Genomic DNA, 995,497 nt, shown 5'->3' with positions numbered 1-995,497 from the left:
CTGGTTTCCCATGTCACAGTGTCAGTTCAAGTCTCAAATGCTCTGCTTTTGATCTAGCCCCCTGCTACTGTGACTAGAAAAGGAGCAGAAAATGGCCCAAGTACCTGGACCCCTCCTACTCATATAGGAAACCCAGATGGGATTCCAGGCTCCCAGCTTTAGCCTGGACCAGGCCTGGCTCTTGGGACCATCTAGGAAGTGAACCTGCAGATTGGAAGATCTCTTTCTCTCTCTCTCTCTCCCTCTCTCTTTCTCTCTCTCTTTCCTTTTTTTCTTTCTCTCTGTCTGTGCGTATGTATGTGTGTGTAACTCTGCTTTTCAAATAAATAAATGTTTTTAAATGTTTTAAAAATTCATAAATTTAGACTACTAGACTACTAGACTATTGTATATTATATAGTAATTACTACTTGTACACTTTATATTTCAGAAATATTTATTCTTATTAACCACTGTTTTGCAAATGAATATTAACACTTTGTCTAATTTCTAAATTTTCTTTCTGGCTTATTTCACTTAGCCTAATGTCCTACAGAGTTATCCATGTGGTGGTAAATGGCAAGATTTTATCCTTTTTTAGGTCTGAATAATACTCCATTGCATATATGCACCACAGATGCCTTATTTATTTATCCATCAAAGCATACTTCAGTGTTTCCATATCTTGGCTATTTTGAACAAGTCTAACTTTCTAATGTACAACAATATTAACATACTTGAAATTTTTAAAATTTATCTATAATAAGCTTTTCTTTATTTATTGACTTAAATAGACACCATGACAGGATTAGTCTTTTTTTTAAGTTTTGTTTATTTGAGAGGTAGAGTTACAGACAGAGAGAGGAAGAGACAGAGAAAAAGTTCTTCTATCTGCTAGTTCATTCCATAAATGGCCACAATGGCCAGAGCTGGGTAGATCTGAAGCCAGGAGTCAGGATCTTCTTCTGGGTCTCCCACGTGGGTGCAGGGGGCCAAGCACTTGGGCCATCTTCTGCTGCTTTCCCAGACCATTAACAGAGAACTGGATCAGGAGAGTAGCAGCCAGGACAGGAACCAGCACCCATAGGCGAAGCACCCATAGTGCTAAGCACTACAAGCAGAGGCTTAGCCTACTACATCACAGTGTGGGCCCCAAGAGTGGCATCTTGATAGTGTAAGATAGTAGAGAATGTAAGAAAAATAGAAAATGCAAGGTGGAGTAAATAGGAGCCCCTTCATTAGGGATACGCTCCCTGCAGTAACTGCTTCCATTGTGAACGAGGAGGGTACACAGTGTAGGCTGGAAAATCAATTGTGCTCATTGACCATAAATCCCAGAGGAGGAGAAACTGGAGGACATGAAGTCCAAGAGGAAACATAAGGATCACATGTGAACACAGAAAGGCAGCTTACATGGAAAACACTCTCCCATTTCTCATAATCATAAGTGGGACACAACATGTCCATAAGAGCTAAGACTTGGCTGGGTAAGGAAATGAGGGTAGGGAGCCACACATTAAACAGCTCTGAGTTTAGCTTATTCATTTAATTCTTTTTCAAATAACAAATGAGACATAGACAAAAAAAAACTCTCAGATTTAGCACGATAGCTACTTCTAGGGAGGAAATGTATACAATAGAAAACTGGAAATTTTGGAAATCTTTAAGTTGGCAATGTCTGAAGTCTTGTTTTGAAAAAGAATCTCACCAAGAATTTCATGTAAGTTTACAAACTCATCACAAAGGCACTTGTTCTAAATAACTCAGAAAAATCTCACTTGAGTCTTTGGGAAATAATTTCACTTTTGTATTTAGATTACATTTGCATGCAGACCTCTAATACAGCTGCACTCTTCCCTGCAACAATTCTGTTTACTATTTGCCAACTGCCTATCTGGGCACTGGGCACACAAAGCTAATTACAGCATTGTCTCTACTTCCTGGAAGTAATATCAGACTCTCAAGTGCCACACACCAACTGATCCCACAAAAATATGTACTTTAAAGGATTAATTCCACATTCAAAATTTATATGAAACTATTGAAGATACCAGGATACTTCATGTAGAAAAATATCCCAACATTAGACACCGCAGTCACCTATGCAGGTGCAACTGCAGAGACAAAAGACAAGCTCCACATTTCTGTCTTTGAAAACTTTCCCAAGTTGTGAATTTAGAGATAATTTTCATCTTATGGGATTTTTTCTTTTTAGGGTGGATTTTTAATATATCAAATATTAATAAATGTATTTTAAAATAAAATTTTATATTGCATGATGTAGTTTAAAGCACAATATAAAGTCTAATAAAAAGAAATGACAAACAGGGCAAGAAGGAAAGTCAGAGTTAGTAGTGGGAAGCTGAGTTCTGGCTTCAGAGAGACATTTATATGACATCAGACTTATCTTCAAGTGATATAATATAGTTGTAAAGGCTGATCAATCACAGGAAGGAAGTCTCATTTCCTTCCCTTCAGGCTCCTACATAACCCATCTGTGAAGTCCAGAACTTACTTTGTCTCCTTGATACAGAAACTGACATATTTGATTATCACAATATTCCCAGAACAGTATTTTCAGTAAGTTCTGAAAGATTTAACTCCACTGAGTGACATAAATGGTGCTCTGTCCACAAAATAAAGCAACTATTGAAACCAATAATTCAGTACCTCTAAATGAGAAGAATCAGTTTCCTATGATAATAAGGCTTTCAAAATTATCTTTAAATATTACTTTGAACATTTAGTATCAAAATGTTTGAATCTGCTTTAACCTTCCCATTTGTTTAACTCATTTTTCTTTTTTCTTTTTAATTATTTTTTAATTTGATTTAAGGAATACAAACTTCATGCATTTCATATACACAAATTTAAGAAACAGTGGTTCTTTATACCCTTACTCACTCCCACCCATACTCCCAACACTTCTTCCTCCTCCTTCTCCCATTCTTATTGTTTGTTTCACAAAAATCTATTTTCAGTTAACTTTATACTCATTAGATTAACCCGACACTTTGTAGAGGGATCAACAAACAGTATGAAGAAAAATGTAAAAAGAAAACAAAAGACAAAGAAAAAGCATTGCTCCTCACCAGTCAAGACAAGGGTGTTCAAAATCATTGCATCATAAAGTGTCAATTTCATTCCTATAGATTGTCTTTCAGGTATTCTATTAGTTACCACAGATCAGAGAGGACATATGGTATTTGTCTTTTGTGGACTGGCTTATTTCACTAAGTATAATGATTTCCAGTTGCATGCATTTTGTTGCATATGACAGGATTTCTTTTTTTTATTGCTCTATAGTATTCCATAGTGTATATATACCATAATTTCTTTATCCAATCTTTAATTGATGGATATCTGTTGATTCCATATCTTAGCTATTGTAAATTCAGCTTCAGTGAACACAGGGGCACAAATAACTCTTTCAGATGCTGATTTCTTTTGGTTTGAGTAAATTCCCAGGAGTGGGATAGCTGGATCATATGGTAAATCTATAATTCAGATTTCTGAGATAACTCCAGACAGACTTCCACAGTGGCTGCACCAGTTTATATTCCCGCCAAAAGTGGATTAGGGTACCCTTTTCCCCACATCCTTGCCAGCAATTGTTGTTTGTTTTCTGTATGAGAACCACTCTAACCAGGGTGAGGAGAAACCTCATTTTGATCTTGATTTGTATTTCCCTGAAGGCTAGGGATCCAGCATATTTTTTCATATGTCTGTTGGCCCTTTGAATTTCCTCTCTTGATAAATGTCTCTTCAGGTCTTTCACCCATTTCTTAACTGGATTGTTTGTTATAGATTTAGGTCTGTGTGTTTGAGTGGATTTTTGTGGAAGTGTAATGTAGAGGTCTTGTTTCATACTTCTGAACACGGAGATCCAGTTTTCCCAGCACCATTTGTTGAAGAGACTATCTTTGCCCCAGGGATTGATTTTTGCTCCTTTGTAAAAGATAAGATGGTTGTAGATGAGTGGAATGATTTCCAGAGTTTCTATTTTGTTTCATTGTTCTACGTGTCTGTTTTTGTGCCAGAACCAGGCTGTTTTGATTATAACTGCCCTGTAGTATGTCTTGAGATCTGGTATTGTGATGCTTCCAGCTTTGTTGTTGTTGTCCAAGATTATTTTAGCTATTCAGGGTCTCTTATTTTTCTATATGAATTTTAGCATCATTTTTCTAGATCTGAGAAGAATGTTGTTGATATTTTGATTGCTTTTAGTAGTATGGACATTTTGATGATATTGATTCTTCAAATCCATGAGCATGAAAAGTTTTTCCACTGTTTTATGTCTTCTTCTATTTCTTTCTTTAATGTTTTATTATTTTCATATAGAGTTCTTTGACTTGCTTGGTTCAATTTTATCCCAGGGTATTTAATTTTTTTTGTAGCTTTTGTGAATGGGATTGATTGTAGAAGTTCCTTCTCAGCTATGGTATTAACTGTATATACCAAGGCTATTGATATTTGTGTGTTGATTTTATAGCTTGCTACTTTATCAAAATCTTTTATGAGTTCCAACCAGTTAACTCTTAAATAGAAAAACCACACTCTGGTCTTAGAATCCAGAACTTACTCTAGCTGTAAACTTATTTAACTAAAATGGATCAGTTGTATTTTCAGATTTCTGTTCAAGGCATAAAAGTTCTAAAATATCCATTCTTCCATATGCTTAGCTCTGCTCCTGCCTCCTGGTAAATGGCACTATCACAATTAATGCCTCTAAACCAATTCTGATCTCCCAGGATATGGAGAAAACCCAAGTATAATACTATAGCCAAAATTCTTGGCAGAGTTTTGGAGCTGAAAAATACGTAAGGACGGTTGTCACAAAATAAAGCCTGTCTTGTATGAATTTCACACTAATCAACAAGCTTCCATTGAAATGGGCTGCTGGTCTGCTCCATACTAGAATTGAAGACAAGGCTGAAATATGCTTCATCAATTGATCCCCAGTGTGTGACAAAGTAACTCCACAGAAAAAGTACGTCCAACAATAAATGATAGGGACTCCACAAGCTGCAACAAGTGTTTTATATCAGTCCAGGAAAATATTTTGACTCATTTGAAGTATGTAAGTCACTGAGAAAGAAAACAGTCCTGATTTCAGCTAGTCTTTTTTTTTTTTTTTTTGACAGGCAGAAATAAACACACAGAGAGAGAGAGAGAGAGAGAGAGAGAGAGAAAGGTCTCCCTTTCCATTGGTTCACCCCCCAAATGGCCACTACAGCCAGTGCACTGCGCCCTTCCGAAGCCAGGAGCCAGGTGATTCCTCCTGGTCTCCCATGAGGGTGCAGGGCCCAAGCACTTGGGCCATCCTCCACTGCCTTCCCGGGCCACAACAGAGACCTGGACTGTAAGAGGAGCAACCAGGACATAATCCAGCGCCCCAGCTGGGACTAGAACCTGGGGTGCCAGCACCGTAGGTGGAGGATTAGCCAAGTAAGCTGTGGCGCCGGCCTCAGCTAGTCTTTTGATGATCTCTGATGTTGTTGAAATTTAAATGGAAAAATGTGTGTTTGATATAACTACAGTTATTTGAAATTGAGTGCATGCTTTTAAAACTGCAAAAAAAAAAATCAAAGATGAATGATGTCAAGGAAACAGGAGAAAGGCAACTGCTACTCCGACATACTGACCTGCCCTCACCAAAAGACCAAATGAGAGGCCGGCGCCATGGCTCACTAGGCTAATCCTCCACCTTGCGGCGCCGGCACATCAGGTTCTAGTCCCGGTCGGGGCGCCAGATTCTGTCCCAGTTGCCCCTCTTGCAGGCCAGTTCTCTGCTGTGGCCAGGGAGTGCAGTGGAGGATGGCCCAAGTACTTGGGCCCTGCACCCTATGGGAGACCAGGATAAGTACCTGGCTCCTGCCATCAATCAGCGTGGTGCGCTGGCCGCAGCGCGCCGGCCCTGGCGGCCATTGGAGGGTGAACCAATGGCAAAAAGAAGACCTTTCTCTCTGTCTCTCTCTCTCACTGTCCACTCTGCCTGTCAAAAATTAAAAATAAAATAAAATTAAAAAAAGAAGACCAGATGAGAGACTTCTGAAGACCTTCTCCAATGACTAGGCCCCGTGGAAAAGAGCTAATAATTTAGGCAACAGAATTGTTGTGCTCCTTTAATGTATTACATTTAGCTTACAAGATATTTTCCATTGAAAAAAATAACCTGGAAATTCCACTCAAATCTTTTTCCAAGAAGAGAGCTAATTTTTTCAAAAATTTTATCTAAAAATTTTATTACAAGATTCTTCAAATAGGGAAAAGTGTAGATCACTGAAAATCTTAATAAATAATATATGATATGCATCAGGGATGACAAACTATGGGCTACATAAATATTGTACAGCATATAAACTGAGAAACTTTTTTGACATGTTTAAAGTACTGTAAAATAAACAACAATGAAAACAAAACAAAAAAACTACTGAATAGAGACAACACATGGCTCATTACTAAATATAGCTAAATAACCTACTTAATGACTACTATAGGAAAACTCTTCTGACTTCCATTATGACCACTATAGGAAAACTCTGCTGACTCCCAAAATAAATATAAAAATGTCAAATAGAAAGTCATCCACAAAACAAAAAGCATACAAAAAAGCACAAGTATTTAATTTCATAAAATTCTACAAATGTATTTATATATACATAGAAATGTCCAGAAGACTATGGCTATAATTCTTTTTTTTTTTTTTTGACAGGCAGAGTAAATGAGAGAGAGAGAGACAGAGAGAAAGGTCTTCCTTTTTCCATTGGTTCACCCCCCAAGTGGCTGCTACGGCCAGTGCATTGTGGCCAGCGCATTGCGCCGAAGCCAAGAGCAAGGTGCTTCCTCCTGGTCTCCCATGTGGTTGCAGAGCCCAAGGACCTGGGCCATCCTCCACTGCCTTCCCGGCCACAGCAGAGAGCTGGCCTGGAAGAGGGGCAACCGGGACTAGAACCCGGTGTGCCGGTGCCACAAGGTGGAGGATTAGCCTAGTGAGCCGGGGCGCCAGCTATGGGTGTAATTCTGATTGTGGCAATCTCTGGATGGTAAAATTGCACTTTTTATTTATTCTTTTCTTTATAGATTGATATTTACAGAATTACACATATATTTTTACAATAAAAGGCTATTTCATTATGAAAAATAAAAATTACTTAAAATATAACAACTGCTAATATTTTTATTATGTTCCTATTGTATGCTAGGCACCAATCTTAGGGCCTGACATGCATTTACTTGAATGATTCCTCACAATATTCAATGAATAGGTAATTTTTATGCTATTTTTAAATTTGAAAACTAAAGACAGAGTTAAATGTCCAGGTTCACATGACTATCAAGGAATGGACTTGAGGTTCAAATCTCAACAGTCCCTTAGAGTCTAGGTTTAAGTATTAAGTCTGTATGCAAGTATTGTCTCACAGCAACATGGGCAAGCATTTTAAAAATAAACTTATCTTTATTTATTTATTTTTATTTATTTATTTATATTAGAGATACAGAAAAAGCTTCTGTCTGCTGGTTAATATCCAAACAAATATCCGCAACAGTAGGGCTGGACCAGACCAAAGCTGGGAGCCAGGAATTCAATCCAATTCTCCAAGTAGTGGCAGAGGTGCAAATACTTTAGTCATCACCTGCTGCCTCAGAGGGTGTACATTAGCAAGAAGATAGAATCCAGAGCACAGCCAGTACTCAAAGCCATGCACCCTGATATGGGATGCAGGTGGCCCAAGCAGCTTTCTAGCTGCTATGACCAATGATTGCCTCTAAGACTTTTTTATATTAACATTTATACAATTTGATTTGTGATATGGCATCTGAGAAAAGATAATTTTTATCACAAGCAGTATCCCAGACCACAGAAGCAATACTTCTTCCAAACTTCCAAGCCAGCTCACTGCTAATGGCCTGAGGAAAGCAGCAGAAGATGGTCCATGTGCTTGGGCTCCTGCAACTCTCATGGGAGACCCACATGAAGGTTCTGATTCCTAGCTTCTGCCTGGCCCAATCCCAGCCATTGTGGTCATTTGGGGAGTGAATCAGCAGAGTATCTGTGTGTGTGCATGTGTTTCTCTCTCACTCTCCATAACTCTGATTTTCAAATAAATCTTTTATTGAAAAATGGGAATGGGCTAAAGAACAAAACTGTTCCATACACCAGATCTGTCTATGTAGTAAAAAAATGTCATCCAGAAACCAGTGTTTTTGAAACATCATACTAAGAAATATCCATCACTGGATAGAAAAGTATCTCTCTGTTCATGAGCATATAAAAAAAATTGTTAGACAGTTTAGTTCTTCAAGGATGTAGATAAGAGAATACAAATAAAAACTGTCAATCATTCACTCAGCCTAGATATTGAAACCAAAACCATTCTTTACTGTCTCTACTAACATATCTTTACTCTTTCATTTGGATTTCTAACCTAAAATACTTAATCTCTGCCTCAAAATCCTAACCTTGTTGTTTCTATCAATCTTGAATTGTTACATCATGAGTCTTATCGAATGCTATTCAACTCCATGCACTGAAAGACCTGCCTTAAATCAAAGTTCCAACTTGCGATATAGCTGACCTTGTCTTCCTGCCTACTGATATACCACCAAAGCTTTGTCAATTGATGTTCTCTCCCTCCATGAACAGCAATAAATTCAGCTTTGTTCATAATATTTGGGGAATCAGTTTTTGACAAAGGTTTCTAGAGAATAGCCACACATACTAATAATTACTACAGTGAGAATAAGAAATTAAAAATAAGAAACAGGAATGGACAACTTGGCAAAATCATAAGAAAGATGGGCCCTGTAACATTAAAATGACCAGTTCAGGAAATGTATGATTATAAATGAAGGAATCAAGTTGAGTGTCCATGTATGTATATGTTTAGAAAAATGTAGAACTAGGATTATGCTACTTTTACTAACAAATGATTACACAGGGCAAACTCCTGGTTATTATTATAAAACTCCATGGAATTAAGCTCCAAAACCTTGAGAGAGAGCGGTTAACGTAACTCAAACAGGAGACAGACATAGAACTTCCAACCAGAAGTAAGTTTGTGGAATGTGATTGTGGAAAATTCTGGAATGTAATATTTCTGTCAAGGCTATATTTGGAGCATTTTATAAGAAAACATGAATGATATTCTTTGCTCACTCTAATTGTGAGAAGAATTATGAAGGATTAAAGAAAATGAAAGCATCATGGAATGGAATAGTAAAATCATTTGTGATTGAAGAAGTCAAAAATAAGAAAGAGGAAGAAATTCATCCAGTGGACCTCACCTCCAGTTAGTGTTGACTTCCCTGCTGGGATACACAAGCCAATAAGTAGCACAAACAAAAAGCCCCCCAAGTGGCACAAATATAGACAAGAGGCAAAATATATATATATATATATATATATATATATATGCAGAGCTAGAACAAAAGACAGTAAGGATCTGAAATGGTGAAAAAGCAAAGAGGATACATGAGAAGCATACAACAAAAGCTGATATAAAATCAAGAGCACAAAGATAGTGAAAGGAGATGGAAACAGAATCCTGAGTCACCCCCGCATTCACAGGCCAGAAAGACAAGAAAAGTGGAGGAAAAGCAAAAGAGTAGATAAGAAAAAAAGCCATGTGCATGTGGAGTTCTAGACACTAAATTCAGATGGGAATTCAAGAGGATATCATGATCAGCTGAGTCAAATACAGCCAAGAGATCGAATAAGACAAGAACCAGCCACTGGGTAGAGCAATGTGAACGCAATTGGTGATTTTTGTCATGAGCAGCAGGAAGAACCTACAGGAAGTCTAAGACTGAATGCAAAGAGAGGAACTGGGGGCAATGATTACAGGTAACACTAAGAGATTTATCATAGCGGGAGAAAAAAGGGAGAGTAGCTGAGAAAAAAAAAAAAAAGATGTCAGTCCAAGGAGCTGCTTCTTTTCAAAAGTGAAATGACAGCATGTTTGTATTCTTATGAGAACCTAGAAAAATGGGAATAATTTGAGAATACAAAGGGAGAAAAAACTGCTGAAGTATTATTCTTTAGTCCAGGAAAGGGGGTATACTCCACTGCCCAAGAGGAGTAGCAGTTGCAGGAGCAGTTTACCCTTGTTCCCAGAGATGAAGCAGAGTGTAGGGACACAGGTTGGCGGGGTTGGTAGCAGTGGCATGTGTGGGTAATAGTGGTAAAGCTTAAGGAAATTCCCTCTGGTTGCCTGAATTTTCTTAGAGACATAGACAACAAAGTGGTAAGCTGAGAATGAGTATTGGAAAAAAGTTTGAGGAAAAAGGGGAAGTAGAACACAGCACCACAGCAGAGGAAGTGGGAGTAAGTATACTAATCAAATCCATCAAAGAGGGGGCAGGCTTAGGTCATGGAGATCAGAGCCTTAGGTCTCTAAATAAAGCTAAAGTAGACTTTTAGGGGATGCTGCTAAGGCCAAAGTTCCTGCACTTGTGAGTGACCAATCACACCCACAGAAGCAGGGACAGGCTTAGTAGGATATGTTGGGGCTGGAGTCCAGGGTGTCAACCAAAGTCAAGGCAGTTTTTTTTGTTTGTATGCTATAAAATAAAGTACCTGCATATTAGATAATAGCATATTATATTTGGTATAACAGTATATTATATTTAATATATTATATTTAATATAAGAGTATTATATCAAAATTAATTTTCATCTGGAAATTCTTCTGTGGTAAAAGAATGTTTTCATTTTTAGAAAGTGCAAACTAAGGGGCCAACATTAGTGGGCCAGCATTCCATATGGGAGCCGGTGTGAGTCCCAGCTGCTCCACTTCTGGTCCAACTCCCTGCTAATGTGCCTAGGAAAGCAGTAGAAGATAGTCCAAGTGCTTGGACCCCTGCCCTATATGGGAAATCCAGAAGAAGTTTCTGTCTCCTGGCATCAGTCCAGCCCAGCCCTGAATGTTGCAGCCATTTAGGGAGTGAACCAGAAGATAGAAGACCTCTCTCTCTCTCTCTCTCTCTCTCTCTCCCTGTGTGTGTGTGTGTGTGTGTGTGTGTATAACAGCATCATATATGGTCACTGGTTTGAGTCCCAGCTGCTCCTCTGCCAGTCGAGCTTAGCGTACATAGGAAAGCAGCAGAAGATAACCCAAGTCCTTGGGCCCATGTACCCACATGGGAGATCTGGTAGAAGCTCCTGTTTCCTGGCTTTCGCTTTGCCCAGCTCCAGCCATTGCGACCATTTAGGGAATAAACAGGTGGGTAAAAGGTCTCTCTCTCTCCAACTCCCACCCTGTAACTCTGCCTTTCAAATAAATATTTTTAAATAAACTCTTTCAAATAAAAAAGTCTCTTAAAAAAGGAAAAAGCAACCTGAAGTTTTTAAAGGAAAATGGGCAACATATCTGCAACTTATTCTCAAATGGTTCAAAATAAATAATAATATTTACATTGATATGAGAGAGATAGATAGGATAAAAAGCAAATGAGTAAAAATTGGTAACATTCCAGGAATCCTGGTTAAGGATACAAATTATTTTACTTTTGCAACTTTTTTGTAACTTTAAAATTATTTCAAAATACAAATTTATATATATATATATGTTATATTATCACACATAAAAATTCATGTGGATACATACATTCAAGTTAGAAAAACCATGTTACATACAGAGATTATTATAGCACTGGATTAAAAAATAAGATGACAGAATAGAGAAAGGAGCTATTGCTTTAGGCTAGGGGGAAACTGTCACAAAATTGTGGAGGAAGTGCATTCCAAGAGGAGAGCTGGAGAGAAATCTACAATAGAAATTCTACAGAAGAAAGAGGGACGTCATGGATCAGCGTGGAAGGTGCAGACAAACAAGTGCAGACACAGCACACGACCCCCACAGCCAAGAGGAAGTACCAGATTTGGAGAGCAAGTGAGAGCAGACTGCAGCAGCCCATGATACTGGTGATACACCCAGAGGGAAAGCTTGGAGAAGTACACTGTCTTTGAGTACAGCCTGGAGCCCTATAGGATATGGTGCCCACCTCATCAAATTGAAATATTAGAAATAAAGAATACAATATGTCAATAAAAATACAGTAGAAAGTTTTAACAACAGACTTGATGAGGCAGAAAAAAGAATACCTGGGCTAGAAGACGAATATTCATAAATTTCTCAATTTCTCAGTCAGAACAACAAAAAAAAGTTAGAAACATTAAAAACTGTGGTGCATGCCGGCGCTGCGGCTCACTAGGCTAATCCTCTGCCTTGTGGCGCCGGCACACCGGGTTCTAGTCCTGGTTGGGGCGCCAGATTCTGTCCCGGTTGCCCCTCTTCCAGGCCAGCTCTCTGCTGTGGCCAGGGAGTGCAGTGGAGGATGGCCCAAGTACTTGGGTCCTGCACCCTATGGGAGACCAGGATAAGTACCTGGCTCCTCCCATCGCATCAGCATGGTGCGCTGGCCGCAGCATGCCAGCCGCGGCGGCCATTGGAGGGTGAACCAATGGCAAAAGGAAGACCTTTCTCTCTGTCTCTCTCTCTCACTGTCCATACTCCCTGTCAAAAAAATAAAAAAATAAAAAATAAAAACAGTGGTGCAGATTTATGGGATACTATCAAATGACCCAGAATATGGGTCTTACGAGTTCCTAATGGTGTGGAAAGAGAAAATGGATACAAGGCCTATACAGTGAAATACTTATAGAAAACTTCCCTAATTTGGAGAAAGAGATGTCCAAGTACATGATGCATATAGAACTCCTTATAGAAATGACCAGTGAATATCTTTGCCATGACACATTGTAATCAAATTTTCAACAGTAAAACATAAAGAAGAGATTCTAAATTGTGCACTAGAGAAATGCCAGATTAATTTCAGAGAATAATCAATTGGATTCACAGCTGGCTTCTCATAAGAAACCCTAAGAGAAAATGGAGAGACACAGTCCAAGTCTTAAAAGAAAAAACTGTCAACCCAGAGTACAATACCTTGGAAAGCTCTCATTTATCTTTTTTTCTTTTATTTTTTTCTTTTTTTTAACTTTTATTTAATGAATATAAATTTCCAAAGTACAGCTTATGGATTACAATGGCTTTCCCCCCATAACGTCCCTCCCACCCGCAACCCCCCCTTTTCCACTCCCTCTCCCCTTCCATTCACATCAAGATTCATTTTTGATACTCTTTATATACAGAAGATCAGTTTAGCATACATTTAGTAAAGATTTCAACAGTTTGCTCCCACACAGAAACATAAAGTGAAAAATACTGTTTGAGTACTAGTTATAGCATTAAATCTCAATGTACAGCACACTAAGGACAGAGATCCTAAATGAGAAATAAGTGCACAGTGACTCCTGTTGTTGACTTAACAAATTGACACTCTTGTTTATGGCCTCAGTAATCACCCTAGGCTCTTGTCATGAGCTGCCAAGGCTATGGAAGCCCCCTGAGTTCACCGACTCTGATCATATTTAGACAAGGCCAGGGTCAAAGTGGAAGTTCTCTCCTCCATTCAGAGAAAGGTACCTCCTTCTTTGATGACCTATTCTTTCCACTGGGATCTCACTCGCGGAGATCTTTCATTTAGGTTTGTTTTTTTTTTTCCCCCAGAGTGTCTTGGCTTTCCATGCCTGAAATACTCTCATGGGCTTTTCAACCGGATCTACATGCCTTAAGGGCTGATTCTGAGGCTAGAGTGCTCTTTAGGACATCTGCCATTCTATGGGTCTGCTGTGTATCTCACTTCCCATGTTGGATCGTTCTCTCCCTTTTTTATTCTATCAGCTAGTATTTGCAGACACTAGTCTTGTTTATGTGATCCCTTTGGTTCTTATTCCTATCATTATGATCAATTGTGAATAGAAATTGATCACTGGGACTAGTGAGATGGCATTGGTACATGCCACCTTGATGGGATTGAATTCGAATCCCCTGGTATGTTTCTAACTCTACCGTTTGAGGTAAGTCAGCTTGAGCATGTCCCGAATTGCACATCTCTTCCCTCTCTTATTCCCACTCTTATATTTAACAGCAATCACTTTTCAGTTAAGTTTCAGCACTTAAAAAGAATTGTGTATTGATTACAGTATTCAACCAAAAGTATTAAGTAGAACAAACAAAAAAAATACTAAGAGGGATAACATATTAAGTTGCTCATCAACAGTCAGGGTGAGGGCTGATCAAGTCACCATTTCTCATAGTGTTCATTTCACTTTAACAGGTTTCCTTTTTGGTGCTCAGTTTGTTCACACCTATCAGGGAGAACAAGTTGTATTTGTCCCTTTGGGACTGGCTTATTTCACTCAGCATAATGTTTTCCAAATTCCTAACAGGATCACCTTTCAGTTAAAATTTAAACACCTAAGAATAATTGTGTGTTAATTACAGAGTTCACCCAATGGTACTAGAACAAAAAAAATACTAAAATGGATAAAGTATTACACTGTACATCACCCGTCAGGACAAGAGCTGATCAAGTCACTGTTTCTCATAGTGTCCATTTAACTTCAACAAGTTTCCCCTTTGGTGCTCAGTTAGTTGTTGCCGATCAGGGATAACATATGATATTTGTCCCTTTGGGACTGGCTTAATTCACTCAGCATGATGTTTTCCAAATTACTCCATCTTGTTGCAAATGACCAGGTTTCGTTGTTTTTGACTGCTGTATAGTATTCTATAGAGTACATGTCCCATAATTTCTTTATCCAGTCTACTGTTGATGGGCATTTGGGTTGGTTCCAGGTCTTAGCTATTGTGAATTGAGCTGCAATAAACATTAATGTGTGGACAGTTTGTTTCTTTGACAATTTCATTTCCTTTGGGTAAATTCCAAGGAGTGGGATGGATGGGTTGTATGGTAGGGTTATATTCAGGTTTCTGAGGAATCTCCAGACTGACTTCCATAGTGGCTTAACCAGTTTGCATTCCAACCAACAGGGGCTTAGTGTCCCTTTTTCCCCACATACTCTCCAGCATCTATTGTTGGTAGATTTCTGAATGTGAGCCATTCTCACTGGGGTGAGGTGAAACCTCATTGTGGTTTTGATTTGCATTTCCCTGATTGCTAGTGATCCTGAACATTTTTTCATGTGCCTGTTGTCCATTTGGATTTCCTCTTTTGAAAAATGTCTATTGAGGTCCTTGGCCCATCTCATGAGTGGGTTGTTTGTTTTGATGTTGTGGAGTTTCTTGATTTCTTTGTAGATTCTGGTTATCAACCCTTTATCTGTTGCGTAGTTTGCAAATATATTTTCCCATTCTGTTGGTTGCCTCTTCACTCTCCTGACTGTTTCTTTTGTAGTACAGAAACTTCTCAATTTGATGCAATCCCAATAGTTGATTTTGGCTTTGACTACCTGTGCTTCTGGGATGTTTTCCAAGAAGTCATTGCCGGTACCTATATCTTGCAGGGTTTTTCCAATGCTCTCAAATAATTTGATGGTGTCTGGTCGTAGATTTAAGTCTTTAATCCATGTTGAGTGAATTTTTGTGTAAGGTGAAAGGTAGGGGTCTTGCTTCATGATTCTGCACATGGAAATCCAATTTTCCCAGCACATTTTTTGAATAGACTGTCCTTACTCCAGGGATTGGTTTTGGATCCTTGATCAAATATGAGTTGGCTGTAGATGTTTGGAATGATTTCTGGTGTTTCAATTCTGTTCCATTGGTGTATCCATCTGTTTCTGTACCAGTACCATGCTGTTTTGATTACAACTGCTCTGTAGTATGTCCTGAAATCTGGTATTGTGATGCCTCCGGCTTTGTTTTTGTTGTACAAGATTGCTTTAGCTATTCAAGGTCTCCTGTGTCTCCATATGAATTTCAGCATCGTTTTTTCCAGATCTGAGTAGAAGGTCTTTGGTATCTTGATTGGTATTGCATTGAATCTATAAATTGCTTTTGGGAGAATGGACATTTTGATGATGTTGATTCTTCCAATCCATGAGCATGGAAGATTTTTCCATTTCTTGGTATCCTCTTCTATTTCTTTCTTTAAAGTTTTGTAATTTTCATCGTAGAGATCTTTGACATTCTTGGTTAAGTTTATTCCAAGGTATTTGATTGTTTTTGTAGCTATTGTGAATGGGATTGATCTTAGAAGTTCTTCCTCAGCCATGGCATTGTCTGTGTATACAAAGGCTGTTGATTTTTGTGCATTGATTTTATATCCTGCTACTATGCCAAAATCTTCTATGAGTTCCAATAATCTCTTAGTAGAGTTCTTTGGGTCCCCTAAATAATCATATCATCTGCAAAGAGGGATAGTTTGAGTTCTTCCTTCCAATTTGTATCCCTTTAATTTCTTTTTCTTCCCTAATAGCTCTGGCTAAAACTTCCAGAACTATATTGAATAGCAGTGGTGAGAGTGGGCATCCCTGTCTGGTACCAGATCTCAGTGGAAATGCTTCCAACTTTTCCCCATTCAATAGGATATTGGCCGTGGGTTTTTGATAGATTGCTTTGATTGTATTGAGGAATGTTCCTTACAAACCCAGTTTGCTTAGAGTTTTCATCATGAAAGGGTGTTGTATTTTATCAAATGCTTTCTTGGCATCTATTGAGATAATCATATGGTTTTTCTTCTGCAGTCTGTTAATGTGGTGTATCACATTGATTGTTTTGCACACATTAAACCATCCCTGCGTACCAGGGATAAATCCCACTTGGCCTGGGTGGAATATCTTTCTGATGTGTTGTTGCATTCTATTGGCGAGAATTTAATAGAGCATTTTTGCATCTATGTTCATCAGGGATATTGGTCTGTAATTCTCTTTCAATGCTGCATCTTTTTCCGGCTTAGGAATTAAGGTGATGCTGGCTTCATTGAAAGAATTTGGGAGGACTCCCTCTTTTTCGATTGTTCTGAATAGGTTGAGAAGAATTGGAGTCAGTTCTTCTTTAAATGTCTGGTAGAATTCAGCAGTGAATCCATCTGGTCCTGGGCTTTTCTTTGTTGGGAGGGCCTTTATTACTGTTTCAATTTCTGTCTCAGTTATGGGTCTGTTTAGGTTTTCGTTGTCTTCATGGTTCAATTTAGGTAGGTTGCATGTGTCCAGGAATCTATCCATTTCTAATCGGTTTCCCTGTTTGCTGGCACACAAGTCCTTGTATTAATTTCTGATGATTCCTTTTATTTCTGTGGTGTCTGTTGTTACGTTTCCTTTTTCATCTCTGATTTTATTGATTTGGGTCTTTTCTTTTTTTAGTTAGTTGGGCCAATGGGGTGTCAATTTTGTTTATTTTTTCAAAAAACCAGCTCTTCGCTTGGCTGATATTTTGTAATTTTTTTTTTGATTCAATCCTGTTGATTTCTTCTCTGATTTTGATTATTTGTCTTCTCCTACTAGATTTGGGAATGGTTTGCTGTAGGTTTTCTAGATCCTTGAGGTGAATTGAAAGCTCATCTATTTGGTGCCTTTCCAATTTCTTGATGTAGGCACCTATTGATATAAACTTTCCACTTAACACTGCTTTTGCTGCGTCCCATAAGTTTTGGTATGTTGTGCTGTTATCCTCATTTACTTCCAGAAAATTTTTGATTTCTCTTTTGATTTCTTCTATGACCCATTGTTCATTCAGGAGCATGTTGTTCAATCTCCATGTGTCTGTGTATGCTCTAGGGATTCCTGAGTTGCTATTTCCAACTTCATTCCTTTATGGTCTGAGAAGCTGCATGCTATGGTTCTAATTCTTTTGAATTTGCTGAGACTTGCTTTATGGCCTAGTATGTGGTCAATCCTAGAGAAGGTTCCATGTACTGCTGAGAAGAATGTAAAATCTTTAGCTGCAGGATTGAAAGTTCTGTAGATATCTGTTAGATCCATTTGGGCTATAGTGTCGTTTAAATCTACTGTATCCTTGTTGATCTTCTGTCCTATTGATCTGTCTATTTCTGAGAGTGGAGTATTGAAGTCCCCCAGTACTATTGTATTGGGGTCTAAGTCTCCCTTTAAGTCCCTTAACAAATCTTTTAAATAAACCGGTGCCCTGTAGTTAGGTGCATATACATTGATAATTGTTATATCTTCCTGTTGAATTGATCCCTTAATCATTATGTAGTGTCCCTCTTTGTCTCTCTTAACAGTTTTTGAGGTAAAGTTTATGTTGTCTGATATTACGATGGCTACGTCCGCTCTTTTTTCATTTCTGTTGGCATGGTATATCTTTTTCCAGCCTTTCACTTTCAGTCTGTATGGATCTTTGTTGGAAAGATGTGTTTCTTGTAAGCAGCAAATAGATGGGTTTTGTTCCTTAAGCCAATCAGCCAATCGGTGTCTTTTAACTGGACAGTTCAGGCCATTAATGTTCAATGTGACTAATGATAAGTGGTAACTTTGCCCTGCCATTTGCCAAAGATAAGTTCTAATATATGCTTTGAATTCCCCGTGATCTTTTGCTGTGAGGCTTCCTTCCTTTACCTTCTTTCATATTGATGACCGTGTTTCTGTGTTTCTGTGTGCAACACATCTTTAAGCATCTTTTGCAGGGCTGGACGAGTGGCAACAAATTCTTTCAATTTCTGTTTGCTATGAAAAGTCTTTATTTCACCTTCATTCACAAATGATAGCTTTGCAGGATATAATATTCTGGGCTGGCAGTTTTTCTCTCTTAGTACCTGGGCTATATCTTGCCATTCCCTCCTAGCTTGTAGGGTTTCTGATGAAAAGTCAGCTGTGAGTCTGATTGGAGATCCTCTGAGAGTAATCTGACGTTTCTCTCTTGCACATTTTAGGATCTTTTCTTTATGTTTCACTGTGGAGAGTTTAATTACAACGTGTCGTGGTGAGGATCTCTTTTGGTCGTGTTTATTAGGGGTTCTATGAGCTTCCTGTACTAGGATGTCTCTGTCCTTCTCCAAACCTGGGAAATTTTCTGCTAATATCTCACTAAAAAGGCCTTCTAATCCTTTCTCCCTCTCCATGCCTTCAGGAACTCCTAGAACCCGAATGTTGGGTTTTTTAATAGTATCCTGAAGATTCCCGACAATATGTTTTAGATTTCTAATTTCCTCTTCTTTTCTTTGGTCTGACTGTATCCTTTCCTGTTCCCTGTCTTCTAAGTCCGATATTCTCTCTTCTGCTTCACCCATTCTGTTTGTAAGGCTCTCTAATGTGTTTTTCATTTGATCTATTGAATTCTTCACTTCATTATGATTTCTCGTTACTATCACTGTTTCCTGTTCTACTAGTTGTTTCATTTCATTTTGATTCCTCCTTAATATTTCATTTTCATGAGAGAGATTTTCTATCTTGTCCATTAAGGATTTCTGTAGTTCAAGAATTTGTTTTTGAGAACTTCTTAATGTTCTTATCAATTTTTTGAGATCTGCTTCTTGCATTTCTTCTATCTCATCATCTTCATAATCTTGAATTGGGGTGTCTTTTTCATTTGGGGGCATCATAGTGACTTCCTTATTTTTATTACCTCGGTTTTTGCGTTTGTTATGTGGCATATTGGAGATATTTGGTTTCTTCACTGTGGTGCTTTTTCTTGTTATAGTATGACTCTAGATTAAGTGGACTGTCTGTTTTTGATAGAGCCTTAGAGGCTTGGGATGGATGTGGCCAGAGAGCTCTGTTTGGTGTGCCAAAGGTGACACTCCCAGGTTAGGCCTGGTTGATCTCTCTCTCTCTCTCTTTCTTTTTTTGATTCAAAAGGGAAGTAATTCCGCACAGGTGAATGAAGTTGGAGGCAGTTAGCAGGCAAATAATATACCCACAGGAGCCAGAGATCCGAAGCTCTTTCCCAAGGACCCCACAGGGAATCTGTTTGGCCCTCAGAGTGGGCTCAAATTCTCCTTCAGTCTCCCACTGGGTTGCCAAAGTTATGGAATTGTAGCGTCTCTGGAGAGTACTCACGTGAATTCCATGAATTCTCCCCCCCACCATCTCTTTTTTCAGTCTCAGTTCAGTAGCACCACAAATTCACTAGGTCCTAATCTCCTGTTAATTCACCCCGCCCAGAGTCAGGTTTTTCTGCTAGGCTCAGGGCCAGTGCAGACCTGAGGTCGCTCTGCTTATGACATATGTCCAAGATGGCGCCTACTCTTTGTCTTGCTTGCCTTTGAGAGGTGAGCGGAGACAGAAAAACCCATGTCTGTATCGGTCACTTTCTCTCTCTCTCTCTCTCTCTCTCTCTCTCTCTTCCAGTTAGCCTAGTGAACTTCCCCCCCCCCCGGGGGTCGTTCCCTCTAGTCTCCTCTCTCCGCTTGCCTGCCGTTGTCTCGGCTATTGAGGTTCGGCCCACCTCGCGTTCCAGCGCTGGTGTGTTGAGTCTGCTGCTGGTGTCCCGAACTGTGGGCTCTCACGCTCTCCATGCAGGTCCACTGTGAATCACTAGTTCCGGAAGAGTTTCTTCTGCTGTTTCTTCCCCTACTCTTCCTTGAACCTGCAGTATCTCCACTTTTATTAAACTGTCTCTCCCCGGACTATCAGTGTGCTCCCTTCCTATTCCGCCATTTTGGCCCAAGTCAAAGCTCTCATTTATCAATGGAAGTAAAATAAATACCTTCCATAGGAAACAGAAACAGAAAGAATTTTCCACAACTCATCCAGCCTTAAGGATGTGCTACACACAGAAACATAGAAAGATAGCCATCATTATGAAAGAATACGGAGGCTGAAAATCTCCCACTAAAAGTATAAGGAAACCCAAAGCAAAAAATAGGAATATTTAAGGGAAAATAGCATAGTCAACTCATTTCTTAACAACAGTAACTTTGAGAGGCCGACATTGTAGCATAGTGGGTAAGGCTGTTAACTGCAGTGCCAGCATGCCATATAGGCACTGGTTCTCCTAGCTGTTCTACTTCTGATCCAGATCCTTGATAATGTACCTGGGAAAGCAACAGAAGATGGTCCAAGTCCTTGGACCCTTGCAACCATGTGGGAAACCCAGAAGAGGCTCCTGGCTCCTGGCCTCAGATTGGCCCAGCTCCAGATGTTGTAGCTATTTGGGGAGTGAACCAGTGAATGGAAGGTCTCTCTCTCCCTCTCTCCCTCTCTCCCTCTCTCCCTCTCTCCCTCTCTCCTTCTCTCCCTCTCTCCCTCTCTCTCTCCCTGCCTCTCTGCAACTCTGCCTTTCAAATAAATATTTTATATATATATATATATATAAAAAAAACCTTGAGTGTAAATGGCCTAAATTCTCCAATTGAAAGATACAGACTGGCTGAATGGATTTTTAAAAAGACCCATCTATTTTCTGCTTATAAGAAACACACATAACTAAAAATGATACTCACATATTGAAAGAGAAAAGGATGGAAAAAGATATCCATGCTAATGGAAAGCAAAAAATGAGCAGGTATAGCCATTCTAATATCAGATGAAATAGACTTCAACACAAAACATTTTAAAAGAGACAAAGAAGGGCATAAATTAATGATTAAGACATCAATTCAACAGAAATATTTGACTATAATAAATGCATATGCACCCAATACCAAGGCACCTGGCTATTTAAAAAAATGTTAATGGATCTAAAGAAAGACATAGACTCCAATACAGTAGTAATGAGAGATTTCAACATCACACTTTCATCAATGAACAGATCAACTAGACAGAACATCAACAAAGAAACAACAGAGCTAATCTACATAGAGCTGGATTGGAAGTAGAGCAGCCAGGACACGAACTGACATGCATATGGATGCCAGAGTTACAGGCAACCACTTTACCCACTAAGCCATAATGTTGGCCCCATCTTCCAGGTGTTAATATTGGAATACTGCTAGGCAAATCAAGTTTCTATTATGTCTTGTCCAAAATCTATTGGTTCATGCTCACTTTGGCAAAACATATACAAAAGCTATTGGTTCTATTACTGACCCACCAGCAACACTGCCTTCTCTACCAGTGGTCATCAGAGTGAATGCCTATACTAGCAACATTAGACTTACATGGAAACTTCACAGTACTATAAATTCCCTGGCCCCACCCCAGTCTCTGAGTGATGCTGATACATCTACAGTTTGAGAATAACTATTCTGCATTTTAAGGATCAGGAACAGATGGATGTTTTATTCCCCCTAAATTCTGACTCCAAAAAGCAGGTTCAGTTAGGGCGGCACTGACTTCAGTTTAAAAGATCTATGAGTGTGCCTCAGAAACTCTGAACAGTAAATCTTTAGGCACAATCATGAAATGTTTGGGGTATCTGTGTGGTCTTTGCCACCAGTTTATCCTCCAAAGAATAACTATTCATGAGAAATATTGAAAACTGAGCTACTTAGGAGAGAGGAGCATATTAAGTCCTCCTACAGTCTCAAGAACAGGCCTGTCCCTCAAGTGTAAAACACTGTTTGAGTACTAGTTATAGCATAAATTCACATTGAACAACACATTAAGGACAGAGATCCTACATGAGGAGTAAGTGCACAGTGACTCCTGTTGTTGACTTAATAAATTGGCATTCTTGTTATGGCCTTTTGAGTTCAGTGACTTCGATCTTATTTAGAAAAGGTCATAGTCAAAGTGGAGGTTCACTCCTACCTTCAGAGAAAGGTACCCCCCTCTTTGATGGGCCATTCTTTCTACTGGGATCTCACTCGAAGAGAAACTTCATTTAGGTTTTTGGTTTTTGTTTTTTGTTTTTTTTTGTTTTTTGGTTTTTTTTTTTGCCACAGTGTCTTGCCTTTCCATGCTTAAAACACTCTCATGGGCTCTTCAGCCAGAACCAAATGTCTAAAGGGCTGATTCTGAGGCCAGAATGTAGTTTAGGACTTCTGCCATTCTATGGGTCTGCTGTGTATCCCACTTTCCATGTTGGATCATTCTCTCCCTTTTTAATTCTATGAGTTAGTATTTGCAGACACTGGTATTGTTTATCTGATCCCTTTGACTCTTAGACCTATCAGTGTGATCAATTGTGAACTGAAATTGATCACTTGGACTAGTGAGATGGCATTAGTACATGCCACCTTGATGGGATTGAATTGGAATCCCCTGGCACGTTTCTAACTCCACCATTTGCGGCAAGTCAGCTTGAGCATGTCCCAAATTGTACATCTCCTCCCTCTCTTATTCCCACTCTTATATTTAACAGAGATCACTTTTCAGATAAATTTAAACACCTAAGAATAATTGTGTGTTAATTACAGGGTTCAACCAATAGTATTAAGTAGAACAAAAAAAATACTAAAAGGGATAAAGTATTAAGCTGTTCATCAACAGTCGGGGCAAGGGCTGATCAAGTCACTGTTTCTCATGGTGTCCATTTCATTTCAACAGGTTTCCTTTTTGGTGCTCGGTTCATTGTCACTGATCAGGGAGAACATATGATATTTGTCCCTTTGGAACTGGCTTATTTTACTCAGCATGATATCTTCCAGATTCCTCTATTTTGTTGCAAATGACCAGATTTCATTGGTTTTTTTTACTGCTGTGTAGTATTCTATAGAGTACATGTCCCATAACTGCTTTATCCAGTCTACTGCTGATGGGCATTTAGGTTGATTCCAGGTCTTAGCCATTGTGCATTAAGCTGCAATAAACATTAAGGTGCAGACCGCTTTTGCGTTTGCCAATTTAATTTCCTTTGGGTAAATTCCAAGGAGCGGGATGGCTGGGTTGTATGGTAGGGTTATATTCAGGTTTCTGAGGAATCTCCAGACTGACTTCCACAGTGGCTTTACCAGTTTGCATTCCCACCAACAGTGGGTTAGTGTCCCCTTTTCCCCACACCCTCTCCAGCATCTGTTGTTGGTAGATTTCTGAATGTGAGCCATTCTAACTGGGGTGAGGTGAAACCTCATTGTGCTTTTGATTTGCATTTCCCTGATTGCTAGTGATCCTGAACATTTTTTCATGTGCCTGTTGTCCATTTGGATTTCCTCTTTTGAAAAATGTCTATTGAGGTCCTTGGCCCATCTCTTGAGTGGGTTGTTTGTTTTGTTGTTTTGGAGTTTCTACATCTCTTTGTAGATTCTGGTTATTAACCCTTTATCTGTTGCATATTTTGCAAATATTTTTTCCCATTCTGTCGATTGCCTCTTCACTTTCCTGACTGTTTCTTTTGTAGTACAGAAACTTCTCAATCTGATGCAATCCCAATAGTTATATTGGCTTTGACTGCCTGTGCTTCCAGGGTCTTTTCCAAGAAGTCATTTCCTTTGCCTATAGCTTGCAGGATTTCTCCAATGTTCTCTAATACTTTGATGGTGTCAGGTCGTAGATTTAGGTCTTTTGTTTGTTTGTTTGTTTGTTTAGCAGGCAGATTGGACAGTGAGAGAGAGAGACAGAGAGAAAGGTCTTCCTTTGCAATTGGTTCACTCTCCAATGGCCACCGCGGCCGGCCTGCTGCGGCCGGCGCACCGCACTGATCCGAAGGCAGGAACCAAGTGCTTCTCCTGGTCTCCCATGGGGTTCAGGGCCCAAGGACTTGGGCCATCCTCCACTGCACTCCTGGGTCATAGCAGAGAGCTGGCCTGGAAGAGGGGCAACTGGGACAGAATCCAGTGCCCCAACCGGGACTAGAACCCAGTATGCCAGCGCTGCTAGGCAGAGGGTTAGCCTGTTGAGCCACAGCGCCAGCAGATTTAGGTCTTTAACCGATGTTAAGTGGATTTTTGTGTAAAGTGAAAGCTAGGGGTCTTGCTTCATGATTCTGCACATGGAAATCCAGTTTTCCCAGCACCATTTATTGAATAGACTGTCCTTGCTCCAGGGATTGGTTTTGCATTCTTGATCAAATATAAGTTGGCTGTAGATGTTTGGATTGATTTCTGGTGTTTCTATTCTGTTCCATTGGTCTATCCATCTGTTTCTGTACCAGTACCATGCTGTTTTGATTACAACTGCCCTGTAGTATGTCCTGAAATCTGGTATAGTGATGCCTCCGGCTTTGTTTTTGTTGTACAAGATTGCTTTAGCTTTTCAAGGTCTCCTGTGTTTCCATAAGAATTTCAGCATCATTTTTTCCAGATCTGAGAATGTCTTTGGTATTTTGATTGTTATCTTAACACTGTTTTTGCTGTATCCCATAAGTTTTGATATGTTGTGCTGTTATCCTCATTTACTCCAGAAATTTTTGATTTCTCTTTTGATTTCTTCTATGACCCAGTGTTCATTCAGGAGCATGTTGTTCAATCTCTTGCATATGCTCTAGGAATTCCTGAGTTGCTAATTTCCAACATCATTCCACTGTGGTCTGAGAAGTTGCATTGTATGATTCTAATTCTTTTGAATTTGCTGAGACTTGCTTTATGGCCTAGTATGTGGTCAGTCCTAGAGTAGGTTCCATGTACTTCTGAGAAGAATATAAATTCTTTATGTGTAGGATGAAAAGTTCTGTAGATATCTGTTAGATCCATTTGGGCTATAGTATCATTTAAATCTACTGTATCCTTGTTGATCTTCTGTCCGTTTGATCTGTCTATTTCTGAGAGTGGAGTATTGAAGTTCCCCAGTACTATTGTATTGGAGTCTAAGTCTCCCTTAAAAAGTCACTTTTATAAAAAAAAAAAAAGTACACCAAAAATAAAGGTGAAGGAATTCCATTTCCAGAATGGTAACCTAGATCTATATTGATCAATACTCACACAGCAAACAGCTATAAACTCTAAACAAAATGTAAAAAACAACTACCTGAAGTCAAGCAAAGAATTCAAGTCTCAAATCAATAAAAACAGCCAGCCTCTTAGCTCTTAACTTCAGAGTAGTACTCTCATAATTTATGTGAGCCATGACAAGTTTCCCACTTAAAAACATCTTCAAGTAAATCTGGAAAATACCAACACAAGCAAAGTTCACCAGAGCCCTGTCACTCTTATCATGCTTCATTTCCTTTAAAAAAATAAGAATTTATTTATGTATTTATTTATTTGAAATTCAGAGCTACAGAGAGGGAGAGGGAGAGGGAAGGGGAGAAAGAGAAAGAGATCCCACCAGCTGGTTCATTCCCTGGCATGGACGCAACATCAGAGGCTGGGCCAGGCCAAAGCCAGGAGACAGAAACCTCATCCAGGCCTACCATGAGTAGCAGGGGCCAAAATACCTGGGCCATACACTGCTGCCCTTTCCAGGCCACCAGCAGGGAGCTGGATTGGAAGCAGAGCAGCCAGAACTAGAACTGGCATCCACATGGGTTGCTGGCATCACAGACAGCAGCCCTACCCACTGTGTCACAGTGTTAGCTCCCTTAATTTCCTTAGAGCATTTGTAAAAAGACAGACACACACGTATCTTTCTTAACACCCCGAAAACAAATTAATGTTTCAAAATAAAGGTTGAGAATATTTAGTACAAATTTTGCAATTTCTAAACATATTTGAAAAGATAAATATATTAAAACATTACTAAAAATAACTCACAATGCCACACTGATTGTTTTATTCAAACTATACATACATACCTTTCTCCCTCCCTAGGAAACTCTACACTCCCAGCTGATTAAACAGACAAAACTCTAAATACTCCACACAAATTTGGGAAACAATATTTTAAGAAAACTTATATAGAATCTATAATAATACGTCAAGTAAATATATTTAGAACACAGAAAGCTCATAAAATCTCTTTTTTGTTCATTAATGTTTCAGTCTGTGCTAATTATAGATTAAGTCATGAATTAGGGAAAGCAAGTTCTTGACTAACCATTTTTTGTACACAACTCAAACATTTTAACTTATTATTTTTAAGATGTATTTATTTATTTAGAAGGCAGATTCACAGAGAAAGAGACAGAGACAGAGAGAGATAGAGATCTTCCATCTGCTGGTTCACTCCCCAAATGGCTGCAAGGGCCGGAGCTGAGCTAATTAAAAGCCAGGGGCCAGGAGTTTCTTCCAGTTCTCCCACATGGGTACAGGGGTCCAAGGACTAGGGCCGTCTTATACTGCTTTCCCAGGAGCATTAGCAGAAAGCTGGATCAGAAGTGGAGCAGCCAGACGAGTCCGGCGCTCTGGTGTAGTGGGTAAAGTCCCTGCCTGTAGTGCCGGTATCACAAATGGGCACCGGTTCATGTCCCAGCTGCTCCACTTCTGACCCAGCTCTCTGCTAGGGCCTTGGAAAGCAATGAAAGGCAGCTCCAATTCCTTGGGCTCCTATACCCACGTGGGAGACCCAGAACAAGTTCTTGGTTCCTGGCTTCAGATCAGCACAGCTCCAGCCGTTGCGGCCATCTGGGGAGTGAACCTTCAGATGGAAGACCTCTGTCATCTCTCTCTCTCTCCCTCTCTCTCTCTCTCTCTCTCTCTCCTTCTCTCTGTGTGTAACTCTTTTAAGTAAAATAAATAAATCTGTAAAAAAAATCGGAGCAGCCAGAACTCAAATGAGTGCCCATATAGGATGCTGGTACTGCAGACAGCAGCTTTACTTGCTAAGCCACAGCATGGGCCCCAAATATTTTGACTTATATTTCTATATTAATATTTTTACCAATACCTAATACATTATAATATTATCACATACTTACAATAATTAACTTTTTTTTTACAAGAGAAGGGCACAAAATCAGTGGTTAAGAATTTGTATTCTGGGAGCTGGAGCTGTGGCGCAGCAGGTTAACGCCCTGGCTTGAAGCGCCAGTATCCCATATGGGTGCTGGTTCAAGACCCAGCTGCTCCACTTCCAATCCAGCTCTCTGCTGTGGCCTGGGAAAGCAGTGGAAGATAACCCAAGTCCTTGGGTCCCTGCACCCACATGGGAGACCTGGAAGAAGCTCCTGGCTCCTGGCTTTGGATCAGCGCAGCACTGGCCATTGCAGCCAATTGGGGAGTGAACCATTAGATGGAAGACCTCTCTCTCTCTCTGTCTCTCCTCTCTCTGTGTAACTCTGACTTTCAAATAAATAAATAAATCTTGAAGAAGAAGAAAAGAAGAAGGAGAAGGAGGAGGAGGAGGAGGAGAAGGAGAAGGAGGAGAAGGAGAAGAAGAAGAAGAATTTGGATTCTGGAACCTTGGTTCAAATCACTGCCCTTCCATTAGGTTTGGAGACTGTCTCAAGAAAGTTACTCCATTTCCTTTGCCTCTGTTTCCTCAATTGTGAAATAAGAATAATAGTAGAATTTCCATCATAGGGATATAATGGGAATTAATTCAATACATTTGTAACATTTAGTCTAGAACAGTACCTTGAAATGCACACTAACAAAGGTTAACATTTCTGATATGACAGTATTGAATAAGGATGTTTCTGAAGAGTCAATATCTCCTAACTTTCACACTTAAAAGAATTAGATTATTTAATGCAGTGTTCTCCCTCTCTTCAAGGAAAGTTCCTGGGCTCTCTTCTTCTTTATTTCCACTAATAATTAATCCTAGCTATCATTTTTGAGCACTTATTTTATACTAGCTCTCACTAGCCTCCTCCTGATTATTCCCCATTCAACTCTGAAATATTCTTGATATTATATCCATTTTTCAGACAATAAAAGATACAAAGAGATTAGTTTAAAATCCAACAGCCTCAAAGCTAGTAAGCTAAGTAAAGCCAGGAATTTCTTAGAACATTGTGACAGAATGTAGTTTCCAAAATGACCACAAGGATATCTGGCATCCCACGTTTCCTTTACCAATGTGCTTCAATAGCCTTCCCGTTTATACATGAATATGAACTTTTCATGTGACTCCATTGTAACTAACATAGCACGAAAAATGTAATACCATGTGACTTCTGAAGCTAAGTTAGAGAAAGCCATGCAGCTGCTGAAGGGTTCTCTTAAAATACTGGAGAAAGCCAACTACATTGCAACAATTTTGGAATATACTAAAACCTGCCTACTATAGAAGTCACACGCATTTGTGGATTTTTCGTTGACCCCAAACTTCAACCATCCCTGCCAAGATCCCGGGCATGTTAATATTAAGTAAACCAAATTGGGTCTTCTAGACCCGCCCATTTACCACCTGAATGCCAATTAGAGACTTTGTTGACTGCATAAATTACAGAAGAATTACCTAGCTCTATCCTATACAAATTTCTGACCTACAGGAAGCATGAAATATAATGAGCAGTTGGTCTGTTGAGGAAGTAAGTTTTGAGATGGCTTGTTATGCGGCAATAGTAGCTGGAACATGCATAGGTTGATTTCAGTGCAAATTGGTTTTACTTCGCTGTCAATCAATGCATAAGTTTGCTTTTGTGTCAGCACTCAAGCTATTGTTCACAGTGAATTCAAGTATCTTCTAAATAAGATCAAATGTGAATCCTTTATTTAAAGCTTAACTCTGGCTGGATAACATTCATTTCAAATCTTCTACACTTTTGAATAATTCCACCAAAATATAAAACATTCAGCTCTGAAGTATTCAAAAGTTAACTAAAGACAGCTATCAAGTTTTAAATGCAAATACAAATACTGTGTTTGCTCTAACAATTAACTGTCATCTGAGTTGACAGTTATTCTGCTTTCTGGAGTAAGTTCACTACACTGAAGCTGGTACAACATTAATAATAGAAATAGATATCAACAATAGATACAATGAATGACTGACTTTTGCTGGTAACTTTCATCAGAAACATTATGAGTTGTACAGAAGAGAATGAGAAATGTGGAGGCTGATTCAAATAATTCATTCTGTACTGTAAATATAATAATTATAAGTTCAGGGCCGGCGCCATGGCTCACTTGGTTAATCCTCCACTTGCGGCGCCAGCATCCCATATAGGTGCCGGGTTCTAGTCCCGGTTGTTCCTCTTCCAGTTCAGCTCTCTGCTGTGGCCCAGGAGGGCAGTGGAGGATGGCCCAAGTGGTTGGGGCACCTGCACCCCCATGGGAGACCAGGAAGAAACACCTGGCTCCTGGCTTTGGATCGGCGCAGCGCCAGCCATAGTAGCTATTAGGGGAGTGAACCAATGGAAGGAAGACCTTTCTCTCTGTCTGTCTCTCTCACTGTCTGTAACTCTGTCAAAAAAATTTTAAAAATTATAAGTTCATTCCTTTATCTGAGTCTTAATTTTTTACTGTAAGGAGAAATGAAGAGAGTATAATTGAAATATCCTTTAATTCTCATTGAAACTGAGAAAATGAATTGTTCATCATAAGGCTGAAAATGAAATGCAAAAAATATAGTTAAGATCAAAGCATTTTTAAATCAATATTCTTGCCAGTTCACCTAAAAAACATTAATTTGCCAATAGAGAAACATGAATAGAACAGAAATCATTTTGCCACAATCATTTTTTAATCTTCTTTCAATGTAAGGACACACATTTTAAAATTTTGATTAGAACCGCTGTGTATTTTAAAACTATAGCAGTACAAAGAATATGTTATATTCTTTCTTGGGACATATGTGCTTAAATCTCTTCATTTTGAGGCTTTTGTTTAGAGATGGAAGAATCAAAAGTTAATTGTTACTACTTAGGTTCCTCCCTAGGTTTGAACTAAGATCCCTAGAGCTGACACATTCATTTTCAATATCATGATGAATAATGGGATGTGCAGCACTGTGGACAAGCTTGAAGAAAATGTCCTATGACCCACTGCTGGGCTATTACTCCCACATCAGTTATAAACTCAGTCTGGAACCACTTGGTGAAGGATTTGTGAAAAAGAAATTGCTTCCTAAGGACATGGTGTGAGAGTCGACCGCCCGAAAAACGTCACCAAGAGACACGTCTCTTATGCAAACAGCACGGGGAAGTTTTATTGATTATCCAGCATGCTGGGGCTGTCTGATCATCATGAGCAGAGCAGCCCCGAATAACCAAAGGTTAGGGTTTATAAAGGCAAAAACCGCAAAACCGGGAAGGGGAAGAGAATACACGGTTGTTAAGCGGTTGCTAAAGTCTTACAATCAGCAATTATGATCTTAAGACATAGACAAATCACATCTTTATTATTAGCCCAGGTAACCCAGGTGTAACCTTTTTACTTTTAAGCTTGAGCAATCATGCTAGGGGGTTTTTGTGTGTTGCCAAGGGTGATGTAGTGCACTGCTATTGTCCGACTATTTGAGATCATAGTTTCGGACCAGAGTATCACGGTAGGGGGGTTGCTTTCCCAGAATGCAGTCTCAAGTGCTCCAAAATGGAGTCCCTACTGTCAAGGTGCTACTTCACTGTTTTATTTTTACAGCTGCACCAGGAAGGTTAACTTTTTACACCCGCACATATACAATTTTAACTCTTCAATGGTGGATTTAATTTTTGGAGAGCTGTATGCAAAGAACTCAAAATTATCTTTCTTAAGCTTTAAAATAACATCTTTTTAAAAATAAAGAGGAGTAAATTAAACTATCAGTTCCACAGAGAGAGAAATTGTTAATTTTTGCTCTATACCAAAAATCACATTATCATGAAACTACAAGATTTTTTAAAAAGGAGACTGACAAATAGGAAAAGAACAGATAAGGGACTTTAAACAGGTGAGCCATTTTAACAGAATGTAGGAGGAGGAAAGCTGATTGACAAGCACTAGCTAACTCAGCAGGCAGTAGGATGCTGAAACATAACAGCTAACAGAAGCATCTGATAGGAAGAAAATCTATCACAGCATTGAAGAGATCAAATAACAAGCAACTGAAAGCTGAAATTTGGGTGTGGTTTAAATCAGGAAACACCTTGAAAGAACAATCCAGACTTCTAGTCAATGAATATGGCTGCCACAACCCCCTTAAAGACTCCAATGAATCAGAAAATCAGGAATTCTTCTCTTGAAAGCAAGAGGGGCCGGAGCTATGATGCAGTGAGTTAAGCCTCTGCCGCTGCAGGAATCCCATATGGGTGCCAGCTTGAGTCCCAGCTACTTCCTATCCAGCTTCCTGATAGTGTGCCTGAGAGAGCAGTGGAGGATGGCGCAAGTGCTTGGGCCTCTGCACCCACATAGGAGACCCGAATGAAGCTACTGGCTCCTGGCTTTGGTCTAGACCAGGTTGGCCATTGTAGCCATTTGGGGAATGAATCAACAGAAGGAAGATCTCTTTCTTTGTATCTCTCTCTCTCTCTCTCTCTCTCTGTAACTCTACCTTTCAAATAAATAAAATAAAATAAAAAAACCTTTAAAAAAAAGAGAAGGCACAGGTACAGAGTATTTGCATTTTAAAGTACAATCTTTTTAACAATAACAATGCTTATAACATTAAACATAATAAAAATAAAGTACAGTATTTTAAACAATGGCATATTGGACTATGGGGCCTGGCTAGGCAAATCTGAAGTCTGTAAGGCAGGCCATTAGAGAGGGCTGGCTGAAGTTCCCGAGCATGAAATGAAACTATTATATGACAGAGTTTCTTCTGTAAGGAAGGAAGTCTTACTTTCACTTTTAAATCTTTTCAGCTAATTTAATCACACCCACCCAGAGTCTTTTAAGACATTCTCACTTTTTCAAAGTCAACTGATTGTGGGCTTTAATCACAGCTATAAAATACCTCTACAGCAATACCTCAATCACTGCTTACTGAATAATACGAGACTATAACCCAGCCCAGGTGACACATAAAACTGACTATCACTCTAGTAACAGGAGGACACCCCTGTGAAGTTGTTACTGGACAAATAATCAGGCCCTTACTGCTCACGGCTTGGACAACCAGTTCACCAAAGACGAGTGTTTTTAAGAGAAAAGAATTTATTTCAAGAAGCTGGCATCTGGAGGAAAGAGAGATCTCTTGATCCAAAATGTGTTCTTTCCACCCAAGGAGCCAGCAAGAGAAATTTTTAAAAGACAAAGATAGCTTCATGGGGAGGTTAGAAACAAAACAATGCATTTATTTAATTGCTAATTATGTTATAAAAAATATGAAAAGAAGAGAAAGGAAGATGCCTTTATTATGATTACAAAATGACTAGAACACCATCATAAAACCTCTGTTTGACAAGCAACAACCATGCACACAGAACATCCAATGGCTTAAAAATGAAAAAAGTTAAGAAATAAATATTTAAAGAAAACACAAAACAGAAAAGAAAGAGAAAAATCTAGTCAAGAGAAACAGAGAGCAATTTAAAAACTATAATGTACACTTTTATACAGAGAGGAAAATAAACTGTGGGTGATCCCGTGAGACTGCCTGCCCTGCCCATGCAGGATGCTGAGAGGGCATGGTGCACCAGGCCTCCTTGGAGGGACCCCGCAGCCTGGCTGCTGGGAGGCAGCAGGAGCCCCAGGCACATTTCCCCCCACCCCTGCCAATCATGTAAACTGGTCCCAGGTGTGGCCCAAGCCCACCTGGAAAGCTACCCTAGCTACATGACTTTCAAGCTGATTGGAGAGGCATATTGGTGCCAGTGTCAGTTCTGTCCTATAGAGTTAGTGTAGCCCTGAATTAGTTATGCCCTTCTGCGTGCATTTTTAAAGTGTATGTGATTGTTAATAAAGCAGACATGTTCACTAAAGCCTGTCCCCGGTGCTCCCTGTGGAAGAAGATCATCGTCCCACTCTTCCCAATGGTGCGGGCCTCCCAAAGACGAGTCCACAAATGTCATTATGAAATAAATACAGAGGGGCCAGAGTTGTGGTGTAGGAGACAAAGCCACCACTAGTGAGGTTGGCATCCCACATAAGTGCTGGTTTGAGTACCAGCTCCTCCATTTCCAATCCAGCTCCCTGCTAATGTACCTGGGAAAGCGCTGGAAAATAGCCCAAGTGCTTGGGCCCCTGCACCCATGTGGGAGACCTGGATGAATCTCTCGACTCCTGGCTTCAGTATGGCCCAGCCCTGGCCATTGCAGCCATTTGGGAAGTGAACCAACAGATGGAAGACCTCTTTTTCTGTCTCTCCCTCACTCTAACTCCTTCTTTCAACTAAATAAAATAAATATTTCTTAAAAAAGAAAGAATATTTTAAGGAATCTCAGAGAATTAAAGAGGGTATAAGCTATTTTTTAAATTTAACAGCATAAATTAAGCATTCAATAGAAGATATGGAATTAAAACCTGACTTTCCCAGAGATTAAACAAATGATAAATAAACAGAAAAAAAAATAGAAAAGGACCAGCATTTAGGCACAGCTGGTTAAGCCACAACAAGCCAACACTGCCTTCTATCTTAGACTCTGCTTCTAGCACTGACTGCCAGGTTTCCCATCTCATTCCCCATTGAAGTGCCTGGGAAAGCAAGAGATGATGATTTTGTGACTCCTGGCTTCAGCCTGGCCCAGACCCAACTGTTGTGGCTATTTGTAAAATGAAATAGCTAATGGAAGCATTTCTCTCTCTCTCTCTCTCTCTCTCTCTCTCTCTGTTTATACCTCTGTCTCTCTCTCTCTCTGTTGTTCTGCCTTTTGAATAAATAAATCTTTTTAAAAAGAACAAATTAAAAGACCCCAGAGAAGAAAACGTCCCATTTTTGAAGAGCATGAGTTTTCAGAATAAAACAATGAACTAAATGCCAATGAAAACAAGTGAAAAAACATCCCACGGATATGTCACCATAAATTTTCAGAATACCAGAAAGGTCTTAAAAGTTTTCAGTGGAAAACAACCTAGATAACACAGAACTGGGAGACAGAAACAGTGCTGCAAGTAACTATATCAGGACTTTGGAATTACAAACTGAGAACAATTTCTAACCTGAAATTCTATGTGATGCTAAACACTCACAGTTCAACAAAGAGTATTTTCCAACATATAAAGTTGTAAAAGCTTTATTTTCAGGCCGGCCGCGGCTCAATAAGCTAATCCTCCACCTAGCGGCGCCGGCACACCGGGTTCTTGTCCCGGTCGGGGTGCCAGATTCTTTCCCGGTTGCCCCTCTCCCAGGCCAGCTCTCTGCTGTGGCCCAGGAAGGCAGTGGAGGATGGCCCAAGTGCTTGGGCCCTGCATCCCATGGGAGACCAGGAGAAACACCTGGCTCCTGCCTTCGGATCAGCGCTGTGCGCTGTGGCAGCCATTGGAGGGTGAACCAACAGCAAAGGAAGACCTTTCTCTCTCTCTCTCACTATCCACTCTGCCTGTCAAAAAAAAAAAAAAAAAAAAAAAAAAAAAAAAAAAAAAAGAAAGGACAAAAAGCTTTATTTTCAAAGCAACCCTTCCCAAGAACCAAACAGGCAATATGCTTTAGGAAACTAGAAAAGCCAGAAGATTTGGGATCCAAGAAGTGGGACTCTTTAAGGAACAAAGCAAAATTTCCAGCTCATAAGTGACAACTGAGAACAGCCCTAGAGTACAGCAATGTGTAGCAGAGGAGGGAGGGAGAGGTCCCTCATCTAATTAGATGAGAGTTCTCATCTAATCTGTAGGAGTGATGGCCCAAGGGTAAATTGGTGGTGGGTGGAATCTGATGTGTTCCATTATGTTGAGAGAAGTTTTATAGTTCTTTCAGGGAAAAGTAATCCAAAAGGGAATGGAAGAAATGCAAGTGTCTCCCAAGAAAAGCAAAATCGTACATCAAAGCAAATATTAGCACAGGAAACAATGTAGTTCACTGGCCAAAATATTTACCTATGGTCACTATTATATTAACAATATTACCATGGCTTGAGATAGCAATTTCCTGTTTGAAAGTCAGAGTTAGAGAGAGAGAGAGAGAGAGAGATCTTCCATCCACAGGTTCACTCCCCCAGATGGCTACAACAGCCAGTACTGGGCCAGGCAGAAACCTGGAGCTTCAACTGAGTCTCCTATGTGGGTGGCAGGGCCCCAAACACTTGAGCTATCTTCAGTTGCATTTTCCAGGCCATTAGCAGGGAGTTGGATTGGAAGTGGAGCAGCCAGGACACAAATGGAAGCCTACTGGTATGCTGGTGTCATAGGCATCAATTTTACTTGTTATGCCACAGAGAGAAGATACCAGAGACTGGTTGGGAGAATGTACAGGGGTCTGGGTGCTCCGGACCATGGAACCCTTATGTGCTTGTACTGTGAAAGCATGTCACTGTGTGAGAGGGTGCAGGGTGTGGTTGAGTCTTGGGGCAGTCACTGTGGATGGCTCCACATGCTCAGAGCTCCTTGATCACCTGGTGAGAATCATTGCTGCAGGATCCGTGCTTACACTGAAGACTGCACAGATCCTTTGTGTGGCTCTTGTGGCAGCACAGACAAATATTGCACCCACTGGGGCTAGTGCCTAGGCATTGGTCTCCTTGGAAGAGAGGAGGGAAGCCTGAGAATACACCAACAGAGCTGATCGAATCCTACCCTCTGATAAAAAAAAGAGAGAGAGATTTACCACATGCAATTTGGGTATCATCTTGGACACTCCCCTTACCATGGAGCACTGAAGAGCTCTCTGGCCACACCCAGCATATACCTAAGGGTATTCACTGAAAAAGCAGACACTCCACTAAGCCACAAAGGCATAGTTCAAAGATAAAAGCCATCATAGGGAAAACAAAAACAAAAACCAAGTATCTCCACAAATGTCTAAAATGCAAAAATTTAAGAAACAAGAATAAGGAAGACAACATGAAGTGCCCAGAGGAAAACAACAACACTTCAATACTAGAAGATGAAGATGAAGATGAAGAGACTGAAATACCAGAAATGGAATTCAAAAAATTGATTGTAGGGTTACATAGAAGTAATCAGAAGTGGGGGCCAGCACTGTGGCATAGCGGGTAAAACCGCTGCCTACAGTGCTGGCATCCCACATGGGCACCAGTTCAAGTCCCAGCTGCTCCTCTTCCTATCCAGCTCTCTGCTACTGCCTGGGAAAGTTGTAGAAGATGGCCCAAGTCTTTGGACCCCCTGCACCCGTGTGGGAGACCAGGAAGCCATTGCAGCCAATTGGGGAATGAACCAGCAGATGGAAAACATCTCTCTCTCTCTCGCTCTGTCTCTGTTTCTTTCTCTCTCTGTGTAACTCTGACTTTCAAGTAAAATAAATAACTCTTTAAAAAAGAAAAAGTAATCAGAAGCAAATTCACGAATTAACAAAATCCATATATGACGTGAATGAAAATTTTTCCCATGAAATTGAGATTTTTTTAAAGAGAAATCAAAATGAAATAATAGAAATGAAAAAATCAGTAGACAAAAAAATGCAGTGGAAATCTATAACAGCAGATTTGGTGAGGCAGAGGAATGAATATCTGAGTTAAAAGACAAATCTCTGGAAATTTTACAGTCAGATCGAAAAGAAGAAATTAGAAAACTTAAAAACTGTGTTGGAGATTTATGAGATACTATCAAACAACCCAACACACAGGTCTTAGGAGTTCCTGAAAGTGTGGAAAGAGAATACATTAGAAGGTCTTTTTAGTGAAATAATTACAGAAAACTTCTCCAATTTGGAGAAAAGAAGAGACATCCAACTAGGAAGTACACAGGACTCCTAATAGACATGAGCAGAAAAGATCTTCTCCACAACACATTGTAGTCAAGCTTCCACAGCAAAACAAGGAAAGATTCTAAAATGTACATGAGAGAAATGCCAGAGTACTTTCAGAGGATCTCCAATTAGACTCACAGCTGACTTCTCATCAAAAGCCCTAAGGCTAGAAGAGACTGGTGATATATATTCCAGATATTAAGAGAAAAAGATATCAATCCAGAATACTACACCCTGCAATGCTCTCATTTATGAATGAAGGTGAAATAAAGATCTTCCATAGCCAGCAGAAATTGAAATAATTTGCCACCACTCATCCAGCCTTACAAAAGATCTTTAAGGATGTGTTACACACAAAGAAACATGGTCATCACTATGAAAGAAAGTGAAGGAAGATAATATCCCAGTAAAAGTACAAAGGAATTCCAAAGCAAACAATAGGAATATTTATGGGAAAATGGCAGGACAAAGTTGTTACTTATCAATAGTCACCTTGAATGTAAATGTCCTCAACTCTCCAGTTAGAAGATACAGACTGGCTGAGTGGATTAAAAACAAAATCCATCTATTTTCTCCTTACAAGAAACATATCCCATCAACAAAGATGCATGCAGACTGAAAGCAAAAGGATAGAAAAAGATAATCCATGCTAACAGGAATCAAAAAAGATCTGGTGTAACCACCCTAATATCAGACAAAAGAGACTTTAGCACAAAAACGATTAAAAAGAGACAAAGAAGGGCACTAGGTAATGATTAAGGGGTGAATTCAACAGGAATATATGACTATGATAAATGAATATGCACCCAATTACAAGACACCTGGCTATTTAAAGGAAATTTTAATGGATCTAGAGGGAGAGATAGACTCAAATATAATAGTAATAAGGGACTTCAAAATCCTACTTTCAGCAATAGACAGATCAACCAGACAGAAAACCAGCAAGGAAACAACAGAGTTAATCGACAGTATAGAAAAAATGGACCTAACAGATATCTACAGAATTTTTCATCCTACAGTTGCAGAATACACATTCTTCTCACCAGTGCATGGAACTTTCTCTAAGATAGACCACAGGCCAGGCCATAAAGCAAGTCTCAGCAAATTAAAAAAAAAAAATCAAAATCACACTATGCATCCTCTCTGACCACAATGGAATGAAGCTGGAAATCAACAACTCAAGAATCTCTAGATCATAAGCAGATACATAGAGACTGAACAACATGCTCTTGAACAAACAATGGGTCACAGAAGAAATTAAGAGAGAAGTCAAAAAATGTCTGAATATGATTGAAGATGGCAATATAACATATTAAAACTTATAGGATACACCAAAAGCAAGTTAAGAGGAAAATTTATAGCGATTGGTGCCTGCATCAAGAAATTGGAAAGGGATCTAATAAATGAGCTAACAATGCATCTGGTGTAGCACTTTGTAATTCAATATGATGATACCTCAGAAATCTGAATATAGATTTACCATATGACTCAGCCATCTCACTCCTGGGAATTTACCCAAAGGTAAATGAAATCAGTATAGGACAGAGTTATCTGTACCCCCATGGTTATTGAAGTTCAATTCACAACAGCTAAGATATGAAATCAACCCAAATTTCTGTCAACTGAAGAATGGATAAAGAAATTATGGGCTATGTATATCATGGAATACTACACAGTGGTTAAAAAAAAAGAAAAGAAAAGAAAAGAAATCCTGTTGTTTGCAACCAAATGGATCCAACTGGAAAACATTATACTTAGTGAAATAAGCCAGTCCCAAAAGGACGAACACCATATTTTCTCCCTGATCTGTGATAACTAATAGAGCACCTAAAAGTTAATATATAGTAGTGAAATTGACACTTTGAGATGTGATGACTTTGAACAGCCCTTGTCTTGACTGTAGGGGAACAGGGTTTTTTGTTTTGTTTTGTTTTGTTTGTTTTGTTTTGACAGGCAGAGTGGACAGTGAGAGAGAGAGACAGAGAGAAAGGTCTTCCTTTGCCGTTGGTTCATCCTCCAATGGCTGCTGCGGCCAGTGCACCACGCTGATCCGAAGCCAGGAGCCAGGTGCTTCCTCCTGGTCTCCCATGCGGGTGTAGGGCCCAAGCACTTGGGCCATCCTCCACTGCACTCCCGGGCCACAGCAGAGAGCTGGACTGGAAGAGGGACAACCGAGACAGAATCCAACGCCCCAACCGGGACTAGAACCCTGTGTGCCAGCACCGCAGGTGGAGGATTAGCCTATTGAGCTGCAGCACCGGCTGGAACAGTTCTTTTTTATACTATTTGCTGAACTCTTTACTTAATATAGAGTTAATATAATGTGTATAAATTAATTGAAAATAGATCTTAGTAAAAACAAAATGGGAATAGGAGAGTGAGGAGGAGGAAGGGTGGGAAGTTGAGTAGTGTGGGAAGAATCATCACGTTCCTAAATTTGTATTTATGAAATGTCTGAAGTGTGTATACCTTAAATAAAAAGTTTCTGGGGGAAAAAAAAGAGGTAATAGCAACAGAGAAACTCCAAAACTCAAAGAGATTATAAAAATAACATTTGTGGCCAGTGTCACAGTTCATTAGGCTAATCCTCCACCTGCGGCGCTGGCACCCCGGGTTCTAGTCCCACTTGGGGCGACAGGTTCTGTCCCGGTTGCTCCTCTTCCAGTCCAGCTCTCTGCTGTGGCCCAGGAAGGCAATGGAGGATGGCCCAGGTTAATGGGCCCTGCACTCCCATGGGATACCAGGAGCAAGCACCTGGCTCCTGGCTTCGAATTGGTGCAGCGTGCTGGCAGTAGCGGGCATTTAGGGGGTGAACCAATGGAAGGAAGACCTTTCTTTCTGTCTGTCTCTCTCTCTAACTCTGCCTGTCAAAAAAAAGAAAACATTTATAAGACTCTGACCAACTCTTGCCCTCTTCTTAAGACCACAAAGAATAACTCCTTATTTATTAATTTCATAAAACACTGATTGTGCAACTGACTTCTGCTAGTGATAATCTGGTCATAAACAATTTGTATAGTAGCCACACTGTTTTCATTATGTTTTCTAACTGTAAGAGGTCATTGGCCGGCGCCACAGCTCACTAGGCTAATCCTCCGCCTAGCGGCGCCGGCACACCGGGTTCTAGTCCCGGTTGGGGCGCCGGATTCTGTCCCAGTTGCCCCTCTTCCAGGCCAGCTCTCTGCTGTGGCCAGGGAGTGCAGTGGAGGATGGCCCAGGTGCTTGGGCCCTGCACCCGCATGGGAGACCAGGAGAAGCTGGTCTCCTGGCTCCTGGCTTTGGATTAGCGCAGTGCGCCGGCCGCAGCGCAGCTATTGGAGGGTGAACCAAGGGCAAAGGAAGACCTTTCTCTCTGTCTCTCTCTCTCACTGTCCACTCTGCCTGTCAAAAAAAAAAGAAAAAAAAAAGAGGTCATTAATGGTGAAGCCTATATTATACAGAACATACAAAAAATGGTCAAAGCAGGACATACTAAAGTGAAATAGTAGTAGAAAAAAATTTTCTGGTCAAGAGGAAAAAAAAAAAGAAATAGCAGTGTGACTGCTTTACTCTATAAGATGAATTTCCGGGAGGAGGCAAGATGGCGGAATAGGAAGGGAGCACACTGATAGTCCGGGGAGAGATAGTTTAATAAAAGTGGAGATACTGCAGGTTCAAGGAAGAGTAGGGGAGGAAACAGCAGAAGAAACTCTTCCGGAATGCGTGATTCACAGTGGACCTGCGTGGAGAGCGTGGGAGCCCACAGTTCGGGACACCAGCGGCAGACTCAACACACCAGCACTGGAACGCGAGGTGGGCCGAACCTCAATAGCCCGAGACACCGGCAGGCAAGCGGAGAGAGGAGACTAGAGGGAACGACCCCCGGGGGGGGGGGAAGTTCACCAGGCTAACTGGAAGAGAGAGAGAGGAAAAAAAAAAGGTGACTGGTACGGACACGGGTTTCTCTCTCTCCGCTCACCTCTCAAAGGCAAGCAAGACAAAGAGCAGGCGCCATCTTGGACATATGTCATAAGCAGAGCGACCTCAGGTCTGCACCGGCCCTGAGCCTAGCAGAAAAACCTGACTCTGGGCGGGGCGAATTAACAGGAGATTAGGACCTAGTAAATTTGTGGTGCTACTGAACTGAGACTGTGAAAAAAGAGACGGTGGGGGAGAGAACTCACGGAATTCACGTGAACACTCCAGAGACGCTACAATTCCGTAACTTTGGCAACCCAGTGGGAGACTGAAGGAGAATTTGAGCCCACTCTGAGGGCCAAACAGATTCCCTGTGTGGTCCTTGAAAAAGAGCTTCCGACCTCTGGCTCCTGTGGGTATATCATTTGCCTGCTAACTACCTCCAACTTCGTCCAGCTGTGCAGAATTACTTCCCTTTTGAATCAAAAAAAGAAAGAGAGAGAGAGATCAACCAGGCCTAACCTGGGAGTGTCACCTTTGGCACACCAAACAGAGCTCTCAGGCCACACCCATCTCAAGCCCTAAGACTCCATCAAAAACAGGTAGTCCACTTAATCTAGAGTCATAGTATAACAAGAAAAAGCACCACAGTGAAGAAACCAAATATCTCCAATATGCCACATAACAAACGCAAAACAGAGATAATAGAAACAAGGAAGTCACCATGACGCCCTCAAATGAAAAAGACACCCCAATTCAGGATTATGAAGATGATGACATAGAAGAAATGCAAGAAGCAGATCTCAAAAAATTGATAACAACATTAAGAAGTTCTCAAAAACAAATTCTTGAACTACAGAAATCCTTAATGGACAAGATAGAAAATCTCTCTCGTGAAAATGAAATATTAAGGAGGAATCAAAATGAAATGAAACAACTAGTACAACAGGAAACTGGGATAGTGACTGAAGTGAAGAATTCAATAGATCAAATGAAAAACACAATAGAGAGCCTTACAAACAGAATGGGTGAAGAAGAAGAGAGAATATCGGACTTAGAAGACAGAGAACAGGAAAGGATACAGTCAGACCAAAGAAAAGAAGAGGAAATTAGAAATCTAAAACATATTGTCAGGAATCTTCAGGATACTATTAAAAAACCCAACATACGGGTTCTAGGAGTTCCTGAAGGCATGGAGAGGGAGAAAGGATTAGAAGGCCTTTTTAGTGAGATATTAGCAGAAAATTTCCCAGGTTTGGAGAAGGACAGAGACATCCTAGTACAGGAAGCTCATAGAAACCCTAATAAACACGACCAAAAGAGATCCTCACCATGACACGTTGTAATTAAACTCTCCACAGTGAAACATAAAGAAAAGATCCTAAAATGTGCAAGAGAGAAACGTCAGATTACTCTCAGAGGATCTCCAATCAGACTCACAGCTTCTCATCAGAAACTCTACAAGCTAGGAGTGAATGGCGAGATATAGCCCAGGTACTAAGAGAGAACAACTGCCAGCCCAGAATATTATATCCTGCTAAGCTATCATTTGTGAATGAAGGTGAAATAAAGACTTTTCATAGCAAACAGAAATTGAAAGAATTTGTTGCCACTCGTCCAGCCCTGCAAAAGATGCTTAAAGATGTGTTACACACAGAAACACAGAAACACGGTCATCAATATAAAAGAAGGTAAAGGAAGGAAACCTCACAGCAAAAGATCACAGGGAATTCAAAGAATATATTAGAACTTATCTTTGGCAAATGGCAGGGCAAAGTTACCACTTATCATTAGTCACATTGAACGTGAATGGCCTGAACTGTCCAGTTAAAAGACACCGATTGGCTGATTGGGTTAAGGAACAAAACCCATCTATTTGCTGCTTACAAGAAACACATCTTTCCAACATAGATCCATACAGACTGAAAGTGAAAGGCTGGAAAAAGATATACCATGCCAACAGAAATGAAAAAAGAGCGGACGTAGCCATCGTAATATCAGACAACATAAACTTTACCACAAAAACCGTTAAGAGAGACAAAGAGGGACACTACATAATGATTAAGGGATCAATTCAACAGGAAGATATAACAATTATCAATGTATATGCACCTAACTAGAGGGCACCGGTTTATTTAAAAGATTTGTTAAGGGACTTAAAGGGAGACTTAGACCCCAATACAATAGTACTGGGGGACTTCAATACTCCACTCTCAGAAATAGACAGATCAATAGGACAGAAGATCAACAAGGATACAGTAGATTTAAACGACACTATAGCCCAAATGGATCTAACAGATATCTACAGAACTTTCAATCCTACAGCTAAAGATTTTACATTCTTCTCAGCAGTACATGGAACCTTCTCTAGGATTGACCACATACTAGGCCATAAAGCAAGTCTCAGCAAATTCAAAAGAATTAGAACCATAGCATGCAGCTTCTCAGACCATAAAGGAATGAAGTTGGAAATTAGCAACTCAGGAATCCCTAGAGCATACGCAAACACATGGAGATTGAACAACATGCTCCTGAATGAACAATGGGTCATAGAAGAAATTAAAAGAGAAATCAAAAATTTTCTGGAAGTAAATGAGGATAACAGCACAACATACCAAAACTTATGGGACACAGCAAAAGCAGTGTTAAGTGGAAAGTTTATATCAATAGGTGCCTACATCAAGAAATTGGAAAGGCACCAAATAGATGAGCTTTCAATTCACCTCAAGGATCTAGAAAACCTACAGCAAACCAGACCCAAATCTAGTAGGAGAAGAGAAATAATTAAAATCAGAGAAAAAATCAACAGGATTGAATCAAGAAAAACATTACAAAAAATCAGCCAAACGAGGAGCTGCTTTTTGAAAAAATAAACAAAATTGACACCGCATTGGCCCAACTAACTAAAAAAAGAAGAGAAAAGACCCAAATCAATAAAATCAGAGATGAAAAAGGAAATGTAACAACAGACACCACAGAAATAAAAAGAATCATCAGAAATTACTACAAGGACTTGTATGCCAGCAAACAGGGAAACCTATCAGAAATGGATAGATTCCTGGACACATGCAACCTACCTAAATTGAACCAGGAAGACATCGAAAACCTAAACAGACCCATAACTGAGACAGAAATTGAAACAGTAATAAAGGCCCTCCCAACAAAGAAAAGCCCAGGACCAGATGGATTCACTGCTGAATTCTACCAGACATTTAAAGAAGAACTAACTCCAATTCTTCTCAAACTATTCAGAACAATCGAAGAAGAGGGAATCCTCCCAAATTCTTTCAATGAAGCCAGCATCACCTTAATTCCTAAGCCGGAAAAAGATGCAGCACTGAAAGAGAATTACAGACCAATATCCCTGATGAACATAGATGCAAAAATCCTCAATAAAATTCTCGCCAATAGAATGCAACAACACATCAGAAAGATCATCCACCCAGACCAAGTGGGATTTATCCCTGGTATGCAGGGATGGTTTATTGTGCGCAAGACAATCAATGTGATACACCACATTAACAGACTGCAGAAGAAAAACCATATGATTATCTCAATAGATACCAAGAAAGCATTTGATAAAATACAACACCCATTCATGATGAAAACTCTAAGCAAACTGGGTTTGGAAGGAACATTCCTCAATACAATCAAAGCAATCTATGAAAAACCCACAGCCAACATCCTATTGAATGGGGAAAAGTTGGAAGCATTTCCACTGAGATCTGGTACCAGACAGGGATGCCCACTCTCACCACTGCTATTCAATATAGTTCTGGAGGTTCTAGCCAGAGCTATTAGGCAAGAAAAAGAAATTAAAGGGATACAAATTGGGAAGGAAGAACTCAAACTATCCCTCTTTGCAGATGACATGATTCTTTATTTAGGGGACCCAAAGAACTCTACTAAGAGACTATTGGAACTCATAGAAGATTTTGGCAAAGTAGCAGGGTATAAAATCAATGCACAAAAATCAACAGCCTTTGTATACACAGACAATGCCATGGCTGAGGAAGAACTTCTAAGATCAATCCCATTCACAATAGCTACAAAAACAATCAAAAACCTTGGAATAAACTTAACCAAGGACGTTCAAGATCTCTACGATGAAAATTACAAAACCTTAAAGCACGAAATACAAGAGGATACCAAGAAATGGAAAAATCTTCCATGCTCATGGATTGGAAGAATCAATATCATCAAAATGTCCATTCTCCCAAAAGCAATTTATAAATTCAATGCAATACCAATAAAGATACCGAAGACCTTCTTCTCAGATCTGGAAAAATTGGTGCTGAAATTTATATGGAGGCACAAGAGACCTCGAATAGCTAAAGCAATCTTGTACAACAAAAACAAAGCCGGAGGCATCACAATACCAGACTTCAGGACATACTACAGGACAGTTGTAATCAAAACAGCATGGTACTGGTACAGAAACAGATGGGTAGACCAATGGAACAGAATTGAAACACCAGAAATCAACCCAAACATCTACAGCCAACTTATATTTGACCAAGGATCTAAAACCAATTCCTGGAGCAAGGACAGTCTATTCAATAAATGGTGCTGGGAAAATTGGATTTCCACGTGCAGAATCATGAAGCAAGACCCCTACCTTACACCTTACACAAAAATCCACTCAACATGGATTAAAGACCTAAATCTACGACCTGACACCATCAAGTTACTAGAGAACATTGGAGAAACCCTTCAAGATATTGGCACAGGCAAAGAGTTTCTGGAAAAGGCCCAGGAGGCACAGGCAGTCAAAGCCAAAATCAACTATTGGGATTGCATCAAATTGAGAAGTTTCTGTACTGCAAAAGAAACAGTCAGGAGAGTGAAGAGACAACCGACAGAATGGGAAAAAATATTTGCAAACTATGCAACAGATAAAGGGTTAATAACCAGAATCTACAAAGAGATAAGAAACTCCACAAAAACAAAACCAACAACCCACTCAAGAGATGGGCCAAGGACCTCAATAGACATTTTTCAAAAGAGGAAATCCAAATGGCCAACAGGCACATGAAAAAATGTTCAAGGTCATTAGCAATCAGGGAAATGCAAATCAAAACCACAATGAGGTTTCACCTCACCCCGGTTAGAATGGCTCACATGCAGAAATCTACCAACAACAGATGCTGGCGAGGATGTGGGGAAAAAGCGACACTAACCCACTGTTGGTGGGAATGCAAACTGGTCAAGCCACTATGGAAGTCAGTCTGGAGATTCCTCAGAAACCTGAAGATAACCCTACCGTTCGACCCAGCCATCCCACTCCTTGGAATTTACCCAAAGGAATTTAAATTGGCAAACAAAAAAGCGGTCTGCACCCTAATGTTTATTGCAGCTCAATTCACAATAGCTAAGACCTGGAACCAACCTAAATGCCCATCAACGGTAGACTGGATAAAGAAATTATGGGATATGTACTCTTTAGAATACTATACCACAGTAAGAAACAATGAAATCCAGTCATTTGCAACAAAATGGAGGAATCTGGAACACATCATGCTGAGTGAAATAAGCCAGTCCCAAAGGGACAAATACCATATGTTCTCCCTGATCGGTGACAACTGACTGAACACCAAAAAGGAAACCTGTTGAAGTGAAATGGACACTATGGGAAACGGTGACTTGATCAGCATAGCCCTGACTGTTAATGAACAACTTAATACATTATCCCTCTTAGTAGTTTTTTTGTCTGTTCTACTTAATATGACTGGTTTAATTCTGTAATTAATACACAGTTATTCTTAAGTGTTGAAAATTAAATGAAATGTGATCCCTGTTAAACATAAGAGTGGGAATAAGAGAGGGAAGAGATGTATAATTTGGGACATGCTCAAGCTGACTTGCCACAAATGGTAGAGTTAGAAACATACCAGGAGATTCCAATTCAATCCCATCAAGGTGGCATGTACCAATGCCATCTCACTATTCCAAGTGATCAATTTCAGTTCACAATTGATCATAATGAAAGGACTAAGAGTCAAAGGGAGCACATAAACAAGTCTAGTACCTGCTAACACTAACCGATAGAATAAATAAAGGGGAGAGTGATCCAACATGGGAAGCGAGATACTCAGCAGACTCATAGAATGGCAGATGTCCTAAATAGCACTCTGGCCTCAGAATCAGCCCTAAAGGCTTTCGGATCTGGCTGAAAAGCCCATGAGAGTATTTCAGGCATGGAAAGCCAAGACACTCTGGCAAAAGATCTCTGTGAGTGAGATCCCAGTGGAAAGAACAGGTCTTCAAAGAAGGAGGTACCTTTCTCTGAAGGGAGGCGAGAACCTCCACTTTGACTATGACCTTGTCTAAACAAGATAAGAGTCGGAGAACTCAGAGGGCTTCCATAGCCTTGGAAACTCATGACTGGAGCATAGGGAGATTACTGATGCCATAGACAGGAGTGTCAATTGGTAAAGTCAACAACAGGAGTCACTGTGCACTTACTCCTCATGTAGGATCACTCTCCTTAATGTGCTGTGCATGGAGATTTAATGCTATAATGAGTACTCAAACAATATATTTCACTTTGTGTTTCTATGGGGGTGCAAACTGTTGAAATCTTTACTTAATGCATACTAAACTGATCCTCTGTAAAAAAAAAAAAAATTATCAACTCCCAACTTGACTCTCACTGGGATTAAACATGGCAATAGGTCTGATCTGATTTCATCATCATTTAAAAAAATCATCTATTATTTTTCACTTTATGTTTCTGTGTGGGAGCAAACTGTTGAAATCCTTACTTAATGTATACTAAGCTGATCTTCTGTATATTCAGAGAATCGAAAATGAATCTTGATGTGAATGGAAGGGGAGAGGGAGTGGGAAAGGGGAGGGTTGCGGGTGGGAGGGACGGTATGGGGGGGAAGCCATTGTAATCTATAAATCGTACTTTGGAAATGTATATTCATTAAATAAAAGTTAAAAAAAAAGATGAATTTCCCTAGAAAGAATCCAATTGAAATGATCGCATAGGAAGTTAAGTGAGAGGAATGGCAACATTATCTCTGAAGAATACAGTTGAGGTGGAGCCAGGTTTACTCAAATGTGCAACTTTTCTGAGCCATAAGCCTTCGTCTCCCAGGTGTCCGTTTCCTTCTAGTAATTTCATCTTTTCTCCCTGAAGTCTTTTACATTCTTCCATTAGTTTCCTTGTTTTCATATCATGAAACACTATGGTTTGGGCATGAGTGCATCTTGTTTCCATGAATTCAGTGCAGTAGCTTTGCTAGGTTCCAAGTCACTCAATTTATCATTTCACTGGACATTTCAAATACATATCTCAATTTAGAATCTGTTAATTCATCAGGTTTTGTCTCTTTCTACACAGCTTCCTCATCTGAAGGGTTAGGTGGAGTAACCAATGTGCCATAAGCTTGTGTTTACTCTTTTCATGTGACTCATTGTCAAAGGGCTATCGCGTTACTGAATCTCAGTAACCCTGGTTCAGTAATTCCACTGTTGAAGCCCACGGTATTGGTGAGGAACTATAGATTTCACTTTGAAACATATTTTTCTATCCCATGGCTTTCATGATTTCAGATTTGTGAAGGGGCCTTTGAATTTAAGGTCTGTGGGCTGGTTGAGGACCGGGATCTCCTGTTGCTTCTCTGTGGCCGCAGGGCAGACACCAAGGGAAGAGAGCCGGGAGAGAAAGGGCAGCCATTGGCTGGCAGGTTACAGGGTGCCACAGCAATGACTCTGCCAGTCTCTAGGACAAGACCAGACTCGTGGCTCCCAGACCCCAACACCTACCACTCTGTGGCAGATCTCATGGGTTACCCCCTGGGTAAGCAGCACCAAGTCTTACAAACTGATTCAACTCCACATCTGTCACCGGGCCCACCACCCACATTCTTTTAAATGGCTTCTTAGATACATTTTTTTATCTGAATTTATTTAATACTTAGTTTTATTTTTCAAAATTGATTTTCTGCTAAAAGTAATAATATAGCACAAGAAGCCCTGACTAGGACAAAGTGAATCCCAAAATCAAAGAAACACAACTTTTGTTTACAGTAAAGGCGGAATGTCTTTCAAAGGCACACGTCTGCTGTGGACTATATCAAATAGATGTACTGATTCAATCATGTTCAATGACAACTATACACAACATGCTCTACCAGGAAGATTACCAGTGCTACAATACATTCACTTTGCAGATAATAAAATAAAATAGGCAGAACCAATTTGGATTTTGTTATTCATAAAATATTTTATGACACAAAAGCTTCAATTTTACATACAAAGCAGCTTTTTTTTTTTTTTTTTTTTGACAGGCAGAGTGGACAGTGAGAGAGAGACAGAGAGAAAGGTCTTTCTTTTTGCCGTTGGTTCACCCTCCAACAGCCGCCGCGGCCTATGCACTGCGGCCAGCGCACTGCGCTGATCCGATGGCAGGAGCCAGGTGCTTCTCCTGGTCTCCCATGGGGTGTAGGGCCCAAGGACTTGGGCCATCCTCCACTGCACTCCCTGGCCACAGCAGAGAGCTGGCCTGGAAGAGGGGCAACCAGGACAGAATCCGGTGCCCTGACCAGGACTAGAACCCAGTGTGCCGGTGCTACAAGGTGGAGGATTAGCCTAGTGAGCCGCGGCGCCGGCCCATACAAAGCATCTTAAAAACAAAAGCAATTATATCTGAACTTTCCCATTGAGGCAACTAAAACAATATTATAGAGATGATCATTTGGATTGTGCCCTTATATTTTACTACCCAGTTGATCAACATATTTTAACTTAATGGAGATACCACTACTTTTTTCCTCAAAAAACAAAAGAATTTTTAAAATATAATGTAAATGCAGCTGATGTATATTTGTAACCAAATATTCTAAGACAGGATGAGAAGAACTATATTTTATTTAAAATACTTTTACCCTTAAACAATAATTTTAACCAGCAAAAAAAGTGTTAAAGCTAATATTGAAGTGGTATTTGAGCACCTCATTGTTGTATTCTGTTTAGAAAGCCTCTAAAGAGCCAAGATTAAACTCTCTAACATCAGGAGTAATCCCTAGCATATTCTTTCTTCAAAAATAAGTTATTATTCACTTGCTTCTTATTCTGCTCAGCAAGGTAACATGTAAGATTTGGTGGTAAAGCATTCATCAAAATTCAAGACTTGTGAAAATTGAGTATCTGTATCTTAGGATACCTTGGGTTGTAAGAATAAAATACCTGAATTAAATGAGAATAGAATAAACAAAATAAAAAGTAAGGCATTTATTGCCTGTGCAGTTGAAAAGGCCCATCCTTTTGTTATGTGTGAAATAGTCAAAAGATTCAATTTCCCTCTCAACTCTGGGTACCGCTGGGTTGGCTTCATTCTCAGATTTTATTAATGACTTTTAACAGAGCTTGTGACTCATGCTTCCTGGTTGAAATGGGACCTGATAGGCAATAAAAACACATACCTCACTCTCCCAACAGTACCAGTGGAGACATCCTTGGCTCAGAGTGGTTTCAAGTCCATCATTAAGCCAATCCTTGTGAACAATAAAATGCAGTGCCTAAAGGGGCCAAGAATGAGTTCAAAGTTGACCACTTCAGTCCACAGATTTAAAATGTGACGATGATGTTGTTCTAAAGAAGGAACGTGTAGTACTGTTTTAGAGAAAAATAAATGAGTACTGGATAGCAAAACCAAGTCATTGATTACAGGGGCCATCTGCTCTTTTGTCTCCTTAAAATGTAACTTCCAATGTACTCTCTAAGTCAAAGAAAGACTGTGTTCACTGTTGGATTTTTGGCAATTCTATGCTACAAATGTTACTCAGCTTCTTGACTGAGTTTCATAATGGAATGGTGAACATAACCTCTGTCCACCATTCCACTCCATGCTACAAATCTTAAAAAGCCTAGGTGAAGTTCTTCAATATGATAATAATGTAGCAGTAATATCATATTATCTAGTGTGTTAGAAATCCTGGAACAGATGGAAGTGTTTTGAAGCTCTGATTCTTAAAATTAAGAACTCAGAGCTATAGTATCTCAGCTGTACAGGATAGGAAGTTCACTTTTCCAATGAAATATTAATGATAAACCAATTTAAGAGTGCATTTCTACTTTTAAAAAATCAATCAGTAATCTTCTGTTCCCAAGTTTCAAAGTACTTTGTATTATATCAAATGTTCTTCTATTGTATTTGAAAAAGTAATTGAAAATATTAACTTGATTTTTTAAAAGCTTTATTCGTTTATTTGAAACTCAGAGTTATAGAGAGAGAGGGAAGAAGAGAGACAGACAGTGGTCCTTCATCTGTAGGTCCACTTCCCAGTCACAACAGGCAAGGCTGGGCCAGATGTAAGTCAGGAACCAGGAGTCTCCTCTTCCCATGTGGATGCAGGGACCTAAATACCTAAGCTATCTTCCACTGCTCTCCCAGGTACACCAGCATGGAGCTGGATGCGAAGCAGAGCAGCCAGGATCTGAATGGGCGCCCACATGGGATGCAGGCACCGCAGATGGTGGCTCAACCCACCATGCCACAGCACCACCCCAATTAACTTGATTTTTACAATGATACAGGATCAAATTTCTTATAAGATCATGTGGTGATTAAAACAGAGGACACAGTTCCAAGAAAAAAATAAACCCCAATATCTCCACCTAATCAATGATAATTCACGAGTCCAAATGTCACCCATATGTTGTTGTCAGGTCCCTAGATAAAGAAGTGGCTTCCAAGGTCCTCACAAATTTCACGACCCACACATTCTCCCTTACACATGACTTCTATGCATTATTATCAGTGAAATAATACTTCAGGATTTTTGGCCACTTCTTTTAAAAACCATCATTTGAAAGCAAACATCTTTATCCATTTCATCCGTCTATTGAGACTGAGTCTAGTTCCTGTTTCCAACTTATTCCAAGTGATTTTCATGGGTTGTGGCATTCTGAAACAACCTTAACATTTGTGAAGGCATCTCTCAAATATCCACTTTCTCTTTGAAACATATTTTATAGGATTAATGCTCATTATTCCAAACATTTAGGTTCCATAAAGTTGCTCCAAACACTGACCTTATAAAACTAAAACATTGCTCCTAGGGATATACATGTAAGATTCCTAGGAGTCTCTGGTCACAATATTTTCCTCAACCAGTCAAAATATAACCTTGTTTTATGTGTGTTTTATTTAAAGTTCTCCCTAGCTTTTCTTGATTTGTTACAGATAATGAATAGATAAATGTATATGAAACTTTTTATGCATATATATGCATAATATATAGATTCTTTATATATGTGTATATATAGATTCTTTGTGTGTATTTAGATACTTTATATGTATATAGATACATAGTTTCTATGAGTATAATTCATATATTGTGGGCACTTAAGCATTGAACTTACAGCAAGCAGCACTATAACTCATGCCTGGGGGTAGCTTTTGTAACACCTGTACATTTCTCTGCAAGGCACCTTGTAGCCTTCCTGTACTTATATATATTATATAGAACACCAACAGTACAATTAGGAACCACTCTAAATAGTGAAATGGCCAATAGGATGAGATATTTACAGCATGATGGGCCAAAAGAAGATAGAGCACTGCCTTGTTCTACCTTAGCTGGGAACATGCACATTAGGCGACCCAATTTGCTGTATATCCAGCAAATGGCTGCAAAAGTGCCATGAGTATTAATATTAGAGTTACACATAAATTTTACCAAATGGGCAAATTTGCAAATATAGTATCCATGAATAATGAGAATGGACGTTTTCTCTTATCCATGATATTTCTGAATTATTCTATAATATTTTATATTGTCCTTTATTTTGCTATCTACTGATTACACCAATATTTTATTGTTCTAAATTTATTTTTCTCAAAACTTTCACAGTCACCTTCCATTATTCCTTTCTGCTGTTTTTTATGGTATGTATAAATGTGCCTTCTGTTCCTACTCCACTTTGTAGAAACCAGAAAAACTTACATAATCATATTTGTTAGTTGCAAATTGCTCTAGTTTTATAAAAATAGCTGCAAAATGTACATTGAAATTTTTAGGTCTCTCTAAGCAAGCAGATTCCTTGTGTCTGAAGGCAAAATGATATTTGCACAGTCTTGCACATCGGGGTCAGAAGCTGAGCTGGAACCAAAGTTTACTTATGAGCAGCTTTGCGTAGCTGCCTTTTTCTTCTCTATCCAGAGTGAAGGGAGAATCAACAGCTGCATTAAGTTAGAAATAGGAGCCCAAGTACCAACTCTGAAGTGTTTCAATCCTCTCCATAATGAAGAGAATATTGTTTTTAACTTTATTTTAGGACAAGCAAGAAGACTAAACTATTAAATCTTTCTACTAGATCTCAAAAGCTATTTTTAAGATATGCTATATATACTTTTCCAGTTCTCTCAGCTAAGTAAGTATATATAAAAATATGTGACAAAATATATACTATCTTTTCAGGAAAAGACAACCTAGAATTTCAGCGTAATTTTCTTATTTAACAAACTTTATTTTATTTTTAAAGGATTAAAACACTGATTTTGTGTACAGTCTAGATCATATCCTGAACTATTAGCACTAAGAGTTGTGAAGAAAAAATCTGTTGACTAAAATGGCGTCAACTGACTTTTTAAATTTTCTTCATAGCCCCTGACTATTTTGTAGCTTTTTTCAATTCTTTCTCGCTTCTCTTGACACATGATTTTTCTTCATGTAGTCATTTCATTTGCCACTTAGTGAAACTAAATCTCTGTCTCAGAGAATCAGCAGCATATCAAAGTTCAAATTCATGTGGCCTTATCTGTCTTGTATCCAACCTTTGACCTAGTAACTCACAGCATTATCACCATAGGGAAGACCAATATGGAGATAAGGGAGGTTAGAGCTATAAAAGATAAAAGAATCAAAAACAACATTGATCATGACTTTCATTTTAAAATCATCCATCTGTAGGTGATTCTTATCTAAGTTGAAATTGAGGGCTCACTAAACTAGAATTTTCTGTTTTTATATGATTTGCTTTTGAGGGAAACCAACTGCCCTCTTTGCTGTTCAAAATTCATTCTGGTGAATTACTATATAATTATTTAGATTTCAACAGTATAGGGAAGAAAGTCAAACAAATTCTAAGTAAAAATCTATACTGAATAGTTATTCCATGATAGACCTCAATGTATTATAAGGACAGAAAACTAAAGAAGTCATCATTCACATATGAAGCCTCCTATTTGTCTTCCTACCATCACAGAGAGACACTAACATAGGCACTCACCTACCAGAGCTGGCTCCCCACACTGGTTCACAAGAATTCACAAGTATACATTTGTTCACAAATCTACCTTCAGTGAGTTCATGATGGGAGCCTGCAGTTGGTCATGATGGAGAATTTACAACTTTGGGAATCAGCAAATGCTACAAATAAGGGCTTTTTATTTTCCCTTGGAAATTCAGTTGTTAAACCTCTATCAGCTCACAAATGAAGTAATTCATTCTAGGACTTACAAAGGGAGGAAATATCCATTTATCAGAGCATTGGGTTTCAGAGAGGAGTAAGAGCAAGGTTTAGTAGACACATTCCTTGGGTGTTAATATATCTGATTTTGTTCTTCTGGCTACACAATGTAAAAAATCACGTTTTTCCACATGCTATTTTTTGTCATACAGGATGAAAAATTATTAAAGAGTTACATTTCTAGAATATCTGAACCAGAGACCCAGCCTCTGTTTTATCCTGTTGAACATCATAGGTTGCCTCAGTGTCATAGTCCAAGATAGTGACATCCACAGTCTAAGTGGGAAAGTAGACAAGTGAACAAAAAAGAGAGAAAGTGTGAACCTGCTGTCTCCTGAAAAGGTCTGAGAAAATCATAACCTACTTTCTTCAACTTGGCCAAACTAAATGGCAGAGGGAGTTAAAAAATAATTTCTATGGGCTGGCGCCATGGCTCACTTGGTTAATCCTCCGCCTGTGGTGCCGGCATCCTGGGTTCTAGTCCCAGATGGAGCGCCAGGTACTAGTCCCAGTTGCTCCTCTTCCAGTCCAGCTCTCTGCTGTGGCCCGGGAGGGCAGTGGAGGATGGCCCAAGTGGTTGGGTTCCTGCAACCACATGGGAGACTGGGAGGAAGCACCTGGCTCCTGGCTTCAGACAGGCACAGCGCCGGCTGTGGCAGCCATTAGGGGAGTGAACCAACAGAAGGAAGACCTTTCTCTCTGTCTCTCTCTCACTGTCTATAACTCTCTCTGTGTGTGTCTCTCTCTCACTGTCTAACTCTACCTGTCAAAAATAAATAAATAAATAAATAAAATAATTTCTATGAACTATAATTTGTATTTATTTGTATTTTCATGATTTTTCTCCTTTCATATACTAATATAGAAAAATATAGTTAAGCTGTTCTTGATCACTGTGTATTCTCACAAAATACTGTTTAATTATATTCGATAATATTTATTGATTATTTTGAGCAAATATACAAAAAGCACTTTAGGATAGTGTCTAACCCAAAAATATTTTGTAACGGATGAACTGTTATTAAGTTCATGAGTCAATTTGTCATATAAGTTTTTCAAGATAATAAGTGTTTTAAATATGTTGTTTTAAACTTTGGGTAGTTTGAATATATTTATATAGTACTTATGAGCAGATTTAAAGTAGCAACTTAAATTTTACCAAAAAAAATGTTAGCTTATTCATGGTTTCCTGTTTTTTTTTTCTTAAAAGATTTATTTATTTATTTGAGAGGTAGAGTTACAGATAGAGAAAGAGACAGACAGAGAGAAAGGTCTTCTATCTGCTTGTTCACTCCCCAAATGAACACAATGGCCAGAACTGGGCCAATCCAAAGCAAGGAACCAGAAACTTCTTCTGGACTGCCCACCTGGGTGCAGGAGCCCAAGGACTTGGGCCATATTCTACTGCTTTCCCAGGCCACAGCAGAGAGCTGGATCAGAAAAGGAGCAGCTGGGATGTGAACCAACACCCATAGGGGATGCTGGCGATGCAGGCGGAGGCTTAGCCCACCATACCACATAGCCAAACCCCTCTCTTTCTTCTTGGCAACTTTTTATCTTTCTCTGGATAGTTGTATATCTCTTGTTTCCAAATTTGTGAGATTGGTGTGGATGATAGTGGAATAGGGAGGGAGCTGGCTGCTCTAGCCTAGGAGAAGATAGTTTAAAAAAAGTAGAAAGAGTGCAGTCTCAGGGAAGAGTCAGGAGAAAAATGGCAGAGGAAATTCTACACAAATTGGAGGGATACAGTGGGCCTAAGTGGAGGGCAAAGATATGCACAACTCAGGACCCCAGCAGCCTAGAGCCTCCACAACAGTGTTGGAGAGTGGGGTATGACCAGATGCAGCAGCCCAAGCCACTGGTGGAAAAGCTGCTGGAAGAGCCTAGAGGGAATCCAGCTTGGAGCCCTGTGGGGGATAGTGTATCTTCCAAAATAGAGGAGAAAAGACAAAGGTAGGGGACGTGCTTTCTCTCTCCCAAATCATCCTTGAATGGCATAGGGGTAGCGAAAAGTTTTACCTTGCTACCACCACAGATCTGAATAATCATCTTAGTTTTTAGAACCCACAGTGATTGCTAGCCTGAAAAGAAGTTGTCATAGCTGTAAAAAGAGAGAAAGGAGAATCAATTTCCTTCTAAGAACACGCACACGAAGGCCCATGTAAAGCTGGAGCCACAGGGAGCCATCCTAGTAAGGATGTAGAGACACCTGCCTGAGCATGAGTTAAACAAGAGGAAAGCCAAGCTGAAAAATGCCTAAGAAATAACTTAGACTCTTTAGTTAAATGTGCCCAAAATTCTTACCCACACTTACCATTGTGCCCACCTTGTTAATTTTCTTTCCTTTTGCTTATAATCCAAAGAATCCTAAATATTACACATTATTCAGTCTGATTCATTTATTATTCAGTCTCTTTACATTTTAATAGAGCATACATCACGAAAATAAAAGCCTATTTGTCATTATCCACCATTCCTAATCAAAATAGCTTTCACATTTTTTAATGAATTAGGGAAAAGACTATGTAAGGATATAAAAATTCCATTTATTTTTTATATACAGTATAAACTGATATATAACAACAGCAACAGCAGGAGTCTACATTTATGACACAAATTTCAAGAAAGCAGTGTTCTCACTGCACATTTGACTGCTGTTGCTGTTATTAATTCAGTCATTCATACTGTTGAGGTTTAATGTAGCCTGCACCTCAATTTCCTCGTCTGCAAATGTCACTGTAGAATTTCCAACATTCCAATGTACTCTGATGCTACGGTTTGAATGTTGTTTGTTTCCAAAAGTTTCATGTACTGGACACTGGGTCCCCATGTGGTGATGTGAGACATAGTGGGGCCTATTGGAGGATCCTTAGATCACACAGGATGCTGTCCTTGGAAAAAATTATGGGACTCAGGTATGACTCTTTGGCTTCCCGTCTGGCTTTGTGATCTCCTACTCTTGCACATACTCCTACCATTGTGATGCCATCTACCATAAGGTCCTCACCACAGTCAATTTGATGCCCTTGAACCTCCAAGAACCATGAGTAAATTATATTTTCTTTATATAAAGCTTTTGAGAGTAATACAATTAATCGTGGAAAAATTAAATTAAGTACCACATTTGAAAGTATAACACACATATCAAGGCTTGATGTATTTACAGAAAACTGAGAGGTCACCATATTAAGAAAAATATTTTGTTTTAAAACAAAAACAATTCTTTCTTTTTTAAGAAAACTTTTTTTAATAAATATAAATTTCAAAAGTGCAACTTTTGGATTATAGCGGTCCCCCCCACCCCAGTAACCACCCTCAAACCCGCAAACTATCCCATCTCCTACTCCCTCTCCCTTCCCATTCTTCATTAAGATTCATTTTTAAACATCTTTATATACAGAAGATCAACTTAGTATATACTAAGTAAAGATTTCAACAGATTGCACTCAGACAGACACACAAAGTATAAAATACTGTTTGAGAACTAGTTTTACCATTAATTCACATAGTACAACATATTAAGGACAACGATCCTACATGGAGAGTAAGTGCACAGAGGCTCTTGTTGTTGATTTAACAATTGACACTCTTATTTATGACGTCGGTAATCACCTGAGGCTCTTGTCATGAGCTGCCAAGTCTATGGAAGCCTCTTGAGTTTGCCAACTCCAATCTTATTTAGACAAGGCCATAGTCAAAGTGGAAGTTCTCTTCTCCCTTTAGAGAAAAGTACTTCCTTCTTTGATGGCCCATTCTGTGCTTGCTTAGGCAGCACATATACTAAAATTGATGGCCCATTCTTTCTGCTGGGATCTCACTCACAGAGATCTTTCATTTAGATCATTTTTTGCCACATTGTCTTGGCTTTCCATGTCCTAGTAACTCTCATGGGTTTTTTAGCTGGATCCGAATGCCTTAAGGGTTGATTCTGAGGCCAGAGTGCTGTTCAGGGCATTTGCCATTCTATTAGTCTGTCATGTATCCCTCTTCCCATGTTGGGTTGTTCTCTCCTTTTTAATTTTATCAATTATTATTAGCAGACACTGGTTTTATTTATGTGACCCCTTTGACACTTAATCCTATCTTTATGATCAATTATGAACTTAAACTGATCACTTTATCTAGTAAGATGGCATTGGTACCTGCCAACTTAACGGGATTTGGAGTCCTGTGGCACGTTTCCAGCTTTAGCCTTAGGGGAAAGTCCAAGTGAGCATGTGCCGAACTGTACATCTCCTCCCTCTCTTATTCCCACTCTTATTTTTAATAGGGATCAGTTTTCAGTTGGGTTTCTATTCTTATTCCTAAGAATAATTGTGTGTTAATTAAAGAGTTCAACCAATGGTATTAAGTAGAAAAAGAAAATACTGAAAAGAAAAAGTAGTAAGCTGTTCCTCGACAGTCAGAACAAGGGCTGATCAAGTCATTGTTTCTCATAGTGTAAGTTTCACTTCTACAGGTTTCCTTTTATGTGCTCAGTTAGTTGTCACCAACCAGGGAGAACATATGGTATTTGTCCCAACAAAAACAATTCTTTCAGGTTATCAACCGTATAAGTTGTTCTTTTGTCCCTCAAATCCTATAAACTCTTCCCACTGGCAGCATGGTTCAGAGAGTTCACAGAGCAGAGGTTCAGACAGAAATCTACAATGGAAGCAAACCCATCCCTAGGATACAAGCCTGCAGGTACATGTCAGGAATTTTAACAAAAAAGAACAGCTCTTTTTAGGTACCATCTTTACTCAGATATTCACAGAGTCACAGGAACAACGAAGATGTGACTAGCTAACTCAACAACCTACAGAGTCCTCTTGCTTAGATCAGGACTCTGTTACCCAGTGGAACCACTCCACTGTGCTGCTATAAGTACACTGGCATGTTGAATCTCAGAAGCTGAAGAGATTAAGGAAAAGCTGAGTTTCCATATGCATTCATTAAGAGTCGACAAAAATAGAATATGTAGCAGAGGATCAGAAGATGGCACAAAATCAGAACTGCAAAAGCAAAATCAGAGCACAGAGAATATTAATTCACTCACTGGTTGTAAATGCATTAGATAGTTGTTATATAGTTGATTCTAATTATATGTGTGTGTATATATATATATATATATAAGTGAGTGTGACTATATATACACACATATATATTTGTGTTTTAGATAATTTATAAATAGATTCACAATTAAAAATAAATAGCACTTATTTCTTTAGGTGGGCTCAGTCATTAAAACTAATTATAAGGTTGTCCTTATAATCCCTAGGTTAAAAAGTTCCTATTTTCCTATTTTCTTTCTTGCCCTATAGGCAGTGCCAAAATTAAGTGTGTGTAGAAGCCAGCACTATAGTGTGGTCAGTAAAGCCACCATCTGCGGTGCCCACATCCCATATAGGCACAGGTTCAAGTTCCAGTGGCTCCACTTCTATTCCAGCTCCCTGCTAATGTACCTAGGAAAGCAGCAGAGGATGGTCCAAGTCCATGGGCCCCTGTACCCACTTGGAGACCCAGAAGAAGCTCCTGGCTTCAGATCAGTCCAGCTCAGCCATTTCAACCATGTGGGGAGTGAACCAGCAGGTGGGAGATTTTATCTCTCCCTCTCTTTCTGTGACTCTGTCTTTAAAATAAACAAATAAATCTTTGTTTTTAAAAAAAAAGTAGTGTGTAGGCTTACCCCTCAGTTGTCATATCTGAATGGTGAGAATATTTAGACAACTGAGGAAGGGTGGCATGGAAGGGGACAAAGAGATCCTTAGGAGTATCAGTAAAACAACCTTATTTAGCAAGCAGTCCAGAAAATGGTCATATGCACCATAATACCATTTTGGTCAACAGTGGAAAACATGCACGTGTAGATTTCAAAAGAGTTTTAGAACCAAACATATAATTTAATTCCGTTTCCACAAACTTTTTGAAGTTCTTTCATCAGGTGGTGATTGCATTAGATTATAATGGAATCGAAAATCCCTACCACCTAATGACACTGTAGCCATCACAACACAGCACAACACATTCATCATGTGTCTGTGTTGATGCTATGTAAGCAAATCTATTATGCTGCTGGTCATATAAAAGTAAAGCATACCCAATTAATATGTACAGTATACAATATTTGATAATGATAACAAATAACTATGCTATTGGTTTGTGTATCTAATATACTTTTTATTGTTATTTTAGATTGTATTCCCACTTTTTAAAAAAAGTTTACCATAAAACAGGATGACATGTTCCACCTGCTGCAGCCTCAAACATTTCATGTTTACTGTATCTCTTGACTGTATCAAGAGTGATACTGCATGATTAACCAGACCACCTAGATTTGTGTAAACACACTCTGATATTCATATAATGACAAAATTTCCAGTGCCACATTTCTCAGAACATATCTCCATTGTTAAGTGATGCATAACTGTATTTCAGTATTTTAGCAACTGGTATGACTAGGTCAGTATGTACCCTATAGGCGTCCCCAGTGAACAACTGAAAATAAGATCTTGGAGCCCAGAAAAGATAATTCAAATAAACAGCACTCCCTGCACCATGGTGAGATCTATTAAATGAATATAAGAACCTGCTTATTATATGGGCCAGCAGGAAAACAGATAAGTATACAGTACAAGTAAACATACACTTGATACAAATATGCATACATTCCCTGAGCATCTGGGGGTAGGTGAAAAAAATTATTATCTACCAGGAATACAGCTTGCATATATCTTTTCCAACATTGCTGATGCCCCAGTGGCATTTCAAGACTTCTGCAATTTCCCCACTTCAATCAGCTGCATCCCTTCACAAAGCTGCCAGAACAACTGCTCAGCTTTGTTTTACATTATAACAGAGGTAGCTGCTCAGCAACAAATCAAATCCCAATAGTTTGAGAGTTACAGAAGACACCTGTCAGTGTGAAGACATGACAGCCAAAGGAAGGCAGCAGAAAAAGACTGTCTCTGAGCTGGCTACCAGTATGGGTGCTAAGTGATTTGTAGCAGCCTCGGATATGTCTTCCGGAGTCCAGGAGTCAGATGTTGACAGACCAGACAGTAGTGGAGAGCTGTTCATAGTGGGATAGGCACTGAAAAATTCTTGGTACTTTCCAGATCTTTAGAAACTTGGGAGAAAGCCCTCAAACACTGAGTTACAGATACTGGTGACTGGAACATGATCTTAGGCACTGAAGTGTTCATAGCAATACGCTCATCATAAGATATCATGGCCTGAGTGGCTTAAATAACAGATTTCTTTTCTCACATGTTTACAGGTTAAAAGTCAGAGATCAAGGTGCCAACATGGTCATCAGCCCCTGGAAGGGTTCTCTTCCTGGCTTATACATGACTGTGTTCTTACTGTTGTCCTCACATAACTGAGAAAGATACCAAGCAAGCTCTCTGGTGTCTCTTTTTTTTTTTAACTTTTATTTAATGAATATAAATTTCCAAAGTACAGCTTATGGATTACAATGGCTTCCCCCCCATAACGTCCCTCCCACCCGCAACCCTCCCCTTTCCCACTCCCTCTCCCCTTCCATTCACATCATGATTCATTTTCGATTCTCTTTATATACAGAAGATCAGTTTAGCATACATTAAGTAAAGATTTCAACAGTTCGCTCCCACACAGAAATATAAAGTGAAAAATACTGTTTGAGTACTAGTTATAGCATTAAATCTCAATGTACAAATGGCCGGCCCCGCGACTCACTAGGCTAATCCTCCGCCTTGCGGTGCTAGCACACCGGGTTCTAGTCCCGGTCAGGGTGCCGGATTCTGTCCCGGTTGCCCCTCTTCCAGGCCAGCTCTCTGCTGTGACCAGGGAGTACAGTGGAGGATGGCCCAAGTGCTTGGGCCCTACACCCCATGGGAGACCAGGATAAGTACCTGGCTCCTGCCATAGGATCAGCGTGGTGCACCGGCCCCAGTGCACCAGCCGCGGGGGCCATTGGAGGGTGAACCAATGGCAAAAGGAAGACCTTTCTCTCTCTCTCTCTCTCTCACTGTCCACTCTGCCTGTCAAAAAATAAATAAATAAATAAATAAAAATCTCAATGTACAGCACACTAAGGACAAAGATCCTACATGAGGAGTAAGTGCACAGTGACTCCTGTTGTTGACTTAACAAATTGACATTCTTGTTTATGGCCTCAGTAATCACCCTAGGCTCTTGTCATGAGCTGCCAAGTCTATGGAAGCCCCCTGAGTTCACCGACTCTGATCATATTTAGACAAGGCCATGGTCAAAGTGGAAGTTCTCTCCTCCCTTCAGAGAAAGGTACCTCCTTCTTTGATGACCTGTTCTTTCCACTGGGATCTCACTCAAAGAGATCTTTCATTTAGGTTTTTTTCCCCAGAGTGTCTTGGCTTTCCATGCCTGAAATACTCTCATGGGCTTTTCAACCAGATCCACATGCCTTAAGGGCTGATTCTGAGGCCAGAGTGCTCTTTAGGACATCTGCCATTCTATGGGTCTGCTGTGTATCTCACTTCCCATGTTGGATCAGAAGTTCTCTCCCTTTTTTATTCTATCAGCTAGTATTTGCAGACACTATTCTTGTTTATGTGATCCCTTTGGTTCTTAGTCCGATCATTATGATCAATTGTGAACAGAAATTGATCACTGGGACTAGTGAGATGGCATTGGTACATGCCACCTTGATGGGATTGAATTGGAATCCCCTGGTATGTTTCTAACTCCACCGTTTGAGGCAAGTCAGCTTGAGCATGTCCCGAATTGCACATCTCTTCCCTCTCTTGTTCCCACTCTTATATTTAACAGTAATCACTTTTCAGTTAAGTTTCAGCACTTAAGAAGAATTGTGTATTGATTACAGTATTCAACCAAAAGTATTAAGTAGAACAAACAAAAAAAATACTAAGAGGGATAACATATTAAGTTGTTCATCAACAGTCAGGTCTCTAAACCATCATAAAGTCCCCACTGTCATGACTCATCTATGCATAATTATCTTCCAAAAAAATTCATCTCCAAATGCCACCACACTATGGGGTTACAGCTTAGCCGTATGTAGTTTAGGGGCACACAATTCAGTCCATTAAATTAGTCAGGCCCCTAAATCTTGGGCAGGGCACAGGCTACAAGCATATTTCTAAACCTAGCTTGGCCACAGAAATAGCTATAATCTTAATCCATTAGCCTTCTGATCTAACCATTCAGAGTCAACATTTACATCAAGAATAAACTTGAAAATGGCCCTCTCTAAACTGACTAAAATCATATTCCTCAAGAATTTTTCATTATTTAAACTTTTTTGTTTATATAAAAGGAATAAATTTCATGTATTTCATATATACAGCTTTAAGAGCTTAATGATATTTCCCACCCTATCCTTTTTCCCTCACTGTTTCCTGTTTCACTGTTTCACCCTCCCTGTTCCTTCTTTTCTTATTTTTCTTTTAATTTTTACAATGGCATACTTTCAATTTACTTTATAATCACAAGCTTAACACCCCCCCCCCACTAAATAAAGAAAGTAAAAAAAAACCACTGTTCCTCAAGAGTATAGACAAGGGCTATAAATAGCAATCAAATCTCAAAATGTCAATTTCACTCATATATGTTACAGTTTTTATTCTCTGTATATTAGTTATCACAAATCAGGGAAGACATATGATATTGCCTCAGAATATTTTACATATTACTATTTAGAAGTAGTATAAATTAGACAGCAATGTCTCCAATTTCCTATGCAAATGTAAATTTCATAAATTTTATGTGAATTTTTTATAAAAACTTAATTAGCGCTACACTAATAAAATATTAAAGAGGATTCTTTTTTAGCAAAACAAAACTAAGTAAAAATATGAGTAAATATGGATTAAATTGGAAATATCATTTCCTGTGTAATACAAGCACCAAAAGGATTTGCAGATGGAAATTAATGAGCTAGAAATGAAGGACTAAGGGTGGTTATTCTTCTAATAAACATCATGTCTGAGGAGACTTAATTGACCACCTCATCAATATCTTGTGAGATGGAAATATAAGCATGGAGGAAAATTGTTAAAATTGAAATTATTATTCTCCATTGTATTCACTGAACTCATTATATGAAGCCTAGTGCTTGAGTTACCATTTTATGCATATGTGCATTATTTCCCTGCAATTAAGTGTAAGCCAAACTCCTTGAGAATGAAGGCCAACTTTCAACAGGTCATACTTTTCTTTTTCTAAAATACATAAAAATTTCAATTTTGGGACTAGTGCTCTGATGTAGTAGGTAAAGCCACTGCCTGCAGTGCCAACATTCTTTATGGGTGCCAGTTCGAGTCCACAATGCTCCACTTCTGATCCAGCTCCCTGGAAACACACCTGGCAAAGAAGCAGAAGATAACTTAAGCCCTTGGGCCCTTGAGCCCACATAAAAGACCTGGAAGAAGCTCCTGGCTCCCAGCTTTGGACCAGTCCAGCTCTGGCCTTTGCAACCATTTGGGGAATGAACCGGCAGATGGAAAATCTACCTCTCTTTCTCTCTCTCTCTCCCCCTCTCTTTCTGTCCCTCCTTCTCTCTAACCCTTTCAAATAAATAAATGAATCTTTAAAAAAAAATCAGCATTACAGCAATTAAGACTAGGGGCTGGCACTGTGGCGTAGGGGGTAAAGCCACCACCGGCAGTGCCAGCACCCCATATGGGCACCAGTTCAAGTCTTGGCTGCTCCACTTCCGATCCAGCTCTCTGCAATGGCCTGGGAAAGCACTAGAAGATGGCCCAAGTCCCAGGGCCTCTATACCCACATGAGAGACCTGGAAGAAGCTCCTGGCTCCTGGCTTCAGATCGGCACAGCTCTGGCCATTACGGCCAACTGGGGGGTGAACCAGTGGAAGGAAAACCTCTCTCTGCCTCTCCTTTTCTCTGTGTGTAACTCTGACTTTCAAATAAATAAATAAATCTTTAAAAAATAAAATTATTAAGCAATTAAGACTAAACAATGATTACCATTAATTAGATCAAGGTAACACTATGAATGTTTTTTCTATCTCCACATGAATATTATCCTCTGTATTCACAGTTTTAAGGTGTAACAGTAGCTTAAGTATAATTTTAGGGCATCTTCAAATATCTCATTCAAGGTGGCTTAACAATTTATATAGCTATTTCTCTTAGTCTTTAATTTAGTCTATAAAATTTTTATTTAACAGATAATTCTGTAAAAAGCTACTCCATGACAATGGCTTTCATTTTATTTCAAATTATGTCCACAGACGCTGGTTCGAGACCCGGCTGCATCACTTCCGATCCAGCTCTCTGCTATGGCCTGGGAAAGCTGTAGAAGATGGCCTAAGTCCTTGGGTCCCTGTACCCACATGGGAGACCCAGAAGAAGCTCCTGGCTCCTGGCTTCGGATCGGCGCAGTACTGGCCGTTGTGGCCAATTGGGGAGTGAACCATCGGATGGAAGACCTCTTTCTCTTTCTCTGCCTATCCTCTCTCTGTGTGTAACTCTGACTTTCAAATAAATAAATAAATCTTTAAAAAAAATTATGTCCACAGAGTGGAAGATATTTTCTATACCAGTAGCAGAGTATGGAACTGTTTTGAATACAGTAAGTACACTAAACATTTGCTGATAGTGATGGGAAAATTGTTACAAACATCAAAATAGATCAAACAAAAGGAACTGAACAGGAAAATTATTTAAAATTATGGCAATTATGCAGTTAACTTGATTAGATCAATGCTAGAAATGAGCAAATTGTAGCATCAAGGGTCTACATTATTTAGCTGCATATGGAAAAGACTGTATGACCATTGTCAAAGCTTCAATTTCAAATTGTGAGAAAAAAATAAGTAGTTGCAAAATAAGACCCATTAGATCAATTTTTTTCTCAAAGTAAAATACCATTTCAACATTTTAGAAGCTAACATTATTTAGTTATACAATTCTGACCCCAAACCCAATAGGCTTTATTTGAATTTATTTAACGTTTAATTGCCTTCCTTAATTTATGTACTTAAGCACATATTCAAGCCTACCATGTAAATGCCTTTTTATAAGGCAAGAGAGATTCAAAGATGAATCTAACATGATCCTTGTCACAAAACTTCTTTGGACATCAAAGAAGTGTAGAGGCAAATGCAATCCTATTTGTTAACTGGTGTCCTTGAAAACGGTGTTTCTAGTTAGGATATTATTTTATCCTCAAGGATAAGGCAGCTCATGGACATTCATGCTTAGATTGATTCCTTAGAAGTATTTAGTTTAAATAGATCTGTTTTTACTGGTTTTAACTATCTTACTTATTCACAAAAGTATCCATATCTCCTCCCATACCTTGTTCACCCAAAAGCTTTTCCACAGGCCTACTGCTATCCATAATATACATGTTCTTAGTAGTATCCAATAAACAAGTCCTGAAAGAAGTTAGAGGGGAAAAAATCTGTACATAAACAAGAATATTACACCTGACTCTCCCTAAGAAAGCAAAAATAGAACAAAGAAAAGTATTTAAAGCATGGAGAGAAAAAAAACCTGCCAAACTAAAATTTTGTAGCATGAGATATTTTCTTTCAAAAGTGAAGAAGAAATAAAAAGTTTGTCAAACAAAAATTGAAGGAATTTGTTGCCAGTAGACCTATTTTGCAAGAAATGCTAAAAGAAATTCTTTAGAGCGAAAGAAAATTATATAGGTTAGAAATTTAAGTCTACATAAAAAAGAACAACATGATAGAAGAAATAAATAAAGTAAAACATATATTTTTGGCCAGCGCCACGGCTCACTTGGCTAATACTCTGCCTGCGGTGCCAGTACCCCAGGTTCTAGTCCCAGTTGGGGCGCCGGATTCTGCCCCAGTTGCTCCTCTTCCAGTCCATCTCTCCGCTGTGGCCCGGGAAGGCGGTGGAGGATGGCCCAAATGCTTGGGCCCTGCACCTGCATGGGAGACCAAGAGGAAGCACCTGGTTCCTGGCTTCAGATCGGCACAGCGCTACAGCCCTAGCGGCCATTTTGGGGGTGAACCAATGGAAGGAAGACCTTTCTCTCTGTTTCTCTCTCTCACTGTCTAACTGTGCCTGTCAAAAAAAAAAAAAAAAAAAAAAAAAAAAAAAAAAAAAAAAACATAAATTTTTATTTTACATATTTTTAGTGGAGCCAGCACTGTAGCATAGTGGGTAAAGCCACCACCTGTGGCACCAGCATCCCATATGGGTGCCAGTTCAAGTCCCGAATATTCTACTTCCAATCCAGTTCCCTGCTGATGTGCCTGGGAAGCAGCAGAAGAGGGTCCAAGTCCTTGGGCCCCTGCAACCACGTGGGAGATCCAGAAAAAGCTCCAGGCTCCTGGCTTTGGATTGGTCCATCATTGATATTTTCATTTCAGTGATACATAAAAATATATGCATATGTAATATGTAAATATGAATATATTTTATTATTAAAAATTATTTGTGTATATATTAAATATGTATTTGTATAGCTTATGAAACATATAAAAGCTTATATAATAGAATGCATTGCTGCTATCATTATTTTGAAAAATCTTATTAGCTCTAGAGGAAGAGAGTGAAATCTAACATCTACTGGTTCACTCCCTAAATGGCCACAATGACTGGGGTTGGGCCATACTAAAGCCAGAAACCAGGAGCTTCATCTGGATGTCTTGCTAATATTAATATGAAGAAAGTGAAAGTTGATATATTAAGTTCAAACAGTGCAGACCACAGAGCAAGGAAAGTTCTCAGTGATAAAGAAAAAGCGGTAACAGGGAGAAGACCTGGAAGAAGCTACTTGCTCCTGACTTCAGCCTGCCCTAGCTCCAGTCATTGTGCCCATCTGGGAAGTAAACTAGTAGATAGAAGGTCTCTCTCTCTCCCTCTCTCTCTCACTCTCTCTCTCTCTCTCTCTCTCCTTCACTCTCTGTAACTGTCTTTCAAATAAATAACTAAATGCTTTTTAAAAAAGCAATAACAGGATCAATTCTCCAAGAATACTTAGTAGTCCTTAAAGAAAGCATCAAAACATATGTGGCAAAATACAGAACTGTAAGGAGAAATACATGAAAAAAAATCCTTATAGTTGTTGACTTCAAGTCCCTACATCAGAAATAAAAAGCACCAAACAGTAAAGACATAGTTGAACTTAACAACACCATCAACTGGATATAATAAACATCTATGGATTACTTTATACAACAACAGAAGAATACATATTTTTCTCATGCAATGATGAACAAGCTCAGATGGATTGTCCACCAAAATACATCACATTCTCAGGCATAAAACACTAATTTAAATTTAAAACAAATTTAAAAATAAATTATACAATGTATGCTCTCAAACCGCAATGGAATTAAACTAGGAATGAAAAACAAAAGGTATCTGGAAAATACCAGAATAACTGGAAATGAAAGAACCCAGTTCTGCATAAACAAGAATCAAAGAATCAATCAAGAGAAATTTTAAAATGTTTTAAAGATTATATCAATAATAAAGAGCATTTGACAAAATCCAACACTCTTTTGTGATTAAAAAAAAAACACTCTCAGTAAATGAGCAACACAAGAGAACTTCCTTAACTTGATAAAGACCATCTTAAAAAAAAAAAAAGCTAAAATCCTACTGAATGATAACAAACTAAGCTTTCCCACTAAAATTAGGAACAAGGCATTGATGACTCATTTGGCCACTACTTTTCAACATGGTACTGGTAGTCCTATGCAATGCAATAAACAAGAGAACGGAATAAAAAAAATATAGATTGGGAAGAAAGAAATAAAAGCATTCATGCATTTTTAAAAAGACTAAAATATTCCTGCAACTAGTAAGCAATTACAGCCAGTTTACAGGATACAAGGTTAATACACAAGAGTCGATTGTTTTCCTAAATACTAACACCAAACAATGAGAATTTCATAAGAAAAATGCAAATATCATGTTATCATCCAAAAGGTTAAACTTAGGTAAAAATGGAATCAAATATGTACAAGACCAGGGGAGGAAAACTACAAAACCTGAAAGAAACAAATCAAAGAACTAAATAAATGAATATAAACACACTATTTTCAAGATATTAATTCTTTACAATTTTATCTCTCAACTCAATATAGTACCAATCAAAATGCCAGCAAGTTATTTTGTGGATATCAACATACTAATTCTAAAGTTTATGTGGGGGTGGGGGGGCAAAAGAACCAAAATAGCTAGCACAATATTGAAAGAGACAAATAAAATCATAGGCTGACACTACCAGGCTTGAAGACTTATTGTAAAGCTATATTAAGCAAGACAATGTGATACTGGTGAAAGAATAGATGATGGAACAGAATAGACAGGCAAGAAATAGAGCCGCTGGGGCTGGCGTTGGGTGTGTGGGCTAAGTCTCCGCCTTCATCAACAGCATCACACATTGAGATCGGAATGACCCAGCTCCAGCCATTGTAACCATCTGGGGAGTAAACCAGCAGATGGAAGACCGTTCTCTGTCTCTCCCACTCTTTCTGTAACTCTACCTCTTAAATAAATAAATAAAATCATAAAAAAAGAAATAGACCCACAGTGACATAATCAATATTCTTGGAAAAGGAGCAAAGGTAACACAATGGCAAAAAGGTAATCTTTTCAACAACTGGTGCTGGATCATGAGATCATGCAAAAAAAATATAGGCACAGATCCTATACATTTCACAAAAATTAACTCAAAAGAGAGCATAACCTTCATGTAAAAAAGTAAAACTATTAAACACATAAAATATAAAATAGGAGAAAATATAGGTAACCTTGGATTTGGTAATGACTAAAAGCATGAAAAGAAGAATTGCTAAGCTAGACATTACTAGGTTAAAAACCTCAGCCACGTGACTGTCAAGAAAGTGAAAAGACAAATCACATATTGAGGGGGAAAAAATATTTGCAGAGGCTGACATTATGGTGCAGCAGGTTAAGCTGCAATACTTGCATCCCATATGAGTGCTGGTTTGAGTCCCAGCTGCTTCACTTCTGATCCAATTCCCCGCTAATGTGCGTGGGAAAGTAGCAGAAGATGTCCCAAGTACTTGGGCCCCTGCCTCCACATAGGATGCAATGATGGAGTTACAGGCTCCTGTGTTTGTTCTGGTCCACCCAACCCCAGCCACTGAGGTCATTTGGGGAGTAAATGACCAGATAGAAGATTGATTCTCTCTATATATATATTCCTCTCCTCATAACTCTACCTTTCAATTAAATAAATCTTTTCAAAAATCTGCAAAACACATATCCATTAAAGAATTGTTATTAACATAAATACTAAAATTCATCAATAAAAAAATCAACCACCCAATTTAAAAATGGGTCAAAGACCTAACAGAGCCCTCACCAAAGAAGACATATTCACATCATATGTCATCCAGGAAATTAAAACAACGAGATATCACTACACATCTAATAAAATGACACAAATTCAAACCACTGACAACACCAATGTTGGCATAAATGTGGAGCAACAGGATCTCAATTCCATTGCTGGTTGTAATACAAAATGTTACAGTGACTTTGAAAGACATTTTGGCAGTTTATTATAAAATAAAATATGCTCTTGCCTGCAATCATGCTCCTCATGTTTATCCAAAGTAGTTGAAAATTTATGTCCACACAAAAACCTGTGCATGGTTATTTATAGCAGTTTGATTTCAATTGTGTGGATTGGAAACAACTGATGTCCTACAGAAGGCACAATGGATAAATAAACTTTAGTACATCCAGATGATAGAATGTTATTCAGCACTAAAAATGAACAAGTTATCATATCATGAAAACCCACAAACAAAAAATCCATATTACTAGGTGAAAGAAACCAATCTGAAAAGCCTAGATCCTGTATGATTCTAACTATATGAAATTCTGGAGAAAGAAAAACTATGTGTTATGTGGAAGGGAGTGATGAGTGGACAGACCACAGAGGATTGTTAGGGCAATGTAACTATTATGTCCAACACTATCATACTAGTTGAATACAATGATAGATTTGTCTAGACCCATAGAACATCCAACATCAGGAGGGAAGCTAGTGTAAGTTATGAACTTTGGGTGATAATGACATGTCCATGTAGGTTTATTACTTATAACAAATGTACTACCCTAACAGGAGATGTTGATAGTGAAGGAGGCTGTATTTGTGTGTGGTTTCAGGAATGTGGAAACTACATCTCCTGCTATTTTTCTGTAGCCCCAAATCTTCTCTAAAGAACAGGTTCATTTAAAAAAAAAAAAAAAAACTTACCGGGAATGATACAAAATGTTAATAGCACACAGAGTTAGTGCTTAAATAATGGCTGATAGCATCATGGGGAAAGAACTATCTTCAATGGAATAATATCAGTGGGAATCAATAACAATGCAGACTGGGATAAGCCTAAAACCTTAGCTAGATGGGGTAGGGGAGGAGTACACAACTCAATTTGACATAAGCAGTTACAGCCATTTCTTTTCCCAGGAAACCAGAAAGATAGAAGTCGGCAAAAGTCAGAGGTAGAACCAGCAGGGTCAGTCCAAGCTAGTTCTGCTTCTAGAATTCCCCTTTGTGTCTGCTTCAAAGGCATGTTGAGAATGAGAGAGCAGCCTGAGCTTCAAATCTATATCCCAATAGAAATAAAGAGGAAAACTAACCAACAAAACTCCAGCAAATCTATCTTTGAAACTTACTGGTTTAGATTATATTGTAAACTCTCTTCAATCCCTGGATCAAGAGTATCAAGAAGTAACCAGCTGAAGCGCCTCAATCCTGAACCTATCACTGTGGCAAAAGTGCCCAAACTGTCCATTGGTATCGAATAAAAAGTATCTCCTCCTTGAAAGAGAATTACTCCCACATTACCAGACTATGATATAAAAGGAGAAGGATAGAAAGGATGTTTAGGAGCTGGCGCTGTGGCACAGCACACTAAAGCCACAGCCTGCAGCAAGAACATCCCATCTGGGTGCTGGTTCAAGTCCCAGCTGCTCCACTCTGACAGCTCCCTGCTAATGCACCTGGGAAAGCAGTGAAAGATGACCCAAGTCCTTGGGCACCTGCACTCACATGGGAGACCTGGAAGAAGCTCCTGGCTTTGGTCTGGCCCAGTCATTGTAGCCATTTTGGGAGTGAACAAGCAGATGAAAGATCTTTCTCTGTAATTCTGTCTTTCAAATAAATAAATTTGAAGAAGGAGAAGAAAAATGGATGTTGAGAAACAACCACAATGATACAGGAAATTCTTCATTTCATATCTTAGAGAAAGATCACAGTCACCATAGTCCATTGTCTCTATTTTAACAAAAACATTTACCAAGTGACTACAATTTTCAAATCATTTGGGCATATGCATGAACAAGATAAACACAGTGCATTACAATGGGAAAATAAGACATTAAACAAAATTATACCAGTGAATGATTAATTCCATTTAGATAAATGCTATAGAGAACAATCAGGAGTGTGAAGTTTTATAAATGGGAGAACTTACCTGGTCTGGACATCTTTCCTAAGGCAATGATTTTAAGATGAATCTCACAAAATAAACCAAATGTCATGTGTGAATATGAACTGGAGGTCCATGGCTCATTCCTGCACCAGCAGATGACCACAGTGGAGACTGTGAGGGCAGAGCCTAGCTATAAATTGCCTTGTTAACCCTCAACCATTTTTCTGCAACAGTTAGAGTCTGTTACTACTTACTGATTTATGTGATTTTGCTCAATGTCTTTTTCATAATAAGTTATGAAAAAGATATATTCCTTGAAAGTAGGAACTCTTCCTGTGTTTCTTCCCACCATTTATTATCAGGTAGCCAGACACTTATGAGGTGTTTTACAAATCTCTGTGGAAGAAAGGAGGGGAAGGAGGGAAGAATGAAGTAAAATAGGGAAGTGACCTGAAAGCTCTGAGATTTGGGATTTGGGCATTTGGCATATAGACTTTAATACAAAAATCACTGGACACAATGACAAAGAGAGAAAGGGAATCAGATAAAATCACAAACTGGGTTTGGGTTCTCATATAACTCTCATAACTTTGTTTCCTTCTGTAGAATTATTTCTTCCCTGTTTTGATATGGTCAAGAAGGAATTTTAATCAATATAACCTGTTCTTTAGCCAAAAGGAAGGAACGTGAATTCAGAAGGAACAATATGACACCTATCTCTGGGTTTCAATCTTGAGCAATACGAAAACGAAAACACTGTAATTGGTTAAAGCATATTCATTCCAGCTATGGTGACCAGAGCAGAATGTTCCTACCTTGTGTAAAGTATACTTCTTTTTAGTTATCTAGAGGTTGCTACTAGCTATTCTTGTCTCCATCTATTACCAATCACAGTTCTTCAAACTTTCCATCAATCTATGAGCTCCTTGATAGATTTCATCCCTTTACAAAATTCCATTTTTTAGATTTGCTAAATTCTTTCTATTGATTTCAGTTGAAACAGGTCTGTCGGAACCAACACTTAAATAGATATTTCTATGAATTCTAATAATGGTGATCATGAAATCATCATTTGCCAAGAGAAAATAGAAATTAATCAGAAAAGCATTATATCCTCACCATAAACAGAGCACGATAACCTACTGTGACTACAGAAGTTGGACACAGCTTACAAAGAAAGAACAACCTCTAGATAACTAAAAAGAAGTATTTCAAGTCACAGACTACAGACTGCAGACCAGGCAGTCACAGGAAATCAACTGTAACCCAGGAAAATGGAAATTGTTTGTGAGAGAAAGATGTCAGAAATACACTGAGGATCAATCATTTCTAAACTCATACACACCCAAATTCTCTGTATAAGGATGTATTGTTACTTCAGATGAGCTGAGGAGATAGTTCTGCCATTAAAATTACATATAATGAATTAACACATTGTGATATATTTTCAGCCACAAAAAGGAATGGAGTACTGAAATATGCTAAAACAAAAAATGAGGGGGCGGTGCTGTGGCTCACTTGGTTAATCCTCCGCCTGCAGGGCCGGCATCCCATATGGGCACCAGGTTCTAGTCCCGTTGCTCCTCTTCCAGTCCAGCTCTGTGCTGTGGCCTGGGAGGGCAGTGGAGGATGGCCCAAGTGCTTGGGCCTCTGCACCACATGGGAGACCAGGAGGAAGCACCCGGCTCCTGGCTTCGGATCCGCATAGTTCCGGCCGTAGCGGCCATTTGGGGGGTGAACCAACGGAAGGAAGACCTTTCTCTCTGTCTCTCTCTCTCACTGTCAAATCTGTCAAAAAAAAAAAAAAAAAAAAACAACAAACAAACAAACAAAAATGAACCTTGAAAATACTATACTAAGGAAGAGAATACAGATGAGGACACATATTACGTGATTTCTACTATATGAAATACCCAGGACAGAGAAATCGATAGACACAGAAAACAAATTGGTGTTCGCCAGAGGATGAAAGGAGAGTACAATGGGCCATAAATACAGTGAGCTTGGGGTGTTCTTCCAGGGTGATGGAAAAATTTTGAATGTGGTCAGAGGTGTTTGTTGTACAATATTATAGATACATTAAATGACATTGAGTTGCACTTTTTAAGAATGGTTAATTATGTGTTATGTGAATTGTTGGCCATACAGTCTCTTTCATAGCTACTCAATTCTAGTGTTATACTATAAAAGTAGCCATACACAGTATGGAATTAATGGGTATAGCTGTGGGTATAAATGGATGTAGCTGTGCTCCAATAAAACTTTATTTACAAAAACAGATGGTGAGCTGTCGCTCCCCCTCTTCGTGGAGGAACGACACAGGACCCTGCGCTGTTCTTTCGTCTGCTCGGCCCTCCCCGGGTTTGCTGCTGGTTCTTCCCAGGTTGGCTACCGTCCCTTCCACCTCCATGGAAGGGCGGTTCCCCCTGGCCACTTTCCCCACTTCCGCAGGGGAGCGGCACACCGCCGGCCGGCTCTCTCGGGGGCTGCACAGGTGTTCCCCTTAGATGTTCCCCTTAGATGTTCCCCTTAGATGTTCCTTGGTGCATGCCGTCTCTCTCCTCCTTTATAGTCCTCCTCCGCCAATCCTAACTCGGCTGCCCACACGCCGAGTACGCTGCTCTCCTCCAATCAGGAGTAGGTCCTACAGTTTATTGGTTGAACTGGAGGCAGCTGCGTAGAAGCTGTTTTCTTCTCTCCCAGCGCCATATTGTGGGAGAGCAGGTGCATAGAATAAGTCTTAATTCCAGTAACTTAGTCTAGTCCGAATTGCTCCCCACAGTGAGCCCTATTTAGTTTGTTAGCCATATGTACATATACACACAAATAAATATATATGCATATACATGATATACATATACAGTAACTATATATTACAACATTATAATACTGGATGTTACAAATACAATGTCTATGCTAAATCTTGCAGCTTATAAATTTGAGCCTATAAAATTCAAACATCACAGGGCTGGCATTGTGTGGCACAGTGGATTAAGCCATACCTAGGATGTTGGCATCCCATGTGAGTACCAGTTCAAGTCTCAGCTGCCTTACTTCTGTTACATCTCCCTGCAAATATGTCTAGAAAAGTGGCAAAAGATGGTCTGAGTGCTTGGACCATACCACCCACATAGGAGACCTGGAGTTCCTGGTTCCAGGCTTCAGCCTGGAACAGCCTCAGCCACTGAGACCTTTAGCGAGTGAACCAGTGGATGAAAGATATATATATATATATATATATATATATATATATCTGTATCTCTATCTCTCTGTCTTTTCCTCTCTAATTCTGCCTTTCAAACAAATAAATAAATATTTAAAAAGAAATTCAAATTTCCCTGCAGCAGTGCTCTTCTAATTCATTTAGAGCATCCTTCCCTTAAGTAATATACACTGTGCTCTCATTGACTGGGCACTGAAAACACAATTGTGGCCAACACTGCCTCTGTCATTGTGTGGATTTACAAGACAGAGAAAATAGATGCCACATTAGTAGGTCTCTAAAATATATGTTCAGGGCCTGGCATTGTGGCATAACTGGTAAAGCTGCCTCCAACTATACTGACATCCCATATGGATGCCAGTTCACATCCCAACAGTCCACTTCCAATTCAGCTCCCTGCTAATGGCCTGGGAAAGGTAATTGAAGGTGACCCAAGTACTTGTGCCCCTCCCACCTATGTAGGAGACATGGATGAAGCCCTTGGCTCCTGGTTCAGCTGGCCCAGCCATGGCCATTGCAGCCATCTGATAATGAACCAGCAGGTGAAAGATCTTTGTGTCTCTCTGTGTCTCTCCCCCTCTCTCTCTGTAACTCTTTCAAATAAATAAATCTTTTAAAATAAGTTAATTTTTAAAATATGTGTTCAGAGGATAAGGGTACACAAAGGAAATGGAAAAATTCAGAATTATGCTAACGTGGAGGGTTAATGGAAGAATTGAGTTTAGGTGTAGGGAAAATAAGGATCAAACATACTGAGGAATTTGAGAGTACACAGAATAAATGGCCAAGGAGCAGCCTATGTGAGGCTTGCCAAGTAGAAGTGCCAGTAGCTTGAAACTTGCCAAGGAAGATGAGCTGCTCAACAAGAAGCAGAAGCAGCCAGTTCACGCAGCACTAATATGACATAGGATTTTTGCCTATATCCTAAAATCAATGGGAAAACACTATGGCTTTTCAGAATAGTCATAGAATCCAGACTGCTCTTCAAATAATCACTGAGGCTGTGTCAAGACCAAGATGATACAGGAACAAGAACTGAAGTGAGAAAGCATACATCAAGAGATTATCACAAAAAAGCCAAAGAGGGGTAAGCATTTGGTGCAGTGGTTAAGACATCACTTAGGAGGGCCAGTGTTGTGGCACAGCAGGTTAAGCCACCACCTGAGATACTGGCACCCCACATGGGTGCTGACTCAAGTCCTGGATGCCCCAGTTCTGATCCAACTCTCTGCTAATGCACATGGGAAAGCATAGGAAGATGGCCCACGCGCTTAGGCCCACATGGAAGATGGACTTCCAGGCTCTTGGCTTTAGCAAGAACCAGACCTGACCATTACAGCCATTTGAGGAGTGAACCAGCAGATGGAAGATCCTGCTATTTCTGTCTTTCAGTCTCTCAGTCTCTCTCTGTAACTCTGCCTTTCAAAAAAATAAATAAGTCCTAAAAAAAAAAAAAAAAAGACAGCACTTGGGACACCTGTACTCCATCCCATAATGGATGGAATGCCTGTGCTCAAGTCCGAGCTCCATTTCCAAGCCACCTTCCTATTAATGAACATTGTAGGAGGCAGCTTAAATACTTGGGTTGCTCTCACCCACCCGGGAGACCTGGATTGAGTTCCTGGATGCTGGCTTCTGCCTGACCCAGACTCAGCTGTTGCAGGCATTTGGAAAGTGAACCAAAGGATGGAAGATCTGTTTGTGTGTGCATGTGTGTGGCCATGTTGATCTGTTTGTCTCTATTCCTTTCAGGTAAAATGAAAGTAAATTATTTCTTAAAGTAAAGAGAAAATTTTTGTAGCCAAAGAAATAACATTTGCTGGGGTCAGCATTGTGGGGTAGCGAGTAAAGCCACCACCTGCCACGCCAGCATCCCATCTGGATGCCAGTCCATGTCCCAGCTGTTCCACTTCTGATCCAGCTCTCTCCTTGTGGCCTGGGAGAAGCAGCTGAAGATAACCCAAATGTTTGAGCCCTTGCTACCCACATGGGAGACCTGGAATAAGTTCCTGGCTTTGGCTTGTCCCAGCCTTTGCTATTGTGGCCAAGGGAGTATACCAGCGAATGGAAGATCTTGCTCTCTCAGTGTTTCTCCCTTCCTCACTGTGAACACAGACTTTCAAATAAATAAATAAATACATCTTTTTAAAAAAGAAATAACATTCCCTCCTGTCACCAACAAATAGCAAAAAATATTCTTTCACTTGCCCAAAACACACTTGTGTGGTCAAAAATGTTACATTATATTACCAGCAAATTTTAGCCTCAACTAAGTCTGGGTTTTGTATACAGTGGATTCAAATGTGATGCTTTCAGAAAGTCCTCCTGTGTTTGCATGGTGACTATATTATGCGTAAGAATTTCTGTATGGAATGTGACAATCTAATAACAAAATGAATTGATCTTAAGAATTTATGTAAAGAAATATCAGCTTCCTCAAACTTTTCAATTATGAAAATATTCATTTAAAAAACAGATTGCTGGGGCTGGTGTTGTGGCACAGTGAGTTAAGCTGCTGCCTGCGATGCCAGCATCTCATACTGGAATGACAGTTTAAGTCTAGGCTGCTCTACTTCCAAACCACCTTCCTACTAATGTGCCTGGGAAGGTGGAGGAGAATGGCTGAAGTACTTGGGCCCCTGACACCCATGAGGGAGACCATGATGGAGTTCCTGGCTCCTAGTTTTGGCTTGGCCCAGACCTGACTGCTGCAACCATTTGAAGAGTAGACCATTGGATAGAAGTGCTCTGGGTGTGTGTGCACATGTGTGTATGTCACTCTGCCTTTGAAACAAATAAACGTTCAAAAATTTTAAATAGATTCTTGAATGAGACAGGCAGAGATCTTGCAAGTTTAAACTACAGTAGAACCAATTGAATGAACACATGTAAAAATCTTAAAATATTTAGCAGGTGAAATCACCAGGTTTTAGAGAATGTTGGTGTGTGATTATATAACTGGATACTAGATGGGCCTTTCTCTGTTTTTCTCTCAGTTTCCATGTAGGTCCAATTGTTCATCAAACTGTTTTCCAATTTGTGAATGGATAAATAAGCTGTGACACTCACACCAGGGAGTATCATTTGCAGCAGTAAAATTAAGGGAGCTACCAAACCATGGAAAGACCTAGAGAAACATTAAAATTGAATTATTCTGAAAAAAAAAAAAGCCAATTTGAATTGTATGATAGTATGTGATTCCAAACACATGATAATCTGGTAAAGACAGACTGTGAAGATGAAAAAACACCAGTGGCTTCCAAGAGTTCAGGAATTTTTAGAGATTTAAAACTACTCTATATGGTAACTATAATGACATGTTCATAACAAGCATTTATCAGAAGTCACAGAATTCGACAACATGAAGAGTAAATCCTGATGTGAATTACAGACTTTAGTTAGTTATAATTCTCAGAGTTAGTTCATTAACTGAAACATGAATGAACACTAACGCGAAATGTTAACAGAACTTGCACAGAGGACAGAAAGGGCATATGAGAACTCTGTACTTTCTGCACTATTCTCCTGTAAGCCTAGAAATGCTATATAAAATTAAGGCATGAGAATGTCTGCGGCATATGCTGCTTTGGAGGTCTAGTGAATGTGTATACAGAAGCTTTCAGTCTTAACTATATAGTGTTAGTGTAATGCTATACTATTGGAAAAATAGCAACATTTTTCTATTTTATAAGTTGTATGCATAAACATAATCTTTGTAAAGTTTGATTTATAAACTGCCTCCTTCAATACATGCTTACCTATTAATAGTGTTTTCTCCAAGTTTGATAGTACGTTTTCCAGGAGTTCATATATGCCTATAGTAAATAGCTTGTTGAAATGTTAAATTTCTTGTTGGTTTCTTTTTTATTTTACAGGCAATTAGCAAGCTTGAAGGACATTGTAATCATTTTGTACAGGGTGAAAATTTAGAAAGATTGTGTATGAGAGCCTATATATTATTTTATTTATTACCATCTTTGATTAAGACTTCTTTCATGTTTTGTTTTTAATAAAACAAATGCTATTTCCAGTTAATGCATTTGGCCCTACTGAAATTTCTGGGACCAGAAAACTGTAAAGAAAAAGTTCTACATATTACAATTGTAACTAATTACATATCAGTTTGGGATTACTGTGAAGTATTAATTGCTTAAAAACTATTGTATGTACAGTTGGCAAGATCTCCAAGCTGAAAAGTTTATTTTTCCTGAAAGAATCTGTATGTGAATGTTAATGGAAAACAATAAGCAAAATAAAATTTAAGGTGGTCCAAAACAAAAGCCACAACAATTCCTCATTTGGTGCTTATTCTTTGTAAGGGTTCTCCATGGATTGACTTGCCTCAACTGCCTTTAAATGAGAACAGAAGCACCTTAAAACATGTTAATTTGATTCATTTACAAGAGAGATTAGTTTCATAGCAAGTCTTAATCTAAAGGAAATTCTTCAGCTTCTGATCAGCACTGAATAAATGTGAATAGTGAAATGACTATTCTAAACCTTGGTTTATCTCAACCCATATCACCATAGATTTCATAAGTAAATACAGTTCTTACCTAGTGGTATTCTACTTGTATCCAGAATACTGTATTACTTAAAAGTTTACCAGGTTCACTTTTGTATTCCTGTGCTTATTTTTTTTTTTTTTTTTTTGCTCATGCATGTATCCTTAGTATAAATGTGATGCTTTAAAATTAACTGTGACTTTTAGAAATCAATTTCAAAAAAAAGTTTAAAAAAAAAACTAAATGAGGGGACAGCATTGTGTTACAGTGGGTTAAGCCACTACTTCTATCCTGGCATCCCATATGAGTGGTGATTCAAGACCAGGCTGCTCCACTCCTGATGTAGTTCCCTGTTAATGTGCCTGGTAATGCAGCACAAGTGCTAGGGCCCCACATGGGAGACCCAGATGGAGTTCTAGACTCCTGTCTTCAGCCTGGACCAATGGATGTAAGATTCATTCTCATTCTCTCTCTCTCTCTCTCTCTCTCTCTCTCCCTCTCCCTCTCCCTCCCTCCCTCCCCCCCTCTCTCCCTTCCTCTCTCCCTCTCTCTCCCTCCCTCCCTTTCTCTCTCCCTCCCTTTTCCTCTCCCTCTCCTACTTTTTCTGTGTGTGTGCAACTCTGTCTTCAAATAAATAAATACATAAATATTTTAAAATAATAAAATAAAAACTAAAACTAAAGTAATACTATCATTATGGAAAATATGTAAGCTAAAAGGAATAACATGAAAATCAATTTTAATAGTATCCCCAGAAGGGCTGGCACTGTGGCACAGCTGGTTAAAGCCCTGGCCTGCAGTGCTGGCATCCTATATGGGTACTGTTTCAATTCCCTGCTGCTCCACTTTCTAAGCAGCTCCCTGCTAATGTGCCTGGGAAAGCAGCATAGAATGACCCAAGTCCTTGAGCCCCTGTACCCATGTGGGAGACCTGGAAGAAGCTCCTGGCTCCTTGCTTCAGATCAGCTCAGCTGCAGCCACTGCAACCATTTGGGGAGTAAACCAATAGATGGAAGACCTCTCTCTCACTCTTTCTCTCTACCTTTCTCTCTCTAACTCTCTCAAATAAATAAAATAAATATTTTTTAAAAATAGTATCTCCAGAGCCAAGTACTCTAAGGTTTTTCTACCTCCAATCTTACACCCTAGCTGTATAGATATGCTTCTAGTCTGTTTTCTCTTTTCTGTGTTAAAATTTTTATTGATATAAGGTTAACAAATTTCATGTATTTCATATATACAGATACCCAATGTGTCTCACCAGATAAGTAAAAACTGTGTAAAAACACATTTTCATAGGACTTACTTTTTAATACAATTGGTTATTCTCTTTCCTATTATTCAATATTTGTTTCTCTATGTATATATGGGTGTTTATTTTTCTGTATATTAAAGCTATGACCTGGTTAAAAAATCTTTATCCAAAACTTTGCCTGATTTTTAAAAATATTTTTAAAAAAAGAAATTCCTACAAAAAATTTACAGGATCAACAACTAAGGAATTACTTAAGAGGGGATGCTTTGCCCTTGGAAAAAACACTTCTGAATATTTTAACTAAGTATTTATAGCCTTTTCCACATAAGATGCTGCTGATTTTGGCAAAAGAGTGCCATGTTGTTGCCATACTCTTATCCTCGCCATTCATTCTCAATTACTGAAAATGTAAAACTATGAGATTACTCCAAATATAACTGCAGTGACACACTGGTGAATATTAAAGTAAGTGAATATAATTATATTTTTAAGTAAACTTAAAGTTTTTCACATCAGATTTTTGTCATCAACTGTTTGTAAAGAAATAAATGAATTCAGGAGCAAATCACAAAATTAAACTCAAGGAACTAGATACTTTCACCCCAAAGCTGTCCAAATGACATCACTGAGTGTTTCAACTCAGTATTTCTAATTGTAATAATCACCAGGGCACAGTTTGCATAATGATTTCTGTTAAAATTTCCTATTTGTTCCCCTTGAACAATCTCTGTTTAATTTTTACACTTAATCTTTCCTGGTTACACCAGAGCAAAAAGCTCTCTGCTGTGGCCCAGGAGTGCAGTGGAGGATGGCCCAGGTCCTTGGGCCCTGCACTCACATGGGAGACGAAGAGGAAGCACCTGGCTCCTGGCTTCGGATCCGTACAGCGGGCCAGCCCTAGTGGCCATCTCGGGGGGTGAACCAACGGAAGGAAGACCTTTCTCTCTGCCTCTCTCACTGTCTAACTGTGCCTGTCAAAAAAAAATTTTTTGAAAGTTGAGATGAAAGCCTTTTTAGCTATAATTTTACTTGTTAGATAGACTAACAAATTAACAGATTCACATGAGATTTTACTCTTCTTTTCCCACTTTTTCATTTCAAATTTCTTGGTGTTAGTTATACAAATAAACACTAATAGCTTGAAGAATCAAATAAGTTAAATAGACTAGATTGTGAAAAGATACCAAGATAAAATGGGTATTAATAGTTTTAAGATGACGACATGCAGCCTATGACTTTCCAATGAGAGCCAATAACACCAGAAAAATCCATCCTATCCTTCATTACACAATGAGTACTTGCTACTCTCAGAGCCCTATAACAAACATCAGTCATTTATATACAAGGACTGATAAAAATCTAGCATGGCCTTTAAACAAGACAGGCTGTATCCTGAAGCAGTGATTGAAATGTAAGGTAAGGTTATTGTCCTCTCATGTTCTCAGATAAAGACTTAACCAATGCCCACAGAGTTCAAGTGACTTACGCAAAACAAATTCAGCTATTTAACACATGTAAGCATTAATCTGGACACATCAGGAATGGAGTCTCCTGTTGATTTCAAATAATGTACCTTCTTACATTTAACACACATATTGGGATTTTTATTGCACCAGATAACAAAAATGGAGAATGTAAAAGTACTAATTATGCTTTCAAAATAAAAGAGCCAGGATCCAGTATCCACAAAAAAATGGAAAGAACAAAGTATAGTACGTTACACTCTGTAAAATAAAGATATCATAAAGAAAACCAAGAACTTGGTTGCTTATATAGCACAACTATTTCTGTCGTTACATTTAAAGAAGGCTGGGCTCAAGGCAGAAGACTGGCAAGGAGAAAATAATGGGGAATAGGCAGCACTGCAAGTAAGGAACAAGTCTCATGTTCACCACCCTCTAGAAGGGGACAGACAAAAATCTAGATTTTCCTCATTTCTTGTCAAAGAACAACAACAACAAAAAAATAGGAAATCTCTATCTTTGCAAATTTTAATCTATCATTTTATGTTTCCCGTCAGGGAATGAAAGTGATTTCTTGTGAAATAAATGTGTTTTTATGAATGTCACTAATCTGGTTGATGTTTCAGCATGTTCCACTTGCCTTATCACTACCACAGTTCTGATAATTTTGTGCAATCAGATTCCCAGTGGACAGCCTGTTGCCATTATCAGTAGGTAAATCAAACCCTGGCTCATTACTCAGCATTTATCTTTAGGGATGAACTTGCCAGATAAATCAGGTCAAAAATAAAGCTGCTTTTTAATAGATAGAATTTAAAAAGGAATGAATGCTCCAACATGGGAAGCAATCCACATAGCAGACTCATAGAATGACAATTATTTTAAGTATATTCTGACCTCAGAAACAACCCTTAAGGTATTCTGGTTGAAAAGTCCATGAGAGCATTTCAGGCTGGAAAGCCAAGACATTATGGCAAAAAGTGTCCTACATGAAGGACCTCTGTAGGTGAGAACCCAGTGGAAAGAAGTGGTTATCAAAGAAGGATGTACTTTTCTCTGAAGGGAGGAGAAAACTTCAAATGTGCTTATGGCCTTATCTAAATACTGAAGGAGTTTGTGGATTCAAAAGGATTCTATAGCCTAGGCAGCTCATGTTAAGAGCCTTGGGTGGTCAATGACGTGATACATAAGAATGTTAGTTGTTAATTTAACAATAAGAGTCACTGTGCAGTAACTTCCCATGCAGGACCTCTGTCTTCAAAAAGTTGTATTATGATAATTAATAGTAAAAATTGTTCTCAAAGATTTACTTTGTTTTAGTGTATTAAGTGGAGGATATTCTTATGTCTCATAAGTTACAGCTATGTCTAAATGCTCACAAAAGATATATCATTCTTGGGTTCTTCTTTAAAGTTAACTAGGGGCCAGTGCTGTGGCACAGCAGGTAAAGCTGCAGCCTGCAGCGCCGGCATCCCATATGGGCACTGGTTCAAGTCCTGGCTACTCCACTTTTGATCCAGCTCTCTGCTATGGCCTGGGAAAGCAGTAGAAAATGGCCCAAGTCCTTGCGCCCCTGCATCATTACAGAAGATCTGGAAGAAGCTCCTGGCTCCTGGCTTCTGATTGGCACAGCTCTGGCCCTCGTGGCCAATTGGGGAGTTAACTAGGGACAGGGATAGAAAACCTCTCTCTCTCTCTCTCTCTCTCTCTCTCTCTCTCTGCCTCTCCTTCTCTATCTGTATAACTCTGACTTTTAAATAAATAAATAAATAAATCTTTTAAAAGATAAGTTAATATAAGTTTCTAAAGAAAAAGAATGATCAAAAAATAGTGAAATTGACTTCAAGATGCAATGACTTTGAACAGCCCTTGTCTCAACTGATGAGGAACAGTTTTTTTTTCCATACAATTTGTTGAACTCTTTACTTATTATAGAGTTAATCTTCTGTGTATAAAGTTAACTCAAAATAATCTTAGTTAAAAATAAGATGAGAATAGGAGATGGAGGAGGAAGAGGGATGGAAGTGGGGGTGGGAGGGCAGGTACAGTGGGAAGAAGTTTGTATTCCTTGTATTCCTTAAATAAAATGTTTCTTTGGAAAAAAAATAAAACATTAAACCAAGAGTAGACTTTTGATTTAAAAAGCTTTAAACACACACACATACACACACACACAAAGCTGCAGGCTTGGATATCATCAGACCCCATTCCTTGAGTCTTACCTTTTTACCCATAAGTCATTTTGTCCCTTCAGGAACTCCCTACCTCCTTCCTAGTCTAACAGGCTTATCCTTCAAGAAAATGCCATGCTCCCTAATTATATCTGCCCCATGCTCCCTAGGTACATATTATTTTGTAATTTAATATAACTTCTTACCCTCACAATTAAAACATTCATCTTATTTTGTATTCTGAGTGCCTAGTATGGTAGGGAGACAAGAAATTCTACCAGCCTGACTAGATCTCAAGGTAATTCTTAGTGGCAGTCATTTTCTTTCCTGTATGCATTTCTAGGTACATGGTGGCTGTATTAAACAGACAGAATCAAATCATCCTTTTTAATAAATAAAAACTTTAAATCTTTAATATGGCACTATTGCTGTCCTATTTCTCTTCACAATAATTTTGAAACCCTCCTGCTAGTTTTACTCCCACAAAGGGAAAACTGCATGCAATCAACACTTTATTTTTCCTCATTTCTACATCACACAGTAACTTTATTTCTTCTTCAGATATAAATGTGGCTTAGCTGGCAAGACAGCTCAAGTGATCTGTGTGTGTGCATTATGTGTGTGAGTGTATGCTATTTGCAAAGCATATAAAGTAAAATATAGCTGGCGCCGCAGCTCAATAGGCTAATCCTCTGCCTTGCGGCACCGGCACACCAGGTTCTAGTCCCAGTCAGGGCGCCAGATTCTGTCCCGGTTGACCCTCTTCCAGGCCAGCTCTCTGCTATGGCCCGGGAGTGCAGTGGAGGATGGCCCAAGTCCTTGGGCCCTGCACCCCATGGGAGACCAGGAGAAGTACCTGCTTCCTGCCATTGGATCAGCGCGGTGCGTTGGCCGCAGCACGCCGGCCGCGGTGGCCATTGGAGGGTGAACCAATGGCAAAGGAAGACCTTTCTCTCTGTCTCTCTCTCTCTCACTGTCCACTCTGCCTGTAAAAAATAAATAAATAAAGTAAAATATAATTCTACCTGAGCCTTAAATAATCCTTTTTGCTTGAAGAAATTTCATTTACATGGAGAGTAACCCACAAAGACAATTTAGAATATAGTTATTTAATGACTTACTTGGTATTTATTTTATTGGGCAAAACCCTTTGTAGACCTAACCTAGGTATAAATTTCATTATGCTATTATTTCTTAATTACAAATAAATAAAGAGTTTACAAATTTATGAGAAATATTTTATGGGAGTATCTGAGTGCTACCTTCAATAGTTCTAATAACTGAAAATGCTTTAAGGAGCATGTTAAAAGTAGTAGATAATCACAACTTTTAACAATCATGATAAACTGTAGTTATTTCAATTAATATTGTTATAGGTAGATAAGCAGAGAAAAATTATAAGTTTCACAATGTCCTTGCTCAAAAATGTAAGACACATAGCAGTTTATTACTTAGAAAGATACTGAATCTTCAAGCACATGTGTCAAATTTGGGCTGTCTTGATAAAAATGAGGATTGGTTTCCTCATTATACAATCTGACATCCTTCATGTAAAACTAAATGAGATGAAAGAGTAAGAGAAATGAGTATATATTTTCTGCATAAAAACCATATAATCCTTTACCTCATCTAAATAATACATTCATAATTTTATTCCAACTCTTCTGGTGAAACATAAATAGACCTAATAGTGCCACATGCTCAGAAACATGCTTGACATTTTCATATAAATATTATGAATACGAGTACTCACTTTTTGCCTAGTCATTTTGTGGTTTTCATGTTGCATTTACTATATATGAATATAGAAAGACAATTTTCAAAAAATAGGATGATAAGCTATGTTTCACATAAAAACTGAGAGCAAATGAGACTGAACTGACAATATTTGATGCACCTGTAAACATTTAAAATTAACCAATGTACACCATTCCTCAACTATCCCATTTAGGAATAGGATCTTTTGCAATTTTTTATTTATTGGAGAGACAGAGAGAGAGAAACCAAGACAAACACAGAAAGTTTACATCTCTTGAGAAATGTCCACAACAGCTGGGGCTGGACCAGTTCAAAGCCAGGAGTGGGGCTGGTGCTGTGGCGCAGTGTTTTAACGCCCTGGCCTAAAGCGCCGGCATCCCATATGTGCACCAGTTTGAGACCCGGCTGCTCCACTTCCAATCCAGCTCTATGCTATGGCCTGGGAAAGCAGTAGGTGATGGCCCAAGTCCTTGGGCCCCTGCACCCATGTGGGAGACCCGGAAGAAGCTCCTGGCTCCTGGCTTCAGATCTGCACAGTCCCGGCCGTTGCAGCCAATTGGGGAGTGAACCATCCAATGGAAGACTTCTCTCTCTGCCTCTCCATCTCTCTCTGTGTAACTCTGACTTTCAAATAAATAAATCTTAAAAAGAAAAAAATCCAGGAGCTTAAAACTCAATCCAGGTTTTAATGGTGGGGGACAGGGAACCCACCACTTGCTCCATCACCTGCTGCCTCCCAGGGACCACATCAGCAGGAAAATTGAATCAAGAGCTGAGCCAGGACTTGAACCTCAGTGTTCCAATATGTGATGCTGGCATCCCATTGATGCCCAAAGCCCTTGGCCAAATGATCACTCAGAAATAGCATTTTTAATTTCTACAGATAGGGTTAACTTTAAAGAATCAGTTTGGGGGCCTGCATTTTGGCTTAGCAGTTTAAGCTACTTTGTTGTTGTTGTTAAAGATTTATTTATTTTATTTGAAAGGCAGAGTTATAGAGAGAGAGAGGGAGAGACAGAAAGAGAGATCTTCCATCCATTTGTTCACTCCCCAAAAGGCTGCAATAGCTGGGGCTGGGCCAGACTGAAGCCAGGAGCCAGGAGCTTCCTTTGGTTTCCCATGTAGGTACAGGGACCCAAATACTTAGGTCATCCTCTGCTGACTTCCCAGGTACATCAGCATGGAGCTGAATCAGAAGTAGAAAAGCCAGGAATCGAACCAGCACTCACATGGTGTTGCTGCAGGAGGCAGCTAAATCCACTATGCCATAATGCCAGCCCAAAATAGATCTTTCAAAAGCATCAACTCAAATTTTTGAAGAATTCATAAAGATATGGAGCATAATTGTACACTAAAATCAGTTACTTTCTTTATTCTTGTTTAAACTCTTTTCAAAATTATTTTTGTATGTGAGCCTTCATTTTAACAAATTGTGTAGTGCCCCTCTGTAGCCACAAACTGTTCTTTACCACTTCTATGTATTTTACAAAGATCAACCCATTCAGTCACCACAACTATCCTGATGCTGTAACTTATTCCCAATTGAAAATAGAGGCAGCTGAAACACAGAGAGGCTAAGCAAATTGCCCTTCTGATGCCCTCTTGATGATTTTAAGTATCACTTTTCTCCTACACTAGACAAGACTTATGGAATTATGGCTGCCTGGTTCACTGCTGGCACCACTGCACCCAGATCAGCATGTCACAAATGTAGGACAATGACAGAAGTGGGTGGGAGATGAGATCAGCCCTTACAGTGGGAAGAGCAGTTAACAACATGTAGAAGAGCTGTAGGGAAGGCCGGTGTTGTGGCATAGCAGGTAAAGCCAGCACCTGGTGTGCCAGTTCAAGTCCCAGCTGTTCCATTTCTGATCCAGCTCTCTGACAATGGCCTGGAAAAAGCAGTGGAAGATGACCCAAGCACCTGGGACCCTGCCACCCATGTGGGAGACCCAGAAAAAGCTCCTGGCTCCCAGTTTTGGCCTGGCCCAGCCATGTTGCCTGTTGCAGCCATGTGGGGAGTGAACCAATAGATGAAAGATCTCCCTCTCCCTTTCTCCCTCCCTCTCTGTAACTCTTTAAAATAAATAAATAATTTTTTAAAAAAATGTAAAAGCTGTGGAGAAACAACAGAAGGCCTGGAAAGGCCTCTACAGATGGAGGAGCTGGTCTGTGAGCAGCAATGGCACAGGCAGAAGTGTGGTGGCCTGCAACAGTGCCAACAAGAAACAAAAGGTCTTACTGAGCTAAGGAATGAGAAGTTGCTAAAAACCTCAGATTTGTCACCCTTGACTCCTTCTTCCTCCTTGCTCTGCATTCACCAAGAGACTCTTGATTTCTCCAAAAAATGTCCACAACTACACTCTCATCAGCCCTCCTTTGCTCTCACCCAGCCCACCCCACCATCCTGGCTCCCCTGGATTACTGCAACAGCTGCCTCCTCGGAGATCTGTCTGCATATACCCTGCCCTATCTGCTCACATGACAGCCACAGGAATCCTGCTAAAACAAAGTCAGATCATGTCACTCTTTGAGATAAAACCTGCCACCGTGTTCTGGAGTGACAATGACCTCTGCTCCTTTTGGCCCTATTCCTCACTCAGCTCCTGTCATTCTGGTCACCCCAGGGCCTTTGCATTTGCTATTCTCTCTGCCTGCAGGGTTCTTCCAGTATTTCCAGGAATATCACTGCTTACTTTCTTCATCTTTTCTCAGATTTTAACTTCTCACTGGAGTTTGTCCTGGACCTCCCTACTGAAAATGCAACATCACCCCCTGCCCCAACACTCCTTTCATCCCTTACCTGGTTCATTTTTCTCCGTATCACTTGAGAAGACACACTGGACACTTGAAACTTTTTGACTTTATCTCCCCTACTTGGATGAACAGCAGCAATTTTGCTTGTTTGGAGTTTTGTTCATTGCATTTTCCCCACAGGAGCCCACATGGTAGGATGTTTAATCATATTTGACCAATTAAAGAGTGTCTACTATGGGCTACAGTGTGTGCAAATGCACCAGGAACTTGAAGATAAAAGAGAACAGATAAAAGACACTCCTGGACCTCACTGGTTGACACAAATGCCAGTCATTCATTTGACTGTACATGTGCACAGCCTGGTTCTATAAAGGATTTTAAGCGATGGACAGAAATTAGTGTGTCTTGAACCTTGTCAGGCATTGCAGCCTGAAAGATGGCAAGTTAACCGGCAGAGCTGGGAGGAAGAGGTAACCACAAGAGGAACAGAATGAAGGAGCTGCATACTTCAAGTGCAGTTGGTGTGCTGCAGCTTGGGACTGAAGATAATGGAAAGAAGTGGGAAGCAGGCCTCCCAGGTGAAAAAGGCACTGAACTCCATCCAAAATCTGCAAGAATTTTAATATAAGAAGGGACTCCCAACTGTATGGATGGATCTGTTGTCAGTTTGGTTGTAGCAGCTGCAGTATCAGAATGGGATGAAAGACAGCTGGCTTAAACTGTACTCTGGCCTCAGAATCAGCCCTTAAGGCATTGGGGTCTGGCTAAAAAGCCCATGAGATTTACTTGGGCATGAAAAGCCGACACTGTAGCAAAAAAAGAATGACCTAAATGAAAGATCTCTGTGAGTGAGATCCCAGTGGAAAGAATGGGCCATCAAAGAAGGAGGTACCTTTCTCTGAAGGGAAGAGAGAATGTCCACTTTGATTATGGCCTTGTCTAAAGAAGGTCAGAGTTTGAACTCAAGAGGTTTCCATAGCCTTGGCAGCTCATGACAAGAGCCTCAGGTGACTACTGACATCATGAATGAGAGTGTCAATTGTTAAATCAACAACAAGAGCCTCTGTGCATTTATTCCCCATGTAGGATCTCTGTCCTTAATGTGTTGTGCTATGAGAATTAATAGTAAAACTAGTCTTCAAACAGTACTTTATACTTTGTGTGTCTGTGTGGGTGCAAAATGTTGAAATCTTTACTTAGTATATACTAAGTAAAGTAAAGTATATACTAAGTTGATCTTCTGTATGTAAAGATAATTAAAAATGAATCTTAATGAAGAATGGGAAGGGAGAGGGAGTAGGAGATGGGATGGTTTGCAGGTGGGAGGGTGGTTATGGGGGAAAACCTCTACAATACAAAAGTTGTACTTTTGAAATTTATATTTATTAATAAAAGTTTTCTAAAAAAATAAAAAATAAAAAAAATTTAAATAAAAAATGAAATTAAAAAATACAATCAGCTGGGAGGAAAGAGGCTGTAGAAATGAGATAAAGGCAGAGGGCATTTTAACACTTATTTTTCTTTTCTGAGAGGGAGAGAGAGTCCATGTGCTGGTTAATTCCCCAAATGCCACCTATAGCCAGGCAGAATTTAGGATCCTGGAACTCAATCCAGTCTCCCATATAAATAGCAGAGTCAAGTACTTGAGCCATCATCTGCTGCCACCCAGTGAGCACATTAGGAAGACGGCGTTATTAGCAATGTAGCTAGGACTCAAACCTAAGTATTCCAGTATGGAATACAGCCATCCTAATCCTATCAACCTTACCAACTTCTATCTAAGATTTTTAAAGCAGATAAGAATAAATATCAGTCATCTAAGATCGAATAACAAAGCTCTTAGAATTTTGTCTACTTTTTCCCTCCCTCACAAATCATTTTGAAGTTACAAAATATGAACTCCATAATTAGTTCAACAAATAGCCAACAAAGATAAGAAACTTTCTCTAGGAATTCAAATTCTAGGGGGTTCAGCATAATATTATATCAGTTGATGCTTACAGAAGTATTTTTATTAAATAAAATTTATGTGTACTAATTCACATAAAATATAATTCATTTGTTGTGGTCTATAAAAATATCTATCTCCAAATCTAAACTGAAGAGGAAAGTAAAACTTTGGAGTTACCAGTAGCTTAGTTGGGAGAGGGTGGATCTTGGGCCCCAGGGGAGAACAGTAATGCTTACTATCCCTTTTTCTTCTTTTAGCCCAACTGGGACCATTGTAACAATATGTGCAATGAATCCCTTTCTACTCAAAACATCCAGTGCAGTTTCTTTTCTCTGGCTGGACATTACCCGACTGATACCAACACTAGCATGAAAAACATGTGCCTATTTTGTTTTCAGTCTAGCTGCGTAATGGGTATCTGTGTAATGGGTATCTGAAAGACTGTAGAAAAATACCAAATGCATAAAAATTGCAGGTTATTCTTGCTACCATTATTTTATGGAAGTTTCATGAACATACATAGGAGAATAAGAGATCAAAATGTAAAGTCTGGAATAAAAGGTGACTGCACAGTATGCTATATTCCAAACAATTTATAATCTCAGCATCTGATATGTGAAGGGAAAGCAATGAGTAGAAGGAGTAGGAGACTACTTTTTTTTTTTTTTTTTTTTGAAAGGCAGAGTGGATAGTGAGAGAGAGAGACAGAGAGAAAGGTCTTCCTTTTTGCCATTGGTTCACCCTCCAATGGCCACGGTGGCCAGCGCGCTGCGGTCGGTGCACCACGCTGATCCAAAGGCAGGAGCCAGGTGCTTCTCCTGGTCTCCCATAGGGTGCAGGGCCCAAGCACTTGGGCCATCCTCCACTGCACTCCCGGGCCACAGCAGAGAGCTGGCCTGGAAGAGGGGCAACCGGGACAGAATCCGGCGCCCCGACCTGGACTAGAACCTGGTGTGCTGGCGCCGCAAGGCAGAGGATTAGCCTAGTGAGCCACGGCGCCAGCCGGAGACTACTTTTCTAAAATGAGTCTTGAGCGGTGGCTGTTTAGCTCTGATGAGCAGCCCTTCGCATAAATTCCCTGTGTATCAGAATAACTGCAGAATGCTCAGTTCCTCAACAAGCTGCTTAACAGCTGCCAAGAGTGAACAAAATAAAAAATCCAAACATGCTAACATAAGTATAGTAAAATTCCATGATACAAGTAGGGAAAAAATAAGTCAGTACATTTAGTTAGGTCATTAAAGGTTAATAATAAGTTTTAACGTAACATATGAAAACAATGAATAAATTGCAATTACAAGGGGGTCTTCAGAAAGTACATGAAAAATACATATTCTTCAAATACATAAACTTCAAAATTTTCTGCACCAAAAATAAATTCACACTAATCTGTCATAATGTGTTTAGACACTAAGTAAAAATTGAAATGTCTAAAATTTAAAAATTACTGGATAAGTTTAACAGTATATTTGTATCAAAACAGATGATCTTTGGCCGGCACCGCAGCTCACTAGGCTAATCCTCCGCCTAGCGGCGCCGGCACACCGGGTTCTAGTCCCAGTCGGGGCGCCGCATTCTGTCCCGGTTGCCCCTCTACCAGGCCAGCTCTCTGCTGTGGCCAGGGAGTGCAGTGCAGGATGGCCCAAGTACTTGGGCCCTGCACCCCATGGGAGACCAGGATAAGTACCTGGCTCCTGCCATCGGATCAGTGCGGTGCGCTGGCCGCAGTGCACCGGCCGCGGCGGCCATTGGAGGGTGAACCAGCGGCAAAAGGAAGACCTTTCTCCCTGTCTCTCTCACGGTCCACTCTGCCTGTCAAAAAAAAACAGTTGATCTTTGTTTTTCTCACATAGGAAAAACAAATTTACACTGGTGAGTTGGTTTTAGTAATTAAAATTGTTTTGCTATCAGGTGATTTCTTTAACAATGTTACTTATATTTCTAAATTATATCATATTTAGTTAATTCTGAAATCATTGATTTGCTTTTAATTTCTCACATCATGAATATTTTTAAAATGTTCCTCATAAATTTGCATTTCTTTTTCTTACAGCTTTTTCAGTTTATATATTCTAAACTTGAAAAGGTAGAATCAGTCAATGTTAGAAGTGTCACTGGAAGATTTATTTAATTTTTCATTTCTTATGTTTAATCCTAGCTACTAAAGTGTGTGGGCCTTAAAAATTTTTATCCCTTAAATTAACTTTATACACAAAAGTTACAATTTTCATAAAGTGGGAGGAAATAGGTTATTGTGCTTGCTTTTTTAAAACATTTTCTTTATTCTTAAATGATGCACATTTAGACATGCTAATCAAGTGAACAATATGGTTCATATATATAACATAAAGAGAAGCTCCACAAATCACAATATAAAAGTTATGAAATTTGGGAACTGTAAAGTCTACTGTATTTATATGTTACTCTAATTCAAAAAAGTTGCCACAAAGGCTGAATTAGAAGCTCATTTCTGGATGAAATTTCCTGTATTTTTTAATGTGTATGATGGACTTAATTCTTCTTGAATATTTAAGTCTACCAATTGTTATAAAACTTAAAAAAAAAGAAAAAAAAAACAGCATACTTGAGATTCCAAAAGAAAGGCACAATAAACCTAAATACAGACCAATAGAAACATTCCTGTTTAGGAACACAGAGAAAAAAAAAATTGGAACAAAGCTCTAATGACAAATATGTCAATACTAAGTTAGCTAACATAGATGAGCATTTAGAAAAGAGTAAGAAAGATGAAGAAAGTATTTTTGAAACAATAGTTGAAAGTTTAGCAAATTTGGTGAAAATTACAAAAACCTAGAGGCAGAAAAAAAAAAAACTCAGTAAATGCCAAATGTGATCCTGCAAAACACAAACATCTATAGCTAAAAATCAGAAGTAAAGAGAAAAATTTTAAAATCAGACAAAGGCAGCATATGCAAATAAATCAATGTGAGACATCACATTAACAAATTGAAGAATGAAAACTATATGATTATCTCAATAGACTCAAAGAAAGCATTTGATAAACTACAATGTCTTTTCATGATAAAAATCTCAAGCAAATTGGGTATAGAAGGAATATATCTCAACACAAGCAAGACAATATATAACAAACCCACAGCCATCATAATATTGAATGGGGAAAAGCTGGAAGCATTTCCACTAAGATCTGGAACCAGACAAGGATGCCCACTTTCATCACTGTTACTTAATATAGTCCTGGAAGTTTCAGCAAGAGCCATTAGGCAAGAAAAAGAAATTAAAGGGGTCCAAATGGGAAAGGATGAAGTTAAGTTGTCCCTGTTTGCAGATGACATGATCCTATAGATAGGGAACCTAAAGATTCCACTAAGAAATTGTTGCAACTCATAAGAGAGTTTGACAAAGTTGCAGGATATGAACTCAGCACACAAAAATTAATTGCTTTTGTATACACAAACAATGCCATAATTGAGAAAGAATTTGTAAGGCAGTCCTATTCACAATAGCTACCAAAAATTTAATACCTTGGGATAGGGGCTGGCACTGAGGTGCAGCAAGTAAAGCCACCACCTTCAGTTCCAGCATCCCTATTGGCTATTGCAGCAATCTGGGGAGTCAACCAGTGCATGGAAGAGTTCTCTCTCTCTCTTTCTCTCTCTCTCTCTCTCTGCCTATGCCTCTCCATAACTCTGACTTTCAAGTAAAAAAATCTTTTTAAAAAATAAGAAGAAGAGGAGGAGGAGGCAAGATGGCAGAATAGGAAGGGAGCACACTGATAGTCTGGGGAGACAGTTTAATAAAAGTGGAGATACTGCAGGTTCAAGGAAGAGTAGGGGAGGAAACAGCAGAAGAAACTCTTCCGGAACGCGTGATTCACAGCGGACCTGCGTGGAGAGCGTGGGAGCCCACAGTTCGGGACACCAGCGGCAGACTCAACACACCAGCGCTGGAACGCGAGGTGAGCCGAACCTCAATAGCCCGAGACACCGGCAGGCAAGCGGAGAGAGGAGACTAGAGGGAACGACCCCCGGGGGCGGGGGGGAAGTTCACTAGGCTAACTGGAAGAGAGAGAGAGAGAGAAAAAAAAGGTGACTGGTACGGACACGGGTTTCTCTCTCTCCGCTCACCTCTCAAGGGCGAGCAAGACAAAGAGCAGGCACCATCTTGGACATACGTCATAAGCAGAGCGACCTCAGGTCTGCACCGGCCCTGAGCCTAGCAGAAAAACCTGACTCTGGGCGGGGTGAATTAACAGGAGATTAGGACCTAGTAAATTTCTGGCGCTACTGAACTGAGACTGTGAAAACAGAGATGGTGGGGGAGAGAACTCACGGAATTCACGTGAGTACTCTCCAGAGACGCTACAATTCCGTAACTTTGGCAACCCAGTGGGAGTCTGAAGGAGAATTTGAGGCCACTCTGAGGGCAGAACAGATTCCCTGTGTGGTCCTTGGGAAAGAGCTTCCGATCTCTGGCTCCTGTGGGTATATCATTTGCCTGCTAACTACCTCCAACTTTATCCAGCTGTGCAGAATTACTTCCCTTTTGAATCAAAAAAAGAAAGAAAGAGAGAGAGAGCGATCTATCACGCCTAACCTGGGAGTCTCACCTTTGGCACACCAAACAGAGCTCTCAGGCCACACCCATCTCAAGCCTCTAAGGCTCCATCAAAAACAGACAGTCCACTTAATCTAGAGTCATAGTATAACGAGAGAAAGCACCACACTGAAGAAAGCAAATATCTCCAATATGCCAAATAACAAATGCAAAAACTGAGATAATAGAAATAAGGAAGTCAGCATGACGCCCCCAAATGAAAAAGACACCCCAATTCAACATTATGAAGATGATGAGATAGAAGAAATGCAAGAAGCAGATCTCAAAAAATTGATAAGAACATTAAGAAGTTCTCAAAAACAAATTCTTGAACTACAGAAATCCTTAATGGACAAGATAGAAAATCTCTCTAGTGAAAATGAAATATTAAGGAGGAATCAAAATGAAACAAAACAACTAGTACAACAGGAAACTGTGATAGTGACGAGAAATCATAATGAAGTGAAGAATTCAATAGATCAAATGAAAAACACAATAGAGAGCCTTACAAACAGAATGGGTGAAGCAGAAGAGAGAATATCGGACTTAGAAGACAGAGAACAGGAAAGGATACAGTCAGACCAAAGAAAAGAAGAGGAAATTAGAAATCTAAAACATATTGTCAGGAATCTTCAGGATACTATTAAAACACCCAACATTCGGGTTCTAGGAGTTCCTGAAGGCATGGAGAGGGAGAAAGGATTAGAAGGCCTTTTTAGTGAGATATTAGCAGAAAATTTCCCAGGTTTGGAGAAGGACAGAGACATCCTAGTACAGGAAGCTCACAGAACCCCTAATAAACACGACCAAAAGAGATCCTCACCACGACACGTTGTAATTAAACTCTCCACAGTGAAACATAAAAAAAAGATCCTAAAATGTGCAAGAGAGAAACGTCAAATTACTCTCAGAGGATCTCCAATCAGACTCACAGCAGACTTCTCATCAGAAACCCTACAAGCTAGGAGGGAATGGCGAGATATAGCCCAGGTACTAAGAGAGAACAACTGCCAGCCCAGAATATTATATCCTGCAAAGCTATCATTTGTGAATGAAGGTGAAATAAAGACTTTTCATAGCAAACAGAAATTGAAAGAATTTGTTGCCACTCGTCCAGCCCTGCAAAAGATGCTTAAAGATGTGTTACACACAGAAACACAGAAACACGGTCATCAATATGAAAGAAGGTAAAGGAAGGAAACCTCACAGCAAAAGATCACAGGGAATTCAAAGCATATATTAGAACTTATCTTTGGCAAATGGCAGGGCAAAGTTACCACTTATCATTAGTCACATTGAACGTTAATGGCCAGAACTGTCCAGTTAAAAGACACCGATTGGCTGATTGGGTTAAGGAACAAAACCCATCTATTTGCTGCTTACAAGAAACGCATCTTTCCAACAAAGATCCATACAGACTGAAAGTGAAAGGCTGGAAAAAGATATACCATGCCAACAGAAATGAAAAAAGAGCAGGCGTAGCCATCTTAATATCGGACAACATAAACTTTACCACAAAAACTGTTAAGAGTGACAAAGAGGTACACTATATCATGATTAAGGGATCAATACAACAAGAAGATATAACAATTATCAATGTATATGCACCTAACTACAGGACACCGATTTATCTAAAAGATTTGTTAACAGACTTAAAGGGAGACTTAGACCCCAATACAATAGTACTGGGGGACTTCAATACTCCACTCTCAGAAATAGACAGATCAATAGGACAGAAGATCAACAAGGATACAGTAGATTTAAACGACACCATAGCCCAAATGGATCTAACAGATATATACAGAACTTTCAATCCTACAGCTAAAGATTTTACATTCTTCTCAGCAGTACATGAAACCTTCTCTGGGATTGACCACATACTAGGCCATAAAGCAAGTCTCAGCAAATTCAAAAGAATTAGAATCATACCATGCAGCTTCTCAGACCATAAAGGAATGAAGTTGGAAATTAGCAACTCAGGAATCCCTAGAGCATACAGAAAAACATGGAGATTGAACAACATGCTCCTGAATGAACAATGGGTCATAGAAGAAATTAAAAGAGAAATCAAATAGAATGGCGGATGTCCTAAACAGCACTCTGGCCTCAGAATCAGCCCTAAAGGCATTCCAATCTGGCTGAAAAGCCCATGAGAGTATTTAGGCATGGAAAGCCAAGACACTCTGGCAAAAAAAAAAAAAAAAAAAAAAAAAAAAACTAAATGAAAGATCTCTGTGAGTGAGATCCCAGTGGAAAGAACAGGTCTTCAAAGAAGGAGGTACCTTTCTCTGAAGGGAGGAGAGAGCTTCCACTTTGACTATGACCTTGTCTAAACAAGATAAGAGTCGAAGAACTCAAAGGGCTTCCATAACCTTGGAAACTCATGACTGGTGCATAGGGAGATTACTGATGCCATAAACAGGAGTGTCAATTGGTAAAGTCAACAACAGGAGTCACTGTGCACTTATTCCTCATGTAGGATCTCTGTCCTTAATGTGCTGTACATTGAGGCTTAATGCTATAACGAGTACTCAAACAGTATATTTCACTTTGTGTTTCTATGGGGGTGCAAACTGTTGAAATCTTTACTTAATGTATACTAAACTGATCTTCTGTTAAAAAAAAAAAAAGAAGAAATTAGCAATTCCCAACTTGACTCTCACTGGGATTAAACATGACAATAGGTCTGATCTGATTTCATCATCATTTAAAAAAAATCATCTATTATTTTTCACTTTATGTTTCTGTGTGGGAGCAAACTGTTGAAATCTTTACTTAATGTATGCTAAACTGATCTTCTGTATATTAAGAGAATTGAAAATGAATCTTGATGTGAATGGAAGGGGAAAGGGAATGGGAAAGGGGAGGGTTGCGGGTGCAAGGGACGTTATGGGGGGAAGCCATTGTAATCCATAAGCTGTATTTTGGAAATTTATATTCATTAAATAAAAGTTAAAAAAAATAAATAAGAAGAAGAAGAATATCTAAGGAATCTTGTACAACAAAAACAAAGCCAGAGGCATCACAATACCAGATTTCAGGACATACTACAGGGCAGTTGTTATCAAAACAGCATGGTACTGGTACAGAAACAGATGGATACACCAATGGAACAGAATAGAAACACCAGAAATCAATCCAAACATCTACAGCCAACTCATATTTGATCACGTATCTAAAACCATTCCCTGGAGTAAGGACAGTCTATTCAATAAGTGGTGCTGGGAAAATTGGATTTCCACGTGCAGAATCATGAAGCAAGACCCCTACCTTTCACCTTACACAAAAATCCACTCAACATGGATTAAAGACTTAAATCTATGACCTGACACCATCAAATTATTAGAGAGCATTGGAGAAACCCTGCAAGATATAGGTACCAGCAAAGACTTCTTGGAAAATACCCCAGAAGCACAGGCAGTCAAAACCAAAATTAACATTTGGGATTGCATCAAATTGAGAAGTTTCTGTACTGCAAAAGAAACAGTCAGGAAAGTGAAGATGCAACCAACAGAATGGGAAAAAATATTTGCAAACTACACAACAGATAAAGGGTTGATAACCAGAATCTACAAAGAAATCAAGAAATTCCACAACATCAAAACAAACAACCCACTTAAGAGATGGGCCAAGGACCTCAATAGACATTTTTCAAAAGAGGAAATCCAAATGGCCAACAGACACATGAAAAAATGTTCAAGATCACTAGCAATCAGGGAAATGCAAATCAAAACCACAATGAGGTTTCACCTCACCCTAGTTAGAATGGCTCACATGCAGAAATCTACCAACAACAGATACTGGCGAGTATGTGGGGAAAAAGGGACACTAACCCACTGTTGGTGGGAATGCAAACTGGTCAAGCCACTATGGAAGTCAGTCTGGAGATTCCTCAGAAACCTGAAGATAACCCTACCGTTCGACCCAGCCATCCCACTCCTTGGAATTTACCCAAAGGAAATTAAATGGGCATACAAAAAAGCGGTCTGAACCTTAATGTTTATTGCAGCTCAATTCACAATAGCTAAGACCTGGAACCAACTCCAATGTCCATCAACAGTAGACTGGATAAAGAAATTATGGGACATGTACTCAATAGAATACTATACAGCAGTCAAAAACAACGAAATCCGGTCATTTGCAACAAGATGGAGGAATTTGGAAAACATCATGCTGAGTGAATTAAGCCAGTCCCAAAGGGACAAATATCATATGTTCTCCCTGATCGGCGACAACTAACTGAGCACCAAAAGGGAAGCTTGTTGAAGTGAAATTGACACTATGAAAAACAGTGACCTGACCAGCTCTTGTCCTGACTGATGATGTACAATGTAATACTTTATCCATTTTAGTATTTTTTTTGTTCTAGTACTATTGGTTGAACTCTGTAATTAACACACAATTATTCTTAGGTGTTTAAATTTTAACTGAAAAGTGATCCCTGTTAGGAATCTGGAAAGCATTATGCTGAGTGAAATAAGCCAGTCCCAAAGGGACAAATACCATATGTTCTCCCTGATCGGTGACAACTAACTGAGCACCAAAAAGGAAACCTGTTAAAGTGAAATGAACACTATGAGAAACGGTGACTTGATCAGCCCTCACCCTGACTGTTGATGAACAACTTAATACGTTATCCCTCTTAGTATTTATTTGTTTATTTGTTCTACTTAATACTTTTGGTTGAATACTGTAATCAATACACAGTTATTCTCAAGTGTTGAAACTTAACTGAAAAGTGATCGCTGTTAAATATAAGAGTGGGAGTAAGAGAGGGAAGAGATGTGCAATTCGGGACATGCTCAAGCTGACTTACCTCAAACGGTAGAGTTAGAAACATACCAGGGGATTCCAATTCAATCCCATCAAGGTGGCATGTACCAATGCCATCTCACTAGTCCCGGTGATTAATTTCTGTTCACAATTGATCATAATGATAGGACTAAGAGCCAAAGGGAGCACATAAACAAGACTAGTGTCTGCAAATACTAGCTGATAGAATAAAAAAGGGAGAGAACAATCCAACATGGGAAGTGAGATACACAGCAGACCCATAGGATGGCAGATGTCCTGAACGGCACTCTGACTCAGAATCAGCCCTAAAGGCATTCCGATCTGGCTGAAAAGCCCATGAGAGTATTACAGGCATGGAAAGCCAAAACACTCTGGCAAAAAAAAACAAAAAACAAAAAACACCTACATAAAAGATCTCCGCAAGTGAGATCCCAGTGGAAAGAACAGGTCATCAAAGAAGGAGGTACCTTTCTCTGAAGGGAGGTGAGAACTTCCACTTTGACTATGACCTTGTCTAAATATGATCAGAGTTGGTGAACTCAAAAGACTTCCATAGCCTTGGCAGCTCATGACAAGAGCCTAGGGTGATTACTGATGCCATAAAAAGAGTGTCAATTTGTTAAGTCAACAACAGGAGTCACTGTGCACTTACTCCTCCTGTAGGATCTCTGTCGTTAATGTGCTGTACATTGTGATTTAATGCTATAACTAGTACTCAGTATTTTTCACTTTGTGTTTCTATGTGGGTGCAAACTGTTGAAATCTTTACTTAATATATGCTAAACTGATCTTCTGTATATAACGATAATTGAAAATGAATCTTGATGTGAATGGAAGGAGGGAAGGAGAGGGAAAGGGAAGGGTTGCGGATGGGAGGGAAGTTATGGGGGTGGGGGAAGCCATTGTAATCCATAAGTTGTACTTTGGAAATTTATATTCATTAAATAAAAGTTAAATAATAATAATAATAAAGTATATAAATAACACAAAATGCATTTCCTGACCACAATGGAATTAAATTAGCAAGCAACAGAAAGAAATACTAGGAACCTTCAAATATTAGGCAATGAAAAACACATCTTTAAATAATACATGAATCAAATCACAATGGAAATTAGAAAAGTTCTTGAACTGAGAAAAAACCCACAACACATCAACATTTATTGACACAGCTAAAGTGTTGTCATATGGTCCTTGTCACAACCTCCCGGAGGAACTGGACCTTGGGGAATCTGGGTTGGAAAATTTTGAAATTATGCCTGCAATTATTGTTGTGAGTAATCAATTGTCTTTTGTCCTATACTATCTTCTAATATGTGTAAAACTGGGGCAGGCAAACTTGTTGGATGCAGAGTAAAATCTTAAGCTCTTCATAGTTCCTGGTGAAGAGCTATAAAACAAAATCTCAAATTAGATCAGGTATTTTCTTGGCAAAAAAATGTTTGACAAAAGAGAAATTCTAATTCAGTGGGAAATTGTGAATAACTTAACAAATGGTGTTGGAACAAGTGATTTTTTCATCTGGAAGAAACTTAAAGCCAACTCATTCTTCCACCATATTCATATGTAAACTTCAGAGGAAGAAAATACTTCAGTGTAAAATATAAAACAATAAAATTTCTGCACAATGAACAGAAAGCTTTTTTACCACAGATAGAAACCTAGTCATTATAAAAGAACTTCGTTGTGCTATAATTTTTAATTGAAAAAAGAAGATACTATAATCTAACAGACGAATAAGAGTGAAAACACCACAACGCAAACCAAAGAGATCAACATCTATGATATAGTATACTGCAATGGAATATGCCATGAGTTCATACAAATACCGAATGTGAGAAATGACCCTGTGCTGTATTTTCATGAAAAACTTAGCTTGGCCTTAGTGGGGCCATGATACCGGGCCTCAGTAGCAGGTAGGATAGAGAGAGAGTTACAAAAAAAAAAACCAAAATAGGTTAACAGCTATAGGCTACTTCACAAATTTCACCACTCCCTTCAATAATTCTGCAATCTGTAACCACTGGATGCTCGTTACAAAGGGTTCTCCTGTCTCAGTTCCAGAAATCATGCAAGCCTCGCTGTTACCACAATGTAACTCCTGTCTGCCCAGCAACTAATCTGGAGACCCATTCCTCCCTTATCCTCCCCCCTTTAGGTGTGTGGGGTCTAGATTGTACCTCCCATGTTGCTCAAGGAAGGAGGAAAGGGGTGAGGGACCTCTGTGTAGCAAGGTAAGACAGAGCTGAATTTCTGCGGGTAGTGCCTGCTTCCACCCCCTGATCACCACTCCTGAGGCGGGGAATCGATAAACGCCTCTTTCTGCTCCCTTCATTTTTCTGGGCCCACCCTTTGGTGGGCAAATGGTCTCAGCTGGGCTTACTTCCCACACGGAGGAAGAGACGAACTACCCTGTAGAAAATTACATTAAGGATATGGCCAACCAACAACTCAGAGCTCTCACCCAAAAGGCAAAAACTACATTAGAAACTGGTGCCCAACTATGGTAGTCATCAAGAGATGTGGAACTTGTTTCCTGTGAGATGCCATCTTATTCTGGACAAGACAAAAAAAAAAAAAAAAGTAAATAAAGGAAGAAGTAAACATAAATTAAACATAAAGGAAGAAGACCCTCAGCGGCGGGGGTCGAGCCCCTCATGTGTCGGCGCTGGCGGCTTTGATGGCCTGTCAGTGAGGAGTGTGGAAAGACGGCGAACCCCTCAGTAGACAACCCGCGAGCTGAGACCTCGACGCGCTCTGGCCCCGGGGAGCCTCGTGGTGTGGAAGAGGTGTTCGTGCGCGCCCCCAAATCGGGGCCCTCACCACGGTCGTGAGAAACCGAGGCCCTGCTCGCCCCACTGAGGGAGTCACGCATGCGCCGTCAGAGGCGCGAGGCCCCTGTGGCCTCCGAAGAGCAGCTGCGACTGCGGCGGCCGCGGATCCGCGCGTGGGCTGCTCCTGCTTCCTCAGAAACCGCAGAATCCCAAAGGTGGAGGAGAAGCACGCCAAGTCCGCAGCGCAAAAACTGGCCGAGACTGAATATGGAGGTGCAGATCCCACTCCCGAGGGGGCGTCGTCGGAATTGCGGAGAAGCAAGGGGGGAAATGACGACCCGCCTCGGACGGTGAGTTCTGAACACGGCCTTGGGACCACCGCCCGACTCCCTGAGTGAACTAGGTAGGCATGGTCCCTGCCCTTTGGGAGTAAAGAAGGGACAGTTCTAGGGAACCGCATGCGGGTTTGAATGGAGTTACTGAGCTAGTGGGTGTGAAATCTTTGGGAAGACGCTCAGAGCATGCTTCACAAGTGCGTGGCTCCGTCCATCCGCCCGAAGGAACAATGTTCTCTCTCTTCTAAGCAGGATGAAGGAGTGCTTAGAATAGATGCTTGGGGGGTTGGGGGCGGTTCTTACGGGGTGGCCAGGTTTGCCTGTGCTACCATGAGGTATGGGAAAGCCCAAGCGCACTCAGCCAGGTGGAAGGAGTGGCTCTTCTGTGCTTCTCCTGTTCTCACACATGACGAGTTCCTGTATAGGATGTTAATGATTGTAAGGAAACCAAATTGTTTTAAAGCTTACAACTGAAGTGTTGTGGTTCCCCACCACCACCAAGAGTCGTGTGTGTGTGTGCGCAGGCACACACTGTTATCTGCATATCCTTTTATTTTTATTTTTTATTTATGTATTTTTTGACAGGCAGAGTGGACAGTGAGAGAGAGAGAGACAGAGAGAAAGGTCTTCCTTTTGCCGTTGGTTCACCCTCCAATGGCCGCTGAGGCCGGCGCACCGCACTGATCCAAAGGCAGGAGCCAGGTGCTTCTCCTGGTCTCCCATGGGGTGCAGGGCCAGAGTACTTGGGCCATTCTCCACTGCACTCCCTGGCCAGAGCAGAGAGCTGGCCTGGAAGAGGGGTAACCGGGACAGAATCCGGCACCCCGACCGGGACTAGAACTTGGTGTGCCGGCGCCGCAAGGTGGAGGATTAGCCTGTTGAGCTGCGGCGCCGGCTTACATATCCTTTTAAATGATGAGATGGGTGTCTCCAGAGATTAATACCTGTGTAATTAAATTCTTTGTTGGGACCAGCATTACACAGCATGTTACGCTGCCAGTTTTGATGCCAGCATCCCATAGCGGAAGACCAGGTGGAGTCCTGGCTGCCCAGTTTCTGATCCAGTTCCATGTTAATGCACCTGGGAAGGCAGCAAAAGATGGCCCATATCCCACATGGGAGGCCAGGAAGGGGGTCTCTGGCTCCTGGCTTTGGCCTATCCGAGACCCAGCCACTGTGGTAATTTGAGAAGTGAACCAGCAAGTGGAAGATCCTTCTATCTCTGTATCTCTCTGCCATTTTGACTTTCAAATAAATACATTTTTCAAAAAAATTCTTTGATAGGTTGGGGCTTTTAAAAATATTGAAAGGAAAAATAAAATGTTAGAGCAACTTCAAATGCAAATGTTGATATTTTACTGATTCTTAGGTGAACCTCTTATTTTTAGGACTGCTCATTTATTTATGAAATTTCACTGAAAATATGCTTAGGTTAGCTGTTCTTGTGATAAAAAAAAGAACTCAGTTCTCTATCATGTGCTTCCAAGAGTGGTTACTGCTTTCCATCTCCCATCTCCCTCTAAAAATGGCAAATAAAAAATATATTACCATCTTACTATTTTTAGTTTGTAAACCTGATAAATTATTTCATAACATAAAAGTATTTGATATTCTTGTCACTCTGGCATGATGTTGTTTCTGGAAAGCTAGATGATATGTAAGGCTCATGTGCATGCATGTACACACAGTCCCTATAATCCTACCACCCAAAAATAATCTGTTAACACTCGACTGTGTATTCTATCACTTATTTTCTTATGTATAGTCATACATTTTTATTTTTTAAAATGTGATCATACTACACATTATTTCATAGTTTATGTATGGTGTTTATTTTCCATGTTAAACATTTTGCATTTTAGATACAGAATGTACTACTTCACACACGGTATACAATAACTTTTAAAATTGTTTTCCTCTTGGTTAGCAATTTTATTGTTTATTAAAATCTGTAAATAGTGATATGATCAACACATTAAACTATAGTCACATCTATACAAAATGATTTTTTCCAGAAGATATTTTATAGAGGCAAATTGACTAGGTGAAAGGGTATGTAATGTAAGTTTTTAAGAATCATATTATACAGGGGCCAGTGCTGTGGCACAGTAGGTTAATCCTCTGCCTGAGGCGCCAGCATTCCATATGGGCACTGGTTCTAGTCCTGGCTGCTCCTCTTCCAATCCAGCTCTCTGCTGTGGCCTGGAAAAGCAGTAGAAAATGGCCCAAGACCTTGGGTTCCTGCACCTACATGGGAGACCGGGGAGAAGCACCTGGCTCCTGGCTTCGGACTGGTGCAGCTCCGACCATTTCGGCCACTGGGGAGTGAACCAACAGACGGAAGACCTTTCTCTCTGTCTCTCCCCCTCATTGTCTGTAACTCTACCTCTCAAATAAATAAAATCTTTAAAAAAAAAAAAAAGAATCATATTATACAATGGTACTTCACTTGGAAAGTGTACATTATGTAAAAACTATGCATGGATTTGAAGCTTTTAACAACAAAATACGCTTTTAATTCCATTTTTCTTCAAATTTTAAGTAGCGCTACAGATCACTCCAGAGAATGTGTCCATTTACGTTTCCTACTAGCAATATTTTAAACTCCCATAACATAAAATTACACTCAAATATTGACAAATCAGAGCCACCATTGTGGCACAGTGGGTTAAGCTACCTCCTGTGATGCTGGCATCCCATATGAATGCCAGTTCGAGTCCCAGCTGCTCCACTTCTGATCCAGCTCCTTGCTAATGTCCCTGAAAAAGCAGTGGAAGATGGTCAAAGTTCTTGGGTTCCTACCACCCAGATGAGAAAACTGGATGGGGTTCCAGGCTTCTGGCTTCAGCCTGGCCCAACCTCAGCCATTGGAACTGAGTCACTGATGTACTCACAAGCCAGTTTCTGCAAAGGAATATGAAGGCGCTGGTCAAATTCTTCTGAAATTCTCCCAGTTTCTTAATGCCTAAGAAAAATCTCTGAAATACACTGTCAAAAGTGTCTTTAAAATATTCACTTTTTGAAGATACTCACTTTAAGTATACATGGATCCTTACATGAGTCTCTCATAATTACCACAAAACTGAATCTTGTTTATCTTGATTTTAATTGAAGAATTAATCTATTTATTCTATTTATTGTTCATAGGTAAAGACTTGATAATGTCCTTTTGTTAAGTAGTTGTATTATAGATCACTTCTTACTTTCTTACTCTGTTGCAGTCTTCCTTTGTGGTTACGTGATTTTCCCTAGTAGTATGTTTTGATTGCTTATTTTTTATTTTTTCTATATCTACTAAAAGATTTGTTTATGATTGCCATGAGACTTGTAAAAAATCTTCTATAAAGTTATTTTAAGCTGATAACAACTTAGCTTTGACTGTGAAAAAAAAACCCATAAGGAAAACTTTACACTTCACTCCAACACATTTTTAATTTTTGAGGTCACACTTTACATATTTTATATTATATATTCCTTGTTAAATAATTGTGCCTATTACTTAAATAGCTTTGTCTTTACACCTTCATACAAAGATATAAGTGACTTACATACCACTATTACTGTATTATTCTGAATTTGTCTGTATGCTTACTTTTACCAATGAGTTTTATACTTTCAGATGTTTTTGTGTTACTCATTAGCATTTTTTCCATCTTTCAACATTTATTGTAAGATGGATGTGGTGACAAAATCTCTCAAAAATTTCACAATAGTTTTTTGGCTTATTTTGCTTTATAGCCTGCAGACAGATGCCATATACAATTTGTATGTATCATAACTTTTTTTCAACAGTGTTCTTATACAAATACATTTTGGGGATACAGTACTTGGATTGCATGTTTTTAGCATTGCTAATGGAAACATCATCATGCAAGCACTCCATTATAAGTAAATTATTTACTCTTCATTTGAACAGTCATTCAATCATGAGAAAAGTCATGTCATCATGAGAAAGATCAGCAGAATGGATGTAAAATAAATTAGGAAGAAAGTAAGAATTAGATTAACACTAATGCTAAAGACAGTCCGTATATTAGCTTCCTGGAGCTGCCGTAATGATACAGCACAAACTGGGTGACTTTAAATGGCAGAAATGTATTTTCTCACACTTCTAGAAAACAGAAGTCTAAAATTAAGGTTTTAGTGAGATTGACTCAGTTTTCTGTTTCATTAAAGAACCCTAATACACTGTAATATAACATTTTTCTCCCTTAACGACCAGTATATATAATAATTCACTCATAATCCCATTCAGTGTCCAATATGAAAAAATCCTTTTGCGAAACTGATTCTATAGAATATCACAAAAATAATTTCAATATCAGAAATAAATCCAAATTCAGCAAATTTGATATTTAACTCAACAATATTTGATGTCATTTATTTATGAAAATACCTATTTTGTTCATTAAATTTCAAAATAATATACTTGATTTTTTTCTCAAAATCAAATTTACTTTTGTTAACTCTCATGTTTCCTAATAACTATGCTCAGCACTAATTATTAATAAGATTTTTAAGTGACATGCAAAATAGGGAGTAAAATTTTTAATTATGCTCTTCAGATTAAATTCTGAAAACTTTCAAAAAGAGGAGAGCATTTTTCATAGCAGTAATTTCAAATATTTGGAAAGTCAATATATGATGACGAATAGGTAGTATGTAAAATTCCTGTTGCCCAAAGTTAATGCATAAACTTACCAAATACAGTAATGAGCCCAACACATCCCTATATATCACAAGCTTTTTACAAGTATGTTACAAGGCATTTACAGGTGTGTAAACTGTGGGGATAAATGGTTTCCTTGCCTTCTTAGATTACAATGTTACTGGAACTTGCCGTTTGGGGGAATTGGAACTTAATGAGCCCTAGATGAACTAGGACATGGGCGGTCACTGCTAATGAGTCATTGTGACAGAGACTGCTTTCTTCCCTTCTCTTATTTAACAAGAAAGTGACTAGTGAGAAGTGCAACCTCATTCCATCAAAACCTCAATGAGAATTTGAAGATGAGTGGAAGTTGGGAGACTTTGCTGTGATGAATCACTAAAGGGGTTCACTTGCTGAGCTCTAGCTATCCATCAGTTTGCCAGGCATCTATAGAAGCTTCCATAGCAGTTTTAAAAAGTTAAATTAATAGCAATTTAGAGCACAACATTTCTGCAAAACACTTCAGCAGCCAAAAGCAACCTAACTTCTCAGTGGCACACTCTGAACATCAATCAAAGGAGCTGCTTCTCATTCCTGGATATAAATAGGTCTTGCTTTAAATCCTAAAAAGAAATGCCAAGACAAAATAAAAAATGTAGTGGTTGCACAGTCCTAGTGGTTACATAAACCTGGGGATTCAAATTCTAACATTAACTGACTCCTCTAAGAAGAATTTCACATATAAATGATAATTTCCATACATTCAATGTCTTATTCATAGTATTGTGATTCATCACAAAGGAGAAAATCTTTCTTTTATGACTTATTTTGTTTCCTCCCCTTCCTTTTCTCCTTTCCCTGGCCATACCAACACTGCAGCTAGAAGCATGCATGCCTAGCCATTTGATTTTGAACTGTAGGGTAACAAAACTGCCATTTTTGACCCTAGAGCAGGAGCAAAAATCACTGCTAGTCACATAAGCAGTTAATGTTAGTGTATGTCACAATAACTGGATGTTTATAAGGAACTGAGAAAATAAATCAACAGGAACATCTTCCTAATGCAATTTTCCCCTTTTCACAGCTGCAGATAAGAAAACAATGCTTAATAATGACTGGGATATTTAATTGAAAGTAACATGACAAAAAAGCTAAGATGCTCCAGCTAAAGCTGTGCTTCTTGGAATTCAGTGAGGCTGAACCAGTGTTTGGGAGGCAGTTACAAAGCCTCCAGGTTTATCCCCCTGAAGGCTTTCAGAGGCTGCCCCACCACCCTATACTGAACATGTTCATTCACATACTTCATTCACTTAGCAGCTCCTTAAAAACAATCAGGCTAAAAGTCTGTCATCAATGTCCAAATGTTCTCTGCTTTCTTTCAGTTGGCTACACAGACCACCAGAAAGTTAGCTCCAGGTAGGCCTCAGTTCTGATGATGCTGTGGGTGCTGCCATACAAGTCTGCTCTCCACAAAGGATATTTTATCTGGAGGAGAGTAAAGAGAGCACAGAGAAGGTGCTGGCTGGCTGCTGAGAACATTGTAACTTTCAGATCCTTTGATGACATCACTTATCCTGCCAAATTATTTGTAAGTTGCTTTCCCTACCTGACAAGACTGGTTCTGGAACCAGAACACCTAGGTCAGAATTACAGCTTCACCATGCTTGAGAAAGTTGCTTATCTTCTCTGTGACTCAGTTTCCTTATCTGTGAAATGAGAGTAACACTTACCAATCTCATGAGAGTGTTGTAATGATTGATTCTTGTAGCAAAATGGCTGGCAAATGCATTGCATTTGTCATGGTGTTGAAAGGGACTCAATGTTGTGTCTGTATCCCCAGCAACTCAGTGTTTAACCCAAAAGGGATATTTTGAAAGGCCCTGAACTCATTTAAATTCTCTGAGCTGGGAAGACAGGTACGCATTGGTTGGTGGCAGGGGGCCAGGGAGTATAAATGAAAGGAGATCGGCAAATATCAGTAGTTTTTGAATCTGGATCCCATTGGATTTCTTAATGTTAGAGGGCTTTAAAAAATTCATGAAAAATGAAATTAAAGGATAATGTGAATTTTCCATAAACTTTTTGAAGTCCCCTCACATGGTTACCAATATCTATAGTAAAATTTCAACCAAAAGAATTATCTTGGGGCAGGCACTTGGCCTGGTGGTTAACATGCCATTGAAGATACCCACATTCCTTATCAGAGTGCATGGGTTTGGAACCTGGCTCTGACTCCTGACTCCCCCTTCTTATTAATACAGATCCTGAAACAGCAGTGATGACTCAAGTGATTGAATTTCTGCCATCCATGTGGATGACATAGATTGATCCACACTTCTGGCTGTGGCCCAGTTGGCTCTTGGGGGCATTTAAGGAATGAACCAGCAGATGGGAGCTCTCTGTCTAATAAATTAAAAATTTAAAAGCAGCTGCCTGAACCTCAGTTCTTTCACCTGTAAAATAGTAAAACTTTCTTGCAAACAAAGAATTTTAGATATGTGTAATACAAGATATACCTTGTGGTTAAGATAGACTACATTAAATTTAAGAAGTTCTGTTCATCAAAAGACACTACAAAGAGTAAAATGGCAAGGAATATAATTAGAGAAAATATTTTCAAAACACACATGACAAAAGGTTCATATGCAGAATACTAAAAAGACCTAGAATTTATCAGGAAGTGAGAATCTTAGAAATAAGTTTACCAACTGGATAGGTGAGAAATTATATTTACATGAAGTAATAATGCACATTCCTTTTATTAATAAACTTGAATGTCTTTTCGTATATTCAAGGGAGATTTGAAATTTGTTTTCCATTCTTTCTTGTCTTTTGCTGGTTTTTCTATTTGGTAGTGCTTTCACATAAAAATCTATACATTAGGGAATTTCATTCTTTGTAAAACTAAATATTTTTCCCAGAATTATTTGCCTATTACCTTTGCATATTATATATTTCTAATTTACAGCATATTGAAATTTTTTAAAGTAGCCAATTTATGTTTTATGATTTCTGAGTCATAATTTAAGACTTATCAGTCTAATATTACAATAAAATCCATTCTTTTTTTTCCAAAGTACTTCAGTGTTTTTATTTTTTATATTTGGTTTTTGACTCATTTAAAGTTTATTCTGATATATTTTGTATCATATAGATGCAACCTTATCTTTTTCCATAGGCCATCAATTTGTTTCAATGCTTATTTAAAATTTCTACCCATTCATTGAATATACTGTTGTGTCCTTTAGTCATATTTTATCACTAACTCTATAGCTACACACACACCTTTGCCAAAACTTTTCCAATCACCTCTTGGAAATTACACAGTTAAGGGGCTGTGTTAGTCCATTTTGTGCTGCCGTAACAAGATCCCTGAGACTGAGTAAGCTGTAACAAACAAATACATTGGCTCTGGAGGCTGGGAAGTTAGAGGTCAACATGCTGACATCTGGCAATATCATGCTTGCTGCATCTTCACATGGGGGAAGGTAGACGGGCCAGAGTGCAAGACAGCAAAACTGCCCATGTGAGCTCTTTTACAAAGGCATTGATCTGCTCACGACTGGAGCCCTGATGACCTGAGCAGTGCCCATCAAGCCCAACCTCCCAACGTTGTCACTTTGGGAATTAAATTTCCAAAACCTCAAGTCTGGGGGACACAGTGACACCACGGGAGGGCGCGTAGGTAAACACTACCTAGTTTCTGTATGTTCAAAACTGTTTTGTTTTGTTATTGTAGCCTTTATGCTGTGAAGTACAGGTTAGCTGGATGCTGTGTCAGGCATGGCAATGTGTCAGGTTAACCCGAAAGAGGAATGGCCTCACACAGATTAAGGAAGCAGACTCAGATTAAAGATGTAGGGAAACCAGGGGCATTCTGTCCACTGCCAAAAAGGCAGAAACAGAGACCCAGATGTCTGGTTACTCCAAGTATTTATTATCAATGGTGATGTGATTGATTAATCCAAAAAAAAATATATACAGTTTCATGGAAACAGTATTTCATGATGAAGGAGTTTATTTTACTTGACAGGCAGAGTGGACAGCGAGAGAGAGAGACAGAGAGGTCTTCCTTTGCCATTGGTTCACCCTCCAATGGCCGCCACAGCCGGTGCACCACGCTGATCCGACCGGGACTAGAACCCGGTGTGCTGGCGCCACAAGGTGGAGGATTAGCCTACTGAGCCGCGGCGCCGGCCGATGAAGGAGTTTAAACAGTGAAAGAGGGAACAATGGGGAGTTTCAGTGTTTACCGGAAGGACTGGGATTTGGTGCGGAGGGGTCTCTGCTTGGAAGCTGGGATCACAACGTGGAGGAGTCTTGATGGGGACTAATATTAACAGGGGTGATTCCCTCTTGCTGTCTACCGGAGCCCACAGCGTTTCCTTAGCTGCCTTAGCATCATGTCAAGTGACCTTTGCCATTGACTTAACTCAGCCGATCACCTTGGCAGATCACCTTGGCAATCTGGCCAAGCTTGCCTTCAACAGAATTCAGGCCACGCTGTAGTCTCCGAAATCTAGGCCTATAACAGAATTCAGACCGTGTGGTGATTCCTGATAGCTGGACATAAAACCCTAGGCTCACACTCTGTTCCTCAATGGCTGTCTTGTAGCTGCTATTTTACTGATTTGATTGTGAAGGTTGCTTTTGAGAAGTCTGATTCCTGAGTGTTTTCTTTCACATAATGTGGCCTCTGCGTGACTGACTGAAAAATATTTTCTCTTCAAATGTTAAGTAATTTATTATTTCTAAGTGTTTACTATTCCAGACAGACCAATTTTAACAAGTAAAAAGTGTGATCTTTCAATATAAGAGTCACAACTTTTTTATTTCAAAATATTTATTTCTGGAATTGTTTAACAAATACACTCTTTTACACTGTTAGGGTTTCCCTCTTGCTGTGTGAATTAAGTGTGCCTGTCTTCTACATCTAGTACCTTTGATCCAGTACTCTTTCCTCACATCTTTTGTAACAAAGCACATCTAAGATTTGCAAACTTAACCAGGTTTTTGTGTATAGGTATAAGACCTTAAGTATATTCATATTGTGTGCAACCTCTCTCCAATCCTTTGGAATCCCTTTTTTTCCAATTCAATTTCCTTGGATTTTTTTCATTTCTTTCTCCAGACTCCTGACCGTGCATATTTTTGTATTGCATCTGCTACCCCTATACTCCTTATAGTATAATCTTTATTACAGAAATGATTACCTCGTTTTATCAAATCTTCCCTTTGGCTAGTTTAATTCACCTGTGAGGTGTTATTTTTATCACTAGATGACTAAGAAAATGATGTTATAATGATTTTTGCAGTCTTCCTCTCTGTGTGATAACCTTTCTTTTTCTCACTTTTTGTGTTTGTATGTGGTTACTAAAATGTGATTTTATGTTTTATTTTAAGATGGAGGCCTTGTTTGGATGTGGCAGTTGGTCCTTTTTTACTGCTCTTGTTTGACTGAGTTGGGTTCTTCTGTGTTCCTGTGGTCATCAGGGTTGGAGGTGGAAGAGGCCAGTTAACTTCTTCGTGTCTCAGCTCATGTCCTCTTCTAACTGAACATGCTGAGGACACCTCCTGCGTTCCTCTTACACTCTCCAGTCCTCTCCTGTTCGCCTCCACCAGCTCTCAGAGCCTGACATGCACATTCTCAGACCTGTATGTAGCAGCTCCTGTGTGGGTGCCCCTCAAGGGCAGGTGGTGAACATCTGCTGCTCTTTCCCAAGTCCCACTATTAATGGCCTCTTTTCCCACCCCAAGATGTTCCCACAGCACCAGCCCCTCCACCACCTCACTGTGGATGGTTACTGCTTTCATTATTCAGTTTGCTTGTTTGCTGTCCCCTTCCCCTTACTTTCTATCATGCAATTAGAAATCAACAGATTTGGGGGTTTTTTATTGAAATAAAATGTTTAGGTTTTAAATGTACAACGTGAGATTTTGATATATGTATAGTGGAATGGTTCAATTGAGACTATTTAACAAAGCTATCACCTCACATACAATTATTTTTGTGTGTATGGTAAAAACCTCAGCAGTTTTCAAGCACACATACATAATTATTAACTATAGTAGCTATGCTTACAATAAATGTCACAAATGTACTCATCATTTCTAACTGAAACTGGATGTTTGCCTTTAATTTTGCTGGACATGTAGGTTTCTAAAAAATTAGTTCTCCTTGTACCTTAGTACAGTTATGAGGGAGACACATGGGAAGGTCCCATATGGTGCTGACCAGCTCCCCGCTGGCCAGCAAATGACAGACAGACAGGCTAAGAGGTAGTTAGGTCAGTTGGAAGACATTTAGGTTAGCTAACTGCACTTAGTTTTACCAAAGCTATACAGAATTGTGATCCCTGCCTTCTGATCAGCTGTTATTCTGCTCCTCCTCTGATTGGTTAAATCTAGGTTTGATTTTCTAAAAGGGGCCAATCAGAGACAGCCACTTCATATATAAAAAGGGCAGACACTGGCAAGTTTCTTTGGCTCCTCCCTTGGAGCCCTCCAACCCCACCCCTGCCCCAGTTGCTGAGGCAGGAGGTTTCTCACTGTCAGTAACGCAGGCTTTGCTCAGTGTTGCTGTCTATGTGGAAACATGAGACAAGAAACAAGAGCCCCTGTTCTCATCCTCCCACAACAGATTAGTGCTGTGACTCACATCTAACCCAAATCTGACTCAGATCAGCCTCCGATTGCCTCGAGGCATGGGTGAGCAAGCTGACTGCTTCTGCCTCTGCTTTTCAGAGAACCTCACTCCCCCATAGCATCTCTCTCTCTCTCTCTCTCTCTCTCTCTCTCTCTCTCTCAATAGGTCACTGTCAGCCAGTTAAAAATGCTTAGTGCAGCTCTGGTCCTAAGACTCAGCAGTCAGGCTTGCTGACTAGGGCTGGGTCAATACCCTGGAGCTGAGACTCTGTTTTTTTTGTTTTTTTTTGTTTTTTTTTTTTTTTTTTTTTTTTTTGACAGGCAGAGTGGACAGTGAGAGAGAGAGAGACAGAGAGAAAGGTCTTCCTTTGCCGTTGGTTCACCCTCCAATGGCTGCCGCAGCCGGCGCACCACACTGATCCGAAGGCAGGAGCCAGGTGCTTCTCCTGGTCTCCCATGGGGTGCAGGGCCCAAGCACTTGGGCCATCCTCCACTGCACTCCCTGGCCACAGCAGAGAGCTGGCCTGGAAGAGGGCAACCGGGACAGAATCTGGTGCCCCAACCGGGACTAGAACCCGGTGTGCCGGCGCCGCAAAGCAGAGGATTAGCCTGTTGAGCCATGGCACTGGCCAAGACTCTGTTCTTATCCCTCTCTCACTCTTGCATGGATTGGCACTTTGTGAGCAACTGGAAGACCTGGAGACAACAGATGGATCCTGGCCAGGAATACACCCCAGTGTTTCCTGAAAGTCTCTTGACTAGAAGCCGGATCCTGACAGCGCAGAAAGGTGTTGGGCTAGGAAGCACACTTCCTGCAGGGAGTGGCACTACTGAGACTGGGTATGGTCTGGAGCAAGGCCATGGGATCCATACCCCAATGCCCCAGTGATTCCTTACTTTACCCCAGACTTGAGGGCCCATGATCCACATATTTGGAGTCCCCAGGAGCTGTACCATTAGAGGCTCCACCCTCTCTACTTATCTCATCTGGGAATGATGGTGCTGCCCAACTCAGTTTCCATGGGGACTGGCTCATCATGTGAGACTAGAAGAAGGTTTTGAAGTAATTGCAAAATTCAGGCCAGGGCAACACTCTGATGTTTTTCAAAGGCTCCTTGACTGGATACCAGACTCAATAGCCTGATAGGATGTTGGCCTGAGAACTGTACTCTGTCTTTCTTTCCATGGAGATCAGTCTGTCAGTGAGATGGCATGGTCTGGAGCAAGGCCATGGGCTCCGTGCCCCAGTGCCCCAAGGACTCCTTACTTTACCCCAGACATCTGATATCTGATGACATCTCCCTCTCTTGTTCTGCTTGCCTCACTACACTGTGGCCTGCAGACACTCTTGTCCTGCCGGCTCTCCTCATTTCTTACAAATTACAATTCCTGGTCCCATTAGTTGATATTTCCCTAAACATCTGATTGGTTTGAGGTCAGAATTTAGGTATCCTTTCTACAGACACAGCCTTTTCCATCGAGGCACCAGTTTAGGCATTGAACCCCTTGTGACCTGGACTTGTGGAGACCACTGGTCCTCCAGCATGTTCTCTGGTGTCCCTTCCTCCTTCTCAGGTTCCTCCCTCTTTTGAGTCCACCTCAATCAGGTCCTCTCTAGATAGTTCATCCCTCAGAAGTTGCTCACTGGGGAGATTTTTTATTCCCCCACAGTGCTCCTTTATTTCATCACCTGTTCAGTCATACTGACAGCCCAAGTGGTGGCTAGGACTGGTGCCCTCCCTCCAAACTCTAACTTGAAACACCAGTTTTAAGGTTCTTGTGTTGAAGGCACATTTTCAAATTCAGGCCTGTAAGATAGGGCTCAAGGTTAGGAGGTGCTCAAGGTTAGGAGGGGGTGAAACAGCAACAATATATATTGGCACAAGTCAGGAGTCCCAGTTCTGGCTTGTTCTCAGTACATGCTGTTCTGGCAAATATATATCCCAGGTTACAGACAAGGAAGGCTTAGAGAGCATAAGTAATACATGCTATTCCCACTGGAACCTTCCTCCCTTCCCTGTGGGCTTCAGTGCATCCTGGATGCCACAGGCAGCAAGAGAGTTTAAGAGATGCCTCAAACTTAGGAGAGATAAACGCTGAGGGATGCTTCTATTTTTATCCTCTCATTCCAGATAGGAAGCAAACCGTCTACAGCAGGTATATGGTATATACCTCTCTTGAGGTATATCCTCAGATATTGGGACTTCTTTTACTCTCAGAGCTAAAAAATAAAAATAACAAAATACAAAACAAAACAAAAAACACATGATCTTTTTCTACCCCACTGCCTAGAATGGTTACAAGCTGGAGGATGGAGAAAGTCGGCCTCCTGAGGGAAATATTAACTACAATACCAATCTTCAGCTAGACCTGTTCTTCCATAATGCAGGGAAGTGGATTGAGGTCCCTTAGGCACAGGCTTTTTTTTGCCCCCAAAACAATCCAGAATTCTATAAAACTTGTTAGATTGACTCAAATGTTGTGGCAGCTCTGTCTCCTCCAGGACCACAGTGACCTCTCTATAATCCACCCACTTCCACTATTTGTCCTCCATACCCCAAATCTTAGCTCCCCCAGAGCCTCATGCCAATTTACTACCTCTTTGGCAAATGCCTGGAGGATGGGGACCTGTTCATGCCCAGGTCCCTTTTTTTTTTTCAAGATCTCAGATTATTGAGGGAGATCTGGGTAGCTTCATAGATGACACAGATGATTCCACAGAGGTTATTCAGAACTTAATACAAGTCTATGAGTTAACCTGGAAGGATATAATACTGCTCCTCAACCAAACTCTAGTAAAGATCACAAAATATTGCAGCCATACAGGTGGCAGAGGAATTTGGGGATGCGTTGTATGTGTCCCAAGGCCATGACCCTAAAATTGCAATCTATGAACAAGATCCTACATGAGAAGTAAGTGCACAGTGACTCCTGTTGTTGACTTAACAAATTGACACTCTTGTTTATGGCATCAGTAATCACCCTAGGCTCTTGTCATGAGTTGCCAAGTGCGCATGTCTTTTGTAAGCTTTATAAGCCTGTACACTTCCTCAATAAGGTAGTTCCGGCTTCGACAGAACTCACAGGTGCTTGCTATGTTCTTGACCTGTCGACCTTACCTATCCCAACCACCTTGTCGGGGAGTGCTTGTACTGTTCACTGCTGGTCATAGTCCAGCCTCAGGCTTAAGACCCCAACACCACACAATTATGAACACACGAAACAAAATCAAATACACATGGCGCAAAGGATGTATAGGGTCAGGGTTATAGGTCTGATGTCCTTTCATTCTAATCACCTCAGGTTATATCTCCAGAAGTTCTTGGTACCTGAGAGGGGGAGAGAGAAAAGAAATCAAATGAGAGTCTTTGTTAGGTCCTACTGACAGCAGAGTCTAGAGAGACTGCTCAGCAGTGACAGAGGCTAAGACCAAACTGAGCTCCTCTGGAGTGCAGGAGTTAAGAAACAATAGATGCTACTGAACAATTCTAAGTCAGGCATTCTGGAAACAATCTTACTTAGTAGTTTCTCTATGTATATATAGGTGTATATATAGGTGTTTATTTTTCTGTATATTAAAGCTACAACCTGGTTAAAAAATCTTTATCCAAAACTTTGCCTGATTTTTTTTATTTAGTAAATATAAATTTCGAAAGTACAGTTTATGAATTACAATGGCTTCCCCCTCCCGATAATTTCCCTCCCACTGCATCCCTCCCATCTCCCACTCCCTCTCCCATTCAATTCACATCAAGATTCATTTTCAATTATCTTTATATACAGAAGATTGATTTAGTATATATTAAGTAAAGATTTCATCAGTTTGCACCCACACAGAAACACAAAGTGAAAAATACTGTTTGAGCACTAGTTACAGCATTACTTCACATTGGACAACACATTAAGGGCAGATACCACATGCGAAGTAAATACACAATGACTCCTGTTGTTGACTTAACAATTTGACACTCTCGTTTATGGCGTCAGTAATCTCCCTAGGCTCTAGTCATGAGTTGCCAAAGCTATGGAAGCCTTTTGAGTTTGCCGACTTTGATCTTATTCCAACAGGGTCATAGTCAAGTGGAAGTTCTCTCCTCCCTTCAGAGAAAGGTACCTCCTTCTTTGATGGCCCCGTTCTTTCCACTGGGATCTCACTCGCAGAGATCTTTCATTTAGGTCTTCTTTTTTTTTTTTTTTTCCAGAGTGTCTTGGCTTTCCATGCCTAAAATACTCTCATGGGCTCTTCAGCCAGATCCAAATGCCTTAAGGGCTGATTCTGAGGCCAGAGTGCTGTTTAGGACATCTGCCATTCTATGAGTCTGCTGTGTATCCCACTTCCCATGTTGGATCGTTCTCTCCCTTTTTGATTCTATCAGTTAGTATTAGCAGACACTAGTCTTGTTTGTGTGATCCCTTTGACTCTTAGACCTATCAGTGTGATCAATTGTGAACTGAAATTGATCACTTGGACTAGTGAGATGGCATTAGTACACGCCACCTTGATGGGATTGTATTGGAATCCCCTGGCACAATTCTAACTCCACCATTTGGGGCAAGTCTGATTGAGCACGTCCCAAATTGTACATCTCCTCCCTCTCTTATTCCCACTCTTATTTTTAACAGGGATCACTTTTCAGTTAAAATTTAAACACCTAAGAATAATTGTGTGTTAATTACAGAGTTCAACCAACAGTACTAGAACAAAACAAAGAAAAAAATACTAAAATGGATAAAGTATTACATTGTACATCAACAGTCAGCACAAGAGCTGATCAAGTCACTGTTTCTCATAGTGTCCATTTCATTTCAACAAGTTTCCCCTTTGGTGCTCAGTTAGTTGTCGCCGATCAGGGAGAACATATGATATTTGTCCTTTTGGGACTGGCTTACTTCACTCAGCATAATGTTTTCCAGATTCCTCCATCTTGTTGCAAATAACCAGGTTTCGTTGTTTTTGACTGCTGTATAGTATTCTATAGAGTACATGTCCCATAATTTCTTTATCCAGTCTACTGTTGATGGGCATTGGAGTTGGTTCTGGTCTCAGCTATTGTGAATTGAGCTGCAATAAACATTAAGGTTCAGACCGCTTTTTTGTTTGCCAGTTTAATTTCCTTTGGGTAAATTCCAAGGAGTGGGATGGATGGATTGTATGGCAGGGTTATATTCAGGTTTCTGAGAAATCTCCAGACTGACGTCCATAGTGGCTTAACCAGTTTGCATTCCCACCAACAGTGGGTTAGTGTCCCTTTTCCCCCACATCCTCTCCAGCATCTATTGTTGGTAGATTTCTGAATGTGAGTCATTCTAACTGGGGTGAGGTGAAACCTCATTGTGGTTTTGATTTGCATTTCCCTGATTGCTAGTGATCTTGAACATTTTTTCATGTGCCTGTTGGCCATTTGGATTTCCTCTTTTGAAAAATGTCTATTGAGGTCCTTGGCCCATCTCTTAAATGGGTTGTTTGTTTTGATGTTGTGGAATTTCTTGATTTCTTTGTAGATTCTGGTTATCAACCCTTTATCTGTTGCATAGTTTGTGAATATTTTTTCCCATTCTGTTGGTTGCCTCTTCACTCTCCTGACTGTTTCTTTTGCAGTACAGAAACTTCTCAATTTGATGCAATCCCAATAGTTAATTTTGGCTTTGACTGCCTGTGCCTCCAGGGTCTTTTCTAGGAAGTCTTTGCTGGTACCTATATCTTGCAGGGTTTCTCCAATGCTCTCTAATAATTTGGTGGTGTCAGGTAATAGATTTAAGTCTTTAATCCATGTTGAGTGAATTTTTGTGTAAGGTGAAAGGTAGGGGTCTTGCTTCATGATTCTGCACGTAGAAATCCAATTTTCCCAGCACCATTTATTGAATAGACTGTCCTTACTCCAGGGATTGGTTTTAGATACTTGATCAAATATAAGTTGGCTGTAGATGTTTGGATTGATTTCTGGTGTTTCTATTCTGTTCCATTGGTGTATCCATCTGTTTCTGTACCAGTACCATGCTGTTTTGATTACAACTGCCCTGTAGCATGTCCTGAAATCTGGTATTGTGATGCCTCTGGCTTTGTTTTTGTTGTACAAGATTGCTTTAGCTATTCGAGGTCTCCTTTGTCTCCATATGAATTTCAGCATCACTGCCAAGACAAACAGTAGAAGAGCTGACAGGGGTCACCGACACAGCTGCATATGCGATGGCAGCACATATCTTCATGGTGGGGTGCCATGGATGAACACCAGTAAGGTCCTCTCACAAAGCAATCTGGGAAGTTTCAGAAGGTTCTAAGAAGGGAAGCTCCTGGGGTGACCTACAGAAATACAAAGGGAAGAAAGGTTACGACAGGGGGATGCCAGACGCAGTAAGCACCCTATGATCTTCCTAGCACTAAAAGAGAATGGGAGAACTCAAGAAATGGGCACACCCACTAAAATCAATCAACCACAACTCTCCCTTTGCTGAGTCAGAGAGGTTTCACAGGGATCAGGCACAGGTCAAGGCCTGTCCCCCAATGAAAACTGGCCCACCTACTAAAACCCATCCAACCGCCACCTTTGTGAGTGGAATGGCCAAAAAGCAGGCTCAGCAGTAGAGGGCTGGCTCTGATTCCTCTCTCCCAGCCCCTGGGCACAGACAAGAACAAGCCTGACCCAGCCACATTGACCTTTGTCAAAGGAAAGGGTCCTCCAGGTACAGGCCGCGGTCATACTCGTGCTCCCCACTGAGGTGCTATTTAGCACCAGGCAGACTTCAGGCCTCCCAGATCCCCTTTCTCTCTACACTGTTGTGTGCCCCCAGATGCTAGCCAGACTCTCTCTGGGTGTATCGGTTTAGCTGTTTATCAGCATCCACAATGATGGTGGACGAGCACGAGGGCCACAACAGGGGTTATCCTCTTTTTATGGAGGCCACAAGGACGCCATGAGGGCAAGAATGCCCTGAGAAGGGAACTGGATCTGAGGCCAAGTTGGGCAGGGGACCAATGAGGAAAGAGGAGAAGACACGGAAGGCTCTAGGGGCCCACCACAGTGTTGGCCAACAGAGAAAGGGGTTTGTGGAGACATGGCGGGAAGTAAAGCAGGATAAGCTTGAGTAGGGTAAATGGGCCCTCTAGGCACATAGCCTTCGACTGTCCACAACCCGTAACCTCCACACACACACCCCACCCCACCTCCACTGTGTCCCTTATCACTCCCAGGTGTCCATGGCCAGATCATGGCCGACTTGAGCACAGACTTACCCAGGGTTGCCTCAACTCAGTCTCTGGATACTGCCACCTGCTCATCCTCCTCCACTTCTTTGCCAGAGGGATTGTCCACTGCAAGTGACAACATATGGGGCAAGATCATGCCAAGACGACAAAGGAAAGCACAGGTCCGACCCGCTGACCCAGAATGTCTACAGCCTCTGGTTGTGGCACTGCCTCAGTGTGCAGGAGCTCCACATGCAGAAAGGTGTGCCTGTAGTGGCCGCCTGGTGGCCTCTGCAAACCCTTGGAGCCCACTTTGCCTGCCAGGAGAGTGTGACACCCCATAAATTAGGTGTCACAAGTCCCCCAAGTAGGCAGCCAGTTGCAGCCCTGTGGGCCCACTGCCTACAGCCAAGCTGGGTTCTAGGAGGCCAACACATTGCAGGGGCCTCCTCCTGTCCAGCATCCAATGAGGGTTGGGGGTTCCCAGGGCTGGATACCCGCAGCAGGATGGACAAGTGAAACCCTCAGAGGCTCTCACCCACAGAAATCTTTGGAGCCTGGCAGGCATCCTAGACATCGTGGGATCCTGAGATGCATGAGGCCAGCACTGTTTGCCTTGGGATGGATCCCTCAGGAGATGGATCTAGATGAGCGAGGGTTCTAGATGAGCGAGTGACGTCAACTCAACAGGGAAGACAGACAACGTTTGGCCCATTTCAGGAGGACCTGAGTAAGTTCGAAAGCCAAGAAAGTGATCAGGCCGCCAACTGCCCCTGCAGGTACATAGTGTCATGGCACCTGTCTGTGGCAAAGCTCTCACAAGGACGACTGCCACTGGCCACAGGCATTCTGCTTTTCCAAGCATAAGCCTGGCAGCAACTGTCATGTGCATGAGCATAGGCTCCACCACCGTCACACTTGCCGTGGTCACAGATACCCTACAGACTTTGAGGCCACAAAGGTGAGTAGTGACCCCGGGCTACTAATGTTAAGATATAGCTATAGAACCATGCTCCATCTGTGCTTGGCTCGGACCTGGAATTCATCTCAGACAATCCACAAACATCCCATGGGATAACCTACGATACTGCCACCTTCTACCAGCGAGCTAGATCAAGCAGGCCAGGAACATTGGGGTGGATTCAGGATGCCTAGCAGGGCTCAAGTAAGGTTTGCACAAAGGACTCTCCCTTCACGGCCTCAGTCCAGTAATGGGCTGCTGGGTTCAGGCCTGGACCAGTACTTCCAACTCAGCCCCTGAGGCACATAGCGTGTATAATCCATGCTATGTGTACAGGCTTGTACAGGCATGATTACCTATGGTTCTTCAAGCAGAGGTGACTCTTCACGTGCCCTGATGGGCAGATGTGGAGGGGCATGGTGGGGCAGGTGCCGGAGGCATGGAGGGAAAGTAAAAGGACAAGGGCTTAACGCAGAGGCCTTCAGGTCCAACCCACTCCCACCTGGCCTTCCCAACAGGCAGAAAGGGTCTGTTGCTCAATCCAAATGGGCCCATCTCCTCTGACCGTGATCCTCCCCTGGCCGACACAAAATGAGGCTTCACAGGGATAAGGCAGACCCAACCAGAGGGATAGATGGCGGGAGAGGAAGTGGGAGGGAGGGAGGAAGAGGTGGTCAGGGGGAATGCCAGAAGACGGTCTGAGGAGCAGAGAGCTCTGATGCTCACTCTTTCAGCCCCTGGGCACAGACAAGGACAAGGAGCAGAAAGCTGACCATCCGGTTTCAGGGGAGAGAGTTCCTTTGTGCGGGTTGGTTCTGCCCACGAACCCCAGGCCCACCACGAGACTTCAGGCCCCGTTTGCCTCAGCACCAAAGCATGCTAGGGGACGTTGGCCAGTCCCTGTGCAGTCTTTACTAACCTGATGCTGATGAGGGAAGAGCAGAGGGGCCAAGAGAGCCCCTCCCCACTTTTTTATAGCAGCCACATAGAAGCCATGACAGCAGGAATGACCTGGATAGGTGACTGGATCCCAGGTCACCTCTTGTAGGTATCCAGTGTTAGGGAAGGACCCGGAAAGCTCTAGAAGCTCATCTCAGCACCCCAGAGCCTTCGTGGGACAAGTTTTGAGCAGTAAAAATGGCCCATAGGGCACATTCTCTCCTCCCCACATCTGCCATCTTGAAGATGTTGATACTATAGCACCCTCCACCCACCTGCAAACTTACCCAGGGTGTGCCTCAGTCCAGTCTGCTGATGCCGTCTCTTCTTCCACCTCCCCTTCCTGCTTTTTGGCAGGAGGCATCTTTCACAGAAAATGAGTGCAAACAGGGCAATATAAGAAAGCACAGGTCCCACCCATGGTTTGATGGGCAGCCAGGCATTTCTACGCCCTCTGGGTTGGCAACAGCCCCACATCTGTGAGTACAGACCTGTGACAGCCAGACTGGTAGCCTCTGCCAACCAAGAGAGCCCACCCTCCATGTCCAGAGAGCACAGTGGCACCCCACGATAGGGTATACAGAGTCTCTGCAAGCAGTCAAGTCTTTGGCTACACAGGCTCACCACCTATGTTCCCAGCTGGGATCTAGGAGGCCAACAGCACTACAGGGCCTCACATTCAACAGCCAATGGGGCTGGCCAACTCCCAGGGTCAGACAGTCCACCACAGGATGGACAAGTGAAACTCTCAAAGCCTCCCACCTATGAGAGTCTTTGGAGGTAAGCAGGCAACGCAGACCCTGGGGAATCCTGAGAGACATGAGGTGAGACATGGCCCCCTCAGAATGGAATTCTCAGGACATGGCCCAGGGTTCTAGCTGAGTGATGTGTGGCCGCACTTCAACTTGGTAGAGTCAGCCTTGCCCAATTCACAGGGTAAGACTGTTGGCCAAGAAAAGTGACTACCACCCAACCCATATCGGCGCCTGTTTGTGTCCAGGCTACTCCACTTCCAGTTCACCTCCCTGCAAATGCCTTTGGGAAAAGCAGTAAAAGATGGTCCAAGTGTTTTGGCCACTGCCACTCACATGGGAGACCAGATGATGCCAGCCTGACCCAGCCCTAGCCACTGCTGCTACCTGGGGAGTGAACCAGCAGATGGAAGATATCGCTGGATCTCCCTGTTTCTTTATAACTCTGACTTTCAGAAAAATCTTCTACAAAATAAATAACAAAAAATGTTAACACCAAAATAAATTTCTTTTTTTTAAACTCTATTTTTCATGAACTTTGTGAAGTACCATCATATAAGCCCTTGAATTCTAGTACTACTAACTTATGAAACTCTGGAATCATAGCTTACTTTTCATAGCAAGTTGTTTATAATTGGTATTATGATTATTATGTGGTGTCAGCTCCACTAACATAAAATAGATACATTGTTTTAGGGCATAGGAGTATTTTGATGACACCTTAAGTGATAAATGACTAGAATCTGAATGTGGAATACATTTTCTAGAGTACTGCATCTCTGCTTCCAGGAAATATCTTACTCTGCTAACTATGATTGAAAACAAAAAGATTCACACATGTCAGTCTCAGCAAAATTAAGATTACTAGCAGGCTCATATTCTTTATTTGGTATTCCTTAATTTCTATTTTTGCTTTCGGTAAGTTTAGAGGTTCCTCTTCCTTTAGTTAAGTTTAAATAAAATTTAGGCACTGCCTCATTTTTTTACAGAAGGTCAAAAATATTTGAATTGTTCAGAAATGCATTTGGCAGCAAGTAATATAATGTCCCATTATGGCATTTTGAATAGAGAGAAATTTTTCTTTCTGACTTCACAAGGAGTCCAAAGGTGGGTGGTTACTGGCTTTGGTTCAGTCTCAGCAACATTAGAAACAATTTACAACACAATTCTCATGTTAATGTGATGTTAATACAAAGAGAACAGATTCCATGTAGTTCATAGACACAATTATAGGAATACAATGATGCTTCCCTTTCTCCTTTTTCTATTTTTTTTATTAAAATTATTGTTGCATCTAGAAAGGATGGAATTTAATAATATCAAGGACAGCTACCATTTTATAAACATGAAAATGTACCAACTTGAAATACGTACATGAAATATAATCTATTTAATCCCCCCAAAGCCCTATTATATAGTTCCTTCTACAAATTAAGAAAGTGAGGATCACAAAGATTAAATAAAATAATGAAAAATGTGTAGCTAATAAGCCTCTAAGCTGGAATATCTGTGTCTGCCTCACAAATACTATTTTTAAAAAAGAATCTGTCAGGGCCGACACTGTGGCATAGTGGGTAAAGCTGCCACCTGGCATCCCATATGGGCACCAGTTTGAGTCCCGGCTGCTCCAATTCCAATCCAGCTCTCTGCCATGGCCTGAGAAAGCAGTAGAATTTGGCCCAAGTTCCTGAACCCCTGCACCTGTGTGCAATACCTGGAAGAAGCTCCTGGCTCCTGGCTTCAAATTGATGCAGCTTGGGCCATTGCAGCCATCTGGAGAGTGAACCAGCAGACGAAAGGCCTCTCTCTCTCTCTGCCTCTGCTTCTCTGTAACTCTGCCTTTCAAACAAATAAATCTTTAAAAACAATTATCATCATTGAAAAAATTAGAAGCCAGTATACTAATCCTTGAACAATTGCCATTGTATCTATCATGATTTGCCCAATAAAAGTGGTGTAATAGCTTCATAATTACTCAAGACTGCAGCATTAAAAAGAAAATCACAAACAAAACCCAAAAAGTCTTCAAAAAATAGGACTTCATCACCTGTATCTAAGATTTTACTGCAAATACATAAAACAAAAATCATAAAGCAAAAAATTTATGTACTGATATTTAGGGGACTTCTCCTGATGTAGGAAGGCAAATAGGATAAAATTGATTAGATTTGTGAGCTGGAAGACCATGCCTCACCACGTCACTCTGTGATTTCATTCCCCTACCTGACCCTACCTGTATGCTTACCTACCAATCAGGCTATGTGACCACTCCCCTTTAGAAGTGGATAAAAGGCCTGAAATATCATTGGCCCAGCACTTCTTTAGCCATTATTGCCTTGTTGCCCCTGCCTTCGCTTCCCTGCCTGAGATAAGCTGCTACTAGTTGCTCATAACCAAACACTTGCTGCACATGGCTCTTGGCCTGCTTTCTGCTTGGTATGGACTCCAACTTAATTTCCAGACTTCCCTTCTCCTTTAGATAGAGCCCTCACTCTCCTTTGCATTTCTCTCATTGAATAAAAACATAAAAAACTTACTCTGTCAACTGGTCTATTTGAGCCAGTATTCAAAATTCTTCTCTGAATTCATGGCAAGATCCCACACAGCTTATTAATTTCAGAAATATTAATAAGTAAATCAGTTTCACTCCCACAAAATAAGTAATATACACTGTTGCAGTCTCTTACTACAAAGAACTATGAAGGGCCTGAAAAAAATGTACTCCAAAATGTGTTCCTGCCCAGCTATTAGCATATGTTTTCTACAGAATTTAGGCACACGCAAATGAGGTACAGATATTTTAATGAAAATATGCAAGTCACCCCTTAATTAGCATCACCAAGATAATCAAACATCACACCACAGTAATAAATATGGAGTTCTTTGTTGGGTAGTACTAAAGAACATCAAGAATTCTGACATTCAGAAATAAGTACTTTTTTCCTTCTACTTGCTCAACTTTTTCTGACAAGTATAAAATAAAATAAAACCATGTCAAAACCCAGTATGTTTTCATGGATAGATTTTACCTACATATACTTTCTTCTTTGTAATCAAGTTCTTTGCCCCAGCTCCCAACCTCAGCCTCTGGACTATAGATCTATTTTCTGTCTTCTTACTTTTGTCATTTTCAAAAGAGCTAGCAATATGGTACAGTGGCTTAAGCCACTGCTTGCAACACTGGCATCCCATATCAGAGCATCAGTTCCAGTCTTGGCTGCTCCACTTCCCATTCAGCTCCCTGCTAATGTGTCTGAGAAAGCAGTGGATAATGGCCCAAGTCCTTGGGAGATCTGAATAGAGCTCTGGGATCCTGACTTCAGCCTGGCCCAGCCCAGTCATTGCTACCAATTGAGAACTGAACCAGTGGATGGAAGATTCTCTCTCTCTCTCTGAGAGTGTGTGTGTGTGTGTGTGTGTGTACCTCTCCCCTTTCTGTCACTCTGCCTTTTAAATAAATATAATCTTTTTAAAAACATAGCAAGTAAATGGAATAATGCAAAAGACAGTGTCTTTTGAGTCTGACTTCCTTCATTTTTAGTGTATTTGAGATCAATGATGTTTTTCTATGAATTTGTAGTTTTATTTTCCTATTGCTGTTGACATATACTTCATTATATGTCATACTGAAAGTCTAATTCATAAAGGAAAAATTTTGATGACTTTAACTTAAAAGTTAAAAAACTTTTTGAAAGACATTGTTAAGATATTAAAAAAGACAAACCAGGCCGGTGCCGCGGCTCACTAGGCTAATCCTCCGCCTTGTGGCACCAGCACACTGGGTTCTAGTCCCGGTCGGGGTGCCGCATTCTGTCCCGGTTGCCCCTCTTCCAGGCCAGCTCTCTGCTGTGGCCAAGGAGTGCAGTGGAGGATGGCCCTAGTGCTTGGGCCCTGAACCCCATGGGAGACCAGGATAAGTACCTGGCTCCTGCCATCGGATCAGCGTGGTGCGCTGGCTGCAGCGCGCCGGCCGCAGCGGCCATTGGAGGGTGAACGAACGGCATAGGAAGACCTTTCTCTCTGTCTCTCTCTCTCACTGTCCACTCTGCCTGTCAAAAAAAAAAAAAAAAAGACAAACCATACAGTAGGAAAAATATTTGCAAATTACATACCTGACAAAGGACATATCCAAGATACATGAAGAGTTGTTTTTTTAAAGATGTAATTATTTATTTGAAATACACAGTTACAGTGAGAGACAGAAAGAGAAAGACAGAGGCCTTCCATTTGTTGGTTTACTTCCAATATGGCCACAGCAGCTGATGCTGGGCTAGGCAAAAGCCAGGAACCTGGAACTCCATCCAGATCTCCCATGTGAATGGCAAGGTTCCAAGTCCTTGGCCGCCACTTTCCCAGACTTACTATCAGGGAGCTGGATTGGAAGTGGAACAGCCAGGACTCAACCAGCACTCATGTAGAATGCTGGCCTGAAGGCAGCAGCTTAACCCACTGTGCCATAACAATGACCCCTATAAAGAGTTCTTAAAGCAAAAATTTTTTAATTAATTTATTTTTTTAATTTATTTAATAAGCAAAATGCATCAAAGAAGATAAATGGATGGGGAAAAGCACATGAAAAGAGGCTGTATGTCATTCATCATCAGGAAAATGAAAATGAAAACCATAATGAGATAGCACTACTCATTTCTCATAATGGCCATGATGTTCCCAATGGACAAGAAGTTTCAAATCAACCAGTGTTCAACAATATATACAAAGCTACTGTAATTCTTCTCAATTCTTAGTGAGAATACAAAATGTATGCTTACCCATTGTGGAAAATAAATTGTCAGGTTTTTTTGTTTGGTTGGTTGGTTAGTTGGTTGGTTTGGTTTTTTTAATTTTTTTATTGAAAGTTAGAGAAACAGAGAAAGAAATCCCCATCTGCTGATTCCAAATACCTACAATATCTGGGGCTGGGACAGGCCAAAGCCAGGAGCCTAGAATTCCATTCAGGTCTCCCCTGTGGGACAGGGACTCAAGTAGCTGAACCACATCACCTGCAGCCTCCCAAGGTGCACATGAGCAGGAAGTAGGGGTTGGAAGAGGAGCCAGGACTTGAGCCCAGGCACTCTGATGTGGAAGTCAGGCATCCCAAGCAACATCTTAACTCCTGCAGCTGGGCTGGAACTCTTAGTATAGTGAGTTAAAGGCCCAGACTGCAGCACCAGCATCCCATTTGGGCACCAGCTTGAGTCCCAGATACTCCACTTCCAATTCAGCTCCCTGCTAATGCACCTGAGAGAGCAGTAGATGGCCTAAGTACTTGGGCCCCTGCACCCATGTGGGAGACCCAGAAGAAGCTCCTGGCTCCTGGTTCCTGGCTCCTGCAGCTCCGGACATTGCAGCCATTTGGGGAGTGAACCAGCAGATGCAAGATCTCTCTGTGTCTCTACCTCTCTGTTACTCTGTCTTTCAAGTAAATAAAATAAATCATAAAAAAAAAACCTACCCTCTGCGCCAAATGCCTACCTCTTGGTAGTTCATTTAAAGTTAAACACAGTTTTTCCACACAAACCAGCAATTCTTCTCCTATATACACAAGTGAAAAGAAAAGTTAAAATCATATAAAACTAGTATGAGGTTTATAGGGGCTGGCACTGCAGCGTACAAGGTTAAGCCTCCGCCTTCACTGCTGGCATCCCATATGGGCAATGGTTTGAGTCCCAGCTGCCCCACTTCTGATCCAGCTCCCTGCTAATGCACCTGGGAAAGCAGTGGTTGATGGCCCAAGTGCTTAGGCCCGTGCATCCATGTAGAAAACCTGGAAGAAGCTCCTGGCTCCTGGCTCTTGGCTCCTGGCTTTGGCCTGGGCCAGCCCTCAGGGCTGTTGTGGCCATTTGGGGAGTGAACCAGTAGGTGTAAAATCTCTCTCTCTCTTTCTCTCTCTTTCTTTCTACTTCTTTATCTGTATTTATGTCTTTCAAATAAATAAATAAAATCCTTTTTAAAAGTGATGTTTATAGCATCTTTATTCATAATCACCAAAAACTGGAAACAGCCTAAATGTCCCTCTGGTTGAGTAAAGATACCGAAAAATGTGACTTTCAATGCTAAATGAGGCAACATATGCTCATACACCATATGTGCCAAAGTCTGGTATATGGACCAGTCTATTTTTTTATTTTTTTTAATTTAATGAATGCATTTTTACATAGATAGAACTTTAGGAATACAGTGGTTCTTTCCCCCATGCCCCCCACCCCACTCCCTTCCCGCCTCCCATTCTGTCTCCCATTTCCTTCTTCATTACGGATCATTTTTAGTATGACTTTATATATAGAGGACCATCTCTATGCTAATCATAGAGTTCAACAATTTGCCCCCACGCCCACACACAACATATAGAGTACAGTTTGGGGAGAGAATTTGCAGTTGATTCTCATATTGCAATTCAATAGGGACAGAGGTCCTACCTGGGGAGCAAGTGCACAGTGACTACTGTTGTTCCTTTAACAATTAACACTCTTTTTTATGACATCAGTGATCATCCACTGCCAGGGCTATGGAGGCCTTTTGTGGCCATAAACTCCATTGGTATTTGGACACGGCCATAAGCAAAGAGGATGTTCTCCTCTCCCTTCAGAGAAGAGTGTCTCCTTCTTTGATGACCCTTCCTTTCCTCTGAGGTCTCGTAGAGATCCTCCATGTAGGGTTTTTTTTTCCCCACAGAATCTTGTCTTTCCATTCCTGCAATGCTCTTGCAGGCCTTTCAGCACAACCAGGAAGTCTTATGGGTTGATTCTCAGGTCAGAGTGTTATTTACTATGAAAGTCATTCTAGGAGTCTGCTGTGCAACTGCTTCCCATGTTTGGACCAGTCTATTTTATCTCATGTTAAACTGCAATCTTAGTTTACTCTATAGTTTTAGAAGTAGAATTTGCTACCTTGCTTCATTTTCTCATTTCAATGAACTATCGATTCTCTTCAAGGAAACTGGAAAGAGAACAGAGCTGATGTCTGGTGAGCACGTGAGATTGAAATATCTGTTAGGCTAAAAAAGAGTGTTAGAACTATTATTCAAATGAGACCCTCAGTCATTGGCACTAAGTAATTTCAGCTGTGCCCTAGATTCCAAAAGCAAAGTCAAAGTCAAAACTAAACACAGAGCTTCTTGAAATGCTCGTGGAAGGTCTTATTGAACTTCTTACAATGCGTACCCACCATTTCCCAGCATTAAGCAAAACTTCATCCAATATATAGTCAAATAGACCAGGGACTATTTTAAAGACAATATTGTGGGGGCCGGCACTGTGGCATAGCTGGTAAAGCCGCCGCCTGTAGTGCCAGCATCCCATGTGGCTGCTGGTTTGAGACTCAGCTGCTCTACTTCCAATCCAGCTCTCTGCTGTGGCCTGAGAAAGCAGTAGAAGATGGCCCAAGTCCTTGGGCCCCTGCACCCACGTGGGAGACCCAGAAGAAGCTCCTGCCTCCTGGCTTCAGATCGGTGCAGCTCCAGCCATTGCGGCCATTTGGGGAGTGAACCAGAGGATGGAAGACCCCTCTCTTTCTCTCTCTGTCTCTCTCTCTCTGCCTCTCCTTCTCTCTCTGTGTAACTTGACTTTCAAATAAATAAATAAATCTTTAAAAAAAAAAAAGACAATATCGTATATGAGCCACTCAGACCTTCAACATGCTCGAGCATAAACCTAAAACTACTCGATTTTAAAGAAATGCTTGTTAAATGTTATCTTTAATATCTGTATGCTTTTTATGTTGTTGCTTAATCTCTTAATTTGTCATTTTTAATATTGATTTTTATATTTAGTATTAAATTTATCTTTAATTATTAAGGAATACCATCAATGTAAGTCTACATTTTGTATTGGGACATGAAAAAGCTAGTCACTGACATGTTATAAAAACCCTGGGAGCCAGCATTGTGGCACAGCAGATTAAGCTGCTTGCCTATGATGCCAGCAACCCACGTGAACCCTGTTTTTAGTTACAGCTGCTCCGCTTCTGTTCTAGCTCCCTGCTAATGCACCTGGGAAAGCATCACAAGATGGCCCAAGTGCTTGGGCCCCTGCCACCCCAGTGGGAGACCAGAATGGAGTTTCACACTCCTGGCTTTTGCCTAGCCCAGCACCAGCTGCTACAGCCATATGGGGAGTAAACCAAGAAATGGAAGATCTCTCTTTCTCTCTCTCTCTCTCCCTACCTCCCTCCCTCTCTCTCCCCTCTCTCTCTCTGCCTTTCAAATCAGTAAGTCTTAAAAATCTTTTTTTTTTTTACAAACCTCCATATAATGTGTTGACAGAATCTGAAGGAGGTAGTTGGCCAAAACATAAAGGGAGGGAAAAGGTGGACCGAGTCTCAGAGGAGAAACGAGGCTGATGCATGATTGTAGGGTCTCAATCATCAAAATGATTCAAGGACACACACTACAACTGAGGGATCCATTTCACATCCTAAAAGTTTTCCCATCAGAATGAAAGGAAAGCAGGAAAGCATGAAGGCTATTGTTTACTGTGGGAGACTGAAACACAGCCATCTCAGTAGCTGGTCTCAGACAACTTCACATACTTACTTGACATAAGTAACATCGTGACCAGACTGCAGAGAAAAGCTATATGTGCCCTAAGGCCCTGACATCAAATAGAACAAAGATAAATAAATAGCAAAATGTGTAGAATCATAAGAACTACCAATCTCACCCCAGACTGAGCAAGAACTTGACATGGAGACTGGGTTCCAGCAAGCCCCAGAGGAGGGGAACTGAGCTGCAAGAATGCAGGGGTTCATCTTCATCTGCTTCTCATCTCTTGCAGGAGCAACAGCTGTTACAGAAACACAACTGATTGTTTCTTAGTATTCAATCAAAGGCAGAGACTTCATTCAAGTATTTTCTTTGTATATGTGGCCAATAGCACTCAGCAAATGTCTCCCATAGCAACCACCCTTGGGCTTTACTAATACCAAGAGGTCAGATATAAAAAAGGGACAGCATCCAAGATTAATTTTCCCCTGTCACTTCTTATAATATCTTATTTTTACTTCTATAATGTAACTTGGAATCAAGAGTATTCTAGCAAGAAATTGTGCCCTGGGTGATTGATGATAGTTCATTAGTTCTAAAACATTTTTATTGAGGGACTATGATGAGCAGTACAGGTTAACACAGTATTTTGATCCTGTTATGATCCGAATCAGATTTGGCTCCCCAAAATCATGAAGACATTTAAACTTCAAAAGACTTATCTATTTGTTTGTTTGTTTGTTGAAAGGCATATTGACAGAGAGAGAGAGACACACACAGAGATCTTGCATCTACTGGTTCACTCTCCAAATGGCTACAATGACAAGAGCTGGGCCAAGCTGAAGTCAAGAGCATGGAACTCCATCTGGGTCTCCCATGGTGGTGTCAGGGGCCCAAACACTTGGGCCATCTTCTGCTGCTCTCCCAGGAGTATTAGCAAGGAGCTTGATGTGAAGTGGAGCAACTGGGACTCAAACCAGCATGCTGATATGGGAAGCCATAATTGCAGGTGGCCGCTTAACCCACTGCACTACAACACCAGCCCCAGTGATCCTCAAAGTCCTAGTTAATGGTTAATCGATTAATGTTAATGGTTGATAGATGAAGGTGGAGATAATCTAATTATGGTGTTTGGGAGGTAGGGCTGGTAGGAGATCTTCAGGATAGAGGAGTTTGCCCTAAGAAGTTAGCTCTCACAAGATATCCAGCTGTACAAGCCAAGTATGCTTCCTATCTCTCACTACTTCTGGCTCTGCTTCCAAACCCAGTTTCCTGCTAATGCACACCCTGAGAGGCAGCAGGTAGTGGCTCAAGTACCTGGACCCCTGCCACCCACATGGGAGACCCAGATGGAGTTCTTCACTCTTGGCCTTGGGTTGGTTCAACCCCAGTCATGTGGTCATTTGAGGAGTGAATCAGCAGATGGAAGATCTCTTTCTCTTTCTCTGCGTCAGTCTGCCTTTCAAATAGATAAATCTTAAAAAAAAAAAAAAATAGTGGACTCTGGGAGATTATCCTGCCTTCAGCCATGCTGGTCTTGTTACAATTCTCCCAACTCATTCAGTTGTTCCTCAACTAGAGCCCTCACATTTGCTGTTCTCCATGCCCTCCCCCACAAAGCTAATTCCCTCCCATCTCTACCCCCAATCAAGTTGAACGTTATTCCCCCACATGAACATCTCTCATACAAAGTCCCCTGCTCAGGTTTCTTTCTGTAACACCCTTCAGCTTTCACTGTTGTCCCACATGCCCTTTGTAATGCTTTCCATATGTATAGTGGTTTTTTAAATTTTAAAAAGTGTACTTAACTATTTATTTTCATCTACTTGAAAGGCGGAGTAACAGAGAGACAGGGAGAGATGGACAGAAATCTTCCATCTGCTGGTTTACTCTCCAAATGGCCACAATAGCCAAGTCTGGGCCAGGCCAAAGTCAGGGCCATGAACTCCATCCAGGTCTCCCATGTGGGTAGTTGGTGCCCAAGTACTTGGGCTATCATCTTCTGCCTTTCTAGGAGCATTTGTAGGGAGCTGGATTAGAAGGGATATTAGTGCCACAAAGGTGGCTTAACCTACTGCACTATAACTCCAGCCCCTATATGTGCAGTGTTTTTTGTTTGCTTGTTTTGTTTTTGGCATTGGTCATACCTATGGACTATGTAGTTGGCCCATGATGCTTGAGACCAGATCTTATCTTTGTGTCAGTAACACCTAGCATGGGGTCTAACACATGTTGAGCACTCAATAAATGTTCAATCAGTTAATGCATGAATGAATGAATCCAAGCATTTTGATGTACCTTTTAAAATATTTATTTTTAGCTCTCTGCTGTGGCCCAGGAGTGCAGTGGAGGATGGCCCAGGTGCTTGGGCCCTGCACCCCATGGGAGACCAGGAAAAGCACCTGGCTCCTGGCTCCTGCCATCGGATCAGCGCGGTGCGCCAGCCACGGCGGCCATTGGAGGGTGAACCAACGGCAAAAGGAAGACCTTTCTCTCTGTCTCTCTCTCTTACTGTCCACTCTGCCTGTCAAAAAATAATTTAAAAAAATTATTTTTATTTATTTGAAAGGCATAGTTACAGAGAGAGAGAGAGAAATCTTCCATCCACTGGTTCACTCCCCAAATGGCTGCAATTGCTGGGGTTGTGCCAGGCAGAAACCAGGAGCCCAGAACTTCTTCTGGGACTCCCACATAGGTGCAATGACCCAAGCACTGCCTATGTAAGATAGCACTTGGGCTGTCTTCTGCTGCTTTCCCAGGAGTGTTATCAGGGAGCTGGGTTAGAAGTAGAGCAGCCACGTCTCAAACCAGCTCCCATATGAGATGCCAGTGTCACCAAAGGTGGTTTAATCTGCTACACCAAAGCACCTACCCCCAATTTTGATGTATTTTTGCAGACAGGTCTTGAATTGGAACCAGGAGACTGTTGCTTTTCAATCCTGACATCCTGTGGACTTCCCAGCCTGCTCCATAGAGAATTGCATGTCTAGACACACAACTGTAGTGCAGCTCAAGCAATAAAACTGAAACCAAAGGCACATCTTACATCCTGGGCTGTTTCTACACCAATCATCGAGACTCAGCAGTCACCTGTTTTTTACTAATTGTTTAAGTTAAAGCACATACTCTTGTTATTTGTCACTTCTACAGAGCAGAAAGAATCTAAAAACTTATTTACACACTAAAAGAAAAATAAACAAGCATGCAAAAACCACTTAAAACACAGATGAGCCAATATAAGTAAACAGGTTGTGAAGATTGGATGGAAGATGAGGGGACTATGTAAGTGGCACTGCCTCCCGTGGGCTCAGACTTCATTCAGACCCCCTCTAGACCATGTTGTCAGAACACTGTGGAAGAGGAACAAGAGGAACAAGTCCTCTCCTCAGTAAAAGGGAAAAGCCTACAAAGAACTGATCCTAGTAATTGGGCAAGTGATCTGGGTTCATACAGAGAACAGTCAGAATACTTCTAAAAATGTTATGTGAATGCCATTTACATTATGACTCACACTGGGTATAATAGCCAGGGTATATGATTGGCTACTACAAATGAAACTTGAAGCCTTAGTGCTTAATAGAATACAAGTTTATTTCTGCCTCTTGTCATATGCTTCTTTTACTGGGGGCAGGGGATGTCCCATCATCTTCTGGCTTAAAATTTAGCCAGAATATAGGAGGAAGAAGTCAATCCAGAAGTAAAATAGTTTGCTCCCCATTATGCTACACAGACAGAACTAGCCACAGTGCATGCAATTAGGAAGAGCATGAGAAATGTCGAGGTGTGCTTGAATGTGGGTGAGTGTTAACCAGCTCTGCCACAGTGCTTTTGTATAACATTGAACAATTCTGCTTTTTGACATATGATCTTGATGCTTAGCTAAAAACATCTGTTTCTTTTAAGGTAAGTGGATTATCCCAAACACTTTTTAAATATACGCACAGAAACCCACAGTTTTTCACTTATATACTTTGGTAATGTGTTCCAGGACATACTTAAGATTTTGTATTATTTATTTCTACCTAAATTACCAAATAACTTGGAGGCTTGAGATAGAAGACATCAACCATCTCACAGTTTTACTGTATATCACTTCGAACATGGCTGAGCTGTGTACCTCTGGCTCAAGATATTTCATGAGATTGCAATCACAATATTGTCTAGAATGAAGACTTATTGGAAGCCTCAAGTGGGAGAGAACTTACTTCCAGGTACACTCCCATGGTTATTGGCTGAATTCAGGTCCTGACAGGTTGTTAGACCAAAAGCTAAGTCCTAGGCAGATTTGTTTTTGTCACCAGTAACCTCAAAAGAAGCATCCTCATAGTATTCGTGCATAGTATTCCAAATGGGACTGGGTGTTTGTGCCTCTTAATATCTAAATTAAGAGTCACTGGTGTTCATATAGTCTCTACTCTAACATGTCCTATGAAATATAGAGTTATGTGAAACAACATACAATGCAGGGTAACTGGCCTGCAAGGGATCTTCCAAAAGATCATGGCAATGTGTTTTATGAAAAAATGCACATTTTGCATCAAAACAAATCTTTTTTTTTAACTTTTATTTAGTAAATATAAATTTCCAAAGTACAGCTTATGGATTACAATGGCTTCCCCCCCCCCATAATTTCCCTCCCACCCGCAACCCTCCCAACTCCTGCTCCCTCTCCCCTTCCATTCACATCAAGATTCATTTTCAATTCTCTTTATATACAGAAGATCAGTTTAGCATATATTAAGTAAAGATTTCAACAGTTTGCACCCACATAGAAACACAAAGTGAAAAATACTGTTTGAGTACTACTTATAGTATTAAATCACAATGTACAGCACATTAAGGACAGAGATCCTACATGAGGAGTAAGTGCACAGTGACTCCTGTTGTTGACTTAACAAATTGACACTCTTGTTTATGGCACCAGTAATCACCCTAGGCTCTTGTCATGAGTTGCCAAGGCTATGGAAGCCTTCTGAGTTCACTGACTCTGATCATATTTAGACAAGGCCATGGTCAAAGTGGAAGTTCTCTCCTCCCTTCAGAGAAAGGTACCTCCTTCTTTGATGACCCATTCTTTCCACTGGGATCTCACTTGCGGAGATCTTTCATTTAGGGTTTGTTGTTGTTGTTGTTGTTGTTGTTTTGCCAGAGTGTTTTGGCTTTCCATGCCTGAAATACTCTCATGGGCTTTTCAGCCAGATCCGCGTGCCTTAAGGGCTTTTAATTGCATTTTTCACAAACTTTTTGAAGTACCTTCATAACATGAAGTTCTTTTTAAAAAGCAAAAATGACAGATGAACACAGAGAGACAAGCAAGACACAAAGAGTTCCTATCCATTGGTTTATTCCTCAAATGTCTGCAGTGACTAAGGCTGGGCCAGACTGAAGGAGGGAGCAAGAAAATTAATCCAGTTCTCCATGTGCATAGCAGGGAGCCAGCTACCCGAGCTGTCACCTGCTTCCTCTCAGGGTGGCAGATCAGCTGAAAACTGGAGTCAGGACCAGTTTTGATTTGAGGATTTGAACCCAGGTATTCCAATATGGAATGCAGGCATGTTAGCTGGCATCTTAATCCAAACATCCCCCCAACGGAATTTTAATCTCTGAGAATTTTGAAAATAATATGCAATGAAAGACCCTCAATAAGTTCACAGAAAATGCACATTATCTTTCAGTTCCATTCTCCATGCTCTCATGTAATTTTAGGTAAAGTATAAAGATGTAGAAAATATATTTTTATAATAATTTTATTACTCTTTATAATAGAGTTTTATTTTCTTGTCTTTATGCTTACTCATTTTCTCCCTAATCTACATTCTCTAAGAATGAGTATTTTGTTTTCTTAAAAAATATATTTATTTTACTTATTGTTACTGGTTGCTGGAGTGTGGCCAGCGCTGCGGCTCACTAGGCTAATCCTCCACCTTGCAGTGCCGGCACTCCGGGTTCTAGTCCCGGTCAGGGTGCCGGATTCTGTCCCGGTTGCCCCTCTTCCAGGCCAGCTCTCTGCTGTGGCCAGGGAGTACAGTGGAGGATGGCCCGAGTGCTTGGGCCCTGCACCCCATGGGAGACCAGGAGAAGCACCTGGCTCCTGCCATCGGATCAGCGTGGTACGCCAGCCGTGGCGGCCATTGGAGGGTGAGCCAATGGCAAAGGAAGACCTTTCTCTCTGTCTCTCTCTCACTGTCCACTCTGCCTGTCAAAAAAAAAAAAAAAAAAAAAAAAAAAAGAGAGTCAAAGGAACTGATTGCTGGAGTGAGTTTCCTGTTTTTTTTTTTTTTCTTTTTCTCAACTCAGTATAGGAATAAAAAACTGGGAAACAATTTGCAAAGATGTGACAATTTTTATAGGATTGAAAAGCAACAAAAATGCATCTGGTCTGAGAGGAGAGCAGGTGGAGGGCCCCAACGGGACACAGGCTTTCAGGAAGTGTCCCGGGTTTTTAAGGCATTACTCTCTGTTCAATGGGCCATTCCATGGGAGAGCCCATTGGAAGGGGGTTTCACATACTGTATGTTGATTGGCTTGGGGCTCCTGGAGATAGCGGGGGTCTCTTGGAAACAGCCTGATTCTGCTTGGGGGTTCAACTCCCTCCTCTGTCAGTTCTGGGTGGAAGATTGAAACTAGCTTGAGGACGTGATTTAAAACCACAAGGTCAGACATGCAGCACAAGAAGCTATAGTGGAGGAGATGCGGCCCATCTGGAAACAAGCTTTCCAGCCACAGCTGGCAGCCTGCGTGTACAGGACATTCTGCCTATGTCTGGGGGGTCCTCAGACCCGCAGGCCCACTAGATGGCCTCATTTGTTTGAAAGTCAGAGTGGCAAAGAGAGAGGGAGACAGGGAAAGAAAAAGATCTTGCATCTACTGGTTCACTCCCCTAAATGGCCCTAACAGATGGGCCTGGGCCACGTTGAAGCTAGGAGCCAGAAATTCCATCTGGGTCTTCCACGTGGAGGCAGGGACCCAAGTACTTGGGCCATCTTCTGCTCCTTTCCCAGGTACACTAGCAGAGAGCTGTCTCAGAAGCAGAGCAGCTGGAACTTGAACAAGCATTCCGATATAGGAAGCTGACAACACAGTGGTGGCTTAACCCACTGCACAACACCAGTTTCAGAGTGAATATTTTAAAACCAAATCAGATTGTGTCATTCCATGGTTTACCAACCTTCCTCTCTTCCAATATCTCCTGAAACACTTTGAATAAAACCGACAGTCCTTCCTTTCAAAGCCTGCTGTCTGGCTCCCTCTCCAGCTTTTTGCCTTACCACCTCCAATGGCCTCCTTGGTGGTCACTGCATTCACACAGCACAGGCCTCATGACCTTTGCCCTTGCTGCCCTCTGCACTCTTCCCACGGGTCTTGTCTCTACTTAAAAGTTAAGCACACATGGAGCTGACACTGTAGCATAGCGGGTAAAGCTGCCACCTGCAGTGCCAGTATCCCATATGGGCACCAGTTCAAGTCCCGGCTGCTCCACTTCCCATCTAGATCTCTGCTATGGCCTGGAAAAGCAGTAGAAGATGGCCCAAGTCCTTGGGCCCCTGCACCCACAGGGGAAACCCAGAAGAAGCTCCTGCCTCCTGGCTTTGGATCGTCACAGCTCTGGCCATTGCAGCCAATTGTGGAGTGATCCAGCAGATAGAAGAACTCTCTCTCTCCCTCTCCCTCTCCCTCTCCCTCTCCCTCTCCCTCTCCCTCTCCCTCTCCCTCTCCCTCTCCCTCTCCCTCTCCCTCTCCCTCTCCTTCTCTCTGTGTGTAACTCTGACTTTCATGTAAATAATAAAATAAATTAAAAAAAAAAAGTTAAGCAGACAGAGACATCTTCCCTGAGCAGCCTTTCCCCACCACCTGCTTGTCCTGCTTTCTCTATCATAGTGCACTGACATCACATTCTGTCTTTCCGTATTCTTCCGGCTAACATGAAAGTGGATCGAAAGCAGTCACTTTGCTTTAGTTGCTGCCACTTCGTACGTAGCACCTGGATTGACATCATAAGGGATGGGACAACGGTACTAAATGAGATCCATTCAAGAAAGACGTTTCAGAGGAACACAAGTCCAATGGAAGCTCCACAGCTCTCCCCAGCACTGTCAACTCCCATTCTTTTTTTCTAAATGATTTATTTATTTGAAAGCAGAGCAATGGCAGTGGTGAAGGATGAAAGGGGGAAATCTTCCATCTGCTGTTTCTCTCTGAGAAGGCAAATACCTGGTACACCTCTTTTACATCCTCCTCTTCCACCATGACAGAAAATGTTCATCAGTCACAGGGTCCTTTCCTCCTGTACACAGCTCTGGTCCCAGAACCCTCAAAAAGGCTCACACCCTTGACGTCTGTCCTCTCAACACATGTATTTATCATTATTGCTTATTTTACCCAGCTCTAAGCAAATTTATAAGAAGCATAAACCATTACTTTTCTCTGTTGCCTATAAGTACAGACCTCAGACATCAAAATGGGTTGATCTAGAGTCTAGAAATTAGTTTTTGTCTACTAATACGGTGGTATTAGTAGATTTTTTTTTTTGTTTCATTTTGGGAAATGTCTGATCCAACATTTTCGTAGGGGAAAAGATGGTGCTCTTTAAAAAGGAAGAGTGGAGCTGGCACTGTGGCATTGAGGGTGAAGCTGCTGCCTGCAACACCGGCATCCCAGATGGGAACCGGTACAAGTCACAACTGCTTCACTTCTGATTCATCTCCCTGCTGATGCACTTGGCAGGGCTGCGGAGGATGTCCCAGGTGCTTGGGCCCCTGAACCCACATGGGAGACCCAGAAGAAGCTCTTGGTTCCTGGCTTCTGCCTGGCCCAGCCCTGATCATTATGGCCATTTGGGGAGTGAACCAGTGGAAGGAAGATCCCTCTTTCTCTGTCTCTCCCTCTCTCTCTCTGTAACCTGCCTTTCAAATAAATAAAATAAATCTTTAAAAAAAGAAAAAGAAATAGTAAACTTCAGCTCTTTTGAGTATATCTCCTAGGATGTTTAAGACCAAAGCTGAGAATGTATTACAAATCAATTCAAACTCCCAAGTATTTACTGAGTGTCTATGACATTTGACATTTACTCCCTGGTAGAAAGAGGTAATTGAGAGATGGAAGGAAGGTAATAGATCACCAATAGCTACTATATACAGAGATGACCTCATAATCAGACCCATCTTTCAGATGTGGCTATTTTACAATTTCTAATTACTAAGCCAAGTTTATTCTAAAGTTTACTTTTGAAATTTCTTTTGGAAAAATATACTGACAAGCAAATTTGCAACACTGAGGCAAATGTAACAGCATTTTTCAGCTACATAGGAAGATAATTTTCAGGGCTGCTGCTGTGGCATAGTAGGTTAAGCCTCTGCCTGCAGTGCCAGCATTGCACACAGGCTCTGGTTCAAGTTCTAACTGCTCCACTTCTGATCCAGCTCCCTGCTAATGTGCATGGGAAAGTGGCAGAGGATGGCCCAAGTTCTTGGACCCCTGCACCCACATGGGAGACCCAGAAGAAGCTCCTGGCTCCTACTTCCAACCATCCCAGCTCCAACCGCTGTGTTCATTTAGGAAGTGAACCAGTAGATGGAAGACCTCTCTCTCTGACTCTCCCTTTCTGTCTGCAACTATGCCTTTCAAATAAACAAATCATTTTTTTAAAAAAAGCACATAATTTTCAAGTACTACAGAAAAATTCACTGAGTAGTGATAATAAATGTAATTAAAAACAAGTTTTATCTATCCGTTAAAGTCAGTCTAGTGGGTTCTACATTTGGGCAAAATAATGAGCAATTTATTCAAGATGGTATAGCAACTTCAGGCTATCAAACATTTTGGATTTTTTTTAATTCATTATTCAGATTTATCACTAATGTACCATGAACTCTCATTCCTGTGACTTAGGACTGATGAGGTGTCATCTATGCAAAAGGAATTTTTAAACATGTTAGTTATGAAACAACTACAAATTTTCTGTGAAAAAAAGCCTTCGATTCAATGGCCAAGAGGAAGCAGCCATGCAAAATGAAATCCTCTTCTGCCACCTAGAGGGCGCACACTGCCTGCCTAGAAAACAATTTCTACCTTCATGGCTCCTGAAGCTCAAAAGCAAGAGTGTTTTGTTCTTAAAAAGAGCAGGAGAAAAGAAGCTGTGAGCAGTTGTATTTTTCTCTGTGCCATATACAAGATTCCACCACAGAGAAGAATAACTTATTTCAAAAACACTTTTTAAGAATTTGTAGACATACACCAAGTTGAGTTTTTACATCTCGCTCATTTTGTTGGCACCACCTGCCCTTCAAAATCTTGACCACTTGCAAATTCAGTGCCCCAGCCCCAGTTCCAACTCCTGTCATTCTTCCACCCGTCACAGTACATTGACCTGTGGTCACTGGTCCTGCCATGGGTTACTCATAGTTATTCTGGACACTCAAGTTTGACCTCACAAGACCCAACTAGATAGATCATAGCTCCTTGAGGAAGGTCCATGATGACTTTTTTTATAATTACATCCCCTGGGCCTGAAGAAAAATGAGGCCCACTCAATATTAGTGAATGAATTTTTTTAATTTTACTCTCAATTATAAATTAGATACAATTTTACAGATAAAAAAACTTGAGGTGTGGAGAGTTTACACACTAAGTCTACTGTTATATGCACAGCACACAACAGACTTTAAAAAGGAAAGGGGGCTGGTCATTAACTTAGCAGTTAAAACACTGTGCCCCATATAGGAGTGCCTGGGTACAATACCTGGCTCTAGTTCCTGGCTTTAGCTTCCTGCTGATGCAAACCCTGGGAAGCAGTAGTGATGATTCAAGTAGTTGGGTTCCTGCCACCCACATGGGAGATATGAACTCATTTGCTGGCTCTTGGTTTTAGCTTGGCTCAGCCTTGGCCATCACAGGTATGCAGGGAGTAAACCAGTACATAAAAGCTTTTCTATCCCTCTTAGTATTTTTTTGTCCATTCTACTTAATACTATTGGTTTAATTCTGTAATTAATACACAGTTATTCTTAAGTGTTGAAACTTAACTGAAAAGTGATCCCTGTTAAATATAAGAGTGGGAATAAGAGAGGGAAGGGATGTACAATTTGGGACATGCTCAAGCTGACTTGCCCCAGATGGTAGAGTTAGAAACATACCAGGGGATTCCAATTCAATCCCATCAAGGTGGCATGTACCAATGCCATCTCACTAGTCCCAGTGATCAATTTCAGTTCACAATTGATCATAATGATAGGACTAAGAATAAAAGAGATCACATAATCAAGACTGGTGTCTGAGAATACTAACCGATAGAACAAAAAAGGGAGAGAATGATCCAACATGGGAAGTGGGATACACAGCAGACTCATAGAATGGCAGATGTCCTAAACAGCACTCTGGCCTCAGAATCAGCCCTAAAGGCATTCAGATCCGGCTGAAATGCCCATGAGAGTATTTCAGGCATGGAAAGCCAAGACACTCTGGCAAAAAAAAAAAAAAAAAAAAAAAAAAAAAAAAAAAAAAAAAAAAAAACTAAATGAAAGATCTCTGTGAGTGAGATCTCAGTGGAAAGAACAGGTCATCAAAGAAGGAGGTACCTTTCTCTGAAGGGAGGAGAGAACTTCCACTTTGACTATGACCTTGTCTAAATAAGATCGAAGTCAGCGAACTCAAGAGGTTCCATAGCCTTGGCAACTCATGACTAGAGCCTAGGGAGATTACTGACGCCATAAACAAGAGTGTCAAATTGTTAAGTCAACAACAGGAGTCATTGTGTACTTACTCCTCATGTAGGATCTCTGTCCTTAATGTGTTGTCCAATGTGAATTAATGCTATAACTAGTATTCAAATAGTATTTTACACTTTATGTTCTGTGTGGGTGCAAACTGTTGAAATCTTTACTTAATATATACTAAATCGATCTTCTGTATATAAAGATAATTGAAAATGAATCTTGATGTGAATGGAATGGGAGAGGGAGCAGGAGATGGGAGGGGTGCAGGTGGGAGGGAAGTTATGGCAAGGAAAAAGCCATTGTAATCCATAAACTGTACTTTAGAAAATTATATTTACTAAATAAAAGTGTTTTTAATAAAAAAAGACAAAAAAATTTCAAACACAGTAAATAAAAATAAAACATCCTAAAATCGAAAAAAAAAAAGAAATTCTGGAGCTGAAAGATGTAATGATTTAAATGAAAGATTAACCAGAAGGTTTCAAAGGCAGGCCTGAAGGACCTGCACTGTAGCATGGTAGGTTAAGCTGCTCCTCTTCCAATCCAGCGCTCTGCTGTGGCCTGGGAGAGCAGTGGAGATGGCCCAAGTGCTTGGACCCCTGCACCCTCGTGGGAGACCAGGAAGAAGCTCTTGGCTCCTGGCTTTGTATCGGCACAGCTCTGACCGTTGCAGCCATTTGGGGAGTGAACTAGCAGACGGAAGACCTTTCTCTCTGTCTCTCTCTCTCGCTGTCTGTAACTCTACCTCTCAAATAAATAAATATCTTTTAAAAATAAAAATAAAAAAGGCTAATTCATTAAAATATTAGTTTATCTTTTTGGATACAAAATGTAAACAGGAAAGGATTGAGACAGAAGTGTTATGGGAGTAGAGTTTTGTGTGCTATTAAATTATTTTGGCTCAATAGGCTAATCCTCCGCCTGCGGCACCGGCACCCCAGGTTCTAGTCCCGGTAAGGGTGCCGGATTCTGTCCCAGTTGCTCCTCTTCCAGTCCAGCTCTCTGCTGTGGCCCAGGAGTGCAGTGGAGGAAGGCCCAAGTCCTTGGGCCCTGTACCCGCAAGGGAGACCAGGAGAAACACCTGGCTCCTGGCTACGGATCAGCACGGTGAGCCGGCCACAGTGCACCAGCCACAGTGCGCCGGCCACAATGCGCCAGCCGCAGCAGCCACTGGGGGGTGAACCAGCGGAAAAAGGAAGACCTGTCTTCTGCCTCTCTCTCTCACTGTCTACTCTGCCTGTCAAAAAAAAAAAAAAAAAGTATATGAAAAGATTATTTTGGCATAAATTCAAATTAGAGTGCTATAACTGAGCTGTTAAATGAATCTCCATGGTAGTCACAGGTGATATGGGTAAAGAATATTCATAAAAGGAAATTAGAAAGGAATACAAATGTTTCACTAAAAAATATCAACTAACTCAAAAGAAGTCAGTAATGCAGGAAATGAGGGCTAGAAAAAATAAAGGCATCTGTAATCACTTTATGTGTAAATGGTTTAAACTCTCAAATTAGAAGATAAGAGATTGGGACTTGCATTGTGGTGTATTGGGTTAAGTCATTGCCTGCAAAGCTGGCATCCCATATGGTGCTGGTTCAAATCCTGCTGTTCCTGCTCTTCTTCCAATTCAGCTCTCTGCTAATGCACCTGAGAAAACAACAGAAGATGGCCCAAGTACTTGGGTCCCTACACCCATATGGGACACGCAGAAGCTGCTCCTGTTTCCCATCTTTCTCCTGGCCCAACCCTGGCCATTGTGGCCATTTGGGGAGTGAACCGGAGTGTTAGGAAAAGAGTTGCAGATTGGTGCCTCCTCACACAGGGCATCAAAATGTTAGGAAAAGAGATGCAGAATAGAGAGGAGGCAGTGCACAAATTTACAGACAGACCAAATTTATTCAGAGAAAATAAATCCACAGAAGTGGGTGACCAACTGCCTGAGTGTACAGGATGGAGCATGAAGGCCCCGACCCCCAGGGCCAGACCTTTTTAAGGAGGGCTAGGGCTGTGGGTGGGGTAGGGAGGGGTAGCAGGCAGAGGGGATTTCCAGGAACTGGGCGAGGCCTTGGGAACCTGGAAAATAATGCAGGGTGGGGTATGAAGGCAATAGGGTGTGAGACCCAATTGAGTTTCAAGGGCAAGGAATATATTCTGAAGTTTATCTTTTTTGGGCAATGAGGGAGAATGGCTGAGCCTTATGTCCTTATTCCATCAATCCTGACTCTGAGTAGTTCCATCATAATGGATAGATCTCTCTATCCCTATCTCTCTCTCTCTCTCTCTAACTCTGCCATTCAAATAAATAAAATAAATCCGTTTATAAAAAAGACTGAGATTAGCAGACTATATTTATAAAAAAATACCAATATGTTGTCTATAGGACTTACTTTACCAGTAGGTTGAAAGCAAAAGGATGGGAAGATATTCCCTACAAATAGTAATCAAAAAAGAAGATAGATAAAACAGACAAAATAGACTTTAAATCAAATAAATTTAAGACAGCAAAAAACATTAGAAATTAATAAAAATTCAATACAGCAAGAAAATCTAACAAACACATACATAATGACAGACTATTCAAAATATGTGAAACAAAATGGACAGAATTAAAGGTGAGGATAGTTCTTCAAAGACAAAGATATGTATGAAAATGTTTTCAGCTTTCCTTAACCAACAATAACAGAAGCAGACAGAAAAACCTTGAAAGTCACCAAAGTCACAGCAATAAGAATAAATGACGCCACGACTGCATAAGATACTGCAACCTGTTAACCTTTCTGCTACGTTGTAAAAGTGGACCAAACACTACAGGCCTGAACTACCTACTGCCCTCTCAGGAATTTTGGTCATCAGAACTCAGAAAATGTTTTCTTTGACAAGAAGACGGTCAATCAGATTTTGACAGTAAAAGCTATGAATTTTAAAAGTCTGTTAAGTATATTTTATATATTAATAGATCATATTTATAATATATTACTATAGTTATTATAATTATTGTTACTAATTATTACTAACATATTATCTATTGCTAATATAGTAATATATTGAAATATATTTAAAATGAAGTAAGATACTTTGTTAAGGTTAGTGCATGTGTTCAGGGGTGCTGGTAGTTGTTCTCTTTTCTGATTAACTGCTGGGGACATAAATATTGTCAATTTGTGAAAATTTCTGAATTGTCCATCTTTATGAATGTGTACTTTTCTGTGCATATATTACTCTTCAAATTAAAAAAAACTACAAAGTAAAAGGGAAAATTGTTTAGGGAAGGGCAGAAAAAAAAAAGAAGTGAGGCATCAACCCCTGGTGAGACACTGAGGAACCTGAAATGTATATTACTAAGTGAAAGAAGCCAATCTGAAAAGGCGACAATTATATACATATAATTTCCAATTATATGACATTCTCAAATACATAACCATAGAGACAAACAATCAATGGTTTCCAGGAGTTAGTTGAGAAGGAGGGATGAAGAGTCAGAGCACAAGATAATTTTTTAAAGGTTTATTTATTTGAAAGAGTTACAGAGAGGGAGTGAGAACTTCCGTCACCTGGTTCATTCCCCAAGTGGCAGCAATGGAGAGAGGGTTGAGCCAAGCCAAAGGCAGGAGCCAAGAGCATCAACCTGGTCTTCCACATGGGTGCAGGAGCCCAAGTACTTGAGCCATCTTCCAGTTTTTCCAAGACCATTAACGGGGAGCTGGATTGGAAGTGGATGGAGCAGCCAGGGCAAGAACATATGCCCATATAGGAAGGTGACATCGCAGGTGGGGTGTTACCCACTATGCCATGATACTGGACCCACACAAGTGGATTTTTAGGGCAGTGAAACTATTCTGAATGATACTTTAATGGTGAGTACATTCATTACTGACTGAATCCTATACACTTAGGGTGATATTAATGTACCCACATAGTCCAATCACTATAGCAAATGTATCACAGTGGTATAAGATGTGAAGGTTTTGGGAAGCACCTGGTGGGGGGACTTTAAGTACTTTCTACTCTTGCTGTGACTCTAAAATAGCCTAAAAATGAAAGTCTTTAAAAACAGTAACAAAAAAGAAGGGGTGTTATATCTTAATGTTAGCTGTCGCAAAGCACACCGGAAAAGGGAAAGGTTTCATTGGGGAACACCCTACAGACCGGAGTGAAGGGGCGGTGAAGGAAAAAGAGAGAAAGAGTATATAAGAGAGAAACAGAGAGGAGAGGAGCTAGCAAGGAGAGAAGAGAGAGCAAAGAGGAGAGAGGAGAGCAGAGCCAAGAGACCAGAGGAGGAGGCTAGAGAGAGGAACCGAGAGAGAGCAGGAGAGGACCAAGAGAGCACGTGTGCAGGAACAGGCCCTTTTAAAACTTTGCCTGAGGGCGGGCAGGGAAGCAGGAGCAGCGAATCCCATTAGGATGGGGGTGGAGCCTGGCTCAGGTAGCTGGGCCATGCGGCCACCTGGCCACAACTGCGCCAGTTTCCTAACAAGGGGTATCCCTAATAATTCATAAATCCTGCATTCTATCACAGCTGCTGGCTAAGAACATAAAAGGCTTTTTACCTACTCCCGAGGGTATTCGCAGTCCCTCCACTTGTTGGCTGGAGTTGCTGTCTCACTCACCACTAGCCTAGAGAGAGAGCTGCCTTCAAGATTAGATACTCTTCATTTTTCAGGCTCGCAGGCTGGAGTTTGCCAGTCCCAGCTCTCTTTCCTACTAGGACTCCAGCAAGCTTGGATTGCAGTGATAAATGATCATGTTTGAATTTCCAATTAATGTTAAGCAGGCTGAGGAACCCTTCTTTTCCTTGTCCAGAGTTCTCCACTGTCCCTGTTCATGGTGGACTCCACTGCCCTTCTCCCCTCCACCAGCTCTCTCCTCACTCTATACTAGGTCCTTTCCTTGACTTTCCCTGAAGATAGAATGGTCTCACTTTGTTGAAAGAAGTCGTTGTCAATATCTGAAACAGGTGTTTCCTGCAAAGTGAGGAAGAGTTGGATCTGTGTTGAAACAAAAATTTAGATTTCAAAAGATTTCTGAAATTCAAAGGTCTCATTGAGTGTTACAGACACTCGCTGGTCTTGGGCCACATTCCCTAGGCCACCAGCAGCAGAGCAGGTAGCATTTAGAAAAATATCTGCTGATTCTAAAAAGCCATGGATTTTACAATGGAAATCTGGAGAGAAGAAATTATAAATCATTTGCACTGAACGTGCATTGACTCTAGATAAGACAACAGGAAATGTCCTGGGACAGGAGGAGGCACAGAAAGAAAAGAGCTCCATGTTTCCTCCTGGGCTGGTTCTGGGGGCAGGTGGAGATGTTGCCTTGATGGCAGATTCTTTTTCTTTTCTTTGTTGGTTTAGTCAAAAGCTGCCAGTTTGACATAAACTCTTCTTATCTCTTCCTTCAGAATTCTTTTCTTATCCTAAGGCAGTGATCCTCAGATTTCAACTTGCATCAGAATCTCCTGAAGGTCTATTGGAACAGATTACTAGGTTCTTAGCTCCAGAGTTTGTAACACAATAGGTGTAGGGTGGGGCCTGAGAATTTGGCATTTCCAACAAGTTCCTAGTTGAGGCAGATGCCACTGTTAACGTTAGTTATGGGCAAAGCAAGAGGTGATTTTAAAATTCAACTTTTGGTTGAATTCAGGTATTGGGAAAGTTTCCTCCTTACCCAGATTCACCCAGTCTTTCAAGTTCACACATTATTATTGATTAATTTGTTGACTTTCTAAAGCTTAAACTATCACTGGTTGTTGGGGCAAAGATACAGCATTCTTGTGAGGCTGTCACTGAGTAAATGAAATGGGTGTAAAACCAGTTTTGTGCTTCCTGTGGAGATTTAGCAAAGAGTAGCATTTTCCTTTCTTGTATCTGGGGCATAATAGCTTTATTCTCCCCTTGTGTGCACACACCCAGATTGCTCTTCTATCCTCCAAAGCAGAAATGTCAAATCTCCCTTAAGTGCACCGGCATATGTCCCTGCAGATGACATCACCAAAGGGTTTTCATCTAGAATGTGGAGGCATCTGGGCAAAGCCTATGCAGAGGGAATTTCTTTGCTTCCCGTTCCTTCTGTTAATAGGAGAAAATTAAGCTGATAGGAATAGGTAGAGTGCTGGGAGTAGCAAGAAGCTGACTTGGGAGCTGCTCCTTCGAAATCCCATCACCTTCAGGGCCCATTCATCATGGCTGATAGGCTTGGCACACTCACTCATCATTCAGCTAAGCATCACCTTCTGTCATGCACCCGATGCCATGACACTTTCCTGGAGATCAGCACATGTGCTGCAGCCACACCCAAACCCTGCCTCTTTTGGACATTCCAACAGGTCCTGCCCTGAGCACCACACCTTATCCCATAAAAAGGATGACTCCAGCCTGGGAGAGGACAATTGCTCCTCTTGTCTGGGAGTGTATTTCCTTTTGCCTTTCACCTCTCTTTGCCTCTCCTGATTGTATTCTCACACAGGAGAACACAAAAACCTAGATAAAGTACTACTGCACCTGATTGTTTTCTTACAAGGGGGAACACTAAAACCTAGATGAAGTCCTGCAAGGTGCCTTTCAAAGACCAGCAGGGCCTTTGATCCCCACAACAAAGCTGGAGCTAAAGTTCCTGGAACCTATTTCACTGTAGTACATAAATGGCTCTAGACTCACTTACACCTGCTTCAAATCCTGGCTCTGCCACTTACTCACCTTGTAACTTTGAGCAGGTTCTTTACCAGTTTCTTCACTACAAGATAGGCATAAGTGCATTTACCTTCATTAAGTCATTGTAGAAAACAAGAGTTTATCTAATACCTAGCTGAGGCCCTGGCATGGAGAACATCCAACATGGTAGATGTAGTACTAACTTCTGACAACTGGTTATCTCATCCTGTCAAACAGTCATAAAATACTGTGGCTTGCATCTCATCCATTTATCAACTCCAACTGTACTTAGCTTCCCACCTGTTGGCACAACAACTGTGGGAGACCAGGAGGAAGATCCTGGCCCCTGGCTTTGGATCTGCACAACTACGGCCTTGGAGCCATCTGGGGACTGAACCAGCGGCTAGAAGACCTTTCTCTCTCTCTGCCTCTCTCTAACTATGCCTTTCAAAAAAATAAATACATCTTTAAAAAAGAAAGCATAGTTATCATTTTGCCATATTTCCAAGTTTTGGGTAAATTGTCAGAAAGAATCCCATCTTATATGTGGGCAAAATTTGACCAGCTGTGATTTATATAGAGTTAGACAACAGATGATTCCTGTCAAGTCTGCAGTATCCAGATTTTGAGTTATACAATGTCATCTGTGAAAGTAAGGTGACTAAATTGAAAGAAAAGATAAAATCCAGTTTCAGGTTAATTCTTTATTATAAAATTTACACTGTATTGGTTTCTTTTTTTAAAGATTTATTTATTTATTTGAAAGTCAAGTTACACAGAGAGGAGAGGTAGAGAGAAAGAGAGAGAGAGAGAGAGAGATCTTCCATTTGATGGTTGACTCCCCAATTGGCTGCAATGGCCGGAGCTGTGCTGATCCAAAGCCAGGAGCTTCTTCCAGGTCTCCCACGCAGGTGCAGGGGCCCAAGGACTTGGGCCATCTTCTACTGCTTTTCCAGGCCATAGCAGAGAGCTGGATCAGAAGTGGAGCAGCCGGGTCTTGAACCAGCACCCATATGGGATGCCGGCACTTCAGGCCAGGGCATTAACCCGTTACGTCACAGCACCTGCCCCTTTATTGGTTTCTATTACAGAAGACTCTTTAGGATAACTACAGCACATCTCCAAATCCCTGCAAAAATCAGAGACCACTGTGGCAGGAACTCAACTTTGTTTAGGATTATACAATTTTTTTCTTTTTCTTTTTATTGATTTATTTATTTGAAAGGCAGAGTTACAGAGAGAGAAAGAGAGAAATAGCTTCCATTAGCTGGTTACTCCCCAAATGGCTGCAATGGCCAGAGCTAGAACAGGTCAAAGCCAGAAACCCAGAACTCCACTGGGACAGCTTCCACCACTTTCTCAGGTTCATTAGCAGGGAGGTGGAATGAAAGTGGAGCAGCTAGGACTCAAACCAGCACTTACATGGGATGTCAGCATAGTATGCAGCAGTTTAACATGCTTTGCCACAATGCTGGCCCTCACAATTATTCAATGGGAAGAGTGTTTTACACAAAGAAGGGTCTTTTAAATCAAGAATCGATATATGGAGGATGAAATAAATGAAACCGATGGTATAATGGTTTCGTATTAGGTTTAAGAAGGATTATGCCTATTTATGACTATTTGTCACGTTAAAAAACTTAACATATTAGTTTGTAATTTCAATTTAAGATGCATAAATGGGTAATTGATTTTAGATTTGTTGACTTTACTATAAAGTTTTATAATTCAAGATTCAAGAAAATGAGGCTCTTTTTAGTAATTTAATAAAATTATCTACTATGTGGGAAGGCTTAGATAGATGTGAAATGTTTAAAATGTTCAAATATCCTTTAAAATCCTCTTTCAAACTGTTTAAGACAGCATAATTAACTGTTTAATAAATCTTGAGGAAATAACTTAAAATGCACTAGAAAAATGTATTCCAGAATTGTAGCTTAGAATTACAGTGCCAGGCCAGTGCCGTGTTCACTTGCCTAATCCTCTGCCTGCAGTGCCAGCATCCCATATGGGTGTGGGGTTCTAGTCCCAGTTGCTCCTCTTCCAGCCCAGCTTTCTGTTGTGGCCAGGGAGGGCAGTGGAGGATGGGCTCCTGTACCCGCATGGGAGACCAGGAGAAAGCACCTGGCTCCTGGCTGCGGATCGGCACAGCGCCAGCCGTGGCGGCCATTTGAGGAGTGATCCTGTTAGGTAGGAAGTCAGATATGAGCTTATTGTGTGTGACAAAGGCTTAAAGAGAAGACATCTATGTCCAGCATATGCATCTGCATCTCAAAGTCATCCGGATAATGTTTTAGGGGCAGCCCAGTATCTGCATCCTGCCCTGCCCCCTCCTACCCGATAATCTGCCAGGTGGGGGTCCCCGCCCCTTATGCCAACCTTCTAGATGCAGCCCAGTATCTGCATTTCAAATACCCTTCCCCAGATCCTAATTCTCCAGGGGGTCTTGCTCACCCTTCCTCTAAACTCAGGAGGGCACCAGCTAGGCTTCCTCCTGATACCTTCAGGGGAAAGCTCAGATAGGAGCTTCTTAATATTTACATCCATAAAATCCTTTGTTTCGGGAGATGTGTGAAGACAAAGACCCATCTCCTTAAACCCTGGCCTCAACCAGACTGCACACTCAGCCTTCTGCTCTCTGCTGAGTCACCCGCCTGCCTACCCAGGTGTAATCTCTCAACCATGTAACCTCGCTCCTCCCCCAAGTCTGAGCGACTGAGCACTCTCTCTCAGGTCCTGTCTGGAAAGGTGTCCATCTGTTCTTACGGATGCCCCTTCCCTAATAAACTTTGCTATTTTACTTTTCCACTACTCTCTGTCTCACGCCTGAATTCTTTCTTGCGCAAAGACAAGAACCCTACCATTCTCCAGTAACAATCCAGTGTCATTTATGGATTTCATTAGTTCATGCATTTGCTTCTGATTACTTTTGTGCAATTTTATGATCAATTTTTTGAATTCCATTTGAGCATTTCCTCAGTCTCATCATCTTCACAATCTAATATTGTAGTTTTATATTCTTTTGGGGGCGTCATGTTGTCTCTTTTGTGAAGATACTCGTTGGTTTCTTGATTTTTTTCACTGTGGTGACTTTTATCTTTGTACTATTCCTCTATAGATTAGTGGAGCGTCTGCTTTAGGTGAATACCTACAGGTGTGTGGTGGGTGTGGCCAGGCTCTGTTCAGTTCTGCAGGGTGAAGGGTATGTCTAAAGTGACATACCCAGATTTGGCATGGTAAATCTTTTTTTAAAATCAGAGTTGAGGGTGAGCCCCTCTCCTCAAAGGAGACCAGTGCCTAAGCACTATCTCCAGTGGGTATAATATTCATCTGCTTTGTCCCAAGGACCACACAAAGGATCTGTGCAGTCTTCAGTGTGAGCTGATTCCCCAGTAATGTCCCTCAGTAGGTAACCAGGGATCCTTGATCATGTGGAGTGTTCCACAATGACTGCCCCAAGTCCCAGCCACTACGTGAGCTCTCCCACACAGCCTGTTTTTTCACAGTCCCAGCACACAAAACTCCCACAGTCATGAGCACCCTGTCAGTTCTCCCCACCAGACTCAAGAATCTGTGGTGGTTGCTGGGTGTGGACACGAGTTGGCACAGATGTTCTGTATGTCCAAAGTGGTGCCCACTTCTATTGGCTTGTTACAGGATGCCATTGCAGGGTGATCGGGGAGACAGAAATGTGCCCTTCCTTTTTTTTTCTCCTTTAGTTTGGCAGGTACATTATCCCCTACGAGGCTCCAATCTGGATTCCTTCTATGTTTTTCCTGCAGCTTTATCACCAGTGGCTTGGGCTGCTGCAGTCTGGTCTAACCTCACTCTCCAACGCTGGTGTGGGGGTTCTGGGCTGCTAGGGTCCTGAGTTGTGGGCATCCATGCCTTCTATGTAGGTCCATTGTGTCCCTCTGGTTTATAGAGTTTCCTCTGCCATTTTCTCCCTAACTCTTCCCTGAGACTGCACACTCTGCTTTTTTTTTTTACACTATCTCTCCTAGACTAGAGCAGTAAGCTCCCTCCATACTCCACCATCCAGTTTGCTTTAAAAAATTTACCCAAAACTTGGAAATATGGCAAAATGATAACTATGCTTTCTTTTTTAAAGATGTATTTATTTTTTTGAAAGGCATAGTTACAGAGAGGCAGAGAGAGAGAAAGGTCTTCTAGCTGCTGGTTCAGTCCCCAGATGGCTCCAAGGCTGTAGTTGTGCAGATCCAAAGCCAGGGGCCAGGATCTTCCTCCTGGTCTCCCACATGGTTGCAGGGGCTCAAGGACTTGGGCCATCTTCCACTGCTTTCTCAGGTGCATTAGCAGGGAGCTGGATCCAAAGTGGAGCAGCTGGGACTTGAACCAGAGTCCATATGGGATGCTGAAGCTACAGGCTGGAGCTTTAACCTGCTGTGCCACAGTGCTGGCCCCCAAGTTTCTTGTCCAAGAAGTTCAATATACATTTACCATATGATCCAGCCACTTCATTCCAAGGGTTTCTTATTTTTAAATTGCACCTCGACATTTTAGGAAAACACGATATAGTAGACATAATGTGTAGATGATTCCAGTTATATCCCCCAACAGAGTACTTATCCTTTTGGATTGCATTTCTATTCTTCAGGGATTCCCATTTGATAAATGCATCTTCCACACGGCCAGCTCTTTGGATCATGAGGAGGAGCTCACTCAATGCAGACTAATGAATAATTGCTCTGGGGAATGTGAAACTGTAACCAAGACTGTACCAATAATCTGACATCTTCCTTGTACAGTTTAGGAGCTATTCAATGTGAGAATTATCTGCCATGTGGGAACAGAACAACTCAGTCTGGTTAGGAGAAAAGTAACTTTTGTTACTCCTCAGCATTAGTCTCTGCTCCACCTGTTCTAGGATCAGCTGTATTACTGACCTTGGGTGCAAGGAGCCCCCACCACCTCATCCTTGCAATAAAATTTCCTGTTCTTTGTTACCTTAGGTGAGTTTCCATCTCTTTGAACCAAAAGACTGTCAAAGATATTTTACCTTTAAAAGAAAACACTTGGTTCACTTCATACTGGAAAAGTAATTTATTATGACAAAAATAAAACTGTTGACTGACAACAAATGAATGTTACTATATTGCACCATGATTGCAAATAAGCCAAAACCTGTCTAAAAAATAAACATTCCAGAGCAAAGAGCATCCTTTTTACTTGGGTAAGTAGTCATGCAAGCAACTCATTATAACATAAGAAATAAAAAACCTCAGTACCAGCAACCTAAATTTAACATATAAAATAATCATTTCCTGACAGTACTGAAATCTTATAAGATGTTAAGATATGTCTTTAAACAGACCTACTATTAGAAGAACATGCTTTAAATAAATTTCAAGAAGTGATGAAGTGAAAGAATTAATTTGCTTGCTTTTAAATTCTCTGTTATATCAAACCAACAGTACATATGTCGGTTGCTTGATTGGGGTTCAGAAGCAGTTTCTGGTGACATTTTTCTTTCCTCTTCAATACTAGAAGGTCATAGAAATCCAATTCATAATTGTGATCTAATTCTGTCTTCTATTTGGCCAAGCTCATTAGCTCAGATAGTTTCAGAGTGCTTTGCAGGCAGAAAGCCTGAAGGTAGACAGATAGATAACCCAACCATTTATATTAAAGTCTTAAGAAATGAACATGAATAAGAATATAAACATTTTAAAGTAGGTTTACAGTCTGAGACTGGAACTTTACTGAATACAGGGCCTGCTGCTGCCACTGTATTGCTGTAAAGCACCAATTTGTACTAAGAAGCCAATGTATGATTACAGTCATTATTCTCTGATGAGAATAAATCCAAGAGCAAGGGCGTAACTGCTTTCAGTGTTTACTGTTTCTATTTTTTAAACCAAGCTCTATGGAATAGACAGAGTAAAATTTATAATCAGTCTTTAATAGGAAAAAATCATAACCATCATTTTATTAATTTTCACTGAAATAGAAATTTTTTTAAAATCACGTTGAAAGTTTCCATAATCACACTGAACAGTTTACTCCAAGAGAACAACACAAGGGCTTCAAAGCCTCTACATCTCCTGAGGGAAATATGATTACAATGATTATTAGTCTTCTATGAATAAGGCTAAAACAAGGAAATAAATCCTACACTGAAAGTCTTTTGATAGATTACCAATACCGAAGGCAATATATTCACAGTATAATATAATCAAACAAATTGAAGGGTTTCCCATTTTAATTTACTAATTAAATATTGACTCAACATTTGCCCATGTGCTTTACCGACAACTATATGTGAATCAGATAAAGCATGTTAGCCTTGCTGGTGGTAAACAAGAATGAAACAAAACCTAACAAATTTTCTAATGAATGTTATCCCTTAGTTATGGTTTTGCATATTTCAAAATACAGGCTGGGTCAGGGGAGCATTTATGGCATTGTACAACATTCCACAAATTTTAGCAAAGCACCTTATGAACTGAAAAATGAGGTAACTTTTTAATTGAAAATTTCAAAGTTTGTGCAAAAAGAATATGTCCTTTTAGACCTTTTTTTTTTTAATTCCAAAAGCTATGCACAGCCCATTTTGTTATTTCTCCATCTCCAAGAGAAAATATAGATTACTGGTTTTTAAAAAATGCCAAAGATGCTTCTACATGATCATGGTCCTGAATACTAAAATTCTAAACAGTTTTCAATTTTTTTGCCACATCATATAAGCCATCTAATACTAGCACTTTCTATTAACTTTAACTGCCTTAAATGTTTTTTTGGTGGTGTTGTTGCCTTGTTTATATTTATTCGAGAGGCAGAAAGACAGCACGTAAGCTCTCAATGGCAAATTCACTCCCCAAACACTCTCAATGGCCCCTCACTGGGGCCAAACCTGAGAGCTGAGAGCTGAGAACTCACTCCATGTATTCCACCTGGGTGGCTGGGTCCCAATTACCTGAGGTATCACAGCTGCCTCCCAGGGTTTGCATTAGCAGGAAGCTGCAATCAGACAGGTATCAAACCCAGGCACCCTAATGTGGGAGGTCAGTCTCTTAACTGCCAGGCCAAACAACTGCCCCTTAATCTCCTTTTGAAGAATTTCTACTCCATCTTTGCCTTTACTTTCAAATGCTTTTGTTTTTAAGGTTTGATGCTAAACCTCCAAAGTAACATTTTTCAAACATTTCACCAAACCACAGACTTTAAAGCTGATTTTAGGCCAGCTGAACCCTACCATATTCCTACTTTAAAAATGTAGCTGAACACATTTTTATATTGACTTTTTCTGCTAACATTAGTTACTAAGAATAAAATATATTTTTTGGGGAACCTGGCTTTTTGATAATAGTCCTCACAATTAAATATGCATGAGACATGACTGGAAAACTAACTTTGAATATAAACCACTTTCAGATTTATGCAGACATTTGTACAATATTGACATTCTGGCAACATGGTCTTTTCAATATTGGTAAGTCAAACCCAACTCTAGCTTGGGGCTGCATCTTAAGGGAACAGCCTCTGAACAAACTATTTCCATCCACTTATTAAAGCCAGAAAAATAAACAAGATAAATTCTCTACAATAGAGTATTCTCAGTATACACTGAAGTCTTACAGGCAGTTTACTTGCAGTTTCTTAGCAATATGGCTTATCTTTGCTTTGGCATTGTCTTTAGCTATTAGTTCACCTTAAGTTGTGCAGCAGTTAATAATTGAAACCATTTTTGCTTTTTGATTATATATATATAGAAAATAAAATGATAATGGTAGTGGGTATCAAATAGAAGATAAAAATGAGTTTCATTTCATATTATGTACATTTCCCTACTATTCCAGGGTTTTAAAATTTTGATAGTCACATCTAAGGATTTAGAATTTTAAAACCAAAAGACTTGTTAGATCTCTAGTTTGTTTAACTTCCTGAGTTTGGAAAAAAAAAATAAAATAAAAGAAAGGCCATGTAGAATTGTATTAGGTCAGCTAGACAGATGATAAATGGCCAAATTAAGATTCAAGCACAATATCCAACCAAATAAGAAGCAACAATGCTGACTCTTGAAGTGTCTTTACCCTGACAAAAAGTAAAAGTTCTTTTGGGATTGAATTAGATGTGGAAGTTTTTTGATCCAAATCCATAGATGAAGCTAAGACTCATAAAGTCAGTCCTAGATAAATACCCGTGAAATTTATGCACCTACCGGCATAATAGCAGGTTTTTCCAATAATATTGTTTTACACAATTAAGTATTAATGACTGCTCTTCACAAGCAATTCTGTGTATAATTTATCTTAACATACTACACCAAAAAGACCTTATAAAAAGCTTTTATTGTTTTCTTCAAATTTTTTTTTTGTTTTTGACTCTCACAACTCTTCAGAGAATACTGCTTGTAGTACTGCCAGTATCACCCACCGTTTCCATGAGGAAACAATTATTTTCTTTTTATGCTATAGAAAATGAAAGTTAAATTATGCTGAATCAAAAATGACTACAGCCAGAGGGGTGGTGCCCATTTAAAAGTTATTTCAAACAATGATATAAATTTAGTATTTTTTCTCTAATGAATATAGAATAAAAATAATTATACCTTTAATCATACTAACACAAGAGCCTAAAAGCAAAAATTACATATAATCTTTAGTTTTCAATATATATATATATTAATGTTTCAGGTTTTCAGGAATTAAATTACATTAATAATAAAAATAGTCATTATATTCATTGATAAAAGGGCCTGTTAATTCTGAGAGTTCTCAAATGGGCTCCAATAAGAACAAAGGAGTTAGAGCTGCTGATGAGCACACTAAGTTCAAAGTCAAGAAAATGCCATATATGAACTTGCAAAGGAAATTTTACATTTCAGTTATATTGATAAGATTTCAATTAACATTTAATTTCTTTATCCTCAAATTGAAACTAAAATGTAGAATAATCGGCAAATCATGTGTCTGGTTCCCTTGCTTTCCAACTTACCAGAAGCTGTGCTAGGCAGTATGAGGAGCTAAAAGCAGCAGCTGAAACTCAAATTATCCCATTGTTGACCTAGTTAATATGACTTCTGAATAACAGATACAGAATTTAGAACTTCTCTCAAAATATGAATAAAGGCACTAATCATAAATTTCTCTTTTTCACCAGATGATATCTTATAATTGGTTGATTTACAATGAATGTCAGAATCAGTGTTTTAGTATTAGATACTTGCTTAGGTTAAAACATTCTCTTGGAGTAAAGAATTGAGTCAGTTTTCTTATTACTGTAACAGGAAATCGGTAATGAAAACCTATAAAATACTTTTTAAATGTTTTACATTAATTTCCTAATCAAATGTTTCCCAACCATTGGTACAAAATTGACCTGGATGCCAATTTTACTTTCAACAAATGGCTGACACAAAGCACTCAAATCCAAAACTAACAGCATGTTCAAAAAAACTTTCAAAATAAACTGTATTGTAAAAATTAAATAGCAAATTTGAGTGTTACTAGCTGTTTGACAAAATACAATCAACTATTAAAAAACATTTTCAATATAATGCTGATGTGGTAATACAAAAAATAACCATATAATTTGATAGAAGAAAACTGAGCCAGCCAATCTTATTAGCTAGAAGAAGGCAGATAATTATCTCACAATAACAAACACTGTTATACTAAATATGCTTTTTTCAGGACAGCTTATGAGAATTCTCTTCAGTTCTCACAGTAAACAATATAACCAAACAGAAATTCAGGCAAAGTGTGCTTTAGGTAAATGTATTTTCTTAATTCCTACCTCACTTCCCATCACACATATATATCCATATATCGATTTATATCTGCTTTTCTCTTACATTCTTGATTATGGGTTACATTAAAAACTAAACTAAATTAAACTTACAATCTACTTGGTACAGAATAACTAAGAAAAACATTCAAAACAAAATGGTATCTCCCAAAGTCCAAAAAGCTTTCCTCTGGTAATTTTTCATGTGCTATCACTAAATAGAAACCAGAAAAATGTTATCACATTCAACTAAACAAATTCAACTAAATATGATAATAAGTAACCTGAAAAAAGCAAAATTGAAATCAACTTACACATAAAAATTGAAAAAATACCACATTTGAACAGGTATTTTGATATTATGAACACTGAATCTCCATTTTTGATTCTAAGGAATACTGCAAGATGAAGTATTTTCTTAAAGTGTGCATTTTACCCCTTTCATTACAGCAAAATCACACAATTTAAATAAACAGAATTGAAATTGCAATAGTTATCTTCCCTCTTATGAAGGTATACACCATTTAGATTATTTTTCATATCAGTCAACTGCCTTGAAAACTTATTGCTATCCAATAAATAAACTTTTGAAGATTAGGACTTTAATTTTAATTGTTTCTTAATTTGTAAGTTTTTGAGAATATTAGCTGTCTCATATTTTAAAAGCTAAGATGAAACTCAGCAATTTTCTATAAAATTTTGAGCACTCAGGCCTAACTACGAAGATGGCAACTGTTTCAAGTCTATGGCAAGGACAATACCCTCAAGTAGGTATCAGAAAATTGCATGGTTTAAGTAATATACTGCTGGTGGCAGAAATGCTATGACAGATACTTCTTTCATTTTTAATAAAATGGACTGTTCATGCTTCTACTTTAGTTATGGCCCAAATCAGATGCGATGTCTTGTGCAAATAAAAGGACTGAAATATTTGCTGATAATAAAGTTATTTGTAAATTGATAGTAAAATATACTCTAATATTTTCATTTTACTGCTGGTATTCTTTAATAACTTCTGGTAATTATATATGCATTGAATAATGTGACCTGAAAATATCAGATTTATCCAATATTTACCATCAAAGGTGGGCTTTCAAATAAATGTTACTTTGATTTGTTTTTGACCAAATGTTGTAAGCAAAAAAGTGAACCTCATTCCTTTAGATCTAAAAACAGCCTACTTAATTTGCAGGCTAATAGCAACTTAAAATTATTTCATGACTTTCAATAATGGGGAAATTTGAAGGCAAGAACTCATAATGTTTAATCTTCCTTACATATAGCTTCTAGGCAGATTTCTTATAATAAATTCTATCCAAAAGATGAATGGTTTATAGAGTGAGCAAATAATTAGTGCTGGAGCAATTTGCAAGTGGTACCTGATGATTCCTACTACTACTCTGTGAAACCAGTAATTATCTGGTTAGGAGGGAATGGTGGTCAATAATTTAAATAAATTGCTAATTAAAGTTATAACAATACTTAAGAAAACGTTAAACATATGACAAATATTTCTTACAAGGCAGTCATTGAGTAATTAGAATAAGCAGTCAGAAGAATTCTGTCGCAGAAAACAGAGTAATACATTATGTTCATCAAACTGAATATTAGTGCATTTAAAAAAAAGTTAAGAAAAAAATCTTTTATGTTCCAGTTCAGCTGCACTTGATTCAAGTGTTGCTCATAGAGGTTTGTGTTGTTATAAATTAAACATGCTGCTGCCTTAGCAGCCAAAGGTACTAGGAAAAAATGTTCATGTCACAGAATAAATAGAGGAGTCTCTTTGAAGCAGAAAAGTTATCTCACACCAATCCGGGAAGTCATCCACTCCAGACCTTGGCATAATCTTAAACAAAAGCAGAAAAATGTTCAAAATTAAAAACTTAATGCTTAAAAACTGAAAGTACACTTACTATCAACCAAAGGTTGACACTATAATCACTATTTATATACTTCAGTGACAACATTAAATTAAAACTATAATATGTAAAATGGAAGGTTCACTTAAACAAAATGATCTTAATCAGCCAAGCAATACAAATTTTTTCAGTGTTATTTTGAAGACTGTAAATACTAAGCCCTGCCAGTCCCAAACCTTCAAAATGAACCAAAATTGAAGCCAACAGAGAAAAGACGGTAGAAATTTCACCTTACCCTCTACATTCTAAAGAATGCAATGCTTACAGCCCAGTCTTTATTTATTTTTTTTAATTGATTTATTTATTTGAAAGGTAGAGCTATAGAGAGGCATAGGCATAGGCAGAGAGAGATAAGTCTTCCATCCCCTAGTTCACTCCCCAAAAAGTCACAACAGCACAGTCCTAAAAACTGGGCAAGGGGCCAGCGCCGTGGCTCACTTGGTTAATCCTCCGCCTGCGGTGCTGGCATCCCATATGGGTGTCAGGTTCTAGTCCCAGTTGCTCCTCTTCCACTCCAGCTCTCTACTTGGCCATGGAGGGCAGTGGAGGATGGCCCAAGTGCTTGGGCCCTGGCACCCACATGGGAGATCAGAAGGAAGCACCTGGCTCCTGGCTTCGGATCGGCGCAGCGCCAGCCATAGCAGCCATTTGGGGAGTGAACCAATGGAAGGAAGACCTTTCTCTCTGTCTCTCTCTCTTTCACTGTCTATAATTCTACCTGTCAAATTGAAAAAAAAAAAAAAAAAAAGGGCAAAGATCTACACATAGCTATTATGTTGCAAACTTTTTTTTTAAGATTGATTGATTTATTTATAAGTCAGGGAGAGCGAGAGACTGAGATCTTTCATCTACTGGCTCACTCTCCAAATGCCTGCAACAGCTAGGGCTGGCCTAGATTGAAGCCAAGAACCAGGAACTTAATTTGGGTCCTTCACATGGAGCTACCATCCAAGGAATATTGGCAGGAAGCTGGATCAGAAGAGGGGCACTCTGGACTTGAACTGGATACTGGCATCTCAAGTAGTGGCTTAATCAGTAGTGTCAGAACACCAGACCCCAACAAGCTATTTTTAATATGACAAAAACTAACAATGCTGATTTGAGTATAAGTAAGTTCTTGGCTATAGACCAGGTAATATAAGGTAAACAACACTTGGGTTCTCCTTGTCCTCGTATGTACACTGAAATTCTTAGGAAAGGAAGAGTATGTTATAATGTTATAATGAGAATTGTCTCAAATATTTATTATATAGGAGTATGCATCTCAAAAGGACTCCTAAATGAAGGAGATCTACTCTTGTGGAAAGCTGGGAGTTTAAGGTCTAAGTTTTTTTTTGTTGAAAATATGAGATTTCTTTAAAGCTTCTTTGTTAATTCAGTTGACATTAGTTATCTTTCAGTTAGTAAACGATAAAAGTAACAACAAACACAAGATTGTGAAAACTGAATTCAAAAGTTTATTATGGTATTCTGCTTTTTAAAGACTGATTGATTTATTTGAAAGGCAGAATCACAGAGACAGAGAGAGAGATCTTCCATCTGCATCCCTGGTTTATTCCCCAAATGAACACAAAGGCTGGAGCTGGGCTGATCAGAAGCCGAGAGCCAGGAACTTCATTTGAGTCTCCCACAAGGGTGCAGGCACCCATGTACTTAGGCCATCTTCTGCTTCTCTCTCAGGCACATCAGCAGGGTGCTGATTTGGAAGTGGAGCCCCCAAGAATCAAACCACTGCACATATGGGATGCCAACACTGCAGGCAGCAGTTTTACACACATACTGCGCCATAGCACCAGCCCCTTATTGTGATATTTTTAAAGCAAAGCGTTACACTTACATTAAATTATTTCAGAAAGGGCGGGGGTGTCGGGGGCGGGGGTGTTTGGCACACTGGTTAATATGCCACCAGGGATACCTACATCCCATATTGGAATGCCTTGGCTCAAGTTCTGGCTCCACCCTCCAGTCTAGCTTGCTGTTAATGTGCACCTGAGAGGCAGCAGGAGATGGCTTACATAGCTGGGTTCCTGCCACCTACAAGCAAAACCCAGATTGTGTTTCTGGATCCTAGCTTTGTCCTGGACCAGCCCTGGCCAAACAATGAATCAGCAGATGGGAGATCTCTCTCTGTCTCTCTCTCTCTCTCTCTCTCTTTCTCTCTGCCTTTCAAATAAATGCTTCAGATTGGCGCAGCTCCGGCTCTTGCGGCCAATTGGGGAGTGAACCATCAGATAGAAGACTACTCTCGCTCGCTCACTCTCTGCCTCTCCTCTCTCTGTGTAACTCTTTCAAATAAATAAATAAATCTTTGGGAAAAAAAAAAGTAATTTCCACCTTGTAATCCTAAAACACAACATACAACATATCTTTAAGAATAGCAACAACAAAACAGATAGGAGCCAAGAAGAAAACAACACATTAGCATAAAAAAACTAGAAGAAATCTGAAAGAAGCCGCAATTCCCCTCAGACTGATCAACACTTACCCTTCTCCCGTTAAAGCACAGCAGGACTGAATGTGCCATGGATGATCCTTAATTGAACTAAGGGTGAGGTATTTAGAGATTTCAGCTGCTGTCATACACCCTTTCATATCCTGTTTATTTGCAAAGATAAGAACTGCAGCCTTCCTTAAATCCTGCAATTAACAAAATATTCCTAGTAAATAAAATATCACAAGTCAAAATAAACTGATGAAACAGAAGGACAAAATCTATTCAGTTGGACAGTTAGAAAATAATCTCACATAACCTTGATTTAACGATTCATTCCAACAAGGATTTAATTTAAACTAGATAATTATATTACTAATTCTTGGCCAAAAGGGTCATACTAAAAAGAAAATAAACCTGAAACCTAAATATTAACTGCAAACTATACAAGCAATATTCTAATGGGAACATATGATAGTATGTTATCAAATACTATAGTTTCTCCAAAATGTAAACTATTATAGTAGATGTGAGAGCTGGGAAATATTTACTATTTACTAGTATTTATATAAACTTAGGCTCCTGGATTAATGTTTGCTGTTGCATTTTTAATATTATCCAAATGTTAGAAATAAACTTTGTGGTCATTAATAGAAAAGACCAAATGTGGTATATTCATACAGAATATTACAGTTAAAAGGAATGAACTAAAGCTGTATTAACATATATAAATCATAACGTTGTATGAACAAAAGGAAGTTATGGAAAAAATGCACATTATGATACCATTATATAGTAGTTCAAGAACATGGAATACAGTATGTACAACTTAGATACACAAAAATGTAGTAAAATTATAATAAGATTAGCAACAATAATAACCACTTTAAGGATACTAGCTACTTCTGAGAAAAAAAGGAGAAAAAATCAGATTGGAGAGGTCTTGTATCTGGTGTCTTATGTTAAATGATGAGTGCATGAACGTGTTTTTATTGGGTTAGATTTTCCATATACTCAAATTATTCATTAAAAGACTTTTAATCATAAACTCTGGGGGGAAGACAGAATTTTCCTTTTTCTTACTCCATTTATAGAAATTAAGGCATGCATAAATGGTTTTAACTTTGAAAAATCTTTGCAGTAACAGTAGTGGTTTACATATTAATGTTTTAAGTTTGACAAAGTAATGAAAAATTCTGTCTGTGAGACTTCCAATTTAATACTCACACATTAAGTTTTGCTAATGATGAAAAAGCCAACATCACATCAATCTTTGTAAAAAAGGAAAACCACTGCACAGATACTTTACTAAGATTTGCTTTCAAAATTTACCTCATGAGCCAACATTCTGTATAATTCTTCTTTTGTAATAGCTAGTCGTTCCCTGTCAATGCTATCAACTACAAGAATGATGAACTAGAAGACAAAAACAAAAAAAAAAAAAAGAGAACAAGATGTTGGAAAGTCTTTTGCAGTTCTACCCAAGTGACATACATACTTTCTTTATATTATCATTACTATAAAACATGAACTGCTATTTTATCATAAAGATTGTACTATTACTGACTCACATCAAGCAGTAAAACCCAAATATTTATAGTAAGAAAACAGTAATTCATAACTTTAATAAACAAATACCATGTCCAAGACAGTTTCACTGTCTTTAAAGTACTCTACTTAATCTTTCATTTAAGCAATCAATAATTGTTTAGTTATTTATGTTTAAGACAGTCTTTGACCTATTAGAAAGTTAGTCTGAAAGATAGACACATTTTTAAAAGCTAATGAATAACACATCTTAAAAATAAAAGATTTATTTATTTGAAAGTCAGAGTTAGAGAGAGAGAGGGAGAGAAACCGAGAGAGATCTTCCATCTGCTGTTTCACTCCCCAGATGGTTACAATGGCCAACCCAGGACCAGGCCAAAGCCAGGAGCCAGGAGCTTCATCTAGGACTCCTACATGGATGGCAGGGGCCCAAGTACTTGAACCATTCTCTGTTGCTTTTCCCAGGCCATTAGGGAGCTGGACTGGAAATGGAGCAGCCAGGACATGACCAGCATCCAAGTGAGATGCTGGTGCTAAAGGCAGGGGTTTTACCTACTATACCAGAATGCCCTAAATAAGGTACTTAAAAAAAAAATCAACAGCAAAAGCTCTAGAAAAAAATGTGTTAAAATTATATAGTTGGGCATTAATATGCTAAAGGAACATACAGGTAAAATGAAAGACGAGAGCTAGGAGTAGTGGAGAAATCTGTTGGTTAAGGTGTACATGGAAGAAAAGAAGGTAGAAAAAGGACACTAAAAATTCAAGCAACTTCAAGTGACTAAATAAAGGCAATTTTGATAAGCAAAACTAAAAAAAAAAAAAAGCATAGTGAGAAAAGTCCCCTAAATTGAGCATATTTTGCAGAAGAATAAGAAATTAGATTAAGTGGTGCTAAAGATTATATGCCGTAGGGGAATGATGCAAAATAAATTGAGACAGAGTAGAATCAGGCTATAGAGATGACTTTAAAATTAGGGAGGGACAACAAGAGTAATTTGAATGTAAACAGAGACAGGCATAGAAAGGGATAAAAAGAAAAAGAGAAAGAAATACAGCAAAGTCAGAACAAAGTATGGAATAGTATTTGACGGACAAGGAAAAGAAGGAGTCAGGAAATGGTCAGCACCTGTAATTCTGTGCATTATAATGCAGAATTGTAGCTTTTCAGGATGACTGACTCCCGAATGTAAAAAATTCTCAAAAAGCAAGATGACAACGAAGAACAAAGTGATTACCGAAACACAGAGAAAAGATCTCTACTTGGGACCTGCAATTGCAAATGCTATGTGCTATGCTGACGTGCTTCAGTAAAGGTCTTTGTATCTGTAGTAAGTTTGATATTCTTGTAGAAATAGTTTATTGAAAGAACATTTCATACAAAAAGGAATCAGCAATAACGCATCTCTTTCTGAACCCATGTGAAGTCATCTAAGCTTTTCACCAGTTTCTTTTCTGTTTTTTTTTTTTTGTTTGTTTGTTTGTTTTCCCAAGACTTATTTATTTATTTGAAAGGTAGAGTTACAGAGAGAGAGAGGCAGAGGCAGAGAGAAATCTTCCATTCGTTGTTTCATTCTCCAAATGGCCATAATGGCTGGAGTTGGGCTGATCCAAAGTCAGGAGCCAGGAGCTTCTTCTGGGTCTCCCACATAGGTACAGGAGCAGAAGCACCTGGGCCATCTTCCACTGCTTTCCCAGGCCGTAAGCAGAGAGCTGATCAGAAGAGGAGCAGCCAGACTTCAAGCTGGTGCCAATATGGGATGCTGGAGGAGGCCTAGCCTACTACGCCACAACACTGGCTCCTTGAACACTATACTTTTTAAATGCCTTAAGTACACATGGACCATCTATAATGAACTTGAACCTATTTACCACAGATAATTGCTATTTTCACATCTGGAGTCACATGGTGAAATGCTGTTCTTCCCTTATTTTCTAACATATTCTTGATTCAGAATATTAGTTTATTGTATAAATGTATATTAAGCTATGCTAAAACCAATTTTCTGCCTGCCTTCTTAAATAAAATAACCACAAGTGCTAAATATCTATGCTGTACCATCCTGTTTACTATTTACACATTACACAAAGGGCCTGGCATTGCAGTACAGCAGGTTAAGGCACAGAGTTAACTCCTGTGCAAAGCTGGCATCCCATATAGGAGCACTGGTTTGAGTGCTGGCTGCTCCGTATCCAATTCAGCTCCCTATTAATAATGTACCTGGGAAAGCAACAGAAGATAACCCAAGAACCTGGGCCCTGACAACCATGTGGGAGACATGGATGGAGTTTCAGGCTCCTAGATTTGCTTGGCCAGGCTCAGCTCCAACCATTTTGGTCAAATAGGGAGTGAACTATGGATGGAAGACCCACCCCCCACCTTCTTCTGTGCCACTCTGCCTTTCAAATAATTAAAATAAATCTTAAAACTTATTCATACGCTATTAGTCTAAATCTAGAAGAATACATGGTTTTTATAATTAAATAGGAAACTGTGTTTAGCAAAAATTCCTTTTGTTATATTCCTCCTCCCTTGCTTTCCCCAACTCAAATTTTTAAAAGGTTTCATTTTAGAGAAAGTAACTGGTGAAGTGCACCTCTTTGTAAAGAAAAATTACATGGATGCCAACAGTACTCTAATATTCTCAAAGATAAACCTCTCTCAACAGCATTGCATGGTCTTGGAAGAGAAATAAAAGCAGAAATAGAAGATATTCCAGATTTGTTTGTTCAGGCTGGCTCTGAACTAACAAAATAATAAATAACAATGCCTTCTAGGAGATGGTCTGCAAATCAATTTTTTAAAAAATAAAATAAAATCTCATCACAATTTTGAATGTTGAACTCACGTTATTCGAAAAGCTTTTATTAAATTATTCTTAAAGTATGTTATTTCCCTCTAATCAGAGCTTTAGCAAGTTGTGAGCTCTAAGAAAACATAATATAATTTCTCCTGTGTCAAGTTTCTCTATGCTTGGAGATAGTATAGTGAGGATAAACTGTGAGCTTGGCCAACAGTAAACACTGCAGTAATAATTGATCCTAATACTTTTTTTATTTGCCTTTTTTCTTTTATTTGACTTCCTTACAAAAAAGGATCTTACTGAAAAGCAACTGTTAATATGTCTTTTGTATAGCATACCTATTTCTGCATTTGCTCTTTGGTTCTTTTTATTAAAATTCAAAAGTTTTCTTAGCATACCTCTGTGTTTGAGTAATATGTGTTCCAGGATGACCGCAGTGACTCCTGACCACCAATATCCCACATAAGAAAATGAGTATTTTTCACAACTATTTCTTCAACATTGCTTCCTATGGTTGGAGAAGTATGAACCACTTCATTCATTAAGCTGTTGAAAGACAGATATCATAAAAACTCCTTTGTAAATCTAAACATGAAGCAAGTTTTAACTCTACAATTTTTAAGATAGATTAACCTTTATTTATGAGCACCAATGACAGTAATCATTTGCATGAAAATAGAAACTTGGAGAACTTTTGTGCAAATAAACATTTAGATAAATTATAACTCTTGAAGGAAAAATAATTTTTGTTTTTTACTGATAGAAAGAACTGAAGGCTTGATTCAGAACACAGTTGTTTGAGTCTGCATTTCTGTGGCTCCCAATCCTAACATCATGCATTGTTATCAGATGAGAACCAATGCTTCATCCTGAAAAAATAAGTTTGTGGGTGACCGTGACACTAATACTTGCAAAGTGGTAAACACTGGATGGTAGGCTATCCATGATTTTGAAGACCGTCTATCTATGAAAACTGAGACTTGGCTCAGCTATAAAAATTAGTTCAGCCTTAGTAACCTAAGCTACAGTCTTAAAAAGATGAGGCCATGGACAAATGAAAATGTTACTTAAAATGAACTATATTTAGACTACTGATGCTTATACCAGTTGTACAACCATAATCATTAAGTTACATTAATTAATATACAAAATCAATATTTAGTTATGATAATAGGCTAGTACTACACTGGATGAGGCTTGCAATTCTCTCTTTTGGGTTTTACACACACTTTTGAAGTTATGTGCAAAATTTTTCAATGAAGACGATCAGTTTCTGAAATGTCTGTATTCTGACTGAAGACTAACTCACATAAAAATACTTAGCAACCAATAAATGAAAATGTTTTAAAGAAAACAAGCAGATCTTCTACTTTGAAAGAACATGTCATAAATTTAGCAAAAGTAGCAGAAGAAAATGTTAAACATTGGTTAAGTATTTTTTGGTGGGCTGCATGTACTTCTAAGGCAAGGTGAGGTGGGAAGAGGTTACAGGTACACAGTGGTGAGACTTATAACTGTTAAAAAAGATCATTTCATTGGCAATGAAAGATAATGGGAGATATTTTGACAAGTGGATTTGACAGCTGGCTGTTAAAATTTCCTTAAAGATAAGTATTGCACTTCTCTGAAAGTTTCAAGTCTTTCTTTTTTTCTTGTTTATAGCAGTGTTTTCAAGGTGACTGTCATTTCTTTTGATGCAATGCCTCTGGCTTTGTTAAATTCCAAAGCTATCAGAAGAATAGCAGTAGATTCCTAGAGATATCAATCTATTCACAGGAAACCTAGTGTGACAGGATCTAAGTGGAATCCACTTGACTGCTTCTCAGCACTATAACATGTGCTTTATTTATTCTGCTTTACTATGAATTCTTTCAAGGCCAGAGAAAGTGTGATGAGTGTTTGTTGAGACTTTAGCATACAGTAGTTTATTTCCCTTGCTGTTTTGAAATTTTGTGTTTAGAAATGTAAAACAGTGAATGCTTAAATTTTCCTATCATATTATAAAACTGAATAAGAATGTTATTATTAATTATAAAAAGTTTCAATAAGTGAAATAATAAAAACTGTTAAATAAACACCCATACTTACAATTGATAAAGAATGGTGGTTTTCCCTGCATTATCCAGTCCCACTATAATTACTTTGTGTTCTACAAAAAGAAAGCAAACCATAAACATTTAACAATGCTTCAAACTACAATTATATGTTTTCAACAATAATATTAATTGGCTTGTTAATTCAAATCATTTCCTGTATATCTGCTATTAGACTGCTAAAATACTGAAACTTTATGATGCCAAGGCTGCTTGTCTTTGGTGAGGTAATCTATGAGTATTTGTGATGATCTCTAGTTTTCGTAATGTAAGACAGTATGAGAGACTGGTAAGAAGAAAACACAGGAAAACTTGGTCATTTATATTAGATTTTGTGGAGGTGGGTCTCAAATATTCACCGAAATGACATTAAGACTCGTAAGTCAAAATTTTTTTTTTCAGTTAAAAGTTTCCCCTGATCAAATTAATTAGGCTGTTTTTACACCTAAAAGCTTTGTCAGTTCCATATACCAGGATTTTATTATTTCCTCTATTTAAAAATCCCATTTTAAAGCTTAAAGCTAAAATGTTTCCCCATCACTAAGACACACATATGATCAAGCAGTTTTTCATTCCTCCCGCTAATTTAAAGATGTAAGCATTTACTTAGTCTCTAATATTTTTCAGTCTGGGTTCTGTAAGTCTTCTGAGCTGATACTGTTTCTGCTCTTTGTTCAATGAAAAATCTCTTCCAGTCCTTTCCTCCTTCTGGTGCCACTTTCATAAAGTTATTTTGTTTGATGGTTTTTGGCCTGAAGTCTGTTTTGAATAGAGAGAATGTGGCCGGCGCTGTGGCGCAGCAGGTTAACGCCCTGGCTTGAAACACCAGCATCCCATATGGGCACTGGTTCTAGTACCGGCTGCTCCATTTCTAATCCAACTCTCTGTGGCCTGGGAAAGCAGTAGAAGCCCTTGGGCCCCTGCACTCTCCTGGGAGACCTGGAAGAAGCTCCTGGCTCCTGGCTTTGGATCGGCACAGTTCCGGCTGTTGCAGCCACCTGGGGAATGAACCATCGGATGGAAGACCTTTCTCTGCCTCTCCTCTCTCTGTGTAACTCTTTCGAATAAATAAATAAATCTAAAAAAAAAAAAAAAAAAATAGAGAACAACTCAATATCATCTTCCCTGCGTTGTAACACATATGGATATATTAAAGATTTCCATTCTCCATAGAACACCTAGAAAGTTACTTGAGAACCTGGACAGGGTATGGAAGAAAAAAACAAAAGAACCACATCACAGTCAGTTTGAGGCCAATGGTGGCACATCTCATATCAAAACTCTGCTCTTCTGGATACCCTCTAATGAATGTCAAAATTCTGATGATACATTTACTCAAGTATCAGTTTATATCCTAAGTCTTCATACTGCAACAGCCAATTGAAGAGGAGCCATAATTTACACAAATGTTCTCGAGTCAACAAATCATCTTTGTATCTTCCTATACCTGTACACTGCAGGTACTGCCCAGATAGTACTGCAGAATAAACAGACACGGTCCTGTGGAAGGGTTATTTTCATTATGGCAAAAGCTGCTTTGTAAAATAAAACAAACAACGAAGTTTGCTTATTGTTAACTCACTGTAATTCTCCTTCTTTTACTCTTTTGATTCATATCCCTTAATTTTTAATGGAGCCAGTCCTGAAGTGTTGACATTTGTCCTTTGTAGTGCAATGACAAGACTCTGACAATAACTGTGACATCTGTAATTAAGATAGGGCTGGCACTGTGGCACAATGAGCTAGGCTGCTGCTTGCAATGCGGCATCCTATATCAGAGACCAGAATTGAGTCCCAGATGCTCTGCTTCCTGCTAATGTACCTGGGAAGGCAGAACAGGACAGCCTATGTACTTGCGTCCCTATCATCCGTACGGGAGACCTGAATGGAGTTCTAGACTCCTGGCTTCTGCCTGTATCAGCCAGCCTAGCCACTGTGGCATTTGGGGAGAGAACCAGTGGATGGAAGATCTTTTTCTTTCTCCCTCTATCACTCTGCCTTTCAATTAAATCTTTTTTTTTTTAAAGTACATAAATAAAGCAAGGACTTTACTCTCAAGACCGTTAAAGCTGAATATGTAAACAAGCACTTACAAAATAGCATCATGAGTACAGAATAATAGATAGAGGTATTGCTCCAACTTTAGTATATGTGTTGCTGAAACAAGCACTATACAGAAGTATAATATGGTAATATTCTTAAGGATAAGAGAGATCTAGAATCCGACTGTCAGCAAAGGAAGGTCAATAACAAAAAGGAATATTCAGTGTCATTCTAAGTGTTTTGCATGCATTATACAATTTAATCCTCATAATCATTCCATGAGAAAGTGATACCACTCCTTATTTTACTGATGAGGAAACTGAGTCTCAGGTCGAATAACTTGCCCAAGGTCACACTGAGAAGAACACAAGAATCTTGGCCAGGTACTTGATTCCCAAGGTAGTACTCTAAAATATTAAACTACTAAACAATGTTTTACCTCCCTGGTCATCTTTTAACATTATTTATGTATTAGTGGCAGACAACACATAAATACAATGTTTGAAGAGATATTAAATTTTAGCTCTTCATTAACATTCTTTTCAATTTTAAAGAAATGCTTTAAAGGTAAATCTTTAGAGTATTTAAAATATAGTTTATCTTCTAGAAGCTTAGTGCTTAAGGGAAAGATGACCATGTTCTATGTGCTAGCTTGTCCTCAATTTAGTAGTAAATATAGGAAAATATACTTTATTACTTTTTTTGTTTGTTTGGCTAATGGTCTCCCAATGAGAGGCATCGATACCATTGTGACAAAACTGAGTGTTAACAGTCAAAGGAATAGTTTCTCGGCTAGAAGAACAACAACCTTTTGGTAAACCAGGGAATTAAAACAAGAAGAGCAAAGGGACTAAGTAGGTAGAACACTATACAGTCACAGGTGGAGCTGAAGGTAAGTGTGTAAGCAGATACTGAAGATCTATTTCCCAGCTCACTGAACAAAAGTGATGATAAAAAGGCTGATTCAGGAAGAATATACTGAAACCGATGTAACGTTTTTTAGTTATCTAGAACACTCCAATGCTGCCCTAGGGAAGGCTATGATCATGGACAATCTATTCCATGGTTTTCAAATTTGAACACGACCACAGTTAAGAAATATATTTTACAGGGACAGGTGTTTTGGTGTGGATAAATACAGGGCACAGGGGCCAGTGCCGTGGCTCACTAGGTTAATCCTCCACCTGCAGCATTGGCATCCCATATGGGCACCGGTTTCTATTCTCGGTTGCTCCTCTTCCAGTCCAGCTGTCTGCTGTGGCCTGGGAAGGCAGTGGAGGATGGCCCAAGTGCTGGTGCCCCGGCACCCGCATGGGAAACCAGGAAGAAACTTCTAGCTCCTGGCTTCAGATTGGCACAGCAGTTCCAGCTGTTGCGACCATTTGGAGAGTGAACCAACGGAAGGAAGATCTTTCTCTCTGTCTCTCTCTCTCTTCTCTCTCTCTCTCACTGTCTGTAAACTCTACCTGTCAAATAGATAAATAAAAAAAATCTAAAAAAAAAAAAAAAAAAATGGGGCGCAGCAGGTTAAAGCACCACTTGGATGTTGTATACCACAGTGCCAGTGTGAGTGCTGGTACCTCTGTTTCCAATTCAGCTTCCTGCTAATGCATCCAGGGAAGCACCAGGTGACAGCTCAAGTGCTTGGGCCCTGCCACCCCTGTGGGAGACCCAGATGGAGTTCTGGTTCACATATGTGGCTTGGCCAAGCATTGGCTGTTGTGGAAGTGAACCAGCAGATATCTCTCTTGCTTGCTCTCTCTGCCTTTTAAGTAGATGAAAAGAAATATTCAAAAAAATTTTTTTGAGTGTTCCAATGTAACAGGCACTGTACGTGGATCCTAAAGAAAAAGAAATATATTTTATGACTCAGGACACATATAACCTTAAAAATCTCATGAAACAGTATTTTTATTGAGATACATTGTAGTATTTTCTCTTATACTTGATATTCATTAGTTAACTGCTGATTCTCACTAATGATTTATGCTAGACAGTTTAGGGGGAATAGCTGGTCTGAGAAATCCAACTTAAAAACAGGGTGAATTCAAAAATTAAAAAGCACATCTGGCCGGCGCCGTGGCTCACTAGGCTAATCCTCCGCCTTGCGGTGCCGGCACACCGGGTTCTAGTCCCAGTTGGGGCACCGGAGTCTGTCCCGGTTGCCCCTCTTCCAGGCCAGCTCTCTGCTGTGGCCCGGGAGTGCAGTGGAGGATGGCCCAAGTGCTTGGGCCCTGCACCCCATGGGAGACCAGGATAAGTACCTGGCTCCTGCCATTGGATCAGCGCAGCACGCCGGCCGGGGCGGCCATTGGAGGGTGAACCAACGGCAAAGGAAGACCTTTCTCTCTGTCTCTCTCTCTCACTGTCCACTCTGCCTGTCAAAAAAAAAAAAAAAAAAAAAACACACATCTGAATTCAAGAGTTCAGCAAATTCCAAATATGATAAGATCAAAGAAAGGCAAAGCCAGGTACAATAAGGCTAACCTGTTAAAAACCAAAGAAAAAGGGAAAAATCTTCTAGACAGCAAGAGAAAAAACCAGGCTGCATAAAAGGAAGTAAGGATACAAATATTAGCTGACTTTTTGTCAGAAAAAGAACAGAGGCCAGTGAAATGAAAATTTTAAAGCAGTAAAGGAACAGAGAAAAATCAACAGAGGACGCTATATTTATGAAAAACATACTTTTAAAAATGAAGGCAAAATAAAGACATTTTTGAATAAAAGAAAATCAAGACAACTGGACTAAAGATTCCAATTCAAAGTGAACTTCACAATATATTTTTAAAAAAGCAAGAGCCAACTATATGCGTTCTAGAAGAGCTATACATTAAAATACAGAAAATGTGAACAAGACTAACAACCATCTTAACCTCATAAAAAAATTTCTAAAACATTACACGTTGCCATGGATTTGTTCTGAGAGGAAGAGCGCGGTGGGGGCAAGAGGCGCGGAGTCACCACACAGACCCCTGGACTTGCGTGAATGCAGGCCAGAGGTGAGCAGCCCGCAGACTCGTTTATTTCAGTTGGTACAGCAGCAGCTTAAATAGCCGAGGCAGCCAATCCGGTCAAGGGGCGGTTTATGCCCTAACCAATCACAGCCTGATGCCAGGCAGTATCTGAAGCCATCCAATCATAGCCTGTTGTCAGGCAGGCTCTGTTGCCAGGTGGGTTTCAAAGCCATTCCTGAGTAACTGATGCTCACTTGCCAGCGGCCATCTTGGCATGGCATTCTCATTCCACCATATTTCCCCCTTTTCGTTTATTTTTGAGCAATGGGAGGCATGATTCTTGGCCATACCATTGTTGATCCCATTTCCATGTGGAAATGGAATGGCGTGACCACACATAGGCTGTGGGCTGTTTGAGTGGCTGACCAGAGCTAGTGGGGTATAAAACAGTAATGGATGTGGCTATGGGCAGTTTCTCAGGATAGGATGATAGGGCAGGTGCATCTGCTAACAAGGCAGACTCTCAAGTCTTGTTCAGCTGGTTCTGATTGACTGTCAGTTGCAGGCTTGATGTTTCTGGCTGGTACCCAAAAGGGCTGTCCTGCATTCTCTGGAAAGACACAAGCATATCCTCAGCCCTTGGTTAGCAGAAGCTTTTCTACGGGTGTTGGAATCCAGGGCCTGAATTCTGCGTCTGCTCCTACATTAATGGCAAACATGCAGGTGGGATGGGGTCTAGTGGCTGCCCTGAGAGCCTGGGATGCCCGAGGACTGCCACAAATGTGGGGATCCTCAGTGGGTGCGCATGGGATGACCTCGCATGGGTTATTGCCTCAAGGTCATCTAAGTTCATCCCACGGGTATGTGGGGGGTGGCTGACTAGGCATTACTGCGCTGTCTGCTGTCATGTCATTTTCACTGTCAGAGCTCTCTCTTCCTAAGTAATCAACTGTTGCCTGTGGGGCAGTGGCCTGGATGACAGGCTCTTATCACTCACAGATTCATTATGTTTGGTAACCTGTGTGTGCTTCTGAGAGGAGGGTATCTTTCTCATGTTTGAGTGCTTAAAAGCAGCATGCCATGCCAACTCTAGCCAAAGGAAAGACACACACAGCACTGCTGCCATAACAAAACAAATTCCTAGCACCTCAGCAGCTGATGGCATTCTGCAGGGGGTTCCCTATGTTAAACGAACAGTGGTGTTTCAGATCATACATATGTCCTTGTGTCCCAATAAATTTAGGGGGGGGAAAGAGAAATCTTACAGAATATGTTGATTACTGGAAGTTACCTTAAGAACTGAGCTATCTAAAAAAAGACTAAGCTATCCAGAAAATCAACAAATACTTGTAAACTAAGTAATAGACATAAATAATTCATGGGCTAAAGAAAAAAATTGCACACATACACATTACTTATGATTTCACTCCCCAAACTCATATGCTTAAGTGCCAGTCTTATGTTAATAGTTAATGGATTAATGCTAATAACTGATGAATTAAGAGTGGAGACTTGATATAATTATAACACCTGGGAGGTGGGCCTCCTGGGAGGTCATTAGGTCACTGGGCCATGCTCAGGGAAGGCAGTTCTCCAGATAAGGTTGGTTCTATAAATAGAGAATGCCTGGTTCCTTTGCTACTAGCAGTCTTCATCAGACACCAGACTAACGGGGCCACTTGATTGTGGATTGTGATCTTTCAGACCAGGAGCCAAAATAAACCTGCTTTCTTCTTAGAAGTAACTTCTCTCATAATTAACGGAAATCCGACTAGCACAATATTTCAAATTGAATATTGAAATATATTAAAGTTTGTGGGACTTGCTAACACAGTATGCAAGAAAGATATGTATAGCCTTAAAATATTTCTATGTAAAAAGAAGAAAAACAATAACTGTCCACCCTTAATAAGCTACGTGGTTTAAAAAAAAAAAAGGGTAAACACAAAGTAAAAGTAAGCAAATAGCACTAAATCAGAAAATGGAAAAACATAGAAAATTTAAGTTTTTTAAAAGATTAAGAGAAGAAAGCTGGAACACTCTAATGACCAGACTTCAAAATATAACATCTAAAATACTATGTATTTTATACATAGTACATGTGTTATTATATACAGTGATCAAAGTGGTATAGTATGGTCTAGGGACAGATGTATAGATTAATATAAAAAGAAAAAAAACATACCCCAAGACCCACATTTACATGACCATTTGTGTTTTGAGTTTCAACAAAAGCTCCAAAGCTATCCATTTGTGGAAGAAAAAAACCAGTACTCATAAATTATGATGGAATAAGCAGATGTCTATGTAAAAACATAACGAAACCCAATCCCTAGTGACATCACTATCTCAAAATAATCTGAGATGAAACATAGACTGAAGAATGACAGTTAAAGCTTCCAGATGAAAGCAGCGGGTTCCTTAAACAAGACACAAGCAACAGCTATTAAATTTATTTTTGAGAAATTAGACTTCACCCAAATTTAAAGCTGCTGCACAGCAAAACCTCCATTAAGAAATGAACAGGGCAAGTGGCATTTTGACATATACCATATGGGTTCTGGTTTCAGTTCCTACTATTTCACTTCAAATCCAACACTTTACCATTGTGCCTGGGAAAGCACCAGAAGATGATGTTAGGTTTGGCATAGCTTGGGATTCTGGCCTTTCATACCCCCAGAAAGAACCTAACAGATGGCTCATGTAATTGGGCCCCTGCCACCCTTATGGGAGACCCAGATGGGGTCCCAGGCTCCTGGATTCAGCCTGCCTCAACTCTGGCTGTTGCAGCCATTTGTGGAGTGAACCAGCAGATGGAAGATCTCGATCTCTCTCGCTCGCTCTTTCAAAAAAATAAATAAATCTTAATAAAAAAAAATAATATAAGGGGCTAGAGTTATGGCACAGAAAGAAAAACTGCATTCTATGAGGCTGGCATCCCTTGTGACCTTCAAATTTGGGCCTTAGTTTGTGTCTTAGCTGCACCACTTCCGATCCAGTTCCCTGCTAATGGCCTGGGAAGGCAGTGGAAGCTGGCCTAAGAGCTTGGGCCCCTGCCACCCACATGGGAGTCCTAGATGAAACTCCTGCCTCCTGCCTTATGCCTGGCACAGCCCTGGTAGCCATTTGGGGAGTGAACCAGCAGATGTAAGATCTCTCTTTCTGTAACTCTTTCAAATAAATAAATCTTTTAAAAAGAGGCAAAGTAATCACTAATGCAAACTTTGAATCATGAATTTCTCACTCCAAATCCTTTAAAAAAAAAAAGTACATTTAGCAAATAACAAAAAGCTTTTGTAAGTGAAAAATGTGAAAGCTGAACCACAATATTCAATAGGATTAAAAGACAAAGTAAATAACCTATAGAATGTAGAACTCAAACAAAAGAGAAACAACAAAATAGAAAAGAATATTTGATGACCAATTAAGCATAATATAATCAATATGATTTCCAAGAGTAGAAGGGCTCCAAACCCAAACTAAAAAAAAAAAAAAAAAAAAAAAAAAAAAAAAAATCTAGGATAAAAAGGGATATAACTTTACACTGAAAAGGTCTAGAGATGGGCCAACACCATGGCTCACTAGGCTAATCCTCCACGTGCGGAGCCGGCACACGGGGGTCTAGTCCCGACTGGGGTGCTGGATTCTGTCCCGCTGCTCCTCTTCCAGTCCAGCTCTCTGCTGTGGCCCGGGAAGGCAATGGAGGATGGCCCAAGTCCTTGTGCCCTGCACCCGCATGGGAGACCAGGAGGAAGCACCTGGCTCCTGGCTTCGGATTGGCACAGCACGCCGGCCATAGCGGCCCTTTGGGAGGTGAACCAGTGGAAAAAGGAAGACCTTTCTCTCTGTCTCTCTCTCTCACTGTCCAACTCTTATCTGTCAAAAAAAAAAAAAAAAAAAAAAAAAAAAAGGTCTAGAGAGTCTACAGATAAGAACAAGATAAGAACAACAAAAATAAAAGTACACCCACCCCCTTTGAAATTTATAAGTACTAGGGATAAATCAAAAATTCTAAAATCTACTGGGAAAGGCAAAAAAACAAGAACAATTCAGGTCTTTTCAATGTCTTCAAAAATCAGAATTATATAGCAAGTCCAATTATAAATAAAAAATGAGGGCAGGCCAATACAGTTTCAGGTATTTAGAAATGCAAAAAAATTGTCATTTTATAGGGAATTTCTAAAGGATGTGCTTCATCAAAGTGAGAATAAGCAAGAAGACACAGGTTTAATTAAAAAGTAGATTCAGTTCCTAGAATGGTAGCAAAGGCAAGTCCAGAACAGTTGTTTAGCAAGCACAGGAGGAAGTAAGGGCAGTTTTGTGAAGGACAGGGGACTGAAAGCACAGAGGAATGAAAAATCATCTGATACATGTAAGGTGGGAAAATTTGTTACACAGAGGCCTTTAGATAGCTTGAAACAGTTTAACCAAATGTGCAAAGAAAATTAAGGCAATTAGATTATAAGCACACTATGGCTCAGCAATAATAAAACTTTCAGCCACATTAATGAAAATGCAGAATGAATTAAAGCAGAAAACTATATTGGGATGATGAGGGAAAAGGAAGGTCATAAACAGAGATTTCTCTTTTACCATAATGAGACAAACTGTAATGTTTAAAATTTCCATGTAGGCATATTATTCGGAAACATATAAGTATGTAACACTAGAAAAAAAAGAGCTTAAATAGAGGATGACACACATTTTAAGATTTAATGGTATTTAATTTCTTGAAATAAAAATGTACATGTGTTACTTTGGTTCAGCATCTACCAAGTGCCAGGCATTGGGAATATAAGAGGGAATAAGACAAAATGCATACCTTAGGGAGTTTATTTCCATTGAAATAAACAGACATCAAAAGTAAACAGATTTCTAATACCATTAATAGGTAGTACATAAAAACATTACTCAGAAAAACAGTACAGTAAAGATGTGGAGAAGCATAGCTGGGGCTGGAAGTGCGCTATTTTTGATAAAGTGGTTAGGGAAGTCCTCTCTGAGGAATAACATTTAATCAGAAACCTGAATAAATTCATGATTTGAACCTTTCAAACCACTGGGAGCAGAGAGATGATACATTTAATTTTGGTACACTTGAAATCAAGAAAAAGCCCAGAATTAAATAAGCTAAAAATTCTAAGACATAAGATCTGAGCAGTCAGAAGTCTAGTACAGTAACAATTCCATAAAAAGTTGGAGCACTGATAAGTACTCAAAATTATAACATGAGATTCACCAATGAAAAGGAAATTAGATAATTAAGATGTGCTAGTTGGTTCTGAAAATGAACTATAATTAAAACCTTACTTCATTTGTCCTTAATTCTGGGTAACATAAAAAATAACTGAAGGTGAGGGTTTACAGTCATAACGTAGAGAGAGAGGCTGGCACTGTGGCATAGCAGGTAAGGCCACCACCTACAGTGCCGGTATCCCATATGGGTGCCAATTCAAGTCCCAGCAGCTCCACTTCTGATCCAGCTTTCTGCTATGGCCTGGGAAAGCAGTAGAGGATGGCCCAAATCCTTGGGCCCCTGCACATGTGTGGGAGACCTGGAAGAAGCTCCTGGCTCCTGGTTTCAGATCAACACAGCTCCAACCGTTGTAGCCAATTGGGGAGTGAACCAGTGCATGGAAGACCTCGCTCTCTCTCTCTACCTCTCCATCCTCTGGGGCTGGCGCTGTGGCACTGGCATCCCATCTGGGCACAAGTTCAAGTCCTGGCTACTCCACTTCAGATCCAGCTTCCTGTTAATGTGCTTGGGAAAGCAGTGACAGATGGCCCAAGTCCTTGGCCCCTGCACCAACATGGGGGACCCAGAACAAGCTCATGGCTCTTGGTTTTTGGACTGACCAAGCTCCAGCCATCACAGCCATATGGGGAATGAACCAGCAGATGGAAGATCTCTCTCTGCCTCTCCCTCTCTTTAACTCCACCTTTAGGTAAAATAAATAAACCTTTAAAAAAAAAAAAGAAGACCATGGCTATGAGAGCTAAACAATAAATAATTTTAAAAAAAAGGAATATACAACTTTATTTGTGAACTTAAAGATTCCTGTGCATATTTATAGAAACTCATGTATACAACCACACAGCTATATAAAATAATATTTGCAAAGGCAATCAGATTTTTTTTTTTGGGGGGGACAGGCAGAGTGGACAGTGAGAGAGAGAGACAGAGAAAGGTCTTCCTTTGCCATTGGTTCACCTTCCAATGGCCGCCGCGGCCAGCGCACTGCGCTGATCGGATGGCAGGAGCCAGGTACTTATCCTGGTCTCCCATGGGGTGCAGGGCCCAAGCACTTGGGCCATCCTCCACTGCACTCCCGGGGCCACAGCAGAGAACTGGCCTGGAAGAGGGGCAACCGGGACAGAATCCGGCGCCCCGACCGCGACTAGAACCCGGTGTGCCAGCACCGCAAGGCGGAGGATTAGCCTAGTGAGCCGCGGCGCTGGCCGGCAATCAGATTTTAAAATTGTTTCCTTCAATGATAATTATATAGAAGTAATCAGTCTTCTGGCTTAACATTAAACAATACAAAATTGCAGGCTTAATAATATATTTTCAAATTGTTGTACCTAGACAATACATGCCTTAGTATGCTTATTCCCAGAAAGATCTCCAATTTCTGAGAAAATGCCTGGGTTCTAAAATGTTACACAACGAAACAAAACAAGTGGTAAGAGTAAGATAAAATTGAAAGAAAGTTAAGACAAAGAAGTACGTAAAGAAATTAATAGTTCTTCTTTTTAAAGATTTTTTATTTATTTATTTGAGAGGTACAGTTACAGACAGTGAGAGGGAGAGCAGGGAGAAAGGTCTTCCATCGGCTGGTTCACTCCCCAAATGGCCGAAACGGCCGGAGCTGTGCCTATCCAAAACCAGGAGCCAGGAGCCTCTTCCAGGTCGCCCACATGGGTGCAGGGGCCCAAGCACTTGGGCCATCCTCCACTGCCCTCCCAGGCCACAACAGAGAGCTGGACTGGAAGAGGAGCAACTGGGACTAGAACCTGGCACCCACATGGGATGCCGGCGCCACAGGCGGAGGATTAACCTACTGCGCCACAGCGCCGGCCCTGAGATTAATAGTTCTTAATACTAGTTGCCCATTTTAATCATCTTGGCACTGATGCACAGGCCACCTTACCTCATTCTGATTTAACTGGTGTCAGGTGGGGCAATGGACATATTATTCTAAATGGTAACCAGAATTGGGTACTTCTCAATTAGAAGTGTATAGCTGTGGAAATGGAAAAATACTGAGACTGGCAGTTAATTCTGTTCATATAGAAAACAAAAATACACTCTAAGATATGAATCTGATCATATTATTCCTTCCATTAAAAAAAAATGCCACTGACTGCTCTTCAAAGGTTCTAACTGCTTGCTCTGCAGTCTAATGTCCCAGCAGATACCACAAACCCTCTGTGATCTGGTTCTGCTGGCTACCTCTCCAACCTCTTCTCTAACTTGGCAACAAGCAAACTAAGATACTGCACAAAGTAACTAGTTTCTGCTACCTCAAATTCATCAACCAAATTAATCCCTCTGCATGTTAGTCCTTCTGTCTAGAGAGCATGACTCTTGTACTCAATCTCCTGCTATGCCTGGATGAACTCCAACTCATCTTTCAGGTCCAAGTCTACCCCAAACTGCAGTCCTCCAGTAAGCACCTACAAAAAATTAGTCACTTGTGATTTTGTGTGTGTGTGATCACTGTATTTTCACATATATCTGATCAATAATTTACCTCACTGCATTTTTTAACGTTTATCTCATTTAGTAATCTTTTAATACTTCCAGAGCAAGGAAACTATGTATCTTTTTTGTTTATTTTTAGTTTTTTGTATCTCCCATGAGTACATGTTGCAGGAATCAATGAGACTAACAGAACATATTAATCATCAAACACTTGCAACATGAAAGGGAAAGGGAAAGAAAATTCTAAGTAGAAACGGGGATTTAGGAGATCTGAATAATTAAGCAGCTATAAAAGTAGCTCATGAATTTGTCACAATCTGACAAATTTTCCCTTAGCATCTGTTATTTCCTTTAGTTTTAATTAAGGAAACTTCAAACGACAGAAGATAGAGTAGTAATAAAACAGAAAAGGGAAAAGAGGAATGACATGGGGTACATAGGGAGAACCAGCTACTTCGGTTATGTTTTATTTCTTAAGTTCCAGGGAACAATAAACAGGTGATTACTGGATTAATCTTCATGTTTCAAAATGCTGCTTTACATTATGAACTTATGTAACAAGACCAGAAAACATAAACTGATAAAAATGACAACGATGTAGTAAATTTAAACTTACAGAAAATCTCCACAAGGAGTTAAATAAACTGGCTACACTGAAACCTCCTGAAAAGTGCTATTTATTTGTGGTAACTGCATAGGAGCATATGCATATACATTTGCCAAGTGTATGCATGTGTCTTTTTTATAACCTCAAAAGATACTATTTTATAGTGTTATCAATCTGCAGAACAAATGAATTACAGCCATCCATTTTCTTCACCACTTCTTAAATCCAGAAAAAATGATAAGCACACTAGCAGTAACAAATTGGTGTCACTCTAAAAATATACCAGGTTTACAAATCACGTAAGGGTATAAAAGGGAAAATGAAACCAACTGAATTTCAAAACTAGTTTCAATTACTAGGAGATCATTCCATTAAAAAAAAATGCTTAAAACCTTATTGCCCGCCCCTTTTGTGTGTGAGTATTTTCTCTCTCCAGATCACATCTGCTGCTGACTCAGAACAGGTTTTACAACTTCTTGGCTCTTTGGACCTGCAAGTTTAGTGCCTCACAACCTGTTCAACACCAACGGCGGACACGTAACATCTTCCACACAACCGAAAGCATTTTTTTTTTACGCCTACGAAAAGAAAGGGTGTAGGATGAAATTGTCCGGAAACCCTGTTTCTGAATAGAACTCATTCTCGAGTCCTAGAAAGCCAGAGAAATAAGAGAGAGGAGGAAGGTGCACTGGCTTTGAAGGGCAGGGCGGAAAACAAAGCAACACCAGTATAAAAAGAAAAGTTTTCGGTTCCTGAGCGGACACTCACCCTGACAGACCCAAGGATGCTTAATTAAGGACGGAGAGGGCCCTGGAAATGCCTGCAGGCAACTTCAGGGGTTTTCCGCTCCGCTTGGCTAATATTCCAAATTCCCAGTTTGGATTCTGGGTCACCAAAAGCCTCTCTTCGGACTTCCCCTTTGACCGCGCAGAGCACGTCTCTTCTGCACATTCTCACGGTCTGAAACACCGAGTTTCTCCCCGCCCCCTCGACTACGTCCGTTCTCGGGGTCTCAGAACGCCCCGAGCTGCCCAGAGCCCTGCCTCCGCTGTCCCCTAGGGCAGTCGCATCGCTGCCTCGGTTTCGAACCGCGGCGCAGCTCCATCCTCTCACCTTGGTTACAGAAGAGGCTCCACAGCTTAGCGAAGATCAGCCCCATCATGAGCACCTGGGCGGGCCGTGGGGGTTCCCTCAGCAGCAGGTGCCGCTGCGCCGGGCCCCCCAACGCGACGCTGCCTGTCCGGAACCAAGGAGAAGCCGACCGAGACCGCGCGGTGACAGCACTGGTCGGTCGACAGTCCCCGACCCGCAGCTCAGTTACCGGTCCGAAGGTGCTGCGCCGAGTCTCCACCAGCTAGTCCTTTGTTCCGAGCCCAATGAGCCCAACGCCGACCCGTAGTCCCCTTGGTCTGAACCCACCTACCCACCAAAATCTCTTCCAGTCCCAAGCCCCGCCTCCGCTCCGCCTCCCCTCCTGGTTCCGGACCACCCATCGCCGGAAGGACGGCGCGTGACGTTGCACGCTTACGTAAACCCGCGCCTTCGACGTGGCGTTTCCTCCGGCTTCACTTCCGGTGGGTGGTGTGTTTTTGGAAATTTCCTTTGGTGCGGGTTCCCATTCATCGCTCTTCTGAAATGTTTCCTGGTCCTGCTATTGCGTGTCTCTGCTCTCTGGCAGCTGCGTGCCGAGACTCTTAAAAGGAGGGAGAAACGACAGCTTCCCAGCCTGACCAACCACCGTTGTCCTGTTGCTGCACCGAAGTGGGATTTCTTTCATAAATGCTTTCTGGTCTCACAGGGTGGAGTCATAGCTTGGGGTCTTGCTATGACTCATAATTCTGTAAAGAATTTATTGGGAGGCGACCCATAAAATAACCTGTAACTACAGAGTTCAGTTATGTGATTTATTAAGGCTCCCTTCCCCTAGCTTTGCTAAGCACCAAGTATGTTATCAGAGTGTGTGGTTTCGAATCCAGGTTGTTAGGAAACTGGTGCAGTTTTAGCCAGGTGGCCACGAGGTCCAATCTCTGTGGTCAAGCTCCACCCCCATCCTAATAGGATTCGCTGCTCCTGCTTCCTTGCCCGCCCTCCGGCGAAGTTTGTGCCGGCTAACACAAGTCCTGATACCAGTTTGTGACGGCTAACACAGGTCCTGATACCGATGTCAGTTTTTCCCAATTTCAGCTTCCTGCTCATCATGCACACCCTGGGATGCAGTAGGTGATGGCTCAAATAGTTGAGTACCAGACACCCACGTGGGAGACCTAAATGGAGTTCCTGGCTCCTGGCGCAAGTTTGACCCAGGCAGAGCTGTTAGGAGCAACTGGGGAGCAAACCAGCACAAGGAAGATCTGCTTGTCTCTACCTTTCGAATATATAAAGTAAATCGGTACAAAGCCAATTTGCTGCACAGTCATTTCAACTCCATTTTGTATGATTAGGTTCTAAAAAATTGAAAAGCTTCAAAGGCTGAATGAGAGGAAGCATTGTACTTGAAATAAGTTGATGGAGCCAGTGTAATTGAAAAGGTCGGCAGTGGCACAGCAGGTTAAAGCCCCAGCCTGCAGCAAGGGCATCCCATAAGGGCACCGGTCCCGGCTGTTCCTCTTCTGATCCATCTCTCTGCTATGGCCTGGGAAAGCAGTAGAAGCTGACCCAAGTCCCTGGGCCCCTGCACTCTCGTGGGAGACCCGGAAGAAGATCCTGGCTCCTGGCTTCGGATCAGCTCAGTTCTGGCCGTTTCGGTCATCTGGGGAGTGAACCATCAGAATGGAAGACCTCTCTCTCTGGCTCTACCTCTCCCTGTAACTCTGTTTTTCAAATAAATAATAATAAAAATAAAATAAGATAAGGTCTGCAGTTAGGTCAGGAGGTAGGTAGGATTTTTAACTCTGTTAGCGTGGTCTTTTTACATGCCAAGCTACCTGTACAAATAAAAGTGTATGACTTACCATGCCATCCTAGTGCAATGGTTCAACGACCATTTAAGATTTAAATGCAGAATAATATGCTTTAGCTTTATGATAATAAAGGCAAGTTTCAACCTCCCATATGGAAAAAAAAGGATGCACTGAGACTATGCAAACTAAACTTACTTGACCTCAGTTGGACTATAAATATGATTTTCTGTCCATATATTTAGAGGCTTAATGGGATATTTCTAGTCCTAGATTTATTATTAAAAATGAACAAGATTCTATAATACATTTTTTAAAAAAGTATTTATTTGAAAGGCAAAGTTAGGAGAGACAGAAGGAGAGATCTTCCATCCACTGGTTCATTCCCCAAATGGCCACTAAAGCCAGGGACTTCTTCCAGGTGTCCCACATGGGTGGCAGGGGCCCAAAGCACTTCCCTTGCTTTCCCAGGTCATCAGCAGGGAGCTTGATTGGAAGTGGAACAACCAGAAATTGAGCCAGTACCCATATGGGATGCTGGCTTTCCAAGCCACAACTTAACCCACTATACCATGATGCCAGCCTTGAGGTTCTTTCTTAAAACACCACTTTTAGTTTAGTTTTTTTTTTCAGTTAATTTTAGTGTAGCCCTTGATCCAAAAGAGGCAATGGCATAGTGCTATTTGAAAATAGATATATTTTGAAATCATGAAAAAGACAAAATTCATAAAAAGGAACAGGATACTGTCATTAAGACTATAACATTTTCTTAAGTTGTAATTGGAAATAACTTGTTTTAATTAAAATGGAATCCCAGAAATATCTGTCCAGTTCAGCGAAATACAAGTGCTATGCTCATTACAAAACAAAGTACCTGAGATTTTTTTAAAAAATATTGAGTTATTTATTTGAGAAGCAGAGTTACAGACAGAGGAGAGAAAGAGAGAAAGAGTGAGAGGTAGGTCTTCCATCCACTGGCTCACTCCCTAAATGGCGGTAACAGCTGGAGCTAGGCTCATCCAAAGCCAGGAGCCAGGAGCTTCTTCCAAGTCTCCCACGTGAGTGCAGGGGCCCAAGCTCTTGGGCCATTTTCCACTGCCTTCCCAGGCCATTAGCAGAGAGCTGGATCAGAAGAGGAGCAGCCAGGACAAGAACCAATCCCATATGTGATGCTGATGCCGCAGGTAGTGGCTTAGCCTACTGCACCACAGCGCCAGCCCCAAACCTGAGATTTATAGAAAGAGAAATGCCAACAACTTAGGGAATTTTAAGAACAGAGCCACATCTACTGTTTCTTCAAAGGCACTATTATATACTAACTTCATAGACTACTTGAAAAAATTGGATACAGCTGTAATTGAATTCAATTTATTACTCAATTAGCTGAGATCAATTTCTGCCTGGCTTGGACCAAGAGTCCAAGGGACAGTGTGTTCTGCCAGCTAGGAATGAAGGTTACTCTATGCTAAAAAAAAAAAAAAAATACCTCTCCTCAACCTTTAAAATAATGTCCAGTGTGATTTTTATCTCAGTCAGTTTAAAGAGGGAATTAATAGATTTAATAGGAAATTCTCTTCTCCCATATGTTCTAAGAACATTCCGTTAAGTGTAGCACAGAAAATGGAAAGTTCTAGGTGAGGTATATATATTACATAAACACACACATTATTATTTCTAAATAAAGATGAATCCATTCAAAATGTTTTAATTGTTTGATGTTCATTGATAGCTTTACATTCTAGAAACTTATGTCATAACCTACAGCACCTCAAATAAAGCCAAAGAAATCCAAGAATCTTAGACCGGAAATATCCTGACATCAGATTAAATTCATGGGTTAATGGGCTATGTTATCATTATGGAACCTAATTGGATTGAAATCAGGAGGAAACTAATTCCTTGAGATAGCCAGAGCCAGTATTAAGACTGTTGTCCTAGGATCAATCTGAAGTAACATTTTTGAGATATAAAAAGAAGCATGGTTGTAATAGAAGAACTAAAAAGTTCATCTGAAAGAATACAAAAAGTGAATATTAGATATAAATTTCTTTTGTATTGGTAGAAAGTGACTACCTAAGTAAATGTCTTACAACCTGTTAAAATTATCATCCCCTGAAGGAGTCTACTTTTTCCCTAATCCTTCCATACCCCCACCATGAAATTTAAAGCTAAGGAATAATATTTTTTAGGTATAGTTAGTTTTTCTTTTTCTTTTTTTAAAGATTTATTTATTTATTTGAGAGATAGAGGCACTGGTTAACTCCTCCAAATGGCTGCAACATCCAGGGCTGGGCCAGGAGGAGGCCAGGAGCCAAGGTTTTCATCCGGCTCTCCCTTGTTGGTACTGGGGCCCAACTACTTGAGCCATCTTTCAATGCTTTCCCAGGCGCATTAACAGGAAGCTGGGTTGGAAGTGGAGCAGCTGGGCCCTGAATAGGTGCCAATATAGGATGCTGGAGATGCTGGCGCTGCAGGCAGAGGCTTCACCTACTTTGTCACTGTGCCACAGCGAAATCGTGACCCCCCCCCATCCATACAGTTAGTTTCTCAGTGCCACAAGATTTTATTTATTTATTTGAGAAGTAGAGTTACAGACAGTGGGAAAGACACAAAGGTCTTTGATCCACTGGTTCACTCCCCAAATGGCCACAACAACCGGAGCTGGGCCAATGGAAAGCTAGGAACCTGGAGTTTCTCCGGGTCTCTCATGTGGGTGCAGGGGCCCAAGCACTTGGGCCATCCTCCACTGCCTTCCCAAGCTGTAGCAGAGAGTTGGATCAGAAGATGAGCAGCTGTGACATGAACTGAGGCTTAGCTTACTATGCCACAGCAGTGGCTCCTAAGATTATATCTAAGATTTTATCATACCCTCTCAATTTCCTCCACCCCTATTAAGAATGCATAGATTTATTCTTTTTTTTTTTTTTTTTGACAGGCAGAGTAAGACAGTGAGAGAGAGAGAGACAGAGAGAAAGGTCTTCCTTTTTCCATTGGTTCACCCCCCAAATGGCTGCTACAGGGCGCGCTGTGCTGATCTGAAGCCAGGAGCCAGGTGCTTCCTCCTGATCTCCCATGTGGGTGCAGGGCCCAAGCACTTGGGCCATCCTCCACTGCCTTCTCGGGCCACAGCAGAGAGTGGACTGGAAAAGGAGCAACCGGGACAGAATCCGGTGCCCTGACCAGGTCTAGAACCCGGTGTGCCGGCGCCGCAGGCGGAGGATTGGCCTAGTGAGCCATGGCGCCGGCCAAGAATGCATAGATTTAAAAACTCACATTAATGTGTTCCTATTGGGGCCTTCTTTTGCTTAGAAAATGAATATCTGGTATGCCAAATTCAGATTTATATTTTTCTTGGACCAAACTTCAGAACATCAAGAGACCTTTTCAACATAACTGTCATTACAATAATGTCTAGTGAAGGGTTAGCATTGGCTATGGTGGTTAAAGCTGCTGCTTGTGCAGTTGGCATCCCATATGGATGACAGTTTGTATCCCAGCTGCTTCACATCTGATCCAGCTCCCTGCCAATGGCCTGGGAAAAGCAGTTGAAGATGGTGCAAGTACTTAGGCCCCTGCTGCCCACAAAGGAGACTCAGATGATCTTCCTGGCTCCTGTCTTTGGTCTGGCTCAGCCTTGGCTGTTAAGGCCACTTGGGGAGTAAACTAGAGGGTGGAAGATCACTCGGTCCCCCTCTCTGTAACTCTTTCAAATAAATAAATAACTTCTATAAAAAAAAAAAAACTTCAAGTTTAGAGTTATCTACGGGTCAGTGTTGTGGTTTAGTAGATTAAGCCACTGCATTGCTGGTATCCCATAGGAACACAGGTTCGAGTCCTGGCTGCTCTGCTTTCAATCCAGCTCCCTGCTACAGTGCCTGGGAAAGCAGACCCAGACGTAGTTGATGCTCTCGGATTTGGCCTGGCCCTGCCTAAGCTATGGGGAGTGAACCAGTAGATCAAAGGATCTGTCTGTTTCTGCCTCTCCCTCTCTGTCACTCTGCATTTCAAATAAATAAATAAATCTTTTTTAAAAAAAGAGTGGTCTAAACATACTGTCCACATGTGCTGAACAATGAAAAATTTCTGGCAAATATTGGCTTCATCAACATTTTCTCTATTATATAAAGATGTTCATTTATCTTTTCATTTACTCAGTCAATACATATTTGTATTATGTGTTATGCAGTGATATCCAGTGGTGAGATAGTCTTTACCTTCATGGGGTTTACAATATAGTTCAACTTGTTCCTTTCTCTCTTTATCTCTTACATATAGATTCCAACCATTATTGGTGCTATGGGTCACAGCAAAGTCAAGGTGACAATTTGCTTTGGTAATTCCTACACTACTTCAGATAGTTTAGCCATAGAAGAATCCCATGAATTATTTGAAGAAATATGCTGGGCCGGTGCTGTAAAGGTAAAGGTAAAGATGCTGCCTGCAGTGCCAGCATCCCATATGGGCGCCGGTTCGAGACCTGGCTGCTCCACTTCTGATCCAGCATTCTGCTATGGCATGGGAAAGCAGTGAAAGATGGCCCAAGTCATTGATACCCTGCACCCATGTGGGAGACCTGGTAGAAACTTCTGGCTCTGGATAGGCCCAGCGGATGAAAGACCTCTCTCGCTGTCTCTCTTTCTCTGTGTAACTCTTTCAAATAAATAAATAAATAAATAAATCTTTAAAAAATATATGCTATGGTGGGACCACAGGTATTGGATTTAGAATACAAATTACTATGTCCTTTATCTTCAGTATCGTTTTTGTGAAAGCTTGGAAGTAATTTAAATTCTGGAAGCCTTGCTTTACTTATCTTTAAAACAGAGTGAGAAACACTTTGCAGGGTGGTTGTGCATCATAATGGCCATATGTTACAATATATTCCTCAGAACCTGGTGGAGTTGGTGTATTAGAGAAAATGTACTTTAAGAAACCCTTGTGAAAATTGACTTAAGAAAAAATATTCTTCCAGACATTGATGTGTAAGTGACCATGGTGTACTGTGCAAAAACCACTCATTCAAGGAGACAGAACTATTTTTTACTCTCCTGTTCAATCAAGAGGGCATAGTGACTTTGGTTAGGTACCTTCTTTCATTGAATATTTTCCATTTGATTATGAGATGTCATTTGTGACCAAAAAAGATTATGCCAAGGGGTCTCCCGAGCTCTAAAGCACGTCAACTGTGATACAAGAATCACAGTTGGACCAAACTTCAGAACATCAAGAGACCTTTTCAACATAATTGTCATTACAATAATGTTTAGTGAAGGGTTAGCATTGGCTATGGTGGTTAAAGCTGCTGCTTGTGCTTACCTTCTAAAGTCATCGTGACATTCCCCATGGATTTTAAGTTTTTACCCGAGTATTTATGGATATTAACACAGCAGTAAAGCTTTCAAAAACATGAATTGATTTGTTTATTCATAATTGAAGTCAGATCTCTATGACTTAAAGGAGCAATTTCATGAAATCAAACGTCACTGATGCCTCCAAATAAACTCTGGTTATCCAGGGAGCGGCTAATTGGGGCCCTCTCCTCACTCAAGCCAGCAACGTCTTCCATTCAACCCACGCAAATCATTTCTCCAGGATTCCACCGGCCTGCGGGACCTGGATTTGTTAGCGCAGCAGGCCGGAAGTCCCTCCCTACCAAAGGACCCCTGACCCGGCTCGGGGGAGGGCGCAGCCGGCCGAGCTGGGGTCCTTCGGCGGAGCGACCGAGCCGCTCTTTGTGGCTGCGGATTGGAGGAGTGGGAGGTGAGGGGGTGGGCCGAATGCCGGAAGTGACGCAAGGCGGAAGCGGCTCTCCGCACAGAAATCGTGGGCGCGGGTTTGTAAGTTAGGATGTAAGGCTGAAACAATCAGGCGAGGTTCTCTCTGGTTTGGGGAAATTGTCCGGTTCGTTAGGGATTCTGTCTCTAGGCCTGTGTGGTTTTTGTTGTTGTTGCTGTTGTTCTTGGTGGGGCAGCGCCTTCCAGTGATTTCAGTGAGAATTTCCAGCGGACCAGACGGGTGGAGTGGAGGCGAGGAAGCCGCTTCGAATCCCACGTTCCCCCGCCTCACCGAATGTAACTTGGAGGGAGCGGAGCGATTTCCTGGCGTGCTGGTGGGCTTGGCGTTTTGGCTGCTCACTGTCAAGACTCTGTAGTTTGGAAAGAACGAGCGTTTTTTTCTTGCAGGAAGACTAACAAGAGGAAAATGTCTGTTTTCCCTAAAATATCTTTGAGACCTGAGGTTGAACATTATCTTAAAGAGGGCTTTTTGAATAAGGAGGTAGGTCAGATAAAACTATTTGCAAAAACTCAACTTTACGCATTCTAGAGAAATATGAAAGTGACTTGCAGGCCTTTTCGTATTCTTCAGAATCTTTTTTTTTTTTTTTTTTTTTTTTTTTTTTTTTTTTCCAGTTTTTGTTCAAATCGAGACCGCTGTTATCGAAGTCTGTAGCACATAGCTCAGGAGCAGTTTAAACAAAGCACACAGGTTTAGAACCTCAGACTCAGTTCCAGTGCTTGGAGTGAATTGATAATGGTTTCGGATACAAGGTGGTTTTGGGGTGTTAAAGTGAGGGAAAGCAACCGGCGTCACTAAAGTGTAAATCCTCAAAAATAGTTGTCTGCTGCAGGCCGTGCCTAGTGTCAAAGTCCTCAGTGCACACTGATTGTCTTGCATTGCAAGACTTGTGCTCTAGTCCATTTACCAGGTTGCCTCCACGCAACTTCCCCGCCCCCCCCGCAACCGCTTTTTATTCAGAGCTACTTAAATTTTTAATATTGAAGCCATGGCATTTAGATTTGGCTTCTACATTTATTTACAAATACTATATTAAGGGACTAAACTGTATAGAAAGAGAAAACCTCTTCTCTATTTTAAGGCATAAAGTAAGAGAAGTATGGTATTGACAGTTTTTTTTTCCTCCACCAATTTTAAAAATGAACATTGTTTTACTAAAATAAGTTCCAAATACCTTTTGACACCACCTGTCTCCAACCAACCAACAGTATGATTTTAAGGAAAGAAAAACCATGTTTTGTAAAAAGTGTTGAAGGGAACTACTTTTTGATAAAATGAAACCTTGAGAAAGAAAATATGACCGCTGTAAGACTAGTGGCTTGGTAGGCTGGTCAGTAGTTTATGAACTCTGTGAGGAGGGGTATAGTAAAAAATGCCAAAATGAGGAGGAGGGGAATGCGTGCCATGAAAAGCTTTGGTTAATTAGGAGGGAACCTGGTTGTTTTGAGTCTATACGTTCATTTGTGACATACCTACTCTTTTTTGGACTGTTAACTATTTGTTACATTTAATAATACCATGTTAAGCTAATGTTCTGGAGGATGTTTGGATAATAGAATATCAGTGTTAATTATTCTACTAATACTGGTATTTTAAAAGGCTACCAGCCAGTTTGGCTGGGGATATAATTTTAGCAAGTAAGTGGTGCAACAGAAGTGCTGTAACAGTTTATGCTTTGTATGTGAGTAAAGTGAAATCCTCCATGGATGTGAATAAATGTTGCCGATACCAACAGTTTAGGTTGAGGCAGTGTTTTTCTAAGCCCTTTATGTTAAGCTTTGTTAGGTATTTATTACCACAATTAAACCCAACAACCCTGTGAAGTATTACCATTCTCTTAGTGGTGTGAACACATAAACAATATAGCAAAATGAAAGAGAAGGAGCAAATTGCTTAAAGACACTGTATGACGTAGAAGAAACACGTAAGTGTATTCTGAATATTCTTAGTTTTAGAAATGAAAACATTAACTTGTTTTTTTCAGGTTGTATCTACTTCAGGTAAACAAGAAGCAGAAAGGAAGTTTGAAACCCTTTTAAATCGCCTGTCGCACCCTCCATCATTCACAACAGTTAGAGTGAATACACATCTAGCCTCCATACAGTGTGTGAAAAATCTGTTACATGATGAACTTCAGAAGGTTTGTGCAAGTTTTTTGTTTCACTTTATAGAAAACTACATCTCTACAATCTCATATCACTCCTATTGAAATCCTGTGAATGATAGAATATTCCAGTGTTACAAATGAGGAATTTTGAGAATCATGAATCTTAGGTATCTTGAGGTTACATAGTAAGTGTTAATGCTGGAACTTAAACCTCCCACTTCTGATTCTGAATTTATTGTTTGTTTATTTTTAAGATAGGTTGCTAATTCCCTGAGGTGTTAGTTGTTTCATTAAAATACAGTTGATGGGGAGGACATTTGGTGCAGCTGCTAAAATTGCCACATGGGATGCCTGCATCCCATATCAGAGTCCCTGGTTCAGGTCCTGGGGCCTCTGCTCTCAATCTGGTTTCCTGCTAGTGTACACTCTGGTAAGCGTTGGTGATGGCTTCCAGGAATCGAGTTCTTGGGAGGCTCAGATTCCAGATTCCTGGCTTTGGCCTGGCCCAGCCCTGATTGTTGAGCCAGCAAAAGGATCGTTTCTCTTTCTTGCTCTCCCTTTCAAGTAAAAATGAAAATAAAATTAGAAATATACAATACATGTAAAGAGATTAATTCTAACCCTAAAAGTCTGTTACTTTGTAATAAGCAGCATACAATAAATAGAGAATACTGTATATCTGAGATAGGCCCAGAGGTAGGGAGGTATCTGCTGAGGACATATAGGATTTTATATACATATATATGTATAATTTTAAAAAATATTTATTTATTTGAAAGACAGAGTTAGAGGTGGAAAGAGAGAGCTGTCTTCGATCCACTGCTTCACTCCACAAATGGTTGAAACTGCTGGGGCTGGGCCTAACGGAAGCCAGAAGCCTAGGGGCTTCTTCTGGGTCTCCCACCTGGGTGCAGGGGCCCAATCACTTGAGCCATTTCCATTGCTTTCCCAGGCACATTAGCAGAGAGCTGGATTGGAATGGAGCAACTGGGACATGAACTGGCACCCGTGTGGGATGCTGACATTGCAGGTAGCAGGTTAATCCATGAATGCCATGATGCTTACCCTAGGATTATATTTTTAATTAAGCTTGAGTTAAGAAATAGATGTGAAAGCACCTTGCTTTTAATAAAACCAGGAAATTAGAACAAGATAAATATAACATTTTTAAAACAAAGCATTTGTTTTCAAACAGTGACATGGTTCTGGGATAGTATGTTTCTTTTGTAAGTGAAAACAGTATTATAAAATAATATTTTATAAGTTGCAAGTAGAAAAATAATATTTGAGTTATCATGCTTATATTATCTTCTTGGTTTTAAAAACCTGTGCATTTTGTGTTTTAGACACTCAATGAAATTTTCTTCTACAGTACTCAAGATGGAGGAAAATTGATGCCTGAGGGAGAACCTCATAAATTGTGTATTATAGTTATTAAATCTCTTAAGATAAGTAACTCGTGCATGTCAGCAGACCTATTTTTATCTGATTTGTACATAAATTAAAAACAAGAGGCAAGCCTGATTAAGGGGGTTTCTATTTGTTTGCCAGAGGCTGTTACCAGTTTACTATAGATAGAACATTTAGCAGTTTCTGGAAGTTATCACTGGTATGGATTTACTTACCCCTTTTTCTTTACTCTCATTTTTTTTTTTAAGATTCATTTATTTATTTTAAAGAATTACACAGAGAGAAAGAGAGAGAAATCTTCCATCTGCTGGTTCACTCCCCAGTTGGCTGCAACTGTGCTGCGCTGCAGCTGCGCTGATCCAAAGCCAGGAGCTGGGAGCTTCTTCCGGGTCTCCCACACCTGTGCAGGGGCCCAAGGACTTGAGCCATCCTCCGCTGCTTTCCCAGTCCACAGCAGAGTTGGGTTGGAAGTGGAGCAACCAGGTCTCAAACCAGCCTCCATATGGGATGTTGGCACTGCAGCCCAGGGCGTTAACCCGCTGCACCATAGCACTGGCCCCAACTCTTATTTTGTTTCTGGAGCATTTGTCATATGATCCTTAAGAAAAGTGCTTAACAAATTTCAGGTTGTGAGTAGATGACCATGCAATAAGAAGAACAAGCTATGATACCTGAGTGCATAAGGCCAAAATTTAGTATAATAAATAAGATGTGGAGAAAAATTAATCTGATTTTACTTTTTGATAGTAGTAATCTTAGAGTTATGACATTAGGCCTAAAGATGAGCTGTTCCTCAAAGCAAGAACAACGATGACTTTAGTACAGCCGTGTAAAGGTCATGGAAAGGAAATGTCAGAGACTATCACAAGATCAGTAATAAAGGCAGAAGCAGATTTTTTGCATTTCTACAAGCTATTCCTTGAACCTGGGTATTCCAGTATCCCAGTAGGGTAATGAGTTTAGAAAATCTCATGAAGTAGGTTGGGCAGGCAGAATCAGTCTAGGTATTGGTCCCTTTCCTTAAAGTTTAAGATTTGACAAGGGAGTTTGGTTTATAGGCATCAGATGGGAAATTAAAGGGACTTGGAGGCTTTAGATTATAGAATTTTTTTTAAAAGATTTATTTTATTTATTTGGAAGAGCTAGAGAGAGAGAAAGAGATTGAGATTGAGATTGATCTTACATTTGCTGGTTTACTCCCCAAAGTCAGGACTGGGCTAGGCCAAAGCCTGGAGCCAGGAACTTCTTCTGGGTCTCTAAGGTAAGTGCAGGGACCAAAGCACTTGGGCCATCCTCAGCTGCTTTCCCAGGTGTATTAGCAGGGAGCTGTACTGGAATTGGAGCAGCTGGGAATTGAACTGGCACCCATTTGGGATGCTGGCATCGCAGCTTAGTGGCTTTACCCTCTATGCCATAGTGCCGGCCCCCACACTGTACATTTTCTTCGATTTTGCACATTCCAGACTTCATGTGTGTCCTAAAAAGATGTCCCTAGTGATATAAGACTAAGTGCTTTGTTCTCAAATATTTGTGCACCACGTATTGGAATTTAACAATTGAAAATTTCATTTGATTGGCAAGAATGTTGACAGACTAGAACTTGCATACATTATGATTGAGAATGTAAATAACAATCTCTTTGGAAAAGTTTGTTAATCTTGAAAAAATTTAAACAAAAAAATTTAATGTATCTACTTGAAAAAAATGAAACCATATGTGCATACAAATTCTTGACGAAGAATGTTTATAGCAGCATTATTCATAATAGCCAAAATGGAATAGTCTTCAAATGTTGATAAATTCATGCTAGATATGTGGTATATTCATGCAGTAGAGTATTATTCAGCAGTGAAAGTAATGAACTACTGATTCATGCCTCAACAGAAATTAACCTCAAAAACAAATTAAGTCAATTTTGTGGTACAGTGGGTAAAGGCATTGCCTAGGATATTGGCAGTCCATTTCTGAAAGCAGGTTTGAACCCCAGCTGGTCTGCTTCTGGTCCAGATTCCTGGCAGTGCTGTTGGGAAAGTGGTGAAAGATGGTCCATGTGCTTCGGCCCTGCCACCCATGGGGCAGATCTGGATGGAGTTCGTGGCTGTTGTGGCCTTTCTGGGGAGTGAAGCAGTGGATGGAAGGAAGATCTCTTGTCCTTCCTCTTCCTTCTCCAATAAATACCTCTGATTTTTTTTTTCTTTTAAAAGATTTTGTTTTATTGGAAAGGCAGTGTTACAGAGAGAGGGAGAGACAGAACTTTCATCTGCTGCTTTACTCCCTAAATGGCCACAGCGGCTGGAGCTGGTCCAGATGGAAGCCAGGAGCTTCCTATGGGTCTCCCACATGGATTCAGGGGTCCAGGGACTTTAATGGAAATGATCTAAAACTGGACAGTTTCTTTATTAAAAATAATTGAATTGAATGTTGAAATATGGGTGAATTTTAGATTGTGTTCCAGTAGGCTGTTTTTAAAAGGGCTTGGGCAGAAATGAAGCAGATGATATGCTTAGCTTAAAATAAGTTATGGGGGCCAGTGCTGTGGTGTAGTGAGTAAAGTTGCCGCCTGCAGTGCTAGCATCCCATATGGGTGCTGGTTCAAGTTCTGGCTGCTCCACTTCTGATCCAGTTCTCTGCTATGGCCTGGGGAAGCAGTAGAAGATGGCCCAAGTCCTTGGGCCCCTGCACCCTACCTGGGAGACCCAGAAGAGGCTCCTGATTTCAGAATGGCCTAGTTCTGGCCCTTGAGACCATTTAGGGGTGTGAACCAGTGGAAGGAAGACTTTTTTCTCTGTCACTCCCTCTCTGTAACTCTACCTCTCAAACAAACAAAATCTTAAAAAAAAAAAAAAATAGTAAGAAAGTTTGTGTGTGTGTGTGTGGGTGGTTTTATCAAGTTTTATTTCTGTATCACCTTAACATACTCAAATTAGAAAAGTAAAGAAGAAAACCTTGAACTGAGAAGGATTAATTTCTGTGTACAGTATTTCTATAGCGTAAAGCAAGTAGAACTTATAAACAGAAATGACAAAATTCATTATTGTTGTTCTTTTTGGAGAACTCTAGTGTCCTTGATATTTAAGGCAGTCACATCAAGGGAGGGAGGAAGAGGAAGTGAAGGCAGGAGGGTTTTCACTGAATGAGGAATTAATATTTCAGTTTGCTTATTAGCTACCTGTTGGATGTGGTTGTAGTCTGAATATCCTTGGAAAGAAATCCAGAGAGCTGTTCAGTTGGTAGAAATCTGCTGTTCTAAAACATGAAGTTTTTTATACACTGAGAAATGAAGCAGTTGATTTTGGAAGTTTTTTCTAGATTGATGTATGGACACTACAGGACAAATGAAATGTGTATTATTGTTCTTTCATGTAGTTTCTGAAACTTGAGTTGATAAACCCTAACCTACACGGCACAGACTTACTCATGTCCAGTTCTTAGTCTTGACTTCTGATATACAGCCCCTGTTACCTAGTCCACTGTGCAGCTTTATGATTTCTGTGTATAAACCACTTTGCAGAAAAAGTAACCCAGCCATGTTTGCTGATTTCCACCTTGCACATACTCCCACTCACCTGTCAGTTTCACATCCCCAGCATGGCAGTGGAATTAGGAAGAGGTGCACACAGTGGCTCTCCTGATCCTTTGTGAGCTGGCGCCAGCAGCTATGGCACTGGTGCTGCACCGTATCTAACCTGACTAGCCAGTTGTGATTGAAGATACTGAAAGTCCTGTACCTCTGCCAAAAAGCATTTATTTCCCTCACCAAAACTGACATGGTTTCCAGTGTTGATAGTGTGTATTAAGTAATATTGAATAATCTCAATCTTTAATGTTCTGTTCAGAAGCTTTTCTTGAATGACTACTACATGTAACTCTGTATAGGATATATGTTTGCAAAGTCACTTAAGGTAAACATGATTTGTGTTTATAAAGCCAACAGTAAGCAAAATTGAGTCTCGCAAGGGAGTCTGTATGCATCAAATTACAATTAAATTATAGAGAAAACACTGTTTTAGGGTCTTTATGATTTTTTTATACTATTCCATGAAATAAAGTGAAAGTGCCCCAAAGTAAGCCTCATGCTCTGGTAGATAATGATACTGAAAAGCTCCACAAATGGAAATTTATGAAATATATTGATTGCTGTCTAATTATGTTTTTAAACCATCTAATACTGTGTTCCCATTAATGTGATATTAATGCAAAGAGAATAGATTCAGTATAGTTCATAGGTACGGTTCTCAGATTATAATGATATTCTCTTTCTCCTTCCTTCCCTCCTCTGTCTTCTCCCACCCTCTCTATTTATGTTTATTTCTAACAGCAGTTTAATGGATTAAGTGTCCCTGTCTTTCAACACCCAGACCTCCAGGATGTCTTACTTATTCCAGTTGTTGGACCTAGGTTTGTAATTATTTCATTTTCAAAGTTCTAAATATGTTTTTTTTTAACTGTTTGGTGATCAGACTAAGTCCTTGATAGCAATTTTATATAGATAAATAGGAATTCATAAATGCTGTCTTCATACTCGGTTATAGAAAATATTACGAAAGAAGACTATGAATGGGCCTAAGGACCTCAAGAGTAATGCATCTTAGGTCCATTTATTTCAGTGACTATTGTTTCTTTTTCAGTTTCTGAGAAGCTTCATTTCATTTCTAAGCTCTGGAATCTCATAAGAAATCCCAAATTATTTTGAGCTGAAAGAAACAAAATTTATTTTTATAAGCAGTTTATTTCCTATTTTTGTAGCTGCTGTTTGAAAATTTTGTTTGTAGTTCAAGAATTATGTTAAATTACTGTGGGCCAGGCATTATTCTACTCAGTTATGCATTTTGAAGGCATATGTTTGAAAATTGAAAAGTAGGCCTTTATTTTTATAATGTGAGTTTATTCCCAAGGAACATTTTTAAAATCCTTAAGTACGGTATAGTTTTTTAAATGAAGAGTTGCAATAAAAATGACACTTTGCTAAAGTTTTTTTTTTTTTTTTTTTTTTGACAGGCAGAGTGGACAGTGAGAGAGACAGAGAGAAAGGTCTTCCTTTGCCGTTGGTTCACCCTCCAATGGCCGCTGCGGCCGGCACGCTGTGGCCAGCGCACCGCGCTGATCCGATGGCAGGAGCCAGGAGCCAGGTGCTTTTCCTGGTCTCCCATGGGGTGCAGGGCCCAAGCACCTGGGCCATCCTCCACTGCACTCCCTGGCCACAGCAGAGGGCTGGCCTGGAAGAGGGGCAACCGGGACTAGAACCTGGTGTGCCGGCGCCGCTAGGCGGAGGATTAGCCTAGTGAGCCGTGGCGCTGGCCACTTTGCTAAAGTCTTAACCTGGTAGTCAACAGTAGAGCAATGGTTTCATGAATTATGATTTACTGCACAATAAAATACTTTCTGACCTTTAAGGTGGAAGAATTATGTGTACCAATAAGATAAGATATTCATGATCTGTTGTTAAATACCAAAAACAATTGGTTATACTGAGTGATTACATTTCTTTTGCAATCAAGAAATACAACTGCACATTCATGTATTTTGCATTTATAAAAAAGTCTGAGAGCTAAATATAATCCAACTCTTAACAGTGGTTAACATTGAGGAGGTTGGGGGAAAATAGGTAAGTCAAAGGAGATTTTCACTTGTAATATTTGTTTTATTTGTTACTATTAGCATGTATAATTTTGTATTTTAAAAATTTATGTTGTAGGTCTCGGTCTATTTTTTTAAGATTTATTTTATTATTTGAAAGGCAGAGTTAGAGATCTGTCTTCCATTGGCTCACTCCCTAAATTGCCACAAGATCTGGGCAGAAACCAGGAGCCAGAAGCTGCTTCTGGGTCTCCCATGTGGGTACAGGGACTTGACTGCTTGGGCCATCTTCCACTGCTTTCCCAGGTATACTAGAAGGGAGCTGGGAAGTGGAGCAGCCAGGACTCAAGCCGGTGCCCATATGGGATGCTGGCACTGTAGGCGGCTTTACCTGCTATGCCACAGTGCTGGCCCCTGTTCTTTTTTTTTTTTTTTTTTTTCGTTGAAAGCAACATTTACATAGTGAAATGAGGAGATACTAAGTTTGCTGAGTTTTTGCCAGATAGATACAACTGTGAAGCCAAGACCTACCCATCCAAGGTATGGAGTGTTTTCATCACCCCAGAAAATTCTTTCGTACTGTGCCATACTACAAGGCAGTCACTGATCTGATTTCTGTTTTCTGTTAGTTTTGAACCAGTCAGCTACTATAGTAGATCATAGTCCCAGGTCTTTTGAGGCAATACTCCTCACATGGATGCACATGCATTGCTGTTCAGAATTTGACCAACTGTTACTCTGTTAAATTCCTTATTTATAATTTTAATAGATAGTTTAATTAAGTTTTTCTTTATAAAAGTAAGGCAAACTTGTAAAATTGTACATAAATGTAAAAGTAATTTTTCATGACATCTTCCATATAACCTCACAATTCTGTTTCTCTGACCATTGATTGTGAATTCTTACGTGCAGTCTCTGTGCTTACACCCGCACACTTGAATGCTTGTGTACATTGATTTGTACACATTTGTAAAAAATAGAAAGGTTGATATATAGCGTACAATTACTTTTCATTTTAGAATATACGTGTTATAGCCATCTTTCCATTTTTTTGATTTTTTTCAATTGCTATGTAAGTAGAATGCTTTACCTTTGAGCTCAGTTTTAATTTTTCAACCCACTATTGAAAGGTATTTAGTTTTTCTCTGCTTTTCATTATTACAAAAAATGTCGCAGTGGATATTTGTGGACTTGGGTAAACATGTCTATAGTGTAAATTGGTATGACATGGAATTATTTGTTCGGAGGTCTTATGTTTGTTTTAGTCATGCATATTTCCAAAGTGACTTTTTTTTTCATTACTTTAGTACATACTTGGTCTTCTCTGTGCTTTGCTTTCCACATTTCTAAAATGGGGATTAAAAATACTAATTATTCATTAGGATTTTGTGAGGCTTAAGTCAGTGCTTAGAATAGTGCGTGGTGATTGTGGATAGTTACTAATTGTTAGCAATTCCCTTTACTTCTAATTTCAGTTTTTGCTTTCCTGTGTTTTTTTGAGTTCTGTTAGCTACTTTTTTTTTTTTAGAAAAATATCTATAAAATATTTATTTGAAAGGCAGAAAAACAGATATCTTCCATTTATTTGTTTACTCCCCAAATGGCTGAAATAGTTTGGGACCAGGCCAAAGTGTAGATCCAGGAATTCCATGCAGGATGACTGCCAGTGGCTCAAGCACTTGGGCCATCCTCTGCTCTCTTCCTAGGTACATTAGCAGGGATCTAGATCAGAAACAGAGTGGTTAAGACTCATACTGGTACTCTAGTGTGTGATGCTGGCACCACAAAGCTGGTCCTTCATTGTGTTTTATGTTTTTGTTAATTTTTTTATCTCCTTTTAAAGATTTATCCTTTTAGTTTCTTTAGAAATGCTGAGATGTATTTGAATTTTTCTCCTTTTTATGGCTATGCATTTTATAATCTTTTTAAAAAATTTTTAAAGGATTTTATTTATTTGAGTGGTAGAGTTACAGAGAGTGAGAGCAAGAGACAGAAAGGCCTTCCATCCACTGGTTCACTTCCCAAATGGCCACAATGGCCAGAGCTATGCCACTCCAAAGCCAGGAGCCAGGAACTTTTTCTGGGTCTCCCACGTAGGTGCAGGGGCCCAAGGACTTGAGCCATCTTCTGCTTTCCCAGGCCATAACAGAGAGCTGAATTTGAAGAGGAGCAGCTGGGACTAGAACCAGTGCCTGTATGGGATGCCGGTGCTGCAGGCAGAGGATTAACCTACTGTGCCACAGTGCGGGCCCTTGTAATCTGCCTTTTGCTTGCTCATCTCTTCCTTGGTATTACTGATACATGAGTTCCATGTTGATGTTGAGGGAATCCTCACTTTTCATTCATAAGATGGAAACAGTTACACTGTACTTCACAGTTAGATTAAGAGTGGACCAGGGTATAGTAAATAAACATCCTTGGAGACCAGTCACAGGCATTTCTTCAGGAATTATTTGATTGGGTCTTTTCTGGTGGTACCGCACCAGTCCCAGTGGGCAGAGCTGCTAGACTGGGCCTTTCTGTGAAATCTTCAAGCACCTGCCTTTACTGATGGGAGCTTTAACCCTGCTTAGTTAACTCAGAGCAGAACCTGCAGTTAGTTACTACTTGCCTTCTTCTGCCTGAGCTGCTTCTAGGCAGTTGATTCAGTTTTGTTAGAGAAAAGATACTGTGATGTTTCTGACAGTCCAGTTCCTCTCTCAGACTTACTGCTGTGAGCAGGACACTGATAAGACTTCTTTGATTTTTTTTCTGTTAAACCTCTAGTCTTGGTTCTAATTAATGAATGTCTGATTAGCCTCCTAGGAGTTCTTCTTGTCAGAGACATCCAAACCCTGCTGAGCTAGATTTGGTCTAAATTTCACTGTGCCAAGCAGCTTTTCTTCATTATTGGGATTGTAATTGTAGTTGTGTCTTAGTTTTATTGGAAATAGAGTTTCCCTCTTATACTTTGTTCTTTTTTTCTCCTTAGATTTAAATAAGCTTTAGAGAAAGGAGTACATTTTCTTACTCTGTGTGCTTTAGTAGCTCAGTATCACACAATGTTTAAAGATTTTTTTTTTTTATTTATTTGAAAGACAGTGACGGAGAAGAGAGAAGGGATGAGGGGTGGGGAAGGGATCCATTTTCCTTCCTACATGCCACAATGGCCAGGGCCAGGCCAGATGGAAGCTAGGAGCCAGGAACTCCATCTGGGTTTCCTGTGTGGGTGGTAGGAACCCAAGTACTTGAGCCTTCATTTGCTGTCTCCCAAGCGTATTTAACAGGAAGCTGGTCACAAGTGAAGGAACTGGGATTCAAGCCTGCATGCTGATATTTGATATGAGTACCCCATGTGGCAGCTTAATGTGCTGCGCCGCAATGCCTGCCCCATACATAATTTTTAAAATACATAAAACATGGGGTAAGCTTTATTTATGGATCAGAAGTAGAACAGTCAGGACATGAACCGGTGTTCTGCAGGTGTAGATTAACCTGTTGCACCACATGTCTGGCCTTTTGTTCTCCCTCCTGATTTGTATCTTTCACAGTTGCCTTGTCACTGTTTTCAGTTCTGTCTTAGTCACTTTGTTCTCATGATTCTGGAGACTGAAAGTCCCACATGGTGCCAGCACTGTTGTGTTCCGGTAAGGTCTACATCCAGAGTCTAGATGACTGAGCTCTTACTGTATTCTCACACTGCAGAAAGTGAACAAGCTCTCTGTCCTCCTTTAATAAGACACTAAACTAATTCTGGAGGCTCCACTCTGCTACCTAATCACCTTCCAAAGGCACATTGGGTTTAGGGCTTCAATGTAAGAATTTTAGGGGGATATAAATATTTAGTCTTCAACAGTCACTTCAAGGTTGCAATCTGTTTATGTATATGAGGTAATAGGGGACTTGAAATAGAATATTGAATTATTTGGAGAGCACTGACTAAATAAACATGACAATCCTGAAAGAGAAATATTTGGTTGGCATGTAATAATATTACATGTCAGTATTTTATTTATTCTCTTCCTTTGTTGGAGAGCTGTTAGTATGTACAGTTTAAGAAATTTCAAGTTAGGGTTAGGCATTGCAGTATAGCCTGTTAAGCCACTGCCTGCAACTCTGGCATCCCATATGGGCACTGGCTCGCATGCCTGCTCTTCCACTTCCAATCCAGCTTCCTGCTAACGCACCTGGTAAAGCAGCAAAACAGCAGAAGATGGCCCAAGTGATTGGGCCCCTGCACCCACATGGGAGACCCGGAAGAGGCTCCTGGCTTCAGTCTAGCCCAGCCCTTTTGGGGAAGTGAAACAGTGGATGGAAGGCCTCTCTCTTTTCCCTCTGTATGTAACTCTGCCTTTCAAATAAATAAATCTTGAGGAAAAAAAAATACCAGGTCAGAGTCTGTATTTTTTATATTTTTTAAAAGAAAACTTGCTGATCTTGGTTTTTAATTCTAATCTTTCTTCATCCATTGGTTTATTTCCCAAAATGGCTAGAATAGCCACGGCTGGCCCGGCTGAAGCCAGAAATGGCTATGAGGTATAATCAGCAAAGGAAAAAGGCTTATATGGCAAAGTCCAGGGTAAACCAGATACAGACTCCCAGAGTTCTCTTCCACTGGAGTCACATGGGACACTTTGATTTCCCCATTGTCAAGTTGTGACACAGTTGTGAAACGGTGTAACCTCTAAGCGCGTAAAGACTCCACTGAGGATTCTTTCATTGGGTTCATCCTGTAGCCGCCCCCTGCCTGGTATCTATCCAAATACCAGATTCCTGGAAGGAAAACTGTGTATTATAAGCCATGTTGTTTGTAAATAATAATTTAGATACAGTGAATTACTATTACCAGTTCATAGTGGGAACCCTCCTGAAATCTAAGTTTCCCTATGCCAGTCAAGAGCCAGTCTTTAAGTGGGCCTTTCAGAGGGTAAAAGTTGAGGCCTGCTAATTCTTTTCTATCCAGTCCTCCATTCTAGAATTCACCTTTTTCTCTCATGAATTATTTTCATGAGCACTTTCTGATTAACACCACAGGATTCTATTTCACAAAATGTACTTTGTGAATTTGTTCTTTGCGAGATCTAAGGGTGTTTATAAAGACGAATGAGGCATAATTGTTCAATCTACAGGCAGGGAACTTTGGTACAAGTCAGGCTGTTATGATTGCTACACAGAGGGATAAATTAAATGCCATTGAAGCATAGAATAGGAAGGACTGAATAAGTGGAAATTGATAAAAATTTTTCTTCAAGCAGCTGCTATTTCATTTGAGCTTGAAAGTGAGTAGGAATTTGGTTTGTGGGAAGACAGGGATGGCAAGGATATGCTAGATAGAGGAAGGGCAAAAGTAGAGATATGAAGGTATGACAATGCATGGGACAGAAGTGATCAGATTTGGCTACTGAATTGATTTTCCAAGGAGTGGAGTAAGATTAGACTGAAGAAGCTAGGAGAGGCAGGCTGTGAAGTCAAAGGATTGTTTTTTTTTTTTTTAACTAGGGAATTTTTTCTTCAGTAGACAAATAAGAGCCAAGGAATTTTATTGGAGTCGTGATTAGATCTGTGTTTTAGAAATAATGCTAGCAGTAGTTTTATAAAACTTGCAGACCATGACCCATTAGTAGTTTGTAAAATCATTGTAATGGGATTTTTTTTATGACCATTTGTGAAAAATGTAAAGCTTCTAATATGTGACATTACACACAGAAAAATCAAGTTCCATAAAATGTTTGCTATAAATAAATATGTGTGTATCCTAGTGGCTTATGATTTTTAGCATAGCTCTTAGGTTATAGTCAAAATTTCAAAAAACTTTTTTTTTTTAAAGATTTATTTGTTTTTACTTGAGAGTCAGAGTTACACAGAGAGAGGAGAGGCAGAGAGAGAGAGAGAAAGAGGTCTTCCATCTGTTGGTTCACTCCCCAATTGGCTGCAATGGCTGGAACTGCGCCGCTCCAAAACTAGGAGTTCCTTCTGAGTCTACTGCGTGGGTGCAGAGGCCCAAGGACTTGGCCGTCTTCTACTGCTATCCCAGGCCATAGCAGGGAGCTGGATCGGAAGTGGAGCAGCCGGGACTAGAACTGGTACCCATATGGGATGCTGGCGCTTCGGGCCTGGGCGTTAACCCACTGCACCACAGCACAGGCCCCCAAAAAACTTTTTCAAAAGGTGAATTGCCAAAGTGGAGACAAGTTAGGAAGTGCTTCTACAGTCTTTTAGTTCCAGCAATATGGTAAACTAGATAACTTGAAGACGTTTCTGCTACATATATTTAAGAATTCTAAATACTTGAAAAACACCAAATAGGCCATGGAATATATAACTGAGTGATTAAGAATCTAAGTAAAGTAGGGGTCAGGAATGAAGAATAATTGAAGACAGAATAGTAAGCAAGTGAGCTAATGTTGCAGAATTGGTGATACAGAAAAGGAGGTGGTTGATCTTCTAAATTTAAAGCTTTTTTTTTTTTTACTTTTTTTTAAAAGATTTTATTTGAAATCAGAGTTACACAGAGAGAAGAGAGGCAGAGAGAGAGGGAGTTCTTCCCTCCGTTGGTTCACTCCCCAGATGGCCTCATCGGCCAGAGCTGCGCCGATCCAAGGCCAGGAGCCAGGAGCCCGGAGCCTCCTCCGGGTCTCCCATGCGGGTGCAGGGTCCCAAGGACTTGGGCCATCCTCCACTGCTATCCCAGGCCATAGCAGAGAGTTGTATCAGAAGAGGAGCAGCCCAGACTAGAACCAGCGCCCATATGGGATGCCAGCACTGCAGGTAGAGGATTAACCTGCACCATGGCACCGGCCCCTGAAGTTTTTTTTAAGCTTTATTTATTTGAAAGGCAGAGAGACAGGTCTTCCATCTGCTGGTTCACTTCCCAGATGACTGCATTGGTCGTTGCTGGGCTGATCCGAAGCCAGGAGCTTCCTTCTCTGTCTCCCATGTGAGTGCAGGGCCCCAAGCACTTGGACCATCTTCCACTGCTTTCTCAGGCCATGAGCAGAGAGTCGGATTGGAAAAGGAGTAGCTGGGACACGAACCAGCACCCATATGGGATGCTGGTGCCTCAAGTGAAGGCTTAGCTTACCAAGCCACAGCGTCATCCCCAAGGTATTCCGTTTTAACAAATAATGTTAACACTAGAGAGTGAGAAATATCCAGCATCAGTACAAGGTAGTAATTAGGAAGTGGCTCTTACCTTGGGGTGTAGATCAGTCAGAAAAAAAAAAAAAAGGTATATCTGAATTGAGAACTTATGTTTCCATACTTCACAAATGTTTGGAATTCAAATTTATCCTGCCCAAATGGTCTTCAAACCTGTAATCTGGGACATTAACATAAAAAGTTGGTTCTAAGCCAATTTCTGAAGTGTTAGGCAAAAATCAAGCAAAACTGCTTAGGAGTGGCACACATTCCATCGCAGCCACACCTCTTGTTAAAAACTATGTTAGGAATTAAAACTTCATGACTGAGAGTTGACATACAATAAAGTGCAAGGTTAGATTTCCCCGAAACATGAGCAAGTAGAGCTCTGTGATAGAGTATAAAATCAGGCTCTTTTTTCTTCTCCAAAAGTTTATTTTTACTTATTTGGAAGACAGAGCAACAGAGTGTTAGAGCTTTTCTTTCCACTGGTTCATTCCCTAAATGCCTACAACAGCTAAGGCTGTGCCCTGCTGAAGCTGGGAACCCAGAACTCCATCAGTGATTCAGTTAGTTGAACCATCACTTTCCTCCCATGGTCACATTAGGAAGAAGCTGGATCTGAAGCAGAGTGGCTGGGACTTGAACCATGTACTCTGATATGGCCGTCCCAATTGGTGGCTTAATCTGCTGTGACACAGTGCCTGGTCTTATTTGTTTTTATTTCATTTGCAAAAATTTTTTTAAAAGGATTTATTTATTTGAAAGGCAGAGTTATAGAGAGAAGGGGAGAGAGAGAGAGAGAGTGAGCGAGCGCGTGAGCAAGAGAGTGAGCGAACTGGAACTGGAGCTGGGCCGATTTGAAGCTAGGAGCCAGGAGATTCCTCTGGGTCTCCCACGTGGGTGCAGGGCCCAAGTTTTTGGGCCGTATTCTATCTTCCCAGGCATATCAGCAGGGAGCTGGATTGGAAGTGGAGCAGCCAGGACAAAAACTGGCACTTCAAATGGTGGCTTTATCCACTAAGCCAGAGTGCTGGCCCCTGTTTATAAAATTGTTTTTTATTTATGTGAAAGAGACAAGAGACGGAGGTCTTTAATCTGTTACTGCATTCCACAAATGTCCATAGCAGCCAGGGTTGGGCCAGGCTGAAACCAGGAACCTGGGACTTCATCTAGGTCTGCCATGTGGGTGGCATGGAGCTATGTAATTGAGCCATTATCTGCTGCCTCCCAGGGCATGCTGAAGTAGGAATTGGAAGTGGAGTTGGGACTGGAACCTAGGCACTCTGATATGGTATACTGGAGTCCAAATGGCATCTTAACTACTGCATACCACATGCCTGCTCCTGTATTTTTTTTTTTTTTTTTGAGACTAAAATCAGAAGACTAAAATATAAACCATGAAAGACCCCAAAAGAAATAACAGGTAACACTGAAAAATAATTTCTAGAAATAAAAATAAAGTATTGAAAGTTCATTCACAAAATTAAATGGTAGATTAGACCCAAATAATAAGAATTATTGAATTGGGTGATGACTCTTAGGAAATTATCTAGAATGCCCACAATATAAAGGAGTTAGACATATGAAAGTGAAATTGAATCATGGAAACTAGAATGCAAAGGCACTTCATATTTCTGTTGAGTCCCGGATGTAGAGGAAATAAATAATGAGGGAAAGACAATAATTAAAGATGACTGAGAACTTTTCAGATTTGATGAATAACAGATTTAGGAAATGAAAAGTAAAACTAGGTTCATGCCTAGATACTTGAAAGTGAAACTGAAGAATACCAAATAAGTAAAGAAGATCCGAAAGGTAAAAGACAGGAAGCTTTTTGAATAATCGGGTCAACAGATGATGTATGTTGTCAGGGCATGAGTGCAGAAGACCTGTCAGAACTACAGACAGGTGGTAACTCAGTGAATGTCAGGGCTTAGGAAGAAAGGATTTAAGATGATGCTGAGTATCTTTTGCTGCTGTAACAGAGTAACTGAGACAGAGTAGTTTGTAAAGAACACATTTATTTCTCACATTTCTGGGAAGTTCACAGTCAAGGTGCTGGCACCTGATGAGGGCTTCCCTGTTGCATTCTCAAATGACAGAGTGGAAGGTCAAGAGTGCAAACTTGCAAGCCCTTTTTACAATGGTATTAATGTATTATTGAGGGCTCTGAAATGACCCCAAAGACACTATGCATTCCTTTGGGGGTTAAGTTTCTTTCTTTCTTTTTTTTTTTTTTAAAGATTTATTTATTTATTTGAAAGAGTTCTACAAAGAGAGGAGAAACACAGAGAGAGGAGAGAGGAGAGAGAGAGAGAGAGAGAGAGATCTTCTGTCCGATGGTTCACTCCCCAGATGACTGCAACGGTCGGAGCTATGCCGATCCGAAGCCAGGAGCCAGGAGCTTCTTCCGGGTCTCCCACACGGGTGCAGGGGCCCAAGGACTTGGGCCATCTTCTACTGCATTCCAGAGAGCAGAGAGCGGGATTGCTACAGAGCAGCCGGGACTAGAACTGGCACCCATATGGGATGCTGGCGCTTCAGGCCAGGGCATTAACCCGCTGTGCCATAGTGCCAGCCCCGGGGATTAAGTTTCTAACACAAGTTTTGGGAAACACTTTATATATATGTGTGTGTGTGTGTGTGTATATATATATATATATATATTTTTTTTTTTTTGACAGGCAGAATTAGACAAAGAGAGATAGGTCTTCCTTCCGTTGGTTCACCCCCCAAATGGTTGCTACGGCGGGCACACTGAGCCGATCCAAAGCCAGGAGCCAGGTGCTTCCTCCTGGTCTCCCATGCAGGTGCAGGGCCCAAGGACCTGGGCCATCCTCCACTGCACTCCCAGGCCACAGCAGAGAGCTGGACTGGAAGAGGAGCAACTGGGACAGAATCTAGCGCCCCAACCGGGACTAGAACCCTGGGGTGCTGGTGCCACAGGTGGAGGATTAGCCAAGTGAGCCACGGTGCCAGCTGACACATTTTATATTTTTCATTTATTTGAAAGAGAGATACATAGAGAAGTGTTTATCCATCTGTCTGTTACTCACTGATTTGCTCTCTAAATGCTGGGTCAGGCAGAAGCTAAGTGCCTGGAATTCCATTCAGGTCTCCCAGGTAGGCAGCATGGACTTAACACCTCTGCTGCCTAAGAGTGCACATTAGCAGGGTCCTGGGTTGCAAGAATGGCATCTAGAACCCCAGCACTCCAAGGTGTCTGAAGCAACTGTTTAACTGCTGTGCCACAACACATGCCCCCAAATGATACATTAGACCACAGCACTGAGGCTTCTAGTTCGATTATGTAGGAAGATAATGGGGATACCTCATTCAGGATTGGAAATACATCATGAAAGGATTTGGGGTCCTGCCACGGCTTTGAGAGTAATGACTGATGTTGTTTAGGACTTGTTGAGTTTGAGGTAGTTGTGAGATAACTATGGTTGCTTGCAGGGTATTAGAAATACCACTTTAGAGTCTACAAATACTAAGTGCTGGAATTTGTGGGTTACTTTTTGGGTGATTGTTGAAATCATTAGATGGTCAAGAAATAACATACAAAATGAGTAGAGTGTGTGGCATGTATTGGAAATTGGGGGAATGAGCTCCTGTGAGGAGTAGAGAGAAAATGAGCAGTGACAGTGTGTGGGACCAGGATGGGGAGTGTAAAAGGGAGTTCAGTGAGATTTGATTATTTGGAATTCATGGGAAGAAGATGGGGTACATTCACTTCCCTCATAAATACGTGGCAGGAACACATGTGAAATTTGGCAACCAGGGAAGGAGCTCAGTAGAGACTCTGCTTAGGATTTTCCTCAGGGCCGAGCATATTGCTACTTCCTCATCTTTGAAAAGTCTTCCCAGGGCACAGGTGCTGTGTTTCTCCAGTAAAGCTGCCTCCTGCAATGCCAGGATCCTATATGGGTGCTGGTTCATGTCCCTACTCTTCCACTTCCTATACAGCTCCCTGCTAATGTGCTTGGGAAAGACAGAGGAAGATGTCCCAAGTTCCTGGGCCCCCGCACCCACATGGGAGACCTGGAAGAAGCCTCTGTCTCCTGATCCAGCACCAATCGTTGTGGCCATTTGTGGACAGTGGATGGAAGATTTCTCTGTAACGCTTTCAAAATCAATAAGGAGGTCTTTTTAAAATGATAAATAAAAATCTTTCCTCAGTGATAGAAGTGATACCCAGATTTTAATGGTCTGGGTAGTGAATAGGATGTGAGAAATTGAAAAGAATTTGAAAAGATTTGTCAGCAAAAGAAGGCAGAAAGACTTGTCTTGTTTTTAATCCCTTGTGTATTTTTTAGTATTTGAAGACATAGAATGCCTGTTTTTCACCTAATGCTATTATCAAAACAGTGATTCTATGGCCGGCGCCGCGGCTCACTAGGCTAATCCTCCACCTAGTGGCGCCGGCACACCAGGTTCTAGTCCCGGTCGGGGCGCCGGATTCTGTCCCGGTTGCCCCTCTTCCAGGCCAGCCCTCTGCTGTGGCCAGGGAGTGCAGTGGAGGATGGCCCAGGTGCTTGGGCCCTGCACCCCATGGGAGACCAGGAAAAGCACCTGGCTCCTGGCTCCTGCCATCGGATCAGCGCAGTGCGCGGGCCGCAGCGCGCCGGCCGCGGCGGCCATTGGAGGGTGAACCAACGGCAAAGGAAGACCTTTCTCTCTGTCTCTCTCACTGTCCACTCTGCCTGTCAAAAAAAAAAAAAAAAAAAAAAACAAAACAAACAAACAAACAAACAAAAAAAAACCAGTGATTCTTATTAAATGTTTTGGCAATTTCTGATACCCTTTTGTCTTGCCTTCTGCCAGATGTACTTTTTTTTTCTTTAAGTTTTATTTATTTATTTTGAAAGTCAGTTACAGAGAGTGGGAGGAACAGAAAGTGAGAGATCTTCTACCTGCTGGTTCATTGCTCAGATGGCTGTAATGGCCAGGGCTGGGCTGGGCTGAAGTCAGAGCTTCATCCAGGTCTTCCATGTGAGTGGCAGGGGCCCAAGCACTCAGGCCATTAAAAAGGAACTGAATGGGAAGTGGAACAGCAGGACACCAGCTGGCACCCACGTGGGATGCCAGCGTCATGGGTGGTGGTTTTACCTGCTATGCCACAATGCCAGCACCAGGATAGACTTCTTTTGATACTTTTCTTCAAGTGCCCTTCTTTTTAGCTACTTCCCCTCTCTTTATGCCTCTCTTTTACAGGTTCTTATGTATTTGGGAGAATGTAGACTAAAGAGGTTATTTTGGGGCCAGTGCTATGGCATGATGGGTTAAGCTGCTGTCTGCAATGCTGGCATCCCACATGGGCACCAGCATCTGCTGTTGGGACTGTTTAGGGAGTGAACCAGTGCATGGTTCCCTCCCTTTCTCTGTAACTCTACCTTTCAAATAAATAAAATCTTTAAAAAAAACAACCAAAGTGGAGGAAACTAGAGTTAGCCTGGAAATTTTCTTTCAAAAAAAATTTTTTTAGAGTTTAAATTGAAACACTGAAAAAGTTGATAGGCTTTGGAGGTATTTTTTTCTGTTAAATTTCTCTTGTCCTGAATTGGATGTTTGGCATAGTTTTTAACTCATTTGTGTCACATTTTGGAGTGCCTAAGTTTGAGACCCAGCCTGGCTCCTGACTGGCATTTGAAAATGTGTACCTTGGAAGGCAGCAGGTAATAGCCCATGTCATTGCATACCTGTCACCCACGTGGGACACCTGGATTGAGTTTCTAGCTCCTAGCCTTTGCCTGACCATTGTGGATATTTGTGAAGTGAATCAGTGGATGGGAGCTCTTTGTATCTGTCTCTCTCTCCCCTCTCCCTCTTTCTATCCTCCTTGTTTCCTGCCTCTCTGTCTCATAGATAAATAAGTTTGTGTTAACATCCCTAGAAAGAATATAAAAAAACAACAGTGTGAAGTTGTTGTTGGAGCACAGTGTGGCAATGCAGTGTTAAGAGGAGCCCACATCTATGTTCCAGGAATTGTGGCAGCTTCAAAATGTAAGTATGTTTTCTTTAAAAATTCTCCAAAATTTATGTGTATTATCAAGTAGAAACATGTATTAAATTATCTCTCAGAAATACTTCAAATTTACCTTTGTCAGATTTTTTCTAGATTTTCCATTCCTGTAGCCAGCAAGGATTTTTATCTGATAAGGTCTATGTCAGTTTTTTTCTTTGCATATATTGATGTATGTGACATTTGCTTAGGTGCTGATCACTGATGAACAGAGAGAATTTAAGATGTTGAAACAATTTTATTTTGTATTCTTCACTTCATTGATGTGAAACCTCAGGCTGCTCTCATGTCATTTGTTAGAGTATTATCTAGAACCTGGTATGAAATTCCGTATTTTACTTTTTTTTCTTTTCTTGAGAGAGACAGTATAGTTTGAAGGTGTTCTAACCATATGCATACATAATATATGCATATACATGAATGTGTATGCTTATTAAAATCTCTGCCTTAATTTTGCTATAATAAGAAAACAAATACCAAGAGAGTTACAGGATTTAGAAAGATTTCCTTGAGGGATTTTAGTGTACATCTTTGAGGAATCCTTGTGAAGGAAACCTGGAGCTGGGAATATTGAGCCAAGTTCAAAATTTCTATGAAATCCTTTAGGAGTTATTAAGTTTGGAGGAAATAATTTGTGTGGAAGAGATCTTTCTGTGATCAGCTAAAGATTTCCAAGTGAGATAGGATATTTTGAAGACTATTTTATTTTTCAATAAAAATTTTCAGTCAAATTTTTGTTCAAGAGTATTTAAAAGTCAAAAGTTGAATTTTCTGTTAGTGATTATATTGAGATAATGTGCCACTTTGAAGTGCTTCATACCCACTCATGATGTCCGTAAGATCCCCAGTATAGCTTAAAGAATTTTTACTGTTTTTCTGCAAAAGTATAGATTGATATAACCTGTTTTTCTTCTTTGTCTAGTTATGAAAGCTGGAGATGTTGTTTCCGTATACTCTGATATTAAAGGAAAATGTAAGAAAGGGGCCAAAGAATTTGATGGAACAAAAATATTTATTGGAAATGGGATTTCTGAACTAAGCCGTAAAGAAATCTTCAATGGGCTGCCTGAACTAAAGTATGTCACCATGTGCTGTGGAGAAATAAACTTCCTTTTTTGTGTTTATAGAAAATTGAAAGCAATATAAAAATGTATCTAGTTGTGTTATATGAATTTTTTGGTATAAATTCAACTGGAAAAAAATTGTTCAATCCATATTTCCATGATTTTTTGAAAAAGTGCTTTTAGGTCAAAAACAGTAAGTGGGCAGATTAAAGAGGTTAGGTAAGTAACCTGCCATTCTTTAATTGTCAGATATTTTACTCTCCTTTGAATTTTATTGATTTGAAAATTTTTGCGTAAAGAACAGTGCTTATCTTGATAGGGAATAAATTAAGTGACCTCTCCAGATCTTTAATATTTTGATTTGGCAAAAGGGAACTTTATGGCTTTATTATAAATTTAAAACATTTTCTGGGGTGTGTGTTTTGGTGCAGTGGACTCAGCTACCATTTGAGACACTTGAATTCCATATCAAAGTTCCAGTTCCAGTCCTGGCTCCTCTGCTTCCAATCCAGTGTACCTGGGAAGCTGGTTGATGATGATTCTAGTACATGGGTCACTACCACCCCCTTTTGCGGCCATTTAGGAAGTGAACCAGTGAATGGAAGGTCTTTTTCTCTCTGTCTCTTCTCCCTCACCCCTTTACTCTGGCTTTCAAATAAATCATTAAAAGTTAAAACATTTTTAATTCATAAATTTTATCAGAAAGTTAATACTCACATGAATATTTATGATAAAAATGTCTGGATTTATTCAAACCAAATTACAGTTTTAAAATCATCTCTAGTTGCCAGTAGTTCTAAATAAATTCAGTCTATGGACAATCTGGTACTTATTTTACTTAGCTTTTCTTTTTTTTTCCCCCAAGACTGTTTTAAGAGTTCTGTGGACAGCTCTGTTTATTCAAAGTTGACAGCTGACATAGACATGGTAAAAGCTGTAAATTTATCTTCTAGAAGTAGACCATATCCCTGATTGTTGGAATTGTTTTTCATGTTACAGCAATTTTGGTTTATAGTTTGAAATTAATTCTTCTGAAGAAAAAACACTATTGAATTAATTCCCTAAATCTAGATAGCCACTTTTTTTTTTTTTTTTTTTTTTGGACAGGCAGAGTTAGACAGTGAGAGAGAGAGAGAGACAGAGAGAAAGGTCTTCCTTCCATTGGTTCACTCCCCCAGAGGTCCACTACGGCTGGTGCGCTGTGCTGATCCAAAGCCAGGAGCCAGGTGCTTCCTCCTGGTCTCCCATGCGGGTGCAGGGCCCAAGGACCTGGGCCATCCTCCATTGCACTCCTGGGCCACAGCAAAGAGCTGGACTGGAAGAGGAGCAACAGGAACAGAATCTGGCGCCCCAACCAGGACTAGAACCCAGGGTGCCGACACTGCAAGCAGAGGATTAGCCAAGTGAGCTGCGGCACTGGCTGTTAGCCACATTTTCTAAATGGCCAAGAATAAAGATTTTAGTTCTTCTAGAAGGTTTTAAGAAAAAGGAGATTGTGCATATTTTGCTGTATTCATCTTTGGGTTTCAGTTAGGGAGTTTTTTTTTTTTTTTTTAAGATTTCATTTATTTGAAAGGCCCTACCCACTACACCACAGCGCTGACCCCAAGATAGGGAATTGATATTTTCATTGCATTCTTTAATTTGTTGTTAGTGTTCATTCTTCATTCTCCTACATTAGTTGATGTGGTTATTGAGCTAAATAATGTTTGTTGAACAATGTTCTGAAAATGATTGGGTGATGGTGATAGTAGGCAGCCATCTTTCAAAAAAAAAAAACTATTGGTTTTTAAATTCAGCTTTTTCAGTTACCATGTGATGTGTTTCTTTTTGAGAAGAATAATATTGTGTAACATAGAAATACTACATGTATGCCCAATTTGTTATACTTATTCTCTAAAAATCCTTAGAGCCAACTCTACTAGTGGTACACTTGTCATTTAATTAGTGAGGTTGGACCTATTGGTTTCTTGAATTATGAGAGGGGTGAATCCTTCATAGACCATGGAAGTAGATTAATTTAATAACAGACTTGTATCACATGTGATTTTATACTTTGAATTAATAGATGAAGATACATGGCTACAAAAATAGTTTTAAAAGAAACATGTAATATAGCATACCTGAATAGTAATTTGTTTACGTTATTCTTTGTCATGCTATTTTAAATTAAATACTGTAGATGTATTCACTTGTGCTGGAGGTAAGCATAGTTAGGAGGAGTTAGTCGAGCACACCAGGAATTAAAATACCAGGTAGTAACTGGGTTAGGAAAGGAGGCATGTAGATTTTAAAGTTTAAGTGTTTTTCAGAGTTCAGCAAATCAGAAAAATGATTAAGTTAAAAGGGAGTAAACAGGTTGTGAAATTCAAAATGTTCAATAATGGGTCTGGACTCCAGGTGGGAGCTGACATTGATCAAGTTAAGAATACAACCCTTTTCAACAAACTACTGATTTGAATGTGAGGCCTTGATACTTCAGAAAATTCCTTTGTGTATTTTTTTTTTTTTTTTTGACAGGTAGAGTGGACAGTGAGAGAGAGAGACAGAGAGAAAGGTCTTCCTTTGCCATTGGTTCACCCTCCAATGGCTGCCACAGCCAGCGCGCTGCGGCCCGCGCACCGCGCTGATCCGAAGGCAGGAGCCAGGTGCTTCTCCTAGTCTCCCATGAGGTGCAGGGCCCAACCACTTGGGCCATCCTCCACTGCACTCCCTGGCCACAGCAGAGAGCTGGCCTGGAAGAGGGGCAACTGGGACAGAATCCGGCGCCCCGACCGGGACTAGAACCCGGTGTGCCGGCGCCGCAAGGCGGAGGGTTAGCCTAGTGAGCCACGGTGCTGGCCCCTTTGTGTATTCTTTTAAAAAATATTTAGTTTGTTTATTTGAAAGAGAGGGAGAAATAAATTTTCTATCCACTGGTTCATTCTCTTAAATGACCACAACAGCCAAGGCTGAGTCAGGATGAAGCCAAGTACCTGGAACTCTATCAGGGACTCCCATGTAGGTGGCAAGGACTCAAGCACGTAAACTATATCTACTGCGTTCCCAGGCACATTAGCAGAGAGCTGGATTGGAAGTGGAACAGCTGGGGCATGAACTGGTGCCTATATAGGATGCCAGCAGCATAGGCAGCTGCTCGGCAGCTTATGCCACAGTGCCGTGACACTGGCCCCCTTTGTGCGTTTTCTGCTCTGGGGCAGGAACTCCATGAGTGGGAAGTGAATATAGTTGTTTTTGGTTTGATCCTGACTGGAGTAGGACTGAGACTTCACTTTGATGTAAACTGTTCAAGTGGCAAACAAATGATTTAGGCAATATAGGGGATGGGGAAAGGCATACAAGTAGTCAGTGTTAGTCTAACATTAGAACACTGAACTAAGGGAAGTTCATAGTCATACCCTCTGCAGTTCACATGAGGGGACTTCATGGAACAATGGAATTAAAAGGTAAGTTTATTTTGGTATACAATTTTTTGAAATCCATTTGTAGCTTTTTCATAATATACATTTTTCTGTGAACTTGTTGAAGGATGCTCCTATCTACAGAAGTTATTTCACTTCAAAGGCCAGCATATGTTTACCCTGCCAACATTAAGTGGGGTACAAACTATGTGTGCGATGCTTTCTCTATCAGGACTAACTCATAAGTCTATAAGCTATCAAGTTGTCCTCCATTTAGTTTGAGGACTCTATCATTGCTCTTGCCTGCTCGCTCTCTTTTTGCTTCTTCTGGTTGTTATGGCGGCATTTCAGTAAGTTTGCAGAAAATGAAATTAAAAGATAATATTATCTTGGTGCAAATAAATCCATGCATAATTTTTTTTCATAAAATACATCTTCCACGAACAGTTTGAAGATCATCCTTATGCATCATGCTTGTCTTATCTAGTAGTGTTAGTAAGTTCTTTATTAACTCTGATAGTCTCTGACCACCTCTCAGTTTGTGACGTTTGTCTTTATGAGTCATAACGCAGGCCAGTCTGAGTGTTAGCTTTTCCTGCTCTGACCAGCTCCACTGCCACGCATAAAATGTGACAAAGATAGAAAAAGTCATAGAATTATGTCAGTATACAGGCAGTTAGTCTGTAAAAAGATGAGAGGAAGGACAGGTGTTTGGTACAGTGGTTAAGATGCTGCTTGGGATATCAGCATCCCATATTGGAGTGCCTCATTCATGTTCCGGTTCCTCTGCTTCCAGTCCATTTTCTTGTTAATGCACATCCTGTGAGGCAGCAAATGATGACTTAAGTGCTTAGGTCCTGCCTCTGATGTGGCAGATCTGTATTGAAATCTAGGTTCCTGGCTTCTGCCTGGCCTGGCCCCAGCTGTTGCAGCTGTGTAGGGAGTGAACCAGTGGATGGAAAATCTCTGTGTCTCCACTTCCCTTTCAAATAAAATAAAAAAATAGGGGGCCAGTGCCATGGTATGGTAGGTTGATTCTCTGCCTGTGGTGCTGGCATCCCAAATAGGCGCCGGTTCTAGTCCTAGCTGTTCCACTTCCAGTCCTGCTCTCTGCTATGGCCTGGGAAAGCAGTGGAAGATGGCCTAAGTCCTTGGGCCCCTGCACCCACGTGGGAGACCAGGAAGAAGTGCCTGGCTCCTGGCTTTGGATTGGTGCAGCTCTGGCTGTTGCAGCCATTTGGGGAGTGAACCAACAGAAGGAAGACCTTTCTCTCTGTCTCTCCCTCTCATTGTAACTCTAACTCTCAAATACAATAAATAAAATCTTTAAAAATAAAATAAAAAATAAAAAATTTTAAAAAGGTAAGAACATTTTTCATACAGGAATCTAATAAAATTCATTGCAAACTGCTTCATTCACAAAATGTTTTTTAAATGGAAAGGCCAATAACTGCTCATCAGTGTACTACCAGGAAGATTAGAATGATCAATAAATAAAATCAGGTCTTTTTTGCCGTTTAGTCTGTTCAAATTGCTGAAGAAACTCTGTGCCTAAATAAAAAGCTTATATAACCTTATCCCATTTAGTTCCGTTGGCCTCCTACTTTCCTGCACATAAAAATTCAAAAATAATTTACAGGACTATTCTAAGTGTTTTGGTGTTGAATAAATGAGGTTTTAAAAAAGCAGAGCATTTCATATTTGACTTTGTACTTGGGTGCGTTCCTAGAAATGTAGTTTGTAGACTATGTAATTTATACTGACTAATGTTAGATTTCCTATTTTTCAGAGGAATAGGAATAAGAATGACAGAACCAGTATATCTCAGCCCTTCATTTGACAACGTACTATCCAGTTACTTATATTTACAGGTAAGTATTTCTAGAAGTAAAATATTCAGAGATACTGGAATATCATTGAAATTATGAAATCTAAGAGGTTTTTTCTTTCATCAACTTTTTTGTATTTACATATATATTCTGATCTACTTTTGGTTAAGCAGTTAGGAAAAACTATAAATATCCTTTCATTTTTTAATTGATTTGAATTTTTTTTTTTTTTTTTGGACAGGCAGAGTGGACAGTGAGAGAGACAGAGAGAAAGGTCTTCCTTTGCCGTTGGTTCACCCTCCAATGGCCGCCGCGGCCAGCGCACCACGCTGATCCGCTGGCAGGAGCCAGGTACTTATCCTGGTCTCCCATGGGGTGCAGGGCCCAAGCACTTGGGCCATCCTCCACTGCACTCCCGGGCAACAGCAGAGAGCTGGCCTGGAAGAGGGGCAACTGGGACACAATCCAGCGCCCCGACCGGGACTAGAACCCGGTGTGCCGGCGCCGCAAGGCGGAGGATTAGCCTAGTGAGCCGCGGTGCCGACTACTTTTTTTCTTAATATCTGATGAACATATGGATGACCAGGTCTGTTAGGGTTTTGGTAATTGGTAGTGTTTGAATGCAAGCCTAAGTTCAGGTGCCACTGCTTTCTTCTCAGTATTAAACCAAGAGACATTTTATAAATCCAGATGTTATTTCTGTTGTGAGTAAACAAAAAAACAGATTTATGTTTATTATCTAATTTCACATGACTGATAATGTAATTCATTGGGTTATATAACCTAGTATGTAATTGCTCATGAATCCTGGGGTGTTCTTGATTGGTTGGTAGGTTTTTGTTTTTTAAGATTTATTTATGTTACTTGAAAGGTGGAGTAAGAGAGAGGCAGAGGCAGAAAGAGAGAGATCTTCCACCCGCTGACTCACCCCCCAAATGGATGCAGTAGCGGGAGCTGGGCCAGTCCGAATTCAAGAGCTTCTATTGGGTCTCCCACATGGGTGCAGGGGCCCAAGGACTTAGGCCGCTTTCTACTGCTTTCTCAGCCACATTAGCAGGGGGCTGGATCAGAAGTGGAGCAGATGGGACAGCTTAACCCGCTACACCACAGTGCTGGGCCCTGTTTTAGTTTTAGTTCTTTATATTTCTTTGTTGTATAAGAGAACTTCAAAGTTATAACAGATCAAATTAAAAATTGATTTTGGTGCAAAAAACTTTGAAACACGTATACAAAGGGTCTTCAAAAATTAGTGAAAAATGTGTATTGTGAAAAACCTGTGGGTAGATTTTAAATATTTTTGCCTAGAAATAAACATTCTTAATTCTACTTTTCCATGAACTTTTTCAGATACTCTTAATAATCCATTTTCAAGCACTGTGGTCATTTTGAAATCATATCCCTGAATCATTACTAGTGATATCTGTACTTCCTTGTAAGTAGCAACTAGTCATGCAATATTTTTCCCTTTGATTTGCTAATAAGGGATCAGGTACCTGTTTATCCCATAATGAATACTGACTTAAGAGGAAAAAGTATAAACTGTACTTCAGCATAAAATTTTCTTTTTGCTTTTTTTTTTTTTTTGCTACCGGTAGCTACATCCTCACCCCATTCTCAAACTGCCTCAAACTTTAACATCAGCTTGGTGATGACTTAATGAACTATAAATTGGGGATCATTTTGTGATTAATAATACTTAAGCTGCACCATGGAACTATGTTCTTTGTGAACCAATAGTGAGGGACATGAAACCTAACTGCTGGGGTAAAGTTTTGTTATCTGAGAGTAGAATATAACCTTTCATCATTTCCCTAGTGAAAACTGTTTTTATTTTATGTAATTTATCTTGGTGACCACCAGTCAGGCAATGAAGCTTATTAAAAATAATGATAATGGTAATAAGTAATATTGAGTGTTTACTGTATTCTGTGTACTGTTCTGAGTATTTTATGTACATTATTTCATTTGCTTCTTAAAAACCCTCAATTGCATAGATAAAGAAATGGAGACTTAGGAAACTGAAGTGCATAGCACTTAACAGATACTGGATAATTTTTCAGTGACTTAAATGAGTGGTTCGCTGTGTGCTATGTAGATGGAAATCAGCAAAGCTAAAATATTAACATAGGATTTTCTGACTTGAAGCCTGTGTTCTTGACCCTATGCCAGTGCTCCCAACGAGACCCTTGGCAGACCTGCGTCTCTATCACCTGCAGGGCCCCAGTTTGGATCTGCTGAGTCCCAAGCCGGGGGAGCTGGGAGCTCCAAGAAACTCGAGTTGCATTTTGCTTTGCAAGTGCTTTTTTCGCAGTTTCCCATGACTTTGTGGTCACTATTGAGTTGCTGTCAGAAATTGGTTGATCTTTTTGTATTGAATCTCCCTTTTCAAACTAATTCAGAACCACCAGTTTCTGTACTGGGCCAAGTCTTACTCAGTAAAATCTAAATAGCTTAATTTAATGCAGATCAGGATGGGATGATACTGATTTCCCTTAAGAAAGTTGCAAGGGAACACAGGAAGAGTAAATTTTCTTTCAGAATGTGGATTTATTTTTCCATTTGTTATTGTCCTTGAAGTCTTATATAGTAATTTTTTGGTAAATAGAAAAGTTTGACATTTAACTTTGTTGACAGTAAGATACATTTAGAATGTGTGGATTAAACAATTATCACCCTTCTTTGCAGGCGTACTTGAGCACCTGAGGATTACTTTTTTTTTTTTTTTTTAAGATTTTTACTGTTTTATTCTGAATGTCAGTTCTATAGAGGGAGAAACAGAGAGAGAGCAATCTTCTATCCATTGGGTTGCTCACCAGATGGCTGCGAGGCCGGGGCTGAGCTAGCCAAAGCTAGAAGAAAGGAGCTTGATCTAGGTCTCCTTTGTGGGTGTAGTAGGGTCCCAAACACATCTCACCATCTTCTGCTGCTTTCTCAGGCGCATTAACAGGGAGCTGGATCAGAAATGTAGAGCCAGGACTTGAACTGGTGCCCCTATGAAATACTGGTGCTGCAGGCAGTAGCTTAACCTCCTGTGCCACAGCGTTGGCCCCCATGTTTTGAACTTTTAAAAAGTACAGACTTCTAGGGCTTCTTCCTGGTGATGTTTTTTAAATAAAAAAATTTTTGGAATAATTTTAGAATTACAGAATATAATTTGAAAATTATAGAATCGCCAATATTTCCTGTATATGAGTTCCTCTATAGCCTTTACCCAGTTTCTCCTAATTATAGTATCTTAAATTTCCATGGTACATTTGTGGAAACAGATATCAACCCTGCTGCATTCTTATTAACATTACCATATTAAATATATTACACACAAAAGTCTGAATGTTGTGATTGTCGCATTACTATAAATACCAAGTGTTACTCAGATTTCACCAATTTTTCCTCTAATGTCCTTTTTTATGATTTATTTATTTATTTGAAAGAGTTACACAAAAAGAGGGGAGAGAGAGAGAGAGAAAGTGAGAGAGAGAGGTCTTCCACCTGATGGTTCACTCCCTAATTGGCTGCAATGGCCAGAGCTGTGCCGATCCGGAGCCAGGAGCCAGGAGCTTCCTCCGCGTCTCCCACCGGGGTGCAGGGGCCCAAGGACTTGGGCCATCCTCCACTGCTTTCCCAGGCCATAGCAAAGAGCTGGATAGGGAGTGGAGCAGCCGGCTCTCCAACCACTGCCCATAAGGAATGCCGGTGCTTCAGGCCAGGGCGTTAACCCATTATGCCACAGTGCAGGTCCCTGATGTCCTTTTTCTTATCCAGGATCCAATCTAGCATTCCACACTGCATTTAATTATCATGTCTCCTAGTCTCTTCTGGCTTCATTTTTATCTTATTTAAAGAGTTATTTGAAAAGCAGAGAGACAAGGGGGGAGGGTGAGCAACACCCTCTCCTCTGGGGAGAGAGATCTTTGATTTGGTGGTTCATTCCCCAAATGCTCCAAATTCCCCAATTTGCAGGGCTGGCCCAGGTCAAAGTCAGGAGTTACAAACTTCATCTGGGTCTCCCACAGGGGTGGCAGGGCCCCAAATATTTGGACCGTTATTCTGCTGCCTTACTAGGTACACTCATAGGAAATTGACACTGACAATCTGATGAGGGTTGATGGTGTCATAAGTGGTGGTTTAATGTGCTACCCCATGCCGGCCCCCTACGCCTGGCTTCTGATAGTGATTCAGTTTTTTCTTTTTTCTTTCTTTTTTAAAAAAATTTATTTGGAAGGCAGAGTTACAGAGGGAGACACAGAGAGAAAGGTCTTCCATCCGCTGGTTCACTGCGGATTGGGATGCCAGTGCCGCAGGCAGCGGCTTAGCCCACTGCGCCATAGTACCGGCCCTCACTGTTTCACTTTAAATCCAAAATTCTGTCTTCCTTGGCATTTTTCAAAGTCATGTAAAAAAATCTCAGCTGATCTTCCTGCAAGTTAACATTTTAAAAAAATGTATTTATTTGAAAGGCAGAGTTACAGAGAGAGGAAGAGACATAAAGAGAGAGAAAGAGAGAGAGAGATACCTTCATCCACTGTTTCACTCCCCAAATGGCTGCAACAGCTGAGCCAGGAGCTGCTTCTGGGTCTCTCATGTGGGTATGGTTGCAGACCCAAGCACTTAGGCCAGCCTTTACTGGTTTCCCAGGTACATTAGCAGGTAGCTGGATCAGAAGTAGAGCAGCTGGGACCTGAACCGCTGCCCATATGGGATGCTAGTGTTGCAGGTGGTAGCTTTGCCCACTATGCCACAGCACTGGCCTCCAGATAATACTCATTAACTTGTGTTCAGTACTCTGTTTCATTTTTAAAATTTTTATAGGCTTATTTTATTTATTTGAAAGACAGTTACAGTACAGAGAGAGAGAGGTAGAGACAGAAAGGTCTTCCACTCCCCAAATAACTGCAACAGCTAGAGCTGAGCCAATCTGGAGCCAGGAGCTTCTTCTGTATCTCCCATGTGGGTTGAGGGTTCCAAGGACTTGGGCCAGCCTCTGCTGCTTTCCCAGGCGTTTTAGCAGGGGGCTGGATTGGAGCAGCCTGGACTCAAATTGGTGCCCATACGGGATGCCATTGCTCTAGGCCACGGCTTTAACCCACTGTGGCGTTGTAGGCTAAGCCTCTGCCTGAGGTGCCAGCATACCATGTGGGTGCTGGTTTGTGTCTAGGCTGTTTCTCTTCTTATCTGGCTCTCTGCTGAAGGTCTGGGAAAGCAGTAGAAGATGAACCAAGTGCTTGGGACCCTGCATCAACGTGGGAGACCTGAAGGAAGCTCCTGGCTTCAGGTCAGCTCAGCTCTGTCCATTGCGGCCATTTGGGGGATGAACCAGCAGATGGAAGACCTTTCTCTCTCTCTCCCTCTCTCTCTAACTCTACCTCGCCAATAAATAAATATTAAAAAATTTGATATATGGTATTTTATACTGTCAAGCCCATATTAGCTGGTAATTTCAGAAAACTGATACAGGTGTCTTTGTATGTTTTAGAGCTAACAATTTTTAAGGTATGTCATTCACATCACTTGTAAATATTACATCCATACACATACACACTATTTTTCTTGAAAGTGTAGGTACTAACATTAATCACATAATGTGGGTTCATGATAGGAATCATATAGTGAGGAAAGAGGAGTGTATTATGTAGAAGGTATAATTCAGTGAAGACAGTGTTTATAATTGCATACCAAGCAATACGGCATTCACACACTTTTTATACTCTGTATATTTCTGTGTATTTCCCCATATGAGAGAAAACATTGAATTTGTCTTCCTATATCTAGCTTGTTTTACTTAGCATGATGAAATCTGCTTCCTTTTCTTTCATTGCAAATGTCAGGATTTCATTCTTTTTTATGGCTATGTAATATTCCATTTTGTCTTTCCAGATTTTCTTTAGCCAGTCATCAATTGTTGGACATCAGGTTGAGTCTGTATCTTTGCTATTGTGAATTGGGCTGCAGTAAATGTGGGAATGCAACTAACTATTTCAGTTGCTGACTTCATTTCCTTTTGATATATTCCCAGAAATGAGATAGTTGAATCACATGATAGATCCACTTTCAGTTTTTTAGAAATGCCCCTACTGTTTTCCAGAATGGTTTACGTATTTGTGTTCCTGCCAGTGGTATATTAGGGTTCCCTTTTTCCCATCTCGTTACCATACTTGTTACTCTTTGACTTTCAGATAACAACCATTCTAACTAGGATGAGATGAGACTTCACTGTGGTTTTTATTTGCATTTACTTGTTGGCTAGCAGTACTGAGCATTCTTTCATGTGTTTGTTGGTACTTCAACAATATGATTTCTTTCCCTTTTTTAAAATATTTATTTCTTTGTTTGGAAGTCAGAGTTCCAAAGAAAGAGAGAGGAAGAGACAGAGGTCTTGCATCTCCTGGTTTGCTCCTCAGATGACCTCAGTGGCGGAGCTGGGCCAGGCTGAAGGTCTGCCACATTGGTGGTAGGGGCCCAAGTACTTGGCCCATCTTCTCTTGCTTTTCCCAGGCCACTATTAGGGAGATAGATCAGAAGTAGAGCAGCCAGGACACAAACCAGAGCCCATACAGGATGCTGTATGGGAGCTGCCGGCAGTGACTTTACCTGGTATGCCACAACACCAGCTCTGTGATACTGTTTCTTGAATCATGTTCAGTAACCAGATAACATGCAAAGATGAAGTGATTCACGGGTGACTGGTAAAGAAGTTACAACTTGAAGAAATCATACCTAGTAGGCACAAGATTTTGGCAGTTAGTAGCCTTTTTTCTTTCTTTGTGATTCCTGGAGGCAGTATGTAGAACATGTGTAATTATGTAATTCTATTGGAAAATGTGTGTTTTTAAAATTTTCCTTTCTTGTTTGAAGCCTCTTGCCTTGCCTTTCCCTGGAAAACTATTATCTCCCTTTGCTGCTTCCAAAATCTTCACATTGAGGTGTTTTCTGGGATGACATGGTGAGGGTCCATTGATAACATTTTTTTATTTTTATTTTTATATTTTTTTTGGACAGGCAGAGTGGACAGTGAGAGAGACAGAGAGAAAGGTCCTCCCTCCAATGGCCGCCACGGCCGGTGTGCTGCGGCCGGTGCACCACGCTGATCTGAAGGCAGGAGCCAGGTACTTCTCCTGGTCTCCCATGGGGTGCAGGGCCCAAGCACCTGGGCCATCCTCCACTGCCTTCCCGGGCCACAGCAGAGAGCTGGCCTGGAAGAGGGGCAACCGGGAAAGAATCCGGCGCCCCGACCGGGACTAGAACCCGGTGTGCTAGTGCCGCTAGGTGGAGGATTAGCCTATTGAGCCGCGGCGCCAGCCCCATTGATAACATTTTTAATTTTAGCACATGACTCTATAAAGTTAATGGGATTCTTGCCCATAATCATTAAGGCTCATTAAAATTATAGCTTTACAATGTCACTTGGTTTTTCAGAATCAAAAGGGAAACTTTTAAGTTGCTTAAACACAATCCACAGAATTAAAATTATGAAACTGCCCTTCACAATTGAGATAAAATTGTCAGATAAAGGATTAACAGTGTAATACTTACAACTACTTTAAAAGTTATTTTCTAAGAGAACTGGGAGAAAAAATGCTACCAAAAACTGAATTCTTGAATTGCCTGGTTTCTTGTGAACAATTGATTTTTTTTTCTTAAAGATTTATATATGTATTTTGAAAGAGTTACAGAGAGGGAGAAACAAAGAGGTCTTCCATCCTCTGGTTTGCTCCCCAGATGACCACAACGGCCAGTGATGGTTTAGGTCAAAGTAAGGAGCTTCATCCACATCTCCCACATAGGTGGCAGAGGTCCAAACACTTGGGCTATCTTTTGATTTTTCCAGGGCATTAGCTAGCAGGGTGCTGGATCAGAAGTGGAGCTGCTGGGACATGAACCAGTGCCCATTTGGGATACTGGCATTGGAGGAAGCAGTACCTGCCATGCTACAGTGTTGACCCCAAACAGTTGATTTTAAGAGCCAGCTATGGATAGAGAATCTGGAGAGCTTCAAATAAATACTGCACCCTGGACCCTACATCTGAAATGATTAGTCTGGGATGGGGCTGGGTGAGGATGTTTGAAAGCTTCCCCTGGGGCTGGTGTTGTAGCTCAGTGGGTAAAGCCACTGCCTGTGAGACCAGCATCCCATATGCGTACCAGTTCCTATCCCAGCTGCTCCACTCCCTGCTAGTGTGCCTGGGAAAGCAGCAGAAGATGGCCCAAGTGCTTGGGTCCCTGCACCCATGTGGGACCTTGATGAAGCTCCTGGTTTTGCCCTGGACCAGCCCTGGCATTGAGGCTATTTAGGGGAGTAAACCAGGGGATGAGAAATCTCTGTCTCTGTGTGTGTGTGTGTCTCTCACTGTCTCTCTGTAACTGCCTTTCAAATAAATATGTAAATCTTGGAAAAAAAAAAGATTCCCAGATGATTCTAATATGCAGCTAAGGTTGAGAAACACTGTATTCTGGCAACAGTGCACAGCTGAATACACTTTAGAATCACTTGTGGGAATTTTTTAGAATTTATTTGAAAGGCAGAGACAGAGATCTTAAATCTGCTAGTTTGCTTCCCAAATGCCCACAACATCTGGGACTGGGCTGGTTGAGTCTGAAGCCAGGAACTGGAAATTCAGTCTGGTCTCCCTCATGAGTGGCAGGGCCTGAATCTTGAACTGTGCTACCTCCCAAGATGCACTTCAGCAGGAAATGAATCTGAAGTGGAGCTGGGACTTGAAGCAGGCATTTAATTAAAGGATGTGAACATCTCAAGCTGCATCTTAACCACTGCACCAACCACCCACCACACCTGGGAAGATTTTAAAAGACTGATGCTCTATTGCTGAAAATGGTGATTTACCTATTTTAGATGAGAATCAGACCTTTTATCCTAAGCTCTCAAGTGATTGAGTTGTGTAGCCAGGATTGAGAAATAACTGTAGAAAGAGTAGATTGTTTTTAGAAAACACTATCATTTGATTATTTAATGAAGATTCTTAACATGTAATTTCATATTTCAACTTATTTTATGACCTGAAAGTTTTTTTTTTAATGTATTGTGTATGTTTGGAAATTTCTGCGATGTTTGGCCAGATCATTAATGTTACTGTTAGGAATGATACATAACCAGATGTCTGGAGATGAAGAACCACTAAGTCTTTAGCAACCACATACCTGTTTGTGTTTTTATATGGAAGTGAAATTTTTAAGAATTTTTGGAATAAATTAGATCTTGTTGAGGTAAACTATCTGTAATAGGTTAGTTTTTAGTGTTTACTGTTGATGGATTGCTCTTCAAGTTTCTAAATTATTTGCATGTATTTTAATTCTTTATTCACAGAGAGAGGGAAACTTTGGTTGTGTGTAACTCCTTTCTTACTATTTTGCTTTTTCTGAAGTGGTGATTTTGCATTTATTTGAGGATGTTGCATCTTCTTAAATATGTATTAGTGTAATGTATATTGATTTTGATGAGAATGAACTGAAACCTTAAAACTTTAAAAATTAGTAACTCGGCCGGCGCCGCGGCTCACTAGGCTAATCCTCCACCTTGCGGCGCCGGCACACCGGGTTCTAGTCCCGGTCGGGGTGCCGGATTCTGTCCCGGTTGCCCCTCTTCCAGGCCAGCTCTCTGCTGTGGCCAGGGAGTGCAGTGGAGGATGGCCCAAGTGCTTGTGCCCTGCACCCCATGGGAGACCAGGATAAGTACCTGGCTCCTGCCATCAGATCAGCGTCGTGCGCTGGCCACGGCCGCCATTGAAGGGTGAACCAACGGCAAAGGAAGACCCTTCTCTCTGTCTCTCTCTCTCACTGTCCAATCTGCCTGTCAAAAAAAAAAAAAAAAAAAAAAAAAAAAAAAAAAGTAACTCCATGCTTATTAGCATCTACTTTTGTCTTATCAAATAATTATAGAAATGGGGGCCGGCACTGTGGCATAGTTGGCTAAGCTTACTAAAAATGAATTATTTGTGATACTATTCTATTCAAGGCTGTGTAATCTTGTCCAAATTAATGATTTAATATCTTACTGCTATAGATGAGGTATTTTTGGTTTTATAATTTCTAATATATTTTCAGATGTCACCAGAAATAGCCAGTATTTTTTCCTAGGGAAATTGTGTAGATTGTTTTGGGAAAGAAATATGGATCATTCTTGTTTCTAGCTTCCAAAATATTGAGAACCATTGGAATTAAGAAAAGGCAATAAGATTTTTTTTTTTACATACTCAGAAAACATTTTGTCAGGGAAGAAATATGGAACTAACTAGGAAATAAGTCCTGAATGTTCACGTACAGGTGTGTTGTGTGTGTTAGTGTATGTGTGTTGTGTATGGAATCAGTGGATATTGTTGGAAATTGTGAATTGCCTAACATGCAAAAACTGCACTTTTGGCATACTTGAAGACACTGTATGTATTGTGTCTGAAGATTTCTTTATGTTTGATTGAGAGGGATGGGCATTTGACTTACCAGTTAAATATACCATTGAGATGCCCATATCCTATATTAGAGTATTTATATGTAAGTCCTGACTCTGTCCCCGATTCTAGCTTACTGTTAATGTACACTCTGGGAGAGAGATCCTAGTACTTGGATCCCTGCCACCCATATGGAAGTCATGGATTAAATTTATGGCTCCTAGCTTCAGTCTGTCTCATTTCCAGCTATTGCAGACATTTGGGTAGTGAACTGGCAGATTGGGTCTCTATCTCTCTCTAAAAATACTAAAATATTTATGATCAATCATTGATAATTGATTGTATTTTTTCCTTATAGAATTTGCCATCTGCTGTAGTAACTCATGTGCTAAATCCTCAACCTGGAGAGAAAATTCTAGACTTGTGTGCAGCACCTGGAGGCAAAACAACACACATTGCAGCACTTATGCATGATCAGGTGAGACTGCCTTCACAACAAAAGTGCTCTCAACACAAAACCTTGGCAGCATACAACTAACATTTTTTTCTTCAATTTTTTAAAGTTGTGGTAAATAATATGTAACAAGTTACTCTCGTAACTATTTCAAGTGTATAGTTGAGTGATACTAAGTATATGCATACTGTTTTGAACCACTATCACCATCCATCTCCAAATGGTTTGTATCTCCCAAAGTGGAATCTCTGTATCTGTTAAATAACAACTTCCATCTTCCAGCCCCTGACAACCACCATTCTGTTTTCTCTCTTGTTTTTTGTTTGGGGTTGTTTTGTTTTTAAAACATTTTCTTATTTTTATTGAGTCATAAAAATTTTACGTATTTATCTAGTACCATCTGATACTGTAGTACTCTTTTTTTTTTTTAAAGTTTTATTTATTTTCCTTGAAAGTCAGAGTTACACAGAGAGAGAAGGAGAGGCAGAGAGAGAGAGAGAGAGAGAGAGAGGTCTTCCATCCGATGGTTCACTCCCCAGATGGCTGCAATGGCCGGAGCTGAGCCGATCCAAAGCCAGGAGCCAGGAGCTTCTTCTGGGTCTCCCAAGTGGGTGCAGGGGCCCAAGGACTTGGGCCATCTTCTACTGCTATCCCAGGCCAAAGCAGAGAGCTGGATCAGAAGAAGAGCAACCAGGACTCGAACCGGTGCCCATATGGGATGCCGGCGCTTCAGGCCAGGGCTTTAACCCACTGTGCCACAGCGTCGGCCCCCTGTAGTACTCTTAATAATTTCTACTTTCATCAGTCTTTGGTAACCACTGTTCTACTCTCAACTTCTGCAAGATCAACTTTTTTGATTCCGCATGAACAGTCTTCACAGTCTTAATCTACCTGACTTCATTTAACATAATATCTTCTAGGTGTATACATGTTGCAAATGCTGGATTTCATCCTGTTTCATCACAATTTTAATCTAATCACCAGTTGACAGATTTTATTTCCTGGCTGTTGTGAATAGTGGTGAGGTAAAAGTGGGTGTGCAGATGTCTCCTCAACATCCTGATGTCCCATGGATATACCCAATAGTGGGATCATATGGTAGTTCTAGTTTCAGTTTTTTGAGGAGACTCCGTACTAGTTTCCAGAATGGTTATGCTGAATTACATTACCACCATCAGTTGTGTAAGATTGCTTTTTGTCTACATCCTCCCCAGAACTTATTATCTCTGTCTTTTTAGTAACAGCCTTTGTTGCTGGAGGAAGATAATGTCTCACTGTGGTTTTGATTTGCATTTTCCTGGTAATTAGTAAGGTTGAGGTTTTTTGTTTTTTGTTTTTTGTATACCTATTAATCATTTACAGTTAGCATTTATTCAGCTCAGGAATTCATGGCGTTCAGGTGATCCTTGCTGGGCTTGGTCAGGTATAGTCAGATGCAGGTTAGGCAGGTGGTTATGGGGTTCTTAGGTGGGCTCACTCATTTTGGTTTGTGTGGTTTTGGCTTATGTAGAGTGGCCTCACCTGAGACCACTAGGATGCCTTGGGTCTGTGTGTCTCTTCCTGCAAGGCCCAGCAGGCTAGCCTGGCCAGTGAAATTTCTTCACTGTAATACATTTGAACCTTATTCTGGCTAGTTTTACTACTTTTCCTGTTCAGCACACTTTTAAGTAATTTTCCTACTTGTAAAGGTATTAGTGGAAACAATGTTTATCATTAAACCTGGTCGCTTTTAGGAGCATTATCAACAAATTTTCTATGTCGTGGTCTCTGTATAGTTCATGCAATGTCATACAAGGGCAGGGTATATAAAAGGAATGAAAACAAGAAAATGTATAGAAGAGGCCGGCGCCGCGGCTCACTAGGCTAATCCTCCACCTAGCGGCGCCGGCACACTGGGTTCTAGTCCCGGTTGGGGCGCCGGATTCTGTCCCGGTTGCCCCTCTTCCATGCCAGCTCTCTGCTGTGGCCAGGGAGTGCAGTGGAGGATGGCCCAGGTGCTTGGGCCCTGCACCCGATGGGAGACCAGGAAAAGCACCTGGCTCCTGGCTCCTGCCATTGGATCAGCGCGGTGCGCCGGCCGCAGCGCGCCGGCTGCGGCGGCCATTGGAGGGTGAACCAACGGCATAGGAAGACCTTTCTCTCTGTCTCTCTCTCTCACTGTCCACTCTGCCTGTCAAAAAAAAAAAAAAAATTAAAAAAAAGAAAATGTATAGAAGAGGCAGTTCTACCATCTCTGCAATATCATTTCATAGTATGTTTCAAAATGTCATATGGGGGGACCAGTGCTGTGGCATAGTGTGTAAGACCACCACCTGCAGTGCTGACATCCCATGTGGACACCAGTTTGAGTCCTGGCTACTCCACTTGCAATCCAACTCTCTGCTGTGGCCTGGAAAGATGGCCCAAGTCTTTGGGCCCCTGCACTCGCGTGGGAGACCTGGAGGAAGCTCCTGGCTCCTAGCTTTAGATTGGCACAGCTTTGGATGTTTTGGCCATCTGGGGAGTGAACCAGCGGATAGAAGACTTTCTCTCTCTCTCTCTCTCTCTCTCTCTGCCTTTCAAATAAATAAATGTTTAAAAAAATATAATATGGGTATCAAAATGCATTCTTAAAATGTGGCTTCTATGGTTATTGATTTTAGCTTAACCCAAATGTTACTGTATAAAGTTATTTTTGCACTATTTTTATACCAATCCAGAACATCTTACTATGACATAGACATTTTAGTTCATATTTTTCTGCCTTTAGTTGACAGAGTTCATTTTAATTCTATGTGTATAGCCCCAGAATATTATAAGGAGAATCAGTTTTACAAGTAACATTCACCTCAAAGACAGTTGTCTTATGGCATCAGTTCATGCTCTTCCAGATGTGAACAAGGCACATTGAATTAGTGATTGCATTTCCTGGAAGATTACAAATACTACTCTTGGTTTTGGGTTTTGTTGTTTAAAATAGTCATTAAAAGAAGATTAGTTTTCTGCCAGGAATGTTTTTCTTAAAAGGAAAGACTGAAGTATTTGATGTAAATTTGATATACATCTGGTTAATGAATTCAGCTTTAAAAGTAGGGGTTGGGGCAAAGTAAAGGCCATAATTTTTCATCAGTTTTTTTCACATTATTAATTTTTGTGACTATTTTGAATTTATGATGTCTCTCTCTACCCCTTCTTCTCTCCCTCCCTTTTTTAGGGAGAAGTAATAGCACTGGATAAAATATCCAATAAAGTAGAAAAAATAAAGCAGAATGCTTTATTGTTGGGACTGAATTCCATCAGGGCATTTTGCTTTGATGGAACAAAGGCACTTAAACTTGATATGAGCCAGGATACAGAAGGTGAGTTAACATTTGTTTGAACTGATAAATCATCATTATATTGATCTGATACAGTGTAATGTTTGACATGTGTATGCAATGTGGAATATCAAACTAATCAATATATCAATTTATTTTTTGTAGTAAAACATTTGAAATTGACATTATTCACTATTTTGAAATATAAAATACATTATTATTTACTGTACAATGGATTAAAAAACTTAAACTGCTAGCTCAAGCTTTGTACCCTTTGAATGTATCTCCTCATTATCTTCCCCATCTGCAACTTCTGGTAACCACTATTGTACTCTGTTTTTATGAGTACAGCTTTTTAAGATTCCACATTTGACTAAGATCACACGGTATTTTTCTTTTGGTGTATGACTTGTTTCAGTTTGTTGCAAAGACAGAACTTCCTTCTTTTAATATTGAATAGTATTCCATTCTGTAAATATTTTCTTGTTCATCCATTGGTAGATGAGTTGATTGCTTATATTGGGTACTGTGAATAACATTTTAATGAACATGAGAATGTAGATATATCTTTAACAAATTGGCTTCAATTCCTTTGCAACATTCCCAGTAGTGGGATTGCTAGAATAAATGATTATTCTGTTGTTAGTGTTTTAAGAAGCCTCCTTACCTTTTTTCCATGACTGTAGTATACAAGGAATCTCTTCTCTCCTTGTCCTCACCAACATTTATCTTTTACTTTGTTAATAGCCACTCTGATAGGTGTGAGGTGATATTTCATTATAGTTTTTAATTTCATTTCTCTGATAATTGTAATATTGAGCATTTTTTTTCATGTACCTGTTGGCCCTGTTTTCTCTTGAGAAATGTCTATTGAAGTCCTAACCGATTTTTAAATTTGGATTGTTTTCTTGCTGTTAAGTTCTTTTTTTTTTTTTTTTAAGAGTTTGTGCATGTAGTTTTTTTTTTTTTTTTAACTTTTATTTAATGAATATAAATTTCCAAAGTACAGCTTATGGGTTACAATGGCTTCCCCCCCATAACGTCCCTCCCACCTGCAACCCTCCCCTTTCCTACTCCCTCTCCCCTTCCATTCATATCAAGATTCATTTTCAATTCTCTTTATATACAGAAGATCAGTTTAGCATACATTAAGTAAAGATTTCAACAGTTTGCTGCCACACAGAAACATAAAGTGAAAAATACTGTTTGAGTACTAGTTATAGCATTAGATCTCAATGTACAGTACACTAAGGACAAAGATCCTACATGAGGAGTAAGTGCACAGTGACTCCTGTTGTTGACTTAACAAATTGACACTCTTGTTTATGGCCTCAGTAATCACCCTAGGCTCTTGTCATGAGCTGCCAAGGCTATGGAAGCCCCCTGAGTTCACCGACTCTGATCATATTTAGACAAGGCCATGGTCAAAGTGGAAGTTCTCTCCTCCCTTCAGAGAAAGGTACCTCCTTCTTTGATGACCCGTTCTTTCCACTGGGATCTCACTCGCAGAGATCTTTCATTTAGGTTTTTTTTTTTTTTTTTCCCCCAGAGTGTCTTGGCTTTCCATGCCTGAAATAGTCTCATGGGCATTTCAGCCGGATCCGCATGCCTTAAGGGCTGATTCTGAGGCCAGAGTGCTGTTTAGGACATCTGCCATTCTATGGGTCGGCTGTGTATCTCACTTCCCATGTTGGATCGTTCTCTCCCTTTTTTATTCTCTCAGCTAGTATTTGCAGACACTATTCTTGTTTATGTGATCCCTTTGGCTCTTAGTCCTATCATTATGATCAATTGTGAACAGAAATTGATCACTGGGACTACTAGTGAGATGGCATTGGTACATGCCACCTTGATGGGATTGAATTGGAATCCCCTGGTATGTTTCTAACTCTACTGTTTGAGGTAAGTCAGCTTGAGCATGTCCCAAATTGCACATCTCTTCCCTCTCTATTCCCACTCTTACATTTAACAGTGATCACTTTTCAGTTAAGTTTCAGCACTTAAGAAGCATTGTGTATTGATTACAGTATTCAACCAAAAGTATTAAGTAGAACAAACAAAAAAAATACTAAGAGGGATAACATATTAAGTTGCTCATCAACAGTCAGGGTGAGGGCTGATCAAATCACCATTTCTCCTAGTGTTCATTTCACTTTAACAGGTTTCCTTTTTGGTGCTCAGTTAATTGTCACCTATCAGGGAGAACAAGTGGTATTTGTCCCTTTGGGATTGGCTTATTTCACTCAGCGTAATGTTTTCCAAATTCCTAACAGGGGTCACTTTTCAGTTAAAATTTACACACCTAAGAATAATTGTGTGTTAATTACCGAGTTCAACCAATAGAACTAGAACAAAAAAAATACTACAATGGATAAAGTATTACATCGTATATCAACCATCAGGACAAGAGCTGATCAAGTCACTATTTCTCATAGTGTCCATTTCACTTCAACAAGTTTCCCCTTTGGTGCTCAGTTAGTTGTCGCCGATCAGGGAGAACATGATATTTGTCCCTTTGGGACTGGCTTAATTCACTCTTGCTGTTAAGTTCTTTTAGTTCCTTAGGTATTTTGAGTATTACCACCTTACCAGATGTATAGTTTGCATATGTCTTCTACCATTCTATAGGTTCTTAAAGCTTAGTTTGATGCAGTCAAGTTTGTGTTTTTTTTTTTTTTTTTTTTTTTTTTTTTGACAGGCAGAGTGGACAGTGAGAGAGAGAGACAGAGACAAAGGTCTTCCTTTGCCGTTGGTTCACACTCCAATGGCCGCCATGGCTGGCGCGCTGCAGCCAGCGCACCTCACTGATCCAAAAGCAGGAGCCAGGTGCTTCTCCTGGTCTCCCATGGGGTGCAGGGCCCAAGCACTTGAGCCATCCTACACTGCACTCCCTGGCCACAGCAGAGAGCTGGCATGAAAGAGGGGCAACCGGGACAGAATCTGGCGCCCCGACCGGGACTAGAACCTGGTGTGCCGGCGCTGCAAGGCGGAGGTTTAGCCTAGTGAGCCGCGGTACCGGCCTAGTTTGTGTGTTTGTACTTTTGCTGACTGTGCTTTTGGGATCATACCTCAACAATAATTGCCCAGAAGAATGTCATGGAGCTTCTCCTCCATGTTTTTTTCTAGCAAGTTTTATATTTTCTGATCTTTAATTTAACTCTTCATTCCATTTTGAGTTTATTTTTCTATGGAGGCACTTCAAAAAGTTCATGAAAATGCATGTTATGAAAAAACTATGCATGAATTCCTAATTCCATTTTGTGAACTTCCTTGTGAATGATGTGAGACAAGGATCCAGTTTCATTTTCTGTAGGTGGTTATACAGTGTGCCCCACACTATTTATTTAAAATAATGTCCTTTCTCTTTTTTTTTTTTTAAGATTTTATTTATTTGAAAGTCAGAGTTACAGACAGTGAGAGGTCTTTCTTCCGTTGGTTCACTCCCCAAATGGCCGCAACAGCTGGAGCTGTGCCGATCCAAAGCCAGGAGCCAAGTGTTTCTTCCTGGTCTCCCATGCGGGTGTAGGGGCCCAAGCACTTGGGCCATCTTCTGCTGCTTTCCCAGGCCACAGCAGAGAGCTGGATGGGAAGAGGAGCAGCTGGGACTAGGACTGGTGCCCATATAGGATACTGGTACCACAGGTGGAGGATTAACCTACTGCGCCACGACACTGGCCCCATGTCCTTTCTCTATTATATGTTGTTGGTACTTTAATTGACAACCAGTTGTCCATAAATGAATGTACTTATATTCAGACTCACTATCCTGTTCCATTGGTTGATGTATGTTTTTATGCTGGTGCCATGATGTTTTGATTATATTAGCTTTATAGTTTATTTTGAAGTCAGGTAGTGACATCAGCTGGTGATACCTCCAGCTTTGTTCTTTTTGCTCAAGATTGTGTTGGCTGTTCATATTGTTTTGTAGTCCATGCCAATTGTGGGATTGTTTTTTCTTATTTTTGTGAAAAATGACATTGGAATTTGATAAGTACTGCATTTAATCTGTAGATTGCTTTGAGTGATATGGACATTTTGACAATATTAATTCTTCCAACCTGTGACTATGGATGTCTTACCATTTGTGTTTTCTTTCTTTTATCAGTGTTTTCTAGTTTTTAGTTTACAGATATTTCATCTTCTTGGTTAAATTTACCCAGGTTTTTATTTTTGCTCTTGTAAGTTGGAATTCTTTCTTGAATTTCTTTTTTTTTTTTTAAAGATTTTATTTATTTATTTGAAAGGTAGTTAACAGACAGTAAGAGGGAGAGATAGAAAGAGAGGGCTTCCATCCGCTGGTTCACTCCCCAAATGACTGCAATGGCTGGAGCTGAGCCGATCCGAAGCTAGGAGCCTCCTCCAGGCTTCCCACACAGTTGCAGGGGCCTGAACACTTGGGCCATCTTCCACTGCTGTCCCTGGCTATTAGCAGAGAGATGGATCAGAAGAGGAGCAGCTGGGACTTGAACCTTTAGTTAGGGTTTTCTCTATATAAGATTGTGTTATTAACAAATGGATAATTTTACTTTATTTCCTAATATGGTACCTTTATTTCCTTCTGTTGCCTAATTACTCTGGCTAGGACTTCCAGTACTGTGTTGACAAGAATTGGTTGAGAATGAACATGCTTGTCTTATCCTTGATCTCAGAGGGAAATCTTGAAGCTTTTTTTTTTAACCATTGATTATGCTGGCTGTAAATTTGTCATAAATGGTTTTCATTGTGTTGCGGTACATTCCTTTGTACCTAGTTTGTTGAGAGTTTTTATCGTGAAAGGAGATTAAAGTTTGTCCAAATGTTTTTTTCTGGATCTACTCAGATACTGATATGGTTTTTGTCCTTTATTATGTTAAGGTGATGTATCACATTGATTTATGTGTACGAATCCTCCTTTATCCCTGGAGTATATTTCACTTGATCATAGTAAATGATTATTTTAATGTGTTATTAGGTTTAGACTGCTGGTATTTTGTTGAGGTTTTTTGATCTGTATTCATCAGGGATATTGACCTGTAATATTTTTCTTGTGATGACCTTGTCTGGTTTTGTTATCAGAGTAATATTGACCTTGGAAAATGAGCATGGAATGATTTTTTAGTTTTTGGGAAGGATTATTATAGTTTTCCTTTAAATGTTTGGTAGAATACATTAGTGAAGCCATCAGGTCATGGATTTTCTTTGATAGACTTTTTATTGCTGATTCCATCTTTTTTTTTTTAAAAAAGATTTTATTTATTTATTTGAGAGGTAGAGTTACAGAGTTAGAGGGAGAGACAGAGAGAAAGGTCTTTTTCTGTTGGTTCAGTCCCCAGATAACCACAATAGCCAGAGCTGCACTGAACCGAAGCCAGGAGCCAGGTAACTCTTCCTAGTCTCCCACACGGGTGCAGGGGCCCAAGGACTTGGGCCATCTTCTACTGCTTTCCCAGGCCATAGCAGAGAGCTGGATTGGAAGAGGGGCAGCTGGGACTAGAACCGGTGCCCATATGGGATGCTGGCTCCACAGGTAGAGGATTAACCTACTGCACCACGGAGCCGACCCTGCTGATTCCATCTTTCTTGATTCTCTGTTCCTTCATGATTCAGTCTCTTTGAATTTTTTGTGTTTAGGATATGTTTAAAACTTTTTTTCAAAAAGGTGTATTTATTTACTTGAAGGCAGAGAGAGAGCGAAAGAGAGGTACAGACAGACAGGTCTTCCATTCACTGTTTGATTCCCCAAATGGTCTCAATGTCTAGAGCTGGCCAATTTGAAGCCAGAAGCCAGGAGGTTCTCCTAGGTCTCCCATGAGGGTACAGTGGCGCAAACACTTGGGCCACCTTCTGCTTTCCCAGGTGCATCAACAAGGAGCTGGATCAGAAGTGAAGCAGCCAGAACTCGAACCAGTGCCCATAGGGGATGCTTACACTACAGGAAGAGGCTTAACTTATGCCACAGTACCAGCCCCTTGTGTTTAGGATTTTACTCATTTCTTGGTCATCCAGTTTGTTGGCATAAAATTGTTCTGAATAGTTTCTTTGAGCCTTTGTATTTCTGTGGCATCAGTTGCAATGTTCTCTCTTTCATTTCTGATTTTATTTGAGTTCTTTTTTTTTTCTTGGTTAGTCTAGCCAAGGGTTTGCCAATATTTTTTTTTCAAAAACTGACCTTTAGTTCTGTTGACCATTTGTATTGTTTTTTTTTTTTTGCTTGTTAGTATTTTTTTTATTTAGTAAATATACATTTCCAAAGTACAGTTTATGGATTACAATGCCCCCCCCATAATCCCCATAATTTCCCTCCCATCTCCCGCTCCCTCTCCCTGATCATTTGTATTGTTTTTCTAGTCTCTTTAATTTATTTCCATTCTCCATAACTTTAGGTCCATTTCTTTTTCTTTTCTTTTCTTTCCTTTTTTTTTTTTTTTTTTGAGAAAGATTTATTTCTTTGAAAGACAGAGTTATAGAGGGAGAGGGGAGGAAAGATAAATCTATTCAGGCCAGCGCCATGGCTCAATAGGCTAATCTTCCGCCTGCGGCGCTGGCACACTGGGTTCTAGCCCCAGTTGGGGCACCAGATTCTGTCCTGGTTGCTCCTCTTCCAGTCCAGCTCTCTGCTGTGGCCTGGGAGTGCAGTGGAGGATGGCCCAAGTCCTTGGGCCCTGTACCCACATGGGAGACCAGGGGATGCACCTGGCTCCTGCCTTCGGATCAGCGCGGTGTGCTGGCCGCAGTGTGCCGTCCACAGCGGCCAGTGGGGGGTGAACCAATGGGAAAAAGGAAGACCTTTCTCTGTCTCTCTCTCACTGTCGACTCTGCCTGTCAAAAAAAAAAAAAAAAAAAGTTAAAAAAAAAATCTTCTATCCACTGGTTGATTCCCCAAATGGCCGCAAAGGCTGGGGTTGGTCCATGCCAAAGGCAGGAGGCTTTAATTTTTTTTTAAAGCTTCTATTTAATAAATGCATTTTTCATAGGTACAACTTTAGGAATGTAGTGATTTTTTTTCCCCCACATCCACCCTCCCACCCCAACTCCTGTCCCACCTCCTGCTCCCTCTCCCATCTCCTTCTTCATTATGGTTCATTTTTAGTTTAATTTTATACACAGGGAACTAGCTCTGTGTTAAGTACAGATTTCAACAGTTTGCACCCACACCCACACCCACCCACACACCCACACCCCCCCCCCCGCCCCACACACAACATATAGAGTACAATTTGAGACAAGTTTAGCAGTTAATTCTCATAGTATAGGTCCTACATGGGTGGAGTAAATGCACAATGACTTTTGTTGTGCCTTTAACAATTAACACTCTTATTTATGATGTCAGTGATCACCTGAGGCTCTTGCCATGGGCTGCCAAAGCTCTGGAAGCCTTTTGTGACCACAGACTCCAAAGTGGAAGTTCTCCCTTCAGAGAAAAGTACATCCTTCTTTGATGGCCCCTTCTTTCCACTGAGGTCTCAGAGATCCCTTGTGTAGAATAATTTTTGCCACAGAATCTTGGCTTTCCATGTGTGAAATGAGGAGCCTTTAACTTCACTGGAGTTTCCCACATGGGTGGCGGGGGACTGAGTACTTCAGCCATCTTTGGCTGCTTTCCCAGGCTCATTAGCGGGGAACTGGGTCAGAAGTGGATCAGCCAGGACTCCAATCAGTGTTTCTATGGGATGTCAGCATCTCAGGTGACAGCTTTACCCATTGCACTACAATACTGGCCCAGAGGTCCATTTTGGGGACTTTATTAATTTCTTTTGGTGTTGTCCTATTCTCTTGATTCTTCCTAATCTAATGTCCATGCATTGGTGTATGCACATTTAAAGGAGTGGCAAACTTTTACAGATGCTCTTTGGTGAGGATAGATTTTCACTATTTCGTCTAGCCTGTGATTTTGGATATGGTGGTTGGTAGTGACATGAGTAGGCAGAGGTTACTGTTTGGTTTTCTAGTTTGCCTGGTCTGCTACTTGTACTGTGAGGTCAGAAGTCACGACTTACGTGCTCTGAGATTTAGTGAGGTTACTGCCTGGGCTCTGGAATTGCATCTGATTAGACAGGATTATAGGTTGCCTAGGCAATACTACTATTTGGAATTTTTGGTTGGTTAGGGCCACAGGCTAGACTCTGAGGCTGGGCAAAGTCTCTAGTATCACTACCTGACCTCTTGGGATGGGCAAGGCTAGGGGCTGTGCTCTGTAGATATGCACAGTCATGGACCTGCCTCCCTACTTGGCCAGTGCAGAATTTGGATGGATAAGGCCAGCTTTGTGGTGTAGTGGGTTAAGGTACTATCTGTGACTCCAGAATCCCATATGGGCACTGGTTCAAGACCTGGTTGCTCCACTTCCCATTCAGCTCCCTGCTAATGTGCCTGGAAAAGCAGCAGAAGATAGTCCAAGCACTTAGGCCCCTGCACCTGTGTGAGAAACCCCGAAGGGGCTTTGGGCTCCTGGCCATAATCTGGCCCATCCCTGGTAACTGTGGCTATTTGAGGAGTTAACCAGCAGATGGAAGATGTCTCTCTCTCCCTGCCTCCACCCCCCAACTCTGCCTTTCAAAAAAAAAAAAAAAAAAAAAAAAAAGAATTTCAGACTGGACTCTTAAACTGTACATTGATTGCCCAACCACTAGTGTTAGTTGATGTCAGATGCTTTGCAGATAGGCAAGCACTCAGGGTTGCCTCCTGGTTAGATGAACCCTTATGTAGAGCTCTGAGGCTGGCTGTGAAGCTGGGGAAGGACTCCATCCTCACAGACTTCTTGCAGAGCAATACTGTTAACTGATCTTTCTGGTCAGGTGCCTGTGTTGGTTGGAGTGTAGCATCAGTCCCAAGATCTGCAAGCTAGCTGCTGTGAGCCTCACCCTCTTTTTGCTTCACTGACACCTGGTACTCTAATCCTCCTATGAAGAATATCAGAATGCTACAGAAGCTGAATGTCCATGTATAGCTCTTTTTCCCACTGTACAAACCATGGACCCCAGGGGAATTCTGTGTCCCGGTGTTCTGGCTTGTGGTTGAAGTACAGTCAAAGAGGGTTTGGCAACAAGGGTCAGAGTTCTACAAATGAGTTTGGCGTTTGAGTGTTAGCAACAAGGTCAAAGTGAAATTATTTCTGTTACCTTTCTAATGTAGTTTTGTTTTGGTCTGTGGTCAAGAATATGTCTCAGTTTCCCTCAGAATTGGAGCAATCATGACTCGAACCAGTGCCCACATGGGATGTCGGCTCTGCAGGCAGTGGCTTTACTGCTGTGCCACAGCACTGGCCCTAATGATTCTTTTTTAAAATATTTTTTTCTAAAATTTAGTTTCACTTATATTTTACTTGAAACACAAGGGCAGATGGAAAGGGCTGTTTGATCTGCTAATTCACTCTACAAATGCCCCCAACGTCCAGGGCTGAGCAAAGCCAAAGCCAGGAGCTCAGAACTTAATCTGGGCCTCCCACATGAATGGGAAGGATGCAAGTAGTTGAGTCATCATCTGCTGCCTCCCAGGCTATGTATCAATAGGAAGCACAAGTGGAAGCAAAGGAGCCAGGATATGAACCCAGCCACTCTGATATGTGACGCAGGTGTCCTTAACTGCTATCTCACATGCCCATTGTGAACTTTTCAGTTTTATTATTTCTGAGCTATTTTGGTTTTGTTCATTTTTCTTAAGGAGTAGGGATATGGAGCTGGGAAAGGAGGAAAAACTATCATGTATCTTGTTTCGTAACTATGCTACCACTGTCGCACTTATTATGTAACTGTTTTTCTATGTGTTTAGATTTGAGTTCATAAAATGCTCAGGAAACTTACATATTCTGATGAACTACCTGACAGTAGTTTTCCCAAATGTTAATTGCTTAGTGATACGATTTGATTAAAGATAAATTTTAAAAATCTGAGAATATAGATTTTTATACCTTACAGATCATCTAGATTTTGAATGAGAAAAAAATATTGTTTCTAACCATATAGTTTCCCTATGTCCCATGGTTTGTATCAGTGACTAGTGGGCACTAGATAGCTCAGTATAACTTACTGTTATTGTTTACTAAACTTACTGATTAAGTTTTCAAACTCTCTTTGATTTAAAGTAATCATATTTATAAACATAATATGTTGAAGTTAGGGTTAAAATAATGAAGATACTAGTGTAGCCATCTTAGAGGTCAGTGTTCAATACTATAATGAGACAATCTATGAACTAACCGAGAATATTATTTATTGTTTTACTTACTATTTTATTAACAAATGGTCATACTAGGCACCTTTGATACCCTCCCCCACCTTTATTTTTGTCAAGGCTTATTTCATCACAGGTGTTCTCTGGTAGTTTGATTTGGGTTGTTAAACTTAGATTGACAAGCTGAAGACTCACTGATGGAAGATACAAAAGTAGTGTGAAAATCAGCATATGCTTGAGAATCATAGAAAATGAGAAATTATTTTGTAATAACTATCTAATATGTAGTAAACCACATGGGATTGAAACACATAAATAAACTACAGGTAATCCTTCCTAGAAAAACAGGGACTATTCTGAGGAACAGTGTGTCTGGACTCTATTTGCATGTCTTTTTACAGAGGTGAGGATAGGTCAGATTGAATTGCCTCATTACAGCAGAACAGCTTTTCATGACCAGTTGGCTGTCAACCCTAAAGAGACCAAGAGGAGTTTACAGGAGATTTGTGTACAAGCATTTGTGTGTATCAGAGAGACCCAAAATACAGTGGTTTAGAAAAGATAGAAGTGTTTTTTTTTTCCTTTGTTTTTGTTGTTTGTTTTGATCTCACCTAACAGAAGTGAGCTTCCAGTGCTGTTAGCTTCATCTGTGGGTCCAAGTCAGCTCTTCCAGTTCTTTCCAGAGGAAGGGAACAAAAGTTAGGAGCCTGCACTGCCAGTGCTTTTTAACGGCAAGACCTGGAAGTGGATGTGTGTACTAATGGCCACAGTATAATTGTTTGATTAATTTAACTGTGAGGAGGGCTGAAAAAATTTAGTTTTAAACTGAGCATGTGCCTGGTTTAAAAACTTGAGAAAAAAGGATAGTTGATATTGAAGAACTACTAGTGGCAAGACAAAGGCTTTGTCTTATTAAAAGTAGTGATGGTGATCATTTACATGTAGTAAATAAAATTTTTATTTTCCATAAACATAGTTTGAAGGCCTCTGAGTGGGTGCTGTGTGAAGTATGTAGTATATAGTGGTAAGAAGAATTTACTCTTCTATATCTGAGAAAAATGGCCTTGGTATTTTGATTGGTATAACATTGAATCTGTAAATTGCTTTTGGAAGTATGGACATTTTGATGATACTGACTCTTCAAATTCATGAAAATGGAAGACTTTTCCATTTTTCTTGGTATAGTCTTTCTATTTCTTTAATTTGTAATTCTCATTGTACAGCTCTTTGACATCCTTGATTAAATTTACTCCAAGGTATTTGATTTTTTTTGTAGTTATTGTGAATGACAGTTGACCTTAGAAGTTCTTTCTCAACCATGGCATTGTCAGTGTATACAAAGGCTGTTGACTTTTGTGTATTGATTTTATATCCTATTACTTTACCAAACTCTTCTATGAGTTCCAGTAGTGGAGTCTTTTGGATCCCATATATATAGTATCATGTCATCTTCAAATAGGGCTAGTTTGACTTCTTCCTTCCCAGTTTGTATGCCCTTTGCTTTCTTTTTCTTTTCTAAAGGCTCTAAAACTTTCACCACTGCTATTCAATGTAGTTCTGAGAGTGGACATCCTTGTGTGGTTCTGGATCTCAGTGGGTATGCTTCCCACTTTTCCCCAATCCATGCGTTTGTCATAACTTTCCTTGATTGTATTGAGTAATGTTCCTTCATATCCAGTTTGCTCAGGGTTTTCATCGTGAAAGGGTGTTGCTTAATCAAATGTTTTCTTGGCATCTATTGAGATAATCAAATGTTTTTTTTTCCTCAGTGTGTTAATGTGATATCTCACATTGATTGATTGCAAATGTTGAACCATCCCTGTATACCAAGGATAAATCCCACTTGGTCCGGGTGAATGATCTTTCTGGTGTGGTGTTTAATTCGATTGGCTAGAATTTTTTTTGAGGATTTTTGCATCTGTGTTCATCAGGGAAATTGGTTTGTAGTTCTCTTTCTCTCTTGTATCTTTTTCAGGCTTAGGAATTAAGGTGATGGCAGCTTCATAGTAAGAATTGGGAGGATTGCCTCCTTTTCAATTGTTTTGAATAGCTTGAAGAGAATTTGGGTTAGTTCTTCTTTAAATGTCTGATAGAATTCAGCATTGAAGCCATCTGGTCCTGGGCTTTTCTTTGTTGGGAGGGTCTTTATTACTGATTCAATTTCCATCTTGGTTTATGGGTCTGTTTAGGTTTTCTGTGTCTTCATGACTCAATTTAGATGTCCAGGAATCTATCCATTTCTTCTAGGTTTCCTAGTTTGTTAGCGTACAGCTCTTTGTAGTAATTTCTGATGATCTTTTTTATTTCTGTGGTGCCTGTCATTACATTCCTTTTTCATCTCTAATTTTATTGATTTGGGTCTCCTCTCTCCTTTTTTTGGTTAGTTGGGCAAATAGTGTGTCAGTTTTGTTTAGTTTTTCAAAAAACCAGCTCTTTGTTTTGCTGATCTTTTGGCTTTTTTTGTTTCAATTTTGTTGATTTCTTCTTTAATTTTAATTATTTCTTTTCTCTTACTAGTTTTTTTTTTTTTTTCTAGATTCTTGAGATGCATTGATAGCTCATTTATTTGGTACCTTTCCAATTTCTTGATGTAGGCACCAGTTGCTGTAAACTTGCCTCTTAACACTGCTTTTGCTGTATCCCATAAGTTTTGATATATTGAAATATATTTTTTTAAAAAATAAAATGACGAGTGTGATAGTCCTTTTGCTTCTCTGTCTCTTACCTTCTCTTTGCTCATCTGCCATGGGATGACATATCAAGAAGGCTCTTACCGGATTTTGGCCTGTGAGCTTGAACTTTCCAGCCTCCAGAATCATGAGCCAATAAATTTCTGTTCATTATAAATTACCCAGATTGTGGTATTCTGTTACAGTAGCACAAAATGGACTAGGACATGTGATCAGTATATATTTAACCTTCTGCAGAACTATGAAACAGTTTCAAAAAGTAGATGAACCATTTTGACATTCCTACTCACAATGTATGAGAGTTCTTTTGTACATCTTCACCAGTGCTTCTTAGCATATTGTCTTTTTTATTACAGTCATCTTGCTGGGTGTGGAGTGGTATCTCATTGTACTTTAATTTGTATTTCCCTGATGCAGATTTCCAGTAATGCACATATCTGCTCATGTACTTATTGACCATTTTATGTCTCCTTGTCTATTCAGATCCTCAGCCCTTTTAAAATTGGATAAGTTATCTTTTTATTATCAACCTGTAATCATTTTTATTTTTTAAAAAATATTTATTTATTTGAAAGGGAGAATTACAGACAGGCAAAAGCAGAGAGAGAGAGAGAGAGAGAAAATGAATGAGAATAAGAATGAGAATGAGAATTTCCATCTGCTGGTTCACTCCCGCAATGGCCAGAGCTGCATTGATCTGAAGCTAGGATCCAGGAGCTTCCTCCAGGTCTTCCACGCAGGTGCAGGGGCCCGAGAACTTGGGCTATCTTCTGCTGCTTTCCCATGCCATAGCAGAGTGCTAGATCAGAAGTGGGGCAGCCAAGACTTGAACCAGTGCCCATATGGGATGCCGACACAGCAAGCAGTGCCATACCACAGTGCCAGCCCCAAGCGTTTTTCATGTATAGGTTTTCTTCAGCTTACAGTGGTGTGTTATGTCCTGATAACCTATAATTTGATTGAATATATTATATGTTGAGAATGCATTTAATGTACTTAATCAGCCCAGCATCATAGTTGAGTAGTACATCACACTGTAGAGTATTGGTTGTTTACCTTGTGATCCCATGGCTGACTAGAAGCTTTGACCTACTGCTACTAACCACTATCAAAAGAGAATATTGCCCTGGTCTGGTGTTGTGGCATAGTGGGTTAAGCTGCCACCTGTGGCACAAACATCCCATAGGAGTACCAGTTGTTGTCCAGGCTGCTCCATTCTATCCGGTTCCCTGCTAATGCTTCTCAGAAGGCAGTGGAGGATGGCCTAGGTGCTTTGGCTCCTGCCATATACATGGGAGACTCAGAAGAACCTCTTGGCTTCAGTTTGGCCCAGATCTGGCCATGGCAGCCATTTGGGTAGTGAACCAACAGATAGAGGATCGATCTCTCTCTCTCCCTCTGTAACTGCCTTTCAAATAAATAAATCTTAAAAGCAAACAAACACAAAGAAATGAAGATGTTGCCCTATATATCACTAGCTGAAGAAAAGATCCAAAATCAAAATTCCATACAGTTTCTCCAAATATATATTGTTTCCATACCAAGGCAAAGTCAAAAATTTTGAGTCAGATATACATCCCTGATATGATTTGCGATTATTTTCTTCCATTCTGTCAGTTGTCTAATCAATTTTCTGATAAGATCCTTTGAAGCACAAAGCCATGAACTTTGATAAAGTCCAATTGAACTACTTTTTTGCTATTTGTGCTTTTGGTGTTATCTAAAAGTTTTATAGTTGTATCTCTTAAAACTAAGGGTAGAGGGGCTGGTGCTGTGGTGTAGCAAGTTAGGCCGCCGTGTGCAGTGCTGGCATCCCATGTGGACACCAGTTTGAGACCCAACTGCTCCACTTTATTTTTTTTTTTTTTAAGAAAATTTTTTTAAGATTTATTTATTTACTTGAAAGTCAGAGTCACGGGGCCAGCGCAGTGGTGCACTGGGTTAATCCTCTGCCTGCAGTACCAGCATCCCATGTGGGTGCCAGGTTCTAGTCCTGGTTGCTCCTCTTCCAGTCCAGCTCTCTGCTTGGGCCTGGGAATGCAGTGGAGGATGGCCCGGGTGCCAGAAAAATAAGAAAAAACAATCCCACAATTGGCGCTCATATGGGATGCCTGTGCTTCAGGCCAGGGTGTTAACCCACCGTGCCACTTCAATAAATCACTTTAATACCTTTTTCTCATGGGATGACAGCAGTATTATTACTCATTTTTATTAAAATTAGCTCTTTTTTGATTATTACTAAGAAGTTCTGATTTTTAGTATCCCTTATCTGAAATATTTGGAATCAGAAGTATTTTTGATTCCAGGTTTTTCTGGATTTTGTACTAGTTGCACAAACGTAATGAGATATCACAGAGTTGGGAACCAAGTCTATGAACTTCAGTTATGTTTTATTTTGAACTTTATGTACATAACTTGAAGGTAACTTTACACAGGATGTGTAACAACACTGTTAGGATGTCCTACTTAAGATGCTGTGTTGGCACTGAAAACGCTTCAGATTTTGCAGTGTTTAGGATTTCAAATTAGGGATGCTCAAACTGTACTGTGCTAAGTCCAGGTAGAAACATAATACTTTATTTTACAATTTCCTATGAACTATTTTCTAGTAAAAAACTTTGTTATTAAGTGTTTTTATGCTCAAATTCTAAAAAGAACCTTAGTCCTCAGCTGAACTTTGTGCTCTAAGACTTCTACATTTTAGGGATATTTATGAAGTAAATGTAATTTCAGTCACTGAGCTCCTCTTCATCACTGAAATATGTGCTTCTTTATCCTCGGCCATCTTGAGTCATCTGATGTTGAGACCCCCTGAACCAGGTTTCTATTTCCTTTATTCTCTTCAGTTTTGTCTTTCTGGAAGGCTGTTGCCTGGCTGAGGCTGTCCAGAGCAGGGTTTTCCCCTCCATCTTCACTTTCTTCTGCTTCCTCAATTTCTTCTTCTGGTTCTGGAACTTTTTTCTTTCTTTGAAGGTTCATGTTCTCCAAGCATATTTTTAAGACAGGCATGACTTAAGTGTCCACTTCCCCCACATTCATAGCTGTTGGGTTTATCAAAGTAGTTTCATCTTCAGATGAATTCAGCTGCTCTTCCATTGTCAATAGCAATGCTTGCTTTTATCACTCTCCCAAGTAACTGCTGCTTATTGCCCTGGTGCAATTTGGTACACAGTCTTTATCCAACAACAAAATAAATGCAACCCTTTTACTCTTCTTGGTATTTTTATTTTTCATTATATTAACCTTTACAACTTTGCTGTACTTGGAAAATATCCTGTATAGGTCATTATTTGTCAGGGAAAAGGATAAGTTGGGAGTCATACACTGTGCTTTTACTTGGGGCCAATCCACCACTCATTTCTTCAGATGGGGTGGTAGTGCGTGAGCCCTCAGCCCTGCTAGCTCACCTTCAACTCCTGCTGCACCCTTGCTGCGGCCTGGGAATTGTGGGTGCTGGGCAGGCTCTCCTTAACTTCTAAAGGGTAGCTCAGTGGGAAATTTTGACCTTTTTTTTTTTTTTTAAATGATTTTATTTATTTGAGAGGTAGAGTTATAGACAGGGAGAGAGAGAGAGAGAAAGGTCTTCCATCTCCTGGTTCATTCTCCAGATGGCTGCAGCGGCTGGAGCTGAGCCTCTCCGAAGCCAGGAGCTTTGTCTGGGTCTCCCATGCAGGGTACAGAGGCCCAAGGACTTGGGCCATCTTCTACTGCTTTCCCAGGCCATGGCAGAGAGCTGGATCGGAAGTGGAGCAGCTGGGACTAGAATTGGCCCCAATCTGGGCTTCCCGCACCACAGGGGAGGCTTAGCCCACTATGCCACAGCTGCAGCCGCAGAAGTATTTGGTTTGAAAACGAAACTTTGAAATCCATGCAAACCAGACACAAGTAATACCTTTTTCTCATGGGATGAGAACAGTATTGTTATAATACATATTTTTCAGTATGCCTTGGAAAAGATCTTTGTTGGTTCATTCTGATTGGGGCCCTTTGAACTTCTTTTATCTTGATGTACATAGCTCTTACAAGACTTAAAAAGTTTCTAACTATTATTTCATTTAGTAGATTCTCAATACTTTTTTCTTTTTCTTTCCTTTAGGTATCCCTATAATATGAATAATGCCTTAATGGGATCCTACATGTCCTGTAGGCTTTCTGCTTATTTTTTATTTTCTCTTTATTTTTGTGTGACTTCAGTATTTCAGAAGTCTTGTCATGTAGGTCAGAATTTCTTTCCTCTGCTTGTTTTGTTCTGCTGGTTAAGCTCTCAGTTGTGTTTTTTTTTTTTTTCATTTCCTTGAGTAAATTTTTAGCTCCATAATTATTGTTTGGTTCATTTTAATTATTTTTGTCTCCTTATTGAATTTCTCATTCATGTCATTTTTCCCTCTCACATCTTTATTTTATTTTTTTGGCAGAGTTAGGCAGTGAGAGAGACTGACAGAAAGGTCTTCCTTCCATTGGTTCACCCCCCAAAAGGCCGCTATGGCCGGCGCACTGTGCTGATCCGAAGCCAGGAGCCAGGTGCATCCCCTGGTCTCCCATGCGGGTGCAGGGCCCAAGGACTTGGGCCATCCTCCACTGTACTCCCGGGCCACAGCAGAGAGCTGGACTGGAAGAGGAGCAACCTTGACTAGAACCCTGGGTGCTGGTGCTGCAGGTGGAGGATTAGCCTAGTGAGCCACGGCACCGGCCCCCCCTCACATCTTTAAACTGTTTTGCATCTCACTGAGTTTCCTTAGGATCATTATTTTGATTTCTTTTCCACACATTTCATAGATTTCTCAGTTCAGAATCTATTTCTGGAGAACTGTTGTGTTCTTTTGGTGGTGTCATGTTTCCTTACTTCCTCATGTTTCCTGTGACCCTATGTTGGTATCTAAGCATCTGGCTTAATAGATCTCCTCATCCTCTTTTTATGGAATGAGATTCATTGGAAATATTATTTTGTTTATATGGAATGTGCAGTGTCACTTGGGTTGTATATTTGGCTTTGGTTCTAGGTGAGGCCTGAAATGTAGCCTGTAAGTGATTTATTCAGTGGTAATCAATGTCAGCAGTGTCTACAAAAGCCACATTAGTCTGCAGCAGATTTTGGAGTTAACAGTATGATGGGAGCTTCCAAAGATGTGTATCTTTAGTCCTGAGAGAGTTGGGTTTTTGATAGCTGTAACCACATTTCTGATATTGTGAGACATCCCCTTGTCCTGTGGCACCAATAGATGTGGCCCTCAGACTAAATGCTTTGGATAGGAACTTCCCCAGGTCCTGCTGTATAGGAGTGACTAATGCTGGGGCTTACAGCACCGGGAGCCTAAGTCTGAGCACTGGGAGGTGGTAAGGTGAACTTGCCCCAGTTCCACAGGGTGAATACTGGTTAGGAGGAGTATTACACACTAGTAGGTGAGGTGTGGAGCAAGAACATTATTCCCCAGGTACCAAAAGGTGTGTTTCGATGACTCTGAGGAATATAGTATAGTCAGTCCTGGAGCTGCAGAAGACAGTGGGGGTCCTTACGCAGGTCTACACAGTGTGCATGCCAGTAATTCCAGGGATTGTGGATTGGTGGTCACCAATCTGACACAGAGGAATCCAGGCAGAACCCTCTAAACCCCACAGGTGAGTGTGAATTACTCCTGGAATCACAGCACCAGCAGTGACAGCCCCAGGGTTGCCTGATAGCGAGGACTATCCCTAGTTTTCACAGGGTATGCCAGGATGAATCTGGGGTTTGTGCTTCAGCCCCTAGGACCCTGTGATAAGGAGTTTTCCTCGTGTTCTGGTTCTTTGGAATTGTGTGTGGACTGCTGCTGGCAACTGGCCCCAAGAAATTACCCGGAACTTACCTAGATGATAGAGAGCAATCAAGTATAGCTTCAGAGTTTGTGCCCAAAACTCCTGTGCCTGTGGGATTCATGGGAGCCTGGTCTTTGCTCTGGAAAGTGCCCTTGCTCTCTGGGGGATTCGGGTTGTGAAGGGGCTGCTTGTTTCCTCCTCAGACAGGTAGAGTTTACTAGCTTCTTAGCAGCAACTCAGGTCTGTCACTTTGAGGGCAGAGGGAGGCAGTGCGGATTCCTTTTTTGGAGCAGTTGCTAGGACTCTACTCTGCCCTCTAGATTTTATTTAAGATCAGTGAGATCTGTGGAATTCTCCTGTAGTTAGGGCTGCCCATCTGCAGCAGTGCTTAGTCAGAGGTTTTCTGCTTAACTCTTCCCAGCAAGATGGTGTCTCCCAGCAGGGGATCTCAACAAGGAATGGTGGGAAGCAGAAGGCATAGAGTTGGAGCTCAGGAAAAAAAAAAAAAGCTCAACAATTAGAATATGCTGGAGCAGAACAGAAGCCCTTCAAATAGGTCTGAGTAGTAGAAGATAAAAGTAGCATATAAACCTGGACGAAGGGGTATGTTAGTAGTTTTGAGTTGATTTTTTTTTTTTGGAAGAGGGAGAAGTGATTATACACAAAAGTAAATACAAGATGGATTAAAGAGGATAGTGTGAAGAGTTAAAAGTGAAAATCCCTGAAAGCAGATAAAGATGAACATTCATCTGATTTCACGATGGGGAATATTATATGAAAGCATAGATAAAACTCAACAATGAAGATATACTTGCTCAATATTATGTTTAAAAACCTAAGTCACATGACAGATTGTGAAAAATATTTAATAGAGAAATGATTAATGTCCTTAATAGTCAAAGAGCTCTTCTAGTTTGTAGGAACAAGGCAACAGTGAAGAATGTGTCTTAAAAACAATGCAAATAGGTAATAAAATAAAAAATCAGCTTTGAGAATTTTTGGAAAATAATTACATTCATGTTAGTGAAAGTATAAACTTGTATATTTCTTCATAGAAGATTTTTTTCAGTGAATATTAAAAACCTAAAAAAATATTTTTGAGAATCCCTGTAAGACAGTTGGTAAGAAAGCAAAGATGACTACACATGGAGATGAGCTAAACTGATAATAGCTTAGGTCTAACGGCTTTGCAGTCAGAAAAGCAGAAGGTGATACTGCAGTGATGCTTGGAATATTGTGGTGGGTCTGGCAGGAAATCCTGTAACTAAAAGGAGTCAGCAATATCTAGCTTACAGGTAAAGAGCAAACATAAATGTATTTGTAGACCATTTGGTTTCATGACTTTATCCAGTAATGTTAAATAGACCAGAAGATAGAATGAAGAAAATTATTAAAGTGAATCCAAAGGGACACTTGGTGTAAGACTGAATCCTGGCGGGGGTGGATCATGGCTCATTCTAGATTATAGCCGTACTGGAGGCCAAAGAGACCAGGAGACTAAAGAACAGAACTGGAACTTGTATGTTTACAATCTACCAGGCTTTCTCTTCTGGAGTGGTCTGCAGTAGGAATTACCAAGAGAAATACCAGTTTGAAGAATAATTGGCATTAATGCCACGTTCTATCTCTGATGAATTGTGGCTTCTAAAGTTGCTAGTTCAAGGTCTTGTTTGATTTGTCCTTGGTGGGTACTATGTCAGTAAAGTAAACTCTAACTGTAATAACCACATTTTAAACTTTCCTACAAAGTCAGATCTATATTAAATATAACCTAGAATTAATTTAGGTACTTGATTAAAGACAGGAATTGTTTTTATTTTCTATTATGGATATTCAGAATATTCTCCTCTGGATTATTATTTCTTTTCTAGATCAATAGGACAGACAGCAAATATGTTTCTAATTCTCTTAATAGGGGAACCTCCATTCTTACCAGAATCTTTTGATCGCATTCTTCTTGATGCACCCTGTAGTGGAATGGGACAGAGACCTAACATGGCTTGTACTTGGACACTGAAGGAAGTAACATCATATCAACCATTACAGCGAAAACTCTTTACTGTGGTATGTGATGATCCTTTGCTGGGAAAGAAAGTTTAGCTTCTCTACTTTAAACCAGAGTAATGTTTGTAGCAGCATTATTCACAACAGTTAAAAGATGGAAACTTAAATGTCCACTGACTGATAAATGTATAAACAAAATATGGTATGTCCATACATGGACTATAACATAGCCTTAAAAAAGAGTACAATTCTAATAACAGAATATGGACATACTTGAAGACATTATGCTAGATGAAATAAGCTAGACATCGGAGGAAAAATATGATTACACTTACATAAGAAATTAGAATAGGCAAATTCATGGAAACAAGTAGAATAGAGGTTCCCTGAGGGCAGAGTATATGCATTATTATTTAATGAGTGCCGAATTTCAGTTTGAGATGATGAAAATGTTCCAGAAATGGATAATGGTAATGGTTGCACAAATGCTCTTAATGCATTGAACTGTATACTTAAAAATTGGTTAAAATGGTAAATTTTATGTATATTTACATACATACGTACAAAGATGGAAAAGATCGAGTTTTAATGCTTATGGAAATTTCCTTTATGTTGACTAACCCTCTGATATACCCAAGCAACAGAATTTATTCACTGAGACATTTAATGAGTTTCAAACATTCTGCTGTATCTTTAAAAAAAATAACTATTTATATATGGTTACTAATCAGTGAAAATAAGTGGGTGTAAAATATATTATTCTGTTTTTGTGGGGTTCCTAGGTCATCTTAACAGATTATAAGTAGGAAGTCCAATAGAGGTAACCATTTATAAAAAAGGGAAAGGACAGTGTCCAGTGTACAATATAGAAGAACCATAAAAACCGTGCAAACTTAGTGGTCTCTAGTATGTTTCAGAAGAAGCCCAGATAGGACATTTAAAGATTTATCTAAATGTAGCAAAAGTAACTCAATGAATTTCAGAGTGTAGAAAGCATTTGGTGAAAGATGAATTCATTGTTTCCTGTCAGCTCTCCAGTTTATAAATAAGCAGGGAACAACAACAATGGCTATACTAGTTATTCTCTGAAGTTTTCTTTGAGGTCATTTTTATTCGTCTCTCCTGGTTTCTCCTTTCATACACAAACATAGCACTGGTTGTAGAATATTTAAGTTTTTTTTTCTATACTGTCTTCAAAGAATATGTCCTTGGAGTTAAAACAGCAAGCAGGAAAAATGAAGCTTTACATATAGCTGAAACATACTTTGGCTTGAGAGTAAAATTAAAATACTGCTCTAGGGACTTGTTTTATTCTTTTTAGGTTATAGCACAAACCGTAGAAGTGAAAGACTAGTAGGAGTATATGCATATCATGAAAAGGAACAAGTAATTTTGAGAGAATTTAAAAGTATAGCAGGTGTGCCATTTGGCATGGATTGAAATGGACAAATGAACTTTAGAATCAAACACATCCTGATTTGAGTCATGGCTCTTCACATAAGTGACTTTAGGTACACTGAGAAATGGGGGTCATCAGTCTACCCAGTAGAGATACTGCATTGGATATTGTAACCTTAACTGTGGTTTATTGGGAAAAAATCTAATAAAGTGCTTAATATAATAAATAGTTGGCACATAGGTACAAGGTTTAAGTTTTGATCAGCATACTCTAGTGATGAAAGCACAGGTATATACTTTGTTTTTTAAGATTTTCACTAAAAAATAAAACCTGGGACTTTATTTATTTATTTATTTAGACAGGCAGAGTGGACAGTGAGAGAGAGAGAGAGAGAGAGAGAGGTCTTCCTCTTGCCGTTGGTTCACCCTCCAGTGGCCACCATGGCTGGTGCATCGTGCTGATCCAAAGCCAGGAGCCAGGCGCTTCTCCTGGTCTCCCATGTGGGTGCAGGGCCCAAGGACCTGGGCCATCCTCCACTGCACTCCCGGGCCACAGCAGAGAGCTGGCTTGGAAGAGGGGCAACCGGGACAGAATCCAGCACCCCGACGGGGACTAGAACCCGGTGTGCCGGTGCCGCTAGGCGGAGGATTAGCCTATTGAGCCGTGGCGCCGGCAAAACTTGGGACTTTAAAAAGATGAACTTTAAATATTTGGAACATGTTTGTTTTAGCACAGCACCTTGTTTCCTACTCATACAAAGTATACTTCAAAAAGTTTGTGGAAAAATGGAGTTATAAGGTTATTTTGATGCAAAACTTTTTGAAATCCATGTATCGTGGCTTTTCATTAGTGGACATTTTTCATGAACTTTATGAAGATACCTCATATTCATTGAGTACATGCTCTTTGCAAGAGACTATACTAGACGCTGACCACACAGTAGTGAAAAAGCAGACAATCCATGCTTTTATTCATGAGGTTTCTGTTCTAACTTGGGAGGTGAAATAAATGAGGAAGTTATGTAACACGAGACAGTGATGCTGTTGACTTACAGAACAAACTGAAAAAGGCAGGTGGGATAGGAGTGCTGGATTGGAGTTGTTGGGGTTCTGCATAGGGTAGTCAGGAAGAGTGTTGCAGAAAAGGTGACAAGAAACAAAGACGACTGTGAAGGAGCAAGCAATGCAGAGGATTAGGAGAGCTTCCCAAGCTGCTGGCAAGCATCTTAAAGTGCTAGTGCCTTACATGTTCCAGGAACAGCAGGTGGCCAGTGTTGGTAAAGCAGAATGAGCAAGCATAAGAGGTACGGGGAAGGGAGGTTAGACATGCAACAAGACTTGTTTAGTTAGGTGTTTTTTTTTTCTTTTGGGTAAATATTTATTTATTTATTTAATTTGAAAGAGTTAGAAGGGGAGGGGGAGTCTTCCATCTGTTGGTTCATTCCCCAGTCGGCTGCAGTGGCCAGAGCTGTGCTGATCCGGAGCCAGGAGCTTCTTCCAGGTCTCCCACATGGGTGCAGGTGCCCACGGACTTGGGCCATCTTCTGCTTTCCTGGGCCACAGCAGAGAACTGGATTGGAAGTGGGGTAGCCAGGTCTCGAACTTCAGGCCAGGGTGTTAACCCACTGCGCCACAGTGCCAGCCCCTAGTTAGGTTCTTAAAGGCCTTTTCAAGGACTTTGGTGTTGATTGTAAGTGATAATGAAAGACAGTTGAAGGGTATGATGCAAGAAGTGGAAAGTTTATTGTCTTCAAACAGTACTTTATACTTTGTGTGTCTGTGTGGGTGCAAACTATTGAAATCCTCACTTAGAATAGAGTTGGCCTTCTGTATATAACTTAAAATGAATCTTAATGAAGAATGGGATGGGAGAGGGAGTAGGAGGTGGGAGGGCAGGTATGGGGGAAAGAACCACTATATTCCTAAAGCTGTACCTATTAAATAAAAGCTTTCAAAAAAAAAAAAAAAAAGGTGGAAAGTTTAAAAGGACTGCTGTGGGTACTGTATTGAGAATAGATTGTGAAGGCAGGGAATGAAGCAGGTAGATGAAATAAGAGACTATTGGAATGAATAATCCAAACAAAAGATAAAAAGCATTGGTCCAGAATTATAGCAGTAGTAGTAGTGAGAAGTGGCCAAATTCTGGGTATCTTTTTTAAAGATTTATTTATTTATTTATTTGAAAGAGTTAGAGAGAGAGGAGGAAAGGCAGAGAGAGGTAGGTCTTCCATCCGCTGGTTCACTTCCCAGTAGGCTACAACAGCGGAGCTCTGCCAACCCACAGCTTGGAGCTTCTTCCAGGTATTCCCTCCTTGGTACAGGGGCCCAACGACTTGGGCCATCTTCCACTGCTTTCTCAGGCCATAGCAGAGAGCTGATTCAGAAGTGGAGCAGCCAGGACTTGAACTGGCGCCCATATGGGATGCTGGCACTGAAGGCGGCGGCTTTACCCGCTTTGCCACAGCACCGACCACTCTGGATATATTTTGAAGGTAAAGCCACTAGTAGGGGTTGCGGATGGATGACGAGGGTGAGAGAAAGAGAGGCATAAAGGATATCAAACGTCTGGGCCTGGACATCTTTAAGGAAGAAAGACTTCTGTTGAGAAATGTTGAGAAAGCAACTGATATGAGTATGAAATTCAGAAAGGAAGTCTGGCCTAAAAGTAAATTTGTGTTTTCAGCATAAAAATGGTATCTAATGGCATGGAATGATTCATACGAAGTATGACAGCTCCAAGTTAGTCTAGAATGCAAGTACTGCTCGAACTGGAGAAGGGACCCTTATTATAAAGAACATTTGGTTTATCTGGAATACTTGAAAAGTATCGATGCTATAAAATCCCTCTGGCTATTGATTGGATCTTGTGGTATGCATGGTCTGATCGTAGTTTTCTTCAGGCAGTTCAGCTGCTGAAGCCAGGGGGCGTGCTGGTATACAGCACATGCACGGTGACACTGGCAGAAAATGAAGAGCAAGTCGCCTGGGCCCTCGCCACATTTCCTTGCCTTCAGCTTCAGCCCCAGGTAAGAATATTTTCATTTTTCTGTGTATCATCCAGTAACTCGCAGAAATGAAGCATGATGATATACGCAAAGTATCATATGAAGAAATAATGTCAAGTAAAACTTCTGAAACAAATAGTGTAGTAAGTAAGACTATTTCCCTAATCAGATCCATTTTAGGCTGTTCATTGTGGCTTTGCACGTCCTGACAGTTTTTCCTCTCTCTTCCTTTACATTACATTGAAATGGCGCAGAGCTTGGTATATTTTTGTTGCATATTTATTCCACTTGTAGCTGTTATTTATGTTTCTCAGCATTTTGTTCCAAATAATTTTTCTTTCCAAGCCCTATTTATTTCTGTGATATGCAAAAGGTTGAGTACTTAGAGTCCAAACCAACTTTAGTATATGTGAGATATCATAAGACCAGCCAAGAGAGGAAAATGTAATTCAGGATTAGTACTGATTTATATTTTATTATATAAAAAGCTTTCTTTGTTTTACCCAGTATTAGTTTAACTTTTGGTTTTGATTTTTGTTAGGACTGTAGAATCCAATTTTTTAGCCCATGATGTTTGGAATTAAGTTTAAATCTACAGTAATTTTCATGTTCATTCATATACATTGAGCAGATACTTTAGTACCTTCCCATAGATAATTCTGGGAGGTAGTAAGAATACATAAATAAATAAAAACAATCCAGAGGTAGATTTTAGATTCAGAAATTAAGCTGATTATATTGCAAATAAAAGGAAGACTTCAGAATTTACTTGGAAGTGAATATATACCTAAAAGAAGTAAGAGTGTATTACCCTTCACTCTACAGGATAATAAACTATATGAAGTTAGAATTTTGGATCTTTTGCAGTAGTAGTTTCTAAGAATCATTCAATTTCTTATGATACTATGATCCTTCAGATTAACTGATGTAGCCTTAATTTATGTGTCCCTTTTTCTAATGTTTTGACTTCTATAAACATAAACAACAAACTGATCAGAGAGTGGCATCTTAGATGTCTAAGAAACATCTTTTGCAGTTTTAGAAAAAAAGCTGAATGTTATCTGTTGCTTTCTTGGTAATAGTGTTCCACATCATGAGTGCCTGCTTTATGCCAGCCATACTCATGCTTTCATTAATCCTCAGAACTGAGTATTTAATGAGGAAATGGGTCTAGGTAAAATTACTAGCTTAAGGTCATACAGCTGAAATGTGACCCAGCTGCAGTTTGCATCTCTATGCTTCTGACTAGGAAGCTCAGTCCTTTTGAGAAGTAGGTACACCAATGAGTATACTATATCATCAGATCAACATGTAATACTGCTTTCCCCCGTACTGAGCAGGTACACTCCACAAAAATAAAAGGTATGTACTCATTTTTCTTTTTTCAGAAGATTTGTAGATATAACTTAATTCATCTTTTAATTTACACTGTATGAGGCCTACTAATTATAGGATGTTCATTCATATTAATTTTCTCCCAACAGGAACCCCTAATTGGAGGAGAAGGAATGGTGGGAGCTGGCCTATCATTAGAACAATTGAAACAGCTGCAGCGATTTGATCCATCTGTTGTGCCATTGCAGGACACTGACATTGATTCCTTTAAAAACGCCAGAATGGAAGACATGATTTGGCTGGCAAATAAGGATTGTATTGGTTTTTTTATTGCAAAGTTTGTAAAATGCAAAAACACATAGAAGGATCTTCTGAAATCAAAATGTCAAGCATTTGCTGTCGTCTTTTTCCCCCCACAGTGTTGGGCCAACTGAATGATGGAATGGTTGCTCAGGAAACAGAAAGGCTGCCAGTGGTTTCACCAGGGATGAAGAACACAGTGGGGGGTGCTATAGGGTTACATTCTGTGTTTTTAAGAGAAATTTTTCATCCTGGATTAAGAACAGTATAATGAAAAGGAGATGCCTGTAGGTGTCTGGAACATTCTCTTTTGGGCTCTTGTGTTTTAAACTGTAAAGAATATACATAGTTTTTAATGTTAAAATTATTGAATCTCATAAAAGGAATGAAATACAATATTTAATGTTTATAAAAATAATTGTTTTCTATTGCCAAGTTCTGAAATTGTATTTCTTTAAGAATTCAGGCCCTGGGAAGTCTTAACCTTTTTCATTTGCCAATAACTGTGTTAAGTGTTTTGCTTGACTTTCTCTGCCTATTTTCTAAATCAACTTTTTTTTTTTTTTTTAAAGATTTATTTACTTGAAAGTCAGAGTTACACAGAGAGAAGGAGAGGTGCAGAGAGAGGTTTTCCATCTGCTGGTTCACTCCCCAATTGGCTGGAGCTGCACCGATCCGAAGCCAGGAGCTTCTTCCAGGTCTCCCACGCATGTGCCGGGGCCCACGGACTTGGGCCATCTTGTTCTGCTTTCCCAGGCCATAGCAGAGAGCTGGATGGGAAGTGGAGCAGCCGGCACTGCAAGAGATGCCTTTACCTGCTACACCACAGTACCAGCCCCTAAATCAACACTTTGAAGGGAAGTTTAGATCTCTTCAATGTATAGTCAGTCTACTTTCTTTATATTCAGTTTTAATCCTGATTTTAAACTGAAAAGCAAATGGAGTATTTTTTACTTTATAGATTTAAAAAAATGAGACTATTCCACAATTTGGGTAGTTTTTATCATCTACTAGAGCACATATTATGCAAGTGATGAGAAAACCAGCTTCTGCCAGCTGGGAACTGGCTTGTCCCTTCCATCTGGGGCTTGCTGTTATCCTACTTAGCACAGTTTTGCAAGACACCCAAGTCATACAGGGCCCCTGTGCCTGTGATAGATCAAACATCCCCTTAGAGTGGCCAATGTGATTGCTTTTATTTTTTTTTAAATACAGGCCTGGGCTTCCTTTATTCTATTTACTTTCCAGATAAGAATCTATTGAATTACCTATTATTTAGTTGTAGTTTGTAGTCTTTCATATGGGGTTAAACACCTCAAACAGGTTAGCTTTCATTCAGATAATCCAGTAATTAAAAGGACAACAGCAAACAACTGCCTGATAGTTTCTTTTCTTCCTCATAGGTTTCTTTTGGGAAGTTCCTCCTAACTTTATTCCATTAGTAATGGTTAGAGGGTCTCTTGGATCAGGTAAGATCTTTAAATGGGCTCTTGTTTGAAGAAGCCTTTTGGATCTCCTTTCTCTGCGGTTGGTCAGGCACTTTTTTCTCTGTACATCTCAAGGCTGCATGTCTGTTCTCACGGTATTTAACACCCTGTCATTCTAGTTTACTAGCCATGCCCCTAAACGAACCTCACACTTGGGAAACATCCTGTGGGCAGAGACCTTATGTTTTCTTTCTGTCACTGCTTCCGAGCAGATAATCACATACTTAAATCTTGGGGGAACTTAAAATAACTTTTCTCTAAGTACTGACTGACTCTAAATTTGCCAGTCTGCCTTTTGTCCAGGAAACGTCATTTGACTGAGAGACACACTGTTTACCTATGGTATTTTTGTTTCCAGGGGTCAGTGTACCTCCTCAGACTTTTAAGCAACTCCACAAAACACATTGTTATTCATGCCCACTGCTAAGCTAGGATAAAAACGGGTGAAAATGAGCCTTACAACAAACTCATACTGTTGTAAATTATTGATGCCAGCAAAATAGCAGAAAACTTTGCATATTAAAAATGGGAAGGACGGGGACTGGCACCATGGCTCACTTGGTTAATCCTCCACCTGCGGCACCAGGTTCTAGTCCTGGTTGCTCCTCTTCCAGTCCAGCTCTCTGCTGTGGCCCAGGAGGGCAGTGGAGGATAGCCCAAGTCCTTGGGCACCTGCACCCACACGGGAGACCAGGAAGAAGCACCTGGCTTTGGATCGGATCGGCACTGCGCCCATTTGGGGAGTGAACCAACAGAAGGAAGACCTTTGTCTCTCTTATCTGTCAAATAAAAAAAAATGGGAAGGCTGAACAATTTTCAGTGGATTTCTTCCTTTTGAAAAATCATGCAAAGTGGAAAAGAAAGCACATATGTGGGGGTGGGCTTTTAGTTAAGACAAGATGCCTGCCAATATCAGTGTCAAGAGTATCTGGGTTTGATACTTGGCTCTGGTTTCTGATTCCAGCTTCTTGTTAATGCAGATCCTGGGAGGCAGCAGATCACAGGTCAAGTAGTTGGGGATCTGGATTGACTTCCTGGTTCCAGCTCTGCACAGCCCTGGCCTTTGTCAGAGTCATCCAGTCCCCACCTCCGTCTCTCAAATTAAAAAAAAAAAAAAAAGAAAGTAACAATCTTAAGGGATATAAAAATATAAAGAAAAATGCAATAAAATGGAAAAATCAGGGAAAGGCGAAAATTTGTATCTTAACATTTAGTGTTAACATAGTTATTTCTGTGAAACAGAAAAATGTATTTAAATTTAACACATTTTACCTCAGATCCCTGTGTCATATTTTAGTTTAAATAGCAAAACAAAGCACAAATAAAAATATAACTTAGCTCCTGAATCATCTGTTTGGTTTTTGCCACCTAGTTACCTATTTTCTAACAGGGTGACTCTTACTTTAATAGGATGACTACACCTAGAACTACTAGCATCACCTTAGTACATAATTGGAAAGGACAGGAGTCAAATTTATCCTCAAAATCAGGTAAGAGTATAATTACAAATATGAATCAAGGTTGTTTTGCTTGCAAAATTAAGGTAGGAGGGAGATTATTCTGCTGTAACTCAACTCTTAAAAAAAAAAAAAACTTACCTACCTTGTGCCATCTTTTTTCCCAAATTAGGTATGACAAGAAGATTACTAAAGGAACGACAAGTGATCAACATTGCCTGTAAGGAAGATGCTGCACAAGTGGTGTTCAGTATGGAACATTCTCAATTCCAAGAATCATTCCTAAAATGTCAATTAATACTAATAGTAAACAGTGCAGAAGCCAGCTCTTTATTTGTTTTATATGAATGACTTTAAACCAAGTTTGTTGAACAGTTCAGTGTGGCTGACAGTGAATGTTTGTTTAACAGGAATGCATAGCAGACCATGTTAAAATGTGGCATTGTCCCAAAATACAGAAAGACTAAGACATCCTACATTTAGCAGCACCTTTTTGTAACAGTAACTTAAATGAGCAGTAGAGAAAGAGCATAGGAAAACCTGAAATGGTTATAACAAAGAACTATTCAGTACATTTCCAGCATTTCTAAGTTGACTACAAAAGTCATGATTCTACAACTACGATTAAGCCTTTGCTGTGTGAAGAGACTATAATTTTACATTCCACAAGTCAGTAAATATCCCTCTATTCTTGGGATGATTTCTTCATTTACAAATTGACTGCACACTGTTTATGCATATGACCACTATACAGTTTTCATGTATAGATGCTGTTATGTCAAATCCTTCAGTTTGGTGTTTGAGGACTACTTTGATTTGCACTAATATTTTCCACAGTAAAGTGGAAAACTAAGTTCTTTGGAAGGGATTAATGATAGCAGCAAGTAAGGTAGTTACCAGTTATACTTCAAGAATTTAAATATTCCAAAGTCATTAATTTGGATAAGTACATATGTAGGAAAGGATTGGACTAGTGATCAGCCTGATGAAAGCTGATCACAAATATTTTATGAAAGCGTTTTGACTGGAATAGTTTCTCAATTTGTAAAAAATTGTCAAAAATTAGTACAGAGCTAATTAACAAATAGACTGAATCTGAGGCATATTTTTCATATATTAACTGTTAAAATACTGTGTTTGTAATACAGTTTTAAAACAGTTTTCTTGGGGGTGGGGGAAATTGGTTAAATGTAAGTCATTCAGGAAGAAACTGAGATAAGGTAGCAAAACAAGAGTTCACGGTAACTATTTTGTTAAATAAATTAAGATACAGATCTGAAGTAGGCAATGATAAGCATTTTCCCGGGACAAACTTCAGGTGCTGAGTACTTGCACACCTAATACTGGTTTACCTATCCAGTAGTAACTAGAGGAAAATGTACACTTAATAACATTGTAAGCTTCATACAGCAGTGCTTTGGAGGTGTGGGGATAGTATGTTCTAGATTCCTCTTACGAGTAGATATCTAGTGTATGAAACATTCTTAACAATTTATTCACTTCAAGTTACCCATTTTGCCCTGGTTAATTCTGAACAACAGAAACTTTGGTTTTAAGAAGCACTTCCTGGGTTCTCACAGACAATGAAACTGTTTAAGTTGGGTGGGGGAGAATTATAGGTAATTGGGAAATAAACAGGAACAATAGGCAAGGTTAGAAAATAAAGTGGGAGAAGTTATAAAAATTTATTTTCCTATGAAGTAAGTCCACAAGCTGTGTAAACGTTTCTTACTAAAACAAATACTCTGACACACAAAGATTGTACATTTCCAGTGAAACACTCACAGTAAAAGTCGCCTGTATTTTCACTCTCTAGGAGCGAAAACAAGGACCAGCGCATGAATGCTTTCCTAGTTACTTTGGCAGCAAGCTTTCTCACGTTCCCTGACTGCTTGATGGATTGATTGTTAAAGCAACACATAGCACAATTAAATACAAAGCCAGGTGGCTGGAATTCTAGAGACCAGTCTCTAATTTCTTCACTAGTCTTCAGCATTTGAGTTTATTTCAACCGGTCACTCGTGCACACTCTTACATACAGACACACACGCACGTGCATACAGCGGGTTCGGGCTCATATTCCAGTGCAGTGACTATAACAGACACTAGCTACTAAGAATGTGTTTGTCACAATTAGTGTGAACTGTATGGAGTAGAACAACCTTTGAGTTTGGTATATTTGCCATAATTTATGGTCAAAATTATAAACTTACAGGATGGTATAACATTTAGAAATCAAATCTTTTCAAGTCAAGCAATCACACATATTTACAGTATATACAGACTTTCTATTAGAGTGGGGATAGGTGTCTAGACAATGTTATTACAAATTTCCTGAATGTGGGTATTTCTAGTCCCTGTAATTCATAAAGCAAATCTGCTGACTTGGCATTAAGACTCTAAAATAGTGTGATCAAACTGATTGTATATATATATATTATATATAATTATAATAAGGTGTCTGCAGAAATAACATTTACAAACTGTCTATACAGTACACAGTACTAATACATAGAAAATAGATTCTAACTTTATGATCCCCTTTGTGTAAGGCAAGACTGAATCTGTTCCCAAATTTAGTCAGCCAGAGGTACAAGCAAGAAACAGTGGTCCATGAATAAATGAATATGCAAATAAGGTATCTGTGTATTAAAAATCTGGGAAACAAGAAATTCCACTTATCTGTGCTGATTCTGGCTTGCTGGATGGATCAACTATGTTTCTTGAAACGCTAATCACCTGTGTGGCAACAGATTTTGTTCAAGTGGCAGCTACCCAACACAGTTTGTGAATTCAGCTGTACCAGGCCAATTTATATAGCACTTAAAAAAGAAAAAAAAAGTATATTAATACTCTATTTCATGCTATTGCTACTTGAGCAACAGCAATACAAAATACACAAGACAGATCACATATGATTTCAATGTAGACCCCAAAGATTTCATCTGAGGGTGCGCTTATACAAGACTTAAAAAAAAAAAAACACAAAAGGGCACAAGTCATTGGCGGATGTAAACATCCCTATTCCACTCCCCAGCCTCATTCCGTTTTTTGGATATTACTTCTCCATCCTTGTCACAGTAGCGATCCTTGGATTTATGACGACTTCGTTGTTTGTTGCACTCATTGTGGTCCTGCTCTCGATCCATGTCCCGGGAACGGTGCCGGGTTTCCCTGTGTCTGTGGTCACTGCTCCTGTGGGTCTCATCTCGGTGATTATGGTCACGGTGTGGAGCATAGTGGTCCACATGTTCATGGGAATAATCTTCCTTCGGCTCCACATAGGCAGAGTCTCGACTCTCCTGGGTTTCTGAGTCAAATGTCTCTTGCCTAGAGAGGCCTCTGCTTGTACCACTGCGATGGTTGTGGTGTGGGGCTGAGGAGGAAGACCGGTGCTGGGATTTCTTTGCTGGTTCCAAGCAAGGTTCTTCTTCAGCCTGGGAAGCAGAACGGGCAGGGGCAGAGCGATCAGTCCTCTGATCTCCTTGAGAACCCTGCAGCAAAGGGAATACAGGCATTAATCCAGGTTTCTTCAAATACAGTCCTTTTAAGTATCTAAAATCCTGAAATGAGGTCTAACATACGTCAGTTACTGAATTCCTTTGATAACATTCAGCGGCAATGATTAGTTTTGGATTTCTAAGTGCTATCTCCTTCATGAAAAAAATTACTCTGTTCTAGACATTCTTTTATATGTTTTAGATTCAAGTGCCTAAGGTTTTTCTATACAAGTGAATACATGAGTGAAGATGAAAAATCAATAGGATTCAGCATTGGCTTGAAGATTTTAAAAATAATAAAAATATGAAATGTTTGAACAGTATGGGGCAGAATCTGACTAGTCAAGGACCTTCACATGTACTTACTAATCCAACAACCCTGTGAGAAAAGGCAGGCAATAAGACAATTTGTTACAATATACAATGGCCCATGAGAAGGGCTGCTGTTGCCAAGCAAGAACGATTAAGGAACTTGCTGAAGGTTACACACCTTACACCCAGTCTGCTGCTGACTGTATAGAAAGTTTCTCTATCTCTGTCCTAAGGAACAATTTATTTCTTTTTTTTAAAGTATATATTTATAGCATATTCTGTTGACAGTTCTTTTCATACCACAGGACTGATTAAATGACTTATAAAGTTTCTCTTATTCAGACACAGTAGACTAGAGCACACACTGCTTTGGTTCTCAGGACGTGGATCCCAGTTTGAAGACTGCTAAAAACTCCCTTACCTGTGAATTAGAGGCGAGGGTGGGGCTGACAGGCAGAGCTGAAGTAGCTAAAGTACGGCTAAGGAGAGGGTTGGGGAGATTGCTGCTGGGAGGATGGGTGGCCTTCCAGTAGGCCTCCAGATAGTCGGCAAGATGCTCACAAGCATCCTCAAGCTGGTTCTCATCTAAGATCACATCAAACAATTCCTGCAGAGACAAACATTTCAGACAGCGCACCAGCACCAGCCCCAGCCCCAGCACTGACTGAGTTCCCGCGTCCCTCCCCAGCCTCCTGAAAGGAGGGAGGCGGCAGCTCCGGGAGCTGCACCCTTTTGTATCTGCCTTTGCTTATGTGCTCTCCTCTCCTTTTCTGTTGGTTGGCTGATCTTACATGTGTCTGTCCATGTCAGATGGATGCTTAGCTAATTATAATGATTCGAAAGTATACAGTTGGAATAGTTATTAGGGGCATGACAGTTCAGAACTGTTACTTATATCAGCAATGAAAAAAGATACTGATAGTATGGTTAAAAAAACATCGTGGAAGAGAGATTAAAAAGCTTAATGTAGAAATTAATGATGCAGGGGCCGGTACTGTGGTGCAGTGGCTTAAAGCCTTGGCCTGCAGCACCCACATCCCATAGGGGAGCCAGTTCAAGTCCCAGCTGCTCCACTTCTGATCCAGCTCCCTGCTAATGTGCCTGGGAAAGTAGGAGAGGATGGTCCAAATGCTTGAGCCCCTGCACCCATGTGGGACACCCAGAAGCTCCCAGCTTCGGATTGGCCCAGCTCTAGCCACTGTGGCCATTTGGGGAGTGAATCTGTGGATGGAAGACCTCTCTCTCTTACCTACCTCTTTCTGTAACTCTTCAAAAGAAAGTAAAGTTAAAAAGTTAATGAGGCAAGGTTAGGATATGAAATGTGACTGAAGCAGCTGAAACCATCTGACACAGCAGATTGCTTGTCAATCAAATATTGATACAGCTTCTAAAATAACTACTTAAGGAAAAAAAAGTTCATGGAAAATGGATAAAAAACTTATTTGGTGGCAAAAAAAAAAATTTGAAATCCATACATACTACAGGTCTTCAGAAAGTTCAGAGGCATATATTATATAACAACTATGCATAGAGTTCAAAAATCTGCATCAGAACTTTTAAGATTTATTTATTTGAAAGGCAGAGTGAGAGAGAGAACTTCATTTGCTGGTTCACGCCTCAGTTGGCTGTAATGGCAAGGCCTGGTTCAGGCCAAAGCCAGGAGCCAGGAATTCCATGGGTAGCAGGAGTCCAAGTACTCGGGTCATTTTCTCCTGTCTTCCCAGGCGCATCTGTAAGGAGCTGGATTGGCAGCAGAGCAGCTGGGACTCAAACGGGTATTCTGATAATGCGATACTGGTGTTGCAGGTTGCAGCATACCCTGCACCACAATGCTGGTCCTAAAATGAATAACTTTTAACTCAGTTTTCCCTGAATTTTTGAAGTACCATAGTATATCAAGTATGGACTCAAAATAAGAATGCATTCAGAATGATGTAGGTATTGTTTAAAAATTCATTTTTACATATAAGAGTGGGAATAAGAGAGGGAAGAGATGTGTAATTCGGGACATGCTCAAGCTGACTTACCTCAAACGGTAGAGTTAGAAACATGCCAGGGGATTCCAATTCAATCCCATCAAGGTGGCATGTACCAATGCCATCTCACTAGTCCCAGTGATCAATTTCTGTTCACAATTGATCGTAATGATAGGACTAAGAACCAAAGGGATCACATAAACAAGAATAGTGTCTGCAAATACTAGCTGATAGAATCAAAAAGGGAGAGAATGATCCAACATGGGAAGTGAGATACACAGCAGACCCATAGAATGGCAAATGTCCTAAAGAGCACTCTGGCCTCAGAATCAGCCCTTAAGGCATGCGGATCCGGCTGAAATGCCCATGAGAGAATTTCAGGCATGGAAAGCCAAGACACTCTGGGGGAAAAAAAAAACCTAAATGAAAGATCTCCACGAGTGAGATCCCAGTGGAAAGAACAGGTCATCAAAGAAGGAGGTACCTTTCTCTGAAGGGAGGAGAGAACTTCCACTTTGACCATGGCCTTGTCTAAATATGATCAGAGTCGGTGAACTCAGGGGGCTTCCATAGCCTTGGCAGCTCATGACAAGAGCCTAGGGTGATTACTGAGGCCATCAACAAGAGTGTCAATTTGTTAAGTCAACAACAGGAGTCACTGTGCACTTACTCCTCATGTAGGATCTCTGTCCTTAGTGTGCTGTACACTGAGGTTTAATGCTATAACTAGTACTCAAACAGTATTTTTCACTTTATGTTTCTGTGTGGGAGCAAACTGTTGAAATCTTTACTTAATGTATGCTAAACTGATCTTCTGTATATAAAGAGAATTGAAAATGAATCTTGATGTGAATGGAAGGGGAGAGGGAATGGGAAAGGGGAGGGTTGTGGGTTGGAGGGACGTTATGGGGGGGAAGCCATTGTAATCAATATTCTGTACTTTGGAAATTTATATTCATTAAATAAAAGTTAAAAAAATAAAATAAAATAAAATAAATTAAAAAATTCATTTTTACATAATTTCAAAAGCATTTTTGAGAGGCCAGTGCTGTGGGACAGTGGGTTACGCTCCTGCAGCACCAGCATCACTTATGGGCTCCACTTGGAGTCCAGCTAATACATCTGGGAAAGCAGCGGAAGATGCTTGAGCCCCTCCATCCATATGGGAGACCTGAATGAACCTTCTGGCTCCTGGCTTTGGCCTGACCCAGGCCCGGCTGTTGCTGTCATTTGGGGACTTAACCAGCAGATGGAAGATTGCTCGCTTGCTCTCTGCCTCTCCCTCTCTGTAACTCAGCCTTTCTTTTAAAAAAGCATTTTTGAATCAAAAGAAGGCAACTTGCTTTCAGTAATCAGAAGTGAATAATAACTCAATCCCAGGAGCCAGCATTGGTATACCTGCATCCTCTGAGTGCCAGTTTGAGCCCCAGTTGCTTCACTTCTGATCCTGATTCTGGCTATTGCATCCTGGGAGGCAGAAGATGATGCTACAAATACTTGGGTCCCTTGCCACCCTCATGGGAGACCTGGATGTAACTTCTGGCTCCTTGCTTTGGCCTGTCCCTAGCCCTGGCTGTCGTGGGCATTTGGGGAGTGAAGCAGCATATAGAAAATTTTTCTGTTGCTCTGCCCTTCCATGGAGATGAAAATAAACTTGCTTTAAGCCAATCCCAGATACGTCTTATAAACAAACTTTCAAGCTGTGATCCTGTGTTAGATATTAACAAACTAAGGTCATTAATGGATGCATTATAGTATTTTGCAAGCCATAACCATAATCTGAGCTACTCATGTGCTCCAAACACATGACTATGGAAGCAGGCTGGACAGTTCACTTCTGTGTAATCTCTTTAAGTGACAAGGATTCTCTTCCATGACAATTTGTTTTTTCTTTTTAATACAATACCAGGTTTAACCTCTTCAACTGGATTATCCCGCATATAGACATAGCGTATATATATAACTTACTGGAGGACACTGAGCCAGTTTATCAGCTGCTACCATCTGGACATTAAGGTGTTTAGCTTGAGATTTCCCTCGAGATTTTATTAGCCTTTGTAAAACCTGTGAAAGAGGAATTTTTTAAAACTAAGTTATAAAAGTTTCATTTATTTCATATACACAATTTTAGGAACATAAAAGGCGCATTGTCAGTTCCTTTCTGGTGGTCCTTTTTTTTATAGCGCGGATAGTTTATAACAGACTTAGTTATAAAATACAGTGTGTAGGATTATCTACAAAATTAACATAGTTCTCAGTTGTAAGCTGTATGCACACACACAGACAGTGCTTACTCTTCAGTGTTTTTCCTAGGCTTTCTGTTCCTTAGATCTACCAATAATCGCACTTATGTGAATTATATCTAATTTCTGTATTAGGAATTCAAAAAATTTTATAAACATTCCACTTTTTTTTTTTTAAGTAAATCTCTAGTTCCTAGTTTTGTAGAACACAGTCTACAACTGCTTCTACATTCAGTCTGCTACTGTGTCTTGTCTGGGTTGAAATACGGGAAGAAAATTCAAAATATTCTATAGATGTGTAAATGGAGGAATATTTTAGTATAATTGTGGATAATTTTGATACCATGCTAAAACCTAATAAGGGTAGTTCCTGAAAGACTAGTTTACCATGTGGAATCTGAAAGTATTTCTTACTGTGTTACATTAACTTTTCTTGTTCTGTCTTGAAATTCCAATGGATAATTTACCATGTATAATTTCTAACATCCTCATTGATCATTTAAAAAATGGTTCGATGAGTTCTTCAGATCTTTAAATGCTCAATATACTGCATTTTACATTATTAAAACACTACATTCATTAACATGATCACTGACGACAAAAGTTGTTCTCCCTGAAGGGAGAAGTTCACGTTGTTCTAGAAAACTGCAAAATACTCAGATGTGCATAACCATGGCCTGCCAGTTGTTCTTTGAAATAAAATAAAATGGTATTCAATGAAAAAAGTGGCTAGGTTATTTCACAATCATACTAGTACTTTTGAGATAAGTTACTTTGATATGCAGAATTTCCTGTATCATTACACAGAATATTAAAAAGGTGTGGACTTAACAGTCAAAATATTTTTTTTAAATAAAAGAACAATTTACTTCATCAGGATACTCTTTTGAAATTGGCTGCTTTTTGTTTTGAGCCACAAGAACAGGGTGATGAACACAACAGATGGCTAGTGCTGTTCGGTACCATAGTTTTGATTCATGCTTACATACTAGCAGTTTTACAAGTCCACCATTGCTTTTGAACCAGCCATGCAAATGTCAGAGCAATGGAAAGACTACAGATATCTTAGTATTATAGAAATGGAACTTCTGAAAATGTCTCAGAACCTTCTAGGGATCCATGGGCCTCACTTGAATTGCTGTTTTAAGCCATGTAGTTAACCCTGCGTTGCTTCTCTAAGTCTTAAACGTTCTTGACTAATGTATCTCTTCAAGTTCTATGTATTCATACAGGCCTAGCCTGTTAGAATTGGGAAGCAGAAAATAAAGCATGTTAGTTAAGTCTGATAAAGCAAGCTAGTTAAGTTATCCAGCTAACTACCCTACTTACCTTAGGAGAAGAAATCTTCACATACACTACAATAGGGGCCAAAGAGGTTTTACTAAGTTGAGCTGGATGGTTAATAGTATCCGCATCAAGGACTACCAACTGCAGTGTCCTTGCAAGTTCAAAGATCCTTTCAATTTCACTCTGAACTTCCGCTGTAAAAGGTTAAGCAGAGGTATTTAAAGTACATCATTTTTTGGGCTGAACAAAGTAAATAAAGCCAGAAGATCCATTATGTTGAGATTTACAGGCAATAGAATTGATAAAAACCATCCTTTGGAAGGAACCATTTTCCCACAACACCTTGAGAATTTAAGGAATTCCTCTCTGAACCAGATATAAAATTTGCTTCTGCTGAAATAAAACATTAAACAGGTGAGACATGAAGGGAGCTAATGATAAACTTCTCTGCAAACACTTCTATTTCTGCTAACAAAGGAATGGTCCTGCAACAGTCATGTTTCAAGGGGGAAGTTACCTATCAGAAGCAAAACAGTAGAAACCCAAACTAGAAAATGTATAGAAAACTTACTACCAAACATCTAACAACCAACTTGAAAACCAAGAATATCATTCATATACTGCTCAATGATCTCTTCAGAGTATAAAACAGCACTGTCCAATAGAATTATCTGCAATGACAGAAATATCCTCTGTGCTGCCCAGGGTGGTAGCTGCTAGCCACATGTGGCTGCTAGACCCTTAAAATATAGCTAGTATATTTTAAAAGTTTTCTGGGGGAAGAACTGTTGCTGCTATATTTCTCCTAGAAGAAGGTAAGATTATCTGTGTTCAAGCATCACCAAAAACATCTTTGCTTATGCTGAAGTCAGTTTTCTTGGTCTTAAAGCCCATTTTTATGTAGTATATTGTTCTAAGTCTGCACAATAACTTCTCTAATTTTTTTTAAGTATGGATGCTTCAAAGATTGAATTAAAACTAAATTTTTAAGGTCTTATGCAGAACAGATTGCATTTTGAAAAGGTTTTGCTGGCTACAGTGTGAACTAGAATGAAGTGAGGCAGGTCAGAATGGGTGGGAAGCATGGCAGTGCTCAGGGAAATGCTGCTTTAAACTAAACATGGAATTAGATTTGATAACTATTTTGGAGACAAAACTGAAAAAACCTGGAGATACAGGAATGAGTTCAGGAATGGTTTACAAATTATAGGTAAGCAACCTGCCTTAAGTTATTCAGAATAAAATCATGGCTATGTTTTGACTTTTTAGGAAGCTATCACATTTTCCACAATAGCTCTACCAAAATTTGTCCTCCCACCAGCAACATATGACAGCTCCAGATACTCTGCATCCTCTCCAGCACATTGTGTGTGTATGTGTATATTTAGATTTTAGTTCTTCTACATAGGAAGAGGGATACACAGCAGACTCATGTTCAGATGTCCTGAACAGCACTCTGGCCTCAGAATCAGCCCTTAAGGCATTTGGATCTGGCTGAAGAGCCCATGAGAGTATTTCAGGCATGGGAAGCCAAGACGCTCTGGCAAAAACAAAACAAAACAAAACAAAACAAAACAAAACCCTAAATGAAGGATCTGTATGTGATCCCAGCAGAAAGAACAGGCCATCAAAGGAGGTGCCTTTTTCTGAAGGGAGGAGAGAACTTTCACTTTGACTATGACTATGACCTTGTCTAAGATTGGAGTCGGCAAACTCAAAAGGCTTCCATAGCCTTGGCAACTCATGACAAGAGCCTAGGCAGATTACTGACGCCATAAGCAAGAGTGTCAATTTGTTAAGTCAACAACAGAAGTCACTGTACACTTACTCCCCATGTAGGATCTCTGTCCTTAAAGTGTTGTACAATGTGAATTAACAGTATAAGTAGTACTCAAACAGTACTTTACACTTTGTGTTTCTGTGTGGGTGCAAACTGTTGAAATCTTCACTTAATATATACTAAACTGATCTTCTGTATAGAAAGATAATTGAAAATGAATTTTTTTTTTTTTTGACAGGCAGAGTGGACAGTGAGAGAGAGAGAAAGGTCTTCCTCTTGCAGTTGGTTTACCCTCCAATGGCCGCCGTGGCCGGCACACCATGGCCGGCGTGCTGCGGCCGGCGCACCGCGCTGATCCGATGGCAGGAGCCAGGTACTTATCCTGGTCTCCCATGGGGTGCAGGGCCCAAGCACTTGGGCCATCCTCCACTGCACTCCCGGGCCACAGCAGAGAGCTGGCCTGGAAGAGGGGCAACCGGGACAGAATCTGGTGCCCCAACCGGGACTAGAACCTGGTGTGCTGGCACCGCAAGGTGGAGGATTAGCCTAGTGAGCCGCGGCGTCGGCTGAAAATGAATCTTGATGTGAATGGAATGGGAGAGAGAGCAGGAGATGGGAGGGTTGTGGGTGGGAGGGAAGTTATGGGGGGGGGAAAGCCACTGTAATCCAAAAGCTATACTTTGGAAATTTAGATTTATTAAATAAAAGTAAAAAAAAGGAAAAAATAATTTTAGTTGTTCTAGTTGAGTGTATACTGGTATTTAATCACAAGTTTTAATTGAACCAGCCTTGTATGTTAGAATAACTCCATTTGGTCATGTTGTATTTTTATTTGGATATTCCTTGATATGATTTTGTCAAAATTTAAGTATTTTTTGGTCTAGGTTCATAAAGGATACTGGCGTTTTAAAAAATACAAAGCTTTTGTCTTGGTCTGGTATCAGGGTAATGCTAGTCTCATAAAATGAGATGGAAAATATTGCCTTCTGTTTTCTGAAGCGGGCATGTAGAAACAGAATAACTGGTGGGATTCAACAGTGAAGCCATCTGGGTCGGAGATTTCTTTAGAAAGTTTTACCTATGAACTAATTGTTTTTTAAGATAGTTATAGGACTATTAAGATGTTCTACTTCATCTTGGATATATTTTTTTAGTGTTCAGTTTTTGAGGAATTCTCTGGTAACAACACACACACATACACACATGAATAAATTTAAATGTCTATGGGGCCTGTAGTGTTTTTTGCTCATTCATTTGTAACACTGGGAATTTATGTGGTTTTTTTTCTTCATCATTCCAGCTAGAAGTTTACCAGCTATCTTTTCTAAGGAACTGCTTTTCACTTCAGAATTCATTTTTTCTTTATTATTCCCTTCTTTGTGGAAAGCTTTGCGTTTATTCTGTTCTTTCATTTCTAAAGATTTTATTTTGACATGTGACCTTTTCTAACATCTAATGCTATAAATATTCCTCTAAGTACTGCTTTAACTGTCAGAAATTTTTATATTCTCATACTTTTAGTTCACTATATTCTCTGGTTTCTCTTCAGATGTCCTCTGAGTCCTGGATTATTTGGGAGTATATTACTTAATTTGTAAGTATTCTGGCCAGCACCACGGCGAATCCTCCACCCAGCGGTGCTGGCACACCGGGTTCTAGTCCCGGTCAGGGCGCCGGATTCTGTCCCGGTTGCCCCTCTTCCAGGCCAGCTCTCTGCTGTGGCCCGGGAGTGCAGTGGAGGATGGCCCAGGTGCTTGGGCCCTGCACCCCATGGGAGACCAGGAGGAAACACCTGGCTTCTGGCTTCGGATCGGCACAGCACCGGACGTAGCGGCCATTTGGGGAGTGAACCAATGGAAGGAAGACCTTTGCCTCTGTCAAAATAAATAAATAAATAAATAAGTATTCTGATATTTTCCTTTCATCTTTCTCTTACTGATAACTGATTCCATTTGGGTCAGAGAACATACTTTGTATGACTCTAAGTATGTTAGATGCAAGTGGTCCAAGCAACTCTAAGTATGTTATTTGTTTTATAACCCAGTCTATGGGGCCAGCACTGTGGCGGAGCAGGTAAAGCTGCTGCCTGCAGTGTTGTTATCCCATATGGGCACTGGGTTCTAGCCTTAGTTGCTCCTCTTCCAGTCCAGCTCTCTGCTATGGCCTAGGAGGGCAGCGGAGAATGGCCCAAGTCCCTGGGCCTCTGTACCCACATGGGAGACCTGGAAGAAGCTCTTGGCTTCAGATCGGTCCAGCTCAGGCCATTGCAGCCAATTCAGTAGTGAACCAGCAAATAGAAGATCTCTCTCTCTCTCTGCCTCTCCTTCTCTCTCTGTATAACTCTTTCAAAGAAATAATAAAATCTTTAAAAAAAAAAACAAACCCAGTCTGTGTGGTCTTGATGAGTATTCCATGTGAAGTCATACATAAAGAATGTGTATTTTTGTTTTATTGAAGGAAGTATCCCAGAAAAAGTGATTAAACATAATTGATTGGTGATGCTGTTCAGTTCTGCATCCTTGCTGCGTTTTCGGGCCACCGGTTGTGTCAGTTCCTGAGAAAGAATTTTGCAATTTCCACCTATAATTGCAGTTATGCTTTTAGTTCAGTTAGGATTTTCTTCAATATTTTGATTGTTGTGCACACACATTTAAGATCGTTCTGTTTCCTTTGTGAATCTGCACTTTATGATCAGGTGTGCCCCTTTACCACTAGTACTCTCCTTTGCTCCAAAGTATAGGATGTCTGATCAGCGTTCTAGCATGTTATTCTTTTTCTACCCTTGTGAGTTTCTGGGGCCCTGCAACCTCCACATCCCATATATAAGTCCCTGGATTCGAGTCCTGGCTCAGTGTCCGGCTTCCTACAAATGGGCACCTCGTGAGACAGAAAGAACTGGTTCATGAACTTAGATCCCTGCCACCCACTGGAATAAGCTCCAGGCTCCTAGCTGTGACCTAGCTCAGCCCCTGCTGTTTTCATTACACAGAAGTACCCTCATTGCCCTTCAAATGAGTTTAAAAAAAGTTTCTTGTAGTTAATTGGATTATGATTATTTATATCCATTCTCATTCTATCTGTATTAGTTGGTTTGCTTGGACCACTTACATCTAAAATATTTATTGATATGTCTGAATTTGCATCTACTATTTTGTCATTTATTCCCATGGTTTTTCTTTACTGTTTCCCTTCTTGTTGTCATCTGGGCTTTTTGAATATTTTTAAAGTATTCCATATGTATGTGTCTATTCTTTTTTTTACTGTCTATTTCAGTAGTTTCTAAATGGCTGTTTCAGGGTTTACTCTATGCACACATTAATTTTTCATATCCTACTTAAGATCAATATTTTATAACATCAATTGCAGATCATATGCCATACATGTTCTTTTGCTTTCTGCTGTTCATCTTGTAATCTATACCCAGCACATTGAGAAATCTCATTATTGTTGAATTCTGCTTTTAACTATCAAACATATACTAAAGAACTCAAAAGAGAAGAATAATTCATTTCATTAACTCAGATTTACCATTTCTGTTGCTTCCTTTCCATCTTCCAGGTTACCTTCTGGTATTATTTCATTTCTTTCTAAATGATTTTTTTTATTTTTGGAAGAATAATCTGTCAACAATTCTGCTTGATTCAAGATTATGAAAATATTATCATAGACAGATGTAAGAATTGCTTCACAATATAAAACTTAACATTTCTTGAGGACGGATACCCAGATGATCAACCTCCAATTAAAGATACACAAGTATTTCCTTGGGTAGTTGCAACAGAGCAGGTCTGCTGGCAGTGTCAGTTCTTTGGTATTCCATCATCTGAGAATGTCTGTATTTCACCTTCACTCCTGAACGATGTTTTCACTGAATATGTAATTCGGAATTGATAGCACTTTTCAAATAACTGTTTCCTGCCTTCTGTTCTCTGTAGTTTCTGAAGAGAAATAGCAGTCATTTGAATTACTCTGCCAATTATGTGTCATTTTTCTCTACTTGTGTTGAAGGTTTGTCTTTGTCTAGTTTTAGTGGTCTGAGTATGATATGGCTGGACATGGATTTTCTTGCATTTATACTGTTTGAGGGCACTCAGCTTCTTGAATCTGTAGGCTTCTCTCCCTCTCATTCGCTCTCAGAGGAAAACTTTATTAACTTGTCACAAGTGAAGCAGACAGTAGGAAGCTCCCAAACTCATGAAGCCAAACTCATGAAGCTTTTATCCATTATTTCTTCAAGTGTATTTTAAGACCCATACTATTTCTCTTCTGGCGTTTCAATGACACTGATGTTAGATTTTTTTTTTAGTATTCCACATGTTTCTGAGGTTCTGTTCATTACTTCTTCCATTTTTTTTCTGTTATTCAGCTAAGATCATCTCAACTTATCTAGCTTCCATATTTATTTGACTTTTTCTTCCATCATTTCCATTTTGCTATGCAGCGCATCCAGGAAGTTTATATATTTTTAATAATTTTTAAGTTTTCAATTCTAAGATACCCCTATTTGCTTCTTTATATCTTCTCTGACATTTTCCAGTTTTTCTGTATTTCAAGAGTTGTTGATGGCTTGCTTGTGGATTTGGGTAACATGATTTTTTTTAAGATTTGTTTATTTGAAAGAGAGAGGTGGAGAGACAGACAGAGACTCACAGAGAACATCTTCCAGCCTCTCGCCAAGTGGCTTCAACATCCAGAGCTGGGCCAGGCCAAAGTCAGTAGCCTGAACTTCATCCAGGTCTCCTATATGGGTGCCAGGGGCCCAAGAACTCAGGCCATCTGCTGCTGCTTTCCCATGTGTATTTGCAGGGAGCTGAATCAGAAGCAGAGCAGTTGGGACTCAAACAAGCACTCCTGTATGAGATCCCCACGTGATAAGTCACAACCCAAACTGCTGCAAATCCTGAGAGCATTTTTAAGGCCCATTTCAGACACATTTATGTTCAACTCAGCAGTGGCATCTGGTTTCTTTCCGCATTTGAGTTGACACTGTTGCATTTCTTTATTTGCCTCCTAACTTAGAAAGGAATCCTGGATAAGAGGATACTTCAAAAGGTGGTAGAAATTAAAATCTAAAATTTAATGTGAAGCATTAAATGTGAAATTCATAGTATTCAAAATAAAACACATTTTCTAGGAACTTTTTAGACACCTTGTATTATAAATATATTGTGGGATTCTAGGTCTTGCTTAAATCCTAGGGAGAATGGTAGTATTTTCCATGTTCGCAGATAGCCCTGTTGGGTTCAGGCTGCAATCCCCAACTAGTGTTCATATCAGTTATCTTTTAGGAACTTTAGCAGTGTGATCCTGATCTGACCATCATGTGTGCCATGCAGTTGCCAGTTGGGACCTGGGCAGTCTTCAGTCTCTGAATTCATTCCTCAAAATCTTGGGTATGCTGATTAGTATGATATCCTGTGTGCACACCTTGAGGACGTGGTAATGAGTTCCTGAACAACGGACTGAGCTTACTTCCTAAGCTGTGTTCTCTCCACAATCTTTTTGGCCCTCTGGTTAGAAATCTAGGGCTTTATTTACCATACTTTGCTGTACATTCGCTGTGACTGTGCCCATATTCTAGGGCCATTTTTGATACAGGAGAGAGAGAGAAACATTAATAGCGGTTTAGTCTACTCTCTCGGGACCACAGCTCTCTCTGCCACTGGAGAGGAAGGTTCCTTTCTCTTAGAGATTTGGGTGTCTGCGGGCCCCTGTACCATTGCTGTCCAGGAGACCCCTTTCTGCTCCTACTCCTCCTGAACTGAGTGTTTATCTTAGAAGCCTGATGGCTGTGCCAGTGACCAGATCTAGGTTTTGGGTTCCCTGAATCTGCACTGTGAGACAACAGAAGGGAGAAACTGCATCATTTTATTAGGACTTTAAGTTCTGGTCGTGTTCTGCAAACCGTCTTCTACAACTCATTTTTCTGCCCTGGGAGATACAGGTTAGAGTATACTCTGAAGTGTCACTCTCTCAGTCATGTTATTAGGAACTTCCAAGTCCTGCCATATATCAAATGGACTGTAGTTACTAACCCGAAATACATAAAATACAAGACAGGAACAAAGAGGAAAGCTGAACAAAAAGTATAGAAGATAGCAATTATATAAAAATTAAGTGCTTTGATGAAATCCTGTTTACACAGGTTTTCAAAACTGAAAAAATCATTCTGCTTTTAAGAAGCTTTAAAAAAAATCCCATAAAGGGTCTGGCACGGTAGCGTAGTGGGTAAAGCCATCTCCTGCAGTGCCAGCATCCCATATTGGCCCTAGTTTGAGTTCTGGCTGCTCCATTTCCAATTCAGCTCTCTGCTTCTGGCCTGGGAAAGCAGTGGAAGATGGCCCAAGACCTTGGGCCCCTGCATCTGCATGGGAGACTTGGAAGAAGCTCCATGTTCCTGGCTTCAGATCAGCCCAGTTCCAGCCATTGCAGTCATTTGGAGAGTGAACCAGCATATGGAAGACACCTCTTTCTCTCTGCCCCTCTGTAACTCTGCCTTTCAAATAAATAAATAAATAAATCTTTTAAAAGAAAGTCCCATAGAAATCCCATTTTCCCAGCACCATTTATTGAATAGACTGTCCTTACTCCAGGGATTGGTTTTGGATCCTTGATCAAATATGAGTTGGCTGTAGATGTTTGGATTGATTTCTGGTGTTTCAATTGCAGAACCATGAAGCAAGACCCCTACCTTTCACCTTACACAAAAATTCACTCAACATGGATTAAAGACTTAAATCTACGACCTAACACCATCAAATTATTAGAGAGCATTGGAAAAACCCTGCAAGATATAGGTACCGGCAATGACTTCTTGGAAAACACCCCAGAAGCACAGGCAGTCAAAGCCAAAATTAACATTTGGGATTGCATCAAATTGAGAAGTTTCTGTACTGCAAAAGAAACAGTCAGGAAAGTGAAGAGACAACCGACAGAATGGGAAAATATATTTGCAAACTATGCAACTGATAAAGGGTTGATAACCAGAATCTACAAAGAAATCAAGAAACTCTACAACATCAAAACAAACAACCCACTTAAGAGATGGGCCAAGGACCTCAATAGACATTTTTCAAAAGAGGAAATCCAAATGGCCAACAGACACATGAAAAAATGTTCAAGATCACTAGCAATCAGGGAAATGCAAATCAAAACCACAATGAGGTTTCACCTCACCATGGTGAGAATGGCTCACATTCAGAAATCTACCAACAATAGATGCTGGAGAGGATGTGGGGAAAAAGGGACACTAACCCACTGTTGGTGGGAATGCAAATTGGTTAAGCCACTATGGAAGTCAGTCTGGAGATTCCTCAGAAACCTGAATATAACCCTACCTACCGTTCGACCCAGCCATCCCACTCCTTGGAATTTACCCAAAGGAATTTAAATTGGCAAACAAACAAGCTGTCTGCACATTAATGTTTACTGCAGCTCAATTCACAATAGCTAAGACCTGGAACCAACCCAAATGCCCATCAACAGTAGACTGGATAAAGAAATTATGGGACATGTACTCTATAGAATACTATACAGCAGTCATAAACAACAAAACCCGGTCATTTGCAACAAGATGGAGGAATTTGGAAAACATCATGCTGAGTGAATTAAGCCAGTCCCAAAGGGACAAATATCATAAGTTCTCCCTTATCGGCGACAACTAACTGAGCACCAAAGGGGAAACTTGTTGAAGTGAAATGGACACTATAAGAAACAGTGACTTGATCAGCTCTTGTCCTGACGGTTGATGTACAATGTAATACTTTATCCATTTTAGTATTTTTTTTTTGTTCTAGTACTGTTGGTTGAACTCTGTAATTAACACACAATTATTCTTAGGTGTTTATATTTTAACTGAAAAGTGATCCCTGTCAGGAATTTGGAAAACATTATGCTGAGTGAAATAAACCAATCCCAAAGGGACAAATACCACTTGTTCTCCTTGATAGGTGACAACTAACTGAGCACCAAAAAGGAAACCTGTTAAAGTGAAATGAACACTATGAGAAACGGTGACTTGATCAGCCCTCACCCTGACTGTTGATGAGCAACTTGATATGTTATCCCTCTTAGTATTTTTGTTTGTTTGTTCTACTTAAAACTTTTGGTTGAATACTGTAATCAATACACAATTCTTCTTAAGTGCTGAAACTTAACTGAAAAGTGATCACTGAAAATATAAGAGTGGGAATAAGAGAGGGAAGAGATGTACAATTCGGGACATGCTCAAGCTGACTTACCTCAAACGGTAGAGTTAGAAACATACCAGGGGATTCCAATTCAATCCCATCAAGGTGGCATGTACCAATGCCATCTCACTAGTCCCAGTGATCAATTTCTATTCACAATTGATCATAATGATAGGACTAAGAACCAAAGGGATCACATAAACAAGAACAGTGTCTGCAAATACTAGCTGAGAGAATCAAAAAGGGAGAGAATGATCCAACATGGGAAGTGAGATACACAGCAGACCCATAGAATGGCAGATGTCCTAAACAGCACTCTGGCCTCAGAATCAGCCCTTAAGGCATGTGGATCCGGCTGAAATGCCCATGAGACTATTTCAGGCATGGAAAGCCAAGACACTCTGGGGGAAAAAAAAAAAAAAACAACTAAATGAAAGATCTCCACGAGTGAGATCCCAGTGGAAAGAACAGGTCATCAAAGAAGGAGGTACCTTTCTCTGAAGGGAGGAGAGAACTTCCACTTTGACCATGGCCTTGTCTAAATATGATCAGAGTCGGTGAACTCAGGGGGCTTCCATAGCCTTGGCAGCTCATGACAAGAGCCTAGGGTGATTACTGAGGCCATCAACAAGAGTGTCAATTTGTTAAGTCAACAACAGGAGTCACTGTGCACTTACTCCTCATGTAGGATCTTTGTCCTTAGTGTGCTGTACATTGAGATTTAATGCTATAACTAGTGCTCAAACAGTATTTTTCACTTTATGTTTCTGTGTGGGAGCAAACTGTTTAGATCTTTACTTAATGTATGCTAAACTGATCTTCTGTATATAAAGAGAATTGAAAATGAATCTTGATGTGAATGGAAGGGGAGAGGGAGTGGGAAAGGGGAGGGTTGCGGGTGGGAGGGACATTATGGGGGGGAAGCCATTGTAATCAATATTCTGTACTTTGGAAATTTATATTCATTAAATAAAAGTTTTTAAAAAAAATCCCTTAGAAACAAAATCAGCATATGAAAGAGTGAGCATATGAAAGGTTTACTGCAGCTCAGTTGACAATAACTAAGATATGAAATCAACCCAGATGTCTATCAACTGAAGACTGGATAAAGAAATTATGGTATATATACACTATGGAATACTATACAGCAGTTAAATAAGAAATCCTGTCATTTGCAACAAAATGGATGCAACTGGAAACCATTATACTAAGTGAAATAAGCCAGTTCCCAAAAGACAAATACCATATGTCTCTCTGCTCTGTGGTAACTATTAGAGTACCAAAAATGGTAATCTATAGGAGTGCAAGTGACACTGTGAGATGTGATGCTTTTTAACAGCCCTAGTCTCAACTGTGGTTGGTTTTTTGTTGTTGTTCATACTATTTGTTGAACTCTTTAGTTAGTCTAGGGTTAATCTTATGAGTATAAAGTTAACTGAAAATAGATCTTTGTAAGAAATTAGAATGGGAATAGGAGAGGGAGGAGGAAGAAGGGTGGGAGTGCAGACAGGAGGGAGAGTAGGGTGGAATCACTGTGTGCCTAAATTTGTGTACCTGAAATGCATGAAGTTTGTATACTTTAAATAAAATTAAAAAAATAAAAACAAGACAATAAAAAAGAGTAAAAAGGATAGCCAGTAACTGCAAATGTACACATACAAATTACCAAAAATCTAGGTTTTTTTTTTTTTAACAAATAAAGCTTGTATATACAATCAAATTTAAGGTAAGCATTAAACAAAACAAGAAAAAGGTTGTATACAAATATAAAGCACAAATACAATAAGATTGTGACTTTTCTATCAATAATACAGCATTAGAAATACCAAGTTAAATTACTAATCAGGTATGAATTTCTCATATTTGTAACAGCTTTAGTCATAAACTTCAAAAACAAAAGGTTATAATGGCTCTGAATAATATAATTAGCAAAGTTGACTTAGTAGAAATTAAATGTAAAATAATCTATATGTAAAGGGGAAAATATCTGATCACTTAGGAATTCAAAATGACCTTTCACAACTTAAATTGTTTAAATGGTAGTTTTTAAAATGTGATTCTGGAACCAGCAGCATCTCTACCCCCTTGGAAATGTGCTGTAAATACAGATTCTTAGGCTCCACCTGAGACTTCCTGAATCAACAGCTCTGGGGTGGGGGTGGGGCCCCGCCCTCTGTGTTTCTAACACCTTCTGTGGGCTTCTGATGCCAGCTGGTTTGTACATCTGTGTCCTAAGGGTTAAATTGTGTGTGTGTGTGTGTGTGGACTACTGCTATTGTCACACAGGATTTTCAGAATAAAAGTAATTCCTGAAATGGGTTACTGAGAAAGCACCTTTGTTTACTGAGCAATGGTTTTTTTAAAGCACAATTTCCAAGACCTTAGTAGAAATGCAAATTCTCATGCTTCACCCCAGACCTACTAAATCAGTCTGGCATCAGGGCAGTGATCGGTGTCCTGACGTACCCTCGGTGCCTCTGACGCAGGCTAGAGGGTGGAAACCACTGATTTGGAAGAAAATTCTCAAGCAGCAATGGTAACTCCACATGGCAGAACTCACGGAAAGAAGCCAATACTGTCTCTATTCAGAGCTAGATTGTATCTTACATTCCTCAGTAACTGAATAAGAAAGGTAAGAATTATATACACTATGTATGTTTTCAAATTAGAAGCTACTAATAATACACAACCACCACCGACTTATCTCCTACTACATGGTAAACAGTCATCCAACAGCAATCCTGAAACATATAATACCCCTGGTTTAGTGATGGAAAACAGACTGAAAACAACTACCCAACCTGCCAGTAACAAAGACCCAAGTCCTTAATGTGTCATACAATGTGAATTAATGCTGTAACTAGTACTCAAACAGTATTTTACACTTTGTGTTTCGGTGTGGGTGCAAACTGTTGAATCTTTACTTAATTTATACTAAATTGATCTTCTGTATATAAAGAGAATTGAAAATGAATCTTGATGCGAATGGAATGGGAGAGGGAGCAGGAGATGGGAGGGTTGTGGGTGGGAGAGAAGTTATGGGGGGGGAGCCATAGTTTATTATTATTATTTATTTATTTATTTATTTTTGACAGGCAGAGTGGACAGTGAGAGAGAGAGAGACAGAGAGAAAGGTCTTCCTTTTTCCGTTGGTTCACCCTCCAATGGCCGCCGCGGTCAGCGCGCTGCGGCCAGCGCACCGCGCTGATCCGAAGGCAGGAGCCAGGTGCTTCTCCTGGTTTCCCATGGGGTGCAGGGCCCAAGCACTAGGGCCATCCTCCACTGCACTCCCGGCGCCACAGCAGAGAGCTGGCCTGGAAGAGGGGCAACCGGGACAGAATCCGGCGCCCCGACCGGGACTAGAACCCGATGTGCCGGTGCCGCAAGGCGGAGGATTAGCCTATTGAGCCACGGCGCCGGCTGGGGAAAAGCCATTATAATCCATAAACTGTACTTTGGAAATTTATATTTATTAAATAAAAGTTTAAAAAAGAAATATACAAGCAACATTTAAAAAAAAAAAGGCAACAAAAATGTAGAACTCTGAACAAAGTATCAGCATCCATAGTTTTGTACAAAGTTATAGTTTAAGCATGTTTCCCATATAGCCGAGTCCACAGGGTACCCCAAACATGTCAGTTAACATGTTATTCTGGCAAAGGGAGCTTCTGATCATTCTCTTTTGTGACTTTTCTTTTTCAAATCACCTATCTTAGCAATATCATGAGAAAAAATGAAGACTCTTCATGCTGTCCATAGAATTGTTAATATATAACACATACACCTCCCCTCTCTTTAGAAATACAAGAAAAGATTTTGTACTGTGAGTTTCCTGGAGGTTGGGATGACACACTGGGCTCATCCAGATTACCAATCCAGTCTCTTAGTTCTGGCCTCACAGCCACCTTCCATGTGGTCCTGAGTTTTGTCCCTCCGAGTCTCCTCACTTCCTTTGTTTGAGTAGAGCAGTCAAGGATGGAAGGGCTTCGTTAAGAAACTGAGAGAGCCTGCAATCTTCACTGTGCTTGACTCTATCTACCAGTTGGAGCACTGAAATACTCTCTTGTAGTATACTTCCTTCCCTCCATTTCTTACATTTCTATTTATTTGAAAGGGAGAGGGAAGGAGAAGGAGTGAGAGGGAAAGATGGATTAGAGATAAGTATCTTCACTCCTCAAATGACTACAACAGCAGGAAATGGGCCAGGCTAAAGCCAGGAGCCTGGAAGTCAATCCGGGCCTCCCACATGGGTGGCAGGGATTCCACACCTGCCTCCCAAGGTGTGTTTTGCAGGAAGTGGGGAATCCAATGTGGAGCCAGGGTTCAAACCAGGTACTGACACGGATGCATGTGCTCCAAGTGGCATCTTAACTGCCGTGCCAAATGCCTGCCCTGGCAGCTACTTCTGGTTCTGTGTGAAGACCCTTCTTTCCCTGCCAGCTCCTCTACACTGGGCACTCTTCAGAGCCTGGGCTGCATTGCTGTCTCAGCTCTCTGATACCATGTATAACTAATAGCTTCCCAAAGTCTACGACAGTCGATATTGGTGAATTTGTGTATGGGGGAAAATTTGCTTACAATCCCAAAATCATTAGAGCTAGCACCTGGGCAACGATTTGTGGCCACACAGAGTGGCAAAACCATTTGAGTTACCCACTGTGCATGTTCCCAGCTGAGGTCCAGCAAGGCAGTGCTACCTCTTCTTGTTTCAGTTCTCACACTGGAAACAAGGGTCCTTTCTGGGATCTATTTAGTACTTCTGTGCTTTTTACGGGTGGCTTCCCTTTGTAAAGTGGCCCCAAGCACAATGCTCAAGGACTGTGTCATGCTCCTAGTGTGAGGAGGCTGTGATGCGCCTTATGGAGAGAGCACATACGGTGGAGTGAATCAGCAGTGTGCTTGTACACTCAGTAAGGAGACTTCCAACAGAAATGAGAACCCACGGTCACGTGCTGATCCCTGATGTTCGTGTTGTGACAGGCTCGCAGGAACCGCGCCCTGCACTTCCCCTAAGAGGCACGGGTCAGCTTTCACTGATCCACACCTGCACTGACTACAGAACAGAGCTCCTGTGAACAGTGCGGGCTGAGGAACCTAAGCCCTGAAGCTCTGTTTTTTCCATTCAGTTCCAGCTGTGTACACATAATCACCTACAAGAGCCTGGGGTGCGCCTCACACTGCACAGTCCCATCGTCACAGATGCAGTCCTCTTCTTCCCATCACCCTCTGGAACACCGCACACACATCACACACGTTGCTCGTCCTGAGCCAGCTGTCCCCACAGGAACACCATCAGTGACCGCAGTTCTCAAAGCCAAAACTTAGAAGTTCTCCTGGATTTCCCCCTTCATATTCCCTATGTAATTGAGGAGCACATCCTGACAATCCTGCTCTTTGATCTGCGGATTCCTTTCCTTCTCTGCTTCCCTCTGCCACGCTCTCCTGTTTCAGGCCTCTCTCATGCTCCAACCAGAGTGATGACAACAGCCTCCTAAGTGATCTTGCCCAGTCCCGCTCTGCTGCCACCCAGATTCTGCTGAAAGACACCGCTCTTTGTTAGTAGGCATGTTTCTGCACAGAGCCTCTCCCTTCTCTCTCAGCTTCAGCAGCTTCCCAGTTTGTCCCTCACTTCACTTCTGCCACACAAGCTTTCAGTGGTCCTTCTAAGTCACACTGTGTCACGTCTCCACAGGCCTACAACTTCCTGTCACAACCGCAGTAAAAGACAAGGTCCTGGGGCTGGCACAGTGACATAGTGGGCTAAGCCTCTGCCTGCAGCACCCACATCCTCCGTGGGCACCTGTTTTAGTCCCAGCTGCTCCTCTTCTGATCCAGCTCTCTGCTATGGCCTGGGAAGGCAGTAGAAGATGGCCTGAGTGCTTGGGCCCCTGCACCTGTGTGGGAGACAAGGAAGACAATCCTGGCTCCTGGCTTCGGAACAGCTCATCTCCGGCTGTTGCAGCCACTTGGGGAGTGAACCAGCAGATGGAAGACCCCTCTCTCTTTATCTCTCATAAAGTTCACTGAAAATAGATCTTAGTAAAAAGTAAGACTGGGAACAGGAGAGGGAGGAGGAAGAGGGGTCGGAGTGTGGGTGGGAGGGCGGGTATGGTGGGGAGAATTACTATTTGCCTAAAGTTGTATTTATGAAATACATGCAAATAAATAAATATCTTAAAAAAAATAAAAGGTTCTTGCAGGACCTACTAAGCCCCAGCCCCATGTGATCAGCACCGCCACAAGCTCCCTGACCTTATCTCCCCTTGCTCACTGCACTCTGGTCTCCCTGGCCTCCTGGCTCTCCCTCTAATGTGTCGGTCACCTGACTGGTGGCCCTTCCTCGGGGAGCTGGAAGGCTAAAATATCCACCACTCAATTCATTCTGCTCCATTAACAGAAATTACACCTTCCTCTCCAGTCTGCCGAGACCGCCAGCCCCTGTAGCTCTCTGCTGATGTCCATACCTTCAAGTTCTCCTTTGGGTTTTCCCTGTAGGCGGGGTAGGGGGGAGCCTCTGTGACAGCTGTGTCCTTCACTTCCGTGTCCCTGGCACTTAGAATAATGCCTGGCACACTATTAATATTCAACAGGTATTTGCTGACTGAATGAGCAAGTGCCGAAAATCTGTAGGCAGTTCCCTGATGCCTTAAGAATAAGCTCCAGACTCCTCCATATCACCTCTCAGTTGACAGTGGCCACCTTCTTTCTTAAACCACACATTTCAGCTAAAATGAGGCACAGATGTTTTCTAGAAGCATCTTGTAGCTTCCACTGTCTCAAATCGCTGTCATGCCCACCACCCTGTTCCCTTTTTGCTTGGCCGCATCATGCATCCAGGCTCAGCTCGGGGCCAGCTCCTTGGGCAGCCTTTCCCTGTGGCCTGCACCTCCCACAGCATCACTCCTTGGCAGCCAGTTCAAAACATAACCACTCTGCCGGGCGCCCTCTAGTTCAAAAGGCTCTTGTTGGGGAGCAGGGCTTCATCTAATTAATCTTTTAAAACAAAGATTTATTTATTTGAAAGGCAGGACAACACACGTGTGCATACACACACACATACACGGGGCTGGGAGTAGGGTTGGAAATCAATCTTTCATCTACTGGTTCACTCCCCAAATGCCTGCAACAGCCAGGGCTGGCCCAAGCTGTAGCCAGGAGCCTGGAACTCCATCTGGGTCTCCCACCTGTGTGGCAGGGACTCAAGCACTTGAGCTGGGATGGGCATCAGTAGGAAGCTGGATTGCAAACAGAGGTGCCAGGACAAACCAGCCATCTGAAATGGGATGTGGGTGTCCCAAGTGGCAGCTTAACTGCTGTACAACAATGCCCTCCTCTAATTCATCTTTTGATTGCCAGATTTTAACATGACATTTGGTGTCTAGTGTATATCAATAAAATGTATGGGGTGAAGGGTCATTTAAAACAATGCAATTGGGAGCCGGTGCTGTGGCGCAGTGGGTAAACTCACCACCTGCAGTGCTGGCATCCCATATGGGTGTCAGTTCAAGTCCCAGCAACTCCACTTTTTTTTTTTTTAAGATTTATTTTACTTGAAAGAGTTACATAGAGAGAGGAGGAGAGGCAGAGAGAGAGAAAAGAAGAAGAAGAAGAAGAGGAAGAAGAGGAAGAGGAGGAAGAGGAAGAAGAAGAGGAAGAGGAAGAAGAAGAGGAAGAAGAGGAAGAAGAGGAAGAAGAAGAAGAGGAAGAAGAAGAGGAAGAAGAGGAAGAGGAACAGAGAGAGAGAAGTACTCTATCTGCTGGTTCATTTCCCAATTGGCCATAACTGTGCTGATCTGAAGCCAGGAGCTTCTTCCAGGTCTCCCATGAGGGTGCAGGGGCTCAGGCACTTGGGCCATCTTCTACTGCTTTCCCAGGCCATAGCAGAGAGCTGGATCGGAAGTAGAGCAGCCAGGTCTTGAACTGGTGTCCACATGGGATGCCAGCACTGCTATACCACAGCACTAGCCCCAGCTGCTCCACTTCTGATCCAGCTCTCTGTTATGGCCTGGAAAAGCAGTGGCCCCCCTGTACCCACATGGAAGACCCAGAAGAAGCTTCTGGCTTCGGATCAGTGCAGCTCTGGCTGTTGCAGCCATCTGGGGAGTGAACCAGCGGATGGAAGACTTTCTCTGTCTCTACCTCTCTGTAATTCTGCCTTTCAAATAAATAAATCTTTTTTTAAAAATGCAATTAAGATAAACTCTTGGCTATCTAAACAGATTGCTCATGTCACTGCTCCAACCAATGAGTCTAAATAAATTACCAGACTTTGCTGATCAGTTCAATCTATGAAATGAGCATTTAATGACAATTCCTGTGATGATCCTGTAATTTATGGAAAGTGTTTTAAGTGTCAGAGGGTAGCACATAAGAAGAAAGTATAGCAAGTAAAATTATCCCAATTTCACCTATCATACTTCTAAACCTATGTTCTTGAAGTCTCATCAATGAGAAATTATTAACATGAGGAACAAAACAGTTCTATAAAGCACCATACTTACTAACAGTTAAAATTTAGTATTTTAAATAGTTTTTCTGTTATAATCATACTTCAGAATAAACTACAAACATCTAGGTTAAAAACCAGCCTCCTAAAAGATGTATATATTTAACAAGTAAATAGAAAAAAAGCAAGAGGCTCAGAGATCTCATATAATCACCAGGAAGTCTACTTTATAATCGGAATCCCAAGAGTTCAGGAAGTTACCTATGTACCAGTGATGAACAAAACTCTACCCCGTGCCGAAGAGATGAAACAGTTACCAGAGAGTCTCACTTAGATCATAGCAGTCACACTCAGACCTCCAAACCCCATCCTGTAAACATATTAACTGAAATCCCTAAAGTGTTTTTCCAATAAAAAGACTGATACTTCAAATCAATGGAGGGTAGCCAGGAACTGACTCCATCCTTCATCAAACCCAATACATATATACACACCCACAATTCTGAATAGGATTACATTATTGATGTTATTCAAGTCTGAAGGGATACTTGAGATAATACTATCCATCATTTATACAGCATTATTATGTTGAATGCTTATGATAATTCTACGGGTCTTTACTATTATATTTTAAGATGAGGAAACGAACCTTTGAAGAGAGTAAGCTTGCTCATGGTAGCACTTATAGAAAGCCTGGAGTTTATAAAGTCCATAGACACCAAAGCCCAGATTAGTGAAAACAAACCACAACCAAAACATTCATGCCAACAGCATGTGGAATTTTTAACCTGAAGCCATCATAGCAAATCCTTGCATACCATGAAATCATTAAGACTGTAACACTAGCTACTGCTGACATGTGTCTGTTTTTCTCTATGCTCTCTGACACATGGAGTTATCTAGGAAGGGAGTGTTGACAGAACTTACAGTCACGGCAGACTTACCTAAGCTTGACCTAGTGTTGGATCTTTCTATTATTGCATGCTTACTGGGGTTGTTTAACACTGAGCGTTTGGCAAGCGAGATATCAGCAGTGACCCTTGTGATGGATATCCTGTGGGGGAAAAAAGAAACAGAAAACCCTAAGGTCATTAAGGGAGCCAAAGAGTGCAGAATATGTATACACAGAAACCGTATGTTAGGACAATTCATCATTCATTTTTGTCTATTTTAACCTTTATCGGTTGCTTACCAGGTGGCAGGTATATACTAAATGCTTTACCTGAGTTCTCTCATTAAACCATCTGAAAAATGCCAGGAGAGAGGTTTAAAATTAAACTTCTGCTGATGAAGAAAATGAGCCACAGTTAGAATATTTATCCAAAACTGTGCATATACTAAGGGGTGGAGCTGGGATTTGAACATCCATACCCAAGCCTATATTCTTAGCCTCTTCGCCATCGTTTGAGTCTGTGATAGGCATGAAGAATAAATTAAACAATAAAATGAGGGCCTCCATCCGAGAGCTCACAGTCTAGTGGCAGGGATGAAGAACATAATAATAAAATTACTAAATGACTTGTGAAAAGAACACACAGGGCATTGTGACAAACAATACTGAGATGAAATATTTTAGATAGGGTAGAAATGAAAGCAACAAAATCTAAAAGCTGGAAATCGTGAATAATTTAGACAAGACTGAATGTTCAATTCAGCAGCAGGAAAAGTTATGAAGCAAAACTGAGAGCTCACAGTATGTCTGAAGAGGGTGGCAAAGGCGGGACTACAAACAGGTACGGTTTACAAGTCCATTTCAATACCAACTAGCCAACTAACAATTCTTTTTCCTATATAATAAAGGACCACAGGTTTATTATCTGCAGGGAATGAAAGAGAGGGCCTCTGGCCAGGTGACCCTGGGCAGAGCACAGAGGGGATGCTCTAGACCAAAGAAAGGAGTCTGAAAGCTGAGCCACCAACTTTTCCCCTCCAGCTTAGAATTTTGATAGCCAGGCTGACACTCCTCCAGGTGTCAGACTGGAAGAGTCTTCTCTGGGGTATATGACTGTGTCAAACAGTAAGGATCCAGATGTTCTGGTCTGCGATATTTCCTTTTTAAACTGCACATCAAGATTGTCCTACAGGGAAGCCCAAGTCCTTTAAGCTCCACCTATGAGCCCAGAGCTTCCAGTTAGGTATTTCGTGCCCCACTGTTAAACTTGAGCATGGCAGTGTTCACCAGGCATTTCAGGAAAACCTCTAACTTGAGACCCCAGAACAGGAAAATCCACTGTGACCAATATTTATAGTTGAAAGCCAAGAAATCATTAATGTATGAAACTAGAACAAATGTCTGTTTTAAAACTCAGAATCAGCTTTAGGAAATTAACAATATGACAGAAATGCAATTTCAAAAGAAGGGTTAGAAGATATAAGGTTATCTCCCAAAGAGAAACCAAAAAGACAGAGTTGAAATAGAAGAAAAGAAAAATCAAAGCTCTATCTAAGAGATTAAAATTCCAAATAATAGGAGTTCAGAAAAAAGAGAATCAAGACAGAAAAAACTAAAAACAGCATTTCACAAGGAAGGATGAGGTTTTTCATATTGAAAAGGTCCCGTACAGTAGTTGAAAGAGCCACACCAATACTTGTTCTTAATAATTTCCTAACACTGGGGACAAAAGGAACCCTAAAAGCTTTCAGAGCAAAAATGTCTCACACAAAAGGTCAGGAATTGGAATGCTTATACTTCTCAATAGCAACAACAGAAACCAGAAGACCACAAACATTTAAACTACTAACTAAAGAAGGTTGATTAAGGATATTTTTAGGGATTAAAGGTCTTGCTTTTTAATATACTCTTTCTAGGGAGACTATCGGAGAATGTTTTAATTTTTCAAAAGGATTTATTTACTTGAAAATCAGAGTTACACAGAGAGAAGGAGAGACAGAGACAGAGAGATAGAATCTTCCATCTGCTGGTTTACTCCTCAGATGGCTGCAACACCAGAAGCCCGGAACTTCTTCCAGGTGTCCCACGTGGGTGGCAGGGGCCAAAGCATTTGGGTCACCTGCTGCTTTCCCAGGCCAGTTAGCAGGGAGCTGGATGAGAAGTGGACCCAGCAGGGCTCGAACTGATGCCCATAGGGGATGCCAGTACCACAGGCAGCGGCTTTACTAAACCATCAAAAGCTTCTAAGAGATAAAAGGAACTATGGAAAAGGAGCACCAGCTCACAGGTGAAAGGGAAGCCTAGGGACCCTGAAGATGTTCCAGAATGACACACAAAACACAGAGAAATGGTCCAGACTGCAGCCTGCTGGCAGCAGTACCAAATCTGGTGTTTAAAATGTCGTTTGGGACACCTACATCCCTGTAAGAGTGGCTGGGCTGGAGACCCGGCTCTGCTTCCGAGTCCAACTTCCTGCTAACGTTTACCCTGCGAGGCAGCAAGTGACGGCTTGGGTAACTGGGTCCCTGCCTCCTATCTGGAAGACACAGATTGCATTTCCAGCTCCCACTTTTGGCCTGATGCCGCCCTATCTGCTGTGGGTATTTGGGGGAGTGAACCAGTGGATAAAGGATCGCTTTCTGTTGCTCTCTCTGCCTGTGGAATAGACAAAAATATAATTTTTAGAAAGGGAAATCATAATTTTTGTTGGCACCATATTTAGTATTCATTGTAACCATGTGAGTAATATTCAAATGAGCCATGTCATATATTTTAATCCCTACTTATTGTGTGTTTTCTTTGTGGTTTCCATGCCAAATAATTTTGATTCATATTTTGGCTTAATTTTCTATATGTTATGAATTCATCCTCAAATTTTTTCCCACCCGTTATCTCAATCTCTTCACAGGGTATTCAGATACATCCAGTGGTCTTCCTGGGAGACTGCAGGATGACAGGTGCAGTTGTCTGCATGGGAAAGAGGATGGATATGCATAATAGCTCTATATTCTGTAGGTGGGAGTCCACAGGTAAAGCCTACCACTGAAAACACAGTAACAAATCAGACACTTCATTTGAATTATTTATTTGTTTGAAAAGTGGAAAGACACAAGAGATCTTCTATCTGCTGGTTCACTCCCCAAATGTCTACAACAGCCTGGGCAGGGCAGGGCAAGGCCAAAGCCTGGAGTCCAATCCAGGTCTCCCACATGGGTGGCAGGGACCTAAGAACTTGAGTCCTTACCTACTGCCTTCATTGGTGCATGTTAACAGGAAGCTGAAAAGAGAAGCAGAGCTGGGACTGCAAACTAGGCACTCTAATGTGGGATGTGGGGGCCTCAAATCTTAGGAGCTGGGCTAAACATTTTATTTAGATGCAAGGAACACATATGGAAAGATATGGCTGAAGAGTTAAAAGCAGTTACTATCTGGAGAGCATAGCATGTGATAAAGCATAGAAAGTGACTACTGGCTTTTGGGGAAAAATAGATATTTATCCATATACCCAAAAATGTATCCTTTTGGATTCCCAGTTCCATGAATTTGGACCAGTTCATATGAGTTCCATATCAGATTCATGATGCAGAGTCAGTCCTTGATATCTCCCTCCACTTCCCGGGTGCTGCCCTTTATAATAAAGTCCATCTTCCCTCTCACCCTCCTCCTGGCAACCACAGAGCTATTTCTTGCCCCTTTATGGTTTTGACTTTTCCAAAATATCATCTAAGTGGAATCATACATATGTAGTCTTTTTTTTTTTTTCTTTGACAGGCAGAGTGGACAGTGAGAGAGAGAGACAGAGAGAAAGGTCTTCCTTTGCCATTGGTTCACCCTCCAACGGCCGCCACAGCCAGCATGCTGCGGCTGGTGCACCGCGCTGATCCGAAGCCAGGAGCCAGGTGCTTCTCCTGGTCTCCCATGGGGTGCAGGGCCCAAGCACTTGGGCCATCCTCCACTGTACTCCCTGGCCACAGCAGAGAGCTGGCCTGGAAGAGGGGCAACTGGGACAGAATCTGGTGCCCGACCGGGACTAGAACTCGGTGTGCCGGTGCCACTAGGTGGAAGATTAGCCTAGTGAGCCGCGGCGCAGGCCCATATGTAGTCTTAAGAGTTGTGTAGCTCAATAGTTCTTTTATATTGCTGAGTGGCACTACTATTTTAAATAACTTCTATTTTATTTTTATGTTTTGTTACTTAGATTAAAAAATTATTTAGCATTTAAAAAGCCACTACTGTAAAATGCTGAAGCTGCCAATTTAAAAAATAGTTTCATTATCATTGCACAGTGCTTTCACATGAAATCCGACTATAGGTAGGGGCATCCAATGCTCAGTAATTAGTTAAGTGCTCTTATTTATTCAGGGTCAGCACAGTGGGGTGCAGTGATACTACCCGGGAAGCCACAGCTGTAATCACGCTGAGCACCTGGATGGCCAACGTGAGAGACCTTCACTCACCATGTTTCCTGAGTGCCTACACCGTGGCCATCATTATTCTGCATGCTATCACAGGACTTGCATGTGTGTGCGTGTGTGTGTCTGGAGTACAGAGTGGAGGGAAGCAAACATGTATCTGATGTTAGATGGTAGTTAGTGCCATTAAAAATAATGACCGGACAATGGGACAGAGGGTGGGGTACTGGGCAGAGTATATTTTTTAGTGTTCAGAAGTAATCTCTCAGGTAAGGTGGTATTTGGTCAGATGCAGGGAGGGAGGGAATGAGTGATGAACATATTGTGGGCAGGGTGTTCTGGGAGGAAAGAAGGGCGAGAACCTCAATTGCGGGGCAAGGACAATGGCAGCTGTCTGGGTCCCCAAGCCCTGTGGATGAGCAGAGACTGCAGCTGTGCCTCACAAGAGCGCTGGACACGGCCTGGGAGGCAGGTTCCGTGGTGACAAGGGCCAGGAGACCTGCTCAGAGGTGCTGCACAGTGTAGTCTATGGGGAACTAAGGAGCACGGGATTTTCTGTAATGATTCCTGCTTCACCTTGTCCCGCACGCCTGGTCTTTTCTCTCCGCACGTACTATTGCTCAGCCAGGTTCCTTGCTTTCATGGCTAGCTCTGTGGCCTGAGAGAGGCCGCTGTCCCACTAAAGCTCCTGGAGTTATGCTTTGGGAACTGTCCGTAGTTGGGGTTTGGCCACGAAAGAGACCTTGCGAGTCCTAAGGGCAGAGTTCGTGAGGACATTTCAGTTGTGAGTGGCGGCTCTCAAAGCCACCACAGCAGCATTTGAAGTTACAGATGCCTTCATCCTGCCTCGGAGATTTGGATTCCATTAGTTAAGGGAAGGACAGAAGCCCTTGGATTTTTTTTTTTTTTTTTTTGTAGTGCTTCAGGTGATTCTAATTTGCAACCAGGATAGCCGTTCTCCAGCTCAGAAGCGGTCTCATGTCAAAGTAAGATTTCTACATCAGAAATAAAGTGAGGTGATATTTCAGAAGATTATTGATTTCCATTAAGAGTCCCTCGCTGCAGATTCTGACAATGGTGTACGACAGCCCACGGCAATTCAGCTTGCATTCCAAACACTTCAGTGCTAACAGCTGATGCTTTCAAAGCCACTGGGGAAGAAAACTGAATTTATCCCAGATTCTAACTTTTTGTCTTCTTCCCAGTGTCCTTGTTAAGTTGCCTGTCATTGTCCTCCGAGGTGAATGTGAAGACTGCTTTGTTTACCTGCCACAGTTGGTTGGGGCACCCAACTTTAAACAGCCCGCTCTCCTGCACACTAGAGACAGCACAGGATTTGTGCCTTCTTTGACCTGCCACCCTCCATGCCAGTTAACAGCAGACTCCCGAGTCTTCAAGGTCTGCAGGACTGCCACAAATGAACCTAACTGGGTTCCAGAACAGAAAAGGAATTCCTGACTACCTAGCACCTTCCATCACCATTTCCTTCTGTATTCTCTCCTTTGTGGGCTTAACGAAACGTTCTTAAATTTAGTTTATTTATTGGATCATTGACAGGCAATTCAGTTTTCTGTTTCAGAATGTCACCCGTGTGCTTGTACCTGAGGCTTCTGGTGAGTTTCCACTGTGGCTGTCTGACCTTGCCAGAGGCAAAGGCATTTCATGATACAGGTACTCTGGATGTCTTGCCATGGGTGGAAAGGTTAAATTTTCACTTGGCTTTTATAGTTTTATTGTGTGGACTCTACTCTCTTTGAGGACCTTTAATTGATGAAACAGGGTTAGAATGTTGAACTCCAGCTCTGTGGTTCAACAGTAGCCAAGGCACGTCCATTAACAAAGCCATATGGAAATGGTTTCTGGCCAGAAACAATAGATGGATACAACATTCGGATATTCTGTACTTATTTGTTTCTTAAATGCAGTCTGGATGGCTTATCCTTCAGAACATGGGTCCAAGATACATATTGTGGATGGAATCTATCTTCCATATTCAAAACGTATTCAGGCTTTCCAAATGAAAGAGGTGAATTAGGAAGTTCTATCACATTCCATCAGTGGCATATGGGAAAGGGCAGGGGTTAAAGCAGCTGTGCACAGCACTGTCTATTCCAGTGGGACATTTTGGGTGGGTTAGCTCATGTGCACAATGTCAAAATTTTGATAAATGACAGAGCCAAGAATAAAGAAACAGAAGCTAATTGGGGTAGATTAGATGTATGCCTTTTATACTTGGGCAGAGCCAGCAGCCTTGGCCCAAGCCAAAAGCTACATTTCCTGGTATAAATTAAAAATCACTTCATAAATGTATGGAAAATAAAAATATCTACTTCAGGGCATTTGGTTTAGGTAGACCTTGAATATAAAGTCTTTCAATGCCTTGAAATAAAGTCTACTTTCTGCTTTCTATTCCTTTCAATCTCTTCCGGTTGATCACTTGCTGACAATATTCGTCCTGTTATAAAATCTTCCCTTACTACTCCTGCCTCCTCTGTTGAAAGTCAACATAAATCAGAACTTTTTATAGGAGTAGGTGTGGTCTAGAAAGGAAAGAGCTGTGTTAAGCAACCTAGAAGAACACTGAAGTCAACAGACACAATGTCTTGTTAGGATGGGGGAAGGCAAGCAACACGGAGAAGAGAGGTACCAAATATATTTTTTTTAAAAAAATACAGAATTACATACTAGTCCTGTATGTTCCCAGGTCCTTTGTAATCTATTCTTGGTTTAAATCTCGATGTTCCATTTGGTCCCCTCTCACATCTTGAATGCATTAGAAGCTGGCTTAAATTTTACCCTAACACCCACTGATTATTTGATCCAAGCTGCCTTTCAAGAGACTATTAAAAAAACACTCATGAAGCTAAAGCCCTTGTCTGGTTTTGCAGGCTTTCAAAAGATTCTAAGTAAGCTCTATGGAACCCAGGTCTCTGTTTTTGCTCGTCATAGTACCCGGCACATACATGTAAATAACAACTCCATAAAGTTTTCAGGAGTGGGAAAGGAGAGGAGAGAGAAAGGATTAAGTCCAAGGTAACTGGCAAGGCACATTCTTTATGGCCCTGGCTTTGTTACTGCTCAGTCCCTGCCTAGGTCTGAGACCTGAAGTGGCTTGTCTTACGTCATGCGCTGTCACAATCTGATGCATTCACACACCTGCACACCCTCCACTGGACATGCCCTGCTCAACCATCTATGTCATGTGGTGAACCTTAGGGACCGTGTGAAAACCTCTCCTGCATGTACTGTGTTGATCACTCTTCTATGCTACTGTACCTTGTATATATAAGGGTGCTTCTAAAAGTTCTAGGAAAATGGAAGCTAAATTTATTTTGGTATGAAAACCTTTTTGTAATCCACATGGTTTCTACACAATATTTTCCATGAACTTGAATATTTTCTACATAGTATTTTCCATCAACTTGAAGACCCCTCACTTGTACTGGGTTGTCCTTCTATTTATTTTATATTTTATAGTTGGAGGTTTTGGTGTATGGCTTATATCCGAGCTCTTTACTGGCAGAGCCGGGGCATTTGACATCTCTGCACTGACCCCTCCAGCTGCGGACATGCATTCAACACTCACTGACTCCTAGTTCGCACTGAGCACTGCTCCAGCCACTGAGAACACAGCCGCCCACGACACAGTAAAAACCCTTGCCTTTAGGAATTTACAAACAAAATGAATAAACAAACTACAAGAGTGCTGGGGGAAAACTCAAGGAAGGCAGAGAAAAACAGAGAACATGTGTCTGCACATGCGTGGACGCTCACATTGTCAAGCATAGTCCTCCTAGGAGAGGGCACTGCGAAGTGTAAAGGCCCTCAGGTGGGGAAGAAACTGGGGTATGCATGGGACAAGGAAGAAATAACTGTGTGGGAGCAGAATGACCAAGGAGGGTGGTAAGAGATTAAGCCAGGAGAGGAGGGTTACAGAGTTACAGGGTTACAGAGGCTCAGACCATACAGGGTTAGAGAGGCCACTCTAAGGCTTTTTTGTGTGTGTGTGCTTTTTTAAGATGTATTTGTTTGAAAGGCAGAGTTACAGAGAAAGAGGGAGAGACAGGAGATGGGGTAGAGGAGAAAGTGAAAGGGGGTAGGGGGTAGGAGAAAGATCTTCCATCCAATGGTTCACTCCCTAGATGGCCTCAATAACCAGGGCTGGGTCAAACCAAAGCCAGGAGCCTGGAACTCCATCCTGGAACATCTATCCCTGATGTGAATAGCAGGGGCCCAAGCACTTGGGCTATCTTTGGCTGCTTTCCCAGGTGCATTAGCTGGGAGCTGGATCAAAGTGGAGCACCTGAGACTCACAGAGGATGCTAGCATTGCAGGCGGCCGCTTAAGCCACTGCGTCACAATGCCAACCCCAGGGCTTTAGTTTTTATTCTCAGTGAAAACAGAAATCATTGGATGGGTCTGAAGAAAGGAGAGAAAAGTTCTAGCTCGCAGTTTCAGAAGGTCACTCAAGCTGCCGACCTGAGAGCAGTCCCGAAGAGAGAGATGACGGAAACAGTGAGACGAGTTGAGAGGCTGTGGCCATAATCCAGAGGTGTGAGATGCTGCTGTGTCACATCAGTAGGACAGCAGAGAATGTGCAATGAGCTCTTAGATTCTGGATGAGCTCTGAGAATACAGACAGAAGCACTTGGATGAGACACGTAAGAGAACAGTTGAGGGTAACTCCATGATCTAGGGTCGAGGGTCTCAGAACACATCAACAGGGGAGGCTATGGGGAGGATCGGGTTTTGGAAGAAATTTGGAAGTTTGAGAAGTCCATCACATATCTTAGGTGATGTTGAATAAGTATTTTAATAGATATACAGGTCTGGAATTCAGAAGAGAGACAAGCAAAGGAATGGTATTTAAAACCCCAACACCGGCCGGCGCCATGGCTCACTAGGCTAATCCTCCGCCTTGCGGCGCCGACACACCGGGTTCTAGTCCCGGTCGGGGCGCTGGATTCTGTCCCGGTTGCCCCTCTTCCAGGCCAGCTCTCTGCTGTGGCCAGGGAGTGCAGTGGAGGATGGCCCAAGTGCTTGGGCCCTGCACCCCATGGGAGACCAGGAGAAGCACCTGGCTCCTGCCATCGGATCAGCGCGGTGCGCCGGCCACAGCACGCCGGCCGTGGCGGCCATTGGAGGGTGAACCAATGGCAAAGGAAGACCTTTCTCTCTGTCTCTCTCTCAGTGTCCACTCTGCCTGTAAAAAAAAAAACAAACAAACAAACAAAAAAAAACAACACCCAACACCAAATGAAATCACCGAAGGACTCAATGTACAAGGAAGAGAAAGACGAACAAAGGCGTTAGCCCTGGCTCTCCAGGATGCCTAGCTGATGAGGCAGAAGCAGCAAAGGAGACACAGGAATAGCTAACGCTACAGAAGGGAAAGCAGGAAAGTGGAGTTGCGGAAACCAGGGGATTTAAAAGGGGGCAGCTGTCTACGTGTCAGCGACTGCTATGGTCAAGCACAGCAAGGACTGAGATGTTACCCTTGAATTTAGTCATGTGAAGCTGCCTGGTGATTTTCATAGGACCAGCTTTGGCTGAACAGTGTGCGTCAAAGTGTGACCAGAATAGGTTTAAGAGAGTGGAAGAGGGGTTGGTGCTGTGGCGCAGCGGGTTAAAGCCCTGGCCTGCAGTGCCGGCATCCCATATGGGCACCAATTCTAGTCCCTGCTGCTCCTCTTCCGATCCAGCTCTCTGCTATGGCCTGGGAAAGCAGTAGAAGATGGCCCAAGTCCTTGGGCCCGTGCACCCACATGGGAGACCCGGAAAAAGCTCCTGGCTCCTGGCTTCACATTGGCGCAGCTCCAGCTGTTGAGGCCAATTGGGGAGTGAACCAGTGGATGGAAGACCTCTCACTCTCTCTGGCTCTACCTCTCTCTGTAACTTTCAAATAAAATAAATCTTAAAAGAGAGAGAATGAAAGAGAGCAAGTATAATATCCAACAATTTTCCCAAGGAATTATGTTGTAAAGAAAATGGGGAAAAAGAGACAGAGAAGAATGTGAAGTCAAATGTGAGGAGAAATAACTACATTTTATATGCATGTAGGATCTCCGTTAGAATGGGAAATACTGATGAGGACAGCAGGCAGGACAGTGTGATAGCCGTGTTTAAGTCGTCTGGGAATGTTTCTAGTGTCCAGCTGGGCGGGCTGACAACTGCTAGCACGCAGTAATGGGAGAGACTCAGAACACCAGGGACAGCTGTGCTCAGGGGGCCTCGTGGACATCTTCATTTTGCCCATTTTCCCAGTGAACTAGTAAAGCAAGGTCATCGAGGGAGAAAGAGACTGAGATGAGAAGGGGCTGCTAGACCTTAAAACAGGAGAAAAAGTCTTTCAGGAAAGTGCAAAGGGAGTGGATATTTAGAGTGATGGTTGGGCATCCGTAGGGGCCCCTGATGCCCAAAGCAAGATGAGTCATCAGGGCTGTAGCCAGCCTGGCTCAGCTTACAGATGCAGGTGCACAAACTGGACTATCCAGGGTTGTGGGAGTAAAAGTGTAAAGTAAAGTAAAAGTGACAAATATTTGTTGGATGGACTGGACCAAACAACACTCATTTCTTCTCTTCACAGAGACGACAGAAGGTAGCTTTCTCTTGGCATCCCATGCCCACCCCACCGTGGTCTGTCTTCATCAAGTTAAGAATCCAAAGAAAGTCAGTATTCTAAGATACTCACCGCCCTTCAAATCTGTGTTTTAAAAAATCAAACAGCGCTTTCTGCATCATATCTGTGACCTGCAATTAAGCATTAAGATATGAGAAAAATATTAATCATGACTGAAAAAATTTTACTCTTCCTAAGAACACTTGAAAACCATTTTCCACTTGGAAGAAGTGGCTTGTAAGTTGCCAAATTTTTCTGAGTCTTGGTTCAGTGACAAAAAGCCAAAGTTCCCTGAACTTGTATCATGATGTTTTGGAGACAACAACATATTGCTTTGCAACTGGCTTCACTCACTCTCCATCTGACTTTTCCTGGGCTGAGTAAATCGCATCCAGCAGAAATGTCCAAAGCCACAGCCAGGAAAACCACACAGAGCAAAACAGTAAGCAATGTACACACACCTTGGCTGTGACTAGCTCTTCCGGGTCTGGATCCCAGAGTCGGGAGTGACAGGTACAGTCACAAGGCAGTGAGGCAGCCACTCACCTCATACCCCTTCAGGGAAGGGCCCACGAGGACCACGGGTCGCATGGAGGGCACCACATCATACGGAGGAGTGTGCTCTGTCTGCAGAGAGAGGAGAGGCGTTTAAACGTTCACGGCAGAGGAAGCTTACATACCCGATACACGCGGTCCTCTCTCTCAACTCCATAATGTGAGGCGTTGGCGTTCTAGATATTAAGATTTTATTTTTAAGTTGCCTCTTGTCTAAACAAACCCATTCCAAACAGTTTCCAAGTTACTGACTGATCTACAATTTTCTCACTCTCTTTCAAGAAACGCTACTGCGGTGTTAGTTCCTGCGGTATTAGGTGCTGCTTTTGAATGCAAACAGAAACATGCCTCATGCAGGAGAGCTGCTTTAGGCTTCACCGGAGGTTAACGTTGCTGTTCAGATACATTTGCGTTTTCTGAAGAGTTGAGATGCTCAAACCTAACATGGTTTAATTACGGACAAAAGAAGGATGCCATTATCGTTGCATCCTAGAGGTTTATCTTACCTGGATAAAATCTAGTTTCAGAACATTTTAACTCTCACGATCAAATACTTTTTAAAAATCTATTTTATTGTGAGAGTTTAAATCACAGTGCCTGTTCCAATACACAGTAATCATGATCGCTGCTCACAGCATACTTAAGAATGCTTTGGGATTTTATGGTTTCTATGGCTTGGTATTTAAAAACTTACAATGCAATCTTTAAATGTTTTGGTGGGAAAGTAGTTGTTGTGTAATAATATAATCCACTGTGCTTCAGTGGCTCCAAAACATTATCATTTTTTATATCTAATATGCTTCTGTAGTTTAGGTAGCATTTCTCTCATGACTAATTCATTTCTTTCTTGTTTAGAAGAGCAAGGGAAGAGAGCTAAATTTTCTAACAATTCCTAAAAGTATCAACACCTTTCAGCTTACTTGCTTCAAATTATATATTTCAAAAACTTAGATAATTTGCTTGATTATATGAAAACTGCCTCTACTGATAATAGAAAATAGTAAGCTGATCCAAAACTAAATTTTTTTTAAATGCAGAAGACAAACAGATATGGCTTTAGACACTGGAATAAGCAAGTTGTTACATGAATCTTCAATAAGGAGTATCTCAAAATATGTATTTTCAGAATCACACGCACCAAAAGAGGGTTGTACTTAAACTATTTTAAGAATTTGATAAATTGATTTGTAAATGTGACTGGAATTTTTGCATCCTGCCTGTCAGTCACAAACATTTTATTGTTGCTTAAAATTGTTCACAGCCAACTTTCCAGAGCTTCATTTGAATTTAACTTGCTTAAGGGGAATTAAAAAGTATTTCAAATTCAAAAGCTTTCCTCTGAGATTTCACCAATAGGCACAGGCAATATGATCGGGGAGAAAAACATTACCGCTGCTGTGCTGTCAGATTTTACTGCTTAAAATTTCACCTCACATTCAAAATTAATATTAATAAGCACAGTAAAGGTAGAATACATTTTTGAACAGAAAAAAAAAAACAAGACAAACATAATACAGTGACAGCACAAATGCCACAGAAGCACCACTCTAAAAGCAACCTAAAACATGGAAAATAACCTTATTTTGAATCTCAGGTTGTTTTGCTTTTTTGAACTCTGCATCGAAGTTTACCGCATAATCAGTAACATAAGAAGAATGAATACCAGTGCCGAAGGCATCATAAGCATGTTTATTAAGTTATTACACTTTATACCACCTGGGTTCACACTGAAAGTATTTAGAAGCCAAATCATTATTATGATGCAGTAAAAGAATACCTTTTCCACCATTATAATTAGTAATATAAACTGCATGCATTTTAGTAACAGCTACCAAGAAATTTTGTTTCAATTCTTTAAGTCTGAAGTGGCCCAGTCTTTGATAAGTCTCTGGTTCCTTTGAACTGTGTGACTGCCAACTAGCAAAGGGTTATCCATGCTGGCAAACAATCAGCTTCTTAATCAGTAGGGTAGCTACAGAAATTACCTTATTTGATGGAATATTGGTATTTTGTGCCCTTTTGATAATGACACCATTATTTTTCCCACCCTACTTTGAATTCCTTAGTGGGAAAGTGTGATAAAGTGAAAGTCCTTAAAGTTTTAGAATTTATGGGTCAGCAAACTTCACTAAACTGTCTTCGCTAACATGTTTTTAGTCCTGTTCCCACTCTGGTAAGTTCAGAGCAGCTTAGCCGATTCCCAAGCTTCTGAACTATGGACACTGCTGGTCACTTGGCTCAAAGATTTGGCTGCGATGAGAAGACAGGAGCAGAGAGATGGGTGGGCCCTCTGTTGTAGAGGAACATCAAGATGGGGCTCTCTTTGGTGACACAAAAATCCAGGTGTTTTAATTTTTGCCCACAGTGCTGAGGTCTTCTCTTACTAAAGTAACCGTAACTGATTAAAAAACAAGACTTTACAGCCCAATCACTGTCTTTAGAGTTCTTCCTCCAGAGAGCAACCACTTGTTTGCAGAGAACGAGCTCTGCGTGCTGAGAGGCTGGGGCAGAGAGTGGAGTTCACTTCATGTGTACAAGTGCACAGGTGTCATGGTTGCACTTGGTGACATCAGGATGGAGGACTCTAAAAGCACCGTAGCTGTGGAAAGTGGTATGGAAAAGAAGGGGAAAAATGAAAACCAGGGGAAAGGGCCTGAAAAAAGTACTGCTTGAAGCTACAAAACTCTCAGAGGAAACAGACTTTGTTTTGAGTAGAGAGAGCTCTGGAAGACCCTGTGGTTTCTAGCCAGGGGACAAGTAGCATCCTTGTGTAGCACTGGTTGGCCAACGGCAAAGGCTCTACGTGTGGCCACCAGCCCCACTGTCCAACAGGTGAGATGCTGAATTCTGACTGATGGAGAAGGCAAGAACATTGGGAGAGTATTTATACATGACAATAGGAAAAACTCACAGTAAACCGCCAAAACAAGCCTGCAGTTTTCCACTGGTCTTGTTCATCTGCAGATTTTGCACCTAGTGGATTAGAAGTTTAAATACTGACTAAATTAAAAATTGAATATTCCTTTTTTTTCTAGTACAAGCTATGTATCTGGATATCATAAATCAGAATCTAATAACTGTTTTCATATGCTTGATTATAAGTTAAATTTCTGGAGAAAAGAAATAGACAAAGACAGACAGAATAAGCATGCACAATTGAGGTGCATTATATGGGGTTGTCAGTGTTTGACATCCTTGAATGTTTAAACAAATTCCCTTGGTGGTAGATATTATTCCATCAAAAAGGATAAGTACTGTAATGGTGTTTTAACAGGTCACTCACTCAATTTAGTTGGTTTGAAATTCATGGACTCAATTAGCTGTTGATAGGTTCTTTTCTTAAGACGGAAATGATTGCATTTAATAGAACCGTGGGAATTAATGCTAATGATGCCAGTGGCAGGATAAACACAGCTTATGTCAATGTAAACTTACCGATTTCTGCTTCTGCTTAGCTACAGCAGCATGGAAAAGAAACAAAGAACAACAGAGCATGCATGTTATTGGCTTGTCAAAGGACGCAGACGGTCAACAGGACTAGAAATGTGACGCAGTGCAGTTGAGCGGGTGGACAATGGGAGCCGGGAAGTTCATGTTACCTTCTTAAAGAAGGGCATTCTTTTCTCTTTGGAGTGGGGTGACGTTACACTGTTTGCACTGGGTTTAGGGGAGCGGTGGTTTGCTGGAATATCATTTTCTTCTGCATCTAAGCCAGTAGCATCTATGTCTATAGCTATATACAGACAAACAATTCAAAAATCATCAGGTGGACAGGAGAGGAAAAACAGGTTATAAAGAAAATAAAATGAAAGCAAATAAAACTATCCACTATAAAAGGTCTACTATGAGTGTTCAACACAGTACACAAAGAAAGTAAAATTTAAAGGTACAGCATGTTAAGAACACAATGTAATCAAATCTAACAAAACTGAGATATCCTCATCATATTTGCTGGAACCAATCAGTTTCATGCTGGATCTCTTAATATTTTAGAGAAATATATTTATAATATATACTTTAAAATGATAATGTTGATACTCTCCATATCAACTGGGTAAAAGTACAGTATAGAACATTTGCCCTCATTTTTTACAATATCTTAAACCCACTTTTAGATAAAAGCAACTACATTAAAAACCTTTATTACAATGTGCCTCAGATTTCGCATTTTGCTAGAACTTGTATGTATTATTACTTGTATGTATGTATTAAGGGCAGTATGAAAAGGTTTGCTGAAATTGCAATTGGCAGTTGAGGAAAAGCAAGAACAGAAAACCTTCAGTCTGGGCGGCCAAGGGTCCCACACACAAGGCACGTGATTCTGTGGGGGTTTCCAGAATGAACAGGACTGAAATGATTGCAAGATGACATGTGCATTCTCAGACAGGTCTGCCTGAAGACTAACTGGAAAACCCTGGATCTGATGACACACAAACAAAATCAGTCTGAAAATGACAAGAGAAACCTTCTGATGACTTCTAGACAGCCCCTGAATTTAACATGAGAGGCAGGGTGGAAGGGCACGAAGACCTGAGACTCATCTGTAAAACGAAGGACTTAGGTTTGTTGCTCAACACGCTTTGAATTTCAAATCTTTAAATCTGAAAATACAGCTCAGAAAATAAGCGCTAAAGGAGAAAAGGATGCATATTCTCACTTGGAAGTTTATTAAAAATGCTTCCATATTCAATTACTATAGAATTTTATCAACAGCGGAATCAGAGCTGGAAGTCTTTTAAAGATCAGCTTCAATTCTCTTATTTTTAAGATTTGAAATATACATTGATAGAGTTTAAGTCACTTGTTTTTTTGGCTCAAGCCAGGCAGAGCCAGGACTCTGAACCTAATTCTCCCTTAGTGGAATCCGCTCCCTGTCCCTATACAATGCTGCCCTCCAGCTAAGTCCCTTCTCAATCTGGGTGTACTTGCTCGGTTCCCTGTGTGTCCCCAATGCGGTCATGTCCTCAGTTGTCAAGAATCAGGAGGATATCATAGAGTTATTACTCCATGGTTGATATTATGTCAAGGAAAAGAAAAAGAAGAAAATTTACTCACCCCAAGAAAACATCCTATTACACATGTTAGATCTCTAACAAAAACCACAGTATGTTCAGATATAAGGAACAGTTTACCATTTTGAAGTCACAAACAGCCTGGCATGGTAATGCAGCTACCATCACAGTTGCAGGCTGAACTGGCACTCACAACAGCCCCTTCTAAGCTTTCCAAGGGATGGGAGACCATCTGACAGGCATCACATTGTTTTGATATCCATAATAACTTCACAGTTGAAAATGATTCAGCCCTTTGAAAGCTGGGAATTCTTATTTAAGTATTTCTTTTCATTTAGTTAGGTACAAAACCTGCGCTGAAGTGAATGCATGGCATTGTTTGCACAACATTGCAAATATCACCTATTGCTTGCATAATAGATGGGCTATGATTTTCTGTCAAGTAAAGTTATAATAGGCTGAATTAATTCCAGGCATGCAGACAGCTTACCTAGTAAATTTGCCCCGTCTGTGCTTACTGATGAGCTAGAAGGCTCAGCTTGTGATGTGTGGGGGAAGCTGTACAATGTACCCAGGGGTTTGAACTGATGCAGACGTTTATACCACCCTGTATAACCCTTTGTTCATACAGGAAACTCTCCTCATGGGCTTACTGAATGACACATGGCTAGCAAGAGCAGGAAAACAAGTCATGAGGGATGCATTTCTTCAGGTCATTAGTGGCTTCCACGGATGAAGGACATGATCCGGGTATTTAATTGTTCCTACCACGTGTCTTACCCAACATCAGAAGGTTGCCCTTCTGGTGCTAAATTAGCATATTCTTGATCTTTCTCATCTTTTATTGGGCATAAAAAAGCCACATTCAAGGGATACTATCCTCTGAAGGCCTTTCTCAAATTCAGCTACCTAGTTCGGATGTCAGAGGTGACAGGAAACATCCAAGCATTTGATTTTGTGATTTGTCCATTGAACTCAGTCTGCTGTGATCATCAGATGGATTCTTTTTCCAAAAGGAAGAATGGGAATGTGTAGGAGAGTAGAAATCCAGAAATGCTGAGCTGTGACACTGCCCAGATATGGACACTGACACACAGAACTTGAGTCAAGTTCCAAATTTTACCTATATTTGGACAAAAGGGCTTAAAATTCCAAACTGAGAACTTTCCAACTTATTAATTTTGACTTTTGTTTAACTTAAATCTAAAAGCATCTGGGTTAATCAGAAACAGAAAATTCTGAAACGTGGTCACTTTCAGAACTCGTTATGGAAACTTCCCAAGACAACTAAGAAGCGTGCTCCACGCCGCGCAGAGCCCCACACACTTCACTACACTCAGCTGCCTCTCCAGTTCCTGCGAGAGGCTGCCCCTTCTCAGTCCTGCACCTGTATTTCCATACCTCAGCAAACACGAGTATTTAGTTGGGAAAGACTGCTGCCATCTATTTGAACTCATTTCTTCCATTCTTCCCCACTTGTATTATTATTATTTTATGTTATTACTAGTTGATAGCCTCGGGAAGACTTTTTGAGATTCACATTTTAATTTTCAAGCTTGGGTCAAGCTGAGCAGAGTTCAGAAGTGACACATGTCTACTCACATGTGCGGTGTGGGATATGTCTTTGGCTACTACCCCATACCCACATGCAAAGTGTAAATTTTCCTTTTCCAAATCCCTTAGGGCATCCGAGCATGCTTACTTTAGGCAGATGTTTAGGTGCTTTGGTGTAGCAATGGGTGAGGAGAACTGTAGAGAGGAACTCTGGGCAGCAAAGATGATAAAAATGACAACTGCAAACCCATCCACACTTGGCAGGTGCATGAGAGCATGAGAGGTGGATGGAGGAACCTTTTTTTTTTTTTTCATAATTTTCTGGACTTTCCTTTTCTATCATTTGGAATATTGTTATGAAACTTATCAGAGTCCTGCTGTGCTTATATATTTTGTAGTTAGTTATATCTCCAGTCTTCTCATATTTTTTTTTCTCTTGGTATTGAGCAAAGTTTATCCCAAGTCCTGTATATATATAAAACTTTGGTGAAGTTTTAAATCATCTTTATTTTAGTATATTAAACTCTTCACTGGAATTTTATTTTTAAGCAATGACAAACATCTAGCTATAAAATGAAATGCTATTTTACATACACTAACATATTCTTCAAAATGTACGTACCTCTTTTCGTTATATGTTGTTACATGTTACATTTAAGTAAATGAGCATTGGTACAGGAAATGGAAGAGTCTTCCTTGTCTACAGAATAGGGCTTCATCACAACATGATGTAGCATTTTTTCCATTTTAGGAGCCTAGTAACGGTCCTCGGCCTTTAAGGCACACACACTGAGCCTAGGGTTTATATAGGAGGTCCTGCAACTTCCCGTGTTTGAGGACCAAGACTAGCTGCATTTCCCCTGCGCATTCAGGGAATATCCACTCCATGATGACAGAAGGAAGACAGCAGCCTCACCTAAGAGCTGCAGGGGCTTCAGTGTTCATTCTAAAGACACTCTTTTAATTACTTTTGAGCAGCTTAAAGTTGCTGCAAGTTACAAGTTCATGATTTTTCAATCAATATGTATCATAAGCAATTTTTTTCCAACTGTGCTTAGAATTTGCTCATTTAAGCAGTCCTACAGTCTTTGCTAAGAGGTCCTTGTTTGTCTCCAAGAGCTGCCAACATTCAGGAAATACATGTGGGGCCTAGAATAGAGGAATTCTGTTCTCAAGACATACCAGCCACAGTGTGACTCTTTGCTTAATTTCTCTTTAAAAGCACAATTCTCTGCTTTTGTCTTCGTTTCATTTCCAGCTTCTTAGAAATCGTACACAGAACCATTTTGCTCCAATACTTGGGCAGCCAATCTTTACCCAGTTGTGTCTCTTAGGAAATGACACTGGTCATGGACTTTCAAGCACTCAATCTTTCTCTTACACATACAGAACTGCAAATTCTACACAGAATGGCAGAGTTGCCAGATTTAGCAAACAAAAATGCAATTAAATGAAAATTCCAGATAAATACAAAATTTTAAGTGTGTCCCATAATTTTTAGTATGACCCATACAATATGTACTTACATTAAAAAATACTCATTATTCATCTGAAATTCAAATTTAACTGGGTGTCCTTTACCTAGCAACCCTAAGAAGGAACCCACTGCTCGGAAAAGTACATGCACAACCAGCTGCTCTTCCCACAAGTGTTCCCAGCTTTTCCTGATGCCTCTCTGCGCCCTCCACATCTTCCACAGAGCCTTTCTGCTGTGGTTCAGGGCAGGCCAATCCCTCCATCTTCACTTCATTCTCTGTCCTGGATTTTCCAAAAGTTCTTATTCCACTGATCTTTTTAATTAACACTGAAACCGACTATCATATCACACTCATGACAACAGGCCTGGCACCACAGCCGGGACTAGAAATAAAACGTAAACATTCATCACTTGGATCACTACAGCAATTCAGATTAAACACACTGGCGTGTTGGGCTTTTTTTTTCTTTTCTTTTCTTTTTTTTTTAGTCAGAGGGAACAAAGTCCTCCTATTATTCCCAACTCTATAAGGAATTCTCATTTCTGACTCGTTTCAACATTTGTGGAGCTAACATAGTGACTTAGCACATGTCGATTCACACAACCACAGAAGATTGGGAAAAGCATGAAATGTAGTATGTTCTATTTAGCACTGATCACCCACTTACCAGATGATGGAGGTGTAGATTTTCTGGAACTAGGTACAATGTCACCCAAACTGGATGATGAATTTCCTCCTGATTTACTGGGGTAAAGCAAAAAGTTATATTAAATCTGACATTCATTTCAGATCCAGAAACATCTGTATTACTTAATTAACATGACCGTTGTATCTTTACTGAACTTCAAGTTTATCTTTCCTTCAAGGAGGCAAATCTCTGGTGGAGATTCCTGGAGTTCTTGAAACAGCTGTGTGATGGTCTATGTTTTCAAATTCAAGGCTGAATTGCAAAAAGTTCTGAGAGAGTGGAGAGAGCTAGGTAACTTCGCAGCTCTCAGGTTCTCTGGCCGGATCACAGCACTAAGCAGCAGAGATTCCTTAGAGATCATGTATGCAACCTTAAGGCTAACACCCAAACATAATGTTTCCTTCTTGCCTGGTTCCAGCTCCTTCATTTTAGCTTATTTTTAATATAGTAAGACTGAAAGCACCGTAGCTCTTATGAGCAACCTATAAAAGAAGAACAGGACCAAAAGCAACACCAAAACTTGCTAAGCTAACTTTTAAAAAGCACACAAACATGACAGATAGAGCACTCTATGACTGAACCCTCAGATGGTACCAGAACCTTTCTCAAGCACGACTGATACGGAGCATTAAACATGGTTAACTTTGGAATGACGTGGGCGTGGAGAACACACAACACACACTTTAGAGCTATAAAATCCTGAAGATCGACACGAGATTGTGCTTCAGTGTCCCAGAAACCTTGGAGCTGATATTAGTAACACGGCATTCATGTTTGTTATCAGCATGTTAAATAATGTTTTATTGAATGACTTCATCCCGGATGAAGATGGCAAGGAACATCTCAGAGGAATGACCTAGAACTTGGGCAGGAGGAACTCCTTGCCTAGTATTTATGGTCAAGGTGGAGCTGGAAAGATCTGCTACAGTGTATATGCATTAAACGTCAGTACTTACTTACATAAATATTAATATGGAAATATAATTTCCAATAAAGCATCAATAACAGGCTGGATTTTATTGATATTACTTTAGCATTTTAAGGCACAAAATAAATATCTAAAACTTTAGTGAGCAGTTAGCAAGAGGGTTGTATATCTTTTGAAGGTTCTTAAGTGTTACTTCAGTACATTTAATGAGGATATAAGACAGTATTCTAAATTAATAACGGTGGTACTTATAGAAGCCATGTCTGGCAGAAATATAAGCACACCTATCACCAAGACCAAAATTTTTTCTTCCAGAAGTTTAGTTTTTTTTTTTTTAATTTTATTTATTTTCTAAAGTCCTAATTCTAATTTCAGTTCAAGCACAGGTTGGTTTTATATTCTCTTTCAATTTCAATAAGAGTCAAAATGTTACTTGGGTTTTAAAACAATTGAGGCAAACATTGTAAACAGTGATACAGATTTGCCCTTAACTTCTCCTTCTGCGAAAATGCCAAGTTCTTAAGCCATGCTCAAATTCTATTGCCTTTGATTTCTCAATTTTTATCATTTATACATCAGAGTTTATAAACACTGCCAGACTCTGGTTATATTGTCTGAACAAAACCATGTGTAAAATGTTAGGGGCAAATTAAGAAACTATGTAAGCAAGCACAAACATTTTCAGATATTTAGGCAAAGTTTGGGCAAAAAGAGAGGAGAAAACAAAATGAAGCAAACCAAAAGACAAGGTGTATCATCATGAGAAACCCAATTCTCTAGATTAGATTTTACACTCTCCAAATAGGAATAATTTATTGTTCTTTTAAAAAATGCAATAGAGAAAACAAAGTATGAGGGTCCTCAAACAATTTGTGGAGCGACAGTCTAGTGCTTACGACACTCACGTCCCGTAAAACAGTATCTAAGTTTGACACCCAGCTCCAGCTCCCAAATCCAGCTTCCTGCTAAGAAAGATCCCGAGAGGCTACAGTGATGGCTCAAGTAATTAGGTTGCTGCCACCCACACAGGAAACTTAGATGGATTTCCTGGCTTCTAGTTTTGGCCCAGTCTATCCCTGGCCATTGTGAGCATTTGAAGAGTGAACCAGAGGGTGGGAGCTTGGTTTCTTTCTTTCTCTGTCATGCAAATTAAACAAAATAAAAACTTTTTGGAAAATGGAATTAGAAATTAGGTTTACTTTGGTGCAAAAAATTTTAAAATCCATGAAGGTCTTCAAAAAAGTCATAGAAAATGCATGTTGTGAAAAGTATGCATGGATTTCCAAATTTCTGCATCAAACCAGACATCTTTTCATTTCATATTCTGTCAACTTTTTCAAGTCCCCTCTTATTTACTAAATAATATTAACTAGTATTCAGATACCACTATCAGTACAGTGAGTAGAAAAATACACAATAAATGCTAATAGAACATTAGAGATTGAAAGACTAGGATCATATCTTCAAATACCCTGTAGGCAAAATACATAATTTTTCTACATGCCTCTGCTTTTACATGAATAAATGCTTCTCACAAATGGAAGTCCTCCAATAATGCAGGAATTCATGAAAGTCAGCTCTAGGGTACAGGTCTCGACACAGAGGAGTCAAGTTCATCTGAACTAAAGAGCTTGATAATTAAAACTAGCATGTTAGTGAAAAAGAGTATTCCAAATTACAAGGCGTATTCCATTTCGTTTGCTCGTTGGCACTTGAAAAAAATCCTAAGAGTGAAATATTATTATATTACAAAGAAACCTGCATCACTTAGAAACAAGTAAGATAGAAGCTAAAGGAGACAGAAAGCTAGCCACACACAAGACGGAGTAATCTTGCCTGTGTTCCGTCCTTGCACACAGGAAAAGATGCCCACCCCTTCCACTTGTCTGCGGAGGGTTCAAATTAAGATTCACCACAGTTAGGAGCAGCTCTTCACGAGGGGTACGCAGCCCCAGAATCCTGGGAAGGATTATTCCGCTGCAGCCTATTACTTAACTCCGCTGCAAAGGCAATTTTAACTTGTTTCACACTTAGCTTCTCCTTGAGTGCTCAACAGTGGCTACAACTGAAAATTGAGTTTCTCAGGTGAAAATGAAACTGATAGATGAAAAGAGCTGCTATCTGCTGATGTCGTCTTGAAAACGTCTCCCTGTCATGCCAGGCAGCTGCGGACACTGGACACTGGGATTCATCACCAGTGCTACTCCCTCCGTGCCAGAGCCCTTTCAGGAGACAGTGAGGACTTCAGAATTTCTTGGGCACTGAAGCCCGAGTTCAGCACTCTGTGACCTCCGCAATTTTCATAACGATGATTCAGGATGATTCCCTCCCGAATCTCGGAGGGGAATCAGATGCTGGAATTAAGTTTTTAAAATGTAAATTTGTATTGTATTCAGTAAGCGTACCACCAGTCTCCCTTCAAACAAACACTAAGGGATGCAGAATACAACAAACAGAAGTACGGAACGGTGGTGTGATCTCAACTTTTACCAAAGCACTTGACATTGCTCTCATACCTGGAGTAGAATTTCCCTTGCTTTGCTCTCTGTTCATGCTGTAGCCTCATGTTTTCTAGTTTGACCGGGCTTGGAATGAATCCGATTTCACAGCCTTCTTTAACCAAACGCCCTATCCACCAGTCATTGTTAAATTTCTAAACACAAAATCAAAATTATTACAATCAGTGCACAGGAGTAAAATCTCTGAATTACTTTTCTTCCATAACAACCATTTCAAACGGAGCAAGATATGGCAATGAACTACATGATAACTATCGAAATTCAAGGAAGCTTTCGGGCCATGGGTTTAGTGCATAGATGTGAAATACTCTCCGCACGCTTAGCATTCCATCAAAGGCTTTCTGCTCTTTTTCCTGGTGCTGCTTTAGGTCCAGGATGAATTCCTTCCCAGCTGATGCTGTCACTATGGGTAAGACAAGCTTCCTGGGTTCAAAGGTTAGCAGCCCTTCCTAGTAAGAGACTGTAAGGAACTTGGAGGTGTTACAGAGATCCTTCTTAGGTAATCAGATTAATTAGAAGTATTAAGAGAGAGAGAGAGAAACAGTGAAATCTACTTGAAATATTTTGTCACAGTAAAATTTCCCACTGTGCAGTTTTATAATTACTAAGCTAATGTTCACAGATGATTTCTCTATGTGTACCAAGGCTGACACTTTATCTCTTGCTGTTGGAACATTTATCTTAAACCTTTATGATTTGCGCTCACATTCCTCAATCACATCAGCCTGTTCTTGAACACATCAAAGACTATCCATTCTCTCTTTCTTTTCCTTCCGTGGTAGAGATCTTTCTCTAGGCATCAGCCATCGAGAGGAGACCCTGTATCAATCTAACCTCCTGTTGTAAAGTCAGATGCGAAGCATTCCATCATTTCTGTCTTCCTACTTAGCCAGTATTTCACATCTTAGGAGTTATGACACAACACCCTCTAAATTCCCTACTCCTTTAATTGGCAGTCATATTCTTCTGTGCTCACAGCCTTCAGAGCAGTGAACAGTTAGATTTACATATGTTCCCTCCGATTTATCAGCCCTATGCACGCTCCAACTGTAAATCCCAAAAGGTCCAAGAAAACCTCATGCTCACTCACTGAGAACATTATGTAGGGGGAATTCCTGGTCACTTAATACAGTGTCCCACACAGAATGCATATGATAAATGTTGACTCAAAACAAACTTTAATTAAGGGTGCATTTTTCCCATTTACAGATTGTGTCACTGTTATCTAAAAGATAGTGATGTCTAGCATGGAGGAAAAGCAATGTTCCTGATGTGTTTCTTGCCTCATTGGCTCAAATTCCTCTCATTCTCCCCTCTGCTGCAAAAAGTTAGCTTCTGAGAATTAAGGAGGGGCACCAGTAGTCTGGTTCAGCCACTGTCAGCACCTGGGAGTCATCAATTCTGGATACTAACCTCTCCCCAGGTGGCTAAATTTCAGGTAGCAGGAAAAGCCACACAGAGTCAAAGTTAAACATTAAAAGAAAGTAGCAGTTAAGCATAAAAAAGGATCATCTACTCTAGGAGTATCCAATTACTGGGCCAAAGAGCCCAAGTGAGCCCTGAAGTTATTCTGGGAGGCTTGGATTCCTGTCTCCTTTAAAAAAGTGTGTTTGGATGGGAAAAAAGGCTGAGAACCACTGATTTAGTGTGAATGTTACACAAATGTAGCTGTACACCGAGCTATTTCACAGCAATAAGAAACGATGCTTCAAGGTGAAAAATCACACTGACAGAAACTGCAATTATTTTCCTTACTTCCTTAACATGCAGAAAATCTTTTGCTTCAAATGAGATGGCCATGCCTGGCACTGGGACATCATCTTCGTGGGCAGCACTGTAGCTGACATTTGTCCGAACAGCAAATGCAACAGGCTTTGTCTAAAGAGGGAAAAGAAAGGGACAAAAAATAAGAAGAAATGAAGCAACAATGCCCCCTCACCCTTGCCTCCCAAGGCGCAGATACACAGAATAACTGGTGGGGTAATCTTGGTTGTTTTAGTCCATGATTCCTTGTCACAAAACAGCCTGTTATCATCCACAATGCACGAGATCTGGCCATCAGCTACATACCATCCATTTGTAAACTAGAGCAAGACCACTGTTCTCTGTGAACAGTTAAATACAGGTTTACAGTACAACATCTTGTAGCACCTAGAAGTCAGGAAGCACAAATATGAATAAAACACCAAATTCTTTGGTTCAAGAGGAAAAGACTCAGTAACTTCCCTCTACCCAAAACATCTACTTCAATGAATCATTAGTAACATAGTTCCAAAAGGGACAATATTTTGAATGAAAAAAGAACCAGGAAATGAATGTCTATTACAACTATAGCAACTATTATTCATGACTGTGGGGAACTGTGAAAGCAATGACCTTTTATTCTATTATTTTTCCACCTTGAGTTTGCTCAGTCATCAAAGATAACATTAATTAAGCTATCATTCATTATTTGATGCTTTAAAAATTTACAGCTAAGTATGTGTTCCAGGCAACAACTGCTTATTCACAAGATAGAAAAACGGAAGCTCAGAAATGCTGAAAAGAGGTTTGGTCTAACTCAGTTTTATTTTTTTGTTTTTTATTTTTTTTATTTTTATTTTTATTTTTTGACAGGCAGAGTGGACAGTGGAAGAGACAGACAGAGAGAAAGGTCTTCCTTTGCCGTTGGTTCACCCTCCAATGGCCGCCGCGGCCGGTGCGCTGCGGCCGGTGCACCGCACTGATCCGATGGCAGGAGCCAGGAGCCAGGTGCTTTTCCTGGTCTCCCATGGGGTACAGGGCCCAAGCACCTGGGCCATGCTCCACTGCACTCCCTGGCCACAGCAGAGAGCTGGCCTGGAAGAGGGGCAACCGGGACAGAATCCGGCGCCCCGACCGGGACTAGGCCTTTTTTGTTTTTTTTTTAACACTATGTTTCCACCACATTAGGAGTAAGATTTCTTCTGAGCTGTTTCTCCCCTACTCAAGGAGCTCTTCATCTGGTCTTGCAAGGGAGGGGCTGAAATAGAGAGTACCCATTCAAATTTTCCACAGTTAATCTGTTGTACCTGCTGTCTGGGTTGGAGACTGAACTAAGGGTCCTAAAGTAGTTTAAACATACCCCCCAAGATGCAGACTGGGAAAACAGAATCAAGTTCTGGATACAGGCACCATAGACAGGAAGTAGATTTAGATAGTTGAAAGCCAATTCTTGGTATTCATGAAGATTTTTAAATAATATATAGATGGTTCCCTTGGCCTACAAATATGACATTTAAAACTGTGTAAGGAGGGCCGGCGCCACGGCTTGCTAGGCTAATCCTCCGACTGCGGTGCACTCCAGGTTCTAGTCCTGGTTGTGGCGCTGGTTCTGTCCTGGTTGCTCCTCTTCCAGTCCAGCTCTCTGCTGTGGCCCAGGAGGGCAGTGGAGGATAGCCCAGGTCCTTGGGCTCTGCACCCGCATGGGAGACCAGGAGGAAGCACCTGGCTCCTGTCTTCGGATCAGTGCAGCGCTGGCTGCTATGGCCATTTGGAGGGTGAACCAACGGAAGAAAGACCTTTCTCTTTGTCTCTCTCTCTCTCACTAACTCTATCTGTCAAAAAAAAAAAAAAAAAAAAAAAAAGTGTAAGGAAAATGTGACCACTGGGCCGGTGCTGTGGTGTAGCAGGTAAAGCTGCTGCCTGCATCCCACATGGGTGTTGGTTTGAGACCCGGCTGCTCCACTTCTAATCCAGCTCTCGGCTATGGCCTGCAAAAGCAATAAAAGATGGCCCAAGTGCTTGGGCCCTTAAACTCGCATGGGAGACCTGGAAGAAGCTCCTGGCTCCTGGCTTTGGATTGGTCCAACTCTGGCCAGTGCAGCCATTTGGGGAGTGAACCAGCAGATGGAAGACCTCTCACTTTGCCTCTGCCTCTCTTTAACTGTGACTTTCAAATAAATAAATAAATATAAAAAAAAAGTTAATGATTGTTCTACTGAAACATAAGCCTTAATAACATCTGGTATTTCCATTTCCTTCTTGGAATTTTTTTAAATATGTGAACTTTTTTCCCAGAGCTGCAATCATAATGCATTTGATTTTATCCAGTTTTAAATGTAATATATTACTCAAGTGATATATTTGTTAAACTACCATGTAAAAATAAACTAAACCATTAATTCTTTTTTTGGATCATTAGGCTTACAACTTTAAAAAATATGAATATTCTGCTTTGAAAAATCTCTGTACAAAAAGCCTCTATTTTTTTTTCAGATTCCCAGAGGTAGAATGAGGAAGTCATGAGTTTTTTAAGACCTTTTTAGATTTTATTTCAAATTATTGTCCAAATGGCCTGTATTATTTTATACTGCAACCAGCATGCCTCTTTCAATTAGGGAGAATCTTAATCAGACCCAGTTTTACCATTGGAAATAAAATTTTCCTTATCATATCCACCTATTATTTGGGAGAGTCTCTAATCACCAAAGTAAAGCACCAAGATTTTTTTTTAATGGGAACATGGGCTTCTACTTCTTTAAGGGTATTTTATTCATCATATGATACAGAGTTTAAGTGTTGGCAATTTTCATCACTGCCAGAAATAATTTTTTAATGCACAACACTAGAGAGGACTTCACAGAAAATCTCATGTCTTTTTGCAACTTCTATGAACTTTTCGAACATTTGAGTAGTGGGCAGAGAGGACTCTGAAAAAAGGAAAAAGAAATGACAGGGCTGATAAAGGCTGGCGTATAATTCCAGGGGCCACAGATAATCACCTGATGCTCTGAGACTAAGATGTCAGTTGGGAATGGGCCTCGTTCTTTGCCTCACCTCCTATGACCGATGACACTACCATTAGAAGTGGAGATTTATATGGAAATCAACTCTACAGATACACAGGTAGGAAAGAACAGCAGAATTCTGTACCTTGACAACTTCAGGAACTATGTTTCTAAAATTAGACTGGAATATGTAGCCAAGGTGATGATATTGGGGGGGAACAAATATAACCAAGATACAAACTTAACAGCCCGCAAGAAAGACCCCAGGAAGGTACCCAAAGGGGCCAAATGACAACATCACTTGATTGCCTGAACTTGCTTCCACTCCACTGAGCTGAAAGAGTGTGTCTACCATGTGATGGCACATGCCACGGTCACTTCATTCACATGGATTTGACACACAGGATCTTAAATAAGCCTGAATTTTGAAAGTTGATTCTACCAATTAGTAGGTGAATGAACTAGGGAAATCTTGTCCTCTGGCTGAGCACATGATCTCAAGGCTAAAATGAGTGTAATAACGTAATAATAACCATTTAGAAATTTTGTATATATTTGAAAGCCAGAGTTAGAGAGATGGAAACACACACACATACACACACACACAAAATCTTTCATTCACTGGTTCACTCCCCAAATGGACTCAATGGCCAGGGCTGGGTCAGGCCGAAGCCAGGAGCTGCATCTGGGCCTCCCAGATCAGTGTGGGGTTCCAGCACTTGGCCATCTTTGGCTGCTTTCCCAGGTGCATTAGCAGGGAGCTGAATCATAATTGTAGCATCCGGGACTCAGACCAGTGCCTATATGGGATACCAGTGTCACAGATGGCAGCTCAACCTGCCACACCACAACGCTGACCCCCAATAATACCTGTCTTGCCAAGTTGTTTTCATATCACAGAAAGTGCATGTCATTAGGCTGGGCTAGTGTTTGGTATATACCTTAAATGCTCCATTAATGGGCACTGGCTATATAACAAGATAAATGCTAAATATAGGTAAATGCTTCTCCATATTTACTCTCTGTTAAGGGCCAACACACATCATTTCCTCTGTGCTCTTCCAGTTTCTCCCTCCTCAGACCAAATGACGTAACACAGTTTAATACCTGATATATGACATATGCTAAGTGGATGCTATATTTGAGATGTTTCTGTCCAATATGGATTCTTTCATACTCCCAAGGATATGAGACAATGGTAAGCTTTCCCCATATTCATTTTGGTGATGCAGATGTTCTCTTTAATTGACTTTCTTTGATAGTGCTCAGATATTGTAGTTTTTTGTTTTTTTTTTTTTTTTTTTTTTGTTCTGAAACCAATTTGAAGTTCCAAGGAAGTTTCCAAATTCTTATCCCATGCAAGAGACTTGGATGGAGTTCCAGGATCCCAGATTTTGACTGTCCAAGCCTGATTTTTGAGGTCATCTGGGGAGTGAACCAGCAGATGGAAGATTTTTCTCTGTCTCTCCCTCTCCTTGTATCACTCTGACTTTAAATAAACAAATATTTTTTTAAAAAATTCAGTTATCTCACTCCGAAGTCCAAGTCCCTTCTGCAGTTCTTGACTGCCTTTCACTCAAAGGGGTACATGATGGCAACCTAGAGCACTGAGATGTGCAAACTGTGGAAACTGAAAGCTGTATTTTACAAAAAGCTAAGAAAATGGATTGGTAGAAAAAAGTGTAAAAAATTAGGCCCACGTCTACCTTGAGCAGTTAGTTTCACATGTTAGAATCATGGATCTTCTTTATAAAGGTCATATATTTCCCCACCTTCCACTCAAATCAATTTGAGATCCAATAAATCAATGGCAATGTCAAATCAGGTTTTGGTTAGTTACAACTTTTCTTCTTTCACATCTCTGTCACAATCTTTAAAGAGAACTTCCATGCAAAGTTGGGATATTAAAATTCATATGGTCTCACAGCTTCCAAAGGCCCCCACATAGACCCTACATGGGGAGAACTAAAAGGCCACACAGGTACACTAGCTCTCAAAGAGTAAGCATGAAGTCACACAAAATCCCTTAAGTTTAAGGATTTTTAACTAGCCTTAACTGTTGGGAACATTTTAACTTTGTTTTGCAAGTTGAAGTCTTTGGTTAAAAATTCATCCCTCTTTTAACAGCAGTTGATGTGTCAGCTCAACACACTTGGCTGTTATCATGGGTTTCTTTGGCTCCCACTGTGGTTGCCTGCTTGTGGTTGCTCACAGAGTTCTACTTAGTTGATGAAGGCCAAATTCCTTTGATAATTATTCTTAGTTACAAGGGGGACACTTGAGTCACCTCAAAAATACTCTAAAGATCCACACTGCCTAGTTTAACCACCTTCCTCCCCACCCAGATTCCAGTACTTATTACTATCTGGCCTAAAGACTCAAAAGGAGGATACAGAAACATCTATGCTGGCCCGTCAAACCTTCTACCTTCTAGATGCTTCTTCCGATTCAAACCCTCTAACTCTTACTTTAATGTTCTAAACCTACTGACATATGACCTACGCTACCTAGAGAGACACACAGACACAGTGCCGAACAGATCTGACTATCTGAGGGCCAGTCTGGCAGGTCAGGGAGGGTATCTGTGTACAGCTCTGGGGTCACAGGACTTGCAGCTTTTCCTATCCAAAAGAGGCTCTGTTAGCACCACAGAGGCCTGCCCGTGGAAGCCACAGGCTCCTGTCAGACACGTGTTTAAGTTTTAAAGCAGCAGCAACATTTATCTTCTCAAAATCTTGGGGCATCACTAGGCCTATGGCTGTTAAAATAATGGTTTTAAGTAGAAGATCATCAAATTAAAACATCTGTAATAAAGTAGAATCAAATATCATAAGTTTATGGCACTATCTGAAGCCTTTGCAAATTATGACTAAGTTAATAGTGAATAATTTGAATAGATACAACACAATGTTTACCTGAGGCTTACTAACAATGTGCTAGTGAGAATACCTATTATTCTAAAGCAAAATGAAATTCACTCAAGAATAAACTGATCATAATCAGTACAGCTACTTAGACTTTCAAGTGTGCATCTCATCATTTTTTTTTTTAATTTTACAGATAGTGAGAGGGAGAGACAGAGAGAAAGGTCTTCCTTCCATTGGTTCACTCCCCAAACGGCCGCTACGGCTGGAGCTACGCCGATCCGAAGCCAGGAGCCAGGTGCTTCCTCCTGGTCTCCCATGCAGGTGCAGGGGCCCAAGCACTTGGGCCATCCTCCACCGCCCTCCCAGGCCACAGCAGAGAGCTGGACTGGAAGAGGAGCAACGGGACTAGAACCCGGCGCCCATATGGGATGCCGGCACCGCAGGCAGAGGATTAACCAAGTGAGCCACAGTGCCAGCCCCTCATCATTTCTTAATACATAGATGCATTTTACTCTGCTAAATAGCCATGCTTTTCATTTTCATTCAGAAACAATCAATACCTAAAAACATAAAAGGAAAGTTCCTGATTTATGATTTAATATCTGCAATGAAGCTGTCTTAAATATTAATTAACTACTCCCAACTTAGAATTTTTTAAAGAAATAACAAAGAAAAATATGACCCGGATCCGTATTATAAGAGATGTGGAAAGACAAGTTAAAAGGTCTAATCAGTTTTAATCCACTTTCCTGTGATACTCAACAGCTTCCTATAAAACTTACTGTATTCTATAATTTTTTCCAGTGGGATCACAGCCAGTGAGTGTTACACAGGAAGCACTCTGGGACCAAAGAGGTAATGATGTACTTTTACAGATCAGATCACAGTTGCCTGCTTTATATTTAGTATTTATTGATATATCAGTTTCCTTTTCATTTATTTATATATTTTCATTTATTTTAAAGCCAAAGTGAGAGCAAGACAGATCTTCCATCGACTTACTCACTTCCCAAATGTCTGTAACAGTTGGGGGTGAGGGTGCAGGTCGAAACCAGGAGCTTGAAATTCCATCTGAGTTTCCCGTATGGGTGGCAGGGACTCAAGCACAGCAGCCATCAGCAGCTGCCTCCCATGAGGTGCACGAGCAAGAAGCCGGACCAGAAGCAGAGCAGCCCACTCCTCTCAGGGTCTCGGATATGGGACGTCTCCAGCTGTACCACAATGCCTGTCCCCCAGTTATACTTCTCCGATTGCAATTTCTCAATATCATTTTGGTATTTCCAGTGATAATCAAAGATCCTTCCAATGCAGAAGGAAAGTCTTCCACTTTATTTCTTATATATAAGCACATGTTTCTATAATTACTGTGAAAGATCTTGAGTCTTGACAATAACTGAAGTTCGAGAAATCAGCTTGATTTATTACAAACTACCACTGGTAGTCTGAGAATTCTTTTAACAGCAAAACATATTAAGCCACAGTGACAAAAAGAATGTAACAATGGATTATGAAACCTGATGACTAAATACTGAGTCAGAATGACTAAGCAAATAATCACAAATTTGTCATAAGATAAAATTTACATATGAATTGAGACATTTAAATGTCTTCTCCAGAATTGGTTCATGTAATGAATATTTATCAAGTACATGCTTACTATCTCGAGTCATCTCATGTAACTTAGCTTATTTATAAGACACATCATACGTAATATACTTTTGGTAATGAATAAAGTAACACGAAGTTATGAGTAGAGAGGACCCATTAAAGAAGGTGGACAGGCCACATGAAATAGGGTGATGAGGGAATGTGTTCTCAAAGACCCATTAATTCATTCTTGATGTGTCAGCCACGGTTCGGGCCAACTGGGATACATCAGTGAACAACAGAAACTAAGATGCCCTGCCCTTCATTCAGGAGCTTACATGCTACAGGGCAGAGACAGGTGACATGTAACAGACATCAAAAACAAATGAAGTCCATGCTAGAAGGTGATAAACGTTGTGAAAAGAAGGAAAATCAAAACAAAGTAAGGAAAGCCAGGTAGAAAATGGGGGTATAGATAGCCTACACCAAGGAGGTGACCATCAAATAAAACCATGAAGGAGAGGGAATGCCTGATTCTAAAGAAATAGCCACTGCAGTGCCCTCGAGTAGGTGCAGATGAGGTAAGTGGAAGAAAGACAAGAGCTGAAGTGCAGCGAGCCAGGGCGGAGGACAGAGATGAGGTCAGAGCTCTCAGGTCACAGTCCAAGTGACACAGAGGTGACTGGAGGCTTTTCACCAGAGGAGTGAGGTGGTCTGCCATTATAAAGGAGTCTGGTGGCTGCTAAGTTGAAAAGAGGGTTTGGGGACAAGGAAACTAACACAGTAATCCAAGTGGAGAGATGAGGGTAGTTCGAGGTAGCAGTCACAGACAGGGTGAAAAACAGTGCAACTCTGGATACATTTTCAGCATAGAACCAGCAGGATTTGCTGATAAATTTGATGTGTGTGTCAGAGAGAGTCAAAGATGATGCCAGGGGCCGGCACTGTGGTGTAGTGGGTAAAGCCACATCCTGCAGTCAGCATCCCATATGGATGCCAGTATCCCGTATGGGCGCCTGTTCAAGTCCTGGTTGCTGCATTTCTGATCCAGCTCTCTTCTAAGGCCTGGGAAAGTAGTAGAAGATGGCCCAAATTCTTGGGCCCCTACACCTGAGTGGGAAACCTAAAAGAAGCTCTTGGCTTCTGGCTCCTGGCTTCGGATCAGCACAATTCCAACCAATGCAGCCATTTGAGGAATGAACCAGTGGATAGAAGTCCTCTCTCTCTCTCTGCCTCTCTGTAACTCTGTCTTTCAAACAAATAAATAAATCTTAAAAAAAAAAGATGATGCCAATGTTTTGGGCCTAAGTAAGGTTTAGAATGGAGTCAAGTAACAGAGGGTAGCCAGAAGGTAAACAGCAGGAGCTCTGTTTTGAACATGTAGAATCTGAGATTAAATATAACCTCCAAGTAGAATGGAAGAGTATTCCAAATCAAAAGTTTGAGGGGAAAGGTCTGGTTAAAGATGTAGGGATGGGCACTGTGGGTTAAGATGCTGCTTGGGACATCCCCCTCCCATACTAGTTTGAGTCCTGGCTACTCCGAATTTCCAATCCAGCTTCCTGCTAATGGACATGGGAGGCAGTGAATGATGGCTCAAGTGCTGGAGTCCCTGCCACCTGTATGGAGTTTAAGCTCCTAGCTTTGGCCTGGACTATTCCTGGATATTGTAGGGATTTGGGTAGTGAACCAATTGATAGAAGACTTCCAGCCTTCTCTGTCTCTCCCCCTTTGAAATACATAAATACATAAATAAAATACAAGGTGGCACATCTGAGTCCTATAGATAGAATTCAAAGCCATGGTTCTGGAAGAGATGACCAATGCATGAGGGCACACTGGGTCCTCTCCGCAGCCAAAGAGGTTCAGAAGGATCAGCAGTGAAAGAGCATGACTGCTTAGGTTGCATTGCCAGGAACTCAAGTAAAAAGTGTTCTGAAAAGAAGGAAGTGATCAATTGTGCCAAATATTGCAATCAAGTAAGACGAGGGTCGAGAACTGCCATGTGAACTTTACAACGCAGAGGTCGCTACTGACTTCAAAAAAAAAAAAAAAAAAATCCAGTTCAGCAGCTAGCTGGAATGAAAGCCATACTGAAGTGAAGACAGAATTAAAGGACAGGAACTGGACACAGTGGGAACAGACAATTCTTCCAAGGAATTTCACTACAAGGGAAGAAAGAAATGGGGTGCTAGATGACAGAGCAGTGAGGTCTTTGAAAGTATGAGAACCGATAGCTTATTTCAATTCTGATGGAGATGATCCAGTACAGAAGAAAGCTGTGATGATACAGCAGAGAGAGAACAGAGCTGTTGAGTCAACGTCTTTGCTGAGGCAGAGGAGGCAGTGGGACCCAGTACACAAGCGGGTTATGCAGCCTCAGAGCAGGGAGTTCAACTCTGAAAACAGACAAGGAGGTGGCATGTCCAAGTGCAGGTGCTGGTTGCTGAGCAGACAGAATGTCATCTTCTGACTGTTTCAGTTTCTCAGTGGACTAGGAAGGCGGCAGGTAAAGACAGGACAGAGGAGACACTGCAGTAAAGTCATCCAAGAGCGTGGAAGAGTAAATGGACTCAGGGTGGGGGAGGGAGGGAGGGAGGGAAGAAGGGGGACGGCATGGTGATGTAGTGGGTAAAGCCTCTGCCTGCATTATTGGCATCCCATATGGGTACCAGTTTGAGATTTTCCTGCTCCACTTCTGATCCAGCTCTCTGCTATGGCCTGGGACAGCAGAAGATGGTCCAAGTGCTTGGGACCCTGTACCCACGTGGAATACCCAGAAGAAGCTCCTGGCTTCAGATGGGCCCAGCTCTGTGGGGAGTGAACCAGTGGATGGAAGATCTTTCTCTCTCTGCTTCTGCCTCTCTGTAACTCTGCCTTTCAAATAAATAAATAAATCTGAAAAAAAATAAATGGATAAGGGAACTATGGTGGGGAAGCCTGCTGGTATTAAAGGACCCTTTCAGTGTCAAGGTCATCCATTTATAGTGAGCTAGCCCTGCCATGCTAGAATATAATAGGCATCATTACACAAGTAACAGAGTTAAAAGCATAAGCCCTCAGCAGACCTCCTGGCTTTAAAACCACCTTTTCCATTTTTCTTTGGATTTTTTTACAGCAATTTTACATAAGTATATATTATAGTATACACACAAATATACTCTCTATATTTGAGGGCATTTTTGCCTATTTCCCTGAAATGATCTCTGAATTAGCTCATAATTCTTGTCAGGTGAATGATGCATATCCCTATTTATTTTTTTGGCCCAGCCTCCAAGTATTGATGGTAGGAGTAGACATGCATGTAACTCTGAGAGGAATCTGTGAAGGAATGGATTCCTTCCTGTTAAAGGAATCCAGTATCAGGTGCTCATGCAGCAACTTGAGTGTACAAGGCTCTGTTCCTGCAGCTCCAGGGCCCACAGCACTGAATGGCTAACCCACTATGGGAGCCAGGTTGGCTGGATCAGGACTTTGTTTATATGATTAGCATGCCTACACATAAGTGTAAGTGTACACATATGTATTTATTCAATTTAATACAGCATTACTAAGAACTGGGCAACAGTAAAGAAATTCTAACAGCCAATGAAATTACTAACAACCCTAGTATAAAATGAGTTAAAGTTATATTTGAAGCAAAATATATAATTTATCTTTTTCAACATGTGATTAAAAAGTAGACTATTTCTTACGGATGTATCTTATGGAATAACTCTTAAAATGTTATAATACTACTGAAGGCGGTATGTGAAGGCAAACATACAGGCAATATTTATGTATACTAAAATCAAAGTGGTGCTCAAAGTTGCAGAATCGATGAGCAAGGTGACGTGACTAGCAAGGCAGCACAACTCTTTCCCTTTCCCATCTCAGAGTTAATCATTTCAGATCTGAGGTCATCCACTAAGGAGTGCAAAGGATTAACTGCCGGTTGCCACAGCCTGAATGCTTGTGTCTCCCAACATGTATGTGCTAGGTCCTAATTCCCAATGTGATGGTCTTTGCAAATGGGGTCCTGGGAGATGATTAGGTCATAAGGTCACAGTCTTGTGAATAGGCTTCCTGCTCTTATTTAAAAAATCTCAGAGAGGTTGCGCCCTCTTCCACACGATGAGGTCACAGCAAGAAGCCAGCTGTCCAGGAAACAGGAAGCAGGCCCTCACCAGATCGCAAACTTGCTGGCACCTCAGTCCTGGATTTCTACGCCTCCTGAGCTGTGAGAAATAAATAGTCTTCTGTTAGAGAAGCCGTCACGGACTGCACACCAGTCACCAGAAGTAAGGATCTATGGAGGATAGCTGAGGCAGCTGAAAAGCTCGGGTTCTTGTCTGCCTGGGTTCAAATACACTTGCTCACTCTCTTCTACTGGCTGACTGCATCTCATGGGAAATTGCTGATTTCAACTCCTAAATAACAACTGCCCATTTCAGTTCTTTTTTTTTTTTTTTTCTAAGCTGTTACCCTTGACTCACCTGGTTGCCCCATTTCTTAGCAGGCTTTACATAATATTCTTTCTATTCTTCTTCAACAGGATAAAAAGCAGGGTGTGTAGGTCCTCCCAATTGACACTGGTGGCATAATTCTTTGAAGGGCCTCTGTCCATCAAGTGTGGCCCAGCAGTTATTCACGGCCTTGAGACTGGAGCTCTGCCCTTTGCCATCATGACTCTGCCAAGAACTTGGATTCCATGGCACAGATGGGAGTGAAAGAGTTAAGAGGAATCTAAAGTGGCATCATCCCTTGTGAACTATTGCTTGGCATTTAAACTGTTAGAAAATGTCTATCTGGTGCTTACTTAGACAATTATACACTACAAAGACTTTCCAAAGAAACATTCCAAATAAGTGCAAGGGAAGCCTTTGCAAAACGCATGCTGACAAACACGGGAGACACTCTCCATTGTGAGATAATTCAGTAATCTTCCCTTTCTCCTCCATCCATCCCAGCAGCTGCAGTCTGTAAGGCCCCAGGAACTCGAGTCATTACAACCTGTACAGTTAGTTGCGTTTATCACGTCCTTCACACTGAACGTTTTGTTTCTCTGAAACCAAAAAATCTGAGTATCTCCATGACCACAACTAGATGTTTTTGCAGAGAATGTATCAGTAGCAGGTTCCGAGCAGGCGCTCGGTGGGGGCTCGCACTGCTACCTTAGGTTGGTGTTCTGGGACTTTCTGAGGGCAGGCTCTGACACTGTTGTTGGGGGCAGAACAAGCCCCAGAGGGCATTTGCAATGGCCAGGGCTGAGCCAGGCCAAAGCCAAGAGCCAGGAGTTTCATCCAGATCTCCCACATGGGTACTCGGGCCACCTTCCACTTCTTTCCCAAGTCCATTAGCAGAGGGCTGGATCAGAAGTGGAGGAGTCGGGATATGAACCAGTGCCCCCATGGGATGCTGGTGCCAGAGGTGGTGGTGCATCCACTATGCCACAGTGCTGGTCCCCATGAAGAAGTTTCTAAGAATGACAGATACTCAGCATGGACTGGACTGTATTTTGAGGCACAAAGTCGTAATCTGAACATCTATAAGTAAACTGATAACTTGAAATGACTCTAAAGATCTTCTCAAGACATCCCAAATATCTGCACAAAGCACACCCAATCAAGTTGGGGATATTTCCAATTCCTTTATGGCCTTCTGTGAGTCAAGGTTCCCCAAAGCATCTGGCTATTGGGTACAGATTTAAGAAGCAGCAACTTTAATTAGGGGCATACCTGTGGTAGTAAAAAGACACAACTGAGCTTGATAAAATGACCGATTTTGTCAGATGTTAGCAGTACTTACTATGTAGAAGTCATTATGTCCAAACATATCTCAGTCTCCGTAAAGACCATATGATCAGGGCCAGCATTGTGGCACAGTGGATAAAGCCACTGTCTGCGATGTCAGCATCCCATATGGGTGCTGGTTTGAGGTCCGGCTGCTCCACTTCTAATCCAGCTCTCTGCTGTGGCCTGGGAAAGCAGTAGAAGATGGCCCAAGTCCTTGGGCCCCTGCATCCTTGTGGGAGACCTGGAAGAAGCTCTTAACTCCTGGCTTTGGATCGGCGCAGCTCTGGCCATTGCAGCCATCTGGGGAGTGAATCAGTAGATGGAAGACCCCTCTCTCTCTCTCTCCTTTCTCTCTTCTGTCTCTCTCTCTGCCTCTCAAATAAATAAATTATTATTTTTTTAAAAAGACACTGTGATCTATATAGCATTACTTCCTGAAAAAAGGCAGAAGTTCAGTAAGTTTGAGTGGTGGTCAATGGTTATGTCTCAGGAACATGCAGGATTCAGATCAAAACCTTTTTTTTTTTTTTTTTTAAATACTAAAGGCACCTGTTCTTATACAACCGCTGCACTGTCATCAGGAAAGCAGAGCCTTTTCTGTAATACCTGTATTTTCATCTATTTCAACTCATTCTCTAAATTTCTCCAAAATCCCTATCACAGGTCATAAAATCCCACAGACACTGTAAATGTGAATTATTCCATAGCTTCTCATAAAGATTCAGTAATTCATCCTTATGACAACCCTTCAATAATTTAAGCTTACTTTTCCTAGGTTATAGCTTTTTATGTTTTGACTTTTTATATTTTCCATGTGAAGTTGTCATACCAATACATTTTTCCCTTTAAAAATTAACTACTAGAGAATTTAGAAAATACAGAAGCCAAAGAAAGATGTTATCTAGAATTTAACCATTTAAATTTAACAATTTAAATATCACCTACTTTTTTAACAGAAAACTTTTATTTAATAAATATAAATTTTGAAAGAACAACTTTTGGATTATAGCAGTTCTTCCCCCCATAACCATCCTCCCACCTGCAAACCATCCCATCTCCTATTCCCTCTCCCATCCCATTCTTCATTATGATTCATTTTTAATTATCTTTATATACAGAAGATCAACTCTATACTAAGTAAAGATTTCAACAGTTTGTACACACACAGACACACAAAGTATAAAAGTAGTGTTTGAAGACTAGTTTTACCATTAATTCTCATTGTACAACACATTAAGGACAGAGATCCTACATGGGGAGTAGGTGTACAGTGACTCCCGTTGTTGATTTAACAATTGACACCCTTATTTATGACGTCAGTAATCACCTGAGGCTCTTGTCATGAGCTGCCAAGGCTATGGAAGCCTCTTGAGTCAACAAACTCTGACCTTACTTAGGGCCATAATGAAAGTGGAAGTTCTCTCCTCCCTTCAGAGAAAGGTACCTCCTTCTTAATATCACCCACTTTTAAAGTTAATGGGATCACATTAGACTTACAATTTCTTGACCAGCTTATTTCACTTGAAATAATGATGCTTTTCTATGACATTCTTCTCTCTCTCCCTCTCTCCCTCTCTTTTGAGATTTATTTATTTGAAAGGCAGAATTTTATACAGAGAAAAAGACAGAAATCTTCCATTTGCTGGGTCACTCCTCAAATGGCCACAACAGCCAGGGATACCAGGCCAAAGCCAGGAGCCTGGAACTCTATCCAGGCCTCCCATTTGAGTGGCAGGGACCATCTTTCACTGCTTTCTCAGGTGCATTAAGCAAGGAGCTGGATCATAAGCGGAGCAACCTGGACCTGAAGCAGCAACCATAAGGGTCCATGGAACTGTGGATGGTATCTTAACCAGCTATGCCACAATGCCGGCCCCTCCCTTTTATTCTTAATGGTTGCACATATCTCTACCCTGCAAACAGATCAAGGGTGGGGAACCTTTTATCTGCTAAAGGCCATTTGGATATATATATATATATATATATATATATATATATATATATAACATCATTCATAGGCCATACAAAATTATCAACTTAAAATTAGCTTGCTATAAATTTATTGAATTTTGAGTCCTACCTATGGTTGCCTTGGTGGGCCAAACCAAATGATTTTGCAGGCCTTATGTGTCTTACCCCTGGAATAGTACACTTTATCTTAGCCAAAAGGCCAAAAGCAATAACCCCAAGAATAGATAACAGTTTATTTAAGCATCTGTTGACTTCCCAATTCCTCAGAAAGCAGAGGTGGCAATTACAGGAAACAGATGTGCGAGGCAAGAGAAAGAAGGAGTTAAGGAAGGAGAGAAGGCAATACCAGGATTCATCAATGACTTGGCTGCCCCTAGGTGTGGCTGGTGCCTTAATCCTCCTGGACTATCTGCTGAGACACCCTAAAAAGCATGCCTCTAGGCAGTCTGCTAGGAAGAAGGTGGCATTTATCAGCTTCTGTCACCGCTGGTCATGGGCTGGCCCCTGTGCCTTTCTGTACCTCAAGCATGATAAACAAGGTCCTGTACCACAACACCTCCTAATCAATAGGGAGGCAATGATCCAATGCAGACGAATGAGAGGTAGGTGAGGTCAAGAGGATCTCAAAGGATGCATATTGTCATTATTTGACATTTTTTGGTATGGAAATTATTTTATCCTTAATTATTTCTTTAGACAAGTTCTTAGATCAAAAGGTGTTTGCGGCTGGCACCGCGGCTCAATAGGCTAATCCTCCACCTGTGGCGCCGGCACACCGAGTTCTAGTCCTGGTCGGGGCGCCAGATTCTGTCCCGGTTGCCCCTCTTCCAGGCCAGCTCTCTGCTGGGGCCAGGGAGTGCAGTGGAGGATGGCCCAAGTGCTTGGGCCCTGCACCCCATGGGAGACCAGGAGGAGGCACCTGGCTCCTGGCTTCGGATCAGCGCGATGCACGGGCCGCAGCGGCCATTGGAGGGTGAACCAACGGCAAAAGGAAGACCTTTCTCTCTCTCACTGTCTACTCTGCCAAAAAAAAAAAAAAAAAAAAAGGTGTTTGCACTGGAAAAGCAAAGATTTGATACATATTGCCAGATTTCCCTCCAGAAAGATGTGCTAATTCTTATGCCTACCCACAGGGGAATAAACGTACCTATTTTCTCTTAACATTAACCAAAGGTCTAAGCTCCAGGAGTCAAAATGATAGACAAGCACAAATGTTCTGAATTCTGTTTCCTGCAACTGAGCTGGTTACACTTGGTAGAATTAGGTCAATAACACAATCATTTCCTCCATAAGCCACTAATAAGTACTTCTTGTGTGCAGGGCACTTGCTTGGCAATGGGAACACAGAGTTCCACAAGAGACGGTTTTTACTTCATGAGGCTGACACCCGGGCAGGAGAGAAACACACGGAATCAACAACAACATTATTGACTGCACTTGTGCCAGATTTTTCAAAAAGGAGACGCACTGGGTACGATGGCACGCACCATAGTGAGCACCAAGCAGAGGGAGCTGCCTCTCTGCAATATCCAGGATTATCAGCTTTTCGGTAACCAGGCTTGCACCCAAAACAGTCAAAAACCAAAACGAAAAACCAAACAAAAAACCGCACATCTCTAATACTTTGAAAACAAATTGTAATCCTCAAAATAATTTAATTTTTATTTTTTATTTTTTTAAATCAAGAATATATACTTATCCAAGAAAATATCCTTGGGGGCTGGTGCTGTGGTGTAGTGAGTAAAGTTGCCGCTGGCAGTATGGCATCCCATGTGGGGCACCAGTTAAATGGTCCCGGCTGCTCTGCTTCCAATCCAGCTCTCTGCTATGGCCTGGGAAAGCAGTGGGAGATGGCCCCAGTGCTTGGGCCCCTGCAACCACATGGGAGGCCGGGGAGAAGAAGCTCCTGGTTTCGGATCAACCCAGCTCCAGCAGTTGCAGCCATCTGGGTGTGAACTAGCAGATCGAAGACCTCTGTTTCTCTGCCTCTGCTTCTGTAATTCTGCCTTTCAAATAAATAAATCTTTTAAAAAAAGTATCCATGGAAAAAAATTTATATAGATTCCAGGGTTGCTTCTGTCATTGATAATTTCTTAAAATTCATTTCTTGAAAGTAGCAGAACCTAAGGTATACTATTTTGGTTGTTAATATTGTTAATACTGATAACTCATTTTTCCTTTGAGGATAAGTTGGCTGCCTGAAATAGCCCAGAGTCACCCAAAGTCAAGTTGAGGGGATGAAGTGTACGTTCAACCTGCAAGATACACTTCATAAACTGAAAACACTGCTGGGCCCCCAAAGTAACGTGCTGTCTTCCTGTGGTCTTCAGCAACTGTCTCAGCAGACAGTCCCAACTATTTGTCGACACATTTTTGAGAGAAAGGCAGTCCCTACTAGGGGTCCCAGAAGTTTGCTTCAGTTGTTATGGTTGTGTAAGTCATCAACTAGGCTTTTTCATCCAGCACTTTAGGTATGCCTACAGCTGTTCCTCAGCACAGATCTGCCAAGAGATGGCATCTCAGATGCCGTGGCTTTTTGGGCTTTAATCTGACGCCAAAAAAAATTTTTTTCCCAGAGAAAGGGCTTCTTGACACACACACACACATACACATGTATATAAAATACTAGAGTGGGCCTCAAAATGTTTCTGGAAAAATGGAATTAAATGTGAATTTTTCATGAAATTTTTCAGTGGCCTCCCAGATATGTATGAATCATATAAATTCAAATTTTTCTACTTTTAAAAAGAAATACTGAATATCAGCCAGAATTTTAAGCACACAGGATCACCGACTTCTAGGATTTTCCCCCTCTAGTGCATAACAGAAGAATTTAGAGGGGCTGGTGCTGTGGCATGGCGGTTAAAGCCCTGGCCTGAAGCGCCGGCATCCCATATGGGCGCTGGTTCTAGCCCCGGCTGCTCCACTTCTGATCCAGCTCTCTGCTGTGGCCTGGGAAAGCAGTAGAAGATGGCCCAAGTCCTTCAACCCCTGCACTGGCATGTGAGACCCAGAAGAAGCTCCTGGCTCCTGTCCTTGGATCAGTGCAGTTTCAGCTATTGCGGCCAATTAGGGAATGAACCAGGGGATGGAAGACCTCGCCCTTGCTGCCTTTCCCTCTCTCTCTCTCTCTGTGTAACTGTGACTTTGAAATAAGTAAATCTTAAATAAATGAATAAATCTTAAATAAATAAATCTTACAAATTGTAGAGAAAGTAGTACAAAGGCATGATCTACAGTTTCATTTGGTATATTATATTTGTTTTAGTTAAATTCAGATGTCATGCTTTCTGTACTTGTTTAGGTTGATAAACATGAGCAATCTGTAGTGCACCCAGGCAGGCAAAAGCCTTGAAAAGTTATTTCTTCCCTGCTCTCCTCCAAATGACTCTGCAAGTCTGCTTCCAAATGAGCTCCCAAATAGCTATTGATAATCTGGAGGAATTTTTTTTTTAAGATTCATTCATTCATTTGATAGGCACAGTGACAGAAACAGAGAGCAACACACACACACACACACACACACACACACACACACACACACTGAGAGAGAGAGACAGAGACAGAGACAGAGACAGAGACAGAGACAGAGAGAGACAGAGAAGTCTTCCACTCATTGGTTCGCTTCCCAAATGCCTGCAACAGCCAAGGATAGGCCAGGTTGAAGCCAGAAACTTCATCAGGGCAGGTGTCTCCCACATGGGCTGCAGGTGCCCAATCACATCAGTCATCACCTGCTGCCCCCCAGGAGCATTACTAGGGCGCTAGATCAGAAGCAGAGCAGTGGGGACTCAACCCCACACTCCAAGATGGGACGTTAACCCTGGATGCGGTGGCTTAACCCGCTGTTCCACAATACAGGCCCTCTAAAGGAATAAAATACTTATTTTCTTTAATATTTATTTTAATTGACATAGTCATTGTACATATTCATGAAGTATGTGGTGTTTTGATACATGTATACATTGTGGAGGGATTAAATTTGGGTAATTAGCATATCCATTATCATTAGCAACATTATCATTTCTTTGTGGGGAGAATTTTAAAAATTACTTCTTTCAATTCTTAGGGAGTGCACAATACATTATTGTCAATATAGTTGCCCGGCTGTGCACTCCGACACTAGGACTTATGCTGGAGGGAATTTTTCATCTAGATCTTGACTGCAGATAACAAAAAGTTTGAGAAAAATGGAACTCTCGGTATAGAATGTAAATCATACGCAACACACTTCACTACAACATAAACATAATTATACACACGTCAATTATAAGTGATTTACTGCAGGCTTTTGTACTAACTGCCACTGATTCCTTTGTAGGGTTCAGCGCCTCTATTCTGAGCCAGTTCAGAATTTCTTTCTCACATGTCTAGGCTTAGCTGGTGCATTTCTGCCCAGGACAGCAGAGCTATCTCTAAGGGACCCTGTCACAATGCCAGCCTGTGCACAGTTCCCAACACACAGGAGATATTTTTCCTCCAGTGGCCGCTGTTAAAAAAATATATGATGCCAGTGACTCAGAAACCTAGGAATGTCTTGCCTTTCTAGGTGTCTTGCCTTTCAACTTCCGGTCTCTGCTTGCTCCAGGGCTGCTGCTCTGTATTTCCAGGTAATGCCGCCAAAGCATCCAAATTCTGCTCCTGGTGGGAAGAACCTCCCAAGTGGGCTCTCATGCGTAAAACATGGACACCACTGTCCCTGGGCTCCAGGCTAACATTCTCTCCCTTGTTTCAGCAGCTGAAGAAGTTTATTCTTATGTACTCCATTCTCAGCGTCTCGTGGCTACACCACCATACCACCTAGTTGTCACTCCATAAACATTTTACATAACTAACAAGTTTGGGAAACATCACAATTGGAAATCACTGTTAAGGGGAAGCTGAAATCACGAAGAGTCTCAGAATTAAGAACTGTGGTCAAATGAACATCAGGGCTCTACCCAGTGGTTCTGGGAGACAACAGCAAGAAGCCCTTGTGCTTCTAAGATGGCCTGGGTGGGTCTAACCTGGGCCACCTGCTGGCTGTGTAGCCTAATGCATGTTAACTGTTCCCACACCTTCAAGAGGCTTTTGTGAATGACAGATGAGCTGGAATACCCTGACCTCTCAGCATTGTGCCAGTACAGGGACACACTCGAAAAATGGAAACCATCAATAGAAGACTTTTCAGAGGACCCCTCCTAACTAACAACTCTGGACTTTTGCCAGTCTAGAACTAGTGGATAAATGGTAAAATTTGTTTTTTGGAAGGGAAGAGGCCCAAGGAAGGATCAGTAAGGAACCCCTTGATCCTAAGACCATTAATTACGGCCACACTGTTAGAATGTGGCCCAGAGTGAGCATGCACCTATGATACTGAGAAATAGTAAGAAATAAATATTTGATCTGCATCTCTGTTTCCCAGAAAACTCCTAAAACTCTTGGACTCTTCCATCAAGTTGTCTTTTTATTCCCTTATGAGATGACTGCTGGCTGGGAGCTCCAGGTTAACCAGTCTTAGGTTGAGGCTGGGTGCAAAAGGATCCAATCACATGATTCGAGGGTGAGACCATTCAGCCTTATCCCTGAGACCCCCTGGAGTGAGGAGAAAGGTTGGAAACTGACATAATCACAGGGGCCAATGACTTTCTTAAAATTTTTTGACAGGCAGAGTGGACAGTGAGACAGAGAGAGAGAGAGACAGAGAGAAAGGTCTTCCTTTGCCGTTGGTTCACCCTCCAATGGCGGCCGGCGCACCGCGCAGATCCGAAGCCAGGAGCCAGGTACTTCTCCTGGTCTCCCATGGGGTGCAGGGCCCAAGCACTTGGGCCATCCTCCACTGCACTCCCTGGCCACAGCAGAGAGCTGGCCTGGAAGAGGGGCAACCGGGACAGAATCCGGCACCCCGACCGGGACTAGAATCTGGTGTGCTGGCGCCGCTAGGCGGAGGATTAGCCTGTTGAGCCGCGGTGCCGGCCCCCAATGACTTAATCAATCACAGCTAAGTGATAATGCCTCCACTAAAATGCAAAGGGATCGAATCCATACAGTGACCAAGCTGCTGGGAGGGTGGCACATCTGGAGAGGGCCTTGGTATGCCAAAACCCTGCCCCAAGTCTTGCTGAGTGCCTGGCTTCCATCTGGCTGTTCGTGAGTTACATCCTTTTATAATAAACTATAACTGTTTTCTTGAGTTCTGTGAGCCCTTCTAGCAAATAATCCAACAAGACACGAGAGCCATGGAAATCTCTGATTTGTAGCCATATGGAGCGGAAGTTGTGAGTGACCTGGAGACCCACTACTTGTGACTGGCATCTGAGGTGCAGCAGGCTTGCGGGACAGAGGCCTCCTGTAGGGTCTGCAGTAACTCCAGGCACACCTGCATTGAACCGCAGGACACCATGGGGATATCAGCAGAGAATTCGGAACGGCTCATTGTGGTTCTTGGTGTTGGGAGTACAACCAGGGCTGTTCTTTCAGCACACCAGCATTCGGTGGACAACAACGGAGCCAAGGCTGCATTTGAGCTCTGTGCCTCAGGGCTTCTCCTCCCAGGCCTCTGCCCTGGCACTGCGCACAGGAACTAAGGGAGGCAGAGCATGACTGACAAGGACACACTCCCAGAACAGTGGGTGAGCTGGCATCTCTGCCTCCGTAGAGATCGACAATTCACCACGACTGGGTAACGGCTCCTTGGCTCGGGAGCCTGCCTGGCTGGCTGACTTGTTGCCAGAGGTACTAGGGAGCCAGAGTCCAGGGTCCCCAAGAGCCACCCCGCCTCCCAGGCCCTTGGCTTCCTTGCACGTTAGATAACGCAAATGCCCTTCAATTCTAATCCCATGAGTTAAGCTGAAGTCGTGTTCACATTTGCAAAGTTCTACCCAACCACGAGAGAGCTCCTTCCTACCAAACAGTATAATTATATCTTTTCAAAAGGCCCTTTTTCTATGTGAGAAACCTTGGTGCAATATCTAGGAACATCATGTTTCATCATCTTGACTATTATAGCTAAAAGAGCCCTTCGCGAGCAAATCCAACCCTTTCATTTTCAAAATGAAACACTGAAGCCTGGCAGTCTGGGGTACTGTTCAAGGCCACCTGGGGCCCCCAGCTCCTTGTCCGGTATTTTCTCCAGTGACACTCTGACCTTGGCTCTGGCACATGAAAAACCCAATGGCAACTTCAGGAAATTTTTTATAATGTTAGAAAAGTAATTTTCAGTTGCTATTATTTAGCCAGAAAACGATGAGTAGCTTTAAAAAGCAAGAACTACAAAGTCCGTTTCCTTTCCTACGTTGGCTATTTAAAGCCAGTTTCCTGAATTCTGTGTGTGACTGGTAGAAGGCACACATTTACCAACACATCAGCGCACAGACCAAGACTGACTGATAGCTTCAGACACTAAGAAGTCCGGAGACTGCTGTGCATACGTCAGTAAGACTATTTTCAGGCCTGCTGTCTGGAATTGAATGTAAACCTGCACGGTTGATTCTGAATCTCAATGTGATTCCAGTGAAATAAGGAGAAAGCATAACATTATTTTTGGTGGTTGGGTGTTGGCAATATTTGTAAATTATTTATAAATTATTTGTATAAAAGCTGTGTAGTAAAATCTTTTAGAATTTTTAGAGTAAAAATTTAAGTTTTTAGAATATACTACTTTTACAAGCTCTTTGAACACAATCCAAGTGTTTGTATTAACTTATATCTTCAAAATACTGCTATCCAAAACACGCATTTATTTCTACTGCAGATGTATCCTTCCCTACTATACCTGTGATCTTTTTAAAAAGGCAGCTGTCCCCCACCAAGAAGTACTGCACTGAACTGCCTGTGGGTGGCGCTACAGCATGACTGTTTTGTATTGATGACCTTTAAAAGCTAATTCTTATGCATGTTTTTGATTAGGGCTCACTGATACCATGGAGCAGAAACGCAAATTTTGCTGAACCACTTTAACAGCTTTCCAAGTTCAAGAACAGCAATCTCCCTCTGAGGCAGAGAATGTATTCCAACAGCAGTGGTCCTTATTTTGCATCAGATTCAGCTGCTGTGGTGGAGGGCTGGTTAAAAATACAAATGACAAGTGTCACTCCAAACCAAATAAGCTGACTTACAGAAAGATGGACTCAGGTAGCTGCATTTTAAATACAGTTATGCAGAACATTCAGAAGTATACACCACTTGAAGTTCTCCTAAAAGGCCACTTATTTTTCAAAGATTCAACTGAAAATACTAAATGAAGAAGTGAACTAAGAAGCCAGTCCCAAAGGGATAAATATCATATGTTCTCCCTGAACTGTGACAACTAACTGAGCATCTAAAAGGAAGCCTGTAGAAGTGAAACGGAAAACTATGAGAAACAATGACTTGATCAGCCCTTGTCCTGACTGTCGAGGAACAGCTTACTATTTTATTCCTTTTAGTATTTTTTTTTCTACTTAATACCATTGGTTGAACTCTTTACTTAACACAGAATTATTCTTAGGTGTTTAAATCCAATTGAAAATTGATCCCTGTTAAAAATAAGAGTGGGAATAAGAGAGGGAGGAGATGTACATTTGGCACACGTTCCATCCGACTTACCCCTAAGGGTAAAGCTAAAAACTTACCATGGGACTCCAAATCCCATTCAGCTGGCAGGTACCAATGCCACCTTACTAGTTAAAGTGATCAGTTTAAGTTCATAACTGATCATAAAGATAGTATTAAGTGTCAAAGGGATCACATAAATAAGACCAAGTGTCTGCCAATAATAATTGATAGAATTAAAAAGGAGAGAATGCTCCAACATGGGAAGCAGGCCACACAGCAGACTCATAGAATGGCAAATGCCCTAAACAGCACTCTGGCCTCAGAATCAGCCTGTAAGGCATTGGGTCTAGCTAAAAAGCCCATGAGAGCATTTCAGGCATGGAAAACCAAGATACCATGGCAAAAAATTACCTACATGAAAGATCTCTGTGAGTGAGATCTTGGTGGAAAGAAGGGGCCATCAAAGAAGGATGTACTTTTCTCTGAAGGAAGGAGAACTTCTACTTTGATTATGGCCTTTTCTAAATTATGTCAGAGTTTGTGGACTCAAGAGGTTTCCAGAGCCTTGGCAGCTCATGACAAGAGCCTCGGGTGATCACTGACATCATAAATAGTAAGAGTGTCAATTGTTAAATCAACAACAGGAGTCACTGCACACTTGTTCCCCATGTAGGACCTCTGTCCTTAATGTGTTGTACAATGAGAATTAACAGTAAAACTAGTCTTCAAGCAGTACTTTATACTTTGTGTCTGTGTGGGTGCAAATTGTTGTAATCTTTACTTAGTATAGAGTTGATCTTCTGTATATAAAGATAATTAAAAATGAATCTTAATGAAGAATGGGATGAGAGAGGGAGTAGGAGGTGGGACCGTTTGGGGGTGGGAGGGCGGGTATGGTAGGAAGAACCGCTATAATCCAAAAGTTGTACTTATGAAATTTATATTTATTAAATAAAAGCTTTGTATAAAAAAATAAGATGCTGTTGCATCAGACACAATTTTAAACCAGATTTAAACTGAAGCCACCTCTATCAGCATACCCAGCACTTTGGATTATTAGCTATTACGGAAGTGGCTTCTATCATGGCACCAAGGTAGACAGGCAGGGCAGAAGGATGGGTTTGGTATCAAAGGAACGGAGGGTCCTCACTCAAGATTGGGTCAACTGTTCAACTGAGGGACTCTGGAAAGGTAGCAAAGGAAGTGAAGCCAACCGTGGTCCACCAAAAGGAAATGAAGCAGCCGAAACAGCTAAGATGCAACCTGTGATCAAAGCCCGGATGCACTAGGGAAGAGGGCTGTGGAGAAGCCACAGAGAAAGACGACTGCAGTAAACGAGGGAGACACTGCAGTTTAATGTTCCTGAGGTGAGACATACATACGTTTGTTACGTTATTTGTGGACGCTCTAAAAGCAAGGGAACAGAAAACTAATGTATGGTGCTGTCATCATCTGGAGGGCAAGTACACGTGATCTGGATACAGAGTGATCATTCATAAAACATCTTCACAGACATTCCATCCTCTACTTCCTACGTCTATCTAGCCATTCTTCTTTACCTCAATTATAAAATGAACATTTTAAGGTCCCTTCTGAGTCAGTAAGTCAGACACATTTGGCAGGGACATTAAATATCATTACTCCCACTTTGCCAATGAAGAAAATCAGATGGCAGGCTCCAACCACATGGTAATATGTGGTAGGGACTCCGACCTGTCATTCCCAGTCTACTACCCCATCATTTAACTCTAGTTTTAGGCTTTGGCTAATTTGTGGTCCAGAGGAAGTGGGAACTCCAAAGGCTAAGCCAGGTATTTTAGCAAAGACCAGGGAAAACAAGATAATAACTACCTATCTTGGGTTCCTGGCTTTTGCCTGGTCCAGCCTTTGCTATTGTGGGCATTTGGAAAGTGAACCAGAGGATGGAAGATTTCTCTCTCGCTGCCTTTCAAAAAAAATAAATAAATAAAACAAACAAAACAAAATACCACCTCTCATATATTCCTTAAAAGTGTATTTACATCATTGCTTAGCACAACATTGGCATTTTACCCCCAAAGGATGCTATGTATCTTTAACTAAAATTTGCTAAATTACATATTTTTTAAGGAAGTGGCTTCTATTATGGCACCTAGGTAAATAGGCACGAAAAGTAGAGTATTTTATATTTATGATAAGCCCACTCATATAATTCTGAAGTTTTTCTCTTGAATACATTTCTTTGTAACCTGGATTCTTTTTAACTAGTGCAAGCATCTAGCTTCCTTAAATGAAGATGAGAATTGATTCCATATTTATCTATTTATAGGCTGTGATTTCTAAGCATTTATTTAAAATGCTCATTTATGAATTTATATACATAGTATCAGCTGCAAAGCACAGCTGAAGTGGCAGAAACATATTGAACATATCCCATGAATAAGACTGAGCTACAGGAGCTGGTATGGTGTAATGGCTTAAGTTGCTGTCTGCAACCCTGATATTCTAGATGAGCACTGGTTCAAGTCCCAGGTGCTCCACTTCTGATTCAGTTCGCTACTGATGTTCCTGGAAAAGCAGCAGAGGATGGGCCAATGCCTGGGCTCCTGCCACCCACATAGGAGAACTGCATGAAGCTTCTAGCTCCTGGCTTTTAAACTGACAATCTCTTACTCTTTCAGCAACAGCTAGGATCCACAATGGATTATCAAATTTAAAACCATACACACACAAAAATCTAGTTTTCCTACTTCTGCCAAAATTACCAGAATAGAACCCTACATACACAGATACAACTTTCGTACAATCCAAGGTGAACAGCCATTTTGAGAAAAATCAAGTGTAATAGATGAAAAGAGTCCCTAGTTTTAGTGCCCCGATGTTATAATTCTACTTCACTGCTAAAAGATGTGTTCGCTGCTTTGGGATTCTTGGCTTCCTGTACCATCACAGGAATGTCAGATAAGTCATCCCTGGGGCAAGGAGGTGTGACTGTATTTGTTTGTCAAGTGTTGTCACTCTCCTGCTAGGGCTAGATAATAGAAGATTATTAAGTGCCAAAATGTTCAGCAACAAAAGCTTTGTAAAGGAGGTGGATGTACTCCCTATCTTTGTGCGTAACAAGATGGAAAAGGAACTGGAGCACCGCACTGCATTTTGCATGCTTCCTGGGAAGGGAACAAGCAGGGGGAGAGCTGTGAAGGGAGGAGGACCGCAGGCATAGGTCTGCAAGTACAAGCAGCCGGAGAAAAAGGCAATCAACCTGAGGCTCAGGGCAGGACCCACACTTCTGTTTTCTCCTGCATCCATTTTCCCCAGGTGTTCTCATCCACCTCTATGGCTCCAGGTCTAACCTACAGCAGATGACTCCCTCGTCAATAAATATTTAGCCCTGAAGTCTTGATTTCAGTTGTCTATGTTCAGCTGCTTGCAAGCTGAGCCATCTGATTATCCCACTGTTCAAAGTCCTAAGACTGTCACCTATCCCACACCTGGCTGGCACAGAATTGCATTTTGTTTAGTATCACTTCAACACGGACTCCCTCCTCTTAATTCCTTCCCAACTCTCCCTGTTTCACTTTAGGCTATATGTTCTACCTGCCAACTGAATACAGAGAGCTTCAAAAAGTTCACACAAAATATGTACGATGGAAAAACCTATGGCTTTCAATGTAAGCTTATCTTTTAACTCTACTTTTCCATGAACATTTTGAAGTACGTTCACACAGATATTGTCAGTTTTCTACAGTCTTCCTTTTGAACAAGTTGAGAAGAGGCAAGAGCTGCACCAGAGCTTGGATGAGAGATGATGGTGGTATGGACTCACACTACAGAGGTACAGCTGGGGACATTTTGGAGACAAAACCAACAGGACTCTGTGGCACTTGGGACCCTTACTGCAAAAGCACAACCTGAGAGAAGAGCTTGTGGAAGAACAGAGGTGGCCAACTAAGTGTTCTGCCCTGGACCAGTCTGAGATCTATATGAATGTGTAAGTGGAGAGGTTATGCGAGCCCTTGGGGGGAAAAAAATGAAACGGTGTAGGAAGTAGAGAGAAAAAAGCGGTGCGGGATCTTCATGTCGAGAGGTTGTGGAACATGGCAGATGCCTAACTCCCTGCACCACTCCCCCAAACAAACAAACAAAAAGAACTAGCAAGAAATGGCCAGAGAACCTATCACAGGAGCCAAGAGCAGAGAAAGTGGGAGAGAACCATCCAGTACTTTGAATGCTGCTGACAGCCTGAGTAAAACAAAGTTTACGACTTAACTGACAGCACAGAGGTGGCTCATGGCCTTGCTGGGAGCTATTTTTCAGAGTCATGAGCACAGGGATCTGGATCTGGATGCGAAGAGGTAAGGAAGGGAGAGGTTAAGTGTAGGCCACTCAGCTGGGAAAGGTCTGGCTGGAAGGGGCATGAGACATGAAGCCCTAGGTAGGTGATGATCTGGGACAAACAGTCAAACTCTAGAAGTGAGAGTAAGAAGTTTGAGGAGGGAGGCAAAGATGAGGCAGAAGCACACTGGTTGTCTTGCTCAGTGAACTCCTCTTCGCCACCCTCCGGGTTGGGAGAGCTATTTCTATCTTTAGACATGTTAATGATTTCTTCACAGTGAATATCCGCTCCCACAATCCTTGGACATTTTGCAAAGTTATGGAGCAAGGCTGAAATCAAGGCTGCTGGAAACTTCCAACCTCATATGAAGCATTTGTGCAGGGGGAAAATAACCAAGGTAACCCACCAAGCCCTAGAATTGGCTGTTTCTCATTGTCACTGTGGAGAGGTATCTCTTGCTGCAAGTACTGAACAATGAAAATGAAGTAAACAAGGCCTGACCATCCCTCAGGTGCTCCAGGAAGATTATACCACGCTGAGGCAGCTGTGTCTTGTCGGATATTAGGTGAACGCTCTCCTGGAGTGACAGAGACAGACTGGAAGCCATTGGTACCGCCCAGACTTACTGTCTGAGGAATTCTAGACTTGGATAGGAAAACAACTGCCAGGGGCTTGCACCGTGGCTCACTTGGTTAATCCTCCATCTACGGTGCTGGCATCCCATATGGGTGCTGGGTTCTAGTCCCGGTTGCTCCTCTTCCAGTCCAGCTCTCTGCTGTGGCTCAGGAGGGCAGTGGAGGGTGGCCCAAGTGCTTGGGCCCTGCACCTGCACGGGAGACCAGAAAGAAGCACCTGGCTCCTGGCTTTGGATCAGCGCAGGGCCTGCCGTAACAGCCATTTGGGGAGTGAACCAGTGGAAGGAAGACCTTTCTCTCTGTCTGTCTCTCTCTCACTGTCTATACTTCTACCTGTCAAATAAATAAAAAAAAAAAAAAAAGAAAAAAAAAGAAAAACAATGGCCAAAACACAGAAAGGTTTTATCAAAATAGGTGATTGGGTATGGTTTATTTAAACTGTGGTACATCCATATGAGGGGCTATTATTTAATAATAAAAGGAAATGAATCATTAAGTCATGAAAAGACACGGAGGAAGCTTAAATACATACTGCTAAGTAAAACAAACCATTCTTTTTTTTTAACTTTTATTTAATAAATATAAATTTCATAAGTACAACTTTTGAATTATAGCAGCTTTTCCTCCTATAACCTTCTTCCCACCTGCAACCATCCCATCTCCCACTCCCTCTCCCATCCCATTCTTTATCATGATTCATTTTCAATTATCTTTATATACAGAAGATCAACTTAGGATATACTAAGTAAAGATTTCAACAGACTGCACCCACAAAGACACACAAAGTATAGAGTACTGTTTGGGTAGTAGTTTTACCGTTAATTCGCATAGTACAACACATTAAGGACAGAGGTCCTACATGGGGAGCAGGTGCACAGTGACTCCCGTTGTTGATTTAACAATTGACACTCTTATTATTTATGACGTCAATAATCACCCGAGGCTCTTGTCATGAGCTGCCAAGGCTATGGAAGCCTCTTGAGTTCGCCAACTCTGATCTTGTTTAGATAAGGGGAAAACGGACGCTAGTCCATTGTTGGTAGGAATGCAAACTGGTAAAGCCACTATGTAAGTCAGTTTGCAGATTGCTCAGAAACCTGAATATAGCCCTACCATACAACCCGGCCATCCCACTCTTTGGAATTCACCCAAAGGAAATTAAATTGGCAAATAAAAGACCTGTCTGCACCTCAATGTTTATTGCAGCTCAATTCGCAATAGCTAAGACATGGAATCAACTTAAATGCCCATCAACAGTAGACTGGATAAAGAAATTATGGGATATGTATTCTATAGAATACTATACAACAGTAAAAAAAAAGTCATTGTTAAAGAGCTCAATATACCATATGATCCCAACTGTATGACACTCTGGAAAAGGCAAAATTATGAAGACGTTAAAACGTTCAGTGGTTTTCAGTGTTTGAGGAAAGGAAGGGATGAGCAGACAAAAGACGGAGGATTTCTAAGACAGTGAAAATACAATAATGGCATATGAATAATCCTCACACATTTGTTTAAACTCAAACAATGTATACTACAGTGAATCCTAATGTCAACTATGGACTTTGAGGGATAAAGATGTATCTACATTGCTTCACTGAAACAAATGTAGCACTTTGGTCAGGATATACTGGGAATGTCTACTATACATGGGCAGTGGTTATAGGAAAACTGCCTGTATTTTCTGTTAAGTTTGTTCTGAGTGTAAAATGGTTCTGAAAAATAAAACCAACTGCAAAAAAGAATGGAACAGTCTGATAATATAAATGCATCTTGCCAGAATCAAGAGCAAGTCATAAGCGGTGGATCTGAATAGAAGTGGGAGGAGAGAGTGCTAGCAAACCAGGAGGTCAAAGTCCACCAGGTCAGCAGCCACAGGGCCATGGGGGACAAAGTGCAGAGAACAAGAGGAGAACAATGCTCAGCACCTGGAGGACTGTGGTCTCTAGGAGTGAGGACAACTGAAGACTCTGGCACAGAGAAGTAGGGCAACAAGGGGGGAATCCCTACTTCAGGAGAGGATTTCAAAGGCTTTACAGTCCGACGAAAAGAAAATTCTCCCTGGATTAATCAATGGACTCAACACTGCCTACAACAGAATTTCTATAGGGGAAAAGAAGTGAATTCTGATAGAGTCCTATAGATAACAAAAAACAAATCAGTCCTACTTTAACTTGGGAGCTGTGTGTATAAATCCTATAAAGAGAGGCATTGCAGAGAGGCTTCTTTCAAAGCTTATCCTTACCCAAACCCCAAGATTTCATCATTGAAACGAAGATCATGGGGCCGGAGCTGTGGTGCAGTGGGTCAACACCCTGGCCTGAAGCGCTGGGTGAAGCAAGGATTAAAACAACACTCCTCACTCCTCCCATGCCTTTCATGGATGCCTTACTGTAGAGTGCCATGACTTCATTTGTCACTGGAGGATATATATATACATACACATTTGTATATATGTGTACACAAAAAATATAACTTTCCTAAAAGAAAATCTAAATATGTTAGTATTCTACAAATTGCTAATGTAAGAACATTTCAGTTTACTAACACAGTATCTGGAATATTATGGATATTTTAAATTTGCAACAATGCCATGAACAGCAAGACCAAAGAGCATGTGCCATGTTTGGTGAAGTTTATTCTAGCAGTGGTCATGTCACGGAACACACCCAGATAAGGAATTTTTGGCTCCTGACTGGCAGTATGGCTCTCTGAAACCTAAAGAATTTGGCATTTTATAGCACTGAGGTGATGGGGTGGGGGTTAAGGGCTAATTCCATGAAAGTCCAACAGAATGGTTTTAGCAAAGAAAAATACAAATCCTGTTTTCAAGATTTAAACAATATTTGATTTGCCAAATTTGTTTTCCAACTGAAAGTTCAATATTTTTACCAGAATTACTGCTGCACAAGAAGGTATGAACTCATGTGCAACTGAACATGGAAACAGGTATTTACTTATTCTCAAATTAAAATATTTACATAGCTTAAACCACTTGCATTCATTTAAAGGCTTCATAAAAGCCAACAAAGTAACAAATTAAATGGCCTGGGAAAGCAGTGGAGGATGGCTCAAGTCCTTGGGCCCCTGCACCAGCGTGGGAGACCTGGAAGAAGCTCCTGGCTCCTGGCTTCGGATTGGTGTAGCTCTGGCCATTGTGGCCAGTTGGGGTGTGAACCAGCAGATGGAAGACCTTTCTTTCTCTGCCTCTCCTGCTCTATGTGTAACTCTTTCAAATAAATAAATAATCTTAAATAAATAAATAACAGAGTCAGTACTCCTGCCCAGCAGCCTATCAAAATGAGGCATCACTGTGTGGGAGGAAATCAACAGGTGGCACACAAGCTAAAGTAACAGCCTCAGTTTTATGAAGATACTTAATGTTCACAGAAGCATTATTCATAGCAGCCAAAAGTTGGGAGCAACTCAAAGGTCTATCAGCAGAAAACCCATGGCAGTGGATCTTATTCAGCCTTAAAAAGGAAGGCCGGGGCCGGCGCTGTGGCGCAGCAGGTCAAGCCGCTGCCTGCTACACGGCATCCCACATGAGCACTGATTCAAGTTCTGGCTGCTCCAGTCCTAATGCGGTTTCCTGATAGCGCACTGGGAAAGCCGCAGAAGATGGCCCAGTGCTTGGGTCCCTGCACCCTTGGGAAAAACCTGGAGAAGCTCCAAGGCTCCTTGTCACAGCCTGGCCTAGCCTTGGCAAATGAGGCCATTTGGGGAGAGAAGCAACAGATAGAAGATCTCTCCCTCTGTCTCTCCCTCTCTCTAACTGCCTTTCAAAGAAATAAATAAATCTTAAAAAGAAAACAAAATAAAAGAATCCCACATCCCACGTAGTATTTCCGGGGTTCAACTCTTGACTCTGCCTCCCAAATCCAGCTTCCTGTCAACGGAGATCCTGGGAAGCAGTATGTAGTGGCTCAAGTAACGGGGTCCCTACTTGGGGAAACCTGGATTAAGTCTCAGTTTTGGCCCTGGCTGTTGGGGGCATCTGAGGAGTGACTCTGCAATGGGATATCCACTCCTCTCCCCGACCCTGCTCCGTCAATACACACAGAAGTTTCCCTTGGGAGAGGTATTCTGAAAGCGATGATTTCCACTGGTCTGTCCAAAACACCAACAAGGAAGCTAGTGAAGTGGGAGAGGAATGAAAGTAAAGCATGCGCATGTGGACATAAAACCAGGAGATAGCTTATTTCTTGTGTAATTGTGCAAACTACAGTTGGTATAAATAGGAACATCAGAGTTAATGGAACTAAATGTCACCCTTCATGGCCCAGCAAGCCAGACCATGCCTCATTTCACTACACGTCAGTGAAGCTCCATCCTGCTTGGCTAATGAAAATCAACTCTGTTGAAAGTACAGAAGTTGAAGCCCAGCATTCGTGGAGGTTATGCCCTTTGTGTTATCATACTGAAGCAGAATCTATTTGCAGCTGCAAATAGCAGCCAGAATGTAAATGGGGCCTTTAGAGTTAAACCATTTCACAAACCCTGGTGCCCGAACCTTCTTAAAATTCCTGAAAGATAAGCAAGTGGAGCTTGTTGAGTGATACACAATTTGCCCTTGGGCTAAGTTCCATGATTAAAAACTCCCTCACTAGCACTTCCCACACCAACCCTACGTACTCGGTTTCCAAGAAAGGGCTGCTGTGTGAATGCCTGTGTTCCAGACAGAACTCACCGCCAACAGCAGCAGCGGCAGGCATAACCTTGATATTCACTCCTCTCTGAAAATCTTTTCTGATTTCCATGAAACTTTTTTTTAAACTAAACATTTATTTATATGAAAGAGTTACAGAGGAGGGAGAGACAGACAGAGACCATCCATCTGCTGGTTCACTCCCCAGATGGCCACAACAGCCAGGGCTGGGCCAGGTCAAAGCCAGGAGCTTCGTTCCGGTCTCCCATGTAGGGTTCGGGGGCACAAACACTTGGGCCATCCTCCGGAAGTGAAGCAGCCAGGAAACAAACCTTGCAGGCAGCAGCTTAACCTGCAAAGCCAACAACGCTGGCCCCAGTCATTGACCTTCAAACACAGCTCTCCCAACTGTAATTCTTCCAGGCAACTGTATCAGCAGTCACGTACCTATCAGTTTAATTACCATTTCTAAACCGAAATTGCAGGCAATACTTTCTTACTAAGTCACCTTTCCAGTGTATCATCAAATGCTCTCAGAGTCAGCCAGCCCCACATGTTCTGAACCATATGATGTTTACTGTGTATTCGCCTGGCACAGTTTTCCTGCAAACACAGCTCCTCTGATCTTTCAGTGCTCTTTACGGAGGCCAGTACCCGTGACACTGGTAGGTATTATTATATGAACTCTCATTATGACTTTGCTGGCAACTTATCACTTCGATCAAGATCTTTTTTTTTTAAATTAAAACAAAACAATATTCTCTTTCTTCCCCAATGAGAAGAAAATCATTTCTTTTTTGCTCAACAGTATAGCCCACTGAAATTTAAAGGGAAAGTATTGTTGAGGTCTATCAACAGCATTTTCTTCAACACTTGGCCCTATGGGGGCTGGCACTGTGGCGCAGTGAAGTAAGCTGCTGCCTGCAATGCTGACATCTCATATGAGTGCTGGGCCGAGCCCAGATGCTCCATTTCCTATCCAGCTTCCAGCTAATGCACCTGGGAAAACAGCAGAAGATGGCCCAAGTACTTGAGGCCCTGCCACCAGGTCTCATGTAAGGTGACTGGGTCACCGGGGGTGCTGCCCTTGGAAGGACCTGGTATAGTTCTTATCGGACCCTGATTAGCTCTCATGAGAGGATTGTTACAAAACAGCAAGCCTGTCCCCCACTTCTTGAGGCTTCTCTGGCTTCCTTTTTTGCCATGTGCTTTTTGCTTGTCACATGTGCTTCCACCATGATGCCATCCGCTATGAGGACTTCACCAGAACCAAGTCAATGCTCTTGAACCTCCAGACCTGTCAGCTAAACAGACTTCTTTTCTTTATAAAGTACTCAGTGCCAGGAATTTTGGTATAGTTATAGACCATCACATGGTGTGAAAAATGATCTCAGATTTTTTATGTATAAAGTACAGATACACATATAGCACACAAACAGATATACAATAGTAAAGATGTGTCTGTGGAATAAAATTTCACAGGGAGGGTGTTTGCCAATTTAAAAACTGATTTTCTAGGGTCTAGTGTTGTGGCTTAGTGGGTTAAGCTCCCATCTGCGACACCAGCACTCCACACAGGCACTGGAGTGTGTCCTGGCTGTTCCACTTCTGATCCAGCTCCCTGCCAACATGTCTGGGAAGCAGTGGAAGATAGCCCAAGTGTTCAGGCTCCTGATACCCAAGTGGGAGACCCAGAAGAAGCTCCTAGCTCCTGGTTTCAGCCCTGGCTCTTACGGCCACTTGGGGAGTGAACCAATGGATCGAAGAACTCTTCCTCTCTCTGTAATTCAGCTTTTCAAATTAATAAATAAATCTTTTTTTAAAATATTTTATTTATTTGAGAGGCAGAGTTACAGACAGTGAGAGGGAGAGACAGAAAAAAGTCTTCCGTCTGCTAGTTCACTTCCAAAATGGCTGCAACGGCCGGAGCTGCATAGATCCAGAGCCAGGAGCCAGGAGCTTCTTCCTGGTCTCCCATGTGGGTGCAGGGGCCCAAGCACTTGGGCCATCTTCTACTACCTTCTTCCACCATCTTCTACCATCTTCCATGGCCACAGCAGAGAGCTGGATTGGAATAGGAACAGACAGGACTAGAACTGGTGCCCATATGGGATGCCGGCGCCACAGGCAGAGGATTAATCGATTGCACCACGGCACTGGCCCCAATAAATAAATCTTAAAAAAAAAAAAAATCTAGATGGGGCCTGACGCAAGGGCTCACTTGGTCAATCCTCTGCCTGTGGCACCGGCATCTCATATGGGCACTGGGTTCTAGTCCCGGTTGCTCCTCTTCCAGTCCAGCTCTCTGCTGTGGCCTGGGAGGGCAGTGGAGGATGGCTCAGGTACTTGGACCCTTACACCTGCATGGGAGACCAGGAAGAAGCACCTGGCTCCTGGGTTTGGATTGGTGCAGTGCCGGCTATTGCAGCCATTTGGGGAGTGAACCAGCAGAAGGAAGACCTTTGTCTGTCTGTCTCTCTATATCTGTAACTCTGTCAAATAAATAAATAAAAAATCTTAAAAAAAGTTTAAAAAATATAGAAAATATTCCATAAGGGGGATCATAAAAACGGTTGGAAAATGCAGCTGTTTAATGTAAAAATTAATGATAGCACAGTGATACATAATGTGGTTATTTATTAGAGATCTTTGATATCTTAAGATATCCTATTCTATGGGATGCCTCCTCATAGTTCGTGTCTGGTAACATCTCCGGACGTTCTTAAGAGGTTGAATCCTTTTCTCCACTAACATCTATCACACTGTATGACCCATTTTAGTTCAGCCCCTCCTTCACCATCTACTTCATTCAACATTTATAAGACACCTATTACAAGAAGGGCACTGAGTGAGCTCATCCTGGGACTACAGTAAGAAACAAGTCAAATATGAACACTGGTCTCCTACACTTCCATCTTTCCTGTGACCAACAGACACAAGAAATAGGTAAACACATAAATGAAACAATTTATAAACTATGTCACTAAAGTTCCAGGGAGAAAGTGAGCAGGGTCATGTGAGAAGTAGTGTCAAGAAGCAATCTTTAGGCCGGCGCCGTGGCTCACTAGGCTAATCCTCTGCCTGTGGCGCCGGCACCCCGGGTTCTAGTCCTGGTTGGGGTGCAGGATTCTGTCCTGGTTGCTCCTCTTCCAGTCCAGCTCGCTGCTGTGGCCCGGAAGGCAGTGGAGGATGGCCCAAGTGCTTGGGCCCTGCAACCCATGGGAGACCAGGAGGAAGCACCTGGCTCCTGGCTTCGGATCAGCGTGGTGCGCCGGCCGCAGCGCGCTGGCCGCGGCGGCCATTGGAGGGTGAACCAATGGCAAAAGGAAGACCTTTCTGTCTCTCTCTCTCACTGTCCACTCTGCCTGTTAAAAAATAATAATAAAAAAATAGTTATGCGGATCAGCGCAGCACACCGGCCGCAACGCGCCAGCGTAGTGGCCACTTGGGGGTGAACCAAGGGAAAAAGAAGACCTTTCTATCTCTCTAACTCTGTCAAAAAAACAAACAAACAAACAAAAAAGCAATCTTTGAGGCAGTGAAAACTAGCTGCGGTGTTGGAGACAAGAGTGAGACAGCCCAGCAGGGCCAGGAGAAGGAAGCCCAGGCTTGAAGGACAAAGAACCGAGGGAGCAAGGTCTGGAGGCCGTGCCAGGAGACCGGAGTAGCTGTGAGGAAGCAGGGTGAGGAGGCACTGGGGCTTGTCAGGAAATGGCAGGAGTTCTGATTTATTTAAGAGCCTGGGAATGTTATGGTAGATTTCTAGGCATGATGGAAATAGGATCCAATCCCTGTGTTAAGAAGACCTCTCAGGCTGTCATGGGAAGAGAAGGTAGGAGACAGACTGCAAGGCTGATCCAGTATTAACAGTTCAGGTGAGACAGGAATGGCCAGGTCTAGCATGGCAGCAGCAGAAATGGAGAAAAGTACATCGGTACAAACAGCTCGAGCTGAGGGGAGGGACCGAGGGGACCCCAAGAGATATTGATGACACTTGTTGACACGAGATTCCACCTTGGTTTTCTCCCTGACTCCGCCTGGTCACGGCCCCCTCACTGAAGCAGGCTGTGGGGAAGGACAGTCCACACACTGTCTGCACCAACATACACTCTGTTAAGATTTCAGCAGGTGTACTCGTTAAGGAACGACTAGACTCTGCCAAGGCAGCCAGGATGCTGCCTGTGGGTGGCGAACCTGTTCTAATGCACAGATATACAGAAATCACTCTAGGTAAGGAGTGCCAACCTTGATGCTTCCCACCTTTGCAACATCACTGGGAGGCAGTGTTTCAGTGTGACCGTGCTGACTGGCTCCTTTCTCTCTTTTTAACTGTGCTGCTATGGTTCTGCTTATTTTTATTATGACATTTATTCTGAAAAGACATTCATTTATCAGTGTTGGAAAAAATCAGCAAGATAAAAATGAACTTTTACAGGAGATACAATTAGGATACCAGGAAAAGAAAGGTGTATGAGTGTGGGAGGAGAACACAGCCGTATACACACACACACACACACACACACACACACACATTTCACCCTTGGTGACCTGAATTTTATAGCTGCTAAAAAGCTGCACTGAAAACCATAACAGATTATCATGAATATATGACAGCATAAAATATTGAGCTCTGTCTAGACATAGACTAAGAAATGGGATGCAGACATCTGTTCAACATACACATGCCTTCATAATTAAATGCACTGCAAATGCAGGTACTGCTTGTGTATCTCTATCTGTTGTGCTGATCAGTGACAGTGAAGAGCAAATACGTCCTGTGACAAAGGAGACCATGGGGATACAGGGACGTGTGGGGCAAGAAGTCTTCACCTGTGAGCAGTCTCTCAACGGGGCAGGAGTAACCGAAATTGTTCTATACGTTTTCTATAGGAGAAATATGTGCTTACTGGAAGAACACAGTTCTAAAGCCGCTGAGTTTCATAGCACAAACTCAATCATGAAAGCTTCATATTGAACAAATCTTGTAACAATCTAGTTTAGAATGGTGCTAAATCGATATGATAGATGTGATGCATCTTCCTGATATACAACATCCATGACCACACTGTACACAGACAACGTCGGAAGCAAAGCTGGCTGCAGATGGGAGCTTCTGGTCCAATACAATGATTGTATACTTGATCTTAGCCAACAGGCCGAGAAGTGAGGATAATGATGCTAACCCTCTTCTTAAAATGGCATCTAGGCGTTTAACAAATAAACTGCTGCCTTTCTCCCATCAAGTGGTCTGAGAAGTGCAGGAACCACACAGGAAATGGTCCAGTGTTTCCATGTCCTGTTCATCCTTCAAATCCCAGTCCTGCACCGATCCCTCCTAACCCAAATCTGATCCACGATGGAAGTCATCTCATTGTGACTTGAGCAGCTTTTGTCACACAAATAAATAAGATGACAAAGTTTGTCAGGGATCCTCCCAATTACATACTATGATATTGACAGAAAAAGTTTGCAAGTAACATGATACAATGTCAAAAGCGGTTCTTTATCAAAAATAGTACACAGCAGGTGAGGGTCATTCGCTGCTACTTCTTCCTTGCCATTGCTAGGTGTGCTTTCTGAAGAGCCTTTCTGAAGGAGCACCCACTCCTGGGGTTTCCTTACCACCACATCCTCTCGATCTTCAGCTGCAACCCAGTGAGACCCACCTCATCTCATCATTTCAACACCTGCACCACACTCTTTCCTACTTCTTCTCAGTAATTACTGAGAGCATGGTTTTCAGCTGCATATGAAATAAAACACACACAAGATACCTAGCAAGGAAATGGGCAAAGTGTGTTTAAAGGGGCTTTTGCCTTTTTGAATGTGTGTGGAGGGAAATGGGGTGGTAGTATTTTCCTCAGTTCAAGCCTTGTGACTTGGTTACAGTGCACTTTTAATTGTTTTTAAAGGCAGATGTGAAGGGAAATAACCTACATAGGCATTTTATAATCCATTCATGCGTTTAAAGATTGTTGGAATTGTACGTTCACTGGGCACTACTGGTACAGTTTTGGGCCTTAAGGACTTCCTAATCTGAGAACTATACAAACCCAAGGAATCTACAGAGGAAACAGCAACACTGGTTCAATAATAAAACTGGTACCACTCTGAGGCCTGTGAAGAGTTCTGTCTGGCTATGCTGCCTACCCAGTGTTGTCCATTCTGATAAGGAGGGTCTGTCGTGGGCTCTGGGTCTGCCTCAGGCTGCCTCTTGTTCTGAACCCTACACCAGCATGTGACCCTGCTGAGGTTTCCTGTCTGTACTGTACCTGGCCCATGCCCTCCAGGTCTAAGGCAACAGCAGCGCTGGGAAGAACCGGAATGCACAGCCCAGCCCCTCAGCTGCCACTGGCTCTGGGAGAAGAGACGTCAAGAGAGCTGTCAAAGGCAGAATGGGGTCAAATGTGCCAAATAGGCTCAGGCTGCTCCGATCCAGACCCTGGCCTCCTTGCTACCTTGACGTGGGACTTAGCGAGGTACCTGTCACTCCTTCCTATCTGTCAAATGGGGCAACAGTGTGGACAAAGGGTCTTTGCAAGGATGAAGGGTGCAAGTTCACCCAAAGTGCCACATTATGTGGGAACTTTAAAAACTTTGTGGAAAAGGCAAGTAAGGCTAAGCTTATTTTTGGTGCAATAAATTTGAAATCCATGCATAATTTCATGAAAATAAGCATTTTCTGTGAACTTTTTGAAGATTCCCCTATAGGTGTTGTGGTTCTTACCAGGCCCCCTCTGACTGCCTCAGCTCAAAGAGGGGCGCAGCCTCACCACTGCAAGTCCCTCCTGACTTCTCCAGGGGAGAAAGGCCCCAAAGGAGTTTGGTATGGCTGCCTCGCTGTCGCTAACACACTTCCAGATCACAAGACACGCTTCAGGACCTTGGCCTGGCTCATGCAAGGCCCGTTCTTCCCCTTGTACCTCTGTCCTGGATGTTCCCAGGATTGGGCTCAGTCTCTGCCTTGCCTGCCATCGTCACTGTCAGAATTTCAGTATCCACAGTGAAAACTTCGGGGATTCTAGTGTGTTTAGCAGTAAACAAAGTATCTGCTCTTCATCACCCATCCCACGATCTCGACAGCTTTTCTTCTACTTCTAAATTAATAGTCAGGTCTCTCCCGCCATTCAGAAACAATAGAAAAATCTGAATTCTGCCTCTTTTATAAAATTCTATTAAATGTCCTACTTCCTCACCATTGTTCCCTATTCAAGGGACATAATATACTTTCTGTCCATGTTTTCTTTCAAAATCATTCCAAAGTTCCTTAAACAGGGCTTCCAGCTCACTGCATTGTATAAGGAGTTCTCTCCACAGCCTCAACGACCTCTTATTTTCCAAACTCCAGAGCCCCCCACCCCGATGTCTCCCTGCAGTGTCCGACGGGGCAGGACACTTCCTGAGCTCGCAGAGTCCCAGCCTGCAGCCCTGAAGGAGCCACAGCCCCATCTCCCTTCTTTCTCACCATCCTTTCTCAGCCTCCTCCGCCAGTTTTCTTTCTTCTTCCACGTTTGCCAACCTTCTCTCATTCCCCCATTCATGTTCTGTATTGCCTACTGATTTCACCTTTACAGACTCCACGTCACCTCTACTCAGTAACTCCAGATTCCTATTCCTGGCCAAACCGCTCATCTCAGCTGTGGTGACATGCAACCTTCTTGCTGGTCGATGGTACCTCAAAATTTAACACGTCTCCAAATCCACTTATCATCTTTAGTCTAAACCAAACTCTAACTTCAATTTCTCAGGTTTGTAGACATTGTTGTTAATTTGAGAGGGGGGGCTGAGAAGGGAAAGCAGGGGTAGGGGGTTGGGGTTGGGGGTGGGGGGTATTCTCATCTGTTAGTGCATTCCTCAAATGCTCACAACAGCTCAGAGGCCAAGATGGCAGCTAGGAACTCAATCCAGGTCTCCCATGCAGGTGGCAGGGTTCCATCATCACTTGAGCCATCATCACTGCCTTCTAGGAAGCTAGAATCAGCAGGTGGCAAAAGGGATCAAACTCAGGTATACAACATGGAAGGCAGGCATACCAGCCAGCAACTTCACAGCTGGGGAAAATGCCTACCCTCAGTTTCCCAGTTTTGATCAATTATACTATCATTCTCCAAACGTCCCAAGTTAGTGTTCCAGCAACTCCTAGATCTTTTAAAAGTATATATTTTTTAAGGCGGATCCTGTAGACAAATAAGCTTGGGAAATCAGACAACCCCATCTTCTTGGAGCCGATCAGTATATGAAAGATTCTGAAAAATTCTATCCAGAACAAACAATTCACGTAACTGCAAAGTAATTTGACCAAGTCTCAGTGTCTTCTGTAACCCCAAGTGATGACTCTAGGAAAATCTACAACACACATTAAGAAGTGCTACCTTTATCATCCATCTCCTCTTTTACAACCAGTTATCTGCCCCATCTGGTTGATCACTCCTTGCAGCGTTCTTGTTTCCAGTCCCATGGTCATCTTGCCCAAGTACGGCAACACATTATGTCACAAATTCAGTGCTCCTGAGCTGTTCATCTAGCCTTGTTAGTTTGAGACTAGATGGTAATTTCACACCCAGATTCAAAACCTTCACTTGGGGTGGATGTGTGGTGCAGTTGGTTAAGTTACCACTTAGGATAACTGCATCCTCTATTGGAGTGCTGGTTTGAGCCCTGGATACTTTGCTTCCAACCCAGCTTTTTTTTTTTTTTTTTGACAGGCAGAGTGGACAGTGAGAGAGAGAGAGAAAGAGAAAGGTCTTCCTTTGCCGTTGGTTCACCCTCCAATGGCCGCCGTGGCCGGCGTGCTGCGGCCGGCACACCGCGCTGATCCGATGGCAGGAGCCAGGTACTTCTGGTCTCCCATGGGGTGCAGGGCCCAAGGACTTGGGCCATCCTCCACTGCCCTCCCTGGCCACAGCAGAGAGCTGGCCTGGAAGAGGGGCAACCGGGACAGAATCCGGCGCCCCGACCGGGACTAGAACCCGGTGTGCCGGCGCCACAAGGCGGAGGATTAGCCTAGTGAGCCACGGCACTGGACCCCAACCCAGCTTCTTGCTAACACATCCTGGGAGGAGCAGATGATGGATCAAGTGCTGGGTCCTCTGCCACCCACACAGGAGACCCACACGCTCTGGCTCTTGCTGTTTCTTTGCTTTTTCATGGAAAGTCCTCTTCCCGCATCACAAGTCCCTCAAGTCTTTTCTCCTCCCCAGAGCTCAGCTACAATCTCACCACTTTCTCGGAGATTCCTAACGCTCCAGTCCTAGAGGGTCACCTAACCTGTTGAAGTCTTAGAGCACTAAGCTGGCTGCACTTGTGACATTGGGCCTTCTGCCTTCAGAATGAATCAGGAGGAGGACTAAAAGAGTCCCTCATTCGTAGGCACCTTCATGGCTATACCTAAGGCAGTGTCTCACTCAGAGTTCTACACACAACCTGGATAAGGGGTAAGGATTGCATCGTGTTGATCTGCATGTGGGACAGGAAACTCACACTCTTCAGTTCAGAACCGACAACACTGGGAACTCCATTACCAAAATGTGGCCATTACATGTGCAACGGAAAAGAAAATTCTCCATGTTCTTCCTTAAAGTACAAGCCTCTTCTAATACTAAGTGCTGTAATTTTGTTAAATTGATGCTTTGTTGGTAGCTATAAACACCACAGTTCAAGATAAAGCATCAGACATAGTAATTTGTACCAGTTCCCAGGGTGCCAGCTGCTATACAACTTCCTCTCCTGCTCCCAAAAGGAATCAGATGGGTTTACATGCCCAATAAAACTAAATATTGAACTTAAAAGTAACAGAAAAATGTTAATGCATTAATGATCACCAAAAATATCATAGGCAAAAGTAAAACATACAAATGATAACTATTTCCATCCTCGCTATGTTAGACACTACTGGTAAGAAAAAACTGTAAGAACATCAATATTATATAATAAATGAATGATAGATACTTAGGTAAAACCAAAAACATGGAATTACAGGTTTAACACAATTTTTAATCTTTCCAGAAAATAGAGGGTAAAGCCACTGAAACTGAACAAATGGAGCTGGCACTGTGGCGTAGTAGGTTAAACCACCACTTGCAGTGCCAGCATCCCATATGGGCGCTGGTTCAAGTCCCAGCTGCTCCTCTTCTGATCCAGCTCTATGCTATGGCCTGGGAAAGCAGCAGAAGATGGCCCAAGTCCTTGGGCCCCTGCACCCCCATGGAGACCCAGAAGAAGCTCCTGGCTCCTGGCTTTGGATAGGTGCAGCTCCGGCTGTTGTGGCCATCTAGGGAGTGAACCAGTGGATGCAAGACCTTTCTCTCTCTGCCTCTCTGTAATTCTGCCTTTCAAATAAGTAAATAAATCTTTAAAAGAAAGAAACAAACAGAGCAGCCTGTTAGACAAAGCCTACAAGTGTCTGCTGTCTTTCTCAGTTTTTGCTTCTCAATCCCTCACAGCTTACTCTTGGCTTCTTCGATGTATAGCTCTACAGACCACGTTCACTGGTACTTCAGCCAGTGTAACCACTTTATCTTCTCTTTATAAAACTGAGAGGGAGGAGGAAGCTGCCACTTACTTGATTCTCACAATAATCTTTGCTGGTTATTAATTTACAAATTATAGAAATCTATAGTAACATAGTAGAGTGGATCAAGGGAACTGTGAGACTAAACACGTGAGCTCAAATCTACTTACGTATTTATTTATTAAGTTGAGCAAAGTACTTAAAAGTTCTTCATTTAGCAAATTAGAGACACTAACTGTATTTATTTCTTACAGTTGTTACAAGTAGTAAATGAGGTAATACCTGTAAAGTACTTACAACAATGCTGGGCAATGGTAAGCTCTTTGTAAAAAGATTTGTTAAATACAGCCAGGACTGTGGTGTAGCAGGTAAAGCCACTGCCTGCAGTGCGGCATCCCATATGGGTGCCAGTTCAAGTCCCAGATGCTCCACTTCGAATCCAGCTCTCTGCTATGGCCTGGGAAAGCAGTAGAAGATGGCTCAAGGCCTTGGGCCCCTGCACCCACATAGGAGACCTGGAAGAAGCTCCCGGCTCTTGACTTCAGATCAGTCCACTTGTGGCCATTGTGGCCACTGCGGCCATCTTGGGAGTGAACCAGCAGATGGAAGCCCTCTCTCTTTCTGCCTCTGCCTCTCTGTAACTTTGCCTTTAAAATAAATAAATCCATCTTTTAAAAATACATAAAATTTTAAAAATTTTAAAATCTGTTAAATACACAGGAAATTCAATCAATTCAGTAACTTGCTGAAGGGCACAACAGTTAAAATCAGTGGTAAAATCCAGATCTTAACCCAGGTTTCTCTCTCTCTCTCTCTCAAGATTTATTTGAAAGGCAGAGTTGTGTGGTGGAGAAATGGAGGGAGGGAGACAGGGAGAAAGGCAGAGAGACAGAAACAGAGACATATTTCCATCCACTGGTTCATTCCCCAAATGGCTGCCAAGGGTCAGGCTGGGCCAGGCCAAAGCCAGGAGCCAGGAACTCCATCCAGGTCTCCCCAGTGGGTAGCAGGGGCCTAAGTACTTGGGCCATCTTCTGTTGCCTCCCTAGGTGCATTGGCAGGCAGCTGGCTGGGAAGTGGAGCAGCCAGGACAGGAACTGGCACTGATGCAGGATGCCAGTGTTGCAAGCAGCTACTCAACCCGCTGTGCCAGCATTCTAGCCTCTTCTCTTTTCACTTCACTTTCTCACTGAAAGTACGGCTTCTACATAAATGGAGGAAAAATTATGCAAAACCACAGTCACAATCCTCTGAGAAGGTGTCTGCCTCTTACGGTTGAATTGTGTCCCTCATAATTCCTATGCTGAAGTCCTAGCTCACAGGGCCTCAGAATGTGACCTGATTTGGGGACTGGGCCTGTAGAGAGGCAATCAAGTTAAAGTGAGGTCTTTAAGGAGGAAGTGTGGGTGCAGAGACACACTGAGGGGAAGACGACGGGAAACGGTGGCCATCTGCAAGCCAGGGAGGCCTGGAGCAGATCCGTCCCTCATGGTGCCCGGCAGGAACCAAGTCCACTGGGAGCTTGAGTCTGGAGGTTTCCAGCCTCCCGAACTGTGGGACCATAAATTCCTGTTGTGTATGCCACCAGTCTGTGGCCTTCTGTGAGGGCAGCCCAGCAAACTAAGACAGCCAAACCATGGAGCACACACTGGGTGGCTTAAACAACAGGGACTGGAAGGCTACGGGTCCCAGGTCAAGATGTAGCAGGTTTGGTTTCTTCTGACGCCTCTCCCCTAGGCTTGCACACAGCCAGCCCGTGGCCACCCATGATTGGCCCGGGTGTGCACACAGCTGCTCCCTGTGTCCTGATCTCTTCTTTCAGAAGGACACCAGCCACACTGGATTACCACCCCTCCCTGACACTACTTTAACTATATTACCGCCTTGGAGGCCCCATCTCCACACACTGCCAGATTCTGAGGCTAGGAATCCAACACGTGGATTTCGGGAGGCCATGATCCAGCCAATACCATGGCTCTGGGGGCCTGAAGCTTGTGAGAGAGAAATATGAGTCATCCTCCAGCCGGGTCCACTTTGCCGAAAGATCTGTGAGCAGAATGTTAAGTAACTGAGCCGCTAAGCAATCTAAAATATTTTTCTGTTAAATAGTGCTTTGGTGGAGAAGGTTAAATTTTGTGTGGGTTTTACAAAATCAGGCATGCTTTCACAGGAGGGCTGTTTCAGCAGGCCCCCTCCATCTGCACACCCTGGCCCCAGAGCGCGGGGGCTGCTCCTCCTCTGCTCTCTGCACGTCACATGGGTAGGTGTGAGGAGCTCCACAGTGAAAGGATGCTACCTGAGTCTGTTCAGGCTGCTGTAACAAAATGCCATACGATGGGTGGCTTATAAACAACAGACGTGTATCCTTACAGGTGTGGAGGCTGGGAAGCTGGGGAACAGGGTGCCGGCAGATCGGGAGCCTGTTGAAGGTCCTCTTCCCAGTCTGCCAATGACTCTCTTCTCTCAGCATCTTCCCATGATGTTTCTGTGCCCACGTATTTGCCTATTCTCCGCACGGGGGAGCTCTGTGGGGCCTCTTTTACGAGGGCACTGATCCCATCCATGAGGGCTCTACCCTCATGATCTCACCCCTCCCCAAAGGCTCTGAGCCCCAGGTACCACAGTCAGCGGCTAAGATGTCAACACAGAAAGTCAGAGAGGGAGTGTGGGGGAGGGGTGCAAGCACTGAGATCACGGCAGATGGGACGGGCTGGGAGTGGGAGGGACGGGAAGGAGCTGTTTTCTAGGATCTGGTTTCATGAAGTGCAGACAGGAGCTGAATCGTCTGGTCGGCTGTCTGCGCGCAGAGGGGGAGCAGAGCCATGTTTTCTAGTACCATACTCAATGGTCCTGGGAGTCTAGGGAGATCCTCTCTGGCGAACACTACCAACACCCTTTAAGATGACCTCGTGACTTGGGTCACATCTTCCTGTTAAGCTGCCCCCAAGGAACAGAACCCCAGCAGCAGCAGCAGCTGAGAGGCACAATGTGCTACCCCTCCCCTGGGGCTCCTGCTGGCCCTGCAACAACTCCCCTGCCTGTGGGAAGCCTTAGTGCTCACCTAGGCAACCTGACAAGGAGCCCATAGTCACCGACTGCACTGATCACCCAGAGATGACTTCTTCCTTGTGTTGGGACACAAGGATGTCTGTTAACTGGCCAGTAATTGTGCAGAATCCTGGATTCACTCTAAGTCCACTCATTGTTACGGGCTCAGGCACCATGTTGGGAATATAAACACCAACAAATATCCTATAGCCTTCAACAGTTTATCATTAGTAAAATGCAAGCTAAAGTAAAAAAAGACAAGGAAAAGAACTGAGATCTGTTGGGTCCAGAAGCTCTTTAAGAGCCTCCATTACACTTATTTCTCAAAGACGCGTTATGTGAGATTACTGTATGAACCAGAAAACTGAGTGTCACATTACTGTACACGAGCCAAGAGGCAGAGCTAGTTTCAAACCAGGGATGTAACTTTTGCTACCTCATCTTGTCTGTTTATATCCACCTCATTCACAAGACTGGCTTTCCAATCTCAGTAAATGGTAGAAGGAATGATGAGAACAGCTTCAAAGTACTTAGAAAAATAAAAACAGAAATATTAGCTTGATTATACATACATACAATGTACAGGTATGTTAAAGCATCATGTCCATTATAAACATACACAGTCTTCATCTGCCAATTATATCTCAACGCTGGCGAACAAAAAAAGAAATTTTGCAATAATTAAAAAAGGGGCCAGTGTTGTGTAGCCTATAACACAGGCATCCCACATGGCACCAGTTCAAGTCCCAGCTGCTCTACCTCCAATCCAGCTCCTGGCTAATAGCCTTGGAAAAGCAAAGATGGCCCAGGTGCTTGGGCTCCTGAACCTATGTGGCAACTCCAGAAGCACCTCTGGCCTCCTGGCTTCAGCTGGCCCAGCCTGGCCATTGTGGACATTTGGTGAGTGAACCAGCGCATGGAAGATCTCTCTTTTTCTGTCTCACTACTTCTCTCTGTAAACATGTCTTTCAAATAAAAAATAAATCTTTTTTAAAAATTGGCCTTATATTAAAAAAAAAATAGCAGAGTCACCAGGAGCCAGCAAATATTGATGGAAAACAAATCTCATCAAACAAGCCTTATTCCCTTTTTGGATGGTTATTACACTGGATTGAGGACTGAAGTAATTCAGGACTACCTGTTGGATCTACTTGCTGTATCCACACTTGTTCCCTCCCACGCCCCCTTTCCTGAGCTGTGACACCCAAGTCCCGGGTGCTGCTCCTAGCCTGTGTTGCAGAATCTTTGCCTTTATAGTTCCTCCCGCTGTGGTACTGTCTTCCCAGTACCCACATCCACACACTCTCATGCCATTCAGATCTGCTCAAGTCACCCCTGTAAAGAAGCCATTCCTGATCACTCTCTAGCTCATCAGCCTCCCATGCCATGTAAGGAGGTAGCACAAGGTACCACCTGTGACACAGAGGTGGTAATTTCCCAGACGATCTCTCACTGTCTTGATTTCGGGCTTTCCAGGCTCCAGAACTGTGAGCAATCCATTTCTGTTGTGTACAAATACTCAGACTAAGGTATTTTGTTACAGCAGCAGGAAAGCACTCAGATTTATTTTTAGCCCTTACTGCTGCATCACCTTGTATGTGTGTGTGTGTGTGTGTGTGTGTGTGTGTGTGTACTGCCCCCAACTAAATCCCAAGCCTCCTGAGGATGGGGTCTGTGTCTTGTTTATTGCACACCTGGTGGCTGGGGTAGTGCTGGCCCACAGTGGGCAAAGAGAGTTAAGACCCCAACCCTCTACCTCCTTGAATTTTATTTCTGTGAACCCATGTGTACATAAGTTAATAAAATTGTATGCCTTTTCTCTTATTAATCTATCTTGTTAGTTTAATCCCCAGGCCTCCAGTCACTCAACAGAAGAGGGTAGACAAAAATCTTCCCTCACTAACAACCTTAACATTACAATCCATCCATGTGCCTTCCTAAGTCTACACTTCCTATGCAGTGCTTGGCCAAATCACAATCAAGCATCTTATCTGATGTGTGTTCTACTTTGTAAGAGCTTTACTTATAGCACATTCAGACAGGAGGAAAGCAGGTGAGGAGACATAAAAATATGTCACATGAGGATGCAGGGATGTTTTAGAAAAAGTCTCAAGAGGAAAAAGGTGATCACATACTCTTTAAGCCCAGAGAATGGAACTGGGATGAAACACTGCTGTTTGAACAAGGCACACTCTCGTTCTGCCCAGAGCTGTGGGAAGAGGACACAGGCTTCTACCCAAGAGGAGGAGAAATGGCCTTTCTAGAGGGATGGGCGCATGAGAGCAGATGGACAGCTGGCCGGCATCACCACCGGCAGCACAGAGCAGCAACAAGCGGAACAGGTGGTGTGGGACTCTGTAGCTGCAGCTACCATTTCCAAGCCATGGGGCCGTGACTGCCAACTGATGACCTGGAGCATCGGCTGTGTCATTACTAAAGCCAGGGGTACTGAGTCAGTGACTGGCCAACCCAGTTCCTCAGAGCCCAAGGATCAGAACAAACAGCCTAGGGGTGCCCAAGTGGTGACTGGAGATGCCACTCAGAACTATCCCCTTGAATCAACAAGTACCACTGCGTTAACCGTTTCAAAACCCGAGGCTTGATCAATTTAGTTTGGAGAGGGAAGAAATTACTATGTTAGTACTACACTAATAAGAAGAGTTCAAAAATCCATCACAGTGGATACACATGCACCCTTCATTCCTGTAATCCTCTATTATTTCATCATTAACCAGCTAATAGTTTTGAAACTTAAGTAATTAAAATCTGAAAATCAAACTTAAAATAATTAAATCAGCTTTTTACTCTTTATAGCTTAATCCAAATATATTGGCAGAAAAGTCAGTTTTAATAAGCGTCTGTGTTCCTTCTAAATCAATCAGATGTTCAAAAAGAGTCACAATGCTCAAAATGATAGGGCAGAGCAAACTGTTTTCAAAGTAGGATTGGTTTGATGTCAACAGATACCAAGGCAATTCTAAAATAATGAGGCCTAAGTCTAAGCACACAAACCTTGAGACTTCATAGGCACATAGAATGCACACATTCTACACTTCCAAGGTATGTATAGGGGAGGGAAGTAGAAGAGGAAGGAGGGAGACTGATGATGACAATTTATTTTTATCTTCTTTAAGCTACACATAAGGATTTTGGAGAGGATTACAGGCTAATTCCTTTTTTTTTTTTTTAAACATAAAGATTTATTTATTTGAAAGAGTTACAGAGAGCGAAGGAGAGACTCAGCGGTTGGTTGTCCATCCACTGGTTCAGTCTCCAGATGCCTGCAACGGCTGGGGCTGTGCCAGGCCAAAATCAGGAGCCAGGAGCTTCATACAGGTCTTCCACATGGATTTAGGGGCCCAAACACTTGTACCATTTTCAGCTGCTTTCCCAGGTGTTTTAGCAGGGAGCTGGATCTGAAGTAGAGCAGCCAGGACATGAAACAGTGCCCATATGGGATGCCATGGTCTCATCTGGCAGCTTTTCCACTTAGCCATAGAGCCAGCCCCCTGAAGACCAATTTCTAAAGGTAACTCTTTACAGTTCAAAGTCTTACAGGACTGGGGAGAACAAAGTATTCTACCTGTGACTTGTGTTACTGAGACACTGTCCCTTAAAGAAACTACTAAGGGTTGTGAATATAATTCTAATATGTAACTCAGTGGGGGAACGATCATAAAAATACAGTATTTGGGCCAGCGCCGCGGCTCAACAGGCTAATCCTCCACCTTGCGGTGCCAGCACACCGGGTCCTAGTCCCGGTCGGGGCGCCAGATTCTGTCCCGGTTGCCCCTCTTCCAGGCCAGCTCTCTGCTATGGCCTGGGAGTGCAGTGGAGGATGGCCCAAGTGCTTGGGCCTTGCACCCCATGGGAGACCAGAAGAAGCACCTGGCTCCTGGCTTCGGATCAGCGCGGTGCGCCGGGCCCAGCGCGCTGGCCGCGGCGGCCATTGGAGGGTGAACCAACGGCAAAGGAAGACCTTTCTCTCTGTCTCTCTCTCTCACTGTCCACTCTGCCTGTCAAAAAAAAAAAAAAAAATACAGTACTTGATTCCTATTTATTCACCTGAAAAGAAACACATACATTTGTGTTTAATGTGTGAACCAAATGGATTAAGAACAGTCTCTATTGTTATTTATACTGGGGTCTGGTCAGATACCTATATATGGATGTCTCCTTTATCTGAGATGTTACAACACTTTAAACAACCACACAGCAAATGTTGGCCTGTTCACCTTCTCTATGCATTCACATTTGCCTGAGGGTAGAACGAATCTGCTTTCCTGATGCCTACATTTCTCAAGAGTACCTAAAAACCCATTTTGCCTGTTCCAATAGAACACACACACTCGATTTAAATCAAGAATGAAATAGGAAATTGTCAACTTAAAATACGCATTGCCTCTTAAAATCTATGATATGAAAATCAAGAGCTGACCAAGTATTTTCCATTTGATTAAAAGTTTTACATATAAGTAACATACTGTTCTCCAAACACAGTCAAAACAGGGACATTAACTGAGGCAAAACTGGTGTGTGCTCGTCTGATAGAGAAAGGAAATGAGTAAGCCCTAAAGATCTTTTTGATGACCCCATCGTATCTCCTTCCTGAGGACATGTTTCAATGACAGGACTATTATTTATCTTTTCAAAAAATAATTTAAGAAATGGAGCTCTAATTTTAAGTCTCATAAAAAGAAAATGTTTTAATAATCCAAAATGTCAAGTTACTAAGATTTTTCCTCAAGTCTGAAACTAGCCAAAGTTCAAACAATACTACAGACACTTTCTTTGAAATAAGCTTTAAAACTTTAAGTATGACAATATACATATCTGTTACCCAATCCTTCCCTCTTGCTCCTCTTGACTCCTCGATGTTTCAGTATCTTGAATGTGTAATGGTCTCACAGGTAGTTGCATTACTGAAAACCAAATGGTAGGCACTGCGGTTCACTTAGGGCATCCACACCCCATGTCAGACTGAGGGTTTCAGACCTTACTCTGCTTCCAATGCAGCTCCCTGCTAATCCATCCTGGGAGGCAGGAGATGATCACTCAAGTGCTTGGGCCCCTGCCACCCATGTGGAATCCAGATGGAGTTCCTGGCTCCCAATTGTTGGAAATGTATACACGTTCTCTCTCTCTCTCTCTCACCCTCCCTCCCTCCCTTCCTTCCTCCCTCTCTTTGCCTTTCAAGTAGATGGACAATAAACATTTAGGGCCCAGCACTGCAGCATTGCAGCTTAAAGCCCTGGCCCGCAGTGCTGGCATCCCATATGGGTGCTGGTTCAAGTCCTGGCTGCTCCACTTCTGATCCAACTCTCTGCTATAGCCTGGGAAAGCAGTAAAAGACTACCCAAATCCTTGGGCCCCTGCACCCACGTGGGAGACCGGAAGAAGCACCAGGCTCCTGGCTTCAGATCAGCCTAGCTCTGCCCGTTGTGGCCATCTGGGGAGTGAACCAGCAGATGGAAGACAGACTTCTCTCTGTGCCTCTGCCTCTCTGTGACTCTGTTTTTCAAATAAACAAATATTTAAAAACAAAACCTCTAAAAATAAGTAAATTATTTAAAAAATAAATTATATTCTGATGCCTATCTCACATATCAATACAATGATAAAAATATGTAAATTTTTAAAGACATTTCAAAAATCTCTAGGAAATTCATTGGCTTTGAATTTTTAAAGCAACAGAGAATACAGCCAAAATAAAATTTTAGTACTTCTGAGATAAAAAAATAGATGACAGGGGCTGGCATTGTCGTGCAGCAGGTTAAGCCACCATCTGTAATGCTGGGATCCCATATGAGCACCAGTTCAAGTCCTAGTTGCTTTGCTTCCAACCTAACTCCCTGCTAATACTCCTGGGAAAGCAGTCAAAGATGGCTTGACTGTTTGGGTCCCTACATTCACATGGGAAATCTGGATAGAGTTCTGGGCTTCTGGCTTTAGCCTGGCCATTTGGGGAGTGAAGCAGCAGATGGAAGACTGAGTCATATTAATTATCATTCTCTCTCTCTCTTTCCCTCTCCCTCTCTCCCTATACTCTGCTCTTCTTAAATAAATAAATAAATAAATCTTAAATAAATAAATAAATGTTAACAACAAAAAGATGATCAATGTCATCCCCCCTCCCTTTTTAAAAGATTTTATTCATTTATTTGAGAGAGAGAGTTACAGAGAGAGAGAGGGAGAGACAGAGAATCTTCCATCAGCTGGTTCACTCCCCAAATGGCCGCAACAGCTGGGCTGGGTCAGGATGGAGCTGAGGCGATGTGAAGCCAGGAGCCAGGAGCTAGGAGCTTCTTCTGGGTCTCCCACGTGGGTGCAGGGGCCCAGGCACTTGGGCCATCTTCTACTGTTTTCCCAGGCCATAGCACAGAGCTGGATCAGAAGAGCAGCAGCCTGGACACAAACCAGCAGCCATATGGGATGCCGGTGCTGCAGGCGGAGGCTTAGCTCACTACACCACAGCTCAGGCCCCTCATCCTCATTTTATTATTACCCAAGCATCTGTTCCCTTTGGACTTCATAATGTGTTGATTTTTTTAATTGTTTTACCTTAATATATAGTAACTAAGATAATACTATTACACACTAGACAATATATTCACATATCTAAAACACAAACATATTTTTGAGAACCTATCAGGTACAAGGCCGTGTGCCAGTGCTGCAGATACAGCAAGATCACCGCAACAGGGTGTTTCACCCAGGGGACCAGCCTGCTCCTAAGAGTAGGATTTGTTTAGGAAGTTCACTGGACCAGTGACCACAGACAGCTATTTCTCATTTTGTGAAGTGAGGTTATTTGATAGCCCACCATTTCTCCAACTTTGCTTTCAGCAGAAGCTCTGGGAGGGATTCAGCATCACATTCTGCATCCTGCCCTCTTGTTTACTGTGCTGTGGCTGCCTGAAGCCAAGCAGCTTGTTTGAGTGGTCCAGGTTTACCGGAGCGGTAACGACATGTAAGAATTTCTATAAGCTGATGATAATTGCACTGCTAAAGTAAAGCAAATTGGCACCAGCAAAGACAGTATACACACTGGATATAATGAGCTGATGGGTCTGTGAGTGATGTTTAGGATTCATTACTATATTTCTTTTGGAAAAAAAAAAAACTTTAACAAGTATATAAATACCTATAGCTATAAATGAGTTATGGCAAGCATTTTATTCTAATGAAAAGTGTTGCCTTTAGTCTATTTTACTTAATTGCTCCAAGCTTCTTGGAACACAACTGTTGTGTTAAAGCAGGTTGTATACAGTACTCATATCCGTTTTCATAAGAACTGTAGTAGAGTTGATCATGAAGCCTTTCTGTTTATGTTGAGCCTTCCTTGAAATGCACGTGGCTTATTTTATACCATTTTAGATCATTTGTCCACCAACTTGAACGAAATGATCTGAGGGTAGGTTCTAATTTGGAGTAGGAATAAAAGATTTCCCCTTGATCTGATTATAAAGATTTATTTAACATAAATTCATAGTACCTGTACTGAGCTTCAATTCAACTGTATTTATGGCTCAGTCAATAAAACCAAAACCACCTGAAATAGTTCCAGAAGGAAGTGATTTCATACAGGGAATTAGAGATTTGCAAAAACTGAAGTGACTAAAAATTAAACTCAGGGAGAGCTGCCAGTTACCCAGTTTGCAGGCAAGAAGTCACTGAAAATCACCACTGACAATTGCAGCTACCTGCAGTACGAGGTGGCCGATTCCTACGACCCAACCTAGAAAAGCATTTCTCCCACTTCAGGGTCTCATGACCACTTTAAATTCTTAAAATGAACATCCCAGAGAGCTTCTGTTTAAATAGGCTATATCTCCTGATATTTATTGCATTATAATTTAAAACATAAAAATTTAAATACAAGAATATTCAAGCACACATTCTCTTAGCCATCAGACTGATAGTCATCCAGGTAATGTTGCTTGTGTGATCATAATGAATATAGATAGACAAATAATATCTTCGTATTGTTATGAAAATAGTTTTGGCCTTGTGGAATCCTCTTAAAGGGTTTCAGGGTACTTCTAGAGATTTCTGGAATACCCTTTAAAAACAAGTGCATCGGCCGGCCACAGCTCACTAGGCTAACCCTCTGCCTGCGGTGCCGGCACCCCGGGTTCTAGTCCCGGTCGGGGTGCTGGGTTCTGTCCCGGTTGCTTCTCTTCCAGGCCAGCTCTCTGCTGTGGCCAGGGAGTGCAGTGGAGGATGGCCCAAGTGCTTGGGCCCTGCACCCACATGGGAGATCAGGAGGAAGCACCTGGCTCCTGGCTTCAGATCGGCCCAGCACGCCGGCCGTAGTGACCATTTGGGGAGTGAACCTATGGAAAGGAAGACCTTTCTCCCTGCCTCTCACCGTCTAACTCTGCCTGTAAAAAAAAAAAAAAAAAAAAAAAAAAACCCACAAAAAACAAAAAACCAACAAAACACACACACACACACACACACACACACACACACATACACACACACACAAAACAAGTGCATCCAGCTCCTGACTTCATCTTCCTACTAATGGAGACTCTGCAGGTGACCATGGCTCAAATAATTGGGTTCCTTCCAGTCATGTGGAAGACCTGGATTGAGTTTTGAGCTCCATGTATTGGCCTTGGCCCCAACCCTAGCTGCTGCGGTGACTTGTGGAACAACCTGGGGAACAGAAGCCCTTTATGTATCTGTCAAACAAACAACAACAACAAAAGAACTTATGAATAAAAATGATTAAGCCTTCTATCACAAATATTTTAAAAGAAAAGTTGTAAGATAATATATTGAAATCCTAAGGTACAATAAAAGAATAAACCACAAATAGGAGATTAATTTAAATTTTATGGTCATTAGTCTAGCAATAGAAAAACTTTTTTAAGTAGAGATGTTTAGAAACTTCTGTTTAATTTCAAATTTGAACACAATCTCTAAAGACATTTTAAGTATACTTTGCTAAAGCAGCAATATTGGCAGGAAAATCTTAACTTGAACCTTCTAGAATAATTTGTTCACAGTGAACAAAGAAGAGAACAACAGCAAAAAGTCAAGAAAAATAAGTCAACCAATCAAAACGTTGCAACTTCTTGTCTATTAATCATTACCACATTTCTCTTTCCTGTCTCCAACCAATAAGAAAAAAACTTAGAAAAGGATTTATGGGCTAAAATTAGACCTTGAAAATATATGTGTGGATTGATTTTCTTTGACTGCATATGGCTTTATAATCAGAAGTTCTGTTGCTTGCAAAACATACTTGGTAATTTTTAAACCCTAAGGCACCTGAAAAAATAATCAAAGATTCTTATACATACAAAATATTACTTTATTAGGTTCCCAGTCCATGTAGATGCCAAAATCAAGTGAGCTCATACAAGTGAGCAAAAATATATCCTGTTTATTTTTTCCATCTGCAGTTAGAAAGAGAATATGCAAAAATAAATGTTCAGAAATAAAAATTTGCCAGAGATTACCACATATGCTTGAATATAAGATAAAGCTTGTTTTCCTCTAAAAATCATTCTTCAAGAGAGAGAGTCACCTTGTATCTGAACCCTCCAAGATCATCACAAGAAGCACATTCTCAGTTATTTTATTTCAAACAATGCATTGCTTGCAAAAGGTAAACCGTGAAGGATGCAAATCTTATTTTGGAATATTCATATTACTTTGGAATATTCATGTGGTAAACTTGACTTAAAATGTTTAAATCGAGATTTAACGTTTATTTCTGGAAATATGACCTCATCATGACAAGAGCCTCAAGTGATTACTGACGTCATAAATAAGAGTGTCAATGGTTAAATCAACAACGGGAGTCACTGTACACCTACTCCCCATGTAGGATCTCTGTCCTTAATGTGTTGTACTATGAGAATTAACGGTAAAACTGGTCTTCAAACAATTCTTTATACTTTGTGTGTCTGTGTGGGTGCAAACTGTTGAAATCTTTACTTAGTATATACTAAGTTGATCTTCTGTATATAAAGATAATTAAAAATGAATCATAATGAAGAATGGGATGGGAGAGGGAGTAGGAGATGGGGTGGTTTGCAGGTGGGACGGTGGTTATGGAGGGAAAAACAGCTCTAATCCAAAAGTTGTACTTTCAAAATTTATATTTATTAAATAAAAGTTTTATAAAAAAAGATTCTATTGAATAAACCAATTGAAGTTTACAAAAAAAGAAATATGACCTCACAATTGTAAATACTGGATGCTATGATAAACTCTAGGATTCAAAAAAAGTATTATTTTCAACAAGTTGGACGAATTTCCTCTGAAAGGGGATTAGATGATTTATTATATCTTCTAACGTCCACAAGACTGGGGGAACGTTTGCAATTTTTTAAAATATGAAATATGAGTAAGAGTTTGGAAAGAGGGATATTTCTAAAATTGGTATAAATTTATATAATGTGGCATTTAAATAATTTGCCTGTAAGTTTTAAGTTGACATTTCTATCAGGACAAGTAATATTACATTGGTCTACTACACTGAAGGTTTATTTTTTTATGTACAAAGATACTTCAGAAAGTTGGTAGAAAAATAGAATTAGAAGATGAGTTGGGTCTAGGTTGTGGTACAGTGGGTTAAACCGTCACTTGCAATACATGTATCCAATATTAGAGCACCACTTTGAGTACAAGCTGCTCTGCTTCTGATCTAGCTTCCTGCTAATGTGCCTGGAAAAGCAGTGGAAGATGGCTCAAGTGCTTGGCCCCCTGCCCTCCACATGGGAAACTGAGATGGAGGTTCATCCTGGTGCAGCCCTGCCTGCTGTGGCCATCTGGAGAGTGAACCAGCAGATGAACGACCTCTCTCTCCTCTTCTTTATCTCCCCCCATCACTCTGCCTTTCAAACAAATAATTAAATTTTTAAAAAATATATTAGCTTATTTTTGGTGGAAAAAATCTTGAAGTGCCTAGGTATCTCAAAATACACATTTTCCATGAACTTTTGGAAGACCCTGATGTAACACTCCCCACTGTGGGTAGTTTTTCTAAGCACTGGGATGTCAGTAAAGATTCTGTTTTTCAATGCTGCCACTGTCAACACAGAGCCTCCAAAGGAAGAAAACAGGGCTACTGAGCCCACAGAGCAGGAGTGGGGGGCATCTGGCTTGTGGACTGTTGAAAGCCCACGAAATCATGTGGTCTGGCTCTGCCACGGCAACCACCACAGGTGGGACTCAAAATTCAATAAATCTGTAGCAGGCTGATATTTAAGTTAACAATTTTATAAGGCCCACAAATGTTGTTATAAATACCCAAATGGAGGCCGACGCCGCGGCTCACTAGGCTAATCCTCCGCCTTGCGGCACCGGCACACGGGGTTCTAGTCCCGGTTGGGGCGCCGGATTCTGTCCCGGTTGCCCCTCTTCCAGGCCAGCTCTCTGCTGTGGCCAGGGAGTGCAGTGGAGGATGGCCCAAGTGCTTGGGCCTTGCACCCCATGGGAGACCAGGAGAAGCACCTGGCTCCTGCCTTTGGATAGGCGCAGTGCGCCAGCTGCAGCGCTCCGGCCGCGGCGGCCATTGGAGGGTGAACCAACAGCAAAGGAAGACCTTTGTCTCTGTCTCTCTCTCTCTCACTGTCCACTCTGCCTGTCAAAAATAAATAAATAAATAAATACCCAAATGGTCCCTGGCAGAAATGGTTCCCCACCCCTGTAATATCGATAGTTATGACACCATTAGGTGACTGGAATTTCTCAGCTCCATTATAATCTATGGGACCACTGTCAAAAATAGACAGTCTGTCATTGAATTAAACATTATATGTGATACATGACTTTGAGGGTAAAATAGATAGAGGATCACACCAAAATGTATATGAAATGATTTAAAACAAAGCTCCAATAATGTACCTCTCAATTTTGGCAATGTGGTTGGCTTGACACTTGGACAAGCATTCCAGTGAAGAATAGCTAACCATGCTGAATTAACTGACTCATTAATTTACTTTTCAACTTCTGAGACACAAGGGTTGAGAATTTTCCAGATTCAGGAGGCACAAGAACCCAAAGCCGACCAAAAAAGAAATAGGCACCTTGACAGATCAGTGAGGCTGCAGGACATCAAAGACACAGAGAAGACCTCAAAGAGTCAGGAAGGAAAGCAAACTGAAAAGCCCCACAGTCTCCACGTGGCTGCACATGAGATATTTTTATGCCTTATACCTGTGCTCTGAGTATTCCACTTTCTTCACTAAATATACCAAAAATGACAAACATCAAACTTCACATAGACCCAGAATTCAGGACATTTGTTTGTGGCAGACACACAATGTGAATTTTATATATAGACTTCAATTCTACTTGACAGCTACCCTAATTTCTTTATAATTTCATCTTTATGTAACAGAACAGCTCCTCAGAAACAGGGCTGGAGTGGACCTCTGCCTGTTAGGCAGGAATAGAGCTGTGCACAGGGGCAGTTCTCTCCCCTGGCAGAGATCAACTCTGTTCAAATGTGGGCCTACTGTGTCTCCTATGCACCCAAGTGCTGGGCTGGGGGACACTGGTAGACTGCATCCTACCAGATGCCTGGTAAGACTTCTGTCACCCCCACGAAAAGTTACTCAGGAACTATCTGTCACTAAAGAACACACTTGGCAACCCAGAGTCACGCTCCATAACACTCACAACCTCGGGGACAGAGGGTGACACAGTTAACCATCCTGATTTCACTCCCAGGCTACGAGCAGTGTGGAGGTAAGACATGATCGCATCAAAAAAAGACAAGAAAAAGGTGGGAAAATGTCATTACAGCTGAAAACTTGGGTTTTCACCCATACATTCCCATCACACAGATTATGTCATTCATTCAGATAGGCCTCTGGAGAGGAATTCAACTGGGAGCATAAACAGGACAACTCACAAGCAAAGCTGCTCAAGTTTGATTTGCTTGCCCAGAGAACCAACCACTCAGTATGGTATGGGAAGGGCTGTAAGAGAAGCCTGGACACGTTTCTGGGGTGGGGAAGATGACAAGTGAGGAGAAAAACAGAGCATGCTAGACCAGAGCACACAGCTGCTGAGGGACAGGCCACCTCTCAAGGGGCTCTCAAACCCCTGGGCAGGCAAAGTCCTAAAGTCCTGCCATTGCAAACTTTGCTATTTCACTTAGTTTTCCACAAAACCAGAACACTGGGAAAGGCTTCTATGTAATGCAGGGCAAAAGCATTGTCAAGCATCAGATAGCCTTACCCTTCTGTAACCTACAGGCAGGATTCTTTCTACACAGGGAACTGATGTCCTAGTTACCTACATTGGACAGATAATCAAGACCAAAATAAACCAGAATAAATAAGGAGATTACATTTTATAAGAGTTAACACAAGACAGATCAACTGAGAAGCTCAGAGACTAATAAACCAAATAGGTAGGCAGCCAAGCCAAACCACAGCAAAGATTAGCACCTACTCTCTGCTAAACTGAAAAGGCTCTTCCAGTTTGTTCACTTTCATACAGATGACTGAAAACTCTTAAAACACTCAAATCGGTAATCACTGACAACTGTTTAAAACAGAACACACTTAATAGCCATAGCACAAGAAAGTATTTAGAGAACTGTATATTTGCCCAACCTCTGATTCCACACTAGACTAAACATTATAGCTAAAACCCAAACTGTAAGAATTTATGTGGTAATCTTTCAGTAACTAAGAGCAAAGGAAAAGTCTCTACAGGCATAGGACCATGTCTAATAGCTCTTCAAACACCAGCCTCTCTAAGTGGAGGAAGGCAGGGACTATTTCCCAGAGGTTCTTTTCTTATATACATTTAATTTTTTAAAAAAAACACTTACTCATTTACTTGAAAGGCAGAGAGAGAGAGAGAGAGGGAGGGAGAGACAGAGAGCTCTTCCATCTGCTAGTTCACTCCCGAAATGGCCACAATGGCCAGAGCTGGGCTAATCCAAAGCCAGGAATCAGGAGCTATATCTGGGTCTCCCATGTGGGTACAGGGGCCCAAGCACTTGTGCCATCTTTTGCTGCTTTCCCAGGTGTATTAGCGGGAAGCTAGACAGCAAGTGGAGCAGCCAGGACTTGAATCAGTGCTCATATGGGATGCCGGTGCTATGCTGCAGCTCTGGCCCTGTGAGATGTCCTTATACTTTGAGGATACACATGTTAGTTCCAGAAGGCTGGGATGACCTTGAAAATAGGAGCCATGCTGTGTGGATGGACAGTGACTACTTCTCTAGGGAAGTCCCATGTTTTATGATATACTCAAAGGCATTCATGATCCAGAAAATCTAACCAACGTTTTAAAAAGAATCCTTCAAGAAAGGGTGCCATGGTGGCGATATTACAATGAACATATTTCAGCCAAGGAAACAGTGTCATATTTCAGAGAAATATAAAAAAAATATTTCAAGGGATAATATGAAAAAGGATCTGTGGTATTTTTTTCCTCTTGGACCAGAGTTAAGAAGGGTTGATGGGCTTTAGTAATACTGATATATTTTACATAAATATGAAGTTTTAGGAGAAATACCACTCAAACTCCCTTACTAAGAAGCATTTCATGTTTTTATGTATTTTTCAATTATTTAGTTAAAAGGCAGAGAACGAGCTAGTGAGCCAGAGACACAGACACGGTTGAGAGAGACCTTACATCTACTGTTTCACTGCCCTAAATACTCACAACAGCCTGGACTAGGCCAGACTTAAGCCAGGAGCCATGAACTCAACCTGGGTCTCCCATATGGGTGGCAGGAACCCAAGTATGTGGGTCATCGCTTGCTGCCTCTCAGGGTATGCATCAGCAGGAAGCTGAAATCTAAAGTGGAGCTGGAACTGGAAGCAGGCATGCCGATATGGGAGGCAGGCATTCCAAGAGGAGTGCCAAATGCTCGCTCTTAATCTCATAGTTTACCAAGACATTTACTGAAAGTATAATATTAAAAACAAATGGTTCATATTTGGTCACTGTTGGTTCCTAGGATACTTAAGAGAAAAAATTTTTTTTTTTTTTGACAGGCAGAGTGGATAGTGAGAGACAGGGAGAAAGGTCTTCCTTTGCCGTTGGTTCACCCTCCAATGGCCGCCGCGGCTGGCGTGCTGAGGCCGGCGCACTGCGCTGATCCGATGGCAGGAGCCAGGTACTTATCCTGGTCTCCCATGGGGTGCAGGGCCCAAGCACTTGGGCCATCCTCCACTGCACTCCCGGGCCACAGCAGAGAGCTGGCCTGGAAGAGGGGCAGCCGGGACAGAATCTGGCGCCCCGACTGGGACTAGGACCCGGTGTGCTGGTGCCGCAAGGTGGAGGATTAGCCTAGTGAGCTGCGGCGCCGGCCAAGGAGAAATTTAAAGTATCATTCTGAAGTATAAACATGCTATGTTTTAAAACAAAAAATTCTTTTCCTAGAATGCAAATCCTTATAGATAAGGTCAAACTCAGATGGCATGTCAAACTAAATTCTATACAGAGAACAGTTAGAATACTTGTAAAAAATTAGCAGACTATAACGGCTAATTTTATGATTGAATCTGACTGTACCATGGGGTGCCTGGACAGCCCATGATTTCTGGGCGTGTTTTAGATGAGATTACCATGGGAACTGATGGACTCAAAGATCATTGGAAGATGGTTCAAGTCCTTGGGCCGCTGACCCAGCTTGGGAGACCCAAGGAGTTCCTGGCCCCTGGCTTCGGATCAGCCCAGCTCCGGCCATTGCAGCCACTTGGGGAGTGACCTAGCGAATGGAAGACCTCTCTTTCTGTAGCTCTGCCTTTCAAATAAACAAATAAATGTTTTTTAAAATGTGAGTAAAAAATACCTCAGTGTGATTATTTTAGGGTAAATTGAAGACTAAGTGAGGTGTAAAACAGAATTAGACAGAAGTTACAAGTAACTGGGCCCTTCAATTAGTAATCATCCTGTTGACCTTAGCCACATTGCTGGCTGGCAAAGGTTCTGCCCACAGAGGACATTCACAGGCCAGTGGAGGCATCTGTAATGCAAACTGGCCTCCTCAAGTGAACCCGTCCCACCCCGTGGGATGGAGCCACGCTCTCGGCATTTGGCTCCCAGTGCTGCTAGTCTAACACCTACCACTCGGTGACATGCATTTCTGGCATCACCATCTTAAACCATGATCATGTTGAGGGTGAAACCGCACAGAACAGCTTTGATCGCCTCTCCTCTAACTCCTAACTCGGTGCAGACGTGTGCTAATTTGAATAAATTCTACCTTACCACAGTTTCAACATGTGTAACTTATCTGCTGGTAGAACAAAAGCTCAGAAGATGAGGGAGAGTGAGAGAGCTAGACATATATATATAGAGAGAGATTTTTAAGCTCTGTAGCAAGGTCTTTATGTCGTTTCTTGTTCATATTTGGCTGTGTGTTTATAGCTGTTTACAAAGATACGACAAAGATATTCGGTTACAGCTCTTTAAAAGAAAAAAAATAAAGGCTTGAACCACAAAGTTTATAATAATCCTTCCCCAAGCCACTTACGGTTTAGAAACAGCCAGAAGTCTGTATTATGCTAACAATTCTTATAAGGTTCTTAACCAAGAGTTTCAGATGTGGGTAAATGTGAATCCTCTAGAACTTCCATTAATAAAAACCAAGAGTCTGCTAAGAGTATCATGTTCTTTTATAAGCAGGTGTGTTTTTTTTTCCCCCACTCATAAGAAGCTTAAAATTTACTCATTCATAGACTGCCAAAAAAAAAAAAAACAGAATGATAAAGAAACAAAGAACAATCTACAATTTTATATCCCAAATATTCAGGTGTTGAGCCTATGAGAAAAGCGAGGAAGCAGCCAGTTCCTTGAAAACCGAGGCAGGGATCTGTAGCAGTGTGACCCAGTACAGTGCACGTCTTCACTCCCCAGGGCTTGCGTGCTGGTGGCAGCCTGCAAGCCAATGCAGTCTGAGTTGCCGTGGCCAGAGTGAGTGCCAGCCTACCTGATTCAGCTCGGCAGGCACACAGCGCCAAGCCCTGAATAGAGGCGAGTACAGCTAACAAGCTAATGATAATATGAAATAGCATTTGGTGAATGCAAAAGGAGTCTTCATAAAGTTCAGTGAGGGCCGGTGCTTCACCTAGCTGTTTAAGACATCAGTTAAGAAACCCGCAGCCCCAATCACAGTGCCTGGGTTCAAGTCCCGGATCCTGACTTCAGTTTCCAGCTAATGCAGTGGTGATAGCTCAATTACTTGGACTCCTGTCACTCACTCCGAAGACCTGGATTGAGTTCCTGGCTCCCAGCTTCAGTCTCATCCTGGATGTAGGCAAGTGAACCAGCAGATGGGACCCTGCCTCTCTCTCTATCTGTCCCTCTGCCTCTCAAATATTTTAAATGAAATGTAAAAAAGTTCATGGTATATGTGCATTATTAAAAATAAACTATGAATGGATTTCAAATTGCTTTACACCAAAATAGACATATCTTTAAATTTTATTTTCCATGAACCTTTTGAAGTACCTTCATATATCACTAAAGAGAACAAAGACACTGGTATCTTAATGCTAAATACAGACCCCCATGTTAGACACTGGACTCCTTTGACAGTAGTTACTGAGGGTTCCAGTTGCCTATGCCTATCACAGCGGGCCTACGGCAGAGGAAGGTGGTTCCAGGAACCTTGTGCTTTGTATGGAGGCGCTTGTTCAGGTATCACTAGAGCCACAAGAAGCTGGGGTTAATGTTCTATCACATACAGCAAAATCAAACCTCACAGGTAATTTTCAGGAGGTCAAGTAGTCAGTCCACGGCAGAGGTGGAATCTGCATCCATGTGTCCCTGAGGTAAGCGAGACCACATGACCCACAACAACACCTAAAACATTCCCTATATGGCCCTTTGCAGAAAAAAAATGCTGATCCCTGGACTAATGCTTCAAGCTCCGGAGGACAGAGGTAACAGCAATAGAAACAGAAAATGCAGAGAAGAAGGGTTTGCAGGAAAAGATGGGGAGCCACGTTTCAGATGGGCGGCAGAACTGCGAGAGATGCCATGAGGGGAAAGGCCTGAGAGACCGACATCAGGGAGAGAGGTCAGAACCAAAGGCGCAGACCTCCTGTGCTGGCTTCGGCACTGAGAAACGTGAGATGGTGAAGGCAAACCGGCAGTGGTTTAGAACCCACCATGCAGGTGGAAGTCTGTATCCCAAGGAAGCTTGCTCAGAAGTCTCAGCGTATGAAACAACTGGAGAGAGAGCTGCTCTGGCTGTATCCCAATGGGATGAAGAACCACAGCCTGCAGGGGACTCCTCTGCCCCGGCAGCAGCGCCTGAGGAATCCACAGATCCCTTGGGGCTCTGCAGAGTTCCGTGTTAAAGCTAATGGCGTGCCTAAGGCACTAAATGCCAGATGGTGGAGGTATGAGCCTCTGCTGGATGTTCCACATTTCAGTGGGGGAACTGAAAGCTAAAGCAGAAGAGACTGGGCAGGAGCAACCAGACGGATGCAGAAGTAGCACTGCACTGCTTGGGGGCTCTGTGTTGTAGTCAGCACCTGTATGACAAATTTGACAAGGTTGTGGCTTGCAGAGAAGTCAGGGGAAAGTTGGGAGAATGAGTCAGTGGAACCAGTGACGGGAAAGTCAGCAGATACCATCAGTAAAGAGAGACAGAAATTAGTTTCAAAGCATTAAATAGTCAGGGGGTGGGAAGAAGGAAGGAAAGAGCCCAGAGTCCGGGGAAACAAGGTTTTCGGCAGAAGGAAGGGGCAAGCAGAGGGTGGAAGGGATGGTGGAGGTGTTTATCCTAAAAGGCAAGGAGACACGTGTTGTTTCAAAGAGGCAGGAAGGGGCAGGAGGAGCCTAGCACATGGTTTGTACAGAGTGGCTGTACCTGAACACACCTGCTGGGTATTTCTTCTTCCACACTGACCCTGGAATCAGCCCTGTGATTTGCTGTTGGCAAAAGTGACACAAGAGGAGGAAAGACACGACTACAGATTGTTGGAGCTGGTTCTCTTCCGAAGGAACCCTGAGGCCAGCCTGGGTAGGAACCCTAACCAGCCTGTTGGAGGAGGAGTGCCAACAAGGAGAACAAAGTGCCCAAGCTAGCAGCTGCCAGCCCATCAATCAGACACACGAGGTCATCCCCGATGGCCCAGTCCCTGCTGCTCTGCCAGCAGACCAAGAATGCATGGGAAGAAAGAGGAACCTAAAAAAAATGGCGACTTTAAGCCACTAAGCTAAAATTGGTGTGTTCCGCAGCAAACATCAAAGAACTTTCCTCATTTCTCACATAGAGAATAAGGGAGGATTTTGCCAATGTGATAGGCATTGGTGCTATATATACACAGTATAATCATGACAGGTCAAAACTATTTCAACTACTAAAAAGATATAAAGCTTTGCTTTTCTTTACATCTTGTAAACTGACTAGAATGAACAGTGATCAGCCATCACGTTTTGGTGTTACTGTGGTCATTACTATTACTGTCAATTTCACCTGAGGTGAGTGGAAGCGTGGCAGTACCAGCGTATGTGACCGTGCCTACCCAGTCACAGATGTGAGTCAGAGCAGAAGCCTAACACAGGTCCAGGAGATGGCCACACACCTTGGATTCTTTATGGGTAGAAATAAGCAATCTAAGCTAATATTTATTTGAAGACTAAAGGTATCCAAGCTGCTAGCAATTAGCCATTTATTTACCTAACATATTTATCCAGTTTTCTAGCTCTTGGACATTAAGAGATTTCAACCTTAAATGGGTAGATTAGAAAATAAATTGAGAAAAACTAAGAAAATATAGAGAGATCGTAGAGAAAAATGATTACAGAGGAGATTTCTAATCACACATCTGACAAACCAGAAAACCAGGAAAAAGAGGAAAAAACAGGGGAAAAAATTATCAAAGAAAAAAAAAAGGATTTCCAGAACTGAAGGTAGGAGAAGCCAAGCACAATAAACGTTCCATCAAAATGTCAAATCATGAAAGGAAGACTAACTCTCCAAATATCACAGAGAATGCTGAAAATAAAAATCACACTCAGAAGACCATTAGCAATTATGCCAGCAGTACTGGAAGCTAGGAGACCACAAAGTAATAACTTTACAAATTAGAAGGAAAATTTTTTTTCTCCCTCCTTTTTGTTGAGATGTGAGGAGACAGAGACAGAAAGAGAAAGAAAGAATACAAATACTAGCTCTCTCATTGTGGATTCCCTTCCTAAGTACCTGCACTGCCGGGGCAGAGCTGAGGTTGGAGCCAGGAGCCAGGGATGCAATCCAGGTTTCCCACATGAGTGACAGGAACCCAAGTCCCTGAGTCATCAGTACTACCTCTCTGGGTCTCCATTGGCAGGAAGCTGGAGGCAGGTATCAAACCCAGGCACTCTGATGGGAAGTAGAGGCATTTTAACCACTAGGCTAAACACCCATTCCTGTTTTCCATTTGTGAATACTATACCCAGCTAAACTACTAATATATCTATAAATTTAAAACTTTTTATTATTTGAGAGGCAGAGAGACAGAAAGAGGGAAGGAGCACAGGGGGGAGGAGAAGAGGAAAGAGGGAGATGAGAAAGGGAGAGAGGGAGCTAGAGACAGACTCCATCTGTGGGTCACTCCCCAGATGCCTGAAACAGCCATCATCAAGCTGAGCTGGGCTATATCCAGGAGCCAGGAACTCAATCCAGGTCTCTCACATGGGTGGCAAGAACCCAAGTACTTCAGCCATTACCACTGCTTCCCAGGGTCTGCAGTAAGGAGGCAGGACTGATAATCAAACCCAGGTACTGTGATGGGAGAAATGGGTATCTTAACTGGTGTCTGAACCATGAGGCTAAATGCTCACCTCTAAACTATGGAGTAAATATGTATTTTCAAGCTAGCATGATAAAAAACATTTAGCCTTTCTCTGGAAGGGTCTACATTTTCTTATGACAAGACTTTATATACAGAGTGCTCCCAGGGCCTAGGGGGCAGGCACTTCCCCATTCTCCACCCACACTTTCTACACCAGGGGCTCAACATCATCTGTCTACCTGTGAGTTAAATCACTGGCTCCTCAGGAAGGTTTCCTGTGCCTGCTAGCAGGATACAGTCTTTGTCTCCAGATGCTCACAGACCTCTCTATTCTCCAAGAGTACTTCTGTCCTACCTTTTATTACCATGGCTTTCCTCTTTAACAAACAACAGAAGCTGAGTCAGGCCAAACACATGCCTGGTTTGTCTTTGTGGCTGTGGCCTTGCAATCCCACCTATACGCCCACAGTGCCCAGTATGATTTAACACAATGATGAAAGAACAATGGGCTCAGAATTGAAGGTTAATCCATTCAACCAACAGGTATGCCCTGAATCTACTTGATCTCTACTCCAAACCCAAACATGCATAGATTTCCCAACTCGGAGTCTCTGTCTCCAGGGCAGAAGGCATCATTTCTGAGGAGTAAGGGATAGAAGAAGAAAATTTTCTGTCAGTTAAAAGAAGATGATCATATGAGCCAGCAATTTCACTCCTAGGGTTGTGTGTACGTGTGTGTGTGTAGAAAATACAGACTCGTGTAAAAACTTTTGCATGAATGTTCCTAACAGTATTATTAACAATACCTGAAAGAGAAACCCAAATGTCCACCAATTGATAAATCATGTGGTCTATATGGGGGGTTTCCAGGAAATTCATGGAAAAATGTGCACTGTGCATGGATTTAACAAAGTTTCCGTAACAAAACAAACATCTTTTCAAAAATTTTCACGTATTTTTGAAAAGCAGATAGACAAAGGGAGACAGAGAGAGAGGGACAGAAGGAGAGAGCTCAATCTCCCATTTTTCCAAAGTGGCCGCAACAACTGAGGCTGAGCCAGGCATAAGCCAGAAGTCAGAAACTCAAGCTGGGTCTCCCACATGGGTGGCAGGGACTCAAATACCTGAGCCATCAGCACTGCCTCCCAGACAGCTCATTAGCAGGAAGCTGGAATCAAGAGCAGAGACAGGACTCGAACTCAGGCACTCTGATAGGGTACAGTGGGTGTCCCAAGGAGAGTCGTAACAGCTATTCAAAATGCCCATACCTGAACTAACTGTTTTGAAGTACCCTTGTACACATAATGGAATATCATTTGATAATATGAAGAATGGCATATACTAGAGCAGAGGTGAACACTGAAAGCATTATGCAAGAGAACGTAGCCTGTCACACACACACACAAAAAACTACCCACTCTAGGAGTCCATTTATATGCAATATCCAGAACAGACAAATCTACAGGGACAGAAAGTTGAATAGTGATTTTCCAGGTTAAGGTATTTGAGGAGAATGCGGAATGACTGCTAATGGGCTTGGGATTTCTTTTCAGGGCAATCAAACTGTTCTAAGAATGATTATAGTGATGGTTGTACAACTCTCAATGTACTAAAAGCCGCTGAACTACAAATTCAAACAGGTGAATTACGCCTCAATAAAATTGTCTTTAATGAAATGATCAATGCACAAATAAGGTAAATTTGCAAATAGCTTGTATTTAAAGCAATATCAGAGAGAACCAATTTAAATGAAGGAAGATTTGCAAAGTAGGCCAAAGTTGAACCAGATCAGAACATATGCGTGTGATAAGAAAACATACAGTTAAAAAACAAGGCTTCATCCATGATCGATACTTGTTTGCTTCAAAGTTAACATACAATCTGTTCACTGCAGAGTCTGCCAGTGTGAGAGAAGCCATCAACAAAGTGGCAGTGAGGGGCACTGGGTTTTACTGGCAGCGCAGAGTGCCTCATTACATAACCTTTTGTAGGTCATTTAATTTCAAAAGGCAGTGTCTCCACGTTCACTGCTTGCCAATTACCTTATTTCGCAGAGCTATTATTAAGACAATTAATGGCTAATGTAGCTCATATTTATACACGACCAGGACCTGAGTGCACCGCAGGGGGCGATGGCAGGTGTCTGCAGATTTTCCCCTGGGATCTGGTGCGGGAGAGTTACCACACTGACTTGTGAAGCCTTTCTATTTGAGGGATGCTATGGTGCTTACAAAACAAATGTAGAAAACATATGATCCTTTGAAAACAGATGCGCAGTCCTCATGAACAAAATTCATGTATTTTTAAGACTTCATTTTCAAATGGGCCCCAACAAGGCATGATGATACACTGACCAATGGGATCGGATAAAAATAATCTCAAGAGCTAGCCATCCACCATCCTTCTTCTGCCTTCTTTCTCCAAGGATATTGGAGGTAACAAACCAGACAAACCAAATCACAATTTTAACATAACCTTAAACCCTACTCCTTCTCTGCTTTCAGAACCTATTCAAATTCTCACTCTAGTGTGACTCATTGAATACATAGGAGATTGAAGGTAATGACCTGATTTTAAAGATGAAAAATGGATGTAAATAAACTGTATTCATTAGGCACAGGCAACAGTTCTTCCATTATTTTGCCTTTGCCTTAAATTCTTTCTGTTGTCTTCCACACATTTTGTAACTATGAACTTTTCAGGCCCGTAGGCCAAGGAAGATGAACCAAGTTGGATTTAGAACCAACATCTGCAGCTGTGTAGCTTTAACTCATTTCTTTATAGCACCCATTTATGGACAAAAAGGCTCCAAATTAGATAACTAAAGACTAGGAAAAATGAAGCTATAATACATTGCATTATATGATGATGGGATATGAATCTGAGAAACTGTTTAATTTTGGTGTGTGAAAATTACTTGAATAAATTAGCTACAAATAGAACAACCTTATTTCTGGAATACAAACTGTTATTTGTTTTTCTTGAGTCTTTTTTTTTTTTTACATCCAGGTACAAAATATAGAATGCAGAATTCACATTCTTAATTGTAACATCTATTAAGTATGATGCAAACCTATAGTGGCAACTAACTTTATTAGTCATACATTCACTCTTTATTGTCCCTCACGTTTCAGCCTCCTAATGCTGTAAAGGACTAACTGTGGTAGAGCCCATCAGTTGATGACAACTGGGCCACACCTTGCTTTTTCCCTTCCTACTGTCACACCTCCTGCCCCTGCTCCTGCTGTCTACAAGCTGTCTTGCAGTTAAGGCTGTCAGACCTACAGACGGTTTCCCTGCCAGGTGAGGTGAGAGCATTGTTTTGGATATACAGAAATAATGCTGTTTGGAAGTCACAGTCTCCTGGCAGTTCCTCAGTGAACCACAATGGCAGCTGGGCTAGAGGTTATGAATATTACATAAGGGCTGCCCATGCATTCAAACCAGAATCTTCAAGCCATGATTCCCATAGCAACACACATAGATTTTACTCATCTCACAGATGAAGCAGCCGGCAGAGGCATTGTAATGCCACCCTGATTTTTCTAGCAAGATCAACATAGTACTTACTCTTTTCAAAGCAGTAATTTTTTCGAAAGAGAACCAACAATTGTGTTAAAATACTATCACTCAGAAGTTACCGAGCATCAAACAAACCAAGGAACCCAAAGCCTGGACAACAACCTAAGCTTTAGAAAGAGCTGCTGTTCAAATGACTGCACAGGAGAAGGAATTCAAATCCTTACAACAAGCAGTGAAATACAACACAGCCTGAGATACATTCTGTAACTGTGTGTTTCACGTTGGATCTTCCTTCTCTCATCTATACTATGCACACATCACAGGGATGGGATGAAGAACAGAGTGCTCCAAGGGAAAAGAAACTTTTTAAAAAAATAAAATCCTTTGCCTTATTTTTGGAAAGCAAAATACAACCCATTTTTAAATATAAGAAGAGACTATTATAAAACATCTAGAGTATAATACAGGGGAGTGACTACTGCACTCTTGGAAAACACACATTATCTTGGAGAAAGCTGTTTTGGTAAACAGAGATATTGTTTACCGGAAAAAATGAAGTAAACAATTATAATATCAGATGCAGTTTTCCTTCACACATTTGGGAATCCTTTTGTGTTGTCTAAATTAAATGAAAACAAGTTGCTTGTCAGACTATAAAACAGCACAGAAATAAAGATGATTCTTACATACTACATTTCATTTTTTCTACCAAGTGAAAGAAAGATGCTGTATTTTCCCGCACCCCTGTAAAGTACAAAATCCAATACTTTCATAGACCAAACGTAAGCTGTAGGAGAAACTTCTACAGGTTGTCCATCACAGGCACAGCACAACTTGCAAAGAAATGGCTTTACCTTTGCTTTTTCCAACTGGGCCTGGGCCTGTCGCTCAGCTTCTCTGCGCACTGCCTCCCGGTCCTCCTCCAGAGACACATCTGAATCGGATGGACGGCTGGTGTAGGAGTCTGCCGAACCCTGCAGAGGACAAGGTGCACTGTAAAACAGAGTCAACCTGGGAGGGCTGTCCCATCCACAGGGCAGTTCGCTTCCTGCATTGTGCTATATGTTCCTGAGAAGAGGAACAAACAGTCCATTTTGCAGCAACCGATCTACAAAATCACGCTTTGGTGTGCAGACCATTCCCTAGGGTGGTCGTATGTGCCAGGTTACCATTCCTTCCCAAGACTTGCATTCCCAAAACTACCTCTTCTGGAAGCCAGAGCAAGGGCCATTATAATTAAAGCAGCTCGGTGGTGCAGTGCAGAGCTGAAGGGCACTGATGGGTTTCAAGGATAGCTTCAAGAACAATCTACATGCTAGAGCAAGTATTTACAACTAGAAAGACATTCAGCCTCAAAATATATATATATAAAGGAGAAAGTCCAATGAGTTATAAACTTTAACTACTCTCCAAAACGCCACTACCCTGAGAAGATTCCCACAATAATGTGAAGAATTCTCGCATACCTTTTTATACACCTGCTACCTTCTCCGAGGAAACTGTAAGACACCAGAATCCTCACTCCATCTTTCAGCAACATATTTTAAATACCTTTCCATAGATATTTAATAAACGCTGCCTACAGAAAACACCTGCCTGGGATATCTCGTCTAGCAATAAATCACAATGTAGGAAAAAGAGCTCAGAAAAACGGTAGGAATCTCCCTGGTTCCCTCTCTCGCAGTCATGATCACATTAACTCAGTCAAACCACCCTCTCTGCCTGCACTCTCTGTTAACAACAGAAAAGCAAAGAAAACGTTCTCCCCCCTCCCCCAGATGAAAGCCTTTCCGCTTACACAGATATCAGAATTCTTCAGCCGTCCTCCCTTGGCTCTTTTCAGAAGCCTGATCCAGGTGGCCTTCATTAGCCAGACAGCGCCTGTGTCGTCCGCAGCTGCAGCCCTGGGCACAGATTCTCAGTGCGCGCTGAGCCCTGGAGAACCCCAGCTCCTCTCCTATCCATGCTCTGGACAAGTCCCTCTTCTCCGGCTCTTTCTGCCTCCGGGGCTTTCACTTTCTGCCCCCGTGGACTCCCAGCCGAGGAGATTCTTATTTTCCCATCACAGGGAGAAATACACACACTCCAATGCTCTATATTGCTTTCAAAATAAAGCACACTTCAAGTGCATTCACAGAGGAGCAGCAACTCGTCCTGAACTTAATGCATCTTATTACCTTAAGTAGTCTCTTCCCTGCTCCTGGATTGTTAAAGGAAATTAGTTGTAAAAGAGCCTTAAAAAAAAAACAACATAAAAACTAGGGGGAAAAAAAGCCCCACAACGTATGCAGTGATATTTGCAAGTGCAAAGTTCAAGCCTTATCTTTAGAGATCTCCAGGGCGAGGAGGACGTACTCTCTGGCACTGGGCATGCTCCATATGTAGCCTTTTTACGCAGATGCTCACATCACACTGCCAGTCTATGTCAAATTGCCATTTTACATCCCAAGTGTAAACAGCTGGAACGGGCTTTTTCGGCTCTATAGTAACCGGCACATGGTATGTTTGTCAGGTTTCTATTTCAAATGAAACATTCTCTCAAAGACAAAGCATGTGACCTTTTCATTTGCTAATCCCTTTCCATTACATGCTACGGAAAGTATATCCTATGTCATAAGCCAACTGCAGATAATAAATATTATATACAATACTGGTCAGCCAAAATCAAATCATACTCCTTGGTCATAATACAATACTGCTCTTTATTGCGTGTGACTTTACAAACAAGATGCAAGAGAGAGATCTGACCATTTAATTAGGACAGGAAAGTAATCACAGCTCTATAAAGCAATGAGTTTAACTGAGCTCAAAATGACTTTGAACTGCTTCTCCAACTGAGAAACTACCATTTGAAATAAAGCCACTGGAATAAATAACAGTGTGAATCGTAACAATCCTTATGATGAAATTTTAAAGCTTGGTTAATTAATTAGCTGGAGTGAAGATTCACAAAATACAGTGGACTGAGTCCAAATGCTTCTTGTAGATAAGACAGAGGCTTAAGAAGGAAAGATGCTAAAATTATTAATTTCCTAATACTAATGGAATTATTTTTAAAAGTTTATTTATGAAGACATGCATACTTCCAGGTTTTTAAAAGTAAACATCAAATTCTTATCACTCTATTCCAAGTTGCAGGTATTTGTGTGTGATAGATTATTTTGTTTCATGTCAAAGAAGCAAAGCCAGCCTGCCTCCCTTTTTTACCATGCTCCCTCCCTCAGAAGTCAGGCTAACACCAAGCTTTAGGACCTATGTGCTATAAAATATAGAGAATAGAGGTTTCAGAATAACAGTCAGGGACCCACTGTACCTCTATTTTGGCATCATGACATAAATTCATAAATAGATTATTTATACTGTCATGAGCTGAACATAAATGCATGCGCAATAAACGTGTATGGCAACTTGTTGTTCAGGTAAGATTTACAAGGGAAAAATGCCATTCTCAAGCAAGATACAAGATCGCTGCGTGGAGGAAGAGGGGTTTCTAACCTCCCCAGAGGCTTCCTACAGCAGTGGCATAGTGGGGCATTACCAGGAGCACAATTCCATCCCACAAGGGGCCTCAGTCCTCATTGTTCATTTCAGACTCATTCACTCTGCTGGAAGTTCTGGTCACACTTCAGTGAAAATAGTTTCTGAGAAACCCAGAATGACAGGAAGAACAGTCCCCCATCCCCCAAAATCTTGTGTGGCCTCATTACCTTCTAAAGAAATTAAGGTTGTAAATGCTCTTTGCTACGAATCAGATGTAGTTTGAACTTGTTTCCCGGTTTAAATAACTAGGTAGTTAAGGAAAGTCTCTCCACTGACTTTTGCCATTGCTCTTTGGAGTATCTGCTTTTTGACTGTTTGCTAAGCAGAAATGCAGCTGAACTGATCTTCAGAGCAGGTCACAGAAAGAACCAGATTACTTTCGTTCCTTGTACTTGTCATGGTGTACACCTTCACAATAATTCTCATTGTAGATGCTACGGGAGGGTACTTCAAAACGCTTGTGGAAAAATCAAAAGGTAAGTATTGGGCCGGCGCCACGGCTCACTAGGCTAATCTTCCACCTAGCGGTGCCAGCACACCGGGTTCTAGTCCCAGTCAGGGCGCCGGATTCTGTCCCGGTTGCCCCTCTTCCAGGCCAGCTCTCTGCTGTGGCCAGGGAGTGCAGTGGAGGATGGCCCAAGTGGTTGGGCCCTGAACCCCATGGGAGACCAGGATAAGTACCTGGCTCCTGCCAGCAGATCAGCGTGGGGCACCGGCCGCAGCGCGCCAGCTGTGGCGGCCATTGGAGGGTGAACCAACGGCAAAGGAAGACCTTTCTCTCTGTCTCTCTCTCTCACTATCCATTCTGTCAAAAAAAAAAAAAAAAAAAGGTAAGTATTTCAGTGCAAGACTTTTGAAATCCATGCATTGTTTTCATAATTTTTCCATGATCTTTGTATGCCCTGGAATATGCCCATTGTCAAAAGAAAAGCATAATCATCCGCTTAACCTCTTCCCTTCACAGACAGCCACGGAACCAGTAGTGTGTTTTAGTCTCCAGAGTTGTTTCATCTGTGAAAGTCATCCTCCTGACATATGCATTACAATGAGTCTCCTCCCTTTGGGGTGTGTGGATTTATGTGACTAGAAGTGATGTCTCTGATTAAGCGTGTGCCTTTGGTACCATATGAACTTTCTCAGTCATCACACCTTGAGTAGTCTTCAGTCAGGAACAGCTGGCAGTCATTTCCACAACTCCCGAGCAGGTTCATTACAAGATGTGCCCTTGACTCTCTGGTTTCCATAATGTGGCTGGTTGGTCTTTAGCATTGTTTGTCCTTGTAGGTACATCACATTTCAGCTACCCTTCTTTCCTCCTCTACATCTTACTACGCACACTCCTAATTGCACGGCTCCAAAATGCAACTGGTCTCTAATGTCTACCAACAGTTCATCCCAGGAGTTTCTATTTTCATCCTCAGAACTATCATTCTAAATAAGTATACTTTGCAAAGGAAAATTTAATCAGATGAGCTTATGCTTTTATCTACTCTTAGGTTCTTTTTCCACTTCCATGTCAAATGTTTGTACAATGAAGCATCACCCATTCCCTGTAACACATTTGTTTTTGGAATTCATGACATTTGCTTTTTTGATGCTATACTCTCTACTGTTTCGTAGACATTCACATTTCCAGCATCAGTTTCCTTAGGCATTCTTGTATTTTCTCTTTTAAAGCCAAAAGGAATTTGCTTTTAAGCCAATTAAAGAATTGTAAGCCTATTTGGAATTGGCACCTTGGATCCCAAATGGTGTCATCTATTTCTGTAGGAAATCTTCCTATAAGGCGTAAAGCAATGCCTTTGAGCAAGATCCACTTCTCATAGTATCCCAAGGCCATCCCAACACTGACAAAGCTATCTCCCATCAACACCCCCCACCCCAGACTTCAAACCACCTCCTCATATGCGCAGGACTACCAGCAACCCAATGGCAAATCTCACTTCAGTTGTTTCCCTGGATTTGCCATAGAAAGACATCTCATTGTCCTCCTGGTTGGGTCCCCACATTTCCAGAATAAAATGAAATAGAAGACACTTCTGGGGACAAGGACCAAAAGGAAATGGTTCTCTGTCTTAAACTGCTAGTAGAGGGAGGTAATTCTTCCATTTCTCATATTCTCCCTCTTCACAGTTTAGAAGAATTAACTCTTGTTCTGTGATGTGTTTGTTCCAGATCAGAGAAACCTGAATTACTTTACTGGTTGTATCTAGCAGCAAAACCATAATTTACTGACAATGAGAGATTATGACTCTAAAAATTTTAAAATGATGTAAGGTGTTTAGACGAAGCAGTTTCACAAATATTGTACACTCTAGCTCACGAGTGTCATGCAAATACTATTTAAACTCATACAATGAAAGTCCTCCAGTATGATTGGCATATCATTTGGCTTAATGTTAAAATAGTAAAAAGGTGAAGGTAATGAATCTTTGCTAGGTCATCTCTGTATAATACTTTGATGACCATGCAAACGCTAAAATGTGAGCTTTACTGAAGAGAATACGAAAGCTTACAAACACCACATGACTACATTATTACTTACATGACATTGTAAATTCTGTACTGTTAGCTACAGACGGAATAGGACTGCAAGAGAGATCCAATGTCCTTTCTATCACGGAACTTGATCTTCTAGACAAAGAGACCGACTGCTTTAAAGTCAGCAGAAAGGTAATTGCTATGGGAGAAAATAAAAGGCTGAGGTAACAGAACAAAATTATGAGGGATAGTATTTTATTGAGGGTGATGGGATGACACTGAGACTAGGTGATATTAAGTTAGAACAGAAAGGAGAAAAATAAAACATGTGTTGAGTAGAGAGATGGCCAACCAGAGGGAACAGCATATGCTAAGGCTCTGAGGCCAAGAAACACTTCGTATATCTATAGAACTGGTAAGAAGTCAGTGTAGCTGACATGACACTTTTTCAAGAAGAATTATTTAAGCTTTCTCAAACTCTTTCCCATTCCATCCTTTCCCCCTCCTGACCTCCCCGTCCATCTCTCTCCCTCTCCTCCACGAGGTACATATTCAAGCACCTCCTGGAACATGGGTCTGGGACTCTGACATTTATATGACATGAACTCACAGAAAAATTTCTTGCACATGTAGGACTCTCTTAACTATGAATGCCATTTGCAATGTTGTCAGTAAACTATACTTCATTGAAAACACGTCTTCTCAGATGTAAACAAAGTTCTCAAATTTCTTCCTTCCAAGTTTGGCACTCTATCACAGGCTAAAAAGTGTGTTTTTGAGATTTCTCTATACTAATAATTAGGAAAGTCAATTTATTGAGCTTGCTATACACATGAATGACAGTAACTGCTAATTTTTAATAAATGCTTAGACTCTATCAGGCATTGCACTGATCCACAAGCATTACCCCATATAATCTCCAATTATCTACATTTTTACTGCTGAGGAACCTGAGGCATAAGCGCTATGCTAGCTGATCGAGATTGCAAAGCTAATATTATCAGTGAAATTAGGAGTTAACTCTTATCAGTGTGAATTCAAGTCCCATGGCTGTACCAGTTCATAAAAATAAAAGCTAGGGTAAGTCCCTAATGTAATGGATGTTTCCATTAATTGAAAACTTCCCTTTCTCTGTCAGTAACATGTATAGCTATTTCCGATAGTCATACGTATCAGGACTTTCAGATTCTTTGCCAAGCCTGATGTCTTCTATCTCATCTTCAGCAACTTCCAAATTTTGTCTTTCTAAAAGGTTCAATGAGGGTCATGCAGTTTTATACTGCTTACTGTAATGCCCTTTTGTGGGAAGAAGCATTGGCAGACTTGGCTCCCACTCTGGAATTTTCCTCACTTCCAAGTATCTCAAAACTGAGCATTCTCTGCATTGTTTATCTACAATGGGAAAGTAGGTAGGTAGAATAGGAAGACAATGAAATCAAGAAACTGGCTATTTCAACTTTCCTCTCCTCTTTGAAAATGAACCGAACTTTGGCAAGTGGGTGTTTCGTAGTCTACTTGGAGCTAACCCTGCCTGCAGCTGGCTGGAATTCCAATGTCTCCTGCTTCAGTGGGAGTAGTTGCTAGTTTTCAGCCCTGAAGCTGAAGTTGCTAAACAGCACAAAAGGTATGTGTAAAAAGTGCAGAGATCTGACTAGGCTGTGTAATTTTTCAGTTATCACCAAATTATTCTTTAAAATGATGGCTGCTTATATTTTGTGAAAGAGTCTCTATCCAGTGTCTGAAAATTTTGACATTGTCAAAAAAGCACCAAAATGGCAAAGTTAAAATTAGATGTCCTGCTTTATTACTATTCTGAGTTTGGGATCTCAGGCATAGGCTAAATAACTTACCTTCATAATTACAATGTATTTGGTGTGTGTGTGTGTGTGTGTGTGTGTGTGTGTGTGTGTTGGAGACTTTTCTAAGTCTTTAATATATATTTAATGATAGTGATAGATGGCAAGAATTTTCAACCTTAACATTTCTTTTGAAAAACTAACTTTCCAGTCTTAAGAATGAAGATGGATAGGCAAGAAGCAACCATCTCTCTCTTGCAAGAGTTGGATTCTCTCAATATAATGCTGATGAAAAGGAGTCATAGGAATTTTTGAGTATAACAATTCAAGGTGGGCATGGTACTGCCAAAAGTCTCAGTTGCCATCGTCACTGAACTTAGTCTTTCTACTCAATCATTTAAATCAAAACACAGACATGAGATTATTTCTTGCTTTTAAAGAAAACCTTCCCTTGACTCCATTTTTTCTGCCATCCCTATCTTTGCTCTCCTTGGCAGAAAAAAATTGCTTAGAAAAAAAATTTGCCTGGACTCACTCAAATTCTTTCCTTCTAGTTCTCTCTTAAATCTACTCCCTCCCTCCACTCCATGAAAATTGCTAATCAAGATCATCAATGATCTCTGTATGGTTGAATCCAAAGAGCAATTCTCAGGGCTCCTCCTACCCTATAAACAGCATCTAGCATGGCTGCTCATTCCTAATCTTCTATTTACTTTCTCAGCTTGACTTACAAGAAACCATCCATCTTGGTCTTTCTCTCACCCAACTGGCTACTTCTAAGTTTCATTTGCTAGTATTTCCTCTTCCACTAAACTTTTCCACTGTCTCACCACCACCTGCTTCCCTTCCTGTCCTACCTCCCCTTCTTCCTACTCCAACCACACTGGCTTCCTTGATATGTTCCTTGGGTCCCAGGAGCTCTCCTCCACTAAATTTGTACACTTCCAACTCCATCACCTCCTTTAAGTCTTTGCCCAAAGATCTTCCTCAATGAGGCCTTCTGCAACCATCTTATATAAAATTATGATCCTTTCTACCCTCCAGTATTACCAATTTCACTCCATACTACTTAAAATAATATTTTTAGCTTCTAACATATAAATTATTTATTAGGTTTTATGTTTCCCTCCACTAGAATATATCTGTGAGGCCGGAGATATTTTTCTGTTTCATTCACTTATAAACCTCAAATACCCAGAATTGTGCCAGACCAGGGGGACATACTCTACAAACATTTGTTGCATGAAAGAACAGGTTAGGGGCCAGAGACATGGAACAGTGGCTTATATCACTGTTGGCAATGCTGACATCCCATATCAGAGCCTCACTGGAGTGCAGGTTCTAGTTTCAGCTGCTCTGCTTCTAATCTAGCTCCTTGCTAATGCATCTGGGAACGCAGGAGAAGATGACCCAAGTACTTGGGCCCCTACCACCCACGTGGCAGACCCAGATGGAGTTCCAGATTCCTAGCTTTGGTTTGGTCCTACTCAGACTGTTGAGGCCATTTTGAGGAATAAACTAGCAGGTGAAAGATCACTTTCTGTAACTCTACCTTTCAAATAAATGAAGTAAATATTTCAAAAAGCAAACAAAGAATGAGGATGGACAGAGAGTGAGCGAACCTATCTCCCCCTCCCACATCATGTATCTTGCTTTCTCACTCTATTGGCCCTCAGCATTCCTAAACATTCCTAAATACTCCTAAATGTGCTCATGTCTATTCTTTGTTTTAAACAAATTAACATAAGCCTGACTATTCATTCTAAGTAGATAATAAATATTTATGAGTTAAAGAAAAATAAAAGATTTCTACCTGAAGATCTACATGGTATCTTAACATAAATTTCAATAAATAAAAAGTTCATTAACTTAGTGAAAATGTCAGCTGTGGATCAGTTGGTTAAATAACTATATTCCATAACATATGAGCCACTCCTCCCCCCACAAAACAAGTATTATGTTTAAAATGTTGATAATATCTTTATTCCAAGGAATTTATGAAATATTTTGAAACTATGATTAAAGCTTATTTTCTTTGTAGCCATTTTCCCCATTAATTTCACTTCTTCCTTCTAGGAATTTAAAATTTTCTAATCCTAAAATTGCCAATGACTCACTGCACAGCAATAGGCAAGTCTTATAAATATTCCCCAGGCTAATTCTCCCCTTTATAAACTCAGTACATGAAATTAAAATTATTAGAAAGAATGCTCTTGAAAATTTTCTCACAGATACACTGTAAGTATGACATCTGAAGGGTTAGTGACAGAGTTCCCATGCATTATCCCTGCCATTCCTATAGGGATGGAGTTTAAATTCACAACAGAATGACTGTACACACAACTTCTAGTAAGACAGAACATTTTAGAAACTCAAGTCAGGAGAGGAGGAAGATATTTCTTCAAGCAATCTGGGTCATAAACTTGAGGGGAACACACTAACAGGGCAAATACACTCAGAAGCCTTCACACACTCTCTACTACTAAATAAAGGCCACGTCAAAGACGACTGTTTGAGCCTAAGGCCTCCTCGTGGGTGGAGAACCAAACAAATGAATCTCAGCCCCTGCCTTCCAAGGCAAATTCTCCAAGGCTGCAATGAACAATCAGTTCTGGGTATCAACACACAGCCCCGCATATGGCCTCCTGAGAACTACACAGCTGTGGAAATGAATGTGGCTTCACTCTCCAATATTTTCTTTGCATATATCCAAGACACAGTAATTCTAAGAAAAATAGGAGATATATAGATGTACACAAAGGATATGAATATGCAATTTAAGGAAAAAAGTCAACTAGTCACAGGCATCTGGAAATATCAATATAATCAAATACATAAATTCAGTATTATATCATTTTCTTGTTAAATTAGTGCTCTTTGCAAAATACCAATTCACACATTGAGAAAATACACTAAAACTGATACTTTCATACTTTGTTGATAGTTTTTGGCTTGCAGCCAACAGTTTGGGAAGACAATTTCTTTTTATTGCTATCTAAAGATATATCTGGACTAATAATTTCACTTTTTGGGGTCTAGATTACAAAAATTCTTAAACTGTGGTCTATACACTTAGTAGACTATTAGAAAACCTTAAAAGTAGTTAAAAAGACCAAAAATAATTATAGGCCCATTTTTGATGAATGTATTTGATAAAACAGAGAAATAAAGAAAATACCTTAAACATTTCTTGTATATACAGTTGTTGGTGTATGTAAAAATACAGGGAGTACAACAAAAATAAAAGGAGACCACAGTTGGATTACTTTTCTTAAAAATAATTGGGGTTTTTATTTTTCCTGTATTGTTGTTACTATTTTTATGGCTAACTAAAAAAATCTTCTTTATTGCAACTGAAATGTCTCACAAAATATCCTGAAAATATTTTTGATGTTGCAAAAAGGATGATCTGCACATAGAGTGGTGGATTTAATCTTGACAGTTTCACAAGTAAGGAGGGGGACAAAGACCCCTTATGCACATATAAGACAATGAAGCAAAAATAAAGTTGGTGCAGGGATGTCAGGTAACAAACAAGGAGAAGTAAAGTACTCTAGACACAAAATGCTAATATTCTAAAATATTATAGTTCTATGCAGAAAATACATAAAAGTAATTATTTAAACTGCACCTAAAATATTGGTCTTTTCTTACATGGGTGCTTAAATAATTTGTTGGTACTAGGTTAAGTCTGTAAGCAGGCCAAATGACTCAGTAATTTGGTAGTAAATTATTAATATACTGCTCTAAAAGTTTAACCTTCCAGAAAGATATGACTTTGGTTCAGGGAGATTTCATATTAAAATAGGCTATACGACCAGGGATTTGGCTGGAAAAATGCCAGTGGTGTGGAGCACTTAGTAATAAGGCCCTGTGCAGCACCCTAGTGACCTAATACAGTTAATTCATCCCCTAAGCAATGACCCCACCTTCAGGAGGTGATTTAAGAACTAGAGACAATCTGGTTCATGCACATCTATGTTTATAAAAAGTATACCAATTTTAGATTATCTAGCTGGAAATGCGCCATGGCTATGAAAGGTTAGAAAATCCAGAATATATTAAGAACATTTAATAAAACACTGGATATATACAATTGGCTAAAAGCAATTCATGTAATTTTTCCTGTCTCATAAAGGAGAAAGCATTTTTCTAATTGCAAATACACAAGAAATGGAAATGTATTTCACATTTTACAGTGTAAAGAACCTTAATGATGGTAAAACTTCCATCAAGTAGGGCAAAAAGGGCCTGACAGTTTCCTAAGACGACACTTTGGAAAGGACTAGAAATGCCTCGGTGACTGTGTTGACCACTTCTGTTGACTCTTGTGCTATTGTGGCTCCTGCCTCCCAGCCTCGTGGGGCACACATGTTACAGGGCACACGCTGCACACAGGGAGCGTCTGCTGTTCACTCCTGGGTGCCCAGCCCCAGCACTCAGGGGGGAAAGTGACATGATAGGGGTTTCCAGTCACATATGGCAGTAACAGCACAGAACATTATTTTGTGGCAGTTTTGGGAATTATAAAGAAGGAAAAGCACAAGAAACTATGTGGGAAGAGAAGAGGAAGACTAGGAAAGAATTAGGAAGAGCCTTCCAAATAGGAAATTACATTGAGGGTAGGTTTTTCTGGTTGACAGGAAACAGTCATAGAAAAGAGTAAAGGAGGATACTCCAAGGCAGAAGGACCACTTGAAGGGGAGAACAAACCTGGCTGCACTGAGATTCTTCTTCTGTAAACTGGCCATGGGAATGCATCTATCTCACTGGGTTGCTGTGAAGATTAAGATGCCACATAACAGGCCAGCAATGTGGTACAGAGGGGTAAGCTGCCATCGGCGATACCAACATTCCAAATGAGTGCCAGTTCAAGTCCCAGCTGCTCCACTTTTGATCCAGCTCCCCACTGATGTGCCTGGGAAAGCAGCAGAGGATGGCCCAAGTTCTTGTGCCCCTGCCACTCACATGGAAGACCCTGATGGAGTTCCTGGCTCCTGGCTTTGGCCTGGCCCACCCACAGGCTGTTGTGGCCATTTGGGGAGTGAACCAGAGGACAGAAGATCTCTCCCTCTCTCTATGATGCAGCTTTTCAAATAAATAAATGAATTGCTAAAAAAAGGAAAAAAAAAAAGAAAAAGACCAACAATCTGTGGAAAAACATGCTGAAAAAGGAAAGACATTCACAGGAAAAAAAAAAGGTTTTCAACAATATGGAAAATGAATACCTTTAGTCTTGATGTTAAAAGAGGAAAAATCAAAGTAGATACTAGTTTTTATTTTTATTGTCAAATATTAAAGGCAAACCTTAAGCCTTGTTAGTGTCATACTTGCATACATTTCCTCTTACTGACAGAATTTGGTAGAATATACCAAAATTCTAAATTCATTTACATTTGACCCAGAATTATAACTCTGGTTCTAGGGCTTTGATCTCAGAGATATATGCAATATGCCTATTAAGAATATTCATATGGCTTTACTTAGGTTAACAGATTAAATAATGTAACATTGTTATTATTAAGGTATTCATTAGATAAACCATGTTGTAACCATATGTTGGCATGTTATTCAGAAATTAAAAGTAATAAAGTACGTCTAGCTACATGTGCTCAAAGGGAAAAGAGAAAAAAGTTAGAAGAGGATATTATTTTGCTGTCATGTATGTAAACTTTTTTACAGAATTCATGCAGATATTAATACACTGACACACTGAAATGACTATACATTAAAGTAGCCTGGAAAAGGTATCAAAAACCTCCACACCACATCCCAGACCAATTCAGTCAGACCGTCTGCAGGATGGGACAAGGCCACAGTCCCTTCCAAAGCTCTGCATGGGGGTCCGCAGTTCAGACAGGACTACAGAATGGGGGCAGGAGGATACCCAGGAAACTGCTGGTGTCAGTGAGGGATCCAGGGTTAGGGACGGGAGGAACATTCTAACTTCTACTCTGTAGCCTTTGCTCATGCTAGATTCCTTTTTTGTTTTTTTCTTTTGTACCATATTCATATTAGAGCTAATAAAAAAACAAATCTCTAGGTAATTTTCAGTGAGAGATTTACAAACACCTTTCTTAATTCTTTTTTTTTTCTGAAAAAAAGTTTTTTTTAAAAGTTTTATTTATTTATTTGAAAGTCAGAGCTACACAGAGAGAGGAGAGGCAGAGAGAGAGAGAGAGAGAGAGAGAGAGAGAGGGAGAGAGAGAGAGAGGGGTCTTCTATCTGCTGGTTCACTCCCCAATTGGCTGCAATGGCCGGAGCTGAGCTGATCTGAAGCCAGGAGCCAGGAGCTTCTTCTGGGTCTCCCACATGGGTGCCGCTGGGTTTAGAACCGGCGCCCATATGGGATGCCAGCGCTTCAGGCCAGGGCTTTAACCCATTGCACCACAGCGCCGGCCCTAAAATATTTTATACACACAGCCATAACCTGGAAAATTTTTATCAATTAGAGAAGTGTACTTCATTTTTATGATGAAAAATACTCTTGTCTCAAAATATGTCCACTGACCTTGAGCGTATGACAGGATGATTGGCTATCCAGCCACTCGGTATGCTTCTCCGCTTTAAAATGGAATTAAAACTCAAGTGTACTTGGGTCCAGTTTTTGTTTGTTTTTTTTTTTTTTTTTTTTTTTTTTTGACAGGCAGAGTGGACAGTGAGAGAGACAGAGAGAAAGGTCTTCCTTTGCCGTTGGTTCACCCTCCAATGGCCACTGTGGCTGGCGCGCTGCGGCCAGCGCACCGCGCTGATCCTATGGCAGGAGCCAGGAGCCAGGTGCTTTTCCTGGTCTCCCATGGGGTGCAGGGCCCAAGCACTTGGGCCATCCTCCACTGCACTCCCTGGCCACAGCAGAGAGCTGGCCTGGAAGAGGGGCAACCGGGACAGAATCCGGCACCCCGACTGGGACTAGAACCCGGTGTGCTGGCGCCGCTAGGTGAAGGATTAGCCTAGTGAGCCGCGGCGCCAGTCTGTTTTTTTTTTTTTTTCTTAAATCCATGCATGGCTGTTTCATAATATTCCTTTCCCAGGAACTTTTTGAAGACCCCTTCCATATACCTATGTAGTTTCTCATGATTCAGTTCTCCTTGTTGATGTGTGAGCTTCACAAAGACATGGATTTATGTTGCTTCTGTTCACTGTTGAAGCCCTGGTACCTAGCACACAGCCTCACACACAGCAGGAGCCCAGTAAATATCTCTTGGATGAAAACAAAACTTGGGGCCAGCATTGTGGCACAGTGGGTCAAGCTGCCACCTCTGACGCCAGTTTCCCATATGAGTGCCAGTTTGGGTCCTGGCTGCTCCGCTTCTGATCCAACTCCATGCTAATGAGCCTGTGGAAGATGGCCTGAGTGCTTGGGCCCCTGCCACCCATGTGGGAGACTTGGATAAAGCTCTAGGCTCCTGGCTTTAGCCTGGCCTACCCCTGGCAGTTGCTTTCCTCTGGGGAGTGAGCCAGTGGATGGAAGATCTCTCTCTGCCTCTCCTTCTCTGTAACCTTGCCTTTCAAACAAAAACAAAAACAAAAAAATCCTTAAAGAAAAAAAAGAAAAGAAAACTGCTTGATTAGTCATCTCTGAAAATGCCACTGCCCACTTTCATTCTTCACCACCACAATCCTAGGCAAATTCCTGGTCTTTGCAGGTAGATTTTTGCAACAGCCCTCAACATAGTCTTTCTTGGCCCAAACCATCTAAATCCAGTGGCCAGATTAATCTTCAAACACACATCAGATCGCATCACTCAGGACCAGTGCCTTGGTACAGTAGGTTAATCCTTCACCTGCGGCGCTGGCATCCCATATTGGCGCTGGTTCTAGTCCTGGCTGCTCCTCTTCCAATCTAGCTCTCTGCTGTGGCCTGGGAAAGCAGTAGAAGATGGCCCATGTCTTTGGGCCCTGCACCCGCATGGGAGACCCGGAATCAGCACCTGGCTCCTGGCTTCGGATTGGTGCAGCTCCGGCCACTGCAGCCAATTGGGGAGTGAACCAGTGGATGGAAGAACTTTCTTTCTGTCCCTCTCACTGTCTGTAACTCTACCTGTCAAATATATAAATAAAATCTTTTAAAAAATCATATCACTCCTCTATTTCAAAGACCCCAATTTCTTCCCGTCCACATAAAACTACATTCTTCACCAATATAATGCGGCCTTTGCCTACATCTCTGAATGCCCCTTACACCATGATGAGCATCTCTAGTTAGGTCAACAAAATATTTGTCTATCATGTCAAACCTTGGATGATATTCGGTGTTAAGTAGTGAAAAGACAACATTTTGTGGCCTATGGGTTGCTCAGCTAATAATATAATGCCTGTACTTCCTACCAGTGGGGAATCCAATCATGACTAAACAGCACCCGTGTCATCCCATGGTCTGGGACACCACAGAGAACAGACACTGAGCAAACTCAACAAAGAATAATCAGTAGAGAGAAACTTCAAAGTGTAGAAAGCAGAGAGCAAAGCGTTCATGGGGTGAGGTGTACCTGCAGAATGACAATACTCCACACTAAAAGATAAGACATCTATCTATCTAAATAAATGTGCGATATATATGCTGTAGTTGTTTCACTATTTAACAAGAGTAATTTTTAATGTTCTTTAGTGAATTGAAGCACACATCATAATCAGATAACCACTGTGCTGTGTATCATTTATAACCTAGATAATTTTCCTTGAGATGATGGATGTGGTAAAATGTACATGAAAGTCTCACTCCATGAATTAAGTTCAATCCATTTCAAGTCATTCTTCTGGCTTCCATGGAGAACTAAGTAAAAGGATGTTTCTACATAAAGGCCAGAGATGCCCAGAGGAGGAAGATCCCCCGCCTGTGACCAGCAGGACTTTAGAACTGTGGCTGAACCACACTGTGAATACACATTATTAGCAAATGGTATTTCGAGGACCTATTTCTGTCTGTGTGTGCCATGTAATTCATGAACTTCGCAGTCACTAATACAATGCTGTTTCTCCACATTCCAAACTCTGTCACCAATGAAATCGTATTAAAATGAACTATTAGGTAAGAAAGGTAAGGCTTCCTACGTGTGACAACTGACAGCAGAACCAAGGGACAGCACCTGCGAGTACGGTTTCCCCAGCTGGCACCATGTCTGGAAACCTGGTCTCAGCAGTCAGTACGAATGACTCTGTTGTTCTTGCATCTTTCTGCATTTAGAAAACCCACTGCTCTCGTTGTTAGTCGCTCCTGGGGTGCTTACAAGTCAAGCAGCTTACCAGGGAGTAAGGGCACTATCATCTCCCTCAATGTGCTAATTATTATAAAAGTTGGACTGCATGGGGATTGCATGGGACAAAGTCTACAGATTTTCTTTAAAAGTAGGGTATTAAAAGTAGTTGAGATATTATACTTATTTTCCTGTTCACCTTTTCTTTAGTGATCTGAAAAATTAGAATACTGCAACCCATCTTTCTTTAAACATAACCTCAAAAATTCATCTTAGTTAATAATACATCACTTTATAAAATAATTTAACATAGACACATTCCCAAAATAGTTGCATAAGAATGCAAGCTGGCTGCATTAGACTGTAATAGTCAAGGGTTTTCAACTAATAAAACCTTTGAATTCGAAGATAAAACAAATCTATCCTTGGTGATTCAATCTACATTTAAAATAATATTTTGTAAAGGTATTGGGGGTGGGCCTTTGGCCTAGTCATTAAAATGCAGGTTAGGATGAGAACATCCCACATCAGGGTACCTGATTCTAGCTTCCTGCTAATGTGGATCCTGAGAAGCATTGGTGATGGCTCAAGTGGCTGGGTTCCTACCACCCTGGGGGAGGCCTGGATTGTGTTTCCCAACTCCTGACTTCAGACCCAGCCCAGCCCTGACCATCATGGGCATTTGGAGAATGAAAAGGTAGATGGGAATGTGCTCTCTTTATCTGCCTCTCAAATATTTATTTAAAAAAAGGATTTAGAAATACTTTAATTCTTGAGATGTAAGTTTTAGCCTGATTTAAAGAAAAACTAGACATTTGAATTAAAACGTTTAAGCCAGTTTCTAATGAAATGTGAAGGTACTATGCAAGCCAAAATAAATTTGCTACAAAAGGACAAGTGTTACATAAAGTAGAATGGTGCTTGCCAGGGTTAGGGGTAAAGAGAACCAGGAATTCTGTTTCTTCTCTTCTTCCAATCCAGCTCTCTGCTACGGCCTGGGAAAACAGTAGAAGATGGCCCAAGTGCTCAGGGGCCCTGCACCTGGTTGGGAGACCTGGAAGAGGCTTCTGGCTTCAGATCAGCCCAGCTCTGGCCATTGCGGCCATTTGGGGAGTGAACCAGCACATGGAAGGTTCTCCGTCTTTCCCTCTTTCTGTAACTCTATCTCGCAAATAAATACATAAAATCTTTTATTTTATTTTATTTTTTGACAGACAGAGTGGACAGTGAGAGAGACAGAGAGAAAGGCCTTCCTTTGCCGTTGGTTCACCCTCCAATGGCCGCCGCGGCCGGCGCACCGCGCTGATCCGAAGCCAGGAGCCAGGTACTTATCCTGGTCTCCCATGGGGTGCAGGGCCCAAGCACTTGGGCTATCCTCCACTGCACTCCCTGGCCACAGCAGAGAGCTGGCCTGGAAGAGGGGCAACCGGAACAGAATCCGGCGCCCCAACTGGGACTAGAAGCCGGTGTGCTGGCGCCGCAAGGCGGAGGATTAGCCTAGTGAGCCGCGGCGCCGGCTACATAAAATCTTAAAAAAAAAAAAAAAAAAAAAAAAAAAGATTTCTGGTAGACAAATCAGAGCCTGCCTCAAAATTAAAAAAAAAGGTCACAGTACAGAAGTTGTCATCACCAAGTGGGAGGAAAGCAAGGGTTACTACCTCACTGCACTGGTCTGACCTGTCTCCCCCCAATACCTCCAACAGCTCCAACCTGGGCAGGTACTCAATTTGGGAAGCTGGGAACGCAGGAAGAAAGGGAGGAATTCTGGGAGATTTTAGCTGATGCTTACAATTCTACCCAGTCTCTTTTCAAATACCTAACCCCGGAATAGGCAGGCTGAGGAGGGCTCTGAGCACCACATCACCATGGAATCTAATCATCCCACTTCTGATTTATTAATGCACTTCCATATTTTGTATAATCAAATCTAGAGAAAGGAACTGGGTGTGGGCCACAGAATAAATAATAAATAATAAAATCAGGGGACTGCAGGCTCTGTCAGTATTTAGGTATATAATCATTCCACAAGAATATCCAATTAACACTCACTCAGAATGAAAATGTTGACATATCACTGAATATGCAGTCATCCACTGGGCACAATACCACAACACAAATATGAAAACTGATCAGCTCAGGGGCCGCATCAGGCCTATGGAGACGTTTACTATGATTAGTGCTCAGGGTTTCTTTGTGGCTGGTCCCTGTAATTTGGCCTCCCAGGTTACCCTGACGTGAGGCTGCACCCCAGGCCCTGTACGAACTCTTGATTAGAACATTTCTCTAATGATAACATCCTCCATAGCAGCTGATGCATAATGTTCCTGGCTCCTGATTAACAAAGAGACAATGACCTTTTAAAACAGGCAAAAGAATGAGTTCAAGGGCCCTGCGCATCTCATAACAATCATTTCTAGCCAGTCCCCAGATCTGGGTAGAAATTTAAATGTAATATCTGAATAAAGAAGCAAAGGCTAATGTTCACATTCACAACTATAATTTTTAGAAACTGCAGCAAAACAACATTCTCTAAAGAGGCATCTGTAGTACATTCCCAACTTTTACAGCAGGCCTATGCAGAAAACAGAACACTTTTATTGGTTTAAAAACATCTTCAGGGTTAAATCACTGCTGTGCTTCTGATACAGCTCCCTGCTAATGCACAATTTGGAAGGCATCAGATGATGGCTCAAGTCCTTGGGTCCTTGTCACCCACGTAGGAGCCCTGGATGGAGTTCCTGGCTCCTGGCTTCAGCGTGGCTCAGCCCCAGCTGTTGCTGGCATTTGGGGGAAGTGAACCAGGGGATGGAAGACTCCCTCCCCCTCCCCCGCCGCCGCCAACCTTCACTCCTTTTTTAACTCTCTCTCCACTTCTCTGTCACTCTGCCTTTTGAATAAATAACTAACTCTTAAAAGCAAAATACCTGCAGGGCTCAGAGCACACAGATTATACCAGTAAGCCCACTGCTCCTTTATGCATGAGCTAGGAACGGCTTGCCCATCTTTAAATAGTTGAAGACAACAAAAGGATGATGCCTATCTCATATGAAAATTATATGAAATTCAAATTTCAGTGTCCATAAATAAAACTTCACTGGAGCATAGCCCTACTTGGTCCCACGTGGATTTGTCGATGGCTGCTTTTACACTACAACAGCAGAATGGTGTGGTTGCAACACAAACCCTAGGTCTTCAAAGCAGGAAATATTTATTGCCAGTGCTTGATGGGAAGAGTTTGACAACCTCTGTATTATACAATATGCTAGGCTTAACATCATACTTGCATAGCGCATATAATATATACATAGATATTGGTAATATTAATATCAAAAAATACCTAGGGCTCACACAGTGGGTTAAGAAAATTGCCTGTGACATTAGCATCACATATTGGAGCACTTGTTTGAGTACTGCCTGCTCCTAATACAGAGTCCTGTTAATGCGCCTGGGAAAGCAGTGGAAGATGGCCCAAGTCCCTGGGCCCTTGCACCCACCTGGGAGACCTGGAAGAAGCTACTGGCTTCAGCCTGGTCTAGCCCTGGTCATTTTGGCCATTTGAGGAGTGAACCAGCAGACGGAAGATCTCTCTCTGTAACTCTTCCAAATAAATTAAAAAAAAAGTTATTGGAGGGTTTATTTTTTGGAGTCATCTATGTGGCACAAGGAATTTCTTCCCCTTCTCCCTGTTTCCTAGTTGAAATTATTTATATTTAATCTTCTATCTTAGGACAGTTGTTAACCCAGTGATGACCTAAACTGATGAAAAAATATTTTGTTTTTCCAAACCTATGTCAAAGGCATTTGCAGGCCCCTTCACAGTGGTTTGCACCACAGCCATAAAACAGGGAAATGGACCTCATCTTCAAACACTGACACTGGCCACAGGTTCATTCTAGGCCTCACATCCACTAACATTGCTGTCCAGGCCTCTCACATCAGGGACATCACTCAGAGCATGGCTCCTCCATGGCCCCAGCGAAGGTCTCCAGGGACCCAAATGTTCAATTGCACACTAGCAGTATTTTGCGAAGAATACTGCCTTCTCGTTCCCAGTTTCAAGGAACAAGGCTACTTTGGGAAAGGGGGAAAAAACCTCTCCAGCAATTCAAAGCTGCCTATTCTAGTTTAAATTGCTTGACATTTTCCCAATGTACTGCTCTGAAAGCTCAATCCAAAGAGTAAATACTATCTCTTGGAGGATTTAGAAAATGATTAATTTAACATTGAACTTCATCCTCATTAGCACATTGAGATTATCTTAATAAAGATATAGGTATCTTTCTCCTACCGCACTGTTACAGAATAGGAAGGGTAAAGCCACAGGACAAAAATCAACGAGAACATCCAGCTCCCAATCGCTTTCAATCTCCAGTACCAGGGAAAACAGAAATTTCTCTGCAGGATAAATCTTAGGGACACAGCTTTTACTACAGTGCCCTGTCTGTAGGGGGCAGTATAGCAAATGCCACATCTGACACTTAGGTGACGCTAGACAAGCTGCCCAACAGCTCCAAGGCTTCATTTCCTTTTCTGAAAAGTGGGACAGGGAGAACACCCTGCACAGAGCTGTGATGCTGAATGACACCAGCAAGCTCCACACAGTGTCACTGAGCACCACTGCATTATTCTGTCGCCGCACAGGACGGGAAATGCCAAGGCAGTCATTCAGGGTGCTAAGCTACTTTACAGAATAAGGAAAACCTAATTTGGTGACAAAAGTCAAAAGATTATTCAGACTGCAACTCATTAGCTGTGACTAATTTGATATCGCCTGTTTCAGCGCTGGAGTCATCTGGCCCCAGGAGACACTTCCCTTCCTTATTAATTCAGGATCAAGCCCTCTCTGTTCAGCCTTCAGAAGGCAGTCTTGTGATTCTATTTTTCCTCCAGTCGTTCCTGGCATCTCTTGAGCCACTGACCTTGCCTCAGCCTTCCTTGCCAACCTGGAAACCTCAGGGGCGACACTTCACATAGAGACTTTTCTCTCTCTCCTGCTGTCCTGATTTCTATGACTTTCTGAGTGCTCCCTACAGCCCTTTCGATCTCAATCAAAATATTACCTTATGTATTAATTACTAGATGGTTGCTTTTCCCTCTCTGTGTCTGTCCTTAGTCACCCATCTCTCACCTTGACACACCTGTAATTACGTAGTTTTTTCTCCAAATCAGTGCAGGCATTACAATGAATTACGTGGGTAGTAAGAAAGAAGGCTAAGTATTATTTTTACCTTCACTTCTATTCCTCTACATAAGTCTTCTGGACTTCCTCTAACACTGTGGTCTTTGTCCCTAAATCTTCACTTGATTTGGGAAATACAGTCAGTCTCAAGGTGGAACATCAGCATCACCTTGGAGACAAGAACACCACAAGCTAAGAACAGATGCCAGCTGAGATCCACTGAACACACACTTTCCCCAATGTAAAGTGTGTGCCAATCAAGTTAATCATCCTGTATCTTACTCGTTTCATAAAAACAAAACAAGAAACACTAATGAAAAATCTGAAGGAGTATATAGCTTAACTTCAAAGGCTCAAGACAGCAAATAAGAAAATTAAGATCTGCTTAATAAGAGGAACACCACACAACAACGAAAGACTTGGATTTTGTAGTCAGTTGACCCAAGTTTGAATTTTGGTTCTCCCTCAGATTCTTTATCTGTTAACTGTGCATGATAAAAGTTTTGAATGATGCTATATAAATCACTTAATATAGTTACTCCCAACCATATTCAATGAGTAATAGTTGATCTTTGTCCTCACCATCATCCTCTCACAGCAGGTTGAGGACCCTTAATGCCTGTCCAGCGTGATTTGGTTGGAGTAACAACTGCAGTTAAGATACTGGAATCCACTAAGAATCAACCCAAGTTCAAGACAGGAAGAAGCACGGCGGCTCACAGGAAGGGTTCAATAAACATTGATGAGTGAAGGCGAGGAGGAGGGCACGCTTCTCCTTCTATCAAAGATCTCAAGAACTTCTGAAAACTGAGTTGTTTATGATCTCCTCCCAGCACATGCTGAAGTGAGGTCTGCCAGCCTGGAGGGGAATGGGGTCTCCTGTTAACAGAGATTTTGTATTTCACAGCAAAGTTTTTGACACTTTTTTTTTTCCAATCCACTGGATCTCGGGTGCTTCTTGCACCATCAATAATGCACATCTTCTGGGAGAGCTGCACAGACTTCTGTACAGGAACCGTGCTGCTGAGCCGATGTCCGGCTCAAGGAGGCAGCTGGTAGCCTGCAAGAAAGAGACGGCAGCAGCAGAGGGTGATGGTGACCCTACTAGCAAGTTTCTTCATTCAGGAATTACGGCAGCAAACTATGTCCTTTAGCAAGCTCCAAGGGCCTCTGGGTTCCTGATTTGTTAGGTATGCAAAAACATAGTAGAATCTACAATTTTCATTGAACAAAATTCCTGTTTGGTTCACATGGCACAGGAAGAACAAAAGCAGAATTTCTTAGCCCACTGAGACTACCTAAGAAAATATCTCCTCCCTGGCGTGGTGTACAGTCAACAGATAGGTAACAGTCCTACAATGTCAGGTAGGTTTTGTTTTTGACAGCCAGAGTTAGATAGTGAGAGAGAGAGGCAGAGACAAAGGCCTTCCTTCCTTTGGTTCACCCCCCAAATGGCCGCTACGCTGTGCCAATCCAAAGCCAGGAGCCAGGTGCTTCCTCCTGGTCTCCCATGCAGGTGCAGGGCACAAACACCTGGGCCATCCTCCACTGCCCTCCCGGGCCACAGCAGAGAGCTGGCCTGGAAGAGGAGCAACTGGGACTAGAACCCCCGGTGGCGGCGCCGCAGGCGGAGGATTAGCCTAGTGAGCTGCGGCGCTGGCATCGGTTAGGTTTTGTAGCCATGAATACTCCTAATAATAGTGCTAGCCAGCATTAGCAGTTTTGTTCAAGACTATTGTTCTAGATGATTTACATATTTACTAACTTACTCCTCATAATAAAGAGGTGGGTACCCCCAGGACCCCTTAATTAATTTGAGAGGTGCAGAGAGAGCAGTATATGCTGATTTCCTCCCCACATACCCACAAGAGCCTGAGGCCAGGTGAAAGCCAAGATATGGGAAGTTCATCCAGGTCTCTCATGCAGATGATAGGAACTCAACCACTGCCTTCTAAGGTCTGCACTAGTAGGAAGCTAGAGTCAGGTGTGGGAGCGAGGAATTAAACTCAGGCACTGTGACATGATGCAGGCATCCTAACTGGTGGCTCAACCACTAGGCCAAACTCTCACACCCAGCGTCCCTATGTTACAGGTGAAGGAAGTACGCTTGGTGAGCAACAGAGCCAGGGTCTGAACTCAGGCCACCTGGCCCCACAGCCTATATCAACGTATATCCTGTCTTACCCTGATAGCAAGATGCACACCAGAAAGGACAATTCAGAGAGGACGGGTGACCACAAATCCCTAACAGCACAGCTGTGACATGGGAAGACAAGTGTCAGTCACATCCTGAACAAGTCACTTAATGAGTCTGTCTTCTTATCTGAAAAGTGGGGGTAATAATACCAGATCGAAAATGCATGTGGACACCAAAAAGATCATGGAAAATAGAATTAATACATGTACATTCTGGTGCAAGAATTATTGAAATCCACACATATTTTTTCATAATATGCATGTTCATGAACTTTTTGAAGACTCTTCCTATATACAGGAATGCTTCAACTTTAGTCCTCACAAGCATTCCTTCAGTCTGTACCCAGCAGCCTCAAAAACAACAAACCCTAGATTCATCAGAAAATTTGGTTTTCTCCCAACCTCACGTAAAAAAGTAATTAATAGGCACCTAAATCCTGGGATATCAGCTTGAAAAATGGAAAACAGCCATGTGTAGAAAACTCACCAAGGCCTAAAAGCAGTAAAAGCTAATTTTATATATCATCTACTCTTCTAAGAATGTGAAATTAACTAATCTGTTCTTCACAGTGGCCTTGCAATATAACTTGAGGTGAAGAAACTGAGGTGCAGATACAAAGACAAATAAGGAAGAAAAAATATGGCTAAATATATGAAAAATACATGCTCAGCGGTAATCAGAAATCAAACAAATGTTTGAAATGAGATACTTTTATCAAATTAATGCTTTTAAAATGACAGCATTACAATGGAATGCAAACACTTCTAGAAGAAGCTCAAATGAGTATAACCTTTCTGAACAGGAATCTGGGGACACATATTATAAAAGCAGATATGCAGTACCTCTCCTTTTTATAGACCATGTAAAGGGAAAAGACCCAGAGAAATATTTAGCAACAAGAATGCTCCCCCATGGGATTATCTCTATCCACATATTACATACACACACACACAACATGTGTCTACATGTGCAAATACATGACTAATGTGTGTTTAAAACCACCAAAATGCTCAATGGGAGAAAGTAAAATTATAAGAAGTCTTGTAAAAATCGTCTTCTAGAATAGTGGATTCTTTGTTAGCATCAAAAGCATGACAAGAATTTGAAGCGAGAGCTCCTACTTTTCTGTAGGCAGCTGCTCCTCAGCCCTACTAGGATCAGCTACCCAGTGAAGCCCCATTACTAAAGATGAAACTTTTGACTGGAAGCTTGAGCTTGCCCTGGGTTCACGGTTTTCAAAACAAAGTTTACTGAAAAGGAAACCCTGGCTGCCCTCCAAAGAAGTCGTACCAAACACATCCCTCCACTTCCTGCAACCAAGAGAAGAATGTCACTTTTCTGTGGTCCCCACAAAGTCTAGGAGGGCACAGAAAACGACATCTAGATGTAAAGGAACTGAGAAGTTGCTACTGTGCTCTTGGATCTCCACTGGAAGGATTATCTCAGAGTTCAAACAGGCTGCATCATTATTTCCCATGATAATCCTCAAAGTGCATGTGACCAGAAGTCAATCATAGCACTCCAGACCCTTTTTTCTTTAGGAAAGGTAACCATTGTTGGAGACTACGCAGAGTCAACTCATTTCAAGAAAGGCATATGGAACCATCTAAGCCACCTTAGTCTACCTGTCTTATTTGGAAAGGGACAACTTTTGGTAACATGGGTTAATAGGACATGAATAAAATCCATCACTATTGAGAGTTTACTAAGTGTGTAGACCCTTTATCTGCATTAGGTCAATTCATCTTCACCACAATGAGGCAGGTACTGTTCATAATTAGCATCCCAATCATCAAAGGGTAAGGGAACTGAGCCTTAAGATTGATTTTCCAAAAGTTACCCAAAGTCTGTTAAAGGCAGCCCGAGTTTCAGCCCCTTGTCTAATCAGTGGATTGCAGTAACCCTCTCCGAAATGACAGCAACACACGCTCTAAGGAGCTGGAACGCCCGTGTGCTCTAATCATCTTGTCTGTGTGACAGTCTCTGGACCAGCTCTTCTCAGTGATAATGGGCACATGAGTCACCTGGGCACCTTGCAAAAATGAGGATTCTGCTTCAAGATCTGGGGTGTGTTATGAAATTCTGCCTTTCTAGTCAGCTCCAAGGTGATGCAGGTCCACGGAGCATATTTTGAATAGAAAAGAGATTAGCAGAGGCCATCATTGTGGTTTAGTGGGTAAAGCTGCCACCTGCGACTTGGCATTACATTTGGGCACTTTGAGTTCCTGCTGCTCCACTTCCCATCCAGCTCCTACTAATGGCCTGGGAAAGCAGCAGAAGATGGTCCAGGTGTTTGGATCCTTGCCACCCACGTGAGAGACCTGGACAAAGCTCCCCAGCTCCTGGCCCAGCCCAGCACAACTATCTGGGGAGTGGACCAGTGGATGGCAGATATATCTCTCTTTGTGTCTAACTCTGAAAATAAATCTTTAATTCATTATTCCATTATCACTTTTCAAGTGCTCAATAGCCAGACATGGTTAGTGACTCCTACTGTTTGATCAGAGCACATTCCAATCATCAGAGAAAGTTCTGCTGGACAGTGCTGGCTAGAGCATCCCATTAGTAGGTTTTCTTACTTTCAAAACTGAAAAGATGGGGCTGGCACTGTGGTATATAGGTTAAAGCCACTGCCTGCAGTGCCAGCATCCCATATGGGCACCAGTTTGAGTCCTGGCTGTTCTATATCCAATCCAGCTCTTTGCTATGGCCTGAGAAAGCAGCAGAAGATGGCCCAAGTCCTTGGGCCCCTGCTCCCATGTGGGAGACCTGGAAGAAGCTCCTGGCTCCTGGCTTTGGATCGGCACAGCTCTGGCCATTGCAGCCATCTAGGAAGTGAACCAGTGGATGGAAGACCTCTCTATCTGTCTCTGTCTCCTTGTAACTTTGCAAATAAATAAATAAATCTTTTAAAAAATTGTAAAGAGTCATATGTGCTTCCTATTCTAATTTCCATTACTGGTTAAATTCTACGCCCTAACAAGATGAAACAAGGAAACCTATCTTCTTAAGTAGAGCAGTCCTTTCAAATGCAGCATATTTTTATATGCTTCTTATTGATGAATGTTTCTTATTAAAAATAGAACTACCTCAATGAACTCAGGGGGAAAATAATGAATGCTACCTTCCCACAAAAATAAAAATTTTCATACGGATGCATTAACGGCAAGGTTTAGACTAATGGTATCTAGAATATAGGAAAGTATAGGACATTCCAAATATTTAATAATAATAAATCCACAAATTAGTGGCACAAACAATATTGACTTATAGGGAAGAAAACAGAAAAAGGGTTGGAACTAAAAGAAATAGGAAATAATTTACTTTTTGAATTTAATTGTTTAAACATTTAATTTATGGGGCCAGAGCTGTTGTATGGTGAGTGAAGCTGCCACCTGTGGTGCCAGCATCCTTTGTGGGTGCTGGTTTGGGTCATGGCTGCTCCACTTCCAATCCTGCTCCCTGCTAGTGCTCCTGGGGAGGCAGGGAGGATGGCCCAGGTCTTTGGGCCCCTACACCCACATGGGAGACCAGCAAGAAGCTCCTGGCTTCAGATCAGCCCAGCTCGGGCTGTTGTAGCCACTTGGACAGTGAACCAGCGGATGGAACATCTCTCTATCTGCCTCTCTGTAACTCCATCTATCAAATAAAATAAATAAACACACACACATCACTACTTTATAAAAAATTAAATTACGTAATATAATTCTGGCACATTCAACTATAAGGACTAGAAGAATTTATCAGAATTAACTTTTAAAGCAGATTCGTGATCTCAGAGAATGAACACACTCAAATTTAAGTCTTCAATAAACAGTCTGACCTGGTTTTTGAGGTTGTTTAAACATTTGAACTCTTAATGCAGGGAATGTTCCAAATTTGGTCTCGGAAACCAGAATGACCTAAGTTCATGAATTTACAGTGACTTCAAATGAACAGCGTTGAAGAGAATCCTTAAGTTCCTGTTGTCACATTTAGGACAGCACTTTTATCTTTTTTTTTTTTTTTTTTAAATATAGTGACTCATGTTGTAACTGTTTAACACGATTGCATACTTTAAATATTTTCCTTCATGGCAGAGCATATGGCTGCTCAAATTATGCAAAAGACATACAAGATACACGAAAAAACTGGTTTCTGTGTATAATCAGTTTCAATAGGTATGCATTTCAAACACACAGGGGCTAATTAAGGTTTGCATTCCTAAAATGCTGAGGGGCGGTGGGTATTGTGGGACAGCTGGTTAAGCTGCTTCTTGGTATACCCTGCATCTCCCCTCGGATTGAAGGTTAGAGTACAGGTTCCTTTGCTTCCCATCCAGCTTCCTGCTAATGTACTCTGGGAGGCAGTAGATGACTTAAGTGCCTAGGTCCCTGGCACCCATGTGGGAGACCCTGATAGAGCTCTGGGCTCCTGGCTTTGGCCTGGCCCAGCTCTAGCCGTTGTGGGCATGTGGAGAGTGAACCAGTAAGTAGAAGATCTATTTTTCCTATGGCTCTGCCTTTGAAACAGCTGGAAACAAATAAAAAATAAGCATCAAAAATGTGTGGTATATTCCAGGAAATAGTTGATGCACTTATGCCCTTTATTTATTAAGAAGAAAGTCTGAGAGTCTGTGTTGTAGTGCAGTGAGTTAAGCTGCTATCTGCAACACCAGCATCCCATACGGACACCATTTCGTGTCCTGTAGGATCCACTTTTGATCCACCTCCCTCTAATGCACCTGGAAAGCAGTGGAAGATGGTCCAAGTTCTTAGGCCCCTGCCACCCCCAGGGGAGACTCAGAAGGAGTTCCAGGTTCCTGGTTTCAGCCTGGCCCAGCCCTGGATGTTGGGGCCATCTGAAGAGTGAACCAGAGGATCAAAGACCTCCTTCTCTCTGTCTCTTCCTCTCTCTCTGTACCTCTGCCTTTCACATAAATAGATCTTAAAAAGAAAAAAAAAAAAAAGAAAGAAAATGTAGAATTCATTCTCAGGGATGCTTTCTTTAAAATGTTATTATCATTCCTCAAAAACACTTTTTCCTGTTGGGCAGCACATGCTTGAATGCAACGCTCAAATAGTCTAAACGTTCTCCTGAACTACGGGCAATGCAGCTAACAGCAGAGCACAAGGCTTAACCATGGCGTGCATTTCTGCATAATTTACGTAGTAGATGCTTTCTCTGTGTTATTCTGAAACAGGATTTTGCAATCACTTTAAATTCCTTGGAACATATGAATGAAGTCATACCCTTCTCTCCAAGAATGCTTTATTCATCTTGACAGTTATCTCAGGGCAAAAAATAAGAGATGAAAGCGCATCTCACAAAAACTGGCTGTTTGGGGGCCAGCATTGTGGCAAAGGGGATTAAGCCACCGTCTGTCTGGGACACTGGCATCCCATATGAAAGCCAGTTTGAGTTCTGACTGCTCCACTTCTGATCCAGCTCCCTGCTAATGCTCCTGGGAAAGCAGAGGAGGGTACAAGTGCTTGGGCTCCAGCCACCCATGCGGGAGATCCAGATGGAGTTCTGTACTCTTGGATCTGTCCTAGCCCAGTTCTGACCACTGTGGCCATTTGGGGAGTAAACCAACAGATGGAAGATCTTTCTCAAATAAATATATTTTTTAAATTGGTAATGGTAAAATAAGGCCAGTTTGAAATTTGTAACAAAAACATTCTACTGTCATACTAGAATTATAGCTACTGTCCATATACTTATTCCCATGGTTGTAATAAAGAGACCAAGTGAAATGGAAAACTGTTTGTCAAATCTCATTGCTATGTTTTAAGTAGAGAGCTCAGTTGCTTTTAAAGATATTTCTTTCTTAATGATCATGTAAGTGAAACCATCTAACTTTACTGTGCCCCTACACACGTCTACAAAGGAAGTTGGTTTTTAGTAGAATATGACTAGAAAACCAAAATTCAATTCTTCAATGTAAGTTTCTTTCCTAACAATTAAACGATGTTATTAATCTAACTTAGAGCTTATAAACTTTAAAGTTACAAATAACCTTACCAATTCAACTAAATATTAAGAAATCAGAAATAAAATTATGAACTTGAACCCAACAGTATTTCAAAGGATCTAATATCCTTTCATGACATCAAAGATGTCCCTATGTCTATTAACGTTGAGCTTTATCTTTTATTTACATGTAAGAAAGACGACTACACTTACAGTTCACTTTATATATTGATTGATGTGAATTTTTCGTTATTTCATCGATTGAGAACAGTTATACACTCTTACTTTAAATAATTTAACATAGAAAAGCATTCTTCAAAGTGATTTCACTAACTTATGTATTTCAAATAATCTAAAGGTTTTATAATGTAAGAATTCTCAACTCAATTACTTACAAGTTCATTTATATTTAATAGACAAAATTTCTCTTGAGAATCAAGATTTTTTTAAAAAAGAAGTTAAATTGCCTATAGTTACACACACACAAACTTTTGAAAATACCATTTCGAAAGATGTTTTAAGATTGAAAACTGTTTGAAAGTCCTAGTACACAAATAATCCCCACTACAGCAAATCATACAAATTGCGTTAATTTCAAATTTTGATCCAAAGTATTTCAATATTTATTTTTGATCCCCAGAAAGGAGCTGTTTCCTGTTACTGTTGGTGATAGCGAATACTTAAGCAGGAAGTTTAAAAACAAACTTTGAAAAGACGTTACACACTGATGAAAAGTGCCAGGGTTAGTGAACTCAGAGTTTCTCAGCACTCTGGAAGGCTCACTGTCCTTGGACTCCATGTTTCGAGCACACCTCCAAACAGATCTTCAGCGTGTCCACCGAGAAGCTCTTTTCCAAGAACTAAAGCACATTGTTTCCAGAATGTTACTGTTTTCATGACTGAAATATAGTGATATTAGCTTCCCATGCTTGGCAATGCTCTCAAAATAGGGTCTTGGACACCAAAAACCAGAAAGTGATGATGTGTAAGCACTTCAGCAAATGATGGTTTGGCACGCTGAGTAAAAATTTCACAACCAGATAAAATCAGTTTGGGATGTAATGTATTAATTGATTACTAAAAGCAAAATAAACCAAAGAAAGTACTGGGCCAGGGGATCTTCATTCAAGTTTCTATTAAGTGGTTTAATCACATGACCCAGACCTGGAGCTCAAAGAATCTAACAATTCAACAGGGAACCAGAAAATATTCCAGTAACCCAGGGAGATGGGGAGAAAAAAACCTTACCAATTAAGATTTCTTTCCCCTATTTACTTAAGTGGGTAAAAAGATTATCTATGAATTTTATGAAATTCTAGTGTTAGCTTGTGAAAATTAAAGGACATACTAACTTACTGGATTTCTTATCTTCCTCAAGCCAAAGTAACAGATTCTTATATCCTCAGCAAAAAAAACTTACATGCATTTATTTCTTTTCTTTATCTATGGCTTTGCTTCAAACTGTGGATAATTTGTGTGGGAAGGCAAAGAAAGAAATCTGTCATTGGCTAATGCCATCTTGATCCTCAAATGAAGAACAGTGTGGCTAGCTCATCATCTTTCAGGTAGTGTATACCAGGAATGCTGCTATCCTGTCTCAACATTATGATCTAGAGAAAATATTTCACTTTCCTACAGACTTCTAAAAATGATAATAAAAAACCTTGCCAAACAGCCTCACAGCACAAGGACAGGATTTCTGCCAACGAAGTCACGTTTTAATTAGAAATAATTTCACAAATCCTGGACAAGCAGAAGTGGTTGTATAGATTGAAATGTAGTCATGTGCAAAAGAAGTCCAACCTTGGGCATTTGGAAAAAAATGCAAATCAAATACAAGAATTCAAATCACTCTGTACTTGTAAATAATTGGTCATCAAATAGGTGTTAAACAAGGGTGAATGAAGGCTGAGAATCAAAAAGATGATTTAGAGAATATCTATCTGGTCCTCTCATATTCTGATGAGAATCTCAAGGTTAAATAACTTGGCCAAAGCCAATCAGCTAGATTGCATGCTGAGAACAAACTAACTCCCAGATGGTGCCCTTAATCAAACTCGGATGGGAAACACCATACAGGGGATAGCAAAAATGAAAAGCAACCAGAGTGGTCTAAGCTTTGAAGCCAATCTTCACCAGCAACTCTCTTGGTAAAGAACTCTTGAGGTCCAGAGCAAGACCCTTAACTTTTCTGGATATTTCCTTTCATCCTTCAGCCAAGTGGTTTGGATTATATGCCTTTTTCTGCTCTTTCTACCTCTGTCATTTCAAAATCCTGTGCATGCAAATAAAAGTGTTCACTGAAAATGCCACCCTAAAAACAAGAGAAAACTTTATATACCTCTGGATATTATGATAATTCTCTATTTTTTTTTGTCAGTTTTAAACCCTGTTGCATGCAACAAGAAAGGCAGCTAAAGACTTATAGGGCAAGCAATATTGCATGGGAAATGTGGATTTTAGCAGAAAGAGCAACTTTGGAAAGAAGAAGAGAAGAGATGGAAAGCAAAGTAGCTATGTAGAGGCACAAAGGGAAAATGGAGACAGATGCAGGTGGGAGGCAGTAAGATGTAGAACAGGCAGGAAGGCAAAGACTAGGCTAGGCGATGACTAAAGACCAGAAGAATAAGTAAACTGCATCGAGGGCTCACTACTAATAATAACATTAGTATAAATATAGCTAGTATTATCATTTTTACATCAATTTATGATACAGAATGCAATTCTCCCAAATTATTTGTTCTTAAATAAAGCTTATTTTATTGGTCCTTATTGTCCTATTTTTACAAAAAAACAAACAAAAACAATTGTTAGGTGCCCTGCCTAACAAAGAGCTACGAGGTGCCATAACACAGCTAGGATGTGATACCCAGAACATGGAGTCAGACCCTCTGGCTGCTCAAGACTCGCTTTTCTCAACTGTATCAGGCTGCCTGTCTAGGCATATCTTTTTTTTTTTTTTTTTTAAAGAGCTATCAAATGCTAGTTTTAGCTGGAAAAGGAGACTGAAGGCAATACAAGGCACTCCCAGACTCACGCTCAGCCAGCAGAGCGCTCAAACTCTTTGAAGGCATTAAAATAGGCGATAGGTGGGTGAGTAAATGACAAGCTCAGCACCGTGGGGAGCACAGCAGGGACTCCCATGGGAACAGAGGAGGCCCCGAGGAACCACAATTGAAGAAGGACTGGAAGAAAGCTGAGGCCAGGGACACAAGACATTCTCAAGGGAGGAGGCTGCTTAGTAGTGGTCCAAAACAAACCACAACCACAAACCAACAAAAACCCCACAACACTTCGTAAAGGAACTGCAGGTGCTCTATGGGAAAAGGCAAGCCTGAGCCGTGATCCTGCTGAGGGCCTGGGACACCAGGATAATCCATTCGAAACGTATCCTATGGATACTAAGGAGCCAATCCGGACTTTAACACAGGACTTCTTTATTTAGGAGGCCTACTGTGCTGTCCAGAGAAAAAGGTCTTTAGAAGACTAGGATGTCTCAGCATATCACGTGTGAACGTGAAGGAGAGAGGCGAATGGATCCAAGGTCCTTAACACAAATATCCAACCTTGACTCAGGGCAAAGCCAATTAGCACACAGCTGATGAATTCCCCTAATGAGAGTTCACCTAACGTTCTACCCTTGTCTTCTACAGCAGTGTTGTTACAGAATTTTTATGGACTTCAAAATCTGTTGCTTCACAGGTTATTATTTTTGTTATCTTTTTAACTCTTAAATGATTCTAAATCAATTTATCTTCTGCCTTCATTTTACAAAATGACTAAAATCAAGTTCTCATATAATTACTTAGGGGAGAAGAAAAAACAGGGAAGAAACAGTAGTAACACAATGTAAAGGAGAAACATGAAAAGGGAAGAAACAGTAGTAACACAATGTAAAGGAGAAAGATGAAAAAATGAGTAGAGTTTCTATGCCTGTTAACAAGTTGCACTAAAAAAACATTTTAAAGAAAGGGTCTTTTAGATAAGCATCCCTTAAGCATTATAACTAAAGCAAAATATCTATACTGCTATGAAACAAATCTGATAATTAGTTTTTTTAAAACAAAAATTAAGTTGAAATATTTAATAAGCATGTTTAAAAAAGCCTTTAAAAATCATAGGTAAAAAGAACAGGACACCTGCACACACACAAAAACACCTGAAAGAGGCTTGAATCATTAGATAAATCACTATTAAATACATTGATGATTAGTTGGGAAACAAACTGATCTAGATCTGGGTTAAGTAAGCAGTAGTAAGTAACATGGAAATTTGAAATAAAAGTTGGTTTGGGAAAACAGCAATTAAAATGTTTTACCTTAGACAAGATAATGATGGTAGAGATTTATAACAAGCATCTGAACTCCCATGACTGGGGTTTTATTTAAGTCTACTTAAGGCTGACTAGACCAAAATCATGACTGAATCTAGGAGTAGATGAGCAGTTCCTACAGTACACCAAAGAGTGGTGAGGGGCTGGTGCGATGGCACAGTAGGTTAACCCTCTGCCTGTGGCACCGGCATCCCATATGGGCGCCGGTTCTAGTTCCAGCTGCTCTTCTTCCAATCCAGCTCTCTGCTATGGCCTGGGAAAGCAGTAGAAGATGGCCCAAGTACTTGGGCCCCTGCACCCACGTGGGAGACCTAGAAGAAGCTCCTGGCTTCGGATGGGTGCAGCTCTAGCCATTGCGGCCATTTGGGGAGTGAACCAGCAGAAGGAAGACCTTTCTCTCTGTCTCTTCCTCTCACTGTAACTCTACCTCTCAAATAAATAAATAAAATCTTAAAAAAAAAAAAAAAAGAGTGGAGAGTGCGGAAGATAAAGCTCTGGGGAGCACACACATTTAGTAGATGGGGGAAAGTCAGACAAGGGTGGGAGCTTGCGTTCAGAGTAGAAGGCAAGAACAGAAGGCGACAAGGGAAGTAGCAGCCAAGGACTGAAAAGAAAGGTCACAGGAATCAGGCTTGTGGACAACCACCCTTGGCACTGATGATTAGGAAGGCACTCCTGTTTCTTTCTGCCCCCTGTTAGGGAATACCACTGGGTTTGTGGCAAAGAGCAGTGGACAGGGGCTGGATTTTGAAATCAGACACCTCTGGTCTGCTACCAGCTGTGTGCTCAGTGGGCGCCCTGAGCTGACATCTGAGAGGCAGGATAGCCTGGGAGTTGGAGGGCAAGCTCTGGAGCCTGCTCCTTTGGTGTATGTCTTAGGGCCATACTATCCTAGTTCTGGAGGCAAAGCTACCACTTAAAGTTCCATACCTCAGCTTTCCCATCTGTAAAACAGAAATCATAGAAGACGTCTTTCACAGCACTCTTGGCCCTGATAAACAGGTGTTTAGAAGTGAACAGTAAATCTTAGTTAAAAAAAAAAAAAACATTCTTTAAGCTTTAGGTTCTTTCTCTGTACAATGGAGAAAGTATCACCTATTTCTGATGTTGTCTGGATAACTGATGTCAAAGAAATTCCAGCGTTCATTCCTGGATCTTTACAATGTTGACACAGCATCAGTTTATTAATGTACGACCTCTTTCCTGGGTGCCTGCTCTGTATGACGCTGCCGTGCCGTACTCCTGCACTGCTACCCCCAAAACCAATTCCTCTATCTAAGGCTTCATTGGAAAAGAACAGTTCCATTTTTCCTTTTGTGCTGGAGATTCAAATTTACAACACAGGGCTCTTTAGCACCACTCATGACAACAGAAAGCATAAAACTCACCCTTAATGTTCGAGAAATTCAGAGACAAATAATTAAAATTCAAGAGTTGTGGCCGATAAACACAGCAGATTAAGAAGAACACTACTTGCAAAATCACATGTCCCCTGAAACCACATCTGTTTTGATGGCAGTGGGAGCAGCCTTCTCAGAGGGCACTGGTTTGGTAATTTAAGGTTGCATCTGCAAAATAGATCCTTAAATAATTCACAAGTGAAAGAAAAGAGATGACAGCCAGTGAGTCTATAGGTTTTTTGTTTTGTTTTGTTTTAGGTTTTAAAAATGTATTTATTTGAAAAGTAGAGAGAAAGGGAAAGACATCAGCCATTTGTTGGCTCACCCTTCAAAGGCTAGGGCTGGGTCAAGCTGAAGTCAGAAGTCTGGAACTCAATTTAGGTCTCCCACGTGAGTGGCGGGAACCCAAGTACCTGAGCCATCACCTGCTGCCTCCCAGACTGCACAAGAACTGAGCCTTGGACCCAGGTACTCTGATATGGGAAGCTGGTTTCCTAACCAGCACCTTCACCACAGTGCTAAAGCCTGCCCCTCAATGGTTACAAAGATCTAAAAATGCTCCTTTTCAGTTGTGGCCATTTGTGTTACTGTTTTTGAATTACTTTAGAGCATTTATTAAGGCTGACATAGCATTGCCCAGGGACTGCATGGAGGGGAAAACCTACTTACAGTGTTTCTAATATTGTCAGAACGTAAGCACAAACCAAAAAGTGATCTGGATTTGAATATTTTGATTTGTGATACTGTGTAGACATAAGGAATCTATAAGTAAGTTATTTTCAGGCTTTCATTTTATTCTATTGTTCGCACAATTCACAACTCATAGTAACCAACCTGACTTCTTTCTACTGCTTTTTATTCTCCCAGCTAACTTTCTCTATCACGATCAGTTGACTCCAACTGTAGTTACCATACATAGGAAAATCATACATAGAGAGATCAGGCCCAGTAGAGCAGGAATTTGTCTCAATGATTTTTGCATTGCAACAGCACTTGATACACCAGCTGCTCAGTGCTGTGGCTTGAATATGGAATGTCCCACAAAGGTGCATATGTTAAAGGCTTACTCTCATGGTGCTGTTGGAAGGTGGCATGTTTTAGGGGGTGGGGTCTAGTGGGAGATCTTAGGTCATTGGTTGTACGCTTTGGAAGGGAGTTCTTGTGTGACCTGGGTTCTCGCTAAAGGGCTGTTATAAAAGCCTGAGTTTGGGTTCACGGATTTTCTGTTTCCTGGCTTGCCATATGGTCCCTCCTGCACAGGATGCTCCATCATCCATCTGCTGTGGGCCCCTTGTCAGAGCCAAAGCCTGAACCATGCTGTTTGATTCTGAGCCCCCAAAACTGAACTTTTCTTTCTTTCCTTCATAAGTGGTCTGTACCAGGTATTTTGTCACAGTAATGAAAAGCTAATCCATGCAGTGAAGATTAAACAAATGAATGTTTTCCTATTTCCATGTATTCCCTTTCGTTCATTCTTCTTTTTCATTCCTTCCTTAACTATTTGCCATGTACTGCTAAAATACAGATAATCTCCAAGATGTCGAGACTTTCGTGTTAGATAAGGCAGACATGGTACTTGCCCTCCACAGAGCATGGGTAGGATACAAAAATAGTGTTCCAGAAATTTGTTGCAGTGTTTGTGGTTGTTTAGACAATGAAGGGACATTGTGTACTGTCTGTGGGCAGTGGACAGGGATGTAAATAAACTGCATTATACACAACAATCTCATGTAATTACAAAGTGGATGTGCAACACACAGGTGAAAAGTCTGCTTATCAAAGTACTTGAACCTAGAATCTAGCTGTACTTTACACAGAAAAACCAAGGTTTTTACACAGCTGTGAAATACCCTGAGTTTTCTAGAAGTCAAAGTACTGTACAAACAAATGAAGGTGACACATTAAAAGTTAACCAGGAATTAAGTACTCTATCTGATAGCTGCACACGGTGTTGCTCACCACTGCTAATCTGCCTTGATGGCCACGCCACCCACATGACACTTAGAGAGGCAAGCATCTGGCTCCTTCATCATGCTTTCTCCTCTGGCTGTTCTGGCACAACTACAGAAATGCAAACAGCTTAGGAATCAACTTACTTAACTTTCTTATTCAGGTCATTATTATGCGGCTTATACATTTTGGGGTTGGTTGTTTACATTAACTATGAATTTCCTTCCATGAAGGAGTGAGATGAAATTCATGTAAAAGAAATAGAGTCTGATAGAAATAAGTCAAATAATTACATTTGTGTGAAGCCAAATCAGCTGGGTGCTGTGACAGACGGCAGTGAGGAAAAACGTTTCTAAGGCATCACAGTTTAACTGAGTCCTTGTGGATCTGAGGAAGGGGCAGCAAAGAACATTCTGGACAAAACAAAGACCAGGTGAGAAGGCTGTAGAGATGTAAAGAACTTAGCTGTGGGAGGGGAGAAAAAGAGAGGGAGAGAGAAAGAGGGAGAGGGAGGGAGGGAGGAAAAGAGGGAGGGAGGGAGAAAAAGAGGGAGGGGAGAGGGAGGAAAAGGGAGGAAGGGAGGGAGGGAGGAAGGGAGATCAGTGATGCTAAGGCAGAGTAGTGAGAGGCAGCATCCTCCCCTGCCTTGCCAGGTACATTAGCAGGAAGCTAGACCCAAAGTGGAGCAGCTGGGCCCAAACTAATTCTCTGATAAGAGGGTACTGCAGGCAGTGGCTTAACCCACTGCACCCCAACACTAGCCCCAGAAGTGATTTCTGAAGAAAGCAATCATGCACGTTTCTACAGTTGTGTTAATTTCAGTATTCTGAACCCTGCCAACCCATGTCTAGATAATAAACCTGTTCTTAGAACCAGAAAATCTCACACGTCTGCTATGCTTCAGTTTCCCTCAGTACCTCCTTCCTCTGCCTCCTGCATCCCACGACTGTTTCAAAGATGGCTTTCCCCAAAAACAGTGGCAACAAAACACAAATTGACAAAAGGACCTTTGCTTTCGTCTCTGCCTTCGTCCTCTGGACCTCAGCTGTATCCAGCATAACCAGCCACTCGGAACTCCACTGGGCTCCTCTGCAGGCCCCAAAGAACTGTTTTAGACGAAGCAGCCATGTTTCCCTCCCCGGTCTCTGTCAACAGCCTTCCAACCTTTTCAAGGCCAGAGCATGCGCGTGGATGGGGCAGAAAGGTCTAGGGTGGACTGGGGGTTGGGATCAGGCACAAAGGGAAGTTCCCATGAGACCTCAGCAAGAAGACTGTTCCCAGGAGAGGTCAGAGAGCCAGACAAGCAGCTCAAGCGCCCAAGTCAAGAGGAAAAGGATGTGCTAATGCTTAAAAATGTTTGTCAAATGATTAATACCTTGTCATCAGATAGTGATTTAATTTTTTTTTTTTTTTTTTGGACAGGCAGAGTGGACAGTGAGAGAGAGAGACAGAGACAAAGGTCTTCCTTTGCCGTTGGTTCACCTTCCAATGGCTGCCGCGGCCAGCGCGCTGCGGCCGGTGCACCGCACTGATCCGATGGCAGGAGCCAGGTGCTTCTCCTGGTCTCCCATGGGGTGCAGGGCCCAAGCACTTGGGCCATTCTCCACTGCACTCCCTGGCCACAGCAGAGAGCTGGCCTGGAAGAGGGGCAACCGGGACAGAATCCGGTGCCCCAACCGGGACTAGAACCCGGTGTGCCGGTGCCGCAAGGCGGAGGATTAGCCTAGTGAGCCGCAGTGCCGGCTTGATTTACTATTTTAAAGATTTTCATTCTATTTTTGATCCTTGAGGCATACACAGGTTATATTATTATTACTTCAAATGGAAATATCAGGATATTGCCTATCAGAGAAACTGGGTGATTTCTCTAATGCCACTCAGCTAATAAGGCTACTTTAGTTTTGCAAAGGACTGTGACTTTTCTCTTTTTTTTTTTTTTTTTTTTTTGACAGGCAGAGTTAGTGAGAGAGACAGAGAGAGAGAAAGGTCTTCCTTCCGTTGGTTCACCCCCCAAATGGCCACTACAGCCGGCATGCTGTGCTGATCCGAAGCCAGGAGCCAGGTGCTTCCTCTTGGTCTCCCATGGGGTGCAGGGCCCAAGCACCTGGGCCATCCTCCACTGCACTCCTGGGCCACAGCAGAGAGCTGGACTAGAAGAGGAGCAACCAGGACTAAAAGCCAGCACTCATATGGGATGCCGGCGCTACAGGTGGAGGATTAACCAAGTGAGCCACGGCACCATCCTCCCCCACCATTTCCATTCTAACCAAGGGCTCATCAAGCTTCAAGACACTGGCAGGCATCAATATCCAGAGTTTTCAAAATACCAACCAGAATGTGAGTTTTACTAACACCTAGAAATTAAAATGACTTTAGGCAGAGGAACAGAGAATGACTATTCTAGAGACTAAACAGACATTCTAGGTAAGTCTGATTAGCAGGAGGCCTTCCAAGGCCACAGAGCAGTAGAAGGAAAGTGCTTTAAGAACTAAGTTGGGAGCCGGCGCCGTGGCTCAATAGGCTAATCCTCCACCTTGCGGCGCCGGCACACCGGGTTCTAGTCCCGGTCAGGGCGCCGGATTCTGTCCCGGTTGCCCCTCTTCCAGGCCAGCTCTCTGCTGTGGCCAGGGAGTGCAGTGGAGGATGGCCCAGGTGCTTGGGCCCTGCACCCCATGGGAGACCAGGAAAAGCACCTGGCTCCTGGCTCCTGCCATCGGATCAGCGCGGTGCGCCGGCTGCAGCGGCGGCCATTGGAGGGTGAACCAACGGCAAAGGAAGACCTTTCTCTCTCTGTCTCTCTCTCTCACTGTCCACTCTGCCTGTCAAAAAAAAAAAAAAAAAAAAAAAAAAAAAAAAAAAAAAAAAAGAACTAAGTTGGTAGTCTGAATTCATACTCTCAAACCAGGTGTCAGTGAATAAGAGATACCAATAGTTGATAATCCCTGGAGTGTCATTCTCTTTTTTATAGCTTTTTCCTTTCAGTTAGTTTTAGATATTGTTGAGGCTTATTTTGATGTGAACCTTATACTGAATCAATCCACATCAGTCAACTGTAAAGAAACTTTTACAGACTTAATTTATGTCAGTAAGTTACTGAGCAAAAAATGGTTGAGAAGACCCGTGATTTTTTTTCAAGTACATAAAAAATAGATTTTATTTAAAATAATACATTCCTAAAGTTAAATTCTTATTTTAAAACATAGGATACTCTAGATTTAGAGTGTAGACCAGACTATTTAGGAGTCATATCTCTAAAATGTATTACAAGATTTCTAACTGTCATTCTCTTTTTACTGAGCAAATTACATTTTCTTTCTATCAAACACTTCATGAATAAGAAAGATAACCTTATTAAATAGTCATAATTTACAACTTTACTAGAGATGTGTAGTATTATTGATGGATTCAAAATATGCCCTCATATTCTGCTCACAGTTTAATGAAGCAAATGTACATATTTCTTTATTTACTTAGAAGATGAGAAAATACAACGAGCTAATAATTTCAAGTTGTGCTAAACATTACATGTAAAGCATTCTCTCTTAAAAATGTCACACACCAGGGGCTGGTGCTGTGCCACAGTGGGTTAAGCTGTGGCCTGCTGTGCCAGTATCCCATATGGGCTGTTGTTCGATCTGGCTGCTCCACTTCTGATCCACATCCCTGGTAACGCACCTGGGAAAGACCCAGAGGGTGGCCCAAGTTCTTGGGCCCTAGCTGCCCACAGGGAACTCCTGGAGGAAGCTCTTGGCTGCTGGCATTGGCCTGGCCCAGCCCTGGCCATTGTGACCAACTGGGGAGTGAAACAGTAGATGGAATATATCTCTCTGTTTCTCCTTCTTTCTCGCTATAACTCTGCCTTTCAAATAAATAAATAATTTTTTAAAATGTCATACCCCGTGAAATGCTATGAAGCAACGTTTCCTCTCAGTATAACTTGAAAAATAGTTAGGAACCTTAACTGAAGGCCATGCCATTCATATAACAATTAAGTATACACTTTTGAAAAATGCCAAGTCTTCACAAGAAGCCACACGCAGGTAGCAAAGCAAAGGAAATGGGAGTTCTTATAAATGGAACTCCTGGAATGCTTTTAAGCATGTCCTTGCTTATCAGTCACTGATTATTACCAGTTACTCTTCTCTGTCGCAATTTATCAATCCTCCTGCTCTCTCATTCAGTACCTTTCCAAGATAACGTCAGTCGCCAAATTCCACAACTTAAGTGCTTCCATACAGCAGTGATACGTGCCATGTTCTTAGCCACATAAGATAAAGAATTGTGTTCTCTCAGTGTTGCAAGAATTAAGAAGACTAGATACCATGTTTTCTCCTGCCTCACAGAGAACTGTCATAGGATGTGTACATGTCACTTCAATTCATGCCATCAAAAAGACAACCTGTGTGTGAAGTATCAGGAAAAGAAGGAAGGACAGTGGGTCTGACCTGGGTGCTAAAGTGTACTATGGACACTTCTTTAGTGAACAAGGTCAATCTGGGTATTGCTGGACACTCCAGTTGGCTACTGTTGTGAATACACTTCAGAAGGAGCAGACCCGTAAATACACTATTAGACCCCTGCACAGGTCAAATGTCCTTTCTGGGAGACTGAACTGGTCTTAAAAAACAAACAACAAAAACCAGCATAAGATTGGAGGATTTGAAATTCTAGATACATACATTTGTATTTATTTTTAAAATGAAGGAGACCATCCTTTAAATAAGTATTTGAGACAGACAGACAGACAGACAGACAAACCATCTACTATTTCACCCCCTAAATGCTTGCAATGACTGGGACGATCAGGCTGAATCCAAGAGCCATGCACTCAATCCAGGTCTCCTACGTGAGCAGCAGGGACACAATTACTTGAGCCATCGTCTCTGCCTCTCACGGTCTGCACTGGCGAACTGGAGTCAGAAGCTGCATCCAACTGAATCCAGGTATCAAAGCTTGGCACTCCAGTAGGAGAGTGCCTAAACACCTGCCCCACATGTGTACTTTAAATGTTATAACCATCTACTTCTCTTACATTTGCAAAAACTCAGTCATTTTGACTTGCTGAGCTAATGGATTAATCAGGAAAATACATCTAATAGAACTCACATTTTATTATTATTATTATTTTTTTTTTTGACAGGCAGAGTGGACAGTGAGAGAGAGAGAGACAGAGAGAAAGGTCTTCCTTTGCCGTTGGTTCACCCTCCAATGGCCGCCGCGGTCGGCGCGCTGCGGCCGGCGCACCGCGCTGATCCGATGGCAGGAGCCAGGAGCCAGGTGCTTTTCCTGGTCTCCCATGGGGTGCAGGGCCCAAGCACCTGGGCCATCCTCCACTGCACTCCCTGGCCACAGCAGAGAGCTGGCCTGGAAGAGGGGCAACCGGGACAGAATCCGGCGCCCTGACCGGGACTAGAACCCGGTGTGCCGGCGCCGCTAGGCGGAGGATTAGCCTAGTGAGCCGTGGCGCCGGCCAGAACTCACATTTTTAAAGATTTAGAACTTTGAAAGAATATGACCATGGAATCTTTAATTATGTTAAAAAATTCCCTACTTCTGTAATTAAGAACTTGATTTTATTTTGTTGAACTGAATTCATTTTGTTTCCTTTTTCTTCATTAAGAGCGGAAAGGAAATTATACAAATATACTGGGTTGGAAATCATTTCTCTAAACTATGCAGGCCATCTGGTTTTTGAGGGTAAGATGAAAAAGGTAGAAAATGGTAACAACTGAATAACATGCATTCCCAATGCACTTTCTCATAAACAATCTGAAATTTCTTAACAACCAGTTTTTAAGTTCATCATGTCACCTGATTAAAAAATGCAGGAGACATTGGGCCTAGCAAGTAAGATGCCTGGGTTGAACATCTAGCTCTAGCTCCCGACTCCAACTTGCTGTAATGTGCAGCCTAAAAGGCAGGGGTGACGGCTCAAGTAGTTGGATTTCAGTCATCTGCGTGGGAGACATGGATTGAGTTCTCACTCCTACTGTTGCAGACATTTGGAGCATGAACCAGCAGGTGGGAGTGCTCGCTCGCTCGCTCGCGCTCTCTCTCTCTCGCACTCGTTCTCTTGCTCTCAAACTAGAGAGACAAACTGGGGGCTGGTGTTATAGAGCAGCAAATTAAGCCACAGTCTGGGATACCAGCATCCCACATTTGAGTACCAGTTCTAGGCTCAGCTGCTCCATTTCCAAACCATCTTCCCACTAATGAGCCTCAGAGGCAGCAGGACAGCACAAGTACTTGCATCACGGCCACCTATGTGGGAGAACCGGGTGGCATTTCTGGATCACGGCTTTGGCATGGCCCAGACCCAGCCAGTGTGGCCATTTGGGGAGGGAACCAGACAAAGGTGGAAAGTCTCTTGCATCTCTCCTTCTCTCTGTCACTTTGCCTGTCAAATAAATACATCTCTAAAAATAAAAGATCGGTACATAACAGAGTTCTCAAAGATCTGTGGTTTAGTCTAATTCTCTTAGGCACCCTCGGTCTTGTTTATGACACTTATTTCATCATAGAATCATCTTCTAATCTATAATCCAACAGGATGATGGGATGACTGGACACAGTGCATCCTTCTACCCAAACCTATGATTGAGAAACAAACCCTACAAATCCTGATGAGAAATCTGGTTACAAACACGTACTACAGCAAGAAAGAAGAGGAGGAGGAAGAGGAAGAAAAGGAAGAGGAGGAAGAAGAGGAAGAGGAGGAAGAAGAGGAAGAAGAAAAAGAAACAGTCTTAATTAAATATCTTGACTCTGCCTTTAAAATATATACCTCCTTTGGGTAAATTACTCTGTGTTCTTTGTTTTCTGAAAAGTAGCTGGCAGATAATGACAAGCAAAAAGTGCTCACTTTTTATTTCTAACTGATCATTCCAGAAGATGGAAAACTATTTTAACAAAAATAGTTTGTTCAGAGGGGATTACAAAATATTTTTAAAGATTTTATTTATTTATTTGAAAGTTAGAGTGAGAGAGACAGACAGACAGAGACACAGACTTCCATCCACTGGCCCACTCCCCAGTTGGCTGTAATGGCCGGAGCTGTGCCGATCTTAAGCCAGGAGCCTGGTGCCTCCTCTGGGTCTCCCACGCTGGTGCAGGGGCCCAAGGACTTGGGCCATATTTTACTGCTCTCCCAGGCCATAGCAGAGAGCTGGATCAGAAGAGGAGCAGTCAGGACTCAAATCGGCACCCCTATGGGATGCCAGCACTGCAGACGGCGGCTTTATCCGCTTCACCACAGTGCCAGCCCCACAAACGATTGTTAAAGCACAAGTTTATTTGAGATGATCTTGGTATCATGCCTGTTAAGTGATTTTCATGAGTGTGGCCTAAGAAGCAATGAACAGCTGGTCTGGTTTTACTGCTGAAGGCCGGCCAAGCCCAGGGAACTACAGGAAGGATGGGGGATGGCCCTAGCCTCTGCTAGAGGACTCTCAGGGTTCAAGGTCAAGAAGGAGTCCTTGAATGAAGATCCAGGGAACCTTGATACCCATTCCTAGGTAGTTGGGGCAATTCCAGAACCTGATTATCAGAAGCAAAACAGCAGCGATGCACGGGCACATCTGTATGTGGCATATGCACTACCAGGATGCTGGCCAGCTACCCATCCTTACTTCTGTCACGGACACCTGCGTGGCCCAGTCTAGTGACAAACCTGGTGATGCACAGATTCTTCATCTGTAAAATGGAGGTGGGAATGCACCTCACTGGGCTGCTGTGAAGATTAAGAAACCCACTATGGCATAGTAGGTAAAGCCGCCGCCTCTCTGCTGTGGCCTGGGAAAGCAGTGGAAGATGGCCCAAGTCCTTGGGCCCTGCACCCATGTGGGAGACCCGGAAGAAGTTCCTGACTGCTGGTTTAGGATCAGCACAGCTCCGGCCGTTGCGGCCAACTGGGGAATGAACCAGCAGATGGAAGACCTCTCTCTCTCTCCCTTTCTCTCTACGTAACTCTTTAAAATAAATAAAATAAATCTAAAAAAAAGAAAGAAAGAAACTCCATAAGGGGCCAGCATTGTGGTGCAGCAGGTTAAGCTGCCATCTGTGACACTAGCACTCCCTTAGTTAAGTGCCAGTTTGAGTCCCAGCTGCTCCATTTCTGATCCAGCTCCCCACTAATGTGCCTGGGAAAGCAGAAGATGGCCCAAGTGCTTGGGCCCTTGCCTCCCATATGGGAGACCCAGAAGGAGTTCCTAACCCCTGTATTCGTCCTGGCCCAGTTCTGCCCATGGTTGTCATTTGGGGAGCAAACCAGCAGACGAAAGACCTCTCTCTCTCTCTCTCAATAAATCTTTAAAAAAGTTAAAAAACAAAGATACTACATATAAAGCATTTGGCCTTAGCAACACAGAGTTTTTAATTGTATTGTACAATTGTCATAAAATACACAAAATTTACTACTTTTAAGTGTATAGTTCAGAGGCATTAAGTGCATTTATTGTTACTGGGCAGTCATCCCCCCATCCATCTTCAGTTCAAAGTCCACACTTATTTAACAACAACTCCCCATTTCCCCTGCCTGCCAGCCCCTGGAACCACCATTCTGCTCTCACTTGTCATGAATTTGACTCTTTCAAACACCTCACATAAGTTGAACCATGTAATTTTGTCCTCTCAAGTCTTAGTCCACTTAGTGTACTGTCTTCAATTTTCATGGCATTTTGAGTGCCAAGATGAAGCTTCCGGAACGGAAAATAGTTTCAGACAAGTAAGGTGTAGCAACTCAGCTGCAGAAATTAAGCCAATACATATTTTCTCACCCCCACAGTAGATACTGTGTCAGAAGTAGGAACCTACTATTATTTAAACACTCTCTCTTATTAGCTTAGGTAGCATTATTACCACAAAGCTCAGTCACACCTTCTACAGTGTCCTGGGAGCTCCTAATTCTTCATTGACACGCAAAGAAAAGAGGATAGGTTTGAAGTCTCTGTAAAATATAAACCTCCACTGAGCTTAAATTTAGCTCATGTAAACATACTGGACCTCCATTCCTCAGTTACAGTCAAAAACATAGGCATTATAATTCAATTATTTCAGAAAGACAGTAGACAAATGTATTCTTTTTGTTTTAGATTTATTTTATTTAAAAGACAGTTACTTTGAAATCTTAATATATGCTAAATTGATCTTCTGTATATAAAGATAATTGAAAATGAATCGATGTGAATGGAATGGGAGAGGGAGCGGGGGATGGAAGGGTTGCGGGTGGGAGGGAAGTTATGGGGGGGAAAAAGCCGTTATAATACATAAGCTGTACTTTGGAAATTTCTATTTGCTAAATAAAAGTTAAAAAAAACAGTTACAGAGAGAAAGAGACACACAGAGACATAACCATATGTTCAAAATTTTTACTGTAGACTTATTTATGTACAAAATTCAAATTATAGATTCAACCTAAATGTCCCACAATAAGTGGCCATTTTATTTGAATAAATAATGGCAAATACAAATGATAATTTATGCAGTGATGACACAATCGTTGCAAAATAAAGTCGAAAGAAAAAAGAATCCACAGTAGTCTGTCCTGACAGAACTATAAAACTACGTATGGATGGAGAAAAAGTGCTATCTAACACGCCAGCAAAACACACTGGGCCCAGAATGGTGAGACGTATGCGTTTCTCCTTCTGCAACACTTCCCTTAACATTAATTCTGTTTTTAATAGCTGTGACTTCTAATTAATACTTTGAGAGATAAAGTTCTTTCAGGTTTTGTCAATTTTCATAACAAAAATAACTTCACAAGTCTGATTAATCTGTTGCAATCATGCAAGATGATCACTTCCCCAGAGGGACTGCTCTGTGCGTAAGGTGAAATCAGAGACAGTGGCTGTCCACTGGTGCAGCCAGCATCACTGCGGGTGTGTGCTGGCCCCCAGGCCTCACAGCCCGACATTTCCATTTAAGGATGAATTATACATGCAAAGTGATGCAGAAAGCTGTAGCCTTAGACCATTGTTTTTTATAATATATGGAAATACAGTCTCATCTAACTTCTTTTTTAAAATAAAAACTTCTTTATCAATAACAAGGTAAAAAAAGAAGAATCCTAACAAAGTAAGAAAAAGAAGGAATAATAATCCTAAAATGACTACACTTCTTGGAATATTTAACCTCCATTATCTTTTCTGTTCTCTCACACTTATTTCCAATTGGGAGCTCTGGTTTTTCTTTTTTTTTTTTTAAAGGTTCAATAATACATGGATTTTATTCTCTTACTGAAAGCTTGTATCCAATTAAAAAAAAGTAAATAAGGAAAATAATCAGATTTATGGGCCTCCTGTGCTTTAAAAATAAATGTAGCCACCTAATACGTTCAGACACAGCAAGCGTGGTGGGCCCGTATTTTGATGTGGTTACAAATGGTTTTCCAGGTTAGACTGGGGAAACACCCACCATTGCCTCCCAGAATTCTCAGAGGGCAGCTACGGCAGCAGCTCACATGTGGCCAAGGTAAGCGTAGAATGCAGAAATTTCTAACACAGCTAGGACTCAGCAAATCTAAAAATCACAGGATTACGTTTTGAAAGAAAATGCACAAACCAAATAGGAATTCTGAGATTTTTCATTTGAAGGTAATCTTAATGCTATTAAATTCACAAATATGCTAATTTAAATACCCAATCCTATTTATCTAAAACATACACTGCACACGTCAGTGCCCATTCATATCACGGTTTGGAAATGGGGAAAAGAGATTCCCCTTAACCACAAGTCAGTAGGTGTTTCTTTACAGTTAACTTTAGCAAAATTCATGCAACATAGTAGTTAACAATGCTCTTCTTTACTTGTTAACTCACAAGGAAACACCTTTAAAACTGCACTGTGTTAAAGTTTCTGTACTAAAATGTAGAAAAACTAAACTACACAAATACTGAAAAGTTAAAAATTCCTTAGTTTTTTTATTCCTGGTACCACTATCACAATTTACATGGCAATATATCTAATGTAATGAAAAGAAAAAGACAAAGCTACAACAGATAAAAGACCTCAGGAAAGAACATCTAGCTGACACTACATTGCATTAATCAAGAGCTACATTTTTTGCAAACTGTGGCTATGACGGTTCTGAACAAGTAGGGTTTCTTGTCTAAGTTCTTGCAGTAACTTTTCTGACTATGGATCACGGTTCCTTCTGTGGCAGATTTTTACAGTTCTTCTATTGCATGAGACGACTGTCTCTCTCCCCTTCTCTCCCTCTCTTTCCCTCCCTCTCTCTGTCTCTCCTCTGTGTAACTTTCATGTAAAAATAAATCAAATCTTAAAAAAAAACCAAAAACTGTAGTCCTTTTATGCTGTTTTAGAACCTTCCGCTACCATATCCACCACTTCTACCACCAGATGCGTAACCACCACCACAGGGAACGCACCAGCTTCCTCCACCAAAACTGCCCCTTTCGTGGGTCCGTAATTTGATTGCTGGTCTCCACTGTAATCACCAAATTACTGAGTTTCCACCACCAGCAGCGTTACCTAAAGAGTTTCCTCTTTCATTGTAACCATCACATCCTCCTCCTCCACCAGAGCCAGCACCCTGGTTTCCAGATCCTGGTCCACCACCACCACAGCCTCCTCTGCTGCCGTAACCAGGACCACCACCACAGCTGCCACTATCACCTCCCCCGTAACTTCCTCTGCTGCCTCCACCTCCACACCACAGCCTCCTCTTCCACCAAAGTTTCCACCACAGCCAAAATCACCTCCACTACCCCCAACGTTCCCTTGACGACCCATGAAGTTGCCAGATGCTCTCCACGGCCTCTTGGTGACCCTGCAGCAGACTGCTTCTCTTGTTTAGAAAGGGTCTTTTTCACTTCACAACTCTGCCCATTACGATAGTGTGGTATTTCTGAACAACAATTTCATCAACTGCATCTTGATCATCAAAAGTTACAAAAGTAAATCCTTTTTCCCATCTGCCTGTCTTCCATAACTTCTATGGTTTCAATCCTGCCATACTTCTCAAAAGTAGTCTCTCAAATTATATTCCTCTGTATCTTCTTTAATACCACCAACAAAAACCTTCTTCACGGTGAGAGGCTTTACCAAATCCTCTCTGGAAACAGCTCTCTTGGGTTCCAGAACACTCCCATCAACCTTGTGTGGTCGAGCACACACGGCCGCATCTACCTCTTCAACACAAGTCACAAAACCAAAGCCCCTGGATGTGTCCTTCGGGGGTCTCTCATTACCACACAATCTGTGAGTGTGCCCATTTCTCAAAATGTTCTCTCAAACTATCATCTGTAGTTTTAAAGCTCAGATCACCAGTCAACAGTTTCCTCAACTCCTCTGGGTCCTTTGGATCATAGCCCTCCAGTGTGAGATGGGTCTTGCCTTTTCCAACTCGAGTTCAATATGGGAGCTCTGGTTTTTCACCATTTTGGAAATGAGGACGACACTGACCACCAAGTGAAGCCATAAAGTCTTCGAGTAGCCGTAAAAGATTTACAATTTTAGAAGAACCACATTTGCTTTTCCTCCCAGCCCCCTAACGCAGATCTACACATATCTGATTAACAGTCCCACTTCAGAGGGGTGTTCATCTTTCTTCCAACATGAAAATAAAAACAACTCGAACTTTCCCTTGCTGTCCGCCATAAATGCCAGTTTGGTATCTCAGAGCTAAGTTCTCTCATCCTTAGCCTCTGCGGAAAATGTAGGTAGGCACACTCCTTCCCTTAGTTCCAGTAGATACCATGCTAAATGGTCTACATGTAATCACAATCTATATGCACTCTGAAAAATATTCTCTGGCAACACAGATAAGATTCTGAATTTAACACATGATGAAACTGAGGCTCAGAGAAGAGCAAACTTTTATTATTAAGTACTATCTAGTATTCAAGTTAGGGTTGACTGGGTCCAAACACTGGCCCCTAATCACATCAGAAAAGACTCAAAAACTAATGTAGAGCATCCTACTGCACAGATCGGAGCGATCACTCTCATTTGTTGGAAGGGAAGGATTGAGATAGAAGGGGTAGACCACCTGGGTCTAAGGAAAGCCATTCAAGATACCCTGTTGAAGAAACTTACGCTGCAACATAAGAATCCATAAAAAGATAACGAGCACACTTAATATGAGGCCGACTGGGGCCGGTGTTGTTGAAGCAAAGTCACTGCCTACGATGCCGGCATCCCATATGGGTGCCAGTTCAAGTCCTGGTGGTTCTACTTCCTGGGAAGGCAGTGGAGGATGGCCCAAGTACTTGGGCCCCTGCAACCACATGGGCGACTCAGAAGAAGCTCCCCACACCTGGCTTTGGATCGGCCCAGCTCCAGCCACTGTGACCATTTGAGGAGTGAACCAGCAGCTATAACATCTCTAACTCTGCCTTCAAATAAATAAATCTTAAAAAATTATCAGCAGACTGATGATTTGTTTTTTGTCTTTGGCAGTGAAAAAGTAACTTTACCAAATTGCACTGGAATATTATTTCATTTTAGTGCATGATGAAAATTAAACGAAAAACTACTAAATATGTTTTAATATAGTTGAGATCTTCAGTGACTTTAGAATGCACAATTGATAAAAACTGATAGCACATTCGGATTAGAATAAAAACAAGCATCACACAGTTTATTCAGCATCCTAAAAAGCTATTTCATAATACTTATATGGACACCTATAAATATGCAAATACAAATCAGATATATATGACAGGTATTCAAAAAGTGCCCAGAAAACACATTATGGAAAAACTATCCACGGATTTCAAAATTTTTTACATCACAATAAATGTACTTCTAATTCCACTTTTCCATGAACTTCCTGAAGTATCTGATATGTATTTTTTAAAAATTCTCTCCATTTATATTACTGTGCAACTAAATAGAAATATTTCTGTACATTATTGGAAAACTGAGAAAGACTGCAATGAATGTGTTAAACAGTTACTGAATAAAATCTTTATAAAGTGTTATTTAAGCTTCATTTAAACAAAATTCCATGTGCTTACAAGTCCTATTCAAAACTATAGCAGTTAGATTAAGAAGTGGCCAAGCCACAGGAAGCAGAAAGCACAGCCTGAAAGAAGTGGTTTAAAAGGATAAGCTTCCCTGAGCAGATTTCCCAACATACTTTATCCTACAGTTCTTTCCAGTCCTGTCTCAAACTACTTGTCTGATCACTTCAGAATCATATAGCAATTGGTATTCCCATTAAAAACCCTGACATTATTGTGTTTGGTTTAATGGCTGAAAATATTCAAAACGACCAGTGCAATGTATTGGGCAATTTGGATACGTGACATTTGGGTTTTGGGTTATATATTTCCCTAATTCAAATAGGATTCATCTGCAGGAAAAATACAGCAGTTATTTCATATCTGATAGATGTCTTAGAGAGCAGGCAAGTTTACAGGGAAGGATGATTCCAGACGCCCCTCAAAATAAACAGGGCTTCAACAACTCCTAATTCAAATGTGAGTGACATTGACAAAGCTCAGCAACTTGTGGACAGTTATCTAATGCCCAGAAATCCTTGATAAATAGTGCTGGCCATGCCAGAGCCCAAAGGAATATAACTGTGCTATACAAAAATTTAATGAGAACCACCACAAGCCTGGCCGATTCTGTGCCTGTAGACAACTGACATGGCATCTAATAAAAGATCACCAAAATCACACAGATAAAACAAAGTGTCTCATTACTGATTGTGCTAATACTTTCATATGCTTCAACCCAGAACAATGATTAGCACTCAGATATTTCTTAGAAAATATTTTTTCTCTTAAATTAGATTTAGGGTAGATTGAACTATTTGTAACCTTACGATTTTTAAATTTGTCTACTCTGGTACAAATTTTGGGTTCTGGAATTTTTTCCCTTAAAGTTTACCCTAGAGATGCACCAATCTTGTCTTGAAAGTTTCAGACCAAATCCCAAAACTTCAACAGCTAGTCCTTGTGTGGGAAAGCTCTGCACCTAAGCGTTTTGAACCTCAGACTCTCAAGTCTCTAGTGCATTAAGTTCAAAAAATTTTAAGTGACAAACAGCAACAAAATCTTAATTTCCAGCAACACAGGAAATCAAATCATCATGAGTTACAGGATAAGGTCTCGGAGGCAGAGCAGCAGCTCCGTGGACAGGCTGTCAGACGAGCCACAAGGCAGCAAGTGCTGGTCTGCAGCTGGGAAAAGCTGCTGTTTTTCCACGAAGTTTCTCTGCCCCTTTCTCTCACCCAGACACTAACTGAAGCCAGAGTTAGAGTTACAGCTTTATTTGCTGAAACCACCCCAGCCTTTGTGTAATAGCACTGGGAATGCCCTTTCTGGCAAGACAAGAAAATCGTTAAAAAGGAAAGCAACTACCCTCGTTTTGGCTTGAGCCCATTTAATAGTTCACTACATTCTTGATTCCATTAAACCACACAGTGCAACTGGCCTGCTTCCCTCCTTCTGCTCACCTCGAGAACAAGGCCTTGGGTGTGCGGAGCCGCGAGGTGCCTGTCAAGCATGCCAGACCAGTTCCTAGGGAGCCCAGGACTCGCGCGTACACTCGTCCTTCCCGAGAGCAAGAACTCAGCGCAAGCTCCAGGCAGCCCAGCGGTGCTCTGCTCCACAGCACCCCAAGGACTTCCCTTCGCCTGCCGGGGTGGGGCGTGTAGACTTCCTAAAATTCTTCACATTACCACAGCTCCCGTCTCTTCCAGAACCACTTAGGCACGGCAGAGCGCCCATCAAAGTCAATTAACAAAGCGAGGGGGAGGGTCCTCTTCAACTTTGAATTGCGTCAGCTGGCTTGGAAGAGAGAGGCCTGCAGGCGCATCAGAGCACAGCAACACTTCATTAGTATCAGCTGCAGGCCCCCAGGCACGCGGGCCAGGGCGCTGCGGAGAGCCGCTCAGAGCCCGGAGCCCCCAACTACTGTCCTGAAAAAGGCTGGCACTCCCGGTGACAACAGTCGTCCACTTCCACCCAGTGAAGTAAGTTCTGCTTTTTTGGCATACAAGAAAGTGCTACCTTTCTCTGATTGCTTCTCAACTTCTCAGTGATAAGCAAAATACATTTTTCCAGTTTAATAAGTATGGCCTGGAAAAATTTATTTAATTTAAATTAGCAACATCTTTTCATCAAGAGGCACTTTTAAAAGGGTGAAACAAATGACCACACTACTGAGAACATGTTTCCAATACGCATAACAGAAGCTCATCATCCGTAAACCATAAACTAAAAACTCCTCCAAGCCAATAAAAAAAAAAAAGACCCACTCTCAATGACTAAAGGGAGAGAGACATGCATAGAGAAACCAAAGAGAAGAAGCCAAGACGCAGGATAAAATGCTTCACTTCACTACTAACCAGGAAATACAAACTAAAATAATGGTTTACCATTTCATACTGTTATAGTAAAAACATTTAAGAAATCACAAATACTGCATCTTGGGAAGGATAATAAGCAGGGGCTGGCAATTCTGGCAATTCTTTTTCTTTTCTTTTTTCTTTTTTTTTTTTTTTTGACAAGCAGAATAGACAGTGAGAGAGAGAGAGAGAGAGAGAGAGAGAGAGAGAGAGAGAGAGAGAAAGGTCTTCCTTTTTCCATTGGTTCATCCCCCCAAATGGCCACTACGGCCAGCCCGGGCACGCTGCGCCCATCCGAAGCCAGGAGCTTCCTCCCGGTCTCCCATGCAGGTGCAGGGCCCAAGCACTTGGGCCATCCTCCACTTCCTTCCCGGGCCACAGCAGAGAGCTGGACTAGAAAAGGAGCAACCAGGACAGAATCTGGCACCCCAATCCGGACTAGAACCCTGGGTGCCGGTGCCACAGGCAGAGGATTAGCCTAGTGAGCCGCGGCGCCGGCCAGGGGTTGGCAATTCTAGCCAGTCCTTGTTTTGTAAAACTGTAAGCTAAGAATATGTTTTTAAATGAGGAGGGGGAAAAAATTAAAAGAATGCTATTTTGTGACAAATGAAATTCTAAGTAAGAATTTATTAGAACATGGCCACCCTCCTTCATTTCTATATAACCTATGACTGCTTTCGGTTACAAGAACAGAGTTCAGTAACTGTGACAGACACCGTGTAGCGCACAAAACCTTAAGTGCTTGCAGAGTGGCCCTCCATAGCCATGTTTTGCTACTAACAGAGCAAGCAGACCTTCATTCACTGCTGGGTTAACCACTGGCCAAAGTCACATTAGGGATGTGGCAAAATGCCCTTACCCTTGGCAGCCTGCCCCTCAGCACACAGCCAGAGACGCCTCCACGCAGGCAGGTGAGTGTGTAACACGTCCCAAGCAACACTGCCAACAGCCTAAATGTATTTCAACAGAAAAGTGGATATAAGAAGTTGGGGATACTACGCAGTGGTGAAAGCCAACGGTTCAGAAGCTGGCTACACGGATAAATCCCCACACACACTGCGCTGTGTAACTCTGAGACATAAGCGGCTCCGTGTACCAGGTTCCTTTTTCTTCCCTCCTTCATGAACACTTGTTATCTCTGGTCTTTAGAACAGCCATCCTAACCGGTGTTCAGTGTTAGCTAACTGGTTTTGATTTGCATTTCCTTGATGATTAGGGAGACTGAACACCTTTTCATATACCTGTTGTCCATTTTCAAGTCCTCTTTAGAGAAATGTCTATTCAGGTCCTTTGCTCATTTTAAAATCAGGTTGAATTTTTTTCTATTGAGGTGTATGAGTTTATATGTTTTTTATACCAATCCCTTATCAGATACATGATTTATAAGTATTTTTCCCCAATCCAAAGGCTGTCTTTCATTCTGATGACTCTTTCCTTTTACTTTTATGTAGTCCCAACTTGTTTGTTTTGCTTTGCTGCCTGCATTTTTGGTGCGATGTCCAAAAATTTATTGCCAAGCTCAATATAAAGATTCTTTCCCATGTTTTCTTCTTTTAACTTTTTTGGTTTCAGGTCTTACATTTTGGTCTTTAATCCATTTTAAATTGATTTTTATGTATGGAAAAAGATAAGGGTTCAGTATCATTTTACTGTGTATATGAAAAGATCATATTATATACCTTAAAGAAATACAAATTAAAAAACTATGTCATCCATTGTATAAAGTTGAAATTTTGCAAAAATACTATATATCTATGTATGTGCATTATGTAAGTGGTAAAGGATAAAGACAAATAGGAAAATCGGGGCCAGCTCTGTGGCGCAGCGGGTTAACACCCTGGCCTGAAGTGCCGGCATCCCATATGGGCACCGGTTCTAGTCCCGGCTGCTCCTCTTCCGATCCAGCTCTCTGATATGGCCTGGGAAAACAGTGGAAGATGGCCCAAGTCCTTGGGCCCCTGCACCTGCATGGGAGACCCGGAAGAAGCTCCTGGCTCCTGGCTTTGGATCGGCGCAGCTCCTGCCGTTGCGGCCATCTAGGGAGTGAACCATTGGATGGAAGATCTCTCTCTGCCTCTCCTCTCTGTAACTCTGACTTTCAAATAAATAAATAAATCTTAAAAAAAACAAATAGGAAAATGATGAGTACCAAATCCCTGACAGTGGTTGCACCTACAGAGAAGAACATCTGTAAGGGCTTTTAGGGTGCAGATGCAACATTAGTGATATTTCCATTCTTAACCAGGTCCTACCTATACCACTGGCCATTATTTGTATATTTCTTTGTATATTAGAATAAAAGTCTAAAATTAGAAAATGTTAAATGACTCACAATCTCAAAAGTGCCAGATAATTCTATAACTATTAAATGCTTATGGGATTCTTTCATCAGCTAACAAATAACCATGAGAGATAAGAGTTAGTGTAAGAATAAAAGTAGACAACTGATTTGTTTTACAATACAATCAAGATACCAGTGTTAAAAGCATCTAGAAAAAACTTGTAAGGAAACATAAAAATTATATAAACAGTAGTTGTAGGTGTTGAGTATTTTTTCCTTTCATTTTAAAAAAGTTAGTAGTTTCAAACTTTCTACAATGAATGCATTTTTTTTCAATATCAAGTTTTTTTTTAAGCATCTAACAGGCAACTAAGAGTAATTAACTTTCTAGGATAATTACAAACCTTGTTTAACTATTTACTATGGGTTAGGGTATTTTATATTTCTGTTAGGTAGACATTAACTTGTAGAAAAATGACAGAAATGCAAATGAATTTATCCAGAAGAAAATAATTTGTGTAGTACAAATGCAAGATTGATTGCTGTCCGATTTGAAAAATAACCTCCTAAATTATTGTTTTACTGCTCTGTTTACAGGATATCAACTAGTGCTGTATCTAATATAACAATCCTGGCCCAGCATTCTGTTTCAATGCCTCTAAATACTGACGTCTCTCTCATAATCTTTTAAACTGTCTTTATTACTCCATTGGTTCTCTCATTGAATTAAAAAAAAAAAAAATAGAGGATTAGGCACCTAGCACAGTATTTAAGACTCTACCTGGGATGCCTTCATCCCATATTGGGAATGCCTCAATTTGAGTATCAGCTCCGCTCCAGATTCGAACTTCCTGTTATGGAGGACCCTGGGATGCAGCAAGTGATGGCTCAAGTAGTTGGGTCCCTGTCACTCATGAGCGAAACCCAAATTGAGTTCTTGGTTCCAGGCCCAGCTCCAGCTATTGTGATCATCTGGGGAGTGAACCAGCAGATCGGAGCTCTCTGTCTCTGGCTTTCAAATAAATAAAAGTTAATAAAACAAATTTTTTTTAAAAATTTGGCACATATTTATCCTGTATCTGAAATAAACGTTCTGAAATTTTCAAAAAAATTTACACTTGGATGCCAGTTTTAAATTTGAAACACAGTTCCCTTCTTTTCTGATAATGGCATATATTATCACTAGCTTTCAAGCCTGGGTCACTTTAGTTTAACATGCTATTAAACCATATTTACAATAAAATATTAATAACTAATAATAATTTCACATAAACAAAAAACTGAAGAGATTCTAAATGAAACAAATGGGAATTTCTATGTCTTCCTAAACTCCTAAAAACTCTCTTAATACTAAACAATACTGTTTTATGTTTGTATCTTTCAAGCATTACCATTCTTATTAATTCAGATTTCTTTCTCGCTCTCAAATGGGATTGAGAGATGTTGTATTGAGGTCCTTGGGAAGAGTATAATGAGAAATGAAGGAGGGACCAGCGCCATTTTCTAGTCCCAGCTGCTCCTCTTCCAGTCCAGCTCTCTGCTGTTGGCCTGGGAGGGCAGTGGAGGATGGCCCAAGTGCTTGGGCACCTGCACTCGTGTCGGAGACCAGGAAGAAGCACCTGGCTCCTGGCTTCGGATCAGCGTAGCTCTGGCCATGGCGGCCATTTGGGGGATGAACCAACAGAAGGAAGACCTTTCTCTCTGTCTCTCTCTCTCTAATTCAAGAAAGAAAGAGAGAAAGAGAGGAAGAGAGAGAGAAAGCGAGAAAGAGAAGAGAGAAAGAAAGAGAGAAAGAAAGAGAGAAAGAGAGAGAGAGAGAGAAAGAGAGAGAAAGAGAGAGAAAGAGAGAAAGAGAGAAAGAGAGAAAGAGAGAAAGAGAGAGAGAGAGGAAGGAAGGAAGGAAGGAAGGAAGGAAGGAAGGAAGGAAGGAAGGAAGGAAGGAAGGAAGGAAGGAAGGAGGAAGTGCATCCATCCATGAGAGGGAGACTCCTGAGAGTGAAAACAGAAAAGAGAGTAACAGGGTTGCACACAGCACAGGAAGTGATGCAATTTAGATGCGAGGTAGTTTGTCATGCCGAAACTAGAAGAAATAATAAGTCCAAGACAATTTGGTAACTTTTCGGTGTTAAGGGAAAAGGCAATCCTTAGATGAGTAAATCATATCCAATAGTAATTTTTGGCTTTTCATACTTCCAGTAGACTTTCAAGTTAGGTAACTGAATGCCTAAAACACATATTATAGAACCAATTACCAAAAGTAACATATGTTCTCTTATATTTCTAGCTATAAAATAAATCCTCTGGTTATAATTCATTTTCATCATTAAGTACTGGAAAATAAGAAAAACATACAAACAACAAGAAAATACCATCCCTTGGGTTCCTAATCTAGAAAAAGTGGGTAGGTTTTCAAAGGACAGCTGTACACTCTGGACTACCCGAGTTGCCAAATAAATCGTTTGCTGTAACTCACCGGTTTCTCATCTGGGAGTGATTTTAGCCCCCAGGGGACACTGGACACTTTCTGGAGCCATCACTGGTTGCCACAACCACAGAAGTGATGGGTAGTTCAATGGCACGGCGCAGCCAGAGGCCAGGGGATGCTGAACATCCCGCCATGCACAGCACAGCCCCCACAGCAAAGAAGGGTCCAGGTTAACATGCCCATGGTACCGAGACTGCCATCCGCAATGGCGTCCTTTATGTCAACATGTCTTCATGAAGTACTTTGAAGAATAATCCAAGATGATAGCCTGTGAAATGCAAATCATTTCTGGGTTTATTTCAGGTTGCCCAAAAGTGGGAGAGGGGACTGGAGAGGCAAAAAAGGAGTAGGAAAACTACACCCCTGGGAATTTGGAACATCTTAGCCAACAGTCAGTGCCTGTGGGCTCAGCAAAGTGTTTGGTTATTCTAGGATTACAGGAGAAGCTCTCAGAGGCCACTGGAGCAGCGGGGTGTCACATTTCAGTCAGATGGAAGCACCTGCGGTTGCTACAGCCCTAGTGAACATTCACACCCTAACATTCTGCTTTAGCTGTTTTCCAGTTGCCTTGCACCACACCACCACTCCACCTCCAAGGCATCTCTGCTACACCGTGAAATAGCTTACTGAAAAAGAAAATGAGAGAACTCCTGGAGAGCTGGCTTCATAACTAAGGATGCATGCTCAGTAATCTGAAAAAAGGATTCTTTTTATTGCTGTTTGTATTCAGCACTGTTATTATCTGTGGATATAAACAGAAGGCAGAGAAGAGAGCTGCAGTGATTCTGAGCTTTCAATATGACACAACTTTCTGATTTATTGTTTTAAACTTTAAAACAGCAGATCTTACAGGATGGAGAGGTAATAGTCAAAGTATTAATATATTATGTTGCCAGGAGACAAAAAAATCAAAGTACAGAATTTTGGAGGTCACATACTTCAAGTGACCAGTCCAGAATTTAAAGTGTAGACTTATTTATCCAACCAGCAAGGACTGTGAAAAATTCCCTTGCTTACACACCAATGCAGAGCTTCTGCATCAACTGTGTTGTCTTGGATTACGAAAAGGCCATGACATGTGTACAAATATGTATGATTATGGTATGCACTAGCCAGTGAATCACAAAAGCAAAATTAATCTTTAGAATGTGTGTCCACGCGAAACGGTTCACATGTGTTTTCAGAAAATAATACACAGTTCTCTCAAGAAGTAGAGGCGGCAGGAAACAACCTCACATGCCACAGTAAAAAACAAACTGGATAAGGTCATACGCAATTGAGTAGTCCTGGATGGTATTTGTTTTTTTAAACTTCATCTAACAAGGTGCCCAGGAGAACTACTGGTTATTGATCAAGAAGGGTATGGGAAAGAGCAAAGGAATTTTGACCTAAATCTTTACTGTTTAACCCAACCAGTTAGATTATGAAACTTCCTTCCTCAGATTTTATTTCTCTAACTAGCCCGTTACCCCCAGTCATGTAGCTGTGGATGAAACAGTCTTCATTCAAACCAGTCACCAAACAAATGAAGTCGTTCTTATTCCAGAAAAACACTGAGCCGTGCGGAAAAGTCAGTTGGCCTTGTGTCCTTCTCTATTAATAAACTAGCTGTTTTTTTTTTTTTTTAAGCTCACTATGTTCTCTTTATCATTAGTTAAGTGCTTACATTATCTAAACAATGTCCTTTTTGAGACAGCAGGTTAAATTCAGGCATTTCACAACCAATCCACCGCAAGAACTGAAAAGGATTCTCTTTCCCAAGAAGACAACTCTCAGCAAAGAAGAAGCCCGGCCAAGTGATCTACCCCGAGGCTGCCCCTTCAGACCAGGCCAGCAAAAACAGAAGAAGGACCGAGTGTTTAAGGGGACTCCTTGGAGCTCTTTATCCACCCATGGATTTGCTGCATTGTGAATCTGACCCTGAAAAGCATAGCTTGTAATTTTTTGGTACTTATAACCTGCATTTAACACGGTAAACCCCTCTTTCCGTACCATTAAAACTACATGTCTTTCCAGAGTTCACTATAAAAGAACTACTGATTACTTTCTGTAGTAGTACTTTCTATGTAACTCAATCTGGTATGTATGATGTTTTGTTATTTCTCCTTAATACAACTTCCAGTGATTTACTGCATCTGCTGTATGTGCGGGGGATGGAGGAGGTGGCAGAGAGAGGGGGTTCTGAGAGAGCCCCACTCGTCCCCTCTCCTAAAGCTGCTGTCTCAAAGAGTTCTCCTGAAATGTTCATTTCTCACTGGTGTTGAGGGAATCGGTATTCTGTAGTCCTGGTTCTAAGTCTCCCTTTTCATGAGGTGGGGTTTTCCTTAGCGTTCCAGCCTCTAGAACTGAGAGCCAGCAAGATGCCCTCCCCTCCGGCCAGCCGCGGCGCCCCCTGCTGCTCTCCCACACCATGGCAAATAGCACCGCTGGAGCGCTCCAGACCAAACACTTCGCAGTAAGTCCTGTTTCTTCCTACTCTACCGTGTTCCCCACGCCCAAACCATGCTGCCTTTCTCAGGCCCACCCTCCATGACCAAGAGCCCCTAGGGCCCTGAATGTGTCCTCTGCACCTGGTCCCATCTCCACGGAGTGGTCACAGCAGTCCTGTGTGAAGCCGGGGCTGCTTCTCACTCGCTGAGCTTCAAAACCCCCCACATCGCTCACTGCTGCTGAAATTACGGTGGCCCGCAGGCCTGGTGAGAACCAGTGCCCACCCACATCTCTTTCTGTCCGCAGATTGCCAAGGGCACGGTCAGAGCCTCTGCGCTTTCTCTTCCTCTGTTTGGTACGCGTTTCCTGTAGACACACACAGCTAGCTGCCTTCTTTTTGCCATCATTCGAGCCTCACTTCACAGGTCGTCTTCTCACAGCAGCACTGGCTGCGCCAACCAAAGCGGAAGTGCTTTCCATCTTTTATGCTATTGGATTTCTGTCTAGCACATAGCAAAGGTGTCTTTTATCTGTATGCATGCATATTAAATATTTGTGCATATTAAGTATATGTAATGCTTGTCAATGTTTACACAATTTAGATTTTATATATATGTTTGCCTTCTCTAATTAGAAAGAATGCACATGCCACAGCTTGTCCACCAGGCCACGTTCAGCTGTAAAGCTCTCACCAAGAACGCACCTGCTGCTTTTACAGCAAGGAATCTAGTAAAACCTTGAAGCACATTCAGTCAAGCCCTAGGTTTCGATTTGCAGACCGGAGTCAGTCCCGGCTCTGCTGCCCTTAACTAACCATTTAAATTACTTCATCTACTGAGCCTCAGAATGCGCAGGGAAGGGGGAATGCTCCACGGAGTCAGGCCAGATGCAGCAGATCGAGTCCTCAAGCCAACAGCACTACAGCTGCTAGTCTATGAAACATGTTGGAGCAAAAAGACTTTCGGCAGTAACTTCCATCAGAACTACCAGTCATAATCTTTAGGACTTATTAATTTAGGATAAAAAAAGAACAAATGATATTTGCCTGGTTAACTGAATTTTCACCTCATATTTACCTAAGTCTTACTGATGTAGTGAGTTCTGGAAGGTGTACAGTCTCCGGTGGTGCTTCATCACACAAACATATGCATGGTATGTTACTAATGCGGGATTACCTTTATGAAGTCTGTCAAGTATTTTACAAATAATGAACACCATATTTATGATTTGTGTTATCTTTAAAAAGAGCTTCTAGGTTTTAAAAACATGAATTTGCATAGTTAATATAACAGGATCATAAAATGTCTGACAAAACAATGATCTTGGGATAAAGACAGCATAAAAAAGGGGTGCACAGGACTGCTGAAAATGTGCTCATGAGCCAAAGTGTCGTAATTCATACCATGTGATTTCCTTCTAATTTCTCCAAGGAAAGAGTGAAATCAATCTACTTTCTAGATGTAAACGTCCTGAGAATCACAAAACATAATTGCTTACTCCCTGACTCAACTACATTTTTTAAAGCATGTGTCTCTCCCCTCCCTGCACGTTTTTGAGATGATTCACAGCTGTCAACTGTAGAATAAATATATTCACAACCACATTTTAAAGACATTATGGGCATGATTCCTCACTTGGGTTCTTGAGACTATGAACTTGAGACTTATTTTTTTATTGTTTGTGGAATGTGAGACATTATTACCAGCAGGACCCTTATTCACGTTATAAAATATGGTTCTCAACAGCTCAGCACTTTCCCCGGGAGAATGTTTTTCCTGAGTAACTGTCAATCTTTGTTAAAATACAGTTGAGTATCCACATCAATAATTTTTACCTACACGGCTCATCTGAATGTATCATGGAGCAAAGCTGAGTGGAGAAAGGATTAGGGAGGCAAGTAAAAAAATCCTCCCAGCTGAATGATAGGTATAACATTCTATAGAGGTGAAAACTGAAACCCACACACCTCTGTGGACTCGAAGCCATAACTTGTTTCACTATGACCATCTCCCTTACCAGTGGTGCTCTCAGTGTGGTCTAAGGATCATAAGCCCATTTCCAGAGGTCTACAAAGTCAAAACTATTCCCAGAATATCAGATGAAAAAATTGCGGATGTCCCCAAAACAAGTATTTGGAAGATGTGGAGGTTTTATGTCTTCTTATTTTCTAAATAAAGAAAATCATCAAGTACAAAGTTCCCACCTGGGGCCTGGTCCATACAAACAGGTCAGGTGCCTTGAAGCTTACCTAACACTTGACAATGGAGTGATTCATTTACTTGAGTCCCAAATTCATGTCCAGGTTAATGTAAGGAGCCTCTGTAGAATAAGTACCTTGCTATTCCAAACTTGCTTTTAGAAAGAAGGGTGACACTCAGGCTGGCACCGTGGCTTAATAGGCTAATCCTCCACCTAGCGGTGCCGGAACACTGGGTTCTAGTCCCGGTCGGGGTGCCGGATTCTTTCCCGGTTGCCCCTCTTCCAGGCCAGCTCTCTGCTGTGGCCCGGGAAGGCAGTGGAGGATGGCCCAGGTGCTTGGGCCCTGCACCCCATGGGAGACCAGGATAAGCACCTGGCTTCTGCCTTTGGATCAGCACGGTGTGCCGGCCGCAGTGCACTAGCTGTGGCGGCCATTGGAGGGTGAACCAACGGCAAAAGGAAGACCTTTCTCTCTGTCTCTCTCTCACTGTCCACTCTGCCTGTCAAAAAAAAAAAAAAAAAAAAAAAAAAAGAAGGGTGACACAATGAGTTGTTGGTTCCAGAAGTCCCGGTCTTTGATACTGTGCTTTGAGTCATGGTAAGCAGGACCCCTTAAGAGTTGTATAGACAAACCGTGCAAGGGTTGAGCTAAGTATTTGCATACTTAGGTATAATGACGGTTAATGAGTTACTACACCTAAGAATACGATGCAAGACAAAAGTGGACAAACCAGGCCAAAATACATAGGTAAACACCCCCACTTGCTTTAAAGCTGTGGTTCTCAGCTTTGCTACAAAGTGGACTCATAGGGGAGCTTTAAGTTATGAGTACTAATCCCATCCCTTGAGATTCTGACTTAATTGGTCTGGGATGTAACTTACGCATGTGGATTTTAAAAGCTCCCCAGATAATTCTAATGTGCAACCACAATAGGAAAATACAGCTTTGGGGCTATGTAAATGCTCCTCTTTTCTCAGCAGTTTCATCCTGCTCTTTGAAAGTTGAATTCTTGAAGCTCATGAACTTCTACCACAAAACCCAGTTCTTGATGACTTGTAATATTCTGGACTGTTGTGTGGAGGTTGCCCTGACACACCTGCCCCTGGGTATTTCAGATCTTCTCAGGCTCTCCTTCCAGAACCAGGTGCAGAGTCGTGCCAGCTACCCCAAAGTTCTTCTTTACATATCCAGGCCTAACTCTCCAACTACTTTGAGAATCTGGCACTTCTGATTTGTCCTCGACTCCCACACTGCCTTCATCCAGGCCTTTGGCACAAGTTCTCCTTCCTCTATAAAGTCTTGAACCAGTTGACTGAGCTCCCATTCAGTCCTGGTTCCCGAGACACTGGTCTCTTGAACTGTACTTTATCTGCCAGAGCAGGTTAGTCTGATACTATCTTAAATTTGTGCCCTAGGCTGAATACAAGGAATACACATGGCCGTTATAAACTGGGGGGCTGGTGTTGTGGCACAGTAGGTTAAGCTTGTATCAGAACACTAGTTTGAGTACTGGCTGCTCTACTTCCATTCCAGCTTCCTGCTAATGTGCCCAGGAAGACAGTGGATCATGGCCAAGCGCTTGGGCCCCTGTAACCCCTATTGGAGACCCAAATGGTGTTCCTGGTTCCTGGCTTCAGCCTAGTCCAGCACAGGCCTTGAAGCCGTTTGGGGAATGAACCACAAGATGGAAGATCTCTCTCTCCCCCTCATTTTTTGTCACTCTTTCAAATAAACAAATCTTTTTAGAAAACTACGAGTGTGGGGAGCATGCATTTAGCCTAGTAGTCAAGATGCCTCCATTCCACATCAGAGTGCCTGGGTTCCATTCCAGGCTCCAATTCCTGACTCCAGGTTCCAGCTGATGCAGATCCTGGGAATCAGCAGCGATGATCCATGGAGTTGGGCTCCTGTCACCCACATGGGAGACGTGGACTGAGTTCCAGGCTCCAGGCCTTGATTCTCCAGGTGCTATGAACATTTGGGGAGTGAACCAGCAGGTGGGAGCTCTCTGTTGGTATTGCTCGCTTGCTAGCTCAAATGAACAAAGCAAAAAAATTTTAAAAAGTTACTGGTACAACTCAGTATTCCCAGGTGGGAACATTACCAAAGAAAGCATTTAGCTATATCTGATAAATTTTTTTTAATCTGCTAATTTTGGAGGCTGACAAACTGAATGAAAACTATGCTGTTTTGTTACAAAAATGTCACAGATATAATTATTGCAAACATATTCTTTGTATAATTGGCATGTCTTCTATGGTCTTTTACTTCAACCCAGCAATCCACATGTGCCTTCGAATAACAGAACATTTTTCAAGCCATTATCGCAAACAGAATAAGCAAACCAGGAATGTTCTAAAATATCATTTTTTAAAAATCATCGAAACTTGACTTATTAATCTGCATGGAAGAATGGCTTAAGCAAGTGCTTTAAAAATCAATACTTTCAGTCCAGCACCATGGCACAGAATGTTAATCCTCTGCTTATGGCAACAGCACCCTATATGGGCAGCGGTTCTAGTCCTGGCTGCTCCTCTTCCCATCCAGCTCTCTGCTGTGGCCTGGGAAAGCAGTAGAAGATGGCCCAAGTGCTTGGGCCCCTGCACCCCTGTGGGAGACCAGGAAGAAGCACCTAACTCCCTGGCTTTGGATCGGCACAGCTCTGGCCATTGCGGCCTTCTGGGGAGTGAACCAACGGAAGGAAGACCTTTCTCTCTCTCTCTCCCTCTTGCTTCTGTAATTCTACCTCTCAAATAAATAAAATCTTAAAAAAATCAATATTTCCTCATTTCTCAATGAATATAAAGAAGTATATTTAAAAAAAAAACTTGAGGCCGGCTCTGCAGCTCAATAGGCTAATCCTCCGCCTGCAGCGCCGGCACACCGGGTTCTAGTCCCGGTCAGAGCACCGGTTGCCCCTCTTCCAGGCCAGCTCTCTTCTGTGGCCAGGGAGTACAGTGGAGGATGGCCCAGGTGCTTGGGCCCTGCACCCCATGGGAGACCAGGAGAAGCACCTGGCTCCTGCCTTCGGATCAGCGCAGTGTGCCGGCCACAGCGCGCCAGCCGTGGCGGCCACTGGAGGGTGAACCAATGGCAAAGGAAGACCTTTCTCTCTCTCTCTGTCTCTCTCTCACTGTCCACTCTGCCTGTCAAAAAAAAAACAAAAACAAAAAAAAAAAAAACAAAAAAAAAACTTGAAAAGGTTCCCACCGTCAGAGAAATAAACTGCCATATTCCAGAGACAGTGAGACTCTCTTAAAAGAAAACCTCCCTCAAGGGAGCTGTGCTTACTAAGCACCAAATGGGATCTGATTTAGTCTAGTACTTAGTCCCATCCAGTCAGGAGGCACAGCCATTCTCATGAAGCCCAATAAAGAGAGAATTGCTGTGTTTACCTCCATCTGCTCTTTTTCTCTGGACTAAAACACCATGGATTTTCTGCTCTTTGCTTTTCTTATACACATTACCAAGAAAGAACAGGGCCAAGTCATCACCAGCATGCACTCTGGACAACCACGATCAAGCAGATTCACCTTAAAACACGATTTTGAGTTGGCAGCACCATTTAATTTGGGCAAAAGAATTTACATCTACCAGTTATTCACTTGAGATTTCCACATTTAACTCAAGGTAATATTCATGGTAACCATGTTTCATTTATTTCTAAACCGATCATCAACCCATTTTATGTGTTCTTTCTACTGCTTTTATTTTTTCCTGTCAATTTCCATATATTAACTAATTAGAGTAACTCCTATCTTCTGCTACTCATTTATCCTGAAAATTGAAGACTGAGTTGGCTAGCAGAGTTAAAGACAGTAGGAATCAGCTTCAAGAACCAGGTCTGACCTCGACTCTTCTAGTGAACAGTCATGCAATCCAGGGCAAGTTACTTTGCCCTGTAGGTCTCATTTTCTTTCTTTTTTTTTTTTTTTTCGACAGGCAGAGTGGACAGTGAGAGAGAGAGACAGAGAGAAAGGTCTTCCTTTGCCGTTGGTTCACCCTCCAATGGCTGCCGCGGCCGGCGCGCTGCGGCCGGCGCACCGCGCTGATCCGATGGCAGGAGCCAGGAGCCAGGTGCTTCTCCTGGTCTCCCATGGGGTGCAGGGCCCAAGCACCTGGGCCATCCTCCACTGCACTCCCTGGCCACAGCAGAGAGCTGGCCTGGAAGAGGGGCAACCGGGACAGAATCCGGCGCCCCGACCGGGACTAGAACCCGGTGTGCCGGCGCTGCAAGGCGGAGGATTAGCCTAGTGAGCTGCGGCGCCGGCCAAGGTCTCATTTTCTTTAACAAAAAACTGGGGACACCCTGGACTAACATGATTTTGTGGGTCCAGTGCATAATGAAAACATGGTGTCCGTTTTTCAGAATTATTAAGGATTCAAGACAGTGATACCACAGAATTAATATAAGTATCGGGCCCTTCAAAGGACAAGTCACAAGGCCAAGAAGTTGGCCCTAGAGGTACTAACAGTGCATCTCCCATGGGGTTCATGTGAGGAATGAGATAAAATACAGAGTGCAATGAGGTGTATGGGCATACAAAGTGTTCTTAATGAACAGCTGTATTATTATTATTTTTAAAATTTATTTGACAGGTAGAGTTATAGACAGTGAGAGAGAGAGAGAGACAGAGAGAAAGGTCTTCCTTCCATTGGTTCACCCCCCAAATGGCCACTACGGCCAGCGTTGTGCTGATCCGAAGCCAGGAGCCAGGTGCTTCTCCGGGTCTCCCATGCAGATGCAGGGCCCAAGCACTTGGGCCATCCTCCACTGCCTTCCTGGGCCACAGCAGAGAGCTGGCCTGGAAGAGGAGCCACTGGGAGTAGAACCCGGCGCCCACATGGGATGCCGGCGCCATAGGCGGAGGATTAACCAAGTGCACCACGGCGCTGGCCCCACATCAACAGTTTTAAAAATACCATTTGTGTTATGTATTTTTTAAAATGTTCATTATTTTTTTGAAAGGCAGACATAGATAGAGAGGTAGCCAGAGAAATCTTGCATCCGTTGGTTCACTCCTCAAATGGCCACATCAGCCAGGGCTGGGCCACACCGAAGCCAGGAGCTTCATCCAGGTTTTCCAAGTAGGTAGTAGGGGCCCAAGAACTTGGGTCATCTTCCAGTAACTTCCCAAACTGAGGTCACTGAAGATCTCTCTCTTCCATGTGATTTTTTTTATATTTATTTTAAATTTTATTTCCCAGGCACATTAGCAGGGAGATGGATCCAAGTGGAGCAGCTGGAACATGAATTGGCACCCATGTGGGATGCTGGCATTGCAGGTGTTGGCTTAACCTACCACATCACAATGCCAGCCTCATAAGCATAAATCATGTCCATTCATCTTTGTATGCCTGGGCTCTAACACCTGGATGGTGCCTCTAAATATTTTCTCATGAATGAGTCAATGACTTATTAATTCTTTTATTCAATCTCATTTGCCTTCCTTGCCATTATACTCATTCCTATGACCAGATAGTTGTTTAAAACAGTATTATTTCTGCGGCTGGCGCTGTGGCATAGTAGGTAAAGCTGTCGCCTTCAGTTCTGGCATTCCACATGGGTGCCGGTTTGAGTCCTGGCTGCTCCTCTTCTGATCTTGCTCTCCGCTATGGCCTGGGAAAGCAGTAGAAAATGGCCCAGGTCCTTGGGCCCATGCACCGGTATGGGAGACCTGGAATTAGCTCCTGGTTCCTGGCTTCGATTCAGCACAGCTCTGGCCGTTGCAGACAACTGGGGAGTAAACCAGCAGATGGAAGACCTCTCTCTCTGCCTCTCCCTCTCTCTGACTTTCAAGTAAATAAATAAATCTTTTTAAAAAATAGTATTATTCCTTATGATTCTGCATAAAATTCTCTCTGTTGCCCATCAGCACACTATCAATGGCATATAATATTCTGCTTTCTATAAATGACATTGGGCTGACTGGATTTATTCCTTATTTTGATGTGTTATTTGGGAGACCCAGATGAGGCTCCTGCCTCCTGGATTTGGCCTAGTCTAGCCTCATCAGTTGTGGACATTTGGGGAGTGAACCAACAGATCAACGATCTCTCTCTCCCCTCTGACTTTTTTTTTTAAGATTTATTTTTTAATTTTATTTGAAAGGCAGAGTCACAGAGAAAGGACGAGGAACAGAGAAAGAGAGGTCTTCCATCCACTGGTTCATTCCCCAAATGGCCACAACTGCTGGGGCTGGGCCAGGCAAAAGCCAGGAGACAGGAACTTCTTCTGGGTCTCCATGTGGGTGCAGGGGACCAAGTACTAGGATCATCCTCCACTGCTTTCTCAGGTGCATTAACAGGGAGCTAGATCGAAGCAGAGCAGCTGGGACTTTAACCAGTGGGTATCCTAGGCAAAGACTTAATCTGTTATGCCATGGCCATCTCCGCTGTCTTTCAAATAAAATAAATATTTAAAAGAGAGAGAGAGCTAGAAATGTAATACTTAGTGAAAAAAGCAAGCCCCAAAGAATATATACATGGAATATGATATCATTTATGTAAAAAGCTTAAAATTAGGCAAAACGAGCCTATATTGCTTAGTGATGCTTGCAGGAGTGGTAAACCAATAAAGAAAAGCAAAAAGATTGCTACCAGCTGCAATTTTATGTATGTGTTTCACTTCAAAAATAATCTTTAAAACTATCTTAGTTGCTTTTAGGCAGAAAGTAAAACTTTTAAGTTAACAGCTTTATGACTATGGTGCATATAAAAGCACTAAAATTCTATTAATCTAAATGACTCAGTGTGCCATCTGATGCAAAAGTGAGACATTTTAAGAATTTATCCCTTTAATTCATGTTTTGACAATTTATCATTACTTCATTCTCACAAATACAGTCATTATTTCTTCTAAAGTCACTCACTTTCAAATCAGAAATTAATATTAAATGTCATTCTATTTTCATTAGAGGAAAGAAAAATCTTAAAGAATTCACAGCCCTCAGATCACCATTTCTAAACTGCTTGTTCTGCTCATTCAGGGTAGTTTTATAAAATTATGGAATGCAGAATGCTTTTAAGAACAAAAAACTGTTAAATTATTTATAAATAACTACAACACTCAAAACACTGAGTTGGTGTACAGCAAAGAACCTTAATAATCGACAGATGCTAACCACAAAATGTCTGCTCACTGCCTGCCTAAGTCATGGGATTTCACCCTGCAAAGCCGATTTACTTTTTTTCTGTTACTCACCTCATTTAAACTATTTTTGCCATTAGTTATAACTTCTTGGAAATCAGAGTAGTAACTCCAATTTCTAGGATTTCTGTTCCAGGGACTTTACTATCAAAGAAAGAGTTCTCAGTATTGACAATCCTTACCTTCCAAAAAGTTCAAAAGGAGAGGGCAGAGAACAAAACATGCTTCAGCAGTCAGAATCCCACATGAGGTGTTGGGTCCTGGGATTGTCACATATCTGGGCTGGTGAGGTGACTCAGACACCCAACAAGTGCCTTTTGGATCACTAATTTGTCACACTCCTAGTGTATCTTATTTAAAGGAAATCAAGTCTTCAGGGTACGATGATGTTCTTGAATGCATACAAAGAGCCAAAACCTAAGCTAAGACAACGTCAGGACGTCCACTTACATCACTGCACTTGCACTCCACCTGACCTCATCAAGGAATGCACAGGCTAGGGGAGGGGCTGTGTGGCCCAGGTGCTAAGACAACAGCAACTTCTCACTTATCTGAGAAAAGGGCTCACGGCCGCCGGCACAGATGCTTCAGAGATCTTCAACTTGACCCAGGAAAGACTGTCCTTGCTTTCTCAGTTCCCTGTGTTCAAAAGAGACACATTTTCCTCCTGGTTTATTCTTTGGAAACACTACAGTTTGTGGGATGTGTAGTGAAGGTTTTCTAATAGGCTCCTTAGAAGGAGAAATGCGAGTCTTCTGCTCCCCTTTCCCTGTAGTTCTAATCACAAATCAAGTAAATTAAAGAAGACAATAACTTATTTTTGGGGTGAGGGAGTCAATTCTCAGTTTCTTCAAAATGATTATTTCACTTGAAATAAAATGGCTGGGAGGAGTATTCAAACAAGGGTTACCTGCCATGAAAGAGAGTCAATCATGCTCCATTTGTAAACAACGCCCACTGTGGGCTACAACGTTTTTCAGGCCATCAATAAGTAAAGAACAGCCAATCATTATGGAGTTCTAACTGCACTTTTTTGGTGTTTTACATGCATGAATTCACTCAACCTGAAAAATAATTCCAAGGGATACAAAGAACTATCCCCATTCTACACTAAAAAAACAAGTGCATTAAAGATGGAGTAACTTGCCCAAGACCATAGTATGTTCCAAGGCTGGGACTCTGTCCTAGCAGTCTGGAACTAGATTTTGTGCTCTTAAACATTACATTCTTGTGCCTCTCATAATTAGGTCCTTTTTGTACAAAGAATTATGAGCCACATTTCAAGCAACAGTTTTTTCATAGTATGCCAGGGCAACATTTGTTAAATACATGTTCACTCATTCAATTAAGCAAAAACCACTCATTCTGTACTTTCCCATGTCAAAGACCCCAAAACTAAGCCAAAGCAAATGGAGCGAAACAATAGCAGCAACCGTGCTCTGGCATCACCAAAAATGAATGAGAAAAGCTCCCTTTCTTCAAGAAGCAACTATCTGTCTGGAAAATTGAAGAGTGCATAAGGATTGGGTATAAAAGAGTTGGCAGAATTTGACATGAGAACCAAAGAGAAAGAAATTAATTCTGACCGATAAGTCAGCAGTTTATGGACAAACTGAAAGGTTCTTGGAGATAGTAAACAAATAAGGCCCTGGGACTAACCAAAGTGAACGATGGTGGGAAGCTGAAGATCACAGCTGCAGTAAACACAGACAGGTTCTGTTCTCCCCACCACTGGCTACCTACTCTAGCTATACTGGCTTTGTTCCTACATCTCTCTGGGCTCACTCCTTCCCAGGACCTTTGTCCTGGCCTTTGTCTGCAACACTGTCTATGTTAGATCACTATGTGGCTTTTCCTTGTCATAGAGATCTCAATTCAAAGGTCACTTCCTAGGAGAGGCCCTCATTCTATCACAAAACACCCACCTTCTCCTTAATTTGATGGTTTGGCTTATTTACTGTCTTTTTCACTTAAAATAGAACCTTCAAGTCAGTAATGACTCCATCTTCTTTATTAATGGCTGATTTTCCACTTAGTAGTATAATGCCTGTCACAGTGGAGAACACAATAGATACTCATTGCATGAATGAATATGCAAAAGTGAGAATTTTCAAGAAAGAATGGGTGTTCCCTAGGGTCAAAGGCTAGAACAAAGTCTTATAGGATGAAGGCCAAAACCAAGTCCTTAAATAAAACAAGAAGGAATATGGTCTTAGTAAAGTAGGTTGTGGAGAGTTGGAGAACTAAGAGCAAACTGCTGTGGGTTTTGAGTGCACTGGAGCACTCAAAATACATCCTCACTAGATTGAGGAGGTGGCAGTAGTAAAAAGCAACATATGCTCCCATTTTTTCTCTTTCCCACTCTCCTATGAAATGTGGCCTCCTTGGTGGAGGTAATTCAACATGATCTGTACTGGGAGGTCTACTGGGTAAAAGTGCCCTTAGATTTTGCAAGACCCTAATAAAGAAATAAATGTATATGCAGCCAGGAGAGGAAACTTTTATTTAATCTCCCCAGGTACTTCAGCAGGTTAAGATCTTTTCTATTCACTAAGTCAGATTTTTAATTCAGAGATAATTTTGGATGATATCAGCAAAAGTAACTGAATTTTCCTTTAGTTTACCAGGCCTGTTTCACATTGTTAATGCATCTTGGATGTCAAATCCCTTAACAACTTGGTAAATACTAGCTCTTGTTTTAGAAATTAGACCTACATCGGGCCAGTGCTGTGGCATAGTGGGTAGAGCCCCTGTCTGTGACACCGGCATCCCATATGAGTGCAAGTTCAAGTCCCAGCTACTCCACTTCCCACCCAGCTCCTTAACGTACCTAGGAAAGCAGCAGAGGATGGCCCAAGTACCTGGTCCCTGCACCCATGTGAGAGACCCAGAAGAAGCTCCTGGCTCCGGCTGTTGCAGCCATTTGGGGAGTGAACCAGCGGATGGAAGACCTCTCTATTTCTCCCCTCATTGATTCTGTCTTTCAAATAAATAAATCTTAAAAAAAGAAAAAAAAAGAAACTAGACCTACACATGGGAATAAATACTAGCTAACACTGCAAGGAAATTACTTTGAAGTACTTGGGAAATGGATGTTTCAAGTATTTATCAATCCTTTAGAAAATATGCACATAAAAACAAAAATGTCAATGAGCTGGTTCAGCTGACTGTTAAAGTTTCAGAAATTTAGAGAACCAGGTATCACATATAGCCATTCCTAAAAGTTAAACGATAAAACGTATATTGAAATAAATTATGCTAGGAACAAAAATAGTAAGTACTCAAAACTCACAATTTTCTAAATATTTTGCCACACTTTGCTATTACCTGCATTGTTGAGGTTATCTGTGTCTACTGTATCTATGTGATGGAAATACCATACATGGTGTGCAAATGAGCATCTCTTCACAGCTTAGCATTCAGTAAGGGTGTAACACAGGTGGAAACTGGCACAGGGTATTTACACCACAGAAATGGGGAGATGTTATAAATTAGGACTTATTAATTTTTGGATAAATGGATATCAATCACTTATCAGGATACCACTATTCATTTTTTTTTTTAAGATTCATTTATGTATTTGAGAGGCAGAGTTAGACAGACAGACAGACAGACAGAAAGGTCTTCCATCTGCTGGTTTACATTCCAAATGGCAGCAGTGGCCAGAGACGGGCTAGCCCAAAGCCAGGAACTTCTTCTGGGTCTCCCACAAGTGCAGGGGCCCAGGGACTTGGACCATCTTCCACTGCTTTCCCAGGCATATTAGCAGGGAGCTGGACTGAAAGAGGATTAAGCCCAGATTTGAACAGATGCCTCGTCACAGGCAGCAGCTTTTAGCCACAACACAGGTCCAGGACACCATTACTCTTACAGATGAATTAGAATCTACTTAGTATGGAAATTTCCAAGGGCAAGAGTGTAAAAAAAAAAAATCAATAGAATTCCAATTACCTTTCCCATGAGTTTTTCTGAGTTAATGAGTTTTTAGTGTTTGTGGTTTTCAATCTCTTGGCACAAATTTTAAGAGATTTTCAGGATGAAGTAAAACTTTTCTTTTATGCTGGTATTACCATTATATTAAATAAATATCTCATTGGAGCTTGGAAAGCTTGAATTATACATCTTCCTGCTGTATTTGCTGCAGTTGGTACCGTAAGTTTGTGTATAGAGACATGTTTGACTCCATGATACAAAGTACTGGAGGTTGCTGAGGACAATCTAATAGCTTGGGTACTACAGGGTGGCTCATATTTTTTTTTTCCCACAAATGTAGAAAGGTGAACTGTGAAATTTCAGTTCTCTAAATGTTTCCTTTTTTCTGCAATTAATTTTTCAGACTTCAAGGAGGAAAAAGAAAAACAGGAAAAACAAAAACAAAAACAAAAACAAAAAAACCTCCCGATAGCTACTGAAATAACAAATGAAGAGCATTGGGACTTCAGGCACAGATAGTGAAGTCACTTCTCCTGCATGTGAACCTAGTCAATCATCTTTGTGGTTTCCTTATCCAAAATGAACAGATTAACTAACACTCAAATTCAGTAACAACTGAAGGAGTCCTGAGGATTATTTTTTATAGGTTGATCATTAAATGGCTTTTTATTTCCCCACATCCCAACTTATAATAATTATCGTCTAGAAAGCTATTAACCACAATGTTGGGATTATAGTATGAGGATTATAAATACTATATAGTTTCTGTGTGATAAAATCCAGGTATTCTCAAATTTAATCTCATCAACTTAATATTTATTGATGACAAAAAGTTAATTACTCTGAGATTACTGGGTAATCATTTGGTGTTTGCAAAGCTAAAATAATTAACATCTAAAAGCCTCTCATAAAATGATTTCTTTCATCAAAAGCAATAGTACTTTAATGGAGAGGACTTAACTTTATCATAAATAGATGACCTGCAGGCCATTATTTGTGTAGTAACCACAAATAGAAACAGCTTTTTGAAAATGATTAATACAATGTTTTGCAATAGTGTGGGAACATACCACTTTCCTCAATGGAATACATCTGCAGTTCTCTTAACCAGCAACAGAACTAAGAAACAGAAGTTAGACTCGTAAGCAATTCTACTGGATGGGTTCTATGGAACACCCCTCCCCCAATACATTGCTTATAAATTTAAATAAAGCTTTTAAGGTAATCCCAGTAATCTCAGTTACATTCTCATCTCCAGACCTGAGCATATAAGAAAAGGGAAATGCTGACATATTTGATGCTAGGGCAAAAGAAAGCAAGCTCCAGAGACAGACGCTGAGTTCAGAGAAGCAAATAAGAAAGTAAATTAAGAAGAAGACTATACAACTTGTTACTGCTATTAAACAAAAGCGGTTTTGCCCTCCCCGGGAGCCATCTGTCAAGTTCTGTAGATATCCTTCCATTGTCACAGCTGCAGAGGGGATGCCTACTGGATGCTAGCGGGTAGGGGTCAGAGATGCTACTGAACATTCTACCATGCACAGCAAAGTCCCTCTACAAAAGGAATTGTCAAACCCAAAGTATCAGTTGTGCTGAGGTTGAGAACCTGCTACAAAGCTAAACTACTACTGTAATACCAGATACAACACTGCTCAAAACAAAAAAGATACTAGAGCTTTTAAAGGCAAACAACAGTTAAACACATACTTAAAAGTTTCCAATCTTACTATGAACACTTTGTCCTGGCAGCTCTTTCCTGAATGCAGACAAAATAAATGACACTAGCTGTGGGGAGCAAACCGGACTGGACTAAGTTACTGGAATTAAGACTTATTCTATGCATCTGCTCTCCCACAATATGGCGCTGGGAGAGAAGTAAACAGCTTCCGCACAGCTGCCTCCAGTTCAACCAATTAACTGTAGGACTTGCTCCTGATTGGAGGGCAGCGTACTCGGCGTGTGGGCAGCCGGGTTGGGATTGGCGGAGGAGGACTATAAAGGAGGAGAGAGACGGCATGCACCAGGAACATCTAAGGGGAACATCTAGCTGAAGGAACACCTGTGCAGCCCCCGAGAAGAGCCGGCCGGCGGTGTGCCGCTCCCCTGCGGAAGTGGGGAATGTGGCCAGGGGGAACTGCCCTTCCACGGAGGTGGAAGGGATAGTAGCCAACCCGGGAAGAACCAGCAGCAAACCCGGGGAGGGCCGAGCAGACGAAAGAACAGCGCAGGGTCCTGTGTTGCTCCTCCACGAAGAGGTGGAGCGACAACTAGCCACAGACTCCTTAGAACCCACCAGGTACCAGCCGATGCACTTTAATTGCATTACCTTGATTCAAATTCATCACAACCATATGATGTCACACCTATTATTAGTAAAGAAAAATGATTTTTTCTTGTATCAAGTATCCTCTAGAGGTCAGCAGTCACTTGTTCTCTTAGTAATTGTGAGTAGCATGAACTTGAATGTTGTGACAAAGAACTCAATGTCATGAGAGCATCTAGAACTCAAATCACATATTATCTGGACAATCTGGACATCCCTCCCCCCTCCATTCCCCCATGGGTCTGTAGTCCTAAGGATCAGAAAATATTGGAAAAAGGTAGGACTTATCAAAGGAATTTAGTGTTAGCTGGAAAGGCAAATACAAAGCTCAAGTGGAAGAATGGTGAAATCCAAGCTGGTGGACCATGGAAGAGGGAATGGCTCAGGAAGTTTGATCATTTGTATTATAAGAACTATTCCTTGTGCTATCCCACATCCCCAAACAAACAAATGAGAGGGAATGATAGATAAAGCAACTTTAATAGCATGTTAGAGTTCGTCTAATAGTTTGGGTGTCCTGAAAGGTCATATTTCAGAGGCTTGAGCTCCAGAGTTTCATGTTACTGCATTAGGGACAGAACTTAATCCAATTACAGTGTCTGAACGTGTGCCCCTAGAAATGACTGGGCTGCATTAGGTTGTCAGCACGGAGCCTCTGTGACCAACTGTGGTCGCTTTCTAAGACAGCGCACAGACACCGATGAGGGGCATTTCTGGGTCTCCTTCTCTACTTTTCGGCTTGACACGGGATCCTTCCTCTGCCATTCACTGCCCTCCTCGGACTAGCTGGGCAATCCAATCTTGGACTATAAACCTCCAGAACCGAGAAGAAAAATAATTTTTCTTCCTTCATGAGTAGCTTCTCTCAGGTATTTTAGTTGTAGTAAGAGAAAGCTGAGGCCGGCGCCATGGCTCACTAGGCTAATCCTCCTCCTAGCGGCGCTGGCACACCGGGTTCTAGTCCTGGTCGGGGCGCCGGATTCTGTCATGGTTGCCCCTGTTCCAGGTCAGCTCTCTGCTGTGGCCTGGGAGTGCAGTGGAGGATGGCCCAAGTGCTTGGGCCCTTCACCCCATGGGAGACCAGGAGAAGCACCTGGCTCCTGGCTTTGGATCAGCACGGTGCGCCGGCTGCAGCACACTGGCCACAGTGGCCATTGGAGGGTGAACCAATGGCAAAGGAAAACCTTTCTCTCTCTCTCTGTCCACTCTGCCTGTAAAAAAAAAAAAAAAAAAAGGCAGCAGCAGCAGCTGAGTACTACCGAGAGCTAAGCATGCATCATCATGGTCATTAAAAAGGATTTGTTCAGCACAAGGGTTGATATTTCTAGTTGGTATATAAAATTTTTTTTTCTTATTTGTGATGCAGGGATAGAAGGGTGGGGTGGAGACACATGCTTCCACCCACTGGTTCATTCCTCAAATTCCTGCAACTGCCATGACTGGGCTGAGGCCTGGAGCTGGCAATGTCTGGAGACACAGGGATACCAAGAACCTAATGAACAGTCACCCTGCTACCTGCCAGCATTTCATCAGGAGGCGGCTGGAGTTAGGAGCTGAAGCTGGACATCACATCTAGGCACCCTGATGTACGCTGGGAGTATCTTAACCTGCATCCTTACCACAAGGCTAAATGCCCACCCTGCTATGTAATCTTAACTAATAGGAACTACTCCTTTGTGAATAAGCCCAGAATAATTTTAAAAAATGAATATTTGAGTGAGCAAATATAATATTTTATTGTAAAGAAACCCGCTCAAATTTCATATTTTCAGTATTTTTGATGCTTACAAGAATTTAATTCAACAGAAACAGATCAGTCTTAATTCCAGTTGAAAGTACGTGACTAAGTAATTGGTTTGAACTTGAGATTTAAAGTTGAAAACTTATTTAGTTTATATAAGGTATTGAACATTTAGAAGATCTTAAATTTCACTGTATTTATAACTTTTAAAGTTTATTTTGTAAGACTTACTTGGGAAGTTTTTGTGTGCATGAGACGTTTTACATGCTTCTAAAAGACAGGAAATATTAAATATATAAATGCATTTTAAAAGGTTTTGAAACTGCCAGACGAACAAATGAGTTTAAAACACTCATGTGTAGAAGGGAATAATTATGGAGAAAGAAAAGTCAGGTCTAGCAAGGAGTGAAACTGAAGCGTCCCAAGACTTCCAGCCTTCCTCACTTGGGTAACCGTGGGGTCCCTGCCTGGCAGCTCCCTGCTATAGCCCAACAGGGAAGTCTGACTGCCACCTACTCCCACCCTTCTGGATGGAAGTACAGGCCATGCTCTTGTATAGAGATGACTGGTCTGCTGGGAAAATAAAACTAAAACATTCTAGAGGAATCCCATGCCATCGGTCTCAGGGGTGGGGAATGTCCAGCCCATGGGCCATAAAAGGCCAGTGAAATCACTCTGACTGCCACTGCCAAGGCAACCACGGGGGAACCTGAAATTCAACAAATCTATAGCAGGCTCATTTTGAAGTCGATAGTTTTGCATGGCCTGTGAATGATGTTATAAATATCCAAGTGGCCCCTGGCAGAAAAAAGTTCCTCACCCATGGATGAACCAACATACTCAATTACTCACAAATATGGATGGATAAACAATTTTTTAAACCAGACGTTTGAAAAATAAAGAACAGCCTAAAATAAACAAATAGAAAAACCGAACTTTGGGGAAACAAAAATACACCAAGTGACATAAGCAAACTTGAACAAAACCCAAATTAGTATCTTCAGAATCGAGATTACTGCATTTATTTATTTTTTAATTTTTTTTTTTGACAGGCAGAGTTAGACAGTGAGAGAGACAGAGAGAAAGGTCTTCCTTCCATTGGTTCACCCCCAAAAATGGCTGCTACGGCCAGCGCGCTGCACCGATCCGAAGCCAGAAGTCAGGCGCTTCTTCCTGGTCTTCCATGCAGGTGCAGGGCCTAAGCACTTGGGCCAACCTCCACTGCCTTCCCAGGCCACAGCAGAGAGCTGGACTGGAAGAGGAGCAACCGGGACAGAATCCAGCGCCCCAACCGGGACTAGAACCCTGGGTGCCGGCACCGCATGCGGAGGATTAGCCTAGTGAGGCCAGATTACTGCATTTATAAAACAAGAACCAGACACTATGAAAAGCACCAATGAGATAATGACAACACCCTTGAATGTTGAAATATGCTTGCTTGTTCAGCATAAAAAGCTGAACAGGATAATTAATAAAGTGGCTCATCATTAGCAAATGATGAGAAATATGGAAGAGGTTAATACTAGGTAAATTCAGGTGTTTCAATGTTTGACATAAGAATATAGAGAAAACATAAGAAACAAATTATTATGGCACATTCTAACATGATGGAACAAATTATTATGGAAAATTCTACTCAATCCTAACCAAGAGGATTAAGCAAAAGTCTCACACTTAGACTTATCATGATAAAAATTTGAAATGAAAGGATAAAGGATAAATTAAAAAAGGAGGAAAAAAGCAAAGGATCAAATTATCTGCAAAAGACTATAATCAGACTGTAGGTTTCTCATCAGCAACCCTGAACGACTCAAGAACAGCGGAAGAAAGTTCTGAGGACAGAACACATTTGGAAATTAGGATTCTATGACAAAATGAATTATTAATTATTCAACAGGAAGAAATTATGAAAGTGTAAGAACTCCAAGTTCACTAAGCATTTTATATATATTTTATATTGTTATATACTTTTAGTTACTATTTTTACCATTTGAATTATGCTATATATTTTGAATTACTAAGGATTTTCCAGCAAAATAAAACAAGAACAAAGTCTTCATGGGATATCATCCACATTATCAGCTGACTGTGACTGAGAAATACAAGAAACTGCAAAGAAAATAAAAGATTTTATTTTTGATTGACACATAAAATTGTGCCTTTTCATGGGTACAATGAGATGTTTCTATACGTGTGTGTATACATATATATATATACACACACACACACATACAAACTGAATAACATCCAAGTGCATATTATCGAACATCTTTTCAAACATTTAACATTCCTTTATGGTGAAAACATTCACACTAATTTCTTCTGCCTGTTGTTATTAGAGAAATACACCTTGCCCTGTCAGTATCTACATTCCCCCAGGGTGGCAACCTTTAATGACCCCAGTGTACATTTCTTTCTCTGTGGAACTAATGTGAATACTTCCACAATCATGCTATTGTAAATGCTATTGGTAAGTTTTCAATTTAAGAAGGAATGCTTCAGAATGACGCTGAAGGCTTAATTCCAATTTCAGAACAGACTATAACTGATATAAATAACTAACAAAAACTGGAGGTTATGAGAGGTGGGCGGAAGTATGTCTCAAATTCCTCCGTTTTCAAAGCATCTAAAGTTAGTAAACTATTAAATAAGAGATAAAATGTATTATCCAAATCTATTCTGGTAACTACCATATAAATTAAGACAAATTTTTGTGTAGTGTTTTTCCTTGAGAATAAAATTGGGGAAGGGACTGGAGAGGAGGCATTTATTTTTCATTTATTATCTTTTTGTTCTATTTGGGCTTTTTTTTTTTTGCCATTTTAATGTACTGGAATCATAATAAAAATAGTGAAAGGACATAAAAATTTGAGAGACAAGTGAAAATTTCCAGAAAAGGACTATCAGAAAAATAACCCACATATTTTATATATCTAATTTAAGAGTGTTTTAAAAAAATAACTTTTCATTGCATGCTTTGGCTTACTGACCAGGTAAAACTAATTACTGTCACCAAAGTAGATGTTAGAGAGGAAAAAACACATTAAAAATTACAAAATCTCAATTTAATTGGCAAATTCTAGGATCTCAAAGAAAAAGCTTTAAAACACATTTTTTGTAAATACTGTAAAACAGAAAAAAAAAGCTGGACTACAAGTTAAAAATAAACTATTTAAAAGTAAATAAACTTTAGAAATACATGGTTGAGTATCTATCCCCATTCTGGAATGCGTAGCACTACTCTCATTTTGGAATATCATCGGAACAATGCATCCAATTGCAGCTTCCTGGAGCAAGTGTTGATGTTTCTTGTCACACATCCCCTTAGCAGGATGGGGTTTCTCTCTCTTTACAGAGATGTCTCCCACTGCCTGGACCTGTCATCATTCCTTCTGCCCCCGCTTCACTTTCTGTAACACTTCACATAGAATGGATTTGTTTATTTTTTGCCTTCCCTATGTTCGAGAAGGTAAGTTCCTTTGAGAAAGAACCTTTTTTCTCATTGATTCCCCAGTCCACACAGCAGGTACTCAAAAGTCAGTAGCTGGATGTACAGTGTTCTCATAATACTTCTTCACATAAAAACTGGTTTTGAAATGTCTTGGTTTTACTTAGCTCAAACTGGTAATCTAACATTGATTTTAAAGTTACTTTACTGGATCTGTTCTAATTGTCTAACCAATAACCCTTTTGTTACATCCATATTTGAAAATGCATGTCTCACTCATTCTCAGTGGGCTATGTAACTGGACATTCAACCTGAAACAAAGAGAAGTGCATGGCACCCAACAAAACCTCTCTTTTTTCAAGGGTCTACTATGTCTGAGGCCTGACGGGGCAGACAGGGACAGTACCACCTGGCTCTGACCCAGAAGCACGTCTTCCCTTTCAATGGGAGGATCTGCTTCCAGGTCAAGTTCTGGCTTTAATATAAATATCCTTGGCAGCCTGGTGCATTGGTAACTGCTGGAGATGTTCTGACTGTCTTCCTCTCCACTTCTGAATCTTCTGCTATTTCCCCCTTGATAAAGATACAAGAGTCACTCCTAAGATATTCATACACACAAAGCACAAGGTAACAGAATTAGTCCAGATACTAGTGCAGCTGACATAAGAGATAATTTTGAGGTTACTTGCCACTTTACAATGAGCTTTCAGGAAAGGTGAGAATATAAAATTTTGGTGTATATCATTATCTCTTACTAGTCCAGTTGATATCTTAAAATTTGGAACATGTCAGGAATGCTAAACACCTTTGCTTTAAGTTCAATACCAGAAACGTTAATTTCAGTGGAAAAAAAAGGATGATGATGAGAAGGGAAAGACAATGATATCACTTACAAAGCTTAAACTGAATTTTTTTCTTAAAGGTAATGCTATAATACTTCCAAATGAAAATGAGAATCAGGGTAAGTTTATATGCAAATATCACTCACTTTAAAATTACATTATTTTTTCTCTCTCTTAATAAACAAAGAAACAGAGACAGAGAAACAGATGGAGGAAGACCTTAGGTCTACTGCTTCACTTCCCAAATGCCTGCAATAAGCCAGGATCAGGGCAAGCTAAAGCTAGGAGCCGGAAACTCCATCTGGGTCTCCATGTGGACGGTAAGGAGCTGGGTATTTTAGCCATCTTCTGCTGCCTCCCAGGCTGTACATTTTAGCAAGAAGTCTGAATTGGAAGAGCAGTCAGGACTCAGGCCCTCTGACAGGGGATGCGGGCATCTCAAACAGCTACTTAACTGCTGTGCCTAAACTTTCTCCTAATCGCATTTTTGAAAGTGCTTCACTTTCTGGCTGACATCAGCAAACACAGAACAGTGAATTGATGACATTTGACACAAAAAGGACAATTTATTCACCCAAAATAAGTGGTCACATCCTACCCCTGATTCACTTTGCCAAGAGCTAAAGGTGTCAAGGAAACCGCATGCCCTCTGTGGCTCTGCTGGCTCCCGCACCTGGCACACTTAGCACTGGTTCTGGCAGCGTAGAGCATGGTCAACTCATTCTTCATTTTGACCCCCAAGAGCCAGGTCTCATGAACTGCTGAAAGTGACCTTGAGGGATAGCTCAGTGGTAACCCAAGAAATCCCTCTGCCTTTTACAGGATTACAATTTTTAAATTACTTGCCATTTTCACAATGATCTTTCAGGAAATGTGAGAAACAGAAAACAGAAAATTTGGGGTGTATATCATTTAGACTTGGATCAATCCTATTTTTTGGTTTATCTGATTTCACTGACATCATTATCTTACATCCATGACATCAAACTACATATCTGTCCCATCCTTGTTGCAATCCTTTAACTACATAAGACATAATTATTGAGCATTCCTACCTTGAGCTATCACTGTGCTGTAAACGTGATACTCAGTGGTGAACACAACAGATTAAATAAGGTATTTATGTTCCATTTATAGGCAAGAAGGGAGTCAAAGACAAACCATTAGTGCACGGTTGAACATGTGGTAAATCATCATGAAGAAAAGTGTAACAGCATCCATTCACAATTACTGAGGTATTGCCCTGGGGTTTTCAAACACTATTTTACCTGGCGTGGTTTTCTTCCCTGCTATATTCACCATAATCATGCAGTATATCACATGCAAAATCCTGCTCTCACATTGGTACCTTCTCACCAAGAACCCACACACCTAATTCTGACCTCTTTCTGTCTTACCCAAGCTGCTTTTTTAAAGATTGTTTATTTGAAAGGCAGAGGCAAAAAGACATAGCAGGAGAGAGAGAGACAGGGAGAGATCCACCTTCCATCCACTGGTTCACTCCTGAAATGACCACAAAGGCCAGAGTTGGGCCAATCTGAAGTCAGGAGTCAGGAGCTTTTTCCAAGTCTCCCATGTGCGTGCAGGGGCACAAAGACGTGGGCCATCCTCTGCTGCTTTCCCAGGCACATTAGCAGGGAGCTGGATCTGAAGTGCAGCATCCAGGACTTGAACAGCGCCCATACAGGATGCTGGTGTCACAGGCAACAGCTTTATCTGCTACACCGTAGCGCCAGCTGCTACCCCAAACTGTGTGAACCCCAGGAACTCAAACCCCTGAAATGTTACCCTGATCACAATCCTCTGTTTTCCCTTGCCTCCTCCATCTCTCACAATAAACTTCCACTTTGCCTTTCCCATGATCCTCAATGCCGCAAATATTTTTGGCCTAGTCAACTCCTCCAGGCGTCACTTGTTTCTCTCCCTGGCCCACTTCCCAAGCTCCAGAATTTCAACAACTCTGCTTTCTTTAGCAACTCGGAAGCCCTCGCTCTTTAACCACCTTTTGCTCATACCTACTATCTGCAAAGAAATTTTGAGACATTTCTCCAGGATTACTGTGAATTTCTGAAGAATTTCAATAATACTACTTTATCCAATTTCACTATGACTCCCTGCAGTTATTTTACAACAGCCCTTTCCTTCTTCTCCCTCTCCTCTCTCACGCTGCCCTCCTCACCGTCTATGACCTGATCTCTACTCCAATGAGACTGATGCAAATTAAAATGGAATTTACTCAAAACTTGTGTCATTAATCACCCCCGATACATTCTTTACAGATCCATCTATGTGTTCTGTTTCCCTCTACATTCTTAATTTTTGCAAACCTTAGGCCTCTGTATTTCATCTTCTCCTCTCCTACTTCCTCCACAAGTTTGCTTTTCTGTCTACAAACAGGCCTGCATCTTCCAGCTCACTTCCTGTGAGTTGTGGCTCCACTTCTGTCCTCTGGAAGGAGCCTGTATTCCACCCACATGCTCCTTTATAACTCATTGCCTTTGGGCTTGGCTTTCATCAACCCCTTGAAATCCTCTTCCAGGGTCACAATTAAATGCTTTTACTGAAGTCAATTTCAACCGAATGGATACCCCTTCACTGCCTCTCAAAATCCTCTGCAGGCTTATGTCAGTTACCCAGCAGGGTCCTGTTTCCTCCCTCACTTTCATTTGCAGCCTCTTAACGTGACAATCCCTCCGGATTCCCTCCTCAATCTTTCCTCCCACTGCACCAGAGGTCACCCATGACAACCAGGAGCACATTCTGGCTTCCAGATGGGTTCAGTCTGGCCTATGGTACTGAGGTTTCTAGTTTTTATTGATGGCAACCCATGCAAATTAGGAGAGTTCACAGAAAACCTGTGCTTCCATAACTCACAGCAACGATGGAATAAAGCTAAGAGAAAGTAGAATGGCACACACCTATAAATGGCCATCCGATGACAATGTACTAATGACAGGCTGGCTCCTATACTGCAGGAACCAAAAGTTATGTTCCCTGAAGGTCTTGGGACTTCATGCTGAGATAGGACTGAATGAATTCTACCAGTATTCTATTCTCACCTTTGTCACCCCCCCGTCTTCACCTGCACTGTTATTTATTTTATTTGATATTATTCCCCAATCTCATTTCAAAAAGGATTTGATTCAGAGTCCTTTAGTTACCGTCCCTCCAGATGCTGGACTTAGCTAATAACAGCTGAACTATGAAACAACTGGGATAATGAAACAACAGATGAAGTTTCAGTCACATGACATTAATTGCCCAGGAGGTAGATGACATTTGTATAATCCAGATGTTTTCCTTATTCTTAATTGTAGAGGTGATAAACTTCCCATGGGGAAAAATGCAAGAAAAAAGGCAAAGGTAGAAAGAAGAATCTGCATCACTGAGTTATTTTAATTCATTCCTCTTTTTATTTCCTTGTCTCAGACACAAGGATACACTTTTGGCAATTATTAATCACAAACTTCTTTCTTTCCAAGTTGACATTTCAATTTCCATTATATCTTACTCCAAGAATAATGCATACATCTTTGTGCAGAGGAAATAAAAAGTGAGAGTGAAAAGTACAGCATGACCTACAAGCAAAAGGACTATCTCTGTATTAATTAAGAAAGAGATTTTTTCTTGATTTTATTCAACTGCATTGAAATGTTGCCCCATGTACCGTAATTTTAAACTCCTAATAGCACTGAGCTAACATTTTTGAAAGATTTACTCTTGTTTTGAAAATGAAATCCATACAGAACACAGGGAGAATGAAACGTCTGTGCAATGGCAGCATAAATCAAGGTTGTTAGCTGCATTTGATTTCTTGCCTTGGTGCCTTCCTAGCTCACTAAGCCTGGTTGCCAGGCAACCAGGGCAGCTTTGCTGAATATAGATATTAACAGGTTTAGGTTGCGCTGAAAAAAAAAATGGAGTGAAAATGAGCACAGACTTATCCTTCACCTGGTAATCTGGGGAAACAAGCAATCTTTTTAATTTAATATCTGAAAACAAATGTATTTAATGTATTTTATTATATTCTCTAACTCTCAGATGAGGTAAGAGTCGTTCATTCTCCAGCTGAAGGTAACAGAGTTGGACACTGTGTACCGAGAATACCATGTCCACTGCCACCATGACTTGCAATTCTGTGATTAAAAACATTGGCAGCTTTACCAGAAACTGAACTGGTATCAATCTCATTTTAATAAAATAACAGTTACAACGCTGGATAGTGCAAGACTCTCTCACTCCAACAATTCTATTTGCAGTTCTCTGCCTCCCAAAGGGCAGGTGTGATGCATCCTCAATGAACATACTAGAAAGCTGACTTCACAAAGGTAAGTAACCGCAGCTACCACTTGTTGAGGGCAGGGCTGGGACTTGCACCCAGACAGCTGTTTCAACAGGCTTGCTTCTCATGCATTTTTCCGTGATTATTGAGAAAATAGCAGAAAATGAAGACCCTCAGCTGAGCTGTCACAGATTCTAAGCCTTCAGTCGTGGCTTTTAGCAAGGAAGTAGCTGTGACATTCATAACACATGGCACTGAGATGTTCTTTTTCTTCCTCTAACATTTGTCACATCCTTGCCTTCCGGTCTGCCCTCCTGCACAGCCTTAAGGGAAAAGAGGGAAAAAAACAAAATCAATAAGCACACTGTCTCTTCCTCTCTCTCTCCCCCTCTTTGAGGGCAATGCCAGCGACCAACAGGTTTTTAACTCAACCTCCTTCACTTTAAGTCCCACCATGAGACCAAGGACCCTAGAGAGACCCCCACAAAGAGCTTAAAGGACACTTCTTGGTGAGATGAATCTATGAGACAGCTCCAGAGAGAGAGAAGGCAGTCTCTGATCAGCCCAGGCTGCACAAGGCTTCACACTGCCTGCAAGCCCAGAAAAGTCTACCTCACACCTGTCATTCACAATTTAAAAATACATGCTCATGTTTTTACTGTCTGCACCTTGCTTATCTACAAGCAGGTAAGAAGATGGCCCAGCAACAAAGTCCCCACCACACCACTCACGGCAATTTGGGCTCCGGAGAATGTTAGGCTAGACCTCAAAGTCCATGGAGAACCTTTTATTGTCAAATGAGTGATTGCACATTCTGATTTCTCTGTGTCAAGGCGGGATGCCTGATGGAGGACATTTTGAGCAATCCATTACAAGGCTGTTTCTTCCTTCTGCACTCCTCATGTGGGGACCATTTTACTGCCTGTCTTTCTTAGGAGTATGCCAACTCAAACAGACTGGATGACCTGGGTTATCTCTGTGGGTCTCAGGAAACGGGGGGTTATCTCCTTCCCATGCATCAGGAGAGGCTTAGGGGATTCACCTGCAGAGCCTGACCCTGGCAGAATGGATGCCAGAACCCGGCTATTCATTTGTGTGATTTCCTGCTCGCCACCAAACAGACCAGAGTTAGCTCACGCCACTCTCCTGGCTAAACTCGGGAAGGTAATGCTGCTCTGAGATTTCAGAATTGAGAACTGGAGACCGTGCCAAGATAAAAATACTGAACTTCTGTGGTGACAAAACTATTGATATTGCTGGCATTCCTGGATACATGAATCCTCTTTTATGAAAGGAGTGGGGGTGTGGTCTCAACATTGAACATTTTCATATCACTTTCATTTTTTTGGTAAAATGCAAGTTAAAATAATGTTCTTTTCTCACTGGCTTCTCACTTTTTGGAAATTATGATTGGTCCTTAGGAAGCCCCACCTTTCTTCCCCAAAATATTCTTTAAATTTTTGTAAAGATTTATTGGCTTGAATGTCAGACAGAGAGAGGGAGAGAGAGATCATCCTCTGGTTCACTCCCCACATGGCTGCAATGGACAGGGCTGAACCAGGTGGAAACCAGGTGCTTCATCCCTCTTGTCAGTGGCAGAGACGCAAACACCTGGGCCATTCTCCACTGCTTTCCCCAGGCCATTAGAAGTGGAGCAGCCAGGACATGAACTGGCGCCCATATGTGATACCTGTTTCACAGATGACAGCTCCACCCACTATGCCACCTCTGTTAAATTTTTTTCATACAAGTTATTGCATTGTTGATTTTGCTTGCATTTCTAATACCTTGAACTACACAATACATTGTAATATGTTCTTCTAGTTCCAGTAGCAAAAGTATCAATTTAGCTTACACGAGGACTTCATGCATATGCAAGGTGAAGGTAATTCCATTCTTCTCTTTTGTTTCCCATGCCCTTTACCAGTGAAACTTACTTTTGATCTTGGCTTAGAAGAGGCAGCAGCAACTAAATTTCAGGGTTATAGGAGTGAAACTGTTACCCAAGCAATCGGAGTGGAGACACAGAAATGAGAAAGCGCAACATATTCCAAAAGGTAGGGATTCTATCCATGGAGCAGGTGAGCAATGGGGTTGCAAACGTACACTGAGACTGGGCTGTGGCCAATGTCGAAGGTCAGGCTAGGAAATCTAGATTAGCACTAGAGGTGATTTTAAGTAGCATGAGTAGACAAAATCCTACTGCTTGTGGCATTTCTTATCTTCCATACACGTATTCCTTGCATTCTTATAATTTAATTCTAACAGCCATGAGCAAGGCGAGTAGAATGACCCTTATTTTGCAGGCAAAAAAGTGATCCTTAAAGGGATGAATTAATTTACCCCAAGTCACAATGTTGATGGTCCCCTGCTTAAGGACGGGGCACTGGTAGGTGTAGCCACATTCCTTTCCTCCACTGAATGACACAGTACTAATAGCACAGCTCTTTCTATGGAAAGCTCATACCTTCCCAACTCCTACTTCCACCCTCTCTTTTCCATCTTTTTTTTTTAATTTTTATTTATTTGACAGGCAGAGTTATAGACAGTGGGAGAGAGAGAGAGACAGAGAGAAAGGTCTTCTGTTGGTTCACTCCCCAAATGGCCTCTGTGGCCAGCGCTGGGCTGATCCAAAGGCAGGAGCCAGGTGCTTCCTCCTGGTCTCCCATGAGGGTGCTGAGGCCCAAGCACTTGGGCCATCCTCCACTGCCCTCCCAGACCACAGCAGAGAGCTGCCTGGAAGAAGAGCAACTGGGACAGAATCTGGCACCCCAACTGGGACTAGAACCCGGGGTGCTGGCACCGCAGGCAGAGGATTAGCCAAGTGAACCACAGTGCTAGCCCCTCCTTTCCATCTTTTGACAGGCAGAGTGGACAGTGAGAGAGAGAGACAGAGAGAAAGGTCTTCCTTTTTGCCGTTGGTTCACCCTCCAATGGCTGCCGCGGCCGGCGCACCGCGCTGATCCGATGGTAGGAGCCAGGAGCCAGGTGCTTTTCCTGGTCTCCCATGGGGTGCAGGGCCCAAGCACTTGGGCCATCCTCCACTGCACTCCCTGGCCACAGCAGAGAGCTGGCCTGGAAGAGGGGCAACCGGGACAGAATCCAGCGCCCCAACCGGGACTAGAACCCGGTGTGCCGGCGCCGCTAGGCGGAGGATTAGCCTAGTGAGCCGCGGCGCCGGCCCCTCCTTTCCATCTTAATCATCCATTCATACCCTCATAACACACTGAGAGTGACGGTGGAGCTGTCCAAATCAGAACACTTTTGAGAATGGAGATACTACTAATAATTGTTGTGGGGCAAGAGGCATAATATGGTGACTGCTGGTCATCCCAGTTCTAATGGATCCCTATGGAAGGGATCTTACTTGATAACTTAATTATCTAATGGAATTGTTCCAACATTTCCTCCAAAGGTAGCATCCCCGACCTTGTCTGTCTCTCAGGGCTCACAGGGTCCTCCACAGCCCATCCAGCAGCTTTCTCAGGGTAGAAGCGATGACCCCACCCTTCTTACCTCTGTTTTGCCCCTGACCTATGAACAGCTGCCACACCTGTCCTGGTGAGGCAGTGGAGGCACAGGGATGTAGTGTGTCTGCTGACACAGTTGGTCAGGGGAGCTAATGCCCACTAGGGCTGTCACTCTCATCAGCCTACACCAAGGCTGCGGGGGTGGGAAGAAAATCCCCAAGCTGGGCATGGACCCAGGTCCCTAGGAACAGGCTGTGATCTGGTTAACACATTGCAAATTGCGTCACCTCTGGATTTAGCAATAAGTCACCATTAGTGCTCCTAGTCCCAGACCTTAATAGCCTCAAATGGGACAGCTAGATGGACTATGATCATACAGCAACACTGTGTCACACTGGATGATTTTCGTCACTGTGTCACTAAGACACAGTTATTCCATGACCAGATTTTAAATGATGCCTTCTCTGCACTAGTTTGGGTGCTCTCATTTTACCTCCATTCAAATAAAGAAAGCTATACTAGTGACTTGAGGAGTAGTTACTGATTTCCTTGTCCTTTATCATCAACACTGCACTGGCCTTCAACACGTGATCTATAGACTTGGGAACACCCGGCAGGACGGTTTTCCTCAAGGAGAACAAGTTTGCACCCCATTGAGAAGCACAGAGGGACAGGGCACCCTAACTACAGATTAACCTTCCCCTCCCCCTCAGACACAAGAACCGGATATGCCACTCCAACAAAGTGGAAGGCAGAAATTCCACCAGTTGAAAGCTCTTCTAGTCCAAGGCCTGTGCTGAAAGCCCAGGGAAAGAAGGCAGAGGAACAAACGGCTCAGCCGCCTCTGGCCCTGGAGGCCTTGCTCATCTCTGCAGCGAACTCACTGGGGCTGGGAACTGTTCATTCAGCTACAAATGACAAGCAGCTTAAATGATTTTTATCTGCTTGGAAACTGACAAAATATGGACTTGTATAAATTTACTGAACAGAATGTTGGGAATGGGTTGGAAGGGACAAAGTTGGGAAGTCAGCAATTAGCACGGAAGTGGCCAGGGTGCCAAGGCCAGGACACCACACAATGGACCCCCGAACTGGTTCTAGCAGTGGGATGGGAAAACAAACACGACAAAAGGCACAGACTGGATTTCAACAAATTCCTTGTATGTGCTGGCACTACAAAAAAACATTTTACACACGTTATTCGAAAGCACTCCTACAGGAAGAGTTTCACTATCCTCATTTTACCAACGAATAAACTAAAACCCAGATGTTAAATAAGTCGTTCAAGGTCACACAGCTGGTGGCAGAATGAGGATTTAAACCCAGAATCTGTCTCCAAAGAACCTAAGAGGGCACTGCAAAAAGTTCAAGGAAAAGTGGAGCAGATAATATGCATTTTCCACAAACGTTTCCAAGAACCCTCATATTTTGCCAGTGTAGTAGACTGTCAACAATACTTTGAACTCTGGTCTAGGAGAGAATGGCACCAAAATCAAAAATAGGAAAGAGGAAAAGGAGGGGAAAAGGGTTAGTTCATAGACAGGAAATGACTTTTGTTTTTAAATGTCTAAGCTTGAATTCTGATTACTTTTAAAAGTATGCATTTCAGTACCAAATATAATTAATAGTGCAGACTGCATACAAGCACACGTCTTAATGCTTTATGACTGGCTTTGTAAAGCATATCATGTTCATACTCAGCAGGGCCACCTGCAGGGAGCGCACAGGTTTCTAAGCTTACCCATAGAGTGAGTATATTTAGAAAAGGTGTTTACTGAAGGAAAGAAAATATCTCCCTGCGTGAAGACTTTATATATATATATATATATATATATATATATAAAGGATTTATTTATTTATTTGAAAGGCATAGTTACAGAGGCAGAGGGAGAGAGAGATCTTCTACCCGCTGGTTCACTCCCCAGATGGCCACAAGCAGATCGGAAGTGGAGCAGCCGGGACTTGAACCAGTGCCCATATGGGATGCCAGCACTGCAAGTGGCAGCTTTACATGCTATGCCAACAGTGCCAGCCCCGATGAAGACTCTTAGTGACTGTGAGCACAAGTAAATAACTTATCCGCATTACCAGGCCTACTATGATTTCCTGTCAATTGTGGTTGAAGCTGGAAAAAAAAAAAAACCTACATAAATGTTTGAAAAAAGTTTGGCTAACCTTCTAATGAATTGCAACAAGGGAAGAGTGAAGAGTAAACAGAGAAGTATTTCTGATGACAGTCTCATACATGCAGATAAAGAAAAACAATTGGATATTTTCTGACACTGTTATTCTGAACGATCAGTAATCTAGATGTTTCCGTGAAATACGCAACATCCAAGGACTCCAACAAAAGGCAGCCTCTGTTAACAAAGTCATCACATAAAGCCCTTCAGTATGAAAGACAGACACAGTGATCAGAGAGAGTTAAAAAAAAATACACCCCATCCCCAAGATAGTGACTCTTGACAATTTGAGAAACATGGACATAGAAATGATGAAATATACAACGGAAGTTCAAGGAAAACGGAATTCAAAGATAAACTTATCTTGGTGCAAAGCAATTTTAGAACGCATGCACAGAATTTTCAAAACATATATGGATTCAAGTGACCTAGGACAGGAGATGGATTCCTGTCTCTGGAGGACATTGTTTCCAATTCAGGAATAAGCCAGTGTCACATCCAAGATGCAGTGTTTGTCACGTTAGTCTCTGAGCTAATTTCTAGCAACACTTCTTTTATAAAACAACATGTGCATACTTCAGCTCTAGGCTAGGAAAATCTCTATAAAAAAAGGAAATCAGGGGCCGGCATTGTGGATAGCAGATAACACTGCCACCTGTCATACTGACATATGGGCATTGGCTAACTGCCAAGAGTTTAGGTCTCTGCCACCCGCGTGGGAGACCCAGATGAAGCTTCTGGCTTTGGCTCGGCCCAGTGCTGGTTGTTGTGGCCATCTGGAGGGTGAACCAGCAGATGAAAATCTGTAACTCTTTCAAAAAAACAAAAACAAAATCACAACCAAACCTCTTTCCATAACAAAAAGGAATCAAATCACCAAGCTCTGTGTCAAGACTGGTGCTATAGTGCAGCAGGTTAAACCACATCCCACGTGGGCGCTAGTTCAAGTTCTGGCTGCTCCACTTCCAAACCAGCTCCCTGCTAGTGCACCTGGGAAAGCAGCAGAGGATGGCCCACGTTCTTGGGCCCCCCGCCACCAATGTGGGAGACCTGGATGAAGCTCCTGGATTTGGCCTGGCCCAGCCCCAGCTGACGTGGCCACTTGGGGAGTCAATCAGCAGATGGAAGATCAATCTCTATCTCTCCCTCTCTTTCTGTAACTGAGTTTTGAATAAAATATATTTTTAAAAAATTGTTTTAAAAAGATTTAATCCTTAGCTCTCTTTGTTACATGAATGTCTAGCTCATTTTCATTCTTGACAGCTTTTCATTTTCTTAAAAAATTTATATTAGTTTCTTTACATGCATAATAAATAATGAGGGGCTGGTGCTGTGGTACAGCAGGTTAAGGCCCTGACCTGAAGTGCTGGCATTCCATATGGGCGCCGGTTGTAGTCCCGGCTGCTCCTCTTCTGATCCAGCTCTCTGCTGTGGCCTGGGATAGTGGTGGAGGATGGCCCAAGTCCTTGGGCCTCCACACCCATGTGGGAGACCTGGAAGAGGCTCCTGGCTCCTGGCTTTGGACTGGTTCAGCTCTGGCCATTGCGGCCATCTGAGGAGTGAACCAGCGGATGGAAGATCTCTCTGTCTCTACCTCTCTCTGTAACTCTTTCAAATAAATAAATGTTTTTTAAAAAATAATGAAATATTATATTATATATAGAACCACATTTTCTGTAGTATCAAAGTTGCATGTGATTGAGTTCAGCTCTTGAGAATTAAAATATTAGTACAGAGTTTGTACAGTGTAAAAATCCTTTTTGGCGTCTGTTATTTTAGTTTTTCCAGGGCAAAGTGACTTTAACAAATGTCCAGTAGTCCACAAGAGGGTTGGCAAGGTGGCACAGTGGATTAAGCGGCAGCTTGCTATGCCAGCATCCCATATGAGCACTGGTTCAAGTTCCAGCTGCTCCACTTCTGATTCGGTTCTCTGCTAATGCACCCAAGAAAGCAGTGAAAGATGGTCTGAGTGATCAGTCCCTGCTACCCATGTGGGAGGCAAGTTGAATTCCTGGAGCCTGGCTTTGGCTTGGCCCAACCGTGGCGGCCATTTTGGTAGTGAACCAGCAGATAGAAGCATGCACTAACTCTACCTTTCAAGTAAATAAATCTTTTAAAAAAATAGACTTCTGGAAGGGTTTTTTTTTTTAATAACCAGGAAATACATGGAGATTCTACAATCAGATTTGTGTTGCATACTTCACTATCCCTAACAAAGTATAAATTTTTATTGAACTATTTTTCAATATTATCTTTAACATTTACGATACTTTCATATTAAAAATTTCTTCTAATTTCTTTTAATCCTCAAACACTAATGCTTGTAAAATGCTCACTTGTAAAACTACCTCAATAGCCTTAAAAATAAACAGCAAACTTCCACAGCCAATTGTGAATCACCAATGTGTCATGATGTTCGGTTCGTGGAAGAGGCACCTGTTCTGCTCCTCTTTCCTACCATCTAAATCTGATGTGGCAAGTGCGAGTGTATGCTGTTTTATTATGCCTCTACACACTGCATTAGAAGCTTGAATAGAGGGATTTGGGTCTTAGAATCTCAGTGAACCAACTGAAGATATAAAAGTACATAAAAATAAGCCCAAGAAGACTCAGACTGTCCCTACAGGAGTCACACTGGCCTCTTGTTATTTCCACAGTCCATTTGCACCTGAGAATTTCCTTCGCTGGAAATGCTGGATTCCTACAGGAATGCTGGATTTCCCCAGGGCTCACTGACTTCATTCCGCGCTCCTCTCATATAGGTTTTACTAATCAATGTGCAACACAACACCCCTCTCATCCCCGGCACGTCCTAACCCCTTCCCTGTTTGATTTTATTCACCATCTATGTATTCGCTTTTTCCCTAACTAGAATGAAGGTTCCATAAGGGATTTTCAAGTATTTTATTCACTGATGTTTTCTCAATGCCTAGAATATCAATAAATATGTGCTAAGGGACAGGTCTTCAGCACAGTGGTTAAGACATCACTTGTGATGCCTGAATCCCATATCATAGTGCCTGGGTTCAAGTCCTGGCTCTGCCTCTGACTTCAGTTTCCTGTAAATGTGCACCTAGGAGGCAGTAGATGATGGCTCAAGTACTTGGGTACCAGCTACGCACATGGGAGATCCTGATTGTGTTCCTGGCATCTGGTTCCTGCCTGGCCCAGCCCTGGCTGCTGCTGGCATTTGGGGAATGAGCCAGCAAAGGGAAGATCTCTGTCTCTCTTCTTTCAAATAAAAACAAACAGGTATTTTAAAAAAGTTGTTGACTGCTGAATGCTTATCCTGGAAGGCCTGCTGCTAATTCTCACTATGCCTCAGATAAATAGGAAGTTGCTGTCATTTTTGTCATTTTACAGACACAAAAGCTGTCAGACATAGTTTAACTAGTTGCCTAGATACTACATGGAAGATGCAATCTCACTGTCAGATTGTGTGTGCATCAAGGTGTGTTCAGCATGATGGGGGCGGGGGGAGCAAAGCATATTTAAGGAATGTGCTACAAGGACCAAGAATGAAGAGATTTAGATTCACTCTCACCACTGTGAGGTTTATTATGTGGATAAAGGGATGTGATGACTCATTCTACTCTTGAACAGAAGTCTAAATGAATGTTCAAATGGAAACTAGCCAAGGGCAAAGACAGGAATACCAGGTACATTTCAATCTACACAGCCAAAGAACTCTGAAATGTCACTCAATACCTAAAACAGCCATGACTGATGAAAATCAAAGTATGGTTGGCATTTGCAAGTGTCTCATTGTGCCTTCTACTGAAAAACAAAAAGAATTTCATAATACTCATTAATTACTGGTTCATTGCATAATCAGCACACATCAACAAAATTACCACATCCCTTGTAATGCAACAGTAATTGAACACATACAATTTAACTTTTCATAAACCCTAGTACAGAGACACTTGAAGTAAACATTTGCATTGAAGTAGTTTGACTTTAAGAGTTTCTAAATTTTTAGCCAACAACCTGAACTTTTCAAGAAACTGTAGCATAACTGAGTCTGAAGTGAATCCAACGCAATGATATTCTGAGTTTATAAACTGCTTTAAGTGTCACTCTCAGGCCAGAATGTCCCCTCCCCCCTACTAAATAGGCACTGCTTAGGAAGAGTTCATCTTTTAGGAGGATTAATGAGATGAAGCAAGGGATTCACCTCTGAAACTTCTCCTTTCATTGGAATTTAAATGCTGGCAGGAAGTGGCATCCAGGCATCAAATTAGCTCCCAGAGCCACCTGTACAGGAGGTAATCAAACTCACCGGTTGGGTCAAGGGGCTTTGAATCATATCCTTAGGTTGGACTAGGAGGCAATAAAGAAGCAACAATGGCAATTATATCAAAAACAAAAATATCAACTTTATTAATGATGAAAACTTCAACAATTTTATCAATTTTCCTGAAATAATTTTGGAAGCTGTATTTCAAGCTTAGAGGCATCTCTCAATGACATGCTGTAAAGATTAACTGTCTATGATATAAAAATTAAAACCACCATTTTCAGATACAATGCTATTTAATATAAAGTAAGAATAATCTAATTGGTAAAAAGATGGGATCATTTTGAGTTATCAGAAGAAAAACCATAATTATAATCTAATACTAAATTCTGTGATGAGTGTGGTTGGTCATGTGCAAATCCATGCTGGTGCTGGCTACAAAGTTGGTGTTAGACAACTTTATATAGAAAGTCAAAGAGAATCCATTTGCTTCTTAATTTTATTGTATTGAGCACACTAAACATCAGAGCAGGGAATGAAAGCCACTTGTTCTTTAAGAATTTGCAGACTGTTCACATTATTTTGAGCTCAACCTGATACATTTTATATTTTTGCTCAGAAACTACCTTCAACCAATATTAAAGAGTCAAATTTGATTTACATCAACAGGCCATTGTTATTCTTGAAATGTTAACTTTGACAATGTCTGTTATTGATTGATGGTAATTACTTAGCCATGTAAAACTGAGAAATAACAATTGCTATCTTGTTTCCAAGAAAAAAAACAAACATATTGACAAGATTCCCAAATAATGAAAATTTTGCACATTCTGCCGTTAATGCCTAGTTTACCCCCAAAAGCAATCTACCCATCTTTATTGAACATAAATAGTTCTGGAGTTGAAAACACCTTAAAATAATAACGCTGACTTTGTATGAATGCATTTTAAATTCTGTATGTTTTTGTGAAGGTGAAGCAACTTAAAAATGGCAAAACAAACCCCAGAGTTTATCATTATATAGTTAATATTTTAGCAAGCACACCACCATGGCTTTGCCAAAGGATGTGTAACACTTATGACAATATTTGTTTTTCTAAGACAAATGCATTCTGAAAGTTTCCCCAACACACCATCATGAAACCACAAGAAGCCTTTAAGTTCTCAAATCCTATGTTTTTGCCCGAAGTATATTATTAAGAGATATAAACACATCCTCTACTTACCCAGGAGACATTTTTACCCTTAGGTGTTTTTAGCATGGCAACATGTAGTACTGGGATGGCCAACAACAGTGTCACCAACATGGAAAAATCCAATGTAGTATATTCCAAACGTCTTTGTTACCCAAATGCAAAAAGTTCTCTGGTTTGCCAGACACAGATATCATAAGTAACAATGAAGATAACCTTCATATCACCCATGTTCCTTCTTGTTATGAAGCGTGTGAACATGCACACAACAGTCAGATCACTTCTATAATCACACAGTCTATGCACGTTGATGCTGCAACATGTCTATCTTCTCTATATCCACAAAATCCAGATTCCCTTAAATAATATACCTCGAATCCATGTGGAAACGTCCAGGATCACCGAGAGATTCTTCGATTAACTGTGAAATTGCAATTCCCAATTAGTCTCCAAATTCCAAGAAAAAACTTGGGAGCTATAGCTTACGATGACCATGAAGAAAAGTAGTTAAAGCAAAAAAGCATTCAGGAGACTTTGTAGGTTAGCTGCTGATGGCATCCATTTTAGGAGCATCAAACGCCAGGGCTGCCCGGAGGATACAGAGAATGCGGAGCTCAGTTTCAATAAATAATACATAGTCTCAGGTACAATGTGCACCTGTAAGTACCTTCTGCGCAGCCTCACGATGCAGGTACTGCTCTCCGCAGTCTCAGACACTCACAGTGCACCTGTTGTTGATGCAACTGCTCCATGAAAAGCTGGTATCCAAACGACTGGCAACAATTGTTTATAAGGTAAGAACAGTAGAATCCCCAGAGGGGGGCAACCTGGAAGCCCCAGACGGAGGAGCAGGGCTGGAAATCAGTGTTGGATCTCTTCTCTTTGTTTCTGTGCCCTTGTGTCCCTTTACTTTTACCTCCTGTCAATCTAGATTAACTAAGCAGATCCAGGCTAAATTTTGCTACTATCAGTAGTGATTAGTGTGAGTTGATGAAATCGGATTATACAGGCGGACCTCTGCCTTCTCCCTCAGCAAGCTACACCATGCAACTAGAAAGCCTGCTGCCCTTCTCTTCAAGGGACTGGAGCTTTCTGGAAGGTTCTGAGAGAGGAAATAGGCCAACAAGAAAAAACCTGGCACCTGAAGCTACTCAGACACGAACAGGGACAGAAGCACTGGTTTATCTCACTTTTTACGCTTTCTTCCAAATGCTAACATTCTCTCAGATTGAAAGTTAAATTACCATAGAAGAAATGCATATTATTTTCCCATTTCACTGAAAATCCCTTTCCTGGCAGGTTGGCCACTTTGTCCAATAGATTGAGGTCATGAGAGGCTACAGAGGAGGCTGGGAACTAGTAGCTAATTTCCTTTAGTGTCTATAATATGTCAGGCACCACACGAGAGAATTTACATGCATATGTGCAGGCTTAAGCAGTCCTGCAAGTAGGTATTACTTCCAGCACTCTAAAGAGGAGGAAATGAAGAATTAACACTATGAAATATTTCTAAACAAAGACCTACCGGGCCAAGCAATGCTTTTTAGATGCTTCTCTCACTGACATCAAACAGCATCTGTGGTTTTTTTTTTTTTTTTAGAATCACTTTCATTACACTCTAGAAGAATTATTCATACATCTATAGTTATAAAAGACCACATGTTGTCCTTGTATGTCTAAAGTGTTTTTGAAATTATGGTTCCTTCTTAAAGATAATAAAATTCCAGGTATCCTCATGAGAAACACAAAACGTTTTAGAATTAATGTTTACAAAGTATAAAACCTCTGAAGTGGAGCTACATGGTTAATCACACACATTTCAGTACTACTACATCAGTGGCTTAAATCAGCGATGACTGTGTAATTTTTTCAATACATATAGTCAGTAATGATAGCTAACATTTGCTGAAAATGTCTATATGGTAAGTATTTTACTTATTTTTACCTTACAACAATGACAACCTCATGAAACTGATTTTGAAGGGCTTTGGATGACTTTATTTTGTGGAGACAGTATTAATCAGAATTAAGTTTAAGAAAAATCCGCTACTACACAATTAAACTTGCAGATATGAAAGGAATTTTTAATGAATTCAAAGTCACAAGCAAAATCAAAATTGACAAAAAATTAAGAGATAAAACATTTGAAATGAAAGATTGGCTTGATTGTATGTCATGTTTCCATGCGTGTGTGAATCTTATCTGCTCATTTTGCTATAAGCTCCTAAGGCCATAGCTCATGTCAACGGTACTTTTTCTCCTTGGGACTATAGCAAATTATGACTGCTCAGTAATTGTTGTTGGTTAATTTGCTTCATTATGAAATTTAAGACAGATCTTGGAATATAATTTCCAGTTCAAGTTTTCTGCAATTCTACTAAAAAACAAGTAGTTGGAACCTGACTAAATTATGAATGCTATAACTCATTTTGATTCTTAATATTTCAATGTTCCTAAAATCATGAGGAGATATTCAACTTAAGTTTAATATTCTATGAGAATTGTTATATAAAAAGAACAGGCAATGTCATGTAATATACCTAAATTTCAGTTGTTTATACAAATTGTTAGTTTTTAAGCTACAACTAAAATTTGGTTCCTTTGAACATAGTGGTTGGATGTTGCAATGGGTGGAACTGTGACCCCTAGAGAAGCTATGCTGGGGGCTGGCACTGTGGGTTAGTGGGCTAAGTCTGTACATCCAATATGGGCACTGGTTCTAGTCCCGGCTGCTCCTCTTCCAATCCAGCTCTCTGCTATGGCCTGGGAAAGCAAAAGAAGATGGCCTAAGGACTTGGGCCCCTGCACCCACATGGGAGACTCAGAAGAAGCTCCTGGCTCCTGGCTTTGGATTGGCCCAGATCCAGTGGTTACAGACATTTGGAGAGTACACCAGCGGATGGAAGACATGTCTCCCCCTCCCCCCCCCACTCTAATTCTACCTCTCAAATCAATAAATAGAATCTTTAAAGAAAAAAAAAAAGAAAAAAGCTATGCTTAAGTTCTAACCCCGTAATATTTTAGGATGTGACCTTATTTTGAAGAAAGGTTTTTACTGAGATGGTCATGTTAAAAAGAGGCCATTAGGCTTGACCCAAATCCAGTATGACTGGTGCTCTTATTTAAAGGGGGAAACTTTCGAGATGGCATGAACATGCACAGTGGGACGATGATATGAAGACCCAGGGGGCAGCGGCCAGCTGGCTGGAGTGAAGCAGCTACTACCAGCCAAGGTCTGCCAGCAAACACCAGAAACTGGAACAAGCAAGCGAGCCGCTCAGGAGCGCGGGGCCCTGACATTGCCTTGACATCTGGATTTCTAACCTCCAGAACTGTGAGACAACAAACTTCTATTGTTTTAAGCTACCCAGGTTTTTAGTTCTTGGTAACAGCAGCTCTGCAGAACTAATACAGATGTCAAATTAATAACTCTTCTTTCCAAGGACTCTGGGGGTATCCCAAGCTCCTTTCATGAATGTCATTATTAAACCTCAAGGTAAACACGTCAGAATTTATTTCTAACATTTGAACTTTAAAGTAAATCTGTATCATTTTATGCATTCAACTTATATTTTAACGTATTTCCTGGACTGTCTTCACATTTCACACTATTAGGCCTCCTTAACATGTGGCTCTTGAACTCCATAGGTTGGCTCCTGAACTTGAACAGGAAAAAAAACTTCTGAGTGAAATTTAGCATTTCTTCCCATTATAAATATTAGCAACCAACCAAAGTAGTATTGGCCATACCCATAATATTAATAATAGAAATAAGATATTTTGTATCAGATTGTAATTAATGCAGATACATTGACATCTTATGCCCATCTTCTAGTTAATTATAGGCACTTCGAACTTTTTAGAGGACACTTGCAATTTGTTTTTGCAATTTACACTGAATAAAACACATAAAACTAAAACCCTTTGATGGGCCAGCGCCGAGGCTCACTAGGCTAATCCTCTGCCTGCGGTGCTGGTTCCCTGGGTTCTAGTCCCGGTTGCTCCTCTTCCAGTTCAGCTCTCTGCTGCAGCCCTGGAAGGCAGTGGAGGATGGCCCAAGTGCTTGGGCCCTGCACCCGCATGGGAGACCAGGAGGAAGCACCTGGCTCCTGGCTTCGGATCAGCGCAGCACACCTGCCATACGGCCATTTGGGGGGTGAACCAACAGAAGAAAGACCTTTCTTTCTCTCTCTCTGTCTGTCTAATCTGCCTGTCAAAAAATAAAATAAAATAAAACCCTTTGATGGTTAGATGGACTGATATATATGTAATAGTCAAGTATAGTGTTAATGGGAGAATCTAGGGAGTGAATATATGAGTGTTCCTTCATATTAATATTTCAACTTTGCAGCATGTTTGAATCTTTTTCCAAATAAAGTGTGAGAAAATACATTTAAATTATGACTGCAATTATACCCATCATTAGTCTTATTACTTAATGGTTCATAAGAAATACATTCATTACTGTACCACAGATTTGGTGTTTTAAATATCTGGAAACTGCATTCCCATATAATTAGTTTCCTTTATAACTCTATGAATTTATTTTACACTGAAATATGACACTCCAAGAAAACCTCTGAGCTTCCCCAGACTATAAGAGTCCATAGCACAATCAATTTCAGAATTTCATTTATAAGATTATCATGCAAAACTGGTAAGCAGCAATGTTATTCCACAAAGCTATTTTAAAAGTAAACAGCTTTTTACTATGTAAGCAAAGAAACAAACATAAAACAAAAAACCCTGAGTCTAAAATACGAAGTAATAATCATATACAAAAGCAGGGGCCAGCATTGTGGCGTGCTGGGTTAAGCCCACTGCTTGTAGTGCAGGCACTGGAGTGGCAGTTTGAGTCCCAGCTACTCGGTTCAATTAAGCTTCCTGCTAATGCTCTGGGAAGGCAGAGGATGATAGTACAAGTACTTGGGTCCCTGCCATCCACCTTGGAGACCCTGAGGGGAGTTCTGGGCTCCTTGTTCAGTTTAGCCCAGATTTGGCTATTGTTGTCATTTGGGGAAGGAATCAGTATATTGAATATCTCTTTCTCCACCCCCCCCAACCCTGTCACTCTGTTTTTCAAATAGATAAAACCTTAAAAAAAATTAAAAACTTACTGAAAACCAAGATGTAACAATGAAATTCTGTGCCAGTTTCCTACTGCTGTGTAACAAAGTACCCCAAAACTTAACAGCTTAAAACAATGATTTATTATCTCACAATTCTGTGGGTTCCTGGAGCTCAGCTGGGCTGTCTCCATCTGGGGACTCTGTTATTTTAATGGTGGGATAGCTACTGGGGCCGAGCCATCTGAAGGCTTAGTCAAGCTTTGGCTGGGCATCCTAAGGGGCTCCCTCCCACAGCTGTCAGCTGGGCTCAGCTGACACTGGTGACCATGGCAAAACACGTGACTTCCCAAGGTGACTTTGCTTCTCACAGCACACCCTGTAGCTTCCAAAGGTCAGTGTCCTAAGCGCAAGTATTCCAAAAAACGCTGCGGGGAGCTGCAAAAATTCTGACCCGACCCTGAAAGTCACACAGCTTTCCTTCTGCCATGTTTTAATTGTCAAAGTGAGTCACAGAGCCAGCTTAGATTCAGAGATAGGTGACTATTCGAGGACACGAACTGGGCTGTGCAACTCACAGGGGGAAGTGTCTTTGGAGAACAGGTACCACGCGTCCATAACCCACCATACGCATCCGGGAAGAGGCACGCATGCAGTGCTGCTTCTGTGAGCATGGGGCTTCTGGCTGCTCTTCATGTACACTGATGTCTCCCACACATTTGGTTTATTACTTCTCCGAGAGCCCTGAGAAATTCCTTTCCTATTTAATTTCTTATTTTGACTATGGATAAGTACAAAGGGACCAAATATGTGATCTGATATTCCAAGTTCCTTATTACTTTTAAAAGTTTAACCATTCTCTCTCAATTCCTTTAAGAAGAGTGGTCTTTATTATACATAATAATGCAGGGTCTTCAAAAAGTGCATGGAAAACACATGAAAAACTGTTTGGATTTCAATTTTTATACATAAATAACTTTTGAAATTTTATTTTAAATGAACTCTGAGAGTTCATTATATATGTATGTATATATGTGTGTGTGTGTGTGTGTAAAATCTTTGTGCCTTTCCCATTTCTAGGACCAGGAACACTGTCTACTATATAGCACTTTCCCCCAAAATAATCTGAACAATTTTCATCATCATCATCATACGTAAGATGTGCAAAGCTATTCTGGCTTTTGGAAGTGGGCTGGAGAAATAAAACAGACGTTGTTGTCAACACGCACTTATAATCAAGAACATGCCAATCCTCTGTGGCCAGCTTCTGGGGAGACAATGGGAAGTTTTATATTCCTTGATGTGATTTCATATTTACCTTGTAGTGCACATGTTTTTCATAAAGGAATTGAATTTTATGTGTCCAATCAGGCATAGCCTATTGATCAAGGATATTTCAGCAAATCTTTTTAATTGACCTTATAGCGCAATTTGAAAAACTGGAAACAGATAAACTGGATGGATTAACAACAAATTAGACTCCAAAGGAAATGGTACACTTGAAAAAATAACTCCTTGTCCTGTCCATGTAAGCTTTTTGGGATCTCTGTTTCCCAACAGAGTACTTATGGTGTGTCAGGCACAGTGCTGGGAATTCCACAGGGATAGGCAATGTGGCACCCTGGGTTAAGCCACCACTTGGGAAGCCCACATCAGATATTGCAGAGCCTGACCCAAGTCCTGGCTACTCTGTGCATCTGATCCAGCTCCCAACTAATGTATGTGGGAAGGCAGCAGATGATGGCTCAAGTGCTTGGGTTCCTGTCACCAATGTGGAAGACCCAGATGGAATTCCTGGCTTCGGCCTAGCCAGTTGGTGAGTGAACCAGTTGATGGAACCTAGGCATCTGGAGAGTGAACCAGCTGATGTCATCTCTCTTCCCTGTCTCTTGTCTGTCTGTCTTCTTCTCTCCTTGTCACTGTGCCCTTCAAATATATGAATCTTTCACACAGAATTCCTTAAAACATTATCTTACTGTGCTAACAGCTTCTAAGGCAGGTACTATTGCTCTTTCTACTTTATGAGAAATGGAGACCAGAGAATGTACCTGATCCTTGGCAAAACACAGTTCAACTCTGACAGTTTGACACAGGTGCCTGCTTGCTGGGTTGGTTTCCTTCAGTTACAAGAAGAGCTGTCGAGTGCTGCCACCCACTGAGGGGACTGAAATAGGTTTGCAGCCACCAGTTCTGCTGCTGCTCTGCATCCCATTGTCTCAGCCCACCACTGAGTTCAGCCACAGCCTGCAGTATGCTGCATGTCCCACATGCCCAAACCACGTGACTGTCAACTCTCGACCCCAGTCTTCTGAAATGCAAATCCTCACTCAGTCCACCAGCAAGGCCAGAAGTGTGCAGGAGCCCTGGCCTCAGGAGACAACTGTCAATGAAAGGGGATGCAAGCTGGTGAACAATGCTCCCACCTGCCAGTTCTGTGAGGGGGACAGTTCTGAGAGATGTTGGTACAATTCTTGGGAGATTCTGCTGGAATTTAGTTGCCTTTACCCACAATTATGAAACAGTTTCCTAACATTAGCGTTTTCTCCTGTCTGTCCAGAACTACCACCCCAATAAATGGCCTACACTAAATCTTTGTCTCAGGCTCTGCTTTTATGAAGAAAAAGTCTGGTCACTACATATAGCCAGCTATAAGCTCCATCCCATCATTCAGTGGAGAGTGGAGTAAATATTCAAAATCTGCCAGCATTCCTTCTGAGAATTCACTGGGGAGAGAGGTCCTTGGAAATTAGCAAGTAGCTGGAGCTGCTCAGCCCGGTTGGTTATCTCACCAGTTATACTGTGATGCCCTTAATAGTAAGTAGTTTCACTTTGTGTTGTTTCTCACACAGCACTGAAATGTTAAGAGCCTAGCTCTTAACAAGTGCTCAATTAATAAATACTGATTAAGTTAGTATTCTTTTTTGTTTTTACTTTTATTTAATGAATATAAATTTCCAAAGTACAGCTTATGGATTACAATGACTTTTTCCCCCCATAACTTCCCTCCCACCTGCAACCCTCCCCTCTCTCGCTCCCTCTCCCATTCCATTCACATCAGGATTCATTTTCAATTATCTTTATATACAGAAGATCAATTTAGCATATATTAAGTAAAGATTTCAACAGTTTGCACCCACACAGAAACACAAAGTGAAAAATACTGTTTGAGTACTAGTTATAGCATTAATTCACATTGTACAGCACATTAAGGACAGAGATCCCACATGAGAAGTAAGTGCACAGTGACTCCTGTTGTTGACTTAACAAATTGACACTCTTGTTTATGGTGTCACTAATCACCCTAGGCTCTTGTCATGAGTTGCCAAGGCTATGGAGGCCTTTTGAGCTTGCTGACTCTGATCTTATTTAGACAAGGTCATAGTCAAAGTGGAAGTTCTCTCCTCCCTTGATGCAGAGAAAGGTACCTCCTTCTTTGATGACCTGTTCTTTCCACTGGGGATCTTTCTTTTTTCCTTTTCTTTTTTTTTAGTAAATATAAATTTCGAAAGTACAGTTTATGGATTACAATGGCTCCCCCCATAACTTCCCTCCCACTCGCAGCCCTCCCATCTCCCGCTCCCTCTCCCATTCCATTCACATCAAGATTCATTTTCAATTATCTTTATATACAGAAGATCGATTTAGTATATATTAGGTAAAGATTTCATCAGTTTGCACCCACACAGAAACACAAAGTGTAAAATACTGTTTCAGTACTAGTTATAGCATTAATTCACATTGTACAACACATTAAGGGCAGATCCCACATGAGGAGTAAGTACACAGTGACTCCTGTTGTTGACTTAACAATTTGACACTCTTGTTTATGGCGTCATGTTAGTATTCTTAATCTCTGTGTTCTAATCCATTAAAGTGTAGATAGTATCTTCCCCCAGTGTATCTTCCTAGGATATTTTCTCCCCGTAAGCTATGCTTTATCCCCAGCTCCAACTGTTCAACACAAATGAGTATTATTTTGAATGGGAATTTCTACATTTAATGATCAGATATACTCAAACAGAAATGAAAAAAACATGGTAGAAGGAATTATATTCGGAATCAGACCAGGGTGGAGGTTTGACTCCTCTACTTAAAAACACAGGAAGTAGAGGAAGGCAGTTCCCTTTACTGAACAAGTTTTCTTGCGTAGCTACAAGCACTAGTGATCTGTGCCTCACAGGGCTTTTGCAAATGCTGAATGAAATGATGTATACAACATGCAGCACAGTAATGTATGCAGGGACCCAGTATCCAGAATTTCTACTGCTCCTGGGTTTTTATTGTGTGACCAATACATAAGCCTATTCTGTACAAAGGCCCGGGCAAAGGATGAGTTAGAAGGGAAATCACGAAAGGAGGCATCTTCCCAGCAGGGTGCATCTGTCTAACTTGTCCAAAGAGAATCCTTTGTCCTAATACGCAGAGGGATCCTAACGCTAGCAGAGGCCATGAGTATATGTGTTAAATGGTAGACTTTAGGACCAGACTCAACAGATTCAAATCCTGGCTCTGGCATTTATTTGTTAGACAATCTTGGGCCCTCTGGTGCCTCAATCACTTCATCTACAAAGTAAAGTTCTCTACAGAGCTCCAAGGTGAAGAGATCACATGAGTGTATATAAACCACAGACTGCTTCATGGCATACAGTAGGCACTCAACTCAATTAACTTTTGGTTAATTATTATAATTTTTATCCTTATAAATGAAACAATCCAAATGAAGACATGCCAACTGTGGTGAAATAACACATAGTATTAATAACTGAAAGCAAAATTTAGGTCTAGCCAAAACCAACCAACGTTGTATATAATTTTGAAGGAAATAAATTACTAAAGTATAAATTTGCTTTTCCTGAACGGGCCGTTAAAGAAGGAGGTACCTTTCTCGGAAGGGAGGAGAGAACTTCCACTTTGACTATGACCTCCTTTAAATAAGATCAGAGTCGGCGAACTCAAAAGGCCTCCGTAGCCTTGGCAACCCATGACAAGAGCCTAGGGTGATTACTGACACCATAAACAAGAGTGTCAATTTGTTAAGTCAACAACAGGAGTCACTGTGTACTTACTCCTCATGTAGGATCTCTGTCCTTAACGTGTTGTAAAATGTGAATTAATGCTATAACTAGTACTCAAACAGTATTTTTCACTTTGTGTTTCTGTGTGGGTGCAAACTGCTGAAATCTTTAATTTATGCTAAACTGATCTTCTGTATATAAAGATAATTGAAAATGATCTTGAATGGAATGGGAGAGGGAGCAGGAGATGGGAGGGCTGCGGGTGGGAGGGAAGTTATGGGGGGGGAAAAGCTATTGTAATCCATAAACTGTACTTTGGAAATTTATATTGATTGAATAAAAGTTAAAAAATTACATTTGCTTTTCTTGAATTTTTGATGAATAATGAACACACTGATGAACTCAACTTGAAAGGATTACTGGAACATACAGGTTATAAAAACCTAGCTTGGATGATTTGAAACAGCTGTCAGGATTTGTTCTCTTGGATAGGAAATTGTTTTGCTTAGCTCAAGCCAGGGCCATTAGTACCAATGACTTTGAAGAGGACTATATTTAGTTTAGGCCACTCTGAATGTTCCTAATACGTTACCTAAAATTATTTCAGGAGGTCATGATGCTTCTTATGATATCTTGTTGTATCTTAATTTACCAACCATATGTCAGATTTAATTATTCAAATCATTTCTGTTTCTTTTTTTTTTTTAATATTTATTTTCATCTACTTGAAAGGCAAAGTGACAGAGAGAGCCAGATCTTTCATGTGCTGGCTGGTTCATTCCCAAATGCCCACAACAGCCACAAGTCCAGAACCCCATCTGAGTCTCCCATGTGGGTAGCAGAGGCCCAAGCACTTGAGCCAACATCTCCTGCCTTCCCAGGAAGCACTGTTAGGACTGGAAGTGGAGTAGCCCAGATTCAAACTAGCACTCCAGTATGGGACATGAGCATCCTAAGTAGTGGCTTAACTCACTGCACCATAACCTCTTCCTGCCCTTGTCATATTTTAAATTCTTCAAGGGCAAGAATCATATTCATCATTTTAGTATACGCTACTATGACATATTATATACAAAAATTGCTGGCTGAAATGATAATAGAAATGGCTGCCAAGTGAACTTCAAAGACACACCCCAGTAAAACACAGTGCAGTAATATAACCCAGAGATGACAAGGACATGGATAATGTCACGAAATAATGACTTCTGAGCAAGGGTCTAACCACAGCATCCTGCCCCCTTGAAGGGAGTCATCGACAATGACTTGTCATTATTAATAATAGTTGTGAAGCCATTTTCTGGCTCTGACAGTGAACATGGGGGCAGGTGGGGAGAACAGGGGAAGGGAGAGGTCAGGGTGGCAGGGATCTCTGAACTTCTTCCAGGAAGAACAGAACCGTCTGTTTTACCAACTCTGGGACAGCTTTCAAAAAAGACAGCCAAATCCTTTCAGATTTTATTAATTTGGCCATCCAACTAAATTAAAATGTCCTTGACAAAAAAAAGGGGTGTGTGTGTGTGAAGGAATGTAGATGGTGAGGATTCATGAGATTTCCAACATCCTCAATTTCAACAAAAATCGACTAGAAACTAAACAAACTATTTTCAGGGGACAGTTAACACAAAACAGGTTGCAAAAGGTAGAACTATGTTTGGTCATCTTAACTGGTTTCTATTTCTTTCTTTACTAGTAAAGTTTAGCACTAAATATATCATGTTTTATAGATAAGAGGAGGAAAAATGAGGATTGCCAGAGTTCATTTTGTCTCTTCTTCCCCTCAATAGCCGCCGTCTCTGAGACTGTTCTCATCTCTTCATCAGGTCTCCAGTGCAATAAGAGACCACAGCTTCCTCGACCTTCTCAATTAGAGTCCAGTCCCCTAAGCTGTGAGCAATCTTCCCAGAGGGCTTCTCGTCCTATCAGGGGAAAGTGACGGACCCTGATGCACACAGCGCCTCCGTCCTCACCACTGCAGGTCTTAAGCTAAATCCACCTCTCTCGGCTCGCCACGTATGCACAGCAGTGCTTTGATTAGGCTTTAAATTAATCTACATAGTAATGGCAATATCAACAATAATGCTTTTTTTCTAATTAGACTTACTGGTATACACATCTTTGTATATTAGCCAGAAATGATCCATTTTTGGATAGTACCAAGGTCATTATCTTAAATCCGTGAGCCAACATTTTATGAATAACTGCATTATGTGACAGCTAATACAGGAACCTGGTTCAACCTCACATGATCTGCCTCAGTGACTGAAACTGTCTAAGGACTCAACAGAAATAAATTTCAGAAAAGACAGAAGTAAAAGAGGTATTGCTTTATTCGAGCTGCTGAGTTTCTTGAGGGAAGGCACTATTCAATTCATCTTTGTTTGCTTCCAGTATAGCAGGGTGGCTACCATGGGCTAGGCTCTGTGTAAACAGACTCAATGAATACGCATAAACAGTCTTAAACTACAAAGCTAAGTGCATCTCACTTTATAATTTAACTATCATGCCTGTTTTATAAACGTCTGCATATGTTTCACTGTGACCCTACACTGACTTACCACGTTCCATGATCGAACTTTACCTAATACTTGGCATTCACTGCTCTCTCCGCAGTTGAGTGTATTTTTTCCCTAGTTTTCTTAAGAGTTTGGGCCATTTGGTTGAAAGAACACAGATCATGGAAGTCCTGACAAGGCACGGGGCCTCATTCGACAGATACACATTTGTGGGGACTTGGAGGAGCTGAGCAGTCAGCCTTCAGCAGGGCCAGCGATCATCATGCATCTGTTCTCTCACGTTTCATCCTTTATACAACCTACAGCCCACAGTGCCATCCTCACAGGCCGTGCCGCCTGTCACCTGCGTCCCCTTGATGACTCCACCCTTTATTATTCTGCTTCCTCCCAGTACTTATTCTGCAAAATCCGGGCTAGCCACAACTCACTAGAACTAGAGCAATCTTCTCAACTCTTGCTCAGACTGCTAATTGACGCTATGAGGTTCTCATTCTATTTCCTAGGCCAAAGTGCTTACCCTAAGCAAATGTATTTTGCCTACTTGCTTTGGAGGGAGGGTGCCATTCGTTAGTCCATGCAGAGCTCACCCTTGGGAGTACCTATGACCTGTTCAGCCTATGATCTGACTGGCAAGGACATGACTGACAATCCAAACGAGATGAACAGGATTCCCTTCCTTTTTTTTTTTTTTTTTTTTTTTTTTGACAGGCAGAGTGGACAGTGAGAGAGACAGAGAGAAAGGTCTTCCTTTTTTGCCGTTGGTTCACCCTCCAATGGCAGCTGCGGCCTGTGCGCTGCGGCCGCCGCATAGCGTTGATCTGAAGCCAGGAGCCAGGTGCTTCTCCTGGTCTCCCATGCGGGTGCAGGGCCCAAGCACCTGGGCCATCCTCCACTGCACTCCCTGGCCACAGAAGAGAGCTGGCCTGGAAGAGGGGCAACAGGGACAGAATCCGGCGCGCCGACTGGGACTAGAACCTGGCGTGCCGGCACGGCAAGGTGGAGGATTAGCATATTGAGCCGCAACGCCGGCCAGGATTCCCTTCTTACATTTCTTATATTGCCTTTTCTCTTTGCTCTTCAGTTTATTTGGAACTTGTCGGAAACTGCTGTATTTTGCCCAAAGTTCACAAGGCTTCTAATTTTTCATGTGATGTGCAGCTAAAATCAATACATGGTATGTAGATGTTATTATACTTATTAATTATTGAGATTACTATAAAATATACTTTAATATTTTGACTTACTGAAGTTTATGAAACAGTGACAAGGAGTAAAGATAAGTATAATCATAAGCTCCCTATTTAATCTGAATAAATTTTCACCATGCTGGTTGCCATTAAATCACCTGTTTTGAAACCAGTGAAATGGGTTCAGATTCCTAAGGAAAACTGAAGGCAAAGCTACACTCAAACTTTAAAGTCTTGAAGATTAATTGGTTGCATGGCTACTTAGAAACCACTAATAAAATGTTCATGTGTTAGTCTGTGCTTTCCAGAAAGCAGTCATAACTTAAAGAAAATGTTAAAACCATAATGAGTTGCACAAGAGTACGTGAACAGATTTGTTTTTCTTTGTGTGCCGGTTTGTTTAATATGAGAAGAATTCCCTGAGCATAGTTTTCCATCAGTTCCTAGAAGCTGATGTTTAAAATCACCTATGTCTGCAGTCCCTTGTATCTATTCCTTCATTATGAAGCTACCCTTTCCGCCTCAGAGCCAGTGCTGGCGTTAACAGGATAAGCTTGGGAAATAAGCACTGGAAGCTAGTATTTAGATGGTACATTGGTTCTTACAACTGACCTATCAGAGGTGTTACGGGAACCTGAATCCCGTAGTCGGAAAGCTAACCAGAGATGAAAAGGCACCAAGTCTGAGTTACCACCACTTCCTCCAGCCAGTAACAGAGCAGAGCTGTCACAGTGCAATCCTGCCTGACTTCATGACTGCATAAAATGCCATTAGAAGTGCATGTCTCATCAAGGGCTTAAAACAGCAAACACAGAACATCCAGTAAACTCAGAAAAAATTCAGCTTGGCATCTCATTTTTCATGGAGCGGTAAGGTGAACAGCACCTGTGGGGAGCAACCCGGACTAGACTGAGTTACTGGAATTAAGACTTATTCTATGCATCTGCTCTCCCACAATATGGCGCTGGGAGAGAAGTAAACAGCTTCCGCACAGCTGCCTCCAGTTCAACCAATAAACTGTAGGACTTGCTCCTGATTGGAGAGCAGCGTACTTGGCGTGTGGGCAGCCGAGTTAGGATTGGCGGAAGAGGACTATAAAGGAGGAGAGAGACGGCACGCACCAGGAACATCTAAGGGGAACATCTAGCTGAGGGAACACCTGTGCAGCCCCCGAGAGAGCCGGCCGGCGGTGTGCCGCTCCCCTGCGGAAGTGGGGAATGTGGCCAGGGGGAACTGCCCTTCCACGGAGGTGGAAGGGATAGTAGCCAACCCGGGAAGAACCAGCAGCAAACCCGGGGAGGGCCGAGCAGACGAAAGAACAGCGCAGGGTCCTGTGTTGCTCCTCCACGAAGAGGGGGAGCGACATAATGGTGCCGTGACTCGGATATGAAGCCTAGGCAGGGTTTAGTGTCGCTCCTCCACGAAGAGGGGGAGCGACAGCACCCAAGTCAGTGTCTTTTAAAAGTGTATTCTTTGATCTGATTGTACTGACAATCATGGTTCAACAGAAAATCCAATGGGGAAAGAAACACAGTGCAATAAATCATACCAGGGAAACTCTTGAAATATCAGAAAAATACCCTCCCACAGTGACGGCTTTGCCCTTTGAAGTGGAGTTCATGTCAAAATTTTCAGTGCTGTTTGGTCTGTTAGAAACAAGAATTTTATTATTTTTAAATGGTAATGAACACACTATAACCATAGTTCAGACATAAAAACTCTATAAAATGGGTTGCTTTGAGGAGCAACAGCCAAGAGTTCTTCAAACAAATAAAATTTTAAAACCATAAGAACTCTAATAAAATAGATGTAGGTAGTGCATGAGTAGAAATACATGGATTTCTCTTTTATTGTGTCTGTGACCCTCAAAGAGAAGAGATTTTTACAAAGGGAAGCTCTGACTCTCTACCCATCCTCAGTGAGACAAAATTCACAGGCAAACCTTGCTGAGAGTCTTCAAATACAAGATTAGGAATTCTAGGGTTTGCCTGTCTCATGGTCTTTCTTATATAGGATGAATGGGCACTTAGAATCCAGTCGAGGAAGCATTTTGCATGTTATTAAATAATTAAAGGCATTTTTGGGACTCTTTCAGGAAAAAAAGATACTGACAGGTGCCGATATTCATATTTTAAAACAATTTGTAAAATATCTTTCTTATCCCCTTCCTCTTCTTTCTCTGCAACTGGAATTTGTTTTCATCAAAATAAGTGGTCAATTAATTTCAGCTAAATTCATCTTGACATTCTAATGAGGGCAGCCCACAGAACATCATCATTCACAGGACATCCTACTGCTGCGGCATCTCCAGCGACTTTAAGTCAGAGGTTAGTATGGCTCCAAGGAAAGAGCTTTCTGCAAACATGAAGCCCACACCAAACCTTTCATGCTTCATGTTTACCAGAACTCTGCTCAGAGCCAAGGTTCTAACAGAGAGGAATAAATGGTGTCAACCGATTCTGACAAAGTTGTATCTTTCAAGGAATATCAGAGTATACGGCACTCTACCTTAGCTCTTTTGTCAATGGGCACTTCAAAGTGTTGCAAAGCCAGTTCCATAAATTCCTACTGTAATTCAATATTGTATTTTTAAGTTATTTTAAAAACTGTTTGATTTGTAATTCTTGTACATTTTTATGGTATTCAGTGCAATTTTTCAACATATACACACAGTATAAACTAATGACACCAGGCAACTCGGCTCTCCCTTTCCTTATCTTTTCTTGGAGTCTGGAGCCTACCTGTGCCTCTTTAGTAGCTGCCAGTACTCACAAAGTGTCTGAATAAAATCTTTGTTATTAGTTTATTAAATTAATATAATTTTTTTGTGTGTCCTTACTCTCCACAAGAATTTTCTAGGTACTAATCCTACTAGAAAGGCAATTCTGGATTTTTTTTTCCTTACAAACTCCCATGCATGCAACTGAGAAACATCAATCAGTACTACCAAACCTAAGTTCACCAGTGCTTTTCTTGCTAAAGTTTTAACCACAGGCAAAAACACTGTCATCATGTCCTATATATGCAAAGAATAGCTGTAGTTTTAGTCTGCGCACAACCCACCCCCACTTCCACACCCCTTTTAATGAAGACACGGCTTAGGATATCTCACCAGAAACTGCCCTTTTCCAGTGTAGGTAGCCTTAGTGGGTGGACACCCCTCTTCCACCTCAGGACAGCAAGCTGTATTATCTTGATTCCTACCTCGCTCTCCTCCCCTTCCCAGGAATCCAAGCCTTGAACAACTTCACCTAAGTTGACTTGAGGTGAGCTGACTCACCTGTAGGAGGGACTCTGAATAGCAGCACCCAGATTCCTTTTTAAAAAAACACTTTTTTTTAAAAAATTAGCTTGAAAGGCAGAGTTACATGGAGGAGGAGAGATAGAAAGAGAGATCCTCTACCTACTGGTTCACTCCCTAAATGGCTGCAACAGCTGGGGCTGGGTCTTCAGCCTAGGAGTCCAGAGCTTCTTCTGAGTCCTTCATGTGGGTGTGGGGCCCCAAGCATTTGGGGCATCCTCCGCTGCTTTCCCAAGCCATTAGCAGGGAGCTGCACTGGAAGCAGAGCAGCTGGGTCTCCAACGGGTGCTCACACAGGATGCCAGTGCTCGCAGGCGGGGGCTTCGGACAACTGCCCCAGCGCCCATTTCTCAAAGCAGCTCAGACCTTCACTCTCAGATTTCCCTTGGTTTGTTCAGCTCTCGTATTGGCCAGTGGCCCTTGAATGACTGTATGCATAAAAACCACACTGCCTGGTTATTAAACATTGAATTATCAAGACCCATCCTTGGGGCAAGCGTTGTGGCATAGCAGGTTAAGTGGCTGCCCGGGATGTCTGCATCCCATATAAATGCTGGTTCAAGTCCTGGCTACTCTGCTTCCAATCCAGCTCCCTGCTGATGGCCTGGGAAGGCAATGGAAGATGGCCCCAGTACTTGGGCCCCTGTACCCAGGGAAACCTGGATGGAGTTCCAGGCTCTCGGTTTCAGCCTGGCCCAGTCCCAGCTGTTGTGAGCATTTGGGGAGTTAAACAGTAGAGGAAGGAGCTCGCGCGCTCTCTCCCTCTCTCCCTCCCTCCCTCCCTCCCTCCCTCCCTCCATCTGTGACTCTTTCAGAAAAATAAATGAATCCTACAAACAACAACAACAAAAAAGATCATCTTTGAGATTCAGATACTGTGGGGTCTAGGATGCTTCCCAGTATCTATAATATTTTTTTCAACAAAAATCCCTAGAAATTCTAATACTGGTGATTCAAGGAACACAACCAGACATTGTTATAAATCCCTAACGAATTCCATGTTTTAAATTAGAAAGAAGTGATTTCTATCATATGCCACCAAATAACCTTACCCTACCCATGCTCTATAAAGGTCTGGTAAGTGACCGTGCTAGGGATGCACAGAACCTTGGGGACAGGAGAGAATACAGATGTTCTAGGTAAATTCCTTATCAACTACCCACTTTCCCGTCTCTCTTAACTAGATTTTTTTTTTTTTTTTTTTGACAGGCAGAGTAGACAGTGAGAGAGAGAGACAGAGAAAGGTCTTCCTTTGCAGTTGGTTCACCCTCCAATGGCCGCCGCGGCCAGCGTGCTGAGCACCACGCTGATCCGATGGCAGGAGCCAGGTACTTATCCTGGTCTCCCATGCGGGTGCAGGGCCCAAGGACTTGGGCCATCCTCCACTGCACTCCTGGCCACAGCAGAGAGCTGGACTGGAAGAGGGGCAACCGGGACAGAATCCGGCACCCTGACCGGGACTAGAACCCGGTGTGCTGGCGCCGCAAGGCAGACGATTAGCCTAGTGAGCCGCGGCGCCGGCCCTTAACTAGCTCTTAACATCCTGTCCTGTGACCTTAACTAGCACCTTGAAAATCACTATGAGGCCTCTGTTCCTAATAAGAATTTGTAAAAATGCTTGAGACTCACTGCTCCATTTCAGTCTAGTATCTGCTCCCAAATTAAAAAACTAAAAATCTGATTTGTCCAATAACCAAACTGCTATAGGGAGACGCTTCACAGACTGAAACCAAAAACCAACCAAACAAAAGGAAAGAATGAAAAAAAAAATGTAGGCGGCAGAAACTGCAAGAAGCCCAGTGCCCGGGTGCCTCAGTCACAACGCAGGGAGAGGCTGCCTCCTGCCTGCCTCTTTATTCACGTTTGCTGTTTGGAGCTGGAGAAGGTTATATAAAGTCTTTATCTCGGGTGGTGGGAAGGAGAACGGTGATATGTGCACCACAAAAGTGCAAGGAGGAGAAACCCCAAGCAAAAAGTCAAGCTATTTCTGATGACTCAAACAGAAGAGAATTGGCTGGTATCTCAATGTAACACCAAGAAAGCGAACAGACTCAGGAGTCCGGCTCAATGGGAAGCAGAGCTTTTCAGCAGAAAGCGCATTCGGCATTAGAAGCCTCCAAACCCACAACACAAAAGGCTGCCACCTGCCTGAGCTGCCCCAGGGGAAGAGGGAGGAGTGACACATCTCCCAAGACTGGAGCTGCCCCTTTTATTCATGGTGAAGATGTTAGGGCAGCTTTGAATTTACATAGCTGTAAAAGCCTTTACCTCAAGACCTCAGTGGATAATCTGGCCAGGCTTCTACATTTGTGTGTTTACTTACCACTTTACCAATGCAGAGAGCCCTAGGGAACCAGAGTGTGCTCCCACCTGCCAGTTCCCTCCCTGAATGCCCACAACGGCCTGGGCTGAGCCAGGAGTCAGGAACTCAATCCGGGTCACAAATATGGAGAGCAGGAACCAGACTACTTTAACCAGGGTGCACAGGAGCAGGAAGATGGAATTGGTGGTCAGGAAATGAACCGAGCACTTGATATGGGACATGGGTGTCTGAACTGACAGGCCAAATGCCTGCACCCGTTTTGTATTTTACAATAGCTACACTTAAAGATGCTTCAAAGTATGCTTTTAAGTTCACTTACCTATTTATAACAACTGTTTCTAAATGAAGTTGGTGATTTTTAGCGAATGTCACCATTTAAATGTGAACTAAGATTGCTTCTGTATTCAAGTATGCTTTTATGATGGATAAATCAGATAGTTCTTGGTATAAACTATTGAAAGAAATACACAGAATAAAATCTAAACTGTGAAGAGAGGCCAAAAGAGTAAATGATTACATAGTTTCAAATCTTGTAACATTTCCCTTCTACTCTATACATATTGAAGAGACCAAGGAACCTAACTTTATACCATGGCAAATTTCTGTGTGTGTACGTGGAATGTGTTTTAGATATACAAATTTATAATGAATTTTTCATATATATGCAAGTTGTGTATTATAGTGACAAATGGGAATAGGACAGTGGTAGTGGAAAATTTTGTATTTTTCCAACATTAGTTACATGTTTCTGAACAGGATCTTTTTAAAATAAGATATGTTACTGTTTAACAAATTTCTCAAAAATTATTTGACTGACAGAGAAAGATTTACATTCACATAGACACACAACACACACACAGGTTCATTCTCCAGATGCCTGCAACAGCCTGGGCTGGGCCAGGCCTAAGTTAGAGGCCCCAAACTCCATCATCCATGTGGGTAGCAGGGATCCAAGCACTTGGGCCATCATCTGCTATCTCCCAGGATACATATTAGCAGGAAGCTGGATTAGAAGCAGAGGAGCTGGCATATGAACCCAGGCACTCCAATAAGGGATACAGGTGTCCCAGTGGTGACCTAACCACGGTGCAAAATGCTCTCCTGGAACATATATATCTTAAGCATCAGTTGGAAGTCTGATGTTGCTTCTGGGTGACAAAGATATGACAAAGGAAACCTGAGGGTTCAATAGGGGACAGGTTACAAAGGAATAATTATAGTAAGGTACTATAAGCACAAGTGTAGGGAAAGAGCAGGGCCAGTGACCCAAGGCTGGAGAACATCTGCTGTTGAGGTGCAGACCAGGTGTTGGGAATCTTCAGGGCACACAACGCCACTGGGAGTTCAGGTTTGAAGGTGCTAAGAGTTATGTCCGAGGAGGTGCGCAGGGCCTTGACCAAGAAGGATCTTGTCGCATGTTGGTCAGATCAGACTGTATTGATGGTCTTGGAAAATGGGACTAACTGGGTTTGAAGCAGAGAAATAACATGATGACATTTGAAAGAATCACAATGGCAGCTACCACGTGGCAAGATGGTTAGAGCATTATTAAGAATAAGATGGGGACACTCACCTGGGGGCTGGCATGGTAATTTGGGAGGAAAACAACTAGGGTCTGTATTAGGACTGAGAAAAAGAGAACAGGTTCCCTAGCTCTCAAGGCAGCAGAAGTGACTGAACATGATGATGGATTAGACCTGCAGTCAAGGGGGCGGGACGATGACCACGTCTGGCTTGGACCACTGGGAGAACAAAGATACTTTATCTGACTGGCATGGTGGGAGTACAGGTATTGGTGGGAGAGTGGAGGAGACAGCGAATATGGGGAGGAACAGGCCCACGAGGATGAGCCCAGTCTTGCATAGGCTGTGTTAGCAGTACCTGTGGAGTCTCCCAGTAGGCATCTCTGGAAGCTTTTGGAAACTTCTATGAAAGAAGGTTGGGCCAGGCATCCAGGCTTAGGCGCCATCAGCACTTCAGTGATGTGCCTGCAGCTATTTTCAGGTTTTCCTTCCCAGCAGTCCTCAGACGTTGATTGGTATTCACCAGCTTCACGAGAGTTAAGGACAGGCTCATGACTACTTGAAGGAGTTCCAGTAGACACAGGAAAATTAAGATCTCAAGTGTAGACAGGAAGGAACAGGAAGAGAACCATGGAAACAGAAGGACGTGGTGTCAGAGGAAGGAAGGAAAAAGTTTTAAGACATGGGCAAGGGCCTGTGGGAAACAGATCTGGCTATGTGACTGCCTGGCTATTTTGACTGGTATGTAGCTTGACCGCCTCAGTAGGCTGGCGTAAATGAACAGAAATACCTCTTAAGGTCAGACACATTCAGCTGCTTAGATCGCCCACACTCTTTCTGATCTTCATTTATTTAGAAAATGTGCTCATGACAAAGGCGCACTAGGGTGTAAGTAAATCTAACAGGATTCATCGCCCTTCACTGAAGAGGCCCTTAGCATCAAAAGCAAAGGACTTGACCTTGATCCACAGGTGGGCACCTCAACACAGACGCACCCTGAAGGTCAGACCTGAAGCTCCAGAGGCTGTGCTTATTTATTCCAAAGTACTTTGACTACATCTCACAATTTCTCAATCTACTGATGTCCCAGTTTCTTGACTGTTTTCATTCAATGCATTTCAAATACTGTGTTTTCTAATGAACTAGTATATGTAAAATATATATAAGTCTTTCTGGAAAAAAAGGTGAAAGATAAATGAATTTTAAGGCATTTATCACTTTAAATACTATTACAAAAATAAGACATTTATTATAAAATGCCTAATGATGCAAAAGTTAAAACCCCACCTATGCCTCCATAATTCATTTCTGTGAGCTGTGTCCATAGGAATAGCCTTCTAGGCCTCTTACGCAAACAGCAATATAAATACATGTAGAGGAAATGTGACCACTGATTTCTACCTTAATTTTTTATAACATATTCTCAGAATTCAGGCATCTTTTTACATCGTTTTATACAAATCTAATCTTGTCTTTTTAAAGCCTACATGACACTAGCCACTATGGGTGATATACCATTTATTTTCTCTTATCATTAGATAATCCTGCTATGTCAAACAGTTTAATGTTCAATAAACTCATATAATCTGCAGCACTACATTAGGCTTTTCTGAGGACAGAGATTTGAGTCCCAATTACTCTCCATATTATTTCTCACATTCCGAATAGCCCTGGGCGAAGAGAAGGTGCTCGGTAATTGCTTCAAGAATGAGCAGAAAGACAACTTCTGTAGCCTTACACAAGATTCAAAACATTTTACAGAAGTTGTCTCTAAAACAATCATCCTTACACAAGTGCTTGCTGTTTTTCAGCAGAGAAGTAGTGCTTTTAGATGACAGTGAGAATACAATAAAAATAACCTACATTTAATTGAGCACTTAGTACATGCCAAATGTTGTCACAGTTTAACACATGTGAGATTCACTAAAAACCCATGATTAAGATTCTATCAGTACTGCTCATTTCACAGAACGTGAAATAAATAGAGGCACAGAGTAAGCATGGCGTGTCCCAGGTTTTCCAATGTGCATAGTCCAAGCCCCGCTTCAGAGCCTATTGTCATTGAGACTCCACTTCCTGTCCAGCAGGAAAAGAAGGCAAAGAGAGATAAGTGGGGATGCACTGAAGGGGTTCTAAGGCAACAGGAGGGTCTTGTGCCCCTCAGAGTTCACTCTCCACATGCCTAGAGGCTGTAAGCTGTGAATTTCCACTCCTTAATACTCTTTGTACTCAATATTTATACGAAGGTTCATCTATCTCATTTTCTATTAATAAAATGCCATTACGTAGGGACGTTTATAATTAAAGCAAAATTTAAAGCTCTGAAAAATTAAGTTATTAAGTAGCATTTTATTGCAGACTATCTACTCAGGTTTGACATTTCTGCAGTTGAGATGTGAAGGTCTTACATAGGCTTATGTCTTTTTATTTTTATTATTTATTTATTTGAAAGGCAGAGTTACAGAGAGGCAGAGGCAGAGAGAGAGATCTTCCACCTGCTGGTTCACTCCCCAAATGGCCACAATGGTCAGAGCTGGGCCAACCCAAAGCCAGGAGCTTCTTTCCAGTCTCCCACGTGGGTGCAGGGGCCCAAGCACTTGGACCATCCTACACTGCTTTCTCAGGCCATAGAAGAGAGCTGGATTGGAAGTGGAGCAGCCAGGTCTTGCACTGGCACCCATCTGGTACACTGGCACTGCAGGCAGCACCTTCACCTGCTATGCCACAGTGCCGGCCCCAAGACTTATGTCCTGAGGACGTTTTCACATCTTAGAGATGACCACAAGTTTAAAAACCAGACCTGTTTTTAGGGATTTATATGGTACTTCAGATATATGAAAGGTTACCTTAAGGATTTTAGGACATCTTTATTTGAGAGAGACAGATAAGAAACAGTGCTCCCCCATCCACTGGCTCACTCCTCCAATGCCTACAAGGGTCACTGCAAGGCCAGCAGAGAGTAGGGGCCAGGAGCTCAATCCAGGTCTCACCTAGGAGTATCAGGGGCCCCACTACTCAAGACATCACCTACTGCCTCCCAGGATCCACATAAGCAGGAAGCTGGAATCAGGAGCAGAACCAGGCTTCAACCCCAGGCATTCTGATATGGGATGGGGGTATCTTCACTAAGTCTAACTGCTAGGCCAAATGCCCACCCCCAAATTAAGGATTTTTAACATGGCAAGAGTTAAAAGCTATTAAAAAAACACATATGGGCAGTAGGGGAGGGGGGCAGTGCTGTCGCATAGTGGAGTAAGCTGCCAACTCCTATAACGCCACATCTCACAGGGGCACCGGTTTGAGTCCCAGCTGCTCTGCTTCCGATCTAGCTCCCTGCTAACGCGCCTGGGAAAGCAATGGAGTATGCTTGGGCCCCTGCACTCATGTAGGAGACCCAGGAGAGGTTCTGGGCTCCTGGCTTTGGTCTGGCCCAGCTCCAGCCAATGTAGTCATCTGGGGTATAATCAGTAGATGAAAGATCTCTCTGTCTCTCCCTGTTTCTGTAACTTTGCCTTTCAAATAAAACAAGTAATAGTAATAAACACATGTGGTCTCAAGTCTGAAAATTCGGCAATATCTTGCCAAAATACATATTTCAACTTGACTTTAAATGACTTAAAAGCCAAATATTGTCTTTAAAGAACATCTTAAGATAAAGCTGGCAAAGCTCCAAGTGATTTATGTATTGTATGTGTCTGTCTGAGAACGTGGACCATCATCCAGTCTTCCTGAGTGGATTCGCAAAAAGCTGATAGGAAGCAGAGGCAGGACTTGATCTTAGGCACTCCATATGGTCCACCCCACCAAAAGCTTTTCAAAAAAGTCATTTACTAGGAAATATTTTTAAGAAAATATATAACAAGTAAATAGTCTACACTGATTAAAATTAATCAGACGATTCTGGTCATTTAGGGGAAAAAAGTGAGTGAAAAACTATATTTCTTTACTTTTCTTTTCTTTTCTTTTCTTTTTTCTTTTTTCTTTTTTTTTTTTTTTGACAGGCAGAATGGACAGTGAGAGAGAGAGACAGAGAAAGGTCTTCCTTTGCAGTTGGTTTACTCCCGAAATGGCTGCCGCGGCTGGCGCACTGCAGCCAGCGCACCGCGTTGATCCAAAGCCAGGAGCCAGGTGCTTTTCCTGGTCTCCCATGCAGGTGCAGGACCCAAGGACTTGGGCCATCCTCCACTGCACTCCTGGGCCACAGCAGAGAGCTGGACTGGAAGAGGAGCGACCGGGACAGAATCCGGCGCCCCGACCGGGACTAGAACCCGGTGGGCCGGCGCCGCAGGCGGAGGATTAGCCTATTGAGCTAAGGCGCCGGCCAATATTTCAAAAATATTATCTAGAATTCTACTAATCAGAAATCTCTATTAGTACTTCAATACTTCAAGATCAGTGACAATCTTTATACCAGAAGCGGTACAAAATTTTATCTATATTTAACTGCATTCTTATTATTTAAACTTAGAAATTATTACAGACAAGAAGAACAAAAGATTGTATATGCAGTAAGTTTCAGGGGGGGAGCGTTTGACCCAGTGGTTAACACACCCACTAGGATGCCTGTAACCTGGGTTCAATTCCTGGCTCCAGCTCCTGACTCTACAAGCCCTGGGAGGTAGCAGCATTGGTTGAAGTAGCTGGTCTCTGCCACCTGTGTGGGACACCCAGATTGAGTTTTCAGTTGCAGGCATTTGAGGAATGATCCCCAGTGAGGAAGCTCGCTCTCGCTCACTCTCTTAAATAAATGAAGAAATAAATACATATTTTTTAAAAGAATAAATTCAACTTGAATGTCAGCTTGACCACTGTCAGTCTCTGTGACCTTGGTCAATATAGTTTACATTGCTAATTTGAAATTTTCTCACCTATTAAATGGTAGCATCATTACCTGTCCTGCTTACTCCAAAAGCTTGCCTTGAATGATGGGCATGAAGGCATTTTGTAAAACCTGAAAGACTATGTAAATGTCCATCTGTCAGTCATAGCACTAAGAATTTTACTTGTGGGGCTGGCTCTGTGTGTGCTGTGGCTTAGCTGGTAAAGCTACCGCCTGCAGTGCTGGCACCCCATATGGGCACTGGTTTGTATCACAGCTGCTCCACTTCTGATCCAGCTCTCTGCTATGGCCTTGGAAAGCAGTAGAAGATGAGCCAAGTCCTTGGGTCCTGCACCCACGAGAGAGACCTAGAAGAAGCTTCTGGCTTCAGATGGGCTCATCTGCAGCCAATTGGGGAGGGAATCAGTGGATGGAAGACACTTCTCTTTCTCTGCCTTTCCTTCTCTCTCTGTATAACTGACTTTCAAATAAATAAATAAATCTTTAAAAAATTTTTTTACTTGAGTAGTGATTTATTTATTGTATATCACATATACAAAACTAGCATCACTTAAATGCTCACTGTATTTAAATGTTCCAAAATTACAAAAGTGATCATACACTAAGGAAAGTGTGATCTTGTAAGAAATTATTAATATGAGGAAGCTTCAAAAATTTTTCATGAAAAACTTGTTATGATTCTAGTTAGGGTATCCATGTCACATACTGGGGTGCCTAAATACCTGGCTCTGGCTCGTTGTCCAACTTCCTGCTGGTGCAGACCCTGGAAGGTCCAGGTATATGGACTAGGTCACTCACTATTCACCACGTAACTCGTTTATCAAGGCCTTTTAAGAGCATTCGTGTTAATTAACTAATGTGGGTAGCTATCAAGCAAAGAGCAATGATCACCCGTCTTCTTCCCATCCATCCTGGCTCTTCTCTATAACGTACTTCCTCTCTGACCACAGGACCTGCTGATGTTGAACAACTGTGTTCCAGGCAACACATAGGTGTTAACAAACATTATTTCAGTTTAACTCAAACTTTTGAAGTTTTACTATCATCTTCATTGTAAATATGAAATTTGAGACTCATGAAGAGAAGGAACTCCTCACTATCACACAATCAATAACACATAGCTTCAACTCCAGGTTAAGTCTGATTCCACATTCTAGTTCTCTCCCTAAACATATCACTGCCTTTGGTCATTTTATTATGCTAATCACCAGCTGCTTTTCCCTTTCTCACTTCTTTTTGAACAAAAATGCTCAAAAGGTAGATAACAGAAACAAGAATTCTGGAGAAAAAAAAAGGTGGCGGCAGCCCAGCGCTGTGGCTTAGCAGGTAAAGGCACTACAGTGCCCGCATCCCACATGGGCCCCAGTTTGAGTCCAGGCTGCTTCATTTCCCATGCAGCTCCCTGCTAATGTACCCGGGATAACAGTGGAGGATGGCCCAAGTCCTTGGGCCCCAAACCCACGTGGGAGACCCAGATGAAGCTCCCAGCTTCTGGCTTCAGCCTGGCCCATCCCTAGCCAATGCAGCATTTGGAGGAATAAACCAGCAAATGGAAGACTTTCTCACACACACACACACACACACACACACCACACACACACACACACACTCACTCACTCACTCAGCTTTTCAAGTAAATAAGTAAATCATTTTTAGAAGAAGAGGAGGAGGAGGAGAAGGGGGCGAGGAAGAGGAGAAAGAAGAAAAAGAGACCTAACAGGTACTTTGCATCCGAAAGGTCGATAAATATAGGAAAACTTGCTTGGCTTTACTGTCACCAGAGAAATACAAAGCGAAGCTATAATGGGATGCTTCTGTTTACTGGCCTGCCTGGCTAAAATGTAAACACCAAATGTAAATGAGGCACTGTGCGTGGGAGTTCAAATGGATTACATGCTTCAGAAAGTTTTTACCAGTCTCTGTTTAACCTGAATTAATGTATACCTTGGGACTTGGCAGTTCAGTTCCTAGATATATCTTCAACATAAACATTCACAATAGGGCATGACACAAAGATTTAAGACAGCACTTGATAGCCCTAAACTAGAAGCTGAATGCTCATCAGAATACATAATGACACCATGGCATAATCACATAATGGAATACTATGCAGCCATGAGAATGAGCAAACCACAGTTATAACTACATTTTTAAAAAATATTTATTTGAAAGACAGAGCTACACAGAGGCAGAGGCAGAGAGAAAGAGGGGTCTTCCATTTTCTGGTTCACTCCCCCAGATGGCTGCAATGGCCAAACTGAGCCAATTTAAAGCCAGGAGCCAGAAGCCTCTTCCAGGTCTCTCACGTAGGTGCAGGAGCCCAAGGACTTGGGCCATCTTCCACTGCTTTCCCAGGCACATTAGCAGGGAGCGGGATCGGAAGTGGAGCAGACAAGACTTGAACCAGTACTATATGGGATGCCAGCACCAAAGGTGACAGCTTTACCTGCCATGCCACAGTGATGGCCCCATAATTACTTTTTTTTTGACAGGCAGAGTGGACAGTGAGAGATAGAGACAGAGAGAAAGGTCTTCCTTTGCCGTTGGTTCACCCCTCAATGGCCGCTGCAGCCAGCGCACCATGCTGATCCGAAGCCAGGAGCCAGGTGCTTCTTCCTGGTCTCCCATGCGGGTGCAGGCGCCCAAGCACTTGGGCCATCCTCCACTGCACTCCCAGGCCACAGCAGAGAGCTGGACTGGAAGAGGAGCCACCGGGACTAGAACCCGGCGCCCATATGGGATGCCGGTGCTGCAGGCAGAGGATTAACCAAGTGAGCCACACAAGGTCTGACTTCTTGATATGGGTGCTAACACAGGCTTGTTCACTTGGAGAAGATTCCTTGGCTCAACCCCCACCATCTCCACACCCGCTTTTCTGCACGTACAACTGTGACATAATCCACTCGCACAGAAAGTCTCAATCTCTGTTCGCGAAGCATACCAACGTCAATATTTCAGAAGTGGTTTGGAGGAATGTGCACAGAGCTTACCTTGTTTATATATCCTTTTAAGTTGAAAAGTATTTATTCAGCTGACAGATTTTAATGCCATTTAATAAAATAGACATTTTGGGTAAACACAGGAATTAATTCTGAGACATAAAGCTGGGTTCTAAAAGAATGATTGCTAGGCGTAAACAAAATAATGAAGACCAGAACTTCAAAAGAAATGATGTCAAAAGCAGAGGCTTATGCACTGAATCTTATGGAGAAAGACAAGAGCTCCAGCCTACAGCAAGGGCCTGCTGCTCACAGAACAATTTTTGAATGTGAAGGCAACATTAAACAGTGAGGGGAGGAAGGCTAATAAAAGCAACAGCTATGAGAGGTGAGAAGTAAGAATTATGGCATGTGCCTATAACTTTCTTTGAAGCCCACATAACTTTCATATTCTTTCTTAGAGACAATGTTAGAGTAGGAGGAAACCTTCAGAAAGCTGTCATACTTACTAAAAAGAAAAAAGGCTTAAGGATTAGTGTAAGACTTGGATATACATACATATATGTCAACTGATTTACAGATTACATCTAATACATATGTCTTGAATATAACTATATCTACTAGATACCTATGTATGTATATAAATGTTGGACTTTAGTACTGGTATGATCTGATTCATCATTTCCCCAAATTGGCAACAGTTTCAAGAAAGGTCACCAGGACAGTCCACCTGTGACATGACTCAACCACTGGTAGTACATGGCCAGGCGTGGGAAGTGGGGTTAAGCTGCCCTATGCTTTGGTGTCATCCTTGGTATTCTGTGAGCAGCTTGCCCACTGTCATTTATTTTGCAGGCATATTAGTGATCTTATGGACACGCACACACACACACACAGGTGCAATGAGTTTTTTTCCTCCAAGGAAATGAATGTGTTTCAGATTTGACACCCCTATACCTGTGAGTGGGCCATGTATAAAGAAAACTGCAGATCATAGATTAAAGTGCCAAAGAAGAGAGGTTAAACAGCAGCAGGTCTGTTACAGGTGAGGGTTTCCAAGTGATAAAGGAAAATTGATCTCTAGTGACCAAGATATACGGACTTATCTTAGATTTAAAATATACTGTGTTATATACTTTGCATTTCCTTAACCAAACTACAATTCTTAAAAAAGTTTAAGAATTAGCAGATGAACAAAATCTCCATGTTCTTCAATCAAGACTTCCCAAAACACAGATTATATGATCTCTTTTTCTACCTATAGACATGTTCAGTGTAAGGAAAAGGACAAAAACGTGTTGCCTTGCTTGAGACCTTGTTTCAGAATTCCTACATTCAGTAGGCATATATAACCAGAGATTTCTTCTGATTCCCCATATGAGAATAAACAAACAGAAATATACAGTTCAGTCTTCATTATTCTATAAAAATATGAATTTCTAATTTTAAGTGACCTTTATTCTTAACTAAAGGTTTATTTATGTGGATAATTCCATACTCTAAAAAGTTTATAGCAATTATTCCCAAATCTTATTAAAAAGCAATTCATTTTTCATTGGAAAAACCCCATCTGTCCCTGCAGATGTCATCTTTAAGAGCCTTACCTGGCTCCTCACTACCACACTGACTGCTGTCAACTGTTGCATTCAAAGGGGGAATGGCACCCAATGTATCATGGGTACAGAAAGCTTGAGATTAGAGGGGCTTTTGCTTATTTAATAAAATTGACTATTAACTTTAGGATTTGGTAGAAGGTTAGTTATCCCTCCCCCACGTTCTCACCCCCAAGTTTCCAACTTTGTCTTTCAGATCATATCAGATTTTGACCTTGCTTGTCCTGGAAGACTCACCTATCTCTCTTATGCTGGCTAATTTGCCAAGGTCAAAGGCTTCTTCACATTATACCCTTAAGTACTGATTGGCTTTCTTTGTCATTGTTCTGTTTGTTTTGCAGCCAGAAATCTCAAACCAGTACTAAGCTATTCAGCACTGCAGTTTGGCTAGCCTGCACAAACCTCCGGTTCTCCTCCACATCACTCCCTGAAAATAAAGTGGCTGCACGCACGCGGAGTATGAAAATAAAGCAAGTGCTTCCTCAGAGCTCAGCGGCTAGCATACTGCACAGCATATTTCAATTAGCATCCTATCATTTCAAGGAGCGATACTTCAGTATCTATGTGAGCTTGCCTTATAGAATTTAACATTAAGACAGCCATTTTGCACAAACATAGCAGGTCCATGAAATTAGGGTTATTTCAGTGAAGCAGTCACAAGACGATAAAGCTGTTGTGAATGCTGGCGTTACTGCAACAGCTGTGTCATCCATCGAATGATTATCATCTACTATTTTTCTGAAGCTGTTGAAAACAGGATTCAACATTAGCCTCTGTGGCTATCTTTCATTTGACAAACCCCACGGTATTTCTCCATAGGAAAGATTTTTCCCAATGCCATAATTAAAACATGCAATCAGGGCTACTCCAGGCAAAGGAGGCTATCAACTGGTTTGACCTGATCCAGATCTGAGACAAAAGACTTCCCCCTTCAATCCCCCCTGCAAGTTATTTCCAGCCTTATCAAAGTAACATGGCATACAAGATAGAGAAAAACATCTCCACAGACATCTCCGGAGCTCCCAGACCTCAGGTGCCTGGAAAACATGTGGTACCAATGACTGCCTGTCTGGTTGGTTCAGCACAGGGATTAAAAAGCATCTGATAGAGGCGACATGCATCAGACAGACACGAACAGGATTTTCAGCTCCCGGTCGCCAATGTATAGCAACAGAAACTTACATAGGACACCCGTACTCGCCGGCGATGTACCAGCCCGCAGCACTGCATGAAGAGGGGGCAGAAGGCAGTCAGCGCGTGGCCTCACCGAGCTGCACTGTGCCTCGTCTTCTCGTCACGGCCACTGTCCATTTCTTCCCACCTTCCACTCCCAGGTACGAGGCATGGGCAAATCAACACTTAGCTTCTGCCTCCTAGGTAGTTTCTACCCACACCACCATTCCTGTGGGCATGCCAAAACTTTGGTCCCCCCTGTGGGTCTTTGTTTCCAGGTAATTTGAGCTCCTCTTCTTCAGGGGGGTTGCCTCTTGGCAAGAATCTACTGAAAGCAGCATTTATTCTCCTGAAGTAACTACTGCTAACACCCAGTGAGGACTGTCCAATTCGTCAGGATTCCTTGGCAACGTTTTTACAGGAGCCATTCTCAACCAGGGAGATTGTCAAACATCAGACAGTCTTGCATTTCGCCTACTCCTGCTGCTGTTTATGTGACTGCTTCCCGTGAACGCCGCTGCTCCCGCTGCTGCTCGGCTCTGCCTGCCTCCCTCGCAAGGCACAGACTGGCAACAGCATCCAGGATTCAATGATGCCTCTGGAAACCCTTTGGGCAGAGCTGATTTGCTGTTTCTCCCTCCTCCCCTTCCCCTGAAAAACTGCGGAGTCTAGACTTGAATCCACTGTGGATTCCTAGGACCACAGAAGCACCGTCCAGACTGTCAGAGGCTTTGTCCTGCAGCACGCGTTTCACAGGGACTACAGGAGGCATCCCTGGAGTGGCCTCGGGACCTGACTCAGCCACCACTGCGGCTGCGGGGTTTCTTGTGCTCACTGCCAAATATTCATTTTCTACATTAAAGCAGGCTACATAAACATAACCCTGGCAGGCACACCAAGCAGACATAATTAATTAATAAGAGACCGTATCACCTATGATTTAGACACAAGAAACTAAATAAGGCCACCTTTCAAGCCAGAGCTGCCAAGTTAATACTCCCTGTGAGCTATGACGTACAGCCTTCCCTAAAGACACAGTTTTCAGAGACTGAGCTGGTCCTGACACTCTCGCTAAACAGCCTTGTGCATGTCACACCCAAGAGAGAGAAATGATGAACGCACTTGGGGATTCAGCTATTCATTTGTATGATATCAACCATTCGAATAAGCAATGATTCAGTGAGTCACAGTTATTGATCCTAATCCGCTCCAGGCACACCCAAGCCACTCTCTAGATTGTTGCCACTGAAGGAGGCACATTAATTATTTCATATTACGGATCAGAACCATCATTATGCTCTTCAGGCCCATGGAAAATGGAAATCTATTCATTCTCAACACTTCACCAATGTTTTCTTAAAACCTATAATTCAACAGAACAATGTAATTATAATAATAGTAATTATTATTAACCTAAGAGTCCATTAGGACAGAAAACAATTCTTGTGTTAGCACAGTCTTCTCATTTAACCAATAAGTAACAGGCAGAACTTGTTTATATGTTTTGTCTATCATTAAAATAAGCAACAGCGTGACCGGCGCCGTGGCTCACTAGGCTAATCCTCTGCCTGTGGTGCCGGCACACCGGGTCCTAGTCCCAGTCGGGGAGCCAGATTCTGTCCCGGTTGCCCCTCTTCCAGTCCAGCTCTCTGCTGTGGCCCAGAAGTGCAGTGGAGGATGGCCCAAGTACTTGGGCCCTGCACCCCATGGGAAACCAGGGGAAGCAACTGGCTCCTGGCTTCGGATCAGTACGGTGTGCTGGCCACAGCGTGGTGGCTGCAGCAGCCATTGGAGGGTGAACCAACGGTAAAGGAAGACCTTTCCCTCTGTCTCTCTCTCACTGTCCACTCTGCCTGTCAAAAAATAATAATAATAAGCAACAGCGTAAGACCTCATAATTTATGAGATTCAAAGTCTATGAAAATTCTATGTCTTCATCATATGCTAATTAATCCTCTATATACTTGAAAGACTAAAAGGAAATAGACTACAAATTGACAGAAAGATATTTTTATGATTAAATTAGAAACCCAGAGTAAAAGGGAATTTCTGGATTATGCTACAGGTTGGATTCTGAAGTAAGTTTAGAAAAAACTCAACATTTTCTGGACCATACAAGATATATTTCTATTAGGTAGAATTTCAATTTGACTTTTTAAAGAGACCTTGGTGAGGAATATAAGTAATATAACAGAACATATAATTCAAATTCAAATTTTAAGGCCCCTTCCTCACCTCAATCACTACACATTTAACAGAGTAACTGAAGAGAAATAAAGACTAAAAATAAAGTTAGAACAGGATGAAAACACTGGGGAAATGATCTCTTCTATGATGCTGAATTTGAGTTGCAATTCACCTTTTTATTGGCTATGATATTTTTATACATAATGAGAGAGATTTCCCTGTTCATCAGAGATTCCACCCACCCATTCAAGAATCCATGAAAGAATGCCAAGCAGTAGCTAATTTGATTTGGCAAACATCTACAGAGCACCTTCCATTTGCTCATCACTGTGCTAAGGTGCTAGGGAAATGAACTGAGTACAGTTCAGTCATGTATGAGTCTAGGCACTTATAACAGAGGCAAGATGACACTGTGTTTATGTGCAAATGGGAATACCAGGAAACATCTCCCAACTATCCCTGGAAGGACACTACAGGTTTCACAGAAATAGGGGCACTTGGGCTGGCCTTTCCAGGATGAGTAAAATTGCATTCAGTGGAAAATGGGGGAAGAGAGAGCCCTAGGCGATGGGGCAGTGAATGCAAAGGCACAGAGGTTCACACAAAAAATAATTATTTAGAATGTACAAGAAGAATGTACACAGATGAAATATTCATGCTTCTATTCAGACACCCAGGATACACACAAAGACTCTGAACTCAGCTGAGTTCTTCCCCAAAGCCAGCCCTACTTCATCTCTGCATCCCTAGCACTTAGCATAGTAACTGACATATAGAAAAACAACAGGGGCTGGCACTATGGCGTAGCGGGTAAAGCTGCTGCCTGCAGTGCCGGCATCCCATACGGGTGCTGGTTCGAGACCCGGCTGCTCCACTTCTGATCCAGCTCTCTGCTACGGCCTGGGAAAGCAGTAGAAGATGGTCCAGGTCCTTGGGCCCCTGCACCCATGTGGGAGACTTGGAAGAAGCTCCTGGCTTCGGATGGGCTCAGGTCCGGCCGTTGCGGCCAATTGGGGAGTGAACCAATGGATGGAAGACCTCTCTCTCTGCTTCCCTCTCCCTCCCCTCCGCCATGTGTGTAACTGTGACTTTCAAGTAAAATAAATAAATCTTAAAAATAAAAAAACAAAGACTTGCACTTGTCATCTTGTGACCCACTCTTTACTTTCTCTTTAGTAATAGATATGAATGTATGGCTGTTGCACTGGGACAAATATCCCAGCCTCCCTTGCAAACTGGGTAGCCAGGTTAACTGCGGTCAAGTGACAAAGCTGAAATGTCACATAGCAACACTCACATCATATCCTTGAGTGGGAAAGGAGTGTGCCTGCCCCTTCTGCTTTTCCTAGTTCTGCTTGGCCTGGAAGTACCCCGCTGAGTGCTGCATCAACCACTGTCCACGCAAAGAAAGCTGCACATTCAAGAGAATGAAGCCACAGGATGGGAAACACCGGAGTCCCTGGGACCAGGAGCTGCCCCCCAGTTCCTACCAGGGTACTCACCTCCGCTGGGACCGCAGCATGAAGGAGAAGGAAACTTCCGTGCTATTAAGTCACGTTTACTTTGACCTCAGTTTTAGAAGCTAACTCTGTATTTTAAAAGCACCTCAAAATGTTTCTGGAATGAATAATTAATTGACAGACTCCAAAACTGCAGAGGAGATAGGGGCGTGGGAGCGCCAAGAACTGCTCTAGAGTGGAAGGGAAGGGTCAGGAGCCCAGGACACAGTGCTGTGCCCAGACCACCACAGCGACACTCACACCTCACCTGGGAGGACCCACAACACCATTCCAGCTTTTCACTGAGGAAATACCTGTTGTTTCACTAAGAACTTGGAAAAGAAACCCCCTAACTATGTGGTCTAAGAAAACTGGCCAACAGTTCAGGGTGAGAAATCTGAAGCTTTTGAGCTTCTGTACTTATCCGCAGTAAATGTCTATCTAATCTACTAAAGTCAAATCAAATAAAGTCAATAAAACTAACTGCTGGGATCATGTAGCTAAATTGCAAACCTAATGAATTGTTAAATTAGCTATTTTGTATAACAAAAAGATGAGATATATTAAGAGTAAAATGTCAAAAAGTGACAAGGAGAAGTAAATATTAAGGGCAAGCAATTAAAACACTACAGATAAATATATGTGACACCAATGACAGATACTTTTTAAAAAATCTAAAATTTATTCCTGGATAAGTTTTTATGAAGTGGGAGAATTAAGGTTTCTTTACTGTTCACTTTCTACGTCACTATTAGCTAGGAAGGTTAAAGTTCACAGCAAATGCTCAACATTGGATAGGAGCCAGCACTGTGGTGTAGCAGGTAAAGCTACCACCTGCAACGCTGACATCCCAGAGAGTGCTGGTTCATGTCTCAGCTGCTCCTCTTCAGATCCAGCTCCCTGCTAATAGTCTGGGAAAAGCAGTGGATGATGGCCCAAGTGCTTGGGCCCTTGTCATCCATATGGGAGATTCAGATGAAGCTCTTTGGCTCCTGGCTTCTGCCTGGCCCAGCCCTGTCCATTGTGGCCATTTGCAGAGTGAACCATCAGATGGAAGATTAATCTCTGTGTGTGTGTCCGTCTGTCTCACCCAGTCTCTCCATAACTCTGCCTTTCAAATAAATACATACTTTTTAAAAAAACTGGATGAAGTGCTTCCTCAGTGAAGGAAACTCTGAAAATGAGGGCTAAAGCCAGGTATCCAAAGCCTTGTGTGCTGGAACTGGAGGTTACTAGTCAGAGCTGATGCCTCCCATGTGCCAAGGGCTCTCCTTGTGGCTGTGGCTTCAGGAAAGAGGTGTCTCTCCTCAGAGACACGCAGCACATAGACCCACGGTGCTCCACCTGCCTAGTATGCTGCTGAGCCGCAACCGTTCAGAGCCTGGCATTCTTAAATGCACCAAAACCATCTTCACTATTCTCAATATAAGTGAAAAATGGACCAGTATTCATCCACACAGTCAACAGTCCCTGTCAATTGATTTTCACCGTGCACGTCTCTGTTGGACACCAGCAATAAAAAGGGTAAATAAAATAACCAACATCCTTGATTACAGAGGGCTGGAAAATCCAGGGAGCAAGAGAATTTGAATCCAAGGATCACATAAACATGTGATTATAGGCTGGTAAGTTCTCTGAATGGAAGTAGAGATACTATGAAAATGAAGAGCACGCATACATCTTCTGGAATGACACGGATCAGAAAACACTTCTCTGGGGAAGCACTATGTGAGCTGAGGCGCCTGGGGGGAGGAGTTAACCAAACACAGGGGAGATGAGGTGGGAAGAGGAGTGCAGCAGCCACTCCCAGCAGAAGGGAAGTTCTTTACAAAGGTCTTGCGGCCAAAGAGAGAGCCAAAGAGAGCATTGTGTTTAAATCAGCTGAAGGACAGAGAGAGAGGAAGACAGGTGAGTGAGGAGGCTAGAGGCAGGTGATCAACCAGTCCTGAGGACCCTGAAGGGCATCTTTATAGTCAGAGCAGTGGGACTCCACTCAGACAGCCAAGAGGCACGGTAGGGTCGGATGGGTACCATTTGCCCTGTACCCTGGCAGGAGAGCTGGGCTAGATCCCAGTCAGCTGGAGAGGAAGCAGGAGACCAGCTAAGAAGCTGCTGCGTTATCCAAGTACAAGACAACATCTTAGCTAAGGAGCTGGAGGCGGAAGGGGAGAGAAGTGGATGAATCTGGGAGATATTTAGGAATTAAGAGATAAATGCAAAAAAAAAAAAAAAAAAAACAGAAAAATGAAACCCAATGTAAAAGATACACATTCCCAAAGTCCCATTTCTGGATATTTCCAGGCTTTTCTGAAGATCCATCTCCCATAGCAGTGCATGATGGACCTTTCTGCTCATGTTTGTTCAAATTTGCTTCTATTCTTGGTCCTAATCTCATTCCTCTCCTCAGGATCCTGAACTAAAACTCTACCTGGCCCCTTGTATCTTCCACTGAACTCTACTTTTTAGCCATCAAAAACCACCACAGTAAGGGAGGTGGTTAGCCGAGTGGTTAAGATGTCCATGCCCTAACTCGGAGTGCCCGGTTTTGATTCCTGGCTCCAGTTCCTGTCGCCAGCTTCCTGCTAATGCAGAACCTGGGAGGGAGCAGGGATGGCTCCAGTAATTGCTGCGACTCATGTGTGAGATGTGGATTGTGCTCTGGCCTCCTGGCTTTGGTCCCAGCCCAGCCCTGGCCAACACCGTTACATGGGGAGTGAACCAGCAGGCAAGTACTCTAACAGTGTCTGTCTCTGTCTCTCTCAAACAAATTTAAAAGTTTTGTAAAAACCCACTATGTTATCCCAGATTCTATAGAACTGATCATCTTTTTTTTCTCTAAATTGCCATTTATTTCTCACCAAATTGGGTTTGCTTTTTATATACTATGATTTGTTTGTTTGAGGACAGATCTATCTACCTACCTACCTGAAAGGTAGAATGACCAGGGAGGGAGCTGACAGACAGACAGCAAGTCACAGATACTGAGAGAGATGTTCCATCCATTGGCTCACTCCCCAGATAGCTGCCATGGCTGAGGCCAGGAGCCTGGAACCCCATCCAGGTCTCCCACATAAGTGGGAAGGGCCCAAGTACTCGGGCCATCCTTCACTGCCCCTCAGCCACATTAGCAGGGAGCTGGATGAGAAGTGGAGAGGTCAGGACTTGAACAGCACTCAGGGAAGCTGACAGTGCAGGCAGTGGCTTACCTGGCTGCACCACCAAGCTGGCCCCTGTTGGTTTGGGTCTTTGGAACAACATTGAAGCATTGCTTCTGAGTAATAAGAGTGCCATCGTTTGTCTGTTCACTACCTCTATACAGAGAGCAGCAGAAGTAAACACCACAACCACATCAATGCCAGCAGAGGAGAAGAAGTCATACTTGTGAAGTTACCAATAATCACACAATGTGTCCACGTCTTCATGGCTAGTTTAAAACGTAGTAGGTGTTGTAGTTAGACATCACACCGTGCATTCGAAACTGCTAAAGCACTATGTAATCCTAATAAACCCTGGTTCTATTACTGCTGTCACGCTGAAGTAAGTGCAATGCAGCATCAAAACTAGTCAGGTAAAATCAAATACATAACTGTATAGCTCAAAGAACCCTAGAACCCACAGCGACACTTCCCAATAATCCCTTCTTTCCTCCCCCCTCGCTCATTCCCGAAAGGCCCCTGAAAGCCAGCCTCCACTTTCCAGCACAAGGTAAAACATCAGAAGGACCTCTCCCAGGTGCTCAGCTTCCTGGCTTGCTTCTCCACATGCACACACTCCCCCCAGTCCCCAACAGGGTAGATTTGCTGAGTTTCTGGAGCTGTTTACTTCCTTTCAGTTGATCTCATTTCACTCAAATTCTGAACAAGCAGAGTCGGAAAACAAAACCTCTACTCCCTGTTATTCCACATTTTTAGCCCAATCTTTCTCTACTAGAACTTTAAGCCTGGTACTACGTAGTGGCCAATGCGGGGGACATACTTAGATGCTGATGGAAGGAGAAGCCCTGAGCAGACAAAGGGAAAAGGCCAAGGGCATTCATGTGGTAAAATCTTCCAGGCCCCCCTATTCAACCTCTCCATGCGTTCATTGTAACTGTACGGAAATGCAATATGTATATAAGGAAGAGAATACCATTCCCTGAGTGCAAAAAGGCAAGGCACATTATTCATAATGTCACATTTCCTGAACCAATCTATGATGGCACCAGGATAAAGTGTTTCCCAGCAGCTATTTTGATTTTTCTCTTTGTTTGGAAACACTAAGAAGGAGAAACACGTATTTTCTCTGAATTTGCCTTGAAACAGTCCCGACAGATTGTGGAATTCTATGACATATCTGTACCTATTTCTACCTATATAAATGATGAGTGGCAAAGATGAAGAATAGCAGTAGATGTATTGACTCCTAAATTCCAGTCACTATAATATTCTCAGCTCTTCACACAGATCATCCTTTGATTCTCAGGAGCTGCAAGTAAAACTTTTATTTCCACTTTAAAAAAAAAAATAAAAGAAATCAAGGCACTGTGAAGTGCATTGCGAACGCAATGGCGGAGTCAGGATTTCTACTTAAGAAGTTTGACTCCTGAATCTTTAGCCTTTAAACACCGTCCTGTCTCCTCTACAAGAGATAAAAAGTATCGTGATAAGCTGTCCTGGAGGAGCACATGATGGCTTAGTTAACTAACCTAACCATACAACAGATGTTTTCTACCCTGAGCCTTAGTCACTATCTCACTTTCAGAAGTTCACCTTCTAGAAGTTTCCCCCCAAATCATCCTGTCTTTCTACAAAACATTCCTACCTCTGGATTTTTTTCCTTTTCCATTGTTGCTACATCTGAAATTCCACCTACTGGAAAATTCACATCACAAATATCTTCTTAAAAAACCTAGAGTCCTGGGCTGTGGCGCAGCCGGTGAAGCCGCCGCCTGCAGGGCTGGCATCCCATATGGGCACCAGTTCAGGTCCTGGCTGCTCCACTTCTGATCCAGCTCTCTGCATGGCCTGGGGAAGCAGCAGAAGATGGCCCAAGTGCTTTGGCCCCTGCACCCACATGGGAGACCGGGAGGAGGCTCCAGACTCCTGGCTTTGGATCAGTGCAGCTCCAGCCAACGCTGCCATTTGGTGAATGAACCAGCAGATGGAAGATCTAACTCACTCTCTCTCTTTGCCTCTCTATAGCTCTACCTTTAAAGTAAATAATAAATCTTTAAAAAAATTAAGCATCCTTCAAATACAGATGCTATAATAAATTATTTAAAACATTATTTTATCTACCTATAGCTCTTTATCCATTTCCCATTTAGTTTCAAAAATAATTTAAGGTAATTTATAAGAATAAATTTAAAAATAATATTTAGTAGCATGAAATAAAAAGGAATTAAAAACAAGGGAGTCATGAATTTGGGGACCAAAAACTAGAGGCAGAAATGAGGCTTGAAATATATCCCATACTAATCAATACATTTCTTAAAAATGAGCCATATACTTGGCTCTAAGCTTTCTAGCAGCCAACTCAAAAAGGGAAACTCGGTCAGTTATATAATTTACTGGCCATAAGCTTAAAATAAACCAAATGCTTAGAAGCGGGAAGACTCCGCCTGGCGGTAACAGCAGACACTGAATTCTCCTGGAGGCCCAGACAACAGAGCACTGTGTAAAGGCCCAAGCAGCTCTCCTGACGACATCCTGACAGTAAATGCACTGGCCTGCGTAAGCTCCTCAAGACTGACCTTCAGTGGGAGGTCCTGGTCTCCCAGCACAGCAACAGGCAGCAAGGCACCGTGCGGCTGGAGGGGAGAGCAGCCTGCTCAAGACTGTGGATGCCTTACAGATTTGGCTTAACTCAAGCAAAGTCATAACAACAAAAAACTAACAGTTGAGCTCATGCTCACTGATGCAGGTACTCAGCGAGCGTTATTCCTTCCACCCTCAGAACAATTAGGGAGACTGTTAGCATCCATCACAGGGTTGAGCACGGCGTGACCTGGCTAAATTGTAGGCAGCAGAATCCAGGCTCCGAATCCAGACCTGTGGAACTCCAAAGCACTTGCCACCAGGCACTAGGCCTCCGGAGTTTCAGAAGTGAATGGAACTGGTGCCCTTTAAACAATCTACTGAGTATTGTGTTTTCAGGGATGGGCTTCTGGTCAACATCAGATGGCAATGACATTAAAACTATTCAACACAGACCTACAGGATTCACCCACAGTCAAGCCGGAAGTGCGGTCAAAGATGAGGACACTCACAGGAAGGGCCAGCCCACCTCAGCTTGCAGCCAGAATTCAGGCAAACGGCTTTTCTTCCGAACACCTTTCCACCTAAACACCACTGCCAATTTTCAGCAAATGGCAAGGAAAGGAAGTCAGTGGCTTCCGTTCATGGGCACTCTGGGAGTAAGAACAGATCTGGGGGGGAGTTGGAGCCGAAGCCTGCCTGGGAATGGATACTTGGGGGAGGACTTGAGACAGGAGAGATGGGAAAATGAAGTGAAACGAGGATGAATTTTGTCAAGCTCAAAAACTATTTGCCTGGTCTTGGTTCCACACGAGGCTCCTCTGGGTATCTTAAATCTTTAATCTGTCCAAAGGTAAACAAGACTTTCTTCCATAGTTACGGCTTTCTGCAGTGCTCTCTACATTGGGAATGAACAGCTTCAAAAAAGATGATAAAACCGAGGGCAGGCAAACCGACTCGCGGAACTAGTTAGTGAATTTGTGTTAAAGCACTCCAACAGTGACCTGTCTTCGCTGCATGGCAATGAACTGGCTGTCACACACGTGTAAGAATGTTTCTTGGGGTAAGCATTCAGCACAGTAAATAAGGCCCACATTCCTCATGGGAGTACCCGAGTTCCAGTCCTGGTTTTGCTCCCAATTCCCATTTACTGGCTAATACAGACCCTGGGGGCAGCAGGTGAGGGTCACATGGGAGACCAGGTCTGGCCCAGCCCTGGCCATTGTGGGCATTTGGGGAGTGAATCAGCAGACAGAAGACCGACACTCTTACTCGCCTCTCACTGTCTTTCAGCCTTGCACATAAATAAAAATAACTGAAGGGGAGTCATGCTCCCAATTTAAAAAAAAAGACCATTTTTTGAGGACTAGATATGAACAGGAGTTTAATAAAAAGGGACAAGAAAGTCAACTTACACAAGCACATATTCAGAAGAAACTGAATTATATTAAAATTGCTAAACTCACTATACCACACGTTCAAATCACTTAGTAAATACTCTCAAGGAAAGCAGATTATAATAGTGCACATTAATCTCACCTAAGTTCACTGTGTATCTTATAGTGTTAATGCTCACCTTACCCTCAAAGGAAGATCATAAATTGTTCTTTTCTACCGACATGAAACTGAACATTTTCAGATTAATTACTTTAGAACATGAAAACAATCCCTTTAGAAAAAATAAACGCCAAAAAGAAGATACCGAATAGTGCTTATATTTTTTAAAGGCAGGAAATACTTGTCAATGAGAATTTAAGGAAAAAAAAAAAAAACACAAACTGACCTGTCAAGTCACAGGAACAATTATGTCCACTAAAATAAGTAGTAAGGGCCAGTGTTGTGGTGTATTGGGTAACACTGCCACTTGCCATGCAGGCATCCCATATGGGCACCAGTTTGTGTCCAGGCTGCTCCACTTCTGATACAGCTCCCTGCTTCATAGACTGGGAAAAGCATTGGGAGACAGCCCGCTCCCAGCTCCTGAGGAACCAGACCAGCAACACACACTACTATCTTCAAAATGTCAATATGCAACTTTTCTGTATTTTGTGGAGGATAAAGAATGACAGGGATGGGTGAGTTTCTGTCTTACATAGGTGGTTGGGAAAGGGCTCTGAGAAAGACGAATTTTGAGCACAACAAAGTAAAGGAGTGAAATTGTGACTCCCTGGGGGAAGAAAAACCAAGGCAAATCAAGGAGATGGGAAAGCCCCCGGGGAGAAAAGCAGGAAGTCACCTGTGCCCACTGAGTGACCAGCTGCCATGTCACAGGAACTGGACTTCATTCCGATTGTGAGGGAAGGCCACTGGAGGGAGGGCTTTGTGACGGACACTTTAGTTGCCATCTCAGAAGTGACATTCCATCTGCGTGTGCAGACTTCAAGGAACTACAAGGAAAACGATGGAGTATTTTTGAGAATATTGCAATGCTTCACGTTAGAAGAGTTTGGGCTAAGACATCTGTAGGAGAAAAAACTCAGAAGCAGCAGGATTATGGATATGTTTTAAAGTCTGAGGTGACAGAAATGACCTACCTATTAATTTTTTTTGTTGGAAAGAAAGAAGGGAACCAAGAATGAACCAAATTGGGGGTGGGGGAGAAACGGTGGGGGCCAAGCAACCACATAACTGGCAGTTTCATCTCCTTGGGAGAGGAACACTTAGGGAGCAGCAGGTTTGGAGGAGACATCAAAGACTGTTTCCAGGGAATAACAACTTTGAGAAGTCCACAGGCTATCCCTGTGGACTGATCAAGTAGGCAATACAGGACTCCAGAGTTCAGAAGAGAAGTTTGAGTGGCAATACAAACTTGGAAGTCAGCATGAAGTTGGTCTTGAAAACCATGAGCTTCAGTGAAATTCCCTTAAAAGGATGGACAGAGGAGCAGACTTTTAGTCTAGTGGTTAAGACAACCACACCTCACATCAGAGTGCCTGCCTGGATTGGATTCCTAGCTTGGGTTCCTGACTCCAGCTTCCTACCAACACAGACCTCAGGATGCAGCAGTGCTGGCCCAAGTAACTGGGTCCTCGCCGCCCACGTGCTGGGGACCTGGACTATGAGCCTGGCTCTTGGTTTCGGACCTGGCCCAGCTTGGGCCACTGTGGGCATTCAGAGAATGAACCAGCAGATGAGAGCTCGCTCACTGCACTCTTTCAGCTGTTTCTCTCTCTCCCAAATAAACAAAAACACATAAATATTAAACATATACATAACATAAAAACAAAGTTAAAACAGGAGAAAAAGGGGAAAGAGCGAGAAAGAGAAGGAAGGGAGAGAAAGAGGGAGAGAGAGAGGGGAGGTTTGGGAACTGAGATGTGGGCACTTCACCCTCTAGAGGTGAGAAGAGGAAGATGATCCAGCAAAGGGGTGACTTAGCAAGGGAAGGAAAACCCAGGAGAGTGCAGTGTGACACAGGGAGAGGAAGCGATCTGCCTGGTCCAGTGCTAATGCGAGGCCGAGCAAGATGAAGACTGCGACCTGACCAGATCTATGATGACTGTGATGAGTGAATTAACTGGGGGTACTGAATCAAAAGTGTTACTGAAATGAGTTCAATAAAGAGAAGGAAGCAAACAATCTGATAAAGCAGGCAAAGGCAACTTTTTTTCAAGGAGAATTTCTTTAGCCCACTGGACAAATGAAACCATACCTACATGGAAATAAGCAACTTTTTTTTTTTTTTTTTTTGACAAGCAGAGTGGACAGTGAGAGAGAGAGACAGAGAGAAAGGTCTTCCTTTTGCAGCTGGTTCACCCTCCAATGGCCGCCGCGGCCGTCACACTGCGGCCGGCGCACTGCGCTGATCCGATGGCAGGAGCCAGGTGCTTACCCTAGTCTCCATGGGGTGCAGGACCCAAGCACTTGGGCCATCCTCCACTGCACTCCCGGGCCACAGCAGAGAGCTGGCCTGGAAGAGGGGCAACCGGGACAGAATCTGGAGCCCCGACTGGGACTAGAACCTAGTGTGCCGGCGCCGCAAGGCGGAGGGTTAGCCTAGTGAGCCGCGGCGCCGGCCAACAATTTCCTTTGAATAGAAAGGAACACAGGAAGAAGAAAACAAAGATGCTTCGAGAGAGAGTAGATCTAACAACAGGGGCCAAGTCCTTGGTTGGGCCACACCAGATGGAACTCTGCCCACAGAGTGGCTGCCTGGCACACTCCTCATGCTCACCCTGTGTAATAGGAAAGAAGGGAGAGGATTTTGGGTACCAGTGGGTACATTTAATGACAGCAGTAGTAGGAAGGTCTTTTTAAAGAGTTGCTATTTTCCCAGATGAAATTAGGAGAAATATTAACAGCTGGCAATGAGGAAAAAGAATATGGAGATTTGAGGACAAGGAAGATGCGAAACAGACCTCCCCAGCGTGATGGAGGGGACTGAACAGGGACACAGAATTAACAGGCAGTACCGCACACAGGTTGCTGTTTGTAATCTAATAGTTCAGGTAAAACCCTCTCCATGCTGGACTTTTCTTTCTCTACCACATTGACCTGCTGAAGTTCAAGTAAAGTCAGTAACAGTCAGATTTAGTCTGGCTTGGGATTTCCATGGAGTGCAGGGCAGAGGAGAGAAAAGCAGAGCGTGCAGCCCGCATTGTGGTGTAGCAGGTAGAACTGCTGCTTGCCACACCCATATCCCATATCAGGGTTCGCTGGCTACTCTCAATCCAGCTCCCTGTCAATGCGCCTGGGGAAGCAGCAGAAGACAGCCCAAGAACTTGGGCTTCTGTCACCATTTGGGAGACATGGATGGAACTTGTGGCTCCCGTTCTAGCTGCTGCAGGCATCTGGGGAGTGACCCAGTGGATGGAAGATGTTTCTCTGTCTTGCCCCCCACCCCCGTTAACCTGCCTTTCAAATAAGCAAAACAAATCTTTAAAAAAATAAAATAAAAGGTCTGCATGGATCATGGATCCTAAACAGAGTAGGGAGGAATGTGAGGACATGGGGGAGGGATGACGGATCTGTGGAAACATGTTGGTTATGAAGACAGGCAAATTACAGAACAACAGTAGGAAGCATTCTTAGAGGGTAACACAAGATGTGTCAGGCAAGATCTCAGACAATGAGGCCGGCGCTGTGGTGTAGTGGGTAGAGCCGCCGCCTGCAGTGCCAGCATCCCATATGGATGCCGGTTCTAGTTCCAGCTGTTCCACTTCTGATCCAGCTCTCTGCTGTGGCCTGGGAAAGCAGTAGAAGATGGCCCAAGTCCTTGGGACCCTGCACCCACGTGCGAGACCTGGAAAAAGCTCCTGGCTTCAGATCAGCCTAGCTCTGGCCATTGTGGCCAACTGGGGATTGAACTAGCTGATGGAAGACCTCTCTTTCTCTGTCTCTTCTCTCTGTGTTAATTCTTTCAAATAAATAAGCAAATCTTAAAAAAAAAAAAAAAAAAAAAAAAAAAGGTCTCACACAATGTCTTGTAAGATGTCCTCAAAAGCAGCTCATCTTCTAATGCTGCACTAGCTTCGGAGCTACATGGGGGCAAAGCCATGGAAGAGAGTATCTCCTCTCCTCTTTCCCTAACTGACTGAGTGACTTGGGAACACACAAGAGGAGGATGATAAATGCGACAGAGAAAATATGCTCCAATCAGGATCAGAACCTGTGGAGAGTCATCTGATTAAGGATAAACTACCTCAAAAACAGTGTGTCTTCCTAATTATGTTTATGATCAGACCATGGAAGTATTTTCTTATTCTTACAAACCACACAGTTACCAAGGAAAAAATAATGGAATCATGACTTTCCATTTTTTAAAAGACCCAATTCATTTTGTTTGATGCAAACAGTTTGACTCCTTCCTAAAGAACTCTTCATTTGCATTCTAATGTGGACTCCCTGGCTCTGGAGCAGTGGGGGTTTTTCTACTGAATTTCCAGGCTGAAGTGCAAATTTATTACTTTGACCTCTCTAGTGTGGTGGATGCTATGGTCTGAATGTTTGTGTCCTCCCCTCCCCCAAATTCCTATGTTGAAAGCTGTTCGCCAACGTGATGGTACTAGAAGGAAGAGCCTTTGTGAGTGGTGGGGTTCTGAGGGCAGAGCACTCATGAACAAGGTCTGTGCCCTCATAAAAGAGGTCCCAGAGAGGCCTCCCACTCTGAGGAAACTGCAAGAAGTTGCTTCCATAAGCCAGGAAACAGAACCTCACCAGCACCAAATCTTCCTTGAACTTGGAAGAGGCTGGAACGTCCCAGCCTCTGAAACTGGAAGAAATCAATGTCTGTTGTTCATAAGGCACCCAGTTTGTGAGATCTAGTCATACCAGCCCTAATGGACTAAAACACTGGATTCATTTTAGAAACCAATGTGCCTGAAAGCTCAGTGTGACTTTTGTAAAGGGATGAAGGACAGGAAGTAGTAACTGGAATATTTGGCATCCCTGATAATCACCCTGTATCAACATTTCATGTCCCAAATACTGAGCAACTCTAAGGGAAAGCAAGGCATTTGCTTCTTATTCCCCTGATTCTATTTTATTTAAAGTGAGGGAAAGAAGCTAAAATATGACACGCTTAGATTTTCCTTCACTGGGAGTTGATATTATTCGGAAAACAGGATATAGGCCGTTTCAGGGATTTGGAAGCTGATCAAGGAAAATAAGACCACCAGGTGGCAGTAGCACACATGGTTTTAGGGGATCAGGGATCATTCTGCTAAATTTGGGGTGAGGAGGAGAGGGAGGTAGGGAGACTCGCTGTAGGATTCTGTCCCGGGTTGTGGCACACAGAGGTTGCTGTTCAGAAGGGGAAGAGGAAAGAACTCCTCAGAAGATGGAAGAAGGGTCCCACGGGTCCAGCTGAGATCGCTCAGCAGCAGATTTGGGAATCTCTGGGAGAAAGAGCCTCAAAGGCCCCCGTGTGTTAGTGCCTTACTAGTGGTCAGCAAAGGGGTGTGCCAAGCAGGCTGCCAGTGTCTGGATGCTTTTCCCTTTTGGGGAAAAGGTTCACATGTTGAGTGCTTAGTCCCCAGGGTGGCAGTGTTGGGAGCTGGTGGAAACTGATAAGAGGCAGTGCCTAATAGGAGGTCCTTAGGCTATTGGGGACACTGCCTCAGAAGAGATTTCTCATGTCCTGGGGTGAGTTCTTGCAAAAAAGTGTAGCTAAAGAAGCCTGAGCCCGATTCCTGAGTCTCTCTCTGGCTTGCTGGTCTGAGATGTGCTATCCCTCCCTTGAGCTCATGTTCCCACCACTGCCAAGACCATGAGGTGACCAAGGAGGGGCCCTCACAAGAGCCTGTGCCCTGCTGTTTGGACTTCCAGCCTCCAAAACTGTGAGTTAAATAAACCTCTTCTCATTATAAAGTTATCCTGCCTCAGGTATTTCATTATAATGATGAAGGGATGATGAATACACTCATAGAAGAGGTAGAAATCTATTTGTTTTGGCTATGTTTTAAAATTGGATGTGTAAAAATCTGAATTTAGCATCAATAGGCTTTTGAGCTAAAGCCAAATGGGTGTCTCAGCACCCCGGTGAATAAACAAACAACCTAAGGGCCAATGCATGCAGTCCATCTGGAGCTCATTTATATAACAAAGGAAGAAGGGAAAATATTGTCAATTTAGAAAACATAGAATTAAGGGCCTATGCTATGGGGTAGCGGGTACAACTGCCACCTGTAGTGCCTGCTTCCCATATGGGCACCAATTCAAGTCCCACTGCTCCACTTCTGATCCAGCTCCCTGTTAATGCACCTGAGAAAGCAGTGGAAGATGGCCCAAGTGTTTGGATCCCTGCACCCATGTGGGAGACCTGGATGAGGCTTCTGGCTCCTGGCTTCGGATCGGCCCAGCTCGCTGTTATGGCCATTTGGGGAGTGAACAAGTGGATGGAAGATCTCTGATTCTCTCTCTTTCTAACTCTGCCTTTCAAATAAATAAAAATAAACCTTTAAAAAAACATAATTAGTAGCTCATTAATTTCTCCTTTTAGAATTCTGAATTTTCCTGATTATAGTAATTATAGCAGTTATAATTATGTATGAAGAGACTATATGAAGTTCTTACTGTGTGCTAAGCACCTTTTTTTCTTTTTCTAAAATTTTCACAGCAACCCTAGGGGCTAGTATTTTTATACTCATTTAGCACACAGAAAACTATAAATATATGGAGGTTTCCTAATTGGCTGAGGCCTTTAGTTCTAAGTGATCAGAACTGGAGAGCTAGGATGTTCAACCACTCCAATGTACAACTCTCATCTAAGGGTTTTCCCTCGAGGACCTAGGGGTTCACGGCAGTTTTTTTGACCTAGAACCACTGTCTGGATTCTAGGAATGGAACAGAGACAGAGAATCTGCTCTGAACAGTTATTTCCAGTGCCACAGGCAATACTCTTTCTTATTTTCCACCCCAGCACCTGCCACTGATGTCCAGTGACAGCTACAGATGGCTTCCCAGCTCCTGGTTAATATGAGGACTACGCAAATTTGAAAGCAAAACCCAGACAAAAATAAATGAAAGAACTTACTGTACAAAAGGGTGCAAGAACACACTCAACCTCATACCTCTGCCTCCCTCAAACCCTGCATCGCTGACGTCAGCATTCCTGGCTTTGCCTTAGAAGCTACCTTGCTGCTGAGAAAGATCAGTATCAGCTTGACTTTCTAGCAGAGGCAATCATACGGTTAACTCAAAGGCCAAACACGTTTTGTGCTGTTTTAAGCCACACTAAAAACGAACACAGACAACATTGCAGGATTCCATCCAGCAGTTCCACCCTCGTTCACCCAGACACAATATGTGTCTGTATTCGTTTCCAATCACTGCTGAAACGAGTAACACATTTGGTGGCTTCAAACACCATAAAGCTATTACCTTACATTCTGGAGGTCAGAAGTCTGACATGAGTCTCACTGGGATCAGGAACTGGCAGGGCTGTGCTCCTTCTAAAGGTTCCAGGGGAGAGTGTTTTCTTGCCATTTCCAGCTTTTAGAGATTGCTGCATTCCTTGGCTCACGGCCCCATCCCACCCTCCAAGCCAGCAAACATATCCCTCTGCTCTGAACTCTGCTTCTGCGGTTACACCTCCTTCTCTGCCGATGCTGCCACCTGCTTTCACTTCAAGGACTGCTGGGACTACATTGGGTCCATGCGGCTAATCCAGGACAATTCATCCAACTCAAGATCCTTGACTTAATCACATCTGCAATGCTGTCAGGTAACATATTCCCAGGTTTCAGGCCCTGGGACATGGGTCTCTTTGGTAGGACTCTATTCAGCCTACCACAATGACCCACTGCCTTCTCTATAGATGTTGCCCTATCAAACGCCTCACAAATCACAAGTCTTCCTGCAGGAAGTTGGCAAAAGAAGGTGAAAAGCTGATCAGAAATTTGAAATTAACAAATGAAATCAGAACTCAGTGACAAAACTGCCAGCTGCTTTTCAGCCACCTCTACGAGGAACGAAGAGCCAGAGCCTAGAGGCTGAGCACCCCTCCTGCTCATTGCATCCCCACTGGCGAGTTGCTTTTACTCCCCTCTGCCAGGGCCTCACAGCCAGGGCCTACAGGGAGAGCTGACATCTTGCCAACCTCTTCCTCCTCAGCTAGCCGCATCTGGGCTCCACCTGCCAGGGACAGACAGTAAGAGCTGATGTCTCACTTATCCCTTTCTCCTTGGCTAGTGGCATTTCTCCTGCCTGTGCAGTGCACTGGGAGCAGGTGCTGAGAATGAGCACTGTGATGTCACCTACCTTCCCCTCCCTGATTGGCTGCTGCTGGCGGCTGAGAGCCAGCACCAGAAGAGTGCTGCAGTCTTACCTGCCACCCTACCCTGCACAGCTGCCTGAGGACCTGTACCACTAGTAGGACCTGAAGATGGGAGCTGTGCCTCCCTTTAGGCCTCCCCTAGAAGGCCAATGCTCTGTGCCCATCCTGCTCTTGGAACTGAGGGTGTGCACTACAAGTACCCGCTCCCATGATGGTTGCCAACCTAGGAGAAGCCCTCCAACAGAAGAGGACATCCCAGCTACACCAGAAGAAATACCACTTCCATTACCAGAAAGCCTTACAGTAGACAACCTTCTCCTCACCATCAGGTGCACCACGTCGGTCCTGCTTTCCCATAACCGCTGGAGACAGTGAGTCTCTCTGCACTGCTACAGCCATCAATGACTGCTGAAGACATGATAGTGTCCACACCACGGCCTCCAAGTGACATCAAAGCCTACACTACTGACCAAACCAACACCCTAGGGCACATCTTGAAAAAAAAAAAGTAGATCACAAAAGCCAGTTTATAAAAGAGCACAGAGACAACTGATCCACCAGATGCATACATCTCAATACAGAGTCACAAGTTATAGGGAAAAAGATGCCTCCAAAGGAATACAGTAACTCTCTACCAACATATCTCAAAGAGGAAGAGGCTAATGAGGGACCAGTGCTGTGGTGTAGCGGGTAAAGCTGCCACCTGCAGTGTAAGCATCCCACATGGGCGCCAGTTCAAGTCTTGACTACTTCACTTCTGATTCAGTTCTCTGCTATGGCCTGGGAAAGCAGTAGAAGATGGCCCAAGTCCTCAAGCCCCTGCACCCATGTGGGAGACCTGCAGGAAGATACTGGCTCCTGGTTTATGATTGTTACAGCTCCAGCCATTGTAGCCATTTGGGGAATGAACCAGCAGATGGAAGACCCCCCTTCCCTCTCCCTCTGTGTCTTTGTAACTCTGCCTTAAAATAAATAAATTAAAAAAAAGCTAATTGAGATACCTGATAGAGAATTCAAAAGAATGGTCATGAAGAAGCTCAAAGACAACATGAAATCAGAAAGACAATACATTACCAAGGCTGTTGTGGCCATTTGTGGAGCGAACCTGCAGGTGAAAGATCTCTTCTGTCTCTGCCTTTCAAATAAATAAAATAAATTAAAAAATTTAAAAAGGGAACAGAATCATTGGGTATTATTATGAACTATATACAAGTAATAATACATTACTTGTATAATCAGAAATATCATTATACTTCGTATAAATGAAAAATTCAGTAGAGCTTGAAAGCCTGAAAAAGAACCAAAAAGAAATCTTTGAAATGAAGAACTTAAAAAAGCAAATAAAAAATAGAACTGAAGGGCTCAACAGACTTGATTCAGCAGAAGGAAAAACATCCAAACGTGAAGGTAGCTGATGTGAACTACCTCGAACAACAATGACAACGAAGAGACAGGAAGGAAGATAGACCCTGAGACTCTGGGGAGACCACTAACTGAATAAATATTGACACTGGGGAACCCTCGAGAAGACAGCAGCCAGGGCTTAAGAATCCTTCTGAAGGAAGCAATAGCTGAAAACACCCCAGTGTGGTCACAGATAGGAGCATCCAAGGACATGCGGCTCACAAGACCCCAAAAAGGCATGATCAGAAAAGGTCTTCACTTTCACACAATATACTCAGACTCTCAAAAGCATAGCACAAAGAGAGAGGTTTAAGATCTGGAAAAGTGCCAAGACCTCTTTATGGGAAGCTTCGTTAGAATAAGAACAGATGTTTCAACAGAAATCTTAGAGGCCAGGCGGGAATGCAAGGATACTTTCCAAGCTCTGAAAGGAAAATAAATGCCCACACAGAATACTTTACCCTGTGAAATTATCTTTCATAAATGCAGGAGAAACAAAGGCATTCTAAGACAAGCACAAGTGCAAGGGACAGGGCTGGTATTGTGACACAGCGGGTTAGGCTGCCACCCCATCAGCGCTGGTTCTAGTCCAGCTTCCTGCTAATGCTCCTAGAAAGGCAGCAGAGGATTGCCCAAGCGCTTGGGAGACCCAGATGTAGTTCCCGACTCCTGGCTTCAGCCTGGCTCAACCCTGGCTGTTGAGCTCCACTGGTGGAGTGAACCTGTAGATGAAAGATCTCTTCAGTCTGTCTCTGCCTTCCAAATAAATAAATATTTTTAAAAAGGAAATAGAATCACTAGGGACTATTATGAACAACTATATTCCAAATCAAATGAAAAACCTAGAAGAAATCAATTATTGAACACATATAACCTATCAAAACTAAACCACAAGAACACAGAAAACCTGAACATACTGATGAGAAATGAGATCAAATCAGTAATCAAAAGTATCTCAACAAATAAAAGCACAGAAGCAGAAAGCTTCATTAATAAATTACAAAAATTTTATGAAAGAATTAACATCAATTTTTCTCAAACTATTCTCAAAAATTAAAGGAGAGTTAACCTCCCTTTCCAAACTCATTCTCTGAGGCCTGCATTGCCTTGATCCTACAAGACAAGACACTCCCCACAAAAAGGATCATATCCCTGATGAACACAGATGCCAAAATTCTCAACAAAATATTAGCAAACAGAATACAATAACATATCAAAAAAAGCATACTTCACGAGCAAGTGAGATTTAACCCAAGGATGATGTGATGGTTCAACATCTACAAATCTATAAATATAATACATCACATCAACAGGAAAAAGGCTAAGAATCATAAAAGATGGTCTCAACAGATGAAAAAAAAGCATTCAATAAACCTCAATATTCACTCATTATTAAAAGCCTGAATAAATTAGGTATGTAAGGAACATAGCTCAATATAAAAAAGGCTATATAGGATTTTTTTTTTTTTGACAGGCAGAGTGGACAGTGAGAGAGAGAGAGACAGAGAGAAAGGTCTTCCTTTGCCGTTGGTTCACCCTCCAATGGCCTCCGCGGCCGGCGCACTGCGGCTGGTGCACCATGCTGATCCGATGGCAGGAGCCAGGTGCTTCTCCTGGTCTCCCATGGGGTGCAGGGCCCAAGCAGTTGGACCATCCTCCACTGCACTCCCTGGCCACAGCAGAGAGCTGGCCTGGAAGAGGGGCAACTGGGACAGAATCCGACGCCCCGACCGGGACTAGGACCCGGTGTGCCGGCACCGCAAGGTGGAGGATTAGCCTAGTGAGCCGCGGCGCTGGCTGGCTATATAGGATTAATCCACACCCTACATCATATTGAATGGAGAAAAGTTGAGTATATTTCTTCTGAGATCCAGAATCAGACAAGGACGCTCACTCCTTATTCAATATATTAGTGGGAGCTTTGGCTAGACAATTAAGAAATGAAAGGCAAACAAATGGGAAAGGAGTTAGTCAAATTATTCCTCCATGCATAAGACATGATTTTATACACAAATAAACCTAAAGATTTTACCAAGAGACCATTAGAACTGATAAATTCAGTAAAATTGCAGGATACAAAAATCAACACACAAAATAAATAGCATTTTTATACACCACCACCAAACTTGCTAAGAAGGAAACTATAAGAACAAATCTAGGGGCCAGCACTGTGGCGTAGTGGGTAAAGCTGCCACCTGCAGTGCCGGCATCCCATGTGGGCACGTTTGAGACCCAGCTGCTCCACTTCTGATCCAGCTCTCTGCTATGGCAGAGAAGGAAGTGGAAGATGGCCCTGCACCCGTGTGGGAGACCCAGAAGAAGCTCCAGGTTCTTGGCTTCGGATCGGCCCAGCTCTGGCCCGTTGCGACAATTCGGCGAGTAAATCAGTGAATGGAGGATCTTTATCTGCCTCTCTCTGAAACTGTGCCTTCCAAATAAACAAATCTTAAAAAAAAGTCCGTCCTGGGAATTTACCCAAATGAAATGAAATCAGCATTTGAAAGAGTTATCTGTACCCCCATACTCACTGCAGCTCAATTCATAATAGGTGAGAGACATGGAATCACCCAAATGACCATCAACCAATGACTGTATAAAGAAAATGTACATATGTACTATGGAATATTACTTAGTTGTAAAAAAAGGAAAGAAATTCTGTCTTGCAACAAAATGGATGCGACTGGAAACTGTTATACCATAAATTTTCCCTAATCTGTGGGAACTAATAGAGTACAAAAAAATGTAATAATGTATAATTATTTACATTGCAATCTGCATGAAATTACTATGCATAAACTATTTAGAAGAAATGGCTTCAAGTTTAAATAAACCTAACTATTATCTTGTAATCACACCAGAAATAGAGATGTGACACTGTCATTGGTTCTATTTCGTTAAAAAAAATTGTGAATGACTAATTGACCAAAAAACCCTGCTTATGGGTGAAAAAAAAAAGCCCATTCATGGTAGCTACAAAAACAAATAATAAACACTTTGGAATAAAATTAGCCAAAACTGTGACAGACTTCTACAACAAAAATTATAGAACTCTAATGAAATGTATTGAAGACATAAAATGGAAAGACCCTCCCCATGTTTACACATTACAAGATTTAATATTATTAAAATGTCCACACTACCCAAAGAAATTTACAGATCAACATAATCCCCATCAGAAGTTCCAACTACATTTTTTTCAGAACTAGGAAAAACAATTCTAAGATTCATATTGGAGGCTGGTGCTGTGGCTTAGTAGGCTAAGCCTCTGCCTGCAGCACCAGCATCCCATATGGTGCAGGTCCATGTCCTAGCTGCTCCTCTTCTGATCCAGCTCTCTGCTTATGGCCTGGGAAAGTAGTGGAAGATGGCCCAAGTGCCTGGGCCCCTGCGTCTCATGGGAGACCCAGAAGAAGCTCCCAGCTCCTGGCTTTGGATCAGCTCAGCTCCGGCCATTGTAGCCATTTGGGGAGTGAATCGGTGGATAGAAGGCCCTTCTCTCTGTCTCTCCCTCTGTCCATAACTCTACCTCCCAAATAAAAATAAATATTCATATGGAAGCCCAAATGACCACAAATAGCCAAAGTGATACTGAAGAAAAAGACCAAAGTCAGAGGTACAACAATACCAAATTTCAAGATGTACCACACAGCCATTGTAACCTAAACAACAGAGTACTAGCATTAAAAAAAAAAAAAAAGACCAATGAAATAGAGATCCCAGAAACACAGACCCACACATCTACAGCCAACAGATCTTTGACAAAGGTACCAAAAAACACACTGGAGAAAGCACAGTCTCTTCAGTAAATGGTGCTGGGGTAATTGGATATACATAAGCAGAAGACTGAAACAAGATACTGCCCCCCCCCCCATACACATCTCTCACCTTATACAAAAACCAATTCAAAATGGATCAAAGATATAAATATAAAAAATGAAACTTGAAAAAAATGTAGGGGAAAGTATTCAAGACACTGATATAAGCTGTAACTTTTTGGATAAGATCCCCTAAAGCATAGGCAACAAAAGCAAAAATACACAAATAGGATTATATCAGACTTATTAAGCTTCTGTACAACAAAGGAAACAATAGACAGCAAGCAGAATGGGAGAAAATGTTTGCATATTATTCATCTGACAAAGCATTCAATTCCAGAATATATAAGAAATTCAAAAAACAACAAACAACTCAGTTAGTAAATAGGCAAAAGATTTTAATAGATATTTTTCAAAAGAATACAAATAGCCAAGAAACAAATGAAAAAACATTCAACATCACTGGCTATCAGGTTCACACAAATCAAAACCATAACAAGGTATTATATCACTCCAAGTTAGAATGGTTATTGTAAAAAAAGACAAAAAATAACATACTTGTAAGAATGTGGATAAATGGAATTCTTATACACTACTGGTAGGAATGAATGCAAGTTACTTCAGGTATTATGGAAACAATATGAGAGCTCCTAAAAAATTTAAAAAATAGACTACCATTTGACCCAACTGTCCCAATTCTGGATAGACATCCAAAGGAAATGAAGTCTGCATATGAAAAAGGTACCTAAATTCTCTTGTTCATTGCAGCACTATTCACAACAGCCAAGATATGGAATTAACCTGGATGTCCACTGATGGATAGTCTGATAATGAAAATGTGGTATACACACACACACACACAGAGGAATATTATTCATCCATAAAAAATAAAGAAACCCTCACACTTACAGAAAAATGAACGTAATGGAGATTATTATGTTAAGCGAAAGGGGTCAGACAGAGTAAGATAAATATTGTATGTTCTCCCACATGTGTGGAAGTTAAAAAATAGCTCATCTTGAGCTAGAACAGTGATTATTACCCACAGGAAAAGATAGTGAGAGGAGAGATAGAGGAACACTGGATAAGAGGTACTGAAACACAGGCAGACCGAAAGAGTGAGTTTTAATGTTCCACAGTGCAGCTGGGTGCTACAGTTCACAGTAAGGTGTTATACATGGTCCATCACTGGAGGAGAAGAGCTGGTAGGGTCCAAACACAGGGGAAGAATGAGGAGGATCCAAGACTGGTTGCCTGGTTTCATGGGTTTGCCTTGTGTGTGTAAGGAAATATTGTAGTCTACTCCTCAAAAATGCACAACTACATGTCACAAATTTTAAATGCTTTTAAAACAAAGAAAAGAATTGCTGAGATCTACGTATAGGGTGCCCTGCTACAGACAAGAATCGGTATTACTGCACCTGAGTAGGTATATCTTAAAATGGAAGATTATCATGTACATCAGGAAAAGTCACATCCTCCAGGGACGCCCTCCCTACCACATCATCATATACAGAAGTTGGGAAATGATTTTGTAATTCTAACTTTGAAGTGTTTTCACTTACAGGTAAAAATTATGAAGTCTGAAATTCACTGCTGAATTCAATGATCTTAATATGATCTTATTATTTATCAATGTCAGCAAAGAAACCAGGCATTTGTGATTCCAAGTCAGACTTTTTTTTTTTAACTGTGTTTTTAAAAGTCTTGAATTCTCTCCATGGTATAACAGGACTACAGCCAAGGTCATGGCAGCAAGTATCAGGAACATTGTGCTCTGAAGAAGCAAGGCTGGCTCCTCTCAACTCACCCTCTAAACAGCGATAAGACAGCAACTGCTACTTTGCAACATTGCACCATTTAATTCTCCCCAGCAATGCAGCACAAACTCTTTAGCAGAAAATCCACATTACAGCCGAGAAAATGGGGCTCCAAGGGTGAAGTGACCAATCCTAGGAGGCACTGCTGAGGAGTCCCAGGGCTTGCATTCCAGCCCAAAGCTCTTCACACCAAAGTCCTGGCTCCTTAAACTTGGCCAGACTGTTTCAAACTTTGTTTTCTTTCTCCATTCCTCCTGTTTCCACACTCTTGCAGATGATCCCCTCAAAGAGCCACAGTGGCACTAACCTCAGCACAAAGCTTGGCACCTGACTCAGGCCTGGCCATCCAGGAGTCTTCTTTTTCTTTTTTTTGTTTCGACTTTTTAGCTGGAACTTCATTTTTTTTTTTTTAATTTTTGACAGGCAGAGTGAACAGTGAGAGACAGAGAGAAAGGTTTTCCTTTTTCTGTTTGTTCACCCCCCAGTGGCCACTGTGGCGGGCGCGCTATGGCTGGTGCACCACGCTGATCCGAAGCCAGGAGCCAGGTGCTTCTCCTGGTCTCCCATGCGGGTGCAGGGCCCAAGCACTTGGGCCATCCTCCACTGCACTCCCGGGCCACAGCAGAGAGCTGGCCTGGAAGAGGAGCAGCCGGGACAGAATCCGGCGCCCTGACCGGGACTAGAACCTGGGGTGCCGGTGCCACAGGCGGAGGATTAGCCTAGTGAGCCACGGCGCCAGTCAAGGAACTTCATTATTTTTATATCATAACTAATATAACACCAGATTGCCCTTGGAATCTAGGGATTGTGTGTGTCACTGGTGTTAGTATGGTCTCTTTTGGGGTGTTTGGCCCAGCGGTTGAGATACTGGTTAGGACCCCTATGTCTCACAGCAGAACGCCTGGGTTTGACTACCAGTTCTGGCTACTGACTCCAGCTTCCTACTAACAGACCCTGGAAGGTACTGGTGATAACTCAGTAGTTGCCTTCCTGCCACCCACAAGGTAAGGACTGAGTTTCCTGTCTCCTGATATCAGCCCAGCACTTGCAGGCTTGGGAGGTGAACTAGGGTATGAGAGACTCTCTGCCTCTCAAATTAAAATGGAAAAAATACCTTGAAGTCTGCTGGAATGTTTGATAAATGTTTTAGTACTGTTGAAAATATGACATTGACAACTTAGAAAATGTCAAGAAAATCTATTTCAACATATAAATTCAAGGAATTCTTGCATTTTAAATTTTTTCACTACTTTTACTTAACTAGTGCAATATAGCAGATAATTTTGAATTCAATTTCTTTATTGATATAGCATTATCAAGTTGTAGAAATTTTTTGTAATGCTTTTTCATTACCATATTTGCTTCAAATATTTCCCTGGTGTATCTTTTCATTATGTTTTCTTATTATGCAGCTTAATATTTTAAAACAACAGTATGCTTCTTATTGTGAATTTTTTCTATCACATGAAAACTGAGAGACTCTTTCCACTGTTCTGACACATCATCACGCTTATTCTGATCTTGGTTTGTTGTGTAGTCAACTCTGTATTTCAGGTATGTTCTATTACCTCATCAATTGGTTTTGACACAACACAAGGTATAGATCTAGTTTTTAAGTAATATTCTAACATAATTCTTTTACTGTTTGTTATATAATTCTTATATATATAAGAAAACCACACATACTTGATCTGCTGCCCATATGAAATGCTCCTCTTCCAGTCCAGCTCTCTGCTGTGGCCTGGGAGGGCAGAGGAGGATGGCCCAAGTGCTTGGGCCCTGCACCTGCATGGGAGACCAGGAGAAGCACCTGGCTCCTGACACGGCTGAACCATCCAAAGGAGAGAAACTTCATCCTGACTGTTTAAAAGCGTAGCGTGGTACAGGGGTTGTGGTCCTGCAGCTTAAGCTGCTGCTTGGGATGATACACACACACATACACACACACACACACAAATTGAAGATCAGCTTGGGAGGTCAATTTACAATAAGACATTCATTTTATTAAATGTCCTCCTGTTAAGAGAATGATCCAACATGTGAAGCGGGATACACAGCAGATTCACAGAATGGCAGATGTCCTAAACAGCACTCTGGCCTCAGAATTGTTAGGTGGGAAGTCAGAAATTGAGCCTATGTGTGTATGAGAAAGGCCTGAAGACCAGCACCTACTGCGGAAGCTCTAGAAGCCCTACTATGCCCGGGTGTCAGCAAATCTGGGAAGAAATTTGCTAATTTTCACCCCAACAAACCCTTTCACCAGGACTCTCCATCCTTAGTTCTGGAGAAGAGGGGGAGGTGGGTAAACAAACTCCCTTAAAACCTAGGGAGTCCAAACAGACTGCATGCTCAGCCCTTTGTCTCTCTGCTGAGCCGCCCAACTGGGCGCTCTCTGTCCCTTCCGTTCTGACAGATGCCCTATCCCTAATAGAGCCTTATCACTCCGTTCTGTCTCATGCCTGAATTCTTTCTCGTGTGAAGACAAGAACCCCTCGAGTAACAAGAATCAGCTCTTAAGGCATTTGGATCTGGCTAAAAAGCCCGTGAGAGTAACACAGGCATGGAAAGCTAAGACAATGCGGCAAAAAATGACCTAAACAAAAGATCTCTGTGAGTGAGATCTCGGTGGAAAGAAGGGGCCATCAAAGAAGGAGGTACCTTTCTCTGAAGGGAGGAGAGAACTTTCACTTTGATTATGGCCTTGTCTAAATAAGAGCTTGTGAACTCAAGAGGCTTCCATAGACTTGGCAGCCCTTGACAGGAGCCTTGGGTGATTACTGACCTCATAAAGAGTGTGAATTGTTAAATCAACAACAGGAGTCACTGTGTACTTACTCTCCATGTAGAACCTCTGTCCTTAATGTGTTGTACTATGCGAATTAATGGTAAAACTAGTCTTCAAACAGTACATTAGACTTTGTGTGTCTTTGCGGGTACAAACTGTTGAAATCTTTACTTAGTATAGAGTTGGTCTTCTGTAAATAAAGATAATTAAAAATGAATCTTAATGAAGAATGGGATGGGAGAGGGAGTAGAAGATGGGATGATTTGTGGGTGGGAGGGTAGTTATGGGGAGAAGAACCGCTATAATCCAAAAGTTGTACTTTTGAAATTTATATTAAATAAAAGTTTTCTATTAAAAAAACTGAAGTCCTATTTTATATATTCATTTTAACACATTCACCTCTTTCACATTTATTGTAACTTGAATGTATTTCTACTTGAATATTTTTTGTACTATGCTTGAATATAAACAAAAATCATACTGATTGCTTACTACTCTTCTCTTTCAAAATATTACATGATAAAAAAGTTCACATTAGCTACAACAACTATTTATCCAAAGATTTCAACAGTCTTTCTGTGGCTTTTCAAATACACACGTAAAGATGAAAGCTGTCAAAGTAGTTATCACTGAGAACAACAAAGGCAAGACATAAACTGCCTAGGCTGACTTCCCGCGTGGTCAGCTCACCACAGCAACACACCCAGCAGGAAGCGAGACAAGTTCCACTGGGTGCTACAGCTACAGGCATGGATACTGGTGGCTAAGTCCTTGTAACTTCCTGTGACCCGTGTGCTGTGCTGTGCTGTGCTGCTAAAGCTGGGGGCCTGCTTTGACCACCTGACGCTACCCTGCGGAGTCGGGAGAGGCGTCATACGTGGTGCCCCAGCAACACAAACTGGCCTGCTAATTGACCCAACAAAGTCAAGTACCTGGGTCCTTGCATCCACCAGAACAGACTGAGTTCTGGTCTCCTGGCTTTGGCCTGGATTAGCCCTGGATGTTTTGGACATTTGAGGATTAAACAGTGCATGGCAGATCTTTCTGTGTCTTTCTCTCTCCACTTTTCAAATAAATAATTTAAAAGTATAAAATCTACTATTGTTTTTATAGAAATGATACCAACTCATTAAACAATTTTAAAATGCAGAAAATTGAAGTTTTAGCCAGATCCATTAGGCAAGAAAAAGAAATCAAAGGTATATAAATTGAGAAGGAGGTAGTCCAACTATCCCTATTTGCAGATGACATGATTCTATATAAGGGGGATCCAAAAGACTCCACTAAGAGACTATTGGAACTCATAGAAGAGTTGGGTAAAGTAGCAAGATAGAAAATTAACACTCAAAAATCAATAGCCTTTGTATACACAGACAATGCCATGGCTGAGTAAGAACTTCTAAGATCAATCCCATTCACAACAGCTACAAAAAAAAAAATCAAGTACCTTGGAATAAATTTAACCAAGGCCATCAAAGATCTCTATGATGAGAATTATAAAAACATTGAAGAAATAGAAGACACAAAAATGGAAAAATCTTCCGTGTTCATGGACTGGAAGAACCAGTCCATACTATTGAAAGCAATTTACACATTCAATGTGATTATAATCAAGATACCAAGTACATTCTTCTTAGATACAGAAAAAACAATGCTGAAATTCATATGGAAACACAGGAGCCCCCAAATAGCTAAAGCAATCTTATACAACAAAAACAAAGCTGGAGGCATCATAGTATCAGATTTCAAGACATGCTACAGGGCAGTTAAAACAGCTGGTAATGGCAAAAAAAAAAAAAAAAAAAAAAAAAAAAGAGAGATCAATGGAACAGAATATAAACTCCAGAAATCAATCCAAGCATCTACAACCAACTTATCTTTGACAAAGCAGATACAATCAATCCCTGGAGCAAGGACAGTTTCTTCAACAGAAAGTGCTGGAAAAACTGTGTTTCTGTGTGCAAAAGCATGAAGCAGGACCCCTACCTTGCACCTTACACAAAAATCCACTCAACATGGACAAAAGATCTAAATCTACAACCGGATACCATCAAATTATTAGAGAACATTGGGGAAACTCTGCAAGGCCATTGGTATAGGCAAAGACTTCATGGACAAGACCCCAAAAGCACAGGTAATGATAAAATTGACAAATGAGATAAAATCAAGCTGAGACACTTCTGCACTGTAAAAGAAACACTCAGCTAAGCGAAGAGGCAAACAGAATGGGACAAAATAGTTGCAAACTATGCAACTGAAAAAGATTAACATCCAGAATCTATAAAAAGCTCAAGAAATTCAATAACAAAACAAACAATCCAGTTAAGAAATGGATTAAGGACTTGAACAGGCATTTTTCAAAAGAGGAAACTCAAATGGCCAACAGACACATTAAAAAAATGCTCAGGATCACCAGCCATCTGGGAACTGCAAATCAAAACCACAATGAGGTCTCACCTCACCCCAGTTAGAATAGCTTTCATACAGAAATCAACAAACAACAAATGCTGGCAAGCATGTAGGGGAAAAGGTACCCTAATCCACGGCTGGTGGCAATGTAAACTGGTACAACCACTGTGGAAGACAGTACAGAGATACCTCAGAAATCTTAATATAGACCCACCATATGACCCAGCTATCCCATTCCTGGGAATTTATTCAAAGCAAATGAAATCAGCACATGAAAGAGTTATCTGTACCCCCATGTTTATTGCAGGTCAACTCACAACAGCTACTATATGGAATAAACCCAGATGTTCACCAACTGAAGACTGGGTAGAGAAAGTATGGGATAAATCCATCATGAAACACTACATAGTGGTTTTTTTAAAAAAATGAAATCCTGGCCGGCGCCGCAGCTCACTAGGCTAATCCTCCGCCTTGCGGCACCGGCACACCGGGTTCTAGTCCCGGTCAGGGTGCCGGATTCTGTCCTGGTTGCCCCTCTTCCAGGCCAGCTCTCTGCTGTGGCCCGGGAGTGCAGTGGAGGATGGCCCAAGTCCTTGGGCCCTGCACCCCATGGGAGACCAGGATAAGTACCTGGCTCCTGCCATCAGATCAGTGCGGTGCGCCGGCCAAAGCGCGCAGGCCGCGGCGGCCATTGGAGGGTGAACCAATGGCAAAGGAAGACCTTTCTCTCTGTCTCTCTCTCTCACTGTCCACTCTGCCTGTCAAATAATTAAAAAAAAAAAATGAAATCCTGTCATTTGCAGCAAAATGGATACAACTGGAAACCATTATACTTACTGAAATAAACAAGTCCCAAAAAGTCAAATACTGTATGTTCTCCCTGATCTGTGGTAACTAATAGAGTACCTAAAAAGTAATCTACAGATGTGAAATTGACATGTGGAGATGCAATAACTTTGAACACCCCTTGTTTTGACTGGTGGGAAGAATCACTCATCACTATGTTCCTAAATTTGTATATATGGAATGTATTAAGTTTGCATACCTTGAATAAAAGGTTTCTAGGCACAAAAAAAAAGTTCAGCAAATTACAAAGATGACAGTTTCTTAACAACACTCCCAAACACTAGCACAGTACCTGTAAATAACTACAGTAATCATTTTAAAGTTTCCTTGCAATGATATTGACAGAAAAGCTTCTTACAAAAATGGGGGGCTGGCTTAGTGGCACAGCGGGCTACTCACCAATTGTGACACTGACAGTACTATCAGAGCACAGGTTCAAGTCCTGGCTGCTCTGCTTTTGATTCAGTTTCCTCATAATGTGCTTGGGAAAGCAGCGGAAGATGGCTCAAGTCCTTGGGTTCCCACTCCTACAATGGAGACCCAGTTAGGTTTCCAGGTTCCTTGGCTTTGACCTGGCCTAGTCAGTTGTGACCATTTGAGGAGTGAGCCAGTGGATGGAAGTTGTTTCTCTGTCTCTGTCACTCTGCCTTTCATATTAGCAAATACATGAATCTTTTTAAAAAGGAATTAACAGGGCCGGTGCTGTGGCACAGTGGGTTAATGCCCTGGCCTGAAGTGCCGGCATCCTATATGGGCGCTGGTTCAAGACCTGGCTGCTCCCCTTTCCATCCAGCTCTCTGCTATGGCCTGTGAAAGCAGAAGATGGCCCAAGTCCTTGGGCCTCTGCACCTGCGTGGGAGACCCGGAAGAAGCTCCTGGCTTCAGATCCGTGTAGCTCCAGCCGTTGTGGCCAATTGGGGAGTGAACCATCGGATGGAAGACCCCTCCCCACCCCGCCTCTCTTCTGTCTGTTTAACTCTTTTAAATAAATACATAAATCTTATTTTAAAAAAGGGAATTAACATATTGATGCTATTTTAATAGAAAAGTTTAAACCAACTTCTACATGTTTCAGAAAATTAAGGAAAAAAACACAAAACTAAATCAACTTCAAATAATGACTGGTTCATCCAATACCCAGAATGAGGCTTCTTGAAACATTTCTGGAGGGCCAGGCATTTTGATGCAGCAGTTAGGCCTCCACTTGGAACATCCACATCCTACACCAGAGTGCCTGAGTGCAAATCCTAGCTCTGCTTCTAATCCAGCTTCCTACCATATGCCCTGGGATACAGCAGGTGATGGCTTAAGTACTTCAGTCCTTGCCACTCATATAGAAAACCCAAATGGAGTTTTAGGCTCTTAGCTTTGGCCAGGCTACCCCAGCTATTGTGGGCATTTGGGGACTGAACCAGCAGGCGCAATAGCTCTTTTTCTGTTGTTCTGCCTTTCAAAAAATAATGAAAGTTATGGGAAATATACCTTATGAAAAAAAACTATGCACGATTTCAAATTGTTTTTGTAGCAAAACAAACTTATGTTCTAACTCTACTGTTCCATGAGCTTTCTGAAGTCTCCACCTATTTCCTAAATGACCCTTCTAAATTTCAGAAAAGGGAGTAGAAAAAAGACAGACATTGGAATAATCACTTTTTGTTTTTCTTTCATAACTATAATTTTGGAGAGAAGAAATTATCCAACATAAATACAGTGCTATAGCACTCTCTCACTTCCTCTCATTTTCTCATCATTCACTTCCCATTTTTATACTATTTTTTAACTTAATGCTTAAAACTGCACTGTTACATAATGCACTTTTCTTTGGTATCAGTTTTACATTTAAATGGTTTCAACATGTATTACTGACATCTTCCCATTGTGCTTCTTTTCCTTGAGTTCTCTAATCCAAGCATTAAATGATTAGACTTCACTGTCAAGTAGGTTTCTCAAAAAGACACTAGCATAATATACCTTCTGTTGGTTCTTATGTTTGCTGTTATAGTAGATGAACATTTCACATAAAAACAAAGTCCTTAAATACCATGTTCTTTTTCTCAAAACTTCATAGAGAATATTCCATTGTTTTCTAGTTTTCATGAGCATATGGAAAAATTTGAAGACACCTGATTTTTTTCATCTAATTTTTTTTAATTCTTAGAATTTAATAACTGTTCTTTATTATATTTTTATGTAATATGATGGGTTTCTGCAATCTATTTTTTTCCTCAAAGAATACACCTTATGTCTCAGTGAGCTAATTTTTCCTTACAAATATTAATTATCCTTCTGTTGGCTCATCTATGCCTGTCTTCTGTATTTATCAGTTTTTTCCTAATTGTTTTTAATATTAGCCCTTTTCATCTGCCATCCCTATGCTTATTCCAAGCTTTCCATCTGTGTCAGTGATTCAGACACCTAAAGGACAACCTTTTCTTTTTCTTACTGATATACTGGCTCAGAATCTATGGCTCAGATAGTGTTCTGGTCTTCTATTTCCTGGGACTGCCATCTTTCTTTTTCATTCTATCATTTTCTTCACGTTTTCCATGAGTGACTGATTATTACATCCACATTCCTACCCGTCACACTGAGTGTGCAGCAACAGTGAGCAATGTCCTGCTGACCCTTGGTCCGGCTCTGCTGGGCCCCTGGCCTGAGGCACTGCACGCCCTTTGCTGATGTGGGTTTCCATGTGGCCTTTTGCTCAGGCACCTTGGGGATCCGTGTCTGCTTGGGAAGCTCCTTCCAGTCATTTTGTTAAAGATGAGTAAACCTCCCACACTAAGTGTGTGTGTGCCTGTGTGGCTGGGTGCAAGTGGAGAGACAAGGGGCTCAACTCAACAGCATGTAATTTCAGTTGCAATAACCTCTGTCATAAAATGGAATACCCTTGGTTTGAAAACTCTTTTCAATCCACTAAGTCGGTCTAAAGTTTTCACTTCTGCACAAAGTATTGGTCCTGCCATGTACCTTTTGTTCCTTTCGCAGTAGTTTCCACTCCTCCTTACCTTTGGAAGGGAATTTAAGGTGTGTGTGGGAATTCTCAAGACTGCTAACTCGCTAGCACTCATGCGTTTGCCGTGCAAGAATCTTCTGTGGCAGGTGTCAGTTTTTAAACATTATTACCTTAGATTATGCTTTTTTACTTTTTTTTTTTTTTTTTTTTTTTTTGGACAGGCAGATTTAGAGAGAGAAAGAGAGAGAAAGGTTTTCCTTTTTCCGTTTGTTCACCCCCCAGTGGCCACTGTGGCCGGCGCGCTATGGCTGGCGCACCACGCTGATCCAAAGCCAGGAGCCAGGTGCTTCTCCTGGTCTCCCATGCGGGTGCAGGGCCCAAGTACTTGGGCCATCCTCCACTGCACTCCCAGGCCACAGCAGAGAGCTGGCCTGGAAGAGGGGCAACTGGGACAGAATCCGGCGCCCTGACCGGGACTGGCCCTTCTGTTTACTATTGACAGGGGAAAAAAAGGCTTTTTTTCTTTATTTTAAATGAAGATTTGCTTATTTCTCTAGGACAGGAACCGTCTGTGAAGAAGGTTCAGTTCCCCATCTGAGTCCCCAGGGCACAGTACTTGTGTAGGTTTAAACTACAACAGAAGAGAGATCTGCGGATCCCAGGGCAAGCACCTGGCACAGCTGATACTGTAGTGTCTAGGGCGGTCAGACCAGTCAATCCTGCTGCAACGCAGATACACCCATTCTTCCTCACAGTCCAAGGAAACCTTGATGGAGGAAGATTATCTTCCAGGGTAATTTTTGTGCCTATTTTTTCCTACTCATTTTTATTTATATTTTTCCATGTATATTATAGGTCACCATCTTTAATGAAGGAAAACTGAGATCGCATTTAAAAAGTAAGCAATTTCTGCTGTCATTATCAACATAATCTCTCTGGGGCTGGCACTGTGGTGCAGCAGGTCAAGACACCACCTCATGTGTTGGCATCCTATATTGGAGTGCTGGTTCAACTCCCTGCAGCTCCACTTCTGACTTAGCTCCCTGCTAATGTGCCTGGGAAGGCAGCAGAAGATAGCCAAGAGCCTTTACCACCCACATGGAGAGCAGAATGGTATCCCTAGCTCCTGCATCTGGTCTGGTTCAACCACAGCTCTTGTGGCCATTTAAGGAGTGGCCAGCAGATGGAAGACATCTCTGTCTCTCCTGTCACTCTGCCTTTCAAATAAGTAAAATGAATCTATAAGAAAATAAATGTAATCTCTAATGCATTTTAAAATTTATTACAATAGTACTTTATATGATACATATTATGATACATATACTATACATATATACACTATACTACATATTTGTATGCTAAGCATATATACATAATATTGTTTTTGGTTTTATATGACTATGTCTTATTGCATTGATCTGAATACCTGATATACCTAGAAGCAGAAGTGCCTCATATTTTGGATTTTTTCAGATTTCTGAATACTTCTGCATATACATATTGAGATATCATGTGGAATGGACTCGAGTATAAAAATGAAATTCATTTATACCTGTTTTTATAGTATTTAGAAAACTTCATACATACTTTAGTTTTGTACATGAAATAAAGGTTCATTATGTTGGAATTTCCTACTTGTGGTATCATATCAAAACTCAAACAGTTCTGGAATTTAGGGCATTTGGAGTTCCTATTTTCAAATTAGAGATGTTCAACCTGTATTAAAAATGATGATGATTTTGGGTAATTATATTTCTTCTGTGAATTTAAAGAAATTGCCGCTCATGTGAGAGTGTAAGTTCGAAATCCCAACCACTGAGTTCACATCCTAGCTCCATCACTGTAAGTTCCGTGACCCTGCACAAGGTACAAGGCACTCTGCACCCCAGTAATCTCATCTCTGTAGACGTGCAGCGCCACTTCTGGTGCAGTGAGCACTGCAGAGCTGCTCTCTCAGTGAGCTTCAAGTGTATTCCCCATGCGGTACAGCTGACCTCCAGATCATATTCCGATGAAACTGAAACTTTGTACCCTTTGACCAACATCTGCCCAGTTCTCCTCCTTCCCCCAGTACCTGGCAACCACTCTCTTGTTTTATGCTTTAGACAGTCTTAAGGGGTTTTTGTATTTGTCAGAAGTACAATACAAAAGGAATGCAAGTTTTAGCAAGAGGGACCTAGGGTTAGATTTTCCTTCCAAAAAGATCACTCCAGGGTGGGAAACAAGCTAGAGGGAAGGTGACTGGGGACCAGCTGAGCACTGCAGGCAGAGGGGACGGAAGGCCAGGTTAGGCTGGTGGAGGAGGGAGAGGAGATGAAGGGGCCTGTTCAGAATACTTACCTGGTAGGGCCAAAGGATGGGGGATCTCCACCTGAGCCTTCCAGGTCCCAGGGAGAGGAAGGTTATCAAGACTGACCTTAGGTTTGTGTAACTGGTCAGAGAGCAATCCCACCTGCTGGACGAGAAAACACCAGAAGCAAGCCAGATCCAGGGGAGGTGAAACCACAAGTTCAGTCTTGGATAGTGTGACAGTCACTGTTACGTTACTACAGCAAAATACTCGAGGCGACTAACTTTATGTAGACAAAGTGTTATTTAGCTCAGTTTGGATGGTTCAAGGTCCAAGATCTGTCGACCTCACTGGTTTGACCTCTGGTAAGGGTGACAAACGTCAAAGATACCAGCAAATGGTCACATACATCTACATCAGGAAGCCGAGAATGACAGAGCCCAGCGTCCCACAACCCCCTTTGAAGAGAGGGCTGTCAATGATTGGAGGACCTGCCACAAGGTCCCACCTCTTATAGGCTCCACCGCCTTTCTAATGTGCCACCCTAGAAACAGGCCTTTGACATATGGACTTTGAGGATACACAAACTAATACCCAAACCACAACAGCTGTGTTGGGTCTGAAAGGACTTCGAGAAACTCAAGAGGAGATGTCAAGAATGCAGATTTGTTTCCCAGGTAAAAGATTAAATGGCAAGTTTCTCATTACGGCACCACAGGCAAATTAGCAGCAATTAGAGTTGTAGAGAGTTCATTCTGGGTACACCTCGACATACTAAGCTGCTCTGAAGACTAATCAACAATCTGCATAAGACTTTAATCAAAGTTTGGGTTAAGTTTTATACATGCAAGAAAAAAATGTTATTTGAGTCACTGCAAATCTTTTGCAACATGTTATTTGGATTATAGACTAATATTGTCCAAGACAGAGTCCAAGTGGAACTGAACAAAATGTCAAGCAGAACATGTTTTTAGGCTTTTGTCTAATGTCAGTAGAATACTCAGTTTTTGTTATGCTAGTTCAAAGCATGGTCTGTACCCATCATTGTAGTCATGCAATATTTTTTTTTTGACAGGCAGAGTTAGAGAGAGAGAGACAGTAGAGAGAAAGGTCTTCCTTTTCCATTGGGTCACTCCCCAAATGGCCGGCGCACTGCGCCGATCCAAGGCCAGGAGCCAGGTGCTTCCTCCTGGTCTCCCATGGGGTGCAGGGCCCAAGCACTTGGGCCATCCTCCACTGCACTCCCTGGCCACAGCAGAGAGCTGGCCTGGAAGAGGGGCAACTGGGACAGAACCAGTGCCCCAACCGGGACTAGAACCCAGTGTGCTGGTGCCGCAAGTGGAGGATTAGCCAAGTAAGCCGTGGCGCCAGCCAGCCATTCAATATTCTTGCAAGTTATTATAAAATGTGAAACATGGTCAGCACCGCAGCTCACTTGGCTAATCCTCTGCCTGCAGCACCGGCACCCTGGGTTCTAGTCCCAGTTGCTCCTCTTCCAGTCCAGCTCTCTGCTGTGGCCCGGGAGTGCAATGGAGGATGGCCCAGGTCCTTGGGCCCTGCACCTGCATGGGAGACCAGGAGGAAGCACCTGGCTCCTGGCCTCAGATCAGCGCAGCGCGCTGGCCGCGGCAGCCATTTCGGGAGTAAACCAATGGAAAAGGAAGACCTTTCTCTCTGTCTCTAACTCTGCCTTTAAAAAAAAAAAAAGTGAAACATGAAAACATTTAACCTCACCCTTAAGATTGCTCAAACGTCATGTGAGTTTGTTGTGGCTGATAAGGCAGATAGGCAGCCCTCTATGTAAGAAGCCAGCAAGGCTGTGACAATGTGCACCTGCCCTGACATGTGACGCTCAGGCTCAGATCACACAGGTCCTTCTTTGAGACAAAAAAATATTTAGTACTTCTAAAAGATTTGTGGGTGGAGGGTGAGAATCTATACACTAAAAGCAGAAACTGGAAAAACTCAGATCCAGTACGAAATCTATTTAGAAAACTTCCATACTCCTAAAGCAGACTGAGTCTTTTAAAACCTATTTAATGAGCCGGCGCCGTGGCTCAATAGGCTAATCCTCCACCTTGCGGCACCGGCACACCGGGTTCTAGTCCCGGTCGGGGCGCCGGATTCTGTCCCGGTTGCCCCTCTTCCAGGCCAGCTCTCTGCTGTGGCCAGGGAGTGCAGTGGAGGATGGCCCAGGTGCTTGGGCCCTGCACCCCATGGGAGACCAGGAAAAGCACCTGGATCCTGGCTCCTGCCATCGGATCAGCGCGGTGCGCCGGCTGCAGCGGTGGCCATTGGAGGGTGAACCAACGGCAAAGGAAGACCTGTCTCTCTCTCTCACTGTCCACTCTGCCTGTCAAAAAAAAAAAAAAAAAAAAAAAAAAAAAAAAAAAAAAAACCTATTTAATGTATAATAACTGTCTTCAATAGTCAGACTTTAAGCAAAGTGCCTTCCTTTGTCCAGTGGTTTAGAGCAAAGTCCCACTTTAGTCTTTCTGTCCACTAGATGGCAAACTTTACTAAAGAAAGCTGTCACTTTTTTTTTTTTTAATAATTTAGAGCTTAGAAAAAAAAAATCGGGTTATAGCAGCCATCAAATCTTAAAGTACTTCTCCAGAGTTCATATTGCCTCTGTAATTAAAAAGTAAATTCTTGATTTCATCATGGTAGACTTCAAATATAATTTAAAGATATGATGGGGCCCTTTCATTTTCTAGAAAAATGAGGCCAAGAACAATTGAAAGGTTAGCTGTTCAGTTAGTTAGTGGCAGCAATGGGGTTCACACCCAGGCCTCTGGCAACCCCTTTAGTACTTTTCCACACTGTTTAAAGTCTGGAGCATTGTCACAGCTACCATTAACTGAATGAAGCTATTCTGGCAAATATTAAGTAATTCTTAGAGGAGATCATGAGAAAATTTTGAATTACTGCAATCTCACAGTCTTTAGGAATCTATTCACTCATGCTACACCATTTAGCCCACTAAATCCCAAGTTTTCAATTCTGCAACTGTTTCAACACAGTATTGATTCTAAAATTACCATAAGTAGTATATTGATTGCTCAATATAAGTTTTTATAAGTGTCTTATATATAGGATAGTGGGACATACAGTAACTAAGAAGTTCAAAAGATCTAAAATGATCCATTAAGAAAGCGTAGTAGGATTGACACTGTGGCACATGTTAGCCTCTGCCTCCAGTGCCAGCATCCCAGATGGGCGCCAGTTCAAGTCCTGGCTGCTCCACTTCCGATCCAGCTTCTGGCTCCTAGCTACGGTTTGGCCCAGACCTGGCTGTTGAAGCCATTTGAGGAGTGAACCAGTGGATGGGAGATTCTTAGTCTCTCTCTCTCTTTTACTCTCCTTCTATTTCTGACCTTCAAATAAATATTTTTAAAATAAAAAGTGTAGCAAGAATTTTTTTGTTAGATCAATTTTTTTACGATCACATTAAGTAGAAAACATATTAGTCAGAAAACATTTGGAAACATCATTAATCAAATAAAGAGGAAAAATGGAAAGAATGTAGTGGGCTTGTGATAAACAAAGTAAGAACTGAAAAACTGAACCAAGGTAGACCTCAAACCAGGCTTTCCAGACAGCAGACTCCATGCACATGTGTGGGGCAATCCTGGAATACTAGCTATCAAAAACTCTGCTTTTGGTAAGTGAAGACCAGATTAGAATTGGCAGAGTTTCAGGAAACCGTGCCAAGAATCTAAAAAAACAAAACTGACTTTAATCATGGTTTGGATCCAAGCACACTGTATGCCAATCATCAAGTCCTGTCTGGGGTGGATATGGGGAACTACACAGAATGAAATGCCAAATGCAGCAAGGACAGACTGCATTTCCTGTCCTGCAGTGGGGCCACATCTGGCCCACCTTTCCATCTGGAAGAACTCCGGAGGGAAGACGCCGTCAGGTCCAAGTCAGGGTACGTGCCACGCTACAGACAAAGCGGGGCAGAGAGACTGCAGGAGCCTTCAGCCGTGAAATCCTCAGTAAATGAAGTCCAGACTTCTCAGCACAGCACGACGAGCCTGTCTGGGCGGATTCCTGCCTGCCTCCCTACCACAATTCCCTGTACAACCCCACTCCGTCTTGGGGCACACCTGTGCACCCCAGCCTATACCAGCATCCTGGTGGGGTACACCACACTGGGACCAAGCTCCTTCCCAAGCACCTCCTATTTTCCCCGCCCCCACCTCTTCCTGACTTCATTTACATACTTGAGGAATTAATTATTCCAATGTCAAGTTGCAGTTAAAACAATACCAACCGTATCCATTTCCTAGAGAACAACCCTGGCAAAAGGTACCAGAGGCTAGGTGGCTTGAAGCGAGAAAAAGATATTTTCTTGCAGTTTTGGAAGCTACAAATCCAAAATCAAAGTGTCAGCAGGGCCATGCTCCCTCCGGAGGCTCTAGGGGAGAAGCTGTTCCATGCCTTTCTCTTGGCTTCTCTGCAGCTCCTAACATTCCCTGGCTGGGAGATGTCCAAGGTTTGCCCCACCTTCACATTTCTTCCTGTGTGTCTGCGTCTCTGTTTTCTCTTCTTATAAAAACGTCAGTCAGATTAGGGCTCAGCAGAACCCGGCCTGGTTTTATCTGCATTTGATTCTATCTGCCAAGACCCTATTTCCAAATAAAGTCACAGTCCCAGGTTGCAGGGTTAAGACTTCAACATCCCTTTCTGGGTGTCGCCTTTCAACCCCCAACTCTGCCTCTCCTCATCCAGCTCCCCCCAGTTCTTCCCGAAGGTGACCTGCAGGTGACCTCTTTGCACTTGGCCCTGTGTATGCCTCTACAATGGCAGTGACCACACTAGTCAGCCTGTGAGTTCCCTGGGCGAGCAGGGCCTCTTTCCTCTGCATTTCCCATTTTTGGTTGCCTAACTGGCACTTGGCCTACTACATAGTACCCGGGGCCAATGAATGAGCATGATCCTCTGCAGTTCAACTCTGGAATATGTTCAGCTTCCTGAAATTTTCCCTATAGATAAGCTAGGATGTCAGACTCAAACCATAACCTCCCCTCCCCCAAAAAAGAGCCTTATCTGAAGGGAAGCTCAGGTCGCAAACTTCTGGCTAAGGAAGGGTGAGGGCGCAGGGAGATCCATGTTTGGGTCACTGAAACAAACATTTCCAAGGGTGTCGATGGCTTCAGTGAGCAGCAGGCAATGACAGAGCCTGCGGGCTGTGAAGCAGAGACTGTCAAGTGGGGGGGACGGGGAGGCTAGTATTTTCTAACAAATGCTTGTCTCCTAGGACAACATACTTTTCTGCAATAGCTTGATCCCAAGCTAGTCCCTCCATTCTCTCAAACCATTTTGATTGATACTGACAATTAGCCTTTACACTTCTACTGGAGGTGTTCCCTTGCTCTTGGGGAGACCCAGGGAGATGGCTCTAGAAACACCATACAAGAAATGATGGTCTAGCGAGTGAAAGAGAAAGCCACAGGCACCTGCAGAATGCCCTTCTTTTTCTCTAAATCTCTCCCGTCCTCATGGATTTATGATTTCCCATCAACAAAGAAACGTCTCCACCTTATGCTCATGCTCTCTCCCCGCATTTCAGAGATCAGATCTAGGAGATGCTGCAGCACAGGTCTTGCCTCTGTGTCTGGTTCTGGCCACTGGTGAGCTTCCTTCCTGGAAGCAGTCAGGATGATGTAATGGCATAAATCAGGGCTACGGTCTGGCCAGACTGGGGCCACAGGAGCAGAAGCTCTGGCAGGTGCAACATCTAACCAAGCAAAATCTCATCACCCCCCTTGCTGACCAGGTCAATGGCATCAAGGCACTCCGAGGTATGGGGCAGCTCCAGGGAGAAGAGCGAGCAGCCAACTGGCTCTGGTTGATTTGTCCCTGGCTGTTGGCAGGACAAGCCTAGCAGCAGCCTGTGCCGGTGTGAACATCCAGTCTCACTCACTTTGTCCTTTTAACTTCAACAAACAGACCTCTACTTAAGGAAAAGAAGGGTACATTCTTTTTTGGCTGTGATAAAATATATATACCATGAAATTTATCATGTTAACCATTTTTGGTATACAAGTTCAGTAACATGAATTCCATTCACAACATTGAGCAAACGCTACCACCAACCATCTCTGGAACTTTTCCATCATCCCAAGTGAACTCTGTACCCTGTTAATAATAACTCAGTCTCCCCTAGTCCTAGGAACCATCATTCTATTTTCCATTCCTATGAGTCTGGCGACTCATACAGATACCTCACCTAAGTGGAATCCTATGTGGGTATGTAAAAAAGTTCATAAAAAATTGAATTAAGTATTTATTTTGGTGCACAAATCTTCTAAATTTGTGCATACTTTTTTCATAATAGGCATTTCTGTTGAATTTTTTAAGAAATGGTATACCCTTTCTTTTTATATTTTAAGATATATTTATTTGAAAGGCAAAGTCACAGAGAGAGCGAGAGGGAGGGACAGGGACAGATAGGGGCCTTTCGTTCGATAGTTCACTCCCCAAATGGCTTCAATGGCCAGGCCGAAGCCAGGAGCCAAGAGTTTCCTCCAGGTCTCCCTTGTGGGTGCAGGGGCCAAGTATTTGAGGCATCTTCTGCTACATTTCCAGGTGCATTAGCAGGGAGCTGGATTGGAGGCAGAGCAGCCAGGACTTGAGCTGGTGCCTATATGGGATGCCAGCACTACAGGTGGTAACTTAATCTACTATGCCACAGCACCTGTCCCCTCAAGAACTTCTTGAAGACCCCTCATACATGTATTTCCCAAAAATTTTCCTCACCAAAATCAACATCTTATAATTCCATTTTACAGGAAACTTTTAAAGTACCTCCTTACAGTGCTTGGCTTTTTGTGACTAGCTTCTTTCACTAAGCTAGTCTTCAAGATTCATGCACGTGGCAGCATGTGCCAGCACTTCCTTCGGTGGCTCACTAATATTCCACTGCATGGAAACAATCACACACCGTTCATCTGCTAAGCTGTCTATGGGAATCTGGATTGTCTCCAGCGCTCAGTTGATGTGGATACATCTGCTTAGGAACATGGCTATGTAGGAATTCAAGTTCCTGCTTTCAATTCTCTTGGGAATCAATACAGAAGTGGAAGTATTGGAACACAGATAATTCTGTGTTTAATATTTTTAAGGAATTGCTACTACTGTTTTCCATAGCTGCTGTATCATTTCACATTCCTACAAAAGCTGGCTTCTCTAATCTCATTTTAAGCTATAATGAAAGGTGGCCCAGACATCTCCATTTTGTGCAAAGAGTATCAAAGAACAAGTACTCCAATCACATCCCCTGATACCTGTAAACCAGAATAAGGGAGCATGTGTCTCTCCCAGATAGAGAATGTGTCTGACATGTCTCTGACCAATGGAACCTGAAGTCTTGCACCCCTGTCCTGCACTGCCTACCGTGGGTCTCTGGTGTTTCCTGGTACTAGGGAACAGGAGTCTCTGGTCTTCCCTTCTGTATTACAGCCTTTTGCTCTTAACAGTAGGAGCCTCCCAAGATTTCAGCTCAACCACCAACAGGGCTCTTGCCAGTCATGTTTCATACATAAGAAGAAACACTCAGAGAGGAGACACAGATTTTTCTAAAGCCAAAGTTACTGCTGATATATATTTTCAAATATAATTTGTTGTAAAAATAGGTGGCCCAGGTATTGATGAACACATTCTTGGGAACAGGGATCTTATTTTATATTCCTCTGTGCCCCAGAGAACCTAGCCTAGTCCGTTCTTTTTTCACACATAGTAGAGGCTCAAAAGTTGACTGCTGATGAAAGACAACACATACTGTGCACCTAGCACAATGCCGAGCCAGTATCTTTCAATATTCACTCAGCTGTTTGAAAATGATGTTCAAAGGGCTTACAGGACTTGCCCAAGTTCAATGTTTGGACACGGCCTGTGGTCACACCTAAACCTTAATTCCCAGTGTAGTTGTTGCTATTGTTTTAAGGACACCATCTCTTTTTCTAACTCAATAAAAAGTAACTCAGCAAGTCATAGTGATAGAAAAAACAGATGCTCAACATTAGAAACTCGCTTCTAAGCCTCAAGTGCTTACAAGTTTGGAAAATAACAAAACAGTACAAGTTAAGGTCACTAGAAAATAAAAGTGGTAACATTACTAATAAACTGAGAGAATAGACTGCAGGGATGAAGCAAGTATAATCTCAAGCACAGGAAGTCAATGACAGTAATTCTGGGAACACGGAGTTGATTCTCATATGATGTCTGGGTTTAGCTGCCACCCAGACTTAAACCAATTTCAGGTACAAGTGTGTGTGAGGAACACATCTACACATTTTTCCAAGCTCTTTATCAGATACTGGAAAACTGAGACTTATGCGCTTAATGAATGCACAAAGAAAAATTTTAAATAAGTTTCCAAAAAGTGGAACAGCTATATAAGGAGCAGTCCCAATCTTTGATAATAGCAAATTCTAGGCAACACTGACTTAACATACCTGAGCTATGGTACTTGATGATTCAAACTTACTCTCAGACCGTCAATTAAAGGAAGAGCTTAGGATCATTCAGACTTCCAAAAAAGGGCATATTCTCAGATTCACAGATAAATTTTTCCTATCAATAAAGCAAACATGGTAAACCATGAATTTGAACTTGAACTATTCCTTTCCTATACCTTCCCTACATACAAAGAGACTGAATGGTACAGTGGTTAAACCTGTGGTGAGTGGAGTCACCCTGGTCCCCAAGTCTTGTCTGTGTCACTATGGACACATTCCTTGACCTCTTCCTGTTCCTAAATTCCTTCTTCTGCAAAATTAGAATGATAATAGTAATGTACCAAATAGATTGGTCATGAGAATCAAATGAGTGATTACATATAAAGTGTCCTGAGCAATCTCAGGGCTATCGCCAATTCTCCTTTCCTTAAGGCAAGTTCTTCCCAACAGGCTTTTAAGCACCTCCTTCAGTGATCAACCCTAAAGGGGAAAAAAAACCATAAAACATGTATCACTGTTATCTTCAAAAGAGAGCTCAACATGTTTTCTATAAATACCTTTGTGGTTGTTCTTGTGTGCTTAGTCAAGGAAAATAAAATAAAACCAATAGAGGACTGTTTCCAAAATAAGGCGTTAGTATATTTTACATTGGGATTTGGTGCATTCCGAATATGTATTTATGCAGATGTTATCATCATCACTGCCAAGAGTTTGACAAAGGAAAAGAAACATTTCTTGTTGCTTACAAAGCGGGTGGGTGAGGGCAGAACCAAAGGCTGAACTTCCACCCTGAGACTTAACTGTTAATGTAAGTCTAGAATGAGGAGATGGAAAGCAATCACAATTCCCAGAGAGTCAAGAAGCAGAGGAGGAACGATCTGATCTGCAACTTGTGACTTGCAGTCTGTGCCTCTGGATCACAGAAAGAACACGAAGTTTCTATTCTGAAAGTACAGCCATCAATCAATCACTACCAACACCATCTAGCTTTGATGAAATGTCACCCTATGAGCCAGCTGAGGTGCTGATGGAAGACACAAAGACTAAAATACATAGTGTATCTCCTAACAGAGATTGCAGTCTAACTGGGGAGAGATTCAAATAATGTGCAGGAGATACGCAGGCATAAAGAGCCAAATACACCAGCCCAAGGCAAGCCTTTGATGGCAAGCAAACACATGGGATTGGGGACAGCACTGCTGAGTTTGCATCCAGATCATCCCTTCCGCACAGGCTGTGAGAATACACAAACACTGAGGGTCTGACGACTGTCAGCTCCCTGCTCTTCCCCGACTCAAGCACATAGGCACATAGCCACTGGGCAATTTCTTTCTCATTTTTTCTTGGACAAATGCATGGTTCATTTTAATCCCCTCTTCCTTTTCACTGGTGGCTGAAAGCTACAAAGCCATTTCAAAATGACTTGTCCTACCCCAAACCTCCTTCCCATGGTTAGTTCCAGTTCATGTAGGACTTGCAATGACAATTTATAATTAAGGAAATAAAAGCTATTTCCCCATATAGCAGACAAAAAAGTTTGGCTAAATGACCTTTAAGATTCACTCTGGATCAAGCTGTCTATGATTCTTTAAAAATGACATGCTTTGAGGCAGGGACTTGGCACAGTGGTAAATAAGCCACTGGGAATGCTGGCATTCATATTGGGGTAGACAAGCTCACATCTGCCTCCACTTCTGATTCCAGCTTTCTGCTAATGCACATTCTGGTGGGCAGAGGTCATGCTCAAGCTTTTGGGTCTCTGCCACCTACATGACAGAACTGGATTGAGTTCCTCCTAGGTTGGTTTTTGTTTGTTTGTTGTTGTTTTTTTTTTTTTTTTTTTTTTTTTTTTTTTTTTTTTTTTTGACAGGCAGAGTGGACAGTGAGAGAGAGAGACAGAGAGAAAGGTCTTCCTTTGCCATTGGTTCACCCTCCAATGGCTGCCACGGCCAGTGCGCTGCGGCCGGCGGGCGCACTGTGCTGATCCGATGGCAGGAGCCAGGTGCTTCTCCTGGTCTCCCATGGGGTGCAGGGCCCAAGCAGTTGGGCCATCCTCCACTGCACTCCCTGGCCACAGCAGAGAGCTGGCCTGGAAGAGGGGCAACCGGGACAGAATCCGGCGCCCTGACCGGGACTAGAACCCAGTGTGCCGGCACCGCAAGGTGGAGGATTAGCCTAATGAGCCGCAGCGCCGGCCTCCTCCTAGGTTCTGACTTTGGCCTGGCCTACTCCCAGCTGTTATAGGCATTTGGAGAGTTTACCAGCAGATCAAAGATTGATCTACTGATTGCTCCCTCTCCCCCTCTCTTGCTCCTCTTTGCTTTTCAAATAAAAAATAAATGGAAATAGAAATTTAAAAGCCCCACAATGAAAATAGTAGGTTTTGTTTCAGTCATCACTTTTAAATTTTCTCGAAGAGAAACGAGGCTTTTTTCCTTCCTGATTTAATTCTCTTATTCTATTTAGTATCATATACCCTGGTGATTATTTTTTAAATCTCAAGAAGTTACCAAAAGAAATCACACAGTGTACATGCAGGATACTGGGAGCCTTTATTTTCAAAGAAGAGTTTTAATCAATCATACCAAAGTCTATAAACCTTTCTCCATATTAATTTCTATTAAATAAACAAATGTAATGAAAAAAGTTGAGTGTGATGAAAGATGGTCATTCTCTATTAAGACAGAGATCCTTTTTATTTGTATCTTCTAACTTTACAGAAATTTTACATTACTTCAGATATGCATTTTTTTGAGGCTTTTTGAAAGTTCTATCACCTTTGTGTTGTAACAACTCCTTTTTGGAGGGGATACTTTGTGTCAAGAAAGTTGTGATTCCTCTTCTGTCTTCATGTAACAAGGACTCAGTCTTTTAGAATCAACTATGTAAATGATGATGCCTGTCCTTTGCTGTGTTAGGTATTTTAACGGGTAAATTGGAAATATGCACAGAATATGGCCAATGAACTAAGGATTGAGCCACTGAGTTATTCAGGCTAACGGAACTGTTATCATCGGAGTTCATGAAGCTGACACAAGTAGGTAAATCATGAGATTCTTTTACCATTTCTGCTTTGCAAGTGGGTGCCTACTTTCAGTGTTATAGGGGATATATACCTGAGCCAGTTACTCCAAATGGTAGAATATGCTATCTAACTCTATTGCATGAAGTGTTAATTCAAATTTACTCAGCTATACCAAACAGAAAAGTCAACATAAACATCCTTTTTAAAAGTGTTTGAACATCACAACTTGAATACCAGTCATCACCACACATAACCACAAACTAACCTATAATTATGAGCCTATGACTAACAATCAGCAACTTTTACCATGGAAGAGTTATTTTCTTCTGCTGTAACAAATACGATACCTACTAAAGAATGCTCCTTTTAAAAACTCTTGTTTTGTTAATATTGAATATTTTTCATATTGCCAAATATTTTAAGTATCATGAAAATTGAAAATACATTCCTTAAATGATTTTGATATCCTACCAAGTAAAATTGAAAAAAAATGTTTAAAAGTACATTTTCTATTTGCTTTGTACAGTGCTACTTTGAACTATTTAACTCCATGAACTTTAAAATCCCATATTAAATTTGGCTGGGCACATATCTGTGGTCTAATAAGACTAATTTTAGATCTCTGCTATTTTCCCAAGCAGAAATACAACTCAAGTTTTGAACTTCTGTCTCAACCCCTGACTATGGGAATAGCCACTCTTGTCTTCTAAGAATAAAGAAATAAAATTGTGTAGCTGGAATTATGTATTCTCCAAATTGGCAACATCCTGGTCACCTTTTCTTCAATAACATACCAATATCATCCATGCTGCTAAATATCAATCTTTGTGATTATCTAGCGTGAATCCCTGGATTATGGAAGTTAAGATATTTTCTTGTGTATAGATACACACTATAAAATGCTTTTTAAAGTTGCACTGAAATACAATATGCGGCAAAAGTATGAAAATTAGCCACTTCTCTTAAAATTGACACAGAATTTAACTTCAAGTCCTAGAATAAATGCTGTCCGATGCACCTTCCACACGTTTTACAGTCAGCACGAGACTTAGTCAAGGTCATGAAGGTAGGACAAGGAAGAGCTGTGACATATACCTGGGGTGTCTGTCTTGCAAGGCCATTCCCTTCACTGACCCCTACATCATCCTGTAGAATTAATGAGCCACTTGGCATCTCTGCCTAAAAATAATTTATCACTTTTAATTTGCCATTAAGTAGTCCAACCTTTTGATGGTGACATTTTCATTTGTATAAAGAGAGATGTTCCCTAGAAATGTTCATTCTCTGACTTGAAAGACCGTCAAAGTGCTGACTGCCAACTCTGCCTTCCTTCAGAGGATGCGAGCAAGACAGCAGCGGCTGTCTCTCCCTCTTCTCTAAAAAATGCACTGGGAGGGAGTTTAGCACTGGCACCAACTTCCAGGCTTCTCTCCTCATCAGCCCACCTCCTGGCTGGACCAGCACCCTTCTGGGTCTCCTGGATTCCACACCCTCTGCAGGATGCTTCAGAGGAAACCCAGCACCCACCTTCCAGCCTGCATTTTTTTTTTTTTTTAATTACAGACAATGAGAGAGAGAGACAGAGAGAGAGGTCTTCCTTCCGTTGGTTCACTTCCCAACTGGCCGCAATGGCTGGAGCTGCACTGATCCGAAGCCAGGAGCCTGGAGTTTCTTCCTGGTCTCCCACGTGGGTGCAGGCGCCCAAGCACTTGGGCCATCCTCCACTGCTTTCCCAGGCCACAGCAGAGAGCTGGACTGGAAGTGGAGCAGCCGGGACTAGAATCCGGCACCCATGTGCCGCAGGCAGAGGATTAACCAAGTGAGCCACAGTGCCGGCCCCCAACCTGCACTTCAGTCTCCCACCTGAGCCTGCATACCCACCTCCCTCTCAGGAAGGAAGGTATCTTTTGGCGTGGATGAAATTAGGCTCATTTACGAAGACCCCCGACCCAACAACTTCACCTCCGTGAACCCCCCAACACCATTAGGGAATCAGACATAAAATGCTCCCTCAACTTGAGGAAATGTGTGACCGCTGCAGTCTTTTCACAAGGAAGATTACCTTTTCTGCCTCTCTCGTGGGCTGCTGATGCCAACCTTAGAGCCAGGGGTGAAGAAAGTTCTTTTAAGTGGCCAGGCTCTTTGAGTTAAAATTCCAGCTGCTAAGGGACCCCTCCCCCTCCCTTTCAGTCTCCTCCCAGGCCAGCAGCTGCAGCACCTGCAGGAAATGGTAAGGACATCGGAGCTGCACTCTATCACAAAACCTGCAGGTGAACAGCAGGTGCATCCTGAGCCTACTCAGAGCCCTGTTCTGCACGTGCACGAGGGTTGGCTATGAGGCTCCCTGGCCCACTTCCTTCATTTGTTTCTGGCATGAGATTAAAATCAGATCATACCTCTCAGAATGCTTTGTAAACTGTAAAGCAAGGCAAATATACAAAAATGAATAGAAGATATAGAGCAGCTATTCAATCCATGTTTGAGTTAACTCATTAAGGATTAATGGACCAGGAATTCCTGGATCTTAAGAACTGCTGGCAGGTGGTAGAAGCAGAGCCATGTATTGGCTATGTGGTCTGATATTAGACCAAGAGGAGGAGCCAGAAGCAGAGCCTTGGTTTATAAGGGGCATTAATAAATCACAAGGGTAATTTGAGGAAAAGTATAGTTAATTCAGATCTCTTTACAACTCTTAAAAAAATGAACAAAATATATATAAGGTCCAACTCCAGTTGAAGTAGTCAAGGCCAATGAATGCAAATTTTAACATATCCCTCATCACTGCCAGTCTGCCCAATCCCCTAACAAAATGTCTTAAGCGTTTGAAAATTACTTGCATGAGGACCCATGCACACAGTCTGCATAGTAGCCACCCATTTTGGATCACTCCTGCTCAGGTCATACTTCTTGGAACCCCAATTTCCTGTTTTATAAAACAGAGTAGAGATTTACTGTGAATGGCTCTTATGATATGTTGATATGACATATGAAATGCTTGCACCAAGCAGGCACTCAATAAATCAGAAGCCAATAGCTTATTTTTTTCTAAGCTGCCGAGCCATATCTCCACTCTTCTCTCTCTGACCTTCCTCAGCCAAGGAATTCATAATATTCAGCACTAAGAAGGTTCCATATACTCCTCCCAACTCAACAGAATATGGAACGATATAGTGGATTACATATTTTATCCTACAGAGCCATAAGCCTGAGAAACAACAAGTCATGTATAATGAGGGAAATGCAATGTCTGTGCTAAGTAATAGTGCAGCCTTGGCTTAGAGCAAACAGAGGGCTGACTGATACTAGCAAAGAACAAAGACCTTGGAGGACAGCAGAGAAGCATGTGGACATCCTTGGTGTTCACACTAAGCATCAGGAAAAAGGCAGAGAGCATTGATGGGCTGGGGTATGTGCAGGCAAACGTTCAAGCCAGGATGCAGAGCAGATGAGGTGGAGCAAGACAGTTCAGGTCATTTAACCTACGTCTACTCAGGCAATCCCGACACTTGCCTTGACGTCAGATCAGCTCTGCTAACCACGGAGGCCTCATTCACATTATTTGCTTAGAAGAGTGGGTCTACATCACACTGAGCGCCACGCAACGCTGGGCTGGTCATGGTCGTGGGACATATCCCTTCTGTCTCCTAACGCAGCCTCCTGCTCTCTGCTACAGGAGTCTGTGGGGAGTGGGGCCCCAGCTCTCATCCAGCCACTATCAAGGACAAGCTCTGGAACTTGATCCAAGTTGCTCTCAGTCTCACTAAACTGAGAATACAAACATCTGCTATATCCCTTCCTAGTTTAGACAAAGAAATTCTTTGGAAAGTAGAAAGCAGTTACCAAATGAGGACCATAAAATGTCAGGCAATTTTATCAAATAGAATGTAATTTAATTTTGTGCAAAACTCACTTCTCAAAATTGATTTCATATCTGGTTAGGTAAGGCTGTTTCCTGTTAGCCTGTTGAGCTTTCAGCCTAGAAGGCAAATAGGCGTTTATTTTGAAGGGAGAAGTTAGGAGAGGCAAGAAGAGAGGAGAAGACACTAAGGCGGTAGCTTTTTTATTTTTATTTTTTTAAGATTTATTTATTTATTTAAGGTCTGAGTTACACAGAAACAGGGAAAGAGACAGAGAGAGATCTTCCTTCTGCTGTTTCACTCCCCAGATGGCCATAACAACCAGGGCTAGGCCACACCCAAGCCAGGAGCTTCTTCTGGATGTCCCACATGGGTAGCAGAGGCCCAAGGACTTGGGCCATCTTCCAATGCTTTTCCTAGGCCAATAACAGAGAGCTGGATTGGAGGCGGAGCAGCCGGGACACAAACCTGCCCACATATGGGATGCTGGCAACTCAGGAAGCGGCTTTACCTGCCACGCCACAACACAGGCCCCAGAAGGCACTTCTCCATAGTGATGAAGCCCAATAGGATTATTTCACTGGGTTAAAAGTAGTGGCTCCACTAGTGAATAGGTAGCTTGCAAATATTTCTTCCCTTTTTGTTGGCTGTCTCTTCATTCTATTGTTTCCTTTGCTGTGCAGAAGCTTCCGAGTTTGATAAAGGTCCATTTGTTCAGTTTTGCCTTTGTTGCCTGTGCTTTGGGGTTTTGTTCAAGAAATCATCCCCTACACCAATGTGTTGGAGTATTGCCCCTGCATTTTCTTCTAACAACAAATATATCAGCAACTTAAAAAACTCAACAACAAAAATCAACCAACCCAGTTATTAAATGTGCAAAGGACCTAAATAGTTCTTAAAAGAAACACAAATGGCCAACAAATATATGAAAAAATGCTCAACATCACTAGCCATCACAGAAATGCAAATCAAAACCACAACGAGCCATCACCTCGCCCGCGTCAGAATGGCGAAAACCCGAGACAGAGCACACATGCTGGTGAGGATGTGGAGAAAGGGGAACACTTAGACACCATCATGGGAACGTGAATTAGTGCTGCCACTGTGGAAAACAGTGTGGAGATTTCTTTAAAAGTTATGAAGACTTGGGCCGGCGCTGTGGCTCACTAGGCTAATCCTCCGCCTAGTGGCGCCGGCATACCGGGTTCTAGTCCCGGTTGGGGCGCCGGATTCTGTCCCGGTTGCCCCTCTTCCAGGCCAGCTCTCTGCTGTGGCCAGGGAGTGCAGTGGAGGATGGCCCAGGTGCTTGGGCCCTGCACCCCATGGGAGACCAGAAAAAGCACCTGGCTCCTGGCTCCTGCCATCGGATCAGCGCGGTGCGCCAGCCGCAGCGCGCCAGCCGCGGCGGCCATTGGAGGGTGAACCAACGGCAAAGGAAGACCTTTCTCTCTGTCTCTCTCACTGTCCACTCTGCCTGTCAAAAAAATAAAAAAAAAATAAAATAAAAAGTTATGAAGACTTGCCATATGGTCCAGCAATCCCACTACTGGGTATATACCCAAAACACCTGAACACGTCATATCAGAGCTATCTGCACCACCAAGCTCATAGCAGCACTATTCACAACACAACAGCCAAAATCTGGAACCAACCCAGGTACTCACCATCAGATGAATGGATAAAGAAAATGTGGCATATATATGGAATTATGTATATGAAATTACATATATAAATGTGGCATATATGGAATATATATATATTATATATGGAATTATATATATATGAATATCATTCAGCTATGAAAACAATGAAATTCTACCATATCCATCAAAACAGATGTAACTAGAGGCCATCATGTTGAGAAAAAAAACTGGACACATAAACTCTGTATGTTCTGTCTTATATGTGGGAGATAAAATTTTAAAAAAAGAAAACACAGGGAAAAAGAATAAAGAGATGCCTGTGTGTATCAGTACTGCTGCAAATACACTTTTTTTTTTTTTTAAGATTTATTTATATTATTTGAAAGGCACAGTTAGAGAGAGGCAGAGGCAGAGAAAGGTCTTCCATCCGCTGGTTCACTTCCGAGATGGCTGCAAAGGCCAGAGCTACATCGATCCAAAGCCAGGAGCCACAGGCTCCTTCCTATCTTTTACTGCTATCTTTTACTGCTTTCCCAGGCCATGGCAGAGAGCTGGATCAGAAGTGGAGCAGCCGGGACTCAAACCGGCACCCATATGGATGCTGGCACAGCAGGCGGCGGCTTACCTGCTATGCCACAGCGCCAGCCCCTGCAAGTATAACTTTGTGAAACACTGTTTTATACCCTTGTCAAACCAATGGTTAAGAATGTTATAATATCATAGTTTTAATGACTTGTGATTACTTTAAAATTTACTGTATAGGGATGAAATGGTCATTTTTCCTTTCACTTACTGTTTACAGCCATTGTCTATACTTCCACTATACTAGGGTCTCTTTGCTTCTTACTTGTTAAATGTCTTACTCAGTGAAGTACTAAGCCTTTCTACTGTAATGCACATTTAAAATATGTTATCTCAAAAAACGGAAGAAAGGCAGAAAGGGAGAGGGAGGGAGTGTGGGAGGGAGATGGGGAGGAAGGAAATCTCATTATATTCTTAGAATGCTATCTATGAACTATATGGAATCTGTTAAAAACTATTTTAAATTTTTTTAAAAAGATGGATGATTATAAAAAAATAAAGGTTGGATAAAAGGTTGGAATAAAGGTTGGAAAAAAGTTGTGGCTCCAGGTTCTAAAAGGCAGTCTACACAAAGGATAAAAAACATTGGAGGGTAATTAAGAGAAGTTTAGAAAAGGAAAAGGCTGTTAAGAAGAATGCTTTATATCTAATTTGTTCTTATTAATCTCTGGGTCCATCTCAAAGAAGTAGCCATTAAACTAAATCTCATTACTCCTAAAAGTGAAAATGCACCATCTTCAGAACAATGAAAAACAGGTCTCTTTAAGACGCAATGCTACGGCGCTGGCAGGACAGAGGTGCTTCTGGTCTATCTTTTGTACCTATTTCACTGGACAGAGGAGTTCTCATTTCCCCCAAGCCCAGGAATTCCTGTTCTATTACAGAGCACAAAAAAGGGACATTTCAGCAATGGGATTCCGCCTAAAAATCAAAGGCAAGCATTCTTAATATGATTATATTTTGTTTTTTAAAGCCAAAAAATAAAATTAAAATGTTAATAGTGGTTGCTTTTGGTGACAGAATAAAGATAATTTTGGTATTTGAGTTTTTTTTTTAATAGTGACTACGCAATAGTTTATAAAGAACAAAGTCTTAATTATAATTTTTTTTAAAATTAATTATTTCATATATTTGAAAGTCACAGACACATCAGAAGAGAGAGAGGGCAAGAGAGACTAAGAGACAGAGAGAGGTCTTCCATTTGCTGGTTCACTCCCCAAAGCCCCACAACACCCAAGGCTGGGCCAGGCTGAAGCCAGGAGCCAAGAACTCAATCTGAGGCTCCCACAAGGGGGTCAGGTACTCAAATACCTGAGTAACCACCCACTGCCTCCCAGTGTATACATTAGCAGGAAGCAAGAATTTGGAAAGGAGACAGGGCAGGAACCTAGGCACTCATGGGACATGGGCGTCCCAAGTGGTGGCTTAACTGCTGTGCCAAACACCCACAACTATTTTTTAAATAAAGAAAAAAGTTTCTACTGTAAAATACCAAAAAGGCAATAAAGGAGAATTCTGGTTTTTGGTGCTTTTCTGCAAAGCATTAAAACTGCTACTTTTTTATAGTAATTATTCTTGAAAATCTTGTAAAATACATCAATCAAAAATTATTTACTAAAGCAATGCATTAAAACTATTATTTTGCTTTCACAAAAAACACAACACACTGAATGAAATTTCATTTACTCTTTCCACAAATACTGACTGGATGCTCATTATTCACTCGCCTCTCAAATGATATACTCCTATACAGTGGAATTGTGACTAGTCCGTCAATTATCAGTATTCACTATTAGGTGAGTAAGATACTGAGCATATGACTTAATTTGCAGTTCATATTTGAAGACCAGATATAAAAGCAGAAGGCAACAGAATCAAAGAATTCTTTCTCAAGCAAAATTTGCAAAGTTCAGAATCATATTTAAACGTTTCCATCTGTTTGTGTGTCATACATATAGCATGACTGACTCCAAAACAAAGTATTCTTGAGCTGTGTCAGATGGGATTTATGAGTCATTTATGTAACCCATGGAACATTCAAGGGAAATAAGTTAACAGTGAAATAAAAGCTTCATACTATTAGTAATATTCAATGTACTTTATAAGCTCAATACTACCTCTTATTTCACCCATGGATATATCAGCAGCTATCTCTAAAAGATCCAAATTATGTAAAAAATAAAGTAATAAAGGAGCTGGTGATGTGGTGTAGCGGCTAAAGCCGCCACCTGCAGTGCCGGCACTTCCAATCTAGCTCTCTGCTATGGCCTGGGAAAGCAGTGGAAGATGGCCCAAGTACTTGGCCCCTGCACCCACGTGGGAGACCTGGAGAAAGCTCTGGCTCCTGGCTTCAGATCAGCTCTGGCCTTTGCAGCCATCTGTGGAGTGAACCAGCAGATAGAAGACCTCTCTCCCTCTGCCTCTACCTCTCTGTACCTCTGCCTTTCAAATAAATAAATCTTTAAAAAAAATAAGGGTCATTCTCACAAATTTAAAAGGTATAAATAATTAATCTCAGTAAACATCTTGTCTAAGTTCATACTTCCTCTGTTGTCTCATTTTTTTAAACTGTTTGTTTAAATCAGAATCCCAACATGGTCTTTATTTTGCAAATGGTCTCTGGATCTCAAGTTTCTCTAATCCGTAGATTCCCTAACATTTTCCCATCATCCCCTTTGTAACTCTGGTGGAAGAAATTGGTCATTTGTCCTTATAGAGTGTCACCATCTGGATTTTGCACCCTTGTGTGTCACTGAACATATTCCAGCACAGACGGCCATTTAAATCTAGAAGCATGACCACATTCTGATACGATGTGGCAGGACACTGCAGGCGCCTTGTGTGCTCCCACTGGGAGATACCAATTTCCAGGGTTGGCTTTTCCTTGTGAATTTAGCAACCATCAACATCACTGCCTAGACCTACCCAATCCTTGCAGAAGGGTGGAGCCCACATTCCCCCTTCATCCCTTAGCTGGAATACTTCTGTATCTGGGGAACTCTACCTCAACAGCAACTCGGCTTATACTTCACTTTACAAATGAGTATTACAAGTTTTTGATAAGGATGTAACACAAAATCCAGTCCAAGATCCTAGATTAGTTTCAAAGGCTAACGGGAACACTAATTAGAGGGAAAAGATACTTTTCAATTATTTCCTTCTTTTTTAATGAGTGTATAAAGTGCATTAAGGTGTTTTTAAGTGCTCATAAGCAAAACCGTTCATTAATTAAACTTTGTGAACTACGTAATGAATGCTGGAACTGCAGCCCATTAAATCAGAAATAAGCAGACATGGGTGCTGGCTTGAGGAACAGTCACGCCTAACCCCCTTACTGCTCCACGACCCAGTCAGTATCACTCTGTTACCTGGCCTTGAGATGAATTCATACACTTACACTTGAATATGAGCAGATGCCAAGTTTGGGAAATTCCTAAGATTTGAGGGAAAGTATGGAGTTGTTGGGCAAGACACTCTTACAAGGGGTCACACTTGGCCTGGCGTCCTCTGTACCCTCTCGTCTCTCTCCTCTGAGACCCTCTCTAACTAGAGCCAAAGCAGCTAGCCAGGCAGGAGTGCTCCCCACGGCCATCAAGATTAATTTCTCCTCGTCACAAGATTATTCATATTTTACTACATAAGGTAAACATTTAGACTTTATCCCATTATGACCCTCTACACGAGAGGAATACACAGCAGAGGCAATGGCATACTGGGTTCAACTGCTACTTCTGATATTACATCCCATATCAGAGTGCCAGTTCAAGTTCTGGCTGCTCTGCTTCTAATCTAGCTTCCTGCTACGGAGCATGAGAAAGCAGCAGAAGGTGGCCCAAGTACTTGGGTCCCTACTACAGATGTGGGAGACACAGATGTAGTTTCTGAATCCTGGCCCAGTCTTGGCTGTTGTAGCATCTGTGGAGTGAACCAGTGGATGGAGAACATCTCTCTCTCACACACTGGAAAGAAAGGAAGGGAGGGAGGAGGGAGGAATGGAAGGAAAGAAAACTTTAACAAAAAAAATAGAGATAATGATATTCAAAGTAGTTAGTTAAGGAGAGTAACTAAGATGGAACATAACAGTTGCCAGAGATAAGATGAGCAACAGTTAGGAGCAATCAAACTTTAGGGAAATTTAAGCGTCAAAAATGACTAAAATATCATATCAGAATTTCCCCCCGAGGACTCCTCAAGCAACTAATAGATGAGTGATATGCAGATGCGGTCAGAATTTCTAATACGTCTTTAGTGCTAAGTCCACTTCCCCCCTTGACAACCTGTTCCAGAGCTATGGGCCTGAAGCGGAACACGGCAAAGGAATCAGGAAAAGCATTCCCTAGCCACCATGCTTAAGAGCGAACCACAGCTACTCCTCGGAGCCCAACTCTCCTGAGAAGGTCAAATCTCTGCCAACGCCACCTGGAACTCAATCTGCAGGTCATAGGATTCCCTTCTAGTGTCACCCCCACCTCAGACCACTTCCTTCTCCACCCTCAGAGAAAAATAACTGCGGCCCTTCAACGTGTGAGGCAAAAAAAAAGGGAACACATCTTCGAAATTCAACTGTCTTTTTGTACGGATAAAAATGGAAAAAAATATAATTCTGGATGCTGGAGGTATATACACACACACACCCCTCATCTATGAAATGAAAACATAACAAAAAGTATATGTCTATTGAGATCTAAAACTTGACAAATTTATACTTTTGGTATTTTAAATTCATTGAGCCAGTAATCAATACATGTGGAAAAGAAATTAGTTTGCCTATCTGATTTATCAGTGGGTTGTTGGTTCATCAAAATGGCACATTATCACTCCATTAATGGCGAAAATAGCTTCATAGTTCAGTGAGACGAACTCTGAGAATTTGTAACTTACTAGCCAAACAGGAAATCTTTCTGCTAAATTGACCACGATTTATAAGCTCAAAGTTGTCTGTCTCAGGCCTTTGCCAAACCGGGCCCAGCGGTACCAAAGGTTAGGCTGCGGCTCTTTAAAGGATTCTGCAAAATGTAATACAAAACATAAAAATAAATGAAGCACACAGCAACCACGACCTAGAGAGGGACCAAAGACACCAGGGGCTCTCACAGTGGTGTAAGACGTCCAGTGCAACCCAGCTAGGGCCAGCCGTCCCAGGCCAGGAAAGACCACTTCGGGCAATATGGGGCGGCCTCTCCAAGCGCGGACGGGTAGTCAGAAATGTTTCGGTGTGTGAGCTGGCCCAGTTGCCTTTCTCCCCACGCGCCCTGCATGCTGCTCCACGGCCTCGCTGGAGTTTCCGAACACGCCAGGCACCCTCCCTCGTCAGGCCTTCGCCACGCTGCTCCTCTGCCTGGCAGGGTTCCCCGAGGCTCTGCCTGACTTATTTTTCACGCCCCATTCTGCTCACTCTCTAGTCTCTCAGGGAGGACCCTCTGGGCCCCCCTCAGATAACCCTGGAATGCACATCGCTGTCTCCTTATCCTGAGCTCCACTTTCATTTTCCTAGAACAATAAACTCCTGCCACACCAAGCAACTGACTTGCTCATCACACCGATTATTCAAAGCCATATCCTTCAACAACAAATGTCCGCCCCATCGAAGCAGGGAAGCCCCTGGGGTGGATACAGGGTCACAAGAAAGAATATTCACCAGTGCCTCCCATGTGCCTGGCTACAGCTTACGCCAAGTCAATATTTTTTTAATACACGCATGAAGAAATGAATGCATATAAAGGTTCTATTTGCAACTCTGAAAGGATACTGGCGTTATGGCTAGGAAATTGGCAAACCGTGCAAATAAACAGACTGGCGAAAGGAACGTATTTATCGCACCTCCATCCTGAATTGGTTCTTCACCTGTGTTGGCATTGGCTCTGCCACCCAGAAATCTCTAACTCATATGTTTATATACTCTTGCTTCTAAGAATTTTTTTTGAGAGACCTCAGTTTTAGAATTTGGGGAGATTACGCTATGGCTGAATTTCACACAATGCATTTTTCTCAACTACATGAGGTGGTATGGAGAACGGGAAGGAGCCAGCAGATGGCGCTCCAGCCTCCCCCACCTCAACCTCCACAAACATGAACATTTATATCACTAAGTTATCTGTCAAAAACACAAACTCAAAAAAGTATCCTACAAAATTAAATGTTTTTATACTACTGAGATTGAGGCATTCTAGCACTGTTGCTACCATCACTAACCAATCACATACCAATAATGGCGAGCAGAGTAATTACCAGATATGTCCACTAATAACAAAATAACCATTTATTTTTTTGTTTTGCTTGAGACTGAAGGGACTCTAGGGATCTATGGAAATTTCTTCCGATAGACTCTTTCCAGATAATGTTCTATACTCAAGAATCTAAGAATTCAAGACCTGTGCTAATTTTTTTAAAAAGACTTACTTATTTGGAATGAAGAGTGACAGAGAAAGTCAGATACACACACATACACCTTTCATCATCTGCTGGTTCACTCCCTAAATGGCCGCAATGGCCAAGGTTAGGCAAGGTGGAAGCCAGGAGACAGGAACCGCATCCTGAGCTCCCACGTGAATGGCAGAGGCCCAATTACTTGGGCCATCACCCATGCCCTTCCAGGTACATTAGCAGAGCTAGAGCGGAAGTGGAGAAGTCGGGCCTCCACCAGCTTAACCTGCTGTGCCAATAAGCTGGCCCCTCAAGGCTTGTTTTACATTTAAAAAACAGGTGAACATTAAAGAATGACCAAGACTATGGATTGCAAAGATACCACAACAAAGATTGCACAACTGCTCACTGCCAGCAGATAAGAGCATCAAGAACTGATGCAAAGGAGAAACAAGAGAAGCATCCATTTTAAAACTACACACAACACCACAGGCCTCTCCGTATCAGCACGGCCCTGGGAGTGGGCAGCAGAGGGCTCACAAGTGAGGGATGGAAGACTCGCAGCCCCCAGAAGGGACGTCCCGGTTCCTCAATCTCATTCAATTCCTGAGTGCTGCAGTCACCAAGGAGTACAAATAAGACACGTATTCATGAAAGCCCAAGAAGAAAAATGAGCTGAAAAACAGCAGCCCAAGTCAGACCACGTGCAGCTGCAGGAGTTCGTTTTTATTTCTCAAAAGCTTTCTAACCATCCCTGAGTCATTTTCTTTTTCATCAAAATGCGACGGGAGAAAAGGTGAGGCTTGAGCTTGTGCATTCTTTTTAGTAATTTTTGTGCTCACGCAAAATTTTCTGCAAATGCTCAGACTGCTCCCAGAAATTCCCGATTCCCAGGGGCTCTGAGCTCTGTACCAGCTGGAGCTGGACCAGAACACAAGCACAACGCCTGGCCTCTCCGCCAGCCCTGCTCGAGCGGTAATAAAAATCTCGATCAAACCGGGTACCCCCGACTTAGATGGATGTGTTTTGCTTCAAAAATGGTGAAAGGCAGACCTTGGGTGAAGTAATCAAGTTTGCAGACTACTTTTTTTTTTTAACTTTTATTTAATAAATATAAATTTCCAAAGTACAGCTTCTGGATTACAGTGGCTTCCACCCCATAACTTCCCTCCCACCCACAACCATCCCATCTTCTGCTCCCTCTCCCCTTCCACTCACATCAAGATTCATTTTCAATTACCTTTATATACAGAAGATCAATTTAGTATATATTAAGTAAAGATTTCAACAGTTTGCACCCACACAGAAATAGAAAGTACAAAGTGCTGTTTGAGTACTAGTTATAGCATTAATCCACACTGTACAACACATTAAGGACAGAGATCCTACATGGGGAGTAAGTGCACAGTGACTCCTGTTGTTGACAGCAAACTGACACTCTTGTTTCTGGCGTCAGTAATCACCCTAGGCTCCTGTCATGAGTTGCAAAGGCTATGGAAGCCTTTTGAGTTCTCCAACTCCAATGTTATTTAGACAAGGCCATAGTCAAAGTGGAAGTTCTCTCCTCCCTTCAGAGAAAGATACCTCCTCCTTTGATGGCCATTCTTTCAATTGGGATCTCACTCGCAGAGATCTTTCATTTAGGGTTTGTTTGTTTGGTTTTTGGCCAGAATGTCTTGGCTTTTCATGCCTAAAATACTCTCATGGGCCCGTCAGGCAGGCTACTTCTGAAACCCACACTTTGACTTCATTCAGGGTCTCTGCTATCTGAGGAGGGAACACCAGATGGCGCTGCTCCCATGAAATGCAGCACTGGGAAGACACACAGTATACATTTTAAACCACATTTGTCTCCATTTTTGCACCACGGGGTTAGCATTTCACAATCAATAAAGCCCAAGGAGTTTTAGCCAACTTTTTTCTTAAACATTAAAGCCATTTAAGTAATAAGTATGACTTCTGTTGGAATCATCAGTATTAAACACTGTCTCCCTCCTAGCCCGGTCTGGACACGTTGTCCCTGGAGCGTATGTGACATGGGGACACTCAGCAGCCTTCACAGGCATGGCCACCCCGGTGCTGCCTCGCTAGTTCATCAGCAGCCACTGTTCCGAGCTCCCTAGCGCACCCCATCACGGCGACTGCCTGAGCTCCGACAGCAACAGTGGAGTGAACCTCGGACCCGGCAAGCTGACTTAGCCAGGTGAGCCTTCTGCTGGGAGTAGCTGGGCTGTGCACTGAACGACTTCCCACGTCATCCCTCTGTGCAGTAAAAATGACCGCAGCGGCAGCGGTCTCCTCTGTTTAATCCAATCCGGCAGGAACACTCATCTCCAAGTCAGTTCCAACTTTTTCAAGAACAGGTTTGAAATCGAGTCGTGGAAGCCGAGGGGTGGGTTCCTTTCAGAAGGCTGAGCACGTCCATAGAAATCACCAAAAGACAGAGGACACACAAATCAGTGTTAATAACAACAACGGTACTAGTAACACCAGGGAGGAACAACTGGAGCAAAATTTCTGGAAATCCACTTGTGTGATATTCTGTGTGTTTACAAGCATTAGGAGTGGAAAAAAACCATCATTCAATCTTGGTAAGGTTTTGGACCCTCCATTCTAAGGTTTTTTAAATTAAAAGTCCTTAAATAAGGTAAATATTTTTGAAGGATACTGTTACATATACACTTTGTGTATCCAAGAACAAAGTGAATTGTTAATTTTTACCTACATACTTGAAGGAAAAGCGGTGAATTTCCATAAAAGTACACATCCATGACAGGAAAAATTAGAAGTACTAGGGACATTAGTTGAAGGCATGCATTTTAGAGTTACAAGTGCAATTTGCAGGGCTGGTGCTGTGGTGTAGTAGGTTTAGCCCCTGGCTGAGGCACCAGCATCCCATATGGGCACCGGTTCGAGTCCAGGCTGCTCCTTTTCCTGTCTAGCTCTCTGCTAATGGCCTGGGAAAGCAGAAGATGACCCAAGTGCTTGGGCCCCTGCATCCATACGGGAGACCCCAAAGAAGCTTCTGGCTGCTGGCTTTGGATTAGCTCAGCTCCGGCCTTTGTGTCCATCTGGGGAGCCAAGCAGGGCATACAAAGACTCTTCTCTTTGTTTCTCCCTCTGTAACTCCGCTTCTCAAATAAGCAAATCAAATCTTAAAAAAAAAAAAAAGTGAATCTGGGAAATAACTGATGTCATGATTACTTGGTTTTTCTATGTGCTCCCAGGTAACCAACCTCCAATCAGTGACCATCACATGAACTCTGAATGACAACAGGTTTCGACTGTCCTATTGCAGGAATTACTGTTTTGAATAGAAATACAAAAGAATATTTAAGAAAGGGCCATTTATAGATAATCTGAGGAGACTATCAGGAATTAATCTTTTATTCTAAAACATTCACTAGGCAGTTTTAAGTGCATTTTAGGAAATACGGTGAGCAAATTTTCCTTATAAAATTGCAATACATATGTTGGAAAAAGAGCTTAGAGGGGCCAGCGTTGTGGTACAGCAGATAAATTCACCCCCTGCAACATTCGTATCCCATATAGGAACCAGTTTGTATCCCAGTTGCTCCACTTCCAATCCAGCTCCCCACTTACGGCCTGGGAGAAACAGTGGAAGATGGCCCACATGTTTGGGCCCTGAGACAAAGAGAAAGATCTGCCAGGGTGTTAACCCGCTGTGCCACAGCGCCAGCCCCATTGTGTGATCCTAAACACAGCATTTTACATGATTTATCTCATTAAATATTCAGAGCCACAGGGCCAGCATAGTGGCTTAGCAGGTGAAGCCACTGCCTGTGTTGCTAGCATCCTCTTTGGGTGTCAGTTTGAAGCCCGGCTGCTCCACTTCAGATCCAGCTCCTTTCCAACGTACCTGGGAAAGCAGAAGATGGCCCAAGCACGTGAGTCCATGCACCTACACGGGAGACCTGGAGGAGAGGTCCAGCCCTGGCTGTTGTGGCCATTTGGGAAGTGAATCAGAGGATTGAAGACTCTTTCTAACTCTGCCTTTTAAAGAAATAAATCTTTAAAAAAAACTCAGAGCCAGATGAATAAATTATTCTTTTCTCTATACCACAGGGGGAAAAAAAAAGGCTTGAGAGAACTTAACTTCCCCAGGGTCATCCTCCCACTTCTGTTTTCTTCTTTTAATATTCATTTAATATGAAAAGCAAAGGGACAGGGAGACAGGGATGGGGGGGGGACAGACAGACAGACAATATTCCATCTATTGGTTCACTCTTCAAATGGCTGCAACAGCCAGGGCTGGACCATGCTGAAGCCAGGATCCAGGAACTCCATCCAGGCATTTCACATGAGTGGCAGGGGCCCAGGTACTTTAGCAAGGAGCTGGATCTGAGGCAGAGCAGCCATGACTCAGAACAGCACTACGAAATGGATGCAAGTGGTAGTTTTACCTTCTGAGCCACCATGGCAGCCCCAACCATCCCAGTTCTTGAACATCAAAACTCTGCTCGAGTTTTAGTCCTTTTATTTCTTTTCAAGGAGCTTGACATGTGTGTATTTTAGTGTATACATAACCACAGTGCTATAGATCAGAGAATAATTTCCCACCCCATACACCATAGAAATGTCACTCACAAAGGTGGCTCTAAGTTTGAATGTCTGTTGTTGAAAACACCGCCACGAAGCTGGACATATTTCTTCTAGGAAAATGTTCCACTGAAGTGCTTTCATTTATGGGAGAGCTGACATTACAGAATGAATGGGAAAATAATTCAAAAAACCACAATTTTGAGCCCAGAAAAATTAAGCTGACATTTATTCCAAACATGACTTTAAGTGTGATGAAATGAAACATTTCAAAGTGCAAAGAGGAGGCCATCTACCAAGTTCTGAAGTCACCAGCCAGGTTCCACAGTCCTACAGTGACAGTGATTTATAGTTACACACAATTATATTCCAGATTCTCAAAAACCAGAAACAAGAGAAATCATGTGCTCCATGCTCCTTTGTTTAATGGATGAGGACACCCAGGTCAAAGAGGTTGAAGACTCGCTTTACTGAGCTGGGTCTGTGCCACACTAAGAGCCTCCCACTCCCTAGCCAGGTCCCCAAGGGCTCCTGTTCTATCAGTTGTCAGGTGTATGTCCTGTGACCTGCTACCAAGGGCCACATGCTACAGAATCAGAAATGAGTTTTAACAAACTGTTCCTACATGGTGGCATTCTGCTTGCTTGAGGCCAGGGTGATTATCCAGAGGCAAGAGCCTCCACTCCCCTATTTCCCTGTGTGCTGTTCCACACACCTGCAAAGCAGAGAAACCTGAACTTGTGTTCAAGTACTGATGACTGGAGCTGGGGCTCTGTCTTCCCATATGGTTCAGAACAGAACCCAAGTTTTCTTACTTCCAATCCAGTGATCTTAACCGTTTGGGCCAACGAGGAATTCTGATTTTAGTTTTAAATTTCACTAAGTTTATCAAAAGATGACTGAAACAGGAGGGAAAGAAAAGATCATTCTATAAATGATCTTGGACAATTCACTATCCAAATAGAATATATATAGTCTCCCCTCCAAAAATTTACAAAATTGCAAAAGTAAAAATAGAAATTATTATCATTCTAAGAGAAGTTCCTATAAAAATAATAAGCATAAAAGAAAAAAAAAAGCAAAGTTGACAACATCACAACTGAGAACTCATATTCCTAAACACTGCAATGAGGGGAGTGGGTGTGCCGTGTAGTGGTTAAGACACCCACCCCTCGTACCAGAGCACTAGGTCTGGCTCCGGACTCCAGCTCCTGCCGTCTCTGGGATGCAACTGTGACGGCTCCGTGATGAGGTTCCTGTCACCCACACGGGAGAGCTGGAGTGAATTCCCAGCTCTGGCCTTCAGCCCTGGCCCACCCACAGTGCACATTTGAGGAGTGAACTGGCAGGTGGGGAGAATTCACACTCTCTTTCTCAAGTAAAGTGGGAAAACAATACATAGACTGGGGTTCATATTTCAACATATAAAGCTGCCAAAGATGACTGTACAATTATATAAATATCTTACACAAATTAATACAAAAGCAAACAGCATGTAATGCAAAATAAATAGGAGCAGGTAAAGGGGGTAAGAGTGACAAAAATGTTACAGCCTGACATTTCCCAGTGCTGATAAAGATGTGGTGAAATGAGAATGTGCTGCTGGCTGGGATGCAAAAATAGGAAAACTATTTTGGAGAATAATTGTGCAATATCTAATAAGGTTAAAAATATGCATGCCCTACAAATGAGCCATTCTGCCCCAGGGAATGCCTTAAGCAGAGCTTCTCAATCAGTTAACTGAGGCAAATGAGCTTCGGGTGTGAGAGAGGTATCACCCCGCCACCCAGTTTTAGGGGTAGCTGAAGTCTGGGCGGGGGGCAAGGTGAGTCCCTGTAGCTATAAACAGCTTGCAGAAGTATGATTTTCCACATTTTCCTATTACCCAAAGGTCAGCAAACCACTGCCTTAGAGAAACGTCGGCACATTTGCACCAGTTCTCAGGCTCCCGAGGATGCTCAGCATCATTACTGATGTGGAGGAAACTGCCTAAATGTCCAGCAACAGGAAACGCGAGAACTGAATTCTGTTACATCCACATAACAGAATACTCTACGGTATGAAGATGAACTACCACTATGCATAACATCACAGAGGAATGATAACCAGAAAGAGGGGTGTTAGAAGTATTGACAGTGTGCTATTTATATCAAGCTGAAACATATAAATACATCTTACATGATAACGTGTAAGAATCCAATATCGGGGGCACTGTGACATAATGGGTTAAGCTGTGCCTCCAGCACCAGAAGCCCAGACGGGCACCGGTTCAAGTCTCAGCTGCTCCACTTTTGTTCCAGCTCCCGGCTAACGCACCTAGGAAAGCAGCAGAAAATGACCAAGTCTTTGGGTCCCTGTACCCACATGGGAGACCTGCAGAAGCTCCTGGCTCCTGGCTTCAGTCTAGCCCAGCTCTGGCCATTACTGCCATGTGGGGAGTGAACCAGCGGGTAGAAGATTTCTCTCCCTCTAACTCTACCTGTCAAATAAAATTTATTTTAAAAGAAAAACTCCTACACCGGCGCCATGGCTCAACAGGCTAATCCTCCGCCTTGTGGCACCGGCACACCGGGTTCTAGTCCCAGTCCGGGCGCCGGATTCTGTCCCGGTTGCCCCTCTTCCAGGTCAGCTCTCTGCTGTGGCCAGGGAGTGCAGTGGAGGATGGCCCAAGTCCTTGGGCCCTGCACCCCATGGGAGACCAGGAGAAGCACCTGGCTCCTGCCTTCGGATCAGCGCGATGCGCTAGCCGCAGCAGCCATTGGAATGTGAACCAGCGGCAAAAGGAAGACCTTTCTCTCTGTCTCTCTCTCTCTCACTGTCCACTCCGCCTGTCAAAAAAAAAAAAAAAAAAAAAAAACACACACACAACAACAACTCCTGTACTATACATTTCTTAAGACAGACTTTTGGCACCAAAATAAATGCATTTTTAAAAATTATTTATTCCATTTATTTGAAAGGAAGTAGGGAGAGTTGGAGAGGCCGAAGGATATTCAGTTTGCTGATTCATTCCCCAAATGCCTGCAACAGCTGGAGCTGGACCAGCCTGTGTCTGTCCTGTGGGTGGCAGGGGCTCAGTTACTTGAGCCATCACCTGCTGCCACTCAGGGTGTGCACTAGCAGGAAGCTGGAGTGGAGGCAGGATTTGAACCCAGTCACTCCAATGGAATGTGGGCTTCCCAAGGGGCATCTTAACCTCTGTGTCAAATGCCTGCTGCATACACTCATATCTTTAATTCTGTTTTTCTTCTAACAATTGAGCACTTTCATGTGTATAATAAAAATATTAAAAAACCTATGGAGCTGGTTTAAGCAACTTAAGGTAGTGGTTCCAGCTAGGGGGAGGAAAAAGTGCTATACCAAGACATTCAATGGTGTTGGCAACGACAATACACTCAGTTTATGAAACTGGGTGATGGATATGCAACACTTTTATTTTTGTACCATCCTGAATGTCTTAAAACTTTCATGACAAATGTTTAATAATACAGTCCATCAAGTTACTTAGTAATAAAAGTTTACCAAAGGAACAGAGAATTCTGTATTTCAAAGACTAGTGTATCACAGATAATGCCAATGTCCAAGTGGAATTCAAAACCTACTGAGTGTCCTGCCTTCTGCTACCTATTAGGTATGTGGTCTTCTTTTCCATCTTGCTTTCTCCAGTCTAACTTTCTCTTCTTCTCTACCTCTCACCTTCAAGTCAGCTTATTGCATCCTCCTCCCAGACAACCACACCATCGCAGGAAGCATTCACGGAGCCCTGAGCACCTGCCAGGCCTTCACTCAGTGCTTCAAATGCATCACATGTCATCTTCACTACAAGGTAGCTACACACAAGGACACAGGCAGCCAAACACTGTGAAACTGTCCAAAGCACGCAGATAAGAAATGATGGATCCATGATCCCAACCCAAATATGCTGTATCCTTATCATTCCACTTTTTTTTTTAAGATTTATTTATTTGAAAGACAGAGTTACAGAGAGAGGTAGAGCCAGAGAGAGGTCTTCCATCCACTGGTTCACTCCCCAGATGGCCGCAACGGCCAAAGCTGAGCTGATCTGAAGCCAGGAGCTTATTCCAGGTCCCCCATGCAGGTGCAGGGGCCCCGGGACTTGGGTCATCTTCTACTGCTTTCCCAGGCCACAGCAGAGGGCTGCATTAGAAGTGGAGCAGGCAGATCTCCAACCGGGCGCCCATATGGGATGCCGGCAGTGCAGGCCAGGGCTTTAACCCGCTGTGCCACAGCGCTGGCTCCTCATTCCACTTTTTGTAATGTGCACACTTACTGTAAAATGTTTCAGTTCTTTGGTCTCAATGAGGATGAGACAGGTTGAGGGGAAAAATTTAATTATAAATTTGGATCCCTAATAATAATATATTAACATTACTACATTTGATGCTAACACCAAATCTGGGAGGCAAAGTCATTTATAATCAATTTTTAGATACAGAAACCTACAATTAAAAAAGCATAACCCAAGGTCATACAGTTAGTGAGTAACAGAGCCAACTCTCAAACCAAAAACTCTATAACCCTACAGCCCAGATTCCTAATTAGACACTGCATTTACTGCCTCCTCCAAGATTCATACCTACCCCTACCCCTGCCAACTCCTAACATCTCTGGGTAAACGACTCTGCTTTGTTCAAGCAGGAAAGACTTGTATACCACTGCTAAGCACAATGAACATGTTGCTGCTAATTATGAAACTGTCAATGTGTATACATTCACATGTGCACATGCATACATATTTCTCTCTATTCTAGAGCTGCATTATCCTGTGCTACACTTAGAATGGCTTAAGACTGCCTACAGTCACTGACACGAGCATATTTCAACATACTCCAGAAGCCGATGACTGCCCTGGCAGGCCCCAGCACTGCCCTGCTAGGCTCCCAGACAGGTCCACGAGAAATGCGACCCAGGTCCGAAGAGCGGACCTCAGGGAGCCCCTCCGTCAAGCCTAGCCAGGCTGCTCTGAGAAGCTGCCCTCAAATGTCTGCTGCCGTGGCTTCTCCTGTCCTCCTCAAAACCCAGACTTTCCTCGGAGAGTCTTTGATAATTTGACAGTAACAAAATGTCTTCTCATTCTCATATCTCTATTAATTTTTTATCTTAATAAAAGTTTTTTCCTCAGACTATGTTTAATTTGTGCTATTTAATCACATAAAGTAGCATTCAAGACATAAACAGCCCAAGAAAGTTAACAAGTTTGGAAACATTAATTCTCTAGTTCAATGAAGATGACAGCATGCTGTTCTTAAAATGTTTTCCAGGGGCTGGCGCTGTGGCACCGTGGGCTAAGCTCCGCCTACAGCACCAGCATCCCATATGGGTACCAGTTCATATCCCGGCTGCTCCTCTTCTGATACAGCTCCCTGCTAATGCACCTGGGATAGCAGAAGATGGCTCAAGTGTGTGGGCCCCTGCACCCACGTGGGAGATCCTGAAGGATCTCCTGGCTCCTGGCTTCAGACAGGCCCAGCTCTAGCCATTACGGCCATTTGGGGAGTCAACCAGCGGATGGAAAACCTTTCTCTTTGTCTCTCGCTCTGTCTGTAATTCTACTTCTCAAATAAATAAACTCTCAAAAAATTTTTCCAGCAATAATTACAACAGTAAAATGTGCAACACCAAGTTTGAGTTTTTATAAACATATATCAACAACTAATACAATCAAATCTCCGCAACCCAATAAAGCATGATTATAAATGGACCACAAAAGTTGACAAATTTTCACATAGACCACTTCATTGTCAGTGTAATAAAGTTCAAAATTATTCCAAACCTAGGTGTCAACTTATAAAACCACTCAGTTGATGAAAATCAAGCTAGAAACACCTCGAGAAGCACATCCTTACTTTCTACTTCCTGCTTTTAAAAGTGTGAAAATAGCAGACTTTGAGAGTTAAAAGAAGACTTTCCTTGAACTTTTAACAATTTCTAAGTTAAAGCAGGAAGTTCCTGGAGAAACACATTCATCTTCCAAAGAAAATACCTGGTTTTCCATCAGTCGATCTTGCCATGAAAATGTTTCCTGCCTAAGGCATATAATTTTTTTTAATTAAGCCACATTTTTGAGCATGTAATGAAAAGTAATTTTTAAGGCACATCTTCCCAGATGCACTGAGAAGATGTAGCCCATTATTTTTCACATGTAGCTAAGCCCACTGCCCCAGAAAGGGGAAGGAAGCAGTTCTGCAGTAATGTTAAGAGGCAGCTCATCTGGAACACCCGATGTTAACGGACCCAGTGGTTTCTATAGTCGTCCAAGGAAACAGTGGTGCACACCAAGGACTCTGAAAGAACTCAGAATCACCCGGGGGCTTATTTGCAGATGTCCACTGATCCCCTCCTTAGAATTCTTTTAGAACTTATGCTCAGGTCTTTCCCACTCTAAACACAGCGTCTTCTACAGCTCAGACCTCTCAAACAGCAGGCCTGATCAGGGGCAGGCATTTGTACTGGCAGGTAAGATGCCACCTCTCTTATCAGTGTCTGGGCTCGAGTCCCAGCCCCACTCCAGACTCCTGCTAATCTCTATCTTGGCCCACACAATCATGGCTCAAGTAGTGTGCTCCTGTCGCCCATGTGAGGGACCTACATGGAGCTCCCAGCCTCAGCCTGGCCGGCCCCCAGCCAGTGCAACCACGTGGGGTGGGATGCAGTGGATGGCAGCCCTCTCACTAGCGCTGCTTTTCCTCTCAAAATTAAAACAAATTAGTGAGTAATTTGTAAAAAGAATTTGACCAGCAAGCTTCAGTGTGGCTTTGCCAGTAGCTAAGGTGACTGGAAAAACAGACTTCTGCAGGCTGGGCTCCAGTTTATGAAAATTAACAAATGAGGTGATCCAGCAATAAGGAATGAGAGATATCAACAAGCCCACTGAAACAACTGTCAAGACAGCTTTTTTTTCCAAACTCCTTATAAATGGCTAAGAAAGGGTCTTGTCAGCCCATGATGCATTTTCATTTCTTAGCACCTGTGTAAAACTATTATTTTACAGTTTGTCACTAAAAAGATATAATACCTAATGTTTTTAGCTTTTTAAAAAGAAATCAGCATTTTTAAAAACCTTAAAATTAAAAAAAAAATATGCACACATTAACTTGCACTACACTACATTCTACCTCAAAATCCTATACACCTGGTAAAGCCACTGCCTGCAGTACTAGCATCCTGTATAGGCGCCGATTTGAGTCCCAGCTGCTCCACTTCTAATCCAGCTCCCTGGCTACTGTGCCTGGGAAAGAGCCAAAGACAGCCCAAGTCCTTGGGCCCTTGCACCCACGTTGGGAGACTTGGAAGAAGCTCCTGCCTCCTGGCTTCAGATCGGCTTACTTCCAGCCATTGGGACCATTTGGGGAGTGAACCTGCATATGGAAGATCTCTTACTCTCTCTCTTCCTCCACCTCTCTAACTCTGCCTTTTGATAGTAAGTTTTTTATTTATCATGTATTGGTTTTTAGTTGACAAAAATGTAAATATGTATGGTCTGCAACATAATGCTTTAAATGATGATTCTTAAGTAACAAACAATGCTCAAGTTCCCATAATGCAATATGAAACATAGCACATGTTTATTAGGGTACACATGTTAAAACAGAGTTGAGAACGAAGAGCACCGGATGAAAGGCAAAAGCTGAACGTGGGGCCAGTGCTGTAATGCAATGCCAGCATCCCAAATCAGAGTGCTGGTTCGATTCCTAGACTGGAGCTTCTTCTGGGTGCCCAGGCACTTGGGACATCTTCCACTGCTTTTCTAGTCTTGTTAGCCAGAAGCTGGATCAGAAGTGGAGTAGCTGGAGCATGAACTGGCGCCCATACCTGATGCTGGCATTGTAGATGGCGGCTTTATCTGCTGTACCACAATGCTGGCCCCAGCAGACACCACTAAGTATTCCCTTGGGAGTGGACTGGCACACAGTGGGGAATTCCTGGGGGAATCTGCATGCATCTCTGGAGTTTGGGGGAAGGCTCACTGGAGCAGCCTTGGCCAACCAGGCAAAGAGGAAGGAATGCAAAGAATGGGAGGAAGAGGAAAGAAAAATGGGCGGCAGAGTGTGGCCACCTGCATGGCTCAGGAAGACAGTATCCAGCTGCGAAGATGGGGCAGTTTTGACGGGGACACCCGGGAGGCAGCCCAAGCAGATGCCACACCTGAAGAAGTTGAAGAGAGAACTACTGGCAGGCTGCCCAAGGATAAAGGGCCGCCTTCCTCTCAAAATCTTCACTGACACCAAGGCCTGGGAACACTGAAATCCTTGCACACCCTCACCCCCAGAGCAGCAGCCAGAGGCAGAACCAGACCACACCAGAGCAAGAGAGCCACATTCTCACCCCTGACAGGTTATACAGTCTTTTTGCTTCCTTATTTATCATCTGAATCACAGCACAGGAGGAGTCACGCTTTGCCACGTCTCAGAAGTCCAACACCACCTGCAGCACGGAGGTGGAGTGGAGAATCGAGACACAGACCAAGGCTCCGGACAATTCTAAGACTCCAGGGTCTGATCTGGAGGCCACAGCTGTCAGATTTTATGTGTATTTGTGATTGGAATTCTAAGCCGAATACAACTTACTTTTTTTATAGCCTCAAATGACTGGTAAATGATACAATAGGTCAAATGTTATTAAGACACCCTTACCCGATGGAAATGGTAAGATGCTTTAATAATATTTGGTATATGTATAACTTACTAGCACAGCTCAAAGCACTGAGTAGAGACATAAGGCAGGAAAAACTGCAAAATTTTGACTAGTTAACAAGGTAAAGCCTATTCCTTGTGAATACATACACTGCACTGACAGATACCTTCTACAGAGCTTTGTCTGCTAATTACTACAATTAACACCTGGAAATCCCATTTACTTCTCACAATAACTACACAAAGTATTGTTATTTATATTATATATATGAGAAAACTGAGGTTAGCAATGGGAAGCAACCTTCCCCATGGTGCACAAATTGTGAATGTATACTCAGTTCTGTCAGTTTCAAAGACTTATGCTTTTAATCACTGTCTTGTTAATAATGTATCTTGAAGGAAAGATCAGGAAATTTATATCTAAGGATGTGTACCTTAAGAAGTGGGATGCAAACAAAAAACCAAAAATACACTTGATATCAACACATTAGTAAAAATTAGTTTGGGTTAGTTTGGGATATGGGGTCCCAGGAATGAAAGCCAGTGTGTGTGTGTGTGTGTGTGTGTGTATATATATATATTTTGGTAATGTGTAAAGAATCCAGACCGAAGTGAAACATTCTACCACTAGCAGGAATTCAATAAATAATCGTTGAATCCAAATGAACTGAAGCTTACTCTTAAAACTGACTTAACACAGAAACTAGAGTGATGCTTGTGTGATCAGAACAGTGTATTCCATCTTCCAGAGAGTACTTGGAAGCCTTACTGCGTCCTGGGCTCTCTGATCACTCTCCCAGGTACTGAGTGTGTATGGTGAGCACAGGAGGGAGTGTCCTTGCATCATGGCCCTGACCACAGTGGCCAGGCCACAGTGTCACTCTCTCAGTAAAGCCGCAAGTTGAATGATGTGCCTAAGGCCCCATGTTAAATGTCAGAGCAAAAATTACCAATCAGGAAAACAGAAACCTATTATAGAATTAATTTGGGGAGATCTTAAATCTCACAAGCAAAAACTATCACTTCCAAGAAAATAAATTCTACTTCTGTCAACAAGAACAAGTTTTCTTTTATCCTCTTAATATTCTGAATAGCCTGGTTAACAAATGCACGTCTACAATTTCACATCCACCTATCCTATGTGGTAACTGGTATTTAGCCCAACCATATCATTTCGTGCCACCCTCTGCTGTTTAGTCAGAAATTGACATGCTTCATTTTAAGGTCAGGTGGGAAAAACATAAATGACACTCAATACAAAAGTTCATATGTGGCAGTCCCAAACACACCATAGCAACACAGAGAGATTGATGGAAAAGGTTTGGTTTCTATAGCAACTATCACTTGGACCATCTGTAAGCTGAACCACAGCAATAGAAGCAAAAAGAAGACTTTTAAAGTCTGCTGTAGATCCTGTCTCTACTTAAAGCTAAAATTTATTATTTTTTATTCTACAAGGATAAGCTTCTCCTTTCGTTTGCCATTTCACCATCTGATTGCTTTTTTGTTTGAATGAATCTGTTTTTACTGGAGCTTATAAATCTGAGCTTTACAAAATGACTGGATTATTCTTGCTGAAACTTCCATTTATAAATGAATAAGCACAAGTACAAGGGAGAGTTGGCAAACAGAAACAGGGATTGTGAAAAATTATATTCCAAAAGGCAGATTCTATAAAACGATATTATGAAACAATTCTTTAGTTATTTTATAGTCAAACTATTTAAAAAAATTCTAACAACCTGCTTAGCTGTCACCAGCAAAATGCAGAGGAGGGAAGTTACAACACAATTACTCGCTCCCTCTTCATTACCATATATGTAATTGTGTTGCTCACTCTACAAGCTCTGCTAAAATAACCAACAATCACTCACATAACTGGTGAATTCCCCTATGTACATACACACATGCATACAACGTGTATGTGCAAGCATGTATATGTGTGGGTGCGTGCTTATTTATACTTCCCCCTCATTAACTTGCCTTGAAGGTAGTGGTTAATGCCATACAGCAAAGTAATAAAACATTTCAATCTTTAACAAAAATACTACTTTATAAGGAAGGCTCTTCTGTACTCATTTATGGAGTGCAAAGAGAAAGCAATAAACATCCAAGAAGGAAAAGCAGCAAACGACCAGTCAAGGTGTAAAATCTCTATTTGTCAGAAGGTCACAACTCACACCTTCGGGGTAGCTTGGCTGGCTCATGAAGGTGAGGAGGGCTGGCACTCAATGTGGGAATTAAGACACCCACATCTCACACCATGGAGTCTCTGGACTCAACTCATGGCTCCATTCCCAATTTCTGCTTCCTGTTAATGTGCACCCTGGGAGATAGCGAGTAATAGTACAAGCAGTTGGGTCCCTGCCACCCATGTAGATTTGGATTGAGTTTCTGACTCCCAGCTTCATACACAGCCCAGCACTGGCCTTTCCAGGCATGTGGAGAGTGAACCAATGGACAGGAGATCTCTCTCTCTCTGCCTTTCAAATAAATAATTTAAGACTTATTTATTTGAAAGTCAGAATTACACACACACACACACACACACACACACACACACACACACAGGTCTTCCATCTACTAGTTCACTCCCAATTGGCCGCAATGGCCAGAGCTGTGCCAATCTGAAGCCAGGAGTTTCCTCCAGGTCCCCTACATGGGTGCAAGGGCCCAAGGACTTTAGTCATTTTCTACTTCATTCCCAGGCCATATGAGCAAGCTGGATCTGAAGTGGAGCAGCCAGGACTTGAACCGGCGCCCATATGGGATGCCAGCACTGCAGGTGACGGCTTTACCCTTTACGCCACAGTGCTGGCCCTTATTTATTTTAGAAGATGCCAGCCGGCGCCGTGGCTCAATAGGCTAATCCTCCACCTAGCAGCGCCGGCACACCGGGTTCTAGTACCAGTCGGGGCGCCGGATTCTGTCCCGGTTGCCCCCCTTCCAGGCCAGCTCTCTGCTATGGCCCGGGAGTGCAGTGGAGGATGGCCCAAGTGCTTGGGCCCTGCACCCCATGGGAGACCAGGATAAGCACCTGGCTCCTGCCATCGGATCAGCGCAGTGCGCCAGCCGCAGCATGTCAGCCGCGGTGGCCATTGGAGGGTGAACCAACGACAAAAAGGAAGACCTTTCTCTCTGTCTCTGTCTCTCTCTCACTGTCCACTCTGCCTGTCAAAAAAAAAAAAAAAAAAAAAGATGCCACATTTCTGCTCACAGTTTGGCTGCTGTTCAGGTACTCTCTATTACCCTTCCTACTTCCTAAGCATCTGTCCAACTGTCTTCTTCTAGCCAGCTGCATGGAATACTGACGAAGAAACCAGGTTTTTACTGAGAATTGGATCTGGATGCTGTGACACCTTCTCATGCCTCCTGTGTACTCATGTGCCCCTACAATTACTGAAGCCTGCTCTGGGGCTAGGAAGTCTGATATTTTCAAAGAGTGAGGGACAGAGACTTCAAGCATCCATCAAGCACATGTGCAGGGATGGCTGTTACTAAGGACCCTCTGAACAGAGCTTTCCAAACCCTGGAAATCTACTCTTAATAACAGAGATAACATGGAACCGATTTAATTACAGATGTCCATCTATGTGTCAAGAAAGGAAATTTCGATGTAAAATCATCAGAGATTACAAAGTAAATGCCCCCTGAAACAAAGATAGTAAGGGCAAAAAACTTGCTGTCTCTGGAAGCTTCAACATTCCAGATGGTAGTTACTGCCCAGGCACAACACAGAATGCATAAACATCCCAAAATAGAACCTGAGAGTGACTCTGGAGCTATGGACTCTGGTACAACTTTCCTAATTCATTCTACGGGGCTGCCATTTACTGGGCAGTTAGTCTGTTCCAGGCTCTCCATCAAATCCTTCACCTATGTTACCACTAGCATTTTCAGAGTAATTATAAATTGTGTATTATTAGCCTCATTTTGCAATGAAGAGACAACACGATGTCCATGAAGTGGGCAAAGTTGATGTTTGCTCCTGGATCTCTCCCATTCCAAAGACTTATCTCAACCATTATAGTGGTTGTTTGGTATTTATTTGGGAGCTGGAGAAACCAAGGTGCTACAGATAGGTATATGTATTTAGTTATAGCCAGAAAAGAAATGAAAAGTTAGGTCTGTTTATGATGAGGGAACTTATCTTCTAAGTAACGCAAAGTGACAGTTCTGTTTGACCCCACTCAAAGAAAAATCAGCAAGTTTATTCCAGGTGATATTGTGATGTCTTCCAAATTCACCTTTTTTTTTAATGTGTTGCAAATCAACATTTTTATTGGCTTCCTTTACCCAACCAAGTAAATTCTGTCTGCATTCTTTTCCAGGGGTTCAAAACATGTTCTCTTCCTTCTCTAACCAAACCAACACCAAAATAGGAAATCAAATACCAACACTGAGCTGGTAAAATTCAGGTAAAAGAGCCTTTCAACCAAAATTCAAATTTTAAATCATTTTCTCTTTAAATATGCATCAAAGATTTTGCTACTTGTTAAAGAAATTCTGAGAACCAAAGCATTCAAGAAGACAGAGTGGAGATTCTTGAAGTTCTATACTTTTTGGATAGTATTTGGCTCTGGCAATGTACAATATACCATGGTGGGAGGAGGGTGGACATTTGGCACAGTGGTCAAGACACTGCTTGGAATGCCTGCATCCTGTATCCAATAGCTTGGGTTCCAAGTCCTGGCTCTTCTTCCAGTCCAGTTCCCTTCTAATGTATACCCGGAGAGACAGCATGTGATGGCTCAAGTACTTGAGTCCCTACCACTCATGTGGGAGACCCAGATTGAGTTTCCATCTTCTGGCTTTGGCCTGGTCCAACCCAAGCTGTGTAGGCACTTGGGAACTGAAGCAGTGGGTGGAAGATCTTGGTCTCTTTCTCTTGCTATCCCTTTGCATTTCAGTTAAACATGAAAATAAGTAAAAAATAAAAGTTAAAAATGATACCAGATTGTTACAAGATGAATGAGAGAAATCTTACAGAACTTCTCGGTTTGAAAGTCCTAGTGGTTAGAAAAAGATAGTAGTCAATATCTTCCTAAAGAATAAATAAAACAGTAAATATAAATAAAATTGTAGCTTCAAGTATTAAGTTATTATGTGATAAACAAGTAACTCTCCCACAGGGACAAGATTAAAAAATGATCACCCTATAAAACTAGTTTAGCCATAAAAGTGAAACCAATTAATTTTGGTCCCTTTATATTACTGAAACCAAATCTGTATGCCATCATGTAACATCAGTATAAATGTCAAGGAAGTGATTTCAATGCCATATATATATATATATATATATACACACATATACATACATATATATATATATATATATATATATATATATATTTAATGCAAAACTCTGATTCTGCAAGTTAAGTTGTCCAGAGGGAGGTTTCCTGAGGCATAGGGCATTGGAAAACAATCTTTAAATGACGTTCACTCATTTCCTTCTCTTAAATTGGTTCTACTTAAGAAATGGGGACAACAAATAATTGCTACTTGACAATTATAAAATTATTATAAAAATGAATTTGCTAAAGTTCAGAGTTTCTTAGAAAAATCAGGCAAAAGAATACTAAATTCTTCAACTGGGTAATCACAATTTCATTTGGAAAAAAACATGGACCAACTTACCTGAACACATAAAATAATGCACAAAAGCTAGAACAAGCATTTAGGTTATAAAACTAAGATCCTTTTTACTACAGATTTTAAGTTTTATTGTTTTAAAGTATTTATGTTCATTCGTATGTACTATTTCCAGTACATTTTTCCTTGCTTTTGTCAATGGGAAGGAGATATTCAAATTTCAGGGAAGTCATAAGATACACCAAAGTTTCTACCAAACAGAATTGATGTTAAGAGTAGGTATTAAGGCCGGCGCCGCGGCTCACTAGGCTAATCCTCCGCCTAGCGGCGCCGGCACACCGGGTTCTAGTCCCGGTCTGGGCACCGGATTCTGTCCCGGTTGCCCCTCTTCCAGGCCAGCCCTCTGCTGTGGCCAGGGAGTGCAGTGGAGGATGGCCCAGGTGCTTGGGCCCTGCACCCCATGGGAGACCAGGAAAAGCACCTGGCTCCTGGCTCCTGCCATCGGATCAGCGCGGTGCGCCGGCCGCAGCGCGCTGGCCGCGGCGGCCATTGGAGGGTGAACCAACGGCAAAAGGAAGATCTTTCTCTCTGTCTCTCTCTCTCACTGTCCACTCTGCCTGTCCAAAAAAAAAAAAAAAAAAAAAAAAAAAAAAAAAAAAAAAGAGTAGGTATTAAGCTTAGCAGTTCAGAGACTCACATCCCTCACTGCAGTGCCTGGGTCCAATTCCTGCCTTCAGCTTTCGATCAATGCAGACCCCAGTGGCCTGATGGCTCAAAAAATTGCATCCCTGCCACCCATGTGGGAGACTTGGGGACTGTGTTCCGGGTTCCAGGCAGATCCCAGGCCTGGCTTTTGTGGCCATATGGGGGAGTGAATCAACAGATGGGAGCTCTTTCTACAATTTTCTTTTGGTACTTATTTGTGTAGGTATGTTTATATGTACATACGTATTCATTTATTTGAAAGGCAGAGAGATGGAGGGTACATAAAAGAGAAAAGTAACTGAGACACAGGGATCTCCCATCTGCTGGTTTACTTTCCAAACACCTGCAACAGGCAGAGACCAGGCTGAAGCTAGGAACACGGACCTCAATCTGGGTCTCTAATGTGGGTAGCAGGGACTCAGGTATCTAAATCATTACCTGCCATCTCCTGAGTGTGAATCAGCAGGAGGATGGAGTCAGGAACAGAGCTGTGACCCAAATGCAGGCACTGTGCTATGATGTACTGCTGCTCCAAATACCCACTTCCTTTGTCTGCCTGTCTTGTTCTGTGTCCCACCACCTTTTAAGTTAAAAAGTCAGTACAACACAGGGACTATAGAAGTCAAAATAGTCTCAATTTATTTATGACTTCCACAATGATGATTTTCAACCCAGGGAAAATTTTTTAGAAGTATAATTAATGTAATGGCAAAAAAAAGTTACCTAAAATAGATATTTCAGAATGGTAAACTTAATGCCACAAATGCAAATGATCACTATAAGTGTCCTTTGATTTTTATGATTTTTGCCATTTGTCTAGGATTTTCACATAATCTTGGGATTTTTAAAATAAGTGTTAGCAACAATATTTATTAATGTTCACTGATCTAAGATGTCCACTTGAGGTTTTAAATTATATTTGAAAGAGCACTGTTACCTTCCTTTATTCATTTTGACTCATTTTCATCTACAATGATACCCACATAGACATATCTCACTCCCACAATCAGCAAGATCCATTGCCTCTACCCCCACGTGTACACGGAATCCAAGCACTCCAACTCTTTGGCTAAATTCTAGACCAAGCCACCATCACATGAGACCTGCACTACAACAGCCACTCCTCTGGCCTTCCTCCTTCCAGTCTTGCTCCCCAGAATTCCCTTTTCCAAACAGAAGGCAAAATAATTCTTACATCATAAATCAAACCATGTCACTGCCACATCAAATCACACCAATACCTGCTCCATGTCACTGTGAGTCAAACGGAACTTCCAGTGTTGTCCGTAAAAGTTCCACATTATCCAAGCCTGGCCTGCGGACAGTCCCATCTCCTAGCACTGCGCCTACACCCTCTGTCTTGCTTCCTCTCAAGCATGATAAGCACGAGTTCTCCCTAGGGCTGCTGGCCTTGGTGTTGCATCATCTCAGGGAGTGCCACTCGGGTCTTTGCTCAGAGCCTTGCCCCAGTCACCCTACCTCTCTGTTTTTTCCCCATCAGTTGCCATTACCTGATATTTTATTTGTTTATTCCCTGTCTCTTTACTTGAATTGTAAGCTCACTGAAGGAAGGGACTTCAGATATTCATTTCTGTAATTTATAAAGGGTGGACAGTGCCTAGTGGATTCGCAGTAAATAATCTGCACTACTAATTTTCAAAGAGCCAGATGGCACCTTCAGCTTGAATACTTCCACCATCTTCTGTGCTGCTACTTGCTCAGATGACATCTGTAAACATCTTCACTGGGCACCCACCAGGTACAACATCATAGCTCAGGTATTAGCAGGATCAGGAATGCAGGGGAATATTTATCACTAGGGACACTACTAGAAAGATAAATGTAATGGGAAAGCATCCAGCCTGACAAAGCAATATGCTGAACACCACACTCTACCAATAAATGCTATCTATCACATTTAGAGCAGAGGCAAATAGGTTCCAAGTAGAGCGGCTGTGACTTGCTTCAGGGAGAACTGAAGGGGGGGGGGGACTATGAAACCGAGGTTACAACTCCGATCCGCACAGAGATGGAGGGTGGTCATCGCGAGTGAGGGAAGTGGCAATGCAGGAGGCCGGGTGGGAACATGCACCACCAGGGACTGATTAGTAAACTTACTTTCCACAGCTCAGCTTTACTGTCCAAGACAACTGGGGCGTGAATCTTCAAGAGTAAACCAGGATTGTCTTGAACAGAGGTTTGGATATCACGGGACTGTCCAGTAGGCGCTGGGGACTCTGAGCATTTTTCTTTAGTGCTATGTCATAAATAACACGTTTCAGAGAGATTCATCTGGTGGCAACATGGAAAAGACTACAGGAAGGGAGTGTCTGGGGCAGCCACACAAATCAGGAAGCTCTGCAGCGCCTGCTGTGGTCAACACTGATGGCTACCACCCCAACTCCATCCCCCTCCTTCCCAAATGTTATTCAGGTTTCCATCTTCTCCATCAGCGGCCATATGCTCCAGGACTTAACAGGACTGAACCTGCTCAGTTCATAAACCCTGCTGTAGGCTACTCACGACATGGAAACCCTCTGGCCACAGAAACTGATTAGGGACAGGCATGGGCCTGATTTAAAGCAATGAAATATGCAAAGGTTGTTTCCTAGAAACTTTCAGGAAAAGCACCCTTTAACATGCACCTCGGAGGTCACCGTGGCAGAGCTTGAGGATCTGAACTCCTGTAACCATCACAACGTTGGACAGCGGCGGCCAGAGCCGGCAGAATCACGAAGTAACACGCTGGACTGCTTGGCTTAATTCTGTCTTGAGGTCTGCTTTATCTCCGGACTTTCCGTTCTGTCAGCCAATAAATTTCCTTATTGCTTAAGCCAGGTTCAGTTGTCTTTTCTGTTACTTGTAGGCAAAAACATTCTAGGTGATATACCTTAGGCATGAAATAACAGTGTGTCTGGAGGAGGTTATTAGCAGAGGCAGAGAGAGGAAGGGAAGGAAGAGATCTGTTCATTCAGTAAACATTGACTGAGTGTTCCCAATGTGCCAGGCCCAAAGCTAGAGCTGAAAGAACAAGAAGACGAACAAGACACTGTTCTTGCCAGCAAAGAGTTCTGCATCTGAAAATCATGGACCACTGTCACGATCGTTACAGCAGAGCAATGTCCAGTTGGCTAAGGGGCATAATGTAGTATCCTCCGGGAGGTTAAGAGAGGGAGGAGAAGGCTGAGGGCACCGAAAGTCAGAGAAGCCTAACAGAGCACCAAAATCAAGAACGGCAGGAAAAACTCACAATGTGATAAAATCAAAAGATATGTTACTGGAAAAGTCAGCAAGATAGGGCACTTGACAGTAATTGAAGCCTAGGTTTCTGGAAGACAACTGTTCCAAAACCTCCCTAAATTATTTTTAGGACAAAATGGAATGCACAAAGGGCATTTCCTTCATGGTCAGGACATTCATAGCAGAGGAGGGACCACTTCAGAAGGAAGTCGAGTTTGTTGTAGACGCCAATGACACTCAGTGATTCAATGCAAGTAAACTCTTGCTTTAGTAAGTGACTGGCACATAAAAAACTCAAAAATATTCTCTAGTTACTACTGCTGCCTCTGCTGTGCCCCTGTTAAACAGCTTAGTGTAGTTAAACTCTGAAGCAACCTACTGGGTCCAAATACTATAACTGAGCAACTAACGTGGTTGAGCAGTTTACTTAATGTCTCTAGATCCAATCTATACAGTAAGGCTGCAAACAGTAATAGTAGCTTTCATTGGCTATGGTCATTCTGAGGATCCAGTCAGTCCACAGGTGTACGGCACATGCAAAACAAACCTGGAACTGACTCAGCTTAGCCATCACCAGTGCTATCTCTGCTGTTCTTAGTCACAGGTAAGAGGAGCTAGAAATAAGCAATCAGAATCAAGGCTTGTTTTTAAGATAAAAGTCACTTTTTAGGATTAAGATGCATTTAATCAGCAAAACAAAGAACAAGGTGCTCTGTACCAGAGGGTGATTCTCATAACAAATCCAAGTTCATAGAAAGTTCACAGAAAGCAGCAGTGACCTTCATTCCCATTTTCCTCTGCAGCGGCAGCTCCAGCAAGAAGTGACCCATCTCAGACCGTCCCTACACAAAGGTGTGAGCTCTGTAGCTTATCGCCAAAGACAGGTGTGACATGGATGAGTGGCCTCGGCGGCGTCTGACAGAGGGATACAGCACATCCTTGGCATGCCTGTCCAAGGATGGCTGTGCACCCTGCTGGTCAGGAGCCAGCAGCTTATAATCCACACTCTCAGGATGAGTAGAATGCATTTGTAAGACATTTACCAAGGGCTAAGACACAGTCTAACTGCACCACAAAGGGAATTCAGCTGACGCTCCCAAAACCTGAACGTGGATCTGGCCTCCTGAGCCCCACTTGCTAACCTGAAGAGATGAATCACCCCAGAACCTCTTTACTGGCTGCAGCGGTTTGACTGGTGTTCGTGGGCTCGCCCGTGTAAGCACTGCCTCGGCTGGAATGAGGTATGGTGTTGGGTGCTTCCGTTTGAAGCACTGATTCTATTCTCCTCTGTTTATACTGGAACTTCTCCCGTGGCATTTAAAGCCTCAAAATATGCAGTTTGATGTAAACTTACTAAACTGGCTATCAACTGTTTAATGACTGCCTAAAATAACTGAAGTGAAAAAGAGCAAACCCCATTACATTTTGTGAAAGTATTCCTGAGACGATCCTGAACTCTTCTTCGCAATAGCTGGATATTTAAAGACATGTTGTGTCGTCATTAAACTTAGTCATGTATTTTTAAATTCAAAAGAAAAAATAAATTTTAAGATCATGTGCATACTAAGAATTAGCCTGTCTAGTTTCCCAACTGCTAAATCTACAGTTAAAAGCCTAAAACCAGAAGCATTAGAAAAAAATGTTTATTTACTCATTTTTATTTGAAAGATAGAGAAGGCTAGGGAGGGAGGCATGGAGGGGAGAGGGAAAACAGAAAGAGAGGAGAGAGAGAGATCCCATCTACTGATTTACTCTTCAATTGCCTGCAACAGCCAGGGCAGGCAAGGCAGAGCCAGGAGCCAAGAACTCCATCCAGTCTCCTATATGGATGGCAGGGACCCAAGTACTTGAGCCATCACCTACTACCTCCTAGGGTAGCAAGAAGCCGGAACCACGAGCGAAGCCAGGACTCAAAGCCAGGGACTCCAACACAGGATGTAGGAGCCCCAAGCAGTCTCAACCATGAGCCAGCTGCCCCCAGGGAAGCAGCTTTCACTTCTAAGATGCATCTCCTGACAAGCTGAGAATGAGTATCAGAGTCAAGTGAATGGACCTCATGTCTAAACTGTACTCTACTTGACCTGACTGTGCTGATGATTACAGCACATTTATTTCGTAACACACAGACTTCAGCACAGAACTATAAAAGGCCTGCAAAGGTAAAGCTGAATCTGGATGGTGCCTCCGAGTCACGACTCCGATTCTTCTTTCACGTGGACATCTTCTAAGGGAAGACACAGAACCCCACTCCCCCCCCACCCCAGGGTGCACATGCCTCACCTGTGGTCTCCTGCCCCTAAATGAACAGGAAATGAACAGGGCCGTGCAAGGAGGAAATTAGAGAGAGGAACAAAAGGCCTTTGTTGGGTGCCTCACAACCCAAGGAGCACAGAGGGCATCTGAGAAATACAGATGTTCTAAGCTGTAAGGATATCCAGAATCTTTCAGAAGCCCCTTCCAAAAGGGGGAGGGGGGGGGACACTTCTGGCAACCTGAGCTGTGCCCTGAGGCCTTCACCACTCTGAGTCTCAGCATCAGCCAAATTGGAAGATTCTGTTCACTGGCAGGTGGCTTCCTCGATGAGGCTGAGGGGTTGGGGAGCAGAGATGCCCAAGACCCTAGGGAGCCTGATTTGCACCAGTGCCAGTAAGTCAGAGCCAGAAAGACCTCTATGGATCCTGAGCAAAGTGAAGGAGACTGGTGAACATCAAAAAATGACTCAGAAATGAAAGCCTGAAAGAGCAAGGCCTGAGGGGACACTAGGGTACCACAGCGGCTGCCCTGCTGCCCAGGGCCCTGACTCCATGAGGAAGCTTCGACACTAAAAAGCCCTTCCTGAAAAGTCTGCTCAGGCTCCAGCTTCTCACAAGGTCTGCCCTCTGCTACGTACAAGCTGTCTCCACCCCAATACTCCAGAATCTTCTGACATTACTCTGGTTCCTTTCTTCTGTAGTACCTACCAGCCCCTAATATAATATAGAATTTATTGACTGCCGCTACGGTTCAATGCCTCTCACCCCCTGCAGAAAGAGCTCCCAAGAGCTGGAATGATCCTTTGGTTGGGTCATGGATATTTCATTGAGTACCAGGAGAGGGGTGCGGAATCCATGTGTGCCAACACTTACTAGATAAAGAAATGTTGAGTCCCAGACTTTATCAGCTTATCCAGAAAGCTCTGGCTTCCTTTCTAGAAACCCTCCTTCATAGCTTGCCAACTCACTCTGCTTTCAAGGAGAAAGGACTGTAGTGAGCCCCTCTGAGGTAACACCAGCAACTGACCATGACAAGTGGGAAGACCATGAGGCCAGGCCACGGAACTAAAAGCCTGGAGTTCTAAAACAAGGAACTCTTAGCGGCCCTTCTAGTATCCACCTTGGATACTAGAAAAGCCCAGTTGGGGCTTTTTTTTTTTCCTCTCCCATAATAGCTGTGATGTGGAGAAATTGTTTACTTGTGATAAATATGTGACTCATCCACTGTAAAAAAAAAAAAAAAAAGCCCGACAGTTCAAGAAGTTACACACAGAATTACTGTATGATCCCATTAGTCTACTACTAGATTTATACACCTGAAAGAATTAAAAACAGGAACTCAAACAACTACACATATATGTATGTTCACAGCAGCACTACTCACAGGAGCCCCTAAAATAGAGACAGTGTGGGTCAGTGGATGGAAGGATAAACCATTTATGATACATCCATATTCTGGAATATTATTCAGCCATAGAGAGTAATAATGCTACAATGCAGATGACCCTGAAAAACTCATGATAAATCAAATAAGCCAAACACAAAAAGTTACATATTGTACAACTGAGGATGGGAGGGAGGCCACCAGCCAGCAAGGCTCACCTGTTATAGACCACCCACCTACCCACCCAAAAATAAAGTCAAGTGATAAAACCTACTGGGACTTTGTCTAAAGTCCAACGAAGTAACGGAACAAGCCTTTGCCTGGCCTTGTTCTTTGTCTCTGTGTGCACTGGAGATCAGAGATGGAGGAGATGGCTGTTCTAGGACACACGTATTCACCACCCTAGATCCCTGCCTCAAGTCTACTGGGATCACTTATAACTCACATTTATATACGAGCATCTTCTATTCCTTTTTATCTCAGTAGACCAAAAGATAGTAAATTAGGGGATGGTGTTGTCCCTTCTGCCTCCCATCCATAAGTAATCCCTGAAACTAGAAGGTAATGAACAAAGCAATTCAACAGGTGCAACTGCTCTCAAGTTCTAGTTCTTTCCCCTAGCTGTGTGCTGTTGTACAATACTGAGCTTCTCTGAATCTTTCTTCATCAGGATTACAGACAAGAATGCCCATTCTAGTTTTCTACAGGGTTAATATGTCAAAGGAGAAAAGAATTATGAAAGAACTCTGTAAACACCTAGCTACCCTGTGCTAGATGTAATTCCTAATATTCTTCAAATCCATCTACCTCTTTTCACTTTCACCACCTTAGTTCATGATATCATTGTCATCATCTAGTACCTGGTTTGCTATGACCTTCCAAGGAATCCCACTTCCTATCGGCACTGTTCCCATTCATTTTCCACCCTGGAGCTTTCAGAACCAAGTCTAATGGCGTCATATCTCTGCTGAAAACTCTTCCACAATTTTACACTGTCTTCAGGCCAAACTCCCAACACAGCTTCAAAGCCTTTCATGCCACAGATGCAGCTCCTCTTTGCTGTTCCTCTTATCAATATCTAATTTTCCATTTCTGGAACACTCCATGCTGACACACCTTAGCACCTCTCCCATTCCCCTACTCACACTGCTACCACCTTTAAAAATCATTAGCCTGAATAAATTCCATTTCCCTAACACACTGCCCCTTTGAGCAGTGTTCCATGACCATTCCCCCAAGTCTGGGTTATGTGCCCTTTCTCAATACAAGTGTCACTTACAGGAGCAGATGGAGAACACATGGCAGGTGGGTGACTGGGCCCCTTCCTATTGAAACAGTTCCTGAAAGGAATATCTGAGGATCAGAGGCTGCCCTGTGCCACAATATTTCATATTCTTGGACCTTTTGTATCCAAGAAAAACCTCTATTAATATGTCCCAGATCACGGGGCATAATCTCAGACAGTACTCCTGAGAAGTATGTATTGAGAACTTATGACTGTACAAGTTTTCAGAGGATGCAGAAGGCTGGGACCCTCAAGGAGCTCTTGGAGTTCAGAAGTCAGCCCATTGCTTCTCTGTTCATGAAATACGACATCTTCAGCGCTTGTCTGAGTTTTATTAGAACTTTAAAACAAACACTTGTAAGCACCCTTCATTCATGCACACACTCTCACTTAAAAAGGTCTTCTACCAGGGTTTCTGAATATTGCTAGGATATATGTATATGCGTATGTGTGATGGCTTTATATAAATGAGCAGAATTGACATTCTCTAAGCAAACTGCTTAGAAAGCTACACCTCTTCAAGAATGACACAGCCCCATCCACAAACACTGGCCAAATGTTAAGACCCACTCATTCAGTCTTCACCAGATGCCCTGTGTAGGAATGAACAGGCACAATCTACAAAACCAGGCACAGTGGACAAGCCATGATGGACCAGTCTGAACCAGGAGACTTTTTTCTCTATGGCCACTGGCCCCAAATCCCACATGAAGAGGGATGTCTGGTGCTGAAGGCTTTCAACCCCCAGTAAGAGGGAACTAAAGTCAGCTTTCCCCCACAAAGGGGAAAAATGCTATAAATTCCAGCAAGAAATGACTTAGCCCAGTGCCGTGGCTCACTTGGCTAATCCTCCGCCTGCGGTGCCGGCACCCTGGGTTCTAGTCTCAGTTGGGGTGCCGGATTCTGTTTTGGTTGCTCCTCTTCCAGGCCAGCTCTCTGCTGTGGCCCAGGAAGGCAGTAGAGGATGGCCCAGGTCCTTGGGCCCTGCACCCGCATGGGAGACCAGGAGGAGGCACCTGGCTCCTGGCTTCAGATCAGCACACCAGCCACAGTGCGCCGGCCATAGCGGCCATTTGGGGGGTGAACCAACAGAAAAGGAAGACCTTTCTCTAACTCTGCCTGTCAAAAAAAAAAAGAAATGACATAGCCCATAGCCATAGCCCTATCAATCCTGGACACATTATTAGAATGCAGTTCCTTCTATCACTTTTTGTTTTGCATTTGTGCACATTACAGAGGCATTCTTCTCTTGGTCAACAAACGTCAATTTCTTAGCTTAACCAACGAGATCAAGATCATTCTCTCCAGACCTGCTCAGGGCAAAGTGTCCTTTCTTCATATGTACAGGTGACAAGAAAAACTATCCAAAGGTCACTGGTACTATAGGGCCCGTGCCATGCGTTACTGGTATCACCCTTCAAGGAAGAACTTGCCGTCTCTGCAGTGAGAGCGCCTGTAATAAATCCACGTCCTTTCTTAGTCATTTTGGGGACAACCTAGGAATTTAGTCAGCTGCTAGCACAGAACTCCATAGACTGAGTGGCTTACACAACAAGCATTTCTCTCACAGTTGTGGAGGCTGCGAAGTACAAGATCAAGGCACTGGAGGATCTGATTTCTGGTGAGGTTCTCAGAGGAGCAACCTCTCACTGTATCCTCACGTGTCTGGGAGAGACACACAGGCTTTCTTGTCTCTCCCTTAAAAGGCACTAATCCCATCATCAGGATGGGATGGGAGCCTCATGGCCTAACTGGCTCCCAGATACCATCACCTCGGGGATTAGGGTTTCAACACGGAATTTGAGGGGACACATCCATTCAGCCCATAGCGTCAGCTGATGACACATCCATGAGGTTGAGGTCATTTCTATCCCACCTGAGACAGCTCTGCCAGACTGTCAGCTCCAGAGACCCCCAGGTGGTTACTGAGCCTGCTGTCAGTCCTGCACTGCAGCTCCTCTCCCTTCCCACCCCCAAGGCTTCCAAGTGCACTCCCTAATACACAGCCTGCCTGCTACAGTCTGAGTCTGCTTCCCAGGGAACCCAACCTGTGACATCAACCACAGCCCCATTTCATAAACACATTGGCTGGGAAGAAATCAAAGCCCAATGGTATAAGGCCATAGGTTCAAAACTCATGAGAATCATGACTGTATGTCACATACCAAAAAGCCTTCTTTTGTAATTCACTATCTGAAAGGCAGAGTTAGATATATTTTTATTTATTATTTTTATTTTATTTATTTTAAAGGCAGAGAGCGAGCGAGCGAGGGAGGGAGCGAGGAAGGGAGATGCTCAATCAGCTGGTTCACTCTCCAAATGGCTACAACAGTCAGGGGCTGAGCCAGGCTGAAGTCAGGAGCCCGAAGCTTCTTCCATGTCTCCCACCTGGGTGCAGGGGCCCAATGACTTAGGCCATCTTCTGCTGCTTTCCCAAGCACATTAGCAGAGAGCTGGATTAGAAGGGGTGCAGCTGGGTCTTGAACTGGCATGGCCTAACAGGTGGAGACTTAACCTGCTATACCACAACACTAACCCCCAGAAAAGCCTTCTTCAATGAACACAGATGAAACCCTATTCACCAAAGGATGGCTCTCCTCCAACCACAGACCTCTCCAAGGCAGTGAGTCAAAACCATTAACAAACATCATCATCTTCACAGATGCAATTCAGGAGGACCACGTTAGGAGCTGGAAAATATAGAGAAAAATCAACTGACCTCCAAGAATTATGTACACATAAAAATGCAATCCTTAGAAAAACTAAGTAGTGGGAACGGGAAAACAGAGTAGCCTGTCTAAAATGTGATGAAGCCCAATGAAAAGTAGTTCCATGGAGGTTTCCTTCATATGCCAGTCACCAGTCTCAACGGCACCTTCAGCAAAGGGCCTTTTTCAGGTTGCTTGGTCATGCTGACCTAAAGACTTTCCACATTTAGACACATCTCTGTGACAGAAGGGCAGAAGTTAATGCTCTCCCTCGCAGGTTTGCAAGTGCAACCATAAGAAAAGAGAAGGCACTAGACCAACACATACCCTTCTCCTGGGACTCTGCGATTACTCTTGCCTAACGTGAGCCATTTTACCTTTCTATGTCTCAGATTCAAACACAAGAACCATGGGACGAGACATCATAAAGCTCCTCTACCTGCAGAATTCTATATTCCTTAAATATCAGCAACAATTACATTTTGTAAATTCAAAGTTTTTACTCATTATTTAACTAAAAATTTTTTTGAAATCATAGAATATCCCAGAACTCAAATAAGGACTATTAAATGTATAGAGAACAAAATTCAGAAAGTGGATAGTCTGTCTGCTCTATCTGATGGGAACACATTACAAGAATGAATCTCTGAGTGCCACGAACAGAAGGCGCAGAAGGAAATATGGACATGTCCCAGATTTCCAAACTTCTCTGCCCATTCTCTACTATCAAAATCTGAAGTTTCTGCATCCTGTTTCCTGTATGACTTGGGCTCAACATCCAAGTGCCAGGGTTTAACACCATGTGCTTACAGGTGTTCCACATACACTCGTAAACTGAACTGCTGGGGCCGGCGCCTTGGCGCACTTGGTTAATCCTCCACCTGCGGTGCCAGCATCCCATATGGGCACCGGGTTCTAGTCTCGGTTGCTCCTCATCCAGTCCAGCTCTCTGCTGTGACCCGGGAAGGCAGTGGAGAATGGCCCAGGTGCCTGGGTCCCTGCACCCACATGAGAGACCAGGAGGAGGCACCTGGCTCCTGGCTTTGGATCGGTGTAGTTCAGGCCATAGCGGCCATTTGGGGGGTGAACCAATGGAAGGAAGACCTTTCTCTCTCTCTTTCTCACTAACTCCATCTGTCAAATAAATAAAATTAAAAAAAAAAACTGTCTAAAAGTATGTGCTCAAGAGGGGCAGGATGCAGGGAAGCCAGTGAAAGCCAATATGCACTTTTCTGTACTCTGTAGATAGATAATTTACAACACCACCCAGGGTTGATCGACACGTGATGGATCAAGAGGTGGAATTTCAGATGACCCACCAATCCAGGAAGACACGTTGGCAATCCGCAACACAAGCTTTAAATTACTCTTAATGCTAAACACTCCAAACTTCTGAAAATAGGTCCTCAGGCATTAATCAGACACCACTGTTCACCACTGTGCTGCTTTTCATAATGGAAAATACAAAATAATAAAATTTTTACCATAAAATTATTTAAATGATACTAATATAAAATCAAACTTCATTCTGACATTAAAATACTAAAAGTTATAGAGCAAAATGGAAAGGCTTCACAATATTCAACTTAATGAGGAAAATAAGCTAACGAAAAATGCAAAATAATGTGAAATCATTTTGTATAAAAAATACACACACATGCATTCACAATATAAGTACTGCATCCAAAAAGTCGCCAAGGATATAGAATAGTATAAGGATACTTCAAAAATCTCGTCAGAATTAAAGATAAGCTTATTTTAGAGCAAAGAAATTTTTTTAAAGATTTATTTATTTGAAAGAGTTACAGAGAGAGGCAGAGCCAGAGAGAAAGACGTCTTCCATTACGCTGGTTCACTCCCCAGATGACCATAACGGCCAGAGCTGAGCTGATCCAGAACCAGGAGCTTCTTCCAGGTCTTCCACAGAGCTGGCTCCAGCAAAGAAATATTAAAACCCATGAATACTTTTTTCATTAAACACATTTTCTATGAAGTTTTTGAAAACCCTTAAAATAAGAGACTATGTAGGGTATGTTTAGCCCTTTTTGTAATATTTGTACATTTCTCTTCAATGAATATGAATTACTCATTTAAATAAATTAAATATGGCCCTCAAAGCCAGGAATGAAATCATAAAATTTCTCAATATGAAGATATCAGAATACTGTCAAAATATAAAAGCCTAATATTTTAACAAAGGGAAGAATTGGACAATTCTTCTAGAATTAACAATCTTCTAACATGTATTTCTTCTAACATGTTTTCCAAGCATCTATCCTGACATTCACTTGACTTCAAATTTATAATCTGAAAGAGACACATACAGTAGAAATAGCCCCAAATCTTTAACAGTGGTGACCTCATTCTATGTTGTTTTTTTCCCTATACTATGTGCACATTATCTCCATCATTAGAAAAAAATGAACTATTTTTTTCCTTGAAGTATTCTTTTCCTACATCATAGGGAAATGATTCAGTAATGAGATTAAGTATTTATCACCTTATACTTAGCTATAGTTCCAAAATTTTCCGAAATAAGCATATACTACTTGCATGGTAAATGTAATTATTAGAAATACACAGATAAAATGACTTGCAAGTTTCAAAGTTTGATAAAAATGAAGCTCTAGAAAGAATAAAGGAAATAAATGGAATATTGGTGTCATATTTGCTGCTGTTGTTACCAAACAAATACAGAACTTGGTATACAGTTGTCAGAGCAGCATCTGCTCTCCACCTTATGGAGAAGTGACAATTTCAGGAGCTGAGGAAACCTCCCTACCACTTCTCATCCCAGCCTATCAGCTACGATCACCACTCCAAGTCCTTTATTTAAGGTTACTCTACAATTCAATCTGGATTTTCCTAAAAAGGTAGAAACATTTTAAAAGCCAGAGATTAGACCATTTTGAATCCGTAACAAAAGCACTGCTCAGTCTTTATAAAGTCATTTGACTCTGAGCGTGTCATATCAAAACACTCTTAAAAAATGATGCACAATGTTAAGTAACTGAATGTACTAGAGGAAAAGCTTTAAACAAAGATAATTCATTTTATTAGATTAAAAAAACCCTGAAGGCTGTTTTGTCTCTTAGAACCATACTGTATAATACAGTGAAATGCCTCCTCTACAATTTCACTTTATCAGATTTTTTAAAAGTATAGAAACCCTCTATGTCTCAAATTAGAAATTGTCTCCCTATAAAGAGCTTGTTTCTCTTAACAGTAATTTCTTTTCCTTTTCAACTTTCATTTAATAAATATAAATTTCCAAAGTACAACTTTTGAATTATAGCAGCTTTCCCCCATAACCTCCCTCTCACCCTCAACCATACCATCTCCCACTCCCTCTATGTCTCAAATTAGAAACTGTCTCCTTATAAAGAGCTTGTTTTTCTTATTAACAGTAATTTCTTTTTTAACTTTTATTTAATAAATATAAATTTCCAAAGTACAATTTTTGAATTATAGCAGCTTTTCCCCCCATAACCACCCTCCCTCCTGCAAACCATACAATCTCCTACTCCCTCTCCCATCCCATTCTTCATCATGATTCATTTTCAATTATCTTTATATACAGAAGATCAACTTAGTATATACTAAGTCAAGATTTCAACAGACTGCACCCACAAAGACACACAAAGTATAGAGCACTGTTTGAGTAGTAGTTTCATCATTAATTATCATAGTACAACACACTAAGGGAAGAGGTCCTACATGGGTGGCAAGTGCACAGTGATTCCCGCTGTGGATTTAACAATAAACACTCTTATTAAGTAATCACCCGAGGCTCTTGTCATGAGCTGCCAAGGCTATGGAAGCCTCTTGAGTTCACCAACTCTGATCATATTTAGACAAGGCCATAGTCAAAGTGGAGGTTGTCTCCTCCCTTAAGAGAAACCTACCTCCTTCTTTGATGGCCCATTCTTTCCACTGGGATCTCACTCAGAGATCTTTTATTTAAGTCTTATCTTCTTTTTTTTTTGCCACAATGTCTTGGCTTTCTATGCCTGGAAAACTTTCATGGGCTCTTCAGCCAGATCCGAATGCCTTAAGGGCTGATTCTGAGGCCAGAGTGCTGTTCAGGGCTTTTGCCATTCTATGAGTCTGCAGTGTATCCCGCTTCCCATGTAGGATCATTCTCTTCCTTTTTTATTCTATCAATTATCTGCAGATACTGGTCTTATTATGTAATCCTTTTGACACTTAATCCCATCTTTTTGATCAATTATGAACTTAAACTGATCACTTTAACAAGTAAGAGTGCATTGGTACATGCCACTTTGATGGGATTGAATTGGAATCCCCTGGTAAGTTTCTAGCTCCACCATTAGGGGTAAGTCCGAGCGAGCATGTGCCATAATGTACATCTCCTCCCTCTCTTATTCCCACTCTTATATTTAACAGGGATCATTTTTCAGTTAAATTTAAATGACTAAGAATAATTGTATGTTAATTAAAGGGTTCAACCAATGGTATTAAGTAGAATAAAAAAAAAACACTAAAAGGAATAAAATAGTAAGCCGTGCCTTGACAGAACAAGGGCTGATCAATCATTGTTTCTCATAGTGTCCATTTCACTTCAACAGGTTTCCTTTTAAGCGCTCAGTTAGTTGTCACCAATCAGGGAGAACATATGATATTTGTCCCTTTGGGTCTGGCTTTTTTCACTCAGCATGATGTTTTCCAGATTCCTCCATTTTGTTGCAAATGACCAGATTTCATTTTTTTCTACTGCTGTATAGTATTCTATAGAGTACATATCCTATAATTTCTTTATCCAGTCTTCTGTTGATGGGCATTTAGGTTGATTCCAGGTCTTAGCTATTGTGAATTGAGCTGCAATAAACATTGATGTGCAGATAGCTTTTTTGTTTGCCAATTTAATTTCCTTTGGGTAAATTCCAAGGAGTGGGATGGCTGGGTTGTATGGTGGGGCTATATTTAGGTTTCTGAGTAATTTCCAAACTGACTTCCATAGTGGCTTTACCAGTTTACATTCCCACCAACAGTGGACTAGTGTTCCTTTTTCCTCACATCCTCCCCAGCATCTGTTGTTGTAGATTTCTGTATGTGAGCCATTCTAACTAGGGTGAGGTTATTTGCATTTCCCTGATGGCTAGTGATCTTGAACATTTTTTCATGTGTCTGTTGGCCATTTGGATTTCCTCTTTTGAAAAATGTCTACTGAGGTCCTTGGCCCATCTCTTAAGTGGGTTGTTTTGTTGTTGTGGAGTTTCTTGACCTCTTTGTAGATTCTGGTTATTAATCCTTTATTGGTTGCATAATTTGCCAATACTTTTTCCCATTCTGTTGGTTGTCTCTTCACTTTCCTGTTTCTTTTATAGCACAGAAATTTCTCAATTTGGTGTAATCCCTATTGTTAATTTTGGCTTTGACTGACTGTGCCTCTGGGGTCTTTTCCAAGAAGTCTTTGCTTGTGCCTATAGCTTGCAGGGTTTCTCCAATGTTCTCTAATAATTTGATGGTGTCAGGTCATAGATTTAGATCTTTAATCCATGTTGAGTAGATTTTTGTGTAAGGTGCTTCTGCATGTGGAAATCCAGTTTTCCCAGCACCATTTATTGAATAGACTGTCCTTGCTCCAGGAATTGGTTTTAGATCCTTGATCAAATATAAGTTGGCTGTAGATGTTTGGATTGATTTCTGGTGTTTCTATTCTGTTCCATTGGTCTATCCATCAACACAGTAATTTTTTAAAATGCTGTAATGTGATCTATTTCTTGTTATTTCCAGCCATTGAACTAAGTATACGAAATTCAATATGGAATACCATATTCTAACCCACCTTAGCAAAATTTGAAATACACTTCAAATTCCAAAAATGTCAATGTCAGTGTCAGCAGGATAGCCTTTTTCAGATTTGTTCTCGTTTATTTCCATTTAACTGGGCATTTACGGTGATAAAAATATGCATTTTTAAATACATATTAAAAAATGCATGGAAAGTAGAATGCAAAGATCAAGTTTATTTTGGGTGCAAATAAAACTTTAAATTCATGCATAGTTGTGTCATAATATGCATTTTCCATGCACTTTTTGAAGATCCCTTACATTTATTGACAATTAAATCCCTATTAGCAAAGCACAATGCATTATTTAAAAAACAAGGTTTTTTTGACTAATTTTGATCGAATCTATGGTTATAGAATATGATTCCTTTATTTCCAAAGAGAACTTCCATGTCATAGGCATTTTTTCAAATATGTATAATTGAATATATTTTATATATATATAAAATCTGTGTTTCCTTTCAAAGGTCAACTCAACGAGGCCTTTCCAGAACCCCTCCGCCACCCACTATTCTCTATCATCTGACGTCAGCTTCTTCATCACCCCTAACATCTGCTTCTCCATTTCCAGTCTGCCACACCATCAGTAAGCCCGCTCTTACAGGATTTTTGCCTGCTCTATTTGTTGCTGCATTCCAAGCACCAAAATCCACTTCTGGCATGTGGTGGGCGCTGAATCAGTATTTGTTCAGTGAATAAATAAATGCAGTTGGTATCAAGGAAACCTACACAAATGAGGATCCCACTCACATACACTGATTTCTGCCTTCTGCCCATCTCTTGCCAGTCTTTTGTCCAAGGTAAAAGACGCCTTTCCATTTTCCAAATGCAAGCTATTCTGACATCAGTACTATTTCAGTTAGTATATAAAAACAAGTACCCTGCTAGAAACTGTGTCCAAAACAGTCCAAGATGCCAGAACAAATTCATTCCTTTCAACATTTCCAGGGCAACAGCAAACCCAAAATGACCTGCTCATTCCCTTTTGCCAAAATGCATCACAGCCCTGCTCAAACGAACGCTCACCAGCAGCAGCTGAGTTCACCATACAAATGGAATTTAAATAACACATTTCCTATCTGGAAGTATTTCATACACAATTTAAGTAATCCGGTTTTGTTAATAAACTTAAGGTTGAACACACTCAAGCTACCAAAGACTGTTTGTTTATTATACAAAAGTCAAATGTATGGTATATTATTTCAATTTTTAAAAAAAAATAATTGAAGGACAGTCCAGAAAATATCCAACCAAAATGGTCAGGTCATCAAGACTCAAGCCCATCAGAACTGAGAAATTGACTGTTACAGCCAAGAAGAGACTGAGGGACGTGGTAACTAAATACATAATGTAGAGTCCTAGATGGGCCTGGAACAGAAAAAGGACCCCAGGAAAAGCAAGAACATGTAAATAAAGCTTGGATGTTCTGGTACAGTGTACTGGTGTCGGTTCGTTAACTGTAACAAACGTACCACAGGAAAAACTGGGCACAGGCTCCCTCATGACTCTACAGCATCCCAATAAGAATATAAATCTCAAACTGTCTTACAGGAACAAGTCAGTTACGAAAAGACTTCACATTTCCTACAGTATTTTCAACTCAGGTGCCTATTACCTCCAATAACCATGAAGTGTCAGCCATCATCAAGAAATTCTGCAGTTGGGTGTTTGATGCAAGAGTTAAACCATCATTTACGATGCTCGCATCCCAAACTGGCATGCCTGGGTTCCAGTCTGTTCTACGTCTGACGGCAGCTCCCTGCTAATGTGCCCTCTGGGAAACAGCAGATGATGGCTCAAATACTGGGACCCCTGCCACCCACTTGGGGGACCTGGATGGAGTCCCCAGCTCCTGACTTCAACCTGGCCCAGACCCAGCGGCTGTGGGCTTCTGGGAAGTGAACCATGAGATGGACACACACATTCTCCCTCCCTTTCTTTCTGTCCCCACTTGATGATTTTCAAATAAAATGAAAATAGTATAAATATTGTGTACCACATCATTTGGTATATATTTATAAATATATGGGCTTCACCTAATCATACCATGTAAGTAACAACATACCCTTCTTTCCCCAAGTTAATCATTATCATGAATCCCTCACTTTGTGATATTAATACCTGCTTTCAAGGAAATAGTATATGCACATGTATACAGCATCTGCATCAAATGTGGAAAAATCTTAAACTTAAATTCTAAAGCTAAAAAATCTTATAATTGAAAATAAATTATTTTTAAAAAGTGGCATGGTAAGGAAAAGCTGCCACCTGCAGTGCTGGCACCCCAATGGGCAGTGGTTCAATTCCAAGCTGTTCCACTTTTATTTTTTTAATTTATTTCACAGAGTTAGAGAGAGAGAGAGAGAGAGAGGTCTTCCCTCCGTTGGTTCACTTCCCAAGTGGCTGCCACGGCCAGCACTGCGCTGATCCAAAGCCAGGAGCCAGGTGCCTCCTCCTGGTCTCCCATGCGGGTGCAGGGCCCAAGCACTTGGGCCATCCTCCACTGCCCTCCCAGGCCACAGCAGAGAGCTGGACTGGAAGAGGAGCAGCTGGAACCAGAATCTGGCGCCCACATGGGATGCCAGCGCCTCAGGCGGAGGATGAACCAAATGAGCCACGGCACCAGCCCCTGCTCCACTTCTGATCCAGCTCTCTGCTATGGCCTGGGAGAGCAGTGGAGAATGGTCCAAGTCCTTGGGCCCCTGCACCCACGTGGAAGACCTGGAAGAAGGTCCTGGTTCCTGTCTTAGAATTGGCTCAGCTCCAGCCATTGCAGCCATTTGGGGAATGAACCAGCAGATGGAAGACTTCTCTTTCTGTAACTCCTTCAAGGAAGTAAAATAAATCTTTAAAAAAGGAAATAAAGTCTGTCTTTTCCTTGCAGCTTTCAATCCAATGTAAGCAAGTTCAACAAGCACAAATGTCTCGCAGGCCCAGCACTAGGCTGGGTTTACCATGAATACAAAGATAAAGACAAAACGCAGGCTTTCCTAAACGATGACTGCAGCGCCCAGGTACACCTGATGTGGCAGGTTCTGTGTGATCGTCACTGACCAGGGCTGTCTCCCCTCAGCAGTCCCCAGTGAGGCAGGCACTGGAATTCTGCCATCTCCACAGAGAGCACTTCCACAACATTCACCATCAACCAGCTACTGACAGAGCCAACACTGAATGTGCGGAGTTCAGCCAAGCACCTGTGCTGCTGACCACTCCCTCGCCCGGCCTCCTCCCAGCACCAAGAGCTATCTGCTCAAGAGACTCCTCGCAATGGGGAATATACACAAATGTGACTAAATTCCCAGGGAGTCTTCAACCACCAGGGTTTTTAAAAATGGTGAGACAAGGTAGAGAGAAGGAACAGAATACATAAAACATACAGGAGAACTGGTAACAGGTGTCTGCTGCAGCTACAGCTTAGAGAACCCACGCTACATGGCAGGCAGGTCCTAAGCACCTTTCATATGGTACCTCACTTAATTCTCACAATTCCATGGTACCTGCATGCTACAGATCAGCAAAGGGGGGCTTAGCCATCGTACCCACCATCCAATAATCCTTTGCTGAGAAGCAAGAATCCAAAACAGGGTGGGTGCTGTGGTGCAGTAGGTTGAGCTGCTGCTTGGGACTCCCATGTCCCATATCACAGTGCCTGGCTCAAGTCCAGGCTGCTCTGCTTCCGCTCCAGCTTCCTGCTGATGCACCGAGGAGGCAGCAGATGATAGCCCAAGGACCTGGGTCCCCGCCACTCATATGAGAGACCAGTATGGAGTTCCTGATTCCAGGGGGGCTCAGCCCAAGGTGTTATGAGCATTTAGGGAGTGAACCAGCAGAGGAAAGCTCTCTCCTCCTCTCCATCCAGTGTCTGTCTCTGATGCTTGTGCTGTTATTCTGCCTTTTGAATAAATAAATCCATCTTTTTACCAAAGAAAGCAAACAGGCCAATCTAGCTAGAGAGACAATCTTTCAATCACACTGCTCCTCTGCTTCTCACTAATTAAAATAGGGATGCTACAATTCTGTTTATACTGTTTTTCCCACCATGATATATGTATGTAATGATTATGTACATTTGAGTGTGTGTGCATGTTAGATTAAGATTTAGATTTGGTCAAAGAGACCTTCATGATACTAAAAATAGTTCAAACTTTACTGGAAGGAATTATGAATGATTTTTTTGTCGAATTTTTTTTTCAAATTTCCTGTTATGAGCACACGTTTCTGTTACGCTTCAAAAAAGAAGTATTACTTAGCTCACCTAAAGTTTAAATTATAAGTTGTTATAAAACTTTTTATGAGCTATGACCTTAAATTTTTTTCCATTTTTTATTTATATAAAAATAAATTTATATTTATATAAATAACTTATAAGATATATAAACATATATGTTATAACTTACATAAACTTATATTTATATAAGGTGAACAAATTTTATTTTCATATACATACATTTAGGAGAATCATGATACTTCCCATTCTACCCTCGCTCCTGCTTGCTAACTCTGATTTTTACAGTGACATACTTTATTTTATAATCATAAGCTTAATCCTCCACTAAGTGAGGAATTCAATGAACAAGAAAAAAACATTGTTCCTCAATGGTAGAGACAAGGGCTGTAAACAATAATCAAATCTCAAAATGACAATTTTGCTTACATATGTCACATTCTTGTGTACTCTATTAGTTATCACAGTTTAGGGAAAACACGTGGTATGTGTCTTTTCGAGACTGGCTTATTTCACTAAGTATAATGGTTTCCAGTGCATCCATTTTGCTGTGAAAAGCAGGATTTCATTCTTTCTTACTGCTGAGTAACAGTCCATAGTGTATCCATATCACATTTTTTAATCTAGTCATCGGTTGATGGATAGCTGGGTTGACTGCATATCTTAGTTATTGTGAATTCAGCTGCAAAGAACAAGGGGTACAGATAACTCTTTCAGATACTGATTTCATTTCTTTTGGGTAAATTCCCAGGAGTAGGACTGCTGGGTCATATAGTATATGTATTTTCAGATTTTTGAGGAATTTCCATACTGTGTTCCACAATGGCTGTACTAGTTTGTATTCCTACCAACAGTGGATTAGGGAACCATTTTCCCCCACATCCTCACCAGCATTTATTGTTTTCTGCATTTACTGATTTCTAGATGAGAGCCATTCTAACTGGGGTGAGGTGAAACCTCATGATGGTTTTTATTTGCATTTTTTTAAACTTTTTAATGCTTTCACCTCTTCATTCTTGCTTCGAACAGGTAAACAAGCACCTTAGACACACGGGGGCCAAAGGGAAGGCAGCTCACGGCAGCCCAGTGGAGCCTGCTCCTCAGGCTGCCAAGGACCCAGCAGCCCTACCACCTTCCTACATGGCTAGCAGTCACCCTCTGCAAGCCTCCGCCTTCACAAGGCAAGCAGAGTGCTAGAGACAGGCCTGCAGGTGGCACCAACAGTTCTTAGGATCCATTTGGCTGCTGTTGAACATAAATCTGATTTCAAAATTCTGGCTACCAGCATTTTTTAAAAAATGGCAAAAGAGTGCTGCAAACAGGTGAGTGTCTCTAAAGTTAAACCTTAGCAGAGTTGTCTGTCTGCAAGGGTACCACGTTCCAAAAGGGTAGGGAGGGTTAGCCAGGGCCCCAGTCTTCCAGCCACTCACTGTTAGGATTAAGCTTACTGACTTGTGAAGAGGTCTTAAATTCTCAGTTTCGCTTTAACCAGAAAGGAAGATTTATGGGAGAGAGGCGGAGCTTCAGTGAGGTCATTTTGGTCCATGTCTTTACTCGGATGCAGCGCTCTAGAGGGCACGATGACCCTGGGTCAATCGACGCCAAGGGCAGAGATGAGACAAAAGAAATGAATGACAAAGATGCACCAGACCTCTCTCCCCCCACTTTGGCTCTATGCCTTCATGTGGATCTTTGAGGGAAAGACAGTCTATGCTCCACTCTCATTTACTTCTTTCATGGAGTTTTGGGGACTGCCAAGCACCTGCTCAGTGCTGGGCATTTCTCTGTGGTCCACACTGCCCCAATCCCCTCGATCCTGGGAAGAAGGGATGCAGTTTTCCCATTTTGCAGACAAGGACACGAAGGATCAGGAAGGTCGGCCTTCACATCACAGGACTGACTACAAGGCCTAACCTGGCCCACGTGTTTCCCCCCGCATTACTCTACCTGCCCTAGCATCCTAACGGGAAATCATTAGCCTAAATGGAAACAGCAGTGCCCCAATAGTCAAAAAAGACAAGGAAATGGGAATGATCGTCTACCCATCCAAAGAACTGAAGATTTACTCAAGTGCGAGTGACAATAGCCTCTTCATCGGGGCCCATGTGTCTACCACTGATCCGTGGCCCCGCCTACCCCTGAGCAGGCTCTGCCTCCAGTCTTGCTTATGCCACCAGAGAGGCCAGAGTGATGTACTTGTCATCCCACTCCATCCTGCTACATTTCTCTGTTGGCAAAGGAGAAGATCCTTCTTCTCCCTCCAGAGAGCAAAAGGCAAATGAGGCTACTAGGTTTCTAAACTACAGTCTTATATGGCCTCAGACTTCTCCCTTGCATAAATACACGCTGATACGCTTGCTCAGAAGCCAAGAAAAGAAACTATAAATAGCACCAGCTCCAGCCACAGAGGAAGCGGACCGTAGTCATGCCAACTTGTACATATAAGCATAAAGATGGCCTCTTCAGAGGGACACATCTTTTTTGAAAGCCTCATCTCCTCCCCAGGGGAAGACCAGGGAAGAACGATCCCCTAGTCTAGGACAAGTTACAAGTATTTTTATGAAATTCTGAAAGAGAAAGGTCAATTTCACAAGTGAGAATACTGACCAGGAAATTCTGTTTGGGTCTCTTGTCTGAACTGACAGTTTTGATGCCATTCTTTCATGTTAAAGTATCTTCTTCTAAACATATGCGTGCATGTGGTTACTAAAAAGCAAAAGGAAATAACCAGTATGCAAACCAGATAGGCTACAAACATGCTAAACACCAAACTAAAACACAAACTGCTAAACTCAAGCACTTGGAAGAAATCCTCGAATCTTCCAATTTTATCCTGACTCAAAAACCAAGGTTTCATTCAATAACAATGACAGGTACATTACAGACTAAATGGAAAGAAGGTGGTGGTAGGGGTTAGGCGCAGGGAAAAAGTAAGATGCATAAGAGGACACTGGTTCATGGTAAAGGAGTAATCTGATTTTTCTCCCTTTAGGCAGGAGCACAGACAACCTTTACTAACAATCCTGGGTAAATCCCAACTCCCTACAACGATTCAGCAGACAGCAAGTGCTACTATTCCTGCTATAAACAAACTCTCTCTCTCCAGACATCCTAAAATAAGTACCATGTTTTCTGCTATTCTGCTGAAAGTAGGCAAATTTAAGCTATTGACATTAATTTCATAGTACTCAGCTTACATTACAATAAAAATGTTTGGAGTTACTAAACTAGTAAAAGTCCTTTATACAGCAAGGCCTTAAAAGCTGGAATTTGTTTATACAAATGTCTCAACTGGGGCACAGACCTGTTAGAGGGTCTCCATCTCTCTCTCTCTGAAAAGGTAGACTCAAAAGCTGACTCAATTGCTGCTCTATGTTTTACTCACCCGTTCCCCATGCCCACAAGGTTTGCTAACTGGAACACCCATGGATCCCTGGGGGCCATGAGCAGGCCTACCTAACACCCTTTGAGTCAGACACACTTGCTAATCAGCTCCTTCTAACCGTGCCCATCCCCATGGCCACCCCATAGCTAGTCCTTACAAACTTCAGAACTGAATGCAGTAGAAGCAGAAACACTGTTTCAGATTTTACTAAATTTCTTCCAGACCACACGTATAAAGTATCTATGCACCTTCACAACCAAAGATATTTCTATCAACCATGCTAAAGGAAGCAGAAAAAGGAAAGAGGACCCTCCCTCAAATCACGGTCTTCTTGTGACCTTACACTACCTTAAATAAATAAAAATAACAGGAATCAAAAAAGAGATTCTTTTAGTCAATTGGACCTTTCACACCAGACATCTGTCTGATTCATCTCTATGATTTTCAGTACTAGCATGCATTCAAATCATTGTACACGTGCATAATGTGGACATTTCATAAGGATGTCCTGAATGAATCTGGAATCCTTACTCTTAAGTTCTAACAAAGCCTGATGAGGTATAGATTGAACTTAAAGTACCATTTTAAATGATTTTTAAATCACTCTGAAGATCACCGACATAAAGCATTACCAAAAAAGGACTATGTCCACTGGCATCAAAAGGGTCAAGTCCAGGGTCCCTGCACACTTACTACCCAAGGAAAAAACACTACATAAAGCTCAGCCACATTGTACTACCCAAATTCAGCTCCAGGTCCACAATAGCAACCTCCAAAAAAGGAGAATCATTGTTGGGAGCATGCATCCCAGTGTGCATCTGAAACAGAACAGAGGTTCCACCATCCTGCTGTCAGCCTCCTTCCTGTTGGCTCTGCACAAGTAGGCCATCTTGCTTACTGGAGTTTAGCTTCAAAATGCATATGCCATGCTTCCTGAACTAGGTCTACACAGCACTATGTACGCGATCTTGATTTTGATTGATCGATCTCTCTCTCTCTCTCTCTCTCACACACACACACACACACACAGGGCCTTCTGGGTGGTTTGAAGGAATCCAAAGGTCACTGACAGTCAGCTTTACAAGCTAAACCCTAGGTAAAGTGAGCCTGGACTTTAAATGAATCGCCCTTGGTTGCTACCTGGAAGTAGTACCTTCCCCACTCACTTCTATGCCTTTCCTCACTGCCATCTTTATTAAGTTCTGGAATTCCTGGCCCTAACCAAAACGGCTCCTCATCCTTCTCCTCTCTCATCCCCTTACACCTTCTCTATTACCTGAAAGTCTGAGGGGTGAGGAACACATCTTCCACATCCTTCACCTCCCAAATGCTAAGGTGCCTGCACTCCCCAGCCTCCTCTGAAACATGGCTGCTCACAGGTGCCACCCCACCTACAGCCCTCAGGTGGCATCAATGGTTTTAGCCCATTTCACCTTCAACCTCTTGATTTTAATCCCTCCTTTTGGTGCTCTACCTATGCACAGTTTACTTCAAGCCACCTTCCTAGACTTAGCTGCCACTCATTCTCAATACTGCCTGAATGACAGGCAAAGTATGACTCACTGTCCTCCTACAGGAACCCTGCTTTTCTCTCTTCCACCGCCGTGCTCACCTGGTCCCTACTCCAGTGTCCACTGCTGGAGTTCAAATTTAAATCCCCTGCAATGCTTCTGTGACTCCCTAGTACAAATACAGTCTCCCAACTCTAACCTCCTATGGTACTTTCTCTATTTTTGGACTTAAGGCATTTCATCTTCTCTCAAACGCATTGTGCACATATTCTAGCTCATTAAATGGTATGCTTTCTGGAGTCAGAAACTTCCCAAGGGTACTTCAAGAAGTTCATGAAAAAGGGAATTTATAGATAATTTTGATACAAAAAGTTCATGGAAAAAAATGTGATGAAAAACTACATGATTTTTTTTTACACCAAAACAGTCATCTCCAAATTCCATTTTTCTATGAACTATTTGAAGAACCCTCACATCTGCTCATGATTACCACCCTAGTCAGTGCCTTGTATTATGAACTGAGGTATTATAAATAACCCCCCCAAAAACTGATGCTTTTCTTTCCTCACTGTGTTTGTACAAAGCCCAATACACATGCACTCTTATGACTGTGTAGTGAACACTTTTTTTTTTTTTTGACAGGCAGAGTAGACAGTGAGAGAGAGAGACAGAGAGAAAGGTCTTCCTTTGCTGTTGGTTCACCCTCCAATGGCCGCCGTGGCTGGCACACTGCAGCTGGCGCACTGCGCTGATCCGATGGCAGGAGCCAGGTACTTATCCTGGTCTCCCATGGGGTGCAGGGCCCAAGCACTTGGGCCATCCTCCACTGCACTCCCTGGCCACAGCAGAGAGCTGGTCTGGAAGAGGGGCAACCGGGACAGAATCTGGCACCCCGACCGGGACTAGAACCCGGTATGCCAGTGCCGCAAGGCGGAGGATTAGCCTAGTGAGCCATGGCGCCGGCCAACACTTTGTAATTATGAATTCAAGTAGGCAATTTTTGTTGGCTTTACCATAAATGATGCTGAAGAAAGAATAAAAGGTGTTCTATGTACAATACGTTGAATTCAGTTTTCCATCTAGTCTCCGCATTCCGAATGCATCTGCCTTGAGAACAGTATCAAGTGCTTGCTTTCCCCCAGGTTTCTACTATAACAGCACACAGTGTGCTTTCTTTCTATTGGACACCACATTAATTCTTGGGGAGAGGGGAAGGAAGCGTCTGCAATCTTAGGAAGCCAGAAGACTGGAGTCCACTGTGCCCTGGCAGTGACGTGTGTGTGTGTGTGTACACACAGAAATACCTGAAGATGTGCCACGTACGATTACTGAATGGTCCTCACTAAAATTTTTATTCCTAATGTCCTAATACCTGTATACTTCTCACCTGTTTTTTACATTTAAAGGTTTCATTCTGACCCAGTGTACACACTCTGACTTCTATCTATCTTATTTAATATGCAACAAAGAAAACTTATAAAGAGAACTCAACCAACTATGTGTTCGAGGATGCCTATCTTTCTTTTCCATTCTGTGTTGCTTCTCTTACTGAAAACAGCTCGGTACCAAACTAGTACCAATACAGAAAATGAGGACACAGTGGGTAAAGACACTGCCCATTAAGTCTGCTTTCCATAAGGGTGTTGGTTTGTGCCCTGGCTATTGTACTTCCAATCCAGCTCCCTGCTAATGGCCTGGGAAAGCAGAGAAAGATGGCCCAAGTTCTCGGACCCCTGCCACCCATGTGAGAGACCTGGATGAAGCTTCTGGCTTTAGCCTGGCCCAGACCCAGACTGGGGCCATTTAGGGAGTTAACCAGTAGATGGAAGATCTCTGTCTCCCTCTCTTTGTAACTTTTTCAAATAAGTAAGTAAATCTTAAAAAGAGAAAGAAAATAAAAAAAATAGGGAGGTTGGCATTGTGGTAGCAGGTTAAGCCATCACCTGCGATGCCAGCAGAGCCAATTTGATTCCTGGCTGCTCTACTTCCAATCCAGCTCTCTACTAATGTCCTGGAAAGCAGCAGAAGGTGGTATAAGTACCCGGGTCCATGTATCCATGTGGGAGATCCAGATGAAGCTCCTGGATCCTGTCTTCGGTGTGGCCCAGTCCTGGGCATTGCAGCCATTTAGGTAGTGAACCAGCAGATGAAAGATGTCTCTGTCTCTCCCTTTCTCTCTGTAACTCTGTAACCCTTTCAAATAATTAAATATTTTTAAAAAGTGAGGGCAGCAATAACCATGTGGCATTTTAAACATGTATTTCCAACAACATGCACAAATTTTGACAATGAACATAATTATATTGTAATATTAAGAAACAGAAAACACTAAGATTCTATAGGTTCATTTAAAATGACTTTTTAAAAAAGATTTATTTAATTATTTGAGAGACAGAGTTACAGAGACAGGGAGAGACAAAGAGAGATCATCCACCTGCTGGTTCACTCCTGAAATGGCCAAAATGGCCAGAGCTGGGCCGAGCTGAAACCAGGAGGCAGGAGCTTCTTCTGGGTCTCCCACATGGGTGCAGGGGCCCAAGCATCTGGGTCATCCTCCACTGCTCTCCTAGGCCAGCAGCATGGATGCTGGATCAGAAGTGGAGCAGCTGGGGCTCAGAGCAGTGCTCACATGCAATGCTGGCACCCAGGCAGACACTTACCCTACTACACCACAGCACCAGCCCCTTTAAAATGTCTTTAGAACAAGACCCTAAAGAGCTAAGTTTTCATTAGTTACACAAAATTGTCTTATCAATCTCTGGCTGAAGATGGTAAGAAGAATACACTTAAGGTTACATATATATATATATTACATACATATATATATTACTCACAAATAATCTTACGTTACTGATGCTGAAACACCCTATAATTTTGTGTTTCTAAACATATTTTTAAACTCTTCAAAGTGAAAAGTAAATCTCCATTCTTTCAAATTAATGTTTCTTATTTATTTTTAAATATTTCACTTCTAGCCGGCGCCGCGGCTCACTAGGCTAATCCTCCGCCTAGCGGCGCCGGCACACCGGGTTCTAGTCCCGGTCGGGGCGCCGGATTCTGTCCCGGTTGCCCCTCTTCCAGGCCAGCTCTCTGCTGTGGCCAGGGAGTGCAGTGGAGGATGGCCCAGGTGCTTGGGCCCTGCACCCCATGGGAGACCAGGAAAAGCACCTGGCTCCTGGCTCCTGCCATCGGATCAGCACGGTGCGCCAGCCGCAGCGCGCCGGCCGCGGCGGCCATTGGAGGGTGAACCAACGGCAAAGGAAGACCTTTCTCTCTGTCTCTCTCTCTCACTGTCCACTCTGCCTGTCAAAAAAAAAAAAAATTCACTTCTATAATTTGAAAGGCAGAGTTACAGAAATAGAGAGAGGGGTGGGATAGAGTGTGAGATCTTCCACCTGTTGGTTCACTCCCCAGATGGTTGCAATGGCCAGCGCTGGAGAGCATCCTGGTCTCCCACAGGGGTGCAGGGGCCCAAGTACTTGGGCCATCTTCCTCTGCTTTCCCAGGCCGTTAGCAGGGAGCTGGATTAAAAATGGAGCAGCTGGGCCCCAAGCTGGCACCCACACGGGATGCTGGCGTCACAGGCTGCAGCTTTTGCTCACTATGCCACAATGGAAAAATGGTAAATATGAAACTGAAAAAAGTTAAGTTCAATTTAAAACTAAAATAACGATAGAAAAAACAGGTACAAGAGTACTTCAAAATATTCATGGAAAAATAGAACTCAAGTTTACCTTGGTGCAATAAAATTTTGAAATCCGTGTAGATTTTTCATAACATACATTTCCATGAACACTCTGAAGAATCTTGCAATCTGACATACACACTCCACTACAGCATCTGAATGAAGCAGAGCAGCAGAACAAGTATGAAGTCAGGAATAGGTGTCGGGGCCGGCAATGTGGCATAGCAAGTTAGGCCACCACCTGTGACGCTAGCACCCCGTACGGACTGTTCTGCCCATTCAATGTAGATTTAAATTCAACCCCTATTTTTTTAGTTTCATATTCATCATTTTTCCAGTCTGGGATCCCCCACTTCAGATCCAGCTCTGCCTGGACAAAACAGCAGGTGACCCCAGTCCTTAGGCTTCTGCCACCCATGTAGAAGCTCCTGGCTTCAGCCTGGCCCAGCCCTGGTGGCTGTGGCATCTGGGGTGTGAACCAGTGGATAGAACCTCTCTCTGTGTGTCTCATTCTATCTCTTCAACTCTGCCTTTCAAATAAACAGCTTTAAAAAATGTTTCTGAAACTCTCATCTTCAAAAGATGCCAAGTTTTCACTTCTCACAAATAATGGTAAGAGTAAGCAAAGAAAATGCAATTTTGCAAATTATTTAAAAAGACAACTGTCTGAAGACAGAGAATGTGTTAGCTTCTATGGAAGGAAATCTTTTTCACTGGAAGTGTCACTCACCAGGTCCGAACAGTCAAGCGCTCCATTTAACAAAGGCCATCTGAGACAGCGGCTGCAGCTTTCGTCTGCTCCCTGCCCGTTACCCACTCCTTCCCCCAAGCTTACTGATTTGCAAGGATATTTGTGGTACTTTTATAGAAATATAAAATCTAAACATTTAAAAGTGTCAGCGAATTGCCAAGCATTTTAGAGCCCTACAAAAATGTAACAAGACACAGTCCTACCAGCAGATTCAAACCTCTTAACAATACACACAACGTCTTGCTTCTCATGTTGGGTAACATTTGAAATGGCTGAAAAATATGTCTTCCCACAGAGGTACCAATGATTCATTACATAATGCTAATTCCAAGAACATCCATATTAAGCCACAAATATGGTATTATAAAGGTTCCTACAGCCACCCCCAAAATGCCAAAACTGCACTCCAAAGTTCCTACTGCTTACAGCTCTTGGGAACTTCATGTTTAACATGTTCCAGAATCTCTCAACCAGGAATATATCCCTCACCTGTGGGAATCCTGTAAAAATACACACTGTTCTAAAATAAGCCACCAGCCTGAAAGCTTTATTAGCACCATTTGAGTCAACATTTATAGAGCTCACAGTGCACCAGGCAGTGTGCTAAGGTAAACCATAGTAGTTGATGAATCGCCTTTGCTTCATTTATACCACTTCTTTCCTTCCTCACAGGAAGGTTCTAAGATAGGCCTCTTTATTTTCCTCATTTGAGGATGAACTGACACTCAGAAAGGTTAAGTAACTTGCCCGATGTAAGACTACAGAAGCATTCAGGGGTGTGGCTTTGCACTCAGGAAGTCTGGTTGTGGAGTGTGCACCCTTAACGATGGAATTCTGTGGCTCGTCCACACACACAGAGACATGCTAGGCTTACACTTGCCCAGTAACTAGGACACACATTGGAGATCAAGTCAAAGAGGTGGAGACATCTAGGGGTGAATGCAAAAGACACTAATATTAATAAGACAGCTAAACACAGCCTGGTTTGGTACCCTGGGCACAGGACACTGAGTGACGTCCTGCCTCTGGGATCTTCGGTCCATTTCTCTGAGCCCCTATTTCCTTCCCTTAGGGATATCATACAGTTTGAAAGAAATCACAGGGGTGGTGGGCTTGGGGCACAGTGATGAAGTTGCCCCTTGGGAGTGCCTGTAACCCATAACAGAATGCCTGGTTCAAGTCTCCACTCCTCTGCTTCTGACTGTTTCCTTCCCACGTACACCCTGAGAGGGAGCAGATTAGGTCTCAAGTACCTAAGTCAAGGCTGGCGCTGTAGTGCAGTGGGTCAAGCCGGTGTCTGCAATGCAGGCAAGCCCTATGGGCACTGGTTGAATCCCAGCAGCTGCACCAAAGATCCACCTGGGAAAGCACTGGAGGATGGCCCAAGTCCTTGGGCCCCTGTTCACATGGGAGAGCCGAATTTCCAGGCCTCCTGGCTTCCATCTGGGCCAGCTCTGGGTGTTGGGGACATCTGGGGAGTGAATCAGTGTAAGGAAAATCTGTTCCTGTGTGTCTTCTGTTCTAATTCTCCCTCCCTTCCTCCCTCCAACCTTGTCTTTCTTGCAAATTAAAAAAAAAAAAAAACTTTTTAAAAATTATGAAAAACTAGAAAGAACAGTGCAAATGGAATCTAAAAGGAATAGTGAAGATCTGTGTTAGCAGAAGAGCATTTGAACTAACTATTCAGACAGAAGCACTAGCTTTTCAGCACAAGAAAGCAGCTCAGATACTGGCCATGCAACGCCCCAGAGCTCCTGACCTTCCTCTACTCTTCCTCTAGGGACCTGCCTAACATGAGGGCCCATGACTTCATGGTGGAGACAGGGTAATTACGAGGTGTCTGTTTTCACTCCACACATCGTGCGGAGGGCAGAGAAACCCTCCCAGAAGCACGCTGTGGAACAGACGTCAGTCACCGTTTCCTGAGGATGTGCTGGTTAAGCACCCCTTTCTGACTTCTCCCAGTAACAAGTCTCACTCTCCTTTCTTGGCTGGCTGCAGCTCCCCGTCTCTAACCATGCTGTCTGCATGCACACACACATCCACCCACCCAGCAGCCAGACTGGCCCATCAGAGAACTTGATCCCTGACCTTACTTAGGTCCAAAAGGTGGTATTTGAACTAAGAAGGTCTACTAAGAGTTCTTCGCTAGCTCTTTTGAACTGCAACTTGGAAAAGCGAAGAGGAAGAAACAGTCTTTAGTTCCCTGCTCCCAAAGCTGGACTTTCAATGGCACATCCCTGGCTGCATGGGGTACTCCCGTCTCGGGTGAGAGGTCAAACACCCATGCAGAGAGACCTCGTCCTGCCAGCACCCTGTCATCTGCAGTAATATCCCACCTTTCACAGTTGTGAGTGGCAACAAGTCCACTTTCACTGACGCCAACCTGAGGGGGAGTTCTGCTACAACCAAAGAGTCCTCACATGTCATTCTCCTTCGGAAAGGACAACCCCATGTCTCCTGCTTGGAGAAACCTAGTGAATTACGGCAGACAGGTCTGGATGTACCATCAGGCCCACCCAGTCCAACGTGCAGTGTCTCCTGTACTGTTGAACAGAATCAACAATCTCAAAACAGTATTTTTCTCTACCTGTGTGCAAGCACAACACACACAGTACTGAAAAGGTTGCAAAATTAGCAAATGAATCTTCCCATCATTAAAATTCCAAGTAAAGCTATCCTTAGTACTTCAAAAATATTCTCTAAATCATAATCCATCAGTAAGATTCTGAAACATTTTCCTAAATTTCTTTCAGATGTCCAGTATTGTGGTATAACTTGACAACACTAGGTTTTCAAGCAAAAAAAAAAGAAAAAGAAAAAGAAAAGAAAGAAAAAGAAATCTTGCCAAGAACATGACTTACTGGTTTCTGAAACCAAAATGATTCTCTGTTCTGTCTCTAGGACAACCGGTGCTACTCAAATGTTATTAAGACCATAATAATTAGATTTAGCTCACCTTGTCCCCACATGGGCTTTTTCAAATGCACACAACACTGAAACACTCTCATGTTATACTGACAAGAGGGGGGTGGTTTTATCACAAACATTAAGAGTTGATCATTTAAAAATATCAAGGTAGTATGCATGGACATATATAGTCCAAGGAAGACAAGTTTTTAGAGACTTACCATTAGGGATCTACTTGCAAATAGATGAAAAGCAGAGAGCAGCGTGAAGAAGGCTTGAGGGGTTCCTATAACTTATTCCTTCCCCTCTGCCCAGGGTACAGCACTTTGCTAAGGCTTGCCTAGAAACATGAGGGCCCACAGGTCCATAGACCTCATTCCCTTTGGCTACCATCTAATATCCCTTTGTTCTACCTCCGGTAACAGCCCTATTAGGCGTCGTCACCTTTCTCAACTCTTAGGCCCCATGCCTTGTGTAGAACTGACTGTTCTCCCACCTCCAGAAAGAACCTGGCCCATCAGAGGGTTGAAGACCACAGCTCCAGTGATGAGTTTGTGGAGGTGTAGTTACCTAATCAGAGCCAATGACATGCACCTAGAAAAATACAGGCTCAAACTTGCTGAGAACCAGCCGGCCACCACCTAGAGCTGAGAATGAAACCAACACGGGAAGGAGTAGAAGCCAGAGATGGAAGGAGACCAGGTGTCCAATGATGTCACACGAGCCAACCTGTCATTGACACCTGGGCTTGGCAAGTCAATGAGTCCACAAATGCCCTTGTTGCTTAAGTCATCCCGAATCATAGTTATAGTCCTCAGCAACAGAATTTTTTTTTAAGATTTTATTTATTTGAGAGGCAGAGTTACAGGCAGAGTTACAGACAGTGAGAGGATAAGACAGAGAGAAAGGTCTTCCTTCCGTTGGTTCACTTCCCAAATGGCCGCAACGGCCAGAACTGCGCTGATCCAAAGCCAGGAGCTTCTTCCTGATCTCCCACATGAGTGCAGGGGCCCAGGGACTTGTCCATCTTCTGCTCTCCCAGGCCATAGCAGAGAGCTGGATTGGAAGAGGAGCAGCCAGGACTCGAACCAGCACCCATATGGGATGCTGGCGCCACAGGCGGAGGATTAACCTACTGCACCACAGTGCTGGCCCCCAGCAACAGAGAATTCTAACCAATGTACATTGTTTTCCCTCTCTCAGAAGTTCAACATAAGGAAACTCTGCAGGGAAGATGTGAAAAAGGTGGGGGAAAATGGTCCATAATTTTAAGTGATAAACATGAAGATGGATACTGTGACCCAAGAAGTAAGATTCTCAAATAAAATGTGCATCTGCACTACCTAGCAGACAACATCCTCCTTATAAAACACAAGCATTTGGTCAAAAGCCTAAAATGACAGAGCCAACTTTAAACAGAAATTAAACACAATCAGAGGACTCGGAGGGCAACATTTTACCATACAATTCTACCTCTTGTACTATTTTTCTACATTTTTTAAAAGAATTACTTTATTTATTTGAAAAAGTTAGAGAGAGCCAGAGAGAGAGAGAGAGGTTTTCCAGTCCACTGGCTCACTCCAAGTGACTGCAACAGCCAGAGCTGAGCTTATCTGAAGCCAGCAGCCAAGAGCTTCTTCCGGGTCTCCTATGCAGGTGCAGGGCATATTACTTGGGTCATCTTCTGCTTTCCCAGGCCAGAACAGAGAGCTGGATTGGAAGAGGAGCAGCTGGGACTAGAACCGGCACCACAGCCTAGGGCTTTAACCCACAGCACCGACCCCTACATTTTATTTTAAATTTAAACATTAGGGTACTTTTAAAAGTTTGTTGGAAATGGAATTCAAAATATAAGCTTAGTTTCATGCAAAACAATTTGAAATTAGTTTCATAATATATGTTTCCATGAACTTTGTGAAGATTCCTCATAGGTCTAGGTAGTGGAATAATAGGAATTCTTTATTTTCTAAATTATTTGTAAATTATCATATCCTTATTTTGTAGTCAAATTTATTTGTGGGCCAGTGGGTTAAACCACTGCCTGTTATACCAGCATCCATATGGGTGCCAGTCCTGGCTGCTGCACCTCAGATGCAACTTCCTGTTACTGTGTCTAGGAAAGAAATCGAATATTGCCAAAGTTCTTGGGCTTCTGCCACCCATGTGGGAGACCCAAATGGAGTTTCAGGCTTCTGGCTTCAGCCTGACCCAGCTCTGGCTGTTGCAGCTACTTGGGGAGCAAAACAGCAGATCAAAGATCTATCTCTACCTCTCCAACTAAGCCTTTCAAATAAATAAAATCCCTTACACACACACAAACACCCTATTTGTAAGTGTAAACCATGAATGAGGGGCCGGTGCTATGGCGCAGTAGGTTAATTCTCCACCTGCCACTGCAGCCATTTGGGGAGTGAACCAACGAAGGAAGACCTTTCTCTCTCCCTCTCACTGTCTGTAACTCTACCTCTCAAATAAATAAAATTTAAAAAAATAGAAATGTACCATGCTAGAAGAAACTTTAAAAAAAATGATAGTATGGTAAATATGTAGATATTCTCCTGAACACAAGAACTGCTCATGCATGCAAGACTTTTCTAGGCCTACCAACCCACAGCCACATCATCTATTTTGACAATCTTTAAATTAAACTTATGTTATGAAAACATATGCTAGAGGGGCTAACATTTGGCCTAGCCATTAAGATGCCTACAGCCCACATCAGACACAGTTCCTAATTTGATGCCCAGTTTCAGCTCAACTTCTTGCTAATGCAGATCCTATGAGGCAGTGGTGAGGGTTCCTGACACCCATGTGGGAGACCTGGATTGAGTTCCTGGCCTCTGGCTCCATCCTGGCCCAGTGCAGGCTGCCACAGGCATCTGTGGAGTTAATCAGGGCATGGGGGCACACTCTTTCTCTTAAATAAACATGCCAAATACAATCAAATATATGCCAGAAACAGTCAATAAAGATCTAATGTCTTTTTAAAGTCATCAGCCAATTGCAACAATATTACCACTCCTGGATTTCTTTGAAGTTTCATGCCATTGTAGCTATGATTATTTAGGCTTGTCTGAATATTGATTCAACATTTATCACACAGACTTAGTAAGATGGAAATTATTAATGAACTAAATAAAAGAAAATAGCTTTTCTGAAAATTTCTTGGCTGTGAATAGACTGTAAAAGTGAAAGAATTCTCAAGATCGATCACATTTTACGGGGTCTTTGCAGGGAAACACATGCCTCTATCAAACTGCTATCACTGACCTACATAAAGGTGCCACCATTAAAATTATTCACAAGGATCTCTTTCTTATATTTGGGAAAATAACACTTGCTTTTCAAAATGGATTTCTATTAGAAATGGATCCTAATTTTCCACTAAATGACTTGTCCAATCTTCCATTCCACAGTAATAGAACACGAAAGCACATCATTAAAAAGAACCTGGAGCTGGGTTTCAAATGTTTGAATAAAATGTGGGAAACTGAATGGACAAAATGGATCTTTTTGCTTCTCACAGTGGGGAATGAAAAATGCGGCAGTGCAAAGTGGTTAATGTAGTCTATATTTAGCTCCCTACTCCAGGAACAAAAAGAAAAGAAAAGAAAAGAAAAGAAAGAAAGAAAAGAAAAAGGAGAAGAATTCAAATCCAGACTAAGATATTATCCAAAAACTGTTTTGCAGAATAAAACCTCCTTTACATAAGGGCTCTTTACTTAAAATCAATTTCTAGAAAAAAAAATATCTTGATCAGAACTCTTCCCGTTACAGTAGGTTTATACAGAAGCAGTGCCTTTTAGGCTGATCAGTGGCATCCCAAGATTTCTTTTGTAGGATTAAAAATTAAATAAAAACCCACACAGCACGACGGCTTAAGGAAACACAGCTACGTGGAACAGAGAATGTCTGCATAATTACTTTTAAGGCACAGAGGTGTACGTGGTTTCCCCAGAATTTTCACACTACAGGGGCTCAGAGGCAACAAACTCCTTGGAATGGGATTGGCCCAGGAAGAGTCGCCGAGAAGTTTCATTGACTTGGTATACATTTGCTTTAGGGGTGAAATCGTTTGATGGGACTCTTGTCCTTCAGCTGCAAACTTTCCTGTTCTGTGTCTCCTGAGATTCTAGATTTGTCAGTCCTGACAGCAATTAGAGCCAGCTCAACTGCTACCTCTCCCCTACTGGCCATCCCCAGCGCCTTCTGTATTACTTGCCTCAGTTCCCAGGGGAGCTCAGAGTTGACATAACTTTCCGAAGTCACACAGGTACTAAATAATGGAACCTTAAGTAGAATAAGGACTATTTTCTCATAGTCAACACAAGCATTTCCGAGATGAGGTACAGGCTGAACAGCCCAGTGAATGAGAAAATGGTGGATCGGACTCCCTGGCTGTGAATACTCACACACAACACTCTGAACAATCACTCTACTCTTAAGAGCCTGACAAGTGGGGCTGGCATTATGTACAACCCAATGGGTGAAGTGATAGCCTGTGACGGTGGTATCCCATATGGGAGCTGATTTGTGTCCCAGCTGCTCCACCTCTGATCCAGCTCCCTGCTAATGCTCCCGGAAAAGCAGAGGAAGATGGCCCAAACCCTTGGGACCCTGCCATCCACATGAGACCCAGATGAAGCTTCTGGCTCCTGGCTTTGGCCTGGCCCAACTCTGGATGTTGTAGCCATTTGGAGAGTGAACCAATGGATGGAAGATCTTGATCTTGATCTCTCTCTTTCAAGAGCTATTCTAGGCAACTTCAAGAACAGAGAGGGACTGAAAGGAGGAGAGAACTTCCATTTTGATTATGGCCTTGTCTAAATAAGGTCGGAATTTGTGAACTCAAGAGGGCTTGGCAGCCCTTGACAAGAGCCTCGGGCGATTACTGACATCATAAATAAGCATGTCAATTGTTAAATCAACAACAGGAGTCACTGTGTATTTACTCCCCATGTAGGATCTCTGTCCTTAATGTGTTGTACTATGCGAATTAATGGTAAAACTAGTCTTCAAACAGTACTTTATACTTTGTGTGTCTGTGTGGGTGCAAACTGTTGAAATCTTTACTTAGTATATACTAAGTTGATCTTCTGTATATAAAGATAATTAAAAATGAATCTTGATGAAGAATGGGATGGGAGAGGGAGTAGGAGATGGGATGGTTTGCGGGTGGGAGGGTGGTTATGGGGGGAAAAAAACTGCTATAATCCAAAAGTTGTACTTTGGAAATTTTTATTAAAAGTTTTCTAAAAAAACAAACAAACAAACAAACAAAAAAAACAAAGAGGGAATGGGGGAATACAGAAGTGCTACAGACTTTCCAGTTTTATTCTCAATAACTGAGAAATAAAATGTGAAGACAAATCCAGGATCTTTGGAAGCCAAAAGAACTTCTCTCCTCCACTCTGCAAAGATCGAGGGCTCTCAACATCTCTTCCTCTTTTATACCACTGGGACTAGACCGCAGAACCCAATGGCACTAGAGCACAAATAACTATACTCAAAACAACAAAGTGTACTTAAGCTTTCAAACACATATCTAGGAAGATTTGTCAGTTTAGAAATTAAAACAAGGGAGCTCATAAGTATATAATATTAATTGATTCAGATTTGAACTGCCTTGATTTTTAAGATTTGTCACTGCTAATTCATCATATAAATATTTATGGCCTTAGATTTAGATTATATAAATAATCTAAATTCATCCTAAACATAATCACAAAATCATCCTTAGGAAATGTACATATACTAGTACCTGCATAGTCATATAAATTAGAAATATGAAATCCATTTATACTTAGAGCATGTTTTAAGTTATATGACTTTTTCAATAGACCCACTTCTTACTAATTCGAAAATGCAACATTTTTGACCCAGAAACCTATAGCTCTTTGAATTACAGAAATATAAGCATTTACAGCTAATATGTCACTTTAAAAAAATGACACGTAGTTTGCTAATAAATATTCTGCCCTTTAAAATGCTCTGTGCTAGGGTGCCACTGTGGCACAGCAGGTAAAGCTGCCGCCTGGAGTGCTGGCATCCCATATGGGCACCACTTAATGATCCAACTCCCTGCTAATGGCCTGGGAAAGCAGCAGAAGATGGCCCAAGTCCTTGGGCCCCTGTACCTATGTGGGAGACCTGGATGAAGCTCCTGGTTCCTGGCCTTGGATCAGCCCAGCTCCGGCCATTGCAGCCATTTGGGGAGCAAACCACCAAATGAAAAATCTGCCTCTCACTCTCTCTCTGTAACTGCTTTTCAATAAGTAAATCTTAAAATGTGCACTGCTAAAAGAAAAATTTATGAAAATATGCCTTTGACGAGTGTTGGGACACGAAACTCCCCTAATGGTCTCCACTTAATGATGGCTTGACGTGGGATATTTTTATTTTATGATGGTGCATAAGTCATATGTATTCAGTAGAAACAGAACTTCATATTTTGAACTTTAATATTTTTCTGAGCTAGTGAAATTCTCTATGATTTTCTGTTGAGATGCTGAATAGCATATTATGTTGCTAAGTTATGATGCTCAGTAGGCTAGGTGAATTAAATGCACTTCAACTTACCATATTTTGTTTCTGATGGGTTTATCAGAAAGCAACCGCTGTGTAAGCTGAGGAGCACCTGCATGTGAGTATGGCATCTTGAAAGATACACACTACCCTGGTATGGCGATGGTGCTGAAGAGAAAGGGAGATGACATCACAGGTACTCTACTGCACAGGGCAGTGACATCATCTCTCTATTACTGTCAGAGACCTCGAGGGCTAGGCTGTACTACACTTGCCTGGCCTCATCACACACCCACCTGGCCACCAGCCACAGCAGACAGAACCCACATAACTGCATCTCTCCTGCCATCTTTCCATAGGAGGCGCTCTCTCAGTCTGGCTCATACAGTACCAACTGTTCTAGAACATTTCTCCTCACCCTCCAATATCCTGCTCAAAGCCTTCTTGGGAAGCTCTTTTTCCCCATGGTAGAAGTAATTAGTCTCCTCTACATTCCTATCACACTTTGCATTTGCCTCTACTATAAAACCCATAATAGACTTTAAAGCATGAATACATTCAATACTTCAATATTTTAAGCCACAGGTCATGTCATTTTATTCCATATTTGGCCCAGTGCCTGGCCAAGGCACTCCACATGTTGGTGACTAAATTAACAAACGAATGAATGGAAGAGTAAAGCAACAGAAGAGAACCAGTAAAGGGAACTTAGCAGAGGCAGAGAGTACAGGTATTCTCGGCCTGTTTCCAATGTAGTTTTCATACACAACAGAGAAATTATGAAGACACCTGCAAATCCTACATGCAGAGCAATCCTTCTGTTTTCAATTCGATAAAGAAAAAAAAAAAAAACTATACACAGAAGCAGGTTGTTAGTCTAGCAGTTAAGACCCAAGTCCACCACTGGGATGCCCAAGTTCAATTCCTACTCTAGTTCTTGTCTGGCTTCCTGGCGACGCAAACTCTGAGAGACAGCAGTGATGGTTGGGTCCCAGCCACCCACACAGGAGACCTGGACTGAGTTTCTGGCTCCCAGCTCTAGCTTGGGCCACTGCCGGCATTTGGGGAGTAAGACAGCAGCTGGGAGCTCTCTCATTACTCTTTGCCTCTCTGCCTCTCAAACAACAATTTTAAAGAAAAGACTACACAGATGTGCTATCTTGAAATAATTTTTGAGGGACTTATTTACTTATTTGAAAGGCAGAGTCAGAGAGGTCTTCCGTTGGCTGGTTCATTCCCCAAATGGTCACAACCGCTGGAGACAGGCCAATCTCAACCAAGGAGCCAGGAGCTTTCCTCAGATCTCCCACATGACTGCAAGGGCCCAAGGACTTGGGCTATCTTCCGCTGCCTTCCCAGGCCACCAGAGAGCTGGTATGGAAGTGGAGCAGCCAGGACTCAAACCAGCACCAACATGATGCCAGCACCACAGGCGGTGGCCTCACCCACTATAGCACAGCGCCGGCCCCGAAACAATTTCATCTGTAAATCAGGCTACTTGAAATCTTTTGTTAACCATCACAATACAGTGTAGTCTACCTGTATTACATATCACCTTTTCAGGACTCCAAGCACACAGGTACCAACCCATCCCAGAAAACACACTGTGCACTGACATTATTTTAGCTTCCTGTTGTCATCAACGGCTGAACGCTTTCTGTGCTCTGATTAGAACTAAACCTAACTTCCTCCACACTCACAGGGCACACTGTTTCAGTCCTCCATGAAGACAGACCTGCTGTCGGCTCAAGGGCTGTTTGTGTTAGTAAGTCCCACCTCGTTTACCACTGCTCGGTGACCTGGCTCCTCCTATTTTCTTCATGATCCACTCTTGACCCTTTGAGCTCTTCCAGGTAACCGTGCTTAACCGGGAGACAACATCAGAGTCCCCCAGGAACTGGTTTTGAAATACACACATCCAGCTCTCTGATGCTAATAATTTACTAGAAATCTTCATGGCTTGACTCCTTGAACACATTCCGCTTAGTAAAGGAACGGGAGTTGAAAAAGAGCACCCAATGTTTTTAGCATGACCCACGTCCTGGAGAACACAGGCATCAGCTAATCAGTGCATAGATCACATCTGATCTTTCACTTTTTCCCTGCAGGTAATAACACACAGCAAGGCATCCTGGTTTACCATGGGGGTGTTCTCATCATCGTCAGAGAGGACGATACGGTGAGGCTCTTCATTCACCCTCCTCCTTGGTATTACACTTCTACAAGTCTCAAGTAGTAACCACATGAACTCAATAGAATTAGTAATGTGCTCTGAGAAATGGAAGTATAAAAATTACTTCAACAGTCTTCCAACCTAGCAAGGACACTGACTTAGCTACAAACTACATCTTAAAACAGAGCTCTTATTTTCAATAGGAGAGGACAAAGAATAAAAGGAAAACCTAAATGTCACAGAATACTCATACATTCATTCATACATATCCACAGTTACCCATCTATTGTAAATATGCACTAGTTTGCATACATTTTACCTACTAAATTACACTGGAACTCTCCAAATTCTATATTATACCAATGAATTTATTCTTTAAAAGGCTGAAGTCTTTTAAACATTTTTTGGAACATAGACTTGTAGCTAGTGACAAGTTATCAAGGCCTTATAAAAGGATTTTATACACTGCAGGAACTGGTAATGTAAAATTTTATGATCAGGAAAATTAAAGCACATTCATAATAAGATATTGATTGTGGGACCGGCGATGTGGCATAGCAGGTGAAGCCTGCAGTGCAGGCATCCCATATGGGTGCCGATTCAAGTCCCAGCTGCTCTGCTTCCAATCCAGCTTTCTGCTATGGCCCAAGTCCTTGGGCCCCTGCACCCATGTGGGAGACCCAGAAGAAGCTCCTGGCTCCTGGCTTCAGATCAGCCCAGCTCTGGCCATTGCAGCCAATTGGAGACTGAACCAGCAGATGGAAGATATCCCTCTCCCTCTCCCCCCCCCCACACTTCTCTGTGTAACTGACTTTCAAATAAATTTTTTTAAAATGATATTGGTTGTATTAGGCTCATTAAAAAACTACATGAAGTTACTTCATTTCTATAATTAAACATTATCATATAGGGGAAATACACCTTTGTACTCCTTTAATACTCTACAGTAAAAGATCTATTTCTGTCTTTTCTAATATATACTGGCTTTTTGTTCAGTACTTTCTAGTGTTAATTATCTTCATACTGAACACCTAGGTTATAGAGAAAAATATTATATATGAAGCTAATTATAGCAGATGTTATCTGTTAGGGGTTGAATTGTATCCCCCAAAGTTCGTGTCAGAGTCCCAACTGTCAGCACTTCGGAATGTGACCTTATTTGGACACAAAACATTTACAGGAGCAATCAAGCTAAATGAGGTCATTAGCGTGAGCCTAATCCAATATGACTGGTGTCCTTATTCATGGGGGTATATGGAGGCTGGTGTTGGGTGCAACAGTTCAAACTCCACTTAGGATACCTGCATCCCTTATCAGCATGCTTGGTTCAAGTCCCAGCTTCCCTGCTTCTGATCCAGCTTCCTGCGAACATACAGCCTGGAAGGCAGCGGATGATGGCTCAAGTAGTTAGCTGAATCCCTGCCACCCACATGGGAGACCCAAATGGAGCTCCTGGCTATTACAGGCATCAGGGGAGTGAACCAAAAGATGCAAGACGTCTACTTATTCTATCCATTCATTCTCTCTCCATTAAAATTAAAAATAATTTTCAAATTTTATGAGAGGGATACGGTGATAGACAAAGCAAAGAGAACACCACGTGAGTATGCAGACAGCTGGCTTCAAGCCAAGACAACACCTGGAACAGATCACTCTCTCACAGTCCTTGGAAGGAACCAGCTCTGCCCCTACCTCGAGCTCAGACGCTAAGCCTGCAGACCTGTTAGACAACGAATGTCTGTTGTTCAAGCCACGCAGTTCGCGTTACTTCGTTGTGACAGCTCCAGCAAACTCAGTTAACATCTGTGTGATTTTTCTTCCAAGTAAGTCTGCCTGTGTGTTTTGGTTGTAGGGGAGAATTTTAAAAGAGAAGTTGACTGTTTTTCGACTTTCAGGTACAACACACACTTGGACCAAGAGACATCAGCAAATCTTTCAGGGGCAGGGAGTAAACGTCAGGGTTAGACCTACCAAGGAAGAGAAGAGCCCTGGCTCACAGAAGACAGCACTCTCCAACAAACAAAAGCTGGCAAGGTCACGGCGCCCAGACTCAGGGACGAGAGAGGGGGAGGCAAGGCCGGGGCACAGCGCCCTGTCAGGGTCAGCTGCTGTCACCACACTCCCTTGTCACCCGAGTCAGTAAAAGGAGGGAACGGAGCCTGGGACTTCTCTCCCTACACTAGGACACAGGAGGTATTAACGCAGACATAGAGCCCTACGCCACACTAACTCTCTACAGGTGATGACGGGGACAGGGACCTCCTGCAGAGCTCTCACCAACGTTTCCCAAACATCAGTCCAGGAAAGAGTCCGCAGAGCTCTCCCATCCTCCTGTCGTCATCTTCCGGTTCTCGCCCTCCTTCATCCTCAACCTGAGAGGTGAGCAGATGGTGAGACCAAGTACAGGAAGCTCCGCCACAGGGGCGGGAGAGCCCTTCCCTTCCCCAGCCCCCTTCATCAGATTTTTTTTTTTTTTTTGACAGGCAGAGTAGACAGTGAGAGAGAGAGACAGAGAGACAGGTCTTCCTTTGCCGTTGGTTCACCCCCCAATGGCCGCCGCGGCCGGCACACCACGCTGATCCGAAGGCAGGAGCCAGGTACTTCTCCTGGTCTCCCATGGGGTGCAGGGCCCAAGCACCTGGGCCATCCTCCACTGCACTCCTGGGCCACAGCAGAGAGCTGGCCTGGAAGAGGGGCAACCGGGACAGAATCCAGCGCCCCGACTGGGACTAGAACCCGGTGTGCCGGCGCCGCAGGCGGAGGATTAGCCTAGTGAGCCGTGGCACCAGCCCCTCATCAGATCTTTCTAATGAACTCGCACACACCTGGGCAGGATGGGGAATAACCATAAACTGGAACACTGAAAACATTTCCGAGCCCTAAACCAAAATCTCAAAAATTAATTTCTGGCATGTGTGAATCATCAAATGGGAAGCTTTCCAGAAACAAATGGATAGAGGGGAAGGAGTGAGCTTTTGCTTGATCACACCAGACCTCATACCTTGGGGGAATCCCGGAAGGAAGACCTGCAGCCACAGAACCACTGTGCACGCAGACACCCTTCCTCTGCAGCACTCCGACTTCCGGGTTCAAGTGAAACAGGTACCTTCTGCAAATCACTGTCTAATGAGGTGCTTTCTCTAGCTCAATGAGTTGCTCCATATTAGATCATCAAAATAAATTGTCAATTATTCTTGTAGGGATAATGCATGTGGGACTTCTAAGATTTTGTGTGGCACAGCCAAATAAGAGATGAATAAGAATGTAAGTGAAAAATAATTCAAAACATATCTGTTTCTAAAGACATTTTTAAAAAAAACTATAGGAATAATTCCCGATTTTAAAATAATGTATTTATCCCAATTTAAAAAAATACAAAGATGAAAAGAAACTTCAATTCAAAAATAATAACAAAGATCTCTGCCCAGTTTTATAAGGAAGGTAAAATACATAAAAACAATCTTAACACTAGGGAAAATTTCTTACATAAGGATACTTTTGTTCTCCCACAAACATTATGCTCCAATACACAAGTTAAAACTTGTCAGAGCTTAAAACAGAAAATCTGAATTTTTTTTAATACTTTCTGAAGTACATGTGTCTCCCAAAAAGTAAGATGTTCTTAGTAATTATAAGAGGTCTTTAAAAAGTTCATGGAAAATATGTATGATGAAAACACTACGCATGGATTTCAAACTTTTTGCAACATAATAAATTGACCTTTAATTCCATTTTCCATTAATTTAAGCCCTCTTATATATATATACATATATATGCATATATATGCCTACACAAACAAAGGACTTCTTTATTTAAAAGATATATATTTTTATACTGATAGTTAACACTTAAGAGGACACAAAACCGATTTTGCCATTCACAAAATCTAAGTGAATACCTAATAAGACAGGACATTTACAGGAAATCAGTGGCAATAAATCTACTGCTTTATTATTTATAGTTGTGTTTGTGACAAATACAGCATAACAAGGCAACAAGCCAGTATTTAAAGGCTGAAAGATTTATCCAACCTTAAACATATCAGTCTACACAGCCCTGGAGTCTGTAATCATTATCGCAGTTTAATCTGTCTTTGCAAAACAAAACTAAAAAATAGACTGTGTGTCTCTGTGATTAATCATTCATATTTAAAGCCAATCTGAACTAATATAAAAGGTCCAAAAAAGCATCACCAAGAACATGGTACTGGGAGGCGGTGGAATTTGTTTAGAATACCATGTTCTCAAAGTGTCATGCAACCTTCTGTTAAATATTTGGTTCATTCCATTTTGTCATCCTAATTTGTATTCTGGAAGCCCTCAGAAGCTACAAGATTATTTCGTTACAACCACAACATATGTTGGTGAGCAAAACCCCAGATCAGTTGCAGAATCCTTCTCCATGAGCCTCAAAGAATCATGGCACTTGAAACTCCCAAAGAGAAGTTGATCCTTAAGGCTCAACTTTCTGCGGAAATGACACCAGTCAGGAGCACACGGCAATCTATCAAAACAACTGGTGGTTGGTGAATTCTGGCCGTATATACGGCAGGAATATGGCGTAGAGCTCTGAATGAAAAGCACACTGTAGATGCATCAAAATAAACAAAACTGGCAAATCAGTCCCTTAGCATTTGGTGTTCATCTCAGGAATACCGCCAGGGACGTAAATGTAGTCAGGAGAACACATGTCTTTAAGAAAATGAAAAAATAGAAAATAAAAAAAAATAAATAAGGCAATATGAGAGAATGAGACGAGGGGGAGAGAGGACAGAGAGGATTACTGGGGCTAACTGGGCAGTCATGGTTACGACCGCCTCCAGCCCCAGCCGTTGCTTTAACTTTGATGACCAGGACTTATTTGCAGATGTACATAGTTTTCCCTGACCTTGGCAGCATCAAAGAATTTATACAGTTAGCAGTTCTTGCACAATACCTCACAAAGAACAGCACAAATGTTCTCCCCTTCGGTGCCAAGCAGGCCTGCTTGTTACTCCTATCCACCTCTTCTTCCAGCCAATTAATTTACCCACTTAGGTTCAGCGGCTAAAGTAAACTTTTTTTTTAAAACACTAGACATTAGGATTTTTCCTTTCTTCTACCTTTTGATGAAGTTAGGAGAAATGAGCCAAGGTCTATGAAAATTTAATTCCTTTAATAGACTAATTTTATGCAGAGTACTAAAAGCAAAGGGTTTAACGAATCATAGCTTTTCCAGTCTTACTAGTATGATAAATGAAGTCCTCTTGTTTAGGTATTTGTTTCCAACACATAGCCAAAGATGACAGAATTTATACTGGAATCACCTACAATTTTCCCAACAGCCCAACCTAACCATAGCTTTATGTACTAAATGCCTTTTAGCACAGATGACTAACAGTATTTCTCCTTTCTAATTACAATATCCAGAAGTCATTAATACTTTTCTACTCTAAGAAATTAAAATTAAAATGCCCATATACAAAGCAAAAGCCACCAGGAGCTATGAAACAGTTTCAAAAGGTGCCCAAGGGAAAACCAGGGGCCATACACGTAGCTGATTTCACCCAACTCACAACGTGGACCATTCACCGACCCACATGAGCCTCAAGCAAACCATAAAGCAGACCAACATAATGCCACAGGTGATTCACTCTTTTAATTAACAAGGGGGAGGAGCTTTAGAACCCCAGAAAGTTTGTTTTTGTAACTTCTGTGGGGAAAAGAAAAAACACTTCAATTCCAATGCTCCTTCTCATGACCAATACAAACAAAGCTCTGAGATGGTGACACGAGCTGGGAACGGGAGCCACTTGTGGAGGAAAAAGTAAAGAACTGATGCTGGTGTTTTTGAAATCATGAAGCCTAGTGAAATTCATAATACTGATGATATCTTCACTTTCCTGTTAGGGAGCAAGACTAACTGAGTCCTTGTACGCAGACATCATAAAGTCACTAGCAGGAATCTTCCCACGTGTCTTCTTTTAGATGAAATAATCATTATTGGTTCTCAACTACTGATATTATTTTACTATAAAGGAGTATAGCATAGGGACTGGAGCTGTGGTATAGGGGATAAAGCCGCTGCCTGCAGTGCCAGCATCCCATACAATCCAGCTCTCTGCTATGGCTTGGGAAAGCAGAATATGACCCAAGTCCTTGGGGCCCTGCACCCATGTGGGAGACCTGAAAGAAGCTCCTGGCTCCTGGCTTTGGATCAGCACAGCTCCAGCCCTTGGGCCAACTGGAGAATGAACCAGCAGATGGAAGACCTCTTTCTCTCTGCACCTCTCCTCTGTGTAACTGACTTTCAAATAAATCTTTAAAAACAGTATAGCATAGCCAATAAAGCAAAGAATCCAGAGTCAACCACCTGGATTCAAATTGTAACTCCAAACATACTTGTAAAGTAACTGCCTCAGTTTTCTCATCTGTAAAATGCTGTTAGGGATAGAATACATAGTAAGCATTAACAGTCATTAATTATTATTTCCTCTGCCATGGTCCACAAGGAAACTTCAAAATGTTCATGGAAATGGAATTAAAAGATTTTCCCTTTGGTGCAGACAAATTCTGAAATTCACGCACAGTTTTTTCATAATACTTTTTCATGACTTTTTGTGATTTTTAAAATTTGAGAGGAGCTCGCATTTGTTGGTCTGCTCCCCAAATGCCCACAATGTCTAAAATGGCCTGGGCCAAAGCCAGGAGCTAAGAACTCCATCCAGGTCTCCCAGGCGGGTGGTAGGAACCCAATTATGTGGGCCATCACTGCTGCCTCCCAGGTTCTACATCAGCAGAAAACTTAAGTCAGGAGCAGCAGCCAGGAACTGAACCCATGTATTCTGATGTTTCATTAACTTTAAAGATTACTCATACCTAGCTATGACCTAGAACCTGTCAATCAACCTTTCCCCACTCCTTCCTTCCCCACTTCCTGCCCCAGCCTCTGGTAACCATCATTATATTTTTACCTTCCATAAAATCACATATTTTTTAGACTCCACATGAGTGAGATGTGATACTTGCTTTCTGTGCAAGGTGTCTGACAACAGATTAGCATCCCGAATATATGAAGAACTGAAACACAACAGCCAAATAATTTTAATAATAGTACCACTTAAAAAGGATGTGGTGGATCTAAGCAGATATTTCTCAAAAGATACACAAATGGCCAACAGGTACATAAAAAATTCTCAACCTTGTTAATCATCAGTGAAATGTAAATCAAAGCCACCATGATAGCACCTCACTCCCACAAGATGGGCTATTAGAAAAAAGACAAAACAAGGGCTAGTGAGCCTGTGTGGAAAGGGAAACCCTTGCACACTGCTGGGAATGGAAATAAGCACAGCTGTTTCGGGGAAGTGTGGAGTGTCCTCAAAAAGATAAAAATGGAACTACCATATGATCCAACAATACCACGCCTGAGTTTACAAAGGAAACTAAATTCACTTGTTAAAGAAACATCTGCACCCCCTCATTTAATGCTGGAATATTCCCAATAGCCATAAAACAACTGCCTATCACTGACAAAGAAAATGCAACATGTATGCACAATGGAATACTATTCAGCCATAAAAAAACAATTAAATTTGTCACCTGCAACATGGATGGAACTGGAGGTCATTATGTTAAATGAAATGATTTTTAAAGAATACGTTTAATGACATTATCACAAAAAAATGGCTAAAAGCATACCTGTAAGAATCTGGAAAAATAAAAATGGGTAAATGATTTTATCCTTTTTTTTGTACCTTTTTTTCATGCTCGTATTTCAATATATTCTCCAGCATGTTTCAACAGATTCCAACATATAGTTACAACAATATCTTAATCAAGTGGCTATAGACCTAATTATTATGATTAGTGGGATATTTACCATCAACAATGACATAATGTTTCCATAAGATCTTTTAGATTATACACACTTTAGACCAATGGATAAACACATAGACTTATTTACCTGTTTATCTTTACAGTGTTCCCTACATGTTGTCTAGAACTAGCCACAGGGAAATTTTGGCTCCATTATTGGGAAAACATATGTTAATACCATAATTAGCTACCATTATACTGCCATAAGGACAGCTACAATAAAGAACTGACAACACCAAGTGTTAGCTAGGATGTAATACAACAAACTGTGGCTTTATGAATAGAAATTAATTTCCTGGCATTTCTGGAGGCTAAAAAGTCTAAGATCAAGGTGTCAGCAGGGCTGGTTTCTGGAGAGGCCCCTCTGGAGCCTGTAGACAGCTGCCTTCTCACTATGTCCCTGCATCTTCTTCACGGACACTAGTCGTATTGGGTTACTGCTCCATCCTTATGATTTCACTCAACCTTAATTACCAGATACAGCCATACTGAAATCCCATATATGATTCTTAGCAGGTCGAGGGTTGGGATACAATTTAGTCCAGAACAAACTGATATTCTAAGTTATTAAATTCTTAATTCATTTTCTTTATGTAAAATCTTCACATTTTAAACCTCTAGAAGTTATAAATTGCAATACCATGAAAACCACCCAAAAGCACCTAATGTTTCCCAAATAACTTCAAAAGTCCTTATAAATATACTGTTGGCAAACCATAGGTTTTCAAAATTATAAGGAAATTACCATGATTCAAAGGAAGTAGTATAATCTAACTTTAAGATATGCTTAAATAGAACCCAGCTGATGAAACACCTTTCTATACCAACCGCATGCGTGCCTCTGCTATGGGCCAGTAATAGAGGGAGACAGACGCAAATCACATGTTTCACAAAACGTCTATTTTTGATAAAAAGGAAACACTTAAAAAGGTATTGGAAATCACCTCCTAATCTACTGCTTGTTCTGAGTATCTGCCAGGCGTCTCTGCAGACGCTCTGAAGAAGCCATTTCTGTTCATGGTCTAGCCACGCGTGTAGTTCTTGCTTATTCTCAGATGGAAGCAAAATTATGAATGCTATTCTAACAGAACAGAGATCAAATTACCCTAAGTAAAACGCACTTTTTAACTCAGAATTCCTGCTGCAGATGCTGGTTTCCCTTATGTGACAATGCAAGCCCGCAAGGTTTCTGATAACCTGCCTGCGTACCCCCAAACCCGCACCACAGCAAGCATCTCTTCCTATTGAGGTTTTACAAAGACCAACATTTGCTTTTACGCTTTGGGATGGATTCTTTGTTACATGCCCGTATCTGCATGGACAGATATGTTTCTACATTGACATTAAATAGCTTAATTCATACTTGTGTCACAAGCACATAAACAGTTAACACAGTTATCACACAGAAAAATGAATTTCAGTTAATTTTGGATGCAAGTCTGGTAACCCCTCCTAGCCTTGTGATGCAAGTAAATCCTCAAAATTCCACGAAAGAGGACTTGATAGCCAAAGAGACAAGTGGAAAATGGGTCCAGCAACTGCCTTTAAATGACATTTATACGGAGTTTATATGAGCAGTAGTGGGATCTATGCTAATAATTTCTATGAGCTCTGCCTTGCTCTTCTGAAATACATCACTTTCAGGCTTCATTTCCATGCAATTTCATCATGCCGCCTGGCACTGTTTGTTGCTTTGCTGCTTCTACAGGAACTAAGAAGCTTGGTTTTGCTGCTTCAGGCCCTCGAACATTCAGTGCTGACAGGATGACTCAGAGCAGGTTCTAGCTCCCCAGGTTCAATCCCTTTGTCCCAGAGGCAGACTGAATAAGGCTATTTGAAACAGAAAAGGCTTTGCGCCCGTTTCCTTTAACTGACTCACCTAAGCTGAGCAACTGTGTCCCAAGGCCCTTCATGCATCCCCAGGGAGCACGGTGCCTGGCTGATGCTCCTCTGACAGCCTTCTCAGCTGCCCCCATCACCAGGGCGCGGCTCCAGGGTTGATCCCACTCAGCTTCATCTTTCTCTCCCCAATGTTTCACAGCCAAAGAACTCCACTTCTTTTTTTTTTTATTTTTTTATTTTTTTATTTTTTTTTTTTATTTTTTGACAGGCAGAGTGGACAGTGAGAGAGACAGAGAGAAAGGTCTTCCTTTGCCGTTGGTTCACCCTCCAATGGCCGCCATGGCTGGTGTGCTTCGGCTGGCACACCGCGCTGATCTGATGGCAGGAGCCAGGTACTTATCCTGGTCTCCCATGGGGTGCAGGGCCCAAGGACTTGGGCCATCCTCCACTGCACTCCCTGGCCACAGCAGAGAGCTGGCCTGGAAGAGGGGCAACCTGGACAGAATCCGGTGCCCCAACTGGGACTAGAACCCGGTGTGCCGGCACCGCTAGGCGGAGGATTAGCCTAGTGAGCCGCGGCGTCAGCCAGAGCTCCACTTCTTAACCACATTCTCTAACTTCCTGCAACCAAAACCATTCCCACTGGCATAGATCAGAAGTAACATTATTCCTGCTGCTTAAAAGCTACTCAGACGTGTGGCTGCTCTACTCAACTACTACAAACTGGGACTGGTGGTGGGAGAAGGCCCATCCCATAGGGACAAAAGCAAACTGAGGAGGCAACGACAGCCCAGAGGAAGATCCCAGCAGAGAACTCCCTCACTGCAGCTCACTGTGAGAAAGACATGGGGGAGGCAGGAAAGGAAGCCCACCTGGAGTCCACAGGCTCAACGAGGGTACCGAGATGGTGGAGCTGCACCCGAAGGGATCTATGGCAGACACTCTTCCCACACAAGCAAGGACCCATGAAGCTATGGGGCAAAGAAGCGCCCAAAAGAAACGGGGCAGATTTTCCAGCTTCAACCACTGTTCTGGGAAGTGATCCCTCACTCACAGATTATTCGCCAGACTATCAGCCTGGGACTGGCCATGGGCTCTGGGCTGGGAAAGCAGGGCTCCCCTCACCCTCTCCTCCCTCATTTCCCGCTCCAGGGAGAGGTACTGGATGAAGACCCAGGATCCCCCACACCTCATGAGACTCTAGTCTTGACACATAAGACATGGCCCCCAGAGGGCTGCTGGCCTACGTCCTTGCTTGGATGCCTGGGTCCTCTTGGCTGCCATACAGGGGTGTTCACGTTAGGGGGCCTGACAGTGCTTGTTCAGGGGTCAGTTCCAGACTCCCGGGCAGGAATGAACTCCGTGTTAACAAAGACGAAGGCGCCACTTCCAAAGGCAGCAATCAAATCAATCATTAAAATTACGTCTTACATCTCAGAAAACATCACGGGTTCTCACTCACCAGGGCAGCCTCAACCATGCAAGACCAAGGACAATTTTCTCTTTTCCAATCCAAGCCCAAAGGAAGAAGAAAACTCAAGCTAGAGGAAACCAGTGTCTCAACCTCAAAGTTAGCCATGCAGACGCCATCTCCTACACACGCAAGAACAAAACACAAAAGCCTACCATCCTTTCTCCCAGGGTTCTCTCATTGTCTTACTCCTGAACCGCCTCCACCCCCAACACACACACACACACACACACACACACACACACACACACCAGCTGTAATCACGTCGGCTGGGTTTTCTAATGCTGTCATGAAGAAATCCTCCATGATGAATTTACACTTGTCTTTCCCCAGCATGCCAGCAAAAAGTATATTTATCGCTCAGTTTCACTTGAAATTAAAATATTTTAATCACAACATTTAACTGTACAATTTCCACTTCAGCTTTTAAAAAAGCACAATCCCATATAATTCCTGAAGATGAGCATAAAACCTTACCTTAAAAAACAAAATAAACTAGTCTGAATACACTCCTGTAAACCATGCATTCAAGAGCTTTCCTACCTGACGAACAAAACTGTTTGAGGTAGTATCAGAGGAGGTGCTCCCATCGGATCCTTTAAATCGGTTTTTCCTTCTGGCTCCTTTTCCATAGGACTGAAAAAAAAAAACGAAAAAGAAAAAAGACAAATGAGATTATCATCAGACCCTTTCACAGGAATCTAGGCCTGCTTCTAAAGAATGTCCAAGACCAAAACAAAACGAGTAATAAATTTCCATCATATGTGGCCATCACTGAAAAGTTAATACTGGTAGAATCATAAGAAACTACTTCACATCAGTGAATATTTAGGTAGGAAAGGACTCTAGACAAAGCATGGAGTAACAGGTAAATTAAAACAATTTACACCATCTATAAATATGTTAGCAGGCAAGAGGCAAAAGCTGCTAAAGATAAAGCATTTAAGAGCAAGACAGCCAAAGTCAGAGGAGTTGCTTCAACACTAAGGTTGGGCCAAGCACAAGCACCCACAGATGAACTTGCTTTTTGTGTTATTTCTGTTGAATTTGCATCCACAGCTCTAATACCACCTTATGCACTGATCTCTATGTAATTCTAAACAGATAAAATCATTGTGAATATTTAAACAGCTAAATATAAATGAAAAATAGCTCAACACATATACACATTTGGATCCTGCCTAGAGCAAACTTTGAGCCCATTTCCTAACCTTTACAAGCTTCAGTCTTCTCATATTTAAAGTGGCTTATTTAAAGTATTACATGAAATAATGTCTCAGAGTATTTAGTACAAGACCTAGCACATAAGTGTTCAAAAATATACATCAAAAAGTGCTAGCCACATGCTAAAATATGTAATGTGATGAAAATTACAAGGTTCATATAGACTTCATTACATTATTGGAATTTGCAAAATTCACTTTTAAAATCATATTCAGTTTTTGAAAATGCCACTTGGTTATGCTTTATATATTCATATGGATTTCATTAAAAAGAAGATACCTTATAAACCATAATCTACATAGCACTCAAGCAAGCCAACGTCTATTACAAACATTTGTGTTATGAGTAATTTAGATGAATTTGCAATCAGCGAGAGGGTGGTATAATCTTAAAGTAAAATCTTTTCTTAAATATGTTTGTTCTCTTCCCAAGTATCTGAGGGATTTATATAATACAAATGTGTTTCCATGACATTAAATTAACTCTCAACTTCATAAAAGGAAAGACAAGCCAGGCTGGCTTTTCATAATGCAATATACAAGGTTCTCCTCACTTAACAGCTTATTCTTCTTACTTATGTAAACATTATTTGGTAAACTGTTGAAAAATAACATTCTTTTAACAACACTCTTCCTTTTCCAATTATTATGTAAAGATTTGGCAAGAAGTATCTTCCAAAGGCTTAAAGGGCCAAAATGAAGTACAGCAGAAAAAAAAAAAATCTCCTTAAAAGTAAATTTTTTTACATTACTTCACATGGAAAAATATTTATTTACCTTGAAAGCATATTTTAAAGCCCTGTTTCTTTTGGAGTGAGACAACCTATGTTTGGTAAACCATGTATCTTCATATGGAGCATAAATTATCTTTGAGAACCAACTATAATCTGAGCCCACTGTCACATTTTCTCCCACTACCATTTTGAAATGAGTGGGAAATAACAATCTCAGAATTCCATCATCATTGATTTCAGCTTTTTGATAAGTTTGTTTTACTATTTAGCTGTGTGGGTATGTTTAGCTTTTTCATTGTTGCTCACAATTGCACAACAGGCCCTGTGAGAGCCACACAAGTTGAAGACATTCAGTTCCAGAAGAAGCTGTTGTTTAACAGAAAGTTGGACACATAAAAATTCAGAATAATTTTTCTAGGTTCCTGGGAGTACTGTTCATGAGCATTATTTCAGGTACACTTCACTCTTACACAATGCATAGTTATTACAGTTCACCATTGTACTGAGACAGTTTGCACACTGAAAAAACTATGGCATACTGAAGTGCATGCAAACTGATGGTAGCATTAAGGAAAACATTGTCCTCCAAGGCTTAAATGTATGAGAGGATTTAAAGTATTAATTGGTTCACGTTTTCATGGTGTTATAGAAAAATCCCTGTTAATCACCTATTCTACTTAGTATCAAAGACAAAGAGGTATGCTTAACGATCCCTCTATTTTGCTATTTTACCAACTCAGAATTAATTCCTCCTCTAATGGCCCAGCCCTAGAAAGATCTAACTGTAGACTGCCTACTCAATGACTAGCCATGTGTAGACTGACTACTCAATGACTAGCCATGTTTTTTACAACAGTATTCAGGATAAAAAAAAAAAATAAGCATTTTTGGAATGCTAATAAGTAGCCTATTATCATGAACTTTTAAGATGTTAGTGACAACATATACTGGCATTACACAATCAAGTGTCCTTTAATCTAATGCATACATAACATTAAGCCTATCTTGCTGATTTTTTTCCCAATTACTCTAGAGCCTTCAAAGTTTAAGGAACAGAGTATTCATCTGCAGGAATTAAAACAAAGCAAATCTCTTCCAAATAGAAAAAGACAACTAAGAGTCAATGTTCAAATGTTTAGTTGACTAACTTTGGAAAAGCAGTTTTCTTAATTTGTTACTTCAAATTCACTTGTATGAACAGTTTTTTCTAAATATTTTTTATTAACACTAAATATGAGGGGACTTCAACAAATTCATTTGAAAATGGAATTAAAAGATAAGTTTAGGGATAAGTATTTGGCATAGGAGTTATGCCGACACTGGGAATGTCCACATCAGAACGCCTGGTTTGAGTCTCATCTCTGCTGCCGATTTCAGCTTCCTATTAATGTGTACCCTAGAAGGCAGCAGGTGACAGCTCGACTTCTTGCCACCCATGTGGGAAACCTGCACTAATACCTGTGCCTCTGGCTTGAGTCTGGCCCAGCCCCGACAGCTGTGTCCATCTGGGTAATAAATCAGCAAAGAGAAGATTTCTGTGTGCTTGTTTCTCTGTCTCTTTGCTTTTCAAATACAATGAAAAAAAAATCTTTAAGAAGATAAGCTTATATTTACCAAAAGTTTTGCAATTCACACGTAGGTTATTTTCATAATATGCACTAGCCATGAACTTTAAGTACCAAACATTTTAAACAGCCATTAGTGCAGCCCAGGTTTCAGTTAGGAAAAGGAAGAAAAGAAAAGGGGACTTGGCCAGAGTATAAAGCGTCACTCACAGATTCTCCTGACACGTGCACAACCTTTTAGGAATAGTCCAAGAACTCACCAATAGCCAATCATTACCTATTTGTTTTTATTAAGCTCCATATAACTAAGTCACCATAATGTTAAAGATTTAAAAATCATGCATTTAAATGCCCTGTATTGCCCTAAACCACTAACCAAGCTAAGTAAGAAACAACAATAAACCAGATTTAAGAAATTCCCACAAATATATCAAGGAAATTAAAAAGATAGTCAGGATTCATCATGTTAATATCACTTTAGTGTACAGAACAGCTTCCTTGACACTGTAGTCTTAAAACCCAGCTAATCAACGTTCAGGTTTCCTAGGTAATTAAAGTCTAATTTCTGCATGACTGAAGGAGACAGAAGTTGCCAGCTCCCTGGAGATCTCAGGACACAGAGCTGTCCTGGCAGCCCCTGGGGCAGGGCAAAGACAGCTTCCCTACCTATCAATCGCTCCGTGAGCACCCTGCTCATGCCTACCATCAGTTTTCATCCTTCCCAATTTGTGTCCACGGATGCTTATCCCTCTGAATTGTGCCCTTTCCTCCTTCCAGGGTTCAAAACAAAGCCAAAACCTTCCAGAGAAAAATCCAACACTCAGTCTCCTCCTCTACCAACAGTTTAGTGTGAACCTCGTCATCAGGACTTTTAAGTTTTTATTTAATGAATGCATTTTTCTTAAGCACAACTTTAGGAACATAGTGCTTCTTTCCCCCATACCCACCCTCCCACCCCAACTCCCACCCTACCTTTCCTGGGTGAGAGAGCTAAGATCACCTCCCTAGGACAAGGGGAAGAGCAGGAAGCTGTGTTTCATGTGGCTCAGTTCACACAAAGGCAGGGAGCAATCAAGGGCAGGAGACACAGAGCTCTTTGGAGGGTCCAGTAGTGAGGAGAGGGCAAGGGAGGAGGCCAAGGCCAGGTGCAGAGATCCCAAGTGGGGGAAGGGCAGGAGCAGGGAGGGCAGAAGGCCAGGGATAAACCTAGCCTTCAGCACAGCCTACACCCTGCCGGGCTTAGAAATATCTCCAAGCCAGGCCCACTTACTTTCATTGGTGTCACCACTAATTTAACTCTGTAGTTGTGAAAATAGATGATGTTTGCCATACACTGTAGGATACAGACAAGTCCTACAAAAAAAAACACTAACCGATGCCTGTGCCACACTTCAGGGTTAACATAGCTAATTCAGCTTTTCTTAAAAGGACCGAAGCCACATACTGGATCATTCGAAAGAATTAAGTATAGCAACAGGTAAGCTCTTTACATGAAAAGACTAACAGAAAAGAAGTGTAAAACTACAAAGATAACTTCAAGTCACTCAGATATTTCCTTTCAAATCTGAGAACATTCAGAAAGTCTGATAGGCATGTTTTTCCAATTTCTCCCTGGCAACACCAGAAGAAAAAAAAATACCACTTAAGCACAGGACTCACGACCAGAAATCTGGAGACTGCAGAGGACCAACTTGTAGCTGAGACCTAAGAATGCTTCGGGAAGACAGTGTTGCCTAGGTTCGTGAGCCACAAACAGCTGCTGCTTTCTCGGTAGAGCTCTGTGCTGCAGCCGTGCAGGCTCTGGCCATTGCCATGCGTTACTACAGCGTGCTTGAAAAGCATCTGGCGCGCTCGGCCAGGGTGGAACCAGCCGGGATCTGTTGCTAGGAGCAAAGCAAACAGGCACGCTGGTTACTGCCTGTTCATTCTCAGGTGTGACTGCACAGGCCGGTGACCATCTCCCGGGTGCCTCAATCGCTCAGATCCTGCCCTTGCTCCTCAGCCATTTCCTCTTCTGTCACCATCCGATTTTCAATCCCTGTCACCTGCTCCCCATTCACACAGGAGCTAGTCAACTCTCAAGGGAATCATCAGTTTCATTCTTCTATGTAAGGCTGTCTAATAGCATTACAATGCGTCATCAACACGAAGTGGGGGGGGGGGGTCTTCCAAAGCTCATGGAAAATGCATATCGTGAAAAACCTTTGCATGGGTTTCAACAATTTTTGCACCAGAATATACTTTTTAATGAGATTGGTAAACAGCACCGAGTCCACCGTAGCAATGAATGTTATTTAACCCAACATATGTCACCTCCACATAAACCGAGTTAATTTATTAATGAAAGTGTTCTGTAGTCTCTATTTCATGTTGTGTCTTTGAAATCTGGTGTATGTTTCACTTGTACAGCACATCTCCGTTCAAAGCAGGCTGCACTCCAAGTGTTCCAAAGCCACATGTGGTGAGTGACTACTACAATAGACAGAGCAGATGTAGGGCTTGGAGAGAGAGTTCTACTGAGCCCTTTGAATTTGGAGGTAGGCCAGGTCCAAGGCTGCACCAAAACTGCTCATCAGTTTTCCTGAAGAGCAGTGCAATTTGCTTCAACCAGAACTTGTAAGAATTTGCAGTCAGACTGTCACTATAGTCTTGAATGAGAAATGTGAGTCTATTCCTGTGTGTGTGATACTGAGCTGGGGGGAAGGGGCTGGAATCTGAGGGTGCCACTCCATCCCCCCAGCAGGGTCACTGATTAGGAAAAAAAGGTAAAACCAGCAGCGTGTGATTCTCGATCTTTCCCTTTATTTATGGCAAAGCTGTAATATGCAGGATGTACAAGTTCATGGCAAATGCATATTACGAAAAAATGTGTAATTTTAAAAAATGTTTTGGCACTGAAACATCTTTTCATTCCATTTCTCTAAGAATTTTCAAAGTCCCCCCTGAGAGGAACCCTGAAGGGAAGTATGAAGAATGATTAAAATCCCAGGCCTAGTCACAAATGGTAGCTTCGTCTCTAGGTAGAATGACTTTTACTCCGTGCCACAAAAGGGGGGTGGGGGAGTCCCAAGGCAGCCCCCCTTCTCAGGAGATATTATGGCTGCCCTGGTCTACTCAGAGACAGTAGATGGTCTTGCCAAGTTCCACACAACCCTGAGACACTAGAAGTTAGAATGCTTCCTCCAATCACGGATGTCATCTGAACACAACTCAAGGAAAACTGCTTTCATTTTTAGAAAGCAGAGAAAGCAACGAGATAGATGTCCATACAGTTGAACATTTCTCCCTTACCTGCTTCACGAATCCCATGCCATTCTCCTCTCTCTCTCTCTCTGCTGTATGTGTAAAACCAGTCACTCCATCCTACGGGCTGATTTAAGATGCCTGGGGCACGGACCTGTTCTTGCCAAACTGTTGTACTCCTGTCCTTGCTGACAGCTCCACTTCTGACCTCCACAGACTCCCATCTGTCTTGAACATTCCCAGGTGGGTGTTGTCCCTGTGCTAGTGGTGGCTCCTGTTTGGAACACCTTCAGTTCCCAGTTGTTCAGTACACTTCAACGTCCAAGTGCTTTGCCCTCCTGATGTCCAACTACAACCCAGCATGTACCTTTTCTCCCACTCTTCTGAGCCAGGGATTCTAACTGCACAATTCCAACTTCTGTGTCTGTTCCATGTATGGCTTCCTAGCATCTCTCTCCAAACTGTTGAAATCTGACCCACCATTCAATCTCTTCAAGTGCCACCTCTAAGAAGCCCTGGCAGATTGCTCTAAAGAGTGTTTTTTGTGACCTTGACTCCTTTGCAATCATGATATTCAGCCCTTCCCTCCTAGTCCCATCCAATACCTTAGAATTGCTTTACCGGCTTCATACTTGCAGCTTTGGAATCTAAGTTCTTCAAAGGAATAAACTGCCTTCTCACATCAAAGTCATTTCCACATTGCACCATCACATGGGCACAGTATTTGTTGACTTATGTTAATTATGTAAATCACTAAGTAAATTAGTATTTCTTACCCTTTGCATCAGCCCTAACTGATCAGAGAATTCAAGAACTCTTTATCATAGGAATACATACTTTTCAAAAAAAAAAAATTCTTCAAGTAAGATCAAAGAGAAAACGAGGCTTTAAAAGTCCTTTCGTCTATGAATACTCTAGACTTTGATCCTGGAACCACCAAGGTCTCTAATACATTTTTCAATCTCATGGAACCTGACATGTGTCTGGATGAAATTGGAGTTGGAACAAGAGTGAATTGTGTTGGTCAGGAGTCCATCCTCCGGCAGAGGCTACCTGCCAAGTTTCACACAACCCTGAAACGCTGGGAGTTGACATCCATGACTGGGAGGGAGGCATTTTATCTGAACAATTCAGGGAAAACTGCTTTCATTTTTGGAAAGCAGAGAAAGCAAGGAGATAGATGTTGATTCAGCTGACTATTTCTGCCTCATCCACTTTATAAAATCCACGCCATTCTCCTCTCTCTGCTCTATGTATAAAACCAGTCACTGGTGAGTGCCCTGTCTCCGATCCACTGGAGGGCAAACAACCGAGGGCCGGTTTCACCACGGCCAGAGAAAGAGTTCTTGGTTTCTACGTTCTTCCCCCAGCTCAAAAAACAAAGTCAACGCTGTGTTTTAAGTTAGCGCGTTTATTTCCCAGCGGTAAAATAAAGTTCAGCCAAACTCCACTAGAACGCCCCTGGAAGTACCACTAGCATAGTACTCAAACCCCTACAACCAGCCCCTCTGCACGAAGCAGGAGAAACCCTGCCACCCTCGGGGGACTGTCCCTGCCCTGCTCAGCACTACCAAGTGAAAACTGTAGCATGCTCTCTCTGGCATGCATACACACACACACACACTCGAATAAAACACACACACACTTCACATCTTACCACGGCCTGTCATCTGGCAGATGTAGGCTCCAAATCAAGCCCACACCACGAAGCAAAGAAGACAGAGTTCTCTCCAGTGATGCTAGGAGCGGAACCCTCCCCTCCTTCCTAGCCCGCAGCGAGGAGGCTGAAGTCATTTCCCCGCCAGGATACAAGTTGAGCAACTCCTTACCGCGGAGACCCGGAGGTGTCTAATCCGCGCCGCACCTGCCAACGCCTTACGTCAACGCCACCTTATCATCTGCCCGAGGCCTACAACTAACATCTCCTATTTCACAACAGGCAGCAAAGGTGAATTTTTCCAGAAACCGCGAACACTCGCCGGCGAGAAAGAGGATCCCGGAGCGCTCTGAAAGGGCTAGTCTTTCAGGGCAAACGGAAAAATAAAAACTTTCTCGTGTCAGCTCGCTCTCTCGGGAAGGGAAAGGAGCGAGGGATGCAGGCGAACCTTGGCAAGTGCCTCGAGGGCATCAGAGAGTGGTCAGAAAGGCGCAACGCCCCAGGTGCGGAGGGTGGTCCCGGCTGCCCCCAGGACGCGGGGCGCAGCAGGGCGTCCCCCTCCCCCACCCCTAGCCATCACCACCCCACCCCCACCCCAGCCCGGCTCCAAGCCGGGCCGGAAGGGTCGGCGTCGGAGGAAGAGCTGCGGGAAGCGGAGCCCCCACCCGCCCGCCCGCCCGGACTCACGATCTTGAGCAGGTCCAGTCCACTCGCCTGGTTCATGTCTCTCCATGTGCCTCTCCCGGGCAGGAGCGACGAGAGCTGAGCAGAGCCGCCCGGGAGAAGCTGCGAGCCCGGCAGGTCGCCCCCGCCCCTTCCCACTTGCTTTTCGGAAGCAGAGAAAAATGGAAGCCGGAGAAGAGTCAGGGGGAAGCGCCAAGGGGCAGGGTCCCCGGCGCCGGGAGAGAAGTGGGTGGCGAACGGCGAGCAGAAGAGGAGGAGGAGGCGGCGGAGGAGGAGACGCAGGCACGAGCGAGCTGCGAGGCCGGCGAGCGAGGGAGAGGAGGCGCCGGGGAGACGGCGGCCCGCGCCCCGGCGGCTCACAAAGAAAGGAGAGGGCGCCGCGCTCTCGCTACCTGTGCGGCGGCTCCGAGCGCCCCCGCGGGAGCCGCGTTCTCCAGCAGTTCCATCTGCACCTCCTGCGCCACCGCCGCCGCCGCTGTGGGAGGCGACTTGGACATGTCGCTTTGGACCATTGGCGAAAAGTCGGCTGGAAGCACGCAGCCGGCCCCTGGGCGGCCGGTCCCCACCTCCTCCTCGCCCCCGCCCCTACTCCGCTGCGCTCCGGGGGCCGCCCGGGGCTCGGGCCCGGCCGCTCGGCGCAGCGTCCCTTAGCGCCCCGGGGGCTCGGCGCCGCGCCGCCCCGCTCTCAGTGCGCGGGACGGGGCCGGGCCATGGCGCGAGGCGGGAGGCGCGGGCGCGCGGCTGGGTGGCCGGAGGAGAGGGGCTCCCTGGGCGGCGCGCCGGGGCCGGCGGAGCGAGCGCAGAGCGGGCAGCCCCGAGCCGCGGGCGCCGGGGAAGGTCCTCGCCGGGAGGGCGGAGGCAGCTGGCGGAGCGCGAGCCAGGGGGAGGCGCGTCGGCGAGCGGGAGTGACAACCAGCCGCCGCGCCGAAAAGTTCCTCGCGGGAGGCGCGGGCCGCGTGGGCCCCGGCCGGGCCGCTGCGCGTCGCCGTGGCACGCACGCTGGAAAGTTCTCAAAGCCACGAAAGCCAGGCCCGGCGCCCGGGAGGTGCGTCTCTCGGGCTGCCCCGTTCGGTTCCGGTCGCTCCACCCCGGCTGCCCCGGAGCTCCAAGAGACGCGGGGCGGGCGCGAACAGGTCCCCAACTTCAGCGGAGAGGGCTGGGCTCTGACCTGTGAGGTGTCCCACCCGTCGGGGCCTGGGGCGGCCCAGCGAGCTAGGGTCTTTGCAGTACAGGGGGCGGCTGAGGGCGCTGGGCGATGTCAGGAGCGAGGAGCCAGACGGACGGCGAGGACGGATGAGCTGGGATCCCACCAGAACCCCCAGTTGAACTTTTTAACCAGGGCTGGAGCGACCACACCCTTAATGATTGATTGTGTTCATCTGTGTCAGTTAGCGCTCGGTCGCTCGCGAATTTGACTTTTCCTATAGGATTGGAAATCCTAAATCTTGGTATCACGTGGTGGACGAAGACATCACTCCCTTCAGGTCCCGAACTCTTGAAGAACGCGTAGTGACCACAGCAAAACTGTTGGACTTAGAATAATGCTCTCGCCTCGTCCTCATAAAGCACATTTTTATATTCTTGGGTGCATCACATTTCCACAAATTTGACTCCTGTGGAAGTCGCTAGAACAAGTTTGCCAGGCGGCCGTGTTACTTTGTAACCACAAAGATGTTAACCATTTTGTATACTGACTTATACATGCAGAATTGCTACAATGGGCGTCAGCTGCCTTTGATGCCGTGTTTTACTGTAAGGCATTAAGTTAGCGTGAATGCAGTGCTTGTTCTTCTCAAAGATAAGCTCCGGCATTTCTAAACTCTCCACCATGCACTGGTTTGAGCCAGGCTTAAGGAACAGCCTGCGCTGTGCCGGGGCAGGTGAAGCCAGGACCTGCAGCGCCGGCTTCGCTTAGGAACCATTCCCCATGCACCTGCCTGCTAATGTGTCTGGGAAAGCAGCAGATGATGGCCCAAGTGCTAGGGCCCCTGCACGCAGGTGGCAGACCTGGAGGAAGCTCCTGGCTTTGGCCTGGCCCAGCTCTGGCTGTTGCAACCACTGGGGTGGTGAACCCACAGATGGAAAACACTCTCCATAACTCTATCTTTCAAATAAACAAAGTAAATCTTAAACAACAATGTTTGGGACACCTGGATCTATATCAGAGTCCTAGGACTTCGAGTCCTAGCTCCTCTGCTTCCTAGTCCAACTTCCTGCTGAGGGACACACTGACAGAGAGTGGGTGATCTGTGCACCAGGCCTACCCTGCCTCTTGTGGGCATTTGGCAGATGAGCCAGTAGATGGATAAGTCTTCCAAATAAAATGAAAATAACATTTTTAAATTTCTTAGAACAAAGCAAACAAAAAAACAAGTGTTGCTATGGCTAAAGATTTAGGCATGTCCAAAGTACCACTGATTTTTTTGAATCTTCAGTGTTAATAACATTTTGATTTCAACTTTGCAGAATATTAAGGGGAAGCTATATTAACAGTTTAAAAGCTGAGAAGGGCCAAGTTGGAAGGGCGTGAGACTGGTGAGCTTTGGGAGGCTGTGGTGTTTAGGATTTGGGTGGGTGGCCAGGCAGCTATAGAGTAGGCCAGTGTCTGCATCACAGCACCAGCATGGTTGGAGCCTCCCCAGCTAAGATTTGGGAAAACAAATGAATTCATTAATAAAAATAAAAGTATTGTGTGTAAGATAGAGAGGGAGAAAAACAAAACAGAAAATATGTTGTATTTGAAGATCCTACACAGAAATTCTTAATCTGTAAGGGCCTCAGGCAGCATCGAAAAGCAAGGCTCTGCAAAAATAAAAATAAAAATCTTGCAGGCAGCAGAGGGCATTTGATTGTGTCAGAAAGGGGGCCTGAGGAGAAATGAGGTGGATGAGCCAAGGCTTGCAGCCCACCTGAACCCACACCAGCCTCTTCATCGAGGGCCAAACCAACCACACCTAAGTTGATGCTTTTTGCTTTAGCTCCAATACCTGTTTTGGACAGGCTCTGTCTTCAAGGCTTATCATTTAACCCAAGTGTGGACTTTTCTTGAGAGTTGAAATCACAGGTCAGGACTGGACTCTGAGCTCTGTCTGGGTAGGAACCATGCTATTCACCAGGGCACACAACTCTGGCAAACAGCCCTCTGAGGTTTTGTGCATGTGTTTTCCAAATTCTTTTCGATGAAGTAGGAATCAAGCTTCTATTTTGTGCTGCTGAATACAGCCAGCAGAGACCAGGTACCTCCCTTTTCAGGCTCACTGTATAGTTAGCACTTAGAAACCAATTAAACCATACTTGTTGAATGAACAAATATCTAACATGGCTTTTTGAAACTCTAGGTTTTCAAAATGTTTTCCCATGACATCTGACTGATTTCTTTCAGCACACTTAATTATCAGTGCATTCTCTTTCTATTATGACCACTTGGGATGCAGAATTTTACCTTTGATCAGATTTTTTTTAACAATCACAAAATATCAAAACAATTGCGAAACATATTTTCAATCATGCTTATATGGGTAGCCAGAAGGTGAGTTTGAGTTAAATTTTCAAATGTGATATAGTATAATCATTTCATATGATTTATGATACTGACCTCCTTATTTTTGTTTCTCTCTGCTACTAGACCAAGTTCTTTGAGGGCAGCTCAGTATCCCAGTATCCCTAGCCCCAAAGTTTGGTGCCTGGCATATAATTGGAGCTTGAAAGTGCTTGTTGCATAAATGAATGGAAGGTTGTCTTCATGTGTCTTCAAGCACAGTATACAACTTTGCCAGTTTTAACATACACACTTATCTAATCGTGACTGCAATATCTTAATTCTTTATAATCCATGCTAATTTTATTAGCAGGTACTGAACATTAACACAATGCACTGTATCCATTCCGAGTTTTGTCTGACTTGCAAAAAGTTTGCAAATAAAAAGTAACAAAATGTTACTCCTACAGAAAAGGCAATGTAGAATTAAAAATTAAATTAAAAGGCTTAGAAACTGATGCTTTCTGTCACGGTAAATTTTCCTGTGTTTAACATTCTTTGACACAGTACTTCCCAACCCCAGATGAAAGTGCCAATTTGATAAGGAAAGCCTGATTCTTTGAATGTTAAAAGTTACATAGAAGCAAGAGACCCCAGCAGTAATGCATGTATCCTGTCAGTGCAGGCATTAAATGCAGATGACTGATTTCTTCAAGCTGCATGTTAGTTTCGCTGTGCTCATTAGTTGTTGTAATTGACAGGCATATTCTGGGCATTACTAATGCTCTGAAATGGGAACTGGGGTTGGTAGGAAACACTGACCAAGGAAGCCAGAAGTTAAAGAGATTTTTTTTTCTGTAAGTAGAAGAAACTGTGATTGGAATTACTTTATTCACCCTCTTCTACTTGCAGATCTGTAACTATGTTGAAGACTTTGGAGTAAGAGCTCTTTAGGCTAGGTACACCTATGTGTAATTCGTCATTTTACTTAGTATATCACTCTTCATCTCAATTACAGTTCCACATTTCTGCCATTATTAATAGCAGTTTCATAAAGCATAACTGTGCTGGCCACCGGTCTGACTTGATATGAACCATCCAACAAAGTTACTCTGCCGTTTATAAACCTACTCAATAAATACTGTGAATTATGTTATTATGTACAAGTAAATAAAGATCCGAGCAAATGTAATACAAGGGGGTACATATGTATATGTGAAAGGTTAACAATGAATAGTGCAAGTGGTTAGGGAAAGCTTACTTTTACTTCAGAGAAAAGGTTCGGTGACACTGAGATCTCATTAGTTCTTAGGACTAGCCAGCAGGCAGGGCTCTGGAATACCTGATACTCCACAGTGTGTTTTAGTTTATAAAGCACACTTCTTATCTGGCTTATTTCTCACCCAGACTCTGTTACGACAATCACTACTTTTGTTTACATAGGCGATGCCAGGCTTTGTGTTGAGGATTGATACTACACACTATCGTTGTGGATACTACCCTTCCTTATGTGAGTTAGGCTAAGTCAAACTACAGTAACAGCTAAGCCCCAGATGCATACGGATTAGAAAGAAATGCCTTCCTCTGATATGTGGAGTCCTAGCAGGACTGGTTAGGCCTCGTGCTGATGACTAGGAGCCGGGCTTCAGTGACTCTCTGATCTCCGCGAGCTCACTACCAGTGTTGCCATCTGTGTTATTCAGGAGGAATCGCGTGCTGCAGCACGTGTGCTGGTGGATGGTGGAGCATGCCAACTTACACTGGGGCCAATTTAGAAGCAGTGTACAATCATCCCTCAGAATCCATGACGGATTAGTTTCATTTGGGTGTCCCTGTGGACACCCAAATCTGCAGATGCTCGAGTCCCTTGTGTAAAGTGACATGGTATTAACATAACCTATGCATATCCTCCAATACAGTGCTGGTTCCCTATACCTAACATAAGGCCAATGCTATATAAATAGCTGCTATACTAAATTGGTTGGGGAATAATGACAAGAAAAACTGTCTTTACATGTTCAGTACAGATGCAACCTTTGTTTTCTTTTTCATATATATATATAGATAGATAGATATAGATAGATATAGATTCATGGTTGACTAAATGCAGAACGCATGAGTAAGGGGAACTGGTTGTGTATTTCTTCTACTTATATTTTCTTGGCTAGAACTGTGTCACAATGGCTAAACCTGCAAGATATGCTAAGGAACATGGTCCGACTGTGTACCTTAGGAAGAAAAGAGGGGGAGATTTTAACAGCTAGCAGACACCAACTCAACCAAGTCTGAGCAGCTAACAAGTGGCAGGGGCAGGACTACACCCCAACAATAAGACACCTTGTCAGTGTACCACAGTCATCTGTGTGATGTACCTCAATGTACCACACAGGTAAAGACTGAGTTGTTGGCTGAAGAAACAAATTCATGTATTTATTTCACATGCACGCTGTGATGGTGACAGCAGTGTGTTTATTGGATGTCAGGTTGATCATACAAATATGGGTGAATTAGCAGAAATTTGACTACCCCATGCCAGTGTGTGTGTGTGTATGTGTGTTCCTACCATATCGAGGAAAGTAGGGTAATTGCCCTCAACATGGTATGCCTCCTGTAGTTACAGAACACACACTACAAGAGAGAAAATGCAGGGAAAGGATGATGAACTGAGTCAAATTACTATGAGATAAATTTTTAAAATTCAAGAGAGAACGTGCAAGGCATAAAGACAGAAAATACAAAGATGGAAGGGGAGAAATTCAGTACAACTTGAAAATGGAACTGGAAGGTGAGGGGCAGGCAGACAACTGGTGAAGAAAACTTTCCCATTGACCCTGTCTTTTAACAGGAATGTACTGTTTATAAACAAAGCTTTTGGCCTCCCACACTTGTTTTTTTTTTTTTTTGCAAAATTATCACTTTTTTATGGAAGTATACACGCACACACACACTGACACATACATGTGAACTCATGTGTCACAGGGCTTCAGACTCACTTTATCAAGAAATGCATTTGAATTTACACATTCAAAGGATCCACTGAACTCTTAGATGCCCTTGCTTCTTGTTGTCCACTCTCTCTTTTTAGTTGGGCACCTGAAATTGGAAGAATATAGGTTTCCTCGGCTCTCTTGCAGCCACATACAACTATGGGACTTCATTATGCAGAGCGTAGGCAAAGTGTGGGGAAGAACTTTTGGGAAGACACCTGCTGAGTTTGAGCATGAAGAGAGAAACTTGAGAGATTGCTGATACCATAACCCCATAATGGCAGTCCTAGATCACAACTTACAGACTGCTAAGGCAGGCAGAAATGAGCGTTTGTAATGCTTAAGCTTCTGTGACTTCGTATTTTTCTAGCAAGTTATATAAAACCCAAACATTATTTCATTACTCAAAACATTTTTTTCTTTTAAAATTACCTCTCTTGAGGTATAATTTACCTTACATTTGTTTATATATATAAAGGGAATCCTGGCCTCCTAAATTAAGGTGAGATATATTTCTCCCTCTTCTATTTTCTGGAAGAATTTAAATAGAATTAGTAATGCTTATTCCTAAATATTTGAAGGAACTAACCAGTAGGTCTGGAGTTTGCTTAGTGATAGGATTTAAATTATTAAAATTATTAACTCAAATTCTTTAACTGAAATAGGTTGTCAATTTCTCCCTGAACATGAATACATATTTTTAAGGGATTTGTCCATTTAATTAATTAAATTTTTTTAAGATTTATTTTATTTATTTGAAAGGCAGAGTTATAGAAAGAGAGGGACAAAGAGAGAAAGATCTTCCAACTGCTGGTTCACTCCCCAAATGGCTGCAACAGCCAGGGCTGGGTAGACCCAAGTTAGGAACCTCGAATTCCATCTGCGTCTCCTATGCGAGTGCAGGGTCCGAAGCACTTGGGCCATTATCCACTGCCTTCCCAAGTACGTTAGCAGGGACCTAGATCAGAAGTGGAGCAGATGGGACTGGAACCAACCCATGGGGTGCTGGCATCACAAATACCAGACAAACCCACTACACCATAATATTGGCCCCTTAGTTAACTATTTTGGTCACAAAATTGCTGTTAATATTCTCTGATCATGTGAATAACTGTAAATTTATATTGATTTTTTTTTGCTGATACTAATTAGGTTTTTTCTCTTGCCCCTTGTGGATAGGAGCTAATAATATTTATTATCAATGATATCAATGATAATATTGATTCTCCCAATTGTCTTGTTTTCTTTCTTTTTTTTAAATCTTTTTTATTTATTTATTTGATAGGTAGAGTCACAGTGAGAGAGAGAGACAGAGAAAGATCTTCCTTCCGTTGGTTCACTCCCAAAATGGCCACTATGGCCGGCACCACGCCAATCTGAAGCCAGGAGCCAGGTGCTTCTTCCTGGTCTCCCATGTGGGTGCAGGGGCCCAAGCACTTGGGCCATCCTCCACTGCACTCCTGGGCCACAGCAGAGAGCTGGACTGCAAGAGGAGCAACCGGGACTAGAACCCAGCACTCATATGGGATGCCTGCACCGCAGGTGGAGAATTAACCAAGTGAGCCATAGCACCAGCCCCGTCTTGTTTTCTATTTTAAGTTTTTATTCACTTTATTATTTCTTTTCTTCTGCTTAATTTGGGTTTATTCATTATTTCTAGTTTCTTCAGGTAGAAGTTTAGATCATTTACTTGAGAAAGCATTTTTGTTATTATAAAATAATAATACTTAATAATATGAAATTTTCTCTAAGTAGCTCTTGGCTTCATTTTTTAAAAGATGTATTAATTTATTCAAAAGTCAAAATCATACAGAGAGAGAAGGAGAAGCAGAGAGAGGGAGGTCTTCCAGCCACTGGTTCACTCCCCAATTGGCTGCAACAGCTGGAGCTATGCTGATCTGAAGCCAGGAGCCAGGAGCTTCTTCTGGGTCTCCCACATGGCTTCAGGGGACCAAGCACTGGGGCCATCTTCCATTGCTTTCCCAGGCCATAGCAGAGAGCTAGATCAGAAGTGGAGTAGCTGGGACTAGAACTAGCACCATATGGGAGGCCAGCACTGCAGGCAGTGGCTTTACCCACTACACCACTGGGCCGACCCCTTGGCTTCATTTTGACTGTGTTCTTCTTTTGTGCAATTCAACACATTTCCTAATTTTTTGTATAAGTTCCTCTTTTACCCTATGGATTATGTAGAAGTGAGTTTTTAAAGTACTAAACATGGAGGTTTTACAGATAGTTTTCACTTTTAGCCTCAGTTTTATTTTGGCAAAAGAGATCATACTTTTACGTCCCCAATTATTTTAAGTTGAGTGAAATTGGTTTTATGTCTATGGCTCAATATATTATCTACCTTTGTGAATTTTCTGTATATACTTCAACATAATTTGTATTCTACTGTTGTTGGGTATAATGTTAGATAAATGCAATTAGTCCATGTTACTTATAGTATTTTCCAGATCTTCTATATCCTTATTGATTATTTTGTCTATATATTTTATCAACTAACCACAAGAGTGTTGATATCTCCAAGCATAATTACGGATTTGTTTATTTTACCCTTCAGGCGTCTTGTTTTTGTTTCACGTATTTTGGAGCTCTGCTATTAGAACCAATATAACTTCATCAGGAATTGACTCCTAGGGTCTGTCTGTATTTTTCAGAAACATTTCTTGTTCTGAAGTCTGCTTTGTCTGAAACAGCCATTTCAGCTTTTTCTGTGGCATATCTTTTTCCACCTTTTCGTTTTTAAAAAAAGTATTTATTTATTTGAGAGGCAAAGAGACAAAGAAAACTCCCACCAACCAGTTCAGTCTCCAAATGCCCACAACAGCTGGGTCTGGGCCAGGCTGAAGCCAACAGGCAGGAACTCCATCCAGGTTTCTATGTGGGTGGCAGGAACCCAACTACTTGAGCCATACTGCTGCGTCCCAGCATATATATTAGCAAGAAACTGGAACCAGGGACAGAAGCTAGGCATCAAACTCAGACATTCTGACATGAGACATGGGCGTCTTAACTGCTAGGCTAAATGCCCTTGCAGTCCTTTCCTCTTAATTTCTCTGTTTATAATGGGTTTCTCTTGTAGCCAGAATATGGTTGCATTTTCCTTCTTATCCAATTGACTATCTCTGACTTTGAATAGGTTGTTTAACCCATTTATATCTAATTAATGATGAGCCCGGATATAAATCTAATATAACACTACTAGTTTTCTATTTTTCCCATTTGTCTTTGTTCCTACTATTTCCCCCCTTAAAAATTCCTGCTACTAGCTTATTAGTTATGCCTCACTTTAAAATTTTAATGGTTGTTTTAGAGCATATATACATATATTTCAAACATATTACTGTCTATGTTCAAATAGCACCACCTTACCAATCATGTAAGAAACTTATCAGTTCATCCTTTCTCCTGGGCACTTTAGCTCTGTGTCTATTATAAATCATATCCGTCATTTACACTTCAGTTATCTCAATGAAATTAATATTTTAAATATGTTGTAATTGTTATTTTTATCATGTCTAGTATCATATTCATTTCTTGTTTTCTACCCAGTTTGTACACCCAGATTCCCATCTAGTGTAATGTTCCTTCTGACTGAGAATTTTTGTGTCAATTTTATTGACAAAAAGATACTTGTAATAGTATCATGTTATCTTTTCTATGTTTGTAGAGTCTGTCATTATGACTCCTTTTTGTTTCTGATATGTTTTATGATATGCTTTATGGTCTCTTTTTCATATATAGTATAATCTGAGAGTTGCTATATTCTTTTTTAATATTAACCTAATTTTTGGAGAAATTAAAATTCCATTTTTTATTGTGTTTCTTTTTTTAATATTTCTAGATTTAGTTGGCTAATAATTTAAAAGATAGTGGATTGATTTTCTGTGTTATTTGCCCATTTCTAATTTATTGATTTCCACTTTATCTATATTACTTCCTTTATTCTGCATACTGTGGGTTTAGCTTTGTTACAAGCACAGAGGTTATTGCCTAGTACCTTCAGAATAGAGGAGCTAGTACTTGGCCTACCACTTATGATGCCTGTGTCCCACACTGGAGTACCTGAGTTTAAGTCTTGGCTCTGGCTCCTGAATCCAGTTTCCTGCTAATGCACACTCTGGGAGGCGGTGATGATGGTTCAAGTACTTGGGTTCCTGCCACCAATAGGAGAGATCTGGATTGAATTCCTGACTCCCAGATCCAGCCATGGCCCAGTCCCAGTCATCGTGGGCATTTGAAGAGTGAACAAACAAATGGGAGCTTCCCCCTAACCCAACCCAACTCAACCCAACCCAACTCCCTCCCCTGCTTCCTCTCTTCTCTTCCTCCCTTTCTCTCCCCTCCACTCCCCTCTTCTCTCCTCTCCTCTCTTTTCTTCTCTTCTATTTCTCTCTCTCTCTGCCTCTCAAGAAATAATTAGAATATGAAGAGAAGCAAGAAAATGGACGCAGAATTACTGGAAAATAGCTATTTATAATACAAGAATCTACTTAATTCATTTGAAAGAAATAGTGGATTTGACAAGAGATTAGTGTCTTATATAGGTACTTTCACAACTCAGAATCTACACACAATCTGAAGTAGTGTCTGTATCCAGCAGTACCAGTAGCATTTGGACTTAGTGCTTCCTGTTCCAAAGACACAGAGCATGACATGGGGAGAAGGCTTTTCCTGGGCTGTGAAAGGTATTAGTCATGAAAGCAGATGTTTCAGGTGCTGTGCCAGTGCAGAATCCCATGGGTAAGGCATCTTCTTGTCTGAGTATAAGGGTGACTCTGACTGATCCTATTGCCATTGTCTTGTGGCCACTAGCAGAACCATCTGAAAAATCCTATCTGTAGAATGTGCCCTCAGCTGTCCCATCACAAGATTGCTGTACTAAAGCCTGTCTGTGGCAAGGCCAAGGCAACTTTGGCTGGCTGACAAGGTCACAGCAGAAGGTCTGTCTCAGCAAGGCATCACAAGGACAGCTGTGGTCCTCTTGGTGGTTTTAGGTTTGTTGGGAATTACACTCTGCATAAGAAAGCTGGAACTTCCTGGTGGTCCCGCTAATGATTGCTGTATTTCTAATTTTAGGTAAGAGTGTTTGGTCTCATAATCCCCAAAATGTCCATTGCTTTATAGAATTTTAATCAAGCATAATGTTAGTATAGGAGAAAGGGTTAATGCTTTATGCAAGGTTGAGCTGTTTGTGGAAAAGAATTAAAAGGCAACAGACTCCCTGGTGTATACTTCCCATTAGAATAAAGATAACTATTATCAAAGCTTTAATTCTATATGTGCTACAAATACAACAATGGTTAGGTTGTCAAAACTGTGGAATAAATTTAAGTGAATCTTTAGATAAGTACAATAAAGAAACTAAAGAGTTATAGAAAGAACTGCAAAGAGGGGATACATTTAAAAAGGGATCTACTTTGAACACTGGGGCTTCTAGTAAAAATTAGGTTAGGAAGGTAATACTCTAGCTTCTGTAACTAATTTCTGCATAGCTCAGCAACACTCTAGGCCTTGGCTTGTGTGGGCAGCCCATTATCTTGCACTTGTCTGTGATTGTAACCGATGCTCTGAATATGCCCTTGAAAATCAAAGAAATTATAATTAGGAAATAATGGACAACAGATTTGTTACTGTAAGAAGAAAGAATCATAATGTGACTTATGATATAAAAATAAAGGCTGGTGCTTGAGAGCCAGAGCCATGCCATCAGCACTGCTGTGAATGTGTCTCATTTCTTCGAGCGCCGACACCTCTCACACCTTGGGGCCCCTGGACTGGTTGGAGCTGGTCTCTGGCATGTCTGGGCATAAACTCCAATTCCAAAATTACAAAACACAAGAAAATAAACCACCAAGAGTGAGGGTGAGAAGAACAAGAAAAAGAGAAGTTGGCCACCCAAGATCATTTATAAAACGGGATCAGAATCAGTTAGTAATAAAGCATTCCATATGGGATGAATTTTATTTTACTCAATAGCAGAATTTCATTACTCACCACTCTTATATACATGGTTCTTGTGGACAAAGACATATCTTGTTGGACCTCTAGCCCCTATCATCATGCCGATCTTCATTATCTAAGAACCAGAATACCTATTCAAGTAACAGACCAGGGAGACTGTATTGCAAAAGTAGACTTTCTTGACATATTCTAGAGCAGCCTAATATATTCTGTGGGAGTCACCATGGAAATTGAGTTGTAGGATCAAAAAATAATCCTTTTCCATGGCTTTGAACCACCAAAATTCTCTTTTTGTTGAGATTTTTTTTCTGGATAAATTTCACAAAGATTCACATAGTGCATTTAGCAAAAGTCCAGGCTATCTTATTTGTTTTTCTTTTAATTAATTAATTCTAGAAAAATATATCCTATTTTTAAAATCCTATATAACCAGTGACAGCATTGAGTTCTGCCTTTGAAACACACACACACACACACACACACACATATCCTAGAAACCTTTTATTTTTTATTAAGGTATACAAACTTCAGGCATTTCATATATGCAAATTAAGGCACGTAGTGATTCTTCCTACCAGACCCCCCTCCCACCTGCACTCCCACCCTTCTTCCTCCTCCCTCTCCTATTCCCATCCTTATTTTTTACAAAGATCTATTTTCAGTTATTTCAGATTTATATTCATTAGATTAACCCTAGACTAACTAAAGAGCTCAACAAATAGTATGAGAAATAAACAAACAAAAAAATTTTCTCAGCAGTTGAGACAGGAGCTGTTCAAAATCATCGCATCTCAGAATGTCAGTTTCACTTCTATAGACTACATTTCAGGTACTCTATAAGTTACCGCAGATCAGGGAGAACATATGGTATTTGTCTTGGGGCACTGGCTTATTTCATGAAGCTGATGGTTTCCAGTTGTATCCATTTTGTGGCAAATGACAGGATTTCATTTATTTTTACTGCTGTGTAGTATTCCTTGGTGTACATAAACCATAATTTCTTTATCCAGTCTTCAGTTGATGGACATCTGGGTTGATTCCATATCTTACCTATCGTGAACTGAGCTGCAATAAACATGATGTACAGATAAGTCTTCCAGAAGCAGATTTCATTACCATGGATAAATTCCCAGGAGTGGGATGGCTGGGTCATATGGTATACCCATTTGCAGCTTTCTGAAGTGTCTCCAAACTGTCTTCCACAGTGGCTGTACCCGTTTACATTCCCACCAACAGTGGATTAGGGTACCTTTTGCCTCACCATCACTGAACATACTTTTACCCAAGTATTCTAATAGTAGCTACCTCTTACCAACTCCTTAACTGAATCCATACCAAGTACCATAAGAAGCACTTCACATATATTATTTCATTTAATCTACATAGTAATTAATAAGATGTAAGCATTACTGTTCCTATTTGACGGCAAGGTAAACTAAGGCTCAGATAAATTAACTACCCTCCTAAAAATCACAGACAGTGTGATTAAATCAGGAAGCCAGTGACTAATGCTTGTGGATTTACAGAATTGCACCTTTAAAGTTCTTGTCTGTGGATGGGCACTTACTCACATTTCATTTCTTCACACTTGGTTTCTCTGTCCTCTGCCTGGAAGGACATAGCTTCTCCTTCACTTAACCAACTTCCTTTAAAATTTTATCCCAGGAAATTTACCCTCCTAATGCAAAATGAGGGTATTTCCTTGCTATCTTTAATTTTATTTCTTTTTGCAAGTACCAGATTGAATGGAAGTGACAATTTATCTGTCTTCTACACTAGACTGGCTGGGAGGGAAACCATTCTCTTAGTTTCTGGTGCCATCATCCCTAGTTCCATTCAACTAATGCAAACTTACAGGAACATAGCTATTCAGAAGCAACTAAATAGGAAACTACTGTGAACTGGCCAGTCTTCTTATTAATATGTTACTGCATGATAAATGAAGTCAGTATTTCATTTTAATTTGTTGTCTGCGTCATTGCATGTATGATTTAGTCCCTAGGACAAAATATAGCCTTTTGACCTTGGTAAATAAAATGTTCAACCTCTAATATCTCTTCTTGGGGAAAAAATTTTGTTTGGCCTTAGGATATGATGATGTAAAAACATAAAGTCCCAAGATAAAATCATGTTTTTCTCCCATAGACACATCTTTGTTAATTTCCCTCACATCACTCCCCTACTGCTACTTCAGTCTCTGCTCTCTTTTATCACTCTTTGCCCCCACAAGACATGTCTAAAATCCCAGAAAGAAAAGTCAACATTCTTTTCTTTAGTTCTCTTTTTAAGACTGCACACCAGTACTCTGTCCACAAATAGTAGCTAGTTTCAGCTTGACTAATTTGTCCTATTATCAAATTGAGGAAGCTTCTTCCAAGTAAGTGGCTTCCACAATGGCTTAAAGTTTAAGTTGTAGCTATCTTAGTAAGAAGGTATTAACTGCCTTAATAGCTGTGCTATTTCTCAGCTCAGTAGATTGGCTGCTCTCAGGGGAAAGCAGCCATTCTTTTTTTTTTTTTTTTTTTTTTTAACAGGCAGAGTTGACAGTGAGAGAGAGAGACAGAGAGAAAGGTCTTCCTTCGCCACTGGTTCACCCTCCAATGGCCGCCACGGCTGGCGCACTGCAGCTGGCGCACCGCGCTGATCCGATGGCAGGAGCCAGGAGCCAGGTGCTTTTCCTGGTCTCCCATGGGGTGCAGGGCCCAAGCACTTGGGCCATCCTCCACTGCACTCCCGGGCCACAGCAGAGAGCTGGCCTGGAAGAGGGGCAACCGGGACAGAATCCGGCGCCCCGACCGGGACTAGAACCCGGTGTGCCGGCGCCGCTAGGCCGAGGATTAGCCTAGTGAGCCGCGGCGCCGGCTCTAGCAGCCATTCTTAAGCTGTGCTAGTTAGCAGTCACTAGGTCTATGGAGCTCTGGAAATGTGGCTAGGGCTACATTTTAAAAATTTTAAATCAAATTGTGTAAATAAAGGACTGTAAAAGTATCTCATAAAAATTTTACATTAAGTTGAAATGATATTAAAAACATTGTATTGAGTAAAATATTTGTTATTAAAATCATTTAAATTTATTTAATTTTACTTTTTAAATATGGCTACCACTATGGTCTGAATGTTTGTATCCTTCCAAATTTCATATGTTGGAATTCTCAGCCCTAAGATGATGGTGGAAGGTGGGGCCTTTCTCGAGGTGATTAAGTCATGAGGACTGAACCCTCATGAAAGGAATTAGTGCCTTTGTAAAGAGGCCACACAGAGCTGCCTTGCTCCCCTTCCACTAAGGGAGAACACAGCAAGAAGTTTGCCATCTGCAAATCAGGAAGTAGGCCCTCAACCAACACTTGATCTACTAGCATCTGGGCCTTCGACTACTATGTCTCCAGAACTATGAAAAATGATGCTTGTTATTTATAAGCCACCAAGTTTATGGACACTATTACAGCAGCCCAAACTGACTCATACAGCTCTCTAGGTAAATACATACATGGTTTGAATTATGTGTCTGTTGGATGATGCTGTTAAAGGATTGTGGATTACTTGCTTGGATTCCTTAAGAAAAGCAACTATTTCATTATTGCTGTTTATCATGTTTTCACTATGATCAATTAGTATACACGTTCAGTTTCAGAAATGTGGTAAAATACATGTAGCCATAAGAATTTTCATCTTAGCCATACTGAAGCATACAGTTCAGTGGCATTAAGTCCATTCATAATGTACCATCACCACCAGCATCCAACTCTGAGACCGGATGGCTTCACTGCTGAATTCTGCCAGATTTTTAAAGAACTAATTCCAATTCTTCTCAAGCTGTTCAAAATAATTGAAAGGAGAGAATCCTCCCAAACTCCTTCTATGAGCACAGCATCACCTTAATTCCTAAACCAGAAAAAGATGTAACATACAAAGAGTACTATAGGAGCCAGTGCTGCAGCGTAGTGGGTAAAGCCACTGCCTACAGTGCCGGCATCCCATATGGATACAGGTTCAAGTCCCAGCTGCTCCACTTATAATCCAGCTCTCTACTAAGGCCTGGGAGGGCAGTAGAGGATGGCCTGGGCCCTTCGGCCTGTGCACCTGTGTGGGAGGCCTGGGAGAGGCTCCTGGCTCCTGGATTTGGATCAGCTTAGCTCTGGCTGTTGTGGCCATTTGGGGAGTGGGCCAGGAGATGGAGGACTTCTCTCTCTCTTTCTGACTTTGCCTCTCTGTGGCTCTGCCTTTCAAATAAACAAATAAATCTTTAAAGAGAGAGAGAGAGAGAACTATATACCAATATCCCTGATAAACAAAGATTAAAAAAAAACTCAACAAAATACTAGCTACTTGAATGCAATAACACATCAGAAAGATCATTCAACCAGACCAAGTGAAATTTATCCTTGGTATGCACACTCACAAATCAATAAATGTGATACATCACATTAACACACAAGAAAAAAACCATATGATTATCTCAATAGATGCGGAGGAAGCATTTGATAAAATACAATATCCTTTCATGAGGAAAAGCTTAAGCGAACTGGGTCTAGAAGCAGCACTCCTCAACACAATCAATGCAGTTTATGACAAACCCACAGCCGGCATTCTATTGAATGGGGAAATGTTGGAAGCACTTCCAGTAAGATGTGAACCAGACAAGGATGCCCACTTTCACCATTGCTATTCAATATAGTCCTGGAAATTTTTTTTAAAGATTTCTTTATTTGAAAGGCAGAGTTACAGAGAGGGCAGAAGCAGAGACAGAGACAGAGATCTTCCATCTGCTGGTTTACTTCTCAAATGTTTGTAATGGCCAGAGCTATACTGATCCAAAGCCAGGAGCCAGGAGCTTCTTCTGGGTCTCCCACATGGGTACAGGGGCCCAAGGACTTGGGCTATCTTCTACTGCTTTCCAAGGCCAAAGAAGAGAATTGGATCAGAAGTGAAGCAGCTGGGACTTGAATTGGCACCCACATGGGATGCCGGCACTACAGGCAGCTGTTTTACTTGTGACACCACAGCTATGGCCCCAGCCCTGGAAATTTTAACCAGAGCCATTAGGCAAGAAAAATAAATCAAAGGGATACAATTGGGAAAGAGGAAGTAAAACTATCTCTATTTGCAAATGACAATATTATATATATATATTATTCTATATATATACTGAAAGAATACATATTATATATTATATATAATACATATAAAGAATATTTATTATATATATTACATATATAATATACAGACTCCACCAAGAGACTATTGGAATTCATAAAAGAATTTGGTAAAGTGACTGGATATAAATTAAGACACAAAAATCAATAACCTTTGTATACACAGACAATCCCACAGGTGAAAAAGAATTTCTAAGGTCAATTCCATTCACAATAGCTACAAAAAAAACCCCACTACCTCAGAATAAATTTAACCAAGGATGTCAAAAATTACAAAATGTTAAAGAAAGTCACATGGATTGAAAGAATTAATATCAAAATGTCCATACTACTGAAAGCAATTTATAGATCCAATGAAATCCCAATCAAAATATCAATGACATTCTTCTCAGATCTAGAAAAAAAACATTCTAAAACTCATATGGAAACACAGGAGACCCCGAATAGCTTATACAACAAAAACAAAGCTGGAGGCATCACAATACCAGGTTTCAGGACATACTACAGGGCAGTTATAATCAAGATAGCCTGGTGCTGGCACAAAAATAGACATGCAGATCAATAGAACAGAATAGAAACTCCAGAAATCAATCCATGCATTCACAACCAACTGATCTTTGACAAAGGACCTAAAATTAATCCCTGGAGAAAGGACAGTCTTCAACAAATTGTGCTGGGAAAATTGGATCTCTGTGTATGAAACAAGGTGTAAAGGACCTTACCTTTCCTTATACCTTATACACCAATCAACTCAAAATGGACCAAGTATCTAAATATATGACCTGATACTATCAAATGACTAGAGGAGAACGTTGGGGAAACTGTTAAACATCTGGAAAAGACCCCCAGAGACACAGGCCATGAAAGCTAAAATAGACAAATGGGATTACATTAAGCTGAGAAGCTTCTGCACTTCAAAATAAACACTCAGCAAAGTGAATAGGCAACTGAGAAAATAGGAAAAAATGCTTGCAAACTATGAAACTCATAAAGAATTGATATTCCGAATTCATAAGGAGCTAAAAAACTCAACAATAAAATGAACAGCACAGTTAAGAAATTGACTAAAAACTTGAATAGTCATTTTTCAAAAGAGGAAATCTAAGTGGCCAACAGACACATTAAAAAATGCTCAGCATCACTAGCCACCAGGGAAATGCAAATCAAAACCACAGTGAGGTTTCACCTCACCCCAGTTAGAATGGCTGTCATACAGAAATCAACAAACAATAAATGCTGGCGAGGATGTGGGGGAAAAGATACCCTAATCCACTGTTGGTGGGAATGTAAACTAGTACAGCCATTCTGGAAGACAGTGCTTGTCCTTCTACATCTAGTTATTTCATTTAGCATACTGTCTTCAAGCCTCATTCATGTCGTAGTGCACGTCAGAACTTCTTTCCTCTTCAAAGCTGAATATTACATTTACATACCACAGTTTATCTTTCCATCCTTTCAAGACTGTGTGGGGTGTTCCCATTGTTTAGTGACTGTGAATAATGCTGCTATAATATAATATATTATTATAATATATTATATAATAATATATATAATATATATATTATATATATTTATATATATATTATATATATATATATATATATAATAATATATATATATATTATATATATATATTATTATATATATTATATATATATTTATATATATATATATATATATAATATATAATATAATAATAATATATATAATATATTATATAATATATTATTATAATATAATATAATATAATAATGAGCATATGAACACATTTTTAAGTCCCTCTTTCAATTTTGTTGCATATATTTCTGAAAGTGGAGTCCCTGGATCACAAGGTAATTCTATTTTTGATCTTGGAGAACCTTCCTGCTCTTGCCCAGAGGAGCTGCACCATTTTATGCACCCACCAGCAGTGTACAAGGACTCTAATTTCTTCATAGCCTCACCAACACTTCTTTTTTTTTTTTTTTTCTTTTTTTGGACAGGCAGAGTGGATAGTGAGAGAGACAGAGAGAAAGGTCTTCCTTTTGCCGTTGGTTCACCCTCCAATGGCCGCCGTGGCTGGCGCGCTGCAGCCGGCGCACCGTGCTGATCCGAAGGCAGGAGCCAGGTGCTTCTCCTGGTCTCCCATGGGGTGCAGGGCCCAAGCACTTGGGCCATCCTCCACTGCACTCCCAGGCCACAGCAGAGAGCTGGACTGGAAGAGGGGCAACTGGGAAAGAATCCAGCACCCCGACCGGGACTAGAACCCGGTGTGCTGGCGCCGCTAGGTGGAGGATTAGCCTATTGAGCCACTGCACTGGCCTCACCAACACTTCTGTTACTTGGTGATAGCCATCCTAATGGGTGCGAAGAATTTCGCTAATGACTGGTGATGTAATCATTTAATAAGTTCTTCAACTTATTAAACATTTGTTGATATTCATTGTAGAAGTTCAAGTTCTTTGCTCACTTTTAATATTGATTTGTTTTTGTTACAGAAGTTTCTATTACATAGTCTAGATATTAATCCTCTATCATATATAATTTGTAAAGCCTTTTACCCATTCTGTTGATAGTATCAGTTGAGGTACAAAGTTTTGGATTTTGATGAAGTCCAATTTATGTATCTTTTCTTTTGCTGCCTTTTGTCAAATCAAATTTCATGAAGCTTTACCCTTTACTTTCTTTTAAGAATTTTATCATTTGGGGCTTTACATTGAGACTTTGACCCATTTTGAGTTAAATTTATATAGGGGTTAAGGTAATAATCCAACTTTGTTCTTTTTATGTGAACACCTACTTTTTCCAACACTGTTGAAAAGACTGGCCTTTCTCCCATTAGATGGTCTTGGTTCTCTTCTCAAAAGTTAATTGACCATATATTCGAGAGTTGATTTATGGGCTCTCCATTCTATTCCACTGGTCTGTATGTTGATCTTTATGTCATCAGCACACTATTTTGATCACTACATTCAGTTTCTTAAGAACTGTGGTACTGTTTTTCTGAAAATACCCTAGAGCGTGCAGAGCTTGCTGTTTCTACAGACGAGAAGCACCACATTTATTATCTAAGAAAAACATAAGCAGTTGTTATTGGACCAAATTCTATATATGAAAAATAATCGACAGTCTTAGTTTCTTTTACTAATCATTCTATTTTTCATCAATTTAATTTTGCTGCCTACCTAGTAATTTTAATGTCTCATAATATAAAAATTAATAGAAATAATTCAATTACAGATTTTAAAAATAAGTAGATTTAAAGATAATGTAAAAATAATAGAAGTAACATTTAAAATAAGCCTTTATATTCCTTCAGAATTCTTGGTCTCCATTTTAGTAATTCTGCTATTATCAACTACTCTCTTGATTTTAAAAGAGGGACTCAAACTTCACTAATTTCTACTACTTAAGGTTCAGATTGATGAAAGTGTGTAATATATCTCTTATCACTTTTTGAACCTCAATTTTAAACTATTGAAGAACCACACAGTCACACATTGCTCCTGCAGGATAACCAGGCCCTTCCCTCACAATGCAAATGCAAGCAGACAAGTGCTGACGCAAAGCCCACCCATGAGTGAGGACAGACAAAAATACAAAATCTTAGCTTTCAAATATTTGTCTTCTTAGATAAATGAATAATTAGAAAATTATATCTATGAGGAACAACACTAGAAATGTGGCTATTTGGAGATGCTCCTTCACAATAATCTTTATGTAAATAGTTTTATATGGAGTGACTGTAAGAAATTCTCCCATTTGTTAAAACACAGAGAAGGGCTTGTTCATCTTCTAAGCTCCATGATATTGTTCCTTAGAAAAATCTCATTTTTAAAATAAGTCCTCCCCCCTCCCTCCAGAGAAAACCTAAAACACGGCAAAATTATTCAACAAAAGCCTCATCGATCTGCTTTGGGATAGAAAATGTTTTCCTAAATGTGAGAACCGAGGTTTGAAGATTGTTTACTCTGCACTGGGCGGTCTTCTCTACACACATCATCTCATGCCTTCCTCCCCACGCACCACAACGGAAGAAACAGAGGCTCAGAAAACACAACGTGCCTCTCCAAATGTCTAATGACGTCACAATTCTTGTAAAATTACAAAAAACGTGAGTCCGTATTTGAACAAGACGGAAAAAAAAAAACTAAACAATGAGAAGAACTTATCTTTATAATTCAACCTCAATCTTGGTACAGATGTGTCCCTAGCATTTGTTATGATTCCGTCATCGTGTCTATTTTTAACTGTTCCCACCATTTCTACTGGCAAGCAGATCCACAGTAAAATGCCACTCAAGCTGTCAGAGTAAAGTTCTTAATGTTTTGCTTTCAGTTAATGCAATTCTAGTGCATTTAGTGGATTCATCTTCACTTATATAACCTAAGGTATTCGTCTTTATGAAAGGATGTGGGAACAATTGCTTACTATTTCCTAAGTCTCTAAGACATAATTAGAAGAAAAGTTTTCCAGCAACTGGTACACTATTTAGTGACATATTTCTGAACTCTCCTGTTTATTTTAGGCCAGCAAATGATTTGACACTGTAACTTTTTATTGAGGTAAAATTCATATTACAGGGGCTAGCAACTAGTGTTCTACTGGGTAAAACTGTCACCTGTGGCACCAGCATCCCATATGGGCACCGGTTCGAGTCCTGACTGCTTTACTTCTGATCCAGCTCCCTGCTAATGCGCCTGGGAAACCAGCAGAAAAAGCCCAAGTCCTTGGGCCCCTACACCCACATGGAAGAGAAGAAGCTCCCAGCTCCTGATTTTGGATCTGCCTAGCTTCAGCCATTACAGCAATTTGGGAGTGAGCCAACAGATAGAAGATCTCTCTGTCTCTGTCTCTGTCTCTCTCTGTAATTCTGCCTTTCAAATAAATAAATAAATCTTATGAAAATTCACATTCCATAAATGAATAAAGTGCACAATTCAAAGACATTCAGTGTATTCACAGTGTTGTGTAAGCATTACCACTAATTCTGAAGTGTTTTCTTTACTCCATGAAACTGTCTGAAACTGGGAACTGTGGCTCTTTTAACTTTTGTTCTTTTCAAGATTGGCTATTTGAGCTCTCTTGCAATTCTCTATGAATTTCTAGGGTCAGCTTTTCTATTCCTGAAAACAAAAAGCTGTTGAGATCATCATAGTGATTGCATTTAATCTGTAGATGGTTTTCAGAAATACTGAAATATTAATGGCATTGAGTGTACAATCCATGAGCATGAGGTGTCTTTGCATTTATTTGCATTTATTTAGGTCTTATTTAATTTCTTTAAGAAATATTTTGCAGTTTTCAGTGCACATGTCTCACACCTCTATGGTTAAATTTATCTCTAAGTATTTTTTCCTTTTTGATGCTGTTGCAAATGGAATTTTTCCCCAATGTCATATTCAGATTACTTATTGCTAGGTGTATATAGATTTTATGTCTTGCAGCTTTGTTGAATTTTTTTAACTTTTATTTAATGAATATAAATTTCCAAAGTACAGCTTATGGATTACAATAGCTTCCCCCCCCCCCATAACTTCCCTCCTACCTGCAACCCTCCCCTTTCCCGCTCCCTCTCCCCTTCCATTCACATCAAGATTCATTTTCAATTCTCTTTATATACAGAAGATCAGTTTAGCATATATTAAGTAAAGATTTCTGTTGAATTTTTATATCTTAATTTGTCATCAATTTTCTATATATAAGATCTACATGTATACATGATCATGTCAAATGCCAAAAGAGATACAGTTACTTCTTCTATTCTAATTTGAATATGTTGAATTTATTTTTCTTGCCTAATTGCTCTAGCTCAGACTTCTAGTACAATGATAAATGCAAGTAGTCACTGTGGACATCCTTATTTTTTTTCTGATCTTAACGAAAAAGCTTTCAGTCTCATCATGGAGCATGTTGTCAGCTGTGGGTTTTCATGAATATACTTTGTCACGTTGAGGAAGCTTCTGTTCTTTCTTATTTCAGTTCCCTCAGATGTATGGCTGCTTCAAGGTCTGTCTTATGATAATATTACTCTACTCATCTGCAGTATTATTATTATTTCTATAAACTAGGAAGATGTGACTCATGGAAACTGATCTCTGGCAAGCTTTATAGACAACCTTGACATTTTGGGAAAAGACAGACATCTGCTTTTACGATGTATTCTTGAATATTCTGAACAATTACTTTTCTGTTTAATATCTTGTGTTTTATAGGATAATGATGTTATTATTATACAGGTATAGTTTATGATAGAAATTACTAAAACATAAATATGTATATATAACAAATAATCCTCAAGAATCTTTATATTACTGAAAGGGAAAAATTACCTTAAACATCTCATAGCAAAACACATTTACAAAAGAAAAAAAATTTCCGGGGGATGGCATTATGGTGTAGGGGGTTAGACCAACAACTTGGAGGCTGACATCCTATATTACAATGCTGGTTTGAGTCCCAGCTACTCTGCTTCTGATCCAGCTTACTGCTAATGCACCTGAGATGACAGTGGTAGATGGCCCAAACACTTGAGCCCTTGTCACCATGTGGGAGACTACTATGGAGTTCCTGGTTCATGGTTTTAGCCTGATCCAGACCTTGCTACTGCAGCCATTTGGGGAGCTGACCAACGGATGGAAGATCTCCTTCTATCTCTCCCCTCTCTGTTGCTCTGCATTTCAAATACATAAATCAATCTTTTGAAAAAATGTGCCAGCACAGAAATATTGTTTTAAAGATTTATTTTTTATTTATTTGAGAGTCAGAGTTATAGAGAGAAAGGGAGAGAGAGAGAGAGAGAGAGAGAGAGATCTTCTATCCACCAGTTTACTACCCAAATAGTTGCAATGGCCAGGGCTGGGCTAGGCTGAAGACAAGAGCTTCATCCAGGTCTCCCACATGGGTGAAGGGATCCAAACACTTGAGTCATCTTCTGTTGCTTTCCCAGGCACATCAACAGGGAGCTGGATATGAAATGGAACAGCTGTGAGTCAAACTGGCGTTCTTATGGGAGGCTGGTGTCCCAGATGGCAGCTTTACCCGCTACACCATAACACTGGCCCTTGAAATATTGTTTTTCTTTTTTTTTTAATCTATTTGAAAGTCAGAGTTGAGAGAGAGAGAGAGAGAGAGAGAGAGAGATTGGTCCTCCATCAGCTGGTTCGTTCAAATGGCTACAATAGCCAGGGCTGGACCAGGCAGAAGCCAGGAGCTTCATCCAGGTATCCCACATGGGTGCATAGGCCCATGCACTTGATTCATCCTCTGCTGCTTTCCCAGGAGCATCGGCAGGGAGCTGGATCTGAAGTGGAGCAGCCAGGACTGGAACGAGCACCCATATGGGGTGCTGGCTCCAAAGATGGAGGCTTAGTCCACTACACCACAGTGCAGACCCCAGAAATATATTTTTAAGCCTTATTTACAAATGTAAAATTGAGTTTTCTCAATTGTTAGCTAACTTAGTAGTATTATCACTAAAATTCATTTGTCTCACCAAATTAGGCCATATAAATCTGGTCAAATTTTATGTAAATTAAAATTTCTTCAATTTATTTAAAAAATTTATTTGAACAGTAAAGTTACATAGAGAGAGGGAAAAAACAGCCAGAAAGAGATCTTCTATCCTCTGGTTCACTCCCCAAATTGCCACAATGGCCAGAGCTGTGCCAGGCTGAAGCCAGGAGTCTGGAGTTTCTACTGGGTGTCCCATGTGGGTGGCAGAGGCCCAAGGACTTGGGCCATCTTAAGCTGCTTTTCTGGGCACATTAGCAGGGAGCTGGATCGGAAGTGGAGCAGCCAAATCTCCAACCAGCACCCAAATGGCATGGTGGCCTCCCAGGTTGGTGGCTTACTAGGCTTCAGTACCAGGCCCTGTAAATGCAGTTTCTAATTTTCTCCAAAATAGTTGAGTTGTAGGATATTCCTATTAGATCAGAAAAGAATATCCGGCCATCACAGCCCTTTAACTCATTGAATATGGTACTCACTATGTCATTCACAGAACTACCACAACTTTGAAATGGATTGAAAGGTAATTTTTCAGAGTATAAAATAGGGAGAAAAAGAAGTTGATATTTTTTACATAACTATCTTTTTAAAAGTTTTATTTATTTTTATCTATTTGAAAGATAAAGATAGATCTTTCCAGTTGCTGCTCACTCTTCAAATGCCCAGAACCAATGGGCTTAGGCCAGGCCAAAGCAGGAGTCCAAACTGAATCCAGGTCTCCCATGCAGGTGGCAAGGACTGAAATACTCAAGCCACCATCTGCTGCCTGCCAGGGTACATATTAGCTGAAAGCTGGATCCAGAATCAGAATCGGGCTTTAAACCCAGGCACTCTGATATTGGATGCACATATTCAAAGCAGTGTCTTAACTACTGCACCACAATGCCCACCTCTGATATGACTTTCCTGACCAATCCTTAAAAGTGCTAACCTGAAATTGTTGGTCTAATTTTTCTCTCAGCCCTGACATTTATCAGCTGGGGTCCTGTGGGTAACACTTTCATCTTTTCATTCTAAAATAAAGAAACTGGCCAAGCTAAAGTAAAACTTATTCCACATTCCAAGGTAAAACTTGTACTGAGTGTGGCCTTTGCTTATAATTTAGCATCAAGCAGTTACTTAAGATCACTTAACAAAAGTAAAGATTTCTGAGTTAGGATTACCAATCAGACCTCAGTGGTAACACTGGCAAGGTATTTTATTTTTTATACCTTATTTAAAACGAATCATAATTAGGATACAAATTTTGGAAAATAAAAAAGTCCATTGTAAAAAACCTCTATTTAACAGAGTTTCCAGGGGGATATAATATTTCATTTACAGAATTCAAAGGAAAACTGAGGTTTTGCTGAAAAATCTTTCAAAATAATTTAGTTAAATATTTCTGACTTTGAAGTTCCAGGAAGTATCAATCAGTAAGAACAATTATGGTAAAACTAGACAGATTCTAGGCGATTTTATTTATTGTTGCTATTTTAAATAAATTTATTGAATTCATCCACACAACTATTTTCTGCTTTTTTCCCTAAATTTATGGGGAAATGTTTCCTATAAGATGAGGGCTGTAGATACTGAGTTTAAGAGTGACATGCTGGGGCCTGCGTTGTGGCATAGTGGGCAAAGCTACCACCTGCTATGCCAGCATCCCCTGTGGATGTCAGTTCATGTCCCGGCTGCTTCACTTCTGATCCAGCTCCTGGCTAACGACCTGGAGAAAGCAGAAGATGATGGCCCAAGTGTTTGTGCTCCTGCCACCCATGTAGGAGAGCTGGATGAAGCTCCTGACTTTGACCATTGCAGCCATTGGGGAATGAAGGACTGGATGGAAGAGTGTCTCTCTCTGACTTTCAAAATAAATAAATAAATCTTTAATAAAAGTGACAAGTCTAAATCATAAACCACAACAGTTCACTTCCCATGATAACCTCCATGGTGTTTGTAAGATGGTATTATACAGGTACAGAAGACACGGGATACAATGTAGACTTAAATGCAAAGGACCTATACTACTTCATCTTTTTTTAAAGACTTTTTTTTTATTTGAAAGACAGATTTACAGAGAGGCAGAGAGAGAGAGAGAGAGAGAGGACCCATCCACTGGTTCACTCCCCAGGTGGCCTTACTGGCCGGAGCTGTGCCGATCTGAAGCCAGGAGCCAGAAGCTTCCTCCTGGTCTCCAACACAGGTGCAGGGGCCCAAGGACTTGGGCCATTTTCTATGGTTCTCCCAGCAGAGAGCCAGAATATAATAGGAGCAGCCAGGACTCAAACCAGCACCCATATGTAATGCCGGCACTGCAGGTGGCAGCTTCACCAGCAACGCCACTGCACCGGCCCCACTACTTAATCTTAACACCCTTCATTGTTAAGGGAGGATGTGACAATACATTTTTATAAAGGGATAAACTATGAGAATCTGATTTTGTGAATTTGAAGGCAGGTGAAGCCCTGTTTCAGCTACCATGTGTTTCATTTTTGTCTTGGACATGCCAACTTCAAAGGAAATGTTACTTTCTTGAAAAATAGTTCCAGATCATGCAATACTTTATACTGTGTTCCAAATCTGAAACTTGCATTATCAGGTTCAATGAGAAGGTGTGAGCCTACATGGTTGGAAATATAACAGGGCATGTTCTTGAGCCTAATCTTCTCTCACTATGGATTACAATGAGTAAAGGCATAAGCACACTTAGAAGTATTTTATGTTTGAATAAGCAATCCAGATGCCAGAATCAATAGCTCTCTGAATTTAAGGGAAATGCCTCAATCATACTTGAAGAGGCATCTAAAAGTTGTTAGAATACTAATAACAGTAGTTTCTGCTGATACAGTTTATTAAACCCAAGTGTTCCAAAGGACACTTTACAAATTACAAATTAACAAATTAACATAGCCTAACAATATTCTGGCAGCTAGGTACCCTACTGTACATTGAGGACTTTGGGAGGGGTGACACTCTGTTGTCACCTATGCCATAGAAATGAAACAGACACAAAATGCCAGATGGCAAAAATAAGACAGGGAGTGCCTTTCTTTCATCCTGAAGAGTCCCAAGAGTGTTTGTAAATGTAGTTGAACAGATGTCAGCCCAGCCCCTCCAGAGAGAACAGAAGTGTGTTCTTTGATCACACACATTAACACTAGATGAGAGTTTGAGGAAAGGTTACCTTCCCTTGAAATTGAAGCGATGGATTGCTCAAAAACAGGGAGGTAAGGGCAGTGCTGGGATATTAAGAGACAACAGTTTACAAAAATAAGTAGGCACGGCCGGCGCCGCAGCTCACTAGGCTAATCCTCCGCCTAGCGGCGCCGGCACACCGGGTTCTAGTCCCGGTCGGGGCGCCGGATTCTGTCCCGGTTGCCCCTCTTCCAGGCCAGCCCTCTGCTGTGGCCAGGGAGTGCAGTGGAGGATGGCCCAGGTGCTTGGGCCCTGCACCCCACGGGAGACCAGGAAAAGCACCTGGCTCCTGGCTCCTGCCATCGGATCAGCGCGGTGCGCCGGCCGCAGCGCGCCAGCTGCGGCGGCCATTGGAGGGTGAACCAACGGCAAAAGGAAGACCTTTCTCTCTGTCTCTCTCTCTCACTGTCCACTCTGCCTGTCAAAAAAAAAAAAAAAAAAAAAAAAAAAAAAAAAATAAGTAGGCACCCTAAATGCTAAACAACAGAAATACAACATGTCGATAAAGGGTACACACAATTTGAATTTTTATAGCATGTATTATGTATTTATCATGCACCAGGCTTGATGCAAAGGCTTCACAGATTATTTAATTTAATCTTCACAGTAATTCCGTGAGGCAGGGCCTATTATTATTCCCACTGTGAAGTGTATAGACTCCTAGCAAGATGAGAATTCTCGCCCAGGGCCAAAGGGATCATTGGTGGCAAAAACTGGTGAGACATGTACAATGGTGCTTCAAAAAGCACATATAAAAACAGAACTAAAAGATGGTTATTCAGCTGCAAAAAATTGAAATCTGTGCATAGTTTTTTCATAATATTCATTTTCCACAAGCTTTTTGAAGACCCCTCATATGTATACACGCATGCGCATCAGAATAGCCCTTCTTGAGAAAACAGAAGCAGGCCTTTGACCTTGGATCACACATGTGAACAATAGATTGCAGTCAGGAAGACACTGCTTTCTTTTCACTTGTGACACAGAGAGACACACAGACAGATTAAGCTCTCCGTCTGCTGTGACTGCACCTGTCCCCAATGCCTGCAATGGCAGAGCTTAGGCCAGGAGCCAGGAACTCAATGTGGGTCCCATGCAGGTGTCACGGATGTGCGGACTTGAGCCATTACCCATCTCCCAGGGTCTACATTAGCAGGAAGCTAGAATTGGGAGCTCGAGTCAGGGCTTGAAGCCAGAGACTCCAGCATGGGACCTGAGTGTTCTCAGCAGCGTCATAGCCATGCGGCCAAACATCTGCTCACATTACACTAACGATATTAGAGATCTGTCTTGGAATCACTGAATTACAACAGAAAGAAAGCAACAGGAATCCAAAAAATGGGGACTTTTGCCATCATCCAGCATTGTAGTTGAGTTTCAATCTATGACCTCAAGCTGATGTTTAGAGAAAAAATGAGTAACATTCTCTGAAGTTTGGTTAGGTTCACTTATATGTGTGGGTGCAGTAAAGAGATGAAAGAAATTCACAGTTGAAAAGCTTATGTTATTCATTCTGTGATGTTTGCTTCCTTCAGTGTCTCTTCTGAAAATGTCAGCTGGTAGCTGTGAATCCTTCAAGTACTAAATTTTTCACAGAGTGACTGATGTTTGTCAGCGATTTGCAGGGGGAAAGGCATTGCCTCCTTCTGTGTGCCCTGTGATCAACGTGGCTGTCCAGACAATACACTCACTACACACCTACTACACACACACACACCCCACATACTGCATTCATACCACACAGACACACAACACATATGCCACACACATCCTCCACACCTCACATACAATACGTATTTCACACACATGTACACTGCACACAAACTCCCCACTCCCACCACACACACACCACCTGTACCACAAACACACACCCATCACACACATGAACCACACACTACACACCTCATACAGCTCTCACACACATAACACACAAGTACACCAAGGACTAAGGGAAGGAAAAAGTAATTCAGAGTAAGTAGAAGGCTGATGCTCTTTAACACATTTTTCCTTCCTATAGATATAACACAAAACCAGTCACAATAATTGTGAGTTAATAACATGCATTTTAATCAAACTATTATTATGGAAGCTTTAGATGCAGAACATAAAATATCACATTTTCTTTTTGGTGATGAACAAAGTCAATTCCGGCTTGAGTGCTATCAGATTAAGACAACAACAAAAACACCCTGAATATACCTAGAATAAAATCTTGTTATCAAATCTCTTCACTTCCTTTTCCGCTATAGAAATACAATCCTCTCAGCTGCCTCAGCTGGAACCTCCGATCACATCCTCTCTCTTTTGTCTTTCCACCCTATCCAACAGGGAAGTATATGAATTCTTCCCTTGCAAACATGTCCCCAAACTCTTCTGTTTGTCTCTCCTCTCTGCCATCACCGCTGGCAAACACACCAAATGTGGGTTCCTTGCTTTATGCCTGGCAGCCTGTGCAGTGTGGTGGTGTGGGGGCTGCGCTCTCTGCATCCCACATCCAAATGCTGCCAACAGATTCAATTCACAAACAAAACAAACCGCAGCTGTGCCAAGTCCCTGGTGTAGGAACTTCTCCAGAAGTTCTCCTTGCTGGCGGTCTTGGCCTCTGCTTGCTCCCTGCATCCCACTCTTTCCTCCAGTTCTTAGGCTCTCTATCCTCGGACGCTCTCCTCCCACCCCACCCCGCTTCTTTCTGCTTGTTTGTCTCCAGCTTTCTGCCCTCACAGATGCGTCCCTCATGTATACTGGCTTATAAATGAAGGAATCAGCCCATGCTTCAGACTATCGCAACAGAAAGAGGGAAAAACCTTTGACATTTTTCTCAATTCACAAAAGCAAACCTTACACAGTCATCTTGCATGTGTGTGTGTGTGTATGCAGGGTTTTTTTATGTTTATTGTTTATTTATTTTCATCTACATTATAGAGAGAGGCAAAAGGATTGGGAAAGGGAGAGAGAATCTTCCATCAGTTGGTTTACTCCCCAAATGCCCACAACAGCCAAGGTTGGGCCAGGTAGAAGCCAGGAGACTGGAATTCCATCTGGGTCTTCCTGATGGGTGGCAGGTGCCCAACTACTGAGCCATTATTTGCTTCCTCCTACGGAAGGAATCCTTCTTGCACATTAGCAAGAAGATGGATTAAAAGAACAGCCAGGACTCAAACTAGACACTCTGATAAAGGATGTTGGAATCCCAAAATGTGACTTAAACTGCTATGACAGAATGCCCACCCCTGTGTCCCATGCTGTAACTGAAGAAATTTGAACTTTAGGTGAAATAATATGATGATCTAAAATGTTGTGAAGGAGAATTATTTTATTGCCTTAATAAACAATGCTCTATTTTTCAGAGAATTTTATGAGTATAGCTCATAAAACAGATGTATAACTTAAATGTAGTTCTTCAGAAGTGTTCATTATTATTAATTTATCTTTGTGATGGTAAAAACAATAAAAACAAAATAGGTGAATGGAAACTCTGGTGGAAAAGAACAGATTGAACCTTATGAAGGACAGCTAGTAGGGTTGAAGAAGATTTCAGAGATCTTTCCACTGCTGCCTTGCATATATGCATGTTTGGTTCATGACTCAAAGTCTTCAACATCGATTGTTCTGGTCTGGATGTTTGTATTTCCCCCTGCCCCAAATTCATGGGTTGAAATTCCAATGCACGGAGATGACTTAGGTTTTTGGAGGCAGTTACATAATTATGGTGTGGCCCTCATGAATGGGATTAGTGCCCTTACAAAGAGACAGGAGAGACACTTAAATGGCATATGGAACTTTCTGTTTTTCCAGGGAAGTTTTTTATTTATTTTTATATTATTTAGTTTTAAGTGATTTATTTATTGTGAAAGAGTTACATAGAGAGAGGGAAACACACACACACACGAGAGAGAGAGAGAGAGAGAGAGAGAGAGAGTCAGTTCATCCGGAGGTTCATACCTCAAATGGCCACAATGGCTGACGGAGCAGCTGAGATAGGAACTGATGTCCAAGGCAGTTTTTAAAGATTACTTAATTCTGGACAGGCTTCTTTGGGAGAATCTTACAATAATTCTGGATCAGGCATTTAAAAAATTCATTTTATTACCTCAGGAAAATGAGCCATCTCAAGATTTACAATGTAATAAAGCAAAAAATATCATCAATACTCTTTTACATTATACTCTGTTCATTTAAATAGACAAAATAATTTTTCTTTTAAAGCCATCTCAGAAATGGTCCCTAAGTCTTGTCATGAAACAAAATTCAAAACATTTTTGAAGAAACTCTCCTGACCTGCCCCAACAAGGGCCAATAGCAGAGAGCTTTAAAGCAGTGCATCACGGGTGGGTGTTTGGTGTAGCAGATACGCTGATGCTTGGGACACCCCCACCCCACACCAGAGTGCCTGGTTTGAGTCTTGGACCTGCCTCTGATTCCAGCTTCCTATGAATGCATACCCTGGGGGGTTCCTGCCACCCATACAGGAGACCCAGCCTGGCTTCAGCCTGGTCTGGCCCAGCTGTTGTGGTCATCTGGAGAGTGAACTGGCAGATTGGAGGATCAGAGATCTCTCTCTCTCTCTCTGTCATTTGCCTTTCAAATAAAACAAATTAAATAAAAGCTTAAAAAGCAGTGCATCAAAAAGAGTGTTAGGAGACATGAAATTGTTTTACCTTGCTTTGGTACTATACGAATAATCATAAATTCCAGTCTCAAAGAATAAGGATTTTTAAACAGAGTCAATTAACATGAGATCTTTTTAAAATTTGTTATAGAGAATTCTATGCTGCACATTCGACAAGCTTGGGTTAACTTTCTGTGTTGTTACCTTCATTTAACATAGTAATAAATGGCAAATGAGTCAGAAACAACGAAGGGATATTCTGAGTAATCAACCCTTTTAAGTTCTGCAGAGCAGATTTTGAGAGCATGGTAGCTATTTTCAGTAATTTTTTTACTTGAAATTGTTCTTTACATTCTACGCTTGCTATGTTTATTTGGATATTTCGAAGGTTGATAATGTAACGTCCTTTAAAGTAGTGAAATGATGCACGTGTGGTGCTGCAGCAGTGGCCGTATGCAGAGTTCAAGGCCTGCAAGGCTCCACAGGGGTGCAGTGATGATTATGTGAACATAATGTACCCGCGGAAAAGGTACTTATGGGCAGTACTTCAATTTTTATTACTGACAGCAATTTGACTTTATTTTAGTTCTAATTCTCATTTCTTATGTTAGTGGATATAACCTGAATCAGACCATTCATTATATAACATACTACAACATTTCAAATTAAAAAATATGGATTAAGCATGAAGACACAGGTGAGGTCTTTACAAAGTTCATGGGAATGCATATTATAAAACAAATTATATATGAATAAATTCACACCAAAATAGTTACTTTAAAATTACATTGTTCAGCAATTTTTGAAATACTTTTTGTTTTAAAAAAGTTATTTATTGCTGGTGCTGCAGCTCACTAGGCTAATCCTCCACCTTGCGGTGCCGGCACACCAGGTTCTAGTCCCGGTTGGGGCGCTGGATTCTGTCCCGGTTGCTCCTCTTCCAGGCCAGCTCTCTGCTGCGGCCCGGGAAGGCAGTGGAGGATGGCCCAAGTGCTTGGGCCCTGCACCCCATGGGAGACCAGGAAAAGCACCTGGCTCCTGCCATTGGATCAGCGTGATGCGCTGGCCACAGTGTGTTGGCCGCGGCGGCCATTGGAGGGTGAACCAACGGCAAAGGAAAACCTTTCTCTCTGTCTCTCTCTCTCTCACTGTCCACTCTGCCTGTCAAAAAAAAAAAAAAAAAAAAAAAAAAGAAAAGAAAAAAAAAAAAGAAAAAAAGAAAGAAAGAAAAGAAAAGGGAGCAGCTGGGGTTCGAACTGGCACCAATATAGGATGCCGGAACTGCAAGCAGTGGCTTAACCCACTGTGCCACAGCACAGGTCCTTTTACTTTTTTTTTTTTTTTTAAGATTTTACTTATTTATTTGACAGGTAGAGTTACAGACAGTGAGAGAGAGAGACAAAGAGAAAGGTCTTCCTTCTGTTGGTTCACTCCCCAAATGGCCGCAACAGCCAAAACTGTGCTGATCTGAATCCAGGAGCCAGGAGCCTCCTCCAGGTCTCCCATGTGGGTGCAGGGCCCAAGCACTTGGGCCATCCTCCACTGCTATCCCAGGCCACAGAAGAGAGCCAGCCTGGAAGAGGAGCAACTGGGACTAGAACCGGTGCCCATATGGGATGCCAGCGCCACAGGCGGAGGATTAACCTAGTGTGCCAGGGCGCCGGCCCTAGGTCCCATGACTTTTAAACTATAAATTAGCTTCCCTATTTCTGAAAATACCATAGCATGTACATCTGGATGTATTCATTTCTTTAACTTAATGTTATCTTAGAAAGATTCATCCACGTTTTAGTGCCATTGAAGTTCGTTCATTCTGATTTCTATATGGTTTACATCATATGAATACACGAAACTGTGTTGGCCCATTCTACTGGTGGTGAACATTGAGTTGTTTTGCATTTGGGGCCACTGTGAAGCATGTGCCTACAAACATCCTTGGACATGTCCTTTGGTGAACAAACAGATGCGTCTTTATTGGATATCAACCTTGGAGAAGAATTTACTGTGCCATAGGGAATGTTCTGCTGTAGCAGACATCATCAAACACTTTTCCAAAGTGGATGTGCCAGTTTATATTCCCAAATATATTCCCAAAGCAGAAAGAGTTCTAACTACTTCATATTCTTTCTCATATTCAGAATCATTAATCTTTTATTTCTATCCATTCCAGGGAATATACAGTGTGAAGAAATATAAAATGTTTGAGATTTTTACCTCTGTGTAAAATAGTTGGCTTACCACAAGCTCATGGTGCCTAAAGAAGACTAAATATTTCTGGATCAGAGATGAAGGCTAGCTTACTACTTCACAGCAACATAACAACCATTTTTAGATTGGTCTCCTAAGCCCCAGGTCCACAGAGCAAAGCAAAGAAAGTCAGGTGACACCAATGCACATGATTGGTTGCATAGCAGGAGTTTATGGAGTCCAAACCTTTGAAAGTAGATGGTAAGCATGCCTGCCTTGCACCTGCACCAGAGAGAGCCACTGTCTCCACTGTCTACGGTTGTATGGAATATAAAAGTCTGGAACAAAGACAGGCTCTCAAAGTAGAATCCTCTTCTTGCCAGACATACACTAACAGGAACGACCTATGGAGGATGATCTCCGGTTAGTGATGCATACTATGGCTTTAATGTACCTTTCAGTGATAACTAATCAGGATTAGCACATTTTCTGTGGCCATTTTCTGTGCATAGCCTCTTTGAAGATGAGCATGTTCACATCTTTTTATCTGCTTTTCTTGGGTTTTCTGGTGGTGATAGTGGTGGTTATTTTCCTCATGTATTAGTTGGAATTACTTATATAGTCTCAATATTAGTACTTTGTCCCAAATATTTTTACAAGTGTCTCTATCACTCTATATCCTGCCTTTTCACCTTCTTAATGTTTCATGTGATAGGAAGTTATTAATTATAGCATGAGACCAAACATAGACAAATGGCACAATGAAGAATATGAAGAGTACAGAAACAGATCCAATGTCTTAGTTTACTCAGGCTGCTACATCAATACCTTACACTGTGTAACTTATAAACAGTGGACATTTATTTCTCATAGTGCCAGAGGCTAGGCAGTCCAAGCTTAAGGCTGCAGCAGAGTTTGTGTCTGCCGAGGGTCTGTTCTGTTCCTCCTTGAGGGTTTTCTGTGTGTTCTCTTGCAGCAGAAAGGGCAGGGCCTCTCCCTGGAATCTTTTCCAAGGGGGCTAATTCTATTCATGAGGATGGAGCTGTCCTGACTTTACTTCCCGAAGGCCCCATCATCATATCACCCAGTGGGGACTGGCTCTCAACCTGAATTTGGAGGGCCACCCTCAGACCACAGCACCGCATTCGTGTGATCATCTAATTTTTGATAAAGGTGAATGGAGAAAGTTTTCCCTCTTAAATAAATAATTTAGGTCAATTAGATGTGCATAAAAATGAGTGATATAAATTAATCTATCACACTATGATATAAATCAATCCTAGATGGCTGTAGAGATAAATATGAAATATAAAACAATAAAGCTTCAGAATAAAACAGGAAGACATCTATTTGACTTTGGGATGGGAAATTTTTATTTAAAAGGAACCCAACAAATTAATCATAAAAATGATAAATTTGGCTGCTTTAAAGTTGCAACTTGAAATTAATAAACTGAGTTTCACATAGGCATAAAGTTGAAGGAAAATACATTCTACGATACACTTTTTTTCTATATCATTCCCTCCAGGCCCCTTTCCAAACTACAGCAGTCTTTGATTCTGAGAGAATAGAGAATAAATATAAAAAATAGCTTAAAACCTCAGGATGTAATCCCAATAGTTTAGGAGATTGAGTTGTACAATAATGGAGACTTTCTGTATGTGTTTTGCTAATGAGAATGAAAACCTAGATAGTTTTTTATTAGTGGATTCAATATTTTTCATGTTGCCACAGTGATCATATAAATAAATATATCTACTAATTTGTGACCTGCTTTCAATGTACTTGATGTAAACATTGCATGTTTTAGTTAAGCATTTTGTTGCCAAAAAACAAGCGAAAAAAAATCTCCAGCTTACACAAGTTAAATGGTCTTTGTTTTGAGGATGCTCACTGACTTGGAAAAAAAAAAAAAAAAACCTGCACACCCGCAGAAATCAACCCTGTTCAGTGATTAGCAGGGCTGGGTATTCTATGAACCCAATAAAGCTTAAGTTTCAAGGCCTATAACTGGCCTAGACCTTTACCAAGAATCTGAGAAAGTCTCAAGTGATTTCACATTTATAATTTTATATTCTTTGTCTTATATAAGGCCTTTGGAATTGTCACCTTCAGGCCCTAGTGTCTGCTCCTGGTAGCTAGTTAACCCTTTCATTTTCCATGCAGTAAAGCTGCTCTTCTGTGGGTTCACAGTCTTTCCTCTACTTACTGAGGTCTAATGATTGCTCCTCAGGTCTGCTTCCCGAGAACTCAACACCCACGGCCTGTGAGGCTTCTTTGGTCACTCTTGCTTTCATGAAGACTTCCGATTCTCTCATATTAGTCGATGTCTAATCCTTTCAACATTTCTCAACGAAAATGCAAGGATAGGATAGGGATTGAGTCAGCTTGTTACCATGCTCCTGACCACATCATAGATCAGCAAGCCAACTCTGACACTACTGTTTCTGGGTCAGGTGCTAACTGCTCAAATGGGAGGCTGTCATGCGACACAATGCCGCAGCCTACTGCTTGAACAGGGGTTCTCCTCACCACCTGCAATGCAGCTCTAATTTGACAGTGAACTTCAGTTTGCAGCTGAAAGGTCACAGGATCTGATAGCACAATTAAATAAGGAGATGGCAAGAACTTATAACTTTTAAGTATGAAAGGGAAAGTTCCAGATCCACAGAACCTTGGCATTGGGTTTTGCTGTGTTGACTGCTGGTCTCAGAGGCCCTGACTTGGGGAAACCTTATAGTCCCAGATGAGCCCTTCGGTGGAATTCCATGGCTTGCCCTGTCTTCCTGAAGGGGAGTGAAGAGGCTAACACAGCTTTTCCCAGAGCAGTCAGATTTGCAGTGTACACGCCACTTAGCATGGGCTCAGAGTCATCAAAATCAAACTTATCATGGCTGAGACACACCCAATCATTGCTAAATTGTTCTTTGGTGCTTTAGTGATAGTCTGATTTGCTTTATTAGTAGAGATTAAGCTAGGAAAAAAGTAAATGAAGAAAGCTAATGATTTGGAAGTGCTCAGAAGGGAAGTCTCACCAGGGTTTAGCACAGGCTGCATAGACATGGAACACAAAGAGAACCGATTTAGCAGCACAAAGTATGTTAAAGTCTTATAAGGAAAATAAAAAAGTTTGTCCCACAGAAGAAATCAGTCTGTGTGTGTGCGTGGGTGGAGAAACAGTTGGGAACACAGGGACACAGCCAACGGGAGGAAAACACTGTGGCATCAGGAGGCAGGGAGGGAAAGCAGCAGGAAATCAGTCTCCTCATGAGTGATGATGCTGCGGGAGGCAGGGACTTGTGGCTCAGGCACAGCTAGGATACCCCGAAACCGCCTGGATGCATTATGTCAGGCCAGGGAACGAGGCATTTCCCTCGCTGCTTGGCGCGCGTTAGATAACCAAATAAGAGAGGGCCATGAAGTTTCTCAGGTGTGTCTCTCCTCACCTTCTTCTCCTAACCTTGTCCCCACCCTGTCCTCTCTTCTGATTGCTTCCCTCATGAAAATGTGGGGAGAACCAATGGAATGAATGATAGCATAATATGGTTTAGATGGAAGAGGAGAGAAAGAAAATTTAAGAGAGGACACACTCTGTTTTTCTCTATGTGAATGGAAGAGCAAACAAATATACACTGAGTGCTTCTCATGACTCAGGAAGACGAAGATAAACCTGGGTCCTGTTAACGTAGAAAACCTGCTCCAAGATGCTGACCAGGGATTTTCCACTTCCCTGCTATTTCATCATCCCCACCCTTCTCCCGGATCATTCACATCACCACACAAACACCTTCTCATCCCCCCAAAAACGAGGAAACAAACGAACGAATTCCTCCCAACCTATTTACTCCAACTTAATTTCCAATCAATTTCTCTATGCGATCCCTTTGTAAAATTTCTTAAAGGAGTACTTAAAAACTCAGGGTTTCCAATTTCTCTCCTCGCCTTCTCTCTCAAGCCCACATGAATCCCGTCTTTCTTCGATCACTATACAGAAGTTGCTCCCTTGTCTTAGTCCTTAGCTTGCAGGAGAGCAGGCTCCCCAGAGTCCCTCACACCTCTCTGGTGGCTTCGCGGTCTCCTGTGATGATTGCCCTGTGTCCGGACTGCCTAACGGCGCAGGGCCTCTGGGCTCCGAATTTAGTTCTCTTTTCTCTTTACGTTCACGCCTGTGCTCCTCTCACCCAGTTGCATGAATTTAAATGTCAGTCCTCAATCTTCCTCTCCAGTTTAGACTTCTTTGATTTACTGTGATTTTGAATACCCCAATGCAGACTAGTTTGTAGGAGCAATGTCTCTGATTATTCCCCAGACTGAGATGATTGATATCTTGAAACTCACTTTATCCAGTGTCTTCCATCTGTCAACCAATCGAAAGTCCCTGCTTTCAGTTGTTCAGGCCAAAATGTCTTGAAATTCATGCATATGAGGGATCACCAAAAAGCTCATGAAAATGCATCTCATGAAAAAAATGCATAGATTTTTTGTCATCAAAATAATCCTCTCTTTTAATTCCATTTTCCACTAAGTTTTTGGAGTACCCGCATACGTGGTCATACTTAAGATTGGCAAAGAGCTTGATGTAGGTAAGGTACAAGTATAAATTAGCTGATGAGGCAAAAAAGAGACACTGTAGGGGCCAGTGTGGTGGCACAGCAGGTTAAGCTGCTGTCTGCAGTGCTGCCATCCCATATGGACATCAGTTTGAATGCCAGCTGCTTCACTTCTGATCCAGCTCCCTGCTAATGGCCTGGGAAAACAGCGGAGGGTGACCCAAGTGCATGGGCTCCTGCATCTATGTGGGAGACCTGGATGAAGCTCCTGGCTCCTAGTTTCAGCCTGGTTTAGCCCTGCTCGGTGCGGTCATTTGGGGAGTGAACCAGCACATGGAAGACCTCTCTCCTCTCTCTTTCTGTCTGATCCTCTCTTGCTGTAACACTGACTTTCAAATAAAGAAATAAATCATAAAAAAAGAAAAAAAAAAGAAAGAGACACTGTAGTCAGGAGTCAAGAGCCAGGTATGCAATGTTCAAGTTTTGAATTACGTCTTACAAATGATGAAGAGCTACTTCCATGGCCAGACCTATGATAAATTTGGTGATGCATGGGAAATAGACTGGAGGAAGGAAATAAAATGGAAGCTTTTCTAATCATAAACAAAAAGATGTTAAAGGTTCTGAATTAGGGCATAGGAAGTGATGAATAAGAGAAGCTAAGCTTGATTTGCAAACTTACCTTAAAATAAAAATTTTTTTTGTCACTACTGCATTTTGACCCCTGAACCCTCCTACAAAGAGGAGTGGATTTAGAAGTGGAATGACAGGTGAGTTGAGTTAGAAGGTCAGGTTCTGTTCAGGCTGACTCTGAGGTTATTAAGGTAGAGGTTCTGGTCAGACCATGGCACTACTGACCAAGAAAACGAGCCCAGGAGGAGCATGGCAGCAGCTGAGAGAGATGAACATAATGTTCATTTTAAAAAGTTCATTTTTGAAAAGCCTAAGGGACTTTCAAAGGAGATGCCCAACAGTCTTAGGAATAAAAAACCATAGCTTATGGGAGCTGGAAAGAGAGATTGTGCTGCCATCACCCAGCTACCCAAAGTGTGAGAGCTGAAGGCCTGCGCATGCACGTGATCATCTGGGGACAGTGTGGGGGAGGGAAGTGAGAAATCCAAGGGCAGACCGCAGAGGGATGAGCAGAGAGAGTGAATCAGTGAAAATATGAGAATACAGTGTCAACAGTAACGGATATTCAGAAGTTATGTCATGGAGCCAAGAGAAGTTTCAAGATTATTTCTCTTTCCCTCCTACACATACACTCCCTGTACCCCCCTTGTCTTGTGGTACAATTGAGTCCGGAGTTATGGAAGGACGAAAGATCTTCCCCAGAATACTTTCCACTTAGCCTACATGCCCCATGCCGCCTTAATATTTAGCTAACTCCCAAGTGTCAGGTCCTCTGTAGGGAGGCAGAACAATCATAAAATTCAAAACTAACCCTTCCTAAGGGAAGGGCCAGGTGCCGCATGAGGAATTTACATCAAATCCTCATGACACCTTTAAAATTTATACTAGTTATGCAAAAACTGAGCCTCCAAACATCAAAGCTTTAAAGCAAGTGGCAAAACTAGGATTTGAATCTGAAAGGTCCATTTGCCACTGTTTCTGCTTTGCTTTCCATCTTAATGAGCTGTGTTTAAAGTACCAAATGAGAAGATTAAGAAATTCAGTTTATATATATAATTATACTATCTAAAGCAAAACTTTAAAAATCACAGTGATAGAAGTAGGCAGAGTTGGTAGTTAAGAACAAACTTGAGTATAATAGAAGAGAATTAAAACACAAGTAGATTAATAAAGGGGCCATATAAAATAAATAAGCTCAAGGGCTGGAATATATTTATTTATTTTATCAGAAACAGAGACATATTTGAAAACCACTCCGAAAAAGCAAGCTGGTCTTTGTCCCTGTTCTGTAGACAATTTCTGACCACACTGCTTTTCTTCTTCCCTTTGTTAAACTCTAATCCAGATAAATGTTTAGTCACTTTCACTTTATCAGAGGATGTCAAAATACCTGCACTTGAGCCCTCGCTGCATGTCCAAAAAAGGATCCCATTTCCCGTGTTATGCTGGCTATTTCTGATAGGGAATCTTCAGATACATTCAGGACTGGTCCCATGACCACAGTCTGTTTTTAGATGGACATTTTCCAGTTTAAATAAATTAAGAGCTATTTAACTTCATCTGTTATTAAAGATTCTGGGATATTTTTTCAGTACCCAAACTAAAAAATTTATTTGCTGTAGTAAGGGAGATGATAAATGGATGTCATGAGGAACACAACAGAAACTTTTATAACTCAGAGAACTAATTAAGTGTGTCAAGAGAAGTCACATTAATATCCCCTTTCATTAAAAGGAGAATTGAGTTTTTTGCTTAGGAAAATTCCAAAACAAGGGTAAAAAAAGTCCAATGTGAAATTTTTTATGAAAAGATAGCAATAAAGATTTTGGAACCATGGATGTGCCGAGACAATAATGAACAAAATCAGGTGGATCAGGCAGGTATATCCTACTCGAGTATAAGAGGAGGACAACAGGTTGAGCTAAGTAATAATGATTAATATAAGTTGGGATTTGTAAGGAAAAAATACGTCAGTAACTGTATTTCTTTAATCTTGGTTTATAGATAGTTTCTCAACTGAAGTTTAAACAATGATTTATAGTATACAACAGGCACAGGCGAATGAAAAACCAGGGGGTTCTTGTCCGCAGTTAACCAGTGCTTTCAGACCAAGATTCTGAATGTCCAGTACCCTAACTTCAGAGAAGCAAAGTAAGCAGAAGGCTTCACTTGTGTCCTCGATAATAAAACGTACTCACATGTATAGATGGGAAGTGCAAGCAGGAGGAAGCAGCCCCCTGGGAGTCTGATCTTGCAGCTCCAGCCCTGTGAAGTACAGGGAGAGTTAAATGCTTTCCAGTCACAGGGAGAGTTAAATGCCTTCCAGTCACCGTCTCCGATCCTGCCTTCCCAGCCTCAACTGTTATTCTGACCTCACATCACTGGTAGGCATTCCTCCATTTACCGCAAAGATTTGTGGATTAAATTACAGCCATACATTTAATATAAATGCAAATGAGTAGGTTTTTTTTTATTCTCTAAGTTTTAACCAACTAAATTATGTTGTCAAAGCGGCTAGTTCATACAAGTTTTTTTGTTTTTGTTTTTGTTTTTGTTTTAGGATTTATTTATGTATTTGAAAGTCAGAGCTACAGAGAGAGGGAGAGACAGAGGTGTCCACCTGCTGGTTCACTCTCCAGATGGCTGCAATAGCCAGGACTGTGCCAGGGGGAAGCCAAGAGCTTCTTCTGTGTCTCCCACATGGGTACAGGGGCCCAAGCACTTGGGCCATCTTGTACTGCTTTTCCCAGGCTGTTAGCAGGGAGCTGGATCAGAAGAGGAGCATCCAGGACACAAACTGGAGTCCATATGGGATGCTGGCATCGCAGGCAGTGGCTTAACACACTACACCACAGCCCTAGCCCCTAGAAACTGCTTTAGACCAGGGTCTGTGATTTCATTGTTGTGATGGTCTCATTAACAATATTACATGGCAAAGATTAAAGGCTCTGTAGGTGTTGGATACAAGGCAATTTTTGATTGGTAGACATGTGGGTTTTTTTGTAAGAGCTGCAATCAGAGGTCAAGTCCAGAGGAGGATTTGGAGGTGTCATCCTACCACCTTAAGTCTTCTGAGTTCCCAGGTCAGTCAGTACAGGCCCGGCCAGCAGGGGGCAGTGCACAGATGGTGGAACTGGTTTCTGGTGGTTTGGGCTATCAAAGACGAGGATAGCAAGCATTGTTGGGTGGGGTGCGTGTGTGAGACTTTAGCTTATTGTTGTTCGCCTGGTGCAGATATATAGTGTTCACTCATTTTTCTTAAAAAAGTAATTTTGAAAGGTGATGTCAGTATGCATTTGAACATCCAGTCAGATGTCCAGGAAAGACAACCACCCATTTCTGGATAGATGCCAAAGACAAGGGGAGGGCACCACTTTCCCAAAGGGATTTGGGTCGCTCAAGATCACAGGGATGCACAAACCAACATCCACCACAGATTAACATATTTGTCGCACAGTGAGGTAACCCAAGGCACTCCCCCGGTTCTAAGGAGAGACTCCAGGATCATGACAACAGGACCCAAAATAGACAGTTACTCCAAGCAACCCTGGATGATTGAGTGTGCTTCTGACAAAGTCAAAGACAAAGGTCGTTTATTTTCCCTGCCCCGGACACTAGGAGGAATTCACATTATTTTTGGCCGTGGGGAAGGATACACAAATCATTGCTGTGGTTGTCTTCAAAACCCTAGATGTCCGTGTCCTCTGAAACACATGGAAATGTTTTGGTTGTCTTTTCTGACGCAAAGTACCCAACATCCTTCTGAAAGCAACCATGTGCCTGACAGTACTATTAATTGATAAGGACTTCTACTGAGTATACTTTTTTTAATCAATTCATCTTAATTATGGAAATGTAAAAAAAAAACTTGATATGCTGGTGACAGTGTACCTTTCAGATCACTCCTTAGCATCCTCAATACACTGAACAGTTCTTTCTTTTCTACAGTGTGTGGTGTACTCTGCTAGCCGCATTTCTCCCAAAGAACTCTGTCTTTTCCTTAGCACCTAAAATGAGTGGATAGAAACAGTTTAGATGATAGAGCCCATTGTCACCTTTCTTTCCCAGCAAGCTTTTTTTTTTTTTTGGTCCCTGATACATTTTGAAAAACAATTAATTTCAGCTAAATTTATTGAGTCCTTACTAAGGGCTCAGCATTGGAAAGTGCATAAAAGGAAGTTGTAACTCATTCAACCCTGGGGACATTCTGCCAACATGAGGGCCAAGCATTAGAAATGTGATGTCGGAATGTACTTCACTCCAATACTGAGAGTACTCAGGTATGACTGCGGGGTTAGGCAGTTCAGGAAGTAAAATGGAACTCTGTGTTTCAGTTTCATACTGAAATTGACATAGGGAATGCCCTGGGAAAACAGGATGGAATTTACTCCCCATAACCACTACGATGAGCCTACTTCAGTAAGTGAAAATGCCATGTACCAACAATCAAAACCAATCTCCCGAATTTATCAGCAAAACATAGAAGAGGTTTCAGTCTATTGAAAACAAAAAGGAGGCACCAGCACTGTGCTCAGCAGGTTAAGCCATGGCCTGCAATGGCGGCATCCCATACAGTCACTGGCTGGAGTCCCAGAATGCTCTGCTTCCAGTCCAGTTCCCTGCTAATGGCCTGGGAAAGCAGAGGAAGACAGCCCACGCGCTTGGGCCCCAGGATCCACGTGGAAGATCTGGGTGGAGATCCTGGCTCAGTCCAGGCTATTGTGGCCCTTTGGGGAGTGAACCAGTAGATGAAAGATCCTCTCTGTCTCTCCTTCTCTTTCTCTGTAACTCTGCCTTTCAACTTAATAAAGACATCTTAAAAAAAAAAAAAAAAGGATGCGTGGATGTTTAGCCTGGTGGTTAAGAAGCCCACGTCTCACGCGGGAATTCTTGGATTTGATCCTGAGCTCCGACTTCTGACTCAGCTTTCTGCCAGTGCAAACCCTGGATTCTTGCTACCCACATGGGAGACAGAGATCGCATTTCCGCTCTTGGCTTTCCTCTTGGCCTTGCTCTGGCTATTATAGGGATTTGAGGAGTGGGACAGTGGATGGGAGCACTTTCTCTCCCCTCCTCCCTGTCCCTGAAATAAATAAAGGGAAAGATATGTATATGTGTGTGAGGGGGGTGCTGATTTATCCCTGCTTCAGAGAAATTCTACATTTCCAAACTTTTATTGAAATTATCACTTGCAGTGATAATTTACATACCACACTACCTGCTGACCATCTCCCACCTTGAAGAATATCCTGACATGGTAAGGCACTATAGGTGCTCAGAAGACGCACTCAGAATTCCATGGACTTGGATTATTTGATCCTGTTTCTATTGTTTACTATGTCTGCCTGAGCAATTTCCTTAATCTCTCTCTAAGCATCAATTTCCTTCTCTATGGAATGGATTTATAATAATTACCTCACAGAATTGTTATAAGAAATCATTATGGTGAGATGGCCATGAGTGAAAAGATGTCTAGTATTCAGTAAATGTTAATGACGATAATCTTGTTTGCAAAAGAAAACTTATATGTAATAAGAATTAGATGGCATTATAAAAGATAATAATGTGTCCCAGTATATGGTATTCTCCAACTGCAAAAGCCACATAACATTCTCTAACTGTACTGACACATATTTAATATTTGTAACGCACACACAAATTTAGCTTTGTTTTAAAAATAGTATTTGAAATCACAGGTTTTATGTGCTAAGTAGGTCGCCTGCCCCCATTAAACAACATAACACTAAAACTATTAAAATATTTGCTTGTGACTCACTTGTAATAATCTCATGTAACCCCAGCGGTGTACATAACATTGCACATCTTGGGAATAAAGTAATAAGTGGCTGTCAAGAAAGACAGATAGGGTCGGTGCTGTGGCACAGTGGGGTAAGTGCCATTCATGAGGCAGGACCCCTGTGCTGCAGCACTACTTCCAGTCCTGGCTGTTCTTCTGATCCAACTCTCTGCTAATGCTCTTGGGAAAACAGTGGAAAACAACTCAAGTGCTTGGGTGCCTGCCACCCATGTGGGAGCCATGGAGTTGCAGTTCCTGGTTTCAGCCTGGCCAAGCCCTGGTTGTTGTGGCCATTTGGGGGCGTGAACCAGCAGATGGGAGATTCTTTCTCTGCCTCTCCCTCTTGCCCTGTCATTCTGCCTTTCAAATGAATGAATAACAAAAAAAGATAAACATAAATTGAAGAATGCTTTTGAAGGAGGAAGTTTGAGGCAGAAGCTTGAAGGATGAACACAACTAGAAGACTCTCACGAGGGTACCTCGGGGGCTGGCCCTGTGGTGCAGCGAGTTAGGCTGCCGCGTGTGACACTAGCATCCAATATTGCAGCAACGGTTCAATTCCCGGCAGCCCCGCTTTGGATCCAGTTCTCTGCTAATGCACCTGGGAAAGCAGTGGAAGATGGCCAAGTGTCTGAGCACCTGCCACCTATGTGGGAGACCCAGATGCAGTTTCTGGCCTGGTCCAGACCTGGCTGTTGTGACCATTTGGGGAGTGAACCAGTATATGGAAGACCTCTCTCCCTCTACACCCCCCTTTTCTCTCACTCTGCCTTTCAAGTAAACAAATAAATATTTTTTAAAATAAAGTATACTTGAAAAAGTTCAGGAAAATCAGTATTAGGAAAATTCTATGTGTGTATTTTCTTAACAAAAACAAATCCCAAAATTTAATCTTTTTAATTCTACTTGTCCATTAACTTTCTGAAGTACCCTCCTATAAGAAATAATTGTTAAATGAATTCATTAATCAATATACCAGGAGGTCATTAGAATTTTTTGTATCAGTGAGGCAGGGTAATAGAATGCAAGTCCTTTTTTTAAAAAAAAAGATTTATTTATTATTTATTTGAAAAACAGAAAGAGAGAGGGAGAAAAGACACACACACACACACACACACAGAGAGAGAGAGAGAGAGAGAGAGAGAGAGATAGGGAGATCTTTCACTGGTTCACTATTTCCCAAATGCCTAAATGACCACAACAGCCAAGGTTGGTCCAGACCACAGCCAGGAGTCCAGAACTCCACTCAGGTCTCCCATATGGTGCATGTCCTTGATGCTCCACTTCTGATCCAGCTCCCTGCTAATGCACCTGGGAAAGCAGCAGAAGATGGGCCCTTGCTACCCTCACCAAAGACTCAGATGGAGTTTCTGGCTCCTGAACTCAGCTTGGCCCAGCCCCAGCTGTTGCAGCCATTTGGGGAGCGAACCAGTGGACAGAAGATCTGTGTGTGTGTGTGTGTGTGTGTGTCTCCATTCCCCCATCACTCTGCCTCTGAAATAAGTTTTTACCTAAAAAAAAAACCAAATTATACAGTAAGTGTGTTTATATTTGCTCGTCACTAAGGCTTCACTTGTTTATTCTAGCAGAAAATGCATTCATTCAAGGACATGGCAAGGTGTGTCCTTCACCCCTGAGAAACCCATGACCTGTAAGAAATATGGACGACAAATGCGCTCAGAGGACAGTTCCCAGTGGACACAACACTGTTCCTGTTTCCCCTCCTTAGCTGTAGTCAAACAGCAATCGTACTCATCGTTCAGTCTTGCTGTTCTTAATGACAAAATACCATAAGCGTGAAAATTCATTTAAGTCATTTTTAAGTAAGACTGAAAAAGAGTAAGGCCTTAAAGTAGGAGAAAATTCACATGTGAAAATATGGTTTGCTGGAAAAAAGTATTTTGATGATATGCTTTTTAAAAACAGTCTTTCTTATTTCTAGTGCTTCTCTCAGAAAACCTCAAAATACTCTGTGAAAGCCTGGCTCTTCAGATTCCTGCAAGACGGATATTTAGCGAGGGGAGCACCAGTGTTCAGCTCCATCATGCTATTTTCTGCAATATTTACCTCCCTCTTGAGTAATACTTTGAGAAATACATTGCCTATAGCAACTGTTTAAATCTCAATGTTTTAAAATATTCACCAGTGGGCATGGATGAAGGACTATCACTTTTTTTTTCCTTTTTTGGGCCAGCTCTGTGGCAGAGCGGGTTAAGCTGCCATCTGCAGCGCCAGAATCCCATTTGGGTGCCAGTTCGAGTCCTGGCTGCTCCACTTCCGATGCAGCTCTCTGCTATGGCCAGGGAAAGCAGCAGAGGATGGACCTACGTACTTGGGCCCCTGCACTCACATGGGAGACCCAGAAGAAGCTCCTGACTTTGGCCTGGCTCAGCCCCAGTGAGAGTGGCCATTTGGAGAATGAACTAACAGATAGAAGATGTCTTTTTCTCTCTCTCCCTGACCTATCCCTCTCTGTATTTCATTCAGATCAATAAATCTTTAAAACATTATCTTTAAGATGCATATAAAATAGTACAATTTTATGGGTGCTATGTGATGTTTTGATACATGTATACATTGTGTAATTGTGTAATGTCCAGTTGGGGCTAATACATCTATCTTCTCAAACATGTAATTTTTTTTATGCCCAAACATCCCAAACCCTATCTTCCAGGGTTTTTAAAATAGAGAAATATACATATGACTGAGCAATCCCACTACTGACTGTGTATAGGTCAGAGAAATGAAATTAGTATGTCAAGAAACAGCTGTGGTCTCATGTTTACTGTAGTGCCATCCACAACAGCCAAGAAATGGACACAACCTACATGTTCAACCACTCATGAATGAGTCAAGAAAACGTAGCACGTAGACCATGGGATGTTCCCCAGCCCTGGTCTCTTAATGCAAGGCCAGAGCAAATTTCACGATCTTTCCCTCAACATCCGAGAGCAGCTAGTTGCTCCTTGAACGTGGACCCGTCTCCTTTGTGAAAGACCAACCCTCACTGAAATCTTCCCTTACCTCCCTCTTTCTTCTTTTGAAAACAACCCTATTCAGGATACTCCTGTGCCAACAAGTCATTCACTCTTTAACAGATGAATGAGTAGTGTATAAAGTCCCAAACCATCACTACCTCATCTCTGAAAACATCACAAGCAATAGAATTTGCACCTTCCAAATCTGGATATTCATAGCTATAGGAAACATGACAAACAATCTGTAAGGTACATGAAGCTTGGCCCTACATCCATTCTGCAGCCTGTGAGCTTTGGAAGTGAGCTGTATCCAGTAGAGAGCCCCTCCTTGGAGAATGGAGTGGAACAGTGTTTTCACTTGTGGGTCAGCAGGTCCAGACATGCATTTCTTCAAACACCACATCACTCATCTACTTGGGTTCCCTTCATTTTGTAGCATGCATACCCTGGAAAGTATCCTCCATTTGTGCATATACAGTCCATTGGCCTGGGACCAGGATCACAAAGTAAAAATAATGCTTCAATCCAAGCCCATGCAGCCTCTGAGTTTGGCCCGAGATGCTTAATGTTCATGCAAGACAGAATGGCCCTGGTATGGGAAGCAAACCTCAGCCTAGTCTACTTGGTTCACATGACCATATATGCATCATCAAAACCAGGGGCAGACATACTGTGTGTGTCTCCATTCCTGCTTCTGTGTGGATTTTGTTCAGGCTCAGTTGTAGTCTATGCCTCGGATGATATGCTATATGATCTTCTGTGACTCTTGTCTGTTCAAGCATCAGGTAAATAAAATTACTGGCAATCCTTTTGTGGAGCTGAGAATATTTAGTAAAGTGAGTAATGGCCCCTGTGCATAGATTGAGTGTGATGCCCTGTTAGAGAGTTTACCTATGAGACTAACTCATAGCAGGATAGAGATATGCAACATCACATTTAAGAAGCTGATGAAGTCTTGGACGTTGTGATCCCACTGAATATAATAAAATATCTAAAGAAAAGAAGTCCGGCGTCGCAGCTCACTTGGCTAATCCTCCACCTGTGGCACTGGCACCCCAGGATCTAGTCCCGGTCAGGGCACCAGATTCTGTCCCAGTTGCCCCTCTTCCAGGCCAGCTCTCTGCTGTGGCCCAGAAGTGCAGTGGAGGATGGCCCAGGTCCTTGGGCCCTGCACCCGCATGGAAGACCGGGATAAGCACCTGGCTCCTGGCTTCAGATTGGCACAGCGCCGGCTGTAGTGGCCATTTGAGGGGTGAACCAACGGCAAAGGAAGACCTTTCTCTCTGTCTCTCTCTCTCACTGTCTAACTCTGCCTGTGGAAAAAAAAAGAAAGAAAGAAAGGAAAAAGAAAAGAAAACATCTGCTGTTTGGAAGTGGTAGGAAAAGGAGGTGACTAGCTGTGGGAGCAGAGGGAATGGAGAGCCACAAGGCCAAGTTCATATCCTTTCCAAGGGAATGATTTCCTAATGTCACATTCTTTTTGCATGATATATTTCTTTTTTAAAAATAAGGTGTTTATTTAAATTTATTTGAAAGGTAGAGAGACAAATAGAGACAAAGAGAACCATCCATACACTGTTTCATTCTCCAAATGCCTGCAATAACTAAGGCTGGGCCAGACCAAATCCAAGAGCCTGGAACTCAATCCAGGTCTCCCATGTGGGTGGCAGGGACCCAAGTATTTGAGCCATCACCTGCCACCTCCCAGGGCACATATGGCCAGGAAGGTGGAACTGGAAGCAAAGCTGGGACTTAAGCCCAGGTACCTGATGTGAGATAAAGGTGTGAACCAAGCAATGTCTTAACTCCTGTGACAAATGTCTACTCCTACATATTGGATTCATAGGTTGAATTATATCCTTTGTTCTCAGTTTCCTTATTTTTCAATTTAAGTTACCTTTTACTTTTAATATTTAAGAGAACTGGAATGAAATAATTGTGCTTCCAAAAAGTCACTTAGTGAAAGAGATGTAAAGAATTAACATATTGAATGTTATCATTATTACATCTAGATTCTTATTTGCTTAAAGTCAAATAAAATTAGAAATAATTTGATGTGTTTGGTCTTTTGGGCTATATATCCTTGGATAAATCAATTAACCTGAGTTTTGATTTCCAGCCTACAATCAGAGGGGTCTTCAAAAAGTTTATGGAAAAGGTGTATTAACAAAACACAAGGGGCTGGTGTTGTGGCATAGCTGCTGCCTGTGATGCCAGCATCCCATAAGGGTGCTGCTTTGTGTCCCAGCTGCTTCACTTTCAATCCTGCTTCCTGATATTGGCCTGGGAAAAGAAGTGCAAGATAGCACAAGTGTTAGGGCCCTTGCACCCACATGGGAGATCCAGAAGAAGCTCCTGGCTCCTAGCTTTGGCTTGGCCCAACCCTGGCTATTACGGCTATCTGGGGAGTGAATCAGTGGATGGAAGCCCTCTCTGCCTGCCTCTCTCTCTCTCTCTCTCTCTCACTATGTAACTGTTTCCAATAAATAAATAAATGTTTTAAAAAACCCACAATGCATGAATTTTAAAAAAATGTACTCAGATAATTTTTAATTCCATTTTCCCTGAATTTTTGAATTCCCCTTATGTTGATGATATTTCACATAAAGATTGCTATATGGATAAATGATGAAAGGTCTGTACGGGCTTATTTCAGTGTCTGGCATATTCTTTTTTTTTAAAGATTTATTTTATTTATTTGAAAGGCAGAGTGACACAGAGAAAGGGAGAGACAGAGAGAAGAAGAGATCTTCCATTTGTTGGTTCAATTTCAAAATAACTGCAACAGCTGGGGCTGGGCCTTACAAAAGTTGGGAGTCAGGGATGCATCCGGTTCACCCATGTGGGTGGCAAGGACCTGAGCACCTGGGTCGTCTTTTGCCACCTTCCTGCCCGTGCATTAGCAGGGAGCTGGATCAGAAGTACAGTAGCCAGGACTCCAGCCAGGGTTCTGATATGGGATGTGGGCTTGCAAGTGGAGGCTTAACCCTCTGCACCACAATGCCAGCCCCTGGGTGTCTAGAATTTTCTAGTAAAACTTGACCACGTGGTAGACATACCTAGCTTCAGAACCTGAGGTGCTAAAATGGCTTTGTAAAACTCATAGGTACAGATGCAGTGCCATCGAAGCAGTCTGGGAAATGTCATTTTCCTTCTCTTCTACAAACAAGACTTCCCCCCTGACCCCCTCCCCGCTGAGCTCCCGTCTGCCCTGGCTCTTCTGACTCCTCAGTGGAGAAGAAGAAAGGTCTCCCAGGAAGTGTTGAAGCGAAAGACGAATGCAATCGAAAGCTTGCGAGCTCTTGGCCATGCTTGCAGATCCTTTTCAACAGGACTTCTCATGGACATTCTGGAAATTCTTCTCCTGGCTTTGGCTTTGAGGTACCACTCTCTGAAATAGCAACGTGTTTACAGATGGTGCTGTGATGAGACAGGGAATGTAACCAGGGCCTTGGCATTACATGGTGTAAGTCAAAACTACAGGAAAATAAGCAGGGACAGACATCTCAGGGCTGACTCATCTCTGCTGATTAGGAAGAGGCATGGTTCCCAGTGAAAGGCAATTTTGTGGGTAGGAGGGAAATAGATGACGAGCTGTGGGGGTGACAGAGTCCTGACGCTGAGCGTATCTGCCACAGACGAATTCAAAATGTCCTGGTTTGGAATAGCGAGTACAAAAGACATCACTAAACCCCACCTCACTCTCTGCTTGTCAGGTGATTCTTTTATACAGCTGCTAGAAGGTTAGAATTCCAGCAGCCTGGTCCTTCTGCCAGGAGCCCATGGCGGGTAGACTAGTGGTCAACACAGAGCTGCTGTTGCTGCAATAGGGTCAAAGGAAAGAAACAGGTGTGTTGTCACTGAGAATCGTATACTCGTGTGGGATGCAAACTGAATGACAGAGATGGGAAAACCCAAGATCCAAATCATTTTTTAAAAATTGTATTTTTTTTTTTTTTTGAGAAGCAGAGGGTTGGGGAAGGGATTGAGAGAGAGGGAAAGACAGAGAATCTTCCAGCCCCTGCTTCACTCCCCAAATGCCCACAATGGCTGAGGCTGGGCCGGGCTGACGCTGGAACCCAGAAGCTCAGTTCAGGTCTCCCATGTGAATGGTAGGTAAACAAGCACTTGAGCCATCCCCTGCTGCCTCCCAGGGTGCACATTAGCAGGAAGCTAGAGTCAGGAGCTGGACTTTGATATAAGCACTAGGCTAAGCACCCCAACTCCCTACAACAACCATAGTTTAGAAATCTCATCTCTCCCTTTTCTAAAATTCCTTTGTAAAAGGTGAGCTGGCCACATGGAGGTATGGAAATAACACACTGAATATTCACATCCAGTTCTGTATATTGCCTTACCTCTATCAATCAAGTTAGCACTTTGATCTCTGCATGTCCTGTATGCTTTCTCTAGGGCAATCTGGAAATTCACTGCAGTTTAAACAGTCAGGAAGGACGGGGCTAGGAAGACAAGACAGAATGTGTGATTTGATCCTTACTGTTGTCCCCTGGCCACAAATACATGTCTGACTTTGGTGTCTGTGGTTGAGACTCACCTAAGGAGGGCTCCATGAACCTGTCCCTGGGATAAAGCTGACTTGCAGCGGTACTTCCCAGTAAGCACAGGGGACGGTCACACAAAGAAAAGGAGATAACAGTGTAGGGTCTGAGGTTCTCCTGTGCAGAGCAAGGTGCTACTAAGCCTGCTCCTTATCCCTGCCCTCATGGCCAGGCTGGGCTTCTAGAACAAAGCCTCCTTGTCTCCCTGTCCACAGGCTCGCTCCAGAGCACACGTCTTATTTGGAACTGGGAAGGGAGCATGTTTTCCCCTTCTGACTCAGGAAAGCTGTCGCTGCTCTAGCTCAGAAGGGATCTTTCAGGGGTAGGTGGGTAGGGTCTCAGTTCCTTTGCCAATGCTGGACTGTGACTGGAAAGCAATCAGTGGTCTGTCCTTTCATATATGGTGGGGACTGTTTGGAGGAGAAAAGAACTGTTAGGAAGGAAGGAGGAAAGGAGGGAGGGAGGGAAGGAAGGAATATATGGATGGATAAGACACACATGCATCCATCAATTAGTATAAGGGAAAATGGAATTGAAAAGTAAGGTGGTAAAGGTATTTGGTGCAGTGGTTAAGACAGCACTTGAGGGGCCAGCGCTGTGGTACAGTAGGTTAATCCTCCACCTGCAGGGCCAGCATCCCATATGGGTGCCGGTTCTAGTCCCAGCTGCTCCCCTTCCAATCCAGCTCTCTGCTATGGCCTGGGCCTGGGCAAGCAGTAGAAGATGGTCCAAGTCCTTGGGCCCTGCACCTGCATGGAAGACATGGAAGAAGCTCTTGGCTCCTGGCCTTGGATTGGAGCTCAGCTCCAGCCATTGCGGCCATTTGGGGAGCGAACCAGTGGATGGAAGACCTTTCTCTGTCTCTCTTTCTCATTGTCTGTAACTCTACCTCTCAAATAAATGAATAAAAATCTTAAAAAAAAAAAAAAGACAGCACTTGGATTCCCATGACCCTTATCAGAATGTTGGGTTCAAGTTGCAGTTCTGCTCCCGTTTCCAACATCTTGCTAATGCACACATCGGCAGGCACCAGTGCATGACACAAGTAGTTGACTCCCTTTAAACTAGGTAGGAGACTGGACTGATTTCTTGCCTATTTGAAGCTTTGGCTTGGCCTAGCACTGGCTATTGTGGGCGTTTGGAGAGTGAACCAATGGATGGAAGATCTCTCTCTCTCTCTCTGTATATGTGTGTGCACATCTGTATTTAAAGAAATAAACATTTTAAAGACTTGTGCAAAATAATCTTGAAATCCATGTAACACACATTTTTCTGATCCCATTGAAGGCCTCTTGTATAGATAGATCAGAGAGAGAGAGAGATGTAGAGAGATATATTTATTACTGTATTTCTGAAAATGTGATTTAACTTTCAGATTCTAAGGAAAATTTAAGTGGAAAATTGGGTGATAAAACCAGTTTCATGGATATTTTCTATGCTGTCATGAAACTTGGGAATGTTCTCAGTCTGACGAGTACCACCTTGTGTTCTAATGACTTCTTTACCTGTATACTGCTTAGCATCCAGGTCTTCTACTCAACAGGGCAGCTCCTTTGCCCCCCTGCTTTCTTTGTGTTTGTATTTCCCTGGTATATCTCTAATTCTGAAACTTTCCAAGTCTTTCTGCTTATGTAAATCTCTTAAATGTAGCACACAGGTGGATTGGCTGTATCACCCTTTCTGAAAACCATTTTATCTTTAATAAAGATTTACTTTCTTTGAGAAAAAGAATAATATTAAAATAAAACTTCTTAAGTTACCCTCCCTTTGTGAAAACTCCAGAACACACCCTCAAGCATTATGCAGAAACTGGAGGTAGGCAGCTGTTCACATGGGCAGTTCTTCCTCTGAGTTCTAACTCTCCACATATTCTCCAGCTCCTTTTATTTCTCTCTCTGCTGTTCACAGTTTGCATGGACTTTCCCAGTATTTGGCCCCTGCTTTCCTCTTAGGTTTCTTCTCATCTACCTTTCTCTCCCATGTTCAAGGTTAATTTATAAAAATTAAATTATGATGGGCCGGCGCCGCGGCTCACTAGGCTAATCCTCCGCCTTGCGGCGCTGGCACACCGGATTCTAGTCCCAGTCGGGGCGCCGGATTCTGTCCCGGTTGCCCCTCTTCCAGGCCAGCTCTCTGCTGTGGCCAGGGAGTGCAGTGGAGGATGGCCCAGGTGCTTGGGCCCTGCACCCCATGGGAGACCAGGAAAAGCACCTGGCACATGGCTCCTGCCATCGGATCAGCGCGGTGCGCTGGCCGCAGCGCGTCGGCCGCGGCGGCCATTGGAGGGTGAACCAACTTGGCAAAGGAAGACCTTTCTCTCTGTCTCTCTCTCTCACTGTCCACTCTGCCTGTCAAAAAATAAAAATAAAAAAATTAAATTATGATGCCTTGTACAAACACAAAAAGAAAAGTCAAAGATTTTCTTTAGCTTACTAACAAAGGAACTAGAAAGGTGTCACTACTAACTGAAATAAGAACTTACAAGATGCACTATATATGCTAAACAGAATTTACAGAGAGATCAAAGCAAAAGCGGTTCGAATCCGCCCAGAAATCCTCCACCGTGTCCCGGCACACTTTGCTCCTCAGTGAATGAGAATCGTCTGCAGGGCTGTCCGTGTGCTGCCACATTCAGGGTGACAAAACAGCTCAGAGAAAATGAAAGGCGCAGGTGCGGCAGGGAGGGCTTTGGACACTTAGCTACTGTTTGTGCTCATTAATGTCTTTTATCATTTTCTTGATATCCATCCATTTTCAGGGAAAGTTGTTATATTGAGCATATATTATTGAGGGCTTAAGATTTTTAAAAAATGGGACCCCAATGGACGTAGCTGGCCATAACCCACACCTGCTTAGGGAGTAGCAGTTCACCTTGTCTTCCCCACTCATCCGCAGCGGCGAGATGAAAAGGTCGTCCTCACCAACCTCCGCTCTTCTGCTTCCCCCGGTAGCAGCAGGATGCTGACCTCTCTCCCTTTCTCATCCAAACCGGCACCAAAATGTATTTGCTGACTCTGAAGGCCCATGAGGTATTCTCCTACCTAAAGACTAATTTTCCACATAAGCAGTTTTCTGTCAGCTCTGAAAAGATTTTTTTTTCTCCTGCAGACACAAGCACTCAGACTCTTTGAGAACAGCCTTGGGATTTCCAGCCCTCAGCACACTACACATCTCCAATGAAATCCTGTTCTTTTATGCAGAGGTGAACAACATCTCACAGAGGGACTGCATAAGGCTTTCCTCCTTCTACCCTGTGCCCTCAGCTTTCCCCCGTGCAAGACCTGGTCTGGCCTGTGAATCCCTTGCTGTACTGTGTGCGAGGTACACTGCTCTTACCCACCCCTTACCCCTGATGACAGAGACAACTTCTGCCCTCCCAAGCAGCCTTTCCACACACCCCATCCTCTCCACGCAGCCCGGGGGTGGGCTAGCTTTAGACAAAGAGCTGGCTGATCATTGCAGTAATGGCAATCAGGAAGCTAAAACCCAATTCCAACACAACGTGTCTTGTACATTAAAGGAGTGCCATTGGATGTTTTTCTAGAATGTAAAACGCCAAGCACTCAGCCTTGTTATTGCCGAAGTTAAACTTTGTATTTTTTTTAAGAAAACTAAAGTTCACTCATGAGAAGAACATTCAGGGGTACCTGTTTAGCCTAGCAGTTAAGATGCAGGTTAAGACGGCCACATCCTACATCAGAGTACCTGGATTTAATGCCCAGCCATGGCTTCTGACTCTACCTTCCTGCTAATGAGAGCCTGTGGACAGTGGTGACAGCACACTGGATTCCTGCCATCCTCCTGGGAGATATAGCTTGAACTCCTGGCTCCTGGTTTCGGTCCTGGCCCAGTCCCAGCTCTTGTGGGCATCTGGAGAGTGATCCATTGGATGGGAGTGTGTGTGCATGCTCTCTCTTTGCTTGTCAGATAAATACACAAAAATTAAACAGATAGAGGAATCCATTTATAAGCTAATTCATAAAATACAGAGGCATTCTTGATAGGAAGGCTCAATGCCTGATAGAAAGAAGTCACCTGGAACCAAGGACTGTCTTTGCCCCAGGTTGTAGATGTGTTCTTCTTCACGCGTTTTTGTTTAGCTTTTTAAAAATGTTACAAGCTCTAATATCTGGGGCGAGGGCATAGGCAAAATAAGAAATAATATAAAATGGGGATAAAGGAATATGTGTGTACAGATTACATAAGTGGAGGGACGACAATATTACCCCTGTAAGGTCTGTGGCTAGTACTTAGCCATCTATGGTCTAGAACTCAGGGTAAACACCCGGGAGGTCTCCAGGTATTCATGAGCATTCTGAAGGAAGATGCAGAAAGGGGTCCCGGGTCACATGTGTTTATTCCCCACAACAATTTTAGGGAGAACTCCTATCCTCAGCTTTCAGATGGTAAAAACTTAACTCAAAAAAGTTGACTCACTTGTCCAAGGCCACACCGGTGACAGTCCAGGCTGGGATACAGATGCCCATGACTCTAAGTCATCTCTACTTATCCTATTTTCAGTTACATAATGCAGCAGAAGCCAACTTAGATTGGTCAAAAAGGAAGTCATCTTAAAAGTACTCAGGAATTCAGAATACCTTGTGCTCCAGGACCTTCACAGAGGAGGTAGTAACAAACAGCTTTTCTGTTTATCAATCAGATTTTAAAATTTATTTTCCTTTCATACTCCCATGTTTTAGTCAATTGGCCTTGTTCTCCATTCCCATTGTCAGGTAGCCTAAGGCTTAGTCACTGTGTGCCTGCAATGGGCCCTATGACTCAGCATAAGCTAACCCTTCGTGTCCACCTAACATATCCACACCACCCACCTCCGGAGGTTGGAGGAGCCTCCCCACGGCACCAGAGGCATTGTCATCCCACTCCTTATCTTCTTGTCTGATCCCTTCTTATGCTATTACCCGCAAATTCTACCTCGGCCTAGCACTGCCCCTTCCTCTGAATTCCTACACTGCGCAGGCTCCCCTCCATCAGCTCTACTTACCTGGCTGGATGATACTCTCTTTAAGGGATGGAGCCTCAAGACTTGGCTCACAGTATGATCTATGCAGCAGCCAGCAAACACGGAGAGCAGAGCAGGCAATCAGTGCACCCCGGTGAAGTCTTTCATAAGAGGGAGAATATTAACAGGTGATGAAGTTTCTGAAGAGTGGAAAAACTGAAGGTGAAACATAAATAGCAATTTCAAGGGGCCTTCAATCCAAGTTAAATGCTGTAATACATGAAAACGACTCTGGAAGCCATTGATGCTAATTGCAAGGATGCCAATAAAAATATTTTAGTAAATTCCCCTTTTTAATGTTGCTTCTTAAAACATGAAGTCAAAGACTGCGCCCGTCAGCCCCACTGCCGCCTCACAATTCCCTCCAACAGACCTGGGTAGGCCCAGTGCATGCCTTTTCAGGCCCATCTCCCCATGCAGAGGAGACCTTAGACCTTGAGCATGTAGGGCCTGGGTTCTCCTAACTCACTAAGTGAATGAAAGAGGCTAAGTCACCACACAGTGCACGATGGCTGATAAACAAAATGGGGAGACCTGAACTTGCTCATCAGGTCTGTCCATTAGTGGATGGGACACCAGGTAGGTCCCAAGTGTTAAAGTCTACCTGGAAGTAGACTACTAGTGCTAAAGTCTACTTGGAAGGGTTCAAACACTCATGCTGCTAGTTCAATGGCCACAGAAAGAAAAGAGCAGATGAGAATGTAAGGGGCAAATCTGCCCCAGGCTCAGGGCACAGTGAGGGAAAGCTCATTTCCCAGGGATTCTGGGAAGACCCTTAGCCAGGGCCTTGAAATACAAGGCTGCATTAACCACTAGTGTGCATTCCCACGCCCAGCAGAAGCCTATGGAATTATACTCACTTTTGATTGAGTACCTTTATTTAAGAGTTTTCTATATTTTCCCGACTGTCATAAGATACCACATGTCCACTTCTAACCTAGCAATTTCCCATTTCTTGTGGGTTCCAAATGGGCTCTGATTCAAACCATAGTGTCTTCTTCATTCTTTGCCTTTCCCAGCCCACAGCTGGTTCTTAAAACTGCTCGAAATGTTACTGAACAAGTTCTCTATAGGTGACTTTTCAGAAATTTCCAAACTTATACCCTTTCCAATATTGCCTTAAAATGCCATAAGTATCTCCTCTAATAGGCTTCAGAAAATAATGCCTTCTAAAAACTGAATCTTTTAGCAATGTTTATTTATTTATTTGAAAGGCAGAGTGAGAACCATCTGTGGGTTCACTCCTCAAATACATTCAACAGTAAGGGCTGGGCCAGGCTGAATCCAGAAGCCCAGAACTCAATCTGGGTTTCCCATGTGGGTGGCAGGGACCCAAATACTCAAATCATTATCTGCTACCTCTAGGCTACACAACAGCAGGAAGTTGGATTTGGAAGCAGAGCTGGGACTCAAACCCAGGCACTCTAATATGGAATGTGGGCACGCCAAGTGGCATCTTAATTGCTGTGTAAAAATATTTATCCCTACAAAGTAAACTTTTAATGTTCATTCATTCATTCATTCATTTACTTATCAAACACATAATGAGCACTTACAGCTTGCAAGGTCCTATGAAAAGTTCCGGAAAAACCACCTACAAAAACAGTAATTCCCCTCAAGGAGTTACACAGTACTTATTGATAGACAGTTTTCAGCTGTCTTATTGTATCACTTCTTCCTTGTTGGTATACAAGGAATCACTCTGACTACCCCCATCATTACCCCAATGTTACTTTTTTTTTTTTGACAGGCAGAGTGTACAGTGAGAGAGAGAGACAGAGAGAAAGGTCTTCCTTTGCCATTGGTTCACCCTCCAATGGCCGGCGCGGCCAGCACACTGCGGCCGGCGCACCGCACTGATCCGATGGCAGGAGCCAGGAGCCAGGTACTTCTCCTGGTCTCCCATGGGGTGCAGGGCCCAAGCACCTGGGCCATCCTCCACTGCACTCCCTGGCCACAGCAGAGAGCTGGCCTGGAAGAGGGGCAACCGGGACAGAATCCGGCGCCCCGACCGGGACTAGAACCCGGTGTGCCGGTGCCGCTAGGCGGAGGATTAGCCTAGTGAGCCGCGGTGCTGGCACCCCAATGTTACTTATAAACTTACACTCAAATTCTGAGTGACAATAGATCATTATTGTAATTTATTTATCTTAAAAGGAAGATGTCAAGTTCAGGGAAACTCTTAAGATATCAAGATCAACTGGAACGAAGATGGTTTAGCCCCCCCACCTTTCCCCTTCACCCCTCCCCCCCAAACTTGATACTTTTCAAAAGCAGTAATCCAATCTGCAATCCGCATATGCACCGATTCAGAATCCTGTCATTTGGGGCAGCTCACATCATGGGAGTTTATATACAACTGCTGCTTTCTACACAAAATCTTTGTTCTGACTACTCTATAATTTCTGAAGCTATTATATTTTGTGAAGCCCACCCAAAACATAGCCTGGGTAAAGCTGATGATTAAAGACATGGATCGTAGATACAGGGAGAGCAGTACATTCTGAGATATTTCGAGATCAGGCCACTAACTCTCCCAGTCTCTCCTAACATGAGGACGGCCTTTTATCTACGGGGACTCGGAATCTGTTCAAAAAGGGAGCTTTGAACTTTGGTGCTGGGCACACTTCCCAGGAGTCCCACTTATCTCCCTCTGGCTGTTGGCCAACAAATAACAGCTCAGGGATGAGGCTGAGCTCTGTTTGTATGAAGTGCTCTGTGTTTTCTGGCTTCAAGTTATGGCATTGTCCACCCTGTCTTGAGCTCTCTTTTCAGCCGATCTGAGATCTTTTTTTCTGAAAACAGTTTTGGCGCATGAACCAGAGTTCAGGTTCCAAGTCTACCACTTTACCTTCCTTCACAGTTACTAAAAGTTCCAGAGAAGGCTACAGTTGGGTTCCCACATTAAATTAAGTGCCTGTAATAAGTTGTCCTGCCCTGTAGTTAAACATTTCCTTTAAAAACAGAGCATATCCTTAAGGTCAGAAACAAACTCAGCACTTCAGAACTAATGAGGAGTTTCAGCCAAAAATAATGCAGCACCAGGGCCCTGCTTACCAGCTACAGTACTGATTTCACCAAAAAATGGCACTTGGAAAAATACATATGTGAAATCTGAAACTGAATCATATAATTTGGGGCATATTATTACTAATGTCGACAACTTGCCTTGTATAGCACTTTTGAAAATCAGTTCCTCACACATTAGGATTTGCCCAGCTCTCATAGTAAGGCACCCACTTAGTGTTGCTTTTTGGTCATAGCACCAGACTGCATCTCAGAGGAGGCCCACGTCTCTGGAAGATTCTCCCAAGTCAAGAACAGCTTCCCTCTTCCATCTAACAATTCAATATCAGTTTGGTTTAGTAAGCTCATCTCTTAAGGGACAAACAGGTTGTGGTTGCAGGAGGGATGGGGTGGGGAATAAACACCTATAGTGCCTACAGATTTAACATATTCAGCAAATTTAGTTGCTCAGAGGAAAAGCAGGTGTAAATAGGAAGACAATACGATGGAAAGACATTTTCAGATATGGAACCCCTGGCAGGGCAGGGACACCCTATGAGGTTTTGACTAGTCCCAGAGATCCATTCTCACACTGGCTTCCTCACCAGTGTCTTCTAGATGGGGCCTGAAATCAACAGGAGGCAAAAGGGAGACGTGGAAGCATTCCAAGGCAAAGGCTCTAGCTCTGAAGTTTTCCTAGGCCCTTGGCACCTATACGTCTTTCTAAATTCCATAGGAGACTGCCCTCCATGTTGTTTTCTCTAAGCTGAGAAGGTATTCCTGGGTATCCAGCTGACTCACCTACAGCTTCCTAATGCTGACTAAGCAGATTTGGTTTTGAGTGAAGGCATGAGTCAAGTGTCTCTCTTGTGGGGTGTTGGGTAGAGCAAGCTTCCCAGGTAGAGGAGATGAGGGCAGAGGCCCTGGGAGGGCTAGCTAGTCATGCTCACGCTCAGGACATGAGAGACAGAGAAACAGGGTTCAAGAAGGAAGGTCAGGCCGGCGCCGCGGCTCACTAGGCTAATCCTCCGCCTTGCGGCACCGGCACACCGGGTTCTAGTCCCAGTCGGGGCACCGGATTCTGTCCCGGTTTCCCCTCTTCCAGGCCAGCTCTCTGCTGTGGCCCGGGAAGGCAGTGGAGGATGGCCCAAGTGCTTGGGCCCTGCACCCCATGGGGGACCAGGAGGAAGCACCTGGCTCCTGGCTTTGGATCAGCACAGTGCGCCGGCTGCAGCGGCCATTGGGGGGTGAACCAACGGCAAAGGAAGACCTTTGTCTCTGTCTCTCTCTCTCTCACTGTACACTCTGCCTGTCAAAAAAAAAAAAAAAAAAAAAAGGAAGGTCAGGTATTGGAGAGCTTGGGTTTTTGTTGAGATGGGAAACCTCTGAAGAGTTTTGAGCAGAGGAGTCACATGATCTGACATAGACTTTGAAAGACTCTGGGAGCAGTGTTAATAGTCTTCTGCCAAGAACCACCTCTCGTGAAGAGTCGTTTTACGCTATGAAACCCAAAGTCATCTCAGTGTGTCCGCGGGTGATGCTATTCCTTAACAAGCTTAAGAAGTGATGTCTCCAAAGCACCCAAATTAAGTGCAAATCATAATCATGTTACATATTCTATTTACATATTTATACTTGTATCAGTCAACTAAGGTAAGTAATAGCAAAATAAAATAACTTTTACCTATGCATGTCCAATAAAATCTGTGATTACATCAAACTAGCCCCAGTTTCCTTATCTGTTAGCCAAATAAAGCATTGGAACTGGTAAAATTCATTCATTTTAATCAAATATTTAGTGATCAATGTTTCTGTTAAGATGCAGGAACTATGGTGGGAAAGATAATCTTTATCATTGAGGAGTTTGTATTTTATTGATGAGATTCCATGAATAGTTAAAAAAAAGAGACAACTTTTTGTGTTGGTTTGGTGGTAGAATAGAGTATTTTAAAATTCTGATGGAGGGCTGTGCTGTGGCTCATTTGGTTAATCCTCTGCCTTTGGCACTGGCATCCCATACGGGCGCCGGTTCTAGTCCCATTTGCTTCTCTTCCAGTCCAGCTCTCTGCTGTGGCCCGCGAAGGCAGTGGAGGATGGCCCAACTGCTTGGGCCCTGCACCTGCCTGGGAGACCAGGAGGAAGCACCTGGCTCCTGGCTTCGGATTACTGTAGCTCTGGCTGTAGCGGCCATTTGAGGGGTGAACCAACGGAAGAAAGATCTTTCTCTCTGTCTCTCTCTCACTGTCTAATTCTACCTGTCAAAAAAAATTCTGAAAAGAATCTATTGTACAGGAAAAAGGGAAAGATTTTAAAGAGGAAGAAGAAAATTTATAGATTATGCTATATGTAAAGGATAGGAGAGGACTCCTAGACCCCAGGGACAAGGGGTCAAGTCTTCTTTGGTGATAAAAGGTTTAAAGCAAATTCAGATTAATTAATTTAATGAAAATGTAATGAATTAATGAAGAATTCTATTAATTCATTTAATAAAAAACAAGGTATAATGAAGAGCCTAGATTTTCATGCTGGAATGTGAGAGAATTGACATAAAAACTTCGATTTTTCCCTCTGAAGTAGGTGAAGCCACCTGCTAAGAATGAGGAGGGTGCTAAGGGGTAGGAGGGTGGAGAAAAGCAATTAAGTACTGAAACAGCCACTGTGGGGAACTGGAGAATGAGATCCCAAGGATGGGTGCCAATTTGTCCTTTTTCTGATTCCTCTCCCCAACCCCCACCCCCAGAACACAGGAGCCAGTGGAGAACACGAACAATTTAGTTGGTTCAACGTTGAGGAATTACTGCACAAGTACTGTCTGAAGCCCATAGGAACAGGAACTGCAGGAAGCTGGCAGAGTTGCTAAAATCAAGAAGCACCCACTCTTGGCTGAATAAGAAAGCGAGGGAGGACAGGAGGAGGTCAAGGCAGAGGAGGGATGCTAAGGGATGGGATGCTTCAATGAGACAATGACAGGGAGTGGAATTAGCCAAGACAGCTAGAATCAGGGGAACGTGTAAGATACATTTTTTTTCTAAAGACTTATTTTATATATTTGGAGGTCAGAGTTATAGAGGGAGGGAGAGAAGGAGGAAGGGAAGGAGGGAGGGAGAGAGAGAGAGAACTCTCTCATCCATTGGTTTATTCCCCAACTAGCCACAAGGGCCAGGGCTGGGCAAGACTGAAACTATGATCCCAGAGCTTCTTCCGGTCTCCCACGTGGTACAGGGGCCCAAGTATTTGGGCTAGTCCTCTGCTGCTTTCACGGGCACATTAGCAGGGAGCTGGATTGGAACCGATGCCCATATGGGATGCCAGTATAGCAGGCGGCAGCTTTACTTGCTATGCCACGACGCCAACCCTGTGTAAGATATTTTAAAGGAACCAGTTTGAGCGATATATTTGGGGTATGATGATAAGAATGAATAGTGAAAGCATGAGGAAGTGTTGAAATTCAGGTGGTCTAAGAGCTGAGGGCTTAGTGTGTGGGATGTGAAGCTGTTTATATAGATAGTGTAGGCAGCTGGGATTTTAATAGAGTTTGGGGTAGAGAGGGTCATGTCTCAAGGTCCCCTGTAGTTCTACATCATACTGTTTCAATTTAGAAAAGTAACCAACAATTAAATGAATTATCGCTTTTAGCAAAGTGTATAATATTGGCTAACTATTGCTTAAGAATTTCCTTATTTTACTAAAGCAACTCAGTGTTCATCTGTACCCAGTCACTGTTGTGTGTCACGTCTTAGTAGAAATGGGATGAATTTTGATCTGGAAGTTGCTCTGACCAATCACTTATTATCTGTGTGGTTTGATTGTCCAAGGGTCTTCCCTTATCTTTAAAGCAAGAATAGTAGTGTTGACCTCAGATAATTTTTGAGATTTTCAAATACTATATCATATATGAAATGCATACCCACAATGATCTGCATGGTCTCCCTCCCTCCCTGGTCCTACTCCCTCCCTCCTTCCCTCCCTCCTTTGTCTCCCTTCCTCCCTCCTTCCCTCCCTCCCTCCCTTCCTCCCTTTCTCCCTCCCTCCCTCCCATACCTGTCCTTCCCTAGATGCATATGGCACAGCTACCACACTAATAAAACCTGCTCCTGTCCCCGGTCCGGGTTGGTGAGTTCCAGTGTGGGCACTCAATCTAGTGAACCCAACAAGTCATTCACCAGTATTTTGTGCTTGAACCAGAATGAGTTCAGTTAGGCTTTCTCCCGTGGCTGAAATCCTAGGGTATAACATAGAAAGGATGTTAGCTTTTTTAGGGGCTCATCTACATACAGCAGCCAGCAAATTCACTCTTTTGCCTCAATGGTCAGATTTGATTTCTTCAAAGTGCCATAAAACATAGAATCTAAAAGTCTGACATAGTTTACAGGTTTCATAATTGCTTTTATTTTTAAGACATGTAGGATAAAAATCAGGAGTCAAAAGCAATCCATGTGATTTATCAGACGCTGCTTTGTGGAGTATAAGAAAGGGAGAGACAGACAGAGAGGTGGGAAGGAAGAACAGAAAGGCCGGCAGAGTGGAGAGGCGAGAATATAAGAAATAAAAAGTGACGACACGATTCTTGCTGAAGAATAAACAAGTCCATACAGCACCCACTCCAAGAGCCAGAACACACTTCCTTTCTCTCCCCTCTCCCTCCAGCTGAAGTCTAAAGCGCTTCTGGGAAGAGACAATGAAAACATCAGACGTCTTAGAGCCAGAAGGAAGTGCGAGCAGAAACGCGGTGATCCGGAGCTGGAACGCAACCACGAGGAAACAGCAGACGGGGGAGGGCGACTGTTCTGCTGAGAAGTGCACCTTATAATTCAGAGAACTTAGTCACCAGACCCTGAGAACAGATAACAAGAGTGGGAGGCGGCACCGAGGCGCAGCAGCGGGGAAACGTTCAATAAAGCTCTGCTTCTCCAGCATCAATCACAACGCCCTCCGCAGCGCCCAGCTTCTGGAACCTTCAGAAAACCAAAGAACCCACCAACGCCGTCAAGCAGATGGATCCATGTTGTCTTTCACAGAGCGCATACAATTAACACCGATGATGGCCTTTCACATGGGAAACTTTTTTTTTTTTTAAGAGAAAAAAACCCACCTGCCACTAAGCATGAGTAGTCAATGCTCATGGAAATACATCGAAGGTGGCTCTTTTGTGAAAATGACAAAGTCCTGTCTAAACGGCCTCTTTCAAAAACCTCCTGAGTTTTAAGGTCCCTGGTAGCTCTAAACACAAACTTAAGAACAAGTGCATTAATGCTTTACCTGGCCGTATGAGAGACAAGTAAACACGAACACACATGTGGATGCTGCAGGTGGTTGTCCATACAAAGCTACAAGCACACACACAATTTCATACAAATGGGAATTCTATATGGCATCATCACAACGAGGAGGCAAAGTTTTAAGAATATCTGTAGAGACATTCACAGGTCTCCAACACGCTACCTGTAGACCACTCAAGGTGTGTGTGTGGACTGCGGCTGTAGGTTTGGGTTGCAGCTTCTCATTGTTGATGTTGTACAAGAGGAACTGGCTGGGCGAGGGACAGACTGGAGGCAGCTACACTTCAGGGGTCCTTGTATTCATGGGGGCAGGAGAACAACAAGCTAGAGACCTGGAAGGGAAAAGAGGGGACGAGAGGCCATTGAAAGAGAGAAGGAAGGGGGTGCTCAGCGTATTGTCATGGCTCCCAAGGAATGGAGAGCTGAGAGCAGAGAAGTGAGCAGTGGTTCCAAGTGGAAGCCACAGTACATGCATGTTAAGGTTTCCAGGGGCCTGGTCGGACCGTCCCAGCGTGGCAGCAAGTTTCTGTGCCTCACTGTTGAACACACCTCCAGAAGGAATATTGAGTTCTACTTCAAGTGAGATTGGCAATGGGGAGCTTGAACTTGTCAGGACAGTGCAGGGCCTTGTGGTATTCACCCCGGCTTTGTTTACTTGTCTGGAGAATGGCGGGTGATGTGAGAAGGGGAACTCAGGGCTCCAAACGAACCACAGAGCAGCTGACATGAAGACCCCGATGAAAAACAGCAGAAGGCAAAAAATTAATTCTGGAAATCTTTTTATAAACCCTACCGGCTAAAATGAACTGAGCTTTCAAAGAGAAAACGATGAAGTCAGAGATAAGGTTTTGAAAAGCCATTTCAAATAATTGCGATGTTCTCTGTAAACAGAAGTGAGCAGGCTGGCTCTCAGAGTAAACGGCCATTTACAGCTGTCCTCGCTTTGCACAGCCACCTGCACGGCCGCCCAGATTGCACGTGGCCGTTTTGCCCCCACACTCTGCAGCCTGCCCAGAGACACAGGACTTTCCTACAAAAACAGTTGAGTCAGATAGTGATTGAAGATCAACACATTTATATTATTGTCACACTGAGGTTTCATTTTTTTCTCCCAGCACAAAGTATTCTGAAAGAGAATGGAAAATTACCCCTGTTTGCTTCAAAGAGCCATGCTGAGTTCCTCGAAAGATGGAGCACTTTAGTGTTGCCCAGGGCAACAGATGCAATTCCCAGAGATGCTGCCTGTGACTGACAGCTGGAGAAAGGTAAAGTTTACTTGTAATGGATTTAAGATTGGGTTACAATAGGTCCTAGAAAGACAGAAAGCAGTTAAGAAATCAACAGCACATCTTAGATATGTTTAGTTAGTTGGGAGCAGGCTATTGCATAAGTTTGCATTCTTAGGAGAATTTGCATGCAAGCTATTGGATAACTTCTAAGAAAAAAAAACTGACCCAAGCCAAAGAAATAACTAAACAAATCCAACTAATGCATTTCACAGACGTCACTACATAAAATCACATCCAAAACATTCTATCATAAGGCTCCCCAACTAGGATAAAATAAGTCAGATGTAAGTGTTTAGTAGATGGTAGGGCAGCAGACAGTGGAAGGTACACTTCGGAGATTTCGCTGAATCCCTCCAAACACCAAATTATATGTATATATATGATTTTACAGATACATTATTGGATGTGAATATAATTATTATCATTTTGTTGGTTTACTTTCCTTTTGGAGAAAATAAGCAACTGGTAAAACTTTCAAAGATGTGATTGTCAAACACTCATCTCCAGAGAGTAATTTGCTAGCTAAGCCTGCTGTTTGACAGCAACCCCTACTGAGTCACAGAGAGATTCTGATTTCAGATTTCACCCAGAGTTGATGAGAAGCCATGGAAAATAACTGCAGTGCTCACGTCTTCAGGACTGTGCTATATGTTTTTTTCTGACATGCAGCTGGGTAATTTGTCTGATTGTAATCCTTTCATAACATGTATATACTTATATCTTAGTATTGTCCTTTAGCATTGTATTTCTCTTAATTTGTTTCCATTTCGGAGCCTTTCTATCTTGAATGCCTTTGAAGATCAGAATATATCTGTTTTGCACTGCTAGCCGGGTTCCTGGCACATTGGTTGGTAGCACACAATTAATGTGTCTTGAATGAATGATTAGGTAACTTCAAGTTTTACTAATCTTCACAAATCAACAGCTAATACAGTTTTAGAAAGCCATCAAAGGGGATAAGAATGTGTCACCTGACACATCCCGTTTTGGCATAAGGATGATTTAGAGCGAAAGGCCATTGAGAATCAATAGACATAGGAACAACTCTCCCCATCTGCCTGAAATAGGGCAAAATGTTCCCTTTGTGGAGGTACCCCACAACCTGGCTCTATACCAAAGAATGAAGAGCAGTTGTTATCACTGTAAATGGGGAATCAACACAGACACATGTTTTTGTAAACAGATCGTAGTTTAAAAATCTTTACTTCCATTTGTTTTCTCATATATTTCCCAGTCATTCCTCCATGATTTGTCATCCCCTGAAGTCCTAATCACCTTTCCTTTGTTCAAAGGCTGTATAAGCCCTCTGTTCTGCTCCTTTGAGGTTTTCTTCTTTTGTGTGAACACCCACATGAAGAAATAGCAATAAAAATTGATAGTCTGTCTTTTGTCACTTCAATTGCAAGCCCCACTACTGAACACATGAGATTGGAGGAACGTGCCCCTCTCCCCAATACCATGATATTTATTCTTATTTCTTATTATACCCTTCAAAGAAATCATTGTCCTGACTTTATTCATTTTACTTTGTATGCCTCATTTCTTCTTTTAGTATTTCAAAGTATAGTGTAGAAGTAATAAACTCTTACTTTGATTGTGGGGGACTCTCTGAAAAGATTTTTCCTTCCTGTTAATATCTCAACCTAAAAATTTTGGCTCAAAGCGTTTCTGCTTCTTAGCCTTTGCTTTATTACTTCTTCTAATTTCTATAACTTGGGGACTGCAAAGTACATTTTCAGATTTATTTTATTATTTATTCTGTCACTTTCACTGTTTTGGAGACTGGTTGTGATGCAGGCAGACAGATAGGATAAAACTGATTAGATTTGTAAGCTGGAGTCCATGCCATCCAGCAGCCCCTTTGTGTGATCTCATGCCCCAAGTGACCCCACCTGTATGCCCACCTGCCAATCAGGCTACATAACCACGCCCCTTCGGAAGTGGATAAAAGGCCTGGAACACACGTTCCCTTTTTCTGCCCTGATTGGCCTTTTGTTGCCCTGTGCCTTCGGGGCTGTGGCTTTCGAGAACCCCACTCCCTGCTTTCCTCTGCATGCTTCCTGCACATGTCTCGCTCCTGACCTGCTCTCTGCTTGGTATGGACCCCAACTTAGCCTCTAGACTTTTCTTTCTCCCTTAGATAAGGCCCTCGCTCTCCTATACATTTCTCTCACTGAATAAAATCCTTAAAACTTACCATGTTGTCTGGTCTGAGCCAGTATTCAGAATTCCTCTCTGAATAGGTGGCAAGAGCCCACAAAGCTTATTAATTTTGGGAAATATTGATAAGCAAAACGGTATCAGTTGGTTATAAATTTGGTGAAGCAATTTTCTCCTTTCCAAAACTACCTCAAACCCTCATGTTTGTTTAGGTATGTGTGGACCAGTATCTCACAAAGGATCTCTGGCAAAGGAGTGCCCTCCATGTGTCACTCACTCACTACTAAAGTATAATTTTTAAAAAGTTTAAAACATGACTCTCATTCCTGTCCATCACCTTTCTGGCACTGATCAACAAAAATAAATCCTATTAGTGCAACTCATGCAGAACAACCTAGAGATCTTGTGTGAACAAGGATCAAAAACTGAAACAACACTCACACACACACACTCGATAAAACAAAAATAGTAGAGAGGGTAAAAGAACCTACAGAAACAGAAAGTCAGCAAAGCCAACATTGGACAGGTTTGGGGTAATCACCGTGGGAGCCAAGAAAAGACACAGCAGGCTGCCATGGCTCACTAGGTTCTCTTCCCACCAGTCTTTCTGATGGGCCCACTGAGCATCCTACTACAACACACAATTCCTAAGTTATACTTTTATGATATTGAAAAAAGTATAAAAAATGTACATGTGTTCAAAATGTTATACAATTTATAATCCATGTGGGAACCAGTGACATAACAAGATCTGGTCAGAGTCAGGGAAGATATAAATCTGAGCAGCGAGTTAAGAACACAAAAATAAATGCAGTAATAAATATAAAACACGTTAATACCCTATGGCTCAATAAAATATAATGTTAGAGATTAATTTTTCCATGCCAGGCAGAAATGAATGGTTTTTGCAGTGAAACAAAACTTATTTGCATCGTTGAACTCTTTACTTAGTATAGAGTTGGTCTTCTATGTATAAAGTTAATCGAGGGGCCAGCCCTGTGGTGCAGTAGGTTAAGCCTCTGCCTGTGGTGCCGGCATCCCATATGGGCGCCAGTTCTAATCCCGACAGCTCTTCTTCTGATCCAGCTCCCTGTTAATGCACCTGGGAAAGCAGTAGAAGATGGCCCAGTGCTTGGGCCCCTGCACCCGCATGGGAGACCTGGAAGAAGTTCCTGACTCCTGGCTTCAGATCAACACAGCTCCAGCCATTGTGGTCTATTGCGGTGTGAACCAGAAGATGGAAGAACTCTCTCTCTCTCTCTCTCTCTCTCTCTCTCTCTTTGCCTCTCCTTTTCTCTCTGTGTAACTCTGACTTGAAAGTAAATAAATAAATCTTTAAGAAAATTAAGTTCATTGAAAATGGAACTTAGTAGAGAATGGGACTGGGAATAGGAGAGGGAGGAGGAGGAGGAGGGGTGGGAGAGCGGGTATGGTGGGAAGAATCACTATATTCCTAAAGTACCTATGAAATGCATGAAATCTGTACTCCTTAAATAAAAGGTTTCTTTGGGGGAAAATTAATGTAAAAACTTATTTGCATCACTGAAGGAAAGACTTATTTACATTTCTATCAGTTTTCTAGGAGATAACTTCTGACCCAGATAAGAGAAAGGGAAGGTACAAGGCCTGTAGAATCAAATAACCCCCAGAGGGTCTGCTGGCCCTTTGCTCAGGGCCACTCAGAAATTGCTTTTGCCTATTTCTAAACCTTGGACAATTTTCCCGACATCCTTTTAGAATTACATTTTCTTCCCCTCCCTGTCACTCTCCTTCTTTCCTCCTTGGACATCTGTTGATCATTTGCCGGTTCTAGATTACAGGAACCCACAGTCCTTTCTGTGATGAGGGGAATGCTCTATGCGCTCTCCAGCAGGCAGTCACTGACCACAGAGAAGGCCACTGATCGCGGGAATGTGGGTGGAAATTTTTACCTTGACTTAATTTCAATTGATTTAAATCTGAACTACACACTACCATAAGGGCAGGCACAAGACTGTGGCATTCATCAGTGTGTAAGGAGCTGTTTCTTCTGTCTCCTGTCCTTCTCTCCCTGAAAGGTTTATGTTTGTAGGGCAGCTAAGACAGACTGGAAGAACTATCACCCCAGCAGGTCGCAGATGAGTGCTCCACCAGGTTCTTCAGACTCAGGGGAGATTACGCCTGGCTTTAGATAACGTTGGGGTAAGATTTGCCAAGATGTCCGGGAAAGACATTCTGGCAAGAGAACAAATAAAGAGGCAGAGAAGTGTAGTGTGTGTTCAGTGGGTAGGCGTTGACTGGACAGCCAGAGCCCAAAACTCTGGATAGGCCAGGGCATGAAGCTGTGAAATCTCAGGGTGGAAAGAACGGGGCTTGGGGGGAAAAAGAGGCTATTGAAAAAAAGTCTTGAAAGTCATTTAAAAATCTGAGATTTTCTCCTATAAATTAAGAGAAGTCATTGAAGGCTTTATGCTGGAAGTGACATGACCTGATACATTTAAAATTTTTTTTTCTTTATTTATTTTGTTTATTTGAAAGGCAGAGGCAGGCAGGCAAACAGACAGAATTCATACCTGCTGGTTAATTCTCCAAATGGTTGCAACAGCCAAACTGGGTCATGCTGATGCCAGGAGCTTGACACTCAACCCAGGTTTCCCATGTGGGTGGCAGGGACTCAATTACTTAAGCCATCATGTGTTGTCTTGTAGGATGTGCGTTATCAAGAAGCTGGAATCGGGTGTGGAGCTGGGACTCCATCCCAGGCACTCTGATACGGCACATGAGCACTACAAGATGTCTTAGCCACTATGCCAAACCTCTGACACAGATGCTTATTTTTTAAAAAATATTTTATTTATTTATTTGAGAGGTAGAGTTACAGACAGTGAGAGGGAGAGACAGAGAGAAAGGTCTTCCGTCCGTTGGTTCACTCTCCAAATGGCAGCAACGGCTGGAGCTGCGCTAATCCTAAGCCAGGAGCCAGGAGTTTCTTCCGGGTCTCCCACGCGGGTGCAGGGGCCCAAGCACTTGGGCCATCTTCTACTGCTTTTCCAGGCCAGAGCAGAGAGCTGGATCAGAAGTGGAGCAGCTGGGACTCGGGCAGAGGATTAACCTGCTGCACCACGACGCCGGTCCCCAGATCCTTATTTTTAAAAGTCTTCATAGCGACAAAGTAAGAGATGGGTTGGAAGGTGGTAGCCAGCAATGTTCAGGATAGGCTTTTCCAACTGTGCGTGTCAGAGGTACTGAATCCTTCATCAGAACAATGCTACCAATAACACGGAGTTACATCCAACTAGAACTTCTGTAGCTCAGGATTGTGCTTAATTTTTTGTAAATACAAATTATACGGTTTATAGTCATCGAAGGGTACTTCAAGGGTATGGAAAATAGAATTAAAAGAAAAGCTTATTTTTGTACAAGAACATTTTGGATTCTATGCAGTTTCTTCATAATATGCAATTTTCAAGAACTGTTTGAACATCCCTCAAATGCATTGATTACAAATATGTTTTTGCACAAAAATAAACTTAGCTCTTCAATACTTCCCATGAAGTATTCTCATATACTTTATAACATTTTTCTCAAGCTCTTTTCAGGCGGAAGGAAAGATGGGGTGAATTTAGTCATGGGCACCTTGGCTTTGACCGTAAATAAGAGAAAGAACTATTTTAGGTTCTAGACCAGCTTTCTGAATCTCTACATGACTTTCAGGGTCATGCCTGGGTAAAACTATGAAGTGGTAATCTCGTGGAAGCATTCGGAATTCCTTTTCCCTGTGTATGCGGCTAGCATGCCGGAGCCAGCAGTGGTGGCTCAAGTCTTTGTCCTCTGCATCCCTCTTTTGAGGACACTTCTGATAACACTATGATTCCACACAGATAATCCAAGACGATTTCTTTATGTGAGATAAGTGAATTGGCAGCTTTGATTCTATCTGCATCTTCAACTCCCATCTGCCATCTCCCCAAAGTCCTTAACCATAGTCAACTGGCAAAATCCCTTCTGACTTAGGAAGCATATTTGCAGATTCCTGGGATTAGTATGTCAGCATCTTCGAGGAGACATTAATTCTGACTACCACAAGTATGTGATTTAGTTTAATGCCTTTGATGGTACCCAGGGAGGCTGACTTTGCAAAGGATAAGCATGGAGTGAAAGGAAAAAAAGCACAAACGTGGGCAGTCAGAGGAGACACTAATGAATGTAGAGGACTTCTTTGAACCTGAGATTCTCTCTGGGACATTGCGATTTGAGGAAACTTTTAGGACAGGAGGTGACAAGGTGTTGAGAGTGTTGTTATCTCAGAGTAAGGTCAGACAGCACTTGCTTCATCTGTCCTGGGAGCCATTCATTTACAGTATCAAATGATTAACTGGCCATATATATTTAAAACTAGCTCCAACATTAAGTTGGTTTTTTTAAAAAGAGAGAAAATGGAGACCAGCGCTGTGGCGTAGTGGGTAAAGCCATTGCCTGCAGTGCTGGCCATATGGGTGCTGGTCCGAGTCCCGGCTGCTCCACTTCCGATCCAGCTCTCTGCTATGGCCTAGGAAAGCAGTAGAAGATGGCCCAAGTCCGTAGGCCCCTGTGCCTGTATGGGAGACTTGGAAGACGCTCTTGGCTCCTGGCTTCGGATGGGCCCAGCTCCGGCCATTACGGCCATCTAGGGAGTGGACCAGCAGGTGGAAGACCTCTCTCTTTCAAATAAATAATAAAAAACTCTTTGAGAGAAGGAGAGGGAGAGGGAGAGGGAGAGGGAGAGGGAGAGAGAGAGAGAGAGAGAGAAGGGGCCAGCATTTAGGGAAAGTTTTCAATTAGCAATAATCGCACCTCGGATAAAACTCATTGGCTATGATATACTGCCACTGTGCAAAGCTGGGGTCGGTATTTGGTATAGCAGTTAAGTTGCTGCTTGGGATGCCTACATCCTGTATCAGAGTGCCTGGCATCAAATCTTGGCTCTGCTTCTCATTTCACCTTCCTGCTAATGTGCACCTTGTAGTGTAGGTGACAGCTCAAGTAGTTAGATGCTGCTACCCACATGAGATGAGAGATCTGGATTGAGTTCTGGGCTGCTGACTGCAAAGTGGCCTAGCCCTGGCTGTTGTGAGAATTTAGGGAGTGAACCAGTAGATGGAAAATTCTCTGCCTTCCAAATAAAAATAAATAAATTAATTTTAAAATAAATAAAAGTAAAAGAGAGAAAAGCTAAAAGGCCATTATAAATTGCATTCCAACTACGTGCACAGAGATTCCATGTACTCATTATGGAATATCAAGCATATATATCAGTGGAAGCTCATTTTTGAAAAGATACACTTTTGTTTCAGCTAAAAAGGGAATCATTCTATGGCCCACTCATTTGTCTTTTTTTTTTTTTTTTTTTTTTTGCTGTTGTTTAAACCTTTTCCACCTCCTTCAGTTAAAACTGCAACAAATCCAGCTAAGATCTTCTGGGCAGCATTGAGTTTCTTAATTTGAATGCGAATATGGAAATATGTTCACCTGGTGAAAATGCATAGCACTCTACAGTAATGATGTGTGTGCTTTCCTCTATGTGTGCTACTCTAATACAAATTTGAAACTATGATATGTAAATTATATTTTAATTTTCAAAAGAGAAAGAAAAAGTGAAAGTCCTCAAAAGCCAAGTCATTGTAAAAACAAAGAACAGCAACTATAAGGGAAGCATATCGTAGCAATTATTAACACGTCCCAAAGAGTCATATTAATTAAATCAGCATGGTAATGGCAGCAAAGTAGACTAATAAAAGAGAAAGGAGAGATCAGAGGCAGACCAATGTATATAAGAGACCTTAATACATGGTAAAAATGGAACCACAAATAAAAAGGGAAAGAATAAAAATTTTAATAGCTACTCTTAGGAACACTAGAAGGCCATTAGAGGAAAAATAAACCTAATTTACCACCTGGCACCACAAGAGTGGGAAATGAAAATGACAATCTTGACCTTATGTAGTCATAGGCTAATGTGTATGTTTATCTTAATTTTCAACAAAAAAAGTTTAAGGTAAAAAATTGTTTTTAATAGTCAAAAGCTTATAGGATAAGATAAAGAAAATATTTTTATATTGCTTTTTAGTGCACATTTTAAGCTGTGTTAATATGAAACAATAAAAAAGCTTAAAAATGTACATTTATAAAGCAAAAGATTTACAGTAAATTAAGATTAACTGCATATTGAAGAAAGAAGCTATGAAGTGAGTTGAATGTCACGGAAGTGTACACTGTTTACAGCAGTGGGCGGTCTTGTCTGAGGCCTCTGCCTTCACTCACCACTCACTCCCTGACACATCCCGAGCAGCTTCCAGTCCTTCCGGCTCCATTCACTCTAAGTGCGCCGCTGTTTACCCTTCCTATGATACTTTACTGTACCTTTTCTATGTCTAGGTATGCGTAGACTCACAAATGATGGCCATTTTGTAATTGCCTACAGTATTCAGTTCAGTAACATGCAGTGCAGGTCTGGAGCTAGGAGCAATAGGTTCTATCCTGTACCACGCACTCATTCACAACATTTAAATAAAACATACAATGTGTATGCTTGTCTAAGTACCCGCTATGTTTGCATAATGACACAATTGCCTAGCAATGCCTTTCTTCGGCTGTATCTTTATCATGAAGGGGTGCATGACTATTGCAGATGTGATTAATCTTAAGGTGTTTAGGTGGAGAGATTATTTAGATTAGCCAATGTAGCCACAATGGTGCTTACAGAGGAAGGAAGGCGGAGTCAGGTGGGAGGAGTGGGAAATGGGATGACGGAAGTGGAGACTGGAGGGATGCGCTCTGAATGTGGAGGAAGGGGCCTGCTGCAGTGTGAATGATGCTCTTCCCTCCAAACTTCACATGGAAGCTTAACCTCCAATGCAACAGTAGCAAGAAGGGAGGATGTGAGGAAGGCTTAGGTCATTGTATAGAAGGGCTTGTGGGAGGGCATTTGCCTCCTTATGGTCCTACTGCCATTGGGGACACAGCGCTCCTTCCCTGCACAGGATGTAGCAATAAGTGCCACCTTGGAAATGGACACAGAACCCTCCCCAAACCTACTGGCACCTTCACCTTGGACTGCCAGAGTCCGTAACTATGAGAAATACAGTTCTGCTTTTTATTCAATTATCCAGTCTGTAGCCTTTTGTTAAGTAGCACAAACAGACTAAGACAGGGCCACAAGCTAAGAAACAAAGGTATCCAGTTCAAGCAACAAAAACCCATGCTCTCCAGCAGAACCTCTAAGGAACCAGCCCTGCCAACACTGACTTTAGCCCAGTGAAATGCCTTCTGCCCGCCAGAACTACAACAGAGTGCATCTTCATTGACCTAAGCCAATGAGTGTGGGGTCAGGGGTCACAGCAGCAACGGGGCACTACAGCTGGTCACCTTGAGATGTCACACCAAAGACCTCCTGCTCAAAAGACCCAAAGGGCTTTCCCGTCCCCCTTCTTTCTTAGCCTCTCGTGGGAGGTTGCCAGGTATGGTCATGGGAAGAACATGGGTTTTAGACTGGGAGAACCCAGACCTGATTCTAATTAGTATTTCCAAGCAAGAGTTCTTTCTCGACATTTCTCAGAAAATGTATGTTTTTTCCAAATCCTGAGGAAGATAAGTTGAGAAATTAGGGAGTGGTTATAATTCTCCATCACAAATCAAAGTGAAGCAACATAGAGGCGCATTTACAATCAAACCAGTCGGTCTTGATTGATTGTAACCCGCCATGTTCAATGTGCCATGTGTGTTTCTGGCCTTGTCTGCTACTAACAATGAGTCATTCTGGCATGTCAAATGAATATGCAGAAGTTTATACACATTGTATGCTTTATTTAAATGTTGTGAATGCTGTTCCAAGAAGGAAGTTTTAGAAGCACATGAGTGCTTAAGTTGGCAGTTTCTCCGTGGGATTCTTAGTAGTTCTGCTCACCTTACTAGGAAATCCAAATGTTACATTATTTGAATCTCTCTGAATGCAGCTGGCGGGCACTTTCCAGTGTCTGAACACTTACTGTACTTCACTAATGCTACTAGATTTAGTACTTTTGATTTATTAAATGAAATTTTTATATATCCATGATAATTCCAGTGTTGGAACACTTACCATAATGCTAATGCTACTAGATTTAGCACTTTTGATTTATTAAATGAAATTTTTATATATCCATGATAAGGACTAAAATCCATGAAAAACTGTTGGAATTATTTTTGGAATAACTTACGAGGTTGGAAAGTCCTAAGAAATTCTATAAATTATGATATCTCATTCCTGAACCCCAAAATTAGTATTGGTCAAGAATCTGGAAACATTAGTTCAAATCTCTGTCCTATCATTTTTCTGGTTGCACAATTGTGGGTAACTTAATATTTTAAGCTTAGGTGTTTCTATCAATCAAAAGGGGGCAATAATATTACACAGGTTTGTGGTAGGGATTAAGTAAGATTGTATATGTCATGTGCCCAAGACATAAGTGTTCAAACAAGCAAGTCAAGGAAATACAGAAGTACATTTTTGTCACTTTGAATTTGGTAATAGATTCTTAGATAAAACACCAAAAACATGAACAACTGAAGATAAGACAGATAAACTGTACTTCATCAAAATTAAAAAAATTTTTGTGCATCAAAGGACATTATCAAGAAAGTAAAAAAACACAACAGAATGGGGAAATATTTGTAAATTATATATCTGATAAGGAATACGTTTATACATACTCATATATCCAGAATATGTAAAGAATTCCTAACTCAACAACAAAAACACAAACAACCCAATTCAAAAAAAAAAATAGCCAAGGAGACTTCCAGTTTCCTATTCCATATATAAAGGTCTTAGAAGTTGCCAATCTATTTGAATAAGTGAAAAACTGAAAAATAAACAACCAATGAGTAAGGTTATAGTTCCTGGCCCAGGTCCCAGGTTCTTTGGCTCACTTGCAAATAGAAATTGACAAAAAAAAAAAAAAAAAAAAAAACCTAAATGAAAGATCTCCGCGAGTGAGATCCCAATGGAAAGAACAGGTCATCAAAGAAGGAGGTACCTTTCTCTGCATGAAGGGAGGAGAGAACTTCCACTTTGACTATGACCTTGTCTAAATATGATCAGAGTCGGTGAACTCAAAGGGCTTCCATAGCCTTGGTAGCTCATGACAAGAGCCTAGGGTGATTACTGATGCCATAAACAAGAGTGTCCATTTGTTAAGTCAACAACAGGAGTCACTGTGCACTTACTCCCCATGTAGGATCTCTGTCCTTAATGTGCTGTACATTGTGATTTAATGCTATAACTAGTACTCAAACAGTATTTTTCACTTTGTGTTTCTGTGTGGGTGCAAATTGTTGAAATCTTTACTTAATATATGCCAAGCTGATCTTCTGTATATAAAGAGAATTGAAAATGAATCTTGATGTGAATGGAAGGGGAGAGGGAGCGGGAAAGGGGAGGGTTGCGGGTGGGAGGGAAGTGATGGGTGGGAAGCCATTGTACTCCATAAGCTGTACTTTGGAAATTTATATTCATTAAATAAAAGTTAAAAAAAAAAGAAATTGACAAGAGGCCAACATGCAACCCAGACAAGGTTTATTGAGGGTGCATGCGCACACAGCAGCAAGAGAGCACATCCGGCTGTACTTGTACACTGAGCAGGTGCTTTGAAGTGGTTGGGTAAGCGTGGCAGTCTTCCCTCGACACACACACTTCAGTTTGCGCCTGGTTGTTATTTTTGCATGGGTAAGTTGAAAACCGAGGTAGTGCTCACTCTTACCAGCCAGGCAGGTCACTTATCAATACACCGGGCTATTCAGGGCAGGCATGCAGTGAGGGAAGTCCCTATCAGGGCAGTAGGAGATCTTTAGTGGTTAGGATTTGACCACCTCTTGCTCCAGATTGGTTTGGAGCTGGAGATGGATACCTGGGTGGGGAGATGGATGCACGTCAGATGGATTTAGAGAGGCTTGCCTCTGTGCTGTCAGGACAGGACACAGCACTGCCCCAGAAACTGGACAAATGAACAAAGAGATTGCCACTCACCAGCAGAACCTCCTCCACGCAGATACTCCTCCAGATCTAGCTGTAATTGACAACTGCTAGAGGCTGGGTGCACACAAGTCTGAGAACTAAAAACTCCAAGAGAGGACCCAGTACTAGGGGCCCCCTTTTGTGAGTTTCACCTCTAGCAGTTTGAACAAGTCCTCCAGTAGATACTGGAGAAAAATCCCAGCCCTGCTCTGGCAAGGGGAGGGGAGAAGGAACCATTTTGAAAAATACAGGCATTCTTAACAAGGCATGCCCTTGTCAGGGAGCTCAAGTGAGCTAAACAGAGCCTAATCTGCTAGGGTTTGATCAAAGTCTAAAGGACTTGGGAAAGGAAAACTGGGCAACAGTGTGAGGCACTGGCTCACTCAGACCAAGACCCAAACAAAGGACTGTAAAATGCATGCCCTCCCTGTACGCTTAGTGCCACATGACTACAGGCTTGTTGATGACTGTTCATTTTGCAACAAATGAACAACTGCAGCACTTTCCGCCAGTTGGCTGGCAAGGAGGAATGGGTGAATCTCGACTGTAACACTCGTTGATCCGAAATAGATCCAGCAGACAGAAAATCAGTGAGGATACAGTTGAACACACCCCACTGTCAATCAACTGGATTTAATTGACATCATAGACTATACAACAGCAGAATACATACTCTCCCTAATATCCCATGTAACATTCTCTGAGAGACTATATTTGGGGCCATAAACATACCCTGACAAGTGTAAAAGGATAAAATCATAAAATACGTGTTTTTAGATCATATTGAAATTTTACTAGAAATTTATAACAGAAGATACATGGAAAATGCCAAAATGAGTCAAAGAACAGTAATGAGAGAAAATTTAAAATAGTTTGAACTAAAAATGAAAACACAACTTAACAAAATTTTGGGGATGAGAAAACACAATGCCTCCAGGGAAGCTGATAGCATTGAATGGATAGCTTAGAAGATAAGAAAGACCCAAATTCAATTACTTAAGCTTTCATTTTAGGGAACCAGGAAAAGAAGAACAATTTATCTTTTTTTTAAAGATTTATTTTATTTATTTGAAAGAGTTACAGAGGCCGGCGCCGCGGCTCACTAGGCTAATCCTCCGCCTTGCAGCGCCGGCACACCGGGTTCTAGTCCCGGTCAGGGCGCCGGATTCTGTCCCGGTTGTCCCCCTTCCAGGCCAGCTCTCTGCTGTGGCCCGGGAGTGCAGTGGAGGATGGCCCAAGTGCTTGGGCCCTGCACCCCATGGGAGACCAGGATAAGTACCTGACTCCTGCCATCGGATCAGCGCAGTGCTCTGGCCGCAGCGGCCATCGTGGGGTGAACCAATGGCAAAGGAAGACCTTTCTCTCTGTCTCTCTCTCTCTCACTGTCCACTCTGCCTGTCAAAAAAAAAAAAAAAAGAAAGAAAAAGAAAATAAAGAGTTACAGAGAGAGGTAGAGACAGAAAGAGAGGTCTTCCATCTGATGGTTCACTCCCCAAATAACCGCAGCGGCCGGAGCTGTGCCGATCTGAAGCCAGGAACCAGGAGCTTCTTCTGAGTCTCCCACGTGGGTGCAGGGGCCCAAGGACTTGGGCCATCTTCTACTGCTTTCCCAGGCCATAGCAGAGAGCTGGATCAGAAGAGGAGCAGCTGGGACTAGAACTGGCACCCATATGGGATGCCGCATTGCAGGCCAGGGTGTTAACCCACTGCACCACAGCACCAGCCTCAGAAGAGCAATTTAAATCACAAGTAAGCAGAAGAAAAGAAACAATAAAAAATTAAGATGAAATTTGAAAACATGAAATCAGTATAAAAAATCAATGAAACCAAAAGCTGGTTATTTAAAAATTTCAATAAAATCAGTAAGCCTTTAGCCAAGCTAAGAAAAAAAAAAAAAAAAACAAGAACACAAATTAATAATATTAGACATGAAAGAGGGGACATTGCTACAGATCCCACAGACATTAAGAGAATAATGAAGAAATATTATGAACAACTCTATACCTACAAAATTTGATAATGTAGGTGAAACATATCAATTCTTGGAAAGACAATCGCTCCAAACTCATGTAACAAGAAACAATCAATTTGAATAAGCCTTTATCTATTAAAGAAATTGAATCCTGCCAACACCAAAAGAAGCAGACCCAGAGGGTCCATAGGTGAATTCTACCACATATTTAAAGAAAGAGATTTAGTGATCTTTTACAATTTTTTTCAGAGGAAAGCAGCAGAGGTAGTACTTCCTAACTCATTCTATGAGGGCAGTATTATTCCAAGAATAAAACCAGAAAAAGATGTTACAAGAACATAAAACTACAGACCAGTATATCTCATGAACATAGATGCTAAAATTCTCAGCAAAATATCAGCAAATTGAATTCAACACTGTCTAAAAGGAATTCAACACCACCACCAAGTAGGATTATCTCAGGTATGCAAAATTGGTTCAACATTTGAAAATCTGGGAAAGTTGTGGGAGGAGGGAGGAAGAGTACAAGGAGGTTGGATAAAGAGTACCGAATCAGAGTTAGATAAATGTGTCAGGGGCCAGCACTGTGGCCCAGTGTGTTAACACCCTGGCCTGCAATGCGGCATCCCATATGGGCACTGATTCGAGACCCTGCTGCTCCACTTCTGATCCAGCTCTCTGCTATGGCCTGGGAAAGCAGTAGAAGATGGCCCAAGTCCTTGGGCCCCTGCACCCACGTGGGAGATCTGGAAGAAGCTCCTGACTCCTGGCTTCGGTTCAGTGCGGCTCTGGCCATTACAACCTATTGGGAAGTGAACCATCAGATGGAAGACCTCTCTCTCTCTCTGCCTCTCTTTGTGTAGCTCTGACTTTCAAATAAATAAATAAATCTTTAAAAAATGTGTTAGGTTCTATTACTATTTCATGTGACAGTGAAGCAGTTATATAATATATGCTGTATAAATTATGTAATATATACTGTATAAAAAAGTGGGGGAGAGATGAGGGTAGACTTCAAACGTTGGGGAAGGATGGCAAAGTCCAGATGCCGATTGCGAGATCCAGTTAGTTCATGTCATACGCATGTGTTGAAATACTGCACTGTGCCCCATAAACCTGTACAAGTATTTCATATCAATCAAAACTTTATAAAAATTTTAAAATGAAAATCAGTTGACGTAATCTCTTATATCAATAAGCCAAAAAACAAATCACATTATCACCTCAATAGATGCAGAAAAAGCAGTTGACAAAATTCAACACCAATTTATGATAAAAAATTCAGTAAATGAATACTACAAGGAGAATTTCCTCAATTTGGTAAGATATATGCGAAAAGGTACAGCTAACATCATACTTCATGGTCAGAAACTGGAAACCCCCTCTAACATCAAACAAGGTGAGAATGTCTTCTTTTATCTGTCTTTTTCAGTGGGCATTTCTTAGCTAATGGAATAAGACAAAAAAGGGAAATAAAAGATGTGCACATTATGAATGAAGATATAAAACTGTGTTCACAGACGACATGATTTTTAACACAGAAAATCCAAAAGAATCAACAAAAAGACTTCTGGAACTAATAAGCAATTATAGCCATTTTGCAGAATATGAGATTTAAAAAGTACATCAATCATATTCTTGTATATGAACAACGAACAAATGGAAATTTAAATTAGAAATACATTACTATTTATATTAACATCCCCAGAAATGAAATACATGGTTATAAAATTAACAACATAAGCACAAGATTTATATTTAGAAAAGCATAAAACCTGATGCAAGAAAACAAAGAATCAAATAAAAGGAGAGATATTCTATATTCATGAGGAAGAAGTTTCAATATCAGTAAGGTAGCCCTTTCCAAACTGATAGATACATTCAATGCAAACAAAATCCTAAAAAGTTTAGTGGCTATCAGCAGATTGATTCTAAAGTTTACATGGAAAGGCAAAAATCCAGAATAGGAGAGCAAGGTTGGAGACTGGCACTACCTGACTTGAATACTTACTATAACGTTACAGTGATCAAATATGATGTAAAGGTGAAAGAATAGGCTAATAAATCAAGGGAACATAACAGACAACTCAGGATAGATCCACTTAGGTACAGGCAACTGATCTCTGACAAAAAAGAAAAGGCCAAAATGAAGCAAATTTTTTCAACAAATGATGTTCAAACTACTTCACAAAAATCAACTAGTGGGTCTCAGACCTAATTGTTAAACAAAACTATAAAAATCCCTGAAAATAACATAGGGAAAATGTAGATGACCTTGGATTTGTTGGTCATTTTCTAAATACAACATCAAAGACACTATTCATGAAAGAAAAAATTCATAAGATGGGTTTCAATAGAATAAAAATTATTGCTGGGTCCGGCGTTGTGGCATAGCAGGTAAAGCCACCTCCTGTAGTGTTGGCATCCCATGTGGGCACTGGTTCAAGTCTTGGCTGCTCCACTTCTGATCCAGCTCTCTGCTATGGCTTGGGAAAGCAGTAGAACATGGCCCAAGTCCTTGGGCCCCTGTACTTATATGAGAGACCCAGAGGAAGCCCCTAGCCCCTGGCTTCAGATCAGCACAGCTCTGACTGTTGCGGTCATTTGAATAGTGAACCAGCAAATTGAAGACCTCTCTCTCTGCCTCTCTGTAACTCTGCTTTTCAAATAAATAAATAAAAAAAAATCAGTGTGTACAAAAAATTATTGCTATGGAAAACACACTGTCAATAGAATAAAATAAGCCACAGAATAGGAGAAAATAATTCATAAAATCTTATCTGATATAGGATTTGTATCCAAAACATACCATTAAACTCTTAAAAGTCAACAGTAAAAAAAATGGACAATCTAAATAAAAAAAAATGGGCCAATGCTCTTAACAGACACCTTACCTAAGAAGATCAACATATTGTATATAAGCCATGTCAGATGTCATCAGGGAAATGAAAAATAAAGGCCAACTCCAGACAGAACACTGACGACACCAAATACTGGAAAAGAGGTACAGCAACAGGAACTCTCATTCATTGCTGGCCAGAATACAACACAGTGTGGACTTTAGGAGGACTGTTTGGTGATTTCTTACAAAACTTAACACAGTCTTACCATCTGATCTGGTCTGGTAATTGTTCTCTTTGGTATTTACCCAAAGGAGCTGAAAATGTATACCTACACAAAAACCTATACGTGTGGGTTTATACCAGCTTTATTCATAATTGCCAAAAGATGTCCATCCACAGAGGAATGAATAAATCAACTGTGTTAAAAGCAAATGAACCATCAAACCCTGAGAAGACAAGAGGACACTTAAACACACATTGCGATGTGAAAGAAGCCCATCTGAAAAGACCACACATGACATGACATTCTGGAAATGGCAAAACTATGGACACAATGAAAAGATCAGTGGTTGTCAGAGGTTAACAGGGAGGAATGCATGGAGGCAGAGCACAGAGGATTTTCAGGGCAGTGAAACTATTCTGTAAGATACTACAATGGTGGCTACCTGTTGTTATTCATGTATCTAAAGCCATAGACTGTACACCATCAAGAGTGCTATAATGTAGCTATAATGTGGCACCATGTGAAGTCCTAACATACATGTTAGATGATAATAGTCATTGTAGGCTCTCCCAGGGACTATTGATAATAGGGGAGGCAATAATACATGTATGAGGACAGGGGATGAAAGGAAATCTCTGAACTTTCCATTCAACTTTGCTGTGAATTTTAAGATGCTCTAAGATTAGTCTATTTTGTTTAATAGGTAAAGGATGTGAATAGATATTTCTACAAAGAGGAATCACAAATGGCCAATAAGCACATGGGAAGATCAGCATCCTTAATCATTGGAGAAGTGCACATCAAAGACACAGTTCCATACAATTTCACATCTACTTTGGATGACTACAATAATAAACAAACAAACAAACAAACAAACAGAAACAAAGAGGAAAATAAGCACTTGATGAAGTTGGAATGTTCCTGTGTTGCTGGTGGGACTGCAAAGTGGTGCACCTTCTGTGGAAAACAGCTTTGAAATTCCTCAAGCAAACTAAACACAGCATTTCCATGTGACCCAGCCATTCCACTCCTGGGTAGAAACACAGATGAACCGAAAGCAGGAACTGGACAGATACTTGTATTTCAACACGTATGAGGCAGAATCCCAGGAGTCACCAAGGTAGAAGCTACCAATTGTGCATCGCCACATAAGTGAATAAACACAGAGTCAAATTGAGTACAATGGAATATTGCTATTCACTCATAAAAAGGAATGAAATATTGATCCCACAAAATGGACAACTCTTGAAAAACATTATGCTAAGTGAAACAGTTCAAACAAAAAGAACAAATATTATAAAATTCCACTGATATGAAGTATCTTGAATAGGGAAATTCATAGAAATGGGAAAGTCAGTTAGAAGCTTCCAGGGGTTGGGAGGAGAGGAGAATGGGGAGTTTCTATTGTGGTTTTGAAAGAATGTTGAGCTCTGTTCGGTTCTTCAGGGCACTCTGGCCTCAGAATTAGCCCTTAAGGCATTCGGATCTGGCTGAAGAGCCCATGAGAGTATTTTAGGCATGGAAAGCCAAGACACTCTGCCAAAAAACAAACAAACAAACAAACAAACAACACCTAAATGAAAGATCTCTGCAAGCGAGATCCCAGTGGAAAGAATGGGCCATCAAAGAAGGAGGTACCTTTCTCTGCATCAAGGGAGGAGAGAACTTCCACTTTGACTATGACCTTGTCTAAATAAGATCAGAGTCGGCGAACTCAAAAGGCTTCCATAGCCTTGGCAACTCATGACAAGAGCCTAGTGTGATTACTGATACCATAAACAAGAGTGTCAATTTGTTAAGTCAACAACAGGAGTCTCTGTGCACTTACTCCCCATGTAGGATCTCTGTCCTTAATGTATTGTACAATTTGCACTTTGTACTTTGTGTTTCTGTGTGGGTGCAAACTGTTGAAATCTTTACTTAATATATACTAAATTGATCTTCTGTATATAAAGATAATTGAACATGAATCTTGATGCGAATGGAATGGGAGAGGGAGCAGGAGATGGGAGGGTTGTGGGTGGGAGGGAAGTTATGGGGGGGGGGGAGCCATTGTAATCCATAAACTGTACTTTGGAAATTTATATTTATTAAGTAAAAGTTTAAAAAAAGATAAGCTTATTTTAGTGAAAAAAAAAAAGAAAGAATGTTGAGATCCTGGCAGCTCAACAGAGTGAATGTTATTAATGCCACTGGATTATCCATTTAAAGATGGCTGAAATGACAAACTGTGTTAAACATGTTTTAACACACACACACAAAACTGGCAAAACAGAATGTAAACAAAACTGCAGAGTTTAATAGAACAATTAGTTTGATATGCAGCTTGAAACTTCTGTTATCATCCTTGCTCTAGGGCAGAGACAGAAGTCCTGCAGGCCCCAGCTCAGTTTTCTCAGGGAAAAGCGATCTGGAGACGGGCCTTTCTTGAAGATACTTATTCTGAGACGGGATCCCAGGAAACAGGAGCACAGTGCAGAGAAGGGAACACAGCGTGAGCATAGCCAGTTCGATAGAAAGTGTGGGCTCCAGCAGCAGTCCCAGGGTCTGGGGAGAACGTGCATCAGGGTTGTCCTACCTGAGGAGCCGATAGCCTTTCTCACCCATCAGAGAGGGGTGTCCTTGGGGGAGTGTGCCTGCTTGTCTGGGCCATGCAGGATGGAGAGCCTGCTGGGGCCTTTTCTCCCATCCTGGCTACCACACCAGAGCAGCGCCAGGTCAGAATGGGAGAAGGACAGGCAGGCTTTCATCAAGTGCCATCTGGGATAAAAGCATGCCAGGCAGATGCAGGGAGGGCATGAGAGAGGCTTCAGGCACACAGACGTGGGGTTATCATCTCTCCTGGGCAGCAGAACTCTTGTCAGGAAAGCTAGAGCATTTCAGTTTAGAAATTTCTGGTAGCTCCCCATTCTCTTGAAGGAAGCTTAGTAACTGAGATTTCTCAGGCCTCCAGAATTTTACCTCCTTGTGTCTGACAAAAGTGATTTCCCGTGGCTCACCTCTGCGTCCCTCCATGTTCCAAGCTCAGCATCTCCGAAACGTGATTCCATTTTCTGCCTATGCACCTCTACTTAGGCTATTCCCATCACTTAGACATCTCTTCTACCTCTGGAAAAACCATCTGCTTTTTTTTTTTTTTTTTTTTTTTTTGACAGGCAGAGTGGACAGTGAGAGAGAGAGACAGAGAGAAAGGTCTTCCTTTGCCGTTGGTTCACCCTCCAATGGCCGCCGCGGCCGGTGCGCTGTGGCCAGCGCACCGCGCGAAGGCAGGAGCCAGGTACTTACCCTGGTCTCCCATACCATCTGCTTTTGAGAGAACATATTAAGTCTGTCTTCTTCCAGAAAGCCCCTCCTGGCCATCCTACCTGGCAGGGTTGAGTCAGGGCGTGGATAGCCAGGCTGGTGTTGCAGAGCGAGAACACAGCATAGGATGGACGCTCCAAATATGGGGTGTGGGGAGAAGGTGGCTGTGATGCCCTGGGCAGATGGGAGAAAACTGTTGAAACTGGATATTTTTTTTTATAATGTGAGAAGCTGAGAGGGAGGGAAGGAGCAAGAGAGAGAACAGATAAGACAGAGATGTGTTCATTCACTTCCCAGATGGCCAAAATGGCTAGGGTTAGGCTAGCCAGGTGGAAGGCAGTGGCCACTCATTCAGTGTCTCCAACAGAGGTGGCAGGAACCTAGCTACTTCACACATCACCAGTGCCTGCCAGAGTCTGCATTACTCATGTCTTAAGCACTGGGCTAAATGCCTGCTTCTAAAACTGAATTTCTCTTCAAAGAAGGTTAAATTGAGAGTAGAAACAAACAGCCAAAGAAACTAGAAGACATAATACACAGGGAACAAGAAGCCAAAGAAGGCTTATGCTGAGTGTGCAAGAGAGCTGCAAGAGAGTCCTGAGGCTGCACGTTTTCTCTTCCCCTCTGGGCCCCACCACAATCCACACTCTTCATCTGCCACTCAACAAAGCTTGGGTCATAGTCTGTTTTTGTTGCTCATAAATGAATATTTATGAGTAGTGACTTATAAAGGGTTTATATAGCTCACGGCTCTAGAGGCTGTGAAGTCCAAGAGCAAGGCACCAACATCTGGTTTCCACCAGGTGAGAGACTTCTTGCTGCATCACAAGATGGTGGAGAGTAACACCTGGTGAGATGGAGCGGGTGTGCCAGAGATGTCACTTGTACAACAAAGCCACTCCCTTGATGGCCCATTAATCCACTAATCCGTGAGCGGATGAGACATTCATGAAGGAAGAGAGTCCGCATGACTTACACACCTGTCAAAGGTCCCAATCCTCTATCTGCTTTTAATTTGTATTTATTTGAGTGGTAGAGAGACAGAGTGAGCTCCCATCTGCTGGTTTACTCCCCAAATGCCTAAAATGGACAGGGCTGGGCTGGGGCCAAAGCCGAGAGCCAGGAACTCAATCCAGGCCTACCATGTGGGTGGCAGGAACCTAATTGTTTGAGTCATCATTGCTACCTCCCAGATTTGCAATGGCAGGAAGCTAGAGTCAGGTGCTGGAGGCAGAAATCAAAATCAGGCACCATGACGTGGGATGTGGGCACCTTAACCACCAGGCCAAGTGCCTGCTGCAGGTTCCAACTATCAATACCGCGGCACTGAGGACAAGCTTCCAACATGTGAATCCAGGTCACACACCTGAACCATGGCACCTCACATCACCATGATAGTTACTTGCATAGCTGTTTTATTTCCCCCGATAGATGGCAATTTCCTTGATAATTAGGATCATGTTTCTACACTTCATGTGGTAAAAGCAATAGAGTCTTTCAAAACAGAAGTGCCATCGATATGTGTTGAGTTGGCTGTTGAGATGCTGAGAATGAGAGAGAGTCTGGGTAGAGTCTTCTCTCTGGCTGATCCAAAGTGACATGAGAGCTACGAGGAGGAAAATGGACATGGACATGATTTGGGGCCATAGCTTGTCTCTATCAACCCCCAACGTTTCCCAGCAAATGCAGTTGACTAGCAGTCTCCATGACTAGTGATGGATCATGGCCCTCTATTCTCATCCTGGACACTCATTTACAGAGAAGGCAAACCCAAAACACAACAAGACTTACTCAATATCGCTCTAGGTTACAGCAGAACCAGAACCACAACTGCCAGGCTGCAAGCTCCTCTGTATGCAGGTTTCCAGCTCCACTTCTCAAGTCTCGGATGCTTCCTACAGGTGCTCCCGGACTCCCGACACCTCCTTTGACCAGAAAATCTCTTCTAACATAAGGTTTCCTTATCAGATTTTGCTTGAGGAAAGGGAGACTTGAAAACATGGTCCCACCTGTAGCCATCCGTAGAGTACTAAGTAGCCCTGTCCTAGCAAAATGTATTTTCCCTTCATCCAATACAATTTCTTTTATTTTACCTTTTTCCTAATGAAAGAAGAGCTACAAAAAGCACATATGGAAAACCTCATCTGCTCAGACCACAGCAACATTCTCATTTGCTCTGCACACAGAAGGCAATCGGAAAGCCCCGAGCTTCCTTTTCCTAGGCCCACACGTGTCCAAGGATCCTAAATCCTTTAAATTTTAAAAAAAATCTACTTGTGTATTCTCATTTTATTTGAAAGGCAGAGAGACATATGCAGAGAGATTTTGCATTCATGGATCACTCGCCAAATGCCTACAGCAATCAAGGATGGCTCAGGCCAAAGCAAGAAACCCAGAACTCAGTCTGGGTCACCCATGTGGATGGCTTGGCTCCACGCACCTGAGCCATCTCCTGCTGCCTCCCAGGGTGTACATTACCAGGAAGCTGGATTGGAAGCAGAACAAGGACTCAAACCCACGCACTCTGATATGGGATGTGGGGCGTCTTAAGCACTGTGCCAAATACCTGCCCCTATGTCCTAAATTCGATGGCAGAAGGAAGGGACATAGCAGCAGCTGTCTGAAAGCTGAGAGACATGGAACTAGAATGGCATTGTAATCTTGCTTGAAGCACAGCCGTTGAGTTTGCAGAAGAAAGATGGTGGCCCTCTCTCAGCTTTCCTCTGTGTGTAGAAATTCCCAAAACTCTCCCGTTAGGGATGGGGGGGGGTGTGTTTTTCACTGAGCCCTAAGAAGGCAATGGCAGCCAAGTACCCAGGTCCAGCTGTGAGAGGTGACATGGGGGGCCTCCCTGACGGGTTGACATTTCTGCTGGCTTTTCCTCACAATAGATTCATTGCCACAGGAGACTTGGGCCAGCGTATCTGTCACTATAAAACACTAAGGCAAGGCTGGGACTACTGCAGAGCTAACCTTATCTGAAAGGCATTATGTGATCAAGATAGATTTGGCAACCTCAGTGTGCTAGCTGTGCAGAAAGGGCTGAAGTGTTGATTTTCACTTCTCCAGCTCACTTCGACTCAGCTCAATGAAGGAATAGCAAACACACTGTCAGTGTGATGACTGAAGGGACACAAACCAGACACAGGCCAGCTCCGTTAAGTACATTCAAAGGAGAAATATTTATATTTTACATTTTAAATAGTCCCCGAGGGATGCACAGTGTGTTTTTCATCTCCCTGTGTTTAAGAACTTATCGTACTTGAGAAGCAAAGAAGGCCCCTCAAGCTATGGATTCAAAGGAGAGTGATTTTCTTATCATCTGCATCCAAATCACGGACCTAGACTGCAGCAAACAGGGCTTTCTGTGCAAAGGCGAGAAACACAGGCTGTGAAGAAGAAAAGGAAAACGACTTGTCTAATTGCAAGTGCACATTCCGTTGCAAGACCTGCGTCTTTGGATGAAGCAGCTAGAAGGTAACATGTCTCCCAGGCTTTTCCTATGGAATTATGTCACACAAGTGCACATTTTCCAGAACGTGTTTCCTGGGGTTCCGGCGGGGTGAGGGTGTGTGTGGAGGGTGATATATGGATTTATGCACAGGGGAATTAGGAACATAAACTCTCAGTGAGGTGGGCTAGGCAAGACTATTTCTGATCTGGCTTGATCTGTAATACTCAGTGTGGGTGGAAAGGGGATTGTTGGAAGCTGCAAGTGTGTTGAAAGAGAAGGGTGACTTTTCAAGCTCCCTCTGGGATTAGGAAAAGGAAGGAGATCTGTGTAGTTGAGTTGATCTTTGCAGAAAGACCATGCAGATGGAGAGAGAGAGAGAGAGAGAGAGAGAGAATGAATGAGACTGCTGGACATTAGGGGACTGGAAGAAATCATTATCCAAGGAGCTGAGGGAAAGATGGAACATACAGGACACTCAACAGGTGAGCCACACTCCTATTTCATCTTGGGGTACAACTGTGGAAAATTCCAGAACAGTTTTCCCTGGTGCTGGAGTGTGAATGATGTAGGAATCAGCCCACCAGTGAGCCCAGCTGGATTGCTTTCTAGTCATGAGTCTTCGGCCAAGGTATTTAATCTCTGTTAGTCACTTTCTCCATCTGGCAAATGGGGGGAATAACAGTACTTATTTATTTCCATTTTCATAAACACATATAGCATTTACTATATGCCAGAAACTATTCTAAGTACATGCAAATATTTCTTCATTGAGCCTTATAACAATACCCTAAGGTAGACAATAAAGGTTGTTATGCAGATTAATGAGATAACATGGATAGTTTATAAAACAGTACCCAGGATATAGAAAATGCTCAATAAATGTTGATAATGTTATTATTATTCTTGCTGCTTTTGTATGAACTTAATTTAAGTTTTACTCATTTTCTAGTAAGGTGGATAAAAATATTAAGAGAATTAACAATGGCTATGATCTGAGTGTTCACTACATGGCAGGACTGTTTTGTTCCTTACACACATCATACCCACTTTGCAGGGCAGAGTGTGTCTTGTCTGTGATGGGAGCCGAGGCTCAGAGAGGTTTAGGAATGCTCCCAGGGGTGGGCATTTGGGCTGGTGGTGAGGACTCTGGCTTGAGTCCTGGCTCTGCTCCTAATTCCAGCTTCCTGCTAATCCGCACCCTGAGTGGCAGCAGTGATGGTTCAAACAGTTGGGTCCCTGACACCCACATGGAAGATCTGGATTGAGTTTCTGGATTTGGCTTCAGCCTGACTCAGTCCTGGAATTTGGGGAGTAAACCAGTGGATAGAATTATCTTCCTCTGTCTTTCAAATAAAATAAATCAATAAAACAGTTTTTTAAATTCAAAATTTGACGTAGAGTTTCTAATGAATGCATATCACTTTTGCATCGTTGTGAACTCAAAAAAAAAATCTCAAGTGGAAACATCGTTAAGTCACTGATGGTCTCTTCATAAAGGTAAGCTCATTAGAGTTGAATGATCCCTAAAAATAATGACTTCAGAGTGGTTGGTATCTTCCCGGTGCCTAACAAATGAAGGTGTGGGTCACACCACTGGCAGTGGTGTGGGGCTAGCTATCCCCGATATGTGATTTGTACTCTGTTCCCCCAAACTTCACATTCTCCCATATACCACAGAGTTGCTTACATAACGTTGTTAATCTTTTTGCAATACATGTTCTTGTTCAAAAAAAAGATAACTGAAATCTGGACAGGAAGACCATAGACAAAGACAGATTGAGAACAAACTCAAACACACAGCCAGGAGAACTGGCTTCTGGATTGAGTTCTGTCTCTTGGCAGCAGCTATACCTTGGCCAGGACCATCCTGCTCCACCAGCTTCTATTGCCTGGATTCTCAAATGCTCAGATGAGCCAAGGACAGGAGCAAGAGGTCTAGCAGAGCCAGGTGTGGGGACAGTGGTGGGATTCAGACACTCTCATGCAGGCCTGAAGTGCAGTGGCCCAGCCATCATCCCAGTGGGAGCCCTGGACACAGCTCATCCGTCTCAGGCCTCTGACTCTTTTGATGCCAGGTGAAAGCAAGGCTTCTGAAATCTGGATTGAGGCTGTGGACAGCTTGCTTTCCCTCTCCCAACTCCTTCCTTTTCTCCCATGTCTAGTCAGCCTCTTCAAACTCTTTTCCATAGCTCGCTTGCTTGCTCTCTGTTTCTCTCCATCTCTTGATCCAAGCCTCTTTGTCTTCCAGATCCTCCTGTGACATGCTTCTGCTCACTCTATATGAGCTGGAAGGTATCAAAGTTTCTTTGCACACCTAGTGATCCATGATTCTGTACAGGAAAGTGTATGCCGTAGCGGCCCCTATCTGTGGGGAATCATTCCAAGACCTTCAGTGGATGCCTAAAACCACAGATGGTACCTAACCCTATGTATGAACACTGGATACCACAATAGTCAGTCTGACCATCGAGATCACCACTAAGTGACTAACAGGCAGGGTGTGCACACAGCATGGAACACCCAGGACAAAGCCATGATTCACACACTGCTGGGACTATAGGTGGCCAGCAGGAGATTTCATCATGCTATTCAAGAAGGAAGCACTTGGGCCATCCTCCACTGCACTCCCTGGCCACAGCAGAGAGCTGGCCTGGAAGAGGGGCAACTGGGACAGAATCCGGTGCCCCGACCAGGACTAGAACCCTGTGTGCTGGCGCCGCAAGGCGGAGGATTAGCCTACTGAGCCGCGACACCAGCCAAAGGGTGCAATCTAAAGCATGAACTACTTCTGGAATTTTCAAAGTGATTTTTTATTTTTAAATTTGAGAGCAAGAGGGGAAGAGAGAGATTGTGAGAGAGAAGTGAGCTTTCATCTGTTGGTTCATTCACCAAATACTCAAGATGGCTTGACCTCAGCCATTCCAAAGCCAGAAGGTGGGAACTCAATCTGCATCTCCCCACATGAATGGCAGAGACCCAAGTATTTGAGCCATCACTGCTGCCTCCCAGGGTCTGCATAAGCAGGAAAATGAAATTGGAAGTGCAGCTGGAACTCAAACCCAGGTACTCTGATATGAGAAGTGGGTGTCCCAACCTTAAGGGCTAGGCCAAATACCTGACCTATTTAATATATTTATTTTAAAATTTTTGTAGACTTATTTACTTATGTGCAAGGCAGAATGGGGGTGAGGGGAGATCCTCCATCCACTGGCTCACTTCCCAAATGCCCACAAAAGCTGGGGTTGGGCCAAGTCAAAACCAGGAGCCTGCAACTCCATGTAGTCTCCCACACAGTGACTGAAGTACTTGGGCCATCTATTGGTTGCCTTGCCAGGCCCATTAGAAGGGAGTTGGATCAGATGCAGCATTGTCAGGACTCGAACTAGCACTCTAATGTGGGATGTGAGCATTGTAGATGGTGGCTTAACCTGCAACACCAAATGCCTGCTCCAGCCATATTTGATGTTTCGACTGTGATTGTCTGTTGGTAGCTGAAACCCATGGGTAAAGGAGACTGTTATATGCTCACATGTTCCTTTCAGAGAAGAATTCTGCTTGACTAGTAAGGTTCTAAGTGACCAGATTTATTAATTCATTAAATTTATTAATTATTAATTAATTTATTAAAGTCTTGATGTAGTACATAATCAGATCATCAGGCAAATATTATTGCAAAAGCTCAAATTCAAGTGTCTCTTAATAGAAATAAAATCATTTATTATTGGTGTAAAGGTTTGCTGTTTGCAACATTCTTGAATGCAGTTTCTCAAGTACTCCTTTCATTAACCTTAAAAGATAGATGCTATTAACTCTTAACAACATCTTCTGAGGTCAGTGGATTCACATAAAAATAATGACCTCAAGGTTGCATTGAGGGGTAGAGGACATGCCACCCACATGTGCCTTGTGGGCAGGAGGGGCTTAACAAAAGAAGATGTGCTCATGTTGCTGGCAGTGGTCAGAAGGGTCATTATTTTCACTGTGTCATATAGTGTGGGTATGGGATGATTCCCCAAACCTCACTTCCAAAATAAGATTACTGACTAAAAATCTTGACATAATTTTTTCCCGTTAAAATATTAATCATAAAGGAAACTGCAGAATAATGGTAAGTCAACAGTTGAGTTCTGGATCTAGCAGTGCCCTAAAGAGCCAGTCACTCTCGACAGCTCATGGCAAGAGCCTCGGGTGATTACTGACATCATAAATAAGAGTGTCAATTGTTAAATCAACAACGGGAGTCACTGGGCACATGCTCCCCACATAGGATCTCTGTCCTTAATGTGTTTTACTATGAGAGTTAACAATAACACTACTAGTTGAACAGTACTCTATATCTTGTGCGGGTGCGTGGGTGCAGTCTGTTGAAATCTGCTTAGTATATACTAAGTTGATCTTCTGTGTATAAAGATAATTGAAAATGAAACCTGATGAAGAGTGGGATGGGAGAGGGAGTGGGAGATGGGAGGGCTGCGGGAGGGAGGGAGGTGGGGGGGAGCCACAACAATGCAAAAGTTGCACTTTGTAAATTCACATTTATTAAATAAATAAAAAAAGAGCCAGTCACTGACCCACTGTCACAGCCTTTCTTGCCAAGCAAGGTGAATAGTTTTGTAACCACCTTGTGACACTATTAGAATAACAAAATGGTTTAAAAAATAACTCACAGAAATACCACACCACTGCTTCCACCACAGACAATACTTCAACTGTTTCATTTGTGAGCCCATCCAAAAGGTGAGGCTGGTATTTCATTAGGTTGGACTCTTTTATTCAGTTAGTTCCAGATATGGAGGGATATTTCTGAATTTCAGTCCAGAAAAAAGAATTTAAGAGATAATTCCAATCCTTTGTTTCCTACAAGGCTTGCATTTAAATACTCTGAAAGGGATTTTTTTTTTTTTTTTTTGGCAGATAGAGTTAGACAGTGAGAGAGAGAGACAGAGAGAAAGGTCTCCCTTCCATTGGTTCACCCCCTAAATGGCCACTATGGCCAAAGCTACATCAATCCGAAGCCAGGAGCCAGGTGCTTCCTCCTGGTCTCCCATGTGGGTGCAGGGCCCAAGCACTTGGGCCATCCTCCACTGCCTTCCCGTGCCACAGCAGAGAGCTGGACTGGAAGAGGGGCAACTGGGACTAGAATCCGGTGCCCATATGGGACGCCGGCGCTGCAGGTGGAGGATTAACCAAGTGAGCCATGGCGCCGACCCCTGAAAGGGAATTATATCTGTACACTTTCTTTAAAAACTTGTAGAAAGTAATTGATTGTAATGTAAGGATTTTCAGCACCCTTCCAAGAGTTTTATTCCCATTCATCACCATGAGTAGCTCTTTAAAAAATCATGCAATGCCATATTTCCAGATACGTCTACACCAAACAAAATAACTTACAAGTCTAAGAAGTAACCAGGGGGCCAGTGCTGTGGCATAGTGAGCTAAGCATCCACCTGTGGTGCCGGCAGGTTCTAGTCCTTGCTGCTCCTCTTCCAATCCAGCTCTCTGCTATGGCCTGGGAAAGCAGTGGAAGATGGCCCAAATGCCTGGGCCCTGGCACTCACATGGGAAACTTGGCAAAAGCTCCTGGCTCCTGACTATGGAATGGCCCAGCTCCAGCCATTGCAGCCATTTGGGGAGTGAACCAGTGGACGGAAGACCTTTCACTCTGTCTCTCCCTCTCTTTGTCTGTAACTCTACCTCTTAAATAAATAAATAAATAAATAAAATTAAATAAATAAATAAATCCTAAAATAAATAAATAAATAAAAAAATCCTAAAAAAATAAAAAGTGTGATTCCTAAGAATAGGGAAAAGGAACAAATATGCCAAGATGTAATACTCCCTGGTAGGAATAGAGATCATTGTTATTAAAAAGAAAAAGAAAGAAGAAAGAAGAAGGAAGGAGGAAGAAGGAAGAATGAAGAAGAGGAAGAGGAAGAGGAAGAAGAAGAAGAAGAAACCAGATAACCAGTTTGCATGACGCAAATAGAGCCTGTTATTTTTTATTTGTTTTGCCATTTCCTTCATTGAATTCTTTTGCTGCCATTCGAGCAAATTCAATCTGCCTCTCATTTGCAAAGACAGTATAGTTGAGGACATTCTTGAGGTTGAATACCTTTTAATGGCAATTGTCAAAGCACTTTGATTGCTGTATTCAGAAATTCATCAAATAGTTACAAAATACCTTCTATGGTTCAGTTAAGGATTACATGGCTACAATAATAAGAGAAACAAAACATAGTCCTCAAGCAAAATCACGTGGTAGCAAGGAGAGCTGTCTAAACAGTTATAGAGCACAGAGCAAAAAGTGCCATGATGGATTTAATGGGAGCATAAAAGACAGTGAGATAATCCCACTGGGTTTCATGAGTCCTGGGAGAGTCAGAGAACTTCTGGTAGAATATAGGTGGGGGCCACCTCGGGCAATCCATGGTGGTGAGAAACAGAAAGTTCACAAGGAAAATACACATGCAGTCTGGTTTGGTTGGTGAATGAAAGACAAGGAGGGAGGTGACAGAAAATACAAAAGGAGAACTAGAAAGGGGATAGGTCATGGAAAGTCTTTGTTCTCTCTTAGCCAATGTGAACTTTTTCCTGAAGGTAATAGTGAGAAACAAATATTTTGAATAGGGTAGTGACCTGATCAGATTTTTCAAAAATATTTATTTATTTGAAAAGCAGAATGACACAGAGAGGAAGACACACACACACACACACACACACAGTTCTTCCATCTGCTTGTTTACTTCCCAAATGCCTGCATCAGCCAGGGCTAGGTCAGTCTGAAGCCAGGAGCAGGTACTCCATCCAAGTTTCCCATGTGGGAAGGGAGCACCCAAGGACATGGCCATCATGCACTGCCTTCTTGTGTGTATTAGCAGGAAGTGAGATCAGAAGCAGAGCCACAAGGACTTGAACTGGAACGCTATGGGATGTAAGTGTCCCAAGCAGAGGCTCAACCACTGTGCCACAACACCTGCCTTGATTGACCTTTATATAGTTCATCTAATTTTCTGGGGAGTATTCTAGGTACTAAGAGCACAAATTGAATGAGAGAGAGCACTTTACCCAAAAAGAGCTAAAAGTCTAATGGAAAAGATAGTCTAGGGAAGAGTTAATGTCAGAACTTCTGCTGAGTGGTGTGATAATGACCTGGATACTTGAGAACATAGCACCAGATGTAGTTGGCAAACTCAAAAGAGCTCTGAAAATAGATGGGAAGGTGCTTCCCTTTCCCAAGTTGTATGTAGCACCAAGTTGGAGTCTTTGCAATACAAATACACTGTCATTCTCCATTTATTCCAACAAAATACCTTTGCATAGACATCAGCTCTTAGACTTCGAGGTGGCCTTAGATGTCATCCAGCTCCACATTTATTAAATAATAGCCTTCCCTGACTGGGGGATCCTCCCAATCCAAGACAGCTTGTTTCACTGATGCATCCTATCAGAGTCACTATGTGGAGTAGGAAAGACCCAGGCATTTGGACTCACTCATTTACTAGCTGTGTGATCCTGGGAAAGTTCCAGAAACTTTCTGACTCCAGTTACTCATATCTAGAATGGTTTGATAGGGGGCTTAACAAGAAGATAAATAATACAGCCAAATCACATAGCAAAGGACCCGTGTCGTGGCACAATGCATAGAGCTGCCACCCACATCACTGGCATCCCATATGGGTGCTGGTTCATGTCCTGGCTGCTTCTGATCCAGCTCCCTGTTAATAGTCTTGGAAAAACAGTGAAAAATGTTCCAAGTGTTTGGGCCCTGCTACCTACATGGGAGACCTGGAAGAAGCTCCTGGTTTCTGGCTTCAGCCTGGCCCAGTCTTGGATGTTGTGGCCATCTGGGGCATAAGCAAGAGGACTGAAGATTGATTCTCTTTCTTGCTCGCTCTTTTCCTCTCTCTCTCTGTCCTTCTCTATCTGTAACTCTTTCAAATAAATAAAACTTTTTAAAAAATCACATAGCAAATACCTTGCATAATGAAGTTCCACAATAGCTCCTACTATTATTAGCAAAAACAGAATTTCTAGACATGCCTCCACTCTAACTTCTTTAAAAAAATAAAAATGAAAGTAGGGATAGGCATTGTAGCCCAGAGGGTTAGGTCACCATTTAAGATGCCCTATGCCATATCAAGATGTCTGAGATCAAGTCCCAGCTCTGCTTCTGATCCAGCTTCCTGCTAACATGCACCCTGGGAGGCAGCAGGTGCTGGACCCACCCACCCATGTGGGAGACCCAGATGGAGTTCCTGGTCCTTGGTTTTGGCCTGGCCCAGCACCATATGTTGTGAGCATTTGGAGAATGAACAAACAGATGAAAAGTCTCTGTCTCTCACTTTCTGTCACTCTGCCTTCAAAATAAATAAAAACTTTAAAAGACAACAACAACAAAAATACATGAACTCTCTCCAAATGTTTGTCCACAAATGGAATTCATTACCTGAGCTGTGCTGTAGCCATCACTGAATACGAGGGGACTTCAAAAAGGCCTTTGAGAGTAGAATTAAAAGATAAGTTTAGGGGCCCGTGCTGTGGCACAGTAGGTTAATTCTCTGCCTGCAGCGCCAGTTTCCCATATGGGTGCTGGTTCTAGTCCCGGCTGCTCCTCTTCCGATCCAGCTCTCTGCTATGGCCTGGGAAAGTGTGACATTACCTGCAGATTTTTTGGTAAATACTTTTTACCAAGTTAAAGAAATTTCCCTCTACTAGTAGTTTGTTGACAGTTGTTTTTTTTTTTTTTTAAATCAGGTGTGGGTAGATTTTGTCACATTCTTCTAGATCAACAGGTGTAATTATATAGTTCTTTGTCTTTAGCTGATGTGATACATAACATTAGTTGGTTTTTAAATATTGAACCAGTTTTGCATACCCGGTCATATTCAGTACCTTTGAATACCCTTGGTCATGGTATATACTTCTTTTTATACATTGTTGGACTCAATTTGCTAAAATCTTATTAAGGATTTTTGCATCTGTGTTCATAGAAGATCTTGGTTTGCTATTAAGGTAATACTAGACTCATAGAATGAGTTAAAAGTATTCCTTCTGCTTTGATTTTCTGGAAGAGATAGAATTCTTAAAATGTATTCCTTAAATTTTTACAGAATCCACCAGTGAAATCACCTAGATCAGATCATTCCTGTTTGGGAAATATGTCTATTTCATTAATAAAGATATAGTTTATTCAGATTATCTATTTCTCCTTGTGAGGTTTTTTTTAATTTGACAGGTAGAGTTATAGACTGTGAGAGACAGAGAGACAGAGAGAAAGGTCTTCCTTTCGTTGGTTCACTCCCCAAATGGCTGCTATGGCCGGCACTGCACTGATCCAAAGCCAGGAGCCAGGTGCTTCTTCCTGGTCTCCCATGCGGGTGCAGGGGCCCAAGCACTTGGGCCATCCTCCACTGCACTCCCGAGCCACAGCAGAGAGCTGGCCTAGAAGAGGAGCCACCGGGACTAGAACCTGGTGCCCATATGGGATGCTGGCGCTGCAGGCAGAGGATTAACCAAGTGAGCCACGGCGCCGGGCCCTCCTTGTGAGTTTTGACAATTGTGTCTTTTAAGCTCATCAAATTGGTGAGTACAGCTGTTCATAATATCTTTTATTACCATCTTAATATCCATGGAACCAGTAGTGATGGTCATCTTAGTATATTAGTAATTTTTATCATTGTCTTTTCAAAAAAAAAAGTGTATTTATTTATTTGAAAGAAAGTTACAGTGAGAGATATATAGAGAGAAAGAGAGCTTCCATTCACTGGTTCACTCTCCAAATGGCTGCAATGGCCAGAGATGGCCCAGGCTGAAACCAGGAGCAGAAGCTTCTTACAGGTCTCCCTTATGGGTGCAGGGGTCCTAAGTACTTGGGCCATCTGCTGCTGCTTTCCCAGGCACATTAGTAGGGAGCTGGATCAAAAGTAGAGCAGCTGGGACTTGAACTGGCGCCAATTTGGGATGCCAGCATCTCAGTCCATGGCTTAATCCACTACCTTACAATGCCGGCCCCTGTCTATTCCTTCTTTTCCTTAGCTAGCCTGGCTAGAGGTTTATCAATTCATTGAGATTTTTGAGAATCAGCTTTTGGTTTCTTTGATTTTACCTATTGGTTCCCCATTTTCAAATTCCATTGATTTCTGCTCTGATTTTTATTACCTCTTCTTGTCTGCTTCTTTTGGGTTTATTTTGCTTTTCTTTCCCTAGTTTCCTAAGTAGAAGCATAGATTATTTCAGACCTTTCTTCTTTTCTAATATTTTATTTAAGGGGACAATTTCTAAGTTCTCTTTTCATAACATCTCATACATTTTAATAAGTGCATTTTAATCTCCATCTAGTCAAAATGCATTTAGCTTCTCCGGAGATTATTTCCTTGACCAATGTGTTATTTGAAAATGTCTTAATCTCCAGCTATTTGGAGGTTTCCAATTATCTTTCTATTGTTGTTGTTTCTAGTTTAATTCCATTATTATTAGAAATAATTATACAGTACTTGTTTAAATTTATAAAAATATGCTTATGGTTCAGATGCAGTCTGTCTTGGTAAATGTTCTAAGCTTGAGAAGAATCTATATTCTGCTGGTTTTGGATGAACTAGTCTACGAATAGTTGATTGATGGTGCTTTTCCATTCAGCTATGTCTTTCCTGGTCTGCTGGATCTGTCAATTGGGATTTTATTTTCTTCCTTCCATCTATTGATAGAGGGCAGCTGAAATATTTAACTGTGATAATAGATTAATCTATCTCTCATTGTAGTTCTATTATATTTTGCCTTACATATTTTGTCACTCTGTTGGTAGGCACAAACACACTAAGAATTATTATGCCCGGACCAGCATTGTATGTAATGGGCTATGCTGCCACCTGCAATAGCACAATCCCATATGGTTGTTCCACTTCTCATCCAGCTCTGTGCTAATATGTCGGGGAAAGGCAGTGGAGGATGGCCCAAGTGTCTGGACCCCTGCCAACCACATGGGAGGCCTGGATGAATCTCCTGGCTCCTGATTCTGGCCTGGCTCTGGCTCGGTTCAGCCCTAGCTGGTGCGGCCATCTGGGGAGTGAACCAGCAGATAGAAGCTCTCTCTGTGTCTCTTTCCTCTCTCTGTGTAATTCTGAATTTCAAGTAAATAAATATATCTTTATTTTAAGAAAAGAATTGTTATGTCTTGGATAAATGATTCCTGAATCATTATGTAATGTCCCTCTTCATCCTTGATCATTTTCCTTACTCTCATATTTACTTCATCTGAATGTAATATAGCTACTCCAGTTTTGGTGGGTGTTTGCAAAGAACACTTTTTTTTTTTTTTTTTTTTTGACAGGCAGAGTGGACAGTGAGAGAGAGAGATAGAGAGAAAGGTCTTCCTTTGCTGTTGGTTCACCCTCCAATGGCCGCGCTGCGGCCGGCGCACCGCGCTAATCCGAAGCCAGGAGCCAGGTGCTTCTCCTGGTCTCCCATGCGGGTGCAGGGCCCAAGTACTTGGGCCCTCCTCCACTGCACTCCCTGGCCACAGCAGAGAGCTGGCCTGGAAGAGGGGCAACCAGGACAGAATCCGGCACCCTGACCGGGACTAGAACCCAGTGTGCCAGCGCCGCTAGGCAGAGGATTAGCCTAGTGAGCCGCGGCACCGGCCCACATTTGTTTTTAGTTTTTGAAGTAACATTTACCATTTGAGCCATTTTAAAATTCACAGTTCAGTGGTGTTAAGTACATTTCCATTGCTGTGCAAGCATCACCCCCATCTGGGCCAAGAGCTTCTCATCTTCTCAAATGGATACACTGCGCCCATTAAACACGGACTCCCCGTTCCTTCTTCCTGCCGTCCCTGACAATTGTCCGTCTATTTTTTATGTCCAGCAATTGACTACTCTTGATACCTCATAGAGATGAAATCATGCACCACTTGTCCTTTGTTTTTTTTTTTTTTTTTTTTTTTTTGCACAAAGCACAATGTCTTCAGGGTTCCTCCATGTCACAGCATGTGTCAGAATTTCATTCCTCTCTTGGGCTGTTGATAATGTCTTCCCTGGGCGAGCAGGCTGTGTGTGCCCCAGTCAGAGGGCACTGGTCCTGCTGAAGCAGGCTAGGTCTCCAGCAAGTCGACACCTTCTTGACCTTGATGGGGAAGACTCTTTCTGAGCACCTTTCATCTCCTCAGCAGGTGCATTGCTTCCCGGGGGAATTGTTCAGATCACCTTTTGTTCTCCCTTGAGTTAAAATCAAGCCATGACAATGACCATGACCTCAGACAGGTTCCTCTGGATCAGATTCTATTATCAACCTTAGAAGTGTAACTGGAGTGGAACATAATAGGTTTTCACTTGTGAGAGAGAAAGAATAAGAGAGAGGGACTCGCACTGAGTAAGCATTACGACTTGTGGACAGAGCCTGTTCCAGGAAGGATGGGCCGAAAGGAACAAACCAGAGAGGCCACCTCTCCCACTCTGAAAGTGAGTCAGGGTGAGAGAACATGCAGGACAGCTCTGAGGGCTGGTGAGGCCTGGTGTGCGGGCTCCACATGGGATTGCAGACACATAAAAGGTTTGATCCTCCTTCTCCACCAAGAAAAGACATTTTATTCATGAAAGGTACAGCACTGAGCATCAAACCACAAAGCTGTGATGAAAGAAAGGGATACCAGTGGTGATACAGTGATGACTAAACATTTATTGAGCTATTAGCATTTTCCAGGCACTGAGCTAACAGCTTCTTGAACAGTATTCCATCTTGACCTCATCGCAAACCTATGAGGTGGGATCTATTTTTAGCATGGTTTTACGCAAGAAATTATTGTTCAAAGAATTACAAGCTATTAAGTAGCATAACTGTGATTGAAGCCAACATTCCATTTTAGAGCCTGAATTCTAATTTTTAATTGACACACAATAATTACACATATTTATGGGGTACAGGGTGACATTTTGGCACCTACAATGTGTAATGATTGAATTAGAGTAATTGGCGTATCTATCACCTGAAACATGTATCACTTCCACATACTGGGAACATTCAAAATCTTTTCTACCAGCTACTTTGAAATGCACAGCTAGTTGTCAACCAGAATTATTCTACTAAGCTGTTTAACATCAAAATTTAACCCTCCTAATGCAACTGTACCTCTGTACCAATCAAACCTCCTTCATGCCTAAATTTTAATGCCCACAAAAGAGCCTAAACCTGATTAGTCTGGTGGGAGAGGAAAGGAAGTTGTAAACACGCAATACCTGCAAGGTGTATTTCATAAGTGGAGGCAAAGTCTCCCCTTCAAACACAGGTTGTAGGAAGACGGATGGAAGGGCTGGTGCTGGCCACAGTTCATGGGCCCAGCCATACTGGACTCCGCTGCTGTGGAGCGTGCAGCAATGGCGCCATCTTCCCAGGTCCTGTACACAGCATCACAGCCACAATCTTCAAATCCCTGTTCCCTCAAAATGACTGTCAGTGCATTATGAATATTCACATCAGATTTCTGTTACAATTTGCTCTTGGATTTTTCCTCATTAATATTTCTTGTTCAATGATGAAAAAACAAGTTGCCAAGTAGGTAGAAAACAGTGTAATCCTAAATTTAGGCCAAGGAGACAGAAATACTTTTACCATTAAGAAATCTGGTTTCAAGGAAAATGCCATTCACCCACAAAGATCGGTGAGAAACAAAACTAAGACAGTTAAAGGGATGACCATGTTCAGCCATTCCAAATTTAGACTCAGCCCATATTTAGAAGACAAATAGTTGTCATCATCTCCTTATTACTACCGCTCAATTCTGAGGAATATAGATTTTTCTAGCAATTCTAAGAATGCTTGTGGCTGGAGGTTCCTCTCAGGCTATTGGTTGACTGTCTGGAACTCAATACGAATTAGCAAAAAGTCAATGATAAGATAGAGAAGAGGAGAAATTATGATCTTAGTGAAAGGTGAAAGATTTATACAATCTGAAGAGAAACCAGAGTATTGAAATGATGATCTTAGAAAGGTGCTCCCAGGAGCCACTTGATCACACTACCCTCCGGGTGCCTCCTGCAAGTGACCTCTGGATGGTAGGTCAGGGCACATTAGTGACAGGCTTGCGCAAGAATCGCTGGGGAATGTTCCTCTAAATCCTTCCAACAGCCAGCTCCCTTAAAGCCCCTCTATATCCTATTCCCAACCTTTCCAGAGGACTGAATTAGCCTCTAAATGGAAGGTTATAGATGGAGCAGCTCACAGCAAAATTTTAATTTAGCCAGCTCGAAACCTCTCTAAATGTGATCTTGGAGCAAAGTCATCTGTCAGAGCTTTCCTAATTAAGCTGGCATAAATTAAGGCCTAATATCAAAATCAGGACCTAGTTGTAGAAACCCCAACACAGCCAGTGCCAGGGACTTCTTGAATGAGACTTCTACACCATTGTGCTACTTTGAACAAAGGAGTTTTTGTTTGTCCACAATTTTTTTCTCTAACAAAAGAAGGACAAAATGCTGTGTTGAATCTACTCACCTTACAGGGCAAATATGAATCAAAAGTACTACCCATCTAGGGACTCCTTATACAGTAACTTCTGGAACTGATTCGATGCTACAAGGCAAGGGGACAAAGAGATGGGAGCTTCAGCTTTGGAACTCACATCTAGCGCGAGGCTTGAAGGAGTGTGACCAACTCACTCCCAAGCACAGAGCTCTAAGAGAACAGAGTTGTGAACCCACTCTTTCTTGAAGTCAAGTCCACGTGACTTCTAGGACACCAGTGATGCTCTGAGCAGTGAAGCAGCATCCGCATCACCTGGAAGTTGTTTAAAATCATAGCCCCAAGCTTTACCTAGAGCCACAGAATCAGAAACTCCAGAGTTGGATCCTGACAACACGTGTTTGCCAGAGACAAGCCTTCCAGTTGATCCTGTTATGCATTATGTGAATACTATTTCACTACACATGGGTGCACTCTTAAATCAAGCTCTAAAGATACCTGGAGAAGAAATCCGTCTCATTTTGAAATCAGAGAAACGTGGTTGAAAATGATCATGCAAAGAGAATCAACCTATTGGTGAGTAAGAGACAAGACAAATGTGTCTGTCTGGCTGAGCATTGTGAAAGGAGTTAGCAGTAAAACGAACTTTTCCCCATGTCAAGATACATCGTAAAAACTGTTCAAGAAAATGAATAGGCATCCATTTTCTAGAAGAAAATCACTAAACTCAAGGTTATTTTCTAACTGAACGATTTAGCTAGGTTATCACTCATGTTGCTTGTTCATTTCACAAGTTTATCTTCTGAATCCTGTTTACGGTTCTGTGTTTCCTCAGGGAAAAAAAAACCACAAAATGTATTTCACTATTCAGTAATATTATATTCATTTATTAGGCAAATAATCTCTGTCACATAACCTGTGAGCATTTAGTCATTAATCTTCTGCTTGACTCAATTTAAAAAAATTTTGAACTTCGTGTTTTGGTTCCAGTTCTCCTGGCCTGGACCAGAAGTTTTTGTGTGTGATGACTGATACCAAGAATGCTGATGTGTAATCTTTAGACTTCCTAGCATTGCTTATTCATGAGCACACTTGAACCAGTGGGCAATGCCTGCAGGTTAACTACACTGCACTGGTTTTGTAAGAGATGGATTAAAATCTGACATTCCAGAACAGAAGGGAACACGAACCACCACATTCAACTAAACTTTATTGCATTTGTTAGTAATTTACTTTGCTTATGCTTTATAATCTCACAGAAAAAAGTATATTACTGACATCAAAGAAGTTGCAGCTGATTTTATCTCCACCAGCATCTGTTCATTTCAAACACAACAAACAATCTGTCTTACAAAAACAATATTTTTAAGTCATTAGAATTAATTCAGAATTTACTAATTACTAAAAAAAGCATACATTCCATAAAGTTGCTGAAAACACAAAATCTCAATTATGAATAGCCTGACTTTGATATATTTCTAAAACCAAAATTGCATTATTAAATTAATAAGTTAATGAGCTAAAAGATACATACTATAACTAAGATAAAAAAAACTTACAAATCAGTAGAATACAACCAAAGTAAAGTAATGATACTGTAAAAATTCATTTTGTCAGGATTTTGAGAATCCTCACTTATATTTTAATATTTTGTTCATATATAGCCAAGAGGAAGAGAGAAAGCCAACCTAAGATCAATCCCAAGTTCTGGAAGAGAAACATCATCCAGGGTCGTCGTGTTTGAACATGAGTCATTTCAGGAAGCTAAAAAAAGAATAAAAAACCAGAATAAGATCCAGATATATTCAACTGCTGGGAAAAGCTTGGTGGGAAAACATGAGTGTGTTATTCAGAACTTAATAACCTTTAAAATTCCCCAAACAGTTACAAAATGCTTAATACCTATTCTGACCACAATTTTGGAATATAAGCTCAAGTTAAGGCATTTGAGTGTGGTTACAAGTATCCTGGTATTGGCAGAAGTCTTACAATGACATAGCTATCAACTGAGACCCAATTCTTTTGTTTCCAGAAGAATGCTTAAATGTGAAAGAATAATACATAAGAGGTATCATTTTTTACTCTTCTATTAGCTTTAGGAACCACTAAATGACTAGCTGCTGCAAGGCATATGCAGGATCTTCAAAAGGTTCATGAAACCTTTGCATTATGAAAAAAAAAAAACTGTTCCTGGATTTAAATTTTTTTACAGCAACATAAAATTATCTTTTTATTCCATTTTCCACAAACAGTTTGAATAGCCTTGTCCATGAGTATAAATTTTCTTTTCAAAGAGATAATCAAGGTCCTTCTGACCTTTAGAAGAATAAAGACATCATTTCTTCCAACTCTATTTTACTCTGGGAGAGACAAGTGGAAAGCATTGCTTGTGTGTGAAATGCCTTAAGACCATTTAACAAGTCCCTAGCTGAAGTGCTACAGTGTGTTCTTATCTCATAGTACTTCCAATCCTTCACACAGACAAGGTCACCATGAGTATCTTTTTGCAATAGTCATTTCTGTAAAAGTGCAGCTCAGGTAGACATGGATTGGTTCAAGCTTCACAGTATTTACATTTCAAGCCAGAAAATTCTTTGCAGCAGGTTGTCTCCTGTGTATCCTGGGATGTTCACTCGTATCTGTGGATTCTACCAGGTGCTAACTGTACCCCTGCTCCTTGTCATGACAACCACACATGTCCTCAGACATTATCGAATGTCTTCTGAAGGATACAAGTCACCTCTGGTCAAGAACTACAGGATTATCTTATCTACCAAATAAAATATTAAACATGTCAAATATTCAAGGACTTTAGACTTATGGCAATGAGAAAACCAGTGGACACATTTTCAGATGCTTGTGGCAAAGGAGTATCCTGAGTGTGGTTATATGGGTATGCCGGGAGTGGGCATTTCTTCCTTTGCATGAGTTAGCATGATGGGACGAAGGCTGGGGTTACTGTCTCACACCCAGCGTGGAACAGTGGACTAGAGGCAAAGCAGGATGCAGACTGCTGTCCTGGATGGACGGCCCCAAACAAATCACACCTTTTTATGCCATGCATAAACATGCTCGTTTACACAAACCCCGCACAGTTCACCAATCTGAATTGTAAATAAAAAATGATTTTGAAAAATCAATAAAATATGGATAAATATATCTTGTTTTTAATTGTGTAGTAAAATGACTTAGCAAAAGGAAGTTGCAACATTTTATATTTTATATATTATATATGTATAATTGCTCTAATATTTAAATTGGATATAATTATAGCAAATTGTTTATATAGTTGACAATGGGTTTATGATAGACTTTCCCTGTTTTTTATTTAGTGAATGAACATCTGTCATTCTATTAATAAAACTGTTTTGGTTCCTAATATCTTGATGCTAATCCAACATCCACAGTGGACTTGGCAGCATTCTAAGTTATATTAAAGTTTATCTGTGTGGGGAAGGGATAGTATTTGTTCTCAAAGACCTTGCATTTGATGGTACTTTTGGAGGATTAACAAGATACATGCATTGGACTTTCCCAATACCTTTGTTTTTTTTTTAACTTTTATTTAATGAATATAAATTTCCAAAGTATGGCTTATGGATTACAATGGCTTCCCCCCCATAACATCCCTCCTACCTGCAACCCTCCCCTTTCCCACTCCTTCTCCCCTTCCATTCACATCAAGATTCATTTTCGATTCTCTTTATATACAGAAGATCAGTTTAGCATACATTAAGTAAAGATTTCAACAGTTTGCTCCCACACAGAAGCATAAAGTGAAAAATAATAGATAATTTTTTAAATGTTGATGAAATCAGATCAGACCTATTGTCATGTTTAATCCCAGTGAGAGTCAAGTTGGGAATTGATAATTTCTTTTTTTTTTTTTTTACAGAAGATCAGTTTAGTATACATTAAGTAAAGATTTCAACAGTTTGCACCCCCATAGAAACACAAAGTGAAATATACTGTTTGAGTACTCGTTATAGCATTAAATCTCAATGTACAGCACATTAAGGACAGAGATCCTACATGAGGAGTAAGTGCACAGTGACTCCTGTTGTTGACTTTACAAATTGACACTCCTGTTTATGGCATCAGTAATCTCCCTATGCTCCAGTCATGAGTTTCCAAGGCTATGGAAGCCTTTTGAATTCTCCGACTCTTATCTTGTTTAGACAAGGTCATAGTCAAAGTGGAGGTTCTCTCCTCCCTTCAGAGAAAGGTACCTCCTTCTTTGAAGACCTGTTCTTTCCACTGGGATCTCGCTCACAGAGTTTTGTTTTTTTTTTTTTTTTTTTTTTGCCAGAGTGTCTTGGCTTTCCATGCCTGAAATACTCTCATGGGCTTTTCAGCCAGATCCGAATGCCTTTAGGGCTGATTCTGAGGCTAGAGTGCTGTTTAGGACATCTGCCATTCTATGAGTCTGCTGAGTATCTCGCTTCCCATGTTGGATCACTCTCCCCTTTATTTATTCTATCGGTTAGTATCAGCAGGTACTAGACTTGTTTATGTGGTCCCTTTGACTCTTAGTCCTTTCATTATGACCAACTGTGAACTGAAATTGATCACTTGGACTAGTGAGATGGCATTGGTACATGCCACCTTGATGGGATTGAATTGGAATCCCCTGGTGTTTCTAACTCTACCATTTGGGGCAAGTCAGCTTGAGCATGTCCCAAATTGTACATCTCTTCCCTCTCTTATTCCCACTCTTATGTTTAACAGGGATCACATTTCAGTTAAATTTCAACACTTAAGAATAACTGTGTATTAATTACAGAATTAAACCAGTCATATTAAGTAGAACAGACAAAAAAAAACTACTAAGAGGGATAATGTATTAAGTTGTTCATTAACAGTCAGGGCTATGCTGATCAAGTCACCGTTTCTCATAGTGTCCATTTCACTTCAGGAGGTTTCCTTTTTGGTGTTCAGTCAGTTGTCACCGATCAGGGAGAACATATGGTATTTGTCCCTTTGGGACTGGCTTATTTCACTCAGCATGATGTGTTCCAGATTCCTCCATTTTGTTGCAAATTACTGGATTTCATTGTTTCTTACTGTGGTATAGTATTCTAAAGAGTACATATCCCATAATTTCTTTATCCAGTCTACCGTTGATGGGCATTTAGGTTGGTTCCAGGTCTTGGCTATAGTGAATTGTGCTGCAATAAACATTAGGGTGCAGACTGCTTTTTTGTTTGCCAATTTAAATTCCTTTCCCAATACCTTTGATTATTAATAACTTGGTAAGAAGTTTTTAATGGTTTACTCCTGGGTGAGACAATATAGGTAATTTCTTTCTGCCTTAATAAGCTGTGGTCACTCGGAGGCTCACGTGTTGGTTAATTTCATTTCTAAACAAGGGATAAGACATTGGATATTTTCCTCTCATTTTTCAAACAAGAACATTGTCATTTACAAGTTCTGGTAGAATTAACAGCATGTCATATCGCCACAGTCCCTACCTGTTGTTTGTCTTTGATAAAAGAATGGCTGTGGAGACATTTTCTTGGCAAAGATAGACAAAGTATGAATCATGAACCATCATGATTGTTTTCAGTGGATTATTATAGAAAAAAATATTTCTAATAGGATAGATGTATGGAAGAGAAAATGGTTCTGGTTCAATACATAGAATCTGTTATGAATTTTCAAATCATCATGTCCTAATGAACCTACATTTTAAAATTATTTAGTTAATTAAAAAGAAAAGAAATAGAGGGAAAGAGAGGTGGGGGAGGGAGACAGAGAGAAAGAGGGAAGAGAGAGAGAAAGACACAGAGACAAGAGAGAGAAAGAGACCTTTCATCTGTTGGTTCACTCCCTGAATGGCCACAACAGCCATGTTTGAGCCAGGCTGGCAGGGGGCCAAGTACTTGGGCCATCTTCCACTACTTTCCCAAGTGTATTAGCAGAGAGCTGGACAAGAAGCAGAGTAGCCAGGCAGTAGCTTAACCCGTTATGCCCACAACAATGGCCTAATAACCTACATTTTAGAAAGCTCAATTTTGAATTTCCATCTTTGACTCAAATTTCCACTCAGGACCTCCAGCTGGGGAGAAGTAGATTCTTGATTAGGACAGATATGATAGCCCAAAAGTTTTAGATACAAAATCATGGAGCTGGAATTAGTGTGCTGAAAATGACAGCAAAATCTCAAGTAGTTTCTATCTGGACTAAACTAAAAAATGCTGCAATTTTAAAAATAATTATTCAATCTATCATTTTTCTCATTAGCCTAAATTTACTGCTTCCTTACAGTGTCTAACACCTCAAAGAATTTGATATATGTGCTTATAAGAGCAGGTGAGCCAGTGACCCTACTCCAAGCAAGAAACCCAAGAATTCTTTATTTAGAGGGTGCAGATGGCATCTTCCACAAGAAAGCGCCCCTGAGTATTTCACACCTCCAAGGGTAGCATTCACACAGAGTACAATGTGGAGATATGAACAGGCTTGCTTTTTCTTTTAGTCACAGTTATTGGTATCACTTGCTATTCATTTGGATGTGCTTTAATCACTCATCTTTCTCTCAAGCTCTCTTCAGTTGCTCTAGCTACAAAATCTTAGGCAATGTTTACTTTATTTGCTTTTTAGGCACATCTATTTATCACGCTTTTCTTATATTCAAAGCTCCTCCCCCTTACTCCTCATAATCCTACAGGAGAAAAAATATTAGCTTTGTCCAACTCACCCACAAACACATACAATGGAATTTCACAAAGTTCATGAATGTTGGTGAAAAATTTTTGAAATCCACAGTTTTTTCATAATATTCATTTTTCATGAACTTTTTGGAGATTGCTCATCGAAATGATATCAGAATGAGGACAAGAAACTAGGTCAGCTCATTGCTGTAGTGGGCTCATGTGCATTTACAAAGACCCTGTCTGTCTGAAATCCATCAGATTTTAACCAACACCTTTCCATTGAACTAGAAAGAAAGGCAAGTTCTCGTGCTAAGATTGTCTTATTAGGCATAAATTATCACTGCATGTGATGAAAATATGACAAAGATACATGATATAAAATATAGATAGCATGCTGCCTTTCTCATAAGAGATGTCACAGTTTTGATTCTTTGATTTTTAAGACAGACAATATACATTAAAAAACAAAACTATAGAATCAGGCTTTGTAAGTCTTTTGCTTATGCCCAAAAAATAAAAATCAACATTTTACAAAGGTTTAAGGAGATGGTCAACCCAAAATGGAAGCTTTAATTTTCATCTGAGTAGCCGATCTCAATATTCCATGTGCGTGCTTGTGTGTGTCTGTGTGTGTGTGTGTGCTGTTTTATTTAGTGAAAACCCAGCTACACTTGCTTTTGAGACAATACTTGAATCTGTTCAGCATGATTATGGATGAACATATGACTTGTAATAACTTTTGAATTCAAGAGTATTTCAGGCCAGCACCGCGGCTCACTAGGCTAATCCTCCGCCTTGCGGTGCCGGCACACTGGGTTCTAGTCCCGGTCGGGGCGCCAGATTCTGTCCCAGTTGCCCCTCTTCCAGGCCAGCTCTCTGCTGTGGCCAGGGAGTGCAGTGGAGGATGGCCAAGTACTTGGGCCCTGCACCCCATGGGAGACCAGGATAAGCACCTGGCTCCTGCCATCGGATCAGCGCGGTGCGCCGGCCGCAGCGGCCATTGGAGGGTGAACCAACGGCAAAGGAAGACCTTTCTCTCTGTCTCTCTCTCTCATTGTCCACTCTGCCTGTCAAAAAAAAAAAAAAAAAAAGTATTTCAAAAAGTTCATGGAAAATGGGATTAAAAGAAGCTTATTTTGGTAGAAAAAAATTGAAATCCATGTCTATAAACAGGCTTCAAAAAGTATATGAATAAAATACTATGCATGCATCTTAAATATTTTTTGCACCAAAAAACTTTACTTTCATTTTCCATGAACCTTTTGAAGACCCTCATATGTACTTATATACCGTAGTCCTATCCAAAAGATACAAATACAATATGAAAGCTCAAACCATATCTGATTACAGTTTTTCACCTCCTCTGAAATCTACTCATTTTTTTTTTACCATTTCAGCCAATAAATTTTCCAGGAAAATAAAGGATCATATGAAACCATTTTCACGAGAATGTATTTTGTTTTTCCTTTTTTCAAACTTCCAGACAAGAGCTGAAATTCCATCATCTCTCCTCTGTCTTTCAAGAGAGAAATATTCTCCTTTCCTTTAGGACAGCTAAATTCTGTTATTAAGGAATTTTTCATACCTTGATTTACACCCTGAGACTAGATGAGGTGAATGATGGATAGAGTACAGGGTACTAACACTGAAGTAAAGGAATAGGAGAAGAGAAGAAATTTTGGCAAAAGAGCCTTGCCTAGACAGCAAAAGTCTTATTCTTTAGATTTCAGCTAGAACTTGGAAACCTTGAATTACAAAAATAACTTAGTTGTTTGTAGCGCCATGTTTAGCATGAGATACAACTCCGTGGATGCAAACTGACAGTAAAGGAGTTGTAGTTTTCTGGAAAAAAAAAACTTTACCTAAAATGCATTCCTTTAGCTTACTATTTTTTTTTTAATTTTGAAACAAGATACAGTAACACATTGCTTCAAATGCACTAGAGTATACATGCTGCTCATGACTTGACCACAGATAATGGTGTCTGTAAGTCCTATGTATTATTTGAGATGTAGTCATGATGATTAACTGCTAAGTGAGATTTCTGAACATTTCAGAAAGTAAGATGCACTTCATATTTTAAACTTGAGTCAGTCCCCTTAACTGAGTTCCCAGTCAAGCTGAAGCTTTGAAATGATTGCTTATGTAGAAAACCAACACACACCATGAAAGAAAGTAGATCTGTAGGAGTGTCAGATACTAGGTGGTAATTACACACGAGGGAAGACTCGGTTCAAAGCTGGATGGATCAGACCTCTCCTGAAACATATTCTTCATCACAATCTCTTGCATGTCTGAGCTTCAGATCCTTGTGTTAATCAAAACCTGCTCTGTCCACTTCCACTTGGAGTCTGAAACTTGTTTCTTGTTGATGTTATTCAAGATCCATCACTACAGAGTTCAATATTTACCTTCATTCATGATTCATACATGTACATACCCAAGATCAGCACCAATGCTTCTAGGATAAAGAGGTCCAAGACTTTTCATTATTAAAAAGTTATAATCTAAATACAGAATTTCAATATTAATTTATGGAATACATCTGGTGATGTTTCTATGAAGATAAAGCTGCATTTAAAATATGTTTCTCTCAGGAATGGATAGCTTTGGCATCATTCAGAAGTGGTTGTCCATTTATAAAGTTCCCTTGACAACTGATTTACAGCATCTTCTTTACAAGAGGGGTCCAAAACCAGTTATGTACCCTGAAGCACTTGATAAGCAGAACCATCTTTCTCTCTAAGAAATGTGATGAAGAAAACTCAGAAGAGGGTAGAGGGAAACATGTAAAGTTGAGAGAGAGAGAGAGAGAGAGAGAGAGAGAGAAACACCCTAGAATTCTATACCCTGTACAATCATACTTCAAAATAAAGGTGAAATACTTTCCTAGAAAACAAAAACAAAATGGAGAAAACCTATTTGCTGCCAGCAGAAATGCCTTGTGAGAAATGTTATTATTATGCTTAATGTCTGGAGGGGCACTCACTCTCCAGGCTTAAAATGGTTTAATTTGTCCTTGCAAAAGGCACACATCTAAGAACAAAATGGAAGCAAATCACCATTTGGTTTGCAAATTTGTAATTACCTATTTGCATACAAAAACTGTACACTTTAAAGTTGATTATCAAGGACTTCTGATTTCCAATCCAGCATATAAGGAGCTTAGCACTTGTCATTCTTAGTTCTTAGACAACCCAAGGAAGGGAGATCATAGAGCACACCACTGCTACAGAAATTGGAGCGACAGCAGGTGGATTCAGAGAATCACACCACAGCAGAAGTCCAGCAGTAGACAGCTCCACTGGAACCAACACCAGGGTAGGCAAGCCGACTGCAATAGATTGTGGAAGCCCATTATGGACAACTCTTGGCAGTTAAAAACTCCGGAGACTCAGCCAGAGGGTGCTCTCATACCTATGATGCTGGAATACCATATGGGGGCCTGTTCGTGTCACTGCTGCTCCACTTCTGATTCGGCTCTCTGCTAATGGCCTGGGAAATCAGTGGTTGATGGCCCATGTACCTGGGCCCCTGACAGGCATGCGGGAGACCTGGAGGAAGCACCTGGTTCCTGGCTTTGGTCTGGCCCACTGCTGGCTGTTGCAGCCATCTGGGGAGTAAATCAGCAGATGGAAGATCTCTCTCGGTGTCTCTCCCTCTCTCTCTGTAACTCTGATTTTCAAAATAAATAAGTCTTTAAAAAAGAAAGAGATACTACACTAGCAGCAATCAAAAAAAAAAAAAAAAAAAGTGGTAGTAGCTATAGGAAATTTCAGAGAAGACTCAGAACCAGAGAAGTTATCAGGGATAAATGATAAGGGATTAATGATAAAGGAATCATTATCACAGGAAGATATGAAGTCCTTAACATGTATGAGCATAACAGCAGAACATCAAAATATATAAGGCAAAGACTGGTAGAACTATCAGGAGAAATTATTCAATCTACTATTAGAGTTAGAATTTTTAATGCCCCTTTATCAGAAATGGACAGATCCAGTGGGCAGAAAATCTATAAAAACATGGTTGAGGAGGTGAGGGCAATCTGACTGGGACATTTGTCCCCCAAGTGACTGCCAGGGTTCACTCGGCTGATCAGATTGCCATGCAAGTGTCACCACTTCATACACATCCTTTTGAAAACTGCATGTACAAAGAGTGCAACCTTCCCCACTAGATGTGGGCCACTCTTCAATCAAGGTTTATGAGTAGCTGCACTCCCCTGCTAGAACCTCCAAATAAAGACATAATTGAATTTAGCAGCAACTGTACATAACTGAGATTTCTAGACTATTTCATCCAAAAAGAGCAGCTTACAAATTCTTCCCCAACTAACATAGAACATTTACCAAGACAGATCACATTCTGGGCCAGAAGACACACCTTAACAAATTTAAAATAACAGAAGCCATGCAATGTCTATGCCCAACCACGTGGATAAAACTAGAAATTAAAGCTACAAAATCCCAAAATACTTCGAGATTAATTAACACACTTCTAAATGACATGTGTTAGGGAAGAAATTTCAAGACAAATGAAAAAAAAGTTTTAAACTGAATGAAAGTGAAAATATAATTTATCAAAATTTGTGGGATGATGTGAAAGTGGTTGTTTAAGGGAAATTCATAGCACTAAACACATGTATGAGAAAAGAAGAGCAAAATTCTTTATTCTCTGCTTCCATCTTATAAAACTGAAAAACAAGAGCACATTAATCCAAAGTAAAACAAGAAAATAAAAATTATAGCAGAGATAAATTAAATTAAAAATAGGTAGTTAATATAGAAATTTATTAAAACCAAAGCTAGTTCATTGAAAAGATCAATAAAATCAATTAGCCATGTCATAAGTGAAAGAGGGGACATTAACTATAGACCCCATGGACATTAACCCTCCTAGAGGATTGCAATAGAGATCTTGGTGACTTAAGGTACTCAATGACTTTGGAGACAAAACCCCAAAGACATAATCCATGAAAGAAGAGAGAGATAAGATGGCCTTCATTAAGATTACAAACTTCTGTCTGATGAAAGACAATGTCAAGAAAATGTGAAGATAAGGAACAGAGTGGGAAAAAAAAAATATTTGCTCAAACTGAACTGACAAGTAACTGTTCCTCAACATACACAAGAAAAGTTTTTAAAATTCATTAACAAGAAAAAACCTTTGGAAGGCATCTAAAATGATTTTTTAAATGGATTTTAAAAATGGACAAAATATCTTAACAGACACTGCTCCAAAGAAGATTTCCAGATGGCAAGCAATCACACAGAAGCATGCCCAGCATTATGCATTTTTAGAGAATGACAAATTAAAGCAACAATGGGATGCCACTTTACAGCTAGGAGAATCACCAAAATTAAGAGCACTGGCAACATCTAATGCTGGTAAGGACGCTGATCAGCAGGAACTCTCTCATTACTGGTAGGAATGCAAAATGGTACAATTACTTTGGGAGGCAGCTCGTCAGTTTCTTACTAAACTAAACCTATTCTTACCATATGATACAACAATCATGCTCCTTGGTATTTCTCCAAAGGAGCTGAAACATTATGTACACACAAAACCTGCACATGGATGCTTCTAGCAGCTATATACGTAACTGCTAAAATAGGGAAGCAACCAAGTTTATCCTCAGTGGATAAACTGTAGTGCATTCAGACAATAGATTCTTTAGCACTAAAATGAAATGAGCTATCAAGCCATGAAAAGACATAGAGGAAACTTAAAGTAATATTATTGAGTAAAATAACCTAATCTGAAAAGGCAAAAAAACAGAATGTTCACAATTATACAATGTTACAAAAAAGGCAAAACTATGGAGGCAATAAAATTAATAGGGTTGGGGCTAGCATTGTGACACCACTATCCCATATTGGAGTATCAGTTCAAGTCCTGGATACTCAGTTTTTTTTTTTTTTTTTTTTTTTTTTTTTTTTTTTTTTTTTTTTTTTTTTTGACAGGCAGAGTGGACAGTGAGAGAGAGAGACAGAGAGAAAGGTCTTCCTTTGACATTGGTTCACCCTCCAATGGCCGCTGCGGCTGGCGCGCTACGGCCGGCACACCGCGCTGATCTGATGGCAGGAGCCAGGTACTTATCCTTGGTGCAGGGCCCAAGTACTTGGGCCATCCTCCACTGCACTCCCTGAGTACAGCAGAGAGCTGGCCTGAAAGAGGGGCAACCGGGACAGAATCTGGCGCCCCGACCAGGACTAGAACCCAATGTGCCAGCGTCGCAAGGCGGAGGATTAGTCTAGTGAGCCGCGGCGCTGGCCGCTACTTAGCTTCTGAAGCTTCTGATCTAGCTTCCTGCTAATGCACCGATGATGGTCCAAGTGCTTGGGCCCCTGCCACTTGTGTGGGAGACCAAGAAGAAGTTCTTGGCTCTTGTATTCAGCTTGGCCCAGCCATGGATGCTGTGGTCATTAGGGGGAATGTACCAGTGCATGGAGTCCATCTCTCTCTCTCTCTTTCTCTCTCTCTCTCTCTCTCTCTTTCTCTCTGTGTGTGTGTGTGTCGTTATGCCTTAAACAGTAAACTATGGACTTTGAGTTGTAATGATGTGTCAGTATAGGTTCAAGGATTGCATATATGTACCCCTGTGTGGCATGTGACTGTATGTAGTAGGGTGGGTGCATGGAAACTTTCTGTGCTTCCAAGTCAGTTTTGTTGTGAACCTAAAGTTATTCTAAACAATAAGGCTTATTCATTTTAAAAACTCCATTTCCTAGTCATACTAGCTTCACTTTAAGTGTTCAGTAGCCATATGTGGCTAGTGGAGACCATTGTAGACAGTATAGGAAAAACAAAGAACATTATCTATCCCTATTACAAATTAAAGAAGTACTCTTAGCAGGAGCTACATACAAAGAAGGGAAACTACAGCATATTTTCAGTTACTGGAGTGTTTGGTGTCTAAAGTCAAATGCCTTCTATTTATAATCAGGACAAGATTTAATCTAAGCACTTTCCACAGTATTCTCCCACCAAAATACCTAACTTTTTATTTTTAAATGTTGAACATTGCCACGAAGAGTTACTGAGACCTCCGTATTGTTAAACGCAGAGAAAAAAATGAAAAAAAAAAACTTTTGCATATTTGCTCATCCATATATATACAACTATATTAGACATACAACTACTTTTTCTCTTAATAATGTGAAGTCTTTTGATGACTGTTTACAATTTTATAAAAATATGTTTTATAAAAATCATCGGAGATGGGCTGGCATTGTGGCATAGTGGGTAAAGCCTCTTGTTTGCAATGCCAGCATCCCATATGGGTGCCACTTTGAGTCCCAGCTCCTCAACTTCTCATCCAGCTCCCTGCTAATGTGCCTGGAAAAGCAGTAGGGGATGACCAAAGTGCTTGAACCCCTGCACCAACGTGGGAGACCTGGAAGAAACTCCTGGCTCCTGGCTTCAGCCTGGTACAGCCCTTGCCACTGCAGCCATTTGGGGAGTGAACCAGTAGATGAAAGATCTCTCCCCCACCCCTTTCTCTCTGTAACTCTGCCTGTGAAATAAATAAACAAATCTTTTTAAAAAAAATGATCAGAGAGATACAGAGGTGTCCTTAAATAGTTTGATAGGAGGAGAGATTGAATGTGGTTCTTAATGACAACCAAAAGTCTATCCAGATTTTGCAAAATCTAACATTCAATGTAACCCTTTATCCATGCACTGTCTCCAAGAAAATTTACTAAAAAAGCCATTCATGAAAACACAACTTGCTGAAAAAATTGATAAATTATGAAGATTGTTTTGTCTTTAAACCTCTAAAAGTACACAGACTGCTTTGTTTGTGTTCTCACATGCATTTTACTGGTTGAATTAGTGCTCCAACATGAAGACAATCACTTGATCATTTTGCTTTTTTTGCAGATCGTCAAAAACATGCAGCCATACATATGTTGTTCCTTCATAGCAATAATCTCACCTGCTTAACACACTTAAGACCAAATTTAGAAACAACTACGCTTATCTAAATGAGCAAGATTTTATCTGGCAGACATTATTAAAATCTTCATGAAATACTAAGAGGGGTACTCTAGTGAATGAAAAGTCACAATTATCAATTGTTCATGGAGTACAAGAATTTAGAGTTCGCTACACATTGTGTACATTTTTGAGTTTTCACAGTACTCCCCAAATGTGTATAATACACAAATGTGTATAAAGAATTTAAAAGGACATCATTCCTTTTAACTTTGACAGTAGAGTTTTATTTTATTCATTTATACTCATCAATGCATGTTTCTCTATTTATGCAATTTAAAAATAAAGAACAGGAGCAAAGTAGACAATGGAGGGGTTAAGTTCTGATTTCTATTCCTGGTGAGTTTGAAAAGACAAAAAGGTTTGTGTGATTAATGTGAAATACTTTTTACTTATAAATATGTCTTTATTTATTTAAAATATTATAACATTTGTATTTTTAAAAATCTTGCTTATGAAATACACTCATCCATTAAATAAGTATTACCTATACCTTTTATGCACCCCAAGATGTTAAAACATAATCCAAACAAATTCATCAAAGTTGAAATAGACAAGGTCAGCAAAAAAAGGAAACAAAAATCAGTTGCATTTCTCAAAAGAAATAATGAACAACTCAAAATAGAAAACACTTCCATTTACAATAGAACCAAAAAGAATAAAGTATTTAGTAATACCATTAACCAAGGAGGTAAAAACTTGTACACTGAAAATAAAAAAACACTGCTGAAAGAAATTAAAGATATAAATAAATGGCGGCTGGCGCTGTGGCTCACTAGGCTAATCCTCTGCCTGTGGTGCCAGCACCCCGGGGTTCTAGTCCCGGCTGGGGCGCCGGATTCTGTCCCGGTTGCCCCTCTTCCAGGCCAGCTCTCTGCTGTGGCTAGGGAGGGCAGTGGAGGATGGCCCAGGTCCTTGGGTCCTGCACCCTCATGGGAGACCAGAAGAAGCACCTGGCTCCTGGCTTTGGATCAGCCCGGTGCACCGGCCGCAGGGCGCCAGCCACAGTGGCCACTGTGGGGGGTGAACCGATGGCAAAGGGAGACCTTTCTCTCTCTCTTACTGTCCACTTTGCCTGTCAAAAATAAATAAATAAATAAATAAATAAATGGCAGGGTATCCTAGTGCACAGATTGTAAAGTGGTATTGTTAAGATATATCAATGCTATCAAAAGTGATCTACAGGCAAAATGCAATTTCTATCAAAAATGCCAATGACTTTTTTTGTGGAAATAGAAAAACCCAACCTAAAATTCATATGAAATATCAAGAACTTTGAATAACCACAAAAATCTTGAAAAATAGGAGATTCACAATTTCTCATTTCAAAATTTTCTGCAAAATAACAGTAATCAAATGAGTGTGGTACTGGCCTAAATATAAACCAAGAGAGTGGAACAGAGAGTCTGAAAACAGTCTTTTACATGTATTCAGTTGATTTCTGACACAATCCCAAGATCATTCAATAAGGAAAGACAGTCCTTTCAACAAGCAATGGGCGCGAGGGGGCTATTCACATATAAAAGAACGATGCTGGGCCTTTCCCTGATACCATATATAAAAATTAACTTCAAAAGGTGCAAACAACCCAAATGCCCATCAATGGCTGAACACATAAACATTAGTATACACAACAGTGGAATATTATCCAGTCTTTAAAAGGGTGTGAAATTCCGACACATGCTGTAACACCGATGGATCTTGAGAACATTATGCCAGGAAAAATAAACCAAACATAAAATGACAGACATTTTATAATTCCATTTATATACAGTAACTATAGTAGCTAAATTTATAGAGACAGAAAATGAACTGTTGGCTTTCAGAGGCTACAGGAGAGAGAATTAGAAGTTAGTGTTGAATGGGTACAGAGCTAGAGTGTGAGAAGACGACAAAGTTCTGGAAATGGGGAGTGGTGATGGTTGCCCAACAAAGTAAATGTCGTTAATGTCACTGCACTGTGCACCTGAAAATGAGTAAAATGGTAAAGTTTATGTCATGTATATTTTGCCACAAGAAACACCCACCTACTCCAATATTTGAAAAACTTAGCTTCGACTCACTGTTTAACTTCTGAGCTGAGTGTAATAACCACCAGTATTTAGGCTGGATCTGCGAGTCTATGGGCTGGTGCGAGGATATCATTTGCTGCATGATGAGGATTCTTTGTCATTATTTTGCACTGAAAAACGTGAAGTTATGTTTAGATCCCAAAGTCCCAGAGCATAAACTCAGCTCTCACTCTTCACTAATCACCACCACATAGCCCACTTCAGGAGGATCGGATCCCCTTTTAGCAAATAGTCTACAGTGTTGTCTGTTTTGAACTTCTTTTGCTTATGTGAAATAAGCAAGATGGAGGGAAGTCTAGTGTCTCCTCTCTCAGAGACCTACCAGCTCTAATGAGACCGAGGCTGCCTATCCACAGAGACGAGGTTTCAGTAGCTGTCAGACCTCAGAAGGGCCCTGGAGGAGTTCCCATTCTACAGAATTCTGTAGAGCAAAAATTTGCTCTGAAGTGTTTGCTTCAACATGCTGTATCAACTCTTTTCAACAATCTACCAAGAGTTTAATTCAATAAAAGTTTGTGTGTGAAAATTCTATGGTTTTTGTTTAAATTTTTACATTTCTTTTCTGGAATTCATTTTATTTAAAAAAAAATATTTATTTATTTAAAAGGCAGAGTTACTGAGGGAGAGAGAGAGAAAAAATAAGACTCAAGCTGATAAATGGCTGCCACAGCCAGGGTTGGGCCAGGCTGAAGCCAGGAACTTTATCCAGGTCTCCCACATGGGTGGCAGGGGTAAAGTACTTGTGCCACCCTCGATTGCCTTCCCAGGAGCATTAGCAGGGAGCTGGACTGGAAGTGGAATATCTGGGAAAACGTGGGATGCCAGCATTGTAGGTTGCGGCTTAATCTACAGTGCTATGCCAGCCCCTGAAATTCATTTTCTTGGTTGTCCCTTTGACAGCAATGAAAATAGGGATGCCAAAGAGCGTTCTATTTTATAATTGTATTTGATTAGTAAATTGTAGGATCTTCAATACAGATTACTATGCTGACCCAGCAATATCCAGAAATTGGGAGATTTGTTCTCATAGACACTGGTGCTGTTTTAAATTTAGCTTTTTTTCAGTTGGTAGCAGTGCTCAACAAAACATAGCCATTTTAATCTTCCTTAACAAGCAGGAAAGCAAGGACCAAAGCTATTGGTGTATGCAGGGTAGCCAAACTAAAGTTTTCTCTGAAGAATCTTTTTCTAACTTGTGGGCCCAAAACTTCCCAAAAGTCTCTTTCCAAGACAATTCACAAAGCGGCTTACAGCAGGAGATAAACAAGAATTCATCTTTTGAGAACTCTGAGTCATAAGATAAAAATCACATCATTGTCACTCATAATTAGCAGAGACAAACTGCTATCTGCATTTAACTTGTAGTTAACAATGCATTACTCTATTTTTGCCTTGGGAGAGGGAGTCAGACAAATTCTTGTGTGTGTCTGTGTGTGTGTGAGAGACAGGCAGAGTTAGACAGTGAGAGAGAGACAGAGAGAAAGGTCTTCCTTCTGTTGGTTCACCCCCCAAATGGCTGCCACGGCCAGCGCACTGTGCTGATCCAAAGCCAGGAGCCAGGTGCTTCTTCCTGATCTCCCATGCTGGTGCAGGGCCCAAGGACCTGGGCCATTCTCCACTGCACTCCCAGGCCACAGCAGAGAGCTGGACTGGAAGAGGAGCAACTGGGACAGAATCCAGCGCCCCAACCGGGACTAGAACCCGGAGTGCCAGCGCCGCAGGCAAAGGATTAGCCAAGTGAGCCACGGCGCCAGCCGACAAATTCTTAATTGTACAGCTCAGCAAAGGCACCTATCAGCCAGATTTAGCATTTTTTTAAGAAATGATTACTTTGGAAGGGGTGTATATATGTGTACCTGTGCATGGCTTGAGAGAGAAGATACAAGAAAAGAGACACATGACACAGAAAAATGCAAATACTTCTAGTAATCATTTTTTTAAAATTAGAGTTCAAAGTTCATCAAACTATTCATCATTTTCTCAGTAGACATTTTCTAAGTATACGGTGTGACTGACTTTTACAGAAAGAGAATGGAAGTCTTTCAAGTTGGTGGGAAGAGTGATTCATGCTTCTTCCTTTTGTGAAGAAATAATTGTGGATTTTAAATTATACTAAATTTTACTGCTGAAATGGATTTTAAATGCTGATCATTTCTTTCTGTGCAAAAGAGTATTAAAATGTCAATTGTACTCAGACTTGTGATACAGCAAGTAATGCAAAATATTTGTTAAAAACAAAGATGTATTCAAAAGCTCCTTCATATGTCTTTTTCAAACAAAATAACCCTTTCCTGTGGATGGATAGTGTTTGAAGGGATTGAGTCGAGGTGCTGACCTTTGAAGAAAGGATGACTTACTAGTTATCAGGATGGAGAAAGGACTCACATTTACCAAATCCAACGTAGTGATGGAACACTATTGACTGAATTGCACTAGACGTCTCTGGATTTCTCTAAGAAACAATCAAATTCAGTGAATTCAATAAGAAAGAATTATAGCCGGCGCCGTGGCTCAATAGGCTAATCCTCCACCTTGCGGCGCCGGCACACCGGGTTCTAGTCCCGGTTGGGGCGCCGGATTCTGTCCCGGTTGCCCCTCTTCCAGGCCAGCTCTCTGCTATGGCCAGGGAGTGCAGTGGAGGATGGCCCAGGTGCTTGGGCCCTGCACCCCATGGGAGACCAGGAAAAGCACCTGGATCCTGGCTCCTGCCATCGGATCAGCGCGGTGCGCCGGCTGCAGCGGCGGCCATTGGAGGGTGAACCAACGGCAAAAGGAAGACCTTTCTCTCTCTGTCTCTCTCTCTCACTGTCCACTCTGCCTGTAAAAAAAAAAAAAAAAAAAAAAATAAGAAAGAATGACAGGGTGGGGGAAACAAGATCAATATCCTAAAAAGTTCAGGATTCCAGTTGAGTTTAATTTTACAGTCATGTGATTAAGAATAGGAGAAAAGCTTGGCTGAAAAGGTGGCTGTTCTTTTGGTCAATTCATATGCTTTTCACTCAATTCATTGCCTTGAAGCTCTTCTACTTACTGTACTGCAAAATGTGTAGAGAAACCAATGGACGCTTCCTCTGGACAACGGATGATCCTATTTACCGACTAGGTTTGACACTCAGACCCTATTTTTGCATTTTTGTTTCAAAGGCAGAGGAACATAAGTCCAAATTCAAAAGACTCTCTATTCTGCCTTTCATACAAAGATGATTACCTGGAAACTGGAACATGCTCTAGGTAAAAATCTGGCTACCAATTTAAAAGAGTATCCAGAAAAGCTAAGGGAAGAAAGTGACAGATCTAGAAAACTATGTGGTAACAGGGAGGTTGATAGAGGAAGAGGGTCAGAAATTGGGGATATCTCTCCATGTCCTCGCCCTCAGGGGAATAGTTCCACGACCCCTGGTAGATGTGAAACTCTATGGATGCTCAAGCCCCTTATATAAGTAGTGTTTGCCTCTAATCTACTCAATTTTCTCATATATTTTAAAAATCATCCCTAGAGGAATTGTGGCACCTGGTACAATGCAAATGCTGTTATCATTGTTGTACTGCATTACTGCTTAGGAAATAATGACAAGGAAAATTCTGCACATATTCAGTACAGAGACAATTATTTTTCTGAATACTTTTAACTTGTAGTTTGTTGAATTTATGGATGTAGAACCCTTGACTATGGAGAGTTGACTGTATTCTTATGTAAATTGGAGTGGCCAACTGAATTTTGCTTTGATGTGTTTAAGCTCTTTTACCCTACCTTTCATATAAGAAAACATACACAACATATTTAGATATTAACCTAGTAATTACAGGGATTTCTGATTGTATTAGACACTGTTCCTGTTAGGTGCCACTTCAAACGCTGTATCCTGGCCCTACTGATTACTTTATAAAAGATAAGCAGAAGAGTAAAGGATGGAGAATATGTTCTGTTCAAACAGTAAGCAGGAAAGCAGATGTGACTGTGTGAACCTCAGACAATTGAGACTTCAAGACAAGAAGTTTTTACCAGAAACAAAAGACAGGACCATCCTGCTGAGAACTGGATGCTTGTGTCTCCCCACAATTACATGTTGGACTTCCAGTTCCCAACGTGCAGGTATTTGGAAATGAGGTGTTCGGGGGTAATTGGGCTATGAGGGCCAAGTCCTCATGGTGGGATTAGTGCCTTTATGAGAAGAGACATGAGGGTTCTCCCTTCTTCCCTATCATTATCATCATCATCATATGAGGACATAACAAGAAGATATCTGTCCATAAATCAAGAAGAGCCTTCCCCAGGAACCAAATCAGCCAGCACTTGGATCTTGGCTTTCCCAGCCTCCAGAATCACTAGAAATTTCTTTTGTTCCAGCTGCCCCCACTACATGGTATTTTTTATTATAAATTAACCCAAAGTGACTATCACAACCTCTAATATGTATGCATCAAATAATAGCTTTAATGGCCTGAAGCAAAGTGGACACAGCTAAAGAAGTAGGCAAAATCCCAATGTATGTGGATATTTTAAAATCAAACAAGTGGAGAAATAAATCAGTATATCTGAAGATATGAACAACATTGTCAATCAGCCTGACAGAAATGACATCCACAAAACCTTATACCCAACTTGTTGTACTTTTCAGATGCACTTGGGAACATTTACCAAGATAGACCATATCTCTTTAAAACACTGGGTCTTAAAATAAGACCCCAAAAATTTCAAAGGACTCAAATAAAAGAATATATGTTCAAAAAAGGAATTAAGCTAAATACCAAGTATTTAAAAAGGTTCCAAATATTGATTAGACAACATACTTCTATATAACCAATATGTCAAAAACAAAATAATTACATGAGAATGCAATGGTATTTTAAAATCAATAGAATTATAATTTCAACATATTAAAATACATGGGAATCTGATAATAGTGCATTTCCCAGCCGATTTATAGGCATAAATGCTAATATTAGAAAACAAGAGTAATTTAAAATCAACGATAAAGGTAGACAATTGGCCTCCCAGTTAAGACACCTGTGTACCATAGCAAAGTACCTGGGTTTGCTACTTAGCTCCGGCTCCTGTTGAAAGCTTCTTGCTAATGCAGGTGTTGGCGGGTATTGATGGTGGCTCAAGTAACTGAGCTCCTGCTGCTCACATGGCAGATAGGGACTGAGTTTGGGGCTCCCAGATTTAGCACTAGTCTGGCCCTGGCTGTCAAGAGCATTTGGGAAGTGAACCAGCAGGTGAAAGCATGTGTTCTCTCTCTCTATGCCTCTCATATTTTAAAAATGTCACTATACCTCAAAAAGAAGGAACATAAACAGAAAATTAAGAACCTAGTGAAAAGAAAAAAAATAGACATAACAAATAATAAATCACAAAGCACTGATATTTAGTCGTTGCTGGTTTTTTCAGTTGTCAAATTTGTGGTTCCTATTCCTATAAATTTAGGCACTGTCCAATCACCGATCATTCTTAGGGACAGTGCCCCAGTGAATACAATAAAGTTTCCAGTGTGCTTGAAGCTATGACTACCACCTGGTCATTTAGGGCTCCTTATACCAATAGATCAACTAACAACAACAAAAAAGTTACTACAGTGGTAGCAATAATTGCTATAGATTAGCAGTGAGGAGTTAGGGTTTCTGCTGCCCCATAAGACAAGAAGAAATGTGTCTAGAGACTGGGGCATTGCTTGGAGCATCTCTTGGTGCCTCCATGCAGGGAGGCAATGGAGAACAGCCGATTAGAAGAAATATGGCCTGATTAGGACACAGCTGCGGACTTCTCAGCAAAGCCCTTTGTTCCCTCGGCCAGGAAAGAAGACTAGGTCAGCAAAAGTGCTGCCTGGAGGTGAAAAGAATCAAGACTAGGTGTGGGAGGCCAGTTATGATGCCTGTCAATGACAACCTCAACACCAGCAGGGTTTGGTGCTTGTCTTACTGCTTCATGTGAAGTCTCTGTGCAGCTTTAGGCAGTCTAACACCATGAAAGGGACTCTGAGATAGGTGGAACCTAAAAGTAGAGGAGGCAGGAGCCTATCTGAGTGGTGAAAGGGGCCAGCTGTTAATGGACAGTATCATAGTCTCTCAGCCCCATCCCTCACCCCCGTCCCTGCTGCAGAGACCAGTCCCGGGAAGGCGTTGACTAGTTTTACAAAGAGCCCTGCTTCGGGCCCATGCTCAATGCCTCACTTCTTGTGTCCTGGGCTTCTCTAATGTGATGTCATGGGACCCCCATGGGAACACCACTGTCAAGCACGAGTTGTGAATGTGAGGGATAATGTTTATAGAACTAGCTAGGAACAGTAGGGCCTGGAGTCCAAAGAGGAAGCCCCTCTCATTTTCCAGATAAACAGGTCTGGGGCTTATTTCCTAGGTCTCCTCAGAAGGTCACATGTGAGGGAGCCCCACAGTGTTGGTGCACTGAACACAAATGTATTGTTGTACGGACATTGCTTCATTCTCCATATTCCTCCGGCTGCCTTTCACGTGGTTCCCTCCTTGGATCAGCTCCCACATGAACTGCTTCCACCCTCTCTTTTGTTTTTGCCTCTGCTTTGGGGGAAACCCAGGCTAGGACACTGATCTTTATAACAGAATTGATTTCTCCTGGCCACCCAGAGCTGCACTCATTCTTAACTTCCCTTAGAAACTGCTCAGCACTACTGGGAGTTCGTGTGCCTGGAACAAGGCAGTCCCGCTTTGGAGAATTAGGGCTGGCAGCTTTCCCTAGAGAAGACCTTCTTCTTTGTTGACCCATTGCTAATGGCCTCACTGCTGCCCTAATTCCTTTTTTTTTTTTTTTTAGGAATTTTAAGAAACATACCCAATTTCTCTCAAACACATAAACCAAGCAAACACCTAGTTCATTGTTGCACATTAATCCAGCTCAGAAGGTAAATATGCAGTAGTTGGTAAAGAATCAGTACATGACTGCATTTCTCTTTGCCCTCTAGTTGCAGAAATTTGTTTTCTTTGCTGTTTCATGGAATCTTGCAAACTTATTTTCTTCTCCTTAAATGACAGACTATTTTCTTTGGCATAGCCCCAGAGGACAGCAAGAGTTAAACTTGCTGCTCTGTGAAAGAGCTATGTTTGTTTAGAAGTTACTTAGAAGGCCGTGAGAGCAGGCGACCTGGATTGTAGGGAGCAGCCCCAGGAAACTGGGGGTATTTTCTTTCCTGTCTTTTTGCCAGGATCCTGGGTTTTCCCTGGCCAATAGCAATTTGCAAGAAAGTCAAGAATCTCATAGGACACCAGCCACACTGCTTTCTTAGAAGCGACTGCTTAGCCTTACTTAACAAGATGAGGAACATGGGAAATGACAAGTGTAGTGTAAGGTTCCACATGACAAATGGTGCTTGATAATCTTCCCAGATCAATTTTAGGAGAGGAGACCACATAGCAATGAAAAGGTATTCTCTGATCATATATGTCCTTTATGCTTGAGGAGGGGTACAGTCTGTGTTAAAAACAGGATAAACCTCAAAAGAATACAGTGATTGCCCCCAACTGACCCATAAAGAGAAAAGAATTTAAAAGAGAAAGCTGCAAACCAGGAGGCTCAAGAGTAAATTTTGAGGAATGATCTGTCAACATTTTAAACACAGGTAGCTCCTCAGTGGTGGGGGACAATGAGTTCATGCAACCATAAAGGGTTACAAACCCAGGTTTCTCTAATTGGAAGGATCTCAGGATTCTGTAACATCAACCTTAGGTTCGAAGATGGGCTCAGATAAGAGGGCAACGTTTATTTCACTTTTAGCTTTGTTAACAAACTTCGGGAATTCCCTGAGCATCCCAGGTAATATGTAAGAAAATTTCTAGATATGGAAGTGTATTTGGTGTTAATCCCATCCACTTGAGTTTCCTAAGAATTAAGAAAAACCACCAGAAACTCAGAAGCACATATGCTAGGGTATCAAATGGCAGTGTTTACTTTGAGAGTCTCCTTTTTGAAATCTGCATCATAAATCTGTTATTCTCGTTGTATCAGCGCAAGCTCCTGCCTTGCCTGTTTTTCCCCTCATGAAATATTTCACTTACTTTCAGGACAATAGCTGGATTCTGCGTGGTGCTGGCTAACCCCATGGACCTGCTCCACACATTACCTTCAAGACTGTTTATTTTACTTTCTCTTCTCCAGGACAGAGGTAATAACATAATTTAGTTCTATTCTTATTTCTTTTCAGTCTTAGGTATTTATTTTGTTATTTCATTTTTATTTCCTTTACTCCTTTCTATAAGAAGGTATAATCATCATGACTTTTACCTTCAGACATTTAACTTGTTAACAAGTCCAAAAGAGGGAGACCTTAAAAAAATGACTGGTTTATCTTACAGAAATGAAAATTAATGAGGTATAAAACATGAGATTTGGGGCTGGCACTATGGTATAGCAAGTAGAGCCACTGCCTGTGGCACCAGCATCCCATATGGGCACTGATTTAAGACCTGGTTACTGCACTTATAGTTCAGCTTCCTGCTAATGTGCCTGGGAAAGAAGAGGAAGATAGCCCAAGGACTTGCATCCCTGCACCAATGTGGGAGATCCGGAAGAAGCTCCTGACTCCTGGCTCCAGCCATTGTGACCATCTGGAGACTGAACCACCAGATGAAAGACCTCTCTTTCTGTTTCTCCCTCACCCTCTCTCTCTATCTCTGCCTTTCAAATAAATAAACCTTTAAAAAAAAAACCATGAATTTTCCCAGGTTCAATCCCTTTGTAAGATTATAGAGAACAAAAAGTGATGGCTGAATTATTAGTGTCAGCAAGGACCTCTTTAGAAAATGTTGTTTTTACATATTTTTATTTATTTGAAAGACTGAGAGACATAGACACACACATACACACACACAGATGTCATATTCACTGCTTCACTCTCCAAATGCTCTCAACAACCTAGATTGGGCAGGGCCAAAATTGTTAGCCCAAACACCTACCCCTATGTTGCATGTTTAGAGATCAAATACTTTACTTATCTTCTTGTTCTCATTTCTCCAGCATGATAGTCCTTTGACAGTTAAAACTTAAAGACAAAATTATTTTTAAAATAGGGTAGCTTAATCAAGTCCAACAGTTATTTAATTCAACCAGTGGAACTATATCCCATTATCTAAATAAAACAGTTGGCTGTTCAACATAACTGTGAGGTAGAGGTGCAGGCAACACATAGATACAAAGCTAGAACAGAAGGAGCTGATGAGCACTTTTGAAAATTACAAAGATTAAAGTTTTTCCACTTAAATCCACTAAAAATGCTTTTTTTCATCTCATTATAGTCCATCTGCCCACAATTTACTTTCTTGAATATTTCCTTTGTCCCTTATATTTTATGTATATTCTTTCTTCTCTTCTCCATATTTATTTTTGCACTGTATTGCCTTTTCTGTTTTACATTTTCAGTATTTAGAAGAACAAAAGAGAAACACCGCAGCTTACCATTTCCACTAAGGATAAGTATAAGAACATCCCAGCAGTGACTGTTAAGATCCAGTCCTGGACACACGGGTCAGCAGACACCGAGAGGCCGATGTAGAGTCCCAGGAAGGCAGTTAGGGCGCTGACGAAATTCATCAGGATGGCAGTCTTCACGGGAAGTCCAGAGCTTAAGAGTACTGCAAAGTCTCCTGAAGGTTAAGGCCAAAAGAAACTATAATTGCAATTTAACTGATGACACTTTTAGTCTCGGGCAGTTTCAAATTTTTGCAGCTACATCCAGTGTTATAAGTCAAGTTGGGTGATCAGATAATAATGTGCGTTTACTTATTTCTCTAGCATTCTTAGTCAACTCATTCTACTACTATTAAAAAGTTGTACTTTGAGAATTCTATTCCTTTTGCTGCCCCTAATCATGGCACATACACAGAGAGGCCTGGGACATGTTTAGTCCTGTTATCCTGTGACATTTCAACTTAGGTCAATGTAAAACAGTCATTTGCTGTCCCAGGGTTTCTAAATCTTCTGACCTGGAAACTTTCCAGGTGAAATCATGACGTTATATGGGCTTTTATTATCTGTTTACGCAGGAACTGCTGTTGGGGGAAGAGAAAACTCTTAAAGAAAGAAGAGATTTTTTAAATCATGACAAAAGTTGCTTAGAGAATTTTTTTTCCCCTTCAGACATTGGTTTCACTGCCTTTACGATTACAGGGAAATAATCTTAGTCTCTCATTACCTTTACTCTAAAAGAAAAATAGCTTGTTAGTGAATCTGAAAGCATCTGTTTTAGTCTCTGGGATTGAGACGAGACTGAAATTCAATAAACAGACAGCTCTGGGACTCGGTTTCTTTGTTCCGCTGCATATCTGGCTCCATGAACAGGTCTTGAAATGTCGTTGCTGGCCTGATTCAGACTGTCCCATGGGCCTGTGGCTTTGGGTTGTGGAGCAAGTGCTACACCACAATTACAGGCGCTAACCATGGGACTCCAGGGAATGGCTCTCTGACCATGTACGTTGTAGTGAGCTCATGTAGGACTTTGGATAAACTGCTCCCAGAAGGATGGGTCAGTAACGAGTCGGTGCCAGGACTGTGAGTGATGGATGCTGGGTACAACAAGGGAAGAGTGGCCCAACAATGTAGGTCCAAAAAGGGAAAAAGAGGGAGTGACTGCTCAGTGTTCTCCTGAGGGCACATATGTACCCCGACCAGCCTCCAGCATTTCTGGTCTATATTAGAAATGGCTCTTCTATCCCATCTTGGTTCCTTGGAGGCACGATATGAATTACAGGGCTATTAAGATTATCCAGAAAAACAGTCTTATGTACATCTGCTACCAGATACCTGTCATTCCAATTTTACACATGGCTTCAAACATTTTGTGCAAATCAGGTTGATGAAACCATGGTTGGTTTGGTTTTAATTTCAATGTTATTTTATCTCATTGCCTTGTTTACTGACATAATGAGTAAAAGAGCCCTCTTAATGTTTTCCCATAGTTAATATGCAGATTTTGAAGTCCTTTCCAAAGTTTTTTAAAATGAGGTTTCTCTGAATGACTCTCTTCCATACAGAATTCTCCAGAATCCAAAAAGATGCATTCTTGGTCCTGGGAAGATCACAAAAGAGTTTAATCAAATTTGATTCCAGGGTACAGGAATTGTTTTTCAAGTCCTCTTCTTATGGTTTAAATAAATGATAAATGGAAAGTATTCATGTCTCAATCTGTGCTGGAAAAAGAATCCTAGCAAATGATAGCTAGGAATATATTCTGACTTTCTCAACCACAGGAAAGAGTGGTTTGTCTACAGCACTTACCCATTTCATGTGGAATTTCATGGCACAAGATAGCGATTGTTGTGGTCACTCCTGACTCGCAGGAAGATGAGAAGGCCGCTCCTATCACTAGGCCATCCGCGAAGTTATGCAGGCTGTCCCCAACCAGTATCATCACCGCTAGCAAGCTAATGGCTTTGCCTATGGAATAAAAAAAAAGAAAAGAAAAAAAAGTGTAGTGTGAGAAGCATTTCTGGTGCTATGTGTTTCAGGGAATCCTTCAAGTACGACCACCTTTCCCACCTACTCTTGATAGTCTCACGCTGCATCTAATTAAGTCACCCACTGTGTCTCAGCTTTCAAAATATGCGGGGACTCATGCTTGAACATATGGCCACTGTATTCCTAATTGGTCTACTACAAGGGGTCTCCAGAAAGCTTGTGGAAATGCGTAGTATGAAGAGCTACCATGCAGAGTTTCCAAAAAACTTTTGTACCAACACAAACTTACCTTTTAATTCCATTTCCATAAACTTTTTTAAGTTCCCATATAATGAGATAAATTATATACTAGGATTCATTATTACCTTATCCACTTATGCAAAAAGAAAATACAAACTATGTTCAACTTCCCAAAATACAAATAATGTTTCCATCCATGGGATTGAAATGAATTTTAAAATACTGTTGGGGCCAGCACTGTGGCACAGCAGGTTAATCCTCTGCCTGCGGCGCCAACATCCCACATGGGTGCTGGTTCTACCCGGCTGCTGTTCTTCCAATCCAGCTCTCTGCTGTGGCCTGGGAAGGCAGTAGAAGATGACTCAAATGCTTGGACCCCTGCACCTGCATTGGAGATTAGAAAGAAGCACCTGGCTCCTGGCTTCGGATCGGTGCAGCTCTGGCCGTTGAGGCCATTTGGGGAATGAACCAACAGAAGGAAGAATTTTCTGTCTCTCCCTCTCACTGTCTGTAACTCTACCTCTCAAATAAATAAAATCTTTAATAAAAATAAAAATAAAATACTGTTAGAACCATGCTGTAGTCTGAATATTTGTGTCCACACCCAAATTCATGTACTGAAACTTATTCCCCTGAAGTAATGGCAATGGGAGGAGGGGCCTTTGGCAGGTGATTAGGTAATGAGGGTGGAGCCCTATGGAGTGGGATTAGTGCCCTTACTGAGAGTGACATGAGAGCTCTCTTGTCCCTTCCATCATCTGAGGACACAGCAAGTGGTCACCTTCTAGGACCCAGACAGTGGGTCCTTTACCAAACACACTGATCTTGGACTTCCAAGCTGCAGAACTATGAGAAGTAAACTTCTTTTGTTTATTAGCTACCAGGCTAAGTTAGTAGTTCATTATGGCAGCCTGAACAGGTCAGGACAAACCACCCTGCTGAACGTCATTATAATGGAGTGTGCTTTCCAAAACTGTTCTCTCAGACTGTCCCCAAGTCAGTCTGCTGAGTGCAGCTTTTGCCATCGTGTGACCACTAGGCTTCCCTTTGCTAATGACTCTCCCAAACTCACTCTTCACCTTGACCACAACAGAACCACAACCAACTCTTGTGGTTAGCTTTTGGAACAATTACTCAGTGCTCTGGTCTTTCTGTAAAATAACTTTCAGTGCCCCAGCAGAGAAAAGAAACAGAAGCTCCTGTTTTCATGGAATTTTATTATATAATGCACATTATCTAATTAGGAGAGAGTCAATGAAATAATTTCAATCATAATTGGGTTCAAGTTTTTAATGGACAGAATTTCTGTTTTGAAAACTCTACATTGTATGTTATAACTCAATTAGAGTTGAATGACTAACAGAGAGAGCATTTTGAGGATAACACTGTTAGAACTGCCCAGGTAGACCATGTAATATAAAGTCATAAATCAATTGTCATGGCCTAAAGCTTCATTATTTATTCAGCTGAATACATATTGGGCTGTGCGACAGGTTTAAGCAGTCACTGTGGTTACTGTTAGAACTGAACATGTTATTATACTGATCGTATTTAATAGAAATAGAAAAAGTTACTTCTTGGTTTCCAATTGTTACCTGGTCTACAACTACAGAGAGATTATAATTTGGTTGTTTTTCATCTGGGGAATATGATTTGGATCATTGTATATTATGTATCATAAAACAAATGGCTTCTGTAAACAGCAGATACAGCCCAGATTATCAGCCAGGAGATAGCTATATTGACCGTGGTGCTAACGTGTCCCATGTATTTTATTTCTAAAACATCGTGCTTATTTACACATATCACTGTAGAACTGATTTATATCCATCTTGTGGCTTACTAATTCATTTTATTCCATTCTAAAAATAAGCAGACTTCAAGTAACAGACAAAAAAACACAGTTACTGGGTTCAGAGACTTCTGATTAGTATTGCCTGGAAGTTCTCAGAGCCCAACAGCTACCAGGCCACTTGGCTGCTTCTGCCAATTTTCAGAAATAAAGCTCTCCTTTGTGAAAAGAACTTTTCAGAAAAATTTGAACTGACACATTTGACAACATCAGAACATGCAAATACAACTGTGATTTCCATACACCTACATGTAGTTTTGATACAATAGAATACGGGGGATCATCAAAAAGGTCATGGAAAATGTGTATAATGAAAAGACTATGCAGGGATTCTAATTTTTTTGCACCAAAATAAACGTAACTTTTAACTTCATTTTCATGAACTTTTAAAAGTACTCTGGTATATTAAAATGGAAGACTTTTATCCTTAAACTTCTTGCTAGGAAACAAAGTGGTCTATCTTTCGCTGACTGTTCTTTTATGAATCTGATTATGTGTTTCTAAATGTCAGATCATGGACATGTAACAAGCCACGAGGCAAATAGACACATTTGCATGGAAGCCACCAAGAATACATTGTGCATATTTTAAAAGGTAATTTAAATATTATTCAGTGGAATATGAGTATTCACTGGTAATTGAATGTATGCTATGCATTACAAAATTATTCATAGTATTTTACCTTTGCTCACACACCTAGCAGTTACACTAAGTTCCACATTTCTGAACTATCAGAAGATTTCCATGGTGCAACTTGGGCTAGAATTAAAATAGCTTTGTTTTTTTGTTTATTTAAATCAGACCATGGATGGGATTTTTGCATTCTGTCTTTTGAAACACGAGTTCCAGCAATGAGGTAATACAAAGCAAGTAATCAAATATTTGAAGCTAATTCAAGATGTTTCTGGCGAAAAAGAGGACTTGAATTATCTAATTTGCATCTGTCTGTAATCATGCTGTATGCCAAGCTGCATATCTGAAACAGGAAGATACAAGGCCTAGCAGCTATTTGAATGAGGCCATCAGTACTCCCTGTCTAGCTTCCGTTCTCTGCTCCCAGTTTCACTTGACTTACCATTTCTTTTATTTTCTTTCAAAATTGAAAACAATTGGGTTGCAGGCCTACTGTTTATCAGGCATGCTAAATTACTCCTGGACTTAAAAATTTAGAAGGAAAATATTAACAATGTCTTGAGAGAAGAATTGGACAGGATATGTAATTACTTATTTTCAAGCAAATAAATGACATGGGCTAACTTATCTAAAACAGAACAATTCATATTAGTTCTTATTAATACACATCTTTATATCCTCAACTACAGTTCTAGGGATAAAGATTATTCTTACTTTACTTTTCAGTGCAAACACAATGCCTAAAACACAGGTCTTCAAACACTTTTGGAATGAACATCAGAATGTGAGAGAATGCACAAATGTATGCATGTTATCTGATTGCCAAGAAACTACTGATCCATTAGCACCTTTTCAGTTCCCCAGTATCAGAGCTCACAAACTACAGTATTCCAGGCAGTGACTTAACCACTCTAGCAAGCGGTTACTTCATTTGTGTAGTTCATATAGTACTTACTCTGATTTTGTTAAATTGGAAGAGAACTGATTGCAATAATATGTAATCTGTGTCAAGTGTTTCTCAATTCAGTACATGGTAGTCAACAGTATTGGGTAGCTCACCTACCAATAGTAGAGTGGGAATAAGTAATCAGGACGGCTTGCCATTAAAACAGTGTCACAAGAGGATGACATTCACTAGAAGAGTGGGGCAGGGATTCAAGAGTAATGTGAAAACAGAATGGACACAAGAAAAAATTTCAAAGAATTATTCAGAAACAAACAAAAAGGAATAAAATCCCATTCAAAACTGGTAAGTTAAATTCAGATACAGGAGCTGATGCTGTGGCATAGTAGGTTAAGCCTCGGCCCCTGACGCTGGCATCCCATGTGGACGCCGGTTCTGGTCCCAGCTGCTGCACTTCCAATCCTGCTCCCTGCTAATGGCCTGTGAAAGCAGTGGAAGATGGCCCAAGTGCTTGGGCCCCCGCACCTGTGTGGGAAACCTGGAAGAAACTCCTGGATCCTGGCTTCGGCCAGGCCCAGCCCCAGCCATTAGAGCCATTTGGGGAGTGAAATAGTAGATGGAAGATCTTTCTATCTCTCCCTCTCTAACTCTGCCTCTCAAAAAAAAAAAAAATAAATAAATAAATAAAATAAAATCATTAAAAAAAAAAGAAATATACAAAATATTTTAGGGGCAGTTTTGTGGCACAGAGGGTTAAGCCACCATTTGTGAAATGAGCATCCCACAGGAGCCGCAATTTGAGTCCTGACTGTTCTGCTTCTGATCCAGCTCCCCGCCAATGTGTGTGGGAAAGGAGCAGATGTACTTGTCCCCTGCCACCCATGTAGGAGACCCAGATGGAGTTTCTGGCTCCTGGCTTCCCCCTGGCCCAGCCTCACTTTGGGGAGTGAATCAGCAGATGGAAGATCTCTGTCTCTCCTCCCCTCTGCAACTTTGCCTTTCAAATATGTAAATAAATCCCTGAAAAAAAATATCCTTGATAACCACATCTGCATTTTTACTAATTGAAGTTTGTAGAGAATCAGTGTTAAACAGTTGAGGAAAACAGCATTTTAAAGAATGGAGTCAAGTTAATACAAATGTGTGGTATCTTTGAAAGACATCAGATGAGAATATGTCTTTATTAAAAACATTTTTAAAAGTTTTTAATAATGAAACATGAAGAGTCTTCCCAAAAATCCATGAAATGTGAATTATGAAAAACTATGCATTAATTTTGAAATTTTCTGCATTAAAATAAACTTACCTAAGAATTCCATTTCTCCATGAAGCTCTTGGAGTCCCCCATACATACCAAATGTGAAATTTGTATGGTTTTCATTTTTTAAAAAAGATTTATTTATTTAAATGAAAGTCAGAGTTACAGAGAGAGAGAGAGATAGAGAGAGAGAGAGGTCTTCTTTCACTGGTTCACTCCCCAGTTGGCCGCAATGGCTGGAGCTGCACTGATCTGAAGCCAGGAGCTTCTTCCAGGTCTCCCACATGGGTGCAGGGGCCCAAGGACTTGGGCCATCTTCTACTGCTTTCCTAGGCCATAGCAGAGAGCTGGATTGGAAGTCAAGCAGCTGGGACTCAAACCAGCGCCCATAGGAGGTGCTGGCACTGCAGGCGGCAGCCTTGCCCACTACTCCACAATGCCAGCCCCAAAATCTATATGGTTTTCTAACATAACATAACATAACATACATTTTCTAACAGAAATAATCTTGTTCTATTGCATTTTCTACATTTAAAGTTTGGTTTTTCAAAATTTGTACTCACATTTTCTGTTGGAGGCTGTCATACTGCTTATAGGAATTTCAGCTGCCTGTGAATCTTCTGGGCCTTTCTGTTTTAAAAATAAGAAAACAACCGATGTAAGATAAGCATAGTTATCATTGTGTCAAAAAATGAAATGTGAAGAATTTTGTTGATTTTTAAAAGATACTTTAAAACTCCAGATGTATATTAGTATTATGAAGTTTCATGGGCAATATACAACGTAGAATTGAAAGTGAATAGAGCGTACATTTTTTACTATCTACATATAGAAGAAAACAGTACTTTTCTATAGATCAGAATCTTCCATAGAGAATGGGAGGCTACCAAGACAGTTGATAATTCAGACTTTTGAATTAGGCAATCCTTTATGAAACTCAAAAGCTACAGAAAAATGAATGTTGACTTAATATGACTCTTCTCCTGATGATGGATTGTGGATCTGGGGATTTATCTTCTATTTGTAAGCAGATAGTGGACTGTGGATGGAGAATAAAGTCAGGCAAACCCAACACTTCATTTCATTCATTGCAACAAAATATTCTGTTTTCGTTGCTTTGCCAGTTACAAAAAAACTTGCCAGTTAAAAAAGCATATGTCGTATCACTGGGTATGTAGGTAGAAACACGACTCCCCTGAATCATACCAGGTACGTGTCAGCAGACCCTTCTTTCCCCTCATTATGGTCTTTATCCTGAATCCCTCATTTTATGATATCAATACCTGTTGTCAAGAAAAATAGTATATATGTGTTTACTGTTTACATATGAAGTGAATGCGGCAAAATCTTAAAAAATTGTTACATTTTAAAGCTAAAGAAATAATAAACTCATTTTTTACACAAGTATATTGGGGCGGGAGTTTGGCCTGGTGGTTAAGACACCAGTTAGGATGCCCATGTCTTGTTTCTGAGTAGCTGGGTTTTTACTCAGCTCCATTTCCTGCTGGGAGGTAGCGGGTAGTCAACCAAATATTTGGGTCCCTGCTGTGCATTTGGGAGATCTGTGCTGAGTTCTTGGCTCCTGGCTTCAGCCTGCCTTAGCCCCAGCTATTGTGGTCATTTGGGGAGCAAATAAGAGGATGGGAGCTCTATCTATCTGTCTCTCCAATAACATTAAAAAATTTAAGTAGATAAACAGACTCACAAAAGACAAATATAAGTAGATTTAACATTTCCTTCATCCATACAATACAGAAGTGAAATTCTCAACTTCCTTTCTCTATTAAGATTCCATAATTTTATTTCACACAGTGATTTCTAGTTCAGTTTCTGAGATACTTCTCTATCATTAAGAATTTTGATCTGCTTTACAAAGAGAATATGTTATCTAGTAAATTTCTTTTTTAAAGATTTTATTTGTTTATTCGAGAGGTAGAATTACAGACAGTGAGAGGGAGAAACAGAGAGAGAGGTGTTCCATCCGCTGGTTCACTCCCCAAATGATCACAACGGCCGGAGCTGAGCTGATCCGAAGCCAGGAGCCAGGGGTTTCCTCCAGGTCTCCCACATTGGTGCAAGGGCACAAGGTCTTGGGTCATCTTCTGTTGCTTTTCCAGGCCATAGCAGAGAGCTGGAGAGGAAGAGGAGCAGCCGGGACTAGAACCTGCTGGTGCCCATATGGGATGCCAGCGCCACAGGTGGAGGATTAACCTACTGCGCCACAGCATCAGCCCCCAAAATGTGTCCTTTTAAAAACAGATTTTGACCATTCTAACACCCAACGTTGTGGAACCATTGACAAAAATTTAGTGTGAGATATAAGAATTTTTTATGAAAAAGAGCAAAATCAAAGTTCAGTATAAGACCAGCAGTAGCTCTGCAAACGATGTAATGATAGGCTGTGTTTAGAAAAGGATCGCTAGGAAGCAAGCACAGACCTGTGGGATAGAGTTAGCAAAGGAAGGACACAGGCCCTCTGCCTGCAGCTGGGTGGAACCAGAAGCAAGAACAATGCAATCCCTTTATGTTGCATCCAAAGCCCAGCTATGATCAAAATGCTCTATAGTTTTATTTAAAGACATGAGTTCAAATATTTATTCTAGGACTTTTGTAAAAGTTCTCCAGAAATGTATTCTTCTTTTTTTTTTAACTTTTATTTAATGAATATAAATTTCCAAAGTACAGCTTATGGATTACAATGGCTTCTCCCCCATAACGTCCCTCCCACCCGCAACCCTCCCCTTTCCCACTCCCTCTCCCCTTCCATTCACATCAAGATTCATTTTCGATTCTCTTTATATACAGAAGATCAGTTTAGCATACATTAAGTAAAGATTTCAACAGTTTGCTCCCACACAGAAACATAAAGTGAAAAATACTGTTTGAGTACTAGTTATAGCATTAAATCTCAATTTACAGCGCACTAAGGACAGAGATTCTACATGAGGAGTAAGTGCACAGTGACTCCTGTTGTTAACAAATTGACACTCTTGTTTATGGCCTCAGTAATCACCCTAGGCTCTTGTCATGAGCTGCCAAGGCTATGGAAGCCCCCTGAGTTCACTGACTCTGATCATATTTAGACAAGGCCATGGGCAAAGTGGAAGTTCTCTCCTCCCTTCAGAGAAAGGTACCTCCTTCTTTGATGACCTGTTCTTTCCACTGGGATCTCACTCGCGGAGATCTTTCATTTAGGTTTTTTTTTTTTCCCCTAGAGTGTCTTGACTTTCCATGCCTGAAATTCTCTCATGGGCTTTCAGCCGGATCCGTGTGCCTTAAGGGCTGATTCTGAGGCCAGAGTGCTGTTTAGGACATCTGCCATTCTATGGGTCTGCTGTGTATCTCACTTCCCTTGTTGGATCGTTCTCCCCCTTTTTTATTCTATCAGCTAGTATTTGCAGACACTATTCTTGTTTATGTGATCCCTTTGGTTCTTAGTCCTATCATTACGATCAATTGTGAAGAGAAATTGATCACTGGGACTAGTGAGATGGCATTGGTACATGCTACCTTGATGGGATTGAATTGGAATCCCCTGGTATGTTTCTAACTCTACCGTTTGAGGTAAGTCAGCTTGAGCATGTCCCGAATTGCACATCTCTTCCCTCTCTTATTCCCACTCTTACATTTAACAGCAATCACTTTTCAGTTAAGTTTCAGCACTTAAGAATAATTGTGTGTTGATTACAGTATTCAACCAAAAGTATTAAGTAGAACAAACAAAAAAAAATACTAAGAGGGATAACATACTAAGTGTGGGGAGCAATCCGGACTAGACTAAGTTACTCGAATTAGGACTTATTCTATGCATCTGCTCTCCCACAATATGGCGCTGGGAGAGAAGTAAACAGCTTTCGCACAGCTGCCTCCAGTTCAACCAATTAACTGTAGGACTTGTTCCTGATTGGAGAGCAGCGTACTCGGCGTGTGGGCAGCCGAGTTGGGATTGGCGGAGGAGGACTATAAAGGAGGAGAGAGACGGCATGCACCAGAAACATCTATGGGGAACATCTATGGGGAACATCCAAGGGAACCCGTGCAGCCCCCAGAGAGCCGGCCGGCGGTGTGCCGCTCCCCTGCGGAAGTGGGGAATGCGGCCAGGGGGAACTGCCCTTCCACGGAGGTGGAAGGGATAGTAGCCAACCCGGGAAGAACCAGCAGCAAACCCGGGGAGGGCCGAGCAGACAAAAGAACAGCGCAGGGTCCTGTGTTGCTCCTCCACGAAGAGGGGGAGCGACACTAAGTTGTTCATCAACAGTCAGGGTGAGGGCTGATCAAGTCACCGTTTCTCATAGTGTTCATTTCACTTTAACAGGTTTCCTTTTTGGTGCTCAGTTGGTTGTCACCTATCAGGGAGAACATGTGGTATTTGTCCCTTTGGGACTGGCTTATTTCACTCAGCATAATTTTTCCAAATTCCTAACAGGGATCACTTTTCAGTTAAAATTTAAACCCCTAAGAATAATTGTGTGTTAATTACAGAGTTCAACCAATGGTACTAGAACAAAAAAAATACTAAAATGGATAAAGTATTACATTGTACATCAACCTTCAGGACAAGAGCTGATCAAGACACTGTTTCTCATAGTGTCCATTTCACTTCAACATGTTTCCCCTTTGGTCCTCAGTTAGTTGTCACCGATCAGGGAGAACATATGATATTTGTCCCTTTGGGACTGGCTTAATTCACTCAGCATTGTGTTTTCCAATTTCCTCCATCTTGTTTCAAATGACCGAGTTTCATTGTTTTTGACTGCTGTATAGTATTCTATAAAGTACATGTCCCATAATTTCTTTATCCAGTCTACTGTTGATGGGCATTTGGGTTGGTTCCAGGTCTTAGCTATTGTGAATTGAGCTGCAATAAACATTAATGTGCAGACAGCTTTTTTGTTTGCCAATTTCATTTCCTTTGGGTAAATTCCAAGGAGTGGGATGGCTGGGTTGAATGGTAGGGTTATATTCAGGTTTCTGAGGAATCTCCAGACTGACTTCCATAGTGGCTTAACCAATTTGCATTCCCATCAACAGTGGGTTAGTGTCCCTTTTCCCCCATATCCTCTCCAGCATCTATTGTTGGTAGATTTCTGAATGTGAGTCATTCTAACCAGGGTGAGGTGAAACCTCATTGTGGTTTTGATTTGCATTTCCCTGATTGCTAGTGATCTTGAACATTTTTTCATGTGTCTGTTGGCCATTTGGATTTCCTCTTTTGAAAAATGTCTATTGAGGTCCTTGGCCCGTCTCTTAAGTGGGTTGTTGGTTTTGATGTTGTGGAGTTTCTTGATTTCTTTGTAGATTCTGGTTATCAACCCTTTATCTGTTGCATAGTTTGCAAATATTTTTTCCCATTCTGTTGGTTGCCTCTTCACTTTCCTGACTGTTTCTTTTGCAGTACAGAAACTTCTCAATTTGATGCAATCCCAAATGTTAATTTTGGCTTTGACTGCCTGTGCTTCTGGGGTGTTTTCCAAGAAGTCATTGCTGGTACCTATATCGTGCAGGGTTTTTCCAATGCTCTCTAATAATTTGATGGTGTCAGGTCGTAGATTTAAGTCTTTAATCCATGTTGAGTGAATTTTTGTGTAAGGTGAAAGGTAGGGGTCTTGCTTCATGATTCTGCACGTGGAAATCCAATTTTCCCAGCACCATTTATTGAATAGACTGTCCTTACTGCAGGGATTGGTTTTGGATCCTTGTTCAAATATGAGTTGGCTGTAGATGTTTGGATTGATTTCTGGTGTTTCAATTCTGTTCCATTGGTCTATCCATCTGTTTCTGTACCAGTACCATGCTGTTTTGATTTCAACTGCCCTGTAGTATGTCCTGAAATATGGTATTGTGATGCCTCCAGCTTTGTTTTTGTTGTACAAGATTGCTTTAGCTATTCGAGGTCTCCTGTGTCTCCATATGAATTTCAGCATCATTTTTTCCAGATCTGAGAAGAAGGTCTTCGGTATCTTGATTGGTATTGCATTGAATCTATAAATTGCTTTTGGGAGAATGGACATTTTGATGATATTGATTCTTCCAATCCATGAGCATGGAAGATTTTTCCATTTCTTGGTATCCTCTTCTATTTCTTTCTTTAAGGTTTTGTAATTTTCATTGTAGAGATCCTTAACGTCCTTGGTTAAGTTTATTCCAAGGTATTTGATTGTTTTTGTAGCTATTGTGAATGGGATTGATCTTAGAAGTTCTTCCTCAGCCATGGCATTGCCTGTATATACAAAGGCTGTTGATTTTTGTGCATTGATTTTATACCCTGCTACTTTGCCAAAATCTTCTATGAGTTCCAATAGTCTCTTAGTAGAGTTCTTTGGGTCCCCTAAGTAAAGAATCATATCATCTGCAAAGAGGGATAGTTTGAGTTCTTCCTTCCCAATTTGTATCCCTTTAATTTCTTTTTCTTACCTAATAGCTCTGGCTAGAACTTCCAGATCTATATTGAATAGCAGTGGTGAGAGTGGGCCTCCCTGTCTGGTACCAGATCTCAGTGGAAATGCTTCCAACCTTTCCCCATTCAATAGGATGTTGGCCGTGGGTTTTTCATAGATTGCTTTGATTGTATTGAGGAATGTTCCTTCCATACCCAGTGCTTAGAGTTTTCATCATTCTTCTAAGATTAATTATTAAACTTGGCAAGGATTTGTACATTCCAAACAAAATACAGTTGAAAAATCATTTAACATGGCATAAAAAACATGAAATACTTAGGAATATTACGAAATTATGGATGATATCTATGCTGAAAATAAGCAATAATGAAAGACAATCCAAATCAATAGAAAAAATATGCCTTGGTAAGGATATCAATAAGATGTCAATTCCTTCGAAATTCATCTATGTATTAAGTGCACCCCACATCTCAGTATCTGGGTTTGAGATGCTCTTTCTTCACTCCAGATTACAGTTCGCTAGTAAGGTGCACCCTGGAGGCAGCAGATGATGGCTTAAGTAGTTGGAAGCTGAACCTACTTGGGAGAACAGGATTGAGTTTCCTGTTTCTGGCTTCAGCCTGTGCCAGCCCCTACTGTTGCAGGTGGGAGTATGGGAGGGAGGGAGGGTGAGGGGGAAGTATCACTATGTTCTTAAACCTGTATATATGGAATACATGAAGTTTGTATAACTTAAATACATTTTTAAAAATCAGTGAATTAGAGCTCTGTTTCCTTGTCTTCTCCCTCCCGCCTCTGAAATAAATTAATATTTTTATTTTTATTTATTTTTATGAGACTTAAGACCTTATTCTAGGAATTTTTTTTTAAAAGCCATATGTTGTCATACTATGTAAAGAAATGTGGAGGCAAACACATAAGACTCTTGTTGATTGATGAGAATGGTGAATTCTCCTCTTTCAACCCGTACATTCCTTAAGAAAATAAAAAATGAAACTGAACTCATCAAAATTCACATGATCTCTGTTTGCTTTAGGTTGATCTTGAAGCTTAAACAGCAAGAGGCATGGCGAATTTATTAGTGATCTAGAGTGTTCAAACAGCTCAAAACTCACTAAATCAGCTTCAAAGATTTATTCATGTGCTCTGTGGGCCCCTGGAACTTTCATTCAAACATGAGGAACAAAGCCAATATTAAAGTGATTTTGAAACTAATCTGAGCCTGAATTTATCTTCTTTCAAACCACATTTAAAATATCTAAGCAATAAATTCAGAAAACTTTTAAAGTCATTTTAGAGGAGTTTTTTTGGTGGTGGTATCCATATGTGTTATGCTAGACCTGCAATCTACTGCTATGTTAGTGTCTCAGGAACAGTTTATTTATGTCTACTTAGTTGGGCATCTGTCCCTGAATTGTGAACCCTCCATCCCGAGGCCACTGTTTACCGGAGGCAAGTTTTCTAATTATATATTACTTTAATATCTGTCCTGTACCTATGTTTTACAAACTAGACTGGAAACATTGTTTTGAATTTGATTGGAAGTTGTGTCTTGAGAATATGGAACGTTGCATTGTAGAAAATTCAGTATAATTTGAATAATTGAAGGCACTGTTATGAACCATCAGCTAAATCAGCCAAATCAGTTCTCTTCTGCATTATGAAGTAAATAGCCCAGTCCTGGATACACTAACTAATCCCTGGCTCAGTATCTGTTTTCATACCTAGTCTCCACTCAGGATCATTCAGAGTGGAAACACTAAAGTTAATTCATTTGTCAACACTCATAAACTTATAAAAATGATTAAGAACATGTCTATTAAATCAATCTGATCCATACATGTTTTAAAGTGATGAAGCAGCTCTCTGCTGTGGCCAGGGAGTGCAGTGGAGGATGGCCCAAGTACTTGGGCCCTGCACCCCATGGGAGACCAGGATAAGCACATGGCTCCTGCCATCGGATCAGCGCGGTGCGCCGGCCGCAGAGCACTGGCTGCGGTGGCCATTGGAGAGTGAACCAACGGCAAAGGAAGACCTTTCTCTCTGTCTCTCTCTCTCACTGTTCACTCTGCCTGTCAAAAAAATAAATAAATAAAGATTAAAAAATAAAGTGATGAAGATAGCAATGAGAGGTCATTTTCTGCTTAGATTTCAGTTGCTTGGTAAAATTTCAAACAGTGTTCATCAGGGTCAAGAACAGGGAAATCATGAGTGGATTCTATTCTGTCCACCCTTCTGATTTTCATCTGCTCACTGAGGAATAAAGGAAAGAAGGTAATCAAATCAACAAAGCACTTCAAATAAGTAACCTACCAACTGGATCATTGAAGCAGATTTGCCTCTGCCTGACTGGTCACTTAATTCGGAGTTAAGTGTAACATGATGGGAATGTCCCACGTGCCCATTAACTGGTGACAGGCCCTGCTGGATGAAGATAATTTAAAATTAATGTGGAATCCAGAAGAACACAGATGTACATTTTGTTAATTCCATGGCTCTATTTACCATTTTGCTTACTGGCCAAAGTAATGGATGGCACAAAAATAGTGGGGAGAACATTTCTTCTTCATGTTTTCAAAAGATTTATTGATTTTATTTGAAAGGTTAAGTTAGCGAGAGATCTTCTATATGCTGGTTGACTCCCCGACATGGATGCAATGGCCAGGACTGGGCTAAGCCAAAGCCAGGAACCTGAAACTCCATCTGGATCTCCCACGTGGGCGACAAAGGTCCAAGCACTTGGGCCATCTTCTGCTGCAGGGAACTGGAGCAGAAGTGGAGCAGCTGAGACTCAAACAGGTGCTCATATGGGATGCCGTTGGCTTCTTCCTGCTGTGCCACAGCACTGGCCCCACGGGGAAATTTCATAAATACTCGCTAAAAATGTCTCCCCTTGAAGAAGCACAAGCCTGCCCTGAAACATTATACATGTTCAGAATGATTTAAGACTGCAGCATTAGAGGCCCGCGTTGTGGCACAGGGGCTTAAGCCACAGTTCTGCAATGCAGTTGTTCCATATTGGAGCACTGATTAGAGTCCTGACTGTTCTGCTTCTGATCCAGCTCCCTGATGATGCAGCTGTGTAGGCAGTGATGATGCTTGGTCCAAATATTTGAATCTCCAGGCGCCCAGCTTTGGCGTGGACCAGTCCCAGCCATCATGACCATTTGGGGAGTGAACCAGCAGGTGAAATATCTCTCCTTCTCTATGTCACATTTCTTTACAAATAAATGATAAATCTTTTTAATGCAACTTCAAAAAGATCTACTTATGATTCAAAGAGGCTGGAACAGTGGGAGTTTTATATTGTCTTTTTTATTTATTAAAAGATTGTATTTTTTAAAAAGATTCTATTTATAAAAAAGTTAAATTTTTAGTTCTTTCCCATGGAGATAACAGAATGATCATCAAACTGGTATTATACCCCGAGAACACAAAAATAATATTTCCAGAAATGTATTCATCAATTAAAACATATTTCTCATACATTTTCATTTTTTTATTTTACTCAGTGTCATAGATCTTGAAACTAGTTTCTTAAAACTCATTTCAAATTCCATAACAAGCCCAGAGACAATCTAAATAAATTATGTTTTTGGGTGCTCAGAATTATTTCCACTCGCTTTCATCTGGGTTAGCTTTCTGACTTTTATGTATAAATTGATATGCTAGTGTTGTAAGTTAGTCCCCCAGGCTAAGAATGCTAATCTTCTGTGTATAAATGGAGATGTATTGTGGTTTTTTAATGTTTCCTGAGGTTAAAACTCCTTTTGTGGAGGTTCCCCAATTTTTAGGGTAGCTGTGAGGGAATCTGGAATTCCCAAGTTCCCATAGCAACCTAGTTTGAACCTCAGGCAAAAGAAATACTCTGTTTCATTAAATGAGAGAGAGAGCGAGCGAGCGAGCAAGTGAGAGAGAACGAGAGCAAGTGAGAGAGTGAACATTTTACAAGGTATTATTTGAAATCTATTTGCAATCTTAACCCATCTATTTTTGAGAAGTTGCAAGCATACAGAAAAGCACAGAGATTGTTATGTGAATGTTCAGGCCCTCCCTTCCTAGATCCAACCATTATTTAGCATTTTTTACTCTCCCTGGTTTTATCGTATTTCTCTCTATCCATCCATAATTCATCTTATGTTTTGATGCATATAATCGAATTTTGAACAAATTTAAGAATTACAATAAACAGCAGGTGTCATATTTTTAAAAGGTTTCTAATGTTTGCCTAGGGGTTAGGCTTTGTCTTTGGCTTGCCTGTTACATGAATAGTTCAAGTGCATGGGAATAAGCAGAAAACCACAGAGGACTGCAGAGCCCCAGGTCTTGGCCAGGACACTTTGCTTTGTTATCATTTTCTGGAGTCTACTGCAAACATTTACCTTTTCTAACCATCCCACTAAACAGGTGAAACTATTTTTATTTTATAGAAACATATCAGAGCAAAAAAGAAAGAACCCATAAACAAACCACACTGCTTTTTACATGTTAACATCCAGATAGATACCCCTTAAGGCATTTGGAACTGCCTGAAAAGCCCAAGAGAGCATTTCAGGCATGGAAAGCCAAGACACTGTGACAAAAAATAACCTACATGAAGGATCTCTGTGAGTGAGACCCCAGTGGAAAGAAGGGGCTATCAAAGAAGGATGTACTTTTCTGTGAAGGTAGTAGAGAACTTCCACTTTGCATATGGCCCTAAGTACCAACGGAGTTCGGGGACTCAAAAGGCTTCCATAGCCTAGGCAGCTCATGTCAAGAGCCTCGGGTGGTCACTGACATCAAAAATAAGAGTGTTAACTGTTAAATCAACCACAGGAGTCACTGTGCACTTACTCCCCATGGTGGACCTCTATCCTTAATGAGTTGTACTATGAGAATTAATGGTAAAACTTGCTTCAAACAGTACTTTAGTATACTTTGTGGGTCTGTGTGGGTATAAACAGTGGAAATCTCTACTTAGTATAGAGTTGGTCTTCTGTATATAAAGCAAATTAAAAATGAATCTTAATGAAAAATGGAATGGGAGAGAGAGAGTAGGAGGTGGGATAGGAGTGAGGGTGGGAGGGCGGGAATGGACAGAAGAAACACTATATTCCTAAAAGCTATACATATGAAATTTGTAATCATTAAATAAAAACCTTAAAAAATTTAACAAATTAAAAAAATCCAGGTAGAAGTTTGTTAAATTATTCAAGCCAAAAAAGAGCTGCTACAAATCAGGTTCATAAGTTTCTCGTTTTTGAGATTTTAAATGCCTGTAATCTAGAAAATGTCAGGAAATGTGAATTTTCAAAGTTTTCTTTTGCTTGCTTTTTGGCATTGGGTTAGAAAAGACATTCAAAATGCTGATTAGTAGCCAGGACAATGGACCCCTTTTTCCTCCAGATAAGAAAGAATGTGTTTCTGAGCTAATCAGAAGAAATTGAGGGCTTTAACAAGCACATTAACTAGCCAGCATAACATGTTTTTAAAAACTTAAAAAAACAATACTTACCCAGAACTTGCTAGGCAGAGTGATCTGCAGGTCCTGAAGTCAGAGCTCTTCCCCTTTCACAGATAGGTTTATTACTGTACCATCGCTTTTGAACAAGTACTTTTGAAATTAAAAAGGAACATTATAAAACCCAGAAGTCAAAGATAAGAAAGACTTAAAATATACCTTGGCATTTGGTGATACAAGAAGAATAAAACATTTCTCTATCAAGAAAAATCCATGGATGCCTCCAATTAATCCCAACAGTTTCCAAATATGACCTTTGCTTTCATGGACATGTCCAAACCCTGGGGCTTCCTGCTTATGTAAACCAAGAACCTTCAAAAAAGATGAAAGAAGGAAGGAAATTACTTTAAAAAAATTTATTTATCTATTGGAAAGAGTCGCAAAGAGGGAGGGAGAGACAAAGAAAGATCTTCTATCTGCTGGTTCACTCCCCAGATGACAGCAATGGCTAGGCCTGTGCCAGGCCGGAGCCAGGAGTTTCTTCCAGCCGACCCACATGGGTGGCAGGGTCCAAGAATTTAGGCCATCTTCCATTGCTTTTCCCAGGCCATGGCGGGGGGCGGGGGGGAGTGGAGCAGCCAGGACAGGAATTGGTGCCCATGTGGAATACAAACATTGCAGGTGACAGCTTTACCTGCTACGCTACAATGCCAACCCCGGGAAATTATTTTTGATGACTTAAGTATAAAATAGTAGGCTGAGTATTGAATATATGATGAACTGAAATCATTCCAATCCTAGTTTGCTTTTAGGTATCAGTATTCCTACTGTGTGGTTTAATCAGGATCAAATGAAATGTATCCTCTAGAAAATAAAGGAGAGCCTTAAATGGCTTGTGTTAATGAATAGAATGAAGCCTAAGATTTATTTTAGGCAGTAGCCTTCCTTTTCAAACATTCTCAATCCTTTGGCTAATTTTTTTCACAGGAGTTCAATTCTTATCTGATTGTATAGTAGCGCTTCATAATATATTTATATATATATAAATACAAATACAAATATATATATATATATCCAGAACATATTTAAGGATATCTTTCATATATCCTTATTTATATACATATATAAATCTAGAACACATATAAGGATATATTTCATCTGGGTTTATTTTCCCATGCCCCATTGCAATTAAAGTAAAATATTCAGATAAGAAAGTCACCTAGCAGATTTTTCCCATTGAATGCATACTGTGTGATGAGCAATATAATAAGCTCTCTGGGACACAAAAAGATACAAAAAATGCACTGGGAATTTTCTTCTATTTTACTCATCACATTGATTCACCTAATGATTTCTTGTGAGCTACTAATTCATTTTATATCAGAAGCCTTACCCAAGATAAGGCAGTTTGTGAAAGAGGTCAGTGCTTTCCAGATTTAAAATAGTACTACTGAACACTAAATTTTAAAAAAGAAAAGAAACTATGTCTATGAATTGTATGTACATATGATCCTGCAAATGTATATATGACTCCAGCACTTAATATGGTACTTTTAGAAGTTCATGGAAAATGGAATTAAATGTTTATTTTGGCACGCAAGGTTTTGCAAGCCATCATATGATGAGTCTTCAAAAAGTTCATGAAAATGTATATTATGAAAAAAAACTGCATGGATGTTAAACATTTTTGCACCAAAATATACTTATTTTTAATTCCATTTTCTGTGAACTTTCTGAAATACCTTGGTCTCTGCACATGTGTGTATGTGTGTACATGTATGTTCACTTTTTTAAAAAAAGATTTTATTATTTATTTGAAAGGCAGATTTAGAGAGAGGGAGGGAGGGAGGGAGGGGGAGAGAGAGAGAGAGGAGAGAGAGATTTTCCATCCTCTGGCTCACTCCCCAAATGGCCTCAATGACCAGGCTGAAGCCAGGAGCTGGGAGCTTCTTCCGGGTCTCCCACACAGGTGCAAGGGACTCCAGGACTTGGTCCATCATCTACTGCTTTCCCAGATACATTAGCAGGGAGCTGGCTTGGACAAGGAACAGCCAGTATTCGAACCAGTGCCCAAATGAGATGTCAGCACTGCGCTTTAACCTGCCGCACCACACTGGGTTAACAGTGCACCTGTTTCTTTTGATAAGGACATTAAAAGATACCCAGCTAATATTTATCATTTCCATTATTTCACAGGAGAATGCTATAATATAACAAAACAAAACCTGCAATCCCAAAATAAGATATGTATCTTTAGGTTAAAAAAACTCAACTCATTAAGAAAAGAAATCATGACAATAACATTTTCCTCATTTCTACGCAAACCTTGGAAATCTCGCCATGGGTTACTTTCAAGAGCCACTGATTTTTCTAGCTTGTCATCATACTTGTGCTTTTTAGTAACATCGGTCCTCATCTTTCCCTGAGCAAAAAGCTGCCTTCTAAATTTCATGAAACCAAGCTAATCTTTGAAGTTCACCTCTGTAACATGCACCACCCACCCCCAAGGCCCACCCTCACCCTCACCCTCACCACCCGGCCCTGGCTGTGTGCTCCCTCTCTGGCAGCCTCGCCGTCCCTTTGCTGATCCCAGGACCCTGGGCAGGAAACAGCTCTGCAACCATCACCATGACCTAGCACAGGGCCCTGGCCATCGTCCCAAGCCAGCAATAAGCCCCGAAATATTTCCAGAAGATTAGATTATGAGGGAAATTAAAACTAATAATGGTTTGCTGTGTTTCTCCAATGCTCACTCTGCCTTTTTCGGAACATTGAATAATTACTGAGCATCTAAGCAACGAGAGTGACCCTGGCAGAAACTGCCAGAGGCTTATGGAAAATTTTAACATCTCAGGCTTTGCAAGCTGTGTGTCAGGGGTAGGGAGGTGGGGCGGATATCCTGGGTCTCTTGTCCTTATCCATTGTCAGCGATTTCAGGGGGAACACATAACGTCATCCACAAAGCCTTCTGCCCCAACTCTCACATCGCACGTCTTAGACCTGTCATTCCTGACAAACAGCAAGCCTCCCCGTGCTTCTCTCCATTTTTCTTAGGGGAAATCTAGACAGCATTAGTTAGCAAAAAAGAGAAATGCATCCGGATAGCTCCAAAGCAGAGGCATTGGTGATGGAACCGCTGTGGAGGTGGCAGAGTCAAGGGTGAGAACAAGCGAAAATGGGGCCCCCGGCACCCAACAAGCCCCAATCACTACCACCCTCAGGGCCGAAGGGCAGAGGGAGGAAATGACATCAGGGAGGGGTGAGCTGGTCACAGCCCCGCAGCTACTTCTAGACCAGATGCCGAGCCAGGGCAGACAGTTCCCGGCCTCTGCTCCTCCTGTGCTGGGTTTCCCACTGTGCCGCACATTGAGTGAACGCAAACAGCCAGCCTGCAAGGGAGCGGAGGGGACAGAACATTCTGGAACAGAAGAGGCAGCAGAGAAAGACAAAGAATGATCTGAGCAGGGTTGGGAGGAGACAAAGCTAAAAACAAAACTAGCACAATGTCTTTTCAGCTTATACTTTTCCATTTGTAGATGATTCTTACATATGCTTCTGGAATCTTTATTAACAGCAATCTGGATCCGATCCCCTGTCTTTTTCATTACTATTTCAACACTAGAAGAAATGAGTGGCAAAACCTAGTGTTTGGTCATCTCCTCTCCTACAAGGGCAGAAGTTTGGGGAAATAATAGTTCTTTCCAGAGACAACACCGGCCATCCCATTCCTCATTCCTCATTCAAGTTGCTGTAAAACTTTGCGCAGGTACCTGCAGTGGTTGAACATCAAGAGAATTCAGACAGCTCCATCTGCAATGGAAAAGAGATTACCTGAGGGATAAGGTGCAGCAGGGCATCCCCAGAGAGCGTCCCAACGGCCAAGCCCACAAAGAGCTGTAACACGAGGCTGTAGTTTTCCTCACAGCCATGGAAAAGGACCAGCGCCGTCCCCAGCATGGAGCCCAGCGTGAGAAGCGCCACCGCGACGGTGCTGTAGCCGTATTCTAAGTCAAAGGAGACCCCAAAGCCGTCAGTGCCACACGTTCTCCTCCGTTCTTGCCTTCAGTAGAGAAAATGCTAGAACAATCTGTCTTATGCTAACAGCTGGTGGTGTTATATGGAGTCAAGGGTTTCAGATTTGGGGAAAAGAATGAACAGATATGCTGTGGTCTGAATGTTTGTGACCCCGCTAGTACCCCCACCCTCCTGTGTTGAAGCCTCAGCCTCAAGGTGATCTTAGGAGGCGTGGCCCTTGGGAGGTGACTGGCTGAGAAGGGCCTGGTGGACGGGATTAGCGACCTTGGAAGGGGCCAAACAGATCAGAGCTCACCACCTCTACCCACTGAAAACACGGTGAGAAGGTACCACTCTGGGGGCCAGGACGTTGGTCTTCACCAGGGTTCATGAACTTGGACTTCCAGACCCCAGAACTGTGAGAAATGCCTTTGTTATTATCTAAGGCAGTTTAGATATTTTGTTAAAGAAAAAGACAGGACTGTAACCAAATAACACTACTGATCTGAAGTTGCCCTGGCTACCCACCCTGTACTAAAAAATCACTGTGGCAAGCAAGACCCTAGCTTACTTCCCAGCACACTGAAAGAAATTCCTACTTGAAGGGCCACAGCATCCAGTGACAAGCAGTAGTAATCACATTTAGTTAAAGCTTTGAGAGCAGTGTTAGAGGCAGCAGGTGGTCTGGCCTTGCTGCAGACCAATGTTTGTATACAGAACAAGTATACACTTTGGAAGAATGCCTTCAAAAGGTTCTCAGAGCTATTTGTAATGTCAGGAGTGCTTATTGGCTTCAGTGACAAAAAATAAGTGATTTTATTGGTGAAAACTGGTCAATTAATATGTAATAGCTGATGATATAAATTTGAACAGTCTACATTTTAGATTGTTTGCAATAATTTCCACAAGCCTTTTTTCAAGCTATGAGCATTTATCCAAACTTTTTAGGCTTCCAGGTAGTAGAATTTTTACTATGCAGAAAGTATAACCTTCAAGATTATTCAAATAAAAGGAAATATATGGGGGGAAAAGAGGTCAAGGAAGAGAACAGATGAAGAGCTAATAACTTTCAGAGACAAATGTCAATGACACAGGGCTTTAAGGTTCTTCCTGCTCCCACTTTCATATGGTTGCAGATGCCTGGCTTTCCATCTATTCAGAAATGACTAGCAAGCCATTGCAAATGGCGTATACACAGTGAGGGAAAATAATTACAACATTTAAGCATCATTTTCTTTAGGGACCATATAAATGCCTTTTCTTTTTTAACATTTTTTATTTTTTGAGGAATTTGTTAATAATTAGATTCTCAGGGTCACAGCAAATGCATCAGTAATTCAGTTATTCTAATATTTAAAACTTATTGAAGTTTCTTAAAAAACTATACCCTTAAACTTGTAATAGTAGAAAAATCTTCCTTTCTCATCATCCTTGTATTTTTCTAGCATGTTTGCCATTTATATTAGATCATTTTAAATGTAGAGCTAGTTACATACTAAGTAGCTTATGATTTTTAAGAGGATCTTTGTTAATTATAAGTTCTAAATTATAAAGGGGTCTAATATTAAAATACTGTACCCAGAAGAGGCAAAAAAAAAAAACTTTCAAGTTTCTATTCTTCCTGCCACCACACACCCTGTCAACACTACAGAACTTCTATAACATAGAGTGAGGGGGAAATGGAGAGTCTTTTTTTAAAAATTTATTGATTGATTTATTCAAAAGGCAATGAGAAGGAGGTCTTTCATCCCAGGGGATTCACTCCCCAAATGGCCATGACAGCAAGCACTGAGCCAGGCCAAAACCAGGAAGCAGAAACTCCATTCTGGTCTCCCAACATGGGCAGCATGGGTCCAAGTATGTGGGCCACCTTCCACTACCTTCCCAAGCACATCGGCCACGAGGACTCGAACGGGCACCTGTCATGGGATGTAGACGTCACAGGCGGTGGCTTAACCCACTGCCCCACAACACTGGTGCTAAGAGTCTTTTTCAGCAGAGACTATCAGTTTAACAAAAAAGAAACACTCTAGAGGTCCAGCACACAACAATGTGAATACACTTCCCATCTCTGTAAAAATGAAAACTGTACAAATACAAATGGTTAAAATGGTAAGTTTCATATTGTATATTTTACAACATAAAATTTTAAAATATTTAAAAAATAGGTTTGAATAGTCATGTCAGCATAGAGATTTTTTTCACTTTAATTTAGTAAAAATACACATGGTATGAAGACATCCCTAAAGATCTTCAACCTGGTTTTGCATCTCACTCCTTCCTAAATATATTATATGTGGGATTGGCATTCATCTCAGCTAATTCATGGATTAAAGATATTTAAATTTTAACATGGCTACCTGGATGTCTAATAAAGGCAAAACCATCATCTGTTTTTATGGTGGTTACAAAAGAAACCATAAAATGTCAAGAACTCACTGGGAAGGCCTGGCATTTTGGCACTCTGGGTTAAGCCAACAATTGCATCTCATGCTGGAGAGCTGGCTTGGGTCCCAGCCACTCCACTTCTGATCCAGCTCCCAGCTAATGTGCCTGGGAAAACAGCAGAAGATGATCCAAGAACTTGGGTCCCTACCATCCATATGGGAGACACACATTGGAGTTCTAGGTTCGGGCTTCAGACTGACCCAGTTCTGGCTTTTGCTGCCATTTGAGGAGTGTACTAGTGATGGAAAATCTTTTTCTCCTGTCTCTTGTCCCATCGCTCTGTCACTCTTTCAAATAAATAAATCTTAAAACAAAACACCTTACAAGGACACATCAAGGTATGGCATTTCCTAGGCAAAAGGCAAAGTTTCAAATTCAATTCTTTGACTCTTCCCTACTTTGTCCTATGGGCAGCTACAGTGTGATATTGATTCATAACTTCGGCGTAATAAAACCTCTTAAGATCTGGAGTCAGATTTCAGCTCCCCTCGTGTGGGAGGGACAGCCTGAAAACCATAACATCTGACTCCTATGTCTATCAAGCTCTTCTAATTGAGCCTAATTCCTATACAGGCGCCGTGGTGTCTTGATTGGAGCCAAGGAACTTGCATAGAAGTGCTATCTAAACATTCCCTATCATTTCAATAGAGCTTGACCTAACCACTACGTTCCTAGGCACTTCTGAGCATCTCCCTTGAGTAGCTCTGAAACCTGATTCATACATCACCATAATAATCTTTCCTGGAAACTCAATGGAAGGTGGCGCTAAGGAGTTGAGTTTTCAGCATACTGAATAGTATTTTCTGGGTGTGTCTGTTCCTCTCCTCCTTTATGCAACATCTTACACTTTTGCAATTTCAAAAGGCCAAAAAAGCCTTTCCTTTTAATTTACATAATGCAACATTTTAAATAAGAGCAATGTTTGTCTAGGTTCTTCAGTGAGTGTGATCTGTTTGGGATTTTTGTTTTGTTTTTTTCAAGTGGACATTGCTTAGAAGGGTACAGAAGTTCTTTAGAAAAGAAACTGGAGTAAGAGTTTAGCCTAATGGTTAAACACGAGTCCTAGTTTGGAATACCTGGGCGCAATTCTTGGCTCTGGCTCTGGACTCCAGCTTCTTCTAATACAGACCCTGGGAAGCTGTGGTGATGGCTCAAGTCACTGGGCTCCTGCCACCCACTTGGGAGATGTGGTTGGCAGTACTGGTTCCTGGCTTTACCCCAACCCAATGCCTAGCCATTGCAGGTATTTGAAGAGTAACCAGCAGATGGACTCTCTCCCAATAACTGTCCCTCTCAAAATGAAGAAAGAAAGGGTGGGGGGCAGGGCGGGGAGAGACAGACAGACACCAGTAAAACTATGTTCATAGATGATAAGCTCCCAAAGCCTTTCTCCAGGGGCCTGTATCTGCCAGGCACCACGCCAGGGGCAGAACATAAACATGCCCGTGGAAGCTCGGACGTATCAGATCTTCACCCGTTTTGTGAGTTTCTGTGACTATCAGGTGCTAAGTTATTTAGCTGCTCCCTGTTAATGGAACTTGTTTCTTCTCATTGAATGTGGACTCCTAGATATTTATGCCTGGCATGTTTTGTTCATATGAAGTCTTCCAATGAGCCCCATGAAGCTGCAGAATCCACTGTGTCTGAGAGGTCACCACTCAGCTCTGATGGGCATCCCAGGCTCTCAAGGAAAAAGAAACGCAGCTTTGACAAAGTCTTTACAGAAGGCCCTCAGATCACCAGTAATGTCTCAGGTACTGTATGGGTTCATTGTCACATTCACTATGCGCCATGGATGATATTGGGCCATATTTTCATGTCTTCTAAATATTGAGTGCTTTAAATTTCCTGAACACATTTTTGCACTCATTACCCCATTTGAGCCTCACGGGTAACCTCATCTACTGCAATGACTCAGTGGCGTACAGGGATGCAAGTACTAATCCCTGCCCTTCCTGGGGATGCCAGCCGTGTCTGGGAGGTTGGTTGTCTCTGACCCAAAGCAGCCAGTGCCTTCATTTACCCTGGGTGCCATGCTGTATGAAAGGCTGGGAAACCCTGTAGAACATCAGGTCTTTCTGTTGTGCAGAGAAACACAGGAGCCCAAGAAGTAAAAGAGTTGACATAAGACCACTGAGTGGCTAGAGACAGATGACTTGACTCAGTTCTGCCTTTCAGATTCCAGTGCTAACGCAATCTTTCTCTGATCCCATGCTATTTCTCCACTGGACATTTAAGTTGGTCCATGATTGAGTCAAACATCAGGGTCAACATCAATTTATATTTAGTTGCATACAAAATATAAAATCTTCATTGAAAAGTAGTATAGCATAGTGGTCAGAAAAGACTCTTGGACCAGCTGCCTGAGTTTGAATCCTAGCTCCATCCTACCATCTGTGTGTTATTGAGGGAGTCACTTAACATCTCTGCAATTTTCTTTATCTGTAAGTTGGAGACAGTAATGGTATCCAGCTCATAGCCCTGCTGGTGGGAGGATTAAATGCATTGATCAATGTAAAATGCTTAGCTCAGTGCCCAGTACATAGTAAAGAATCCTGCCTTCACAGTATTGCATCCATTGTGCACATCAGCTTTTTGAGTGAAGAACCAGAACTTACTCTCCAGAGTACTGGGTGGCAGATTTGTTGGCTGGTCCTTGGGTGGTTGGCAAGAGCAGCTGAGCAGTTGCTGGATGATTCCTGGGCTCATCTGCATAAAGTCCTCCTTAGAAATGGGTGAAAGGCTGTCCTGTAGAAATACTTCCACCAGCTGCTTAGCAGAGAAGCAAGTCTGTACAGGGAAAACACGCATGGTGACTACCCTTCGCACCAACCCAGCTCCACCAGCAGCTACTTTCCTTGGGGAGGCAGAATGCTGCAGACCAGTGACAGTGGGCACACGAAGCCTTCACAGGGCCTGTGTCCCTGCAACCATTTGTCCAATAGCCTTTCATTAATTTCCAAGGATTATTTAAATCTCTAATCAAAGTCTGCTGATGTCACTTTCATTCTTAGAATTACTTAGTATGAGGCTCAGATGCTTGTTCTTTCCTGAAAAGTCACTGTGTTTTGTAAGATATCAAATGGGGTGGTAGCCAACAGCTGGAGGAAGCCTTATTGTCTTTGTTGTTTTTAACCAGGGAAGCTTTGTGTCATCAAAGCTACGACTCCATATGATGCACAGGAGCTCTGTGGGAATGAGAGCATTTTCATTATTTCTCTTTTAATAAGCCTGCATAGGCAACATGTATTGTCAAAAGTAATGCATTTAAAACCTGTAAAAGTGAATACTGGGCCGGTGCCGCGGCTCAATAGGCTAATCCTCCGCCTGCGGCACCGGCACACCAGGTTCTAGTCCCGGTCGGGGCGCTGGATTCTGTCCCGGTTGCCCTTCTTCCAGGCCAGCTCTCTGCTGTGGCCCGGGAGTGCAGTGGAGGATGGCCCAAGTACTTGGGCCCTGCACCCCATGGGAGACCAGGATAAGTACCTGGCTCCCGGCTTCGGATCAGCGCGGTGCGCCGGCTGCAGCATGCTGGCCATTGGAGGGTGAACCAACGGCAAAGGAAGACCTTTCTCTCTGTCTCTCTCTCTCTCTCACTGTCCACTCTGCCTGTCAAAAAAAAAAAAAAAATGTAACTACTGTGTCAAGTAGCTGAGTGTAAACACCCAGTGACATCACTACTTTTGTCAACTGACATCATCCCTTCACAAAAACATCTAAAATCATTATTTCCTACTTTACTAATTTTTGCCGCAATGTTTTCCAATTTTTAAAGATTGTATAGGTACATTGATAAGAGAGAATTATAAATACCAAGTCCAACAGGTTTCACTACCACAAATGGATGTCTTCTATTGAAATAAGACACCAAAGTAATGTCTTTATGATCTTTAATAGCAATCAATAAGGTTTTTGAAAAAATCAGTGATGTACAGGCTGGTCTGATTTGTGATGCTTTAGGCTGTAGGGATTTCAACAAAGGTGCATCACTTATCAGAAATAATGAGGACACATTTGCCTCCCCCTCCCCCACTACCTTCTCTAGGGACTGAAGGAACTGCAACTCAAAGCTGCAAAATCAGAACCAAAGATAAATTCATTCTCTCTTTTTCTCTCCCTCTCTACCTACCTCTTTATCTCTCCCTTGCCCTGGGGCTAGGACTTTCTCTTTCTGTCTCCCTGTGTATGTATCTATATCCTTTCACAGTTTGGCCCTATCTCATTTATTTTTTCTTTTTTTCTTTTTTTTTTTTTTTTCTTTTTGACAGGCAGAGTTAGACACTGAGAGAGAGACAGAGAAAAAGGTCTACCTTCCGTTGGTTCACCCCCCAAATGGTCACTACAGCCAGCGCGCTGCGCTGATCCAAAGCCAGGAGCCAGGTGCTTCCTCCTGGTCTTTCATGCGGGTGCAGGGCCCAAGCTCCTGGGCCATCCTCCACTGCCCTCTGGGGCCACAGCAGAGAGCTGGGCTGGAAGAGGAACAACTGAGACAGAATCCGGCGCCCAAACCAGGACTAGAACCCGGGGTGCTGGTGCCGCAGGCTGAGGATTAGCCTAGTGAGCCACGGTGCCGGCCCTGGCCCTATCTCATTTCAAAACCACACGGCCTTAGAAGCTTCAACTCTCAAGGGATTTTTTCAGTCCAAGAACTCAAGAGTGGACTGACTCTGCAAGTCCCGAGAGAGATCTGACCGATTCAACAAAGCCAAAGATGGGCTCTTTGGGGTCAGGCGTTCACCCACAGGACTAGCCCTGCCCATGTGGTGGGAAGTGGGATTATGCTGTTCAAACCCAGCTGCGCCCTGGCCTTTCCAGGTGAGGGACACATTTCTCAGACAGGGATCAGACAAGAACCTCAAAATATTTCTATTACAAACAGCACCAACTAAAAGCTGGAACTTACAGGGTTTTCTCTTTATAAAATAATATACGCCAACGACAACATTCTCTTTTTTGCACCATTTGTTTCTGATGGCATTCAATCAGTTTTTCATTAAAAACACTGACAAAAATAAAGAGAAACTAGCATCAAACTTTTGATGATGAAGCTTTTACAATAAATATTCCTACCAGGAAATGCCTGACTGGATGTGAAAGACTGCAGACATAAACAAGAACAGAAAGCCATACATCTCTCCTTAGTTCATTGTCAAAAATGGAATAATTTCTAGTTTTAGAATATCTTCTCACAGGGTAAGGTTATTCTATTATAAGCTTCATTGCCCTTGATCTTTACTTGCTGTTCTTGTGTTGTTTAGGCCATTGTTTTAAGTTTCTTCTGAAATCACTACCACAAGCATCCACAGAGGCAATACGTGATAGCCTACAAATGCTTGAATATATTTTTAAGAAAGAAAATAAAAAATTTAGATTACCCAATCAATAATCTTTAAAACATCTTGACTCCTTTACACAAAACTTCAGTATACGTTTTCCTGGTGTTGATATTATCAGGCGTCTATGGAAGCTTTACAAACATATCCCGAAGCTGTGGTTCCTAACCTCTAGTTCTGAGAATCACTTGAAGGGCTTGTGAAAAACCACAGCGCTGGGTTCTGCTCTCAGGACTTGTGGTCGCGTAGATTCTGAGTGGGAGATGAGAGTTTACATTTCTAACAAGGCCCCGGGTGATGCTGATCCTGCTAGTCCAGGGAGAACACTGAGAGAGAACTGGCCTAAATCTAGAGACAGGGCCTTCAGATCTGTGACCCATGCTAGTCTCATCCAGAATCACAAAGGAAGGGGTAGATTAAGACAGAAATTACAGAAAAGATTGTGTTACTTATTTTACAGTCAGAACAGAAAAACAATTATCCCTACGTTTAAAGAAAATAACTTCCATTCTCTCTAAAAATAGGGTCCCATTAAGGTGAATGTGTTACTTTCCTGAGAATTGATCATGAAGAAGCATTTAAGATTTTGAGACTTTACAACAAAGATTAAAATCATAATCACCCTTGTGATTTTATTGGGTACAACAAGCATGAGTTGAGAGAATCAGCAAATACCTTTTATACATTGTATAAGTAACAGAAATTGACTTTTTGAATATGTAACAAAAATGTGTGATGCTGCCAAATCATGTATTCATAGTTATGAGCACAACATTCAGTATTGCTGTTTTAAGATACGGATAATATTTCCTCATTTGCAGAATAGAACAAAACAAATTAACCTTATGTTGTGTGATAACTAAATGATGTAATCAAGGTTAAATGGTACAGTGTCTGACACATAACAGTCCATAAATGTCAACCATTATCACAGAACATGGATTTCTCAGGATTTTAAAAGACGGGCAGGGAAGGATTTTCTGATCAAAGTTGGAGAAATACTGGGTTTGATAAATTTTTTTTTTTTTTTTACTAACGGAACTGTCCAGACAGCTTAACATGCAACCGTAAAATATGTGTCTCCAGCATTTTCCCAACTGACTTGACCATAGCATCTCTTTTTTTAGAAGCACTGAAGCAAACTAGTGAATGTACTTTGAGGCACACTTCAGGAAATGTTAATGTATATGTCTACAGGCTCCCATATCATCTTATCTCAAAAACCTTCTCAGGGCCACCCATATAGAAATATTATTCTGGGGGTCAGTGTTGTGGCACAGCATGTTAAGCTGCTTCCTGCAATGCTAGCATCCCTTATGAGCACTGGTCCGAGTCCCAGCTGCTCTACTTCCAGTCCAGCTCTCTATTAGTATGACTGGGAAAGCGGTAGAGAATGGCCTGAGTGCCTGGGCTCCTGCCACCCACCTGGGAGAGCTGGATGGAGTTCCAGCCTCCTGGCGTTAGCCTGGCCCAGCCTGATCTTTGCAGTCATTTGAGGAGTGAACAATTAGATGGAAGCATTCTCTTTGTCTCTATCTCTCTTTGTCTCTGTCTTCATCTCTCCCTCTCTCTGTAACTCTGCCTTTCAAACAAATAATAAATCTTCAGTCCCAAGGACACTCTTCCTAATGTAATCTGAAGTTTCATTATCATTGTGATTATTTATGTGGCATCTATACCCTCTTACTACCTTGTAAGTTCCGTAGGAATTGTGCTTATTTTTGTTCAACACCACATTCCTCATGCCCAGGTAGTGACTGGTACATAGTAAATGCTCAATATTTTTTTGAATTAATTATTCATGCATTCAATATGGATCCAATAGGGGAAAGATGTTATATAACTCTTATTTTAATAAGAACCAGTTATTTTTTCTTTTATTTGAATAAGAACCAGTTACAGAAAAAGAAAACCATGACCACACTGCAGACATAAACTATTTTTACTTTTAAGCAAATACATACTACTAAGTTTCCTACAACTCCTATAGAGTATGCACAACTGGCTTCTTTGATAGTAACAAATGATGATGTAAGAAAAATAGTGGCAATACCTGATCCCAGGAAATAAGACCGTCATCTGATTCTTTGTCCATGAATGCAGATAGATTAAAGTAGCCCCACTCATGGATGGTTATATTGCTCTGTTTCCTTTGAAGTTGATGGATTTTATCCTTTTTGACACAGGTACTTTTGGTCCAGAGAATGTTGAGGAGTTGGTCTAGTTCTAGAAATTTCATATAAAATCTGGTGTCACATAAAATAGATAGGTTAAGTTCAGAATAATCACTATTTCACATGGACACAGCATAGATATTCTATAAGGCAAACTTGGTTCAAAGGAAAGCCAACATTTTTTTTCTTGAACAAGGCTATTGAGCATTTGTTAAACATGGATACTGATTTCTTCACATGATCTTGGTTAAACTTCAGGGCTGAGCCAGTTTTACACAGATATTCCCACCATATTTATGTCCTAAAAATAATAAATGTGCACTTTGAGCAATGGAAATGCATTTTATTGAGCTAAGTATTTCCCTTTTCTACATATATATAAGTTAAAGATGATCGTGACCTAATCCTTAGGAAATTTATCCTCTGAAGACTCCTTAGTAAAATGACTCATCTTAAGTAGTTAAGTCAATCAAACTGTTTTCCTCTTAAATATACATTCACAAAAGAGAAAAAAAGAAAGCAAAGGGAGCTGAAATTATAGACACAAACTTGACTTGTTTCCTGATAGTGCTGTGGTATATTTGCCACTTTGTATACTGCAGTTTAGTTTCCTTCAAAATACCTCTAAGTGTAACAATATGACTGAGACAGAGAAGTAGTCCATATACTTATCTTCTTACTTGTTAGTAAAATGTCTTTCAAATTTACCTAAATGCTATATTGCAAGCTAAAGTTTCATCTTAAAAGATGAATTTTTACCAATAATTTGTGATACTTGGAAAACAAGGAAACACATGACCCATAGTCAGGCAAAAGATCAATAAATATATCTGATTAGACCTAGATGTTGGATTTAACAAAGTCTTCAAAGCAACCATTACAAGTATATTTAAGGAACTAAAGGAAGTGATAAAGAATTATATTAAAGAATTAAAAGAAAGTATGACAAGAATAAATCAATTAATAGTACTTTTCCACACAAAAACTTAAAAATTAAAAAATTGGAGATCAAAATTATATAAAAATTTCAATGGAAATTCTGGAATTAAAGGATATAATAACTGATACAAGAAATTCAACAGATGTACCCAACATTATATTTCAGAAAGCAGAAGAAAAAAAATCACTGAACTTGGTGTTAACAGAAATAATAGATTCTGAAGAACAGAGATAAAGAACAGGTCTCAGGGAACTGTGGAGCAACAGCAAGCACATTAACATAAATGCGATGGCAGTTACAGAAAGAGAGATGAAAGAGAAAGAATCAGAAAAAATTTGCACCCTCTGACCTCAAAATTAGCCCTTAAGGCTTCCTGGTCTGGCTGAAAAGCCCATGAGAGCATTTCAAGCATGGAAAGACAAGCCACTGTGGCAAGAAGATACTCTACTGGAAGGATCTCTGTGAGTGAGATCCCAGCGGAAAGAAGGGGCCATCAGAGAAGGATGTACTTTTCTCTAAAGGGAGGAAAGAACTTCCATTTTGCTTATGGCCTTGTCTGAATACTGACGGAGTTTGTGGATTCAGAAGGCTTCCATAGCCTAGGCAGCTCATGTCAAGAGCCTCCAGTGGTCACTGATGTCATACATAAGAATGTTAACTGTTGGCCAGTGCCGTGGCTCAATAGGCTAATCCTCCGCCTGCAGCACCGGCACACCCAGTTCTAGTCCCGGTCAGGGCGCTGGAACTGTCCTGGTTGCCCCTCTTCCAGTCTAGTTCTCTGCTGTGGCCCGGGAAGGCTGTGGAGGATGGCCCAAGTCCTTGGGCCCTGCACCCCATGGGAGATCAGCACGGTGCGCTGGCCACAGCGCAGGCCGCAGCGGCCATTGGAGGGTGAACCAACAGCAAAGGAAGACCTTTCTCTCTGTCTCTCTCTCTCACTGTCCACTCTGCCTGTCAAAAAAAATAAAATAATAATGTTAACTGTTAAATTAACAACTAGAGTCACTGTGCACTAACTCCCCATGCAGGACCTCTTTTCTCAATGAGTTGTATTATGAGAGTTAACTGTGATACCTGTTCTCAAAGAGTTTGTGTGTGAGGGGGTGCAAAATGTTGAAATCTTTACTTAGTTTAGAGTTGGCCTTCTATGTACGAAGTTAACTGAAAATGAATCTTGATGGAGAATGGTACTGGGGAGGGGAGAGGAAGAAGGAGGTAGGGTGGGAATGTGGGTGGTAGGGTGAGTATGGTGGGAAGAATCACTATATTCCTAAAGTTGTATTTATGAAATTTGCACCCCTTAAAAAATAAATATTTTTTGAAAAAAGAAAAAAACTGGAGGAAATAATAGCTAAAACTTTTCTAAGTCTAATATACGACTTTAATCTACATGTTCAAGAAGCTGAAATAGTAGGATAACTACAAGAATATACACAATCTACTACATTATAGTCAGACTGCTGAAAATCAATGACGAAGATAAAATCTTGAAGAAGTAAATGACTCAGCACATATCAGGGAGCATCACTACAGTAAGTGGCTGATTTCCACCTGAACAGTGGAGGCCAGAAGGTAGTGGAATGCCATATTCAAAGAGGAAAAAAATAACCTGTCAGTGAAGAATTTTCTATCCAGCAAAACAATCTTTTAAAATGAAGGTGAAAAAAAAATCTCAGATAAACAATGAATGAGAAAATGCATGGCTAGCTGGCTAAACTTACAAGAAATACAGAATAAAGTTGTTTAGGTGGAAAGGAAATGACCTAGATTTACCCTTTGGGTAAATTTTTCATTTTGGTCCAGCCTATCAGAAGAAATAAAGAACCGTGAAAACGTTAAAAATCCAAGTTAATATGTAAGTTTTCATAAATATCTTTTTTCTCACTTATTCTCTAAGCTTACTGAGGAAATACTACAGGATTTTATTTCAAAGTCAGAAACAACATAAGGATGAAGATCATCTCCATTACTATTTAACATTGTATTGGAATTATTAAACAGTACAAGTAGGTAGGAAAACAATTAAAAATATATGAATTAGAAATAAAGAGGCAAAACCATATCTACTTAGAAAAGATATAATCATGTCTTTAAAACCCCTTAAAAATCTACAAAGCAAAAATCAACTAATTTAATCATGGAAGAGGTTATAAAATTAACCCCCCAAAATCAAAATCCTTCATATATATAAAAGCCAATTAGAAGACATAATGAAAGACCTCATTTAAGATCTTCAAAAAGAAAATTAGGGGCAAGTGTTCAACCTAGTGCTTAAGAAACTTGCATGCCATGTTGAAGTTCTAGATTCATTACCCAGCCCCAGCTCCTGACTCCAGCTTCCTGCTAAATACAAACCATGTGGGGCAATGGTGACGATGTAAGAAATTGGGTTTCAGCCACAAACGTGGGAGACCTGGATTGAATTCCCAGCTTTTGCCTTCTAGTCAAGCCAGCCCCGACTGTTGCAGCATTTAGGAAGTGAACTGGCAGGTGGAACTCTTTCTTTCTGTCTCTCAAATAAATGTAGTCAGATACCTAAACATAAAAAGAAAAACCTAAAATCTAAGTGAGGAAAATAATAAAAACATTCTACAAAAACACAGACAGGAACAAATGGAAAGACACTGTGCTTTTGGACACAAAGGTACAACATCTCATAAGTACCATTCCTCCTGAAATCATTTTAGAAATTTTAAATGCAATGACAATAAAATTACAGTTTGATAATTTTCATTAGGAAGAGCAAACAATCGGGAACATCCAGAAAAGAACAGAGAAGGCTAACTCTACGAGACATTAAAATATACCAGGAAGCCACTATTAGTCAAGCAGTATGGTGCCTGCACGTGAACATACAAGCTGGCTGACAGAATAGGAAATCCAGAATGTTCACTGCATTGAGGTGATTTTTTGGAGATGTATTTATTTGAAGGGCAGGGTTAGTTACAGAGATGGAGTTACAGAGACAGAAACAGAGCTCTTCCACCTGCTGTTTTACTACCAGCTGCAACAGCCAGGGCTGAACTCCATCTGGCTCTCCCACATGTGTGGCAGGGGCCCAGGCACATGGACAATCTTCCAATGCTTTCCCAGGAGAATTAGCAGGGAGCTGGATCAGAAATGGAGCATCCAGGACTCAAACCAGTACTCATACGGGATGCTGGTGACTCAGGCAGAATCTTAACCCACTGTGCCACAGTGCCAGCCCCTGAATTTAGAAATTGACTGTATTATATTAAAGCAGCACCTCAAATCAGTGGAGAAAATCCTGCATTTTGAATATGACATATAGGGAAATTGGAGAGTCATACACAAAACTAAACTAGACCTCAGAGTTTCCTCCTAGCCTATGTCATAATGAATCCTAAATGGACCGGAAATGAAAACAGCCAAGTACTAGAAGGAAATATGGGTGACTTCCTCTATCACCTGGGAACATGGGAATGTTTTTGAACTATGACTCAAAATCCAAAGGCAATAAAAGAACAGTTTGATTAACTGAATCATATCAAAACAAAAAATATTTGTAAAAATAATCAATTCCAGGTCTCGGCAGGAATTATGCAAAATAAGCCTGGAATATCTTGTTACATCAGAAAGTGAGAGAGATATTTTAGGGATTTTATCAAAGGAATGTAAGGCTAACATGACTATGATTCTACGGGTCAAAGCAGGGGCAATCTGCATCCCATTTGGGGTAATATTGATAACAGCTTGAGAGAGATGAAATCATAGCACATATATATATATAATTTATTTGAAAGGCAAAGTTACAGAGAGAGAGAGAGAGAGAGAGAGAAAGGTCTTCCATCCACTGGTTTACTCTCCAAATAGTTGCAATGGTTGGAGCTGAGAGGAGAGAGAGAGAGAGAGAGAGAGAGAGAGAGAGAGAGAAGAGAGAACCCCACATCCTTAGCTCCTTTGGCTGCCCCTGATGGGACCAGGAACCTGTCAGTCTACATGAAGACTTCATGTCCTCATCTGAAGCCAGGAGCCAGGAGCTTCCTCTGGGTCTCCCACGTGGGTGGCAGGGGCCCAAGGACTTGCTCCATCTTCTGCTTTCTCAGCTGCATTAGCAGGGAGCTGGATTGGAAGTGGAGCAATCAGGACTTGAACCAGTGCCCATATGGGATGCCAGCACCACAGTTGGCAGCATTACCCACCATAGCACAATGCTGTCCCCAGTACTATATAATTTTAAAGGTCATTTATATCCTTTGAAAGATGCAAGTGAACTGTGCTATAGTTTAGAAAACTAAGCTTCAATAAAATGAAATAATGATGAGTAGATGATTTTTCATTATAAAATTATTAAATTAATAAATAAAACAGAAATGAGAGAAATAGAACATCACCATTTTGTAAGCCCTAATTAATCTAGGCTATGACCATCAATAGTTTATAACTTCTCAAAAAAGAGAAAGATAGTCATGTTATATGCCCCTCAATGGGAGATGCCAACTACAAAATATAACCTCCAAAAACAACCAAAAGTTAATAGTCTAACAAACAGTACACATGGAAGGCGGCCCTTAGAAAAACGTGTTAAATGGGTTACAATGAAAGCAGTAAAATCCAGATTGTCAACAATCCCTTTTGTTTTTCTCAACAGAAAAATTTTAAGAGAAGATGGAAGAATAGGAAAGCATGAAACAATCTAATTTGCATTTGTGTACTTTATTTGAATTTTAATCTAATAAAAAAACAAAAATTTTTAAAAATCACAAAAATGTCTCTGCTGTGGACAGGGAGTGCAGTGGAGGATGGCCCAAGTACTTGGGCCCTGCACCCCATGGGAGACCAGGAGAAGTACCTGGCTCCTGTCATTGGATCAGCGCGGTGCGCCGGCCGCAGCGCACCAGCCGCAGCGGCCATTGGAGGGTGAACCAATGGCAAAGGAAGACCTTTCTCTCTGTCTCTCTCTCTCACTGTCCACTCTGCCTGTCAAAAAAAAAAAAATCACAAAAATGTGACCTGCATTTTTACTGATATTGAGTTCTTTTGTATGGTATTTGTTTAAAGGGCAGAGAGACAGAGGCAGAGATCGCCCATTTGCTGGTTCCCTCCCTAGTTGCCTGCAAAAGCTGGGGCTGGGCCAGGCCAAAGCCGGGAGCCAGGAACTCAGTCCAGGTCTTCCATATGGATGGCAGAGACTCAAGTATTTGAGCCATCAACTCCTGCCTCCTGGGGTGCACATTAGCAGGAAGCAAGAACTGGGACTGACTCAGGACTCAAACCCAGGCACGCTGATATGAGATGCAGGCATTGCAAGCAGTGTTTTCACCACTCCATCAAACATCCACCCCAGGGTCATTAATTTCTTAGTTGTGATTTGCTTTTCTAACAGAATTCATCTTGGGGTATTTGGAGGCAGATTTGAAAAATAAGTTGATCAACGTTCAAGTTATTTGTCCTGTCAAATTCAAAGAAATGTCCAAAACAAGCACTGCTGTTCCCCTTCTGACATCTCATTTTATTTCAATGCCCTAAAAGCTGGTAGTGAGGAATGCAGCAAGGAACAGACGTCTCATTATTTTTGTTTAAAATTAAGTGACTGACATGTATGATTATAAGCAAACTGCTATTAAACCTCCTGCAGTACTTGGAACAGTATTTTGTCATTCCATGCAACACTTTGCCACCTCTGGCCCAGAACTGTGTTCCAAATAGGAAAGCATTTAGTCAGTCCTCATGGCAGATCATAAAATCTCTCTCTTTAGCTCCACATCTGCTATTTCAATCACCATGGAAATGACCAGAGGTCATGTTTTTTACCTCATTCCCACGTAGACATCACAGCATGTTTGCCCCGGAAGGCCACCTGGGCAGTCCTACTACATGCTGGGAGAAAATGGTATTTAAAACATACCTGCACAAATTCAGTCCTCACACAGCTTCAGCTTCTCTTGCACCATTTATTTGGTGGATGTGTCTTGGGAGTGAAATTCATGAAAAGCATCCTTACCCGCTAGATGGAGAGTGTGTGTACTATTCAAGGAGCTGAAAATGTATTCTGTAAAATAGTCTGGGGAAGGCAAGCTTCTTCGCCCCAGACAAACACCTTGGAGGGACAGCGCGATGATCATCTCCGCCAGCTGAGGAAGTGTGTTTTCATCAGCACCATCGCTGCTTAGGATTCCAGATTCTTTCTGTAGTGTTTCCGTTTCCATACACTGAAATCGAATGTGAAGTAAAGAGAAACGTAACTTCTGAAGGTCTTTTGAGTAACACCTATCTAGGATTTCCCCCAAAAGGAATAGTTCATCTAAAAGAATATTGAATTCTTAGTGGAAATAGGGCAGCTGTCCTCCTCCTGTCTCTGAAACTCTATTTAGAAAACACTGCACTTATTTCTTTTATCTGCCATGCTATGGGATTTTTACCCACCACACTGGCCCACATTTAAAAAAAATATATTTATTTGAAAAGCGCAGTTACAGATGGGAGTCGGGGTGGGGGGAGGGAGGGAGAATATGAATGAATCTTCCACCTGCTGGTTCACTCCTCAAATGGGCCTAATAACTGGGGCTTAGCCAGGCCAAAGCCAGGAGCTTCATCTGGGTCTCCTACAAGGTGCAGGGGCCTAAGAACTTGGGCCATGTTTATCTGCTTTCTCAGGTTCATTAGCAGGGAACTGGATTGGAAGTGGAGCAGCTGGGACTTCAGCCAGGGATCATACCTGCTGCACCACAATGCCAGCCGCCCTCACAGGGCCATCAACCTTGCTCATTACCCTCTTAAAGGTGTTTTCTCCAACAGCGTCTCCTACTCTTATTGTTTACAGTCTTTCAGCTGGCAGATTCTCTCCAAACTTCAAGTATACCCTGCAGATGCATGACTATCACATTTATGTTCCCCTGTATTGACTTCCTGCTGGTTTTTTGCCTTGTATCATCACCAGGTACCTCCACTTTCACATCTCTTTTTAATCTCAAACTCCATGTGTGGGCTCGCTATGAATCAAAGCCAGCAAAGTGGCTGTGTTCTTTGAATTCCTGGGACACATTAGGACCTTCTTATGCTTGCAAAAATTTTCCTTGATTCAATTATGAGCCACTCAATGTATCTCGCCTAATATTTCCATTCATTTACTTACATACTTACTGACTGCCTACTACATGTCAAGCACTATATTAAACCCATTACATATGAACTGAAACAAAGAAGGTAGGTTCATCAATAGAGGACCCCGGGGGAGAGATTAAATATAGTTACAGCAAATGGTACACTTGGTGGTCATTAAGTCACAATATGATAGGAGGTTCTGTTGGGCTTCTAGAAGCCAGAATTGAGACCAAGAGCCAAATGAGTTTATGCACGTCAATGAATACATCAAGAAAAAATAACTAGTTTTCAGCATACTCCTCAAAGTGTGTTTATGGCTGCTCAACCATTTGAGAGAATGCAATGCACATACATTTTCTGTTCAGAAAACTATGTGCTGAAACTTCCCACTACACACCAGAAAGCAAAAACCTAACAGACAGCTTCATTTCTGCTAGCATAGCAAAGAAGGTAACAGGAGATTCAGAGCCTGCTTTCCACAAACAGGAGCAGAAAGAGATGTGAAGCCTTGAATTCACCTTGTGCACAGGTCAGAAGCCCCGAAAGTATAGCACGTTAGAAAATGCTGCAAAGTGCTGCCTCTGTGAAATGATTAATGATGAGTTCACCTCTCTCACCCCATTTCTGCCTTCTTCTACGGCCAGAAGGCAAGCAAAGAGACACACTGCCCATAACAGTTCGGGCCTTGGAGATCAATCCAAAAGCCTGAGTCACTTATTGGAGAGCTCACGGGGCTGAGAAGCGAGCTGCCCTGTCACTCTGCTGGCACGCCAACCCGATCCGGCTAAAAGTCACCGTCCAGCTCATAATCACATTTCCACTTTTGGATCCCGAATCTGAAGTCGTGGCATGAAGCCCATAACTAAATACTACCAGTAGCTAGCTCCTTTCAAAGTCCTTAGAAGGCTTAGGAATCAATAAGTGACCAAACGTCCATCTCTGTGGCTGCATCTTGGAGCATTAAGTTAGCAATTGTGCCCTTCTTACCTGGCTCCTGGAAGTGTCAAAGTACTGCCTAGTAAAAGCCAAGATATCTTCTGTCTCATTCTGCGACAGGAAAGTGGAGTCTTCGTTCTGTCTGAGGCTCAGCAGGCTGTGCAGGTAAAATGTATACTCTTTATTCCTCATGTTGAGCTTAGAAGCGCAGATCTCTTGCTGATGAATAATGTAGTAGAGCAGGAGAAGACACACTCTCTGGACTACTTCCTCTCTTAGCTCATCTTCCAAACCCCCTCCAGCGATTAGTAACAATGCATCGGGTTCAAGGCACTGAAGGAAGAAAAAAAGGCAGAAACAAAGTCTAGCAAACTGGTCCAATACACCACCAACCACACGGTCAACACTGCTTCTGTCTTATGCATAGAGGGCAAGGTAAGCAGCCCAACAACTGGATCCACCTAAGAGAGTAACAGTCAGACTTTCCTGTAACAGTGATGCTCTTCTAAGTAGCCCTTTCTTCTAGGAATGGGCCCACTGATGTAGGCAGGCAGATAGGATAAAATTGATTAGATTTGTGAGCTGGAAGACCACGCCTTCACCACACCCCTGTGTGAGTTCATGTCCCTACCTGACCACAACTGTATGCCCACCTGCCAATCAGACTAATTAACCACTCCCCTTTGGAAGTGGGCAAAAGGCCTAGAGCTCACTGGGCCCCTCCCTTATTTTCCCTCACTGCCACCCTTGTTGCCCTGAGCCTTTGGGGTGTGTGGCCTTCCGCCCGACCTCTGCCTTCACTTTGCTACCTGTGCTAAGCTGCTTGTGGCTGCTCATAACCAAGCTCTCACTGCACGTGGCTCCTGGCCTGCTCTCTGCTCCGTGTATCCCAACTTAATCCCTGGACTTCCTTCTCTCCCTCAGATAGAGCCCTCACTCTCCTATGCATTTCCCTAACCAAATTAAAAGCTTAAAAAGACTTCCCATGCTGCCTGGGTTATTTGAGTCAGTATTCAGAATTCTTCTGAATTCATGGCAAAAGCCCATACCCTTACTGATATGAGAAATATTGATAAGCACATTGGTTTCACCGCTAGGTCCAACTATAGTTGCCACAAGTTGTTCATTTGCTACTTTGCATAAAACCTGATTTTGGCTGTTACGTGATGCTCCGTTACACACAGAAGAAAATCCAGGCTTCTCACAGTTTTCTCCTTGGTCCACCCTACCTCTCTAACCTCAGTATATTTCTGCCCCTGTGATTTTCCTGTCAGTATCACAAAGCTCTTTCCCTGTCATCTTTCAAGTGTCTTTGCTGCCCTTGACTTTCTCAGATCCCAGCTTAAAGTGGCATTCTCCCTCCCTCCGCTCACCAGATGCCTTCCCAAAGACCTCCAACCCACATTCCCTAGCACAGCGAAATTTAGTGCAAGACATATAGATCTTTTAAATTTTCTTGGAGTCAGCACTGTGGTGCAGCGGGTTAACGCCCTGGCCTGAAGCACCAGCATCCCATATGGGCACTGCTCCTTTTCAATCCAGCTCCCTGCTATGGCCTGAAAAAGCAGTGGAGGATGGCCCAAGTCGTTGGACCCCTGTACCCAAGTGGAAGACCCGGAAGAAGCACCTGGCTCCTGGCTTCAGATCAGCTCAACTCTGGCCATTGCAGCCATCTGGGGAGTGAACCAGCAGATGGAAGACCTCTCTCTCTGTCTTGACCCCTTTCTGTAACCCTGTCTTTCAAATAAATAAAATAAATCTTTAAAAAATGTTTCTAGTAATCACATTTTAAAAATTAAAAGAAATAGGTGAATTAATTTCAATATTTTATTTGACCTTATATATCTACCATACATTCATTTTGACATGTATTCAAAAATTTATTGAGATACTTTCTATTCTGTCAGAAAAAGTCTTTGAAAACTAATGTGTGTTTTACACTTACTGATGTAGGCAGTGAGTATATTATTTTCCATCCTAGAATCTTTTCTCCCACAGAGATAAAAATATTAGGCAGAGACTAGTAACATGCACAAATAGGAACAGAATTTATTTAACAGTGATAGAATGAACAGAAATTCTTACACGAGTGTGGACTACCACACACAGAGAAATACCCATCATGAGTGGGCCAGTGTTGCCAATGAAAGAGAAAATGAGAGTAACATCTCTAAGCATGGTCCATGGTGAAAAAGAGAGAAAGAAGGTAGTGTATCTGAGTGGTCTACGGTGGAAAGAGACTCTTCCCCTGCTGTGTACCTCTTTTTATAAGGTAGGGGGTAGTTCTCAATCAGATATACATGTGCCCTGGTCCTGAATGTGACAAGTACATCCTGGAAAGGTGGGCATGTCAAATTGACAGTTAAAGAGACTGCATTACTTTTAGGATTACAAGAATTCCAGCTCACCTAACCTTTAACTAATGACTGGTCACACTATATCCTTACCAGCTGGATCAGCGCACAGATGCACGTGCCTAGCAGCTACTGTGTTGAACACAGTTTTTTTTTGTTTTGTTTTGTTTTGTTTTTTTGACAGGCAGAGTTAGACAGTGAGAGAGAGAGACAAAGAGAAAGGTCTTCTTTCTGTTGGTTCACCCCAAAAATAGCCGCTACGGCCGGAGCTACGCCGATCCAAAGCCAGGAGCCAGGTACTTCTCCTGGTCTCCCACTTGGGTGCAGGGCCCAAGGACCTGGGCCATCCTCCACTGCCTTCCCAGGCCACAGCAGAGAGCTGGCCTGGAAGAGGGGCAACCGGGACAGAATCTGGCACCCTGACCGGGACTAGAATCCGGGGTGCCGGCACTGCAGGTGGAGGATTAGCCCAGTGAGCCACGGCACCAGCGAACACTGTTCTATAACTTAACAGTTTTTTAATTTTCTTCATAGCACTAGTATGATAAAATTATTTAGAGGTTGGGCTTTTGACACAGTAGTTAAGAAACGTTTATGAATATCTGCATCTCATGATAGAGAGCCTGGTTTGAGTCCCAGATCCAATTCTGATGCAGCTTCCTACTAATGTCCACCCTAGGAGGCAACAGACAATGGTTCAAGTACTTGGATCCCTGCCACTCATGTGAGAATTCCAGACTGAGCTCCATCCTGGATTTGGCTTGGCCTAGCCCCAACTTTTGCTGGCTTGGGGGAGTAAACCAGCAAAAGAAAGACTCCGTATCCTCCCCACTCCAAAATAAAGTAAAAATAAAAATTTTAAATGAAAAAATCGTATTTATTTGTTCAATATTATTTCTCCTCTATGAGAATAAGTGATCCATTAAGGCCATGTTTTGACTGCCCTTCGAACACTTCTATCCTCAGTATAGAGCACAGTTTCTGGCACTCATGAAGTGTTAAAAGTCGATGAAAGAATGCCATTTGCCCTTCTTCTCTACTACCTAGGAAAACTGCTAAATATGTCCCCTACGAAGGGAATCAGAACACACTACATATGCCACTTTCGCCCACTGATTACTTTGAGCTGATGGCGTTTGAATAGCAACAGATATAGGAAAGGTTTTCTGTTCTCCCAATTTCTACCTAAAGCAGAACACAATTTTCCATGGAAAGGTACCTTCCCTTTACCAAGAGGAGAGGACATTCTCATCATTAGAGATGGGGAGTTGATGCCAAGATAAATTTGAACAAACAAACCTTACTAAAGCAAAACCCTTTTCATCTATTAGTACTCCATCCCCATATATTTCCCAGTCATTTTCCTACATTTTATCACCCCCACCCAAAACCCTTTTCCTTTACATTTGTTATATCTCCACAACTTATTGTTCTTTGTTAAAATGGTATATAAGCTGCTGGGTCTAACTGCTTCCCTAAGGTTTTCACCTCTTTTAAGGAATACCCTAATGCCACATAAAATATTAACATGAACTAAAATTTATATATGCTGCTGTTAATCTGTGTTTTGTCAGTAAGGTTTATAGGTCCCAGGCACAGAACTTGAAAAAGTAGAGGAAAAGTCTCTCTCCCTGTACTCGATCACTTATTTGGTTCACAAACCACAGGCAGCTGCCTGGCTGCTCTAACCTGACAAGTTTACATGGCACAAAGAGTTTGGATTAATATGTAGGACAATGAGAAGAAGAAAGACACAGTCAGTATGAGCAGGAAGTTTTCTTATCAAAACAGGAGCTGCCATTCAGAGACAATTGGGGACCCCCTGGGAATTCTCCCAGGGTCTGAGAAAGCAGCTCCATTACACAGTAACAAGAGCCTCAGAGTGAAGGGTTGAGGAGTGTTCTCAGACCAGGAGGAATCTGTCCCGCTGGGGACAATTTACTACAATATCTTATTGTTCTTCTCTGAGGTAGGAGTTTTGAAAGCCCTAATTCCATGTCGGCTAGGTAACACCTGGCACACACCATCTGAGTCAGGAAGAACAAATGTCCTCCATCTCCAAGGCAAAGCACAATCTCATTCTTCCCCAAACCACACAAAGTCCAGTCCTTCCTCAACTCAACTGCAGTGGGGCAAATATTCAATAAACAGAGGGAACTCAGGGTTCCCAACAAAACCAGTGCTTAGTGTGGATATTAAGCTCCACCTCTGAAACCAGGGCAGCCCTTTTGTTCCCTAAGTAGCTCACAAGAAAAGCCCATGCTGTTGGCAGAATGACATTAAGAACTAAAGAGGTCAATCAGTTGAAACAAAACTGTAATAAAATTATTTTCTGTGCCAAATTATGTCTCAAAATCAAGCTACTTGAATACCTCCCCTGGGTGTAGATAAGACAAAAAACAACATGGGGGCTGTTGGCACTGGGGGCACAGAATTTTCAGGTCATTACTACTATTAGATTTTTTTTTCTGTTATTGTTAAAGTTGTTAGCAGTCAGCTGGATTGTGTTTGGGAGAGGATATTTAGCAAAATTGTACAAAAAGTGCTACTCCATAGGCTTCTGGATCTGTCCAAGGCTGCTGACTCTAGTGAAATGATCCTTTGTTAAAGAAGAATGAACTCATTCAGGAATAATCCATTAATTTTCCTCTTAATCTTGTCAGGTGGAGGCATAAGGTTTAAGGGGGAACAACACAAGGTTTCTGGGAATCAGTTTTAAAGTTTTCATAAGAAAATGAACTTTGGGAAAAGACTGATTAAAATTCAAGGAAACACCCTCCTTACAAACTAAACTGATGACCCAGATACTTGGTAGTAACTGTCCATCATACGCTGTAGCCAGATCAGATTGCCTCTCCCAGCTACACAGCTCAGCTCTGCTTACTGCTAATATATATTGAGAGGTTCAGGGACAAAAGCATTATGTTAGCTTTCCTCTTCTATAGTCACAAGACATCTGTCATACCTGTAGGATTAACCTCAGAGGTTTTATACTCCAGGATGTTTACAATTTGCTTTTAAGTAACGAATGAATCTAGGGTATTCTTTTAAGTTGTTAGATTTGAACCAGCATTTTGACACAGATGGTTAAGCTGTAGCCTGAGATGTTGGTGTTCCATAGGAGTAATGATTCAAGTGGTAGATGCTCTACTTCCCATTCAGCTCCCTGCTAATGCACCTGGAAAAGCATTAGAAGATGGTCCAAGTGTCTGGGTCCCAGGCACTCACATGGGAGACCTGATGGAGGTCTGGCTCCTGGCTTCAGCCTGGTACAGCCCTGGCTGTTGTTGCTATTTGGGAGTGAACCATGAATGGAAGGAAGATCTCCCTCTCTCTGTCTCTCTCCTGCTTTTCAAGTAAATGAAATAAATGTTAAAAAAAAAATTATTGGAGCCACCATTGTGAACAATAGGTTTAGCCACTGCCTGTAAAGCCAGCAACCCATATGAGCATCGGTTAGTTTAGCTCCCTGTCAAAGTGACAGGGAAAATGGCAGAAAATCATTCAAATGCTCGGATACCTGCTACCCACATGGGAGACCTGGATGGAGTTCCAGGCTCCTGGCTTCAGCCTGGCTCAATCCCGGCCATTGTGGCCATCTGGGGAGTGAACCAGAAGATGGAAGCTCTCTTTCTGTTCCTCCCTCTTTGTAACTCTTTGAAATAAATACATTTTAAAAAATAAGTTACTAAACTTTTTATAGTAAGTCTATTTTTGGTGACTGGGGACAGATACTACTTGAGTATAAAATAAAGACAGAAGTTTTATTTCTTCCTTTTCCTGCCAAGGAGCTAGAGAGATGCCGGCTGGCAGCATGCGCTGGTTCTGGGCAGGTGGGTACTAGATTTAGTGGCTTGTCTGAACGACCAAAAGAAAAGTCTTAGCTGACAAGAGTTGAGATAAACTTAATAGGTGGGTAAGACAAAGCAGAACACTTTGTTCGTTATACTCCCCGACAGGACAAATGAGTTTGGACCAGAGGTGAATTATGTGGAGGATCTGAAAGCACTGGTCCTTCACCTCGCATATGTCTGAGAACAGTTTAGAGAACACGCCTGAAAGTCAGCATCTGAGACAGTGGAGGCAGGCATGGGTGGTCAGGCGGCAGGGTGCCCGTGCTTCAGGGCCCCTGGACAAGGAAGGGGCAGACGTGGCCAGGTGGTACCTGAGAGGAGAGGGCACGGAGAGGGCTGAGCTCCCCTGCCTGCCCACGCAATGCTCAGAGGTTTCCCCCTGGAAGGCCTCACTGCCTCAGTGTTCCGGATCAGGAAGCCAAGGTGCCCCAGTCCCGAGAGCTAGAAGGTGCCAGAACAGGGCTCTTTCCCTGTGTGGTGTCGTGGTTCCCTGCATTACCAAGGGCTGCTTCTGGAGCTCCTAATCCTTCATTAAATTCATTAAAACTCTATTCTAATCCTCCTCATACAAAAATAAGCAAAAGAAAAAGCCAGGCTCAGGCAAGAACAATCCATTTTCCCAGGCTGCTGCTTGAATGGCTTGATTTCTGAATGCCTAATATGTCATCCTGATTCTTCCACCCATCAGTTTTTGCCTGGACCACACATTCAGGATGCCCATTGCCCTCTGCTGTCAGGCATTTACGGACAGACGCTCACCCTGAGCCCCGTCTACACAGCAGTCCTGGCCTGCACCCTGCCTTCCAGCAGACTCTCTCTAAAACAGTTAAGAGCTACCAGAACGAGCTGAAACGCCATGGTTTGGGCCAGAACCCGAGTGTGCTTGTGAAGGCAAGAGGCCTGTTTCCCCCTGTCTTTTCACGAATGACACGGAGCCATTTCCTGGGCTGCGCCTGTGGGCAATTCTGGTGAATGGGCGCCCTCCGAGCAGGGGCAGCTCCAGTTCCCTTCGGCTTCACCCCAGCTTTCACAGAGAAAGAGCAGCAGCAGCCACAAGAGGGGGAACCCATTAAAAACATTGCAAGCCCTTAGGCATGGAACCAATTCATATGGAAGCCAAATGGTTGGGGCTCTTGATAACGTCACTGAAAACAGAAAGTGCAAAACAATCCCTTCCCCAGGCCCTGAAAATGGAGAACAATTTTGCATGTTTATACTCCTATTTGCAAAACTAATGTTCAACCAAGAACTTCATGTTGTGAAAGGCGAACATTGCCCGAAGCACATTCGCAGAGGACCTTAATGAGATAAGATTCCCGGTTATTTCCAGTGGGATGTCTGGTGATGTCTGTGTGTATTAATGCCATTGCAGATGAGTGGCCCATTACGATGCATTTCCTCTGGGAACCATTGAGCATTCTACTCATTATTGAATTATTTATTGTTCACACAGAATGGAGGAAAATTCTATCTGTGAGCAAGACCCCTTCTGTCAGGAAAAAAAAAAAACAAAACACTTGGACAAGAAATACCCCTAACCCCCACCCCAGAACTATACATAATTGAGAAAGTCTGCCAAAATTTAGTTTGGAGACCAGTTATTTGTTTCTGTTTTATTTATGAATAAATTTGTAGGTTCCTCTAAAAAATCCTGGCAGTGAGGAAGGGGATGGCGAAGAGTCATCTATTTTTTTAAATTTATTTATATTTTGACAGGCAGAGTGGATAGTGAGAGAGAGAGACAGAGAGAAAGGTCTTCCTTTGCCGTTGGTTCACCCTCCAATGGCCGCCGCGGCCGGCGCACTGCGCTGATCCGATGGCAGGAGCCAGGTGCTTTTCCTGGTCTCCCATGGGGTGCAGGGCCCAAGCACTCGGGCCATCCTCCACTGCACTCCCGGGCCACAGCAGAGAGCTGGTCTGGAAGAGGGGCAACTGGGACAGAATCTGGTGCCCCAACCAGGACTAGACCCCGGTGTGCCAGCGCCGCAAAGCGGAGGATTAGCCTAGTGAGCCGCGGCGCCGGCGAGTCATGTGTTTTTGTTTGGAGCTCTCACCTCTCCTGTTGCTCCTTTCAACCCCTCTACTGTGTCCCTCAGCACCCACCGACTTCACATTCAGATGAGCTGGAGCGATTCTGAAAAATCCCACCCCAGGGAGGTTGAATGCCAGCGTTGGGAGGACCGAGCCCCAGGGAAGGTATTCCGAATAACCTGCCCAATTGGTTCGTGTATTCAGGGCCCAGGACCCCCTAGTTAAGGTGAACGTGGGCCTCATGAGCCAGAGCTGAGGGTCTCACTTCACCTGCAGCGTTTCTCTCCCCCAGATCAGACTCCTCATTGTTCTGAAGATGATTACTCACCACACAACATACTAGAAAACACATCCAGAAGAGAGTACTCAAAAGTTCAATGTTAGACAAGAACTAGATCACTATGATTATACTACATAAAAAAAAAAAGGCATCTAACTAGCCATGTGCCAAGTTCACTACAGGCTGCAAAATAAAACCTGCAAATCACAAAGAAGAAAGGAGTAACAGCTCATGCTTGCAAATAAATACCTTTAAACAAGAAGGTTCTAGAAAAGCTTGCATAATCATTATCTTTTCATTGAAAAAATATCCCTGTCGTTAGGTTCTATGTACAGAACGATTTGTTGCATCCCAAACGTGGAAGTCATTTTACCACCATGCATTGCTTACTTGGATATCAGATGATTGGCATTTGTTTTGTTTTCCTGACGTAAATGACTAGAGAATCCATTGCTCTCTTTTGAACATGCCCTGGTACCTCATCCCATTCCATTTCACTGACCAGATTGCAGTCTCCTTGCATTCTGTCTGTCCTCCGGGGGCACCCAGTTTTCTCCAGCAATGTTTTGATGAGGCTTCTTGAGTGGTTGAGGGGTGGGAGGTCGCCAGCAGAGAGGACCTGGAGCCAACCTGCACGGCGGCTTGGACTCCCCGTGCGGCTGCCGTCCTGGGTTGAGGGCTTGTCTGCCTCCACAGAGGGAACAGGGTTAGGTGGAAGGAACAGCGGCATCCAAAACACGCAAAGCTTTGTCCAGAAGCACATTTCCAGTCTTCCTTTACCTGGAGTCTGTCTTGGGCGGGTTGCTGTTCACAGGGTAAACTTGTAACCAGAGGAATTTCTGTGATAAAAGGGACAACACCAAAGTTCAATCACTGTGCCTGCAACATGTTTGGAAAGATTCTTTCATGGGGTGTCTAAGCAGATTTGCAATGACACGTTATTCCTAAACAACAAGGGGTCTGTAGGTGGCCTATAACCTAAATGACAGGAAGCAACCATGGCTGCAGACTGTCAAAGTGCAGAGGAACAACCAAGAAGCTTGTTAGAATGCCTCTCCCTGCACCATACGGAGTCAAAAGCTAGGAAGAAAATGCATCCCAGTTTTATCTGCAACATGGTTCACGTTACAGGATCTGGCAGAGCAAACACCTTGGCTTTATCCCACTCTAAGTCATCTGTGGTCCTCACGACTAAAGTAAGTGAATAAAAGTAAAGAGAAAATAAATTGTAATAAATTACCAATCTAATGTTGAAAAGTTCGAGACAAGCCAAACTACTAGAAGAAAATAGCAATGTTCAGGAGGATTTTAGCTTGAGAATCAAGATTCTGGAAGATGAAGTATCTGAGAAAAATAGGAACGTCTCAAGACCTTGCCAGCCTTAATAAATCCACTCCCTCAAAAGTCATTAAAGGGGTGGCAGGTAACTTCAGAGCTGATCAGCTTTCTGGGGGAAAAAAAAAAAAAACTCTTCAGCTGATTATTGAAGGAACGCAAAATATTAGCAACATTTCCTATCAGATCGTGGCCCAGAGATGAGCTAATAATGTGGGGGAATAGCAAAGATACTTTTATGTTTTGGAAATTTTTTAAAGGTTAAAATTCTTATGTTAGTATCTTCAAAATGACAGATAGTACAAGCATTTCTAAACCCAGTGCTTACCTTCAGGAGAAGGATAAACGATTATTTATCTGGAGCTCCACAGCCTTTTAAATCTCAGGGAGTATTTTGTGGTTACAAAGTCCTCTTTTTAAAATTCCTTGACTGTGCACTGAAAGCCAGAGAGGATTATTGCAGCCCAGAGAAGTTTTCCGTTGCTATGGCAATCGCTGCTCTGAAGGTAACAATGAAAGTGGATAAAAGTGAGAACTTTCTCTTTGGCAGATTTGCAGGATGACCAAAATGTGGTTAATGAACTCAATCTTTTATATCAATATTTAGCCCATTTTCTTAGAGGCCTCTACAGTCACTTGCCTTTCCTGGGGCAGAATCTAGGTCATCAGATTTCACCTGGCACAATGGAGAGATTTTAGTGCTAGGTCAAGAGTTTTTCGTGAGAATTGTTTCATCCAGACAAACCAAGGATCTGTTGAAGAATTGACTCTTTAGATCCTTATTGATTTCACAAGGTATAGAACTTGGGAAGATTTAAGGCATTTGCAAATAGACATTTTCAAGCAAAAAGCAAAGTGTGAGTTGGGGGAGTAAAGTGCTTACCCAAGCAGTAGCTGGAAGTAGGAACATTTGTTCACGTCATACATCATGACCCCCAGATTCCGTGGTAGAAGTGGAACCATCAGACTTTTCAGGTCTTGCAAAAGGCAGTGAATAAGTGATTGAAGCCACAGAGGGGTAAATCTTCGAGGAGACAAGTTACATCCTGAGAATTCAAAACTGGACAGAGTCCCTGCAAACTGCACAGAGTACATGGAAACACACGGGAATCTAAAGATTATAGAGGCTGGACAGGACCGAGTTCCATTCTGTGTGTGACAGGGCTGCTGGTGATGAGGCTGAGGAAGTGAGATAAGAATCTGGGATACTTAGACACACTGATCATTAATTAGACATGGAAACTGGGAGCAGGGGGGTGGGATAATCCTGAGAAAATACTGCTAAAAGTGACAGGAATGTATGGAAGGCAAATGTTCCTGGACAACGCTAGGCCCCTCTTTGATGACCCCTCATGGAGTATGTGGTTTTATCTAGAACTGTCAAGAGAACACGGTTGACCCATTTCTCCAGAGTTCTATGGTGAGATTAACCAGAGTTAGATATCGGATCATCAGGGGCCGATGCTGTGGTGCAGCAGGTTAAAGCCCTGGCCTGAAGCACCGCCACCCCATATGGATGCCGGTTCTAGTCCCGGTTGCTCCTCTTCCGATCCAACTTTCTGCTGTGGCCTGGGAAAGCAGTAGAAGATGACCGAAGTCCTTGGGCCCCTGCACCCATGTGGGAGACCCGGAAGAAGCTCCTGGCTTTGGATCGGCACAGCTCCGGTCGTTGCAGCCACCTGGGGAGTGAAGCAGCAGATGGAAGACCTCTCTCTCTGTCTGTACCTCTCTCTGTAACTGCCTTTCAAATAAAATAAATCTTAAAAAAAAAAAAAGATATCAGATCATCAAACAGAGGAGTGGGGAACTGAATCAAAGTCAAGACCTTAGAGCTGATGGTGTAGAGGAAGTAGAAAAGGAGGCAGTAGGCTCAGGACCAGAGGAGCTATGCTATGTGGCCTTCTGCTCATCACTTGCCCCTGCCCCTACAGCAGGGACCTCCTGAGCATCACTGACCTGATTAGGAGGTTACCCAGGGAACATAGCCCAAGCCCATTCAGCAGATTATCTGGTCCCCCCATAACCCGGGACCTCCAAACACAAGTGCTCTTCCCTGTCTGTGGAGTTACCGCCTTTCTTCCTGGAGAAGCTCTACGAAGCAGATGCCTAAATCTGCTTGAATCCTACTGAACAGCTGTCCTGTTGCCCCAGGACCGGTTCCTGACGTTCTCTCACCCATGCTCATGGGACAGTGCCCCTGTTGGGACTTCAAGGCCTGCATCCTAATTCCCCAGTGCCAATGGCCAGCACAGAAACCCTACATTTCCTGGCCTCTGAGTCTTCAGATTCCAGGTTGCAGCTTAAGCCCTTCATGCCCAACTCACCTGCTTCCCGAGAAGTCTGAAGTAACCCTTTTAAAAACATATTGACGCTTTCAGTCCGAATCAGTTTTAAGGGGTAATGCATTTCATGTGTGGCAACTTTTGGACGTGAAAGTGGGAACTAATTTACCTTTGATTGATGTGGGGGCCAGGCTCTTGTAGTGCAGTGTTTCCTGCTGGACCGACAATTGTGCTATCCCAGGAAGACCTGTGCAGACAGAGGAGGCAGGCTCTGAGCTACCCGCCCCCCCCCCTTCCTTCAGTTCCCGTTCTTTGCCTTTTGTTGTGTCCTCAGCATCGCATTCTTTCTTCACATCAATATATTTACAGGTATACTCTGGCTGGATCCAGAAAGAATGTAAAGTGGTCCCCAGGTTACATAAAATACAAGATGGCAGCATTAAGGAGAGACTAAAGCAAGAGCAGAGACATCTTGTGTGCATATCTCAGTGCTGTCATGCATGGTTTTGCAACGTGGGCACTGTGCAACCCTAGAGAGCACCATTCTTTCCCATCATCATGACAGATTTACCTGTGAACTATATTTTTCTAGCAGGCATTTTGAGAAAAGGTGTTTTTGTTTTTTTTTTTCCTAACTCATGCATGTGTACATGTTGAGCCAAAGGCAGGGCTGTGTGTGCTTCACGTCCATAACACCCAGCCACGCTTGGTGGAGCCGTCTTCTCTTGTAGAGAGATAAGTTCCCACTACTACAGCCACTTCTGGACCTGGCTTCTCCTCAGGTCCTCTTCACACTGTCAGCCTCTTTCCAAAGACACTGACCCCCTCTAAAGAATAATTATGCGTATTGGCATCCATTAAGTACCATTTATGCCTAGGCCCTGTGCTAAGCAACCTTATTTCTTCTCATGCAGTATCAACGAAACCTGAGTAATTCCTCACTGTGTAATTTAGAAGTGCCGAGGGTCACACAACTGATAGATACTACCAGAAACCCAGGCCTGTCTGCATCAGAGTTGCTGCTTTTACTGTCAAACAACCATCTGTTGCAATGCGACCCTTGTCTTTATTTGCATGTCCAAGCTCTTTTCCCAGTGCAGTATGGGAAGATATACAATGAGTGTCCATTACATGGGAAATTACCTGCTACATTTTGCTTTTTGCATTCTCCTCTAAGCACCTTCAACTCAAATATTCTCAGAGAAAAAGATAATTTCTAAAAAATATAGACTTTAATTAGAGTTTTAGGCTCACCTCTTCTGTAATACTTACCAATAATATGTATAACTTGAATCAAATCTTACTTCTTTAAATTGTTTTCTCAGAGAATATACAGAATACTTAAGTGAAAAGACAGTTTCTAGAGCGTAGGGACTAGTATTAGACATCTTGTCTCTGTGACACTGTCCAAATCACCATATTTCCAACAGTTGGAAAATTTTAATTGTCTTGAATTGAACCATTTGGGTTGTTTTTGAAAGTTAACAGTAAAAATGATAAAACAAAATTAAATTCTATATGTAATTGTCAAATTATTTTCTTCTTATAAAAGTCATACAATATTACTAAAAAGTCATCAAAATGCCTAAGAATACCAAAAAATAGATAACTTCTCCACCAGAGATAACAGATATTATGCTACTTTTTGGTTTCTCTATTCCTTCAGCATAACTTGGGTTGTAATTTTTCAGTGCTTCATTTATTATTCACTATATTGTGCCAGTTTTGTTAGATTTGGTTCTGTTTTGTCATTTCAAAAGTTGACCTTTCTTGGGCAGATTTTGGTACCATGGTCCATGATGCTTGGGACACCCACATCCCATGCTGGAATGCCTGGGTTTGATTCCCAGTGCTACCCATGATTCTAGTTTCCTGCTAATAAGCACCCTGGGATGTAGCAGATGATGGTTCAAGTACTTGGTTCCTTGCTATCCACATGGGAGAATTGGACAGAACTCACAGGTTCCTGACTTCAGCCTGGCCCCACTCTGGCTTTTGTGGGCATTTGGGGAGTGAACCAGTATATAAGAGATTGCTCTTTGTCTCTGTTTTCTCAAATAAGCAAAATGAAACTTAGAGACAAAAACAAAAATAAAACACCAAAAATTTGATATTTAAAGAGAGAGAGAGAGAGAGAAGAAAAATCCATTCCAAGAAGAAAGATGAAAGGGGGAGTCCGGGACCTGAAGGTGTCATCCAAATCCCCTCTGAGTCCTGGCCTACCCATGGGGTTTTGTTAAATGAAACCAACCAACCGGCCTTATCTGCACTGAGATTGTTTTATCAAGTTCTATTGATCTGAACCAAATGAAACATCAATAACACTTAAGACACCATCATGTCTGGTCATCTTTTTTGATTTCTGGAAGAGCCATTTTCAGAGAAAGAAAGGTTGATAGCAATGGAAGGAGGGAACTAAGGCCTGCTAGACACTTAATTTACAGGCTGTCTCTGAACCTCTCTGGGTTGATCCTGTGTAAACAGGCATAGCAGTTACAACAAATTGACACACATTTAGCCATTCAAAGCAACGCACATGGATTATCTCACAATTTCTGTGCAGGAGCCCAGACATAGTTGAGCTGGATCCTCTGCCCCAGTGTGCTGCAGGGCTCAGCCAGGGCTGGATTTCTTTTGAAGACTGAACTGGGGAAGGATCCTCTTTGTAGCTCCTATGACTGTGGGGATTTGATGGAATCTAATCACAGAGGGATTTCCCCTCTTTTACTGGCTAGACATGAGTCACAGGACCCACTCACACTCAGGGGAGGGGATACACGGGGCTATGAATACCAGGAGGGGGGACCATTGTGGACCACATGTCGAAGGTGGGAGGGTAGGAAACTGAGTCAATGACAATATCCCCCAAAGCTGTGTTTGTAATCCATATCTTCTACTGGGGAGTTAGAGAAGATGAACTCTTTTTTTCAACATTTTCTTCATCTCCTAGTCACTCTCCAACCTTACTTATTGTAAAGTCCTCCTGAAGTAACTACAAGTAATACTAATCAATGGATATATTTAAAGTTTCATATTTATTCAGAATTTTGAGTGCCAGGGCAAAATTTTCCTTTTATTTTCCTTTTTTTAAATTTAGCTCTCTTATGTTGATCATAAAATTAAGAACACTTTCTAATTTGAAATTAAAAGATATTAAAGTATATAACAATCAACTTTACATTTTTATCCCATAAACCCAAAACATTACTGTTTCTAGAATATTCAATATTTTATTCTGCTTTTATTTTAAAAATTATTTACTTATTTATTTGAAAGTCAGAGTTACAGAGAGAGGGAAAGACAGAAAGAGAAATCTTTCATCCTTTGGTTCACTTCCTACATGGCTTCAATGGCCAGAGCTGCACCAAGCCAAAGCTTGGCCAGGAGCTTCAACCAGGTCTCCCATGTGCAAACAGAGGTCCAGCACTTGGACCATCCTCCAGTGCTTTCCCAGGCCATTATCAAGGTGCTGGATGGAAGTGGAGCAGCTGGAACACAAACCAGCACCCGTATGGTATACTGGCATTGCAAGCTGTGACTTTTCCAGCTATGCCACAACGCCACCCCTTTGTTCTGCTTTTAAGATGAAGATTTCGGTATCAATTGTTGGGTGTATCAAAATCATTTGACTGTGTTGAAATATTTGTCTTTTGAAAAGCCCGTAAAGTACTGGCAAATTTTTTAAATGTTGAAATCAAATATTGACAAGAAAGAAAAGTTCAACGTTATCTATGTTGATTAAACTAATTACATTGATAAGTATCCTACCAAATAATTATTCAAGACATAGTATTCACTGAATTTGACTAAAACAGAAAAGAGCACTCCGATATTTGCACAATTATTAGGCACAATGTAAAAGTTATTTTTAAGCATTTCCATGCAGTGTTATATAGGTCACAGCAATGCAAAATAGATTCACCGCAAAAACGTTGTGCATCAGTAAAGTGTTAATAGTAGCTGTCCACTGGTGTTAGGAATATAGGTGATGTTTCCTCCTATTTTCTATAAGAAACATATTCATATAGTTTTGTACCACCAGGGAAAAAGTAATCATTTTTAATAGGAGAGGACTAGACTAAATCAATGACTTTTCTTTAAATTATTTGTTTTAGCACCAAAGCTCTTCTTTAAAAAAACAATTCTTAACTCCCTGTTAGTGCACGTGAGAAAGCAGCAGCAGGTGTATCTTGCACCCACATGGGAGACTTTGACAGAGTTCCAGTTTCCTGGCTTTGGCCTGGCCCAGTCCAAGCCATTTTGGCCATCTGGGGAGTGAACCCGCGAATAGATCTATCTCCCTCTCACTTTCAGATAAATAAGTAAATCTTTTAAAACATACTTAGAACTCTATAAACCCGAGAAAAATAATAATTGTGCTTGAAACATTTTTTATTGTTTGTGGAACTTCAGAAGAGCTGAGACTTCTTTGGGATGCAAGTTTACACCCACCAGGTTTGATGTTTTCCCAAGTTCCTTAGAGCAGGCGACGGTGAGAGCAGGAAGTCAGGGAGACTTGGGGCAGAGGACGTTGGTTCCAGGTGAAACTTTATGTTAAGGGACAGTAGAGTCAGTTCCTCATTTGTAAAATGGGATCAGCGTCTACCCTTATGAAATCCTGTTGTCAGGCACATCTAGGATCTCAGCGAACAGAACTATATCACACTGCAATTACTACCCACTCTCTGTTCTAGGAAGCACTCCTTTCTATTCCCTCCATCAGGCTTCTCCAAGCCTCTTCTCTCTGCTTCTGACACCCTGAGCTTATCCAGATGCTGCTATCCATGTTATCAGCTCAGGCTCAAATGACACTTTATCCCCAAAGCCCCAAATCTACAGGTTTTGTTTCAAGATCCAGCTCAAATACGGCCTCCTTTTAAAGGCTTTCCATGCATCCCCTGCAGTGGAAGAATCCTTGTCTTTATCTGCAACATGAGAGTATTTCAAAAAGTTCATGGAAATGCATATTATGGAAAAATTCTGCATGGATCTCAAGTTTTTTTTATACCAAAACAAACATGAATTCCACTTTCCATTAACTTTTTAAAGTGCAAATATAGTCAGAAGATGTTTATGAGTAAACAATTCCTACTGTAAGGGGAAGGGTAGGAACTAGCAATGGATGATGCCAATATAGTGAAGATACAGAAGTCTGAAAGAACCCTTCAGGCTTGGGACTGGGCAAAAGCACCACAATATGGAAGTGGACTTAAGTCCACCCAGCAATTTCCCCTACAGGGTTTTAAATTTTAAATCATTGAAGAAATGACACTAACTTTCCATTCAGTTTATTGGTTAAACTCATCTGACCCATATTGAGTCAAACTATTACATTTTCAAGCAGCTAAATCTATCAGTTATAACCACCCAAGTACAGTGGAAAGAAAGAGGAGCAATGTTGTGTCTGAGAAACAGGGCTGTTCACTATTCTGTTACAGCAACTTCAGCCTAACTTGGAGGCTCCAAAAAGGCTTGTGGAGAAGGGGAGTGGGAATTCCATCCAAAGATGGAGCCAAAGTCCCTGGTCCAACACTAGAGGAGGCCTCTAATCAGTGCACCAGGGTAATTTCTAGGAGTTTCTCATCTGAGTTCCTGTGGTCTGCTTTCGTTCATTGCCTCTGCTCTTTCCATTCTGCTTGTGGAGCTCAGAATCTTTCCTGAGGCTGGAAATCCCCATCGGTTTCAGGCACCCCCTGGGGTCTCGTCACCCCAGGCCACAACTTAAGTGCTGGGGTAGGCTCTGGTCCTCTCTTAGTGCAATAGTTATGTGGATGGCGTCTCCCTGATTCCCCTCTTTTCTCAAAGATGCTTCCTTTTCTCCCCTCATCCGTGAAGATCCCTGGAATCATCTCATTGATGAAAACTGTCCCTTATCAAAGACAGAAGGAGCCTTTGATATCAGCCAGTTCTGCCTTCTCTGTGCAAAAACCCCTAAGACAAAGGAGTGTGAAGAGCACTCTCGCTAAGTGTTCGGAATAGGGAAGGAAATACAGCAGTTTTTTTTTTTTTTTAAATAAAATTAATTCCAGAATGGCAAACGTAAATGTTAAAAAGTACAAGTTACTCTTGATGTTTTAAAAGAAATGCTGAAGATCATCAGGCTTAGATCATTTCCCTTCCTCTGCCTTTATGTTTCATTCAGGCCTTCAATGCATTGGATGATGCCCAGTTACACTAGCAAGAAAAACATGGTATAGTCATTGGACCAATTCTAATATTAATCTCATCCGGAGGCAACCTTGCAAAAACACACCTAGAAATAATGTCTAACCAGTGATCTGGACACCCTGTGATCCAGTTAAGTTGACACATAAAAGTAATGTTGTATTAAAATTCAGCTTTCTATTTTATTAGAACTCTGGGAACTCAGCATTCCTTGAGGGCTACATAGCATTGCCTATTTAAACATCTATGGGTCCTAGAGCCTAAAAAGGTATAACAAGATGAAGACTAATCTAGAAGAATGCAGAATGTGCAGTATGCTTTGAAAACACAGACGGAATGTCTTCAGGTAGAACTAAACATAAACTAGTTCTCATCAACCAGTTCCTAAGATGATTGTGTTTTCATTTCTGAAATGAATTTGAAGAGCATCAAGACTCTAGAAATCTACATTGAATGTCTCTGTGTTCACTTATATACAGTGGTTCATAAAACTAAACTTTGATCCCGAATCTGTTCTTGGTGGTTAGGAATGAGTCACAAGAAGTTCATAATAAACCAGACCGGGAATCAAGAGAGAGATTTCAAGCATATGTCAGTTTACATCCCTGGCTCTCTCATTCATAAGACTGTGACCTTTGTTTGCATAGGCCTTGAGAGTCTCAATATGTTCAATCTCTAAAATGTGGGTGGTGATTTACTTATCTCATAGGAGAATTAAATAGGATTGACTATATGAAGTATAGCACCTGACACATAAAATACCAAGTAACTGTTTTCATCATGATCAAAGGCAGGATTTTTTTTGATTCATTTCTTCTTTGAGTTGGACAAACTCCCTCAGATTTCAGGCTTATCTGTCCAATCCTGAACTCCACCCTCCAGCTGTGCTATGACAATATGTCTTTTCAGGTTATGAATATAGGACAAGACTTCTGACTAGGATGGTACAGGTTTATCTCAAAGTTCCTCTATTAATTCATCAAATAAAGAGGATAGAGAAGTTATAACAGAAGCAAAGAAAAAAATCTTAAAAGTCAAAGATGAATGAGTAGATATAGCTTGGCCTGTCAAACTAGAAATCTGATTGCATGTATAAAAGGAGACTAAAGACAAACAAAACTTGTGTCACATTACAACAAGGAAGCTCAAGAATGGAGATACCTGAACCTGTGCAGAACCAGGCTTGGATTGAGGCTGAAATGGGGATTTGTTCGAAGCAGCAAGTGCTGATAAATGTGAATAAACGGCTTGAGGGGTCAGGTAGCATTGACAATGATGGCCACATTCAGCAGTGTAAATTCTCCTATCATAACCAATTTCAGGCTACCAGCAGAGAATATTGAACGTTTCATTGGGAAGAGCCCAGTATGCGCCAAGTCTAGCACATCACTAGCTCAAAGTCATAGCGAGAAGAGGTCAGATTCCTCTGCCAACCCCTACCACTAAGTAACTACATTCTCTTACTCTGCAAAGAATGCTCAAAGTTTATTCCACAGAAAGGATGAGATAGAGGAACTCCGGACTTGGTGACCATAAAGTGGTTGAGTGTATAGGGGAGAGTGTTGGGAGAAGGCTGAGAAGAAAGGTGTAAGCGGAATAATATACACCAAATGTTAATGCCTAGGGAAACAGGAGAAGATATTCATTTATGAAATAGTTACATAGTAATATAGAAAAAATATTCTTCAAGCAAAGAGCTCTTGAGTACTAGGAATGTGATAGCAGCAGTAAGATTTCGATAGCAGGGTTAAGGAAACTATTCTAGGGGTGGATGTTATGGTGCAGTAGGTTAAGCCCACTTGGGATACCTCCATCCCATATTGGAGTGCCTGGGATTGAGTCCCACCTTCACTTTCTATCCAGCTTCCTGCTAATGCACATTGTGGGAGACAGCAGATGTTGACTTAAGTACTTGGGTTTTGGCTGCCCACAAGGAGACTCAGAATTTCTGCCTCCTGACTTTGGCCTGGACCAACCAGGGCTGTTGTGAGTATATTTCTCTTCTTTCTCTTTCTCCTTTTCAAATAAATTAATATGAATAAATTTTTAAATTTATTTATCTGAGAGGTAGAGTTACAGAAATGTCTTCCATCTGCTGATTCACTCCCCAAATGGCTTGCAACAGCTGGAACTGGGCTGAGCTAATGCCAGGAGCTCCTTCTGGGTCTCTCATGCGGGTGCAGGGGCCCAAGCACTTGGGCCATCTTCCACTGCTTTCCCAGGCCGTTAGCAGAGAGCTGAATTGGAAGAGGGGCAACTGGAACATGAACTGGAGCCCATATGAGATGCTAGTGCCGCAGACGGAGGCCTTGCCTACTATGCCACAGCACCAGCCCCTGCCGAAACTTATTTTAAAAAAAAACTGAAAAAAATGAAGCATTCTGGCTGGGGGATGAAGCAGATAAGGAAGGGGTGGAATATAAAAGAAAAGGCTGAAATTAGAGGCTCAACATTCAAACAGACATTTCAGAAAGAGCAGAGAAAATGGAAGATGGGAACTTATAAATACTTTCTACAATTTATTGACATCAGTTTCTAGGTTGAGAGTGGCTACTTATTCCTGTAGTATAAATTATTGATCAAGAAAGGATGCAAATATTACCCAGAGAGAAAATCTACAGCATATATAAAAAATGCAGAATTGGAATAGCATCAGATTTCTTGATAGCTACTCTAGAAACAGTGATTGTAGAATAGTATCTTCATCAGAGTCGGCGAACTCAAAAGGCCGCCATAGCCTTGGCAACTCATGACAAGAGCCTAGGGAGATTACTGACACCATAAACAAGAGTACCAATTTGTTAGTCAACAACAGGAGTCACTGTGCACTTACTCCTCATGTAGGATCTCTGTCCTTAGTGTGCTGCACATTGTGATTTAATGCTGTAACTAGTACTCAAAGAGTATTTTTCACTGTGTGGGTGCAAACTGTTGAAATCTTTACTTAATATATACTAAATTGATCTTCTCTATATAAAGATAATTGAAAATGAATCTTGATGTGAGTGGAAGGGGAGAGGGAGCAGGAGAGGGGAGGGTTGCAGGTAGGAGGGAAGTTATGGGGGTGGGGGAGCCATTGTAATCCATAAGCTCTACTTGGAAATTTATATTCATTAAATAAAAGTTAAAAAAAAGAATAGTACCTTCAAAATATATACAGACTCTGAGGCAATGGTGACGGCTCAGTGACTGAGTTTCTGCCATGGCCCTTGTGAAATATCTAGATTGAGTTTCTGCTCCTGGCTTTGGTCTGGCTCTGCCCCAGCTGTTGTGGGCATTAGGAGAGTGAACCAGTAGATGGTAGCTCTCTGTCTCTGCCTTTCAAAGGAAAAAATAAATACAAAATTATTAGGGTATGAAGGAAGACAGAGGATTCCAAAATAAATATCTTAGAAACAAAAAGAGTGCAATAGATGGCCCTATGTGTTTGAATTAAATGCATTCATTGTTGAGTACAAGGTTAAAATTAGTGATATCTTTTAAAATAAAGCAAGTGAAAAAAAATTATTTTAAATGGAAAGCAAAACTGAAAGTGATATTAAAAAAAGTGCCACCAAGGTTTACTATATGGTACATAGTAATAATAATGTAGATAATATGGAATCATGATTAAACCAAAAAAAAAAGTAACGATATTGAGAGTATAGAGGTGAATAAAATCTTGAATATGGTGGTTTTAAGAAATCTAGGTAAAGCCCGGCGCCGTGGCTCACTAGGCTAATCCTCCGCTTTGCATTGCTGGCACATTGGGTTCTAGTCCTGGTCGGGGTGCCGGATTCTGTCCCGGTTGCCCCTCTTCCAGGCCAGCTCTCTGCTGTGGCCCAGGAGGGCAGTGGAGGGTAGACCAAGTGCTTGGGCCCTGCACCCACATGGGAGACCAGGAGAGGCACCTGGCTCCTGGCTTCGAATCAGCGCGGTGCGCCGGCCGCAGCACACCAGCTGCAGCGGCCATTGAGGGATGAACCAACTGGAAAGGACAAGACTTTCTCTCTGACTCTCTCTCACTGTCCACTCTGCCAGTCAAAAAAAAAAAGCATTCTAGGTAAAATGTTTCTGGTTATACCAATATATCCTTGAGAAGTGCTTGTGTACTTTCCTTCAAAGAAGGAATATTGTTTCCATGGAAATTTAGAACCACCTAAATGACCATCAACTGGATACTAGTTTAGATAATTTATGGACTATTTCATCATTTGACAACTATACAGCCAATAAACCAATAAAGTCATTTTACATGTACTGATAAAAAACATTCTCTAAAAAGACTCTTAAGTGGAAAACAATAAGGCACATATTCCCACACTGATATAAAAGGGAAATGGAAAAAGGTAGCTCATTTATCTCTTTCCATAGGAGTATGTATGTGTACATGCATACATATTTATATGTTAAGAGTTTCAGATATAGTCTTCCAATGTTATGCATATACAAGTGTAAGGAGGCTTCAAAAACTTTGTAAGGAAAAATAAAGATAATCTGAGTTTTCCATGAGTTTTTGAAGGCCCTTTGTTTATACTTTATGAGTTGGTATTGGGGGGGTATGTCTGTGAATAAAACACAGATACCATCATTTTGAATCTTTCAACATATGTATACATTCTCTACTCTCTGATGATAAAGAAGATATAACAAATACTAGTACAGTAAGATACCTGATTTGTTGCTGTTGAGGTGATATTAGGAAAGAAACTTGAAGCCTTGGGTATCACACTCTCCTGTCATGGCCAACTCCCCCAGGGCCAGTTTTATGCTGGGGAGAGATAAGAGGATGCTATGGGAAGACCAACAGACCTTGCCTATCACCACCATGGATATTCCTTTTTCTCCTGGCACTTTTGAGTTGGGCTGGCCTTTGGCTTGGTTTTCACCAGGACTCTGTCTCCTCTCCAGCTCCATATCATCCTGGCCTAGTCCACCAACAATGAGTTGGTACTTTCTTGCCCTCAAAGGAAATTCAGACAGAACAAAGTCCTGTTTCCCTTACTCTCCTGTTTTTCTTTCATTCAAAGCCAGCTTAATTACTTAACAGCCAGAATGCCTAGGCTCAAACTCTACTTGGTAGCTATGAGATGAGTTTGGTGACTTTTTCATCTTTTAAAATAGAGAAGGGGAGGGGAGGAGAGACGAGGGGAGGTTCTCCCATCCAGTGATTCACCACCCAAATGTCCAAAATGTCTGGGCCTGGACCAGGATGATACTAAGAGCTGGGAACTCAATCCAAGTAAGCCACATAGGTGGCAGAAACTCAACTACTTGAGTCATCACTGCTGCCTACCAATAGCAGGAAGCTGGATTCAAGAGCCAACGTTGGGTATTGAACCCAAGGTACTCTGATATGGGATACAGCTAAATGCTTGCCCCAGTTTCTAATCTTTCTCTCAGTTTCCTTGAATATAAAGTGAGAGTAATAAAAACTTCCTTTCATAAAGATGTTGTGAGAAGTTAAATAAATTAAGTAGTAATTGTGACTTGTGCATGGTACATAGGCGTGCTCAGTGAGGAATTATTTACAGAGTATAATGTTGAGGTATTTGAGTATCGAACTGTGCTACTATGTGCCAGCTGCTGGTGCTAACTGGTGAATGCCCAGAATGACTTTGTAGTTTGGTAAACAAACAGATCGCAGCAGGATAAGGTATATTCAGCATGTGCTGTGAGAGTTTCTAATCCAGTACTGGGGCCATGGGGGACGACAAAGGCAAATTGGCTTGAATACTGCAGAACCATGCAGATACCTAAGTGAAATCCAATGAAGTAGAAAGGTGCCCTTGAACAAAATGGTACCACTGGGCACAAATTGTCATCTAGCCGCACCTTTTCTGGTGACACAAAAATTCAAAGCAAACCATGCAAGAGGTGTCCATTTTTTTTTTTCACTCATTAGCAAGTAGAGGTCTTCAAACAGCCATGTGGTCTACAAGCTTGGGTTGTGTAGGACAAGTTCTTTGACAGGGAAGTAAAGAAAAATCAAGACAGTGAGAGCAACCATACCTCTTGGCACAGAAAGTAAAATCCTGAACTCACACTGGGGCTCAGATTTCTGGAAGCTTTGTGGTGGCATACTCTAAACTATCTCCTGAGTACAAGAACCTTCCTTTACATAAGCTTAAAGTAAGCCTTTTCCCTTTTTCCATTAAATATTCCTCACTCATTGAGGTAGAGACTTGAGAAAAGTTTTCTCTGTTTAGTTCTTTAATTCTAGACTCTTCACAAACATCACAACATCAAAGAATGTTTTGTTCTACCAAACTGTCACTCTACATTTATGTCTCAAAATTACTTTTTACATACTTGTCTTCTGGGCTATCCAGAGAACAGAACTAATATAAGATTATATTAGGACATAAATATGGAGATATATATATATGGTGATTATAATAGGAGAATGTATATATGAGAAATTGACTCACAAAATTGTGAAGGCTGAGAAGCCCCAAGATCTGCTGTCTGAAAGCTAAAGATTCAAGAAAGCAGGTGGTGGAATTCACTTCAAGTCCAAGGACCCAAGAACTCAGAGAGCCAATCATGTAAATTCTAGTCTGAGGGCAGTAGTAGACCATATACCAGCTCAAGCAGGACTTATGATTCACAAGGCAGAAAGCAAAAAGAAGCAAATGCTTCCTTCTTCCACCATTTGTTCTTTTCAGGTTATCCATGGATCCATGCCCACCCACACTGGGGAGGGCAACCTACTTTACTGAGTCCACCTGTTCAAATGCTAATATCACCCAGAAACATCCTGATAGACCCACCCTGAAACAACACTTAATCTGAACTCCCCATGGCCCAATCAAATCAACACATAGAAACAGCCATCACAGATCCCAAGGGGAGTAAAGGCAGGCATAGTACTGACCTTATCAGGACTAGATAGGGGAGGACAAAATTTTTGAGATTTCTGAGGGTCAATAAGAGATATTCAAAGAGACCTAAAAATGTAGAGTTTAACAAATTATTTTCTGCCTAGCTCATGAATTTGGATGTGGAAAGCCCAGCCAGGGTTTTCCTCAAGGCAAGATGGTCTCCTCACTGCTGCCCCAGCAATACAATTTAGCTCCAGTTCTCTCTTGCCAAGATCAGATTCCAAAAGAGGTTGAGTTGTAGTCAGCCAACAGAAACATAGTAGACTAATCGGTATACGGAATCAGGACACAGACTTGGGTTAAAAATCCAGCTCTACCACATACTAGCTGCTTGAACTTGGCAGAACATAAAGACCCAGTTTCCTACCTGTCAGACAACATCTATCTCATAAAGTATTATAAAAATGAGATGAGAAACAAGGTACAGTATTGGGCACAGTCTCACCGATCATGGATGTATTTTAAATCAATCAAGCAGACCCTACTTCTGGATCTACCAGCAAGCACTCATGCTCTCCCCTCCCAGACTGATGTCCTGTGAAGATGGGACCAAAGAGGAAGGTCAGGAGCGTGGTCCACCCCAATCCCTTCTACATGTTGTTATCCTTTGGCCATCTCAGTCCTAATAAACCAAGTAGCACAGAACTGCACGGAGCAGAGCAGCACTGAGAAGTGGAATCTATCCTCCTAGCATTTCTCTGGGCTTAGAGTGATAGACAACTTCAGACAAGAGTGTCTGCAGGTGTCTTTCCCAGAGAGAGAATGTGACAACAGGAGAGGACTTGTAATCATTCACAAGTTTTAATTTTCAATGTCAGGAATTTAAATAAAAAGAACGAGGCAGGACAGTGATGAAGTCCAATATCCATTCCCCGAATCCTCCACACAGTGGAGATCTATTGAAACAATCCAATAGCACCCACCACTGCCCAGCTCAGAAAGTTTAGAAATAAAAATGTAAATGGAAGGATGCAACCATCTCACATTCATTAGCATGATTACTATAAAAGGGTGGTGTTTTTTTTTTAAGCAGAAAATAAATGTTGGCAAGGATGTGGAGAAACTGAACCCATGTATACTGTTGATAAGAACATAAAGTGAGGGCTGGCATTGTGGTACAGTGTGTTAAGCTGCCACTTGCAATGCTGGAATCCCGTATCAGAGCATCAGTTCAAGTCCCAGCTGTTCTGCTTCTGATCTAGCTCCTTGCTAATGTGTTGGAAAGGAAGCAGAAAACGGCTCATGTATGGGGGCTCCTACCACCTTGTGGGAAACCAGGATGGAGTTTCTGGCACCTGCCTTCACATTGGCCCACCCCTAGTTATTACAGATATTTGGTGGGATGAACCAGTACATGGAAGATCAATCTCCCTCTGTCTCTCCTTCTGTCACTCTTTCTTTCAAATCAAATTTTTAAAAATGGAAAACAGTATGGCAATTCCCCCCAAAAATCAAAATTACCACATGTTCCAATAATCCTACTTGTAACTATACGCAAAAGTTTGAAAGCCAGGTCTCCAAGAGACTTTTTTTTTTTTTGACAATCATCTTCACAATATCTAAAACATGAAAGAGACCCAAAGTCTATTAACACCTGAACAGATAAACAAAATGTGGTATATGCACACAATGGAATGTTTTTCAGCTTTGAAAAGGAAATAAATTCTGACATTTGCTACAAATAAATAAAACTTGAGGCATTGTACTAAGTGAAATAAGCCAGGCATAATTATATGAGCCACTGACTTGAAGTATCTGGAGCAGCCAACTCGGAGATAGTAAGAAGGATGCCGGTAGCCAAAGGCTAGGGCAGAGGAGGAATAGGGCCGTGTGGTGTACTGAGCATAGAGTTTAAGATTTGCAAGATGAGAGCTCTGGAAATTGGCCGCACAACAATGTGAATGTAATTAATACTGAGCTGCATACTTAAAAATGGCTAAGAGTAAACAAATTTTATGTTGTATATATACTGTACCACTATCAAAATCCAAGTGAATGGATACATGGATTCAAAGCAACTTGGCTGGGTAAAGGTGAAGGTAGCTGCTAACTTTTGTTGCTTCCGGCTGGTGTTTATCTAACACGGTGTCTGCCCAGCAAGGCCAATTCTCTCTTCCCAATCATAAATGTCTCAATGTAGATAAAGATGACAGAAAATTAAATGAGCATTTCTCAACCACAGGGTGTCTTTGGAAGAGCCTGTGTACTTAAAAAAAAAAAAATCTCCAAAGATTTGATTTAATTAACTTCATGTTTGGCCTGGGCTTTGACATTTTTGTAAGCCCTACGGCTCCCAGCCCCTATGGTTCCACAAAACCTTTCTTCCAGCTGGGTTTCGGGTTCTGCTTCCTCTTGCCATCCCAGGGAAGCCAAATTCCACTGACTGGCCACTCAGCTCTCATTCTTATACTTCTCTTAGCCCTCCCCTCTACTCAGCTCACCTACGGCTAACAGGAGCAGCTGAGCAGGTGCTGGATGGTTCAGACTCATTTATAACTTCCGCATAACCTGCCTTCTCCTTCACCAAAAGGTCTTGAAATTTCTTCTGCCAAGGTCACGCAGGACACGTGCAAATCCAGTGAACGGCTTTCAACCCCCCTCTTACTGATATGGAGAGCATTTGCCACACGTCTGCTCTCTCAGCCTCCTTCTTGAAGTCTGCTCTTCGCTTAGCTTTCAGAATGCTCTGGTAGAATCCTCCATCTTAGACTCATTCTTCCAAGTTTCCTCTTGGAAGTACCTCTCAGTGGTAATGTTAGTGCTTCCATGGTTTCTGTCTGAAGCCCTCTTTTTATTATTCTAAGTTCTTCCATTGATTCAGTGAAATAAACAAACATTATAGAGCACCATTATGTGTCACATGAGAAACCCAATGATGAACCAAATCAGACATGGCTCCTGCCTTCATGGAACTCACATTATATTGAGGGGGAAAGAGAAAACAAAATATTCAACAACTCGATGAACGTTATGATGGAAACAAGCTAGGGACTTAATCGAAGACTTATGGGATAGGAGACTGCCTTAGCAGGAATGACCTGAGGCATCAAAATAGTCGAGGTATTGAAAAGTGGGGAGAAACACACACCAAGGGAGGGATCAGCATGTGCAAAGGCCTGGGATAAGAGACTTCAACTAGTTTGAGATGCTTAGGGAGGACCAGTGAGGCTAAAGCATAGGCAGTAAGCATGCAGCAGGCCAGTAGCAGATCACATAGTTACTGTCGGTCATGCTAAGAAGCTTGGGTATTCTTTCAAATAAAACCAGAAGAGACTGAGAGGCATTGAATTGAGGAGTAACATACAACTCCCAGATGAGGATGACCACCCTTGCTGCCCTATGAATAACTGGGGAGTAACAGAAGTAGAAACAGGGAGAGCAGCTATCAGGCTATTGTGTTTCTAGAAAGAAATAATGGTGGCTGGACTGGCAAGTGGTCATAGAAAGAATGAGTATGGGCTAATCCAACAGTTACTTGGGGAGTAGAATTGAACAGGCTTAGTGACAGGGAGGATGAAGGAAAGAGATGAACAAGAATGGCTCCAAGTTTCCTAGACCAAGTGGTAGGATAGATTACATCACTATTCACTAGAGCAGGGACCACCAGAGTGGTCACTGCATGGGGAAAAGGCTGTGTCTTGTTTTCTTAAATTCAGGATGTATGTGGAACATTCAAGTAGAGCAGTCAAATAGGCACAATCCAAGTTCCAAGCGGAAGTTAAGGCTAAAGTTATCAATCTGAAATTCATGGCATAAAAGCACATTAATTCATTCACATACTTATTTTTCTAGGATCATATTTTTCTTTTAATTAAATGATTTTTTAAAAAAACAAAACCTATTACTCATACACATCACAGAAGTTCTAATTGCAAAGGATTGCAAACATTGCATTATATCAAAGGGGAGAAAGATGTCAAAATCTACAAGAATTCCCTCTTTGGATATAACAGGTTGAAAAATGACCCAATAAATCAAGTCCATAATAAGCTTGAAATCATCTGTCACCTACATTGATGGATTTACTGCCTCTTTCTTGTCAACATTATGACATTTCTTTTTAATTTTAAAAAGAAGAAATTCTTTAGTAATGACATTTTCATAAGTCTATTAAACACCTGCTGTTTTCTTAAATTGTATCAAAATAACTTTTAGCTTATAGATAGACCAAAACCAGAGATGTCCACAACACGTTTCCATGGATTGCTTAATAGTAACCCTTTGTGTAAATGTCTTTCCAAGGGCTCCCTCATAGCTTATCTAGATATAGTCTATAAAGTGCTTTTCTGGCAGTAGTCCTACCTACATCTCTTAGAAGTCAATTAATAGGGCCACCAGGGGTAAAAACTATTTGCCAAAGACCATTCAGAAGCTTTGTGGTAAGTATTGTCAATAGACCTGCACTGTTTTGGGTTTGTTTCTGGCATCTTCATCTCTATAAGCTCTTCCAAAACAGTACTTAATGTGGCTTCAACTGACAGTTGTTCTGTACATACTAATCTGTGTAGGAGCCAGCATTGTGGTGCAGGTTAAACTGTCACTTATGGCATTGATATTCTTCATTGGAATCCTGATTCTAATCCCAGTTCCTCCATTTCCAATCCAGCTTCCTGCAGCAGAAATGGCCCCAGTATTTGGGTTCCCAGCACTCACCTGGAAGACCTGCATGGAGTTCCTGGCTCCTGGTTTCAGCCTTGCCCAGCCCTGGCTGTTGTGCTCATTTGGGGATGAAAGTGCTTCTCTCTTTCTCTCTCCCCCCTTCCATTACTCTGCTATTCCAAATAAATAAATAAATCTTTAAAGAAAAATCTGTGTAATATCTCAACCACCTTTTGAAAGTTGTAAGGTTTAGTGGTACCCTTGGGATATTGAGCCAGACCTCAATTCTATATCAGGGTAGGTAGTATATGCTAATATTGACTCAACTCTTCATGTCTTGGCACTAATCACTGATGTCTTGGACATGACTACATGGAGGTGATGGTGTTGATCATCACCTGTGGTTGTGACTGTGGTTCCAAATCTCAACCAAACAAATGTATTGATTTCTGTGTTTCTACAGTAACACCTGCTAGAATCTTTAAGGTGATTATCTCTGCACATGTGTCAGACACTTGGGGAGCTGTGACGTTACAGTTAGTGTGCTCATTAGAAGAGTGTATATGTATAGCTGACCACTTTCCCTTGGCTATGGCTCAGCAACAGCTTTTGATCTCATAGCTCATGGTATTGTCAGTATTCAGTTCTTTACAACTTGACTCTTTATCAGCAGATGCGATGGAAATTGAAATTCCATTAGTTAAAGAGAACAAAGTTGGAGATGAAAAATGTGCAACTTAGGGATGTGGTTGACTGCCCGGTTTTTGTAATTGCAGTCCTTGATACACCACTCTCTTTTGTCATTTTGTACCTAAGTACCTTTCGTAGATGGGTAATGAGAATTGGGAAGAAGCGACTGTGGTGCCTTCCACCAGAACACACTCTCATGGTCCCTGGGCTTTGTATCAGACTTCTAGCCTATGTGAGATTTGCTGGCAGGCTGTCCTCTTGGCTAAATCGTCCCACGTCTTAAGAAGGAGCAAAGATTTTGTAAGCGGCTCTTTGATATCCTGAGGCTTGGCACTGTGGAATACACTTGGTTGAAGACAGTCCAAGAGAACACAGCGGCTTGGATCCTCTGAGGATGAACCTCAGGAAAGGTTACCTGATACCACCAGCTCCTCTCTGCCCACTTGGATACCCCAGAGATTTTGCCATCTATCAGGGAAGAATGCTGGCTTTTGAACACAAATAGGAAGAAGCAAAACAAGGACATCAGCTATATCCACCTTGAGGGGAAGCTAAGAGGAAGACGGTGGATCAGAAGTACCAGCTGGCCAGGACCCCTCAGATGCTGTGCCAAGTCTTTGCTGCTTGGCAGTGATGTTTGAGTCAGCTGCTCAGGCTATGGTCCCAGCCGGGTCTGCTTCTTTCATATCCCGTGTGTTCGGCCTGAGTATCCACACCGGGAAAGATGTGGATAAAAATTAGGTTCCAGTCCCTGCTTTGTGATACTGACGGCAAGGAGGCTGGAGACCAGTGTCAGGTGTAAGCAGCTAGGCTGTAACCACATGGGAGGAGGAACTGTGATGCCGGGGTCCCAACAATATGGAGACAGACTCTTCTGACAAAACACTTCTTACATAATCCATCTCTAGTTACAGCCTACTGACACAAGCAACGAGGGCCCAGGGACAGGACTGGCAAGGCCAGATAAAATCAGAACTTAAGACTCAAGATTAGTAACACTTTAAAAAGCATGAAGACTGTAGAAGTCTAATCCATTCTTTTCTCAAAGAGCCAAACCTTGCCAAATAAACAAACCATCACACTCAGAGAAGTAGATTTCTGTCAATCACACACACACCACCCTTTTTGCTGTTGGAAACTTCAAGTCCCCCTACTCTGCTCCCACCATTGCAAAATCCAGGACCTCTGAGTTTTGGAATTAACCCCAAAGGTGGCATCTGGCGACCAGCAGAACACATTCAAGGCTGTATGGAAGCCCATTTGATTTTACACTGCTCTGCCTCGCATCCAGTACTTAATCAGTTTCCCTCTTACTGTTAGAGCCACATGTGACTCCTTGTTCAGAGAACCAAGGAAGAATAAGAGACAGATCTCCTTCAAAATAGTTGACTTGTTGCAAAGCCACTGATGTGTTTTCTTCTGATCTCTGACTTTAAGAGAATAAAACCCTCTCAAATAAATAAATCTTTAAAAACAAACAAACAAACAAAAAACCTGGATCATTGAGTTAGAAGGGTCACAAGCATCAGAGCACTTTGACTTACCCCCTTCTGGGAGAGGGGCAAACCCTAGCCCAGGGAGACTGGCGTTTTATAAGACAGGATCTCTGTGGTGACCAACGACGAAACAGCTCTTTTTTTTTTTTTGACAGGCAGAGTGGACAGTGAGAGAGACAGAGACAGAGACAAAGGTCTTCCTTTGCTGTTGGTTCACACCACGCTGATCCAAAGCCAGGAGCCAGGTGCTTCTCCTGGTCTCCCATGTGGGTGCAGGGCCCAAGCACTTGGGCCATCCTCCACTGCACTCCCAGGCCACAGCAGAGAGCTGGCCTGGAAGAGGAGAAACCGGGACAGAATCTGGTGCCCCAACTGGGACTAGAACCTGGTGTGCCGGTGCCACAGGCGGAGGATTAGCCTATTGAGCCGCGGCGCCGGCCGGCCGAGAAACGGCTCTGTGGAGATCTGGGGTTCCACCCAGGACTATGTACCAGCTGGCCCATCCCTTCTTGGGATGCATATTCCAAGACTGGATGAGAGCTAAAGCTTCACTTGCGCACACTCATTAATGGTGCTTGTGAGGGGATGTGGGAGCAGAATAGCATGGGGAGAGTGAATGGGAGCTCAGCAGAAAAGCACTAAAGTAGATTTGAGCTTCTATGTCCTGGTAATTAACGGGAAAGCCTGGAGAGGCTGCAGTTCTAGTAAACTCTGATGCCCTTGGCTGCCTTACCTTGTATATGATTTTAAACGTCTAAGAGCTTTCGGGAAATACTCATCCATGGAAGAAAATCCCGAAACATAGTGTCTGAGTCACAGTCTAAAGGCTGTGCACCTCTGAGTCTCCTGGGATGTCTACTGAAATGCAGATTCCAGGACTCCTCTGACCCAGGTCTACCTAATGGGAATCATAAGCCTGGACCCAGAGTTTCGCTCAAGTTCTTTGCATGGCTTTTGTGCCCAGCAAGACTTCAGAACCCTTAAAACCCTGAAAAAGGGACATGCCCGGCAAGTTTTGAACTTTCTTGCCCTTACAGAAAAAAATTAAATCAACATAGGATTAAAAAAAAAAAAAAAAACAGTGTGGTAGCTTTGCAGGGTTCTTTAAAAGTCTGAGGGAGCTGTGCGCGCACAGCTGTAACCGGATCCAACAGGAGAAAGCTGTGATAGGGAAGGTTTCCCATCCTGCGGAGCTCGCTGAACAAGACCAAGAAGCGTTGCCAAAACCGAACCCTGGAGAGCCGCCATGAATAGCATTAATATATTAAAGACCCACAGCACAGGCCTGCTCTCCAGCCAATTCGGGCAGCCTTTCTAATGTCAGTGTCACTCTCCTTTAAAGGAGCTGCCTCTCGGCGAGCCCTTCCAAATGAGAACGGTATTTACAGAACACTGAAGACACATGAACACCAAAGTATGTCTTCTTGCTACATTCAACAGTTGGGGTCAAATTTCCCGTTGAAGCCATCGCCTGATACATTTTTATGATCACATCCATTGAAGTTTGGCCAAAAACAATGTTTTAAGGAAATTTTCTTAGTTGGTATTTGGGCACAACACAGATTCCCTCCCAACAGCCAAAAGCATGAAGAGGCAAATTCTAACGTGATGATTTTTGGACAGAGCCTCTTTTGGTAAGATAGGCAACCATTTGACCTCAGGAAATTCATCAACAGCTCACTGACAACTGTGAGAGAGAGTCCTGCATTCGCGTTCTCAAGAATGTGACCCCACGGACAGCCTTGGGCAACAACAGACACCTTCAGGTTGGTACCATTTGCCATGCCTTCACCTCTTAGTGTGTGCTGCTCTAACAGAATACGGCAGTTGGGCACTTTATACAGAACAGCAGTGCGTTTCTCACAGTTCTGAAGGCTGGGAAGTCCAAGGTCAAGGTACTGGGGTCTTTTGAGGTCCCGCCTGCCATGGCCTCAAATGAGAAATGCTGGCTGCTCCTTCCTGGCCCACACTAGAAGCCGAGGTCGAGAGAGAGGAAAGCCAGGGGAAGCCTCTTTTATAAGGGCTTTAATCACATTCTTGAGGGAGGAGCCCTCTTGAGCTAAGGGCCTCTCAAAAGCCCCACCTGTCGGCACTCTCACCCTGACTACTAAGTTGCAAACACCTGAGGTATGGGGCGGGGTGCACATTCAAACGCCAGCTCCTCATTACCCAACAGAACAGCTGCAGGTTTTCTTGTTCTGCTCCTTTTTGTTAATGAAGGCGATGCCTCAGTTCCAACTCCCAGATTCTGGTTTCACGGATCTGGGGTGACACCCAGGTGCCAACACCGAGCGCCAGGCTTTAGAACACTCAGTCTCCTAAGACATCAGCAGAGAACACATGCTCCCTCAGCGAGGTGATTTAATTCTTAGTAACACGAGCCATTTTCCAAATTAAGATAGGATTTTCTACCCCAGTTCTGTTACAGAGAAAAGCCAATTGTTGCATGCCTCCCACGCTGATGTGACATCTGTCTGTGGGGGGAGCTGAGCCCAGTTCCTCATGGGTCCACTAGAGTAATTTTTACGGCCCTCAATTTGAATGTCTAAAGGAGAAACGTTTCTGGCCTCTTTCAAATGAGGCCACATCGCACATGCAGCTTTGATTATGGAGGCAGACATGTTGTCTCCTGGGTTGAGTCACAGGGGCAGAGCCTGACACCACATCCGGGTGCTCAGAATGCAGATTGCATGGAGAGGCCCACACAGAAGAATGCCTTCTGTCATCCTTTCAATGTCTCATCCTGAAGCTCCGGTCCCGCCCACCTCTCCATGTTCGTCACATTTGTGCTTCTTATGAGTCAGCTGTTTTCCATTTCAAGGGTTTTCTCTGCCCAGTGTCCATTCTTGCTTCTCCCAAGATACTTCCTGCTTGTATTTAAGATTCTGCTCAGGTCTCCACCCAAGCGGCACCTCTCTCAGAAACTGTCCCTGCCATTCAGCCTGGTTTTAGAGGTGCTAAGGAGACTTAGTTCAGCTTACTAACACTAGGTCCCTTTCATGGTGCCAGCAGGGGCTCTATCAGTCTTTCATACGGTCAGGCTTTCATTTTTTGAAAAAGATTTATTTTGAAAGAGAGAGGAGAGAACTAAAAGAAAGAGGGAGAGACACAGAGAGATGGATCTTCCATCCGCTGGTTCACTCCAGTCCTTTGGGCCATCTTCCACTGCTTTTCCCAGGCCATGAGCAAGGAGCTGTATTGGAAGTGGAGCAGCTGGGACATGAACTGATGCTCATATGGGATGCCAGCACCCCAAGTGGTAGCTTTACCTACTATGCCACAACGTCAGCCCCTACATTTTCACTGTTGTGGGAGACTTTTTTTTTTTTTTTTTGGTGTTTTTGTTCTTATAGAGAGCCCTGGAGAGTGTAACCTTCACGCTCCTACAAAACCTGGCTCTGCACCTGCTGACATCTTTCATTGTTCCACTGATACCTTTAGCATATTTTACCAAAGAATCCACCACTGATGCAGTAATTTGTGTCTGGGCAACCATGAGACTGCACACTTCTTGTGGGCTAGCACCGCTTCTTACCTATATTTGAATCTACAGGGGCTAGCTCAATACCTGACACATAGATACTCAAGAATTAATTGATGATAGACTAGGTAGTCACAAACAGATGCATGAGTGAATACTGAAAATGGATAACTCAAGGTTGCCAGTCAAAGGCATCACCTTTATTTTCAGACTTCAAGTTACAAGCTAGTCACACGGTTAGAGTTCAACTGGGGAAAAATACCCTTAAGAATCTCCCAGCTACTGCATTCTGATGAAAATCCAAAGCAAGCGCGATACCAGTGAGAAAAACAAACTTAAACCCTTCATCCAGAGAGAGAATTCAAATCAACTACAACAACCAAAACAAATGAGTAAAACAAACCCCAAAACTTCTCTTCTCCACTCAACACCTGTCCCGCCAAAATAGCCTTGATATTTGAAGATTGTGTTTTGATAGGTATGTGGATACTTGTGGATTATATGTTTGAGAAGCTGATGTGAGAAATGCAATCCTGTCCTGCCGGGCAGACAGAGTGTTCAAATGAGAAGACATTGCAGTCTGAGATATATGTTGTTCAGAGTCTAAACTGTTTTCTGTGAAAATGTAGTTCTAAACTATAATGAAACAGACTTGTATAAAGAATTTATAAACTATGCTCACTCAAATTCCTAATTCTCCCCTGTATTTTCACAGGAAACACACACACACGGAGAGGGATTTTCTTGGCATAGTTCATCATTGTATAGTCTACACAGCCTGCTCTAATGCTGCAGCCATGGTTTCCACTGGAGTTTTTTGAGTGGAAAATGCTTTCTTCTCACCAAGAAAATGAAAAGCGGTTTGTTTTGCATCATTTGAGGTGCAGAAGGCAGTCGTTCATACTCAGCACCCTTTCCCACAAGTGCCTGCTTCACATTTTCTGTTTCTTTCTCCCTGTCACTGGTCTTAATTTGCATGAAAACTCCCTACTCAGTAATGACCCTGCTTAACTTTTTTTCAGTTAGGTACTTTCTTGAAAATCTAGCTGATTTCTCCCCCCCCCCACCACCAAATGTCACAAATGCAAACAAATATTTTGTATGCAGTTTGCAGTTTTTAAGATCTTTACAGACCTCTTAGTGCCATCTGCAGTGTCCTGCCCAAAGAACTCCTGTGTGTAGTCAATCAACCTCTTGCAGGAGTAAAAGGAGGAGATGCTGGTACAGTGCCTTTGTGGAAATGTGAAATCTACAAAATACTTGCACTTAAAGTGTTATCTAATTTTAACAAAATATTTATTCTATTTGAAAGACAGAGTGACAGAGAAGAAGGAGAGGGAGAAGAGAGAGAATCTTCCATCTGCTGGTTCTCTATCCAATGGCCACAATGGCTGGGGCTGGGCCAAGTCAAAGCCAAGTAGCTGGAACTCCATCCTAGTCTCCTACATGAGTGTCAGGGGCCCAGGTACTTGGGCCATCTTCTGCTGCTTTTCCAGGTGCATCAGCAGGGAGCTGGATCGGAAGTGGGGCAGCCAGGACTTGAGCTGGCACTCTAGGATGCTCCATATCACCGGCCGTGGCTTAACCCCCTGAACCACGACACCGTTCATCAATGGAGTAATGAGTTCAGAGAGACAAAAGCAGGGATAGTAAAGCAAAGTTTATTAAAAGACGTTTCAAGTTAGGAACGAACCAGCCAAGAGAGTACATGGCCTAAGGTAAAAATATTAAGCCAAAAATACTTCAAAGGGAGTTAAAGAGAGAAAAAGATATTGAGAACTCACTCTAATTCCCAGTAACAGTTCTTTTGAATGTTGAATCTGAGTTGAGTCAATGTTAAAGAAGATGATCTAGGAAAATTGCAAAAGTCATTATGGCAAAAAAAAAAAAAAAAAAAAAAAAAAAGAATCCATTTTGCATAGTGTTTTAGCAACACAACCTTTTCCAAAAAGATGAAGAGTTTAAAGAATTCCTCTACTAATAATATTGTTTAAGACTAAAGTTAAGTGTAAATGGATAAATAAATCTAATTTAAAAGCAAACTTACAGTTATCAAGATCACCAAAATGCAAATCTTTAAAAATAGAACTTTTCTTTAATGTTTATTTCACATTATCTAAGTACATCCAGTTATGCAAATTTACATTTTTATTTCACATCTTTGTGTTCCTGATATACATATAACAGGACAAAGAACATATTTGCAATGCTCAGCTGGTAAAACCTTGCATGGGAAGAAGATTCTCAGCTGCCTTAGTCTTCTAAATAATTGGAGTAGAAGTCAAGAGTGGTAAAGAGAAAATCGAATAAATTTTTATGCCATGAGAAGTCATTCATGCTTGATTTAAAATGGTCTTCTAATTTTTAATCACAACTCAATAGGTAACATATCTTTGGGAACTTAAACTATTTCAGAAGGTTTAGTTGATTGTTTCTGGAACTCTAATGATCTGCATGAACTTGACACTCAGCTACACAGCAATGACGCTTAAATGTTGGCATTGTAGTGATGATGTGCACTCACCTAAGATATTTTTAAAGGGTAATCACTTTTTAAATTTATTATCCCTTTTTAAATTTAAATTTATCACCTCTTTTTTTTGCACTTGTGAAAATATCTTGACAGGCTAGAAAATGAGCAATTATTTCTTCAATTATGCAAAGAAAAAGAACAGACTAGTACAATACAGTACTCACTTTAAAAGAAACAATTGCACTGAATTAAAGAATTAAAATTTTAGTTACAATATTATGAAATTCAAAGATATTAAAATCACATTATGCCACTAGATGACTGCATGTTCATTCTGTTCGATGTTGCCCATGAGATCTTTGGTGTCACTAGTTCCCGGGCTTGACCGGCTGTTAAAGTAAAGAGTGTTTTCAAAGGTGCCCTCTTGAGGTATGTGCACGCGTCTTTTCTTATAAAAGAAATAGGCAGCAAAGCCAGCACCAGTCAGAATCAGAAGGGTCACGATAATCACCACTCCTGCCATGCTGGAAGACTTTTTGGAAGGGGCATCCTTTCTTGAGTCAGCTAGAAACAAATAAAATCATTAGTGAAAAAGTAGAAGGAGAAAGGGATGCAACTTAGTGCTACGGAGAACAATACAATTTTCTTGTTGGAAAAACTAGAATGTATAAATATTCTTTCAAGTGAGATTTGTCAAGAAGTGTAGGACGTGAAAACAGAGTCCGTGTGACATAGAGGATTATGTGAAATGATGATTATTCAGTTGCTTTGTACTAGGTAATCAATGCTTCCAAAATACATATACTGTGTTTCAGAATAATTTAAGACTGATTACACATACATTATATAAGAAGATAAATAGAATAGTCAAAATAATGATGATTAAAGTTCGAAACAAATGAAAAAATTTAGGGAAAAAAGGAAATAAGAATAGTGTAAATTTGAGCTAATGACTATCATTAATAAACAAACAGCACCCAGAATTTAGTAAGGGAATGACAGGCAAGTCATACATCTCACTTTGAGGCTTTTCTTAGCAGTCAAAATAAATGTTACCTAATTCAAGTTATCTATAAGAATTAAAACAGAAAATTTACTTTAAAAAAAAAGACCCACAAAGATTCTTGAACTTCTTTTGATAAAGACGCTATAGGGCCGGTGCCGAATCCTCCGCCTGCGGCACCGGCACACCGGGTTCTAGTCCCGATTAGGGGCGCCGGATTCTGTCCCGGTTGCCCCTCTTCCAGTCCAGCTCTCTGCTGTGGCCCGGGAGTGCAATGGAGGATGGCCCAAGTGCTTGGGCCCTGCACCCGCATGGGAGACCAGGAGGAGGCACCTGGCTCCTGGCTTCTGATCAGCGCAGTGCGCCGGCCGCAGCGCACCAGCCGTAGCAGCCACTTTGGGGGGTGAACCAACGGAAAAAGGAAGACTTTCTCTCTCTCTCTCTCTCTCTCTCTCACTGTCTAACTCTGCCTGTCAAAAAGGCACTATAAGGCCTGTTACTCAAAAATATCATCCAAGATACACTGGTGGCACAACAAAGGCCAGAGCAGCCCAAACAATTCTGCTGAAATTGCCAGGGGGTAGGAGGGGAATATTGTGGCTTTCAAAACAAATTGTGTTGATGCATCACTCACACTAAACTGAACATTTCATAATGGCCTTACCTTTTGTTGTAACCTCCGTCTGAGTAGGTTCAGCATCAACAACTGTTTGTTTTTTAAAAAAAAGAAAGTAATTAAATATTAGTAAGATTGCATCTGAATAGTAAATATTATTTGTTTTACAGTTATGCAAAATCTTTTATTTTGGTTCATGGTGATATGATGTAATATGTATCACATTTGGGCTAGTGACTGCTTTACCCTCTTGCTCCTTGAACAACACACACACACACACACATTCCTTATTATCTATTGACCTACGTGTTATCCAACTAGCCATCTATCTATCTAGTGTCCACCTATGTTACAGCAGCACCCTACAACTGCATGGTGACTCTGAATGCATTAGAAGATCTGAAAACGAGATCCTTCATGTTGCATTTGACCCATTGACCTTCACCCCCTAAGACTGACCCAATCTGTGAATAGGTATTCTAGTCTAGGGGTTTTAAAATTGGCCCATTGAAGCCTAAGATGTTTCAAGGTATTCAAATGAAAAGTAGCATAAGACTCCAATATTGTACCAAATGTGCAGTAGCAGAATAGATTTTAAAAACATTAAAGACCTGTGCAATTAATTTATTTAAATCTATTATCTAATTAATAATTTCATCTCTTGGGAAGGGTATTCTCTGAGGCGGAATGATACCCAAATATCTTCAAAGGTGACAGTGGTATATCTTGAGCATTGAACATTGTTATTTTCCCCACTCTGTCTCCTTTCATGGTTTCCATTCCTATCAGCAGGAGACTGAACGGGTCTTACATGACTTATTCCATCATCAATTCTGAGTCTTCACCAGAGCCCTGGCCTCTTTGGGCAGCTGACTGCTTCCCCTCTTCCCCTCTCACATAATAGGCTTTGTAGACTGATTCTCCCAACTGTTTGCAGCTTGGCAAACCCATATCCATGGATATGTCATGATACATGAACTGATTAACAAAAACTGTTGCCAGCTAAGCAGAGAGTGCCGCTTACTCTGACCTGCAGACTGCAACTGCTCACCACAACAGAATGGGTTTTTCAATGATAATGGGAGAAAGCGTGCAAGCAGCCTACAAATTTGTGGAAAATCCATACAATCAAAAAACTATGTGTGGATTTCAAAAGACTTTGTGGCAAAGTAAATGTATCTCAATTCCTTTTTTCCTTTTTTGAAGTACCCTTGTATAATCATACGCCTGACCTCTTCCTATTTGAAAGAAATGGTGGCATGTGAAGACAGGGACCATACAATAAGCTTCTCACTTACTTTTTGGTCTTTTACAAATATAACCCTTGTAGGAAGAACAGTGAATGTTATTCCAAAGTCCAGATGACGCATCTAAAAGTACACAGTCATTTCGTTCACCAGAGGGATCGCCGGTGTTCCAGTTGACAAAGGAGACTGGGTTGTTGTTTACCCACAGCCACATTCCTGATCATCAAACAGAATCAAGAGAAACAGAAGTTACAAATCACCCTCTTAAAACAGTTCAACTTCTTCCAAATGTGTATTTATTAAATAAAAGTTTTTTAAAAAAACAGTTCAACTTCTTTGTGTATAGTTTCTAAGCATTATGTTGTTCTAGACTCGATAGTCAGTTACAACGAGGCTTTTACCAGGCAAGACTATAATGACTAATGATTCCAAGGAAGGAATCCAAGAAAAATATGTTTCTTATATAGCTATAGCTGAAAATTTATTTTTAATTAGTACAAATATTTATGCTTATCCTTCCCAAGCTTTTTTGTTCTGGCAAAACAAATAACAAATGGAAAATGCTCTTAAATTTTCTTACACTAACTTAGCTACAGAACATATTTTTAATTAGCAGCTTTGACAGCACATGTGAGACACATAAACTTTCAGTTATTATCTCAAATAAAAATATAAATTTGAATCTTCAAACCCTTCATGAATTAATCATGACTTAAGTCAAGACTTTTTGGAATTGAACACTTACCTTACATGCAACATTTTAAAACACTTGTGATTAAGTAATGGCTTTGCAAAAAAATTACCTTCAACATTTCTGAACATTCCTATCCAAAAATTGGTTTTACTTTTAAGAGGCTCAACCCGATATGACAGAAAACTAGACTCAGATGCACTTTCAATGGAAACCAGAGAAGAACCTGCAAAGCATAAAAAGACTAATAAGATGGGATTTTATTTAAGTAGCTGAACATATATTTTAAAACAGTACTGATAAGAGTAAAATGAAAATGCCCAAAGACTGTGGACTCAAAAGGCTTCCATAGCCTGGGCAACTCATGCCAAGAACCATCACAGACACTGACATCATACATTAAGAGAGTTAATTGTTAAATTAACAGCAGGAGTCACTGTGCACTTACTCTCCATGCAGTTCCTCTGTCCTAAATAAGTTGGACTATGAGATTTAACTGTAAAACTTGTTCTCAAACAGTTTTTTATATTTTGTGTGTGTGTGTGTGCGTGTGCACAAATTGTTGAAATCTTTACTTAGTACAGAGTTGGTCTTTTGTGTATAAAGTTTATTGAAAATGAACCTTAATGGAGAATGGGACTGGGAATGGGAGAGGGAGGAGGAAGTAGGGAGGGAGTGGTGGTGGGAGGGTGGGTATGGTGGGAAGTATCACTGTATTCCTAAAGATGTACTCATGAAATTTACACTTATTAAATAAAAGTTTTCTAAAAAAAATCCACCCAATGTCTCCATTCAAGTATAAGAATTTCAAAGAATGAATATTCGTCTTCTCAGAATTTTAGCTTCCATTCTGAAAATACGGTTTTTTAAACATTGTGGACAAGCACTGAACTAGTCCCTGTAGGATAAGCAAAGATGACCAGGATGTGGGCTATATCTAAGAAAGTTATGGTTCATAGACAATAATAAATTGAGAGTACAAATGAACCTCATATAAGAGAAAATAAAAGTGCTATGTTATGGGCATTCAAGCAATTTTGGATGATATAACTGAAAAGGAAGATGGGGAAAACAGAATTAAGCAGAGAGGAGGACAGGATATCACACAGAATTTCAAGCAGAAAGGGTAGAAAATCACACAGAAAGAGGGAACAGTAAGAGAAAAGACAAAAGAGGAGGAAATATAGGAACACAGCTGGCTTGTTTGTCTGGGGTACAGCATCAATCTAGTCCACGGGCAACAAAGACAAGGGGTAGGCCTTCCTACTTGGTATCAAGAGATTAGTAGTTGGGGAAACATGGTAATAACGAACACTGCCTGTGCTCAGGCAGCAGATGATGCAATGTTAATAGCACTGCTACATATAGGGCCTCTCAAAGCAAGAAGGGAGAAAACTGTAAGACCAGTAAGATGGCTATGGGATTCACACCCATACGAAGTTAACTGTTAGCATTCAATGTTAGAGTAAGAATCTATAACCTACAACAATAACCAATATATTATAAGCATTTTATATTACACATTTGAACTTTCATTAACTCATCAAAATCATAACAATTTCATCAAATAGGTACTATTGTTACATTTGATTGATTAGGAAACTGAAGTGCAGAGTCAATTGTGAAGATTCTAATGCTGGCAGAGCCGTCACTGTATCCTAATGTAGGCATTGTGAATCTCGGGGGTCTACACTTCACCATAGCCCACGTGCACTACTCCTGGGTCCTGGATTACCCTCTCGATGATTGCTTTTATTGCGTGATTGAGTAAATAATCTATCATTAAATATATTTCATAGACATCAGCCATTTCAAAATATTTGTGACATACTCTGACAAATAAGAATTATTCACTTTATTTAACAGAAAATAAAATAATCTAAAATTGAAACAAAGTTTCTACCTATTTACTGCAAGATAAAAAAAAAACACTTAGCAATATAAAGGAAATCTTTCTTTTAAAATTTAAAATGGTCAAAGCAGACTTCAGGGACATCATCAGAAAGACCACAGTAAGTGCCTCTGAAAATCCTTTCCTCTACAAAAGCAACTGAACAATGGCAAATTTGTCAAAATCATCTTTTTTTGCATGCTGAAAATTGACCAAAGGCTTCCTTCCAGGAAATACTTATTACAAAAAAATTATACCTAATTATTAGCAGTAAATTTGTGGTGTTTCAACTTATTCTATTCCCAACGTCTTCTCCTTAGCTCCATGGTAGCCCTTAAAAATGAACAGCCTCACAATCACAGTGAAAACCAGCAGCCTAGAAATCCCTGGAGCAGTCATAAAGGGGTTGGAGCTCTTTACAAGCCCCATTCTCACAGAATTTCCATTATTTTTCCTTTCTGACAATTTCCTAGAAAAACTCATTTGAAAAGCTTGCTTTCATTTGAGCTGACTAGAGCTCACTCAGTGCAAACTGATTTCTCCTGGGCGGGGGGAGGGGGGGGTGGGGGGGGGTGGGGGGGGGAGGTGGGTATTTATTCAAAAACTATTGAGCTGCTTCAGTTAATGAAAACAGTTGTGAAAAAACAACAATCAATAAACTTCAAAGCAAACTCTAAGAATGAGGTATTCAAAGGAGACTTTAAAAAACATTGCCATTTCCCTGGGAATCTAGGACGTCATAGACATGCACTGGGGTGCACATGCCCAGAGCTGTGTGCATGATTGAGAAATACTGAGAATTAATTAACTTCTGGCTCACCCTGGGGCTCTGCATAAGTAGGACGTGAAGGCTAAGGCAGCTTTTTAAACAGCCTGGATGAGTGTTGAAAATACATCATACTACACACACAGTTCTTCCACAAAACTTGAAAGACCAATTAGTTCTAGACACTTAAACAAATCTGTGCCTACCACATCTGGGAGAGCCACATCTAAGAACATTATAATCTGATGGTCAAAAATCAAAAAGAGAGTCTTGAAACTAGCAAGATAGAAATGACTCATCATATAGAGAGACATTAATGCCGATCGTTCAGAAACCATGGAGGCCAGGAAGCAGTCAGATACACTATTTAAAGGGCTGAAAAAAAATAGCTATTGTTGAGAAATTTTCTAACCAGCAAAAGTACCCTTCAAAAATTAAGGAAAAATTAAGATATACCTTGATAGCAAGAAAAAAAAAGAGACTTCGTTAATACAAGAAATAATAAAGCAAAATTTTCAGTCTGAAATGAATGGACACTCAAGAGTAACTCAAATTTATATGAGCAAACAAAAAATAAAGAACACTGGTAAAGGTATATAAGTAAATAGAAAAGTATAAACGTATTTTTATAACTTTCTCTTCTGGCTTAAAGAACTGGAAAAAACAGTAAGTGTAAATCGGCAATGGGTCTACAATATATAAAGATGTTCTTGTGTGACAATAACAGCACAAAGGAAGGCACAGGGAATGGAACTATGTAAGTATAACTTTTTTGTGCACTACTGAAATTAAATTTACATTCATGGGGGTGAGCATTTGACCTAGAGTTAACACATGGCTTGGAACTCCTGCATCCCATATCGGAGTGCCTGGGTTCAAGTCCTGGATCCACTCCCAGTTCCAGCTTCCTGCCAGTGTGCATCCTGGAAGGCAGCAGGTGATTGCTCAAGTAGTTGGTCCCCTGCTATCCATGTGGAAGAACTGAATTGCGTTTCCAGCTACCAGCTTTGGGTTGGTTCAGCTCCAGCCAGTGCAAGCATTTAGGGAGTAAACCAATGGATGAGAGCTCTCTTCTTATCTGTCTGCCTGTTTCTTTTTCTCTAATAAATACAGATAAATTTTAAAAATTAAAATAAGCAGGGCCGGCACTGCAGTATAATGGGTAAAGCCGCTGCCTTCAGTGCCAACATCCCATATGGATGCTGGTTCAAGTCCTGGCTGCTCCACTTTCATTCAAGCTCTCTGCTAGTCTGGGAAAGCAGTATAAGATGGCCCAAGCGCTTTGGCTTGTGCACCCATATGGAAGCCCCAGAGGAAGCTTTTGACTCCTGGCTGTGGATCAGCGTAGCTCTGACCGTTGGCGGCCAATTGGGGAGTGAACCAGCGGATGGAAGACTCCTCTCTCTCTCTCTGCCTCTCCTTCTCTCTCTGTGTAACTCAAACTTTCAAATAAATAAACCTTTAAAAAATTAAAATAAGCATTAAAATAAACTTATAACTATACTGCTACAAACTAAGATTTTAATTTTAATCCCCAGTGTAATGATCAAGAAAAAAGTTGAGGGGCCAGAGCTGTGGTACAGTAGGTTAAAGCCCCAGTCTGCAGTGCCAGCATCCCATATGGGCGCCGGTTCGAGTCCCAGTTGTGCCTCTTCTAATCCAGCTCTCTGCTATAGTCTGGGAAAACAGTAGAAGATGGCCCAAATCCTTAGGCCCCTGCACCTGCATGGGAGACCTGGAAGAAACTCCTGAATCCTGGCTTCAGATCAGCTCAGCCGTGGCCATTGTGGTCATTTGGGGAGTGAACCAGCGGAATGGAAGGCCTCTCTCTCTCTCTGCTTTTCTTTCTCTCTGTGTGTAACTCTGACTTTCAAATAAATAAAATAATTCTTAAAAAAAAGGAAAAAAGTTGAATGATATACAGATGTTACTGGACTTATGATGGTATCATATCTCAATAAACCCATTGTATTGTCAAAAAATTGTAAGTAAAACCATCATAAGGACTAACCATTCAGTAAAAAAAAAGGAATTAAAATTGTATACTAAGAATTATCTATTACAAATTACCTAATTACAAAAGAAGATAGAATTAAAGAACTTAAGTAACTCAAAGACATAGACATATGAAAAATAATGGCAAAATTACAGACATAAATCCTATCGTGTCAGTAATTACATTATATATAAACGCATTAAATACTCCAATTAAAAACAGAAATCAGCAAAACAGAAATAAATTAATTACAAAGATTCAACTACATGCTCTCTGAAAACGATGCATGTAGCCTGAAAGTAAAAGCTGTTAAAAGATATGCAATGTAAATAACAGCTTAAATAGAGCTGGAGTGGCTATACTAATATTCGACGAAATAGGTTTTCACACAAAAATTGTTATTAAGGACAACAAGACATTTCATTTTCAAAAAGTCCAACTTGGGGAAAGATATGACAATTGGAGAAATATGAAGGGGTCTTCAAAAAGCTCATGGAAAGTGCATAATGAGAAAAAACTATGCATGGATGTTTATTTTGGTGCAAAAAAGCTTTTAATTCCACTTTCTATGAACTTTTTTTTTAATTTTTTTTATTTTTTTGACAGGCAGAGTGGACAGTGAGAGAGAGAGACAGAGAGAAAGGTCTTCCTTTTGCCGTTGGTTCACCCTCCAATGGCCGCTGCGGCCGGCGCGCTGCGGCCAGCGCACCGCGCTGATCCGATGGCAGGAGCCAGGAGCCAGGTGCTTTTCCTGGTCTCCCATGGGGTGCAGGGCCCAAGCACCTGGGCCATCCTCCACTGCACTCCCTGGCCACAGCAGAGGGCTGGCCTGGAAGAGGGGCAACCGGGACAGAATCCGGCGCCCCAACCGGGACTAGAACCCGGTGTGCCGGCGCTGCAAGGCGGAGGATTAGCCTAGTGAGCTGCGGCGCCGGCCCTTATGAACTTTTTAAAGTATTCTCAGGTATGTACCTAAGAACAGAGCCCCCAAAATACTTGAATCAATAACTGACAAGGCAGATTTCATCTCACTCAGACTTTTGAATGGACCCGAAGGAAATGAGAATAAAATTCTTGCACAACACTGTTGTAGGAATAGCCGTAAGCTGGGAAATAATAAAAATATGTTAAAAATAGTTCAAGAAAATTCAACTAAGTGGCTTTCTAATGGACCCTGTCAAATTCTCCTTATTTGACATTTTGTAGTTCAGGAGGACACTCTCCTATGTGTGCCTATTTGAGTTTTGTTTTTCTTCACAAATACAATCAACAGATATAAATCCTATTCTGTTACTGGTAAAACAAAATATTTCAGGTATTTGTAAAACCTGAGCTTATCCACTCTGAGAAGGAAATAATACAACACTCTGAATACATAAAAATGAGAATATTAACAGTTAATAGAATTAGAGCAGAAAGGAAGAATTGTTCAGCAAATTATTATTTTCTACCTGAAAAATCAAAAATGCTTATACTGCAAAGTTAGAAATTACATCTGGTGGGGGGGCCGGCACTGTGGCACAGCGGGTAAAGCCGTAGCCTGCAGTGCTGGCATCCCATATGGGTGCTGGTTTGAGTCCTGGCTGCTGCACTTCCGATCCAGCTCTCTGCTATGGCCTGGGAAAACAGTAGAAGATGGCCCAAGTCCTTGGGCCCCTGCACCTGTGTGAGAGACCCAGAAGAAGCTCCTGGCTCCTGGCTTCTGGCTTCAGATCAGCACAGCTCTTGCTGTTGCAGTCATTTGAGGAGTGAACCAGCGGTTGGAAGACCTCTCTCTCTCTTGCTCTCCTTCTCTTTCTGTGTAACTGTGACTTTCAAGTAAAATAAATAAATCTTAAAAAAAAATAAAAGAAGAAGAAGAAATTATATTTGGGGGCAAGCACTCTGGGGTAGGAGGCTAAGCCTCCACCTGCGGTGCCAGCACACCACACGGGCACCCGTTTGTGTCCCGGCTGATGGAAGACCTCTCTCTCTGTCTCTCCCTCTCTCTGTAACTCTGCCTCTCAAATAAATAAATAAAGCTTTTTAAAAAAAAAAAAAGAAATTACATTCAAAGGGCATGATATTCACCATTCTGTTACAAAATATGTTATTAAAAAATAAATATACTTTTAACATTCCTAGTATTTTTAATGTACAGTGTAATTAGAATCACCGGGCTCCAGAAAAGATGATTAAGAAACTTTCTTTCAGAAAATACATCACTTACCCATTCGAAGACATTCCAGAGAAGCTTGTCCCCAGTTCCTTGTGTATGAGGATTCAATATAGTAGCAGTGGCCATGGAAAGGAATCCAGGCCGTGTGCTCGGACTCCGGGCATCTGCCAGGCAGTTGTGGGGGTTCAGTGGCAGGGATCTCTGTTAATACAAACATACTTAAAATACCCAAATTTCTGTAGTATGTAGAGTAATATTTTACTAGCTAAGGGAAATTTTATCCTCTTTCTTTTAAAAAAAACTCTAATGGTTATTATTTAGTTCCACCATTTTTATTGTTAAGATTTCTTTTACTTTATCAATTTTTTCAATATAAATAGGATGTACTATGGTATGGTGGCAATAAATCACACTAATAATTATGACTATAGGTCTACTGATACCTGTAAAAATATTAGTAAAATTTTTAGAAAGTCACCCCCAAAAGTTTGTAAAAAGATTCCCCTTTCAAGCCACTCTTCTCCTTTTCTGGGATCTTGCTCTCTTGCAAATTCTTCTTAACTATCAATAGTGCCTGTGATACACCTAAATGCTATTGTTAAAATTCTACTAGGACTGTGTCCATAATATTACTGATTCTAAATGAATACATGAATTCCAAATACATTCTCTTGACATAGACTTGTTGCCAACATCCAAAGCAAGCATCTGATGTCAGATTCAGAGGGAAACCTAAGTAGTAAGCATCAGAGATTTATAAAAAGCAAAAAAGAGGAGAAAGTTTCTGAAAATTAAAAAAAATCATTTCAATTGTCTTGATCAATGTCTACTAGTTCATAGCCATGTCAGTCTTTTGCTGAGCGGAGGAATACGTTCTCTCTCATCCTTAGCTACTCCAGACACATTACTGTTTAATGACACCAACAATGGGATGTAACATGTTATTCAACTCCCCCGATTGTTTTCACATATTTGATTACCATCTGATCTTTTGCAGAGAAAATAAAAACTTTCATTGCAATATGCTGTCTTCCAGTAGCCATCAAGATCCAGATAGACGCATGCTGACTTCAGTTTGGGCTCATCGGGAGCCCAGTTAGTGTACCTCACCCTCCATCTATCAGTCCAAACGTATTCATTGTTGGTCTGCAGGAAGAAAAACAACCATTAGCATGGAGCCTCACTCCACTCAGAAAATGCCAAAAAGGACTCAGTGAGAAACCAAAAGTATAGTGATTTGACATGGATCACTTGGGAATAAAAAGAACTTTACAAATCATTTCTACCAACTCAAATTCAGTAAAAGAAGGCTTTCTTCTTCTTCTTTAAAGATTTATTTTATTTATTTGAAAGGCAGAGTGAGAGAGAGTGAGAGCGAGAGAGTGAGAGAGAGAGAGAGAAAGATATCTTCCATCTACTTGTTCATTCCCAAAATGGTTCCAACAGCTGGGGCTAGGCCAGACCAAAGCCAAGAGCCAGGAGCTTCTTCTGGGTCTCTGATGTGGGTGCAGGGGCCCAAGCACTTGGGCCATCTTCTGCTGCTTTTCCCGGGAGCATTAGCAAGAAGTTGGACTGGAAGTGGAGCAGCTGAGACTCAAACCGGCGCCCATATGGAATGTTGGCTACACAGGCTGCTTTATCTGCTATGAGACAACATCAGCCCCAGAAAGACTTTTCTAAAATTGGTTATTTCTTGAAAACCCCCAGGAATACCTTTTAGAAACAGTTTTGAAAAATACTGATATAGATATAGACATAAATATACAGATAGATCTTATTGCAGAAAACTCTGCAGGTTTTCGGGGCAAAAGAGAAGCTTTGGGGCCAGCACCGAGGCGCAGTGGGTTAAAGCCCTGGCCTGAAGCACCGGCATCCCACATGGGCGCCAGTTCAAGACTCCGCTGCTCCTCTTATGATCCAGCTCTCTGCTATGGCCTGGGAAAGCAGTAGAAGATGACCCAAGGCCTTGGGTTCCTGCACCCACATGGGAGAACAGGATGAAGCTTCTGGCTCCGGACTTCAGATCGGCGCAGCTCTGGCCGTTGCAGCCATCTGGGGAGTGAACCAGTGGATGGAAGACCTCTCTCCCTCTCTCTCTCTCTGCCTCTCCTCTCTGTGTGACTCTGAGTTGCAAAGAAATAAATAAATCTTTTAAAAAAAGAGAGAAGCTTTACCTTCATAAAAAATAAGGTATTTCCTATATTAATATTGTAATTATAATAAAAATTAAACAATTTTCATTGAGTTGAAGGACCCCCCAAAAGACACCAGCTTCTTCTCATTGCCCTTTTATAGAGAGAGCACCAGGGATAAGTGGCTTAGCTAAGCTGACATAAGCCTGTAAGCGAGACACCTCAGCCTATTGACTTCCAGTTAGGTAATCTTTCAGTTACATGAATCAGGATGTTGTTTTTTAAAAGGTGATTGTCTATTTTTAAAAAAAGATTTATTTAATTATTTGGAGGGCAGAGTTATGGAGAGAGAGACAGAGACAGAGCAAGGTCTTCCATCCACTGTTTCACTCCCCAAATGGCTGGGCAGATCTGAAGCCAGGAGTCAGGAACTTCTTCCAGGCCTCCCATACATGTGCAGGGGCCCAAGCACTTGGGCCATCTTCCACTGCTTTCCCAGGAGCATTAGCAGGGAGCTGGATCAGAAGTGGAGCAGCCGGGACTCGAACTGGCGCCCATATGGGATGCCAGCACCGCAGGCGGCGGCTTTACACAGGGCACTGGCCCCAGGTGACTGTCTATCCCATGTGGATGCAGATTTCTTATGAAGTTTAGTCAAGCATATTTATGATCACATACTAGTTGGTAACTTCAAAAATAATATCTTCTAACAATGTAAAGGAGATTTTACAGATAACATTTAAAAACGGATGATATACAACATTTATCGGAGATAACTGAATCTTAAAAATATAAATAATTGTTCTCTTTATTACTGTGTCATTTAAATCACCAAGTTAATTACTAAAGATCTATTGACAAAGTCAACAGCCTGTGTTTTCTCAAGTTACGATCTGGTAGTATTCCACCATGTTCAAACAAATAATGCTTTTAATTAATTCCATAGATGCAAGGAAGACAGTAGTACTTGTTTTAGTTATAAATATTAGCATGAAGGAAAGCTATTTAATCTAAAAATAAACAAAAGCCTATTTGACCTTGTAAGAGACTTATGACCATGTCTGTGAGAATCCAATGCATACATGTAGAAAAGTTGCATTTTAGTAGAAGATGGCCCAAATCCTTGGGCCCCTGCACCCACTTGGGAGACCTGGAAGAAGCTCCTGGCTCCTGGCTTTGGATCAGCACAGCTCCAGCCATTGCAGCCATCTGGGGAGTGAACCATCAGGTGGAAGACCTCTCTCTCTCTCTGCTTTTCCTCTATGTGTAACTCTGACTTTCAAATAAATAAATAAATCTTTAAAAAAAAAAGAAAAGTTGCATTTTATCCCATAAAATATACATCACAAGTTAATTCAAAAATTTAAAATAAACTTAAAAAACAAACATAAAATGTAAAGAGAAAATGAATGACTTATCAAATGAATTATTAAAAATCTAGTCAACAGAATGTTTTACCTAACTTTAATCACAGAAATCATTACAGAACTGTGAAGTCTTCATTGCAGACAATGTAGGCCTCTGTCTCTGAGTCATGGAATTGGGAGCTCTGCATAACCTGACACTAATCCACCCTCCAGTTCCGTCCCCTTCTATATTTTCCTTTTCTTGGTTCTCCTTTCCTATGTTCTGCCATCCTAGACTATGTCTATAAAGTTTGACTTTCTATGAGAAGCCCTCTCAGTCCTCTCCTTTGGCCAACTAGTCCCCTTCCTCTCCTCCCAAAACACTTTGGGTGCACCTCCCTTTCACATAGTATATCAATTGCCCCTTCCAGGGAGTTTGCTGCTTGACTATCTAGATTAATGTGGGGAGGGAAAATAGATGGATTACAAGGCATCAGAAGAGACTCATATTAGGAGTATTTTTGCCACTCTATCACTACTCTTAGATCTGGGCTTCAACCCTCTCACCACCCAGTTCTCTGCCAACCTTCTTTCCTATGTTACAGAATGCAGGAAACTGACTACAATGAAACATTTCTCACCCATGAAGCTCTAGTACTTTAGGGCCAATACCAACTCTAGAATGGCTTATCACAAAAAAAATAAATAAATAAAAAAGTATCCCCCAAAACTGTTCAGAAGCATAATACAATTTTAATATTCCAAACCAATAATGTCAAGTTGTATGTGTTTTTGTAGCATCTTACCAAGTTACTGTTCAGAGCAATCCACACAGGTACATTAAATGTCTGCATTTGCATCCACACAAATGCATTGCTATAGGGATCCAGAATGCTAGCAATGAGGGAAGTGTCATCCTTGCAGTATTTGTCTGCTTCATGCCATTGTAACTTCAGTTTCATGAGTGAGTAGCTGCTTTTACCATATCTTATAAAGCCATCTGTTGGAACTGTTGTCCGAGAACTAGGCAAGGAAGGGTCTAGAATAAAAAAAGAATATTTTCATTAGTTTTATCAATAAATATTAGTCGACCACCATCAGCACACAACTACCATGTCTCATCCACAATAAAAATATTTGGAATAGCATCAACATGAACATTCAGATGTTAAAAATATTTTCATGAGTTATTTTACAACAGAAAAAAAAGCTTTATTTTTAATCAATATGCCTGGGTAAACTGAACAATTTCCAAACTGCATATAGGATATTGATGTAGATATGTGATCAAATTTCCATGTGATCTAGCATATAGATGAAAGAAATGCCACAGTTTAACCACAAATCACAAATTAAAAAATATGTCTTCTTGTGCTTACTGATCCTTATTTTTCCACCTCAGTCATACATCAATGTCAAGAACAGCCTTCTTCTTCCTCTCCTGTTTGTTCCACTCCCTCTGTGAGTGTGCATCTATTTGTATCTACTTGAATCTATCCATAGCTAGTGTTATCCTCCGGAGATTGGCTTAGGTTTGGAATAGTGACACATACACACAAGTGACTGATTCCTTTAATCCTGCTCTCAGGATCAGCCTTTACTCTTACTGATGACTTCATTTAGGCCCTCACCTCTTACGCAAGCTGACCCATGGGCTGGAGTCTTTCTAAGCCACAGTCATTTCACATTCCTAAATTTTCCTACTCAATATCTTAGTATGGGTTTCCAATCACTGCCTTATGCCTATCTATCTAAACTGGGCAAATTAATCAATATACAAAAACTGCTTGTTTTCATATATCTTAGCTATATGCCTTCTAAGTCTCCACTCTAGGGCAGGGCAAATAATGGCCAGAGGGTGAATTTTGGCCTATTGTCTGTTTTGGTAGCTCATAAACTAAAAATGGCTAAAAACAAAACAAAAAAAATTAAAGAATAATTTTTATTGATATTATAAACATATGAAATTCAAATTTGTGTCTATAAATAAATTTGTCTTGGAGCAGTCATGCTCATTTGTTTACACATTGTGCATAACTATGACCACAACAGAGTAGAATAGTCCCAACAGATACTGTATGGCTTGCACAACCTAAAATACTTAAAACCAGCTCTTCATGGAAAAAATAACCCCTGGTCTAGGGTCCTAGATATCCTGGCCTGCCAGTTTTTTTCTTGGTTGATTCTCCATCCTGTTTGATCTGATACCAACAAGTCCCACCACCTGCTTTGTTCTGTCACTACAGAAGTGCCAAACTTTCTTCTGGTCATGCTCGGTAAACGATAACGTCATTTCAGCAAAAGAGAAGGCAGCCTCCCCTTTCTTCTGCTGTTGCTGCCATCTTGTGTTGGCATAGGATCATTAAACCAAAGACATACGTCAGGATCCTTAAAATGTTATAGCATGTAGAGAACTAAGCTATCTGATAATTCCCCAGCTTGAGATCCAGACACATCTTAACACCATTAGAAATAGTTTGGACCATAAAAAGTGGCAAATAACACTTGAAGTACATAACAAAAAACAGTTCCAAAGAAGGAACTTCAAATAATTTATGGAAATATGGAATAAAAAGAGAAGCTGCCCAGACAAAAAAACTTGCAACCCGAGCAGAGTTTCTTCATAATTTTCACTTTCCATAAACTTTTTGAAGTCTGCTTGTACAGCGAGGAAACTTGGCTCCCCTGGCTAATTTGTTTATTTATTAAAATATTCACAGGAGAGGCAGAGCAAGATGGCAGTTAGATCAGATGATCTGGCGACTGTCTCCACATGGAGATACAGGTGGAACACCTATTCAAACACCAAGTCACCTGCACAAGAGCTACAGAATCCAGGGGATGGACTGCCGTGCCTGGTTTTAGTATTGTAGTAACAAGAAAGGAAACAGAAGGCGAAAAGTTGCCCATGTCACCTCTCCCCCCGCTCCAAGAAATACAGCACGAAAAGAGACACCTAGCCTTCCACTTGTGGGAGGGAGAGGGAATGAAATCCAAACCTTAGACTTGCAACCCAATACGAGCCCCAACACAACAAGAAATCAGTGCCAGAAGAGCCTCACAGCTGCTGCTCCCAAGTCAGTACCTGGAGATTGAAACTTTGGGTCATCCTCAGCCCGGTGCCCAAAGGATACCTGTACCTTCTCTCCTCCAACCTGAAGTTCACAGCCAGTTCTGCCATGGTGACAACACCAGATAAAGCCCCAAGACTCTGTCCTCAGGTCATTGCCTATGGAGAGAATCTCTAGCCTTGCCCAAGCCTCAGGCAGAGACTTGTGACCCAATAGGAAGGGCATGCTTTGGTATGTATCACTGCCAGGGTTGCGGCCCAAGAATCTGCAAGATTTTTGACAGTGAGTCTCAGGTGGGAACCAGCTTGGTATAAACCTGATGGCCAATAAGCTGCCTTTATCATCCTCCCCAAACTTTGAGCAGACTGTAAGGAATAAGGACTGTGCCGTATGACCCAGTGCCAAGTTGGAAAATTCAACACTGGGCAGGTCCTAACAGTCCCTATTCCCAAATCAGTGCCTATGGAAGGATCTTCTAGACCTGTACCAGTATCAAGTGGAGTCCCATGGCCCCTACATGGTCAGACTTATGTATCTCAACCAACATCATCTGTGGTTGGTTGCAGTAGCCTAAGACTGTGAGTCCAGCTCAGTATCAGACTGCTAATAGCAGTGAGAGGTTTGGTCCTAAACTTCATACTGTACTGATCTCAGTGAACGAGCTGTGGAATTCAGATGTAAGCTAGCGTTGCAGGAGCTAGGGCCACAGGATGAAGTATCGGGCCTATCCCAGCCCCACGTATATGTTTGCAGAAATGGACTTCCTTTGTCAGACATGTCCTCACTGCATTCTGAATATGTCAACCACTGATCTGGTACAAATTTGGGCTTGGAGTGTTTTCTATGGCTGAAACCGTGACAATGCATCAACAGCAGACTTGTGGCAGATTTTGACCTAGGGAGTCATCTGGTGCTGAAATAGTAGAAGTGTTCACAGACTCAGAAAAAATACGCAATACTCTTCTACTATCTGGAAGGATGGCTATAAATAAAGTATTTCTTCAAGCTATAGATATTGTCTAAGCATCAAAACCTTTCAGGTAAGTAAGACCTCACCTAACAAACAAAATAAAGTGGCAGAAAAGCACCAGAGAGCAACCGACATTTGCAGATTCTTGGATTAAAAAATCTTAATAGCTGTTTCAGGGAAACTTGATGAACTTCCAGAAAACACAAACAATTTAATACACTAATAGAGAGACTTATCAGAGAGATGGAAAGTAATTTTTAAAACTCAAACAAATCCATGTAGTGCAAAGTACATGAAGTGAAATTTAAAATGTTATGGAAGGCATCAATAGCAGAATAGATCAAACAGAAGAATCAGTGAAAACATAGGTGAAAAAGAACAAAGAATCGAGAGGAGCAACTAAAAGCTTACAGAAACTTTGAGATCTATTAAAAGAGCAAATATATAAGCTACTGATGCTTAAGCAGGACTTGAGAAGAACAAAGAGGGTAAAAAGCACATTCAAAAAGCTAGTAATAGAAAACTTTCCAAACTGAGAGATCCAACTATTCAGGGACAGAAAAGTCAGAGGTCAGGGGTCAGGTTCAAGTCAACCATATCTGCCCCAAGACATTATAATCAAGCTCTCGGGTTAAAGATAAAGAGAGGATCCCCAAAACTGAAAGGGAAAAGAAACAAGTAACACACACAAGTGTCCCAATTTGACTGACTGCAGACTTCTCACCAGAAATCTTACAGACCGTGAAAGAGTGGAATGACACTTTCACAGAACTGAAGGAAAAAACCTTGCCAACAGAGAATAGTGTACTTAGTAAAGCTATCATTTAGATATGAAGAAAAGACAAAGACATTTCCAGACAAACAAATGCTAAGAGAATTTGTTTTATTTGACAGATAGTTATAGACAGTGAGAGAGAGAGACAGAGAGAAAGGTTTTCGTTCTGTTGGTTCACTTCCCAAATGGCTGCTATGGCTGGCGCTGCACTGATCTGAAGCCAGGAGCCAGGTGCTTCTTCCAGGTATCCCATGTGGGTGCAGGGCCCAAGCATCTGGGCCATCCTCCACTGCCTTCCTGGGCCATAGCAGAGAGCTGGACTGGAAGAGGAGCAACCGGGACTAGAACCCGGTGCCCATATGGGATGCCGGTGCGGCAGGCTGAGGATTAACCAAGTGAGCCATGGTGCCACCCCGCTAATAGAATTTACCACTACCAGACCTGTCTTACAAGAAATGTTACATGGAGTTCTTCAAGCTGAAAGATAGAGACATTAATGAACCAGAAGAAAATATCAGAAGGTGGAAAACTCACCGGTACCTATACAAATTCAGAATGTTCTGGTATTGCAAACATGGAGTGTAAACAATCAATAATTTTAGTATGAAACCAAAACAATTAAAAATAACTGCATTAACATGTTTAGAGATAGTCAATGTAGTAAGATAAAATAGAGCATCAAACATCCAAAATGTGGAGAGGAAAGGAGTGCAGTGTATTTTATTTGTATTTCTTACATCTTTTTTCTTCTCTTTTTTCTTTTCCTTTCTTTATAAGCAAAGTTAAGTTATCATCATTTCAGAATAGCTTGTTAGATATCAAAGTGGCTTTTTGTAAGTCTCATAGTAACCACAAAGCAAAAATCTGCTATAATCCATACTACATTGACCAAAAGTAAATTATAATTCTAATAAATTATTTTTATTTTTTTGACAGGCAGAGTGGACAGTGAGAGAGAGAGAGAGAGAGAGAAAGGTCTTCCTTTGCCGTTGGTTCACCCTCCAATGGCCACCACGGCTGGCGCACCGCGCTGATCTGATGGCAGAAGCCAGATACTTATCCTGGTCTCCCATGGGGTGCAGGGCCCAAGCACTTGGGCCATCCTCCACTGCACTCCCTGGCCACAGCAGAGAGCTGGCCTGGAAGACGGGCAACCGGGACAGAATCCGGCGCCCCAACCGGGACTAGAACCTGGTGTGCTGGTGCCGCAAGGCGGAGGATTAGCCTAGTGAGCAGCGGCGCCGGCCTAATTCTAATAAATTTGCCAAAAGTAACAAGCAAGGAAATATAATAAAACCAGAAAGCAAGTATCAAAATGGAAATAGTAACACTTTCACTATCAATAATTACCTCAAATATAAATGGATTAAAATCTCCGATTAGAACACACAGAGTGACTGAATGGATTTGAAAAAAAAAAAAAAAAAACTCAACTGCTAAAAAAAACTCATGTCACCTATAAGAAGAAATGTAGACTGAAAGTGAAATGATGGAATAAGATATTTTATATAAATTGAGCCGAGAAGAAAGCAGGACTATGAACACATATATCAGATACAGATTTTAAATCAAAAGCATTTAAAGGAGACATATAGGATCATTATACAATGATGATCTCAATTTAGAAAAATGAGTGACTTGATCAGCTCTTGTCCTGACGGTTGATGTACAATGTAATACTTTATCCATTTTAGTATTTTTTTTTTGTTCTAGTACCGTTGGTTGAACTCTGTAATCAACACACAATTATTCTTAGGGGTTTAAATTTTAACTGAAAAGTGATCCCTGTTAGGAACTTGGAAAACATTATGCTGAGTGAAATAAGCCAATCCCAAAGGGACAAATACCACTTGTTCTCCTTGATAGGTGACAACTAACTGAGTACCAAAAAGGAAACCTGTTAAAGTGAAATGAACACTATGAGAAACGGTGACTTGATCAGCCCTCACCCTGACTGTTGATGAGCAACTTGATATGTTATCCCTCTTAGTATTTTTTTTTATTTGTTCTACTTAATACTTTTGGTTGAATACTGTAATCAATACACAATTCTTCTTAAGTGCTGAAACTTAACTGAAAAGTGATTGTTGTTAAATATAAGAGTGGGAATAAGAGAGGGAAGAGATGTGCAATTTGGGACATGCTCAAGCTGACTTACCTCAAACGGTAGAGTTAGAAACATACCAGGGGATTCCAATTCAATCCCATCAAGGTGGCATGTACCAATGCCATCTCACTAGTCCCAGTGATCGATTTCTGTTCACAGTTGATCATAATGATAGGACTAAGAACCAAAGGGATCACATAAATAAGAATCGTGTCTGCAAATACTAGCTGATAGAATAAAAAAGGGAGAGAATGATCCAACATGGGAAGTGAGATACACAGCAGACCCATAGAATGGCAGATGTCCTAAAGAGCACTCTGGCCTCAGAAACAGCCCTTAAGGCATGTGGATCTGGCTGAAAAGCCCATGAGAGTATTTCAAGCATGGAAAGCCAAGACACTCTGGAAAAAAAAAAAAACTAAATGAAAGATCTCCGCGAGTGAGATCCCAGTGGAAAGAACGGGTCATCAAAGAAGGAGGTACCTTTCTCTGAAGGGAGGAAAGAACTTCCACTTTGACCATGGCCTTGTCTAAAAATTATCAGAGTCAGTGAACTCAGGGGGCTTCCATAGCCTTGGCAGCTCATGACAAGAGCCTAGGGTGATTACTGAGGCCATAAACAAGAGTGTCAATTTGTTAAGTCAACAACAGGAGTCACTGTGCACTTACTCCTCATGTAGAATCTCTGTCCTTAGTGTGCTGTACATTGAGATTTAATGCTATAACTAGTACTCAAACAGTATTTTTCACTTTATGTTTCTGTGTGGGAGCAAACTGTTGATATCTTTACTTAATGTATGCTAAACTGATCTTCTGTATATAAAGAGAATTGAAAATGAATCTTGATGTGAATGGAAGGGGAGAGGGAGTGGGAAAGGGGAGGGTTGCGGGTGGGAGGGAGGTTATGGGGGGGAAGCCATTGTAATCCATAAGCTGTACTTTGGAAATTTATATTCATTAAATAAAAGTTTAAAAAAATCAAAAAAAAATAAAAAATGCAAAAAAATGAAATAAAAATTATAAAAACATATGCAATCAATACTGGAGCACCTAAATATAGAAAGCAAGTATTAATAGATCTAAAGATAGAGGCAATAATAATGGGCAACTTAAACAGCTCACTTTCAGATATAGACAGAACATTCAGAGAGAAAATCAACAAAGAAACCACAGAATTAAACTGCATTCTAAATGTATTAACCCTAGCAGACATCTACAGAACATTCCACCCAACATCTGCAGGACACATAATTTTCCCTAAAACACATAGACCATTCTCAGAACAGATCAAATTGTAGATCATAAAACAAATCTCAAGAAATTTTTAGGGGTTGGCACTATGGCCTAACAAATAAAGCCACTGCCTCAGTACTGGCACCCCACATGCACACCGGTTTAAGTACCGGCTGCTCCACTTCCCACGCAGCTCTCTGCTATGGCCTGGGGAAGCAGCAGAAGATGGCCCAAGTCCTTGGTCATCCTGTACCTGCATGGGAGACCCAGAAGAAACTTCTGGCTCCTGGCTTCAGATTGGCGTAGCTCCAGCCATTGCAGCTAACTGGGGAGTGAACCAGCAGGTGGAAGACCTCTCTCTCTCTCTCTCTCTCTCTCTCTCTCTCTCTGCCTCTGCCTCTCTTTTTCTCTGTGTGTAACTCCAACTTTCAAATAAATAAATAAATATTTAAAAAAGAAAAAAAAGAAATTTTTAAAAACAGAAATCCTGTTGAGTACTTTTTCTGATTATAATTCAATAAAACTGGAAATCGGTAACAAGAGAAACTATGGAAACTACATAAAAACCTGGAAATTAAGCAACTTGCACCTGAGCAACCAATGAATCCAGGAAGAAATTAAGAAGAAAATTTAAAAATTCCTTGAAACAAATCAAAATGGAAACATAACATGCCAAAACCTATGGGATACAGCAAAACCAAGAGAGAGAAGTCTATAGCAATTAATGCCTACATTAACAGGTCGGGGAGGACAGGGCTGTGGCATAGTGGATAAATGGGGCACCGGCATCCCAAATGGGCACCAACTCGGGTCCCAGTTGCCTGACTTCCAATCTAGCTCCCTGCTAACGGCCTAGGAAAGCAGTAGAAAATGGCCCAAATGCATGGGCCCCTGCACCCGCGTAGGAGACCCAGATGAAGCTCAGCCTCCTGCCTTCAAATGGGCCCAACTCCAACCATTGCGGCCTTTCTATCCAGAGGATGGAAGATCTCTCTCTGTGTCTCTGCCTCTCTGTAACTCTGCCTTTCAAATAAAATAAATAGATATAAAAAAAAAAAAAACCAGAACGATTTCAAACATTTTATTGTTGCACTACAAGGAACTAGAAAAACCAAAACAAATCAAGTACAAAGTTAATATAAGGAAAGAAATAATGAAACCAGATCAGAAAAGAGAGACTTCTAAAGAGACAAAAATGCAACGAAATGAAGATGTAGCTTCTTGAAAGGTAAACAAAATTGACAAACCCTTAATTAGACTAAAAATAAAAAGGAGAATATGTAAATTTTAAAACTCAGAGATGAAAAAAGAAATTGAAACTGACACTACTGAAATAGAGTCATTAGAGGGGCCAGGATTTTGGCCCAGTGGGTTAAGCCACTGCTTGCAACACCATCATCCCATATAAGAGCACCAGTTCAAGTCCTGGCTGCTCCACTCCCAGTCCAAATCCCTGATCAAGTGCCTGGGAGTGCAGTGGAAGATGGCCTGAGTGCTTGGGCCCCTGCCACCCATGTGGAAGATCCGGATGGAGTTCCTGGCTCCTGGCTTCAGTCTGACTGTTGTGGCTTTCTGGGGAGTGAACCAGCAGACTGAAGACATCTTTGTCTTTCTCTCTGTCACTCTGCATTTCAAATCAATAAATCTTTTTTTGAGAAAAAAAAATCATTAGAGATTATTATGAACAATTGTATGCCAACGAATTTGGTGACCTAGAAAAGAAATGAAGAAACTCCTGGACACATGCACCTTACCAACATTGAGTCATGAAGAAACAGAATACCTAAACAGACCAAGAATGAGTATTGAGGATGGATTCAGTAACAAAAAGTCATCTCCCATCAAAGAAAAGTTCAGGAACAGATGATTTCACTGCTGAATGTCACCAAACATCTAAAAGAGAACCAATACCCATTCTTCTTCAATTGTTCAAAAAAAAAAAAAAAAAAAAAAAAAAAAAAAAAAAAAGAAGAGGAGGGAATCCTTCCAAACTCATTTTATCTGGCTAACATTACCCTGATAACTGAAATGAAACAAGGACACAGCAACAATAAAAAGAAAGCTATAGGCTAATATTTTTTATGCAGATAGAAGCAAAAATCCTCAATAAAATACTGGCAAACCAAATCCAACAGCCCATTAAGAAGATTAATCACCATGATCAAGTAGGATTCACCCCAGGTGTGCATAAATGTTAATAGAACAGACTAGAGAGTCAAGAAGCAAACCTTAATTATCAGTTCTGGGAAAACTGGGCATCCACTGGAGAGAAACAAAACTAGATCTCTTTCTCTCACCAGGTACAAAAGTCAACTCATAATGGATTAAAGATCTAAATAGAAGTCATGAAACTTTGGGGGAAATAATTCAGAATATAGGACTGCACAAGGACATTTTGGATTAGAACTCAAAGCACAGGAAACAAAACTAAAAATTGACAAGTGGTATTTCATCAAACTAAAGAAGTAAAGGAAGATAGGAAACTAAGCAGTCAACAGAGTGAAGAGGGGGCTGGCGCTGTGGTGCAGCAGGTTAACGCCCTGGCCTGAGGTGCCAGCATCCCATATGGGCACCGGTTCGAGACTCAGCTGCTCCACTTCCAATCCAGCTCTCTGCTGTGGCCTGGGAAAGCAGTGGAGGGTGGCCCAAGTCCTTGGGCCCCTGCACCCACGTGGGAGATCCGGAAGAAGCTCTTGGCTCCTGGCTTTGGATCAGCGCAGCTCTGGCCGTTGCAGCCAACTGGGGAGTGAACCATCGGATGGAAAATCTCTCTCTCTCTGCCTCTCCTCTCTCTGTGTGGCTCTGACTTGCAAATAAATAAATACATCTTAAAAAAAGAAAAACAGAGTGAAAAGACCACAATGAGAGAAAATATTTGGAAGCTATACATCTGACAAGGGGTTAATAGCCAGAATACACAAAGAACTCAAACAATTCAATGGGAAAAAGGTGTCCAAATAGTTCTACCTAAAAATGGGCAGTAGGTCTAAATGAACATAGGAATACATACAAATGACCAATATGTACATGAAAATGATTCTCAACATCATTAATCATCAGGAAAATGCAAATCAAAACCACAGGAAATATCACTTCACTCTAGTTAGACTGGCCACTATCAAAAAAAAGTAAGAGCTAATAAAGATGTGGAGGAAAAGGGACTGTTGCACACTGTTAGTTGGAATGTGCATTAATACAACCTTTGTGGAAAAGAGTATAGTGGCCCACCAAAAAGTTAAAAACAGAATGACCCTATGATCAAACAATCATACTACTGGGACAAGGGAAATGAAATCGGTCTGTAGAAGAGACATTTGCACTACCATGTTTATCACAGCCCTGTTAATAGCCAAGAAATGGGAATAACTTAAATGTCCACTAACTGATAAATAGAAAAGAAAATGTAGTACATAGATATACAAAACGGAATACCATTCACATATAAAAAGGATAAAATCTTGTCACTTGAACCAACATGGATGGAAACAGACATAATTATGTTAGGTGAAATAACCAAGCACAGACAGACTAGAACCAGATGAATTCACCCAGACTAGAACCACATGAATTCACCCATATGTAGAATCTAAAAAAGTTAATCTCATGGAAGTTAAGAGTATAAAAGTGGTTACCAGAGCTGGTACTGAGTTTTAGGTAGGAATAAGGAATTCTGGCATTCTATTGCACAATGAGAGATTATAGATAATGGTAAGGTCCTGTATATTTTTTAAAAAGAAAGAAAAAGAAACAGAGAAAGAGAGAGAGAGAGAAGGAATTAGAAGACCTGAGTTTGAATATTTTCATCATAAAAATGATAAATGTTTGTGGCAACAGACATGTTATATCCTAAGTGGACATTAAATAATCTATACACATATGGAAACCTTATATATGTACAAATGTACATCAGTTAAAATTTGAAACAAACGTTTTTAAATGACAGAAAAAATTTAGAAAAAATAAATGAGAAATTATTTCTATGTGGCTAGATTCCAGATAAGTTTTTCTCTTACATATTTTTCTGTACTTTCTAAGCAAAGAAAATGTTTTATATTTTCTCAAATAGTGCTTCTTTATTCTAAGTTTTCTAGGGAGAGAGATGCATACTTTCAGAGGTTTTGAAAAATGCAGGAAACTACAAGGAAGAAACTAGAGTCACCCATAATCTCACTATCTGCAGGTAACTAGTATTCATATTTTGATTTCTGTAGTCTTCCTTAGTCTTATTTTTAAAGAGGGGTTGAAAATGTTTTTGCATAATTTATAGTTTACAAGATTTTATATGCTGTTTTTTTCACTTTAACATTGTTCACCTGTCCTTGTCATGAAAAATTTTCAAAATATTTGTATTTGTGTCAATACATTCTATGACTTAAGTTTACAAGAAAAAAAGATTTTAAATAAACTTTCAATCATAATTTACTCCTAGAAGGAGCTTCCCTCCTTACTCAAAGTGTAGAGGAATGAGGGTTGGCTTTGGCCTTACTGGTGGCCCAAGATCCCAGGGCTGTGGGGCAAAGCCCAGTGGGCCCTTGATAACCATGGGAGAACTGGTTCCATAAGCACTACTGCCTTGGCCTTGAAGATAGAAAACCCACGGCTGTTAAAGACCTTCATACTAAACGGCACAGTGGGGGAGGGTGTTTGGCACAGGGGTGAGGACGATGCTCACGAAGCCCACATCCCAGGTTAGAGTCCTTCAGTTCAAGCTCTGGCTCAGCTTCTCATCCCAGCTTCCTATTAATGCATAACCTGGGAAACAGCCAATGATGGCTTAACTCCCTGCCCCCAGTGAGAGAGCTAGACTGAGTTTCCAACTCCTGCAAACTCAGCTTGGCTCAGTCTCAGCAGTTCTGGATATTTGGGAAGTGAACCAGCAGATGAGAAATCTCTCTGTCTCTCTCTGTCTCTTCCTATATCTCCCTTTCAAATGAATAAAATTTTTTTAAAAAATCCTAAATAACAAAATGGGACAATAGGGGAGGTACTCGACAAAATGGTTAAGGCACTGGTTGGGATATTTGCATCCCCTCCCAGTTCTAACTTTCTGCTAATGTGCACCCTGGGAGGCAACAGATGGTGGCTCAAGTAATTAGATCCCTGCCACCCAGTTGGGACTAACCCTGGCTATTTCAGGCATTTAGGAGGCAAATCAGTAGGAGAGAACTCTTTCAGTCTCTCTATTTCACTCTCACTCTCTCTACCTCCCCTCAAATAAATATTTTTAAAATAATATTTAAAACAATAAAATGTCATAGTATTTGTATGTAAGCTCCACCTATCCTCCTGAATACTTTCTTTTGTGTGTGTGTGTGTGTGTGTGTTTTATTTCTTTTTTTTTAACTTTTATTTAATGAATATAAATTTCCAAAGTACGATTTATGGATTACAATGGCTTCCCCCACATACCGTCCCTCCCACCCACAACCCTCCCCTTTCCCACTCCCTCTCCCCTTCCATTCACATCAAGATTCATTTTCGATTATCTTAATATACAGAAGATCAGCTTAGTATACATTAAGTAAGGATTTCAACAGTTTGCTCCCACACAGAAACATAAAGTGAAAAATAATAGATGATTTTTTTAAATGATGATGAAATCAGATCAGACCTATTGTCATGTTTAATCCCAGTGAGAGTCAAGTTGGAAGTTGATAATTTCTTTTTTTTTTTTTTACAGAGGACGAGTTTAGTATACATTAAGTAAAGATTTCAACAGTTTGCACCCCCATAGAAACACAAAGTGAAATATATTGTTTGAGTACTCGTTATAGCATTAAATCTCAATACACAGCACATTAAGGACAGAGATCCTACATGAGGAGTAAGTGCACAGTGACTCCTGTTGTTGACTTTACAAATTGACACTCCTGTCTATGGCATCAGTAGTCTCCCTATGCTCCAGTCATGAGTTTCCAAGGCTATGGAAGCCCTCTGAGTTCTCCGATTCTTATCTTGTTTAGACAAGGTCATAGTCAAAGTGGAGGTTCTCTCCTCCCTTCAGAGAAAGGTACCTCCTTCTTTGAAGACCTGTTCTTTCCACTGGGATCTCACTCACAGAGATCTTTTGCCAGAGTGTCTTGGCTTTCCATGCCTGAAATACTCTCATGGGCTTTTCAGCCAGATCCGAATGCCTTTAGGGCTGATTCTGAGGCCAGAGTGCTATTTAGGACATCTGCCATTCTATGAGTCTGCTGAGTATCTCACTTCCCATGTTGGATCACTCTCCCCTTTATTTATTCCATCGGTTAGTGTTAGCAGGTACTAGACTTGTTTATGTGCTCCCTTTGACTCTTAGTCCTTTCATTATGATCAATTGTGAACTGAAATTGATCACTTGGAATAGTGAGATGGCATTGGTACATGCCACCCTGATGGGATTGAATTGGAATCCCCTGGTATGTTTTTAACTCTACCATTTAGGGCAAGTCAGCTTGAGCATGTCCCAAATTATACATCTCTTCCCTCTCGTATTCCCACTCTTATGTTTAACAGGGATCACATTTCAGTTAATTTTTAACACTTAAGAATAACTGTGTATTAATTACAGAATTAAACCAGTCATATTAAGTAGAACAGACAAAAAAACTACTAAGAGGGATAATGTATTAAGTTGTTCATTAACAGTCAGCTCCTGAATACTTTCAATCATCTCTGCATTGCCAATAACAATAATGCAAGACAAATGCTATGTAAGTCATTGGTATTTTGTATGGCTTAGGGAATAATGACAAGAAAAAAATCTACATGTGTTCATTATAGGTGTTATTTTTCCCTCTGTGTGTGTGTGTATGTGTATATATATATATAAATATATATATATATATATTTGACAGGCAGAGTGGACAGTGAGAGAGAGAGAGACAGAGAGAAAGGTCTTCCTTTGCCGTTGGTTCACCCTCCAATCCGGCGCGGCCAGCGCACTGCGCTGATCTGATGGCAGGAGCCAGGTGCTTCTCCTGGTCTCCCATGGGGTGCAGGGCCCAAGCACTTGGGCCATCCTCCACTGCACTCCCTGGCCACAGCAGAGAGCTGGCCTGGAAGAGGGGCAACCGGGACAGAATCCGGCACCCCGACCGGGACTAGAACCCGGTGTGCCAGCGCCGCAAGGCAGAGGATTAGCCTAGTGAGCCGCGGCGCCGGCTTGTATCTTTTCGATCTATGACTAGTCACATCCACAAACGCAGAACCCGTAGATATGGAAAAGCAACTCTATAAAAAGAAAAGTGACACTATCTGGAAAGCTTTTGGATTGAAAGAAAGTTGGAATTTTTGCACTGTTGTTAATTTATCTGAAGAAACCCGAAGCAGTTTTCAGTCATTATCATAAGTTGAAATTAGTTCTCTGATTCTCCAGGAAGTGTAGAAAAATCTATGAGATCTGGAAGAACAAGTACCTTCTACTTCTAGCTCAAACCCCTCCTCAAGAGCTGTCCTCAGGTGACAGCAACCTTTGCAATCCCAACCCTCACTTCTAGTCTGTGTTTACATTCTTCACTCTTTTGTGGAGCTAGACGTTGTTATTCTAGTTTCAATAGAAACTAAAATGTGTACAACTCTAATATTGATTCTCAGTGAATATCCTCATGCGTTCTTTTATTTTCATTTAACTATAGGGTTCTCCAGGTGAAAAGAGAAATTCAAATCAAGTAGCAACATTTTAAACATAGAATATAGAACAGAAAACAAGCCGTATATGATGTTTTGTGCCAATGTGTCTCAGGTTTTCTGAGTTGAACTGAGCTTTTCTGACTCTGACATTTAAAAAGGGCTCGGGGAATGGGCATTGTGGCACACTGGGTTATGAGACACTAGCATCAAGTCACACACTGGGTCAAGTCTTCACTGCCCCACGCTTCCCACCCAGCTTCCTGCAAGTGTGTAAGGGAAGGCAGTGGATGATGGCCCAAGTACTTGAGTTCCTACCACCCATGTGGGAGACCAGAATGCAGTCCCTGGCTCCTGACTTCTCCCTGACCCAGATCTGGCTGTTGCAGCCATTTGCAGGGTGAATCAGTAGATGGGAGAATCTCTCTCTCCATTTCCCTCTCTCTGTATCACTCTTTCAAATGAATAAATAAATCTTTTTTTAATGACCCATGTAAGCAAATATCCTAATTTTCTAACAAAATCAGTCTGCACAAAATTTTCTAGTAATGCATGATGGCGCATACTCATGAATAAAGTATAGAAAATACCATTCATTTTGTCTGTCATAGGTTCACAAGGACTAAAGCAGGAATCAAACAGATTTGCTAATGTGCAAGGAAGTGGCCATTATAAAAGTGCATTATAAAACCTAGCTCTTCCAGGCAGGTGCAGTTTGGTAGAACTTACCAGAAGGTGTCTGGCATATGTAGCCTTGCTTACTGTCACAGGTGTCATCCATCCATTTCCCTGCATCCCTTGATTTCCCTCCAATAATAACAACACAGTCTGCCTGTATATTTATGGTGAAAGAAAAAGAAAACAAGCATGAATCAGAAATTATTTAAATCAATCACTAATAAGCAAAAAATTTAGTCCCCTCAATTTCTGAAGTGCTAAAATTGTAACAAAACATTATCTGTGTTTTGTTTCCATTTTTGCAAAAATCAGCTTTATATATTTACAAATGTGAAAAATCTAGGAATAATGTTTTTAAATTAATATTGTATTCTCTGGATAGTGAAATTACAGATCCTTGTTTCTTGGTGTTTTTTTTTTTAATTATTTCTGTTTCTTTCTGCTAAAAACAAAATGTGAAATAATGAAACTGTTAGATACACGTAAAGTTCACCTCTTGGAGTAAGTGTAATGCCCAGTGGTTGAGATGCCCATGTCCCATATCAGAGTGCCTGGGTTCAGTACTCAGCTCCAGGCCCTGACTCCAGTATCCTGGATATCCAGACCCTGGGAGGCAGCAGTGGTGGCTCAAGCAGCCGAGTTCCTGCCATTCACATGGGAGAGACCCGGATTGAGTTCCTGGCTCCTGGCATTAGCCTGATACAGTCCTGGCTACTGTGGGCATTTGGGGGAGTGAACCAGTTGATGGGGAAGTTCTCCCTCTCTGTCTCTTCCTCTCTATCTCTGTTTCTCTGCCTCTCAAATAAATAAATGAAGAAAAGTCACACTCCATTATACAGTTTTTTAAAAATTCACCTCTGGGCATTAGTTTTTCTGAACAAACCCCACTTCATTCCCTTTTACTTTAACCTCTTCAGTCAGTTTTCAGCCCTCATTTATGTAATGTGGGTCAAGGAATTTCTCTGAAGGAAATAACTTACACATTTCTCAAATGTATTTACTCTATACCTAGCTACCAAATTAATTGCCATTAAAAATGTCAGTTTGGTCAGATCATTTTTCTATTCAAAATCTTTTTTTCTTTTTTTTGCTGCAATCTGGCCATGTCCAAACTCTCTCATAAGGCACATGAATTTCTCTAAATTCTTCCTATCTTTGAAGCTCATTTGTACTTCTTTTCTATATAAAACTCTTGCTAGATCCAAAATCATTCTCTCCTATCCAAACACACCTTGTGACCTTTTCTTGAAGACTTGGCTCACTTAGCATTGCCCTATTATCCTCTTATCAAGTTCCTCTAATTATTAGGTTTTATGTGTCTTGATAAAAATGCTTATAATTATTTTTCATATTCTCTTCCTCTACCATGCCATGCAAAGGCAGTGACTTGCATAAAGCATCATGGATAGGAGTCACCTTAATGGATCGCCCCATTCCCTAGTGACTTTCTTCACTCCTCACTGCTGGAGGATTTTATAGCTGATTCTGTCATTATACTTTCATTTTCCTGCCGTCCTCTCGTGTAAGCCTTGTAGTCAGTTAACAGGTAGCTCTTTCAGGGTATGAACAAAATCTGACATTTTTCACACATATCACAATCCCTAACATGATGTGTGACTTTGATAGGTTGACTGTTCAATTATATACAGGTGAAAGTAGTAAATAGCCAGATAAAAATAGTAAAATCAAAACACAATTGTCTATCTCTTAGGTTAATGTACAAATACACTTCCACAGTGTTTAGCACATAGTAAGTAGTTTAAAAATAAATGTTAGCTCAGTAATGGTCATGATAATGCTGATGGTATCTTTAGAAGTACTGAGAGCTTCCAAAAGTACACCACAAGCACTCCAACAGCTGCAAGCGATAAGGGGAAGCTGATGCAAAGGAAGTTGATACTTCTGGGGGTAAATGTTTGTCCAGATTACAACTTAGCCTCCAAAAGGTGCTGGCTTTCCCACTGCCTCTCACTACTGCCACTCCCTTCATGGGGAAGAATTCTTGGGCGGAATTTAAGCCTGTTTCCTTAAGGTCGGCTCTGTCTGAAACAATTAAATCTGAAAGGAGAGCCCAGATCAAGAAATATTCTGGTAGATTTCTCCCAGAAGATTAGTCAATAATATGATGACTCTAGGCAAGCTAACAGCATAGAGAGAGGTGACTTGAAACTGATACGTACATCTTCATAAGACAGACTGCTTCTTCTTCCACCAGGAAAACCTTTCCCCCAGTTTGTATAATGAACTCCTCGCCCATCTGTCCAAAGGAACGTGTGCTCAGAATTGACATCATTCAGCCCAGTCCAGGCATTAAAAGTGGAGTCTTTCATATGATAGATAAGAAATGCTGAAAGAAAGTTCAGGAAATAATTTTAAAATTGGGGAGTGACAATTCAAAATGTTGAAAACATTCAAAATATTAATTTCCAAATACTGTGCATGTGACACATGTCTTTATCCGTGTTTAAAAGCACATACCATGAAAACAAACGTCCTAACCTTAGCTTTGTGCTTTCAGGTGAGCTTTGGACTTTGAAAAATTCCTTACAATAAAAGTCTAGGATGGGGCCGGGGCTGTGGCGTCACGGGTAAAGCCGCCGCCTGCAGTGTCGGCATCCCATATGGGTGCTGGTTTGAGTCGTGGCTGCTCCACTTTCCATCCAGCTCTCTGCTATAGCCTGGGAAAGCAGTAGAAGACGGCCCAAGCCCTTGGTCCCCTGAACCCACATGGGAGACATGGAAGAAGCTCCTGGCTCCTGGCTTTGGATGGGTGCAACTCTGGCTGTTGCAGCCAACTGGGCAGGGAACCAGCAGATGGAAGACTTTCTCTCTCTCTCTCTCTCTCTCTCTCTCTCTCTCTCTGTCTCTCCTTCTCTCTCTATGTAACTCTGACTTTCAAATAAATAAAGAAATATTTTAAGAAAATAAATAAAAGTCTAGGTTTCATCTAGGCCACTGCAGACAGTTCTGCCCTGTCCAAGGGCACCAGGTCAAGGGGATCGAAAGAGGCTGAAGCTGAGTCCATGCCCCACTCTCCAGTTTTTAGCACCCCAATCTAGGGTGTGCTGCCTACCATCTTCAAGAAGAGGCACATTGTTCTAATTCATAAATCGTCATCCTATGGATCAGCAGCTTCTGATTTTTTACAGTGGTGGGGAACTTTCTCCTGCCAAAGGACCAATTATTTGGATATTTATTACATCACTGTAGGCCACATAAACCATCAACCTAAAAATTAGCCTGCTGTAGATTTACTAATCTCACGTCCTGCCTGTGGTTACCTTGCCAGAGCCAAACCAAACGATCACACAGGCCTTTTATACAACCTGTGGGCTGGATGGTCCCCATACACGGATGATTATAACTAATGGGGAGTAGGCTCTTAACCTATTTGTAAAAAAAAAAAAATTGAGGTGCTATCAATGATCAGTAGTTCAGATTGCTATTCAACTGGGGTTCCTCCTATGTAGGCAACTCCTAGGGATCAGTGGCCAGCTGCTTGGTGTGCTTGGGCCAAGAGGCGTCCTGATGCTAACATGCTCACACCACCGGGTGGGAAGATTGACAGAAATTCAAAGAGCATAGAACGAATACAGCTTCTTGGTTCATTATTAGTTCTGTGGCACAAACACTGGTAAATACCAAAAGCTGTAAGAGGTTTAATTATGAGGGTAATTTTTTAAATTTCATGGAAATTCTTAGTATATTTCGATGCAAAAAATAAAATCCATGCATACGAAGAGTCTTTGAAATGATTATGAAAACATGTACAATGAAAAAAAATCACATAGATTTCAAAGAAATAAAAATACACCAAAATGAAGTTACCTTTATTCTCTTTCTCTAGTTTAGCCCATCCCCATGCATTCCCTAGCAGCTGCCTACTTTGGCCACTGAAAGTGTCATTGCCTCCCAGGAAGATGAGCATCTACTCCAAACAACAATTTGCAAATGTTCATGCTTAAATAAGTCTTCTGAGTGTAAATAGCAAATAGGATGAGGAAGCACTGAGGGTCACTAATACATAATGCAAATTACGGGCTGGTGCTGTGCTGCAGTGAGCTAAGCAGCTGCCTATGATGCCCGCATCCCATACTGGAGCGCTAGTGCAAGTCCCAGGTGCTCTGCTTCTGAACCAGCTCCCTGCAAATGCACCTCGGAAAGCAGTGGAAGATGGCTCAAGTACTTGAATCCCTACCACACACATGGGAGTCCAAGATGGAGATTCCAGTTCCTGGCTTGAGCCTGGACCAGACCTGGCTCTTGCAGCCATTTGGGGACTGAGATCCTAGATAGAAGGTCTCTCTTGATACACAACTATCTGTTTATTCATGAACACACTACTCCATGGAAGGTCACTGCTATATGCTTTCTCTTTCTGTAGAGTAGTAGAGGCAGCAACCACCTAGGTCAGAGATTTACCATTTTCTCAAGGAACTCAAGGTGAAATAATAATAAATCTTTCTTCTAACATTCTTCAGAGAGAAGAGAATGGGTAGATATTTATTTGGGTTTTATTTCTTAAATAAGATCATAACTTTTGCCTTATCCCCAAGTTGAAATGAAATGTGGAAAAGCTGTACCCGCCAATATTCAGCTCTGACTTTTTTTTCTGCCAACAACCACAATAAGAATGCAACAACGTATGCCTGCTTTGCCAGGAATAATGTTATTTTATCTGAAAATTGTTTCCTTCTGCACTTCTCTATTACCTAGGTTATAATTCCATCGTGCCAGGAATCAGCACTTTGTGGTTAAGAGAGGAAATCAATTATTGTGTTTCTGTGCTGAGTAGCTAAGCCCGAAGTGTTGAAGGCCAGTTAGAGAAATGTGAGTGTTATGTCCTTATACTGTGTGCCATGGGTTGACCCTTTCTTTCAGTCTCTGGCAAGCTGCTGAACTTGTCAGACGTTCTCAGCAAAAGCAGGGTTGATTTATCGTACACTGTGTTCTAACAGAGCACGCGGCTGCCTTTGTAGACTAAAATAAACATCTGGGAAAGCAGCGTGCAGGTTTCTGGTATCTTTCTTCTTTTTTTATAGGTTTTGAGACACAACACTTTTATTAGTAAACTATTTGGGAAATATAAGACTTTCAGAGCCAAAAGGAAATTTACAGAACATCCAGTCCACCTCTCTCCTACAACATTCTCATAAAGGGTATGTGTGGGCATCTTCCACACTGCACACCAGCCACCGTGTGTGACTCTGTAGCATCTAGTTGAGAACTTCCAGCTGCAGTGTTTTCACAGCTTTCAGAAACCTGATCTCCCTCATGAAGCAACCCAATGGACCATTTCCAGCTGTTAGAATGGCCTCTTGGTTTTGAACCTAAATCTCTTTCCTTGCAACTGTTACTAGAACTGCTAGTTCTAGGCCTTCCTTCGGGATCCATTCCTTTCAAGAATGATCCTTGAAAGTCCACATCCTCTTTTCTTAGCTGCACAATCCGAGGGTCTTTTCAACTCTTCCTGGCTAGCAGGAGGGTGGTTTCTAGACACTTCCTCAGTTTAACCAGAACTTCCTGCAGTTGGGCAACATCCCCCTTAAAGTGCAAATCAGAGATTAACCTAATACCCATTACTGCACAGGCAATGCTGAAAAGTCTGTGCAAAGTGGTAAGTGCCTCTCTTTTGAGAAAAATACAATGAATTTTACAGTCAGTCTATTCTCCTTCAGTATTCTTCTTTGTACTCTGGCTTATCCTTCCATTGTTATCAAAAACATTTTCTCATTGTGTTCAGCACATCTTTGCAATACCAGCTTTATTTCATTACAACTTATATGATTAAGTGATGAAAAGAGCAGTCAATAGGAAATCACTGATTTTCCATTTTATGCTTGGAGCTACTCTTCTTCGGCTCTTGATTTGGTGGAAAGAAAATGAGATTTAAGCTGGACAGAGCTAAGTTTTCATCTCAACTCCAATGCTTACTTCCCAAGCGCCTTGAATTCGGTGCTCTCTTGACACCATTTCCCCCTTCACAGAGGAGTTGTGACAACAGAAAGGGACTTTAAAATGCCAACATGGTGCCTACAACTGAATAAAGTCCTTCTTAGGAAGTGTTTACTTTTTTCCCCTTGCTAGTTTTACCCTGAAAAACAATGACAAAATCCACTTAGCTTCAGCAATATCTGATCATTTCAGGGGACAAGTGACCTATTGAACTACATCATCAGTTATAAAATGGCCCACATACCTTGTTCCTTTTCATTGTGTATGGAAACCAAATTTCCGCCAAACCCTATGCAAGCTTTTCGTGCATCTTGCCAATTTTTTTTTTCTTCTTCAACAAATCCAAAGATCTTGAAACACTGGAAGAGAAGGTAAAAACAAACAAAAACAATAGCAATTATCTACAGACAATAATGTTTGCACTAAATAAATCAAATCCAAATCAATCAAAATGAGGAGTACAACTAAAGATAAATTTTCTCACAACCAAATAAAATTTATTTTAAAAATTAAGTTAGTTTAGTGACCCACAATCTTTCTACAAATTTGTAGTCTCCCTTGAGATAAAGGGTACATCTACTGGATAATATCTCAATTATGCTCTCAATTTCCATTGAGGCTGTATCATGGGAATCTTCACTCATTGGTGCCAAAAGTTTCCTAAAGTGATGAAGTAGGGAAAGGCTCACATTGGATGGACAGAGTCACATTCCCACTCTCCAGATCGGTCTATGCCAAGACTGTACCTAATTTTTCTAGTACCTTGTTATTGTAAAAATTCCAACCTTCCTTACAACCACGTGGGCCTGGAGGCACAGTAGGCATAACTGTGGCATTGATGCTGCTGTTATGTCGCTGGCAAATGAAGGCATTTGGATACCCACAGTTAATGTCATTCCAAAACCCTGGCAAAGAGCAAAATAATTATATTAGATATACATATTTATGTTTAAAAATATTTACTCTTCTTAAAAAAATTTTATGAAGATTCCCAAAAGTGAATTCAAATGTAATCAGACTATTTTTACACAAATGACTAGAAGAATTCATGGAAAATCTTTTTGCTTTTTCTCTTAAACTAGTCACAGTTCAACTTTATATAGAGAGTCCTGTGAACCAAGCCTTTACCTGGTATTGAAGATGTATTAGCTAGATAATTTATGATAGCTAAATTAATAATCTAATAATTTCTAAGCTTTATATATACCAAACATACTTTGTGTTTTAGAATATCCTATTCAATTTCTTAATGACAGAAAATTCTGTCATTATGCCTATTTTACAGAATAACAGAAGCTACAGAGAGAGAGGACAGTGATAGATAAACAAATTCTGGATATCCTCCTCAAGTCAGAACCTGAAAATATGTTTCATCATTCGGGAGGAAATGAGAGGACCGCCTATGTCATTTATTAGTGTAGATGTTAAGCAACCATTCTTACAAATTCAACATTTGTGCTGCAAATATCAGTTCCCCCTTATTCTCTCTCCTTTTCTTGCCTGACCTAAGCATACAACTTGCTACTTGCATCCTAAGGATGTAGAAAATGACACATCACACCACAAAGCAGATTCCAGAAGATTTGTGTATTGTTTACCTGAATTTGCATACATAGTTACACAGTTTTCATCCTCATTTGCAAAATTGGGTTCACCTGTGGCCCAGGACACATAATCTACTTTGCTTCCATCCATCCAACTGAAAGAAAATTCAAGCATTTTGTAACAATTTGATGATTAGAATAACTGGCTGCAGCCTAGTGTTGGGAAAGGCTAGTCAATCAAGAGGGAAGAAGCACAGGATGCTAAGTGACCAGATTGGGGAGATCTAGAGATTGGCAGGAAAGCCCCAAGAGTGGTGCCTACTAGGGCCCTCTACAGCAATTTGATGACCTGGCTAATCTGCTTTCTTTTCTCTCCTGGAACAAACCACCTTTAGACAAAGTGGATGAAAAATGAAGATCCCAATTACTCTGGCTCTGGGCCAGAAGCAAAAATCTTCTCATAGCATTCCTTGGACATGATTTCCACAAAACAAAAACACCCATGGAGAGGCAAAGGATATAGAATTTCTCATTAGGCCATTCTCTGATTCTGATGTTTACTCTGGTTTCTAGTAAGCTGGCTGGGCCATGCCTATTTTTGTAAATTATAGAAATTCAGAGACTGAGAGCTGGAAGGAGACCAAGGGATCATCAAATTCGACTCTCTTGTTTTAGAGATGGTAAAACATATTACTTAAAGGAATAGCAATCATTTCTGTTCTTTAAAAATAACAAGCTTGAGTTGAGGTCTCCATTGTTCAAAGATGGAGCTTATGAGGCTAAGACATCTGCACATGAGCCAAAAGGCCACACTTGCTCTTCAAACCCAGGAGAATATGTGGATCAATGCACAAGGAAAGAAATCCCCAGAAGGTACCAGTTTCCTCCCTCCCACACAGCTTTCCTTGGTCCCTGTAGCAAATGAAAAATAGAACAAGCCTTTTACTGAAAGCAAAGTACTTCATACAGATGAACGAGTACTTCACAGCAGTGCTGCTCAACAGTGGTGGGGTGCCCCAGTAAAGGGTTTTGGGTTCTGGGCATCAACATTAATACAGATGGGAACTCATTTTCAAAATAAATTCAGTATTTATAACTGTCTTCTGAGTAGATGACCTACTGATGACTTTATGATATTATAAAGCAAAAACAGGTAATGATTTGAAAGATTAAATCCAATTTTGAGTTGAGAATCATAATATCAAAATATTGATAGTATTACTTTTTTTTTTTTTTTTTTTGACAGGCAGAGTGGACAGTGAGAGAGAGAGACAGAGAGAAAGGTCTTCCTTTGCCGTTGGTTCACCCTCCAACGGCCACCGTGGCCAGCACGCTGCGGCCGGCGCACCGCGCTGATCCGATGGCAGGAGCCAGGAGCCAGGTGCTTTTCCTGGTCTCCCATGGGGTGCAGGGCCCAAGCACCTGGGCCATCCTCCACTGCACTCCCTGGCCACAGCAGAGGGCTGGCCTGGAAGAGGGGCAACCGGGACAGAATCCGGCGCCCCAACCGGGACTAGAACCCGGTGTGCCGGCGCCGCTAGGCGGAGGATTAGCCTAGTGAGCCATGGCGCCGGCCATGATAGTATTACTTTTAAATTCTTTGAGAACACTGTAAAAATTTTTAAAATGCATTTAGTAAAACAAAATAACTCATAGGCATTTACAAGATCACTATCCTAAGCAAAATTGTCATAGCTTGATTTACTTACGCAAACTTTTTATCCAAGCTGACCAATAAACCAATAAAATATGCTGTCTGTGCGTCATTCCTGTTTACCTAAAATGTGGAAATTTACATGTAATTTAATTTATAATCATATAGTAAGCAAGTTCTTAAATAACACCTGCATATTAACTAGGTAATTTATTTGGAACATTTATAAAAAGAAATACGTGTAGAAATGTTGTTATATATTCTAAGTGATACTTTTATGGAAATAAAAGGAAAATATGCACATAATTTAACAACCTGCATTTATAAAGCAGATACCTTAAGTCGTTCTCTGTGCTTCCAAATATCTATAGTAGTTAGGTTGCTGAAGATGTTATTGAAAACAAAGGTAGCCAATTGGGATTACACATCAAAGGAAAGACTTCATATACACACACACAAGTGTACTTCAAAAAATTGTGAAAATGGAATTAAAAAATACAATGTAATGTAAAAAATACAATATAATGTAAAAAATACAATTTAATGTAAAAAAATTTTGAAATTTATGCAAATGAAAGGGTTTCAAAAAGTGTGTGGAAAATGGATATGAGATTAGGAAGGATTTCAAAATTGTGTTTCACCAAAGTAAAATTATCTTCTAATTCCATTTTCCCTGAACTTTTTGAGGTGTCTTCACGAATATGTATAAATATATATACTAAAATATAATAAACACATATATTTGTGCAATACTAGAAAATACCCTGAGAATTTAAGAGCAAAGAATATCCACAAAGATGTTGGTAAGTCGACATTCTGGTACCTTTGTAATCAAACAGATGCTCATTCTTTCAGCACTGATCCATTTCTTCTGGCTGCTTTCCCTCTTACCTCCTCTCCAGTAAACAATGAGGATACCATGACGATTTTCAATCAGAAATACATTTAGCCACAAACTCAGAAAAAATACTCTATACCTACAGTGATAGTTGATCATTTGAGTACAACCATGAAAGGCTTATATGAGTAATCAAGCTGTACTATCGGCTAGTGAACAATTTGGCCCAACTAAGATTTTTAAATGAAAACCAAGCCATATGACACAGAAAAGGCTCAGGACTGATTTCTAACAACCTGTTAAGAATGACAACCTTCGAAAATAAAATTAGTGTTCTGCAAGCCCTTAAGCATGGCTCCTCAGAAAGTGTAGACTAAAATCTGTTTGGGGTTTTTCAGTTCTGCACTGAATATTCAAACAACAAAGCCTACGTTCTGCCGTGACCTCCCTCTCCCAGCATTCACATTACTATCCTGACCTCAGGAGGTTCAAATTCAGCACTCATTTTGAAATTGTATCATGAGATATCAGTTGCAGACACTTTTTTTAGCACGTCATTATTCCATTCTTAAAAACCAATCATATTCTTACATATTTCCAAAGAAACTTCTTTTCACTTTCACTTTTAATAGAAACAAGATCACCAAAATTCCTCTTGCAAAATGCTCGTGCATTGTCCATGGTTTCCTTCTCTTTGCTAAAATAATACTGATAATCTTTGTAAATGACCCAGCCATCTTCAGTGACTGGTGGATCTGAAAATTAAGAGAAAGGGGACAAATTTTACTTAGACAAATTTAGGAATGTAGTATGTATGGTACACAAAAGTGAAAAGTACTAATCAGCTGTAGCAGAGATACCTGCCACCCCGAGAGCCCAGAAGACAGAATGTCTATGTCAAATACAGACTGAATTGTGTGAGGCCACACACTCACTTTCCACCCACCATGTCAAAGTAGCCGCATTACCTTCCTAACTAAGTTCCATGAGTCTTCATTGGGTTAAAAAACTCCCAGTGCTACATTCATCAGTAGGAAAGCACAGCTGGAAGGACTTAGACACATGCACCCAGGATGTTCTAGCTCTAAGAGGGCATTATAAGAAATCAGATTTCCCAATGTAAGAAGGAACATTCAACAGATGGACATGGGTCCTTCAGTGCAGGCTTGGAGCAATTCACACACCACGTAGGTTCCTAAGCCCTCTTCCAAACCATAGGATTCTAAGGTTCTGTGCTGGAGGAGACTGAACAGGGCTCCCTAAACACAGCCAGGTCCTAATCTGTGGTATCCATGAATGTCACCTTATAATGAAAAGGAGACTTGTGAGTGCAATTAAGGATTTGGAGAGAACAAAGTTATCTAAGTGTGTAGTAATACATGTACTTATAGAATGGGTAGAGGGATTCTTAACTGTGTAAAAAGAAGCAATGTGAAGCAATATGCTCCATTGCTAGTTTTGAGGATGGAGGCAGGGGATATGAAGCACAAAATGCAAGGAATGTAGCTCTAGACACTGATGAAAGCAAGGCAATGCATTCTCTCCCAGAGCCTCTAGGGGAACATGGTCCTGTTGCCCTCCAGATTTGGGTCCAGTGAAACTGATTTCAGACTTCTGACTTCCATAACTGCAAAAGAATAAACGCATGTTGCTTCAAGTCACTGAGTTTGTTATGGCAACCATATGCCATTGACCATGGGCTATAAAAGAAGAAACTTGGGCCCTTAAGTTTAATTCATGATCCCTTGAGAAACTGTACTATGAGCGTATGAGATTCTCCCTGCGGAGAAGATCTAACATTTCATGGGAGTCTCAGAGATATTCAGAATAAGCCATTTTTGAGAAGGGAAAACAAAATAAAACAGAATTCCAAAGCAGATATCAGAAAATGAGGAGACACCTACTGTCTTGAGGGGCTGGTGTTGGCTCAGGTTTTAGTGTTTGTCCTGTAAAACAAGAGGAAATTAGGTAAACATGTGCTTGAAATTCTGCTATCTTAGGTCTTTCTATTGTCACTGTTTTCACGGGCCAGTATTGCTAACAACTTAATTGTTCTTTCTCTTTATCCCTTTCTTCCACTCTCCAATCCATTCATACTGTTCTGGAGTAGAGAATGAGGGAAAAGAAAATTAGGAATTTACAGTTAAACAAATGAGGTACAACGATGGCCACCAGAGATGGAAGATGATTTTCAGGCACAAGAAATGTCACATGAAGGGGGGAATAAACAAACATGAATTTTAGAATCAGGAAGCGTAGATTCAAATCTCAAGCAGGGTTTAAATGGCTTAGCTTCAATTTTGTCAACTACCAAATAGGTAGGGTAAAATATGTGAGTTATTGGTATTTAGAAGGTGCTCAAGAGAAGTTACTTTTCTGGTTAGACACCTTTGAAATCACTTATAATGTCATATTTGAAACTGTTTGATGTATACTATTTACAAAATATGAAGAGTGGGCATTTGGCCTGAGGGTTACAACGCTGGTTAAGACACCTGCATCCCATATTAGAGTACCTAGGTTCAATGCCCAACTCTGCTCCTGATTCCAGACTCCTGCTGGTTCAGACCCTGAGTGGCAGCGGAGATGGCTCAAGTAGTAGGATGACTACTACCAGTGTGGGAAACATGGATTGAGTTCCCAGCTCCTGATGTCAGTCTGGCCCAGTCCCAGCCATTTGAGGGAGTGAACTAGTGAACAAAAGCTTACTCATCCTCTCTCATTCTGTGTGTGTGTGTGTGTGTGTGTGTGACTCTCAACAAAATAAAATGTTTTAAAATGTTAAAGGATTTATTTTCTTCAAATAATCTTATTTTAATTAAAAGTATGTTTATTAAAATCTAACCAAAATATTCTTCTTTCCAAGTAGGTAATATTTGGATTTGGCTGGAATCTGAGACGAGGACTCAGGTTACCTGGCTTTTGAGTTAACTTATTTAACTTCTGTAAGAGTGGAGAGACTAATAATACAAAATGAATAACACTCATGTTTGGTTACTAGACTTAAAAAAAAATCTTGCTACCACAGATTCCTGTGTTCTGGAAACTTGGAGAGCACTATTCTAAGCAGAAGGAGTAAGGAAAATGAGCAGCCAGGCAGCAGGGGAGCAGTATGGTGTCCCTAACAGTAGAGTTGAAATAGTTGCCAAGATTCCCCAACAGCAGAGGGCAATATGGCTCCATTTATCTGCTTACAATGGGGCGACGTGTGTTTTGATTCAAGATTCGGTTTGTTACTTGATTTATCTTAACGTAATAACCTGGATTCTCTTACCTCAAAGCCTGAGTTGGACCGTGAAACTTTCTGAGTCATAGACAATAAATAGTAGCAATGCATGTCATTTGACCTTCAATAACATGATGAGTCTAACAGCATCGGGGTCTCCAAATGGTACTTGTTCATTCTGCTGAACATGCCCTTGATTAATCAACACTTTAAACACCCATACTTGGGGAAACTTTCACCTATTTGATGACTAATGTGGATGATCAGAAAGTGAAAATTCCAAAAAAAAAAATTTGCATTTTCATTACTCTGCTTAAAGTGTAGGACACCCACTCACTCCTGCCACTGCAGAACATGGGCCAGAATCAGAGCAAGTTCGTGGGAACTATTTGGAGGACGTGACTCTTGTCCAGGATTCCCGGGTGGCCTTTTGATCTTCTGTTCCTTTGGAACATTTATCTGCTCAGCGACTTCATTCTTATCCTGTGAAATGATGGCCCCTGACAGTTCCTTTATTTTGTTATGTTGTTTGTTTGGTTGTGCTAATAAAGGGAAGATATTGGGATGTCAAGAGGTTATTTCTCCACTCTGAAGGAAAGCAGAGTGTAGGTGATCATACCTTTTTGGATCTGGCAAATCCAGTTGTTAAGGTGTTCACAGTTGATATCATTCCAGGACATACCAGGGTCAGCTTTTAGCTCACCACAAAATTCAACATTTTGATAATTATTTGGTTCTCCATAAGCCCAGTTTTCATATGAAACCTACATTAGGAATATTACATTACAACCATTAGCTGTTTATGGCTGCCCAATGCCAATTAGCTCTACAAACAGAAAAAGAGAGACAAGCTTGCATTTTATAAATCCATTTACTTTTTGCCACAATAGCTTTGCTTTGAAAGCAGAGTTTACTAACACAGGTAGAAAAGAAATAGGTTTTTTTAACATGGAAACTTTTGAAGTTCACAGGATTGCACATTGATTATTATTTTACTGTTATTAAATAGAAGGGTTCCAAGGGCCACAAAAATGGGATTTTTATATAGGAAACTTTGGCAAAAAAGCTCCCTTTCTCAGTATTGGGAATTCCTAAATTTACAACTCATTCTTAAGGGATAGTATTTCAGTGTGTTGATGGAAATTTCTCTTTATTAGATGGGCAGGATAAAGATACTCTATTAATTCTCCTTACAAAAGGAAAAGGCCTATAAAATGTTGCCAATAAGTACATCAAATTTTACCAAAATGGAACAGTGGAAACAAATGGGGGCCCTGGATTTGGATTCTCCATGGAGTTTTTAATGTGGAAACACAGTCCATGGGTTTTTAAACTAAGCATTATGATCTGTTTTCCAGAAATACACATATAAAATCCAAATAACAATGTAGCAATGTAGCCATCAAATAAGCCATCTCACTCAAGCCCCTGGAAAAGATGCTGGTAAATATAAGAGGAGGTGGAACTGAAATTACACAAAATCATTTCCTGTGTTGACTAGAGCTGCTCGATACTACCAGCAAGTACCATAACTGCTCACTTCTATCCTGAGAATGGAGAAAGCTGGCAAAATCTAATGGTTATTACTGGGAACATCAAAATTTGTTTCAGTTCCATTGATCTGAAAAAGAGGCCACAAAACATTGAGTTTTTAAGAAGTTTAACCTCTTGCCCACCAATTATGCATGGTAGAATGGAGATATTATTTTGTGTAAACCAGTCGAATGACTTTTCATTTCAGTTTTTTTTTTTTTTTCATCCAGTCAACGATGTATAAGCCTTGATGACCAGGGGAACTAAACCAAGGCTGGGCAGGATAATGATCCTGAAATAATGCTTATTTGATACAGAAAAGTACCTCTAGCTTTCATAATATCTATCTTATCTAACTAAAACAAAAGAACACAAAATTAAACACACTAGAAAGGAAGAAAATGCTGTACCGAATGGAATTACTCACAGGAGAGCCGTCGCTCCAAGTAAAGCCCTCCGAAGGACTTCCATATGTCAGCCCCAACCAAAACAGTTCATGGTAGCTCCCGCCAGCCCTGCAACACCCAGGACACAAACAAAGCAATGCTATTGCATGGAACAAGTTCAGTAAGCTAAAAGGACTAACCAGATATGAAATTATGAAAGTTACCTCTAAAATATACGTTAGTTACACACAAGTGCAATAGATGTACATTTTGTTACAACTCATAAATATCATGAAAACAGGCCATTGTTTTTGAATAAATAATTTTGAAATATTGAAAGACACGCATTCACTTAGCAAATATATATTGAGTATCTTATACACTTATATAGAAATTCATCTCAGGATTTCTTCCTATTATTAGCACCATGCTCTAACCAACTGAGCTAACCGGCCACCCAGGATTTCTTCCTATAAAATGAAAGGATTTGGAAGTGAAAATAGACCCAGAAAGGGTCATGGATTTAGGATATAATAAAGGTGTTCAAAATAACATCTTGAGCCAACAATTTCATAAATATAAGAATTTCCTCACCATCATTAGCATCAAATAGGTAAGAGAAATGAATGGGATAGAGAAAAGATACTTACGTTATTAATCGCCATATTATCTGTTGTTCCTCTTTATTATTGATACTAGCCAACTCTCCACCCACAGCTCGACAGAAATCTCGAGATTCAAACCATGTTTTCTTCTCATGTTTTCCCTTGGCAAACAGCTAAAGGTGATATGGTTTCAGAAACTATTTTACACTTCATAGATTCAAATCAAAAGAAATAATTATTTACTTTTGATGAGATTTCCTTTATAGAAAAGCAAGGTATTGGGGCCAACTCCACGGTGCAATAGGTTAATCCTCTGCCTGTGGTGCCAGCATCCCATATGGGCGCCGGTTCTAGTCTGGGCTGCCCTCTTCCAATCCGGCTCCCTGCTATGGCCTGGGAAAACAGTGGAGAATGGCCCAAGTGCTTGGGCCCCTGCACCCACCCGCATGGGAGACCCGGAAGAAGCACCTGGCTCCTGGCTTCTGATAGGTGCAGCTCTGGCCATTGCGGCTATCTAGTGAGTGAACCAACGGAAGGAAGACCTTTCTCTCTATCTCTCTCTCTCTCACTGTCTGTAACTCTACCTCTCAAATAAATAAATAAAAAATCTTTAAAAAAAAATAAAAAAGGAAAGCAAGGTATTGTAATGGCCAAAACCATAGTCTTTTCTTAATTTAAAATCAATTTATGAGTGATTATTTGGGTCACAAACCTTGGAAAACCTCAGAAAACAAAACTATTTTATAGAACAGGAAAAACACATTAAAATCTTACATTTAGGCATATGGGTTAGGTACACAGCTCATTGTGAAAGGAAGGATTAATCTAGTCAAGCTTGAATAGTGCTACTGAGATATAAAAGCGTAGAAAGTAAACAATAAGAAAATAGCCTGCCTAAAATCGTGCCATAGTTTGTTATCCTATTTATCATGAACAATGAATAACCTGGCAATCCTTCAACACCAGTTAGTAGTATCTTTCAAATCTGCCTTGTCTCTTTTCCTTGTGATTGTACATCTTATCAACTAATGGAGCACATGTAAAAATAAACACTCTGGCAGAGGCGGGTTAACTTAAGGAAATTTAATAGGCTATAAAATACAAAGACTATGTCATATTGTCCAGAGCACTGCAAATAGGATGGTGAAATGCAATCCATAATGACAGGCTGGGATGCATTTAAAGGTATAAAAACACCTCTCCCTGGTTAGAATGGCTTACATACAGAAATCAACTAACAGCAGATGCTGGTGAGGATGTGGGGAAAAATGCACAGTAATCCACTGTTGATGGGAATGCAAACTGGTAAAGCCACTATGGAAGTCAGTCTGGAGATTCCTAGAAACCTGAATATAGCCATCCCACTCCTTGGAATTTACTCAAAGGAAATTAAATTGGCAAATAAAAGAGCTGTCTGCACCTCAATGTTTATTGCAGCTCAATTCACAATAGCTAAGACCTGGAATCAACCTAAATGCCCATCAACAGAAGACTGGATAAAGAAATTATGGGATATGTACTCTATAGAATACTATACAGCAGTAAAAAAAAAAAAAAAGAAAGCTGGTCATTTGCAACAAAATGGAGGAATCTGGAAAATATCATGCTGAGTGAAATAAGCCAGTCCCAAAGGGACAAATTTCATATGGTCTCTCTGATCTGGGACAACTAACTGAGCACATAAAAGGAAACCTGTAAAAGTGAAATGGGCACTATGAGAAACAATGACTTGATCAGCCCTTGCCCTGACTGTTGAGGAACAACTTACTATTTTATTCCTTTTAGTATTTTTTTGTTCTACTTAATACCATTGGTTGAACTCTTTATCACACAATTATTCTTAGATGTTTAAATTTAACTGAAAAGTGATCCCTGTTAAATATAAGAGTGAGAATAAGAGAGGGAGGAGATGTACAGTTCAGCACATGCTCACTCAAACTTACCCCTAACAGTAGAGCTAGAAACGTGCCAGGGGATTCCAATTCAATCCCATCAAGGTGGCATGTACCAGTGCCATCTCACTAGTCAAAGTGATCAGTTCAAGTTCATAATTGTTCATAATGATAGGACTAAGGGTCAAAGGGACCACATAAACAAGACTAGTGTCTGCTAATACTAACTGGTAGAATTACAAAGGAGAGAACAATCCAACATGGAAAGTGGGATACACAGCAGACTCATAGAATGGCAGATGTCCTAAACAGCACTCTGGCCTCAGAATCAGCACTTAAGGCATTCAGATCTGGCTGAAGAGCCCATGAGAGTTTCTCGGGCATGGAAAGCCAAGACACCGTGGCAATGAAAATGACCTAAATGAAAGATCTCTGTGAGTGTGATCCCAGTGGAAAGAACAGGCCATCAAAGAAGGAGGTACCTTTCTCTGAAGGGAGTAGAGAACTTCCACTTTGATTATGTCCTTGTCTAAATAAGATCGGAGTTTGTGAACTCAAGAGGCTTCCATAACCTTGGCAGCTCATGACAAGAGCCTCGGGTGATTACTGACTTCATAAATCAGAGTGTCAATTGTTAAATCAACAACAGGAGTCACTGTGCATTTACTCCCCCTTGTAGGATCTCTGTCCTTAATGTGTTGTACTATGCGAATTAATGGTAAAACTACTACTAAAACAGTATTCTATACTTTATGTGTCTGTGTAGGTGCAGTCTGTTGAAATATTGACTTAGTATATACTAAGTTGATCTTCTGTATATAAAGATAATTGAAAATGAATCGATGTGATTGGGATGGGAGAGGGAATGGGAGATGGGATGGTTGTGGGTAGGAGGAAGGTTATAGGGGGAAAAGCCGCTATAATTCAAAAGTTATACTTTGGGGCCAGTGCCACAGCTCACTTGGCTAATCCTGCACCTGTGGCGCCGGCACCCCAGGTTCTAGTCCCAGTTGGGGTGCCAGATTCTGTCCCAGTTACTCCTCTTCCAGTCCAGCTCTCTGCTGTGGCCCGGGAGTGTAGTGGAGGATGGCCCAAGTGCTTGGGCCCTGCACCCCCATGTGAGACCAGGAGGAAGCACCTGGCTCCTGGCTTCTATCGGTGCAGCGCACTGGACATCGCAGCCATTCGAAGGGGGTGAACCAACGGAAAGGAAGACCTTTCTCTCTGTCTCTGTCTCTCTCTCTCACTGTCTAAATCTGCCTGTCAAAAAAAAAAAAGTTGTACTTTGGAAATTTATATTTATTAAATAAAAGTTGAAAAATATAAAAATAAAAACACTGTAGGAGTTAACACTGTAGCTACTAACAATTTTCATTCATTAATGCTCATGAGCCTAAGCTCAGCGGGAAGGGACAAAGAGACTTTGATTGCCCAAGCTGTTAGAAAGCAACTCAAGACAACTTTCACTCAAGACCCAGTTTGACTTGAGCTATCTGGACAAAGGTGTCTGGAGCCAGTTTCCATATCAATATCTCCCAAGACTCCCGTGAGCAATTCAACGTGCTATACTCAACTTGCTAAACTGTGCTATCATATTTTATTTTCTTAAATATATTTCCTATAAGTTGAACTTTATTTATAATTCCCACATCTTAATGTTTGCAAAGATGATCTACACATTTCCAAATAAACCAAATAAACCTACCCCAAGTACCTCTAAAACCACCTAATTTCTAATGCAGCGCTTATTTTGATCTGTTGGGCATTGTCTCCACTGGAACCCCTCACTCACTCCCAAGCTCTGATTCTGCTGCTTTATCCAAAAAACCTGTGACAAATCTCCATAGCCTGCCACCCTCAAGTGATGTGTTGTACAGAGGATGAATCTGACTCTTGTGTAATAAAATGAAAGGTTCCAGAGATAACAAAAGCATACCTGATTTGCTATGTGTTACCTCAAAAATAATCCATTTACAATATCCTCCTCTCTCCTGGCCCAGTATGTCTCCTTCTTTATAAATTATGCTTTTAGGCCTGACTGCCAGTCCACATCAACCTCTATTGCTACTAGTAGGGCTCACTAACTCAATTGGTCGACCTCATCTGGGAATGCCTTCATCTCCCATCTTTATAGTCATCGGGGGTTAGCACATAACCCTGTATTATTGTAAATGGGCTATCAGTTACGACAGCTAAGAGCTTAGGATTCAAGGGCAGGGCAAAAATGAGGAGCAGCAGGAGAGGAGGAGGCATATATGCTTTCATCAGAATAGAAAGAGTGGTGAGCTCAGCCCAGGCCTAGAAAGCCCGGGGAAAGGGAAGAAGCACATGGCAAAGCAGTTGACTCCTGTGAGTTGTGTTTGTTGGTTGAAATATAACTTGTCATCAACATCCCCCAGGGAGATCTTCAAAAACAATTAATTCCCAGCCTCTCTCCAGATCCATAGAATCAGAATGGAATTTCTACAGGAGGAATATGGGCGGCATGTTTCGGTTTTTTGCTTCTTCATGTTCTATTACTTAGGCGGTTCTTTGGGCTGATATATATTCCAAATTCTTTATGAGCTTAGTCATGGAGGCTTACCTTGAAACACAAGCTTGTTTTACTGCTGGTGCCCCAATCCTCTGGACATCTGGGTTCAGGAGTTGTGGTGGGCTCTGGTGGACGGGTTACTCCTTCTGCCCAGTGCTTGCACACAAACTTTGCCTTTTCATCACACTTCAGAATATCCCATAAGCCCCCTGCAATCCCAGTTCTCATGGCAACACATCCTGCCTTTCTTCCTGCATTAAACATACAAAGTGGAATTCACTCAGCAGGTGCTTGCTGAAGGTTTACTACGCCCACAAAAGACAGTTCCAAATGGAATGCCAGAATGTGTGGTCGGGCAGACATTTGGCCCAGCGTGACTGGTTAGGAAGCCTGTGTTCCACACCTGAGTACCTGAAATCTATTCCCACCTCAGGCCCCGGACTCCAGCTTCCTGCTAATGTAGACTCGAGAGGCAGCAGTAGTGGCTCAAATAATTAGGCTCCTGCCACCCAACTGGGAGACCTGCACTGAGTTCCTTGCCCCCGCTTCTGCCCCAGCCTAGTCCAGGCTGATACAAGCATTTGGAGAGCGAACCAGTAGATGGGATCTCCCTGTCTCTGTCTGTGTCTCTCTGAGAGTCTCTATCTCTCACCTCAGTAAGTAATTTTTCAAAAATCTGCATAAAAGATTCCAGTTTTCATGTTGTCGTGCTGAATAATAGCATATGGTAGTGAGACTAGGGCATAAAGAAAGCAAACAATCAGGGTCTATTTTAGAAACTACTTGTAACCTCTTAGGAAGGCAAATCAAAATTTTTGGGAATGCAGAGTGGTCCAAGTACAAATAAATCAGATTTGGAAACTACACAGCTAAGTCAGAATCCAAGCTCAGAAGCTTGGTAGGGGCTGGTGCTGTGACACAGCGAGTAAAGCTGCTGCTTGCAGTGCCGGCATCCCATATGGGCTCCAGTTCGGGTCCCGGCTGCTCCACTTCTTATCCAGCTCCCTGCTATGGCCTGGGAAAGCAGTAGAAGATGGCCCAGATCCTTCGGCCCCTGCACCCACGTGGGAGTCCTGGAAGAAGCTCCTGGCTCCTGGCTTCGGATCAGTGCCGCTCCGGCCATTGTGGCCAACTGGAGAGTGAACCAGCAGATGGAAGACCTCCCCTCCAGCCTCTCTTTGTCTCTCTATGGAACTCTGACTTTTAAATAAATAAATAAATAAATCTTAAAAAAAAAAAAGCTTGCTAGTCACACACAGTTTCTGAGTCCCAGTTTTTATCTCTTTTAAATGAAGATATTTAACCAATTACCTTATAGTGTTCTTATAAAGATAAATTAAAATGCAAGACACATAGAGGACCACACATGGTAGGTAGCACATACATGGAAGCGACGTGTTCCATGTAAGCACTGTCATTTGCTTCACCATAGAGTCATACTAATAATTCGATTCATATTGTATGGAAACATCTTACATCAATTTAATGAAATTTTAAATTTTCAGAAACAAGTTAGGCATTTGGGACATTGATGAACATTTAGAATTTCACAAATATTTTTTCAAATAAAGCAGGACCAGATAATTTAGCAATTTTCTCTTCCTGATTTTCTTAAAATACTGCAAACTCATTGGGGAATTTAATTTTTTTTAAAAAGGAAACAAAATGAAAAGGAATGGAATACAAAATCCCTTATCAAAAGCACAATTAATTCACGTGATCTATCTGGAAAGCTACACAGAAAAACAACAGACCTTGTCCACTGGATTCATCAAAAATTAATGGCAAGTAAATGAAAGTCTCAAGTGAAGTGCACGGCACATACCTGGCATATCTGAATTCCAGTGGGTGAACTGAACCTCTTCCTCAATGGTCCATTGAAAGGTGCCTTTGTTTTGTATATCTGAAAGTCCTGTCCAAAAATATTTTTCAGGCCTCAATCCAATCAAACTAGTCAGGAATGCTTGTTCATATCTTTTAAAAAAGAAAAAGAAAAGAAAAGTGAACATCCAACTAAGCTTTAGAAACATTTGTGCAATATTTTAAAAATTATCAACATGAGAAGTATCATAGTTCTATGTTTGAACTATGATTTAGTTGACAATTCAAACACGAACTAGTACATTTGTATGTCACTTGAATTATACAAAATTTCCCTAAGTAAATGTGAGCTTACAAAGAGAAAAGTACCATCAGATTGGGTGAATAAAATCATTCAAATAAACTCAAGCCATTTCTCTGTAGTCCTCACTAGGTTCTCTATCCCACCTCAAGATTTAAGAGAATTTTAAAAACACAAAGAACACTACAACATTCTTCAATACATTGTTCCAAAAAGAAGTCCAGTTTTCAAATACACCAAATGTTGTTCTCAATTCTTTTTCTTAATGATTTATTTTTATTAATTTGAAAGGCAGAGTTACAGAAAAAGAGAGAGACAGAAACCTTCCATCTGCTGGTTCAATCCCCAAATGGCTAAAATGGGCAGGGCTAGGCCAGGCCACCAGCAGCTGGGAGCTTCATCCTGGTCTTCCATGTAAGTGGAAGGAGCCCAAGCACTTAGGTCATCTTCTGCAGCTTTCCCAGGTAATCAGCAGGGAGTTGGATCAGAAGCAGAGCAGCTAGGATTTGAACCAACATCCCTATGGGATGCCAGCGTCACAGGCGGCAGCTTAATCCATTACGCCACAGCACAGGCCCCTGTTCTCAATTCTTGATTAAGCAAGTTGAGGGGTAGTAACATTGCCAAAACAATACAAGTAGGTAATCTGCATGGATTTCCCCCTTGATTTTGTTCTCATCTCTACTCTGAAACAGAGGAGAAAATCACAAGGCAATATAAAGAAGCAGAGATTGAATCTCCGGAAAGGCCTGAGGGCAGAATAATGAATGCAAACAGTTTTCCCTCTTCTGGATTCTCATCCGTGTCTTTGGCATAATCAGGTAACAGTCCGATTCAGTTGGCAAGGCTAACAAAGTTTGTCCTAATTGGCAAACATAAAACAAAGTATGCCGCAACACAGGCAATGAGCTTCCTTTGGAGCAAAAGAAAAGCGGTCCATGAAGTTTCCAGAATAGAGAGAGGCATAGAAGACTCCAGAGAGGGCAGAAAGGGAAGATAGAGAGACCCAACCCTAGCCAAACTTATGAAAAAAAGGTTTGGGGGTGGGGTGGAGCAGCACCGCCATACGCTGATTGATTTCTGAAATGCCCATAGCGGCTGAGGCCAGGCTGGGCCAAAGTCAGAACTTGTGAACTTAGCCCAGATCTGGCATGTGGGTGGCAGGGGCCTATGTACTTGAACCATCACAGTTGCCTCCCAGGGACTGTAACAGCAGGAAGCTGAAGTTAGGAGCCTGTGGGACAGGGGAACCTTAACTGGTATCTTCACTGCTAGGCTAAACATCAGCCCCCAACAGCAAGACACTTATTTGATCACAATCTGAATTAGTTTATTCCCTAAAGAGAACAAACCAAAAACCTTCCAATTCAATTTAGTTTTCTTAAATATCTGATAACCAGATTTAACAGCAGAGTTAATAGGCTCCTAAGTGTGTGTGTATATATATATATATATGTGTATATATATATATATATATATATATATATCATAGAAAATCCATAAGGAAAAACAAATGCAGTGAAATCCTGCACAGAGTACTCCAAGTTTGAAGCAGATCAGAACACATCTCCATGGCACTCACCTCCCTTGTCATAAGATTAAAAAACTACCTATGTTCTGACTCTTATGTGTTAGCATTATATCAGAGTGCTATGAGGTGTATTACACATGTCTATACATGACAGAAGGGTGTGGGTTGAAATTCAGTTCCTTTATAAAAACTATTCGACTATTATGACATCTTGGCGGCGGCACTGTGGCCTGCAGTGCCAGCATCCCACATGGGTGTCAGTTTGAGAGCCAGCTGCTCCACTTCTGATCCAGCTCTCTGCTATGGCCCAAGAAGATGGCCTAAGTCCTTGGGCCCCTGTACCATATGAGAGACCAGGGAGAAGCTCCTGGCTCCTGGCTTCAGATCAGGACATCTCCAGCTGTTGAGGCCATTTGGGGCGGGAACTAGCAGATGGAAGACATCTCTCTCTGCCTCTGCCTCTCTGTAACTCTGCCTTTCAAACAGTTAAATAAATAAATCTGTTTAAAAAAAAAAAACAAATATTATGACATATTTCATTGGAAAAAAGAATGTATTTATTTATTTGACAAACAAAGTGACAGAGAGAGTGGGACAAAGATTTTCCATCCATTGGTTTATTCCCAAAACAGCCACAAGCCCACATCTAGTCCAGGCTGAAGCCAGGAGCCTGGAACTCCACCCAGGTCTCCTATATGGGTGGTAGGGGCCCAAGTACTTGGGCTATGTTCTGTTTCCTTTTCCAGGTACATTAGCAGGGACAGAAATGGAGTAGCTAGGACCCAAACCAGTACTTACAAGGGATGCTGGCTTTGTAGTTGGTGGCTCAGTCCACTGTGCTACAATGCCAGCCCTGATATCTTTCATTTTTTCAAAGGATTTTAAATTATCAATTGTATTCCCTACTTTTTATTAGGCCCATCATGAAAGGTCAATAAATATAATTTATGGTATTGGAATGTAATACTTTTTATCTCCATACTGTAAGAGAAATGGATATTTTTATGTTTCTTTTAAGTTTTCTTTGTGTCTAATCCAAGACTTTGCCAACAACAGGTAAAGAAAAAAATAAATAAAACTTAAAGATGGATGAGATCCTACACATCAGAAGTTAAATAAGACGTTCCAAGTCCAGGGGATTTTCTTGACCTATCAGTCTATTAACCTAGCAAAGGAAAGAAATGAAGTGAAGAATGGAAATACTGAGTGAATTATTCAGTAAAATCTCTCTACATTCTTTATTGGTGGAGGAAATAGTAAATATAAAAAAAGGGATTTTTGAACCAATGAATTTGACTTTTCCTGCTTGAAAAATTTCAACTAATCTGATTTGATCCTCACACATTGAATGCACGAGCTGATTATCATACTCTACCTCATAAATAGACATAATTTAAATAATAAAAGGAATATGTACATCATGAAAAGTTCATCAAAACATACTATAACTTGAAATATATACAGTAAGTCAGAAAAAGGTAGATCTTCAAGCTGCCTCTACTAGACTACTGGTAAACCATCCCGGATACTGCTTTATTGTACTAAAAGTAGCAAAATATTTTACAACTTTAGCAATGAAGAGTCCAAATAAGGATAATATTTTAATGTTTCTACCTCTACAAACCATACCTCCAGATTCTACATAATCTACATAGAAATTTAAAGCATATTGATACTTAGGCCTTTCTGAAAACTTTTTACTATTTGACATATTTTTAAATTCAATTAAATTGGTTAAATACCTGTCTTCAACAGTTGTTAAGTAAGCTTTCTCACTTTCACAAGTTTGGTTTGCTTCTGTAAATGTGGAAAGTGTGTGTCCAATCAAATAGCAGTAAAAGCCATGTCTTTTCCAGCCCTAGTAATGTTATCAAGAAAGGAAGAAATAATAAATTATCATGCATGTTTATTGGAAAATGTTATTTTAATTCTTCTATCATGAAATACAAATTGATCAACAATAGAAATATCTAAAGAACACATATCTGAAGAATTCAAATGCAATGAAAAGCATATACATAATTAATAAAGAAAAAGGGCATCTATTATTCCTCATTTGACAAATTATGATACAAAATGGGAGGATACAGTCATTCCCTCTACCTCCAGTGCATCCTCCAATAAAAAACTATTTAATGCTCACTGAGGAAATTCAGCAGCATAGCTAGGGCTTTAGTTTTAGAATAGGTAACCACAACAAGTAATTTGGGGAATAGCAATCCTAGCTGCCTATTAAAGCCAATAATTGATGGTTAGTATAAAGCTATAATATCTGGGCATAGGAGAGAATTTATTAAACTTCAAGCAACATTCTTTGGTGTGGTTCCTGTCATATATAAAATATATAAACATGCTAGATAAAAATATAAAAATAAATGAAAAATCTATACTATGGGTAGAGAGGAAGAAGGAATAACTTTCTGGTACTGTGAGGGGTCAGATGGGTTAACAGATAGTCAGGGTGGTCCCAATAGAATTTGGGGTGTAAAATATTTGCACCCTGCTTCCTTAAAAATCTCCAAATTTACCTTGAGAATAGCAAGGGAGCTCTTCCTGAGCTCACAGCTTATTGTGAAAACCAGTTACCTATCCACCCTTCTGGATGGTTTTTTGTTTTATCATGAGTAGGCCAAACAGGATGGAGAATTGTAAATCAGGTCTTTTGATAGGTTTTGTCCCCACCTGGTAACTAAATGCAAATCTGATTGTCAAGTTTTTTTCCTTCGAAATTGTACCCCAGTGCTGGGATTTTCCCTCTCTTGGAAGCCCCCTTCTATGCCCTCCACTGTGGCTGGAGGTCTTTGACTCTAATAAATCTTTTTAAATCTCTCTGCTTGTCCACTTGGAAATTCTTCTTCCATGTGAGACAAAGAACCAAGATAACAATAATTTCTCCATCACTGTTTTCCTGTTACCAGTACCAAAAATAAGGGTAACACTAACATTTGTTTGGAAAGTACCTAAGCTTAGATTGCTGTTGCCCAAAGGTGTATCAGATCTAGAACAGGGTCCAAGGAGCTTGACTATTACTGTCCATTCAGAATATGATATTTGACATTTGGCCCACCGGAAGCAGGGAGCTAGAATTCAGATTCTTGTATAAAGATGATACCACTAACAGTAGCCCTTCTGTGAAAGAAGAGCTAGAAAACTCTACTCCCAGAATCAGGAAATGAAAGTTTCTTGTCATCTGCCTAGCGTTCTGGGTAACAAATTCACTTGAAAATGAATTCCAAATCACTGATGAGTAGCAGTTCCAATTTTACACTATCCAATGTTGTATGAGAATCAACTGCCAAAATGATTAAAACAGTACTTGGTAAATAAAAGGGGAATCTCTTAGGCACTGTAAGAAGCAGAATGCTAAACCATACAACAGAAATACCTCCACAAACCAGGTTATGTGAGACTATGGTATCTGAGGGTAGAGACAAAGATAAAAATGGGCACTAAATCACCAAAACCATTCCAAAATGTGAGGGAAAATGTCTCATTTTAAGGAAAAGTAAAAAAATTAACAATTTTTTTAAAAATTACAAAAATAAGCATGTTTGACACGCTTTAGTGGCAGAACAAACAAAGAATAACAGAAGAGCAAAATACTAATCACAAAAAAAGGAGGATTTGAAAAAAGTAGAAGTTTTAGGAAAGAAAAATATAGTAATGAAGTAAAAAAAATTATCAGATTAAAGATAGACAGGGTTTCACAGAGAAGCAGTAAATTGGATGACTATATCATAGATGAAAATATAAAAGGGGGTTGGCCAGCGGCATGGCTCACTAGGCTAATCCTCCGCCTGCGGCACCGGCACCCCGGGTTCAAGTCCCAGTTGTGGCGCCAGATTCTGTCCTGGTTGCTCCTCTTCCAGGCCAGCTCTCTGCTGTGGCCCAGGAAGTCAGTGGAGGATGGCCCAAGTGCTTGGGCCCTGCACCCACATGGGAGACCAGGAGGAAACACCTGGCTCCTGGCTTCAGATCTGTACAACACGCTGGCCGTAGCAGCCATTTGGGGGATGAACCAACAGAAAAAGGAAGTCCTTTCTCTCTGTTTCTCTCTCTCTCACTAACTCTGCCTGTCAAAAAATATATATGTATATAAATTTTTATATATATGTATATATATACATATATATATACACATATACATATATATATGAGGGGGTTAAAACACATTGATGGACAGTAGAGTATCAAGGCTGAACACTGACCTAAGGGAAGTTTCAGAAGCAGTGAATAAAATTAGTGATAATTTTCAAAAATTCAAGGATAGATATGTATCTTCAAAATGAAGAATCAAACAAAGTAAGTCTAAATGAAGACATACTGTAGTAAACCTGCTGAATGCCAAAGACAGCAAGATTTTAAAATCATTTAGAAAGAAACGATAGAATACCTACCTCAAAAAAAAAATTCCATGTAACAGATATTCCAGTGGCAAATATAAGAACCACAAGAAAATAAAATAATATATAAATTTCTAGCAGAAAGTAGTTTGAAAAGGCAGGTGTTTGGCCTAGCAGGATGCCCACATTTCATACCGGAGTGCCTGGGTTCAAGTCCAGGCTCCAGTTTTCATTTTGGGTTCCTGCTAATGTACACCCTGGGAGGCAGCAGGTGATGGCTCAAGCAGTTGGATCCCATGGAGCTCCTGGTTTCTGGTTTCTCCTTGCCCAGCCCTGGCCATTGTGAGGATTTGGGGAGTGAACCTGCAGATGAGAACTCTCTCTGTCTTTCTGCCTCTGTCTCTCTCAATTAATAAGAAAAGAATTTCTTAAAACCAGACCATAGTTAATCTACAATTCTTTTTAAAAAGATTTTATTTATTTGGAAGGCAGAGTGACAGAGAAAGGGAGAGAGTCAGAGAAGTAAACAGATTTTCTTTTTTTCCTCCCATTCACTGGTTTACTCCCCAGATGACCCAAGAGCCACAGCTAGGCCAGTCTAAAGCCATGAAGCCAGGAACCCCATTATCTCCTACATGGGGGTAGGGGCCCAAGTCCTTGGGCTGTCTTCTGCCTTCCCAGCACATTAGCAGAGAGCTGGGTCATAAGTGGACCAGCAAGGACTTGTAGGCAGAGGTTTTATCTGCTGTGCACAATGCTGGCTCCAGAGCAGGTGTCTTTAAACTGGCCAGATTATTTAATTTCTCTGAATTTCAGTTTCCTTTTCTTTCTAATTAGGATACTAATATTTCTCCTTTAAGTTCATTAAGACCCAATAGTAGCTGTACCTGTACTTGCCATTATTTTCCTGGTTTTTTTATCTCCTAATAGTTAAATTAAATTATTATTTATCAGAGATTGTAGATATGCACTCACCAATAGGTAAAAATAAAATGTAAAACTTGGATTAATCCTGTGAAATTAATAAAAAATTTTAAGATGTTTTTGATTGTTCTATAAAATTAAAAAGAACATACATATATGCATATGATTAAGTAAAGGATGGGTGAGTATAAGGAAACAAAGTACCTGGTTAGGGGCAGGGGACCTGGGTTCCAGCCATGCCTCTCTTGACTCTAAGAAAAATTCTTTGGGCTGAAGTTTCCAGAATGTTAAATTTAGGAAAGGAATTTTGATCATCACTAAGAGCCTTCCCATCTCTAATAATCCATGATTTTCTGTTATCTGCTCTATTTTTCTTTATGGTTTGTTCGTATGGTACAAGTTATGTTTCACAAATTCTCAGCCATCTGGTGTTATAAGATTATGTGACCATGACATAACACTCTTGGAAAGAGAATTAGTTTCTACTTCATGTTTCATCCAAGAGAAGTGAGAAAGGACAAAAGAGGAAATGCAATTAAACAGGAAAATAACCATAAACCCTGTATTTTATAGTTTCTTTGTGCTTTATAAAATTACTTTATAAAGGCAATTTACTTTATACGCCGAGAACCATTAGACCTGAAGGAAGGGGTTACTGTCACACAGGTGAGGTTGAACACAACAGTTTATGCAACTTTCTTTAATTTCTGAGTTACTGCTGATACCAGTTGGGCTCTCGATCTCCTGCCTCCCATTCCAGTGATCTACTGAGAATACTCACCAGAAGGTCCTCAGAAATAATGCAAAGGAGAAAAAATGCTTAAGGATAATTTGCTATTAGCAATTTGAGATTCTCTACTAGAAATACTCTAGACAACTCATTGTATCATAGGCTACAGGTACCTGGATGGCACTTCCCCCAAATTCAGCCTTCACCTCATGACCCTCACTGGGATCCACTGGATGTATCATTTTACTACCTGTCTTCTCTCTCTTCCAAGTCCATGACATTCCAAAAGGAGCTGCCAACCATGTATGCCCCCATATTAACTATATAGAGAACTCCTAAAACTTAAGTGAGAACAGTGATACCAAGCACGTACAATAAACCATTGAACATTTTAGACAGTTAAAACATTTAACTGTGATGATAACAAAGCACTTTCACATGCAAAAATAAAGCCAACTATATCAAAAGTTGCAGACCTGAACTCATTGCACACATTCTGTACTCACTTTCCTACATCCTGTTTCTACTTCCACTATTCCTGTAGCTTGGGTTCGAGAAGTCATCTTGCAGATATAGTTTAGGGGCCGCTCGCAGGCCCTATCTGCCCAGTATCCATCCTACAAAGAGTGAAGAAGGAAAAAAAAATAGATTCTGAGTTATTTGACTTTGATGTAATTTTCTCATAATTGTGCCTTAGAGAAGGAAAACTAAGGTTCAAGGTTATTATCAAGCTTACAGCATCTACAAAAAAGAAAAGTAAATTGACAAAGATATAGAAAGAGATTGTAGCCCTTATAGGTTTTACATCTTAGGCAGACAACCACTGTTTAGAGAGAGCTAGAACTAAAATGTGGTAAGTCCTTAAATGATGGCGCTCTCAGAGGTTTTCACACAGCCTGTACTTCTCAGTCTCCACAGTCAGCTCTGTCTTCAAGTTAACCAGGTACATTTAGACCATCCAGGAAAAACTCCCCTCACCCAGTTCACCAAGCTAGAAAATAAACCTGAAACCACCAACATATTTCCGTTCTCCTTCCTTTTCTACTAACCAGCGTCCTCCTGGATCTGAGGCTCGACCTTGCACTCTGCTGCAGATCTCTAACCCTCTCCTTCCCTAGAGATTTCATGTTATGCTTACCTTTCCTTTCTCTGTAACTGGTAAACATGATGAAAAACAGCTTCCTAATGGTCTGTGATTCATTCCCCTGTTCTCACTGGTTCTCTGACCCCAGCAATCTGGCGCTCACTCCTTCAGGGAGTTACATTACAAACTGCAGATTGGTCTCTCCATTTGCAAGATAATATATTTTTCCTGAACCTCAATGCTCACTAAGGATCCTCTCCACTTTTCTACCTCTAACTCCACTCTGCCAGCTCCTTACAAGCATTATGCTCTGTGGTGTCCTCTGCCTACCATTTGGATAAAGCATACCTACTCTTTTCTTCAGTTTTCACTTAATCACAATACAAACAACCACAATGACAAATATAGAAGAAAATATTTATTGAACTCTAAGTTTGGGCCAGGATCTGCACACAATGTATACATGAACCCATTTAATTCTCATGTCAACCTGTAAGCTAGGTACAATTATTATTCCTACTTTATAAATGAGCCAAGCAGTTGGACAGCAAAACCCAGCTTCTGAACCACCATGTTCATCATCTGCTAACAAAAACAATCCAATGGTAATCTTCTGTCACTAAGGTCATATTTAGATTATGGATGCAATCATTTCATACAGCATCTCCATATAAACCAAACAAATGGAACTCCCTAAGGACAGATCCTAGGCTGTGAGACCCACAACAGATCTAACAAGGTCTAAATCTATTCAGAGTAACCAAAGGTAGGATCAAAGCTATGATGTTTATCAACTAAATGATATGCAAAGATGCTTCAGAAAGGTCATGGGAAAATCGAATTAAATAATTTTATTTTGGTGCAAAAATTTTAAAATCCATGCATATGATGGATCTTCAAAAGAGTCATGGAAAATGACTATTTTTAAGAAGTATGGGGGTGGGCATTGTAGTACAGCTATAAAGCAGCCTCTTAGGATACCTGCATCCAATTTTAGAGTGTCTGATTTGAGTCCTAGCTTCTGCACATCTGATTCAGCTTCCTGCTAATGTGTACCCTTGGAGACAACTGATGAGGCTCAAAAACTTGAGTCCCTGCCACCCACATGAGAGACCCAGATGGAGTTTTGGGATCCTGGCTTCAGCCTGACCCAATCCCAGTTTGTTGTAAGATTGGGGAATGAAACAGTAGATGAAGGATCTTTCTGTTTCTCTGCTTCTCTGTTTCTCTCTCTCTCTCTCCCTCCCTCTCTCTGCCTTTCAAATAAAAATAAAATTTTTTAAACTATGCATGGATTTTAGATATTTTTAGCATCAAACAAAATACATCGTTTAATTCTATTCTCCATAAATAACACTTTATGAAGTGCCCTCATAATTATATGATGGCATTTAGAGCCCAACATGAGAACAAATATGAGCATTGGTTAATGGCTGATTTTATCCTTGAACTAAGAGTTTCTGTCTCTTGCCCTTCTAGTACTCTTGAAAATTTGACTTTGATAGAATTTAGACAGAATCATGAAACTGAACATCAATTGGGTTTCAGTGTTGATCTCTATCAATCTACCTGTAGTAGAAACTGTCTAAACAAACATATGTAATAAGTGGGACGGAAGAAATAAACCCCTGTAGTTTTAACCAGATATCAGCAATGCAAGTGGCCCTACCTTGCCTTTCATCACAACACAGTCCTCCTGCCTGTTGTTCTCGTGGCTTGGTTCTCCACGAAACCATTTGGTAAAGGTTACAGGGGTCCCATCACTCCACTCAAAGTACATTTGAATCTTGATGTCATTTAAGCCAATCCACAGCTCATCATTTGGCTCTAAACAGGAAGAAAAATGCAAAAGCAATATATGCAAAGTCAGGAGGGAACCAGGAGAGGAGGATGCTGTGCTTCATCAACACAGCTCTATGCCCTGATATTGTAACCATCAGAAAAGTGATCATAACCATCATAAAAACTGCTGACCTGAGTTAATTTCTATAGACTTAGATGCTAACCACATTCTACGTTGTCAGCTTTAAGTTACGTAATGTATGCTTTGCATTGTGAATGTGACTATATTCTGTAATTACCTATAAATTATATCTCCTGGAACTTGTAAAAACAAAATTGACATAGGTCTATTATTACCTTTTCCTTGTGAAGCTGCTTTTTAAAAAATAAATAAATAAATAATTTACCACGCCAACCACACTCATGTTGTCGGAAATATGGTAGCCTATTTATATAAATCTAACCGACTACTATTAAATTGTATTTTTTTAACATAGCAAAAATTTAAATCCACTTCTACTTTACTGACTCAAGTTGTTATCAAGATCATTTTAGGGGGGATGGCACTGTGGTTTAGTGGGTAAAGCTGCCACCTGCAGTGCTGGCATTCCATGTGGGTGCCAGTTCTAGTCCTGGCTGCTCCCCTTCTGATCCAGCTCTCTGCTATAACCTGGGAAAGCAGTAGAAGATGGCCCGAGTCCTTGGGCCCCTGCACCCATGTGGGAGACCTGGAAGAAGCTCCTGGCTCCTGGCTCCAGATCCGCGCAGCTCTGGCCATTGCGGCTATCTGAGGAGTGAACCATCAGATGGAAGACCTCTCTCTCTGTCTCTACCTCTCTCTGTAACTCTGTCTTTCAAATAAATAAAATAAATCTTAAAAAAAGAAAAACTCTAAATAGCACAACAAAAATAGGAAAAGTTGAAGTGATGGAAGGTCTAAGATTTCAGGACTAAAAAAGAAACTTTTTCAGATTTTTAAGAAATTAAGGACTACACAATTCAACATCTATTTAATCTGTATGATTGGGAATTCCATCATGAATGGTTGGTATATGATTTTTTTTTTTTTTGACAGGCAGAGTGGACAGTGAGTGAGAGAGACAGAGAGAAAGGTCTTCCTTTTGCCGTTGGTTCACCCTCCAATGGCCACCGCGGCCAGTGTGCTGCGGCCGGCGCACCGCGTTGATCCGATGGCAGGAGCCAGGAGCCAGGTGCTTTTCCTGGTCTCCCATGGGGTACAGGGCCCAAGCACTTGGGCCATCCTCCACTGTACTCCCTGGCCACAGCAGAGAGCTGGCCTGGAAGAGGGGCAACCAGGACAGAATCGGGCGCCCCGACCAGGACTAGAACCCGGTGTGCTGGCGCCACAAGGTGGAGGATTAGCCTAGTGAGCCGCGGCGCCAGCTGGTACATGATCTTTTAATGTTAAATTAAATTACTTCAGGGGCCAGCACTGTGGCATAGTAGGTAAAGCCGCTGCCTGTTGTGCTGGCATTCCATATGGGTGCCGGTTCGAGCCCCAGCTGCTCCACTTCTGATCCAGCTCTCTGCTATGGCCTGGGAAAGCAGTAGAAGATGGCCCAAGGCCTTGGGCCCCTGCACCCATGTGGGAGACCTGGAGGAAGCTGATGGCTCCTGGCTTCAAGTCGGCACAGCTCTGGCTGTTGCAGCCAATTGGGGAGTAAACCAGTGGATGGAAGACCTCTCTGTCTGTCTGTCTGTCTTTCTCTCTCTCTCTGCCTCTCCTTCTCCCTCTGTGTAACTCTGACGTTCAAATAAATAAATAAATCTTAAAAAAAAAAAAAAACTCTGCTAACACATAGACGTGTGAACCAAATAAAGTGGCTACTGTTTAAAAAAAATTAAATTACTTCAAAGAATGTAAATGTCATGCTGTGATAGAAAATGAGAAAAATGCCATAATATATAAGAATTTCCGTAAGTGGTTTAGTTTCTTCCTCCTAAAAGTTGTCATTCAACTTTGCTTTTGGAGAAGTCCCTGGCTGGCCTTATGCCAGCCCCAGCAGGTGTTTCCAGGCCCACAGAGCATGAGTGACATCGCCGGGATGAGCCCCCTTTGCTTTCAGTTGATTTGGCAGATCATGGTCTTTTGAGCAACAGATATAGGCTTCTAAGAGACCTCACGGAGACGCCAAGATGGCTGAATGAGGCAAAGATGTACTGCTTTTGTCCAGGGGAAAATAGCAGAAGAAAAGAAGAGGAAGCGCATTGCCAGGAGAGAGTTGGAGAGAAGTTTGCTGTGGAAATTCTACAGAAGGAAGAGGGATGCCGTGGAGCAGCGTGGCCAGTGCAGACGCATAGCAGCGAGAGGGGACCACACACAAGACTCCCGCAGCCAGGGGCTGATGGAGACGCCGGCACAGGAGACCGAGCTGAAAGCAGATGGTGGTAAAACTCATGCCCTGCTGATAGTGGCTGAAGGAGAACCTTGCACGCCACACTGACTTCGAGTCCAGCCTGGAGCCCAGTGGGGGACCAGAGAACCCACATAATCCAGTGAAAGAAAATCCTGTTTCTTTCTCCCAATTCCCCAACAATGGCATCTGGCAACTGGTGGGGAGAAGGAGCCAACTTGACACCAGTAGAGGCTGTGGTGGCTCTCATACCTGCAAGTGCCCAAGGGATTTTAGCAGAGGGAAAAATCCACATTAACCACTGACTTGAGTTTGGCTGGGAGGGTTGTCAGGGGGCTGGGCACCCACACAGGACTGTGAGGTGCCCCCATCCTCTCAATATATCATAGGCTCCGAGGCTCAGACTGCCAAAGCAGAGCACTCACAGGCAGCCGGCTCTGAGAACATCTCTGCTAACTCTCTGAATGGGGCAGGCTCACGGCACTGGGCAGATCCTCTGCACCCTACAATAGATCCTATGCTAGGCCACAAAGCACGTCTCAGCAAGTTCAAAAAACTGAATCATCTGCTGCATTTGTCTGAGCACAATGGAATGAAATTAGAAATTAACAACTTAAGAATCTTTAGAAAATATGTAGACATAAGAACAAGCCAAAAGGGAAATCAAAAAATGCCTGGAAACAAACGAAGATGACAATATAACATATCAAAACTTATGGGATACAGCAAAAGCAGTTCTAAGAGAGAGGTTTATAGCAATTAATGCCTACTTCAAGAAATTGGAGAGGCCGGCACTGTAGCGTAGCAGGTAAAGCCACCACATGCAGTGCCAGCATGCCATATGGGCACCAATTTGAGTCCTGGCTGCTCCACTTCCAATCCAGCTCCCTACTGTGGCCTGAGAAAGCAGAAAAATACAGCCCAAGTCCTTCGGCCCCTGCACCTGCAGGGGAAGACCCAGAAGAAGCTCCTGGCTCCTGGCTTCAGATTGGTGCAGCTCTGGCCATTGCAGCCAATTGGGGAGTGAACCAGCAGATGGAAGATCTCTCTCTCTCTCTCTCTCTCTCTCTCTCTCTCTGCCTCTCCTTCTCTCTGTGTAACTCTGACTTTCAAATAAATAAAAATAAATATTTTTTAAAAAAAAGACAAGAAATTAGAAAGGCATCAAATAAATGAGCTATCAATGCATCTTAACAACAAACCAAACTCAAAATTAGTAGGAGGAAAGAAATAATTAATTAAAGAAGAAAAAAAAAACCTCCCCCCAAAAATACAAAAGATAAATGAAATGAAGAGATGATTCTTTAAAAAAAAAAAAAACTGAAACACCATTGGCCCCAACCAAAAAAAAAGAGGAAGAAGACCCAAATTACAAAATCAGAGATGAAAAAGGAGATGTAACAACAGATACCACAGAAATAAAAGGAATCATCAGGAATTATCACAAATAGCTATATTCCAACTAATTGGAAAATCTAGAAGAAATCAGTATATTCCTGGATGCATACAATCTACAAAACAAAATCATGAAGACATGGAAAACTTAAACAGACCAAAAACCAAACTGGAGACTGAATGAGTAAATAAGACCATCCTGACAAAGAAAAGCCCAAGACTGGATGGCTTCACTGCTGATTTCTATCAGACATTTGAAGAAGAACTAAGTCCAATTCTTCTCAAACTATTCAAAACAATTGAAATGGAAGGAATCCTCCCAAACTCCTTCTATGAGGCCAGCATCCTGTAATTCCTAAACCAGAAAAAAATACAACAGAGAAAAAGAATTATAGACCAACATCCCTGATTAACATAGACACAGAAATCCTCAACAAAACACTATCTAATCAAATCCAACAACACATCAGACAGATCATTCACATCAACCAAGTGGGGTTTATCTCTAGTAGGTTCAACATATGCAAATCAATAAATGTTATACATTATATTAAAAAATTAAAGAATAAAAACTATATGATTATCTCAATAGATACAGAGAAAGCATCTGATAAAATACAACATCCTAAGGCCATTGCTGTGGTGTGGTGGGTAAAGCCACTGCCTGCAGTGCCAGCATCCCATATAGGCTCTGGTTTGAGTTCCAGGTATTCCTCTTCTAATCCAGCTTTCTGTTATGGCTTGGGAAATCAACAGAAGATGGCCCACGTGCTTGGGCCCCTGCACCCATGTGAGAGACCCAGAAGAAGCTCCTGGCTCCTGGCTTTGGATTGGGTCAGCTCTGGCCGTGGCAACCATTTGGGGAGTGAACCATAGGACAGAAGGCCGCTGTCTCTCTCTCTCTGCCTCTGCATCTATGTAACTCTGCCTTTCAAATAAATAAAATAAATCATAAGACAAAAATACAACATCCTTTAAGCAAATTGGGTATAGAAGGAACAATCCAGGGCTGGAGCTGTTGCACAGTGGGTTAAGTCATGGCCTGCAGAACTGGCATCCCATATGGGCTACAGTTCGAGTCCCAGCTGCTATATTGCTGATCAAGCTCCAGGCTAATGTGCCTGGGAAAGCAACAGAAGATGGCCCAGGGGCTCAGGCCTTTGCAACCATGTGGGAGACTCAGAGGAAGCTCCTGGCTCCTGGCTTTGGCCTGGTCCAGCCCTGGGATTTTGTGGCTATTTGGAGAATGAACCAGCAGGTGAAAGATATTCTTGTTCTCGTTCTTGTTCTTGTTCTCTCTCTCTCTCTCTCTAACTCTGCTTTCAGAGAAATAAATAGGTCTTTTAAAAAAAATAGGAATATTTTTCAACACAATCAAGGTAATCTATGACAAACCCACAGCCAACATCCTACTGAATGGTGAAAAATTGGAAGCATTTCCACTAATATCTGTAACCAGACAAGGATGCTCACTTTCCCCATTGCTATTCAATATAGTCCTGGAAGTTTTAGACAAAGCCATTTGGCAAGAAAAAGAAATCAAAGGAATACAAATTGGAAAGGAGAAAGTCAAGTTATCTGTTTGTAAATGACAAGATTCTTTTTTTAAAAGTTTTTATTTATTCATTTGAGAGGTAGAGTTACAGACAGAGAAAGGGACAGACAGAGAGAAAGGACTTCCATCCACAAGTTCACTCCCCAAATGGCTGCAATGGCTGGAGCTGAGTCGATCCAAAGCCAGAAGCCAGGAGCTTCTTCTAGGTCTCCCATGTGGGTGCAGGAGCCCAAGCTCTTGGGCCATATTCCACTGCTTTCCCAGGCCATGAGCAGAGAGCTGTATTGGAAGAGGAGCAGCTAGAACATGAACCGGCACACACATGTGATGCCAACACTGTAGGTGGAGGATTAGCCTACCATGCCACAGCATCAGCCCAAATGACATGATTCTATACATAGGGGGATTAAAGGACTCCACTAAAAGAATATTGGAACTCATAAGAGAGTTGGTAACATTGTAGGATATAAAATCAACACACAAAAATCAATAATCTTTGTATACACAGACAACACCATGGCTTAAAAAGAAGTTGTAAGATCAGTCCCATTCACAATAGCTACAGAAAAATTATATACCTTGGAATACATTTAACCAAGGAGGAAAGAGATATCAATGATGAAAATGATAGAACATTAAATAGAAGGAAACACAAAAAAATGGAATATTACATGTTCATGGATTAGAAGAAGTGATATCATCAAAATATCCATACAACCAAAAGCAATTTACAGATTCAATGCAATCCCAATCAAAATACCAACAACATTCTTCTCAGATCTAAAAAAAAATGATGCTAAATTCATACGGAAACACAAGAGAGCCCACTTAGCTAAAGCAATCTTAAACAACAATTGACAAAGGAGCTAAAATCAATCCTTTGAAAAAGGACAGTCTCCTCAACAAATGGTCCTGGGAAAGTTGGATCTCCACGTGAAAAAGTTTGAAATAAGACCCTTCTTTATATCGCATACAAAAATCAACAAAAAATGTTCAAGGATCTGAATCTATGACCTGGGGCCAGTGCTGTGGTACAGCAGGTTAAAGCCCTGGACTGAAGCAGCAGCATCCCATATGGTGCTGGTTCTAGTCCTAGTGGCTCCATTTCTGATCCAGCTCTCTACTATGGCCTGGGAAAACAGTAGAAGATAGCCCAAGTCCTTGGGCCCCTGCACCCATGTGGGAGACCCATAAGAAGCTCCTGGATCCTGGCTTTAGATCAATGCAGCTCTGGCCACTGTAGCCATCTGGGGAGTGAAACAGCAGATGGAAGACCTCTCTGTCTCTACCTCTCTCTGTAACTCTGTCTTTCAAATAAATAAAATAAATATTCAAAAATAAAAAATAAAAAAATAAATCTATGACCTGATACCATCAAATTACTAGAGGAGAACATTGGGGAAACTCTGCAAGACATTGGCATAGGCAAAGACTTCTTGGGAAGACCTTGGGAGCACAGACAATTAAAGCAAAACTAGACAAATGGGATTACACCAAGCTAAGAAGCTTCTGCACTGCAAAGTGCAAAGTGAAGAAGCAACCGACAGAATAGGAGAAAAATATTTGCAAACAATGAAACTAATAAAGAATATCCAGAATCTATAAAGACTTAAGAAACTCAACAATAAATTAACAAACCAGCAAGTTAAGAAATGGGCAAAAGACTAGAACAGGCATCTTTCAAAAAGAGGAAATTCAAATGACCAACTGACACATGAAATGCCACCAGGGAAATGCAAATCCAAACCACAATGAGGTTTCACCTCACCCCAGTTAGAATGGCTGTCATACAGAAATCAACAAACAATAAATGCTGGTGAGGATGTGGGAGAAAAGGTACCCTAATCCACTGTTGGGGGAGTGTAAACTGGTCCAGCCACTGTGGAAGATAGTATGGATATGCTTCAGAAATCTGAAAATAGATCTACCATACGACCTAGCAATCTCACTCCTGGGAATTTACCCCAGCGAAATGAAATCAGCATATGAAAGAGTTATCTGTATACCTTATTTATTGCAACTCAATTTATAATAGCAAAGATATGGAATCAACCCGGATGTCAATCAACCAATGACTGGATAAATAAAACGTGGTATATACACCTTATGGACTACTACTCAGCTGTAAAAACTGAAATCCTGTCTTGTTTACTTAGTGTAGGGTTAATCTTATGATATAAAACAAAGCAGAAGTAGATCATTGTAAAAATTAAAAGAATAAGAAAGGAAGCTGGAGGAAGGGTGGGAATGTGGGCAGGAGGGAGGGTAGGGTAAGAAGTAACACTCTCCCTCCTTCCTAAATCTGTATATGATTCATGAAATACATGAAATTTGTTTACCTCAAAAAAATTGAAAAGTTAGATGCAAAAATGACCAAAAAATAAGTTTTCATCAATTAAAAAAAAAAGAAAGAGAAAGACCTCAGTTACCCCTCAAGAATTTCAGGTGAAGATCAATGAAAAACTAAAACTCCAAAGTCTCATAATTATAATAAAGTATTAAAAGTTTCATATATATTTTTCTCATCGAAATGTCCCACATTATTACTTTTATAATTTCTAAGCACACCCTATCCTACAAACATAATGTAAGAAACATATAAGTATATATATTTGTAAAACTTTTGTTAGACTGATTTTTGTAAATCATGGAAGTTAAGTTTAGTCATAATTTAAGTGTACAGGTCCTAGTTTATCTATTTGCAGTGGATTTGCATGATTAATATAAAAGACGTCATCTCAACTAGCTAAAATAGATCTACGTAGCCTTTTTATTTGGAAGCAATGTTAATTTTCCAACTTATCTTTACTTTTATCAATATTATTTTGTTTTAAATAAATAAATCCTTACTGATTTTTTAAGTGGAAGCTTTTCTAATTCATTCTCATGCTGAATTTAAAAGCAATCTTTGTTACCGAACTTTCCAATCTAATGACAGCAATAAAAATATAAGCTTCTCCTATTACTATATGTTATAAAAAGTAGAATATAATTTGCACAGTAGCCCCCAAACCATCTTAACTAACCTGTTTTCCACTGATTCATTTGCAAACTTTACTACCTGTTATCACTGTCATAATAAACTTAAGTAACTGTTATTTAGATATCTCAGTTCTTTATTATCTTTATAATTAGGTTATTATCTTTAGTCTGAATTTTTCAAGCAAGGTGAACATGGAATAATCAAGAAATTGTATATGAACTGCAGCAGACCATACCCACAGCCAAGTACACTCAATGAGTTAAACAGAAGAGGACAAACTCCACTGCGCACCAACGCCACATGTAGCAGTGCTGGGTTTTTTGGTCTTTGTTGGCTACTACTCTGCTGTTTCTCAGCTGTTTGTCTTCTGGCACACAACCCCCCTTCAATTTCTGATCCTGTGCATCAGGAAGCGTCTCCTCCATCCCCGCATCCACTTCCTCTTGTTTTGCAGGGTGGAAATGAAGAACAGCTGCAGCTATTCAGCGGTCTCATCAGTGGAAGATGAAAATGATAATCATTTAATCAACAAGTGCCGCGGAGTGCCCATTATCATTATGTGGTTTCTCAACCCTCTCCTCTTCAGGACAAGCATGCCCAACATGTTTTGCCCAACATTTTTGTCATTTTTGTTGGTACACTTTCTTTGTATTTAAAAAACCATATACATGAAATCAAGAGCCAAATTTCTTGCAAAGATTTAAGCCAACACCTAATCACACCAAAAAAAAAAAAAAAAAAAGAAATTCCCATTCCTCCCACTGTTCATCACCCTATCAGCATTAGCTGTAATAATAACAGAAAAATCATAGCTTGAGATAGTTCATTTAGGGAGTTTTCTTGTAAGATAAAATGTGGGCCTTAAAAAAGAAGACACATGCAAAGACATGAGTAATTGCAAAAAAATTAAACATCATTGAAAGTTTAAGGTACACTGCTCTGAAACCAGATTATAGGTTAAAAAAAATCAAAACTATCCATAAATTGAATATTTTAAAGAAATAGTATATTTAAAAAATTAATTGAATGATCTTTTAGTTATAACTTGTTGGATTACTATACAATGTTCACATTATAGACATGATTAGCATTTGTCATTAGATTTTAATGTAGTTAATTTGAATGTCTTAAATTTCACTTTGATGCATTAAATTTTTCAGAGATGACGTAGAGGGGAGAAGCCTGGGGCAAAGTGTAGTATCAGTTTGAGGTTTCTCACCATATCCTAGCTGAGAGATAATGAAGTCAAACTCCTCGATGCTGTGGATGCTCGCTAGATCACCACCTTCCTTGCGACAGGCAATCAAGGCATCTTTCTGGATCTTCTTCTCCTCTCTGTGAATCCTGTAGCAGTGACCTGCATATGGCCACCACTGACTAGGACAGTTGGTGGGCACGTCACTTTCTAAAAAAAATAATAAAAATGAGGTTTGAAAAGCATTTAAAAGAGAAGGTTTTATGAAAATTAATATTTTCTTAGATTCTATATATGAAATAGTTCATAGACATAGACAAATAAAGGTAATGTTCACTTTATCTTGTGGCATATATAGTTGCATACTTTATTTTGTTTGTTTTGTAACTAAAAAGTCAATGAACCCATTTCTTACTTTAGAATGAAGTCAAATGGGAAATTTCTCTCTAAAGATTTGTACTTACATTAAGACCACCCTAAGATATAATAGACTGTCCAATCTATCTACATTTAACATTACCAAACTTGCAGTAAGCATATATTATGTGCTAAATAAACAAGTAACAGAGGTCTGAAAGGTTTGATAGGTACAGTAAGACACACCCTATTTCTCTGGGAGGGAGCCAGTTATTCTTCAAAAACGGGTCAATACTCCTGAGATCACAGATAAAGCAAGGAAGGCAATTGTAGGGGATAGAGATCACCAGAAGCCCTCACACCCAGAGCAGTGTGAGAAGCCACCTGTGCCTTGCACGGACTCACTAGCATTTCCTTGCCCCTACCCCAAATGACGTGTTTTAGGAAAGGGATAGAAATTCAGAAATAGTTCAGGCAAAATCTGAATTTGCCACAAGTTGTATGATCTTAGGCAAGTCACATCACCTGAACAAAAGCATCCATACATGTAAAAAAGTTACATATTGTGAATACTAATATTAAGCTGCCCATTTTCCCTGTGTTCCTCTGAGGTAGAAAAGTATAGAGATAATGCGCAATTATTAATTAAGCCAGTGGTCAACATCCTCATTGCTGCTACTGACCACCACAGTCTAATTCCATAATCTTGACTGCATATTGCAGAAATGTACTTGAAGAGTAATGACCTGGGGTAAACAGCAGTGAATATGCTTGAAGAGGAAGACTTACCTTGTTTGTCCCTGTATGCCCTTGAACTTGAAACAGGATAAGGTGAAATGAATGTTGGTGCAGAAAAACAATTGAAGTTTTATTTGATACATGGCAGCTTATTATTACTATTTTCTGGATATTATTTCATAAGGCAATTTGATAACACCTCTGTAGACAGGGACTGTACTACTAAATGCAGGTCAAAGGAGCCAGCATTGTGGTGCAACTGGGTTAAACGCCACTTGGTGACTCTGGCATCCCATTTCGGAGTTCTGCTTTGCCTCCCAGCGGCCCCACTTGTGATATAGCTCTTGCTAATACAACTGGGAAAGCAATGGATGATGGTCCAAATATTGGGTTCCTGCCACCTGGAGACCCACATGAGGTTCCCAGCTAGTAAGCTTCACTCTGGCTCAGCCCTGTCCATTGTAGCCATTTGGGAAGAGAACCAGTGGATAGGAGATCTCTCTCTCTCTCTCTCTCTCTCTCTCTCTCTCCCTCTCAATCTGCCTTTCAAATAAATAAGTATGGCTTTTAAAAACATAAAAATAAATGAAGATAAATTTCACACTTATGTGCCCAAATATGCTGCCTTTGTAAATGCTCAATATAGAGTACTATGTTATTCTCTGAATGAATCGTCCCATTTTCCCTTAAAGGTGGGAATGAAATATCTTTGTTTAAGCCCTAAATTCTATGCCTAGTAGTCATTCAAGAAAATAGTCCATCATAATACCCAAACACTGTACTCTTGTAATGTAAAAATTCATGTTTTAAAAATTCGATTCCCTCCATACAATTTAGACTCTACACACGCTGAGCAGTTACCAAAGGTTGGGGGTGGCGGGGGGCAGGGGGGCGATGTTTGCAAAGCTCTGGAGCCCTCTGGTGGGATATTTTAATTGTACTGCCTGAGAAACTGAAAATAATGTCAGCCAATGCTAAGGGCTTCAAGAAATGAACAGGTGAACTTGAAAAGTATCTTAAAACGGGGCTGGTGCTGTGGTGCAGCGGGTTAACAGCCTGTCTGCATCCCATATGGACACCGGTTCGAGACCCAGCTGCTCCACTTCCAATCCTGGGAAAGCAGTAGAAGATGGTCCAGGTCCTTGGGCCCCGCACCTGCATGGGAGACCCAGAAGAAGTTCCTGGCTCCTAGCTTTGGATCAGCACAGCTCCAGCCATTGTAGCCAATTGTCTACACCTCTCTCTCTCTCTCTGCCTCTCTTCTCTCTGTGTAACTCCAACTTTCAACTTTCAAAATAAATAATTAAATCAAAAAAGTATATTTTTTTCCTTAAAGTCTTTTAACTTATTGATGGTAGAGTTATAGACAGTGAGAGAGAGAGAGAGAAAGGTCTTCCTTCTGTTGGTTCACTCCCCAAATGGCCGCTATGGCCGGCACTACACGGATCCAAAGCCAGGAGCCAGGTGCTTCCTCCTGGTCTCCCATGCTGGTACAGGGGCCCAAGCACTTGGGCCATCCTCCACTGCACTCCCGGGCCACAGCAGAGAGCTGGACTGGAAAAGGAGCAACCGGGACTAGAACTAGTGCCCATATGGGATGCCGGCGCCGCAAGGCAGAGGATTAACCAAGTGAGCCACGGCACCAGCCCAAAAGAAAAGTATCTTAAAACAACTATCTCAAGTGAAATGAAGGGGAGTTCCCAGGGACAGCCCCAAAATATCCTTTGTTCCTCTAGGGCTTAGTTCTCCATTAGGAATGCCCATGCAAGCCACCAATGTGAGCCACATGCAGATTTTTAAATGTGCTGGTAGTCACAGTAAATACAAAGAAAATGAGGCAAGCACCTTTCACTTTAATGGCATATTGTGTTTGACTCAATATATCTACAATCTTATCACTTTGACATGCAATGAAAAATTAGATGCTTTACATTTGTTCTTGCTGCTTGGAAATCCAGCATGCATTTTACACTTGCAGCACATCTCAGTTCACACTAACTACATTTCATGAGCTTCTACAACAACAAGTGGTTAGCGGCTGTGGACAGCACAATTCTAGAGACCTGGAATTATGGGCATACAAGGTAGTGTTGCAAGGACTAAAGCCATGAGGTTGAATTCTTACCCAGTGGGGCCATCAGTCACATACACTGCATAATTTGATCTCTGATAGGATTTTTTCCAAGCTCTAGTTTATTTGAAATAAGAAATAAGAGAATAATCCAAGAATTATAGAGATATTCAAAAACCAAAGTGAGGAGAAGGTTAGTAAGTGGAGCTAGGGAGGTATTATAGAGAAAAAAGACTTGACTGACTGTTTGACCATAGGAACATGATTCTGCAGGAAGAATGGTTCATTAACATTTCCACGGTACAAATGAGGAACCTAAAACTGGAGGGTTAAGTAATAGGGCTAGGTGACAGAGTTCTATCTCCTGAACCAGAGGAGCTATAAAATAATGATTCTCCTCTTCCCCAGAGTGCCCATTCCAAGTCTTTAAAGAAGTGTGTTGGGGCCGGCATTGAGGCATAGTGGATAAAGCTACCACTTGCAGTGCTGACACCCCATACTGGCGCCCGTTTGGGTACAGACTGCTCCACTTCTGATCCAGCTCCCTGCTAATGTGCCTGGGAAAGCAGTGGAAGTTCACCCAAGTACTTGGGAGCACCCACGTGGGAGACCCTGAAGAAGCTCCAGGCTCCTGCCTTTGGATTGGCTCAGCTCTGGCCATTGTAGCCATTTAGGGAGTGAACCAGTGGATGGAAAATCTCTCTCTCTCTCTCTCTCTCTCTCTCTCTCTCTGCTTCTGCCTCTCTGTAACTCTGCCTTTCAAAAAATAAATAAATTTTTAAAATAAATAAATAAAAAGAAATAAGTGTATAAGCTCTTCCAAGAAAGAATTATAGTATTATAGTATAGAACAGAGGAGAAAAAATGCAAAAACGATGGAGGCCTCCCTGAGACACACCACAGTCATTATGGAGAATCTGTGAAGTATAATGAAACCCTGTAACCAGGACCTTCACCTGCCTCTGCTAGAGACCTTGGCAATAGCCATTGTTACTGAGCTCACAAACATTCCTGCTCTGCCTGATCCAGGAACTCCACTTCTAGGAGCTGTGTCACAGGTATGAAATGGCATGTGCACTATTAGAATAACAATTAATAAAAAATTAAACAATTTCGTCACTTCAGGATTATTTGTAATAACAAAATGTTGTAAGAAAGCTAAACTTCCATTAAGAGGAGACTAGCAAAAAGCAAGATATGATCTCAGTAATGGCAATTGTTCATCCATCAATGCACACAGAAGCTATTTATTAATGCATAGAATGATGTCTAAAATTATTGCTAGTGGAAAAACTTAAATACAAAATGGATAGGATGTTGCTACCTGAATAAAACAGACAAATATAATGATAACCATATTGGTTATAGCTTCATAGAATAACCAGGTAAGGATGCACACCCACCAACCCTTATTCTCTAGAGAGGAGCTGGGTGCTCAAGGGAAAAAGTGGGAGGAAAACATTATTCCTCATTTTGTATCTTCTGGATTTCTATCAATGTCAATTATATTTTTAAATAAATGGAATTGCTTTTAAGAGTCAAGAAGAAAAAAGTCAGAAATATCACACCGTCAGGTTTCCTAAGCAGAAAAAATAGAGAAATAAACCATTTACAATGTTAGGTGTCCTCCAAAATCAGCTGATATTGAAAAAATAGTTTGCTTTTGTCAAATTGAGAAAAGAATTCTTTCTTGCCTTAGTAGCTGAATTATTCTATAAAATTATAAGGAAGAGTCTAATTGAAATTTTTTCCTAGAATTTCACATTCATGTAAGATTACTATTTTTAGGATACTTTATTCTGTGACGATTTCAGAATAAGATGTTACATTAAATAGTGTTAGGACTCAGATAAACCCATGAGGAAATAATATAAAGTCTCTTTCAGATATTTATTTTCTAGTCTGAATTCCAGTTTTGTCATATGGATAAGTTCTATATATTCTCTTCTTACCTTTGCCTCACCTGTAACAGATGAATAATACCAACCAAAGGTAAAATCATTTATATTCCGTCAAAGGCTTTGCACAATGCCCAAATACTGTGGCACATTCAGGAAATGGAAACTCAGTGGTAGGAGCCAACAAAAAGAAACTTGATAGGACTCTGATTAAGTTTACTCTATAGACTATCAACAAAACCTGTGGAGTCATTCCCTTTAGTTACAACCACGCTATCATCTTATGCGTTAAATTAAATTCCAACATCTTACACACTTCAGACAAAACAGATCACTTACCTGAGGGAATAACAAACGAATTCAGAGAAGTATTGCCTTTTTTGCAAATATAGCCCAGTTTCTGAACACATTCCAGATTCTCCCATTTAGCATTTTTTCCAGGATTTAGTGATACACAGCTTTTTCCAGGTTCTGCCGATGGACTTCCTTTCAGGAAAAGGAAAAGGTAAAGTGGTGTTACTCTACGATTCAAAGTAGGTAGCTAGGTAGCTCCCCTTCGCTCCCCAGCTTCACATGTTTATCCTCAGAATGTAATGGCTACAAATTCCCAAATAAGTATTCACTGACTTCAGCGCAAGAGACGCGATCCGTATCTATTTGCTTCCTATGGTTGGGTCATTCCAGTGCCTGAAACGTTGATCATACACGTATACTTCCTTAAAATGGACTTTTTCCCATTAATAACTATGAAAATTAGCCCTTAAAGCAAATAATCTTGCTGGGCTAGATTATGGATCATAAAGAGGTACCTAAAAAACATAATGTTCCAAACAAACAGCATTACACATTTTCAATACCCACCATAAAAAGTAAGTCAACTTAACTGTAAGGCTCAGGCTGGGGAATCTCTGAACATGGAGGAAACAGCTTCAGTTAAATAAAGGAGAGGAGACAAGAAAGAAAGACAGGGGAAGGGACACTGGAAGCCCGGCATGCCATCCTCCCAGAATCAGGACTTTCAGCAGGTTCATCTCAGACTACTGAAAAGCACTTTCAGCAGCTAACCCCTCCTCCACTGCTTAGTGCAAACTGTTAAAGGAGCCAGAGAAAGTCACTGTCACTAATGCAATGGGCACATGCATTGAGAAATTTCTCATGCTTTTTGTACCCTAAAACATGATTTTAAGACCAGTGTTCTAAAAACTAGCTGCATCACACACCTGAAAACAGGACGAATAGGCCATATTCTGTTAACAATTCTACTTTGTGACCATTGACATGTGTCTAACCTGTGCCTGAACTTCACTCCCCATTCCTACAAGATGGATATTATACAACCTGCTCAATGAAGCGCATATCAGATATTCTGAAGATTATTTGAAAAACATAAAGAAATTATTAGAAGTATAAAGAGGTTTTTCAAATGTATTTAGATTGTGACCAAGATAACAGGGCAACTGAACAAACAGATGAGGTTTCAGTTCTACAAGTTTTCAAGAAACAATAATACATTTTATAGTTGTTACTTATTACTATGTTGTTAGCAAACCTTACAAAATGTTTACTTATCAATACAATACAACTACCAACTTTAGAATATTGATTACAGGCCTTTAACTGTTTACTAGAACTCCGTATTTGAATTCACATAAATATATCATTAATGTAAAATATCCTTTCTACAAATGTAAGTAGATTTTAATAGATGCATTACTTGGAAAGTACTCAATTAAAAGCTTGTCTAAACAATTTCTACAATAACCAGTATTCCATGATGTTTCTAATTTTAGTTTAAAGAAACTCTCATACTATTTGAGAAAGTGACTGAATCTTGCACCTGCTCCTCAGGAATTTGATTTAATAAGGAAGAGTGTTTGTTTCATTCTCACCATCAACAAATTTAACCTCCCACATATTCTCACTGAACTGATAGAATGTAAGTGGTTAAATATCACCCTCAAGCAGAAAACTCTCAAGCAGAAAAACAAATAAAATGACTTGCCTAGTGTTTATAATAATTTAGCAAAAAAGAGAAAAATAAATTCTAGTTTCTTAATAAATAATTATTACTATGTAATGATCTGATTCGGCCCAATCAGCATCCTCTAGTTTAATCTGACTGACGGGACATGCAAACAAGTTAAGTCTTAAACCGTAAAAAAGGACATTCTGTGATATATACAGCCCATATTCCAAAAGAAAATAGTTGATTGACACTTGAGACACAGGCAACAGGGGCCACCTTGTGGTGTAAGCAGGTAAAGCTGCCACCTGCAACATCAGCATCCCATATGGACGCTGGTTCCCGTCCCCACAGCTCCATTTCCAACCTGGCTCCCAGCTAATGACCTAGGAAAAGCAGTGAAGATAGCCAAAGTACTTGGGCCCCTCATCCACAGGGGAGACCAGGATGAAGCTCCTGGCTCCTGGTTTCAGCCTGGCTTGCTGCTGGCCATTGCAGTCATCTGGGGAGTGAACCAGAGAATGGAAGATATCTCTCTTTCTCTTTCTCTCTCTCTCTTTGTCTCCTTCCCCACACACACTGTAATTCTGACTTTTGAATAAATGAATAAATCTTTAAAAAAAACAACCATCCACATTGAAGAAATGCACTGAAAGAGGAATTTCATAGTAAAATATAACAAATTTAAAGCATCATATATGCTGTAGCACCAATTTGGAATATAGTTTTATAAATCAGTATAGAAAATGGAGAGTTCTGTTTTCTGGGACAAATGGGAAATTCATTTAGAGGCTTTAAAAGAAGTCTGACCATATCAAGGAACATCATATGAGTATCATCCATGGCAAAATTGATAAAGATGTGACCAATATGCTACTCCTCTCCTCTCCTACAGCAGATATCATTAATTGCTAACTGCACTATTTCCTCATGATCCAAGATGGTACATTACGTTCACTGGTATTGAACAAAATGAAAAATTATCATTGGTCTTTTTGCTTTCTCTGAATACTTGCTTTAGCTGTGAAGCTTGTATTTAGCAATTAGTCTTCTTTTATGTTCTGTTACTTATAAGTTATGACAATGTAGAAATAATTAGTTCACAGCATTTTCTGTTCTCTCAAACATTAGAAAGCTGTGAAAGGTTTAATCATCCCTTGACTGTATTTTCCTACAATCAAACTACAAGTTGTCAAAAGAAAGTACTGTTTGGGATATTATAATCTGTGATGGAGACAGTATTTTAAATCCAGCTCTGTTTTATCAAAAACCAGAGAAAATAGATCATTGTAACAGTGACAGCAATGTTGCAAATACCCACAACTCAAGATAATGAGAAATTCTGCAACCTAAAATAATTGGCATTCACTGAAATTCACAATTTTTATGTCTGTAGATATAATATATAATGTTTGAATTGTATGTAGCATTATCTATGGCTTGAGATACACAAAACACTTTCTTTCTATTTATTTATTTATTTATTTATTTATTTTGGACAGGCAGAGTGGACAGTGAGAGAGAGAGACAGAGAGAAAGGTCTTCCTTTTGCCGCTGGTTCACCCTCCAATGGCCGCCGCGGCCGGCACACCACGCTGATCCGAAGGCAGGAGCCAGGTGCTTCTCCTGGTCTCCTATGGGGTGCAGGGCCCAAGCACTTGGGCCATCCTCCACTGCACTCCCGGGCCACAGCAGAGAGCTGGCCTGGAAGAGGAACAACTGGGACAGAATCCGGTGCCCCGACCAGGACTAGAACCCAGTGTGCCGGCGCCGCAAGGTGGAGGATTTAGCCTAGTGAGCCGCGGCACCAGCCACAAAACACTTTCAATCAGGACATTATAAAATTCAAAAAATAATGAACAGAGAATCAAAGGTCAGCCACAGAAAAAGATGAAAGGGCCAGGTCCAAACTCATCACTGTTGCTGCGTGAACATTCCAACGGTGACAGCAAGGTCGAGGCAACATCAAGTAGATAGTGTCAGTACCTACTATAGCTAGAAATCAGGGTCAAGAGTAGCTGCAACATTTGCTTTTGAATAGGATACCTAACAAGTCAAGGATACTCTGAGAATTTATACTTTAAACAGAGACCTGTACCGATCTGTGTGGTGATTCTGGAAAAACAAGTCCTTATCCCAGGGAGCTTGTTTAACATTAAGAGTTTTAGTGTATTCAAATCTAGCCGGCAAATTCCAAAGCAAGGAGAGAAATGGACTCCAAGGGGCAAAGACTCCAAGTTCTTCCCTTTGAGACCCCGCGTGAGATCATAAATGTCTTCATGGTACCCAAGTAAATTCAATTTGGATCAGTTCAACCACAGCCAGACTCAACCCTACCTGGTAACCAGTTCAAATATCGGAAGGGACTTCCACCACTCCACTGCCAACCACTGTTGAAACTCAGACTGTTAAGCCCAATCCAGAGTCCTGAAGTCAAAGAACTGGTTAATCCTATATAAGAAAAAGACAAAAAGCAAAACCAGTATTCAGACACACAGTGAGATTTAACATCAGAATGAGGTGCTTGAATCAAAATGTGGTTGAGGGAAGCGATCATAATGACGAACATTTCTCCTTTGAGTCTCCTAACAATCGAAAGCAAGCTCAAATGTCGCTTCCCTTGACAACAAAGACACTGAGGCTGAGAGAATTGTGTCAAAGTTCCAACCCAGATCTAACTAGACTTCAAACCCTTTCACCTTGACTGTTACATATTTTCTCATGAATAGTGAGAATGTGGGAGTTATCTAGTCCAATTCCTTCATTCTTCAGATGAGGCATCTGAAGACAGAGTAATAAAAGGGTGAACAGAGTGTTGATGGATCAGGATTGGAATCCAGAGTTCAATTTTGTTTTTCCAGTGAATTCAACTTATTTTAATTAAATTTTCCTATGAGTTATTATAATACTTTTCTAGACTATTTTAAATTTAGAGCACCATTAAGGAAAACAACTAGACAGATACTACTAATACATGTCATTGCTGCCAAATAGCAGCTCGGTGCCAGACTCATCTCTGTTGGTGAAAACTGTTGGTTCTTCAATGTTAGAATTCTACCTCAAATGTAAAAATATTTATTATAAAACTGGACCAAGGAGATGAAATTATCAAAAGGGAAATCTATGTGAGTGTAAATCTCCAGGATGAGTGTCATCAAGGATCATTCTATTCATTTTAAAAAAAGGTGATAAAAATTCATCAATATATAACCAATTATAGAGAAACTCATGTCATCATCAACTTTTTCATTTTATTGTTTTACATACAGTTATTAAAATTATGCTGGGTATACTACCACTTATGTCGCTTTAGAGTAAGTCAAAAAAATCAACCAAAAAGTGTCAGCCCAACTCATTCATGCACATAGATAAATTATAAGGTGGTAAGAAGAGAAACTTGTCTACAACACTGTACCTTGAAAGTCTTCTGGGATCAGCATGATGATGATGATATTTTTATAGTAATAATTACTCTATTAACACTATTTCACAAGTTCTTTGAAATTGCCCTTACTTGGGTATAATTACATTACAGTGGTGTATATTAGAGGAAATGCTCCTAAAAGTAGCATTTCAAAAATGTTAAAGATAGCTATTCCCCAAATCAATTACTTTGGGATTTTAGAAAACATCATTTAGGAAAATAAGAGCATTTAAGTTTTCAAAACTGTAAATAATTCACAGACATAGAGAAAAATTAAGGGGCCAGCGCTGTGGCATAGTGAGTAAAGCCACCATCTGACACTGGCATCCCATGTGGTCACCAGCTGGATTCCCAGTTGCTCCACTTATGATCCAGCTCTCTCCTAATGTGCCTGGGAAAGCAGCCAAAGATGGCCCAAGTTCTCAGGCTCCTGCACCCATTTGGGAGACCAGGAAGAGGCTCCTGGATCCTGGATCCTGGCTTTGGATGGGCTCAGCTGTGGCCCTTGCAGCCATTTGGGGAGTGAACCAGCAGATGGAAGATCTCTCTCTTTGTCTCTATTTTTTTCTCTCTCTCTGTAACTGTGCCTTTCAAATAAATAAATAAATCTTTAAAAAAAAAAAAAGAAAAGTAGATTTTGTCTGAGTTTGCTTAATTAAATTACTCTGTTTGGCACAAGGAGAAAGGAAATCAGTCTTTGAGAGGATTATCTATCCTTTGACATTCCTCATCAGCTCTAGATACATCTAAGCTTGTCTGGAAGAATTAAATTAATTCTTTTAAAGACGGGACTTGACATCTAGTATGTGTCAAATAAATGTAAACTACCGCTATTATTATTACTATTACTAGTAGTAACTCCAGGTTGAATCAGTGTTGACAAAAGGTGTGATTAAGAAACAGTATGTTAACTATATTGCTTAATGTATATAAGCATCATCCACAAGCTTTTTCTCTAATGTGCTTTTGTAATTTTATAAAAGAGCAAACGAAAAATTTTTAGTATTGCCAAACAAAGCATCAATTCCATGTGTTAATTTTTAAATTTACTGCATGCACTGTCTAAAATGGTCAAATACTGACTTTTTTAAAGATATATTTATTTATTAGAAAGGCAGAGTTACAGAGAAGCAGAGGTAGAGAGAGAAAGAGTGAGAGTAAAAGTGAGAGAGAGAGAGAGAGAGAGAGAGAGGGCTTTCATCCGCTGGTTCACTCACCAACTGGCCACAACAGCAGGAGCTGAGCCAATACGGAGCCAGGAGCCAGGAGCTTCTTTCAGATCTCTCACATGGAAGCAGGGGCCCAAGGACTTGGGCCATCTTCCACTGCTTCCCCAGGCCATAGCAGAAGTGGAGCAGCCAGGACTCCAACCAGAGCCCATATGGGATGCTGGCACTGCAGGAGGCGGTCTGCCACAGCACCACCCCCCAAATACTGATTTTTAAACTTAGTCATGATACAAGATGTATTAATGCTCCATGTTACATTGGTATTTTTACTTTCATTCCAAGGTACTTCAAAAAGATTTTGGGAAATGGTTAAAAGATATATTTATTTTGGTGCAAAAAGCTTTTGAAATCCATGTTTAAAGAGGTCTTTGGAAAGAAAGTTCATGGAAAACATTACAAAAAATTATGCATGGATTTCAAAATTCTTTTGCACCACAATAAACTTCTAATCCATTTTCCATGAACTTTTTGAAGTACCCTCGTAGAGTCCAAATTGTTTTCCAGGCAGCACCACAGGAAACTGGTCAAGCAATCAGGGGAACAAGCCAAATTTCACTTCCTATCTCTTTTTTCGGTTCTGTAAATCCTAATCCTGCACATGTTGTCAGATTTCTGATTCAGGAAACATCCCCGGGACAAGGAGAGACAGACATGTACGTTTAGGGTTCTTAATGCTTTGGGATCCTCCAGGTTCCTACTTATTTATTAGGGAGACACTGCCACGGTGCAATAAAAGACAGGACTGAGTTCCACGAACATAAGGTAGGCCAAGTGTCCTCCGTTCTCTCTCCTCCTCTCTGGTCTCGCCTATAAATTGGTCACAGTGTTATTCATTTACAAGGTTAGTGTGGCTTTAGAAGTAAAACCCAGTGTTTGGTACACACAGCTATTTAATGACAGTGAATTTAATCTCTGAGTTACCAAACTGGCTTATACATTTCGAAAAATGATATTTATTCCTCAGAATGTTCACATTGAAAAAAAAAAAAAAAACCCTTACTTAAAAGTATAACTATCTGCAGGGCTTTCTTTTTTCATTTTTAAAGTATATTTTTCCAAAATGGGGTGGATCACAACCCCCCCACTCACATTCTTATTTTCTAGATCCTTCCCCAATACATGGCAATAAACACCAAAGGTCGTGAATGTCTTTCTTCAACAATAAAAGAATATCTTTCCACTATTTTAATTTTTAGATTTCCTGTCAGACTTTCTTCCCTGAATACATGGTATTTTTGACTTAACGGCAGGAAGTACTCTGAATCTTATTAGAGAAGCCATTCTTATCTAGATTCCAGTTAAAATTTGCTGACTAAAATTCCAGAGGCTTGGAGAAGGTTCAAATCCGTATCTGAGGTGAGTCTCTTAGGGCTCGTCTGCTCGCCTGATGGGCACCATACCAGCACTGCCAATGCGGGCAGCATTTCCGGCTGCCCCAGTCTGATAGGCGCGGCTGGGCAGAGCTGCTGGCCGCTCCGAACACCCTTTTCTACTGTGGAGTTAGTGAGGAGAATCAAAAGGAACCCATCTGTCCTTCAGCTTCCAGAAACCCAGGAAACAAATAAGAGTTTGAAAAGTCAAGACAATACAATACACAAACAAGTCCCTGTGCAAAACAACACAAGCCAACTGCAACCAGTTCAACTCTTGACACGAATAGGCCACAGCTGTCTTACGTCGTCTTTTCTAGCCCTTAATTATCCACGTGAACAGACTCGCATCTCTTTCCGAGCTTTCTTCTCTTTCTCATTTTCACACATGTGTGAACTTATCAATCACCCTGGTCTTTTGTCAAAAAGCCTTAAAAGCCAAGGCATAACAGAAAAATTGAGCTAGCTGAGGCAGAATCCGATGTCTGTATTTCAGACTGCATACTGTGAGGTCACACCACTTTTCTAGCCTCAGCCTCTCTGCTAATTACTGCCAGGGATCAGGGGTCGCAGCTGATGAAAGTAGCCAACCAAAGCCACTGGGAAAACCAGAAGTGCTGGCAAACAGGCAAGGTCAGGGGATGTGCCGTAGCCCTCATGGTGGCTCATCCGCATTATCCCCATAATACCTGAAGCCATGCAAGCACGAAGCCTCAGGTATTCCTCCAAGACCCTGCAGCTTCATGGAGTGGGGAGCCAGACATCCTGGCTCCAGATTCTGAGCCCCTAACCACTACACTCTACTGCCCGGTGTTGATACCTGCTAACACCATGTTTTGCCAAGTGTGGTACCTTTAACTCCTGCTCCAAAATCACCTGGGAGGTTGATGAAAGTGCAGAATCCTAGCCCCTTCACCACAGTTAGTGATCTAGAATCTCTGGAGTTTGGTCCTCCTTAACTGTAATAAAGTTCTGAGATGATAAATGAGCAACTTCACACGGCAGAACCACTGCACATACCGTCTTCTTGCCATAAACTAACTGTCCTGTTGTCCAGACAGGAGGATGGATTAATACATGGCTATTTGCATTTTGCTGCATCATTGCTGGACAGTCAACAAACATCCACTCAGACCCTCTTCCTTGGAAAGAAAGTTCAATGTCAATCTCACTGGGGGTCTGGGGGAATGGCATCTGCATTCACAAGACTTTCCTCACTTTCAGCCATGTGCCCTCTAATCTGCACTCCACATGGTTCTAAGTATGCATCCTTTGTGGCATCCACCATCATCTGTACCTATTCATTTCTTTTCTTGCTTGTCTCTTCTCCCCATCAGATTTCAAGCTCCATTTGGACAGAAGAGGGGTAGCTTTGGTGTCCTAAGGGCTTGCACACAGGTGCTAACTATCTTGTGGAATGAATACACAAAAAATAGAAAGTTAACATAGTCTCATGGGGGATGTGGCACATATATTCAACTGTCACAAAGGTGGCAAGAAGTAAATAAGAGAAATGTAGATGGAGAAGACTGTACTACAACTGAATCCAGTTTGGGAAAATGCACAGTTTTAAATGGCACGGGGAAAGATGTGGAGGGGAGAGTGTGAGACATCTTGGTCATCCATAAGAAACACAAGACTTTTTTTTGTCCAGACAGTAAAATGCATGAAAAAGAACAATAGTAGGTGAAACAATGACAACCTTCGAAAGTGAAGTCAGGCTGTTTTATTAACTGTCTGATGGGCAGTGGGAAGCCACTAAGGGTGTTTTGAATGTGCTAGTCATGTGATCAGAGATCCGTGCAGAAGCAGCATCTGGGAAGCTGAAGGAAGGGATACTGGATGCAAGCAAGTAGGAATGCTTTTGCCCCAAATTCATTTCTAGTGCTAATCTCCCTGGTTTCCCAAGTTTGGATTTTAAAAGCTACACCTGATACTTTCTTTCCAAACCAACACAAGCTCTTTTAATTTAATTTTAATAATGTTATAAGAACGGTGTTTAAAAAAGCAACAATATGCTGTGGAAAGAATATTAATGAGACTCGAAAACCAGTAGAGCCTGCAGGTTTAAAAAAAAAAAAAAGACTCAGGGTTTTGAGTTCTAGAGCAGCTCTTGACTTGCCCTGTTAGGTAGGAAGTTAGATATGAGCTTATGTGTGTGTAACAGGCCTAAAGAGAAGACGTCTATGTCCAGCATATGCTGCATCTCAAAATCATCCTGATAATGCTTCAGGGGCAGCCCGGTATTCGAATCCTGCCCTGCCCCCTTCCACCTGATAACCTGCCAGGTGGGGGTCCCCACTCCTTCTGCCTTACAAATCTTCCACAATCTCCCACATGCAGCCCAGTATCTACATTTCAAATACCCTGCTCCAGGGGGTCCTGCTCACCCTTCCTCTAAACCTAGGATGGCACCAGCTAGCCTCCCTCCTGTCTGATACCTTCAAGGGAAAACTCAGATAGGAGCTTCTTAATATTTACATCCATAAAATCCTTTGTTTCGGGAGGAGATGTGTGAAGACAAAGACCCATCTCCTTAAAAACCCCCAGCCTCAACCGGACTGCGCACTCAGCCCTCTGCCTTTCTGCTGAACCACCCGCCTGACCTGGTCAGGTGTAATCTCTCTACTCAACCATGTAACCTTGCTCCTTCCCCACCCTCAGTCCGAGCGACTGGGCACTCTCTCAGGCTCTGTCTGGAGAGGTGCCCATCCGTCCTTAAGGATGTCCCTTCCCTAATAAACCTTGCTACTTTTACTTTCCACTACTCTGTCTCATGCCTGAATCCTTTCTTGCGCGAAGACAAGAACCCTGCCATTCTCCGGTAATAGCCCCAGATACCTCACTTGTTTTTTTAAGATTACTTATTTATTTGAAAGGCAGAGTTACAGACAGTGAGAGGGAGAGACAGAGAGAAAGGCTCTTCCTTCTGTTGGTTCACTCCCCAGTTGGCTGCAATGGCCAGAGCTATGCCGATCTGAAGCCAGGAGCCAGGTGCCTCTTCCCGGTCTCCCATGTGGGGGCAGGGGCCCAAAGACTTGGGCCATCTTCTACCACTTTCCCAAGCCACAGCAGAGAACTGGATTGGAAGAAGAGCAGCTGGGACTAGAACCAGCACCCATATGGGATGCCGGCACCACAGGTGGAGGATTAACCTACTGCACCACTGCTGGCCCCATCAGATACCTCATTTTAACATCTTGAACTCCACAATGCCAACGGGAGACCCCTGATTTCCAGTTAGACGTAGATAGTGAACATTTGACCAGCATGGTTCCACCACCTTGTGTCCAACAATCACATTTGCTCATTGACTGTGGCATCGTTTACTCAGGATTTTTCTTAGTACAATCTGACTGTCATAGCCAACAGAACAAAGCTAGCTCATGAAAGGCAGCAGAGGTACTGACTCCCGTTTCATTTTCAGAGTATAAATTTGTCATATCATCTGTGTTATCTGCTTAGGTACTGACTATATCATGGTGGTTACAATCACTTGTGCTGTCTACTATTAAATTACACTATACAGAAATGAAGTAATTCTGATTTTTACCTACAGCATGGTTCTCTTTTTCATGGCTTTACCTGTCAGGTAGGTTTGCTCATGTATCTCAGTGATGCTCAAGAGCTCAGCATTCTGTTGTTGGCAGCTCTTCCTTGCCTGGTGCCACGTTAAAGCAGATTTGGAGTTTATCTGGTAGGAAATGCTGGTCAATGGATCTTTATTCCACAGGCTTTCACTTCCCTCAACTGTGAAACAAGTCAATAGAATTTGTTGCATTAGGCATAGAAAACATGATTGGTGAGCAACATTTTATAAACCATCTTGGAGGCATTATAGGTTGAAGCATTCTCTTCCATCTTCTTTGTTTCTCCTTTTGCTTATTTTCAAATGCCAATGAGATTTTCTTTGCTCCTGAAATGAAGAGTGACGGTTCAGAGAGTGAACCATAGAGAATCCCTCCCATGTGCCTAAAGCAAGTGAGCAAGGCATCATCTCCCTGTTTTTCTGTTGGGATATTTGGAAGGAGATGAGTTGGGAAGTGAGACAAACAAAAAAGAACAAAGAATAGAGCCCAATTCCCTGAATCTCCATAAAGGAAAGGGAGAAGAGATAAGAAACACAAGAGTACTACAAAAAGGTCCTGGAACCACACCTGAAGTGCTGCCACTCACTAGTGGCTTGACCTTGGTTCAATTATTAACTGTTGGAGTCTCGTTTCCTCCTCGCTTGTATTCAGTATAAGGAAAGCTTTTAGCAACAGTACTGGTTGATTGTTAGTTTTCCTTCCCTCAGAGTAAAGAGATAATTATCTGAGATAATTTTTTTCCTTTGCAACAGTATGATTTCCAACATACTCTATAAAGTCAGATCTACTCTATGAAAGTTCAGTAACAAATATACAGATAAATATTACATTCAGCCTCTTACATATAAGATGTTTGGGAAGCTAGTGAACAAATAAAAATGTTTGCATGTTTCGTGTTGTGAAAATATCCTTTTTTCTCTTTTGAATAACAATTTCTACTTACAAGCCATGTGAAGGAATACTCTTGATTTATTTATAAGAGAAAAAGAGATTATATAACTTCTCAAATTTTCTGAGAAGTACTCAACTTGGTATGAAATTGGGCAGTTCCCATAAACCTACAGCCTGCATTGTGGTGAATTTTACCCATGTACCTAACTGTGGCTTGTGTCTGATGGGAAACCACCGTGACCTCTTAGGCATACACATCCCACAACCTTAGGATATGAAACCTGTGGTCCCCTGGCACATGGAAGAGAAAGAAAGTTACTCAAAATGTGACACCAGCATAGAAAGATATTTTAACTATAACACCCTTATATGTTTATATAAAAATAAAGCTGAACACATAATGCTAAATTATAATTACCCAAGGCCTTTCAAGTTTAATGGCCATGTAAGTGAGATCAACCAAATGAGAATTACTTTGGGTTTATTAGATGATGGAGGCATTTTAAACAAAAATTTTTAGATATTTGGCGGCTTTGTTTATAATACAGTAAACAAAAAAAGTGAATACTAAAATCAAGGAGTATTTCCTGCCCAGGCACAGAGGAAAGGAAAGGAAAATGACCAAAGCAGGAAATATAATTGGCTCTTCTCTTCATTTAAAGAAAAGAATATTTTGCATTTCAAACCCAGGAATTAACACTTATTTCTCAGTGAATGTATAGGTTTGCTGACTATACATCATCTCCTCCAAAGAGTTCACATTCCCACAATCAACCAGCACAACCAATGTTGAAAGCTAAAGTTGCAAGCTCTGGAGAACTGAGACAACAGGGTCTTTTCCTTTTCCTGTTCTCATGTTACTTGAAAATGAATGTCTAAATAGAAGGAAAACATTGCAATAAACAATGTAAAGGACAATGAACAGCTTACATTAAGTGTCACTAGGTCAATAACTGGTTCCTCACTTTCCTGTATTGAACCTGCTATTTTAAAGTTAATATAAAATAAAATACTCTTTTGGAAGGACTAGAAAATACAATAGATTGGAAAATTTCAAATCCCTTTAAGGAAAGCATGAAATTAATCAAATGTGCTTTAAAATTTTAATGCATACTGAAATAAAGCAACGTTTTACTTTTCATAATAGGAAAAAATACAAAATTTAGCTGTGATGATATAAATTAACAGAACAGGACTAAGAAACTATTCCATTGATCATAGGGTATTTTTCTAACACATATCCAAGGCTGTGAGCATTTTGTGTGTATGACTGGGTGACTCCATTTGCTCTCACATTTCATTCATTAAATCACATATGTATCCAAATACTCATTTGTCAGCCTCAGTGAAGTAGAGGTTGCTATAGTCAAACCCATGAAATACATACTCCTATACATTCCAGAATAGCAGGTTTAGAAAACATGATTCCTTCTAAATGAAGTAGAAAGACACTCCTGGATCACTGCAAAGCGAATGTTTTATCTTCAGAAAAAATCTCAATTCTTGCAGACAAAGACTTCTCATACAAAAATGAGACATCTATAAAACTCTAATGAAAATCAGATCTCTAAAGGTTGATATAACAGAGGCAAATACATAGACCCCATCCAAGACCAGACAAGCAGTGTCCCTATGAATGTGGAACCTGTGAGTTTTGGGGGCCTTCTCCCAGCACAAAGGGGCCACATGCAGAAGATGTGTACAGTCATGTGCAGGGCTGAGAAATCAAATAATTTCTCTTCAGTGGGATGCTTAGGGATTATAAATCAAAAAAGACAAACAACTACATGCCTAGAAGCTGGCTTTAATTTGACAGATGAAGATAATATTTGGAATTTGTGTTACTTTATAATAAGGCTTAGATGCAGATTTGTGGTCACGAAAATTTCATTGTGAGTAATGCTCTCATAGTGCAGGCAGTCTCACACCATCCAGACTTCCTCAGATGCTTCCCCTCTTCCTGCCCTTTCGCAGGGGAGCAGGACAGAGAGCTCCGGGTGGTGCCAGGGAACAGAAGCTGCGCTGAAACAGTCTGAATGAGCAGGAGGGAGCAAGGGGTAAGAAGTCTGGGATGAGGTGGGGAGCCAGAAACAGAAAGAGCATGTGTAGGGATGAGGAAGGTGAATCAAAGACCTCTTCCTTGTCCCTCTTCCTGGGCTCCAGCTCCGTCTCCCACCTAAAACCCGCTGACTCTTTACAGAGCCTTTTTAAAAAGATTTATTTTTATTTATTTGAAAGGCAGAGTTAGAGAGAGGGAGAGACGGAGAGAAAGATATTCTACTCACTGGTTTACTCCCCAAATGGCTGCAACAGCCAGGGCTGGGCCAGGCCAAGCCAATAGCCTGGAAGTCCATCTGGGACTCCACCTCCACTGAGCAGGCATTTGGGGAATGAACCATTGGATGAGATCTCTCCCCACCCCCGTCTCTTTCTCTCTGTCTCTCTCTCTCTCCCCCTTTCTGTGTGTGTGTGTGTGTGTGTGTGTGTGTGTCTACCTCTCAAATGAATTAATAAACTTTTAAGTGTCCAGTACTCAGAGTCAGAGGATCTATATGCTGGTCTTCAGTCACTAAGGATTATTTTCTTCACCCTAAAATTGGGACCATGATAACAGTAAGGGGCTGTGGTGGGATATAATAAAAATAATACAGGTGAAATCACTCTGGGAAAAAAATGCTGTAGATCCATGCAAGGTCTTATTGTGCAGTCATCCTGAGCCTGCCAAACGTTCCTCAATGAAAGCAGTCACTTACATTTCACTGGACAGAATCCAAAGAGCTTATCAGCATCGTAGTCTGTGGTTGTTCCACACCAGAGCCATCCATCTGAGCGCCCTGCACTTGTGCAATCCGCGTACCACTTGTTTTGAAACTTGAATGGAAATGCACAGGTTGCTCCATTTGCGTTGCCCAGTAGGGTATACATGGCTAGAGAAACATAAGGATTTGCAATTCGAATGTGAGTGACACTTCTGAACATTGTCTTTCCAACAGGAAACACACTGAAGGAATCTCTTACTCCTCTGATCACGCCTGCTGTTCCCACCCAGGAGATTCCTTTTCTTTCTCCCACTTTTTCCTCCTCCTCCTGCCTTTTGCTGAGTATTTTCAGCAGTTGGCACTTAGGAATAGCTCTAGTTATTTCTGCTCTTTGGGGATGGACTTCTCTTCATCCTCTTTGGCAATAGCAGTCAGCATTTCATCTAAAACAGAGACAGGCCATCCTCCTTCTTGGTTAGAATCACAGAATTATTGAACCTTTACATGAAAATAACCATAAAGCTGCATAGCCCAAATACAAAATCAATACTTAAATCCTCTCCAACCATTTCCCATCAGTTCTGTCCCCTCCTTAGTCTCTCAACAATGACTACATAGGACACATAGGGATTTTGGCATAGTTCTCTGATCCACATCATTCAAAGAAACCATTCAAAACCATTAGATGCCATCAACAATCAATTTCTGTCCTTTTAAAAGCTGAATTCAAACACATCAGGTGGGAAGGTGTGGATTCAACTAGAAAGGAACATTGAAATAAATATAGAATCATTCTTGATTATAATTTGACTTCATCCAAAAGGATTACAGATTTTCAGACGCATCTCCATTGACAACAAGGTTAACCTGCATAGTTAAATGCTTCTGTATGCTCAACCCTGCCTTTGTAGGGTTGGAAGATTATAACCTTTTACACTGAAGTATTTGTCCTTTTGCCATAAGTGGTCATGTTCTTATCCATATAAGGAAGGACTTTTCTTAATTATATTTCATACATTCTATGAATTAAAAGTTCTTAAAAGGGGCCAGTGCTGTGGCACAGAGGGTTAAAGCCCAGGCCTGAAGCACCGGCATCCCATATGGGTGCTGATTCGAGACCCAGCTAATCCTCTTCCAATCCAGCTCTCTGCTATGGCCTGGGAAAGAGTGGAAGATGGCCCAAGTCCTTGGGTCCCTGCACCCGCGTGGGAGACCTGGAAGAAGCTCCTGGCTCCTGGCTTCAGATGGGCTCAGCTCTGGCCACTGTGGCCATTGGGGAGTGAACCAGCGGATGGAATACCTCTCTCTGTCTCTACCTTTCTCTGTAACTCTGTCTTTCAAATAAATAAAATAAATATTTTTTTAAAAAAGTTCTTAAAAGACATTTATTATTGAGATAAATAGTTTGCAAATCACACAGCACGCATTAAGAGCATAATAAATGCAAATTTCTCATTCTCTGTCCTTTCCCTCTACTCATTTACTTATCCATCCCCCTTGCAGACCAGGTTCACTTTTAACTACCACCTTTTTGTCAGTTGGCTAGTTATTAATAACCTTAAAGTGTTCCTACAGCTCTAGCTGTAAATTACAGGACTAGGCTTCCAAATCGCACATTGTACAAGGAATGTGCTGGAAGCAGAAATAACTATCACTCTTATTAGCTTGGACACTTCTTCCTTCCTGTGAAGAAAACCCATTAAGGCCACCTCAGGGCTAGTTGCACTATTCATTAAGTTGGCCAGAAATTTTCTGGGCTAGATTGATAGATGCCAATCAGAAATGGACATTTTTGACTAACTGTATTTACCTGGTAATTTCTGAGCCATTCTATTACCAGGCACTGACGAGGCCAGTAAAACCAAGTTCCACCCCAGCCACTTCTTAGGATAACCATGTAGCTGTGGTCAATTTATTCTTCCTCTTATGGTCCAAACTTCCAGACAATATTTAAATCCATCCAAGTTTACAATTTTGATTCTATTATTCTAAAATAATCCTTAGCCTCAGCCATCTCCTGTCCCCCATAAATGGTCTTCAGTTCTAATGCATTATCAAGTCCATGGAATTTAAGATCACTCTGAGTGACTAGACCCTCTTGAAGGATATTAAGTGTGAAGACATCACTGGAGAGTATGTAAAATGTGGTTAATGTACCATCTGCACCAGAATCTCTCAGGTTTTCATAAACAGACCTCAAGAGATTCCTGGATCCCTCTCTTCATATGCTAATTCAATATCTGGGTGGGAAGGGGAGTTGGGATCTGCATTTTTAACAAGGTTTCCAAATGATCCTTGAACATAATGAAGTTTGAGGACCACTATCCTAAATCCTGTGCATATTGTCTCAAAGCAAATAGGAAGAAACAAAGTGAGAGGGAGAGAGCTACAGCATGGTATTCTAAAATAAAGCAAGTCCAAAGTCATAGCATCAATCTTTCTCAGGTTGAATTCCTCAATTAGCACAATTGTAGAATTTTATTCAAGTTGGATTCACTCTTGTCCTCCCTATCATTTTCTATTGAGTTTCTCCTGGAAGATTGTGTTACTGAAGCTACCTCTCATATCACTTCCAACCCGACATTATGTTCAATAAATGCCTTCAGATTACTCACTTCTTAGCTCTCCTCTCACTTTCCTTCAATCCCTACTTTTCTTGACCCCTTTTACTGATGGAAAGTGGAAAACTGGCAAATTACCTTTTAACATGAATTCGTATGCTCTCTCTAGCTATGATAAACTAGATCCAGCCAATAGTAGCAGCCCTAGTAACAGCAATTTTGGAAACAGGCAATCTTATATCCCCAAAGGCAGGCTCTTCCTCTGACCTTGAGGTTGTTTTAGATAACACTTCACAGTAACCAAGTATCCAAAATCTGAAATGGGTTATAACATCAGATGATGCAAGAGACCAGCCTTTATAAAAGTCTTCAAGTTCTTTTTATTACTTCTTTCTCAGAGAGCCCCCAGAGAATGAAATTTGTACAAGACTAAATAATCTGGTTTTATTTCATCTTCAAGAACTCAAGGACCAACAACAAATAAAATAATGACCTATCCTACTGTTACTACCACTGTGTAAGATAGCTAACTAAATCTGCTGACTGTTAACTTATAGGTTGACTCCTCAGACTTCCTAATCATTTGGTTACTATACCCTCTAAATACTCATAGGGAGACAAAAAAAAAATCAGAAATATTTAGAAACCCAAATTGTCAAGGAATGTGCCAAAATTTCATTTTAGTCAATCTGAATATGCTAAGAATGTTGTTCCCAGAACCATTCCTCCAGGGATAACTTAATCCAAAGGTAAAGAAAAGTCTGATCAAATTTGTTTATCACTACAATGTTATAATAATAAATAGGAGGCTTTGGGCCAAAGACCGACAGTGAAATTACTTTCTAAAAATTGCAACTCATACTTCTAAAAAAGCTTAGAGAAATTTAAAAGGAATGTCTGCCCATTAATTACAAATCACTAAAGTAACATTCAGGACCTTTCAACCACATGTATTCACCACCACGTTGTCTCAGAACATAGAATAGAATAATTCAAAAACAAAAGTAAGTGATCAGTTAGTATTTCTAGTACAAACCAAACACAAACAGGCTTATTTTACTGAGTTAGTTTACAACCAAGAAAATGAGAACAATATGACGCAGGGGTAACAAATTCCCAGCTTACCTTCATAACCCCTGGAGCATAGATCATCTGTGGTTCCATATATCTTCCACCTGCTCCACAAACCAGATCCCTTGTACAGCATAATATTCTTTTCTTGTCTGTTGCCATAGTTAAAAAATAAATCTTCACCCTTGATTCCAAAAAGTGTGTCATTTTTGCATTCCCATTTTTGAAATTCACTTTTTGAGTCACAATTATATAGAGTGACAGAAACCCAGTCGGTTTTGGAAGGCACCCCCAAGCATAATTTAAATGCAACACTCATGACATGGAACTCAGACACCCATCGGAATCTCTGTGATTCAGCATCCGGATTGCAAACTGCAGTTTGGACGGCACTGGAACTGATGGCTTCCACACAGCGCTTGTGATCTTCATTATAAATTAAAAATTGCCTCGTGTCTGTTAGAAAAAAAAAAAGAAAGAAAGAAAGACACATTTTAGGTCAAAAGTTCCCAACCTTTCTGTTTCCCCAAAGATGTGTAATTACAGGAAAAGAGATGAAGGTGACTCTGTCTGGGCCCACTCAGCTCCCTTCTAGAGATCCCTAAAGTTGGAGAGAGGGGCTGGCCTGAGACCCTGACACAGGTAGCACCTGGGCAGTCAGCAATCATCCTTCAAGCTATATATATATATATATTTTTTTTTTTTTTTGACAGGCAGAGTGGACAGTGAGAGAGAGAGACGGAGAGAAAGGTCTTCCTTTTTTTGCCGTTGGTTCACCCTCCAATGGCCTCCGCGTCCAGCGCGCTGCGGCTGGTGCACCGCACTGATCCGATGGCAGGAGCCAGGTACTTATCCTGGTCTCCCATGGGGTGCAGGGCCCAAGCACTTGGGCCATCCTCCACTGCCCTCCCTGGCCACAGCAGAGAGCTGGCCTGGAAGAGGGGCAACCGGGACAGAATCCGGCGCCCCGACCAGGACTAGAACCCGGTGTGCTGGCGCCGCTAGGTGGAGGATTAGCCTAGTGAGGCGCGGCACCGGCCCCTTCAAGCTATTTTAATCTTTAGGAGGAACCTTAAGAAAAGGGCCACTTAAAAACAATGCTCATGGATCATAGTGGAGTTAATGTAAAAGGCAGATAGACGATAGAAGTGAATATAACATCAATCTGGGCAAAGAAAATTTGGATAATTGAATGCAATAATATAAATGAAATACATGTAAGCATACTTCCAAAAGTTTGTGGAAAGTGGGAATCTTAAGTTCATTTTAGTGCCAAAAAAGATCCATGCATAGTTTTTTCATAATACACATTTCATAATATGGCCCTTCCTAGAATAGGATTTTTAAGTGTGACACACCCTGACCCTCCTTCAGATAGGTAGATGAAATCTAGATATAAGTATCCTAATAATAACACTAGGGGTTTTTGTTTTGTTTTGTTTTCTTTAGAGACAGAGGCATAAAGAGCCCCATCCCCAAATGCCTACAATGACCAGCGCTGGGCTGGGGCTGAATCTAAGAGCCTGGAACTCAATTCCGGTCTCCCATGTGGGTGGCAGGGACCCAACTATGTGGGCCATTATCTGCTGCCTCCCAGGGTGGGCATTAGCAGAAAGCTGGAATCATTATCAGAGCTGAGACTCAAATACTCTGTACTCTGATAGGGGAAGCAGCCTTTATTTATTTATTTATTTATTTTTTGACTGGCAGAGTTAGGCAGTGAGAGAGAGAGACAGAGAGAAAGGAAGCAGCCTTCTTAACTGTTATCTAAACAGTAGGCCAAAAAAAAATTGTTTCTAGTTTAAATAATTTTATCTTCAGTTCTTGTCTTGTGTATTTTTTAAATTAAGTGTTTTTGGGGTATCCCAGGTTAGGCCAACTCAAAGTTTTTGGTTTTACTTTATTTTATTTTTCCCTTTTAACAATATATACCCAGCTTAGATGTAGCATTTAGACAAGTTAGTGTCAGTTGTATTGTGTTAACTTTCATTTCCTTGGCATACTCAGTGTAACCTTTATATAAGCAGAAAGATACAAAGATGCGTTTTAATGTTCAATAATTTGTGACATTCACAACAAAAGATAATTAAATGACAAGTTGTATGTCATTGGGGTTAATATCTTACGAGAAAAACTTAAATAAGAATGTGTTCTATAGTTGTAATTTGGGACTGGTGAGTTAAGCAAATGCGTATGGATGGCTCATACTTAGAGTACCGAGCTGCTAGCTGGCAAATCCAAACTTCCTCTTGCACAAAAGGGGGTGTGGGAGGATCTGGATCTGGTAAGGTTTTCCCCCATATATCAAAACTAAGTTCATATAAAATTTTTTCTATTTTTTTTTTTCAAAAAATACACAAATGAAAGGAATTGGCTATCTTGTAATTTTGCAAGATGAAAATAAAGTAAGCACTTCTTGCAAAGTTTTCTTCAATTCTTTCTACTGGTAGGATTGCAGATATCTGAGGGAGCTCTTTCTTTGTACTCAAATCATCCCAGTGGAACACTCCCAAAGAACAGCGGCACTGGTCAGGTCCTCCACAGTTTACAAAGAACTCTCACGTACCATGTGCCGTTTATGGTTCTCAGTGCCAGGGAGGTGAGCACCACCTCCACTCTGAGATCAGTTCTGAAGTTCATACTGAATCTTTGCCACAGAAGGATATTTTTTCCTAGTGAGCTCCTCCGTCTGCTCTTGCTCCTAAGTGTTTCAGACTTCCCGCATCTATCCTTCCTGGGTTCCTAACTCTACGCTATCTTGAACTTCTGCCTGATTTCCTCAGCTGAGTTAATCATCTGTGTGGTGTCATTTCTGGGAATTAGGACTCAGTAAAGCCTGGATCCAGACTACTTGCTTCTGTTGTCACCTAAACACACAGTGCCTGACTGAATCTCCTCTCACCTAGTTCAACTCCTTCCCATGTTCGACCTGTTCTTGTTACTGAAAGTTGTCCTGGATTCTCAGGACTTCCACATTTTCCTGGGAAAGAGTGGGAGGTAATGAATAGCTCTATAAAAAATCTACTACAACGGTTAATTTTATGTGTCAATTGGTTGCGTTATGGTACCCAGATATTTGGTCTAATACCAGTCTGAGTGTTGTTGTGTAGCTTTATTTTGTGTTGTTTCAAATGGGATTATCATTTCAATCAGCAGTAAAACAGAACACTCTACACGATGTAGATGGGCCTCCTCCAATCAGGTGAATTCTGAAGAAAAATTCTTCCTCTAGACTACCCTGACTCAACTGCAAATCAACTCTTTTCTGAATTTCCAGCCTAGCCCTGAAGATTTTGGGCTTGCCAGCCTTCATAATTGTCCTTAAATAATTCTGTTCCCTCTTCTCAACCCAACTTCCCTACACACATTGATTCTCTTTCTCTGGAGCACCCTAACACAGCCTTCTCCTGTCACCAGCTCCACTGCCCCCATGGTCTTGCTGTCTTTGGAATGCCACCACCAAGGAAAACATTGACAAATCTCTCAATTTCCCAGAAGATGGGCTTGGCTTGTCACTAGACTCCAAATTGCAAACCTACCCAGAGTAATGGGTAGTATCCCCTGAGCTACGTGAGAGAGCAAAGGTTTCTTTCTGTTTTCACAGTCTCCTTAGCGGTTTGCCTGTGATGAGCATCCCATTTGGTTGAATGCTTACACAACTATAAATTTTTTTCTTTCTCTTCTACTTTTGTGAAAAAGGTTTCTGGGTTGGAAGGAGGTTTTCTTTCTAGGCCTCCAACAGCTGAAACCTTTCAAGAGTGGTACCACTATTCCCAGGAAAACAACACATACACACAACTCCAGCCCCTGCATCACAGCTAACCCGAGAGGGCATGACCCAGCCCAGCTACCCTTGTGGTCTCACCCTACTCTCTCTCTCACTCACCGTCTTCCAAACATGCCACCTTTCTGTTCCTCAAACACTCCGACCTCATTTCTACTTGTGTGATTCCCCATTTTTGAATTCTCTCTTCTGAGCATGCTTGTTAAGGTTCCAGCTCAAATGTCAACTCCTTACTGAGCTGACCATCCTAATTTTACTTTTCTATTTTCTATAGATGGTCCATAACCATCTTAAATCATGATTTGTTTACTTATGTGTTATCAGTATCCGTCTATGGGCATGCATACTCCGCGAGAAGAGGAAACTGCTTATTCTGTCTCACTATCGTAGTCTCTCACCGATACAAATTGAATGATTCCAAGAGTATTCATTAAACTGGAAGCAGCTTGATGAATTACCCAAAGTCATCATTGTTTAGTAATAGAATTATGATAATGCATCTATTTAAAATTAGTTTTTCCCCTGAAAGCTGATATCCACCAAAGAGCAATTAGTAAAAAATATTTAAATTGACGGGAAGAGTACATGGAAATGAAAAGCTTCTATTGCAATACACACAGCTCTTCTTATTTCCTTTATTTGTCTTTAGACGTCAGGAAGCAGTGTAAGTTTGATATTGCCTTTGCTGACAATACAAGGAAACGGAGAATGATCACTTTCTGTTGATGCCTTCATGCCTTTCTCTCCTCTCCAAGTTGTCAGCATGTAGCTTTGTCTCTGTGAAATGTATCTGAAAACACTGCACTTCCTCTGACAGCCTGTTGAAGACCTTGACCAAAAGACAGCTTGTGGCATTTTTGTCACTACTAGTCACACCAAATGTGATATATTTATAAACACTGTATTTTTTGTCTCTACTAATTATATTATTGTAATAGAAGTATTTCAAGGCTGAGAAAATGAGGGCAGCTGAAGAGTTATATTCATTTCTTGGTAATTTCACCTATGGGATTAGATGTGTGGGTTTTCTTTTCTTGGGCTTTGCTTTCTTTTTAATATTTACACAGCAGAAATTTTTGTACAGAATTGATTCTCCCTCCACCTTCACTTTATCTTACTGATCTTACATTTCTTTTTTAGCAAATAATTGGTGAACTCTACTATGTGCCAGGCACTATGCTAGTGACAACCCAAAGACAAACCGAAGAGAGAAGTTCCCTAGGCACCGTAGCACTCATGGTGCTACATTAGTTCAAGAGCAAAAATAAAAGGGCAAAATTACATTTGAGAAAAATGCAATAACTTTCTCCTCAGTAGGTCGGGTTGAGAGTAACAGAAGACTAACCATCCAATAACACTGGCATGAATTTTCTTTTAGGCACATTTTAACATTTTAAAATTACTCCCTGGCGCTCAGCCCTCTGCCTCTCTGCTGAGCCACCTGCCCAGTCTGGCAAGGAGTAATCTCTCCTCTCAACATGTAACCTCGCTCCCTCCCACCCCAGTCCGAGCGACTGGGCGTTCTCTCAGGTCCTGTCTGGAGAGGTGCCCATCCGTCCTTACGGATGTCCCTTCCCTAATAAACCTTGCTATTTTACCTCCCACTACTCTCTGTCTCATGCCTGAATTCTTTTCTTGCGCAAAGACAAGAACCCTGCAATTTCTCCGGTAACATTTTTGGCAACCACGAAGGGATTTTGAGAAGACATCGGAGCTGTCACGTTAGCTACCTTGCGGGGAGTCAATGGCTCCCCTTTGTGTCTGGAGTCAACAGCTCTGAGACTGGGTCCCTGCAACCTAAGGGATGTCTCCCTCTCCTCATCTTCCTGAGAAATGGACTCAAGTGTACACTGACTGGAGAGGAAGTAGAGAAGATAATGTATGCAGTGCTGGGTCAGAATCCATAGTGAGGTTCAAACTGATGCTGCAAGCCTTGCTGGATTCGTGGATATGTGTGAGATGGAGCAAACATCAGCATCAAGCAGACAGCTGCTCTCCTGGAGAAGAAAATCTGTTCCACTTACAGGATACTTAAGTCCAGCAGTGGAGGAAGCATAATTGAAAGAGCCCACAACTGAGATCATGGCATAAAGACCCTTGCTTCCATGTGAGAATGACTGAGAAAACTGTCTTGATTGCATAAAAGTCATCATGAAGAGGATAAGGGACCTCTGCATCTCCAAGTGTATTTCTACCTCCCAGCTGTGAACCCAGAATAGGGCATCCATTGATTAAACAATGATTCCATACTTCCATGTGGTGCTTCTCTGCTTACCATTGCCTGCTGAAATCTTTTTGTTCCTATGTATTTTTACCCAGCATGGTTTGTCTTAATTTTCTCACTTCTCCCTGACAATACTCAACAATTTACACTCTGTTCCCTACATTTACACACTTTCTCTTGATGTGCATGATAAACCTGATAAATTGCCCTAATGATTTTTATTATTCTATCATTGTAAAAATGCTAGTATCATGTTCTTTAATAAGTTTGGCATAATACTGAAACTTGGGTGTTTGCCATTGAAGACACTGTATTTGTGCTCACTAGTATTACCTAGATTAGGAGTAGTGCTATCCTCTGATTATACCTTCAATTTGAACTAAATTCTAAAACATGAATAAAATTACTGATAATGAAGATGAAGCTGAAGAGAAGGAAGCCAAGACTGGGCACTCTGATGTTGTGAGTGAGCTGTTTATGGGTGATCTGTTCCTTATATAAAACCTGCTGCTGCAGGTTTGCCAAGTTATGTACCACTCAGTAACCTTCTTCACGTATCTTTAAGAATTCTGTCCCAAATATCGTCCTTTAATTGCACTTTCACAGTTACAGAAAATAAAGTTTTGAACAAAGCTAAAAAAAAAATTACTCCCTAATGTTAAATATATAATTAAACTTCTAAACCTACTAGCAAAGAAAATTAGCTTATTAAAGGTGACTATTTAGGAATATAACTATGTTATGTTACATATTCTTATATATTTTGCCCACTGTAAATGTATATGAAGACAAGAAGCTCAAGGCTGGCATTGTGGTACAGTGAGCTAAGCTGCCATGTGGGCATCCCATATGGGCGCTGGTTCAAGTCCCGGCTGCTCCACTTCCGATCCAGCTCCCTGCAAATGCACCTGGTAAGGCAGCTGAAGATGATCCAAGTGCTTGGGCCCCAACCACCCACACGGGAGACCCAGATGGAATGAACCAACAGATGAAAGTTTCTCTCTCTCTCTCTTTCCCTTTGCCCTTCAAATAAATAAATAAATCTTGAGGAAAAAAAGAAGAAGAAGCTGGAGCAGAGGCAGATGTGTGAGGATTCTGTAGCAGCATCAGTCAGACCTGACTTATTCCTCCTCGGCCTTTGACATTTCAGTGCATACAGGCCTTGTTCCCAAATGCCAGCACCACATCCTTGAGCCTGGGGTTTCGTCCTCACCATGAGAGCCCCTTATGCCTGTACACGGCACAGACCAGACGGGTCAGAGAGTTAATAAACCCCCTGCGGAGGAGCCCGTCCCAGTGATGGGTGGGAACTGATAAACCGCTGAAGCCTGGTGCCTCTGTTGGGGGGACCCTAAGCACACATCCCACACCATCGCTCAGAGCTTTCCTGCAGCACTGGGCTCCTGTAGCTCACAGCGGTTACTGGCTTGGCAGTGCACCCCCGTCTTCCTGTCTCACTTCCCCACACCCCTGCCGGTGTTTCCTGGGATTGCCAAAAAAAAAAAAAAAAACACCCTACATGACTCAAATCAGAGCGCAGCTGTCACAAGCCAGCTGCTGGGAGAGCCCAGACTAAGAAACACTGATTATTCATCAGCCATAGCAGGAGAAATGGAAAACCTACATTGTACCCCTATCACCACCACCACCAGAACTGAAAAGAAGTGAAAAGTATTTGTTGTACACTTAGAACATGCAACCAGCTGTGCTGGGTGCTGGCGGGGAAATCTAGGAAACATTGAGAATTACTTTATTTTTCACTTCACTCTTTCATTCATTCACCAAATATTCAGAGAACCTACTAATTTAAATTGCTGCATGTGGCCTTTTGGGGGCAAAACAGTCTGACTTTAAGGAAAAGATGGGGAACATGAAATTCTTCCAGTCACCCTCCTACCTCCTAAATGTATGAATGTCCACCCCTCCTCTAGGCAATTCGGTCTCATCTGGGTGTGAGAGGCCTTCCTGCTCCTGCTGACCTCACTCCCTGTGCCCTGGATCCCACCCTTCCTGCTTCTCCACTCGCCAGTTTCTCCATTCACCAGCTTCTCCACTTGCTCATACATCTTCAACCTACGCCTCAACTTCAAGGCAAACAAATAAACACCTGGCAGCAAGAATGACCATGCACCGATCTTTCTTCATAAAGAACCATGCTAACTGATCACTGAAATCAAGTATCATGTCAACACTATCACAACATCATCAGAGCCCTACTGTTTGGTCACCACGTAGGCAGAATCCACAGCTTACTGGCTATCGGATGACCTTGATCACCTTCAAAACAACACTGTACTTCCATCCCCTCATCTGCAACCAAACAGGGAAATAGTTGGACCTAATCATTGTTGTAAGAATTAAGTGAGATGATTTAACTATAGTACTTAACATAGCTCCTGACATGGACATTACTCAATATATGTCTTACTGTTATGAACCTGGAAGACTCCATCCTGAATACAGTGTGAAACAGTTCAGGACAAGATGAGACCAGAGGGATCAGGGAACTGGTACAGCAGCCACACAGAGGAACTGAGGAACAGAATACAGAGACCAGGCACCTTCAGCCCTGGAGGTCACAGTGGGCATGGTGAAGAGCGGGATGCTCTTTGGGGTTGCCAGACTTGCGGTCAAATCCCACTTCTACCATTTAAGGCTGTTTTATCGGACTTAAATTAAACATCCTCGCCTCAATTTCCTCATCTCTAGAAAGTCCTCTACCTCCACTGGACTTGTTGTGAAGTCCTTAATGGGTCATTTATGTAAAGCACCCAGCAGGTCCCTCTGCAGGTGGCTAACACTTCACAGATATTAACTCCCTCCCTTCCTCCGCTTGAAATAAAAATTCTGACAAGTGATATAAATGAAGGGACCTAGGTCCTTCTTTAAATATACAGGATATTTCAACAAGTTGTGGGAAAATGGAATTAAAAGATAAGTTAATTTTCGTGTTAAAGAAATTTGTAATCCATGTATAGCCCACCCCCTGGCCCAGAATATATATTTCTGAGCTTTTGGAAGCCTCTTCATTTTCATAGATTCCAAAAATGTTTTTACACCAAAATAAACTTGTCTCAAAACATCATCTTACACAGCCTTTTTGAAGTCCATTGTTACTGTTCCCTGAAACCTTTCCTGACCAGCACACTCTGGCTGATACATGGTGCCTAGCCTCAGAGTGAGATCATGGTCAAGAGGTAGCCCTGGGCCTTCCTCGCTTGCTGGCTTCTGCAGCCCACTTAATCCTTGGAGCCTCAGTTCTCTCATACAGCGACACCCACCCACCTGCTTGCTGGGAAGCCATGGCCCCCCAAGATCTTCATTTCTGCTCCGGTCACTTATGCACAGTAACATAGTCCTCCCATCCCCTATTCATAGGAGGTCGAGTCAGAGCCTCCAGGTGAACACTACACCATAAATAGAAGGAATCCTACCTATGCCTTTTCTCTACACACATACCTATGATAAAGCTATAAATTAAGGCACTGTAAGACATTAATAACAGGAGGTAGCATTGCGGTGTAGCAGGTAAAGCCATTGCCTGTGACACTGACATCCCATATGAGCACTGGCTTTTGTCCTGTCTGTTCTACTTCTGATCCAGCTCCCTGCTCATGGCCTGGGAAAAGCAGGGAAAAATGGCCCAAGTGTTTAGGTCCCTGTATCCATGTGGGAGACCCAGATGAAGCCCTTGGCTCCTGGCTTCAGCCTGACCAAGCCCTAGCCATTGCAGCCATCTGGGGAGTGAACAGTGGATGGAAGATATTTCTCTCTATATATATCCCTCTCTAACTTTGACTTTCAAATAAATATATCTCTTAAAAAAAAAAAAAAAGAACATTTAGGAGTGAGTGTTGTGGCACAGAGGGCTAAGCCACTGTTTGGAACACCCACATCCCGTGTTGGAAAACCTAGCCTCTGCTTCGGATCCAGCTTCCTGCCTGGGAGGCATCAGATAACAGCTAACGTTGGGTTCCTGCTACCCACATTGAACACTGGGATGGAATTCCTGGCTCCTGACTTTGGGCTGGCTCAGGATGTTGCAACCATTGGGAGAGTGAACCAGCACATGGAAGTGCTCTTGCTCGCTCTCCCACCCCCCTTGCAATAAGTAAATATAACTTAAAAAGTAATGTAAGACATGCTTTTACTGGATCAAAGTTTTCAAGAACAATTATCAGAATCATCACTATGACAATTACGTAACAAAATTCCTTTCCTTAGCATTTAGATGAGGAAATTGAAATAGGAAGTGGATCAGGATTATAGGATTTAGCATGACACCAACGTGAATGTGAACCACATTCTGACTGCTTCCAGCCCATTGTGAGCTCCCAACATGACACAGCAGGAGTTACCTAATTTGCATGTGTTAGTCTTCGATTTACAGCGAGAAATTCAATCGGGATGGAAAATTGAGAGCTGCAGCGTGATGTCCAAGGCTGCCTCTACCTGCTAGATAATGGCATTCTGGCCCTTTAGCCTTTCTGAGCCTATTGCTTCCTTTATAAAATGATGACCTCAAAACTTGGTCATCTCCAAGTTCCTTTCTGTTTTAATGCCCTATGGTGCCAAAGCCTCTCTCTTACATCAAGACTTCCCCTCGTTTTCACTCGTAGCAGTTGATCTAGGCTCCGTCATGCCATGGAGCCCCTTATTCTGCTTTATCCTGAGAGCCCAGCAAGGCTCAGTGCTGCCCTGTGGCAGTGGCACTCACCACTGAGAGTCTGGTTTTTGTCATCCTTCCCAACTCTGCCTCCAGTTGCATCACACTGGCAGTTTGCAATCAACCATGATGGGATTACCCCCCACCCCCAGAAATCAGAGCACCACAAATCAAATCAGTGCTTCTTTCTTTCTGCAAACAAAGTTTTAAGGCTGCCAACATACTTCTGCCCAGGAGCCACACCCTTTCATTTCTAAGCTGCACTCCTCTGCTGGGGTCCCACTTCTGTGCCTGAGCTGCTCTCCCTGTGACTGCTGTGATTAGAACCCCATGGAGGGCCGGCACTGCGGCTCACTAGGCTAATCCTCCGCTTGCGGTGCTGGCACACTGGGTTCTAGTCCCAGTTGGGGCGCCGGTTCTGTCCCGGTTGCTCCTCTTCCCAGTCCAGTTCTCTGCTGTGGCCAGGGAGTGCAGTGGAGGATGGCCCGAGTACTTGGGCCCTGCACCCCATGGGAGACCAGGGTAAGTACCTGGCTCCTGCCTTCGGATCAGCGCGGTGCGCCAGCCGTAGCGGCCATTTCAGGGGTGAACCAACGGAAGGAAGACCTTTCTCTCTGTCTCTCTGTCTAACTCTGCCTGTCAAAAAAAAAAAAAAAAAAAAAAAGAGAGAGAGAGAGAGAGAGAACCCCATGGAGGCCTGAACACCGGGGCCAAATGCCTAAGAGACAGCAGGGCAAGAAGAATAAACAAGGGGAGAGACTCCCTCGATGCTACTGGGAGCCACAAAAGGTAAAATAGGAATTGTAGGCTCTGGAAAAATAATCTGGAAAGGGCCCCTTGCTTCGTTTTGTTTGTTTCCAATTCTCCCAGCAAGCACATCCCCAGCACCTCCCTCCTCTTCCAGTATCTGCCCTCCGGAGGAAGACATCAGTCAGAGACAGACATCCTGCGCTCCAGCAGGGGACGTCCTACGCGAACTGAGAAACACTGCTCAGCATCACTGAGTCGGTTTACAGCGAATAAAGGACTGTAGCTGAGCTGCCCAATAGGGCAACCAAGTGATGTTGTACACTTTAAAAAAGGCTGGTGTGAAGTGAGATGCGCTGTAAGGTTTTGAAGAATTCATTTAAAAAAATAAACGTGAAAATAGTCCAATATGTTAATACGGATTAAATGTTGAGTAATAAGATCTTGATTGGATTGGATGCATGTCACCTACTTCCCTTTAAGTTCCCTCCCCCCCCAAGTAGAATGGTCTACTTGGGTTGACACAATCCACAGAAGAGTTTTGCTTGTCTTAGTTTTCCCCTTTGGTGCCATGAAGAATATTTTAGCAACTCTTTCCCAAGACAAACATCTTGCAAAAGAGGCCGTGAGAAGGCCACACCCTATCTCAGCGGTCTTCACAAGCCCAAGTTTAACAGCTCCCCTTTCAGCACCCTGCATCTTTGATTTGTTGGTTTATTTATTATTTAAGAGACAGGGAGACAGAGAGAGCAATCTCCCATCCATTGGCTAACTCCCCAGATGTCCACAACAGGCAGCTTGGGACCAAAGCTGGCAGTGGGAAGCCAAGTTTGATCTCTCACTAGTGGGACAGGGACCCAGCTACTCGAATGGGGCTTGGATTCCAACCCAAGCACTCAGATGTGGAATAGGTATGTGTCAACTGCAGGGCCAAACCTCCACCCCTCACCCCTTACTCATTCAAAGAACCGCTTTATCGTCAGAGTAAAATATCTCCTGGCAACAATCTAAGCATTGTTTCCTGGGAAACTTCTCTTTTAAATCCTTAATTCACTGCTTTAGGGGACAGTTAATGACTATTGAGGAAAAATCGCACAACGTTTCATACAAGTGGTCTTCAGCGAGTTCAGGGAAAACACAGGTGACTTTTTGATTCCCTTTTTCCACAGGCTCTTTGAAGTCTCCTGTAGCTAATACCTGGGAAGCTTTTCCTATGGGCCATCGGCTGTTCTGAATGTCTTCCACACTAACTCACTGGCGCATCAGCACAACTAATATTATTCTCCCTCACTTTATAGCACAAAGAAATGAAGTGGCTCGCCCAAGGTCACAGCTCGAAAGTGGCAGAGTAAAGCGTACCACCTTTGTTCGTATTTTGATAATCACTGCTCCCTAGTGGGCACACGATTGACCCTTGTCTGTTGTCCAGCAGCCTCCCATCAGGAAGCATCCAGCCCCACCTGCACAGCCTGGAGCACACGGCGCTCAGCTCATAACTGTTGATTTGATATAAAGGAACGAGGATTGGGAGCCACAAATCAAACGTGGACTCCTTCTATAAGCTCTCTACATAGGACTGGGAATGAAATACTTCCAGGCACTCATCCTGAAGCTTAAGCAGGTTGAGTCCACAGGAGTAGAAAAGACAGACTCACTAAGGTCTTCGAGAACTTGAAAAGCTCTGAATCTATTCCTAATGAGTAATTACCAGTTCCCAGAAAAAAGTAAACAAAACAAGAGGAATAGATCTGCTTGTGCAGCAATTTGAACAGTCAAAACACTGATAAAGATGAGCTTGCCAGCAACAAAAATTATGAAGGGTTTAAAGGGTTCACAGAGCACAGGGGTGCGCAGGTGGCATGCAGTCCCTTTTGGGAGCTGACCTGTGATCTCATCCTTACCGCTAGGATGAGGGGCACCACGCTGCCCTCCTCTCGGCCACTCAGAGGCTGGACTGAAAACTAGAACGAGGGAACCACAGAGCAGGAAATTCCTGAACAAATAAAATGTGGGCAGGAACCACGGGAGACAGAAGTTCTGGGGAGCCCAGCGCCGGGCAGCCTCCCACCTCCAGCTGCAGCTCCAGGGCCCGGGGGCCAGGTTGAGTCAGCGGGTTTCACTAGAGGCGCAGGGAGCTGGGCTGGCCACCTCAGGCAGGTGCAGAGAACACTCCATCAACATCCACCCCAAAGGAAAAGGTGCGCCAGGGCGCCCAGGCCAGGGAGCCCCACCTCCCAGCACACTTACCCAACAGCTGAACAGCAGCCGGAATGACAGAGACAAAAGCCAAGAGTAGGGACGGCTTCATGGCCCCGCTGTCTTTTCTGCCGCTGGTGGAGAGGAGGGAGAGGAAAAGCAACTCACAAGTGAGGGCCCCCGAGCTCCCGCCACCTAGTCCATGCTCTCAGAGCTGCCCCGTGGAAAGAAGTGGAGAGGAAGCTCTCCCTTTTAAAGGGCTCCTGAATTTAGGGAAAACCTCCAATAAGGAGATATCCTGTCACATGAGGGTGGTTGGAAAAACAGGAATTCAAAGTTACAACTTTGCTTCGTAAGCTAACTTGTGAGAAGGGCAGACACAGAGCAAGGGGAGAAAGGGACACGTGGAGGAGAGGGGTGACGGGGCGGGGGTGAGGGGCGGGGCGGGGAGGAGAGAAGGCCATGGTGAAGGGCAGGGAGGCCCGCCCTGTCTGCAGCAAAGGGGAGAAGTGAAAGAGCTGAGGGCTTCCTGGCCTCCTCAGACCTCAGTTGGCACTGGGTGGAGACCAAACTGCAGGCTACTACCTGCGCCAGAAAACTGAGTTCCCCCGGGAAGCAACCCCTCAGGGGGCCCTTGGCAAAGGACACCCACTCTAAAGGGACAGGAAGGCGACACTAAAAATCAGTTTTATGGCAGAGCCCTGGTGCTTAAGGGTTGAGGCCCATGTCCTCAGTCTTCATGGGCAATGTTTTTGTTTTTGTTTTTAGAGCTTCTAAAGAAACCATTCACACTGAGCTTTCTTCCTCGCTAGAAGAAAAGCAAGAGAGGCTGGACCTAAGAGAGACTTCATTAAGGCCAGGAGGGAGAAAGTTCTAGAAGCCCTTTCCAGAAAGTTCTCTAGACAACAGAAAAAAAAAATAGTGGTAAAGGAGTTGCAATAAAGCCTTGCTATCCAGCCTTACCCGTGGTGGCCTCTTCAAGTTCGGAAGGGTCCTCTCTCAGGAAGAAGAAAATCAGGCTGTTTGGTCAAAAGATGTAGATTAATTTCACGGCGAGTGGAAATTTTTCTTAAAATGAAAAAAAAAAGACCTTTCATTAAACAAAATATTAATTAATCCCCTCATCTATTTAGCTTTTTTTCAAATGACACATGAGTTAACATTTTGAAATAGATAATGGTTGGACAGCTGACCCATACTGGAATGTGGGAAATGTTAAGACAGCAAAAAGTAGCTGATTGAAACATTGTAATTTTTTGCAATTTTAAATGAATCATTTATCTTCAAATACAAAGCTTGACTTAACATCTTTGCAATAAAGTTGGACACTTTGCTTCCTAAAAAATCTAATATAGCTCTATTACTGATTTTTTTTTAACACTCTAAATTTAAGGTTATTCTGTCAAAAGGGAAAAATTGATGAAAATGTAGGGTGGATGACCAATGTTTCATTCTTAAAACATTGTTTCACTGATTTATCATGAAAATATTTTAAATGAGTCACTTGTGGCTTTTAAATGTAAATATATCATATACATTTCAAAAAAAATTCCTGCCAAATTTGTATTTATATTATTTCAGAAGCAAGTAGAAGTCAATTGAATTATGTCTACACTCATATTCAGAGTTTTTTTTTTAAATTACACAGTTGTGTTGTATCACAGATGTGTAATTAAAAATCAGACTCAGGGGCCAGCACTGTTAACACCCTGGCCTGAAGCGCCGGCATCCCATATGGGCACTGGTTCAAGACCCGGCTGCTTGACTTCCGATCCAGTTTTCTGCTATGGCCTGGCTCCTGGCTGTGGATCGGCGCAGCTCCGGCTGTGGTGGCCAATTAAGGAAGTGAACCATCAGATGGAAGACCTCTCTCTCTCTCTCTCTGTCTCTCTCTGCCTCTCCTCTCTCTGTGTAACTCTGACTTTCAAATAAATAAATCTTTAAAAAATATTAAACTCAATAGTAAAATTTGTGGCTTTTGAAGAAAGTGAAGCCAACTGGCCCACAAGAATTTACCCACCACCTTGACCTTTTTGAAACCAAGAATTGTCAGACCTTAAGAGGAGATTAAGGCAAGAAAGAAATCCTACTTTAGGAGAAGTAACGTCATGGAAGATGCTGGACTCCATCCTTCCACCTAAACAACCGTTGAACTGGCAGGAACTGTCTTGAGTAACTCTGCAGTCTACTCAGAAATGTGAAGCGTGCAGGAGACAGCTTGATAAAGAGGCTGCTGCCCGGGTTTCCACTTTTCACAGAGAGTAGGAGCAACCATCCTCCCTTGATCATTCCTGTGTTAGGCAGCTCGGAAGGTGGCTTTTGCCATATGCCTGGTGCAACCTGCTGGAGCCAGGATGGACAATAAGGACCTTGTTCTCCAAATATCAGGGCTGTGTGTTCTGAAGGCCGAGTGGTGCTTTCAATTGCTTTCACTGCTGCTGTTCAACAGGCTGGAGGTGCTAGCTAGAGCAGTGGGCAAGAAAACAAAAACACCCAGGTTGGAAAGGATAAACTAAAATGTTCTCTGCTCATAAATGGTATCATTTTATACGTAGAAACTCTTCAAGTTTCCATTTAAAAAAAAAAAAAACTCTTAGAGCTAATAAATTCAACAAAGTCAAGGGATATAAAATAAAGACACAAAATTCTGTTGCATTTATGTACACCAATAATGAATGATCTGAAAAGCAAATTAAGATAAAAAGTCCAGGGTGGGTAGTGCAGCAGGTTAGGACACCACATGCGATGCTGGCATCCCATATAAGCACTGATTGAAGTCCCAGCTGTTCCACTTCTGCTCTAGCTCCCTGCTAACAAACCTGAGAAAGCAGAGGAAGATAGCCCAAGTGCTCAGGCCCTTCCCATCCATGTGCGAGACCTGGATGGAGTTCTAGGCTCCTGGCTTCAGACCGGCCCAATCTTGACTATCACAGCCATCTGGGGAGTGAACCAGCAGACAGAAGATTCCCTCTCTGTCTCTGTCTCCCACCCCCCCATGTAACTCTGACTTTTGAATAAATAAATCTTTGAAAAATAAAAAGAAGTACATTCCAGGTTCATGAGATTGAATATTTAATATTGGTAAAATGACAATATTCCCAATTATCCACAGATTCATGCAATCCATACCAAAATCCCAGTGATCTGCTTTGCAGGAAGAGATAATCTCATCCTAAAATTCCTATGGCATCTTAAGGAGCTCTGCATAGCCAGAAGTCTTGGACAAGAACAAAGCTGGAGGATTCTTCCTAATTTAGAATTCTTCCTAACTCTGAAACTTACTACAAAACTAGAGCATAGCAATCTAAACAACATGGTACTGGTATTGGATGGTATAGGCCAACAGAATAGAAGAGAGTCCCCAAATAAATCCTCATGTATGTGGCCAATTGATTTTTAACAAAATGCTAAGACCATTCAATGAGGAAAGAAAAGCATTGTCAACAAATGGTGCTGAGAAACCTGGATCTCCACATGCAGAAGAAGCAGGCTACCCTCTGACCACACATAAAAGTTAATCCAAATAGATCAAAGACATAAACCTAAGAAAAGCTGAAGTCTCTTAAAAGAAAACATCAGTAAAAATCTGGACTTTGAGATTTGACAATGATTTCTTGGCTATGACATCAAAAGCACAAGCAATAAAAGACAAATAAAAGATAAACTTGATTTGATCAAAACTAAAAACTTTTGTATCCAAGGCTGTTATCAAGAGAGTGAAGAGAATCCATAGGATAGGAGAAAATATTTCCAAGACATGTCTCTGATAAGAGATTAGTAAAGAACTACAATTCAACAACAACAATACCGTAACAAATTTAAAAACGGTCAGTGGACCTGAAAAGACCTTTCTCCAAAGACGATAGAGAAATTATCCATATGTACTTGTAAGGATACTCAATACATTGATCATTAGGGAAACACGAATCTAAATACAATGAGATACCCCTGAAAACTCAACAGGACGGCTGTTAACAAAAAAAAAAAAAAGAAAGAAAAAAGAAAAAAGAAAGAAAATAACAAATGTTGGGGCAGATGTGGAGAAACAAACTTTTTTTTTAAGGTTTATTTATTTATTTGAAAGTCAGAGTTACAGAGAAGGAGGGGGAAGGAGGGAGGGAGAGAGAGAGATCATCCATGTGCTAGTTCACTCCCCAAATGGTCTCAATGGTCAAGGCTAGGCCAGGCTGAAGCCAGGAGCTTCTTCCAGGTCTCTCACACTGGTGCAAGGGCCCAAGCTCTTGGGCCATTTTGCACTGCTTTCCCAGGCACATGAGCAGGGAGCTGGAGCGAAAGGGGAACAGCTGGTTCTCAGACCCATGCCCATATGGGATTCTGGCACTGCAAGTGGTGGCTTTACCTGCTACACCATAGCTCCAGCCCCAAGGAACAAATTCTTGAGCATTGCTGGTAGGAATGTTGAATGGCAAACCACTGTAGAGAAGAGTTCGGTCAGTATGGCAGATGCTCACAGAGTTAAACAAAGAATTAGGACATGACCCAGCAATCCCACTTCTAGGTATATGCCCAAAAGAATTGAAAACAGGGGCTCACAGAGATATTTGTACACCAGTGGTCATAGAAGTATTATTTACTTAATTCAGCCAAAAGGCAGAGGCAACTCAGGTGTCTATCAGCAGATGCTGCATAAGCAGAAGGTGGTCCATGCACACCACATTGGAATGGGACATCACAGTCATAAAAGAGAATTACGATACCTACTACAGCTTATACAACCTTTAAACATTATGGTGAGTGGAATAAGCTAGACACAAGAGGGTGAATATCATGTGATTCCACCTGTATGAAATACATAGAATAGGCAGCTTCATAGAGACAGAGAGAACAGCTCATCTGGGAACAGGCAGGTGAGGATGGGGGAGAAGACAGATTTATCCAATGGGCACAAAATTTCTGTTTTGGATGATAAAAAGTTCTGGAGAAATAGGAGGTGGTGATAGTTCACATTTTAAATATACTTAAAGCCATATTTGTACCATTAGAAATGGTCACAATGGTAGGACTTATGTTTATTTTACCACAATTGCTAAAAACCCAACTCGTGCCTTCCTCTTTATATTCTTCTACTAAGTTTCGTTCTGATTTTTTGTTAGCTATTGATGCTAACTTTTAACTCATCCTTCCTTCAAGCTAAAATGAAGGAAATCCTCCTTTCTGACTGGCAAGACAATTGCTGAACTATTTCATTTCCTCCTAGACTTTCTCAAACATTAGCCATCTTACACTCACTCAGTTCTACAGAAGATGAACGTAGTGTCTGACTTGCTGTGAAACAGTTTCAAGGAAACTGCTTTAACAAATCCTGTGGCAATCTGTCAGGCAGACCTCAGAGATATTGCTGATTCTGTTCCAGACCACTGCAATACAGTGAATATCACAATAACTGGAGTCACACCATTCTTTTGGTTTCCCAGTGCTTATAAATTTTGTTTACACTGTACTGTAGTCTAGTAAGTATGCAGTAGCATTGTATCTAAAGCAAGCAAACAAAACTCAGGACACATACTTTAGTTTATTTATTTATTTTTATTTGACAGGTAGAGTTGTAGACAGTGAGAGAGAGACAGAGAGAGAGGTCTTCCCTCCGCTGGTTCACTCCCTAAATGGCCGCTATGGCCGGTGCTGTGCTGATCTGAAGCCAGGAGTCAGGTGCTTCCTCCTTGTCTCCCATGCGGGTGCAGGGGTCCAAGCACTTGGGCCATCCTCCACCACCCTCCTGGGCCACAGCAGAAAGCTGGACTGGAAGAGGAGCAACCGGGACTAGAACCGGCGCCCATATAGGATGCTGGCACCGCAGGCAGAGGATTAACCAAGTGAGCCACAGCACCGGCCCCTACACCTTAGTTTAAAAACACATGGTCTGGCCCTGCCCTAGCTCTTGCTATTACAAGAATCTGGGGAATGAACAAGTAGATGGGAGCTTGGTCTCTCTCACTGTCTCTTTCCTTCTACCTCTCTCTCCTCAAATAAATTTAGAATTTTTTCTTTAAAAGTAAAAACTGTATTTATGGGGGCTGGCACTGTGGCATAGCAAGTGAAGCTGCTGCCTGCAGTGCCAGCATCCTACATGGGTGCCGGTTCAAGTCCTGGCTGATCCATTTCCAATCCAGCTCTCTGCTATGGCAGTGGAAGATGGCCCAAGACCTTGGGCCCCTTCACCCATGTGGGAGATCTGGAAGAAGCTCCAGGCTCTTGGCTTTGGATCGGCTCAGCTCTGACCATTGTGGCCTTTTGGGGAGTGAACCAACAGATGGAGGACCCTCTCTTTGCCTCTGCCTCTGTATAACTCTGCCTCTCAAAGAAATAAATAAATCTTTTAAAAAACTGTATTTATGAGTATACTCTGGAAGTGATCTCCACTTAATACATGGAAAGCAAGACACAAAAATATTGGGCTTGTTCTTCAGAACTATGTCACATACGTAGTGTTACCTAATTCCTAATTTGGGATGAAAATTTTGTGTTTATTCATTCATATATTCTGGAACACTTATTCTGTGGGGGCATTTAAATGGCATCTTTAAAAAGAAAAACAAAGGATTTCGTAGATAAAGAAGTCATTCCTGAAAAATCCACTAACATTCCAACCTCATGGAAATTATGATATATATTCTAGAAAATTAAAGTTTGTGTATATATAAAGGCAAGCTCGCATGGCAAGTATTACCTTCATATAAAATCAAATTATAATTCATTTAAGTTTAAACTACTTTTTTTAAAGATTTATTTATTTGAAAGGTGGAATTACAGAAAGGCAGAGAGAGAGAGAGAGAGAGGTCTTCCATTCACTGGTTCACTCCCCAATTGGCCTCAATGGCTGGAGCTGAGCTGATCCAAAGCCAGGAGCCAAGAGCTTCCTCCAGGTCTCCCACATGCGTGCAGGGGCCCAAGGACTTGGACCATCTTCTACTGCTTTCCCAGGCCATAGCAGAGAGCTGGATTGGAAGAGGAGCAGCCGGGTCTCGAACCGGCGCTCATATGGGATGCCGGCACTGCAGGCAGCAGCTTTACCCCTAAACTACTTCTTAAAGTAGTTTTTCCAGTTTTACCAAGAAATTTTTTCTGTGTCGATTACTTATAAAAACTATGTCCAGGCCGGTGCCGCGGCTCACTAAGCTAATCCTCCGCCTTGCGGCGCCGGCACACCGGGTTCTAGTCCCGGTCGGGGCCCCTCTTCCAGGCCAGCTCTCTGCTGTGGCCAGGGAGTACAGTGGAGGATGGCCCAAGTGCTTGGGCCCTGCACCCCATGGGAGACCAGGATAAGTACCTGGCTCCTGCCATCGGATCAGTGTGGTGCACCAGCCGCAGCGTGCCGGCCGTGGCGGCCATTGGAGGGTGAACCAACGGCAAAAAGGAAGACCTTTCTCTCTGTCTCTTTCTTCACTGTCCACTCTGCCTGTTAAAAATAAATAAATAAAATAAAATAAACTATGTCCAGTCTTTAACAGGTATTCAAATGTGTTGAAGGAGTGAATTAAGGAAATGCTCAAAAATAAAATTTGGAATAAATATAGCCAATTGTTAATAAATTGTTAGTGCTAATAAAACCATTTTATAAAAAAAGACATTATTGATTTGAAAAGCAGAGTGATAGAGAAGAAGAGAGAGATTTTTCCATCTGCTGGTTCACTCCC

The 995,497-nt window shown here is 41.5% G+C and overlaps 5 protein-coding genes, 2 long non-coding RNA genes and 4 pseudogenes across 35 annotated transcripts; 3 read left to right on the top strand and 8 right to left on the bottom strand.

Annotated features, from left to right (window-relative positions):
• Nucleotides 1–10,013: 10,013 nt before the first annotated feature.
• On the bottom strand, nt 10,014–55,144 carry LOC100344589 (vesicle-associated membrane protein-associated protein A pseudogene; annotated as a pseudogene).
• Nucleotides 55,145–157,442: 102,298 nt separating this feature from the next.
• ARL5B (ARF like GTPase 5B) lies at nt 157,443–187,926 on the bottom strand. 2 transcript variants are annotated; one of them, XM_008268289.5, is made up of 6 exons: nt 187,361–187,926; nt 172,934–172,994; nt 171,244–171,391; nt 167,826–167,909; nt 166,548–166,699; nt 157,443–163,989 (listed from the first exon to the last, which is right to left on the bottom strand). In XM_008268289.5, the coding sequence occupies exons 1-6, from the start codon at nt 187,407–187,409 to the stop codon at nt 163,941–163,943; spliced, it is 543 nt and encodes a 180-aa protein (XP_008266511.1). In that variant the 5' UTR covers nt 187,410–187,926; the 3' UTR covers nt 157,443–163,940. The 2 variants fall into 2 exon arrangements, with proteins under 2 accessions (XP_008266511.1, XP_051676587.1); XM_051820627.3 differs by lacking the exon at nt 187,361–187,926 and adding an exon at nt 187,016–187,229.
• LOC149122574 (uncharacterized) lies at nt 187,823–188,648 on the top strand. The gene is made up of 2 exons (XR_016218922.1): nt 187,823–188,008; nt 188,432–188,648. It is a non-coding gene; the product is annotated as an uncharacterized LOC149122574 (long non-coding RNA).
• Nucleotides 188,649–194,783: 6,135 nt separating this feature from the next.
• Nucleotides 194,784–264,728, top strand: NSUN6 (NOP2/Sun RNA methyltransferase 6). Of its 14 annotated transcripts, none has more exons than XM_089311510.1 (12): nt 194,784–194,904; nt 196,925–197,080; nt 198,000–198,077; nt 202,776–202,855; nt 217,050–217,159; nt 218,101–218,254; nt 223,433–223,514; nt 234,228–234,347; nt 237,517–237,661; nt 258,167–258,315; nt 262,554–262,679; nt 264,143–264,728. In XM_089311510.1, exons 3-12 carry the CDS (start codon nt 198,042–198,044, stop codon nt 264,353–264,355), a joined length of 1,215 nt encoding a protein of 404 aa, XP_089167636.1. In that variant the 5' UTR covers nt 194,784–194,904; nt 196,925–197,080; nt 198,000–198,041; the 3' UTR covers nt 264,356–264,728. The 14 variants fall into 14 exon arrangements, 12 of the variants coding, with proteins under 12 accessions (XP_089167636.1, XP_069911571.2, XP_089167633.1 ...); XM_089311507.1 differs by lacking the exon at nt 198,000–198,077 and adding an exon at nt 195,327–195,420 and having other exon boundaries at nt 194,862–194,904; XM_089311509.1 differs by having other exon boundaries at nt 194,870–194,977.
• On the bottom strand, nt 253,188–254,599 carry LOC149122573 (zinc finger CCHC-type and RNA-binding motif-containing protein 1 pseudogene; annotated as a pseudogene).
• A 2,818-nt stretch (nt 264,729–267,546) lies between the features above and the next one.
• On the bottom strand, nt 267,547–670,183 carry CACNB2 (calcium voltage-gated channel auxiliary subunit beta 2). Of its 13 annotated transcripts, none has more exons than XM_089311223.1 (14): nt 666,738–670,183; nt 657,007–657,099; nt 393,350–393,469; nt 321,383–321,505; nt 319,625–319,761; nt 316,160–316,236; nt 311,048–311,181; nt 307,440–307,520; nt 306,966–307,024; nt 295,915–296,024; nt 276,598–276,749; nt 274,994–275,089; nt 271,471–271,656; nt 267,547–270,731 (listed from the first exon to the last, which is right to left on the bottom strand). In XM_089311223.1, the coding sequence occupies exons 4-14, from the start codon at nt 321,425–321,427 to the stop codon at nt 270,237–270,239; spliced, it is 1,572 nt and encodes a 523-aa protein (XP_089167349.1). In that variant the 5' UTR covers nt 321,428–321,505; nt 393,350–393,469; nt 657,007–657,099; nt 666,738–670,183; the 3' UTR covers nt 267,547–270,236.
• LOC138845078 (heterogeneous nuclear ribonucleoprotein A3 pseudogene) lies at nt 441,889–443,173 on the bottom strand (annotated as a pseudogene).
• LOC138844962 (uncharacterized) lies at nt 446,291–457,985 on the top strand. 2 transcript variants are annotated; one of them, XR_016218921.1, is made up of 3 exons: nt 446,291–446,463; nt 453,933–454,059; nt 454,341–455,637. It is a non-coding gene; the product is annotated as an uncharacterized LOC138844962 (long non-coding RNA). The 2 variants fall into 2 exon arrangements; XR_011381491.2 differs by lacking the exon at nt 454,341–455,637 and adding an exon at nt 457,768–457,985 and having other exon boundaries at nt 446,295–446,463.
• A 70,477-nt stretch (nt 670,184–740,660) lies between the features above and the next one.
• LOC127483659 (U4 spliceosomal RNA) lies at nt 740,661–740,745 on the bottom strand (annotated as a pseudogene).
• Nucleotides 740,746–773,334: 32,589 nt separating this feature from the next.
• Nucleotides 773,335–873,907, bottom strand: SLC39A12 (solute carrier family 39 member 12). 2 transcript variants are annotated; one of them, XM_002717411.6, is made up of 16 exons: nt 873,669–873,907; nt 852,233–852,310; nt 850,665–851,460; nt 850,110–850,281; nt 848,949–849,285; nt 839,979–840,260; nt 837,892–838,099; nt 830,866–831,038; nt 826,098–826,269; nt 820,849–821,021; nt 817,237–817,389; nt 813,888–813,998; nt 805,740–805,806; nt 800,110–800,268; nt 798,292–798,479; nt 773,335–773,905 (listed from the first exon to the last, which is right to left on the bottom strand). In XM_002717411.6, exons 5-16 carry the CDS (start codon nt 849,207–849,209, stop codon nt 773,777–773,779), a joined length of 2,076 nt encoding a protein of 691 aa, XP_002717457.3. In that variant the 5' UTR covers nt 849,210–849,285; nt 850,110–850,281; nt 850,665–851,460; nt 852,233–852,310; nt 873,669–873,907; the 3' UTR covers nt 773,335–773,776. The 2 variants fall into 2 exon arrangements, with proteins under 2 accessions (XP_002717457.3, XP_089167629.1); XM_089311503.1 differs by lacking the exons at nt 773,335–773,905; nt 798,292–798,479; nt 800,110–800,268; ... (1 more) ...; nt 813,888–813,998; nt 820,849–821,021 and having other exon boundaries at nt 817,242–817,389; nt 873,741–873,907.
• A 3,525-nt stretch (nt 873,908–877,432) lies between these two features.
• MRC1 (mannose receptor C-type 1) lies at nt 877,433–988,246 on the bottom strand. The gene is made up of 30 exons (XM_002717356.6): nt 987,894–988,246; nt 974,280–974,681; nt 970,588–970,761; nt 966,939–967,103; nt 959,668–959,781; nt 955,707–955,853; nt 950,328–950,513; nt 940,688–940,845; nt 938,441–938,551; nt 933,680–933,795; nt 930,110–930,258; nt 928,336–928,535; nt 923,905–924,032; nt 923,296–923,383; nt 921,955–922,099; nt 920,014–920,055; nt 918,701–918,864; nt 917,327–917,394; nt 915,672–915,772; nt 914,836–914,978; nt 914,318–914,432; nt 910,299–910,465; nt 908,170–908,272; nt 892,483–892,715; nt 889,179–889,344; nt 888,250–888,399; nt 881,500–881,613; nt 880,748–880,912; nt 879,498–879,539; nt 877,433–878,394 (listed from the first exon to the last, which is right to left on the bottom strand). Exons 1-30 carry the CDS (start codon nt 987,952–987,954, stop codon nt 878,144–878,146), a joined length of 4,368 nt encoding a protein of 1,455 aa, XP_002717402.1. The 5' UTR covers nt 987,955–988,246; the 3' UTR covers nt 877,433–878,143.
• Nucleotides 988,247–995,497: the final 7,251 nt, after the last annotated feature.

This window comes from Oryctolagus cuniculus, chromosome 13 (genome assembly GCF_051225735.1).
Source record: "Oryctolagus cuniculus isolate XC-2025 breed Fujian yellow rabbit chromosome 13, ASM5122573v1, whole genome shotgun sequence".
Lineage (NCBI taxonomy): Eukaryota > Metazoa > Chordata > Mammalia > Lagomorpha > Leporidae > Oryctolagus > Oryctolagus cuniculus.
This window is presented reverse-complemented; position numbering and strand designations above follow the sequence as displayed.

Bases quoted from the DNA above. Each gene is read 5' to 3' on its own strand.
- ARL5B (XM_008268289.5), bottom strand. From the start codon at position 187,409: ATGATGGGGCTGATCTTCGCTAAGCTGTGGAGCCTCTTCTGTAACCAA. The intron at 172,995-187,360 runs GTGAGAGGATGG...TTCTTTTTGTAG, and splicing joins GAGCCTCTTCTGTAACCAAG to AACACAAAGTAATTATAGTG. The intron at 171,392-172,933 runs GTAAGTATGGGT...GTCTTTCAACAG, and splicing joins ACCACCATTCTTTATCAATT to CTTAATGAATGAAGTGGTTC.
- NSUN6 (XM_089311507.1), top strand. From the start codon at position 195,346: ATGTCTGTTTTCCCTAAAATATCTTTGAGACCTGAGGTTGAACATTAT. The intron at 195,421-196,924 runs GTAGGTCAGATA...TGTTTTTTTCAG, and splicing joins AGGGCTTTTTGAATAAGGAG to GTTGTATCTACTTCAGGTAA. The intron at 234,348-237,516 runs GTGAGACTGCCT...TCCCTTTTTTAG, and splicing joins CAGCACTTATGCATGATCAG to GGAGAAGTAATAGCACTGGA.
- CACNB2 (XM_017347579.4), bottom strand. From the start codon at position 666,081: ATGGTCCAAAGCGACATGTCCAAGTCGCCTCCCACAGCGGCGGCGGCG. The intron at 657,100-665,961 runs GTAGCGAGAGCG...TTTTTTTTTCAG, and splicing joins CGCTCGGAGCCGCCGCACAG to TCCTATGGAAAAGGAGCCAG. The intron at 307,521-311,047 runs GTAACATGAACT...CTCTCTCTGCAG, and splicing joins GAATGCCCTTCTTTAAGAAG to ACAGAGCACACTCCTCCGTA.
- SLC39A12 (XM_002717411.6), bottom strand. From the start codon at position 849,209: ATGTGCTTCTGGACAAAGCTTTGCGTGTTTTGGATGCCGCTGTTCCTT. The intron at 838,100-839,978 runs GTAAGAAGGGCA...ATTCGATTTCAG, and splicing joins TTGACACTTCCAGGAGCCAG to TGTATGGAAACGGAAACACT. The intron at 817,390-820,848 runs GTAATCTCTTTT...TCTTTTTTGAAG, and splicing joins TGCTGCACCTTATCCCTCAG to GTTCTTGGTTTACATAAGCA.
- MRC1 (XM_002717356.6), bottom strand. From the start codon at position 987,954: ATGAAGCCGTCCCTACTCTTGGCTTTTGTCTCTGTCATTCCGGCTGCT. The intron at 928,536-930,109 runs GTATGTGCCGTG...TGTTTAATGCAG, and splicing joins CTGGAATTCAGATATGCCAG to GAAGAAAGGCAGGATGTGTT. The intron at 878,395-879,497 runs GTAAGGCCATTA...ATTTGTTTCTAG, and splicing joins GACGGAGGTTACAACAAAAG to CTGACTCAAGAAAGGATGCC.